The sequence below is a fragment of the Castor canadensis genome, chromosome 15 (assembly GCF_047511655.1).
Source record: "Castor canadensis chromosome 15, mCasCan1.hap1v2, whole genome shotgun sequence".
Taxonomy (NCBI): domain Eukaryota; kingdom Metazoa; phylum Chordata; class Mammalia; order Rodentia; family Castoridae; genus Castor; species Castor canadensis.
The window spans coordinates 62,099,969-63,253,401 of NC_133400.1; the positions used below are offsets into that span (position 1 = coordinate 62,099,969).

At 35.6% G+C, this 1,153,433-nt stretch overlaps 1 protein-coding gene and 4 pseudogenes across 1 annotated transcript; 3 read left to right on the forward strand and 2 right to left on the reverse strand.

Annotated features, from left to right (window-relative positions):
• The first annotated feature begins 38,012 nt into the window (after window positions 1-38,012).
• On the forward strand, window positions 38,013-763,921 carry LOC141417261 (integrin beta-1-like; annotated as a pseudogene).
• Window positions 155,172-157,232, forward strand: LOC109676580 (death domain-associated protein 6-like; annotated as a pseudogene).
• On the reverse strand, window positions 437,031-492,042 carry LOC109702398 (uncharacterized protein C2orf78-like). Its single transcript, XM_074056321.1, has 3 exons — window positions 491,939-492,042; window positions 487,638-488,247; window positions 437,031-437,602 (listed from the first exon to the last, which is right to left on the reverse strand). The coding sequence occupies exons 1-3, from the start codon at window positions 492,027-492,029 to the stop codon at window positions 437,581-437,583; spliced, it is 723 nt and encodes a 240-aa protein (XP_073912422.1). The 5' UTR covers window positions 492,030-492,042; the 3' UTR covers window positions 437,031-437,580.
• Window positions 647,631-648,600, reverse strand: LOC141417323 (olfactory receptor 7G2-like; annotated as a pseudogene).
• Window positions 763,922-1,134,018: 370,097 nt separating the features above from the next.
• On the forward strand, window positions 1,134,019-1,134,954 carry LOC109676574 (olfactory receptor 7G2-like; annotated as a pseudogene).
• Window positions 1,134,955-1,153,433: the final 18,479 nt, after the last annotated feature.

Consider the following 1,153,433-nt stretch of genomic DNA (forward strand, 5'->3'; position numbering starts at 1 on the left):
CAGAGGTCCTGTCTTTTGAGTAGAAATGTTCATCTTTACAAAGAGGGAGAGAGTTATGCAGCAGCGGTTCATGCCTATAATCCTAGTCCCTTGGGAGCTGAGAGCGAGAGAATCTTTGTTGGAGGCTAGACTCAGCAAAAAATGTTCATGAGACCTCATCTCAAGACAGAAAAAACTGGTTGTGATGGTGTGTGTGCATGCCATCCAGCTATCATGCGAATTGTAAAATAGAAGGACATAGTCCAGGCTGGAATGAGCAAAAAAGAAGACCTTATCTCCAAAACAACCACTATAAAAAGGGCTGGAGGTGTGGCATAAGAGGTAGAGCCTCCCAAGAGGAGAGTCCTGAGTTCAAAACCCTACTACTGCTAAAAGTTAATGATAAAATAAAAAAGGGAGGGTTTTATTTACTGCTATTCTAGGTTTTTCTCTAAATCAATTTTATTCTCATTTTTTGCTAAAATGAGAATAAAATTTTATATGCTTACATATAAAATGGTGTTTTCTATGAATGAAATTGTGTCTAGATCTAGATCACTTCTGCTTTCTAAATAATAGGAGTGGAGGAGGACATTTTCAGAATCTTTGTTCCTTATGGATGTCCACATTTTTAAATCATTTCTAAGTTTCAGAGTGTGTTTGTCTAATCACCTATCTACATTAGTTCAGTAAGTTTTGGACCATATGATTTTTCAGCATAACCAGCATATATTCAAAGCCAAAAATTTGGTATTTGACTCTAAAGTGTACAAAAGCTGAGTTCTGATGTTCATTGAGTTGTAAAGTTACACAAAAACATACAGAAGTTGTTTAAAAGTAGAAGTCCAGGCCTCCACCCCCAACGTAGGTAGATGCTAAATAATACAGCAAAAGTCGCTCTTTAAAGTTATCAAATTCATCAAGTTTGTTGGGCAATTTATCTAATCTAGCATTATGGAATTTCATCTTCTCTTTTGGTGCCACTAAATGGTAGTCACAGCTCCTCAAGAGCTTCGATTGAAGCTTTGAATCTTTTTGGATTCATCACTGTTATGAGTAGATGTTTGGACTAAGGTAATTTCTTACATGTCCTTCAGATCTACAATGTTATGGGGAGTGACTGTGAAAACTAAGAGGCAACTTTTTTTCCAGAATTACATACCAGTAGCTCAGCAGTCTCACTCTGTTACTTGTCTTGAGGCCCACTTGGTCCATATATTTCATTGAGTACCTTCATTTTTTCCATATCCCAGGATCCAAATGAAAAAAAGAATTATAAAACACAATGAAGGAGGAGAAGAATAGCTTAGAGCAGAAAGGAGAAAGTTTTCTTTTATTCCCGAAGCCATATGTTATTGCATTTTCTAAATCTGGCTGTTTAAGTGAAATTCAAATAGTAAAGACATAAGAAGACACATTTTGTCACTATTTTTCTTTTGTTAGTCAAACAGGAAGTGAAAATGTTGGGCAGCAAGGGTCAATGAAAAAGACATAAAATGAAGGGCTGATTTTGAAATGGTTTCTTTTACCCAAAGAGAAATGAGGCAGAATTTTCAAAAGTCAATGACCTGTAATAGTAAAATTACACTAAGTACAAAAATGTTGTAGAGACTAAAATCATGATAAACAAAGAGTAAAGTGGCAGTTAATGAAAACAAGGGAAGTTCTTGTTATTGAGAAGTGACAATTATCGTTAGTCTCAAACTTTCATTAAAGGTGGAAGAAGAATAGAAAATGATGAATCATAAAAGGCATAAAATGAAAGTATCAGAGAAGCTGCATTGTGGTGCTGCAGCAGTCACTGAGTCCACTGCCACTGCTTTTACTGACCACAGTGACGATGGGTTACTTTCGTGAAGAGAGCAGGGAAAAACAACAGCCAGGAGTTTCCTACTTAGAGGAATGAAAAAGATGATAAATAAGAATATGAAAATATTTCAAAGTAGTTAATTGCTATTTTCACAGATAACAAATTTATATTTGGACTAATAATCATGATGAACCCATTTTATTCTTCTACTAGAGATATTCAGGCCTTGCCTGGTTACCAGAGAAGCCTACAATGAGATGCCAATTTTCAGTTGCATTGACAAATATTTTATTTAAAATATAATAACCAAAGTTGGCAAATGTGATGAAAAGATTGCTCTTATGCACTATTTTTAAATTAAATGGACAAATAATGTTTGGAGTGTAACTTAGTAGTGTGTAACTGAATTTCCTTCCTATGCATCATTCTTTTAATCTAAACAACTTCACTTCTAGAATTGGATATTGCTGGATTAGGAAATCATGTCTTGGAAAGTCAAACATGCACACAATGTGATGAGGACATTTATCATAAATATATAACAGAAAATAGGCCATAGTATATAATATTATATAGAATGCATACATTAAACATATATGCTTTAATATTTATAAAATATTTTATATTTGCATATGTATCTCAAAGATACTTATTATAGAATCATATAAAGATAAACATACTGTAAATACTCATCAATAAGGAAATGAATTTTCATACTCAAAAATAATGTGGTATGAAGCCATTTAAAAATGATATTAGCTACTTTTTTCTAGTACTTAGAGCTTCTGCTAAGTTGCAGAAAGAAGCAAACTGCTTCACTGACACTCTAATTTGTTACCAATAAAATTGCTAGTTACTAGATTTATGTTTGTTTATCACAATGGATGGGTGCTCTAAAATTAGACTCACATATTAATCTAAATGTTGCTAAGGCATTGCACCCAGAAAACCTTGTTCTATCAATACTTAATATATTGGGTAAAAATTATTAAAATCTGCATGAAGGATCTTTAATACATGAAAGCAATCATTGACAAAATGTTTTTCATATAGCCATATAGAAAATATTTATCTTTAGTATTTGCAAACCATAAAGTCTCTGTTATAACATATAATCTGCTATAGACAATAAGTCAATTGTGTGTGTTCCCATAAAATCTTTACTTATAGTGGAGGGGGGACTCAGCATTGCTCAGTAAATATACAAATAAATAAGAAAACCTTAAAACAGAACAAAGCCAAATTATCTAAGCAAACAATGGGATGAATTTGGCACACAGTAATTTGCTGAATGTTTTGCTAAACAAGGCACTGTCAATATGGTGAATTTTCTTTCTAAAAGGAACAATGCATGCATGTCCTTATCTTTTAAAAGTAATATATTTCAGCATTCACTAAACCGTGATATTCCACAGTGACTTGGTTTACAAAATTGAGTCTGTAAAATAAGGATATTTTCTGAATTTCTACACTTTTACTCTTGTTACATAATTCAATATCTTAATATGGCTAATTAATTTGTATGTTTGTTCAGTACAGAATTCATAGAATTAGATGATTTTGCCAGGATAGGAATACTGCCCTTGAAACTTTTAGTTTTCCTGTGGTCTTTACAAGTCTGAACAAAATGATAATCAGCTTATATAAACACAAGTGAGAAAATTTTAAGTAGTCTTTTCATTAATTTTATGAATTTATTTAAAAATTATTTTGGTCAAGTATTTCTGTATTGGTAAAATAAAAAGTTTAAAGTGTTGCAAATATGTTAAATAATCATTATATAAGCATTGAAAAACAGAGATAAACTAGAGAAAAATCAGATCATCCTCAATTATTCCACTAAGCTATGTTTCATTTGGAAGAAGTGTCTATATTCACTGATTGAAATTTCTTTCCCATTCATTTGTGTGGGTTGTGTTGTGTCTGTGTGTGTTGTGTGCAATGCACATGCTTGCATACTGAGCTACACCCCAACTTTCCATTCATTCTTGAACTCACTCCAGCAATTCTCACTCCTACCAATCCTTAAAAAGCTTACCACTGATTTTCACTTTAGTGATCTAGACCTCATTTTACTTGAACTATCAGCAATATTTTACACCTCTCAACACTTTCTTCCCTTGGACTCAGGATATAATTCACCTCGTTTGCTACTCATCCTTTGATTACATCCATTTTGTCTGTTTTGCTTATTTCTCTGCATCTCCCACCTTTTACACAAAAGTTCTCCTTTCTCGGGACCTTTGATCTCCTTTCTCAGTACTGTTACTACTTGTGTATGCTTATTATGCACAAGTCTAATTCCAGACCTATATATCAAATTGCCTGCTTGAGATCTACCTTTGGTTAAATACTGGGTTTCTAAAACTCAACAAGTTTGTGAACTTGAGATCCTGGGATATTTCTTCTTACCTGACCATCATTCCTACTTGAGTTCATGGCAACTCTTCCTGTTACTCTCCCAGAGTACCTTGGTATCATTAATGACTCATCCTTTTCTTTCTTATCTTACAATAATCAGTCAACAGATTTTGTCAGGTCTCCATTTATTATGCATGTCTGTATTCATTTATTTTTCATGTGTGTATACTTCACATTCATCAGTAGAATTTTGTCTAGTGTCTACCATATACTCAGTGCATAGAATAGAAAACAACATAAGTTAAGTGGCTACTCAATAAGTATATATTAAATGAATGAATGGAGTTTACCCATGGTATGGTTTTAAATAGTACATGAGTCATCACTTAAAGTTAGATTAATACATGAATGTCACTTTAAATTAGATTGACATGGGTCTATTCTGAGTTTTAACTTGCAAAGATATGGATTAGATTTTTTGGTTCTCTGTTGTCTGTATTCTCTATATTACTATTTTCACACTTACACAGAAAAGTCCAATATTATTGTTATTCAGTTTTTTCTTTTTTTACTGGTATATATGGTAGTTTTAATTACAGTAAAGTAGATTAAAAGAATGGCAAAATTCATTTGTATTTACTAAGAAAATAGTGTGTAAGTCTAGTACATTTAACAGACTTACAATATTGTTAAAAATTGAAGCCTTCAGTACCTGAAAGTGGAAGACAAAGTTTGAGTTTACAGATTTGTATGGTAAGAGAGAGCTTTGCTGCTCAGGCAGGGCATATTCTCATACTGCATCCTGCTTATCTTGTATAGGGTTTTCAGGAAAAGTGGTGTCTAAGGATCAGCCAACTTCCAGAAGGTCAGTTAGTTGACATCTGGGAGAAGCAGGATTTAAAGATCAACTCAGACCTCCAGAACTCCAACTTTAAGAAGGTAAGAGGGTTGACATCTGTAGCAGCTTGGGAATTCAAGTGATATCCTTGTTAATAGTTTGGCATTCAAGGCAAGTTTATGGCAGTGCTTTTGATTGGCTCTCTTTCAGAAAGTATGTGGCTGACATTGATTGGTTGGTGAGGAAGGCCAGTGTCATTAATTAATTAAATTGGTTTTAAACTTGTTTGGGTGGCTAATTACTACCAGGATTACAGATCAGCCTTTTTCTATGTTTGAGGGTGCTTTACTACTTGTTTTCTGTTTATAACTTACTCTCAATCAATAGTTCAATTTGAAAAGCATCTCATCTTCCAGAATTCCTTATTTTTGAATTTGGCTCAAGAGGAATTGTTTAATAATTGCTTTCAGGAATATCTTCCAATTTTATATGCCCACATAAGTGAAAGAGTTATCTACAGTTTAGTCAATAATTTTTGTTTTATTTTTGTACTTTTAGGGATTCATATAAATAATAAACTCCAAGATCTCTGTGAATTTTGAATGTAAGTTATAGTCACTTCATATGACTAGTCCATGTATATATTTCATAAAAAGGAATTGCAATGGGCTTTTGGTAATTACCTTTTTATAACAGAGTTGCTATATAGATGTATGATTTTGAGACAAAATCCTTGCCCGTAGGCAGTGAACTCCAGCTTGGTAGTGTCGAATTCAAGACTAGTGTAGTGTTCATCTCTGGTTACTTCCTTTCATGTATTTTCAAAATTTTATTGTTTCTGGATGACGGTTGTGTGCTTAAATTCTGTTCTCTAAATATAATAGTTCCCTTCCACCTTTTATTTTTTCCTAGTGAACTCCACTTTTGTATTTTCCTCCACTGTAAAGCCTGCCATGTGTTCAGATATGATTATTCTTATATTAACATCTCTTATACATTGTATCTTATTATATATTGATTTGTTTTTAGGTAGAGAATATATTCTAATGAATTCAGATGGGGAAGATTTAGAATTTTACCAAACTGTTTTTTATCCTTGGCTAGTAGAATTATTAGAAAACTCTGATTTTATAAATTTTTAAGGGAGTGGTCCTGCTTTACATATGAATGAAGTAAAGGAAAGTGAAAAATCTGTGATTACAGCACTGATTAAGAAATCCACTTCAGTAACCAGTGGTGTACTGCAAGTGATGGATGAATGAAGTTCAAGTAATGTAGAATAAGAGGAATAAATTCTCTTTTCCATGTTAAGGAAAGCTACAGGTAATTTGTTTTCTGGAAATAAAACAAAATTGTGCAGCCTGAAGCTAAGAAAACTCAGCCATATCAATGCACAAATGTTGAAGAAATTTGAATGAATGATCATCATAGAAGCCTGATTACAGTAGATAAGTCTAAACAACAACTTAGAGAAATCTGACACAGGAAAACATTAGTAGTTGGTAACAACTGAAGAAGAATGTGAGATTTAAGAAAACTTTCCTTTTAAAATGTGGCTTTTAGTGTATGTTTGCATGCTGTGGGAAGTGATCCAGTAGAGAAGGAAATGTGTAATCTATTGAGTCCCATCTGGTCAGGGTGAAATTTTTGTTCTTTTTCTCTTGAGGCTTCGCTCATTGTCTACTTTTTATGGGGTAGACTCCCTACAACTTGCTTTAGTCATTTTTCAGATAGGGTCTCTCCTTTTCTTTCTCTTCCCTCAGGTTGGCTTAGAACTGTGATCATTCACTTAGACCTCCTACAGTGTTGGGTAAGAAGCACTGAGTACTTTGCCCAACTCCTTTCTTCTTATGGGGTTTCCCTATAATTTTGCCTTGGCTAGCCTCAAACCCAACCCTCTTGACTGATTCCTCTCAAGTAGCTAGGATTACAGGTATGAGTCATCACATAATATAAAGATTTACTGGGCTCCAGTTTTAAATTTTAATAAAAGTAAAGAACTTGTTTTTTTCAAAAAAGTAAGAAACTAAAGCACATGTAATTATAGGTCTTAAATAAGTGTAAACAGTATCAAAATACTATTTTCTCCAAAAAGTACAGCATGAAGGATAATGTGATTATTATAGAAATGATGAATGGATTAAGAAAATGTGGTATTTATTTACAACAGTATCAAAATACTATTTTCTCCAAAAAGTACAGCATGAAGGATAATGTGATTATTATAGAAATGACGAATGGATTAAGAAAATGTGGTATTTATTTACAATGGAATTTTACTTAACCATGAAGAAGAGTGAAATCTTGTCATTCGCAAGTAAATGGATGGAACTAGAGACCATCATCTTAAGTGAAGTTAGCCAGGCTCAGAAGGCCAAAAATCATGTTCTCCCTCATATGCGGACTTTAGACCTAAAACAAATGCAGTAATATTATTGGACATGGGTCAAACGTTAAGGAGAGGACACATACATGAGGAATAGAGAAAGGTAGGAAACCCAAAACTTGAAAGTGTGTTATGTGCCCACTGTAGAGGAATTAATATAGTAACCTTAAAGCAACAGAGGTTACTATGGGATGGTGACTGGGAAGTAGTGAAGAGATCTGGTAGAGATGAATCAATTTGGGTTGTAATACACATGTGCATGGAAGCAATGATAGGAATCTCTCTGTATAGCTATCCTAACAAAAACACTACATCTTTCTTATTATTGTTTATGTTTTCTCTTTAACAAAATTGGAGATGAGGGCAGAACAGGTTCTGCCTGGAAGTGAGGGAGGTAGGGGGAAGAGGGAGGAGGTCAGGGAGGGGGCAGGGGGAAGAAATGGCCCAAACAATATATGCACATATGAATAAATAAAAAAAAGAAAAAAAGAAAAGGTAAAGTGAAAAAAGTAGTCCTTTGTTATGCAGAGATATTTACTTAGCCACTGATAAACGTATTATTTTGATAAAAATCTGTTCTTTTCACCAATACCTGTGCTGCTTCAGTATGAATATGTATATATAAATAATACATAACCAACACATATGTAACTTCAGTATACAGTGCGCGTATGTTGGGATCACTTTAAAATAGGATTATTTATTTTATCAGTCAGAAAAAAAATAAAAGCTGTGGAAATCCTTGGTGACTCAGCTTCATCATTTGAAATAGTCACAGACTATCGTGAGTAGCCATGCCCTAATTACAAAAATATTGTACAGGTAACTGAACAACTTAGAATGAAATGTAAAGTTAGGACATTGCATAAACATAAGGCTTTTTAATGTATATTGTAGCAATATGTATACATATTGATTAGCACTGTATCATGGGCATTAATGTGTTATGTTCATGTTTGCATTCAAATACGCATTTTTTAAAATTCATATTTGATCATGCTATCTCCTTTCTTAAAACCCAACTATTTCTTCTCATTGTCCTAAGATTTAAACATCTCATTCTTAATATTTTATCTTGCATTTTTCTCTGTCCCTAGTGAAGTCTTTGATGTTTGTTCTTGCAACAGAGCATTTTGTTTCAAAAGCTGTACTAAGTATGCTAGATATATGATGATCTGCACATATATAAAGTGTGTAATTTGATTTGCATATTAGTATGTTTTAATATCTAGCAACGTTCAGCATCTTCATGTGCTTATTTTCCATTTGTGTATTTTATTTGGTGAACTGCTTTTTGAATTCTTTTGCACTTTTGCAGATTAGCTGCTTGCTCTTTGTTGAGTTTTAAGAGTCATCACAAATTCTGAATACTATTTCCTAACCATTAGTATTTTTTAGTTAGGGTCTTCCCTCAGTTCGTGGCTTGAAAATTTCCCTGTTTTTATTGCTGTTCTTGTTGCTTGAGTGTTTGTTTTACAGTGCTGGCTTTCAACACCAGGTCATATGCTATGCTTGTGCTCTTTCACTGAACCATACCTGCAGGCCCATTTTCCTGTCCTGTGCATAGAAGAGTTATTTGGGTATATTAACTGCATAAAATAATATGCTTCACTACAACACTTAATTCATAATTACAAGTTAATTTGTTACATTTGCTCACCATATTTATCCTCTTAACAGTATCTTTTGAGAGTACTTGGTTTTGAACTCTGTGCCATGTACTTTCTAGGCACATACTGTACCACCTAAGCCACACTACCAGCCCTAATAGTGACTTTTCAAGAGGAAAAATTTTAAATTTTTATGAAGTCTAATTCATGTGTTTTCTTTAAATTGTGGATTTAAATTTTTGTGCATTATTAAGAATCCTTTTTCTAATAGAGTCACAGGCTTTGCCCCGTTCTTTTTTTCTAGAAATTTTATATTTTCTGTCCTACATTTTGATCTATAATCCACCTTAAATCCATTTTTTATATATGACCTGAGGTATGGATCAATGTTAATTTTTTTTTTTCGCAATGGTATTGGGGTTTGAACTCATGGCCTCACACTTGGTAGGCAGGCACTCTACCACTTGAGCCATTCCACCAGTCCCTCAATGTTAATTTTGTGAACACAGTTATCTAGTTCCTCTAGCACCATGTGTGGGAAAGGCTGTGCTTTTCCCACTGCACTGTCATTGTGCTTTTATCAGAAGTAAGTTGGCTCTTGGCCTTTAGGTCTATTTCTGACCTTTCAATTGTTTTCCAATTACTTACATTGCTTTCTTTCTACCGTCGTCTCATCATTTGATTACTACAGATTTGTAGTACATGAAAATACTCTCCTATCCCTGCTATTTTGTTGATGATTTTTCACTATTGTTTTGAATATTGTAGATACCTTATATTTCTGTACATTTAAAAAAATTGAGTGTGCTGGAAATTAAAGTCATGACCTTGTGCATAGAGGGTAAGAAGTCTAAGACACTGCAACCCCACACTGCACAGGAGTTTTAGAATGAGGTTTTCAATTAAAAACATGCCTTCTGGCTTCCAGAGACTTGTATATTATATTGGGAAGAATTAATCTGAATAATGAATCTTTGACTCCTAAACAAAGTTTACCTTTATTTACATAGGTTACATTTAATTTTCCCTGCAATAATTTTTGGTTTTTAGTGTATTAATCTTTCCATATTTTATAAGATTTATTTTTTGTTCAGATAATTTGGTAAAGTTAAAATGGTGTTTTTCTCTCCTTTTTAAAAACACATTTATTTTGGTCAACACATAACACATTTGTGAAGAGCAATGTTATCTCCTACCTGCCTTGGTTTCTCTTCATTCTCTCATCTCTTAGCCTTAGGGTCCTTCCCCACTGCTGAGACAAGAGCATTCTGTTTACTCTGCATTACGAGTTGGTCCAGATTGGATAATGGCACTGTATGAGCACTATTCAGAGTTTCATCTAATATTACTATATATTATTTTTTCTCAGCCTCAGAAGCTTTTCTGATAATCATGTGTTGACTGTTACATTGGTAAATATTCAAAATGAGTCCTCTGCTTTCTTCCAGAGTTATTTATCTTTACTGCTATCTTTTCTGTACCATTCTGTCTTGTGACCTTGACCTCTCATGGTTTTGCCAGATCCTTCATCCTCTCATTTCAGTGAGCCTAGCTGACTTTTCCTTGTGTCATAGTCTGGAAACTGTCATGACAGGGAGCTGCAATATTGGGGGTTTTATACTTCATTGTCTCTATTGCTTGAGATACATTATCTTAAAATTTTTTGTTTTATGTATTTTTATAGGTTTTGGTTTTGGTCGTTTAAGGTAGGAATGTAACTGCTTTTCCAACTTGGATAGAATCACATGCAAAAGAGCCTCAGAATTCTATAGATTATATGGAATGCTCTTCCTTTACTATTCACTCTTCATTTCTCAGTGTGGCTGTCTCTTCTTTGGAACAATCCTTGTGGGCCCATTGTAGGTCAAATTCCCTTAGGTGATCTCAGAACACTGTTTGCTTAATGTATGGATCTGAATTTATAATGGCCATTTTTGTCTTTCTTCTCCTTTGCACTGCGAGTTAAACTAGGGAAGGTTTTCTCGGTGGACTTTAGTATGGTGTGTCCACATTGTAGGCACTCACTCAACATTTTTCAGTACTAAATTAGTGACTCTGTAAACATAAGACTTCATATACAAAAACTGCTCATTTGTAAATTTCCAGTTGTTTTCTTCCTGATAAAGCTCCTGATGGCCCAGTAAATCTCTGGGAGGCAGTTCCTTCATGTGAGAAACTAAAAGAATTTTTAAAAGGTCAAAAGGCATACTTAGAAAATTTAAAAAATGGAAAATAAGGCCACAAGCCCACAAAAAAAGCTACCAGCAATAAAAGAAGCAAATTCACAGCTAGAGAATGAGAACACGGATTTGGAGGAAATCTGCAATTGGAGGTATTATGAAAAAGTGTTTGAACATATATACTGTAGATATGAATGGGAGTCCTGAAATTGTTGAGTTGCCTTCTGTTTTTTTTTCAGGATAGAAAACTTGTTAATCCTGTGGAGCGTGATGCTCTGGGAAATAATATGACAATTTTAAACTGTGAATACTTGTCATAGTTCAATGTATATTCTTCAAAATCGCTATCTTAATGGCTGTGTTGAAGAAGAGTATATAGGAGTCCCTCTGTTTACTTAGCAATGAGGATTTGGAGTTGGTTTTCACATACTTGCATTAATGCTGCAAAAGAAAGCATTTATGTAAACTTTCTATATTTCTAATTCTTGAATAAATTCTTTAATATAGTATTATTTGCTTAAAATATAGGAATTTTTAGAAAGTACTTTGGTAAATATATGTATGTTGTTATCAAGAAATCTCTTAGTAATATGCAGTTTCAAAGCAAGAGTATGATATTATCAATTTCATCACCCCCTAATTTTAAAAAATGTATGCAGATGTACATTTTTATTTGTTCATTTATTTTCACAGTTGTGTGCCCAATGAATGGCCTCAGATATGCTAGGCTAACTTGATTCTCCCAAGTGAGACTCACAGATGCAATTTCATCCTTAACATGCACAAAGTCAACAGTAAGATGAGAAGAAAATACTGATTAAATTATTCCATGTCTCTGTCATACACTGACAAAGTTAATTCAATTTTGTAAGTTGAGGGAGCATATTATATTTCATTATTGAGTTAATTGATTATTGATCCAAGATAGATTTTCAGAAATAATAAAGAAGATAAGTAAAATTTTAGGATAAAAAGAAACCTAGAAAGGGGAGAAGAGCTACGAAACTCCTTTTTTTCATCTTGTATTATTACAATGTGAAGAAAACAGATGTGAGAAAGACATGTAATGATGATATTTTATACCTCAAGTCATTTTTGGCAGTACCTATAATGTTCTATGAACACAAAATTTTATTTATAATCAATTTATAAGCTTGTCTGTAAGTGATAACTTTTTAAAAAAATGATTACATTAGTCATTTTCATTGAAAAATATTTTGACTGTGTAGAAAATATAATCTTGAACTTGTAACATTGCTAGAAAATTAAAAGTGTCTTTTCTATAATACTTAGCAGTGTTGCTCTGCACAGAAACTTGGCAATCAACAAAGTGTTCTTTCATTATTACCTTTCAAGTAAATATGACCTTTGGAAGAGTTTGAAGTAAGAAATTAAAAACATGAGAACTACAGTGGAGTACTATTGAGAACAGAGGAATTTTATTAGGATAATGATGTTGGATATTGATTTATTAATATTATGAAAAATCAGACCACAAAATGAACCTTCTATTGACTAATAGATCAATTTTAAGATATGCATATTTAACTGCAGACTTAACTTAAAATAAGAAGCCAAAAACAAAGAGAGGCTTAGCATGTTATTAAAAAACTTATGATAAAGGTAAGAGAAAAAGAAAAGCAATTTAATGAAGCAGTTGGAGCAAATTGATAACTAAGCTCTCTTAGGACACTCGAATCAGAATTGAGATTTCCACAATGTGAAGCCTCTCTTAGCAAACAAGCTCCATGCAAATACTGTGAAACAGATAACATAATTACTGCTAAAATGTCACACCTCTATATTTCATAAACATTTTTTATTGTTGTGCTGGTGGGGGCACATTGCAGCATTTAAAAAGTTCTTACAATGAATCAAATATAACATACTTAAATTCACCCCTTCCACCCCAGTTTGGAGAAATGATGTAACCCCCTTATTATGTTTATATGGAAGTTTGTATTGTATGTTACTACTTCCACTATTAGGCAAGGATGAAAACATAACCATATTTTTAATGCCAGTCCTTCCTTTTGCGAAGAGTAATCCCATATTTCAATACAAAGACATTTTGAAAACATTAATAAGCCATAATATTTAGGCAGGTGCTTTACAACTAAGCCACAACCCATCCCTTGATCATTTACAATTATTATGTAGATTTAAGATAACATGAACAGCAAGGTCATTGTAGTTTCTTTACAATGCATTTGACTTAGTTTATTTTTTATAAATATTTAAAAAGTTAGACATTTTTTCTTTACAGACATTGTACAAAGCATAGAAATGGTCACACTGTATATAGTATTTATATCCAAAAGAGAGTAATGAGAAAGTTACTTATGCTTTACCATTGTGGATTTGAAATGCTACTCTATGGAATATAATTGGCATGCTGTTGACTCCATGCCTTTAAAGAGCACAATTTGGTGTTTGCAGTATATTCACAGAGTTGTGTAACTACCACACTGTCAGTTTCAGAAACTTTCTTCTCCTTGAAGAAAAAACCCAAATCCCATAACTGTCACACTCCAGGATATCCATCTTCCCAAGGCCTAGAATGTCACTAAAATAGCAAAATACCCTTCTATATGTAATTTCCCTGATCTGGAAAGTTTATATAGACTGATTCATGCTATATTTAGTTCTTCACAACTTTCTCCTTTTAGTATAATATTTTTGGAGTTTATCTGTGTTGTAGCAAGTGTCAGTACTTTGTTTCTTTCTATTGAGTAATATTCTACAGTGTGACTGTATCACATATCCATTCATGATTCTATGAATATTCATTTATAACACAGAATAGACCCTTGTTATCTGTGGGTACACAATTCCAAGGAGACCACCACTGAGGAAAAGCTGTGAATGCTTAAGATGCATAGGGTTTGGCACTGTAATATGGATTCATTTTTCCCATAAGATTGCCCAGCTTTTGATAAGACATGTTGTTGCCTTTCAACAAATCTATGAATTTCACTGTATCATCTAAATTAAGCAATTTAGTTTTACTTTGTTTTGGGGAGTATAATTTGAAATGGCATAGGTCAGGGACACACTGAGCAGATCACACAATGATTTATACTCAGCTAACTTTAAAAGAGGCTGACAGAGCTTCTGTGCATTCACTGAGCTGCATAATGTACCTGCAGGAATTTAAAGAGGAAATTTAAATTTAAACAAAAAAGGAATTTTTGGTTTTGGAATTTCTTTTGATTTTTATTTATTGTTTTTGACTGTCCTTGGTCAAAACCTGGGCAGAACCTACTGTAATAAACCTATGAAAGTGGAGGCTTACCATACTTTGTGTACATGATTTTACCATCTTGCTATGAGAATTTATTCTTTGGGTTAATTGGCCTGACTTCTCTGTCTCTCCATCTTTACTCATGCTGTTGTTTCTGCCTTTTTAGCTTGTGCTAAGTTGGCCACTTTTATCCAGAACTAGCTTTCAATTTACTTTTCATGAAAAGTAAATTCTGTGAATCTCATTGGCTTTATTCTGTGCAGAACATTTTCTCCCTTAATTTTACATTGCTGTATTGGTTTTCATCTCTTGCATGAGAAATAATCTCACCTATGTATAAGTTTACTTAGGGGTGATCAATATTTGATGTGCATATAGCTTATCCTAATGTAAATTGAAAACATTTGTGTTAGGATAACACCAATAATTTCTTCTGCGAGACATTGACATAATAAGATGTTAATTGAAATATTTGTAAAGTAATCAAATATAAATTCAAAGTACTTAACCTAATAGTAGAGAATTATTCTACAAACGTTCATATTTTTCTCATTTTGGAAAAAGTGAGCGCTCATTAGTTATGTAGTCAGAACTGAGATTTATAGATTTGTACTATTTTGCCAGTGGAAAATCTGTAGTCACAGATTTCTAATGTGCCATTCCACATAAACTTCTTCTTACCAGAGCTCTGTATAAAACAGCACAGCATTAACATTTGGTAGGCGTGAATTGATTAGGAAGCTTTGATTTCACAATTAGGAAGCTTCTCTCTGATAGTCATGACAGTTATTTTCTAGGTAATTCTGGAGGTGTTGTTTTGCACTACAGTGCACATTCATTCTCTTCTGAATAATACTGAAAGAAAGTGAACTATAAATTATTATAAGTGGAAAAAGTAGTGGTGACTAGTGCAGGTGTAAAAATTTCATGAAATACTGGGTATGTATACTCTGTCTCCTCATCCCCATTGACTACTACTTTCAATGGTGTGAAACTGATTTTTTGTACATCATATAGAAGACCACTTCCATTGGCCTGTATCATATTTTTTTTCTTTTTTCTTTTTTTCATTTTTCTTTTATTATTCATATGTGCATACAAGGCTTGGTTCATTTCTACCCCCTGCCCCCACCCCCTACCTTACCACCCACTCCACCCCCTCCCTCTCCTCCCCCCTCAATACCCAGCAGAAACTATTTTGCTATTATTTTTAATTTTGTTGTAGAGAGAGTATAAGCAATAATAGGAAGGAACAAGGGTTTTTGCTGGTTGAGATAAGGATAGCTATACAGGGCATTGACTCACATTGATTTCCTGTGCGTGGGTGTTACCTTCTAGGTTAATTCTTTTTGATCTAACCTTTTCTCTAGTACCTGGTCCCCTTTTCCTATTGGCCTCAGTTGCTTTTAAGGTATCTGCTTTAGTTTCTCTGCGTTAAGGGCAACAAATGCTAGCTAGTTTTTTAGGTGTCTTACCTAGCCTCACCCCTCCCTTGTGTGCTCTCGCTTTTATCATGTGCTCAAAGTCCAATCCCCTTGTTGTGTTTGCCCTTGATCTAATGTCCACATATGAGGGAGAACATACGATTTTTGGTTTTGTGAGCCAGGCTAACCTCACTCAGAATGATGTTCTCCAATTCCATCCATTTACCAGCGAATGATAACATTTTGTTCTTCTTCATGGCTGCATAAAATTCCATTGTGTATAGATACCACATTTTCTTAATCCATTCGTCAGTGGTGGGGCATCTTGGCTGTTTCCATAACTTGGCTATTGTGAATAGTGCCACAATAAACATGGGTGTGCAGGTGCCTCTGGAGTAACCTGTGTCACAGTCTTTTGGGTATATCCCCAAGAGTGGTATTGCTGGATCAAATGGTAGATCGATGTCCAGCTTTTTAAGTAGCCTCCAAATTTTTTCCCAGAATGGTTGTACTAGTCTACATTCCCACCAACAGTGTAAGAGGGTTCCTTTTTCCCCGCATCCTCGCCAACACCTGTTGGTAGTGGTGTTGCTGATGATGGCTATTCTAACAGGGGTGAGGTGGAATCTTAGCGTGGTTTTAATTTGCATTTCCTTTATTGCTAGAGATGGTGAGCATTTTTTCATGTGTTTTCTGGCCATTTGAATTTCTTCTTTTGAGAAAGTTCTGTTTAGTTCACGTGCCCATTTCTTTATTGGTTCATTAGTTTTGGGAGAATTTAATTTTTTAAGTTCCCTGTATATTCTGGTTATCAGTCCTTTGTCTGATGTATAGTTGGCAAATATTTTCTCCCACTCTGTGGGTGTTCTCTTCAGTTTAGAGACCATTTCTTTTGATGAACAGAAGCTTTTTAGTTTTATGAGGTCCCATTTATCTATGCTATCTCTTAGTTGCTGTGCTGCTGGGGTTTCATTGAGAAAGTTTTTACCTATACCTACTAACTCCAGAGTATTTCCTACTCTTTCTTGTATCAATTTAAGAGATTGGGGTCTGATATTAAGATCCTTGATCCATTTTGAGTTAATCTTGGTATAGGGTGATATACATGGATCTAGTTTCAGTTTTTTGCAGACTGCTAACCAGTTTTCCCAGCAGTTTTTGTTGAAGAGGCTGCTATTTCTCCATCGTATATTTTTAGCTCCTTTGTCAAAGATAAGTTGCTCATAGTTGTGTGGCTTCATATCTGGATCCTCTATTCTGTTCCACTGGTCTTCATGTCTGTTTTTGTGCCAGTACCATGCTGTTTTTATTGTTATTGCTTTGTAATATAGTTTGAAGTCAGGTATTGTGATACCTCCTGCATTGTTCTTTTGACTGAGTATTGCCTTGGCTATTCGTGGCCTCTTGTGTTTCCATATAAATTTCACAGTAGATTTTTCAATCTCTTTAATGAATGTCATTGGAATTTTGATGGGAATTGCATTAAACATGTAGATTACTTTGGGGAGTATGGACATTTTTACTATGTTGATTCTACCAATCCATGAGCATGGGAGATCTCTCCACTTTCTATAGTCTTCCTCAGTCTCTTTCTTCAGAAGTGTATAGTTTTCCTTGTAGAGGTCTTTCACATCTTTTGTTAGGTTTATACCTAGGTATTTGATTTTTTTTGAGGCTATTGTAAATGGAATTGTTTTCATACATTCTTTTTCAGTTTGCTCATTGTTAGTGTATAGAAATGCTAATGATTTTTCTATGTTGATTTTATATCCTGCTACCTTGCTATAGCTATTGATGATGTCTAGAAGCTTCTGAGTAGAGTTTTTTGGGTCTTTAAGGTATAGGATCATTTCTTCTGCAAATAGGGATATTTTGACAGTTTCTTTACCTATTTGTATTCCTTTTATTCCTTCTTCTTGCCTAATTGCTCTGGCTAGGAATTCCAGTACTATGTTGAATAGGAGTGGAGATAGTGGGCATCCTTGTCTGGTTCCTGATTTTAGAGGGAATGGTTTTAATTTTTCTCCGTTAAGTATAATGCTGGCTGTAGGTTTGTCATATATAGCTTTTATAATGTGGAGGAACTTTCCTTCTATTCCTAGTTTTCTTAGAGCTTTTATCATGAAATGATGTTGGATCTTATCAAAGGCTTTTTCTGCATCTATTGAGATGATCAAGTGGTTTTTGTCTTTGCTTCTGTTAATGTGGTTTATTACATTTATTGATTTTCGTATGTTGAACCACCCCTGCATCCCTGGGATGAAGCCTACTTGGTGGTGGTGAATGATCTTTTTGATATGTTGCTGAATTCGGTTTGCCATTATTTTGTTGAGGATTTTTGCATCAATGTTCATTAAGGAGATTGGCCTATAGTTCTCCTTTTTGGAGGTGTCTTTGCCTGGTTTTGGGATAAGTGTAATACTGGCTTCATAAAATGTGTTTGGCAGTTTTCCTTCCCTTTTTATTTCGTGGAACAGTTTAAGGAGGGTTGGTATCAGTTCTTCTTTAAAGGTCTGATAGAATTCAGCAGAGAATCCATCAGGTCCTGGACTTTTCTTTTTGGGGAGACTCTTGATTGCTGCTTCAATTTCATTTTGTGTTATAGGTCTATTCAGGTGATTAATTTCCTCTTGGTTCAGTTTTGGATGATCATATGTATCTAGAAATCTGTCCATTTCTTTTAGATTTTCAAATTTATTTGAATATAGGTTCTCAAAGTAGTTTCTGATGATTTCCTGGACTTCCATGGTGTTTGTTGTTATCTCCCCTTTTGCATTCCTAATTCTACTAATTTGGGTTTTTTTCTTTACTAGAACACAAAATGTAATCAAAATACAAATGCTAATAGCAAATTTCATGCAGCGCTTCCTATGTGCCATATGCATTTCTAAATACTTTACATATACTCCCCAATGTAATCTTCTCAGTGGTTCACTGTGTTTGATAGTATTATATCTATTTTACAGGTGAAGAACCTCAGGCACAGAAAATTAACTTGATAGAGATAACACAGCTCTGAGCAGGTGGAAGTGAGACTCAGACCCAGGCAGTGGGGCATCTGTGTTTCTGTTACCATTCAAACTATTTTGTGAATCACCTAGTTGCAATTTAACAAACCACGATAAACTTTATGTAAACTTTATATAAGCATACCACTGGTGTAGTGATGATGAATAGTAATCATTCAAATGTAGGAGTTTTTCAAACTGTTGTTTATGTGGTATTTGGAATAGAAACCTATGAATTCTAACTATGAGGGAATTTCCAGTTTTCTCCATTTTATCTATCCAAGCATCTGATAAAATATGATTTACAAACAAAAATAAAGTGCTTCCTCCTTGAGCAGAGGTCAATCTACTTTTCTGTAATGGGCCAGTTATAAATTATTTTAGGACCTGTGGTGATGAGATCCCTGTTTCAACAACTGTTAATGCTGAGGGAAGAACACAAGAGTCCTCAAAAGGAAAATACAAACAAGGGAATACTGCTATGTACTAATGAAAGTTTAGCATAAAAACTGGTGATCAGCAGATTTATACTGGAGTTTTAATAAAGGTTTGTTTTTCTTTGTTTCACTTGCAAGATGAGCAGTACCAACTCACAGAGGCTGTACAGAACTTTGCAAAAATGGAAGGTCACCACCAAAGGTATAATTCAAAGCAGTATGAAAATAACTTCACTATTTATATAGAAAATAAGCAGTGTAGTGTGAAAATTATGTCAGTTGTGACAACAAGTATTTGTGTGTTAATCCAGGGAAACATTTCATGCTATGTGCAACAAATAATTTAAGAATGTGGTGTGGCTATGCCATAGAGTGCATGCTTTGCATGTTCAAGTACCTGGGTTCAATCCCCAGCACTCTAATTAGAAATACATATTTTTGCACATTATCCTTAAATTCTGCACATTATTCACAAAGCACAATTAAAATAATGAAAGATTCTAAATAATTTACTTTTCAAATTAAAAAAAAATTATTGAATTACTTTTCCAGATATTTGTTCTGAAGTTATATATTGTAAGGTTTGTCTTGGTAACAATCATTTGACAAAATACATTTCAGACTTGAAGACGAATGTTCCATTTTAAAAGTTCTAATAAAAAAGCAAGTATGAGAAAATGAATAATTTCAAAAAATCAGGTACCTATAAATTTGGTAAGTCAGTGTCCAATTCATTTCTTAAACTTTTTCTTTCTTTAATAGTGGCATAATAGGAATATGTTAGGCAGTATGGAAAGTTCTCAGTGATCAAAATATTTATTGTATGCGTGTCAAGAGTACTTGCTACTCCTCAGGGAAATACCATTGACACTAATAGATGAAATTGCCTACATTTGTAAAATCATTGTTTTGGGTAATAAGATTATATCAGAGAAGTTTTTCTTGTCTAAAATGAGTGGTTTATACATACAACATTTTAAGAATCCATTCACCATTGATGGACCTGAAGGTTGATTTCACACCGTGGCTATTGTGAATGATGGTGCTCTGAACAATGCTATGCAGTTCTCTGTTTGAACTTCTGTTTAATATTTTAGACCAACAATGTCCGAAGCAATTTAGGTAGTACTTGATCTATATTCTGTATCTCTCTGTAATCTGAGCCTTTCAAGTGAGGTTTTGAGAATTAGTTACTTGTAATTTGTAGTCCTCATCAAACATGGGAATTTGCTCATTACATAATACGTTTTGCAAATGAATGATTTTCTTTTTTTTGCAAATTAATGATTTTCTCTTTGGAGTTCAGAAACAAATGGAGCTGTCATTGAGTAAATAGAAATGGCTGCTTGCTTGAATGGGACCTGATAAAGGAACTCAGTGCTCCTAGCTTTACAGACTTGGAAACTACTTTTTCCATTCACCTTTGTCCATCAGCTTTTGAAAGACATAACACCCCAATCTCAGAAAAGACTGATACATGGTTAAGGATGTCAATTTATTGATGTAAGATAAAAACCATATTAGCATTTAACAACCAAAATAATTCCTGTTACTTATATTTGCCTTTACAGAAATTGGTCTCACAAGATTGCACTCTGTGAACTAAACTGGAGCAGTGACATCCTAATGTGTTTTTTATGTAGCATCTATATTTTTGCTGTTCCATTATGCAGACACACATAACAGGGGAACTAGAACATTTGTGTTGATTGGTCTTCCTCATGGCAGAAGAACACTGAAAAAATACAATTTCAACATATAGATCAGTCCCATTTTATTATCAGAATTTTCATGCACATTACATAAAAATATGTTAATAAGGGATCTTCTGTGAATGAAAGTGCCAGGAGACACCTTTGTATATAAGTGTCATACTAAGATACATAAAGGTATCTGAATTTGAAAATTTTATTGGTATCAAAAAATCTATTTAAAGCTCATACGTAAATAATGAGGAATTTTCTGTAGAGTTTCCAAAGTGATCAATTAGAAATATGACAAAATCATATGCCACTACGATTTTTACTCTATTATCCAAAAATTTAATAAGAGTCAGATTTCTTTTGTGGCACTGGGGTTTGAACTGAGGGCTAACACATTGAACCACTCCACTTGCCATTTTTTGTAAACGTTTTTGTTTTAAGATAGTCTCTTGTGAGCTATTTGTCCGGGTTGGCTTCTAACTAAGATCTTCCTGATCTCTGCTTTCTGAGTAAAGAGACAGATTTCTTTCAGTCAATTCAATCAATAGTCCCTCATGTAGGCAGAAGGCTCACTGTTATGTGTCCCTACAGTGCAGATTATCTGGGTTTAACATATTTGTGGAGCAGTGACAGCTCTTGCCGACTCTACCTCTGGTGTACAGCATTGATTGTACACCAGAAAGAGACTTCAGCACAAGAGATGCAGAAGGACATCTTCTTTGGTAAGAAAATTACTCAAAAGAAGAGAAAAGCAACCAATGGACCACCTGTAGCTCATAGGAAATCTATCGTTATAAAATAAAAACAAGACCATGTATGCTGCTTGACATGCTAAGGGTGAGCATGCCTTCCCCCAGATTTGGAAAAACATTATTTTCCAAGTGAAATCAACAAGAATCAATATAAAACGTATTTTATGTTTTAGTTTTGGTGTGTAATTTCTTGAGTTCTTTGTATATTCTTGATGTGAATCTCCTGTTGCTTAAACATTTGTCAAAAACTTTCTTTCATTCTGCTGACTGAATCTTCACTCTGTTGATTGTTTCTTCTTCTGTACAGAAGTTTTTTAATTTGATACAATCACATTTTTCAATTGCTCTTATTTCCTGAGCTGTTGGAGTCCTATGCAAGGAATCCTTGTCTTTGCCTATATCATCAAAGATTCCCTATGTTTTCCTCTGGTAGTTTTCTTATATTAAAGTCTTTTAACCACTGGGCTGTTTTTTTCTACAGGAAGAAAGATGGGGATGAAGTTTCCTTCTTCCACATGCGGATATTTAGCATTCCCAACACCACTTGTTAATGAGGCTATCTTTTTTGCCAATGTAAGTTTTCAGCACATTTGTCAAGAATAAGATGGAAATATTTGATGTGGCTTGTTTTTAGAACTTCTATTCTACTGCATTTGTCTTTGTGTCAGATTTTGGGCCACTACCATGCTGGTTTTCTTACTCTGTAGTAAAATTTGAATTCAATAGCATTTCTCTATTTTTGGTGGCACTGGTGTTGGAAATTGGGGCCTTGGTCTTGCTAGGTAGAAACTCTACCACTTGAGCTATACATCCAGTTCTCTTTTAGCTTTAATTATTTTTCAGGCAGGGTCTCACAGGTTTACTTGTGGCTAGCCTCAGACCCCAATCCTCCTATCTACACCTCCCATACATTTGGGATCACAGACATAAGCCATCATGACTAATTTATTGATTCAAATGGACTCTCACTAACTTCTTGCCCATACTGGCTTGAACCATTATCCTGTCTATCTTTGTCTCTTGAGTAGCTGGGATTACAAGCACAGGCAGCGATGCCCAGCACTACCATTGCTGTTTTTGTTCAAGATTTCTTTGGCTAGTCAGAGTCTTTTGTGTTTCCATATGAATTTCAGTATTGTTTTTCCTAATTATGTACAGATGTTAATGGAATTGTGATTGGGATTGAACAGGATTTGCATATCATTTTTGGTATTATGACTATTTTGTAAACATTTACTATGTTGAGCATGAACATGGCAGTATTTCCATTTTCTAATGTCATCTTTATTTTCTTCTTTAGTGCTGATAATTTTCACTGAAGAGGTCTTTAACATCTTTGGTTAATTTTATGCCAATGAAGCTGTTGAGGCCCTTATGATTGGGATTGCTTTCCAGACTTCCTTTTTAGTGACTTTGTTGTTGACATATAAAAAACGACTTTTCTTATATATAGATTTTTTTTATCATGGAGTTTGCTAAAAGTGCATGTTAGATACAGGGTCGTCCAATGGCATTGTAGGGTTTTTCATTACATCTGCCATCAGAGATGGCTTGACTTCTTTTCTGTTTGTATCCTGTTTAGTTTTTATTTTTCTTGACTTATTGGTTTGGCTAGGAAATCAAACACTACTTTGAGTAAGAATGAAGACACTAGACATCCTTGATGTATTCCTGATTTTATAGGTAGTATTTCAGTTTCTCCCCATTCATTATACTGTTGGTTACGGGTCTGTCATATATAGATTTTATCTAAATGTTAAGATGCAAATGATGTACTACTAGTTTCTTTGTGGTTTATTTTTCATTGTTGTGCTGGGTAGGGGTCCATTGTAGCATTAACAAAAGTTCTTCTAGTATATCAAATATATCATACTTGAATTCAGCCCCCTCCACATTTCTCCTTTATACTGCTATTCTGCCAATTGAAAAAATAGTTTCAATGGGTATACTTTTTCCATTTGCATTCATATGTACACAGCATTTGCACCATAATCCTCCTCTTACACCCATTCTCTATATCCTCCTCCTCCCACTTTCATCAACTTCCACCCCCTAGGCAGGACCTGTTCCTTACCTTTGTTCTCCAATTTCACAAAAGAAAAGAAAAAGAAATGACAATTTTGCTTGTTTAAGGTAGCCACATAGGGACATTGTAACACTTCCATGAATATATGTATTAATGCCTGGTTTGGTTCATTTCCTCTCTTTTGCTTCTTTCTACTTTAGTTCCTTTTTTATGGTTGTTTTCAACCAGTTTAAAAGTTCTATATTCATTCTTGCATATAGCACTTCAAACATATTCACCTTAGTTTCCTTCTTTTACATTCCCCTTGGCATTTCTTGTTTCTCATAACATTGTTACATTGGTCTTAGGTCTTAATTCCACAAATGACAGAAAATGTGGCTTTTGGCCTTCTGAATCTGGCTAAATTCACTTAAAATGATGTCCTCCAGTTCCATCCATTTACCTAAAAATGACAAAATTTCATTCTTCTTTGTGGCTGAATAGAATTCTATTATATATAACATTTTCTTCATCCATTTGTAAGTACCTGGGCATCTTGGCTGTTTCCATAGTTTGGCTATTGTGAATAATGCTGAAATAAACATGGGTGTGCATGTGCATTTATTATCATGGAGGGATATTTTGTATTTTCAAAGATTTTATCTGCACCTATTGATATGATAATGTGATTCTTGTTCTTGGTTCTATTCATAAGCAGTTTTATGTTTATTGATTGTTGTGTGTTGAGAAATACATGACTCCCTGGCACAAAGTTAACTTGAAGGTGAATGGTTTTTTTTAATGTGCTGTTGAATTTTAGTTGTAAGCATTTTATTATAGGCTTTTGGAACTACGCTAAACAAACATTTTAGCTTGTAGTTTTTTTGTATCCATATCCAGTTTTGTTAACCCTATTTTCAGAAAGTGAGTTTGGATTTGCTTCCCTTTGTATTTTGTGGCATAATTAAAGCATTGCTATAAGTTCTACACAAGGTCTGATTCAACTCAGTGGTGAATGTGTCTGGTCATGGGCTTTTCTTTGTTAAGAAGATTTTAATTACCATTTCAATTTAATTGCTTGCTGTTGATCTGTTTGTCTTATTCATATCGTCTTGGTTCAATTTTGATAATTCATGTGTCAAGAAAGTTATCCATTTATTCCAGATTTTGAAACTTACTTGACAATACATTTTCAAGGCATTTCCTAATAATCTCCTGAATTTTAGTGGTATCAGTCATAATGTTACTTTCTTGTGTCTAATTTTAATAATTTGGATATTCTAAGAGTTTGTCAATTTTATTTGTTCCTTTAAAAGACCAACTGTTTGTTTCATTGATTCTTTGTAGTTTTCTTTTTGTTTCTTTTTCATTAATTTCAGTTCTGATCTTCAATATGTCTTTCCTTGCACTAAATTTGGGATAGGTTTATCCTTGCTTTTTTAAGAACTTGAAATAAGGTAGGTTATTTACTGGAGATCTCTTTGATGTCACAATGAAAATTCCCTGTACAACTAGTGTATGGTAATGAAATGTTTTTGCAAAAATTCATTAATTAGCATTTTAATTTCATAGTTTTTTTCTATGAAGCAATTATCGATGCAGTCCTAAATACCTCAAAGCCATGTCCCTAAAACTTCTTTAGATATTGTGGATACTGATAATGAGGGGAAGGGATAAGAGACTTTATACTAGGAGGTGGCTTAGAGCCAGTTTATGAAGGAACAAGAAGAAACAATCATAGCAAAATGCAAACCTAAGGTCAAATGCAGATGCTTTGTGACAAGAATGATGAATGTAAAGAGAATAATTTTGTGATTTCTTTTGGTTTAATTTTGTTGAATTTCAGAGTAGTTCAATGGACGACATTTTAAGAATCTGTTATAGATTATAATGTATTGCAACTCAATTTATGTCACAATTTGCACGTGGTTTTGTGTTAGAATATTCTTGGCCTATATTCTTTATTACTAAACTGTCTTATTATTATTATTATCATTATTATTTTGAAAGCTGCTCTCTTTGGCTTTATTTTTTTCCCTTCTTTTTTTTTTGGTAATTTTTACATTTACTTACATGTGTGTACATTGCTTGGGCTACCTCCCTTCTTGTCCCCTCTCTTGTTCTCCAATTTTGTCAAAGAGAAAACATAGGCAATAATAAGAAAGACAAACAGTCAAAATTTGAACCGGGAGATACTCTCAACAGAAAGGGAGCAAGACAAATGTGAATTCCTTATGAATTTTCAAAATAAGATAGATGTACAAAACCTCATTTGATATTTACAAGAGAATGTGGTAGGTCATTTTCAAGTAGAGAGTTAAAAGCATGAGACAGCATAAAGAAAAAATTATGTTGAGGAAGAATTACTACAATTATTCTATTGTTACAGGTTAATTTATCTGTTATATACTTCTATTCATCTCAGTGCAAATTATGTTTTGGATTTACATATTGTCTTTGTATCCTCTACATCTAGCAATTCATTTTGTAGATTTCTAAAGGATAGTTAGCATCTGTTTTTCACTTAAATATGTCATTTTCCATCATCATTATAACTTAATTGATGTTTCAGAGTAATGATTTTCATTAGAGAATCACTTGATATTTTTAGAACTAGTTAGCAGAAAATAAGACTATTTGAAGGAAAAGAAATGATACTATCATTTAGAATAGTATCATATAGAAATGATACTATCATTTAGAATAGTATCATATAGAAATGATACTATTTTCTTAAATTAATCTTGTGTTACATTGCTCTATTTAAAACTTTTGAATTAATTATTATATTCTGTGAATTATACACTCACATGGGTACCAGCATAAGGATGATTCAGAGTAAGTGTTGTAGGTCATTGGCAGAGAATTTGTATAGTGCATATGAGGGTCTGGGTTCAAACTTTGCCCCACTCAAGGACAGAAAGGAAAGACTCAATATTTTAATGACTCGTATTGAATGCAGTTGGTATTGGTGATAAATATTCCAAACTGAAACATTATATTTCATATATTTAACATTTCTCTGGAATCAATGAGTCAAACCTAAAGAAAATAATTACATATTTATTATTTCAGGTATAGTTATTTTTAAAATGCTATCCTTCCTACTTGCTTTAGAAACAAGTGGTAGATGAAGAAGATGTTTATCAGTAAAGGGACAATATTTCTTCAAGAATGCATCAGATGGAATTCATAGCTAAAGAACTGGAATATAAATGCTCTTAAATAAAAGCTCAAGTATATTCTATTAAAATACAAATGAAAATAAGCAATAGTATGTAGAACAGGACAAGTGTCTAAAATTATTGTCAAATAAGCTAAGCGAGTAAGTTGAAACAGAAATAGCAAATTATTAATCTTGCTAATTCGTATCTAAAGTGTAATTTGTACTAAAACAGAGTAATGAGATCAGTAGTATATGAAAAATATACAATATAATTTTGGAAAACAATGTTAGGAAATGAACTTATAAGTAGCATGTTATTCCAAAAGAATTCCTATTTATTCTTTTGATTTCATAAATTAACCTAATCTATGTTGTTTGCAAAGCTTTCTAATTAAGACAATTGTATTGTTACAAAATCGTTTGTCAACATTTTCTCAAATAGAAACATTTAACAAACATAACTATGGTTTGGAAATTATCTCTTATCGGATTGTTTTTTGTGGTGGTGTGTGATAGTGTAAATAGTTATTTTTGCTAATATGGTGTACAAAACACTGAAGTTTTGCTGTTTTATTATTTTAGATACAAACTAAAAAATTTAATTGCTAAAAAGCGCATTACTTAGCCTCAAATCCTCAAATTACATAACCCTCTACTAAAGAGAGTTACAAGTGAGATAGATAAGTGTTACAAATGTATCTTTATGAATTAGGTTGTCTGATGGATGCTCAGCATTGGTCTACAATCCAATTGAATCTTCCTAGTTTTTTAACTCTCACCCCAGCCACATCTCCTTTTCTGTCCTGGTTTCCTATGTCAGAGGGAACTGTCAGACATAAATGAGCTCTTGAAGCTTTCTGACTCCCAGTTCTGCTGTAGAAAAGAGAGCCGCTTCTCTGTGTGCATGGAATACATTCCTTATGGTCTGGGTGCCATCCCTCTTTGCTCCAGGGAGGCCTGGCCCTGCCAGTTGTCTTCTTTCTTTCTCTATGTATTTACTTCTTCAAATTTGACATTTTCATAGTTTCATTTACCACCTAATAATGATATCTTTCATGTCTCTTTCTCTAGCCCTGACTTATCTTCTGAGATCCAGATCCATGTATCTTCATGTTTCTGTGGGTGACTGCACTAGAATTCATGTAGGCATTTCACGTGCATATTTCTAATACAAAATGCATCATTTCCTCTCCTAGCTTCCATTCCATTTCCTATGAATTTTTTGTTGTACTGGGGATTGAACCCAGGGACTTATATATACTTGGCAAGTGCTCTGCTACTGAGCTACTTTCCTACCTCCCACTCCTTTACTTAAATATGGTAGTTATTCTAGGTTCCTTTTCTTCTCTCACCGTTTCTCATACAAGCAAATATCACAATCCAGGTAACTCCTTTCACAATCACTTACTTTTTTGTCATTTTGTCCATTGCGTAAGTTCTGACCTGTTCCTTTATTTTAAATTTTTTTGAGATGGAACCACCCTATGTATCCTACTTTGGCTTCAAACTCTTTTCTTTTTGCTTTAGCTTCCTAAGTGCTAGAATTACAGGAGTGCACCAACATACATGGCCATATGTCTCCTCTTACTTGAACTTTTGCAGTAAATTCTTCCTGCCTTCTAAGCTCCACCCATCTGTACTCTGTACTTCACTATTTTGCTGTCATGTATACTTAGTCATCTTGTTATCCTACTCCAGTTTTTTCAATATTCCTGCAGTTTATAGGATAGTATCTGAGTTCCTTCATTGTAGAATGCACAAAGCTCTCTGTAACTTGCTTTCTTCAGACTGCCCAATTTTGGTTCCTGCTGTTTCCAACTCATTATGTAAGTCTCAGGAAAACTTAAGTAATTCAAGATTATTTTCAATATTTTAAAATGACATAATTTATACTTATGATAGAAATTTATAAAGTAACTTAGCTCACCAATAAGATATAACTACAAAACCTACAAATACATTTTTTCAAGACTTTTTTCTGTAGAGAGAGAAAACATGAGTCTAATAATTCCAGCTTGAGGGTGGAGGAGGCACCCAGACATATATATTAGACATAGGATTAGAAAATAGTCACTATTACTCCTCTCAAGAATACCTTGTCCTGCAATAGCTTCTCTTATCTTCTCTACCTCTTATGTGTCTTCAGTTCTTACTGAAAGCCTGCCATCTCCATGAAGCTTGTGAATTTTCCCAGAAAGATTTCTATGTCCTCATTGCACATTGTATCATAGTGCAATTCTATTTTTTGTCTTTGTACTGAACTTAACGTTCCTTAAGGCAGCAATGTTTGTATCTCCTGATATGACACAAAAGCTGACATACATGTCTGAGGAAGGACCTCAAGAGATGTAGAGAGGAAACCAGTTGGGTCCAAGGGAAAAGATGTGTTAAGAAAGAAGGGTGGATTTTGTCAGGTGCTGTTTACATAAAGTTTTTGATAGTAAACTAAAGAATTTTCTCAAGTGCCTATTATAGCCAAATGAATGAATGAATGGAGATAGGAAGGTAAGGCCCAGAAAGAGTTCTTTTGTAGGACCAGTTCACATAAGGTAGAGAGTGTCCATCAATTGCAGTAGGTGAGGAGAGAGGAGATGGTTAGCAAATGGAGACCAGTGTAGACAACTTGCTCTAGACCTCTAGCTATGAAAATAAGAACAGGTAGGATTAGGATAGTATCTGAAAGGCATTTCCCACTGTTCTTTCTTCCTAATAAGTTAATGCTAAGCATAAGAACCATCTGAGAGTGGGAGCTGCCATGTCAAGGTTTTGATTGTTAGGCTGAGGAGAACCTACAGGCAAACCCATGGCCACACTGAGAATTTTCTGGTGTAAGGAGGTTGTGAGGTGCAGGACTTTGGGCATTTTTGTTTACTGCCTTTCCCCACCGCACATGCATGTGTGCACGTGTGCGCGCACACACACACACACACACACACACACACACACACACACACACACTGCTCTGATATCTTCCAGAGACTGTCAGGAATGACCTGGTGGTGGAAAGTCTCTCTTACCACTTCTTAACCATCTGCTGCTTGCTGCCTTCACAACCAGTCACATCTGTGTTTCCCCATCCCCATAGTTCCTTTATTGGTAATTACTGTGAACTCCACTGTCCGTACACATTTTCATAATGACTTGTGGTCACCTTCTTTTGCTTCTTCATTTTCCTGAAACCTGGCTTTTAATAAACACTTCCAGCCAGTGACAGCATTTTCAGTTTCTTATGGGAGAGTTGACATCTGTCCTTAAGCTCTTTCCAGCACTGTCCTTATTCTCTCAGCTGTTCTTTAAACTGGAGCTTATTTTTTTTTTGCCAGCTTCTAGGCTTGGCACTCTTCTGGAGTTTCAGAAGGTTTCAGAGGGTTGTATGGGTTGTAAAGACCTGTAGGAGAAGGATGTCATGCTACTCTTAATGGTCTAAAATCATGCAGCCCCAGAATATTGGGAAACATTTTTTTCCTAGTAGCTTTCACTTAGTATGATTCTCTGATTGTATGATGTTTTGAAATATTTCTCAAGGCAGTCCAGTATTCAGTACAGGAGCTTGGACAGACATACATCTGTCCTTATGAGCAAAAAATATTTGTATAATTTGCTTTGTGTGAAAACTTCCCAGATGCTCCATTTATCACAGTGATGCATTGATTTCTTCAGGAGTTTCTGTGCCACCTTCTTTTCCTCATAGCTTGAGAGTTAAACATGTTATTTGAATTTCTTGCAAAAACAGACCTTAGATTTACTACACTAAACATTTTACTCAGGCTTTGAGAAGTGAATTTTTAACATTTCATTCTTCTGTGATTCTCAGCTTTTGTCTGTCACAGAAGTGAAGTCCCAAGTGATGTTCAGGCAAAACCATAAGCTCAAGACATAAGAGAATTTTCTGGTATAAGTCCATTTGTGAAGTAGATGTCCATGAAAGGATCCTGGGAGTGCTTGGGGCACACTTTAAAGTACCTTCTCTGCTGTGGGAATAGCTTCTTGTGATACAAGCCCTTGATGATGGAGTCTTTAAAAAGAAAGGTTTAGTGTTAACACGGAATCAAATCAACTTTTTTCATACCAAAGGAAATTGGCCAAAGGGAACAATAAGCTATGATATAATAGTTTTCATTAAGGAAGCAGAAAGAATGCCTATAATTCTAGCTACTTGGGAGACTACAATCAGGAGGATAGTGGTTTGAGGCCAGTGTAAGACATTATCTCCAAAATAACCAGAGCAAAATGAACTGGAGGTGTGACTCAAGTGTTGAGTGTCTGCTTACAAAGTGCAAAGCCTTGAGTCCAAACCTCAGTTCCATTCTCCTACAAAAAAAAAAAAACAAAAATAAAAGAGGCAAACACTGTAAGAGTTACAGAAACCCATGGTCTTTACTTTGCACATGTAAATATCTTTCATCAGCAGGTCTGTTTGATTGCTTTATAGTTTTACATTCCTCTCTTCTTAATGTATACTTTGCTCCAGAATAATTCTATGTAACTTTTAATGTTGCTGCATATTTCTCTTTATTTATTTACTGGCACTACTTGGGATTGAACCTCAGGGCCTCACACCTGCTAGGCAAGCATTCTACCACTTGAGTGATGCCCCAGCCCTTTTGCCTTTGGTTTGTATTTTAGGTAGGGTCTTGTGCTTTTACCTCGGAAGGCCTCAGACATGATCCTTTCTACTCTGCCTCCTATGTAGCTGTGATTATGAGCATATGTTACCACACTTGACTTGTTTTAAGAGAGGATCTGGGACTAACTTTTGTCCCAGCTGTCCTTGAGCGCCATCCTCCAGGTGCCATGCTCTTATCTCTTCTCTCCAATGAGTTGGGGTTACAGGTGTGTACTGGATGCATTTTATTTTCACTTATTTTTTGAGAGCCAGTACTGGTACTTGAATTCAGCCTCACACTTGTTAGGTAGGCTCCCTACCATTTGAGCTACAGTACATTAGGTTTTTTTGAGATAGGGTCTCACTACCTTTTTACATAGGCTGGCTTTGAACAATGATCTTCCAGATATTTGCCTCCTGAGTAGCTAGGATTATGGGTGTGAACCAATGGTGGTTAGCCCATTTTATTATGTTTATGACTGGCTTATAGTCAATAATGTTTAGAGTTCTCTATTTCCTATTGCATAGGATTTTTGCCTTTTGGCAATGGTAAATATACTAGAGTACTGTATTTAATGTGTGCTACCTTTCATATTTTCAATTATTTCCTTTTATGTGTTGACTTTTTCATTTACCCTAGGACAAATTATCTACCACTGAGTTAAGTTAGAGGGTAGAAATGGTATTTTTACCCAGGCTGCTACACTATTTAGAACAATTGTACCAGCGCACAGAGTGGCCAGTTGGTCTTTCTCAGCCATATGCCATGGGGTTTGTTAGGTTGGAAAGCTTTGTTTTCATTCTCACTAGTTCACCTCATATTGCTTTAACTTATGTATATAAATATATATATATATATATATATACATATGCATGTATATAAATATATATATATTTCTTCTTCTTCTCCTTCTTCTTCTTTCTTCTTCTTCTTCTTCTTCTTCTTCTTCTTCTTCTTCTTCTTCTTCTTCTTCTTCTTCTTCTTCTTCTTCTTCTTCTTCTTCTTCTTCTTCTTCTTCTTCTGTCTTCATGCTGAGGATTAAACTCAGGGCCTCTGCCTCTTCCTTGAGATATGTCTCTGTAATCTTTATCCTTTTCTTATTTGTTTTTCAGACAGAGACTCAGACTTTTGGCCAGTTTGTCTTCATCCACGACATCTTACCTCCACCTCCTAGGACCACATGCCCAGCTTGTTCTTTTAGATAGGATCTCTAATTTTTTCCCAGTCTGGCCTCATAACTGGGATTGTGGATATGCTTCACCATAGCTTTGCTTTTTATGCCTTTTGTTGTTTTGGTCTATTTTGTTGATCTGGAAAATGCAGGGATTAAAAGTGAAGGTTTTACTCAATCAATGCATAGCTAATTTTCTTTCAAGAGAAAAAATAGCAGGAGATCAAACTATGTAATTGTGTTGGAGGTTTTGTACAACATGTTGGTTTAGGATAAGGAGAAATAACAACTATTAAAGAGTTGCAAACCGGGAATGACTGGGTCATTTTATGAAAATTTCACTCAGACTGTCATGCAATATTGAGGTAACTGAGCATCTGAATGTACCTCCCCTTTAGGACCCCAAGAGCCCAGCAGGTCATGAAGATGAAGATTCCATGTTACAGAGGCTTTCCCTAGCATTCAGGTGATAGGGAATATTTATTGTTTAATATTCCTTTTTTTCAGCACATTTTAAAACATTTTATTAAATGGAAAAGCTTTTGAATTAGAGAATGGCAGGAGATGCTGGGGATCTGACTTACAATTGATTTGACTATTATAAGTAAAAGGTGAAGTAACAAACTGGGAACGAAAGGCAGGTGATGAGTGTTTTGGAGAGAAATGGTTTGAGGGTATAAGTTTATAAAATCAGAAGATTGGGAAGATGGGATGTTTTGTCAAGTGCATTTTCTTTCTTTATTTTCCTAATATAATGATGCACCTTTTATATTTCATATGAATTTACAAATGGTGGTCAGGATTGGAAAGATTGCTTCAATTGGCCAAATAGGTAAAAAGAAAAATTTACTGTGTTTTATTCTTATTTCAGAATCTTGTGTCAGTCTTTGCTCAGTTAGATTCCTGGGAAAACTCAAGTTAGCTCATGGTGCCTCTTCTGAAAGCCCTGTAGCGGTGCTGTCTGTTTCACCGTAAGTAGAGATCAATGTCCTTTGAAGGGGCTTAAAAGGTCTTCAATATAGGCTCCTCCCATCCATTATGAGGGTAGTGAATTGGGAAAATGATAGACTACAGAAAATTTTTGAGTGTTGAAGTGAACAGAGAGAAGACAAAATCATGCAATGAACTTAGCAATGAAAGTAATGTGTAAAATGGTGGATTTTGAACTGTTACTGTGTAAAAACAGAATCCAGGAGCAGTTTACTTTTTAGAAGATGTTCTTCCTCTTGATCAAAAAGTCTTGCAAAATGTTGGCATATATAAAAGAACACTGAAAATAAAACAGAAGTTCTGTTTCATTTTGAGTAACTATGGTGTATCCATGTATGTAGTTATGGGTCCCCAGTTGTTCCCTACACATCTCAAAAAAAATACATTGAATTAGAATTATTTCACCTCAGGATGGGGGTTGTAGCATGTAAATGTGAAGGAAGAAACCATAAAGAAACTATTGATTAATTCAAATTCTGTAAAATTAGCAACAACCTCCCAATATTTTTATGTCAGAATCCCATAAACAAGATGGAATTTCAGAGGAGCAGTGGGACATGTCTATGTGAGTTGGCATTTGGCCATGTGAGAAAACTACAAGGAACTGAGACAAAGGAGTTAGGACCAGACCTTGCCTGTGTGATTTGGTATTTGGCCTTATGAGAAAGATCCAAAGAACTGAGACAAAAGTCTCAGGACTAAATGTCCAGAAAAATAGCAGTGCTCGAGGTTCCCCAGATGGTTTCATGTCCTTCAGATATAAATAAGAAGTTTATGCTGACCGTGTGCTTCTCCTGCCTCTCTGTTCCCATTTTAAAGGAGACATAAAAAGATAGAGTTAATTTTAACTGTGCTTCCCTGTACTAATGTAACCTTGACACATAATACCTGACATGCTTTTTCTGACCAAATGCTGTCTGTGAAAAAGAAGTTTATAAAAAGAAGAAATGATCTTCAATAAAGTGGCTATTGAACAAGACTCAGTAGTTCCCTCATCTTTTTCAGCTCTGGTCACCCAGATCATGCCAATAAGTGGCAGCAATGGAAAACTAAACAAATTTTAACTTCTTTAATATGCACAAAAATCCAGTAAAAACCAATCTGGACATGGTGCATAAATCATGTGAAAATAAAGAATGTTTACCAACTTGTATGAAATCACATGACATGTATGATCATTCAGAATGCTAGATTCTGAGATTATACCTTTGAATAAAATGATTAATGTTTAGGTAGATTAGTAGTACCTTGTCTTTGTTATTAAAGACAAGATAACTATGTCCTTTTTTGACTTTGAGTGCCAAGGTGATCCAAATTTATTAATGTTTCCTTTCAGTAGGTCTGGTTTAGCATAGAAATTATGTCAGACTATTCACTTATAATTTTTTGAATGTTATATCATTTGCCATTGTGATACTGATTTTTTCATTTTTTTCCTCTGAAAGTTCAAGTGAAGTGACCTGTTTTTCTTCTTTCCTAACATATAAAAATAAATGTTTAAAAGCAAATGCCAAATCTTGGGAAGAATGTATACAAGCAGGGCAAAATTGTGGGTGGTGCACAAATACAGTATGTAAGATTATATGCATCCATTTTGATTATTGAGTGTTGTTGTTAAGTGTTAGATATGAAATTTCACATAAATCCTTTTTATTGTCTATTGGTTGTTGAACACATTGGCCACCAGACATGTGGCTATTGAGCACTTGAAACCTGGGTTTTACAAATTGAGAATTGTCTAAATCACAAAAATATGCCAGATTTTAAATACTTGTGTACTAAAAAGTTAATAATTTTCAAATGATAAATGATAATACTTTATATAAATATGTTGAATGTTGAAATTATTTTTTTCTTCCTCTCTTTTAATCTTGAGATAGGATCACTTTTATAGCCTAGACTTGCTTGAAGTCAATATCCTCTTGTCTTGGCCTCTCAAGTCCTTGGATTGCACATGTATTCCACCATGCCTGGCTCTAACTTTCATTTTTCTAGTGTGCTACAGATAGAACATAAGGCTTTATGCATGCTTGGTCTTAAGTTCTTAACTCAGTGCTTCAAGGTTGCAAAGCAGGTACTCCACTGCTTGAAACACACCTCCAGCCTATTTTGGTCTTTTTTTTCAGTACTGGGACTTGAACTCAGGTCCTACAATTTGAGCAATTTTAACACTCCTTTTTCTGATAGGGTTTTTCAAGACAGATTCTCAGGAATTATTTGTGTTAGCTGGCTTCAAACCAGGATCCTCCTTATCTCTGCCTCCTCAGTAGCAAGGATGAGGAGCATGAGCACCCACTGCTAGTGTGGCTACTGGAATATATGTGTGTGAGTCTGTGTGTGTGTAGCTGTGTGTGTGTGTAAAGCTTATCTTTGTGGCTCATATTATATTTGTATTGGATAATTTTATAGAAAGTCCTACCTATTTAGTTTCCCTTCCTTTATTTGATAGGGGAGGTTTACATTAACCTTAGTTATATTTCTTTTAAACTGATAAAATTGATTTGGAAGATGCTGTAAACCCCTTGGTTAGGGTTTTAATTTTATTCACATAAAAATTTCTACCTTGCTGAAGATGGTACCTTATAAACAATGCTTACTAAAATTTCAATGAGTGAACATTTGAATGAATTCATCAGAGCAGAATGTGAGGAGTCAATTTGTGGTCATAAAATGAATAAACAGAAGCATAATTTATACTAGAAATCAAAAGATTTATTGATTATCTTCACCTGGGATTTTGGACCCAAATTGCAAGTGCCTAAATGTAGACATGAATGTTCAAATGTCAGAAATGGTGGCTACTTTGACCGTTGAAATATAAAATAAGAGGTTTTTATTTCAGAGTTTTTCTAGTCATATTTTTGGTTCTCCTAAAATGGTATACCAAGGTTAAATTAGCTACAGTGGAGAGAATGTGTGGTGTGGAGTTTTCTGAGGCAAGGTTTATCTAATGAAAGTTCTTCATTTTGTTGTGGAAAATAAGGATAACTTCTTCATATGTGTTATTCCAAGTAAAATTTAAAAAACTTTAATAAAGCAGTTTTGCCTACAAGGTTAATAAGTGCTAGTTGCTGTTACCAACATCCATTTCATGTGGCCATAGTTTATGTGTAGTTGAAGGCTATCCAAGTCAACTGTTGTTTAAATAACTTAGCCTTTGAAGCTTGGGGCATAATTCCTTAATTAATTAAGGTTATTTGGAATATGCTTAGTGAAATTTTATTTGGATTTATGATCTTAAATTTTTCTTGATTAGCTAATATTTGAATAAATAATGCAGCAGATCTTGTGCTTTTATGGTAGTTTAGGTTTGATAATAAGTGAAAAGAGTACAGTTTTGATCCCCTCATTCCTTCACTTTCTTTCTCTTCCAGTTATTTCTGGATTGATGCACGTAAGTGCTTTTATGACTGTTGCATTTGCCTTGGAAAATAATTTACAAAAGCTATGGTGTGTTCTTTAACACCTGCAGTCACATCACACACTATGGCGTTGATAATGCACAGTGGAATAGGTCACATCATTAGTTTTTTGGGTGTATGCTCACATTTCATGAAACACTTTTGTTCAATAACTTTACACACTTAAAAGCAGCACTTTTATCTTTTCTAATGTACTTCTCTCTCAGATAAAAATGTTTATTTTCATCTACATTATTTGAAGTACAGCACATATTGACTTTATTTCATTATTAGAAATTTATTTCCATGCTGCAAGTATATACTTGTATATCTTTAGGACTTTAAAAATTTCCAAGATAAAATTTTAATCTTCTTTACAATAATAGCAAATAATTAAAATATTTTGAAACTTTTGAAAATAATTACTGTTTGTTCCATTTCTTTGTCTGTGTTTTAAAAATGCCACCATTAATTGAGATGTATTTAGGCTAATATGCTTTCTCTAGATGATGGGCTGTTAAAAATACTATGAAAGGAGGGAGTAATATGTAATACAAAAGACATGGGAAGGACTGTTTATCAGAAATTTTTTTAAAATACTATTTGATGTTTGTGCATTTCTATTACTAATAGTTGTTAACCTTGATTAACAAATAATTTCAGTGAAGAAAATAGTTAATGCTTAGGTACTCTGATAACGAACATGGAGCATTAAAAATATGTACAATTAGGGCATTCGGGAAAGTTACTACTTTCTTTGAATTGATTTTGCTTAATTTTTACCAAAAGCACTTATTATGATTGTATGAGTAGAATATTTTATTTAAAAGCCATAAATTAAGTACATTCTAATTCATTTGATTTTTGTAAATAATGTATTTACAATTCTGATTATGTAAACATGGGCTGACTACTGCATCTTTTGATACCAATATTTTATATGTTATTTAAATATTTTTTCAATACTTCTACTTCTGCATAATGTGATGATTTAGAAGTGTTAAAAAAAGAAAGATTACCATCCAGAAGATATACAAAATCACAGAATCTCCAAAATTATAAAGAAATCTAAAAATGTCACCAACCATATCAAGGGAACAGCAGAAAAGCACTAGCCAGACGATACTACTCAGATCCAACCATAGCAGTTGGTTATGCAATTATGATCAGGTACAGAAACACACCTCCAGCCTTGTATTTGGTTTTTGGCACGACCTTTATGCAAGCTTTTTAGTCAGCTTCCATTGAGGGCTCATTTTCATTTTTGTTCTGGCAACCCAAAGATGCAGTAAAGATTCAATTTTGGAAAGGATTTGCAGACAACAATTTGTAAATCATACCTGGGATAATATTAAATGTTGGTCAGAAAGCAATTTTGTTAAAGTTAGGAGGTATTATTTAGACTTGAGTACAATAAGTTTTTAAAATAACAGTGTTCATCTTGTGCTATAATTTCATAATACAAAAGCAGTATTTTAACACACTTGCTTCTTTTGTGTTAGTTTGGTACTCTTAAGTAATAGCTATTTAAGTACCTGTGGTAGTCCACATCTAAAAATAAAGAAATAGGCCCTCTCCTTTCTTTCTTGCTTCCATCATTTCTGTCAGGGAGAATGGTGTTTGCTCCCTTTTGATCTACTCTTCAGCCTGTGAAGTCAGGCCTCCACTTCTACACCTGCTTCAGCAGAGTGCCACCATCACCTCAGACCCCAGATCTACAGGATCCTTGTCTGTGCCATTCATTTCAGAATTTAGTTGCCTACGTGTATTATTATTAAATTATAATATTTTATTATTGGGGTATTGATGTTTGAACTTAGAGCCTTGCATTGCTAGAGAGGCACTACCCCTTAAGCCACTCCTGAGCTCTTGTTTTATTATTTTTAAAGCTTTCTGACTCAGGTGATGCTTTGAACTTCCAAAGATGCTTTTGGCTCCTGTGGCATCACTCCTAGTTGCTCATCTCATTGCTTACCATTGTTCTCCAGTTTACTTTTTGTGTCTTTGCTTTCTCCTTCATTCCTTCAGATCACGTAAAAGTTGGTTTTCCTTCATGTATTTGAAAACCATTTGCTGCAACCATGGACTTCTGTTGAGCTCAGTACCTGTTTCTCTAGGTGCTTACTAGAAATTCATACAGAGAAAATCTTCATATTAAAATTAATAATTTTTCATCCAAATTTCATTTCCTCCTGTATTTCCTAAGATTTGTGTTTTGTTAAGTTTGTTTTGTCTTAAAATGCTGGAAATCTAGCCCAGGACCTTGTGTGTGCTGGTAGTGCTGTCCTCTGAACTACAACCCTAGCCCCTATATTTTTGAAGGGAATCACATTCAACATCTCTTTTATCTTTCCTCTGCTCCTTCTTCATTGTTTCAGTTCAGAGTTTCATCATCTCTTTGTTTTTTTCCTATAGTTTCATAACTAATCTCTTATTTTTTAAAAAACATTTTTGCCACATTTTCTTAAATAAAAGTAAGATTTAGTTATTCACTTGTATATTGCAGTGCTGCATTACACAAAGAAGAAATTTCTCACATGAAATTTAATACGTGAACTGTCAGTTGTGCCCTATGACGTGCCCAGACTTTCCTTCCCTAGTCAATTCATGCTGTTTTATGTATTTGTTTACCTGTCTCATAGTTATCAATTTGTTAGTGTTTCCATTACTGTTACAACTTCTGGAAATTATTTTATAAAGAGAAAAGTTTTAGTCTGGCTCATTGTTTCAGAAGTTTTAGTCCATGATTAAGTAGCTCCTGTGTTTTGGTCTTGTGACAGTGGCACATTGTGGTGGTAGCTCTTGGTAGAACACACTATTCACTTCACATTCAGGAGGTGAGTTGGAAGGAGACTCTTTCTCTCTCTCTTTCTCTGTCTCCTTCACCATACAAATTTCCTATGACATAAATCATCTCTCTAGGCAACACCTCTTAAAAAATTCCTATCAACAGTGCCAACCTAGAGACCTAGGCTTTAATATGGACACCCTATGACACATTCCAGTTCCAAAATAGAACAAAATTGATTTTTTTTGTCCACTTTGCTTGAGGATGTTTGCTTTTTCATCTTTGGTGAAAGGTCTGGTGTTACAAATTTTGGTTGAATGAAATTGAGGACATAACCTATAGAGTTACTTATAGAATCTTTAGGTTTTGTAAAAATTGTACACTTAATTTATTTCATTTTATACTGTTTAATGTGTAAATTGTATCCATTTGATTTTTCTCATCTGTTTTTGATTGCTAGCAAGCTGATTTCATTTTCTAATCTCTGTTTAATTAAGGGAGCCACAGACATTTACTTTAAGATTTAAGAGAGCCAAAGATTAACACATTGATATTTATTACCTTATGGATCCCACATGTTCAATAAAAGATGATCTGGAGAATGGAAAATATCTTGGAACTGATCTGATGAATGAAATGAGGAGGATTACTTCAAATTTCCGGATCAGTAGAAGAGTTTGAAAAATTAGTAGTTTTCTTATGTATAACACTTCTCAAGTCCTTTTGTGTTCTCTTTCTTCGTTCTTCACTATGTGTTTCTGAGATAAATAGGGCAGTTTTCAGTCTTTTTCTGAGAGGAAATTGATATTCCTAAAATCCATCTAATACTTTTTGTCACTCTTTTTCCTCAGTCAATGTATACTCAATGTAATTTGACACAAATTTTGCCAGTTGAATAATGAAATGCCTGATTCTTTTCCAATCATCTCTTAGTTTATTTTATAAACCTGTCAAGTACCCCAGATTTTATTTCATTACTAATTATTATTTCATTACAAATTAGATTTAGACATTTAGTTCATAGAAAGTTACATGTGATAACATGTTTTTTTAAAAAATACAACCTTGTACATTCATCTGACCATGTGCACTTTTTCTTGTCTGGTTTTGTGTCATGTGCAAAAAATTGTGATGCCTTACTTTAATACAACACCAACACAGCTCAGGACCCCTTGCACAAGTGAACAGAACTGCACCTGCTCATTCAACTTCAAAAAGGTGCTCAGTCTTACTGATAAAGAAGAAATCATCAAAGAACTTACTGACAAACAGCAATATTTGGAACTTGGATTCTCCAGAAGGTGGATTTGATGTGATCATGCAGGTTGCCATTTGTGGAGTAAGTACATTTATTTTCCACAAGGGTCTATTTTATTATTTTTGTGGATTTTAGCATAAGTTATCAAAACCATAACCTCAATTACCATTTCATTAGATTGTCTCTGAGAAGTGCATGGACTAACTGTAAGTGTTTTTTGGAAAGTTTAATCATTATGTCCTTGATTAACCTGGGCAGCTACTTCTTTTCATACACTTTTAAGAGTCGGCATGCTAACCATTTGACACAGTGTACTACTTTGTAGTACTTTCACTGGTGTTCTTGGAGTTTGGAAGCAGCTCAGATATCATAATTTCTGGCTTTGTGTATGAAATGGAACTGATGTTGTATGAGGTATCAGTGGGAACCTTGACACTGCTCTCTTGGAATACTGCCTCACACTGTTTTCCTTTGCTCAGTTTTCTTCCACTCATTATCTTTGAGAGACGTCTTTCTTCTGGGTCTTGGTAACTCAAAAATAAGGAAAATTTTGAGCTGGTGGAGTGACTGAAGGGGTAGAGTGCCCGCCTAGCAAGTGTGAGTCTTGTGTTCAAACCTAATACCACGCAAAAAATGATGGAACTTTTAAAGCCCTAATTTATAAGCTGTATAACAACATACAGAGAAGTGATAAAGCATTTGTAGTTTTAAATTGCAAGATTTTCAGTGGTAACAAGTTCATCTATATTGGAACAGTGATTTGCATTCTTTGAACCAGGTACCAGCTGAGTATTTTCAAAGTAGAAGAAGTTTCTCTCTGTGTCTCTCTTTTTCTCCTTGGTAAGGTCCTAACTGATTTCCAAGATAATAAGTGAAGCAGTATAATAGGTAAAATGTGTGGTAGTTAACAACTTTCTCACCCTCCCTGATTCAAGATAGTTTACTTAGCATCTCTAGGGAAAGTTTTCTTTTATTTTTAAAAGGAGAGTAACAGTTTAGTATAGAACATGGGGCTACTGTGAAGTTCCAGTGCAGTGAACTGTGAAAAGTACCAATACACACTCAGCAAATATTAATTACGATCTTGTTACTTCTGATATTTCACTAGGGTGATTGCAGTTTAAGGTTTAGTCTCAGATTTTAAGGTGAAGAGAGAGTAGTCTTTGAGGTAGTATTGAGTACTGTATAGTACCTGGTACCTCTTTTCTTTCTGGCCAGCTGTTTGAGATCACTGTGAAGAAGGTGTGCTCACAGCTGCCTCTCTCTGTGCCTTATTCTTTGGAATCACACTGACTCTAGCATCCATGGTTATGGCTGTCTTTCTGAGTTTGTGCTCTGCTTTGCTAATGGGAAAAGAGACTGATATACTGCTTTTGGAAAATGATTGCCATTAATAAATCTAATATCTGCCTTCAAAGAATTTAGACCTTTCTGGGAGGGGCAGTATGTGATTTGAACTCTTGTTAGGTAGGTGCTCTACTACTTCAACAATGCCCTAGCCCAGAATTTAGTTGTAAGAGGACAGGTGGATTAGGAAAATTTAAATTAAGACAAATATATTTACAAAACAGAGAGATGAGGATTTGGTTGCTACTTTAAATTCTTTGTTGAATAATTGAAGAATAAATTACACATGAAAAGTTCAAAGTGTTGATTGATGAGTTCAAATGGGTGGATTTATGCAGACAAGTCCTGCAGCAATTTTTTCTATAGTTATAAAAAGGAAGGGTTATTATGGAAGGCTGATAATGGAGGCAGATGTGATACAAGATAGAGCAAGGGTGGGTGACAGGAGGATGGAACAGGTCCTAACAGCAAGTTAAAGAGTATGGGGCAGAGATTCCTTTATTCATGTAGCAGGCACTCCTGAAACCTCTACCAAGAGACAGGCACTGTGCTAGCTCCTTTGAATAAAATCAAGAAACTGTTTCTAAAAGTTGCGGAGCAGTGATGTGTAGGAGTTTCTCTCAATGGAAACTCTTTTGATCAGCAAGAGCATTAGAATTGTGGGAAGAAAAGAGCGAGAACAGAATGAGGTAAAAATATAATAGTAGCTTGCATGATTTCTGCTGAGTTATTGTGAGTAACATTTTAAAATTGAAATCTCTTCCTTTTCAAGTCACCAATTGGTTGGAGGAATGTCACATGGTTGCTGGTGTTTTCTACAGATGTGGGTTTCACTTTATTGGAGAAAAGAAACATGGTGGCATTGTTTTACCAAATGATGGACAGTGTCACCTGGAACACAATGTATACACAATGAGCCATTATTATGTAAGTGCTTAAGTCCTAACCTAGCAGATCGGATAGTGTTGAGTTCTAGTATCTAATCTTCACAGTATTGTGAGTAGCTGGCTTGTGGGTTGTTGAAGGTCAAGGGTTTGTTATTTGGTTAGTATAGACCATGATCTAATGTCCTAGCAATTATTGCTCTTGGCAAAGGTTTGTGCTGTGCTTGCTTCTTGTAATCATGCAAAGGTGAAGAGTGGAAGGACTGGCTGAGACAATAAACAAATTATCTAGGGTTATACTCTTGCACTGCATTCCTCCTACTTATGCTTCCTACATAGCTAGAATTATAGATATATACAACCATACTTGGCTTCTTTGTTGAGGGTGTGTAAACTTTTTGCCTTGGTTGGCCTCCAATCACAATCCCCCCAAGTTGGGATTACAGGCATTAGTCAACGTGCCCAGCCCTAATCTTGTTCTTTTTTGTAAATGATAGATAATAGATCCTTTAATAATGAACAGTTCTTTAATTATGTGTCTTACCATTTAATATACATAGACTATCTTACTATTTAAGACCATTTTAATATGGGGGTTCTTATACATGCATAAAAGTGGAAGATTAGAGACCCAAAAATATGCTCTACATCACAGCAATTATTTGCATTTTTTATAATTTGAAATCCAGTTACATATGCAAATCATTATTGTTTTCATAAAGTATGGTACAATTCACATACTGTAATCCTAGCACTCAGGATGTGGAGGCAGGAGAATCGCAAGTTGAAGACAACCCTGGACTATGCAGTGTACCCCTGTCTCAATAATGCATAACCAAATTAAAGATCAGAATATATTAGAAGGATTAGAATGATGTTTTACATGCTAAACAGTATTACTTCATTTCATAGGACTGTTCTTACATTATTTACCTTGATCAGAAGCTCAGTGAAAATAACTCACAGATCATTTTTGCAGTTACTGGAAAATTTCAGCCCATTTATAAGATATATATATATATATATATATATATATATATATAAGATAAAAGGAACAAAATTCTAGATCTTTTTTGTTTAGTCAGTTGAGCCAAAATTACATGTCTGTATTAAATAGGAAATGGCTGTGGGTAGGCAGATTGAATTTTATAAAGTGATTTATGTTCATATTTATTCATATGCTGTTACACTAGTTTTCTTTCTACTGATTGGACTCCTAAAGTTCTCTAGGAAATACTTAAAGATAAATTCTGCTTGCTCAGTGAATTGGTTAAATAAACATTTATATTACTCATAGTTTATGTTTTAATTATAGGAAATGAAAATTTTGATCCCTAATTCAGCAGTGGGAACCTTAACTGGAAATTCTAGCAATGTAATTCAGCTGATCATCAATGCCTACAATGTGGTACATTTAAGTAAGATCAATCTTGGAGAACACATTGCTCAAAGAAAGTAAAACTTCCTTTACACACAGTTAACAAGACTAGAGGGCAATAAAAAATTAAATTCTCAATCTGGATGAAGAACTTTATTTTTTCACATAAAATCATGGCCCAGGCAAAGCAAAAATATGCTGAGGGCATGTGTAGAAGATTCTGAAAATCTCTCTGCATGTCTTTAAGCAAAGATATCCTTTTTGGAACAGGTGTAGAATATAATTTTCATTTAGATAGACAGGATTCCCCTGATCTTCTTTTTCTTCTCTTGGTAGATCCATCTATTTTGAGAATGAGTTTTAGTGGACAAGCTTTTTTGCCTTTTCGTCTGTTTCAATATATTCAGGGAATAGAATTTGCTTATTTTAAAAAGATTTACAGGGTTTCCAAGATGGCACCTAGAGGGAGGAAGCAGAAAACAAGCCTCCTATAATGAAATCTTGGACAGACACTGGAGACACACTTTGCAGGCAAAATCACTGAGAAGAGGCAAAACTTTGACCCCTCTACACCTTCAGCTGGTGCAGAGAATCTCCACTTCATGTTAAACGGAGAAACAAGGAGGGACCCCAGGCTGCCAGTCACCCGCTCCCAGATGGCTTGGGAAGATATGGACAAGGTGAGCTTCGCAGTACCCTGGTACTCCCACAGACAACCCCAGGCCAGAGCAGCTTAGCCCTCTGGACAGACTGAACTCCACCTGGGGAAAAAAGAGAAACTGACTAATAAGCAATAAGAACAACAAAGACACACAGAAAAGAGGGTGAGGCACACTGAGCACCAAAGATTGGGGGAAGGGAATCCTTCCCGGAACTGTAAATAAACAAGCCGAGTGGGCAGGAGAGGCTCCTGCGGGAGCGGGGGCACCCGCCCAGCAACCAGGAGCAGGAAATCTTGTGAGAGTGGTGGAGGGAGGAAAAGTCCACAGGAGAGGGGGGAAGACCCACCTTCCACGTGAGCTGTAAACAAACATGGCGGCTGGCAGGAGCAGCAGCACCACACCCAGTAATCAGGAGCAGGAAAGCTTGTAAAAGTGGTGATGGGAAGAAAACTGCAAAGGAGAGGGGAGAAGACCCACTTCCCACATGAACTGTAAATAAACACACAGGCCTGAGAAAGCAGGTGCAGTGTCACATTCCCCAGTGTGCTTGGAAAGGAGAAAGCTTGTAGCAGAGGCTCACGCACAGTAGAACTCTGAGTAAACAATGCCGGGAGGGCCAGGTGAGTGCTAAGCTCACCCCACAGATCTGCATAAATAATGCCTCCAGCAACAGCAGGCTGACAGCAGTGGGCAGGCAAGCCAAAGCCTCAGATACCATTCTCAGAACTGTCTCCAGACTCTTTTTTTTTCTCTTTTTCTCCTGACCTTTGATGAGAGAACAACCGAATTACACCTGCATGCTGAAAAACTTACTGAAACTGTATTGCATTTGAACTTGGGATACTGGTGGGGGTTTTTGTGTGTGTGTGTGTTTAGTTTTGTACTACTTTATGCGTCCCCTTTGATGAGACAAATACAGAACAACATCTGAGGCACCATCTCCAGGATTGGAGACTGAGACAGACACTCAAATTATTAAGACTGAAACATCATTGCATTTGAACTTGGAAGTTTTTTGTTTTTTTGTTTTTTTAAAAAAGTTTTCTATTTTTCATTTTATTTTATTTAATTTTTATATACAGATATTTCTTTCATTTACTTATTTTTTTATTTTTATTCTTATCTTTTTTTTTAGTTTTTATTTTCAATCCTCTCTCTGTCTCTATAATGCCTCAGCTTACTGTAGATTAGTTTATACCTTTGAAACCTTCTTGTCTGATTCCTTGTTCTGTTTTCTCCTTCTTGTCTGTTTATTTGTTTTCCCTTTTCTTTAACTTCTTGCTTTCCATCTCTGCTCACCCTTCCATTCTAAATATTACCGTTGTTATTATTACAAGCTAGAAAATACTTAATTGCACATAGTACAGGGACAGTAACAACACCAAAGACTATGGGAAGACAGAAAAAACAGGGAAACCAGTTTACCCACAGCAAAAAATTAGTACAGGAACCAGAGGGGAATGAAGAAAACAGATACTTAGATCCAGACTCCAACAAAATGAAGATAAACTATGCCAAAGGACCCAATGAAGCCCCAAGAATAATTTAAAAGAAAACATACTACAGGTACTCAATGAGAATTTTATAGAGATGATACTGGATAGGGTCAACCAAAATGTACAGGAGACACTCAAGAAATTCCAAGACAACAAAAATAGAGAATTTGAAAAAGCAAAAGAAGAAATAAAGGAAACCATAGAAGCACTGTATAAAGACCAATGTGAAACAGAGAAGATGATGAGTAAACAGATAAATGAGCTCAGGACAAAAATAGACAACATTAAAGAGGAAACCACCCAGGATATGGAAAACCTCAGAAAAAAGAATGAAACAGAACTGCAAAACAAAACGGAAGGCCAATCCAGCAGAATAGAACAAACAGAAGACAGAATCTCAGAACTTGAAGATAAAATAGTAATTAAAGGAAAAACCGAAGAACTATTAATTAAACAACTCAAGACCTGTGAAAAGAAAATTCAAGAACTCACCGGCTCCATCAAAAGACCAAACTTGAGAATCATGGGCATCGAAGAAGTAGAAGAGGTGCAAGTGAAAGGAATGCATAATATATTCAACAAAATAATACAAAATTTCCCAAATTTAGACAAAGATATTCCCATACAGATGCAAGAGGCTTCCAGGACACCAAACAGACCAGATCAAAATAGAACTACCCCATGACATATCATCATTAAAACAACAAGTTCAGAAACTATGGAAAGAATATTGAAGGCTGTAAGAGAGAAAAAACAAGTAACATACAAAGATAAACCCATCAAAATCACAGCAGACTTCTCAACAGGAACATGAAAAGCAAGAAGAGCATGGTGTGAGATCTTCCAGGCACTGAATGAAAATAACTTCAACCCCAGGATACTCTACCCAGCAAAACTATCATTCAAAATAGATGGAGCAATAAAAGTCTTTCATGATAAGCAGAAACTAAAACAATATGTGACCACAAAGACACCACTACAAAAGATTCTTCAAGGGATTCTGCACACAGAAAGTGAAACCTAACTTAACCATGAAAAGACAGGCAGCACCAAACCACAGGTAAAGAAAAAAGCAAGACAGTAGAGAGTAACCTCAACTTAGGTACACACAATCAAACCTTCAAATAACAAAGACAACTAAATGACAGGAATCACCACATACCTATCAGTACTAACACTTAAATGGATTAAAATGGAAGATCCAACAATTGGTGGCTTACAGGAGACCCATCTCACCGACAGAAATAAGCATAGGCTTAGGATGAAAGGCTGGAAGAAGATTTACCAAGCCAACTGCCCCCGAAAACAGGCAGGAGTAGCAATATTTATCTCTGACAAAGTAGACTTCAAACCTACATTGATCAAATGAGATAAAGAAGGACATTCCAATACAAGGGGAATTAGACCAAAAGGAAATAATAATCATCAACCTGTATGCACCCAATGTCAACGCACCCAATTTCATCAAACATACCCTGAAAGACCTAAAAACATATATTAACACCAACATAGTGGTTGTGGGAGACTTTAACATCCCATTATCATCAATAGAAATGTCATCCAAACAAAAACTCGATAAAGAAATCCAAGATCTAAAATATACAATAGATCAAATGGACCTAGTTGATGTCTACAGAACATTTCATCCAACTTCTACACAATATACATTCTTCTCAGCAGTCCATGGAACCTTCTCCAAAATACATCATATCCTAGGGCACAAAGCAAGTCTCAGCAAATATAAGAAAATAGAAATTATACCATGCATACTCTCTGATCACAATTCAGTAAAAGTAGAACTGAACAGCAATAGTAAAGGCAAAAAACATGCAAACAACTGGAAACTAAATAATTCATTACTTAATGAACAATGGATAATCAATGAAATAAAAGAGGAAACTAAGAAGTTCCTGGAAGTCAATGAAAATGAAAACACAACCTACCGGAACCTATGGGACACAGCTAAGGCAGTCCTGAGAGGAAAGTTTATAGCCATGAGTGCATATATTAAAAAGACTGAAAGATCCCAAATCAATGACCTAATGATACATCTCAAACTCCTAGAAAAACAAGAACAAGCAAATCCCAAACCAAATAGAAGGAGAGAAATAATAAAAATAAGAGCTGAAATCAACAAAACAGAAACCAAAAAAACCATACAAAGAATTATTGAAACAAAAAGTTGGTTCTTTGAAAAAATAAACAAGATCGATAGACCCCTGGCAAACCTGACTAAAATGAGGAGAGAAATAACCCAAAGTAGTAGAATCAGGAATGCAAAAGGAGAGATAACAACAAATACCATGGAAGTCCAGGAAATCATCAGAGACTACTTCGAGAACCTATATTCAAATAAATTTGAAAATCTTAAGGAAATGGACAGATTTCTAGATACATATGATCATCCAAAACTGAACCAAGAGGAAACTAATCACCTGAGTAGATCTATAACACAAAATGAAATTGAAGCCTGCAACCCTAAGGCACTGTTTCATATGCAAGGATTAGGGCCTCTGTCCTTCAGCCAGAAATGTCGTGTGATTGTGCTAAAGGAGGTTCAGACTTCAGGCATCCTACACCTGCTTTCACCTCTGGAATCTTCCACTCTGTGGCTGCTCAACCCATCACAGAAAGGACTTTACAAGGTGAATACAAAGGGCAAAGAAAGGAAAAGAATAATTGACATTCAAAGGGTGAAACAAATCTTCAGATGAGTGGTGGTTAGTCCACAGATACCTGGAGTGCAAATCCTGAGATTTCAACCACTAGTGTCACTCAGCACTCTACAATTTCACATTGTTTATAAGGTACAGTGCTGGAGTCATGGCTGAAGTTGTACAACACATGCCTTGCAAGTTAAGGCCCTGAGTTCAAACCCCACCAATAACAATAATGAAATAAATATATGGGAAATGCAGTACCCTGCAATGGCCATGCATGCTGCATTTCCGAGTTCCCCAGAAGAACACTGCATGAGGACTCAGTGCCCTGGCAAATCCCCTACACTGTAATTAATTCTCTTTCATGATGTACTGTTTGTGTTGTTTTGGAAAATGCATCAGAACCTTCAGGTTCAGTTTAATTTTCCTTGTTTTAAGTGATCTTGTACAAAGGATGTCTGTGCACACAGTGCACATTGTTCTTTATGTATTTCATAAGGAAGAACTCCACTTTTCTTCTAGTCCATGTTTTACCATATTCTTATATTCACAAGGAGGTCAGAGAGAATTGAGTGTACCATATATGAGAATGCTAGTTTTTATAAAACTTGTTTTCATTTTTATGTGCTTGTGATTAAAACCAGGACCAAAAGCAGAGTGAGCAGGTTCTCTACTATAAGCCACACCCCAGGCACAAAATATTTCATCTTTTTAAAATCACTTTCATTTTTTTTTACTTACAACAATCCTATGAAATAAAGGAAAATTTACATCAAAAGATGAGCAGAAGCAACTCAAGTATTCACCACCTACCTCCTAACACACGGTCCTATTCATGGTCTTAAGAATAGTCAATAAAAATTCTTTGCTCACTATTGGCAAGGGCTTGGCTGCTATGTTAGTGTGTAGGGAGGAGATCATACTTACCAGGGACTGACTGACTTCCTTGACTACTTTTTAGTGATGGAAAATGGGAATGGAGAATTCCTAGGATTGCATTCTCTAAGCCAGAAATTTTGTCTTCCATAAACTCCAGTATTCCTAAAGTCCTGCAGTAGTTCTGAAGTTCATTTGTTCTGAGTGTACCATGGTCTGTAAATATCCATTTACTACTACCCTCCCCTGTTTTTCTAAATTGACTTTCCTTGAAGCCATGTACCTCGGATTTTCTTAGATATTAATAGAGAAAAGGAATGTCATTGGTGTCTCTTGGAAAAAGTCAGTATACTTTGAAGTATTCTGATACATTCCATAGTAAAGTGGAAAATTATCTTCAACTGTTTCAAAAATTGTTCTATGCTGGGTATGATAGTGTTTACCTATCATCCCAGTACTTTAAAGACTTAAGCCACATGACTATAAATACAAGGCTAAATAGCAAGAGTCTTGTCTCAAAAAACCATACACACACACACATACACACATACACGCATGCAAATGTGCATGTACACACATTCACACATAATTGGTCCTAAATTATAATGGAAATCCAATCATGATTAAATAACTATGTGCTCCTTTCCTTTATTCTAATTCCAAAAAGTCATGGATCCAAGAAACTGAAGTCTTAAATGTAACACTAACATGTGTTTATGAAGGAAATTTTAGAAATACTCAGGTGTTGATAATGGAATGTGTGTTCATAATCAAGATGGTATAATACTTTGAATCTTTTGCCAGTAGAATTTTCCAATAATCTTAGAATGTCACTTCCCTCATTTATGTACTGAAGATTCTCTGCCTAAACTTAATAGCATAGAATATATGGTTAACTTCTAATTTTCTAAAAGTACAGAATGTAAAGTTCATTTTAGGGAGAAATCTACTTAAGTTGAAAATGGATTCAATTTTATGAAAGGCAGAGTTTCACTAAGAATTACAAAGTAATGCATTCAGTACAAAATATGTACTGACATTTTAACCTCTTATTAATAAAAAAATCAACTTTCTGAAATGAGGTATGTTTCAATAAATCAATATTAATTGCATTTTTCATGACATTAAGCTAAACAACTTAACACATGTATATGATCTAACCTTAAAATAAGTGGCTATTACATTTTATGTAAGTTTTTAAAGACTCTTTAAGTCTAGTCTCTGAAATATTAATTAAAAGGCACATTTGCTACATTATATTTCATTTTATGATGAGTTGTATTGTTGATTTAGAACATAATTAATGATATTTGATTTGTTTCAAGTGCTGCAGGGATTGAATGAAACAATAAAAATAGATCTAATGTTGCCAATATTTATAAATTAAACTTAGATTAATTGATTCCTGAAACAAACTTTAAATACCAAATGGCATCCTTCCCTTTGTTTTCACACAGAGGTCAAATGAAAGGTGTGATAAACATAAACATTTCTAATGAAGTATATGCTCACTCCTCATTTATTCATGGCAAATCTCAAAACATCTTTGTATCTCTTTTTCTGTCTCAGTCCTCTCTTCATTTCTGCCTAGAAGTTTAATGTTCCCTAGCATGGACTAAAAATATCCAAATCAATTTCTTTATTTTGAAGTTACTCCTCTTTATCTCTTGTCACTCACCCTGCTCTGACCCTTTTCTCCAGCATGTGACCAATGCAGACTACTTCCCATTCCATAGTGTGCTAACTCACCTATAGCTGTTCGCAGATTTGCCTACCTGTTTCTGGTATGCTTTTTCCTTATTCTTTAGATATCAACTTATATCACCTGTATCAAAAGATTACAATATTGACATAAAATTGAGATATAAGTCCCCTCTCCATGTTTCAATAACGGCCTGATTTGTAACTGCTATAATATCTATGAATCTGTGTGGAAATTGTCTGTGTGTCTGTTTTTCCTTGTTATCATGCCTGATTGTAGAGGAATGGACTGAATCATCTTCATCTTCTAATTCCAATGCTTGTCACATTAACTTTTTAGCACATAGCCATTGATAAATGAATGAAGAGTAAGAAAAACAGTGTCTCTGATGTTTGGCTACAATGATGAATAATTCAGGGTGCAATACAGGAATATTACTCTTAATGGTAATTTTATTATAGTTATATATGTATTTTCATTCATCTTAATATGAAGATGGTCCTCACTTTTTAAAATTAACTCATGCTTCATAAACTTTGATATGTTTCTTTTCATGTCCCACTGAAATTGCATCTGAGTCCTTTAGAATTTCTCCCCTAGAAATTACTTTTATGTGAAGTCAAGGTCTTTCTAAAGAAATCATCACAAAATAGGTAGAGGCTTCAAAGAAATAAATATTTTATTTATTGAATTGTTCAAATAACATTTTAATTTTTCCCATTAAATGTATGGTGTGAATTGCTTCTTGAAGGAGAATATTTTTGTTTCTTATATAAATGAGGAAATTGCATACAATATAGTAGTTTCTTGCATATTTAATTATCTCTTAACTGTATTTTGCAAAATAAAGCCAGTATTGCAGTTTTATGTACTCAAACTAAATAATCTTAACAGTTTAAAAAGTACCCAAACAACCAAGTTGTCATGAGTACTATAATGGAGATAAATTTCACTTTAGTGATGCTTATTGGTATTTTCCAGTTATTCTCAGTATGTGGTATTCTTAAAAGTTAGACATCATTTTGTCATAATCCTGCTATAGCCATTGTCAATGCTTAAATGTATTATGAGGGTTATAGTGTCACTGAACGTACATAACTGTTAAAAAATTTTTATTTTAAGCACTGATTTCTAGTTCTTTCACCTGGAGAAACATTTGCCCAGGTTTTTTACTTTTCCTGTCTATTTATTTGTTTATTCATCATTGGTAAAATTTTTAGAAGTACGCTTAGAATTAGTGGAAATTTCCAGTTCTAATGTGAAGAACTTTCCATCTATGAACAATTTCTGAGTAAACTTCTGGCAGATGTCACTACCCATTACTATCTTAGTGTGTATTTTGTACAAGTCTGAACACTCCAAACAACCACAGTACAATCTTTATAATCAGATTGTTAACACTGAAACATGCTATCATTTACTCCTCACATTTATTTTTAGGTTTCCCCACTTGTATGCATTGTCTTTCTGTCAAAGGATCCCATTCTGATCCATGGATTGTACTCTGTTGTGGTATTCTTCACATCTTTCAGTCTGCAACATTCCATCATCTGTCCTTGACCCTCATGATCTTGTATCTTTTAAGGTAGAATTTATACAGAATGTCTCTCAGTGGAATTTTTCTGAGGCATAACTATGGTTCCATCCTGAGCATGTGTTTTGAAAAGAGTGTTACAGAAGTTGTTCTGTGATTTTTTTTCATGGAATCCTATCATGTGACCTGTAATTTAGATTTTTCTATTATTAATGATATCATCAATGGTATCTGCTGGGTTGCTTCAATCTCATAATTTTCTTTTTAGTTTTGTATATACTAAATGTTTTAGGGGAAGTAATTTGAGGTTTTGTAAATATCTGTAGCTAATAAAATTTGTCATTTTTATTTATGTGTATTCAGTTCAATATATGCAGTGAGCTACAATTTGTTAATGTCATTTTAAAATTTATTTTTCTTTGGAAAATAATCTAGTTTGACAATTTCTGGCATATATGAAATCTGTAAGAATAGTAAAAAGAATATTCGCAAATATTGACATTTTACTACATGTGCTCAGTCCTTTCTCCTCCCTCTCCCAGTGTGTTGCTAGATAAATATAAATATAGTTTTATAATAAATATTTTTCTCTAAACCACTTGTGAGTTCCAGGCATGCTGCTTCTTTTTTCTTAAATACTTGTATTCCCTAAAAATAATGATTATTTTATATGATTCTAATATAATAATTGGTTCCCTATTAATATATAATCTATAAGCATATTAAGATTCTGCCAGTTATCTCAATGATGTCCATTTAGTCAAGGAAAATCCAAGATGGGGGATCTTTTCTACTTCATCATTCATTGTGTCCCATGGTCCTGTTTCTTTAGTCTCCTTTAATTTGGGACATTTTCTGGGTCTTTCCTTGTCTTTCATCACATCTATATTTTTGTACAGCATGGTCAGTTATTTTGTAGATTTTTCTTCAGATTAAGTTTGTATGATGTTTCCACATGGCTATGCCATGTAGGTTGTATTGTCAAGCAAGTGATGCTGAGTTCTATGCAGCACATCAAATTCCTGTGGACTGTCAGTTCCTCCTGGTTTGTTGAAATCAGCACCCAAGTTTAAGAAGCCCTCCTGACTATGAACTGTGAACAGTCTTAGAAAATGGAGGCAACCCCTAGGAATTGAAAGTGGCCCCTAGTTTAGAGCCAAGACATATCTGGGATCCTCAGTCCTACAGTAAGACAAATACAGTCCTATAGTAAGACAAATACAGTCACTTTGTTCCATTCTTGGTCAATGTTAACTTTATGTGTGGTTAAGGGTGGCCTGCTACATTTGTCCACAGTAAAGTAACTATTTACTCTGTTGTGTTTCATAAAAATCTTGTTCAAAGACACTTCAGGACTCTGTAAATATCTGACTGTTTCTTAAAATTTCACATACTTTTGTTATAATGCGCTTGTCATTCTTATTGTGTGAAATGATTGCTTTGAGGATTGCCAAGTAATTTTGTTGTTATTTCACCGTCTGTACAGTGCTCATCTTTGCCTGTCTGTACCACCAGGGTTCCTAGGCTGTTGCTGTGGGCTGTGAGTGTGGAGCCAAGGCATTGGTGAGTTGGACTCTGGCTTCCAAAGTCTGTGACCCAGCAAGAGTGAGGGAGAGAGCAAGCAGGACTCAGGCATGGGTTATGGAGACATTCATGATCTAGGAGGAAAACTTGAAGAACACAGGCAGAAAGTAAGCCAGGAAGAATGTATGTGGGCAAAGACACTTGTGTGAGAGTGAGCAAAGGGAGTTGGGTATGGCCCATGTGAGGCTGGGGGATGACACTCTTGGAGCTTCACACAGCTGCATAAGGAGAAGACAGATGTGGCAGCAAGAGGAAAGAAGAAAAGAAGGAGCAGGAGGTGGATGATGTATAGGGCTAAGGTCTCAATTTCAAATGCTGTGACTCCACAGTTTCTTAAAGTGACATTTCTACACAGTTTGAAAGTAGAATTTATGGAACAAGTGAATAACTAATTAAAAGAATCTAAATAATACACCAACTATGCTTCAAAATTAATCATGAATTCAGCATAGATTTAATAGTATGAAATAAATGTAAAGAGAGCATGAGCAAAAAATCTGAGCAAAAGAGAAGGGGTGCAAGGCATGCAGACATGTATTTGCTTTGCCTCTGGAAAATGTGCACTGCTTTCCCCTCAGTTGAGGAAACACCTTGCCACCATCTTGGAAATCACTAAAACAGCCCTCTGTTAATGCATCTGCTAAATTCCCATGGACGTGCCTGGACTCAGGAAATGTTCAGGGAATGAAAATTGGAATTGGGATTTTGTTTTTAGAAGAGTTTTCTTGGCATCAAAGCCTTCAGCATCCTAAAGTTCCACTCCACTTTAAGCCAAGTTCCATATAAAGACCACTTTGCCACAGGTACCTGTAGGCTTTTAGTAAAGAATTCTAAGGCTCATCCAACTCCCATTTGTGTTTGACATTTGAAGGAGACACAGATATGCTCAGGAGTTGACATTTGACATCATGGACCCTGAACATGCACACTGAGGACCCTGGGCTACCAGATGTCACCACCGTCAGAGGGTCTTGCATGTGCGTACTTGATCACTTGTGTTTGCTGGCATTGCTTGGCCACAAGGAACTGCCATTGACAGATACTAAACCACCAGCTTCCCTTTTGGGAAGGGCACCTTGGGAAGATTGGGTTTGCTCACATATAGGCTCTAGTATTGCTTTGCATAGTGGTGACAAGCCCAGAACTGTCTTCCCCCCACCCAGTGGAGCAGCTTTTTGAAGGAAACACAGATCTGCTCAGGAGCTGAGATTTGATAGTTTGGGCTACATGTGCTTTTGACAATTCTTGGCTCCTGGTTCTGTAACCACTGGCAATGTCCCACTTGCACAATCTCAAGTGCATACCTGTATTTACTAGCATTGCTAGGCCAGGAGTACCCGCCAATTTACAGGTACTAACCCCACAGCTTTTCTGTTGAGATGCAGTGGAGACACTTGCTCCTTTCACTATAAGTGACAGTATTGAGTTCTTGTTGGGCTCACTATAAGAGATACTATGGGTTTCTGAGGGCACAACAAGGGCAGGGGCTGGGAGGGGGTGCTCCTGTGAGGCCAAGACCCAGCCATGAAACCCTCTGATTCTGAAGCCAGTGTCCCTCAATTTCCTCATCCTGCCAGTAGAGGACCTTCCTGTGCTTTGGTGTGTGGGTGAGGACACGGAAAGCTACCCCACACCCAGTCACCTCATCAGCTACAAAGCTGTGGGAAAGATGGATGTGACCAAAGTGCAGAAAATGCTGGATTCTGGGAAACATGGTGTGAATGGTACTGATTGGAAGAACAGGTAACAGTGCCTGGGAGTGAACGCAGGGTCATCCAGTTGACGAAGGGAAAGGGGAAAGAGTGGGTGTGACTTCAACCTGTACAACTTGGAGAAGTCTAGTGGCACTGCCATTGTTATGAGCAGCAAGCAAATCCACTCATAATTCCCCCTCTAGAATTTTGTTGATCATTGAAAATTTATTTTACTAACACAATTAAGTATATGCAGCATTTTATTTTTGTACACATTTAAAAATCATTTTATTAAGTATATTGCAGAAAACTACATAATGATGCAAATATTTCCCACACTATATCAGCTTTTGAGCTCAAGAATTCATCAGATAAAATCCAATATCCACCTTATGTTATTTCAGTATATACCCATGTATATACAAATGGATTTATCTCATTTAAATACAAGTAATTTTTGAAACATGTGGAATGCTTCTCTTGAATCTCTGGAATTTAAATTTTTTATTATTAACATTTATGGTTGTACATGAGGTACATTGTGATATTTACCTATGTGTTTACAATACATTTTAATTAGATTCCTTCTTCCATCTTCCTCTTTTCCACCTCCCTCATTCTTAGAACAATTTTTGCAGGTTCATTTTTCAGGAATAATACCCATAAGCCTCACAATGCCAATATGACTTATGTGTGACTATTCTTTCAGAAAATGGTGCTGATCTGAACGCGATGGACGCCGGTGGCAACACTGCACTCCACTAATCTGTGTACAGTAAACAGACTTCAATAGTGGTAAAATTCTTCACACATAGGCAAAAATTGAATCACAAACCAAGGTACACTTCACCCAAGATTATTTCCAAAATATTTTGAGTACAGTTGTTTTCACAGTGACATGTGGGTGCCTGTTTTCCACATGTAGAAACTCAGGTATGGCCCAAATGAAAATCTTTCAAAATAACTTAGTTCTCAATGATTTCACTGTTAATTATGATAGTTTTGAAGAAGTTTCAAAGACTCCAGATTTCTTCTACCCACATATGACAAATGTGTAAAATGTGCTAATACTGTTAAAGGTAAAACTTTTCTTTTTTCAGATACGTTTTGCACCATTTTTTCAAATTAATGGTAAAAATCACAGGAAAGTAAACTGTGATCTGCAAATGGGCATTATCTTAAAACTCAAGCAAAACACAATGAGTTTACAACAAATGGAAATCTTGTTGCAAGTTATATTCAAATTATTTTTCTTTTAGAGGTGAGGCTGAAGCAAGAAAAATAAGAAATGGAGAGTGATCACAAGAGTGCAATCCAATTTGGTAATTAGATAACAAGGGGAAAATTCCAAGAGCATTTTGTTTATTTGAACTTATTTTTAAACAAGTTAGATGTTCTAAATGTTAGATGTTTAAAGAAGTTAGAAGTGATGTTCTCCATTTTGGGTAATAATAATTCTAAGTTCAGGAAAGAAAATGATCGTGTTTCAAACATGCTTATAGAGGTCAATTTTAGTAGAATCTGAGGAAACCAGACTGGCAGTGACTAGATGGTGTTAATACGGAAAAAAAAAAAAGAGAAGTTGGTATAACTCAGTGCCATAGTATCTATTCTTGCAGAAAAAACAACTTTGATGAGAGTGTAAATCTGCTATCATATATGTAATCTCTTACTAAACAGGCAGGAGATATTTTATATTGCATTTTTGTATAATGAAATCAAGTTGCATTTTGCAATTTCTGTTCTCCATTCTGCTCCTACCCAGGGAAATTAAATATAATGCAGTTGACAACAAGTGACTGTGTTTTTCTATTTGTTCCTTTTGGCCACATCCCCAAATAACAAAGAATTATTCAAGTGCATGAGTGATAAAACCAAAAAAACTGCTTCTCTGGTCTAAGCTACATTGACTTCGAATTACCTGGACAAAGTTTTACAGATTGCAAGTCCAGGCTTTCCCCGAAGAGTTTGATTTAGTAAGTCTAATGAGGCCTAGACATGGATATTTTAAAATATTTCCTCAAAATTGTGATAGAATTCCTACATAAGAACCATTGATTAGATAAGTATAATATGTGAATTCCCTATTCTTGAAAACTTAACATTTCTAGAAGAGTTGGAGTTTTCAGAGGTACTCCTGTCTCAATTCCAATAACATAAGCCTACCTTTCATCTGTCTTCTCTACCTCCTTGCTTTTGAAGTGAATAGGCATATTATTGGCCATAGCTCTTGGCTAACAGAGTACAACACATTTCCATCCAATAATCAATCTTTACTGCCACTCAGAAGATCTTTAGAAATTGGATTATAGTTACTAATTGATAAATACAGAAGCCATTTTAAGGATTTCATGGCTCCTTTTTATTGTTCAGGTCACTTAGTCAACAAATTTCAAGAACCAGTAGGGTTTTCTTGTTGAGAACAAGAGCAAATCATGAACCATATTTTCACTTGTTCTTGTGTGGTAACAGACCTCAGTGTCCCTTAAATTCAGGGATGTCTACAGCCTGGGAGTTTTAAACACTGAAAAAATTCACTTAGTAAGAACAGTGGCAGGAATTTGAATAATTTAGTTTCATCCATTCTTTAAACTCATTAATAATTTAATTTATAGTCTGAATAATTAAATACAAATGGACACATATTAATAATGCTTTGAAAACAGAGTTTTGAGGCTTTTGTAGATTTTTGTTGCCCAATTTTTTAATCAAACATGTTATTAAGGAAAGAAAATATTTCAAGTGGAAACACTTGCTTTGTACCAGTAATTATGAAAGAAACACAGAAATAATATAATGATAAGGTCTATGCTTTTAATGTGACCCATAGAAGAGACGAATAGTTAGCTTCTCTAGACTAAGTACAGCTACATGTCTGGAGACTTCTGTTCAAACATGGACTCCAAGTTGCTCTTCAGGAATTGACTATGGTCTCCTTAGTCAATATGGAGACCATATGAATGTGGGTTCCTGTGCAGATGAACCAAATATACATATAAGCCTTCACCTGAGTGTTTCCTCATTATTCTTGAGTGTTTCACTTACTTTCTTTCTGTATGTATTTGAGTTTTTCACTGGGTGTTAGTGGCTTATGCATTTAATCCTAGCTACTCAGGAAACAGAGATCAGGAGGATTGCAATTCAAAGTCAGTCAGGGCAAATAGTTTGAGAGAACTTAGCTCAAAAATACTCTCCACAAAAAAGGGCTGGCAGAGAGGCTAAAAGTATAGCCCCTGACTTCAAATCCCAGCACTAGGAAAAAAAAATATTTTCTTTACAATGTCTATAACCCTTATTAAGTTAATCGGTTATTCTTCATTATCTGTTAGCTTGACATTTACTATGTCAAATAATAATCCATATACATTAAGTACTGGAGCTTTTTGTTAAACCACTTCATTTTTTTGTTTTGATATAAATATATTATCTTAGAAAAGAAATCAAAGTTCATTTAAAATCAAGGTCTTTTAACTTCAAGCCCATTTCCATTGCAACCCGTTGGAAGAAGGAACACCTGACATTTGAATATTACATTCTAACACCGTAAATAGAGTAGAATTGAATGAGTTTTTTCAGTGACCTGGTGGAAGTGTTTCCACAATTGGAAAGCTCTCATGACCGTACCTATTAAACCTTATTTCCTCAAATGTATATGAATGCTACAAAGGCATTGCTAAGGATTAAGAACCCATGGTTATTTTTTAAATACTGAATGTATAATGCGAGGTTTGGAATATTAAACAGATGATCAAGAATGTCTCTGTGGGGCATAGTAATTCAGGAAAGTTCATGTTCTTTTCACTATTGACTGAGAAACCTTATCTATAGATGACAATTTCACAAATTAAGTCAATGAAAATCTTGAAATCTTTAAATTTTGTGAATGGGGTTTGTAGTGACAGAGAAAAATTATAGAGCCCTGACCTCAAGACTTGGTTCAGCTAGAAGCAATCACAGGACTCCAAATACCATGACAAATGTGAGAGAAGAACATCTTCTTTCACAGAGAATGTTTAATGTGAATTTTCGAGGGGACTGGAGGCTATGTGGAAAGTCTAGAGAGGGGAGGGGCATTTCAAAGGGAAGGAGCAGCACATGTGAAAGTTAAGCAAACTGAGAGGGCAGGGAGACTGCTGTTTACTTGCTCTTTATATGCTTATGCTCATAGGGTCTTGATGAAAAACAAATGAATATAGTTGAACTTTTACTAAAGAAGGAAATATATGGAAGCAATATATAAGGAAGCAAATATATGTTCCATTGATTGACTGCATAGGTGTACTTATTTATTCTTTTCAATATCTTTGTTTGTTCTAGTTCTATTTGTTTATTCTTTTTAATACCTTAGTGTGTTCCAATGTGAGTAACAATTACTCAAGTCAAATATTTTACACACACCAACATAATATCAAATTCATGAAATGGGTCCAATCATGAGTATAAAATAAGTATATTGAAGTACCTAAAGGTGAAGTTACACCTCTGTTATTTTAGATCAGACTCAAGTATGTTGTAAAATGCAGTTCAGAACATATGTCAACCTTCTTCAGTAAGGTGCTAATTTTTTTTAAAAGATGCTTTGGATGGACTGCATCACATTACGCTGTTAGTGGAGGTGATAATGAATAAGTGTTTACATCTACATGCCAGTTAACGTTAAGTTGAGTTTCATTGTAATTACAACAGTTGCATATTCATTTGTGAAGTGAGATTTCATAGTCTAGTTTGGGTAGTTTTGGAATGGTAGTGAGTTAATAATCTTCATCAGTCAGAAACCAAGCAAAAGTCTATAGTAGATAGGAGCAGCATAGGGTGCAGATTCTCTTGAGTTATTTTTGGTAATCCTGGAGATTGAACCCAGGGAATTTCACATAGTAGTCAACCATTCTATTACTCAGCTGGATACCTAGTCTCTGTCTTAGGAATTTTAAGACCTTTATCCTTAGGGATCCCAGCATTCTGATATCAAGCACTATGCACAGGCTACAAATAATATTACATCTTTTGATTTTTCTAATTAGCTGTTTGTAGGAAATGTCCTTTCAATAATATATGGTTACCATTCCTTAGTAGTTTCCTTCCCCATAATTATCATCCTTAAATCATTGTTATTTGAAAAATAATGTAAGAATATCCCTAAGTACCAGGAAGAGAACCCGATTCACAGATCAGAAGGAGTAAAGAACATCCTAGTTTGATCTTTTAGTCATCCCCCAGAGATCTTGGATGTTGGAGACATGATCACATTTTTCTTTATTAATATTTGAATGTAATAATTTATCTACCTTATTTTCATTTCTGGATATTCTTGTACTTGACTTAGTTTATGGGTGATACTTTCCATTCATGTTTTAAATTCATTTATTAAGCTTTTCATTTCCAACATTCCCTTTGTTTTGTTATTGTTGTTCAGAATCCCTAACACTTTGCTGGATTTTTCATCCAGGTCATTGAATTTCCCATTCATGTTGTTGATGTTCTCTTGTAGGTCTTGAATTGACTATGTTCATTTATTTATCTTTTATTTAAATCCACTTTGAAGTTATTGATCAATTTTTAAACTAGATTTTTGAATTATTTATCTGGTATTTCATCTTTTTAAATATCTTTGGATTCAGTTATTGAAGAGTTCTTAATTTAGGAGGTGTTGTGTTCTCTTGCTTTCTTATATATTCCTTTGATTCAAAGTTGCAATTAATGTATTTGTCCATCTGAATATCTGTTTTCATATTTATTCTGGAATCATCTTAGTAAAAAGCCCTCTCTCAAGGCCTTTTATATAAATTAGGTTAAGATAGGGGAGGAGGTGGGGGTTTCAGAAAGTAAACTAAAAGGCAAGGAGGAGAACAGTAGTTGCTTTTCCAACTAGCAGGTGCCTCTGAAGAAGTGAGAAGGGATGGGGTGGAGGGGTGCAGAATCCAATGCCCAGAGGCTATTGCAGTAGGGTCCTTTGTTGAAGTAGGGTTGGTTTACACAGAGGGGAAATCTGTTGGCAGGAATTTTAGGTCCAACCTTAACTCTGCTTAAAGAAGCCTGATGGGTGTAAGTTAATAAGATTGTGCAAAGGCCAGCACCTGGGCAGTGGGGAGAAGGCCCATGCATGGTGGATCCTTTCTGACCTTCTTCATCTGGTACCACTTCTGGAAGGTTATAGTGGTCATCTGTGGCATTCATTGTAAGTATAAACCTGCAGAGCCTTAAAAAGAAGAAATGGGCACCTAGAGGGGTTGTTCATTAATTTCAAGTCAAGAGTAATTTGGAAGGGCCAGATGTGGAACTGAGGTGTAGGCCCATTCACTTTCATGATTGTATCTGGGTATCTGGCTACTCTAACAATGACTTCTTGGTATCTATGTAACAGAAGGTTTTTTCTTCCAAGTTAGCTGGAAATAGATACAGAAATAAGTATCATTCTATCACTGATTTGCTGATTCTGAGTTTGATTAGGTCACATAGGAACAGTAGTAGTCCAAGCCAGGTCTTGACATTTATTACTTTTCTTCCGAATTAGCTCAATAATATGGAAAATTATATTATCTCTTTTAATGGGATAATATACTAATAAAATGTCTATTATAAATTATTAAATAGATGATTTGTTCCAAATTATAAAGTACAAAGAATAGAATGGAATAAGCAAAGTTAATACAGTTTTCTGGTAAATGCAGTGCTTTTATATTGAATCCTGGGAAAAACACAGATATATGTTGGATTTTATTTGGGATTCCAATACAGTTCAGTTTTAAAAAATATTTCTTTCCTTTTATTATTTTCTGTGCACACCTTCATAACAATATGGCTAACTAAATTTGTAAATTCCTTACTTTTTAGAAGAATTTTCAACCTAAGAGAAATTACATGTCCAAGAGTGAATACTTGTAGAGTTTTGATTTATTTTGAATTTAGAAGACTTTCTACTGTGTCATGTCAATCTAGTTAATCAGCTGAGCTTTATTGCTTCTATGCAGGAAAGTTTCACCTTCATTTTTCTACTTTAATTACAAGTTCAATAAATCTTTGTAGAGCTCAAAATTTTGAAGCAAAAGATCTGATAGGAACACTGATATTGTCTGAAATACTCTTAAGAATTCCTTGTATTTGATAAATATTTTTCTTATCAATATCAAAATATTTTATTTATCACATGTTATACTCATAGCTTTAGGCAAATGCTTTTGAAATGTGAAGGAGAGATACTTAAAAGTGTCTCACAAGGTAATTCAGATTCTGAATTATCTTACATTTTTCTACCTGAAATGAGAAAGTAAGAGTGAAAAAGCTTTGATTCCCACCACAAAAAAGTAAAGAATTTAAGTGTATATTGCATTTACATATCTTTTCCAAATTTCTTTCAAATAGTGTAGGAGTTTAGTATTAATTAAGAGATTATTTATAGAAAATTTATAATCTTAAGCATATTATCTGATGAAAATGTTGGTTTATTTAATTTTGCCACAGGAAATCTTATATTATCTTTATATAAATATAAAATAGGTTTTTAAAATTAGTGTGATGTATGTTTCCTCTATAGTCACATTACAGAAATTTGAATTTTTTATCAAATTGGATTTTCTATTTTAGTTTTATAATAAATGCACTTCATTTCATAATTGACTTTTATTACATTGTTTTATGTTCCACTAAAGTGTACTTTGTTTCACTAAAACAAGATAAAATATTTAATCATTTTCATTATTTGCTTGCCTAAGTACATAATTAAAGTTAATTATTTTACATTTTCAAATTCTTCAATTAAGGACATATTACTCATAATGTTTGATTGACTGTTTTGAAAATGTTTAATGGGTTACTTCATGTCATTTTCACATGAGTATATTATGCACTTTGATCATACTCACCCCACCCTTTTCCTCTCTTGTCATCCTTTCTCCCCAGTTGTCACCTTCTACTTTCATGGATCTTAAAAAAAATTTAACTACTTTTATAGTGATTTCCATAGTACCTTGACTAATTTAAAATCCCACCAATAACTTTTCAGTGCCCCTTTCCACACATCCTCTCCAGAATTTACTGTTAAATTTTTCTTTTGTGAGAGTCATTCTGACTGGTGTGAAGTGGAATCTCAATGTAGTTTTCAGTTTCAATTTCCTGATTCCTAAAGATGTGGATTTCTTCATGTATTTGTGGCCATTTCTACTTTTTTAGAGAAATGTCTGTTCCTTTTCATTTATATTTGTACTTTAATTTAAGCAGTATGTGGTTTGCACTCAGTTACTCCTGCTTGCTTGATAAGCACTCTACCACTGCACCCCTAGTCCTTGTTTGTTTTATTTTTGTTCAGATAAGGTCTTGAGTTTATGAGATACCACACTCTGACCACAGTCCTCCTACCTATGACTTTCCACATAGCTCCGTCACAGGGATGGACCACCAGGCCCCACCTGATCATTGAGATGTAGTCTTTTTCACATTTCATAACTAATTTCTTATTTTTAAAAGGTTTTTGCCACATTTTCTTAAATAAAAGTAAGATTTAGTTGTTCACTTGTATATTGCAGTGGTGTATTGCACAAACAACAGATTTCTCATTTGAAATTTAACATGTGAACTGTCAGTTGTGCCCTATGACGTGCCCAGACTTTCCTTCCCCAGTCAATTCATGCTGCTTTATTATTTGTTTACCTGTCTTATAGTTATCAATTTATTAGTGTTTCTATTACTGTAACAACTACTACAAATTACCACTTTATAAAGAGAAAATGTTTACTCTGGCTCACAGCTTTGGGAGTTTCAGTCCATGATTGCTTTGGGCTTGTGACAGGCGGCATATCATGGTGGTAGCACTTGGTGGAACCCTATTCACCTCACGTTCAGGAGATGGTTAGGGAGGAGACTCTCTCTCTCTCTCTCTTTCTCTCTTTCTCCCCCACTCCACAGATTTTTCCAGTGACATAAATCCTCCCTCTAGGCACCACCTCTTAAAAAGTTCCTATCAATAGTGCCAACTGGTGACCAAGCCTTTAATATGGACACCTTTGTGACACATTCCAGATCCAAACTAGAGCAAATTTGATTGTTTTGCCCATTTTGTTTGAGGATGTTGTCTTTTTCATCTTTGGCAAAAGGTCTGGTGTTACAAGTTTTGGTTGAATGAAAATGAGGCCACACCTGTAGAGTTACTTTTAGTAGCCTCAGGTTTTATAAAAGTTGGACACTCAGTTCATTTCATTTTATACTTTTTACTGTGTAAAATGTATCCATTTGGTTTTTCTCATCTGCTTTTGATGGCTGGCAAGCTAATTTCATTTTCTAATCTCTGTTTAGTTAGTGAAGCCACATATGTTCACATTAAAATCCAAGATTGTTGGAAATTAACCCATTGATCTATACTACCTTATGGACCCTTCATATTCAGTGAAAGATGATCTGGAGAATGTAAAAAGTCTTGGAATTGATTGAATGAAATGAGGTAGAGTACTTAAGACTTCTGAATCAGTGTGAGTATTTGAAAAAATAATAATTTTATTATGTATAACACTTCCCAAAGTCATTTTGTGTTTTTTTCATTTTTATTTACTACATATATGTGAGATAATTAAGCCAGTTTTTAGTCCTTCCTGAGAGGAAACTGACATTCCTATCATGCATCTAATACTTTTTTTGATTCCTTTTCCTCAGTCAATGTGTACTGCCTGTAATTTGACACAAATTTTGCCTCTCACGTAATGAAATGCCTGATAGTTTTCCATTCATCTCCTTGTTTATTTTATAAACCTGTCAAGTACCACAGATTCTATTTCATTACTAATTAGTATTAAACATTAAGTTATCAGGCACTTACATGTGATAATATACTTTTTAAAAAAATGTAAGTTTGTCTGTACATTAATCTGCCCATGTGTAATTTTTCTTGTCATGTTTTGGCTCCTTTGTGGAAAAAACTGTTTGGCCTTATATTAATATGACACCAGCACAGCTCAAGAACATTTGCACAATTGAAGAGCACTGTAACAGCCCATTCAACTTCAAAAATGTGCTCAGCCTTACTGATAAAGGAGAAATCTTTAATGAACTTGTTGGTAAACAGTGCATATCTGTAACTTGAATTCACCAGAAAGTGGATTTGATGTGATCATGGAGGCTGCTCTTTGCAGAGTAAGTGCGTTTATTTTCTATAAGGTTCCTTTTTTGATATTTTTGTGTGGATTTTAAGTGCAGTTTTACCAAAAGTTACTAAAAGCATGGCCACAATTACCATATCATTAGATTGTCTCTGTGAAGCACAAGGATAAACTAAATGTTTTTTGAAGTTTATTTCATCATTATGTCCCTGATTAACCTGGGCAGTTACTTCTTTTCATACACTTTTAAGAGTCCGTATGCTAAGCATTTGAAACAGTGTAATACTTAGTAGTACTTTCACTGGTGTTCCTGTTGTTTGGAAGAGGCTCAGATATCCTAATTTCTGGCTTTGTATAAGAGATGGAACTGATGTTGTATGAGGTATCAGTGGGAACCTTGACACTGCTCTCGTGGAATACTGCCTCACACTGTTTTCCTTTGCTCAGTTTTCTTCCACTCATTATCTTTGAGAGACGTCTTTCTTCTGTGTCTTGGTAACTGAAAAATAAGGAAAATTTAGGGCTGTTGAAGTGACTGAAGGGGTAGAGTGCTTGCTAGCAAGAGTGAGTCCTGAGTTCAAACCTCATACCACACAAAAATTGAAGGGAATTTTAAAACCCTAATTTATAAGCTCTATAACAACATACATAAAAGCAATAAAGCATTTGCAGTTTTAAATTGCAAGATTTTTCAGTGGTAACAGGTTCACCTCTATTGGAACAGTGATTCACATTCTATGACCCAGGTACCAGATGAGTATTTTGAAAGTAGAAGAAGTTTCTCTCTCTGTCTCTCTTTTTCTCCTTGGTAAGGTCCTAACTGATTTCCAAGATAATAAGTGAAGCAGTATGGTAGGTAACAGGTGTGGTAATAAACAACTTTCTCACTCTCCCTGATTTAAGATAGTTTACTTAGCATCTCTAGGTAATGTTTTCTTTTATTTTTGAAAGGAGAGTAACAGTGTAAGATAGAACATGGGGCTATGTGATGTTCCAATGTAGTGATTTGTAAAAAATTATCAATACTCACTCAGCAAATGTTAACTACTGATTTGTTTCTGATTTTTCACTAAGGTGATTGCAGTTTAAGGTTTAGTCTCAGCTTTTGAGCTGAAGAGAGAGTAATCTTTGAGTTAGTACCTAGTAATATGTAGTACCTGGTACCTGTTTTCTTTCTGGCCAGTTGTTTGTAATCACTGAGAGGAGAGTGTTCTTGGGACTGCCTCTCCTTGTGCCTTATTCTGTGTGGTCATCCTGACTCTAGCACCTAAAGTCATGGCTATATTTCTGAGTTTGTCTTTTTCTACTTCGCTAATAGGAAGAGAGACTGATATTTCACTGTTGGAAAATGATTGCCATTAATAAGTCTAATATCTGCCTTCAAGGAATTTAGACTTTTCTGGGAGGGTAAGTACGAGATTTGAACTCTTGCTAGCAAGGTGCTCTACTACTTGAGCCATGTCCTAGCCAAGAATTTAGTTGTAAGAGGGCAGGTGGATTAGGGCAATTTAAATTTAGGCAAATATAATTACAAAACAGAGAGATGAGGATTTGGTTGCTGCTTTAAATTCTTTGTTGAATAAAGGAGAATAAATTACACATGAAAAATTCAAAGTGCTGATTGATGAGTTCAAATGGGTGAATTTATGCAGACAAGTCCTGCAGCAATTTGTTTTATAATTAAAAAAAGAAAGGCCTATTTCGGAAGGCTGATAAAGGAGGCAGATGGGATATAAGATAGAGCAAGGGTTGGTGACAGGAGCATGGAACAGGACCACACAGCAGGGTAAAGAATATAGGGCAGAGATGCTTTTATTCATGTAGCAGGTACTCCTGAAACCTCTACCAAGAGACTGGCACTGTGCTAGCGCCTTTGAGTAAAATCAATGAATAGTTTCCAAAAAAAGCTGAGAATTGTCCATATGTACAATTAAGAAGACGTTTTTGATCAGTGATGTGGAGGAGTTTCTTTCAATGGGATCTCTGTTGATCAGCAAGATTATAAGAATTGTAGGAAGAAAAGAGAGAGAACAGATTTAAATAAAAGTACAGTGGTAGCTTATGTGAAAAGTAAAAGGTTTCTGTAGAGTTATTGTGAGCAGCATTTTAAAGTTGAAATCTCTTCCTCTTGAAGTTATGATTGGCTGGAGGAATGTCACAGGGTTGCTGGTGTTTTCTATAGACGCTGGGTTTCACTTTGCTGGAGAAGCGAATCTTGGTGGAATTGTAGTACCAAATGATGGTCAGTGTCATCAGGAACACAATGTATGCACAATGAGCCATTGTTATGTAAGCACTTAAGTCCTACCCTAGCAGATGGGTTAAAGTTGAATTTTAGTGTCTAATGTTAACAGTGTAATGTTAACAGTATTGTGGATAACTGGCTTGGGTGTTGTTCAAGATTGAGGGTATGTCATCTTATAGCATTGACATAATCTAATGTCCAAGCAATTATGCTGTTGGTGAAGGTGTGTGTTGTGCTTGATGCTTGCACTCTGACAAGGATGAAGGTTGGAAGGGTGCCTGAGGCAACAAACTACTTCTGCCTTGAACTAGCTGTCTCCTGTCTTGCATAGACATTTGGTAGCAACCATGCTATTATTTGTAAACAAGTTATCTCAGGTTATACTCTTGCACTGCATTCCTCCTCCTTACGCCTTCTACATAGCTGAAATTACAGATATGCACCATCATGCATGGCTTCTTTGTGGAAGTGAGGTCTCCAACTTTTTGGCTGAGTGTGCCTCCAATCACAATCTTCCCAAGGTGTGATTTTACAAGCATGAGCCGGTGCGCCCAGCCTTAATCTTGTTCTTTTACTTAAGTGATAGATCATAGAACCTTTAGTAATGAGCGGTTCTTTAATTTTGTTGTCCTAACATTTTTCATACATAGAATATCTTACTATTTAAGACCATTTTAATATGGAGGTCCTTATACATGCATAAAAGTAGAAGATTAGAAATCCAACAATACATTACTAACAACAGCAATTATTTGCATTTGTTATTATTTGAAAGCCGTCTTGTCTAAGAAATCCAGTTATATATGCAAATCATTATTGTTTTCATAACGTACTGAGCAGTTCAAATACTGTAACCCTAGTACTCAGAATGTGAAGGCTGGAAAATCACAAGTAGATTAACAACCTTAACATAAGACCTGGAACTTTGAAACTGGTACAGGAAAGAGCAAAGCATCCACTGGAACTAAAAGGCATAGGCAATAACTTCCTGAATAGAAACCCAATGGCTCAGCAACTAAGAGAAACGATTTACAAATGGGACTACATGAAAGTGAAAAGCTTCTACACAATGAAAGAAATGTTCATCAGATTGAAGAGGCAGCTCATAGAATGGGAGAAAATCTTTGCCAGCTGTACATTTCACAAGGGATTAATATCCAGAATATACAGGGAGCTCAAAAATTAAACTCCACAAAAATCAATCACCAATGAAGACATGGGAAAATGAACTGAACAGAGATTCTTCAAAGGAAGAAGTCCAAATGACCAAAAAACACATAAAACTTTGCTGTACATCCCTGGTCATAAAGGAAATGAAAATCAAAACCATGTTATGATTTCACATTATTCTTGTTAGAATGGCTATCAAAAAGAACATGAACAACAGCAAATGTTGACAAAGTTCTGAGAAAAAGAAACTCTCATATGCTGTTGGTGGGAATAAAAAAAGCACAAACATTGTGGAAAGCAGGAGACTCCTCAAAAAACTGCTGCATGATCCAGCAGTCCCAATCCTAGGGACATACTGGAAGGAATGAAAGTCAGGATACAATAAAGACACATGCTCACCAACATTTATTGCAGCACTGTATACAGTAGCCAAGCTATGGAAACAATCAAGATGCCCTACTACTTATAAATGGATTAAGAAAAAGTGATATACATATATATATATATATGTATGTATATGATTTGAAGGTAAATGGGTACATTTTGATAACATAAAGTTAAATGAGGTAAGCCAGGCTCAGAAAGACAAAGGCCATATGTTTTCTCTCATATGTGGGAAATAAACACAAAACAAATATAAGCAATATTATGAAAATCAGGTTACACTAAGGGAGGTAACTAATGGAAGAGAGAAGGTAAAAGAATGAAGTTAAGAAGGTGAGGATGGGTGATGTACTTTCTATACAAGAATAAATATGGAATTTTTAAACCTGCTGAAATCACCATTAGAAGGTGACTAAGGTTGAAAGGGGAAAAATAGAGGGGATGAATGAATTCTGGTTATATTACATATATACAGGTAAATATCAAAATGAAACTCCCTGTAGAGCTATCTTAAAGATTTTATTTTTCAAAAACTGAGAACAAGAAGGAAAAAGGAGGTACTTTCTGGAATGTTGGTATCAATGGAATGTGGGTGGATATAGGAAAGTGTGTAAAAAGTTGAATGTTGCACAAATATATACTCATGCATGAAAATGGGAAAGTGAGACTTGTTGAAACTATTCCAGAAATAGGGGAGGGGGGATAAAGGGGAATGATGAAGGGGGTGAATTCAAATGTAATAAATGGTGAGAACTTTTGTAAATGTCACAATGTATCCCTAATACAACAATAATATTATAATTTTTAAAAAAAGGTAGAATAGCAAATTGGGCTAGAAAAATAAGAGCCAATCATTTCTTGCTCACAAGAAATACATTTCACTGAGAAAAACAAACACAGCCTTAAAGTGAAAGGGTAGAAAATATTTTCCAAGAAAGTAGATGTTCAAAACAGGCAAAAGTTGCTATACTTATATCTGACAAACTTCAGACTAAAATCAGTAAGAGGAGACAATAAAGGTCTCTTCATCATAATAAAATTAGATTAGTAATTCATCAAGATAAATGACAATCTTAACATGTATACACCAAGTGGGGTGGCAGTGGTGCACCCAAGTACATTAAAAAAATACTAATGGACTTAAAAGCACAGATAGATGCCAAACTCAGTGATAATAATGGACTTCAATAGCCCACTGACACCAATATATAGGTCATTCAGACAAAAAAATCAAAAAGGAAACATCAGAATTAATAGACTCTTTAGGAAAAATGTACAGACTAGATATCTACAGAGTATTTCATCCAAACACCATGCAATGCACATTTTTTTCAGCAGTTCATTGAACTTTCTCCAAAACAGATCATATAATAGTGCACAAAGCACATCTTAAAAATTGGGGATAATTGAAATAACCCTCTACAATAAATAAGATCATAACAGAATAAAACTAGTATGCAACTACAAAAGAAGTTTCAGGAAACATTAAAAAATGTGGATACAGAAAACCATATGGCTGAATGATGAGTATGTCAGAAAAGAAATAAGGAAAGAAATCACAAAGTTGGGAAATACACTGAAACATATAAGCATAGGCAACAACTTTCTAAATAGTAATGACTTACAATGACTCAGCAACTAAGAGGTGGAATGAACAAATGGGACTGAATTAAACTAAAAAGCTTCAACACTGCAAAAGAAACACTGACTGGACTTAAGAGGCTGCCCACAGAATCAAATTAAATCCCTGCCTGCTATTCATTCCATAAGGAACTAGTAGACAATCTACAGAAAGCCCAAAATACTCAAACCCTAAAGAATCAACATCCCAGTGAAGAAATTGACACACGAATTGAATAGGGAATTTTCAAAGCAAGAGGTATAAATGGCCAATAAATACGTGAAGAAGTACTCAACTTCACTGGCTACAAAAGAAATACACAGCAAAACCACACTAAGATTTTATCTCACACAGTTAGAAAGGCCATCTTCAAGAACAAAATCAATAACGAATGTTGGTGAGGATGCAGTGAAACAGGAAATATTAAACACTGTTGGTGGGAATGCAAATTAGTACAACCATTATGGAAAACAGTATGGATACTCCACAAATAGCTAAAAAAAGAACTGCCATATGATTCACCGATAGAGCTACTGGACATATATCCAAAGGAATGTAAGTCAGGATACAGTAAGAAACACTGGCACACCAATGCTTATTGCAGCACTGTTCACAAAAGCCAACCATTGGAAACAAACTAAAATCAAATGTTATACAACTGATGACTGTATGAAGAAGATATGTATATATATCTATACCTATCTGTCTAGATATATATTATATATCTTACATTATTGGTTATAGTAAGTATACACTGATATAATTAGGAATGATGATGTATGTTAGCAATTTACTGCAAAATGCTTCAGGGAGATGATATTTCTGTACTAGGACTATTGTCTAATTTAAAGACTTACCAAAAAGTTAATCAAAGATGAATGCACAAACAAACCAACAAATATAAAAGGTGAAAAGCCAGGAACAAATGTGATTTCTCCATTAGGAAAGAATTATACATCCATTTTTGAAATTACAATTATGTTAAAAATCAAATTTATAAATCAAATTTATATTTTATAACATTATACATTAAGATATTTACATTACCAGTATTATAAAAAAATGTCTGTGCAAATATTTAACTTTATCCTGGTGTGATGTTATTCATCTGTAATCCCTGCTAATTAGAGTCCATGACAGAAAAATGTGTAGATTCATATCAGCATAGGCAACATAGCAATATCCCATCTCAAAATTAATTAAAGAAATGTTTAGGACCATATGTAATGACAAAAATTGGAAATTACACATAAGCCATCAGTGAATTATCCTTTAATTTCAGCAGAGAAATAATGCCAACTTGGTTGCTTGGGTGCCATTGAAATACCTGTCATTTGGGCAGATTCAGCAAGTAAATCTCAATAATCTTGGTTTTCATAAGCAGCATGCATTTAAGAATTTGTTGTAGTTGCCTAGAAACAGTTCAACATATTATAAACATTTGCATCATATATACATAAAAAAAAACAAATGTGTTTTTCTTGTATCTATAAAATTTTCACATCATACATGTAAATGGGAGCTATTTAAATATCATATTAACATTGAGAAGAAACATTATCTTTCTGAATTAATATTTGATAGTATTTTTATATCTTTATTTCATGTAATCTCTTTAAAATAAGTTGTTCTGTGAGATAAATATATTGTGGGGCAGAATCCAGGAGTCCCAGACTCAAAGTGAGCAGCAGCTGGAAAAAACCCAAAACATTACATTTTTTTCTTTTAAAGGCTTCATCATTAACTAAGCATGAGTAAATACAAAAGTGAACATCAGTGTTAATAAGAATAATATCTGGGGTCCAGGCATGGTGGAGAATGCCTATAATCCCTGGATACCCAGAGCGGTGTAGAAAGGATGATTTCAGTTGCAGGCTTCTCCAACCAAAGCACAGGACTTTATCTGAAGGATAAACTGAAGAAAAAATGGGTAAGTCTGTGGCTTAAGTGGTAAAGAACTTCCCTAGCATATGTGAGACCCAGAGTTCAAAACCTGTGCACTGTAAAAAAGAAGAAAAGAAAAATATTTATGTACAGCTTCAATACAAAATTATAGTTAAATGTGTTTGGACCATATTTGTAAGAGGAATTATTTAATTGCGAGAACTTATGGTTTTCCCATTCTTCACTCACTTATACAACAACCATGTCCTAAGGTACTGTGACATGCACCGGGTGGACAAGATGAAAGTGAGAATCCATTCCTCCATAATCATAGGCTGTCACCCAATCAATCAGACAAACAGGCAATTTCCACGTAGTTCCATACATTAATACTATGACAAGTATAAAATGGAGTATACTGGAACACGGGAAAGTGGCTTATTTCTCAGCTTTAAGTCACATAGTAGGTTTCTTGGTAGAGGTGATATGTAAGTTTATAACAGAAATATAGGAAATTAAGACAGAAAAAGAACAGTAGTTTGTGCAAATAGCTAAAGGCAAGGAAGAAAGAGACAGCTGGCTAGGAGCTACAGAAAAAGGGCAGAGTAGAGTAAGTAGAAAGAGAGAAGACTGAACAATTCCACAACACTCAATTTAATTGGGGTATTTTCCTTCCATGCTAAGCAATTTGAAAGTTTTTCTGAGTGCAAATTATAAATCAATGACAACGTAAATGAGCAGATATAAAGGCACTTGTCAAGTGCCAGTATATGAACTTCAATTACTGAACTAAGCATTAATAGACAACCCTGGATTTTTTGGCCAGGAACCTATTAAGTTGATGCCTTTATTTCACAAGAACAATTTCAGTGTGCAGGGGGACAGGTATAGGGGTGGCAGAAGTGAAGAAAATGGTGATCCAGGTAAAAAGAAAAAGAAAGAATTGTATCTTTTGGTTTAAATTTAAGGGAATATGATATTCAGAAAAAAAGTTCTGCACTTATATATGTTTGCATGCAAGATGACATTGATGCTGTCATTTCTCTCAGGCTTCCTTGGTAAACTGAACAGACAAGTGTTTGCATATGTAATAGTATAAGGTTAAAGGCTCCAAGCACACGGTAATGACAGGGAGATGAATGTGCTAATTATTGTGATTTGGCCATAACATATTATATGCATATATTGAAGTACAGGTGTTTGGGGATCACACAGCCTCTGTAGATGAAGAGTTCAGAACTTCGTATTGTATAGCTGAGAAATATTCTGAAAGTGGAAATGCACCCTGTGGGTGGCAGGTCTGTGTGACACATTCTAGATAAGGATCATTCTGCCTTCTGTTCCTAATTTCACTGTTCCAATCCTTCATTCACAGGTCTCACCCTATACTCATAAAACTTAGTTTATGTAAAGAATCTAAATCCTCACCTTCTAACTGAGTCTCTGCTAGTCTCTCTCTCACTAATCTCCCATGTGGATTTAAGGTTGGCAAGGGTATAGAATTTTTTAGCAGCTGGAAATGTAGGATTGTGGGGTGGGGGGCTGTCCTTAGTCTGTGCTTATATTTTCAGTTTCCTTCCCCTACTCAAGTGGACTTGTTTGGGCTTGGAATCTTATGGTGTTTTTCTCTGATGCATCTGATTATCCCTCTTTTCCGCTGTCTTGCAACCTCATTCATGGGTCATAGAGGTCTTCCTGCCTTTCTCTTCAGGACGTAGTCTTTATTAAGTTATCTGACTTTGTCATTCAGAGTCAAAACAGTGGATGTTTCAAATCTGCCATCTTACCTTGTACTTTGGGTTTTAATTAAAATGTATCTAGGGATGCTTCTTTATTGATCTTGCTTGTTTGGTGCTCTGTAACACACCTGTACCTGGATGACCCTTTCTTTCTCAAGTTTGCAGAAGGTTTTGCTCATATTTTATTGATAAGTTGTTTATGACTTTAGTTCTTGTCTGTTCTTCTATACCCATGATTTCTATGTTTGGTATCATCATGGTGTCTCAGTTACCTTGCAAGTTCGTTCCAGTTTTCTTAGTGTTTTACATTGTTTTTCACTGATTGGTCTTACTTTACCTTCAATATCTGATACTCTATTCTCAGCTCATTCTTTGCTCATAGCTAGGCTTTTCACTCAGATTTTTGTTTAATTTACTGAGGTTTTTATTTGCAATATTTCAATTTGACTTTCCATATGTCTATATATTGATTAAGTTCCTTTTTTATATCCTGCATTATCTTCCTTATTTCATTCATCAATTAGTGTGATTTCTCTTTGTGTGTAGTTATTTGGATTTTGTTATCCACTTTAAATTTATTATGCTGCTAAATGCTCTCCCCTTAAATTTCATTGATCATTATTGTCATTGTTTTCTGAGTTTGTTGTTTCAACTTCTTTCCTCTTCATTATAATTTAAGTCATTTGTTGTGGAAGTGTTGACTTTTAAAGGAATCATGCTGCCTTGCTTTCTCTTGAAATTTCTGTTTTTACTCTGGGTTTTAACACATCTGAGGCCTAGTTTTTGTTTGGAGGTTTCAATCTTCTATGTCCTTTGAGTTTGGGATTTCTCAAGGTCATTTGGGATTCGGTAGTGGCTGTGTTGCAGCATATTTTCTTGTTACTATAATGCAGGTGTTTTGCTCAGTGGTCACAAGTTTGGATTTAATGTTCAAGACAGTGACTGCAGCCCCTATTCCATTTAGGAAGAGGAAGATTAGCTGCAAAGCTATCAGAGGTCATCAACTACAGCCTGTCTTAATGAACTCATACCTATCATGCCTTCTGGTCTAGCATATTTAGAAGAATATAGAAGCAAAGATAAATCTTCATGATCTAGGAAGATCTTACTTAATAAATGCTCTAAAAGAAAGAAGAGGAATAAAATAAAAGTTGGTGGCTTCATTTCAAAATGGAGTTAATGGAAAAGTGGAGTGAGGTAGGAAAAACAGATCTAATCAATGTGTTGTGGTGGAAAGGAGGAATCAAGGTAAAGAAATATAATTATCTTCTGAAACAATAGGTAAAGAGAAGGATTATGAAGGAAAGATTATGCTGTTCAATATTTAATTTTAAACCGTGTCTTCACTCTACCTACCTATCCTTTTATCTTCCCTCATTGCTACTTTTGTTCCATGTCCATTAGAATTGATCCCTTATTCACATTTGGCCAAATGATGTCTATTTGTGTTCATTTTCCAGTATAGAGGTGGAAGATTTAGGGATCCTAACACAATCTCCTGTGAAGGCTTCTAAAGTCTGAGTTCTCATCTCCGGTTGCACACAGTTCCTAGTGCGCTTGTGTCTTCTCTTTCCCCCATATCCCTGCCAGCTTACAGTCTCTTGTCTGCTCCAGTGGCACTTTCCTTGTGTTGAAAGCTACCAACTTGTGTTTCTGCCCCATTGCTCAGGTGCATTCTCCATGGTTTCTTCAGTAGTGTTGTGATTTTTATCTTTGTCCTGTCCTACTTGATGGTTCCTTTTGTCTCCACATGGGTTTCTATGTAGGTGTGTCTGCTGCCTACTGTTTTTCTTGCAGGCTTCTCCACTGATTAGAGCCCATGTACAGGAAGCACTGAGGCATCTGCACTGCTGTGGTGCTCCCTGGGACTTCTCTGCCCTCTGTCTGTGGATCTCCTTTGCCCATACCAACTGGTGCATTTATGTGCTGTTGATGGAACCAAAAGTTATTTGCCACCTGTACTCACTTTCTTAGGATATCTGCAGGAGATTAGGTGTCAGAATGACTGTTTCATAGATATGTGAAAATTTATTGATGACATTAACAGTGCTGAATTCTGGTAGATAAGGGTGTCCCTACAATAGTTCTTTCCTTTGGTCAGTATGGTGGTTTGAACTCAGGGCCTTATACTTCCTACTCTATCCCTCAAACCACTACTCCCAGCCCTTTTTTACTTCAGTTTGTTTTTTTTAGATGTGGTTCCCATGTTTTCCCTGGGGTTATCCTTTGATCATTGTCCAACTATTTCAGCTTTCAGTATTCCTGGAATTAAAGGGATAGAAAACTATATACCTAGACTTTTTTGAGATAGAGTCTTCCTTACATTTTTGCCTAGGCTTGTTTCTAACTATAATTTACTTATCTCTTTCTCCTGTATAGCTGTGAGTAAAACGATTTTTCCTGACACACAACTCTATTTGGTCTTTTAATGGTGTCCATAGTTGTTTCTTATTTTTTCTTTAACCTTGTCAGAATATTCAAATTCATCTGCTTTGTCTTCAAGCTCTGATATGTCTTCAATTTGATCCAGTGCATTGGTCAGGCTTTTAAGTGAGTTTTAATTTTATTTATTGAGCTTTCATTTCCAGAATTTAAATATTCTTTTTTAGTATTTCTTCATTATTCATAAATTCCTTTTTAAAATTCTGCATTAGCCATAAACTCCTTGACTTTTAGGCAAGTTACCTGCTCTTTCCCTGATCATTCTGTTACAGTACTTTAGGAAAATATACATTCTGTACCTTGCATTTCTCACATCCTTCCTTAGATTTGTAAATGTTTTCTTTGGTTAGACAATTGCTCTTAATCCAATAATCACTTCAATATAACTTCAACACACTTTCACAATAATATGTAATGCAGATGGTAGGGTATATTCATAGCCTTCACCTTGCAGACAAATCATATTTTATCTAACTATAAATATAAAAATTTATTCTTAAGGAAAGGCCATTACAAGATTTCCCCCAACTGAATTTAACTGTAGTAAGTGTTGATGTTAAATCCTAATGATTTGAAATGTAAATTATGATATCTTTTTTCTATAAAAGAGTAACTACAGAAAGTAACTTATTGTATTCTGCTTAAATATATAATCTGTCAATAAGTTTTCTGTTAATTAATTTGAAAGATACCATTATGTTTCTTTGCTTCCAGAAGGTCCCTGTCTGCTTGTTTTTCACAAAACGGCAGCATTTAAAAAATGTGGTAGAGACTTTCTAATGAAAGTCTAGTCTCTCTTTTCACATTCCTTTAACTTGTGAGGAAGAAAACACATATTTGAGAAAGAGTATTTTCATTCATCAATAGCAGGAGCAAAAGATTAAAGAAAAAACTTGGCTTTCAGGATCTCCAGTGATAATTTGTGAACTAAGTAATAAAACCACACAGGCGAACATGAGCTGTGCTGTATTGTTGGGGAATAAATTTGAACCTTTTGGGAAAATTGTCCTTTTGACTTTTTTTTTCTCTAGATAAAAACCACAGAAGAAGAATGTCCTGCTTTTCATGCTGTATATTAATTGTTGTTAGCATTAAGTTTTTCAATGGTATTATCCTTCAGATGACTTTCAGAGAAATAGATTTTTTTACTGTTTCCTCTCCATTTAAAAATTTAAAATTTCAACTTTAGGAATTAATAAGACCCAAAGGTCTCTTCCTGGTTGATTTTCTTCTCTGATTTGTCACTAACAATTTATTTCAGACAATTACCTCTTTTTCAAATTAAAATAAGTTAAATGTGGTTATGTCAGGATAGTGAAGAGATTATAATTCTAAAATTTCTACAGTTTTAGAATGGTTATTAAATAGGCAAATGAAGAAAAATATACCTTATAAGTCAGGAAAACCAGAACATTCCATGAGGATTTTTAAATAAGATTCTTTTGACCTTTATTCAGGTTTGTTAAGTTTTAATTGTTACTAAGGTTTAATTTAAAATGTTAAAATTGTTGTGTCTTCATTTAAGTTATCATATTCTCACAAAGAGATGAAGTAATAATTCCTCTTTATTTGAGAAGTGTATGTACTTGTGTCTGGGTAGGGATAATCTTTCCACATTTCTTTTTTTCCCATGTATTTGGAGTAGTGGTGTAAAAATAATTGCAAAAGATATAGATTTATGAAACCCAACTTCTAGTCTTCATTCTGACTCATATTAGTTGTGTAACATAAGTAAGTCCCTTCATTTTGTTGAGCCTCGATTTACTCAGCTCTAAAGTAGAGGAATTAGTTAACACTTACTTGAAGGCCTGTCATAATCTAACATATAAAAAAACATTTTAAAGTCTATAAGGTAATGTGTTACCATGTTACAAACTAGAGATAAGGACCTGTGATAAGTAGTTCTCCGATTAGCAATTGTATTACCTAAGACAATGGACAGGTAATGGTTGTTCCTCTTACCAAGTCTTTGGAATTTGACATTCCTAAATTAAAAACTTGGATGTGTATTAATAACTTTAATAAAATTTGACAAATTCCCTTATTTCTTTCTCACTCATATTCCTCTCCTATTACAAAGGTGGTGGATAATGAACCTACCTGAAGGAGTTAACAAGAGAATTAAATAAGATAATATATGCCTCGAATACTTAGGATGGCCCATTATGTAGTAATTGCTCAACATGTAGTAACCTAATATTACTGTGACTCTATCTTTGCAAACAGAAAAAACAAGTCCTGCATTACATTCTTTTTTTCATTCAATTCATTTCATTGGGTTATCTTGGAATTCATTCAGACATTTATGTCCCTAATTTCTTTAATAATTCTCATAATCATTCTTTTAATTCTTCATCTACTTCACTCATTAGGGTTCTTTGATGTGGAATAGTCGAATTTGGAGGAGCTGCATTACTTATTTGTCATATTTCTTGTGTTTCTGCATTCAGGTTTACACATTTGAAGCCATGTTGTCATTTGTACCTTTCAAACATCATTGCTTTTTCAGTTGAGATATGAATAATGCTCAGGCAGGAATGGATAGGGGCAGGATAGAAGAGCAGTTTCTCATCACTGGACCCACAGTATAGCTCAATATCCCAACATTTTCCCACATGGCCAAGATACTGGGCATAATCTCCAGCACTTCACAGAAAGAAATAAACTATTTGGAATCTCTTGTAATTCTTCTTGTACTGGTGGATGCTGTATTTGGGCTACTTAACTTTAATAGCTTCAATTCTTTGTGTACTGTGAACATGTTGGAATCTGGGAGCTTTGCAGCCGATGGACTGGCAGGTTCCAACTTGTTCCACACGCCTCAGTATGTACCCCATGAGCAGCAAATATGCATGCCTAGAGATGTCCCCAAGTGTTTAAGAGAGTGGGGGAAGCAAACACTTGTCTGTATCTGCACTGGATGGGGAGAACTGAATGACTCCATTATTCTGCTTCTTGACTACCAAGGCGTTTGCCTGTGTGGGAGGCAGAAGGGTGAGGAAATCCTGTGGTCTGTGGGACCTTAGACAGAACTTTTACTTACACCTTGTAGCAACTCCCATACAGCTAGGAGGTAGAGGCCATACACTCAATCAGTAGGTGGCTCACATCTCTGTTTTTGCAGTGATCCTGGGGTGTGGAGCTCATTCATGCCTATCCAGAGAGAGTGGGGCCACTGATTGCTCCCACCTATGTCCAAGCCCCCCAAGGCTTAGATTTCTCAATGAGTCCATGCCACAACTTCCCTCTTTCAGACACCTCTTATGACTGTCTCCCATTCAGACCCTGTGGCAGTATGCCTTCAACCTCCCCGAGTCATATTATTTCTTGTTTTCAAGTCCTCAGAGTAGCTCAGTTTCAAACAATAGACCCTCTCTTGGATGGTGCCTGGCTATATTTTTCTAAGATATGGGGAGAAAATACACATTTTTTTCTCAAATATTAGACTGCCTGAAAGGAGTAATCAATGTCACACCAAATTTCCATACTGGGTTTAAGACTTGCCCAAAGCATGGGCTCATTCTGCAGCTAGGTATCCAGTCTATTGCTAGGGCTGCATAGCTTAACTTTTAGTGGTGACTTCACCTTCCCCTCTTTCCTTTGGCGCTCGGTTTAGAGCAGCAGACTGTTTCCTATTTGTCTGTGTTACTTTCTGTTTTTCCATGCTTTTAGCTGTGCTGCACCTCTTTCGTAATTTCCCCATGCTCTTCTTCTCTTCATATAGTCTTTCTTTGGTTACCTGATTTTCTCATTCACAAAGTCAGGTGGAGGGAGGTTCTAATCCGTGATCTTGCCCTACTTTTCTAAATAATTCCCAAATTCTTTAATTTTTGTTCATTATTATGTTTCTGTGTGCTCATGTTGAATATTGGTCTTTCTTTTCTTCTCTCTGTAGCTTTCTGAGGTGGGAGGTTAGGGGATTGATTTGAGACTTTCTCTTTTTTTCTCAGGTGAGAATTTAGTGCATTTCCCTTTCATTACTACTTTAGCTTTGTCCCAACAAGTCTATTGTGTTGTATCTTCATCATTGTTGAATTGAATGCATTTTTAAATTCTCTAGACTTGACTTTTGATGCATTGATTTTTTTTGGAATATCTTCTTTAGTTTCCAAATGTTTAGAGATTTTCCCATTAGCCTGTATATTATTGATTTCTAGTTTTATTTCACTGGGGAGCAATATATCTGTGTAATTACATTTATTAAAAGCTTTTTGAGATTTGTTTAATGGCTGAGGACCTAATCTATCTTGATACATATTCTGTAGATGCTAAAAATTATGTTTGTTATTCTACTGTTGTGTGGTAGAGTCACAATCTTAGTGAGATCTTTCTGGCTGATAATGATGTTGAGCTCAACTTATTTCTAGGCTGGAATGCTCTCCTGAGCACTTAGAACAGTATGGTGTTTGAATTTGGGTTAGGACAGATAGAGCTTTTCAGATTTTTGGATCTAATTCTACTTTGATATATGGCCTTGGTCAAGAAAGTAAATCTCTGAGCATATTATTCACCCCTAGATATGGAACTCTGGAATTGCTGCTAGGTTTAATTGAAACCCTGTATAGGAAGTTAACTTTGCATCTGGCACTAAAGGGGCACTTGATAAAATGTCAGTTCTGTTTAGTGCTTGGTGATATAGGTACAGTTAGAGCTAGAAATTAGAGTGACCTAGCAGAGATATGTCCAAGTGTCTCACTGCTTTTTAAGATCCCATTTTCTTTTTGATGTTTTAGTTTATATCCATTCAAAACACTAAAATCCTTTTTAAACCCATTAATCCATTACTATAAAAATATTAACTGGATACTGATTTTAAAACATGTTTCAAAGTTATTTAAAAAGTATTTGGAAAGAAAAAGAGGAATACGTTAGTGCAAAAGTAAAGTTTCTAAGACTCTTAATAATTATTAGTAGATTTTTGGTGCGATGTAATTTTTGTACAGAAACTTGTATAATGTCACTCAAAAAGTTGATTGTGTGATGGCAGAGTGCTAGTTTACCAAAGTAACATACAAAAAGTCTTCATTGGCTTCCCTAAGAATATTTACTGCCAGTTAATCAGGGTTTTTTTTAATCCCCTTCCCCAGAATTCATTCAATCTAATTAGCTATAATTGGCTCTGTCTCAAGTAATTAAGTATTTTGAGACAGAACAGGATGGATATGTAGTAGCTTAAACATCTTTGCTCCCCTATTTAGTTTATTTATTCTGCACAGATCAAAATGTTATCCCTGGTATTCATTACCAGGGGAGTTAAAGAACATTTTTATTAGAATGTATCAGTTATTCAGAGAGATTCACTGTTGCATTTCTACATGTGATCACATGAAATTTGATTTGACTCACCCTCTCTATCATTCTCCCTTATCTCCCCCCTTTTTAAAACAATTTCATCATTGTTTTATTTTCATTCAAGTACTTAAAGTACACTAACTGTATTCAACCTCCTTCAGTATCTCCATTCACCTTTCTGCCTACCACAAGTACTCACCTCCAAAAATTATCTCTTTTACATTCCTATCCTTCATTTTAAGTGTGTGTTCATTGTTGAAATGGGTTTCCTGTGGTACTTTACACATGAACCTATTGTAGTTTAATCACATTTAGCCCATTTATTACTCTCTTTTTCCCTACCCCATACTATTCATCATTTATTTAATTACATATATGTTTAATTTTTAGGTCTTACTTCCAAAAGTGAGAAAAAATATCTAATATTTGTCTCTCTGAGCCTGATTTATTTTCTTAACATGATGATCTCCAATTCCATTCATTAACCTGTAAGTGAAATATTTCCACTGTTCTTTATTGCCGAATAATACTCCACTGCATACATGTACCATATTTTCTTAATGCATTCATCACTGTAATGCATCTGTGCTGTTTCTATAATTTTGGTTATTGTTAATAGTTTTGTAACAAATATGGGTGTGCAAGTATCTCTATTTTATCCTCATTTGCATCTCTTTGGGTATGTGTCCATTATTGCTATCACTGGGTCATGTGGTAGTTCTATGTTTAATTTCTAAGAAACCTCAGTATTTCTTTCCATAGTGTTTGCACTAATTTATATTCTTACAAACAGTCCTTATTTTGCCACTCCATGCCAGTATTTGTTGTTGTTTGTGTTCGTGAAGATACCCATTCTAACTAGCGTGAGGTGAAATCTTAATGTTTTGATTTGCATTTCTTTTATGGCCAGAGATGTTGAACATTTCTTCAAGAATTTATTTGATGTCTGTACCTCTTCTTTTGAGAACTGTCTTTTCAGTTCATTTGCTTATTGATTAATTAAGCTGTTGATTCTTTGGGAATTCATCTTTTGAGCTCCCTGTATATTCAATTTATTAGTCATTTATCAGATGTAGAACTGGAGAAGATTTCTATTCCAATTTGTATAGATTTTGTTGAGGATTTTTTTCCTTTGCTGTGCAGAAACTTTGTGTTTGATGCAGTGTCATTTGTCAATACTTTCTCTTTTTGGCTGAAGTATTGGAATTCTACTCAGGAAGTTACTGCTTGTGCCTTTAAATTCCAGGGATTTTCCTATTCTTTCCTTAGGCAATTTCACATTTTCAGGTTTTATTTCAATATTTTGATCCACTAGAGTCTTTGATATAGTTTCTGTCTATATGTGGATTTCCAATTTTTCCATCACCAATCTTTCCTTCTATGAATGTTTTGGGCTGCTTTGTCAAAACTCAGATGACCACAGTGACGTGAATTAGTGTCTGGCTCTTCTATTACATTTCTGTTCATGTGTCTTTTTGTGTCATTATCTTGCTTTTATAATGTTATAATTCTATAATATAGTTCAAATTCTAGTATTGTGATACCTCCAGCTTTTCTCTTTTTGCTCAGTGTTACTATAGGATTTTGAGATAATTTGTGTTTCCACTTGAACATTAGGATTGGTTTTTCTATCTCTGTGAAGAATGCCATTGATAACTTGATGTGGATTGCATTGAACATATAGATTGGTTTAGGTAATTTAGGTAATGTCACAATAATGATTCTGCTGGCCCACGAGCATCGGAGGTACTTCCATTTCCTGATGTCTTCTTCTGTATCTTTCTTCAGTGAGTTCTAATTTTCATTGTGGAGATATTTTACTTCTTTTTTAAATTTTTTCATATTTTTTTTGTTGTTGAGGCTATTGTGAATTAGATTGTTTTCCTGATTTCTTTCTCAGTCTGTTCATTATTGTACAGAAAACTTACTGGATTTTGGATGATAATTTAGTATCCTCCTACTATACTGAAAGTGTTTATGATATTAAAGTTTTTGGTACAGTTTTTAGGGTCTTTATATATATTATCATATCATCTGCAAAAAGGAATAGTTTGACTTCTTCCTTTCCTATTTGAATCCCTTTTATTTCTTTGTCCTGTCTGTTGTTGTGACTAGAAGTTTTAGTGCTTTATTGCAGAGTGTGGAGAGTGGACACTCTTGTCTCGCTCCTCCCTCCTCACTTTAGAAGAAATAATTATACTGATTTTCTATTTAGTTTGATGTTGGCTACATATTTATCATACAACCTTTATTATGTTGAGGTACATTCCTTCTACTCCCAGTTTTATCATGGAACCATATTGAATTTTGTAAAAGGCCATTCACAGATATGCCATTTTTTTGTCTAATTTGATTAATTTAGGGCACTTTCCCCCTCTTTATATTGGTGATGTTGTCTAAGAATTTATAAATCTTAATTTTCTTTCATTGTTTCATTAATAGTTTTTACTTCCATTTCCCAATTTTTTAATGAAAGCTGTAAAATGCCTCCTAAATTTAAAAGTAGAAGTGTCAATAAAAAAGTACAGATTGGAAGTTGAGCAAGGAGAATCTAAGGTGGTAGTTAGGATAAGGAGTCAGAAATCCTAAGCTCCATGGGTCCAGAAGCCACCTTCAGATGTCAAAGCTACACTTGGGTAACTCTGATTGATTCTAGCCAAAACAATAACCACCATCAAATTTGGTAAACATAAAATTTAAAGAATGACCCTTAAATCATCATTTAATTGTACCAAATAGCTGCTGAAATTCCATGCAGCACAGCCAGCAAGGCTTGACCCACCTTGGGAAAAAAGTCCCCTAGCCACTCCTCTTTCTTTTATTTCTCTCTCTTTTTGATTTCTTCCCAATAAATAGAAGACAGAGCATGAACCAGAATCAAACTCTACAACATGTTGGACCCTTAACCCGTGGATAGCCTCCCTATACCATGTCATTTCTCCCTACCAGATGGTTCAAATGCTGCTTGCATGAATCTGCATAATGAACAGGTGAGAATCATGACCATACAAGACTCCCCTACCACCCCACTCTCAGGAACATAATCCAGTGAAACTCCTGGGTAGAATAACATCTCCTCAACAAATCTGCAAAGCATAAAAAGCAAACTGTATTCTAACACAGTAGAGGTGAGGGTGGAATGCTGAACCTGCCCCTGAGAACAGGGGTGGGGCAAAAGATGAACTCTCAGTGCCAAACTCTCAGTGAACAATTGAAATGCAGGTAAATCAAAAAAGGCTGAGAGCAGAAGTGGGGCAAAAATCCAACATCCCAGATGAACTACTAACACCAAACAGAGATGAGGAGAGGCACAAAGTCTAATAACATGGATGGGGCAACCAGCCAACCTCCCAGAGGAGCCCTTAGCACTGAACAGAGGTCAGAAGAGGCATAAAGGCCGAGAGCTGGGGTAGGGTGACAAACAACCCTCCCAAACCAGGTCAAGTGGTGGATCTGAAGCTCATGTTTTGGGACAAAGTGCAGTATTCAAAACCAAACTGCTCAACCTTGCTGGGGGAGTAGCTGACCAAACAGATTTGCAACTGAAGGCAATGCAGCTGCTCCCTGGTTAAAAAAAAAAACAAAACTAAAACCTCTGACAACCCAGGAATAAATGGCAGACTTGCATCCCCATCCAATTTCAACTATCTCTGTTGGGCAGATGGAACCAAGTATCATTCACAAACCAGTCACCTCGTGAGAACACATCAGAGCTCCTACACCAACACCAGGATTGGACCACTAACTGTCCAATGAACAGATTCAGCAAGGAAGTGGGTGATGTGGGGGGAAGTGGCCCAGAGAATGTATGCACTTGTGAGTAAATGTAAAAACAAAAAAATAAAAAAAGTAAGCATTGTAATCTAAGGTTTAATGTTCTTTACTACAAATATTTTTCTGTCTGTGTGATTGTGATGCTAATAAAAGAATTTCATGTTAATTTTGCTATTGCATCTCAATGTTAGAAACCCTTGGCCACAGTGTATGATACATGCATGATTAAGATGGAAAATAAATTACAATGATGATTTTGGAATTATTCATGTTTTCAGACATCCAGTTGGAATCTTGGAATGTATTCTTACTACAAATTTGATTGAATTTTACATACTCCAACTAAAGATCTAAATTTTTAAAGTTGTATGCAAACTTCCAATGTAAACGGTCCCCATGTTATGGCCCTCTTCACAAAATCTCAGTGCCTATAATTAGAGGAATGATAATACAAAATAAATTGTAAATATCCTTAACATATATAAAATAAAATGTATATCTAAGAATTTTATGGTAAGATTAGATAATACTCCTTTTCCTTTAAATGCACAAAATCTGGTAAAGCTATAGGGAAAACTTACTTTCTTTAAGAAATTTCTCCTAATAATGGAGGGTAGTTGTTTTCATTTCCTCTTTGGGTTTCTTAAGAAAACAGCACTTGAAAATCAGGATATGGTAGTACTGTATATTAGTCATAATTTGGGGTTAATCAGTGATACAGGTCAGCAAAAAGACTGCCATCTTGAAATGTCATGTATGGTGTTAATAAAAGAGCTTTACTACATCCCTACGTCATTGCTGACACCACATCATTTCTTTGAATTTTCAGAACATCCCAGGTGATCAGCTACCTAAGAACGAAGGAGGCAAATGGCAGCAACTGGACATGTCCTCATGCTTGTTACCTACAAGCAAAAAGATTCATAATTTGAACAGATCCTGGAAATATTATGAGTAGCTGAGTGGGAAAAGCACTGTGACATGAGTCATATCGCTAGATTATTGGTGACATTGGGTAAACTTGCTCCTAGGGATTGCATTGACAGAACAGAAAATAGCTCAGCAATTTTAATAAAAGCCCCAGGTCAAATCACTCATAAATCCTTGATAAATAAACCCCTTTTACAATTTGGTTTTGGGAGCCAGAAAATTCTCTTTTATCCAATGTAGACACAATTGAATTTCTAGCACATCTAAGAATTCTTACTGAGGATTAAAGGAGAAAAATAAATAAATAAATGTAAAATAAAGCATCTACGAAACATCTGTTAAAAGGACATGTAAAATTTTAGAACAAAGGTAAAAAGGAGACCAGCTTTTATGAGAAAAGGAAAAAGTAAAAAAGAGTCAAAGCAGGAATTACAGACCTTATTTCCCCTTTTACATTCATGTCCCATTATATAATCATCATCATTTTAGGTCTAGGTTCTACAAATGAGTGAGAACAACTGGTAATTTGCTTTTCAATCTTGGGTCATATTTTTCAATATAATGATCTCCACTTCCATTCATTTTTCTGTAAATGAGATAATTTTGTTTTCTGTTTTTACAGATTAATTAGCATATATTTGTTGTACGGGGGGGTTCATTGTGACATTTACATATATGTTTACCATGTACTTTACTCAAGTTAACCATCTCTGTTACTTCTTCCTTCTCTCTCAAACTGTGCCCTAATTATTCAACAGATTTCAGTGCATTTCGTTATACTATCTTTTTAGAAAGATGCAATGTATTTCAATGTTATTCATTCTCTTTTCCTCTCCCACCTCCCTCTAGTTCACTATGAGAGACACACTATTACAAAACTCCTCTCTCACCCATTCAATTTCATTTATCTTTAGGTCTGAGTAATATCTCATCACTTCTATTTTCTAAGGATTTAAGCCAGAATAACAAGATGGCAGCACTGGTAGTAAAGGAGTTTTGATACCATCAGTAGCAGTGCACTGATAGCAGTGGGGAAAAGCAGAAAAAATGATAACAGGATTGTCCAGTGGGCATGCTTCCATGATATAGAACAGAAGCCTTGTAGCATCCTATTCTCTGACCCTTTATTTGTGGAGAATCGAGAAAAAAAAGCAGGGAACAAACACACCTATATAAAAGCCCCTTCTATGAAAAAAGATAGTCTTTCAGTCAGACAGGCCATACCTAGTAGCTTCATATAAGAAGTTGCAATAAAATAGACAGAAGCAGTTCAGCAGCTCCAAATATAACAAAAGTCTGGAAAATGATTATGACCTGCTGCTGGGGAATCAGGAGAAAAAAACTACACTTTTGGCATGATTTAAATTGCCTAATTGTCTAATTTTTCAAATTGTGTTTCTTATTTGTTTGTTCAAATTTCTTCATTTCTCTTCTTCTCTTTCCCCAACACAGCAGTAACTTGATCTTTCCTATCATATTTTATTACTAACACTTATTATTAATCTCAACCTCTGCCCCTTCTTGCCTTATAAAGTGATGCACCTTGTATTATTCATTAGTATTACTTCAACTCTCTCCCTCTCATTAATATCCTTACTAAGTTGGGTTTTCCTACATCATGAATATTCTTCTTTCATTCTATACTTCTCTAAATACCCTAGGGAAGAGGCAATGATTGGACTTCATTTAGAGTTTGGTATAGTTTCAAAATTGTGATTTATCAACTGTCAGCTCTTGCACCTATGCTTCTTCTTCCTCAATGAAAGAGGGAGCTGCACCCAGTGTCTTGAATAATGAGCCACATACAACTCGTCTAGTGACAAGAAAATGCACCATAACCTAGACACTACACAGTCTTAAATAATCTATGAGAAATTCCTAACTGAAAGGTCACAGAGGATTAAAATCCCCAACCAAAATCTCAGCTCAAGTTGTATAAATCCCAGCATAAAAAATTAAATTCCATCAACAAGCAAATTAATATGTCATCTGCAAAAGCAAAGAACACCACAGAAAAGGACTTAAATGGGGTAAAGAGGAATATCTCTAAAAATGTACTTGAAAAAACAATGACAAGAATGAACAATGAAATTAAAGATCACATGTAGAAACAACTGAATTAATTCAAAGAAGATACAAATAACTGAACTGTATTCAAAGATAAATCAAACAAGCCACAGAATAAAATAAAAAATAAAATGCAGACTACAAAAGAGGAATTAAACGTATAGAAATCTGAAAAAATCAAATTGAAATCTTGGAGAGGAAAAACTTAATAATTAAATGACAACCTTAACTTGAATTCTTAAGAACAGAGGGAAGCAGCAGGTCCAGAATAGAGAATCAGGAATTCAGACAAAATAAACAAATTAGATCATTCAGTCAAAGATAATGCAAAAGTACTCAGAAAACATGAATGGAAAATGAAAGACCTCTGGGACACCATCAAAAGACAAAGCCTATGGAGTCATATAGAAGAAAGAAGGATAGTACATACAAATTTAGAGCATAGTTAACTTGTTCACTAACACACTAGCATAAAACTTCTCCAATCTCAAGAATGGAGGGATATTCAGGAAAAGGAGTCTCTTAGAACACTAAACTCACAGGATCAAAAACGAAGCTCTTCAGATGTTTTATAATTAAAATATTAAATAAACAGAAAAAATAATGAATAATGAAGGCTGCAAAACAAAAGTGACAAATCTTATAAGAAGGAAGCTTATCAGAATAATAGCATATGTCTCAAACACTAAATGGAAACAGGTTCTGAACGAAAACAGCTATCTTCATAGAGTAATGTACCCAACAAAATTATGCTTCATAATATAAGGAGAATTAAAACACTTCCATGATAAACAAAAATAAAGAAATTCATGACCACCAAACCAACACTGCATAAAATTCTTAAAGGAATACACAAAAATGGTAGATAAATGCAACCAGGAAAATAATCCCACTAGGATTTACTAAATCCCAGTATGTGAGTAGATAAGCATACAAGGAATAGGGAAATAGTAAACATCAGAAAACAAAAAAATGATGAGTAAAACTACATGTCTTTCCATGGACACTAATGTCAGTGGCCTCAATCCCCCAATCAAAGGGTATAGAATGACAACTAGAATAAACAGTAAGACATGAAAATTTGTTGCTTATAAGAGATGCGTCTCAGTGACAAAAACAAACGTTGGCGTAGAGTGGGGTGAGAAAAATCTCATGTAAGTAAATGTATTCTAAAAGCAAGCAGGAGTACAAATGCTCATATCTGATAAAGCATATTTCAGACCAAAATTAAAAGAGACAATGAAGGTTCAGCAAGAAAGACTAACAATTCTTGATATATATGTGGCAAACATCTGTGCAGCCAACTACATTAAGAAAAACATTATTGGATTTAAAAGAACAGAAAGATGACATCATAATAATAGTCGGAGACTTCAATACAACAATTTTAAAGTAGATTAATCATCCTGACAGAATTCAGCAAGGAAACTTCAGAATTACTGACATGTTATACGACTTAAAAGACATCTACAGAGTATTTCAGGCAGCTCCTGAACAATACCCTTTTTTGTACCAGTCCAGGAACTTTTTCAAAAATACATGATATTTTAGGACACAGAACAAATTTAAACAAATATACAAAAGTTGAAATAACTCTCCGTATTCTGTCAGATCATAATGGAATAAAACTGGAATTCACCAGCAAAGGAATCTACAGAACATATTCAAACATATGGAGAGTAAAGAACACATTGTTGAGTCAACAATAAGTCAGTGAAGAAATAAGGGTGAATACAAAAGTACCTACAATCTAATGAAAATGAAAACACAACCTAACAGAATATTTTGATATAGGAAATCACCTTTATTTGTTTATATATATATATGTATGTATATATATACATATATATATAACATGAAATACATCTCAGCAAAATATGAAATACATTTCAGCTCTACAGCAAACAGCAAACCTATAGTCATCATCATATAAATGGAAAAATTATAACCATTCCTTCCCTCTAAAGTTAGGAATGAGACTATGGTGTGCACTCTCCCCAGTCTTATTCAATTTAGTATTGAAATTTCTAGACAGAGCAATGAGATAGGAATTCAAATGAGGAAGGAAGAAATCAAATTATCCCTATTTGCAGATGATATGCTATTATACCTAAAGACCCTGAAAAATGTTAAATATCATAAATAATTTCAGTAAAGTAGCAAGATACTATATTACCGGACAAAAATCAGTAGCTTTTCTAAACACCAAAAATGAACAGACTGAGTAAAAGATCAGGAAAACAAACCAATTCCCAATAGTCTCAAAAAATAAAAAATTAAAAAGGATGTAAAAGATGTCTATAATGAAAATTAGAAATCACTGAAGAAAAAAATGGAAGAAGACATCAGAAGATGGAAGGACCTCCCATGCTTATGGGTCAGCAGAATCAATAGTGTGGAAATGAAAATGTCCATACTACCAAATCAATCTATGTGCTAAATGCAATACACATCAAATTATCAGTTGCATTCTTCATAGAGATAGGAAAATATATCCTAGAGTTCATATAGAAGCAAAAAAGACCTCAAATATCCAATGCAATCCTGAGTCAAAAGCAATGCTGTAGGTGTTACAAGACTAGACTTCAAACTATATTACAGAGTCACAGCAATAAAAACAGCATAGAACTGGCATAAAAAAAAGACATGAAGACCAACAGCAGACAAGAGAAGGCCCAGACACAAAGTTGCACAACTACAGCCATTTTATTTTTGACAAGGAATCCTAACATATACTATGGAGAAAAGACAGCCTCTTCACTAAAGTGCTGGAAAAACTCAATATCCACATATAGAAGACTGACACTATATCCAAGTCCCTCACATTGTATGATTATTAATTCAAAATGGATCAAAATATTAATGTAAGACCAGAAAATGTGAAACTACCCAAGTAAAGAATAGGAAAGCTACTGGGACATGTAGCCATGAGCATTAACTACCTGAATAGAGCCCCAATAGTTCAGCAAATAGGAGAAAGGATTGACAAATGATACTGCAAACAAAAAGGTTTCTGCACAGTCACTAGACTGAAAGGACAGCCTACAGAATGGGAGAAAAATCTTTGCCAGCTCTGTATCTGACAAGAAATTAATGAGAAGTATATAGTACAGAGCTCAAAAAACTAACACTCAAACAATTAACAACCTAATGATTAAATGCGCAAATGAACTGAGCAAACAATTCTCAAAAGAAGAAGTGCAAATATGCAGTAAATACATGAAGAGATTCTCATCATCCTTGTCCATAACTAAAATGCAAATACAAACTACATTGGGATTTTACCTCATACCAGTCAAAATGGCTATCATCATTCACATACACACATCAAAAAATGATTGTGGGATGTGGGGGGAAAGGAACCCTTGTACACTGATGGTGGGAATGTAAATTAGTACAATGATTATTGAAAGTAATATAGAAGTTTCTCAAAATTTAAAATAGAACTGCGGTATGATGAACCAATACCATCCCTGGCACATTTTTGAAGGAATTTAAATAGGATAAAATAGAATAGTTACATATCCATGTATATTGTAGCACTGTGCAAAATAACCAGCTTATGGAAACTGGCCAAATGCCTTACAGTGATAAATGTGACACATATAAAATGGAGTATTATTTAATCATAATGAAGAAGGAAATTATGTTGTCAACAGATAAAGGATGACATTAGATATCATAATGTGAACCAAAGTAATCAGGTCAGGAAGACAAAGATTGTGTGCTTTCTCTTATATGTAGAGGCCAGTTAGATAGAAAAGGATAACACATACAGTATATGCATCATTAAATATACATATATGTATTAATATATATAATATGCTGAATATATATATATATATATGTTGAATAATAGGGAGAGGGAAAGAAAGAGTATAAAAAGGACTTAAAGAACAAAAGTACAATGTCTTCATTGTCAAAAGCCAGAGGAAAGCCCCATTGAAGAATGAACATACACTTAATAAAATGAAGGACAGGAAATGTAAAACAGGTTCTTTTCAGGGATAGTAAATTTTGGGAGAGGGAGGGGTAATGGAGAGTGTTAAGGAGGGTTAACATGGTTGGTGTACTTCATATACTTGCTCGAAAATTCAGTAATAAAACCTGTTGAAATTGTTTTAAGAAGGATTTAAGGGAATGAGAGAGAATGATGGAGAAGGTGAATCTAATCAAGCTATATTGTGAGCACATGTAAAGATGCCCATATAACTAATATATGCTGACATTAAAAAAAAAACTCTGCTGTAATGTGTACCAGGGAAGTATCTTTTCATCTATTGTACTCAATAAATAAGCTAAATGGGGAGAGGTTGGCAAAGGGGGCAGATATTTAAACCAACATATATTCTTCCATATCTGTCTCAAAAATGATAAATCTTTTTTTCTAGTGGTACTGGGGTGTGAACTCAGCACTTAAGCATATGCTCTACCATTTGAGTCATTTTACCAGCCCTTTTTTGAGTGTTTGGCATTTTTGAGATTAGGTCTCCATGAATTATTTCCCTGGACTGGAATTGATCTCTGCCTCCCAAGTAGCAAGCATTATAGGCAATGCTTTAGCCAGTGTTTGGCTAAAACAGATAATGCTTTGAAATAATTTTTTAGAGCCTATTGCAGTTAATATAACATAGTGTACTCTGGGTAAGGAGATTTAAAATCCAGTAACTGTCAGTAATTTAGTAAGCCAGCTTTCTCAGACAATGCTCCTGAAGATTTTCTGCACATTGCTTTGAAAATGCAGTACTCTATCAGAAAAATTATCATATTTCTCAGTGACTTTGAGGCAGAAAATTCAGGGAAATTTCCCAAACCAGGCCATAGGGAATAGGTGACCTAACAAAGATCATCTTATGGGGGACAGGTGGTCTACCTCCACCCAGAACATCCCCAAGATGACCCTTTTGAAATAGCATTTTCATCTGGACGCAAACTGGGGCACATGCTTAAAAGCCCCTAATAATAAGCTAATGAATATGGACAGCCTCTCATTATAACAGAGTGAAAAAATAGACAATCAGGAAAGAAAATGAACATTTTGCTTGTTTTTAAGAAGTTTGGCAATATTTGTCACTTGTTTGGTTGTTATTGTTTTAGTCATTAATTTGTGTGTATTTTTGTATACCTGATTAGAGTAAATTTGTACTGTCTTGCTCATTTAGGTTCTGTTGGGATTTTTTTTCCTCTTTTCATTTTCTCTGCAGTCATTTTGAAAGAACCGGCACATCCACCTTTCAGTATTTAATCTTAATCCATGTCTTCACCCTACCCTCCTCTCACCTGTCCTCATTTATAATTTTGTTGCATGTCAATTACAATTACTCTCTCACCCACATTTAGTCTGTATTGCTGCCTCTCCATCTATAATCCTTCTCTTTACCCATTCTTTCTTAGGTAAATATATTTCTTCATCTTGCTTCTTCCTCTCTACCCCAACACACTGATTAGATCTTTTCTTCCCACACCAATCCACTTCCTCATTAATCCCTCTTATAAAGCAAACCCACCAACTCTTCTTACATTATGAAAGCATGCACCTTGTATTATTCAATAGTGTTATGCTACCTAAATTCTTACTATTAGAACCCTTATTAACTAAGATTGTCCTAGATCATGAAGATTCACCTTTGTTTCTATATTCTTCTGAATATATAGGTGCAGAGGCAGTGATAGATAAGAATAGATAAGAAATTGTTAAGATAAACTATAGTTGATAACCTCTAATGGTTTTGCAGCTAATCTTCCTCTTCCTAAATGGAGTAGGAGGTGTGAAGTCATTGTCTTTAACGTTAAACCCAAACATGTGATTACTGAGCCAAACACCTCTAGTATAGTAACAAGAAAATATACTATAACATAGACATTGCTGAATCCTAAATGACCTTTGAGAAATTCCAAACTCAAAAGACACAGAAAATTGTAACCTCCAATCAAAAACTATGCCCCAGCTATGTTGAAACACAGTGTAGAAACAGAAATTTCAAGAAAAAGGAAGGCAAGATGACTCCTTTAAAAGTCAACACTTCCACAACAAATAACTTAAATGATAGTGAAGAGGAAAGGAGTTGAAACAACAAATTCATAAGAAAATAACAAGAATGTAAAAATATGCCAAAAGATTATTTGTCTAAAGCCTTATGTTCATAAATAGTGTTATCACTATATATGTATTTGGAAAATACAAATAAACCTATGGTAAAGTGATACTGAATTCTATCAAAGTATTAATGAAAGTGTGGTTGTTTGGGTTCTGACAAAATAGTAGGCATTGGGGAAATTTGGGTGCACAAAACTCCATAACAGTGGTTTAGACTTGCAGAATCCACTTACATTTAGTCATTGATGCAAAAAAAAAATCTCAGTTATGATTTTTATTGCACATCTTTATACAAAATATTTCCCTTTAATTAAGCTTTCAGATATATGTTAATAAGAAATACTTAAATATTACATATGAACAGCCTAACAAATAAAATATTATCTTTAAGAAATATATGTTTTTCCTTAAGATCTCTTTATATTCCTATCATTCTCTTTAAGGCAGATCTTCTTAGAACTTTTTAGTTGATACTGAGGAAGAAGTTCCAATGAAAAAATAATCAATATCAGCAGCAACTAGAAACAAGTAAGAATTATATTTTTTATCTCAATGACCTCATAGTTACATTAGTCAGTTAAAAATGTTGAGCACTTTGTCATTGTTAATAAAAACATGCATATTTCTCTTCAATACAATAACAGATTAAGTATGGTTTGACCATACTCCCACACCAAATTCATTATCATTGTAGACAATCACCAAAGTGTCTGGCTTTCCCATAATTCTTCCATTTATTCAACAAGCATGTGCTAAGTTACTAAAGCAAGCCCTGTAATGACAGCAATGAGAAAGTCCATTCCTCAAAAATGATATATTATAATCACACCCCCTAAAGAAAAACCCTGTTGAACAAGCAATTTCTATACAAGGTCATAGGACTAATACAGGGCACAAAGTGGACACACATCAGGAACTATGTATGAGTATTCTTTCAATATTTTAATCTCTTATGAGGAAATGATATGTAAGTTGATACTGAAGAACAAGGAAAATGCTACAACTAGGGGAGCAGTACATGGAAACAGAGGTTGGCAGGAATACTTGTAGAATTATAAGTAGTCAAGTTTGGCTAGAAGCTAGAGCAAAGGATCAGAGGCAAGAGATGAGGCTGGGTAACTTGGCACCAATCAAATGAATTTGAATATTTTTAGTACTTATTAAGGAATTTGGTAGTTTTCTGAGGGCACAAAGTAAACTAATGACATTGTAAAAGATGAGAGATTTAAAGTGGCAGTTTATAAGGGACATTTTATGAACTCCAACTGCTTGAATCTCTATTACTAGAATATGGGATCTGTGTCATAAATCTGAATGAGAAAGTTATGACACTTTTGTTTTCTGGGAAGAGTTTCAGTGTGCAGGCTGAAACTGTTTCACATGGATGGTAGAAGTGAAGAAGGTGTTGAGCCAAAAAAAGAGAGAGACACATAATCCTTGAGCTCCTACCAGCTGTGGAACAGGAATGAATGACCAGTAACTATGTTCTCATTATGAATGTCTATGTTTACTTCTTTCATTTGATCTGTGTTTGACAAACATTTAATGTAGAATTTATTAACCAAAGGAAAATAATTCCATTTGTTAATTATGCTTATTTCCTAAATCAGTTAATCCAAAGTTTAATTCATAAGTTTGGAAACGTGCCTGCTTCTACTTCTCGACTTGAGTGTTTTGCCAACTTATTCTGCCTCTGAAATAAATCAACTAGTATTTATTATGTTTAAGTTAAACAAGATAACATTATCATGAAAATGATAGATCATTTAGAAAATGTATCATTTCAATAATATTAAAGGGACTACACTGACTTCAGCATTATATAGAAAATGATCACATATACGAATTAACATTACTAATTATTTTAAGTTTCTATCATACAGAATATATGTGTGCTGTTTTGTTTACATTTGTATAATAAGTATACTAAATATCATTTTATTAAAAACACATCATTTCAAAAATTTGTTTTTCCTTATGAAACCTAAGATTAAATAATTCAGCTAATATACTAAGTACACTAATTTTTGATTCTTCACAAAACTGTTGCTTATAAAAGTTCAATCACATTTTCTAGTTTAATTTTTTTTCCTCAATGAATATTCCATTAGTACTTTTAGAAAATTGGAAACTGGGACCAGGTGTGCTGGTGTACATCAGTAATGCCACCTACTTGGGATGGGGAAATAGGAAATGGCATTTTGAGTCCAACCTTACAAATTTACTAAAACCCTATCTCAAAAAACAAGCTGTGTGGTGCTCCAGGATGGGAGGAGAGGTCGGAGCACTGTGGTTAGAGGTCAGCCTTGAGAAATGCACAAAATGCTATAAAAAACACACTAAAACAAAATGCGGTGGGGTGTGCCCCTAGTGTTAGGGCACTTGCCTAGAAAATACAAGGTCCAGTGTTCCATCCCCAAGACAGAAAAAAAATGAAGTTCAAATCTGAGCATGTGTTTTATGCTCATGCATTCTTAGCATAGAATGTTAAGTATATGAATGAAGGTGTTGCTACTGAAATAATAGCCTATGAAACTGTACTGGCAAATTATTCAAAACATATTATTTAGATCGTGATCATAAAATCTTTATCAATATAGAAACAAAAGTGTCTGGAAATATGCTTGGTAAAAGCTAAATTAGTTCAAGCTACTTTTCAAACTTAGGTTCTTTGACTCATGATTTCAATAAATGCAAACTAGGAAAATAATATTCAACTTTTCTATTGTAACTTTAATGTTTTTTGAGAAATAACAACCAACTTTGGAAATATTTAACTAGTTATAGTGATGTACAAAATTATGAAATGTATGGGAATATTTCAAACTATTGCACATGTACATCATCAAGAACATTGCCACTTGAATATCTTTCTAATGCACCAAAGAGTTTCTATTGCAATTACTGAATGTACTAATACTTTGTGGTGGTAATGACCCTGTTAATTCAAATGCCTTGATAAATTTTAGATGAAAAATAAGATTTTTTTCACTGGCAGATTTCCCAACACTTTGGTAGGCTCTTCATCATAATATTTCTGTGACCACGACATTATACACACTTCTTACAAAAACAAAGTTCAATACTTGACAGAGGAGAAGGCTTCCTTGAAAGAATCTTATTTAGCATTAATAAAAGTAATGAAAAAGTTAAACCACATTTTAAAGGCTTTAATTAAGGAATTGCAAATGTTATGTTATTGTCTTTTTAGTAGGTCCTTACACTCCACCCACAAACATCTTCTTAGCACAAAATCAGCTTTGGTAAAAATGAAATAAACTTCTCAAAGACTGCTTAATTTTGTAATGAATAAATCATTTTTCCACTGTTTCCCATTTCATTGTTTTGTTTTATTCATTTCTTTTTTGATGCTGGCTTAAAATTTCAGGGCCTTGTGCATGCTAAATACAGACTCTGCTTACTTTTACCCTTTGCCTTGCACTGAAGAAAAACAGACTCTTCAGAGAAAACATGAGATATAACAAAAATACTGTCACCTTTCCCCCCAATTCCTAAAAAGCGTTTGGCAGCAATACTTGCTTATATATCAGCCACAGAGTGAGAGTTACTTCAATAAATTATCTTCTGGTCTTTCATGGACCCATGAGTAATTTAGAACATACAACTCAGCTGAGGACAAATATTTTTGGAAAATAAATATCAAGAAAGAGACGAGAGAAAATGGACAGAATCATAACCTTGTTGGGAGGGATTTCCAAGGAAGTGTGCCACACCAGCTTACACTTAAAGATTCTATTTTTGTCCTTGCTGGTTGGAGGTTTGGCTGGTCAAGGTCACAATAGAAAAGTATAAAATATTAAGTGATCTCATAGAGTCCATTTTACTGAATTCTTACTTTCCCACTATTACACAGTTTTCACCTATTTTTCTTTAAAGAAATTTAGAGGAATTGTGTCCAGTGGAATGGTTGAAATACACTAAACTGTGAACAGATTATGAAGGGGAAAATTAGAAAGATGACTACTTATATTTGCAATATATGAAGCAGTTGCTCAGAAAAACTGAGTGTTCTGAGAATACAGAAAACTGCTTCATAGATTGATTATCATTTTTTTATTCTTAATACTACATTGAAAATTGTATTTGTTTCTTGTGGAGTAAAATATATATTTTTAACAAAACACTCAGGAAGTCCTCCCTGAAGAGTGCTTTGCATCAGTCATTTTCAAGGCCCCAGCCCTCCTCCAGTGCCTGGTGAATGAGAAAGGTAAACGTGGGCTCTAAAACACAGACAACTGGACTTGCACATTCAGAGCAGAAGGAAACATCGAGAACAGAGGACTGACCACGCTGGACCAGTAGATTGATGTGGGCATCTAAACAGGGATTCTCTGTGACCTCCCAGAAGAAAGAGGTCATACTATGAACTCCTTCTGCAAGGATCCAGCTGGACAGACCTGCAGATCTATAAATGCACATTTGTCTCATGGTCATTTTTGTACAGTTCATTAAAGTATCAATACAGTTTTAATAAGTAAATACGTTGGGTTGCAAAATAACTCCTCATTTTATATGATTAATTCACAATATGCCAAATGTGAAGAAAATAAAAGGCTACATATTCAGCTAAAAAAAACCCCTCACATCAGTTGTGCACCAGTGGCTCACACCTGTAATCCTAGCTGCTCAGGAGGTAGAGATCAGAAGGATCACAGTTTTAAGCTAGTCCCAGGGAAATAGTTCATGAGACTCTATCAAGACAAAAACCCATCCAAAAAAGGGCTGGTGGGGTGGTTCAAAGTCTAGGACCTGAGATAAAACCCCAGTACTTCAAAAAACAAAAACAAAACAAAACAAAAAACCTCACTTCAAATGTAATTTTCTCATTGAATTATTTCTTTTTTCTCCAGGAAGAGGTGGATGCTTCCTTTCTTAGTTCCTACTGCTTCCTAATCGCCCCTTGCCTGGCCACATGTCACATGGACATTATCAGTTCTTGTGAATGTGGTATGGAGTTTATGATCACATCAGATGTGACAGAGAAGCAATGTTCTTTCTGTTATGAGACTCACCTAACTGCCGAGCCACAGATGCTACCAGAAAACACATTCCTCTGACAGGACCTGTTTTACCTTTCTGCTCTTCATTTTTGAAAAAAGACATTTTTGTTTGTTTAAGAAAGCTATACAGGGAGTTTCATTGTGACATTCCCATGCATATATGTATTAGAACCAAAATTGGTTCATCCATTCTATTTTCTCCTTTCTACCATTGTCTCCTTCTTATGGTGATTTTAATAATTTTAAAAATTCTATATACATTCTTGTATAAAAAGTACACCAACCATACTCATTTTTAAAAATTCCTTCATTTACGCTCTCCCTGTTGTATGTGACCTCTTCTTAGGGTAATATATTTTTTATAATATTGCTTGTATTTGTATTGTGTCTGTCTCCCACATATGATAGAACACATGTGACCTTTGTCTTTCTGATCATGGTTTACTTCACTTAACATGTTGTCCTCTAATTGCATTCATTTACCTTCGAACCACATGGTTTCATTCTTTCTTATGGCTTAATACAAGTCCAATGTGTGTGTGTGAGTGTGTGTGTGTGTGTGTGCATGTGTGTGTGTGTGTGTGTGTGTAACTACATCACATTTTCTTATCCATTCATCAGTTGTAAGGCATATAGGTTGTTTCCATAGCTTGGCTATTGTGAATAGTGCTGCAATAAATATTGGTGTGCAAGTGTCTCTACTATATCCTGACTTACTTTCCTTTGAATATATCCCTTGGAGTGGATTTGCTGAATCATGTGGCAGTTCTATTTTTAGTGTTTTGAGGAGCATCCATATTGCTTTCCACAGTGGTTGTACTAGTTTGCATTCCCACCAACAGTGTATGAGGGTTCCTTTTCCCCTTCATCCTCACCTGCATTTGTTGTTGTTTTGTTCTTAATGGTAGCCATTCTAACAGGAGTGAGGCAGAATCTTAAAGATGTTTTGATGTGCATTTCTTTTATGGCCAGGGATGTTGAGCATTTCTTCATGTGGATTTTGACCATTAGGACTTCTTTCTTTGAAAAAACTCTGTTCAGTTCTTTTTCCCATTTCTTCATTGGGTCATTGAGTTTTTTGAGCTCCCTGTATTTTCTGGTTATCAATCCCTTGTCAGATATACAGCTGGCAAAGATTTTCTTCCATTCTGTAGGCTGCCTCTTCAATCTGTTGATCATTTCTTTTATTTTGTGGAAGCTTTTAAATTTCATGTAGTCCCATTTGTCAATCCCTTCTCTTAGTTGCTGAGCCATAAGAGTACTATTTAGGAAGGGATTACTTATGCCTCTTTTCTGCATGCAAATATCCAGTTTTCCCAGCAACATTTGTTAAAGAGGCTATCTTTTCTCTATCATATGATTTGGGCACCATTGTTGAAAATCAGGTGGACATAGCTGCATGGATTCATATCTGGGTCTTCTGTCCCACCGGTCTTCATTTCTGTTTTTGTGTCAGACTGTTTTTATTGCTATGTCTCAGTAATATATTTTGAAGTTTGTTATTGTTATACCTCCAGTGTTGCTCTTTTTGCTCAGTATTGCCTTGGCTATTCGTGGTCTTTTGTGCTTCCACATGAACTTCTCATTCTTTGTCTTTATCCATGTTCCTTGCTCTACACCCTCAGATTCTTCCTCTCAGCATTTACTCTTCCACTTTCTCCCCAGATAGAGGAATTTGGAGCTGCTCTTTTCACATCACTGTATGGGTGCAGCTTTCTAGTGGGCTGCTCTCAGACCCATCTACATGGACATTACCTGGAGCCTGGGTTTGTCTGCTGCTCTATCACCCATGCTTGCCAAGAGGCAGTGCTATAGGCTTGCAAACCACCTGGAATGCAGAGCAGGAATACCCTCTGAGTTCTTGGCTCTGGTATTGCTCTTTCCCCAGTGGTTACTTGGGGGAAGGGCAGGTTTAAACTGGAGGGTGAGAACAATTTAACATTTCCTCTAACTTGTTCTAATCTCTTCACACTTTTATCATTCATTTATTGTTTCCTATTCTCATTATTGAGTTGACTTTAAATAAAATCTACATACTTCTCCCTAGACTCTGAATCTCTGACTTTCTTTCTAAGGCATGCATTTTCTCTCACAACTATGCTTAACTCTTGAAAGTCAAAAGTGCTTAGCTTTCTGACCCATCTAGTAAACAAGGAATTTAATAATCATATTTTCAGACTCAAAGTTGTATAATGACTGCTTTGTTCTGGGCTATGAGTACCTGCCTTCCTCAAGGGCAGTAAAAGAACAGAACAAACATGCTAGAGTAGAATTTTTCCCAACAATGCTTGTTTTCCCCACAAAGTTCTGAGATTTCTTGCTAGGGCACATATATAAAGTTGGGATATTTGTGGAAGCCAGAATATAGCAGATCCTTGAGGTAATTGATGGCAAAAGTCAGAGTGTCAATGCTATTAAGAAGTCCCTGACTTTTGAAGAGCTATGGGAAAACCTTCAACATTACCAAAAGTGATCTCCTTTGCAGTCTACTACAGTGATTGGAATTTTTAAATACTTGGGTTCCTTGTTTCCTTTGCAGCTAGATTTTGGCAAACTGCCATTAATGAGACATGAAGTGACAACTTGCTAGGAAGTGTCTAGGCAAGTTTTCCTTTTTGATTTAAAGAGATAATACACGTGAATAGTAATGAATCTTCCCCTTTAGTCTTGCCTTCAGCAACTGGGAAATCTCCATCACTCCAAGACCTGCGGAATAAGGATAGTTGTAGTAAGAAGAGGGAAGTGGGAACCCTTGAGATTTTCCTCTCTAATAAAACAGTAAACAAAGAGCAATGGCACATTCCTGAGGAACTGCAGGAGCTAGTGCATTCCCCAAAGCTTTGAAAGATGAAGAGGTAGTTATTCCTATTAAATCCCCATTAAATTCCTCAGTAGTGCCTTTGAGAAGAGACATAGGTCTTGAAAAATAGCTATGGATTATCTTAAGGATAATTAGTAAGACACTAATTAAACATGCTCTTCTGAATATAATGTCTTTATCATAGGAAGGTAGCAGAGGTACAGGTACTTACTATGTTGTTACTAATCTGAAAAATGCCCCAAACTGGAAAATAACAGCCAGATATAAGCCTGCTAAAGTGTGGGGAAAAATCCAATGAAAATACAGGATTCTTACCATTTAAAAAGAAGCACAACACTCAACTGGGCTTTTGTGGAATTTGGAAGCTGTCTACATCACATTTAGCATATGTCACCTATGCTGAATGAACTAAAAGATTGTTCATTGCCATCTTTGGGCAGGAATCAGATGAAGTGATGTGTCTATGAACCTTGTAGAACCATTTGCTAGCTGGTAGCAACCATTTCCATTTTGAGAAACAGCTCTTAGCTCACCTCTGGACCCTGTCAAATTCTGAATGCCTTTTCTCTAGTACGAATTAACCTAGAAGGTAACACCCACACACAGGAAATCAATGTGAGTCAATGCCCTGTATAGCTATCCTTATCTCAACCAGCAAAAACCCTTGTTCCTTCCTATTATTGCTTATACTCTCTCTACAACAAAATTAGAAATAAGGGCAAAATAGTTTCTGCTGGGTATTGCGGGGGGGAGAGGGAGGGGGTGGAGTGGGTGGTAAGGGAGGGGGTGGGGGCAGGGGGGAGAAATGAACCAAGCCTTGTATGCACATATGAATAATAAAAGAAAAATGAAAAAAAAATTCTGAATGCCTAACTCTGGAATATGAAATGACTATGGAATGAGATAGCAAAAGCCAAATGGCTATTCCTGGTTTACTTTTTCATACAGTTGAGGTGCTCCAAAGCACTCCATTATCTAACTGAAGCATCAGACATCTAACACAGACAAAGGAGGTCCTGAAGACACAAATGAGTTGTGTGAACGTGTGGCTTGTTTTCCTACCAGATCTATACTTGTGTGCTGCTACTGCAATCTTATGAAACATTATGACATCATGGGGATTTAATTATGCAGTTAATTTATTAGAAAGATTTACCACTGGATTATAAATGGTCTATATAATATGATATCACCAACTGGAAGCACCGATGTCATGTTACAGCTTCAATATAGGAATTTGGTGTAAAGACTGAGGTAGTAATCAGCATATGGTGCTAGTATTCTACTTTAGTTGGTAGCTCTTTCCATGCTCTGGTGGTGGCAATACCTGTTTGGTCATATGTTAATGGGGAATAATTTAATTGATTTTGCAACCCTTGACCTAGGAGCATATCTGCAGTAATTGATATGCCATGAGCAGCATTGCGGATGGCTTGTTCTTTGCATATTTCAGTATAGGTAGTTTCCATAATAAATAATGTCCAGGGCCAAGATAAGTTTTAGCAAAAGTCATCCAATCATCAGGAGGGAAAGCAGAACCAACAGCAATGCTATTTAACAGTTGCTGTGTAAATGGAACTGTAGCCCCTTACATAGTATAAGATTCCTTGAGTTCTTTTAAAGTTTTAAATGGAATAGGTTCCTAAAGATCTTAGGGTGCCCTGTAGCTGGATAGGTTTGTTCAAAGACTGGGTATATATTAAAACCAGAAGTGTCCTCCCCTGACTTTCATGCCAGATCCAACATATGTTGTAATGTTTAAAGTGTATAATAGTTAAAATTATAAAAGATATAGAGATATACCTCAGTGGTAGAGCAAGTACCTAACATGCATGAGACTGGGTTTAATTTTCTGCATTGCAAAAGAAAATAACCAACCTTGCCCACCACATTCATGGCTTGCTGTGGGAACCTAAGAGCATCAGGAAATGAGAAATAAGAGTCACGCAGACACACAGACATAAAACAAAAAAGCTAGAGATGGGAAGTCTGCACATTCCTGGTAAGAAATGTGAGCACCTACCTGAGGCAGAGTGTTCATTTAAAAGGTCAGTACAAGGTAAAGACTCAGTTAAAAATAAAGCTTTAACAATTCTTTGGTGCAAGGTAAAAGAAATGAGGTTTGGTGGGCTAATTTTCTTAAGGTTAATGAAGCTTAATTGCAACATATCAGTTCTGGAATCATCAAAGCACATGGAACACCTTACCTAAGATACTGATTAATCGGGCATCAGGGAGTCTCCTAACACTTCTGGTACTTTATCTAATTTTGCATCTGGGACTTGCATGTGGACCCAACAAATTGTATTCTTCAAGGAGATGTGAGAACGAAAGTCAAGACACTAGGTGTTGGGGAGAATGAGAGTAGGAGAGACTGTGCAAACTCTTACCATGGAGAGGCTGTGCAAACTCCATTATCTACCAGCCAGGGTTCATGCCTGATCCCCAACACACACCCCCAAAAAATAGTGAATTATGGTTATAATTTGCTGCTATGTGCACAATTTCCATTCTAGGTGCTTTAAGCATTATTTCTTTAATTCTCACAAATAAGCATTTTATCACAATGCATTTTACAGATGGAGAAACTAAGACACAAAGAGGTAAAGTAATTTGTCCAAGTTTACACAGAGCTAAAGTGGCAGAGAGGAACTTCAACCCAAGCAGTCCAAAATCTTGATCCTTGTGTACTACTGCTTCTCTTTGTGTGCGGTTATAAAATTAATGAGGAATGTTTGAGTTTACTTAGTGGAGAGATACCCGTAATATAATGTTCAGGTGTAAAAAGGAGGATTTAATAATATATGTACTAATCTATGTATTAATATATACCTCTACTTTGTTAAGAGTAGTTTCCTCTGCTGAGAGAGATGAAACAAAAAATAAAAGATAAGCATGGTCACTTTTTACTAAAGAGAGTATATATAAATTTTATTTTCTTAGCATATGCAAAGGTTTTTAAACACCAAAATTAAAGCTTAGTTTGTAGCTCTTCTACCCAGGTGTGCCTAAGTTAGAGTTCCACCTAGGAAGCCATAAAGTCACCAAATAGATATCAAAGGAAGCAAAAGCTAGTTTTGCATGGAATTGGAGTTGATTACCTCAAAAAATTTTTTTTCTAATTTTGCAAATTCTCAGAAGTGGACTTGAATCAGCAATACAAGGTTACTTTCTAACCTAAAAAAATCAATTCAGTAAATCAACTTTATTTTAAATGCTGATTCTAAACCGGAAAAATTGGATTTGTGTCAATATGTAATTATTGAAAAATGAAAACCATGTAACCTGAATGTAAGTGAATAAATTATGCTACCCACAGAGCTTCATTCCTAAGTGACATTGAAATTCCTTAATGAATATAAATTTGAAAGAAATATTTTATATACATGAACAGTATTTTTGTTCTCTCTCTAGAGTGTCAGGCTCCAAAATCTCTCTCTCTCTCTTTCTTACCAATTCTGGAGTTCTGGGGTTAGAACTCAGGCTTCACTCTCACACTCTTTCTAGGCAGTTGCTCTACCACTTTAACCATGTTACCAACCTTTTTGCTTTAGTGTTTGTTTCAAATAAGTTCTGCTCCTGATGTCCTGGATAGCAGTCCTCCAACTTATACTTCCTGTGTAGCTGGAATGACAGGCAGGCGCCACCCCATTGCTTATTGTTTGAGAGAAGGTCTTGTAAAGTTTTTGTATGGGCTGTTCTCAAACCACAATCATCCTTATCTCCACCTCCCAGGTGGCTAGGGTTATAGGCATGAACCATTGTGTCCATTCCTCTTTCCTCTATTTTTTGCCTCATTAAGGCGGTCATTCTGATGATGACAATTGCCATTTTGAAAAACTCCAATTTCTAAAGCATAACAAATTGATGTTTTTAATAATGGTCATAGCCCACACTTGGCCGTGGTAGTGGCCATTTTCGGAGTGCAATAGCTCTGGCAAACTGAAGGTCTGTCTGCCTGTTTATGCGTGGCCTTCATAATGCTTTCTGCATATGTGGTATGCTCTGAAGGAAAATTGTTTCTCTTTTACATTCCATGAATGCTTCTCTTGCTTTTCAGCATCATATCCATTTTCACACATTTTTTCTCCAATCTAGTTTTATTTGTTCTCAGCCTCTTCCCAAATCTAATTTAACAACAACCCATGGAATAGGAGAAACAGAAACATATTAATGGGCACTTACTGTGTTCCATGTACTCTGTGGGATGCTTTTCGTATGTTTTCCTCTTAATTATCTTAACAATCTTTTAAGGTAGGTCCTAGGACCCTCATTTTCCCAATGAGGAGTTAAGTGACAAAGCTGGGGTTTGACATTATGTCTGTCAGGCTCCAAAGTCTATACCTTTTCTAATATGCCATACTTTCTAACTATTTCTTTTCATGGTAAATGCTTGTATAATTGACAGAGCAGGTAAATCCACTGTGCACACAGTAATCTAATCCCACTGCCTTTCCCTCAGCTTGTGTTTAGATTCCAAATAGAAAACCCAAGAAGTTTCCCAAACATGAGGACTTTCCTAATATAATGACCACAGTTTCATCCTGTTTTGGTAAAACACCATTTACGTTACAGGATGAATTTAAAGCACAGACATTAAAGAAAGACTGGAGATAGCAATTATGGCAAAGGCAGAGGCAGGAAGGTGTTTAAATCTCAGCTCCCTGCATGGATCTTAGGTTCTTGAAACTCCCCTTTGGGTCCAACTTCCATTGACCACTATGGAGAGTTTTAAATCTGCTGATGCAACTTTGCTCATTTCAGGAAAGGAAGACCTGTCATCATTCTAACCAGGACATGAAAATAAATGCAGAAGAGAGGCTGTGCTCCTTTGCTGACAGTACTGCAATAGTCACATACTAAATTTGTCTATGTTTATCCAGCAAAACTGAAGAGAATGGTTTTCCCAAACTTAAAAAATGTATGGAGACATACTTATAGAAAGTATGGAAGAGTTCTTCAAAATGTGAGACTCTCACTGCAATCCTGCCTGAAAATGACCACCCTTTAATAGTTTGGTGTCATCTTGCTCAGTTAATGTGGATGTAAATATGTTTGTAGATTTCTGGCATGATTTGTAAAATATGAATTGTGCTGAGCATACTATTCTAAAGAAAACTTTTTTATTTAATAGTATGCTTTCTATATTTTCTTATGTTGTTAAGTACTCTTCTCTAAAATAAAAATAATCAATGGGAAAATGGAGAGCTAAAATACAATGTTCCATCTTGAACATGAGACTTAAATTAACTGAGCTTTGTTCGTTTCACCAGCTTTACAAACCTATGCCAAACATCTCTTGGAGCTGGGGATGTAGCTCAGTGGTAAAACGCTTGCCAAACATGGACCAGGCCCTAGGTTTGATCTCCAGCATGGCATACTCCATCTGACCATTTGCAGAATAATTTTTTTCTTTTCCTCGGGGTTTTCTCCTTCTCACTCAAAGAACTCAATGATAGCCTCACGCTATCATTGCCTCAAGTGAAAAACAAAACAAAACATATCAGCAGAAAAACTGCACATTAGCTAGGGAGCCTGTCTCTGTAATAAACCCTCAAATTTCAGTGTTTAAACCAAGGATATTTTTCATTCTCTTAAGATTTCAAGTATGTGTTCTTTGTTGAATCAGGTAGGGAGTAGCTTCTTTTCCCATCATTTGGGGTAGACAGCTGAAGAGAGCACACAGGGACATGCTCTCTGGCTTCCACCTCTCCTCATTGACAGTGGTCAGCCATGTGGCCATACCTCACTATTGGGCAGGCTGGAAATGTGATCTAACTGTGTTCCCAGGAAGAAAAGAACATGAGTTTTGGGGAGCGCTATCAATCTCTGCCACTTTTTACTCTTAGCACCAAACACTTGTTTGCACCTTTCTTCTTGCAACATAGAACACAACAGCATTCCTCTACTGCAAGCACCTCATAATCCTTCCAGAATCCTGCTCATGTTCATGGTTCTCCCCTCAGTTTGGATGGGGATCTTTGAGGCCTGGTAAATTATGAACTAAAATATAAGTTCTCTTTCCTCCTTCCTTCCCAACACTTATTCAGCATATAATGGCAGAGTGGAGACATGCCAATTGCAATTAAAACTCCTATTAGAATATGGTAAAAGTGAGAAACACATCTGTCATAGATTCACAGCCATGATGAAGTTCACATATTGGCCTGGCAGCAGGGAAGATGCCAGGTTAGACCTGGATCTGCTCATTGGAGGAACTTGCTTGTTGTTCACCCCAGGAGTGTGAGCACAGGAGACTGGATCTTTTACAGAGGCTGTAGTTTTTCATTGCATCATCACTCACTGCCTTTGCAATTTGCTTACCCATGGGTTGTTTTAAAGTTCCAGGCTTTTTTTACAAGTGAGGCTGCTGAGGTTCCTATATATATAATTTTTCCCAAAAAATGTAGTAAACCTTTGGTCTATTTCTTTCTCAAGACAGTTCTCAAGACTCTTATTATTTATCTGCTTCCTTGCTTTCATGCCTCTTTCCAGCCCCATCCCCAGTTTAACATGTGTGACTTTGATGAGATGACATAAAGTTATCTGCACCATGAGGTTGAAGGTTTCTGTTTAGTTAAGGCACCTTAGTCTTTCAAAGTCTTTCCTTTCTTCCTCTCTTCCTCCCTTTCTTTCTCTTTCTTTCTTACTTCTGTTTCTCTCTCTTCTTTCTGTCTTTCTCTTTCCCTCTTGTTTCATCCCTCCCTCCCCATCTCTCATTTTTTTGGACAGGGTCTCACTATTGAGCCCAGGCTGGCTTTAAACTCACAATCTTCCTTCCTCAGCCTCCTGAGAACTAGGATTATAGACATGTACTTTCATACTCAGATCTCAAGAGCTTTTCTTGACTTGCTTCCTACTATTTGCATCTGAAGGCAGCTGGCTTTTCAATGTGCATCTTCTTTTTGTTGTAATTACAGTCTTACTGATCTTTGTCCTCAATGATCAAACATCCTCTGCTGTGGTGTCTCCTTTACTTTTATCTAACATGAACAGGCCCTCTGGAAAGAGACCTCTTTCTAAAGGGACATTTCTATTTACTCGTCCAAAATATCTGCAACACCCACAACATGCTAAGCATGGGGCACAAAGATAAATTCAACAAAGTGAGCACAGTGTAAGTGGCTTTGTTGAGTGGTGCTGCTATGGTGGAGGTGACTCAATGTGACTGGTGATTCATGACCATCTTGCATTTGATAACAGGTTGAAATGCAAATGTTCAAGAAGACCTTGATGGGCAAGATCAACATCATCAAGGTCGAGTACAGTGACACCATCAAGAATGTGAAGAAGGCTATGGTCCAAGAAAAGGAGGGCTGGAGCATGGCTCAAGAGGTATATCATCTGCCTAGTAAGTGCAAGGCCTCTACTACAAAAAAAACGTCCAAGATAAAGAAATCATCCTCCTGATTGACAGAGGCCCATTTTTGCTGACAAGTGGATAGAAAATGGCCACATTCTTTTTGATTACCCTACCCAGAAAACATCTACCCTGCACCTGGTCCTGCAACTGAGGGGTGGCTGTTAATTCTATAATCTGTATTTCCAGTGCCAAATTATGTCATTACTCGGCACTATAGCCATTTTCCCAAATATAAGTTTAGAAATGACCACTTTCATTGCTAGCTGAACTTGTTCAAAATGTTAATAAAGGTTTTGTTGTACCGTAGCTATATATCTCACTGTGCCTGACTCCAAAGTGTTGTAAAAACATGTACAGAAACCATCAAAAAACTTTTTTCTATTGGAAGCATGTACAAGGCTCAATGGCAGCATTGGAAAGGAGAAACATGTGCCTGAGAAGTCAGGACAGTTTTTGTGGAATAAATGATATGAGTTAAACTTAAAAATGGAGTTGAAGTTTTCTAGGATATGGGGGAAGTAAACAGAGTGTATAAGGGAGTAACAGCCTTGATCTCTCTTGATAATTTCTCAAAGCTCATATTTTAAGTACTGTGTAATTATAGATTATAATTATAGTAATTATAGACAGGCAGTCTTCCCCACTTTGGTGTCTCCTTTGGCTTGTCTGGCATCTTGGAAACTTCTCTCATCTACACTTTTCCACATTGGCTTTTGTATTAGTCCATTTTCTGTTGCTATATAAAATATCCAAAACTGGATAGATAAAAAAGAAATACATTTGTTTAGCTCATAGATTTTGGATGCTGAAAGTCCAAGCTCTGGTGGCCCCATATGTTTGGCCTCTTTTGAGGGCCCCCCTCAGCTGCATCCCAACAGCAGAGAAATGGAAAAGGAACTGGATGAGTACAGAAAAGATCACATAGTAAGAGAGGAGCTAAATGGATGTGGGGATGGGGGCTTGTCTTGCTGTTTTTATAGCAACCCACATTTGTGGAAACTAATCCACGTGCCCCAAGAACAACATCAACCTTTTCCAAAGGTAATACCCTATGACATAATTACCTTGCATTAGGCTTCTAGGCTTCACACCATAAAATTACCTTCACCTCTCAACATTACCACACTTGGAACCAAGTGAGTTTATTGGAGAATAAATTCAAAGCTTATGCAAATCACTGTAAACCCCTAGAGTTTATTTGAAGGTTCTAATAGGCAGTGTAGATATTCACACACTCTTAACTGAAGCCATGTGCTCCTCTGTCTTGGAAGGTCATTTCACTGCACCAGGCAGGCCATTTTAGAGAGGAAGTGTGGGCAGCAGATGCATGGAAAGGGAGCCTACCCAGTTCAGCAGAGTCAACCTGGAAATCAATGAGGTGACCAGTGCTGAGGTCCCATTGCCCTTCCACTCAGCATTCTTCTTTGGCTTTAGCTATCCCTGCTCTAAGTGGCACAGAAGTTGAGGATGTCTCTCTTCCAGAATAGTCTGTAAGATGCCTGTCAACTGGTAAGGTGTGAATCATTTTTAATTGGCTACAGCAATCCTTAATGCAAGACTTTCACCCACTTCACTACTCCTATCCTGCTATAACCCTTCACTTATGAATGTTGCAGATGGACACTGCCCATGCATTTAAGTTGACAGAAGGAAAGCTGGAAGGTTACTGCTTATCTACCACTACTAAGTGTCTTATTCATTTTTCAATGATTCTGGATAAATTATTAATAGAAAGAAAATTATTGGGCTGAAATTAGGATCATTTGGGTTCAAAGAACAGAAACTGTGTTCCTGTGTTACCTCAGGAAAAAAGATTCAGTGAAAGGCCATAGATCACAGGAGCACAGGAAAAGTCTCAGGCCAGGAAAGGACAGGGTGTCCCTTCACTTGCAAAATCAGCCTCTGTTTCCCCATTCCAAATTCCCAGGAGAGGAAAAGGATCAGCACAATTCCTTTTCCTACCAGGCAACTAGATTTCAGGTCCATGATAATTCAGTTTTCTTCCCCTACACACTTAGTTTTGGGTCATGGGGTGAGATCCAAACAGCCCCTGATCAGCACCTGAATAGCAAGCTTGGGTTCTGAGTTCAAGCCTCAGTACTGCTAGAAAAAAATGGCCCCTAACCCAAAAGGAAAGTGAATGTAGGAGCCACCCTAAAATATATCTAATACACTATGAGGTTTAGAACAACAATGAAGAGTCACATTTTGACCCACCCTAGCTGGTTCAAAGATGTCTCTACCTCTTTCTAATGGTGTGACTCTTTCAAATCTAATGCTTATTATATTAGGAATATGTTGAATAGAAGTGGTGAGAATCCTTTGCCTTGTTCCTGCTCTTTGAGGAAAAGCTTTAAGTCTTCCCCACTGAATATGATGTTCACTGTGGGATTTGGATGTATGGTGTTCATTATGTTGAGGTACTTTCCTATTTTTTCTTAATACCAGCCTCCATCTGGCATTCAGGAGCAGCAACAAGTCACCTGCCTTATCTGTGTCATCCCTCAGGTATCTAGAATATGTTGGGCAGTATATGCACTTTAAGAAAATCTATCTCACATCAGAAACTGGTCCTTTAGTGTACTCTGGAAAAGCCAGGACATGGGGCCCTTTTCTTTTTCCCTAGCAAGGTAGAAGATGGGAGTTAGAAATTTTTCTTCTGATTGTTGCACTATTTGGAAGTGGTGTGTGCTTTCTCAGCCTTTACCTTTGATCTCAGTTATCTTCAGCCTTGTGCCTCTCCTTAGATCACGCAAAACAGAAACCAGTCCCTTTGGCAGTCCCCTGAAAAGTCTGAACATTGGCCATGTGTGTCATTCTTTGCTTTCTTTCCTCAGGGAGATGCTCACAGGTTGCTAACCTACTGGGAGGGACTATGGAGAGTTAGTGCCACACTCTTATTTGACTTCTATGAAGGTGACTTGTGTTCATGTGGGGTGCAGGGACCACTAAATTAGTTTCTGTATTTCTCACAAAGGAACTGGACCATCATGTATCACTCTTGATTCAGTGTCTTCATAGGTATAAGTAGAGTCTGGAATTTCCTATTCCATCATCTTGTTGATATCTAAACATTTTTGTGGTTTTAATTTGCAATTCCTTAATGGTTAATTTTGAGGAACAGTTTTTCCTGTGCTTATTTGCCATCTATATGTACGTATATAGGTAGATATGTATACATGTATGTATGTGTATCTATGTATATATAATCAGTACTGGGGATTGAACCCAGGGTCTCACTGAATTGAACATTTAAAAATACTTAAGATTGGTAAAACACAATTTTATGTTATATGTAACTTAATAACAATTTTAATATAAAAAAACAACCACTCTGTTGCATGGAGAAGTATACAGACATGAAAGAATAGCAGCAGGCTGAGAAGCTAGGAGCCTATCACAAGGCTCTATGTGAGGTGATAGTGGCTTGGTTTAGTGTGATTGTTGCAGTATAGTAGAGATTAAAATTTAATTCTATTTTAAAAGTAGACCTATCACTTGTTAGCAGTGAATATTGGGTGTGAGTGAAAGGGAAAATTGATGGAGGATTTTTAGGATCTTGGTGTGACTGAGTGAAGACTGACCATACCACTTAGTGACATGAGCAAACTAGAGTAGGCACTGCCCACCAGGTGGCAGGTTTATTATATGGGACAACATTCATCAAAAGGGGTAGTACTTTGTTCCCATTGGAACAGGTACTTATTCCAGATTAAGATTTGGTGTTTTTTGGCTGTCATCATGTTCCTTCTACCACTCCCTCCATGGATTTACCAGATGGCTTATATTCTATCATTGTCTTCCACAGGGTATTACTTCTGACTATCAATATCATTTTACAGAAAAGAAAGTGAGCCAATGGGCTAATGCCCATCGGGTTCCTTGATGTTATTACAGTCTCCTGTCACTACAAGCAGGTGGCTCAGGAGAAGAGAAGAAGGGTCTGTCTGCTGGCAGCCAGTTCCTTTTCCAGCTGGAGCAATACCTTACTATGATGCATCGAGCATATTTTCTGACCAGAATTGATGTTTTTCCTCTCACCAGGATAAGCTTAGCTGAACACCCAAAGGTTGCAAGTGGTGGTAGATTGGAGATCTTCTCCTTTCACTAGGAGAATCTAGTGTATTTTCTCCTTTACACTAGATTCTGTTTGACAAATATAAGTACAAAGAGGAAAAGTGCTTTCACCTGAAGAAGAGCCTTCTAAAAATGACCGACTGGCCTATCCTGTTAGCCACGTCAATGAACATTGTGCTACATATTATTTTACTGGGAAAAATTAAATAAATATTTTGCTTTTGCATCTGATTATTATGGTGCCCTTCACATTTCTCATACGTAACCTGTATTTCCAGATCTCAGTGTTTTCCATTGATATCCAGAAGTCCACCAAGTGCTATAATATGTGATTTCCATTGCCCAGTCTTCCTCAGCCATGCTCTTCCTTCTCAGCTCCCTACACCTCTTTGATATCTACCACTTATGAGGGTGCTTGAAAGAGGCACCTTGTTATCTTTGCATAAGATGACCAGTGTGTCTGCCAATACCCCCTTAACATAACACTGCCACAGTGACAAATAGGTTCTGGGATCCACAGGCACTTTCATTTCTCCCCCTTTGTTTCTTGCCTATAGATGATCAGAACACTAATAAAAGCTCTTTTCATAGAAATTAGCACTTTCTTCATTCACACAGAGCCTCCACAGCACCACCATCTTTCCTCAGATATCCTTATCTGCCTGGAGCTTGTAATTAGAGAATTTGGAGTGTGGAGCTACCCATGTCTATCTTTCCTTAAAGTGAGAATGTAATGCAAGGTTCATTCTTCATCCTGGTGCTCAGCTCTGACTTCTTCCCTTCCTCATTTCCCTCTTGGCCTTGACTGTCTACAAAGACAGGGAATGTGGTGCAGCCTGTGTTGGACTCTTGCAATTGGCAAATTTGGGTACAGTTTACAGAAGTTCCCTGCACCCACTTAACTTCCATGTGGCACTTTTTTCAAGTGCAGTCTTGCCATAGCTCACTAATGCTTTGGAATCAACAAGATTTCCAAGATGTTTCTCATTTCTGCACACCAGTTTTCTCATGTTCTGGAGTGACCTGTCACAAATTGCACTCTACGGTTTGTCATCAGTCTGTTGGGCTAATGTGTACTTTGATCTTGGATGATCCTTTTATTTCTCTCTGAATTTGTTTTATTTTGTAAGAAGAGAAAATAATTGTATCTACAACCTAACAACATATAAAGCCCTTGGAACACAGTCTAGAGCATTATAGGAAGCAGTTATTAAATATTACTTATCTTCTATCATCATCATCATCATCACCACAAAATCTAATTGAGTCCCAGCATGGAGCACAGGTATGTCTGAGGCTACAACTCACATATGCAAAAAGTGTAATTCACTTTAATTTCCATGACTCTATGTAGTTTCTATTTTGTGGGCCCATTCCACTTGGTGGCAGAAACGCTATTTCAGTGAATGAAGAGTGATCTTACTCAATAGTCTCCCTTTCCCTCAGTGTCGTGTCTAACTCCTGTACCTTTGGGGCTACTAAGAATCAGGATGGGCAATTGCCCAGCTGTTGGCCAAAGTCATCACAGATGGTCCTAGGTCAGCAACCTATCCAGATCTTGCACTTGGAACTGTCCAGTGCACCCTGCTTAGGACCAAGACCCATATTCCACTTCCTGGGGAATGCAGTAGTAGGGAATATCTTTATGAGGATGGAATTTTCCCTGCAATGGCAGGGAGAGATATGGGGGAGTGTGGTAGGTAAGTTGCTTTTAATTAATTGCTGGAGATTGAGCCCAGAGTCTCACACATGCTAAACATGTGCTCTATTACTGCCCTGCACTGTCTCCAGACTTACAATAAGTTTTCAGAATCCTAAGCAATGTAATTTTCATTAGAGAGATTTATTTTCACTGTATAGCAATTTTACCAGTCACAAAAGGCTATGGAAGTATCCATTGTACATTCCAGGAAAGAACTATTCTACCAGAAAAGCAGAAGTAATGGCTTACAGAGCTTCAAGCATCTAGGCTTTTATTTTAGTATAAAACAACTGGTCTTGAAAGACTCATAGCATAAATATTTGTGCCATAAACACTATTTTAGAGAGAATAGGTTGTGGTAAAAACCATGATTTCCAATGAGATACTTAATTCTGGAAGAGAGGAGAGTTAGAAAGGAAACATCTAAACTAGATTGTGTTGCATAAAGTTTACTGTCTATACTTGGACATTCACAAAATGAAATAGAGAGGCAGGACTCAAAATGGCCTCAGGAAGACCAGCGGTAATATATATTCATCTTACATGTGATCTCCATCTATGCTCCCAACACCCTGGTCCAGGACCCCATAGAGGTGAGGGTTTGGGGACATCACATACATACTTGGGGAATATGAAAGGAGATCTCTGGTCCACCCATGCTTTGTAAAGTCCAGGTTGTGAAAAAGCTCCCAGGATTCCCCTCCCAGCTCTGGATAACAATATGGCTGCAGAACCTGGCTTTATGGCGGGAGTAGAAAGATCCTGATAAAATTGCCTACACATCAACTGTCTGGGAAGAACAATCAAATGTGTTCTCTGCCTTCAAGAGGTCAGCAATAGTTGAGACAGAGCCAGGGCTGGCAAGGTCATGCAGCAGAGATATATGTGTGCCAACAAGGACCAGATGGGAGAATGTGTGTCTTCCAGGGGCTTGTGATAGTAATAGCAGCGGGAGAGAGCCAAACTTACCCTCTTCCCACACCACACCTGCATCCCTCAATCTTCCACTACAGCTAAGCAAGCAGCTCCTGAGGTGCAAATAGACCCCACACTAACAAAGCAACATACACAATGCACTAAGGTCTCTGTGTTTGAATGAGAATTCATCTCAATTGCTAGGCAGATGGTGCCTTGATAGGAAATGAAATAAAGTGGTTATGGGTATCATGATGTAGCTTGCACATCTGAGTTGGTAGCCTGAGAGTCACACCAACTTTACAGTGAAACAGAGCACCCCAAAATTAGAATTCCAAGTTCTAGAGTATGTGCTAAAAGTAATAATACTCTCTGAACTCCCATTTTGCTTAAGGAACTCCATATTGAGTTGTATAATTTTGGGCTATTTGCTCATAACCTCTAGTTGAGAACAAGAAATCAACCACATGATAAGGAATGATCAAATACATGGAGACCTTCATGAAGAATGCCATGTCTAAAAAGGACAGAATGCCATGCAGAGTGTTTGCATCCTCATGGAGTTTGGCCTGCTCTCTTGGATTGTGAATAAATATTCTCCTGGGAATGGTCCCATGTTTACAAAGCACATAACCTCAGGACTCCTTTGTTCTCCAGAGTGATAAAAGCTGGACTCCTGAGAAAGCCCATTTGAAGTGTCAGATGCAAGGTGGACCCATTGCCTGTGACCATTCCAACTGGGACTCTGGCCAGTTGTGTTGGAACTTCCTACCCTGTGGACCCAGGGTAGGTGTTTCCCAATTTGATTTGATTTGATCTATTCCTTGTCTTCTTGCTCATTCTCTGTCATAAGCAAAATCTTTGCCGCTGGAACAGAAAGTGCTTGTCCCCTTCTTTTCAAAGTGAAGGCAGAGAAAGTGGAACTTTTCTTAAACAGTTTTATATGAAAGTTGCTTTTTAAAAATGTTGACTGACTAGACATTGTAGTGTATACTTGTAATCCTAGCTACTTGGAAAGCAAAGATCAGGAGGATCATGGTTCGATTCTGGCTTGGGAAAAAAGTCAGTAAGACATCATCTGAGCCAATAAGTCAGGCATGGTTTTTTAAAACTGTGATCCCAGCTATTTTGGAGGCTCTAGGTAGGAAGATCATGGTATGAGACTGGCCCTAAGGAAAAACACAAGACCCTACCTAATAAACAACTAAAGCAGAAAAAGTCTGCGGTATGGCCTGTAGCAAGCCGCGGTCCCTGAGTTCAAACCTCAGTATCACAAAATTGATAACAAAAATAAAAATATTGCTTTGATGTCTAGTCTTCCAGGGCATCCCATAACATACATATAGGTATGTGCACACAAGAAAAGGCCTGGACTTTCACATATACTTAAACATCATATATGAAAACAAAAAAATTAATGTGCTAGAATGTAGCTCAGTGGTAGAGCAGGTGCTTGATACATGCAAGGAACTGGGTTAGATCCTCCACACCAAAGATAAGTAAATAAACAAATGAATGAGTACCTTCACACCAGGATTTTATTTCCCAGCATCTGCCTTAGAAAAACAATTGCCCATGCAGATTAAAAAGAAATTGCAAAAATTTTTAGCATTATGTCATTTATGATACCAAATAATTGAAAATCTGCTTCACTCAACAGAGAGGATGCAGTTGTGCTTCCACACTACAGAATAATAGGCCATAAGTCTAAAACATGTGTTAGATCTACATGGTTCTGAAGTGAAAAAAATCCTGAAGATGTAAATTTTTTAAAGCTAGGTATAGAACAATATATATAGCAACCACAAACATAAATGCAGATTTGTATACCCTACACCCCTATACATAAGACTCATATTTTTCCGTATGAATGGCTTTGTAGATAAATGTAGCAGACAAAGGTTTGGGAAGGTATTCACCCAACTGGAAACCTAGCTACCTCTGTGGCTGAAACTACAGTAGGGAGATCCTAGGTTAAGGTAGATTTTTATCACTGTGGTATAGTTCAAGTATACATCCATGTATTACTTCTACAATTCACTTTAAACTTGTCCTGTTGAAGCAGCCAGTGTGCCACAGGAAACACATTGTAAAAATTAGAATAATTTGAGGAGAGTTTAATTAAAAGAGTTTTGGGAAGGATTTAGGAGAACACTGTAGGAGAGTAATTTATCCCAGGGTGACAATGGAACCATCCCCAACCCAAATCCCAAAGGTGAAAGTTAACAGTTGCAGGAGCCCAGAAGTTGAGAGGCATGTAGTTGGGTTTTCTGAAGGGCCTCTGTGATCCACAGAACACAGGTAATCTGAGAAGTTGGGAAACAACTAGAGAGTTAAGAAACTCCCTGACCTTGTTTCCCAGACCCCTCACAATCACCTGCTGGAGCTCCTTGTTAGCCAAATAAACTGGGAAGCCAGAGAGCATGAAACCTTGAGGATATATCCCACCAGGTGAGTCCCTTTGCACAGATAGCAGAGGGGGAAGTCAGCAGTGTGTCAATTACATGGGCAAAAGGAAGATAATGAAAATAAGGAAAAGCCTGAGTAAACCCTCTAGACTGAATCCACTTCACCTGTGTTTAATTACTTACTTTTAATTAACTTTTAAAACCATTAATTTTAGAGGGGATCCAAGATGGCAGAAAGTAGAGGGAATCAGAATTCCTGAGCTCTGCGATTTCAGAAATCACTTTGAGTAGTGGTAGCTGTATTTCAGTAATTCTGATTATTTTTAGCCAACTAAATTACCTTTTTCTGAGGTTTTCTGTATCTTTGTTAAACTTTTTCATATCTTGTGCTATCTTCTTTATTTCATTTATCTTTTCCTTTATAGTCTCCTTTGTTTCATTTCGAAGTTTGTTGAAGTTGTGTCTAAATTCATTAGTTGTTTCTGTGTCTTCTCAAGTTTTTTATTTGTGTTGTCTTGATATTCTTTGAGTTGATTTTGTATGTTGTTGAACCTTCTCTTATTTTTTTGGCAGAGGTCAGAAAGATTTCATTTGTAGAGAATTTGGTTGGAGAAAAGAGAAGAGAAAGACTATATTGGAGAATGCAGGGGTACCCGGAAACCGGTGATCCCTTAATCTTCTCTTGAAGGTTCTCCATGTATATGTCAATGAGCTCTTCCTTGAGTTCCTCTTTGAGCAACTCTTTATGGACATCATTTAGCTCCTTGGTTATATTTATCATCATCATTTGGGGTCAGGAACTGGGCATTCAGTTTCTTCATTTTCCATTAAATTATTTATTGAACTGTAGGTTTTTGAAGGATGGAATTCCCTTGCCTTCTTCTCCCCATGCTTCTATTTTGTGCTGTGCTCCTATGTTATTGATTGGTTAGTTGGGGGTTTTAATCACTTTTTATGTTTCCCTTGACTTAATTACTGTGCTGTAACTGGCTTATTCATTAGCTAGGTGATGTCCTATTTCTGTCCCTGACCTACAAGTATAAATTAACAATAAGAATTTCACAGATTCAGTGCCATACCAGTTGTTTTAATAATATATAAAGAATCCCTTGGTGATAATATCTATAAGCAGTGGTAATTGTGTGTGTGTGTGTGTGTGTGAAATTAATTTGGAATCAAACCACAATGAGAAAGTACATAATATATTTAAATACATGGAAACTGAACAGTTCACTCTAGAGTAATAAATGGGTCATCCATGAAATGGGGTGTATCAAAAACGTCCTAGAATCAAATGAAATTAAAACACAATTTACTTGAAACTTTGGAAGACAGTTAAGGGAGTGCTAAGATGAAAGGTGATTCCTGTAAGTGTCTTTATTAAAAAATCAGAGAGATCACCAAAATTATTGTAATGATGTACCTCAAGCCTTAGTAAAATAAAAACAAGCCAAACCGAAAAGCAGTACTGAAAAGAAGTAATAAAGACCAAGGCAAAGAAACAAAGACTTGGTCCTTTGAAAAGATAAACAAAATGGAAAAACCGTTACCAAACCTCACCAAAAGAAAGAAAGAAGACCCAAAATCACAAAATCAGACATGAGATAAAGGATTATAAGAAACGCCAAGGAATTTGGTGGGATCTTAGGGCATATGTCAAAAACTTATGTTCTAATCAGGGAAAATTTAGAAGGAAATGAGTAAGCTACTAAATACATATGACTTAATAAAATTGACTGGGAGGACATAAACTGCCTAGACTGATCAGTAACAAGTAATGAAATTTAAGAAGTAATAAAGACTTTCCCATTGGGCCTGGTGACTCATACCTATAATCTTTGCTACTTGGGAGATGGAGCTCAGAAGGATCATGGTCCACAGAAAGTCGGGCTAAAAAGTTAGGGAGACTACATCTCAACCAATAAAAATGTGGAGTGTAATAGCATGTGATTCTCATTTTAAGCTAGAAGGGAATTGTAAATATGGTAATCGTGGACCAGGCCAGCTTGAACATAAATATGAGCCCCTATATCAAAAGTAACTAAGGCAAAAAGGGTTGGAGCTATAGAGCTCCTGCCTAGCAAGGGCAAGGCCCTGAGTTCAAACACCTGATTTGCTAATAAAAGTGTCTCCCAATGAAGAAAAAAACCAAGTACCAGATTGATTCACTGCAGGATTCTATCATACCTTTAAAGAAATTATACCAATGCTTCTCAAACTTTCTCAGAAAATAGAAAAGGAAAGAATGTTGTCAAAGTCATTGGTGGTGAGAGTGTATGTGAAAAAAGAATCCTTATACACCGATGTTTGGAATGTAAATTAGTGCAGACAATACAGAAATCACTATGGTGTTTAATGAAATTATTTTGCTTGCAGTAAAATATATGAGATTAGAAATCATACTATTACCTGAAATATCCTTGACTGAGAAAGAAAAATATCACATATTCCCTTTACTATTCAGAATGCAGCCTTAGAGAGTGTAAAGTGGGAGGATGGTACAATGGTGGGAAGCAATGGAAGGAGAAGCGTTGGAAATGATTGGAGGGAGTATGATGGAATGAAGGAATGAAGAAAGGGGATATGAGAATAAACATTAAAATTTATGGCGGTACATGTTTAAAAGTTGTGCCCTTGGGTTGATGATATAGCTCAGCAGTACAATGTTTACATGTGTGTAAAGCCTTCCTTGTGTGAGGCGTCAATCACTGTCAATGAAAAAAAATTTAATTGAGGGCCCCATATGTGACTGACCTATTCCAGATAACCTTCTTGAAAAACTGGCAAAATTGAAATTTTCCCCTTTCCGCAGGGGATTCTCCACCACATTTGTGTCCTTCTAACTCTGTTGGCCCTGAATCACAACCACTTGCACAGGGAGGCACCAATGCTTAGTAGGGTTTGGGCTGACCACTGTCCATGATTTCCATTATTCCCAGGCAGATTTTTTTTAATTCATTGGTTTTTCTGGAGGTACTGGGGTTTTAACTCAGGGACTGGTGCCTGATAGGCAGGCACTTTTACTGCTTGAGTCACTCCTCCAGTCCCAGATTTTATATTTGTACAGTCTATTTTTAGTGATTTAGATGTCAGCACTAGGTAGGGGACATGAACTCTCCCTAATAAAATCTTAGCTCCATGAAGGACTTGAGTGGCTCAAAGATACCTTCTCTCATCCCATGTTCTCCTATAAAGGCTGTCTTCCAGAGGCAAGTGTTTCAGTGCACTGCTCAGTTTCCTGAGTGGTGGTGGGCATGCAAGTCAACTTTGAGCTCCTGATAAACTAAAGACTGTCATCTGGCAAAATCAATAAACCGGAAAGGTTATGATTCTAAGGAAAAAAACAAAAGAAATAAATTTGCATATTTCAACTGTAAGATGAGCACTAGTTTCTTCTAAAAAAATTCTCCCTGTTGAGAAATCACTCAAAAACCTCTCTTACTGCATATGCTAATTTTTCATGATAACTGATGCAGCACAGCAGATGTGGAAGGTGAATAAAAAACTGAGAGACAGGAAGATTTAGAGAGAGAATTTAGTTGAGTTTTCTTGGAGACTCCTGCTTCAGCATTCTGAAATTCCACTCTATTTTAAAACCGGTCATGGACTACCACTACTTTTCCACAGGCACGAGTCTGCCTTTTGCAAATGACATGAACACGCAGCTAATTTCCAGCATTTGGCATTTGAAGGGAAAACAGCTCTCTCCTTCAGCTGAGATTTAACAGGCTGGCTCTACACATGAACACTGTGTACCTTTGACTACAGACAGGTGTTGTCCCTGCTGTTGGAAGGCAGGCTCTTCATGTGCACAAGCATGCGCCTCTGTTTAGAGAAGTTGCTGGGCAACGAGAAGGCAGTTAACTGACATAACTGCTGTGCTGCCACATTGGAAAGCTGCTCGGTGTCTTCCTGGAATTACTACATGAACTCGGAGCTAATTTCCAATATTTGAAGGGAATGTAGCTCTACCCTTGAGCTGAGATTTGACAGTGGACTCTGCACATGAGTACTGTGCACCCTAGGCTATAGGCCCTTGAGGTCACTGCTCTCAGCAGGCAAGTGAGCAAGTGGCTCACAAGCCAGTGTTCGCATTTATCTGTGTTGCTTGGCAACGTGCACATGCCAGTTGACAGCTGCCAAATAGCTGTACTGTCCTGTTGGGAAACTGCTGAGAAAGAGACTTGGTCCTTTCATATTATCACTTTATTGGTCTGATTGCAATCATCGGCATATTAATCGGATCGCTACAACACTGTTCTGTTCACTCTAAGTGCTGTCTTGGTTCAGGAGGCGACAAGAAGCCGAGGAATAAGAAGGGAAAGAGGGAGAAGGATGGGAGACAGAAAGGGTAGGAAGGAAGGGGATGAGAGGCGTGGAGAAGAAGCCATGAAGACGATCTTCAGCCATAGGAGAAAGCGCCGGGAGTCTAGGGTTCCTCCACAGTCCCCACACGACCTTCCTGGGTTTTGGGCAACAGATCCGGAGTGCTGATAGTCTCAAGGTACCCAAATACCTCGTTGGATACAAACCTGGAAATATCTGCAAGTCTGCAAGTGAAGGAGATGTGGCCAAATTGCGGCAAATGCTCCTTCATGGGAAAAACGGTGTAAAGGGCAGAGACAAGAACAGGTAAGGGCTGGTGAATCTGTCTATCAAGCTTGAGGCCCTGAGGTCAAATCCTAGTAACAAAAAAAAATACCAAGAACAAGAGAGTGGGCAGACTCCTGCTTTCTTCAGGGATGTTGGACTTTCTTCCCATCACAGGGTGCTCAACACCTAAGTCCTGTTCACCTGGGCTGGACTCTATCCAAGCCTGTCTTTATAAGTAGCAATGCAAGACTAAAACTTTAGCTGCTTTCAGATCCCCTCTAATTACCTTAGAGAGTAGTGTATTTATTATTTAAAAGTGATGACACAAACAACAAGAGCATTTCACCATTTATTTTTAATATACAATTTTAAAAGCCTAATGTGTACGCTACAGAAAGCTGCATAAGGAGAAAAATATTTCCTGTCATGTTTCAGTATCAAAACTCAAAATTTTTCATGTAAAATTCATGATCCATTTTATATCAAGCCATATCTTTGTATGTTTGTTGTTTATTGAAGTACTTTGCCTGGAAATTTTTAAGACTGCTCTATTTTTTGTTGTTTTCTTTTTAAGTTATGGGACACTAAATTATTTTGAGGTGTCATTTTCACTGGTCCTTAGATTTCTTGTGTTTCTCAGATCCCTTTCATCACAATTGGTTTAGTTCTGAAGTGTTTCTCAGGGTGATCTTGGTGAGAAAACCATCTTGGATGGCATGAGTAGGTTCAGCCAGCTCACTCTCAACTGCCAGAGACACAGCGGGCAGGTGAGTGAAGGTTACCTGCAAGCTGTGACAGTGACCCAAAGGGTCCTTTTCACTGGTACTGCTATGTTCACTGGGTATTTTATTGCAAGTCTCATTTCCCCCAGTGTGAGCCCTTTTTAAGTTGGTCAACTTCGGTTATGAGGACATGGAGAAACTATCTCTAGATAACACACATTAGTGTCTGAAACAAAGTTGAGCCATTAATTTTCGTAACATAATGCTTTATTAGCCAAAAATGGACAAATGAGGATAATGTAATAGAAAATCCAGAAGTACCCAATTAGATATGAGAATTTAGAATTTGGTACTGGTTATATTCCATACTCCTTAGAAAATATGAATTAATCATGAATGAAAAGTACCATAGCAATTTGGAATAAAGCACCTAGGATGGTTTTTGTTTGTTTATTAGTTTAGGGCATTTCTGGGGATGGAAGTCAGAGCTAGGTGCATGATATGACCTACATATGCCATAGCCCATCAAATTAGTTATGCTCTTATGTACAATAATAAATTTCTGATGGACTATAGATTAAAATTTTTAACTAATCCAAAGTGAGAAAAGGACTGCAATAAATAATGGAATGTTTATAGACTTTAGCTGTGGTGAAGAGCACTATACTTTGGGTAGCTCAAAATTTTGGATTCTTTTTGGTGGTTGTTCTGTGGTTGAAGCCATGGCCGAGGTTTGCCATGTACAGATTTATTCTAACACTGAGCTACACTGCCAGATCAAAAGCAAGCATTCTGTATGTCAATGTTTTGAAAGAGAAATTGAAGCCACTGCTCTGGATGTGGTGTACAGGCCTGTAATCTCAGCACTAGGGACAGTGATTTGAGCGGAATCGGAATTTATGGTGTGATTGAGCTACACAGTGAGGCACGGTCTCTGTAAAAATAAGAAAAATGAAAAGAAATTAAAAACATTGTTTATGAAAAATTTAAGAAAAACAGATATTATATTTCTACATGTCTCTAATATACATGTATGTCACATAAAATATATCCTTATTTTACACAAAATTGTTTCATCTTTTATTCTCTAATAATTTTTTGAAATGTTTTCAATTATAGCTGTAATAATCATTTAAACATATCTGCAAAGTGGGTACAATCATATTTTACTTAGTAGAAATATGATATTTGTTTAATAGTAGTAATACTATTATATCTCAAAGGTGTCAAGGTATTATGTGCTAAAAACTGGTCTAAATACAATAATAGATACCAATTATTAAGTATCTGATTTATTCTGACTTATAAGTTGCAAAAACAAGAAATCTCATAACCAAGGATTGGACTTAAGACTTTCTTGTAAATGCAACATTTGAATATTATAGTCTGTGTAAAACACAAAATTTTTACTTGGAATTCCAAAATAGTTCATCATGGAAGAGCATTGCTCTTTATGTATCTCCATGCACCTTTTTATATAACCTCATTATATCTTATCTTTCATAAACAGATGAAAATTTTTCCCCTAAGACAAAAACTTGTCCCAGAAATACAGCTATCGTTTACAGAGTTGAGACCTCTTCTGATTTCAGGCCATTTTCTATGGTGTCAAGCTAAGGGAGTTATTGTAGTGAGATGTATTGCCCATTTCACTTAGCATTCTTTTGTCTTTGACTACAAGATTAATTGAAAAAATGTTGTAGGTTCACAATTTGAAATCACATGGAAAAATACAACATTAATTCTAATATTTTTAAATAATATATTTGGTAAAAGTTCATCATAGCAACATTAAAATGGTAATATTATTTTTAACTCATTTACTCACATGTGCATACATTGTTTGAAATAGTAATATAACTTATGAATTTTTAAGTGGCAGTAAATCAATATCTTTGGAATGTGGAGGAAAGAGACCTAAAACTTCTCCAGATATTAAACCATATAAGATTTCTGGTCATCCATTGCCCTTGGCAATCTTACCCCATATGACATAGTCAAACAAGATAAAACAAGCAAATTTAATCATAAGAGAGCAGGTAAAATAATTGATGCATAATGACATATATATATATATATATATATATATATGTTGCAGCACTGGGGTTTGAACCAGTGCCTCACACCTGCTAGGCAGGCTTTCTTCCCACTTGAACCACTCTGCCAGTACATCCTAATAAATTTATTAAGTCAGAATTATGAAAGAACATAGTTGTAGGAAAATTACAATCTAAGTCAGTATTTTGTGATAAAAGTTATTCACTTAATTTGGCTCCTGAAAGTTTTTGCATATTTGTTTAAAATGAAAAAAATTACTTTTTCTCTGTGTATTGTATTTTTCCTGTATAGAAATTTTCAAATTTGGTTAGCTGTAAAATGGATTCTCTACCTTTAAGGGTGGTTCACCCCTGTAATTTCAACATTTGGGAGGTGAAAGAAGAGAATTTTGAATTAGAGGAAAGCCTGGAATAGGCAGATGTTTCCTGGCCAGTCTGGGTTACATAGAACTTTAAAAAAAAATCAAAGAACAGAAAGTGTGAGAGGCATTGCTCAATTTGTAGAGTGTGTACCTAGCAAACATAAGAATTGGATGTTGAAGCCCAGTACTGCCAAATCTAACAACCATGAATTCTATTTAAATTTAGACAAATGGACTTCATTCAAAATGAATGTATTAGAATTATTTCTCACAAGAACATGATTTGTGTCACTGAAACAATGTAAAGTATTTTATTTTTCTTAATTATTTTCTTTCCTATGTATGTAATTGAAGTTATTTGTTTTATGTGTTTTCAAATTCTTCAATTACAGAGATAATGCCCATATTGTTACCCTGATTTTAGTTGCTTCATATGTTGAAGTGAATTACTATGCATTGTTATAATATGTGGTCCTAGACGGGTCAATGAATATCTTTTAAAAAATTAATATCCATTCATTTGTTGTTCTTGGGATTCCACATAGAATCTTACTATACATATAAAAGAATGCAAGTTTATCCCCTCTCATCTAGAAGCAAAAAAGTAGATATGTGAAGAGATAATTCATTGGTCAAATGGTAAAGACACAGTAAAATAGACAATAAAGCACTGGAGGAGCCCTAATGAGAGAGACCCCTGATATCTAGGGAAAGTCTGCCATAATTATGGATGATGTCATGAGCACGACTGAGTCTTAAAAGAAGAGAAATTTGCAAGAAAGTGCTTGAAAATATTTCTACTATAGGGAACAGGATATTCTCATATAATGCATAAAAGTTAACTGTCATTTTGGACACCATCAATGATGAATAACATACTTAGCATTCTATGAGCCAGGAGAAGTGTAAAGTCTGTCATACCAGCAATCTAGAGCCTGAAGCAAGAGGACTGTGAGTTGAAGGCCAGCCTGGGATATAAAGCAAGAGCCTGCGTAGATAAAGTTACTATTATTTGAAAGGGAAGAGTGTACATTGTGAATTTATGTCTTTATAGTGTACTTGTAAATTTTATTTCTAAGGTTTTATTAATTTATGTTGGGTGTATGAAATTTGTGGATGAATCTTTGAGGGATGATATCCCTTGAAATTTGTGATATCTAATTTCTCTCTGAGTGATATATTCCAGTTTTGAATGACAATATATTTCCTAAAGAAGTGAATATTCAAGTAAACATTAAGCTTAATTTAAATTTTTAATCGGGAAAATAGACATATCTTTTATCAATAATTTCTATCATTTTTAGTAAATTTTTGTAAAGACTATTTCTTTTACCTTAGTTTTCTAGGAAAGTTATTTTAATTAAATATATTTTTTCCACAGATTGGGACTGAATAGTGACATCAGAGGAAGAACAGATGAGCCTTGATGGTAGTAAAAATAAGTTCAAGGTATAAAAACTAAATATTATATTTCTGTTTGATACAGCTTTTTTATTTAATAATGTGGCAAAGACATTTTCTTTTGGCAAGCCCTTTAGAATTAATAGATCATAATGGAACATTCAATATTTAATTCTGAAAAGATTTGAATAGCCTAAAATCCTAAAAATTTTAAACCTAAAATCCTAAAATATTTTACAAATTACAGAAAAATGCTTTGTGTTATCATAGTTATTGACACAATATTTTTCTGAGTATTGACTGTGCTTCAATTTGAATAAACTTACATAATAAAGGAGATTAGATAGAAGTTGAGTGTTGTGATTACACATTGAAATAATGAACAATAAAACAGTGATGACCCTTGACTCAGATTCATGTTAAGGCTCATCTTTACCAGTTGTTCAAATTTATGGTTTTTGTATCACCTGTCAGTACAACCAAGGTTAAAGATTGAATGTTGCCCTGTGGTCTCTAGTTGAGTGCAGTGTCAACATTAACCGAGAGAATAGGATGATAAAATAATAAGAAATATATAAATTCTGAAATGGGCTCTTTGGTGTGAAAGTATGAAAAACAACTTTCTACCTTACTTGATTTTATTGTAACAAATCAGTAAATATAATTAATTTTTTCCATTTTACTCCACTCCAGCCACAATGACCCTATCCTTCTGTGCTTGCAGCTTATATATAAGAGAGCTTCATAGATGGCTCATTTGATTCTTATGAAAATGTCACTTTATCAACAAGACCTTTCCTACCAATCCTGATTAAAATTTCCTCTATCCTCCATGACAGTCCACATTTCTCCATTACTTTTTCTCCTCTAACTTCTGGTGTATTTTTCTATAATTTTGTGTATACATCACTTTCTTGAGTAAGACTTTTGTCTATTTACTATCATATGCTCAGGGCTAGAAAAAGATCTAGCATCAAAGAAGCAAATAGTTATTAAACACGTGAATCCTGTTCAGCATGGATGGATTATCTTAAAACATTAGGCTAAGTCTCAAAAACAATTTGATATGGATTCATTCTGACAATTTTACATGGCAAATATATGCATTTTTTGGATTCCTTCATGTCAGTCATGTAACTAACATACTCTATATTGATGATTTTCCATTTAAGCAGGAGAGTGTCTATTTTTGTTATTCATTATTTCTTCTTTTACAATTATTTTACTTTTTTGATATCTCAGTTACCATAAAATGGATCGACAGACTGTCAAACTTCAGTTTTATTTTATTAAGAAAAATAAAATGCAGTGGTAGAAAAGTTAATGTGCTAAATGAAAACAATTACCAAAGTGCTTTCAATATTTGAAATAAAAAAAACAAAATTCGAGTTTACTGCTTTCTATGAAAAAAGTTTGATAAATCACAGTTTCTTTTAACACAGCAGGCTGTTATCTTATATGGGGTTTTGGGATTAGTTTAATTTAATGATCAGCCACCTTTGAGAAAGTAACATCTGAGAAGAGTTGAGCTCAAAGATTCACCAACTTTCAAAAGGCTAAAGGAAGGTACAATCTACAAATTTGTTATTTTCTCTTTAGCATTATTATATTGCCTGAAATTAAACACAATATTGTAGTTTGCAGTCAAAACAAAAGAATACACAGCTGGATTGATGCTGCTATACTGAATAGAATTTCAACATTTCTGTGATTTTGACAGTACAGTCCCAAGTAGTTATAATTTCATAAAGTGTGTATCAACTTAAAAAAATTTTATTAGGATGTATTTTTCACACAGGGGATCCATAGTGACAATTCTGATTAGGCTTATATTGTACTTTAGTTACATAGTCTCCATTGTCTCTCCCGCTCAACCTCCTCCCCCACCACTTGAAGCAATTGAAAGAGGTTTCTTTGTTCTGTGTTATATAGGTATATGAAGTCCTTCAAACCATATTCCCTCACCTTAATCTCCTTCATTCGTCCTCCCTGCTCTCACTAGTACCTCCCACTGTACCTATTTTACAGTCCTGTCTTTTGTTCTTAATATTTAAGTTGATGTTCAAAGGGGTTTCTCAATGTGTTCCCGCTGTAGGTGTACTTTATTTTCATCTATTCCTCCCCTTCCATTACCCTCCATTATCCCCTTTACCTTCCAGCTCCCATTACTGAACAGCTTTCAATACACATCTTTACATCCTCTGCCTTCACAGATGTAATGTTTTACGATATTACTGATGCTCAATTGTTCTCTTTTCCTTTCCCTCTTTCCTTGAGTTCCATAGATCAGTTCCACTGTTACAAACATGTTCTACATATGAGTTTGTATATGATCATGTTTGTTTTCATATATGTTTTTCTTTTGGATTTATCTTTCATGTATGAGAGAAAACATGTGGCCTTTGTATTTCTGAGCCTGGCTTAGTTCACTTGATATTTTGTTTTCCAAGTGTATGCATTTATCTTCAAACCACCTATCATTATTACTTATGGCTGAGTAAAACTCCCCCATGTGTATGTACCACATTTACTTATTCCATTCTTCAGTGTTAGGGCACCAGGTTGTTTTCAAAGCTTGGCTATTATGAATAGTGCTGTGATGAACATCAGTGTACAGGTGTCTCTTTTGTATCCTGACATACTTTTTTTGGGTAGATGCCCAGAGTGGTATGACTGGATCATATGGCAGTTCTATCTTTAAGCTTTTTGATCAATCTCCATACTGCTTTCCTTAGTGGTTGTAGGAATTCACATTCCCACCAACAGTGTATAGGGTTACTGTTCGCCACATCCTCACCAGCATTTGTTGTTATTATTGCCCTTAAATATGGCCATTCTAATTTGGTGAGATGAAATCTTGAACACTTTTTCATGTATTTATTGGCTATTTTTCCTCATCGTTTGAGAATTCCCTGTTGAATTGATGTGCCCATATCTTCATTCAGATGTTGATTCTTTTAGAGTTGAGTTTTTTGAGTTTCCTGTAGTTTATGGATATTAGTCCCATATTGAAAGATTTTCTCACATTCTGTGGGCTGTCTCTTGAGTCTAGTGACTGCTCCTTTTGCTGTACAGAAGTTGTTTGGTTTGATGCAGTCCCAGTTCATAATTTCTCTTAGATGCTGAGCCTTTTGTGTTCTACTTAGGAAATCATTCCCTATACCTATGTGTTCCATTATATTTCCTTCTACTTCCTGGAGTTGTTTCACACTTTCAGGCCTCATATTAAGGACTTGGTAAGGATTTTGGTACAGGGTGAAATACAGGGATCTAATTTTGTTCTTCAACATGTGGATATCCAGTTTTCTGAGCAACATTTGTTGAAGAAGCTGTTTTTCCTCCATTGTGTGTTTTGGGCTTTCTTGTCGAAGATCATTTAGCTGTAGATATGTGGGTTTATGCCTGGGTCTTATATTTTGATCCATTTTTCGTCCTATCTGTTTTTGTGGCAATACCATGATGTTTTTATTGTTATGGATCTGTAGTATAGTTTGAAGTCAGGTATTGTGATGCCTCCAGCATTGGACTTCTTGCTCAGAATTGCTTTGGCAATTTGAGGTCTTTTGTGTTTCTTTATCTATTTCAGGATTGATTTCATATTTTTGTGCAGAAAGTCATTGGAATTTTGATAGGGATGGCACTGAACATGTAAATTGCCTTTCACAATTTTGGATTCTACCAATCCATAAGCATGGGAGATGTTTCTATCTTCTGAGGTCTTCTTTGATTTCTCTCTTTAGTGGTTTTAGTTTTGATTAAACAGTCTTTGGTTTCCTTCATTACGTTTGTTCCAATGTACTTTATTTTTTAGGGCTATTGTAAATGGGATTGTTTCCCTGATTTTTTTTCTCAGTATGTTTGTTGTTCATGTATAAGAAGGCTATTGATTTCAGTATGTTAATTTTTTGTCCTGCTACTTTCCCTAAAGATTTTATCATTTCTTATAGTCATTTTTATAGAGTTTTGGGAGTCTTTTAGGTATAGGATCATGTCATCTGCAAATAGAGATAGTCTGAATTCTTCCTTCCCTAGCTGAATCCCTTTTATTTCTTGCTCTTGTTTTACTGGTCTGCCTAAGAATTCCAAAACTATATTGAATAGGAGTGGGAAAAGTGGGCATATCTGTCTCCTTCCTTACTTCAGCTGGAATGGTTTCAGTTGTTCTCCATTTAGCATAATGTTAGCTATAAGTTTGTCATATATAGCCTTTTATATGTTGAGGAACATTCCTTTTATTCCTAGTTTCTTCAGAGCTTTTATCATGAAAGGGTGTTGGATTTTGTCAAAGGCTTTTGCTGCATATATTGAAAGGATCATTTAGTTTTTGTCATTGCTTCTGTTTATATGTTATTATATTTATAAATTTACTTATGTTGAACCATTCTTGAATCCCTGGAATGAAACTGACTTGCTCATGGGGTATGATCTTCTTGATGTGTTGTTGAATTTTGTTTGCTAGTATTTTGTTAAGAAACTTTGAGTCCATATTCATTAAGAATATTAGTCTCTAATTCTCTTTTTGATTGCATCTTTATTGGGTTTTGGAATGAGTGTAATGCTGACTTCATAGAATGAGTTTGGTAGTTTTCTTTCCCTTTCTATTTCCTGGAAAAGTTTGAGGAGTATTGGTATTAATTTCTCTTTAAAGGTTTGGTAAAATTTGGCCATGAATCCATCAGATCATGGGCTGTTCTTTGTAGGAAGGCTTCTTATTACTGTTTCAATTTCATTGTGTGTAATAGGTCTATTTAGGTTGTTAGTATCTTCTTGGTTCAATTTTGCTTGCTTATATGCATCTAGAAATTTATCCATTTCTTCCAGATTTTCCAGTTGACTTGAATATAGGTTTTCAATTTACTCTCTAATGATATTCTAGATTTCATTAGAATTTGTGGTTATTTCCCCTTTTCATCTTTGATTTTATTAATTTATTTTATTAATCTTTCTGTTTTCTCATGATGTCAAGGGTTTGTCAAACTTGTAAATCTTTTCAAAGAACAAACTTTTTGTTTCATTGATTCTTTGCACAGTTTTTTGGTTTTGATCTCATTGATCTCAGCCTTGATCTTTATTATTTCTCTCCATCTGTTGGTTTGGTGTTTGCTTTGTTCTCGTTTTTCTAGGAGCTTAAGGTATGTCATTAGGTTGTTTATTTGAGAAGTCTGGTTTTTTTTTCATATAAGTACTTATAAACTTTCCCCTTAACATGGGCTTTGCTGTCTCCTACAGATTCTGGAAGGTTGTATTTTTATTTTTATTACAGTCTATGAACTTTTTGATTTTTTTCCTTATTTCTTTCAGCAGTGTGTTGTTTAGGCTCCATGTGTTTGAATATTTTTTGGGGTTCCTTCCGTTGTTGAGGTCTACTTTTATTCTGTTGTGATCTGATATGATAAACAGTATTATTTCAGTTTTCTTGAATTTATTGAGACTTGTTTTGTGTCCTACAATATGATCTACTTTGGAGAATGTTTCATGAGCTGCAGAAAAGAATGTGTATTACCTCATCATTGGGTGAAATTCTCTTTAGTTGTCTATACATTCATTTGGTTTAATGCTTGAAGTAGCTCTGAAATTTCTTTGCTGAACTTTTGTCTGGATGATCTATCTATTGGTGACAGTTGACTATTCAGATCTCTGACTATCACTGCGTTAGAGTCCATCTGGGTTCTTAGGTTCATTAGAGATTTTTTTTAATGTAGATGGGTCCCCCTATGTTTGGTGTTAAGAATTGATATTTCCTTTTGATGAATTGTTCCTTTAATTAATATGAAGTGAACTTCATTGTCTCTTATGACTTATTTTAGTCTGGAGTCTAATTTATCATATCTGAGTATTGCTACTCTTGTCTGTTTATCAGGTTCAATTGCTTGGAAAACCTTTTTCCAACCTTTGACTCTAAGCCAGTGTTTATTTTTCTCAGTGAGATGATTCCTTAGAAAGACCCTTGGTTGGGTCTTTTTTTTAAAATCTAATTTTCTATTCTATGTCTCTTGATTGGAGCATTGAGGCCATTTACATTCAGTGTTAATATTGAGAGGTACATGCTTTTACAACCATTTTTATTCCCCTGTTGTTTACTTTTACCATTCCTTGTTTACTGGTCTGCTTGGTCAAAAAAGTTTATCCTTTCTTGAGTCTGTCTATTTCACTCTAGTTTCTTCTTCCATATATAAAAGACCTTTAAGTATCTTCTTAAGTGCAGGCTTGGTGATCACAAATTCCTTTAGCTTGTCCTCGTTGTGGAAGCTTTTAATTTCTCCTTCAAATAAGAAGAATAGTTTTGCTGGACAGATTGGTCTATGTTGACAGTTGTCTTCATTCAGAGCTGGCATTATGTCTTTCCATGACCTTCTTGCGTTTAGAGTTTGTGCTGAGAAATTTGCTGCTACTTTAATGGGTGTGACTTTATTTGGGACTTGTCTTTTCTGTTTTGCAGCTTTCAGTATTCTTTCTTTGTTCTGTATATTGAGTGTTTTGATTATGTTGTGTCTGGGGATGTTCATTTTTTTTGTCCTGATGGTATAGTGTTTTTTAAGCTTTTTGTACCTGGATGTTTTTCTTTTTCTCATGGTTGGGGAAGTCTGCAGCTATTATTTTACTGAATAGGTTATCTATGCCTTTAGTTTGTATCTCTCCTTCTTCTATACATATTATTCATAGGTTTGGTCTTTTTATGATGTACCAGATGTCTTGCATGTTCGATTCATTTTCTTCCTTTGGAATTTTTCCTGTTCTTTGACTCATCTAATTCTTCTACTTTGTCTTTGTTCCTGGTACTCTGTTTTCAACTTGCTCCCCTCTGTTTGCCAATCTTTCAATTGAGATTTTTATTTGGGATATTGGATGTTCATTTCAGATTGATTCTTTTTCAGGATTTCTATATCTTTATTGAGTTCCTCTTTCATATCCTTCAAGATCTTCTTAATCTCAGTCATCTGTGTGTTTGAATTCTTTTTGAGCTCTTTTAGTTACTTATTCATATGCTCTTTGGGATCAGACTCTTGTTTATTTAATTGTTTATACATTTATTCAAATGTGTATACATTATTTGGGCCATCTCTCCCCTCTGTCCCTGGATCTCTCCCCCTCCTGCCTCACTTCCAGGCAGCACCTGTTCTGCCCTCTTCTCCAATGTTGTTGAACAGAAAACATAAGAGGTAATAAGAAAGACACAGCATTTTTGCTAGCTTGAGATAAAGATGGGTATTCAGAGAGATTCCTAGCATTGTTTTAGTGCACTTGTGTATTACAACCTGAAGTAGTTCATCTCTCCTAGACCTCTACACTACTTCCTGGTCAACTTCCCATAGTGGCCTCTGCTCTGTCAGTTTAAGATTACTTTATTAGCTCCTCTACAGTGGGTACCTCAAATACTTTCAAGTTTTTGGTTTTCTTTTCTTTCCTTATTCCTCCTGTATGCATTCTCCCCTTAGTGTGTGACCCATGTCTTATAACATTACTGCATTTGTTTTAGGTGTGTAATCTGCATATGAGGGAGGAAATATGATTTTTGACCTTTTGAGTCTGCTAACTTCACTTAAGATGATGTTCTTCAGTTCTGTTCATTACTTGTGAATGACAAGAGTTCATTCTTCTTTGTGCCTGAGTAAAATTCTATTGTCTATAAATACCACATATTCTTAATCCATTCATTGGTAGTGGCATCTTGGCTGTTTACACAACAATATTGTGAATAGTGTTGCAATAAACATGCATGTGCAGTGCATTTGAAATAACCTGAGTCACATTCCTTTAAGTATATCCATAAAAGTGGTATTTCTGGATTATATGGCAAACCTTGGTTTAGTTTTTTAGGAAGCCTCCATATTGTTTTCCGAAGTAGTTGTACTCGCTTACATTCCCACCAGCAGTGTATGAGGGTTCCTTTTTTCTTACATTTTCACCAACATTTGTTGGTTGTGGTGTTTTTGATGATAGGTATTCTAACAGGAGTGAGGTGGAATCTTACTGTGGTTTTTATTTGCATTTCTTTTATGGCCAGAGATGGTAAACAATTTTTTGGCCATTTGGATTTCTTCCTTTGAGAAGATTCTGTTTAGTTCAGTTGCCCAATTCATTATTGCTTCATTGATTTGGGGGAAGTTTAGTTTTTTCAGCACCCTGTATATTCTGGTTATCAGTCCTTTGTCTCATGTATAGACACTGAATATTTTCTCCAACTCTGTGGGTGGTCTCTTCAATTTAGGGACTTGTTGTGCAGAAGCTTTTAAATTTCATGTAGTCCATTTATCCATCCTTTCTCTTAGTTGGTGGGCAATTGGTATTCTACTGAGGAACTCTTCGGCTATACCTATCACTTCCAGAGTATTCCATGTTCTTTCCTATATTAACTTCAGAGATCCAGGTCTGATACTAACCTTCTTGTTCCATTTTGAGTTGATACTAGTGAAGAGTGATAGGCATGGATCTGGTTTTAGTTTTCTGCCGCAGAAAACCACTTTTCCCAGCAACAGTTGTTGAAGAGACTAGACTTTTGTGTTTCCTCTTTAAGCTCTTTAATCATTCTTTCTATTACTTTTTGGAATTTAAAATTTGTTATTTCCTTTTGTTCACTGTTGTTTAGATCCTTAGTGATAGAGTTTTTGAGGGGGAACAGTTTTCTTCTTCATATTTTTGTGGTGTTGAGATTTATGCAGCTGAGCTTTCGCTTTTCTTTTTTTGGGGGGAGAGTTTGGTATTCTAGTCACTTGTGTCCCCTTAGTTGGGGATTTATGAAATATTGTACAGGACTGGGCCCTGGTTGAGCTCTGGTGTGTTTTCTTGTCTCAAAATGGGGTAATAATGGTCAATATCATTCCTTTTAACTTCTTATTCTCAAGATGCTGAATTTTATCCCCTGTTCCACATAGGGAAAAAAAGGCTTAGCTACTAAAGCTTCCTCAGGAATTGAACTGCAGCCTTGAGGTTGCAGTAATCCCTGAAGAAGAGCAGTTACTGTTACCATTCTGGTATGTTTGGTTTCCAATTAGAGCAAAGATTAATCTTTGTGGTACTAGAATCTTAAATGTAGTTGGAGTTGTGGTAGATCAGAGACAGAGGGAAAGTTCTTGAGGGTAATAAAAGGTGAAAAGTTTATTTGGTAGGAGGGGATGGTGGTTAAACTTATCTGAGGCATTAATGAAGAGACAGACTAGAATTATTAGAAGAGATCAGGTGGGTAATATAAACATGGGGAAAATGTTGGAGAAACAGACAAATATAAGCTACACAGAACTGAAGAACAAAGAGGATGAAGAAAAACTGGGATTCCATTTATCTATTAGAATTATTAGTAGTGAAGGGGAATTATGGGAGGGAAGAAAAAGAGAAAGATCATTGATATTTAAAAAGTTGTTCTGGTGATTGACATGTAGTACGAATTGGGGAGAGTGGTAGAAAGGGGAGGAGAAGAGAGTTTTAAGGTCACAAACTTGCAGACATTTCTCCATGTATTCTGGTGCTTCCATCTCTTCAGATTCCTGTAGATTTCTGGTCACTGCCTTTAGGTCTTGGGATGTGACTTTTTAGGGTTGACAGTTTCCAGTTCGGTTAGGTTTGTGGAGTTCAGCCCAGAGTTCAGAGTTATCAGCAAACCACTACCTTGAATCAGATTCCAGTGTGTATCAACTTAACAGTTGTTTAGGTTGTGGAGAAAAAGGAAGATTTTCCATATGCAAACTAGAAATTAAACTATTGACTGTATAGCAGATATTATTATTTTTGGATTATAAAGTTTTATGGTGCTAAAAATGTCACTTCCTTGTACCAACAGTGTCATTGATATGCACTGTGCAGTCAATAAGTTCTTGTTGAATGCAAGAATGACCAGCTGAATACATGAATAATGCCTGTTGAGGAAGTTCTTTAGAAAAATGTAATGTCTAATTGTCAAAGTAGGTTGCTCTAATTTCCGAGGTCTTTAATTTTAATTTTTATTGAAAAATATTAGCAATCTGGGCATGGTGGTGCATGCTTGTAATCCCAGCACTGGGGAGGCTAAGGCAAGAGGATTTTGAGTTCTAAACCACTGTGGGCTAAATTTGAGATGATACATTATAATATGCAGAAATTATTATTCTTAGTTATAAACAGACATAAATGATAGTGTGGGATCATCTTCTATTAAGTCACTTTTAAAAGCATGAAGATAAATATTACTTTCCACAGCATGTTGTGAATCATGTACTGTGGAGCCAGAATTCCTGAACCTGGAGTCTGGGTTTGCCACCAACCAGGTGTTTGGGCCTGGGCAGTTTCCTTGGCCTTCCTATGCCTAATTCCTGCCTCTATAAAATACTACAAGTTGTCAATCTCAAAGTAGTGTTCTGAGCATTAAAATGAGATTTACACATGTGCAATGTTTACAGTAATGTGTAATAATGTCCTGTGGCATCCTAACTCCTATTACCCTTTTGAGAGAGTTTGTATCAAATTATCTTATGTGAACTAAAGAAATATTTTCCAAATGGATTATATAGAAATAGAGGGGAAAAATGCTGGTATATTTCTGACTGCCAAATAATGTAGTAATATTGTGCATTTCCTTTTGTTTTGAGTGGCAGAAAGTTGGACCTAAATTTTTTCTTTATTATGTTATTAGAAGCAGTATTATCTTTATCTGTTATTATTATTCTTTCTGTTTATAGTTGTATCTTCCTCAGGAAAATTATTGCATTTGGAATAGATTATGAATCTTTTGAATAGGATGAAGGAAATAAAAGTTACATATTTAATATTTAGTTATTCTTTATATTTTGCATATTTATCATTTGTCTAAAAACATTTTATGTTTTTCCAGGCTTGCAAAGAAAACTTCTAATGCAGAAAACAAGGTACAGTAAAAATAATCAAAAACTGTATTTAGTTTAAACATGAAGTATAATAGTCATTATTATATTATTATATTATAAAAATAAATACAAAGTATAGTGAATGAAATAAAAATTAAAATAGGCTATTTTATACATAGAGGCATTTACTTTGAAAATGTGAGGAAGCAATTAAGAGACAGGTGAAACTTTTACCTAAATGAGCTCTTTTCAGAAGTACCCCCATTTCAGTTTATAAGAGGATGAATAATTGCCAGTTTAATGCATATTTAGTATATGGAATAATATTTAGGACACATCTGGTAATAGTATTATGTATTGTATAGGACCAAAACAAGTAATTTGTATGTAGGATTATTATGCATAACTGAGCCATCAGAAATAACCTGAGAGGTTAGTGAAGAGCCTGACTGTGAGGAACACTGCTGCCAATCAAGCAGCTTGGCATGCAGAGTAAAGGTAGGATCACTGCATAAATATAAGTCCTTTTGATGCATATTATAATGTGTCTATGTAGCATAGTGTTGTGCCATAGAACACTGTTATCTTATTGTGCTGATAGTATCAGAAATGTGCTTTACATGAAATTAGAATGAGATCTACTGTCCATTCTCAGTGAAAGAACTATGATCATTCTCATGGTACTTTTCTGAGAATGGAAGCCTCCTGGTCTGTTATGTTAATTATCCTCATCTATGCCTTTATCATTATTGGATCAGGTAACAATTGTTACTACCTGGAGTACTGCAGCAACCTTAGAACTTTTTTTCCTGCTACCCACCCACATCCTGTGATTATGGTCTGCTCTGCAACCATCATGATATCATTTTCATATTCAGGACTCACTATTTTTATCCTTTGTTTAAAGCCTTCTATTAGTCCTCATGCCTTAGTGTTAAAGATCTCAGTGCTCCAAGTTTATCTTGAATATCTCTTCATCCCAACCACTGTCTTAGATGTTTGTACTTTCAAGAAAGATTGTTTCCAATAGGTTTAGTGAGGTATGTTTTTATTTGATTAATTATATATATATTATATATATTTATATTATGTACAGTAATGTTTTACATATGTATCATGCTTATTTAATCACCACAATCAAGATATTTAACTAATCCAAAGCATCATTCATGAAAGTCTCTTGATGACACTGTATTCTATTATGTATATGTATTCCTATTACACATATATGAGGCTATCAGTGACAAGACATAAATGGCTTGTTTATTTGAGGCAAAAATACAGGAAAAGTTATTTGAAAAAGAGCCATATAATAAAGAACTCAAAGTGAGAAAACAAAGTGAAATCTGTCTTAAGAGAGAAAATATGAGATTGATGTCCTCAAGAGGATATTTGAATGAGCTAAATTAGTATTGTGTAAAAACATCCTATTTCTAACTATATTTCATTAATATTACTTAAACTATCATATATATCATTATATATGTATATTTAGTCATTTCTCACATAAAACAGCTATATCATCTGAGAAATGTGCTGTTTGGCTCTTTGATCCTGTGAAATATCATAACAATGTACTTACACAAACCTAAGATATCCACCATGTCCCTAAGCCACGCAGTCTCCTGGACCATCATTGCACGTGCCGTCCATGGTTTGCTGAAACATTGTTGAGCAGCACATGGCCATTATTTAGGTAGAAATAACTGTTATCACATTCTACTATAAATGAGCACACAGAGCAGAAAGTGTTTATTATAAGTCTCTATGCCTAATTGATGTTCTGAATTCCTTTCTGAATGAAGCAATAGAAGGTAAATTATATTTAACAAGTTGTTAATAAATATTTAACAATATGTTAGTTGGCCATTTATGTTCAAATACAGGCTTATTTGCTTTGAAAGTATAATGAAGGTAGTTAAATGTGATTTGGTCATTTTTATTAGCATATATGTGATAATTTTGAATAGCCTTACATTGTACATTGTTTTGATCACCCTCTCCATCTCCCCCTCAGTCCATTTCCTGCCCCACTTGAAATAATTGCAAAAGATTTCATTTTCTATTTTGTATAAGTATATGAAGTACATCAACCATACTCTCTCACCTTCATATATTCCATTCACCCTTACCACTCCTACAAGTACCACCCCTCCTTAAGGTACCTATTTTACTATCCTGTCCTTCATTTTTATGTCATTGAATGGTTATTTTAATTCAATCATGATCCAAACAAACTTATTATTATTGTTGTACTGGGGGTGCATTGTGACATTTACAAAATTTCTTACAACATATCATAGTTGAATTCACCTTCTCCATCATTCTCCTTCATTCCCCCATCCCTCCATTCCTGGAATAGCTTCAGCAGGTCTCATTTTTCCATTTACATGCATGTGGACATCCTTTTTAGGTACATGTGTTACTAACCTCCAAGAGAGGACCTGTTCTATTTTCCTGTTCTCCATTTTTATATAAAAAATTGTGCTTGTTTAACATAACTATATAGGGTGTTTCATTTTGACATTTCCACGCATGTATGTATCATAACCTGAGTTTCATCCCTTCTGTTTTTTTTTCCTTTCTACTTTAGTGCCCTTTTCATGGTAATTTCAACAGCCTTAAAAATTCTACATTCTTGTATAGGAAGTATATCAAAGTCAGTTCCCCATGGGCTTTCTCGATGTATCTCAGCTATGAATATACTATAGTTGATCAGTTCAATATCCTCTATTACTCTCTCTTACACTTTCCCTCTCAACCCTATTATTCAACAGCATTCAGTATATGCTATTATATCATCTACTTGCATAGATGCAATGTATCTTAATATTGTTGACTTTCTATCATTCTCATATCTTTTACTTCTTTCCCTGAGTTCCATAGAGTAGTTCCACTATTCCAAACATGTTTTCAACTTAAAATATATATATATATTTTTGGCAGTATAGGTTGCATTCAGGGTTTCATGCCTACTAGGTAGGTGAAGGGGGCACTGTTTCTTCTGCTCCCTCCATTGCTAGGGTGAGCTTTTCTCTCTCACTACTTGGTTATTACTGGACCCAACTGGGCTTAATTGGGGGTGTGGGGTGAGTGGTGATTCAGAAAAAACACAGGATAGACAGACAGACAGATAGAAAGTTGGGGTCAGGTGTGTTGGGCGTCTGGGTGGAGAGCCCAACCCTAATTGCTTCTTTTCTCTATCTTGATTCTTTAAGGCCTTTCTCCTTGTTGTTCCTTAAAACCTTGCTTAAAATGTCTTTCCTTAGGCTCCCACTGTCCCCTGTTTTCTCTTAGCTTACCTTTAGATGAATTGCTCTTAAATGTTTTGCCCACAGGCTTGTATTGTCTCATCTCTCTTTAGCCTTTATTTTTTATTATTATTCATTTATTCACATGTGCATACATTGTTTGGATCATTTCTACCCCTTCCTCCTCCACACTCTTACCCCCTCTCCTCTTGCTTCAAGGCAGAACCCGTTCTGCATTTTCTCCAGTTCTATTGAAGAGTAAAAAATAAGCAATATTAAGAAAGACATAGCATTTTCCTGGTTGAGATAATGACAGCTGAACAGAGAAATTCCTAGGATTGTTTTCATGAACAAATGTGTTATAACCAAGGTTTATTCATCTCTAACTTATCTTTACACTGGTTCCTGATCCCCTTCTCATGTTGACCTCTGCCACTTTAAGTTTTCTGTATTAGTTACTCTGGAGAGGAGACATCAAATAATTTCATGTTTTGGGTTTTCTACTTATCCACATACCTCCTGTATGTGTTCTCCCCTTTCATGTGACCCAAGTACAACCACATTGCTGCATTTGCACAAGATCTAATATGCTCATATGAGGGAGAACATAGGATTTTTTGTCTTCTGATTCTGGCTAATCTCACTCAGAAGGATGTTTTCCAGTTCCATCAATTTACCTGCAAATGATAAGATTTCATTCTTCTTCATGGCTGAGTAAAATTCCATTGTGTATAAATACCACATATTCTTGATGCATTCATCAGTAGTGGGACATCTTGATTGTTTCCATAACTTGGCTACTATGAATAGTGCTGCAATAAACAAGGGTGTGTACATACCTTTGTAGTAACCTGTGTCGAATTCTTTTGGGTATATCCCCAAGAGTGGAATTGCTGGATCATAAGGCAAATCTATGTTTAAATTTTTAAGAAGCCTCCAAATTTTTTTCCAGAGAGTTTGCACCAGCTTGCATTCCCACCAGCAGTGTACAAGAGTTCATTTTCCCCGCATCTTCACCAACACATGTTGGTGGTGGTGTTTTTGATTGTGGCTATTCTAACAGTGGTGAGGTGGAATCTTAGTGTGGTTTTGATTTGCATTTCATTTATGGCTAGAGATGGTGAACATTTTTTCATGTGTTTTTTGGCCATTTTAATTTATTGTTTTGAGAAAGTTCTGTTTAGTTCAGTTGCCCATGTCTTTATTGGTTCATTGATTTAGGGAGAGTTCAGTTTCTTAAGTTCCTTGTATATTCTGATTATCAGTCCATTGTCTGATGTACAGCTGGAAAATATTTTCTCCCAATCTGTGGGTGGTCTCTTCAGTTTAGAGACCATTTCTTTTGTTGTGCAGAAAGTTTTTAATTTTATGTAGTCCCATTGCTGAGCTGCTGGGGTTCTGTTGAGGAAATCCTTGCCTATACCTATTATATCCAGATTGTTTCCTGATCCTTTCTGTATTAACTTCAGAGTTTTGGGTCTGATATTAAAGTCCTTGATCCATTTTGAGTTGATACTAGTACAGGGTGATAAACATGTATTTAGTTTCAGTTTCTTGTAGATGAATAACCACTTTCCAAGCAATATTTGTTGAAGAGGCTGTCTTTTTCCACTGTATATTTTGGGCATCTTTGTCAAAAATAAGATGGGTATAGTTGTGTGGAATCATATCCAGGTCCTCTATTTGGCTACACTTGTCTTCATGTCTGTTTTTTGCCAGTACCATGCTGTTTTTATTGCTACTGGTTTTTAATACAGTTTGAAGTCAGCTATTGTGATACCTCCAGCATTGCTCTTTTTGCTGAACATTGCCTTGGCTATTCGTGATCTCTTGTGTTTCCAAATGAACTTTAGAGTAGATTTTTCAATCTCTGTGATGAAAGTCATTGGGATTTTGATGGGAATTGCATTAAACATCTAGATTGCTTTTGGTAGTATAGCCATTTTTTACTATGTTGATTTTACAAATCCACGAGCCCAGGAGATCTTTCCATCTTCTGTAGTCTTCCTCAATCTCTTTCTTCAGTGGGTTGTAGTTCTCATTGTACACGTCGTTTACATCCTTTGTTAAGTTTACTCCTAGATATTTGGTTTTTTGAGGCTATTTTAAATGGAATTTTCCATATATTCCTTCTCAGTTTGTTTGTTGTTGGTGTATAGAAAAGCTAAAGCCTTGGTGCTCAATCTTGCAAACAGCTGCCTACAACCTGCATAGGCATAACTCTTAAAGTCTTGGTTCTTAGAATTGTAATGTGCACTGTCCCATGTTCTCTTTGGCTGTTCTTTAGTGTTAGCATTCTTAAGGCCTATGTATAAAGTTCTTTCTCAGCTTTGCTTTCTGAAGCCTGTATTAAAGTTCTCAGTGCAGACTTTCAATCAACCCCTCTTTAGCATTTTCCTTTAACAATTCTTTTCCCTTCAGCAATTTTTCCCTTCAATAATTCTTTTCCCTTCCAAAAGATTCCCACATCAAAAGGTCCAAAGTAAAATCTTCTTCTCAATATTCAAAGGCAACCCCCCCCAAAATCAAAAAGCCAAATGCCAAACAAAAAGTCCAAAGGCCCAAAAGCCCAAAGTCCTTATTTGAAAATCATGTCATATTGTACTTTTTTTTTCAGTGTAGATTCCATATATAAGCAAAAACATGGAATATTTGTCTTTCTGAGCTTGGCTTATGTTGCTTAACATGATGTTCTCCAGTTTCATTCATTCTCCTACAAAGGACATAATTTAATTTTCTTTATGGTTGAATTATGCTTCATAATATATATGTACACATTTTCTTTATGTAATCAGTGGTTGTTGGGCAGTTAGGCTGTATCCATATCTTCTCTATTGTAAATAGTGCTGAATTAAATATGGAGGTACAGTGATCTCATCTGTGTTCTGACTGCCATTTTGACTGGGGTGATATGAGCTCTCAATATTGTTTTGATTTGCATTTCCTTTAAGGTTAATGATTTTACATTGCCCATTGATACTTCTTTTTTTTTCTGAAAACTACATGTTCAAATCAATTAACCATTTATTAATTGGATTATTTGTTCATTTGGTGTTTAATTTTTTGAGCTTTTTATATGTTCTAAATATTATTTCTTTGTCTGAAGAATAGCTTGCAAGGATTTTCACCCATTCTGTAAGTTGTTTCTTGACTCTGGAAATTGTTTTCTTTGATATACAGAAGCTTTTTATGTGATGTAAGCACATTTGTTAATTCTTATTATTTGCTGAGCTATTGGAGTCCTATTCGGGAGGTTGTTTCTTACATCTGTGTCTTCCAGGGTTTTCTCTGTGCTGTTCTCTAGCACTTTCAGTGTTTTATATCTTACATTAAGGATCTTGATCCACTTTGAACTGATTTTATTCCAGGGTGACCGAGGGATCTAATTTCAGTCCTCTACCTGTGGATATCCAATTGACCCAATATCATTTGTTTTACAGATGGTCTGTTCTTCAATGCATGGTTTTTGTTTCCTTGTCAAAGATCAGATGACTGCTGATGATCTTTGTAGCTGTGTTGCTTTACTCTGGCCCTTCTGTTCTGCTCCATTGGCCTTCATGGCTATTTTTGTGTCAATACCATACTGCTTTTGTTAGTATGGCTCTGTCATAAAATTTAGAGTTAAATATTGTGTTACCTCTAACATAACTCATTTTTGTCAGGGTTGCTTTCACTGTTTGGTATCTTTTATGCTTCCATATAAATTTTATTTTAGTTTTTTATTTTAATTTTTTATGGCACTAGAGTTTGACCTCAGAGCCTCATGCTTAGAAGGCAGGTGTTCTGCCACTTGAGGCCCTCTGCCAGCCCAGAAATTCAGATTATTTTTTTCCTATTCCTGTGAAAAGTGTAATTGTTATTTTCATGGGAATTGCATTGAATCTCTAGAGTCCTCTTGGTAGTGTATCCATGTTCACAATATTAATTCTGCCATCAATATGGAAGGTCTTTCACCTTCTAATGTCTTCAGTTTCCTTTTTCAATATTTTATAGTTTTCATTGTAGAGGTCTTTCATCTCCTTAGTTTATTCTTAAGCCATTTTGAGGCTACAGTGAATTGGATAGTTTTCCTGATTTCTTCAGCTCTTGCACAATGTTTGTATATACAAGAGCTAAGGATTTTTGTATGTTGATTTTTATATCCTGCTACTCTGCCAAAAGTGTTTTCAGATAATAAGATTTTGTGGAGTCCTTAAGTTCTTTAAAATATAGTCAAATCATCTGAAAACATGGATAATTGGAGTTTTTCATTTCCTATTTGTATCCCTTATATTTCCTTTTCTTTCCTTTGTTCTCTGGCTGTGACTTCCAACATGATATTGAATAGTAGTGGGGATAATGTATACCCTGTCTCACTCTTGAATTTTGAGGATATGGTTTCTGTTTCATCACTTTTTGCACAATGCTGGAAGTTATTTTATCAGAGATAGGCTTTATTATATTTTGAAGCATATTCCCCCTATTCTTATTTCTGGAAGGTTTTTATTATGAAAGGAAATGGAATTTTGTTAAAGAACTTTCCTGAATCTGTTGATAAATGATGTGATTTTTGTCCTTTTTCTGTTTATGTGCTCTATTACATTTATTGACTTATCTATGTTGAACAATGTTTGCATCCACTTAATGAAATTAATTTTGCAGTAGTGTATGATCTTTTAAAAACTTGTTTGATTTGTTTACAAGTATTTTATTGAGATGAGAGTTTTTTTGCATGTGTGTTCATGTAGTGAATAGATCTATAATTTTCTTTGTTATTCCCTTATGTGGTTTGGGGTTCATATAATACTGGCTTTGTAAATGAATATGGTAGAGTTCCTTCTTTTATAATTTCATCAAATATTTTGAGGAATTTTGGTGTTTGTTCTTCTTTAAAGGTCTGGTAGAATTTGACAGTGAATTCATCTGGGTCTAGGCTCTTTTTTGTTGGTACCTTTATTACTGCTCCAGTGTCCTTGCTCTTTTAGGGCACTGTAAGCAATCGATAGTCTCTTGAGTAAATATAGACAGGTCAGATGAGTCTACAAATTTATCAACATATTCTAGATTTTCCAGTGTATTAAACATAAACTTTGCAAGTATTCAGTAAAGGTCCACTGAATTTCATTGCTTTTTGTTCTGGTATTTCTTTTCTCATCTTTGTGCATTATCCTTAAAACAGAATTAAAAACATGATGCAATTATCAAATAGCCTACATTTCATATTTTCAGAATTTGTAATTATCTTTGAGCATTTATTTTGACATTATGTGGAATTTTCAAATTTGATCTGAGGATAATTTTGAAATATATATATACTTATATGTGTATAAATGTGTATATATATAATTACATGAGTATAAATGTATATATATAATACATGTATATAAATGTACATATATATATATATATATATATATATATATATATATATAGTAGACTGACTTTGGAAGACCCTGAGTTAGTGCATGCAGTAAGACAGCAAAAAAGGAAAATGGAACAAAATTTTCTCTTTATGTAGTATGAATATATACGAATATATTAGGCAATATGAAAAGTATTTGTTACTATTTGTTTCAGTAGTGAAAGAGTTTAGAGAAGAGGGTGACTAAATTCAAAAACACTCTACCACTGAGCTACCTCCCAGCCCTCAACTTCTTTATATTCAAAGGACACTACTTTGTCTTACTGCTGAGAAGTTGAAAATCATTCCATAATGTTCTCTGTTTCCTTACTGAAGAAAAGGAAATGGAGATTTAATACTAGACTGATTTAAAAATACTCAAAACTACCACTCTCAGAATCACCTAATTGAAATCAGGTAAAATTTCTCATTTTGATGGTCATACAAAATATTTCTAGTTGTTTTTCAGCTATTACACTTCACATCCTATGTGTCCTTCCTTCAATTCCTCTCCATTCCCTAACACGAGGGAAAATTCTAAAGTGGCACACTTGAGGACTTGTGAGAATTTGGAATTGGAGGAAATTTTAGAAAGCTTCTTTCTCAACATTTGCAATATCTGTCTTTTAGTCATATGCTGCTATCCATTCACATTGCTGGTAATTAAAAAAATCAGTGTTGATATTTATTAGATTCTTATTAAAATAGTCTTTTTTCTATCACATAATTTTTTGTTTCTTACTATCTCTTTATAAAATGCATTTTTCTCCATACTGTTCCCTAGACACATGAATCTGTGTCTTGAATAGTGGCTGGTGAGGAAAGCTTATTTTTGTGACCCTCATCTTTATTAGGGATAGGTCAAAGGTTGGGGAGCTGGAGTCATCTGAATTTTTGTGCACCCCCACGTCTGCTTGTTGCAGTGGATATTGCTGGCCTTGTTTGGTGGCTCAGTTGGCCAGGTAGCTGTTCACTTGGCTCTCTTTCTGATCTGAGCATTAACACACTTGGCATTAACACACTTGGCTCTTTTTCTGATCTGAGCTTCTTTACAACATGTGTATTGGGTTCCAAGTGCAAGGGTAAGCAGTCATGTGGCATTCCTTATATCACAATGTATTCATTATATTGAACCAAAGATGGGCCTATATTCTACTATTTTATGCTATTAAAGGATGACATGTCCTAAAACCACCACATTCAAACTTTTGGCCAGAAAGTTTTATATTCAGCCATTTGAAAACTTTATTTGTAGTTTTCACAATTGTCATTTATTATGTCTCCTGTCTCAAACTTTAAGAGAGAGTGAAGGGGAAGTGGGGGAGTGATGGGGGGTAGGGGGCAGAAGTGGCCCAATGTATGCATATATGAATAAATGAATAAATAAAAAAAGATCAAGGTGTTAAATACTTAACACATTAGATGGGGATTGGGATACTTAGGTTGAGCTTACTACAGTATGGATCCCTAAATGCACTTCCTCCATATATGAAGAATGAAGAAATTAGGGACCAAGTTATCAACCACTCACAGACAAAAAAAATTCTGCTAAACAGTAAAACCCTCTGATCCTAGGAATGAAAAGGGGAGGTATCCAAAAAGATACTGACATTTGGGTCCTCCATATGAGACTGATTCTCCATGGATCTTTCCTTTATATTTTGGGTCTTTGTTTTATTCTTTTCCTAAGAAATAATATTTCTTAGAGGCTGAATAGTTTTCTTAGTCTATTTCCTCCATGCAAAATGTCTAGTCTAATGGCATCTTTCAATTTTTAAACTGCATTGTTTCTTTTACATTGAAGCTAAGAAGCAGTAATTTTATTACCACAATTTCCTTAAGAACTTTGAGTCTGCTCTGAATTTCACTGGGATTCATACCATTAAAAAGCCATTTTCCCAAAACCCTAAGAAATAAGCTTTTTCCTGCTTTACTAGGACAGCACCTTTATGAGTTTTGTCCTCACAAGATCCTTCTGGAACCCGTAGAACAACCTTAAAGTTTTGTGAAGTGTTTACCCCGAACACTTGATCCTTTGCTCATTTCTTCCCTTCCGGATTCTGGATTTATCCAGAGATTTATTTATTGCTTCTTACGCCAGAAGCAATATATTTTAGAATTATTTTCCATTTTGATATACGGTGAAACTAAACATGAGAAAGAGATGCTTGAACACAATCAATCCTGATTCATTTATATTTAATCATTTTTGTTTACCTCATATGTCAATTTTACCCACTGCTGCTATATAGAGAGAGTTCCCTTTCATCCAGGCTTTAGTATCATCTTCACTGGCTTTGATGTCCTTCTTGTCAGTGTCTCTGAGGGCTGAAGGTTTCCACTGATATCCCTGTGAAGCTCTTTTGGCTTTCTTTCTTTTCTAGGTGCTCTATTCTTCTGCCTACCTTCTGGTTCAAAGGCATCTAACAAGATTTAGATTTGTTTTTAAATGGCAAGAATTCATGTTTCCTACCAGTATTTATACCAGTTATTCACATGTAATGAATGACACACATCTAAATTTGGTATCTCAAAGCCACATTTATTGTGTTCACAATCGCATTTTAAGTAAGGACTCTGAGGAAATCCCATTTCTTTTGCCTTTTCATAGCTGAGGACTGGAATTATCAAAGTCATGTTTATTCACTAGTCTGGCCATGGAAGCAGGATTTTGACTTGGTCTTTACCAGGGGAAGTCAGATGAATCAGCTAGTGGGAGATTCACCATGTAGCATGGAATTCCTCACAGTGTCATTTCTGTATTCTAGTGACAAGCTTCCTTGCAAAAATTCAGGTGGAAACTGTGTAATGTTTTCTAATCTGCCTTGGAAATGAAACAGCAGATCCACCATATTCTATTGACTAGAAAGCACTTACTTAGGTGAGTTCACACTCATGGCAGGCAATTTCATAGGAGAAACGTCAAAGAATATGCAGACATGTTTTATAATCTTCCCTCTATATACTTATAAAATGTTAAGAAATATACTTCATTACAAGTTAATACTTTGAATTACCACCAAATTTTTTATTCTGTTACTTTATCTTGGTAAATACCCTAATTCTGTGGATTCATATAATTAAAACATACTGATATTATCTCATTTTTGTTAAAAAATGAAAACATCACATTACAAAACTTTTATTCTGCTACATGTCATTGTTCCTTACTGAGACTAATTATTTTTGGCAGATTCATATAAAACACTTACAGTTCAAGAAAAGGATTATCACATCAAAATTTCCACTTTGAAATTTCTTTAATTTGAATTATTTTTCTGAGAGGAGTTAGAATCATTTTAAGAAGAAAAGACCTGAAACAAATATAGAAAAAGTAATTTCTAAGGTCAAGTTCTGATATTTGTGACAAAGATGATCTATGTAGAGATTTTCTGAGCAATTCAAGGGACTACATCCTAAGAATCTGATGTAGACTACATTTTATTGCTGGTGACTTTATGTCAATATTTATCAATGGCTTTGTGTTAGACCATTTTCTGCCTACAACCTTATTTATCAACATTATTCATTTATTCATGCAGGTTGCTGATGTTACAGAGCAACTGAAATATGTATCTTTGATGCATCAAGTGCTGGATAAACAAAATCAGTTCCTTCAGCAGGAGATACTACTTAGAACAACTAGAAAGAAACAACTTGAAACATTATTAGAGAATCAGAACAAGTTGGAAGAAGAAGCAAAATAACTCAAAAATTATAAGGAAAAAATATGGTATACCATGATCAGATAGAACAGTAAAAAATAGAGGTTGAAGATAGAGCAAAACAAATATTATCACAAAACTTTGACAAAGTCAATCAAGTTTTGCAGGTAAATATATATGGAATGTGCTTTAATTGATTTCACTACAAATTATATTTTGATGTATCCATTGTATTTCTTTTCATTCCCTGGTAGTTAGTTATTTATTTCTGTTTCTCAATTGAAATATTTCAATTTCAATTGGCATGATAAATACCATTGATATTTCTGAATATGGATTTTCATTAGAAAATCCTTATATTTTAAGAATATTTTTCATAAAATAAGACTATTAGGAAGAAAACAAAATTTTGTGATGTGGAAATAATAATATGCTCTTGAATTTTTTAAAGTTTTTTAAAATTGATTTTGCTATGCTTTGTGTTAATAGGTTACATGTGTACCAACCTAATATCAATTCAGAGATAAGTATACCAGTCATTTTAAAAGCATTTGCTTAGCATATATAAGGCCTAGTGTTCAATCCTCAAAACAAAAGATTAAAGTTTTTCTAATGAAATTTCAAATAAAATGCAAATGTCATGGATATATACATATTTTGAACTCTAACACCATTTCATATTCAAATTTGCTCTCTAATCACTGGCCCAAAACTAATGTAATCAAACATACAACAATTATTCAAGACACATTTTGAAAATATATCCTTTTCCTTTTCCATAGAAAAGAACAGAGGCTGATGAAAATTTAAAGCAGTCAAGAGAGTCAAATTACTTCAGTTAAGAGTAGATGGAGTTGAAAAGTAAAGATAAAGAGTTTGAGCTCACTAAACAGAAATCTCAAGCAGTTTCTCTTAAATCAGACAAAGAAGGCTATGAGTAAAGCTACCTTAAAGAATCTGAAATTAAAAAACATTGTCTGGGAGGAGGGAAGGAAGGCAGAGGAAACAATTGCAAGGCTCTGAAATCAGCAGCGAGGGCCACCTGGAGAGATCGTTTCTGAGGTGGGGGCCAGACCATGCTGGGGACAAAAGTGGGGCTGGGAATTCCGAGGTTGAGGTATTGGGGAAACTTCAGCGCTGAGTCTGAGGGGCCAGCTGTGGTACTTTGCTGCTCCTGAGTGGGAGTGGGGTGGCAGGGGGCTGAACTGGGGGAGGAGACTTGGCGGGAAGCACAGGTACTGGCCTGGCCCAGCCCAATGTTGAGACCTGAGAGGAATTAGGAGAGTCAAGCTGGGGGCTCAGAGTCCAACACAAGTCACCGAGAGAATGGGGAAAACGGGGTAGGGTAAGAGACTTGAGGTGAAAAATCTCCAACCTAATGTCCTGGTTTGAGGCAGCCCATCACAGGGCAAAATATGGAGAAAATTCCAGGAAGGGAAAAGGGAATGCGTTGTTGTGAGGGAAACTTTTTCTTCTCAGTGCGTCTAGCAGTTGGGATGATGATTGGGGTGGGGTGTGGGGCTACTATGTTTGAGGGAGGGGGGCACACAACTGAAGTGTAACCCACAGTGGTGTGTTGTCTGTGGAAGGGCCTGTCAGAAATTTGGGACCGGATTGGGAGGTACATTTGGGATGGGGAGTAACAACCAACTTGGCAAGTATGAGAAATAGTGGAGAAACGCAACTGAAAGATCAGAAATGGACGTGGGGGTGGAGCTAGGGTGGGGACTTAAGGTGTTGGGCAGGTTTGTTACCCCACACTTGAAGGGGCCCAAGAGCACATAGAGCTAGGAGTTGCCAAAGCTAGGCAGTGAGACACGGGTGGACAGAACCAGTATGTATGGAAACCCAAGGGAACCGGAAACTAAGCTGAGGGGATGGGGCTATGCTGGAGGGGCCTAGTCTGAGACCCCATCCCCTTCCAGCAGGAATTCTGAATTCCCCAACACTTCCTCCCTCCGGGAATTTGATTCCCCCCATGGCCACCACTAACAGCATCATTGTGCTGGATGTTGATGATGAAGATGAAGTACCTGCTCATCCAGGGCCTTCCCACTCACCCCCTAGTCTGGCCCTATGCCAGGGAGAAGCCCCTGGCTCCTCTGAGCCCCATGGGCCAGGAGGAAGCAGTATTTCTGGCAGCAACATATGCTACAAGTTGGAGAATGAGAAGCTGTTTGAAGAGGCTCACTCAGCCAAGAAGAAGCTGAACCTGGCCCCCGCTGCCACCACTTCCAGTGAGCCCTCTGGGAATAACCCTTCTACAGACCCCTCCTTAGGCTCTATGAATGCTGAAGCCACTGTCTCTGAGGCTCCAAGGACCCGTGGTTCCGGAAGGCAGATCCAGCGCTTGGAGCAGCTGCTGGCACTCTATGTGGCAGAGATCAGACGGCTGATCAAAGGAAGGAGTTAGATCTGTCAGAATTAAGACTCTACATATCTGCAGGAGGACTGGTTGAAGCGGAAGCTGATCTGCCTATTAGGGCGTCTATGTGAGCTGAAGGACTGCGCTTCCCTAACTGGCTGTGTCATAGAGCAGCGCATCCCCTACCGGGGTACACTCTACCCAGAAATTAACAGGTGCATTGAGGGGCTCATCAATAAGCCAGGGTCTGATATCTTTCCTGACTATGGAGATTTGCTTCGAGCTGTAGAGAAGGCAGCTGCCCGACACAATCTTGGCCTTCCCTGACAACTCCAGGTCATGGCTCAGGATGCCTTCCAGGATGTGGGCATCAGGTTACAGGAGCGAAGCCACCTTGATCTCAACTACAACTTTGGCTGCCACCTCACAGATGACTATAGGCCAGGCACTGACCCTGCACTATCAGATCCTCCATTGGTCCGGCGCCTTCAAGAAAACCTGGGCTTAGCCATGAGTCAGCTAGATGAGGTCATCTTCAAATATGCAATGATGCAAGACAAATGTGAGGACGGAGAGAGACAGAAGAGCCCGGTTCTCCCAAGGCACATCTTCCCACTCTGCAGAACCCCCCAAAGCTTCCTTGGATTCTGGTAAGGGCCCTAGTGGAATGGCATTCCAGAAGTGCCCTCCTACCTCCAAGGCTGAGACTGATGATGAAGAAGATGATTAGAAGGAGTACAAAGAGGAAGAGGAGGACGAGGAGGAAGAGGATGAGGCCATAGATTCTGAGGAGGAGGAGGATCTAGAACAAATACAGGGAGGTGAGGGGGTAGATGAAGAAGAGGAGGAGGAAAGAGGAGGCGACAGTGGAGACAAGAGCCCTATGTCCCCACCACAGATCTCCTCAGAAAAGAACCTGGAACCTGACAAATGAATCAGCAGGTCTTCAGGGGAACATCAAAACAAAGGACTCACAGTGTCTCCAGCTTCACTGTTGGAAGAACCCCAGGATCCCTCCAGCACAGATGCTGAAAGCATTGGAGAACAGTTTGAAGCATTGCCCCTAGAGGGAGAGAGTCCTCAGTCTCAGCTCGTTGAGCTAGAGATTGAAGCTTTGCCCGGGGATACCACCCCTTCCCTGAGGAGAGGGACATTTCCTCTTCCAGGGAGCAGTCAGAAGATCCCCTCACCACTGTTTTGGAAAATGGAGCATCCATGGTCACCTCCACATCATTCAATGGAAGTGTCTCTCCTCACACATGGAGAGATTCCAGTCTCCCCTGCAAGAAACCTGGGAAGAAGAACCAAACAGGATCAGGACCATTAGGAAATAGCTATGTGGAAAGGCAAAGAGCAGTGCATGAGAAGAATGGGGAGAATATAGGTACTCTGCCCAGTCCACCTTCCCCCTTGGCTTCCATGGACCCGGTTGCAGATTCTTCCCCAAGGATGGACTCTCCCAGTCATGGCCTGGTGGCCAGCTCCCTCTGCAGCCCTTCTCCAGCTCCCTTGTCCCAAATCACCCAGTCTCAACCTCCCTGTCCCAGTACTTACAAGATGAGTGTGGCCACACAGTGTGATCCAGAGGAGATCATCATGCTCTCAGACTCTGATTAGCTGCCTCCTGCTCTCCCTGCCTCCAAAATGTTTTGGGGTACCATTTGAAGGATGGTGGGAAGCAAGACTGAGGAAGGATGGACTATGCTAATCCCTTTTTGGTGGTCTTTCTTTTAAAAAATCAAAAGCTTAAGTTTTACACAAAAACGTTAATAAACAATAAAATTCTTTTCTTATTGTAAAAAAAATTGACCAACAAAATATGTAAGTCAAAAGAGAATCACAGGGAATTAGTTAGGCTAATGAATTTGGTGCTAAATCATCCTTTTTAGTGAGAGTGGTTCATGAGATTAGTAGGAAGTGAAATCTAACTAGACAATAAAGATGTTATATAAAGATATTTATAATAAAGATATAAAGTTAATAAAAATAAGTAGATATTTTTGAATTAGAAAATAAGTCAATTTTCTTTAAAATACTAACCCATGGAAGTTAATATTTCTACCCACTTATTTTTGGTTACATGTGACTTTTATCCCTTAATATTCTCATAAAATTAGTCATATTTGGTAGACTTCCAGCTAAGTAATTATTAACCTCTATAATTAAGACAGTTGTGTTATTATTCACTTGCTTCTCAGTATTCCCTTAAAGAATTTTTAAAGTTCAACTAAGTTTTAAAACATTACAGTGTAAACTTAAATGTTCTAGTATTAACATTACCACTCCTCTGGGCTCATTCTGGCACTTGATAAATTGACTTTTCTGGAGGCTGATTGTTGGTATTACCACTAGAGGGAGGCTAGAGACAAATTGTCCTGTATCCTGTAGAGTGATTATAGGGAAAGACTGACACCTTCATAAAGGGATGTTTAACTTACAAAGTAAGTATAATAATTCCACGTGGAGGTGTTTGGAAGACAGAAAATGTAGTTCCCACCTCAGATGTCTTGGGAAGAGTGTTATGAGCTAACTGCCTTGGAGCTGCTTAGTTCTTCTTGATCACCTACTCGACTATTTCCTCCCCTAGAGTTTCTTGCTCTGTATTATCAAATGCTTGCTTTCTCAAGAAATGTATATATCATGAAAGCAAACGCTTGTAAATGTCTTTGTAAGAAGTTTTAAAAGTCCAGAACTGCTTTATTAGATATAAGAATAGTATCTTTTTCTAGTCATATTTTAATTGTATTCATTTAAGGACTACAATATGTTATTTTATTAAATTTATGCATAGTGAAGTGTATATTGAAGTTCAGCAAACTACTTTATCCATTATCTGACATTGTTGCCCTTCAAATGCAAGCATGTAAATAGTACTGTCTCAAACTCAAGTAGAGCCCCTCCCAAAGGCAGCACTGATACCTTTTGTGCCATACACCATTGGCAGCCATTTCTCTCCTTCTTACATTGCTTGAATTACTCATTAGGTAAAAATACCACTAGAACCACAAACATTTTTTAATCATTTTTAATTTTTTTATTAGTATGTAATGGTTGTGATATTTACATATGTAAATATGTAAATAGTACATATGATATTTACATATGTGTTTGCAATATAACATAATTAAATTCACCCATGCCAACATTCTCCCCATCCTATTTTCCCGAAACTTAGAACAATTTCAACAGTTTTCTTAATTGTATTTTCATACGTGAGTACAAAATACATCCACTAAATTCAAACTTCACCCTTTCCTTTTGTCCTTTCTCCTCTCACAGGTGCCCACTCCTGGACAGAACCTCTTCTATCTTCCTTGCCTTCATTTTTTAAGTGCATATTGATAGTTCAAGGGAGTATTGCTTTTGTATTTCAGACCTGTATATATTGTGCCTTAATCAGATTAATCCTCCTTTACTTCCTCTTTTTCTGTTGTTCTGCTCCACAATTATTTGACAGCTTATAGAACCTTATATTACATTGATAAACAGTTGAAATGTTCAGTATTGTTTTGCTCTCTAACATTCTCTTTCCCTCTCCTGCCTCCTGGTCTCCTCAGACAGACCCTATAATATAAGCACATTCTCTCTCTCTCTCTATCTATATGTGTGTGTGTGTACATATATGTATGTATATATACCCATGCATGCATATACATACATATATATATATATATATAATATGTATTTATGTGTTCATTTATCCTATAGATCTAGCTTCCACATATGAGGGAAAACATTTAACCTGTGACCTATTGAACCTGGCTTACTTTGCTTAATATGATGGCATTCAGTGCCACCCATTTACTTGCAAACAACATAATTTCATTCTTCTTTATGACCACATAGTACTACATTGTGCATATATATAGTGCATTGTCTTAATCCATTCATCAGTTTTGGGGCTCAAGGGATGTTTCCAAAACATGATTATAGTGAATACTACTGTAATAAACATGGATGTGCATGTGACTCTATCATATCCAGCACAGATTGCTTCTGGTCTATGTCCACAGGTGGTATCATTATATTGTATGGTAGATTTACTTATAGGTTTTTGATGAATCTTTATACTGCTTTTCCATAGGGGTTATACTGTTTACATACCCACCAATGGTGTATAAACATTCCTTTTCCCCAGCATCTCTTCCAGCATCTATTGTTGTGTGTGCTGTTGATGAAAGCTATTCTTACTGGAGTGAGGTGGAATGTCAATGTCATTTCTTTTTGCATTTCATTTATAGTCAAGTATATTGAACATTCCTTCTCAGGAATTCTACTACTTCTTTTGAGAATTACCATTTCAGCTCATGTGCCCATTTATTCACTGAGTTGCTGGTTCTTTATGGGGTTGGTTCTTTTAGCTATCTGTGTATTCTGGTAATTAATTCCTTATCAGATGTATGGCTGCCAAAGGTTTTCTCCCATTCTGTAAGCTGTCTCTTCAGTCTAGTGAATATTTCCTTTGAAGTTAAGTTTCATGCAGCCATTTGTCAATCATTTCTCTTAATTGCTGAGATATTGGAGTTCTCACAAAGTTATTACCTACCTATGCCTATTACTTAAATGTACTTCTTATTTTTTTCTACAGTAATTTCAGTTTCAGATCTTAACTTGGGATCTTTGATCTACTTCGAATTGATACTAGTACAACATGAAATACTAGTTTCAATCTTCTGTAAGTGGATATCCAGTTTCCTCAGTACCAGTTTTGGAAAAGGTTATCTTTTCTCCAACACATATTTTGTACTCATTTGTCAAAAATCAAGTGGTTGTCACTGTGTGGGTTTGTGTCATTGTCTTCTGTCCTAGTCCATTGATCTTCATGTTTGTTTTTGTGCCAATATCAGTCTGTTTTTATTAATATGGCTATGTAGCATAGTTTGAACTTTGTAAGAATAAATTAAATTTACAATTGTATAAGGAGGTATATTCTAACACATGTTGAGTAGTAAAACATAGTTTTTTGGGAAATTTAAATTACTCAAAGTTTTTTTAATAAACTGCCCATCCCTTAGTATTAACAACAATCTAGTGGTAGACAATAAAAAGTTTTGTTTCTGGAGAGATCACAGATTGCCATTTTACTCAACGTTCTTTACACAAGCCCTATCCCAGACTGCACTTGTGTTGGGAATCTTCATAAAGTTTGAGGTTTAACTGAAGTTGCAATCAAAGAGCAGAGTGTGGTTCCTACATCAAACCAAGGTCTTCTTTAAATTAGAGATAGAGAACTTCCAGAAGTGGGTAAGCATACAGTGTCTTTTACTTTGGTTTTCAGATTTCTGCTATAACCCTTAATTTTAAATTGGTGAACTATTGAGTCATTAAGTGGATTTATGCATGATATGACTTTCTTTATTCTAACCATCTCTTCTTCCCCTCAAAAATTTCTCCAGAATTCTAAATTTGGATGGTTGATCATTTTCTATCTTGATCCAATGAATGTAATTAACCAGATACATTTAGACTTTCTAAAAAATGCAAGTAAATGAGATTTTAGATGAATGTGACTGCCTATAACTATGTAGTCTGAGATGCACTGGGTTGGCTCCTCAATAATTTTGCTTTGGCTGTGCTGCATAATACTTTTAGAGTTTCCTATACCATCCTAAGTCCAACACCTGTAATTATAAGTAAACAATTGATCTCCAAACCTTAAACAACATATGGGTATTATAGTTTATTTATTTTTTGAAATATTTGGGTTCAAACTGCAGGTGCCTACTGGTCAAACTCTTTCTGCTTTTTCCATGCTGCCAGCCACTTTTAAAGGAATGCCAGATTCTTTTATGAATTAAATAAGCCAGTAACCCAAGATAGGTTAATATTTGTTTTAAAGTTACAATTTTGCAATTTTCTTAAGTAAGAACACACTCATTTTTTTTATTCATAGCATTTTCATGACAAGCTTTATGAAATTTGGGTAGTTTTGCACAGTTTATTGTTATTATAAGTTTTGAAATAGCTCAATTAAATAAATATTTGAATTTTGAAGAAGTTGACATATGCCTTTGTATGTTGCCTTCACTTGAATGATTGACTAGGATTGTACATATCAAAAGCCTCTAAGTAGCAACCACCATCAGAGAGACTCACTGATATTCTTCCTATCCAGAATCATATGTAAAGTTGTATACTGCCTTCACCTCCCCTGGAGATGTGACTGGAGCCTTCCTATCCATCCATGTGATTACAATGAAATATAAAAAATAATTTCTTGGGATCTAAAAACATTTAAAAGTCATAATTAGTATGTATTGCCTAGTTGGTAATTACATCAGAAAGAACTTCTTTACAAGGATTATAAAATCCTATCCAGCTGAAATATTTCATTTTTTAGCCTACCTTCATATTTTCTTGAAAAAATGACAGGATCAGGTTTTAAGTGCTTCAAAGTAATGCAATTATAGTACTCTTTTAAAGAAGTGAATTGATAAGATATGCTTCTGTAGTTGTTAAGCCTGATGTAAGCATACCATGTTCTTTTAATATTTCAAGTTAAGTCATAGAGTAGTTGGTAATAAAGTTAACCTAGTAGCGTACATGGTTTCATTGTGGAACATCAGTTTGCCAAAACATGTTAGGCATCAGAAGAGAGATTGAAAGCAAGTGCTCTTCTATTAAGTCATAAGACTTATGTCCTCAATCAGTGATGAAGGAATTCAAAAAATTCTTCTCAGGTTCTCATTTATAAATTTCTTAAAGTTCTAGAAAGAATGTGCCTTCTAATGTTACTGGGAATTTGATTGATTACTTGTCATTTACAGTACAAGAGATGGTAACATGTCATGATATAACAAGGAAAACGGCTTTGAGGTAAATGCCATGGTTCAGTAATAAAGGTTTCCAGCATGAGGAAAAGGTTTCCATTGGATCATATAGGTAACTAAGGTGAGGTAACATTTGCAATGCCATCATATAAGTTATTACTGTGAAGTAAAACTATTGTGCCATCATAGAGGTATACAATTATAGGTAAAGTTACAATGTCATTATAGAGGTAATCATGGTGAGACAAGGGATATAGTGGTATCTTAGAGGAAAGTATAGTGAGACAAAACAGAGGTAACATAAAGATAACTATGAGGCAAATATGAAGATATAATCATAGAGGTAATTACACTGAGGAAATGGTTACAGAGTCATCATAGAAGGAACTATAGTGAAGTAAAAATTTTGTTGCCATCATAGAGGTAAGTACAGTGAGGTAAATTTCAAAATGCCACAAGATGGGTTAGTACTATGAGGCAAAGGTTATTATGACATGATGATAAAGTCATGTCATAAAGTAACCTTTTTTGTCTTTTTTCTTTTTTTATTACTGTTGAACTGGGGGTACAATGTGACATTTACAAAAGTTCTTACAGTATCTCATAATTGAATGCATCCCTTAATCATTGTCTTTTATCCGCTCTCTCCTCCAATACTGGAATAGATTCAATAGGTTTCATTTTCTCCATTTTCATGCATAAGTACATAATATTTCTACCACATTCACCCTCTACACCTTGCTTATATTTCCCCTCCTCTGACAGCAACTGCCAGACAGAACTTGTTTTACCATCCTGTTCTTCATTTTTGAAAAAATAATTTTTGTTAGTTTAAGAGTTTCATTGTGATATTTCCATACATATATGTATTATAAACCCAATTGGTCCATCTCCTCTATTTTTTTCCTTTCTTTCTTAATCCCCTTCTTGTGATAACAACAGGTTTAAAATTCTATATGCATTCTTATATAGAAAGTACACCAATCATATTCACCATCTTAACATTTTTTACACTTGCTCTCTGGTTTGTGCCCTTCTCTTTGTGTGACATACATTTCATAATATGCTTGTATTTGTCTTGAGTCTATATTCCATATATGAGAGAAAAAAATGCAGCCTTTGGCTTCCTGAACCTGGCTTACTTCATTTAAGATGATGTTCTCCATTTCCATCCATTTAACTTTTTTTGAGTAGAGATTAAGTTTCTAGGGTAATTAGTATGTGAGTAATGTGACTGTGTATTCATAGAGACAAACACTGTGAGAAAAAAATAGTGTGTCATCATACAGGTAACTACAGTGAGGCTGAGGTCATGGTGTCATCATAAAGGTAAGTACTCTGAGGCATAGATGATACTGTTATCAAAGAAATAACTGTGATGAAGAAATGGTTATGGTGACATCATAGAGATATCTGCTGTGATGCAAAGATTAAGGTGCCATATTAGAGGTAAATACTGTGAGGTAAATATTAACGGCCATAACACACATAACATCTGTTAGGAAAAGTTCACTGGGACATCTTAGATGTAGCTACTAATATAAATGTTATGGTATACTCAGAAGGTTCTATTGTGATATAAGTTTTGCCATAGTATCAGAAAGAATCTATTGTGAGACAACATTTATACTGCAAACATACAGGTTAAATATTGTGAGATAAAGTTTATGGTACCAACATAGAGTTACTCACAGTGAAATAAAGTCACAGTGCTTTTATAGAGCCAAATTCTGTGAAGGTTACAGCATGATCATATAGGTTAACTACTGTTTGGGAAAAGTTAGATGCCATCATAGAGCTTACTAATGTCAGGAAAGTTCTCCCTGGCATCAAAAAGTTAGCCAGTATGGGCAAAGTAAATAGTGTCATCATAGATGCCAACCACTGTGAGGTTGATGTTATTTTGTCATATAGATGGTAAATAATGTTAGGCAAAGGTAAGGTGCCATAATAGATGGTACTATGGTGAGAAAAATGTTAAGGATCTATCACAGAGGTAAATGCAATGAAGTAAAGTTTAAGGTGACATTGGAGAGGAAACTACTGTGAGTTACAGTTTTCTGTGGCATCTGACAGGTAACTAATTCTTGGTAATGTTTAGGATGTCATAATAGAAGCTAATTATGGTGAATTTAATGTTAAGGAGCCATCATAGAGGTAAATACTGGGAGTTAAAAGTTAGGTGGTTATCATAGAGTTAACTACTACGAGGCAAAAACTATACTGCCATCATGCATTTTAACTACTGTGACACAAAGTTTTCTGTAACATCATAGAGATTAGTATAGTGTGACGAAGATTACTGTGCTATCATGGAGGTAAATATAGTGAGCCAATATTACAGTGCTACTAATCATATAGGCTACTATTGTGAGGAAATGTTTCCATGGCATCATAAAGGTAACAGAGGCAAAGATACCTTGCCCTCAAATGGGGGAACTACTGGAAGGCAAATCTTATGGCTGAATCATAGAAATAACTACAGTTATGCAAATTTTAAGGTGCCATAGCAGTGTTACAAATATGAGAAATTTTTAATGCCATCCTAAAGATAACTAATTTAAGGTAATGCTTATGGTTCCATGATAGAGATAAATACTGTGAGATAAAATTTCCTGGGTCATCTGATATATAACTATTGTGAGGAAAGTTGCCATCACATAGGTAACTACAATGATGTAGTTTAAGGTACCAAAAAGAGGTAACTACTGTTTGCCAAAGATTTCTGTGGCATCATAAAGGTTATTAATTTGAGGAAAAGTTTCTGGATCCATCATATAACCTAATTACTGTGAGTTGAATGTTATAGTTCTATTACAAAGGTAAACACTATGAAGTTAATGTCATGGTGACATCGTAGAGGTAATTACTATGAGACAATGTTGCCGTATTTATATAGATACAAACACTTTTAGATAAGTGTTCCCATGTCATCAGAGAGGTAATCACTGAGAGGCAAACAATATGGTGTCATCATACATGTAATAATGTGACAAATTTTCTAAGCCTTCATAGATATTAGTAATGTGTGAGGCAAAGATTATGATTCTATCATAGATTAACTGTTGAGAGGCAAATTTTCAATGCCATCATAGAGGTTACTAATGTGATGAAGTTTTCTTTGAGATCATAATTGTAACCTATGTGAGCCAGGGTTTGCAGTGCCATTGTAGACAGGAACTACTGGAAATCAAAGATTCTTATGCCATAATAGATGTAACTACAATGAGGCAAATTTATGGTGCCATCAGATAGGTTACTATTATGAAGCAAATATTTCTATGAAAACATAAATGTAAGTAATTTGAGTGCAATTTTATGGTGCCATCACAAAGATAAATACAGTGAGGAAAAAGTTATAATGGTTTCATAGATGTATCTACCATAAGGCAATGCCATGATGTCATCATATAGGTAAATGCTGTGATGAAAAATTAACAGAGCAGTCATAGGGATAAGCACTGTGAGACTACTTTTATGGAGTCATCATACATGTAATTATCATGAGGCAAGTCTCATGGTCAATTCTTGTAGATACTAATGTGAATCAAATATTATTATGAAATCTTAGATGTAACAACTGTGAGGTGAAGGCTATGGTGCATTCATAGATTGAACAGTGTGAGGTAAAGGTTATGGTGGCAACATAGAGCTACCCACAGTGAGGTAAATTTCTGGTGCCTTCATAGAGCAACCAATGTGAAACAAATGTAAAGGTGCCATTGTAGTGGTAATTACTGTGAGGTAATGTTCATGCTAACAGCAGAGAGAGTGCGAATGTGAGAGGATTGTTTTCTTAGCATCATAAATTAAACCTTTGTGAGGCAATTTTAGAGTCCCATCACAAAAGGAACTACCATGAGGAAAATGTTACAGTGTTGTCATAGACAATGAATACTGTTGAGGAGTAACAGTTATGAGAGGGGTAACTATAGTGAGACAAAGTTTAAGGTGCCATAGGAGAGTTTATGACCATGAGGCAAAGGTTTCTATGGAATCATAAAGGTAAATAATTCAAGGTAAATCTTCTGTTGCCCTCATAGAGGGTGATTACTGTGAGGCAAAGTTAATGTGCCATTCTAGATAGAAATACTGTGAGATAAAATGTAGGGGTCCAACAAGGAGGTAACATTTTCAGGCATCACTTTTGGGTGCCATTATAAAAGTAACATATTTTAGGCTACAGTTGTGGTGCCATCATATGTATAACTAGAGTGAGGCAAAAGTTTCTGTGCTATCTTAGTGACAACCTCAAAGTGGCAAAGTACTGGGCAAACATAGAGGTACCTACTATGAGAAAAAGTTACAGTGTGTTTACAGAGGTTTCTACTCTAAGGTAAATGTTTCAGTGGTATCATAAATGTAAATACATGAGGTGTAAAAGTCATGGGGCCATGATAGATGAAACTAGAATGAAACTAAGTTTATAGGGCCATCATATATATATATATACTGTGAGGTAAAATTTTCTGTGCCATCACAGAAGTTTGTATTGTGAAGCAAAATTTAAGGTGCCATCACAAAGCAAACTACTGGGAATAAAGCTTAAGGTGACATATAGATGCAACTATAGTGAGGTAGATGGTGTAATGCATTATAGAGGTTTCTACTATTTGACAGATGTCTCTGTTGCATCACAAAGGTGACTATGATGAGGTAATATCTATGGTGCAATCACATAGATTAGTTAATATAAAGCAAAATTGTGGTGCCAGTACAGAGGTGCCCAATGTGAGGCTGAGTTACAGTGTTATTATAGAAGGAACTACTGTGAGGCAAATTATATGGTGAATTATTGGAGTAAACTAGAGAGAAGCAAAAGATAAGTAACATCCTAAAGGAAATTACCATGAGGCAAATGTGTGGTTTCCAGCATAGAAGTAATTACCATGAGACAATGGTTACAGAGCCACCACAGAAGGAACTACAGTGAGGCAAAAGTTATGGAGCCATCACAGAGGTAACTACTATAAGGCCTAAGTTATGATTCCACCCCAGAGGCACATAATGTGAGACAAATCTCATGGTGCTCTCATAGACAAAAGTACTGTGAGGAAAAGATTACCTTGACATCCCAAGCGTAACTACTGAAAAATAAATGTTATAGTGCATTCATAGAGGTTTATTTTGTGTAGCAAAGTTTTCTGGAGCATCATAAATGTAACAATGGTAAGGTAATTTATATGGGGCAATCATTAATGTTAAATACTGTGAGCTAAAATTTATAAAATTTAATCACATCAATCCAGATGTAATACAAAATAAAATTACAGTGCTTTATACAGGTAAATACAGGGAAGTAAAGGTTACAGTGCAATCATAGATTGTAATCACTTTTTGGTAAAGGTCCATGCTATCATAGAAGGTGCTATGAGGCAAAGACGCAGTGACATCTTAGAGGATACTACAGTGAGGCAAAAGATGCTGCCCATCATAGAGGTACCTACTGTGAGGCAATGTTGTGATGCCATCATAGACGTTATAAATTGGAGGAAAGATTTCCCTGTTATCATAAAGATGAGGCAGTGGTAGCAACGTGAGAACAGATGGGAACTTCTTAGAGGCAAAAATTATGAGGCCAGAGAAGGAGCTACAGTGAAGTAAAGTTTAAGGTGCCATTAGACAAGTTAGTGATGTGAAACAGAAGTTTCCATGGCATCTTAAAGGTAATTAATTTCAGGAAAAATTGATGGAGATCTCATAGTTGTATTTACTGTGTGGTAAAAGTTATGATGTCATTAAAGATGAAATTACCATGAGACAAAGTTACAGTGCCATCATATATGTAAATATTATAAGGTAAATGTAACAATGCCATCATAGATATAAGGTTATGGTGCCATCATAGATATAACTCTTGTGAGACAAATTTTTCTTTGCTATCAAGAGACTACAACTGTGAGGTAAATCTCATGGTGCCATCACAAGGGTAATTATGTGAGATAAATATTACCATGACATCTTAGAGCTAAATTCTGTGTGGTAAAGGTTATGATACATTCAGATTGGTAAATATTATGGTAAAAGTTATGATGCCAACATAGAGGTATCCTCAGTGAGGTAAAGTTAGGGTGCCATCAGAGAGAAAAATTATGTGATCCAAAGATAAAGGTGTCATCAATGAGGTAACTACTGTGTGTGTCAATGGTTACAGTAGTATCATAGAGAGTATTAATGTGAGTATTTATCTCTCTGGCATCCTAAACCCAAATATTTTGAGGCAATGTTTATGTTGCTGTCATAGATTGTAACTTTCATGAAAAAATTTAGGTGTCATCATTGATAAAACCACTGTAAGGAAAACTTAAGTATCATCTTAGATGGAACCATGGTGAGGGAAATGATAAAATGTCATAAGAGAGATAAGTGTAGGAAGGAAAATTTATTGTACTATTCAAGAGTTTGCTACTGTTAAACAAAGTTTGTGTGGCATGACAAAATTAACTAACTGATTGTACAGTGTATGTTGACAGCATAGAGTGTAATTAGTGTGAGATAATATTTAAGGTACCATCTTAGAGGCAAATACTGCCAAGTAAAACTTATGGTGCCATTATAACTATAACTACTCTTCAGGCATAGTTTACGATGCCATCATGAAGGTAAATACTTTAAATTATAAGTTACAGTGCCATCATAAAATTAAGTACTGGGAGGCAAAGGTAATGATGCCATAATGCAGAAAACTACAGAGAGACAAAGATTAAGATTCCATATCAATGGAAAATGCTGTGAGTCAAATATTATGGTGCCATCACAACACAACTGGTGTGTGCTTACATAGAGAATAATACTGTAATACAAAATATTCCATGGCATCATTAAGGAAAGTTGTGAAGGGTAACATTTATGATGCTGTTATACATTTTAAATAGTTTGAGCTGAAATGTATGGTACCAACACAGAGATACCCATTTTGGGATAAAGTTACATTGTCATTATAGAGGTAAATATATGAGATAAATGCTACAGTGCCAATTTAAAATCTTTAAAAAATTATTGTACTAGGGGCACATTGTGACATATAGAAATTTCTTGTGATATATATAATAGTTGAATTCACCATCTCCGTCATTCTCCTTCATCACTCTCCCCCATTGGTGGAACAGTTTCAAAGGTCTCATTTTTCCATTTCATACATGAGTGCATATTTCCACTACATTCACCTTCCCACACCCTTTCCTTTTATCCCTCACCTCACACTGGTACCAGTCTCTAACAGGAGCAGATTTTCCTTCCTATTCTCTGTTTTTGAAAAACAGACATTTTTATTTGTTTAAGATAGCTATACAGGGTGTTTCATATTGACATTTCCGTGGATGTATGTATTCTAACCCAAATTGGCCCATCACCTCTAGTTTTCTCCTTTCTACCTTAATCCACTTCTTGTGTTGATTTTGATAGTTTTAAACATTCTACATTCATTCTTGTTAGGAAATATATCAATCATGTTCACCCTTTTAACTTCCTCCTTTTACTCTCCCACTCCCATTTCATGACTTCCCTTTAGCATGATCTGATTTCATAACATTGCTTCGATTTGTATTGCAACTATATTCCACATATGAGAGAAAATATATGGCCATTGATTTCTGAACCTGAATAACTTCCCTTAAGATGATGTTCCGTAGTTCCATCCATTTATGGGCAAATGACAAAATTTCATGCTTCTTTGTTAGTGAATGTAATTCCATTGTATACAAATAAAACATTTTAATCCATTCATCAGCTGTGGGACATCTTGGCTATTTCCACAGATTAATTATTGTGGATAATGCTGCAATAAACATGGGTGTGCAGACGTCTTTATTGTAACCTGACATGTTCCTTCAGGTATATGACTAGTGGGAGTGGTATTTCTGGATCATATGGTAATTCTAGTTTTAATTTTTTAGGGAGCCTTCATCATGTTTTCCACAGTGGTTGTACAAAATTACATTCCCACCAGCAATGTATGAGAGTTCCTTTTCCTCCACATTCTAGCCAATATTTTTTGTTGTTTGTTTCTGGTTGATAGCCAGAAAATTCTAACAGAAGTGAGGTGAAATTTTAATGTGGTTTTGATTTACATTTCTTGCATAGTCAGTAATATTGTGCTTTTTGGTCATTTGGACTTCTTTGAAACAGCTGTGTTCAATTTATTTGTCCAATTATTCACTGGGTCATTGATTTTTTGGGAGGAATTTAATTTTCTTGAGTTCCCTGTATATTCTATCATTAGTCCCTTGTCAGATGTACAGATGGCAATGAGTTTTTCCCATTCTGTGGCTGCCTCTTCAATTTTGTAACCATTTCTTTTGCTGTGCAGAAGCTTTTAAGTTCCATGTAGTCCCATTTGTCAATATTTTCTCTTAGCTACTTTTCCACTTGAGTTCTATTTGGAATGCATTTGCCTATGCCTACAAGTTCCACTGTATTCCCTACTCTTTCCTGTACAGTGCCATCATAGATGATAACTATTGTCTGGCAAATGTTAGGTGAACTTATAGAGGTTAGTAATATATGGAATGTTTTCCCTGGCATCATAATGGTCACATATGTAAAGTCAAGTTAACAGTGCCATCAGAGACAGAAATTACTGTGAGGTAAATGTTGAAGTATGATCATAAATGGTAAATATGGTAAGGTAAAAGTAAATGTGTCATTGTACAGGTAACAGATATGAGGCTAAATGAAGGTAATATACATATAACTATTGTAAAAAGCTTATGTTGCCATCATCAAGGGTATTGCTGAGAGATAAGTGTTCAGTTTTTATAGTAGAGGTTAATATGGTGAACTGAAAGTTAGGATACCATAATAGAAGTAACATATAGTAGGCAAAGTTTATGGTGCTATCGTAACTATGATGAGTTCAAAGTTTCCATGTCAGCAAGGCTCTGGTGGCTCAGAATCTTAGCTACTCAGGAGGCAGAGATCAAGACGATCTCAGTTCCAAGCCTGCTCAGGCAAATAGTTTGCAAGACGAAATCTCAAAAAAAAAAAAAAAAAGAGTCTGATGGGAACGTCTCAAGATGTAGAACCTGAGTTTGAACACCAGTAACACCAAAAAAGTTTCTGTGTCATAATGAGATAATGAAATAATTTCTGTGAGGTAAACATCACGCAGCAGCGTACATATAAGTTTTGTGAGGTAACGGTCACAGTATATTTTTTATTGTACTGGTGGTATGACGTGACCTATACACAAGTTTGTTCAGTATATCATAGTTGAATTCATGCCCTCTCTCCTCCCCCATCCCTGGAATAGATTCATCAGGTCTCATTTTTGCATTTACATACATCCATACACAATACCAGCACCATGTTCACTATTGTGCACCTTCTCCCCTCATCTTCCCCCAACACAATGGTACTAACCTCCAGAGAGGACCTGTTCTGCCATCCCATTCTTCATCTTTATTCAAAAAGGCAATTTTGTTTATATATCTACACGGAGTTTCCCAACCCAAATTGGTTGATCCCATCTAGTTTTCTTTTCTCTTAATCCCCCTCTTACGGTAATTTCTACAGGTTCAAAACTTGTATATCCTGTCTTATATAGGAAATACATAAACTATATTTACCTACCTCACTTCCTCATTTTACACTCCCTCTCAAATCCGTGACTTCCCATTAGTTAGTCACAGTGTATTTGTACAATTTTCTACTGTGAGGCTTCCATGACTTCATAAAGGTAACTAATTTGAGGTAAAGATTATGCTGCAACCAAAGGGAGTAATTCCTTTGAGAAAACTCTTCAGTGAAAATAGAGATAAATACTCTGAAGTAAATGTTTCTGTACCTTCTTAGATATAACTACTGTGATGCAATTCTTACAGTACCATCATAGATGTAAATACATGTCATGAAAGTCATGGTGCCATCATAGAGAAAATTTTGCCCATAATGAGAAATGTTTACATGGTCAACAAATATGAAACTACTGAGAAGTGAACTTTTCTAAACCCAACATAGAGCTTACTACTGTGAGGCAAAGTTTAAGATGCCATCATATCATTAATCACTATGAGTAATGTTTATGGTGACATCATAGAGGCAGCTACTGTAGGTAAATGTGATGGTCCCTTATAGTGGTTTCTACTGTGAGGTAAAACTTTCCCTGGCATCGTAAATATAGTTGCGGTGAAGTAACATTTGTAGTGACATCATATAAGTTAACTTCTGTAAATGTTACGGTGTCAACATAGATCTACATATTGTTAGGTAAATTTATTTTGTCGTTATAGAGGCAAATGCCATGAGGCAAAGTAATGGAAACATCTTAGAGAAAACTATAGTGAGGCAAAAGAGAGGGGGAATTATAGAGTTAACTACTATGCAGACAATATGAAGGTGTCATCACAGAGGTAATTAGTGTGAGACAATGGTTATAGAGTCATTTAAGGATCTACAGTGAGGCAAATGTTACAGTGCCATCATGGAGATAACTCCAGTGAGATAAAATTTAAGATGCCATAAAAGATGTTATTACTGTTAGGCAAGATGATTGTGACATGACCAAGGTGTTGGGGTAAAGTTTATGTTGCCATTTTATAGGATAACACTATGAGCTAAAATTTATGGTGCCAAAACTGAATTTCCACTGTGAGACAAAATGACAATGTTTTTATAGAGGTAAAAGTTACAGTGCTATCCTAGATGGTTACTAGTGTATGATGAAAGTTAAGGGCCATAATAGAGTTTACAAGGATGAGGAAAGTTTTTTTGGTATCATAAATATAACCTACGTGAGACCAATTTGACAGTGCCATCATAAACAATATCTAATGTGAAATAAATTTAATTGTGCTATCATAGATGTAACTATGGAGAAGCAAAGTTTAAGGTACCATAAGAGAAGACTTCTGTGAGTCACAAGTTTCTGCAACATTGTGGTGGTAACTAATTTGTAAAATTTATGGGACCAACATAGAGGGTAATGACTGTGAGTGAAATTTTATGGTACCATAACACAGGTAAATACTGTGAGGCAAAGATTATGGTGCCATTATACATAAAACTATGTAATGAAAGCTTTCCCATAACATCATAGAGACTGCAAGGCAAAGGTTACTCTGCTATCATAGAGGTAACTATTGTGTGGCAAATTGTATGGTGCCATTGTAGAGTTTACTAATGTGAGAAAAGTTTTCCCTGGCATCATAAACTATGAGAGGCAAATTTGACAATGTTATTAAAGAAGGAAAATACTCTGAGACAAATACTTTGGTTTCATCATGGAAGCTATTGCAGTGAGGCAAAGTTTAGGCTGCCACAAGAGTGCTTACTACTATGTGGCAGTTTCCTGTGGCATGATAAAGGTAACTAATTTGATGTAAATTTTATATTGCCATCATAGAGAGTAATTACTGTGACATAAATGTTACACTGCCATCCTAGATGTTCATTCTATGAGAAAAATGTTATGGTATCATCAGAGATGTAGATACTATGAGGTGAATGTTATGGTGCTTTCACAGAGTTTACTGCTAAGAAGAACATGTTCCCTGTCACTATAAAGGTAAATATTGTGAGATAAAGTTCACAGGCTAACCATATGGATTAATTACTTTGAGCTATAAAGATATGGCATTAAAACAATTGTACACAATGTCAGGTAATATTTCAGACTCATAATAGCTGGTAACAACTGTGAGGCAAATTTAAGGTACAATCAGCTAGAACTATTGTGAGGTAAACGTTGGTACCTCTATGATTAGAGGTAAACACTGTCAGGCAAAGGTTATGGCATCATCATTGAGGTTGCTAATGTGATGCACTTTTCCTTAGTTTCCTAATCTATGTGAAGCAAAGTTTACAGTGTCATCACAGACTGTAACTACTGTGAGGCCAATGTTACATGCCATCATAGATGGATCCACTGTAAAGCAAATGTTATAGTGCAACCATAGTGATCACTAATGTGAGAAAAGGTTTCTTTGGCATCATAAAGTTAACTTATGAGAGGCAAGTGTTGCATTGCTTGTGAACTACTGTGAGGTAAAAGATATGGTGCCATCATAGTAGTAACTAATCTGAGACAATGCTTATGGTGCCATCATAGAGGTAGCTCCTGTTAGGCAAAGGTTACAGTGACAAGATATATGTAACTAATGTGATACAAATTTTCTGTACTATCACAAAGAATAGAACTGTAATGTTCATGGTGACATCATGTAAGTTCCTAATGTGATAAATCTTTCTCCTGGCATGATAACATTAACCTCTGAGAGACAAAGCCTCAGGTAGAATCTACAGTGCCTTTCTAGACTAACTACTCTCAGGCAACAGAATCTGTGCCATCATATCAGTTTCTATTATAAGGCAAAGAACACAGCGCCATCACAGTTGTAAATACTGTGTGGTATTAATTACTGTGTCATCATAGAGGTACCTACATTGACACATAGGTTAGAGTAGCATAGTAGAGGTGAACATTATTAGGTAATTGTTACTGTGCCATCACAGAGGTATTTATGCTGAGGTAAAGTTTACAATGCCATCATAGATGTTAGAAGATGTCATCACTGTGAGACAAATTTACACTACCAACATATACACAAGCAATGTGATGCAGGTTTCTTTGCCATCATAGAAATAAGTTACCTCATGGGGGTAACTAAGTTGAGGCCATCACTTGAGGTGTAAGTAATTTATGGTGCCATCTGAGAGGTAACAATGTGTGAAAATGGTCCCCTTGCATCATATAGATAATATCTGAGAAGCAAAGTTTACAATGTCATTGTATTTATGAAGTACTGTGGAAATACTACATGGTAATGGTCACAGTGCCATCCTAGACTGTATATACTTTCAGGCAAGATTTTTGTGCTATTGTAAAAATTACTACTGTGAAATAAGGTCACAGTTTCTTTATAGAGATAAATACTATGAGGTAAAAATTACAGTGCCATCGTTTAGTTTAGTTTTTTTGATGTAAAGATTATATGTCAAGATAGTGGTACCCTCTATGAAGTAAAGTTACAGTGCCATTTTAGATATAAATATTGTGAAGTAAAGATAAGGGTGCTGTCATTTTACCATGCCATCAAAGTAGCAAATATTGTCAGTTATAAGTTTCAGTGCCATCATAGATCTGACTACAGCGAGATAAGGTTTATGATGACATCAAACACGTAACTACTATGAGGCAAAGATTTCTATACCATAATATAGTTAACTACTGTTAGGCAAATTTTATTGTGCTATAGTAGAGGTCAGTACAATGAGGTAAAGTCTACAGAGCATCCATTGAGAATTCCTCTGTAAGGAAAAGTTGTCGGTGACATCAAAAGCTAACTATGTGAAGTTAAGTGCATGATAACATCACATATGTTAATTACCATGATGTAAGGTTATGGTGCCAGCATAGATATACCCACTGTGGGGGAAAATTATGGTGCCATCATAAAAGTAAATACTGTGAAATCATAGTGGAACTACTGTGAGGCAAAAGTTAATCTGCCATATAAAAGGTTGAAATGTGTGATAATAGTTTCTATGGCATGACAAAGGTAATAAACTTTTTTCCTTTATTGTTGTGATGGATGAGGGTACATTGTGGCATATACACAGGTTCTTACAATGTATCAAGTGCATCATATATGAATGCACCTCCTCAACCATTTTCCTTCATCCCCCTCTCCTAGCATAGATTCAACAGGTATCATTTTTGCATTTACTTACATGTATACACATTTTTTGCACTGTATTTACCCTCCTACACCTTTCCCCCACACCTCCCCACTCCTACTGGTGCCAATTTTGCCCCCTGGCAGGTATTGCTCTGCCCTCCTGTTTTCTGATTTTGTAGAAGAAAAATGAGAAAAGACAAAATGTAAAACATGATAATTTAGTTTGTTTGAGGTAAAGGTTACACAGGAAGTTTCCTTGTGATATTTCCATGTATGTATGTATTATAATGCCAATTAGTTTCTCTCCTCTAATTTTCTTCATTCTACCTTATTCCTTTTCTTATAGAAGTTGTAGTAGATTTAGGATATCTTTATTTATTCTCGTATAGAAAGAATATCAAGTTTTCAGTTTTCCTACCCCTCCCATGCATGACCTCCCATTATTGTGACCAGTATTTCATAATATTGCTACATTTGTGTTAGGTCTATATACTACAAATGAGAGAGAACATGTGACTCATGACCTTCTGATCCTGGTTAATTTCACTTAAGATGACGTTTTCCAGTTCCATCCATTTACATGTGAATGGCAAAATTTCATTCTTCTTTGTGGCTGAGTAAAATTTTATTGTATATAAATACCATATTTTCTTAATCCATTCATTAATAGTGGGACATCATGGCTGCTTCCATAGCTTAGCTATTGTGAATAGTGCTGCAATAAACATTGGTGTACAGGTGCTCTTGTTGTAAGCTAACTCTGTCTGTTGGGTATATCCATAAGACTGGTATTGCTGCATTACATGGTGGTCTATTTTTAGCTGTTTACAGAGCTTCCATACTGGTTTACATAGTGATTGTTCTAGCTTACAGTTCCATCAGCAGGGTATCAGGGTTCCTTTTGCCTGCATCCTTGCCAACATTTATCAACATTTGCATTCTTGATGGTAGCAGGTCTGACAGGAAAAGGGTGGAATCTTAATGTGGTTTTGATTTTCATTTCCTTTATGGGCAGGGATGGTGAGCATTTTTTTATGTGTTCTTTAGCCATTTGAACTTCTTCCTTTGAAAAGGCTCTGTTCAGTTAATTTGCCCGTTTCTTCACTGGGTCATTGATTTTTTGTGAGTTTAGTTTTTTTGAGCTCCCTCTACATTTCTTTTATTGTGCAGAGGCTTTGTAATTTCATATAGTCCCATTTGTGCATCCTTTCTGTTAGTTGCTGAATTACTTGGGTTCTACTGAGGAAGTCTGCGTATGCCTGTTGCTTCCAGTGTATTCCCTGCTCTTTCCTGTAGTAGCTTCAAGGTTTCAAGTCTTATATTAAGGTCTTTAATTCACTTTGAGTTGACACTTGTACAGGGTGATAAACATGATTCTATTTTCATTTTTCTGTAGGCAGATATTCAGTTTTTCCAGCAACATCTGTTGAAGAAGTTGTCTTTTCTCCCTTGCAAGTTTTTGGTGCAATCATCACAAATTAGGGGGCCATAGCTACATGGGAGTATATCCAGGTCTTCTATTCTGTTCCATTAGTCTTCATGTCTGTTTTTGTGCCAATACCATGCTGTGTTTATTGCTATGGCTCTATATTATAGTTTGAAATCAAGTATTGTGAAAACTCTAGTGTTGCTCTTTTTGCTCAGTGTTGCCTTTGTCTTTTGTGCTTTGAGATGAACTTTGGTGGTGATTTTCAATCTCTATGGTGAATGTCATTAGGATATTGATTGTAATTCGGTTTAACATGTAGATTGCTTTTGGAAATATAGTCATTTCTACTATGTTGATTCTATCAATCCATGAGCATGGGAGATCTTCCTCATCTTTAGTCTTCAATTTCTTTCTTCAATGGTTTGTTGCTTTTTTTGTATTGGTCATTCACATCCTTTGTTGAATTTATTCGTAGGTATTTGATTTTTTTTGAGACTCTTGTAAATGGAATTGTTTTCCTGTATTCTACCTCAATCTGTTCATTTTTGTTGTATAGAAAGGCTACTGAGTTTTATATGTTAATTTTGTATCCTGCTACTTTGCTGAAGCTGTTCATAATGTCTTGGAGTTTTTTGGGTCTTTGAGGTATAGAGTTATGTTATATGTGAATAAGAATGGTTTAATTTCTTCCTTAGCTATTTTTATTATTTTTAGTTTTTTTCTTGCCTTATTGCTCTGGCTAGGAATTTTGAGATGATGTTGTATAGGAGTGGAGAGAGTGGCATCTTTGTCTCATTCCTGACTTTAGGTGAAATGGTTTCAGTTTCCCCCACTATGTATGATGTTTCCAAAAGGTTTGTCATTTATAGCCTTTACTATGTTGAGGTACATTCCTTCTATTGCTAGTTTCATCAGAGCTTTTATTATGAAATCATGTTGATTTTTATCGAAAGCTTTTTCTGCATCTGTTGAGATGATGAAGTGCTTTTTTTCTTTGTTTCGGATAACATGCTGTACTACATTTAATTATTTGTGTATGTTGAACCATCCTGCATTCCTGGGATGAAACCAACTTGGTCTTGGTATATGATCTTTCCAATTTGCCATTATTTTCTTGAGGCTTTTTGCATCTATGTTCACTAAGGAGATTGACCTGTAGTTCTCTGTTTTGGATGTGTCCTTGTCCGATTTTGGGATATGTGCAATAATGAATTCAAAAATGTGTCAGACAATGTTCCTAAACTTTCTATTTCCTAGAAAATTTTAAGGAGTGTTGTTGTTAGTTCTTTAAATGTCTGGTAGAATTCATTGGACAACTGTCAGGTCTTGTCCTTTCTTTGGGGTGGGGATTCTTTCTGCTTCAATTTCATGGCATGTTATAGATCTGTGTATGTGATTAATATTCTCTTGGTTGAGTTGCATGATCATATGTATCTAGAAATTTGTCCATTTCTTTTAGATTTCCCAATTTATTTGAATATAGGTTTTCAAAGTAGTCCCTGGTAGTTCTCTGGATTTCTTTGGTGTTTGTTTTTATCTCCCCTTTTTCAGTTCTGATTATTAATTTGGGTTTCTTCCCTATTCATTTTAGTCAGTTTTGCCAAGGGTTTTGTCAATCTTGTTTATTTTGTCAAAGAACCACCTTTTTGTTTAGTTGATTCTTTGTTTGGCTTTTTGGTCTCTATTTCATTGATTTTGGCCCGTCTTTGTATTATGTCTTTCCTTCTGCTTGTTTGGAGTTTAGCTTATTCTTGTTTTCTGAGGAGTTTGAGATGCATTATAAGGTCATTTACTTGAGTTCTATTTGTGTTTTTATTATATGCACTCATACTCTAAACAGCCTTTGCTGTGTCTCTTAGGTTCTGATAGGTTGTGTTTTCATTTTCATTAAATTCCAGGAAATTTTTTATTTCTTCCCTTATTTCTTTTATAATCCACTGATCATTGAGTAATGTGTTGTTCAGTCTCCAATTATTTGCTTATTTTTTGCTGCTGCTATAGTTTTTGAATTCTAGTTTCATTGCATTTTAACCACACAGTATGCATGGGATTATTTCTATTTCCCTATTTTTGTTAAGAATCACTTTGTGTCCTAAAATAATGGTCTGTTTTGAAGAAAGTTCAACAGGCTGGTGAGAAGAATGTGTATTGTGCTGCTGCAGAATGGAATACTCTGTAGACATCTGCCAGTTCCATTAGATATATGGGTGCCATTTAGGGTTATGATTTCTTTGCTGAATTTTTGTCTGGATGACCTATCTATTGGTGATAGAGGGATATTAAAGTCTCCTCCTCCCACTTGGCTGGGGTCTATAAGTAACTTTAAGTTGTTGGTGTATGTTTAATGAAGTTGAGTGCCCTGATATTGGGAACACATAAGTTGATATTTTTATTTCCTTTTGCTGTATTTCTCCTTTTATTGGTATGAAGAGATATTCTTTTTTCTATTGACTAATTTAAACTTGAAGTCCACTTTATCTGCTATAACTATTGCTACTCCTGCTTGTTTTCAGGGTTCATTAGCTTGGTAAATCTTCTGCCATGCTTTCAACCTAAGACAGTGTTTGTTTCTGTCAATAATATGGATTTTTTTCTAAATAGCAGATGGTTGGATCTTTGTTTTTAGTCCAATTTTCCAGATAGTGCCTTTTTGTGGGGAAGTTGAGTCAATTGACATTCAGTGTTAATATTGAGAGTTATGTGGTCATTCCTGCCATTTAGTTGTTTTTGTTATTTAAGGATATGACTGTGTGCAGTCTATTCAATGCTTCTTTCTGAGTACTTGTCTATTCTTCTCATGAGGTTTAATACTTGTTTTACTTTCATGGTTATGTTTATTTTCATTTCCTGTGTGTAGGACTCCTGTCACTATCTTCTGTAGTTGCAGCTTGATTGTCATATATTCTTTTACTTTCTGTTTATCACGGAAGACTTATATTCCTCTAGTAATTTTGAATAATAATTTTGTTGGGTAGAGTACCCTAAGACTGAAATTGTTTCCTTGCAGTGCTTGAAATATCTCACCCCATGCCCTTATTGCTTTTAAGGTTTCTGTTCAGAAATCCGCTACTATTTTGATGGGTTTGCTTTTACATGTTATTTGTTTTTTTTCTTACAGCCTTCAATATTCTTTCTTTGTTCTCTTTGCTAGTAGTTTTAATAATATGCTGTGGAGCGGTTCTATTTTGATCATGTCTGTTTGGTGTTCCTGAGGATTCCTGTATCTGAATTGGCAATTCTTTCTTGAGATTTTGCAAATTTCCTGCTATTATTTTGTTTAATATATTTTATATCTCTTTTGCTTGCACCGCTTCTCTTTCTTTGATTCCCATGATTTTCAGGTTTGGTCTTTTGATGGAGTTTCTAAGTTCTGCATTCCTTTCACAGCTCTCAAGTCTTGTCTATGAATTCTTTTGCTTTTTCATTAATATCTATTTTGTCTTCAAATCCCTGATAGTCTTTCTTCCACTTGTTATAGTCTGCTGTAGTGGCTTTCCATGGTATTTTTTATTTGATTTAAGGAAATTTTTATTTCTAGGATTTCTGTTTGATTCTTTTTCTCTCAGGTTTTCCTTATCTTTGTTAAACTCCTCTTTCATATCTTGTATTGTCTACTTTATTTCAAATATCATTTTTATATAGAATCCTTTGTTTTACATTGAAGTTTATTCAAGTCCACTCTGAGTGTTCCTTTAGTAGTTCCTGTATCTTCTTAAGTTTCTTATTTGTGATGGCTTGAAACTCTCTGAGTTCATTCTGTATGGTCTGTTTAATCTTCTTCTGTACCTTCTCCATGAATATCTCAATGAGCTCATTCTTGATTTCCTTTTTGAGACATGATTTAGCTCATTGGTCATATTTATCATCATCCTCTTGGGGTCAGGATTTGGGAGTTTATTTTCTTCGTTTCCCATTAAATTCTCTATTGAATTTTTGGTCTTTTGAGGGGTGAAATTCCCTTGGCTTTTTCTTTTCCCAATGCTTCTGTTTTGTGCTGTCCTCCTATGCTATTGATTGGCTAGTTAGGAGTTTTAATCACCTGTTATCTTTCCCTTGACTTGATTACTGTGTTGTGACTGGTTTAGTTATTAGCTAGATGTGTTATTTCTGTCCCTGACTTGGAAGTGAAGTGTGAATTAGCAATAACAAATTCATAGATTCAATGCCAGACAAATTGTGTGCATAATAAATAGAGAATCCCTTGGTAATATTATCAATAAGCATCAGAAATTGGGGAGGGGTATGGTTGTTTGGCTAGAGATAGATATATGGGTAATTTTAAAAGGTAGTGTGAGAAAGGGAAGCAGAAATTGAGGATGGGGTTGAAGGGAGGAGAGGTGTGGTTGCTATAGGGCTTTAGGGTCTTCGTATGTGTTACTATGTAGTGTTATATAGAGGGTGCTTTTGTCAGGGATTGCAGAGGAATGGAGTGGTCTAATCAATAGGTGGTACATGTTGAAGAGGGAGAGATAGTAGGGAGAAAGGTAGGGAAAGGCAAGGAGAGGGAGGTGAAGATGGAGAGAATGGATGAATGAGGCAGAAAAAATAGTTGGGGGAAAGAACAATGGATTGTAGCACAAGAAAAAGAAAGTGGGGTGCAAGGTGGAGAAATGACCCAATGTATGCACATGTGAATAAATGAAGAAGAAATAAAAAAATTTAAAAAAAGAAAGTGAAAGGAGAATAAAGATAAGAAAATAGTAATAATAAAACTTAAAATGCCAATAAAAAAGAGAAACAAATAAGAAAAAAATAAAAAATAAGAAGAAAAATGAAAAATGGAATAAAGTGAAAAAAAAACAACAAGAGAAACAAAAAAATCACTTTGGCAAAGACTCTGGACTTATTCCTTGTGTATCAAATCCAGGTACTGGCACTTATGACTGGGGCTTTCTCAATGTCTCTGTCTCTTCTCAAGGTTGGTATTCTGTGGAGAAAGATGCTGCCCCTCTTTGTTAGCTTAATGGGGAGTCAGATGGGGTTTTTCAAGTCCTGTTTTCCTTGATCTGATAGGCCATTTGATACAGGTGGGATCTCTGAGGAGGTCTCAGCAGAAGTTTGGCTTGTGAACAGTAGTTGGATCCTTCTGCCTTCAAGGCAGTTTGCAATTGAGGTCTGTGGTTGTTCATTACCAGATTGTCCATGGTGGTCAGATATGTTGCTGTTTTTACCAGGCAGAAGATTAGTCACTCCACACCCACAGCTCTGGCCTGTCAGCTCTTCCCCCAACAAAGTGGGGCAATTCAGTTTTGTGCACCACCCACACTCCCATGAGATTAGCTCAGTGATCTTCCATGCGCCAGCTCTGGGAGGTTGCATTTTCATCTTGACCCCATTCTCCAAGGTTTGTTTGGAGTTCCACCCTGCTCCTGCTGACAGTGGTGAATTATATTCACTGTCAGGAGTGGGGGGTGGGGTCTACAATCTGCCCATGAGCTGTTCTGGATAATGTTGCCAGGAGGGTGTGTGGTATAAATTGCTCACTTGTCAGGTTTGCAGATTCAAACAGGTGGATTTGGGTCCAGGCTTGCAGATAGAAATGGCAGGCAGCTTTTGCAAAGGCAGATACTCAATGGCACTGGATCCAGGCCACTAGGGCATATGTAGGTTTTCCATGGGTTAGGGAGCCAGTATGTCACAGAGTCCAGTTCTATTGGATCCTCAGTCTTCTGATTTCTGGAATGAAAGAAAAAAAGACAAGAGAAGAGAAGGGAGAAATGGCCAGAGACTTTTCCCAAGAAATACATGCCTTAGTGGCTGTGCAGTCCAGCACCAGGACTTTCCTGGATATTCAATACAATTAAAATTTATTTTAAGCATCAGTCCTTGAATTTTACATGCACCCTATGTGTTAGCAATTATTTAGTTGGCTAAAAAGAATGAGAATTGCCCAAATGGAGCTACCATGACTCTAAGTGCTGTCTGAAATTTGGAGCTCATGAATTCTGCTTTCTCTCTTATTCACCATCTTGGATCAGTCTCAGAAGTAAGAAATTTGGTTTACTGGATATGGTGGCACTATAGAGGGTAAGTACTGTGAAATAAATGCTATGGCACATTCTACATTTAACTATTGTAAGGCAATCTTTTCTGTGTTCTTAGGAAGATAACTGCTATGAGGCAAAAATTACAGATCCATCATAGAGGTAACTACTGTGAGGTAAAGTCTAAGGTGACTTCTTAGATGTAAATAATATGTGGAAAGCATTTTTGTGACATAATGAAAGTAAATAATGGATGTTAAACATTACAGTGCCATCACAGAGGGTAATATCTGTGAGGTAAATTTTATGGTGACATTACAGAGGTAACTGCTGTGAGGCACAGGTTATACAGTTTCAGCATAAAGGTATATAACCATGAGGTAAAGATAATTGTGCTATCATAGTTATCTACTGTGAGGAAAAGGTTTCTGTGCCATCATAGAGATAAATATTGTGAGGCAAAGGTTTAATTTAATCATAGAAGTAACTAATGTGAAGTGAGTTTACAGTACACATGTGGATGTTTTACTATGGGGCAAAGGTTTCCATGGCATCAAATGGTCACTGTTGTGAAATTTATAGCACAAAACATAGGTTAATTACTGTGAGGTAAAGGATATTTTTCAAAGATACAGGCACCCAATATGAGGTAAAGTTACCATGCCTTCATAGAGGTAATTAATGTGAAGAAAGCTTTCCAAGGTATCACAAATGTAGTATAAGAGAGTCAAGGTTGATTGTGCAATCATAGATGGCAACTACTGTGAGGTAAACCTTAAAATTCTATCATAGACAGTATATACTTTTAGAATAAGTAGGTGTCATCTGGATATTTTCAATTCATCATAAAGGTTACTAATTTGAGATTAATGTTTATAGTATCATAGGGAAATTGTCCTGTAGGGAATGGTTACTTTGGCTCTAGAAGTAAGTACTGTGAGAAAAAGCAATGGTAACTAATGTAAGGCAAAATTATACAAGTAGCTACTGCAAGGCAAAGCTATGGAATGCACCTTCACAGAGGTATTGTTGTGAGACAATAATTTCTGTGTCATAACAAAAGTAACACTGTGAGTAAAGTTTAAGTTGCAATCATAGAGGTAAGTATTGTGGAGCAAATATCATGGTGCTATCATGGATATAAATACTGTGTAGCAAATTTTTTGTGCCATCAAAAAGTGACTGCATCAAGGAATTGATAACATCTATTGCCATAATAGATATAAATATTATTATGTGAAGTTTACAGTATCATCATATGGTAATGGCTATAAGGGATATGCTACGTGTCTGTGCAGTGGTGACTATTTGAGGCAAATATATGTTGCCATATATGATATCTTCTTAGAGGCAAAGAGTAGTTGCCATCAGAATTAACTAATGTGTGGTAAAGTTTATGGTGATGTCATAGAGGTAATATTTGTGAAGTTATGGTTACTGTGCACCAATAGAGGTAATCACTACAAGGAAAAGGTTACACAGTCATCATAGAGCTAATTATTGTGATGAAGTTGTTATGGATTCATAATAAAAGTAAATATAATGAAGAAAGATTCTGGTGCTGTAATCAAAGTAAATACTGTGAGGTAAAGTTGATGTTAATTAATGTGAGTCAAAGGGTATGGCACATAGTAGAGTTTTCTTCCATGAAGCAAAGGATTCTGTGACATCAAAAAGGAACTATTATGAAGTAAATGATATGGGCCATTATATAAGTGAAAAACTGTGAGATAAATGTTATATTAAATGTACAGGAATCTATTGTGAGTAACAGTTATTGTCTAATCAGAGAGCAAACTACTGTTAGGCAAATGTGAAGGTACTATAATGCAGGTAACTGCTTTCAGGCAAAGATTATTGCACCCCATAACTACCATTAAAGTAAAACTTTCTGTGCCATAATAGAAATGGTTACTGTGAAGCAAAGACTATGGTGGTATTATATAGGTAACTACTGTGATTCAAAATAATGGTCACATCATCATAGAGGAAGCTAAAATGAAGCAAAAGTTAGGTGCCCTCATATAGGGAACAAAATGAGACAAATGTGAATGTGCCACTATAGAGTTAACTACATGAATTAAATATTATAATGTCATCTTAGATGTTACTACTGCAAAGAAAAATTTTCCACAGCATGTTAAAAGTAAATACTGTGTGAAAAGGGACATGGTACCTTCAGATAAGTTCTGTGAGTCAAAATTATGATGCCATCATAGATATAAATACTGTGGAGTAAATGTCATGGTGCCATCATAGAAGTAACTACTCTTAGGCAACAGTTATATTGACCACATAGATAAAAATCCTGTTATTTAAAGTGTCATCATAGTGGTAGCTACTGTGAGGCAAATATTAAGTGGCCATCATAAGAATTATGACTGTGCCCCTCCCTTATGTGCTCTCGCTTTTATCATGTGCTCATAGTCTAATCCCTTTGTTGTGTTTGCCCTTGATCTAATGTCCACATATGAGGGAGAACATACGATTTTTGGTCTTTTGGGCCAGGATAACCTCACTCAGAATGGAGGGGTGAGGATAGGTAAGACACCTAAAAAATTAGCTAGCATTTGTTGCCCTTAACGCAGAGAAACTAAAGCAGATACCTTAAATGCAACTGAGGCCAATAGGAAAAGGGGAACAGGTACTAGAGAAAAGTTTAGATCAAAAAGAATTAACCTAGAAGGTAACACCCATGCACAGGATATCAATGTGAGTCAATACCCTGTATAGCTATCCTTATCTCAACCAGCAAAAACCCTTGTACCTTCCTGTTATTGCTTATACTCTCTCTACAACAAAATTAGAAATAAGGGCAAAATAGTTTCTGCTGGGTATTGAGGCGGTGGAGTAGGTGGTAAGGGAGGGGGTGGGGGCAGGGGGGAGAAATGAACCAAGCCTTGTATGCACATATGAATAATAAAAGAAAAAAAAGAATTATGACTGTGAGGAAATCTTTCCTAAGGCTCATAAAGGTGACCTATGTAAGGCAACGATTATGGTGCCATCATAATCTTCACAACTGTGAGGCAAATGTTTCCATGCAATGGTAAATGGAACTATTGTGAGATAAAGTTTATGATGCCATTACAAATGCTTTGTAATATAGTTTGAAGTCAGGCATTGTGATACCTCCTGCATTGTTCTTTTGACTGAGTATTGCCTTGGCTATTCGTGGCTTCTTGTGTTTCCATATAAATGTCATGGTAGATTTTTCGATCTCCTTAATGAATGTCAATGGAATTTTGATGGGAATTGCATTAAACATGTAGATTACCTTTGGGAGTATCGACATTTTTACTATGTTGATTCTACCAATCCATGAGCATGGGAGATCTCTCCACATTCTATAGTCTTCTTCAATCTCTTTTTTCAGAAGTGTATAGTTTTCCTTGTAGAGGTCTTTCACATCTTTTGTTAGGTTTACACCTAGGTATTTGATTTTTTTTTGAGGCTATTGTAAATGGAATTGTTTTCATACATTCTTTTTCCGTTTGCTCATTGTTACTGTATAGAAATGCTAATGATTTTTTTATGTTGATTTTATATCCTGCTACCTTGCTATAGCTATTGATGATGTCTAGAAGCTTCTGAGTAGAGTTTTTTGGGTCTTTAAGATATAGGATCATGTCATCTGCAAATAGGGATATTTTGTCAGTTTCTTTATCTATTTGTATTCCTTTTATTCCTTCTTCTTGCCTAATTGCTCTGGCTAGGAATTCCAGTACTATGTTGAATAGGAGTGGAGATAGTGGGCATCTTTCTCTGGTTCCTGATTTTAGAGGGAATGGTTTCAGTTTTTCTCCATTAAGTATAATGCTGGCTGACTTCAAACTATATTACAAAGCAATAACAATAAAAAGAGCATGGTTCTGCCACAAAAACAGACATGAAGACCAGTGGAACAGAATAGAGGACCCAGATATGAAGCCACACAACTATAAACAACATGTCTTTGACAAAGGAGCTAAAAATATACGATGGAGAAATAGCAGCCTCTTCAACAAAAACTGCTGGGAAAACTGGTTAGCAGTCTGCAAAAAACTGAAACTAGATCCATGTATATCACCCTATACCAAGATTAATTCAATATGGATCAAGGATCTTAATATCAGACCACAAACTCTAAAGTTGATACAGGAAAGAGTAGGAAATAGTCTGGAGTTAGTAGGTAGAGGTAAGAACTTTCTCAACAAAACCCCAGCAGCACAGTAACTAAGAGATAGCGTAGATCAATGGGACCTCATAAAACTAAAAAGCTTCTGTTCATCAAAAGAAATGGTCTCTAAACTGAAAAGAACACCACAGAGTGGGAGAAAATATTTGCCAGCTATATATCACACAAAGGACTGATAACCAGAATGTATAGGGAACTTAAAAACTAAATTCTCCCAAAACTAATGAACCAATAAAGAAATGGACAAGTGAACTAAACAGAACTTTCTCAAAAGAAGAAATTCAAATAGCCAAAAAACACATGAAAAAATGCTCACCATCTCTAGCAATAAAGGAAATGCAAATTAAAACCACACTAAGATTCCACCTCATCCCTGTTAGAATAGCCATCATTAGAAACACCACCAACAACAGGTGTTGGCGAGGATGGGGGGAAAAAGGAACCCTCTTGCACCATTGGTGGGAATGTAAACTAATACAACCACTCTGGAAAAAAATTTGGAGGCTACTTAAAAAGCTAGACATTGATCTACCATTTGATCCAGCAATACCACTCTTGGGGATATACCCAAAAGACTGTGACACAGGTTAATCCAGAGGCACCTGCACACCCATGTTTATTGCAGCACTATTCACAATAGCCAAGTTATGGAAACAGCCAAGATGCCCCACCACCTACGAATGGATTAAGAAAATGTGGTATCTATACACAATGGAATTCTATGCAGCCATGATGAAGAACAAAATGTTATCATTCACTAGTAAATGGATGTAATTGGAGAACATCATTCTGAGTGAGGTTAGCCTGGCCCAAAAGACCAAAAATTGTATGGTTTCCCTCTTATGTGGACATTAGATCAAGGGCAAATGCAACAATGGGATTGGACTTTGAGCACATGATAAAAGCGAGAGCACACAAGGAAGTGGTGAGGATAGGTAGGACACCTAAAAAATTAGTTAGCATTTGTTGCCCTTAACGCAGAGAAACTAAAGCAGATACCTTAAAAGCAACTGAGGCCAATAGGAAAAGGGGACCAGGAACTAGAGAAAAGGTGAGATCAAAAAGAATTAACCTAGAAGGTAACACACACACACAGGAAATTAATGTTATTCAACTCCCTGTATAGCTATCCTTATCTCAACCAGCAAAAACCCTTGTTCCTTCCTATTATGGCTTATACTCTCTCTACAACAAAATTAGAAATAAGTGTGAAATAGTTTCTGCTGGGTATTGAGGGGGCAAGGGGGAGAGGGAGGGGGCAGAGGTAAAGGAGGGGGTGGGGTCAGGGGGGAGAAATGACCCAAGCCTTGTATGCACATAAGAATAATAATAAAAAAATAAATAAATGCTAAAGACAGGGAGGCATATGTAAGGTATCATAATAGGTGTAAGTATTTGAAGCAAAGTTATAATGACATCACTGATTGTATGCAATGTAAGGTAAAGATTAGTTGCCATCAAAAAGATAACTACTGTGAATCAAAGGCTTCCCTGGGATAATTAAAAAGACATATGTTTTACAAAATATACAGTGCCATGAAAGACAGCAGCTAATTTGTGGTAAAATTTGTTTTGTTATAGTACAGATAGTTACTGTGGGAGTAATATTATGGTGCCACTATAGAGGTTACTATTGTGAAAAGTAGTTATGGTGTATTATAGAGATGACTAATTTGAGGGAAATGCTATGGGGACATCTTAGAAGAAACTTCAGAGAATAAATTTAAGGCCATCAGAGTGTTAAATACTTGAGGTAAATGTTTCTTGCCATCATAAAGTAAATAATGTGAGGTAACTTTTACAGTGTCATCATAGAAGGAAATTGATGTAAGGCAATGTGGTTATAGTGTCATCATACAAGTATCAACAGTATGGTAAAAGATTTTATGACATGATAGAAGAAACTGCTGTGAGATTACATTTGTGGTACCATCTTACACATAAGTGATGTGAGATAACATTTTCTATGCCATCATGGAAATATTCACTATAAGGAAATTCTTAAGGTGTTATCATAGAAGTAACAACTATTTGTTAAAGTAAATGGTGACTGTTGGAGGCAAGGACTGTGAGGCAAAGTTAACAGTTACATATTCAAAGTAAGTATGGAGAGGCAAAGTAATGGTGCCATAATGACATAATTATGTTAAGGAGAATTTACAATGACATCTTAAAGGTAACTAACATTAGATAAAAGTTATGGTGCCTTTATAAAAGTTTAACTGTGAGATGAAGATTGTGGTAGCATATAAAATGTAAGTATTGGGAGTGACAAGTGATAGTGTGGTTATGAAATTTTTATACTGTGAGGTAAATGCTATAGTGTATTCATAGAGGTAAATAATATGAGACATATTACATGGTGCCATATACACAAATATCTGTGAGGCAAAGATTTCTGTCCCATCACAGATGTAAATATGAAGAGAGAAATTATGGTCCTTTATAAAGGTAACTACTGTGGGGGAAAGGGTATGGTGACTTTTAGAAAAAAAGTATTATAACAATAGTAAGGTGACATTGTGGAAGTAACATGAGGCAAATGAAAAGGTACCATCATAGATGTAATTCCTATGAAGCAATGGATATTGAGACATGGTAAATGGAACAACAGTGTGTCAAAATTGTAGTGCAATCAATGAGGTAACTTCAGTGAGACAAAGTTTAAGGTGTTGTACAGAGCTTAACTACTGAGCTGAAAAAATTATCATGACATAATAAAGGTTAACTAACTTGAGGTACATATTTTTGTGACTTCATAGATGGTAAATCCTATGAGGTGAAGTTATGGTGCATTAATTCAGGTAAATACTGAGAGGTAAAATTTACAGGACCATTATTTAGGTTAATGACTGAGAGTCAAAATTTATCATGGCAAAACAAAAGTACCCACCTTGAGAAAAATTACAGAGTCATCATGTTATGGTGCCATGACAGAGGTAAACATGTGAGGCAGAAATTATGGTACCATTGTGGAGGTATCTACTGTGAGGCATATATTATGGAGTCACAAACATAGCTACGGTGGCAAGGTTTTCTGTGAAATCACATAGATTACTTCTGTGTGGCAAAGTTTACATTGTGATTACAGAGGAAACTAGTGTGACACAAATCATACAGGGACATCCTAGAAGAAACTACTGTGAGGAAAATATGGTACCATCAAATATCTAAATACAGGGAGATAAAAAACAATGGTGCCATCATGGGGTTAACTACTTTGAAGTAATTGTTACTTTGCCATCATAAAGGTAACTAGTGTGAGGCAAACTTTACAGGGACATCACACACATAACTAATGTGATTCAGTTTTCTGTGTCAATATAAACACTGCAAGGCAAAGATTACAGTGCCATCATAGAGGTAACAATTGTGAGGCAAAGTTTATGGTACCATCAGATATGGGAATACTGTGAGTTAACAGATGTAGTGCCATCCTAGACTGTAACTACAATCCACAAAGTGCCATCAGAGAGATTACCTGTGTGGCAAAGGTTGAAATACCCTCTTAAAGATAAATACTGTAAGGTGAAACTGAGTGTGTCTTCATAGACCTTATTGCTGTGAGATTAAGTTTATGGTCTCATCACAGTGGTACTCACTGTGAAGTAGTTATTGTCACTTTAGAGATAAATCCTAAGAGGTTAAGAAGACAGTATCATCATGTTATTTAACCATCATAGAGATAAATCTTGTGAGGTAAAAATCACAGCACCATAAAAAGTTACCTGTTAAAAGAATGTTACAGTGTGATTAGTAATGTAACTATAGCAAGGCAAAGTTTCTATGGCTCTTTAAAGATTACTACTGTGTGGTAAATGTTACAGTGCCATCATAGTTGTGAAAATTGTGAGGCAAACCTTACAGCACCATCAAAGCATAACTACTGCAAGATAAATTTTAAGATTACATTGTAGATGTAACCACTGTGAAGGATATTTAGAGAGACAGATACTGCCAGGTAACTTTCTGTGACATCATAATGGTAACTAGTGTGAGTCAAATCTTACAGGGCCTTCATAGAGGGTAATTCCTCTGTGGTAATGGTTTCATCAATACTGGTAAATACTGTGATGTAAAGGTTACTGTGGCATCATAGAGGTAACTAATGTCAGGAAATGTTTACAGTGTATCATAGATATTTGTTTTGTGAGCCAAAAGTGATGGTGCCATCATAGATGTAACTACTGTGAGGCTTAGCATACTGTGAAACATACATGTAACTACAGGAGGTAAACCCTGTGCCACATAGTGATTAATACTTTGAGGCAGTTTATGGAACCATCATACTTTTCAGTACTGTGAGTTCAGTATATTGTGAGATTAGAGAGGTGACTGAGGGAAAAGGTTATGGTGCATAAATAGAGATTTTACTGTCTGTGATGACTTTCTAAACCTTGCTTCACTGTACTTACTTTTACGATGGAACAGTGTCCTTACCTCACAATATTTCCCTGGATAATGACATACTACCTATGTATTTAAGAAGTTACAATCATAGACTTTATCATACTTTGCCTCTAATAGTTACCCATATAGTAGCATGTAACATTAGTTTCACAATTGTTAGGATGTATGATGTATGGTGGAATCATTAATTCTAACTCATGATAGTTACCTTCATTATGATATGTAAATGTTGGCCACACAGCATTTACCATAACACTTGCCTTGCAGTATTTCTATTTATGATTGCACCTAATATTTGCCTCACTGTAGTCACCATCTATGATGGCATTGTAGTTGTTACCTCATGGAAATTTATGTCTGAAATGGTGCCATAACATTTGCCTTACATACGTTTCCTTTATGATGCTGGGGAAGCCTTTCTTCATATCAGTAAAGTCTATGATGTAACTTAATTTTTCTCTCAAAGTAGTTACCTCTCTGATGGCACTGTAACTTTTACCTCACCATTGCTACTTGAATGATGCCATTGATATCTTTCCTCAAAGTGATTACCTTGGTTTGTCACTATAATCATTACCACAAAATAGTTACCTCTATGATAGCTACATAATCTCTCAATAGTTATTTCTATGATGGCATCCTATCCTATCCTTAACATTAAATACATTTACGATGACATTGAAATATTTCCCTGAGAGTTGTTAACTCTATGATGGCACCTTACTTTTGCTTCAAGGTAGTTACTATCTATGATGTCACCATATGTATAGTTCACGTAGTTTCTTCTATGAAGGCACCTAACATTTGCCTCTTAGTCATCCTGTGATGGTACTACAACTGTTACCTCACAATATTGATATGTGTGATGGCAATGTAATCATTCCAAATAATAATGGTAACACTGTAAACCATGACCAATCATATTTACCTCTATGATGATACCATCACCTTTGCCTCACAGTACTTAACTCTATGATGACACAATAAACTTTACCTCATAGTAATAACCCATATGATAGCAAAGACATTTCTTTTGCCTCACAATACTTACCTGTATGAAGACTCCATAACTTATATCTCATAGTAGTTACTATAACATTTACCTCAGAGCATTTACTTCAATTATGGCACCATGACTTTACCTCACAGTAATTGCCCTCTATTATGACACCAAAACTTTTTCATCAAATTTGTTACATTTATGGTACCATGAAATAGGTTGCTATATATCACTAACATCTCAGCAGTCACCTTAAAATTTATTTCATGTTAGTTATGTAGATGATGGCCCTGTAAGTCTTACTTCACAGTAATTATCTCAATGAAGTCTTAGAAAAATTTTCCTTAAAAGATGTACATGTATGAAGACACTATAATATTTGACTCATTGTAGTAATTATAAGATGGTTCCATAACATTTACTTCACAGCAATTATCCCCTGTGATGCCACCATAAACTTTACATAAAATGTATTACTTTTGTCATGCCACAGACACCATTGCCTTACATTAGTAAGCTCTCTTATGGCACCTTAAAAACTGTCATACTGTAGTTCCTCTGTGATGGCACCTAACATTTGCCTCACTGCAGCTGTCTCTGTGAGGGCACTGTAAAATTGACCTCACAATAGTTACCTCTATGATACCACCATAATTTTCCCAAGGAGTGGGTACATGATGCTGGCACCATTACCTTACATACAATCATTAACCTATATGATGGTACCATATTCTAATCCTCACAGTAGTTGTCTTTGATGCCAGAGAAAAATGTTGCCACACACTAAAGTTCCAGTGGATACACTTAAGCTTTACTTCATAGTAGTTAACTCTACTATGTCACTGTGAAGTTTACCTCAGAGTGTTTATCTACACGATGGCACAGAAACCTATATATCACGGTAGTTACCTGTTTGATGGCACAGAAAAATTTGGCTCACTTAATTGCATCAATTATGGTACTGAAATTTATAGCTGATGTTTACCTCTGTGATTGCATCCTAACCCTTTCCTCCCATTTGTTTCTTCTACAATGGCTGAATAACTCACAAGGATAAACATATATGATGACACCAGAAATAGTACCTCACCTTAGTAATATTTATGACACAATGAGAAACATTTCCTGTTCAAAGAGAGTAATAATTTTCTACAATCATGGAGAAAAGTACTGTTAAACAAAGATCACAATACCATGATAAAGGTAACTATTGTGAGGCAAATCGGACAGTACCATCATAGAGGTAACTAATGAAGTGCAAAGTTTACAGTGACATCATAGAAGTTTCTACTGTGAGGTAAACTTATATGTGGCATCTTAAAGGTAACTATAATGAGGAAAATATCATAGCAAATTATAGTATGTAATTACTGTGACATAAATATGGTGACATCATCACATATAATCACTTTGAAGTCATGGTTGTGTGGTCATGGTTACATGGTTTTCAGGAAACAACTGTGATTTCCTATTTAGGTGATGACTGTGAGGTTAAATTTACTGTGCTATTATAGATGTAACCACTGTGAGGAAATTGTTACAGAGCCATTACAGAGGAAACCATGTGTTGTAATGGTGAGAAATAGAGGTAAACACTGTGAATAATGACTTTGTTTCCATAACTGAAGTAATCACAGTGAGGTAAATCACAGTGCTATTATAGAGGTAACTACTGTGAGGGAAATACTCAGTTGCCATCATAGAGATTACTAATGTGAGGAAACCTTTCCCTGGCATCAAAAGTAACCAATGTAAAGTAAAGATTATGGTGACAATTTAGAAGAGAACTGCTGTAAGGTAAACTTAACAGCGCCATTGTAGATGGTAGCTACTTCATGACAATGGTTAGGTGCAAACATAGGTAGAACTGCTGTGAGACAAGTGTAATGGCCTCATTATAGAGGAAACTACTGCAAGAAGACAATGTTTCCAAAGCATGATAAGTGTAAGTACTGTGAGGTGAAGTTATGCTGCCAACAAACATCATTGTGACTGAGAGACAAATGTTTGGTGCCACCGAAGAGGCAAATGTTAGGTGCCATCATTTCATGCAACCTATTGTCCAATTAATGGTGGTAACTGCTGTGAAGTATACATTAGTTGCCATCATAGAGTGAAAGGATAAGAACTGTCAGGCAAAGTCATGGTGATATTGAAGAAAAAGTTTTCATGGCATGGTAGTGGTAATTAATACAATGCAAAAGTTATGGTGCTGTTATAGAGGTTTAAAGGTGAGGCAGAGTTGATGTAGCATCAGAAACATACTATTGTGACATAAACATCACAGTGCCCTCATATACCTTACTTACTGTGAGGTAAGGTTTATGGTGCCAATGGAGAGGTAAATCATGTGAGTAAAAACAAACATTGCCTTCACAGAAGTATAGACTGTGAAGCAAAGAATACAGTGTGATCTTATATGTAACTACTGTGAGGCAAAGATCTCTTCCATCTAATAGGTTACTATGCAAAGGAATAGTTTCTGTGCCATGATGAATGTAAGGATCATAAGTAAATGTTATGGTATTATTATACAGGTAAGTAGTATAAGGCAAACGTTACGTTGTCATCATAGAGGTAAATAGAGTGAGGCAAATTTTGGGGTTATATCATAGAGGAAACAAAGGTGAGGAAAAATGTATAGTGAAATCTTACCTGCAATTACTGTGAGATAAAGTTATGTTTAATTTGAAGCAGTTTCTACTGTGATGCAATGGTTTCTGAAGCATCATTAATATAATTAATGCAAGAAAAATTTTATGATGCCATAATATAGGTAATTTGCTGTTAAAGTTAATGTATCAACATAGAGGTACCAACTGTGGGGTTAAGTGCCATCCTAGATGTAAACCCTGTGTGGTAAAAGATAATGGTGCCATAATAGAGGTAACAACTGTGAGGAAAGTTTACAGTGTATCATAGAAGTAAGTAATGTGAGGTAAAGTTTACAGTACCTTCACAGTAGGCAATTACTAGGAGTTAAAGTTTTTGGTGCACCCAGATAAGTTGATTATTGTTAGATAATGGAGCAAACATAGCATTATACATTGTTATTCTGTACAGTTATGGTACTGTCGTAGAGATAACTATTGTGAGGCAAATATGAATGGGCCATCATACGAGTAACTACTGTTGAGAAGGGTTATAATTCCACCCAGCACATAACTGCTGTGAGGTAACATTTTCTGGTCCATAATAGAAGTTACTAAGGCAAATATTGTGGTACTGTCATAGAGGTAACTATTTAAGGAAAGGCTTCTCTGGAAATGTAAAAGTAATCAGTATGTTGCAAATTTTAATTACTGTGAGGTAAAGGTTTTGGTGCCAACATAGATGTAAATGTCATGGGGTTTAATTTTTAATTCTATCATACATGCAACTATTGTGAGGGAAATTTGCCTTTCAAACATAGAAGTACACGGAGGCAAAAGTTTTTTGCCATCATAGAGAAAACTCCTATGAGGCAATAATTAGGGTGCCATTACAGCAGCAACTGTTATGAAGCAAACATTACAGTCACATCTTAGAGATAATAACTGTGAGATACAGGGTAGAATGCATTCATATAGTTTTGTACTATGAAGCAAAATTTTCTAAGGCTTCATAAAGTTCACTGCTATGAGATAAATTTGTTTTCATAATGGAAGTTAATTACTTTGAGATAAGGTTAGGGTGCCAATGCAGAGATATTCAATGTAAGGTAAAGTATAGTGCAATCATAGAGGTACCACTGTGAGGTAAAAGTTATGGTGAAATCCTGGAATCAATGACAGAGGAAATTTTACAGCACAACCTCGATGTAAGCACTGTGAAGAAAGTTATCATGCCATCAAAATGGTAATTACTCTGATAAAAGTTTTGATGCCACCATATGGTTTATCTGCTGTGAGGTAATGGTGCCAACAGAGATATACCCATTGTTACAAATATTTATTGTAAAATCACAGGGCTAACTATTGTGAGGCAAAGTGAAGGTGCCACCTTAGAAGTAACTACTGTTAAGCAAAGGTTGCAGTTCCACCCAACATGTATCTACTGTGAGGCTGTTTTCTTTTCTGTAATAGAAATTACTATTGTGAAGTAAATATTGCAGGGCCATCATAGAGATAACTATTGAGAGGAATGGTTTCCCTGGAATCATAAAGGTAATCAATGTGTGGAAAAGATTACAGTGCCAAGATAGGTGAATAATAAGTGGAGTAAAAGTTTCAGTGCCAAAATATTGGTTAATTTCTGTAAGGTCAAGTTCATGGTGATACCATTGAAATATCTACACTGAGATATAATGTCATCATCAAAGTGTCACTGTGAGGCCCATTTAGGGTTTCATCCTACAAGTAATGACTGTGAGGCAAAGTTTCCATAGAAGTAGCTTTATGGAAGTTGATATTACCATCAGGAGGATAACTACTATAAGGTAAAAATTCAGTAACATAATATATGTTACTTCCGAGAGGCAATGTTTTTTTTGGAATTATAGAGGTGAGATATATTTTTAAGTGCTATAATAGATGGTAAATGATCTAAGGTAAAGCTTCTGGTTTCATTATGTATGTAACACATGTCAGGTAATATTTATACTGAGATAATCGAGGTAACTACAGTGAGTTAATGGTTACAATGGCTTTGGGAAGTAACTGCTATTAAGGTTACTGTGCTATCATACATGTAAACACTGTGAGGTAAATGTAACAGAGCCATCAAACAGGTAATGGTTTCAATGACATGCTAGAAACAGCTACTGGGAGTAAAGTTTACAGTGCCATCCTGCAGTTAACTACTCTGAGGAAAGGTTTATTGTGACATTGTAGAGGTAAGTATTGTGAGGTAAGGTTTATGGTGCCACCATAGAAGTAACTATGATGAGGTAAAACTTAAGGTGCCATCATACAGGTTACCAATACTAATATGGGAGACAAATGTTATGGTGTCATTAATTATGGAAATTTTTGTGAGGAAATGCTTACAGTGCCATTACAGATATTAACAACTATAAAGCAAAGAACAGTTGTAATCATAGATGTAACTAGCATGAGGTAAATGGTATTATGCCATAATAGAGGTAATCTCAATGAAGAAAACTTTACAGGGATTGATAATGACAAATAATGAAATGGACCATGGCTAAAGTTTGCTAAGAGACCTCCATAAAATGGACTCAGCCTATTTTTATTGACCTGATATTAATTCCCACAGCCTGGGTGACTCCCTGGGTGGCCTGTGAAGTAAAAGCTGTCCCATTATCACTCTGGAGTGTCTAGTACAGACAAAATCTAGGAATAACACTTTTAAAAGGGTCTTTGCCACCTCACAAACTTTTTCTGTCCAGGTGGTAAAGCCTCAATCTATCCTGTAAAAGTATCTATGAGAAATAGCAATTGCTTGTGTTCTTAATTGGGGGCATATGAGTGAAATCTCTCTGCCAATCCTCCCTTGGATAATAGCCCTGGTGTAGATGGGATCAACCAGTGGAGAAAACTTAGGACCAGGATTGTTATATGAGCACATAAAACAGCCTTGGCAAACCTGTTTTACTGTCAAACTTATTCTGGTTCCCATGGAAAGCCTGCTTATTAACTCCTAGGTTGCATCTCAGTCCAAGTGGGAAGTGTCATGTATAGACTTTATCACTTTCCATTGGGTCTATGGGACAAGATTAGCTTACCATGTATATGCCACCAAGTTCCCTATTTATCTCCCCCCATTAGGAAGGCCCCAATTCCTCATCAGAATTATTTAGAATCTATAGGGTCCTGCTGGGGAAAGAATGTCAGGATGGAGACTGGTGAGATACCTAAAGGCTGCAGAGGTGCCTTTCTTAACTTCTTGGTCTGCCAATTATTTCCCTTAACACCAGAGTTACATGCTTTTGATGTTTTTTAAAAATATTTTTATCACCTCTAACAGTGGGAGGATTTCCTATCCATGTTTTATTGAGGATTGTCTCCCAGAGATATGTCCCCTTTCTTTACATATTGGTGCATGAGTATGTAGCACGAGGAATGCATATTTGGAATTAGTATAGATATTGAGTCTTTTTCCCTTTCCCAGAATCAGAGATACAGTTTAAGTTATTAATTCAATATTTTGGGCAGAAGTCCCAGCCTGTAAGGGCCATGCCTCAGTGACTTACTTTTGACTCATTACTGCATATTTGGCCATTTCCTCTCCATTTACCACAAAACTACTACCTTCAATAAACCATTTTTCCTCAGGATCAAGACTGGCTTGTCTGTCAATTCTGGCCTCCTTCATAGGTTTAAACAAACACCTGATTTCAAGTATACTCAGTCATCTGTTCAGAAGGCAGATATGAGTTATGGTATCAGAGGAAGGCTTTCCTTCATAGGCGGGGGGGGATAGATTAATTCCCCCCATATCTAAAACTATTGAATTTGCTTACCTAAGACTTCCAAGGCTACCCAAGGTTAATCATGAATGATGACGAACTTAGGCAGGGGCTGGAGAGAGCATCTCAGGCCTCCTCACTTGCTTGAAGCTTTGGCAATGACAGGAAGAGTCTGAAAGTGGGGGCAGTCAATCCTCCAGTGCCATCGGTTCTCTCCTTCTGCAGAGCAACTGTGATAGGGTCCTGGAGACTCTTAGAAGTTTTTGCCATAGCAGGATTATGTTTCAGATTTGCCATGTTTTCTACCGGAATATGTCTTCTGGATCATGAGTGCATCCCTAATTTTATTGGCATGATTTTGGCCTTCTTTTCCCTACTCTGTTCCTTCTGTCTATCTTCCAGTTTGTGATTGGTATAAACTAGAAAAGCAGCATCTAGCAGCCCAATTTTATTGGTGTCAAGGTCCCAAATTCTATCTCTGAAACTTTTGCCACTATATATGGACCAGATTATGTAATATAAGGGTGGCCTAAGTGGGCATCCCTTGTTTGGAATTGAGATGAAGCCTAGTGTACTTCCTGAAGTCTTCCTCTAGTCTGTCATAGGACATATATTTTTTTCATTTTCTTACTGAGTAATTCATTTGACCCTATCATAGATTACACAGTAATTTCCAAATTCATTCCTTGAAGGATTACCTCAGTCATGTCATCTCACTTTTGCATTCCTCTTGAGTGTTATAATCTCAGTTAGCTTTATTTACAGGGACAGTATCATTCCTTGTTTGCTTGAATAGAGGATTTCTGACCAAGGCTTTATTTGCCTCCCTTCAGGTGGCTGTGAGAATTCTGTCCTTTTCTACAGGAGTACAGCAGTTGGCCATGAAGACCTGGACATCCCTTTAGGACAGAACAAACCCTAATATCAGGATCTGAAACACAGCTGCAAATTTATCTAGTCTTCAATATATATTCCAACCGTTTCCTTTCATTGTTGGATATCATTTAAACTGAAGGACCCATGAATACAAATTGACTCCTCAGGCCCTGCCACTTCTTCCAGGAGGAGCAAGGTTTGAGAAGTCTCTGAGTAAGGTGTCCCACTTAGGGTGTGTGTCCAGTGGTGGGGGGTTCCCGCTAAAATATGTGATGCTCCTGGTAGCAAAAGACTATCAAAGATATCCATTACCTCCTCTTTGTGTGGGGGATCCCCTTACAATGGGAAGTGTCTTGGTGTAAGGCCATAGAAGTTTGGACATAGGGCATCTTGGACCATTTATTTGCATTCCTAAAACCCATCTAACTTTAATTATGCTAAAGTTAAGCTCCCATTATGGGGCCATTTTTCTTTATTCCCCAGTTGATACTGGGATCAAGCTACATTAAAGTAACAGATAAGCAATTCAATTTTTAGGTTAGCAGCATCAAGCCCTTCCTAATATTTAATGATACAGGTGAGTGGAGAATCAGTTTTGATGGAGCTGGCCCCCACCAGAGAGAAATGGACACAGGGAAGGGGGAATATACCATTGAAAGGTGGAATTTCCAGAGATCCTGGAGACATCCCTCTTAGGTCAATGGAACCTTGGGGTAAATCCTCTGATTTGACCTCCCACTCCCCCATGGCTAGGCATCTCAGACCATGACTCAGGTATTGGTACCTTTCAATTTCCCCATGGGAAATTAGATTAATTTTCCTTTTAATTTCCTTCAAGATGTCATTTGTATACCGTATGTGAGGGGTCTTTGGTGGAGCACAGGTTCTGTGTGTTAACCCAACTTTGATCCTGGTGAAGGAAAAGATTAGAAAATTATGCTGAATGACTGAAATAAACAAAGGTGTAATTAGGCCTTTATCAACTTTCCTCAGGAAAGGAGCCTTAAACATTACTTCTAGGGTCTAGCCTTGTGATCTCAAATAGAATCCATGATTTTCCCTAATGTTTCCAACCAGGCTCATTTTTAAGATTGGGAGAGGGCTTCAGAGGGAAATGGTCAAGGATGAGTGGTGGGGCATGAGGCCATGTTGGCCTGAGAGAGCCCACAATCTTCACTTAATCTAGGTTTGGTTAAGTAGTCTGTCACTTTCACCATGGAAGCACCCAAATGTTGTAGTCTGTAATAGTCTCTGATAAGTAGATACCTAGATTCTTGTGTTCTGAGTAGAAGAATCCAGGCATGAAATGTGGATATATGAAGGGAAATAATAAAGTTCATTATAGGTGAAGGAGGGAATCACAAGGGTAGTGTAGTCTCTTTCAGTGTTGTAGAGAACCATCAAATTTGAATTTTTGTGTGGGCCCTATGTTTTGATGTATTTCTAAATCACCAGTGACCTGTGGGTAGGGAAAGATCTGGGCAATTGCTGGTCACCAATTATATGCAAGCAGGAAAGCATCTGGATAGTCCTAGCCTAGGGTGATAGATCACTCTTCATACACTTATGGTAATTTTCAGATATCTTAACTAGAAGTGGGTGGAATTTTTCAAAGCTTTTTTTCTTAATTGGCACTTTACTAGCAGAAGATTTGCAGTTGAAAGCCCTAGTAACTGGTAAAATTTTTTAACTGGAAAGATCTCATAGAGCATGAGAGACAGTGTGTCTAATCTGAAATGCAGTACATTAGGTATAAGAGTCCCAATCTTCCTTTCCCTCTTTTGTAACATGCCTCACTATGAAACCACATTTTCTGTTCCATAATAGAAACTACTACTATTTGGCATATATTTTGGTGTCATCATAGAAGTAACTATTGTGAGGAAAAGTTTCCCTGGCATAATAAAGGTGATCAATATGTGGCAAAATTTATAGTGTCATCATAGGTGGAAACTAATGTGGGATAAAATTTGTGGTTATGAAATATAGGTTTATTACACTGAGGTTAATGTTATGGTGCTAACAATAAGGTACCCAGTGTACCTAATAGAGTTAACAAGAATGAGGCAAATGGTACATTACTATCTTACCACAAACTACACAGAAGCAAACTTTCGTGCCATAATAAAGGTAACAGGTGTGAAGCAAAGTTGGTGGTGCCATCATAGAGGTAATTATTGAAAAACATATCTTATGTATGACATACTTAGAAATGTAAGTATGGTAAGGCAATGTTTAGGGTGCTACTTAAGAGGTTACTATTGTGAAGTAAAAGAGGTTGCTACTGTGAGATGCTTTCATAGTTTTCTACTGTAGGAAAATGTTTGTATGGAATCACAAAGGTAGCTATTATGAAGTTGAGTTATGTAATCATTACATATGTCTATTTTTATCACATAAAAGTTATGGTGCCAACATAGAGGCGTGAATTATAGATTAAGTTACTGTGGTATTTATTGAGGTAAGTATAGTGAGGCAAAGGTGATAGTGATATCATGTAGGAAACAGCTGTGAGGCAAATGTTAGGTGATATTACAGAGGTAACTAAATGAGACAAACATGTTGATGCCATCATACAGGTAACTACATGGAGTCAAATGTTCCCAAAGTCACCCTGGATATTATCAAAGTGAAGCAAAATATTCCATGACCTGATTTAGGTAACTATCATAAGTACTGTGAAGTAAAGTTATGTTGCCATAATAAGGTAGTAATTTGAGATAAATGTTAGGATGTCATCACAGAGGTAACTACTCTTAGGTGATAACTATGTTGTCATTAAAGCTATAAATTCTGGGATGTAAATGTCACGGTGCCATCATAGATAGTAATGACTGGGAAACAAATGGCAAGTGCCATCATAGAGGTGTCTAATTGAGGCAGGTTACAGTGATCATAGAGGGTAAGTACTTTGAGACAAAGGTCAGTGTCATCATGAATGTAACTATTGTGAAATAAGGGTCACCACAGAGGGTAATTAGAATGAGGTAATGATTACAGTACCAACATAGAGGAAAAGACTGTGAGCAAAATTTTCAGTTCCATCATAGATATAATTATTATAAAGGAAATTTTAGGGTGTCATTTTAAAAACTAAATTGGGGCAAATGCTTCAGTGTCATCATAGATAACTAATGTGGTGGGAAAAGGGCTGGGTCACACAAGTAACTATGATGTAAGCTTTACAGTGACATTCTGTGGTAACTTCAGTGAGGTAAAGTTTATAATATATTCCTAGAGACTTATATTGTAACACAAATGTTTCTGAAGCATTATAAAGCTTCAAAGTTTTTAGTGCCATCACAGAGATTAATTCCTGTTAGGTAAAGGTTATTGAGACAATACAGGAGAACCTACAGTGAGGTAACATAAAATGCCATTATAGATAGACTACTGTGACATAGAATTTATGGTGCCATCCTACTTGTAATGACTGAGAGGCAGTTTATACTGCATCATAGAAGTAAGTGCCATTAAGGAAGGTTACATTACCATCAGGAGCATAATTACTGTGAGGTAAATGTTTCACTACCATAAGTTACGTTACTACTGACAAGAAACTCTTGAGGTATGTTTCAATGAACCATAATAGGTGATAAATACTGTGAGGTAAATCATGTGGAATCATCATAAATTTAACCTATGTCAGGTCATGTTTATACAGAGATCACAAAGGTAAGTTCAGTGATTTCTGATAATGGTGCCTTCTAGAAGTAACTAGTGTTAAGATTACTGCACCATAAAATATATGGACACTGAGATAAAATTCAAAGAGCCATCATACAACTAACAATTCTGAGGTAATTATCACAGTAACATCATGAAAGCAACAAGTGGGATTAAAAGTGACAGTGCCATCCTAGAGGTAACTACTATGAGGTAAGGTTCATGATGCTATTATAGATGCAAGTAATGTGATGAAAAGTTTAGGGTGTCTCCACAGAGGCAACATCAGTGAGGCAAAAGACAAGCTACCTCTACAGAATTTATGAATGTGAGGAAAGTTTTCCCTGATATCATAAAGATATCCTGTTGGAGGCAAGAGCTACAGTGAATCACTATTGGAAACTACTGTGAGGGAATGGTTATGGTTCCATTATAGATATTAATATGTAAAGCAAAGCATAGGTGTCATCACAGATGTAAATATTGTGAAGCAAATGTTGTGGTGCATAATAAAGATCCTTCTGTGAGGGAAAGTTTCCAGGTAATGATAATGGAAACTAATGTGAGGTAAAACTTTAGGTGCTTTTGTAGGGGATTAACTGTCTGGCAAAGTTTACAGGGGCATCAAAAATAGAAGTATAGTGAGGTGAAAATTACAGTGCCATCAGCTAGGATAATTACTATGAGAGAAATTTCTTAGTGTCATTGTATATTTTAATGAATATTAGATTAATGTGCCAACATAGAGGCATCCATTGTGAGGCATTGCTACGGTACTGTCATAGAGCTAACTAGTGTCAGGTAAATCTGAAGAAACTGTCTTACAAGTAACTAATGTTAGGTAAAGGTTGCAGGGCCACCAAGCACATAACAACCGTGAGGTAAATACTGGAATATAATGTTACCACACCATCATAGAAGAAACTACTTTAGACTATAATTACATTGCCATCATACCTATAATTACTGTGAGGTGAAGGTTTTGATGCCATCATAAATGTTCATGACTAGGAGACAAATGTTATACTCCATAATCCAGGTATCTAATTGAGGCAATGTTAAGGAGCAAATATAGATGCTATCTCTGTTGAGGCAAAGCTTAGGTGCTGTCACAGTGATAATTATTGTGAGATAAAGGTTACCACAGCATTATAAATTAATAGTTGTGATATGAAGGTTACAGTGCCATCATAGATGTAACTATAGAGGTGAAGGTTATGGAGTCATCTAGAGGTAACCACCGTAAGGTGATATTTCTGGTGATATTTTAGAGGCAAGTGAGGAAATATATTTTGTGATATAATAGAGGTAACTAATGTGAGGTAAAGATTATGGCAATGCCATGGAGATTATAATGCAAGGAATGCTTCCCCTAGTATCATAAAGATAACCAATGTGTAGCAAAGGTTTCAGTAACATGATAGACTGGAACTATTGTGAAGGGATGCATACTGGGCAGTCACTGATGCCAATAACAATAAAGCAAAGGATAGTTGCCATCGTAGATTTACTACTATGAGTCAAATATTGTGGTATCATAATAACTGGTAACTACTGTGAAGAAAATGTTTTCTTCTGGTGATATTTGTAACTAAAGTGAAGCAAAATTATGGTGTTTTTATAGAAGTTTAACTGTGAAGCAATGTTTGCTGTGGCATGAAATACATTACTAGTGTGAGGCACAGGTATGATGCCATCATGTAGCTCACATTCAGCAACACAAATATTATGGTACCATATACACATTTGGGACAAAAATTACAGAGCCATTATACTAGTAACTTCTGAGAAGCAATGACTTCTGTGCTATCAAAGATATAACTACTGTTAGAGGAAGATTGCAGTACCATCATAGAGAAAACTACTGTGAGGCCTATTTTACTGGGCTTTCTTCAAGGTAACTACTGTGAAGTTAAATTTTAAGTGCTTTCATACCAGTTTCTTTGTGAAGAAATGGTTTCCATTCACTATTGTGAGGTGCAGTTTATGGTGCCATCATGGAGGTTCATTGCTGTCAGGTAAGGGATAAAGTGCCAATGCAGAGGTGCCCACTGTGAGGTAAAATGTATGGTGCCATCCTAGATATCCAAATGTGAGGCAAAGCTTACTCTGCACCATGGAAGTAAATATTTTGACAATGCCATCAAGAGGGTAATTACTGTGAGGTAAAGTTTTCTATGCCATAATTGTAGGTTATTATGAAGAATCAATGTTGTACTTGGGATCAGAAAGGTAACTCAGTTTAAGTATACATCAAACTTCCATCATAGATTATAAATACTGTGAGATAAATCTTAAAGTGTCATCATAGATATAACTAATGTTAGGTCATGTTTATGAAAACATGACAGTGTTAACTACAGTAAGGTGATGGTTGCAGTTCATTCTAAAAGTAACTACTGTGTGATTGATATTACTGTGCTATCATGGATGTAGACATTGTGAGTAGAGGTTACAGTGCCATCCTAGAGGTAACTACTGAGGTTTCAGGTTTATGGTGATATTATAGATGTAACTACTGTGAGTTAAGGCTCATTGTGACTTTGTATAGATAATGTTGGGTAAAAGTTATGGTGCTTTCATAGTGGTAATTACTGTGAGGCAAAAAGTAAGATGATATCTTTGAGGTTACTAATGTGAGGAAGGTTCTCCCTAGCCACATAAAGATAAACAATGTAAGCATGTTATGATTTCATCACAGACAGTAACTACTGTGAGGGAAGACTTACAGTGCCGACATTTATGTTAAGAAATATACAGCAAAGAACACTTGCCATCATAAATGTAATTACTGTAAAGTTAATGCTGTGGTGCCATAGTAGAGGTCACTACTGTGAGGAAATGTTTTCATGGGATTGTTGTGGTAAGTAACGTGAGGTAAATGTTACTGTGCTTTGATGGATTGTGAACTGTGAAGCAAAGATTTCTGTGACGTTAAATATATAACAATTGTTAGGTAAGCATCATGGTGCCACATTACAGTATAGTTACTCTGAACAAGAGGTTGGTACCAGCATAAAAGCTAATCCTATGAGGTAAAACTCACTGTACAATCATGGAAATAGAGACTAAGCAAAGATTAGAGTGCCAGAATAGTGTTAAATACTATGAGATAAAAGTTACATTGCCATCATTGAGTTTACTAATGTGAGGAATAGTTTTCCCACTTCATTAAGGAAAGGTATATAAGGCAAAGTTTGTGGTGTCATTTTAGTTGACACTATAGGAGGTAAAGCTTATAGTACCATTTTAGATGCTAACTACAGTGAAGGAAATGTTACATGCAATTTAACTACTCTGAGTCAAATGTTATGATACCATTGTAGAGGTAACTACTCTGAGAGAAAATTTACCCTAGCACAATAAGAATAACTAGGTGAGGTAAAGTTTATTGTGCCGTCATACAAACTATCAACTGGGAAATAATGGTACTTCTATGTTACCATCATAGAAGTAACTAGAAGAAGGTAAAAGTTATTGTCCCATCATAGAGGCAAGTATACTGAGGGAAAGTTCTGGTGCCATCAGCCATATAAGCTGAGACTAGGGTTACATTGACATCACAAAGTTAACCATGTGAGTGAAAATATATGGTGTGATCATAGAAGAAACCACTGTGAGTTACAGATTAATGTTTTAGCATAGGAGTAACTACATGGAAACATCATATATCATGTATGTGGTGTCATCATATATGTAACTATTTGAGGCTAAGTTATCCATGTTATCATAACCACTGTGAGGTAAGGTTAACAAAGTCTTCATAGTGTGTAAATACTGTGAAGGAAAGTATTTTATGCCATGATAGAGAAAAGTACTGTGAAGCAAAGTTCACGATATGAACATTGAGGTAAACTGTAAGGCACATCTTAAGATGCCTTCACAGAGGTAAGTATGCTGTGGCAACGTTGATGTGCTGTCATAGAGGTAACTACTGTGATTCAAAGTTGATGGCATATCATAGAGTTTTCTTCTGTGAAATAAAAGTTGCACTGTATTCATAAGGGTTTCAAATGTGAAGCAAAGTGTTCCATGACATCAAAAAGTAACTATGAAGTAAATGATATGGTGTCATTATACAGGTAAAATACTGAGTAACAGTTATGATATCAACATACAAGCATCCTCTCACAGGTATAGTTACAGAATAATCAGAAATCTAACAAGTATTAGGTAAATGTGAAGATGCCATCATATAGATAACTATTCTTAGACAAAGGTAATAGTGCCATCATACAGATAACTACCAAGAAGGAAAGTTTTGTGTGCCAAAATAGAAAAGACTACCGAGAGGCTAAGATTAGGGTGGTATTATAGAGGTAACTACTGTGGGGCAATTTAATGGTCACATTTGTAGTAGACAATAAGTGAGGCAAAACTTAGTTACCTTCAGACAGGTAACCAAATGAGGCAATTGTGAAAATGCCATCACAGATTTAACTACAGTGAAGTAAATATTAATTCTTCCATCATAGTTGTTACTAGTGTGGAAAAATTTTGCATAGCATGTTAAACAGACTATTGTGTGAAAATGCTTATGATGCCTTCAGAGAGGTAAATACTATTAGGTAACAGTTTCAGTGTCATCATAGTTTTATCTACTGTGATCCATCATAGAGGTTACCAATATGAGGGAAGTTTTCCCAAGCCTCATAAAGGTAATATATGTAAGGTAAAGTTTTGTTCCATAATAGTTGATAAATCCTGTGAGGGAAATCTTACAGTGCCATCATATACAGCACCATCTGTGAAGCAAAGGATAAGTGCCATCTTAGATCAACCTACAGTGAGAAAGTGTTTTAATGCCATATAGAGATAACTATTGTGAGGCAAATGTTTCTATGGCATCATAATGGTAACTGTTAATAGGTATAATTTATGGGTTCATTATAGATGGTAATTATTGGAAGGCTAATGTTATATGCCATCATACAGGTAACTACAGTGAGAAGAATTTTACAATGCGATTTTAGAGGTAACCACTGTGAGATGTTAATGTGCCATCACAGAGCTGTGTATAGTGAGGTAATATTTATGCTATCACATAGAGGTAACTAAGGCCAGTATGTCCATACTATCTTAAAGATAACTGCTGTTATCTAAGAATTATGGTATCACCATTGAGGGTAATCATTGTGATTATAATGGAAATTTTTTCATTTTATCATCAATGTAAATACAGTGGGGTAAAAGTTTTTGATTCCATCACAGGAGAAACTATGGTGAAGCTAAAATAACAATGCAATTATATACCTATGAAGCAAAGCATAAGGCAAAGTTCATAGTTGCATAATAGAGGTAGCTACAGTGAGGCAAAGTTTACACTGTCATGATAGAGGAAAATAATGGGAAGCAAAAAAGTAATAATGCTTTTATAGTTGTTAAACTGATGAAAAGGTTCCAGTGATGTCAACAATATCACTATTCTCTGGTAAATGCCATGATACCATCACATAGCTTACATACTGCAAAGTAAAAATTATGATGCCATCCTAAAGGAACGTTCTATGAAGTACAACGTACAGGATCATGATATATGTACATATTGGGAGGCACAAATTATAGTGCCTTCAAAGAGAAAACTACTAGTCAATTACTGTGAGGTACAGGTCATGGCGCCACACAGAGTTATCCACTGTGCAGTAATATTGCAGTTATTTTACAAATGTATCAAATGTGAGGCACATGGTATGGTGATAGCTACAAGCTACCTAAAAGCAGAATTTATGTGCCAATATAAAGTGCATATTGTGAGGAAAAATTTAAAGTGTCATAATAAATATAAGAAATAAAAGGCAAAGTTTATGTTGACATCTGTGAGGTAAATATTATGGTGCTTTCATAGAAGTTTCTACTGTAAGGCAGGTGTTTCCATGAAATCAAAAAAATGAGATAATTTATCATACCATCATATATGGTAATTTTTTTGCATAATATTTATGTAGTTATACAGGAACCTAGGGTGAAGTAACATTACCAATATGATGGTATCCAATAGGATAATTTGGTTGACTTTTTCAAAAATCAGGACATAGCTGCATGGATTCATGTCTGGGTCCTCTATTCTGTTTAACTGGTCTTCATGTCTGTTTTTGTGCAAGTACCATGCCATTTTTATTGCTATAGCTGTATGGTATTGTTTGAATTTGGATAGTGTTATACCTCCAGTGATGCTCTTTTTGTCATTATTCCCTTAACTATTTGAGGTCTTTTGTGTTTCCATGTGAACATTAGGGTTGATTTTTCAATTTAGGTGATGTATGTTATTGGAATTTTGATGTGGATTTCACTGAACATGTAGATTCCTTTTGGTAATATAGCTATTTTCACTATCCATGAGCATGGGAGTTATCTTCTGTAGTCTTCTTTGAATTGTCATTGCTTTTTCAGTGGTTTATGGTTTACATTGTAGAGGTTTGTCACCTTTTAATTCCCAGACATTTTGTTGTTTTGAGGTTATTGTAAATGCAATTGCTTACCTCTGTTCTTTCTAATCACGTAATTGTTGGCATCTAGAAAGTTACTGATTTTTGCATATTGATTTTTCATCCTGTTACTTTGCTGAACCTGTTAATGATGGCTAAGATTTTTTTTGGTGGAATATTTCAGGTATTTTAGGTATAAGATCATGTCTTTTATAAGAAGGAACACTTTTACTGCTTCCTTCCCCAGGTGTAATACTTTAATTTTTTCTGCTTCTCTTACTGCTTTTGCTAGGCATTCTAAGACTGTGAGGAATAAGAGTGAAGACAGTGGACACATTTGACTCATTCCTGACTTTAGAGGAAATACATTCATTTTTTTCCCCATTTAGTATGATGTTGGCTATAGGCTTTCATATACAGCCTTTATTATATTTAGGTACATTCCTTCTATTTCTAGTTTCATGACAGATTTTATCATGAAGAGATGTTGAAACTTGTTGAAGATTTTTTTTCTGCATCTATTGAAATGATCATGTGGTTTTTCTCTTTTTTGCTTCTGTTAATAGGTTGCAGTAAAATTAATGATTTGTGTATGTTGAACAATACCTGCACCCCTGGAATGAAACTGACTTGATTATGGTGGATGATATTTTGTATGTGTTGTTGCATTCAGTTTGTCAGTAATTTACTGAGAAGTTTTGCATCTAAGTTCATAAAGGAAATTGCCCTGTAATTCTCTTTTTTGTTGTTTTTGTATCCTTGGTTTGTAGATCAAGTGAAATACTGCCTTTATAGAATTATTTTGACAGTATTACTTACCTTTCTATTTCATGGAAAAGTTTGGGGGAATATTGGGATTAGCTCTTCTTCAAAGGTCTCATAGAAGTCAGCAGGGAATCCACCAGGTTCAGGACTTTTCTTTTTTTGAGACTATTGCTGTTCTAATTTCTTTGCTCATTATAGATCTATTTAGGTGAATTTTATTTTCCTAGTTCTATTTTGGTTGGCCGTATGAGGTTATAAATTTATCCACTTCTTCTAGATCTTTCAACTTAATTGAATATAGGTTTTCAATGTAATTCTTAATGATTACCTGTGTTTCATGATGATTCTTGTGATATCCCCCTTTCTGTTTCTAATTTTATTAATTTAGCTTTTTTTCCTCCTTGTTTAGTCTGATTCACCAGCGGTTTACCAATATTATTTACCTTTCTGTTTCATTGATTGTTTCTATGTTTTTTTTTCTTTTGGTTATGTTTCATTGATTTCAGCTCATATTTTTATTATCTCTCCTACTGTTTTGTGTTTAACTTCTTCTTGTCTTTTTAGGAGTTGGAGATACAGCATTAGGTCATTATTTGCACTCTTTCTGTGTTTTTAATATATGCATTTATGGGTTTAAATAGCTTTTGTTGTATCCCTTAGGTTCTGATAGATTGTGCTTTCATTCTCATGCAATTCTAGAAACTTCTTGATTTTTCTCCTTATTTCTTCAATGACCCATTTGTCATAAAGAAATGTGTTTTTCAGTCTCCAGGTGTTTGAATATTTTCTGCATTTCTTTTGTTCTTGGGTTCGTTTTATCTCATTTTGTGCAGAGAGTATGTAGGGGGTTACTTCAATTTTCTTATATTTGTTAAAACTGGCTTTGTGCCCTTAAATATGATGAATCTTAGAGAAAGTTCCATGCACTGCTGAGAAGGTACATTGTATTGTTGCAGAATGGAATGCTCTGTAGATGACTGTTCATTTGATCTCCTGTGTCATTTGATTATAAAGTTTCTTGTTTAATGTTTTTTGCTGGATCAACTATCTATTGGTGATAGATGAATAGTAAAGTTGCCCACTTTCACTATGCTGGGGTTCATCTGTGTTTTAAAGTCCAGTTGTATATGTTTAATGAAGTTGGTTGCACTGATACTGGGCTCATGTAAGTTAACAATTGTCATTTCTTCATGATATACTATTCCTTTTATTAGTATGATTATTAGTATGATGTGATCTTCTTTGTCTCTTCTGACTAATTTAGGTTTGAAGTCTATTTTATCTGATATAAGTGTAGCTTCTCCTGTCTGTTTTCAAGAATATTTGCTTGCTGAATCTTTTTCTACACTTTCAACCCTAAGACAATATTTGTTTTTGTCTATGAGGTGGTTTTCTTATACAGAACAAATTGTTGGGTCTTCCTTTTTAATCCAGTTTGCCAATCAATGTCTTTTGATGGGGGAGATGAGGCTTTTAACATCTACTGTTTATATTTAAAGATATGTAGTGATTCCTTAAATTTAGTTGTTTTTGTTGTGTAAGGTTATTTTTGTGTGTGACTATGTCTAGGTTATTTTCTAATTACCTCTTTTCTTTTCTCCGGAGATTTAATACTTCCCATTTCTTCATTACTATGTTTTATCTTCATCTGTGTGTAGGATTCTTTTGAGTATCATCTGGAGTGCTTGTTTAGTGGACATGTATTGTTTTAGTTTCTTTTTATCATGGAAGGTTTTTATTCCTCCTCCAATTCGAATGATTGCATTGCTGGATAGAATATCCTTAGTCCATACCCTTCTTAACTTTAGGTTTGTGTTGAAGAATCTGCTGTTGCTTTGATGGGTTTACTTTTATATACTATTTGATTTTTCTCTCTTACAATCATCAATATTTTTCTTTGTTCTCTGTGCTAATCATTTCAACCATAATATGCCATGGAGAGGATCTATTTTGATCATGTATGTTAGGTGTCCTAGAGATTTACTGTACCTGTAAGGGTATCCTGCCACAATCATTTTATTGAACTGTTTTCTGCCTATACCTCTTCTTCTTTGATTCCAAAGATTTGTAGGTTTGTCCTTTTGAGGTAGTCACAGATACCTTGTATATTTCTTTCAGACTTTTGTGTAAGTATTCTTCTGTTTTCTTCTTTAATATCTATTTTGTCTTCCTGAAATTCTATCTTCCACTTGTTCTTTCTGTTGGTGTGGTTTTCATTTTTTTTTATTTGACTCAAGGAACTTTTTGTTTTCAGGGTTTCTTTTTGATTCTTATTTTTGACACTTTCCATATTTTTGTTAAACTCATTTTTGACATGTTATTCTGCCAATTTCATTTCATTTATATTTTATACTTTATTTGGTTTTGTTCTGACATTTGTTGAAGTCATCTTTTAGATAATTTAGTTGTTTCTGTGTCTTCCTAAATTTTTATTGATATTCTCTTGGCATTCATTGAGTTGTTTTTGTATGTCCTCTTTAAGCTTCTTAAAACATCTTGTAATCAGTCTGCTGACTTCTGAGGATTAATCCCCATTCAGTGTTCACTCTATCCTTTATTGTGTGACTGTTAACTTTTTTGTGGAGTCATATTTGTCTGCCTTCTATTATTTCCCATGTTTGTATTTTGAGATTTGCTCATGTGTTTTTGATTAGTTGGTTGGGGAATTTAATCATCTCTAATCTTTCCCTTGATGTAATTGCTATGTTCTTACTAGCTTATTTATTAGCTCAGTTGTATTCTTTCTGTTCACTGGCCTGCAGTGTACCTTACCAATAACAAATTCACAGATTCAATGCTGAACCAATTATTTATATAATACATAAAACTGTTGGCAGTACTTTCTACATCCTGTGTGTATCAGAGAAACAACAATTGCTTGCTTAGAGATAAATACTTAAGTAATAAAATGATGGAGATAAAAGAGGTGGGAAGGAGGGACTGGGGAGAAGGAGAGAAAAGGTATAAAATGTGGAAGCTTTTGAGTCATAAGGTCCTAATGTGTGTAAAGGTGTAGTTAAGTCATTGTGAAGGAGGTTGCTATTTTTGGAGATTGCAGAGAAATTTGAAGCATTGGAGTACCATGTAAAATTGATATAATAAGCTCAGTAAGTAGTTTGTATGGAGGACATAGGTATAGTGAAGGGAAAGGTAGAGGAAGAGAGTAAGATAAGGAGAAAGAAGAAAAAAGAAAAAATGTCAAGAGGAGAGAAAAGAAAGTGAAACAAGAAAGGGCTATGCAAGCCAAAAATTCAACAGAAAGGAAAAAGGAGATAAATTTGTAACTGAAATAAAAATGCATTTATTGCCCAAATTTCTCCTTACTGTGCAGAGGAGTGTACTTCCTCCGAATTCATTGAGTGCACTGGGTGCTTCCATTACTTTTAATCCAAGTGTTATCTCTTCTGACATAGGCTTTCTCTGAGTTGTTGACCCTCATTGGGATTCATACGCTGGGCCATGTTGTAATCAATGGTGCTCTTCTCTACTGTAGGTATTTGGGGAGCAACAATTCAGGATGTTGTTGCATAGGTTCCTCTTGGGGGATGGGCAACCTGAGTCAGCTTCTTTGATTTAGTGGGTTCTTTGAAATGGTCCTATGAAGAGCTAATATATGAGCAGTGGGCAGCCCCTCTTGCCCACCAGGGAAGCCTGTGAACCAGAGTTCATCTGTTTGGTTGAAAGCTCCTCTCAGGGGCAGCTGTCGATTTCACCTCACTACCATCTTCCCCATGGTGCAAAAAAGCATTGGTATTTTTCCACTCTTCACAGGCTGAACCACCCATCCCCTATTAAGAAGAATTGGAGATTTCCCTCCATTTATTAGGCCAACAGATTTGTCCAGGAGAGGTGCAATCAGTTTCTCCAAGCTCTGGACTATGCTGCTTCCTACCTCAGTGCAGATGGTGTGGAAGTCCACCTGAGTGGGTTGCAGATCTCTTGATGGTCTTTGGGGTAGATGGCCCAGGTTACAGGTGGGTAGCAGTAGTCAGTTCTGCATCCATGAATCTTGGTGGGCCCAGGGTAATCCGGATGCTGAAGAAATCATGCTTTTCTCTGCATTGACCTTTTGCTGTTTAGAGGAAGGAAAAAAGAAAAAAGAAGGAACAATAAATGACAGAAAACAAAAATGGAGAATTTGCTCTCTTGCAGTGTGGTGTGGAAGCTGGCAGCCTCAGCTCCCAAACTTCTGGGGCAATTTTATGCTATAAAAAGCTTATTTAAAGGTTAGTCATTGTAGATTGTTCTGCCTATGTGTTGTCAGAATCTTACTTTTGGAGTACCTGGGTCCTCTTGCCCTTGCTACCTTGAACCTGAAGTTATCTTTCACACTTGTGAAAGCTCAGGGTTCTGGGGTCTATCACTTATCTGCCATTTTAGTATTTCTTTCTAGTTGGAAATACTATTTTCCCCCCTTTTCCAAAATAGCCCTGGAGTTGAACTCAGGGCTCAGGCTTACCATGCAGGCACTCTTAAAACTTGAGCCATGCTACCAACCAGTGGTAACAGTTCAGAGTGTCATCATAGATGCTAACAACTATAAGGCCAAGGATAGGTATGATCATAGATGTAACTACTGTGAGGAAAAAAATTCAGGCCATGATAATTGTAATTAATATGAGATAAAGTGCTTTTATATAGGCTAACCTGTGAGGAAAAAGTTGCTGTGGTATTAAAAACATAACTGTAGTGACAGTTAGGTCATGGTGACATCATATGGCCTACTTACTATGAGGTAAAGATTATGGAGCCATCATACAGGTAACTACTGTGAGGCAAAGATTTCTGTTATTTAAAGTTTCTGTGCAACCATTTAGACTAATTGTGTGAAGTAATAATGCAAACAAGGAGTTACCCACTGTGAGGTATGTTTATGGTACAATCCTAGAGCTAAGTATTGTGAGTGAAATGTGAAAAGGCTATCATTGAGTTACTTCTGTTAGTCAAAGCTTATGAGCTACCATTCACCTAACTACTGTGAAGCAAAATTTTATTTTCCATAATAGTAATTACTACAGTGAGGTAAATGTCACTCTGCCATAATACAGATAACTGCTGTGAGTAAATATTTCCCTGGTATCACAAAATAATCAATGTGTGATAACATTGTGCTGCCATTATAGATGGAAAGTAATGTGAAATCAAGTTTGTGGTGCTAAAATATAAGCTAATTACTGTGAGGTACAGATTATGGTGCCAACATAGAGGTACCCCCTGTGAGGTATAATTCTTGGGGATTTACAGAGTTACAAAGTGTGAGCCAAATGATATGGTGAGATCTTATAACAAAAGTTTAGGTGCCATTAAGAGGTTAACTAGTGTGAGGCTGTGTTTATGGTGACATCATAAAGGTAACTCCTGAAAGGCAACCATTATAGTGCCCTATAGATATTATTAATGTAAGGCAATATTTGTGGTGATAGTTTAGAGTTTACTACTGTGAGAGAAAAGTTATGGTTCTTTTATAGATGTTTCTACAATAAACATTTCCATGGGATCATAAATGAAAGTATTGTGAGGTAAAGATTGCAGAGTCATCACAGAGGTAATGATTGTGAGGGAAGGATTAGAGTGTCATCAGAGATGGTAATTAAGTTATACAAACATAATGGTGCTCACATGAGGTAAAATACTGTGAACTATAATTCTCATTTCCATTATTGCAGTAAGTATTATGAAGGGATGTTTGCAGTGTAATCACACATGGAAGTACATTGAGGAAAATGCTCCTGTGGCATTGTAGAGGTATCTACTGTGAAGCAATGGTTAGGCAATAATTACAGTGTTCTCACAGAGGTAACTGCTAAGAGGCAAATATTACAATGACATCTTATGAGTAACTACTGCGAGGTACATGTTGGAATAAATTCATCAAGGTGGCTACTGCAACACACATGGTTCTCACATAAATTTCAGTATGATGAGATAAAGTTCATAGTGCCATCATAGTGGTTAATTACTGTGACATAAAAGTTACTGTGCTAACCTGGAAGTACCCACTTGAGGCAAAGTATAATGCCATCATAGAGGTAAACACTGAGAGGTAAAATTTATGGTGTTACTCTAGAAGTAACAATTGAGGCAAGGTTTACAGTACCTCAAATAAATAAGGACTATGTGAGAAGTTAAGTTGCCATTAGGAGGACCATTACTGCAAGGAAACATTTTGTGCCCAAAAGTATTGCATTACAGGGAGGCAATGTTTTCCTTCACATTACATAGTAAGTCCTGTGAGGCATATGCCTAAATGCCATCATGGATGGTAAATAACATGCGGTAAAAGTTATGGTGTCATCATAGGTATAACTAATGTCAGGTCATATTTTTTGGAACTAACATAGAATTAACTACTCTGACTTAATTTTGAAAGTGCCTTTCAGAAATAACTACTGTAATTATGCTATGACAAATGTTAACATTGTAATGCAAATGCTATAGAGCAATCACACAGGTAAGTATTGTGAGATAGTGGTTACAGTGAATTCATGCAATCAACTAAGCAACTACTGTGAATGCCACCCTAGAGGAGGTACTATGAAATAAGGTTTATGGTATCATTATAGAGGTAACTCACATGAGGTAAATTTCATGATTCCATCCAGAGGTAACTACAGGGAGTTAAAGTTGAGGTTCCATAACAGAGGTTACTAATGTTATTGGAACATTTCCCTAGCATCATAAAGATTTCTGATATGAGGCAATAATTAAGAGGTCATCATAGACAAGATGTATTGTGAGGTAATGCTTTCACTGCTATCCTAGATACTAACTTTAAATAAAAGTACAGCTATCCTTACCTCAATTAGCAAAAACCCTTGGTCCTTCCTATTATTGCTTATACTCTCTCTTCAACAAAATTAGAAATAAGAGCAGAATAGTTTCTGCCTGGTAGAGAGGGGTAAGGAGTGGTAAGGGAAGGAGTGGGGGATAAGGGAGGTGGCAGGGGGAAGAGTAGAGAAATGACCCTAACATTGTATGCACATATGAATAAAATAGAAATTTAAAAAAATGGTATAGGTGCCATAATGGATGCAAGTACTGTGAGCTAGAATAGATGCAAGTGCTTTGAAGAGAATGTTTCCATGGCATGATGATTGTAACTAAAGTGAAATAAAATTACAGTGCTTTTATAGGTTTTTTAGAACTCTAACTTGATAAATGTTGCTGTGGCTTTAAAAATGTAACTATTGTGAGGTAAAGAGAACAGTGCCAAAAGATGGTGAACTTTCCGTGAGATAAATGTTGCAGTACCATCAGAGAGGTCTGGACTATGTAGCAAAGGTTACAATGCTATCATACATGTAACTACTAAGAGGCAATGATTTCTGTGTCATCAGTGAGGTGACTACTGTTAGGAAATGATAATGGTGTAATTGCAGAGAAAACTACTCTGAGGAAATTTTACTTAAAAGTAAGTACTGTGAGGTAAATGGTATAATGTAATCAAGCATGTTTTTTTTTTTGTGAGGCAAGGCCTTCCAGAATGTTATAAACTAGTTATCATGCATTATAGGTTACAGTGCTAGCATAGTGGTTGATTCCTGGCAAGCAATTGTTATGGTGCCACAATAGAGGTAAGTATTGTGAGGCAAAATTTATGGTGTCATCAGATAGGTAAATAGTTTAAGGCAAGTTTAATGGTGACATTTTAGAGGGAACTTCAGTGATGATGGAATATCAAAGTTTTCTTTTGTGTTATACAGGTTGTAGTGATCTCATAAATATTTCAAACATGAAGCAACGTGTTCTGTAACATCAAAGAGTAACTAAATGATATGTAGCCATGATACAGATGAGTATCTGTGAGATAAAGTTTATGATGCCAACATTCAGGGATCCTCTCTGAGGTATAATTATGACAAAAATCATAGAACTAACTACTGTGAAACAACTGTGAATAGCTTGTCTTTCAGGCAAAGATGATAGTGTCCTCATACACATAACAACTATGAAACAACAATTTCTGTGTCATAATAGAAATGGCTCCTGAGAGGCAAAACTTGTGCTATTATAGAATTAAATCTGTGAGGCAAAATAATGGTCAGTCATAGAGGAAACTAAAGTGAGGCATAAGTAAGGTGCCATCATAAAGTTTGCCAAATGAAACAAATGTGAAGGAGACATCATAGAGTTAACTACAGTGAAGTAATTATTTTGGTGCCTTCACAGATGTTATTATTGTGAGGCAAAATTTTCTCTAGCATAATAAGTGCCACTGTCATATCAAAACCTTCAGAGAGGTAAGTACTGTGAGTCAAAATTCTGGTGCCATCCTAGAGATAAATATTGTGAAGTGTATGTTATGATGCCATGATAGATATAACTACCATTAGGCAATTATTATATTGTCATCATAGATGTAAATCCTGTGAGGTGAAGTTTAGGATGTCATCACAGGCAAAACTGAAGGTGTCATCAGAGAGGTTACTAATGTGAGGAAAGTTTTCCCAAGGCTCATATAAGTAACCTATGTAAGACAAATGTTGTGGTGTTATTAGAGTATAGAACTACTATGAGGTAATGCTGCAGTACGATCAGAGACAGTGACAACTGTGAAGCAAAGGACAGGTGCCACCATAGATTTCATCACTATGTGGGACATTTCAGTGCCATAGTAGTGATAACTACAATGAGGCAAAAGTTTCATGACATGATAGTGGCAATTCCTTTATGGGTAATTTATGGGGACATCATAGATGGTAATGATATGGAGGCAAATAATTAGGTACCATTATAAAGATAGCCACCGTGAAGTACATTTTACAGTGTGCTCATGGAAGAAACCACTGTGAGGTATTTGTTAATGTGCCAACACAGAGGTATTGTAGTGAGGCAAAATTTATATTATCAACATAGATGTAACTACTGGAGGCTAATTTCTTCAAACCATGATAAGGATAACTACTGTGAGGTAAGGATTATGTGTCATTATAGAGGGTAACTACTATGAAGTAATTTTTTTCATGCCATCATAGAGGTAATACCACGAAGCAAATTTTTTGATGCCATTCCAGTGGAAACAATCGTGAAGCTAACATTACAGTGCTATCATAACTTCACTACTATTAGGCAAAGATTTCTGTGTCACTACAGAGATAACTACTGTGAAGCAAATTGTAACGTGCCATCATGGAGGTAAATATTGTGCAGGAAAGTTAGCAGTGACATAATAGAAATAACTACACTGAGGAATAATTTTACACTGTCATTATAGAAAAAGTAATAGGAGGCAAATGTGGTGCATCTATTATGAGAAAAAATTAATGGTGACATCTAGATGTAACTACAGTAAGGTACAAGCAATAATGCTTTTATAGAGACTAAAATGTGATGTAAAGGTTGCAATGATATCAAAAATATAACATTTGTAGGTAAAGACAATCATGTATGTCATCATCTAGCCTAATTACTGTGTGGCAAAATTATGATGCTATCCTAAGACACATTCTATTAAGTACAATTTATGGTACCATAATAAATGTACACGTTGAGAGGAAAGATAATGGTGTCATCATAGAGAAAACTAATGAGAGGTAAAGTTTACAGTGCATTCATAGAATTTCCCATGTGAGGCAAAGGTTTCTGTGGCATCATGAAGGGAAACATTGTGAAATGAACTTTATGGTGACATCAAAGAGGTAACTATGGTAAAGCAAAATTTATGGTGCTGTCTTAGAGATAATCACTGTCCTGTACAAGTTATGGTGTTTTCATAGAAGTTCCTACTACAAGTGAAACATTTCCATGGCATCATAAGATAACTATTGTGAGGTAAATTTGTTAGTAATCATCATCAGTTATTATGTTAATTTTTCTCAGTTAAAAGATCAGTGTCAACATAAAGGTTCTCACATAAATTACTGTTCTATTATAGAGTTAAGTATTGTGTGGAAAAGGTAATGGTGACATCACAGAGGAAACTACAGGGCAGCACAAGTTTGGTGCCATAAAAATGTAACTAAGTGACAAAAATGTGAATGTGCTATCACAGAGGTAACTACAGTGAGGCAAAGAAAACTGTACCACATAGACCTTACTTCTGTGCGGCAAATGTTTGCATGGAGTGATAATTGGAACTATTGTGGGATAAAGGTTATTTTTTCATCATAGGTGGCAATGACTCAGAGGCAAATGTTAGGTCACATCATAGAGGTAACCATTTGAGGCAATGTTACAGTACCATCATAATGTACTGTACTATATGTACTATGGGGCTAAGGTTAAGGTGCCATCATAGAAAAAATTAATTTGGAATAAAAGTTATTGTGTTATAATACAGGGTGATTATAGTGAGGTAAATGTTTTGGTGTCACCATAGAGGTTACCACTATGAGGTATAATTATTGTGCCATTATAGAGGTGACCACTGTGAGGCAAAGCTGTTGGCTCATCTTAGAAGAAAGTACGGAGAAGGGAATTCATGTGCCATCATAGAGGTAGCTACTTGAGACAAACATGTCCATGCCTTCATAAAGGTATTTTAATATTAGATATCTTTAATGGTATCATCATACAGGGTTATTTCTATGAGTAATAATTACAGTGTCATCCTAGAAGTAACACTTGTGTTGTAAAGTTTTAGGAAACTATTGTGAGGCTAACTTTTTGGTGCCATCACACACATACCTACTGTAAGTCAACAGTTTCTGTGCCATCATAGAGATAAGTACTATGAGGCAAATCTTAAAGTACTACCATAAAAGTAATATCTGTTGGTAAAGTTACCCATGACAAATTTGAGGTAACGACTGGGAGTCAAAGGAACGGTGCCATATGATATAAAAATATGAAGGAGAGTTTATGGTGATATCTTAAAGGTAACTTCTGTGTGTTTAATATTGTGGTGCATTCATAGATTCTTTTACTTTGAGGCAAAGGTTGCTGTGGCATCAAAAATATAACTATTTTGAGGTAAAAGTGTCGGTGCTGTCTTATAACATATCTACTGAAAGTTAAAAGTTACAATGCTACTATAGAAGGACATAATGTGAGACAAGGTGATGTGGCCATCATACACATAACTTTCCTGAGGCAAAGATTTCTGCGCCATCAGAGAGGCAATACTTTTTGCAAAGATTTTCTTGCCATCACATAGGTAGGTAATGCAATTTAAGTGTTATGGTGTCATCATGTTGGGCAAATTACACTGAGGGAAATGTTATGGTGCCATCATGGAGGTAAAAACATGAGGCAAATTTTCTGTGCCATAATAAAATTAATTATTGTGAGATAAGTGTTAAAGTCTAATCATAGACTATAATGGCTGGAGGGAAATGTTAGTTTTTATCTTAGAGGTAAGTATTTGAGGCAATGTTATAGTGCTATCACAGGAGGTAAGTACTGTGAAACAAAATTAAGTGTCATCATAGAGAAAAGCGCTATGAGGCAAAGGTTCCCCTGGCATCAGAATGGGAATCTACATGTGGCAAAGTTTATGGTGCCATCATAGATAAAAATTAATTTGGAGTAAAAGTTGCAGTGTTATAATACAGGGTAATGACTGTGAGGTCAATATTGTGTTGGCTCCGTAGAAGTTACCACTGTGAGGTATAGTTATGCTAACATTGAAGAGGTCACTATTGTGAGGCAAATGGTATGGGAACATCTTAGAAGAAACCACAGAGAAGCAAATTTTGGTTCAATAATAGAGGTAACTACGTAAAGCAAACCTTTTCATGCATCCTAAAGGTAACTAATGTACCTTTTATGGTGTCATAATAGAGAGTAATTTCTGGGAGGCAATGTATAAGAGTCATCATAAAAATAATTACTGTGGAGTAAATGATTCTCATGCCAGCACAGAGGAAAGTATTAAAAAGATAAATGCATGGTGCCATCAAACACATAAATGCTATGAGCAAACATTTTCTGTGGCATCAGAGACATAACTACTCTGAGGCAAATCTTAAGGTGCCATCACAAAAGTACCTTTATTTAGCAAAATTATTAGTGATGTATTAGATGTAACTACTGTGAGGGAAAGTTAACAACAGTGGCACATTACAAGTAACTACTGAGTGGTAAATGTTATTGTGCTTTTATAGAGGTCCAATTGTGAGACTAAGTTTGCCATTGGATCAGAAATGTAACACTTGAGAGTTAAAATTGATATTGCCATCATGGAGTGTAAATACTCTGAGGTAAAGGTTTATGTGTCTTCATAGAGGTAAATCCTGTGAGGTAAAACTGAAAGTGCCATCATAGATGTATATATTGTGAGACAAAGATTATGATGACATCATATACATATCTCTTGTGAGACAAAGATTTCTTTGACATTAGAAAGGTGACTACTTTTGGGCAAAGGTTGCAGTCCTGTCATAGAGATAAAACTGTGAAGCAAATTTCACAGTGCCATTTTAGAGGTAATGAGTGTGAGGTAAAAATCACAGCACATTTACCTAGGATTTTAGGCTATGCAATTAATTCCATGACTTCATAAACATAATTCTTGTTAGGTATCAGTTATGGTGCCATCATGCAGATCAATTGTGAGATAAAGTTTAAGGTATCATCATATAGTATAGTTGTTATGAGATAACATTTACAGTGCCATCATAAAGGTTAATACTGTGAATTAAATGTTACAGCTCTCACTAAAGAAGTAACAACTTTCAAGAAATATTACGGTACTATCACACATAGAATTTCTTCAAGGAAATTTTCTGTGAATTTATAGAGATTAGTACTGTGATGCAACAATTAGAGTGCCATAATAGAGGTAACTGCTCTGAGGACAATCATACAGGGTCATAATAGAGGTAATTACTGTGAAGCAAAGTATAAGGTGACATCTTTGAAGTAAATACTGTGGGCCAAAATTTTTATTGGCAACCTACAGATAAATAATTGAGATTAATTTTAGTGACTTCAGAGATCATAATTACTGTTAGGCAAATGTTATAATGTCAATCTAGAGGCAAATACTGTGAGTTAAAATTTGCTATGCTGTCATATGTTGCCACCATAGACAGGAAGTTCTGTGTTAAACTTCTGTCTTTGAAAAAAAACTTCTGTTAGACAAATGTTAGATGTCATCATGGAGGTCCATAATGTGTGGTAGTAATTTCAAGGTTACATCTTAGATGTATCTAATGTGACATAAATGTTCTGAAAGGTAAATACTGGGAGGTAAATCTGTGCCATCACAGAGGTTACTAGTGTGAAGTAAATGATACGTGACCATCATAGATGATAAGTACTGTGTGTTAGTGCTGCCAACATAGGCGTAATTCTGTCATGTAAAAGTGACTGTGCCATCATAGAGGTAAATAATGTCAGGAAATGTTTACTGTGCCATCATAGATGTATATTTTGTGATGTAAATATTTTGGTGCCATCATTTATGCAATTAATGTGAAACATAGTATTCTGTGCCAATATACATGTGACTAGTATAGGTATAGTTCTGTGCCAACATGGAGATTACTATTGTGAGTGAAGTTTAGGGTACCATTGTAGGGTTTACTGTGAGTTTGGCATATGGTGAGATTTAGAGGTAATTGTGAAATAACATTTATGTGCATTGTTAGAGATTTTTAATGTGAGGCAAAGGTTTCTGTTGTAGCATAAATACAACAAAGGTAAGGTAATATTTGTGGTGTCATATGTATTAATGACTGTGAGGTACTCGTTATGGAATCATTAGAGAAATAACTAATATGTGAAGGAGCAATGGTGCCATCATAGAAGCAAATTCTATAAGGCAAATGATATGGGGCCACAAGCAGGTAAATACCTCAAGCTGTAATTTCCAGTACCATCATAGATGTAATTATGTGAGGGAAATTTTTCAGTGCCATGAAGAATGTCACTACTATGAGGCATAGGATTCTGTACCATCATATAGATAAATCCTGGGAGGTAAAGTGACATATTAGAGTTAACTTCTGTGACATATACTTTAAAGTCCCATCATAAATGGTAAATACTGTGAGGTAAATCTTATGGTGTCATCATAGGTAAAGATAATGTAAATTCATACTTACAAAGATATCATAGAGGCAACTATTGTCACTTAATGATCACAGTACCTTTTAGAAGTAACTGCTGTGAGGTTAAGTTTAGTGTACTATCATAGATTTAAACACTGTGAGGTAAATGTTACAGACCATCATACAGGTAACTGTCATGAGTTAATGGTTACAGTGGCATCATACAGCAACTGTTAGGAGTCAAGATTACAGTCCCATCCGGTGACATAAGATTTATGGTCATATTGAAGAGTTAACTGCTGTGAGGTAAGGTTCATGGTGTCTATATAGAGGCAACTACTCGGAGACAAGTTTATGGTGACACTAGAGGTCTAAGTATTGTGAAGTAAAATTTAAGGTGCTATCATAGATGGGAACTATTGTCTTTAATTTTTATTATGCTTTTATAAATTATTACTTTTATTACCATATTATTATTTACCAGGGGTACATTTTGAAATATATAAAAGTGCTTACAATAAATCTTATTGAAAATCACCCCTCCATCATTCTCCAATTTGAACTCTCCTGCAAATCCTAGAGTAGTTTTAACATGTCTCATTTTCCAATTTTTGTACACAAGTATATAATATTTCCACTGTATTCACTTTACTACACCATTTCCTTATATCCTCCCCTCTTCCAATGGTCCTTACCCTCATACAGGACTTATTTTACCTTGCTGTCCTTCATCTTGGAAAAATGGACATTTTGATTGAGATATCTATAAAATGAGTTTCATTATGGTATTTCCATGAATATATGTATTGAATCCTGAATTGTTTCATCACCTACATTTTCCTCCTTTCTACCTTAGTCCTCTTCTTATGGTGATTTCAACAAGTTAAAAATTCTATATTCATTCTTGTATAAAAATTACATCACTCATATTCACCTTCTTTACTTCCTTCTTTTACCCTCATCCTCCCTTTAGTGACCTCCCTTATTATAACGTGTTTTTCTTACTTTTTCTTCATTTTGAGGTGTTTATTTGTGGGTCAGTGGGATTTTTGCCTTCTTAATATATTTGTGCAGGCATTGTACTTAAGTGAATGTAGCACCCCTCTACTGTACTTCCTCACACTTTTTCCCCTATCCTGTGTTAACAATTTTCAGCACGTTTTCTTGTGTGTTGTTTCTTCACAGATGTGATGTATTTCACTTTTACTAGCTATGTTTCTTTCTTTTAGTTCCTCCTTCTTGGTCTCCTCTATCATATATTTCCATGTGTGCATATACAGGGATATTATATATATATATATATATATTTCTTGTGTTTGTAATGGGTCTCTATTCCACAAGTGAGAGACAAAATGCAGCGTTAGGCCTTCAGAACCTGGCTAACTTCACTTAAGTTGAGGTTCTCCAATTCCATGCATTCACCTGCAATGACAAAACTGCATTTTTATTTCTGGATGAATAGAATTCCATTGTACATGAATATCTCATTTTCTTAATTCATTCATCAGTTGTGGGGTATCTTGACTGGTTTCATAGCTTAGTTATTCTTAAAAATACTGCATGGGTGTGCATATTCCTTTACTGTAACTTGAGTTACTTTAGTAATATCACTAGGATTGGATATTTCTGGATCATATAGCAGTTCTACTTTTAGATTTTTGGGGGAGCTTCCATATTGATTTGCATAGTAGTTATACTAATTTATGCTTCCTCCAACAGGTTTTGAGGGTTTCTTTTTCCTGACACACTCATCAACATTTGTTGTTGTTTCTCTTCTTGGTTATAGCCATTCTAACAGCATTGAGGTGGAATATTAATATGGTATTATTGGCATTTCCTTCATGGCTTGGGACTTTAAGCATTTATTCATGTGTTTTTCAGCTTCTTTCTTTTGAAAAGCTCTACTTAGTTCATTTGCACATTTTTTTCATTGGGTTATTGGTTCTGTAGGTGTTACTTTTTCCAGCTTACTGTTTATTCTGGTTATTAATCCCTTGTCATATATACAACTGCTGCCTCTTCAATTTGGGGACTATTTGTTATATTTTGCAGAAGTTTTCTAGGTTCATATAGTCCCATTTGTCCATCCTTTCTCTTAGTTACTGAGCCATTCTATTTAGGAAGTTATTGCCTCTGCTTCCGAGTTCTAAAGTATTCCCTACTCAGTCCTGTCCTAGCTTCAAAGTTTCAGGTCTTATTTTAAGGTCCTTAATCCAATTTGAGTTGATACTTGCACAAGATGAAAGACATGTTTCTAGCTTCAGTATTCTGCATGCATATATCCAGTTTTTCCAACAACATTTGTTGAAGAGCTTGTCTTTCTCCATTGTGTGTTTTGAGTGCCTTTCCAGAAAATCAGGTGATCATAGCAGCTGGGGCTTTTGTTCCATTGGTCTTCATGTCTGTTTTTGCACTAGTACCATGCTGTTTCTGTTACTATGGCCCTGTAATATAGTATAGTATAGTTTGGTTCAAGTATTTTACCTTCAGTGTTGCTTTTTTTGTCATTCTTGCCTTAACTATTTTAGGACATTTGGGTTTCCATATAAACTTTAGGGTTGATTTTCAATCTCTGTGATGAATGTCATTGGAAATTTGATGGGGATTTCATTGGGCATGTTCATTCATTTTGGTAATATTTCACAATGTTGATTCTGCCAATTCATGTTCATGAAGATCACTTTTGACATCTTCTTTGATGTATCAATAGTTTATGGTTTTCACTCTATAGGTCTCTCACATCCTTTGATAAGTTTATTCCCAGATATTTTATTTTTAGAATATTATAAACAGAATTGTTTTCCTTTTATTCCTTCTCAGTCTTATCACTGTTGGTATAGAATGGCTACTGATTATTGTAATTCGATTTTACATCCTGCTAATTGGCTGAAGCTGCTATGACTTCCAGGAATTTTTTGATGGAATATTTGGGTCTTTTAGCTGAATGATCATGTCATCTGCAAATAGGGATACTTTGACTCCTTCGTTTCCTATTTGCATTATTTCTTTTTCTTCAAATTGTCTTATTACTCTGGCTTGGAATTCCTAGATTATGATGAATAAGAGTTCAGATAGTGAATACCCTTTACTAATTCCTAACCTTACAAGAAATAGTTTCAGGGTTTGCCCATTTAGTATGATGTTGGCGTTAGCATATCATATATATCCTTTATTGTATTGAGATACATTCCTTCTATTTCTAATTTCATCAGAGATTTTATCATGAAAAGATATTGAATTTTATTGAAGGCTTTTTCTGCATATATTGAGATGATCTTGTGGCTTTTATTTTTGCTTCTGTTAGTATGTTATAAATTTAATGATTTGCATATTTTGAAGCATTCCTGTATCCCTGAGATGAAAATGACTTGATAATGTTTATGATCTTTTGGATGTGTTGTGAATTCAATTTGTCAGTATTTTACCAAGAATTTTCCATCAAGGGCATTGAAGAAAGTAGTCTATAATACTTTTTTATTTTTGTTTTTGTACCCTTGTCCTCCTTTGGGATGAATGTAATACTGGTTTCAAAAATGATTTTGGCACACTTCCTTCCCTTAAAAATTTGGAGTGTTGGTATTTGTTCTTCTTTAAAGCTCTGAGAAATGAACCAAGCCTTGTATGCACATATGAATAATAAAAGAAAAAAAATAAATAAAAAATAAATAAAGGTCTGCTAGAAATCATCAGTGAATCCAAAAAAACTTTTGTTTTTGTGATACCCTGTTGTGGTTTCAAGTTCATTGTTCAGTATGGGTCTATGTAGGAGAATTACAGTTTTTTGGTTTGATTTTGTGTGGGCATATATGTCTAGAAATTTATTCATTTCTTCAAGATTTTCCACTTTACTTGATTATAGGTTTTCAGAATAATTTGTAAGGATTCTCCATATTTCATGGTGTTTATTGTGCCCTCTCATTTCTAATTTTACTAATATGGGTCGTTTCCCTCTTGTTTTAGTCAAATTTGACAGAGATTTATCAATATTATTTATCTTTTCCAAGAACCAACCTTTTGTTTCATTGATTCTTTGTATAATTTTCTTGGTCTCTTTCATTGATTTCAGCACTTGTCTTTATTATCTCTCCTTCTCTGGTTTTACATTAATCTTGTTCCTGCATTTTTAGAATTGGATATGCAGTATTAGGGCATTATTTGAGTTCTTTTTTGTTTTTAATAAATATACTCATTACTATAAACATTCCCCTTGGAGATGCCTTTGCTGTGTCACATGGATTGTGATAGGTTGCACTTTCATTTTCATTAAATTCTAGGAACTTTTTGATTTTCTCCTTTATTTCTTAAATGACCCACTGGTGATAGAGAAATGTGTTGTTCAGTTCTCTATTTTCTGTGGTTTCTTTAGTTGTTGAGTTCTGGTTTTGTTCCATTTTATACAGACAGTACGCAGGAGGTTAAGTAAGTTTTCCTATATATGTTAAGTCACTTTGTGTCCTAAAATATGATGTATTTTGGAGAACATTCCATGGGCTGCTAAAAATAATGTACATTATGTTGTTGCAGAATGTCTGTAGTTGTCTGTCAGCTCAATTATACCTGTGGTGTCATACCATTCTAAACTTTCTTACTGATTTTTTGTCTGAATTACCTATTTATTGGTGATAGAGCTGTATTGTAGTTTCCCACTATCACTATGTTGGGGTTTATGTGTGTTTTTATGTTCATTACTGTATATGTAATGGTTAGATGTACTGACATTGGGCACATACAAGTTACCAATTGCTATTTCCTATTGATATATTGCTCCTTTTAATGGTTTGACTTGACCTTCTTTGTCTCTTTTGACTAATTGTGGTTTGAAGTCTACTTTATCTGATATAAGTATATCTACTCCTGCCCATTTTCAGGGTCCTTTAGCTTGGTAAATCTTTTGCCATATTTTCAGCCTTCTGGTAATGTTTGTTTTTGTCTGTGAGGTGGGTTTCTTGTAAAGAATTGATCATTATGTGTTCCTTTTTTAATTCAGTGTCTTTTGGTAGGCTATTTGAGGACTTTAACAATTAGTGTTAATATTAGAAGGTATATGATAATATCTGAAATTCATTTTTTTTTATTCTGGAAGGATGTGTGTGTGTGTGTGTGTGTGTGTGTGTGTGTGTAATTATATCTATACTACTGTCTAATTACCTGTGTGTTCTTCTCTTAAGATGTAATAATTCCCATCTTTTCATTACTATTTTTGTTTTCATCCTTATGTGTAGGATCCTTTTGAATATGTTCTGGAGTGCTTGTTTAGTGGTCATGTTATTGTTTTATTTTTGGTTTATCATGGAAAGTCTTTAAACCTCCTTCAGTTTTGAATGATACAATATCCTAGGATTAAAGTTACTTTCTTTGAGTGATCAAAGTGTCTTATTCCATGCCCATCTTCCTTTTAAGGTTTATTTTGAAAAATCTGCTATTATTTTGATGGACTTACATTTATATGTTATTTAATTTTTCTTTCTTACCTTCAATATTCTTTTCTTGTTCTCTGTGCTAATTAATTTAACTGTAGTATTCCATGGAGATGCTGTATTTTGGTCATGTCTGATAGGTGTCGTAGATATTTCCTGTACCTGCATGTGCATCTCTTTCACAAGATTTCCAGAGTTTTCCGCTACTATTTTGTTGAAATTCTTGAATCTCTTCTCTTTTGATACCCAGTATTTGTAGGTTTGGTTTTTTTCAAAGAATCACAGAGACCTTGCATATTCCTTTCACAACTTTTCAGACTTTTGTGGAAGTATTCTTTTTTTTAACTATTTATTTTTGTCTTTGAGCCTTGAAATTCTTCATTCCACTACTTTATGTCTGGAGTGGCCTTCAAATGCATTTTTATTTGAATTAAGGAACTTTTAGTTCCCAGGGTTTCTATTTGATTCTTTTCTTTCCTTTTTTTTTGAGACTTTCCAGAGAATTTAATCTTCTCTTCAACATGTCTTACTGTCCTCTTTATTTCCTTGGTCTCATTTATTATTATTTCTTTGGTTTTGTTCTGACGTGTTATTGAAATGAACTTTGAGTTAATTTAGATGTTTCACTGTCTTCTCAAGTATTTTAACCAGATTCTCTTGGGATTCATTGAATTGTTTTGCATGTCCTGTTTAAGCTCCATAAACATGCTTGTAATCATTCTGCTGACTTCTTAAGATTTATCCCCTTTACTATTCACAGCATCCTTTATTGTGTGATTGTTATCCTTTTGAGGAGTCATATTTACCTGCCTTCTTTTATTCTCCATATTTCTATTTTAGATTTGCTCATGTGTTGTTGATTAGTTGGTTGAGAGTTTTAGTCACCAGTTATCTTTCCCTTTACTTAATTCCTATGTTCTACCTAGCTTAATTTTTAGATAAGTTTTCAGCTTGATCAGTTATGTGGGATCTCTGAAGTGGTCCTGTGAAGAGGTGATATGTGAGCTGTGGCCAGCCCTTCATGCTCACCAGGAAAGCCTTGATCTGGAGTTCTGTTGTTTGGTTGAAAGTTCTTCTGTGGAAAGGCTGTCAATTTCAGCTTACTACCAGCTACCCTAAGTTCGTCAAATGCATTGTTACTTTTCCCAGGCTCCACAGTCTAAACCACCCCTCCTCCACAAGGAAGAATTAGTGATTTCCCTCCATTTATTTACCCAACAGTTTTGTTCAGAAGGGGTGTAATCAGTATCTACAAGCTATGCTGGACCATGATGTTTCCTCCAGAGTGGATGGTACAGCAAATTTGGTTCAAGGGGTTGTAGTTCTCTTGATGGTCTTGAGGACAAATGGCCAAGGTGCCATGGAAAATTCTTTTGAGGTCAGCTTCTGATCTCATTGTAGATGTAAATAATGTCAGTCATATTTATGGAGCAATCATGGAGGTAACTACTTTGATATAATGTTTATGATGCCTTCTACAAGTAACTATTCTGATACTTGGTTACTGTGCTATCATAAATATGAATACTTTAAGGTCAATGTTACAATGGTATCATACAGGTAACTATTGTTAGGTAGTGGTTAAGGTGATGTCAACTACCTGGTATAATTTTTATGTCCTAGGGGTATCTGTGTGGTAAGATTTATGGTGATATTCTAGAGGTAATGATTGGTTGGTAAGGTTCATAGTACCATTATAGATGTAACTAAGATTATGTAAAAATTATGGTGACATCATATAGGTAACTCTCATGAGGCAAAAGGTAGTGCGCTATCATCAAAGTTACTAATGTGAGGAAAGTTTTTGCTAGCATCATGAAGATAACTGATGTGTGTCAAAGGTTATGGTGTCATCATATACAGAACTATTGTGAGGAAATGTGTACAGGGCTATCATAGATGATAGGAAGTATAAATCAAAGAATAAGTGCCATCATAAATGTGTTGTGATGGTATAATAGAGATAAGTACTGTGAGTAAAAAGCTTCCATAGCATGAAAATGATTACCACTAATTTGAGGTAAAAGTTATGGTGATTTTACAGAGGTTTAACAGTGAGACAAAGTTTGTCATAGCATTAAAAATGTTATTATTATGATAAATTCACATTGATATCCTGTTGCTTACTTAATATGAGGTAAAGGTTATGGTTCTATCATAGTGGTACTGACTGTGAGGCAAAGGTTATGGTGACTTGTTTCAAATAATTACTATGAGGCAAACATTTCTGTGATATCAGAGGTATAACTACAGTTAGGGAATGACAGATACTGATGACCTTATGTAGTAAACAATTGTGATACCTATTTTACTGGGCCATCTTACATAAATATTAGTATGCATTCATACAGGTTTCCATGTGAGGTAACATTTAGCATAGCATCATAACATCGTAGAGCTACTTATTGTGCATTATAGGTTATGGTGCCATCATGTTGTTTACTTCCTGTGCTGAAAAGGTTATGGGACCATTATTGCAGTACCAGTCAGAAGTAAAGTTAAGGCAGTATCATAGAAGGAACTTGTGTATTAAGGGTTATGATGACATTATCAAACTAAGTACATTAAAGGACTATATCTTCATATGGAACCCTCTTAGAGGTATCTGCTCACAGAAGAAACTACTGTGAGGCAAATGTTAAAGTGCCATCATTGAGATTAATATTATGAGGAAAGGTTTTTTGGAGATAATAAAGGTAACCTATATGAGGCAAAGTATATTGTTGCATCTAGAATGGCTGTTACACTGAAGTAAAATTATATTGCCATAAAAGATCAATACTCCTATGAGACAAAGGTTATGGTGACACAAGAGAGGTTAACTGTAAGGCAAAGTTTTCCATGCCATCATAAGCACATCTAATTTGAGGTAAACTTTATAGGGAAATTATAGAGGTATACACTGTGAGCTAAAACTTACAGTTGTATCATAGAGGTAAATAATGTTAGGTAAAATGGACTTAAACTGGCATTGTCAAGGTAAAAACTATGTGTTATGGTGTCATCATATGCTTAACTACTATAGACAAAGGTCTGGTCCATCATACAGATTATTACCATGAGAAAATAGTTTCTTTGATATGACAAATGTAAGTCTTATGAAAGTAACATTAAGGTGCCTTCACACAGGTAAGTACTGTGAGGCAAGGATTATGGTGCCATCATAGAAGTAAACACTCTGAGGCAAATTTTCTAGTGATATCATGCAGGGAACTACTTTGAGGAGAATTTTATGGTGACTTCTTATTGGTAACTAATTTGAAGTAAAGTTTACAGTGCATTCATAGAAGTTTCTACTGTGCTCGAAAGGATTCTGAGGCATCATAAAGTTCATTACTGTGAGGTAAAGATTCTGGTGTCATCATAGACGTTAATTACTGTGAGACAAAATTTATGGGGCCTTTTCAGAGTTAGAGGCTCTGAGGAAAATTTTACACTGCATCACAGAAGTACCATGAAGGAATGTTATACTAAAGTCAGGAGGGTGATTACTATGAGATTAATGTATCTATGCCATAATATTTGTTACAGTTGAGAGGCAATTTTTTCCTTGACATCATAGAACTAACTGTTGTGAGGTATATGTCAAAGCACCATCATAGAGATAAACTTACAAAGTCCTCTTACAACTAATGTCATGTCATGTTTATGGAGATATCATAGAGTTAAATACAGTGGCTTATTATTTGGGTACCTTCTAGAAGTAACTACTGTGAGGTTAAAGTTACTATGCTACCATATATATAAACACTGTGAGGTAACTGTTACAGAGCTGTCAAACTAGTGAGTATTGCAAGGTAATGTTTACAGTGGTATCATAGTAACAACTACTGGGAGTGAATATCACAGTGCTCTCTTAGAGGTACCTATTGTGAGGTAAGATTTACGGTGATATTATAAAGATAACTTCTGTGAGGTAAGGTTTACAATGCCATTACAGAGGCAGCTACTCTGAGGAGAGGATGATGGTGACATTATAAAGGTAACTACCATGAAGCAAATGTAAAGGTGCCATCAAAGAATTATCTAATGAAAGGAAATCTTATAGTGCCATAATGTATGTAAATATGTAAGGCAAATTTTATGTTGATACCTAAGAGGTCATGCTGTGAGGTTATTGATATGTTGCATTCATACTTGTTTCTATGTGAGGCAAGGGATTCCAGAGCAATATAAATTTTGCTAATGTGAGGTAAAGTTTACAGTGCCATCAGAGAAGTTATTTGTTGTAAGGTAAAGAGTAAGGTGCTAACATAGAGGTACCCACTGTGAGGTAAAATTTATGGGGCCATTCTAGTTTTAGTAACCTGAGGCAAACCTTAAACTGCATCATATAAGTAACTACAATTAGGGGATGTTTTCAGGAGAGTAATTACTATGAAGTAAAGTTTCATTGCCTTAATATAGTTTATTGAGGCAACTCTCAATTTAGTGATGAAACTCTCCTAAGGTATATGTCAAAGTGCTATCATAGATGGTAAATATTGGGGCAAATTTTCTGGTGTCATCATAGATGTAACTACTTTCAGGTCATTTTTATGGAGACATACAGTTAACTACAGTGACTTAATGTTTTATGCTTTTAAAAAGTACTATGAGTTTAAGGTTAAGCTGCTAACATAGGTGTAAACACTGTGAGGTAAAGGTTTCAGAATCATCAAACAAGAATTATTGTGAAGTAATGGTTTTGGTGATATCCTTGAAGCAAATACTGTGAGTAAAGGTTACAGTGCCATTCCAGAAGTCACAACTGTGAAATAGGCTTTATGGTGACATACAGATGTAAGTATTGTGAGGTAGGGCTCATTGTGGAATTATAGAGGTAATTAATGTTAAGAAAAAGTTAATGGTGTGTTCACAGAGGTAACTACTGTGAGGTGAGAGGTAAGGTGCCATCAAAGTAACTAATGTGAGGAAAATTTTCCTTAGCCTCATAAACATAACCAATGTGAGGACATATAGTGTCATTATAGACAGGATCCACTGTGAGGGAAGACTTATGGTGCCACGATTTATGTTAACAAATATACAAAAAGAATAAATGCTTTCATCATAAATTTAACAACTATAAGGTGAAAGTTATCATGTCATTAAAGAGTTAACTACTGTGAGGAAAATTTCCTTGGCATTATAGTGCTAAGAAATATGAGGTTAAAATTTCACTGCATTAATAAAGGTTGAACTGTGAGGCAAAGTTTGGTGTGACATCAGAATATAAATATTGTGAGATAAAGGTCATTTTGCCATCATACAGTGTAATTACTGGGAAGTAGAGATTTTGGTGCCGTCTTAGAGGTTAATCCTGTAAGAAATTTCTCTGTGCCATCATAGAAATACATTATATGATATAATGGTCACAGAACCATCATACAATTAACTACCATGAAAAAAATTTTTTGTGTCACTGGAGAAGTAACTACTGTTAGGGAAAGATTTCAGTGTCATCACAGAGAAATGTATGGTGAGAAAAAATTTACTAAGCCATCTTAGAAGTAATTACTGTGAGGTAAAGACCGCAGAGCATTCATCAGTTTCTATGTGAGTCAAAAATTTCTGTAGTATCATAAAGTTAACTATTTTGCATTATAGGTTATGCTCCTTCATGAAGTTAATTTCAGAGAAGTGAATGTTATGATGCCAACATAGATGTAACCACTGTGAGGTAAAATTACAGAGTCATCACATAGGGAACTTGTTTGAGGAAAGGTTATGGTGCCATTATAGAGCCAACCACTATAAGGCAGTATTTTCTGTGGCCTCCAAAGTGTGTTTGCTATAGGGAAAATCTTTCAGTGACATAAAGAAAACTACTCTGAGTCAAAGATGAAGGTACTTCATAGACTTACTCTTGTGAAGAAAGTGTTCCCTCCATAATAAAGGTAATTTATGTGAGACCTGGTTTACAGAGCTATCTTAGATGGGAACTACCCTGAAATAAAATTATAGTGGACTCATATACTTCATCTGCAATGATGCAAAGGATAAGGTGCCATAAGAGAGGGTACTACAGTGAGGCAAATATTTCCTTGGCATTATAAAGTAACTGTAGTGAGACAAATGTTATGATACCATCATATTAGCAAGTATGGTTAGGCAAAGTTATAGTACAATCATAAGGTAAATACAGTGAGATTAGTGTTACAGTGAATCATAGAATTATTTTGGGTTATTAATAACTTATCACCATTGATGAGAATCCTGAAAGGGAAAGGTTATTTTATCCTCATAGATTGCAATGTCTTGGAGGCACATTTTACGTAGTATCATAGAGTAATAACATTGAGGTAATTTGCAGTGTGATCATAGATTGTTAAGTACTGTGAGGCAAAGGTTAGGAGCCGTATTAGTGATAAATAAGGTAAAGCCAATGTTTCCATGGTATCATGGCATCATGGAAAATTTCAATGTAAAGTTAGAGTGCCATCATAGATGTTAAGTATTGTAAGGTAAAGTGTACAGTGACAACATTTTTGTGAGAGAGGGAATCACAAGAGCAGTGTGTTCCCTTTCAGGTGGGCTAGAGAAGCAGCAAACAGGAAAAGAAAGAATGGGCTGTTTGTTTCAAGGTGTTTCTAAATCACCGATGACCTGTGGATGGGAAAATATCTGTGCAGTCCCTCATCACCAATTACCTGCAAACAGGGAAGGATATCGGAAGCCCCAGGGCTAGTGTGATGAACCATTATGTTCATACACTTAGGCTAATTTTCAGGTATCTTTAACTAGAAGTGGGTGAAATTTTGTTAGTTTTTTTTAAAAAGCTGGCTCCACAGCTCACAGAAGATTTTCAATTGAAAAGAGCCCTAAAGACTGCTAAAATTTTGCAGTTGAAAACAGGCTCAGACAAAGTGAGAAAGTGTCTAATCTGAAATATACTAGATTAGGTTATGTAGGTCTAAGAGTCCCAATCTTCCTTTCCCTCTATTCTAACCTGCCTCAGTGAGAGAAAATATTTTCTGTTCCATAATAGAAACTACTACTGTTAGGCAAATATTTTGGTACCATCAAAATTATTGTGAGGAAATGTTTCCCTGGCAAAATGAAGATAATCAAGTGTGAAAAAATTAATGGTGCCATCAAAGATGGAATCTAATGTGGGGTAAAACTTGTAGTACCCAAGTATAGGTTAATTACTCTGAGGTGAATTTTATGGTATAAACATAGAGGTTCCCACTGTGAGGTAAAGTATGGTTCCATTATACAGGTAACCATTATAATGTATAAGTTTTGGTGCTATCCTAGATGTAATGAGTGTGAGACAAAGTTCACACCACATCTTTGAAAAAAAATACTGTGAAGGGAAGGTATCATTCCATCAGAAGGTTACTGTGAGATGAACGTTTTGGTGCAATAATATAGGTTACTACTAAGACACAGTGATTCCTTGGCATCATAAAGCTGACTCTTGTGAGATATATGTCAAAGTTCCATCATAGAGGGATAAATACTATGAGATAAATAGTGTCATCATAGACACAAGTAATGTCAGGTCATTTTTTTTTGGTACTGAGACTTGAACTCAGGGCTTACACCTTGAGCCACTCCACCAGCCAGTTTTTGTGAAGGGTTTTTTCGAGTTCAGGAGATAGGTTCTTGTGGACTGTTTGCCCAGGCTGGCTTTGAACTGCAATCCTTCTGATCTCTGCCTCCTGAAAATGTAGAATTACAGGAGTGAGCCACTGTCATCTGACATCAGATCATGTTTATGGAAACATCGTTGAAGCAACATTTGTGACTTAATTGTCACAGTGCCTTCAAGAAGTAAGTTCTGAGAGGTTAAAATTACTTTTTAATCATAGATATGAACACTGTGAGATAATTCTTACAGAGCCATCATACAGGTAATAATTGTGAGGTAATATTTACAGTGTGTCATAGTTACAGTGCCATCCTAGACATAACTACTGTGTGATAATGTTTATGGTGACATTATGCAGGTAATAACTGTGAGCTAAGTTTCATGGTGCCATACTTGAGGTAACTACTCTGAGGAGAGGTTTATGGTGACATTATAGAGACAACTAATGTAAGACAAATTTAAGGTGCCATCATAGAGGTACCTAAAGATAGGGAAACATTATGGTGCCATAAATAATTTAACCAAGTATAAGGCAAAGTTTTCAGTGATATCTAAGATGTTACCAGTGTTAGGTAAAGGTTATGGTACTTTCATAAGAGATTTCTACTCTAAGACAAATGCCTATATTAGAATCATAAAGGTAAATGTTGTGAAGTCAAGTTATGGTGCCATCATACGTGTTTGTCACATAACAGTTATGGTGACAGCATATAAGTTCCCACGGTTAGGTAAATGTACCTTGATATTATAGAGGTAACTACTGTGAGAGAAATGTAATGCTGACACCATAGAAGAAACTACAGTGAGGCATAAGTAAGGTGACATTATAAAGGGAACTAAGTGGGGCAGGTGTGATGTACCATCACAGAGGTAACTATAGTGAGAAAAATATTCCAGTGCCATCATGGATGTTACTGCTTTGAGGAAAACTTTAGATGGCAAGATATAAATGACTTATGAGAAAAATGTTACAGTGCTATCATATTAATAACTATTCTGAGGCAAATGTTACAGTGCCATCATATTAATAAGTACTCTGAGGCAAAGTCATGGTGCCATCATAAGGTAAATACTGTGAGGCAAATGTTACAGTGCCAACGTTGGTGTATCTACTTTGGACAATAATGTTAATAATATCATAAAGGTAATTTTTGTTAGGTGTATGTCAGACTTTCATCATAGAGGGTACATACTGTGAGGTGTATCTTGTGTGTCATCTTAGATGTAACTAATATCAGGTCATTTTTATGGAGACATGGTATTGTTAGCTTCAGTGAATTAACAGTTACAGCACATTCTGAAAATAACTACTCTCTTAAGATTACTGTGCTATCATAGATATAAGCAATATGAGTACGCATGTAAACATCCTATAGATAAATACTAAGAGGTAAGTTTTACAGTGATGATAAAGATGTTACTACTGTGAGGTAAAGTTCATTGTGGCATTGTATATGTCATTAATGTTAGGTAAAATTTATGATGACTCCCTAGAGGTAATACTGTGTGTCAAAAGTGAGGTGCTCTCTTAGAGGTTACTACTGTGAGGAATGCTTTCCATCATGTTATAAAGATAACCAACATGAGGATGTTCTGGAGTCATCATAGACAGGGATTCTTGTGAGGGAAGAATGTCAGTCCAACATTTATGTTAAGAAATATACAGCAAGGACACATATCATCATAAATTTAACTACCGTGAAGCTAATGTTTCAGTTCCACAGTGGAGGTCACAACTCTGAGGAAAAGTTTCAATGGGATAATAATGATAAATAATGTGTGGCAAATGTTGCTGTGCTTTTATCAGAGTTTGAGTTATGAAGCAAAAGTTTCTGTGGATAAGAAATATAACCATTGTGAGGTAAACACCTTGGGGCCATCATGCATTATAAGTACTGTGAAATAGAGATTATGGTACCATCAAAAAGGTTAATCTTGTAAAATAAAACTCACTGTGCAATTACAGAGATACAGAACTGAACCACAGCTTACAGTGCCATCATACAGGTAACTACTGTGAGTCCTCACTGTGTTAAATGCTGTGAGATGAACATTACAGTGCCATCACAGAGGTTAATTCCTGTGAGGCAAGGATCATATGATGAGACAGGGATACTTGGTGTAAAGTTACAGTGCCATTTTAAATGTAAATGCTGTGATGTAATGATTACAGTGCCATCATGTTATGATGGCATCTTGGAGTAAACACTGCCAGATATAAGTTTCAGTGCCATCATAGATGTAACTGCAATAAGGCAAAGTTTACAGTGCCATCAAACACGTAGGTACTATGAAGGAAGGTGCAGATGTTACTTAGATCAGATAGTACAAAGATAGTCTTGTTATTCTATGGACTTAGTGGATCACATTGTAGTTTAACATAACCCTAGAAAATCATTTAGGTAACTTTTATGTTATAGTTAACTTACAATATACTTCTATTATACACTTTTAAGACTTACTTAGGACTTTTATAAAACATTTTGAACTCTTTGATAGTTTGTCCTTACCCCTATTTTTATATTTGGAATAACATTTAGAAATCTTTTAATAGAAAATTCTTTTTTATTTAAAAGCACTCTTCTTTTTCTTTAACTTTTTCCCCAAAATACACTCAATACTTACCCATAATCATTTTATTTGTTAAATATGTAACTTTTATTTAACTATGTAGACTCATAAAGAAAGGCAATTTTAAATTGTTTGTCCATACAACAAGTAACTTAAAGACACTTTTGCTAACAGATATAATTATAAAAGAATTGATTGTAAATTACACTTACAACAAAATGAAACAGATTAAGGTTACTGTTTATAAAATAATGTTTGTAATTTAGTTACACCAGATTGACATAACCTTTGAAAAACTTGTTTTTACTAAAAGTGGCAGTAGAGGAGGTGGGATAGGAATGAGAACTTAACTCCATAATAGGAATCATCCTAAAGACATCTAAACACACACAGAGAGACACAGATATTATGACCTAGGTATGCCAAAGAATATTAGCAAGTATAATGAGTTTGAAAAACTAAAAATTAAGTGGCCACAATTAGTAGGAGATAAAGACATATAGAAAACACACTCAATGACACACAAAACAATCACATTAATTTAGAGTGCACTCTTAAACCATGTTTAGATGATTATTCAGCTAGATTCCTAAGTAGTTTATAACAGATCTTTAACATAAATACTCTTTTTTCAGCCCACTCTAACAGATCATGTATCTAAAACAACATGTACAGAAGGTGTATTTATTTAGAGAATTTTTTAGAAAGTTAGTTACAATTTTTTTAGAGGATGGAAAGTTAGAATCAACCATGAGTTTTTTATTCCTAGGGTGTGGCAAGATGGCACTGGACACGTGGCAGCTTCATCATGGTGGAAGCATTCTTTGTGACCACATGGTCTCTCCCAAGCATTCTTTAAATGAAGCACAAAGCAAATAACACACAACACAAAGGATTAAAATAGCAATCTGTTATAGGAATAAAAGATCTCTCTCTCTGAGAGACAGGTGTCCAAACTCTTGAAATGATCAGATAAATTGGTGCAAACTAAGGTGGGATTTAAAAGGTTTTGTTATTGTTTACTTTACTGTAGGTACTTACAATTGATCTTGGGTTGCCTTATAAAGGGACTTTCTTATTACTTAGAAAGTAAAGAATTCAAATCCTGTAGAAGCTAGCCATTTAAAGATCTACAATTTGTAAACAACTTTAAACAAATTCAGAATCTGACATTACACATTGAGCACAGTTTTGTTAATTTTAGAATAAAATAATTAATTGTTTAGAATAAAACTTCTAATTAAACTGTCTATTAGAATAACTACGTATAAAAACACATTTTTAACCTCTTCTCTGTAATCCTAATTTTATCAGCTGAGAACAGTTAAAGTTTTGTAAGGAATTACAATGTATGTATTTAAAAGTCATATTTTAGTACTTATAAACGTTACTAATAGAACAAGTACAGCTTTTTATTTTGCATTTAGAGTGAATGAATTTAAAATTACAATATGTTATTATTACATATGTATTTTACGAGTGACCAATGTTAAATCTTTAATTAAATAGCACTGTTTTTAATTTTAGAAAACTAATCCTTAGATAACTTAAGTACACTTAACATTTAAAGACAGTAACAATTACCATCACAGATACACAGAAGTCATATTTGTTCATTGAAATTTTTACCTTTAGAGTAAGATTTAGCAAGGCTTTTAGACCCCTTTCAAGTTTAGGGAGACAGGGTTAGTGTCCCCACGTAGGATTGCTTTGTATTGAGTGTTGGTCATTTTGAATTAAACTTTTAACTTTAACACTATAAATTTTGTACAGTGTTTAAATAAATTTAATCATATAGGCTACACATTTTTAGCGTTTTAAATGTATTAAAATCACTGAAAGGACATATACTTAAATAAGCTTATTTAGTTAGAATTCAGTTTTTTAAATAGTCAAAACCCCAATAAAGTTAACAAGATACAATTATTATCTCAAAAAAACCAAAACCTTTTTAAAACCAGTTTTTAACAGTTATTAAGAGCAGAATACTTAAGAAAAAAAATTAGATGTTAGCTTTGTTAGTTTTCTAAATTTTGATTTTTAGGAAATCATTTAGATAAACTTTTAAATTATAGCCATATTAATTACATCATATATTTTGTTTCCTGTTGAACACTGAGATTTTTTTTTTTGTTTGAGAAGAAGCCATTAGGACAAACCTTATTCTATAATATTTAAATGTTATTTCCTTTCACCTTTAAACATTTTTTCAAAAATATAGCCAATAGAGAAATTCCAAGATGGCGGCTAGAGGTAGGAAGCAGAAAGCGACCCTCCTATAGTGAAATCTTGGAGAGACACTGGAGACACACTTTGCAGGCATAATCACCGAGAAAAGGCATAACTTTGACTCCTCCACACCTCCAGCCGGCACAGAGAATCTGCACTTCACGTTAAACGGAGAACCGAGGAGGCCCCCGGGGCCGCCAGTGGCCGGCACCCATACGGCTTGGGAAGACGCGGACCAGGTGAGCTTCGCGGTACCGCGGTTCCCCCACAGACAAGCCTGGGCCAGAGCAGCATAGCCCCCTGGACAGACTGACCTCCACCTGGGAAAAAAAGAGAAACTGAGTACTAAGCAATAAGAACAGTTAAGACACGCTGGAAAGAGGGTGGGGCGCCCTGAGCGCTGAAGATTGGGGGAAGGGACTACTTCCCGGGACTGTAAATAAACGAGCCGGGCGGGCCGGAGAGCCTCTGGTGGGAGCGGGGCGCACCCAGCAACCAGGAGCGGGGAGCTTGTGAGAGGAGGGAAGACCCACTTCCCACGTGAACTGTAAATAAACACGCAGGCCTGACAACGTGGGGCAGTGGCACCTTTCCCAGTGCTTGGAAAGGGAAAAGCCTGTAGCAGAGGCCCCCCTCCCCTGCACAGGAGAACTCTGAGCAAACAAAGCCTGTGGGACCAGGTGAGCGCTAGCTCACCCCAGAGATCTGCATAAATAACGCAGCCAGCTACAGGCTGAGAGCAGCAGGCAGGCAAGCCACAGTTGCAGATACCACTCTCAGAACTGCCTCCAGACGCTTTTTTTTCTTTTTCTCCCTACCTTTGATGAGAGAACAACCGAATTACACCTGCAAGCCGAAAAACTTACTGAAACTGTATTGCATTTGAACTGGGGACACTTGGTGGGGTTTTTTTTTTTTTTTTTTTTAATCCTCTGTGTGTGTGTGAGTGTGTAGTTTTGTTCTACTTTATGCATCCCCTTTGATGAGACAACTACAGAACAACATCTGAGGCACCAACTCCAGGACTGGAGATTGAGACGGACATCCAAATTATTAAGACTGAAACTGCATTGCATATAAACTTGGAAGTTTTTGGTTTTTTTTTTTTTTTTTAATTTTCTATTTTCCATTTTATTTTAATTCATTTTTATAAATAGATATTACTTTCATATACTTATTTTTTATTTTTTTTATCTTTGATTTTCAATCCTCTCTCTGTCTCTCTATTGTCTGTTCAGCTTACTGTCGATTAGTACACTAACACTCCCTGTTTATACCTTTGAAACTCTCTTGTCTGATACCTTGTTCTGCTTTCTCCCTCTTGTCTGTATATTTGTTTTCCCCTTTTCTTTAACTTCTTGCTTTCCATCTCAGCTCACTCTTCCATTCTCAATATTACCATTGTTATTATTACAAGCTAGAAAATACTTAATTGCACACAGTACAGGGACAGTAACAACACCAAGGACAATGACAGGAAGACAGAAAAAACAAGGAAACCAGTTTCTCCACAGCAAAAAATTAGTACAGGAACCAGAGGGGAATGAAGAGAACAGAAACTCAGATCCAGACTCCAACAAAATGAAGATAAACTATGCCAAAGGACCCAATGAAGCCCACAAGAATAATTTAAAAGAAGACATACTACAAGTACTCAATGAGAATTTTATAGAGATGATACTGGATAGGGTCAACCAAAATGTACAGGAGACACTCAAGAAATTCCAAGACAATAAAAATAGAAAATTTGAAAAAGCAAAAGAAGAAATAAAGGAAACCATAGAAGCACTGTACAAACACCAAAGTGAAAGAGAGAACACAATGAATAAATGGATAAATGAACTCAGGACAAAAATAGACAACAATAAAGAAGAAAACAGCCAGGATATGGAAAACCTCAGAAAAAAGAATGAAACAGAACTGCAAAACAAAACGGAAGGCGAATCCAGCAGAATAGAACAAACAGAAGACAGAATCTCAGAACTTGAAGATGAAATGTTAATTAAAGGAAAAACTGAAGAACAATTAATTAAACAACTCAAGACCTGTGAAAAGAAAATGCAAGAACTCACTGACTCCATCAAAAGACCAAGCTTGAGAATCATGGGCATCGAAGAAGGAGAAGAGGTGCAAGCGAAGGGAATGCATAATATATTCAACAAAGTAATAACGGAAAATATCCCAAATCTAGAGAAAGATATTCCCATACACATGCAAGAGGCCTCCAGGACACCAAACAGACCAGATCAAAATAGAACTACTCCACGACATATCATCATTAAAACAACAAGTTCAAAACTAAGGAAAGAATATTGAAGGCTGTAAGAGAGAAAAAACAAGTAACATACAAAGGTAAACCCATCAAAATCACAGCAGACTTCTCAACAGAAACATTAAAAGCAAGAAGAGCGTGGGGTGAGATCTTCCGGGCACTGAATGAAAATAACTTCAACCCCAGGATACTCTACCCAGCAAAGCTATCATTCAAAATACATGGAGCAATAAAAGTCTTCCATGATAAGCAGAAACTAAAACAATATGTGACCACAAAGCCACCATTACAAAAGATTCTGCAAGGGATCCTGCACACAGAAAGTGACACCCAACTTAACCATGAAAAGGCAGGCAGCACCAAACCACAGGATAAGAAAAAGCAAGACAGTAGAGAGTAACATCAAGTTAGGTACACACAATCAAACCTCCAAACAACTAAGATAACTAAATGGCAGGAATCACCACATACCTATCAGTACTAACACTTAATGTTAATGGACTTAATTCACCCATCAAAAGACACCGTTTGACAAAATGGATTAAAAAAGAAGATCCAACAATTTGTTGCTTACAGGAGACTCATCTCACCGACAGAAATAAGCATATGCTTAGGATGAAAGGCTGGAAGAAGATTTACCAAGCCAATGGCCCCCGAAAACAAGCAGGAGTAGCAATACTTATCTCTGACAAAGTAGACTTCAAACCTACATTGATCAAACGAGATAAAGAAGGACATTCCATACTAATAAAAGGGGAAATAGACCAAAAGGAAATAATAATCATCAATCTGTATGCACCCAATGTCAACGCACCCAATTTCATCAAACATACCCTGAAAGACCTAAAAGCATGTATAAACACCAACACAGTGGTTGTGGGAGACTTTAACACTTCATTAGCATCAATAGATAGGTCATCCAAACAAAAACTCAATAAAGAAATCCAAGATCTAAAATATGCAATAGATCAAGTGGACCTAGTAGATGTCTACAGAACATTTCATCCAACCTCTACACAATATACATTCTTCTCAGCAGCCCATGGAACCTCCTCCAAAATAGATCATATCCTAGGGCACGAAGCAAGCCTCAGCAAATATAAGAAAATAGAAATAATACCATGCATACTATCTGACCACAATGCAGTAAAAGTAGAACTCAACAACAAAAGTAAAGACAAAAAACATGCAAACAGCTGGAAACTAAATAACTCATCACTTAATGAAGAATGGATCATCGATGCAATAAAAGAGGAAATTAAAATGTTCCTGGAAGTCAATGAAAATGAAAACACAACCTACCAGAACCTATGGGACACAGCTAAGGCAGTCTTGAGAGGAAAGTTTATAGCCATGAGTGCATATATTAAAAAGATTGAAAGATCCCAAATCAATGACCTAATGATACATCTCAAACTCCTAGAAAAACAAGAACAAGCAAATCCCAAAACAAATAGAGGGAGAGAAATAATAAAAATAAGAGCTGAAATCAATGAAATAGAAACCAAAAAAACCATACAAAGAATTAATGAAACAAAAAGTTGGTGCTTTGAAAAAATAAACAAGATCGATAGACCCCTGGCAAACCTGACTAAAATGAGGAGAGAAAAAACCCAAATTAGTAGAATCAGGAATGCAAAAGGGGAGATAACAACAAACACCATGGAAGTCCAGGAAATCATCAAAGACTACTTTGAGAACCTATATTCAAATAAATTTGAAAATCTAAAAGAAATGGACAGATTTCTAGATACATATGATCATCCAAAACTGAACCAAGAGGAAATTAATCACCTGAATAGACCTATAACACAGAATGAAATTGAAGTAGCAATCAAGAGTCTCCCCAAAAAGAAAAGTCCAGGACCTGATGGATTCTCTGCTGAATTCTATCAGACCTTTAAAGAAGAACTGATACCAACCCTCCTTAAACTGTTCCATGAAATAGAAAGGGAAGGAAAACTGCCAAACACATTTTATGAAGCCAGTATTACACTTATCCCAAAACCAGGCAAAGACACCTCCAAAAAGGAGAACTATAGGCCAATCTCCCTAATGAACATTGATGCAAAAATCCTCAACAAAATAATGGCAAATCGAATTCAGCAACACATCAAAAAGATTATTCACCACGACCAGGTAGGCTTCATCCCAGGGATGCAGGGGTGGTTCAACATACGAAAATCAATAAACGTAATAAACCACATTAACAGAAGCAAAGACAAAAACCACTTGATCATCTCAATAGATGCAGAAAAAGCCTTTGATGAGATCCAACATCATTTCATGATAAAAGCTCTAAGAAAACTAGGAATAGAAGGAAAGTTCCTCAACATTATAAAAGCTATATATGACAAACCTACAGCCAGCATTATACTTAACAGAGAAAAATTAAAACCATTCCCTCTAAAATCAGGAACCAGACAAGGATGCCCACTATCTCCACTCCTATTCAACATAGTACTGGAATTCCTAGCCAGAGCAATTAGGCAAGAAGAAGGAATAAAAGGAATACAAATAGGTAAAGAAACTGTCAAAATATCCCTATTTGCAGACGACATGATCCTATACCTTAAAGACCCAAAAAACTCTACTCAGAAGCTTCTAGACATCATCAATAGCTATAGCAAGGTAGCAGGATATAAAATCAACATAGAAAAATCATTATCATTTCTATACACTAACAATGAGCAAACGGAAAAAGAATGTATGAAAACAATTCCATTTACAATAGCCTCAAACAAAATCAAATACCTAGGTGTAAACCTAACAAAAGATGTGAAAGACCTCTACAAGGAAAACTATACACTTCTGAAGAAAGAGATTGAGGAAGACTATAGAAAGTGGAGAGATCTCCCATGCTCATGGATTGGTAGAATCAACATAGTAAAAATGTCGATACTCCCCAAAGTAATCTACATGTTTAATGCAATTCCCATCAAAATTCCAATGACATTCATTAAAGAGATTGAAAAATCTACTGTGAAATTTATATGGAAACACAAGAGGCCACGAATAGCCAAGGCAATACTCAGTCAAAAGAACAATGCAGGAGGTATCACAATACCTGACTTCAAACTATATTACAAAGCAATAACAATAAAAACAGCATGGTACTGGCACAAAAACAGACATGAAGACCAGTGGAACAGAATAGAGGATCCAGATATGAAGCCACACAACTATGAGCAACTTATCTTTGACAAAGGAGCTAAAAATATACGATGGAGAAATAGCAGCCTCTTCAACAAAAACTGCTGGGAAAACTGGTTAGCAGTCTGCAAAAAACTGAAACTAGATCCATGTATATCACCCTATACCAAGATTAACTCAAAAAGGATCAAGGATCTTAATATCAGACCCCAAACTCTTAAGTTGATACAAGAAAGAGTAGGAAATACTCTGGAGTTAGTAGGTATAGGTAAGAACTTTCTCAATGAAACCCCAGCAGCACAGCAACTAAGAGATAGCATAGATAAATGGGACCTCATAAAACTAAAAAGCTTCTGTTCATCAAAAGAAATGGTCTCTAAACTGAAGAGAACACCCACAGAGTGGGAGAAAATATTTGCCAATTATACATCAGACAAAGGACTGATAACCAGAATATACAGGGAACTTAAAAAACTAAATTCTCCCAAAACTAATGAACCAATAAAGAAATGGGCATGTGAACTAAACAGAACTTTCTCAAAAGAAGAAATTCAAATGGCCAGAAAACACATGAAAAAATGCTCACCATCTCTAGCAATAAAGGAAATGCAAATTAAAACCACGCTAAGATTCCACCTCACCCCTGTTAGAATAGCCATCATCAGCAACACCGCCAACAACAGGTGTTGGCGAGGATGCGGGAAAAAGGAACCCTCTTACACTGTTGGTGGGAATGTAAACTAGTACAACCACTCTGGAAAAAAATTTGGAGGCTACTTAAAAAGCTGGACATCGATCTACCATTTGATCCAGTAATACCACTCTTGGGGATATACCCAAAAGACTGTTACTCCAGAGGCACCTGCACATCCATGTTTATTGCGGCACTATTCACAATAGCCAAGTTATGGAAACAGCCAAGTTGCCCCAGCACAGACGAATGGATTAAGAAAATGTGGTACCTATACACAATGGAATTCTATGCAGCCATGAAGAAGAACGAAATGTTATCATTCGCTGGTAAATGGATGGAACTGGAGAACATCATTCTGAGTGAGGTTAGCCTGGCCCAAAAGACCAAAAATTGTATGTTCTCCCTCATATGTGGACATTAGATCAAGGGCAAACACAACAAGGGGATTGGACTATGAGCACATGATAAACGCGAGAGCACACAAGGGAGGGGTGAGGATAGGTAAGACACCTAAAAAACTAGCTAGCATTTGTTGCCCTTAATGCAGAGAAACTAAAGCAGATACCTTAAAAGCAACTGAGGCCAATAGGAAAAGGGGATCAGGTACTAGAGAAAAGGTTAGATCAAAAAGAATTAACCTAGAAGGTAACACCCACGCACAGGAAATCAATGTGAGTCAATGCCCTGTATAGCTATCCTTATCTCAACCAGCAAAACCCCTTGTTCCTTCCTATTAATGCTTATACTGTCTCTACAACAAAATTAGAGATAAGGGGAAAATAGTTTCTGCTGGGTATTGAGGGGGGGGGAGCGGGAGGGGGTGGAGTGGGTGGTAAGGGAGGGGGTGGGGACAGGGGGGAGAAATGAACCAAGCCTTGTATGCACATATGAATAATAAAAGAAAAAAAAATATAGCCAATATCTTTTTTAAAATCTTAATTTTTATTAAATGTTTAAGATTTTCAGTAAAATTATCTTTTTTAATTAAATAAAGAATTTTTCATCTTATAATTTAATGAAAACCTGAAGAAGATAATCTTATTTCTTTAAATAACTGTTTATAAAAACATATTTGTTCATTTAATCACATACTTTAGTAGAATCTGAGTTATAACTTTAATAGTCTAGAACACATTAACATCACTTGTGTATTTATATTTAAGCAGCTTTATATAGTTCCCCTTAAAACTAATTTTTACTTTAATCTTAAATACTTAATAGTTACGTCTTGAATATCTGTATTTACTAACCTTGGATATTACATTAACCTTATAACAGCACTTTAAGAACCATTTTGTTGATCTTGTTTAAGACAAAGATAACTGAATTTGGCTGTCCACATGAGATGTTGTGGGGCCTCAAGACATATAGGATCATATTGTCATTGTCCCTATGCATTTTGAATCACAGAGAAGCCTATCAGTTCCCCTCCAAGGGCTGCCTCTCATAGGCATTCTCCAAGCACTGAATCTTGTGTAATTTTTTTTATTCCAATTAAAGACTTGGGGTCTTTCAAGTTCTCCCACTAAGATCTACCTGGTTCTGGGAGCTATAATCCTAGCTATTCTTGAGGCAGAAATCAAGAGGATTGTGCATGGAGGCCATTTTGGGTAAATAGTGCACAAGAACCTATATCTAAAATATCCAAATCAAAATATGTTGGATGAGTGTCTCATTTGGTAGAATGCCTGCCTAGTAAGTGTGAGGTCTTAAATTCAATCCCCACTATCCTCCCAAAAAACTCTCCCTATTATCATTGTTGTGCTATAGAAACAATTCCCTTGATGGAACTTTGTCTTCTGAGCAAAGACCAGAAAGTGAGAGAAATAGTACTTTCATTATATGCTTTTGGTTATTCTTCTTCATTAGAAACAAGTACTACTAACTCAAACCTGTAATACTAGATACTTTGGAGGTTGAGATCAGGATAATCATGGTTTGAGGCAACCTAGGTCAACAAAAAGTTCATTAGACCCCATCTCAACCAATTGCTAGGTGTGGTGACACATGCTTACCATCCCAGATATGGTGGGAAGCACAAAATATGGGGATCAGAGTCTTGGCCAGCCCAAGGAAAAAATGATATGATATCTCAAAAATAACTAGGACTGAAAGGTCTGATGGTGTGGCTCAAGTAGTAGAGTGCCTGTCTAGCATGCATGAAGCCCTGAGTTCAATCCCTGGTACTGCTAGAAAGAAAGAAAAAGAAAGAAAGGAAGAAAGAAAGAAAACAGAAAAAATTACTAATTTTTGTAATCATTTATTCACAGGTGCCTACCTTGTTTGGGTCATTTCTCCCCCCTGCCCCCAGCACACTTTCCCCTGCTAACTAGGTAGGTGAAGGGGGTACTGTTTCTTGTGCTCTCTCCATTTCTGGGGTGAGCTTTTCTCTCTCACTACTTGGTTATTACTGGAACTAACTGGGCTTAACTTGGGGGCAGGGAGGTGACAGGAGATTCAGAAAAGACACAGGATAGACAGACACAAAGTTGGGTTCAGGTGTTTTGGGCATTTGGGTGGAGACACACAACCCTAATTGCTTCTTTACTCTATCTTTATTCTTTAAGGCCTTTCTCTTTGTAGTTCTTTAAAACTTTGTTTAAAACCTCTTTCCTTAGGTTCCCACTGTCCAGTTTGCTCTTAGCTTATCTTTAGCTTGATTGCTCTTAAAGTCTTTTGCCCCTAGACTTGCATTGTCTCATCTCTTTAGCCTTCATTTTTTTTATTGTTCATTTATTCACATGTGCATACATTGTACATTAAGTTACTTTCTCTCTTCTTTAACAAGTAAAACTAGTATGGCAGGAATTGTAGCTTCTTTCTATTTGCAAACAGCCACTATAGAATCTTGAGTCTTTTGCATTCTCTTTATGCTGGGGTTCAAGGTCAGGAAAAATTGAGAGAAGAATATTTATAGAAAAAAGAATACATAAGAAGAGCACAGGGTAAGTAAGGGTGTAGGAAAAAAGGGATTCATGTGGATTTTTTTTTCCTGTGAGAAACAGATCAATACAACTTGGCATCATTTTTTACTAACTGAACATATAGTTCAATATTTTTATGGAGCCAGATATTCAAGAATTGTCATGAATTCTGCACACTGAAGGGAAAATATCTTTACAGATAAATATTTAAGATTATTTTTTGTCATTTACATCATTCATTTGAATGTTTGTACACTGTAGACTGTTTTTAAAGGTTGCTATTTCTTTTATTACTTTATCCTTGTCATATTTTTTAAGATTCCAACATTGAATTTTTTCCATATATTGCATTTTTTCTCATGGTGATTACTTATTTTGAAACATCTTTAACTAAATTGACCTTATGGATTTTGTGGAAAAAATTAATAAAATATTGTGAAAAACCATTGTGGGGAATTAAATGTGTACCAAAGCTTAAGGAACAGATTTTTACAGTCACCCCAGCTTGATCTGGATTGCCTTTGTTTTTTACCGTCTGGTTAGTGATTATCTTCTAACCAGTATGGATACCTAAATATGCTCTCAACTGCAGTTTTAGCTCAAAAACTCACTTTTATGACCAGCCTGCTTTCAGTTTTCTAAGTTTTACAAGGTATTTTTTTCTCTTCATTATCATTGCCCTATCTCCTCCCACACACACCATTTCACAATGTAAGGGAATTCAAGAATGTCTTTATTTCACCAGGCAAGATCATCATGCTCCTTTCCTAATCTCACTCTCCCTGTGGAATCAATGAACATCCACCACATCAGCAAATGAAGGAATTTCCAGGAAAAACGAAACATACAACTTAAAGACTCACACAGGCCATCTGGAACTAAGCAAACCCAAGTCTACCATTTGGCCATAAGACATAATTCAGCATGTATATACTAAAGCCTGTGTTCTAGAGCCTTCTTTTAGAAATCTGTCTATTTCACTTAGGATAAGTCTGTAGGCTTTTTTGAGTAGTAGGTCATATGGTCCTCATTTTGCCCTGCAAAATCAGTAAACTTTTACTTGCTTTTCTCTAATAACCTGTTCTCATTATTTGAGCAATTGCTTAAATTCAGGGGACAGAACTTCAGTTGTCGACTTTTGCACCCAATGTGGGACATGGAAAGGGTTCTTACCCTGAACACGTAGATAGTGAAGGAATGGATGTTTATAGGAATCCTTCACACCCATCTAATTCTGGGTCTTCTGCAGTGCATTTGCTGGTGTATAGTAAGAGGGGAATAGTAAGTGACACTCCCAGCAAATGCCAGAGCCAGATTTTGTTTCAGGTAACTCCATTTTCTCTTTTGTGAATTGTGCACATAGAGTTGATGCTGATGGAATGACTTTGACAAAAAGTAAAAAGGGACGGACATCTTAGCCAAGCATGGATGAGTCTACAGGGGTATATACTGTGACCCCTGGATTCCACCTATTTGGGAGGTCCCCTTGTAGATCTACTACCAGAAAAAAATTCACAGGTTAAGCAGAAGTAGGCAACCTAGGAGATTCATTCCCATCTAGTTCCTTCCTAATTTGATGCAATGTGATAATTTGTTGGCCTTTGTTTGGGGTAAATTCCCTTTTGTTTGGGTGATTTGTGTTTTTGTGTTTGTTTACTATGGGAGGTGCTCATCTATTCCATCTTTGTTTGGGGTAAATTCCCTTTTGTTTGGGTGATTTGTGTTTTTGTGTTTGTTTACTATGGGAGGTGCTCATCTATTCCATCTGACAGGCCTCTGGAATGAATCTTAGCACAGTGGTCTAATTCCAGTTATATGCCAAAGAAAATTTTGAAATTTTTTTGCAACTTAGTCTGACATATGTATATTTTAGGAAATGAGGAGAGATGTTCTTTGAATGGAACCTGGAATTATTACATGAACTAGTAGTTGGATCTATTTTGTTAGAAATTAAGTCAAGGGGATGAGACTCCATATGTACAGGCATTTATTCAGTTGCATAATAAACAGGCTGAGAAACTTGGAACTAAGTTGATTTTTCAAGGAAAGTAAAAGCTTCCACTGAATAAGGACAGCCTTGCCCCAGAACAATAGGTCAAAGCAGAAACAATTAATTTAAATATAATGAACCTTTTTAATCTGGGTTATCTTGAAGGCTGAACCAGCTGGCCCTTTTCTCTGGCTGCTCCAGAGTTGCTGGATGGCCTCCTCCTGAGTGAGTGAAGGTGAATAAAGGGGGTGAAACTCAGCTGACCTGGTAACATCTGGGCTATGATTGGGAACAAAAATGTTCTCCCCTTGCAAGTTGTGACTGGGTCCATTATTTTGAGAGGGGACCAACCCTACCAGAGGAGGACAATTACCTCTAATGCAGTATCTAATAGGAATATATTCCCAAGGAATGCAGGGTAGGTATTAGTAGGTCTATAATCACTTTTTACCCTCAGATTTTTTAAATTGGAAAAATCCTAAGCCTACCTGTAAGGGAAATCCTCAGAAAAGGTCTGAATGTTTTGTCTATTGTCCTATAGGAAGACTAAGAAACTTTGTTGAAATCTTGCTCTTGAACAATGAGTGCTGACTTGTGATGGAGAAGGCAAAAGCTGAAGCACAAAGACCTCTTTAATGAGGATTCTATCCAAGTCCTCATACCTGACCAGTCCATTCTGAGGGTGGAACCAATTTGTGAGTCTAATATAGTTTCAGAAAATTCCAATATTAGTAATTACATGAGGTGGATCCATATAGGACTCCATAGAGGAGTACCCAAGCAGAAGAGCCTAAATAAGATACAACAAAACAGTTGCAACAAATGACACCTTCTAAATTTTTTACAATGGGTTTATCCGGTTGACAGAAAATACAGTTTCTGACCTAGAGTCCCCTGAGAATCTGCATATGGATAATACAACTTCTGTTGGGTAAAGTGCACATGACATCAGAAGGAAATTACAGCACGTAGAGGAACAATTGGAATGAATCCACAACTTGTTGTCATTGCTTGCAAGGTTTATAGTTCTAAGGAGGAACAAAAATTGAAACTAGTCATGACCTTTAGGTAGCCCCAAAGGATGGTGGTCCCCCACAAAAAAAAAGGATGGCAAGGATTGACCCATGTTGGGGGAAAAGCCATGTGTCTACTACAAAGAGGAAGGACATTGGGAAAAAATGCCTAAACCTGCAAAGGAAACCAGAGAACATATGGCCATCAGAGGGTCCAATGACTTTGAGGGCCAGACATTCAGATGATCAAATGGGGTATCAATGAATGGGACAGCACTTCAAAGTGGACACAAAAATCTCATGCATTTTTATTTCTAGCCATTAGTAAAACATCTTCATGAAGGCAAATGTTACAGTCATGATGCTTCGGTAAGATTTATCTGAACTTGTTTGTGGGGGCCCTAGTTACAAACATTGATACAATTGGTCACTCAAAAATGTTCCCTTATCTGCTATGAATAACACTAAGACAGAAAGTCTCTAGAGTAGGGAATCTGATACATAGGAGAGCATCCCTTTGAAGCCTGCCAAGTGTATTTCACTCAGATGCCATGGACTACTAGAAACTTTAAATAGCTGTTTGTGCTAGCAGACACCTTTTCCATACCACCTGAATTGTAAAAGCATCAGAGATAACAAAGATTTTGCTAAAAGAGAGTGTTCCAAGATATAGGCTGTTAATTCAATAAGGAGTGACAGTGGACCTTCCTTCCTGGTAGAAATTACACAGTAATTAAATAAAGCTTATTTCTGTGTAATAGAATGTGCTGTGTAATGGAAGCTACATGAATAGCAGAGACCTCAGTCTAATGGAAAAACTGAAAAGATACATTACATACTAAAAAAGATGGTATCCAAAGTATGTCAAGAAATCCACTTAGCCAAATGGTTAAAACACACACAAGAAGAAATGCTTAACATCCCTGGTCATAAAAGAAATGCAAACCAAGCATGATATATTTGACACATTGTTAAAACATTATACAACTTTATACATTCCCTATGGGAATGTAGGAAAAAAGGAACACCCATACACTGCAGGTGGAAATTAGTACAACCACTGAGGAAAACAGTAGGTAGGCTCCTCAAAAACTAAAAATAGAACTGCCACTGCCTTATGATCCAGCAATACCACTCCTAGGAATATACCCAAAGGAATGTAAGTCAACATACAGAAAAGACACCTGCACACTGATGTATATTGCAGCACTGTTCACAATAGCCAAGAATTAGAAATAACCCAGTTGCCCTATAACTGATGAGTGGATTTAGAAAATGTGATACAATGGAGTTTTATTCAGCCATAAGGAAGGATGAAACTACATGGTTTGAAGGTAAATGGATTAAAATGAAGGATATCATGCTTGTGAAGTAAGCCAGGCTCACAAAGACAAAGGCCATATGTCTTCTCTTACATGTGGGAGATAAACACAATACAAATACAAGCATTATTATGGAAAACAAGTAACACTAAAGGGAAATCACAAATGGGAGAGGGAGAATAAAAGAAGGAAGTTAATGGTGAATAGCAGTGATGTATTTTGTATACAAGAATAAATACAGAATTTTTTTTTTATATTGAGATATCTGAGTTTTTATTTTATTTTTTTTCATTTTTCTTTTATTATTCATATGTGCATACAAGGCTTGGTTCATTTCTCCCCCCTGCCCCCACCCCCTCCCTTACCACCTACTCCACCCCCTCCCGCTCCCCCCCCCTCAATACCCAGCAGAAACTATTTTGCCCTTATCTCTAATTTTGTTGTAGAGACAGTATAAGCATTAATAGGAAGGAACAAGGGGTTTTGCTGGTTGAGATAAGGATAGCTATACAGGGCATTGACTCACATTGATTTCCTATGTTACCTTCTAGGTTAATTCTTTTCCATCTAACCTTTTCTCTAGTTCTGGTCCCCTTCTTCTGTTGGCCTCAGTTGCTTTTAAGGTATCTGCTTTAGTTTCTCTGCGTTAAGGGCAACAAATGCTAGCTAGTATTTTAGGTGTCTTAACTATCCTCACCCCTCCCTTGTGTGCTCTCGCTTTTATCATGTGCTCATAGTCCAATCCCCTTGTTGTGTTTGCCCTTGATCTAATGTCCACATATGAGGGAGAACATACGATTTTTGGTCTTTTGGGCCAGGCTAACCTCACTCAGAATGATGTTCTCCAGTTCCATCCATTTACCAGCGAATGATAACATTTCGTTCTTCTTCATGGCTGCATAGAATTCCATTGTGTATAGATACCACATTTTCTTAATCCATTCGTCTGTGCTGGGGCAACTTGGCTGTTTCCATAACTTGGCTATTGTGAATAGTGCCGCAATAAACATGGATGTGCAGGTGCCTCTGGAGTAACATTCTTTTGGGTATATCCCCAAGAGTGGTATTGCTGGATCAAATGGTAGATCGATGTCCAGCTTTTTAAGTAGCCTCCAAATTTTTTTCCAGAGTGGTTGTACTAGTTTACATTCCCACCAACAGTGTAAGAGGGTTCCTTTTTCCCCGCATCCTCGCCAACACCTGTTGTTGGTGGTGTTGCTGATGATGGCTATTCTAACAGGGGTGAGGTGGAATCTTAGCGTGGTTTTAATTTGCATTTCCTTTATTGCTAGAGATGGTGAGCATTTTTTCATGTGTTTTCTGGCCATTTGAATTTCTTCTTTTGAGAAAGTTCTGTTTAGTTCACATGCCCATTTCTTTATTGGTTCATTAGTTTTGGGAGAATTTAGTTTTTTAAGTTCCCTGTATATTCTGGTTATCAGTCCTTTGTCTGATGTATAATTGGCAAATATTTTCTCCCACTCTGTGGGTGTTCTCTTCAGTTTAGAGACCATTTCTTTTGATGAACAGAAGCTTTTTAGTTTTATGAGGTCCCATTTATCTATGCTATCTCTTAGTTGCTGTGCTGCTGGGGTTTCATTGAGAAAGTTCTTACCTATACCTACTAACTCCAGAGTATTTCCTACTCTTTCTTGTATCAACTTAAGAGTTTGGGGTCTGATATTAAGATCCTTGATCCTTTTTGAGTTAATCTTGGTATAGGGTGATATACATGGATCTAGTTTCAGTTTTTTGCAGACTGCTAACCAGTTTTCCCAGCAGTTTTTGTTGAAGAGGCTGCTATTTCTCCATCGTATAAATATAGAATTTTTAAGCCAGTTGACGTCATCATTAGATGGGGACTAAGGTAGAAATGACAAAAATAGAAGGTATAAACCAATTTGATTTATAGTACCTATATACATGAAAATGTCAAAAGGAAACCAATGTATAGCTACCCTAGACAAAAAAGCTTTTTCAAAAATGGAGAACAGGAGGGTAAAACAGATCTTGTCTAGGGGTTGATATCAATTGGAGGGAAGAGAATATAAGCAAAGGGAGAAGGAGGCTGAATGTAGTAGAAGTATTATATACTCATATGAAAATGGAAAAATGACAAGTATTGAAACAATTCCAGGAACAGGGATAGAGGGAAATAAAAGAGAATGATGGAAGGGGTAAATTCAACTGTTATAAATTGAAAGAAATTTTGTAAATGTCAAAATAAATCCCAGCACAATGATAATATAAGAAAAAAAGAAAAGAAACTCACTTAGGACTGGAGGTGCGATTCATGCAGATTTTTTGTGTTATTTCTGTGCATGGGTGACTCCTAGAAGTAAGGTTAGTTTGAGCCCCTATGAAATAGTATATGAGAGACACTTTGTGGCTCCTCATTAAGATGTGAAAATGTAAGCTTAAAAGAAGAGACTAAATTAAAACAATATGTATATCAAAGAAGTCAAGTAGTAACTACTGTACAAATGTTTGTTTCTTGTAGGTCATCACCCCAACTAAAGACATAATTTCATCCCTTTAGGATGGTAAGTCAAATACTTCTGAAAACTTGGAAAGAGCAAGGCCCCTGAACAACCACTAGAAGAAAAGTGGAAAAGGTCTTATGATGTGCTTCTAATATCTCACACCTCTTTGAAGTTAGTTGGAGTTGAGACATGGGTACATCATAGAAGAGTAAAGAAATGCCCAGCAGAGGCAACTGTAGTACAACTAGAATGTCTTCCAGCTGGAAAGTCACTGGAAGCCCTAAGTATTCTGTTGAGAAGAAATGCACAAAGAATGTTCTTACCAGTCTGCTGATTTCGGTTTGTCTTCGCATCCCTCTGCAGGATGGAAGGATAATTTGCTGGTCCATATTGCTCAAATACTGACTTCTTCAGTGCCTGCTCCCTGGAGTTGCTGGAAAAAGTTGTTTTGGATAATCAAAATGGCTCTGAACTATGTGCTAGCTGAGCAAGGGTGTATATGTGCTCTTGTTAATATGTTCTTCCTCTAAGGTAGAAACTAATATAAAAAAAAAAGATTAAAGAACATACTTCTTGATTACAACAAGCCTCTGTGCTTCACTTGCTTAGGGTCAGAATTGACAGATTGATTTTCTACTTTTCTTTTCTGGACTCCTAGTGGCATAAAATCTGTTCTATGAAATGTCTTCCATTTTGGTATGACCACCATATTGATTACAGAGTCAGTATACCTACTTTTTCACTTAGCAATTTGCTGCATACTCTATCTATAAAAAACACTATAGGAGCCTTTAGACCCTCCAGGATGACAGGTAAAGATAGGTACATGGTATACATTGGAAGAATCCACTAACATCACCCAATTTTAGTAGGAGGTAGTCAGGTGACAAGGACATTCCTTTTTTTTTTCATGGAAATCAAATAGAAATGTTGACAGTGGGGAAATTGTAATGGGAATATACACCTAAATATGTAACTTCTCTTGTTACTTCTTATTAATTTCTTTTGTGGCTTTGAGAAATTTAAGTAAGTCTGAGTTGCTAATGATTTATATGAGGACTGAGGTGGTGTTGGGTAGGAAATCTACAGTGGTAAGCTTTTAGAGAGGCCTACATCATTCTATCTGAGCACTTCTTTAGTGTCAGAATGGGATACAAGTTTCCAAATGCCTGCAGGAGGTTAAGAACTTTGTTAAAGCCTCTAAAGAATATTGAATATTGCATCTAAAGATCTCTTTTTCCCATGTGAGCCAATCATGCTTCCAGTAGTGATTATGAGAAATTATTTCAGTGATTGTATGCAGGATGATGCTTATCTGAGAAGATATTGCAGTGTAGAGATATGACTTAAAGTATGTACATTTTTCAAGGTTTTGTTTCCATTTTAGTTCAGCTTCATACCTAAGGTAGCTTACTTCCAAAAGACTGGTATTTATTTCAGATTAACAACATATACAAGTATGTACAAGGCAGACAAGTATCCATTTTCTTTATGTTCCCATGGAGATTGAGGGAATTCATAGCTACTACAGAAGGGATGTATAAGATTGGGATGAATATGGTGTGTTAGTCAGTTTTGTTTAGGATTTTTTTGTGATGGAACTAGGGTTTCAAAGTCTTGTAACTCAGCTTCTTGTTACTGTTACAAATTCCTGAGATACTCAGCATAAAAAAAGATTTATTTTGGCTGATAGTTTTGGAGGTTTCAATCCATGGTGTGTTGGCTACATTGCTTTTGGGCCCATGGCAAGGAATGTGTGGTAGAGCAAACTGCTCACTCCATGACCTGGACAAAAAGAGGGTGAGAGAGAGGGAAAGGGAAGAACTTGGTCCCATTTTCTCCTTCAAGGGCATGCTCCCAATGACCACAAGTCCCCCTGTATGGTAGTTTCAGTCAGTTTAAGATTTCTATACTCATTTTTATAGAGAGTATATAAACTATATTCAAGTTCTTAGCTTCCCTATACTTCCTGTGTGTCACCTTCTTTTTAGTGTGAATAGTGTTTCACAATATTGGTGCAATTTTATTATGTCTATATTCCACATATGAGAAAGAACATGTGGCTTTTGGCTTTCTAAGTGTTACTAACTTCACATAAGATGATGATTTCTAGTTGCATCCATTTATCCACAAATAATAAAATTATAATCTTCTTTGAGGCTGAGTAAAATTCCATTACCTGTGAATATCACATTTTTTAATCTCTTCATCCCTAGTGGGACCATCTCAGCTATTTCAATACCCTGAATATTCTTAATAGTGCTGCAATAAACATGGATATGCAGGGTTTTTTGTAATAACTTGAATTACATTCCTTTGGATATATCCCAGGAGTGGTATTGATGAATCTTATGAAAGGTCTATATTTAGCTTTGTAAAGAGCCTCCATACTGTAGGCTCCACTAGCATACATTCTCACCAGGAGTGTATGAAGGTTCCTTTTCCCCTGCATCCTCACCAATGTCTGTTGTCATTTTTGTTCTTGATGGTAGATATTTGAAAAGGAGTAAGATGGAATTTTAATGTGGTTTTGAGTTGCATTTCCTTTGTAGCCAGGGATGGTGAGCAATTTTTCATGTGTTTGTTAACCACTTGGACATCTTCCTTTGAAAAGATGCTGTTCAGATAATTTGCCCATTTCTTCAATGGGTTATTGATTTTGGGAAAGTTCAGATTTTTCAGCTCCTTCTATATTCTGGCTACCAACCCCTTGTCAGATAGATAGCTGGGAAAGATTTTCTCCCATCCTGTGAATGACCTCTTCAATTTAAAGAAAATTTTTTTGTCATGCAGAAGTTTTTAAATTTCATATAGTCGCATTCCATTTGTTGGATCCCTTCTCTTAGTTGCTGAGCTACAAGAGTTCTACTGAGGAAGTCCTTGCCTATGCCTATTACTTCCTGTGTATTCTTTGCTCTTTCCTTACTAGCTATAAGGTTTTGGGTCTTGTATTAAGGTCTTTAATCCATGTTGAGTTACTTGTACAGGGTGATAAACATGGACCTAGTTTCAGTTTTATTTAGGCAGATATCAAGTTTTCCCAGCAATATTGGTTTAAGAGGCTTTCTTTTCTCCATCATATGTTTTTGTCAAAAATTAGGTGGACATAACTGCATGGATTCCCACTGGGTCTTGTATTCTTTCCCACTGACCTTTATTTGCTGTTTTGACTGCCATGGTTCTGTAGTATAGTTTGAAGTGGGTATTCTGATACTTCCAGCATTGCTCTTTTTGCTCAATATTGCCTTAGCTATTTGCAGTCTTTTGTGCTTCCAGATGAACTTTGGGGTTGATTTTTCAATCTCTATGATGAATATCATTGGAATTTTGATGGGATGTGCATTGAAAAGGTAGATTTCTTTTGGTAGTATAGCCATTTTTACTATGTTGATTCTATCAATCTATGAGCATGGGAGATCTTTTCATCTTTTGTAGTCTTCATTGATTTCTTTCTTCAATGGTCTGTAGTTTTCTTCTAGAAGTCATTCACATCCTGTGTTAGGTTTACTCATAGGTATTTGATTTTTTGGTGCTGTTGTGCATAGAATTGTTTTCCTATATTCTTTCTGAAGCTGTTCATTGTTGGTATATTGAAAGGTTACTGAATTTTTAAATTGATTTTTGTATCCTGATACTTTCCTGAGGCTGTTTATGTTTTCTAGGGGTTTGTGTGGTGGAGTTCTCTAGATGTATTATGTGCAGGAGCATGTCATCTTTCACTAGGGATAGTTTGACTTCTTCATTACCTGTTTGAATTCCTTAAATTTCTTCTTCCTGTTTTATTGCTCTGGTTAGGAATTCCAAAACTATGTTGAATAGGAATGGAGAGAGTGGGCACACTTGCCTCATTCCTGACTTTAGGGGGAATGAGTTCCATATTTCCTAATTAAGTAAAAGTTGGCTATAGTTTTGTCATAAATATGCTTTATTATGCTGACATACATTCTTTCTATTCCTAGTTTCATCAGAGCTTTAATCATGAAATGGTGTTGAATTTTTTTCAAAGACTTTTTCTGTATATTGAGTTAATCAAGTGGCTTTTGTCTTTGTTTCTATTACTATGCTGTACTACATTTAATAATTTGCATATGTTTAATCATTCCTACATCCCTGGAATGAAGCCGTCTTGGTCATGGAATAAGATCTTCCTGATAGGCTGTTGTATTTGGTTTGCCATTATTTTATTGAGGAATTTCATCTACATTCATTAAGTAGAATGGGCTGTATTTCTCCTTTTTGGATGTCCTTGCCTGGTTTTGGGATAAGTGTACTATTGGCTTCATAAAATGAGTTAAGCAGTGTTCCTTTCCATTCTATTTGGTGAACAAATTTAAGGAGTTTTGGTATTAGTTCTTCTTTAAAGGTCTGGTAGATTTCAGCAGAGAATCCAACAAATTCTAGACTTTTTTTAATGAGACACTCTTTATTGCTGCTTCAATTTCACTGCATGTTTTAGATATGTTTAGAGGATTACTATCATGTTGGCTCAATTTTGGATAGTCTGTGTATCTAGACATTTGTCCATTTCTTCTAGATTTTCCAATTTATTTGAATATAGGCTCTCAAAGTAGTACCTGATGACTCCCTGAAAATTCTTGGTGTTTGCTGTCATCTTCCCTTTTTCATTTCTGATTTTATGAATTTAAGTCTTTTCCACCTCATTTTATTCAGATTCACCACGGTTTTGTCAATCTTGTTAATTATTAGAAAGAATCAGCATTTTATTTCTTGGATTTTTGGTATGCTTTTTTTTTTGGTCTGTATTTCATTGATTTGGACCTTTATCTGTATTATTTCTCTCCTTCTGCTTGTTTTGTGTTTAGCTTGTTTTTGTTTTTCTAGGAGTTTGAGATGCAGTCTTGGGTTATTTCTTTGATATATTTCTGTCTGTATTTTGAATATATACATTCATGGCTATAAACTTTCCTCTTAAGACTGCCTATGCTGTGGCCTATGGGTTCTGATAGATTGTGCTTTCATTTTCATTAAATTTCAGGGACTTTTTAATTTTCTCCTTTATTTCTTCTATGACTCACTGATGATTGAGCAATTGTTTGTGTATTTTCTGTTGCTTCTTTGTTATTGAGTTTATTGCATTGGGCTTAGACATTTTGCAGGGGGTTATTTTCATTTTCTTACATTTGTTGAGACTTGCTTTGTGTCCTAAAGTGTGGTTTATTTTGAAGAAAATTTCATTGGCTGTTAAAAACGATGTATATTGTGCCATTGTTGGATAGAAAACTGTGTAGGCATCTGTCAGTTCCATTAGATTTATTGCATCATTTAGTTCTAGAATTTCTCTGTTCATTTGTTGATGGATGACCTATATATTGGTGACAGAGGAGTATTGAAGTCTCCCACTAACTGTATTTTTGGGTCTATCTGTGATTTTAAGTCATTTAGTTTATATATAATGAAGTTGGGGGCACTAAATTTGGGTTCATTTAAGTTGATAATTGTAAGTTCCACTTATGTATTGCTCCTTTTATTAGTATGAAATGACCTTCTTTGTCTTTTCTGATTAACTTAGGTTTGAAGTGTACTTGATGTGATATAAATGTTTCTACTCTTACCTGTTTTAGAGGGCCATGATTTTGATAAATCTTCCAACCTTTCACCCTAAGACAGTGTTTGTCTCTGTCATAAGTTGGGTTTCATGTGAACAACAGATTTCCAGGTCTTCCTTGTTAATCCATTTTGCCAAATGGTGTCTTTTGATGAGAGAGTGTAGTCCATTAAGAATCAGTCTTACCATTGACAGCTATGTGCTGACTCCTGCCATTTAGTTGTTTTTGTTGTTTAAGGATTTGAGTGTGTACAGTCAAGTCAATACTACTTTTTGCATAATTATCTGTTCTCATGAGTTTTAATACTTCCTATCCTTTCATGGTCATGTTCTGTTTTCATTTTCTATGTGATGGATTCCTTTCAGAATCCCCTGTAGTGGTGGTTGGTATCTTATATTGTTTCAGTTTCTGTTTAACATGGAAGGTTTTTATTCTGCCATCAATTTTGAATGATACTTTTACTGGGCAGAGTATCCTAGGACTGAAATTGCTTTCTTTCAGTGCTCAAAATGCCTCACTCCCTGCCCTTCTTTCATTTAAATTTTCAGTTGAGAAATCTATTATTTTGATTTGTTTACCTTTATGTACCTTTTGTTTTTTCCTCTCTTACAGCCTTCAATATTCTTTTTTTATTCTCTGTGCTAGTTGTTTTAATGATAATATCATGTTTTGTTCATGTCTCTTTGGTGTCCTGGAGACTTCCTGTACCTAAATGGGCATCTCTTTTTTGAGACATGGGGAAATTTTCTGCTATTATCTTGTTAAATATATTATGGATTCCTTTGGCTTGCATCTCTTCTCCTTTTTCAATGACCATGATTTGGTTTTTCATGGAATTGCTGAGGTTTTTTTTAATTTCTTTCACAGTTTTTGAGTTTTTTTCCTAAGAATTCTTCTGTTTTTCTTCAACATCTACTTTGTGTAGAGCCATGAGACTCTGTCTTCCACTTCTTCTAGTCTACAAAATCAGAGAACAGGATGGTGGAACAAGTCCTGACCAGGAGCGAGTGCTGTTATCAGTGGTAGGGGAGAGGTAATGGAGAAAGTGGGTAGGAAGGTGAATACAGTGCTGCAAAAAAATGTATTCACATGTATGTAAATACAACAATGATAGGTGTTGAAACTGCTGCCAGAATTAGGGTGGGGAGAAATTGCAATGTTAAGAGGAGATGAATTACTGCATGATATACTTAATACTTTGTAATAACCTGTGTAAATGCCACAATGTATTCCCACCCAGAACAATACAAGGAAAAAATGGAAATTATGGATTTTCAATAAATAATGCTGGAGGCAAAGAGTTATCTGCTAGACAAAAGATAAACTTGGATATGTACCTCATACTTCACACAAAAACAAACTTGACATGGGTGTTTGAATAATAGGCAGGAAAAAAAAAGGTGATTGCTTACAGACCCAATTTTTTTCTTCTAAAAGTGCTATAGGAATTCCAATGTTGGTGTTTATAAATAAATTATAAATAGAACTGATTCAAAGTCCAAGAATGTATAATTCACCCAATAGTTTAAAATATTGCCTTTGTAGATCCAGTAGACTTGATTTTGCCCATTTATCTTACCTGTGGGTTTTTTTTCACAGGGCTGAGCTACACACCCAGCCCTTTGCATGATTTTCCATTAATCCTTCTTACTTTCTAAAATATTTGCAGTTGTTACACTACTAGAGCAAAGGAAATTATTAACTTTTGTTCATTATATTTGCAATACTTTAAAAGAACTTGATTACACACTTCCCATTTAAAAATCTTTAAAAATTTGTAATGAATAGAACTAGAGAGTATCAATAGTTTTTGCTTGAAAACCGCACAGGGCATTTAACATTAACTAGTAGTAGTTCTGAAATTATCCTGTAGCTCAAAGTGTTCATATGGCTTATAATACAAAACAAAAAACTTGACAAGATTGTTTGGACTTCAATCCTTTATTCTATAGGGTTCTAGATTTCATATGCCTACTACCTATCATTAGTGTTCCCTGGATTTAAGATGGAAATTTGGGGAAGCAAAATCAGCAATACAGGAACATAGAACATGCCTTGCTTATGTGTTCACAGGAGCTGACAGATGCCAGTCACCTTCAGACTTCACCCAAGAGTTGACCTATTTAACATACTAAATGAGGAGTGATGTCTTGAAAGTGTGTTTGGGTTTCTGAGATTGGACGGCAGTGTTGTTCTACAGTTGCAAAATTACCAGCATGGTTTTTTCCTATTCAATAGGACCCCCTCTTCTCATTTTTTCCACTGTACAATATGGAAAGTTGTTGCCTTCTCTGAGGACTTTGAACAACTCATTAATTAAAATATTGCTTCCTGCCACATCTCCTACATATTTAGGGAAGTTGCTAAGCAGTGATTAAAATAGTAAAACTTCTTCAGTTCTCTAATGCTGCTATTTTGACTCTTGTTCCTTCTACTATTTGTTTCTAAACATTGTTTCACATGAGTACATTTGAACTTCAAAGCTTCATTTTTACACAGGACATGAATTTACAGTCAGATTGGAATTTATACATATCACATCCTTCACAACTTTTTTTGTTTTTGGCTAATTAAAGTAATGAATAGTGCTTTCAAAAACTTCCTGAATACCCAAGCATTTTATATCAAAGCTGGTTAGAAATAACTGATGCAAATTAATACAGATTTTATCTGTATTGATTGTGCAATTGGCTGGTTCTTTTCATCCTTGGGAAGAGAAGCTGCTTTCTTTATGGATTCAGGTGATTGAGAGGAAGAGATCAATCTATGCTCTTGGTGTTACAAAGCTATTTAGGTCATAATCAATGATTAAAAACACTTGCACCAGAAGTACTGTATTAGGGCATTAATTATTTGCCTAATAGCAATGGGAGCTGTTGAGAAATAATCTTTAAAACCAATGGCTATCACATTTTCTCATGCCATGTTCATTAAGAAGGAGTGTCAGAGAGATGGAAGGAGAACCCAGAGACATGGTGTCAGGAAATAGTAGCAGTAATGCCATCATTCTCAATAGAAGTGATTATGAACTGGGGACAGGGTTTTAATAGGGTAGATATCTAACAACCACAAGGCTCTGAGTTCAATCTCCAATACTCCAAATAAACAGAGTAGTGATTACTATAGTGCACGTTGTGGTTCTGAGTTTTATGCATATGTATGTTCATCCCATGGAGTGGTAGTAATGACACAGCCCTGAATTCACAGATGAGGAAGCTTGGGCTAAAGAGGATAAGCACATTTGGAAAAGTTTTACATCTGATGTGTGGCTTAACTTTGTTATGCAGGCCCCTGTGACTGTACAGCAAGCAATGCAGTGTGAGTCACTGCACCAAGCATACTGAAACTGCCCATGTCCTGTAGGATATTTTAATTCTACTAGAAAGAGGATGACATGACCACAGGAGAAGTGTAGGTTCTTTTCTGAGATGGGTTTGCTTGGATGGCTTATGGGTTTAGGAGAAATTTCAGCTCTGGGATGACCCTCAAGCTAGTTTGGATTAAGGAAGCTTGGCTAGCTGTCACAGATCTTGGTTTCTTAAGTGTGGTACACAGACCATCTGAATTGGTATCTCTTGGAAACTTGGTAGAAATGCAGGATCTCAGGGCCTAACCTGAACCCTCTGTGTCAGGATCTGTAGTTAAGTAGATCCCAAGGCTCAGAATCTCAGAGTTCCAAGAATCAGAGTGAGGAAGTTGTCAATCCTCTCAAGACCTAGACCTGGAAGCCTGCCCAGCGTCTTACCCTTCTCTTACATTTACCAAGTGCATCACCAGGCCTGCCTTACATGAAGGTTTTGGGACTTTCATTCCACTTCTCAATGTCAGTCAGTATCCAAGAACTTGGTGAACTTATGGCCCTTTTTATTAGGACATAGGTGTGTGTGTATGTGTGTGTGTGTCTGTCTGTCTGTCTGTATGCATACATGTATTGAATGTAACATCAAATATTCACTTTAATACATGTGTCATGCTTTCAAATTGACATCATCTGGCAAGGGCAGTAAAACATATACATAGTCCAAATTTTTGAAGTTGATAAACTATGTAGTTTTTTCTTGTCTTTCATGAGCTCAAAGATCTGACATTTTCCCAGGCTAAATGGTAGAAAGAGACAATGCTAATAACATCCTAGGTTTATGTGGCATTTTCTTCTGAGAAGTTCAAAGTGATTGAGCCACTCATGCCTTCCTTATGGGAATTGCCTGTGAAGTAAGACCTAGCACCCTTAATACTTTTTCTTGTCTTTTAGTGTTTGTAAATGTGTAATTCTATGGAGATAGGCAATATATGAAATTGATAAAATATATCCAAATGTTGGTTGAAATAACTATTGTAAAGTACATAAGGATGAAGATTTGTCTTATTTTAAAACAGCTTTCATGGTTGCTATAAAATGAGTATCACAAAATGTAATTAGAATTCTCCTTCAAGGTGTTGATATTTCTCATAAAGATCATTTTAGATGGACTGCATCATATTTTGTTTTTGCTATGGTTGTAACATGTAAATGCTTACATAAGAATGCTGGTTAAGATTAAATTGAGATTTAAAGTAATTACAACTATTGCATGGTATTCGTCTGCTGAACTTTCCTTGTTTAGCAAGGTAGTATTGGGAAGCTTTTTAGTTAATGCATTTCATCATAAAAAATGAAAGCTACACTAGTTGTAAGTAGCAGTAGATATGGGAATCATTATCTCAGGATTACATTTTTGTTGATCATGCTGGGGATTAAGCCTAGGTCCTCACACATGCTACACAAATGTTATACCAATAAACTAAAGCCATTATCCTTAATTAAAAACTTGTTAGCTTTCTATCCTTAGGAATCTGAGCAATGTCCATGTTGTTTCAATTTTAACCCATAATCATGGGTCACATAGAGTAGTACCACATCATTGATTTTTCTCATTAGCATTTTGACTTGAAAAATTCAGTTTAACATAAAATATTTTATAATTTTCCTTGATGCCCCCACTATACCCTACATGTTGAATTTCCAAATAACTTAAGGAGTTCCTTAAATCCAAGGAAGTAAACATTCTTTCACAAGGTAGCTGGAGTGAGACAAAACAAAACTGTAATAATTCTATTCTTTTTGTTGATTCTGTTGATATTCAAATGAATAACCTATATTAAAATGTGCTTCATAAGTCAGATGATATTCTTTGAAATGCACACTTAGACCAAAAATGTACATTTTTATAACACACATGCATATTATGTTATAAATAGTCATTGTTTCCAAAGCAGCAACACTTTGCTTTGTCATCATCAAGGTCTTCTAGGATTAGACACAAAAATAGCACAAAATCTGACCCATCCTGCCTGAATATAACATATGGAGTGAATATGATTACCTTGACGCTTGTGATGAGTTATACTTTGAGTACTTTGTTTGACTAATCAGTCATAATATATGACTTGAAATAACTTTAAACTATAGGTTCAAATGTTTCAAGAAAGAAACAGAGGTTCCTTTCATTTTGCTATGATATATATACTCAACATCCCTTTTCTGTCCTATATAGCACCTTTTCTTATACTATAGGACGTCCCTTACTAGCTTCTCTAACATTCAATTGACTCCTTCAAGTAATATGTTTTTCATAGTAGTTGAGACACCCACCTACTGAAATCTCCCTCTCAAGTTCCCAAAACAGTTTCAAATTGTGTTTCACAAGACAGTCATTAAGCAGAATTCTCTAAGTATAAAGTAGATCACTTGGTTGAGGAGAGCTGATCCCCACCATGACTCCTCAGTATGCCTGTATAAAAGGGCATTTTGCCTTTCAAGTGACTTAGTGATAAACCTGGAAATGCATCATTCTTTCAAAGATCTGATGATTCAGATTTTAATAATAGAGAGAAGAAGCTAATGCTTCTTCCAGAATCTGGACATTTATTAATCTTCTTCCCTTACTGTGCTTCATTACTTTTTTGTGGTACTGGGGCTTGAACTGGCACTATTCCTTAAGCCATTACACCAGGACTTTTTTTGTGTGTTAGGTATTTTTGATAGGGTCTCATGACATATTTGCCTGGGCTTGCTTTGAACAACCATGCTCCTGATCTCTGGCTCAGAAGTAGCTGAGATTACAGGCATGAACCACCAACACCTGGCTGGCTGATTACTTTGATGATAGGGAAAATGTGTTAATTTTATGAGAACATATACCATCAAATGTGGATACAAAGTATTAAATATTTCATTGTCTTTGAATTATAAGATACAATAATAAAAAATCTCGTAATCAAAGTTTCACCTTAAGATCTAATTATAAATGCAATATTTGAAGGTCATAGCTTCTGAAAAAACACAAATATTGTTGTATTTGGATTTTCATTACAGTTCATCAGAGAAGAGCAAATTATTGCATTGCTGTTACTATTCTCCAGGAAAATTTTTTATATGATCTCATTAAATTATCCAGCAGCTTGTTTACAAGTTAGCAATCTGAAGAAGGCATTTCCCTTAAGACAGAGGAGATGTCTAAGGAAAAACAGCTATTGTTTAGAAAGCTAACACCTATTCTGGTTTCAGGGCACTTTCCATTATATTGAGCTTATCTACTTAATGTAGTGATGTATATTTCCCACTATTCATGACAATTTTACTTTATATTTTTTCATCTTCAAATACAAGATTAATTTAAAAATGTCATTTAGGTTTTCAAGTTTGAGGTATATGGGGAAAATTGTGATATTACCTATAATTTTTCTGAGGTATCTTCAAAATATAATGCACTTGGTAAAAGTTTCTATCAAAACATAAAAATAGTAAAATTTTTTATCCCTTTTATTTTGCATTAAGCAAATACTTTTAGAATATTCAGAAAAGAGATTGCAAAATTCTCCAAATAGTATTTAAGGTAAAATTTTTATTAAACCTGCTCTTAGTAGTACTATACTATCTAAAATATACAGAATAAGAAAATTTGATCACAACAGAGCAGATAAAATGATTATTGGTTAAATGACATTTACATACTTTCCTAATATCTTAAGTCAGATACATGATCTTAATTGTAGCAAATTTATAATTTATACAATTATTTTTTGAAAGTTTTTACTTATTTAATTTGGCACCTCAAAATCTTTATACATTTGTTTAAAAGGAAAAATAATCTGAAATTAGTATATTGTATTTTCCCTCTACAGTCACATACATACAAATTTCGCACGTAGTAAAATATATTCTTTGGGACCAAAGGTGGTGGTTCACAACTGTAATCCCAGCATTTCAGTTGGAAGACAGCTTGCAATGCACAGAGGTTTCCAGGCCAACCTGGGTTACACAGGAGACCTTGTCTCCAAAACCATTTATAAAAGGGAGTATAGAGACATTGATCAATCTGTAGAGCAAATGCCTACCAACGGCAAGGACAAGAGCTCATACCCCAGTGGTGCCAAAAATAACAATGTAGAATACTAATTAATTTTATGACACATGAAGTTCACTTAACAAATGAATGTATATTTATTTGCATTCTTGAAACATTATATCTATCACTTAAACAAGGCAAAGTATTTTACTTTTATTCTCTTCATAAGTATGTAAATGAAATTATTTGTTTTATGCATTGTCAAACTATTGAATTAAGGAGATAATGTCCATATTGATGCTTTGGCTTTAATTACTTCAAATTTTGAGTGAACACCTATGCATTGTTACAATGCAAAATTAGAAAAGGGTCACTGAAATTCTTTAGAAATTTCTTTCAGGAAATTCAATGCAGCATTATGCATATCTATGACATGATCAAACATTGTGCAATATCCCCAGCCCTGCTCTTATTTTTTATTTTTTATTATAATATATTCATTATACAAGAGGGGATTTATAATGACAAATCCAATTAGGATTATATTATACATGGTTGAATTGTCCCCATCATTTCATCATTTGACCCTCTTCACTCTCCCTGCCCTACTAAAAACAATTGCAAGAGGTTTCTTTGTTCTATTTCATACAGGTATATAAAGTCCATCAACCATATATTCTCACCTTAATCTCTTCCATTCACCCTCTGCCTCTTACAATACCCCCCCACTATACATATTTTACAGTCCTGTTTTTCATTATTATTATTTGAGTTGATGTTCAAAGGGGTTTGTCAGTGTTTTCCTGCCATGGGTATTCTTTACTTTGATCATTTCAACCCCTTCCATTTCTCTCCCTTACCCTTTTACCTCTCACTCCCTATTTCAACATCTTTGAATACAAATCCTTATATTCCCTCCATTCACATATTTTATGTTTTATGATATTACTGATACTATATCATTCTTTTTTCATTTCCTTCTTTCTCTATGTTCCATACAGTAGTTCTACTATGGCTAACATATTCTACATACGAGTTTGTATATGAGCAAAAACTCATATGAGTATATGAGTTTTTGTGTATATGTTTATTTTTTGGATCTATCTTCCATGTATGAGAGAAAACATGTGGCCTTTGTTTTTCTGAGCCTGCCTTACTTCACTTAGCATGTATATTTCAATTGCATCCATTTACCTTCAGCCCACATACCATTATTCCTTATGGCTGAATAAAACTCCATTTTGTATATATACCACATTTTCTTGATTCATTCATCAGTTGTAGGCATCTGGATTGTTTCTAAAGCTTGGGTATTATGAATAGTGATGCTAATATTTCTTGATGAGATAGGTAGCTGAGAACAAGACATTTAAAACAAAACACCCAAGTGTGTTCCCATAACTCAAGACAATGTGAAGTAGGGAAAATGCAAAGTAAATGAAGACATTTAAACAGTTGGATTGTTCATTTCACAGTCTCACTTCACATTTTGTCAAGTAGTAAGCAGAATATAATTCTCAACATACCCATGTTTTTTCAGTTAATACAATTTTCTATTCTGGTCTCTGATAATTTTGCATGTTAAAAATTTCTGGAAAAATATCACTTCAGACTAGCATCATTTTTATTTTGCTCTGTTGCTGTCAAAAATCTCAACTCCTTTCTTTTATTCATGTGCACAACACTCACCCCTCAGCAGCTGGAGTGCATATTTGCAAGGTCAAATGCAAATATCATTATGAACTACTTCTTAAACAATAAATGTCCAGCATTTGAATTTACACATAAGGGTTTCATGATGTGATTTCATCCTAACTCTCCATTTGTTTCATTTTATTATCTGCCCTCATGTTTACCATTATTAAACAGCAGCTGATTTCCTCCTCAATGATCTGTATATCTTATTTTTTTAATTATTTATTTTTGTATATTGTGATGTGCAGAGGTACATTGTGCCATTTACATAGGTCATTACAATGTATCAAATGTATCATACATGAATTGACCTCCTCAACCATTCTCTTTCATCTCACCGTCCCCTGATTCCTGGAAGAGTTTCAACAGGTATACTTTTTACATTTTCTTACATGTGTATACATTTTATTGCACTGTATTCAACCTCCTACACCATTTTGCCACACCTCCCGTGTCCAACTGGTGCCAGTCCTCTCCCTTGGGCAGAGATTTTTCTGCCTTTCTGTTCTCTGAATTTGAAGGAGAAAAAAGAATGAAGATAAAAAGAAATACATGGCATTTAGCTTAAGCTGAAGTTAGATACACATGCCATAGCAATAAAAACAGCATGGGACTGGCACAAAAACAGATGTGAAGACCAGTGGAACAAAATAGAAGATCTAGATATAAATCCACACAGGTATTTTTACCTAATTTTTGACAAAAACACCAAAACATGTGATGGAGAAAAGACAGCTGCATCAACAAATGTTGCTGGGAAAAGTGAATATCTATCTGCCTGCAGAAAACTGAAACTAGATCCATTTCTATCACCCTCTACAAATATCAACTCAAAGTTGATTAAAGAACTCAATATAGGACCTGAAACCTTGAAGCTAGTACAGGAAAAAATAGGAAATGCAGAGGAGGTAATAGGCATAGGCAATGACTTCTTCAGTAGAATTTAAGTGGTTCAACAACTAAGAGAAAGGATCAACACTACATGAAATTACAAAGTTTCTGCACAGAAAAAGAAATGGCCTCTAAACTGAAATCGTTGTACATAGGATGGGAGAAAATCTTTGCCAGATATACACCTGACAAGGGTGATAAACAGAATATACTGAGAACTCAAAAACTAAAGTCCCATAAAATCAATGACCCAATGAAGGAATGAATAAATGAGCTGATCAGAGACTTTTCAAAAGGAAGAAGTCCAAATGACTAAAAAAAACATGGAAAAATGGCTCTCCTGGCCACTAAGGAATGCAAATCACAACCACACTATGACCCATAAATTTTAGACAAACATACATCACATTAATTAGTTTTCTCAGTTGGTGCTGTCTTTCAGGACATCACCCTTTCTTGCCCATAATCTGGCTGAGTTTACTAGTAAAATGTCCGTTCAGTCAAGTCAAGAAATGCCATTCCTGACATCTTTTATTTTCATTCTTCAAATTCCAGTGTCAAGCACTTGGCAGCAATTAAAAACAGAATGAGTAAGAAAGTGAAAAAGACTGTACAAATACTATGTGAGTTTACCCCTCCAGTCTGGAAGTAAATAGAGTACACATGTAATGATATAATTAAAAGGAAAACTGCTAAAGACGTAATAAAAAAAGTAAGTAAAATACTAAGGGAATCCCAAGGAATGTTATTATCTTGGAAAAGTATGAATAATTAAAGAAGATGTCAAAAGTGAGACTTTTTTAATGTTGTGCTAGGTAGGATACATTGCCAGATAATTTATAATCTATTTATGAGGGGCAACATGCGAATTTTGGCCTTCTGAGTCTGACTAACTTTGCTTAAGATGATGTTCTCCAATTCCATCCTTTTTCCTGTGAATGACAAAATTTCATACCTCTTTGTGGCTGAATAAAATTCCATTTTGTATAATTACCACATTTTATTAATCCATTCATTGGTAGTGGGGCACCTTAGCTGTTTCCATAGCTTGGCTATTGTGAATAGTGTTGCAGTAAACATGGGTGTGTAGGTGCCTTTGTAATAACCTGAGTCATACTACTTAGAGTATATCCCTAAGAGTGGAATTGTTGGATCATATGGCAGATCTACTTTTGGTTTTGTAAGAAGCCTTTATATTGTTTTCCATAGTAGATGTACTAGCTTACATTCCCATCAGCAGTGGGAACATTTGTTATTGGTGGTATTCTTTTTTTTTTTTTAAATGTGTATTCTCTTTTTTTTTTTTTTCATTTTTCTTTTATTATTCATATGTGCATACAAGGCTTGGTTCATTTCTCCCCCCTGCCCCCACCCCCTCCCTTACCACCCACTCCACCCCCTCCCGCTCCCCCCCTCAATACCCAGCAGAAACTATTTTGCCCTTATCTCTAATTTTGTTGTAGAGAGAGTATAAGCAATAATAGGAAGGAACAAGGGGTTTTGCTGGTTGAGATAAGGATAGCTATACAGGGCATTGACTCACATTGATTTCCTGTGCGTGGGTGTTACCTTCTAGGTTATTTCTTTTTGATCTAACCTTTTCTCTAGTTCCTGGTCCCCTTTTCCTATTGGCCTCAGTTGCTTTAAGGTATCTGCTTTAGTTTCTCTGCATTAAGGGCAACGAATGCTAGCTAGTTTTTTAGGTGTCTTACCTATCCTCACCCCTCCCTTGTGTGCTCTCGCTTTTATCATGTGCTCATAGTCCAATCCCATTGTTGTGTTTGCCCTTGATCTAATGTCCACATATGAGGGAGAACATACGATTTTTGGTCTTTTGAGCCAGGCTAACCTCACTCAGAATGATGTTCTCCAATTCCATCCATTTACCAGCGAATGATAACATTTCGTTCTTCTTCATGGCTGCATAAAATTCCATTGTGTATAGATACCACATTTTCTTAATCCATTCGTCAGTGGTGGGGCATCTTGGCTGTTTCCATAACTTGGCTATTGTGAGTAGTGCTGCAATAAACATGGATGTGCAAGTGCCTCTGGAGTAACAGTCTTTTGGGTATATCCCCAAGAGTGGTATTGCTGGATCAAATGGTAGATCGATGTCCAGCTTTTTAAGTAGCCTCCAAATTTTTTTCCAGAGTGGTTGTACTAGTCTACATTCCCACCAACAGTGTAAGAGGGTTCCTTTTTCCCCGCATCCTCGCCAACACCTGTTGTTGGTGGTGTTGCTGATGATGGCTATTCTAACAGGGGTGAGGTGGAATCTTAGTGTGGTTTTAATTTGCATTTCCTTTATTGCTAGAGATGGTGAGCATTTTTTCATGTGTTTTCTGGCCATTTGAATTTCTTCTTTTGAGAAAGTTCTGTTTAGTTCACATGCCCATTTCTTTATTGGTTCATTAGTTTTGGGAGAATTTAGTTTTTTAAGTTCCCTGTATATTCTAGTTATCAGTCCTTTGTCTGATGTATAATTGGCAAATATTTTCTCCCACTCTGTGGGTGTTCTCTTCAGTTTAGAGACCATTTCTTTTGATGAACAGAAGCTTTTTAGATTTATGAGGTCCCATTTATCTATGCTATCTCTTAGTTGCTGTGCTGCTGGGGTTTCATTGAGAAAGTTCTTACCTATACCTACTAACTCCAGAGTATTTCCTACTCTTTCTTGTATCAACTTAAGAGTTTGGGGTCTGATATTAAGATCCTTGATCCATTTTGAGTTAATCTTGGTATAGGGTGATATACATGGATCTAGTTTCAGTTTTTTGCAGACTGCTAACCAGTTTTCCCAGCAGTTTTTGTTGAAGAGGCTGCTATTTCTCCATCGTATATTTTTAGCTCCTTTGTCAAAGATAAGTTGCTCATAGTTGTGTGGCTTCATATCTGGATCCTCTATTCTGTTCCACTGGTCTTCATGTCTGTTTTTGTGCCAGTACCATGCTGTTTTTATTGTTATTGCTTTGTAATATAGTTTGAAGTCAGGTATTGTGATACCTCCTGCATTGTTCTTTTGACTGAGTATTGCCTTGGCTATTCGTGGCCTCTTGTGTTTCCATATAAATTTCACAGTAGATTTTTCAATCTCTTTAATGAATGTCATTGGAATTTTGATGGGAATTGCATTAAACATGTAGATTACTTGGTGGTATTCTTGATGGTAGCAATTCTAAAAGGAGTGAGGGCTAGAGATCATTTCTTTTGTTTTGCAGAAGTTTTTTTTTTTAATTTCATGTAGTATTACTTGTCAATTCTCTTAGTTGCTGAGCAACTTGACTTCTATTTAGGAAGTCATTGCTTATGTCTGTTAATTCCAATATATTTCCTGGTCTTTCTTGCACTAACATTAAAGTTTCAGGTCTTATATTAAACTCCTTAATCTACTTTGAGTTGACACTTTTATATATAGGGTGAAAAGTAAGAATTTAATTTCAATTTTCTGCATGCAGATAGCCAGTTTTCCCAGCAACATTTTTTGAAGAGGCTCTGTTTTCTCCATTGTATGTATTTTGTGTCTTTGTCAACAATCAGGTGAGGACAGCTACATGGATTAATGTCTGAGTCTTTTATTCCGATCCACTGATATTCACATTTATTTTTGTGCTGCTACTATTCTGTTTTTCATGCTATGGATTTGTAGTAGAGTTTGAACTCAGGTATTGTGATAACTCCAGGATTGTTCTTTTTGCCCAGTATTGCCTTTGTTATTTCTGGTCTTTTATGCTTTCAAGTGAACTTCAGAGATTATCTTTCATTCTCTGTGATGAATGTCATGGGAATTTTGATGATAATTGCATTGAAAAAATAGATTTCTTCTGATAATACAGCCATTTACAAAATATTGATTTTACCAATTCATGAACATGGGAGATCTTTCATTTTCTATATTTTTCATGAGTTTATTTTTCTTAAATGTTTATAGATTTCCTTGTAGAAGTTTTTACATCTTTTGATAAGTTTATTCCTAGGTGTTGTGTTTTTTGAGGCTATTGTAAGTAGAAATATTTTTATATTCTTTCTCAGTCTGTTGTCAGTATACTGATTTTTGTAAATTTACTTTGTATCCTGTTAATTTGCTGAACTGTTTATGGTGTCTAGGAGTTTTTTGGTGATTTTTTTTAGGTGTAAGATCATGTCATCTGCAAAAACAGATAATTTGACTCTTTCCTTTTCATTAGTATTCCTTTTATTTCTTCTTTTTTCTTATGGATATGGGTAGGAATTTCAAGAGTATATTGAATAAGTGTTGAGAAAGTGGACATCTCAGATAAGACAATTTTAAGAAGAAAAGAAATTTGGTAGAACATGGATGCAATTATTTCTGATGTAATGAACATTGTGTTGGTAGATAAAAGTATAAAAGGTAACATGGAAACCATTAATGATGAAACACATGTTTAGCATGCTTTGATTCAGAAAAGACAATGAAAACTGTCATCCTACTAATCCAGAGCCTGGTAAAAAAGGATTGTTAGCTGGACACCAGCTTGGGATACAAAGCAAGATCATGTCATTAAAAAGTTACTATCACATGGAAGGAAACAGTGAATTTATGTGCTTATCATATACTTTTAAATTTGGTTTCTGAAGATTTATACATTTTTGTTGGGTGGATGAATTTTTGGATTAATCTTAGAGAGGATCCTATCCTAAAATATTAGTAAATTTATAGGAAATATATTTAATATTTTGTAGGTCCTGAGAAAACATTTTCTGAATATTGATTATGCTATCACTTGTATAATGTCACATGATAAACAAATTAAGATGGAAGTTTGGTGCTATGACTATGCAGTTTAAAATATTAACAATAAAACACAATGTTGGTTACTGTGTCTGATTCATGTCAAGGGTGATCATTCCCAGTGGTTCAAATTTATGTTTTATTTTACCTGGCCACATTGCCAATGTTAATGGTTCAATGCTGCCTTATTGTCTCTTGTTGACTTCATTGTTTAAACTGAAGGAGACAATAGGGTGGTAAAGTGAAGTATCTATTAAGAAAAAGATAAATTCCAGAATGGGCCCTTTGTTGTTATATAAAACAACTTTCTGTACTACTTCATATTATTATAATAAAATAATAAATATGATTTATTTACTTTGTTTAATGGCCATTAGTATCTCTTTGAACTTAATACGCATAAAATATATATGTAGAATATATAGGTGCATTCTCTATAAAAATATAATTTGAACCAAAATTTAGGAATTTCTTTTTCTGGTTGTTTGGTGTTGTATTTGCTCTTCATCTATCATCTAATAATACAGTCTCAAGGAGCAGAAATGAAGAAAGAATTTCAAAGAGAAGATGTGTCTGCACATTCAGATTATTCTTATTTGCAAAAGCATGAGGAAATGTTGTTTTAATTTGTACTAGTTAAATTAAAAGTATAAATAAATGTCCTACTTATCCCAAATAATTTTAAGCAGACATTGGGTGAAATAATCTCATAATCTTTGTTCTTTGATTATGTGAGATTATTTATCAGATTAAACTACCACATGACATGGGAACTCATTTATTCTTTATTAGCATTTATGATAGTTTAATTACCATAAAATGGATCAAGGGCCTGCCAATTTTCAGTTGTATTTTATTAAGAAACCATAAATGCAGTGGTAGAACTGTTAGTGTCCTACTGGCGATTGGGAAGAGTGGAACTTAACAGTGACAACTTTGAGAAGGTAATTGAGTTCACACCTGGGAAGAGTAGAGTTCAAATTTTCACAAGCTTTCATAAGGCTAGGGTTAAGAAGATAAGAGGGCCTACATCTGCAATATTCAAGTGAAACTGTTACTGCTTGGTTGGCAATTGAGACATGTTTGTTGGAATGTGTTTGTCTCTTCTTACACTTTAAGGAAGTAAATGACTGACATTAATTGGTTGGCAAGCAAGTCAATAGTCACTGGTTTATTGAATAGGTTTAAAACTGAAATGGATGGCTACTTATTTCCAGAGCTACAAGTAACTCATTTCTTATGTTTAAGAAAACCTTACCAAGATTATTTTTGTTTAAAAGTATTTTTTATTAAGAGTTCAAAAGTAAAATATTTGTATCCTTTAGAATAGTGAATATTTTTTAGGTTTTCTTCAAGAAGAATTGTTTATTAAGGGTCTGAGGAATATCTCCTCTAGAAACTGATTGATACTAACAAGAATAACTGACTACATATCTTTTATTTTTCATTAGTAATTAATAATTTGTTGTTATGGTTAATAGTTACAGGGGTTCACATCATATTAGTGTTCAGTGGAGACATTTTAAGTGTGTAATTTCATAATCTTTTAAAATTTGTTTAGGTATAAAATATTGATATCACAAGACTGTTCTTTGTGTTCATTCCATTAGAAATCAAGCACAGTGGTCTTTTGATGAATGAAGCATTTTTATATTAGGAATATGTACAAGGTTAAATGTAGATAATTTACTAAATTCTTTGCATTTTGAATAAAATCACAACTAATAGTCAGAAATTATTTGTGATTATAATTATAAATGAATGATTCTGTGAATTTATCTGCTATTATGTTACCAAATATCAGGGAAGATTAGTATTATTTTTCACAGCATACATTGAAGCCTCTGTTGTGGAGTCACAAATTCTAGATTCTGGATCTGCCTCCAAACATCTGCCTGGTGGTAGGAAAATACTTGGCCTTTACTTACCTATTATCTACTTTTATGAAATGCCTAATAGGTTGGCTACATCACACTTTTGTTCTGAGGATTAAAGTACTTTACACATATACGTGTTTATAATAATGTATAACAACTGCATATTAGGTCCTGAGAAACCTTCATTTATATCATCCTTTCAATAGACTTTTTTCTCTTTTATGGACTAAAGCAATATTTTTAAGTGAGTTTGCATTCCATAAAAGAAAGGAAAAACTTTAAAAACCCTAATGTATTTATATCAAATACTGCATACAATATTTTGGGGTATTTTTCTTCTACTTTGAATGCCAGAAATTTGGATCTGAATTTAGTCTTTTTTTGGTATTAGCAATAGTATTATAGTTTCCATTAATATTATTCCCTTTATAGTTGAATCTTCCTTTAGGAAATTATTATATTTGGTATACATGGTAAATCTATGAAAAAGGAGGAAGGAATTAGAAATGCAGATCTTTAAAATAAAAATACAGTATGAGGTATTTTGTACATTAAATATTTAATATTTTCCTAACTTGATTTTATGTTTTTTCAGACTTACAAAGAAAATTGCTGAGGAGGATCCAAAATGGTGATTGAGACACAGGAACAGACTCTGAGAGCTCCAGAAATCAGGGATCTTGCTTAGACACAGGAGACACACTTGGCTGAGGTAAAGCATAAGGGAGAGCTGAAAATTCAGCACTCTGAACCCCTAACATGTGGAAAGTTTCTCGACATCCACATACACTGAAAGAACAGGTGGGCTGCTGCCCAGTGGCCTGCAAGGCCACTGTCTCACAGGCTCACCATGCTATCACCTGACCAGCCCTTTAGGAAGCTGCTTGTTGACCAGCCTTCAGACACCCCAGCAGCTGCCCACCAAAGGAGGGTACCAGCACCACAAGATGCTGGCTCCAAACCTGCCTAGGAGATACAGACAAATAGGACTGGGATGCTAAAGTGGTAACACCAGAACTACTAAGACTGAAATTCTACTGTTACTGAACCAAGGATTTTTTTTCTTTTTTATCTTTTCTTCAAGTGTTTGTCTTTTTCACTGTTTGATTGTCCACCATTAATTCCTATTGATTTCTTTGGTTCTTTACTTTTTCACTTTCCTTTTCTTCCTTTTTTCTCCTTCTTTCTTGGTTTTGTTAATTTTACCAATGTAATCTAGCTAATACTAAATTACACATAGACAAGGGACAGAAACAGTACCAAGTGGAATGATTGGAAGATAAAAAAGGAATGGAAACTATTCTCACCCAAAAATTAAAGTAGTACAAGATTCAGAGGGAAAAGAAGAAAATGGATACCCAGATCCAGACTCAAACAAAACAAAAATAAACTATACCAAGGAATCCAACAAGAACAGTTTGAAAGAAGAAATTCTACAAGTAATCAATGGGAATTTCATAGAGATGTTACTAGACATGGTCAACTAAAACATACAGGAGGCCCTCAAGAAATTCCAAGACAACAAAAATAAAGAATATGAGAAAACACACAAACAAATAAACAGTCATAGGATCCCTAAATAAACACCAAAGTGACACAGAGAACACCATAAATAGAGAAATAAATGAATTAATGGCAAAAATTGACAATATTAAAGAGGAAGTGACCCATGATATGGAAAACCTCAGAAAAAAGAATGAAATAGCAATACAAAACATAATTTAAGGTTACCTCAGAAGACTAGAACAATCATAAGACAGAATCTCAGAACTTGAGGATGAAATGGTAATTAAAGGAAAAACTGAAGAACAATTAGTCAGATAATTTAAGTCCCGTGAAAAGACCAAACTTGAGAATCATGATCATGAAGAAGGTGAAGAGGTCAAAACAAAAGGAATACATAATATAGTCAACCTTTGCCTGAGAGTAGTTACTTCTGTGTTAACACCATAACATATATTGCACAGTGTTTATCTTTATGATGGCACTACAACCTTTATCTTACAATAGTTGCCATGGGTAATTTTGTCCCACCTTAGTAACATCTATGATAGCTCTGTAACATTTTCCTCTCAATAGTTACTTCTAATATGGCACTATAGCATGTACATTATAGTAATTATTTTCTACTGTGACACTTTAGAATTTTCTCATAGTAGATCCTTTATTAGGATATTAAAAATTTTGCTTCCAAGTAGTAATATATATGACGGCAGCAAAACCTTTACCTCAGAGTAATTACTTTCTCTGTAGCTCAATAGCCTTTGCCTCAGTTTTATGATGAACAGTAAACTTTTCCTCAAAGTCTTAACTTCCTCAAAGTCCTTACCTCCAGGATAGCACTATGTACTAACTGGCTTCCATGACATCACTGGAGATTTCCTTACATTAATTAATTGTTTGTTAATACCATAACTTTTGCTTCATATTAGTTACTTCCATGATGGATCTGAAAATTTAATTCAATGTATTTACCTTTATGATGGCACCATGAATGTTAACTCACATTAATTAATCTCTATGAAAGCACCATAACATTTACCACAGAGAAGTTCCCTCTTTTGATGACACAGTAATTTTACCACACAGTTGGTACCTCTGTGTTGGTGTCTTAGCCTATACCTCACAGTAATAATCTACCTGATGGTAGTGTAACATATACCTTATAATAATTACTTTTGATTCTACAGAAATATTTGCATTAAATAGTAATCTGTATGAATGCACTGCAACCTTTACATCTCGGTATATGCCTCTGAAACAGCATCATAACATTTGCCTCATAGTAGTGTTCCCTACAAAGGAAACTTAATCCTTACCTAAAAGTACTGACATCAGTGATAACACAAAAATGTGGCTTTAAAGGAGTTATAAAGATGGCAATGATTATAATGCAAAATTTGTCTCACTTAAGTAGCACTGTAATGGCAATGTAAGTTTTGTCACACAGGATTTACTATATAATATAGTAAATATAGGATTTACTATATATATATATGTATACACAGGACACTATATAATTTACCTCACATTAATTTACCTGTATGATGGTATGGTGAATTTTACATTGAATAGTTACATTTTTGATGCCAAGAAATCATTGAAAAACAGTTAAACATCTATAAAAGCATAAAAACTTACCCAGATATGAATCCACACAGCTGTGCTTCAGCTACACCCACCTGAAAATTGATAAAGATGTCAAAAACATACAATTGAGAAAAAAGAGCATTTTCAACAAATGTTGCTGGGAAAACTGGATATCTGCATGCAAAAAAGTAAAAATAGATCCTTGTCTTTTACCATGGACAATTATCAACTCAAAATGGATTAAGGACCTTAATATGAGATCTGAAACTTTGCAGCTAGTGCAGGAAAGAACAAGGAATACATTGGAATTAATAGGCACAGGAAATGGCTTCCTAAATAGAGCTCAAGTGGCTCAGCAACTAAGAGAAGGGATTAACAAATGAGACTATACAAAATTAAAGATAATAAAAATTGTTTCACAGTAGTTACCTGTATGATGGCTCTGTAAAGTTTGTTTCACAGTCTGTACTTCTATGATGGCACCAGAAGTTTCACCTCATTTGATATACTTCACAGTAAATAACTATATGATGGCATGTGACCTTTACCTCAAAGTAGTTATTTTTTTGATGTCACAGGAAAACTTTCCTATAGTTTAACCTCGATAAAAGTATTGTTACTGTACCTCATAGTAATTACCATTATCATATCATGGAAAACTTTTTTCTCATGTTAATTAATTCCATTACGGCACCAGGAAATTTGTCTCACTGATGTTACCTACATGACAGCACCTATCCCTTGTATTTTATTGGTTAATATCTATGCTGGCACTGAAACCAATCATGAAAGTTATTCCCATCTGAATAGCACTGTAACTTTTGCCTCACTTTGGTTACCTTCATGATACTAGTAAAAACTTTCCTCACATTAGTAAGTTCTGTGATGGCACCATACCTTTTGCCTCACTGTACTTACCTTTATGATAGCATAATAACCTTATATCACTTGCATTAGTAACCTATTTAATGTCACATTAAACCTTCCTAACTGTATATACCTCTAGGATGATACTGTAAACTTTCTGCCTATTGGTTGCTTCTATGATGTTCCCATAACCATTATCTCAACTATACCCATCTCTTTTTTATAAAGGTGCCAAAAACATTCGATGGAGAAAAGACAGCCTCTTCAACAAATGTTGCTGGGAAAAGTGGTTACCCAGCTGCAAGAAACTGAAGCTAGATCCATGTCTATCAGCCTGTATTGGTATCCACTCAAAATGGATCAAGGACCTAAATATCAGACCTGAAACTCTGAAGTTACTGCAAGAAGGAGCAGGAAACACTCTGGAACTAATAGGGATAAGCAAGGACTTCCTCAATAGAACCCCAGCAGCACAGCAACTAAGATGAAGGATGGACAAATTGGACTTCATAAAATTAAACAGTTTCTTGGCAACAAAAGAAATGGTCTCTAAACTGAAGAGACAACCCACAGAGTGGGAGAAAACCATTTGCCAGTGAAACATCAGACAAGGGACTTATAGCCAGAATATACAGGGAACTTAAGAAACTAAATTCTTCTAAAATCAATAAACCAATTAAGAAATAGGCAACTGAACTAAACAGAACTTTTCAAAAATAAGAAATTCAAATGTCAATAAAGCACGTGAAAAAATGCTTACTATCTCTAATCATGAAGGAAATGCAAATCAAAACCACACTAAGATTCCCCCTCACAGCTGTTAGAATAGCCATTATCAAAAACACCACCAATAACACATGTTGACAAGGACATGGGGAAAAAGGAACCTTGGTACACTGCTGGTGGGAATGCAAGCTGGTGCAAGCACTCTGGAAAAAATTTAGAGACTTCTTAAAAATCTAAACAGAGACCTGCCATATGATCCAGCAATCCCACTCCTGGAGATACACCCAAAGTAATACAACACAGGTTACACCAGAGACACCTGCATACCCATGTTTATTGCACTGCTATTAACAATAGCTATGTTATGGAAACAACCAATATACCCCATTATTGATGAATGGATCAAGCAAATGTGGAATTTTACTCAGCCATGAAAAGAATGAAATCTTATTGTTTGCAGGTAAATGGATGGAACTAGAGAAAATCATTGAGTGAGGTCAGCCAGGTTCAGAAGATGAAAAATCATATGTTCTCCCTCATATGTGGACTTTAGATTTAGGGCAAATGCAGCAATGTGATTGGACTTGAGTCACATGACAATGGGAGGGCACATACTGGAGATATAGGAATAGGTAGAAAACCCAAAACATAAAAGTGTTTGATATCTCAACTCCAGAGGTGCTGATACAGAAACCTTAAGGCAACAGAGGTTATCATGAGAAGGAGATCAGTTACCAGTGTAAAGATCAGTTAGAGATGAATCAACATGGGTTGATACATTTGTACCCAAAAGCAATGCTAGGAATATTTCTGTATAGCTCTCCCTAACTCAACTAGCAAAAACGCTTTGTCTTCCTTATTATGCTTGTGTCTTTTCTTCAACAAAATTAGTGATAATAGCAGAACAAGACCTGCCTGGAATTGAGGGGGGTGGGGAGGAGAGGGTGGGCAAGGGTGGCATGGGGTAGAAATGACCCAAACAATGTATGCACATGAGAATAAATGAATAATTAAAAAAATAGTTATTTGTGTGATTTCTCTTTAAATGTTACATCACGACATTTACATCTATAATAGTACAGTAACCTTAATACCACAGTAGTTACCTCTAGAAGGCACCATAAACAAAGGTCACAATAATCACCTCTATGATGTCTCTATAAATTAACTGACATTAATTACATCTATGATGACACCATATGAGTTACCTCACAGTATATACAATCCATGATGGCACTTTGACATATACCTTACAAGAGCTACCTTTAAGATGTTAAAGATAACATTGCCTTTAAGCAATAACCTATATTATGGCATTCAAATGTATACAGTGATTATGCTCTTGATGGCAATGTAACCTTCCCTCATTGTACTTATGTCTATGGTTCAGTTTGAACATTGCCTCACAGTTGTTACCTTAGGATGGTACCTTAAATTTTAACACTGTGGATCCCTCTACAAAAGTGCCACACTTTAACTCACAGTAGGAACCTATATGATGGCACAATAAACTTTATTTCACTGTAATTACCATGTATGATGTCACCAGATACTTTAACTCATAATAGTGAAATTCATATTCCCTCAAAAATATCTGAACAAGAGTAGACACCTCTATGAAGCACAATCCCAGCTGCAGAGGAGGAAAATGCAGAACAGCTGCTTTTCCTATTTTGCTTACATTCAGAGAAACAGGAATGCAGGTTTCTCCTGTTACAATGTCACGCCCCTTCCCTGTTTACTACTGAGTATAAAAGACTTGCTGAAGGAGGATGTAAGGCTTTTTTGCTTTGAGCTTTTGCTTTAGGCTTTTGTGCTTTTAGCTTTTGGATGAAGGGAAACTTTTTGATGTGGGAGACTTTGGAAGGGAAAAGGATTTCTGAAGGGAAAAGAATTGCTTAAGGAGAATTGCTAAAGGGGAATTTCTAGCAAGTCTGAGGGGCAAGACTTTAAAAAAAAGTAAAGAGAAAACTTGGGACAGTGCAAGTCTACACCAAGAACAGTATACATAGGCTTTAGAAAAGCTAAGCTAAAGAAAAGCTAAAGACAATACGGGACATTGCAAGTCTAAGGACTGAGAGTTATGCATATTCAGTTTTTAGGCATGGCTGTTGTTGTTTGCAAGTCTGAGCACCAAGGCATTAAGAAAGCTAAAGAGAGAATATGGAAAAGTGCAAGTCTGAGGGCAAAGACTTTAAGAGAGAATATGCTAAAGAAAAGCTAAGAGAAAACTTGGGACAGTGTGACTTTAAGGAAAGAAGCTTTAAAGAATAGTGAAGCAAGATTTTAAAGAAGACTTTGAAGCAAGGTTTTAAGGTCCATTGTAAAGGAATGGGCCTTAAAGAATAATGATATAGAAAAGAAGCAGAGTAAAGAGAAGAGACTAAAACAGAAAAGAAGCAATGAGGCAGTTGTGCATCTCCACCTCAGTGCCCAAAACATCGGGACCCAAATTTCTATCTTTCTATCCTATGTCTTTTCCTCCATCTTCTGTCACCTCCCAGTTACCCTCATTTAAGTTCAGTAATAACCAGGAGTGAGAGAAAAAGCTTTCTTCACTTTACAGCACAGTAGTTATCTCAAAGAGGTCATAATAAAATTTTCCTCCAAGTAGTTCCCTCTATGATGTAACTAAAAAAATCACCTCAGCCTATTTACCTCTATGATGGCACCATAATCTTTGCCTCACACTGCTTTCCTGTGTGAAGACACCTTAACTTTTCTTTGCAATACTTACATTTGTCATGCCAGAGAAACTATTTTCTCACAGTAGTCATGCATATGATGGAATAGACTTCTGTCTACAGTAGTAATGTGTATGATGACATCATAACATTTGGGTCACAGTATGTACCACTATGATGCCACTGTATGTAAGTGTAACCTAACATTATTTCCCTGTAGGATACCACTGTAAGTCTTCCCTCACAGTATTTACTTCTATGATGGTCCTATAACATTTACCTCAAATTAGATACATTTATGACAGCAGGGAAAATTTGCCTGACAGCAGTAAACTCTCTTGTGACACCTTAACCTTTGTGTCATGGCACAAATAATCTATTATAGCAAAAAGCATCTATTATGACAGTGTAATTTTACTTTACTGTAGCTATCATCCTAGTTTGCACCATAAATTTTTCCTCATATGAGTTGCCTTTATTATCCCAGGGAAACCTTTCCTCATATTACTAATCTCTATGGTGGCACCTTACCATTAGCATCACAGTAGTTACTTCTGTGACATCACTGAAAAGTTTTCAACAGCAAATAACTCTAAGAGAGTACTATGTAAATATATATTCCCTTAATGTACTTAATTCTATAATGGCATTACAACCTTTAATACACAACTTCCTTCTATGATGCCTTAACTTCACCTTACACTGGTTACTGCAGTGGTGGTCCCATAACCTCATTTTCCTCACAGGAAATGACCTACATGAAAGCACCATAATCTATTATGTACAAGAGTTAGCTTTATGATTCTATGGAAAACTTTACCTCACACAGAAACCTGTACTGATGCACATAAATATTTGCCTGAGTTTACCACATAAAATAGGTCGCACAATAGTTTTCTCTATAAGGCCATTCCCTAACAGTATATGTTATTATCTGTCATTCCCTAACAGTAGTTATAATTCTGATGGCACAGAAATCTTTACTTCAGATCAATTACATATATCATGTCACCATAACCTTTACCTCACAGTCTGTACAACCATGATGGCACCATAACTTTTACCTCATACTAAGTAAACAATAAGATATAAATGTGAATTTATCAGAATTGTAACCATTGTGATGATATAGCAGACTTGTCTTGCAGCTAAACCTCTATAAAATCACCAAAATTTTTACCTCATTTTAGTTATCATAATCATGCTATGGAAGCTTTTACTCAGAGTAGTTATGCCACCACAGTATTTTCCTCGCAGCAGTTACATCTATGATGGCACCTATACTTTGATTAACAATTCCTAACATCTATGATATCCCTGTACACATTCCCTCACAAAAGTTCTGTCAATGTTGCCACCATATCTTTTGATTTAAGTCAGTTGTCTTTATGATGCTAGGGAATAATTTCATTATGTTAGTAACCTCTATGAAAGTACCCTACCTTTTACCCCACAGTAGTTACATATATCATGTCACCGTAACATTTACCTCATCTTAGTTACCTCTTTAATGGCACCATGAACCTTACCTCACAGTCGTTACCTCTAGGATGTCACTGTAAAACTTACCACACTGAAGATAGTCCTAGGATGGCACTATTAATTTTCTCCAGTAGTTTTTCTATGATGTCACCTTAACCACTACCTCATAGTGGTTACCTGTATAATGGTTGTGTAACATTCACCTCACAATGTTTATATTCATGGTAGCCTAGTAACATTTGCCTAGGAGTAATTACTTCTAAAAGGAACCATAAACATTGAATCACCATAGTTACATCTGTGATTGCTATAAACATGTCTGATGTTCTTACGTCTATGTCCAGATCAGAAACTTACCTTACAGTAGTTACCCTGGCACTTTAATGCAAGAATAATCTTTATGATGCCATAGAAAACACTGCTTCTCAGTAGTTAGTTATATTATGGCATTGAAATATTGACCTCACAGTAATTACTCTGCTGATGGCAAAGCACCCATCCCTCATAATACTTATTTCTATGATGAACTGTATCTATGGCTCACTATTGTTACTTCCCAGGTGGCAACATAAATTTCTCCTTGCAGTTGTTACCTCTATAATGGCACTATACTTTGCCTCACAGTGAGAACTCTGTTTGCACAATAATCTTTACCTCACAGAAATTAACCCCTATGATTGTACCATAAACATTACCTCCTAATAGTGGAATTTATGATTCCTCAGAAACATTTCCCTCATATTAGAAATCACTGTGAATGCACACTATCCTTTTTCTCACAAGAGCTACTTATAAAATATTTTTGTAATGATTGTCTCATAGGAGTGACTATTGTCATGGCACCATAATTGTTAATTTACAGTTCTTGTCTCTATGATGGTCCTGAAACAATTGCTTCAATGTAGTTCCAAGTATGATGGCACAGTAAATCTACCTTACAATACTTACCACTATGATAGAACTATAACATTAACTTCAAAGTAAGTACTCTATAATATGTCACCATGACCAATACCTAAAAGGATTGCCTATAAGATATCAGTGAATATTTTTCCAGTCTGAAGTTCCCTCTATAATGACATCCTTAAATTTTTCTCACAATATTTACTTCTATGATGGCAGAATAAAATGTGTCTCATAGCACTTACCTCTATGTTAGCAGCATAACAATTACCTCCCAAGAATTAACCAATATGTTGGCATTATAATCTATAATACACATCGTTAGCTTTATGATGCTATGGAAAACAGAGCCTCATAAATACCTGTATGAGTTTAGCATAACATTTACCTCACAGTAGTTACTTCTAAGATGGACCAGGAAAATACTCTTCAGAGTACGTTTTTCTGTGATGACATCATTATCATTTCTTATCAGTAGTCACCTCTCTGATGACACAGAAACCTTTTACTCTGAGTAGTTACATCTGTAATGGCAGAGTAACCTTTGCTCTATAGTCAGAACCTGTATTATGGCACCATAATATTTATCTCACAGTAAGTTAATTATATGATGGCACCATTACCTTTAGGTGACAATAGTTACATTTTTGATGCCACAGCAACATTTGCCTCAAGTTAAATCTTCATAAAAGAACTGCAACTTTACCTCATATTAGATGCCATTATCATGCTCTGGGAACATTTTCTTCACAGTGTTACCTCTCTTTTGGCACCACCCCAATGCCTTAGGGTAGTTAGACCTATTATGGCACCTATACTTTTCACAAGAGTTGTTAAAATCTATCATGGTACCAAAAATCTTCATTCATCTCTTCCCCCATCTCTTCCATGAGTTACCTTTAGGATGCTAAGTAAAACATTTGATCTCAGAAGTTACTGGCAATATGACACTTAAAACGTTACCTCACAGTATTTACGCTCTTGATCACGATGTTACCTTGGCACATAGTCCTTACTCATTTGATGCACTGTAAACTTTGCCTCATAATTGGCACCTCTAGAATGGCACCATGAATTTTACCACTAAGTGATTGTCTCTATGATGGTACTATACTTTCATCACATTATTAGGTACCTCCATGCTCACACTGTAACCATCACCTCACACTAATTAACCACTATAATGACTTTATAAACTTTACCTCAGCATAGTGAACTTTAGTATGCTTCAGAAACATTTGCATCTCAGTACTCACATGTATGAATGTATTCTAACATGTACTAAATGATAGTTACTTATAAGGTGTCATTGTAATGTATGCCACATTGTAATTACCCCTGTGATAGGCCCATAATTGTTGTTTCCCAGTAGATATCTCTATTAGGACACAGATGCATTTGCCTCAATGTACTTCTGAGTATGATGGCACTGTAGAATTGCCCTCATAATCATTACCTCAATATTGGGAATGGAAATTGTAGCTCACCATATTTACCTCTACATTGTCACAACAGCTTTGCCTACCTTTATAACCCTCTAGGACAATCATGGAGAACCTCAAATCATTAACTCTGAATCATTTACATCACAATAATCAGCTTTATGATTCCGTGGAAATATTTGCCTTGCAGAAGAAAACTCCATGATAGCACCATTACCTTTTCCTCATGTTACTGAATGCTAAGATATCACCATCAACATTGTCTTACAATATTTAAGTCAACTATAGCACCACAATTTTTGCCTTTCAGGTGTTACCTCTATGATGTCATCATAAATATTGCTTCATACTAGTTACATTTATGATGGCACATCAACTTTTGCTACTATGTAGTTTGTTCTAGGCTATCACTATATAATTGCCTCATATTGTACTACACTATAAAGGCACAGGCAATATAACTCACACTGGGTACCTGTACGTTGGCACCATAATCTTTACCTTACAGTTTAACTTACATTTTGGCACTGAAAATTTTACCACATATTACTTACCATGTATAATGGGACTATAAACTTTATCACATATTGATTGCATTTGCAATTCCAGGGAAACCTTTTCTCATAGTAGTTATTTTTATGATGGCATGGCAATTATCTGCCTCAATGAAGTAATTTGTATTATGAAACAGAGAACTGTGCTTCTCAATAGTTATGTGTATGGTGGCATGATGAGCTTTGCCTAACAATAGTTACCTTTATGATTGTACCTTTAAAATCTCTAACAGTTGTAATCTCTAGGACTGTACTATAACTATACCTCACCATGAGTAACTCTATGTTGGCATCATTACCTTGTAGAAATTGTATTCTTTAGTGGGCACTGAAACTTTAAATGGCAGTATTATCCTCTCTCAGGTCACTGTAACCTTTGCCTCACAATGCTTACTTCTGTGATGAACTGTACTCATTACCTTCAGCCTGCCACCATAATGTTTAAGTCACAGTGGTTACCTTTATGAAGGTGCCATGTATTAGCCCACAGATGGTAACTCTGTGATGTTGTCTTCACTTTACCTAACCACAAATAATGTATATCACAGTACTGTAAAACATTTTTTGAAGGAGTTACCATATGATGCCTTGGAAATATTTACATCACAATAGAAACATCTATGCATACACTGTAACCATTATCTCATAGTGTTAGCAACATGACACATCATAAAACTTTCCTTACATCACTCCAATCTAAGAAGTCACCATAAAATTTGTATCACACTATTTGCTTCTGTAATAGCACCAAAACTGTACACTCACAGTGTTTGCCTCTATGAGGGCACCATAACATTTCCCAAACAATACTTATCTTACTATGCCACACAACTTATTTCTTCACAGTAGCAAACAATACAATGGAAGAGAATTCTGCCTCACTGTAGTTACATGCATGAAGGCACCAGAATTTTTGCCTTACAGTTTATACATCTATAGTGTATCCATATGTTTTTCCTCACATTAATTACCTCTACACTGCCACCAAAAGATTTACCTCACAATATTTATGTTTATGATTGCACTGTAAAGTTTCACCTCATAAAATTATCTTCTATGATGTTGCTTTAAACATTACTTCAAATTAGTTGCATTAATGGTGCCAAGGAAAATTATGTCTCACAGTAGTAGCTGCTCTCATGGCACCTTACTTTGCCTCACAGCAATTACAGTCTATGATATTCCATACTTATATTTCAGATTACTTCTCATCTAAAATGGCACCATCCTCTTTTTTAAAACATGGGTAACCTTTACTGTGCCAAAGAAAACATTCATCACAATAGTGATCTATATGATGGTGCCTTAAAGTTTGTCTCACAGTAGTTACCTATAAGATGTTATTGTAAGCTATCCCTCACAGCATCTAAGAGGGCACATAAATATTCCCTTACAGTGGTTAAATTTATGATGATACAATAACTTGTACCTTGCACATGTTCCCTCAGTGCTGATAACTATAACTTCATCTTACATTGATTTATCTTATACTATGTTGGTACCATAACACTTACTTCAAAGAAGTCTATGATGACACTATAATCTTCCTTCAGTGTAATGGTATTGTTTGCCTCATATCAGTTGTCTTATTATGTCAGAGACAACAGGATTCATAACAATAATCTCTATGTTGGCACATTTTATTTGAATCCTGTAATTACTTACATGATGTCACAAAAATCTCACAGCAGATAACTCTAGAAGGGCACGTAATCATTGTCTCATATTCATTATCTGTATAATGGCACTGTAAATTTTACCTCAGAGTCTGTACCTCCATTATGGTCCCATATAGTTTACCTCACATAATTTACCTTTATAATTGGTTCATGAGGTTTAATTCACTGTAAGTAAACTATATAATGGTACCATGATACTTACCTCACAATCATTAAGTATTTTATGCCAAATGGCCTCTGCATCACAGTTAAACCTGTATAAAAATGCAATGAGTTTTACCTAATATTAGTTACTGTTACCTTATATTAGTTACTGTTACCTCATGTTTGTTCTTCACAGTGGTTACCGCCATTATGGTTTGACACATTGGCCTTGCAGCAATTATATGTGTGAACCCAATCATCCATTACTTGACAGTTGTTAACATCTATGATAACACTGTAAACTTTCCCTCACATTAGTTCCCACCAATAATGGTGCCATATCCTTTGACTAGCATCAATTGTCTTTATGATACTAGGTAAAACTTTCTTATTAGTAGTAAATAGTATGATGGCACATTAACTTTTTCTTCATATTACTTACATTTGTAATGGCACAATACCTTACCTCACTGTAGTTACCTCTCTAATGTCAAGATAAACTTAACCTCAAAGCAGTTACATCCAGGATGGCATTCTAAATTTTACACCCTCTAGTTTTTTCTACAACTATGCAACTATTATGTCAACACTTTGTTACAATTACCTGACAATGTATTGTAGCACGTAAACCTTAACTTAGAGTAGTTACTTCCAGAAGGCACTTTAACCATTAAGTTATAGTAATTACTTCTATGATGTCTCCACAAAAATGACTTGATATTTGTTACATCTATGATGATACCAGAAGCTTTATTGCACAGTGTTTAACATCTATGGAGACACTTTGAAATATACCTCACAAAAGTTACCTCTGTGATGCCATGGAAAGTATTGTGTCTCAGTAGTAGACTATATTGTGGCATCAGAGCACTTACCTCACAATAATCATGTCTTGATAGAAATATCATCCTCTTTAATACTTTGTACTTTAATGATACAGTGAAATTTTGGTTCATGTTTGCTACATTTAGAGTGAAACAATCAATTTCATCTCACAGTGGTTACCTCTATGATCTCAGTATACCTCACAGTAGGTACCTCTATGATAGCACTTTAACCTTGGCTTTACAGTAAGTACTCTATATTTTAGCATTACAACTCTTGCCCCAGATTATTATCCATCTAAGATGATACTGTAAACTTTGCTACACATTGGTTAACTTCGTGTTGCCAGGGAAACCATTCCAAACAATAGTTAGTTCTGTGATGGCATAGCAATATTTGCTTCACAGTGATAATTTCTATTATGGAATAAAAATTTTGTCCTCATAGTATTTTTAATTTAGGCAGCACCATAATCTTGGCCTAACAGTAGTTGTCTATATAGTTAGCCACATGGTTGTACCCTATATGATGGCACTAAAACCTACCTCAGATTAACTACCACCTGTAATAGCCATACAACTTTTACCTCACAGTACTTTCATCTAGGATGCATTGTAAAATTTTCTCATAGTCATTACCTTCAGGAAGGCACCATAATGTTTACCTCACATTGAATACCTGTGTGATGGCACTATATTTTACCTCATATTGAGCATCTCTGTGTTAGCACCCTAACCTTACCTCACAAAATTAATTTAGGGGATATCCAAGTTGGTAACTACAGTCTTCACCCTAATCTGCCTGACTCCAAAAACCTCCCAAAGAGGTTGGAGCCACATTTGATGGAAAGAAAGATCCAAGATGGTGACTACATCTTCACCCTAATCTGCCTGACTCCAAAAACCTCCCAAAGATGTTGGAGCCACACTTGATGGAAAGAAAGCACCAACCAGAATCATCAAACTTTCATCATCCTGTACCCTAACCCCTGGAAAGCCTCTCTGGGCCATATTACACTGAGAAAATTTGGTAGCATTTCTAGCTGCTGTTGACACCACCTCCATGACTGGCTCTAAACCTACCTGCACATCAATTGACAGATAAAACAGGTGAGCACCATGTACCACGTGGAACTCTCATATCTACCCCTGGGAACATAAACCAGCACAGACTCTGGGCAGACCAATCCCCTCAACAAAACTGAATAAGAAACAGCAAACTGTAATCTAGTACAGACAGCAGAGAGGGTGGGTGGAATGCTGAAAGTGCACTGGAGAAAGGGGGAGGGGCAAGGAGCTAATCTAAGCATCAAACTGTCAGTAAAAAAACACAGGAAAGGTAGTGAAGTCTAAGAGCTAGTGGGTGATAAGCCATCCCCCTCCAAAGCAGGGAAGGTAGTGGACCACAGAGCCCATCTACTGAGCCATAGAGCAGCAACAAAAACCAAACTGCCCCGCAAAGCTGAAAAACAAACAGTGAATTCTAATAAAACATGAACAGTAGAAAGGGTGGGTGGAACACAACCTGCCACAGAGAAAGGGGATGGAGAGAACAAAAAAAAACTCTTAGCACAGAAATCCCATGAAACAAACACAGCAACAAGCTACTTCCTAAGCAGGGCAAGTAATAGACTGCAGAGCTGATATCCTGAACCAGAGGGCAGCATTCAAAACTGAACTGCTCTGCCTCGCTGGGGGAGGAGCTGAACAAACAGCAGTAGCTGAAGGGTAACACAGCTATGAGCTGAGGAAATCAATAACTCTAACCACCCTACAATATCTGGCAAACTTAGCTTGCCTAACAATTTCAACTAAACTGGTAGACAGAAAGAATAAAATGCTACTCACAATCACCTATTGAGACCACATCAGAGCTTCTGCTTATAAGCCAATACCAGGACTGGATGCCAGTAGAGTAACTGCAGAACTTAAACTAAGACTGCAATTCTATTGTTCTTGAACCTGGTGTTTTTTAATTGTTTTTTTCCTATTGCTTTTTGTTTGTTTTATTACTTTGGTTTTTTAATTTTTATCTTCATTCCTATTTTCTGTTTTTTCTTTCTATACTATCAACTTTACCATCATCATCTTCTTATCCTTACTGTCACTCCCTTCACTCTCACTCCTTCTCTGGTGCTAAAATCCATTTCTCCCCTTCCCAACTACTCTTCCTGCATCTTCTCATCCACTCTCTCCCCCTGCCCACACTTTCCCCTCCCATTCTCCCCCAAACAGTCCCCAGACTACCTCAACCTCTTACACACTCAACACCTGGTGACTAGCACACTATGCCAACTTTACACAACTCCAACCCCCTCCAGTCCCTGACACAATCACCCTACACTACAACAACAGAAATACACCCAAACACACACAAAGGCCACAAAATTCAATAGTAATGCATGCACTCCACTTCCCTCCTCCCCTTTAATGCCACTCTAACCAACTCACAAAATTTCTACAGCTAGTCAAACAAACATTAAAACCCCAACTCCCAATGCTTATAGATATTACCAACAAGGTGTCTTCTATATAATATAGAAACTACTAGTCAGGTATTGAAACTGTGAGTTAGCTATTGGTAAATTACACCTCCAGACTAGGGATAGAAATAGAACACCAACCTAGCTAAAAACCAAGAGAGCCACTAAACAAAAGTTAAATCAAGGGAAAGAAAACAGGTGACTAAAACCACCAACTAGCCTATCAGGAGCATAGTTGCAGAGTACCAAGTGGAGTGAAGGGAAGAAGAAGAAGGGCAGAAACCACTCTACTCAAAAAAATAATTTAATACAGGATTAAGAGGGAAATGAAGAAAACATACCCAGTTCCTGATCCAAACAAAACAAAGATAAATGACACCAAGGAACCCAGCAATGTTCACAGAAAGATCCTCGAAGAAAAAATCTTGCAAATAATCTCTGAAAATTTCATGAGAAGATACTAAAATAGCTAAACCAAAATGTTAAGAATTTAATAATAAATAATAAATAAAATGCACTTCAGAAATTTCAAGACACCAAAAACAAAGAATATGAGAAGACAAAGGAACAAATAAATGATCTAAAAGGAGCCATAAATAAACACCAAAGTGAAACAGAAAAAACTATAAATAGATTAGTGAACTCAAGATAAAAATCAACAATGTTAATGATGAACGGATCCATGATATGGAAAAACAGAAAAAAGAATCAAACATAATCACAAAACAGAGTGAAAGGCCACTTCAGAACACTAAAACAAGTAGAAGTCAGAATCTCAGAATTCAAAGATAAAATAGAAATTAAAAAAAACTGAAGAACTGAGTCAAACAACTCAAGATCTGTGAAAGGAATATGCAAAACTCACTAACTCCATCAAAGAACAAACCTGAGAATCATGGGCTCTGAATAAGGAGAAGAGGTCCAAGCAAAAGGGATTCACAATATATTCAATAAAATAATAACAGAAAATTTCCCAAATCTCAATAAAGTTATGCCCATTCAGGTACAGGAAGCCTCCAGGACACCAAACAGACTTGACCAAAATAGAACCTCCCCACAGCATATTATCATTAAAACAACAAGCACAGAGAATAGAGAGAGATTATTGAAGGCTGTAAAAGAGAAAAAACATCATAGAAAGGTAAACCCAACAAAATCACAGCAGATTTCTCAATAGAAACCTTAAAAGAAAGAAGGGCCTAGAGTGTAGTATTCTGGTATTGAATGAAAATAAATTCAACCTTACGATACTCCACCCAGAAAAACTATCATTCCAAATAGATGGAGCAATAAAAATCTTCCTCAATAAATAGAAACTAAAACAATATATGACCACTAAGCCACCACTACAAAAGATTCTCCAAGGAATTCTGTACACAGAGGATGAAAGTAAACAAAACCATAAGAAGATGGGAAATATCAAACCACAGGAGAAGAAAAGACAAAAAATCAGAGAGTAGCATTGACTCAGTTGAACACAAACCCTTAAACAACAAAAACAACTAAATGGCAGGAATCACCACATACCTATCAATATTAACACTGAATGTCAATGGACTCAACTTCCCCATCAAAGACACCATTTGGCAAACTGGATTAAAAAGGAAGATCCAACAATCTGTTGTTTACAGGAGACCCATTTCATTGACAGAAACAAACAATGGCTTAGGAGGAAAACTTGGAAGAAGATTTACCAATTCAATGGCCCCTGAAAACAGGCAAGTGTAACAATACTTCTATTGTACAAAGTAGAGTTCAAACTTACATAGATCAAATGAAATAAAGAAGGACACTCAATCCTAATAAAAGGGGAAATATAACAAGAGGAAATAAGAATTATTAACCTATATACACCCAATGTCACTGCACCTAATACTCTAAAGGAATTAAAAGCACATATAGACTCCAATACAGTGGTAGTGAGAGACTTTAATACATCCCTGTCACCGATAGATAGGTTATCTAAACAAAAAATCAATAAAGAAATTCTAGCACTAAATCACTCATAGATTAAATGGACTTAGTTCGTAGCTACAGAATATTTCATCCAACATCTACACAATATAAATTCTTCTCAGCAGACTATGGAACTTTCTCCAACATTGATTATGCCTTTGGGCACAAAGCAAGCCTCAGCAAATATAAGAAAATAGAAATATTCCCCTGCATTCTGCCTGGTACGAATGCATTGGAACTCAATAACAAAAACAGCAGCAGAAAATATGCAAACAGTTGGGAAGCTCAACACCACATTACTCAATGATCAGTGGGTCATTGATGAAATAAAAGGAAATTAAATGGTTCCTGGAAATTAATGAAAATGAAAACATGACCTAGCAGAACCTATGGAAAACAGCAAAGACAGTCCTAAGAGACAGTTTATAGCCATGTTTGCATATTTTAAAAGGACAGAAAGATCTCAAGTAAATGACCTAATGCTACATCTAAAACTCCTAGACAAGCAAAATCAAAATCAAGCAGGAGAGAAATAATAAAAATAAGGGCCGAATTCATGAAATAGAGACCAAAATAAAACAAAAGAAAGCATCAACAAAACAAAAAGATGGTTCTTTGAAGAAATAAACAACAATGACAGACACCTGGCAAATCTGACTAAAATGCAGAGGCAGAAGATGTAAATCATTAAAATCAGAAATGCAAAAGGCAAGAGAACAACAAAAACCAAGGAAACCCAGGGAATCATAAGAGACTACTTTGAGAATCAATATTGAAATATGTTTCAAAATCTTGAGGAAATGGACAAGTTTCTAGATTCTTATGACCATCCAACACTGAACCAAGAGGAAATTATCCACTTAAACGGATCTATAAGACAAAATGAAACTAAAGCAGCAATAAATTGTCTCACAAAAAAGAAAAGTCCGGTACCTCACAGATTCTCCTAAATTCTATCAGACCTTTAAAGAAGAACTAATACCAACTCTCCTTAATTTTTTACATGAAATAGAAAGGAAAAGAATACTGCCTCACTCAGTCTATGAAGTCAGTATTACACTCATCCCAAAACCTGACAAAAACACATCCAGAATTGGAGAACTATAGGCAATCTCCTTAATGAACATCAAAACAAAAATCCTCAGTAAAATAATGACAAATCATTTCCAACAACATATCAGAAAGATCATTCACCCTGACCAAGTCAGATTCATCTTAGGGATATAGGGATTGCTCAACATAAACAAATCAATAAATTTACTATAGCTCATTAATAGAAGCAAAGACAAAAACCGCTCGCTTATCTCAATAGATGCAGAAAAGGCCTTTGATAAGTTTAAATACCACTTTATGATAAAAGTTCTAGAAAGCTAGGAATAGAATGAATACACAACAATATTATAAAGGGTAATGTGACAAACCTATTGCCAACATCATACTTAATGGAGAAAAAGTGAAACCATTTCCCCAAAAATCAGGAAGGAGACAAGGGTGTCCACTGTCTCCCTTTTCTATTCAACATAGCCCTGGAATTCCTAGCCAGAGCAATTAGGCAAGAAGATGAAATAAAATGAATACAAATAAGTAAAGAAACTGTCAAAGTATCCTTATTTGCAGATGATAGGATCTTATATCTTAAAGAACCAAAAAACTCTACCCAAGAATTCCTGTACACCATAAACAGTTTCAGCAATATGGCAGGATACAAAATCAGCTTACAAAAATCATATACAACAACAATGAAAAATCTGTGAAAGAAGATATGAAAACAATTATATTTACAAAAGCCTCAAAAAAATCAATTACCTATGTGCAAACTTAACAAAGGATGGGGATGACCTCCACAAGGAGAACTACAAACCTCTGAAGAAAGATACTGAGGAAGACAACAGAAGGTGGAAAGATCTCCCATGCTCATGGGCTCGTAGAATCAACATAGTAAAAGTGGCTATGTTACTAAAACAATCTACCTGTTCAACACAATTCGGTTCAAAATCTCAATGACATTCATCACAGAGATTGAAAAATCTACCCTAAAGTTCATTTGGAAATACAAGGGACCATGAATAGCCAAAGCAATGCTCAGCAAAAAGAACAATACTGAAGGTATCACAATACCCAAATTCAAAGTGTATTACAGATCTGTGGCAATGAAAACAGAATGGTACTGGCACAAAAACAGATATGAAGTCTAGTGGAAGAGAATAGTGGACCCAGATATGAATCTATACAGCTATGTCCACCTTATTATTGCAAATGAACCAGAACCATATGATGAAGAAAAGACAGCCTATTCAACAAATGTTGCTTGGAAAAGTGGTTCTCTGCATATAGAAAACTGAAACTAGATCCACGCCTATCACACTGTACTAGTATCAACTGAAAGAGGATTAAGGATTTTAATATTAAACCAGACACTCTGAAGTTAGTACAAGAAAGAGGAGGAAATACTCTGGAAGCAATAGGTATCGGCAAGGACTTCCTCAATAGAACTCCAGAAGCCCAGCAACTAAGAGAAAGGATGGACAAAAGAAATTAAAAAGCTTCTGCACAACAAAAGAAATGGTTTCTAAACTGAAGAGACCACCCATAGAGTGGGAGAAAATATTCACTGGCTATATATCAGACAAAGGAGTGATAACCAGAATATACAGGGCACTCAAAAAACTAAATTCACCCAAAATCAATGAACCAATAATGAAGTGGGTAACTGAACTAAACAACTTTTTCAAAGGTAGAAATCCAAATGGCCAAAAAAACACATGAAAAAATGCTTACCATCCCTGATTATAAAGGAAATGCAAATCAAAATCACATTAAATTTCCACCTCACTCCTGTTAGAATAGCTATCATCACCACCACAAAATTTTGGTGAGAATGCAAGGGAAAAGGAACCCTCCCACAGTGTTGGTGAGAATGTAAGCTAGTACAATCAATTTAGATAACAAAATAGAGGCTTCTTTACAAACTAAACATAGATCTACTATGTGATCCAGTAATACCACTCCAAGGATATACACAAAGGAATGTGACTTAGGTTATTCCAAAGGCACCTGCACACTCATGTTTACTGCTGCACTATTCACAATTGCCAAGCTATGGAAACAGACAAGATGCCCCACTACTGATGAATGGATTAAGAAGATGTGGTATTTACACACAATGGAATTTTATTCAGCCATGAAGAATGAAATTTTGTCATTCACAAGTAAGTGGATGGAACTGGAGAATATCATCTTAAGCGAAGATAGCCAGGCTCAGAAGACTAAGAATCATATGTTCTCCCTCATATTTGGACTTTAGACCTAAAACAAATGCAGTAATATTATTGGACATAGGTCACACACTAAGGTAGAGTGCATGAAAGAGGGAGTAGGGAAAGGTAGGAAACCCAAAACTTGAAATTGTTTGATGTGCCCACTGTAGAGGACTGATTACCATAATATTAAACTGACAGAGGCCACTATGAAAAGGTGACGAGGAAGTAGTGCAGAGTTCTGGTAGAGAAGAAGCAATTAGGGTTGTAATACACATATGAATGGAAGCAATGCTAGGAATCTCTCTTTATAGCTATCTTTATCTTATACAAGCAAAAATGCTATGTCTTTCTTGTCATTGCTTATATATTTTCTTCAACAAAATTGGAGAAAAGGGAAGAACAGGTTCAGCCTAGAAGCAAGGGGGTGGGGGATAGAGATAGAGTATAGGGAAGAGAATGGGGGCTAGGGGCAGGGGGAAGAGATGGCCCAAACAATGTATGCACATATTGAATAAATGAATAAGTAACAAAAAATTAACCTCTATTATGGCACCAAAAATCTTTCTCATTACAGTGAACTTCATGATGCCTCAGAAACATTTACATCCAGTAGAAACTCCTATGAATACGATCTAAACTTTATCTCACAGTACTTACCTGTACCATGTTAATATATTTACTGCATAGTACTTTCTGCTTTGATGGTACAACGTTGTTGCTTCACAGTAATTATCTCTAGGATGGCACAGAAGATTTTGCCTCCCTGTACTTCTGAGTTTCATGGCACCATAAACAATCTTTCACAATAGTTACATTCATGATGCAACTGAAAATTGCTGCTTAAGTATTACAGTAATTACATCTATATTGTCAGCATAAACTTTGTCTCACTCTAATTACCCTATATTATGTTTAAAAATGTTACCTTAGTATTTACTGCATTGATGGAACTGTAAATTTTACATTGGAAAAATTACTTTGTGATGCCAGAAAAACCTTTTCCTCATATATATTATCATTGTAATGACACCTAAATTGTCTTATGGTACTTACTGTCTATTATGGCACTGTAAATATGTCTCAATTCGATATTGCCATGAGGGCATGTAACATTTCTCTCCTAGTCATTACCAGCTATTGTGACATCATAAAATTTGTCTCCAAGTATTTGCAGCTATCATGGAAACATAATTGTCTCTAATAAGAGTTATTATTATAAGATGGTCCTGTGGTATTTATCTCATAGTATTTAACATAATGATACCATAACCTTTGCCTCACAAAAGTTATCTGCACCTTGCCATGGAAATTTTTATCTCACTGCAGTACCATGCATGACACTGTTATCTTCGCCTCATCAAATTTACCTCTATGATAGCACATTTACATCTGCCTCAGTTAATCATAGAATATCTAAGTTTTGCCTCACTGTAGTTTCTTTTAAAATGTCACTCATACATTTGCTGCAAAGTTTGTACCTCTAGAATATTATAGTAAATTTAACTCACAGTGGGTACCTCTATGTATGAAACATAACTTTTATGTGACAAAAATAACAAACATGAGGGCACCATAACTTACTCTCACAATAGTTACCCTTATTGTTCCCTGGAAACATTTGCCTTACAGTAGAATCCTCTAGGAAGGCACCATTACATTTATCTTGTAGTAGTGACATGTTAGGTGTGAATATAAACTTTGTCTTTTAGTAGTTATGTCTATTATGACACTATAAACTTAACCTCACTCTAATAACTTTTATGATGGCACTAAATTTTACATTTATGTAGCTTGTTGTAAGACATCATCATACCATGTGCTTCACACTTGTAACCTGTATAGTGACACTATAATATTTCTTCACAGCGTGTACCTCTATGTTGGCACCATAACTTTTACCTCACAGTAATTAACTTATATTTGACATGATAAATTTGGCTTCACATCAGTTTCCATCTATAACAGCATCCACTGTAAATTTTGTCACATATTGATTACCCTTATGATGCCAGGGAAACCTTTTTTCAAGTAGTTATCACTCTTATGGAACCAGAATATTTGCCTCAAGTGCTACTTTTGTTTGTTTGTTTGTTTATTTTGGTTTACTTTGTTTGATTCTTTCATTGTTTGTTTTGGTGCAACTGGGGTTTGAACATTGGACTTTGTGCTTCAAATGAGGTCTCTGCCACTTGAGGCACTCTTCAAGTTAATAATAATTTCTATTAAGGAACAGAAAATGGTCCATCACAGTAGATATATACTGGGGGACACAATAACCCTTCACTACTGTAGTTACATTTAGGATGGCACCTTCATATTTGCTTCACAATAGTCATTTCTAGGATAGTACCATAAATATATCACAAAGTGTGTGCTGCTATGGTGGCACCATTACTTCACAGTAATTAACCTATTTGGTGGCATTAAAAATTTTAACTCACTGTAGTCACCATCTGTAATGATACACAACCTTGCCTCACATTACTTACTTTTATGATACACTGTAAACTTTCCTCAGAGTAATTACCTTTAGGGTGTCACCAACTCTTTTGCCACACAGGAGTTATTTTTACAATGGCACTGTACTTTACCCTACAGTTGTTACCGCTATACTAGTACCTGAACTTTAGCTAATAGTCAATGTCCTATATCATGGCACGATTTTACCTTACCAAAGTTCATAACTTCCTGATGCCTCAAAAACCATTGTATCACAACAGAAACCTCAATGAATGCACAGTTACCTGTCCCTCACTGCAGTTATGTATAAGATTTTACTGTAAAGTTTCCCCATGTTAGTTCTATGCTATCACCCCAAAATTGGCCTCATATTATTTACCTATATGATGCCATCATAACTTTTGTCTCACAGTACCTACTGTGACTCACTGTCTAATGTCATGATAACATTTACCTCAGAGTCTTACATTTATCATGACACAGAAACTCTTGTTTCACATAGTAAACTATTTGATGGAAAAGATACTCACCTCACAGAAGTTTACAGGTGATGGCATTGTAATCTTTGCCTCACAGTATGTACTACTGTGATGGTCCCATAGCTTTTACATCACAGAAGTTTCTCCTAGAATGATATTGTAACTTTATCTTACAAAAATTCCTTCTATGATGATATTATAACTTTACATCATAGCGGTTACCTCCGTGTTGGTACCATAATATTTACCTAAGAGAAAATTAACCTGCATAAGGCACTATAAGCCATGACACAAAATACTTTTTTCTGATGTTACTGACATCTTAGCTTCACATAGAAACTTGTATGAATACACTAGAGCCTTTACCTCACAGTAGTTACCTCCAAGATGGCACTGTAAAATCTCTCTCAAGTAGTTTTCTCTGTGAAGACACAATAATCTTCCCCTAAGAGTAATTATTTCTCTAATGGCACAGACATATATGCCTCAATGTAGTTACCTATATGATGGAACAATAACGTTTGCCTTACTATCCATACCTCTGTGATGGCAGCGTAAGTTTTCCTCAGAGAATTTGCCTCTAGGATAGTACTACATCTTTTTCCTCACAGCAAGTAAAGTATATAATAGTAATAGGACAATTACCTCACAATATTATGTTTTTGACACTACAGCAAGCTTTGGCTCATGGATAAATATTTATAAAACCATGATAACTTTTCTGTCACATTAGTTACCATTATCACAGCATGGAATCTTTTAGCTTAATATCACAATAACTTTTTCTCACATTTTTTACCTTTTCCCTTTACAATGAGACCTAATCTATGTATCACAGCAGTTACCATCATGTTTTGACCATGGTTTGCCTGAAGCCATTACCTATTTGATGTCACCTAACATTTGCCTCTCAATTACAATGGTTTGCAAGGGCACCATAACTTTCAGTACTCACACTTTTCATGCTACAGAAACATTTTCCTCACAGTAGTTTTTTCTACAATGGCACCATTACCCTTGCCTCACAGAAGTTCCATGTATGATTGTACCTGATCTTGGCCAAGCAGTAGTTCCCATGTATGATGGCACTATAAGTTTTACTTCACAATTGTTGCCTTTTAAATAGGCACCATAACTTTTGCCATACATTGTTACTTTTATGACAACAAGGAAAACTTTCCTCACATTAGTAATGTCTATGATAGCATCTTAACATTTCCTTCACCATATTTCCTTCTATGATAGCTCCATAGTCTTTACTCCACTGTAGTAGTTTCAGTTTTAGCACTGAAAATATACTCACAGTTGTTACATTTTCCCACCATAACCAGTATGGCACAGTGATCAAATCTATGAAACTGCATAAAAATTTCCTCTATGATACCACAGAAACCTTAACCTCACACTCATTATCTCTGTCATGCATAGAAACATATATCCACAGTTCTTTCCGAATAAGAACCCTTTAACCACATCATCAAAGTAGTTACCTCTGTGATGACACCATAACATTTACTTCACAGTAATTGCACGCTCCAATCACTGTAACATTTCTCTCACAAATTACCTTCAAGATGCCACAGATAACTTCATCTCACTGTTGAATATTCTATGGCTTCATTGTAATCTTTGTATCATATTATTTACCACTATGATGGCACCATGATGTTTCCTCACAGTAGTTACTTCTATGATGGCAGCTTATGATATGCCACACAATAGTTAACTGTATGATGGTACTGTGAATTTTGCCTAAAAATACTTTTCTCTATGATGCCAAATAAACATTTCCCTCAAAATAGTTACTGTCTTTGATGACTTTCTAAATTTTACCTCACAAGTAGTTATGTTTTGATGGCATGGAAAACTCGGCCTCACATAGTTACATATATGTTGGCATTGTAATGCTTTCCTCTATGTAGTTACTCATGTGATGACATGTTAACGTGAACTTCAGACTGATTACTTCTATGATTGCACTGTAAAATTTAGCTCACAGTTTTAACTACATGATGGAATGTTACTTTACCTCACTGTACTTAGCTCTATGATGAAACAGTATCTTTTACCTTACAATAGTACCCTTGATGATGACACCTAACCTATGCATCACAAGAGTTGCAACCATGGATTTCACAGTTACTTTGCCTCTAATCGTTCCCCTAAGAGAGCACACACCATCTGCTTCCCAGTTGTTAGGATGTATGATGGCACCATAAATTTTACCTTATAATAGTCACCCTTATTATGATATGGAAAATATTGTCTCATAGTAGTTTCTTTAATGGCACGATTGGCTTCAGTACTTCCATCTATGATCACACCTATTATTTGCCAAACAGTAGCTGCCATCTATAGGTTTTACGTCTTGATAGTCCATATCTAAAATAGTGCCACATTCTTTGCTTTACATATGTTACCATGCCTAAGAAAACTATCTCGTAGCAATAACCTCTATGATGTGCCCTTAATTTTACCCTCACATTAGTTACCTTTCTGATGACACTGTAAACTTTTACCCCACATTAGCTACTTCAATGATGACATAAAAATCTTTACTCACAATTGTTACCTCTGTTGTGTCATCATAACCATCACCACACAATGTTTACCTATGCAAAGTCTCTGTAACGTTTTCCTCATTGTGTTTACCTCTATGATAGTGAAGTAATCTTATCCACTCATAGTTACTTCTATGATGACACCCTAACCTATATCTAATGATCAGTATACTTATAATGCCACTGAAATATTTGCTTCACAGTTGTTACCACTAAAATAGTACTTAGCCTTTGCTCCAATGTAGTTATCATCTATGATGCCACCATATCTATGACTCAAATAGTTACCTCTATGAAGGCACCTAATATCTGCCACCAATTCATTATTCTATGATGGTACTATAGTCTTTAACTAACAGTATTGATATTCATGATGGCAATGTCATTGTCTCCTAGCTGAAATTATATTTATGATGACACTGTAATCCTTGCCTAACAGTATTTACCTGTATGATGACATCATAACCATTACTTATACCACTTACCTCTATGATAGCACAGTAAACATTACCTCACAGTATTACCTTACCATGACAGGGAAACTATTGGCTGACAGCAATAACCTATATGATGACAAATATCTTTCTTTTCCTTCATGGGAGTTATATGTATGACTTCACCATAACTTATATCTCACTAATTACTATAACATTTACCTTACAATATTTATCTCTAGAATGTCACTGTAACTTTAACCACACAAGAATTTCCCTCTGTGATGACACCATAAACTTTACCTCAATTTAGTTACTTTTATGATGCTATGGAAAATTTTCCTCACTGTGATAGCCACTGAAATGGCATCTAATCATAATCTACGAGTAGTTACTCTCTATGATTGATCTGTTATATTTAAAGTAAAAGAGTTCTTATTAAAGATAATACCATAATTTCTGACTCTCATAGGTTACATTTAATATGCCAATAATATCATTCCTCACACTGGGACATGCTATGCTGTTATTCTAGTATTTTTCATGGTAATTACCTCAATAAGGGAACAATAACGTTATCTCACAGTGCATACCGCTTTCTGGCACAATATCTTTTACTAATTTACCTATATAATGGCACCATAAGCACTAACTAATAATAGTTATATTTTTGATGGCATGGGAACTTTTACCTCACAGTAAAATATTTATGAATGAACTGTAAACTTGTATCACTATAATTAATTCTATGCCATTATCAAATTTGTTGCCTCACAAAAATTTCTATGATTTCTCAGAAAACTTTGCCTCATAGTAGATACTTCTATGTAAACATTGTTATTTTTACCACACAGTATTCACTTTTATGATGTAACCATACACTATGGTTTACACTAATTAGCCCAATGACATCACAGTAACTTTCCACTCACAATATTTATTCCTGTGATGACACTATAACATTTTCCAAGTAGTAATTACCCTGTACTATGACACCGTAACATTTACCTAAAATTAATCACATTTATTTTGCCACTAAAAGTTTTTCTCAAAGTATTGACATCTAAGAATTTACCTAAAACTTTCCTTCACATTAGTTGCATTTATGATGGCCCTGTAAGTTTTGCCTCCTAGTAGCTACAGCTATGAAGTCATACAAAAATTTGTCTTAAGAGTACTACATGTATTATGACACAATAACATTTGCCTCACTGTAGTTAATTCTATGATGACCCCATATTTACCTAATAGTAACTACCCTCTAGGATGGTACCATAAATGTTACATAAAATTTGTTACCTTTGTCATGCCACAGAAACCTTTTGTCACACATTTGTAACCTCTCTTATGGCACCTTAAATATTGACATGTGGTTGTTCCACTATGATGGCTTCAAACTTTTGCCTCATTGTAGTTATCTGTATAGTGGAACTATACTTTTCTTCACAGTAATTCACTCTAAGATGGAACCTAACCATAGTCTCACAGTAGTTACCTCTATGATATTACCATATTTTTGCCGTCAAGTGAGAACATCTATGCTGGCATCATAACCTTACATCACAATAATTACCCTATATGATGGCACCACAGTATTAAACTCACAATAGTTACTTTGATGCCAGAGAAAACTGCTTCACAGTACAATCTTATTGGATGCACTATCACCTTAACTTCATAGTAGTTAACTTTAAGGTGACACTGTGAACTTTTCCTCACAGGATTTATCTATATGATGGATGGAACAGAAATTTATGCTTTTCAGTATTGGGACATGTTTCATGGCACTGAAAAATTTCCCTCACATAGTTAAATCTGTGATTGCACTGACAATTATAGCTTAAGGTATTTGATACCTTGATGGCACCATATGATGTGCTTCTATGATGGCACCATTTCCCTTTCTACACATTAGTTATTTCTATAATGGCTCCATAACTATATCTTTATAGTAATTAATATATATGATGACACCACAAACATTACCTCACATTAGTTAAATTTATTACATAACAGAAACCTTTGTTTCATATTAAAAATCTCTAAAATTGCTCCCTAAATGTTACTTCAGAATTATCTCTAATTTCTCACCATACACCAAACTCAAAGTAAACTCTAAAATTTTACTCTAAACTTCACCTCATAGTAGTAATTCCTAGGTTGGCACAGAATTTTACATCTCAGTAGCTGCATGTACTTTGGAGAATTATACTATGTATCACATTAACTATGTTAATTATGGCACCAAAATTTTACATCAGAGAATATACATCTATGATAGCACTGTAAATATTTCCTCAAATTAGTTAGCTCTATATTGACACAGTTACTTTTACATCATAGAATTACACCTACGTTGGCAACGTTACTGTACAGTAATAACCTTTTATGATGGTCCTGTATAATTTACCTCAAACTACTTACTTCTGTGATGACACAGAAAGATTCACCTCACAGTATTTTTCCTTTTGGAATGCACCAAGACCCTTGCCTCACATTAGATGTATCAAAGGTTTAACCTTAAAATTATTGCCACAGATTATTAACCTTTAATCACATCTTACATTTTTCTAACAGTAGTTACTGTCAATGATAGAAATGCCACATTTATCTCACAGTAGTTTCTGTCTGTGATGGCAACTAATCTACATGATGGCACCATAACTTATACCTAATAAGAGTTCCATTTTTGATACCATGGTAAACTTAGCCTGACAGTTAAACCTCTACAAAACACAGTAAGTTTTACCTCTCAGTAGTTACTTCTGTCACTGTTAACTTTGCCTCACTGTAATTACATCTTATATGTCACCATTAACTTTGCCAAACAGAAGGTATTTATATGATGGCACCTTATGATTTGCCTCAGAGTAATTATGTCTCTGATGACACAAAAACTTTCCCTCACAATACTTTTGTGTATAATGGCGCCATAGAATTATCTGTACAATATTATCTCTGTGATGGCATCTAAATTACTTACCTTATTAACATTACTTTTATGAGAGCACTTTAACCATTGTCTCACAGAAACTACCCTCTATGATGACACAACAATAGACACCTTACATTGGTTACCTTTACGATATGGAAACATTTGACTAAAATAGTTACCTCTATGATGGCACCAAAGTCTGTACTTTTCTCTACGACATTCCCATACCATTTGCATCATTTCTGTAGTTACATATGCAAAGGCACCACTATGGAGGTAACATAATATTTACATCACAGTCATTATCCTGTTTTATAACAATGAAACTTTTACTCCAAATTTGTTTTCATCTGTGATGGCATCATAAACTTTGCCACATGTAGATTCCCATTTTTATGCCAGGGAAAGGTTGGCCTCACCACCCTTATCTCTATGATGGCACCTAATCTTTGCTTCACAGTACTTACCAACTATGATGACACTAACTTTTCCTGAAATAGTTACCTCTAAGATTACAACTAACATTTACCTCCAAGTCATTACTATCTATGATAGCAACAAAACTACTATCTCACCAGTTTCATTTATTATGCCATAGAGGTGTTTGCCATAATTGTTATGTCTATGAGGGAACCACAATCTTTGCTTCACTGTAGTTACCTCTAAGATTAATCCTTCATATCTCCTTCACTATATATAACAAATAATATTTACCTCAATGTAGTTTCCATGTGAATGTAACCATTGCCTTTGCCACATAGTAGATACCTCTATAATAACATGCTAATGTTACCTCACCATGGATACTCTATGTTGGCAACATACATTCCGCTGACAGTAATTAACATAAACACTGATAATGACACCATAAACATACTTCACAATAGTTACTTTTTGTCACAGAATCCTTTGCTTCATAGTTAAAACTTTCATGAGTATTCTGTAACCTTTACCTCACAGTAGAAACATGTATGATGTTATTGTAAACTTTTTCTCAATGATGGCACCCAAACTTGGTTTCTACTAGTTTCTTCTAAGATATCAACATAGCATTTGCTTCAGAGACATTACCTTTAAAATGACACCATAATTATATTTACTTAACACTGAGAACTTACAGAATGGCATGACAATTTTTATCCCACAATAGTTTTTGACTATGATGACAATGTAAACTTTGCCATATATACATTATCTATGATGTCAAGGAAGACTCTTTTCATTGCAGTTATGTCTATGATGGAACCACAATCTTTGCCTCACAGTTCTAATTCCTGATACAGCACAGAAAGCATTGTCTCAGAGTGACACCATAACCCTTCCCCAAACATTATTTCTTCTATGATGGCATATTAGTAACATAGTGCTTAACTCTATGATTGTACCATAATGATACCTCACAGTGGATGAGTCTATGTTGGTTCCATAGCACTTACCTGAAGTAATTCACCTATATGACAGCACTTTAACATTCTATCTCATAATAGTGATGCCATAGAATCCTTTGTCTTACCACTGAAATTTTAACAATACACTATAATCTTTACTTCAAAGTAGAAAAATCTATGATGTCAACTTTGCTTCATAGAAGTTACCTTTATTATGGCACCATATGATTTACATAACAATATTTATCCCTATTATGTAATAGTAATCTTTGCTTCACATTAGTTACCTCTGTGATGGCACTATATATTTATCTAAAATGGCACTGTAAACATTGCTTTTGAGTGTTTTCTTAACTATGGACCAGAAATTTTTCCCTCATAGTAATCATCCCATATGATGATACTATAAATAAACCTTACCTCACAGTGGATACAATATTGATGGCACAGAGAACTTAGTGTCTAGTAGTAACAGATAAGATGCAACATGAAATTTGCCTTCCTATAATTCCTTCTATGATGGCCAATTGATATTTACCTCACAGTGGTTACTTCATTGACCACACATTACAAATTAGCTCCAAGTAGTTATCTCCATGATACCATAACATTTACCTTAGAGTAGTTACCGCTATAATAACATTATGATAATTGCCTATCTGCACTTATATTTATGACGGAACACTAATCCTTACCTTGCAGAAGTTCCCACTCTGATAGCACTTACAGTATGTATCACAGGAGTTACCACTTTTGATTTGACAGTAGCTTTGCCCCAAATAGTTACCTTTTTGATGGCACCTAAGATTTGCCTCCCCAGCATTACAATATATGATGGCATAATGCCTTTCCATTACAATAGTAATACAAGTTGGTTCCACTGTGTAATAGTGAGCACTCTGCACTCTGAATCCAACAATAGTAACATAACATGCTATGGAAATTTTGCATCACAAGGGCTTCCCTTAACATAGCACCATTATATTTGCCTCACAGTAGTGACATCTTTGAGTGCACCAATACTTGTACCTCACAGTAATTATCCTCTATGATGGGACAATAATTTTGTCTAATATTTATCATCTTTATTAATCCACTTAAACCTTTGCATCACAGCAGTATCCTGTTTCATGAACCTTTAAGCTTTGCCACACTATAGTTAACTCTGTGATGCTATGAAACATTTGTTTCACAGTAGTTCTTTCTATTTTGGCACCCAATCATTCTGCACAGAAATTCCTGTCTATGAAGGCACTGAGGTCTTTGCCTCACAACTGGTATCTTTATGATATCAGGGCAAACTCTCCATAAATTAGTAATATCTAGGATAGCATCTTAATGTTTACCTCATGGTATTAACCTCTATGATGTCACCAAAACTTCACCTCATATTAGTTACTTCCATGATGGCACAGAAACTTTCACATCATATTTTCACCTCTATTTTGGCTCTGTACGAGTAACTACATTCTCTGATGGCAGTCTAACCTTTGTCTCATAATATATTCCTCTCCGATGGCACCACAATCTTTGTCCCACAGTAATTGTGCTCTAGAATGACAACAGAAACTAAATCTCAAATTACCTTTATGATGCCCCAGGCATTTTTACATCACAGTAGTTACTTCAATGATGGCTCTTAACTATTGTATCACTGTAGTTACCTCCATGGTAGCAATGAAACCTTTGCCTAACAGTTATTATCCTCTATGACATCACATGAAAACCTTTGTCAAAAGTTGTTACAACTCTGATGGCACAGGAATCTTTGCTTCAAGAGAGCTATGTGTATGATGGGAATGTTACCTTTGTCTCATATTATGTACTTCTACGATTGCATTGTAACCTTTAAGTTACATTATATAAGCTATATGATAGAACTGTCATCTTTTATCTCAAAATAATTAAATCTTTGATGCTACAGCAACTTTTGCCTTATACTTAAAACTTTAAAAACACCATAACTTTATGCACACAAAAGTTACCTTTAAAATGTCACCATAAACTCTCCCTCACAAGGTTATGCCATTATAGCACCATGAGTTTTCCTCTCACTACTTACCTGTAATAAGTTACTTCTAACTTTGCCTCATAATAGTTACTTATAATGTGTCACTGGTAACTTTACCAAACAGGAGCTACTTTTAGGATAGTACCTGAAGATTTCCCTCATAATAGGTATCTGTAGGATGGCACAGAAACTAGTGACTTACAGCAGGTATGTGTACAGTGATACCATAAATTTAGCTTCACTATACTTTCCTCTATGTCAGCATAAAAAATTTTACCACACAGTTTTTACTTCTATGATGACACTGTAATCACAGAAAGTAATTGCCTCATAGAAATTACTCTGTATGATGATGCCATAAAATTTTCCACATATTAATTACCTTCATGGTGGCATGAAAACATTTGTCTCAAGTAGTTACCTTTATCATGGCACCTAAATTTCTTTCTCTGTACTTTCTTCTAAGATGAACCAATAGCCTTTGCCTCATAGTAGTTAGCTCTACAATTCCACCGTAATTACACATCACAGTGGTAAACTCCATGGTGGAATAACAATATTTACCATACAACAATTACCTTGTATTATAACACCACAACTTTTACCCTAAATTAACTTTTGTCTATCTTGGCACCTGAAACTTTGCCACATAATACTCACCATGTATGATGCCATTATAGCATCATACTTTGTCTCAAATTTTACTTTGTCTCAAATTGTTATCTCTATGATGACACCTAAAAAGTGTCTCCTTGTCATAACCACCTATCATGGAACCATAAGCTTTATTTCACATTAGTTCCTATTATCACTCCATGGAAACATTGCCATAGAGTAGAAAGGTCTATGATGATACCATAGTCTTTGCCTCACTGTAGTTACCTCTATGGTTGTACTTTCATGTTTTTGTCAATTAGTTACCTTTGTATGGCACAAAACTTGTGCTATCATGGTAGTTTCCTCTGTGATTTCGCCATTACCTTTGCCATACTGTACTTATCTCTGTAAGAGCACGATAATTTACCTTATATTGGGAACCGTTATATTGACATCAAACTTTTACCTGAGAGGAACTACTGATGATGACACAACAAATTTACCTCACAATAGTTACTTTTATGACACAGAAATGGTTGACTTGCAGTAAGAACTTATATGAAAACACTTTAGCTTGTAACTCACTGAAATTACCTCTAAGACAGCAGCATAAACTATAACTGGTCATAGTTACCTCTACAATGGCAACAAAATTTTTATTCCTCTGTAGTTTCTTTCACAATGTCACCTTGCCATTTCTCTCAGTAGTTACCTCTATAATGACACTGAAACTATATCTCATAGTGGGAATCTTTATGGTTGCAACATAATTTCATCTCACAGAAAATAACCTGCATGATGGCGTCACAAATTTTTCTGCACAAGAGTTTCTTCTATGATAGCACCATAAACTTTGCCATACATGAATTATATCTGTGATCACAAGAAAGCATTCCATATAGTTCTTTCATTTATTATGTCACCATAGTCTTTACCTCACAATAGTAGTGCCTAATGTGACATAGAAAACTTTGCCTCATGGTGATTTCATGTATCATGGCACTGTAAATTTGCCTATACATAGTTGTCTCTATAATGGCACAATGTTCTTACTGTAGTTAGCTCTATGAATGTATCCTAAGTGTACCTCACAGTGAGAACATTGATTTTGATACAGTGGGTACATTGGTAACTTAACGGAAGTAATTTTCCTGCATGGTGTCACCTTAATGTTTTCCTCACAAGAGTTACTATTGGATCCCACAGAATGTTTTGACTCACTATTAAAACTTTAAAGAATAACTTGTATGTAATTTTACCTCACAGCAGAAACGTCTATGATGTCACCATAAATTTTGGCTTACAGAAGTTACCTCTATAATGGTACATTATTATTATTATTGCAGTAGTTATTTCTATGATGGCACTGTAAACCTTGCTTCACAGTAGTTACCTTTATGATGACAAAGAAGCATTTTCCTAACATTATTTATCCTCTAGGATGCCACTAACATCTTACCCCATAGTAATAAGCTATATTAAAGCAACAAAAACTTAGAGTTACATAGTAACTAATAAAATGACATGATAATCTTTGTTGCTCTCTAGTTCCTTCTATGAGGTGATATTAACTTTTTCTCCACCAAGGTCACTTAAATAATCTCACAGTACATTTCACATCATAGTACTTATCTCTATGAGGGCATCATCACATTTACCACCAAGCAGTTACTTCTAAGATGGCATGATGACATTTGCGTAACTGCAAACTGCAGTCATCTCTATTACACAACACTAATATTTATGTGACAGTAGTTCCAACTATGCTGGCATCGAACGTCAACATTACAGTATTCATCATCATTGATTTGACCATAATTCATATCAAAGTGTTACCTCTGGTATTGCACCTAATATTTGCCTCCCCATCATTATTAAACCCTTACTCACATTAATAATTTCTACAGTGCACTTTAATTATTGCTTTATATTAGTTACCTCTATTATGTCACCAAAATCTTTTTTTCACAGAAATTACATATAGGATGACAATAAAAATATTACCTTATACTGTTTATTTCTTTGATGGCACCATAAATTTTAACTCACAGTAGTTCCCTAAGTTGTGCCACAGAAAACTTTGCCTCACAGAGGAAATCTGATGAATGCACTGTAATGTTTATCTCACAGTGGTTGCCTCCAAGATGACACTAAAACTGCTCCTTACACTTGTTTTCTCAACACCATAAGCTTTGCCCCACAACATGTACATCCATCATGAGACCATTAGTTTTACATCATTGAATATACTTAGGATGGTACCATAGATTTTATCTCACAGTAATCAACTAGATGATGGCATCATGGCATTTACCTCACAATAGTTATATTTTTTACCTCTATAAAAGCATTATTACTTATACCTCACAATAGTTAAGTGTAAATGTCACCTTTATCATTTTTTCATAGTAGTTAAATGTCTAAAATTGTAGTATAATTTTTGTCTCCCAGTAGTTTCCTATGTGGTGACTGTAAAATCTTTGGCACTGTAGTCACCTCTATTATGCCACTATTAAATTTGCCTCATAGTATTTACCTGTATGATGGCACTTTAAGGTTTTCTTTCCTGTAGTTATCTCTGTGGTGACACAGAAAACTTTCCCTTATAGTAGTTAAGTTATGATGGCACTGTAATGTTTGCCTCACCATTGTTTCCCTAAGGATAGCATCACAAACTTTTACTTCACTGTATTTACCTATATGATGGCATAAGAAAAAATTCTTCATTGTAATTAACATCTATAATGTCACCATAATCCTTCCTTCCTAGTAGTTATGGAGACATCAGCCTAAAGTAATTACCTCTGTGTTGATAGTATAAATTATGATTAACTACATTCACCTCGATGATGGCACATTAACACATTCCTCACAGTGGTTGCCTCTTATGAGCAGACTTTAAAATTGATATCACAGTAGTTACCTTTATTATGGTACCTAACATTTGCCTCCCTGCTATTACCATCTGTGATATATGAAAAATATATACCTAATAAGTGGTACCATTATTATACCATAGAAACTTTTGTCTGACTATACTTATCTTTATTGTGGCACCAAAAAAATTTCCAAGTAGTACTAAGATCTATAATGGCATAGATTAAATAGATTAAAACTATTCTGTGCTTGAAGGGTTTAACTTTGTATGATGACTCTGTAAGCTTTTACTCACAGTAGAATTCAACTCTATTTGCAACATAACCTTTGTGTTACACGTTACCTTCATGAGCCTTGAGAAGCCTTTCCTCACATTATTTCCCAATATGATGGCATCTTTACATTTGCCTCACAATGGCAAACACTATGAAGACACTGAAACTTTTACACAGTAATTATTACCTCACAAGTTACCTGTATGATGAATCTATTACATTTCTATCAAAGTGTTCACATTTGCCATAGCAGAATAACCTTAACCAGCAGGAGTTATTTTTAAAAGGCACCAAAAAGATTAAGTCACAGTAGTTAACTCTATTATTGCTCAAAAATATGACCCAATATTAGTTACATCTATGTTGACACCATAATTTTTACCTCAATGCATTTACCATCTATGATAGAAATCTGACATATACCTCACAAGAGTTACCTTTATGATGCCAAGGAAAACATTGCCTCTCTGTAATAAAATATATTTGGGTACTAAAACCTTTCCTTGCTGCAATTAATCTGCCAAAAGAAAACTTAAATTCTCACATATTCCTTACTTATTTGATACACTGTAAACTTTGCCTTATTTGTTACCTCTAGAAATAAGCCATAAATTTTACCTTTCTGTGGTTTCCTCTATCATGGTATTATACTTTTCCTGAGAGTGGGCACTTCCATGTTGGCACTGTAGCCTTTACCTCAGAGAAATTAACCACTATAATGCATCATAAACATTACATCATCTTAGTGAAATTTATGATGTCTCAGAAACATTTGTGTTTCATAAAATTTGTAGTAGAATTCTGTGAATTCATTCTAACATTTACCTCATTGTAGTTAACCATAAGATGTCATTGTAATATTTGTCTCGTAGTAGTAAGCTCTGTGAGAGTACCATAATTATTGCCTCATAATAGATATCTCTATAATGCCACAGAAGCATTTTATGTACTTCCAAGTATGATTGCACTGTATACTTTCCCTCATATAGTTACTGTGCAAATAGGAATAAGAATTATACTTCACAGTATTCACCCTTATATTGGCACCATAAGCTTTGCCTAATTACCCCCACTGATGACAACATTACTCTTACATCATAATAATTACCTTGATGATGACTCTGCAATCATTAAAACACAATAGATATATTTATGGTTCCATGGAAACTTTTGTCTTACATTAGAAATTTCTATAAAAGGACTACAAAATTTTCCTCAAAGTTGTTAACTCTAAAATATCACCACAAACATTGGCTTACATTAATTATGTGTATTATGGCATCATAAGTGTTTTCAGTAGTTACCTGTATTATATCACTACAAATATTGCCTTTATGAAGGCACCTAAAGTTTTGCTGCTGTGTACTTTGATCTAAGATATCATTATATCATTTGCCTCACACTTTTTAACTCCATAAAGGCACAGGAACTATACTTCATAATAGGTACTTCTATTTTGACAATATAAACTCTCCCCTGCAGTAAATAGCCCCTATTTTGGCACTGCAAACTTTACCTTATCCTACTTTCCATCTTTAATCACACCAAAAGCAGAAATACACATTGATTACTTTGTGACATCAAGGAAACATGTCATCATGGTAGTTATCTGCATGATGGCACTTTAATATTTGCCTAACTTTAGTAATTTCTTTTTTAGAATATAAAATTTTAACTCACAGTAGTTATATGTTTGGTAGCATCATAAGCTTTGACGAACAGTAGTAATTCAAGAGATTCTTCACATTTCACTCACAGTATTTATCACACAATAAAAGAACAGTAAAGGGGATGAATCCTAAGAGGTCAGCAGAATGATCACAAGCATGTTTATGGAGCTTAAGCAGGACGTACAAAACAACTCAATGAATGTTGAAAGAATCTGGATAAAAAACTGGAAAAGACACTGAAACATCTAACTTAACTCAAAGTTTATTTCAATAACACATCAAAACAAAACCAAGGAAATTATAATAAATTAGATTAATGAAATAAAGAAAGCAGTAAAACATGTTGAAAACAAGCTTCACAAATGTATGGAAGGTATCAAAAAATGAGAAGAATCAAATAGAAACCCTGGAAACAAAAAGTTCTTTAAGTCAAAAAAAAAATGCAGTTGAAGACACCCTAGCAGATGGGAATAAGTGGAGTGAAGAATTTCAAGGCTCAAACACAAAATACATAGTAAAGAAGAAACAAAACAATACTTAAACAAAAGACTGAAAATTTGTGAAAGGAATATGCAATGTTTCTATGATTCCCTCAAAATACCAAACCTAAACATCTTGAGCATCAAAGAAAGAGAAGAGATGGAAGCCACAGGTACAGAAACATATCCACAAAATAATAGCAGAAAAGTTTCAAAATCTGCAAGATACCCATGCAGGTATAGCAAGTATGTAGGACACCAATAAGATATGACCAAAATAGTACATCTCAATAGAATATTATAGTTGAAACAATTAGCACATGAAAAGATGTTGAAGGTGATAAGAAAGAAAAACCAAATAACATAAATTTAAGCCCATCAAAGTAATACCAGATTTTTCAAAATAAATCTTAACAGCTAGAAAGGCAATGAATAAAGTATTTTGAATACTGAAGAAAGTAACTTCAATGCTAGGATAGTCTATCCAGCAAAGCTATCATTCAAATGGAACCAGGTGGTACTAAAGGAAGTCAAGTTCCAATAAAGAAATTGGCACACCTATGTTTATTGCAGCATTTTTTAGAATAGCTATGCTATGAAACCAGTGAATACACCCTACAACTAGTGAATAAATTATAAAAATGTGGCATTCATATACAACTCATATACAATGAAAGAAGAATGCAATTTTGTCATTTGCAGGTAAGCAGATAGAACTGGGAAACATCATCTTAAGTGAAGTCAGTCAAATTCAGAAGGCCTAAGGCTGCATGTTGGCTCTCACAAGTGGAATAGATGCCCATTACAAATGCAAAGAATATCATGATAGTCCTATACATACATACACACAAATATATGGAGATGAAAATGTATACAAATGTGGGACTGGTAGAGGAGACCAAGGAGGGAGGAAATGAATGTAAGAAGGATATACATCACATATTCAAAGGAACAACATACAAGGATACATGCTGAAAACTATTAACAGAGGATAGGGGGAAAGGGGTGAGGAAGTACCCTGGAGGGGGTTACCTTCACTTAAGCACAGTGCTTGCACAAATCTATTAAGAAGGCAAAATTCACATTGACCAATGAATAAATACTTCAAAATGAACGAAAAGAATGAAAAATACATAATGGTAATGGGAGGTCACTAAAGGAAGAAGGGTAAACAAGGTGAATATGTGTGATGTATTTTTATACAAGAATGACTACAGACTTTTTAAAACTGTTGAAATACACCATAAGAAGAGGACTAAGGTAGAAAGCAGAAAAATGGAGGGGATTAAACAATTCAGGATTCAATACAGATAATCATGGAAATGTCATAATGATATTCTTTGTATAGATATCTCAAACAAAATGTCCTTTTCTCAAAAGCATAGGACAGAAAGGTAAAATAAGTCTGTATAATGATTAGGACTATTGGGAGAGGGGAGGAAATAAGGAAATGCTGTATTAGAGTGAATATAGTGGAAATGTTATGTATTTGTGTACAAAAGTGGGAAAATGACACACATACTACTCTAGATTTTGGGGGAGGGTGCAAAATGGAGAATGATGGAGGGGGTGGTTTTCACTAAGATATATTATAAGCATTTTTATACATTCCACAATGTACCCCAAGTAAATAGTAATATGATAACAAAAATAATTTAGAAAAACATAATAAAAATTAAAGACAATATTTTCCATCTGTAATGGCTCCTTAACTTTTGTTTCACAATACTTAGCCATATAGTGTCACCATAAATGCTCCTCAGAGTGGTCACCTCCATATTGGCACCATGAACTTTACTTCACAGCACTTAAATCTACAATATCACCATAAATCTTAGATCACAGTAAGTACTCCTGGATGGCACTATAAACTTGACTTTCAACCATTGCTCAATAATGCCACTGCAACCATTAACTCATGACAGTAACCTACATAATGGCTCTGGGACATTTACCTCACAGTGTTTAAATCTATGATAGTACAGTAACCTTAACCTCACAGTAGTTACTTCTAGAAGGTTCTATGATCATTAAGAGACAACAGTTCCCTCTCTGATATCTCAATAAATACGAATTTACATTACTGCTACCTATCCTGACACCATGAGATTTACAACTATGATGGGACTATTTAATATATACCTCACAAAAGTTAACTTTATGTTGCCAAGGAAAACATTGTCTCTCAGTAGTAACCTAATTGTTGCACTGAAATTTATACCACACAATAATTTCACTCCTGATGGCAATGCACCTTCCTTCATGGATTTTATTTCTATGGCACTGTGAAAATTTTGCCTCAGTTATTACTGAGAGGAAGACACCATAAACTCACTGTAATTAACCAATGTTTTGGTAGTGACACTTTTACCTCACAGCAGTTTGCATCAATGATGGCACCATAAACTTTGCCACTCATTTATCACTTCAAGTTGCCAGGGAAAACTTTGCTCACTATAGATTTCTCTGCAATGACATCACAATATCTCTCTCATAGTAAATATTTCTATTATGAAAAAGAAAATGTGTCTCACAGTAGTTGTGTGTACAGTGGCACCGTAAACTTTGTATCACAGTATTTGTTCTATAATGGCTACTTCTCATGTGATTAGTGGTAGTTATCTCTGTGATTGTACCATAACATTATCTCACAGTGCCTATATATATATATATATATATATATATATACACATATGTGTGCATATATACACATATGCACTATTACCTGACACTAACTACACTATATAGTTCCATGTAAAACTAAACTCACAGAAACTAAAACAATATATGATCACCAAGCCACCAATGAAGAGGATTCCACAAGGAATTCTGCACATCTGCACATAAAAGATGAATGTAAACATACCTTTGAGAAGGTGGGAAGCATTTAAACACAGATGAAGAAAAGACAAGTAATCAGAAAGTAGCCTTGATTTGACTGCACATAATCAAATCCTTAAATGACAAAAACAACTAAATGGTAGAAGTCACCACATATCTATCAATAGCAACATTGAATGTGAACCACTTCTCCTCCCCATTAAAAACACTGTTTTGCAAACTGGATTAAAAAAGAAGATCTGACTATCTGTTGTTTACAAGAGACACACCCTATTGACAGAAACACTGGTTTGGGGTCAAAGGCTGGAAGATTTACCAAGCCAGTGGCCCCTAAAAACAGGCAGGGGTAGCAATTCTTATATCAGACAAAGTACACTTCAAATTTACATTTGTCAAATGACGCAAAGAAGGACACTTCATACTAATAAAAGGAGCAATACATCAAAAGGAAATAACAATTATCAAACTGTATGCACCCAATTTCAGTGCACCCAATTTCATCAAACATACACTGAAGGACTTAAAAACACAGATAGACTCCAACACAGTGGTAATAAGAGACTTTAATACCCCTCTATCACTAATAGATAGGTCATCCAACAAAAAAGTCAACAAAGAAATTCTAGAACAAAATGACACCATATATCACATGGACCTAACTGATGTCTACAGAATATTTCATCTGACAGTCACACAATATACATTCTTCTCAACAGCCCATGGAACTTTCTCCAAAATAGATCATATATTAGGGCCCACAAAACAAACCTTAGAAAATAGAAATAACCCCCTGCATTCTATCTGATCACAATACATTACTAGAACTTAACAACAAAGGCAACAGCAGAAAAGCAAATTGCAGGCTGAATAACACATTGCTCAATGATCAGTTGGTAACTGAAGAAATAAAGAGAGGAAATCAAAAGCCTCTTGGAAGTTAATGAAAACGAAAACACCACCTGCCAGAACCAATGGGACACAGCAAAGGCAGCCTTAAGAGGGAAGTTTATAGCCATGAATGCATATATTAAAAGGACAGAAAGATCTCAAATAAATGACCTAATTCTATATATCAAACTCCTAGAAAAACACAGCAATGATCAGTATGATAACACCATAATATTTACTTTACATTCCTTGTATTCATTACACCACAGAAACTATTGTCTCACATAGAAACCTATTTGATGGAAAAGACATTTGCCTCTCAATAGTTACATGTATGATGGCACCATAACCTTTTTCACTGTATGTACCTCTATGATGCCATCTTATGCTTGACCTCCCAGTATATACTTCTATGATAGTCTCATTACCTTTACCTTACAGAAGATCCTTCTATGATGATATCATAACTATCTCATAGTTCTCTATGTTGGTACCATAAATTTTACCCCAAAAGAATCATTGTACATAATGGCACTGTAATGATAAAAAACAGAAGCTAGGTTTATAAGGGACTGAATATTTTGCCTCACATAAAAAGTTGTATGAATGCTCCTCAGCCTTGACCTCACAGTAGTTACTGCTACGATAGCATAGTAAAATTTCCCTCACAGTAGTTTTCTCTATGAATGGAACTATAATCTTTACTCAAGAGTAGTTACTTCTCTAATGGCATAGACAAATGTGCCTCACAGTAGTTAACTTTATGGTCACAGTGTATCCTTTGCCTAATAATTTAAACTTCTGTGATGGCAAGGTTAGATTTAACTCACATGATTCGCCTTTAAATTGTCACCATAATTCTTACCTCACAGTGAGTAAGATATAGGATGACACTGTGACATTTACCTCAGAATAGTTATGTTTTTGATGCTATAGCAAATTTGACTCCCCATTGAACTTCTACAAAAGCACCATATATTTTAGCTTACATTAGTTACCAATATGATGCCATTGAAACTTTTTCCTCACTATCACCATGACTTTGCCTCATGGTTCTTATCCTTTCACTCAACGATGGCACCTAATGTATGCATCACAATTATTGCCACCATTGATTGTGCCAAGTTGCACAAAAAGTTGGCACCTAACATTTGCCTCTTTAATGATACCTAACATTTGTCTCCCAGTTGAATTGATGTATGATGGTACCACAACTTTATCTTACAGTACCTACACTTTTCATGTTATGGAAACATTTTTTCCACAATAGTATCCTCTACAATGGCACCATTACACTTGCCTCACAGCAGTTCCATCTATGATTGTACCTAACTTTTGCCACACAGTAGCAGACACACAGTGGCATCTAAATTAATCTCTGCAGTTTCTTCTAAGATGTTCCCATGGCTATTTCCCTCTCAGTAGTTACCTCTATAATGCACCATAACTATGCTTCACAGTGGTCACCTCTATAATGGTACCATCCCATTACCCTCACAGTAATTACCCTCTACTATAACATTGAACTTTTACCACAAATTACTTTCTGTCTCTGATGGCACTATAAACTTTACCACACAAAATTTTTCTTTATGATCCTAGGAAAAGCTTTGACTCACAGTAGTTATCTCTATGGTGACAACTAATCTTTACCTCACAGTACATACCATCTATGATGACATTGTAACTTTACCTAAAATAGCTACATCTATTATGATACCTAACATTTGCCTACCTGTCATTACCATCTTTAATAGCACCATAATCTTTATCGCTCAGTAGTTCCATTTATCATTCCATGGAAACATTTGCCTCATAGTTGTAAGGTCTATGATGGCCCCATATTCTTTGCTTCACTGCAGTTACATCTATGATTGCACCTTCACATTTGCCCCACTTGGTTATGCTATTTATGATGCCTAATTTGTACTTCATAATAGCACCTAACTTCTCATGGGCACATTTACACTTGTACAAACCTTTTAACTAACAGCAATTAACATAATAACTGATGTTGACATCATTAATTTACATAACAGTAATTACCTTTATGGTACCATGGAAATGTTTGCCCTACAGTTTAAACCTCTATAAAAGCATCATAACTTTTACTTCACAGTATTTCCCCTCTATAATGACACCATAAACTGTGCCTTGCCATAGTTACCTCTATGATGGCATCTAAATTTTTCTTCTCTGTACGTTATGGTAAGATTTCACAAAAGCATTTTAATCACATTAGTTATTGTTATAATGACACTATAACTATTCCTATTTTATGTAATGTCCTGGGTTGCACCATAGCTTTACCTCACAGTAATTAACCTCTATGATGACACTGCCAATTTACCCTACCATAGTTTCTTCTATGATGGCACATAAACATTGTCACATCTAGATTACACCTAGATGTCAGCGTAAACTTTCCTCACAGTAGTTACATCTATGATGACACCATAGAATTAACCACACAATAGTAATGCCTACTATGGCACAGAAATCGTTGATTGAGAGTAATTCATGTATCATGTCACTGTAAAATTGTGTAAACATAATTACATCTGTGATGGCACATTACCTTCATAGCAGACATCTCTATAATTCCCATAAGGTTACCTCACAGAGGGCACCTCCACTTTTCTACCATAATCCTTACCTGAGTTATTTGTCAGTATAGTGAGTGACACATTATCATTTAACACAAAACAGTTACTATTTGATCCCCTAGAATGGTTTGCCTTACCATTGGAACTTTTATGAATACACTATAATTTTTACCTCACATTGGAAATATCTACAATGTCACTATAAATTTTACCTCACAGAAGTTAGCTCTATGAGGGCAGCATAAGATTTTTCTCACAGTAGTTAATTTTATTATGGCACCATCATCTTTGCTACAAAATAATCTGTATGATGTCAAAGAAACCTTTACCTCATAATAATTTTCCTTTATGATAGCACTGTAAAGATTTCCTCACAGAAAATATGTTTATTATGGTACTGAAAACTTAGACTTACATAATAACTTAGAAGATGGTATCATAATCTTTACTGCTTTGTAGTCCCTTCTATGATGGTACATTAACCTTTTCCCCAGAGTGGTTACTTCAATAATCTCAACATACAATGTAAGTCACAATAATTATCAATCTGATCGAGTTGTAACAGTTACATCAGAATAGTTGCCTGTATGATGGCACTAAGACATTTCCCTAACTGTACTTACATCAATGATGAAACACTAACATATACCTTATAATAGTTCCCACTATGATGGCACCTAACTAACAGTTGGGTCCTCCATTGAGTTGACTATTCCTTTCCCTCAAATTGTTACCTTTAGTATGTCACCACATATTTACCTCCTAGTAATTATGAAGTCTTTCCTTACATTAGCAGTCTCTATGATGCACCTTAACATTTGATTCAGAATAATTACCTCTATTATGTTATAAAATTATTTCCTCAGAGCAGTTGCCTCTGGGATGGCACCATCCATATTACTTTTCACTATTTACATCTTTTCATGGTACTGCAGTTTGACTTCAAGGCCTCATGCTTGCTATGCAGATACTCTACTTCTTGAGGCACTCTGCCAGCCCTATGTTTCCTTGTTGGAATACACCCTAACATTTATTTCACAATAGACTCTTTATGATGCCACAGAAACCTTTTCATCATATTGAAAATTCTATGAATTCACTGTAAATTTTGGGTCATAGTTGGTATCACCAAGGTAAAATTGAAAATTTTCCTCACACTTGTTTTTTCCACAGTGGCACCACAATCTTTGCTTGCTATAGTAACCTGCCTGATGGCATAGAAATTAGCCTCATTCTAGTTACCTATATGATCACACCATAAACTTTGCCTCACACCATGTGCATTTATGATGGTATCATAAGTTTTACTTCCCACAATTTGCTTTAGGATGGCACCATAACTTTTACGTCACAGTAAGTAAGGTATGATGGGCCTATGATATGTAACTCACAATAGTTACATTTTTTGATGCCATAACATTTGCATCACAATTAAATCTCTATAAAACTATTATTTTACCTCATAGTAGTTACCTCTAGATACTACCATTAACTTTCTCTAACAGTAGTTTATGTATTATTGCCCCATAAGATATGCCTCCCATTACTTTCCTCTATGATGACAGCAGAATCTTTGCCTCATAGTAGTTACTATTAACTTTATCTCACAGTAGTTATGCCTATTTATCAACATGAGATTTTCCTCCCTGGAGTTTCCCCTCTGATGACAGCATGAACTCTGCCTCACAACAGTTATATCCATTATTTCACTGTTAAATTTGCCTCACAGTATTTATTTCCAGGATGGCACCTTAAAATTTCCTTCCCAGTTGTTACTTTATGGTGACACAAAAATTTTGTCTCACAGTAATTAAAGGTATGATGGCATTGTAAAGTGAGTCTCACAGTAGTTTTCACAGTAATGGAATCAAAAACTTTTACCTCAGTGTATTTACTTCTACAATGGCATGAGAAACATTGTTTCATAGTAATTTCCATCTATTATGACATAAAATCTTTAATTCACAGTAGTTTTCTGTATGTTGGTATGGAGACACTGAACTCAAGCAGTTACCTCTATGTTAGTAGTATAAATATTGCATCACTAAACTCACCTGTATCATGGCACATTACTGCTTTACCTTGCAGTGATTACATCTATGATTTCAGTGTAACATTTCCTAACAGTAGTTAACTATATGATGTAATGCAACATTTACCTGCCAGTCACTGCTTTCTACAATGTCCCTACAAACTATGCCTAATAAGAATTACCATATCAGTGTGGTGAAAGCTTTTTCCTGTCAGTTATGGCACCAAAGTATTTGCCTCACAGTAGTTAAAGCTATGATTGCACCCATCCTTTGTTTCTCAGTTGTTTTCTATGACAACACTGTTAGCTTTCATTCACAGTAGATCCTGATGATGATGACACCATAAAATTTGCCTTATGTAGGTCAACTTTATGAGCCTTGGGAGATGTTTCCTTGCAGTAATAACTCCTTTCATGACCCTTTAACTTTTGCCTCACCATAGCTACTGCTATGATGATGCTTTACTGCACAAGACAACCTTTTTATCACAGGATTTATATCTATGAGCTCAATATAATTCTTTCCTAAGAGTAGTTACTTCTATGATGGCACCATGACATTTAATCCACAGCATTTATCTCTATGATGGCATCACAATTTTGACTCATGGGACTTACCCTTCTGATGGCACCATATCCTTTTTCACACAATAGTTACCTTTCACATGTTATGGAAGATTTTTCTTCACAGTAGTAACATCTAAGATGCCACTGTATAATATTTAGCTCCATGTAGTTATCTCTATGGTGGCACTTTCACATTTGTCTCAATTTGTTACCTATGTAGAGACACCTAATTTTTTCCTCACTTTAGTTTCCTGTATGATAATGTGACCATTATTTGTCTTACAATAGTTACTTATGTAATACCACCCTTGTCTTTATGTCATAGTAACCAATTCTATTATGGCACAAAAACCTTTCCTTTATAGTAGTTGTGTGTATCATGTTGTAATAATCTCTGCCTAATAGCACTGACCTATATGATGATATCCTTACATTTGTCTTACAATAGTTAGCTCTTGGGTTATAGAGTTACTATAACTCACAGTGGATTCCTGTATGTTGGCATAACAATTATCTTACAGTTATGCACTTATATTTTGGTCCTTGTCATTTACCACATAATAATTCATTTGGGGTGTCAGATTCATTTGCTTCACATTTGAAACCTTTATGAAAATACTCCAACTTTTATCTCACAGAAGAAATCTCTATGATGTTCCAAAACCTTTGCCTCACAGCGATTACCTCTATGATGGCCCCTTCAGATTTGACTTGCAATGTTACCTCTATGATGATGCTGTGAACTTTCCCTCATAGTACTTTTTTTTCTCTATCATAGTGGAGAACACAGAAACCATCCACTCAAAGTAATCATACACAATGATGACTTTTAAACCTTTTTGATGGTATCCAATACCATAACATTTCTCTCACTACACACTACACACAGTTAACTTACCTTAATGTACTTCCGTCTATGTTGGCACCTAACCTATGAATTGCAGTAGTTGCAATCACTTATTTCACTGTGATTTTGCCCCTAATAGATACTTCTATGATGGCACCTAACATTTTCCTCCCAGTCGCTCATTTGTATGATGGCACCATACCATACAGTTACTCATATTTGCTATGGAAACTTATTCTGCACAATAGCGATCTGTATGATGTTACCATAACATTTGACTCACTGTAGTTCCATCTATGACTGCATGTAAACTTTCCCTCAGAGTAGTTAGTATTTATAATGACACTCTAAGCTTTACCTCACAGTTCCTTACACCTAAAATGGCATTAAGAGTTTTCCTTACATATCTTACCTTTATGAAACCAGGGAAACCATTCCTCACATTAGTAAACTCCATAATTGTACCTTAATATTTACCTCACCATATTAGCTCTATGATGACACGATCAACTTTACCTCACAGTATTTACTTTGATGATGGCATCAGACTCTCTCTTCATTGTAGTTACTTCTATTATGTTAATATATGGTGACTGTGTAACATTTTCCTCATAGTGTTTATGTCTATGGTTGCACAGTAACCATAATCTCTCAAGAGTAACTTTTATGAGATCATCATAAACTTTAGCATACATAGTTAATTCTGATAATATCTAACCTTTGCCTCTAAGAAGATGCCATATCAAATGACAATGTATATTGGCCTCAAATCAATTTCTCTATGCACACACCTAGCATACACATTTCAGTCATTACAAATGTTGGTTCTGTAATCTTTACCTCATAGTATTTACATTCATTACAGCAATGCTGTAGTCACTTCTTCTATGGCACAATATTTATATCTATGCTAATACCACAATATTTCCCCCACACTACTCACCTCTATAATGGTACCATAAACTTTATTCACCATATTACTTTGCAATGACACAGAAACTATTGCCTCATGGAAATAACCTATATGAAAGTACAGACCAGGGTATTGCCTAGCAGTACTTACTTGTATAAATTTTACCTTACATTAGTTACCACATATTTTTCCACACAGTACTTACATCTAGGAAGAAAAAATAACCATTTCCTGTAGCATTTTCCTCTATGAAATCACCATAAACATTATCTCAAATTAGCAACCTTTATGACTACAATGAAAACTTTTGTCACAGTGTTAACTTCTAGATGTCACCTACTTATTCCAATAGTTTTACTGTCTATGATGAAACTTTAATGTTTACCTTAGAGTATGGCCTTCTATGATGGCAACATAAACTTTGCCTCTCAGATATTACATGTATGATGCAATGGAAAGTTTTGATAACATTAGTTACCTCTATGATGGCACAGAAACCTTACCTCACTTTGAGTACCTTTATCTTGGCAGAGTATTCTTTACCTCACAGTAATTAGCCTACATTTTGGCACTATAAACTTTACCTCACAATAGTGATCATTTGATGCCATGGAACTTTGCCACACTGCAAAATATCTATGTGTGTACTGTAAGCTTACCTCACAGTAGTTACTTCTATGACTTTGCCTGACAATATTTATCTCTATAATGGCACAGCAACACTTTCCTAACAGTAGATAACTCTATGATGACACAGAATTCTTCAATCACAGCATTTATCTTTATGATACATTGTAACCTCTGCCTCACAGCAGTTACCTCTGTGATTTCACCATAAAGTTAACCTCACAGTAATTGCCCTTTATGATGACACAATAATATTTACCAGTAGTTAGTTACTCTTATGTTACAGAAGTGTTTGCCTCATAGTATTTACATGTAAGATGTCACATTAAACTTTATCTCACAGTAGTTACTTCTAAGATGGATCTGTAATTTTTACCCCATAGTAGTTATCATTATAAAGACACAAAAAAATTGCCTACAATACAGACATGTATGATGATGCCATAACATTTACTTCATAGTACTTACCCTCTATATTGGCACCATAACCTTTAAATCAAATTTCTTATGTTTGTCATGCCATGGAAAACATTTTACTGCAGTATAACCTCTGATATGGTATTAATCTTTGCCTCACAGTAGTTCCACTATGTTGGCACAGTATTTACCTGTATGATAGCATCATAAGTATATCTCACAGTGGATATGTCAGTGTTGGCACCATGCCTGATATCACAGTGATTAACATACATGGTGGTATAATAAACTTAACTTCACATAGTTACCTTTTGATGCCACGGAAAACATTTCCTCACAGAGAAATCCTTAGTGGATGCTCTGTAGACTTTACCTCCCTGTAGTTACCTCTATTATAGCACCATAAAATTTGCCTAATGGTAGATAACTATATGATGGCATAGAAACCTTTGCCTCACAGTTGTTATATGTCACCATAAACACTGCCTCACTCCATGATGGCACTGAAACTTATAACTGACAGTATTTACTGATATGATGGCACTCTATAATTATACCTAAATTGGCACTGTAACTTTATGTCACAAAGGGGAGCATTGTCTTGGCACATAACCTTTCTTCATAGCAACAAACCTACATGATGGCACTGTAACTTTTACTTCAGAATATTTACCTGTATGAGGGTAACCATGATCTCACAGTTATCTCACAGTAGTAATGTCTTTGAAATAGAAAAGTAATATCTATGATAGCGCATATTATTTTCACAGTACTTCATAACTACAATGGCACTGAAAAGTTTACACAGAACTTATGTATGAGGTCAGGGGAACCTTTCCACACATTGTTACCTCTCAGGCAGCACCATAAATTACTTACACCTCAATTTATAGCCTCAAATTAGTTATCCCTATGATGGCACCATAACCTTTCCTTCACACCACTTGTCTCTGTGTGGCACAGAAAACTCTGCCTCACATTGCTTATATATATGTTGGCAATGTAAACTTGCCTCACAGTGATTGCTAACTATCTATGATGGCACCATAAACTTTGTCTCAGCCATAAATACCTCTGTGATGGCACAGTACCAATTACCTGATAATGTTCACCTCTATCATGCTACAGTAACCTATGTGTCAATGTATAATGACACACTAATTATCACCACATAGTATTTACATCAATGATGGCATTGTATTCTTTGCCTTACAGTAGTAACCTCTATAGTGGAACAGAATATGTTGCCTGATAGTAGTTAGTCTACAATGGCACTGAAGCCTTTACTTCAAAATAATTCTTGTCTTTAAGTCACTGTAAACTTTGCCTCTAGAAGTTAAAGTTATCATGCTAGGAGAAAGATTCATCATGTTAACAACTTATATAATGTCACCATGAATTTTGCCTGGCAGTATTTACCCCTATGATAGTGTGCAAACTTTGCTTCACAGTTCTGATTGTTGTGATGGCACAGAAAAATGTGCATCACATTAGTTATATATACCTTGTCACTGTAACTTTTGCCACAGAAATAGTTACCACTATGATGGCACCATATCTTTTACCTCAAAGTAGTTCACATAGCAATGCAACATTTGCCTATCATAGGCATAGATTATCTTTTTTACTTTCTTTTATTTTATCATTTTTACATTTACCTATATGTATATATATTGATTTGGCCAGACCCCCTCCTCCCCCTTCCTCCTACTTCCACCAATCTCCCCCCTCCCTACTTCCACCAATCTCCCCCCTCCCTACTTCCACCAATCTCCCCCCTCCCTACTTCCACCAATCTCCCCCCTCCCTACTTCCACCAATCTCCCCCCTCCCTACTTCCACCAATCTCCCCCCTCCCTGCTTCAGGGAAGAACCTGTTCTTTCTGCTTGTTCTCAGATTTTGTTGAAGAGAAAATATAAGAGATAATAAGACATAGCATTTTTGCTTGTTTGAGGTAAATATAGCTACAGAGAAAGATTTCAGGTATTGCTTCTATGCGCCTTTGTATTATAACCCACAATGTATTACCTTTGCCAAACTTCTTCTCTATTTCCTAGTCTCCTTCCTATAGTGGCTTATGGCAGTTTAACATTATTATATTCAGTCTTCTACAGTGAGCACATCAACCACCTTCAAATTTCAGGTTTCCTTCTCTTTCTGTATTCCTCTGGTGTGCATTCTCCCTTTAGTGTGTGACCCATGTCAAATAATATTACTACATTTGTTTTAGGTCTATAATCCACATATGAGTTAGAACATATGGCCTTCTAAGCCTGGCTAAGTTCACTTCAGATGATGTTCTCCTGTTCCATCCATTCACTTGCAAATGACAAATTTTCATTCTCCTTTGTGACTGAGTAAAATTGCATTGTGTATAAATACCATACTTTCTATCTTCATGATGTCAAGGAAACCTTTCCTCACGTTAGTCATCTCTATGGTTGCACTGTAACATTTGCTTCACAGTGATTTTTTCTGTCATGGTATGCAACCTTGGCCTCACAGTACTTATAATCTGTAATGCCACTGTAAATTTTGCTCCACATACATTATGAAACCAAGGAAAGGTTAATCACATTAGAAACCTCAGTGATGACAACATAGCTTTTGCCTGACAGTATTTACGTCTATGATGGCACCAACATTTACCTCACAAGAGTTCTAGCTATGATTATACCTTAAATTTGTCTCACAATAATTACCATCTATTATTTTACCTGACATTGTATACCTCTATTTTTGCACCATGACTTTTATATCTCACTGTAATTTTAGTGACCCTGTGAACTTTGTCTCACAATATTTACCTTTATGATACCACAGAACACATGCACCATAGCAGTAACCTCTGAGAATACACCATAACATTTACCTCATATTACCTACATCTGTGATGGTACCATAACTTTCTTCACAGTATAAAACTCTAGGATGACAGTGAAACATTTAGGTGACAGCAAATACTCTCTATGATAGCAATATCAACTTTACATCGAATTAGTTACCTTATCGTGCCACAAGAAACTGTGCCATACAGAAGTGCTCTTGTGGTATCTTAAAATTTGTCTTGCTGTGGTAACTTCCATAATGCGACCATAATATTTGTCTCAGAGTATTTTCTTTCTCTGAGGACAGTACAAAATTTGCCTCTCATATTTTATGATGCCAAGAAAACCTTGCTTCACTTTAGTTAATCTGACAATGGCATCATAAAATTTGCCACAGAGTAGTTACCTCTATGATAGGAGAGTGACCTTTCCCTAATAATCTCTACAATGTTAAAGAAAATCTTAAATATATAGTTACATATATGATGATGCCATAAACTTTGTCTGACAGAATTTACATCTATGTTGGCAATGTAACATTTCATTCACAGTAATTACCCTCTATGTTAGTCCCATAACTTTTACTTCAAATGAGTTACAATTATGATGCTGCAGAACCTTTTGACTTACAGAAATACTTTCTTACACTACCTTAAACATTGCTTCTCCAAAGTTACATCTATGATAGCACAATTACATTTACTTCACATTAGATCCTATTTTTGATGTCACTGTCAACTTGGCCTCACATAGGTTATCTTTATGATACCAAAGAGAACTTTCTTCACACTAGTAAATTCTATGATGTCCCCTAACCTTCATTAAACTGTAGTTACCAACTACGATAGAACTGTCATTTTTACCTCACATTATTTGCCTCTTTAAAAGCATTATCATTTTTTCTCACAGTGGTAACTCTTGTTTTGGCAGAGTAAATTTTAGCTCACAGTATTGTTTTATATAATGGCACCATAAAATTTACCTCAAATGCATTTCATTTATCATATCACAATAATGTTGCCTAAAAGTACTAGCATATTTTATGTCGCCTTAAATTTTATCTCACTAGTGTTATCTCTATGATAGCACTATAACTTTTGGCTCAATGTAGTTCTTTCTTTGATGTTTCTATAACCATTGTCTCATGCTAATTACCTCTGTGATGACATTTTCATTTATTCCTCATAGTAGTTAACTCTATTTCTCTAAGATGGTTCCATTCCTTTGCCTCACAGCATTTGCCTCTGTAATGACACTGTAATTTTACCTAACAATACGTAGATCTATATCAGCACCATAACTTGTGCTTCACAGTAATTGAATGATGGCACTACACGTTACCTCACCTCAGTTATATTCATGATTACAAGGATATTCTACCTCATAGCATAAACATCTGTTAATGCACCATAGCATTTACCTCACAGTACCTAACTTCATCATGTCACCTTAAACACTACTCAGAGTAGTTAAAGCTTTGATGTTATTTTAAATTTTGCCTCACAGAAGAAATCTCTATGGAGGCTTATAAAACTTTACCTGTCAGTAGTTTTACATTTAATGGCCATGTCTAATTTGCTTCACTGTAGGCAAAATTTCCTCTGATGGTACCATGACTTTTACCTCTTTTACTGCACTGTAGCAATTGCCTCACAGTAGTTACCTCTGTGAAGGCACAGAAACAACTACATGGCAGTATTTACTTCTATGTTGTCTCTGTAAGAGTTATCTCAAAGGAATTACTCTCTTTGATACAAGCATACTGCATACTCTTTATCTCAAATTAGTTACATTTATGAAGGCATGAAAACCATTGCCCCAGAATAGAAAGTTTGATAAATTCACTGTGTTTCATTACAAATGTCACAGATGAGTGTAAAAGAAAGAATTTAAGATGGTAAATATGGTGATATACTTCCTATACAGGAAAGGATATGGATGTTTTAAACCTGCTGAAATCACCATAAGAAGGGGACAAAGGTAGAATGGAGATAAATGGAGGGGATGAACCAATTTTGGCTATGAGACTACTTGTTTAGCTACTTAAACAAAATGTCACTCTCTTTTTTTTTTTTTACAAACATGGAGGATTAAGAAATTGAGGTCCTCACTGGCCCACTGGCCCACTGGCCCACAAGGCATCCACTCTGCAGTCCAGCTAGGTTGGCTCCTCTCCACTGGCCCACTGGTCCGCCACCTGCCACCCACAACATGAGGGCTCCAACACCACCAGAGGCCAGCTCCAAACCTCTTCCTGAACCAAGGATTTCTTTTTTCTTTTATACTATATTTATCTTCTTAGCTATTTGATTGTTCACCATCTCTCCTTGTTGATTTCTTTGGTCCTCCATTTTTTTCTTTCTTTTTCTTTTCCTTTTCTCTCCTTTGTTCTTAGATTTGTTAGTTTTACTACTGTAAATTAGCTAATGCTAAATTACACATAGCCCAGGGACAGAAAAAGTACCAAGCAGAATGATGGGAAGACAAAAAAAAGATGGAAACCATTTTCTTCCCCAAAATAAATTAGTACAGGATTCAGAGAGAAATGAAGAAAATGGATACCCAGGTCCAGACTCCAACAAAACAAAGATAAACTATACCAAGGAACCCAACAAAGCCCACAAGGACACAATGAAAGCAGAAATCCTTCAAGTAATCAATGAGACTTTCATAGAGATGCTACTAGACTTGGCCAAACAAAACACACAGGAGGCACTCACGAAATTCAAAGACAATAAAAATAAATAATATGGGAAAACACAAAAACAAATAAAAGAAATCATAGGAGCCATAAATAAACATCAAAGTTAAGTAGAAAACACCATATATACAGAGATAAATGAATTAAAGATGAAAATTGACAATATTAAAGATGTAGTGACACCTGATATGGAAAACCTCAGAAAAAAAGCATGAAAGAGAAATACAAACAAAATGTAATGCCTCTCCAGCAGACTAGAACAAATAGAAGACAGAATCTCAGAACTCGAAGATGAAATGGTAATTAAAGAAAAAACTTAAGAACTATTAGTCAGACAACTCAATACCTGTGAAAGGATTATGCAAGAACTCACTGACTACATGAGAAGGACAAACGTGACAATCATGGGCATTGAAGAAGTAGAAGAGGTGCAAGCAATAGGAATTCATAATATTTTCAATAAATAAAAACAGAAAATTTCCCAAATGTAGAACAAGCTATGCCAATTCAGGTACAGGAAGCCTCCAGGACACTGAACAGACTTGACCAAAATAGAACTACCCCACAGTTTATTATCATTAAAACAACCAGCACATAGACTAGAGAAAGAATATTGAATTCTTTAAGAGAGAAAAAACAAATAACATACAAATGTAAACCCCTCAAAATTACACCAGATTTCTCAATAGAAACCTCAAAAGCAATAGAGCATGGAATAAGGTCTTCTGAGAAATGAATGAAAAACTTCAATGATGGGATATTCTACCCAGAAAAACTATCATAGAAAATAGATGGGGCAATAAAAGTCTCCCATGATAAGCTGAAACTAAAATGACATATGACCACCAAGACACAACTACAAAAGAGTCTACAAGAAATTCTGCACTCAGAAAGTGAAAGCAAACAAAACCATGAAAGGCTAGGCAATACAAAAGCACAAGAGTGGTCACCTACATCCTTGGTGAGAAGAGCGTATGGACAGCTCTCCATTTGTGATATCTCCAGCTCTGATTTCTCAGGTATTAGAGTGGGCAGGGTAACGCAGTTTGTTGAAAGAAAGAATGGTTGAGGGGGATTCCAAGATGGCAGCTAGAGGGAGGAAGCAGAAAGAGTGCCTCCTACAGTGAAATCTTGGAGAAATGCTGGAGAAACACCTTGCAGGCAAGGCCACAGAGAAGATGCAAAACTTTGACTCCTACACACCATCAGCCTGTGCAGAGAATCTCCACTTCACATTAAATGGAGAAACCAGGAGAGCCCCTGGGCCTCCAGTCGCCCGCACCCAGATGGCTTGGGAAGACACAGACAAGGTGAGCTAAGCAGTACACGATACTTCCACAGACAACCCTGGGCCAGATCAGCATAGCCCCCTGGACAGACCGATCCCCACCCAGGGAAAAAAGATAAACTGAGTAATAAGCAATAAGAACAATAAAGACACCTGGCAAAGAGGGTGGGGCACTCTAAGCTCCGAAGTGGGGGGAGGGGAATCCTTCCTGGAATTGTAAATAAACAAGCTGGGCCTAGCTAGAGAGGCTCCAGTGGGAGTGGGGGACGTGTGCCCAGCAACCAGGAGTGGGAAAGCTTGTGAGAGTGGCAGAGGGAGGAAAACTCCACAGGAGAGGTGGAAAGACCAACCTCGCAAGTGAGCTGTAAACAAACACCCAGGCCTGAGAAAGCAGGTGCAGTGTCACCTCCCCCAGTGTGCTGGAAAGGAGAAAGCTTGTAGCAGTGATGGTTGCATACAGTAGAAGTCTGAGTAAACAAAGCCCGGGGGCCAGAGAAGTGTTAAACTCACTCCTGAGATCTACATAAATAATGCCTCCAACAACAGCAAGCTGACAGCAGTTGGCAGGCAAGCTACAGTCACAGATAGCCATTCAAAGACCTGTCTCCATCCTCTTTCATTTCTCTCTCCCTACATTTGATGAGAAAACAACCCAACTACACCTGCATGCTGAAAAACTTTCTGGAACTGTATTGCATTTGAACTTGGGACACTTGGTGGCCTTTTTTTGTGTGTGTGCAGTTTTGTTCTACTTTATGTCTCCCATTCAATGAGACAGCTACAGAACAACATCTTAGGCACCATCTCCAGGATTGCAGGCTGAGGGATGAACACCAAAATTATTTAGACTGAAATTTCATTGCATTTGAACTTGGAGGTTTTTATTTTTTTAATTTTTAATTTTTTATTTTGTTTTATTTTATTTTATTATATATATACATTTATTTCTTTCATTTATATTTAAAATATTTATCCTTATCTTTACTCTTTTAATTTTTTATTTTCACTCCTCTCTGTCTCTCTAATTCCTTTTCAGCTTAGTTGATTAGTACACTGTCTCTCCCTGTTTATATCTTTGAAAGTTTTTTGTTTGTTTCTTTGTTTTTTTTTCTACTTGATTATTTGTTTTTCCCTTTTCCTTTAACATCTTTGCTTTCCATCCCTTCTCACCCTTCCATTCTAAATATCACTAGTGCTATTAATACAAGCCAGAAAATATTTAATTACACAAAGTACAGGGACAATAACAATATCAAGGGCAATGATGGGAAGACAGAAAAAACAGGAAAACCAGTTTCCCCACAGCAAAAAATTAGTACAGGAACCAGAGGGAAATGAAGAAAACAAATACTCAGATTCACACTCCAACAAAATGAAGATAAACTATGCCAAAGAACCCAATGAAGCCCACAAGAATAATTTAAAGGAAGACACACTACAGGTACTCAATGAGAATATTATAGAGATGATACTGGATAAGGTCAACCAAAATGTACAGGAGACACTCAAGGAATTCCAAGACAACAAAAATAGAGAATTTGAAAAAGCAAAAGAAAAAATAAAGGAAACCATAGAAGCACTGTACAAACACCAAAGTGAAACAGAGAACACAATTAATAAATAGATAAATGAACTCAGGACAAAAATAGACAACATTAAAGAGGAAATGACCCAGAATATGGAAAAACTCAGAGAAAAGAACGAAACAAGATTGCAAAACAAAATGGAAGGCCAATCCAGCAGAATGGAACAAACAGAAGACAGAATCTCAGAACTTGAAGATGAAATTTTAATTAAAGGAAAAACTGAAGAACTATTAATTAAACAACTCAAGACCTGTGACAAGAAAATGCAAGAACTCACCAACTCCATCAAAAGACCAAACTTGAGAATCATGGGCAGGGAAGAAGGAGAAGAGGTGTAAACAAAAGGAATGCATAATACATTCAACAAAATAATAACAGAAAATTTCCCAAATCTAGAGAAAGATATTCCCATACAGATGCAAGAGGTCTCCAGGACACCAAACAGACCAGATCAAAATAGAACTACCCCACGACATATCATCATTAAAACAACAAGTACAGAAACTTGGGAAAGAATATTGAACACTTTAAGAGAGAAAAAACAAAAACCATACAAAGGTAAATCCATCAAAATCACAGAAGATTTCTCAACAGAAATATTAAAAGCAAGAAGACCATGGAGTGATATCTTCTGGGCACCAAATGAAAATAACTTCAACCCCAGGATACTCTACTCAGCAAAACTATCATTCTAAATAGATGGAGCAATAAAAGTCTTCCACGATAAGCAGAAACTAAAACAATATGTGACCACAAAGCCACCAATACAAAAGATTCTTCAAAGGATTCTGCATATAGAAAGTGAAACCCAACATAACCATGAAAGGACAGGCAGCAACAAACTACAGGAAAAGAAAAAGCAATAAAGTAGAGAGTAATCTCAACTTAGGTACACAACCTTCAAACAATTAAGAGAACTAAATGACAGGAATCACCACAAATCTGTCAGTACTAACACTTAAAGTTAACGGACTTAATTCACCCATCAAAAGGAACTGCTTGAGGAAATGGATTAAAAAGAAAGATACAACAATTTCTTGCTTACAGGAGACGAATCTCACCAACAGAAATAAGCATAGGCTTAGGATGAAAGGGTGGAAGAAGATTTACTAAGCCAATGGCCCCTGAAAACAGGCAGGAGTAGCAATGCTCATCTCTGACAAAGTAGTTTCAAACTGACATTGATCAAATGAGATAAAGAAGGACATTCCATACTAATAAAAGGGGAAATAGACCAAAAGGAAATAATATTTATCAACACATATGTACCCAATGTCAATGCACCCAATTTCATCAAACATACCCTGAAAGACATAAAAGCATATGTTAACTCCAACACAGTGGTTGTGGGAGACTTTAACACCCCATTGTCATAAATAGATAGGTCATCCAAACAAAAAATCAATAAAGAAATCCAAGATCCAAAATACACAATAGATCAAATGGGCCTACTTTATGCCTACATAACATTTCACCCAACTTCTACACAATATACACAAGAGACCACAAGTATCCAAGGCAATATTAGCTAAAAGAGCAATGCTGGAGGTAGCACAATACCTCACTTCAAGCTATATCACAAAGCAATCGCTATTAAAAACAGCTTGGTACTGGCCCAGAAACAGACATGAAGACCAGTGGAACACAATAGAGGACCAGTATATGAATACATACAACTTTGCCCACCTCATTTTTGACAAAGTTGCTAATAATATATTATGGAGAAAAGACAGCCACTACAACAAGTGTTGCTGGGAAAGGTGGCTATCGTCTGCAAGAAATAGAAACTAGATCCTTGTTTATCACCCTATACTAGTATCAACTCAAAATGGATCAAGGACCTGAATATCAGACCTGAAACTATGAAGTTAGTACAGGAAGGAGCAGGAAACACTCTGAAAATAATAGGTATAGGCACGGACTTCCTCTACCTAACCCCAGCAGCTCAGCAGTTAAGAGAAAGGATGAACAAATTGGACTTCATAAAATTAAAAAGCTTCTGCACAACAAAAGAAATGGTGTTTAAACTGAAGACACCACCCAAAGAGTGGGAGAAAATATTTGCCAGCTATACACCAAAGGACTGATAACTAGAATATACAAGTAACTTAAGAAACTAAATTCTCTGAAAATCAATGAACCAATGAAGAAATGAATAACTGAACTAAATAGATCTTTCTCAAAAGATGAAATTCAAATGGCAAAAACGTATGAAAAATGCTCACTATCTGTAGCCATAAAGGAAATGTAAATCAAAACTACACTAAGATTTCACCTCACCCCTGTTAGAATAGTTACCAAAAACACCACCAACAACATGTGTTGGTGAGGATGTAGGGAAAAAGGAACCCTAGTACACTGATAGTAGGAATACAAGCTGGTGCAACCACTCTGGAAAAAATTTGGAGACTTCTTAAAAATCTAAACATATACTGCCATATGATCCAGAAATCCCACTCCTGGGGATATACACTAAGGAATGCAACACAGGTTACTCCAGAGGCAACTGCCCACCCATGTTTATTTCAGCAGTATTCACAATAGACAAGTTATGGAAACAACCAAGATGCCCCACTGTAGACGAATGGATCAAGAAAATGTGGTATTTGTACATAATGGAATTTTACTCTGCTGTGAAGAAGAATGAAACCTTATTTGCAGGTAAATTGATGGAACTGGAGAACATCACTCTGAGCCATTTTAGCCAGACTCAGAAGACCAAAAATTGCATGTTCTCCCTCATATGAAGACTTTAGATCTAGGGCAATTGCAGAAATGTTTTAGGACTTGTATCACATGACAAGGGGAGGGAACATACAGGAGATATAGGAATAGGTAGAAAATGCAAAACATGAAAGTGTTTGATGTCCCCTCTCCAGAGGAACTAATACAGAATCCTTAAAGCAACAGAGATAAACATGAGAAGTAGATCAGAAACCAGTTTAAGGATCAGTTAGAGGTGAGTCAACTTGGGTTGTAACACACTTGTACATGAAAGCAATGCTGGGAATATTTCTGTATAGCTATCCTTAACTCAACTAGCAAAAATGTTTTGTCTTCCTTATTATGCTTATGTCTTCTCTTCAACAAAATTAGAGATAAGGACAAAACAGGTTCTGGCTGGAAGTGAAGGGGGAAGGGGAGGAAAGAATGGGGGAGGGGCATTGGAGGGAGAAATGACCCAAACAATGTATGTACATATAAACAATGTGAATAAATGGATAACAAAAAATTTTTTAAGATAAATATACTTAAAAAGGATATATAAAAAGAAAATGCACAGCAACAAGAAATTGGTGGTAATTCAAAGTTCCAATTTGTAAGCAAGTATATTCCTTTACATACAATAAGTATTTACAGGCATTCCCTGCCATGAATATGGATTGGCCTTAGTTTTTTTTTTTTTTTTACTTTAAGAACAACTTTATTGAGATATTATTTACAAATCACAAAATTTCACCCCTTTAAATTATACAGTTCAGTGGCTTTTACTGTAACTGAAAACATATGTTTTCAGTTCTAGTCTGTGCATATCAAAGAGTGAAACTGCCAGGTCATGTGGTAACTCTGTGGTTTAACGTTTTGAGGAAACGCCACTATTTTCCAACATGGCTACACCATTTTACCTACTCACAAACAATGCATGAGGGTTCCAGTTTCTTCACATCCTTTCTAGTACTTGTTATTGTCCAGAGATATAATTGTTTTTATTGAAAATAGAAAGTCATTAAAATAGAGAAATTCCAATTAGCTTATGTTGCAACCACTTAAGGTGGCCCATGCATAAGTCATACAATATTAGAACATAAAACCAAATGTCACTTTGTAGCTTTGTCTACAAAATAACTCATTGGAGTCTAATTACTGTATCATTAATGTTCACCAGGTGTTTGGGAAATGCAGGTTTTCTTTTATGTCTAATTGAGAGGTGAAGGGTGATGAAATGATTATATGTATAATGCTTTTGAAAGGTAAATCCATTGCTGACGTGCAATTAAATATAATTGAAACAGGACAAATTGAATAAGAAATTTAAATTGCAAAGTAGAGTATGAAAGGACAGTATTAAATGTTTGCTGTTCTGTAGTGTATTGGGTGTTGAGTTGGCATTAGGGGCAGAACCCCAGTGTTTTTATTTACTTGAGGTAGCTCCTACCTGCTCACGCTTGCCTCTGGTACTTCCCTACCTTTGCCTGTCAAAGGAGCTCAAGAGACATTCCCCAGCAAGTATTCTGTGCAGAGAGGATTTTTTTTTCTATGAAGTGCTGGAGTTTAATGTGCTCAGGAAGGAAAATAGTCCGGTGGGGCTTCCTCAGATTCTGATTTATCTTTTTATTAATCTAGGAGGCCTGATGGTGATATTTTAAAAACAAAAATGTAAAAATCAGGTAGTCACTCCCTACCAACTTTCCATTGCTCAATATTGGTCAAGCATCAGATGCACAAGAGGTTGGTCTTTCTGACCTGACTCTGCCTACATCTTGAGCCCCATCTGAACTTGCTGGTGCTGAGATGGGTCCAGCGCCTCCAGTGTACAAATCTGTGCTCTTCCCTCCTTCCCCTGCTAGTCTCCTGTTTGGTGTCTACTGGTGGGAGAACCCTTCTCTCCCTACAAGACTCAATTTAGGCACTATCTTTACTAGGATGCACTCCACAGTTGAATGGGGTGCTTTGTTTACTTGTAGTGAAAAATCCAGAAAAAGTCCCTGGAGCTTACATTATATCTGAAAAAGACAGATTAAGTCATAAGCATAATATCAAATACTTGTCTTGCACATTAGAGGTGACAGGTCTAGAAATACAAAGACAGGGAGAGTAATGGAAATGTGAAATGTGGGGGATGGGAAAGGTGAAATGCTACATTAAATAGGTTGAGTAGGTAGGCTTCATATAGAAGGCCTTAAAGGGAATGAGGGAACATGTGCTGCAGGTATCTGGGGGAGAGTTTTCTGGACACAGCAAACATCCAGCTAAAGAAATTGCTTGCTATATTTTGAAAGAATCCATGATAAATTGATAGAATTGCAGCCAGAAGGGGGAATTGATTGGTTAGTTTTCCAACCTAGTATCCTTTCTGCAGATGAACTCATATTTCCACTTGGATTCTATTCTAAAAATAGTTCTAAGACAAATCTTACTCTGCCTTTTTCCCTCCCACACCCCTTTTCAGGGCACAGTTTGTGGACTATTGTGGTCCAGAATTCCCAGGTCAGGAATACTGTGCACTAAACTTGCATGGATCTACTTGTCGCCTTTCTCTACCATAAATTCTGGATTGGCCTTAGTAATTGCTCTCTGGTCAATAGAATATGGTGGATCGGCTGTTTTATAAATAAGGCAGATCAGAAAATGCTACATTGAATCCATCTTACATTTTGTAATGAAGCTTGCCACTAAAATCCAGAAAGGATACTGTGAGGAATTCTAAGCCAGATGCTGAATCTTCCAGTAGCTGATCCATCTGACTGCCCAAGGAAAAATCTTGCTTGGATAGCCAAACTACTGAATGAGCTTTTCTTTGATGATTCCAATCCTCAGCTGATGAAAGGGCAGAAGAAATGGGATTTCCTGGGAGGACTTACTTAAAATACAGATTGTGAACACAATAAATGAGGCTTTGAGACACCAACTTTGGATATGTGTCATTCATTATATGTGAATAACTGGTACAAATACTGGTTGTAAATTTGAGATATTGCCATTAAAAAATAAATCTGAAGACTTTTGGATGCCTTTGGACAAAAGGTAGGCAGAAGAATAAAGGTCCTAGAAAAGAAAGCCGAAAGAGTTTCACAGGGATATCAATGGAAGCCTGATGGCTCCTAAAGAGACTGATGGTAAGGGTTTAAAAGTCAGTGAAGAAGATTATCCTAAAGCCTGGATGAAAGGGAATTCTTGCTATATAGCAAGCAGTGGTGAAATTGACTTATGAGATAAACTAATCTTAATAAGTATAAATGAATCAGGATTGATTGTATTCAAACAACTTTCTCATTTGTAGCATCTCCACATGTCAAAATGCAAAATAATTCTAAATTAAAATGCTTCTGGCATAAGAAGCCACAAATACATCCCTGGATGAATCCAGGGTCCAGAAGGGAAGACATGATTAAAGCATCAAGAGTTCATGGTTCTGCAAATTCCCAGAAGGATTTTATGAACACAAAATTAATAAAGGTGTAATTATAGTACAGCTTCCAAGAAGCCCAATAGGAAAAAAGATTTTTGGAAAATGGATTTTTAAAGGTGTGAATTCAAGTGAAATTCACAGAAGACTCAAAGGTTTTAAGGGAATTGGGGTAGCAAAACACTTCCACTTAAAAGGAGTACAAAAAAAATGAAAGACATCATTAGACTATGGACATTTTACAGGTGGAAATAGACTAAGAAAACTCTTCAGACTCCTAAAAAGATTATTTAATAGGAAAAGAATAGAACAAAAAGCCCAAAGGGTAAAGGAGAAATCCATGGAGAACCAGTCTCATATGGAGGATGTTATTGCTCATCCATGAAGTTACACCATGTGTCAGTACCTCCTTGAATACCTCCCTTTCCATTCCTAGGATAGGAGGGCTATAGTTTTTAGCAGAATATTGTGTCTGTGTGTGTATGTGTGTGTCATTAAAAGCTTGATCCCTAATTTCTTCATTCTTCATATGTGGAGAAATTGTCTTTAGGGGCCTGTACTGCAATAACTCAACCTAGGTACCCCCATCCCGATTTGACCTGATAAAAATTTTAACAGTTTCCACTTCAAGTTTGAGATTGAAGCCATAATAACTGAGACTTGTGAAGGATGTTGATTGGTAACAAATGTAGTTTTCAAATGGTTGGATATAAAACCTTTCTTGCCAAAGGTGAGAATGTGCTAGTTTTAGAACGTATCATTCTTTAATATTCATTGAATAAAATGGTAGAATATAGGGCCATCTTTGGCTTTAATATAATGAATGTACTGTGATACAAATAATGCCCCATGAATTTCAACACTAAGTGAGAAAAGCTCTCTCTCAGACTGCTTGCCCATGCCCTTAAAACCCAATTACGCATGTTGTGAAGATGCTCAGACTAGAAAGAGAGCCAATTGTGATAATGCAAGCAACAAGCCGCCTGACCAACTGAACTACCAAACAAGGCCAACAATATATAGTGAAAGAAGCAATGTGGGAGTGCAGAAACTTTCACATGACTCCAGCTCCCCACCTTTGAGCTATCCTAAATGAAGAGAAGGGTCATAAAATGAGCTTTCCTTACCCAATATCTCAGAACACAGATTCATGAAGAAAGTAAATGTTATTGGAAATCACTAAAGTTGGGGCAATTTTTAGGGAATAGTAAGGAGAAAAATGTATGTCATAAACAGATAGTAAGAAACAGTAAGTTATATGGTACAAAACAGGTTATTTTTAGTAAGAATCTAATAAATACCAACACTGATTTTTTAAATTACCAGCCATGTGAATGAAAAGCAGCATATGTCTTAAAGACATATACTGCAAATGTTGAGGGAGAAGCTTTCTAAAATTTCCTTTAATTCCAAATTCTTACAAATCCTCAAGTGTGCCTCTTTAGAATTTTCCCCATGGTAGGGAATAGAAATGAAATAAAGGAAGGAGACATAGGACATGAAGTGTATTACCTGCAAAACAATTGGAAATATTTGATTTGACCATCAAAATGAGAAATTTAACTTCATTTCAATTAGCTGATTCTGAGAGTGTTAGTTTGAGTATTTATAAATCAGTAGAGTATTAAGTCTTCAATTTCCTTTCCTCAATAAGGGAACAAAGGAAACATTATAGAATAATTTTCAGCTTCTCAGTGGTAAAACAATGTAGTGTCTGTTGACTATAAAGACATTGAATACAATTTCTCCTAGTCTTTATTTCAAGCTTCCTTCATTGGGGAAGAAAATCTCATGTCATTTTGTACCACAATGCTTCTCCACATCACATGATTGAACTGAAGTTTGGAAATTCAAGTTACCACTTTGACTAAAATTTTCCCTTCATGTTAAGGGATATAGTCCACTCATGATATTTATCAAATATCCTATACACTGTGTGAAAATTAAAGGTTGTAATATTGAGTTTTTTCCTTTGGTTGTGCTGAGGTATTTATTTCATGAATGTTAGGTTGAGCTGCATAATGCAGCAAGGCATCTCTATATGTTTAAGTAGAAGGAGGTGAATATAAGAAACTGTACTACTGAGCACGTAGAGATGATGTTATCAGAACTGAGAATTCATATGCCTAGATTCCATATATGAAAGCGAACATGAGATCTTCATCCTCCTGGACCTGGCTTATGTTGTCTAACATTATATATGTATATATGTATGTCTTATATGTATATACGGATAAATACAATGAATGTAATTGTTGATCTATTTTGAGGGTATGAGGAGTAGGAGATAGGATTAGAGGGAAAGAGAATAAGTTGGATGAATAATATAGAAATAGTCCATGTTTCTGTATGAACAAAGGCATAAGGAAACTGAGTGGAAACTGTTGATACATAGTGGAGGAGAGAAGAAGGGGAAAATTGAGGGAAGTAGAGGGGTTTAACCTTATCAAATTCCAATATATCCATATGTGAACCACCACAGTGAATCTCTTTAGTAACTAACATTGATATATAAAAATACGAAACATAGATAGAAGCTTTCACTACAAGATTTGGCAATAGTTTCATTGACCTGACACTAAAAGTAAAACAGATAACCAGACTTTATGAAAATTAAATTCTACTTCCTTATGGGGATAGGGGGCATAAAGAAGAATGATAGAGGGGTGACTGCAACTATGATATATTGTAAAAATTTTTGCAAATGCTACAATGTAGAAACAGTACATTAATAAATAAAAATAAAAACCAAAGGACACCATCTATAACTGAAAAGCAACTGAGTTTCAGATAATATTGAATAACATTTATTAAAAGATTACTACATAGATTATAAAAAAGGGGTCAGTTCCATCAATTAAAATGACAAAAACATAACCCAATGTAAAATTCAAGAAAGAATTTAAGTGGAAATTTCTCCAAAGAAGATATTTGAGCACATGTGAAGAAATGAGGTCTATAACATCACATTACTCATTAGGGAAATACAAATGAAATCCATGAGGAGTCACTTCACTAGAGTAAAATCATTTCAATCAAATAATGGGAAATGTCAGTTGTCAAGGACATCAGTAAATTATAACACAAAAATAATATTGGAGAAATAGAAAAAGCTCACCATTTCAGTCATAGAAATAGTACAAAGATAAATTAAAACCACATGCATACACAAAATCTTATACATGCATTGATAAGAGAACTGAAAGTTCCATGTATGGATGAGTGGATAAACAGCATATGGGCTATCTTCATACAAGACAGTATTATTCAGAAATAAGAAGTAATACTGCCTCAACACACATGAACCCTGAGAACACTATGCTAAGTAAAGGAGCCAGTCACAAAAGAAGGTAGGGACATATTGTGCAATTCCATTAATACAAGATGAATAGAATAGGCAAATCTGTAGAGTCAAAGTATACTGATTGTTTCCAAAGGCTGAGCAGGGAAGGAATAGGTGATGACTTTAAAGTAGGGCAGTTCTTTTTAACATGAAAAATGTCCTAAAATGTGGTGATGATTCTATAACTCTACTATTAGTTACTTACTTGGATACATTAAATGACAAAATTATGTAGTATTTAAATTATACATCAATAAATGTATTATCAAAGTACTGGAATTAATACTTCTGATTTGTAGTCAGCTAAAGTCATACTGCTTGGCTTTTGTTCATCAGTCAGTGTTCAAGAAATAAGCAAATCAACACATGATTTTTACTTTAAAATCTAACATCTTCTCATTGACATCAAACTTCAAAATTTTGAAAACTCTTCATTACACTCTTCAAAGTACTGATGGATTTTACATTTTCTAAATTTAAGTGAGTTTTTGGTACTCAAACTGGTTAAAATTACCTTAAGTTTCATGTTATCTCAGTTTCTGTTTCTGGCTAGTTTTGAAATATCCATGCAAATGAAGTCTTTTTTGTTTTATTTACTTTCTTTTCTTTTAGATCTTAAGTGCGAAAGAAAACATCTCATCCTAGTCAGAATTGCTTTGCTCAAGAAAATAAATAACTGCTATTATTGGCCAAATGTGAGGGGAAAAGAATCCTTATACACTATTGGTTGCAATGTAAGTTATTCCATCCATGATGAAAATCAGTATGGAGGTCCGTTTAAAAACTAAAGATAGACCTACATATGATTATCCTATACCACATACACAAAGAAATCAGAGCAGACAATAGAGATACCTACACACCCATTTATAGCAGCACAATTTACAATAAATCAGTTATAGAATCAGCCTAGGTGCCAATCAATTAATGAATAAAGAAAATGTGTTAACTGTGGTATAAACACTTGTTGCAATACTATTTTGCCGTGTACATCACTAAAGTTATATATGTTCCGGAAAGTGGAAAGAAGTACAAATCATAGAATTAAGCAAAATAATCCAGACTCAGAGAGGAAAATGCTATATTTTTCTTATGTGATGAAGGTAGGACATAAAAAAAAACACGATCATAATGGGGGGACATGTAGAGGAGTAGACAAGTGACATGGGAGAAGTTGTAGAAGAGAGGCTTGGGACAAGAGAATATGATTGAAGTTAGTTTTTGCACATAGGAAGAGGACATAATGAAACTCACTAAAAATTGTTAAGATAGCTTCCAAACAAAGAAGGTTGGGGAACATGAAAATGTGTAACACTGAAGGCTGTAACAGGGTAAAAACAAACAACATACAAAGGTAAATCCACCAAAATCACAACAGATTTCTCAGCAGAAACCTTAAAAGCAAGAAAGGAATGGAGTGAGGTATTCTGGGCAATGAATAAAAAAAACGTTAACCCTGGGACACTCTACCGAGCAATATTATCATTCAAAATAGATGAAGCAATAAAAATCTTCCAGGATAAGCTGAAACTAAAACAATAAACATCCACTAAGTCATGACTACAAAAGATTCTCCAAGGAATTCTTCACACAGAAAATGAAAGCAAACAAAACCATGAGAGAACAGGCAGTACCAAACCACAGGAGATGAAAAGCCAAGGAATCAGAGACTAACGTTGATTTGGCTGCATACAATCAAACCCTTACACAACAAAAGCAACTAAATGACAGGAATCACCACATACCTATCAATATTAATACTGAATGTTAACAGACTTAACTCCCTCAACAAAAGACACAGTTTGGCATACTGTATTAAAAAGAAAATCCAACAATCTGTTGTTTACAGGAGACCCATCTCATCAACAGAAACAAGCACTAGCTTAGGTGTATTACTGGAAGAAGATATACCAAGCCAATGACCCCAGAAAACAGGCAGAAGTAGCAATACTTATCTCAAACAAAGAGGACTTCAAATTTACATTGCTCAAACAAGATAAAGAAGGACACTCCATTCTAAGTTATAAGGAAATTGTTATAAGGAAATAACAATTATCAACCTATATGCACTCACTGTCAGTAAACCCAATATCATCAAACATACTCTGAAGTACCAAACAGCATATACAGACTCCAACATAGTGGTAGTGGAAGATTTTAATACACTTATCATCAGTAGATAGGTGATACAAACAAAAAATCAATAAAGAAATTCTAGAAGTAAATCATACCATAGATCAAATGGAACTAGCCAATGTCTACAGAATATTTCACCTAATATCTGCACAAATATACATTCTTCTCAGTGGACATGGAATGTTCTCCAAAATTGATCATATCTTAAGGCAGAAAGCAAGCATCAGAAATTATAAGAAAACATAAACATTCCCATGCATTCTATCTGATAATAGCACATTAAAATTAGAATTCAATAATGAACACAGCAGCAGAAAATGTGCAAACAATTGGAAGCTGAGCAACACATTGTTCAATGATCACTGGGTCATTGATGAGGTAAAAGAGGAAATTAAGTTTCCTGGAAGTTAATGAAATTTAAAACACAACCTATCAGAACATATGGGACCCAGCAAAGGCAGTCCTATGACGAAAGTTTATAGTCATGTGTGCATATATTAAAAAGACAGAAAGACCTTAAATCAATGATGTATTGATGCACCTCATACTCCTGGAAAAGCAAGAACATGCAAAACCCAAAACAAGCAGAAGGAGAGAAATAATAAAAATAAGGGCAAAAATTAATACAGTAGAAACAAAAGCATACAAACAGTCAATGCAAAAAAAAAAGTTGTTTCTTTGAAAAAATCAACATGATTGACAGACCCCTGGCAAATCTGGCTAAAATGAGGAGAGAAAAAAACCCAAGTTAGTAACATTAGAAATGCAAAAGGGGAGATAACAACAAATTCCATGGAAATCCAAGAAATCATCAGAGACTACTTTGAGAACCTATGTTCCAATAAATTTGAAAATCATGAAGAAATGGACAAATTTGTATATACTTATGACGATCCAAAATTGAACCAAAAGGGTATTCACCAGCTGAATAGATCTATTACACAAAATAAATGTGAAGCAGGAATAAAAAGTCTCCAGAAAAGAAAAGTCCAGGACCTGATGGATTAGCTGCTGAATTCTTCCATACCTTTAAAGAAGAATTAATATCAACTCTCCTTAATCTTTTCCACAAAATAGAAAGGGAAGGAACACTGACAAACTCATTCTATAAAGACAGTTTTACACTCATCCCAAAACCAGACAAAGACACCCCAAAAGGAGAACTATAGGTCAGCATTCGTACTGAACATCAATGCAAAAATCCATAATAAAACAATGGCAAACCAAATCTGACAACACATCAGAAAGATTTTACACCATGACCAAGTTGGCTTCATCCTAGGGATGCAGGGGTGGTTCAACATACACAAATCTATAAATGTAACAGAGCAAATAAAAAGAAGCAAAGACAAAAACCACTTGATCATCTCAATATGTTCAGAAAAAGCCTTTGATATGATCCAACACCACTTCATGATAAAAGATATTAGAACTAGGAATAGAAGGAATGTACCTGAACATTGTAAAGGATATATATGAAAAACCTATTTCCAACATCATACGTAATGCAGAACACTGAAACCATTTCCCCTAAAATCAGGAATGAGACAAGGGTGCCCACTATCCCCTCTCTTAGTAAACATAGTCCTGGAATTCCTAGCCAGAGCAATTAGTCAAGAAGAAGAAATAAAAGGAATGCAAATAGGTAAAGAAACTGTCAAAATATCCCTATTTGCAGATGACATAATCCTGTATCTTAAACACCCAAAAACTCTACCAAAAAACTCCTAGACACCATAAACAGCTTCAGCGAAGTGGCAGGATACAAAATCAACTTACAAAAGTCATTAGCTTTTCTATACACTAACAATGAACAAATTGTGAGAGAATATAAGTAAACAAGCCCATTTACAATAGCCTCAACAAATCAAATACATAGGAGTAATCATAAAAAAGGTTGTGAATGACCTCTACAAGGAGAACTACAAACCATGAAAAAAGAGATTGAGGAAGACTACAGAAGGTAGAAAGTTCTCCAGTACTCATGGATTGGTAGAATCAACACAGTGCAACTCCCATCAAAATCCCAAGGACATTCATTACAGAGATCAAAAATTCTACAACATAGTTTATATGGAAACACAAGAGACTGCGAAGAGCCAAGGCAACATTCAGGAAAAAGAGCAATGCTGGAGGTATCACACCAGACTTCAAACTACATTACAAATGAATAGCAATAAAACCAACATGGTACTGGCACAAAAACAGATATGAAAACCAGTGTAAGAGAATAGAGGAACCGCATATGAATCCACAAATCTATGCCATCTTGTTTTTGATAAAGGCACCAAATTATGTGATGGATAAAAAACAGCCTCTTCAACAAATGTTCCTGGGAAAAGTTGTTATCTGCTGGCAAAAACTGAAACTAGATCCATGTTTATCACCCTGTACTTGCATCAACTCAAAATGGATCAAGGACCTTAATATCAGCTCCAAAACTCTGAAGTCACTACAAGAAAGAGTAGGGAATACACTGGAATCAGTAGGTATAGGTAAGGACTTCCTCAATAGAGCCTCAGCATCTCAGCAATTAAGATGAAGGATGGATAAATAGGACTACATAAAATTCAAAAGCTTCTGCACAACAAAAGAAATGGTCTCTAAGCTGAAGAGACTACCCACAGAGTGGGAGAAAATATTTGCCAGCTCTACATCAGACAAAGGACTGATAACCAGAATATGCTGGGAGCTCAAAAATTAAAATCTCTCCAAATCAATAAACTAATAAATAAATGGGAAAATTAACTAAACACAACTTTTTCAAAAGAAGAAATGCAAATGGCCAAAAAACACATGAAAAAATGCTCATTGTATCCTTAAAGGAAATGCAAATTAAAACCATACTAAGAGTCTACCTCACCCCTATTAGAAAGAATAGCTATCATCAAAAAGACCACCAACAACAGGTGTTGACGATGATGTGGGGGAAAAAGGAGCCCTCATACACTGCTAGTGGGAAGGGGGACTGAAAACTAGTGCAACAACTCTGGAAAACAATATGGAGGCCTCTTAAAAACTAAACAGAGATCGGCCATGTGATCCACGAATCCCACTCTTAAGGATATACCCAAAGGAATGTGTCTCAGGTTACTCCAGAGGCACCTGCACACCCATGTTTATTGCAGTGCTGTTCACAATACCAAAGTTATGGAAACAGCCAAGATGCCTCACTACTGATGAATGGGTTATTAAAATGTGGTATTTATTCACAATGGAATTTTACTTAGCCATGAAGAAGAATGAAATCTTATCATTTGCAAGTAAATGGATGGAACTAGAGAACATCATCTTAAGCAAGGTTAGACAGGCTCAGAAGACCAAAAATCATATGTTCTCCCTCATATGTGGACTTTAGATCTATGGCAAATGCAGCAATGTTGTGGGACTTGGGTTACACTCTAAGGGTAGAGCACATACGGGAGGAATAGGGATAAGTAGGAATCCAAAACTTGGAAATGTTTGATGTCCCCACTGCAGAGAAGCTAATATAGTAACCTTTAAAATTACAGAGGTCAGTATGGGAAGGTGACAGGGAAGTAGTGAAGAGGTCAGGTAGAGATGAATCAATTTGGGTTGTAAAACAACTGTTTATGGAAGCAATGTTAGGAATCTCTCTGTATAGCTACCCTTATCTCAACTAGCAAAAATGTTTTGTCTGTCTTATTATTGATTATATCTACTACAACAAAACTGGTGAAAAGGACAGAACAGGTACTGCTTGGAAACGATGGGGATGGGGGGAGGAAGGGGTGGAGTCAGGGGAGAGAAATGGTCTCAAAAATGTATGATTTATGAATACATGAGTTATAAAAGTGTAATAGAGGGGATGAATGTGGTCAATACATTAGATGCATTTATGAAAGAGGTACAATGAAACCCCTCTGTATAAGTAATATGGACTAATAAAGTAAATTTTTAGTTATTACCTTTTGTTTTAGCAGATTGATCTCGATATCTGTTTTAAATTGTTCAGTTTTTACATCTTCATAGGAATGAAATTCTCCATTTTCTTGCTCATTTAACTTCTCTTTTGTCATGTTTTTTAAGTTGTTACATCTGAAAGAATATACAGAATATAAGTGAAATTGTTAAATAGTAAATTCTAATTAATTAATTAATGTTCTAACATGTGAAAGAACATATTTGTAAATCATGGTCCTTCTCATTTATTTTAAGCTAATATCTGTATATATTCTGGTGATATTATATTATCACAGAAAAAATGAACATATTTTGCAAACTATATTATAAATAATGAATTATTGTAGAGCTATATAGAGAATTCTGATAATTAATATAACTTTTACTATGTTAATAAAATATTAATTTAATATTAGACATAATTCAAAGATAAGTAATCATGCTGAAGAAGAAAGATGTGATTTTATATAACTGTTTCAAAAAGATACAAGAAAAGACATTTTATCTTTAGACCAAGGTCAACAGAAAGAAAAAAGAAAGCATCAAAAAAATTAAGGAACACTAGGGGTGAACTTCATTGGTACAGCATATGTTTGGAATGTGCTTGGATCAATTCCAGCATACACACACACACACACACACACACACACACACACACACACTCACTCTCAATATTCAAGAAAATAATCAAACTATAAAAAGACAGCAAAAATGCCTGAAGTGTGTGCTGAGGGAAAAATTTAGAAATTTTTAAAAGCATTAGAAGAAAGGGAATCAACACAGAAACAACAGGAAAATACATAGTTTTAAGACGAAATCTAAGACCTTCATTAGCACCACATTGAGAAAATACAAGAGATATAAACTATATAAACAAAAAGACAGTAAAGGGAGAGAAAATATTCATTGAATCAGAGAACTAATCCAAGTCCTCCGCAAAGAAGAATAAATGCAGCCCCTGATGATGGCATTGAAAGACACCAGAAAGCATTCCATGTTTTTAAATCTGTTGCTTTCATTCTTTGTCTGTGAGTCAAACATGTTTTGGGGTCTACAAGTCAGTCTTCCTCATCTGTGATTTCTCTGTCATTGGATTCAATGAACTGTGCATTGAAAATACTGAGGGAAAATTTCATCTCTACTGAACATGTGCAAACATTTCATCCTTGCCATTTTTCCCTAAGAAACACAGTATAACCATTATTTATATTATATTAGGAATAACACATAATTCAAAGCTGATTTAAAAAATTCAGGAGGATAAAAGTTAGTTAAATACAAGTCATATAAGGGATACAAGTATATATGGATTTTGTTTATTGCAGGGTGTCCTCAAGCAGTTCCCCGAAGATGCCAAAGCATGACTGGACATCACATGTGTTTCTCTACATATACATAAACATATACAGTGTGGGGGTGGGAAGCGGACGGTTAGAAACAAACAAGTTGAAAAACATGTTTATCTTGTGTGTATTTGGGAGCTACAAGTGGAAAATGAGAACACTGCATGACATTATTTGTAACTAAAAATGAAAGGGTAAAAAGAAAATTTAAGAAAAATCAGCATAAATTTTGATGTTGTTAAAAATGAAGACATGTCTTTCCTTTCTTTTTTCAGTGGTTTATAGTTTTGATTGTAGAGGTCTTTCATGTACTTTGTTAAGTTTGTTCAATGTATTTGATTTTTTTGAGGTCATTATAAGTGGAATTGTTTTCCTATATTCTTTCTTAATGTGTTCATTGTTGTTGTGTTGAAAGGCTACTACTGATTTTTATACATTGTTTCTGTACCCTACTACTTTGCTGAGGCTGTTTGAGGTGTCTAGGAGTTTTGGTGTGAAGTTTTTTCGGTGTTTTAAGTATCAGAGAGTGTCCTACGCAAATAGGAATACTTTCACTACTTCTTCAGAAGGTAGAAAGATCTCCAGTGCTCATGGACATGCAAAATCAACTTAGCAAATATGGCTGTACTACTGAAAGCAATCTACATGTTCAACACAATTCCCCTGAAAATTCCAAAGACGTTCATCACAGAGATTGCAAAATCAAACCTACAGTTCACTTGGAAATACAAAAGAACTACAATAGCCAAAAAAGGTTGAGCAAAAAGAACAACACTGAGGGTATGACAATATCAGACTTCAAACTACTGCAAAGCCATAGCAAAACAAACAACATAGTACAGACACAAAAACAGATACAAAGACCACTGGAACAGAAGACCCAAACATGAATCCACACAGCTAAACTTCCCTAATTTTTGACAAAGTTACCAAAGACATATAATGGAGAAAAGACAGCCTCTTCAGCAAATGTTGCTGGGAAAACTGGGTATCACCTGTAGAAAACTGAAACTGAAACTAGATCCATGTTTGTTACCCTGTACAAATATGAACTCAAAAGTGTAAAAAGGACCTTAGTATGAGACCTGAAACCTTGAAGCTAGTCCAGGACAAAGAAGTGAATACACTGGAAGCAGTAGGCTTAGGTAGCGATTGAAGAGGCCACTTATAGAATCAGACAAAATCTCAAATCATCATACATCAGACAAGGACTAGGGACTGATAGCCAGAATATGCAGGGAGCTCAGATCCCCAAAACATCAATGACCCAATAAAGAAGTGGGCTACTGAATTGAACAGTACTTTTTCAAAGGAAGAATTCCAAGTGGCTAAAGAGCACATGAAAATTTTCACAATCCCTAGCCATAAAGGAAATGCAAATCAAGATCACACTAACATTTGATCTCCCTCTTGTTAGAATAGCTACCCTCAAGAACAACAACAACAAATTTTAGTGAGGATTTGGGGATAAAGGAACCCTCATACACTGTAGGTGGGAATGTAAGTTTATACAACTACTATGGAAAACAATATGGAGGTTCTTTAAAAAGCTAAAAATAAATCTACCATATAATTCCAGCAATACCACTCCTGGGGATATTCCCAAAGCAGTGTGAGTCAGGTTACTGCAAAGCCACCTACACACCCATATTTATTGCACCACTATTCAAAATACCTAAGCTATAGAAAAAGCTAAGATGCCCTTCTTCAAATGATGGATTAAGAAAATGTGCTAAGGATGAGCAATGGAATTTTACTCAGCCACAAGTAAGAATGAAATTTTGTCATTCTAAAGTAAATGGATGGAACTGGAGAACCTTACTAAAGTGAAGTTAGTCAGGCTTAGAAGGCCAAAAGCTGCATGTTCTCCCTCATGTGCAGACTGTAGACCTAAAAGAAATGCAGTAGTATTATGGGACATAGGTCACACTAAGGGGAGGCAGAGCACAGGAGGGATAGGACAAGTCAAAGAAATCAAAAACTTGAATGTGGTTGATGTGCTCAAGATACAGGAATGAATATAGAAATTTGAACTCACCCTTTTTGAAATTTCAGTAAATTTATTTTCTATGTAGATATGACTTTATAGAAGTCTCCTTAGTGAAGTCTCCTCTACGAAGGCTTGAGTGAGCTGTTGCAGCTAGCTTCTCTTCCCAGCACACATGGTTCATAATCAAATTTGTGTACATCAAAAATCGTAACAGAGCGAACTACTGCCATAGAGACCCATGAACTGAGAGCTCTCTGGAAAAATCAAGACCTGTTGCCTGGGGTGGAGGTCCTTTGTTAAATTTGTGACTCACAGTGTAGAATTCAGAATGCTAAAAATTCTGTGCTATATTCCGATTTCATGACTTTGGAAGTCTATAGAAATTCCGTCATTATTTTCAGTAAGTTTAATAGGTTGGGGGCACTTTTACACCTTTTCAAATTTTGAAACAGTATTACATGTCTGTAAGGACACTTTTGTAGGAAGATATCTCCTGGGACTCTCATTCAGAGAAGACTCCCCAACAATAAACTATGTCACATGTACGAAAAGTAACCCAGTAAAAGGGTAAACCAATAAAAGGGGAATGAATTATATGAGTACTAAAAAATTATTTATTAATTTATGCAGCCAAAAAAAAGCACAAATTGCCCCCAACAGGCACCGATGGCTGATGGCTATAATCTTAGCTACTCAGGAGGGAAAGATCGAGAAGACTGCAGTTCAAAGACAGTCTGGGCAAATATTTTGCAAGACTCTATCTTGAAAATATCCAGCAAAAAAACTAGCTAAAAAGAATCTCAAGCAATAGAGTGACTGCCTTGCAAGTGGGAAGCCCTATGTCAAAAACCAGAACTGCCAAAAACACCAAAACAAAAGTTCTCTCAAGATGTTTTTATCTCTCTACTGTATGAATGTAACCATTGTGACTTAAAAAAAACAGTCAGTGGGATCAATTACTTCACTGTACCAAGGTAGTGTCCACATGTGATTCTGTTCTCAATTTCTATGAAGAAAAGCATGAACATTAGGAGAACTTTGTTTTCCTTAGTCAATAGTTATATAGATTTCATTGTGCATCAATAAATTAGCACCCTGAATTATACATCAACCTTCTCTGAGATTGCATTATGAAATCTTTGAAAGGCTAATGACCACCAGACAATGGAAAAAGGGTTAGATTCTGAAGAAAAAGTTCTAGAAACAGTTAGTTACTCTGTAAGTTTCCATTCAAACAAGGAGAAATGTCCACATTTTCACTGGCAGCTCTTTCCAGTTTTCAAATATAGAAACAAAATGCATTCTCTTAGGGAAAATGATTTTGAAATGATCTTCTTTACTCATTCTTAATGAGGAATAAAAGTGATGTCATTCATTTACAAACCTCACTAAAAGGCTTAGCTTACAGTAGAAATCCAGAATTCTCCATGAAATAATAATTACATACATTTCATAGAATTTGAAATTCTTATAAAATGTAACCAGTAACACAGACATTTGTATGTCAATATCCAGTGTAGCATTCTTCACAGCATCCAAATATGGATATAATGCACTTGTTCATCAACAGATGAATGGAAAATCACATCATGGAATGGATAAAATATAGGCTGCAGTCTATCACAATCTTTGTTATTAAAATGTTATAAACATCATTAACCTTATGAATTAAGTTACCCGCTTCTATACAGTTAAGAATATTTGCACTACTAAAACAAGTAGTAACAAATGCTTTTAATATTGTCTAAAATATTTCTCTATATAATTAGTACACAAAGAGAAATTTTGTTCCAGTATCACAGAAATTAATGACAGACATACTTACTGAAATTGAACTGAATTGCTTCACCTGAAGTTGCTCCATTTTCTTTTTTCTCTCTTATTGTATCTATTAACTGGGGGTGTTCCAAAGTCAGCCTACAATACACACACACACACACACACACACACACACACACATATATATACTTCAAATTTATTCTCAGATCAAAATTGAAAATTCCACATAATGCCAAAACAAATTCTCAAAGATAATTACATAAATAACTAATACTAAAATATGAAATGTACAGTATGTGATAACTGCAACATATTTTTAATTTTGTTTTGTGAATGATGCACAAAGAAGAGAAAAGGAATATCACAACAAATAGCAGCACAATCCAGTGGGCCATTAGTGAATACTTGCAAGTTTATGTTGTAATAAACTGGAAAAAATCTAGAAAATATGGATAAATTTGTAGACTCATTTGACTTGTCTATATTTACTCAAGAGGCTACCAATTGCTTACAGTGCCCTAAAAGAGCAAGGACATTGGAGCAGTAATAAAGGTACCTACAAAAAAAGAGCCTAGGCCCAGATGAATTCACTGTCAAATTCTTCCATACCTTTAAAGAAGAATAAACAGCAATAATCCTCAAAATATTTGATAAAATTGTGAAAGAAGGAACTCTACTGCACTCATTTACAAATCCAGTATTATCTGAAATTGAAACCACATAACGAAACAACAAACAAAATCATAGATGTATTCACTACATGAACATACTTGCCAAAAAACCTCATCTCAATTAAATACTTGTAAACAAATTAAAGTCTTTTAAAAGATCATACACTATAACCAAATTAATTTCATTAAGTTGATGCAAAGATTGTTCAACATACATTGGTCAATAAATGTAAGACCGCACATAAACAAATAAAGGACAAAAAATCACATGATTATATCAATAGATTCAGGAAAGTTCTTTAACAAAATTCCCTATCCTTTCATGATAAAAACCTTGAAGAAATAGGAATAGAGGAACATCCTTCAAAATATGATAAATCCTATCTCTGATAAGAACAACTGCCATCATTGTACAAAAAGGGATGAAACAGAAACCATATCCTCAAAAACCAAGTGCCAAAAAAAATTTATAATAAAAATAAAATAAAATTCATATGGAAGCATGAAAGACCTCAAATAGCCAAAGCAATCCTGGCAGAAATGAGTTATGGTGGAGGTAACAATATTTCACTTTATTTATTTTATTTTACATTTTTAGTTTTACTTATATGTGTATACATTATTTGACTTTAAATTGCACTATAGAGCCATACTAAAAAAGCAGTATCAGATGACTGTAGCTGTGCTGCTTTATTCTGGGCCTTCTGTTGCATTGGCATTCATGTCTATTTTTGTGACAATTAACTTGCAATTCAAGACAAACTTGAATTTATTAAAAGCAAAAATCATGACATCCAAACAGGTAGAAAAACAAATTGTTAAATTTTGGTTCAGAATATATACTTTTATAATGTATGGCTCTATATAATCTAGATATATATTCTATCTGTATTAAGTTCAACTCAAAAATATACTAATCTCCACTAAACACAGTGGGTCAAAATTACTTATGTTTATTGATTTAAAACAATAAAATCAAGTAAGGTAGAAAGTTCTTTTTTGTACCTTAACACCAAAGGGCCCATTCTAGAATATACATTTTTTATGAATAGTGATAAAATGGTATCCAAATTTGGTGTATTTATACAGCTCATTTAAAAAGATAGTAGCATAAAAGTCGCAGGAAAAAAACATAAACATAGAAAACAATAGAAGATGGTACAGCCTGGATGCAGCAAGTTTAAAATTTATAACACTAATATGAAACTCCTTTAGCTAACCTAAGAACATATCACCAAAAAGTCAGATTATGAAGAACAAACAATAGTCTATACTATACCATTATTTCTGTTCTTCAGCCTAAATAAATGCCTTTCTACCTGATGCTTGGTTTTACCACATTCCATTAAGTGTAACTTAATCTTCTACATACTAATATAATATTTACAAATTAAGTGATATTTAGCACTGTACAACACACACAGTTTTGAGAAAGTGATAAACATCTATACCTTCCCGTCCTATCAACTCTACATAGATCTTCTTTGATGTCTAACAAAGATTCTGCCATTTGATGTCTGTTTTCACTTATACCAGGTATAAGCTGTGTGAGGACATCCTGTAAAACAACAGTGACAATTTATTATTATTCTATATTTCTCAAAAGAACTGAAAATCTTAAGATACACCCTTCTCACCCACTGGGCTTTCAAATGTTCCACTCCTTCCATGTGTCATTGTCTTTGCCTTTGCTTAAAATCATCCCAAAATGCAAGTTAAAAGTCTCATAACGCCTTTGCTTAATGAATTTTCCCAACATTTACTATTGTATACTCCATTAGTATTTATTTCTCTGCCTGATGATTCCAGGGGACTATGAACTTAACAGACACAGTGAGGTCAACTACCACCCAGGAAACAATGACAAAAAATGTTGATTTGAATTTTTCTGATGAAAGTAGAAAACCCTGCATATAATTGTCACTTAGTGACATGCTGAGCTGAATGATGAGAAGGGGATGTGATATCTTTGAGACATGCTTCTACTTATGAAAATACAACTTAAAAAATATTTCTCAAAACTTTCTGAAGAGTAGTGAATGCCAAAAGTTTGGAAAGAAAGGAGTATCGTTCTATAAACCAAGAGATATGGCCAGTAATTCTCCTTTAACTTTTCTTCAAACCACAGAAGCAAAGGAAGACAGAGGAAATCTAGGCTAACATTATGGGAATAAAGACACTGGACAGATTCAGTACCCAATGAACCACCACTTCTTGTAGAGATTTCATAAAGCTTTGAAACATCTAAGATCATATATGACAAAAATGTATTCAGTGGTATTTATCAAAGAGCTGTATTAGAATGTCAAGGAAATATTTTTAATTCACCATATCTAGTCCAAATCAGATTTACTGAATCATACTCTCCAGGAGAAACCTGCACCTGTAAATTTTCAAGACATTCCTTTGGTCACTTGAGTTGCAAAATTTTACTTGAAAATAGAGAAGACTTACTTAACTCTCTTCATGTATGGACAACTCCATTTAATTTCCTTGGGTAGGGTCAGAACAGGGACCATTCAAATCAAAATACATCCTCAATTCATTACTCAAAGATACAAGTAAAATATTTTTTCTTGTCACAGCAAGACATTGTAGAAATCAGAGCTATTTTACGCTCTTACCCAGTTGATTGTTTCTGCCAGTAAATGTTATTAGTGAAATGTTATATCATCGCTCAGGCTGTATGTATAATACCAACTACACACTGAGTCTGGTTTCATCATAATACTCCTAAAACTAATCTCTATGCATGTTTATGACTAAAAGTTTTTCTTTCTTAAACTAAGAATAATCATTCAAAAAACTGAACAGCACCACTACATCAATGCACATGATGTGGGAATCATCTCCAAACTCCTACAAATAACTCTTACTGATAGTTTCCATCAATTACCTCTTTTCCAAATGTTCCTGCATGTTTTTATATGTTTCCCTTTCCATTTCTCCATTTTACCTTGACCACTAAAGTTAAATCCCTTCGATCTAACTGCCCCAGCAACAAAACTTCCATTTACTGAAAAATATTTTTGATTGCTGAATTTTAAGATAAAGCTGATTTCCAAGACAAAGTTAGAATTCCTATATTGCATTACACTAATAAGGAAAAAATACAGTAACTAGAGAAAAGCACATGTAAGTGTAAAAAATTCAAAAGTAAGAAAAGGGTTTTCATAAATATTTGACATGAATACATATAAGAAAACTGTGTCCTCTGACACTACTTTCAAACTATCCATATTTAAAGTGAAATCTTTCACAAGTAAGTTATTTCAACATATTTTTCACTCAGGGAATGTTTGAGAATTCAATATGGCATATCCTCTCTACTAAATATGTTTATCTCATGATTAAAACACATATATTTCTAAATTTTGTAAGTCAGGTTGGGGAATCTATACCTTGGTTTTTTCATCTTTCTTTGCATTATACAAGCAGCTGGGCAGCTGTTGAGGTGTTCCCCATAGAGACGGCATAGTGAAGGGCAGTGTTGCCCCTGGAGTCTTTCACATTTGGATCAGCACCATGTTTGAGCAGAATAGATAGACATTCCTCCTGCTGGTATTGCGAGGCCTGTTGGTTTTGAACCAAGAAATGGTTGTCAGTTGCATAGATTCAGAATAAAACTTCTACCTGTTTCATAAATTAGTTATATTTAAATGGGTTATTTACATTTCTATTTCAAGAATTTAAATCAAATCCATCTCCTGCTGATATTGTTGGCTTCCACTTATCTTTATCAAAGCAGTGCTGTGTTCATTGTCAAGAGTGTCAATATCACACTTCCTCTTTACCAAGAGAGTCACCACTTCTGGATGGCCATAGGCATAAGCATAATGAAGAGCAGTCCTGTGAAAGTGAGATTATTTTAAAGAAATTATGTAGCATGATCCCAAACCATTCCATTCTTCATTCATTGCAACCATTGAATAGAATGCAATTCCTCTGCCTTCCATACACATTTTCTTCTGAAAAAGGACAATGTGTATTAGCTCTTAATATTTTCTACAAAAAAAGACAGACAATTTGTTTCTTTCTCTCTCTCACTCTCTCTCTTTCTCTGTGTGTGTGTGTTTGTTTATGTATGTATCTTGTCTTGGTGATACAACCCACGACTTCATACATATTAGGCAATCTCTCTGCCACTGAGCTACATCTCAGGCCCAGATCACCAGAGCAGCCTGTATGAAAACAAAGAGTATAGCCTTTGAGTTTACTTAACTTGTATTTGAATTCTATTTATGCTGTGCTGCTTACTACTATCACTTACTCTTTATGTGCCTCAATTTCTTCACCCAAAAATGGGGATTTAAGAAAATGTAGTTACTTCACAGAAATTATTCCTGACACATGAAAATTTATTCAAAGTATTGAGGCCAGTTTTTAGCACATAACACCTCAACACATTTTAGATATTATAATTAAATAAATTAGTATAAAAAAAGACCACATTTCCACTAAGTGAAAAAATATGATTATACCTGTTTTGCAGATATGTTTAAATGATTATTACAGGTATAATTGACATTTCAAAAATTTCTTAATAGAGAGTAAAGGATGAAAAAATTTTGTGCAAAATGAGATTTTTTTCATGTGATATACATGTATGTTATAGACATACATGTAGATTATAGATTATAATGTCTGTTTTTCTTAATTTTTTCACATATAATATTTTCAATTTCTTTTCACTTTTTCTTATTTTTATTGAGACAGTGCCTCACTGTGTAGCTCAATCTCAACTTGAGATCCTGATCCTCCAGTATCACTCTTCCTGGTGCTGATGTTACAGGCCTGTACACCATACCCATACCAGTGGCTTCAATTTCTGTTTCAATAAATTGACCTACAGAATGCTTGCTTTTGATCTGGCAGTGTATCTTAGTGTTAGAATCTGTGCATGGCAAACCCCAGGCCATGGCTTCAACCACAGAACAACCACCAAAATGAATGCATAATTTTGAGTTGTGCAAAGTATGGTATTCTTCGCCACCTCTAAATTCTATAAACATTCAATTGCTTCCTTCATTCCTTTTCTCATTTTGCATTAGTTAAAAATTTTAGCCTATATTCACTCAGAAATTAATTGTCACATAAGAGCATAGCTAGCTTGAAGGACTAGGGTAGACCATTTGCACAGCATACACCAAGCTCTAACTTCCATCTCCAGAAATTCCCCAAACAAACAAAAACAACCTACATACTTTCTTCCAAATTTTTAAGGTGCATTTCATTCAGGAATAATTCATATTTTCTAACCTGTATTGAATATCGCCAGTACCAAATTCTGTACTCTTAAATATAATTGGGTGTTTCAGGGTTTTCTATTACATTACCTTCATTTTTGTAGCTTACCTATTCTTTTGCTGATAAAGCATTATATTGTGACAAGTAATGGCTCACATTGATTCCAGGAAGACTAGTGTGTGTTATGTAGAGACAGTTTCTCAGTGTTCTCAAAACCAAAGTTGACCAGCCCAGAAAAGGCTCACACTTGGGGAAATGAGACTTTCAGTTGAGTACACAGTGAACATAGCAGTACCAGTGACAAGGATCCTTCCAGTTAGGACACAGCCTGTAAGTAGCCTTGGATCACCTTCTCACTGCCTCCCTGGTAGTTGAGAGTGAGCTGGCTGGACCTACATATGCTAGCTCCTGACCAAGATCACCCTGAGTAACCCTTCAAAACTAAACCAACTGTGATGAAAAGACATCAGAGACACATGAGAAATCTAAGGACCAGTAAAAACAATGCCTCAAAATAATTTAATGTCACATAACTTCAAAAAAAAAAAAACACAGAGCACTTAAAATTTTCAGGTAAGGTGTCTCAATAAACAGCAATCATACATGAATGTACACTGATATAAACTGGATCCTGGATTTTAAATGAAGAATTTTGAGTTTTGATGTCAATACAGGACAGGAAAAATTTTCCCTTTATGCATTTATCTACAGTATCTAAATCAGGCTTTTTACAGTATACACTAAAAATAAGAGTGAAATGTGCTTGTTGTTCCTGTCATCACTTCTAAATGTAAATATACTACTCTCTGTGGTAATTATTAGGGACCTGAAAGCAGCTAAAGTTTTGTTCTTTCATTTGATGCTCATAAAGACAGGCTTGGTTAGAGTCCAGCCCAGGTGCACAGGACCTAGGTGTTAAGCAGCCTGTGGCAGGAAGAAAGCCCAACACCCTTCAGAAAGCAGGACCCAACCCTTCCTGCCCTTCAGTACTGGGATTTAAACTCAGGGACTCATGCTTTCTAGGCAGGTACTCTACCACTTGAGGCACTCCACAAGCCCTTACCTGTTCTTGTCTCTGCCATTCAAGCCATTTTCCCCACAAAGGAACATTTGCTGCACTTTAGCTACATTTCCTTTGCTTGCAGCCTTGTAGATTCTTTCCTGCAGGTTTGTATCCAGCAAGGTATTTGTGCACAGGGAGACTATCAGCACTCTGGATCTCTCCTCCAAAACCTAGGCAGGTCCTCTGCAGAACAGTGGAAAAGCCCGAGGGCTCCTGGCCCTTTCTCCTAAAGCCAAAGATCTTCTTCATGGATTCTTTTCCAGACCTCCCAACCTCCTCCCTCCCACCCTCTCTGTCTCCCACCCTTCCACCTTCCCTCTCTCCACCTTGTCTTCTCGCCGCCTCCTGAACCGAAGACAGCACTTAGAGTAAACAGAACAGTGATTATAGTGATCGGATCAATATGGCGATAATCACAATCAGACCAATACAGCCATAATAGTGAAAGGACCAAGTCTGTCTCTCAGCAGCTTCCCAACAGTGTAGCAAGCTGTTTGGCAGCTTTCAACTGGCACGTGCACGTTGCCAGGCAACACGGACAAATGCAAGTACTGGCTTATTGGCGCACTTGTATCAGATGCCTGCTGACAGTTGTGATAGCAACTGGTTAGAGCCAAGGTTGAGCATTGCGCATGTGCGTAGCCCACTGTCAAATCTCACCTCAAGGATGGAGCTACAGTCCCTTCACAGGTTGGAAATTAGCGCGAGTTCACGTAGTAAGTCCAGCAAGACCCTGAGCAGCTTCCCAATGGAGTAGCAAAGCGATTATGTCAGTTAACTGCCTCCTTGTTGCCAAGCAATGCCTCTAAACACAAGCAAGTGCTTCAAGTTCTTGTGCACTTGCAGCTTCTGCGTTCTGACAGCAATAATAGCTCTTGGCACTCTTTAACTGTGCACAATGCACATGTGCAGAGCTGGCCTGTCATATCTCATCTCAATGCCAGAGCTCTGTTCCTGTCAAACTTCAAATGCTGGAAATCAGCAGCATGTTCGCATCACTTGCCAAAGGCAGACTCGTGCTTATGGGAAACGTGTGTTTGTACATGACTGGATTTAAAGTAGAGTGGAATTTCAGGATGCTGAAGCAGGAGTCTCTAAGAAAACTCACCTAAATTCTCCAATCTCCCTGTCCCTCAGTTTATTAACCTTCCACATCCGCTGGGCTGCAGCTGGGGTCCATGGACAATTAGTAATAAGAGAGGCTTTTGAGTGATTTTTCAAAAGGCTCAAATTTTTTAGAAGAAACTAATGCACAGGGCTGGTGGAGTGGCTCAAGTGATGAAAGTGCCTTTCTAGTAAGGGCGAGTCCCTTAGTTCAAACCCTTGTATCGCCCAAAAAGTAAATAAATGAATAAAATAAAATTTGCCTTGGAATGATGGAAATCAGGGACAGTGGTCAGCCCATACCCTGCTGAGGTTTGGTGCCTTCTATATGTACGGGGATGCGATGCAGGGCCAACAGAGTTAGAGGGACATGAATGTGGTGGAGAATTTCAATTGTGGCCATTTTTCAAGAAGATTATCTGAAATAGGTCAGTCACACGCAGGTCACTCGATTTTATGTTTTTTCAGTGACAATGATTTATGCCTCACACAGGCAAGGCCTTGCACATGTGAGGTAACCATTGCACCGCTGGTCTAGATCATTAACCCTATGGCACACCTCTTAAATGGCACTGATATAGATTTCAGTCTTATTCTTCATCCCTGCCCTTCTTCATTCCTTCCTTCCATGTATTCCCTCCAATCGCTTCTGCCTTCCAAACCAGCCCTTTCCATTGCTTCTCACCACTAAACAGTCCTGTTACTTTACACTCTTGTCATTCGTTTTTTAGGGCTATATTCTGAATATCAAAGAAAATATGTAATATTTACCTTTCTCAATAAGGCTTATTTCACTGAATACGATGTTTTCCTGCTTCATTCATTTTCTTGCAAACAAAATAATTGATTAAATACCACAGTGATTTCTGTACTGTCTGCACTAATTTACATTTCAAACCACAGTGTATACAAATTCCATTTTCACCTGCATCTTCACCATCTATTCGTTTACTAGCATTATTTCTTTCTCTGTTTTCTGAGAAAGTTTGAGAAGCATTACTCTGATTTCTTTAAATGTATGATGGAATTCAGTAGTGAATCAACCTGTAATTGTCTTTTTCTTCATTGGGTGACTCTTTCATTAGCAGGACAGGGCCTTGCATCTGAGAGGCTGGAGTTGTAGAGCTTACTTTTGTTGTAGAGTTTTGTATTGATACCCAAGCTGACCTGATCCACAATTATCATACTGACACTTCCTTTCTAGCTAGGATTAGAAGCACATGCCATCATGCTCTTCATTTTAATTGAGGGATGTAGTCTCAGTAAATTTTCTGCCAGACTGTGGACCATGATCACTCTGAGCCATATCTCCCAAGTATTAAGGATAAAAGCTGTGAACCATCATGCCCAATGAGAGAGACTTTATTACTTCTTAAATTTCATTGCATGTTGTTGATCAGTTTAGGAAATGTATGTTCTCCTAGCCAATTTTGTTAAGTCATATGCATCTAGAAGCTTACCCTTTTCCTCTATGATTTTCCATTACTAGAATATAAGTTTTTGAGATATTCCCTAAGATCCCTGTAAATTTCATTGCTGCTTCTTTTCATAATGCCTTATCTCATGTCCAATTCTGCAATTTTAGATCTTTTGTTTCTTTCCTGTGTTGAGCATGGCTAAGGGTTTTTCCATTTTATTTATCTTTTTAAAGAAACAAATGTTTGTTTCATTTCTTTGGTGTTTATTACTTCTTTCCAGCTACTGCTTTTGGGTTTGGCTTGTTCTTGTTTTCCAAAGACATGAGGTGCATCATTAGACTACTTTTGGTTATCTCTCTGATTATTTAGTAAAGATGCTTACAGGAATCAACTTTCATGTTAGCACTCCCTTAAATGTGTCCCAAAGTTTCAAAAAAGTTGTACTTTCATTTTTGTTTGATTCTAGGATCTTTTTGATACACCCCATTTCTTAGATGACCCAATCAATACTTTAGAGTGAACTATTTCATCTCCATGTATTTGAGTATATTATGTAATTTCCCATGTTATAGATATCCAATTTAATGTCTTTGACAAAAACAAGAAATAATTTCAGTTTACTTGTATTTGTTAAGACTCGCTTTATGCCTTACGATATGATTTGTTTGAGGGAAATTTCTGTGGGCTACTACGAAGAAGGTGTATTCTGTGACTATTGGGTGAAACATTCAGTAATTAGCTTTAGGTCCACTTGACCTAGCATGGTTTAATTCCAGAGCTTCTGTGTTGATTGTTTCCTCAGTAGATTGTTTCCATTAGTGAGAGTGATGAATTAAAACCATCCATTATTATTGTGCATGGATCTATCTGTGTTTTTATGTCCAGTAGTATTTGCTTAATATTGTTGGATAATATGTCATTCAGTTTCTATATATTTACAGTTATTTTCAAATCCTAGGTCATTGTCTTTATCAATATGAAATGATATTCTTTATCTTTTCTAACTAGTGATGTTTGAAAGCTACCTTGTTAGACTTTAATATGTGCATTTTTGCTTGCTTTCTGTCTCCATTTGTTTAGGAAATGTATTTCCATCCTTTCTACTCTGAGCCAACTTTTTTCTTTGCCGGTTAGATATATTTCTTTACTTTTATTATTATTATCATCACTGTGTGTTGGGGGTACATTGTAACATTTACAAAAGTTCTTGCAAGTATCATAGTTGAATTCACCCCCTCCATCATTATTTTTTATCCTCCCTTCCCTTGTTGACATATATTTCTTAAATGCCATAAATGGTCAGGTCTTCTTTTCTAATCTTTGTTGTTCTTCAGTTTTTCTTTCATTTTTTGTTGTTACAAATTTTTATTCATATATTTATTTTGAGGTGTGAGTGAAAATAACAATCCTGATTAGGCTTACGGTGTGCATTACTTACAGTGCCCCGATCACCTCTCCTCAATTTCCTCCCCACTCCACTTAAAGAAATTGCAAGATTTCTTCATTCTACTTCATATATGCACATGAAATCCACCAACTATATATCCTCACCTTAAACTCCTTCATTCCCCTTCCTACCTCCCACTAGTACCCCCTGACAAACTGTACCTAAATTACAGTCCTGCCTTTCTTTGTTAATAATTAAGTATATGTTCAATATGGTTTTTCAGTGTATTCCCACTGTTGGTATACTTTACATTTATCCATTCGCCCCCTTCCATTACTCTCCATTACCCATATACCTCCTATCCCCTCCACTTTTCAACAGCTTTCAATCCATACACTTATATCCTCTGCCTTCACAAATGTTCTGCTTTACAATATTACTTATGCTCTAGCATTTTCTTTTTCCTTCCCTCTTTTCTTGAGTTCCATGGAGTAGTTCTACTATTACAAACATGTTCTTCATATGAGTTTGTGTGCCACCATGCTTGGACTTTTTGTATATGTTTATCTTTTGAATGTATCTGCCACATATAAGACAATCTTTTTCTGTCTTACCCTGGCTTACTTCACTTAACATGTTGTCTTCTAATTGCATTCATTTACCTTCATACCATATATCATTATTCATTATGGCTGAGTAAAGCTCCATTTTGCATATACACCACATTCCTTGATCTTTTCCGCATTTGTAGGGCAAATGGGTTCTTTACAAGTCTTAGCTATTGTGAATAGTACTGTGATGAGTATCAGTGTACAAGTGTCTTAATTGTATTATTCCTTTGGGTATATGCCTAGAAACAGTATGACCATATGAAAGACAGGTAAATCTTTAGCTTTTTGAGGAATCTCCATAATGCTTTCCATAGGGGTTGTACTAATTTGTATTCCCACCAATAGTGTATAAGGGATCCTGTTTCTCCACATCCTTGTAACCATATGTGGTTGTTATTGACGTTGTGATGGCCATTCTAACTGGGGTGAGATGAAATCTTAGTGTAGTTTTCATTTGAATTTTTTTATAAACAGATAAGTTGAATAATTCTTCATGTATTTACTGTCCATGTGTACCACTTTCTTTGAGAATTCCCTGTTTAATTCGTGTGCCCATTTCTTCATTCGGGTGTGAATTCTTTAGGGGTTGAATTTTTTGAGTTTCCTATAGATTCTAGAATATAATACCTCATTGGTATTTTTGAGTTTCCTATAGATTCTAGAATATAATACCTCATTGGATGGCAAAGATTCTTCTCCCATTCTACAGACTGTCTCTTGAGTCTGATGACTGTTTTCTTTGCTATGCAGAAGTTCTTCAGTTTGATGCAGTCCTATTTGATCATTCTCCTGGATGCTGAGACTTTTGAGTTCTGTTTAGGAATTCATTCCCTATTGCTGTCTCTTCCACTGTATTAACTACTGCTTCTTGGAGTTGTTTCAATGATTCCGGGCTTATATGAAGGTGTGTGATACACTTTGTGTTGATTTTAGTAAAGTGTCAAAGACAGGGATATAGTTTCAGCGTTCTGCATGTGGATATCCAGTTTTCCCGGAAACATTTGTTTAATAGGCAGTCTTTTCTCCATTGGGTGTTTTGGAATTCTTTTTCAAATATCAGTTGGCTGTAGTTGTGTGGGATTATACCTGGGTCTTCTATTCTGATCCATTGTTCTTCAATGCTGTATTTATTGTTATAGCTCTGTAGTTTAGTTTGAAGTTAAATTATTGTGATGCCTCAAACATTGCACGTTTTGCTCAGAATTTCTTTGGCTATTCAAGGTCTTTTGTGTTTTCTTATGTATCTCAGGATTGACATTTCTATTTTTCTGAAGAATGTCATTGAAATTTTGATAGGGATTGTGAAGACTGTGTCAATTGCTTTTGTTTGGATAACCTATCTATTGATGATAATGGGGTGTTAAAGTCTCCCATGACCACTGTATTGGAGTTCATGTATGCTTTTAGGTCCTTCAGGATATGTTTGATGAAATTGGGTGCATTGACATTGGGTACATATGGGTCATCATTGTTACTTCCTTTTGGTCTATTTCTATTTTTATTAGTATGGAGTGTCCATTTTTATCTCGTTTGATCAATGTTGGTTAGAAGTCTACTTTGTCAGAGATATGTATTGCTACTCCTGCCTGTTTTCAGGGGCCACTGGCTTGGTAAATCTTCTTCCAGCCTTTCATCCTAAGCCTATGCTTATTTCTGTCGGTGAGATGGGTCTCCTGTAAGCAACAAGTTGTTGGATCTTCCTTTTTAATCCAGTTCATCAAATGGTGCCTTTTGATGTGTGAATTTAGTCTGTTAAAATTAAGTGTTAGTACTGACAGGTATGTGGGATGATTCCTGCCATTTATTTGTCTTAGTTGTTTGAAGGTTTAATTGTGTGTACATAAATTGAGGTTACTCTCTACTTTCTTGCTTTTCTTTTCCTGTAGTTTGGTGCTGCCTGCCCTTTCATGATTATGTTAGGTTTCACTTTCTGGAGAATCCCTTGAGGAACCTTGTGTAGTGGTGGTTTGTGGTCACATATTGTTTTAGTTTCTGCTTATCATGGAAGACTTTTATTGCTCCATCTATTTTGAATGATAGTTTTGTTGAGTAGATCAATTCCTTTTGATAGTATGGCCATTTTTGCTGTGTTGAGTCTGCTTCTCCATGAGTATTGCAGATCTTTCCATCTTCTGATGTCTAATTTGATTTCTTTCTTCAGTGGCTTAATGTTTTCATTAAAAAAGATCTTTGGTTTCCTTTGTTAAATTTATTCCATGCTGTTTCATTGTTTTTGAGGCTATTGTAAATAAGGTTGTTTCCTTTATTTCTTTCTCAGTCTGTTCATATATAGGAAGGCTATTGACTTCTGTATGTTAATTTTATATTCTATTAATTTGCCAAAAGAGTTTATAATTTGTAATACTTTTGTGCAGAGTTTTAGGGTCTGTTATATATAGGATTATGTCATCTGCAAATAGGGATACTTTGACATCTACCTTTACTATTTGAATCCCTTTTATTTCTTGTTCCTATCTTATTGCTCTGGCTAGGAATTCGAAAACTATATTGAATAAGAGCAGGGAAAGTGGGCATCCTTGTCTCATTCCTAACTTTGTTGGGACTGATTTCAGTTGTTCTCCATTTGAGATAATGTTCACTATAGAATTGTCATATTTAGCATTTATTATGTTGAGGGACATTCTTTCTATTCCTAGTTTCTTCAGAGATTTTATCAAGAAAAGGTGTTGAATTTGGTCGAAAGCTTTTTCTGCATCAGTGGAGAGGATAATGTGGTTTTTGTCTTTGCTTCTGTTTATATGCTGTGTTATGTTTATAGATTTACATATGTTGAACCATCCTTCCATCCCTGGAATGAAACCTACTTGGTTACGGTGTATGATCTTTTTGATAGGTTGCTGAATTTTTTGCCAGTATCTTGTTAAGTATAATTGCATCTATATTCATTAAAGATAAGGATTTGTAATTCTTTTTTTGTTGCATCTTTATTAGGTTTTTGAAAGAGTGTAATGTTGGCTCCATGGAATGAGTGTGGTAGTGTTCCTTCCTTTTCTATTTCCTGGAAATATTGCTGAATTTTTTGCCAGTATTTTGTTAAGTATAATTGCATCTATATTCATTAAAGATAAGGATTTGTAATTCTTTTTTTTGTTGCATCTTTATTAGGTTTTTGAAAGAGTGTAATGTTGGCTCTATGGAATGAGTGTGGTAGTGTTCCTTCCTTTTCTATTTCCTGGAAATATTGGTATTATATTTGTTCTTCTGTAAAGGATTGGTAACTTTCAGCCACTAATACATCAGGTCCTGGGTTCTTCTTTGTAGGGAGGCTCATTCTTACTGCTTCTATTTCTTTGTTTGTAATAGATTTATTTAGGTGGTTAATATCTTCTTGGTTCAATTTTCCTTGGTTATATGCATGTAGAAATTTATCCAATTCATCTACATTTTCCAGTTTACTTGAATATAATTTTCAGTGTACTCTCCAATTCTCCACTGGAAGACATTAGTATTTGTGTTTATGTCCCCATTTTCACCTCTGATTTTATTAATTTGGTTCTTTCCTCTCCTCCATTTTGTCATGATGTCTAGGGGTTTTCTAATCTTGTTAATGTTTTCAAAAAACAAATTTTTCAATTCATTGATATTTTGTAGTTTTCTTGGTCTTGACAGAATTGATCTTGGCCCTGATATTTACACTTTCTCTCTGTCTGCTGGTTTTGGGTTAGGTTTGTTGCTGCTTTGCTAGGAGCTTAAGGTGCATAATTAGGTGGTTTAATTGAGAAGTCTCTGTTTTTTAATATCTTGTATTTTTAAAGAATACAAGAAGACACAGAAACAAATAAATGAGCTAATAGGATCCCTAAATAAATGCCAAAGTGAAACAGAGAGCATTGTAAATAGAGACAAATGAATTAAAGACAAAATTGACAATAGTAAAGAGGAAATTACCCATAATATGGAAAAGCTCAGATAAAAGAATGAAAGAGAAACACAAAACACAATGGAAGGCAATTCCAGCATACTTGAAGAAGTGGAAGACAGAATCTCAGAACTTGAAGATAAAATGGAAATTAATGGAAAAACACAAGATCTATTAGTCAAACAACATGAGACCTGTGAAAGGATGTGCAAGAACTCACTGACTCCATCAAAAGATCAAACCTAGAATCATGGACATTGAATAAAGAGAAGAGTTACTAGTAAAAAAGATTTATAATACATTCAACAAAATAATAAGAGAAAAATTCCAAAACCTTGAGAAAGCTATGCCCACTTAATGACAGGAAGCCTCCAGGACTCCAGACAGACTTGACCAAAATAGAACTACTCCACAACATATTATCATTAAAACAGCAAGCAAAGAGAATAGAGAAAGAATACTGAAGGCTGTAAGAGTGAAAACACAAATAGCATACAAAGGTAAACGCATTAATATCACAGCAGATTTCACAACAGAAACCTTAAAAGCAAGAAAGGTTGAGGGTGAGGTATTAGGGGAACTGAATGAAAATAACTTCAGCCCTAGAATATTGTACACAGCAAAACTATCATTCAAAATAGATGGAGCAAAAAGTCTTCCACAGTGAGCAGAAACTAAAACAATGTATGACCACAAGTCACCACTATGATAGATTCTTCAAGGAATTCTGCACATAGAAAATGAAAGCAAATAAAACCATGAGAAGACAGGCAGTACCAAACAACTGGAGAAGAAAAGACAAGGAATCAGAGAGTAACATTGATTCAGCTGCACACAATCAAATCCTTACACAACAAAAACAACTAAATGACAGGAATCACCACATACCTATCAATATTAACATGGAGTTAACTTCCCTATCAAAAGACACCATTTGGCAAACTGTATTAAAAAGGAAGATCCAACAATCTGCTGTTTACAGGAAACCCATAATATCAACAGAAACAAGCACTGGCTTAGGGTGACAGACTGGAAGAAACTTTACCAAGCCAATGGCCCACAAAAAGTGGCAGGAGTAGCAAAACTTATCTCAGACTTAGTAGATTTCAAACTTACATTGATCAAATGAGATAAATAAGGACACTCCATACTAATAAAACTAGAAATACAGCAAAATGAAATAATAATTATCAACCTATATGTAAACAATGTCAGTGCACCCAACCTATTCAAACTTACTCTGAAGGATCTAAAAGCATATATAGACTCCAACACAATGGTAGTGGAAAACATTAATACACTCTTATCACCAATAGATAGAACATTCAAATAAAAATCAGTACAGAATTTCTAGAATTAATCAAACCATAGATCAAATGGACCAACCTGAAGTCTACATAAAATTTCATCCAACTTCCACACAATATACATTCTTCTCAGGAGCCCATGGAACATTCTCCAAAATTGATCATAACTTAGCACACAAAGAGAGACTCAGCAAATATAAGAAATTAGAAATAATCCCATAAATTATATCTAATTAAAACGCATGAAAATTAGAACTCAGCAACAAAAACAACAATTGAAAATATGCAAACAATTGGAAACTGAACAACACGTTGCTCAATGATCAATGGATCACTGATGAAATAAAAGAGGAAATTAAAATGTTGCTGAAAGGTAACAAAAATGAAAACACCAACTACTGGAACCTATTGTTCACAGCAAAGGCAGTCCTAAGAGGAAAGTTTATAGCCATGAGTGCATATATTAAAAGGAAAGAAAGATCTGAAATCAATGACCTAATGCTACATCTCAAACTCCCAGAAAAACAACAACAACCAAAACCCAAAACAAGCAGAGAAAAATAATTAAACTAAGGGCCAAAAATTAATGAAATATAAGCAAAAAAACCCATACAAAGAATCAACAATCAAAAACACCACCAAAAATATGTGTTGGTGAGGATGTGAAGGAAAAGGAACCCTGGTACACTGCTGGTGATGCAAGCTGCTGCAACCAATTTGGAAAAAAAATTTGGAGGCTTCTTAAAAATCTAAACATAGACCTGGCATATGATCCAGCAATCCCACTCCTGGGGATATACCAAAAGGAAAGCAACACAGTTTACTCCAGAGGCACCTGCACACCCATGTTAATTGCAGCACTCTTCATAGTAACCAAGTTATAGAAACAACCAAGATATCCCACTACTCATGAATGGATCAAGAAAATGTGGTACTTGTACACAATGGAATTTTACTCAGCCATGAAGAAGAATGAAATCTTATCATTTGCAAATAAATGGAAGGAACTGGAGAATATCATTCTGAGAGAGGTTAGCCAGCTCAGAAGACCAAAAATCATGTGGTCTCCCTCATGTGTAGAATTTAGATCTAGGGCAAATGCAACAATGTGGTTGGACTTGGATGACATGACAAGGGGATCGCATATACGAGAGATATAGGAATAGGTAGAAAACCCAAAACATGAAAGTGTTTGATGTCCCCATTCCAGAGGAACTAATACAGAAACCTTGAAAGTGACAGAGGTTAACATGAGAAGGGGTTCAGGAGCAAGTGTAAAGATTCATTACAGATGAATCAATGTATACACAAAAGCAATGGTAAGAATATTTCTGTATAGCTATCCTTAACTCAACTAGCAAAAATCCTTTGTCTTCCTTAGTATGTTTAAGGTTTTTTTTAACAAAATTGGAGATAAGGGCAGAACAGTTTCTGCCTGGAAGTGAGAGGGGAGGGGAAGAAGGAGGCAAGGGGGAGAAATGACCCAAACAGTGTATGCACATGTGAATAAATGAATAATTAAAAACCAAAACAATCAATGAAACAAAAAGCTAGTTCTTTGAAAAAATAAACAAGATTGACAGGACCCTGGAAAATCTGACTGAAATGAGGAGAAAAAAACCCCCAAATCAGTAAAATCAGAAATTCAAAAGGTGAGATAACAACAAACACCATAAATCAAGGGAATCATCAGAGACTACTCTGAGAATGTATATTGCAATAAATTTGAAAATTTTAAAGAAATGGACAAATTTCTAGATACTTATGACCATCCAAAATTGAACCAAGCAGAAATTAATCACCTGAATAGATCGATAACACAAAATGAAATAGAAGCAGTAAGAAAGTTTTCCAAAAAGAAAAGTTCAGGACCTGATGGATTTTCTGCTGAATTCTATTAGACCTTTAAAGAAGAACTAATACCAACCCTCCTTAAAGTGTACCATAAAATAGAAAGGTAAGGAACACTGCCTAACTCATTCTATGAAGTCAGTATCACACTCATCCCAAAACCAGACAATGACATGTCCAAAAAAGAGAACTATAGGCCAATCTCCTTAATGAACATTGATGCAAAAATCCTAAATAAAATAATGGCAATCCAAATCTAACAACATATCAGAAAGATCATTCAACTCAACCAAGTTTGCTTCAACCCAGGGATGCAGGGGTCGTTCAACATATTCAGATGTGTAAATTTAATACAGCACATTAATAGAAGGAAAGACAAAAACTACTTGATCATCTCAATAGATGCAGTAAAGACTTTCATAAGATACAACACCACTTCAAGATCAAGATAAAAAGCTTTAAGAAAATTAGGAATAGAAGGAATGTACCTCAACATCATAAAGGCTATCTATGACAAAACTATAGCCAACATCATACTGAATGGAAAAACAATGAAACAATTTCCCCATAAACAGGAATGAGACAAGGGCACCCACTTTCCCCACTCCTATTCAACATAGAACTGGAATTCCTAGACAGAGCAATTAGGTAAGTAAAAGAAATAAAAGGAATACAAATAGGAAAAGAAATTGTCAAAATATCCTTATTTGAAGACAACATGATCCTATATCTTAAACCTAAAAAACTCTACACCAAATCTAGATACCAAAAACAGCTACAGCAAGCTGGCAGGATACAAAATCAACTTACAAAAATCATTAGTTTTTCTATACAGCAACAACAAATAAATTGAGAAAGAATATATGGAAAAAAATTCCATTTACAATAGCCTCAAAAAATTAAACACCTAGGAGTAAACTTAAGAAAGGATGTGAATGACCTCTACAAGAAGAACTACAAAGTCCTGAAGAAAGAGATCAAGGAAGACTACAGAAGGTGGAAGGATATCCCATGCTCATGGGCTGGTAGAATCAACATAGTAAATATGGCTATCCTACCAAAAGCATTCTACAGGTTTAATGCAATTCCCATCAAAATCCAAATGACATGAATCACAGAGATTGAAATATCTACCCTAAACTTCATTTGGAAACACAAGAGATGGCAAATTCTCCACCAATACTCAGCAAAAAGAGCAATGCTGGAAGTATCACAATACCTGACCTCAAACTATATTAGAAAGCAACAGCAATAAAAATAGCATGGTACTGGCACAAAAACAGACATGAAGAACAGTGGAACAGAATAGAGGATACAGCTATGCTTACCTTGTTTTTGACAAAGCCTCAAAAACATATGATGGAGAAAAGACAGCCTCTTCAACAAAAGTTGCTGGGAAAAGTGGTTATCTGCCTGCAAAACCATGAAACTGGAACCATGTTTATCACCCTGTACTAGTATCAGCTCAAAAGTGATCAAGTATCTTAATATCAGACCTGAAACTCTGATGTTCGTTCAGGAAAGAGCAGGAAATACTCTTGAAGCAATAGGTATAGGCAAGACTTCCTCAATAGAACTCCAGCAACGCAGCAACTAAGAGAAAGGATGGACAAATGGGACTTCATATAATTTAAAACCTTCTGCACAGCAAAAGGACAGAGTGGGAGAAAATATTTTGCTCCTATACTTCAGACAAGTGACTGATAATCAGAGTATACAGGGAGCTCAAAAAACTAACTCCCCCCTAATCAATGAACCAATAAAGAAATGCACAACTGAACTAAACAGAACGTTTTCAAAAGAAGACATTCAAATGTCCAAAAAGCACACGAAAAAATGCTCACCATCTCTGCCCAAAAAGGAAATGCATATCAAAACCACAATAAGATTCCACCTCACCCCTGTTAGAATACTTATCATCAAAAACACCACCAACAACAGGTGTTGGTGAGGATGTGGGCAAAAAGGAACCTTCATACACCACTGGTGGAAATGCACGTTAGTGCAACCTCTATGTGAAACAATAGGGAGGCTTCTTAAAAAATTAAATATAGATCTGCTGTATGATCCAGCAATCCCACCACTAGGAATATATTCAAAGGAACGTGATTTAGGTTACTCCTGAGGCACCTGCACACCCACGTTTATCACAGCACTATTCACAATTTCCATGTTATGGAAACAGCCAATATGCCCCACTACTGATGAATGGATTAAGAAAGTGTGGTGTTTATGCACTATGTAATTTTACTCAGCCACAAAGAAGAATGAAATCTTTCCATTCACAAGTATATGTATGGAACCATAGAACATCATCTTGAGCAAGGTTAGCCAGGTTCAGAAGACAAAAAATCATATTTTCTCCCTCATATGTGGACTTTAGATTTAGGGCAAATGCAGTAATGTATTTGGACTTGTATTTCTACTCTAAGGGTAGAGCACATAAGGAGGAATGGGGATAGGTAGGAAACCTAAAACTTGAAAGTGTTTGATGTCCCCACTACAGAGGACCTAAAACAGTAACCTTAAATTGACAGAGGTCAATATGGGAAGGTGACTGGGAAGTAGTGATGAGGTCAGGCAGAAATGAATAATTCAGGTTAGAATACATTTGTGCATGGAAGCAATACTAGGAATCTCTCTGTATATCTATCCTTATCTCAACTATAAAAATGCATGTCTTTCTTATTATTGCTTATGTCGTCTCTTCAACAAAATTTGAGAAAGGGCATAATAGGTTCTGCCTGGAAGTGAAGTGGGTGATGGTGGAGAGGAAGCGAGCAGGGGGAAGGGGGGGATAAATATTCCACACAATATATGCACATATGAATAAAAGAATATAGAAAAAAAGTAATAGAAATGAGAAAAGGAAAAGAGAAGATTCATACAGGAGGGGGAATATATATATTGTATTTGTGGTGAAAATTATACTGAGAGAGACACATTAAATATTTATAGAAAAAGACAAAGTGAGAATGGATGGTGAAAAAAAGAATAAACACTTCCAGAAAAGAAAGAAATACTTTAACCTGTTCGTATTTTCTCCTTGTTGAGAAAAGAGGATGGATTCCCTTCTCCACAAAGCAAGTTTTTTCTACTAATAGAAGGGGAAATACACCAAAAGGAAATAACAATTATCAACCTATATGCATCCAATGTCAAAGCACACAATTTCATCAAACACACTCTGAAGGACCTAAAAACATATATAAAGTCCCACACAGTGATAGTGGGAGACCTTAATACTCCCCTATCACCAATAGATAGGTCATCCAAACAAAAAATCAATAAAGAAATTCTAGAACTAAACCACACCATAGATCAAATGGACATAGCTGATGTATACACAATATTTCATCCAACTTCTGCAAAATACACATTCTTCTCAGCAGCCCATGGAACTGTCTCAAAACTTGATATTATCTTAGGGCACAAAGCAAGCCTCAGGAAATATAAGAAAATAGAAATAATACCATGTATTCTATTTGGTCACAATGGATCAAAACTAGAAATCAACAACAAAAACAGCAGTAAAAATCATGGAAAGAACTGGAAGCTGAACAACACATTGCTCAATGATGAATGGGTTATTAATGAAATAAAAGAGGAAATTAAAAGTTTCCTGGAAGTTAATGAAAATGAAAACATGAACTACCAGAACCTATGGGACACAGCTAAAGCAGTCCCAAGATGAAAGTTTATAGCCAAGAGTGCATATATTAAAAGTAAAGAAAGATCTCAACTCAATGACCTAATTCTACAGCTCAAAGTCCTAGAAAAACAAGAACAAGCAAATCCCAAAACAAGCTAAAGGAAAGAAATAATTAAAATAAGAACTGAAATCAATGAAATAGAAACCAAAACTACCATACAAAAAATCAATGATACCAAAAGCTGGCTCTTTGAAAAAATAAATAAGATTAACAGACCCCTGACAAACCCGAGTAAAATGAGGAGAGAAAAAACTCAAATCAATAAAATCAGAAACACAAAAGGGGAGATAACAAACACCACAGAAATCCAGGAAATCATCAGAGACTACTTTGAGAGCCTATACTCTACTAAATTTGAAAATCAGACAGGTTTCTAGAAACTTACAACCACCCAAAACTGAACCAAGAAGATAAGAATCACATGCATAGATATATAACACACACAAAAATTGAAGCAGAAATCAAGAGTCTCCCAAAAAAGAAAAGTTCAGGACCCAATGGATTCACTGCTGAATTCTATCAGACATTTGAAGAAGAACTAATACCAACTCTCCTTAAACTGTTCCATGAAATAGAAAGGGAAGGAACACTGTCTAACTCATTCTATGAAGCCAATAGAACTCTCATCCCAAAACCAGAAAAAGACACCTCCAAAAAAGAGAATTACAGGCCAATTACCTTAATGAATATCAATTCAAAAATCCTTAATAAAATGATGGCAAACTGAATCCAACATCACATCAGAAAGATCATACACCATGACCAAGTTGGCTTCATCCCAGGGATGCAGGGATGGTTTAACATACACAAATCTATAAATGTAATACAGCATATTAATAGAAGCAACGACAAATATGACTTGATCATCTCAATAGATGCAGAAAAATCCTTTGACAAGATCCAACACCACTTCATGATAAAAACTCTAAGAAAATAAGGAATAGAAGGAATGTACCTCAACATTGTAAAGTCTACTTATGACAAACCTACAACCAACATACTTAATGGTGAAAAACTGAAGTCATTTCCCCTAAAATTAGGAATGAGACAAGGGTGCCCACTATCCCCACTCCTATTCAACATAATACTGGAATTCCTAGTGAGAGAAATTAGGCAAGAAGAATAATAAAAGAAATAGAAATAGGTAAAGAAACTGTCAAAATATCCTTATTTGCAGATGACATGATCCTATACTTTAAAAACCCAAAAAAAGTCTACCCAAAATCTCTTAGACACCATAAACAGCTACAGTAAGGTGGCAGGATACAAAATCAAATTACAAACATCATTACCTTTTCTATACACCAACAATGAATGAACTGAGAAGGAATATTAGGAAACAATTCCATTCCATTTACAATAGCCTCAAAAAAATCAAATACCTAGGAGTAAATTTAACAAAATATGTGAATGACCTCTACAAGGATATTTACAAACTCCTGAAGAAAGGGATGGAAGAAGATTACAGAAGATGGAAAGATCTCCAGTCCTCATGGATTGGTAGAATCAACATAGTAAAAATGGCTGTACTACCAAATGCAATCTACATGTTTCATGCAATTCCCATCAAAATCCCAGTGACTTTCATCACAGAGGTTGAAAAATATGCTCTACAGTTCATTTGGAAACAAAAGAGACTGTGAATAGCCAAGTCAATACTCAGCAAAAGAGGCAATGCTGGAGGTATCAAAATACCCGACTTCAAACTATATTACAAACAATAGCAATAAAAACAGAATGGAACTGGCATAAAAACAGACACAAAGACCAGTGGAACAGAATAGAAGATCCAGATATGAATCCACACAACTATACACATCTCATGTTTGACAACGATGAAAAACATATGATGGAGAAAAGACAGCCTTGTCAACAAATGTTGCTGGAAAAAGTGGTTATCCATCTGCAAAAACTGAAACTAGATCCATGTCTTTCACCCTGTACTAGTATCAACTCAAAATGGATGAAGGACCCTAAATATCAGACCTGAAACTCTGAAGTTACTAAAGGAAGGAGCAGGAACCACTCTGGAAATAATAGGTAGAGGCAATGACTTCCTCAATGGGACACCAGCTGCCCAGCAACTAAGAGAAAGGATGGACAAATGGGACTTCATAAAATTAAAAAGCTTCTGCACAAAAAAGAAAATAAACTGAAGAGACCACCCACAGAGTGGGAGAAAATGTTTGCCAGCTATATATCAGATAAGGGAATGATAACCAGAATATACAGGGAACTTAAGAAACTACTCTCCTAAAATCAATGAACCAATTAAGAAATGGGCAATTGAACTTAATAGAACTTTCTCAAAAGAAGAAGTTCAAATGTCAAATATCACATGAAAAAATGCTCACTATCTTTAGCCATAAAGAAAATGCAAATCAAAACCACATTAAGATTCCCTGTTAGAATAGCCATCATCAAAACACCACTAACAACATGTATTGGCAAGGATGTGGGGAAAAAGGAACCCTAATGCATTGCTGATAGGAATGCAAGCTGGTAAAGCCAGTATGATGAAAAAAATGGAGACTCCTTAAAAATCTAAACATAGACCTCTCATATGATCCAGCAATCCAACTCTTGGTGATATACCCAAAGAAATACAACACAGATTATTCCAGAGGCACCTGCACACCCACGTTTATTGTAATGCTATTCACAATAGCCAAATTATGGAAACAACTAAGATGTCCTACTATTGATAAATGGATCAAGAAAATGTGGTATTCATACACAATGGAATTTTACTCAGCCATGAAGAAGAACGAAATCTTATAATTTGCAGATGGAACTAGAGAAAATCATTCTGAGTGAGGTCAGCCAAGTTCAGAAGACCAAAAATCATATGTTCTCCCTCATATGTGGACTTTGGATCTAGGACAAATGCAGCAATGTGGTTGGACTTGGATCACACGATAAGGGGAGAGCACATTTCAGTGATATAGAAGTAGAGAGAAAATCCAAAACATGAAAGAGTTTGATGTCTCCACACCAGAGAAAATAGTACAGAGACCTTAAAGCAACAGAGGTTATCATAGAAAGGGATCAGTAACCAGGGTAAAGATCAGTTAGAGATGAATCAACATGGGTCATAACATGTGTACACGAAAGCAATGGTAGGAATATTTATGTATAGCTATCTTCATCTCAACTAGTTAAAACACTTTGTCTTCCTTACTAGGCTTGTCTCTTTTCTGCAACAAAACTAGTGATAAAGGACCTGCCTGGAATTGAGGGGGGAAGGGGGCAAAGGTTGGGAGAGCGGGGCAGGGAGGAGAAATGACCCAAATGATGTATGCACATGTGAATAAACAAAACGATAAAAAAAAGGTGACAGGAGGGTTAATGTCTAATAGAATGGCCTCCATTTTGAAGGTGGTTCACTGAAGACTGCATCTCCCAGAGCAGGAGAATAACCCTTTTCACATGCTAGAAAAAGAGAAGGGAGCAAACTCATTTCTTAACTCTTATTTATGGCAGAATTAATCCATTCATGAGGACAGAGACCTTATGACTAAATTACCTCTTAAACACCCCACCTCTTAATACTATTAGAATCCCAATTACATTTTAATATGACCATTGCAAAGAAAAACAGTCACACAATAGCACAGATGATCACCAAAATGAATAATCATAATGAAATTAGTGCAGTACATTTGTAATGAAATGAGTGTTGAGAAAACAATATAGAAGAAATCAAAGATAGATGGCATGTTAGAAATAGTCATCAAACACTTGTATCCCAAATGCCAAAGGAAAATCTCAATTATGTGTCTCCAAAGAAAGGTGGTTAATTTAGAAAGGCACAGGGTAGCAGTAAAGAATAGAAAAATATTGAACTTTAGACCTAATAAAAATGGGAAAACATTACTTAGGGATAGCTCAGAGAACTTACAGACACTGGGTACTCCCAGCTCAACGGCAGCTACATTGTCAGGGAAATTCTGATGAGTGGTACCTGGCTCAATTAATCTCTGGCCACACCAATGTATTTGTATGATGAAAGACATACCCATTCTGGTCAACACTTTGCAAACTGAATGTCAGCCTAGCAGGCTAGGAGATACACAGTAAGCCTAAATGCAGGTGACCTGATGCTAACTGGTACCTGACACCCCAACCAGGGTTGCACATAGGTACAGGGTCAACTGTAGAAGTGGGAAAACTCCATGCAGTGCTCAGTAACCTGCTTCATCCCTAGGCCTACTACCATGCATATTTATATGGGAAGAGCTAGCCACATATCATGTTTTAAACAGAGCACCAGACCAATGATCTAGACAATATACAATAAACCTTACTGCAAAACAGAAGTTATTCCCTGTTAAAATGTGTCACCAATACAGGGAAGTGACCAGACCCATGTAAGGCCATAGGATCAGGCATATATTGCAGAGTACTCCCTGATGCACTAGCCATGCACATATGCTTCTCCAAACTCCGTGTGCTACATCCACATGCTCTGAGTTGCCTCACCCTCACCAGAACCATTGCATTGAATCATCATGGCCTCAAACCCAGAACATCCCAGGCCACTGGAATTGTTGCTACTGCATAGGAAAAGCATCATCTACTTTTCAGGCACAGTACCTGACAAGAGCTTTAACTGTCCACCTACTAGATTATCTAAGATGCACCCAAAGTAGGGATCAAGGGCATTTCCAGGCTCAAAAGATAAATGGCAGTGTACACACTGGGGAACTACAGACTTAACTCTTAGGGCTAACTGCTAATCAATCAAATTCAATGAATTTTCAAATGAATAAGTAAAAATGACTAATGAGTTTTTGCATCTTTTCCTTCTTAGGCATCAATTTTTCCATCTGATTTTGACACTGACTCTCCCTGCTTTAAAAACTAAACTAAATTTAAGCTTAGAAAAGGGTAGCATTAGTTTGGAAAATATTCTTGGGTGATCATATGGTCCTAAGCACTGTTGGCTACTTCATTCCAATGAAAAGAAATGTGATTCAGAAGCTTCCTTTCTTCATTTTTCTGAATCTGGATGAATTTTCAACATATTTATCAATTAGGGAAATCCAAAATCTAAACTATATTGAGATTCAAGCTATAATGACTATCATTAAAAAAAACCAACAAGTGTTATATTTTTGTTCACTGTTGGTAGGAAAGTAAGTTAGTCCAGTCACTCTGAAAATCAGTATGGAGGTTCCTCAAAAAATATGTATGTTTAAGCTTACTACAAAGAAACCTGTATTACCATGTTTATTGTGGTATGACTCACAGCCACCAAAATATGGAATTATCCTACATGTCAATCAATGGATGAATTGATAGACATGTTGTATATCTACACAATGGAGTTTTAGACAGCCATTTATAAGGATGAAATTATGACTTACAGGAGAATGGATTGAACTGGAGATCATTGTGTAAGTGACATAAAGCAGTACCAAAAAGAGAAAAATCACATTTTTTACTTTTGTGGAAGATGGGGGAAGACAAAACAAAAAGACTAATGGGGTGAGGGTGAGAAGGTTGAGGGAAGAGTGAAGCAAAGAAAGAGCAATAGAGGATTTGAACTAGTCTATATTCATATATAGAAATGTTGTAATGAAATCCATTAGTTTGTACAGTTTTGTGCATGCCAATAAAAGATAAAACAAGAAAAAATAAACTAAACATTGTGGGCATTAATTATATTCTAGAAGTACACACAAAGGGAAACATACACCAAAAATGACCTTTAAAGATATATGTAATCTAAAGTCCTCTATTCCAATTATACAAATCATTAATGAATTTACTAGAAAAAGCACTTATGCAAGCCAATCTAAATATCAAAAACACTTTATTCAACTAAAGATGATGAATGTGTCATCATATGTGAAATAGCTTATAATTTTAAAACATGAGAAGTGGAAATTAATTAAATGATATCTTACAACAATTAGCTTGTTAGATGTGAAACACGAGGAATATCTAATGGGAAAGCCAGTTGTTGCAGTAATTTAGAAAAACACTTTGTAAATATTCAAATATGATGATCTACTTTGTAGAGACAATAATCTCCATGCTGAGTATGAATACCTTCCATTTCCATCAGAAGTGATACAAGAGAATATTCAAGCAGTTTTATTTTTAACAATAAAATACTTAACAAATTTCATCAACATCATAAGTGCTCCATATTTTAATGTCAGAACACAAAGTATATAAAGATAGAGCTTTGAAGATGAGTAAGTGATAACCCCCAAACATCATGATTGATCTTGAAGCACAATGATGAGAATAAAAACAAAACTGGAATTCAATAACTTTGAATTTTAATCAGGTTTAAATGAGGACATTTATGCACAGATGGAATTTTTAAAACAGGGGAAATAATTTATATATAAGAGATAATAATTGCAAAGCAAGAAACACCTCCATTTGTTGCCCTTAACGCAGAGAAACTAAAGCAGATACCTTAAAAGCAACTGAGGCCAATAGGAAAAGGGGAACCAGAACTAGAGAAAAGGTTAGATAAAAAAGAATTAACCTAGAAGGTAACACCCACGCACAGGAAATCAATGTGAGTCAATGCCCTGTATAGCTATCCTTATCTCAACCAGTAAAAACCCTTGTTCCTTCCTATTATTGCTTATACTCTCTCTACAACAAAATTAGAAATAAGGGCAAAATAGTTCCTGCTGGGTATTGGGGGGGGGAGAGAGGGGGCTGAGTGGGTGGTAAGGGAGGGGGTGGGGGCAGGGGGGAGAAATGAACCAAGCCTTGTATGCACATATGAATAATAAAAGAAAAATGAAAATAAATAAATAAATAAATAAATAAAAATAAATAAGTCAAGCCAAAAAAAAAATTAGTCACTGTGGGTATGGGGTATTTGGGCAGGTGTACATAGATTATTGATAAAGGTAACAGCATTGGCCTTCTTGATGACTTGAGCAAGTGAACAGAGTGGGGGATTTCCAGATCATTAGAGGAGACAGTCACAGTAGCATCAGACTGCAGAGTAAGACATGCACAGTACTAATGATCAGGGAGAGGAGAACCAGTGGGACACAGAAGTGGGATTTAATGATGACTGTGTACATCAGGGTGTGACAAATGGCCACATAAATGTCATAGGCCATTACTATAAGGGGACAAGTTTCTAAATACAGGAACACACATATCACAGGTATAGATTAAAATTTTGGAACTTTGTTGTCAATATTGGTAAAGAAAATGACAAGTTATCCGAAAAGCAGTTAACTTGTGGTATAAGGAATCTTTGTGATTTTAATAAAAACTTTTAGTTCTTGTTACCATGATGATTATAATTTTAGCTGAGTGAGGTGCTACAATCATAAAGATATGTGAAAATAGTGCTGCGGAAAATACAAGAACCCTATTGTTCAGAAAAGACAGAACAGACAATACATCAACACCTTAATAATGGCACACAATTTATTTCTGAAATGGCAAATGAATGGTAATTATTTTTTAAAAGATGCTAAGAAATAAAAGTGAATTCTTGTCTCACATCAAAGGCAAAAATACATTTTAGATAACTTCAAACTCAGATGCAAAAAACAAGAATACAAATCATCTCTCAAGGAAAGTAGAGATTTCAATATCCATACCTATTGAACACAGATAATGGGTAAAATAACAAATTAAGTCATGTTAAAACTTCACATTTGTAGTAATCAACTGAATACTAAAAACATATGTGAAAGGAGGCATGACTTAAAGGAACACGTGTGTGTGTGTGTGTGTGTATTTCTAAATTCTGAATACGTAAAATTTGTTATGAATTATTTTTTAAATTAATAATCAGCTCAATGGAAATATCATAAATACATAGACCACAATAGTAAAAACTGGACCATTTCCATATTACCCATATGGCCTTCAACCCCTCAGAAAAACACATGGAAATTGGTTAAATGCTATTTTATTTCCATTACTCCAACAAAATAAATGCAAATTTAGGGAGCAAGTATTGTGGGGTACAAGTAATATTTAATGGGAAGTTAAATTGAATCACGAACTTAAGAATACACTGTAAAAAATACTGAAACACAATAACCTACTCTGCTGCATCCAGTAATTTCACCCTGAGTAAAAATGCTAGCTTTTCTTTCCTGCAAAGTCATAGAAAGTATCCAAATAGCTTTATTTACAGTAATAGAAAGGTACCTACCAAATTTCATCACCATCAGAAATGGTCCTTATATTTAGTGTCATGATATATAATAAGAAATTGTGGAATATTAAAATAAATGCATAACTGATCAATCCAACATCATGGCAGTTCTGAATCATAATGATGAGAATAATAAGACATGGAGTTCATAAGTTTGGCCTTGCCTTTACCCATGTTAAGAAATTCATATATTACAATAACTTGTGTATGTGTTTTTCTGTGGGTGATAAAAATACTTTAGAGTCATATGAAACTGATAGATTTGCAGGATAAAATTGGTCACATACTCAAATGAAATTCTGGATACACCAGTCCAACTTTGACCTCTATGATTAAACTTACTAATTGTAGATAAAATTCTCTTCCCGCCTTCTGTCTGTATAAAGGAACATGACTACATTTGTAACCCAACCAGATAATGAGTAGCGGCTCCTCCTCTGTAAATCCCCTTTGAGAAACCATTCACCTGTCTGTCATATAAGATAACACTAGATAACAGAGAGAGACATAGACATATTTTGAGTTCCACCATTCAGTCCCTAACAGGGATGTAGTCTAGAAAATCTATTAAAATTAAATAGTAATAGACCAAGAGAAAGACCCTCCATTTTCAGTCTCTGTCATCATGTCTGGGTAGGACATGCTTATCTGTGTTTATTGTGCTCATCAGGTGACATGGAGGAGAGCAAGTCCTAGGATGAGATTAAATATGAAAAGCTGAATGAAGCTCAACTCTGTGTTCTAGAATGTTGTTTATTTCGGGAGTCTTTGAAAGAAAAGATAACTTCATTTTTTGAGTATGTTAATGTTAGCTTTTTTCTTGTTAGCTTGAAGGCATACTCATTAATCAATTTGTAATATAACACAATCATCTCTGGATACAGATATTATCTAATGATGACTATTTTACAGAGGACTACCCTGAATTTGATGGATCCCATGACTACCCAGAAGCATACGGTTTGACAAAGACAGGTTTCAGTAATTGTTTCACACAGTCTGTGTCTGCTCCTCTGGTGCACAGTAGGATTAACTGTAAGATTCAATTGTCATGTATCTAACCAAGTGATCAGGTGGAAATTATTATCAAGATATGATAGTAGATTTGCTTAAATTTTATAGAGGCCCTGTCCACCTTCAACAATGAGATTTCTTTTGAGTGTGCAAATCAAAAGCAATTGCCATGATTAGAAACACTATCCCATGATTTGCTTCAGCAGAAACCAGGAAAAGTGTTTCAAACTACACAGAGCTGGACAAAAAAAACAATGTAATAATTCAAGCCAAGTTAAAATACATCTGGACATTATATTACTCATTTTGAAAAAAGAATCTGGCACTCTAGCTTACCAGGAACTCTCATGCTTTGAATCTAGAAACCCAAGTCTGAAAGAAATGAAACATCATAGAGAAACACTAATCTTCCAAACAGTTTCCTCAAGGTTTCCTTCACATTCCTGTTCCTTAAACTGTAGATAAATGGGTTCAATATTTGAGGAACCAAAGAGTGCATCACTGAAGCTGCTTCAGGCTTTCTGGATGAATCTGTAACTGTGGAGCTAATATAAACACCAAAACCTGTCCCATTAAACAAGGAAACAACTGAAAGGTATGAACCACAGCTTTATATTTTCCTTTTGATAAAGCTTTTATGGAAAAGGCTTTATATTTTCTTTCTGATGATGGCATACTCAGGACAGAGGACACAATGTGACCATAAGACAAAATTATTCCAGAGTGAGGAACACCACCAAATATGCAAGATGAAACATATATCAGGATGTTATCAATAAGAATATCAGAACAGGCTAATTTGGTAATTTGAGTAAATTCACAGAAAAAGTAGGGGATTACCAGTTCTGTGCAGAATATCAAATGTAACACCATTAGACAATTCACTATGTTATCAATAATGTTAACTAATAGAGAAAACATCAACAGAATGAGACAGAGGCATGATTTCACGATGCTCCTATATCTCAGGGGAGGACAAATGGCCACATATCAGTCATAAGTCATTACTGCAAGAAGACAATTTTCCATGCCAACAGAAAGCAAGACAAGGCAAACCTGGGACAAGCATCCTATGTAATTGAAATTCTGGTTCTGTGTTTGAATGGTCTCTAGCATCTTAGGGATTGTGTATATGATTAAAAAGAATAATTCAATTAAAGACTTGAGAAAAAGAAGAACATGGGTGTATGGAGATGGAAGTCAGAGGACACAGCGAAGATGATCAGCAGGTTTCCTGGGATGGTAAGTAGATACATGAAGAGGAACAGGATGAAAACTGAGGAATTGCAATCCTGGATCATCCATGAATTCCAAAAGAATAAATTGTGAAACAGTCGATTGATTTAGAGTTTTCATGTTGTTGATGAATCTCAAAATGTATGGGAAAGAAAACAAAATGTATGGATAGCAGCAGCCCTTGAGAATGTAGGAAACCATCCCATTTTTTAATTTTAGCTGCATAACTGTATTAAAATGAAGGTATTCTTGTTAAACCACATAGTTTATAGTATTTAATTAGAGCATCCCTAGCAGCTATTACAATCATCACATCACCTGCCCATCATGAACACAAGAATAGGATTAAATGACAGAATGGTTTATTAAAGCAGTCAGGATCGAGAAGGAGCAGAGTTCTGTTTTGAAGGAAATGGGATCTTGTGGAAATACGAGAGGATTAATGGGAGACCTGTGTGTCTATCAGCTCAAACACAGGAAAATGTGTCAAGAGGATTACAGACAGTTGACAAGAGTGGCATGAAGTATCTTACTTCTCATCATATTATGCATGGTCTCTCATTGCTTCCCTTTATGAATTCTAATAAAACAGTTCCCTTCATTTCCAAGACATTTACTAAGGGACCCTCTGTTACTTGATTTGTCATAAGAGCAATGAGGCTCAGCATCTCAACTTATTGGTTAAGATGGAATTCTGTCCTGAGGAAATTCAAACAGACTGCACTTCTGAGCAGGAACTATCATCTCTAGGAGGAGGTTCAGGTTGTGCTTCCTGACAGTAGCAGAAGTGCTCAATGATGTTACAAACTGAATCATACAGTCTCAGTCTCCCTGGGAGTGCCATATCCAAAGCTCCTCATTAGCCCTGCTATTTTGTCATCATTCTAATCTCAGGAGGGGGAAATCATTATAAACCAACTCTACATAAGTAAAGAATTTATCATGATCCCTGATTCCTGAGGCTGGTATAACATTCACTTCCCACCATTGTTTCTGCTCATCTCCTTTACCAGAACTTGAATAAAAAATACAAACCACTAGCCAGATGTGGGTATACATTCAGGAAGCTGATGCAGTAGGATCACATTTTGTGGGAATTCTGAGATACATTGCAACACCTTTTCTCAAAAATACAAAAAAAAAAAAAGACATGCTGGGCACCAGTGACTAATGCCTGAAATCCTAAGGACTCAAGAATTGGAGATCAGGAGGATCATAGTTTGAGGTCATCAAAGGTAAAAGTTCATAAGAGCTCATCGCAACAGAAAAATCTAGGTCTGGTGACACATGCTTGTCATTCTAAATACTCCAAAAAGCAAAAATAGGTGGATCACAAGTGAGACCATTCTGAAAAAAAGAAAGAACCTACCTGAAAAATAACCAAATCAAAAAGAGCTGCAAATGGGGCTCAAGTGGTAGAGCACCTGCCTAACAACCATGAAGCCCTGAGTTCAAACCCCAGTACTACAAAACAAAAAAACCTCAAATACTACAGCTATAATAAATTGCAGAATTCCTTTTCTTTTAAGTTACAAAGAAAATTATATATTCATTTCAGCAAGACTATCTCCAATATTAAGGGTGGTTATAACTCATATATGATATAAATTGTGTAATTATAAATATTAAATAAGATATTGTAAAAATGTAAACTTCAAGGGTATCTATTCATAAGCATCACAAATGTTTACTAAATCTTAATTTTGTTTGGTATTTTGCACGGAAGCTCCTAATTTATTTGTTTGATCAATGCCAAATTTCAAAAATATATACATGATCATAACTCCAAGATTATAATTTTATTTATTTATTTATGGATTTATTTATTCATTCGATGTTTTGAGACATGGTATAACTATATAGTCCAAGCTGAACTCAAACTTTAGTCCTCTTGCTTCCACCTACTAAGTGCAGAGACTATGGTGTGTAGAGTTTTAAAATCGATTTGTGAATATTCTCACAAGGGTTTAAATAGTTTTCTTCATAAACAGACTGTGAGTAGAAATTATGGTTCCTCTTTTTTATTGAGGTGTTTTTATTTTCAGATTTTATTTTATTGTTTTTACATTTACTTACATGTGTCCACATTATTTGGGCCACATTCCCCCAAACGCCTGCCCCCCATCCCACCTGGGAAGAACCTGTTCCACCCTCTGGCTCTACAATTTTGTTGAAGAAAAAAACATATCAGATAAAAAGAAAAACATGGTATTTTTGCTACTTTGAGATGAAGATAGCTATGGAGGGAGATTCCTTGTGTTGTTTCCATGTCTATGTGCATTACAACTCAAACTGGTTCATCTCTACCAGACACTTCACTACTTCCTAGTCCCCTCCCCATAGCGGCCTCTGCCAGTTTAAGATTACTATATTTGCTGTTATACAGTGAGCATGTCAACTATATTCAAGTTTTGGTTTCCTTTTCTTTTCCTATCCCTCCTGTGAGTAGTCTCCCTTTAGTGTGTGACTGATGCCCAATAATATTTCTCCATTTGTTTCAGGTCTATAATCCATATATGAGGAAGAACATACAATTTTTGGCCTTCCAAGCCTGGCTAACTTTGCTTAAGATGATGTTCTCCAGTTCCAGACATTTACTTGTGAAGGGCAAAATTTTATTCTTCTTTATGGTTAAATAAAATTCCATTGTGTATAAATATCATATTTTCTTAATCCTTTGTTTTGTAGGGGGGAATCTCGACTTTTTCAATAGCTTGGCTATTGTGAATAGTGCTGCAATAAACATGGGTGTGCAGGTGTCTTTGTAGTAATCTGAATCACATTCCTTCAGGTTTATCACTAGGAGTGGGATTGCTGGATCATATGGCAGATCTAATTTAGTTTTTTAAGAAGTCTCCATATTTTTCATACTGGTTGTACTACCTTACATTTCAACCAACAGTGTGTGAGGGTTGCTTTTTCCCTGTATCCTCACCATCATTTGTTGGTGGTGGTGTTCTCAATGGTAGCAATTCTAACAGGAGAGAGGTGGAATCTCTGTGGGTTTTGATTTTCATTTCATTTCCTTTATGGCCAGGGATGGTAAGCAGCCTTTATGGCAGGGATCGGGAAGGGGAAGAGGGTAGAGGAGGATGGCAGGGGGGAGAAATGACCCAAACGATGTATACACATGTGAATAAAAGAATAATAAAAGAAAAGAAAAGAAAATGTTTTGTTTAGTTCAGGTGTTTATTCAAAGAAAAAAAATCATGTAAAGCACACCACAGAGGGCAAGATGGAAGAGGAATAGAAGCTTTCTCCATCAGTCTTTATGAATAAGAATCTGGAAAGAAAAGATAGAATGCAGAAGAGCAAAAGAGAGGTAGACCATGAGAACAACAAAGAGGGAAAAGATCATTGAAACTTATAGGAAAACAAAAAGCCAACAGAGTCAGTTAAGGAACACTGTGCACCTCCAGCTCCAGTTTCTCTAGCAGGGAGGGGATGACAAAGCTTCTGTTCCAAGACTAAAACTATGAAGGTTTGAAGGTAAATGAATGGAATTGGAGAACATCATGTTCAGTGAATTAAACCAGGTTCAGAGATGGAAAAGTTGCATGTATTCTTCATATGTGGGAGATAGATACAAAAGATAAATTTATATACAAAAACATATATCATTACAAACAAACTAATATGTAGAACATGTTTATGACAGTGGAACCACTTTATGGAGACTGGGGGAGTTGGTAAACAATATCAAATACCTAATATCTGTGCAGGTAAAAGCTATTGCTATATATACTGAAAGCTGTTGAATAATGGGGCTGCATGAAAGAAAAGGTAAGAAAGGGTAACAAAAGGTGCTGAACTGACTGAATTAAAGTATACTCACAGCTGGGATACATTGGAGAAACTCCTCAGACATTTACTGTAGAGTTAATAATGAAAAACAGGACTGTGAAAAAGGTACAGAGTATTGGGGGGTACTTGTGAGAGGGGAAGGTGAATGGAGGAGATGAACATGAGGGAATATTGTTGATCCATGTCAATGAAATCTCTTGTGATTGCTTTAAGTGGGACAGGGAGAGGGTTGTGTGTGTGAGAGAAGATGGTGGGTGTAAACTATCCAATGTATAATGTAAAGCTATTTGTAACTGTCCCACTGAATATATGCTAATAAGAATATATGCTAATAAAAATATATATGCTAGTATTTAAAAAGAAACTAACTCCACTGACAGAGATATGCAGTTAAAGAAGCTGCCTGCAAACTGCCTGCAGGCAGAGAAGCATTGTGATTGAGTAATCCTGAGAAAGAAAGAGTTGCAGCTTGGGAAGTTCCAGTACTTGAAGACACATTGTATACATGAGAGACTGCCACCAGAGGTATACCTAGAGAGGGTGAGGTTTTGACTGAGACAAAGTGAGGGCTACTGGTAGGATCCCTGGAAGTAGCAAAAGGGCAAGAGTTTGGTGGCCCACCCTATCTAGTGACAGCAACTCAAACCACTTATGACAGTTTTAAAAACAAAGCACCTAGTATCCACTCCAATATAGCTCAGATTATTGGGGTGGCCCTAATCTGCTGGTGAACAGGCAGGCTTTTAAAATGAGCCCTTATTGGAGCTGGAAAAATTAAGGAACAACTGCAGTTCAGGATCACAATACTAGAAGAGAGATAGCCAAGAAAAACAGAGCAGGAGAGGGAGGGGCTATTGAGGATTCACAAATTGTTGGATGGTGGTCAAAAACTTGATCCAGCACTTATCAACCATATTGTTAGTTCTTTACATACCACAATGGAAACATGGTAGTAAAATAGGTATGAGACAAACTACCTTTGAAAAAGAAGTGAGTTGTAAAGGATTAGAGACTGGAATACTAGAACTAAAGCTATCCTTTCTGGATAGCTTGCCAAATATGTCTCCAAATTGGATCACCAGGTTCAGGGAATAGAAATGTCTTGCTTTCATCCAAGGATGAGGAGGAGACTAAAGCAGGTTTACGAATGCAAAGCCAAGCATAAGTGCACCCCTGGGTGGGACAGTGGGCAGGGTCAAGAAGGAGCACTGTTCTGGAGGTCCCAGGACCTCAAGCTTTTATTAGAGTCTGTGTACATGGAAAAATGTGTTAATAAATCAACTTCTGGAGAATATGCTATGTGTCTTCAACTCCTCCCACAAGTTGGGTTGTAGAATGCTTCGCCTCGGATGGTCAGATGCAGGTAGCCATGGGGATTCTGAGTATCTAAAATTCTGCTGTATGTCACAGGTCATTTAGTTAACATCACCATTCCAGGATTTGATTCAGTATCAACATTCAAGCCATCATTCTGAGCCATCAGGTTTGTTGTTTCACAGCCTAACTCCTATGTCAATTCCATGTATCAAATGAGGTAAAAGACTAAAATACCTAAGTGTAAAACAATTCGTGACCATCAGAAACTGTAGGAAGGAGTAAATGGAATGTGACTGATAATGACAATAGGGTTTCTTTGGGTACAATGAAAATATTCTGGAGTTCGGTAGTAGTAATAACAAAATTCTTTAAATATCCTTTTTAAAATTGTTTGGTATATGTAAAACTACTAGTCTTTATTACAAAGTGATGGATAGTGTGCCACCTAGTAAACACACATCCTAGCTCAATAAATGAAGACACTGTGTCAACCTTACAAATTTAACTCACGTTTTGAGTTTGACAGCATCATATCTCTGTATTATGTTCTCTGTGATGTGTTCAGCAAGTCTCACTTCTCAGTGAAGTCCACGGCCAATCATTATGGTTAGTGAGCTCTGAAATAACAATACATTCTGTAGGAAACAGATAATAACCCTATCCATTTTCCTTGGAAGAAAGCAACACTGGTGGTGAAAGAGGGCTTCATAGTAACTTCAAATAGAATGCTGAGTTATTCCAAGTTGAATCCTTAGAAGCTTACCTTGTCAGTTCATGTTTGTTTCTTAAGTGATATGACCCAGTATCAAGGATTTCAAGCAACTCTACTAAACTGGCATTATAGTTCACAAAAACACAAACATGAAATGATAAAAATAACTACAAAAACATAAAAGTGTCTGCAGAGTCCAAAGACTCAAAGAGAACATAATGAAGACAAATAAGGGACCTAATACAGATTAATGGAAAAGCCATTGTAGGGGGTAAGAAAAAAGTTTTATGAAACACAGGCACATAGATATTCAAAGTTCAGAGTTATCAAATGCAGTTCAGGTTTACAGGCAGTTTCAGGTGTCAATATAGTAATATTTTAATTCTCTATATAATATGTAAACAACTGGTCTGACATTGAAGTTGTGAATTTGTTATTGCTAATTTACATTTTCAGGTCAGGGACAGAAATAGCAAATCAATCTAGCTAATGAGTAAGCAAGTCACAACTCAGTAAATAAGTCAATGGAAAGATAACAGGTGATTAAAACCACCCAGTAGCCAATCAATAACATAGGAGCACAGCACAAATCAGAAGCATGGGGAAGAGAGGCAAGGAAATTCTACCCTTCAGAAGACCAACAATTCAATAGAGGATTTAATGGGAAATGAAGAAAATGAATACCCAGTTTCCAACCCCAACATAACTATAATAAATTAACAAATGAGCTCAATGATATTCATAAAAATTTCTCAAACAGGAAATCATGAATGAGCTTATTGAGATATTCAAGTAGAAGCTGCAAGAGATGATTAAACAGAATGTACAGAATGAACTCATGGAATATCAGAAATAAAAATCTTGAAAAGACACGGAAATAGTGATAGGAACTCAGAGAGGAATGCAACAAACTTCAAAGTGAACAGAGGAGACTATAAGTAGAGATGTATGAAATAAAGAATACTGCACAAGAGATAAAAGAGGAGTTTAACAAAGATATGGAAAATCTCAAAAAAAAATCAGACAGAAATCCTGGAAATAAAATTACTTTAATTATATAAAAACACAGTGAAAAGCCATTCGAACAAACTAGAACAAATGAAAGACAGAATCTCAGGGATCAAAGACAAAATAGATATGAAATAAGAAACAGAAGAATTCTTAGACAAAACAATCAAGAGTCATGAAAGGAATATCCAGGAACTCAGTGACTCCATCAAAAGATAAAACCTGTAAATTATGGGCATAAAAGGAGAAGAGGTACATGACAAAGGGATACGTAATATATCCAACCCAATAATAGCAGAGAGTTTGCCAAATCTTGAAAAGAGTTGCCCATTCAGCTACAGGAAGCCAGGAAACAAAACAGATTTGACCAAAATAGAACCTCTCTATGGCATATTGTCCTTAATACAGCTAGCACAGAGAACAAAGGATATTGAAGTCTGTAAGAAAGAAAATACAAGTAACATATAAAGGAAAATGGATCAAAATAATGACAGATTTCTCAACAGAAACCTTGAAAGCAAGAAGGGCATGGAGTGAAATATTTTGAGCACTGAAAGAAAAACATTTCACTTCTAGAATACTCTAACAATCAAAACTACAATTCAGAAGTGATGGAGGAATAGAAGTCTTCAATGATAAACAGAAACTAAATAATATATGACCACCAAGCCATCACTACAGAATATTCTGAAAGGAATCTTACACACAAACAAATATAACTGGGAATGATGGGAAGTAATAAATTTCATGAGAAGAAGAGACAAATACTCTTAGAGTAGGATTGAATCAGCTACACACACTTATCGTTAAATAACAAAAACAACTACATGGCAGAAATAACCACATACCTCTCAACATTAACACTGAATGTTAATAGACTCAACTCCCCCATCAAAACACACCATTTGGCAAACTTGACCAAAAAGGAAGATCTGGCTATCTATTGTTTATAAGAAATTCACCTTATTGACAGAAACAAACATTGGCTCAGGTTGAAAGGGTGAAAGGGGATTTACCAAACTAATGGCCCCTGAAAAATAGCAGGAGTACCCATACTTTCATCAGATAAAATACACTTCAAAGTTAAATTCCTCAAAAGAGACAAAGATGATCACTTCATTCTAATAAAATGAGTAATAATCAAGGAGAAATGACAATTATCACCTTATATGAAACTAATGTCAGTGTACCCAATTTCATTGAGCATACACTAAAGGATTTAAATTCAATACAGACCCGAACACAGTGGTAGTTGGAGAATTTAATCCCTCTGTCACTGGTAGAGAGGTCATCCAGATAAAATAGTCTACAAGAAATCCTAGAACTAAAGGACAAAATACATTGAATGGAAATAACAGATATCAACAAAGTGTTCCATCTACAAAAGCAAAATATATGTTCTCAGCAGCCCATGGACATTTCTTCAAAATATGCCACATCTTAGGGCACAAAGCAAGTCTCAAAAGATAAGAAAATTGAAATATCCTTGTGTACTATCTTATCACAATGTGATAAATCTAGAACACAACAATGGAAGCAGCAGAAAATTCACAAACATCTGAAGGTTGCTCAATGACAAATGGGTCATAGAAGAAATAAGCAAGGAAATCAAAAAGTTCCTGTAATTTAAGGAAAATGCAAACACAGTCTATCAGAATTTATGTGACACAGTATAGGAAGTCCTGGAAAGAAATTTCATAGCCATGAATGCATATACTAAAAACACAGAAAGATCTAAAATCAACGACCTGTTGCTATGTCTCAAATTCCTAGAAAAAGAAGAACAAGCTAAACATAAAACAAGCAGAAGAGAAATAATAAAAATAAGAACAAAAATTAAAAAAAGAGATAAAAAACATAAAGATCAAGCAATAAAAATCTGTTTTCTTGAAAAAATAAACAAGATTGACAAATCCCTGGCAAATCTAAATAAAAAGAGGGGGGAAATACCCAAATTAAGAAAATCAAAAATGAAAAGGGAGATAACAAGAAACACCAAGGAAATCCAGGGAATCATCATGGACCTATATTAAAATAAATAAATATAATAAATTTATTAAATATTAAAATAAATAAAGCCTACATTAGAATAAATTGGAAAAACTAAAGAAATGAAAAATGTCTAGATACATATGACCAACTAAAACTGAACCAAGTGTACATTAATAACATAAACACATCTATAACATGAAATGAAATTAAAGCAGAAAAGTCGAGGACCTGCCAAATTTTCCACTGAATTCTAGCAGAATTTTAAAGAAGTACTAATACCAATCCTCCTTTAAAGTTTTCCACAAAATAGAAAGGGAAGGAACACTACCTAACTCATTTTATGAAGCCAATATTACTCTCATCCCAAAACCAGACAAAGACACCCCTGAAAATGAGAACTATAGGCCAATTTCCTTAATGAACATCAATGCAAAAATCCTCAATAAAATAATGGCAAACAGAATTCAACAGCACATCAGAATGATCATCCACCATGTCCAAGTCAGCTTCATCCCAGGGATGCAGGGGTGGTTCAACATACACAAATCTATAAATGTAATACAGCACATTAACAGAAGCAAAGACAAAAACCACTTCATCATCTCAATAGATGCAGAAAAAGCCTTTGATATAATTCAATATCACTTTATGAAAAAAGTTCTGATGAAACTGGGAAAAGAAAGAATGAACCTCAACATAATAAAGGTTATATATGGCAAAGCCATAGCCAACATCATATTTCATGGGGAAAAACTGAAACCATTTCTCTTAAAGGCAGAAATGAGACAAATGTGCCTACTTTCAGCACTCCTTTTCAGAATGATCTTGGAATTACTAGCCTGTGCAATAAGGCAGGAAGAAGAAATAAAAGGAATACAAATAGATAACGAAGTCAAACCAATCCCTATTTGCAAGCAACTTGACCTAAAAGACACCTCCCCCCCAAAAAAAATACTCCTCAAAACCATAAACTCCTTCAGCAAAGTGGCAGGATACAAAGTCAACTAACAGAAATCATTAGCCCATCTATATACCAACAATGAACAGATTGAGAAATAATATAGGAAAACAATTCCATTTATAATAGCCTCAAAAAAATCAAACATCTAGGAATAACTTTTAAAAAGATGTGAATAATCTTTATAAGGAAAACTACAAACCACTGAAGAAAGAAATTGAAGAAGACTAGAGAAGATAGAAAGATCTCCCATGCTCATGGATGAGAGAATAAGCATAGCAAAAATGGCTATTCTACCAAAATCAATCTACATGATCAATGCAATTCCCATTAAAATCACAATGACATTCATCATAGAGACTGAAAAAAATCAACCCTAAAATTCACATGGAAGAACAAAAGATCACAAATAGTCAATGCAATTCTGAGCAAAATGAGCAACACAGGAGGTATCACAATACCTGATTTCCAAATATACTACAGAGTCATAGCAATAAAAACAGTATGGTACTGACACAAAAATAGATCAGAAGACCACTGGAACAGAATGGAGGACCCAGATATAAATCTACAAAACTATTCCCATTTAATTTTTGACAAAGGTGAGAAAAACATATGATGGAGAAAAATCCCTATCTCAATAAATACCTGAATATATCAATGAAGATAAATAATTGAGTGGATACATATGTACATAAATACATCAAAATAGATAAATAAACTATTGAGTGAATGAATGACTATATCAATGAATGTATAAAAATAAACATATAAGGCAATAAATACTCAGATGTGCCAATAACAAATAAACGCATAAATGAATATATGAATAAATACATGAATGAAGAAATACATAAATGAACAAATAAATGCAGAAAGGATTTAAAGAGTGAATGAATAAACGACTGAATGAATTCAAATAAGAAAAAAAATAGAAAGAAAGTAAGAAGAAAAATAACTAGGAAAAAAAAAAAAGAAAACTGCACAGATAACATAAATGAAGACATCACTGATTCCTTGACCCACAAGTTATCCATGGGTAGCTTGGTGGCTTCCAGCACAGCCCTGGTTGTCTGGAGGGCCTGCTGGATGACATTGGTCCAGAGGAACAGAGGTTTCTGAAGCAGGTGTGGGACATGACGGGGGAGTGCAGCCAACTCTGGGTTCCACCGGGCTTCCTCAGGCAACGCAAGACTATAGGGCAGGGTTGAGCCCGCTTCCACCACAGTGTCTGGGCTGCGCGCTGGGTCTGCGGAGAGCTGGTGTGGGCAGCAGGGCCCAACCCCTCCTGTCAGGTGACCATGGTCCCCAAAGAGGCAGCACTGTGCCCCTGAAGGCGGCAGAGCCTGACCAGAAACCTTGGCTTGGTGGAGCTCAACAGTTCATGCTCAGAATTGCGCTGGCCAGCCTGCTTCCTCCCTGATTAGTTCTCCTTAAGGGGCCTGTAGGAAGGGAAGCAATACAGGAGGGCAAGTCAGCTCACAGGAATCAGCTGGTTGCATAGCTCAGGCATTGGAGTGGTGCGCTTGGGGGCGGTATGTCCAAGGTGCCTGGATTCGGTCCTGTGGCCTTCCTCCTAGGAAGTTGGCATTTTCTTTGTTCCAGCTGCCCTGCTTCTCTTGTGATTCAGGAGGGGGGTGGGATTGCCATGCAAGTCTCACACCTGAGAAAATAGTTGGCACATCTCTACCTCACCAAAAGCATCAGAAAACCAGGGCTCTCATAAGGATTAGGAGCTCATTCCTCAGCACAGAGTTTCATCTCTGCTCCCAGAAAGAGAAAGACAGAAAGAAACAATGAAGGAATGAGTGAACTTATGAATAAATAAAAATGTAACTGAATACCTCCACAAGAATAAATGAAAAGATAAACATATAAGTGTATGGATATATCAATAAATGCACACAGAAATAAAGCATAATAATTAATAAAAAATAAAAAATAATAAACATCCAAAGAAATTAAAATTAAAACTCATGCATCAATAAAACTACCTGAATAAATGAAAAATTAATACATTCATAAATATCAATAAATACATAAATAACTACATAAATATAAAAACATGAATAAATGAAAATACAAATAAATACATGAATTCCTAAATGATTAAATCAATGAACAAAGGAGTAGTGAATGTCGAAATGAACAAGTGAATACAAGTGAATGAATAAACAAATACCTAAATACACAGACACTTAGATGTATAGCAAAGTACATAAAAGACTAAATACATAAATGGCTAAAGAAATACATAACTGAATACATCGTGAATGCACACATGCAAAAATACCAAATTAAATACATGAATGAATTAATAAAAACTACATACATAAATAAATACATAAAACCACAAATGAGTAAATAAATGAATGAAAGCCTAATAACCATACAAAAACGTAAATGAATGAATCGAAAAACACATCAATACATAGAATACCAATAAATACGTGAAAAGTTCTATGAGTAGATAAATCAAGGAGTGGATACATACATACTAAAACACATCAATGAACACATCAATATATAAATGATTGAGTGAATGAACACATAAATGAATGAATTCGAAACTGAACCCAGAAGACCACAAAAATGCAGACATGTCAATAAAAAGTAAACGCATGAATGAATATGTGAATGAATGCAAGAATGAAGAAATACATAAATAAAAGAATAGAGGAATAAATGAGTGAATGAGTGAAAAACTGAATGAGTACAAATACGAATAAATGAATAGAATGAAAGTGGGAAGAAAGAAAGAATGTTGACAAAAGAAAGAGAAAGCATTAGCGAAAGAAAAAAGAACTACCCAGATAACATAAATGAAGACATCACTGGTTCTTTGGCCCACAAGTTATCCATTGGTGGCTTAGTAACGGCCTGCACAGCGCTGGTTGGTTGTAGGAGCCGCAGGGCCTGCTGGATGACTGTGGTCCAGAGGCACTGAGGTTTCTGAAGCAGGTGCAGGACGTGATGGGGGAGTGCAGCCGTCCAGGTTCCACCTGGCTGCATCAAGTGATGCAAAGCTTAGGGCGGCGTGGATCCCGCCTCCACTGACCGGTGGGAGCAGCTCGCTGGACCTGCAGCAAATTGGTGAGGGCAGCTGCTCCCAGCCCTGCTTGTTATGCTACCAGGGTCACAGAAAGGGATCAAAGGGGCCCCTGGAGCCAGTAACAGTTAACCAAGGCCCTAGGGGCTAGCCAGGATTCCTGCTCAGGGAGAAGGTCCTCTTTAGCGCCTGGAGGACAATTTCAGCCAGCCTTGATCTGGCCACCCTCAATTCAGTGCACCTCACCCGAACACCTCCACAGCAAAGTCCGCCCCCCATTAGGAAACTGTCCTCCTCTACCACCTCCTCCCCCCTCAGCTTCCTTACAGCGATCCATCTTCCTCTTCCTCCTGGCTCCTGCAACTCATGCCCCCTGCACCTGCAAAACAACCAATTACCTTCTCCCACTTCTTGTAGTCCATTCTCTGACACAGCTGACAGCTGACAGCTGGCAGGGGCTTCACTTGGTCTCTCAACACCTGCTTCTCTCACTAAAGGCAGATGGAATGGTGAGCGAACGCCACCTGGTGTTTGTGGGCCGCAACCGTTCAAGCTGGGAAGTACTATGGGCAGCTTGCTTCCTTCCCTGATTGGATCTCTCTAAGGGACCTGTAGGAAGGGAAGCAATATATGCTAGCAAACAAGCTTGCAGGAAGCAGCTGGTAGAAGAGATCAGGCGATTGAGCAGTGGGCTTAGGAGTGGTAGATTCTCGTTTCCTGCAGCCATCTTCCAAGGAGGTTTGCATTTTCTTTGGCACATCTCCATGTCAACAAACACATGGGAATACCAGAACTATCATAAAGATTAGGGACTCACTCCACTGCACAGAGTTCCATCTCCAGTCTTGTAAAGAGAAACACAGAAAGAAACAGTGAAGGAATGTGTGAATTTATTAGTCAATAAATATATATCTGAATAACTCCACAGAATAAATGAAAAGATAAATATATAAATGCACAGATACATCATTAAATGAACACAAATAGAAATCATAAAACTAAACCAATAAAAAACTAAAAAATAATAAATATCTAAAAATTAAAACTCAAATTCATGCATAAAAAAATACCTGAATGAATGAAAAATTAATACATTCATGAACATCAATACAGGCAAAAATAATGACATAAATATAAAAAAAGACATGAATAAATGAAAAGAACACAAACGAATAACTAAATGATTAAATCAATGAACAAAGGAGGAGTGAACACTGAAATCAATAAGGGAATACAAATAAAGTAATGAATAAACGAATACGTAATAAACAGACACATAAATGTGTAGCAAAGTACATTAAATACTAAGTACTCGAATGGCTAAAGAAATACATACATCCCAGGGATGCAGGAGTGGTTCAACATACGAAAATCAATAAATGTAATAAACCACATTAACAGAAGCAAAGACAAAAACCACTTGATCATCTCAATAGATGCAGAAAAAGCCTTTGATAAGATCCAACATCATTTCTTGATAAAAGCGCTAAGAAAACTAGGAATAGAAGGAAAGTTCCTCAACATTATAAAGCTACATATGACAAACCTACAGCCAGCATTATACTTAACGGAGAAAAACTGAAATCATTCCCTCTAAAATCAGGAAGCAGACAAGGATGCCCACAATCTCCACTCCTATTCAACACAGTACTGGAATTCCTAGCCAGAGCAATTAGGCAAGAAGAAGGAATAAAAGGAATACAAATAGGTAAAGAAACTATCAAAATATCCCTATTTGCAGACTACATGATCCTATACCTTAAAGACCCAAAAAACTCTACTCAGAAGCTTCTAGACATCATCAATAGCTATAGCAAGGTAGCAGGATATAAAATCAACATAGAAAAATCATTATCATTTCTATACACTAACAATGAGCAAACGGAAAAAGAATGTATGAAAACAATTCCATTTACAGTAGCCTCAAAAAAAATACCTAGGTGTAAACCTAACAAAAGATGTGAAAGACCTCTACAAGGAAAACTATACACTTCTGAAGAAAGAGATTGAGGAAGACTATAGAAAGTGGAGAGATCTCCCATGCTCATGTATTGGTAGAATCAACATAGTAAAAATGTCAATACTCCCAAAAGTAATCTACATGTTTAATGCAATTCCCATCAAAATTCCAATGACATTCATTAGAGATTGAAAAATCTACTGTTAAATTTATATGGAAACACAAGAGGCCACGAATAGCCAAGGCAATACTCAGTCAAAAGAACAATGCAGGAGGTATCACAATACCTGACTTCAAACTATATTACAAAGCAATAACAATAAAAACAGCATGGTACTGGCACAAAAACAGACATGAAGACCAGTGGAACAGAATAGAGGATCCAGATATGAAGCCACACAACTATGAGCAACTTATCTTTGACAAAGGAGCTAAAAATATACGATGGAGAAATAGCAGCCTCTTCAACAAAAACTGCTGGGAAAACTGGTTAGCAGTCTGCAAAAAACTGAAACTAGATCCATGTATATCACCCTATACCAAGATTAACTCAAAGTGGATCAAGGATCTTAATATCAGACCACAAACTCTAAAGTTGATACAGGAAAGAGTAGGAAATACTCTGGAGTTAGTAGGTATAGGTCAGAACTTTCTCAATGAAGCCTCAGCAGCACAGCAACTAAGAGATAGCATAGATAAATGGGACCTCATAAAGCTAAAAAGCTTCTGTTCATCATCAAAAGAAATGGTCTCTAAACTGAAGAGAACACCCACAGAGTGGGAGAAAATATTTGCCAGCTACACATCAGACAAAGGACTGGTAACCAAAATATATAGGGAACTTCAAAAACTAAATTCTCCCAAAACTAATGAACCAATAAAGAAATGGACAAGTGAACTAAACAGAACTTTCTCAAAAAAAGAAATTCAAATGGCCAAAAAACACATGAAAAAATGCTCACCATCTCTAGCAATAAAGGAAATGCAAATTAAAACCATGCTAAGATTCCACCTCACCTCTGTGAGAATAGCCATCATCAGCAACACCACCAACAACAGGTGTTAGCGAGGATGCAGGGAAAAAGGAACCCTCTTACACTGTTGATGGGAATATAAATTAGTACAACCACTCTGGAAATAAATTTGGAGGCTACTTAAAAAGCTAGACATCGATCTACCATTAGATCCAGCAATACCACTCTTGGGGATATACCCAAAAGACTGTGACACAGGTTACTCCAGAGGCACCTGCACACCCATGTTTATTGCGGCACTATTCACAATAGCCAAGTTATGGAAACAGCCAAGATGCCCCACCACTGATGAATGGATTAAGAAAATGTTGTATCTATACACAATGGAATTTTATGCAGCCATGAAGAAGAACGAAATGTTATCATTTGCTGGTAAATGGATGGAATTGGAGAACATCATTCTGAGTGAGGTTAGTCTGGCCCAAAAGACCAAAGATCGTATGTTCTCCCTCATATGTGGACATTAGATCAAGAGGAAACACAACAATGGGATTGGAGTATGAGCACATGATAAAAGCGAGAGCACACAAGGGAGGGGTGAGGATAGGTAAGACACCTAAAAAATTAGCTAGCATTTGTTGCCCTTAACGCAGAGAAACTAAAGCAGATACCTTAAAAGCAACTGAGGCCAATAGGAAAAGGGGAACCGGAACTAGAGAAAAGGTTAGATAAAAAAGAATTAACCTAGAAGGTAACACCCATGCACAGGAAATCAATGTGAGTCAATGCCCTGTATAGCTATCCTTATCTCAACCAGCAAAAACCCTTGTTCCTTCCTATTATTGCTTATACTCTCTCTACAACAAAATTAGGAATAAGGGAAAAATAGTTTCTGCTGGGTATTGAGGGGGTGGGGGGGAGAGGGAGAGGGCGGAGTGGGTGGTAAGGTAGGGGTTGGGGGCAGGGGGGTGAAATGAACCAAGCCTCGTATGCACATATGAATAATGAAAGAAAAAAATATAAATTTCTTTTCATGCAAAAAAAAAGAAATACATACATAAATATATGAATGAATGAACACATAGATAAATGCAAAATGAATGCATGAATGAATGAATAAATACTACATACATAAACAAACATACATAAATCCACAAATGAACAAAGAAATGAATGAATGAATACTTAAACAACCATAGGAATACGTAAATGAATGAAAGAAATAACACATCCATACATAGTATATCGATAAATACATGAAAAGGTCAACAAGTAGATAAATCAAGGAGTGGATACACACATTCTAAAACATTAATGAATACATCAACACATACATGGTTGAGTGAGTGAATGAATACATGAATAAAAAATAAACACATAGACCATAAAAATGCAGACTTTTTCAATAACAAATAAACGTATAAATGAATATGTGAATGATTGCATGAACTAAGAAATACATAAATAATAAAATTAAATCATACAGGATGAGTGAGTGAATGACAGAATGAGTACAAATACGAACAAATTAATAGAAAGAGTGGGAAGAAAGAAAGAAGAAAGAAAGAAAGAAAAGAGATGAAAGAAAGGAAGAAAGAAAGAAAGAAGGAAAGAAAGGAACTAGACAGATCACAAAACAGAAGACATCATTGGTCTTCGGCCCACAAGTGACCCATGGGCAGCTTGGTGGCTGCCAGCACAGCGCTGGTTGGCTGGAGGTTCTGCAGGGCCTGCTGGATGTTTGGTCCAGAAGCACGGAGGTTTCCAAAGCACGTGCGGCTGGGTTCCCTCTGGCTGCCTCAGGGGATGCAAGGCTACAGGGTGGCGCGGAGCCCACTTCCACCACCAGGTCTGTGGGGTGAGCTTGGCGTGCAAAGAGTGGGTGCTGGCAACAGGGCCCAGCACCGTCTGGCACTTGACCATGGTCCCCGAAGAGGCAGCATGGGGCCCCTGTAGGTGTCAGCACCCGACCAAGACTCTCTGGGACTGCAGGGATTCATGCTTAGCGCCACGGCGCGCCCTCATGCCCGGCAGCCAACTTCAGCCAACCTCCCTCCCGCCAACCCACCTCGCCCTAGCTGCCCTGCAGCCCAGGCTGGCCCCCATTAGCCAGCTGTCTTCCTCCACCACCTCCTCCCCCTCGGCTTCCATGCAGTGATCCATCTTCGAGTTCCTCTTGCCTCCTGCAACGCATGCCCCCTAAACCTGCAAAACCTCCAGTGCCCTTCTCCTCACTGCTTGAAGACCTTTCTCTGACACAGCTGTTGGCTGACAGCTGTCAGGGCTTCACTTGGTCTCTCAACACGTGCTTTGCTCCCTAAAGGAAGATGCAACGGTGAACGAGCGCCACCTCGTGCTGGTGGGCCGCAACTGTTCATGCTTTGAAATGTTCTGGCCAGCTTGCTTCCTCCTGTGGTTGGATCTCTCTAAGGGGCCTGTAGGAAGGGAAGCAATATAGGAGAGCAAATCAGCTCGCAGGAAGCTGCGGGTGGTGTTGCTCAAGCTTTGAGCTTTGAGCTCAAGCTTTGAGCCTTAGGGACAGAAGGTTCGCAGTTCCGGGGGTGTTTTCCTGGGGCTATCTACTGAAGAGGATTGTGTTTTCTTTGGCGCGTCTCCATCTCAACAAACGCATGGAATAACCAGGGCTGTCATCAGGATAACTTGCAAAAAAGGAAGTGTGGAATTTCCATAGATGTATAAACTATGCAATGATCAGATAAATTTATTTGGCATATTGCCACCTCAAATATTGATCATTTATTATTGCCTGGAATAGTCAATGTCTTCTCATTTTTAAATACACATTTAATGTTGACAGGCATAATCCTACTGTCCTGTGGAATATTAAAAACATTTCTCTTATGAAACTGCATCCATAAAACTGTTAGCCAGACTCTACCCTTTCATATATTGTCTTTTAAAAATTCCTATTGAGGAATTTACTCATTAACAATTATTATATGTACTTAATAATAACTGAATTACTTGGGTCATTTTCAGCATTGAATTCTTTACATAATTTTGATATTGTTTGTCGTGTTATTAAGGATCAGTCTCATATAGAACTCATAAATAAATGGACTATATTAGCAGTTTGGAAATGCCAGATAAAATTAAGTGAGGACATTCTTTTGGGTGGAGACCAGTGTCTACATCACAGTGTGATTAAGGCCATGTCAATTCTACCCCACGGAAGGCCTACAGTGCAATAAGGGAGGTAACATTTTGTAACTAATTCAGTAATCACTGGGACCAGTCACCATATTCTTCTGTGGAAACATTTGCATCAAGCGTAATTAGCTTCCTCTTTGCAAAATTAGCATAGTTAGATTATCCTAGTAGTTTGAGATGACTGCGACATATTTGAAATTCTTCAGTGAAGACATTTTCAGGACCCAATTAAAAGTAACCTTAAGATTAATATTTTGAAACAATATATGGATTTATCTTTCACTAAAATTACATGATAGTTAAGGAGCATTGTATATCATAGAGCAGTGCTTCTTAAAGCCAGTAATCTCAGGGATGCTGAGATTGCATCCCAGGCGATTGCAACTAATAGAGGTGTCCCCCTCAGACATGCTTCTCTAGGGAATAAATCTGAGTTGATAATAAAATTTCTATTGGATCAAACAGAAAACACCTCTGTCATGGGCTAAATGATGTCTTTCAAAGCAATATATCCACATTTTAATCCATTCTCACGAATATTGACTTACATGCCAAAGGGTGAACATTAATAGTGACAAAAGAAAAGCGTTGTACCAAAGGAATAGCCTGTATTATCAGGTGGTTCCTAAAGTTGGTCACGTTTGCAGATAAGATAGACAGACAGAGACATGAAGAAGTCTCAGAGAAATGGAGTAGTTAATATAAGCAAGGAGACAGAAATTAAATTGGTGTAGTCATTGTTAGATTACCAATATTGATAGTGATGCCCTAGAAATCTTTCACATTCATGATGATATTTTTAGTACTATACAATTTTTCATTATTAAATTTAATCAGGATATTCCTTTCAAAGGGATAGCAAGGTTCAAAATATTCATTCTACCATTCCATTAACGTGGGTGGTCTTTCAATCTTCTAATGTTTTCTTCAATTATGTCCTTTATTGATTTATAGATTTCATTGTATAGGTGTTAAACTTCCTTAATTAAGCCTAGGAATAGACTATTCCTAAACTAGGAATTTTTCCTGGGAACCTTTTGAATGATATTGCTTTCCATTTACTTGTTACCATTGTCAGACAAACAGAATGTATGAGAAGGTAAAAATGAAGTCACACTTTCATTTCTCGTCTTTCCAGAGCCAGAATTTTTATTTTATTTTCATAAAGCACAATCTGATATGATGTAGTAATATTTCATATGTGATTTAAGAGAAATCATCTAGCTCAGCATTGACAAATTAAATCCTAGAAGTGTACAGATAACTTCCTTATTTCTCTTCGTATTTTTGAAGATTTTGATTTTTTGATCCTATTCATATTTCCAAGATCTAGTGGAAGGAAGTGGAATGATTAACTTAGAGTATTACTCATCATGTTAACATGGAAGTAGATTGTATTGTTTCAAGTCTTTATTGTCTATTATGGAGGCTCCAGGATCACTTTTTTGGGACCTAGAAAATCATTAGGGTACAGGAGATTTTTAGAGCTGGAATTTAACTGGTTCACACAAAATTCCTAAAAATTGGTCCTGAAGTTCGAAGCTCAACTGAACCAATGGTGGAGATATCTGAACTTTAAGTATTATAATTGACTACAGACTTTAAAACACTGTCTTTCTTATCATTGGGGGGGATGAAAAAAGAGCCATGGGTAGAAACACATAAATTGGGGAAATCTCTTATACCACTGGACATAATGGGGGTAATTAAGTTTCAGAATTTGAATTAAGAAAGCCAAAATTTTAGGTGAGGTAAACACCAATGCAGTATTTATGAAAATAAACAGGCAAATGATTATCTTTGGGCAATTAACTAATACATACAGATTAATCATAATAACTCCAATTGTCATTATTTTGTTTTAACTATCCACCTCTGTACCTTCTAAATCTCTGTTCATGTAATCAAAGCTTAGCATTTAATGAGTCTATAATTTAGCTTACTGAAATTTGTTTCTTAGTTGAAAATTCTTTCTTTATATTCTCATGAGAATACTATTCATGGAATTATTTTTCTGGGATTATTAATTCAGTTTAAGGACGTACTCTTGGAAGACAGCCCTTCACTGTCATAGCCATTCTGAGATTGCCTCAGAAGAGATTCATTGAAGTCAAATTTGCTTCCCTTTGGCATAATTACATCAGTGACTATACCATGCAGGTTAAAGACCTGGCTCACTTTCCCAACTTGGGACAATTCTAATAATATATCTAGTCTCCATGAGTCTCTGGACAATCAAATGACACTGAGTGTGAGTTCATCACAGATGAATTTATGCCACAGTGTAATTAAGTTTGCATTTCTTGTCATCCACAGGATGACAGTCTAATAACCTGGCAATGCCAATTTCTGCTTAAAAGTCTTATCTCAATGTAGCTCAAACTGTTATAATAACTAAAGTTATTGTCTTTTAGATGTTTAGAAATGCTATGAATTATATGTGTTTGGAAAAATGATGATATAATGTAAAATACTGCAATCCTAAACAGGATGGTAATGAGATGCTTCCTGAGAATGTGACATTTGAGGAAAGACCAGAGGCAGGTAAGAGTGAATGGTCTGCTTATGTAGAAATCAAACTAACTTTGGGTTGCTGAGTAAAACCAATTTTAACAGAAGATACTATATCCTTGTATTATTTACTGGTTCTATATTCAGTAAATTCTATATTCACATTCAGCTATTATTTTGAACTGTCAGAGTAATGGGATTTATTTTTCTTATACTAAATGTCTCTACATTTGCCACCCACTTTGTGCTGATATTATTAAATGACATAGAACATGCTCCATACATATTATTTCTAGAATTATGCTTTAATCATTAAATCAACTCCACCAAATGCTTGAGAGAATTTCTATATATAATGTTTTGTGTCTGGTTATGTTTTTATGATAAATTATAACATTGATTACTTAAAATTATGTTTTAGTTTTGATCTGATTTACATTACATATTTTATTGAGGGAAATGTGGTCAGTTGGGTATGGCTATAATGGAAGATCAACAATTCCATTTGTACATGAAACACATTTACTCTTGGAATTATCTCTGGAAATCTTCACATCTTATTCATCACTTTCTTCATTTTATTAGATCTCTATTCTACCATTCTTGTTTTAAAAATCAGTACCATTAGGATATTGAATAATACCATTCTAATCTTATATCATCATAAAATTAAAACAAATTATATATTAAACTATAAATGCCAAGAAGACAATATTAAATGTAAAATAAATTTCATAATGATATGAAGCATTCAAAAGAGAAAGGTTTGAAAATAAACACTAACATGGAAGACCATTTCTACCTATGAAATTGCATTTCAAAACTAAACAAATTATTGTTTAGACACATCTAATATTCAAGTACACTCTGGTAGCTTATTAATTAAATTACCAACTTGATTCAAAATTAACAACCATAAATTTAACTCATAGTCTTCTTATGTGAAAGAAATTATCATAGGACATTGTAAAAAAGATGTTCATAAAAATTAAAACAAGGAGTTAATGTCTGCCAATATTCTTGCTTCTCAGTAGTGATCATGGAAAGTGGAGAAGAAGGCCATGTATCTTCACACATGCCTTTAATCAAAGATACTAAGGAGACAGAAGCAAGAGGATCATACTTGAAGCTATCCAATGAAAAATATTAGCAAGGTGTTCTCTTAAAAATAAGCCAGTTGTGTTAGCATACACATGTATACCCAGTTACTCAGGAAGCAGAGGTAAGAGGTAAGAGGTTTGAGGCCTGGATTGGCAAAGTTTGAGTGAGCCTTTATGAAAAAAGAAAAACAAAACTGAAAGCACAAGACCAAGGGTGGAATTCAAGTGATAGAACACTTACTTACCAAGATCAAGTCCCTGAATTTAATTCCCAGAATATCAGTAAACAAAAGCAAGGAAGAAAGTGAAAGAGAAGAAAATAAAATAGATTAGAATCTTCATGGCTAAATATAAATAACAACAATTATTGTTCACTCAACATTAATGATATATAAAAAAACCCTGAGTCTGCATTTTCACAATGTTTAGCTAATATGTATACATACCTTACTTATAACCCCATATATATTTTCAGGCTTAAAATACAGAAGTGTTATGCAGGCATGATGAAGTAGAAAGAAAGAACTTAACTTATAAACTTTGTAATTTATGAGTGAAGTGTTATGTGTTACAAATGCTACTTTATGAAATGTAGGTGATTAGAAAAAAATGGAGAAGTAAATTTTGTATACTTGGACTCAGGGTTCATTAAATCAGCAGTCTTGAATTCTTTCTGCCAGTCTAGATCATTGAGGATATAAACTCTTGGGTTTAGAACGATATAAACTCTTGGGTTTAGAACGATAAAAATATATCTGACCTAATGAGAACCTTTGGAAATTGAATCCCCAGATATATAGGGGTATAGAAATCAGCATGTGATCTCATCCAATATTCTTGCCACACTGAGGAAGTAACACCTGAGACTGAACCCAGAGATGATCCTGTTTGACCTGCATCCCTCTCGTATGAGCCTGCCTGCATTTTCTGGGGACAGATGACTTATTTCCAATATGATGAGTCATCCAGGCAAGATGATCATTTCATCATTATTGAAGACAAACAGGGAACCTAAGAAGCCTGAGTTAATTATTAGAAATAAGGTAGACTGATCTTGGAAAATCTCATTTTGGGGAATCAGTGAGGAGAAAACATGCATCAGATGATAAGGAATGTCCTTTCGCCTCTCATGTTATATCATTTTAATTTTCTTGACACATCACATTCTCACATTATTCTAGTTATACTTCTATTCTCATTCACACACAAAGACAGGTTCCATTTCATTAAGAGGAGAACTATAACACTTATCAAACATGCCTGTTAAAAAATATTCTGACATGTACTTGTATTCTTGTGCTAGTGTAAAGCATGTTTATTTTAGTGGATTAGTTTCTAGTTCTAACATAACCAATATAGGAAACTGCATGATTTGAGAAAAATGGATGTAATTTCTCTGTTACAAAGGCTAACTTTCAAGTATCAAGGAGCCCAAGGGGGTGATAATATAACATGTAGTATAATGTACTGCTGCAGCAAATGTACATATTTTGCTATCTTTTCATGATTTTTTACCTTCAGGTTTCATCTCTGTCATGGAAGCCAGAAACAAATCAGCAATTTCTAAATTTGTCCTCATGGGAATAACAGATGACCTTAAGACTTCAGCCCCTCCTTTTCAGCCTGTTCCTGTCCATTTACCTGAACACCATCATGGGAAACCTGCTGATCATTCTGACCATCAGCTCTGATGCTTGCTTCCACACACCCATGCGTTTCTTTCTGTACAATCTGTTCTTCAATGACATGTTTCAGCCGGGTCAGAGTTCCAAAGATGCTGACATACATTCAAAGACAAGATCACAGAATCATTCATGCTGGATGCTTATCCCAGGTTTACTTTGTTATCATTTGTATTGCCTTAGAAAATTTTCTTCTTGCAGCAATGACCTATGACAACTATATGGCTATTTGTTATCCACAGAGGTCATTATGAGCCCCCAGTTCTGTTGTCTACTTTTAATGATCTCTCTGGCTATTACCATTGTAGATGTCATTCTGCACACACTGAGGGTGTTGCACCTTTTCTTCTGCACAGACCTGGGAATCCTCCATCCCTTTTTGCTCAGTTCATAAAGCTTTCCTGTTCTGATACTCTCATTGACAATATCTTGATATTTGTCTCAGTTTGTGTCTTTGACAGTATTGCTCTCTCTGGAATAATTTTTTTTATAATAATGTTGTGTCCTCTGTGTTGAGGATGCCATCAGCAGCAGGGATATACAAAGCCCTTTCAAACTGCGCGTCTCACCTGTCTGTAATTGTCCTGTTGTTTTTGACAGCTTTTTGTGTTTACATTAGCCCTGCAAGTACTGACTCAGTCAGGAAGACCGCTTTGGCTTCAGTGATGCATTTTGTGGTCCCTCAGAAGATGAACCCCTTTATCTACAGTCTGAGAAACAGGGACATGAAGGAATCCTTGAGGAAACCCATCAGCAGGATACCTCCTCCTTGATGATATTTTATTGCTTTGGACTTGTGTTTCTAGAGTAATTCAAAACTAAAGGATTTCTGGTGAGCGACAATGCTTAATATTTCTGTCATCTCATTTTTCCAGAAAAATGAGGTAGCTTCATGTGCTTAACTTGATTTTGCTTTATGTGTATCTCTTTGATATTTGACACATCACATGAAATTGCTAAATACAATTGTTTTCTTTGATTAACTGTTAGAAGAGTCTGTTGCACAGTTTAATTTTTGCTAAGTTAGTTTGGTGCACCTCAGAAGATGCAGGTTAGAATAGATGGTCAGATCCAGGAAAATTAAGTATATTTTTCATCACATTTAGAGTTTAGCTTCCATGTGATCATTTATCAATGTCCTTGTGATTGTGCCCTAGTTAAAGTTTTACTATGAGGCAAAGGAATGGGTATTCACATCTGAGAAAAATTTACTGAGTCAAATTCCTGACAAATGTGTCTTTCTCAGATAATAACAGCCATGAGCATCGTCCTTTTATTATCTCTTAATTTATCATAATATAATTATATGAGTGGTTTGAGGTGACTGTGATATCTTTGTAATTCTTGGAAAATATATTTTCAGTTTAAATAAGGAAAAGAAACCCTAACATTGATAGACTAATAAGGAGCCTAAACTTTCATTTTAAGCATGTCTGAGTTTGATAATATATGAGAACATGGAGTAGGGCATCAATCAGTTCTATTTGGAGGGGGATCATATTAGGAATGGTTCTTTCCCAGGTTCTTGGTGATAAGGATCAAATATACATGTTACATCTGGATGAGATGCCAGAGACAGAAAACTAAGTTGTCTTCCTCTTGACTCACTGATTTTTAACTTTTCCATGGATTAACCAGACATCTCTGCAGTGAACTAAATCCTGCCCTTGAAACATGTCCAGGTTCTGTCCTCCTAACATGCTCCTGTCTAATTTGATAAATATGTGAATATTATTTGTATGATAAATAGGGGAAGTAGGGAAACATCTGGGTGTTCACACTTGCAATCCATGTTATGTAGGAGGTGAAAGTAGAATCATTGCTTTCTGAGGCTTGCCCAGGAAAACTGCATGACCTTTTCTGGAAAATAACTTAAATATAAAAAGGCTGGAAGCATGACTCAAGAAGGAGAACTCTTGCCTAGTTGTCAAAAGGCCATGAGCTAAAACCCTTGGTCCTCCAATGAATGGGGAAAGGTATGTATGCAGAAAAGGAGATTTTCCTCAAATAACTGACTGGCCCTACAAAATGTAATGATGTTTCCTCATGTTTTGTAAGATATGCAGTAAAGCAGGAATAATTGTAATCAATGTGATAAAAAACATACTGACTCAGGCAATAATGACTGCCACTATTTGATCTTATCTGTCCAGCAAAAATTATTATTTACATAGAACTCTAGTTCTTTTAATGATCCATGTAAATATTGCTATACATATTATCACTTGAACTTGCTTCTTCTTGACCTTGCTGTTTCTGATCTTTCCCCACAAAAATTGCTAAAATTAGAAATCCTGTGCTAAGATCTATTACTGTATGATCCAAGGAATAAAATATGTTTAAAGAATTGAAATGTGTAAGACACAATCCTTTTTAGTTAATGTGTTAGTTTCACATCTTTTTATTCTGATCGTTGTGCTTTTATATTAATCATGATGCTAGGTTGAAAACGTATTCACTTAGTTTCAATGTTCTGTAATTTTAAGTAGTGTATATTGATATTATGATTAAGGATCTTCATTGGGTTTGGTCATTGTGGCATACAACCGTAATCCCAGATAATTGGAAGTAGAGGTAGAAAGGTCATGACTCAAGACCAGACCAATGTTAGCATGAGATTCTGTCTGAAAACAAATTAAAAGCAAAGTGACTGATGCCTGAGGAAGTGGCTCAGGTAGTAAAGCTCTGGTCTAGGAAGCATGAGGCTGCAAGATCAATCCCCAGTATGGCAAAGCAGGGAAGGAAAAAGGAATAAGGATTATTTCTGTTGCTGGTGTAATTTTGATATCTCTTTTTCTTCTAATTTAAAGTGTTTGAATTTTCATCCCATGTATTCTGACAAAATTAAAAGTTACTTTTTCACCTGTGGTTAGATTATTGGCAATTATAGAATACATTTAAAATTTTTGGTATATCTAAAGATTATTTATAAGTAGTTGAACAAATTTAGGTTCTGATTAGATATTCTTGATATTATTAATTATCTGGAGAACATTCTCATTTGACATGATATATAAATTATGTTGGAATAATTACTTTCTATTTATCTTATTATAAAGTTGATGGTCCTTTCACTTATTAGGAGATATTTATTTTTTCCCTGTACAAATGTTTTTATGGGATTTCCATTGAACTTCCCATAGTTTTCATAATTCATAATAGATACTTTTACATTTGCAATATAATTGCAAATTTATTATTTAGGTATATGCCTCCTCTCTGACATACATTAAATTCTTTAGTAGACATTCAAATGTTTAGGTTTTTTTCTTTCTTTAATCTTTGAGATCAAGCATTTGTCCTTATGCATACTAGACAAGCACTCTTGGGTGTTTACAAATATGGTTTCACTTCCCAACATTCTCTTCATGGTCTGTAGAATAATTGGTCTTAGCTTTGAAACTTCTACTACGCTGTATATATTTATTGTCTTGACTTATGCAATTGTGTCAGAGCCACCTAAAATGTGTAATTTCCTATAATAGGAGAAAGATATACAAATTAATTTTAACTTATAGTAAACTTTATTTAATGGTCAACCCATAATTTCTAATGCAAATTCAGTAATAAGGAAGATGTTCATTAATGTGTCAGTGGTTTTCTATAATGCTAAAATAACAGCATTTTTGTATCTGGCCTTACAGTAACGTATCTGTCTTAGTGATTGCATCTCATCAGTCAGTTAAAACTATCTTAGTTGTGCTAACAAACAAGCCATTTTGTTACAATTGTTAAGGCACTGAGTACCACACAGTATCTGCTTTTCTATTAAAAGCAGTTGCTATTTCCTATAACATCATTGATAACCTTGAGACATTATTTCAACCTATCTGTTTCACAATGTCTCATTGTATGTAATACTACTATGATATTTGTAAAACTTGGTTGTAAAATTCAAGAAAACAAAGAATAAAGCCTTTCAATAATTAGGTCATTATGATTACAGAGAACATAGTAGTGACATCTGCTTATTATATGTGAAAACAAATTCAAATTTATTGAAACATAAGTTGAATTGAGGCTGTGTGGTTTCATTTCGATGGTACGTTTTCTATGATATTAATTTTATTTGTATTATAGTAAATGGATGAACAGATACATACTTTTAAGCTCCTATATACCTTCCTGTATATCAATATATCTATATTTGTCTATGTATCTTTATCTATTTCTGTCTATCAACTATGTAATCTACCAATCTATCATATCTGTAATGTTTGTGTATTTTGTTTTTGAGTTGAAATGTGTTTTCCATCTTCCTTATTATTTTTTTGAGGATAGCTTTGACTCAATATAGTTACTGAAAGGATAGCAGAAACTAGTAAGAAGGAAGTGGAGTCCATATGAGAATGGTGATTGGGATAGACTTGAGCATTCTTTTCTTCATACAAAAGAATGGTCTACTTAAGATATCTGAGGATGAGGGAATCAGCCAACAACAAGAAAGGAAAGGTAAGGATTTTCAAAAATTAATGTCTTATTTCTCAACAAATCAGCATCATTTTCTTTTTTTATAAGAATTTTATATTTAACTGGGAATAGAAAGAATTTACCTCAATAACATAAAAATTATACATACATATAGCAAACTCAAAGCCAACAGCATACTACACAGAAAAATAAACTTGTTTTCATCCAAAAAAGAATTTCAAATAAAATGTCAGATACACTAAATCATTACTGAACAAATTTATAATGAAATATCCATAAATGATTTATATCCCAACTAGATTATAAATTCTCCTCAGCTGGTAAGAACAAAACATAGTTTAAAACATGTATGCTAAATACATAAGTGTGACGTTCAATGGTACATTATATGTGAGAAGATACTTAAATCCATAAGTAGTAAAATATAATTTTAAATAAAATATTTAATAGATTAATATAAATAATTTACATAATAAAAAATGAAAATTTACTTAAGCAGGCAATTGAACTGGAGAACATCATGTTAAACAAAGTAAGTCAGGTTCTGAACGACAAAGATTGTATGTCTTCTCCTATGCGGGAGATAGAGCCAATACAACTACAAACATTATCATATATATGTGTATACGATATACATATACATAGGACATATGTATATATGTGTATATATACATAGAACATATTTCCAAAAGAGTGAGTTAAATGAAATGGGATGAAATGTTAGGGGATAAATGAAAGAATAAGCGAATGATAGAGTGTGAATAACAATTAAATATATCTTTGTAAGAACATGTCACAAGAAAAACACACTGAAAACTCCTGAACAACATGCAGTAGAGGGAAAAGGGTAAGTAAGAGTAATAGAGGGGATTAGACTGACTAAAGCATAGTGTATTTACTGGTAAAATGCCAAGGCATAAGCCCACTGAACAGACAAACAATGAAGAACAGGAATGTAAAACAGGTCATGTTAAGGGAAGGGTACCGGTGGATAGGGAGAGGACAAATGAGGAAGGCAAAAGTGGATCAATATGGCTGATATATTTTTATATATGTATGAATATGGAACACTGAAATCAAATGAAGCAATTTGAACAAGGGGAAATGGTAAGACAAACAATAATAGAGAGAACAAACCAAATCAGGGTACGCTGTACACAAATATGAAAATGTCACAACAGTACCCCTATTCAACTATTACATCCTATTAAAATGTTGAAAAATATTTCATTGGCTACAAGAATATTCCAATAGAGTGTAAAATGGTTCACCCACCTAGGTAAATACTTTTGTACTGTCCAGAAGAGAGTAGGTCCTCCCATATGCACAAGAACTCCACTCCACATAAGAAATACTTCCTGTTTCCATCAGTAGATAAATACAAAAGTATACACACACTTTCATTCATAATATCAAGGAATTATTTGCTGTCATCAGAAAGAATAACTATTTTGTGAAATTATAATATGCAATGTAAAAACTACATAGCAAAACATGAATGAATTGGTGCCACACATAACAGATTTGAATCTCAGAAAAAGAGTGATGAAAACAGACAATCAACATGCATAATTCATGGTATTATTAAATTTTAAATGTTTTCATAATGTCACAATTAATAGATATATTAAAAATTCCATACGTATACATATGATTCAATTGACACAACACTGTCTACCATAGACCAGGACCTGACTTCAATCCTCAGAAGTGGAAAATAAAAGGAACCAATAGAAAAGAAAAAGATAGATTAGAATCCTCTGATCAAAATAAATAACATAATAATATAAATTATTATGAGGAAAGATATACCATAATATCTGCATATTCATATTATTTAGGTAATATTTACACTTATATAGACAGGATATATTTTCACACATAAAATAGGAAAATGATTTCCAGATACCATGTATTAAATAGAGAGGATTTAGTTGGCAATAAGCAAAGAACTTTGGAATGTATGAGAGAAGTAGCATGTGTTACATATATGAATCAACAAAATGCAGATGAACAGAAACATAGAACTAAATGGTGTACAGCAGGACTCATGGGTCATTAACTGAATATAATTGAGTTCCTTAACTCCACAATCCTTGTCTATGCGAACAGACACTCTTGGGATTAGGATGATACTAACCTAAGTGATCTAATGAGGACTTTTGCATATCAAACATTCAGGAATAAAGAGATGTAGCAGTCAACATGTGACCTCATCGAATATTCCTGCTCCATTCTGGAAGCAACACCTGAGACATACCTTAGATGACCATACTTGACCTGCCCTGCTTTCTCTCATTCAGTCTATATGCACTTCTTGAGGACAGATATTCCATCTTCAATATTCAGGTATGATTGTCATTCCTCTTGAATCTAGACAGGAAATATAAGAAGCCTAAGACATATTTTTGAAAATGAGAAAGGATGACATTGAAAATTTCACCTTGGGGAGGGAGCAAGGAAAGCAAGTGCTTAAGATGATGAGGAACAATATTCCCTTGATGCTCTGGCCAACATTGTGCCATTGTTTTCACTCATTCTCATATGTGCTTATACTCTTTATGGCTCTCATTCTTTCCATCACACACTCTCACAATGACAGGACTTAGTTCATTAAGAACAGAAAATTTCCCCTTCTATTACAATATGACATACCAAATTTTCTGACATCTTACTGTGTTCTTGTACTTATGTTGAGCAGTTGGTTTTGGGAGTGTAATAGTTGCAAGTGTTGCTTGGCTTGAGAGAAATTATGTTTTCTTTTGGATCTGGAGACTAAATTGCAAAGAGCAATAATTTCACTGGAGTGATTTTTGCATGTGTACTGATATATTGCTTCTAGTAGTGTTTATATTTTATCAAATTTTAATTAATTCTTTTCTTTCAGATTCACCCATATAATGGAAGATAGAAACAAAGTAGCTATTTCAGGATTTGTTCTTCTGGGACTAACAGAAAAATCCAGAACTGCAGCTGCCTTTATTCATCCTGTTCCTGTCCATGTATCTGGTCACCATCCCAGAAACCTGCTCATCATCCTAGCCATCATTTCTGACTCCGAATTCCACACATCCATTACTTCTCTCCGACATGTCCTTTACTAACAACTGTTTAAGCAGCATCACAGTCCCAAAGATACTGCTGAACATCTAAATAGAGACTCAAAGCATCACTTACACAGATGCCTCTCACAGTGTTAAGAATATCATCATCTGAAGGAAAGAATAAAGCCTTCTCAACCTGTGCATCTCACCTGGCTGTTGTTTCCATGTTCTTTGGGACCATTTTAGTGGTCCAAATTAACTGCAGTTACTGACTAAGCATGGAAGACTGCAGTGACTTCAGTGATGTATTCTGTAGTTCCTCAGATGATAAACCACTTTATCTAAAGTCTGAAAAAGAGGAACATGAAGAAAACCTTGAGAAAACTCATCAATAGAATAGCTTTTCCTCAATGATATGCAATTTCTTTGGAATTGTTTCCAGAATAAGTCAAAGTTACAAGACTACTAGTATCTCAGAATACCTCATTTTTTAGTCAGGTACACAATTAGAAAATATAATAGTCAAGTACTTTTAAACTGCTTTGGGATTTGCCTTTGCTTTATGTGCTTCTCTTTGATATTTGATACATAACATTACTTCCCTTTTTATTATTATTATTATTATTGCATTTTTTTATTGTTTTACTCTTCATATGTGCATACAAGGCTTGGGTCATTTCTCCCCCCTGCCCCCACTCCCTCCCTTACCACCCACTCATCCTCCTCCCTCTCCCCCCTCCCCCTCAACACCTGGCAGAAACTATTTTGCCCTTATCGCTAATTTTGTTGAAGAGAGAATATAAGCAATAATAGGAAGGAACAAGTGTTTTTGCTGGTTGAGATAAGGATAGCTATACAGGGAGTTGACTCACATTAATTTCCTGTGCATGTGTGTTACCTTCTAGGTTAATTCTTTTTGATCTAACCTTTTCTCTAGTACCTGTTCCCCTTTTCCTATTGGCCTCAGTTGCTTTTAAGATATCTCCTTTAGTTTCTCTGTGTTAAGGGCAACAAATGGAGGTGTTTCTTGCTTTGCAATTATTATCTCTATACATAAATTATTTCCCCTGTTTTAAAAATTCCATTATCATCTATTGATGATAATGAGGTGTTAAAGTCTCCCACAACCACTGTGTTGGAGTTCCAATGTAGGTTTGAAGTCTACTTTGTCAGAGATAAGCATTGCTACTCCTGCCTGATTTCAGGGGCCATTGGCTTGGTAAAACTTCTTCCACCCTTTCATCCTAAGCCTATGCTTATTTCTGTCAGTGAGATGATCTCCTGTAATAACACATTTTTGGATCTTCCTTTTTAATCCATTTCGTCAAGCAGTGCCTTTTGAGGGGTGAATTAAGTCCATTAACATTAAGTGTTAGTACTGATAGTTATGTGGTGATTCTTGTCATTTAGTTTTCTTAGTTGTTTGAAAGTTTTATTATGTGTACCTAAGTTGAGGTTACTCTCTACTTTCTTGATTTTTCTTTTCCTGTGGTTTGGTGCTGCCTGTCTTTTCATGGTTAAGTTGGGTTTCACTTTCTGTGTGCAGAATCCCTTGAAGAATCTTTTGTAGTGGTGGCTTTGTGGTCACATATTGTTTTAGTTTCTGCTTATCATGGAAGACTTTTATTGCTCCATCTATTTTGCATGATAGTTTTGCTGGGTAGAGAATCCTGGGGTTGAAGTTATTTTCATTCAGTGCCTGGAAGATCTCACCCCACTCTCTTCTTGCTTTTAATGTTTCTTTTGAGAAGTCTTCTGTGATTTTGATGGGTTTACATTTGTATGTTATTTGTTTTTTCTCTCTTACAGCCTTCAATATTCTTTCCGTAGTATCTGAACTTGTTGTTTTAATGATGATATGTCGTGGGGTAGTTCTATTTTGATCTGGTCTGTTTGGTGTCCTGGAGGCCTCTTGCATCTATATGGGAATATCTTTCTCTAGATTTGGGAAATTTTCTGTTATTATTTTGTTGAATATATTATGCATTCCCTTCGCTTGCACCTCTTCTCCTTCTTCGCTGCCCATGATTCTCAAGTTTGGTCTTTTGATGGAGTTTGTGAGTTATTGCATTTTCTTTTCACAGGTTTTGAGTTGTTTAATTAATAGTTCTTCAGTTTTTCCTTTAATTACCATTTCATCTTCAAGTTCTGAGATTCTGTCTTCTGTTTGTTCTATTCTGCTGGATTGGCCTTCTGTTTTGTTTTGAAGTTCTGTTTTGTTCTTTTTTCTGAGGTTTTCCATATCCTGGTGGTTTCCTCTTTAATGTTCTCTGTTTTTGTCCTGAGTTCATTTATCTGTTTATTAATCATGTTCTCTATTTCACTTTAGTGTTTATACAGTGCTTCTATGGTTTACTTTATTCCTTCTTTTGCTTTATCAAATTCTCTATTTTTGTTGTCTTTGACTTTCTTGAATGTCTCCTGTACATTTTGGTTGACCATATCCAGTATCATCTCTATAAAATTCTCATTGAGTACCTGTAGTATGTCTTCTTTTAAATTATTCTTGTGGGCTTCATTGGGTTCTTTGGCATAGTTTATCTTCATTTTGTTGGAATCTGGATCTGAGTATCTGTTTTGTTCATTTCCCTCTGGTTCCTGTACTAATTTTTGCTGTGGGGAAAATGGTTTCCCTGTTTTTTCTGTCTTCCAGTCATTGTCCTTGGTGTTGTTACTGTCCTTGTACTGTGTGCAATTAAGTATTTTCTAGCTTGTAATAATAACACTGGTAATATTTAGAATGGAAGGGTAAGAGGTGATGGAAAGCAAGAAGTTAAAGAAAAGGGAAAAACAAACAGAAAAGTAGGAAAAAACAAAACAAGGAATCAAAAAATTTTCAAAGGTATAAACAGGGAGCATTAGGGTACTAATTGACAGTAAGCTGAACAGGCATTAGAGAGACAGAGGATTGAAAATAAAAAATAAAAAGAATAAAGATAAGAATAAAAATAAAAACAAGTAAATGAAAGAAATATATATATATATAAAATAGAACAAAATGAAAAATAGAAAAAAAAACCCTCCAAGTTCAAACGCAATGAGGTTTCAGTCTTAATAATTTTGGTGTCCATCTCAGTCTCCAATCCTGGAGATGGTGCCTCAGATGTTGTTCTGTAGTTGTCTCATCAAAGGGGATGCATAAAGTAGAACAAAACTGCACACACACAAAAAAAAGCCAACAATGTGTCCCAAGTTCAAATGCAATACAGTTTCAGTAAGTTTTTCAGCATGCAGGTGTAGTTTGGTTGTTTTCTCATCAAAGGTAGGGAGAGAGAAGAAAAAAAAAAGAATCTGGAGACAGTTCTGTGAATGGTATCTGCGGCTGTGGCTTGCCTGCCCGCTGCTCTCTGCCTGGCGAGCTTAACACTCACCTGGCCCTGCAGGCTTTGTTTACTCAGAGTTCTACTGTGCGTGAGCCTCTGCTACAAGCTTTCCTCTTTCCAAGCACACTGGGGGAGGTAATACTGCACCCGCTTTCTCAGGCCTGCGTGTTTGTTTACAGCTCACGTGGGAAGTGGGTCTTCTCCCCTCTCCTGTGGAGTTTTCCTCCCATTGCCACTTTTACAAGCTTTCCCACTCCTGGTTACTGGGCAGTGCTGCTGCTCCTGCTAGCTGGCATGTTTGTTTGCAACTCATGTGGGAGGTGAGTCTTCCCCCCTCTCCTGTGGAGTTTTCCTCCCTCCGCCACTCTCATAAGCTTTCCCACTCCTGGTTGCTGTGCACGCGCCGCTGCTCCCACCCACCCGACTTGTTTATTTACAGTTCTGGGAAGGATTCCCTTCTCCCAGTCTTTGGCACTCAGTGAGCCCCACTCTCTTTCCCACATGTCTTTATTGATCTTATTGCTTATTACTCAGTTTTTCTTTTTTCCCTGGGTAGGGGTCGGTCTGTCCAGGGGGCTATGCTGATCTGGCCCAGGGTTGTCTGTGTGAGTACCGCAGTACTGCTAAGCTGACCTTCTCTGCGTCTTCCCAAGCTGTCTGGGCACGGGTGACTGGCGGCCCAGGGAGATTCTCTGTGCTGGCTGGAGGTGTGGAGGGGTCAAAGTTTTGCCTCTTCTCATTGGTTTTACCTGCAAGGTGTGTCTCCAGCGTCTCTCCAAGATTTCACTATAGGAGGCACACTTTCTGCTTCCTCCCTCTAGCTGACATCTTGGAATCCCCTTTACTTCTCTAAATGTGTTTTTATTTGGTTGCATACTAAGGTTAATTTCAGCTAAGTAATTTTAGTGCACCTCAGAAGAGGCAGGATGGAGCAGGTGTCAGAGCAAGGAAAGGTAAGACTAGCTGTGGTCATATGTAGAGTTTACCTTCTGATCATTTAATTAAGTCCATGTGAGTTGTGACTTATGTCTACTATGAAGCAAAGCAGTTGACATCTGCATGTTGTGAAGAAACAAATGAGTCAAATTCCTGGCAATTGTAACCTTCTTAAATATTAATAATATATATGATACTCCATTTTATTATCTATAAAATTGTAATATTTTGATTACTTCAGTGGTTTTGTGGAAGTGTAATATGTTTGAAATTCATGAACACATATGATTTCAGTTTTAATAAGAAAAAGTGGCCCTAATATTGAAAGGATGAAAAAATAAATGTTTGAGGACATACCTCAGAACATGGTATACGACCTCAACCAGTCTTATTGAAGGGAACTTCTACGACTGCTTCCCCTACAGTTTCCTGGCAATAGGATCAAATGCTTATGTCATATATGTAAAAACATTACCAAAAGAGAAAACTGATGTGTCTGTTTTGATATACTGATATTTAATTTTTCCATGGATCAGCCAGACTGTATCTCTGCAGTGGAATAAATGGTGCTCCTTGAAACATGTCCAGATCCTGTTGTACTAACATGTACTAGTCTAATATGGTAAATACATTACTGTTATTATTAAATAAATGAGGGATAGTAGGGACAATATTTTATTATATAAACATACTTCTTTTTAACCTGTCTTTTCTGAGGGCAAACCACAAAAATTGCTAAAATTAGAAAGCCCTGGTTAGGTACTTTTACAGCATTACCAAAGAAAATGAAATGTATTTTAAAGAATTGAGAGCCTGTGTAATTATTCTTTTAATTAATTAATTAATATCACATCTTATTATTCTACTTTGTGTTTTTTATTAATCATAATATTGAGCTGAGCAGATATTCATTCATTTTTATTGATATGTATTTTACATAGTATGTATTTTCATTACTGGGACTTTTTGGGGTATCATACTCCTGTAATCCCAGCTACCTGCAATGTAGGACTACCATGGATCAAAGCCAACTGAGACAAAGTCAGCAGGAGACTATTGAAACACAAACTAAAAGCAAAAGGAGTGAGGGTGTGGCTCAGTTGTTAAAGAACTTGGTTAGTAAGCAAGATGGTATGAGTTCAATTCCCAGGATGGCAAATCAAGAAAAGATAAAGAAATAAGAATTATATTTGATATGGGTGTGATTTTGTTATCTTCTTTGCTGCCATTGTGATAAAAACTGTTTGAACACTGACCCCAATATATTCTGAAGAAAATAAAAGACAATTTCACACCTGTGGCTGAATTACTAGCAATTTCAGAGTAGTTTTTAAACTTTTGGTAGATATAAAGAATATTCAAATTAGCTGATTAAATTTCATTTCAGTTTAGATATTCCTGGAAATCCTTAAAATTTGGAAAACATTCTAATTTCACTTAGCAGTCTCTTGGGTGTAAAAGTGCTTATTGCTTTATATTTCTCTTATTAGAGGTATAGGGTTCTTCCACATATTAGGAGATATTTATTTTCTTCCTTTTATTAATGGTGATTATAATATTTCCACCGAACTGCTTACAGTTTTCCTAATTCATAATACATTTTGGTTTTTTTGCACTTGAACTAGGAATCCTTTGTGTTTCTTGTAAATGTTGCAAAGTTAGTCTTTGGGAGTACTCCTCATTTGTCATGTTCTTTTAATTCACCAAAGCTCAGGATTACAAGCACTAATTTTAACATGTTTCAATATGTCAATACTGTCTACTTGGTGTGTAAACAATGTATCCTGGCATTAAAACACATACTAGTTTCTATATCATATATGAAGACTTGTCAAAAGGTAAGGGATAGAAGCCATCTAAAATTCATGTTTTTGATTCTTAGGAAAATGTATGAAAATTGATTTCCATTGCAGCACTTTTTATCAAATAACCTATCCATAAACTCTAATGCCAATCTATAAATATGTAAGATGTTCATATAAGTGTTGACTGTTTCTGCATTCCTGTATGAATAAAAGAATGATTATGTCAATCCCTTTACAAACATATCCCTCTTAAAAATTTCATCATATCAGTCAGTTAAAACTGTATCAGTCATGCTAACAAATATATCTTTTTTGGTCACAAACACAAAGTCACACTGTACCAGAGGTTAATTCTATTTATGTTAATTTGCAATCTCTTGTAACAATATTGATAACCACAACAAATAATTTTAACCCATGCCTTTCAGAACACCTGTTTGTTTGTTTAGTAGCTGTATGACATTTGTAAAATGTCATTGTGAAAATCTGTAAGAGCAAGTGTATTGCCCTTTAAATGCTATTTAAAATTCTAGAAACATCTGCTTATAATATGCAAAAACAAATTCAAATTCACTGAGACATAAACAAAATTAATTCTATTTGGTTGCATTCTTGTACAGTTTCTATAATATTTGTATTATAGTTGGCAGATAGGTCTCTGTATGCATTCTTATACATATACAGAGATATAAATGTTTACATTCATGTATGCATAGGTCTGATTGTGTGTGTGTGTGTGTATGTGTATCTTATTTTTGAATTAACTTCATGCCTCTTCTTAATAATTTTTGTTAGAGTAATGTGACTCTAAAGATATTTATTGAATGGAAAGTAGAACTCAGTACAGAAAAAGGTTGAATTCCTGTCAGTGGTATATGGAAGAGTCTTGAGAAAAAAATTGACAAAGGGACAGTTATGGAATACACATGGTATTACAGGATGAAGGACCAGGTAACACCAAAGCCAAATTGAAGAATTTCTCAAATTAATGTCTTATTTCATAACCACTTATCCCAATTCTCACCTATATCAGTAGTTTATACTTAACCAGGAATAGAAGGAATTTACCTTGCAAAACAAATCATATATATAATATGATTATATGTATATGAAACCTCAATTCAACAGAATGATAAACAGGGAACACATCTTTCTGTTAATCCACAATTATTACAAATGAAATTTCAAATAAAACACAGACTTAGTAATAATAATTACAATGAATATTACTGATCCATATGCTAACTCAATTAAGAATTTAAGAAATATAATATATCTCTGTATGTATATATATGTATATATATGATTCACACACACATATACAGACAGAAAAAGCATGAATTTAATATGAATTTAATGGTGGGTCTGTCTGAGTGCAAAACAAGCAGGTTGGAGAGGAAAAGAGAATGACATAGAATGGACTTTATCAAAATGTAATGCATGTATGTATGAAAATCATATAACAAAATTCTCCATAATCTGTTGCTGAATGACAGTAGAGTAGTATAATAGAGAAAGAGTAAGTGATAGAGGCTGTTGATTTGATTTAATTGTGATATATACACGTGCAAAATACCGAGGTGATACCCCCTGCAACCATCAATATACACTTCAAATGACAAAGGAGCAAACATAAAAGTGGTCCTGTCTGTGTTGGGTATCATTGTTAGGGGTAAAGGCAAATGGTGAGTATAAAGGCAGGGCAATATGGTCTATGTTATTTCTATGTATGTATGAAAGAGAACAATGAAACTTGCTGAAATTGTTCTAAGAAGAAGGGGAGAGACCCAGGAGCCAGAGGCTCATGCTTATAATCCTAGCTTCTTGAGAATCAGAGATTAGGATGCTTGTGATTCAAAGACAGCCTGGGCAAAGAGTTGACAAGACTCTCTCTTGAAATTATACCACACAAAAAAGGACTGATGGAGTGGCTCAAGCGATAGAGTGCCTGCCTAGCAAACACAACACCTGAGTTCATTCCCGAGTACTGCAAAAACATGATTGACAATAATGAAAGTAGGGGGGATGAGGAAGAATTATGAAAGGAGTGAATCTAATCAAGATTCACTGCAAGCATATATAAAAATATTGCAAAGAAGCCCACTGTAAAACTAATATGCTAATAAAAGTGTAAAATAAGGAAATGAGAAATTAAGTCCCAGATTTGGGATTACCAATTGGCAAAAGACACATTTCATAAAGTATGTTACCCAAAAATATTCTTAAATGAATTTGTATAGACTACTAACAAAAGACAATCCACTACAAATACAATAAAAATATATTTCAAAAAAGTGTAAGATTCAATGCCCCATGACATGTGAGGAGACACTTAAATCATGGAGGGAGTAATTTACATCAGAGTATATGAAAATGTATTCATGATTACATGTGTTAGAATAACATTATAACAGGAATGTTATGTTCACTCAACAGGTTGAACCGGATGGTTCAACCACCTAGCAAAACACATTTTACTACCCAGCAGAGAATGGGTATACCCATATGCCCATTAACTCCACTCCAGATAAGAAATGCTTATTTTTTTCAACAGGAGATTAATATAAAATTGTATACATACATTTATTCACAATAGCAGGAAGCAATCATTAGAACATTGTGTCTATCTGAAAGGATAACTATTTTTCATATTACCATATACAATGTAAAACTACATGGCATCCAAGGTGAGTTTATGCCAGACATAACAGTTTTTAATCTCAAAAATCACAGTGTTGAAAAACAAACTGTAAAGACACAGAACTTATGCGATTATTAAACATTTTAACAAGTTCAAAAGGAAACAGTTCATTTAATAAATATATGTAATATATTTTGTATAGATAGTGATCAGGAAGATGAACAGATAACTTTTAGTAGTATGAAAATTACAGTGATGGGGGACAAAATGATCGACTAATGGCAAATTCATGCAATTCTGCTTAATTGAAGTGTATCATGGCAAAGATAGATTTCAAGAAGGTTAGTTACACAGTGACAAGAGGGACATATAAGTACAAGATATTTCCAGTAATTCTTCATCCATAACTTGGTAATGAGTAGACATGTTTTTACTATATTACTAAACATTAAAAGTACAGATAAACTTACAAATATTTTAATATTTGATGATTGAACAAGCAAAATGATGTAAGGGCTTTTATGATGCAGATAACAAATGCATCCTCCTATGTATTTTGAATGTTAATGTCATGCTTGGCACACTTCAGATATAAGTCCACCAATCAAGATGTCTGACAAGCATCACTTCAAACTGGAAAGTCAATTATTTTTAAGTGAAACCCAATGAATATGGAGTAGGATCAAAGTTCTCACTTGACCCATTTTCAGGTGCTCTGTGGAAATCAGTGAATGAACCTCTACTGTAAAAGAAACCATGGAGTCTAGGCATGGAGCTGTCACCTTGTTGCAGTGCAGAAATTTTTTTCTTTGCCCCAAAGTTCTTTCTCCCTACTGATGGGTTATTTTGACACTCTTAGCAAGTGTCTTATGAGAATTCAATTTTTATGGTCTGGTACAATGACTCAAGGCTGTAGTCTTAGCTACTTAGAAGGTAGAGATCATGAGGATGGGAGTTCAAAGACAGCTCATAAGAAAATTCATAAGACCTTATCTTAAAAAAAGACTGGATGCAGTTATGCATGCCTGCCATTCCTGCTGTATAAGGAAGCACAAGTGGAAAGATCCCAGTGCAGGCCAGTCTGGACAGGATTCAACATTACCTTAGAAATTACAACACAAAAAGAGCTGGTAGATTGACTAAAGCAACAGAACTCATCACTAACAAACTGTAGGCCCTGAGTTAAACAACAAGTACCACAAAATAATGATTCCATCATTCTCAATGCATAGCCACAGAGATGACTCCAACTTATTGATTGATTTTTTTGCCTTTGGAATACTATGACATTACCTTTGTCAATTTTTTCTCTCCTCCTCTTTTTTCTTCTTCTGTTCCTGTCCCTCCTCTTTCCTCTTCCTACCTCCTCTCTCTCTTGTTGCCTCGTATTTCTCTGCCTCTTCCGCCTCTTCCTTCTTCTTCTCTCTCTCTCTCTGCCTCTTTATTTCTCTCTCTAAAACATTATGAGAAATAACAGTTTCTATATGGAAAAATGGTTTTCCTCATGAACATATTTAGAAATTTTAAAAATGGACAATATTTTCACTTTTATGAATTCTGGAATCCTGATTTAATGTTGAGGGCAATTACCAAAAATGGTTATGTACTTACTGTTTTCCTCATTGTTCCTTCATGTTTTTGTTCCTCAGAGTGTCAATGAGGGGTTCAGTTCATCATTTGAGCTCTAACAGAGTATATCAATGATGCCACTGCAGTCTTCCTTGATGATTCTATAACCACAAACTTAATGAACAGATTGACCAGAAACAGCAAAATGTAGAGATTCCAGTTAATATTGACTGTGTGACTCAGATGGTGGCAAATGGCAACATAGTTGTCTTAGGTCACTAATGGGAAAACATAGCATAGTACAAATTTCATGAATTCTCATTGTACTTTTAATGATAAATTGGGACCTATATATTTGGGTATGAATAATGCATTTATAAATATTACTGAGGATATTGTCTTAGTCAACTTTCTCAAGCTATAATACATGTTTGTATAAATGAACGTAAGAAAGGAGGGGATTATTTTAGCTAATAGTTTCAGAGATTTAATTTCATGGTCACATGGCATGATGGAGAGTGTTACAAAGGAGGTCCATTCATCTCATAGCATCCAGGAAATGAAAAAAGAGAAAAAGCCCATCATGGGGGTAACAATATTCCCTAAAAGTCATGTCTGTATCTTTACTCATTAGAACCTTAATGTTCTAACCTTAATGTCTTAATGTTCACGAAGACAGAGAATTTAGCTCTGAATATACTCTTAAAAGGAACACCTGTTAATATCATTACAATGGCAATTATATTACTCCACCACAGTAGTACTGGAATCTAAAAAATGTATAATTATAACATAATGAGTCCCTCAGGATTGTAGTGGAATGAGTTACTGGGAGAATAGTAAAGACTCAATGTCAGGCAGAATGTACAATATGCTACTGGTAACAAGGCAGATGCATGGCAGTCCAGTTATGATGGCATTTGAATGCACTTCAATTGGTAGTGGCTTTAATGGTGGAAATGGGTATGTTACAAAACATCTGGCTAAGGTCCTTTGCTCCATCCTGATAGAAATCATGCGTAGGTGAAAAGCAGCTCTTTGCAGGTAGTTATCCCAGAACCTTGGTGGTTCTTATAACCGTTGGTTTCTGGCAGCAGTGAGAAATGACAAAAGATGGCAGCAAACAGCAGAAGATTGTAGCTTCTGTTATTTTCCCTCTTTCATATGCCTCAGGTTCTGGGATCCCTGTTCCTACAACAAAAATTGTTATTTTTAAAACTATTGGAAGTAAGGTGTCAGAATCTTCAGCTGTGTTACAACAGTGGCCACTATTGTTACAGGAATTGAATATCCGAGGTTGGAATCCTCAGTGCATAAGTTTTAGCAGTTCTCTATAACCCTTCTAAAAAGCAGTTATTTTTATGAGTCAGAATGAGGCATGACAACCCAAGAAAGACTTTAAGGAAGAGTCTTTATTAGACAGCTGGTGACTGCTCTGACCAACAGGTCACTGGCCCTCAGAGAAGCCCCTTTCTAACTTCTAGCAGAGCTTTTAAGGGCAAAAACCATGTCCTGTCTGACAATAGTTGCAAAGCAAGCTAGCCTACGTACAGAAGTGAAACAATGGTTGTTAGTTGACAACCGTTGTGAAGCATGAGTAAACACAATCAGCACAACCATTTATCTGCATCCCACATTTGTTCCTACTGTTTTCCTTGTCTCTATTGGAAACAAAAATTTTATGAACACCCTTCAGCTTTTAAGCTATGGTGGCACCTGATTAATGGCTTCCCTCTGGACACATGATTAATGGCTTCCCCATGGCTGAGTCTTTTAACCATTTCTTCCACACTGCTTTTAGTTACAGAGTCAAGTCATAGAAGCTTTTGACTGGATAGGATCATATTAAGTTCTCAAGATCATCAGTTTTACAGAAGAAATGCATTGGTGGATAAATTTAAGTAAGGCATTTGGGCCAATAGGAACCTCTTCCCTTATTTCCTCCATATGCTGAATGGTGAGCTCTGTCCCTGGATCTCTACTAGTTACATATAATCGAAAGCCCCATTTTTCCTGTTTCCCACATGGACTTTGACTAGGTTTGCCATGACTTTAAGGTTATGTTTAGATGGTTACAAGTTCCCCTTCCACATATCAGGCTGGGAGTGTCTCAGCGAGAATCTGTGGTGGAGATAAAGGGGTCATTATGTGCCCAGGGGGCTTCAGTTACAGAGCTCCAACTGGCAAAATTGTATAGGCCTGAGGCCGAGCAGCCAGGTGTATTTACTGGACAAACATAACATTGTTTAGTCTATAGCCCTTCGAAATTGTAGGGACCACATCCATATTTATTTCCCCTTTTTCCTGAATACATGTATAAATTCCATCTTTTCCCAAAGACATCCCATATATCTATGGAGAAAGCGGGCTGGCCTGAGGTTATGAGCCTTTGTATCACTTGTCCTGTGACAGAATCTCCAAGTTCCCATATGACATTTCAGGGTGGGTGGGGGTTGAGGTGTGCGTGAGGGTGAGAAGTAACAAGTAACTCTAAGGGCAGGATCATTAAAAACAGATACAGAAATAACATCTTTTGAGGAACAGAAGAGAACAGTTCATTAGGAACACATTTAAGTCTTATCTTGCGGGGATCCTGATTAGCCTCAGCTCTGACTACTGTCCAACACTAGTCAGTGTTTTCAGTGAAGGCTCTCTTGAGCTGAGTATGGTGAATCCATGGGTGTTTTTGAGCTACCTTGACCACTGCGGGAGTGGACAAGATTATGGTGTAGGGACCTTGCTAGTGGGGTTCAAGGTTGTCAGGGTGGTGTCTTTTGCCCCAAACTAGGTCTCCCAACTTGTAAAGAGTCCCAAGGGGGCCATCAGGAGTCACTGTTCCTTGGGCTTCTGTACAGCTGAGTGAATTCATTTGAGAGTCTGTTGAAGAGCCTGGAGAGACTGGAGGAGATCATGATTAGAAATTTTTGTTAAGGTTTCTTCCCCCAATGTGGAGATTATAGGAGGTGGTTGCAAATACAGAATCTCAAATGGAGTGAAACTATCTCTATAAGGGGTACATCTAACTTCTAATAGGACTGCAGGAAGGAGGTTCACCTGGCCATTGCCCATCTCCAAAGAGAGCTTAGTAAGCAGCTCTTTTAGAGTCTGGTACATCCTTTCTACCTGCCCTGATCTTTATGCCTATAAGCACAGAATAACTTCCATTTGATCTGTAATGTTTTTGGTATTAATTTAAATGTTTTAGCTGTGGAAGCTGGGCCATTATCAGACCCTAGTATTAAGGGGAGGCCAAATCAAGGAACTATCTCCCGTAAGAGTTTTGTTTTTTACAGTAATCTGAGCTGTCTCAGTTTTTATAGCAAAAGCCTCAGTTCATACAAAGAACGTTTCGAACACTACCAGTAAATGTTTATATCTACACAACCCAGGCTTGATCTCAGTGAAATCAATTTCCCATTTTTTTCCAGGGAAGGAACCTCTCATTCTCATTCTTGGCTCAAGCAAGGGTGGCCCCTTTTGGTTAAACTACTGGCATAAACTGCACCTTGTAGTGAGATCTCGAGCCAGGTGTTCTAAATTCTGGATAAAGAACCATTTTTAAAAAAGTTTAGTTAATTTTGTGGGTCCTAAGTGAGTGGTGTCATGAAGGTCTTTTATAAGCATGTGTACCAGAGATCAGCAGAGAAATATCCATACATCTGACAATGTTATCCATCCAGAGGGGCCTGTCTTCAGTTGGAGGGTCCCTCCTAATTTTAGGTCCTGTTCTGTGTAATTTGGTTGTGATAGCAGGGCTGAAGGATGAGTTAGCAAAATCTCGAGAGGCCCCACTGCTTTTATGGTGACTGCCCTTGTGGCTTGTTTGACTGCTCAGTTTCCCCTTGCCTCAGGGTGGTCTCCTTTTTGGTGACCCCAGCAGTGAATGATGGCCACATTTTTAGGAAGCCAGAAGGCCTCTAAGAGGGCTAAGATTTCCTGAGCATTTTTAATATTTTTACCCTTAATAGTAATGAAGCCTCTATTCCTGTAAGGACTCCATGTACATGGGCCATTGTAAGTGCATACGGGCTTTCTGTATATACATTAATAATTTTATCTTTCCCATACCTTAGTACTTGGGTCAGTACGATTAGTTCAGCCTTTTTGTCTGAGGTGCCATGCCCAAGTGCCTGGGCCCAGATGGTCCAGTCCAGGGTAACAATTGCTGCCCTTGAATACCTTACTCCATTGGTCACAAAGCTAGAGCTCATCTGGCTCATCTCAGGGAACATCAGTTAGGTCCAACCAAAGGCTCCAGGTATTTTCAAGAGTTTCTAGGCAGTCATGAATGGGTTCCTTGGAGTCATCATCCAGAAGAAGAGTAGCGGAGTTAAGAGCAGCAGTCTTTAAAAACTTTACTCTGTTTTGATCTCTCAACAGAACCTGATACTGAATTATATGAGCATTTGTCATCCATCTGTCTGGTGAGGCTTTTAAAAGGGCTTCCACTGCATAGGGAGCCACTAGGTGGAGCACTTGTCCCATAGTTAATTTATTAGCCTCCTAACTGTATAGCCATGGCTGCAATGGCTCTCAGGCATATTAACCATCCTGCTGTGACTAGGGCCAGTCTCTTTGAGAGGTGTGTAACTGGTCTTTTCCATGGCCCTAACATCTGAGCAAGTAATCCCTTTGCTATGCCTCTTGTTTCATGTACATATAAGTAGGAGGGCTTCTGGAATTCTGGCAAGGCAAGCACTGGTGCTGACACCAATGCCTGTTTTAGCTTTTCAAAAGCTTGTTGTTCTGTCTCAGTCCATTCTAGGGGGACATTTCCCCTGCTGGTGCTTGAGTATAAGGGCTTAGCTGTCTCTGAGAATCCAGGGATCCAGAGTCAGCTGTATCCAACAGCTTCCAAAAATTCATGCACTTGTCTTTTAGTACTTGGTGGTGGAATTTTGAGGATAGCCTCAATATGTCTTCTGCTTAGAGTTCATTTTCCTTAGGTTAGATTATAGCTCAAGTAAGTAGCCATAGGTGTACACAGTTGGGCCTTTTTAGTTCAGACACAGTACTCTTTGTCTTCCAGATCTTTAAGCAGATCTTTGGTGGCTTCCCTGCAATCAGTCTGATTTTCAGCCGCCAATAAGAGCTCATCTACATATAGTGACAGGACTACACCCAGGTGTTCTGCTTTGAATGCTATAAGATCCTGGCTGAAGTCTTCATAAAACAGGGTAGAAGAGTTCTTGAACCCATGTGCCAGTCTTGTCCTGGTGAATTGGCCAGAAAATCCCACCTCTGGATCCGTCTATTCAAAGGCAAAAATGGGTTGACTCACTTCTGCAAGTGGGCAACTGAAGAAGGCATCGTTTAGGTCTAAGACGGTGTAAGAGGCTAAGGAAAGTATAGAGATTGGGAACTGTAGAATGGATAGTTTCTACTCTCTTGTTTATTTCTCTTAGATCTTGGACAGGATGATAGTCATTAGTGCCTGGCATTCAGACAGGTAAGAGAGGTGTGTTCCATGGTGAGTGACATGGAACCCAAATTCCTGCTTTCTTTTGCCTCTTGATGTGGATGGCAATGCCTAGTTTTGATTCCATATTGATAAGGTTCTGTTTAACTTGTATAGGCATTGCCTGTGAAATGAGTTGGACCACTATTGGGGCATGATGATGAGCTAGCCCCAGTGGGTTAGATTTTGCCCAAACATGGGGAATCATTTTTCTGAGTTCAGACATGTAGCGGGTCTCTGGAGGGTTTTGTTCTGTCATATACAGAAGATATTCCTCACTTAATGGACAAGTGAACAACAATTTGATAGGAGGTTGGCCTTGGGTGTCCAGATAAGTTCCTTCTTCCTGGAAGGAAATGGTGGCTTGTAACTTGTGTAGGAGGTCTTGGCCCACTAAGGTGTAAGGATACTCAGGAATCACCAGAAAAGAATGGGCTATAATCACTGCCCCTAGGTTAGTTATTTGGCCATCTGATCAGTGGTAGTCTTATTGAGTTCCTGTGGCCCCATCAATAGACAATTTTTCTTTAGATAAGGGGCCCTGTGTTTTTTTTTAATAATTGAATAGGCCACGCCAGTATCACATAAGAATTTGACTGATTTGCCCCCCAGTTGAAGGGTAACCATAGGCTCCTAGGGGGAGGGGGTTGTGGTACGGAGCCTCGGTCCCATCACTCCACTTGGAGGACCTTTTGGTTACCTCAGCTTCTTTTAGAGCATTCGTCTTTCCAGTGTCCCTTTTCTTTACAACAAGCACACTGATCCTTTTCGAGTGGGGCTCTGGGAATTTTTGTAAGTGGTTGCTTGGGAAGAGGCCCAGAGCTTCTTGAGAGGCTTGAGGCAGGGGCTTGCAGAGCTGCCACCATCACCTTTGAAAGTCTTTTGACCTGTCTATCTTCTGGCATGTCTCTATTATTATAGACATATTGTGCTATTTCTGTTAGTTCTGACAATATCTTCCCTTCAAATCCCTCTAGTTTTTGTAATTTCTTTCTGATGTCCGGGGCCAACTGGGAAGTAAAAGCAATGCTTATTGCTCTTCTATTCTCTGCTGCCTCTGGGATTATAGTTGTGTGTGTCCTATATGCCTCCAGGAGGAGCTCCAGGAATGCTGCAGGAGACTCCTCTGAGTCTTGTATAACCTCACTCAATTTTTACAAATTTGTGGGTTTTCAGGATACAGCTCAGACTCCCATAAGAAGGAGTCAGCGATAGTTGATGAGAACCTCCTTACCTGCATGGGAGTTTGGATCCCTGTTAGGAAGAACTAAGGGAAAAACAGTCCCCAGAACATCCTGATTCCCGGTATGTATCCTGTCTGTTCCCAGGACATGTTTTCTGGCTTCCTGCTGAATGCGGTCTCACTCTTCAACCAGCAGGAGAGTCTTTAAGAGCTGTTGACAATCATCCCCAGTAGGCTGGTGAGTGAAAAACACAGTCTCAAGAACAGAGATTAGCCCCTGGAGCTTGTCAGAAAAAGAGGGATTTTGTTTCCAGTTCTAGAGATCAGTTGTTGAAAAGGGCACATAGATCATGAAAGGGGCCCTATCTCTGGGAGTTTGTTGGAGTAGGAGAATAGGGGATGAGGGGCCTTCTGCCAAAGATGCTGGCCATGGGGGATGGTATGAAGGCTTGCTCCTGGTATGTGGTGGACTCAAGACTTGGCTTGGTTTTTGCAAGTTGGTGGGAGGGATAAGGAGGTGGTGAAGGAAAATCATCATCCAGTGAGGCATCCTGTAGGACAGCCTTTTTATCTTCCAGATGTGCTGATGATGATTGTTTGGGGGCCTTAGTGGAAAGGAGTAACTTTGGGCAGACTCTGCTTCTTTTTATGTACTTTGTAACCAGGATGGTTTTCAGATAAGACTTCAATCCAGGCCAGAATGTAAGGAATCTGGTCTGGGTGGCTGGACTGTCCCATGACAACCCGCTCCACCTTATAGGCTTTAGGCAAATCAAAGGTCCCCTCAGCAGGCCATTCCACATCACCATGAAGGCCAATTGAATTCACAGTTTTCTCAGTCTAAAGGCATTATCACAAGAGACCCCCATGTCTAAGGCCTTTTGCAGGAAAGGAGAAAAGTTAGTCAGCATACATTGCAAAGGATTGGAGGTAGATGAAGATTGTCTCATATTACATTTCCAATTGTCCTCCTGTCTCCTGGGGGTGGTCTAAAGTTCTTAAACACAGAATGACAAAACAGACACACTGAACAAAGACAATGACTTGTGGCCACACAGAACTAAACCAGACAGACGAAGAGTCAGGGTGACGTCTAGCCACTGCCCAGGATTCTGGAAGTAATGCTGTGTCTAGCCTTCCATTGAATCCCCCTTACCTCTAGGGTTTTCCTGACCAGAAGACTCTCAGCAGTGAGGGTTGATGTCTCCCGACTCCACTTGTCACCTGTGAGGGTAAGGAGTTATGTCCTGGGGCTGTGGAACATCTCTCAGCAGCCACCCCATAGGGCCTCCACCCCATCAGGCTCCATGGTGTCCTAAGATATCAAGACTGTCAGTGTCTTTGGGGCTCATTAAAAGGATCTCACTAGGGCCTACAAATGTTACACATCAGAAGGAGGCATGACCACACAAGAAAGACTTTAAGGGAGAGTCTTTATTAGCCAGCTGGTGACTGCTCTGACCAACAGGTTGCTGCCCCTCAGAGCAGCCCCTTTCTAACTTTTAGCAGGGTTTATAAGGGCAAAAGCCATGTCCTGTCTGGCAATCATTGCGAAGCAAGTTAGTCTGTGTACAGAAGTGAAACAATGAACAATGGCTGTTAGTTGACAACCTGAAGCATGAGTGAACACAATCAACACAACTGTTTATCAGCATCCTGCTTTGGTTCCTTCTATTTTCCTTGTTTCTGTGGGACCAGACCTTCTATGGATCCCCATCAGTTTTTAAGCTAAGGTGACAACTGATTAATGGCTTCCCTCTGGCTGAGTCTTTTAACCATTTCATGATGATAGCCTCCCTACTGTACCTCTTTACAACCTTCTATTCTCAGCTTTCCATTCTGTCTCATATTCTCTCTATTTTTCCTGTCCCTCAGTGTGTATGCCACTTATGATCCCTGTTTCTTTTTTCTGGCCATTCTCTAGAACCTTTCAGCTAATTGAAGTCTCTGTCACTACTTTTTTTCCTAGGGTGGTGGCAGCTGTCTCTGCTGATGTTGCCAACTTTGCCACTGCTCTTCCCATTGAGCCATCCTCTTCTTCTTCCTTTATGTTAATGGCTAAGCCTGTCTTGCTAATATTGATGATCATAAATAGGCAACAAAACCACTGGAGAGAATTCTTCTATTAGGCCTAATGTTATAGCAATAATGAGCATCACAATGAGCAGCCTGGGTGGAACTAGATGGAGGGTCATCAAGGGTTCACAGATACTTCTGATGATAGAAAGTCTAGTGTCTAGGACAACCTCTTTGAAACAGTTCTGAGTGGGACAGTGCCTTCAGGAGCTAGAGATATGTGTCATGAGTTATTAAATGTGATTCTCATGTAACTACTTGAATGTATGTTTGGAGTGTTCAATGTAGCAGTTCCTGACATGTGAGTAGTCAACTGCTTGGCTGGCAGTCCTTGACTCATTACCACAAGGACATGAGGTAGTGTCTAGCAGCTGCCAATTAGGAAGTCAACTTACCTCAGCTCCCTAAATTTTAATATGTTTAAAAAATAAATATTCCAATGGGTGCTTACAATAATGATTTATTATGAACATTAGCAGTGATTTAATTGTGTTTAATGATATTTAAACAATGCCAAATTCCAGTTCCAGTTTCCTAGTGTCTAATATGTCTCAATAATAATTTTGGGTAAAGGTTGAAGGTTGAGACATTATGGTTTTCTGATTGATGCATGATGCTCATGAGAGAAACTTGTCAGTATATGAAAGATACTGTCACCAATTATGACAGGAAAGTCTTTCTGCATTTCATGTTATGAATTAACATCATGGTATTTTTAGAAATATTGAAAATGTCACTATTTTTTTCTTAGAAAGATGTGATGAGTTGTGGAAGTTGAGGAAAAAACATCACTAGCATGTTCAATGTAAGTATCAATGAAATATTTATGTGTCAAAACTTCATGATGGATTGATGGTCATGAGGGAAAATAGAAATTCACTTGGCACTAAAAATGATAATATATATAGTAACTAATACAAACTAATAAATTAAACCAATAAAAAATTAAATCACAGTGGATCTCACTTCCAAATCATTAATAAGTGACTTGGTCACCTGGTTGGCTTTAATAGGAATGTTGTTCAGCATATCACCAGGATATTTAAGATGGAAAATGTGTACTTAGGAAAGACAGAAAACTAAGAGTCATCAGCATCCTGCTCAGGAAAGATCATCCTGGTGAGGAAGCTCACTTGATGCTTCTTTACTGGCATAGTTCAATGAAGTTGTTCCAGACTTATTCCTATGGTGCAGTAATCCCTGGGGACTCATTATTCAATGCTCCTCATTTAACAAGCTATTTTACTATCATTCTGATTCTGGAAGTGTGTATCTCTAACAATCAACTCTACAGAATGAAGAATTCAGGAGGGCTGATTTCCTGAACCCCGAGGCCATGTTTGCACTATTCATCTCTCTATTGTTTCTGCTCAATTCCTTTTCACAGACCTTGCTCATATAGCATGCTACCCTTCTCCAGTAAATTCTACTTTTCCTTTAAAATGATAATCAAGACATTTCTATTCAAATACTAATGTCAGGAATTTCTATTCAGTGTTAGATGGTAAAATGTGTCCTATATTTTGGTATAAATAATGTGTTTATAAACATTAATGAGGATCTTATGTTAATCAACTTTCTGTTGCCATAACAAGTAGGAAAGGTGAGAAAAGGATTATTTTGGCTCACAATTTCAGAGGTTTTTATTTCTTGTCACATGACCTGTTGCTTTAGGCCTGTAACAACAGAGGATATTGTGGAAGGAGGATGTGACAGACGATGACATTTCATCTCATGGAAGTTATGAAATAAATAAAATAAGAGGAAGTTCTAGTGTTGCAAAATCTCTTTAGAGGCCTCACCTCAATGACCTAATTTTCTTTCACTGAGGTCTATGTCCTAACAATTCCTCCATCTCCCTGTCCTGCTACAGATTGGTGATCTAGCCTTTCATATACCTGCTTTGCAGGGAAATAACTATGCTATAGCATTTGGGTACATTGTATATGAAAATGGCATTATAAAATTTCATAAAAACTGTTCAAAGTAGAGTATAGGAGGGATGTAACAAAGAGTAATCTCAATGGGATGCAACTCAGTTATACAATTAATTTTTCATTATAAAATAATTTAATTTACAATTAATCACCATTGTTCCTCTTAATCACAATTGGATGTTTGCTGAACAATATTACTTCTCACATTTTACAATGAAGATTCTAATACATATTCTTCCATCAGTATTGACTTAAAATTAATTGTAAGGTTTTTATTGCTATGCTTAGAATTTCATAAACACTGCTTTCAATGATTTTAAAGTAGTTGCCATATACATTTTTGATGACATTAGGAAATTAAGGTAAAATGATGCTTCTTCATTTTATTTGAGGTATTAATTCATCTACAATACCACAAAAAGATAGTAATATGTAGATATGTCCATAGGCTTTGTAATTTTGGCCAACAGTTAGTATTTAGACATGAAACTTCATGGTAGCATTCATTTCAAAACCTTCAATACTTAAGGTCTTTAATATTTTCATAAATCATATTTGCACAATTTGCAGTTTATTACCACTTGATGAATAAATTTACAACTTACAAAATATATTTGAAATTTGTGGCAAGATGTTATATTTTGTTAAGTACATTAAAATATTCAATATTTTTCATTGTTCCCTAAGCATTCAGTGAAAATATTTTACTCATATTCACATGATATTGAAATTATTTATCTGTTTCATCTATGAAGTATCTTTTTCCAATTTCACTCACATTCTTTTCCTTTCTATTGCTGAGCAGTGTACATTAATTATATAAAGTCTGAAGTTTCATTTTAACATATTTATTCATATATAATATTTTGACCATATTCACTACCACATTGTTTTTTTTCTTTCCCTCTGTTATCTTACTGGTCTTCTTCCTATTCTAATAGTCTTCCTTATATTTGATGATTTTTGTTTTCTAGATCATGCTTGTTACATAAAATATGCAACATTTACCTTTCTGATTCTGACTTATGTAAGCTAAGATAAGGATATTTTCATCCATTTTCCTACAAATAACATGAATTTGTTCTCATTTATTGCTGGATAAGATTCCATCCAAATTATAGATGTGTATATATATATATATATAATATATATGTATATATGTACATATATATATACACAAGAATATATATATAAATATGTATGAATACATGGTCTTTATATATTCGTCATTTAATGGGCACATAGCTTGCTTGCATAGCATACATTTACATGTTTGTCAACAAGGTTGGAATAAACATGGGTATGCAGATATCTCTATAGTATAAACCATAATCCATGACTCTTTTGAGGTTATTATGACAAGTGGTAGTCATAAGGCAGCATCACAAAGAAGTTCTATATTTAAATTAAAAGATAATGCACATAATGATTTACTTAGTGACTCAATTAACTTGCTTTCATCTTAACAGTATTTATGTATTCCTTTTACTCCAATTTTGGTAACATTGATTATTTTGGTTTTATGATGACAGATATATTAACTGAGTTTAGGTTGACTATCCATATACTTGTCATTTGCATTTCTCTGATGGCTAAAGAAATTAAACATTTTTCATGTATTTATTGGACATTTGTTCTTATTTTAAGATTCTTTATCATAAGTTCAATTGCTCCTTTATTGACTACTTTATATGTTCATTTGACATTTAATTTTTTGAATTATTTAAATGTTCTGGATATTAACTTACTAATGTGTAAATAGCTGGCAATGGTTTTCTATATTCTGTCAGCATAAGCTTCTCTCTTGTTAATGTTGCATTTTCTTTGCAAAATTTATTTATTTGATGGTATTCTAACTGTCAGTTATTGTTATTATTTCTTGAGTTACTAGAAACCTATTAAGAATGGTATTCATTTGCTTTCAAAGTTTCAGGTCTTATACCAAGGTATTAGATTCATTTTAGTTGATTTTTTATTCTAGGGGAGAAAGTGATATATATTTTCAGTCCTCTTTATGAGGGTCACTAATTTTTCCAGCACCATTTGTTAAAGAGGTTATTTTTTTCTACAACATATGTTTTTGACCCCTTTGTCAAGATTCAGATAGTTTTTGTTTCATGAGTTTATTTCTGAGTGCCTGTGTTTGACCATGGTTACTATGCGTCTATAGTCAATAATGTCAGGAAATGTAATACCTGAAGCTTTGCTGTTTTTCTCAGGATTTCATCAGCTCATGAGGATTCTTTGTGCTTCCATATTTTTTCTATATGTGTAAATACTGTAATTTTTAGGATTTTTGATGGTGATCACAAAGAAACTACAGATCACTTTTGGTAATATGGGCATTTCACAATATGAATATGCCTGTTCTATGAAAAGGGGGATTTCCTCAACTACCTTTGAGTGTTTTATAATTTATATTATACTTGACTTTCAAGTTCTTAGTTTGTTCTTAGGTATTGTATTTCTACAGTGTATTTGGAATGGGACAGTTTTCCTGTTTTCTCTCACAGCGTGTAGCACATTCATTATTGTTGTATTGAACGTCTACTAATTCTATTGTGTGCTAATTTTGCATCCTACTTCTTTGCTGAATGTGTTGATCTGATCCAGGAGTACATTTCACAAAAAGAGGGATATGATAAAGTCTTCAAGAATATGGACAGCTGAAAGGATATCCCAAGATATTTAGAGAGTCAGTGATAGATAGAGTATTCCTGAATAACTGTGTACCTACTATTTCTGTGATCTTTGCTGTGTTTATGTTCTATACCTAATATTCCTATAATGGATGCAGAGGAAACACCCACTAATAGAAATTGAGCAAATTATATAGTGTGAGCAAGCAGTTACCCAGGTGAAATGACCAATTAGGTAGGACTCTCTTGGAAAGAGTCTTGGTGTCTGTAATCAGACAGCCCAAGGTAAACATTGCTCTGCTTTTATCTACCTGTTAATCTGGCATGAGTTACAGTAAAGTAATGTGTTCTCTTTCTATAAAATGGTAATCCTGTATGTGTTCATACCTTGGAGAACACTATGTAGATGAAATTAAATAAAGTACAAGGAATATGTAGATCAGAGCCTAACATAATGGAAGACATTGATAAAAAGTCATGATCTTTTGGTTACTGTCAACCACTTCACCACTATCATCGCTTTGAAAATACTGTTGGAATGCTTATGGGATAATTTTGAAGTGTCCATATTCTTTTGTCATTGGCAAAAATTGTATGGAAAGTAGAATCAGTTTGAGAGATTTCTGAGACTTCATGAAATCTAAAACCTAAAACATCACATTCCTCTTGGCATAAAATTTCAATACTCTGCTTGCCAGTTTGAAATTCTACTAACACACTTGCCCTCATTTGCAAATAATTAGCTAAGTGTCTTTAGTTAGCTTGCTGGCCTCAAGGATGTTAAATATTTTGCCTGAATATTGAAGATTGATGATCTGTTCTCAGGAAATGAAAATCCACCAAATAAGTCACTAGGCTCCTAACCAAGAAGGATCTTTTCTCCAAGATAAAGTTTAGGTGTTGTTTTTAAACTACAGCAGGTCAGGCACAGACTGGTTACTACAGGCACTATATTCCTTATTTTCAATATCCAAGTGTCCTGGTTTTCCTAACAGTTGGTGATATTGAACATTTTATATGTATCTTGTCCATTTGTATCCCTTTTTGGGAGATATTTCTATTCAGAATTTGAGCCCATTTTCTAAGTGGATTATTACCAAATCAGACTTTTTGTGTGTTCTTTGTACATTTTTGTTATTAATCCTTTGTCAGTGAAGCAGTTTGCAAATGTTTGTCTTATTCTGTACTGTGTCTTGTGACAGACTGTTTTCCTTTGCTGTACAGAAGATTTTTAGTTTGAAAGTCCAGTTTAATCAATTTTTGTTGCTATTAGCTCTGCTTTTGTTATCATCATCTAGGCTAATGTGCTGAAACATTTCTCCTGCTTTTTCTAGAAGTTACATTGGTTCAGATGTTATAATTAAGTTTGAATCCATTTCATGTTTACATTTGAAATTATATATTAGTATTCTTCTACAAATAGCTTCTTAAATTGGGAAATATATGCAAACTCAAGCCTTTAGCACTGCCTGTTCTCATGACCTAAATATTACTATACCTGAAATTTCAGGGAATTATTTAAAACATAACTTAATGATGCTAAATGGGCTAGAATATGGATTTATAACATTACCTATTTCATTAAGTGATATAAGTCAATAGAATTTCAAGACTAGAAATGTGATTGCTGGATGGTGTGTGCAGCTGAAAATCAATCAAATGCGAACTTAAATTAAACCATGACTGAATTAACCTCCAAAAAATGTGGGAGGACAATAATTGGGTAGAATGGGTGAGATCTCTGTTAGGGCTTTTGCTGTAAAGGCTGAAGGGAAGATTGAATCAATGGCAGGAGGAGTTGTCTGACAATTTATATTCATTATAGGTAAACTCCTGTACATTTCATGTCAGGATATCAAACTTTGCAGTTAACCTTCTCCCACCAATTGTGTTGACTTATGTCACTAAATGATCAGTTTCTTCAGGACTGAAGTTTCTTCAAGGCTCTATCACTTGACTTGAAAAAAGGGAAAAAAACAAACTAAATAATAAACAAGAAGCTGAAAAGAAATACACATAGCTAAGAGGAACGGGCGCCCAGAGCTCTGGAGATTGGGGGAGGAGCAATCCCCACTCAAACTGTAAATAAACAAGCCAGCTGGAGAAGGCAGGAGCAGTTGCTCCTGCACACCAATCTTGGAGATGGGAAGATTATAACAGTGGCTAAAGTGTAGCATGCTCCACCAGAGGTAGGGAGGGGCACTCCCTCACATGAACCTTAAATAAGCAAGCTGGCCAGAACAGGTGGATGTGGTGACATATCCCCCAGTGTGCTTGGAGAGGGGAAGGCTTGCAACAGTAGCTAAAGTGCGGCATGCTCCATGGGAGAGTGGGTGAGGGGTACTCTTCACACAAACTGTAGATAAACAAGCCGGACAGACAAGGCTGGTGTGGCACCACCTCCCCCAGTGTGCTTGGAGAGGGGAAGGCTTCCAACAGTGGTGAAAATTTGGCATGTTCCACAGGAGAGTGTGGGAGGAGCACATCCCACACAAACTCTAAATAATTAAAAAAGACAGCGAATACAACAGGCAGGTAGGGCTGTATACTGAAGGAAAAAAAAGGGGCCCGCATCCAGGAGAACTCTGAATAAACAAAGCCTGAGGGGCTAGGTGAGTGTAAAGCTCATTCCTGAGATCTGCATAAATAAAGCCTGCAGCAGCAGCTGGCTGACAGTAGGTGGCAGGTGAGCCGCAGCATCAGATAGACATTAACAAAGTTGTCTCCAGACTCTTTTTTGGGTTTTTTTGTTTTGTTTTTTTCTTCCTTTGATGAGACAATGACAGAACTGGGACTGGATGCTGAAGGACTAACTGAAACTGTGTAGCATTTGAACTTGGGATTTTAAAATTTTGTTTTGTTTATTTGTTGTTTTTTCCCCATTGATGAGACAGCAACAGATATTCTTCTCAGACACCAACACCAGGACAGAAGGCAGAAGGACTACATCAAAATTATTAAGATGGAAACTTTACTGCATTTGAACTACTTGAGGATCATTTTTATTATCCTCTCTCTTTCTCTCTAATGCCTGTTTAGCCCACCATTGATTAGTAACCTGTCTCTCCCTGTTTATTTATTTGGCTTTATTGTGTGTGTGTGTGTGTGTGTGTGTTTAGTTTGTTTTTTTTCCCTTTTTCTTTACCTTCTTTGCTTTCCATCTCCTCTCACCCTTCCACTCTAGATATCACCATTGTTAATATTACAGACTATACAATACTGATTACATACAGTACAGGGACAGTAACAATAGCAAGGCAATGATGGGAAGACAGAAAAAAGAGGGAAACCATTTTCCCCCAATAATAAATTAGTACAAGAACCAGAGGAAAATGAAGAAAACAGATACCCAGATCCAGACTCCGATAAAATGAAGATAAAGTATGTTAAAGAACCCAATGAAGCCCACAAGAACATCCTGAAAGAAGAAAATCTGCAAGTAACTAAAGAGAATTTTATAGAGTTGATACTGGATATGGTCAACCAAAATGTACAAGAGACACTCAAGAAATTCCATGACAACAGAAATAGAGAATTTGAGAAAGCACAAGAACAAATAAAAGAAACTATGGAAACACTGTATAAAGACCAAAGTGAGCAAAAAACATGATACATAAATAGATAAATGAACTCAGGATGAAAATAGACAATATTAAAGAGTAAGCAACTCGTGATATGGAAAAGCTCATAAAAAAGAATGAAATAGAAATGCAAAACAAAATGTAAGACACTCCAGCAGACTAGAACAAGCAGGAGACAGAATCTCAGAATCTCAGAACTTGAGTTAAACAACTCAAGACCTGTGAAAAGAAAATGCAAGAACTTACTGAGTCCATCAAAACACCAGATCTGAGAATCATGATCATTGAAGAAGGAGAAGAGTTGTGAGCAAAAGAAATGCATAATGTATTCAACAAAATAATAACAAAAAATTTCCCACATCAAAAGAAAACTATACCTATACAGGTACAGGTAGCTTCCAGAACACCAAACAGATCTGACCAAAGTAAAACTAGCACACAACATATTATAATTAAAACAACAAGAACAGAGACTATAGAAAGAATATTGAAAGGTGTAGGACAAAAAATACAAATAACATACAAAGGTAAACCCATCAAACTCACACAGACTTCACAACAGAAACATTAAAAGCAAGAAAAGCTTAGGGTGAGGTTTTCCAGGCACCAAATAAAATTAACTTCAACCTGAGGTACTCTATCCAGCAAAACTATGATTCAAAATAGATGGAGCAATAAAAGTCTTCCATGATAAGCAGAAACTAAAACACTATATGACCACAAAGTCACCACTACAAAAGTTTCTTCAAGGGATTCTGCACATAGAAAGTGAAACCCAACATAACCATCAAAATGCAGGCAGTACCAAATTACAGGAAAAGAAAAAGAAAGAAAATAGAGTGCAACCTTTGATTTAGCTACACACAATCAAACCCTCAAACAATTAAGACAACTAAATGACAGGAATCACCACATACCTATCAATACTCACACTTAATGTTAACAGACTTAATTCCCCCATAAAATGCACCCTCAGACAGACTGGATTAAAGAGGAAGATCCCACAATTTGTTGCTTGTAGGAGACCCATCTCATCTACAGAAACAAGCATAGTCTTAGGGTAAATGGCTGGAAGAAGATTTACCAAGGCACAGGAGAAGCAATACCTATCTCAGACAAAGTAGACTTCAAACCTACCTTGATAATATGAGATAAAGGAGGACATTCCATACTTTCCAAACTAATAAAAGTGGAAATACACCAAAAGGAAATAAAAATGATCAACCTATATGCACCCAATGCCAATGCATCCAATTTCATCACACATACTCTGAAGGACCTAAAAGTATATATTAACTCCAACACAGTGGTCATGCAAGACTTTAAAACCACACTATCATCAATAGACAGGTCATCCAAACAAAAAATCAATAAAGAAATCCTAGATCTAAAACATACCATAGATCAAATGGTCCTAGTTGATGTCCACAGAACATTTCATCCAACTTCTACACAATATACATTCTTCTCAGCAACCCATGGAGCCTTCCCCAAAATAGATCATATACTAGGGCACAAAGCAAGCCTCAGCAAATATAAGAAAATAGAAATTATATAGCATGCATTCTATTAGATCACAGTGCAATAAAACTAGAACTCAACCACAAAAATAAAGACAAAAAACATGCAAACACCCGGAAACTGAATAACTCAATGCTTTATGAAAAATGGGTCACTGATGAAATAAAAGAGGAAATTAAAAGGTTCCTGAAGTCTATGAATATGAAAACACAACCTCATGGAACCTATGGGATACAGCAAAGGCAGTCCTGACAGGAAAGTTTATAGCCATGAATGCATATATTAAAAAGACTGAAAGATCTCAAATCAATGACCTGATCCTACAGCTCAAACTCCTAGAAAAACAAGAACAAGCCAATCCCAAAACAAATAAAAGAGAGAAATAATAGAAGAAGGCAAGGAATTAAAATAAGAACTGAAATCTATGAAATAGAAACAAACAAAAAAAAAAGAATTAATGAAACAAAAAATCAGTCTTTGAAAAAATTAACAAGATCAATAGACTTCTGGCAAACCTGACTAAGATTAGGAGAGAAAAAACCCAAATCAGCAAAATCAGGAATGCAAAAGGGGAGATAACAACAAACACCATGGAAGTCCAAGAAATCATCAGAGATGTCTTTGAGAATCTATATTCAAATAAATTTGAAAATCTTCAAGAAATGGACAGATTACTAGATACTTATGATCTTCAAAAACTGAACCAAGAGGACAATAATCACCTGAGTAGATCTCTAACACAAAATGAAATTGAAGCAGCAATCAAGAGTCTCCCAAAAAAGAAAAGTCCTGGATCTGATGGATTGTCTGAAGATTTCTATCAGACCTTTAAAGAAGAACTAATACCAATCTTCCTTAAACTGTTCCATGAAATAGAAAGGGAAGGAAAACTGTCTAACACATCTTATGAAGCAAGTATTACACTTATCCCAAAACCTGGCAAAGACAATTCCATAAAGGAGAACTATAGGCCAATCTCATTAATGAACATTGATTCAAAAATACTCAATAAAATAATGGCAAACCAAATTCAACAACACATCAAAAAGATCATCCCAGGAATGCAGGTGCAGTTTGACATACAAAAATCAATAAATGTAATACAGCACATTAACAGAGGCAAAGACAAAAACCACTTCATCAACTCTATAGATGCAGAAAAGGTTTTTGATGAGATCCAAAACCATTATATTATTAAATATCTAAGAAAATTAGACCTCAACATAACAAAAGCTACATATGACAAACCTACAGCCATCATTATGCTAAACAGTGAAAAACTGAAAGCATTCCCTCTAAAATCAGGAATGAGATAAGGATACCCAGTATCTCCACTCTTATTCAACATTGTACTGGATTTCCTAGCCAAACCAATAGGGCTAGAAGAAGGATTAAGTAGAATACAAATAGGTAAAGAAACAGTCAAAATATTCCTCCTAGCACACGATATGATCTTATACATTAAAGACCCAAAAAATTCTACTCAAAAGCTCCTAGACACCATCAACAGCTAGAGCCAAGTTGCAGGATGTAAAATCAATGTGGAAAAATCATTAGCATTTCTATACAATAATGATGAACAAACTGAGGAAAAATGTATGAAAATAATCTCATTTACAATAACCTCAAAAAAATCAAATACCTAGGTGTAAACTTAACAAAGGATGTTTATAGTTTTCCTTGAGGAAATGAAGAATGAAATTGAGGTGGACTATAGAAAGTGGAGAGATCTGCCATGCTCATGGATTGGTAGAATCAACATAGTAAAAATGCCTATACTCCCAAAACAATCTATGTGTTTAATTCCCATCAAAATCCCAATAACATTCATAAAATACATTGTAAAATCCACCTTTAAATTTATTTGGAAACACAAGAGGCCATGAATAGCCAAGGCAATACTCAGTAAAAAGAATAATGCTGGAGGTATCACAATACCTGACTTCAAAGTATATTACAAAGCAATAGCAGTAAAAAATAGCATGGTACTGGCACAAAAATAGACATGAAGATCAGTGGAACAGAATAGAGAACCCGTATATGAAGCCACACAACTATTACCAACTTATTTTTGACAAATGTGCTAAAAATATATGATGGAAAAAAGCCTCTTCAACAAAAGCTGCTGTCAAAGCTAGTTAGCAGTCTGTAAAAAACTGAAACTAGATCTATTTTTATCACCCTATACTAATATTAACTCAAAATGGATCAAGGACATTAATATCAGACCCCAAACTCTAAAGTTGGTACAGGAAAGAGTAGGAAATACTTTGGAACTGAGAGGTATAGGCAGGGACTTTCTCAATGGAACCCCAGCAGCTCGCCAACTAAGACATAGCATGAAAAATGGGACTTCATAAGACTACAGAGCTTCTGCTCAACAAAAGAAATGGTCTCTAAACTGAAAAGACCAACACAGACTGGGAGAAAACACTTGCCAGCTACACATCAAAGGACTGATAACCAGAATATATGGAGAACTCAAAAAACTAAATTCTCCCAAAATTAATGAACCAATAAAGATATGGGCAAGTGAACTAAACAGAACTTTCACAAAAGAAGAAATTCAAATAGCCAAAAAACACACAAAAATGCTCACCATCTCTAGCAATAAAGGAAATGCAAATTAAAACCACACTAAGATTCCACCTCACCCATGTTAGAATAGCCATGATTAGCAACACCACTAACAGGGGTTGGCAAGGATGTGGGGAAAATGAACCCTCTTACACTGCTGGTGGGAATGTAGACTAGGAAAACCACTCTGGAAAAAAATTTGGAGGCTACTTAAAAAGCTAAACATTGATCTACCATATGCTCCAGCAATACCACTCTTAGGTATATACCCAAAAAATGTGACACAGTTTACTCCAGAGGCACTTGCACACCATGTTTATTGCAGCACTATTCTCCATAGCCACGTTATGGAAACAGCCAAGATACTCCACTACTGATGAATGCATTAAAAACATGTAGTATTTATACAGAATAGAATTTTATGCAGCCATGAAGAGAAATGAAATCTTATAATTTGCAAGTAAAGGGATGGAACCGGAGAACATCATTCTGAGCAAAGTTAGCCTGGCCCAAAAGACCAAAAATCATGTATTCTACCTCATATGCAGACGTTAGTTTGAGAGTAAACACAAAAAGGGGATTGTACTTTGATCACAGGATAAAGTGAGAACACACAAAGGAACTATGAAGATGGGTAAAACATACAAAGAACTAGATAGCATTTGTTGCCTTCAATGAAGACAAACTAATGCAGGCCAATAGAAACTAATAGAGGCCAATAGGAGAAGGGGACCAGGAACTAGAGAAAAGGTTAGTTCATGAAGAATTAACTTAGAAGGTAACACAGAAGTACAGGAAAGCAATGCGAGTCAACTCCCTGTATAGCTACCCTTATCTCAACTAGCAAAAACCCTTGGTCCTTCCTATTATTGCTTATACTCTCTCTTCAGCAAAATTAGAGATAAGGGTAAAACAGTTTCTGCCTGGTAGTGATAGTGTGGGAGGGAGTGGGAGGGGGTGGAATAGGTAAGAGAGGGGGTGGGGGGAAGAGGGTAAAAATGACCCAAACATTGTATGCACACATGAATAAAAGAACAAGAAAAGAAAAGTATACCTGAATGGACCACTGAGTATTATTATATTTCAGAAAATCAAATGAATTGACTTAGCCTGGAACTCACATTGGATAAGTTTAATGTGCTTGTAATATAAGTTTATTGTGATGCATGGTTGAGGAAATGGATTTGAATTTGACAAATTTTCATTTCTCTAAGTTTGTTGGGGGAAGCCATGTCCATTCAGCCAATAAAATAAAATAAAATAAAATAAATTGGGACTGAATATACTTAAAATTATTGAGATTATACTTTATAAATTCTATGTATTAAAAACTACAAATTGATCAATGGAAGATCTTAAACTTATAAATTACAAAGGGAATAAGTAAATAGCTAAAATAACATGTTAAAAGACAGTAAGCCTCATAAAAAGGAAAAAATAAGTCAATGAAACAGTTTCTAGGGCCACCATATTTTCTGACTAACTAAAAATGTTGTATAATGATTTACAATATCAGCATCATCTGAAGGACAGGTAAATTATTTATACCATCTTATAAAAGCCACTGAAGTGCACAAAAGAGTATTTTCACACAATTAGTCAATAATTTCACCATAAGAATAAAATTGTTTTACATGTTTGCCAAGGGACAAGAAAGAGAATATTGAATCAGATTTATACTAAATACCTGAAAAATAGCTACTCAAATAGCACCAATATTAGAAAGAGAAACTATTATGCCATTGTTTTTATGCCTGAGGTAAAGATATAACTGGAAATAAATTAGTTGCTTCTAAAGGTAACATTATGAAATAACAAAGTAAAAAGATGAAAATAATAATCAAGAAACAGAAAGTATTTTCTACCTTGAAACTTTTTTAAGGTTAATTATAAAATATCCATATTATAAACTGCAAGTATACACAAATGCATTAGAATCATGAACTAATATTTATGAAACAAATTTGTACAATTTAGGAAATCAAAAAGCTTCCTGGAATCATTCAATTGTATCTCTATTTCTGAATACCCTACAAGAATATGTAAAGTTCCTTTTAAGCCTGAAACAGATATTATAGATAAAATATCCATAAAAATCTTTTTTGACATAAATTACTTTTATCATTTTATCAGATAGGCTCAAATTCACAAGTCAACGTATGGGATATTGAAGTATCATTTTCAGGCCCACGAATCAACTTACAAACAAGGCTTCTGCTTGTCTACATGGAGAGGGCTATTATCAATGAAGCAAGAGAAAGCCACTCAGGTCTTTGACATCATATCCAGTTTTGACATTTGCATCTGTTGTGCCCACATGTTGACTGGGTATGACAACTTCTCAGAGGAAGCCAACTTATGTAACATGCAATGAATCCCCAATCTCTCAAATTGGATAGAAAGCCAAGAGAGTTTTGAATTCCAAGATGAAGATAACTCATCAATCATACTCTTATAGCCACATGATCAGGTGGAAGCTATTCCTTAAACAGGACTTCAGGACTGTATAAGTATTTTCCTAATATATTCCCTTTTTCAAAGGACAGGTTTTGGGCACCTTTGTGAGAAACGTAATGGAGAAAATACAGCCTCTTCAATAAGTGTTTCTGGAAAAACTATATCTGTAAGCAGAAAACTAAAATTACATCCATACCTTTCACCCTATACAAGTATCAACTCAAAGTGAATTAAGGACCTTAATGTAAGACCAGAAACTTTGAAGCTACTGCAGGAAACAGCAGGGAATGAACACACAGGAATAAATACTCATAGGCAATGACTTCCTCAATTGAACTCAAAAGGCTCAGCAAATAAGAGAAAGGATTGACAAATCAGAGTACATGAAATTAAAAAGCTTCTGCACAAAAAAGAAATGATCACCAGATTGAAAAGGTAGCCCACAGAATTAGAGAAAATCTTTGTCAGCTATACATCTGAAAAGGGATTAATAATCAGAATATGCAGGGAGATAAAAAATAAACTATCAACAAAATCAATGACCCAATAAAGAAATGGATAAGTGAACTGAACAGAGATGTTTCAAAGGAAGAAGTCCAAATGGCAAAAAAAAAAATAAGGAGATTTTCAACATCCCTAGCCATAAAGGAAATGAAAATCAAAACCAATTTAAGATTTAACATCATTCTTGTGAAAATGGCTATCATCACGAACACAACAAAAATGTTGGTGAGAATGTGGGGTAAAGGAATCTTCATGCACTGTTGATGGGAATGTAAATTAGTACATCCACTATGGAAAACAATATGGAGGTTTCTCAAAAAACTAAAAATATAACTGCCATATTACTCACCAACACCAATCCCAGTGATATATCTGAAGGAATGTAAATCAGGTTGCAATAAAGGCACCTGCACACTCATGTATATTGCAGCATTATTCACAACAGCTGAGTTATGGAAAAAGTCAAGCTGCCCCACCACTGATGAATGGATTAAGGAAATGTGGTATTGACATACAATTGAATGTTATTCAGCTATAAAGAAGGAAATTTTGTCATTTGCATGTAAATGAATGGAATGGGAGAACATCATCATAAGTGAAATTAGCCAGATTCAGAAAGCTAATGGCTCCATGTTCCCTCTCATATATAGACCCATTACAAATAGAAGAAGAAGAATGAAAAAAAAGGTTACACTAAGAGGAGGTCACATATAAGAGAAGGAGTGTAAAAGAAGGAACTTAAGAAGGTGAATATGGTTGATGCAATTCCTATATAAGAATGAATATGAAATTTTAAAATATCTTAAAATCACCATAAGAAGGGGATTAACATAGAAAGGAGAAAAATAAAGGGAATGAACCAGTTTGGATTATAATACATATATACATGGAAATATCACAGTGAAACTTCCTGAATAGCTATCTTAAATGAACAAAAATGCTATTTTTTTGCAAAATAAAATCAGAAAGGCAAAGCAGTTACTGTTGGCTTGGAGATAGATACCAGGGGAAGAGGGCAGGGTATAAGGAAAGGGTGTAGGAGGGTGAATATTAAGGAAAGGAAATAGGAAGGCGAATATGGTGGAAATAGTACATGGAAAATGGAAAAATGAGACCTATTGAAACTATTCCAGGAATGGGGAGAAGAAGAATGATGGAGGTGGTGAATTCAACTATGCTATACTGTAAAAACGTTTGCAAATGTCACAGTATACTCCCAGTACAACAATAAAAAAACAAATTTAAAAAAAGGGTAGACAGGAGAAAATTTGCTAAAATTGGAATCCCTGGCTCCAATATGCTTCTATAAAATCTCAGAAAGTAGTGTTTAGAAAATCGTAATCATAAATCACAACTCAGAGATTGAGTCAAAAATAAAAACAGTTTCAAGTAAACTTAAAATCTACCTTGTCCAAATGTTATCTCATTATTAAAAATAAAATGGTGACATTCTCTGATTTACTCCAAAACCTCAAGTTGAAAGAAAACAAACACATAATACAAGTTAACCAAACCTACTGATGAGACTCCTGAGGCCATTTTCAGATCTTTGTCCCTCAAAGAATAGATAAAGGAGTTGTGTATTTGAGGGAGTACAGCATACATCACTGAAGCCACTGCCATCTTCCTGACAGAGTCTGAAATTGACGAACTAATGCACACCCCTAAGCCTGCCCATAAAACAAAGACAAAACAGACAAGTGAGAACTACAAGTAAAACACACTTTATTCTTTCTTTATGATTATGACATTCTCAAAAGAGAGAATACAATGTTAATATAAAATAAAATTATTCCAGTGAGAAGGAAAACACCAAGTATGCAAGCTGAAACAATTTTCAGATTGTTATTAATTAAAGGCTCAGAAGGGGTAAGCTTGATAATGTGAGCAAGTTTTCAGAAGATGTATGAGATTTCTAAGTCTTTTCAGAAGGGCAGACTCAACACCAGAAATATGTGGACCACTTCCTCCAGAGAGAGGAGACCAGAACCAGCATGACACAGAGGGAGAGGTTCATGATGACTGTGTACCTAAGGGGATGACAATGGCTGCATAGCTGTCAAAGGCCATTACTCACCTGCAATTTTTGGATTGTGGTTATGGTCAAACATGCTATTAAAGGACAGATTGGAGACAAAGAATTACATCGGTGTGTGGAGGTGGGAGTCAGAGCTTATGGTCAAGATGATGAGCAGATTTCCTAGGATGATAAACAGGTAGAAGACAGGAACAGCCTTAAGATTAAAGGCTGGTATTCTTGATCTTCTGTCAGTTATAGGAGATTAAACTTATAATACATGTTGCTTTCTGGGTCCCATGTTAATTCTGACCATATGGAAATGATGGTGTCAAAATAAAATAAAATAAATGATTTCTGGATAAGCAACAACAATATCAATTTAAATGTGGGCATATATGAAAATTCTGGGAACCTCTGTGGACTTATGGACCATTGGCTTTGGTAATGAAGACTAGCAGTCAATGTTTTAATAAATACTCTAGATATTTTAAAGGCTGAGAATTCTTAATAAAACATTTTTTCTTTGTGTGGTAAAGCAAGATATGTGAAAGCTCTCACTGTCTGTGTCTCTCAACATTAATCTCTATCTCATAATTGTCCTTACTCTAATTTCCACTCATTTTATTATACACCAACACTTTTTTTCACTTCTAACCAAATTTTGATTCAAAGAATAAGGAATGGAATTGTTTAATTCCTTCAAAGAAAAAGAAAGTAGAGAATATACTTAGCATATCTATCTTTTAGAGCAATTGGCTCCAACTTTGGCAAGCCTCAGAATTATTTGATGGACTCCTCAAAATACAGATGAGGTACTTTATGCCATCATCCTCATAGATCCATCATGACATATCATAGATGGAACACATGCAATTGGTATTTGCTGAAGATTGATTTAGAGCTCAGATTGTCTAGGATCTAAGGTGACTCTCCAGATAAATCTATGCTAATGTTTCAACATGATCCATTGTATTAGCCAGACATTTTATGGAATATTTTATTTGCAGTTTTATGTTTTTCATTTCCAAGATTTCAATTTGCTATTTTTTCCATCTTTCTATATCTTTATTGAATTCCTTTTTCCTATGCTGCTTTGTCTCCTTTATTTCATTCATCTGTTGTTTAAATTGTCTTTGATTTCAGTTAGTTGTTTATTTATATCTTCTGAATTCATTAACCTGCTTATACATCCCTCATTAATATCATTGATCATTCTTGTCATTCCTTTTTTAAGTTTGAGTTTAATGCTCAAGACCTTGAGTGAAGTCCCTTACTGCACTCAGGATGAGAAAGGTTAGCTGCAAAAGCTATCACAGGTAATAGACTACAACTATGAGTTTATGGCAAACTCTAATGGCATGCAGTCAACACTTCTGATCCAGTATATTTAGAGGAATATAGAAACAAAGCTGAATCTTCATGATCTAAGAAATCCTTAGTGAATAAGTGTGGTAATAGGGAGGGGATGGCTAACACTAATGAATAATACAAGGTATATGGTTTTATGAAGCAGGAGTGGGTGGTGGGTTAGCTTTCCAATTGGAGTTAATAAGAAAGCTACATTCTATAAAATTTGGTGTCTTGTAGTTTTTTTTCAGTTAAAAATGTTATCTACTTTCTATTTTTAGCTTTTTGACCTAGGGCTATTTATATATGATTTAAGTTGATTTGTAGTTTTATTGATTTTTTGATCAGGAAACATAAAATGTAGGCTTTAATGATTTTGACTTAATCTCTCTGATTAAGATTGATTGCACTGTGGTAGGTTGTGTTCTCTTTTGTTATTCAAGTCTAATATGCACTTAATGATTTTCTGCTTATATGTCCTATAACTTATTGAATAAGTGGTAATGAAGTCTCAAATTATACTTTGATTTTTGTTGTACTATTTTCAGTTCTATCAATTTTTGTCTCTTGTTGTGAGGCTGTTATTGAATGCATAAGCCTTTACAATCATAAATTGTCAATGATTAATTGATCCTTTTATGACCACAAAATAACTTTCTTTATTGTTGGCGTGATCTTTGCTAAGATATCAACTTTATGTTAGTGCAGCTATTCCAGGTCAGTCTTCTTTCATCAAGTCTTGGCATGATAATGGTTCCCAAATTTTTAACTAATCTGCATCTTTACATTAAAGTTTATTTATTTTAGGCAATGTTTAGTTGTATCTTATTTTTATGCAGTCTGCCCACCAGTCATTCACTAGAAATTTAAGATCATTTTCATTTCACATGCTTTTTAAGAAAATTTATTTTAAAGTTTTATTTATCTCATAGACATGGAAGCTGCAAATCCAAAGAAAATGAAAGGAACCTGGCTATGTCACATCATGGAGGGATCATGTGCAAGGGGGAGAAATTACATGGTGAGCCAGGTGAGAAAGGTTCAAGACTTGGGCTCACCCTTTTCTAATAATTTGTTTCAATTCTCAGCAGTCAACCAACAAATACTTCATTTTGCAAGACATGTACAAGTGCCTTCTCAGAGTAGGGCACCCAGTGACCTCCAACAAATTTCCAATTCTTAAGGATGCACTCCCTCTCTTTCACACCAGTCTGACAGCCAAACTTCTAACAAGTCAAACTTTGGGAGACAACCAAAGTATATCTAACACACAGCACATAATTACTGGGGTTCTGCATTTTGGTCTTTTGTCAAATATACATAAAACACTTTTCCTAAGCACTGGAGATTTACTGAGCAAATATATTAAAACAGACAAAGATATTTTCAGATATCATATTAGGTATATGTTCTAATTAAAAAATTGTAATTTTTTTGAGATTCCAGGCAAACTAATTTTTGGAGGTACTTGTGGTTGAACTCAGGGCCTGGTACTTGCCAGACAGTTGCTCTTCCACTTGAGCCATGCCTCTATTCCATCCAGGCAAACAATCTTTGTTTGAAGTAGAATTTTTATTACCAGAAGCTGTAAAGTGAAACTCATTGGGACAGATCGTGGTTCACCCTTTGACTAATCACTGATTAAGCCTCAGTTTACCTCAACTATAAAAAGGAGTCATCATTCACATGATTTTTGATGTATAGTGATTTTGAGTAGTATTAGGGTTGAGATGGGTTACCCCCCTCCACTTTAGTGAAAAGTCTCTGTGTATTTTCACTCTCCAAAATCTTGACTGATAATAATTTTCTAATGGCTAGAATCACTTACAATGACAAAAAAATGCTGATTAACACACACTTGCTATATTGTATGCATTATAGAAGGTAAAGGTATACAAAAGGTGTAAGATCAGCTTTTACTATGATAGCAAATATGTGGGAGAAATGAACTGTGAGCAGGGAGGTAATTAACATTTATGGTGTTTTAAATAGATCATCCAAACACTGAGCTCACCACAATGGCAACTGGAAGGTGGCTGTGAAATACTACAGTAGTAAAGTTATATCATATGACATCTTCATACTTGTTTACATTTTCTAGACTTTAAATGACTCCACAGTCCATTAGGTGTTGGTGGCCTCTGTTTTTCTAAATTATAACATTTTATAATAGCCTTGTATATATTTTATGGTAATAAATAATATAAATACACTTATTTACATTTATCTTATGCATTCATAACATACCTTTTTCTTAGGTTTTGACATTTCCAGGCAACATGGGACATCTACAAGATTTTTTTTTTGGTGGCACTGGGGTTTGAACTTAGAGCCTCACAAGTGCTAGGCAAGTGCTGTACCACTTGAGGCACTCTGGCAGCCATTTTTTTGTTGTTGATTTTGAGATAGGGTCTTGTGAACTATTTACCAGGGTTGGTTTTGAACTGTGTTCCTCCTCTTCTCTGTCTCCTGAGTAGCTATGACTGTAGGTGTGAGCCACCAGCACCTGGCAAGTTTTGTTTTTAATTGTGTTGATTCTCCCCTTCCAAAAATGTATGCATATAAGTGGATCTTCACAGTTCAAAATTCAACTGTAGTTAATTTTGTCTGTTAATCATGTATTTTGAATCGCAGCTCCACAAGTTCAAACTGGTTTTTAAATATATCTTTCATTTCTCAACTTCTTTTTTTGATTTTTGTCTTGATATATGGTTCAGATATTTATAAAGATCTTGATCATTTTTGGTTTGTTCTTATAATTTTTTTGGTGTTTCACAGCATTGGTCAGCCTAGGATTCATTTCCCACTGCTGAGGCAAGTAAGTTCTGATTTTTCTGTCCACTGTAATGTGAATTATGAGCTTGTCCAGGTTAGCTAATGGGAATGGACAGTCTTTCTGCCACTGTGTGAGCACCAGGCACAATGTTCTATACTCTTTTCAGGTGTTTCCCCCTCAGATTCAAGTATTTTTCTGGAACACATGTGTTTTCATTACTCTTCCAAATATTCTCTCCAGATCTTCAGGGTTCTTTCTGTGTTTCACTCTATGCACTCTAGGATTCTGTTCTATAATTTCCTTGTTGCAGAACATGCTCAATTTCATAACATCATCTCTGGGCATCCAGTAGGCTCTACTTCAGTTCCTTCTCCTTGTGTCATGGCCTGAAATCTGCTTCACAGCAGGGAGCTATACCATGGGAAAGGTGACTTAATTTTTTCCTGTCTTTCAAGAATCATTCATTTCCTAAAGTCCACTGTCTTGAAATTAGTCATTTAATGTATTTTGTCTGTCTTGCTTGGGGGTATCTCAAGAAGGAACATAAATCAGTGCCTGTTTCTTCTTCCTGGCTAGAAGCAGATTTCAGTAGAGCCTCAGTACATGGTGCAAATTGGCAATAATGCTCCTTGTCATCCTCTGCCTAACTGCTTATGGTTCATCCTTCAATTCTCAGTGCTGCCTTCTCTTTCTCTGAGAAACCTTACTGGTCCTAGCTTAGGTAAATTTGCTTAGGTGTTCACAGAAGAATAGCATCTGTACATTCATAATGTTTATTTTATTTATCCATCTTCTCCAATAGACTTTAAACTAAACACAATAGGGTTTTAATCTGTTTTTTCTATACAGCTTACTACAATGTATTACACAGTGTGCAATATGTTATAAATGCACACTTAATCTAAATTTGCTCAGTGTAGGAAAGAGTGAATATGAAAATATATAGTACTGCATATACAAAAAGTTCATATATTTTGTTTCTGTCTTATTTTCTCCCTGATGCAGATTCTTATAGTCTTTTGAAAATCCAGGATATAGTTCATTCATATAAAAATTTAATGCAACTTAAAAGTCGTCACTGTGTTGTACTTGTAAGGAAAATTGAAAACATGGAAAAATGGTCAGTACATTAATAAATGAGCTTCAGAAATAGAGCAATTTAAGGTATGATATCCAAGTTTAAGGTATGGTATCCAAATTTAAAATAAGGGTTTCAAGGCTACAGTGCAGGTCAGTGGTACAGTGCTTGCCTAGCCTGTGTATGTCCTTGGTATTGATCCCTAATGGTTGAAATCAAAATTCAAATTTTGTGCCAGACATGGTAGTGGTTGCCTGTAATCCCAGCATTTGGAATTCCCACTAAGGTGCAAGGATCATGAGTTTGAGGCCAACATGGTCTATATAGTAAGACACTATCTCAATAAACATACAAAAACATCAAAAGGATGTGAGTGAAGTATTTGCTTAATAGTACAAACATATAGTAGAATTTCAGCAATTTCTTATTTGCATTCTGGGGTATAGGAGGGCAGATCAGTTCTTATTATTGTGGCAGAAAATTATTGGGAATAATATAAAATGTTGTTAGCTATGAATACTTGTAATAATTAAAAACATACTCTTCTTGTAACACATTTGTACATGAAAGCAATGCTGGGAATCTCTCTCTATAGCTGTCTGTATCTCAACTAGCAAAAATACTACATCTTTAGTATTATTGCTTATTTCTACTCTTCAACAGAACTGAAGAAAAGTGCAGAACAGGTTCTGCCTGGAAGTGAGGGGAGAGAGAGAAAGAGGGTAGAGGTGAGGAGCAGGGACAAGAAATGACCCAAACAATGTATGCACATATGCACATGTGAATAAATGAATAATTAAAAAAACCCACAAACAAAAAAACCCATACTCTTCTAATCACAGTGTTAATGGTGTAGAAATCTGATGATTTATTTATCAAATATACTTGTCTTTTTATATTGTGATTAATGATGCAAGGAACATTGCTTATATAAATCATTTTCTGTATTTCTAATCATTTACTTTGTATAAATTGTTCCAAATACAATCATTTTTCTAAAGTATGGAAATATAAATATTTTGGGTCAATTTTTCTGAATTGTTCTCAAGAAAGTTTATATTAATGCAATTTCCAAGAACAGAGTATGAAATGGCCATTTATATATGCTGATCACAATGGATTTGCTATGTGAGAAATGTGTTTAGAAATGTTATGATTGTGCAAACATCACAAGTGTGTTCTTGCACAGACTTAAGGCATTTCCCCATCAGCAGGCAATGCAATCTTACAGAAACATCACTGTATGTGCAGGCTGCTGTTGATTGAACTTTGTTACGTGGTGTAACATTGTTTTACTTAGGTTTAAATCAAAATATTTTGCCACCAAAAAATAAATTAGAACATTTATAGCTAAAATTGTTTGTTGGAAATCATGGTAAGTAATAGAGCCTCCTGATTTGTTTTCTGAATGCAGGAATGGAAACCAAATGTGATTTAATCACAAATGTGATAGTTAATTTATGCATTTGTATATTAAAATGTGGCTAATTACCTTTGAAAATTTAATGAAACAGGTTAAATGCTTTGTAAAGAACTTTTAACTCACAATTCTCTGTATTCAAGAACACTTTTTGCTTTTGACAAATTTAGCCATCATTTATACAATGAAAATCTGAATAATTCATGTTGTCTCAAGTTTCTTGTGTTTTTAAAGTGTGCTATAGTTCAATATTTTTAAAAATGTTCTTCTCTTACTAACCTTCTACCTTCTCTAATTATGTGAGAGTAAAAATTCAATGTATCTTTAGGCTAGAGGAAGGTTTTCTCATGAACAGAATGCTAAAATATTACAAGATGAGATTCTGACAAATAACCCCTGCAAGACATGAAAGAAAATGTCATGACAGAGAAAAGGAGTGCTGAGGTATTTCCTTTCATCATTTTCAAATATGTGCATTTGCATTTCTGTGCGCATGTTTTCAAATAGTACTAAATGTACCAAGGAGGTTATAGATGAAGTAAAATCCTATGTGCATATACAAACTGTACATACTTCGGGGGCGGTGGTAACACTTTTTCTCCATTGGAGAAAGTAATTCTTTTACCTCAAGTCCATTTCACTTCAGCAGTAGAGTAGGGACATTCTCATTGGCCTCATCCAAGGAGACTTCTATCATTTTCCACAGGAATTGATTTTTCCAGAACCTCATTTTCCATAGAAATTCATTTTTCCAGGATCTTAAAACCCTAGCTAACAACAATCTATGTTCAAGTTTGAGGTAGTGATGTCATGTCCTGCATATGTTATTGTGGAGATTTACTTATTGTTCCAATGCTAGGTAAGGAGTAAAAATATAGACAGCAGAGATCATAATTCATTTCTCATTTTGTACTTTCTGAGAAGAGTTACTGTTTGCTCCTTGTTATTCCCTAATTCAGTAAAAAAGAGCTCCTAAAAATAATGACATGCTATAAAATATTCTTAGGCAAGTGTGCTTCCACTATTCTTCATCCCATCAACAAAGGCTTTTGTTCTTATGGTATGGTTTTCTGGGGCTAGACCCCAGGCCTCAATAGGTGTTATACAGGTGCTCTACCACTGAAACATGTCCACAGCCCAGGATCCGTGAACGTATACTTCATACGTTTCCAGATACCTTGTAAAGAAAGGTCATTATTCCTTCCTCTTAAAAGAAAATGCTTCAGTTAATCTTATAAAGTGTTTGAAAACTTAGGGAATTACTTTTCATTTTTTTAGTATAATAAATATTAATAATTATTTTGTCCATATTGGGATTTACTCTAGTTATTTTTGAGAAAAATTCTTGCATTTTTCCCAGACCAACCTGGACCACGCCCCTCCCATGTAGTACTTCCAACCATCTCTGAATTGACAGGTGTGCACCACCATGCTGTTCAGATAGCATCCTGTAAATTTTTTACCTCACTGGCCTGGGACCACAATCCTCCCAATCTCAGTATTCTAAGTAGCTAGAATTACAGGTTTGAGCCACCTGTGTTGTAGCAATCATCAGTACCTTATTTCTTTCTGTGGATTATAATGTGCAATTAAGTGGCTGTTCCACTTACCCACTAGTCAGTGGATGGGGCTTAGGTTCATACTCCTGCCTGGCTGTTATTGATAATGCTTCTTTTCACATTCTTTTTCAAGGTGCTGTGAGAACATGTGTATTTCCTGTCAGAGTTTAATCTCTGAGCTTATTGGGCTGATTTTTCCATTTCTCTGCCTTTACTCATGATATCCTTTCTCTCCTTTCAGATTTTATTCATCTGACTTCATTTATTCAGAATTGGCTCACAATTTACTTTTTCATAAAAAATTGACTGACTCCTCTGAGTCTTCTTGACTTTAACATTGTCAGCCTTCTCTTGTCTTTGCAGAGCAATATATTCCTTATTTTTACATTGCTTTTAGTGTTTCAACAGGGAGATAATCTTGTCTTTGTCTAACTTTATCTAAGGTGGGATTATATTTACTAATATTAATAGCCCCTGTTATTCAATAAATTGGAGGTATTTTTGCTTAACCCTATGTAGGTTAAAATTAAGTCCTTTATATCTACATTATGCAATCAGAACAGGGTTTTCTAGTAATTAACCAAGTAAAAACCTCTGGCTCGAGCTTTCCTGATATGCCGTTCCACATAACCTTCATCTCCCCATTAGAACGCAAGCCAAGGCAGCCCAGCGTGAACTCCTGCTGTGAATGAACTGATTTGCTAACCTTGATTGCACAATAGAGTCCACTGTTTTCAGGTCAGTAGCTCGGCATGCTGATGGTCATGAATGTAACATTCTACTCAATCTGGGAGTTATCATTTGCATTGAGCACCACGATCATTGCACACTAAGTAGTACTGTGAGAAAATAAGCCTTAAATTATTGTGAGTCAAAAAAAGTACCATTAGATAGTGGAACTGGTAGCAGTGTAATGAAATTCTGAGGATGTGTTCTTAGATATATCCTCACATTTGCTGCAGTTTTTCCCTTTGGCATGACACCTGTCTAACAGATCAAATTTTATTAGAGTACACAATTTAATCATACTATTAATGCTGGTAACAATTTTATATATTGGTCACAATGTATCCTGTACCTGTGTAAGATTATATCCCTAACTTTATCTCCCCAAAAATCCATTGAAGTAGATGGTATTATTATCTCCATTTTACCAGTGAAGATGCTGAGACACAGAAATTTTAACTGCTCAAGATCACATAGCCAGTGACTGGTGGAGCTGGGATTCAGATCCTGCATTCAGGCTTTTGTGCAGAAATTGCCTGTCATACTGTTCAATGTGCCCTGTATTTGTCACTTAAAGATCTGTGCTAATTATGATCATCCTTCGCATGGCTATGTTCACCAATACACAAATCATATTTGTTTGTAATGCCAAGTAAAAATTCTTACCATAGGGAATTTTCTCTCTCCCTCCATTCTAGCAATTTTATCAATTTGAGTTTATTAAAATATTATTTAATATGAAGAATAACATGTTGTAGTCCTACAACATGGGTAAATAAGCTTTTCTGGAAAGTGTTACATTAGGCTAGTGCTAATTGAGGCTGTGTGGGACATTAAATTACTATTGCAACAACTCAGTGAACACTGTAGTTTCTACCTAAAAGTTCCCAATCTCAGTCTGCAGATGAAAGGTATGGCTATGTCTCAGTAAATCTTAGCACAAAAGCTCAGGATGGACAAATTTGCACTACATTATTTATAAAGCTTTATTTTCTCTGTTTTAATCACACCTATTATTGGATCTATAAGACTGGACAATATGCTGAGAAGATTCAGGAACATGTGAAAACATATAAATACTTGAGTGTCTATACAGCAAATAATCAATGTAGATTGAGAATTATCTGAGCCATGGCAATACGTACATTGATATGACACCTGGGAAACACATCATCTTTACATTACTTGAAATGCACACCTTAGGGCTGAGGGTAGAACTCAGTGGTGTAGTGCATGATTTTTATGTGCAAGGCCAAGGGTTCAATCCCAGCAGAACAAAGTAGGCCAATAAAATGAATAAATAGCTGAATGGAAAGATGCATATTTTTTCACTTTGTACCTAAATTTTCCATAGTAGGGACAAAACACAGAGAAATCATACATTTACCCAATCATCTACTTTTCAAATTTTTATGAAATTGTAATTTCAGATATTTGTTCAGAAATTATATGGTGTTTTTAAAATTGACATGTGGAATATTTTAAAACATACATTCTACTCTTGAGCTTGAACATTACAAGTCAAATACTACAATACATAAAAGCAAACAGTAAAAATTGAAAATTTGAAGGAAAGTCTGTTATGTGAAAATTTGTTAAGTCCTGTGTTTATTAATTGCTGTCAGGATGAAATATAAGTTTTCTTACTCCAGTATTAGTGTGTAGGAATACTTTACATATCATTAAAATGTCATTATAAAATATTTGTTGTATTCCTGCTAATACTACTTGCTACTAGTAGTGTAATTCCTCTTTATAGAAGTTTATCGACTTCATAAAATTAATGATTTAGGTAGCAATATAATAATAAAAAGGTTCTGATTGTCTAAAAACCATGTTTATGTACAATATTTTTAATAGTACATCCATCAAAGGACAAGTAGGTTTTTTTCCAAAATTTGGTTATTATAAATAATGCTGGTCTACATATTGGTGGACAACTATGAGTTTGAATCTCTGCTAAGAGAACAATCAAAAAATAATTGTAAAGTTGTTCTCAAAAAGTAAAAATTACACATTAGGCTTCCATGTACAGTCTCTTTGAAGCCCTTTTTGCTTTCTCTTTTTTTAGGTCATTTCCGTTTCCACCTACCTTCTTGTCCAAGTCATTGTATTTGTGTTTGTTGTATTATTTTTTCTTAAATGACAGTGACTTACATTTAGTATCAGCATCTGCAAGTTACTGACATGATCCACCCCAAATTCAGTGTTTCAGTGTGACATTTATTATTTTGTTCCCAGTCAGCAATTTTCTGAAGAGGCCAGGTGTTTATATCTCCTCTTGGCCTTAGCTGGGTGACTTGAAGCTAGGGACTAGTATCATTTAAGTCTAGTTCTTTCACATGCCTGGTGGGTGAAGCTAGCTTTTGACTGAACCTGTAGCAGTGGCAATAGAAGAACCCTGTATATAAGGATTCACTGTGGGGCTTGAGCTTCTTCATAATATGGTGGCCTGATTACAAGAGCAATCTTTCTTAGAGAAAGTCATGTGGGATTCCTTAGGGGTTATATTCCCTAACCTGGCCTTAGAGGTCACAAACAAGGCCCAGGATATTCTGTTCCTAGAAACCAGTTACAAAGACCAGCTCATATTCTGTAGAGGGAATCTCCCAGGAGAAATATTAAGGATACATGAACATGTTTTAAAACAACCACACTAAACAGGCATTGTAGCTAAAGGAAAGTAGTTTTTCCCAACTCAGTACCACTGAAATTCAACCAATTTTTAAATTTTTCCCCATTTTTATCAGCATGTATTAGTTGAACACAGGGGTCTTATGTGATATTTCCATTTTTCATATAATGTATCCTGATTAAATTTATCCTATCATTTCCACTCATCCCCACCCTCATTTCTTAGAATAATTTTGGCAGATTTTATCATTGTATTTTTCTTTTAAGGCACTGGAGTTTGAACTCAGGGCCTATACCTTGAGCCACTCCACCAACCCTTTTCTGTGATGGCTGTTTTTGAGATAGAGTATGGCAAAATATTTCCCAGGGCTAGCTTTGAACTGTGATCCCACTGATCTCTGCTTCCTGAGACGCTACGATTACAAGTTTGAGCCACTATCACCCAGTTCATCATTAGTATTTTTATACATGTGCAAAAAGTACGTTGAACATGTTTATCTTTATTGCACCCTCTCCTTTAACATCCCTCCCACTGCACCCACCTCAAAAGAGAACCTGTTTTACATTCCTGTCTTTTATTTTTAAGGGGTATATTCTGTCCCTAAAGATATGAAATACAACATACAATGTTTGTTTTTCTCAGTCTGGATTATTTCATTTAACATTATGACAACTGGTTTCCATCCATTTTCCTATAAAGAACATAATTTGTTCTCCTTCATGGTTGAATAATACACCATTGTGTATACAAACCACACATACTTTATGAATTCATTGGATGGGAACTTGGACTTATTCCATAGTTTGGTTATTGTGAATAAGGTTGTGTTAATCATTAGGGTGCAGGTATCTCTACAGCATGTTGACTTTCCTTCTTTTGGATACAGGCCCAGGAATTGTAAAGCAGATCATTTGGTAGTTCCTTCTTTATTTTCTTGAGCAATATCCATACAGTTTTCCATAGTTGGTAGACTAATTTACATTCCCACCAAGAATGTAAGAAGTGTCCTTGTTCCCCCACATCTTTACCAACATTTGTTGTTTGTTTCTGTTATAGTCTTTCTGACTGTGGTGAGATTGAATCTCAGTGATTCCAAAGTGGCTTATAGTTAAATATATTACCAATTTCTTTATAGTTAAAGATATTAAACATTTCATTATGTATTTGTAAGTCATTTTTACTTGTTCTTTTAAAAACTGTTTAATTCATTTGCCCATTTGTTAATTGAATTATTCAATCTTTTGGTGTTTAAATATTGAGCTCTTTATATATTATGGCTTTTTATCTTTTTTTCTGATGATTTTCTAGCAAAGATTTTCTTCCATTCTGCATGTTTTGCTTTGATTCATGTTGTTGGTTTCCCTTGCTATAGTTAATCTAGTTACAATCTCATCTTTCAATGCCTCATCTTATTTTCCAAGCAATTGACCATTTTACTTATAAAAGAATTACCTATGTTTAAATCTTTAAGGGTTTTCTCTGTTCTAGAAGTTTCAACGTTTATGCTCATATATTAGGATTGTCAATCTATTGAGAATTTATTTTTATACTATGTGAGTGGAACTTAGCTTCAGTCTTCTACATGTGGAAATCCAGTTTCTCCAACACCATTTGTATAAGTTTTTGATTCCTTTGTCAAAACTACACAAACAAAACCAAATACAAGAATTAAAAAAAACTTTGCTGGAATAACTACATTATCACCAAAGTAGATTTCATGGTTAAAAACTACTACCAGCAACAAAGAAAATCATTTTGCAATTATAAAATGATCAATTAATCAAGAGGATGTACAACCCTGAAGTTTTATGTAACAAGTGCCAGCATCAAAATCCAAGACAAAAACTGATAGAAGTGAAAATAGTAGAAAAAATCACAAACATAATCTGAGATTTCACTACACTTAGTCAGCAAGTGATAGGATATACAGGTAGAGAATCAGAAAGTTTATATTAGACTTGAACAACATCATTTCTTTTACCAAAACAGAGCACATTCTACCACCATAAAATCAATGTTAATAAGAAGGATTAAGTCAAAACCATTTAAACCTGCAGAGTATATTTCTATATCAAAAAACAATTGAACTAGAGTACTCAATTAAAATAATCTCTGAAATATATATGAAGGTTTGGAAACAATCTAATGAATATGTAAAAAGCCATAGGTCAAAAAGATCAAAAGAGAAAGTAGAAATCATTTTGAACTGAACAAAAATAAAAATACAATACACCATAATTTGAGATGCAATATGAGGTCAATTATTGGAGGTCTCTTTGCTCCTTTTATTAACATGAAATAATCTTCTTTGTCTCATCTCATGAATTTAGATTTGAAGACTACATCATTTGATATAAGAACAGTTACTCCTGCCTGTTGTAGGGCCTTTTAGGTTGGCAAATATTTCCCTACCCTTTCAACCTAATCCAATGTTTGTTTCTCTATGCTAGGTGAATTTCTTGTAAACAAAAAATCTTTGAGTCTTCCTTTTAAACTCAGTTTGTCAATTGATGTATTTTGATGAAGGATTTGAGGCCATTACATTCAGTGGTAATATTGTGAGACATGTGATAATTCCTCTCACCTTTTTGTTGTGTAAGAGTTTGTGTGTGTGGAACTAAGTCTATGCTACTCTCTAATTACTTGTCTGCTATTCTCTTGAGATTTAATAATTCACATCTTTTCATGATAGTTTATTTTCATTTTCAGAGTGTAGTTTTGTTTTGAGAAACTTCTAGAGTGCTGGTTTAGTGGTCATATGTTGTTTTAGTTTCTATTTATCATGGAAGGTTTTATTCCTCTTTCAACTTCCAATGATAGCTTTTATTTGTTTGATATGCAAGGATTTAAATAATTTCCTTTCATTGATTGAAATACTTCCCTCTATGCCCTTCTTGCTTTTAAGGTTTCTTTAGATAAATCTGTTATTTTGATGGGTTTACCTTTATATGTTATTTGATTTTTGTGCTCTTCCAGCATTCAATATTCTTTCCTTGTTCTCTGTGCTAATTGTCTTACATTCCATATCCTGTGGAGAGGTTCTATTTTGGTCATGTCTGTTTGGTGTCTTAGAGACTTCCTACACCTGTATTGGGATCTCTTTCTTGAGTTTTGTTAAGTTTTCTACTATTATTTTCTGGAATATATTTCCTGTGCCTTTGGATTGTATTTCTTCTCCTCTGTCAATGCCCATGCTTCACAGGTTTGGCTTTTGGATGGATTTGTGGAGTTTTGCATATTCCTTTTGTGACACTGTTCTGTATTCTTCTCTCTTTCCTTTACTATCTGTTTTGTCTTTGAATGCTGAAGTTCTGTTTTCTACTTGTTCCAGTTTTCGGGAGAGGCTTTCAACAGCATTTTTTATTTGACTTAAGAAGCTTTGTGTTTCCAGGGTTTCTGTTTGATTCTTTTTACTACTTTGAAATTTTCTATGTCTTTGTTAAGCTCATCTTTCCCTGTCTTCATTTCATTTCATTTTTTAAAATACTTTCCTGGGTTTTGTTTTTGTGTTTATTGAACTCCTCTTTGAGATCATTTAGTTGTTTCTGTATCTGTAATTTTTTTAACACATGTTCTCTTGGGATTCATTGAGATACTTTTGCATGTCCTCTTTAAGCTTGTTAAAAATTCTTATCATTCTTTTGACCTCAGTAATGAAGGATTCATCCTCTTCACTATCCACCAAATCCTCTATTTTCAGATTGTTATCCTTTTGAAGTGTCATATTCCCTTGCCTCCTTTTATTTCATACGTTTCTATCTTGAGATTTGATCATGTGTTGTTGATTAGTTGCTTGGGGGCTTATCTCCCCCTTGCCTGAGTTTCTAAGATTTGGCTAGCTTAGTTGTTAGCTGAGCTGTTATAACAATTCTGTTCACTGACCTGGAGACTTTAGTTAGAAATTAGAAATTCATGGATTCAATTGTGAATCAGTAATTTATATAATATGTAAAATCCTTGGCAGTATTATAAAAAATACTGGCTATGGGGCAAATAACAATTGCTTACATAGAGATTAACACTAAAGTAATAAAATTTATGGTTATAGAAGAGAAGACATGGAGCATGGGGTCAGGGGAAGTAAAGGTGTGAGGTATGTAGGCTATGGGTAACAAGACTGTAATGTTTATAAAGGACTAATTCAGTTTTTCTGGAGGATGGTGTTCTTGTCATGGATTGCAGGACAGGAAGGATGAGGAGCAATGTGTAAAGTTTTTATAATAAATTACTTGGTTGGTGGTTAGCATGGAATGGATAAGGGCAAAGGGGAGCAAAGAGGGAGAAGAAAGGATGATAAAGACAAGAAAGGAAGAAACAGCATAAAGCAAAAAAGTGGGGAAGGAGAAGAAAGTGGGACTAGAGAGGGATAAGCAAATTATAATTTCAACAAATGGAAATTGAAGATAAGTAAAAAAATTAAAAATATATTGTCTAAATATCTTTATTGATGTGTTGTAGAGTGGCCTTCCTCTGAGATAAGTGAGTGCACTGAATGCTTTCTTCTGATTTCTAATACAAGTGGTGTCCCTTCTGTTAGAGGCTTGTTCTATATCCTTGCCCCACCTTAAGGGCAATATGCTGGGTTGGGTGACAATTGATGGTGTGCCTCTCCACCAGACATGTTGGGCTGTAATTGGGTACTTTGAAGTGGTACCAGGAGGAGGTGATGTGTGATCACAGGCCAGCCTTTCTTCCTTCAGGTGAAGCCTAGAAGTTGAAGTTAGCTGTTTGGTTGAATACTTTTCTCTGGGAAGGCTGTTAGTTTCAGTTTGCTATCAGTTTCTCCAAGACATTTTAATTAATTCTTCTTTTCCCCAGTGTACATAGGCTGAGTCATCCCTCCCCACACAGGCTGGAACCGACCAGACTTTACAAAGATGGTCCCAGGTTGTGCTGCCCCTACCACACCAGATAGATGTGGAGGTTTTCCTCCATTAATTAGGCAAACAGCTTTGTCCAGGAAGCTTGCAATCAGTACCCTCAAGCTGCATTGGACTATGTGGTTTCCTCCAGAGCAGATATTTGGCACCCTTACCTGAATGGGTTGTAGTATTACAGGTCAGTGGCCTGGGTCACAGGCAAGTGTCATTCAGAGGTTCTGTGTCCATCAATATTGGTGGGTCTAGGACAGCCCAGACACTTTCAGAACTGGTTCTGCAGTTCCCAACATTGAGTTTTTGCTCTTTGGAGAGTGACAAGAAAAAAGCAAAAAGGAAAAATAAAAAACAGAAACACAAAAATGGACAAAAAGCTCCCTGGTGTTCCAGTGTAGAAGTCAGCAGCCACAGCACCTGGGCTTCTGGTCTATTTCATTCTCTTAAATGGTAGTTTATAATTAGTTATTGTCCATTGGATTGCATATGTATTCATGATTTCTTATTTGGGGAGAAGCCAGATTCTCCAGCCCTCAACCCCATGAACTTCAGTTTTCTTTCATACTTGTGAGAACTCAGAGTTTTTGGGTCTGTCAGCTGTACTTCATCTTGGTGTCCCTTGCTTTGGTATTTGAATAGGTTGTGGCATTTATGATTTCTCTGTTCTGGACTGTGATTGTCCTACTTATGCCTCCAACATACCTGGGAAGATAAGTTTATACTACCCCACTCTCCTTTTTATTGGTTGAGATGGGGTTTCTTTCTTTTTTTAGTGGACTGTGGTTTGAACTCTTGGCTTCACACTTGCAAAGTAGGCAGTCTTCTGCTTGAGCCACACCTCCGCTTAAAAATAGAGCTCTTTTCAACATTATGCCTGTTCTGGCCTTGAATCACAATCTTCCCAATCTCCATATCCCAAAAGCTAAGATTAAAGGCATGAGCCACCATCCCCAGCTTCAAGTATTGTTGAAGTAAATGTTTAGCTATCTTCAAAATGAATTATACAGATGGACTAAGCAATTATGGTGATAACTGAGATGAACAATGAAAAGATGAACACTATGTTTTCAGGACCAAGATTCTGTACAAGGCAATTGGAGAAAAAAGCAGAAAATATCAATGCAAACAGCTTCTTTAATTGAGGAAATATTTACCAAGAGATTATCGTGGTCTTGACTCTGCTCTATGTCAACCAATGGGCATACAAAAATGAAGAAAAAAAACTCAATTTCTATTTTTTGCAGTCTTTCATAAAAAAAGGGCTTAGAGACATCAGAAGGAAAATCATGGCTGAAAGAGAAGCAAGATTATCCGGGATGTTAGAAGACACTTGAAGAGCCTAGCTTGAACACTGCTAGAGAAAAGAATGTTCTGAAAGCAGAAATGTAAGGTTTGCAGTATTAGAATTTTTGCTGAGAACCCATTGAGAATGTCCAATGTCAAAATTTTAAAAGTATATACTGTGGAAGTAAAAGATGTGGGATGAACTGCTCCAAAGATAAGAAAATATAGCAAATACACTGGAGTCATTTAAGTTAATGCATTATTATCCCTTACAAATATGTTCCTTTTCATTTGGAGTTGGAATTATCTGATGAAGTCATTTTTTTAAATGAAGGCTGAAGTAAAAACAGTAACACTGAGATGAAACTGGAGCTCTACTTATTGTTTATTCGAAGACTCATATCATCTGTCACCAGCAAAAAATGACTAGTTTGGAAAAGAAGTTAGTATGCATTCTGGAAAGATCTTCAATATGTGTATGTTGTTAAAATTAAAGATTCAGCTGTGCAGGGTAGTATATATCTACATTCCAGCACTTGAGAGGCTGAAGTAGGAGGACTGTGAGTTCATGATCAGTATGGTCTGCATAGAAATATCGTGTCTCAAAAGTTTAAAAAACCTTAAAAATTGATGTTTAAATGAAGAATAAGTTTTATAAGTAATTGGGGAATAAGTTCTATGTTAAACATTTTCTTCTTTTGTGATCTGCTAAATACCTAAGGGTAGCATAGTTTATTTCCTTTGTTTTTGGTTAGAGAATATTCTCAAATTGCAAATTTCAAAAAGTTAAATGACATAAAAAACTTTAGTGCTATTTGAATGTCACAATGTGAGTGATAGATTTCATCATTTTATATTCAGTTTACATAATTTTTAAAAACAATTCTGGCCTATGACAATGCACTAAAACTATTCATAATGGATGAAAACTTTCATGTCACTTCATTTCTACTCTGGGAAGAAAGTTCTATTCAGTCATTCAACAAATATATATTGACTACCTATTATGCTCCATACACTGTTGATACTATTGGAAATTCATGAATGAACAATGAAGAGAAAAATGTCCCTCTCCAAGAAAAGGATAATAGAAGGAGAAGGCGAAGGAATAAGAAGAAAGAAGAAGAAAAAAAAGAGGAGGAAGAGAAAAGGAAGGAAGGATGAATTAATGGAGGAAGAAAGAAAGAAGGAATAAAAGAAAACTCTGCATCATCAGGATCTTCTATTTTAATGATGGGAGAGCTAGTAGTAGATTATAAAACTTATGATAAATAAGTCAGTTATGTGGTGTATTAGAAAGTTTGAAGTTCTATAGAAGAAATAGGCTCTGGTGAAGGGAATCAGACTGAGGAAAGGGAGAACAGAGAAGTGATTGCATTTTCAAAGTAACTGGTCAAAGAAACTCTGAAAATACAAGACTTGAGATAACACTTAAAGGTGGTAAAAAGAGCACTCCAGGCAGGGTACAGCAACTGGTCTCAGAATGACTGGAGTGGAGTAACTGAAAGGGAGTATAGGACTATGTCATGCAGTGCAGCAGTCAATGAACCTGTGCAGCCTGTTTCTCCCACATTATTATTAGAATATATTAATTGCTTACTGGCAATTTATTGTTCCAATTCAAAACAACCTGAAATTGAACATTGTTAACATCACTGTCACCACCTCCTCTTGTGATCCCCAAACCCGCTCCCCTTAGAGCAATTGCAAGTTGTTTCATAATTCTCTTTTTTATATGTATATGAAGCTGATCAACCATATTTCCTCACCTTCATCTCCTTTATTCCCTCCCTCCCACATGTATCCACCATATTGTACTTATTGTACTGTCTTATCTTTCATTATTAATTCCAAAGTCAATATTCAAAGGGGATTCTTGATATATACCCACTGTGAGTGTACTTTACTTTTGTCACTTCAAACCCTTCCCAGTCTGATGTTATAAATTATGTTGTATTGGAACACAGTCATAGTCATTTGTTTAGATATTTCCATGACTGTTTCCATGCTATGACTGCAGAGTGGAGTAATTCAGATAGAGACAGCCTGGCCCACAAGACTGGTATATTTGTTGTCTATCTCTTTGCAGAAAATGTTTGCAGAGAATTGATATAAGATCATGCCTTTTAGGCCAATGTAAATATTGTGGCTTTTAGTATGAAAGAAATGAGAAGCCATGGTAGTGTGTAAGCCAAATACTGACAGGACATGATTTATACTTTGAAATGATTATGATGGCTGCTATGTTCACAAATTTTAGGGATGAAGGGTGGGAGCATGGACATCAATTGGGACTATAGTTCAAAAGGTGCACTGAGGTGCCACCCCCAGTACACCCAGCAGATGCACTGTGGTGTACCAGCATGTTGAAAATTAATGAAAGATCCATAACATTAGTTGACCTGTGTTAGAAATTGTGTGAGTTTTTCTAGTAGTGTGTTCATAATTTCAACATTAGGTCAGGGCACATTCCTTTAAATGATGCTGTATATTCATGCAACTGGATTTTCATCAGTAGGCACAATAAACTAGAAAAACTCTGTACAAATCAATGTGGAATAGAAAATAAAATTTTCAGTGCCTAAATTGATTCCAAGTCTTCAGATACAGTACAGTGTCCATGAGTACAAATATCCCATTAGCAACTAATAATGGTTATTTAAAAGTGAAGAATTATTTTTGTTTGATTTACATTTATTACTTTTTCAAATGGCTGTTTAGCTGCAGCAGGATTATATTAATTTACTGTGGCTGTTCTAACCAATCACCACATACTTCGTGACTTAAGGGCTATTGGTATGGCTCAAGTGGTAGAATACTAGCAAAGAATGTATAAAGTCATGAAATTAAACTCAGAAAGATGGAGGCAGCAGTGCAGTTATGAATCTCCCTAATCCCTTTCATGGAAAATGATCAAACGGAAACCATGAGAAGCGTTACTCCAAAAATAAGAACAAAGCAAACCCTAGAACAAGAAGACAGGCAATCCCCCAGCAGTAGGCATTAGACCTGCCTGGCATCAACATTAGAACTGGAGACAGTGGCACACAAGAGACCTTCATCCTACCAGCAGGTGTTTCCTGAAAAGCACTGTAGGCCAGTTTGAGAGAAACAGAAAACTCCTGGGGTTTTTCCCAGTCTCAAAGTAATTATAATTTATTCTCTGCATCCTTGGGTTCTGCCTCTGTGCATTCAAACAAACTTGGATTAAATTATTCTGAATAAAACTTTTTTCTGAACTGAACAGGTACAGATTTTTGGTCATTATTCCCTCATCAATATATGTTAAAACTATTTATGTAGCATTTGCACTGTTTGGTACAATAAATAATCTAGAGATGATTGAAAGCAAACAAGATGTATTCCAACTATACACAAATACTACACCATTTTACATAAAGGTTTTGAACATCCTCAGATTTTGATATCTGTGACAGTTCCCTGAACCAATCCAGAGTGCATCATGAAGGGCTTGTGAAAGGTCCCATGATGGGATCTGAAGGACTGAGGCAGTCCAGCCCAACTGTAGTATTGAAAATAAGCATATGGAAGCCCTTTTCAGAACACAGCTCTGCACAGTGGAGATGTTTCTAGGAGAAGCAAGAAACACAAAGAATAAATCTCCTGATGGGAAATTAAAAATTTCTGAAAACAGCCCAGTATGTTTTTGAATGCTTAAAATAAAAACAAAAGCAAAAAAAGAAGTTTTGTGATGTTCAAGATTCATCCTCAAGTTAGCTATGGTGCTGCACACTTGTAATCTCAGTACTTGAGAGTCTGAGAGAGGAGGATAAGGAACTTGAGGCCAGCCTGAGACTCATAGTGAGAACCTGTCTCAAAAAACAAAACAATAAAAAAAAGTGTAAACAAAATGGAAAATGGAAATGGCAGCTATAGAAGGCAAAAAAGCCAGGATAATTTGAAAAGAGCAATGCAAGTACACTCATCTTGCCCTGGTGCTTGAGTCATGAAAGAATGGTGATTCATATTACAGGCCACCTTTGGGGTGGGCCTGAAGTTGATGCAGTTCACTTGGCTAGTCCCTAAGTTTTCAGCTGCCCCCAGGATGACTGAGCCCTTGCCACTTGTTGTAGATGCTCCCATACATTGTATTCACAATTCCTAACTTTCATCATAGATAACTTAAACATATTGATTTGTGTCCTGAGTATATAAGATGCTTATCTAGTGGGTCATGAAACAAGAGCCACTATAAATGAAAGATTTTTTAAATTAACATTTCTTCTGGTCCACTTAGTCACATATTCAGGCTTTTTAAACTTTTTCCAAATTTCATTATTTAACCCCAATCTCAGACTTCGCTATTGTACCCATCCTTGATTCTTTTTAGTAGCCTGTATAATCTCCACTCTTTTGATCTTCTACTCCTAGATCATATTCCTTCTTCTTTACTCACTTATCCTTCTTGCCCCATTCTCCCATCAAAATTTCAGTTCCTTTTGTGACATGTAGACTTTGATCCCCAACTCTTCCAAAGAAAACCACAGGAAGCAGAATCTCAAAGCTCCAAAGGCCTCTTTTTTGCACATCTACTAATATGATATTACTTAAGTTTTTAAAATATCTTAAATAATTAAGATTTAATCTTCATTTTTATCTAAAAGATTTTACATATTTATATTTATATGTTTATCTAAACCTATATATATGTTTATGTGATAATCATTTGGTATCTATAGTGGTACCAACAACCTTAGTTGCTCCTACATAACATAGCCATAGTATCGAGAAATTTCTAGTTCCTTTTCCCTCTGGATGAAAAATTGCAGTTTTCCCAAAAAAGGGTATTTAGCATTATGCTCATCCTCTTGCTGAACCTTCCTTTTCATGGTCTCACACTCTGGCCACTGCTCTTTTGTGATGGGGCTTGACATTACTGGTTCAGGAAAATTGGGCTTCCTCCATGGAATTGTTTACAAGCCAAAATCTTGCAGTAGAATTTGGGTTTGAAGCTTATGTTGTGGCTGGAACTTGGTCACAGCAGTGCATTCTGGCTCCCACTGGAAAAAAGTGCAAGATGATGTTTTGTAGGGTGTAGGTAGAGCAGCAGCAGACTGAGATACACTAGGCTTGATAGACTTGGTAAAACCCAGTAGTGTTGCATTGTTTGAAATTGGCCAAGCTGGTTTGGCAGGACCAATTGAAGACATGTTGGCACTAGCTGGTTGAGATGCATTGACTGCCTCAGATTGGGTTGTGTTGGAATGAAGCTGGACAGGGTAGGATGCAGTGGGCCTACATGAAGGAAGAGACTGTGGCCTGCAAGAAGGAGGTTGAGGTTGAGACTTGTCCAGCCTTGGAAAAGCTAAAGGTGCTAACTTGACCTTTCCAGGTGGGGGCATCTCATACACTGGTGGAGATGGACATTCATTGCCAACACTGCTGTCTTGTTTTGGGGCTTTAACTTGAAATTTTTTAGGCCCTTTGCACTCATGTGGGGTATGCAGCTGTGATTTGATAGCTGGAGAACACTTTGAGCCTTTGGTGGTGCTTGAGTTTCCCAGGGCCTGACAAGAAGATGGCCCTATGAAGTTATCATTCTTATTCCCTAGTGTATGAAAGACCTGCACTGATTCGAGCAGTTGCATGCCCAGGGAGCTTTGAGGCTTTTTAAAGTTCTCTTGGCTAAGCTCAGATTGACTTCTGTTGTGCTTTGCTTTGGGAATGGTTGTCTTCTCTGACTTTCTTTTGTTCCCTCTCTGCTTACTCTCTTCAGCCTTATTGGAGATGTTTTCACTGATAATTTTATTCTTTTCCTGTCCATGGCCTTTAGCTTTGCTGACCCTGCTGTATGTGGCTTTTGGAGGTTCGATGTGAAAATGCTTGGATGTGTTCACAGGAGGTCTGTCACTGGATGCAGCAGTAAACACAATCACTTCTCCCTCCAGTAGACACTTTGGGTTCTGGTGCTGAATTTTAGCCTTTGGAAATTCATTGGCAAGTTCAATAACTCCATTCTTTTTTCTGATTGGGCCAGTGTACTGAACTTTTCCACCTTGATGTTGTTTGTACCACTGGCTTTGTTGGCTGTGGGAATTTTGGATTGTTCAAGACCTGTCAATAAGTGGAAAATGGGCAATATCTTCCACCAATGTAGCAATATATGGAAGACCATTGCTAGACTCAGTTCCATTTTTGAATGTCCCTTGGTTCTGAAGATTTAGGCTATTATTTTACATATTGGTATTTTCAGAAGCAGACTTTCCCTCTTAGCCCAAAATGTTAATGCAGGCTCAAAGTTGTGAATGTCAGGAATTTCTAAAGGAGTACATGAGGAGTGTGATTTTTGTTTGGGATTTAGTAGGCATCCAGAGGCTTTGAAAGCTTGGTTTTAATTTCATCCAAATTCTCATTGTCTACTTGTTATAAGTATGGGGCTGGAGACAGGGCAACATATTGATAGAACTTGGGACTGGAGCTATTAATGAAAAGTCTCCAATGTTACTATCAAGTTTCTGAGCATTTGTACTACTGCAGGACTTGAGGAATTCTGGAGTTTGTGCAAGACAAAATGTCTGCCTTGGAGGTTGCAATTCTAGAAAGTCTCCATCCCCATGGAAATTTCCACCACTAAAGGTACTCAAGAAAAGCCAGTCCCTAGGAAGTAGGATCTCCCAGCTACACACTAATACAGGAATCAAGCCCTTGTCAACAGGGCACATTTTTATTGACTCTTCTTAAGACCATGGATAGGACCCTGTGTTAGGAGAGAGGTGGTTATTGCTTGAGTTGCTACTGCTGGTCTTTTGATGCAATTTTTCTTTCTATTTCATAGGACTGTTGTAAGTTTTAAAAAGTTAAAGTCAGTTTGAAAAAGATGAAATATTTTGTGCTTGGTGTGTGGCTTAGTAGTAGAGCTCTTGCTCACTATGCTCTCGGCACTGATTTTAATCACAAACACATAAAAATGAAAACAAGTTTTTAAAGACTAGAATTCTCATAGACAGTGCACTCATTTCTCTCTGCCCTCCTTGTGAATATAAGAATATGGTAAGCCATGGACTAGGAGATAAAGTGGAGTTCTCCCCCATGAAATATATAAAGAAGGACATGTTCTGTGCACACTGAGATCCTTTGTACAGTATCACTTAAAACAAGGAAATTAAAGAAAATTAATCTGAGCATGAAGGTTTGGAAGTGTTTTCTAAAGATACCTAAGCAATAGGTTATGGTACAGAATTAAGTACAGTGTTGGGGGTTTTCCAGGACAGTGAGGCCTCATTCAGTGTGCTTCTGGGGGACTCTTAAATGCATCATGGATGACCATTACAGTGTTTTGGATTACACATTTTTATTTACTTATTTAATTTTTGGTGTTTGGGGTTTGAACTCAGGTCTTATACTTTTGAGGTATGCATGATACCACTACATCCATGGTCTCAGCCCTCCCCCTCATATAGAATGTGAAACTTCAGAGTGCTGTGTGAGAAGAGTGATTGAAATCTCAGGACTTGGACTCCTCCTTTCTGTCGACTCACCAACACTCTTCTGAGGATTTGTCTCTCCCTTTGAATGCTAATCATTCTTTTCCCTTTTTTCACCTTTGTGCTTACCTTGTAAACTCCTTTGTGATGGGTTGAGCAGTCCCAGAGTGGAAGACTCCAGAGGTGGAAACCGGTGTTAGGACGCATTCAGTCTGAACTTGTTTTTGTACCATCACCATTTCCGGTTGAAGGACAGAGGCCCTACCCCCTGCATATGAAACACTGCCATAGGATTGCAGGCTGGAGACAAGTTCTAGAGATATCAGAGGCCCCAATATGTTTTGATTATAATAATAGACCTCACTTCTTTCCTGGTAGGGAAATGACAGACTATGTCCTTGATTTGGTATCTGAGATGGTGCAACTTGAACAAATTTGGCAGGCAATGACGGATACAGTGGAACCACTATGTTGGCAGCTGAAGTAGAGATTTGGCTCTGGCCAGTAAATTGAGATGACATGGTGATGCTACAATGTTGGTAAAGGTAGGCATTACCCATGAGTGACTGGAAAGAGGTGTCAGAGTCTGATGGCTCTAGCCATGCTGGAGTGACATCTGGACCAGAGTCTCTGGAGAAGTTGCAGACTCTTCCTGTTAGGGAAGTAGCATTGCTCATCACAGGAAGAGAGACCTGCAGAGAATTGTCAATTCCAAGTAAAGGTGGATTTTGGAAATTTTCTGTAGGAAGAAAGAGGGTGATAAAAACTGAAGAGATTCACAAAGTCTCACTTTATTTGCTGAGCAGTATTAGCTTAAGGTTGTTGTAAACAATAAGTCACTAACACCATTACTCACTGAGATACCCAAAATCAAACAATATAGGGGGCTACAGGTGAAGCAGTTTATTCCTCTTCTGATGAACTGCCTTTTTCTAATTTGGGTACAGAAATCCCAAAGTAGCCAGTTTCTACATTGTTCCCTGGCTAAAAGCAGCCTTCTCTTTAACCTTTTTCCATGAGCCTGCACTAGTACAATCTCATAACTGTGTTCCAGAATTGAAGTATTTTAAGACTAAGATATCCTTAGAGAACTTCTGATCTTACCATTTTACAGGTGAACAAACTGAAGGCCTGAGAGGTCAGACCTATGCCTTCAAGTTCTCCCACCAAGATCTATCTGGTGCCGGGACCTGGTAGCACAGGCCTGTAATCCTAGCTTCCCTTGAGGAAGAGATTCTAAGGACTTGATTTGAAGCCAGTCTAGGCAAGTAGTTTGCAAGACCATTTCTCCAAAATATCCAACTCAAAAAATGGCTGACACAGTGGCTCACTTGGTAGAGTGCCTGAATAGCAAACATGATGTCCTGAGTTGCCAGTAAGGCAACAAAATATCTCCTTGTTATCTATATCAGGTTATAGAACCTTACTCTCTTACCAGGATTCTGTCTTTTGAAAAAAGACCAAAAATCAGGTGAAATAGAGCTTTTAATAATTGCTTCTTGTTTTCTTATTCATTACAAACTAGTATTACTAGCTAGGCCATGACTCAAGTTTGTAATTCTAGCTACTTGAGTGGATGAGACCTAGAGAATTGTTATTTGTGACAAGCATAGGCAAAAAACATAGTTCACCAGATCCCATCTCAACCACAATTGCACATGCCTGTCATCCTAGCTAGGTTGGGAAGTATAAAGTAGGAGCAACACACTCCAGTCCAGCCCACTCAAAAAGTGAGACATATTTAAAAAATAACTGGAGCTAAAATGGCTGTCAGTGTGGATTAAATTATAGAGCACCTGCTGGAAGTCAAGAAGCCGAGTTCAGTCACCAGTACTTCCAAGAATGAAAGACAGGAAGGAGGAAGGAAGGAAGGAATGAAAAATGAAAGGAAGGAAGGAAGGCAAGAGTATGCTATTACCAATTTTACCTTACTGTCTCATTTTCTTTGTGCAAGTCACATGTCATTTCATAGAGTTCACTTACAACACAGACCAGGTGGTAAATGTAAAGGCTCATTGTTTGACCTCGTAAAACCTTACTTCTGATCCTAAGTCAAAATGACTACCCGAGAGTTAGTTTCTCAAAAAAATGCCTTTTGGAAAAATTTTTATTTAAACTTTCTCATCCACAAGTGTTATGGTTATTATTAAGTTTTTATCAATAATTCATGTATTGTTATTGAATATATTACCATTCAATAATAATAATGGTAACTGATCCAAGAATAAAAGTGACATTTATACATGATTTGTATGGAGGAATATATAGTAAGCTCTGCAAAGACAGACAAACTACAAAAAACAAAAAAAAGAATAAGTAGACATTAACATAAATTTGGATATGTAGTCAGCATCAAAATTGCCTAGGCTGGCCTTAAACTTACAATCTTCCCACCTCAATCTCTGAGTGGCTAGGGTTGCAAGCACCACCACCCCACCTCTATTTCTTTTGAATGTATTTCTAACCATTACATGCACACAGAGAAACTATAGCCTTAAAAAGGGTATAACAAGCAGATCAATGAAGCAAATGTAAATATTTAGGGAATCAATAAATAGTGGTATGAATCTGGGTGCATCTGTAGCCCCAGAACTGTGGAATGCTGAAGTGGAAGGGTTCTTTGAGCTCATGTTCAATGTCAGATTGAGCCAGATAGAAAGACCTTCTCCCCCAATCAGCACATAAAACAAAACAAAATAAAATGGTATAAAGTTGAGAGTAAAGCAATAAGTGTAGTAGATAATAATCCTACTAGACAGGTAGTTCAATTAATGTAGCCACATAAAAATAAAAAAAAACACTTAAAAAGTATTTAAGAAGGACTATGACTGTTTCTATATTTATCCTGAAAAGCTAGCTAATGGTCATCTTGAATTTACAGGGACATATCATACCTAAATTCTGAAAAAATTAACACTAAAATTCAACTAAAACAATGAAAAAATATGGGTGAGGTTTCATGATATATGAACTGAGTGCCTTATAATTGGTAAATATGCACTCTGTCCTTGAATTACACCTGCAGCCCAAAACAATTCTTCCAAATGTTGAAAATCTGAAAGATTTAGCAACATTGTTTTAGATAAATGTGGAATTAGAGAGGTGCAGACTGACTTTTTATTCTAAGAAAGTTCTTTCTTTTGATTCTTGTGTCTAAATACTGTTACTGACTATTAATAACTATGTATTCTGTATTAGGAAGAAAGTTATTGGCTTGAGTCTGTAGTGGTAACATTTACCTAACAAATGTTAGACCTTGAGTTCAAACTCCAGTAGTGTGAAAAAAGCAAAAATATTTTGAAAAGATAAAAAGTGGCTTTAGCTTGAAACTTTTTTCTGATTGAAGTTAGATTGCATGATTTTAAAAAATCCATGTATTTTAATAATCAGAATGAAATAGGACACTGATAATTCTGTTACATCAGACTTCTCTAGAACCCTCTTTCTTTGTGTGTTTACTGGAAGAATCATTCCTAAAATATTCATGTTCAAAGCTGTCAAGTGTGATCTGTGTCCAGAGTCGGTTGAAAAAATACAATCAAATGTAACCGTTCAGATAAACTGCCTTTATGGGTGATACACTGTTCTACCCTTATTTACTTTCCTAGTCCAGCAATACAAGCATTTGCCAAAACTGACTTCAGTTTGTTTTGTTCTGTGAATATTTCTCACTATGCTTTTTGTGTGTTAATTTAAAAATTGTTAGTTCTCTTAAACATTCTGTACCAGACTATCTTTTTTCTTGAGAATCTCTCCCTACTCTACATCTCTCTCATTGTTAATTTTCTTCCTTCCCTCACTTTTGTATTTTCTTCACTCCCTTCAGTTACTCTCAGCTTATGCTTAAATAAAAGAATCCCAAACTTCCTCACTCTAGAAAATCTCCCTTCATTTAACTCAGTCTTATCTTTCTTTCCTTCCTTTTTCTCTTTTCACGTAGTTTAAACAGAGCATTCCAAAACCACTGGATAATTTTGATCAGTGTAAATTTGAAATACTAAAGTGGAAATATTAGTAGAGGGAGACTATTGTAGATGAAACATCTTGGCATACAGTGCTACTTTTTTAATACCATCTAGTTTTTTCTCTGGTTCTGTTGAAAGTAACAGTCTCAAGAAGTCTCTTATTTCACTATTCATCTGCCTTTAGAGTTAATATTAGAGGACAAAAAGGAACAGAGCATGGGCAGGATGTCATCCTCATTTAACAAATGAGGAAATATTTCAAGAGAGAGTATACTATCTGTCCAAAGTCACATATCTAGTAAATGTCAAAGACAAAATTGAAATTATGTTCCCATATTTCCAGTTCAATACTTCCCCCTTAATTTAAGCTATTTTGACTCTAGTACTAAATTTAGGATCATGGAGGAAATCTACCTTTTTCATTAGTTTTAAAAAAGATGTTTTTAAAAATGTTTATTTCCTTACCTGACATGGTCAGAGAAGAGTTAACATTAACTGTAGATACAAGAAGTGAGGAGATGATATGTGTCTGGGTAGCTGAAGCTGAACAGTTCATGTGTCAAGTCCAAAGGACACTTGTAACTGATAATTGGTCAATGGTCACTTGCAGTGATTCAAATTTGTTTACAGACAACTCCATGGAAACCCCAAGATTCTACCCCATGGCAGGAGGCTTTTTGGGAGAACAATGTCATAACATTGGTGGTTTAAACTTATGAAGTAGCCAATAGCAAGATCCAATTCCTAACCACAAAGCGGGATTGGTTTGAACTCATAAGAGCCCCTTAATGAGTGAGCTCTGAGGAGTTGAAATCCTGAAAGGCAGATTTTTTTCAGTCTGTCTTTCCCGTTTTAGGGAAATCATCTCAATGGTTCTTATAAATGGTCATTAATAAAGATGTTCATAATTTTATATTTTACATTCTAACACATACTATAATTATATACTTCATATATAGTTAATATCCTTGGGGAGGAAGGGAAGACATATTGAGGTTTAGCAATTATAGTTATTCTGAATTCTGAAACTATTTCAATTGATTTGAATAGTGAACTTACTGGGTAAGGTAAGGGTTAAAGAGTCTTTTTTGTAATTTTGTTGAAGTGTATTTTGAAGTTCACTAAGTGCTCCTTGTAGAAGTGATGTGATCCAAGGTCCTTCTCTTTTAGATTCTTCTTTCATGGCCTGTGCTGGGCCTGGGCTAGGTTGGACTTGCATTTTCTTCTCTCCTTCACTGTGAGAATTGTTTGTTGGAGAAGCCTTGATTTTGGAGTCTTACTGGTATGGATGCTACTTCCTGTGAAGCTTGAGAAGCAAGCTTTTCCATAGCCACGTGATTTGAGAAATGGACTCTGCCCATTTGACACAATACCAGAGAGGCAAAATATTCAGCTGAATTTAACTCTTTTGGAGTGTTGTCACAATACTTTTTCCATAATTTCTTGTCCCTAGCTCTTTGGGTCATGCAGATATCCCACACTCTGTTTCTTTCATCCATGAGAAACATCAACTTAGTTTCTCTCTTTTTTAACAAGTAAAACCATTGTGGCAGTTAGTCTAGCATCTTCCCCCTTGAAAACAGCCAGTATAGAATCTTGGGCCTCTTGCATTCTGTCTGCCATGCGTGGGTGCAAGGTCAGGAAAAATAGTGAGATGAATAGTTAGAAAAAAAAGAAGACATTAGTGGAGCACAATAAAAGTAAGAAAAAGAAGATTCATGAGAATTTTTTAGGTTCTGTGTGAAACAAATCTACACAACTTGACCTCATTTTGTGTTAACATAAAAGTTCAATATTTTTTATGTAGCTAAATAATCCAGAAGTTGTTTTGAGTTCTGTACACTAAGGGGAAATATCTTTTTAAGTAAATATTTAAGATTTTGTTTTATGTCACACTGCTCATTTATATCATTCATTAGTTTGTTTGTATATTATAGACTGCTTCTAAAGGTTGTTTTTTTTTACTTCTTTATTCTTGTCATATTTTTTAGCAATCCACATTGTTAAGACACTTTAAAGATTTTTTTCATGAAGATTATTTACTTTTTAGCATTATTAACTAACTTGAACTTTAGGATTTTGTGGAAAAAATAATAAAAAGGGCATGTGGAAGGGCACTTTGGAGAATTAAATGTGTCCCCAAACATAAGGAATGGACTTTTGCAGTAAGCCCAGTTTGATCTGGATTGCCTTTGCTTTTCATACCCTGGTTAGTGATTCTCTTCTTGTGACCAAAATTGCTACGTAAATATACTCATAACTGTAGTTTTAGCTCAATAACCAACTTTAATCACCACTCTGCTTTCAGTTACACAAATTGAGAAAAAAAGATATTTTTTTCTCTTCTTTGTCATTGCCATATCTCCCCTTCAAATCATTCTACCCATGTGAGAGAATGTCTACATTTCCAGGCAACATCATCATGCTTCTCTTCTAATTCCACTTTTTATGTGAATGTAAGAACATACAACACATCATCAATGGCAGGAGCAGGTCACATAGTTCTCATTTTGCCTGGCAAAAATGCCAGAGTTCAACCACCACCCAGTCCTTTGAAATCCTTCATAAAACCCCAACAAAAGAGGCTCAAATGTATGGAACCTATATTGAATCTTGTATAGAATGTATATCAACCACATTCATCTTCCTTACTTCCTTCTTTTATAATACCCATCCCTTAGCTTTACCAGTTTATCATTCCTGTTTTTTGTTGTTTAATTCTGTGTTATCATTTAATGCGATTTTTGCCTTCATATTATATCTTTATAAGTATTGTGCTTAAGTCAATGTATCCCTCCTCCACTGCAAGTACTTACCTTTCCCCCATCCTGTGCTGTTTAACAGTTTTCAGCATGTTTCTTTGCATCTTGTTCCTACACAGATGTGATGTTTTGCATTATTATTTACTATCTTTCTTTTTTTCCCCCATCGCCTGTTCTCCTACCAGGCTCACTGAATACATGCTCTGTATCTATTTCTATGTATATATACTATTGCTTGTATTTTTATTGAGCCTACATTACACATAAGAGAGGAAAACATCAGACATTGGCTGACTAATTTTACTTATGATGTTTTCCAGTTCTATCCACATTCCTGCAAAGGACAAAATTTCATTCTCCTTTATGGTTGAATAAAGTACCATTGCATGCAAACACTACATTTTCTTAATCTATTCATTAGTAGCAAGGCATCTTGCTTGTTTCCATAGCTTAGTTATTGTGCATAATGCTGCAATGAACATGAGTGTGTAGGTGTCTTTATCGTAACCTGACCTACATTACTTTGGTTATGTCCCTGGGAATGGTTTTGCTAATCAGTTGACATTTCTATTTTTGGCTTTTGAGGAGACTCCAGACTGTTTTTCATGGTTGTTATATCAATTTACATTCCCACCAACAGTGTATGAGGTTTCCTTTTTTCCCCACATTCTTGATGACATTTTTTGTTGTTGTTTGTTTTCTTAATGATAGCCATTCTAACAGGAATGAGGGGGGAACCTTAACATGGTTTTGGTTCACAATTCCTTTGGCCAAGGATATTGAGCATTTCTTCATGTTTTGTTTTCTCTTTTGTTAATTCATTTATTCACATGTGCATATATTGAGTCATTTCCATCCTTCCCCTCTCAGTTCCAGGCAGGTTCTGTTCTGCTATTATCACTAATTTTGTTGAAGAAAAGACACAAGCATAATAATGAAGACAAAGCGTTTTTGCTAGTTGATTTAAGGATAGCTATACAGAGAAATTTCTAACATTACTTTTGTGTACCCGTGTGTTACCACCCATGTTGATTCATCTCTAACTGATTTTTACACTGGTTCCTGACTGCCTTCTTATGATAACCTCTGTTACTTTAAAGTTTCTGCATTAGTTCCTCTGCAGTGGGGATGTCCAATGCTTTAAGGTATTGGGTTTTCTACCTATTTCTATATCTTCCTTATGTGCTCTCCCCTTGTCATGGCACCCAAGTCCAACTACATTGCTGCATTTGCCCTAGACCTAAAGTCTGCATATGAGGGAGAACATACAATTTTTGGTCTCTGAGCCTGGCTGACCTTACTCAGAATGATGTTCTCCAGTTCTGTCCATTTACCTGTAAATGATAATATTTCATTCTTCTTCCTGGCTAGTAAAATTCCATTGTGTACAAGTACCACATTTTCTTGATCCATTCATCAATAGTGGGGCATCTTGGTTGTTTCCATAATTTGGTTATTGTGAATAGCGCCACAATAAACATGGGTGTGGAGGTACCTCTGGAGTAACCTGTGTTGCATTTCTTAGGGTACATCCCCAGGAGTAAATTTGCTGGGTCATATAGCAGGTCTATGTTCAGATTTGTAAGAAGTCTCCAAATTATTCTCCAGAGTGGTTGTACCAGCTTGCATTCCCACCAGAGTGGACTAGTGTTCCTTTTCTCACATCCTTGCCAACACATGTTTTTGGTGGTGTTTTTGATGATGGCTATTCTAACAGAGGTGAAGTGGAATCTTAGTGAGGTTTTGATTTGCATTTCTCTTATGGTTAGAGATGGTGAGAATTTTTCATTTGATTTTTGGCCATTTTTATTTCTTCTTTTGAGAAAATACTACTTAGTTCAGTTAGCCATGTCTCAATTGGTTCACTGATTTTAGGAGAGCTTCATTTCGTAAGTTCTCTGTATAGTCTGGTTATCAGTCCCTTACAGCTGTGGTGGTCTTTTCAGTTTACAGACTATTTCTTTTGTTGTGCAGAATCTTTTTAATATTATGAAGACCCATTTATTCATCCTTTCTTTTAGTTGCTGGGCTTCTGGAATTCTATTGATGATGTCTTTGCCTACACCTATTAGCTCCAGAGTGTTTCTTGCTCCTTACTGTAGTAACTTCAGAGTTTCAGGTCTGATATTTAGGTCCTTGATCCATTTTGAGTTGATAGTAATACAGAGTGATAGACATGGATCTAGTTTCAGTTTCTTGCAGACAGGTAACCACTTTTCCCAGCAGCATTTGTTGAAGAGGCTGTCTTTTCTCCATCACATATTTTGGCAGCTTTGTCAAAAATGAGGTGGCTATAGTTGTGTGGATAAATATCTGGGTCCTCTATTCTGTTCCACTGGTCCTCAAATCTGTTTTTGTGTCAATACCATGCTGTTTTTACTGCTATTGCTTTGTAATATAGCTTGAAATCATGTATTGTAATACTTTTAGCATTGCTCTTTTTACCGAGTATTGCCTTGGCTATGGTCTCTTGTGTTTCCAAATGAAGTTTAGGGTAGAATTTTCAATCTCTGTGGTGAAAGTCATTGGGATTTTGATGGGGATTGCATTAAACTTGTAGATTGCTTTTGGTAGTATTACCATTTTTACTACTGATCCATGAGCATGGGAGATATTTCCATCTTCTGTAGTCTTCATCAATCTTTTCCTTCAGGAGATTGTAATTCTCCTTATAGAGGTCTTTCACATCCTTTGTTAAATTTACTCCTAGGTTTTTTATTTTTTGGTGGGCTATTGTGAATGAAATTTTTTCCATATATTCCTTCTCAGTTTGTTCATTGTTGGTGTATGGAAAAGCTAATGATTTTTTAGCTTGATTTTGTATCCTGCCACAAAATAAAAAATCCTGCCATAAGTATATTGTAGCTGTTTATGTTGTCTAAGAGTTTTAGAGTAAGTGTTTTTGGATCTTTAAGGTATAGGATCATATCATCTGCAAATAAGGAAATTTTGACAGTTTCTTTACCCACTTGTATTCCTTTTATTTCTTCTTCTTGCCTAATTGCTCTGGCTAGAAATTCCAGTAGTATGTTGAATAGAAGTGGGGAGAGTGGGCACCTTTGTATTGTTCCTGATTTTAGGGGGAATGTTTGTGTTTTTCACCATTAAGTATAAGTTGGTTTATCATATATAGCCTTTACAATTTTGAGGTACATTCCTTCTATTCCTAGTTTTCTTAGTGTTTTATCATGAAGTGGTGCTGGATCTTGTGAAAGGCTTTTTATGAATCAATTGAGATAATGAAGTGGTTTTTGTTTTTGCTTCTACTCATGTACTGTTTTACATTTATAGATTTGCCTATGTTGAACCACCCCTGCATTACTTGGATGAAGCATATTTTGTCATGTTGCATGATATTTCTGATGTGTTGTTAGATTCAGTTTGCCATTATTTTATTAATGATTTTTACATCAATATTCATTAAGGAAATTGACCTGTAGTTCTTTTTGGAGGTGTCTTTGTCTGGTTTTAGGATGAGAGTAATACTGGCTTCATAAAATTAGTTAGGCAGTGTTATGTCCCTTTCTATTTTGTGGAGAGTTTAAGCAGAGTTGGTATTAGCTCTTCTTTAAAAGTTTGATAGAATTCAGCAGTGAATCCATCAGGTCCAAGACTTTTCTTTTTTGGGAAGCTCTTGATAGTTGCTTCTATTACTTTTTGTGTTATCAGTCTATTCAGGTGATTAATGTCATCTTCATTCAATTTTGGGTGGTTGTAAATTTCTAGACATCTGTCCATTTCTTTGAGATTTTCAAAATTTTATTAAAGTATGGGCTCTCAAATTAGTGTCTGATAATATTCTGGATTTCCATGATGTTTGTTGTTATCTTTACTTTTGCATTTCTGGTTGTACTGATTTGGGTTTTTTATTTCCTCATTTTAATCAGGTTTGCCAGGGACCTGTCAATCTTATTTATTTTTTCAAAGAACCAGCTTTTTTGTTTCATTGATCATTTGTATAGTTTTTTTTGTTTCTATTTCATTGATTTCAGCCCTTATCTTAATTATTTATTTCCTTCTACTTTTTTTGGCATTTGCTTGATCTTGTTTTTCTAGGAATTTGAGCTGTAGTGTCAGGTCATTGATTTGAGATCTTTCTGTTCTTTTAATACATGCACTTATGGCTATAAAGTTACCTCTTAGGACTATCTTTGCTGTGTCCCATAGGTTCTGGTAGGTCATGTTTTCATTTTTATTAATGTACAGGAAACTTTTAATTTCCTCTTTTATTTCATTGATGACCCACTTGTCATGGAGCAATGTTTTTTTCAGCTTCCAATTGTTTACATGTTTTTTTACTGATGTTTTTGTTGTTGATTTCTAATTTTAAGACAGAATGCATGGAATTATTTCCATTTTCATATATTTGCTGAGGCTTGCTTTGTGCCCTAAGATATGATCAGTGTTGGAGAAGGTTCCATGGGCTGCTGAGAAGAAGATATATTGTGCAGAAGTTGTATAAAATATTCTGTAGATATTAGCTAGTTCCATTTGATCTATAGTGTGATTTAGATCTAAAATTTCTGTATTGATTTTTTGTTTGGATGACCTATCTATTGGTTTTGCAGTTATTAAAAGACTCCCACTAACATTGTGTTGGAGTTTATATATGTTTTAGGTCCTGCAGATTGTGATTGATCAAATGGAGTGAATTTTATTGATCAATGTAGATTTGAAGTCTACTTTGTCTGAGTAAGTATTGCTACCCCTGCTTGTTTTGGGGGACCATTGACTTGGTAAATCTTCTTCCAGGCTTTCACTCTCAGCCAGTGCTTATTTCTGTCCATGAGGTAATTCTCCTGTAGGCAGCAGATTTTTGGATCTTCCTTTTTAATCCAGTATGCCAATCAATGTCTTTTGATGGGGGAATTTAATCCATTCATATTCAGTGTTAGTATTGATAAATATGTGGTGATCCCTGTCATGTAGTTGTCTTTGTTGATTAAGGGTTTGATTGTGTGTAGCTTAATCAGGGTTACTTTTTACTTTCTTGCTTTTCATTCACATTTGGTTTGATATTGCCTACCCTTTCATGGTTTTTTTTTCTTTCATTTTCTGTGTGTAGAATTCCTTGGATAATCTTTTGTAGTGGAAGCTTGGTGATCATATATTGTTTTGATTTCTGCTTATCATGGAAGACTTTTATTATTCCATGTATTTTGAATAATAGTTTTGCTGGGTAGAGTATACTAGGACTGAAGTTATTTTCATTCAGTGCTTGGAAGTCCTCACTCTATGCTCTTCTGTTTTTAATGTTTCTGTTGAGAAGTCTGTTGTGATTTTTATGGGTTTACCTTTGTATGTTTTTTGTTTTTTCTTTCTTGGAGCCTTTAACATTCTTTCTCTAGTCTCTGTACTTGTTGTTTTAATGATAATATGATGTGGGGTAGTTCTATTATGGCCAGGTTTGTTCAGTTTTCTAGAGGCTTCCTGTACCTGAATGGGTGTAGTTTTCTCTAGATTTGGGAAATTTTCTGTTATTATTTTGTTGAATATATTATGCATTCATTTTGCTTGCACCTCTTCTCCTTCTTCAATGCCCATGATTCTCAGGCTTGGTCTATTGATGGAGTCAGTGAGTTCTTGGATTTACTTTTCACAAGTCTTGAGTTCTTTTAACTAATAGTTCTTCAGTTTTTCCTTTAATTGCCATTTCATCTTCAAGTTCTGAGCTCTGTCTTCTGTTTGTTGTATTCTGCTGGAATGTACTTCCATTTTGTTTTGTATTTCTGTTTCAATCTTTTTTCTAAGGTTTTCCATATTGTCGGTTACTTCCTCTTTAATATTGTCAATTTTTGCCCTTAATTCCTTTATCTTTCTGTTTATGGTGGTCTCAATTTCAGTTTGGTGTTTATTTAGTGATTGTATGACTTCATTTATTTGTTTCTGGGTTTTCTCATATTCTTTGTTTTTGTTGTCTTTGAATTTCTTGAGTGCCTCCTGTACATTTTTTGTTGACAATGTCTATTAACAGCTCTATGAAATTCTCATTTATTACTTGTAGGATTTCTTCCTTCAGTTTGTTCTTGTGGGCTTTGTTGGATTCCTTCATGTAGTTTCTATTTGCTTTGTTGGAGTCTGCATCTGGGTATCCATTTTTTTCACTTTGCTCTAACTCCTGTACTACTTTATTTTGGGGGATGTTTCCGTCCCTTTTTCTTCTTCCCATATTTCCACTAAGTACCGTTTCTGTCCATGGACTATATGTAATGTTAGTATTAGCTGGGAAATAATATTAATACTAACAAAACCAAGAGATAAAGATAAAAAAGAGAAAGAGATGGAAAGGTAAAAGGAAGAGAGAAGAGAAAACAGAGGAAAAGAGAAATAAAAAGAAAAAAAAAGGGAGAGATGGTAGGTGATCAAACAGCAAAGCAGGCATCAAATCCCTTAAAGAAGGGAAAAAAATTCACCAGTTCTGGAACAGTAGAATTGTAGTCTTAGTTGTGATGTTACTCCTTTAGTATCCAGACCTGTCTGTGTGAGTCTCTTAGGCAGATTGGGAGCCCTCCTGTGGCCAGGGGCATGTCCCTGCAGAGCAGAGATTGTGCCAGCCTGTGCAGAGCTGGCAGTCCTGCCAGCAGAGCAGAGATCATGTGTGTATGGATCCCCAGCTGGGCAGGCCTTTGGGGCACAGGCTTGCAGAGTGGATATTGTGTACACTTGTGCAGGCCTGAGGGGCATGATCCAATGGAGTGGATACCAGTTTAGGCCTGTGCAGACCTGGGGTCCCAGCCCAGTGGAACATAGATATTGTGTGGATCACAGGTGTTCCAGGCCTTGGGGCCATGGACTGGCAGAGCAGAGATTGTGTAGGCCTGTGCAGGTGTGTGGGTGTGGCTCAGCAGAGATCGTGAATGTCTGTGGATCCCCGATTTGGAAGGCCTTAAGGGCTCATTTGGCAGAGATGGTGCAGTTCTGAGGGGTGAGAGTTTGAAGTAGCATGACCCTGGCATGACTAAGGAGCAGGGCCAGAGGATCTGAGATCCCATGCCATGCAGAGCAATGGCTTCATTGGCCTATGGGTCAGGGATTGGCATGCAGTGCCTTCTATTCTTTTAGTATATTGTGGCCTGGAGAAGCCTTCCACAAGCTAGGGGTTCAGATTGCTGATGTTTCAGCTCTACCTGGTGTTTTACCTTAGTCAAGGTGTGTCTCCAGCCTCTCAGCAAAGTCCCTGGATCATGGAGGTCAGGAGGTCTGGGGCTGTGTCCTTGTCACCAGCTTGGATTCTTAAACAGTTTATTTTAAAAAGATGTATACATTTCACAGAAGAAATAAATTTGGAAGTGAATGAAACAAAAAGGCTTGATGGCAGTCAAAATTATCCATGTCAGGTATGCAGAAATTTAAATTTACACTTCTAGTAAAAAATTTTTACTGTCTTTAAAATGTAGCATATTCCAGATTGTTTCCTTTCACAATAAGTATGTCATAATGATAATTAATGCAGAATTTAAAAACATTTTAACTAATTCTAAAAGTTGAAATATTCCTAAAATCTGTACTAAGTTATGGCTTAATTTCATGTTAAGATTTGATGCAAAAATTTCTGTAAATTTTTTGTGATTCCATTTTTGTAAATTCCTTTAATGATAAAGAAGGTAAAAACAAATTTTAACCTTATTATTTCATAATTGAAGTGAAGAACAAGGTAACTGTAACAGACACTGGGCTGTATTCTTACAAAACTAGGTCATTCACAATGGCTTAAATTGGTAGTTTCTTATTACAAATTACAAGTGTCAAGTTTAAAGAATTAATTCTGTTGTATGGTCTCTATTTGTCTGAGCCAATAGGATCATAAAATCTACTAAGTTGCCCTTAGGCAAATCATATCTATTTGAAAAGAACCTTTGTTGTGTTGTACAAACAATGACCTTCCTCCTTATTTCACTTCACTACAGAAAATTGGGAACTATTATTAGTTTTTATCTACTCTCTTTAGTGAATATTACAATATATTAGAACTGGACTAAACACAGGTAACCACATGCAGGTAACACAGTACCACAGATTCATATACATAAAGAAAACAGAACAATGAAACTTCTTCTCATTGCTTTAAGTGGGACAGAGAGAGGGAGGCAGAGGGAGATGGAGGAGATGATCTAACCAATGTACAAAGCTATTCAGAGTTGTCACAACAAATTCTCCCTTTGTATGAATATATGCTAATAAAAGTGAAAAAAATGAATATTTAAGACTATGTTTTTATTTCTGATTGGTGTTTGTTGATTTGGTCTTATAATATTTTAAATTTTGCCTACTTTCCAGTTGCTGATCTCCACAAAAAGCATGTATGTTAATCACATTCAAATCTTAGTTTTCCTTTCCATTTACTACTCCTACCATTTGTGGTCTCCCTTTAGTGTGTGACCCATGTCCAATAATATTACTGAATTTGTGTTGTGTCTATAATCCTCATATGAGGGAGACCATGCAATTTTTGGCCTTCTGACACTGGCTAACTTTCCTTAAGATGACTTTCTCGAGTTCCATCAATTTACTTTCAAATGAGAAAATTTCATTTTTCTTTGTAGCTGAATAAAATTCCATTGTATATTAATATCACATTTTCTTAATTCATTCATTGGTAGTGGGGCATATTGGCTGTTTCCATAGCTTGGCTATTGTGAATAGTGTTGCAATAAACATGGATGTGCAGGTGCCTTTATAGTAACCTGAATTGCAAAACTTCAGGTATATCCCTAGGAGTGGTATTGCTGTATCATATGGCAGATCTATGTTTAATTTTTTAAAGAAGCCTCCATATTATTTTCCAAAGTGGTTGTACTAGCTTCCACTCCACCAGCAGTGTACAAGGGTTTCTTTTTCCCTGCACCCCTGCCAAAATTGGTTGTTGTTGTTGTTCTTGATGACAGCTCTTCTAACAGGGGAGTGGTGGAATCTTAGTTTTGTTTTAATTTGCATTTCTTTTATGGCCAGGGATGATGACTGTTTTTTAATGTGTTTTTGGCCATTTGGATTTCTTTCTTAGAAAAATTCTGTTTAGTTCAGTTGCCCACTTTTTATTGGTTTATTGATTTTGTGGAATCTAAATTTTTTGAGCTCCCTTTCTATTCTGGTTATCAGTCCTTTGTCTGACATATAGTTAGAAAAGATTTTCTCCCACTCTGTGGGTCATCTCTTCAATTAGGGACCATTTCTTTTGTTGTGCAGTAGCTTTTGAATTTCATGTAGTCCCATTTGTCCATCCTTTCTCTTAATTGCTAGGCTGCTTGAGTTCTACTGAGGAAGTTCTTGCCTATACCTATTGCTTCCAGATTATTCCTTGCTCTTTCCTGGACTAACTGCAAGATTTTGTGTCTGATTTTAAGGTCCTTAATGCACTCTGAGTTGATACTAGTACAGGGTGATAAACATGGATCTAGTTTCAGTTCTCTGCAGGTGGAAAACCACTTTTCCATGCAACATTTGTTGAAGAGGCTGTCCTTTCTCCATCATATGTTTTTGGCTCCTTTGTCAAAAATAAGCTGGGCGTAGCTGTGTGTATTCATATTCAAGTCCTCTATTCTGTTCCACTGGTCTTCATATCTGTTTTTGTGCCAGTACCATGCTGTTTTTATTGCTATGGCTCTAATATAGTTTAAAGTCAGACATTGTGATACCTTCAGTGTTGCTCTTTTGCTCATTAGTGCCTTGTCTATTAATGGTCTTTTGTTTTTCCCAGTGAACTTTAAGGTACAATTTTCATCCTCTGTGATGAATGTCATTGGGATTTTGATGAAAATTGCATTGAACAAGTACTTTGTTTTTAGCAGTAGAGCCATTTTTATTATGTTGAGTCTGTCAATCCATGAGCATGGGGAATCTTTCCATCTTCTGTAGTCTTCTTTGATTTCTTTCTTCAGTAGTTTTTAGTTTTCCTTGTAGAGGTCATTTACAATCTTTGCTGTGATTATTCCAAGGTATTTGATTTTTTCAGGCTATTATAAATGGAATTGTTTTCCTATAATTTTTCTCAATTTGTTCATTTTGGTGTATAGGAAGGCTATTGATTTTTATAAGTTGATTTTGTATCCTAATACACTACTGGAGTTATTTATGGTGTTGAGGAATTTTTGGGTGGAGGTATAGGATCATGGTGTCTGCAGATATGGATATATTGATTATTTCTGTACTTATTTGTATTCATTTTATTTCTTCCTTTTGCCTAATGCTCTGGCTAGGAATTCCAAGACTGTGTTTAATAGGAATGGGGAGAGTGGGCATCATTGTCTCATTCCTGATTTTAGGGTAAATGGTTTCAGTTTTTCTCCATTAAATATGATCTTGGCTATAGTTTTTTCATATATAGTCTTTATGATGTTGAGATACATTCCTTCTATTTATAGTTTTCTTAGTGCTTTTATCATGAAATGGTGTTGAATCTTATCAAAGGATTTTTTGCTTCTATGAAGATGTTCAAGTGTTTTTGTCTTTTCTTCTATTAATGTGCCATATTACCTTTATTGATTTCTGTATGTTAAACCATCCATGCATCCCTGGCATGGATCCAACTTGGTCATTGTGAATGATCTTTCTAATATGTTGTTGGATTCGATTTGCCATTATTTTATTTTGGATTTTAGTAACAATGTTCATTAAACAGATTGGCCTGTAATTCTCCTTTTTGGATATGTCCATGCCCCATTTTTGGATGAATGTAATACTGGCTTTATAGAATGCATTAAGCAATGTTCCTTTCCTTTCCACTCCATGAAAAAGTTTAAGGAGTGTTGGTATTAATTCTTCTTTAAGGTCTGGTAGAATTCAGCAGAGAATCTCTCAGGTCCTTGACTTTTATATTTTGGGAGACTCTTTTCTGCTGCTACAATTTATTATGTGTTATAGATCTATTTAGGTGGTTATTATCTTCTTGGTTCAGTTTTGGTTGGTTATGAATGTGTAAAAATTTGACCACTTCTTCTGGATTTTCCAATTTTTTGGAATATAGGGTTTCAAAGTAGTCTCTGATGATTTCCTGGATTTCCTTTGTGTTTATGGTTATCTCCCCTCTTTCATTTTTTGGTTTTACTCATTTGGGTCTTATCCCTCCTCATTTTAGTCAGATTAGCCCAAGCTTTGTCATTCTTGTTTATTTTTCAAAGATCCAGCTTTTTGTTTCATTGATTCTTTGTATGGTATTTTTGGTCTCTATTTCATTAATTTTGGTCTTCATTTTTATTGTTTCTCTCCTGCTTGTTTTGGGTTTTGTTTTTTCTTGTTTTTCTAAGAGTTTGAGATGTAGCATTCATCATTTATTTGAGGTCTTTCTGACTTTTAATATATGCACTTAAGGCTATGAACTTTTCTTTTAGGACTGCATTTGTTGTGTCTCATACATTTTGGTAGGTGGTGTTTCTATGTTCAAGAATTCTCAGGAACCCTGTCATTTCTTCTTTTATTTCTTGTATGACCCTCTATTGGTTAAGCAATGTGTTATTCTCCCTCCAATTATTTGCATATGTTCTTCTGCTGTTATTTTGATGGGTTTACCTTTATATGTTATTTGTTTTTTCTTTCTTATAGCCTTCAATATTATTTCTCTGTTTTATGTGCTTGTTCTTTTAATGATAATATACCATGGGTAGGTTCTATTTTGGTCATCTCTTTGGTGTCCTGGAGGCTACTTGTACCTGAATGGCAAAACTTTCTTAAGATTTGGGAAATTTTCTACTATTATTTTATTGAGTATATTATGTATCCCTTTGGCTTGCACTGCTTCTGCTTCTTCAGTCCCCATGCTTCTCAGGTTTGGTATTTTGATGGAGTCACTGACTTCTTGCATATTTCTTTCAAGGCTTTTGACTAACATTTCTTCAATATTTAAAAAATTTCTATTTTGTCTTTGAGCTCTGAGATTCTATCTTCCACTTGGTTTAGTCTGCCATAGTGGCTTTCCAGTGTGTCTTTTGTTTGACTAAAGGGACTTTTTTAGTTCCAGGATTTCTGTTTGATTCTTTTTTCTGAGGTTTTCCATATCTTTGTTCAACTCCTGTTTTACAATTTGTGTTGTCCTCTTTAATTCATATATTTCTATTTTTAAAATAATGTCCTTTGTTTCACTTTGCTGTTTGTTGAAGTCCTGTCTGAGTTCCTTTTTTTTTCTTTCTGTGTTTTCTCAAGTTCTTTATCTTTGTTGTCTTGAAATTTCTTGAGTGCATCTTGTACATTCTAGTTATCTGTGTCTAGGTTCTTCTCCATGAATTTCTTAGAGATTTCTTCCAGGATTTCTCTTTGAGTTTATTTTTGTTGGCATCACTGGGGTCCTTAGTGACATTTATCATTGCTTTGTTGGGGTCAGGAATTGGGTACCAATTCACTTTATTTTCTTCTGAAACTTACATTGAATTATTTTTTTGAGGAGTGTGGTTTCCATCCCTTTTTCTTCTTCTCATCACTCCACTTGCTGCTGTGCAACTATGTTTTTGATAGACTAGTTGGTGGTTTGATTGCCTGTTTTTTTTTTGCTTGATTTAATTTTTGTGTTGTGACTAACTTGGTTGTTAGTTAAGTTGTGCTCTTTCTGTCCCTGGCCTGGAGTTGTAATTTAGCCATAACAAATTCACAAGTTCAATGCCAGACCAGTTGCTTATATATTATATATGAAACTCCTTAGTGATAGTATCTATAAACAGTAGGACTTGGGAGGTTAATAGTTATTAGGCTAGATATAGAAATTTGTGTAATTGGTAAGGTGGCACTAAAAAGGGGGGTACATGGGTGGGTGGGGGATGAAGCATATGGACTGCTGTGTTTTGTGGCCCTTGTGTGTGTTTGGGTGTACTTCTGTTGTTGTAATGGAGGGTGCTTGACTCAGGGATTGCATGGAGCTGGTGTTGTATACAGTTGTTATATTAGGGTAGTCAGCAGGTGGTAAACGTAGGAGGGATTGGTATTGTTTGACATATCGAGGGATGATAGGTGAAGATGGAGTAAGAGTGGATTAGAAGGAGCAGAAAGAGTAGTTGGGAGGGAAAACAATAGATTGTAGCACAGGAAAAGGTGGGAAAGTGAAGGGGTAAGAATAGAAATAAAAAAAATTGATGGTGAAATTAATGATATGAAAAAAAAACCCACCAGTTACAGACTAGAATTACAACACCTTCAGTCTTTTGGGAGAAGTTCTGGATTTAATCCTTAGGTGTCCAATACTGGTTTTGACATAAAAGTGGGAGCTCTGATATGGTCTCACCAGGTGACTGGCTTGTGAGTAGTATTTGGTTCCTTTTGTCCATAGGGTTAGTTGCAATTGGGAGGTGAGATAAGTCTGCCAGTTCATGCAGGGTGGTCAGCACTCTGTTGTTGTTTTTACTAGGTAGTAGCTGCATTGCCCTTCAGCTGCAACTCTGTTTGGTCATCTCCTGCCCCAGCAAGGTGAGGAAATTCAATTTTGAATACTGCCTTCTGTCCCACCAGATCAGCTCAGGGATCTACCACATGCCCCACTTTCAGGGTTTGACTTGTTGCCCCAGCCCTGCTCTCAGCCTTTGTGACTCTCCTGACCTCTGCTGGGTGCTAGATGCTCCTTTGGAGAATGGTTTGTTGCCACACACCCACTCTTTTTGTTGTGCCTTACCCATACTCATTCACTGGGAGTTCAGCTCCTTGTCCCACTCCAGTATCAGGGGCAGGTTCAGTGTTCCACCTCCATCTTCATTGCCAGTTTTAGATCACAGTTCACTGTTTATGCTATTCAGTCTTGTTTGTGGTGTTCAGGCTTCACTGGATTATGTTCCTGGGAGATGGGTAGGACATTGATGCATGATGCTCACCTGGTCATTCTGCAGTTGCATGCAAGCAGCTTTGAAACCAGCTGCAATGCCACAGTGCAGCTAGGCTTTCCATGGGTTATGGGTCCACGATGTTGCTGAGTTCAACTGTGATTGTTGCTCTGTCTTCTACTTGTTGAGAGAAAAAGAAAAAAGAGAAAGAGAGAGAAACAGCTAGGGGGATTTTTCCCCCTGGACTAGACATGTCTTGCTGTCTGTGCTTTGTGGGATTTTCATTACTGTTAATTTTGATTAAATCCTGATTTAAAGGTCAGTCTTTGTATTTTATGTGCACCTAATGTGATGGTGGTTATGATTTTGGATAGAAGCAATCAGAATTACACAATTGTAGCTCCTATGTCTCAAGGTGGTTTTTTGAGTCCCTGAGTTTAGGATTTCTGATCCCCTGCCCTAACCACCATCTTAGATCCTAAATGTCAAATTTTAATTAATTTCTTTATTTTCCTTGTCTGTGCTCTGTGATTATTTAAGGATAATGTTATTTTGGAATCATGCAAACTAACAGAAAAAATTGAGAATCAAACCAAGAAAATTGATCTTCTACTTTTAAATCTGCTAGAAAAGTCATATAAAGCAGAAGTGGATAGTGACACTGATGGAAAAGACACATTTCTGCACTGAGGACTTTACTCTGTGATGCAAAATCAAAAGAAAACTTCCATCCAATCACTGGAAGTTGAAGCAGAAAGATCACAAAGAGTTCACCAGAAATGAGTTAAAGCAGAGTGTTTGTGAAGTCTGAGAATACATGAAAATTGATGCTTATCATAAGAAGGAGACACTACATGGTCACCCTAAAGGAACAGCACACTTAGTGTTACCACCATGTAAGCTGACAAATGATATACTTAGTGTGAGGGGAAAGGTGCATCTGGAGGGCCTTTCACTGTAGAACTGTAGACAAGCCCCCAAGAAAAGGAACCCAGTATTGAAAATATCTTTCATTCATGTTCTTGGTACCTGGATGCTTGCCAGTCATCTTCTAAGGTTTGTTTAAGTAAAAATAAATTAGACTATGAAAATGAGAGGTAAGAAACACTAAACATGCTTTTGACACAAATGAGGAGAATAGTAATAATAATAAATATAAAGTGAGAGTGCAAAGACATCAAAACTAATTGAGGTAGATATGAAATGAGCCAAAGTGTGTGATTTGCAAATGAAAAAAATCAACATATGACTAATTGAATCACAGATATCAGATATATGCCTATTTCTAGTAAACCAGAGGACTAGAGGGTTAGCTGTTCCTATGAAATGAACCATGTGATTCAATTAAAGCAACACAGTATTTTTGTTAAAGATATTTATAAGAAAACAAAGCCAATACAGGACTTGTCCCAGAAGCTGTTATATGATAATCACAGTGCTAATCACTACAACATAATGAAACCTGAATTAAATGTCAGATTTTTCCTACCAAAAAGTGACAGAATAACAAAATTATTCAAAAGATGACAATCAAAGATTTAAGAATGAAGTAAGCCTGCCAAAATTCGAGGTCCTTGCTTTGGAGAAGAAACATTCATCTGCAGAAAGAGGGAGACAACCAGGCAGCAGTGGATCATGCCTGTAATCCTAATCACTTTGAAGGCTGAAATCAGGAGGATCCTGATTGGAGATTAGACTGAGCTAAAAATATTCATGAGACCCTATCTCTAGGGAAAAAAAGCCTGGTGTGATGGTGTGTGTGTGTGTGCCTGTCATCTTAGCAAAAGTAGGTTGTGTAAAATAGGAGGATCATGGTCCAGGCTGGCATGGGTAGAAAGCAAGACCTTATCTCCAAAACAATCAGTGCAGAAAGCCATGGAGGCATGGCTCAAGTGGTAGAGTGGCTACCTAGGAAGAACAGAGTCCTGATTTCAGGTCTTAGAACCTATAAAATGTAATAATAAAGGGAAAGAGGGAGAGTTTTACTTGCTGGTATTCTATGCTTCCTTTTAAACAATCTTTTCTGATTTTGTCCTAATGAAAAATTTACATATAAAATGGTTTTATCTATGTATGAAATTGCCTAGATATAGATCACTTCTGCTGTCTAAATAATAGGAGTTCAGGAGAATATTTTCATCTTTATTTTTGTGGGTGGTACAGGTGGAACTCAGGGCCTTATGCTCCCTAGGCAGGTACTCTATCACTTGAGCAACTATGCCAGCCCCAGGAGAATATTTTCTGAACATTGTTCCTTAATCATCATCAGTCTTTCTACCAGTCTTCCATGTGACATATGACATGGAAAGTAAAGTAGCTCTGTACCAAGTCACCTTCTTACTCAAGATACTCATTGAGGAAGTTGCTGAAAATGTAATAACCTCTAGGTATCTATTTCATATAAATTTAGGGATACATTGCTTAACAGGAAGGAAGCAATGATACAAAGGGAAATGAAAATATATTTAAGTTTGATAAATATTCCTAGCCAAGATAGCCTATTTGTTGAGCTTTCAGGTGTGTAATTTTTCTTGCTCACCATTTCTCATTGTTCCAACATGACCACTTTTAATAGTTTTGATAATGAGTATATGTATGTCTACATTTTTATTCATTTCAGGGATGTAGAATGCATTTGTGTAATCATCCATTTACATTAGCTCAGTAAGTTTTGGAATATGATTTTATCTCATAAGTAGCATATACTCACAGTCAAACATTTGGCATATAACTCCAAATTATTAGAAAGATGTGTTCTGATGAACATTGAGCTGTAAAATTAACCAAAAATCTACAGAAATTCTTTCAATGTATAAGTAGGCCAGGCATCCACCTCCAATACAGGTATGCATTAAATCATAGTGGACAAAGGGAATAGCTTCCTTTAGTTCCTGAAGCCATACACTGTCACTTTCTCTGGATCTGGTTTCTTGATATAAAATTCAAGTAGTAAAGGCAGAAGAGTGCACATTTTTTTCTTTTTCAGTTAAACAGAAAGTGAAAATGTTGGGTAGGAAGGGGTGGATGCAAAAGACATAAAATAAAGGGCCAATTATGAAAAGATTTCTTTTACTAAAACAGAAATGAAGGAGAATTTTCAAAAATGTCAATGACCTATAATGATAAATACACTAAATATAAAAATATTTTAGTGACTAAAATCATGACAAACTTAAAAGTGAAGAGAGACAGTCAATGAAAATAAAGAATGTTCTTTTTTATTGAGAAGTGACAGTTATCTGTAGTCTCACACTTTCATTGAAGGTGGAAGAAGAAAAGTAAAGGAAAAAAGCACAAAAGGAATAAAATGAAGATGTCAGAGAAGCTGAATCCTGGTGCTGCTGTCCCTGCTGTTGCTGCTGCCCAGAATTATGCTGGCTTACTTCTACAAAGAGAGAGTAGAAAAACTGACAGCAAGGAGTTTCCTATTAAGAAGAATGAAAAAGATGATAAGTAAGAACATGGCAATATTGTAACATAGATAATGGTTATTTTCATAGATGACAAGTTTGTATTTGGGCAATGATCATGCTGAACACATTTCATGCTTCTACTAAGGAATCTGGGCTTCTCGTGATTATCAGAGAAGCCTACAGTGAATACCATTTTTCAATTACATTGACATATTTTATTTAAAAGATAATAACTAAAGTTGCCAAACATAAGGAAAAGATTGTTTTTATGCACTGTTGAACAATTAAATGGATAAATAATGTTTGGAGTGTAACTAGTTGTGTGTAATTAAATTTCCTGTGCACCATTCTTTTATGCCAAACAACTCCACTTCTAGAATTGGGTCTAGGAAAACTTGAAAAATCAAATTTGCACACATGTGATAAGAAATATCATTTATCATACTTAAGTAACATAAAATAGGTCATAGTATATAATTATTATATATAATAATTATATGTTTTAATGATATTTACATATAAATATTTTACTTAGATACATATGTATGTTAAAGATATTTGTTATAGAATTGTCATGTTATAAAGATGAACACAGTCTACTCATCAATAATGAGATAAATTATTATACCTATAAAATAGTGTAGTATGCAGCCATTTAAAAATGATCTTAGCTACTTTTGTTGTTGTTCTTATGACATCTGCTAATTGCAGAAGGAAGCAAACTGCTTCACTGGCACTCTACTTTGTTACCAATAAGATTGCTACTTATTAGGTCTCTGTTTGTTGTTCACAATGGATGAGTGCTCTAATATGAGACTCATATTAATCTGAATTAATCTGAATTTTGCTAAGGGATTAGCTAATTATATTAGGTAAAACCTATTAAAATCCGCATAAAAGATCTTTAATACACTAAACAAGAAATTGGCTAAATGTTTTTCTAACAGTCACATAGCAAATATTTAGGCAAATATACTATATAATTCATTATATAAGAGTTATAAAACAGAGGTAAACAAGCAAAAAATCAGATAATCCTCAATTATTGCACTAAGCTGTGATATATTTGAAAGAATGGTCTATGCTCATTGATAGAATTTTTTCCAATTCATGTGTATTTGTGCCTGTGTATGTGTGTGTAATGTGCAGTGCAAGTGCTGGAACACTGAGCCATTACCTCCCACCCTGATCTCTCCATTCATTCTTGAACTCACTCTGGTAATTATCATTCCCACCAACCCTCAGAAAATTTACCGCTGATTTTCACTCCAATGATCTAGGCTTCATTGTACTTGAACAATCAGCAATATTTTTCGCATCCAAACTCTTATATCCTTTGGATGCATGTTGTAACTCACCTTGTTTTTCTCACGTCCTTTGAATCCATCCATTTTACTCTGTTTTGCTTATTTCTCAGCATCCCCCACCTTTCACACAGTCAAGTGTCCCAGGGCTCAGTGTTTCATCTACTTTCTCAGGATTTTTGTTACTTGTATATGCTAATTATTTAAGTTTAATTCCAGACCTATATACCTAATTGCCTTCTTGACATCTATCTTTGATTAAATATTGGATTTGTCCCTTAAACTTGAAAGTGTTTGATGTGCTCACTGTAGAGGAACAAAAAAGTAATCTTAAACTGACAGAGGTCACTATGGGAAGGTGACTGGGAAGTAGTGACAAGGTCTGGTAGAGATGAACCAATTTGTGTTATAACACTCATGTGCATGGAATCAATGCTAGAATCTCTGTATAAATGTCTTTATCTCAAACTAGCAAAAATGCTGTCTTTCTTATTATTGCTTATGTTCTCTCTTCAACAAAACTGGAAGAAGAGGGAAGAACATGTTTTGCCTTGAAGTGAGGGGGTGGGGGAAAGAGAGAGGGTGCAAGGGATGGGGGACAGAGATGGCCCAAACAATTTATGCACACATAAGTAAATGAATAAACAATAAAAAATGGGCTTTTCAAACTCAACAGTTTCATAGTTGAGTTCCTGGTATGTTTACTTATTCCTGACGTGCATTCTTGCTTGAGTTCATGGCAACTCTTCCAGCTGCTCTCTCAGAATACCTTGGTCTCATTAATGACTCAGTTGTCTCTCTTACATAATACTACACAATAATCTTTCATAAAATCTTGTCAGGTCTCCCTTTGAAATATTTGCAGAAACAAGTCATAACTTCCTTTTTCAAGCTATCATCGCTATCATCATCTGTTGTTTAGGTTAGTGTAAAATTCTGCTAGTTAAACTATTCTTTTTTCTTTTAATTCTCTTCCAATCAGTATTTTTTAACACAGTTGATTATTGAAACATAACCCAGATTATGTCATCCCTCTTCTCAGAGACTTCTGACTACCAAAGTGCCTCCTAAGGCCTAGAAGTAATACATAACTTGAGCCATGTTTTATATCAGATTGGAACTTGTGTTTTTCTTTTTCACCGCATAGCTACTTGGATTTTCTATTTGATAATTCCTTGGCATATTCCTTCTATTTCTTTAGTTCTTTATTTAAAGTCTACTTTCTCAGCAAGGTTTTTCCTGGCTATCCTGACTAACATTCTTATCACCCCTCCCTAAACACATAAAATTCATTTTTTATTGTTATATTTCATTTTTATTTTATTTTATTTTTTTCTTTTATTCATATGTGCATACAATGTTTTGGTCATTTCTCCCCCCTTCCCCAATGCCCCCCCTCACTCCCCAACCCCCTCGCTGCCAGGCAGAAACTATTTTGCCCTTATCTCTAATTTTGTTGAAGAAAGAGTATAAGTAATAATAGGAAGGACCAAGGGTTTTTGCTTGTTGAGATAAGAATAGGTACACAGGGAGTTGACAATCATTGCTTTCCTGTACATGTGTGTTACCTTCTAAATTAATTCTCCTTGAACTAATCTTTTCTCTAGTTCCTGGCACCCTTCTCCTATTGGCCTCTGTCACTTTAAAGTATCTGCTTTAGTTTCTCCGCATTGAGGGCAACAAATGCTATCTAGTTTTTTGGGTGTCTTACCTATCCTTTTACCTATCTTGTGTGCTCCTGCTTTATTGTGTGATCAGAGTACAGTCCCCTTGTTGTGTGTATCCTTGATTTGATGTAAAAATATGAGAGAGAACATACAAGTTTTGGTGTTTTGGGCCAGGCTAACCTTGTTCAGAATGATTTTCTCCAGTTCCATCAATTTACTTGTGAATGATAAGATTTCATTCTTCTTCATGGCTGCCTAAAATTCTATTGTGTATAAATATCACATTTTCTTAATCCATTTGTCAGTATGGCTGTTTCCATAACTTGACTATTGTTAATAGTGCTGCAGTAAACATGGATGTGCAAGTGTCTCTGGAGTAACGTGTGTTACACTCTTTTGGCTATCTCCCCAAGAGTGGTATTGCTGGATCATATGGTAGATCTATGTTTAGATTTTTAATAAGCCTCCAGATTTTTTTCCAGAGTGGTTGTACTAGTTTGCATTCCCACCAGCAGTGTAAGAGGGTTCCTTTTTTCCCGCATCCTCACCAACACCTGTTATTAGTGTTGCTAATGGTGGTTAGTCTAATAGGGGTGAGGTGGAATCTTAGTGTGGTTTTAATTTGCATTTCCTTTACGGCTAGAGATGGTAAGCATTTTTTCATGTGTTCTTTGGCCACTTGAATTTCTTCTTTTGTGAAAGTTCTGTTTAGTTCATTTGTTCATTTTTTTATTGGTTCATTAATTTTGGGAGAATTTTGTTTTTTGAGCTCCCTATATATTCTGGTTATCAGTCCTTTTTCTGATGTGTAGCTGGCAAATATTTTCTCCCACTCTGTGGGTGTTCTCTTCAGTTTAGAGACCATTTCTTTTGTTGAGCAGAAGCTTTTCCGTTTTATGAAGTCCCATTTATGTATGCTATCTCTTAGTTGCTGAGCTGCTGGGGTTCCATTGAGAAAGTCCTTGCCTATAACTATTAGTTCTAAAGTATTTCCTAGTCTTTCCTATACCAACTTTAGAGTTTGGGATCTAATATTAAGATCTTTGATCCATTTTGAGTTAATATAGCTATAGGGTGATAAACATGGATATAGTTTCAGTTTTTTGCAGACTGCTAACTTTTCCCAGCAGTTTTTGTTGAAGAGACTGTCTTTTCTCCATTGCATATTTTTAGCAAATTTGTCAAAGATGAGTTGGTTATAGTTGTGTGGCATAATATGCAGGTTCTCTATTCTGTTGCACTGTTCTTCATGTCTGTTTTTGTGCCAGTACTATGCTGTATTTATTGCTATTGCTTTGTAAAATAATTTGAAGTCAGGTATTGTAATACCTCCAGAATTTTTCTTTTTACTGAGTATTGCCTTGCCTATTCATGGCATTTGTTTTTCCAAATAAATTTAATGGTAGATTTTTCAATCTTTTTGATGAATGTCATTGGTATTTTGATGGGAATTGCATTAAACATGTAGATTGCTTTTGGGAGTATAGACATTTTTACTATGTTGAGTCTACCAATCCATTAGCATGGGACATCTCTCCACTTTCTATAATCTTCCTCAATCTCTTTTTTCAGAAGTTTACAGTTTTCATTGTAGAGGTCATTCACATCCTTTGTTAAGTTTACACCTAGGTATTTGATTATTTTGAAGCTATTGTAAATGGAATTGTTTTCATATATTCTTTCTCAGCTTTTTCATCATTAGTGTATAGAAATGCTAAAGATTTTTCAATGTTGATTTTATATCCTGCTACCTTGCTATAGCTGTTGATTAGGTCTAGGAGCTTTTGAGTAGAGTTCTTTGGGTCTTAAGGTATAGGATCATATTGTCTGCAAATGGGGATATTTTGGCAGTTACTTTATCTATTAGTATTACTTTTATTCTTTCTTCTGCATAATTGCTCTGTCTAGGAATTCCAGTACTATGTTGAATAGGAGATAGTGGGCATCCTTGTCTCATTCCTGACTTTAGAGGGAATGGTTTTAATTTTTCACCATTAAGTATAATGCTTGCTGTAGGTTTGTCACATATAGCTTTTATAATTTTGAGGTACTTTCCTTCTATTCCTAGTTTTCTTATATCTTTTGTCATGACATGGTGTTGGATCTTATCAAAAACTTTGTCTCCATCTATTGAGATGTTCAGGTGGCTTTTGTCTTTGCTTCTGTAAATATGGTGTATTACATTTATTGATTTTCATATGTTGAACCACCCCTGCATTCCTGGGATGAAGACTACTTGGTTGTGCTTAATGATCTTTTTATTGTTGTTGAATTTGGTTTGCAATTATTTTATTGAGGTTTTTTGCATCAATATTCATTAAGGAGATTAGCCTATAGTTCTCCTTTTTGAAGGTGTCTTTCCTGGTTTTGGAATAAGTGTAATACTGGCTCCATAAAATGTGTTAGGCAGTTTTCCTTCCCTTTTTTGGTGGAATAGTTTAAGGAGGGTTGGTATTAGTTCATCTTTAAATGTCTGATACAATTCAGCAGAAAATCCATCAGGTCCTGAACTTTTCTTTTTTGGGAGACTCTTGATTGCTGCTTCAATTTCATTTTGTGTTATAGATCTATTCAGGTGATTAATATCCTCTTGGTTCAGTTTTGAATGATCATAAATATCTAGAAATTTGTCCATTTCTTTAAGATTTTCAAATTTATTTGAATATAGCTTCTCAAAATAGTCTCTGATAATTTCCTGGACTTCCATGGTGCTTGTTGTTATCTCCCCTTTTGCAGTCCTGATTTTACTGATTTGGGTGTTTTCTCTCCTCATTTTAGACAGGTTTGTGAGGGGTCTATCAATGTTGTTTATTTTTTCAAAGAACCAACTTCTTGTTTCATTAATTCTTTGTATGGCATTTTTGGTTTATATTTTTGATTTCAGATCTTAGTTTTATTATTTCTCTCCTTGCATTTTTTTTGCGATTTGCTTGTTCGTGTTTTTCTAAGAGTTTGAGATGTATCATTAGGACATTGATTTGAGATCTTTCAGTCTTTTTAATATATGCAATCCTGGCTATAAACTTTCCTCTCAGGTCTGCCTTTGCTGTGTCCCATAGGTTCTGGTAGTTTGTGTTTTCATTTTCATTGATTTACACTAACCTTTTAATTTCCTCTTATATTTCATCAATGACACCTTGTTCATTAAACAATGAGTTTATTCAGTTTCCAGCTTTTTGCATGTTTTGTGTCTTTATTTTTGTTGTTGAGTTCTAGTTTTATTGCATTGTGATCAGATAGAATGCATGTTATAATTTCTATTTTATTATATTTGTTGAGGCTTGCTTTGTGCCCTAGGATATGATCTATTTTGGGGAAGGTTCCGTGGGCTGCTGAGAAGAATGTACATTGTGTAGAAGTTGGATGAAATATTCTGTAGACATTCACTAGGTCCATTTGATCTATGGTATGTTTTCTTTATTAATTTTTTGTTTGGATGACCTATCTATTGTTGATAGTGTGTGTTAGAGGCTCCCAAGACAAGTGTGTTGGAGTTAATATATGACTCTAGGTCCTTCAGGGTATGTTTAATGAAGCTGCGTGTGTTGACATTGGGTGCCTATATGTTGATAATTGTTATTTACTTTTGGTCTATTTCCCCTTTTATTAGTATGGAATATCCTTCTTTGTCTTGTTTGACCAATGTGGGTTTGCAATCTAGTTTGTCTGAGATAAGTATTTCTACTCATACCTGTTTTGGGGGCCATTGTCTTGGTAAATTTTCCAGCCTTTTATCCTAAGCTTATGCTTATTTCTATTGATGAGATGGGTCTCCTCTAAGCAACAAATTGTTTGATCTTTCTTTTTAATCCAGTTTGTCAAGCAGTGCCTTTTGATTGGGGTATTAAATCCTTTACCATTAATTGTTAGTATTGATATGTATGTGGTTATTCCTGTCATTTCATTGTCTTAGTTGTTTGAGGGTTTGATTGTGTGTAGTTGAATTGATACTACTCTCTTCTTTCTTTCCTTTTCTTCTCCTGTGGTTTGTTATTACCTGCCCTTTCATGGTTATGTTGCATTTCACTTTCTGTGTGCAGTATCCCTTGAAGAAACTTTTGTAATGGTGGCGTTGAGATCATATATTGTTTTAGTTTCTGATTATCATGGAGGGTTGTCATTGCTCCAACTATTTTGAATGATAGTTTTTCTGGGTTGAGTATCCTAGGATTGAAGTTATTTTCATTCAGTGCTTGGAAGACCTCACTCCATGCTCTTCTTGCTTCTAATGTTTCTGATGAGAAGTTTGCTGTGATTTTGATGGGTTTACCTTTGTATGTTATTTGTTTTTTCTCTCTTATAGCCATCAATATTTTTTATCTAGTCTCTGTATTTTTTTTAATGATATCAAATCATGGTGTAGTTCTGTTTTGGTGTGGTCTGATTGGTGTTCCCGAGGCTTCCTGTTCCTGTATGGGCATAGTTTTCTCTAGATTTGGAAAATTTTCTGTTATTATTTTGTTGAGTATATTACACATTCCTTTTACTTGAACTTCTCCTTCTTCAATGCCCATGATACTTAGGTTTGGTCTTTTGATGGAGTCAGTAAATTATTGCATTTTCTTTTCACAGGTCTTGTGTTGTTTAACTAATAGTTCTTCAGGTTTTCCTTTAATTACCATTTCATCTTTGTTTTATGAAATTATGTCTTCTGCTTGTTCTAGTCTGCTGAATTTGCCTTCAATTTTCTTTTGCATTTCTGTTTCATTCTTTTTTTGGAGGTATTTCATATCCTGATTCGTTACCTCGTTAATATTGTCTATTTTTGTCCTGAGTTCACTTATCTCTTTATTTATTGTGTTCCTTGTTTCACTTTGGCTTTTATACAGTGCTTCTATAGTTTCTTTTATTTGTTCATGTGCATTCCAAATTCTCTATTTTTGTTGTCTTGGAATTTTTTGAGTGTCTCCTGTACAATTTGGCATTGCCATGTCCAGTATCATCTCTATAAAATTCTCTTTGATTATCTGCAGGAATTCTTCTTTTAGAGTGCTCTTTTGGGCTTCATTGAATTGTTTGGTATAGTTTATCTTCATCTTGTTGGAGTTTGAATATGAGTATCTGTTTTCTTCTTTTCCCTCTGGTTCCTCTACTAATTTATTATTGAGGGAAAAAATGGTTTGCCTCTTTTTTCTGTCTTCCCATCATTGCCCTTGCTATTGTTACTGTCCATGTACTGTGTGTAATTCAGTATTGTCTAGCTTGCAATTACAACAATGGTGAAATTGAGTGTAAGGGTGAGAGGAGAGAGAAAGCAAAGAAGGTAAAGAAAAAGGAAAAACAAAACAAAACAAACAAACCAACACAGACACACACAAACACACACACACACACACACACACACACACACGTACAAAACACAGCCAAAGAAATAAACAGGCAGAGGTATTGTACTAAACAGTAATCTAAACAGGCATTACAGAGAGAGAGGATTTAAAAAACTACCCAAGTTCAGATGGTGTTAGTCCTTCAGCCTCCAGTCCTGGTGTTGTTGCCTGTGAAGTAGTTCTGTCATTGCCTCATCAAAAAGGAAAAAACTAAAACAAAACCAAAAAACAAAGAATTAAAAAAATATATCCCATATTCAAATGCAATACAGGTTCAGTTAGTCCTTCAGCATCTAGTCCTAGTTTTGTCATTGTCTCATCAAAGGAAGAGGAAAAAAAAAGAATCTGGAGACAGCTTTATGAATGTCTATCTGAGGCTGTGGCTCACCTGCTATGTACTGTCAGCTAGCAGCTGTTGCAGGGTTTATTTATTGTAGGTCTCAGGAATGAGCTTTCCACTCACCTAGCCCCTCAGGCTTTGTTTATTTAGAGTTTTCCTGGATGCATACTCCTTTTGTTTTCTCCAGTATACAGCCCTACCCACCTGTTGCACTTGCAGTCTTTTTTTATTTAGAGTTCGCATGGGGATGTGCCCTCACCCACTCTCTGGTGGAGCTGCCACACTTTAGCTGCCATTGGAAGCCTTCCCCTCAGCACACTGGGGGAGGTGGTGCCACACCCACCTTCTCTGGCTGGCTGTTTATTTACAGTTTACTTGGGGGAGTGTCCCTTCCCCCCATTCCAGTGGAGCTTTCCACAGGACAGTTGCTGTTACAAGCTTTCCCTGGAGCTCAGGGCACCCTGCCCTCTTTGATATGTGTCTTTTTTTTTCAGCTGCTTGTTTATTTTCAGTTTATTTTTTTCCTCTTTTTTCCCTAGCTGCGGTCAGTCTGTCCAGGGGGCTGTCCTGATGTGTTCCACAGTTGTCTGTGGGAGTACCACAAGCCACATAGCTCATCTGGTGGTCTGCTTTTTCCAAGCAGGTTTAGAGCTGATGTCTGGTGGTGTGGGAGCCCTCCTGTTTTTTATGCTTAATGTGGAGTGGGAATACTATGCATGGGCTGGGGGTGTGGAGGTGTTGTTAGTTTTGCCTCTTCTTGGTGGATTAGCTTGCAAGACATATCTCCAGCATCTCTCCAAGATTTTACTTTAGGAAGCATGCTTTCGCTTCCTCCGTCTAGTCACCATCTTAGATTCCTCCCATAAAATTCATTTGCATGCTTCAATTTTTCTCCTCTTAGATAATATACGTTTTCCCTATCTGTCTTGGTTTATTGTTCTTGTGTGTATACTTCATGTTCATTAGCAGAATTTTGTCTGTTCGCTACCATATACTCAATGCTTAGAAAAGGAAATAGCATAAATTAGGTGGCTACCATAAGAAAGGGGGAAAAAAGAAAAACAAAGGAGGTGAGCCAATTTGAGTTAATTCATATATACACGTACATGTCACAAGGATACTCCCTACATAGCTATCTTAAACAAATAGAAATGTCATTTTTTTCTTTTACAAAATTGGAGAACAGGAGGACAGAACATGTCTTGTCTGGTGGGGGGAGTTGGTACTAGTGGGAGGGTGGAGGACGTGGGGGAAAAGATGTGGGAGAATGAATATAGTGCAAATATTTTGTACACATGTATGCAAATAAAAAAATAAGACCTGTAGAAACTATTCTAGGAATGGGGGAGAAAGGGATAAAGGAGAGTGATGGAGTGGGTGAATTCAAATATGATATATTTGGTGCATTATAAGAACTTTTGTAAATGCTACAATGTTCCCCAGTGCAACAGTTAAAAAAAAAGAAGTTTAGCCAAGCAAGTGTTTTCCTCCTTAAATAAAATGATTTTTCCCCAGAAAATAAAAAAGTAAATTAGGTGGCTACTTAAGTATTTAATAAATGAGGGAATGGAGTTTAACCACAGCGTGGTTTCAAACAGTCCATGAATTGTCACTTAATATTAGGGTGACAGGTCCATTCTGAGTTTTAATTTGCAAATGTATGGATTCAATGTTTTTGGCTCTTTGTTATCTGTATTCTCTATAGAATACAGTGTTTTCCCACTTAGGCAGAAATGTCCAAAATTGGAGCATCTATTATGTCTTGTTTTAGTGGTATATATGATAGTTTTAATTATGGTAAAGTGGATCAAAAGAATTGCAAAATCATTTGTAGTTTACTAGGTAAATACTATGTAAACAAAGGATTTAAGAGGCTTAAAGTATTTTTAAAAGACTGAAGGCTTCAACACCTGAAAGTGGAAGACAGTTTGAATTTATTGCCTTTTATGGTAAGAGAGAGTTATGCTACTCAGGCATGGTGACTTCTCATACTGCATCCTACTTATCTTGTTCAGGGTTTTGGGAAAAGTGGTGCTTAAGGATCAGGCAACTTACAGAAGGTAAGTGGGTGGACATCCGGGAGAAGCAGAATTTAAAGATCAACTCAGACCTTCAGAATGCCAACATTAAGAAGGTATGACCATTGACATCTGTAGCAGTTTGGAAATTCTAATTATTACTAAGGATATAGGTCAGCTTTTTCCTGTGGTTGAGACAGCTTTAACCACATGTTTTCTAGTTGTAAGTTTTTTCAATGAATTATTCAATTTGAAAAACATTTCTTTTTCCAAAGCTGTTATTTTTGAATTTCACTCAAGAAGAAGTGTTTAATAACTGCTTTCAGGAATGTCATCCATTTTTTATATATTCACACAGTTAGAAGAGTTTATCTATGTTATTTTAAATTTCAGTTTAGTTTTTGTTTTGGGTAATTTTTATGGGTTAATAACATAATAAACTCCATGGTCTTTATAAATTTTGTATGTATGTGATAGTCACATCATATGATTATCACATAAAAAGTAATTACAATGGCCTGTTGATAATTCAGCATTGTATAATACAATTGGATACAGGGCTAAAAGTGTACAAATCTTCTAGTTTGAAAGAAAATCAGAAATAGGCATTATTTTGCTTTTTGAACTATATGTATTGACATATGAGTATTTGAAATAATACAGTTTTGCCCCAAAGATATAACATCACTTTTTTCTTTAATTTTTTATGTATCTTGTTCATTTAGGTATTGTTATATTTGAAAACAACATAAAAAATGTAACAGCAATCTGATTATTATTCGCATATCTTAAGAGTCCTTCCCTGTATGCAGTGAGCTCCAGCCTTGTAGTGTAGGATTCAAGGTTATTGAGGTGTTCATCTCTGGCCACTTCCTTTCATGTATTTTCAACATTTCCTTTAAGTTCCTGGACCATGGCTGTGTGCTTATGTTCTGTCCTTTAAGTAGAATGGTTCCCTCCCACCTGTAAAGACTTCCATGTGGTCAGACACAACTACTCCTAAATTATCTCCTAATACACATTGTATCTTAATCATAAATTGATTTGTTTTCAGGCAGTGAAGATATTTCCATGTCTGTATCTGATCATTTATAACTGTTTGGTTGAATGAACAAATGAATTCAGATGAGGAAGAACTAGAGTTTAACAAAATGTTTTATAACCTTGGCTGGTGGAATTGTTAGAAAACAATGATTTTATGAATTTTTTATTAAGGGTGCTCCTGTTTTGCATGTTGATGAAGTAAAGGAAAGTGAAAATGAAAAATACACCTCCACAGAATCTGTGATTATGCCAATGATTAAGAAGTCCACTTCAGTAACCAGTCGTCTACTACAAGTGATTGATGAATGGAGTTCAAGTGAAGTAGAACAAGAAGAAATAAGGTAAAAACCATAAATTATTTCTGTGTGAAGGAAAGCTGAGGATAATTCATTTTCTGGAAATAAAACAGAATAGTGCAGTATGAAGCAGAGAATACTCAGCTATGTCAATGTTGCTGAAATGTTGATAAAGATGGGGATAAGCAACATGGACAAACATCAGTTTGAATAAATGTTTATCATGGAAGCCTGATTGTAGTTGAAAAGTCTAGACAACATCTTAGAGAATTCTGACTGGGGAAAATAATAGTAGTGGGTAATGACTGAAGAAGAATGTCAGAAGTAAGAATGTTTTTTCTTTTTAAATGAAGCTTTTAGAGTATGTTTGCATTCTATGGGAAATGATCCATCAGAGAAGACATGTATATTCTACAAATTTAGTATCTATGTTCAAGTGAAAGAAAGTGTACTACAATCTCTTGAAGGATTTATTATATACTAATTGTTCTTAGAACTTCTCTTCATGTGTGTGTACATATATACAGTACACATGTATAGTAGTGTACATATATATAGTGAGAAGTTGTCATTTGTGATTTGGATAAGAAATGGAATGTCATAGTGAAACTTAACACGTGACTGATGATTTAAAATTGAATTATTAGTGATAGCATTTTACAATTTCATAAAAATTGCATTCATATGCCTTGACCATATTGTAGAGAATTCAGTTTCTTTGTGTCTTTTTAGGAGCATCATGAGTACTTATGATTTTGTAAGGTACTCTAAATTACCACGTGTGTCAATTTAATTGTTGTATTGATCTTGGAGAAGAGGAGGAGGCTGTTCATCTGTGAGAGATTATTACTTTTGGACAAAATGTTCTAAATCTAGAAAGGTCTTTTCACTATAGTAACTGTGTAACTGACATGTGTTCTGTGCTGAATAACTATTTGTTGAATGTTTCAACTGACAATTGAAAGGATAAATGTTGCTTATTGATAGATATTTTTAGAAAAAATATGACTGGATTTATTGAAAGTAGGGTTCCAAAAAGGCTTAGGTATAAAGTCTGTTTGATTTTAAAATGTATAGGCAAGAATCACATAATGTTATTTATAAATATAACCAGAATTGGGATCATCTGCTGTTACATCACCTTAGCATTTAAAGAGAAATATTGTTTCACACAGTATTGCAAAGCATAGGTTGTGAAAACAGAACTAATTTGTTTGAATTGTTTCTCTGCCACTGACTGTCTCTATGGTTTAGACAAGTTACTTGGCCTTTCTTTGTCTAGACTCTCCCAACACCAATTATTTTATATACTTCACATAACTATTGTGAGGATTAAAATGAATCTGACTTCCTAGATTGAACACAGCATTTGCAAAGATCCTGAGTAGCTAACTGCTAGCATCCTTAAAAGAGGGACTCCTTCATATGAAGAAGTATGTAATATTTTACAAATGGAATTTGCTGTCCTTAAAAGATTGTGGATTTTTGTTGCTGTTTATTTGACAATAACAAAAACACTGGCATGTTTTCTTCTGTCAAATAATACAAGTATCATTATGTTTTTACTTTGCTTTGACTGTGAGAATGATAGGTTAAAAATTCATTTCTGTTCATACTTTCATATTTAATAATGTTACTCTTTGTCTCCTAAGTTTATTCTCTGCTTATATTTGAATCCATTTTGTGGAAAATGATTGCACTTCAAGTAGCCTGTAAAGTTTGTGAATAGAAGTAACTTACAACTTCAGATGTTTTGCTAAAAAGACTATTATTTTTATTCTATATATTTAAAACTTGCCTGAGAACATTTTGTTATTTTTTTTAAACTGAGAAAGAAAACATGTAAAGAAAATCACAACGTATTGATGAAAACTAAATAAAAATCAGAGCTACTTTGTTAGCAGAGCAGAGTGGAAACCAGAGTCCTGAGCAGCTGCACTGTGCTGCAGGCCTATTGACCATAAGACTCTGGGAGGAGCCTCAGCTGCAGCAACTGACATAAGCACCATGGCAGCCCTGAGCCGTAAGGCCAAGACACAGCCACACAACACCTGTCCCCTGTGCTGCCCAGGCCAAGTCTGTCTGCTTGGTGTGGAGGTTTGTGTGGTAACTCATAGGCTGTGACAGAAGAAGAAGAAGGTGATAGCAATGAAGGTTTTGGAAACATAAAATGTAAGGAAAGATATGGATTCACCAAGAGGAATGATGCCAAAAAAGGTATATTGATACCAATATGAATAAGGTCTTCGTAGGAGGTAGAGAGACAGTGAGGTTTGATGTTTTTGAAGGAGAAAAAGCTGTGGAGGCAGAAAACTTTTCACATTTTAGTGGAGAGGGTAAAAAGACTAAAGCAGCATTTTCACCAACTGGTTTTTCCTGAGCTCCCCAGGCTCAGTTAGGGGAGGGAGGATGAGTAAATGAAGGCCTACCATCCCTATCATCATGCTGTTTAGACACCCACCAAGGAGAAAGGATTATGACATCCCAGCAATAATAATTGAAAACACATTGCACTTGAAGACCTTAAGTGCTTGCTCCTTGCCCATGGACCAGATAACTAGAACTACCTGCATTGTCTGCATGGGATGGTGTTTAATTTTTAATTTTTTTTTACCTAAAACCATCTCTAATTGCAATTATAAATTTTTTTATAAGCCTTATTTTTTTAAGTTACATTTACAGTTTTAAAATAGATTCCCATATGCTCAAGTTCAGATTTTTTTCTTCTCTTTTTGGGGGTTTCACTCATACACTAGGGTTTGCTGGATAGATGCTCTATAACTTGCTTTAATTACTTTTCAGATAGGTTCTCTAATTTCTTTCAACCTCCCTCAGGTTGGCCTAGGACTGGGATCATCTTATACCTTCTGCAGTGCTGGGATAAGAGGCATTGACTTCTTTTCCTAGCACATTTCTTGAGATGGGGTCTTCCTAACATTTTGCCTTGGCTTGCTGCAAACCACAACCTCTTGAATGATATCTCCCAGTTAGCTGGGATTACAGGCCTGAGTCACCACATAATATGAAGATTTACTGGTCTACAGCTTTAAATTTTAATAACTTTAGTACTTGATTTTTTTTTCAAAAAGGTAAGAAACTGAAAACACATATGTCTTCAATAATTGTAAACAATATCAAAATACTATTTTATTCAAAAATATAGCATAAAAGCTAATGTGATCCACTATAGAAATGAAACATACATTAGAATAGATAGAGTGAAAAAAATAGTCCTTTGTTATGTAAGGATATTTACTTAGCCATTGATAAAGGGATTCTTTTGATAAAAATCTGTTCTTTTCACCAATACCAATACATGTGCACCTTCAACATGAATATATATATATATATATATATATATATATTACATAACTACCACATAGTTATCTTCAGTATAGAGTATAAGGTATGAATATTTAAAATAGTATTATTTATTTTATAGGTCAGAAAAGAAATAAAACTTGTGGAAGACCTTCATGACTCTTCTTCATCATCTGAAATAATCATAAACTATCGTGAGTAGCCTCACCCTAATTATAAAGATGTGCAGATCGCTGAAAAACTGAGAATGAAGTGTAAATTGAGGACATTTCATAAACATAAGTCCTTTAATATACATTGTAGTACTAGGTCACACTTTGATTAGCACTTCACCATAGGGAATTAACTTGTTATCATGTTGTTCATGTTTACATTCATATGTCTATTTTTAAAATTCAGATCTGATCATGCTATCTCCTTTCTTACAACCGAGATACTTCTCACTCTTACTACTTTATCCGGCATGTTCCTCAGTCCCTAGTTACATCTTTGATGTCTGTTCTCACAACAGAGCATTATGTTTTCAATAGCTTTGCTAAGTATGCTGGATATATGATGAACTGCACACATAAAAAGTGTGTCATTTGATGAGTTTTGACATGTACTAAATACACAGTTAAAAACATAATCAAGATGGTTAACAAATGCTTGCCCACAAAAGTCTCTTCTTCATAGTTTACATTTCCTGTCAAATATTTTCTAAATATTTCTCCAAATCATTTTTACCATTTTCAATTTGCATTCAATTTCCTTCTTTTTATTGTTGTTCTTGTTGCTTGAGTGTTTGGTTTTCAGTGCTGACATCCAACAACAGGTCTCATAACATGCTAGGTCAGTGCTCTTTCACTGAGCCATACCTTCAGGCCCATTTTTCTGTGCTATATATAGAAAATTTTTATTTGTGTACCTTAACTGCATAAAACAATGTGATTCAATGTAACACTAACTTCATAAACATAATTTAATTTATGATATTTACTCCCTTTATTTATCCTCTTAAAAGTATCATTTGCTTTTGATCTCAGGGATATGCACTTGGTAGGCACCTACTCTACCACTCAAGCCAAACCACTAGTCCTAATAGTATCTTTCAAAGAGTAAACATTTTAATTTTTTTTTTGAAAATCCAATTTATGTGTTTTTTAAAAATATGGATTTAAATTTTTTTGCATCAAGAATCCTTTTCCTAACCATGTCACAAAGCTTTCCCCCATTCCTTCTTCTAGAAATTTTATATTTTTCTGAATTTTTTTCTGGAATTTGAAGTATTATGAAGAAAGTTTCAACTCTTTTTATTACAAGTACTTTATGAAATTTTGAATTTGCTAATTACCTTTAGTGTTTTGTAGGAAGAGAGTTTCTTAGTCTTTTTAGTGTGAAATTCTTGGAAATAGCATGACAATTTTTAATCTGAGAATCTAATAGTTCAATTTGCATTTTCTAATTCATGGTTCTAATGGCTGAATAGAAGTCTCAACATATATAAAACCTGCTTTCATGGCAATGATAATTTGGGTTGTGTTCATGTACTTGTATTACATTAATGTTACAAGGTGCAGTGTTTGTATAAATATATCTATATTATGTCTATATTTCTGATTATTTTGAGTCAAATGTATGTAGATTATTTGCTTGAAGTTATAGAAAGTTTTAGATAGGATTTGGGTTAATATACGTATACTGCTCTCAATAAAGGCAGGATATTGATTGATAAGTTAATTAAATCATTCCTGTGTTCAGATAACATCAAAACATCAATTTGTATGTCACATTGTACCACTATTTCATATTAATATTTTTTATAGTGGGAAATGTACACTTGCAATCCTTAGCTGGATTTTTTTAGCAGTGTTGGAATTTGAACTCAGTGCCATGTGATTTCTAGACATTCTACCACCTGAGCCATGCCATAGCCCTTCAGCTGGAACTTTACAACTTTATTAAATTAATGATTAAGAGTTGGAATTTTTCTGGGCTGGGATGTAGCTCGGTGGTACAGCGCTTGCCTAGCATGCCTGAGGCCCTGGGTTCGATCCCAGCACCAAAAAAGAAAAGACAAAAAAAAAAGAGTTGGAATTTTTCTAAATATTTAAATGTTGGCCAGTAGAATTATTAGAAATCCTTGCTGTTTATGAATTTTTAGAAAGATCAGTCCATCCTTGCATAGGAAGAGAATATAGAAAAGTGAAGATAAAAAATGGACTTCCACAGGATCTGAGAGTAAACCTGTGTCTATAAAGTCCACTTCAGTACTGGTGGTCAACTGTAAGTGATGGATGAATGGAACGCAAGTGAAACAGTCCAGGGTGAAAGAACGTCAAATCTATTAATTCTTTCTTTCCATATGAAGGGATGTTAATAGGAATTCATATTCTGGAAATAAAACAGAATATTGTGGTTTGCAGACAAAGCAAGGTAATGTTCAACTATTTCAATGCTGCTGAAAGGTTGATTAAGATGATAACAAGAGACTTTCCCAAACAGCAGGTTGAATAATTGGTCAGCATGAAAGTTTAGCTGTATCTGATAAGTCTAGATGACAACTTGAGAATTTTGACTGTGCAAAGCACAGTGTGGTTAAAAAATGAAGAACTGTGTAATGTTTAAAAGTTTTCCTTTTAAAATGAAGCTGTCAGCATATGCTTGTATGCAATTGGAAACAACTCACTAGAGGATATGTATATTCAATTAAATTTAATTATATGTCCATGAATCAGAAAGCCTGATACATTATCTTGAAGATTTTATAACGTTTCTTTGAAACATTTTCTTGTTTATATTTGTGTGTTTATATATACTAGTACTAGAGTATATTACTAACAATATATATGAGGAAGTTGCCATATCCAAAATGAAATAGAAATGGAAAATGCTAATGTGATTGAACATGTAAATGATGACCAAAAAATTGACTACCATGCACAGTGTTTTTAAAAATTAAGTTAAAATGCTTGTAGACATCTAGGTCATACTACAGAGAATTTAATCTTTCTTTGTCACTTCCCAAGATCATCATGGGTAGCTGTGATTTTTCAAGGTACTCTAAACTATCAGGTGGATCAGTTTAATAGTTGTGTAGTTTCTGGGGAAATGGGAAGACCATATTTGCATAACATTGCAAAGTAAATGAGCAGAGATAATTGCTTTTTATTTATAAAGTTCTAAGTGCTAAAATCTTGTCATTAGCATGTGTTGTGTGTTAATTTTGCATTTGTAAAATGATTTACTTGACAATTGAATAGATGAAGATGCCTACTAATGAATTCGTTTAGAAAAAATAAATATAAATTTATTGAAAAGAGGGTTCCAGAAGGATTTAAGTATAAAGGATTCTTATTTTTCACAATGATATTTGAAAAATTAACAAATTATTGTTTAAAATTATATTCAGACATGGAATGGTAGTATGGGATTCATCTGTTAGTATATTACTTAAAAACCATTAAATTTTGCTTTCACAGCATATTTTTAAATATATATTGTGAAGAGAGAATTCATTGTCTTAAATTGTGAGTTGGCCACTGTCCAGCTGCATGGGGTTAGCTAACTTACTTGGCACTTTTTTTGCTTGATCCTTCTTATGTCTACATGTTATGTGTCTCACAAAATTGTGAGGATTCAAATGAATTTATCATCTATACAGTGCTTAGAATAGTACGGTGGAATACTTGCATAGTAGGTCCTGAGAATGCAGATTACAATTATCATTAAAAATGTTTCCCATGTACATACAAAGCCTCCTGCCTGTAATAGTAGTTAACTGGGAAAAAGATTGAGACATCTCTTTCCCAAGAGAAAAGAGAAAAAGTTTCTGGGAACCTATCTCAACCAATAAAAAGCTGGGCATGCTGGTGAGTGCTTGTTATCACTAGTAATCATAAGAGAAACACAGGAGGATGGCAGTCCAGGTCTACTGGAGCATAAATACAACACCCTATTCAAAAACTATGTGAAGCAAAAATGACTGGGGTCTGACTAAAGAGGTAGACTCCCTGCAATCCTCAGGCCCAGAGGTCAAATCCCAGTACCACTAAACAAACAAACATTTCCCTCACAAAAGGTCTTAAATAACATTTCCCAAGTGAGGTTTAAGGTAAATAAACTTTGTGGGTTTTCTTTATGTTGTGTAAAATGACAATAGCAAACAACCTAGGTACATTTCTCTGTATCAAATAATGCAAGTAACTTCATGATTTTCCTTTTGCCTTGACTCTCATAAAGTTTGGTTGAAACTTAATTTTTCATATGTTAGCAGTATTATTTTTTATCAGTTAAGTGTACATCTTGTGGAAAATAATTGTATTTTAAATAACCTGTGAACTTTGGATAGAAGTAAATTATGACTGCAGATATTTTGTATTAAAAGACAAGATTATTTGTATTTTATATATTTAATTCTTGCCTGAAAAGATTTTATGGTTTATTTTAGATTTCCAAGGAAAACATCTGGAGAAATGCAAAAGGTATTGTTAAAAAATTAAGTAAAAGACAGAATAGTAATAAGACAGAGTGGACCTCAAAACCTCTAAGCAGCTGTACTGCAAAAGGCCTGTTGACCATCAGACGCTTGGAAGAGCCTCAGATTCAGCAGCTGACATCAGCACCACTGCAGCTGTTAGCAGTGAAGCCAAGACAGCCACACACCGCTATCCTCTTTGCTCTCTAGACCAAGCCTGACACCAGGAGCATCCTGTCTGGATTGCAGGCCTGTGTGGTCTCTCATGAGCTTGACTTAAAGAAGGGACAAGAAGATCACAGTAGGGAAAGATTGGAATAAAAAAGATGGTTCAATGTAAGAAACTAATATGACTTCATCAAGAGAACTGATGCCATGGAAGACATAATGCATCCAGGAAGAACTTCCAGGAAATTACTGTACCTGAAGTAGTTGGAGAGACTGGGGTTTAATTTTGTTGAAAGAGAAAATGATGTAGAGATGTCACAATGTTCAGGACAAGACATTGAATATACAGAGTACCTTAAGAATAGTAGGAGATGTTCCAAGACACACTGGTCCTCCATGCAACCTACTTGCAGAATTATCAGAATAGCAAGAATGGGAAAAAGTGAGTGTTTGCAGCATGTTCCTGAGGCCAGGGAGAAAATTTGCACTATAGGTCCCACCTAATGCAGAGCTTCAAATCTTACTATGTGCAGTGAATGTGTGCAGAAAGCAAGCAGAGAGAGTGCTGAAAACTTTCATGCAGAAGAAAGTATACTAGTGAGCTGGAATAGGTATCAAGACTACAGGCTACAATCATGCAGGGATCCTCCCCATGCCAAAGACAGCTTGGAGAGAAAGGCTGGAAGATGATGAAGAAAAACAAGGATAGGAGCCCAAGGCCTGATGACTTACAAGTCAGCTTCATTGTAGCTTCAAATACCAATGCAGATAGTCAGAAATCCCTAAAGCATAAGAGGGCAAAGGGATTAAAGTAGCAGTTGCCTCAGCTGAAATTCCTGTTTCCCAGACTCAGGGAGAGAAGGAGGGAGGATGAGTAAATGCAGGCCAACAATCACTACCATCATCCCGTTTAGTCACTCAACAAGGAGCTAGGAATATGATATACCAGCAACATCAAATGAGGAAAAGACCTGAAAACCTTAAGTGCTTGTTTTACACCCATGGGTCCAGATCACTAGAATGAACTGCATTACCCATACGACATGGGCTTTTATTACTTTCACAGAAAAAATCTCTGTTGCAATGACAAGTGGATTTTTATTTGAAAGCCTGGTTGATCTCAAAACACATTTAAAGGTTGTTAAATTGTTTCATATATGGTCAAATTGACACTTTTAAGAATTTAATTTTAAACCATAATAAAAGTTTTCACTTGTTTTTCAAGTAATAAACTACAAACACCTGTAGTTGTAGGTCTTAAATAATTATAAGCATATCAACATATCATTTTATTGTATAATACACTATAAAAGATATTGTGGCAAATAAAACCTAAATTAAAAATTCAAAAGAAAAGGTAAAGTAAAAAAGTATTTTGTTTTATAATGACATTTATTTTTGGAAAAGCAATTAAAAATAGTTGCAGTTGATAAAGGTATCCTTTTGAGGAAAATCAGTTCTTTTCAGAACTGTTTGTTCTTTTGCTTATATATTTTTATATTAGATGTATAACTATCACTTCTTCTTCTTCTTTGATATGGCATGAACATATTAGGAACATTTTAAAATAGCATTACTTATTTTATAGGTCAGAAAACAAATAAAAGCTCTGGAAGACCTTGTTGAGTTTGTTAAGTCTTCTGAAAACATCACAGACGATTTTACGTAGATTTATCCTAGGTATGAAGACGTCTTGTTTGTAACTGAACAACATACATTGGTGTGTAAGGTTAGGACATTGCATAAACATAAGGACTTTTAATGTATTTTGTAGTACATGTGCACACATTGCTTAACTCTGTGCCACAGTGCACTGGTGTGTTATAATGTGACTCATGTCAGACATTTGCTTTGTGTCAAAGTAGGTTTAACTAAAGTTAAACTGCTCCCTTCTCCAGCTTTATCCTTCAACTACTTCTTAAGTGTTTGTTCTTGCAACAGAGCATTTTTGTTTTCAATAGACTTACCAAGGTATTTGTACTACAAAGTGTGCCATTTGATAAGTTTTGACGTCTGTTGAACACATACTTAATCATAATCTTGATGGTTAACAAATCAATCACTTATGTAAGTCTTTTCATGCCTCTTTATAGTTCCATATTAAGAAATTGCCAAAATATTCTCCAAAATTTTATACCATTTTCCATTTACATATCTAATATATAACATCTCCAGTTCCTTCTCTCTTCCAAAGCACCTACTTTTATTTTTTTCAAAAATTTAACAGTGTAATGGGTGTCTACTGTACATATCACATAGTTCAATGACTAATAATGGTGAGCATCTTCTGATGTGCCTACTTTCCATTCCTTACGAAGAATTATTCCCCAGACTGTGGCTTGTGTATTTTCCTCTTCTTCTCACTATTATTGTCATTTTCTAATTTTTTTTAATGCTGGTGATCCTAGCCAGGATCTTAGACATGTTAGGTAAGTGCTTCGCTACTGTGACACACCACAAGGCCTATTTTTTATCTTCCTTTGGTCCTTTGTATAAGTAATGTTTATTGTGTATATAATTACACAAAGTGGAGTGCTCCAATATGACAGTTAGTACATGTATGGGGTACATTTATTATGATTACCCTCCACATTTATCCTTTTTAGGGGGATTTCTGGGGTTTGAACTCAAAGCCTCAGTATTGCTAGGCAGGTTTCTATCATTTGAGTTATGTCCCAGCCTTTTTTTCTTTAGATATTCAGGTAGGGCCTTGTGTTTTGCTCTGGGCTGACCTTAGCCTGTGATTCTCCTACCTACTTGTCCTACATAGCTTCTACCACAGGGGCAAACATCACTCCCAGCTTACTGATAAAAATAGGGGTTCACTGACTTTCTGCCTATGCTGGCCTCAAACTATAATCCTCCCAATTTTTCACATTCCCCATTACTTGCATTTATAGATGTGATCTACTGTGCCTGGCTATTTATTATCCTAATAGCTTCTTTTGAAAAGTGGAAGTTTCAAATTTTGTTGAAATTCAATTTAGGTGTTTTTATAACAGTGGATTTTAAGTTTTTGTGTCATTAAGAAAAGTTTTTCCTGCATAGGGTCACAAAGATTTTGTTTATATTCTTTCACCTACAAATTTTGTTTTCAGTCTTATATGTAGATCTAAGATTCATTTTTAATTTTCTTATATATGGCCTGAAATGTGGATCCAACTTTATTTTGTGGATACGGTTGTCTAGTTTTTTAAGCACCATTTGCTGATAAGGTTATTTTTCTACAGTGCACTGTCAATGTGTTTTTGTCAAAAATAACATTCCTTTGGGTATATGTTTGCCCATAGGATGATAATAAGAACATATGTTAGCTCTATTTTTAGTTTCTTGTGCAAAATCCAGTACTGATATCCACATCTAAATTCCCAGAAACAGTGCATGTTTCCATTTTTCCTACATCATAGACAGCATTCATTGTTCCTTGCTTTCTTGAAGATAGTCATTATTCTGGGGTGAGATAGAATCTCAGTGTTGTTTCCATTGGAGCTTTTTGTATGGCTAAAGATGTTGAGTATTTCTTCATTTATTAGCCATTTGTACATCTTTTTTGAGAATTGTCCAATTCATTTGCCCATTTATTAGTTGCATTATTTGTTGTTTTGGTGTTTAATATTTTGAGGTCTATACAAATGATGGATGTCAATCCTTGCTAATCTGTTGTCCCATGAATAGCATGCAAAGATGTTCTGCCATTCTGTGGGTTTTCTCTTGATTCTGGTAATTGTATACTTTGATGTACCCAAGCCTTTTAATTTGATGCATTCCCATTTGTCAATTCTTACTCTAGTAGCCAAGCAAATGATGTCCTATTGAGAAACTAATGCCTATGCTTACGTATTTCATGTTTTCCCTGTAATGTCCTGTAGTTTTTTCAAAGTTTTTGGTGTTCCATTACGATCTTTGATTTATTTTTATTGTCAGATGTTTATGGTGTCCAAGAGTTTTTGGGTAGGGTTTTTTGGGTCTTTAAGATATTGGATCATATCATCTGCTTATAAGGAAATTTTGACAGTTTCTTTACCTATTTGTATTCCTTTTATTTCTTCTTTTTGCCTAATTGCTCTGGCTAGAAATTCCAGTACTATGTTGAATAGGAGTGGGGATAGTGGGCACCCTTTGCTCATTCCTGATTTTAAGGGGAATGTTTTCAGTTTTTTACCTTTAAGTATAAGTTGGTTTGTCATATATAGCCTTTACAATTTTGAGGTACGTTCCTTCTATTCCTAGTTTTCTTAGTGTTTTATCATGAAGTGGTACTGGATCTTGTCAAAGGCTTTTTCTGCATTTATTGAGATGATCAAGTGGTTTTTGTCTTGCTTCTATTGATGTGCTGTATTACCTTTACAGATTTGTGCATGTTGAACCCCCCCCTGCATCTCTGGGATGAAGCCTACTTGGTCATGGTGTATGATCTTTCTGATGTGTTGTTGGATTAGGTTTGCCATTATTTTATTAATAATTTTGCATCAATATTCATTAAGGAAATTGGCCTGTAATTCTCCTTTTTGGAGGTGTCTTTATCTGGTTTTGGGATGAGAGTAATATTGGCTTCATAAAATGAGTTAGGCAGTGTTACTTCCCTTTCTATTTTGTGGAACAGTTTAATGAGAGTTGGTATTAGTTCCTCGTTAAATGTCTGATAGAATTCAGCAGTGAATCCATCAGGTCCCAGACTTTTCTGTTTGGGGAGGCTCTTGATAGATGCTCTTATTTCCTCCTGTGTTATAGATCTTTTCAGGTGATTCATATCCTCTTTATTCAGTTTTGGGTGGTTGTATGTTTCTAGAAATTTGTCCATTTCTTCAAGGTTTTCAAATTTTTTAAAGTATAAGCTCTCGAAGTAGTCTGTGATGATTTCCTGCATTTCCATGGTGTTTGTTGTTATCTCCCATTTGCATTTCTGATTATACTGATTTGGGCTTTTATCTCTCCTCACTTTAGTCAGCTTTGCCAAAGGTCTGTCAGTCTTATTTATTTTTTCAAAGAAACAGCTTTTTGTTTCATAGATTCTTTGTATGTTTTTTTGTTTGTATTTCATTGATTTCAGCCCTCATCTTAATGATTTCTTTCCTTCTGCTTGTTTTGTTATTCGCTTGTTCTTGTTTCTCTAGGAATTTGAGCTATAGTATTTGGCCATTGATTTGGGATCTTTCTATTCTTTTAAAGTATGCACTCATGGCTATAGACTTTCCTCTTAGGACTACCTTTGCTGTGTCCCATAGTCTGGTAGGTTGTGTTTTCATTTTCATTAACTTCCAGGAACCTTTTAATTTCTTCTTTTATTTCATCAATGACCCATTCATCATTAACCAATGTGTTGTTCAGCTTCCAATTGCTTGCATGTTTTTTACTGATGTTTATGTTGTTGATTTCTACTTTTAATGCATTGTGGTCAGATATAATGCATGGTGTTATTTCTATTTTCTTATACTTGCTGAAGCTTGCTTTGTACCTGAAGATATGATCAATTTTGGAGAAGGTTCCATGGGCTGCTGAGAAGTATGTATGTTTTGCAGAAGTTGGATGAAATGTTCTGTAGATATCAGCTAGGTCATTTGATCTATGGTGTGATTTTAGTTCCAGGATTTCTTTATTGGGTTTTTTTTGGCCTATCTATTGGTGACAGGGAGGTGTTAAGGTCTTCCACTACCTCTGTGTTGGAATTTATTTATATTTTTAGGTCCTTCAGAGTATGATTGATGAAATTGGGTGCATAGACATTAGGTGCATAGAGGCTGATAATTGTTATTTCCTTTTAGTGTTTTTCCTGTTTTATTAGTATGGAGTGACCTTCTTTATTTCATTTGATCAGTGTAGGTTTGAACTCTACTTTATCTGAGATAAGTATTGCTACCCCTGCCTGTTTCGGGGACCATTGGCTTGGTAAATCTTCTTCCAGCAATTACTCTCAGCCAGTGATTTTTTCTGTCAATGAGGTGGGTCTCCTGTAGGCAGCAAATTGTTGGATATTCCTTTTTAATCCAGTTTGCCCACTAGTGATGGGAGAGTTTAGTCCATTAATATTCAGTGTTAGTGTTGATAAGTACATGGTGATCCCTGTAATGTAGTTGTCTTTGTTGATTAAGGATTTGATTGTGTGTAGCTGAATAAATGTTACTCTTTAATTTCTTGCCTTTTCTTCTCCTCTGGTTTGGTATTACCTGCCCTTTCATGGTGTTATTTTCTTTCATTATCTGTATGCAGAATTTCTTGGGGAATCTTTGTAGTGGTGGTTTGGTGGTCATATATTGTTTTAGTTCCTGCTTATCATGGAAGACTCTAATTGTTCCATCTATTTTGAATAATAATTTTGCTGCGTAGCATATCCTAGGATTGAAGTTATTTCCATTCAAGCTTGGAAGACCTCACTCCATGCTCTTCTTACTTTTAATGTTTTTGTTGAGTAGTCTGCTGTGATTTTGATGAGTTTATTTTTGTATGTTACTTGTTTTTTCTCTCTTATGGCCTTAAATATTCTTTCTGTTGTCTCTGTTCTTATTGTTTTAATGATAATATATTATGGGGTAATTCTATATTGGTCCAGTCTGTTAGGTGTTCTGGAAGCCTCCTGTACCTGAATGCGCATAGTTTTCTCTAGATTTTGGAAATTTTCTGCTATTATTTTGTTGAATATATTTCACATTCCTTTTGCTTGCACCTCTTCTCCTTCTTCAATGCCCATGATTCCCAGGTTCAGTCTTTTGATGGAGTCAGTGAGGTCTTGCATTTTCTTTTCACAGGTCTTGAGATGTTTAACTAATAGTTGTTCAGATTTTTCTTTAATTGCCATTTCATCTTCAAGTTCTGAGATTCTGTCTTCTGTTTGTTCTTTTCTGTTGGAATGGCCTTCCATTTTGTGTAGTATTTGTTTTATTCTTTTTTCTGAGATTTTCCATATTGTGAATTACTTCCACTTTAATGTTGTCAATTTTTGCCCTTAAATCATTTATCTCTGTTTATAGTGATTTCTGTTTCAGTTTGGTATTTAGTTAGGGTTCTTGTGATTTCATTTACTTGTTTCTCTGTTTTTATATATTCCTTAATATTGTTGTCTTTGCATTTCTTTAGTGTCCTATGTACGTTTTGGTTGACCATGTCTATAATATCTCTATGAAATTATTGTTAATTACTTGTAGGATTTCTTCTATCAGTTTGTTTTTGTGGGCTTTTTTGGTATAGTTTATCTTTGCTTTGTTGGAGTCGGGATCTGGTTATCCATTTTCTTTATTTCACTCTAAATACTGTACTACATTATTTTTGAGGGGAGAACGGTTTCCTTCCCTTTTTTCTTCTTCCCATATTTCCACTAGGTAACATTTGTATCCCTGGACTATGTGTAATTTAGTATTAGTTGGGTTATAATATTAGTACTAACCAAACCAAGAGAAAAGTATAAAAGAGAGAAAGAGATGGAAAGATAAAAGGAAGAGAGAAGAGAGGAAAAAAAGAAATGGGAGAGATTGTGGGTGATCCAACTGCAAACCAGGCAGTACAACTCTTAAAGAAGGCATAAAATATATAGATACATACATTAAAAAACATATTCTCCAGTTCTGGGACAGTAGAATTGAAGTTCTGTTTGTTTCTTTAGCATCCATGCCTGTCTATGTGTGTCCCTTAGGCAGGTTTGAAGCTCTTCTGTGGCAGGTGGTGGGTGGGTGGTGGGTGGGTGGGGCCCCACAGGTCTAAGGGCAGAGAATTATTCTACTAACGTTCATATTTTTCTCATTTTGGAAAAAGAGCTCATTAGTTATGTAGTCTGAACTGAGACTTATAGATTTGTACTATTATGCAACTGGAAAATCTGTGGCTACAGATTTTCTAATGTGTCATTCCACATAACCTTCTTCTTACCAGAGCTCTGTATAAAACAGCACAGCATTAACATTTGGTAGGCATGAATTGATTAGGGAGCTTTGATTTCACAATAGAGTCAGTATTTTCAGGTGAGTGTTGTTAGCATCCCTCTGATAGTCATGGCAGTTATTTTCTAGGTAATTCTGGAGGTGCTGTTTTGCACTACAGTGCACATTCATTCTCTTCTGAATAATACTGAAAGAAAGTGAGATATCAATTATTATAAGTGGAAAAAGTAGGGGTGACTAGTGCAAGTGTAAAAGTTTCATGAAATACTGAGTATGTATACTGTGTCTCCTCATCCTCATTTACCATTGGCCTATATCATATTTACTAGAACACAAAATGTAATTAAAATACAAATGCTAATAGCAAATTTCATGAGGAGCTTCCTGTGTGCCACATGTATTTCTAAGTACTTTAGATATAGTCCCCAATGTAATCTTCTCAGTGGTTCACTGTGTTTGATAGTATTATATCTATTTTACAGGCAAGGAACCTCAGGCACAGAAAATTAACTTGAGATAACACAGCTCTGAGCAGGTGGAAGTGAGATTCGGACCCAACACTGGAGCATCTGTGTTGATGCTACCATTGAAGCTATTTTGTGAATCATCTAGTTGCAATTTAACAAATCATACTAAACTTTATGTAAACTTTATATAAATATATTGCTAGTATAGTAATGATGAATAGTAATCATTCAAATGTAGGAGGTTTTAAAACTGTTTTTGTTTATGTGGTATTTGGAATAGAAACCTATGAGTTCTAACTATGAAGGAATTTCCATTTTTTCCCATTTTATCTATCCAAGCATCTGATAAAATATGATTTACAAACAAAAATAAAGTGCTTCCTCCTTGAGCAGAGGTCAATCTACTTTTCTGTAATGGGCCAATTATAAATTATTTTAGGACCTATGGTGATGAGATCCCTGTTTCAACAACTGTTAATGCTGAGGGAAGAACACAAGAGTCCTCAAAAGGAAAACACAAACACGGGAATACCACGATGTTCTAATGAATGTTTAGCATAAAAAAGTAGTTATCAGCAGGTTTATATGGGAGTTTTAATAACAATTTGTTCTTCTTTGTTTCCCTTGCAAGAAGAGCACTACCAAAACAGAGGCTGTACAGAACTTTGTGAAAATGGAAGGTCACCACCAAAGTTATAATTCAAAGCAGTATAAAAGTAACTCTATTATTTTATACAGAAAAATAAGCAGTGTAGTGAGAAAATTAGGTCAGTTGTGATAATAAGTATTTGTGTGTTAGTCCAGGAAAACATTTCATGCTATGTGCAATGAATAATTTAAGACTGTGGGGTGACTATGCTATAGAGTGCATGCTTTGCATGTTCAAGTCCCTGGGTTCAATGTCCAGCACTCTAATTAGAAATACATATTTTTTGCACATTATCCTTAAATTCTGCACAGTTAAAAAATGAAAGATTCTAAATAATCTACTTTTCAAATTTTTAAGAATTTATTGAATTACTCTTCCAGATATTTGTTATGAAGTTATAAATGGAAATTTTATCTTGGTAAAGATTATTTGACAAAATGCATTTCAGTCTTGAAGATGAATGTTCCATTTTGAAAGTTCTAATGAGAAAGCAAGCATGAGAAAATGAATAAATTTTAAAAATCAGGTACCTATAAATTTGGTAAGTCAGTGTCCAATTCATTTCTTAAACTTTTTCTTTCTTCAACAGTGGCATAATAGGAATATGTTAGGCAGTATGGAAAGTCTCAGTGATCAAAGTATTTATTGTACGCATGTCAAAAGTACTTGCTACTCCTCAGGAAAATACTATTGACACTAATAGATGAAATTGCCTGAATTTGTAAAATTAGTGTTTTGGATAATGAGATTATATCAAAGAAGCTTTTTCTTGTCTAAAATGAGTGGTTTATACATACAACATTTTAATAATCCATTCACCATTGATGGCCATGAAGGCTGATTTCACACCGCGGCTATTGTGAATGATGGTGCTCTGGACAATGCTATGCAGTTCTCTGTTTGAACTTCTGTTTAATACTTTAGATCAAAAATGTCCAAAGTAATTTAGGTAGTACATGATCTAGTGTTCTGAATCTCTCTGTAATCTGAGCCTTTCAGTGAGGTTTTGAGAGTTAGTTACTTGTAATTTTTTGTCATCATTAAGCATGGAAACATGCTCATTACATAAGAATTTCTGCAAATGAATGATTTTCTCTTTGGAGTTCAAAAGCAAAGGCAGCTGTCATTGATTAAATAGAAATGGCTGCTTGTATGAATGGGACCTGATAAAGGAATTCAGTGCTCTTAGCTTTAATGACATGGAAACTGCTTTTTCTATTCACATTTTTTTCACCTATGTTTGAAAGACATAACACTCCCATCTCAGGAAAGATTGATGGTGCTCAAGGACAGCACTCTACCACTTGTGTGATGCCCCAGCCCTTTTGCCTTTGGTTTGGATTTTATGTAGGGTCTTGTGCTTTTACCTTGGAAGGTCTCAGACATGATCCTTTCTACCCTGCCTCCCAAGTAGCTGTGATTATGAGCATATGTTACAACCAAGAAGATTATCATCAAAGTTCTTCACCTTTCTTCCCTTTATCTACAGAATACAGAATCAGTGCGGGTTTCAGCAAAGTCTGCCAGTCAGGATGAATTTATTTTTAAATAAAGTGTTAGTAATATTTTCAGTGAATTTTTCTGTTTTTTCAATTTTTGGGGGTTGTTTGTACCATTGATGTAAATGGTGGGCCTATTGCTTGAGACGTAGTAGTAGTGCACTGATAACATCAAACTAACAGCATTTCATTTGAAAACTATGTCTTAACATTCTCCTTAAAAATAAGTTTATTTTGTTATAAGCAAATTTTTGTTTTCTTCACTTTGTCAAAATGACTACTTTCTGAAGATAGTTTTCCTTTAGACCCTTTCATGTTCCATAAGAACTTGAATGGCTCTCAGGCTTGTGTGTGTTTCTTGGTGCACAGGAGTACTTTAACATACATATCTGTGGCAAGAATATTCCTTGATTTATGGTTAATTAAAGAGATTATTCAATTTTGTAACCTTTTCATGGCTTGGTATTATTAAGTTATTTTTACTTTATGTGATTGCAATTTGGATTCTTTCTCAGGTGCAATGATGGGTGAGTTGAGAAACATTGTGAATATAGCACAGATGAAGTTGACAGTGAAGAAATGGATGCTTACTGCAGGAAAGAAAACAGTTCAGAAATCTATAGTAAGGACAGAATGTATGTCTGTGTACAGTGTGTTTATAGAAAGAGTGATAATACAACTGAAATTTCTTCTGGCAAATTCTGAGAGTGCTATAATTTCAACTGTGATAAATCTAATTTCTTAATTTGTGGAGGTGAGAAAATCATCAGAAATGGTCATAGAATATGATTCCTGTTAGTTTGTTGCAACATCTTAAGAGTAGTCATTAAATCAGCAGTAAAGGGACAGCATTTGGGGCCAGTCCATCCTTTGTTAAACTTGTTTTCATTCTTGTTGCTTGTTTTTACTTTTAAATCAATGATGTGACTTTATTTTTTTATCATTTTTTTAGAAATGATGTTTTTATTTGCAGGAAATGTTGTTTGCAGGTGTTATGTGTGTGAGTGCTACCCCAACTACACTGGCAGTGCATCTGACTGCTGTTTGGATACTACTCCATGCATGGTATCAATTGGACAGATCTGCAATAACCAGGGCACCTGTGAGTGTGGTGTCCGTAAATATACAAAACGGAGTTTCAAGTGCTTGTGAGACATGTCAGACTTGCCTTGGTGTCTGTGTTGAACATAAGCAAGGTTCTCCTAATTGCTTGAAATATTATTTACTGTCTGTTGACCTAAGTATGTATCACAGTCATCACTAGACCCAGCACACATACTAATGTATAATACTATAAATAAAAACAAAAGCCCACTTTTTTTGTTCTTAAACATTCTTACTCATTAAGTAGTATATGCCATCTGAGACTTGTATTTTGAGTTTGATAAGAAATTGGGGCTTGCTATATAATTAAATTTATGTAGTTACTTTCATTAAATTGACATGGCTATCTTTTTTGGTGTGGGACAAGGGATCTGGGAATAAACCCCAGGGCTACATGGGATACCACTGAGGAGTAACCCCAAACCAAGTACTGTCTTTTGACTCAACAAAAGGTTTTCTCCCCTTGAATTTTAATTGTGCCAGTAGCACATTTGCCTCACTGTAGTTAGTCCTGTGATTTTACAACAAGTATATGTCACACTGCATGCCTCTCTGTTGGCAACATTATGTCACAGTTTGATGCCATCATATGGTGACCAAAACTTGTATCAGAGTAATTACTATCTCTGATGGCACCATAATTTTGCCTCACAGTACATACATCTAGGATGCAGTATAAAATTTCCTCTCAGTAATTACTTCCAGGAATTCACCATAATTTTTACTTCACAGTCATTACCTCTATGATGGCATTATACATTCCCTCACATTGGACAACTCTATGTTAACATCCTAACCTTACCTCAATAATTAACTTCAATTATGGCAATATGTTTATCTCATAGTAGTGAACTTTATGATGCTTCAGAAACACTTGCCTCATAGTGGAAATCCTATGAGTGAATTCTAGCCTAATATCCCTCAGTAATTATCTCTAAGACATCACTAATTTTTGCCTCATAATAGTTACCACTGTGATATTACCATGATTGTTGCCTCATTGTCGTTATCTCTATGATGGAACATAAGCATTTGCCTCCATGTACTTCCAACTTTGATGGCCTCACCAATAATCCCTCACAAGATTTAGATGTATGATGGGAGTGAAAAATTATACCTCATGGTATTTACCTCTGTGTTGGCACCAACATCTGTACCTCTTTGTGATTAAAGTTTGCCACACATTGATTAACTTTATGTTTCCAGAGAAAACATTCCTTAAATAGTTACCTCAATGATAGTACCATAAAATTTGGCTCACAGTAGTAATTTCTGTTATGGAAACACCCAAGGAAAAGAATAAAAGTTATGTGTTGGGTGGATCTGTAACTCTCACAAACCGTAGTTACCTCAATGATGGCATATTCGTATTTTTCTCACAATGGTTAATTCTATGATAGTACCATAACTATACAGCACAGTGTATACTGTTTTGTTGGCTCCATTACCTGATAGTAATTTACCTATTATGTGGCACTAAATCATTAATTCCTGATAATCACCCACTGTGCTGGTACTATAACATTTGACTCACATTACATACTTCTATGATATACTGTAAACTTTTCAAACAGTTGTTACCTGCAGTGTGGTACCATATCTTTTACCACACCGGGGTTACCTGTAGAACATCACTTTACTCTACAGTTGGTACCATTATGTTGATACCTTACATTTACCTATAAGTAAATTATCTATATCATGGCATCATAAAATTTTTCTTGCATTAGTTACCTTGATGATGCCTCAGAAACCTTTGTATCACAGTAAAAACCTCTTGAAATGAATGGTAATCTTTATCTCACCATAGTTACAAATGAGATTTACTGTAAAATTTTCTCCACCTTTGTTCCCTCCATGATGTTATGCTTAAATTTGCCTCATACTATTTACCACTGTGATGGCCCCATAAACTTTACCTCATAAGAAACATTCTACATAATGGCACTGTAACAATAAAAAACAAAATTTAGGTTTGAGAGACTGAATATTTTGCCTCGCATAGAAAGTTATATGAATACTCCTTAGCTTTAATCTTACAGTAGTGACTGCTAAAATGGAATAGCAAAATATCCCTCACAGTACTTTTCTCTATGAATGGAGCTGTTATCTTTCCCTAAGAGTAGTTATTTCGCTAATGGCATAGACAAATATGCCTCACAGTAATTAACTGTATGACCATGGTGTATCTTTTGCCTCACAATTTAAACCTCTGTGATGGCAAGGTTAGTGTTTACTCACATGATTTACCTTTACATGTCACCATAACCCTTACCTCACAATGAGTAAGCTACAGGATGACACTGTGACATTTACTACACAATAGTTATGTTTTTGATGCTATAGCAACTTTGCCTCCTCATTAAACTTCTATAAATGCACCATAAATTTTACCTCACATTAGTTACCAATACCATGCCATGGAAACTTTTTCCTCACTATCACCATGATTTTGCCTCACTGCTCATATCCTTTCACTCTATGATGGCACCTAATGTATGGATCATACTTCAGTAGTTACCAACATTGATTTGACAATAGTATTCAGGAAATAATGGAAATTAACATTTGCCTCTTTGATGATACCTAACATTTTTTCCCAGTTGTAATGATGTATGATGGCAACACAACTTAACCTCACAGTACTTACACTTATCATGCTATGTAAACGTTTTCTTCACAGTAGTTTCCTCTACAATGGCACCATTACACTTATCTCACAGCAATTCCATCTATGATTGCACTTAACCTTTGTCACATAGTAGCTATTATCTACAATGGCACTGTAAGTTTTACTTCCCAGTAGCTCCTTTCTAAATTGGCACCAGAATCTTTCCTTGCATTGGTTACTTTTGATCCTTGGCAAATCTTTCCTCACATTAGTAATCTCTATGATGGTTATTGAATATTTCCCTCACAGTGCCACTGTAACCTTTACCTCACTGTGGTTACTTCAATTATGGGACCAAAATCATTACAATACTTAACATTATTTTGTCACTATAACCTTTACCACACATAGATGTCTCTGTGATGGATCTGTAACAGTTGTTCACAATGGTTTCCTCTATGATAGCTCAGTAAATTTAACTTCACAGTAATCAATTCAACCAGAAATCACAGTTGTTTCCAGAATAATGGTCCCTTAACCATGCCTTCAAATTGATTACCTCTATAATGTCAATATAACATTTACCTCATGGTAATTACATACTGTAATGCACTTTAATATATTCCTAGTAGTTCCCTTTAAGATACCACATATAACTTTTTCTTACAGTTGAAACCTCTATGATGTCATTGTAAACTTTGTGCTTTGTTACCTCTAAGATGGCAATTTATGATTTGCCTCATAATAGTTAGCTCTATCATGGTATTGTGACATTTGCTTAACACCACTTTTCACCATGATTGCATACAATTATTGCTCTCTTTGCACAGGCAAAGTTTTCCATTGTGTCATAAATATGACTATGATGATTTAATATTTGTGGTGCCATCATATATGTTAATTACTGTGATGTAATGATTATGAAGTCATAATAGATGAAACAAATGTGAAAGTTTATGGCATTTTCAGAGAAGTAAATACGACCAGGAGTCAGTTTCAGTACCATGGTTGAAGTAATTATGTGTGGCAGATTTTTCTGTGTCTTCAAACAGGTTACTGCTGTGAAGCATAGGTTTCTATGTCATCTTAGAGATAAAGACTGTGAGATAAACTTCATGCTGACATATTAGAGTTAACTATTCTGAGGTGAAGCTTATGGTGCATTCACTAAGTCTGTACTGTAAGACAAATTTTCTTTGGTCTCAAAGGCAACTGTTATGAAGTTAAGATTACAATACCATTACATACATTAATGATTGTTCTGTAAAATAATGGTGCCAGCAAATGGTACCCACTCCTTGGTAAAACTGTGGTGCCATCATAGAGGCACATAATACTGTAAGACCATGATTAGGTGCCATCATAGAGGTAACTACTGTGAGGCCAAACTTTGAAGCAAAGCTAAGGTGCCATCATAGAGTTTCCAACTCTCAGGAAAATATTTCAGTTTTATCTTAAATGTAACTATAGTTAGGTATAGATTAGGATGCCATCATAAAAGTATCTATTGAGAGGTTAAGATTATTTTACCATCTTAGAGGTAAACACTAGGAAAATGTTATAGAACTATCATAGAGGTAACTATTGAGTGGTAATGGTTATGTTGACAAACAGTGGTAACAACTGTGAGAAAAGGTTTCAGTGACACCATTAAAGTAGCTACTGTGAAGTAAAGGTTTCGGTGCCATTAGAGAGGTAACTACTGTGTGGGAAAAATTAAGGTGTCATCATAGAAGTTACTTAAAAGAGTAAAGGTTTCCATGCCATCAAAAAGGTAATATATGTAAGGCAAATTTTATGGCATCATTTTAGACATGAAATACCATGAGGTAAAAACCTCATTGCCATCATAGATAGTAAGCACTCTGGAGCAAATATTAAACTCAATCATAGATGGCAGTAGTGAGAGGCAAACATTATGGTGCTGCCATGAAGGTTACTACTGTAAGGCAAAATTGTCCATATCATAACGGTAACTATTGTGAAGTAAAATTTATGGTGCCATCATACACCATATGTCCTAACAACTGGGAGACAAATGGTGGATACCATTACATGAGCAACTATTAGAGGCAAACTACAATAAAATCTATGATGGTAACTACTGTGATACAATTGCTATGGGTCATGATTGAGGGAAATATTGTAAGTTAAGGATACTGTTCCATCATAGAAGTAAGTCCAGTGAGACAAAGTTTAACATGTCATCATATAGTTAACAGTGTGAGTTAAACGTTACAGTGCAATCCCAGACACAAGCACTCTGAGATAAACGTTAATGTGTCATCACAGAAGTAACTAGAGAGAGGCAAGCATTACAGGGCCATCATATATGTAACTACAGGAGGTTAAACTTTCCATGATGCATAAAGGTAACAATTGTGAGGTAAGTCTTAGTAAGCCATCATGGAGAGTAAAAACCTCTACTAGTAGAGGTTAATAATTTCTACTAATGTACCACAAGGTTTCCCTCAGTCACCTCTATAATTTTACAGTATGCTGAACTCAAAGTAGTTAATTCTATGATGGTTACATAAACTGCCTCGAAGTATTAATCAGTATGATTGCACAGATTTACCTCCATGTAGTTACATGTACATTTCACAGAATACTATGCCTAACAGTAGTTACATCTATGGTGGCCCCATAACTTTTACCTCACAGAACAAACATCTATGATGGCACCATAAATATTTCCTGACATTAGTTACCACTATCATGGCAAAATAATTTTACATCACAGTATTTACCTCTATGTTGTTACCATTACCAGACATGAATTACCCTCTATGAAGGCCCTGTAAGATTTTCCTCACATGAATTCCTTCTATGATGCACAGTATCTGCCTCTCTGAATGAACCTTATAGTTGTTATATCTAAAATGTAACCTTACAAATTACCTCATAGTAGTTACCTGTTTGATGGCACTGTAATCTTTGCCTCACAGTGCTATATGTTGGCAAAGAGGATGGAGTCACATTAGTTATGTGTATGATAGTCCTGTAACATTTGCTTTATAATAGTTACCTTAAACATGGCATGGTAACAATTCCTTTAAAGTAGTTAACTACATGATGGCAATGAAATTCTATCTCACAGTATTTAGCTCTATTATGGTACCATAAGATTTTCCTCACAGTAGTTAACTCTAGGAGAGCCCTGTAAGATTTGCCTCACACTAGTTACCTCTATAACCACAACATCAACTGCCACACAAGAATAACCTGTATTGGTTACTCCAGAGGCACCTGCACACCCATGTTTATTGCGGCACTATTCACAATAGCCAAGTTATAGAAACAGCCAAGATGCTCCACCACTGACGAATGGATTAAGAAAATGTGGTATCTATACACAATGGAATTTTATGCAGCCATGAAGAAGAATGAAATGTTATCATTCGCTGGTAAATGGATGGAATTGGAGAACATCATTCTGAGTGAGGTTAGCCTGGCCCAAAAGACCAAAAATCGTATGTTCTCCCTCATATGTGGACATTAGATCAAGGGCAAACACAACAATGGGATTGGACTATGAGCACATGATAAAAGCGAGAGCACACAAGGAAGGGGTGAGGATAGGTAAGACACCTAAAAAACTAGCTAGCATTTGTTGCCCTTAACACAGAGAAACTAAAGCAGATACCTTAAAAGCAACTGAGGCCAATAGAAAAGGGGAACAGGTACTAGAGAAAAGGTTAGATCAAAAAGAATTAACCTGGAAGGTAACACCCACGCACAGGAAATCAATGTGAGTCAACTCCCTGTATAGCTATCCTTATCTCGACCAGCAAAACCCCTTGTTCCTTCCTATTATTGCTTATACTCTCTCTACAACACAATTAGAAATAAGGGCAAAATAGTTTCTGCTGGGTATTGGGAGGGGGAGAGGGAGTGGGTGGAGTGGGTGGTAAGGGAGGGGGTGGGGGCAGGGGGGAGAAATGAACCAAGCCTTGTATGCACATATGAGTAATAAAAGAAAAAGGAAAAAAAAAGAATAACCTATATCATGTCACATAAAACATTGCCATAGTAGTTCTGTGTGTGGCACCATCAACTATGCTTCCAGTAGAAACTTCTACAATGGCACCATAACTTTTACTTCACAAAATTTACCCCTAATATGGTACCATAACAAGATGACAGTGTAAATTTTCCTCACAGTGGGTAACATTGTGTTGCCACTGTAACTTTTAACTATCAGTCATTAACCTATATAATGGCCTTATAATTTTACCTCTCAATATTTACCTGAATTAATGCACCATAATGTCACCTCATAGTAATTACCATCTGTTATGTCACCATAATCTGTACCTCAAGTTATTTTACTTTTAGGATGTCACAAAAAACTTTGCTTCTCAGTACTTTCCCCATTAGGCACCTTAAACTTTGTCTCACTCTAGTTATCTCTTTGATCTCACAACAATTTTGCCTCACTTTGGATCCATTTATGACATGTCTTTATCCATTGCATCATGGTAATTATATCTATTATGGTACCTTTCCATTTGCCTCATATTGGATACCTACATGATGTCACCTATCTATTGTCACAATAGTTTCTTCAAAGATGTCACCATATTCTTAATTCCACAATAGTTACTTCTATAAGGGACCATAACATTACCTCCTCATATTTACCTCTTTGACAGCACAGAAACATTTGCCTCACAATATATATGTGTATGTAGCACCATGTAATACGTCTTATACTATCAACCTCTCTGAATGCACTATAACCTTTATCTCAGAGTGTATAAGCTATATGATCTCACCATCACTTGTCTCTCACAATACTTACAGGTTAGATGCCAGCAGAACCTTCCCTGACAGTTAAATCTCATAAAGGGACCATAACTTTTATCTAATAATAGTTTACTTTAAAGTCCTTTTGGCACCATTACTTTGCCTCTCAGTAGTTACTTCTATGATGGCACCTTAAGATTTGCCTCATAGTAGCTCTATCTATGATGGCATAGAAACTTGTCTCACATCACTTTTGTGTATTATGGGACCATAAATTTAGCCTCACAGTAGTTTACTCTATGATGGTATAAAAAACTTTTACCACAGTGTTATGATTTGTATGATGACACCATAAACTCATTGCCTTTCACTAATTTCCCATAAAAGTTATCTCACATTATTTACCTTATGAAACATTTACCTCAAGTAGTTAACTCTATGATGGCATCTAAATTTAATCTCTGCAGTTTCTTTTAAGATGTTCCCATGGTTATTTCCCTCTCAGTAGTTACCTCTATAATGCACCATAACTATGCTTCACAGTGGTCACCTCTATAATGGTACCATCACATTACCATCTTTAATAGCACCATAATCTTTATCTCTCAGTAGTTTCATTTATCATTCCATGGAAACATTTGCCTCATAGTTGTAAGGTCTATGATGGCCAAATATTCTTTGCTTCACTGTAGTTACTTCTATGATTGCACCTTCACATTTGCCTCACTTGGTTATGTTTATTATGACACCTAAGTTGTGCTTCATAATAGCACCTAACTTCTCATGGGAACATTTACACTTGTACAAACCTTTTAACTAACAGCAATTAACATGTTAACTGATGTTGACATCATTAACTTACATAACAGTAATTACCTTTATGGTACCATGGAAATGTTTGCCCTACAGTTTCAACCTCTACAAAAGCATCATAACTTTTACTTCACAGTATTTCCCCTCTATAATGGCACCATAAACTGTGCCTTGCCATAGTTACCTCTATGATGGCACCTAAATTTTGCTTCTCTGTAAGTTAGGTTAAGATTTCACCAAAGCATTTGAATCACATTAGTTATTGTTATAATGACACTATAACTATTCCTATTTTATGTAACATCCTTGGTTGCACCATAGCTTTATCTCACAGTAATTAACCTATATGATGACACCACCAATTTACCCTACCATAGTTTCTTCTATGATGGCACATAAACATTGCCACATCTAGATTACACCTAGATGTCAGGGTAAACTTTCCTCACAGTAGTTACATCTATGATGACACCATAGAATTAACCACACAATAGCAATGCCTACTATGGCACAGCAATCTTTGACTCAGAGTAGTTACGTGTATCATGTTACTGTAAAATTGTGTAAACATAATTACCTCTGTGATGGCACATTACCTTCATATCAGACATCTCTATAATTCCCATAAGGTTCACTCACAGAGGGTACCTCAAATTTTCTACCATAATCCTTACCTGACTTATTTGCCAGTATAGTGAGTAACATTATCATTTAACAAAAAAGTTACTATTTGATCCCCTAGAATGGTTTGCCTCACCATTGAAACTTTTATGAATACACTATAACTTTTACCTCACATTGGAAATATCTATGATGTCACTGTAAATTTTGCCTAACAGAAGTTAGCTCTATGAGGGCAACATAAGATTTTTTTCTTACAATAGTTAATTTTATCATGGCACCATCATCTTTGCCACAAAATAATCTCTATGATGTCACAGAAACCTTTACCTCATAGTAATTTTCCTTTATTATAGCACTGTAAAGATTTCCTCACAGAAACTATGTTTATTATGGTACTGAAAACTTAGACTTACATAATAACTTAGAAGATGGTATTATAATCTTTACTGCTTTGTAGTCCCTTCTATGATGGTACATTAACCTTTTCCCCAGAGTGGTTACTTCAATAATCTCAACATACAATGTAAGTCACAATAATTATCAATCTGATTGAGTTGTAACAGTTACATCAGAATAGTTGCCTGTATGATGGCACTAAGACATTTCCCTAACTGTACTTACATCAATGATGAAACACTAACATATACCTTATAATAGTTCCCACTATGATGGCACCTAACTAACAGTTGGGTCCTCCATTGAGTTGACTATTCCTTTCCCTCAAATTGTTACCTTTAGTATGTCACCACATATTTACCTCCTAGTAATGATGAAGTCTTTCCTTACATTAGCAGTCCCTATGATGCACCTTAACATTTGATTCACAATAGTTACCTCTATTATGTCATAAAATTATTTCCTCAGAGCAGTTGCCTCTGGGATGGCACCATCCATATTACTTTTCACTATTTACATCTTTTGGTGGTACTGAAGTTTGAATACAAGGCCTCATGCTTGCTATGCAGGTACTCTACTGCTTGAGGCACTCTGCCAGCCCTGTGTTTCCCTGTCGGATTACACATTAACATTTATTTCACAATAGACTCTTTGTGATGCCACAGAAACCTTTTCCTCATATTGAACATTGTATGAATTCACTATAAATTTTGGGTCATAGTTGTTATCACTAACATAAAATTGAAAATTTTCCTCACACTTGTTTTTTCTACAGTGGCACCACAATCTTTGCTTGCTATAATAACCTGCTTGATGGCATAGAAATTAGCCTAATTCTAGTTACCTATATGATCACACCATAAACTTTGCCTCACACCATGTGCATTTATGATGGTATCATAAGTTTTACTTCCCAGAATTTGCTTTAGGATGGTCCCATAATCTTTACCTCACAGTAAGTAAGATATGATGGGCCCATGATATGCAACTCACAATAGTTACATTTTTTGATGCCATGACAACATTTGCATCACAGTTAAATCTCTATAAAACTATTATTATTTTACCTCATAGTAGTTACCTCTAGATACTACCATTAACTTTCTCTAAAAGTAGTTTATGTATTATTGCCCCATAAGATACGCCTCCATATGAGGACAGCATAATCTTTGCCTCATAGTAGTTACTATTAACTTTGTCTCACAGTAGTTACGCCTATTTATCAGCATGAGATTTTCCTCCCTGGAGTTTCCCCTATGATGACAGCATAAACTCTGCCTCACAATAGTTATATCCATTATTTCACTGATAACTTTGCCTCACAGTATTTACTTCCAGGATGGCAACTTAAGATTTCCTTCACAGTTGTTACTTTATGATGACACAAAAACTTTTGTCTCACAGTAATTAAAGGTAGGTTGGCATTGTAAAGTGAGTCTCACAGTACTTTTCACAGTAATGGAATCAAAAACTTTTACCTCAGTGTATTTACTTCTACAATGGCATGAGAAACAAACATTGTTTCATAGTAATTTACATCTATTATGACATAAAATCTTTAATTCACAGTAGTTTTCTGTATGTTGGTATGGAGACATTGACCTCAAGCAGTTACCTCTATGCTAGTAGAATAAATATTGCATCATTATACTCACCTGTATCATGGCACATTACCACTTCACCTTGCAGTGATAACATCTATGATTTCACTGTATCATTTCCTAACAGTCGTTAACTATATGATGTAATATAACATTTACCTGCCAGTCACTGCTTTCTACAATGTCCCTACAAACTATGCCTAATAAGAATTACCATATCAGTGTGGTGAAAGCTTTTTCCTGTCAGTTATGGCACCAAAGTATTTGCCTCACAGTAGTTAAAGTTATGATTGCACCCATCCTTTGTTTCGCAGTTGTTTTCTATGACAACACTGTTAGCTTTCATTCACAGTAGATACCAATGATGATGACACCATAAAATTTGCCTTATGTAGGTTAACTTTATGAGCCTTGGGAGACCTTTCCTTGCAGTAATAACTCCTTTCATGACCCTTTAACTTTTGCCTCACAATAGCTACTGCTATGATGATGCTTTACTTCACAAGATAACTTTTATATCACAGGATTTATATCTATGAGCTCAATATAATTATTGCCTAAGAGTAGTTACTTCTATGATGGCACTGTGACATTTACTCCATAGCATTTATCTCTATGATGGCATCATAATTTTGACTCATGGAACTTACCTTTCTGATGGCACCATATCCTTTTTCACACAATGGTTACCTTTCACAGGTTATGGAACATTTTTCTTCACCGTAGTAACATCTAAGATGCCACTGTATAATATTTAGCTCCAGGTAGTTATCTCTATGGTGGCACTTTCACATTTGTCTCAATTTGTTACCTATGTAGGAGCACCTAATTTTTGCCTCACTTTAGTTTCCTGTATGATAATGTGACCATTATTTGTCTTACAATAGTTACTTATGTAATACCACCCTTGTCTTTGTGTCATAGTAACCACTTCTATTATGGCACAAAAACCTTTGCTTTATAGTAGTTATGTGTATCATGTTGCAATAATCTCTGCCTAATAGCACTTACCTACATGATGATATCTTTACATTCGTCTTACAATAGTTAGCTCTTGGGTTATAGAGTTACTATAACTCATAGTGGATTCCTGTATGTTGGCATAACAATTATCTTACAGTTATGCACTTATATTTTGGTCCTTGTCATTCACCACATAATAATTCATTTTTGATGTCACAGACTCATTTGCTTCACATTTGACACCTTTATGAAAATACTCCAACTTTTATCTCACAGAAGAAATCTCTATGATGTCCCAAAACCTTTGCCTCACAGTGGTTACCTCTACGATGGCACCTTCAGATTTGACTTACAATATTACCTCTATGATGATGTTGTGAACTTTGCCTGAGAGTGCTTGTTTTTCTCTATCATAGTGGAGCACACAGAAACCATCCACTCAAGGTAATCACACACAATGATGACTTTGTAAACCTTTATGATGGTATAGAATACCATAACATTTCTCTCACTACACATGATACACAGTTAATTTACCTTAGTGTACTTCCGTCTATGTTGGCACCTAACCTATGCATTGCAGTAGTTGCAATCACTTATTTCACTGTGCCTTTGTCTCTAATAGATACTTCTATGATGGCACCTAACATTTTCTTCCCAGTTGCTCATTTGTATGATGGCACCATACCATACAGTTACTCATATTTGCTATGGAAACTTATTCTGCACAATAGCAATCTGTATGATGATAACATAACATTTGACTCACTGTAGTTTCATCTATGACTGCATGTAACCTTTCCCTCATAGTAGTTAGTATTTATAATGGCACTCTAAGCTTTACCTCACAGTTCCTTCCACCTAAAATGGCATAAAAAGTTTTCCTTATATATCTTACATTTATGAAACCAGGGAAACCATTCCTCACATTAGTAACCTCCATAATTGTACCTTAATATTTCCCTCACCATATTAGCTCTATGATAACACCATCAACTTTACCTCACAGTATTTACTTTGATGATGGCATCAGAGTCTCTCCTCATTGTAGTTACTTCTATTATGTTAACATATGGTGACTGTGTAACCTTTTCCTCATAGAGTTTATCGCTACGGTTGCACAGTAACCATAATCTCTCAACAGTTACTTTTATGATATCACCACAAACTTTACCATACATAGTTAATTCTGATAACATCTAACCTTTGCCTCTAAGAAGATGCCATATAAAATGATAATGTATATTGGTCTCAAATCAATTTCTCTATGCACACACCTTTCAGTCATTACCAGTGTTGGTTCTGTAAACTTTACCTCATAGTATTTACATTCATTACCGCAATGCTGTAGTCACTTCTTTTATGGCACAATATTTATATCTATGATGACACCACAATATTTGCCCCACACTACTTACCTCTATAATGGTACCATAAGTTTATTCACCATATTACCTTTGCAATGACACAGAAAGTATTGCCTCATGGAAATAACCTATATGAAAGTACAGACTAGGGCTTTGCCTAGCAGTACTTACTTGTATAAATTTTACCTCACATTAGTCACCACACATTTTTCCACACAGTACTTACTTCTAGGAAGACAAAATAACCATTCCCTGCAGCATTTTACCTCTATGAAATCACCATAAACATTATCTCAAATTAGCAACCTTTATGAAGACAATGAAAACTTTTGTCACAGTGTTAACTTCTAGATGTCACCTACTTATTCCAATAGTTTTACTGTCTATGATAGAACTTTAATGTTTACCTTACAGTATGGCCTTCTATGATGGCAACATAAACTTTGCCTCTCAGATGTTACATTTATGATGCCATGGAAAGTTTTCCTAACATTAGTTACCTTTATGATGACACAGAAGCCTTACCTTACTTTGGGTACCTTTATCTTGGCAGAGTATTCTTTATCTCACAGTAATTAGCCTACATTTTGGCACTATAAACTTTACCTCACAATAGTGATCATTGGATGCCATGGAACTTTGCCATTCTGCAAAATCTCTATGTGTGTACTGTAAGCTTACCTCACAGTAGTTACTTCTATGACTTTGCCTGACAATATTTATCTCTACAATGGCACGGGAACACTTTCCTTACAGTAGATAACTCTATGATGACATAGCATTTTTCACTCACAGCATTTACCTTTATGATGACACTGTAACCTCTGCCTCACAGCAGTTACCTCTGTGATTTCACCATAAAGTTAAACTCATAGTAATTGCCCTTTATGATGACACCATAATATTTACCAGCAGTTATTTACTCTTATGTTACAGAAGTGTTTGCCTCATAGTATTTACATGTAAGATGTCACATTAAACTTTATCTCATAGTAGTTACCTCTAAGATGGATCTGTAATTTTTACCACATAGTAGTTATCTTTATAAAGATACAAAAAACATTTCCTTACAATATAGACATCTATGATGGTGCCATAACATTTACTTCATAGTACTTACCCTCTATATTGGCATCATAACTTTTAAATAAAATTTGTTATGTTTTTCATGCCATGGAAAACATTGTACTACAGTGTAATCTCTGATATGGTACATTAATCTTTGTCTCACAGTAGTTCCACTATGTTGGCACAGTATTTACTTGTATGATAGCATCATAAGTTTATGTCACAGTGGATATATCAATGTTGGCAACATACCTGATATCACAGTAATTAACATACATGGTGGTGTCATAAACTTAACTTCACATAGTTACCTTCTGATGCCATGGAAAACATTTCCTCACAGAGGAATCCTCAATGGATGCTCTGTAGACTTTACCTCACTGTAGTTACCTCTATTATAGCACAATAAAATTTGCCTAACAGTAGTTAACTATATGATGGCATAGAAACCTTTGCCTCACAGTTGTTATATGTCACCATAAACCCTGCCTCACTCTGGGCACATCCATGATGGCACTGAAACTTATAACTCACAGTATTTACTGATATGATGGTACCCTATAATTACACCTAAATTGGCACTGTAACTTTACGTCACAGAGGGGACCATTGTCTTGGCACATAACCTGTCTTCAGAGCAACTAACCTACATGATGGCACTGTAACTTTTACCTCAGAATATTTACCTGTATGAGGGTAACCATGATCTCACAGTTATCTCACAGTAGTGATATCTTTGATAACAGAAAAGTAATATCTATGATTGCACATAGTATTTTCACAGTACTTCATAACTACAATGGCACTGAAAAGTTTACACAGAACTTATGAGGTCAGGGGAACCTATCCACACATTGTTATCTCTCAGGCAGCACCATAAATTACTTACACCTCAAGTTATAGCCTCAAATTACTTACCCCTATGATGGCACCATAACCTTTCCTTCACACCACTTGTCTCTGTGTGGCACAGAAAACTCTGCATCACATTGCTTATATATATGTTGGCAATGTAAACTTGCCTCACAGTGATTACTAATTATCTACGATGGCACCATAAACCTTGTCTCAGCATAAATAACTCTGTGATGGCACAGTAACAATTACCTGATAATATTCACCTCTATTATGCTACAGTAACCTATGCGTCAATGTATGATTACACAGTAATTAATACCACACAGTGTTTACATCAATGATAGCATTGTATTCTTTGCCTTACAGTAGTAACCTCTATGATGGTACAGAATATGTTGCCTGATAGTAATTATTCTACAATGGCACTGAAGCCTTTACCTCAAAATAATTCTTGTCTTCAAGTCACTGTAAACTTTGCCTCTCAGAAGTTAAAGTTATTATGCTAGGAGAAACATTCATCACATTAGCAACTTATATAATGTCACCGTGAATTTTGCCTGGCAGTATTTACCCCTATGATAGCACTGCAAACTTGCTTCATAATTCTAATTGTTGTGATGCCACAGAAAAATGTGCATCATATTAGTTATATATACCTTGTCACTGTAACTTTTGCCTCAGAAATAGTTACCACTATGATGGTACCATATCTTTTACCTCACAGTAGTTCACATAGCAATGCAACATTTGCCTATCATATGCATAGATTATCTTTTTTTCTTTCTTTTATTTTATCATTTTTACATTTACCTATATGTATATATATTGACTGGGCCATACCCCCTCCTCCCCCCTCCTCCTAACTCTACCAATCTCTCCCTCCCTGCTTCAGGGCAGAACCTGTTCTGCCCGCTTGTTCTCAGATTTTGTTGAAGAGAAAGCATAAGAGATAATAAGACATAGTGTTTTTGCTTGTTGAGGTAAATACAGCTACACAGAAAGATTTCAAGCATTGCTTCTATGTACCTCTGTATTATAACCCATACTGTATTATCCCTGCCAAACTTCTTCTCTATTTCCTAGTCTCTTTCCTACAGTGGCTTATGCCACTTTAAGATTACTATATTCAGTCTTCTACAGTGAGCACATCAACCACATTCAAATTTTAAGTTTCCTTCCCTTTCCCTACTCCTCCGGTGTGCATTCTCCCTTTAGTGTGTGACCCATGTCAAATAATATTACTACATTTGGTTTAGGTCTATAATCCTCATACAAGTTAGAACATATGGCCTTCTAAGCCTGGCTAACTTCACTTCAGATGATATTCTCCTGTTCCATTCGTTTACTTGCAAATGACAAATTTTCATTCTTTGTGACTGAGTAAAATTGCATTGTGTATAAATACCATACTTTCTACCTTTATGATGTCAAGGAAAGCTTTCCTCACGTTAGTCATCTCTATGGTTGCACTATAACATTTGCTTCACAGTGATTCTTTCTGTCATGGTATGCAACCTTGGCTTCACAGTACTTACAGTCTGTAATGCCACTGTAAATTTTGCTTCACATAAATTACGAAACCAAGGAAAAGTTAATCACATTGGAAATCTCAGTGATGACAACATAGCCTTTGCCTGACAGTATTTACCTCTAAGATGGCACCAACATTTACTTCACAAGAGTTCTAGCTATGACTATACCTTAAATTTGTCTCACAATAATTACCATCTATTATGACTCTAAAATTTTACCTGACATTGTATACCTGTAATTTTGCACCATGACTTTTATATCTCACTGTAATTTTGGTGACCCTGTGAACTTTCTCTCACAATATTTACCTTTATGATACCAGAGAACACGTGCACCATAGCAGTAACCTCTGTGAATACACCATAATATTTACCTCATATTACCTACATCTGTGATGGTACCATAACTATTTTCACAGTATAAACCTCTAGGATGACAGTGAAACATTTAGGTGACAGCAATTACTCTCTATGAAGGTGATATTAACTTTACATCAAATTAGTTACCTTATCATGCCACAAGAAACTGTGCCATACAGCAGTAAGTGCTCTTGTGGCAGCTTAAACTTTGCCTTGCTGTGGTAATTTCCATAATGAGACCATAATATTTGTCTCAGAGTATTTTCTTTCTCTGATGACAGTACAAAATTTGCCTCTCATATTTTATGATGCCAAGGAAACCTTGCCTCACTTTAGTAAATTTGACAATGGCATCATAAAATTTGCCACAGAGTAGTTACCTCTATGATAGGAGAGTAACATTTCCCTAATAATCTCTACGATGTTAAAGAAAACCTTAAATATATAGTTACATATATGATGATGCCATAAACTTTGTCTGACAGAATTTATATAAATGTTGGCAATATTAACATTTCATTCACTGTAATTACCCTCTATGTTGGTCCCATAATTTTTACTTCAAATGAGTTACAATCATGATGCTGCAGAACCTTTTGACTTACAGAAATACTCTCTTACAATACCTTAAACATTGCTTCTCCAAAGTTACATCTATAATAGCACAATTACATTTACTTCACATTAGATCCTGTTTTTAATGTCACTGTCAACTTGGCCTCACATAGGTTACCTTTATGATACCAAAGAGAACTTTCATTACACTAGTAAATTCTATGATGTCCCCTAACCTTCAATAAATGGTAGTTACCATCTAGGATAGAATTCTAACTTTCACCTCACATTATTTGCCTCTTTAAAAGCATTATCATCTTTTCTCACAGTGGTAACTCAGTTTTGGCAGTGTAAATTTTAGCCCACAGTATTATCCTATAAATGGCACCATAAAATTTACCACAAATGCATTTCATTTATCATATCACAATAATCTTGCCTAAAAGTAGTAGCATATTTTATGGCACCTTAAATTTTATCTCAGTAGAGTTATCTCTATGATAGCACTGTAACTTTTGGCTCCATGTAGTTCTTTCTTTGATTTCTCTATAACCATTGTCTCATGCTAATTACCTCTGTGATGACATCTTCATTTTTTCCTCATAGTAGTTAACTCTATTCCTCTAAGGTGTTCCCATTCCTTTGCCTCACAGCATTTGCCTCTATAATGACACTGTAAATTTACCTAACAATATGTAGATCTATATCGACACCATAACTTTTACTTCACAGTAATTGAATGATGGCACTACACGTTACCTCACCTCAGTTATATTTATGATTACAGGGAAATTCTACCTCACAAGAGAAACACCTGTTAATGCACCATAACATTTTCCTCACAGTAGCTATCTCCATCATGTCACCTTAAACACTACTCAGAGTAGTTAAAGCTTTGATCTCATTTTCAATTTTGCCTCACAGAAGAAATCTCTATGGAGGCTTATAAAACTTTACCTGTCAGTAGTTTCACATTTGATGGCCATGTCTAATTTGTTTCACTGTAGGCAAAATTTCCTCTATGATGGTACCATGAATTTTACCTCTTTTATTGCACTGTAGCAATTGCCTCACAGTAGTTACCTCCATGAAGGCACAGAAACGATTACATCACAGTATTTACTTCTATGTTGTCACTGTAAGAGTTATCTCAAAGGAATTACTCTCTTTGATACGAGCATACTGCATACTCTTTATCTCAAATTAGTTACATTTATGAAGCCATAAAAACCATTGCCCCAGAGTAGAAAGTTTGATAAATTCACTATGATTCACTACAGAAATGTCACAGATGAGTGTAAAAGAAGGAATTTAAGATGGTTAAATATGGTAATATACTTCCTATACAGGAATGGATATGGATGTTTTCAACCTATTGAAATCACCATAAGAAGGGACTAAGGTAGAATGGAGATAAATGTAGGGGATGAACCAATTTTGGTTATGAGACGACTTGTTTATCTACGTAAACAAAAATATCACTCTCATTTTTTTTTTTACAAAAATGGAGGACAGGAGGACAAAACAGGTCCTCTTTGGGTGTTGGTACCATTGGGTAGGGGAAAGGTGGAGGGAGAGGATGTGAGAGGGTGAATATGGTGCAAATATTGTGTATACATGTGTAAATGGAAAAATGAGAACTGTTGAATTTGTTCCAGGAATGGGATTGGGGGATAAAGGAGAATAACAGAGGGTGTGAATTCAACTCTGATATACTGTATGAACTTTTGTATATGTCACATTATGATCCCAGTACAACAATAAAAAATATGCTGTGACTTCCCTGACAGTACTTACATCTATGCTGACATGTGTTGTTTGCCTCACAGCAATTATCTCTATGACAGCACAGAAAATTCTTTTGGGTAGCACTGGGGTTTGGACTCAGGGCCTACATGTTAGCTACTCTATCAGCCTTTTGTTTGGTGATTTTTTTTTCATTTGAGATTCAGTCTTGCAAAGTATTTGTGGGAGCTGGTTTTGAAATGAGATCTTCCTGTTCCCTGCCTCCTGAGCAGTAAGTATAACAGGCACGAGTCACCTATGCCTAACTTTCATAGAAATTTTTGACTCATCATAGTTAAGTGTGTGATGGCACCCTAAATTTTGCCTACCAGAAGTTACTTCCATGGGATACCACAACTTTCTCTTCACTGTATTAACCTATAGGATGGCCTTTGAATATTCATCTCAGAGCTATCACCCTTCATGATGGCAACAAAAACTTTGTAAAATAGTTACATGTATGAAACCTTAATTTAGCCTCACACCAATTACCTCTATGATGATACATTTATATTTACCATCTATGATGGCACTGTTACATTTACCTCAAAGTAGTTTCTGTCTATGATCACAATGTTAACTTGACCTCACCTATGTAACCTTTTGATGCCAAAGAAAACATTCCACACATTAGTAACATCTATGATTGCAGCTAACCTCTGACAGATAGTAGTTACCATAAAAAATGGCACTGCATAGGAAAGAGCAGGGAATAACTGGAATATATATACACAGGCAATAGCTTTCAAAAGAGAACTAAAATAGCATGGAAGCTAAGAGAAAGGTTTGACAAATGGGACTACATGAAACTAAAAATGTTCTGCACAAGAAAAGAAATAGCCACCAAACTGAAGAGGAAGTCACAGAATGGGAAAATGTCTTTGCCAGTTATATGTATGACAAGGAATTAATAACCAGAATATTCAGGAATTTATATAAACTAAACTCCACCAAAATCAATGATCCAGGGAAAAAATAGGAAAATGAACTGAACAGAAGTTTTTCAAAGGAAGAAGTCCAAATGGCCAAAAGTACAGGAATAAATGAATATTCCTGGCCATACATGAAATGGAAGTCAAAACCTCACTCCTGTGAGAATGACTATCATCAAGAACACAAGCAACATCAACTGTTGGCAAGAATGTGGGGAAAAAGAACCCTCATGCACTGCCAGCCAGAATCTAATTTAGTACAACCACTATGGAAAAAGTATGGAGGCTCATCTCAACTCTACAAATAAAATTGCCATATGATCCAGGAAAACTATTCCTAAAAATATACCCAAAGGATTGTAAGTCAGATTACAATAAAGAAACCTGTACACCATGTTTATTGCAGCAATATTCACAATAGCTAATATGTGGAAACAGTTACAATGGCACCAACTGATGAATGGATTAAGAAATTGAGGTCCTCGCTGGTCCACTGGCCCACTGGTCCACAAGGTGTCCACTCCACACACCAGCCAGGCTGGCATCTCTCCACTGGCCCACTGGCCCACCACCTGCCACCCACCACATGAGGGCTTCAACACCACCAGAGGCCAGCTCCGACCCTGTTCCTGAACCAGGGATTTTTTTTCTTTTCTTTAAGACTGTATTTGTCTTGTTAGCTATTGATTGTTCACCATCTCTCCTTGTTGATTTCTTTGGTGGTCCTCCATTTTTTTTTTCTTTTTCTCTCCTTTGTTCTTGGATTTGTTAGTTTTACTATTGTAAGTTAGCTAATACTAAATTACACATAGCCCAGGGACAGAAGAAGTACCAAGCAGAATGATGGGAAGACAAAAAAAGGATGGAAGCCATTCTCCCCTCAAAAATGAATTAGTACAGGATTCAGAGGAAAATGAAGAAAATGGATACCCAGATCCAGACTCCAACAAAACAAAGATAAACTATACCAAGGGTCCCAACAAAGCCCACAAGGACACAATGAAAGTAGAAATCCTTCAAGTAATCAATGAGACATTCATAGCGATGCTACTAGACATGGTCAAACAAAACACAGGAGGCACTCACGAAATTCCAAGACAATAAATAATATGGGAAAACACAAAAACAAATAAAAGAAATCATCGGAGCCATAAATAAACATCAAAGTGAAATAGAAAAAACCATATGTAAAGAGATAAATGAATTAAAGATGAAAATTGACAGTATTAAAGACAAAGTGACCCCTGATATGGAAAACCTCAGAAAAAAGCATGAAACAGAAATACAAACAAAATGGAAGGCCACTCCAGCAGACTAGAACAAACAGAAGACAGAATCTCAGAACTCAAAGATGAAATGGTAATTAAAGAAAAAACTTAAGAACTATTAGTCACACCACTCAATACGTGTGAATGGAATATGCAAGAACTCACTGACTACTCAAAAGAACAAACCTGACAATCATGGGCATTGAAGAAGTAGAAGAGGTACAAGCAAAAGGAATTCATAATATTTTCAACAAAATAATAACAGAAAATTTCCCAAATGTAGAACAAACTGTGCCAATTCAGGTACAGGAAGCCTCCAGGACACCAAACAGACTTGACCAAAATAGAAGTACCCCACGGCTTATTATCATGAAAACAACCAGCACAGAGACTAGAGAAAGAATATTGAAGGCTTTAAGAGAGAAGAAACACCATTCAAAAGTAAAACCCTCAAAATTACACCAGATTTCTCAATAGAAACCTTAAAAGCAAGAAGAGCATGGAATGAGGTCTTCTGAGCAAAGAATGAAAAAACTTCAACCCTAGGATACTCTACTCAGCAAAACTATCACAGAAAATAGATGGGGCAATAAAAGTCTCCCATGATAAGCTGAAACTAAAACAATATATGACAATCAAGACACCACTACAAAAGAGTCTGCAAGAAATTCTGCACTCATAAAGTGAAAGCAAACAAAACCATGAAAGGCTAGGCAATACAAAAGCACAGGAGAGGTCACCTACATCCTTGGTGAGAAGAGCTTATGGATAGCTCTCGATCTGTGATCTCTCCAGCTGTGATTTCTCAAGTAATACAGTGGGCAGGGTAACGCAGTTTGTCAAAAGGAAGAATGGTTGAGGGTGATTCCAAGATGGTGGCTAGAGGGAGGAAGCAGAAAGCATGCCTCCTACAGTGAAATCTTGGAGAAATGCTGGAGACACACCTTGCAGGCAAGGCCACAGAGAAGATGCAAAACTTTGACCCCTCCACACCTTCAGCCTGCACAGAGAACTTCCACTTCACATTAAATGGAGAATCCAGGAGGGCTCCTGGGCTGCCAGTCACCCGCACCCAGACGGTTAGGGAAGACAAGGACAAGGTGAGCTAAGCAGTATGCAGTACTTCCACAGACAACCCTGGGCCAGATCAGCATAGCCCCCTGGACAGACTGACCCCCACCCGGGGAAAAAAAGAGAAACTGAGTAATAAGCAAAAAGAACAATAAAGACACATGGCAAACAGCGTGGGGTGCTCTGAGCTCCGAAGAGGGGGGAGGGGAATCCTTCCCAGAACTGTAAATAAATAAGCTGGGCCTGGCTGGAAAGGTTCTGGTGGGAGTTGGGGCATGTGCCCAGCAACCAGGAGCAGGAAAGCTTGTGAGAGTGGCAGAGGGAGGAAAACTCCATAGGAGAGGGGGTAAGACCCACCTCCCACATGAGCTGTAAACAAACACACAAGCCAGAGAAAGTGGGTGCAGTGTCACCTCTCCCAGTGTGCTTGGAAAGGGGAAAGCTTGTAGCAGTGGTGTTCACGCACAAGAGAGCTCTGAGTAAACATAGCCTGTGGGGCCAGAGGAGTGTTAAGCTCACTCCTGAGATCTGCATAAATAATGCCTCAAGCAACAGCAGGCTGAGAGCAGTGGGCAGGCAAGCCACAGCCGCAGATAGCCATTCACAGACCTGTCTCCAGACTCTTTTTTTTCTCTCTCCCTACCTTTAATGTGAAAACAACTGAACTACACCTGCATGCTGAAAAACTTACTGAAACTCTATTGCATTTGAACTTGGGACACTTGGTGGGCTTTGTGTGTGTGTGTGTGTAGTTTTATTCTACTTTATGTCTCCCTTTGATGAGACAGCTACAGAAGAACATCTGAGGCACTATCTCAAGGACTGGATGCTGAGGGACGAACACCAAAATTATTAAGACTGAAATTTCATTGCATTTGAACTTGGAGGTTTTTATTTTTTATTTTTTATTTTGTTTTATTTTATTGTATTTTATATATATATATAAATTTATTTCTTTCATTTACTTTTTAAATTTTTATTCTTATCTTTACTCTTTTTATTTTTTATTTTCAATCCTCTCTTGTCTCTCTAATGCCTTTTCCGCTTACGGTTGATTAGTACACTGTCTCTGTTTATATCTTTGAATTTTTTTGTTTGTTTTTTGTTTTGTTTTTTCTTCTGCTTGATTATTTGTTTTTCCCTTTTCCTTTAACTTCTCTACTTTCCATCCCCTCTCACCCTTCCATTCTAAATATCACTAATGTTATTAATACAAGCCAGAAAATACTTAATTGCACACAGTACAGGGACAATAACAATATCAAGGGCAATGATGGGAAGACAGAAAAAACAGGGAAACCAGTTTCCCCACAGCAAAAAATTAGTACAGGTACCAGAGGGAAGTGAAGAAAACAGATACACAGATCCAGACTCCAGCAAAATGAAGATAAACTATTCCAAATAACCCAATGAAGCCCACAAGAAAAATTTAAAAGATGACATACTACAGTTACTCAATGAGAATTTTATAGATGATACTGGATATGGTCAACCAAAATGTACAGGAGACACTGAAGGAATTCCAAAACAACAAAAATAGAAAATTTGAAAAAGCAAAAGAAGAAATAAAGGAAACCATAGAAGCACTGTATAAACACCAAAGTGAAACAGACAACATGATTAATAAATAGATAAATGAACTCAGGACAAAAATAGACAACATTAAAAAGGAAATGACCCAGAATATGGAAAACCTCAGAAAAAAGAATGAAACAGAATTGCAAAACAAAACGGAAGGCCAATACAGCAGAATAGAACAAACAGAAGACAGAATCTCAGAACTTGAAAATGCAATGGTAATTAAAGGAACAACCAAAGAACTATGAAACAACACAAGACCTGTGAAAAGAAAATGCAAGAACTCACCGACTCCATCAAAAGACCAAACTTGAGAATCATGGGCATTGAAGAAGGAGAAGAGGTGCAAGCAAATGGAATGCGTAATATATTCAACAAAATAATAACAGAAAATTTCCCAAATCTAGAGAAAGATATTCCCATACAGATGCAAGAAGCCTCCAGGAAACCAAACAGATGAGATCAAAATAGAACTACCCCACGACATATCATCATTAAAACAACAAGTACAAAAACTAGGGAAAGAATATTGAAGGCTGTAAGAGAGAAAAAAACAAATAACATACAACAGTAAACCCATCAAAAGCACAGCAGACTTCTCAACAGAAACATTAAAAGCAAGAAGAGCATGGGGTGTGATCTTCTGGGCACTGAATGAAAATAACTTCAACCTCAGGGTACTCTACCCAGCAAAACTATCAGTGAAAATAGATGGAGCAATAAAAGTCTTCCATGATAATAAGCAGAAACTAAAACAATATGTAACCACAAAGCCACCACTACAAAAGATTCTTCAAGGGATTCTGCACAAAGAAAGTGAAACCCAACACAACCATGAAAGGACAGGCAGCAACAAACTACAAGAAAAGAAAAAGCAAGAAAGTAGAGACTAAACTCAACTTAGGTACACACAATCAAACCTTCAAACAACTAAGACAACTAAATGACAGGAATCACCACAAACCTATCAGTACCAACATTTAATGTGAACAGACTTAATTCACCCATCAAAAGGCACCACTTGACAAAATGGACAAAATGGATTAAAAAGGAAGATCCAACAATTTGTTGCTTACAGGAGACCCATCTCACCAACAGAAATAAGCATAGACTTAGGATGAAAGGCTGGAAGAAGATTTACCAAGCCAATGGTCCCCGAAAACAGGCAGGAGTAGCAATACTCATCTCTGACAAAGTAGACTTCAAACCTACATTGATCAAATGAGATAAAGAAGGACATTCCATACTAAAAAACGGGAAATAGAACAAAAGGAAATAATATTTATCAACCTGTATGCACCCAATGTCAACACACCCAATTTCATCAAACATACCCTGAAAGACCTAAAAGCATATATTAACTCCAACGCAGTGGTTGTGGGAGATTTTAACACCCTATTCTCATTAATAGAGAGGTCATCCAAACAAAAAATCAATAAAGAAATACAATATCTAAAATATACAATAGATCAAATGGGCCTACTTATATCTACAGAACATTTCATATAACTTCTACACAATATACATTCTTCTCAGCAGCCCATGGAACCTTCTCCTAAACAGATCGTATCTTAAGGCCCAAAGCAAGCCTCAGAAAATATAAGAAAATAGAAATTAAACTATGCATTCTATCTGATCACAATGCAATAAAACTAGAACTCAACAACAAAAGTAAAGACAAAAATCTTGCAAACAGCTGGAAACTAAATAACTCATTACTTAATGAACAATGGGTCATTGATGAAAGAAAAGAGGAAATTAAAAAGTTCCTAGAAGTCAATGAAAATGAAAACACAATCTACTGGAACCTATGGGACAAAGCAAAGGCAGTCCTGAGAGGAAAGTTTATAGCCATAAGTGCATATATTAAAAAGATTGAAAGATTCCAAATCAATGACCTAATGATACATCTCAAACTCCTAGAAAAACAAGAACAAGCAAATCCCAAAACAAATAGGAGAGAAATAATAAAAATAGGAGCTGAAATCAATGAAATAGAAACAAAAAAGACCACACAAAGAATTAATGAAACAAAAATTTGGTTCTTTGAAAAAATAAATAAGCTCGACAGACCCATGGCAAACCTGACTAAAATGAGGAGAGAAAAAAACCCAAATTAGTAGAATCAGGAGTACAAAAGGGGAGATAACAACAAACACCATGGAAGTCCAGGAAATCATCAGAGACTACTTTGAGATCCTATATTCAAATAAATTTGAAAATCTTAAAGAAATGGACAGATTTTTAGATACATATGATCATCCAAAAATGAACCAAGAGGAAATTAATCACCTGAATAATTCTATAACACAAAATGGAACTGAAGCAGTAATCAAGAATCTCTCCAAAAAGAAAAGTCCAGGACCTGATGGATTCTCTGCTGAACTCTATCAGACCTTTAAAGAAGAACTGATACCAACCCTCCTTAAACTGTTCCATGAAATAGAAAGGGAAGGAAAATTGCCTAACACATTTTATGAAGCCAGTATTACACTTATCTCAAAACCAGGCAAAGAGATCTCCAAAAAGGAGAACTATAGGCCAATCTCCTTAATGAACATTGACACAAAAATCCTCAACAAAATAATGGCAAACCGAATTCAACAACACATCAAAAAGATTATTCACCATGACTAAGTAGGCTTCATCCCTGGAATGCAGGGGTGGTTCAACATATGAAAATCAATAAATGTACCAAACCACATTAACAGAAGCAAAGACAAAAACCCCTGATCATCTCAATAGATGCAGAAAAAGACTCTGATAAGATCGAACACCATTTCATGATAAAAGCTCTAAGAAAACTAGGAATAGAAGGAAAGTACCTCAACATTATAAAAGCTATATATGACAAACCTACAGCCAGCATAATACTTAATGAAGAAAAACTGAAACCATTCCCTCTAAAATTAGGAACTAGACAAGGATGCCCACTATCTCCACTCCTATTCAACATAGTGCTGGAATTCCTAGCCAGAGCAATTAGGCAAGAAGAACGAATAAAATGAATACAAATAGGTAAAGAAACTGTCAAAATATCCCTATTTGCAGACAACATGATCCTGTACCTTAAAGACCCAAAAATCTCTACTCAGAAGCTTCTAGACATCATCAATAGCTACAGCAAGGTAGCAGGATATAAAATCAACATAGAATAATCATTAGCATTTCTATTCACAAACAATGAACAAACTGAAAAAGAATATATGAAAACAATTCCATTTACAATAGCCTCAAAAAATATCAAATACCTAGGTGTAAACCTAACAAATGATGTGAACGACCTCTACAAGGAAAGCTATATACTTCTAAAGAAAGAGATTGAGGAAGACTATTGAAAATGGAGAGATCTCCCATGCTCAAGGATTGGTAGAATCAACATAGTAAAAATGTCTATACTCCCAAAAGTAATCTACATGTGTAATGCAATTCACATCAAAATTCCAATGACATTCATTAAAGAGATTGAAAAATCTACCATTAAATTTATATGGAAACACAAGAGGCCATGAGTAGCCAAGGCAATACTCAGTCAAAAGAACAATGCTGGAGGTATCAAGATACCTGACTTCAAACTATATTACAAAACAATAACAATAAAACTGCATGTTACTGGCACAAAAACAGACATGAACACCAGTGGAACAGAATAGAGGACCCAGATATGAAGCCACACAACTATAACCAACTTGTCTTTGACAAAGGTGCTAAAAATATACCATGGAGAAAAAGCAGCCTCTTCAACAAAAACTTCTGGGAAAACTGGTTAGCAGTCTTCAAAAAACTGAAACTAGACCCATGTATATCACTCTATACCAATATTAACTCAAAATGGATCAAGGATCTTAATATCAGACCACAAACTCTAAAGTTGATACAGGAAAGAGTAGGAAATATTCTGGACTTAGTAGATATAGGTAAGAACTTTCTCAACGGAACCCCAGCAGCACAGCAACTAAGAGATAGCATAGATAAATGGGACTTCATAAAACTAAAAATCTTCTGCTCAATAAAAGAAATGGTCTCTAAACTGAAGAGAACACCCACAGAGTGGGAGAAAATATTTGCCAGCTACATATCAGACAAAGGAATGATAAGCAGAATATATAGGGAACTTAAAGAACTAAATTCTCCTAAAACTAATGAACCAATAAAGAAATGGGCAAGTGAACTAAACAGAACTTTCTCAAAAGAAAAAATTCAAATGGCCAAAAAACACATGAAAAAATGCTCACCATCTCTAGCAATGACGGAAATGCAAATTAAAACCACACTAAGATTCCACCTCACTCCTGTTAGAATAGCCATCCTTAACAACACCAATAACAACAGTTGTTGGTGAGGATGCGGGGAAAAAGGAACCCTCTTACACTGTTGGTGGGAATGTAAACTAGTACAAACACTCTGGCAAAAAATTTGGAGGCTACTCAAGAAGCTAAATATTGATCTACCATTTGACCCAGCAATACCACTATTGAGGATATACCCAAAAGACTGTGACACAGGTTACTCCAAAGGCACCTGCACACCCATGTTTATTGCAGCACTATTCACAATAGCTAAGTTATGGAAACAGCCAAGATGCCCCACTACTGATGAATGGATCAAGAAAATGTGGTATCTATATACAATGGAATTTTAGGTAGCCATGAAGAAGTACAAAATGTTATCATTTGCTGATAAATGGATGGAATTGGAGAACATCATTCTGAGTGAGGTTAGCATAGCCCAAAAGACCAAAAATTGTATGTTCTCCCTTATATGCGAACATTAGATCAAGGGCAAACACAACAATGGGATTGGACTTTGAGTACACGATAAAAGTGAGAGCACACAAGGGAGATGTGAGGATAGGTAAGACACTTAAAAAAATTAGCTAGCATTTGTTGCCCTCAACACAGAGAAACTAAAGCAGATACCTTAAAAGCAACTGAGGCCAATAGGAGATGGGGACCAGGAACTAGAGCAAAGGTTAGATCAAAAAAATTAACCTAGAAGGTAACACACATGCACAGGAAATTAATGTGAGTCAACTCCCAGTATAGCTATCCTTATCTCAACTAGCAAAAACCCTTGTTCCTTCCTGTTATTGCTTATATGCTCTTCAACAAAATTAGAGATAAGGGCAAAATAGTTTCTACCAGGTATTGAGGGGGTGGGGGAAGAGGGAGGGGGCGGAGTGGGTGGTAAGGAATGGGGTGGGGGCAGGGGGGAGAAATGACCCAAACATTGTATGCACATATGAAAAATAAAACAATAAAAGTAAAAAAACAGTAGAAGAAAAGGCAAGAAAGTAGAGCATAACATGGATTGAGCTGCACACAATCAAACCCTTAAACAACTAAGACAACTAAAAGAAAGGAATCATCACATCCCTATCAATACTAACACTGAATGATAACAGACATAATTCCACCCTCAAAAGACACTGTTTGGCAAACTGGATTAAAAAGGAAGATTCAAAAATGTGCTACCTACAGGAGCTCCATCTCATGAAGAGAAACAAGAATTGTCTGAGATTGAAAGGCTGGAAGAAGATATACCAAGCCAATGGCCCCCCAAAACAGGCAGGGGTAGCAATACTTATCTTGGACAAAGTAGACTTCAAACTTACATTGATCAAACGAGATAAAGAAGGACACTTCATACAAATAAAAGTGTAATACACCAAAAGGAAATAACAATTATCAACTTATATGCACCCAATTTCATCAAACATACTCTGATGTACCTAAAAACATGTATAGAGTCCAACACAGTGGTAATGGGAGACTTTAGTACCACCTTATCACCGATGGATAAGTCATCCAAACAAAAAATCAATAGAGAAATTCTAGAAGTAAATCACACCACAGATCAAATGGACATAGCTGATGTGTACAGAATATTTCATCCAATTTCTGCACAATAATCTTTGTTCTCAGTAGCTCATGGAACTTTCTCCAAAATTGATCCTGTCTTAGGGCACAAAGCAAGTATCAGTAAATATAAGAAAGTAGAAAAAATCCCATGCATTCTATCTGATCACAATGCATTAAAACTAGAAACCAACATCAAAAACAACAGTAAAAAACACAAACAATTGTAAGCTGAACAACACATTGCTCAATGATCAATAGGTCATCGATGAAATAAAATAGAAAAGTAAAAGTTTCCTTGAAGTTAATGAAAATTAAAATACGACCTACCAGAACCTATGGGACACAGCAACGGCTGTCCTAAGAGGAAATTTTATAGCCATAAGTGCACATACTAAAAAGCCAGAAAGATCTGAAATCAAAGACCTAATGCTGTATCTCAAACTCCTGGAAAAAGAAGAAAGACCAAATCCCAAAACAAGCAGAATGACAGAAATAATAAAAATAAGGGGTTGACATTAATGATATAGAAAGAAAAAAATACAAAGAATCAATGAAACACTAATCTGGATCTTTGGAAAAAATAAGATTGTCAGACTCCTGGAAAACCAGACAAAAATGAAGAGAGAAAAAACCCAAGTCAGCAACATCAGAAATGCAAAAGGGGAGATAACAACAAACACCCTGGAAATTCAGGAAATCATCTGAGATTACTTTGAGAACCTATAATTTGAAAATCTTGAAGAAATGGACAGATTTGCAGATACTTACAACCATCCAAAATTTAACCAAGAGTATACTAATCACCTGAATATATCTATAACACAAAATGAAATTGAGGAAGCAATAGTCTCCCAAAAAGAAATGTCCAGTACATGATGGAATCACTGCTGAATTTTATCAGACGTTTAAAGAAGAACTAATACCAACCCTCCTTAAACTTTTCCATGAATTACAAAGGGAAGGAATACTGCCTAACTCATTTTATGAAGCCAATATTGCTCTCACCCCAAAATGAGACAGACACCTCCAAAAAGGAGAACTACAGGCCAATTTCCATAATGAACATCGATGCAAAAATCCTCAATAATATAATGGCAAAAGGAATCAAAAACACCTCAGAAAGATCATCAAATCATGACCAACTTGGCTTCTTCCCACAGATGCACAGTTGATTCAACATATGCAAATCTGTAAATGTAATATAGGACACTAATAGAAGCAAAGACAAAAACCACTTGATCATCTCAATAGATGCAGAAATATCCTATGAGAAAATCCAATACCACTTTATGATAAAAGCTCTAAGAAAACTAGGACTAGAAGGAATGTATGTCAACATTGCAATGACTATATATGACAAACCAACAGCCAACATCATACTTAATGGTGAAAAACTGAAATCATTTCCCCTAAAATCAGTAATGAGACAAGGGTGCCCATAATCCACACTCCTATTCAACATGGTACTGGAATTTCTAGCAAGAGCAATTAGGCAAGAAAAAGAAATAAAAGGAATACAAATAGGTAAAAAAAACTGTCAAAAATCCCTATTTGCAGATGATATGATTCTATACCATAAAGACCCAAAAACTCTACCCAAAAATTCCTACACAGGTATACCAAGGTGGCAGGATACAAAATAAATTTACAAAAATCATTAGCTTTTTTATACAGCAACAACAAACGTACTGAAAAGGAATTTATGGAAACAATTCCTTTTACAATAGCCTCCAAAAAAATCAAATAATTAGGAAAGGATGTGGATGACCTCTACAAAGAGAATTAGAAATCCCTGAAGAAAGAGTTTGAGGAAGACTTCAGAAGATGGAAAGATCTCCTATACTCATATTGGTAGAATCAATATAATAAAAATGTCTATTCTACCAAAAGCAATCTACAAGTTTAATGCAATTCCCATCAAAATCCCAATGTTTTCAAAACAGATTGAAAAATCTACCCTAAACCTCATATGGAAACACAAGAGACCGTGAATAGCCAAGGAAATACTCAGCAAAAAGAGCAATGCTGGAGGTATCGCAATACCTGGCTTCAAACTATATTACAAAGCAACAGCAATAAAAATAGCTTGGTACTGGCCCAAAAACAGACATGAAGACCAGTGGAACAGAATAGAGGACCTGGATATGAATCCACACAATTATTTACTCACCTTATTTTTGTCAAAGGTGCCAAAAATATATGATGGAGAAAAGACAGCCTTTTCAACAAATGTTGCTTGGAAAAGTGGTTATCGGCCTGCAAGAAACTGAAACTAGATCCATGTTTATCACCTGTACTAGTATCAACTCAAAATGGATCAAGGACCTAAATATTAGACCCAAAACTCTAACGGTAGTACAGGAAGGAACAGGAAGCAATCTGGAAATAATAGGTATAGGCAAGGACTTCCCCAATAGACCCCAGCAGCCCCAGTGACTAAGAGAAAGAATGGACAAATGGGACTTCAAAAAATTAAACAGCTTCTTGGCAACAAAAAAAATAGTCTCTAAACTGAAGAGATCACCCACACAATGGGAGAAAATGTTTACCAGCTATACATCAGAAAAAGGACTGATAACCAGAGTATACAGAGAACTTAAGAAACTAAACTCTCTCAAAATCAACTAACCAATAAAGAAATGGGCAACTGAACTGAACAGAACTTTTTCAAAAGAAGAAATTCAAATGGCCAAAAAACACATGAAAAAATGCTAACTATCTCTAGCTATAAACAAAATGCAAATCAAAACCACACTAAGATTTCACCTCACCCGTTAGAATAGCCATCATCAAAAACACCACCAACAACAGGTGTTTGAGAAGTTGTGGGGAAAAAGGAACCCTTGTATACTCCTGGTGGAAATGCAAGCTAGTGAAACCACTCTTTTAAGAGGCTTCTTTAAAATCTAAACATAGATTTGCCATATGATCCAGCAATCCCACTCCTGGGGATATACCCTCAGGAAAGCAACACAGGCTACTCCAAAGGCACTTGCACACCCATGTTTTTTGCAGCACTATTCAAAACAACCAAGTTATGGAAACAACCAAGATGCCCCACTATGGACAAATGGACCAAGAAATGTGTTATTTGTGCACAATGGAATTTTACTCAGCCATGAATAAGAATGAAATCTTATCATTCACAAATAAATGGATGGAAAAGACCACCATCATCTTGAGCAAGGCTCAGAAGCCCAAAAATCATATGTTCTCCCTCATATATGGACTTTAGATCGAGACCAAATACACTAATGTGGTTGGACTTGGTCACATGACAAGGGAGAGCACATATGGGAGGTATGCAGATAGGTAGAAAACCCAAAACATGAAAGCATTTGATATCCCCACTCCAGAGGAACTAATACAGAAACCTTAAAGCAACAGAAGTTAACATGAGAAGGGGTCAGGGACTAGTGTAAAGATCAGTTAGAGATGGATCAACTTAGTTTGTAACACATTTCTACATGGAAGCAATGCTAGTAATCTCTCTGTGTAGCCATCCTTAACTAGCAAAAGAGTTTTGTCTTTCTTATTATGCCTATGTCTTCTCTTCAACAAAATTAGAGATAAGGACAAAGCAGATTCTGCCTGGAAGCGAAGGGGACAGAGAGGGGAGAAGGTGGGCTGGGGGCAGGGGGGAGAGATGACCCAAACACTGTATGCACTTGTGAATAAATGAATTTAAAAAAATCAAAATGAAAATGTGGTCTTGTGCTGGTGGTGGCTCAAGTGTTAGAGCAGCTGCCTTCCAAGCATGAAGCCCTCAGTTCAAAATCCAGTACCAGAAAAATCAAAGAAAATGTTGCCTTATATACAATGTAATTATATTCAAACATAATGAAAAATGAAATTTTGTCATTTGCAGGTAAATGGATGGAACTGTAGAACATCATTTTAAGGGAAGTAAGGCAAGTTCAGGAATCCAAAAACCTCTTTTTGTCTCATATACAGAATAAAAATCCAGTACAAATAGAAGAAATATTAGAAAAACGGGTTACACTAAGGGGAGGTCACTAATGGGAGGAGAGTGTAAAAGAAGAAAGTTAAGAATGTGAATAAGATTGATATACTTTCTACATAAGATGAACATGGAATTTATAAGGCTATTGAAATCACTGCAGGAAGGGATCAAAGTAGACAGGAGAAAAATAGAGAGCATGGACCAATTTGGGTTATAATGCATATATACATGAAAATGTCACAATAGAACTATCTATGTAGCTATCTTAACAAATAAAAATGTCTTTTTTTTCAAAAACCAGAAAACAGAAAGGTAAAGTAGGTGATGTCTGAGAATTGGCTTCAGTTTGGGGTCATACAAGAAAAGGGTGAAGGAGGATGAATGTGGTGGAAATATTAGGTATAAAAATGGAAAAATATGTCCTTTTGAAACTATTTAGGAATGGGGGGTGGAGGGATAAAGGAGACCAATGAAGGGGTTGAATTCAACTATGATATATAGTAAGAGCTTTGCTAAATATCACAATGTACCCCAACCACAACAATAATTATAAAAACATTCAAAAATGCCACTTTAACGTTTATCTCACAATATCTACCTCTGTTATGGCAATGTAACTTTATATCATAATGGGTATTTATGTTGGTACCATACATTTCAGCACAAACTAATAAACTATCTGATTGCACCATAAATGTTTCCTTAAATGTCTTTCCTTAATGATGTCATGAAATTTTTTGTATCACAGTATTAATCTCTATGTAAACATGGTAACATTTGTCTCACTTTATTATATCCATGACAGCACAGTAAACTTTTTATCACATTAGGTGTGTTATAATGGAACTATAATATTTGCCTCACAGCATTTTCCTCTAATATGACATCTTAATCTTTGTCTTCTGCAATTATTTCTATAATGAGATCATTGTCTTTGCCTCCCAGTACTTATTTTAATGGTGACACTGTAGCACATACCTTAAAGTATTTACCTTCATGATGGCATCATAAACTATGCTTAAAGAGTAGTTATCTTTATGATGGCACCTTAATTTTTACCTGACAATATTTATCCCTAACATGACAACTTAAGTATTATCTCACACATCATAAAGTTACACTCAATGATGTCAATATACACTGTGCATACATTTAGCTGACTTTGTCTTACCTCACAAACCTTTGCTTAACAGTAATAAACTCTGTAATGTTACCTTAAGATTTGCCTTACTACACTAATCTCTCTCACAGCACTTTAGTATTTGCCTCACCAGGATTCCATTTGTTACAAGATTAAATTTTTTTCACAGTGGTTCCATCTATGAGGACACCTAATTTTTTTTCACAGAAGTTACCATCAATGATGACAACATAAACATTGACTCACAATGTTTGGGTTTAGGATGCCAGGGAAGCAAATACTCACATTAGTACCCTCTATGATGCCACTGTACACATTGCCATACACACTAGTTACCTCTTTGGTGGCACCTTCACACTTGGTTCACATAATTTTACTCTCTGATGGAACCCTAATTTTACCTCATTGATGATTCTTCTATGTTGGCAGCATAAATTTTACCATAATGTTTGCCACTATGATGTGAATGCATCATAACCTTTACCACACAGAATTTAGCTCTAAGATATCATGGTGATATTTGCCTCACAAGGTTACCCTTGTGATGGCACCATGAGATTTGCCTCGCAGTTGTAGTCTCTTGATAACAAAGGAAACTTTACCTCACAAGAGTTATGGCTATGATGGTACCATAAACGTGGTGTCACTTACCTCATAATATTTATACATAGGATGGCACTGTAACTTTGCCTCACAGTAATTTCTTCTTTAATGAAACCATAACTTTCCCTAAACTGTAATTACAGCTATGATGACATCATAAGCATTACCTTCAATTAATTACCTTTAAGATGCCATGGAAAATGATGCCTCACAATAATAACTTTTCTAATGGCACTTTAAACTTTTCCTCACTATAGCTCCTTCTATGGCCCCATAATCTTTGCCTCAGGTAAGTTCCCATTTGCTCCCACCTGTTCCCACATTGCTACCATTGCCTCATCTTTATTATGAAAAGAAATCTTTCCTCCCATTTATAACCTCCATGAAGGCACCACAATATTGCCTCACTGTAGCATATCCTCTAAGATGTCACAGTGTCTTTGCCTCATAGTAACTTCTATGATGGCATATACCTTTACCAAAACATGATTGCCATCTATGATTGCACTGTAATGTTTACTTCACTGTATTTACCTGCCTCAAAGCTGCTCCCTCTATAATAACACCGTAACTAAAACTCACAGAGAGCACCTGTGTGCTGGCACCACAAATTAACTAATCTATGTGATTGCACCACAGGTATTACCTCAATATAAATACCTTTATTATGCAACAGAAACATATGTCTTACTCTAGTTATGTATATGAAAGCACCATAGCCTAAAAATGTTACCTCTATGATGGCAACCTAAAAGTTGCCTAAAATGTTACCTCTAAGTTGGTTCCCTAAGTTTTATCTCACAGTATGTACATCTAGGATGGCAGCTTAACTTTGCCTCACAGTAATCACCCTCTATGAGGGCAACAGAAACTTTCCCTTGAATTAGTTACTTTCATGATTCCACAGAATCCTTTGCCTTACACTATTAAACTTTGCCTTACTACAGTGACCTCTCTCATAGGTGTTTTTCCGCAACAGTACATACTGTCTATGATGGCACTGTAACGTTTTCCTCACAGTACTTCCATCTATTATGGTGATATCAGTTTGTCTCACAAAAGTTAAATTCTGATGCCAATAAACCAATCCCCACTGTAGTACTCTCTCTGATGTCACCATAAGCATTGCTTCACAGGAATTACCTCCATGATTGCATAGATAGTTCTATGCAGATACCAGAAATTTACCCACTGTGGGTGCCTCTATGTTGGCACCATACCAGTTACCTCATATTATTGACTTCTATGAATGCACCATGACCTTTACCTCACAATAGTTTCTCTAAAATTTCATCATAACATTTGATTCACATTAGTATCTGCTATGAGGGACCATGAGATTTGCATTAGAGTCAGAATTTTTATGATGGCATAAAAATAACTTTGTCTCACAAGAGTTACGTGTATGATGACACCATAAAATTAGTCTCACAGTGCTTATCCTTATGATTGCACTTTTACTTTCCCTTTGTACTGTGCACAAATGTGATTGCATTGTAACTTTCCTCACAGTAGATACATCTATGATAACACCATAACTTTTCCTCACTGCTTTTACCTCTGTGATGGCACCATATATTTTACCTTAAATTACTTATATTTATTTTGCCATGAAGACCTCTGCTTCATGGGACTAACCTTTCTAATGGCACCTTACATTTCTCTCATTACAGTTACCTTGATGATGGATTGGGAAACTTTGATTTCCACTAGTTCCTGTCTATAATGCAACTGCAAATTTTGGCTCACATAGGTTACAATTATGATGCTAAGTAAACCTTCCTCACATTCATAACCTCTATGATGGCATTGTAAACTTTTCCTCATAACTGTTAATCTATGATAGCACCATAGTCTTTGCCTCACATTACTAATATACATGGAGGATTGAAAAATTTGTCACATTAGTTATATGTATGATGGTACGTGTAGGGTTATGTGTATGTTTGCCTCTCAGTGATTACCTCTCTGATGATACAGGAACTTTTATCCCATATATATACCTCTATTTGGGGGAGGCAGGAAAAGGACATAGTTTAAACTCAGGACTTCTCACTTGCAAATCAGGTGTTCTACTGTGCAACACATGCCTCCAGTCTTCCCATATGCTGTGGATATTTGAAGATGGGGTCTTGCCGTATGTTTATCTGGTCTGGCCTGCAACTGTGATCCTCCAGTGTTCAGCCTCCCACATGTTCCCTGCTCTGGAAATGTTTTTTAAATGGGAGCATTGTTCTTTGCTTTTTGTCTTAATACAGAAAGTCATAACATGCATAAGTCCACTTAATGACTCACTAATTCACCAAATTAAAAATAAGGTTTATAGTAGAAATCTGAATCCCAAAGAAAAACACACTGTATACTTACACACTTCTGGAAGTCATCTAGCTCTCATTTTAAGAAGACCTTCATTTGAAATAGGAGCCACACTCTGCTCTTGGATTATAACTTCTGTTAAACCTCAACATTATGAATATTTCCAATACAAGTGCACTCTGGGACAGCCCTCGTCTAAAAATTGTTGAGTAAAATGGTGATTTGTGACCTCTCCAGAAGAAGACTGCGATTTTGCTCCTCTAGACATTTGTTAAACCTGTAAAGGCTAAAAAATGTAAATGCTTTTTATCTTACTTTCCATAAATTAAACATAAGGGATAGACAGTTTATTAAAAAAAATGAGAAAATACAATTTCCCAATAAGCTATTCTTTAACACTCAACATGTTTTAGAACATGCCTACCTACACAATTATAGGTCTATTCTACTCTAAAGATGTTCAAACTGTGCTACAGAGCCATGTTAGTAAAAACAGTGTGTTACTGTCACAAAAACAGACATGATGACAAATGAAATAGGACAGAAGACCAAGACACAAACTTGCACAGACAGAGCCACTTGATTTTTGAGAAAGGAACCAAAAAAATGTGTGTTGGAGAAAAGATAACCTTTTAAAAAAATGTAGTGGGAAAACTACATATCCACTTACAGAAGATTGAGAATAGTCTTCCAAATTGTACTAGTATCAATTCATAGTGGAGCAAAGTATTAAACAAGTTCTGAAACTGTGAAATTATTCCAGGAAAAAAATAGGGAATACGCTCAGGTAATAGGCATAAGTAGGTTAAAAAAATAACTTTATGAGAGCTCCAATATCTCAGCAATTGAAAGGATTGACAAATGGGACTGCATGAAGCTAAACTGCAAAGAAAGTAGTCCCTAGACTGAACAGACACCCTACAGAATGCTCGAAAACCTTTGTCACCTGTATATCTGAAAAGTGATTAATTACCAAAATATACAAGTAGCTTAAAAAACTAACCCTACAAAGAATCAACAACTCACTAAATAAACTGGCAAGTGAACTGAAAAGGTAATTCTCAAAAGATGAAATAGAAATGTCCAATAAATCTGTGAAGAAATGCTTAATGTACTTGGCTATAAATAAAATGCAAATCACATTCCACCTTACTCCAGTTAGAAGGGATATTATCAACAACACACACAACATCTTTCACCTGGCAAAGATGCTGGTCAAAAGGAACACTCATACACCATTGGTGGGTGTGTAAATTAGTATGACTGCTATGGAAAAACGGTATGGAGGTTCTTCAAAAAGCTAAACATAGAACTATCTTATAATCTAGTGATACTACCCTTTAGCATATACCAAGAGCAATCGATGCTGGATATGATAGAGTTATTAATTGCATCAGTATCCACTGTAACCATGTTTTAAGTACAGCCCTGAAGCCTCACAACTGATGAACACATTAATAATATGCAGTATATATACACATATACACAATGGAATATTACACTGCCATAAAGAAGAATGAAATTATGATGTTTGCAGGTAAATGGATGGAACTGAAGAACATCGTGGTAAGCAAAATAAGCCAGGCTGAATAGGTCCCAGGTTAAATGTTTTCCTAACTCTGTGGAAACTAGATCTAAAAGATCAGTATACACCTTAATACCTATATTTTTATATACATATATATCTTACATATGAGTGTATAATATTCATATATATGTACATATAGAGATGTAGAGAGAATGTGCTAACATGAGTGAGTCTCTCTGAGAAGACAAACGGAAGGAGAGGAAAAGAGAATGTTAGAGAGCAAAAAAAATTGAAACATTTCACCTGTTTATGATCATAATGCAGTACCCTGTAAGCTAATGGATAACACTGGAGTAGGCCACTAGGAAAAGAGTAAGGGGCAATTAGTCAGATTAAGGCACAATATATGCAGTTCTGAAATACCAAGGCAGTACTTCCATGAACTCTCAATGTGCACTTAAAAATGAAGGACAGGAAGGTAGAACAGCTCCTGTCCAGATGTGGGCACCACTGGGAAGGGAAAGGACATAAGAAAGATTGAAGAAGGGTGAATATAGTGGATGTGTTTTGCATTGATAAATGAAAATAGAATAAAGGCAACTGTTGAAACTGTTCTAAGTTACAGGAAGATGGGATGAGGGAGAATGTTGGCACGGATGAACCTGGTTATGATATATTGTAAGCACATATGTAAACATCACATTGTATCTTCCCTGTAAAACTATTGTAAACAAATAAAAATGATACGAAAAAGAAATACATACGCTTTTCATGGTATTCCTAACTCATAAGTAATTCAAGCAAAGTAAAAGGGGGAGAAATGGCTGCCAATGGTGTATGGCAGAAAAGGTATCAGTGCTGCCTTTGGGAAGGGCTGTACTTGAGAGTTTGACAGTATTATTAACATGCTTGCATTTGAAAGGCAACTATGTCAGATGATGGATAAAGTAATTTGGTGAACTTTCACTATGCATAAATATAAGAAAACAACGTACTGCACTCCTTAATGAATGCAATTAACATATGACTAGACAAAGCTACTATAATTGTATTTAGTAAAGCAGTTCTATAATTTTAAATACTTCCTACCAAGGCATTTACAAGTATTTGCTTTCACAATGTGTATACATTTCTTGAGAAATCAAGCATTTGATAATACAGAGCAGGAAACTCTAGGGGAGGAGAGAGCTGAATTGGTGATTAAAAAGATCTAAGCAGGTCCAGAGACCTGATCCTTCCCAAAGAATCAGAGATGGTATGTGCCATTTCTGTCTTCCAAACACCTCCACTTGGAATTATTATACTTACTTTGTAAGTTACACATCCCTTTATACAGGTGTAGGTCTATCCCTATTATCACTCTACAGGACATTTTGTCTCTAGCCTCCCTCTAGTGGTAACACCAATGATTAGCATCCAGGAAAGTCATTTTACCAAGGTTAATAATTACTTAGCTGAAAGTCTACTAGATATGCTTAATTATATGAGAATATTAAGGGGTAAAAGCCACATGTAACCAAAAACAGGGCTAGAAATATTAAGCATCTTGGGTTACTATTTTAAAGAAAATTAATTGAGTCATTTTCCAAAATTGTGTCACCTAAGTTGGGTGCCAGTGGTTCATGCCTCTAACCTTAGCTACTCAGGAAGAAGAGAGCAGAAGAATTGTGGTTTGAAGCAAGCCTGGGTAAAGAGTTCCCAAGACCCTATCTTAAAAAATCCCATCACAAAAAAAGGGCTGGTGGAGTGGTTCAAGTGTAGACAATGAGTTCAAACCACACTACCACAAAAAAATTATATCATGTAATTAGAATTCACTTTCTACTATTCTAATGAACCACTCTCACTAAAAAGTATAATTTAGTGCCAAATTCATCAGCTTAATTTTTTCCCTGTGATTCTCTTTTGACTTACTTATTTAGTTGGTCTGACAAGTGTTTTCTAATTTCAGATTCTTTAAGATAGCTCTCCTTATATTTTTTGATGTCTGATGTAAGAGAAACTGCTTGAGATTTCTGTGTAGTGAGAGCCAACTCCAAATCTTTAATTTTCCTTTCCATCTGATCCTTCAGTGAAGCAATTTGATTCTCTCTTGACTGCTGTAAATTTTCATCAGCCTCTTTTCTTTTCTAAAAAAAATGAAACAGATACAGTATAAAAATTAATCTTGAATACTTTTGCATATTTGGTTTTCTTAGTTTGGAGCCAGTGATTCAGAGAGCCAATTTGAATATGTGAAATGACGTTAGAGTTCAAAATATGCATCATCCATGACAACTGCATTTTATTTGAATTAGAAAAACTTCAATCTTTTTTGTTCCTGGGGTTTGAACACTAGGCCTTATGCATGATTAGGAAATCTCATTACAGTGATTGGTACCCTTATTCCTGAATTGATATTAGGTTGGTACATATGTAGTGTACAAAGAAAAATAATATCACTATCCATTTTGAAAATCTTAGATTGAATAATTGAACTGACAAAAATTCAACAGCATGTTATAATTTTGGCATCACAAAATTTTCTCTTCCTCCTAGTAGTCTTGTTTTATGACAACTATTATTAAAAATAAAATTACTCTCTAATAAAAATCCATATTCAGAAATATCAATGTATTTATCATAATGATTGGAATTGAAATATTTCAATGAAAATTCGAAATAAATACTCAACCTCCAGGGAATTTCAAAAAATACAATGGATACATGCACACTATAACTTGTAGTGAAATCAAACACATTCCAGATAAATATTATCACCTTTAAAACTTGATTGACTTTGTCAACTGTTTGTGATAATACTTCTTTTGCTTTATCTTCAACCTCTCTTTTGTACTGTTCTATCTCATCATTGTATACCATATTTTGTTCCTTATAATTTTTGAGTTCTTTTAGTTCCTCTTCCAACTTGTGCTGATTCAACAATAATGTTTCAAGTTGCTTTTCATGTATTACTCTATGTTGTATTTCCTGCTGAAGAGACTGATTTTGTTTATCCAGACCTTGTTTGATCAAAGATATATATTTCAATTGTTCTGTAACATCATCAACCTGCATGAATAAATGAATATAGTTTGATAAATAAGGGTGTAGATAAAAAATTGTCTAACATTAATCCAATCATAAATCTTGACATAAAGTCAAAAGCAATAAAATGTAGTGTACATCAGATTCTTAGAATGTGGCCCCTTGAATTGCACAGAAAATCTCGACATATATCATCTTTGTCACAATGTACTTGCACATGACCTTAGAAGTTATCTTTTCTGTATTTTTTTCAGATCTTCTTAAAATGACTCTAACTCCACTCTTAATAGAAAAATAATTCTAATTAATGAAATGTCAAAATAGGGATTTTGATGTGATAATCCGTTTAGTTTACTGCAAGTATTTTATATGAATCTGAATTTCCTGCCAAAAATAATTAGTGTTAGTGAGGAACAATAACATGTGGCACTATAAAAGTTTAGTGATATGATCCATATAATTTTGAACAAAAATGATATAATTTCATTAGGTATTAATTATCTGATACCACAAAATTAACAAGTTTTGTTACTAAGAAAATGTACAGCAGAGGATTCAAGATGGTGACTGGAACACTGCCATAGACTGCATAAGCTCCATGAATTAGGGACAATGCTAAAACGTGGGAGACACACTTGGCTGAGGTAAAGCAACAGGGAGAGAAAAAGTTGCAGCATCTGAACCCCTACATCGTGGATGTCTTCTCCATGCCACAATCTACTAAAAGAACAGCTGGCCCAACAAGTCCCCACCCTATATGCCCCCGGACCCACTGCTCCATTCCACCAGGCTCTCCACATTTTCGACCCCACCAGGCCTCAGCTCCGCTTGGGACCACCAGATCCCAGCCCCACTGATGCAAAAATCCTCAATAAAATAATGGCAAAAGGAATCCAAAAACACCTCAGAAAGATCATACAACATGACCAAGATGGCTTCATCCCAGGGATGCAGGGGTGGTTCAACATACAAAAATCTATAAATGTAATATAGCACATCAATAGAAGCAAAGACAGAAACCACTTGGTCATCTCAATAGATGCAGAAAAAGCCTTCGACAAGATCCAACATCACTTCATGATAAAAGCTCTAGAAAACTAGGAATAGAAGGAATGTACCTCAAAATTGTAAAGGATATATATGACAAACCTAAAGCCAGTGGTGAAAAAGTGAAACCATTTCCCCTAAAATCAGGAATGAGAAAAGGGTGCACACTATCCCCCCTCCTATTCAACATAGTCTTGGAATTCCTAACCACAGAAATTAGGCAAGAAAAAGAAATAAAAGGAATACAAATAGATAAAAAAAAACCTGTCAAAATATCCCTACTCACACACTATATGATCCTATAACTTAAAGACCCAAAAAACTCTATGAAAAAACTGTTAGACACCATAAACAGCTGTGGCAAGGTGGCAGGATACAAAATCTACTTACAAAAATCATTAACTTTTCTACACACCAACAATGATCAAACTGAGAAGGAATAATGGAAACAATTCTATTTACTATAGCCTCAAAAAAATCAAATATCTAGGAGTAAACATAACAAAGGATGTGAATGACCTCTACAAGTAGAATTACAAACTCCTGAAGAAAGAAATAAAGGAAGACTACAGAAGATGGAAAGATATTCTGGGTTCATGAATTGGTTGAATCAACATAGTAAAAATGGCTATACTACCAAAAGCAATCTACATGTTTAGTGCAATTCCCATCAAAATCCCAATAATATTTATCACAGAGATAGAAAAATCAACCCTAAAGTTCATCTGGAAACACAAGAGACCACAAATATCCAACGCAATATTAGCAAAAAGAGCAATGCTGGAGGTAGCACAATACCTCAATTCAAGCTATATCACAAAGCAATCGCTATTAAAAACAGCTTGGTACTGGCCCAAAAAGAGACATGAAGACCAGTGGAACAGAATACAGGACCAGTATATGAATCCACACAACTATGCCCACCTCATTTTTGATAAAGTTTTTAAAAATATATGATGGAGAAAAGAGAGCCACTTCAACAAGTGTTGCTGGGAAAAGTGGTTATCATCTGTAAGAAATAGAAACTAGATCCATGTTTATCACCCTGTACTAGTATCAACTCAAAATGGATCAAGGTCCTGAATATCAGACCTGAAACTATGAAGTTAGTACAGGAAGGAGCAGGAAACACTCTGGAAGTAATAGGTATAGGCAAAGACTTCCTCAATCTAATCCCAGCAGCTCAGCAGCTAAGAGAAAGGATGAACAAATGGGACTTAATAAAATTAAAAAGCTTCTGCACAACAAAAGAAATGGTCTTTAAAGTGAAGAGACCACCCAAAGAATGGGAGAAAATATTTGCCAGCTATACATCAGACAAAGGACTGATAACTAGAAAAAACAGGGAACATAAGAAACTAAACTCTCCGAAAATCAATGAACCAATGAAGAAATGGATAACTGAACTGAACAGATCCTTCTCAAAAGAAGAAATTCAAATGGCAAAAAATGCATTAAAAAATGCTCACTATCTCTAGCCATAAAAGAAATGCAAATCAAAACCACACTAAGATTTCACCTCACCCCTGTTAGAATAGTTACCAAAAACACCACCAACAACATGTGTTGGTGAGGATGTGGAGAAAAAGGAACCCTAGTACACTGATGGTGGGAATACAAGCTGGTGCAACCACTCTGGAAAAAAATTTGGAGACTTCTTAAAAATCTAAACATAGACCTGTCATATGATCCAGAAATCCCACTCCTGGGGATATACACTAAGGAATGCAACACAGGTTACTCCAGAGGCACCTGCACACCCATGTTTATTGCAGCACTATTCACAATAGACAAGTTATGGAAACAACCAAGATGCCCCACTATAGATGAATGGATCAAGAAAATGTGGCGTTTGTACATAATGGAATTTTACTCAGCCATGAAGAAGAATGAAATCTTATTTGCAGGTAAACTGATGGAACTGGAGAACATCATTCTGAGCCATTTTAGCCAGACTCAGAAGACCAAAAATTGTATGTTCTCCCTCATATGGGGACTTTAGATCTAGGGCAAATGCAGAAATGTTTTAGGACTTGGATCACATGACAAGGGGAGAGCACATACAGGAGATATAGGAATAGGTAGAAAATGCAAAACATGAAAGTGTTTGATGTCCCCTCCCCAAAAGAACTAATACAGAATCCTTAAAGCAACAGAGATTAACATGAGAAGTAGATCAGGAACCAGAGAAACTAAAGTAGATACTTTAAAAGCAACTGAGGCCAATAGGAGAAGGGGACCAGGAACTAGAGAAAAGGTGAGATCAAAAAGAATTAACCTAGAAGGTAATACACACGCACAGGAAATTAATGTGAGTCAACTCCCTATATAGCTATCCTTATCTCAACCAGTAAAAACCCTTGTTCCTTCCTATTATTGCTTATACTCTCTCTACAACAAAATTAGAAATAAGGGCAAAATAGTTTCTGCTGGGTATTGAGGGGGTGGGGGGGAGAGGGAGGGGGTGGACTGGGTGGTAAGGCAGGGGGGAGAAATGACCCAAGCCTTGTATGCACATATAAATAATAAAAGAAAAATATAGCAAAAAAGTGTAATCTTTACTTACAAAAAAAAATCAGTTAGAGATGAATCAACTTGGGTTGTAACACACTTGTACATGAAAGCAATGCTGGGAATCTTTCTGTATAGCTATCCTTAACTCAACTAGCAAAAATACTTTGTCTTCCCTATTATGCTTATGTCTTCTCTTCAACAAAATTAGAGATAATGGCAAAACAGGTTCTGCCTGGAAGTGAAGGGGGAAGGGGAGGAAAGGGTGGGGAAGGAGTATTGGGGGAGAAATGACCCAAACAATGTATGTACATGTGAATAAATGAATAATAAAATTTTTTTAAGATAAATATGCTTAAACAGGATATTAAAAAAAGAAAATGCACAGCAACAAAAATTTGGTGGTAACTCAAAGTTCCAGTTTGTAAAGAAGTATATTCTTTTACATACAATAAGTACTTACAGGGAAGATTATAAAAAGTGTCTACATATTTTTGACATTTCGCCTATGGCATTCCCTGCCATGAATATGGATTGGCCTTAGTAATTGCTCTCTGGTCAATAGAATATGGTGGATCTGCTGTTTTATAAATAAGGCAGATCAGAAAATGCTACATTGAATCCATCTGACATTTTGTAAGGAAGCTTGCCATTAAAATCCAGAAAGGATACTGTGAGGAATTCTAAGCCAGATGCTGAATCTTCCACTAGCTGATCCATCTGACTGCCCACGGAAAAATCTTGCTTGGATAGCCAAACTACTGAATGAACTTGTCTTTGCTGATTCCAATCCTCAGCTGATGAAAGGGCAGAAGAAATGGAATTTCCTGGGAGGACTTACTTAAAATGCAGATTGTGAACACAATAAATGAGGCTTTGAGACACCAACTTTGGATGTGTGTCATTCATTACATGTGAATAACTGGTACAAATACTGGTTGTAAATATGAGATATTGCCATTAAAAAATAAATCTGAATTCTTTTGGATTCCTTTGGAACAAAAGGTAGGCAGAAGAATAAAGGTCCTAGAAAAGAAAGCCAAAAGAGCTTCACAGGGATATCAGTGGAAGACTGATGGCCCCTAAAGAGACTGATAGTAAGCGTTTAAAAGCCAGTGAAGAAGATTATCCTAAAGCCTGGATGAAAGGGAATTCTTGCTATACCGCAAGCAGTGGTGAAATTGACTTATGAGATAAACTAATGTTAATAAATATAAATGAATCAGGATTGATTGTATTCAAACAACTTTCTCATTTGTAGCATCTCCACATGTCAAAATGAAAAATAATTCTAAATTAAAATGCTTCTGGCATAAGAAGCAACAAAAAAATCCCTGGATGAATCCAGGGTCCAGAAGGGAAGACATGATCAAAGCATCAAGAGTACATGGTTCTGCAAATTCCCAGAAGGATTTTATGAACACAAAATTAATAAAGGTGTAATTATAGTACAGCTGCCAAGAAGCCCAATAGGAAAAAGATTTTGGGAAAATGGATTTTTAATGGTGTGAATCCAAGTGAAATTCACAGGAGACTCAAAGTCTTTAAGGGAATTGGGATAGCAAAACACTTCCACTTAAAAGGAGTACAAAAAAATGAAAGATATCATTAGACTATGGACATTTTACAGGGGAAATAGACTGAGAAAACTCTTCAGACTTCTAAAAAGATTATGTCTTAGGAAAAGAATAGAACAAAAAGCCAAAAGGGTAAAGGAGAGATCCATGGAAAATCAGTCTCATATGGAGGATTTTATTGTTCATGTATGAAGTTGCCCCATGTGTCAGTACCTCCTTGAATACCTCCCTTTCCATTCCTAGGATAGGAGGGCTATACTGTTTAGCAGAATATTGTGTCTGTGTGTGTCGTTAAAAGCTTGATCTCTAATTTCTTCATTCTTCATATGTGGAGAAATTGTCTTTAGGGGTCTGTACTGTAATAACTCAACCTAGGTACCCCCATCCACATCTGACCTGATAAAGATTTTAACACATTCCACTTCAAGTTTGAGACTGAAGCCATATTAACTGAGACTTGTGAAGGATATTGAGTGGTAACAAATGTAGTTTTCAAATGGTTGGATATAAAACCTTTCTTGCCAAAGGTGAGAATGTGCTAGTTTTAGAACATGTCATTCTTTAATATTCATTGCATAAAATGGTAGAATATAGGGCCATCTTTGGCTTTAATATAATGAATGTACTGTGATACAAATAATGCCCCATGAATTTCAACACTAAGTGAGAAAAGCTCTCTCTCAGACTGCTTGCCCATGCCCTTAGAACCCAATTACGCATGTTGTGAAGATGCTCAGACTAGAAAGAGAGCCAATTGTGATAATGCAAGCGACAAGCCGCCTGACCAACTGAACTACCAAACAAGGCCAACAATATATAGTGAAAGAAGCAATGTGGGAGTGCAGAAACTTTCACATGACTCCAGCTCCCCACCTTTGAGCTATCCTAAATGAAGAGAAGGGTCATAAAATGAGCTTTCCTTACCACAATATCTCAGAACACAGATTCATGAAGAAAGTAAATGTTATTGGAAATCACTAAATTTGGGGCAATTTTTAGGGAATAGTAAGGAGAAAAATGTATGTTACAAACAGATAGTAAGAAACAGTAAGTTATGTGGTACAAAACAGGCTATTTTTAGTAAGAATCTAATGAATATCAACACTGATTTTTAAAATTACCAGCCATGTGAATGAAAAGCAGCATATGTCTTAAAGACATATATTGCAAATGTTGAGGAAGAAGCTTTGTAAAATTTCCTTTAATTCCAAATTCTTATAAATCCTCAAGTGTGCCTCTTTAGAATTTTCCCCATGGTAGGGAATAGAAATGAAATAAAGGAAGGAGACATAGGACATGAACTGTAATACCTGCAAAATAACTGGAAATATTTGATTTGACCATCAAAATGAGAAATTTAACTTCATTTCAATTAGCAGATTCTGAGAGTGGTAGTTTGAGTATTTATAAATCAGCAGAGTATTAAGTCTTCAATTTCCTTTCCTCAATAAGGGAACAAAGGTAACATTATGGAATAATTTTCAGCTTCTCAGTGGTAAAACAATGTAGTGTCTATTGAATATAAAGACATTGAATACAATTTCTCCTAGTCTTTATTTCAAGCTTCCTTCATTGGGGAAGACAATCTCATATCATTTTGTACCACAGTGCTTCTCCACATCACAGGATTGAACTGAAGTTTGGAAATAAAGTTACCACTTTGACTAAAAATTTTCCCTTCATGTTAGGGATATTGTCCACTCATGATATTTATCAAATATCCTATTTGAAAATTAATATCCTGTGTGAAAATTAAAGGCTGTAATCTTGAGTTATTTTTTCCTTTGGTTGTGTTGCGCTACTTATTCCATGAATGTTATGTTGAGCTGTAAAATGCAGCAAGGCATCTCTATATGTTTAAGTAGAAGGAGGTGAATATAAGAAACTGTACTCCTGAGCACGTAGAGATGATGTTATCAGAACTGAGAATTCCTATGCCTAGATTCCATATATGAAAGCAAGCATGAGATCTTCATCCTCCTGGACCTGGCTTACATTGTCTAACATTATATATGTATATATGTATGTTTTATGTGTACATACAGATAAGTACAATGAATGTAATTTTTGATCTATTTTGGGGGGATGAGGAGTAGGAGATAGGATTAGAGGGAAAGAGAATAAGTTGGATGAATAATATAGAAATATTCCATGTTTCTGAATGAACAGAGGCATAAGGAAACTGTGTGGAAACTGTTGATACATAGTGGAGGAGAGAGGAAGGGAAAAAGTGAGGGAAATGGAGGGGTTTAACCTTATCAAATTGTAATATATCCATATGTGACCACCACAGTGAATCTCCTTACTAACTAATATTGATATATAAAAATACAAAACAGACATAAGCTTTCACTACAGGATTTGGCAATAGTTTCATTGACCTGACACCAAAAGAAAACAGATAACTAGACTTTATGAAAATTAAATTCTACTTCCTTATGGGGATAGGGGGCATAAAGAAGAATGATAGAGGAGTGACTGCAACTATGAAATATTGCAAAAATTTTTCAAATGTTACAATGTACAACCAGTACAATAATAAATAAAAATAAAAACAGAAGGACACCATCTATAAGTGAAAAGCAACTGAGTTTCAGAAAATATTGAATATCATTTATTAAAAGATTACTACATAGATTATAAAAAAGGGGTCCATCAATTAAAATGACAAAAACATAACCCAATGTAAAACTCAAGAAAGAATTTAAGTGGAAATTTCTCGAAAGAAGATATTTGAGCACATGTGAAGAAATGAGGTCTTTAACATCACATTACTCATTAGGGAAATACAAATGAAATCACAATGAGGATCCACTTCACTAGAGTGAAATCATTTCAATCAAATGATGAGAAATGTCAGTTGTCAAGGACATCAGTAAATTATAACACAAAACAAATACTGGAGAGATAGAAAAAGCTCACCATTTCAGTCATAGAAATAGCACAAAGAAAAATTAAAACCACATGCATACACAAAATATACTACATGCATTGGTAAGAGAACTGAAATTTCCATGTATGGATGAGTGGATAAATAGCATATGTGCTACTTTCATACAAGACAATATTATTCAGAAATAAGTAAGAAGTGATACTTCCACAACACACATGAACCCTGAGAACACTATGTTAAGTAAAGGAGCCACTCCCAAAAGAAGGTAGGCACATATTGTGAGATTCCATTAATACAAGATGAGTAGAACAGGCAAATCTATAGAGTCAAAGTATACTGATTGTTTCCAAAGGCTGAGCAGGGAAGAAATGGGTGATGACTTTGAGGTAGGACATTTCTTTTTAACGTGAAAAATGTCCTAAAATGTGGTAATGATTCCATAACTCTACTAAAAGTTACTTACTTGGATACATTAAATAACAAAATTATGTAATATTTAAATTATATCTCAATAAAGGTATTATCAAAGTACTGGAATTAATATTTCTGATTTGTAGTCAGCTAAAGTCATACTGCTTGGCTTTTGTTCATCAGTCAGGGTTCAAAAAATAAGCAAATCAACACATGATTTTTACTTTAAAAACTAACATCTTTTCATTGACTTCAAACTTCAAAATTTTCAAAACTCTTCATTACACTCTTCAAAGTGCTGATGGATTTAACATTTTCTAAATTTAAGTGAGTCTTTGGTACTCAAACTGGTTAAAATTACCTTAAGTTTCATGTTATCTCAATTTCTGTTGCTGGCTAGTTTTGAAATATTCATGGAAATGAAGTCGTATTTTGTTTTATTTACCTTCCTTTCTATTATTTTTAGATCTTAAGTGCAAATGAAAACATCTCATCCTAGTCAGAATAGCTATGCTCAAGAAAATAAATAACTGATATTATTGGCAAGAATGTGAGGGGAAAAGAATCCTTATACACTATTGGTTGCAATGTAAGTTATTCTATCCATGTTGAAAATCAGTATGGAGGTCCTTTTAAAAACTACATATGATTACCCTATACCACATACACAAAGAAATCAGAGCAGAAAGTAGAGATAACTACACACCCATTTATAGCAGCACAATTTACAATAAATCAGTTATAGAATCAGCCTAGGTGCCAATCAATTAATGAATAAAGAAAATGTGTTAACTGTGGTATATATCACTAGATGCAATATTATTTTGCCATGAAGATGACTGAAGTTATGTATGTTCAGGAAAGTGGAAGGAAGTACAAATCATTGAATTAAGCAAAATAATCCAGACACAGAGAAAAATGCCACATTTTTCTTATATGATGAAGGTAGGACATAAAAATACACGATCATAATGGGGGAATATGTAGAGGAGTAGACAAGTGACATGGGGGAAGTTGTAAAAGAGAGGCTGGGGACAAGAGAATATGATTGAAGTTAGTTTTTGCACATAGGAAGAGGATATAATGAAACCCACTAAAAATTGTAAGATAGCTTCCAAAAAAAAGAAGGTTGGGGAGGATGAAAAAGTGTAACAGTGAAGGCTGTAACAGAGAAAAAACAAATAACATACAAAAGTAAATCCATCAAAATCACAGCAGATTTCTCAGCAGAAACCTTAAAAGCAAGAAAGGCATGGAGTGAAGTATTCTGGGCACTGAATGAAAAAAAACTTTAACACTAGGATACTCTACCCAGCAATATTATCATTCAAAATAGATGAAGCAATAAAAGTCTTCCAGGATAAGCTGAAACTAAAACAATAAACAACCACCAAGTCACCAAGTCACCACTACAAAAGATTCTCCAAGGAATTCTTCATACAGAAAATGAAAGCAAACAAAACCATGAGAGTACAGGCAGTACCAAACCACAGGAGACGAAAAGCCAAGGAATCAGGGAGTAACATTGATTTGGCTGCATACAATCAAACCCTTACACAACAAAAACAACTAAATGACAGGGATCATCACATACCTATCAATATTAACACTGAATGTTAACAGACTTAACTCTCTCAACAAAAGACACAGTTTGGCAAACTGGATTAAAAAGGAAAATCTAACAATCTGTTGTTTATAGGAGACCCATCTCATCAACAGAAACAAGCACTAGTTTAGGTGTATTACTGGAAGAAGATTTACCAGGCCAATAGTCCAACAAAACAGGCAGAAGTAGCAATACTTATCTCAGACAAATAAGACTTCAAATTAACATTGCTCAAACAAGATAAAGAAAGACACTCCATACTAATAAAAGGAGAAATACACCAAAAGGAAATAACAATAATCAACCTATATGCACCCAGTGTCAATGCCCAATTTCATCAAACATACTCTGAAGTATCAAACAGCATATACAGACTCAAACACAGTGGTAATGGAAGACTTTAATACCCTCCTATCATCAATAGATAGGTGATCCAAACAAAAAATCAATAAAGAAATTCTAGAAGTAAATTATACCATAGATCAAATGGACCTAGCCAATGGCTACAGAATATGTCATCCAACATCTGCACAATATACATTCTTCTCAGTGGCCATGGAATGTTCTCCAAAATTGATTATTTCTTAAGGCAGAAAGCAAGCATCAGCATTTATAAGAAAACATACACAATCCCATGCATTCTACCTGATTACAGCGCATTAAAATTAGAACTCAATAATGAACACAGCAGCAGAAAATGTGCAAACAATTGGAAGCTGAGCAACACATTGCTCACTGATCAGTGGGTCATTGATGAGGTAAAAGAGGAAATTAAAAGTTTCCTGGAAGTTAATGAAAATGAAAACACAACATACCAGAACATATGGGACCCAGCAAAGGCAGTCCTAAGAGGGAAGTTTATAGCCATGTGTGAATATATTAAAAAGACAGAAAGACCTTAAATCAATGATATAATGATGCACCTCATACTCCTGGAAAAACAAGAACCCGCAAAACTCAAAACAAGTAGAAGGAGAGAAATACTAAAAATAAGGGCAAAAATTAATACAGTAGAAAAAAATCATACGAACAATTAATGCAAAAAAAGTTGTTTCTTTGAAAAAATCAACACGATTGACAGACCCCTGGCAAATCTCACTAAAATGAGGACAGAAAAAACCACAAATTAGTAACATTAGAAACGTAAAAGAGGAGATAACAAACTCCATGGAAATCCAAGAAATCATCAGAGACTACTTTGAGAACTTATGTTCCAATAAATTTTAAAATCATGAAGAAATGGACAAATTTGTATATACTTATGATCATTCAAAATTGAACCAAAAGGGTATTAACCAGTTGAATAGATCTATTACACAAAATGAATGTGAAGCAGGAATAAAAAGTCTCCCACAAAAGAAAAGTCCAGGACCTGAAGGATTCGCTGCTGAATTCTCCCATACCTCTAAAAAAGAATTAATACCAACTCTCCTTAATCTTTTCCACAAAATAGAAAGGGAAGGAATACTGACAAACTCATTCTATGAAGCCAGTTTTACACTCATCCCAAAACCAGACAAAGACACCCCAAAAGGAGAACTATAGGTCAGTGTCCTTACTGAACATCAATGCAAAAATCCACATAAAACAATGGCAAACCAAATCTGACAACACATCAGAAAGATTACACACCATGACCAAGTTTGCTTCACCCCAGGGATGCAGGGGTGGTTCAACATACACAAATCTATAAATGTAACACAGCAGACAAAAAGAAGCAAAGACAAAAAGCACTTGATCATCTCAATAGGTACAGAAAAAGCCTTTGATATGATCCAACACCACTTCAGGATAAAAGATCTAAGAAAACTAGGAATAGAAAGAATGTACCTGAACATTGTAAAGGGTATATATGAAAAACCTATTTCCAACATCATACGTAATGCAGAAACACTGAAACCATTTCCCCTAAAATCAGGAATGAGACAAGCGTGCCCACTATCCCCTCTCCTAGTAAACATAGTCCTGGAATTCCTAGCCAGAGCAATTACGCAAGAAGAAGAAATAAAAAGAATGCAAATAGGTAAAGAAACTGTCAAAATATCCATATTTGCAGATGACATGATCCTATATCTTAAACACCCAAAAACCCTACCAAAAAACTCCTGGACACCATAAACTGCTTCAGCGAAGTGGCAGGATACAAAATCAACTTACAAAAGTCATTAGCTTTTCTATACATTAACAATGAACAAATTGAGAAAGAATATAAGTAAACAAGTCCATTTACAATAGCCTCAACAAATCAAATACATAGGACTAATCATAAAAAACATTGTGAATGACCTCTACAGGGAGAACTACAAACCCCTGAAGAAAGAGATCGAGGAAGACTACAGAAGGTAGAAAGTTCTCCAGTGCTCATGGATTGGTAGAATCAACATAGGAAAAATGTCTATACTACCAAAAGCAATCTACATGTTCAGTGCAACTCTGATCAAAATCCCAATGATATTCATTACAGAGATCAAAAATTCTACAACATAGTTCATATGGAAACACAAGAGACTGTGAATAGCCAAGGCAATATTCAGGAAAAAGAGCAATGCTAGGGATATCACAACACCAGACTTCAAACTACATTATAAATGAATAGCAATAAAACCAGCATGGTACTGCCACAAAAACAGATATGAAGACCGGTGTAACAGAATAGGGGATCTGCATATGAATCCACAAAGCCATGCCATCTTGTTTTCGATAAAGGCACCAAATTATCCAATGGAGAAAAAACAGCCTCTTCAACAAATGTTGCTGGGAAAAGTGGTTATCTGCCAGCAAAAAACTGAAACTAGATCTATGTTTATCACCCTGTATTAGTATCAACTCAAAATGGATCAAGGACCTTAATATCAGCTCCAAAACTCTGAAGTCAGTACAAGAAAGAGTAGGGAATACACTGGAATCAGTAGGTATAGGTAAGGACTTCCTCAATAGAGCCCCGGCAGCTCAGCAATTAAGATGAAGGATGGACAAATGGGACTACATAAAATTAAAAAGCTTCTGCACAACAAAAGAAATGGTCTCTAAGCTGAAGAGACTACCCACCGACTGGGAGAAAATATTTGTCAGCTGTACATCAGACAAAGGACTGATAACCAGAATATGCTGGGAGCTCAAAAATTAAAATCCCCCCAAATCAATAAACCAGTCAAGAAATGGGCAAATGAACTAAACATAACTTTTTCAAAAGAAGAAATTCAAAGGGCCAAAGAACACATGAAAAAATGTTCACTGTTTGTGGCCTTAAAGGAAATGCAAATCAAAACTATACTAAGAGTCTAACTTACCCCTGTTAGAAAGAATAGCTATCATCAAAAAGACCACCAACAACAGGTGTTGGTGAGGATGTGGGGAAAAAGGAGCCCTCATACACTGCTGGTGGGAAGGGGGACTGCAAACTAGTGCAACTCTGGAAAACAATATGGAGGCTTCTTAAAAACTAAACAGAGATCTGCCATATGATCCACAAATCCCACTCTTAAGGATATACCCAAAGGAATGTGTCTCAGGTTATTCCAGAGGCATCTGCACACCCATGTTTTTTGCAGTGCTATTCACAATACCCAAGTTATGGAAACAGCCAAGATGCCCCACTACTGATGAATGGGTTATTAAAATGTAGTATTTATTCACAGTGGAATTTTACTTAACCATGAAGAGGAATGAAATCATTCCTAAGTAAATGGAGGAACTGGAGGACATCAACTTAAGCGAGATTACCCAGGTTCAGAAGACCAAAAATCGTATGTTCTCCTTCATATGTGGACTTTAGATCTATGGCAAATGCAGCAGTGTTGTTGGACTTGGGTTACACTCTAAGGGTAGAGCACATACGGGAGGAATAGGGATAAGTAGGAAACCCAAAACTTGGAAATGTTTCATGTCCCCACTGCAGAGAAGCTAATATAGTAACCTTAAAATGACAGAGGTCAGTATGGGAAGGTGACAGGGAAGTAGTGAAGAGGTCAGGTAGAGATTTATCAATTCGGGTTGTAATACACCTGTTTATGGAAGCAATGCTAGGAATCTCTCTGTATAGCTACCCTTACCTCAACTAGCAAAAATGATTTGTCTTTCTTATTATTGCTTACATCTACTCCAACACACCTGGAGAAAAGGGCAGAACAGGTACTGCTTGGAAACAATGGGGATGGGGGGAGAGGGGTTGGGGTCAGGGGAGAGAAATGGTCCCAACAATGTATGCACTTATGAATACATGAGTTATAAAAGTGTAATAGAGGGGATGAATGTGGTCAAAACATTAGATGCATGTATGAAAGAGGTACAATGAAACCCTTCTGTATAAGTAATATGGACTAATAAAGTAAATTTTTAGTGATTACCTTTTCTTTTAGCAGATTGATCTCAATATCTCCTTTAAATTGTTCAGTTTTTACATCTTCATAGGAATGAAATTCTCCATTTTCTTGCTCATTTAACTTCTCTTTTGTCATGTTTTTTAAGTTGTTACATCTGGTAGAATATACAGAATAGTAAATGAAATTGTTAAATATTAAATTCTAATTTATTAATTAACGTTCTATCATGTGAAAGATACATATTTGTAAATCATGATCCTTTTCATTTATTTTAAGCTAATATCTTTGTATATATTCTGGTGACATATAATCACAGAAAAAATGAACATATTTTGCAAACTATACTATAAATAATGAATTATTGTAGAGCTATATAGAGAATTCTGATAATTAATATAACTTTTACAATGTTAATGAGATATTAATTTAATATTAGCCATAATTCAAAGGTAAGTAATCATGCTGAAGAAGAAAGATGTGATTTTGTATAACTGTTTCAAAAAGATACAAGAAAAGACATTTTATCTTTAGACCATGGTCAACAGAAAGAAAAAAGAAAGCACCAAAAAAAATTAAGGAACACTGGGGTGAACTTCATTGGTACAGCATATGTTTGGAATGTGCTTAGATCAATTCCAGTGTACACACACACACACACACAAACACACACTCTATATTCAAGAAAATCATCAAAGTATAAAAAGACAGCAAAAATGCCTGAAGTGTGTGCTGAGGGAAAAATGAAGAGATTTTTAAAAGCATTAGCAGAAAGGAAATCAACACAGAAATAACAGGAAAATATGTAGTTTTAAGAAGAAATCTATGACCTTCATTATCCCCACATTGACAAAATACAAGAGATATAAGCCATATAAACAGAAAGACACTTAAAGGAGAGAAAATATTCATTGAATCAGAGAACAAATCCAAGTCCTAAGCAAAGAAGGATAAATGCAGCCCCTGATGGTGGCATTGAAAGACACCGGAAAGCATTCCATGTTTTTTAATCTGTTGCTTTCATTCTTTGTCTGTGAGTCAAACATGTTTTGGGGTCTACAAGTCAGTCTTCCTTATCTATGATTTCTCCATCATGGGATTCAATGAACTGTGTATTGAAAATACTGAGGGAAAATTTCATCTCTACTGAACATGTGCAAACATTTCATCCTTGTCATTTTTCCCTAAGCAACACAATATAGCAATTATTTATATTATATTAGGAATTACACATAATTCAAAGCTGATTTTAAAAATTCAAGAGGATAAAAGTTAGTTAAATACAAGTCATATAAGGGATACAAGTATATATGGATTTTGTTTATTGCAGGGTGTCCTCAAGTAGTTCCCTGAAGATACCAAGGCATGACTGGACATCACATGTGTTTCTCTACATATACATAAACATATACAGTGTGGGGGTGGAGGAGGAGGGTTAGAAACAAACAAGTTGAAAAACATGTTTATCTTGTGTGTATTTGGGAGATACATGTGGAAAATGAGAACACTCCATGATATTATTTGTAACTAAAAATGAAAGGGTAGAAAGAAAATTTAAGAAAAATCAGCATAAATTTTGATGTTGTTAAAAATGAACACACATCTTTCTTTTTTCAGTGTTTTATAGTTTTGATTGTAGAGGTCTTTCACATACTTTGTTAAGTTTGTTCCATGTATTTGATTTTTTTTGAGGCCATTATAAGTGGAATTGTTTTCCTATATTCTTTCTCAATGTGTTCATTGTTGTTGTGTTGAAAGGCTACTGATTTTTATACATTGGTTCTGTACCCTACTACTTTGCTGAGGCTGTTTAAGGTGTCTAGGAGTTTTGGTGTGAAGTTTTTTCGGTGTTTTAAGTATCAGAGTGTCCTATGCAAATAGGAATACTTTAACTACTTCTTCAGAAGGTAGAAAGATCTCCAATGCTCATGGGCAGGCAAAATCAACATAGCAAATATGGCTGCACTACTGAAAGCAATCTACATGTTCAACACAATTCCCCTGAAAATTCCAAAGACATTCATCACAGAGATTGCAAAATCAAACCTACAGTTCACTTGGAAATACAAAAGAACTAGAATAGCCAAAAAAATTTGAGCAAAAAGAATGACACTGAGGGTATGACAATATCAGACTTCAAACTACTGCAAAGCCATAGCAAAACAAACAACATAGTACAGACACAAAAATAGACATAAAGACCAGTGGAACAGAAGACCCAAACATGAATCCACACAGCTACACTTGCCTAATTTTTGACAAAGTTACCAAAGACATATGATGGAGAGAAGACAGCCTCTTTAGCAAATGTTGCTGGGAAAACTGGATATCGCCTGTAGAAAACTGAAACTGAAACTAGATCCATGTTTGTTACCCTGTACAAATATGAACTAAAAAGTGTAAAAAGGACCTTAGTATGAAACCTGAAACCTTGAAGCTAGTGCAGGACAGAGAAGGGAATACACTGGAAGCAGTAGGCTTAGGTAGCGACTCCCTCAGTATAAATCCAGCAACTCAGTAACTAAGAGAAAAGATGGAAAATGAGACTACATGAAATTAAAAAGCTTCTGCACAACAAAAGTAATGGTCTGTAAATTGAAGAGGCCACCTATAGAATGGGACAAAATCTCAGATCACTGTACATCAGACAAGGACAAGGGACTTATTACCAGAATACACAGGGAGCTCAGATCCCTAAAACAACAATGACCCAATAAAGGAATGGGCAACTGAATTGAACAGTACTTTTTCAAAGGAAGAATTCCAAGTGTCTAAAGAGCACATGAAAATGCTCAAATCTCTAGCCATGAAGGAAATGCAAACCAAGATCACACTAACATTTGATCTCCCTCTTGTTAAAATAGCTACCATCAAGAACAACAACAGCAAATTTTGGTGAGTATGTGGGGAAAAAGGAACCCTCATACACTGTAGGTGGGAATGTAAGTTTATACAACCACTATGGAAAACAATATGGAGGTTCTTTAAAAAGCTAAAAATAAATCTACTATATAATTCCAGCAATACCACTCCTGGGGATATTCCCAAAGCAGTGTGAGTCAGGTTACTGCAAAGCCACCTACACACCCAGATTTATTGCACCACTATTCAAAATACCTAAGCTATAGAAACAGCTAAGATGAACCTCTTCAAATGATGGATTAAGAAAATGTGCCAACACCCATGTTTATTGAGGCACTATTCACAATAGCCAAGTTATGGAAACAGCCAAGATGCCCCACCACTGGCAAATGGATTAAGAAAATGTGGTATCTATACACAATGGAATTTTATGCAGCCATGAAGAAGAACGAAATGTTATCATTTGCTGGTAAATGGATGGAATTGGAGAACATCATTCTGAGTGAGGTTACCCTGGCCCAAAAGACCAAAAAGCGTATGTTCTCCCTCATATGTGGACATTAGATCAAGGGCAAACACAGCAATGGGATTAGACTATGAGCACATGATACAAGCGAGAGCACACAAGGGAGGGGTGAGGATAGGTAAGACACCTAAAAAACTAGCTAGCATTTGTTGCCCTTAACGCAGAGAAACTAAAGCAGATACCTTAAAAGCAATTGAGGCCAATAGGAAAAGGGGACCAGGTACTATAGAAAAGGTGAGATCAAAAAGAATTAACCTAGAAGGTAACACCCATGCACAGGAAATCAATGTGAGTCAATGCCCTGCATAGCTATCCTTATCTCAACCAGCAAAAACCCTTGTCCCTTCCTGTTATTGCTTATACTCTCTCTACAACAAAATTAGAAATAAGGGCAAAATAGTTTCTGCTGGGTATTGAGGGGGTGGGGGGGAGAGGGAGGGGGCGGAGTGGGTGGTAAGGGAGGGGGTGGGGGCAGGGGGGAGAAATGACCCAAGCCTTGTATGCACATATGAATAATAAAAGAAAAAGAAAAAAAAAAGAAAATGTGCCAAGGATGAACAATGGAATTTTACTCAGCCACAAGTAAGAATGAAATTTTGTCATTCTAAAGTAAATGGATGGAACTGGAGAACCTTACTAAAGTGAAGTTAGTCAGACTTAGAAGGCCAAAAGCTGCATGTTCTCCCTCATGTGCAGATTATAGACCTAATAGAAATGCAGAAGTATTATGGGACATAGGTCACACTAAGGGGAGGCAGAGCACAGGAGGGATAGGACAAGAGAAGGAAATCAAAAACTTGAATGTGGCTGATGTGCTCAAGGTACAGGAATGAATATAGAAATCTTAAACTGGCCGGGGCCTCCATGGGAAGGGGACTAGGGAGAAGTGAAGAGGACTGGTAGAGATGAAACATTTGGGGTTGTATGACACACATGCATGGAAACAAAACAAGGAAACTCTCTGTAGCTATCTTTATATCAAACTAGCAAAAAATGCCATGTTTATCTTTTTCATCTTTTATGTGTTTTCTTCTACAAAATCGGAGAACAGGAGATTGGAACAGGTCCTGCTTAGGGGAGGAGGGGGTTTAGCATTGGCGGGTGGAGGATGATATGGGGAAAGGGGTAGGAGGCTAAATACCGTGCAGATAATGTATACACATATATGTAAATGAAAAGACGATAACTGTTGTAACTGTTCCAGGAATCAGGGGAGGGAGGATGAAAAGGAGCAGCTGAGGGGGTGAATTTAAGTATGGTATAATTAATACATTGTAATAATTTTGTAAATGCTACAATGTACTCCCACCCATCACAACAATAAAAAAAGAAAAAAAAGAAGTGATATTTAATTATTAAAATGTTGGAATTCTAAAGGGAAGGACAATACTGAAAGAAGGAAAGAAAGCTAAAATATCTTCAGAAATTAAAATTCAAGTTACATGAATTAGAGTGCAGTGTACATAATAGACCAGAATCATGGTCATTTTCACATTCATAAATATTGAAGAACAAATGTCATATTTGTTACAAAGAATTTTTCATTTTCTGCTATGAGTTTCTGAAGTAAACTGGAAAAGGGAGTATTTTTAGTTAACCTATAAAAAGGCAGATATAAAATGAAGTTGCATTTATATTTTAGTGAAATTACAGTTTAATTGATTACTGAATGGTTGAATCATTTAAATATTAAAAAATCTTACCCAGTTTTCTCCTTTTTTACTTTGCACTTTTTCTCACATTGTTTCTTCACATTACATTGTAGGGATTTAATTGCCTCAATCAGTTTGTTTAAATCATCATTCTTTGAAAAAATAAAGACAATTAGATTTAAAAGTATGGATTCTCACTCTTCTTTTGTGAAACATTATTCTCATAAGTTTAAGAGTTAGGTTTCTAGACAAGTTCACCAAACACATTTTATAAAACTGATGGCAATACGCACAGACGTACGTTATGACTTCTCTTAAAACAGCTGAAATTGAATTATACTTTCACAACTATGTTCTCTGTAATTTAAATTTCCAGATCTTATTTAATAAAAATAAATGTTGTTACACTTCTATTTACGAAAATAATTAAGTATAATTATGTTTGTTAACTTTTAAAAATACCATGGAAACATTTAAATAAATACTTCCAGCTAATCAAGGTTTATTTAAATCATTTTTTATTTAGGCAATTTTTAAAACTCTCAGCTCACCTTATTATATTCTTAATTCTCATCTGACTTTAGGATGAGAAAAATACTATCATTCTTTTAAAGAATTCTGCCAGGAGTTTTAAGTCTTCCTTTGTTAATAACAATTTCTATTTAAAATTCCTTCTCTACAATAAAAAAAATTAACATCTGTCTAGCTATTGAGTTTCCTATCATCCTGTTTATTTCAATCTTTGATTCCTAATATTCTTAAAATAGAGTCTAGTATACAAATCTATTTAAAAATCACTTAGTGTCTTATTTTACAATAAGAAATTACTTCTAATCCTATAACTTCAATGAAAATTTCAGGGTCATCAAAGACATTTTTAAATGTTTAGTTCTTATCCTTCACAATTTCTCAAAGCAAATGCCAAGAGTACCTGTAACCTTCACTCTGTTTCATTTCAAAACACCAGTCACTGTTGCCTTATCCTGGCTCATATATTTTTCTCTTTGTAAATTTTCTCAGGGTTTCTGAAATCCAAAGGCTTCAACTATTATTCCTAATCCACACTTCAAGCCCTGACCTCTTTACCAAGGTCATTTATATATTTCTGTCTTTCCCCTAGTTCACTTCTCATATACTATAACCTCAGAACCCATTACCAGTTGTGGGTTACTGTTGCACATAACTAATTTCATATCATTCATGTTGATTCCTATTGGTTTTACATTGAGTGGAATAAAATTTCTGAATTTCAAGGATGTGCTTGGGTCCACATTTGAATGATAACAACCATACTTTGTCTTCCTGTTATAATGCAAAACTTTTCCATGAGAATCTCTTTCTCAACTTGTCCTTTTTGAAATTTGAGTAAATTTATTTTCTATGTAGATATGACTTTATAGAAGTCTCCTTAGTGAAGTCTCTTCTATGAAGGCTTGAGTGAGCTGTTGCAGCTAGCTTCTCTTCCCAGCACACACAGTTCATAATCAAAATTGTGTACATCAAAAATCGTAACAGAGCGAACCACTGCCATAGAGACCCATGAATTGAGAGCTTTCTGGAGAAATCAAGAACTGTTGCCTGGGGTGGAGGTCCTTTGTTAAATTTGTGATTCACAGTGTAGAATTCAGAATGCTAAAAATTCTGTGCTATATTCCGATTTCATGACTTTGGAAGTCTATAGAAATTCCGTCATTATTTTCAGTAAGTTTAATAGGTTGGGGGCACTTTTACACCTTTTCAAATTTTGAAACAGTATTACATGTCTGTAAGGACACTTTTGTAGGGAGATATCTCCTGGGACTCTCATTCAGAGAAGACTCCCCAACAATAAACTATGTCACATGTACGAAAAGTAAACCAGTAAAAGGGTAAACCAATAAAAGGGGAATGAATTATATGAGTACTAAAAAATTATTTATTAATTTATTCAGCCAAAAAAAAGCACAAATTGCTCCCAACAGGCACCGATGGCTGATGGCTATAATCTTAGCTACTCAGGAGGGAAAGATCAAGAAGACTGCAGTTCAAAGACAGTCTGGGCAAATATTTTGCAAGACTCTATCTTGAAAATATCCAGCAAAAAAACTAGCTGAAAAGTATCTCAAGCGATAGAGTGACTGCCTTGCAAGTGTGAAGCCCTAAGTGAAAAACCAGAACTGCCAAAAAAAAACAAAACATAGCAAAAGTTCTCTCAAGATGTTTATCTCTCTAATCCAACTGTATGAATGTAACCATTGTGACTTAAAGAAACCAGTCAGTGGGAGCAATTACTTCACTGTTCCAAGGTAGTGTCCACTGTGTGATTCTGTTCTCAATTTCTATGAAGAAAATGTAACCAGTAACGCTGACATTTGTATGCCAATATTCAGTGTAGCATTCTTCACAGCATCCAAAATGTGGATAAAATGCACTTGCTCATCAACAGATGAATGGAAAATCAATGCATGGATTGTATAAAATATAGGTTGCAGTCTATCACAATCTTTGTTATTAAAATGTTATAAACATCATTAACCTTATGATTTAAGTCACCCACTTCTATACAGTTAAGAATCTTTGCACTACTAAAACAAGTAGTAACAAATGCTTTTAATATTGTCTAAAATATTTCTATATATTATTAGTACACAAAGAGAAATTTTGTAACAGCATCACAGAAATTAATGACAGACATACTTACCAAAATTGAACTGAATTGCTTCTCCTGAAGTTGTTCCATTTTCTTTTTTTGCTCTCTTATTGTATCTATTAACTGGGGGTGTTCCAAAGTCAGCCTACAATACACATATATACTTCAAATTTATTCTCAGATCAAAATTGAAAATTCCACATAATGTGAAAACAAATTCTCAAAGATGATTACATAAATTATTATATACTAAAATATGAAATGTAGAGTATTTGATAACTGCAACATATTTTTAGTTGTGTTTTGTGGATAATGCACAAAGAAGAGAAAGGGAATATCACATCAAATAGCAACGCATACCAGTGGGTCATTAGTGAATACTTGCAAAGTTGATGTTGTAATAAACTGGAAAATCTAGAAAATATGGATAGATTTGTAGACTCATCTGACCTGTCTATATTTACTCAAGAGGCTACCAATTGCTTACAGTACTCTAAAAAAGCAAGGACATTGGAGCAGTAATAAAGGTACCAACAAAAAAGAGCTTAGGCTCAGAAGAATTCACTGTCAAATTCTTCCAGACCTTTAAAGAAGAACAAACATCAATGCTTCTCAAAATATTTAATAAAATTGTAAAAGAAGGAACTCTACCATACTCATTTACAAATCCAATATTATCTGAAACTGAAGCCACATAAGGAAATAACAAAGAAAATTATAGATCTATTCACTATATGAACATACTTGCAAAAAAACCTCATCTCAATGAAATACTTATAAACAAATTAAATAGTCTTTGAAAAGATCATACACAATAACCAAATTAATTTCATTAAGTTGATGCAAAGATTGTTCAACATACATTGGTCAATAAATGTAAGACAGCACATAAACAAATAAAGGACAAAAATCACATGATTATACCAATAGATTCAGGAAAGTTCTTTAACAAAATTCCATACCCTTTCATGATAAAAACTTTGAAGAAATAGGAATAGAGGAACATACTTCAAAATATGATAAAGCCTATCTCTGATAAGAACAACTGCCATCATTGTACAAAAAGGGATGAAACAGAAACCATATCCTCAATAACCAAGTGCCCAAAAAATTTAAAATAAAAATAAAATAAAATTCATATGGAAGCATGAAAGACCTCAAATAGCCAAACAAATCCTGGCAGAAATGAGTTATGGTTGAGGTAACAATATTTCACTTTATTTATTTTATTTTACATTTTTACTTTTACTTACATGTGTATACATTATTTGACTTTAAATTGTACTATAGAGCCATACTAAAAAAGCAGTATGGTATTGGCACAAAAATAGCCATGAATGCCAATGGAACAGAAGGCCCAGAATAAAGCAGCACAGCCACAGTCATCTGATCTTTGACAAGGAAACAAAAACCATGTGTTGGAGAATAGACCATCTGTTCAATAAATGATGTTGTGACTATTGGATATCCACATGTAGAAGACTGAAACTAGATCCCTTTGTCTTACCCTGTTATAAAATCAGTTCAAAGTAGATCATGGCCCTTATGGTAAGACCTAAAACACTGAAAATACTACAGAAAAGTGTAGAGAAAACCCTGGAAGATACAAATGTAGGAAACAACTTCCCAAATAGGACTCCAATAGATCAGCAATAAGAATAAGCATTGACAAATGTGGTTCTATCAAATAAATAGCTTTGGACATCAGAGAAAACAATTTCTAGAGTCCAGAGAGAACTTACAGAATGGGTGAAAATCCTTGCAAGCCATTCTTCAGACAAAGGAATAAAATCCAGAATACAAAGGAGTTTCAAAACAATTAAAGACTAATTGAACAAATAATCCAATTAATAAATGGTTAATCAAATTGAGCAGAAAGTTTTCAAAAGAAGTATCAATTGACAATGAAAAAATAATAATCCTTAAAGGAAATGCAAATCAAAACAACATTGAGTGTTCATGTGAAAATGGCAGCAAACATACAGATTGGGTATCCTCACAACCATGTTTAAGGCAGCACTGTTTACAACAGAGAAGATCTGGAACCAAGCTAAATGCTAACAAGCAATCATTAGATAAAGAAAATGTGGTACATATATACAATGGAGTATTAGTCAGGCATACAGAAAATGGAGTTATGTCCTTTGCAGGAAAATGGATAGAAATGGAGGACATGATGTTAAGCTAGATAAGGCAAGTTCAGAAACACAAATATTGCATGCTTTTGCTTTTATGTGTAATCTACACCAAAAAAAGTCCAATATGACATGATAGTCAAAGGGAACCATTTTGGGGAGTGGGACCAGTAGGCGTGGGTGAGAAAAGAGAGGGTGACAGTGGGTGAATATCACAATAATACAGTAATATACACTTTACCCTGGAGATATGTCCCCAGCCATAAACTAAACAGTCCAGTCAAAGTTAAACAAATTTCTTCCGGGCTTCACACAGGTATACTTTTCATCACAACTGATGTAATTCATATACTTCTAGACATATTTTAATCACTTACAAACACTCATATTACTCTGTAGGCTGGTTTAAATTATACCTTTGAAGAAGACAAGACCTCTTGTGAGCACACTCTCCAGCGTCTGTGTGTTTGTCCTGTGTTTTTTGTAACTGAATCAAATAGAAAAAAATCATTACTAATAATTTAACAGAAATCTTCCCACCCTGATTTTTATAGGAAGTTTTATTGGGACACATCTGCACCAAATCATATGCATGTTATTTGTAGTTTGCTTTTGCACTATAATTGGAGAATTGACTGAGCTGGTGTAACAGGGATTCCATGGCCAGTGGAGTCTCATATCATACTATGTGACACTTTACAGAAACATTTATGGGACACTGATCTTGGGCGAAAACATATTTTTTTTAAAGTATATTTATCAGATACTTCTCACGTTGATAAAATTTGGTGAAAGGGGAATAAAGATGAGGCTAGCTATGGAGCAATTTATATTTTTGTATTCAACGCACCACAACATCAATGGTAAATTAAAGCATTGCTGCATACAATTGGTTGGGACTCTGCAACTGATGATAAAAATTAAAAGGATGCATTAGTTACAGATTGGTATCTCATGCAATGATAGAAGCAATATCTACCCAGAGGTCAGTATGTCAAGTCTGAATCCAAGCTCCATAGGCTAATAGCTATGGGGTCATGAGCAACCTGGTACAATGCCCAGAAAAGACCTGTTTTACCTTCCTATTCTACATTTTTTGAAGAAAGGCATTTTTGTTTGGTTAGGAGAGCTATATAAGGAGACTCATTCATTCATTGTGACATTTCCATGTACATATGTATCATAACCCAAATCGACTCATCTCCCCCTTTCGTCTCTTTTCAAGTTTAGTCATGCTCTTACGGTGATTTCAAAAGATTTACAAATTCTATATTTATTTTGTATAGAACAATTTTATAAACAACCATTTTATCCTTCTTAATTTCCTTCTTTTACCCTCCCTCTTCTACTAGCTGTCACTCTTTGTTTTGGTTAACAATAATTCATTTTGTGTTATTTTTACCAAAAAATAATTTTTAATTTAATGACGCAAAGGTTTCCTCACATAAAATGATTTTGCCTCAATATATGTTAAACATGAAGACTTTATTATGCGTTTATACCCATTTTTGTTTTGTTTTTTTCGATCTTTTCCAGATTTTTAAAATATTTTTTATTTATGTCTTTTCAAAAGGACAATTAACTTGCAATTCAAGACAAACTTGAATTTATTAAGAGCAAAATCCATGACATCTGAACAGGCAGAAAAACAAATTGTTAAATTTTGGTTCAGAATATATACTTTTATAATGTATGGCTCTATATAGCCTAGATATACATTCTATCTGTATTAAGTTCAACTCAAAAATATACTAATCTCCACTAAACACAGTGGGTCAAAATTACTTATGTTTATTGATTTAATACAATAAAATCAAGTAAGGTAGAAATTTATTTTTTGTACCTTAACACTAAAAGGCCCATTCTAGAATATACATTTTTTTGAATAGTGATAAAGTGGTATCCAAATTTGGTGTATTTATACAGCTCATTTAAAAAGATAGTAGCATAAAAGTCGCAGGAAAAAAATGTGAACATAGAAAAAAAACAGAAACCATCCAGGAAGATGGTACAGCCTGGATACAGCAAATTTATGTCTCTGCCACACACAGAATGAATACCCTTTCCCCCTCATCCTTGTGCTGGCAATAGGATATGCATTTGGATATGCATTAGAAAATTTGATCTTGGAGTCAGTGAATGAAAGGATGAGCTCTCACATCTTGATCCCTCTTTCTAAAAAGGATGCTGATAATTTAGCGATGTCTCAATGGAAAGGAGAAGCTATAGGGCAAAAGGCTGTTTCACATTTTGTAGTCCACTAGTTTTGGGCAGCTTTCTACTGAGGACAGATTCATGTAGGAAGCCCCAGATCTGTGGGTATCTCCACACGGTCAAAAGAAAAGAAAAGGAACAATTTAGAGGTGATCTCTGCTGTAGTGGTGGGCAGGGTTTAGGAATTCAGCCAAAGATGTTGCAGAGACTTGAAGCTGCAGTGGCTCACTTGTAGGGGATGAGCTCCAGCATGGGCAGAAAGAAATCTGTGAAGCCAGCTGCATCCTCTTGAGACCACTCATACTTTTCCACTACAACCTCAAAAAGCACCCAGGGCTTCAGCTTTGTGATGTGCTTCAGGTCACCTTTTTTTGGTGAAAAATTCCTTGGAAAATTTTCCTGCCACAATGAACTTGCAAGGCACCTTCCCCCAAAGTTGTATGATCCGTGCAATGTGATCTTCATCTCGAGTATAATCTTCCCCTGAATGAGGTTCAAACAGTCACCTGTTTTTAACAGGCACTTCAGTTTATCACCCTATATGCTCCTTCAGTGTTCACTGCACTCAACTAAAGAATACAAGGCAGCATTCAGTTTTAACCTTGGTTATACTGACAGGTAATATAAAACATAAATGTAAACCACAGGGAATGATCACCCTTGACATGGATATGACTCAGGGCTTATCACTGTGTTTTATTGTTCATTATTTCAACGGTGTAATCACAACACTCAACTTCCATCTCATCTACTTTATCATGTAAGTTTATTCAAATGGAAGCACAGTCGTTATTCAGAAAAATATTGTGTCAATACATATAACACAAAGTATATTCTGTAGTTTATAAAATATTTCAGGATTTATTGCTATTTAAAATGTTTTCAAAAATAATATTAAATATACATTATGATCTACTGATTCTAAAGTGTTAGTCTGAAAAATAATTTATTTACTACATTATTAAATCCAAGAAACCATTATTAAACCAGAAATTTAAAGAATAGTTTCTATACCTGGAACTTATTTTCACTACCATCAAGGCTCTCTTGCTCTTCATCTGATGACACTATTAAGCCCTTTTCTGTAGAAAAAAATATTTAATTAAAATAACCTCCTAGAAAACTAAGATTAAAAAAAATTTGTTATAAAAATGGATCAAAATTGATGAAAATTAGTAAAAGTTATTTTTATTTTCCCAATTAAAAATCTAAAATAAACTTAATGTTCACTTGAATATTCATTTCTTTAGGAAATCTTTCTAATCATCCAAAATTGGAATATATCACTCAGAGAATTTAGGTATCACAAATTTTAAGCATAAGATCCTCCCAAAGATTCATCCACAATTCATCCACCCAACATCAATGAACAAAACTTTAGAAACAAAATTTAGGAGTATACTACAAGCACATGAACTCACACGTTACAATTTCCCCTTCCATGTAATAGTAACTGGTTTTAGATAGGCTCTTGCTTTGTAACCTAGGCTGGCCTCCAACTCACAATCCTCTTATCTCACACAATACATTGTTGTGATAACAGACTTTATACCTTTTCTGGCTCATAGGAGACCAAGCATGTTCTTCAGCAATTATATTTTTCATAATTCTGGTTACTTTTTATGCATCATCTGAGAACACCCTGCTCCTTATGTCAGAAATATTTTCATCCACTTCCTTGCAAAATTCTCTTCTTCTTTTAATCCTTGATTATAGCAACTTTTCCTTAAGAACAAGTGCCTCTTTTGGTAGTGCTCCTATAGTACTTTATTGACTTTCCTACTATGTCTTTAGCACTCGAACAATGAATTATTTCTTTGCATATCTATCTTTTTGCTTCTAGACAGGCAGGGGAAAACTTATGTTCTCTTTGCACCATCTTTATATGTTTTCATTTCTCAATCATTCAATTTTTAGTTCCTGCGAAGTGATTGGCACTGGAGTTTAAAGAGTGTCAATAAAACGTGTTAGAATTGACACTTCTACAGTTAGTGTCTGGATGTGGAATTTCATGAGTAAACTCAGCCAGATAGAGGACAGGAAATGATTACATCCTGAAAGTCAGTTAGAAGAAAGAAGTAGCAAATGGGGTTTATATTTCTCAAAAATATACAGCTCATTGAGGAGGATACAATCAGCTGTTTCATAATGCTCAACATGAGAGTGGAGAATAAAATGGTAGGAAGGGAAAGTAACACAGAATTCACATCACAAAAGCTTCACATGTAGCCTTAAAATACTTGGACATTAATGATTTAAACAGTGGTTCATGGTCATATTTGCACCAGAGATAAGTCACTCCACATGTTGCTAGGAAGGTGAGTGTTGGAGTTTCAAATAAAAGGAAGGAGTTGATTTTTGGACAGCAACAGAACAAATTAAAGATGATGCAGATCTGAACTGAGAATATTTTTCCAGAAAATTATATAAAATTATCAGTGACAAGGATAAAAGAACATATTAAAAAATAAAGTAATGTTTGTATCTATTGAGAATTATATCCTCCTCATTACTTGGCAAATGGTTCGAATGAGATGTGAAATGAACTACCCACACTGTTTAAGTGCCTTGCATTTCCTTTGCATTTTCTCTGCTCTGCATCTTCCTATGCTGAGGGAACTCATTTAGGTTTTTGTTTTAAATCTCCTGCTTCTCAGAGTGACATAGCTTATCTAGAAATAAGAGTAGGGCTGGGGTTGCTCCTCAATGGTTGATCATGTGTTTGTCATCCATCATATTTTATGTTGCATCCCCAGAACTACAGAACAGAGCTACCCATTTTCAAAAGGTATTCACTGACCCTTGTGTGAGCAGGTATTACAGCAGTGATACTCATTTACTTTAATATTTGAAGAAATGACAACCTGAGTAACAATGTGAGCATTAGCTCCTTAATTGAAGAAACTGAAAACATATTCAACAAATAATTTCCATTATATAATTAGAACAAAAAATTAAGAAAAGTAAAATACTTTATCTTGTTTCAATGACAGAAATCAGGTTTATATGACACAAATGATTCTAGTAGATTCACTTCTAAATGAAGTCCATTTATCATAAAATTAAATAGGATACATGGCTGTTAGATTTGGCAGTACTCAGTTTAACCTCAGAACCTCACACTTTATAGATGTGCACTCTATGAATTGAACAATGCCTCCTACCCGCCCAGTTTTATTTTTTGGGATTTTGGGGGGGAAAGTTCTCCTATTTAACCCAGTTATTCCTGGAAACATCTGCCTATTCAAGACCTGCCTCCAACTCAAAATCCTCTTCTTTTACCTCCCAAGTGTTGGGATTACAGGTGTGAGTCACCACCCTTAAATCTAGAGTATCCATTTCACAACTTTCCAAATTTGTTATTAAGTGCCCATAGAAGAAAAATATAGTACATAGAGGAAAAAACCCTTTCTTTCTTTCTACTTAAATATACAAAAGCTTTCAGGGCCCAAATTAAATGAATCATTTTAGCACAAATACTGTCTTAGATTATAATTTTCATACAACTAAATTCTTTCATAATTCTGAAATAATAAATTTATTAGGAAGGACTGGAGGAGTGCATCAAGTGGTAACAGCACCTGACTCACAAGTGTGAGGCCCTGAGTACAAGCCCCAGTGCTACAAAAAGATATATATTTTCTAATTTATCTATTTTCCTAATGTAGAAGGAAAATATGTAAATGTCATTTATATATCAATTATTTTACCTGCTGTCCTGAGATTAAAATTTCTTGTTCTCACTCTCTTATATGGGATAAGATTTTCACAAGTAATATATAATCAGAAGTCTTACCTGGTTTGCTATTTGGAGAATTTTCAGGTGTTTTTCCTCCACATTCCAAAGGTATTGGTTTTCTGCCATTTAAAAAGTGATGAATAATATTATAATATTAATGTTGATATGAAAATCTTTTACTAAATGCATTAAAACTTTTATAGTATTTAATATTATAAGTAGTATCATATTTTTACATATGATTCAAACTTACAACCTACAACATTTTTTCAATTAATCTTGTATTCAAAGACAAAGTAAATGTTAGGTGAAACTGGCAATACATCTCACTACATTAACACCATTAGCTTGATACAATAGAAAGTGATCTGAAATCAGAAGAGCTTCTAGCTCTGCAAACAATAGCTGTATTTCTAGCAAAAGTCCTTTGTCTCAGGGGCAAACTTTGTTCTGATTATGAAGGAAGGGATTTTACTAAATTAGTTAGCAAGGTTATTTGGAAGAGTTAATGACAGCATATAAAAATATTCATGGATAAATAGTAAGATTAATGTAATAACTTGTTCTTCCATGCTGAACCATTCTGAAAATACAACTAAAACAAATTTGTGTTATTACACAGACTATTACATTCAAATACTACATTTATCAGACAATCTTAAGTCCAATCCTTGGTTAAGAGATTTCTTGTTTTTACAGTTCATAAGTTGGAATAAATCAGACATTTAATAATTTGTATCTAATTTTAGCAAATTATCTCGAAACATAAATTACAAAATTTCCCCTACTTTTGAAGTAATCAACCCTACCAAGAGAAGAAGACTAATATATGTCATGACTTCGATAGAACTACCATTGTTGATTCTCTGCATAATCAAACTCTGAAACAATAGACCTTTACAAAATGACACTACATTTCCATGTTCATTAACAAATCACTTCAAGGCAGCTCCATCTGTTCTACACGGATACTGATGAGTCATGAGGGGGATTAGCTGTCTTCAATTCAAGTAAGCTTCTTTAGTTTCAGAGAATTCTGCTTAATGGCCGCTTTTTGAAACACAATTTGGAAATATTTTAAAAACTTAGGAGTGTCACTACTATGAAAAACATATGACTTGAAAGTCAATTAAATTTTGGAAAGGATAGTGAGAAAAAGAATTGTTGCAATGTTTGTTCTCTTTTTACCTCTCCAACTCACTTGTGAAGGAGAATTTTCTTCCTTGGTTTTAAGGACACCTTAAGTTACTGAGAAACTCAAAAACATGGTGTAAGGGAGAGCTCCAGGAGAATAAAACAAGATTTACATTAAGGTGGATTTTCCAAGACAAAAAAAAATGGTAATGAGAAAAATCAAAGTTGTGACATGCTTTAAACCTCAATTGGAATAAAATAGCATTCTCATGTAAACATTTACGTATCACAGCCACAAAAAAGCGTAATGTATTGCATGCTGTCTAGAAAGAACATTATCAAAGACATCAATACCAAGCAGAAGGTTTTACTTATATTGTGATAACACATATTAAAGCTTCTGGGCTGTCTTAAATTAAGAGACATACCTTCATTCTTAAGTACTTAAGATAGTTATATTTTAAAAGACATCTGAATATATTATAACAAGTTCATATTTTGCCTATCTGTGTAGAATTAACCAAATAAACATTCTTATAGACAAAAGTATCTTGGAACCTCAAGTGTTAATTTTTGTAAATTCACTCAAAGGCCTAAAGCAAACAGGAAGCCTCTTCTTCCATAAGGATATTGCATAGAAGAAGTTCCCATTTAAAATTTTTTGATGGGTAATAACCATGTAGATTTAATTTATCTGAAGTAGGTAAATGTATAATTGAAAAAAAACTCCATCACTTCTGTAGTCTGATATAATATATAGTACTTCATACTAATCTAAACTTTAAATAAATAAAAGCTATTTGAAGTCTACAATTAATAATACTAATATAATGTATTTAAAATAATGACATTATTAGCTTAATATGTTTTAGTCGGTAATACTGCAAATATTTTCTAGGACCTAAACTAAGTGCTATGTGTATAAACTTCCAAAAACTATTCAGAATTATATTATGCTCTTTTTCATATCATGAAGCATATGTGGGAATAAGTAATTATCAAAGATTACACACAAAGCAAGAATGAAAGCCCAGAATTAAGTCCACGTTGTATGAATATAAAGATTATATTTCTTCTCTTTACTCTTCTCCTATGACTTGTCATCATTAAAGAAAAAGTTTTCCTAAATAAAGTTATTTATCTTCCCTATGCTCATGCCAATTAAAACGAGAACATCAAAATCTATTAGAAACCAAAGAGGGAAAAATGAACAATGTGTGGTTAATACAATTGACAGTTACTCAGAGATGACATAACACCAGTATTCTTCAAAGAAACCAGTTTAATATTAAAAATCATCAAAAATACATTATGATTCTCAGCTCCTGCTCATGCTTCATGCAGCATTTGAAAGGCAACAGGTAAAAGAAAAGGAGGTGAAAAAAATGATGAAATGGTCATAAATTTCATTGTGAATCAAGAAGTAAACTATAAGTTTAAAATTTATAAAACTGATATGAAACTCCTTCAGCTAACATAAGAGCATATCACCAAAAAGTCAGATTATGAACAAACAACAATCTATACTATACTATTATTTCTGTTCTTCAGCCTAATGACTTTTTACCTGATGCTTGGTTTCACTATATTCCATTAAGTATAACTTAATCTTCTACATACTAATATAATATTTACAAATTAAGTAGTATTTACCACTGTACAACACACACAAGGTTTGAGAAAGTGATAAACATATATACCTTCCCATCCTATCAACTCCACATAGATCTTCTTTGATGTTTAACAAAGATTCTGCCATTTGATGTCTGTTTTCACTTATAGCAGGTATAAGCTGTGTGAGGACAGCCTGTAAAACAACAGTGACAATCTATTATTATTCTATATTTCTCAAATGAACTGAAAATCTAAAGATACCCTATGGAGGTATAACTACAATGCCAAGAATAAATACACAGCATACACAGCACTCCTTCCCTTCTCACCCACTGGGTTTTCATATGTGCCACTCCTTCCATGCGTCAATATCTTTGCCTTTGCTTAAAATCAACCCAAAATGTAAGTTAAAAGCCTCATAACACCTTTGCTTAATGAATTTTCCCATCATTTACTATTGTATACTCCATTAGTATTTAATTCTCCAATACTGTTAATTAAATGAATAATTATTTGCATACGATGGTTGAAACTAAACAATTAAAAGGACTCTCATATATATTCTCATGAATCTTATGGTTTTCAGTGTTTACTGCTCCCAGCCTGATGATTCCAGGGGACTATGAACTTAACAGACACAGTGAGGTCAACTACCACCCAGGAAACAATGACAAAAAATGTTGAGTGGAACTTTTCTGATAAAGGAAGAAAACCCTGCTTATAATTGTTACTTAGTGACCTGCTGAGCTGAATGATGAGAAGGGGATATGAAATCTTTGAGACGTGCTTCTACTTATGAAAATACAACTTAAAGCATATTTCTCAAAACTTTCTGAAGAGCAGTGAGTGTCAAAAGTTTGGAAAGAAAGGAGTATCGTTCTGTAAACCAAGAGATATGTCCAGTAATTCTCTTTTAACTTTTCTTCAAACCACAAAAGCAAAGGAAGACAGAGGAAATCTAGGCTAACATTATGGGAATGAAGACACTGGAAAGAAGCAGTACCCAATGAACCACCACCTCTTATAGAGATTTCATAAAGCTTTGAAACCTCTAAGATCATATATGACAAAAATGTATTCAGCGGTATTTATCAAAGAGCTGTATTAGAATGTCAAGGAAATATTTTTAATTTACCATATCTAGTCCAAATTAGATTTACTGAATCATACTCTCCAGGAGAAACCTGCACCTGTAAATTTTCAATACATTCCTTTGGTCAGTCACTTGAAATGCACAATTTTACTTGAAAAGTAGAGAAGACTTACTTAACTCTCTTCATGTATGGACAACTCCATTTAATTTTCTTGGGTAGGGTCAGAACAGGGACGATTCAAATCAAAATACAACCTCAATTCATTATTCAAAAATACAAGTAAAATATTTTTATTTGTCACAGCAAGACATTGTAGAAATAAGAGCTGTTTTAGTCTCTTAACCAATTGATTGTTTCTGCCAGTAAATGTTACTAGTGCAATGTTTTATCATCACTCTGGCTGTACATATAATACCAACTACACAGTGAGTTTGGTTTCGTCAGAATATTCCTAAAACTAATCTCTATGCATGTTTATGACTGAAAGTTTTTCTTTCTTAACTAAGAATAATCATTCAAAAAACTGAACAGCACCACTACATCAATATACATGATGTGGGAATCATCTCCAAACTCCTACAAATAACTCTTACTGATAGTTTCCATCAATTACCGCTTTTTAAAATTTTCCTGCATATTTTTATCTGTTTCCCTTTCCATTTCTCATTTTAGCTTGATCACTAAAGTTAAATCCCTTTGATCTAATTGCCCCAGCAACAAAATTTCCATTTACTGAAAAATATTTTTGAATGCTGAATGCTGAATTTTAAGATAAAGCTGATTTCCAAGACAAAGTTGGAATTCCTATATTGCATTACACTAATAAGGAAAAAATACAGTAACTAGAGAAAAGCACATGTAAGTGTAAAAAATTCAAAAATAAGAATAGGATTTTCATAAATATTTGACATGAATACATATAAGAAAACTGTGTTCTCTAATACTACTTTCAAACTATCCATATTTACATTGAAATCTTTCACAAGTAAGTTATTTTAACATAATTTTCACTCAGAGAATGTTTGAGAATTCAATATGGCATATCCGCTCTACTAAATATGTTTATCTCATGATCAAAACACATTTTTAAATTTTGGAAGTAAGTTTGGAGAATCTATACCTTGATTTTTTCATCTTTCTTTGCATTATACGCAAGCAGCTGGGCAGCTGTTGAGGTGTTCCCCATAGAGACGGCATAGTGAAGGGCAGTGTTGCCCCTGGAGTCTTTCACATTTGGATCAGCACCATGTTTGAGCAGAATAGATAGACATTCCTCCTGCTGGTATTGCGAGGCCTGTTGGTTTTGAACCAAGAAATGGTTGTCAGTTGCATAGATTCAGGATAAGCTTTCCACGTGTTTCATAAACTAGTTCTACTTAAATGAGTTATTTTCATTTCTATTTCAAGAATTTAAATCAAATCCATCTCTTGATGATATTGTTGGCTTCCACTTACCTTTATCAAAGCAGTGCTGTGTTCATTGTCAAGAGTGTCAATATCACACTTCCTCTCTACCAAGAGAGTCACCACTTCTGGATGGCCATAGGCACAAGCATAATGAAGAGCAGTCCTGTGAAAGTGAGATTATTTTCAAGAAATTATGCAGCATAATCCCAAACCGTTCCATTCTTCATTCATTGCAACCATTAAATAGCATGCAATTCCTCTGCCTTCCATACACATTTTCTTCTGAAAAAGGACAATGTGTATTAGCTCTTAATATTTTCTACAAAGAAAAGACAGGCAATTTGTTTCTCTCTCTCTCTCTCTTTCTCTCTCTCTTTGTGTAGATGTATCCCAGGCCCAGAGCACCAGAGCACAGAGAAGCCTGTATGAAAACAAAGAGCATAGCCTTTGGGTTTACTTAACTTGTATTTGAATTCTATTTATGCTGTGCTGCTTACTACTATCACTTATTCTTTATGCAATTTCCTCACTCAAAAATGGGGATTTAAGAAAAAGTAGTTACTTCACAGAAATTATTGCTGACACATGAAAATTTATTCAAAGTATTGAGGCCAGTTTTTAGCACATAACACCTCAACACATTTTAGATATTATAATTAAATAGTATTGTTAGTATAAAAAAAGACTGCATTTCCACTAAGTGAAAAAATATGATTATACCTGATTTGCAGATATGTTTAAATGACATTTAATTATAATTAAATTATAATTGACATTTCAAAAACTTCTTAATAGAAAATAAAGGATGAAAAAATTTTGTGCAAAATGAGATTTTTTCATATGATATACATGTACGTTACAGACATACATGTAGATTGTAGATTATAATGCCTGTTTTTCTTAATTTTTTCACATACAACATTTTCAATTTCTTTTCATTTTTTCTTATTTTTATTCAGACAGTCCCTCACTGTGTAGCTCAATCTCAACTTGAGGTCCTGATCCTCCAGACTCACTCTCCCTGGTGCTGATATTATAGGCCTGTACACCATACACATAGCAGTGGCTTCAATTTCTGTTTCAATAAATTGACCTACAGAATGCTTGCTTTTGAGCTGGCAGTGTATCTTAGTGATAGAATCTGTGCATGGCAAACCCCAGGCCATGGCTTCAACCGCAGAACAACCACCAAAAAGAATGCATAATTTTGAGTTGTGCAAATTATGGTACTCTTCACCACCGCTAAAGTTTATAAACATTCAATTGCTTCCTTCATTCCTTTTCTCATTTTGCATTAGTTAAAATTTTAACCTGTATTCAATCAGAAATCAAGTGTCACATAGAGCACAGCTAGCTTGAAGGACTAGGGTAGACCATTTGCACAGCATACACCAAGCTCTAACTTCCATCTCCAGAAATTCCCCAAGCAAACAAACAAACAAAAACAACCTAGATGCTTTCTTCCAAATTTTTAAGGTGCATTTCATTCAGGAATAATTCATATTTTATAACTTGTATTGAATATCACCCGTACCAAATTCTATATTCTTAAATATAATTGGGTGTTTCAGGGTTTTCTATTACATTACCCTCATTTATGTAGCTTACCTATTTTTTCGCTGATAAGGCATTATGTTGTGACAAGTAATGGCTCACATTGATTCCAGGAAGACTAGTGTGTTATGTAGAGACAGTTTCTCAGTGTTCTCAAAACCAAAGTTGACCAGCCCAGAAAGGGCTCTACACTTGGGGAAAGGAGACTTGCAGTTGAGTACACAGTGAACATAGCAGTACCAGTGACAAGGATCCTTCCGGTTAGGACACAGCCTGTAGGTAGCCTTGGATCACCTTCTCACTGCCTCCCTGGCAGTTGAGAGTGAGCTGGCTGGACCTACTCATGCTAGCTCCTGACCAAGATCACCCTAAGTAACCCTTCAGAACTAAACCAACTGTGATGAAAAGACATCAGAGAAACATGAGAAATCTAAGGACCAGCAAAAACAATGCCTCAAAATAATTTAGTGTCACATAACTTCAAAAAAAAAAACAAAACACAGAGCACTTAAAATTTTCAGGTAGGTTGTCTCAATAAACAGAAATCATACATGAATGTGCATTGATGTAAACTAGATCCTGGATTTTAAATGAAGACTATTGAGTTTTGATGGCAATACAGGCCAGGAAAATTTTTCCCTTTATGCAGTTTTCTACAGTATCTAAATCAGGATTTTTACACTATACATTAAAAATAAAAGAGTGAAATGTGCTTGTTGTTCCTGTCATCACTTTTAAATGTAAATATACTACTCTCTACACTAATTAGTGGGGCCCTGAAAGCAGCTAAAGTTTTGTTCTTGCGTTTGCTGTTCATAAAGACAGGCTTGGTTAGAGTCCAGCCCAGGGGCAGAGGACCTAGGTGCTAAGTAGCCTGAGGCAGGAAGAAAGCCCAACATCCCTGCAGAAACAGGACCCAGCCCTTCCTGCTCTTCAGTACTAGGGTTTGAACTCAGGGCCTCATGCTTTCTAAGCAAGTACTCTACCACTTGAGGCACCCCGCAAGCCCTTACCTGTTCTTCTTGTCTCTGCCATTCAAGCTATTTTCCCCACAAAGGAGCATTTGCTGCACTTTGGCCACATTGCCTTTGCTTGCAGCCTTGTAGATCTTTCCTGTAGGTTTGTATCCAGCAAGGTATTTGTGCACAGAGAGACTATCAGCACTCTGGATCTGTCGTCCGAAATCTAGGCAGGTTGTCTGCAGACCAGTGGAGAAGCCCGAGGGCTCCCGGCCCTTTCTCCTAAAGCCAAAGATCTTCTTCATGGCTTCTTCTCCAGCCCTCCCAACCTCCTCCCTCCCACCCTCCCTGTCTCCCACCCTCCCTCTCCTCTCCCTCTCTCCTCCTTGTCTCCTTGCCGCCTCCTGAACCAAAGACAGCACTTAGAGTGAACAGAACAGTGATTATAGTGATTGGATTAGTACTGCGATAATCGCAATCAGACCAATACAGCAATAATAGCGAAAGGACCAAGTGTCTCTCTCAGCAGCTTCCCAACAGGGCAGCACAGCTGTTTGGCAGCTGTCAATTGGCACGTGCACGTTGCCAAGCAACACAAATAAATGCAAGTACCGGCCTGTGCGCGCACTTGCATCACAAGCCTCCAGACAGCAGCGATAGCAACTGGCTAGAGCCAAGGTTGCGCAGTGCGCATGTGCAGAGCCACTGTCAAATCTCACCTCAAGGGCGGAGCTATAGTCCCTTCAAATGTTGGAAATTAGCGCGAGTTCACGTAGTAAGTCCAGCAAGACCCGGAGCAGCTTCCCAATGGGGTAGCAAAGCGATTATGTCAGTTAACCGCCTCCTTGTTGCTGAGCAACGCCTCTAAACACAAGCACGTGCTTCAAGTCCTTGTGCACCTGCAGCTCCTGCATTCTGACACCAGTAATAGCTCCTGGCGCTCTTTAAAGGTGCGCAATGCGCATGTGCAGAGCTGGCCTGTCACATCTCAGCTCAATACCAGAGCTGGGTTCCTGTCAAACGTCAAATGTTGGAAATCAGCAGCATGTTCACGTCACTTGCCAAAGGCAGACTCGTGCTTGTGGGAAAGGAGTGTTTGTACATGACTGGGTTTAAAGTAGAGTGGAATTTCAGGATGCTGAAGCAGGAGTCTCTAAGAACACTCCCCTAAATTCTCCAATCTCCCTGTCCCTCACTTTATTCCCCTTCCACATCAGCTGGGCTGCAGCTGGTATCCATGGACAATTAGCTGATGCAGTAAGAGAGGCTTTTGAGTGATTTCTCAAAAGGCTCAATTTTTTTAGAAGAAACTAGTGCACAGGGCTGCCTTTCTAGTAAGGGCGAGTCCCTTAGTTCAAATTCTTGTATCGCCGAAAGAGCAAATAAATAAATAAAATAAAATTTGCCTGGGAATGATGGACATCAGGGACAGTGGCCAGTCCACACCCTGCTGAGCATTGGTGCCTTCCATATGTACGGGGACGTGATGCAGGGCCAACAGCGTTAGAAGGACGTGAATGTGGTGGAGAACTTCAGTTGTGGCCGTTTTTCAAGAAGGTAATCTGGAATAGGTCAGTCACACACAGGTCACTCGATTTTATTTGTTTGTAGTGACAATGATTTACACCTCACACAGACAAGGCCTTGCACATGTGAGGTAACCATTGCACCGCTGAGCTAGATCATCAGCCCTATGGCACACCTCTTAAACGGCACTGATATAGATTTTAATCTTTTGTCTCATCCCTGCCCTTCTTCATTCCTTCCTTCCATTTATTCCCTCTAATCGCTTCTGCCTTCCAAACCAGCCCTTTCCGTTGCTTCTCACCACTAAACAGTCCTGTTACTTTACACTCTTGTCATTCATTTTTTAGGGCTATATTCTGAATATCAAAGAAAATATGTAATATTATCTTTCTCAGTCAGGGTTATTTCACTGAATACGATGTTTTCCTGCCTCATTCATTTTCTTGCAAACAAAATAATTCATTAAATACCATAGTGATTTCTGTACTGTCTGCACTAATTTAGATTCCAAACCACAGTGTATACGAATTGCATTTTCACCTGCATCTTCACCACCTATAAGTTTAGTAGCATTACTTCCTTCTCTATTTTCTGAGAAAGTTTGAGAAGCATTACTCTGATTTCTTTAAATGTATGATAGAATTCAGTAGTGAATCAACCTGTACTTGTCTTTTTCTTCATTGGGTGACACTTTCATCAGCAGGACAAGGCCTTGCATCTGAGAGGCTGGAATTGTAGAGCTTGCTTTTGTTGTAGAGGTTTGTATTGATACCCAAGCTGACCTGATCCACAACTATCATACTGACAGTTCCCTTCTAGCTAGGATGAGAGGCACATGCCATCATGCTCCACGTTTTAATTGATAGGGATGTAGTCTCAGTAAATTTTCTGTCAGACTGTCTGTGGATCATGATCATTCTGAGCCACACCTCCCAAGTAACAAGGATAAAAGCTGTGAACCATCACGCCCAATGAGAGAGACTTTATTACTTCTTAAATTTCATTGCATGTTGTTGATCAGATTAGGAAATGTATGTTCTCCTAGTCAATTTTGTTAAGTCATATGCATCTAGAAGCTTACCCTTTTCCTCTATGATTTTCCATTATTAGAATATAAGTTTTTGAGATATTCCCTAAGATCCCTGTAAATTTCATTGCTGTTTCTTTTCATAATGCCTTATCACATGTCCAAATCTGTGATTTTGGATCTTTTGTTTCTTTCCCGTGTTGAGCATGGCTAAGGGTTTTTCCATTTTATTTATCTTCTTAAAGAAACCAATATTTGTTTCATTGCTTTGGTGTTTATTACTTCTTTCCAGCTACTGCTTTTGGGTTTGGCTTGTTCTTGTTTTCCAAAGACTTGAGGGGCATCATTGGATTACTTTTGGATATCTCTCTGATTATTTAGTAAAGATGCTTACAGGAATCAACTTTCTTGTTAGAACCCCCTTAAATGTGTCCCAAAGTTTCAAAAAAGTTTTACTTTCATTTTTGTTTGATTCTAGGATCTTTTTGATACACCCCATTTCTTGGATGACCCAATGAGCACTTTAGAGTGAACTATTTCATCTCCATGTATTTGAGTATATTATGCAATTTCCCATGTTATGGATATCTAATTTAATGTCTTTGACAAAAACAAGAAATTATTTCAGTTTACTTGTATTTGTTAAGACTCACTTTATGCCTTACGATATGATGTGTTTGAGGGAAAGTTCTGTGGGCTCCTACGAAGAAGGTGTATTCTGTGAATATTGGGTGAAATATTCAGTAATTAGCTTTAGGTCCTCTTGACCTAGTGTGGTTTAATTCCAGAGCTTCTGTGTTGATTGTTTCCTCAGTAGATTGTTTCTATTAATGAGAGAGATATTATTGTGCATGGATCTATCTGTGTTTTTATGTCCAGTAGTATTTGCTCAATATTGTTGGATGAGATGTCATTCAGTTTCTATATATTTACAGTTATTTTCAAATCCTAGATCATTGCCTTTATCAATATGAAATGATATCCTTTATCTTTTCTGACTACTGATGTTTGAAAGCTACCTTGTTAGACTTTAATATGTGTATTTTTGCTTGCTTTCTGTCTCCATTTGTTTAGAAAATGTGTTTCCATCCTTTCTACTCTGAGCCAATTTTTTTCTTTGCCAGTTATATATATTTCTTTACTTTTATTATTATTATTACTGTGTGTTGGGAGTACATTGTGACATTTACAAAAGTTCTTGCAAATTTCATAGTTGAATTCACCCCCTCCATCATTATCCTTTATCCTCCCTTCACTCATTGACATATATTTCTTAAATGCAATAAATGGTCAAGTCTTCTTTTCTAATCTTTGTTGTTCTTCAGTTTTTCTTTCATTTTTTTGTTGTTACAAATTTTTATTGGATATATTTTTTTTCAGGTGTGAATGAAAATAACAATCCTGATTAGGCTTACATTGTGCATTAGTTACAGTGCTCCCATCATCTCTCCTCAATTTCCTCCCCACCCACTTAAGGAAATTGCAAGATTTCTTTGTTCTACTTCATATATGCATATGAAATCCACCAACCATATATCCTTACCTTAAACTCCTTCATTCCCCTTCCCACCTCCCACTAGTACTCCCTGACAAACTGCACCTAAATTACAGTCCTGCCTTTCTTTGTTAATAATAAAGTATATGCTCAAAATAAAGTATAAGCTCAAATGCTGAAAATGGTTTTTCAGTATATTCCCATTGTTGGTATACTTTACACTTGTCCATTCACCCCCTTCCATTACTTTCTGTTACCAATTTACCTCCTATCCCCCTCATTTTTCAACAGCTTTCAATCCATACACTTATATCTTCTACATAACAAATGTTATGCTTTACAATATTACTTATGCTCTAGCATTCTCTTTTTCTTTCCCTCTTTTCTTGAGTTCCATGGAGTAGTTCTACTATTACAAACATGTTCTTCATATGAGTTTGTGTGCCACCATGCTTGGATTTTTTGTATATATTTATCTTTTGGATGTATCTTCAACATATAAGACAGTCTTTGTCTGTCTTACCCTGGCTTACTTCACTTAACATGATGTCCTCCAATTGCATTCATTTACCTTCATACCATATATCATTATTCCTTATGGATGAGTAAAGCTCCATTTTGTATATATATCACATTCCTCGATCCTTTCCTCAGTTGTAGGGCAAATGGGTTCTTTCCAAATCTTGGCTATTGTGAATAGTACTGTGATGAGTATCAGTGTACAAGTGTCTCTATTGTATTATTCCTTTGGGTATATGCCTAGAAACAGTATGACCATATAAATGACAGTTAAATCTTTAGCTTTTTGAGGAATCTCCATACTGCTTTCCATAGGGGTTGTATTAATTTGTATTCCCACCAACAGTGTATAAGGGACCCTGTTTCTCCAAATCCTTGTAAGCATTTGTGGTTGCTATTGACATTGAGATGGCCATTCTAACTGGGGTGAGATGAAATTTTACTGTAGTTTTGATTTGCATTTCTGTTATAAACAGGTGAGTTGAATAAACCTTCATGTATTTACTGTCCATGTGTATCACTTCCTTTGAGAATTCAGTTTAGTTCATGTGCCCATTTCTTCATTGGGGTGTGAATTGTTTAGGGGTTCAGTTTTTTGAGTTTCCTATAGATTCTGGACTATAATACCTCATTGGATGAGTAGCTGGCAAAGATTCTTCTCCCTTTCTACAGACTGTCTCTTGAATCTGATGACTGTGTTTTCTTTGCTATGCAGAAGCTCTTCAGTTTGATGCAATCCCATTTGATCATTCTCTTAGATGCTGAGCCTTTTGAGTTCTGTTTAGGAATTCATTCCTTATTGCTGTCTCTTCCACTGTATTTCCTACTGCTTATTGGAGTTGTTTCAATGATTCAGGGCTTATATTAAGGTGTGTGATACACTTTGTGTTGATTTTAGTAAAGTGTCAAAGACAGGGGTACAGTTTCAGCATTCTACATGTGGATATCCAGTTTTACCAGCAACATTTGTTTAACAGGCAGTCTTTTCTCCATTGTGTGTTTTGGAATTCTTTTTCAAAGATCAGTTGGCTGTAGTTGTGTGGGATTATATATGGTCTTCTATTCTGATCCATTGGTCTTCAGTGCTGTATTTATTGTTATAGCTCTGTAGTTTAGTTTGAAGTTAAATTATTGTGATGCCTCAAACATTGCACTTTTTGCTCAGAATTTCTTTGGCTATTCAAGGTCTTTTGTGTTTTCTTATGCATTTCAGGATTGACTTTTCTATTTTGCTGAAGAATGTCATTGGAATTTTGATAGGGATTGCGAAGACTATGTCAATTGCTTTTATTTGGATAACCTATCTACTGATGATAATGGGGTAGTAAAGTCTCCCATGACCACTGCGTTGGAGTTCATGTATAATTTTAGGTCCTTCAGGATATGTTTGATGAAATCGGGTGCATTGACATTGGGTACATATGGGTTCATAATTGTTATTTCCTTTTGGTCTATTTCCCCTTTTATTAGTATGGAGTGTCCTTTTTTATCTCGTTTGATCAATGTAGGTTTGAAGTCTACTTTGTCAGAGATGAGTATTGCTACTCCTGCCTGTTTTCAGGGGCCGTTGGCTTGGTAAATCTTCTTCCAGCCTTTCATCCTAAGCCTATGCTTATTTCTGTAGATGAGATGGGTCTCCTGTATGCAACAAGTTGTTGGATCTTCCTTTTTAATCCAGTTCATCAAATGGTGCCTTTTGAAGGGGGAATTTATTCCATTAACATTAAGTGTTAGTACTGATATGTATGTGGTGATTCCTGCCATTTAGTTGTCTTTGTTGTTTGAAGGTTTGATTGTGTGTACCTAAATTGAGGTTACTCTCTACTTTCTTGCTTTTTCTTTTCCTGTAGTTTGGTGCTGCCTGCCCTTTCATGGTTATGTTAGGTTTCACTTTCTGTGTACAGAATCCCTTGAAGAACCTTGTGTAGTGGTGGTTTGTGGTCACATATTGTTTTAGTTTCTGATTATCATGGAAGACTTCTATTGTTCCATCTATTTTGAATGATAGTTTTGTTGAGTACATCAATTGCTTTCGATAGTATGGCCATTTTTGCTGTGTTGAGTCTGCTTATCCATGAGTATTGGAGATCCTTCCATCTTCTGATGTCTAATTTGATTTCTTTCTTCAGTGGCTTACAGTTTTCATTAAAAAGATCTTTGGTTTCCTTTGTTAAATTTATTCCATGCTGCTTCATTGTTTTTGAGGCTATTGTAAGTAGGATTGTTTCCCTTATTTCTTTCTCAGTCTGTTTGTATATAGGAAGGCTACTGACATATGTATGTTAATTTTATATTCTATTAATTTGCCAAAAGAGTTTATAATTTCTAATACTTTTGTGCATAGTTTTTAGGGTCTGTTATATATAGGATCATGTCATCTGCAAATAGGGATACTTTGACTTCTACCTTTCCTATTTAAATCCCTTTTATTTCTTGTTCCTATCTTATTGCTCTGGCTAGGAATTCCAAAACTATATTGAATAAGAGCAGGGAAAGTGGGCATCCTTGTCTCATTCCTAACGTTGGTGGGACTGGTTTCAGTTGTTCTCCATTTAAGATAATGTTCAGTATAGAATTTTCATATGTAGCCTTCATTATGTTGAGGGACATTCTTTCTATTCCTAGTTTCTTCAGAGATTTTATCAAGAAAAGGTGCTGAATTTGGTCAAAAGCTTTTTCTGCATCAGTGGAGAGGATAATGTGGTTTTTAACTTTGCTTTTGTTTATATGCTGTGTTGTGTTTATAGATTTACATATGTTGAACCATCCTTGCATCCCTGGAGTGAAACCTACTTGGTTACGGTGTATGATCTTTTAGATATGTTGCTGAATTTTTTGCCAGTATTTTCTTAAGTATAATTGTATCTATATTCATTAAAGATATTGATTTGTAATTCTCTGTTTTGTTGCTTCTTTATTAGGTTTTTGAATGAGTGTAATGCTGGCTCCATAGAATGAGTGTGGTAGTGTTCCTTCCCTTTCTATTTCCTGGAAAAATTGGTATTATATTAGCTCTTCTTTAAAGGTTTGGTAACTTTCAGCCATTAATACATCAGGTCCTGTGTTCTTCTTTGTAGGGAGGCTCATTATTACTGCTTCGATTTCATTGTTTATAATAGATTTATTTAGGTGGTTAATATCTTCTTGGTTCAATTTTCCTTGGTTATATGCATCTAGAAATTTATCCAATTCATCTACATTTTCCAGTTTATTTAAATATAATTTTCAGTGTACTCTCTAATTCTTCACTGGAAGACATTAGTATTTGTGGTTATGTCCCCATTTTCACCTCTGATTTTATTAATTTGGTTCTTTCCTCTCCTCCATTTTGTCATGATATCTAGGGGTTTGCCAATCTTGTTAATATTTTCAAAGAACCAATTTTACAATTCATTGATTCTTTGTAGTTTTCTTGGTCTTGACAGAATTGATCTTGGTCCTGATATTTATACTTTCTCTCTGTGTGCTGGTTTGGGCTTTGGTTTGTTGTTGCTTTTTCTAGGAGCTTAAGGGGCATAATTAGGTGGTTTAATTGAAAAGTCTCTGTTTTTTAGTATCAAATATTTTTAAAGAATATGAGAAGACACAGAAACAAATAAATGAACTCATAGGAGCCCTAAATACATACCAAAGTGAAACAGAGAACATTATAAATAGAGATAAATGAATTAAAGACAAAAATTGACAATATTAAAGAGGAAACTACCCATGATATGGAAAACCTCAGAAAAAAGAACAAAAGAGAAACACAAAACACAATGGAAGGCAATTCCAGCATACTAGAAGAAGTGGAAGTCAGAATCTCAGAACTTGAAGATAAAACAGAAATTAATGGAAAAACACAAAAGCTATTAGTCAAACAACACAAGACCTGCAAAAGGATTTGTAAGAACTCACTGACTCCATCAAAAGACCAAACCTGAGAATCATGGACATTGAATAAGGAGAAGAGTTACTAGTAAAAAATATTTATAATATATTCAACAAAATAAGAAGAGAAAAATTCCAAAATCTAGAGAAAGCTATGCCCACTCAAGGACAGGAAGCCTCCAGGACTCCAGACAGACTTGACCAAAATAGAGCTACTCCACAATATATTATCATTAAAACAACAAGCACAGAGAATAGAGAAAGAATATTGAAGGCTGTAAGAGTGAAAACACAAATAACACACAAAGGTAAAACCATTAAGTTCACAGCAGATTTCACAACAGAAACCTTAAAAGCAAGAAAGGTACAGAGTGAGGTATTCGGGGCACTGAATGAAAATAACTTTAGCCCTAGAATACTCTAAACAGCAAAACTATCATTCAAAATAGATGGAGCAAAAAGTCTCCCACAGTGAGCAGAAACTAATACAATGTATGACCACAAGTCACCACTATGAAAGATTCTTCAAGGAATTCTGCATATAGAAAATGAAAGCAAATAAAACCATGAGAGGGCAGGCAGTAACCAAACAACTGGAGAAGAAAAGACAAGGAATCAGAGAGTAACATTAATTCAGCTGCACACAATCAAACCCTTACAACAAAAACAACTAAATGACAGGAATCACCACATACCTATCAATATTAACATGGACTTAACTTCCCTATCAAAAGGCACCATTTGGCAAACTGGATTTAAAAGGAAGATCCAACAATTTGCTGTTTACAGGAAACCCATAATATCAACAGAAACAAGCACTGGGTTAGGGTGAAAGGCTGGAAGAAACTTTACCAAGCCAATGGCACAAAAAATGACAGGAGTAGCAAAACTTATCTCGGACTTAGTAGATTTCAAACTTACATTGATCGAATGAGATAAAGAAGTACACTCCATACTAATGAAACTAGAAATAGAGCAAAATGAAATAATAATTATCAACCTATAAGCACCCAATGTTAGTGCACCCAACTTCATCAAACATACTCTGAAGGATCTAAAAGCATATATAGACTCCAACACAATGGTAGTGGAAAACTTTAATACCCTCTTATCACCAATAGATAGAGCATTCAAATAAAAGTCAATACAGAAATTGTAGAATTAATCACACCATAGATCAAATGGACCTACCTGAAGTCTACATAATATTTCATCTAACTTCCACACAATATACATTCTTCTCAGGAGCCCATGGAACATTCTCCAAAATTGATCATAACTTAGCACACAAAGCGAGACTCAGCAAATATAAGAAATTAGAAATAATCCCATAAATTATATCTAATCAAAATGCATTAAAATTAGAACTCAACAACAAAAACAATAGTTGAAAATATGCAAACAATTGGAAACTGAACAACACATTGCTCAATGATCAATGGGTCACTGATGAAATAGAAAAGGAAATTAAAAGGCTCCTGAAAGGTAACGAAAATGAAAACACCATCTACCGGAACCTATTGTTCACAGCAAAGGCAGTCTTAAGAGGAAAGTATATAGCCATGAGTGCATATACTAAAAGGACAGAAAGATCTCAAGTCAACGACCTAATGCTACATCTCAAACTCCCAGAAAAACAACAACAAGCAAAACCCAAAACAAGCAGGAGAAAAATAATTAAACTAAGGGCAAAAATTAATGAAATATAAACAAAAAAAAAGAATCGACAATCAAAAACACCACCAACAACATGTGTTGGCAAGGATGTGGGGAAAAAGGAACCCTAGTACTCTGCTGGTGATGCAAGCTGCTGAAAACACTTTGGAAAAAAATTTTGGAGTCTTCTTAAAGATCTAAACATAGACCTGCTGTATGATCCAGCAATCCCACTCCTGGGGATATACCCAAAGGAAAGCAACACAGGTTACTCCAGAGGCACCTGCACACCCATGTTAATTGCAGCACTCTTCACAGTAGTCAAGTTATGGAAACAACCAAGATGCCTCAGTACTGATGAATGGATCAAGAAAATGTGGTACTTGTACACAATGGAATTTTACTCAGCCATGAAGAAGAATGAAATCTTATCATTTGCAGTAAATGGATGGAACTGGAGAATATCATTCTGAGCGAGGTTAGCCAGGTTCAGAAGACCAAAAATCGTATGTTCTCCCTCATATGTAGAATTTAGATCTAGGGCAAATGCAGCAATGTGGTTGGATTTGGATGACATGACAAGGGGATCGCATATATGGGAGATATAGGAATAGGTAGAAAACCCAGAACATGAAAGTGTTTGATATCCCCACTCCAGAGGAACTAATACAGAAACCTTTAAAGTGACAAAGGTTAACATGAGAAGGGGTTCAGGAGCAAGTGTAAAGATCGGTTACCAATGAGCAAAGTATACACAAAAGCAATGCTAAGAATATTTCTGTATAGCTATCCTTAACTCAACTAGCAAGAATCCTTTGTCTTCCTTAGTATGTTTATGTCTTTTCTTCAACAAAATTGGAGAACAGTTTCTAACTGGAAGTGAGGGATGAGGGGAAGAAGGAGGCAAGGGGGAGAAATGACCCAAACAGTGTATGCACATGTGAATAAATGAATAATTAAAAACCAAGACAATCAATGAAACAAAAAGCTGCATTTTTGAAAAAATAAGCAAGATTGAGAGACCCCTGGAAAATCTGACAAAAATGAGGAGAAAAAAAATCCAAATCAGTAAAATCAGAAATGCAAAATGTGAAATAACAATAAACACCATAAATCAAGGGAATCATCAGAGACTACTCTGAGAACATATATTGCAATAAATTTGAAAATGTTAAAGAAATGGGCAAATTTCTAGATACTTATGACCATCCAAAATTGAACCAAGAGGACATTAATCACCTTAATGGATGTATAACACAAAATAAAATAGAAGCAGTAAGAAAGTCTTCCAAAAAAGAAAAGTTCAGGACCTCATGGATTTTCTGCTGAATTCCACCAGACCTTTAAAGAAGAACTAATAACAACTCTCCTTAAAGTGTTCCATGAAACAGAAAGGTAAGGAACACTAGAAAGGTAAGGAACACTGCCTAAGTCATTTTATGAAGCCAGTATCACACTCATCCCAAAACCAGACAAAGACATGTCCAAAAAGGAGAACTATAGGCCAATCTCCTTAATGAACATCAATGCAAAAATCCTAAATAAAATAATGGCAAACCAAATCTAACAACATATCAGAAAGATCAGTCAACTCGACCAAGTTGGCTTCAACCCAGGGATGCAGGGGTGGTTCAAAATATGCAAATGTGTAAATGTAATACAGCACATTAATAGAAGGAAAGACAAAAACAACTTGATCATCTCAATAGATGCAGTAAAGCCTTTGATAAGATCCAACACCACTTCAAGATAAAAAGCTTTTTTTTTCTTTTATTATTCATATGTGCATACAAGGCTTGGTTCATTTCTCCCCCCTGCCCCCAACCCCTCCCTTGCACCCACTCTGCCCCAAGAAAATTAGGAATAGAAGGAATGTACCTCAACATCATAAAGGCTATCTATGACAAAACTATAGCCAACATCAGACTGAATGGAAAAACACTGAAACCATTTCCCCATACACAGGAATGAGACAAGGGTGCCCACTTTCCCCACTTCTATTCAACATAGAACTGGAATTCCTAGACAGAGCAATTAGGTAAGAAAAAGAAATAAAAGGAATAAAAATAGGAAAAGAAATTGTCAAAATATCCTTATTTGCAGAAAACATGATCCTATATCTTAAAGACCTAAACAACTCTACCCCATATCTCCTAGACATCAAAAACAGCTACAGCAAGCTGGCAGGATACAAAATCAACTTACAAAAATCATTAGTTTTTCTATACAGCAACAACAAATAAATTCAGAAAAAATATATGGAAAAAATTCCATTTACAATAGCCTCAAAAAATTAAATACCTAGGAGTAAACTTAAGAAAGGCTGTGATTGACCTCTACAAGAAGAACTACAAACTCCTGAAGAAAGAGATCAAGGAAGACTACAGAAGGTGGAAGAATATCCCATGCTCATGAACTGGTAGAATCAACATAGTAAAAATGGCTATACTACCAAAAGCAATCTACAGGTTTAATGCAATTCCCATCAAAATCCCAATGACATGAATCACAGAGATTGAAAAATCTACCCTAAAGTTCATTTGGAAACACAAGAGACAGGAAATTCTCCACTGATACTCAGCAAAAAGAGCAATGCTGGAAGTATCACAATACCTGACTTCAAACTATATTACAAAGCAACAGCAATAAAAGCAGCATGGTACTGGCACAAAAACAGACATGAAGAACAGCGGAACAGAATAGAGGACACAGCTATGCCCACCTTGTTTTTGACAAAGCCTCAAAAGTATATAATGGAGAAAAAGACAGCCTCTTCAACAAATGTTGCTGGGAAAAGTGGTTATCTGCCTACAAAAACATGAAACTAGAACCATGTTAATCACCCTGTACTAGTATCAACTAAAAGGGATCAAGAACCAGACTAGAGGACACAGCAAAAGGACAGAGTGGGAGAAAATATTTCCCTGCTATACTTCAGACAAATGATTGATGATCAGAGTATACAGGGAGCTCAAAACACTAACTCCCCCTGCAATCAATGAACCAATAAAGAAATGCACAACTGAACTAAACAGAACTTTTTCAAAGAAGACATTCAAATGTCCAAAAAGCACAAGAAAAAATGCTCACCATCTCTGACCATAAAGGAAATGCATATCAAAACCACACTAAGATTCCACCTCACCCCTGTTAGAATAGTGATCATCAAAAACACCACCACCAACAGGTGTTGGTGAGGATGTGGGCAAAAAGGACCCTTCATACACCACTGGTGGAAATGCACGTTAGTGCAACCTCTATGTGAAACAATATGGAGACTTCTTAAAAAATTAAATGTAGATCTGCTGTATGATCCCACAATCCCACCACTAGGAATATACCCAAAGGAATGTGACTCAGGTTACTCCAGAGGCACCTGCACACCCATGTTTATCACAGCTCTATTCACAATTTCCAAGTTATGGAAACAGCCAAGATGCCCCACTACTGATGGATGGATTAAGAAAGTGTGGTATTTATATATAATGTAATTTTACTCAACCATGAAGAAGAATGAAATCTTTCCATTCACAAATAAATGTATGGAACCATAGAACATAATCTTGAGCAAGTTTAGCCAAGCTCAGAAGACAAAAAAATCATATTTTTTTTCTCTCTCATATGTGGACTTTAGATTTAGGGCAAATGCAGTAATGTATTTGGACTTGTATTTCTACTCTAAGGGTAGAGCACATAAGGAGTAATGGGGATAGGTAGGAAACCTAAAACTTGAAAGTGTTTGATGTCCCCACTGCAGAGGACCTAACACAGTAACCTTAAATTGACAGAGGTCAATGTGGGAAGGTGACTGGGAAGTAGTGAAGAAGTCAGATAATAATGAATCATTCAGGTTGGAATACATTTGTGCATGGAAGCAATACTAGGAATCTCTCTGTATAGCTATCCTTATCTCAAGTACAAAAATGCATGTCTTTCCTATTATTGCTTATGTCTTCTCTTCAACAAAATTGGAGAAAAGGGCAGAATCGGTTCTGCCTGGAAGTGAAATGGGTGATGGGGGAGGAGAAGGGAGTGGGGTGGGCAGGGGGGAGAAATATCCCACACAATGTATGCACATATGAATAAAAGAATATAGAAAAAAAGTAATGGAAATGAGAAGATTCAAACAGGAGGGGGAAATTGCATATTGTATTTGTGGTGAAAATTATACTGAGAGAGACACATTAAATATTTATAGAAAAAGACAAAGTGAGAATGGATGGTCAAACAAAAGAATAAACACTTTCAGAAAAGAAAGAAATACCTTAACCTGTTCATATTTTTTCCTTGTTGAGAAAAAAGGGTGGGTTCCCTCCTCCACAAAGCAAGTTTTTTTCTACAAATAAAAGGAGAAATGCACCAAAAGAAAATAACAATTATCAACCTATATGCACCCAACGTCAAACCACACAATTTCCTCAAACATACTCTGAAGAAACTAAACACATATATAAAGTCCCACTCAGTGATAGTGGGAGACCTTAATACTCCCCTATCACCAATAGATAGGTCATCCAAGCAAAAAATCAATAAAGAAATTCTAGAACTAAACCACACCATAGATCAAATGGACATAGCTGATGTCTACAGAATATTTCATCCAACTTCTGCACAATACACATTATTCTCAGCAGCCCATGGAACCCTCTCAAAATTGATATTATCTTAGGGCACAAAGCAAGCCTCAGCAAATATAAGAAAATAGAAATAATATCATGTATTCTATCTGGCCACAATGGATCAAAACTAGAAATCAATAACAAAAACAGCAGTAAAAAAAATGTAAAGAATTGGAAGCTGAACAACACATTGCTCAATGACGAATGGGTTATTGATGAAATAAAAGAGGAAATTAAAAGTTTCCTGGAAGTTAATGAAGATGAAAACTCGAACTACCAGAACCTATGGGACACAGCTAAAGCGGTCCTAAGAGGAAACTTTATAGCCAAGAGTGCATATATTAAAAGGAAAGAAAGATCTCAATCAATGACTTAATTCTACAGGTCAAACTCCTAGAAAAACAAGAACAATCAAATCCCAAAACAAGCTAAAGGAAAGAAATAATTAAAATAAGGGCTGAAATCAATGAAATAGAAACCAAAACTACCATACAAAAAATCAATGAAACAAAAAGCTGGTTCTTTAAAAAAATAAATAACATTAACAGACCCCTGACAAACCTGACTAAAATGAGGAGAGAAAAAACTCAAATCAGCAAAATCAGAAACACAAAAGGGGATATAACAACAAACACCACAGAAATCCAGGAAATCATCAGAGACTACCTTGAGAGCCTATACTCTACTGAATTTGAAAATCTTGAAGAAATAGACAGATTTCTAGTAACTTACAAATACCCAAAACTGAACCAAGAAGATAATAATCACATGAATAGATCTATAATACAAAAAGAAATTGAAGCAGCAATCAAGAGTCTCCCAAAAAAGAAAAGTCCAGGACCCGATGGATTCACTGCTGAATTTTATCAGACGTTTAAAGAAGAACTAATAACAACTCTCCTTAAACTGTTCCATGAAATAGAAAGGGAAGGAACACTGTCTAACTCATTCTATGAAGCCAATTTAACTCTCATCCCAAAACCAGAAAAAGACACTTCCAAAAAGGAGAATTATAGGACAATTTCCTTAACGAATATCAATTCAAAAATCCTTAATAAAATAAAATAATGGCAAACTGAATCTAACAACACATCAGAAAGATCATACACCATGACCAAGTCGGCTTAATCCCAGTGATGCAAGGATGGTTTAACATACATAAATCTATAAATGTAATACAGCACATCGATACAAGCAAAGACAAAAATGACTCGATCATCTCAATAGATGCAGAAAAAGCCTTCAACAAGATCCAACACCACTTCATGGTAAAAACTCTAAGAAAATGAGGAATAGAAGGAATGTACCTCAACATTGTAAAGGCTATTTATGACAAACCTACAACCAACATAATACTTAATGGTGAAAAACTGAAACCATTCCCCATAAAATCAGGAATGAGACAAGGGTGCCCACTCTCCCCACTTCTATTCAACATAGTACTGGAATTCCTAGTGAGAGGAATTAGGCAAGAAGAACAATAAAAGGAATAGAAATAGGTAAAGAAACTTTCAAAATATCCTTATTTGCAGATGACATGATCCTATACTTTAAAGACCCAAAAAAATCTCTACCCCAAAACTCTTAGACACTGTAAACAGCTACAGTAAGGTGGCAGGATACAAAATCAACCTACAAAAATCATTACCTTTTCTATACACCAACAATGAATCGACTGAGAAGGAATATAAGGAAACAATTCCATTCATAATAGCCTCAAAAAATCAAATATGTGGAGTAAATTTAACAAAATATGTGAATGACCTCTACAAGTGATTTACAAACTCCTGAACAAAGAGATGGAAGAAGATTACAGAAGATGGAAAGATGTCCAGTGCTCATGGATTGGTAGAATCAACATAGTAAAAATGGCTATACTATCAAAAGCAATCTACATGTTTCATGCAATTCCCATCAAAATCCCTGTGACTTTCATCACAGAGGTTGAAAAATTTACTCTACAGTTCATTTGGAAACACAAGAGACCATGAATAGCCAAGGCAATACTCAGCAAAAGAAGCAATGCTGGAGGTATCAAAATACCCGACTTCAAACTATATTACAAAGCAACAGCAATAAAAACAACATGGTACTGGCATAAAAACAGACATAAAGACCAGTGGAACAGAATAGAAGATCCAGATATGAATCCACACAACTATACCCACCTCATGTTTGACAAAGTTGCCAAAAACATACGTTGGAGAAAAGACAGCCTCTTCAACAAATGTTGCTGGGAAAAGTGGTTATCCATCTGCAAGAAACTGAAACTAGATCCATGTCTATCACCCTGTACTAGTATCAGTTCAAAATGGATCAAGGACCTAAATATCAGACCTGAAACTCTGAAGTTACTAAAGGAAGGAGCAGGAACCACTCTGGAAGTAAAAGGTGTAGGCAATGACTTCCTCAATAGGACACCAGCAGTCTAGCAACTATGAGAAAGGGTAGAGAAATGGGACTTCATAAAATTAAAAAGCTTCTGCACAAAAAAGAAATGGTCTCTAAACTGAAGAGTCCACCCACAGAGTGGGAGAAAATATTTGCCAGCTATATATCAGACAAGGGACTGATAACCAGAATATACAGGGAACTTAAGAAACTAAACTCTCCTAAAATCAATGAACCAATTAAGAAATGGGCAACTGAACTTAATAGAACTTTCTCAAAAGAAGAAATTCAAGTGGCAAAAATCACATGAAAAAATGCTCACCATCATTAGCCATAAAGGAAATGCAAATCAAAACCACATTAAGATACCCTGTTAGACTAGCCATCATCAAAAACACCACTAACAGCATGTGTTGGCAAGGATGTGGGGAAAAAGGAACCCTAATCCACTGCTGGTGGGAATGCAAGCTGGTATAACCACTATGGAAAAAAAATGGAGATTACTTAAAAATCTAAACATAGACCTGCCATATGATCCAGCAATCCCACTCTTGGTGATATACCCAAAGAAATAAAACATAGATTACTCCAGAGGCACCTGCACACCCATGTTTATTGTAGCGCTATTCACAATAGCCAAATTATGGAAACAACCAAGATGCCCCACTATTGATAAATGGATCAAGAAAATGTTGTACTTGTACACAATGGGATTTTACTCAGCCATGAAGAAGAATGAAATCTTATTTGCAGGTAAATGGATGGAAGTGGAGAACATCATTCTGAGCGAGGTTAGCCAGGCTCAGAAGACCAAAAATATTATGTTCTCCTTCATATGCGTACTTTAGATCTAGGACAAATGCAGCAATGTGGTTGGACTTGGATCACATGATAAGGGTAGAGCACATTTTGGTGATATAGAAGTAGACAGAAAATCCAAAACATGAAAGAGTTTGATATCCCCACACGAGAGGAAATAATACAGAAACTTTAAAGCAACAGAGGTTATAATAAGAATGGGATCAGTAACCAGGGTCAAGATCAGTTAGAGATGAATCAACATGGGTCATAACATGTGTACACGAAAGCAATGGTAGGAATATTTATGTATAGCTATCTTCAACTCAACTAGTTAAAACACTTTGTCTTCCTTATTAGGCTTGTCTCTTTTCTGCAACAAAACTAGTGATAAAGGACCTGCCTGGAATTGAGAGGGGAAGGGGGCAAAGGTTGGGAGAGCGGGGCAGGGGGGAGAAATGACCCAAATGATGTATGCACATGTGAATAAACAAAATAATAAAAAAAGGTGACAGGAGGGTTAATGTCTAATAGAATGGCCTCCATTTTGAAGGTGGTTCACTGAAGACTGCATCTCCCAGAGCAGGAGAATAACCCTTTTCACATGCTAGCAAAAGAGAAGGGAGCAAACTCATTTCTTAACTCTTATTTATGGCAGAATTAATCCATTCATGAGGACAGAGACCTTATGACTAAATTACCTCTTAAACACCCCACCTCTTAATACTATTAGAATCCCAATTACATTTTAATATGACCATTGCAAAGAAAAAGTCACACAATAGCACAGATGATCACCAAAATGAATAATCATAATGAAATTAGTGCAGTACATTTGTAATGAAATGAGTGTTGAGGAAAACAGTAAAGAAGAAATCAAAGAAGATAGATGGCATGTTAGAAATAGTCATCAAACACTTGTATCCCAAACACCAAAAGTAAAATCTCAAGTATGTGGCTCCAAAGAAAGGTGGTTAATTTAGAAAGGCACAGGATACCAGTAAAGAATAGAAAATATTGAACTTTAGACCTAATAAAAATGAGAAAACATTACTTAGGTATAGCTCAGAGAACTTACAGATCCTGGGTACTCCCAGCTCAATGGCAGCTACATTGTCAGGAAATTCTGATGAGTGATACCTGGCTCAATTAATCTCTGGACACACCAATGTATTTGTATGATGCAAGACACACCCGTTCTGGTCAATACTTTACAAACTGAGTGCCAGCCTAGCAGGCTAGGAGATACACAGTAAGCCTAAATGCAGGTGACCTTGTGCTAACTGGCACCTGAGACCACAACCAGGGTTGGACATAGGTACAGGGTCAACTGTAGAAGTGGGAAAACTCCATGCAGTGCTCAGTAACTTGCTTCATCCCTCGACCTATTACCATGCATATTTATACGGGAAGAGCTAGCCACATACCATGTTTTAAACAGAGCACCAGACCAATGAGCTAGACAATATACAATAAACCTCTATGCAAAACAGAAGTTGCTCCCTGTTAAAATGTGTCACCAATACAGGGAAGTGACCAGACCCAAGTAGGACCATAGGACTAGGCATAAATTGCAGAGTGCTCCCTGATGCACTAGCCATGCACATATGCTTCTCCAAACTCCTTTAGCTACATCCACATGTCCTGAGTTGCCTCACCCTCACCAGAACCATTGCATTGAATCATCATGGCCTCAAACCCAGAACATCCCAGGCCACTGGAATTGTTGCTACTGCATAGGAAAAGCATCATCTCCTGTTTAGGTACAGTACCTGACCAGAACTTTAACTGTCTACCTACTAAATTAACTAAGATGCACCCAAAGTGGGTATCAATGGCATTTCCAGGCTCAAAAGATAAATGGCAGTGTACACACTGGGGAACTACAGACAGAACTCTTAGGGCTAATTGCTAATCAATCAAGCTCAATGAATTTTCAAATGAATAAGTACAAATGACTAATGAGTTTTAGCATCTTTTTCTTCTTAGGCATCAATTTTTCCTTCTGATTTTAATGCTGACTCTCCCTGCCTTACCAACTAAACTAAATTTAAGCTTAGAAAAGGGTGGCATTAATTTGGAAAATATTTTTGGATGATCATATGGTCCTAAGCACTGTTGGCTACTTCATTCCAATGAAAAGTAATGTGATTCAGAAGCCTCCTTTCTTCATTTTTCTGAATCTGGATGAATTTTCAACATATTTATCAATTAGGGAAATCCAAAATCTAAACTATATTGAGATTCAAGCTATAATGACTATCATAAAAAAACAACAACAAATGTTATATTTTTGTTCACTTCTGGTAGGAAAGTAAATTAGTCCAGTCACTCTGAAAATCAGTATGGAGGTTCCTCAAAAAATATTTGTGTTTAAGCTTACTACAAAGAAACCTGTATTACCATGTTTATTGTGGCATGAGTCACAGCCACCAAAATATGGAATCATCCTACATGTCAATCAATGGATGAATTGATAGACATGTTGTATATCTACACAATGGAGTTTTAGACAGCCATTTATAAGAATGAAATTATGACTTACAGGAGAATGGATTGAACTGGAGATCATTGTGTAAATGACATAAAGCAGTACCACAAAGACAAAAATCACATTTTTTACTTTTGCAGAAGATGGGGTAAGACAAAACAAAACAAAAAGCCAAAAACATGATACTAAAAAGACTAATGGGGTGAGGGGGAGAAGGTTGAGGGAAGAGTGAAGTAAAGAAAGAGCAATAGAAGGTATGAACTAGTCTATATTCATATATAGAAATGTAATGAAATCCATTAGTTTGTATAGTTTTGTGCATGCCAATAAAAGAAAAAACAAGAAAAAAATAAACTAAACAGTGTGGGCATTAATTAAATTCTAGTAGTACACACAAAGGGAAACACACACCAAAAACGATCTTTAAAGATATATGTAAAGTCTTCTATTCCAATTATACAAATCATTAATGAATTTACTAGAAAAAACACTTATGCAAGCCAATCTAAATATCAAAAATACTTTACTCAACTAATGATGATGAATGTGTCATCATATGTGAAATAACTTATAATTTTAAAATATGAGAGGTGGAAATTAATTAAATGATCTTACAACAATTAGCCTCTTTGATGAATGAACAGGTTTTGGGAATGATGTGAGACACTAGGAATATCTAATGGGAAAGCCAGTTATTGCAACAATTTAGAAAAAAAAACACTTTGCAAATATCCAAATGTGATTATCTACTTTGTAGAGACAATAATCTCCATGCTGAGTATAAACTCCTTCCATTTCCATCAGAAGTGATAGAAGAGAATATTGTTTTATTTTTATTAAAAGTAAAATACCTAACAAATTTCATCAACATCATAAGTGCTCCATATTTTAATGTCAGAACACAAAGTATATAAAGATAGAGTTTTGACGATGAGTAAGTGATAACCCCCAAACATCATGATCGATCTTGAAGCACAATGATGAGAATAAAAACAAAACTGGAATTCAACAACTCTGAATTTTAAAAAGGTTTAAATGAGGACATTTATGCACAGATGGAATTTTTAAAACAGGGGAAATAATTCATATATAAGAGGAAATAATTGCAAAACAAAAAACATCCCCATACAGTAGTCACTGTGGGTGTGGGGTATTTGGGTGTGTGCGGGTGTACATAGATTATTGATAAAGGTAACAACATTGGCCTTCTTGATGACTTGAGCAAGTGAACAGAGTAGGGGATTTCCAGATCATTAGAGGAGACAGTCACAGTAGCATCAGACTGCAGAATAGGACATGCACAGTACTAATGATCAGGGAGAAGAGAACCAGTGGGACGCAGAAGTGGGATTTAATGATGACTGTGTACATCAAGGTGTGACAAATGGCCACATAACTGTCATAGGCCATTACTACAAGGAGACAAGTTTCTAAGTACAAGAACACACATATCACAGGTATAGATTAAAATTTTGGAACTTTGTTGTCAATATTGGTAAAGAAAATGACAAGTTATCCGAAAAGTAGTTAACTTGTGATATAAGGAATCTTTGTGATATTAATAAAAACTTTTAGTTCTTGTTACCCTGATGATTATAATTTTAGCTGAGTGAGGTGCTGCAATCATAAAGATATGTGAAAACAGTGCTGGGGAAAATACAAAAACCCTATTGTTCAGGAAAGACAGACTAGACAATACATCAACACATTAATAATGGCACACAATTTATTTCTGAAATGGCATTACAGTGAGCAAATGAATGGTAATTATTTTTTAAAGGTGCTAAGAAATAAAAGTGAACTTCTGTTTCACATCAAAGGCAAAAAATACATTTTAGGTAACTTCAAACTCAGATGCAAAAAACAAGAATACAAATCATCTTTCAAGGAAAGTAGAGATTTCAATATCAATACCTATGGAACACAGATAATGGGTAAAATAACAACAAATTAAGCCATGTTAACACTTAACATTTGTAGTTATCAACTGAATAATAAAAGCATACGCGAAAGGAGTCATGACATGTGCGTGTGTGTGTGTGTGTGTAATTCTGCATTCTGAATATATAAAACTTGTTATGAATTGTTTTTAAATTAATAATTAGCTCAGTGGAAATATCATGAATGTATAGACCACAAGAGTAAAAGCTGGGCCATTTCCATATTATCAATATGGCCCTCAACCTCTCAGAAAAACACATGGAAATTGGTCAAATGCTATTTTATTCCCATTACTCCAACAAAGTAAATGCAAATTTAGGGAGCGGGTATTGTGGGGTACAAGTAATATCTAATGGGAAGTTAAATTGAATCAAGAACTTAAGAATACACTGTAGAAATACTGAAACACAATAACCTACTCTGCTGCATCCAGTAATTTCACCCTGAGTAAAAATGCTAGCTTTTCTTTCCTGCAAAAGTCATAGAAAGTATCCAAATGGCTTTATTTACAGTAGCAGAAAAATACCTACCAAATTTCATCACCATCAGAAAAGCTTCTTATATTTAGTGTCATCATATATAATATGAAATTGTAGAATATTAAAATAAATGCATAACTGATGAATCCAACATCATTGCAGTTCTGAAGCATAATGATGAGAATAATAAGACATGGAGTTCACAAGTTTGGCCTTGACTTTACCCATGTTAAGAAATTAGCATATTACAATAACTTGTGTATGTGTTTTCCTGTGGGTGATAGAAATACATTAGAGTCATATGAAACTGAGAGATCTGCAGGAGAAAATTGGTCACATACTCAAATGAAATTCTGGATACACAAGTCCAATTTTGACCTCTATGATTAAACTTACTAATTTTGTATATAATTCTTTTCTCCCCTTCTGTCTGTGTAAAGGAACATGACTACATTTGTAACCCAATGAGATAATGAGTAGCGGCAACTCCTCTGTAAATTCCCTTTGAGAAACCATTCACCTGTCTGTCATATAAGAACCACTAGATAACAGAGAAAGACATAGATATATTTTGAGTTCCACCATTCAGTCCCTAACAGTGATGTAGTCTAGAAAATCCATTAAAATTAAATAGTAATGGACCAAGAGAAAGACCCTCCAGTTTCTGTCTCTGTCATCATGTCTGGGTAGGACATGCTTATCTGTGTTTATTGTGCTCACCAGGTGACATGGAAGAGAACAAGTCCTAGGATGAGATTAAACATGAAATGCTGAATGAAGCTCAGCTCACTGTTCTAGAATATTGCTTATTTCTGGAGTCTTTGAAAGAAAAGATAACTCTATTTTTTGAGTATGTTAATGGTAGGATTTTTTTTCTTATTAGCTTGAAAGTATACTCACTAATCAATTTGAAATATAACACAATCATCTCTTGACACAGATATTATCTAATTGTGACTATTTTCCAGAGGACTACACTGAATTTGATGGATCCCATGATTACCCCGGAAGGATATGGTTTGACAAAGACAGGTTTCAGTAATTGTTTCACACAGTCTGCGTCTGCTCCTCTGATCCACAATAGGATTAGCTGTAGGATTCAATTCTCATTATTTAACCAAGTGATCAAGTGGAAATTATTATCAAGATATGACAGTAGATTTGATTAAATTTTATCCAGACTCTGTCCAGCTTCAACAATGTGATTTCTTTTGAGTGTGCAAATCAAAAGCAATTGTTATGTTTAGAAACACTATTCCATGATTTGCTTCTGTGGAAACCAAGCAAAAGTGTTTCAAACTGCACAGAGCTGGACAAAAACAATGTCCTAATTTAAGCCATGTTAAAATGCACCTGGACATTATATTACTCATTTTGAAAAAAGAATCTGGCACTTTAGCCTACCAGGAATTCTCATGCTTTGAATCTAGAAAGTCTAGTCTAAAAGAAATGAAACATCACAGAGGAAACACTAATCTTCCAAACAATTTCCTCAAGGCTTCCTTCACATTCCTGTCCCTTAAACTGTAGGTAAATGGGCTCAATATTTGAGGAAAAACAGAGTGCATCACTGAAGCTGCTTCAGACTTTCTGGATGAATCTGTAACTGTGGAGCTAATGTAAACACCAAAACCAGTCCCATTAAACAAGGAAACAACTGAAAGATGTGAACCACAGCTTTATATTTTCTTTCTGATAAAACTTTTTTTGGAAAAGGCTGTATATTTTCCTTCTGATGATGGCATACTCAGGACAGAGGACGCAATGTGACCATAAGACAAAATTATTCCAGAGGGAGGAACACCACCAAATATGCAAGATGAAACATATATCAGTATGTTATCAGTAAGAGTATCAGAACAGGCTAATTTGGTAATCTGAGTAAGTTCACAGAAAAAGTGGGGGATTAAAAGTTCTGTGCAGAATATCAAATGTAACATCATTAGACAATTCACTATGTTATTGATGATAATGGTAACTAATAGAGAAAACATCACCAGAATGAGACAAAGGCATGATTTCATGATGATCCTATATCTCAGGGGATGACAAACGGCCACATAAGAGTCATAAGCCATTACTGCAAGAAGACAATTTTCCATGCCAAAAGAAAGCAAGGCAAAGAAAATGTGGGACAAGCATCTTATGTAATTGATATTCTGGTTCTGTGTTTGAATGTTCACTAGCATTTTAGGGATTGTGCATATGATTAAAAATGTCAGTCAATGAAAGACTTGAGAAAAAGAAGAACATGGGTGTATGGAGATGGAAGTCAGAGGACACAACCAAGATGATCATCAGATTTCCTGGGATGGTATGTAGATATATGAAGAGGAACAGGATGAAAATTAGGAATTGCAGTCCTGGATCATCCATGAATTCCAAAAGAATAAATTCTGTAACAGTCGATTGAATTAGAGTTCTCATGTTGTTGATGAATGTCAAAATGTATGGAAAAGAAAACAAAATGTGTGGACAGCAGCAGCCCTTGAGAATGTAGGAAAACACCCCATCTTTTAATTTTATCTTGCACAACTGTATTAAAATGAATGTATTCTTATTAAATCACATAGTTTATAGTATTTAATTAGAGCATCCCTAGTAGCTATTACAATCATCACATCACCTGCCCATCATGAACACAAGAATAGGATTAAATGACAGAATGGTTTATAAAAGCAGTCAGGATCGAGAAGGAGCAGAGTTCTGTTCTGAAGGAAATGGGATCTTGTGGAAATATGAGAGGATCAATGGGAGACCTGTGTGTGTATCAGCTCAAACATAGGAAAATGTGTCAAGAGGATTAAAGACAGTTGACAAGAGTGGCATGAGGTATCTTACTTCTTATCATATCATGCATGGTCTCTCATTGCTTCCCTTTATGAATTCTAATAAAACAGCTCCCTTCATTTCCAAGGCATTTACTAAGGGACCCTCTGTTACTTGATTTGTCATAAGAGCAATGAAGCTCAGCATCTCACCTGTTTGGTTAAGATGGAATTTCTGTCCTCAGACGTTCAAACAGACTGAAGTTGTCAATGCACTTCTGAGCAGGAACTATCATCTCTAGGGGGAGGTTCAGGTTGTGCCCTCTGACAGTAGCAGAACTGCTCAGTGAGGTTACAGACTGAATCACACAGTCTCAGTCTCCCTGGGGGTACAATATCCAAAACTCCTCATTAGCCGTGCTATATTGTCATCATTCTAATCTCATGGGGGGGAATATCATTATAAACCAACTCTATAGAAGTAAAGAATTTATCATGATCCATGATTCCTGAGGCTGGTAAAACATTCAATTCCCACCATTGTTTCTGCTCATCTCCTTTAGCAGGAACTTGAATAAAAAATACAAACCACTAGCCAGATGTGGGTATGCATTCAGGAAGCTGATGCAGTAGGATCACATTTTGCAGGAATTCTGAGATACATTAGAACAACTTTTCTCAAAAATATAAAAAAACATGCTGGGCACCAGTGACTAATGCCTGAAATCCTAGTAACTCAAGAAGTGGAGATCAGGAGGATCATAGTTTGAGGTCATCCCAGGTAAAAGTTCATAAGAACTCATCTCAACAGAAAAATCTAGGTCTGGTGGCACATGCCTGCCTTTCTAAATAGTCTAAAAAGCAAAAATAGGTGGATCACAACTGAGACCAGCCTGAGAAAAAGCAAGAAACTACCTGAAAAATAACCAAATCAAAAAAAGCTGCAAATGGGGTCAAGTGGTAGAGCACATGCCTAGCAACCATGAAGCCCTGAGTTCAAACCCTAGTACTGCAAAAAAAAGAAGCAGAAATAGAAAAACACAAAACCAAACCCAACCAAAACAAAACATAAAAAAACCTCAAATACTACAACTATAATAAATTACAGAATTCCTTTTCTTTTAAATTATAACGAAAATTATATATTCATTTCAGCAAGACTATCTCCAATATTAAAGGTGGTTATACATCATATATGATATAAAGTTGTGTAACTATAAATATTAAATAAGATATTATAAAAATGTAAACTTCAAGGGAGTCTATTTTTAAGCATCACAAATGTTTACTAAATCTTAATTTTGTTTTGTATTTTGCACAGATGATCCTAAATTATTTGTTTGATCAATGCCAAATTTCAAAAATATATGCATGATCATAACTCCCTGGTTTTAATTTTATTTATGTATTTACTGTTTTATTCATTCATTTGATGTTTTGAGAGAGGGCATACTATGTAGTTCAAGCTGAACTCAAATTTTAGTCCTCTTGCTTCCACCTCCCAAGTGCAGAGACTATGGTATGTAAAGTTTTAAAATCGATTTGTGAATATTGTCACAAGGGTTTAAGTAGTTTTCTTCATAAACAGACTGTGAGTAGAAAATATGGTTCCTCATTTTTATTGAGGTGTTTTTATTTTCAAATTTTATTTTATTGTTTTCACATTTACTTACATGTGTCCACATTATTTGGGCCACCTTCCCCCCAAATCCCTGCCCCCCCCCCACCTCTGAGAAGAACCTGTTCTACCCTCTGGTTCTCCAATTTTGATGAAAAAAAAACATATAAGATAAAAAGAAAAACATGTTGTTTTTGCTAGTTTGAGATGAAGATAGCTATGGAGGGAGATTCCTTGTGTTGTTTCCATGCCTATGTGTATTACAACTCAAACTGGCTCATCTCTACCAGACCTCTTCACTACTTCCTAGTCCCTTCCCCATAGTGGCCTCTTCCAGTTTAAGATTATTATATTTGCTGTTATGCAGTGAGCATATCAACTATATTCAAGTTTTTGGTTTCCTTTCCTTTCCCTATCCCTCCTGTGAGTAGTCTCCCCTTAGTGTGTCACTGATGTCCAATAATATTTCTGCAGTTGTTTCAGGTCTATAATACACATATGAAGAAGAACATACGATTTTTGGCCTTCTAAGCCTGGCTAACTTTGCTTAAGATGATGTTCTCCAGTTCCAGCCATTTACTTGCAAATGACAAAATTTCATTGTTCTTTGTGGTTGAATAAAATTCCATTGTGTATAAATATCATATTTTCTTCATCCTTTGGTTGGTAGTGTGGCATCTTGACTTTTTCAATAGCTTGGCTATTGTCAATAGTGCAGCAATTAACATGGGTGTGCAGGTGTCTTTGTAGTAACCTGAATCACATTCCTTCAGGTTTATCACTAGGAGTGGGATTGCTGGATCATATAGCAGATCTATTTTTAGTTTTTTAAGAAGTCTCCATATTTTTCCATACTGGTTGGACAAGCTTACATTCCAATCAGCTGTGTGTGAGGGTTGCTTTTTCCCTGTATCCTCACCAACATTTATTCTTGGTGGTATTCTCTATGGTAGCAATTCTAACAAGAGTGAAGAGGAATCTCAGTGGGTTTTGATTTTGATTTCGTTTCCTTTATGGCCAGGGATGGTGAGCATTTTTTCTTCTGTTTTTTGACAATTTTTACTTCTTCTTTTGAAAAAGTTTTGTTTAGCCTTCCTGGAACTGATGGGGAAAGGGAGAGAGAGTAGGGGAGGAGGGCAGGGGGGGAGAAATGACCCAAACAGTGTATACACATGTGAATAAAAGAATAATAAAAGAGAAGAAAAGAAAAAAATTTGTTTAGTTCAGGTGTTTATTCAAAGAAAAAATATCGTGTAAAGCAGACCACAGAGGGCAAGATGGAAGAGGAATAGAAGCTTTCTCCATCAGTCTTTATGAATAAGAGTCTGAAAAAGAAGAAGAGATAACATACAGAAGAGCAAAACAGAGGAAGACCATGAGAACAACAAAGAGGGAAAAGATCATTGAAACTTACTGTAAAAAAAAAGCCAACAGAGTCAGTTAAGGAACATTGTGCATCTCCAGCCCAGCTTCTCTAGCTGGAAGGGGATGACAAAGCTTCTGTTTCCAGACTAATACCAAGTGGTTTGATGGTAAATGAATGGAATTGGAGAACATTGTGAATTAAACCAGGTTCAGAGATGGAAAGGCTGCATATATTCTTCATATGTGGAAGATAGATCCAAAAGATAAATTTATATACAAAAACATATATCATTACAAACAAATATGTAGAACTACTTTATTGAACCCGGGGGGGGGGGTGGGAAAACAGGAGAGAATGATAGAGAGTAAACAATATCAAATACATAATATCTGCGCAGGTAGAAACTATTGCTATATGAACTGAAAGCTGTTGAATAATGGGGCTGTGTGAAAGAAAGGGTAAAAAAGAGTAACAGAAGGTGCTGAACTGACTAAATTAAAGTATATTCACAGCTGGGATACATTGAGAAACTCCTCTCCATTTACCGTAGAGTTAATAATGAAAAACAGGACTGTAAAACAGGTACAGTGTGTTTGGTGGTACTTGTGGGAGGGGAAGGTGAATGGAAGAGGTGCACATGAAGGAATATTGTTGATGGGGTCCATGATAATGAAATCTCTTGTGATTGCTTTAAGTGGGATAGGGAGAGGGTTGTGTGTGTGAGGGAAGATGGTGGGTGTAATCTATCCAATTTATACTGTAAAGCTATTTGTAACTGTCCCACTGAATATATGCTAATAAAAATACATATGCTAGTATTTAAAAGGCAACTAGCTCCACTGGCAGAGATATTAAGTTACAGAAGCTGCCTGCAAACTGCCTGCAGGTAGAGGAGCATTGTGACTGAGTAATTCTGAGGATTAAAGAATTGCAGCTTGGGAAGTTCCAGTACTTGAAGACACATTGTATACATAAGAGACTGCCACCAGAGGCAACCTAGAGGGGGTGAGGTTTTGACTGAGGCAAACTGAGGGCTACTGGCAGGATCCCTGGAAGTAGCAAAAGGGCAAGAATTTGGTGGCCCACCCTATCTAGTGACAGCAACTCAAACCACTAATGACAGTTTTAAAAACAAAGCACCTAGTATCCACTCAAAGACAGCTCAGATTATTGGGGTGGCCCTAATCTGCTGGTGAACAGGCAGGCTTTTAAAATGAGCCATTATGGGAACTGGGAAAGTGAAGGAACAATTGCAGTTCAGGATCACAACACTGGAAGAGAGATAGCTAAGAAAAGCAGACCAGAAGAGGAAGGGGCTATTGAGGATTCACAAATTATTGGATGGTGGTCAAAAACTTGATCCAGAACCTATCAACCCTCTTGTTAGTTCTGTACATACCAGAATGGAAACATGGTAGTAGAATAGGTATGAAAGAAATTACCTTTGAAAGGAAGTAAGTAGAAAAGTATTGGAGACTGGAATACTAGAACTGAAGCTATCCTGTCTGGATAGCTTACCAAATATGTCTCCAAATTGGATCACCAGGTTCAGGGAACAGAAATGTCTTGGTTTCATCCAAGGATGAGGAGGAGACTTAAGCAGGAGTAGGTTTACTAATGCAAAGCCAAACATAAGTGCACCCCTGGGTGGGAGACTGGGCAGGGTCAAGAAGGAGCACTGTTCTGGAGGTCCCCAGACTTCAAGCTTTTATTAGAGTCTGTGCACATGGAAAACTGTGTTAATAAATCAACTTCTGGAGAGTATGCTATGTGTCATCAACTCCTCCCACAAGTTGGATTGCAGAATTCTTGGCCTTGGATGGTCAGATGCAGGTAGCCATGGGGATTCTGAGTCTGTAAGATTCTGCTGTATGTCACAGGTCATTTAGTTAACATCACCATTCCAGGATATGATTCATTATCAACATTCAAGCCATCATTCTGAGCCATCAGGTTTGTTATTTCACAGCCTAACTCCTATGCCAATTCCATGTATCAAATGAGGTAAAAGACTAAAATATATAAGTGTAAATAATTTGTAACCATCAGAAACTGTAGGAAGGAGTAAATGGAGTGTGACTGATAATGACAATAGGGTTTCTTTGGGTACAATGAAAATATTCTGGAGTTGGGTAGTAGTAATAACAAAATTCTTTAAATATCCTTTTTAAAATTGTTTGGTACATGTGAAAATCCTAGTCTTTATTACAAAGTGATGGATAGTGTACCATCTAGTAAACACACATCTGAGCTCAATAAATAAAGAGACTGTGTCAACCTTACAAATTTAACTCAAGTTTTGAGTTTGGCAGCATCATATCTCGGTAGTATGTTCTCTGTGACGTGTTCAGCAAGTCTCACTTCTCAGTGAAGTCCACGGCCAATCATTATGGTTAGTGAGCTCTGAAATACCAATACATTCTGTAGGAACAAGATAATTATCCTATCCATGCTCCAGGGAAGAAGGTTCTTACCAGCAACACTGGTGATGAAAGAGGACTTCATAGTAACTTCAAATAGGATTCTGAGTTATTCAAAGTTGAATCCTTAGAAGCTTAACTTCTCAGTTCGTGTTTGTTTCTTAAGTGATATGACACAGTATCAAGGATTTTAAGCAACTCTACTAAACTGGCATTATATTTCACATAAACACAAATATGAAATGATAAAAGTAACTACAAAAACATAAAAGTGTCTGCAGAGTTCAAAGACTCAAAGAGAACATAATGAAGACAAATAAGGGGCCTAATACAGATGAATGGAAAAGCCATTATAGGGGACAAGAAAAAAGTTTTATGAAACACATGCACATAGATATTCAAAGCCCAGAGTTATCTAATGCAGTTCAGGTTTACAGGTAGTTTCAGGTGGTCAATATAGTAATATTATAAATCTCTATATAATATGTAAACAACTGGTCTGGCATTGAAGTTGTGAATTTGTTATTGCTAATTTACATTTTCAGGTCAGGGATAGAAACAGCAAATCAACCTAGCTAATGAGTAAGCCAGTCGCAACTCAGTAATTAAGTCAATGTAAAGATAACAGGTGATTAAAACCACCCACTAGTCAATCAATAACATAAGAGCACAGCACAAAACAGAAGCATGGGGAAGAGAGGCTAGGAAATTCTACCCCTCAGAAGACCAACAATTCAATAGAGGATTTAATGGGAAATGAAGAAAATGAATACCCTGTTTCCAATCCCAACATAAATATGATAAATATAACCAATGAGCTCAATGATATTCATAACAATTTCTTAAACAGGAAATCATGAATGAGCTCATTGAGATATTCATGGAGAAGCTACAAGAGATGATTAAACAGAATGTACAGAATGAACTCATGGAAAATCAGAAATAAAAATCTTGAAAAGACACAGAAATAGTGATAGGAACTCAGAGAGGAATGCAACAAACTTCAAAGTGAAACAGGAGACTATAAATAAAGAGATATATGAAATAAAGAATACTGCACAAGAGATAAAAGAGGAGTTTAACAAAGATATGCAAAATCTCAGAAAAAAATCAGACAGAAATCCTGGAAATAAAATTTCCTTTAATCAAAAAAAAAAAAAAACACAGTGAAAAGCCACTCCAGCAAACTAGAACGAGTGGAAGACAGAATCTCAGGGATCAAAGACAAAATAGATATTAAACAAGAAACAGAAGAATTCTTAGATAAAACAATCAAGAGTCATGAAAGGAATACCCAGGACCTCAGTGACTCCATCAAAAGATAAAACCTGTGAATCATGGCATCAAAGGAGAAGAGGTACATGACAAAGGGATATGTAATATATTCAACAAAATAATAGCAGACAATTTTCCAAATCTTGAAAAAAGTTGCCCATTCAGCTACAGGAATCCAGGACACCAAACAGATTAGACCAAAATAGAACCTCTCTATGACATATTACCCTTAATGCAGCTAGCACAGAGAACAAAGGATGTTGAAGTCTGTAAGAAAGAAAATACAAGTAATATGTAAAGGAAAACTGATCAAAATAATGACAGATTTCTCAACAGAAAACTTAAAAGCAAGAAGGGCATGGGGTGAAATATTTTGAGCACTGAAAGAAAAACATTTCAGTTCTAGAATACTCTACCCAGAAAAACTACAATTCAGAAGTGATGGAAGAATAGATGTCTTCAATGATAAACAGAAAGTAAACAATATATTACCACCAAGCCATCACTACAGAAGATTCTGGAAAGAATCTTACACACAAACAAATATAACAATGAACAATGGGAAGTATTAAATCTCATGAGAAGAAGAGATAAATACTCTTAGAGTAGCATTGAGTCAGCTGCACACACTTATCCTTAAATAACAAAAACAACTACATGGCAGGAATAACCACATACCTCTCAATATTAACACTGAATGTTAATAGACTCAACTCCCCCATCAAAACACACCATTTGGCAAACTGAATGAAAAGGAATATCTGGCTATCTGTTGTTTACAAGAAATGCACCTTATTGACAGAAGCAAACACTGGCTCAAGGTGAAAGGGTGAAAGGAGATTTACCAAACTAATGGCCCCTGAAAAATGGCAGGAGTACCTATACTTTCATCAGATAAAATACACTTCAAAGTTAAATTAGTCAAGAGAGACAAAGATGGTCACTTCATTCTAATAAAATGAGTAATAATCAAGGAGAAATAACAATTATCACCTTATATGAAACTAATGTCAGTGCACCCAACTTCATTGAGCATACACTAAAGATTTAAGTTCAATACAGACCCAAACACAGTGGTAGTTGGAAAATGTAATCTCTCTATCACCAATAGAGAGTTCATCCAGATGAAAAAGTCTATAAGAAATCCTGGAACTAAATGACATAATAGACTGAATGGAAATAACAGATGTCTACAAAGTATTCCATCTGCAAAAGCAAAGTACATGTTCTTCTCAGCAGCCCATGGAAATTTCTTCAAAATATACCACATCTTAAGGCACAAAGCAAGTCTCAAAAGATAAGAAAACTGAAATATCCTTGTGTACTATCTGATCAAAATGTGATAAAACTAGAACACAACAACAGAAGCAGCAGAAAAAACACAAACATCTGAAGGTTGCTCAATGACAAATGGGTCATAGAAGAAATAAGCAAGGAAATCAAAAAGTTCCTGTAATTTAATGAAAATGCAAACACAGTCTATCAGAACTTATGTGACACAGCATAGGAAGTCCTAGAAGGAAATTTCATAGCCATGAATGCATATAATAAAAACACAGAAAGATCTAAAATCAACGACCTGTTGCTATGTCTCAAATTCCTAGAAAAAGAAGAACAAGCTAAACACAAAACAAGCAGAAGAGAAATAATAAAAATAAGAAAGAAAATCAACAAAAATATGATAAAAAATAAAGAATCAAGCAATAAAAATCTGTTTCCTTGAAAAAATAAACAAGACTGACAAATCCCTGGCAAATCTAACTAAAAAGAGGGGGGAAATGCCTAAATTAAGAAAATAAAAAATGAAAATGGAACATAACAAGAGACACCAAGGAAATCCAGGGAATCATCACGGATCTATATTAAAATAAATAAATATAATAAATTTATTAAATATTAAAATAAATAAAGCCTACATTAAAATAAATTGGAAAAAGAAGAAATGGAAAATGTCTAGATACATATGACCAACTAAAACTAAATCAAGAGTATATTAATCACATAAACAAATCTATAACATGGAATGAAATTAAAGCAGAAACAAAGAGTCTCCCAAAAAAGAAAAGTCCAGGACCTGCCAGATTTTCCACTGAATTCTACCAGAACTTTAAAGAAGTACTAATACCAACCCTCCTTAAAGTGTTCCACAAAATAGAAAAAGAAGGAACACTACCTAACTCATTTTATGCAGCCAATATTACTCTCATCTCAAAACCAGACAAAGACACCTCCAAAAGGAGAACTATAGGCCAATTTCCTTAATGAACATTGATGCAAAAATCCTCAATAAAATAATGGCAAACAGAATTCAACAGCACATCAGAAAGATCATCTACCATGACCAAGTCAGCTTCATCCCAGGGATGCAGGGGTAGTTCAACATAGACAAATCTATAAATGTAATACAGCACATTAATAGAAGCAAAGACGAAAACCACTTGATCATCTCAATAGATGCAGAAAGAGCTTTTAATAAAATTCAACATCACTTCATGAAAAAAGCTCTGATGAAACTGGGAATAGAAAGAAAGTACCTCAACATAATAAAGGTTATATATGGTAAACCTAAAGCCAACATAATATTTCATGGGGAAAAACTGAAACCATTTCTCTTAAAGGCAGAAATGAGACAAACGTGCCTACTTTCAGCACTCCTATTCAGAATGATCTTGGAATTCCTAGCCTGTGCAATAAGGCAGGAAGAAGAAATAAAAGGAATACAAATAGATAAAGAAGTCAAACCTATCCCTATTTGCAAGCAACTTGGCCTAAAAGATGCCTCTCCCCCAAAAAAATACTCCTCAAAACCATAAACTCCTTCAGCAAAGTGGCAGGATACAAAGTCAACTAACAAAAATCAGTAGCCCATCTATATACCAACAACGAACAGATTGAGAAATAATATAGGAAAACAATTCCATTTAGAATAGCCTCAAAAAATCAAATATCTAGGAATAACTTAAAAAGATGTGAATGATCTTTATAATTAAAACTACAAACCACTGAAGAAAGAAATTGAAGAAGACTAGAGAACATAAAAAGATCTCCCATTCTCACGCATGAGAGAGTAAGCATAGCAAAAATGGCTATTCTACCAAAATCAACCTACATGATCAATGCAATTCCCATTAAAATCACAATGACATTCATCATAGAGACTGAAAAAATCAACCCTAAAATTCATATGGAAGCGCAAAAGATCACAAATAGCCAATGCAATTCTGAGCAAAATGAGCAACACTGGAGGTATCACAATACCTGATTTCCAAATATACTACAGAGTCATAGAAATAAAAACAGTATGGTACTGACACAAAAATAGAACAGAAGACCACTGGAACAGAATGGAGGACCCAGATATAAATCCACAAAACTATTCCCACTTAATTTTTGACAAAGGTGAGAAAAACATATGATGGAGAAAAATCAGTATCTCAATAAGTACCTGAATATGTCAATGAAGATAAAAGAATGAGTGGATACATACGTACATAAATACATCAAAATACATAAATAAACTATTGAGTGAATGAATGACTATATCAATGAATGTATAAAAAATAAGCATATAAGACAATAAATACTCAGATGTGCCAATAACAAATAAATGCATAAATGAATATATGAATGAATGCATGAATGAAGAAATATATAAAAGAACAAATAAATGCATAGGATTTAAAGAGTGAATGAACAAATGACTGAATGAATTCAAATAAGAATAAAATGATAGAAAGAAAGTAGTAAGAAAGAAAGAAATAGAAATAAATTTTAAAAAAGAAAGAAAACTTCACAGATAACATAAATGAAGACATCACTTGTTCATTGACCCACAAGTGATCCATGGGTAGCTTGGTGGCTGCCAGCACAGCCCTGGTTGTGTGGAGGTTCCACAGGGCCTGCTGGATGACATTAGTCCAGAGGAACGGAGGTTTGTGAAGCAGGTGCAGGACATGACCCAGGGGGAGGGGGGGGGTGCAGCCACCTCTGGCTTCCACCGGGCTGCCTCAGGCATTGCAAGACTATAGGGCAGCGTGGAGCCCGCTTCCACCAGCGAGTCTGGGTGGCGCGTTGGGCCTGCAGACAGCTGATGTGGGCAGCAGGGCCCAACCCTTCCTGTCACGTGACCATGGTCCCCAAAGAGGCAGCACTTTGCCTCTGAAGGCGGCAGTGGCTGATCAGAACCCTTGGCTTGGTGGGGCTCAACAGTTCATGCTCAGAATTGCGCTGGCCAGCTTGCTTCCTCCATGATTGGTTCTCCCTAAGGGGCCTGTAGGAAGGGAAGCAATACAGGAGAGCAAATCAGCTCACAGGAATCAGCTGACTGCATAGCTCAGGCATTGGAGTGGTGGGCTTGGGGGCAGTAGGTCCAAGGTGCCTGGATACGGTCCTGTGGCCTTCCTCCTAGGAAGTTGGCGTTTTCTTTCTTCCAGCTGCCCTGCTTCTCTTGCGATTCAAGAGGGGAGTGGGATTGCCCTGCAAGTCCCACACCTGCCAAAATAGTTGGTGCACCTCCACTTCACCAAAAAGCATCAGAAAACCAGGGCTGTCATAAGGATTAGGAGATCATTCCTCAGCACACAGTTTCATCTCCAGTCCCACAAAGAGAAAGACAGAAAGAAACAATGAAGGAATGAGTGAATTTATGAATAAATAAATATGTAACTGAATACCTCCACAAGAATAAAAGAAAAGATAAATATATAAATGTATGGGTATATCAATAAATGCACACAGAAATAAAGCATAATACTTAATAAATAAAAAATAAAAAATAATAAACATCCAAAGAAATTAAAATTAAAACACATGCATCAATAAAAGTACATGAATAAATGAAAAATTAATATATTCTAAATAAATGTCAATAAATACATAAATGAATATCAATAAATACATAAATAACTACATAAATATAAAGACATGAATAAATGAAAATACAAATAAATACATGAATTCCTAAATGATCAAATCAATGAACAAAGGAGGAGTGAATACCAAAATGAACAAGTGAATACAAATAAATGAATGAATAAACAAATAGCTACATACACAGACACATAGATGTATAGCAAAGTACATAAAAGACTAAATACATGAATGGCTAAAGAAATACATAATTGAATACATAATGAATGCACACATGCATAAATACCAAAAGGAATGAATGAATAAAAACTACATACATATACAGATACATAAGTCCACAAATGAATAAATAAATGAATGAATGAATATCTAATAACCATACAAATATATTAATAAATGAATTGAAACACACGTCAATACATAGAATACCAATAAATACGTGAAAAGTTCAATGAGTAGATAAAACAAGGAGTGGATACATACATACTAAAACACATCAATGAACACATCAATACATAAATGATTGAGTGAATGAACACATAAATGAATGAATTCGAAACTGAACACAGAAGACCACAAAAACGTGTCAATAAAAAATAAATGCATGAATGAATATGTGAATGAAGGCAAGAATGAAGAAATACATAAATAAAAGAATAAAGGAATAAATGAGTGAATGAGTGAACAACTGAATGAGTACAAATACGAATAAATGAATAGAATGAAAGTGGGAAGAAAGAAAGAATGTTGAAAGAAAGAAAGAGAAAAAAAGAGAGAAAGAAAAAACTACACAGATAACTTGTGGTTCTTTGGCCCACAAGTTATCCATTGGCGGCTTAGTGGCGAGCAGCACAACGCTGGTTGGTTGTAGGATCCGCAGGGCCTGCTGGATGACTGTGGTCCAGAGGCACTGAGGTTTCCGAAGCAGGTGCAGGACGTGATGGGGGAGTGCAGCCGTCCAGGTTCCAGCTGGCTGCATCAAGTGATGCAAGGCTATAGGGCTGCGTGGATCCCGCCTCCACTGACCGGTCGGTGCAGCTCGCTGGACCTGCAGCAAACTGGTGAGGGCAGCGGCTGCCAGACCAGAGTCACAGAAATGGCTCAAAGGGGCTCCTGGAGGCAGTAACACCTAACCAAGGCGCTAGGGGCCAGCCAGGATTCCTGCTCAGGGAGATGGCCCTCTTTGGCGCCTGGAGGCCAATTTCAGCCGGCCTTGATCTGGCCTCCCTCGAGCCGGTGCACCTCACCCTAACACCACAGCAGAACCTTCTGCCCCCCCATTAGGAAGCTGTCCTCCTCTGCCACTTCCTCCCCCCTCAGCTTCCTCACAGCATTTCATCTTCCTCTTTCTCCTGTCTCATGCAATTCATGCCCCCTGCACCTGCAAAACCACCAACTACCTTCTCCCTCTTCTTGAGTCCATTCTCTGACACAGCTGACAGCTGACAGCTGGCAGGGGCTTCACTTGGTCTCCCAACACCTGCTTCTCTCACTAATGGCAGATGGAACAGTGAGTGAGCGCCACATCCTTTTGGTGGGCTGCAACCTTTCGTGCTGAGAATTACTCTGGGAAGTTTGCTTCCTTCCCTGATTGGATCTCTTCTCTCTAAGGGGCCTGGAGGAAGGGAAGCAATATAGGCGAGCAAATTGGCTTGCAGGAAGCAGCTGGTAGCTGAGATCAGGCGATTGAACAGTGGGCTTAGGAGCAGTAGATTCGAGTTTCCTGCAGCCATCTTCGAAGGAGGTTTGCATTTTCTTTGATGCATCTCCATCTCAAAAAACACATGGGAAAACCAGAACTATCATAAGAATTAGGGCTCATTCCCCTGCACAGAGTTCCATCTCCAGTCCTGTAAAGAAAAATACAGAAAGAAACAATGAAGGAATGTATGAATTTCTGAATAAATAAATATATATCTATATAACTCCACAAGAATGAATAAAAAGATAAATACATAAATGCATGGATATATCAATAAATGAACACAGATAAAAACATAATACTAAATCAATAAAAAATAAATAAAAATTAAAATTAAGATAAATGCATAAAAAAACTGAATAAATGAAAAATTAATACATTCATAAATAAACATCAATAAATGCAAAAATAACTACATAAACATAAAGACATGAAAAATGAAAAGTACACATGAATACCTGAATGATTAAATTAATGAACAAAGGGGGAATGAACACTGAAATGAATAAGGGAATACAAGTAAGGGATGAATAAATGAATAGGTAATAAACACACATAAATGTGTAGCAAAGTACATGAAATACTAAGTACACGAATGGCTAAAGAAATACATACATAAATACATAAATGAATGAACACATGGATAAATGCAGAAGTGAATACATGAATGAATGAATAAATACTACATACATAAACAAACAGGTACATAAATCCAAAAATGAACATAGAAATGAATGAATGAATACATAAAAAAACCATAGGAATATGTAAATGAGTGAAACAAATAACACGTCATTACATAGTACATTGAAAAATACATGAAAAGGTCAACGAGTAGATAAATCAAGGAGTGGATACATACATACTAAAACATTAATGAACACATCAATACATAAATGATTGAGTGAATAAATGAGTACATAAATGAATCAAAAATGAACACATAAGACCATAAAAATGCAGATGTTTCAGTAACAAATGTGTAAATGAATATATGAAAGAATGCATGAAAGAAGAAATACATAAATAATCAAGTAAAAGCATACAATATTAATGAGTGAGTGAGTGAATGAATGAGACAAATAAGAATAAATGAATAGAAAGATGTGGGAGGAAAGAAAGAAGGAAAAGTGGAAAAGTGCAGAAAGAAAACAAGAAAGCAAGCAAGCAAGAAAGAAAGAACGAAGGAAAGAAAGGGAACTACATACATAATATAAACGAAGATATCACTGACTGTTTGGTTCACAAGGGATCCAAGGGTGGCCAGGTGGCTGCCAGCACAGTGCTGGTGGTCTGGAGGTTCCGCAGGGCCTGCTGGATCAACATTGCTCCTGAGGCACGGAGGTTTCAGAAGCAGGTGCGGAATTTGACGGGGAAGTGCAGCTGCATTTGGGTTCCACCTGGCTGCCTCAAGCATGCAAGGCTATAGGGCAGAGCAGAGTCCACTTCCACCACCTGGTCTGTGTGGCGAGCTTGACCTTTAGGGAGCTGGTGCTGGCAGCAGGGCCCAGCAACGTCTGGCACTTGACCATGGTCCCGGAAGAGAAAGCACCTGGCCCCTGGGGGCGGCAGCACCTGACAGAAGTCTCTCTGGGACTACTCAGCGCAAAGGCGCACCATCAGGCCTATTGGCCAACTTCATCCGACCTCCTCCTGCCGGCCAACCTCGCCTTGGCTGCCCTGCAGGCCAGACTGCATCCCATTAGCCAGCGGTCTTCCTCCACCACCTCCTCCCCCTCGGCTTCCAGGTACTGATCCACCTTACAATTCCTGTTGCCTCCTGCAAAGCATGTCCCCTGCACCTGCCAAACTGCCAGTGCCCTTCTCCCCACTGTTTGATTTATTTTTCTTATACTAAATGTCTCTACATTTGCCACCCTATTGTGCTGATATTACTAGATGACATAGAACATGCTCCATATATATTATTTCTAGAATTTTGCTTTAATCATTAAATCAACTCTCCCAAATACTTGAGAGAATTTCTATATATACTATTTTGTGTCTGGGTATGTTTCTTTGAGAAACTATAGCATTGATTACTTAAAATTATGTTTTAATTTTGAGCTGATTTACATTACATATTTTATTGAGAGAAATGTGGCCAGTTGTATATGGCTGCAGTGAAGATCAGCAATTCCATTTGTACATGAAACACATTTACTCTTGGAATTACCTCTGGAAATCTTCACATCTTATTCATCACTTTCCTCATTTTATTAGATCTCTATTCTACCATTCTTGTTTTAAAAATCAGTGTCATTAGGATGTTGAATAAAACCATTCTGATCTTATCTCATCATAACATTAAAACAAGTTATATGTTAAACTATAAAAACAAAGAAGACAATATTAAAAGTAAAATAAATTTCATAATGATATGAAGCATTCAAAAAAGAAAGTTTTGAAAATAAACACTAACATGGAAGACCATTTCTACCTATGAAATTCCATTTCAAAACTAAACAAATCATTGTTTAGACACATCTAATATTCAAGTACACTCTGGTAGCTTAGTAATTAAATTACCAACTTGATTCAAAATTAACAACCATAAATTTAACTCATAGCCTCCTTATGTGAAAAAAATTATCATAGGACATTGTGAAAAAGATGTTCATAAAAATTAAAACAAGGAGTTAATGTCTGCCAATATTCTTGACTCTCAGTAGTGAACATAGAAAGTGGAGAAGAAGGCCATGTATTGTGGCACATGCCTTTAATCAAAGATAATAATGAGACAGATGCAAGAGGATCATAGTTGAAGCTATCCAATGAAAAATGTTAGCAAGGCATTCTCTTAAAAATAAGCCAGTTGTGATAGCATACACATGTATACCCAGTTACTCAGGAAACAGAAATAAGAGGTAAGAGGTTTGAGGCCAGCTACACAGGAAGCAGAGATAAGAGGTAAGAGGTTTGAGGCCTGGATTTGCAAAGTTAGTGTGAGCCTATATGAAAAAACAAAAACAAAACTGAAAGCAAAAGACTAAGGGTGGAACTCAAGTGATAGAACACTTACTTACAAAGATCAAGACCCTCAATCTAATCTCCAGAATATCAGTAAACAAAAGTAAGGAAGAAAGTGAAAGAGAAGAAAATAAAATAGATTAGAATCTTCATGGCTAAATATAAATAACAACAATTATTGTTCACTCAACATTAATGATATATAAAAATAAATAACCCTGAGTCTGCATTTTCACAATGTTTAGCTAATGTGTATAGATACCTTACTTATAACCCCATATATGTTTTCAGGCTTAAAATACAGAAGTGTTATGCAGGTGTGAGGAAGTAAAAAGAAAGGACTTAACTTATAAACTGTAATTTATGAGTGAAGTGATGTGTTACGAATGCTACTTTATGAAATGTAGGTGATTAGAAAAAATGGAGAAGTAAATTTTGTATACTTGGACTCAGGGTTCATTAAATCAGCAGTCTCAAATTCCTTCTGCCAGTCTTGGTCATTGAGGATATGAACTCTTGGGTTTAGAATGATAAAAATATATCTGACCTAATGAGAACCTTTGGAAATTGAATCCCCAGATATATAGGGATGTAGAAATCAGCATGTGATCTCATCCAGTATTCTTGCCACACTGAGGAAGTAACACCTGAGACTCAACCCACAGATGATCCTGTTTGACCTGCATCCCTCTCTTATGAGCCTGCCTGCATTTTCTGGGGACAGATGACTCGTTTCCAATATGATGAGTCATCCAGGCAAGATGATCATTTCATCATTATTGAAGACAAACAGGGAACCTAGGGAGCCTGAGTTAATTATTAGAAATAAAGTAGAATGATCTTGGAAAATTTCATTTTGAGGAATCAATGAGGAGAAAACATGTATAAGATGATAAGGAATGTCCCTTCGCCTCTCATGTTGTATTGTTTTAATTTTCTTGACATATCACATTCTCACATTATTCTACTAATTCTTCTACTCTCATTCATCCACAAAGACAGGTTCCATTTCATTAAAGAGGAGAACTATAACACGCCACACATGACTGTTAAAAAATATTCTGACATGTACTTGTATTCTAGTGCTAGTGTAAAGCATGTTTATTTTAGTGGGTTAGTTTCTAGTTCTAACATAACCAAGTATAGTAAACTGCATGATTTGAGAAAAATGGATGTATTTTCTCTGTTACAAAGGCTAACTTTCAAGGATCAAGGGGCCTAATGGGGTGATAATATAACATGTAGTATAACGTACTGCTGCAGCAAATGTACATATTTTGTTAACTTTTCATAATTTTTTACCTTCAGCTTTCATCTCTGTCATGGAAGCCAGAAACAAATCAGCAATTTCTAAATTTGTTCTCCTGGGAATGACAGATGACCTTAGACTTCAGCCCCTCCTTTTCAGCCTGTTCCTGTCCATTTACCTGAACACCATCATGGGAAACCTGCAGATCATTCTGACCATCAACTCTGATGCTTGCTTCCACACACCCATGCATTTCTTTCTGTACAACTGTTCTTCAATGACATGTTTCAGCCGGGTCAGAGTTCTAAAGATGTTGACGTACATTCAAAGACAAGATCATAGAATCATTCATGCTGGATGCTTATCCCAGATTTACTTTGTTATCATTTGTATTGCCTTAGAAATTTTTCTTCTTGCAGCAATGGCCTATGACCACTATGTGGGTATTTGCTATCCCCTGAGGTCATTACAAGCCCCCACTTCTGCTGTCTACTTTTAATAATCTCTCTGGCTATTACCATTATAGATGTCATTCTGCACACACTGATGGTGTTGCACCTGTCCTTCTACACAGACCTGGGAATCCTCCACCTCTTCTTGCTCAGTTCATAAAGCTTTTATGTTCTGATACTCTCATTGACAATATCTTGATATTTGTCTCAGTTTGTGTATTTGACAGTATTGCTCTCTCTGGAATAAGTTTTTCTTATAATAATGTTGTGTCCTCTGTGTTGAGGATGCCATCAGCAGCAGGAATATACAAAGCCCTTTCAACCTGCGCGTCTCACCTGTCTGTAATTGTCCTGTTGTTTTTGACAGCTTTTTGTGTTTACATTAGCCCTGCAAGTACTGACTCAGTCAGGAAGACCGCTTTGGCTTCAGTGATGCATTTTGTGGTCCCTCAGAAGATGAACCCCTTTATCTACAGTCTGAGAAACAGGGACATGAAGGAATCCTTGAGGAAACCCATCAGCAGGATACCTCCTCCTTGATGATATTTTATTGCTTTGGACTTGTGTTTCTAGAGTAATTCAAAATTAAAGGATTCCTGGTGAGCGACAATGCTTAATTTTTCTGTTATCTCATTTTTCCAGAAAAATGAGATAGCATCATGTCCTTAACTTGATTTTGCTTTATGTGTATCTCTTTGATATTTGACACATCACATGAAATTGCTAAATACAATTGTTTTCTTTGATTAACTGTTAGAAGAGTCTGTTGCACAGTTTAATTTTTGCTAAGTTAGCTTGGTGCACCTCAGAAGATGCAGGTTAGAATAGATGGTCAGATCCAGGAAAATTAAGTATATTTTTCATCACATTTAGAGTTTAGCTTCCATGTGATCATTTATCAATGTCCTTGTGATTGTGCCCTAGATAAAGTTTTACTATGAGGCAAAGGAATGGGTATTCACATCTGAGAAAAATTTACTGAGTCAAATTCCTGACAAATGTGTCTTTCTCAGGTAATAACAGCCATGAGCGTAGTCCTTTTATTATCTATAAATTTCTCATAATATAATTATATGAGTGGTTTGAGATGACTGTGATATCTTTGTAATTCATGAAAAATATATTTTCAGTTTAAATAAGGAAAAGAAACCCTAAAACTGATAGACTAATAAGGAGCTTTAAGTTTCATTCTAAGCATGTCTGAGTTTGATAATATATGAGAACATGGAGTAGGGCTTCAACCAGTTTTACTTGGAGGGGGATCATATCAGGAATGGTTCTTTCCCAGGTTCCTGGTGAAAAGGATCAAATGTACATGTCAGATCTGGATGAGATGCCAGAGACAGAAAACTAAGTTGTCTTCCTCTTGACTCACTGATTTTTAACTTTTCCATGGATTAACCAGACATCTCTGCAGTGAACTATATCCTGCCCTTGAAACATGTCCAGGTTCTGTCCTACTAACTTGTGCCTGCCTCATTTGATAAATATGTGAATATTACTTGTATGATAAATGGGGGCAGTAGGGAAACATCTGGGTGTTCACACTTGCAATCCATGTTGTTACGAGGTGAAAGTAGAATCATTGCTTTCTGAGGCTTGCCCAGGAAAACTGCATGACCTTTTCTGGAAAATAACTTAAATATAAAAAGGCTTGAAGCATGACTCAAGTAGGAGAACTCTTGCCTAGTAGGCAAAAGGCCATGAGCTAAAACCCTTTGTCCTCCAATGAATGGGGAAAGGTATATATGCAGAAAAGGAGATTTTCCTCAAATAACTGACTGGCCCTACAAAATGTAATGATGTTTCCTCATGTTTTGTAAGATATGCAGTAAAGCAGGAATAATTGTAATCAATGTGATAAAAAACATACTGACTCAGGCAATAATGACTGCCACTATTTGATCTTATTTGTCCAACAAAAATTATTATATACATAGAACTCTAGTCCTTTTAATGATCCATGTAAATATTGCTATACATATTATCACTTGAACTTGCTTCTTTTTGACCTTGCCATTTCTGATCTTTCCCCACAAAAACTGCTACAATTAGAAATTGTATGCTAAGATCTATTACTCTATGACCCAAGGAACAAAATACGTTTAGAGAATTGAAATGTGTAAGACATAATCCTTCTTAGTTAATGTGTTAGTTTCATATTTTTTATTGTGATCCTTGTGCTTTTATATTAATCATGATGCTAGGTTGAAAAGGTATTCACTTAGTTTCAATGTTCTGTACTTTTAAATAGTGTAAATTGATATTATGAATAAGGATCATCATTGGGATTGGTCATTGTGGCATACAACTGTAATCCCAGCTAATTGGAAGGAAGAGGTAGAAAGGTCATGACTCAAGGCCAGTCCAATCTTAGCATGAGATGCTATCTGAAAACAAATTAAGAGCAAAGTGACTGATGCCTGAGGAAGTGGCTCAGGTAGTAAAGCTCTAGTCTAGGAAGCATGAGGCCGTAAGATCAATCCCCAGTATGGCAAAGCAGGAAAGGAAAAAGAAATAAGGATTATTTTTGTTGCTGGTGTAATTTTAATATCTCTTTTTTTTTCTAATTTAAAGTGTTGGAATTTTCATCCCATGTATTCTGACAAAATTAAAAGTTAATTTTTCACCTGTGATTAGATTATTGGCAATTATAGAATACATTTTAAACCTTTGGTATATCTAAAGAATATTTATAAGTAGTTGAATGAATTTAGGTTCTGATTAGATATTCTTGATATTCCTTATTATCTGGAGAACATTCTCACTTGACATGATATATAAATGATGTTTTACTAATTACTTTGTATTTATCTTATTATGAAGTTGGTGGTCCTTTCACTTATTAGGAGATATTTATTTTTTCCCTGTGCAAATGTATTTATGGCCTTTCCATTGAACTTCCCATAGTTTTCATAATTCATAAAAGATATTTTTACATTTGTAATATCATTGCAAATTTATTATCTAGGTATATGCCTCCTCTCTGACACACATTAAATTCTTTAGTAGACATTCAAATGTTTAGGTATTTTTCTTTCTTTAATCTTTGAGATCAAGCATTTGTCCTTATGCATACTAGACAAGCACTCTTGGGTGTTCACAAATACTCATGGTTTCACGTGCCAACATTCTCTTCATGGTCTGTAGAATAATTGGTCTTACTTTTGAAACTTCTACTAGGCTGTACATATTTATCATCTTGACTTATGCAGTTGTGTCAGAGCCACCTAAAGTGTACAATTTCCTATAATAGGAGAAAGATATACAAATTAATTTTAACTTATAGTAAACTTTATTTAATGGTCCACCCATAATTTCTAATGCCAATTCAGTAATAAGGAAAATGTTCATTAATGTGTCAGTGATTTTCTACTAGAATGCTTTGTTTTTGAGAACAGACACCCTTCGGATTAGAATGATACTAACCTAAGTGATCTAATGAGGACTTTTGCATATCAAATGTTCAGGAATAAAGAGATGTAGCAGTCAACATGTGATCTCATCCAATATTCTTGCTCCACTCTGGAAGCAACACCTGAGACATTCAGTCTATATGTACTTCTTGAAGACAGATATTCCATCTTCAATATTCAGGTATGATTGTCATTCATTCCTCTTGAATCCAGACAGGAATATAAGAAGTCTTAGATGTATTTTTAAAAATGAGAAAGGATGACATTGAAAATTTCCTCTTGGGGAAGGAGCAAGGAAAGCAAGTGCTTAAGATGACGAGGAACAATATTCCCTTGATACTCTGGCCAACACTGTGTCATTGTCTTCACTCATTCTCATATGTGCTTACACTCTTTATGGCTCTCATTCTTTTTTTTTATTATATCATTTTACTTTTGTTATTTAAACATGTCATTCATCTGTAGTTGAATTTTGGTAGTGTCAGGTACACCATGGATATCCAAATGACCTGCCTACATTTACTTAAAAGATTATTCCTTTCTCTGCCATAGTGTAGTGCCTCATTTGTCATAAATCGAGTGTTCATACATGTGTAGTTCTGTTTATTCTTCATTGTGTCTGCTCTCATTCTTTCCATCACACACTCTCGCAATGACAGGACTTATTTCATTCAGAACAGAAAATTTCCCCTTCTATTACAATATGACATACCAAATTTTCTGACATCTTACTGTGTTTTTGTACTTGTGTTGAGCAGTGGGTTTTGGGAGTATAATAGTTACAAGTGTTGCTTAGCTTGAGAGAAATGATGTTTTATTTTGGATCTGGAGACTAAATTTCAAAAAGCAATAGTTTTACTGGAGTGATTTTTGCATGTGTACTGATATATTGCTTCTAGTAGTGTATATATTTTATCAAATTTTAATTAATTCTTTTCTTTCAGATTCACCCATATCATGGAAGATAGAAACAAAGTAGCTATTTCAGGATTTGTTCTTCTGGGACTAACAGAAAAATCCAGAACTGCAGCTGCCTATATTCAGCCTGTTCCCATCCATGAATCTGGTCACCATCCCAGAAACCCACTCATCATCCCAGCCATCATTTCTGACTCCCAGTTCCACACACCCATTACTTCTCTCTGACATGTCCTTTACTGAGAACTGTTTAAGCAGCATCACAGTCCAAAAGACACTACTGAACATCCAAACAGAGACTCAGAGCATCACTTACACAGATGCCTGTCACAGTGTTAAGAATATCATCATCTGAAGGAAAGAATAAAGCCTTTTCAATCTGTGCGTCTCACCTGGTTGTTGTTTCGGTGTTCTATGGTCCAAATTAGCTGCAGTTACTGACTCAGCATGGAAGACTGCAATGGCTTCAGTGATATATTCTGTAGTTCCTCAGATGATAAACCCCTTTATCTAAACTCTGAGAAACAGGAACATGATGGAAATCTTGAGAAAACTCATAAGTAGAATAGCTTTTCCTCAATGATATGCAATTTTGTTGGAATTGTGTTTCCAGAATAAGTCAAAGTTACAAGATTACTAGTATCCCAGAATACCTGATATTTCAGTCAGGTAAACAATTAGACAATATAATGGCCAAGTACTTTTAAACTGCCTTGGAATTTGCCTTTGCTTTATGTACTTCTCTTTGATACTTGACACATAATTTTACTTCTCTAAATGTACTTTTATTTGGTTGCATACTAAGGTTAATTTCAGCTAAGTTATTTTAGTGCACCTCAGAAGAGGCAGGTTGGAGCAGGTGGTCAGAGCAAGGAAAGATAAGACTAGCTGTGGTCATATCTAGAGTTTAGCTTCTGATCATTTAGTTAAGTCCATGTGAGTTGTGACTTACGTTTACTATGAAGCAAAGCAGTGGACATCTGCACCTTGTGAAGCAACAACTGAGTCAAATTCCTGGCAGATTGTAACCTTCTCAAACATTAATAATGTATATGATACTCCATTTTATTTTCTATAAAATTGTCCTATTTTGATTATTTCAGTGGTTTTAGGCAACTGTAATATGTTTGAAATCTATGAACAAATATGATTTCAATTTTAATAAGAAAAAGTGGCCCTAATATTGAAAGGATGAAAGAATAAATGTTTGAGGACATGTCTGGGAACATGGTCTATGACCTCAATCAGTCTTATTGAAGGGAACTTCTCCTAGGACTGCTTCCCCTCCAGGTTCCTGGCAATAGGATCAAATGCTTATGTCATATGTGTAAAAACATTACAGAAACAGAAAACTGACATGTCTCCTTTGATATATTGATATTTAATTTTTCCATGGATCAGCCAGACTATATCTCTGCAGTGGAATATATGGTGCTTCTTGAAACATGTCCAGATCTTGTTGTACTAACATGTACTAGTCTAATATGGTAAATACATTACTGTTATTACTAGATAAATGAGGAATAGTAGGGACAATATTTTATTGCATAAACATACTTCTTTTTAACCTGTCTTTTCTGAGGGCACACCAAAAAAATTGCTAAAATTAGAAAGCCTAGGTTAAGTACTTATACATCATTACCAAAAGAAATGAAATGTATTTTAAAGAATTGAGAGTCTGTGTAATTATTCTTTTAATTAATTAATTAATATCACATCTTATTATTCTACTTTGTGTTTTTTATTAATCATAATATTGAGCTGAGCAGATATTCATTCATTTTCATTGATATGTATTTTAAACAGTATATATTTTCATTACTGGGACTTGTTCGGGTATCATACTCCTGTAATCCCAGCTACCTGCAAAGTAGGACTACCATGGATCAAAGCCAACTTAGACAAAGTCAGCATGAGACTATTGAAACACAAACAAAAAGCAAAAAGAGCGAGGTTGTGGTTCAGTTGTTAAAGAACTTGGTTAGTAAGCAAGATGGTATGAGTTCAGTTCCCAGGATGGCAAATCAAGAAAAGATAAAGAAATAAGGATTGTATTTGATATGGGTGTGATTTTGTTATCTTCTTTGCTGCCATTGTGATAAAAACTGTTTGAACACTGACCCCAATATCTTCTGAAGAAAATAAAAGACAATTTCACACCTGTGGTTAAATTACTAGCAATTTCAGAGTAGTTGTTAAACTTTTGGTACATATAAAGAATATTCAAATTAGCTGAATAAATTTCATTTCAGTTTAGATATTCCTGGAAATCCTTCAAATTTGGAAAACATTCTAATTTCACTTAGCCATCTCTTGGGTGTAAAAGTACTTATTAATTTATATTTCTCTTATTAGAGGTATAGGGCTCTTTCACATATTAGGAGATATTTATTTTCTTCCCTTTTTTATTAGTGATTATAACATTTTCACTGAATTGTGTGCAGTTTTCCTAATTCATATTAGGTTTGAGTTTTTTTGCATTTGAACTAGGAATCCTTTGTAGTTTTTTTTGTAAATGTTGCAAAGTTAGTCTTTGGGAGTACTCCTCATTTGTCATGTTCTTTTAACTCACCAAAGCTCAGGATTACAAGCACTCATTTGTAACATGATTCAATATGTCAGTACTGTGTACTTGATCTGCAAACATTTTATCCTGGCATTAAAACACCTACTAGCTTCTATATCATATATGAAGACTTGTCAAAAGGCAAGGGATAGAAGCCACCTAAAATTCATGTTTTTGTTTTTTAGGAAAATGTATGAAAGTTGATTTCCATTACAGCACTTTTTATCAAATAGCCTATCCATAAACTCTAATCCCAATCCATAAATATGTAAGATATTCATATATGTGTTGACTGTTTCTGCATTCTTGTATGAATAAAATAATGATTATGTCAATCCCTTCACAAACATATCCATCTTAAAAATTTCATCACATCCGTCAGTTAAAACTATATCAGTCATACAAACACATATATCTTTTTTGGTCACAATCACAAAGTCACACTGTACCAGAGGTTAATTGCTTTTGTGCTATTTTGCGATCTCTTGTAACAATATTGATAACCATAACAAATAATTTTAACCTATGTCTTTCAGAATACCTGTTTGTTTGTTTAGTAGCTGTATGACATTTATAAAATGTCATTGTGAAAATCTGCAAGAGTAATTGCCATTTAAATGCTATTTAAAATGGTAGAAACATCTGCTTATAATTTGCAAAAACAAGTTCAAATTCACTGAGACATGAACAAAATTAATTCTGTTTGGTTGCATTCTTGTACAGTTTCTATAACATTTGTATTACAGTTGGCAGATAGGTCTCTGTATGCATTCTTATACATATACATACAGATATAAATGGTTACATTCATGTATGCGTGGGTCTGTGTGTGTGTATGTGTGTGTGTGCGTTTGTGTGTGTATCTTATTTTTGAGTTTAACTTCATGCCTCTTCCTGATAACTTTTGTTAGAGTAATGTGACTCTAAAGATATTTATTGAATGGAAAATAGAACTCAGTACAGAATAATGTTGAATTCCTATGTCAGTGGTATATGGAAGAGTCTTGAGAAAAAAATGATAAAGGGAAACTTATGGAATACACATGGTGTTACAGGATGAGGGGCCAGGTAACACCAAAGCCAAGTTGAAGAATTTCTCAAATTAATGTTTTATTTCATAACCACTTATCCCAATTCTCAACTATATCAGTAGTTTATACTTAACCAGGAATAGAAGGAATTTACCTTGTAAAATATATTATATATATAAAATATATGAATATATATATATATATATATAAAACCTCTATTCAACAGCATGATAAACAGGAAAAAATCAATCTGTTAATAGAAAATTATTACAAATGAAGTATCAAATATAGCGCAGATGTAGTAATAATAATTACAATGAATGTAACTGGTCCATATGCTAACTCAATTAAGAATTTAAGACAAATACTATATCTAGGTATGTATACATACATATATATATATATATATATGATTCACACACACATATACAGAGAGAAAAAGATGAATTTAATAATGGGTCTGTCTGAGTGCAAAACAGGGAGGTTGGAGAGGAAAAGAAAGTGACAGAATGGATTTTATCAAAATGTAATGCATGTAAGTATGAAAATAGTATAACAAAATTCTCCATCACCTGTTGTTGAATGACAGTAGAGTAGTATAATAGAGAAAGAGTAAATAATAGAGGGTGTTGAGCTGATTAAATTGTGATATATACATGCTCAAAATACCAAGGTGATACCTGCTTCAACCAACAATATACACTTCAAATGACAAAGGAGCGAACATAAAACTGGTCCTGTCTGGGTTGGGTATCAGTGTGAGGAGTGAAGGCAAATGGTGAGTATAAATGAGGGGCAATATGGTCTATGTAATTTCTATATATGTATGAAAAGAGAACAATGAAACTTGTTGAAATTGCTCTAAGAAGAAGGGCAGGGACCAGGAGCCAGAGGCTCAAGCTTTATAATCTTAGCTACTTGGGAGTCAGAGATTAGGATGCTTGTGGTTCAAAGACAGCCTGGGCAAAGAGTTCACAAAACCCTGCCTTGAAAATATACCACATAAAAAAGGGCTGGTGGAGTGGCTCAAGTGATAGAGTGTCTGTCTAGCAAACACAACACCTGAGTTCATTCCCAAGTACTGCAAAAACATGATTGACAATAACAAAAGTAGGGGGGATGAGGAAGAATTATGAAAGGAGTGAATCTAATCAAGATTCATTGCAAGCATATATAAAAACATTGTAAAGAAGCCCACTGTAAAAGTAATACACTAATAAAAATGTAAAATAAGGATATGAGAAATTAAGTCCCAGATTTGGGATTACCAATTGGCAAAAGACACATTTCATAAAGTATGTTACCCAAAAATATTCTTAAATGAATTTGTATAGACTAATAATAAAAGACAATCCACTACACATACAATAAAAATATATTTCAAAAAAGTGTAAGATTCAATGTCCCATTACATGTGAGAAGACACTTAAATCATGGAGGGAGTAATTTACATCAGAGTATATGAAAATGTATTCATGATTACATGTGTTAGAATAACATTATAACAGGAATGTTATGTTCAGTCAACAGGTTGAACCAGATGGTTCAACCACCTGGAAAACCACTTTTTTACTACCCAATAGAGAACAGATATTCCCATATGCCCATTAACTCCACTTCAGATAAGAAATTCTTGCTTGTTTTCAACAGGAAATTACTATAAAATTTTATACAAACATTTATTCACAATAGCAGGAAGCAATCATTAGAACATTGTACCTATCTGAAAGGATAACTATTTTGTGATATTACCACATACAATGTAAAACTACATGGTATCCAAGGTGAATTTGTGCCAGACATAACAGTTTTCAATCTCAGAAATCACAGTGATGAAAAACAAACAGTAAAGGCACAGAACTTAGGTGATTATTAAACATTTTAACAAGTTCAAAAGGAAACAGTTCATTTAATAAATATGTGTAACATATTTTGTATGGATAGTGATCAGGAGGATGAAGAGATGACATTTAATAGTATGAAAATTACAGTGATGTGGAACAAAATGATCCACTAATGGCAAATTCATGGAATTCTGTTTAATTGGAGTGTATCATGGTAAAGATAGATTTCAAGAAGGTTAGTTACACAGTGACAAGAGGGACATATAAGTACAAGGTAATTCTAATAATTCTTCATCCATAACATGGTAATGAATCGACATGTTTTTACTTTATTACTAAACATTAAAAGTACAGATAAACTTACAAATATTTTAATATTTGATGATTGAACAAGCAAAATGATGCAAGGGCATTTATGATGCAGATAACAAATGCATCCTCCTATGTATTTTGAATGTTAATGTCATGCTTGGCACACTTCAGATATCATAAGTCCACCAATCAAGATGTCTGACAGGCATCACTTCAAACTGGAAAGTCAATTATTTTTAAGTGAAACCCAATGAATATGGAGTAGGATCAAAATTCTCACTTGACTCATTTTTAGGTGCTCTGTGGAAATCAGTGAATGAACCTCTACTGTAAAAGAAACCATGGAGTCTGGGCATGGAGCTGTCACCTTGTTGCAGTGCAGAAAATTTTTTCTTTGCCCCAAAGTTCTTTCTCCCCAGTGATGAGCTGTCTTACACTCTAGCAAGTGTCCTATGAGACTTCAATTTTTATGGTCTGGTACAATGACTCGAGGCTGTAGTCTTAGCTACTTAGAAGGCAGAGATCAGGAGGATGGGAGTTCAAAGACAGCTCATAAGAAAGTTCGTAAGACCTTATCTTAAAAAATGACTGGGTGCAGTTATGCATGCCTGCCATTCCTGCTGTATAAGGAAGCACAAGTGGAAAGATCCCAGTGCAGGCCAGTCTGGACAGGATTCAACATTACCTTAGAAATTACAACACAAAAAGTGCTGGTAGATTGACTAGAGCGATAGAACTCATCACTAACAAACTGGACGCCTTGAGTTAAACCACAAGTACCACAAAATAATGATTCCATCATTCTCAATGTATAGCCACAGAGAAGACTACAATTTATGGATTGATTTTTTTGCCTTTGGAAGACTATGACATTACCTCTGTCAATTTTTTCTCTCCTCCTCTTTTTTCTTCTTCTGTTCCTGTCCCTCCTCTTTCCTCTTCCTACCTCCTCTCTCTCTTGTTGCCTCCTATTCCTCTGCCTCTTCCTCCTCCTCCTCCTTCTTCTTCTCTCTCTCTGCCTCTTTATTTGTCTCTCTAAAACATTATGAGAAATAACAGTTTCTATATGAGAAAATGGTTTTCTTCATAAACATATTTAGAACTTTTAAAAATGCATAATATTTTCACTTTTATGAATTCTGGAATCCTGATTTAATGTTGAGGGCAATTACCAAAAATGGTTATGTACTTAGTGTTTTCCTCAGTGTTCCTTCAAGTTTTTGTTCCTCAGAGTATCGATGAAAAGTTCAGTTCATCATTTGAGCTCTAACAGAGTACATCAATGATGCCACTGCAGTCTTCCTTGATGATTCTATAACCACAAAGTTAATTAACAGATTGACCAAAAACAGCAAAATATAGAGACTCCAGTTAATATTGACTGTGTGACAGATGGTGGCAAATGTCAACATAGTTGTCTTAGGTCATTGATGGGAAAACATAGCATTCCAGGGAAACAAATAACATAACACGGAGTAACTATGTTATCCTTTGTAAATATGCACTGACTCTGTTCTGTAATATCAATAAGCATCTTTAGGACTATACTTATGCTCAAACAGATGTCCGTTAATGACAAATAAGAGAGAAAGAATAACATGGGGTTGTGCAAGTGGGAGTAATGAGCAGAATTTCCAAGATGGTTATCAGGCACATTAACAGGAACAAGCGAAAGTTCTGGATTGACTTTCATTTGCAGAAGGCATTCTTAGAGAGTTGTTTGGTATCTGTGTTACTGGCTATTGCTACTGATGAATCAGATAGAAATGATGGGTTATATGATGTATCATCTATGATTTCTGGACCCAACAGTACCAGCATGATCTGGTATCTTGTTAGAAATGCTGATAAGTGATGGAGCACAAGCAGGCCTACAGGAAATAAATTCCAAGAATAAAGATCAACAGTACACAATTAACAATCTCTCATATGCTAAATTAGGTTGAGAGTGATTATTCTGGAAAATCTCTGATCTAGAAAAACCCTTTATGCAATATTATAGATATTTCTTATAGTGTTGAAAGTCTCCGATTTTCTCCCATCTTTTATCAACCTTGACTTCTTCTCAGAATACATTTATTCAGTCAAATTTTTGTAAGCGCAAATACTCTCACGAATTTTGATAAGTTCTGAGAATGAAATAAAATATTTGACTTTATTATTTCACCTTTAAACAAAACTACAAGAATAAAGCACTGAAATCCACATCATCCTGAGGAATGTTCTACCCCTGCATTGGTAGTTAGCCTATGATTTATGAATAACGGAACATGAGATAAATGAACTGCATACTATTGTAAAAATATATGTGGCATTTGTTGATTCTGAGACAGAGTTTTTGAAGATTACAGTAATATCATTCTAACATGAATATCTCTTTAGTAGTTCAATCTCTTCTTCTGGGATACTTGGGAGCAGCCACTAGAGTACAGTTCACTTTGGTGTCATCATTAGATTCGCAAACTCTGAACTAAGTGAAATCTTCACCATTTGTTTTATAAAGAGAAATTTATTTCTTCAAATATTTAATTATCCACCTTGTCTTCATGTGTACCACATATACTATCCTAAAATTTATTGGGTTTTCACATGAATAACAAATGAGAATACTACGTTCATTCTTCACAATTCTTAACATTGAGAATGGTCATAGTGACTTGCAATGTAAGGGCTTTTGTTACCATGCAGAAGGATCTGTCATGTTTCCAACCTAGGAGGAATATGTCATTTGCAAAAATGAAAGAAGAAAGAGGGAATACTCCTAATGTCATTATTGCAAATGCCAGGGGCAATGAATTTCATGTGCTCAGTTTTCCCATGGAAAATGTGATTATATACAGTGAAAAAGAAATAGATATATTGACATCTGTATTGATTTGGCTTGGACATATTGCAATCAAATTGACGTAAATCATAAAATAGATGCACCTGAATCATTACAATCACTGAATACAAGTGGGAAATCTGTATGACATTACAGATATTTTGTGAGAAACTTGTTAACATTTATCAAATGTACACAATAAAATTTCATTAGAAATTACTCAACATAATGCAGAGTGAAGAAAACAACACTCAAGACTGGATACCCAAGAGTGAACATTATCAAGTTCATGCTTTATCACCTTCACTTTAGATATTATCATTGCAGTAACCAACAAGCATATGTGAGGCCACGATTTGTACAAATAACAAACGTGTATGAGCCAAAGAACGAGGACAATAACATGATTCCCCGATAGTTTTCCTTGATTTGGTACTATTCTTATACTTTGAAATTTGTTGCTTATTTTTCCATTTATTAAAAATCCTGATGTAACAGTAGCAATCTGTGCATGTCATTTTGCTCATTTTTCCTACTTTGTATATTTAATAATATTGATAGTTATATTTCCTACTAATTTTAAATGTTGAAGAGGGTCCAATATATTATTACATTATGATTTAACTCCCCACGGTTTAATGATGGACATTGTGCTATTAACACTTTATTGTATATGCATGAAAATGTGTGCTGTATGAAACCATGCACAGAGGAACCAATGACATTGCTGTGGTTTCTGAGAAGGGAAGAAGACAGGATGTGGATGGCAAAGTGTTCTTTCTGCACATATATTATTTGTTTGATTAAAAATGACAAGAAGTTAATACAGAAGAATATCAAATGTACTAATTTTTAGAAATATTAATAACAAAAGTCAGCACTGTAAAACAGGTACAGCATGTGCTGGGGTGGTACTAGTGGGAGAGGGGAGAGTGAAGGAAGGAGATTAAGGTGACAGTATATGGTTGATGGACTTTATATACCTGCATGAAACAGAACTAAAAGCCCTCTTGCAATTATTTTAAGTGTGGTAGGGAGGAGGCTGTGGGGGAGAGACGATGAGGTAATGTAAATAATGCACAATATAAGTCTAATCAGAGGATCAGATCCAAGATGGTGACTAGAGGGAGGAAGCAGGTAGCATGAGCTCTGTAAAACAAAAATCTTGCTGAGAGGCTGGAGCCACACTTGCCAGGAGAAACAACCAAGAAGAAGCAATACTCTGACACCCTAACCCCAAGTCCATATAAAGCTTCTTCATGCCACACTACAGTGGGAAACCAGGAAGGATCCGATGCTGCCAGATGCCAGCTCCTCACCTGCCTGGGAGATGAAGACCAACAGAGCTACTACCCAAATACCAACACAAGGACAGGACGCTGAAGAGTAACACCAGAACTACTAAGACTGAAACTTCACTGCACCTGAACCTGGGACTTTTTCTCTCTTCTTTTTTCTCTTTCTCTCTAAATGCTTGTTTAGATCACTGTTGATTAGTACACCATCTCTCCCTGTTAATTTCTTTGGTCCTCTGTACTTTTTCTTTCCTCTTTTTTTTCTTTGATTTCTTTTTCCTCTTACTCTTCCTTTCTAGATCTCATTACTTTTACTATTGCAAGATAGCTAATACTAAATTACACACAGTACATGGACAGTAATAGCACCAAGTGGAATTATGGGAAGATGGAAAAAGAGTAGAAACCATGTTCCCCCCAATAATAAATTAGTAAAGGAACCAGATGGAAATGAAGAAAACTGATACCCAGATTCAGATTCCAACAAAACAAGGAGAAACTATACCAAGAAACCCAACAGCACCCACAAGAACACCCTGAAAGATGAAATCCTGCAAATAATCAACAAAAATTTCAAAGATATGATACTAGACATGGTCAACTAAAATGAACAGGAGACACTCAAGAAATTCCAGGACAACAAAAAAAATCGAATATGAGAAAGCACAAGAACAAATAAAAGAAACTGTAGAACCCCGGAATAAACACCAAAGTGAAACAAATTACACCATAGATAGAGAGATTAATGAACTAAGGATGAAAATTTAAAATATTAAAGAGAAAGTGATACACGATATGAAAAACCTCAGAAAAAAGAACACAGCAGAAATACAAAACAAAATGGAAGACCACTACAGCAGACTAGAACAAGAAGAACACAGAATCTCCAAAGTTGAAGGTAAAATGGTAATTAGAGGAAAAACTGAAGAACTAGTAGTCAAACAACTCATGACCTATGAAAGGATTATGCAAGAACTCACCTACTACATCAAAAGACCAAACCTGAGAATCATAAGCATTGAAGAAGGAGAAGAGGTGCAAGCAAATGGAATTTGTAATATATTCAACAAAAGAATAACAGAAAATTTCCCAAGCCTAGAGAAAACTATGTCCATTCAGGTACAGAAGGCCTCCAGGACACCAAAATAGAATGACTCCACAACATATTACCAGTAATACAACAAGCACAGAGAATAGAGAAAGAATATTGAAGCCTGTAAAAGAGAAAAAGAAATAACATACAAAGGTAAACCCATCAAAGTTGCAGCAGATTTCTCAACAAAAACTTCAAAGCAAGAAGAGATGGAGTGAGGTCTTCCAGGCATTGAATGAAAATAACTTCAACCCTAGGATACCCTACCCAGCAAAACTATCATTCAAAATAGATGGAGCATTAAAAGTCTTCCATGATAAGCAGAAACTAAAACAATATATGACCACCAGGCCACTACTACAAAAGACTCTTAAGGAATTCTGCACACAGAAAGTGAAAGCAAACAAAACCATCAAAGGGCAGGCAGTAACAAACCACAGGAGAAGAAAAAGCAAGAAAGTAGAGAGTAACAAAGATTTAGCTGCACCCAATCAAACCCTTAAACAACTAAGACAACTAAATGACAGAAAATACCAAATATCCATCAATACTAACACTGAATGTTATTATTAATTAGCCCATCAAAAATCACCATTTGACAAACTGGATTAAAAAGGAAAATCCAACAATCTGTTCCTTACAGGAAATTGATCTCAAAGAGAAACAAGCACAGGCTTAGGGTGAAAGGCTGGAAGATTTACCAAGCCAATTGTGCACAAAACAGGCAAGAATAGCAATATTTATCTCAGAAAAAGTAGACCTCAAATCTACACTGATCAACGTGATAAAGAAGGACATTCCATACTAATAAAAGGGGAAATACACCAAAAGGAAATAACAATTATCAACCTATATGCTCACAATGTCAATGCTCCAAATTTCATCAAACGTACTCTGAAGGACCTAAAAACACAATAGTTCAATCAAGTTCTGCACAACATACATTATTCTCAGCAGTCCATAGAACTTTCTCCAAAATTGGTCATATCTTAGGGTACAAAGCAAGCCTTCGCAAATATAAGAAAATAGAAATAATACCATGAATTCTATCTGATCACAATGCATTGAAACTAGAACTCAACAAAAAATAGTAGCAAAAAGCATGCAAGCAGTTGGAAATTGACTAACATATTGCTCAATGATCAATGGGTCATTGATGAAATAAAAGCAGAAATTAAAAGGTTCCTGGAAGTTAATGAAAATGAAAACACAGCCTACTGGAATCTATGAGACACAGAAAAGGAAGTCCTGAGACAAAAGTTTATAGACATGAGTGCATATATTAAAAAGACAGAAAGATCTCAAATCAGTGATCTAATTCTACAACTCAAACTTAGAGAAAAACAAGAACAAGCAGATCCTAAAACAAACAGAAGAAAAGAAATAATAAATCAATGAAATAGAAACAAAAAAACATACAAAGAATCAATGAAACAAAAAGTTGCTTCTTTGAAAAAATAAACAAGATGAACAGACCTGTGGCAAACCTGACTAAAATGAGTAGAGAAAAAACCCAAATAAGTAGAATTAGGAATGCAAAATGGGAGATAACAACAAACCCCATGGAAATCCAGGAAATCAACAGAGACTATTTGAGAACCTATATTCTAATAAATTTGAAAATCTAGAAGAAATGGACAGATTTCAAGATACTTATGATCATCCAAAATTGAATCGAGAGGACATTAATCACCTGAATAGTTCTATAACACAAAATGAAATTGAGGCAGCGATAAAGTCTCCCAAAAAAATAAAAGTCCAGGACCTGATGGATTCTCTGCTGATTTCTACCAGATCTTTAAGGAAGAACTAATACCAACCCTCCTTAAACTGTTCCATGAAAGAGAAAGGGAAGGAAAACTGCCTAACTCATTTTATGAAGCCATTATTGCACTCATCCCAAAACCAAGCAATGATACCTCCAAAAAGGGGAACTATAAACCAATCTCCTTAATGAACATCAATCCAAAAATACTCAGTAAAATAATGGCAAATCAAATTCAACAACACATCAGAAAGATCATTCACCACAACTAAGTCAGTTTCATCCCAGGAATGCAGGGGTGGTTCAACATACACAAGTCAATAAATGTAATACAGCACATTAATAGAAGCAAAGGAAAAACCACTTGTTCATCTCAATAGATGCAGAAAAGGCTTTTAACAAGTTCCAACACCATTTCATGATAAAAGCTCTAAGAAAACTAGGAATAGAAGCAGAGTAACTCAACGTTGTAAAAGTTATACATGACAAACCTATAGCCAACATCATACTTAATGGTGAAAACGGGAAACCATTTCCCCTAAAAACAGGAATGCGACAAGGATGCCCACTATCCCCGCTCCTATTCATCATAGTACTGGAATTTCTAGCCAGAACAATTAGGCAAGAAAAAGAATACAAATAAGTAAAGACACTGCCAAAATATCCCTACTTTCAGACGATATGATTCTATACCTTAAAGACCCAAAAAACTCTACTCAAAAACTCCTAGACACCATGAACAGCTACAGCAAGATGGCAGGATATAAAATCAACTTACAAAAATCATTAGGTTTTCTACACACTAGTAACAAACAAACTGAGAAAGAATATATGAAATCAATTCCATTTACAATAGCCTAAAGAAAAAATCAAATACCTAGGAGTAAACTTAATAAAGGATGTGAATGACCTCTACAAGGAGAACTACAAACCCCTGAAGAAAGAGAAGGAAGAAGACTACAGAATGTGGAGAGATCTCCCATGCTCATGGTTTGGTTGAATCCACATAGTAAAAAAGGCTATACTACCAAAAGCAATCTGCATGTTTAATGCAATTCCCATCAAAATCCCAATGACATTCATCAAAGAGATTGAAAAGTATACCATTAAATTCACTTGGAAACACAAGAGACCACTAATAACCAAGGCAAAATTCAGCAAAAAGAACAATACTGGAGGTATCACAATACCTGACTTCAAACTATATTACAAAGCAATAGCAATGAAAACAGCATCGTACTGGCACAAAAATAGTCATGAAGACCAGTGGAACAGAATAGAGGTTCTGGATATGAATCCACACAACTATGCCCACCTTATTTTTGACAAAGGCACCAAAAATATACGACAGAGAAAAGACAGCCTCTTCAACAAAAGTTGTTGGGAAAAGTAGCTATCCACCTGCAAAAAACTGAAACTAGATCCATGTTTATCACCCTATATTAGTATCAATGCACAGTGGATCAAGGATCTTAATATCAGACCCCAAACTCTAAAGTTCATACAGAAAAGAGTAGGAAACACTTTGGAAGTAATAGGTATAGGCAACAACTTCCTCAATAGAACCCCAACAGCTCAGTAACTAAGAAAAAGTATAGACAAATGGGACTTCATAAAACTAAAAAGCTTGTGCACAACAAAAGAAATGGTCTCTAAACTGAAGAGACCACCAACAGAGTTGCAGAAAATATTTGCCAGCTAGATATCAGACAAAGGACTGATAACCAAAATATATAGGGAACTCAAAAAAATTAAACTCTCCCAAAATTAATGAACCAAAAAAGAAATGGGCAAGTGAACTAAAGAGAACTTTCTCAAAAGAAGAAATTCAAATGGCCAAAAACACATGAACAAATTCTCACTATTTCCAGCCATAAAGGAAATGCAAATCAAAACCACAGTAAGATTTCACCTCATCCTTGCTAGAATAGCCATCATTAGAAACACTACCGACAACAGGTGTTGGCGAGTTTTTGGGGATAAAGGAACCCTGGTGTACTGCTGGTGGGAGTGCAAACTAGTATAACCACTCTGGAAAAATTTTGGAGGCTTCTTAAAAATCTAAACACAGATCTGCCATTTATAATGACGTTAAAAATAACATGAAGTCACTAGATTGGCAGGACAAATGGCAATTCTTACTGATGCTATCAAGACCATCTAATGGGATGTTTCAACCAGTTAGAAAAATATTTGGAAGTACCAAATTATTAGGGCTTTTCTAACACCCAAATAGCCAACAATTTCCCAAGAAAACTAAAACACTTTATGTCATTTATACTAAGAACTCTGTAAAAGACCACCAACCAGCTTTACTGATAACTGCATGGCACAAGCTATCATATTTTAAATCAACATCAGAAATTCTACCTATATTTCCATTATCATACAAAATACAAAATAGAGCTATAATTGAATACAAATGAATTGATGCTAAATTAAATAACATAATTGAATGTCAGAAGTACAATGATGAGAATAAGAAACAACATAAAGCATTTCTAAAATTCAAATGTGCACATGGTCAAGAATCTAAATAATTGTGTAGGATGATAAAAAGGTATTGATCATATGAGTATGACAGATTTGAAGGGCAAAAATATACAGTACTAACAATCAAACACTAACTCAATGAAATGTCTATTTCACTGGTTACATATCCTAATTGTTTTCTGTGCATCTCCTCCATGTCGTTCTATTTTATTAGAATTTGTGTGTTACATTTCCACACAACCAAGATAGTCCAGGATGAGCTACTGTTCTGCAAACACACTGTTCCTAAGTACCTTACGTTCACCCATTTGCTATGAAATTAATATTCTGATGTTCAAGAAAAAAGATGTGGGCATATTGTTTTAGGGGACATCATTCAACTCATGATAGAAAAAGGAATTATAAATATTGATGGAAGAGGGAGAAAAATAGCTTAGTGGAGAAAGGGGATAGCTTCCTTTAGTTCCTGAAGCCATACACTGTCACTTTCTCTGAATCTGGTTTCTTGATATAAAATTCAAGTAGTAAAGGCAGAAGAGTGTATTTTTTTTTCTTTTTCAGTTAAACAAAAAGTGAAAATGTTGGGTCGGAATGGGTGGATGCAAAAGACCTAAAATGAAGGGCCAATTTTGAAAGGATTTCTTTTACTGAAACAGAAATTAAGTAGAATTTTCAAAAATGTCAATGACCTATAATGATAAGTACATTAAATACAAAAATATTTTAGTGACTAAAATCATGACAAACTTAAAAGTGAAGAGAGACAATCAATGAAAACAAGGAATGTTCTTTTTTTATTGAAAGTGACAGTTTTCTGTAGTCTCACACTTTCATTGAAGGTGGAAGAAGAAAAGCAAGGGAAAAACCACAAAAGGAATAAAATGAAGGTGTCAGAGAAGCTGAATCCTGGCGCTGCTGTCCCTGCTGCTGCTGACCACAATTATGCTGGATTACTTCTACAAAGAGAGAGTAGAAAAACTGACAGCAAGGAGTTTCCTATTAGGAAGAATGAAAAAGATGATACGTAAGAACATGGCAATATTGCAAAGTAGATAATGGTTATTGTCATAGATGACAAGTTTGTATTTGGGCAATGATCATGCTGAACACACTTCATGCTTCTACTGAGGAATCTGGGCCTCGCGTGATTATCAGAGAAGCCTACAGTGAATACCACTTTTCAATTACACTGACGCATATTTTATTTAAAAGATAATAACTAAAGTTACCAAATATAAGGAAAAGATTGTTTTTATGCACTCTTGAATAATTAAATGGATAAATAATGTTTGGAGTATAACTAGATGTGTGTAACCAAATTTCTTATGTACCATTCTTTTAAGCTAAACAACTCCACTTCTAGAATTGGGTCTAGGAAAACATGCCTTGAAAAATCAAATTTGCACACATGTGATAAGAACAATCATTTATCATATTTAAGCAACATAAAATAGGCCATAGTATATAATTATTATATATAATGTATATGTTTTAATGATACTTACATATAAATATTTTACTTAGATACATATATATGTTAAAGATATTGATTATAGAATTGTCATATTATAAAGATGAACACAGTCTACTCATCAATAATGAGATAAATTATTATACCCATAAAATAGTGTAGTATGCAGCCATTTAAAAATGATGTTAGCTACTTTTGTTCTAGTTCTTATAACATCTGCTAAGTGCAGAAGGAAGCAAACTGCTTCACTGGCACTCTACTTTGTTACCAATAGGATTGCTACTTATTAGGTCTCTGTTTATTGTTCACAATGGATGAATGCTCTAATATGAGACTCATATTAATCTGAATTTTGCTAAGGGATTAGCAAATTATAGTCGATAAAACCTATTAAAATCTGCATAAAAAATCTTTAATACACTAAACTAGAAATTGGCTAAGTGTTTTTCAAACAGTCACATAGCAAATATTTATGCAAATATACTTTATAATTCATTATATGAGTTCTAAAACAGAGGTAAACAAGAAAAAAAGCAGATAATCCTCAATTTTTGCACTAAGCTATGATACATTTGAAAGAATGGTCTATGCTCATTGATAGAATTTTTTCCCATTCATGTGTATTTGTGCCTGTGTATGTGTGTGTAATGTGCAGTGCAAGTGCTGGAACACTGAGCCATTACCTCCCACCCTGCTCTCTCCACTCATTCTTGAACTCACTCTGGTAATTATCATTCCCACCAACCCTCAGAAAACTTATTGCTGATTTTCACTCTAATGATCTAGGCTTCATTCTACTTGAACAATCAGCAATATTTTTTGCCTCCAAACTCTTACTTCCTTTGGATGCATGTTGCAACTACCCTTGTTTTTCTCACGTCCTTTGAATCCATCCATTTTACTCTGTTTGGCTTATTTCTCAGCATCCCCCACCTTTCACACACTCAAGTGTCCCAGGGCTCAGTCTTCCATCTCTTTTCTCAGGACTTTTGCTACTTGTATATGCTATTTATTTAAGTTTAATTTCAGACCTATATATCTAATTGCCTTCTTGACATCTATCTTTGATTAAATATTGGGTTTCTCCCCTAAACTTGAAAGTGTTCGATGTGCTCTCTGTAGAGGAACAAATAAAGTAATCTTCAACTGACAGAGGTCACTATAGGAAGGTGACCTTCCCATAGTAGTGAAGAGGTCTCATAGAGATGAACCAATTTGGGTTGTAATACACATGTGCATGGAAGCAATGTTAGGATCTCTCTGTATAACTGTCTGTATCTAAAACTAGCAAAAATGCTATGTCTTTCTTATTATCGCTTATGTCCTCTCCAACAAAATTGGAGAAGAGGGAAGAACAGGTTTTGCCTAGAAGTGAGGGGGGTGGGGGAAAGAGGGAGGGTTCAGAGAATGGGGGATAGAGATGGCCCAAACAATTTATGCACACATAAGTAAATGAATAAACAATAAAAAATATTGGGCTTTTCAAATTCAAAAATTTCATAATTGAACTCCTGGTATGTTTCCTTATTCCTGACACTCATACTTGCTTGAGTTCATAGCAACTCTTCCAGCTGCTCTCTCAGAATACCTTGGTCTCATTAAAGACTCAGTTGTCTCTCTTACATAATACTACACAATAGTCTTTCATAAAATCTTCTCAGGTCTCCCTTTAAAACATTTGCAGAAGAAAGTCATAACTTCCTTTTTCAAGCTATCATCATCTGCTGTTTAGGTTAGTGTAAAATTCTGCTAGCTGAACTTTTCTTTTTTCTTTTAATTCTCTTCCAATAAGTATTTTTTAACATAGTGGATTATTGAAACATAACCCAGATTATGTCATCCTCCTTCTCAGAGACTTCTGATTACTAAAGTGCCTGCTAAGGCCTAGAGGTAATACAGGATTTGAGCCATGTTTTATCTCAGATTGGAACTTGTGTTTTTCTGTCTCTTTCACTCCATAGCTACATGGATTTTCTATCTGATAATGTCTTGGCATATTCCTTCTATTTCCTTAGTTCTTTATTTAAAGTCTACTTTCTCAGCAAGAGTTTTCCTGGCCATCCTCACTAACATTCTTATCACCCCTCCCTAAACACATAAAATTCATTTTTTTATTGTTATATTTCATTTTTATTTTATTTTATTTTTTTTATTCATATGTGCATACAATGTTTGGGTCATTTCTCCCCCCTCACCCGCCAACCGCCTCGCTACCAGGTAGAAACTATTCTGCCCTTGTCTCTAATTTTGTTGAAGAGAGAATATAAGCAATAATGGAAAGGACAAAGAGTTTTTGCTAGGTGAGATAAGAATAACTATACAGGGAGTTTAAATGCATTGCTTTCCTTACATGTGTGTTACCTTCTAAATTAATTCTCCTTGAACTAACCTTTTCTCTAGTTCCTGGCACCCTTCTCCTATTGGCCTCTGTCGCTTTAAAGTATCTGCTTTAGTTTCTCTGCATTGAGGGCAACAAATGCTATGTAGTTTTATGGGTGTCTTACCTATCCTCGTACCTCCCTTGTGTGCTCCTGCTTTATTGTGTGATCAGAGTACAGTCCCCTTGTTGTGTTTATCCTTGATTTGATGTCCGAATATGAGGGAGAACATACAATTTTTGGTCTTTTGGGCCAGGCTAACTTTCTTCAGAATGATGTTCTCCAGTTCCATCCATTTACTTGTGAATGATAAGATTTCATTCTTCTTCATGGCTGCATAAAATTCCATTGTGTATAAATACCACATTTTCTTAATCCATTTGTCAGTAGGGGCACATCTTGGCTGCTTCCATAACTTGGCTATTGTGAATAGTACTGCAATAAACATGGGTGTGCAGGTGCCTCTGGAGTAACCTATGTCATGTTCCTTTGGGTATCTCCCCAAAAGTGGTATTGCTGGATCATATGGTAGATCTATGTTTAGATTTTTAATAAGCCTCCAGATTTTTTTCCAGAGTGATAGTACTAGTTTGCATCCCACCAGCAGTGTAAGAGGGTTCCTTTTTCCCCCGCATCCTCACCAACACCTGTTGTTAATGGTGTTGCTGATGATGGCTAGTCTAACAGGTGTGAGGTGGAATCTTAGTGTGGTTTTAATTTGCATTTCCTTTATGGCTAGAGATGGTGAGAATTTTTTCATGTGTTTTTTGGCCATTTGAATTTCTTCTTTTGTGAAAGTTCTGTTTAGTTCATTTGCTCATTTCTTTATTGGCTCATTAATTTTGGGAGAATTTAGTTTTTTGAGTTCCCATATACTCTGTTTATCAGTCTTTTTACTGATGTGCAGCTGGCAAATATTTTCTCCTACTCTGTGGGTGGTCTCTTCAGTTTAGAGACCATTTCTTTTGTTGAGCAGAAGCTTTTTAGTTTTATGAAGTCCCATTTATCTATGCTATCTCTTAGTTGTTGAGCTGCTGGGGTTCCATTGAGAAAGTCCTTGCCTATACCTATTAGTTCCAAAGTATTTCCTAGTCTTTCCTATACCAACTTTAGAGTTTGTGGTCTGATATTAAGATCCTTGATCCATTTTGAGTTAATATTGGTATAGGGTGATATACATGGATCTAGTTTCAGTTTTTTGCAGACTGCTAACCTGTATTCCCAGCAGTTTTTGTTGAAGAGGCTGTCTTTTCCCCATCATATATTTTTAGCGAATTTGTCAAAGACGAGTTGGTTATAGTTGTGTGGCTTCATATCTGGGTCCTCTATTCTGTTCCACTGGTCTTCATGACTGTTTTTGTGCCAGTACCATGCTGTTTTTATTGCTATTGCTTTGTAATATAGTTTGAAGTCAGGTATTGTGATACCTCCATCATTGTTCTTTTTACAGAGTATTGCCTTGCCTATTTGTGGCCTTTGTGTTTCCAAATAAATTTAATGGTAGATTTTTCAATCTCTTTGATGAATGTCATTGGGATTTTGATGGGAATTGCATTAAACATGTGGATTGCTTTTGGGAGTATAGACATTTTTACTATGTTGATTCTATCAATCCATTAGCATGGGAGATCTCTCCACTTTCTATAGTCTTCCTCAATCTCTTTTTTCAGAAATTTATAGTTTTCCTTGTAGAGGTCATTCACATCTTTTGTTAGGTTTACACCTAGGTATTTCATTATTTTCAGGCTATTGTAAATGGAATTGTTTTCATATATTCTTTCTCAGCCTTTTCATCATTAATGTATAGAAATGCTAATGATTTTTCAATATTGATTTTATATCCTGCTGCATTGCTATAGCTGTTGATTGGGTCTAGGAGATTTGAGTAGAGTTTTTTGGGTCTTTAAGGTATAGGATCATATCGTCTGCAAATAGGGATATTCTGACAGTTTCTTTATCTATTTGTATTCATTTTATTCCTTCTTCTTGCCTAATTGCTCTGGCTAGGAATTCCAGTACTATGTTGAATAGGAGTGTAGATAGTGGGCATCCTTGTCCCATTCCTGATTTTAGAGGGAATGGTATTAATTTTTCACCATTAAGTATAAGGCTGGCTGTAGGTTTGTCACATATAGCTTTTATAATGTTGAAGTACTTTCCTTCTATTCCTAGTTTTCTTACAGATTTTATCATGAAATGTTGTTGGATCTTATCAAAAACTTTGTCTCCATCTATTGAGATGATCAAGTGGTTTTTGTCTTTGCTTCTGTTAATGTGGTGTATTACATTTATTGATTTTCATATGTTGAACCACCCCTGCATTCCTGGGATGAAGACTACTTGGTTGTGCTGAATGAACTTTTTATGTTGTTGAATTTAGTTTGCAATTATTTTATTGAGGTTTTTTGCATCAATATTCATTAAGGAGGTTGGCCTATAGTTCTCCTTTTTGGAGATGTCTTTGCTGGTTTTGGGATAAGTGTAATACTGGCTTCATAAAATATGTTAGGCAGTTTTCCTTCCCTTTTTTGTGGAATAGTTTAAAGAGTATTGGTATTAATTATACTTTCAATATCTGATACAATTCATCAGAAAATCCATCAGGTCCTGAAATTTTCTTTTTTGGGACACTCTTGATTGCTGCTTCAATTTCATTTTGTGTTATAGATCTATTCAGGTGATTAATATCCTCTTGGTTCAGTTTTGGATGATCATAAATATATAGAAATTTGTCCATTTCTTAAGATTTTCAAATTTATTTGAATATAGGTTCTCTAAATAGTCCCTGATAGTTTCCTGGACTTCCATGGTGCTGTTGTTATCTCCCCTTTTGCAGTCTTGATTTTAATGATTTGGGTTTTTTCTCTCCTCATTTAGTCTGGTTTGCAGGGACTATCAATCTTGTTTATGTTTTCAAAGAACCAACTTCTTGTTTCATTAATTTTTCGTATGGCATTTTTGGTTTGTATTTTTGATTTCAGTTCTTATTTTTAGTATTTCTCTCCTTGTGTTTGTTTTGGGATTTCTTGTTCATATTTTTCTAGGAGTTTGAGATGTATCATTAGGTCATTGATTTGAGATATTTCAGTCTTTCTAATATATGCAATCATGGCTATAAACTTTCCTCTCAGGACTGTCTTTGCTGTGTCCCATAGGTTCCGGTAGGTTGTGTTTTCATTTTCATTGATTTACAGTAACCTTTTAATTTCATCTTTTATTTCATCAATGACCCATTGTTCATTAAGCAATGACTTATTCAGTTTCCAGCTGTTTGCATATTTTTTTGTCTTTATTTTTGCTGTTGAGTTCTATTTTTATTGCATTGTGATCATATAGAATGCATGTAATAATTTCTATTTTCTTATATTTGCTGATACTTGTTTTGTGCCCTAGGATATGATCTATTTTGGAGAAGGTTCTGTGGGCTGCTGAGAAGAATGTATACCGTGTAGAAGTTGGATGAAATATTCTGTAGACCTCAGCTAGGTCCATTTGATCTATGGTATGTTTTAGATCTAGGATTTCTTTATTAATTTTTTGTTTGGATGACCTATCTATTGTTGATAGTGTGTCTTAGAGGCTCCCACGACCACTGTGTTGGAGTTAATATATGCTTCTAGGTCCTTCATGGTATGTTTAATGAAACTCGGTGCATTGACATTGGGTGCAGATAGGTTGATAATTGTTATTTATTTTTGGTGTATTTTCCCTTTTATTAGTATGGAATGTCTTTCTTTATCTCATTTGATCAATTTGGGTTTGAAGTCTAGTTTGTCTGAGATAAGTATTGCTACTCCTGCCCTTTTGGGGACCATTGGCTTGTTAAATCTTCTTCAAGCCTTTCATCCTAAGCGTATTCTCATTTCTAGTGATGAGATGGGTCTCCTGTAAGCAACAAATTGTTGGATCTTCCTTTTTAATCCAGTTTGTCACACAGTGCCTTTTGATGGGGATATTAAATCCATTACCATTAATTGTTAGTATTGATAGGTATGTGGTGATTCCTGTCATTTACTTGTCTTAGTTGCTTGAGGGTTTGACTATGTGTAGCTAAATCAATACTATTCTCTGCTTTCTTTCCTTTTCTTCTCCTGTGGTTTGGTACTACCTGACCTTTCATGGTTGTGTTGGATTTACTTTCTGTGTGCAGTATCCATTGAAGAATATTTTGTAGTGGTGGCTTTGTGATCATATATTGTTTTAGTTTCTGCATATCATGGAAGGTTTTATTGCTCCAACTATTTTGAATGATAGTTTTTCTGGGTGGAGTATCCTAGGATTGAAGTTATTTTCATTTAATGCTTGGAAGACCTCACTCCATGCTCTTCTTGCTTTTAATATTTCTGTTGAGAAGTTTTCTGCGATTTTGATGAGTTTACCTTTGTATGTTATTGTTTTTTCTCTCTTTCAGCTTTCAATATTCTTTATCTAGTCTCTGTATTGTTGTTTTAATGATAAAATATCGTGGGGTAGTTCTGTTTTGGTGTAGTCTGTTTGGTGTTCTTGAGGCCTCCTGTTCCTGTATGGGCATAGTTTTCTCTAGATTTGGAAAATTTTCTGTTATTATTTTGTTGAATATAATACACATTCCCTTTGCTTGAACCTCTTCTCCTTCTTCAATGCCCATGATTCTCAGATTTGGTCTTTTGATGGAGTCAGTAAGTCATTGCATTTTCTTTTCACAGGTCTTGTGTTGTTTAACTAATAGTTCTTCATTTTTCCTTTAATTACCATTTCATCTTTGTGTTCTGAAATTAAGTCTTCTGCTTGTTCCAGTCTGCTGAATTTGCCCTCCATTTTGTTTTGCATTTCTGTTTCATTCTTTTTTCTGAGGTTTTTCATAGTCTGAGTTGTTACCTCTTCAATATTGTCTATTTTCAACCTGAGTTCATTTATCTCTTTATTTATTGTGTTCCTTGTTTCACTTTGGTTTTTATACAGTGCTTCTATAGGTTCTTTCATTTGTTCATGTGCATTCCAAATTCTCTGTTTTTGTTGTCTTAGAATTTCTTGAGTGTCTCTGGTACGTTTTGATTTACCATATCCAGTATCATCTCTATAAAATTCTCATTGATTACTTGCAGTATTTCTAATTTCAGAGTGTTCTTCTGGGCTTTCTTGAGTTCTTTAGTATAGTTTATCTTCATTTTGTTGGAGTTTGAATATGGGTATCTGTTTTCTTCTTTTCCCTCTGGTTCTTTTTCTAATTTATTATTGGGGGAAAAATTGTTTCCCTCTTTTTTCTGTCTTCCCATCATTGCCCTTGCTATTGTTACTGTCCCTGTACTGTGTGTAATTCAGTATTGTCTAGCTTGCAATTATAACAATGGTGATATATAGAGTGGAAGGGTGAGAGGAGAGGGAAAGCAAAGAAGGTAAAGAAAAAGGGAAACACAAAACAAAACCAACAAACCAACACACACATACACACAAAACACAGCCAAAGAAATAAACAGGCAGAAGTAGTATACTAAGCAGTAAGCTAAACAGGCTATATATAGAGAGAGGATTAAAAAAATTCCCCATGTTCAGATACAATAAAGTTTAGTCCTTCAGCCTCCAGTCCTGGTGTTGGTGCCTATGAAGTCTTTCTGTCATTGTCTCATCAAAGAGGAAAATACTAAAATAAAAACAAAAAACAAGCAATTAAAAAAAAATCCCAAGTTCAAATGCAATACAGTTTCAGTTAGTCCTTCAGCATCCAGTCCTAGTTTTGTCATTGTCCCATCAAAGGAAGAGGAAAAAAAAAAATCTGGAGACAGCTTTGTGAATGTCTATCTGAGGCTGTGGCTCATCTGCTACCTAATGTCAGCCAGCTGCTGTTGCAGGGTTTATTTATTGTAGGTCTCAGGAATGAGCTTTCCACTCACCTAACCCCTCAGGCTTTGTTTATTTAGAGTTTTCCTGGATGCATACTCCTTTTGTTTTCTTCAGTATACAGCCCTACCCACCTGTTGCACTTGCAGTCTTTTCTTATTTAGAGTTCGATGGGGATGTGCCCTCACCCACTCTCTGGTGGAGCTGCCACACTTTAGCTGCCGTTGGAAGCCTTCCCCTCTACAAGCACACTGAGGGAGGTGGTGCCACACCCACCTTCTCTGGCTGGCTGTTTATTTTTACAGTTTACATGAGGGAGTGTCCCTTCCCCCCATTCCAGTGGAGCTTTCCACATGACAGCTGCTGTTACAAGCTTTCCCCTCTCCAGGGTTGCTGGGCTGGTGCTGCCCCTCCTGACTACTTCATGTGGCGAGTGCCCTTCCCCTATGAACAAGAGCTCAGGGCACCCTGCCCTCTTTGCTATGTTTTTTTTTCAGCTGCTTGTTTATTTTCAGTTTGTTTTTTTTTCTCTTTTTTCCCTAGCTGGGATCAGTCTGGCCAGGGGGCTGTCCTGATGTGTTCCAGGGTTGGCCGTGGGAATATCATATGCCACTTAGCTCATCTGGTGGTCTGCTTTTTCCAAGCAGGTTAGGAGCTGACATCTGGCAGTGTGGGAACCCTCCTGTTTTCTACATTTAACGTGGACTGGGGATGGTATGTGCAGGCTGGGGGTGTGGAGGTGTTCTTAGTTTTGTCTCTTCTTGGTCAATTATCCTGCAAGGTGTATCTCCAGCATCTCTCCAAGATTTTACTTTAGGAAGCATGCTTTCTGCTTCCTCCCTCTAGTCACCAACTTGGAATCCTCCCATAAAATTCATTTGCATGCTTCAATTTTCCTCCTCATAGATAATATACATTTTGCCTATCTGTCTTGGTTTATTGTTCTTGTGTGTATACTTCATATTCATTAGCAGGATTTTGTCTGTTCAGTACCATATACTCAATGCATAGAAAAGAAAATAGCATAAATTAAATGGCTATCATAAGAAAGGGGGACTAAGGTAGAAAGAAGAAAAACAAAGGAAGTGAGCCAATTCAAGTTAATTCATATATACATGGACATGTCACGAGGATACTACTCCCTATGTAGCTATCTTAAACAAATGGAAATGTCATTTTTTTCTTTTACAAAATCAGAGAACAGGAGGGCAGAACATATCTTGTCTGGTGGGGGGAGTTGGTGCTAGTGGGAGGGTAGAGAACATGGAGGAAAAGATGTGGGAGGGTGAATATAGTGCAAATAATGTGTACACATGTATGTAAATGAAAAACTGTGACCTGTTGAAACTATTCCAGGAATGGGAGAGAAGGGGATAAAGAGAGTGATGGAGTGGGTGAATTCAAGTAAGATATATTTGATGTATTATAAGAACTTTTGTAAATGCTACAATGTTGCCCAGTGCAACAGTAAAAAAAAAAAACCAAAGTTTAGCCAAGCAAGTGTTTTACTCCTTAAATAAAATTATTTTTCTCCAGAAAATAAAAAAAAATTAGGTGGCTACTTAGGTATTTATTAAATGAGGGAATGGAGTTTAACCACAGTGTGGTTTCAAACTGTCCATGAATTATCACTTAATATTAGGGTGACAGGTCCATTCTGAGTTTTAACTTGCAAATGTATGGATTCGGTGTTTTTGGCACTTTGTTATCTGTATTCTCTATATTAGTGTTTTCCCACTTAGGCAGAAACATCCAATATTGTAGCATGTATTATTTCTTCTTTTACTGGTATATATGATAGTTTTAATTATGATAAAGTGGATCAAAAGAATTGCAAAGATCATTTGTAGTTTACTAGGTAAATACTATGTAGACAAAGGATTTAAGAGGCTTAAAGTATTGTTAAAAGATTGAAGCCTTCAACACCTGAAAGTGGAAGACAGTTTGAATTTACTGCCTTTTATGGTAAGAGAGATTTATGCTACTCAGGCATGGTGACTTCTCATACTGCATCCTACTTATCTTGTCCAGGGTTTTGGGAAAAGTGGTGCTTAAGGATCAGGCAACTTACAGAAGGTAAGTGGGTGGACATCTGGGAGGAGCAGAATTTAAAGATCAACTCAGACCTTCAGAATGCCAACATTAAGAAGGTATGAGCACTGACATCTGCAGCAGTTTGGAAATTCAAGTGATATCGTTGCTGATGGTTTGATCTTCAAGGGATGTTTATGGCATGCCATTGACTCTGATTGGGTGTCTTTCAGGAGGCAGGTGGCTGACCTTGATTGGCTGGTCAGGGAGGCCTGTGGTCATTAATTGATTAAACAGATTTTAAAGTTGCTTAGGTGGCTAATTATTACTAAGGATACAGGTCAGCTTTTTCCTGTGGTTGAGGGAGCTTTAACCCCATGTTTTCTATTTTTAAGTTATTTTCAATCAATTATTCAATTTGAAACATTTCATTTTGCAAAGTTGTTATTTTTGAATTTCACTCAAGAAGAATTGTTTCATAACTGCTTTCAGGAATATCATCCATTTTTTATATATTCACACAGTAAGAAAAGGTTATATATGTTCTTTTAAATTTTAGTTTAGTTTTTGTTTTGGGTACTTTTTAGGGGTTCATAACATAATAAACTCCATGGTCTTTATAAATTTTGTATGTATGTGATAGTAACAACATATGATTATCACATAAAAAGTAATTACAATGGCTTGTTGATAATTCAGCATTGTATAATACAATTAGATACAGGGCTGAAAGTGTACAAAATTTGTCAAATATTCTAGTTTGAAAGAAAATCAGAAATAGCCATTATTTTGTTTTTTGAGCTATATATATTGACATCTGAGTATTTGAAATAATACAGTTTTGCCCTAAAGATGTAACATCACATTTTTCTTTAATTTTTTATGCATCTTGTTCATTTAGGTATTGTTATATTTGAAAACAACATAAAAAATGTAGCAGCAATCTAATTATTATTCACATGTCTTAAGAGTCCTTGCCTGTATGCAGTGAGCTCCAGCCTTGTAGTGTAGGATTCAAGATTAGTGTGGTGTTCATCTCTGGTCACTTTCTTTCATGTATTTTCAACATTTCCTTTAAGTTCCTGGACCATGGCTGTGTGCTTATGTTCTGTTCTTTAAGTAGAATAGTTCCTGCCCACCTTTTTTTTTTGCCTGGTGAACTCTTTTATATTTTCCTTTTCTGTAAAACCTTCCTTCCATGTGTTCAGACACAACTATTCCTAAATTATCTCCTAATACACATTGTATCTTAATTGTATACTGATTAGTTTTTAGGCAGTGAAGATATTTCCATGTCTGTATCTGATCATTTTTAACTTTTGTTGAATTAACAAATGAATTCAGATGAGGAAGAACTAGAGCTTTACCAAACTGTTTTATAACTTTGGCTGGTGGAATTGTTAGAAAACAATGATTTTATGAAATTTTTAACAGGAGTGATCCTGTCTTGCATGTAGACGAAGTAAAGGAAAGTGAAAGTGAAAAATGTACCTCCACAGAATCTGTGATTTTACCAATGATTAAGAAATCCACTTCAGTAACCGGTGTTCTACTACAAGTGATTGATGAATGGAGTTCAAGTGAAGTAGAACAAGAAGAAATAAGGTAAAAACCATAAATTTTTTTGTGTGTGTGTGAAGGAAAGCTAAGGATAATTCATTTTCTGGAACTAAAACAGAATAGGGAAGTCTGAAACAGAAAATACTCAGCTATTTCAACGTTGCTGAAATGCTGAAGAAGATGGGAACAAGCAACTTGGACAAACAGCAGTTTGAATAAATGATTATCATGGAAGTCTGATTGTAGTGGACAAGTCTAGACAACACCTTAGAGAATTCTGACTGGGGAACACAATAGTAGTGGGTAACAACTGGAGAAGAATGTGAGAATTAAGAAAGAGTTTTCCTTTTAAATGAAGCTTTTAGTGTATGTTTGCATTGTATGGGAAATGATCCATCAGAGAAGACATGTATATTCTACAAATTTAGTATCTATGTTCAAGTGAAAGAAAGTGTGCTACATCCTTTTGAAGGATTTATTGTATACTAATTGTCCTTAGAACTTCTCTTCATGTGTGTGTACATATATACAGTACACATGTATAGTAGTGCACATATATATAGTGAGAAGTTGTTATTTCTGAATTGCATGAGAAATGGAATGTCATAGTGAAACTTAACATGTGGCTGATGATTTAAAATTGAATTATTAGTGATAGCATTTTAAAATTTTATAAAAATTGCATTCAGATGCCTTGACCATATTGTAGAGAATTCAGTCTTTGTGTGTTTTTAGGAGCATCATGAGTACTTATTATTTTGTAAGGTACTCTAAATTATCACATGTGTCAATTTAATTATTTCAGTGATCCTGGAGAAAAGGAGGAGGCTTTTCATCTATGAGAGATTATTACTTTTGGACAAAATGCTGTAAATCTAGAAACCTCGTTTCACTATAGTAACTGTGTAACTGACATGTGTTTTGTGCTGAATAACTATTTGTTGAATGTTTTAACAGACAATTGAAAGGATAAATGCTGCTTATTGATAAATTTCTTTAGAAAAAATAAGTCTGGATTTATTGAAAGTAGGGTTCCAAAAAGGCTTAGGTATAAAATCTGTTTATTTTAAAAATGTATATGCAAGAATCACATAATGTTATTTATAAATATAACCAGAATTGGAATAATATTATAGGTTCATCTGCTGTTACATCAGCTTAGCACTTAAAGAGAAATATTGTTTAACACAGTAGTGTAAAGAATATGTTGTGAAAACAGAACTAATTTGTTTGAATTTTTTCTCTGCCACTGACTGTCTCTATGGTTTAGATAAGTTACTTGGTCTTTCTTTGTCTAGAATCTCCCAACACCTATTACTTCATGTACTTCACATAATTATTGTGAGGATTAAAATGAATCTGAACTCCTTTAGTGCTTAGATTGAACACAGCATTTGCACAAAAGGTCCTGAGTATGCTAACTGCTAGTATCCTGGAAAGAGGATCTCCTTCATATGAAGACTTATGTAATATTTTACAAATGGAATTTGCTGTCTTTAAAAGATTGTAGTTTTTTTGTTGTTGTTTATGTGACAATAACAAAAGCACTGGCATGTTTTTTTCTGTCAAATAATGCAACTATCATTATGTTTTTCCTTTGCTTTTGCCTGTGAGAATGATAGGTTAAAAATTCATTTTTGTTTATACTTAGTAATGTTACTCTTTGTCTCCTAAGTTTATTTTCTGCTTATATTTGAATCCATTTTGTGGAAAATGATTGCACTTCAAGTAGCCTGTAAAGTTTGTGAATAGAAGTAAATTTGAACTTCAGACATTTTGCTAAAAGACTATTATTTGTATTCTATATATTTAAAACTGGCCTGAGAGCACTTTGTTATTTTTTCTAGACTAAGAAAGAAAACATGTAAAGAAAATCACAAGTTATTGATTAAAACTAAATAAAAATCAGAGCTACTTTGTTAGCAGAGCAGAGTGGACCCCAGAGTCCTGAGCAGCTGCACTGTGCTGCAGGCCTATTGACCATCAGACTCTGGGAGGAGCCTCAGCTGCAGCAGCTGACATCAACACCATGGCAGCCCTGAGCAGTAAGGCCAAGACACAGCCACACAACACCTGTCCCCTGTGCTGCCCAGGCCAAGTCTGTCTGCTTGGTGTGGAGGTTTGTGTGGTCTCTCATAGGCTGTGACTGTCAGAAGAGAAGGCGATAGCAATGAAGGTTTTGGAAACATAAAATGTAAGGAAAGGATATGGATTCATCAAGAGGAATGATGCCAAGGAAGATATATTGATACCAATACGAATAAGTCTTTGTAGGAGGTAGAGAGACTGTGAGGTTTAATGTTTTTGAAGGAGAAAAGGGTGTGGAGGAAGCAAATTTTTCACGGTTTAGTGGAGAGGGTGAAAAGACTAAAGCAGCATTTTCACCAACTGGTATTTCCTGAGCTCCCCAGGCTCAGTTAGGGGAGGGAGGATGGGTAAATGCAGGCCTACCATCCCTATCATCATCCTGTTTAGACACCCACCAGGGAGAAAGGATTATGACATCCCAGCAATAACAAATGAAAACACATTGCACCTGAAGACCTTAAGTGCTTGCTCCTTGCCCATGGACCAGATAACTAGAACTACCTGCATGATCTGCATGGGATGGTGTTTTATATATTATGTATTTTTTTTTACCTAAAACCATCTCTAATTGCAATTACAAATGTTTTGTGAGCCTGATTTTTCTATGTATACATTTACAGTTTTAAAATAGATTCCCATACTCTCAAGTACAGATTTTTTTCTTCTCTTTTTTGGGGTTTCACTCATACACTAGGGCTTGCTGGGTAGATGCTCTATAACTTGATTTAATTATTTTTCAGATAGGATCTCTAATTTCCTTCCACTTCCCCCAGGTTGGCCTAGGACTGGGATCATTTTAGACCTTCTGCAGTGCTGGGATAAGAGGCACTGACTACTTTTCCAAGCGCATTTCTTGAGATGGGGTCTTCTTAACATTTTGTCTTGGCTTGTCTCAAACCACAAACCTCTTGAGTGGTGTCTCCCAGTTAGCCAGGATTACAGGCATGAGTCACCACATAATATGAAGATTTACTGGGCTACAATTTAAATTTTAATAAGTTTAGTACTTGATTTTTTTTCAAAAAAGTAAGAAACTGAAAACACATAGGTCTTAAATAGTTGTAAACAATATCAAAATACTATTTTATTCAAAAATATAGCATAAAAGCTAATGTGATCCACTATAGAAATCAAACATAATTAGAATACTTAAAGTGAAAAAAGTAGTCCATTGTTATGTAAGGATATTTACTTAGCCATTGATAAAGGGATTCTTTTGGTAAAAATCTGTTCTTTTCACCAATACCAATACATGTGCAGCTTCAACGTGAATATCTATATGTATGTATGTATGTATGTATGTATGTATGTATCTATCTATCTATCTATCTATCTATATTACATAACTACCACATCAGTATAGGGTATAGGGTATGAATTTTTTGGAACCTTTTAAAATAGTATTATTTATTTTATAGGTCAGAAAAGAAGTAAAAGTTGTGGAAGACCTTGATGACTCTTCTCCATCATCTGAAATAATCATAAACTATTGTGAGTAGCCACACCTTAATTATAAAGTTGTGCAGATCACTGACAAACTCAGAATAAAGTGTAAATTTAGGACATTTCAGAAACATAAGCCTTTTAATATACATTGTAGTACTAGGAACACACTTTGATTAGCACTGCACCATAGGGAATTAACATGTTATCATGTTGTTCATGTTTGCATTCATATGTGCATTTTTAAAATTCAGATCTGATCATGCTATCTCCTTCTTAAAACCCAGCTACTTCTCACTCTTACTACTTTATCCTGCATGTTTCTCAGTCCCTAATTACATCTTTGATGTCTGTTCTCACAACAGAGCATTTTGTTTTCAATAGCTTTGCTAAGTATGCTAGATATATGATGAACTGCACACATAAAAAGTGTGTCATTTGATGAGTTTTGACATGTACTAAATGCACAGTTAAAAACACAATCAAGATGGTTAACAAATGCATTGCCCACAAAAGTCTCTTCTTCACAGTTTACATTTCCTGTCAAATTTTTTCTAAATATTTCTCCAAAGCATTTTTACCATTTTCAATTCACATTCAATTTCCCTCTTCTTTTTGCTGTTCTTGTTGCTTGAGTGTTTGGTTTTCAGTGCTGACATCCAACACCAGGTCTCATAACAGGCTAGGTCAGTGCTCTTTCATGGAGCCACACTTTCAGGCCCATTTTTCTGTGCTATATATAGAAAATTTTTATTTCTGTATCTTAACTGCAAAAAAAATGTGATTCGCTGTAACACTAAGTTCATAAACATGATTTAATTAATTATATTTACTCTCTTTATCCTCTTAACAGTATCTTTTGCATTTGATCTCAGGGATATGCACTTGCTAGGCACCTACTCTACTACTCAAGCCACACCACCAGTCCTAATAGTATCTTCAAAGAGTAAACATTTTAATGGTTTTTTGTAAAATCCAATTTATGTGTTTTTTAAAAATTTGGATTTAAATTTTTTTGCATCAAGAATCCTTTTTCTAATAGTGTCACAGAGTCTTCCCCCAATTCCTTCTTCTAGAAATTTTGTATTTTTCTGAATTTTTTTCTGGAATTTGAAGTATTATGAAGAAAGTTTCAATTCTTTACAATACATGTATCTTATGAATTTTTGAATTTGCTAATTACCTTTAGTGTTTTGTAAGGAGAGAGTGTCTTAGTCTTGTTAGTGTGAAATTCTTGGAAATAGCATGACAATTTTTAATCTGAGAATCTAATAGTTCAATTTGCATTTTCTAACTCATGATTCTAATGGCTGAATAGGAGACTCAGCATATACCAAACCTGGCTTCATGGCAATGATAATTTGGGTTGTGTTCATGTACTTGTACTACATTAATGCTACAAGGTGCTGTATTTGTATACATATATCTATATTATGTCTATATTTCTGATCGTTTTGAGTCAATTCTATATTGATTATTTGCTTGAAGTTATAGGAATTTTTAGATAGGATTTTGGTCAATATAGGTATACTGTTCACTATGAAGGCAGGACATTGATTGATAAATTAATTAAATCATTCCTTGTGCTCAGATATAACTTCAAAACATCAATTTGTATGTCACATTGTACCACTATTGCATATTAATGTTTTTTATAGTGAGAAATGTATACTTGCAATCCTTAGCTGGATTTTTTTAGCAGTGTTGGAGTTTGAACTCAGTGCCATGTGCTTTCTAGACACTGTACCACCTGAGCCATGCCCTAGCCCTTCAGCTGGAACTTTATAACCTTATTAAATTAATGATTAAGAGTTGGAATTTTTCTAATTTTTTTAAATGTTGGCCAGTAAAATTATTAGAAATCCTTACTCTTTATGAAAGACCACTTCAGTACGGGTGTTCAACTGCAAGTGATGGATGAATGGAACGCAAGTGAAACAGTCCAGGGTGAAAGAACATAAAAACTATTAATTCTTTCTTTTAATATGAAGGGATGTTAATAGGAATTCATTTTCTGGAAATAAACAGAATAGTGTGGTTTGCAGACAAAGCAAGGTAATGTTCAACTATTTCAATGCTGCTGAAAGGTTGATTAAGATGAGAACAAGAGACTTTCTCAAACAGCGGGTTGAATAATTGGCTGGCATGAAAGTTTAGCTGTATCTGATAAGTTTGGATGACAATTTGAGAATTTTGACTGCAATGAACAGTGTGGTTAAAAAGTGAAGAACAGTGTAAGGTTTAAAAGTTTTCCTTTTAAACTGAAGTTGTCAGAATATGCTTGTATGCAATTGGAAACAATCCAGTAGAGGATATGTATATTCAATTAAATTTAATTATATGCCCATGAATCCGAATGCCTGATACATCATCTTGAAGATTTTATAACGTTTCTTTGAAACATTTTCTTGTTTATGTTTGTGTGTTTATATATACTAGTACTAGAGTATATTATTCACAATATATATGAAGAAGTTGCCATATCTGAAATGAAATAGAAATGGAAATGCTAATGTAATTGAACATGTAAATGATGACCAAAAAATTGACTACCATGCACAGTGTTTTTAAAAATTAAGTTAAAATGCTTGTAGACATCTAGGTCATAAAACAGAGAATTTAATCTTTCTTTGTCACTTCCAAGGATCATCATGGGTAGCTATGATTTTGCAAGGTACTCTAAACTATCAGGTGGATCAGTTTAATAGTTGTGTAGTTTCTGGGGAAATGGGAAGACCTTATTTGCATACAATTGCAAAGCAAATTAGCAGAGATAATTGCTTTTTTTTTATAAAGTTCTAAGTACTAAAATCTTGTCATTAGCATGTGTTGTTGTTAATTATTTGTTAAATGATTCACTTGACAGTTGAATAGATGAAGATGCCTGCTAATGAATTTGTTTAGAAAAAATAAATTTAAATTTATTGAAAAGAGGGTTCCAAAAGGATATAAGTATAAAGGCTTCTTATTTTTGACAATGATATTTGAAAAATTAACAAATTATGGTTTAAAATTTTATTCAGACATGGAATGGTAGTATGGATTCATCTGTTAGTATATCACTTAAAAACCATTAAATTTTGCTTTCACAGCACATTTTAAAATATATATTATGAAGACAGAATTCATTGGCTTAAATTGTGAGTTGGCCACTGTCCAGCTGTATGTGCTTAGCTAACTTACTTCACACTTTTTTTTGCTTGATCCTTCCTATATCTACATGTTATGTGTCTCACAAAATTGTGAGGATTCAAATGAATTTATCATCTATACAGTGCTTAGAATAGTACAGTGGAATACTTGCATAGTAGGTCCTGAGAATGCAAATTACTATTATCATTAAAAAGGTTTCCCATGTGCATACAAAGCCTCCTGCCTGTAATAATAGTTAACCGGGAAAGAGATTGAGACATCTCTTTCCCAAGAGAAGAGAGAAAAAGTTTGTGGGAACCTATCTCAGCCAATAAAAACCTGGGCATGCTGGTGAGTGCTTGTTATCACTAATAACCAAGAGAGAAAAACAGGAGGATGGTAGTCCAGGTCTACTGGAGCATAAATACAGCACCCTATTCAAAAACTATGTGAAGCAAAAATGACTGGGGTCTGACTTAAGAGGTAGACTCCCTGTAAACTTAAGGCCCAGAGGTCAAATCCCAATACCACTAAACAAACAATGGTTTTCCTCACAAAAGGTTTTAAATAACATTTCCAAGTGAGGTTTAAGGTCAATAAAGTTTGTGGGTATTCTTTATGTTGTGTCAAATGACAATAGCAAACAACCTAGGTACATTTCTCTGTATCAAATAATGCAAGTAACATCATGATTTTCCTTTTGCCTTGACTCTCATAAAGTTTGGTTGAAACTTAATTTTTGTTATATTAGCAGTATTATTCTTTATAATTTAAGTGTATGTCTTGTGGAAAATAATTGTACTTTAAATAACCTGTAAACTTTGAATAGAGGTAAATTATGCCTGCAGATATTTTGCATTAAAAGACAAGATTATTTGTATTTTATATATTTAATTCTTGCCTGAAAAGTTTTTATGGTTTATTTTAGATTTCCAAGGAAAACATCTGGAGAAATGCAAAAGTTATTGTTAAAAAATTTAGTAAAAGACAGAATAGTAATAAGAGCAGAGTGTACCCCAAAACCTCTAAGCAGCTGTACTGCACCAGGCCTGTTGACCATCAGACCCTTGGAAGAGCCTCAGCTTCAGCAGCTGACATCAGCACCACTGCAGCTGTTAGCAGTGAAGCCAAGACAGCCACACACCGCTATCCTCTTTGCTCTCTAGACCAAGCCTGGCACCAGGAGCATCCTGTCTGGAGTGCAGGCCTTTGTGGTCTCTCATGAGCTTGACTTAAAGAAGGGACAAAAGATCACAGTAGGGAAGGATTGGAATAAAAAAGATGGTTCAATGTAAGAAACGGATACGGCTTCATCAAGAGAACTGATGCCAAGGAAGACATAATGCATCCAGGAAGAACTTCCAGGAAATAACTGTACCTGAAGGAGTTGGAGAGCCTAGGGTTTAATTTTCTTAAAAGAGAAAATGGTGTAGAGATGTCACAATGTTCAAGTCCTGGTGAAGTTCCAGGACAAGACATTGAATATTCAGAAGACCTTAAGAACATTAGGGGACCTTCCAAGTCACACTGGTCCTCCATGCAACCTACTTGCAGAATTATCAGAATAGCAAGAATGGGAAAAAATGAGTGTTTGCAGCATGCTTCTGAGGCCAGGGAGAAAATTTCCACTATAGGTCCTACCTAATGCAGAGGTTCAGATCTTACCATGTGCAGGGAATGTATGCAGGAAGGAGGCAGAGAGAGTGCTGAAAACTTTCATGCAGAAGAAAGTAGACTAGTGAGCTGGAATAAGTATCAGGACTACAGGCCTCAATCGTGCAGGGATCCTCACCATGCCAAAGACAGCTTGGAGAGAAAGGCATGGAAGAGAATGAAGAAAATCAAGGACAGGAGCCCAAGGACTGATGACTTAGAAGTCAGCTTCATTGTAGCTTCAAATACCAATGCAGATAGTCAGAAATCCCTAAAGTATAAGAGGGCAAAGGGACTAAAGTAGCTGTTGCCTCAGCTGAAATTCCTCATTTCCCAGACTCAGGGAGAGAAGGAGGGGGGATGAGTAAATGCAGGCCAACCATCACTACCATCATCCCGTTTAGTCACTCAACAAGGAGCCAGGAATATGAAATACCAGCAATATCAAATGAGCAAAAGATCAGACTTGAAAACCTTAAGTGCTTGTTTTACACCCATGGGTCCAGATCACTAGAATGAACTGCATTACCCATATGACATGGAGTTTTATTACTTGCACAGAAAAAGTCTGTATTGCAATGACAAATGGATTTTTATTTGAAAGCCTGGTTGGTCTCAAAACACATTTAAAGGCTGTTAAATTGTTTCATATCTGGTCACGTTGATACATTTAAGAATTTAATTTTAAACCATAATAAAAGTTTTCGCTTGTTTTTCAAGTAAGTAATAAACTACAAACACCAGTACTTGTAGGTATTAAATAATTGTAAGCACATCAAAATATCATTTTATTGTATAATACACTACAAAAGATATTGTGAAACATAAAACCTAAATTAAAAGTACATTAGAAAAAGTAAAGGAAAAAATGTATTTTGTTTTATAATGACATTTATTTTTGGAAAAGCAATTAAAAATAGTTGCAATTGATAAAGGTATCCTTTTGAGGAAAATCAGTTCTTTTCAGAACTGTTTGTTCTTTTGCTTATATATTTTTATATTAGATGTATAACTATTACTTCTTCTTCTTTGATACGGCATGAACTTGTTAGGAACTTTTTAAAATAGCATTATTTATTTTATAGGTTAGAAAACAAATAAAAGCTCTGGAAGACCTTGATGAATTAGTTAAGTCTTCTGAAAACATCACAGGTGATTGTACATAGATTTACACTAGGTATAAAGACGTCCTGTTTTTAACTGAACAACATACATTGGTGTGTAAGGTTAGGACATAGCATAAACATAAGGACTTTTAATGTATTTTGTAGTACATGTGCACACATTGCTTAACTCTGTGCCACAGTGCACTGGTGTGTTATAATGTGACTCAGGTCAGACATTTGCTTTGTATCAAAGTAGGTTTTACTAAGGTTAAACTGCTCCCTTCTCCAGCTTTATCCTTCAACTCTCTGAGTCCCAACTACTTCTTAGGTGTTTGTTCTTGCAACAGAGCATTTTGTTTTCAATAGACTTACCAAGGTATTTTTGTTATACTACAAAGTGTGACATTTGATAAGTTTTGACATTTGTTGAACACATACTTAATTATCATAATCTTGATGGTTAACAAATCAATCACTTATGTAAGTCTTTTCATGCCTCTTTATAGTTCCATATTAAGAAATTGCCAAAATATTCTCCAAAATTTTATACCACGTTCCATTTACATATCTAGTATATAACATCTCCAGTTCCTTCTATCTTCCAAAGCACCTACTATTATTTTTTTCAAAAATTTAACAGTCTAATGGGTGTCTACTGTACAGATCACATGGTTTAATGACTAATAATGATGAGCGTCTTCTGATGTGCCTACTTTCCATTCCTTATGAAGGATTGTTCCCTCAGATTGTGGCTGTGTCATTTTCTATTGTTTTTTAATACTTGTGATCCTATCCAGGATCTCAGACTTGTTAAGTAAGTGCTTCGCTACCGTGACACACCACTAGGCCTATTTTTTATCTTCTTTTGGTCCTTTCTATAAGTAATGTTTATTGTGTATATTATCTACACAAAGTGGAGTGTTCCAATATGACAGTTAGTACATGTATGGGGTACGTTTATTATAATTACCCTCCACATTTATCCTTTTTAGGGGCATCCCTGGGGTTTAAACTCAATGCCTCAGTATTCATAGGCAGGTTTCCATCACTTGAGTTATGTCCCAGCCTTTTTTTCTTTAGGTATTCAGGTAGGATCTTGTATTTTACCCAGGGCTGACCTTAGCCTATGATTCTCCTACCTACTCGTCCCACATAGCTTGGACCACAGGGGCATGCCACCATTCCCAACTTATTGATAAAGATAGGGTTTCACTGACCTTCTGCCTATGCTGGCCTCAAACTAAAATCCTCCCAATTTTTCATCTTCCCCATTACTTGCATTTATAGATCTGATCTACTGTGCCTGGGTATTTATTATCCTAATAGTTTCTTTTGAAGAGTGGAAGTTTGAAATTTTGATGAAGTCCAATTTAGGTGTTTTTATAACAGTGGATTTTAAGTTTTTGTGTCATTAAGAAAAGTTTTTCCTGTATAGGGTCACAAAGATTTTGTTTACATTCTTTCACCTACAAATTTTGTTTTCAGTCTGATATTTAGATCTATGTTTCATTTTGAATTTTTTGTATATGGCTTGAGATGTGGATCCAAGTTTATTTTGTGGATATAGTTGTCTAGTTTTTCAAGCAGCATTTCTTGGTAAGGCTATTTTTCTCCAGTGCACTGTCAATGTGTTTTTGTCAAAAATAACATTCCTTTGGGTGTATGTATGCCTATAGCATGGTAATAAGAACATTTGTTAGCTCTATTTTTTGTTTCTTGAGGAAACTCCAGTACTGATATCCACATCTGAATTCCTAGAAACAGTGCATGTTTCCGTTTTTCCTACATCATAGACAGCATTCATTGTTCTTTGTTTTCTTGAAGATAGTCGTTCTTCTGGGGTGAGATAGAATCTCAGTGTTGTTTCCATTGGAACTTTCTGTATGGCTAAAGATGTTGAGTATTTCTTCATTTATTTGCCATTTGTATTTCTTTTTTGAGAATTGTCTGTTCAATTCATTTGCCCATTTATTAATTGCATTGTTTGTTGTTTTGGTATTTAATATTTTGAGGTCTTTATAAATGCTGGATGTTAATCCTTGTTAATCTGTTGTCCCATGAATAGCATGCAAGCATATTCTGCCATTCTATGGGTTTTCTCTTGATTCTGGTAATTGTATATTTTGATGTACCCAAGCTTTTAAATTTGATGCATTCCTATTTGTCAATTCTTACTCTTTAGTACCCAAGCAAATGATGTCCTATTGAGAAACTAATGCCTATGCTTACATATTTCATGTTTTCCCTGTAATGTCCTGTAGTTTTTTCAAAGTTTTAGGTGTTCCATTACAATCTTTGATGTATTTTTATTGTCAGCTGTTTATGGTGTCCAAGAATTTTTGGGTAGGTTTTTTTGGGTCTTTAAGATACAGGATCATATCATCTGCAAATAAGGAAATTTTGACAGTTTATTTACCTATTTGTATTCCTTTTATTTCTTCTTCTTGCCTAATTGCTCTGGCTAGAAATTCCAGTACTATGTTGAATAGGAGTGGGGATGGTGGGCACCCTTGTCTCGTTCCTGATTTTAGGGGAAATGTTTTCAGTTTTTTACCATTAAGTATAAGCTGGTTTGTCATATATAGCCTTTACAATTTTAAGGTACATTCCTTCTATTCCTAGTTTTCTTAGTGTTTTATCATGAAGTGATGCTGGATCTTATCAAAGGCTTTTTCTGCATCTATTGAGATGATGAAGTGGTTTTTGTCTTTGCTTCTATTGATGTGCTGTATTACATTTATAGATTTGCATATGTTGAACCACTCCTGCATCCCTGGGATGAGGCTTACTTGGTCATGGTGTGTGATCTTTCTGATGTGTTGTTGGATTCGGTTTGCCATTATTTTATTAAAGATTTTTGTGTCAATATTCATTAAAGAAATTGGCTTGTAGTTCTCCTTTTTTGGAGGTGTCTTTATCTAGTTTTGGGATGAGAGTAATATTGGCTTCATAAAATGAGTTAGGCAGTGTTACTTCCCTTTCTATTTTGTGGAACAGTTTAAGGAGAGTTGGTATTAGCTCTTCTTTAAACATCTGATAGAATTCAGCACTGAAATCATCAGGTCCCAGACATTTCTTTTGGGGGAGGCTCTTGATAGGTGCTCTTATTTCCTTTTGTGTTATAGATCTTTTCAGGTGATTCATATCCTCTTGGTTCAGTTTTGGGTGGTTGTATGTTTCTAGAAGTCTGTCCATTTCTTCAAGGTTTTCAAATTTATTAAAGTATAAGCAATCAAAGTACTCTGTAATGATTTCCTGCATTTCTGTGGTGTTTGTTGTCATCTCCCCTTTGTATTTCTGATTACACTGATTTGGGTTTTTTCTCTCTTCACTTTAGTCAGGTTTGCCAAAGGTCTATCAATTTATTTATTTTTTCAAAGAACCATCTTTTTGTTTCATTGATTCTTTATATGTTTTTTGTTTGTATTTCATTGATTTCAGCCCTTATTTTAATTATTTCTTTCCTTCTGCTTGTTCTGTTATTTGCTTGTTCTTGTTTCTCTAGGAGTTTGAGCTATAGTATTAGGCATTGATTTGGGATCTTTCTATTCTTTTAATGTATACACTTGTGGCTATAAACTTTCCTCTTAGGACTGCCTTTGCTGTGTCCCATAAACTGGTAGGTTGTTTTTTCATTTTCATTAACTTCCAGGAAACTTTTAATTTCCTATTTTATTTCATCAATGATCCATTCATCATTGACCAATGTGTTGTTCAGCTTCCAATTGCTTGCATGTTTTTTACTGATGTTTTTGTGGTTGATTTCTAGTTTTAATGCATTATGGTCAGATAGAATGCATAGTGTTATTTCTATTTTCTTATATTTGCTGAGGCTTCCTTTGTGCCCTAAGATATGATCAATTTTGGAGAAGGTTCCATGGGCTGCTGAGAAGTATGTATGTTGTGCAGAAGTTGGATGAAATATTATGTAGACATCAGCTAGGTCATTTGATCTGTGGTGTGATTTAGTTCCAGGATTTCTTTATTGGTTTTTTGTTGGCATAACCTATCCATTCTTGATAGGGGGGTTGTTAAGGTCTTCCATTTCCACTGTGTTGGAGTTTATATATGTTTTTAGGTCCTTCAGAGTATGATTGATGAAATTGGTTGCATAGACATTAGGTGCATATAGGCTTATAATTGTTATTTGCTTTTAGTGTTTTTCCCCTTCTGTTAGTATGGAGTGACCTTCTTTATATCGTTTGATCAGTGTAGGTTTGAACTCTACTTTGTCTGAGATAAGTATTGCTACCCCTGCCTGTTTTCAGGAACCATTGGCATGGTAAATCTTCTTCCAGGCTTTACTCTCAGCCAGTGATTTTTTCTTTCGATGAGGTGGGTCTCCTGTAGGCAGAAAAATGTTGGATATTCCTTTTTAATCCAGTTTGCCAATCAGTGTTGGGAAAGTTTAGTCCATTAACATTCAGTGTTATTGTTGATAAGTACGTGGTGATCTCAGTTATACAGTTGTCTTTGTTGATTAAGGGTTTGATAGTGTGTAGCTGAATAAATATTAGTCTTTACTTTCTTGCCTTTTCTTCTCCTCTGGTTTGGTATTGGCTGCCCTTTCATGGTGTTGTTTGCTTTCATTATCTGTGTGCAGAATTTCTTGGGGAATCTTTTGTAGTGGTGGCTTGGTGGTTATATATTATTTTCGTTTCTGCTTATCATGGAAGACTCTTATTGTTCCATTTATTACCTTCCTTCCTTCCTTCCTTTTTTTTTTTAAGGTAAGTATTTTATTTTATTTTTTTTTATTATTCATATGTGCATACAAGGCTTGGGTCATTTCTCCCCCCTGCCCCCACCCCCTCCCTTACCACCCACTCCGCCCCCTCCCTCTCACCCCCCACCCCCTCAATACCCAGCAGAAACTATTTTGCCCTTATTTCTAATTTTGTTGTAGAGAGAGTATAAGCCATAATAGGAAGGAACAAGGGTTTTTGCTGGTTGAGATAAGGATAGCTATACAGGGCATTGACTCACATTGATTTCCTCTGCAGGTGTGTTACCTTCTATGTTAATTAATTCTTTTTGATCTAACCTTTTCTCTACTTCCTTCCTTTTTTTATAATTTAGGCTTCTTCCTTTGAAAAAGGTCTGTTCATTTCATTTGGGTCATTGATTTTTTTGGTGGTTTAGTTTTTGGAGCTCTCGATATAATTTTGTCATTAATCCCTTGTCAGATGTATAGCTGGCTATGATTTTCTCCCATTCTGCTAGCTTTGTGTCCATTAGTATTTGTTTTGTGAGAGTGGTTGTGTCAATGTTCGGTGCATAGAATCATAGTTATGTGCTATTGATGTTCTTTGTATCAACATGAAGTGATCTTCTTTGCCTCTTATGACAAATTTTTATGTTATATTAGATGTGGTTATAGCCATTTCTGCTTGCTTTTAGACTTACTTTTCTTGGAATACCTTTTTCCATACTTTCACTTTAAGCCTGTGTCTTTCTTTACCACTGAGATTTCGTAAGAAACAAATGTTTAGGTTATGGTTTTTAATCTAGTCTTCCAGTCTGTGTCTTCTGAATGGAGAATTCAGGCCATTAGCATTCAGAATTGTTATCAAAATGTATGTAGTTGTTCCTTTTATTTTGTTGTTCATGTGGTATTTGTGTGGTTCTTTTCTCATTGTCTGATCTACTCATCTTGTAAGACTTTTCTGTTCTGTATTTTCATAGTTGCATTTACCTGTATGCTGTGCTGTATGTGCATTGCTGCATTCATGGTCATGTTTTCTTTTATTTTTGTGTATTGCAAAAACGTTTTATTTTTCCCTTAATTTTGAAAGATATCATTTCTGGATTCAGTAATCTTGTTTAGCGGTGATTTTCCTTTAGGGTTCAGAATACATCATTCCATGCCCTCCTTGATTTTAGAGTTCCTTTAGAGAAACCTGCTGTTATTCTGATGGGTTTGCCTTTAATATACTACTTGGTGCTACCCTCTTGCAACTTTCAACAATTTTTCTTTGGCTTGTATATTTAGTGTTTTACCTACAATATTATGTGGTAAGGGGAACTTTTTTACAGGCTCATCTATTTTGCATATCAAGGTTTTGGAAGTTTTCAGACATACTTTATTTAACAGGTTCCTATGTCTTTACCTTGTACCACCTGTCCTTCTTTACTAATGACTCATAGCTGTGCTCTTTTAATGGTGTTCCAGTAGTCACTCATGTTCCAATTGTGCTTAATTCTTACTTTATATGCATCTGAATGTTGTAATTCATCTATATTGCCTTCCAGCCCTGATATTCTATCTTCTACTTGATCTAGGCTATTGATGAGGCTTTCCGCTGAACATTTTGTTAGGTTTTTGAGTATTACATTTCTGCAATTTTAACGTGTTTTTAAAAAAATAATTTCTGTGTTTGCATTTTCTTCCTTATTTTATTCACCTGTTCATATGTATTCTGTCAGAATTCATTCAGACAGTTATTCACATCCTCTTCAATTTTTATGATTATTCTTATAATCATTCTTTTTAATACTTTGTCTGAGACTCTATCTTCATTACTATCACTACAGTCCATTATTGTCTAATTGTTCACTTTTGAGGAATTGTGTTTTTTTTTCTGATATTTCATATGTTTCTGTGCTGGGAAGTCTGCACCTGGGCCAACTCTTTGGTAGGACGTTTTAATCACCTGTAGTTTTTCAGCTGAAATAGTCTTAGTGTTCATGCTGGGCTCAGTAGCACAAGGCCTCGTGGTTAGTTTCTCACTATTGGGCAGTGAGAAAGATAGACAATAACAAAATCACCAATTCAAACTAAACAAAATACTTAAATTAAGAAAAAAATGTAAACATCATCTGCAATCCCCAATAACATTATTTATGACAGTAATTAATGTTTGTAGTATAGGACACACTAAGAGTTTAAAAATTATTAAAGGCTATTCTGTCCATTTCTTTAAGATTTTCAAATTTATTTGAATATAGGTTCTCAAAGTAGTCTCTGATGATTTCCTGGACTTCCATGGTGTTTGTTGTTTTCTCCCCTTTTGCATTCCTGATTCTACTGATTTGGGTTTTTTCTCTCCTCATATTAGTCAGGTTTGCCATGGATTTATCGATCTTGTTTACTTTTTCAGAGAACCAACTTTTTGTTTCATTAATTCTTTGTATGGTTTTTTTGGTTTCTATTTCATTGATTTCAGCTCTTATTTTTATTATTTCTCTCTTATCTGTTTTGGGATTTGCTTGTTCTTGTTTTTCTAGGAGTTTGAGACGTATCATTAGGTCATTGATTTGGGATCTTTCAGTTTTTTTAATATATGCACTCATGGCTATAAACTTTCCTCTCAGGACTGCCTTAGCTGTGTCCTGTAGGTTCGGGTAGGTTGTGTTTTCATTTTCATTGACTTCCAGGAACTTTTTAATTTCCTCTTTTATTTCATCATTGATCCATTGTTCATTAAGTAATGAGTTATTTAGTTTCCAGCTGTTTGCATATTTTTTGTCTTTACTTTTGTTGTTGAGTTCTACTTTTACTGCATTGTGATCAGATAGTATGCACAGTATAATTTCTATTTTCTTATATTTGCTGAGGCTTGATTTGTGCCCTAGGATATGATCTATTTTGGAGAAGTTTCCATGGGATGCTGAGAAGAATGAATATTGTGTAGAAGTTGGATGAAATGTTCTATAGACATCAAATAGGTCCATTTGATCTATTGTACATTTTAGATCTTGGATTTCTTTATTGATATTTTGTTTGGATGCTCTATCTATTGATGATAATGGGGTGTTAGAGTCTCCCACAACCACTGTGTTGGAGTTAATATATGCTTTTAGGTCTTTCAGGGTATGTTTGACGAAATTGGGTGCGTTGATATTGGGTGCATACAGGTAGATGATTATTATTTCCTTTTGGTCTATTTCCCCTTTTATTAGTATGGAATGTCCTTCTTTATCTCTTTTGATCAATGTAGGTTTGAAGTCTACTTTGTCAGAGATAAGTATTGCTACTCCTGCCTGTTTTCGGGGGCCATTGGCTTGGTAAATCTTTTCCAGCCTTTCATCTTAAGCCTATTCTTATTTCTGTCAATGAGATGGGTCTCCTGTAAGCAACAAATTGTTGGATCTTCCTTTTTAATCCATTTCGTCAAATGGTGTCTTTTGATGGGTGAATTAAGTCCATTAACATTAAGTGTTAGTACTGATAGGTATGTGGTGATTCCTGCCATTTAGTTGTCTTAGTTGTTTGAAGGTTTGATTGTGTGTACCTAAGTTGAAGTTACTCTCTACTTTCTTGCTTTTTCTTTTCCTGTGGTTTGGTGCTGCCTGTCTTTTCATGGTTAAGTTGGGTTTCACTTTCTGTGTGCAGAATCCCTTGAAGAATCTTTTGTAGTGGTGGCTTTGTGGTCAAATATTATATTATTTTAGTTTCTGCTCGTCATGAAAGACTTTTATTGCTCCATCTATTTGAATGATAGTTTTGCTGGGTAGAGTATCCTGGGGTTGAAGTTATTTTCGTTCAGTGCCTGAAATATCTTACCCCACGCTCTTCTTGCTTTTAATGTTTCTGTTGAGAAGTCTGCTGTGCTTTTGATGGGTTTACCTTTGTATGTTACTTGTTTTTTCTCTCTTACAGCCTTCAATATTCTTTCCCTAGTTTCTGTACTTGTTGTTTTAATGATGATATGTCGTGGGGTAGTTCTATTTTGATCTGGTCTGTTTGGTGTCCTGGAGGCCTCTTGCATCTGTATGGGAATATCTTTCTCTAGATTTGGGAAATTTTCTGTTATTATTTTGTTGAATATATTACACATTCCCTTTTCTTGCACCTCTTCTCCTTCTTCGATGCCTGTGATTCTCAAGTTTGTTGTTTTGATGGAGTCGGTGAGTTCTTGCATTTTCTTTTCACAGGTCTTGAGTTGTTTAATTAATAGTTCTTCAGTTTTTCCTTTAATTACCATTTCATCTTCAAGTTCTGAGATTCTGTCTTCTGTTTGTTCTATTCTGTTAGATTGGGTTCCGTTTTGTTTTGCAGTTCTATTTCCTCCTTTTTTTTGAGGTTTTCCATATCCTGGGTGGTTTCTTCTTTAATGTTGTCTATTTTTGTCCTGAGTTCATATATCTATTTATTAATCATGTTCTCTGTTTCACATTGGTGTTTATACAGTGCTTCTATGGTTTCCTTTTTTCTTCTTTTGCTTTTTCAAATTCTCTATTTTTGTTGTCTTGGAATTTCTTGAGTGTCGCCTGTACATTTTGGTTGACCATATCCAGTATCTTCTCTATAAAATTCTCATTGAGTAATGGTAGTATGTCTTCTTTTAAATTATTCTTGTGAGTTTCATTAGGTAGCAACACTATTAACAACAGGTGTTCGTGAGGATGCAGGGAAATAGGAACCCTCTTACACTGTTGGTGGTAATGTAAACTAGTACAACCATTCTGGAAAAAAATTTGGAGGCTACTTATTACTACTACTTACTTACTCCAGAGGCACCTGCACACCCATGTTTATTGCGGCCCTGTTCACAGTAGCCAAGTTGTGGAAACAGCCAAGATGTCCTACCACTGATGAATGGATTAAGAAAATTTGGTATCTATACACAATGGAATTTTATGCAGCCATGAAGAAGAACAAAATGTTATCATTTGCTGGTAAATGGATGAAATTGGAGAACATCATTCTGAATGAGGTTAGCCTGGCCCAAAAGACCAAAAATCATAGGTTCTCCCTCATATGTGGACATTAGATCAAGGGCAAATGCAAGAAGGGGATTGGACTTTGAGTACATGATAAAAGCGAGAGCACACAAGGGAGGGGTGAGGATAGGTAAGACACCTAAAAAATTAGCTAGCATTTGTTGCCCTTAACGCAGAGAAACTAAAGCAGATACCTTAAAAGCAACTGAAGCCAATAGGAAAAGGGGACCAGGAACTAGAGAAAAGGTTAGATCAAAAAGAATTAACCTAGAAGGTAACACACATGCACAGAAAATTAATGTGAGTCAACTCCCTGTTGGTTATCTTTATCTCAACCAGCAAAAACCCTTGTTCCTTCCTATTATTGCTTATACTCTCTCTTCAACAAAATTACAGGTAAGGACAAAATAGTTTCTGTTGGGTATTGAGGGGTGGTGGGGGGAGAGGGAGGGGGTGGAGTGGATGGTAAGGGAGTGGGTGGGGGCAGGGAGGAGAAATGACCCAAGCCTTGTATGCACATATGAATAGTAAAACAATGAAAAAATAAAAAATGAAAATTATTAAAGGTATAGCAATTAATAATTAAATAGTGAAATGAAGGCACTCTGAGGGAAGTAAAAAGGAAAAAAGGAATATGTGTTGTGTGGGGGAATTATATTGATGGAAGGTATAATAATTAATAGTGTGTAAGAACACAGTATAATCTTCACAAAGAAAGAGAATAGAGGACCATTAGCTGTGATTCTTCTCTGGGGGCAGCAGTGGTTGGTGGTTGGCTAAGGCACTGGTGAGGACAAATGACTAGGGTGGTGCAGAAGGTACAACCTTGATAGGCCAGGTCCTATCAAGTAGCAGCAATTCTAGGTGGTGGGGTTTCTCCATGGGTTGTGCAGTTCCAGTCCATTACCCCGGTTCTGATTGGGATGAAGCAGCTCCATGCATGTGTGTAAACAGCTGGACAGGGAACAGTCATCTATGTCCACCTAGTGGGTGGGTTTGACCCTACTGAGTTTTTTTTGCTCCCATCATTTACCCTGGGGCTGTAACTTGTCCTAGACTGGATATTCAGGGCAGCAGCAGGTAGTTCTGGCTCATCTGCCATAAGGTTTACACTCCTTGGCTGGAACTTAATTTGCAAATTAGTGTGTGTGGTGCATGGCTAGTTCTCCTACACAAATACCCAGGTAGGGATGTAGTGGGTCAGGACACACTCTGCATAGCTTGCCTGTTCCCTTAGCTAGCGATGGGCATAGGGGGTGTCTTAGAGTGTGTGGCTACTCTGTGATCCCCATGAGTGAAAATTTCCCTGTGCTTCTTTTATAGTTCTGAAGTTCACTTGTTCTGAGTTTACCCTGGTCTATAACTGTTTCTCTGCTGTCCCTTGTTTTTCTACATTTACTTTCCATGAAGCCATATACCTGATATTTTGTTATAGATTATTTGAGAAAGAGGAATGTCATAGGTGTCTCTTGGAATTACCCAATATACTTTGAAGTATTCTTATACATCCCATAGTAAAGTGGATAATTATCTTCAATTGTTTCAAAAAATTGTTCTGTGCTGGGTATGATAGTGTTTACCTATAATCCAAGCATTTTGTTGGCTTAGGCCATGTGACCAGAAGTTCAGGGATAAATAGAAAGACCCTGTCTCAAAAATCCACACACTCTACATGCACACACATATGCATGCAACTGTGCATGTATACACATTCACACATAATTGTTCTTAATGTATAATGGAAATCCAATTGTCTTTAAATAACTATGCACTGTTTTCCTTTTTTCCAATTCCAAAAATTCATGGATGAAGAAAACTGAAATCTTAAATGTAGCACTAACATATATTTATCAAGGAAATTTTTAGAAATTTTCAGGGCTTGATAAAAAATGTTTGGTCATAATCAAGATGTATAATATTTTAAATCTTTTGCCAGTAGAATTTTCACATGACATTATAATAATATCAATAAAATGGGTGCTTGCTGTAAAGAAGAACCACTACAGGATAACTCTAAAGGAAGAACACACTTAACATTACCACCCTCCAAGCTGACAAATGACGTACTTGTGTGTAAGGGAAAAGGCTCATCTGGAAGACCTGTCTCTATAGAACGGCAGACATTTCTCAAACAGAAAGAATCCAGTCTTGAAAATGTCTTTCTTTAATATTCTCTGTACCTGGATGATTTCCAGTCATCTTGTAAGGATTATTTAATTGAAAATAAATTATTCCATGAAAATAAGAGACCAGAAACTGGTTCATAAAGATGAACATACTGTAAATACTCATTAATAAGGAAATGAATTATCATAGTCAAAAATAATGTGGTATGCAGCCATTTAAAAATGATATTAGCTAATTTTTTTCTAGTACTTAGAGCATCTGCTAAGTTGCAGAAAGAAGTAAACTGCTTCACTGGCACTCTATTTTGTCACCAATAAAATTGCTAGTTACTAGATTTCTGTTTGTTTATCACAATGGATAGGAGCTCTAAAATTAGACTCACATATTAATCTGCTTGTTGCTAAGGCATTGCACCTGGAGAACCTTGTTCTATCAATTCTTAACATATTGGGTAAAAATAATTAAAATCTGTGTCAAGGATCCTTAATATATGAAACCGGTAATTGGCAAAATGTTTTTCATGTCTATAAAATAAGGATATTTTCTGAATTTCTACACTTTTACTGTTGTTGCATAATTCAGTATCTTAATATGACTAATTAATTTGTATGTTTATTTGGCACAGAATATCATAGAATTAGATGATTTTGCCAGGATAGGAATACTGCCCTTGAAACTTTTAGTTTTCCTGTGGTCTTTACAAGTCTGAACAAAATGGTAATCAGCTTATATAAATACAAGTGAGAAAATTTTAAGCAGTCTTTTCACTTAGTTTATTAATTTGATGAATTAATTTTAAACATTATTTTCATCAAATATTTCTGTATTGGCAAAACAAAAAGTTTAAAGTGTTGCAAATATGTTAAATAATCATTATATAAGCATTGAAAAACAGATAAACTAGAGAAAAATCATATCATCCTCAATCATTCCACTAAGCTATGTTTCATTTGGAAGAAGTGTCTATATTCACTGATTGAAATTCCCTTCCCATTGATTCATGTGTGTTGTGTTGAGTGTATGTGTGTGTGTGTGTTGTATGCAATGCATGTGCTTGTAAACTGAACTACATCCTAAGTTTCCATTCATTCTTGAACTCACTCTAGCAATTCTCACTCCCACAAACCCTTAAAAAGCTTACCACTGATTTTCACTTTAATGATCTAGACCTCATTTTACTTGAACTATCAGCAATATTTTACACCTCCCAAGACTTTCTTCCCTTGGACTCAGGATTTAACTCACCTTGTTTGCTACTCATCTTTGATTCCATCCATTTGATCTGTTTTGCTTATTTATCTACATCCCCCACCTTTTACACAAAAGTTCTCCTTTCTCAGGACCTTTGATCTCTTTTCTCAGTACTTTTACTACTTGTGTATGCTTATTATGCACAAGTATAATTTCAGACCTATATATCAAATTACCTGTTTGATATCTACCTTTGGTTAAATATTGGATTTCTAAAACTCAAAAAGTTTGTGAACTTGAGCTCCTGGTATATTTCTTCTTACCTGACCATCATTCCTACTTGAGTTAATGTCAACTCTTCTGGTTACTCTCCCAGAATACCCTGGTATCATTAATGACTCATCCTCTCTTTCATATGTTACAATTATTTGTCAACCATCTTGTCAGGTCTCCATTTAAAGTATTTGCAGAAGCAAGTCATAGCTTCATTATTCAAGGTTCCATAACCTGCTGTTTAGGTAAGTGTAAAAGTCAGCTAGTTGAGCTATCATTTTGTTAATTCTCCTTCAATCAGTTTTTTAAGCACAATGGATTATTGAAAAACTAGATTGTGCCATCCCTCTTCTCAGAACCTTCTGATTGCCAAAAGTGCCTCCTAATTCCTAGAGTCAATATGTGATTTGACCCATGTTTTATCTCTGTTTTGAACTTGTATTTTTCTGTCCCTTTCACTTTTACATGGATTTTCTATCTGAGAGTGTCTTGGCTTATTCCTTTTCTTTCTTTAGTTCTTTATTTAAAGGGCACTTTCTCAGCAAGGCTTTTCCTGGACATCCTGGCTAATACTCTTATCTCACCTCCCCCAGGCATATAAACTTCATTTTCTTGCTTCAATTTCTTCCTCTTAGATAATATATATTATGTGTGTGTATATTCATTTATTTTTCATAGGTGTATACTTCACATTCATTAGTAGAATTTTGTCTAGTGTCTACCATATACTCAGTGCATAGAATAGGAAACAAGATAAGTTAAGTGGCTACTCAATAAGTATTTATTAAATTAGTGAATGGAGTTTACCCATGCTATGGTTTTAAATAGTACATGAATCATCACTTAAAGTTAGATTAACACATGAATTGTCACTTTAAATTAGACTGACATGGGTGTATTCTGAGTTTTAACTTGCAAAGATATGGATTAGATTTTTTGTTTCTCTGTTGTCTGTATTATCTATATTACTGTTTTCACACTTGTGCAGAAAAGTCCAATATTATTGTTACCAGTTTTTTTCTTCTTTTTTTCTGGTATATATGGTAGTTTTAATTACAGTAAAGTGGATCAAAAGAATGGCAAAGTTCATTTGTATTTACTAAGAAAATAGTATATAAGTATAGTGCATTTAACAGATTTACAATATTGTTAAAAATTGAAACCTTCAATTTTCAATACCTGAAAGTGGAAGACAAAGTTTGAGTTTACAGCTTTGTATGGTAAGAGAGAGCTTTGCTGCTCAGGCAGGGCATATTCTCATATTGCATCCTGCTTCTCTTGTACAGGGTTTTCTGGAAAAGTTGTGTGTAAGGATCAGCCAACTTCCAGAAGTTCAGTGGGTTGACATCTGGGAGAAGCCGGATTTAAAGATCATCTCAGACCTTCAGAACTTCAACTTTAAGAAAGTAAGAGGGTTGGCATGCTGCTTGGGAATTCAAGTGATATCCTTGTGAATAGTTTGGTATTCAAGGCAAGTTTATGGTAGTGCCTTTGTCTTTGATTGGCTGTCTTTCAGGAAGTAAGTGGCTGACATTGATTGGTTGGTGAGGAAGCCCAGTATCATTGATTAATTAAATTGGTTTTAAACTTGCTTGGGTAGCTAATTACTACCAAGATTACAGATCAGCCTTTTTCTATTTTTGAGGGTGTTTTACTACTTGTTTTCTGTTTATAACTTACTCTCAATGAATAGTTCAATTTGAAAATCATCTCATCATCCAGAATTCCTTAATTTTAAATTTGGCTCAAGAGGAATTGTTTAAAAATTGCTTTCAGGAATATCTTCCAATTTTATATGCCCACAAAGGTAAAAGAGTAATCTACAGTTTTGTCAATAATTTTTGTTTTATTTTTGGTACTTTAGGGATTCATAGAAATAATAAACTCCAAGATCTTTGTGAATTTTGTATGGAAGTTTTAGTCACTTCATATGACTATTCCATGTACATATTTCATAAAAACGAATTGCAATGGGCTTTTGGTAATTACCTTTTTATAACAGAGTTGCTATATAGATGTATGATTTTGAAACAAAGTCCTTGCTTTTAAGCAGTGAGCACCAGGCTGGTAGTGTCAAAGACTAGTGTAGTATTCTTCTCTGGTTACTTCTTTTCATGTATTTTCAAAATTTTATTAAGTTTCTGGATGATGGTTGTGTGCTTATATTCTGTTCTCTAAATATAAGAGTTCCTTTCCACCTTTTATTTTTTCCTCATGAACTCCACTTTTATATTTCTCCAGTGTAAAGTCTGCCGTATGTTCAGATATGACTATTCTTATATTATTACCTCATATACATTGTATCTTATTGTATATTGATTTGTTTTTAGGTAGAGAATATATTCCAATGTCTTTACCTGGTAATTTATCACTGTTTTATTGAAGTAATAAATGAATTCAGATGGGGAAGATTTAGACTTTTACCAAACTTTTTTTAATCCTTGGCTAGTAGAATTATTAGAAAACACTGATTCTATGAATTTTTAAAGGAATGGTCCTGAGTTACATATGAACGAAGTAAAGGAAAGTGAAAAATGTACCTCCATAGAATCTGTGATTTCAGCACTGATTAATAAATCCACTTCAGTAACCGCTGTTCTGCTGCAAGTGTGAATGAATGAAGTTCAAGTAATGTAGAACAAGAGGAATAAATTCTTTTTTCCATATGAAGGAAAGCTACAGGTAATTTGTTTTCTGGAAATGAAACAGAATTGTGCAGCCTGAAGCTGAGAATACTCAGCCATATCAACACAGAAATGTTGAAGAAATTTGAATGAATGATCATCATGGAAGCCTGATTACAGTAGATAAGTCTAAGCAACACCTTAGAGAAATTGACAGGGGAAAACATTAGTAGTTGGTAACAACTGAAGAAGAATGTGAGATTTAAGAAAGCTTTCCTTTAAAAATGAGGCTTTTAGTGTATGTATGAATACTGTGGGAAGTGATGCAGTAGAGAAGGAAATGTGGGACCTATTGATTCCCATATGGTCAGGGTGAAATTTTTGTTCTTTTTCTCTTGAGGCTTCACTCATTGCCTATGTCTTATGGGGTAGACTCTCTACAACTTGCTTTAGTTATTTTTTAGATAGGGTCTCTCATTCTCTTCTTCCTCCCCCAGGTTGGCTTAGGACTGTAATCATTTACTTAGACCTCTGAAAGTGTTGGACTAAGAGGCAATGAGTACTTTGCACAGCTCCTTTCTTCAGATGAGGTTTCCCTAACATTTTTCCTTGGCTAGCCTCAAACCTCGACCCTCATGACTGATTCCTCCCAAGTAGCTAGGATTACAGGTATGAATTACCACATAATGTAAAGATTTACTGGGCTCCAGTTTTAAATTTTAATAAAAGCATAGTACTTGTTTTTTTTTCAAAAAAGTAAGAAACTAAAACACATGTAATTATAGGTCTTAAATAAGTGTAAACAGTATCAAAGTACTATTTTATCCAAAAAGTACAGCATGAAGGATAATGTGATTAATTATAGAAATAATGAGTGGATTAAGAAAATGTAGTATTTATTCACAATGGAATTTTACTCAACCATGAAGAAGAATGAAATCTTGTCATTCACAAGTAAATGGGTGGAACTGGAGAACATCACCTTAAGTGATGTTAGTCAGGCTCAGAAGACCAAAAATCTTGTTCTCCATCAAATGTGGACTTTAGACCTAAAACAAATGCAGTGATATTATTGGACATGGGTCACACACTGAAGAGAGAATACATACATGAGGAATAGGGAGAGGTTGGAAACCCAAAACTTGAAAGTGTGTGATGTGCCCACTGTGGAGAAGTTAATATAGTAACATTAAAGCAACAGAGGTTACAATCGGAAGGTGAGTGGGAAGTAGTGAAGAGGTATGGTAAAGATGAATCAATTCAGGTTGTAATACACATGTGCATGGAAACAATGCTAGAAATCTCTCTGTATAGCTATGCTAGCAAAAAGGCAATGTCTTTCTTATTATTGCTTATGTCTTCTCTTCAACAAAATTGGAGATGAGGGCAGAACAGGTTCTGCCTGGAAGTGAGGGAGGTGGGGGGGAGAAGAAGGAGTTCAAGGAGGCAGGGGGCAGAAATGGCCCAAACAAAGTATGAACATACGAATAAATAAAAAAAAGAAAAATTAAAGTTTATAATGTCTTTGTTATGCAAAGATATTTACTTAGCCATTGATAAAGGCATTATTTTGATAAAAATCTGTTATTTTCACCAACACCCGTGCTGCTTCAATATAAATATGTTTATATAAATAATACATAACTACCACATAAGTAACTTCAGTGTACAGTGTGCATATGTTGGGATCATTTTAACATAAGATTATTAATTTTATCAGTCAGAAAAGAAACAAAAGCTGTGGAAATCCTTAATGACTCAGCTTCATCATTTGAAATAGTCACAGACTATCATGAGTAGTCTTGCACTAATTACAAAGATATTGTGCAGGTAACTGAACTACTTAGAATGAAGTGTAAAGTTACAACACTGCATAAACATAAGGCTGTTTAATGTATATTGTAGTAATATGTATACATACTGATTAGCACTGTACCAAGGGCATTACTGTGTTATCATGTTCATGTTTGCACTCAAATATGCATTTTTAAAAATTCAGATTTGATCATGCTATCTTCTTTCTTAAAACCCAACTATTTCTTCTCATTTTCCTAAGATTTAAGCATCTCATCCTTACTATTTTATCCTGCATTTCCCTCTGTCCCTAGTGAAGTCCTTCATGTTTGTTCTTGCAACAGAGCATTTTGTTTCAATAGCTGTACTAAGTATGCTAGATATATGATGAACTGCACATACATAAAGTGTGTCATTTGATTTGCATCAGTATGTTTTAATGTCTAGCAAAGTTCAGCATCTTCATGTGCTTATTTTCCATTTGTATATTTTATCTGGTGAACTGTCTTTTGAATTCTTTTGCACTTTTACAAATTAGCTACTTGCTCTTTCTTGAGTTTTAAGAGTCATTACAAATTCTGGATACCATTTCCTAACCATTAGTATTTTTAGTACAGTTTTCCCTCAGTTCATGGCTTGAAAATTTTCCTCTTTTGATTGCTGTTCTTGTTGCCTGAGTGTTTGCTTTTCAGTTCTGGCATCCAACACCAGGTCATATGCTATGCTTCTGCTCTTTCACTGAACCATACCTGCAGGCCCATTTTCCTGTTCTGTGCATAGAAGACTTATTTGTGTATATTAACTGCATAAAATAATATGCTTCACTACAACACTTACTTAATAATTATAAGTTAGTTTGTTATATTTGCTCCCCATATTTATCCTCTTAACAGTATCTTTTGAGGGTACGTGGGTTTGAACTCTGGGCCATGTACTTTCTAGGTACATACTCTACCACCTAAGCCACACTACCAGCCCTAATAGTGACTTTTCAAGAGGAAAAGTTTTACATTTTTATGAAGTCTAATTCATGTGTTTTCTTTAAATTATGGACTTAAATTTTTGTTCATCATTAAGAATCCTTTTTCTAATAGAGTCACAGGCTTTGCCCCATTCTTTTTTTCTAGAAATTTTATATTTTCTGTGTTACATTTTGATCTATAATCCACTTTAAATCCATTTTTATATGTGACCTGAGGTATGGATCAACGTTAATTTTGTGGACAGTTATCTAGTTCCTCTAGCTCCATATGTGGGAGAGGCTGTGCTTTTCCCACTACACTGTCATTGTGCTTTTGTCAGAAGTAAGTTGGCTCTTTGCCTGTAAGTCTATTTCTGACTTTTCAATTGTATCCCAATTACTTATATTGTGTTCTTTCTACCATCATCTTATGGTCTGATTACTACAGATTTGTAATATATGAAAACACTCTCCTGTCCTTTCTACTTTGTTGATGATTTTTCACTGTTGTTTTGGATATGGTATACTTTATATTTCTGTACATTTTTTAAAAAAAATTGTGCTGGAAATCAAAGTCATGACCTTGTGCATGGAGGGCAAGTAGTCTAAGACACTGCAACCCCACACTGCACAGGAGTTTTAGAATCAGGTTTTCAATTAAAAACATGCCTTCTGGCTTCCAGAGAATTGTATATTATATTGGGAAGAATTAATCTGAATAATGAACCTTTGACTCCTAAACAAAGTCTATCTTTATTTACATAGTTTGCATTTAATTATCCCTGCAATAATTTTTGGTTTTTAATGTATAAATCTTTCCATATTTTATAAGACTGATTTTTGTTCATATAATTTGGTAAAGTTAAAAATAGTATTTTTCTCTCTTTTTTAAAAACATGTTTATTTTTGTCAACACATAACACATTTGTGGGGAGCAGTGTTATCTCCTACCTGCCTTGGTTTCTCTTCATTCTCTCATGTCTTAGACTTGGGCTCCTTCTCCACTGCTGACACAAGAGCATTCTGTTTACTCTGCCCATTTTACTCTGTGTTATGAGTTCATCCAGATTGGATGATGGCACGGTGTGGGCACTATTCAGACTTTCCTCTAAAATTGCTACACATTATTTTTTCTCAGCCTCAGAAACTTTTCTGACAATCATGTGCGGACTGTTACACTGCTGAATATTCAAAATGAGCCCTCTGCTTTCTTCCAGAGTTCTTTATCTGTACTGCTTTCTTCTCTGTACTGTTGTCTTTTGACCTTGACCTCTCATGGTTTTGCCAAATCCTTCATCCTCTTATCTCAGTGAGCCTCGCAGACTTCTCCTTGTGTCATAGTCTGGAAACTGTCATGACAGGGAGCTGCAATATTGGGGATTTTATACTTCATTGTCTCCATTGCTTGAGATACATTATCTTAAAATTTTTTGTTTCATATATTTTTAGAGGTTTTGGTTTTCGTTGTTTAAGGTACGATTATTACTGTTTTTCCAAATTGCATAGAATCTCAAGCAAAAGAGCCTCAGAATTCTGTAGATCAGATGGAATGCTCTTCCTCCTTTACCTCATTAATTCCTATTCACTCTTCATTTCTCAGTGTGGCTGTCTCTTCTTTGGAACAATCCCTGTGGGCCCGTTGTAGGTCAAATTCCCTTAGGTGTTCTCAGAACAATGTTTGCTTAAATCATGTATCTGAATTTATACTGGCAATTTTTGTCTTTCTTCTCCATTACACTGCGAGTTAAACTAGGGCAGGTTCTCCTCTGTTTTCTCGGTGGACTTTAGTACAGTGTGTCCACATTGTAGACACTCACTCAACATTTTTCAGTACTAAAGGAGTGAATCTGAAAACATAAGACTTCATATACAAAAACTGGTCCTTTGTAAATTTCTGTTTGTTTTCTTCCTGATAAGGGTCCTGATGGCCCAGTAAATCTCTGTGAGGCAGTTCCTTCATGTGAGAAACTAAAAAAATTTTTGAAAGGTCAAAAGGTATACTTAGAAAATATAAAAAAATGGAAAATAAGGCCATAAGCCCACAAAAAAGCTATCAGCAATAAAAAAGCAAATTCACAGCTAGAGAATGAGAACATGGATTTGAAGGAAATATGCAATTGGAGGTATTATGAAAAGTGTTTGAACATATATACTACAGACATGAATGGAAGTTCTGAAATTGTTGAGTTGCCTTCTGTTTTTTTTTCAGGATAGAAAACTTCTTAGTCTGGTACAGTGTGATGTTCTGGGAAATAATATGACAAATTTAAACTGTGAATACTTATCATATTTCAATGTGTATTTTTAACAATCACTATTTTAATGGCTGTGTTGAAGAAGAGTATATAGGAGTCCCTCTGTTTACTTAGCAATGAGGATTTGGAGTTGGTTTTCACATACTTGTGTTAATGCTGCAAAAGAAAGCATTTATGTAAACTCTTTATATTTCTAATTCTTTGTCTTGAATAAATTCTTTAATATAGTATTATTTGCTTAAAATATGGGAATTTTTAGAAAGTACTTTGGTAAATATATGTATGTTGTTATCAAGAAATCTCTCAGTAAAATGCAGTTTCAAAGCAAGTGTATGATATTGTCTTTTTCATCACCCCCCAATTTTAAGAAATGTATGCAGATGTACATTTTTATTTGTTTACTTATTTTCACAGTTGTGTGCCCAATGAATGGCCTCAGATATGCTAGGCAAGCTTGAATCTACCAGGTGAGACTCACAGATGCAATTTCATCCTTAAGATGCACAAAGTCAACAGTAAGATGAGAATAGAATAGTGATTAAAATATTCCATGCCTCTGTCATAACACTGACAATGTTAATTCAATTTTCTAAGTTGAGAGAGCACATTATATTTCATTATTGAGCTAATTGATTATTGATCCAAAGATAGATTTTCAGATTTCTAACATAATACAAAATAGTAAAGAAGATAATGAAATTTTAGGATTAAAAAAAACCTAGAAAAGGGAGAAGAGCTATGAGACTCCTTTGTCTCATCTTGGATCATTACAATGTGAAGAAAACAGATGTGGGAAAAATATGTGATGGTGATATTTTATACCTTAAGTCATTTTTGGCAGTACTTGTAATGTTCTATGAACACAAAATTTTATTTATAATCAATTTATAAGCTTGTCTGCAAGTGACAATTTTTTAAATAAAATGATTACATTAGTCATTTTCATTGAAAAATATTTTGACTATGTAGAAAATATAATTTTGAATTTGTAATATTGCTAGAAAATTAAAAGTGTCTTTTCTATAATACTTAGCAGTGTTGCTCTGCACAGAAACTTGGCAATCAATAAAATGTTCTTTCATTATTACCTTTCAAGTAAATATGACCTTTGGAAGAGTTTTTAGTAAGAAACTAAAAGCATGAGAACTACAATGGAGAACTATTGAGAACAGAGAAATTTTATTAGGATGATGATATTGGATATCGATATATTAATATTGTGAAAAGTCAGATCACAAAATGAGCCTCCTATTGTCTAATAGATGAATTTTAAGATATGCGTATTTAACTGCAGATTTAACTTGAAACAAGAAGCCAAAAACAAAGAAAGGTTTAGCAAATTATTTAAAAACTTATGATCAAGGTAAGAGAAAATGAAAAGCAATTTAATGAAGCAGCTGGAGCAAATTGATAACCCAAAAGCTCTCTTAGGACACTCAAATCAGAACTGAGATTTCTACAATGTGAAGCCTCTTTTAGCAAGTTCCATGCAAATACAGTGAAACAGATAACATAATTACTGCTAAAAATGTCACACCTCTATCTTTATTTCATAAACATTTTTATTGATGTGCTGGGTGGGGGTACATTGCAGCTTTTAAAAAGTTCTTACAATGTATCAAATATATAATACTTAAATTCACCCGTTCCACTCCAGTTTGGAGAAATGATGCCAGCCCCTTATCATGTTTATGTGGAGGTTTGTGTTGTATGTTACTACTTCCACTATTAGGCAAGGATGAAAATATAATCATATTTTTAATGCCAGTCCTTCCTTTTGCAAAGAGTAATCCCACATTTTGATACGAAGACATTTTAACAACATTAATAAGCCATAATATTTAGGCAGATGCTCTACAACTAAGCCCCAACCCACCACTAGATCATTTACAATTATTATGTAGATTTAAGATAACATGAACAGCAAGGTCATTGTAGTTTCTTTATAACACATTTGGCTTAGTTTATTTTTTATAAATATTTAAAAAGTTAGACATTTTTTTCTTTACAGACATTGTACAAAGTGTAGAAATGGTCACACTGTGTAGAAATTTTTTTCTTTACAGACATTGTACGAAGCATAGAAATGGTCACACTGTATATAGTATTTATATCCAAAAGAGAGAAATGAGAAAGTTACTTATGCTTTACCATTGTGGTTTTGAAATGCTACTCTATGGGATGTAATTGGCATCTATTGACTCCATGCCTTTAAAGAGCACAATTTGGTGTTTGCAGTATATTCACAGAGTTGTGGAACCACCACACTGTCCAGTTTCAAAGCTTTCTTCTCCTTGAAAAGAAAACCCAAATCCCACAACTGTCACACTCCAAGATATCCATTTTCCCCAGGCCTAGAATGTCACTAAAATACCAAAATATCTTTCTATATGTAATTTCCCTGATCTGGAAAGTTCATATAGACTGAGTCATACTATGTTTAGTTCTTCACAACTTTCTCCTTTTAGCATAATGTTTTGGAGTTTATCTGTGTGGTAGCAAGTATCAGTACTTGTTTTTTTCTGTTGAGTAATATTCTATTGTGTGACTGTATCACATATCCATTCATCACTCCATTGAATTCTATGAACCTTCATTTACAACACAGACCAGACCCTTGTCATCTGTGGGTACACAATTCCAAGGAGACCACAACTGAGGAAAAAAAATGAATGCTTAGGATATATAGGGCTTGGCACTGTAATATGGATTCATTTTTCCCATAAGATTGCCTAGCTTTTGATAAGACATGTTGTTGCCTTTCAACAAATCCATGAATTTCAATTTATCATCTAAATTAAGCAATTTACTTTTACTTTGTTTTGGGGAGTATATTTTGAAATGGCAAAAGGCAGGGACACAGTGAGCAGATCACACAATGATTTACACTCAGCTGACTTTAAAAGAGGGCTGACAGAGCTTCTGTGCATTCACTGAGCTGCATAATGTACCTGCAGGAATTTAAAGAGGAAATTTAAATTTAAACAAAAAAGGAATTTTTGTTTTTGGAATTTCTTTTGATTTTTATTTATTGTTTTTGATTGTCCTTGGTCTGAACCTAGTGTAATAAATCTATGAAAGTGGAGGCTTACCATATTTTATGTGTATGATTTTACCATCTCATAATGGGAATTTGTCCTTTGGGTTAATTGGCCTGATTTCTCTGTCTCTCCATGTTTACTTATGCTGTCATTTCTGTCTTTTTAGTTTGTACTAAATTGGCCACTTTTATCCAGAACAAGCTTTCAATTTACTTTTCATGAAAAGTAAATTCTATGAATCTCATTGACTTTACTCTGTGCAGAACATATTCTCCCTTAATTTTATATTGCTGTATTGGTTTTCATCTCTAGCATGAGAAATAATCTCACCTATGTACAAGTTTATTTAGCGGTGAACAATATTTGATGTGCATATTGTTTATCCTAATGTAAATTGAAAACATTTGTGTTAGGATAACACCAATAATTTCTTCTTTGTAATGTTGACATAGTAAGACTGTTAATTGAAATATTTGTAAAGTAATTAAATATAAATTCAAAGCACTTAACCTAATCGGAGAGAATTATTCTACAAACGTTCATATTTTTCTCACTTTGGAAAAAGAGCTCATTAGTTATGTAGTCTGAACTGAGACTTATAGATTTGTACTAATTTGCAAGTGGAATATTTGTGGCTACAGGTTTTCTAATGTGCCATTCCACATAACCTTCTTCTTACCAGCGCTCTGTATAAAACAGCACAGCATTAACATTTGGTAGCGTGAATTGATTAGGGAGCTTTGATTTCACAATAGTCAGTATTTTCATGTAAGTGTTGTTAGCATCCCTCTGATAGTCATGGCAGTTATTTTCTAGGTAATCCTGGAGGTGCTTTTTTGCACTACAGTACGCATTCATTCTCTTCTGAATAATACTGAAAGAAAATGAGATATAAATTATTACAAGTGGAAAAATTAGTGGTGACTAGTGCAAGTGTAAAAGTTTCATGAAATACTGGGGATGTATACTCTGTCTCCTCATCCCCATTGACTGCTACTTTCAATGCTGTGAAAACTGATTTTTTGCACATCATATAGAAGACCACTTCCATTGGCCTATATCATATTTACTAGAACACAAAATGTAATCAAAATACAAATGCTAATAGCAAATTTCATGCAGAGCTTCCTGTGTGCCACATGCATTTCTAAGTACTGTAGATATTCTCCCCAATGTATTCTTCTCAGTGGTTCACTGTGTTTGATAGTATTATATGTATTTTACAGGCAAGGAACCTCAGGCACAGAAAATTAACTTCATAGAGATAACCCAGCTCTGAGTAGGTGGAAGTGAGATTCAGACCCAACACTGGGGCATCTGTGTTGATGCTACCATTGAAACTATTTTGTGAATCATCTAGTTGCAATTTAACAAATCACGCTAACTTATGTAAACTTTATATATCACTGGTATAGTGATGACGAATAGTAATCATTCAAATGTAGGAGTTTTTTAAACTGTTTTTGTTTATGTGGTTTTTGGAATAGAAACCTATGAATTTTAACTATGAGGGAATTTTCAATTTTCCCTATTTTATCTATCCAAGCATCTGATAAAATATGATTTACAAACAAAAATAAAGTGCTTCCTCCTTGAGCAGAGGTCAATCTACTTTTCTGTAATGGGCCAGTTATAAATTATTTTAGGACCTGTGGTGATGAGATCCCTGTTTCAACAACTGTTAATGCTGAGGGAACAATACAGAGTCCTCAAAAGGAAAATACAAACATGGGAATACCACTATGTTCTAATGAAAGTTTAGCATAAAAACTGGTGATCAGCAGATTTATACAGGAGTTTTAATTTTTTCTTTGTTTCACTTGCAAGAAGAGCAGTACCAACCCACAGAGGCTGTACAGAACTTTGTGAAAATGGAAGGTCACCACCAAAGTTATAATTGAAAGCAGTATAAAAGTAACTTTACTATTTTATATGGAAAATAAGCAATGTGGTGTGAAAATTACATCAGTTGTGATAATAAGTATTTGTGTGTTAATCCAGGAAAACATTTCATGCTATGTGCAATGAATAATTTAAGACTGTGGAGTGTCTATGCTATAGAGTGCATGCTTTGCACGTTCAAGTCCCTGGGTTCTATCCCCAGCACTCTAATTAGAAATACATATTTTTTGCACATTATCCTTAAATTCTGCACAGTTAAAAAATGAAAGATTCTAAATAATCTGCTTTTCAAATTTTTAAGAATTTATTGAATTACTCTTCCAGATATTTGTTTGAAGTTATATATTGTAATATTTATCTTGATAAAAATTATTTGATAAGATACATTTCAGTCTTGAAGATGACTGTTCCATTTTGAAAGTTCTAATGAGAAAGCAAGCATGAGAAAATGAATAATTTTTAAAAAATCAGGTACCTATAAATTTGGTAAGTCAGTGTCCAATTCATTTCTTAAACTTTTTCTTTCTTTAATAGTGGCATAATAGGAATATGTTAGGCAGTATGGAAAGTTCTCAGTGATCAAAATATTTATTGTATGCGTGTCAAGAGTACTTGCTACTCCTCAGGAAAATACCATTGACACTAATAGATGAAATTGCCTGAATTTGTAAAATTAGTGTTTTGGGTAATGAGATTTTATCAGAGAAGTATTTCTTGTCTAAAATGAATGGTTTATACATACAACATTTTAATAATCCATTCACCATTGATGGACCTGAAGGTTGATTTCACACCGTGGCTATTGTGAATGATGGTGCTCTGAACAATGCTATGCAGTTATCTGTTTGAACTTCTGTCTAATATTTTAGACCAACAATGTCCGAAACAATTTAGGTAGTACTTGATCTATATTCTGTATCTCTCTGTAATCTGAGCCTTTCAGTGAGGTTTTAAGAGTTACTTACTTGCAGTTTGTTGTCATCATCAAGCATGGGAACATGCTCATTACACAAAAGTTTTTGCAAATGAATGATTTTCTCTTTGGAGTTCAAAAACAAATGCAGCTGCCATTGAGTAAATACAAATGGCTGCTTGCTTGAATGGGACCTGATAAAGGAATTCAGTGCTCTTAGCTTTACAGACTTGGAAACTGCTTTTTCTATTCATCTTTGTTTCACCTATGTTTGAAAGATATCACACTCCAATCTCAGGAAAGACTGATACATGGTTAAGAATGTCATTTTACTGATGTAAGATAGAAACCATATTAACATTTAGCAGCCAAAATAATTCCTGTTACTTATATTTGCCTTTATAGAAATTGATATCACAAGATTGCACTCTGAGAACCAAAGTGGAACAATGACATCCTAATGTGTTTTTTATGTAGCATCTATATTTTTGCTGTTCCATTATACAGACACACATAACAGGGAACTAGAAAATTTGTGCTGATTGGTCTTCCTCATGGCAGAAGAACACTGAAAAAATACAATTTCGACATATAGATCAGTCCCATTTTATTATAAGAATTTTCATACACACAACATAAAAATATGTTAATAAGGGAACTTCTGTGAATGAGAGTGCCAGGAGTCATATTTGTATACAAATATGAAATATTTGTCATACTGAGATATATAAAGGTATCTGAATTTGAAAATTTTATTGGTATCCAAAATCAGTTTAAAGCTCATATGTAAATAATGATGAATTTTCTGTAGATTTTCCAAAATGATCAATTAGAAATATGATAAAATCACATGCCACTATGATTTCTACTCTATTATCCAAAAATTTAAAAGGAGACAGATTTCTTTTGTGGCACTGGGGTTTGAACTGAGGGCTAACACCTTGAACCACTCCACCAGCCCTTTTTGTAAAAGGTTTTTTTCAAGATAGGCTCTCATGAGCTATTTGTCTGGACTGGTTTCTAACTGAGATCTTCCTGATCTCTGCTTCCTGAATGAAGAGACAGATTTCTTTCAGACAATTCAGTCAATAGTCCCTCATGTAGGCAGAAGGCTCACTGTTAGGGGTCCCTACAGTGCAGATCATCTGGGTTAACATATTTGTGGAGCAGTGACAGCTCTTGCTGAGTCTACCTGTGAACCAGAGCATTGACTGTACATCAGAAAGGGACTTCAGTACAAGAGATGCAGAAGGACATGTCTTCTTTGGTAAGAAAATTATTGAAAACAAAAGAAAAGCAACCAATGGAACACCTGTTGCTAAAATAAAAATGTGACCAAGTATGCTGCTTAACATGCTAAGGGTGAGCATGCCTTCCCCCAGGTTTGGAAAAACATTATTTTCCAAGTGAAATCAACCAGAATCAATATAAAATGTATTTTGTTTTATTTTTGGTGTATAATTTCTTCAGTTCTTTATATATTCTTGAAGTGAATCTCCTGTTGCTTAAACATCTGTCAAAAATTTTCTTTCATTCTGCTGACTGAATCTTCAATCTGTTGATGGTTTCTTCTGCTGTACAGAAGTTTTTTAATTTGATGCAATCACATTTTTCAATTGCTCTTATTTCCTGAGTTGTTGGAGTCCTATGGAAGGAGTCCTTGTTGTGCTTTTATCGTCAAAGATTCCCCTACGTTTTCCTCTGGTAGTTTCTGTATATAAAGGTCTTTTAACCACTTTGGGCTGATTTTTCTGCAGGAAGAGAGGCAGGGATCTAGTTTCTGTCTTCTACATGTGGATATCTGGTTTTCCCAGCACCACCTGTTAAAGAGGCTATCTTTTTTGTCAATGTAAGTTTTCAGTGCTTTTGTCAAGAATAAGATGGAAATATTTGATGTGGTTTATATTTAGAACTTCTATTCTACTACATTGGTCTTTGTGTCAGATTTTGGGCCACTACCATGCTGGTTTTGTTACTCTGTAGTATAATTTGAATTCAAGATTGTATTACCTCTAGCATTTCTCTGTTTTTGGTGGCACTGGAGTTGGAAATTGGGGCCTTGGGCTTGCTAGGTAGAAACTCTACCACTTGAGCTATACATCCAGTTCTCTTTGAGCTTTAATTATTATTCAGTCAAAGTCTCACAGGTTTACTTGTGGCTAGCCTTAGACCCCAATCTTCTTACATACACTTCCCATGTATTTGGGATCACAGACATAACCCATCATGACTAATTTATTGATTCAATTGGACTCTCACTAACTTCTTGCCCATACCGGCTTGAACAATTATCCTCTCTGTCTTTGTCTCTTGAGTAGCTGGGATTACAAGCACAGGCAGCAATGCTCAGCACTAGCATTGCTTTTTTTGCTCAAGATTCATTTGGCTAGTCAGAGTCTTTTGTGTTTCCATAAGAATTTTAGTATTGTTTTTCCTAATTCTGTACAGATGTTAATGGAATTGGGATTGGGATTGAACAGGATTTTCATATCATTTTTGGTATTATGACTATTTTGCAAACATTTACTCTGTTGAGCATGAACATGGCAGTATTTCCATTTTCTAAAGTCATCTTTATTTTCTTCTTTAGTCCTGATAATTTCCACTGAAGAGGTCTTTAATATCTTTGGTTAATTTTATGCCAATGAAGTTTTTGAGGCTCTTATGAATGGGATTTCTTTCCAGACTTCTTTTTTAATGACTTTATGGTTGACATATAAAAACCTACTTTTCTTATATGTTGACTTTTTATCATGGAGTTTGCTAAAAGTGCATATCTGATACAGGGTCATCCAATGGCATTGTAGGGTTTTTCATTAGATCTGCCATCATAGATGGCTTGACCTTTTTTCTGTTTGTATCCTTTTTAGTTTTTATTTTTCTTGAATTATTGTTTTGGCTAGGAAATCAAACAATACTTTGAATAAGAATGAAGATACGAGACATCCTTGATGTATTCCTGATTTTATACATAGTATTTCAGTTTTTCCCCGTTCATTATACTGTTGGTTATGGGTCTGTCATATATAGGCTTAATCTAAATGTTAAGATGCAAATGATGTACTACTAGTTTCTTTGTGGTTTATTTTTCATTGTTGTGCTGGGTAGGAGTACATTGTAGCATTGACAAAGGTTCTTATAGTATATCAACTATATCATACTTGAATTCAGCCCCCTCCACATTTCTCCTTTATCCTGCTATTCTGCCAATTGAAAAATAGTTTCAATGGGTATATTTTTTGCATTTGCATTTATATGTACACAGTATTTGCACCATAATCCTCCTCTTACACCCATTCTCCATATCCTCTCCCTCCCACTATCATCAACTTTCATCCGCTAGGCAGGACCTGTTCCTCACTTTTGTTCTCCAATTTCACAAAAGAAAGGAAAAAGAAGTGACAATTTTGCTTGCTTAAGATAGCCACATAGGGAATTTCCTGTGACACTTCCATGCATGTATGTATTAATGCCAGGTTTGGTTCATTTCTTCTTTTTTACTTCTTTCTACTTTAGTTCCTTTTTATGGTTGTTTTCAACCAGTTTAAAAGTTCTGTATTCATTCTTGCATATAGCACTTCAAACATATTCACCTTAGTTTCCTTCTTTTACATGCCCCTTGACATTTCTTGTTTCTCGTAAAATTGTTACATTGGTTTTAGGACTAAATTCCACATATGAGAGAAAATGTGGCTTTTGGCCTTCTCAATCTGGCTAAATCACTGGATGTTCTCTAGTTCCATCCATTTACCTAAAAATGACAAAATTTCATTCTTCTTTGTGGCTGAATAGAATTCTATTATATATAAGTATAACATTTTCTTCATCCATTTGTCAGTACCTGGGCATCTTGGTCATTTCTGTAGTTTAGCTATTGTGAATAATGCTGAAATAAACATGAGTGTGCAGGTGCATTTATTATCATGGACGGATATTTTATAGTTTCAAAGATTTTATCTGCCCTTATGGATATGATAATCTGATTCTTGCTCTTGGTTCTATTCATAAGCTGATTTATATTTATTTATTGGTGTGTATTGAGAAATACATGACTCACTGGTACAAAGCTAACTTGAAGGTGAATTTTTTAAAAAATACTGTTGAATTTTAGTTTTGAGCATTTTATTACAGGCTTTTGGAATTATCTTAAAAAAACATTTTAGCCTATTTTTTTTCTTTTGTTGTATCGTTATCTAGTTTCGTTAACCCTATTTTCAGAAAACGAGTTTGGATTTGTTGCTTCCCTTTGTATTTTGTGGCATAGTTAAAGCATTGCTATAAGCTCTACAGACGTTCTGATTCAACTCAGTGGTGAATGTGTCTGATCATGGGCCTTTCTTTGTTAAGAAGATTTTAATTACCATTTCAATTTAATTGCTTGCTGTTGATCTGTTTGTGTTATTTGTATCATCTTGGTTCAATTTTGATAGTTCATGTGTCAAGAAAGTTATCCATTTATGCCAGATTTTGAAACTTACTTGACAATACATTTTCAAGTCATTCCCTAATAATCTCCTGAATTTTAATGTTATCAGTCATAATGTTACTTTCTTTTGTCTAATTTTAATAATTTGGATGTTCTAAGTATTTGTCAATTTTATATATTCCTTTAAAAGGCCAACTGTTTGTTTCATTGACTCTTTGTATTTTTCTTTTTGTTTCTATTTCATTAATTTCAGTTTGGATGTTCCATATTTCTTTCCTTGCAGTAAATTTGGGGTAGGTTTATCCTTGCTTTTTTAAGAACTTGAAATAAGGTAGGTTATTTACTAGAGATCTCTTTGATGTCACAATGAAAACTCCCTGTACAACTAGTATATGGTAATGAAATGATTTTGCTAAAGTTCATTAATTAGCATATTAATTTCATAGTCTTACTTTAAGAGGCAATTATTGATGCAGTCCTAAATACTTCAAAACCATGTCCCTAAAACTTCTTTAGATATTGTGGATAGTGATAATGAGGGTAAGGGATAAGAGACTTTATACTAGGAGGTGGCTTAGAGCTAGTTTATGAAGGAACAGTAAGAAATGATCATAGCAAAATGAAAACCTAAGGTCAAATGCAGATGCTTTGTGACAATTTGCACATGGTTTTGTGTTAGAATATTCTTGGCCTATGTTCTTTATTACCAAACTGCCTTATTATTATTATTATTATTATTATTACCATTATTATCTTGAAAGCTGCTCTCTTTGGCTTTATTCTTTTTCCTTTTCTTTTTTTTGGTACTTTTACATTTACTCACATGTGTATACATTGCTTGGGCTACCTCCCTTCCTGTCCCCTATCGTGTTCTCCAATTTTGTCAAAGAGAAAACATAGGCATTAATAAGCTTTTTTGCTAGTTTGACATAAAGATAGCTATACAGAGAGATTCCTAGTGTTGCTTCCATGCACATGTGTATTACAACACACATTGGTTCATCTCTGCCAGACCTCTTCACTACTTCCTAGTCCCCTTCCCATAGTGGCTTCAGCAAGTTTAAGATTACTATATTTGCTCCTATACAGTGAGCACATCAACCACATTCAAGTTTTTGGGTTTTCTTCCCTTATATTCATACAGATCAATGATATTGAAGGAAAACAGAAAACTGACAATTATCTTCACATGAAAGCAAACAGTCAAAGTTTGAACCAAGAGATACTCTCAATAGAAAGGGAGCAAGACAAATGTGAATCCCTTATGAATTTTCAAAATAAGATAGATGTACAAAACCTCATTCGATATTTACAAGAGAATATAGTAGGTCATTTTCAAGTAGAAATTTATAAGCATGAGACAGCATAAAGAAAAAATTATGCTGAGGAAGAATTACTACAATTATTCTATTGTTATAGGTTAATTTATCTGTTATATTCTTCTATTCATCTCACTGCAAATTATGTTTTGGATTTACATATTATCTTTGTTTCCTCTACATCTAGCAACTTATTTTGTAGATTTCTAAAGGATAGTTGGCATCTGTTTCTAATGTAAAAATTTCATTTTCCATCACCATTATAACTTAATTGATGTTTCATTAGAGAATCAATTGATACTTTTAGAGCTAGTTTGCAGAAAATAAGACTATTTGAAGGAAAAGAAATATTGGGATATAGAAATGATCCTATTTTCTTGAATTAATCTTGTGTTACATTGCTCTATTTAAAATTTTTGAATTAATTATTATATTCTATGAGTTATACAATCACATGGGTACCAGAATGAGGATGATTCAGAGTGAGTGTTGTAGGTCATTGGCAGAGCATTTGTATAGTGCATATAAGGGTCTGGGTTCAAACTTTGCCCCACACAAGGACAGAAAGATTCAATATTTTTATGACTCATATTGAATGCAGTTGGTATTGGTGATAAATATTCCAAACTGAAACATTATATTTTGTATATTTAACATTTCTCTAGAATCAATGAGTCAAACCTAAAGAAAATAATTACATATTTATTATTTCAGGTATGATTATTTTTAAAAATCTGTCCTTTGTACTTGCTTTAGAAACAAGTGGTAGATGAAGAAGATGTTTATCAGTAAATGGAAAATATTTCTTCAAGAATGAGTCAGATGGAATCCATAGCTAAAGAACTGGAATATAGATGCTCTTAAATAAAAGCTCAAGTATATTCTATTAAAATACAAATAGAAAAATATAAGCAGTAGTATGTAGAACAGGGCAAGTGTCAAATAAGCTAAGCAAGTAAGTCAAAACAGAAACAGCAAATTATTGATCTTGCTAATTTGTATCTAAAGTATAATTTGTACTAAAACAGATTAATGAGATCAGTAGTATATGAAAACTATACAATATAATTTTGGAAAACAATGTTAGCAAATGAACTTATAAGTAGCATTTTATTTCAGAAGAATTCCTATTTATTCTTTTGATTTTGTAAAGTAACCTAATCTGCATTTTCTCCAAAGCTTTCTAATTAAGGCAATTGTATTGTTACAAAATCATTTGTCAACATTTTGTCAAATAGAAATATTTAACAAACATTACTATGGTTTGGAAATTATCTCCTATCGGTTTGTTTTTCATGGTGGTGTGTGATAGTAGCTTTTGTAAATAATTATTTTTGCTAATATGATTTACAAAACACTGAAGTTTTGCTGTTTTATTATTTTAGATACAAACCGTTAGAAATTTAATTGCTAAAAAGCCCATTACTTAGTCTCAAATCCCCAAATTACATAACCCTCTACTAAAGAGAGTTACAAGTGAGATAGATAAGTGTGACAAATGTATCTTTATGAATTAGGTTGTCTAGTATCTCATGGGCCCTCAGCATTGGTCTACAATCCAATTGCATCTTCCTAGTTTTTAACTTCCACCCCAGCCCCACCTTTTTTTCTGTCCTGGTTTCCTATGTCAGAGGGAACTGTCAGGCATGAATGAGTTCTTGAAGCTTTCTGAGTCTCAGTTCTGCTATAGAGAAGAGAGCTGTTGCTCTGTGTGCATGGAATACATTCCTTATGGTCTGGGTGCCATCCCTCTTTGCTCCAGGGAGGCCTGGCCCTGCCAGTTGTCTTCTTTCTTTCTCTATGTATTTACATCTTCAAATTTGCCATTTTCATAGTTTCATTTACCACCTAATAATGATATCTTTCATGTCTCTTTCTCTAGCCCTGACTTATCTTCTGATATCCAGACCCATGTGTCTTCTTCTTCCTGTGGGTTACTACACTAGAATTCATGTAGGCATTTCATGTCCACATTTCTAATACAAAATGCATCATTTCCTCCCCTAGCTTCCATTCCATTTCCTATGATTTTTTTGTTGTACTGGGGATTGAACCCAGGGACTTATGTGTATTTGGCAAGTGCTCTAAAACTGAGCTACTTTCCTATGCCCCACTCCTTTACTTAAATATGGTACCTATTTTAGGTTCTTTTCCTTCTCTCACCCTTTCTCATACAAGAAAATATCACAAACCAGGTAGATCCTTGCATAATCACTTACTTTTTTTGTCATTTTTTCCATTGCATAAATTCTGACATGTTCCTTTATTTTAAAATTTTTTGAGATGGAACCACCCTATGTATCCTACTTTGGCTTCAAACTCCTAATCTTTGCTTTAGCTTCCCAAGTGCTAGAATTATAGGAGTGCACCAACATACATGGCCATGTCTCCTCTTACTTGAACATTTGCAGTGAATTCTCTCTGTCTTCTAAGATCCTATCTTGTCACCCATCCTGTTCTTCACTATTTTCCTGCCATGTACACTTAGTCATCTTGCTATCCTAATCCAGTTTTTTCAATTTTCCTGCAGTTTATAGGATAGTATCTGAGTTCCTTCATCGTAGAATGCACAAAGCTCCCTGCAATTGCTTTCTCCAGACTGCCTGATTTTGGTTCCTGCTGTTTCCAACTCATTATGTAAGTCTCAGAAAAACTTAAGTATTTCAAGATTCTTTCCAATATTTTAAAATGACATAATTTATACTTACGACAGAAATTTATAAAGATAAAGTCATTTAGTTCACCAATAAGATATAACAACAAAACCTACAAATACATTTTTTCAAAGACTTTTTTCTGTAGAGAGAGAAAACATGAGTCTAAGAATTCCAGCTCAAGGGTGTAAAAGGCACCCAGACATATATAGCAGACATAGGATTAGAAAATAGTCACTATTACCCTTCTCAAGGAGACTTTGTCCTGGAACAGCTTCTCTTATCTTGTCAATCTCCTACCTGTCTTCAATTCTTGCTGAAAGACTGCTATCTCCATGAAGCTTGTGAATTTTTCCAGAAAGATATCTGTGTCCTCATTGCACTGTGTCCAGCCTTCATTATATCATAGTGCAATTCTATTTTTTGTCTTTGTACTGAACTTAATGTTCCTTGAGGCAGCAATGTTTGCATCTTGTAATTGGCACAAAATCTGACATACTTGCCTGAGGAAGGAACTCCAGAGATGTAGAGGGGAAACAAGTTGGGTTCAAGGGAAGAGATGTGTTAAGAAAGAAGGGTGAATTTTGTCAGGTGTTTGGTGGTAAGCTAAAGAATTTCCCCAAGTGCCTATTACAGTCGAATGAATGAATGGAGATAGTAAGGTAAGGCCCAGAAAGAGTTCTTTTGCAGGATCAGTTCACATCAGGTAGAGAGTGTTCATCAGTTGCAGTAGGTGAGAAGAGAGGAGGTGGTTAGCAAATGGAGACCAGTGTAGACAACTTGTTCGAGACTTCTAGCTATGAAAATGAGAACATATAGGGTTAGGATAGTGTCTGAATGGCATTTCCCCCTGTTCTTTCCTCCTAATAAATTAATGCTAAGCATAAGAACCATCTGAGAGTGGGAACTGCCATGTCAAGGTTTTGATTGTTAGGCTGAGGAGAACCTCCAGGAAAACCCATGGCCATACTGAAAAGTGCTGACTGAGGAGGTTGTGAGGTGCAGGACTTTGGGCATTTTTCTTTACCACCTTCCCCCGCTGCACATGTGCATGTACACACACACACCTCGCACACACACACACACACACACACACACACGCACACACACACAGCTATGGTATCTTCCAGATATTGTCAGGAGTGACCTGGGTGGTGGAGAATCTCTCTTACCACTTCTTAACCATCTACTGCTTGCTGCTTTTACAATCAGTCACATCTGTGTCTCCCCATCCCCATAGTTACTTTATTGGTAATTACTGTGAGCTCCATTGTCTCTACATGTCTTCATACTGATTTGGGGTCACCTTCTGTTGCTTCTTCATTTTCCTGAAACCTGGCTTTTAATAAACACCACCAGCCAGTGACAGCATTTTCAGTTTCTTGTGGGAGAGTTGACACCTGTCCTTAAGCTGTTTCCAGCACTGTCTTATCCTCTCAGCTGTTCTTTAACACCAGAGCTTTGTTTTTTTTTCCTGCTTCTGGACTTGGCACTCTTCTGGAGTTTCAGAAGGTATCAGAGGGTTGTGTGGCTTGTAAAGATCTGTAGGAGAATGATGTCACACTACTCTTAATGGTCTAAAATCATGCATCCCCAGAATATTGGGAAACATTTTTTTCCTAGTAGCTTTCACTTAGTATGATTCTCTGATTGTATGATGTTTTGAAATATTTCTCAAGGCAGTCCAGTATTCATTACAGGAGACTAGACAGACATATATCAGTCCTTTTTTTAAATTTTATTATTCATATGTGCATACAAGGCTTGGGTCATTTCTCCCCCCTGCCCCCACCCACTCCTTAACCACCCACTCTGCCCCCTCCTTCTCCCCACAACCCCTTCAATACCCAGCAGAAACTATTTTGCCCTTATTTCTAATTTTGTTGTAGAGAGAATATAAGACATAACAGGAAGGAACAAGGGTTTTTGCTGGTTGAGATAAGGATAGCTATCAGGGAGAAGACTCACATTAATTTCCTGTGCGTGTGTGTTACCTTCTAGGTTAATTCTTTTTGATCTCACCCTTTCTCTAGTTCCTGGTACCCTTTTCCTATTGGCCTCAGTTGCTTTTAAGGTATCTGCTTTAGATTCTCTGCGTTAAGGGCAACAAATGCTAGCTAAGTTTTTAGGTGTCTTACCTATCCTCACCCCTCCCTTGTGTGCTCTCACTTTTATCATGTGCTCAAAGTCCAATCCCATTGTTGTGTTTGCCCTTGATCTAATGTCCACATATGAGGGAGAACATACAATTTTTGGTCTTTTGGGCCAGGCTAACCTCACTCAGAATGATATTCTCCAATTCCTTCCATTTACCAGTGAATGATAACATTTCGTTCTTCTTCATGGCTGCATAAAATTCCATTGTGTATAGATACCACATTTTCTTAATCCATTCGTCGGTGGTGGGGCATCTTGGCTGTTTCCATAACTTGGCTATTATGAATAGTGCCGCAATAAACATGGGTGTGCAGGTGCCTCTGGAGTAACCTGTGTCACAGTCTTTTGGATATATCCCCAAGAGTGGTATTGCTGGATCAAATGGTAGATCAATGTCTAGCTTTTTAAGTAGCCTCCAAATTTTTTTCCAGAGTGGTTGTACTAGTCTACATTCCCACCAACAGTGTAAGAGGGTTCCTTTTACCCCTCATCCTTGCCAACACCTGTTGTTGGTGGTGTTGCTAATGATGGCTATTCTAACAGGGGTGAGGTGGAATCATAGTGTGGTTTTAATTTGCATTTCCTTTATTGCTAGACATGGTGAGCATTTTTTCATGTGTTTTTTGCCATTTGAATTTCTTTTTTTGAGTAAGTTCTGTTTAGTTCACTTGCCCATTTCTTTATTGGTTCATTAGTTTTGGGAGAATTTAATTTTTTAAGTTCTGTATATATTCTGGTTATCAGTCCTTTGTCTGATGTATAGCTGGTGAATATTTTCTTCCACTCTGTGGGTGTTCTCTTCAGTTTAGAGACCATTTCTTTTGATGAACAGAAGCTTTTTAACTTCATGAAGTCCCATTTATCTATGCTATCTCTTAGTTGCCATGCTGCTGGTGTTTTTTTTATTAAGTTTTTAGCTATACCTACTAACTCCAGAGTATTTCCTACTCTTTGCTGTATCAACTTTAGAGTTTGTGGTCTGATATTAAGATCCTTGATCCACTTTGAGTTAATCTTGGTATAGGGTGATATACATGGATCTAGTTTCAGTTTTTTGCAGACTGCTAACCAGTTTTCCCAGCAGGTTTTGTTGAAGAGGCTGCTATTTCTCCATATTTTTAGCTCCTTTTTCAAAGACAAGTTGGTTATAGTTGTGTGGCTTCATATCTGGGTCCTCTATTCTGTTCCACTGGTCTTCATGTCTGTTTTTGTGCCAGTACCATGCTGTTTTTATTGTTATTGCTTTGTAATATAGTTTGAAGTCAGGTATTGTGATACCTCCAGCATTGTTCTTTTGACTGAGTATTGCCTTGGTTATTCATGGCCTCTTGTGTTTCCATATAAATTTCACAGTAGATTTTTCGATCTCTTTAATGAATGTCATTGGAATTTTGATGGGAATTGAATTAAACATGTAGATTACTTTTGGGAGTATCGACATTTTTACTATGTTGATTCTACCAATCCATGAGTATGGGAGATCTCTCCACTTTCTATAGTCTTCCTCAATCTCTATCTTCGGAAGTTTATAGTTTTCCTTGTAGAAGTCATTCACATCTTTTGTTAGGTTTACACCTAGGTATTTGATTTTTTTTGAGGCTATTGTAAATGGAATTGTTTTCATACATTCTTTTTCAGTTTGCTCATTGTTAGTGTTAGAAATGTTAATGATTTTTCTATGTTGATTTTATATCCTGCTACCTTGCTATAGCTATTGATGATGTCTAGAAGCTTCTGAGTAGAGTTTTTTGGGTCTTTAAGGTATAGGATCATGTCGTCTGTAAATAGGGATATTTTGACAGTTTCTTTACCTATTTGTATTCCTTTTATTCCTTCTTCTTGCCTAATTGCTCTGGCTAGGAATTCCAGTACTATGTTGAATAGGAGTGGAGATAGTGGACATCCTTGTCTGGTTCCTGATTTTAGAGAGAATGGTTTCAGTTTTTCTCCATTAAGTATAATGCTGGCTGTAGGTTTGTCATATATAGCTTTTATAATGTTGAGGAACTTTCCTTCTATTCCTAGTTTTCTTAGAGCTTTTATCATGAAATGATGTTGGATCTTATCAAAGGCTTTTTCTGCATCTATTGAGATGATCAAGTGGTTTTTGTCTTTGCTTCTGTTAATGTGGTTTATTACGTTTATTGATTTTCATATGTTGAACCAGCCCTGCATCCCTGGGATGAAGCCTACTTGGTCGTGGTGAATAATCTTTTTGATGTGTTGTTGAATTCGATTTGCCATTATTTTGTTGAGGATTTTTGCGTCAATGTTCATTAAGGAGATTGGCCTATAGCTCTCCTTTGTGGAGATGTCTTTGCCTGGTTTTGGTTCTATTTCATGGAACAGTTTAAGAGGGTTAGTATCAGTTCTTTAAAGGTCTGATAGAATTCAGCAGAGAATCCATCAGGTCCTGGACTTTTCTTTTTGGGGAGACTCTTGATTGCTGCTTCAATTTCATTTTGTGTTATAGATCTATTCAGGTGATTAATTTCCTCTTGGTTCAGTTTTGGATGGTCATATGTATCTAGAAATCTGTCCATTTCTTTAAGATTTTCAAATTTATTTGAATATAGGTTCTCAAAGTAGTCTCTGATGATTTCCTGGACTTCCATGCTGTTTGTTGTTATCTCCCCTTTTGCATTCCTGATTCTTCTAATTTGGGTTTTTTCTCTTCTCATTTTAGTCAGGTTTGCCAGGGATCTATCAATCTTGTTTATTTTTTCAAAGAACCAAGTTTTTGTTTCATTAATTCTTTGTATGGTTTTTTTGGTTTCTATTTCATTGATTTCAGCTCTTATTTTTATTATTTCTCTCCTATTTTTTTGGGATTTGCTTGTTCTTGTTTTTCTAGGAGTTTGAGATGTATCATTAGGTCATTGATTTGGGATCTTTCAGTCTTTTTAATATATGCACTCATGGCTATAAACTTTCCTCTCAGGACTGCCTTAGCTGTGTCCCATAGGTTCCAGTAGGTTGTGTTCTCATTTTCATTGACTTCCAGGAACTTCTTAATTTCCTCTTTTATTTCATCGATGATCCATTCTTCATTAAGTAATGAGTTATTTAGTTTCCAGCTGTTTGCATGTTTTTTGTCTTTACTTTTGTTGTTGAGTTCTACTTTTACTGCATTGTGATCAGATAATATGCACGGTATAATTTCTATTTTCTTATATTTGCTGAGACTTGCTTTGTGCCCTAGGATATCTATTTTGGAGAAGGTTCCATGGGCAGCTGAGAAGAATGTATATTGTATAGAAGTTGGATGAAATGTTCTGTAGACATCAAGTAGGTCAATTTGATCTATTGTATATTTTAGATCTTGAATTTCTTTATTGATTTTTTGTTTGGATGACCTATCTATTGATGATAATGGGGTTTTAAAGTTTCCCACAACCACTGTGTTGGCGTTTATATATGCTTTTAGGTCTTTCAGGGTATGTTTGATGAAATTGGGTGCATTGACATTGGGTGCATACAGGTTGATTATTATTATTTCCTTTTGGTCTATTTCCCCTTTTATTAGTATGGAATGTCCTTCTTTATCTCATTTACATATATCAGTCCTTATGAGTGAAAAATGTTTGTATAATTTACTTTGTGTGAAAACTTCCCAGTTGCTCCATTTATCACAGTGATGCACTGATTTCCTCAGGAATTTCTGTGCCACCTTCTTTTCCTCATAGCTTGAGAGTTAAACACATAATTTGAATTTCTTACAATAACAGACTATAGATTTACTACATTAAACATTTTATGCAGACTTTGAGAAGTGAATTTTTAACATTTCATACTTCTGTGATTCTCAGCTTTTGTCTGTCATTGAAGTGAAGAACAGGCAAAGTGATGTACAGTCAAAACCACAAGCTCAAGACATAAGAGAATTTTCTGGTGTAAGTCCATTTGTGAAGTAGATGACTGTGAAAGGATACTGGGGGTGCTTCGATCAGACTTTAAAGCACCCTCTCTGCTGTGGGAATAGCTTCCTGTGATACAACTCCTTGATGATGGAGTCTTTAAAAAGAAAGTTTTAGTGTTAACATGGAATCAAATCAACTTTTTCATACCAAAGGAAATTGACTAAGGAAACAATAACCTATGATATAATAGTTTCCATTAAGGAAGCAGAAAGAATGCCTATAATTTTAGCTTCTTGGGAGACTACAATCAGGAGGACAATGGTTTAGGCCAGTGGAAGACATTATCTTCAAAATAACCACAGCAAAAGGAACTGGAGGTGTGACTCAAGTGTTGAGTGTCTGCTTACAAAGTGCAAAGCCCTGAGTTCAAACCTCAGTTCCACACCCCTCCAAAAAAAAAAACAAAAATAAAAGAGGAAAACACTGTAAGAGTTTAAAAACCCATGGTCTTTACTTTGCACATGTAAGTGTCTTTCATCGGCAGGTCTGTTTGATTGTTTTATATGTTTGTATATTATTATCTGATGTTCCTCTCCTATTAATGTACTTTGCATCCAGAATTTTTCTATGTAACTTTTAATGTTGCTGCATATTTCTCTTTATTTATTTATTGAAGATTGAACCTCAGGGCCTCACACCTGCTAGGCAAGCACTCTACCACTTGAGTGATGCCCCAGCCCTTTTGCCTTTGGTTTGGATTTTATGTAGGGTCTTGTGCTTTTAACTCAGAGGGTCTCAGAGATGATCCTTTCTAACCTGCCTCCCAAGTAGCTGTGATTATGAGCATATGTTACAACACTTGACTTGTTTTAAGAGAGGATCTGGTACTAACTTTTGTCCCAGCTGTCCTTAAGCACCATCCTCCAGGTGCCATGCTCTTATATCTTCTCTCCAATGAGTTGGGATTACAGGTGTGTACTGGATGCATTTTATTTTTAGTTATTTTTTGGGAGCCAGCACTGGTTTTTGAACTCAGAGTCTCACACTTCTTAGGTAGGCTCCCTACCATTTGAGTTACTCTGCAGCCCTTTTTTGTGTTAGGTTTTTTTGAGATAGGGTCTTGCTAACTTTTTGCATAGGCTGGCTTTGAACCATGATCCTCCATATCTTTACCTCCTGAATAGCTGAGATTATGGATGTGAGCCAACGGTGGTTTGCCCATTTTATTATGTTTATGACTGGCTATTGGCCCATAATGGCTACCATTCTCTATTTTCCTATTGCATAGGATGTTTGCCTTTTGCAATTGTAAATATACTAGTGTACTGCATTGAATGTGTGCTATCTTTCATATTTTCAATTATTTCCTTTTATACATTGACTTTTTCCTTTACCTTAAGACAAATTATCCAGTACTGAATTAAGTTAGAGGGTAGAAATGATATTTTTACCCAGGCTGCCACACTATTTAGAACAAATGTACCAGTGCACAGAGCAGCCAGTTGGTTTTTATCAGCCAGCCGCTGTGGGGTTTGTTACGTTGAAAAGCTTTTTTTTCATTCTCACTACTTCACCTCATATTGCTTTAACATATACACATATATATATATACACACACACATATATATACATATATACATATACACACATGCACACACACACCCACAGACACACACACACACACACACACACACACACGCACACACATATATATATATATATATATATATATATATGTTTTGGTAACTAAAGCTAAACCTCTTTGGAAGTGTTATTCTTTCTTCTTTTTCTTGCTCTAAACTTGTGATCCTCCATTTCAGCCTTCTAAGTGCTAGTATTATACGCTCAATCCACCATTTCCTTGCCTTTTCTTTTGTATTTTTGTAGAAGGGGCAGGTACTTCTGAATAACTGTTTTAGTCAGTGTTGGCCCAAGACAAAAAATAATTAAGTTCTAGGTTTAGCACCATGTGGTCATAGGCATATTTGAAACAATTCAGAAACTTATGAATTAAATTTTGAAATGCAGTGAAAACTGATTTAGAGAAAACAGTTAATATACCTAATGATTAGAGGTTATGCTATTTAACACACAGTGTATTTATTACATAATTTTTTCTGTAGCGATTCTAAAAGTCATACAAGACTCCAATATTCTTTCAGTGGCTTTCTAGGCATTCTTTTTCTTTTTCTTCTTCTCCTTCTCCTTTGCCCTTCTTCTTCTTCTTCTTGTTCTTCATGCTGAGGATTAAACTCAGGGTCTCTGCCTCTTCCTTGAGACATGTCCCTCTAATCTTTTTCTTTTTCATTCTTGTTTTTCAGATAAGGTCTCAGACTTTTGCCCAATTTCTCTTTATCCACCACACTCTTACCTCCACCTCCTGGGACCACATGCTCAGCTTGCTCTTTGAGATAGGATCGCTAATATTTTCCCAGGTTGGCCTCATAAGCTCCACCACAGCTATTCTTTTTGTGCCTTTTGTTGTTTTGGTCTAGTTTGTTGATCTGGAAAATGCAGGGATTAAAACTGAATGTTTTACTAATTCCAAGCAGTGCTAATTTTCTTTCATGAGAAAAAATAGCAGAAGATCAAACAATATAATTTCATTGGAGATTTGTACAGCATGTTGGTTTAGCCTAAGGAGAAATAAAAACTGTTAAAGAGTTGGAAACAGGGAATGACTGGGTCATTTTATGAAAACTTCATTCAGACTGACATGCACTATTGAAGTAACTGAGCAACTGAATGTACCTCCCCTTTAAGACCCCAAGAGTCCAGCAGGTTGTGGAGATGAAGGTTCCATGAGATAGAGGCTATCCATAGCTTTCATGTGATAGGGAATATTTGTTGTTCGTATTCCTTTTTTTCAATACATTTAAAAACATTTTGTTAAATGTAAAAGCTTTTGAATTAGAGAATGGCAGGAATGGATTCTGGTGATCTGACATACAATTGGTTTAAGTACCGTAAGTAAAAGGTGAAGTAACAAATTGGGGAAGAAAGGCAGGCAATGGGCATTTTGGAAAGAAATGGCTGGAGGGTATAAGTTTATAAAATCAGAAGGTTAGGAGGATGGGATGTTTTGTCAAATGCATTTTCTTTCTTTACTTTCCTAATATACGGATGCACCTTTTGTATTTCACATGAATTTACAAATGGTGGTTTGGATTGGACAGGTTGGTTCAATTGGCCAAACAGGTAAAAAGAAAAGTCTACTCAGTTATCTTCTTATTTCAGGGTCTTGTATCAGCCTTTGCTCAGTTAGATTCCTGGGAAAACTCAAGTTAGCTCATGGTGCTTCTTCTGAAAGCTATATGGTGGTGCTGTCTGTCTCACTGTAAGTAGAGATCAGTGTCCTTTGAAAGGGTTAAAGGTCTCCAATATCAGACTCTTTCCATCCAGAATGAACATAGTGAAATGGGAAAATGATAGAAATCAGAAAGTTTTTGAGTTCTGAAGTGAACAGAGAGAAGACAAAGCATGCAGTGTACTTAGCAATGAAAGTAATGTGTAAAATGGTGGATCTTGAACTGCTACTGTGTAAAAACAGAAGCCATGAGCAGTTGACTTTTTGGAAGATGTTCTTGCTCTTTGGTCAAAAAGTCTTGCAAAATGTTGGCATATATACAAGAGCACTGAAAATAAAACAGAAGATCTGTTAATCTTGAGCAATCTATGGTGCATCCATATGTGGAGTCATGGGTGCCCAGTTGTTCCCTACACATCTCAAAACAATACATTGAATTAGAATTATTTCACTTCAGGATGGGGGTTGCAGCATGTAAATGTGAAGGAAGAAACCATAAAGAATCTATTGATAAATTCAAATTCTATAAAATTAGCAAGAACAACTCAATATTTGTTTGTCAGAATCCCACAAACAAGATGGAATGTTGGAGCCACCAGAGCAACCGTGCCTGTGTGAGCTGGCATTTGGTGTTGTATGAAAACTTCAAGGAACTGTGACAAAGGTCTTAGGACCAGACCTTGCCTGTGTGATTTGGTATTTGGCCTTGTGAGAAAGATCCAAGGAACTGAGGCAAAAGTCTCAGGACTAGATGTCTAGAAAAATAACATTGCTCAAGTTTCCCCAGATGGCTTCGTGTCCTTCAGATGTAAATAAGAAGTTTATGCTGACCGTGTGCTTCTCCTGCCTCTCTGTTCCCATTTTAAAAGAGACATAACAAAGATAGAGTTAATTTTAACTGTGCTTCCTTGTACTAATGTAACCTTGACATGTAATACTTGGCATGATTTTTCTGACCAAATGCTCTCTGTGAAAAGGGAGTTTATAACAAGCAGAAGTGATCTTCAATAAAGTGGGTATTGAGAAAGACTCAGTAGTCCCCTCATCTTTTTCAGCTCCAGTCACCCAGATCCTGCCAATAAACTGCAACAATGGGAAACTAAACAAATTTTAACTTCTTAGATATGTGCAGAAATCCAATAAAAACCAATCTGGTCATGGTGCATAAATCATGTGAAAATAAATAATGTTTACCAAGTTGCATGAAATCACATGACATTTTTGATCATTCAGAATGCTAAATTCTGAGATTATACCTTTGAATAAAATGATAAATGTTTAGGGAGATTAATAGTACCTTGTCTTTGTTATTAAAGACAAGATAACTATGTCCTATTTTAACTTTGAGTGCCAAGGTGATACAAATTTATCAATGTTTCCTTGCAGTAGGTCTGGTTTAGCTTGGAAATTAGGTCAGACTATTCACATATAACTTTTTTGAATACTATATCATTTACCATTGTGATACAGATTTTTTCATTTTTTTCCTCTGAAAGTTCAAGTGAAGTGTCCTGTTTTTCTTTTTTCCTAACAGATAAAAGTAAATGTTTAAAAGCAAATGCCAAATCATGTGAAGAATGTATAAAAGCAGGGCAAAATTGTGGGTGGTGCACAAATTCAGTATATAAGATTATTTGCATCCATTTTGATTATTGAGTGTTGTTATTAAGTACTAGACATGAAATTTCACATAAATCCTTTTCATGGACTAATGTGTATTGGTTGTTGAACACATTGGTCACCAGACACATGTGGATATTGAGCCCTTGAAACATGGGGTTTACAAATTGAGAACTGCCTAAGTCACAAAACATCCCAGATTTTAAATACTTGAGTACTAAAATGTTAATAATGTTCAAATGATAATACTTTATATAAATATATTGAATGTTGAAATTAATTTTTTTCTTTCTCTTTTTAAATCTTGAGACAGGATCACTTTTATAGCCCAGACTGGCTTGAACTCAAGATCCTCTTGTCTTGGCCTCCCAAGTCCTGGGATTACAGGTGTATGCAGTTTTCAGTCTTTTTCTGAAAGGAAGCCGATATTCCTGAATGCCATCTAATACTTTTTGTCACTCCTTTCCCTCAGTCAATGTGTACTGCATGTAATTTGGCACAAATTTTGCCTCTTGGATAAGGAAATGCCTGATTGCTTTCCAATCATCTCTAAGTTTATTTTATAAGCCTGTCACGTACTCCAGATTCTATTTCATTACTAATTATTATTTCATTACAAATTAATTTTAGGCATTCAGTTCTTAGCAACTTACATTTAGTAAAATACTTTTTAAAAAAATAGAATTTTGTGCATTCATCTGACCATGTGCATTTTTTCTTGTCAGGTTTTGGGTCATTTACACAAAAAATTGTGATGCCTTATTTTAATACAACACCAGCACAGCTCAGGAACCCTTGCACAAGTGAAGAGAACTGCACCTGCCCATTCAACTTAAAAAATGTGCTCAGTCTTACCGATAAAGGAGAAATCTTTAATGAACATATTGGCAAGCAGCACATATTGGGGAACTTGGATTCTACAGAAAGTGGATTTGATGTGATTGTGCAGGTTGCCATTTGTGGAGTAAGTACATTTATTTTTCACAAGGGTCTATTTTATTATTTTTGTGGATTTTAAGTGCAGTTTTACCATAAGTTACTAAAACTATGACCTCAATTACCATTTCATTAGATTGTCCTGAGAAGTACATGGACTAACTGTAAGTGTTTTTTTGGAAAGTTTCATCATTATGTCCCTGATTAACCTGGGCAGTTACTTCTTTTCATATAGTTTTAAGAACAGCATGCTAACCATTTGAAACAGTGTACTACTTAATAGTACTTTCACTGGTGTTCCTGGTGTTTGAAAGAGGCTCAGATATCCTAACTTCTGGCCTTGTATAGGAGATGGAACTGATGTCGTATGATGTATCAGTGGGAACCTTAACACTGCTCTCATGGAATACTGCCTCACACTGTTTTCTTTTGCTCAGTTTTCTTCCACTCATTATCTTTGAGAGACGTCTTTCTTCTGTGTCTTGGTAACTCAAAAAGAAGGAAAATTTGGGGCTGATGGAGTGACTAAACGGTAGAGTGCCTGCCTAACAAGTGTGAGTCTTGATTTCAAACGTAATATCACACAAAAACATGAAGAAACTTTTAAATCCCTAATTTATAAGCTGTATAGCAACATATAGAGAAATGATAAAGCATCTGCAGTTTTAAATTGCAAAATTTTCAGTGGTAACAAGTTCATCTCTATTGGAACAGTGATTCGCAATCTATGACCCAGGTACCAGCTGAGTATTTTGAAAGTAGAAGAAGTTTCTCTCTCTGTCTCTCTTTTTCTCCTTGATAAGGTCCTAACTGATATCCAAGATAATAAGTGAAGCAGTATAGTAGGTAAAATGTGTGGTAATAAACAACTTTCCCACTCTCCCTGATTCGAGGTAGTTTACTTAGCATCTCTAGGAAATGTTTTCTTTTATTTTTAAAAGTAGAGTAACAGTGTAGTATAGAACATGTGGCTACCATGAAGTTCCAGTGCACTGATCTGTGAAAAGTGTCAATACACACTCAGGAAATATTAACTACTATCTTGTTAGTTCTGATTTTCACTAGGGTGATTGCAGTTTAAAGTTTAGTCTCAGCTTTTAAGCTGAGGAAAGAGTGGTCTTTGAGGTAGTACCTAGAACTGCGTAGTACCTGGTACCTCTTTTCTTTCTGGCCAGTTGTTTGTGATCACTGTGAGGAGGGCATTGTCAGAGCTGCCTCTCTCTGTGCCTTATTCTTTGGGATCACACTGACTCTAGCACCCATGGTTATGGCTATCTTTCTGAGTTTGTCATGCTCTGCTTCGCTAGTGGGAAGAGAGACTGATATTCTGCTTTTGGAAAATGATTGCCATTAATAAATCTAATATCTGCCTTCAAGGAATTTAGACTTTTCTGGGAGGGGCAGTACGGGATTTGAAGTCTTGCTAGGCAGGTGCTCTACTACTTGAGCCATGCCCTAGCCCAGAATTTAGTTGTAAGAGGACAGGTGGATTAGGGCAATTTAAATTTAGACAAATATAATTTCAAAACAGAGAGATAAGGATTTGGTTGCTACTTTAAATTCTTTGTTGAATAAATGGAGAATAAATTACACATGAAAAATTCAAAGTGCTGATTGATGAGTTCAAATGGGTGGATTTATGCAGACAATTCCTGCAGCAATTTTTTCTATAGTTATAAAAAGGAAGGCTTATTATGGAAGGCTGATAATGGAGGCAGATGGAATATAAGAGAGAGCAAGTGTGTGTGGCAAGAGGATGGAACAGGACCCCACAGCAGAGTAAAGAATATGGGGCAGAGACGCTTTTATTCATGCAGCAGGCACTCCTGAAACCTCTACAAAGAGACAGGAAGTGTGCTAGCTTCTTTGAGTAAAATCAATAAACAGTTTCTAAAAAAAGCTGCGTTGTCCATATGGACAACTAGGAAGAAGTTGCTGAGCAGTGATGTGGAGGAGTTTCTCTCAACAGGTTCTCTGCTGATTAGCAAGATTAATAGAATTGAGGGAAGAGAAGAGAAAACAGAATTAGGTAAAAATATAATGGTAGCTTGCATGGTTTCTGTTGAGTTATTGTGAGTAGCATTTTAAAATTGAAATCTCTTACTTTTCAAGTCACCAATTAGCTGGAGGAATGTCACATGGTTGCTGTTGTTTGCCACAGATGTGGTTTTCATTTGCTGGAGACGGGAAACTTGGCGGCATTGTTTTACCAAATGATGGACAGTGTCACCTGGAACACAGTGTATACACAATGAGCCAGTATTTTGTAAGTGCTTAAGTCCTAACCTAGCAGGTGTGTTAGTGTTGAGTTTTAGTGTCTGATGTTAATAGTATTGTGGGTAACTGGCCTGTGGCTTGTGGAAAGTCAAGGGTTTGTTATTTGGTAAGTATAGACCATGATTTAATGTCCTAGCATTTATTGCTATTGGTGAAGATGTGTGCTGTGCTTGCTCCTTACAATCACACAAGGGTGAAGGGTGGAAGGACTGGCTGAGACAAATAAACAAATTATCTAGGGTTACACTCTTGTACTACATTTCTCCTACTTATGTTTCCTACATAGCTGGAATTATAGATATATACCACCATGCCTGGCTTCTTTGCTGAGGTGGGGTCTCCAACTTTTTGCCTGGGTTGGCCTCTAATCATAATCCTCACAAGGTGGGATTACAGGCATGAGTCAACGTGCCCATTCCTAATCTTGTTCTTTTTCTTAAGTGATAGATAATAGATCCTTTAATAATGAACAGTCCTATAATTATGTGTCTTACCATTTAATGTACATAGACTATCTTACTATTTAAGACCAATTTAATATGGAGGCTCTTATACCTGCATAAAAGTAGAAGATTAGAGACCCCAAAATACACTACCCACCACAGCAATTATTTGCATTTATTATAATTTGGAAGCAGTCTTGTCTAAGAAATCCAGTTACATATGCAAATCATTTTTGTTTTCATAAACTATGGTAAAATTCACATACTGTAATCCTAGCACTCAGGATGTGGAGGCAGGAGAATCACAAGTTCAAGACCACCCTGGGCTATGCAGTGAACCCCTGTCTCAATAATACATAACCAAGCCAAAGATCAGAATACATTAGAAGGGTGTTTCACATGCTAAACAGTATTACTTCATTTCATAGGATTGCCCTTCCATTATTTACCTGATCAGAAGCTCAGTGAAAATAACACAAAGATCATTTTTGCAGTTACTGGAAAATTTCAGACCATTTATAAGAAAAATATATGTGAGATAAAAGGAACAAAGTTCTAAATCTTTTTTGTTTAGTCATTTGAGGCAAAATTACATGTCTGTATTGAATAGGCAATGGCAATGCATATGCAGACTGAATTTTATAAAGTGATTCATGTTCATTTTTATTCATATGCTGTTAAACTAGTTTTCTTTCTACTGATTTGATTCCTAAAGTTCCTTAGGAAATACTTAAAGATAAATTCTACTTGCCCAGTGAATTAGTTAAATAAACACTTATATTACTCATATTTTATCTTTTAATTATAGGAAATGAAAAACTTGATCCCTAATTCAGCAGTGGGAACTTTAACTGCAAATTCTAGCAAGTAATTCAGCTGATCATCGGTGCATACAATGTGAGTACATTTAAGTAAGATCAATTTTGGAGAAGACATTGCTCAAAGAAAGTAAAACTTCCTTTACACACAGTTAGCCAGACTAGAGGGCAATAAAAAATTAAATTCTCTATCTGAAGGAAGAACTTTATATTGTCTCATCATGGTCCAGGCAAAGCAAAAATATGCTGAAAGCATGTGTAGAAGATTCTGAACATCTTTCCGTATGTCTTAAAGCAAAGATATCCTTTTTGGAGCAGGTGTAGAATATAACTTTCATTTAGATAGACAGGATTCTCCTGGTCTTCTTTTTCGTCCCTTTGTAGATCCACCTATTTTGATGATGAGTTTTACTGGACAAGCTTTTTTGCCTTTTCTTCTGTTGCAATATATTCAGGGAATAGAATTTGCTTATTTTAAAAAGATTTATAGGATTTTTTTTTCTAACATATGAAAGTGAGTTAAAACTAAAACAAATTGTTTTCCCTTTCTAGAGTTAATTCAGTAATGTTTAATGAGTAACATTAAACATTGGATAATAAGTGTTTTAAATAAATTCGGGCATGTATAATATTATGGTAACTATTGTGCTTTACATATACCACTCTTAAAGACGCCTGCTAACTCTTTGGTTGAATTTTAGATATCTTTTACCTTATGCCATGGGTTTTGGAAATGACCAAATGTTTGGGAAAGACCCATGACAGAGAGGGATTTTGCAAATGTTTCCACAATTCCAGTTGTTCAGCATCTTTCTGTAGTTGCTTGCCATTGCAACCTCCTCTGTTTGTCCTTAGATATCTGCTATTTTAAACAGGGGCTGTCTTTGTTTTTCTGGGATATTGGAGGGCAGTATTGACAGATCTGAGGCCTCCTGCATTCTAAGCAAGTGCGACTGAGCGCCTCTCCAGCCCATTAGAATTTACCAGGGTTTTTCTTTCCAAAACTATAGTGGTTCTAAGCAAATTTGTTCTTAGACCTTAGAGTAGATCATTTTCTATGCTCCCTAGTTAGCTGAAATGGGCAGGGCCAGAGGACAGCCATTGCCAGTTGGGAAGGAAACCATCTGTTCTGCAGGAAGCCTCCTCCTACGTAATGTCAGTACTCTGCACTGTTTTAATTGAAAAATTTACAAGGAAATGCTTCTTACCTTGTATATGTTATTTTGAAGATTGGACTCTTAGTAGTTAATCTGTTACTCTGGATTTTCTCATCACTAAGGTGTATTGGAGTACAAAATATTTTTTGCAATATTTTATGCATTCAGGTGACATTTTATTTGACTTCCTTATCATGATTAGTGTCCTGCCTCTTTTATTAGCATATATTAATTGTACAAAGGGGTTTCATTGTGATATTTCCGTACCTGCATGCAGTGTACCTTGATCAAATTCACCCTCTCTATTACGCTTTTTTAAACAAATTTTAATGGATTTCATTATTTTACTTTCCTACATGTGTTCCCTCACCCAAACAGTCCTCTTTTATGCTTGTGTTGTGATTCAGACTTTCTTTTAGTCCCTTTCCTCAGAAGTCATTTTCAAAAACAGCAAATTGCAAGAAGGTGTAAAAGTAAATATCAATTATACTATAAAAATGGGATAAATGGTACAGGAGAAAATGGAAGAAAGTTTTGCGATCTCTCCACTGAAGATGAGGTATGGTGTATAAGCATTTTCTGTAGAAAAGAAAAAATATTGCTTATTTATAAGCAAATTCATGTTTTAAAAAGTTTTATCTTTATGAAATATTTTTTCATTACTACATTGTTAATTTCATCTAGGTTTTTTTCTTTAAGGTTCAATTTGAAATTAGCATAACTTCAAAAAATGTCAAATAAGAATTCTGAAACCATTGAAATTAAGCCTCTGGGCTTCACCAAAGTGGAGATTATTCTTCAGTTCATCTGTGAATGTAAATGCCAAAGCACAGGCATTCCTGAAAGCCCCGTGTGTTATGAAGGAAATGGAAGTTTAAGTGTGGAACTTGCAGGTAAGCTGAGAGCCGTGGAAGAACAACAGAGAGCTGTGCTGCTTTGAAAGTTATAATCACACTGTCTGTTGAGACTCCTGTAGAAAATCTCAGTGTGGGACAAATAAATCCTTTCTTCCACCCACTATTGCTCACCATAGGATCATTTTGAAGATCTTTTCTCACTATTTTTCTTAAGAAAAACAGCTTTGTAAAATGAAAGGTTTTATACTTATGTAAGGAGTATATTCATACTGTTAAGACAGTATTTGGAGGGCTAGTGGAGTAGCTCAAGTGGTAGAGCCCCTACCTAGCAAGCCTAGGAAGTGTGAGGCCCTTACTTCCAGCCCCAGTACTGCCAAAATAGAGACCATTTGGGGTTTTTATGATAGTGTTCTCAGTTTTTTAGGGCAAAATAAGACTGTGTGAAATATATTTATAGGAAAATGTTTTGGAAAAGTATATCAAATTAGTAATGGTGACTTTTTCTGAGAAGTAGCATCAGAAAGCAAAAAATAATGCTTACATTGTACTGCATTAATTTTGTATCACTGAAATAATGCTATAAAATTAGTTAACTGTAAAATTACAAAGAAAGTGTTACTTTCTGAATGTAGACTCTACTAATGTTTGTTTTAAGTACTTTCACACTGAGGTTACTTTTTAAATTAAAAATTAATACTTCATGCTGTTTTTTTGATTGTTGTTTTGTTTTTGGTTGACGCCCACCCATGTATTCTGAATAGAGCTTTCTTTCAAATGATAGAACAGGACATTTTTAATCTAAATGTCAGCTCCAAATGACTATGCTTAGAAGGATTATTTGCCATAAGAAAAATGGTGGACATTGCTCACCATAAATTAATTGCCCATGTAAGTAGCAGTTTAAATGTTCCAGTTTTATTTCAATATTATAAAAATCAAGCTTGTCTTGAAGATCTCCTTTGAGTAATGTGTCTAACCAAGAAGATTATCATCAAAATTCTTCACCTTTCTTCCCTTTACCTACAGAATACAGAATCAGTGTATACACAAGCATTAGGTGTTCTAAAAATATAAAGGGTTTCAGCAAAGTCTGTCAGACAAGATAAATTTATTTTTAAATAAAGTGTTAATAATATTTTCAGTGAATTTTTCTGTTTTTTCAATTTTTGGAGTTGTTTGCACCTTTGATGTAAAAGGTTAGCCTATTGCTTGAGGCTTAGAGTTAGTGCACTTATAACATCAAACTAATAGCATTTCATTTGAAACTTTGTCTTAACATTCTCCATAAAAATAAGTTTATTTTGTTATAGGCAAATTTTTGTTCTCTTCACTTTGACAAAATGACTACTTTCTGAAGATAATTTTCCTTTAGACCCTTGCATGTTCCATAAGAACTTGAATGGCTCTCAGGCTTGTGTGTTTCTTGGTGCACAGGAATACTTTAACATACATATCTGTGGCAAGAACATTCTCTGATTTATGGTGAATTAAAGAGATTATTCAATTTTGTATCCTTTTCATGACTTGGTATTATTAAGTTATTTTTATTTTATGTGATTGCAATTTGGAATCTTTCTCAGGTGCAATGATGGATGAGTTGGGAGACATTGTGAATGTAGCACAGATGAAGTTGACAGTAAAGAAATGGATGCTTACTGCAGGAAAGAAAACAGTTCAGAAATCGATAGTAATGAAAGAATGTGTGTCTGTATACCGTGTGTTTATAGAAAGAGCGATAATATAACTGAAATTTCTTCTGGCAAATTCTGAGAGTGCTGTAATTTCAACTGTGATAAATCCAATGGCTTAATTTGTGGAGGTGAGAAAATCATCAGAAATGGTCATAGAATATGATCCCTGTGAGTTTGTTGCAGCATCTGAAGAGTAGTCATTGAATCAGCAGTAAAGGGACAGCATTTAGGGTCAGTTCATCCTTTCTTAAACTCTTTTTCATTGTTGTTGCTTGTTTTTACTTTTACATCAATGCTGTGACTTTTTTAATCATTTTTCAGAAATGATATTTTTATTTGCAGGAAATGGTGTTTGCAGGTATCGTGTGTGAGTGCTACCCCATCTACACTGGCAGTACATCTGACTGTTCTTTGGATACTAGTCCATGCATGGTATCAATTGGACAGATCTGCAATGGCCAGGGCACCTGTGAGTGCAGTGTCTGTAAGTGTAAGAACGGAAGTTTCAAGGGCGTGCTTGTGACATGTGTCAGACTTCCTTGGTGTCTTGTTGAACATAAGTAAGCTTCTCCTAATTGCTTGAAATATTATTTACTGTCTGCTGACCTAAGTATGTATCACAGTCATCACTAGACCCAGCACACATGCTAATGTATAATACTATAAATAAAAACAAAAGCCCACTTTTTTTGTTCTTAAACATTCTTACTCATTAAGTAGTATATGCCATCTGAGACTTGTACTTTGAGTTTGATATGAAATTGGGGCTTCCTATATAATTAAATTCATGTAGTTACCTTCAATAAATTGACATTGCTATCTTTTTTGGTGTGGGACAAGAGAGCTGGGAATAAACCCCAGGGTTACATGAGCTACCACTGAGGAGTAACCCCAGCCCAAGTACTACCTTTTGACTCAACAAAATTAAAGGTTATTTCCCCTTGAATTGTAATTGTGCCAGTAGTACATTGTTTAAATTATGCTTTACTTACATATTTAACATGTTGCAGGAATAGTATTATTACCTCTGTTTCTTTGAGATTTTAACTGAAACTTTAGTAAAATAATAAAAATTTTGTTGGGGAACTCATGTTTATTTATTGATTTATTTATTTTTTTGCCATGAAGAAATTTACTTGTTGAAAATTATGGAGCTTTCCAGCAAAATTTATCAGATTTATTTATAATTGTTATAAAGTTGAGTTGGTAAAATTGGTTCATTGAAACATTTGGCTCTTGTTATTGCTTTATGTCTTTGCTTTCATGTTAAAAATTCACGCATAAATGAGAGAAATGCCAATTGCTGATATCTGTCCCCTTTTGTCCACTCCCAGTCACATAATTCGGTTATTTTTCATCTCATTAGAGAAAAGGATCTAAGGTTCAGAACTACCAAAAGTAAGAAGAAGTTTCATTTTTCTTGAGAATGAAATGCTTCCCATCACACTAGTTTCGTTTTTTCAGTATTTATTTATTTATTTCACTTTCAAAGGTAAAATGTGCAGATACATTTCCATTCCCAATGTGCTAGAAGCAGCTTCCTATTGTCAAGAAATTGGTTTTTCTGCAGTGAAACATGGATATTCATTCTAAATGAAATAAATATAGACTTTAAATCGCCTCAGCTCATTTTAGGTCAGTTACCCTGTCATAGAATTTTGTTAAAGATGTACAGGAAAGTGGCTTTAGAGCTTTTAGGGCTTCAGAGTTGTGGAGTGATCTTTTGGACTGTGTGTTATTAATTTGAACATGAGCATAAACTACAGTATAGCAATTCTCAGTCTGAGTAAATTACATAGGATACCAAGATATGAATTTCTTTTTAGCACAATCTAGAATGAGAAATGCAATCCATGTTTATTCCACTTCACACATACACTTATATAAGTGAAATAAGTTTTAGGAAACGATATTTACCCTTCTTTTTTTGTTTGATCTTTTGTTTATTTGTATTTCAGTTTCTTTGAGACAATCTCTCTATGCAGCCCAGGCTGGCCTAGAACTCACTATGTATGTAGCTCAGGCTGGACTCAACGTCGCTACCCTCCTGTCTCCACCACCCAAGTGTATGCACCACCATGCCTGATGCAATATTTACCCTTCTTACAACTAATCACTCCCATCAGTCTAGTTTCTTAAGCCTGTTCTCCATTTTTGCCCCATGCTACCTGGCTATCTTTAGACTGAGTGGATAACACATGGGTTGGTGTCTTTAAAAAAGTGGAGCAGAAATGATCCCTGGCCTCCTGCAAAGTAGCAATACAGTGTTCTGAAAGTGCAGGTCTGTTTTGAAGTCCTGTGCAATTTCTCACACCAGACTCTGGAAAAAAGCTTGGAATTAGAAGTTTAGTGAATTTGTGATAAGGTCTAATTCTAGGAGCTGGTCAGTACCAACCTGTAAGAGGAGGCTCCTTCAATGTCCAATAGAGGGCGCATTTTTGTGGGGAGTCTTTGTAGCCAGTTGCTTCTTGGGCTGTACACACAAGTGTAATTTTTGGAGTCATGGATCAGAGAGCTCCATAGCATCACCTTTTCCTATGGTTGAGGCTCCACCAGTCATCTTGGCGCTGATATTAGTGACAGCTGTGTGGTCACAGTTACTGAAAACTAGAATTTCTTGAAGTAGACTTCCCATCCAAAATTATACTATGCCTCTGTTTATTCAAGTTCTTTTTCATTGCTTTTGGCCCAATATATCATGGCTGTAGCATACAGAATACTCTTTAAGTGAAACTTATCTTAAATAATGCATTTTAAATGTATTTGGACCATAATCCTCCTACACTTCTTGCTGTTGCTGGGATGACAGATGCATGCCAACACACTTGCTCTTTTTCTATTGAGATGGGGTCTCACCAGTGTTTTTTGCCTGGGCTGACCTGGAACTTTGATCCTCCCAATCTTAATCTCCCATGTATTTTGATATGACAGGCACACACCACTGTTTCCATCTATTTAGTAAGATGGGTACTTGTAAACATTTGACCTGGCCTGGCCTCAAACCCTGATCCTCCTGATCTCAGTTTCCCAAGTAGTTAGGATTACAGGTGTGAGCTACTAGTACCTGGCTAATTGGAGTATTTTAAGATTAAATGCAATAAACTGTTCAAGGCATGGAAAACCTTCCCTCACAGTTAATTAGGAGGTGGTGATCAATTAATTATGCTTAATTCTGAACTTGGTTTGTCTTGGACATGGGGAAAGATAATTTGTTAAAAGTTAGTGTTAAGTATTGAATTTGTTCCACTTCTTGAGGATGAAATATTTTGTAATCTTGGTTTATTAGTAGCTTATTTTAGTTGTTTTGAATTTTCTACATTCATGTACAGATTTTGTGTGAACATATTTTAGAGAATATGGTAAGCATATGTTTATAGCAAACTGCTAAAATTTTAAAAATACTCTGCATTGTTTTGCCTTATTAGATAGGTGTATGGAAATATTTTCGCCCTTGCCGTGCCTCCATATCTTTCATTTTCTTAATATTTTTTGAACATCAAAAATTTTATTTTTTCCAGTACTGTTTCAAATGCAGGTTCTTGGGCATGGTTGTCAAGGACTTTACCACTGAGCTACACCACTAGCCTTGGAAGTTTTAGGTTTGTTTAAGTACATTTTAGCAAATTTTTTTATGGATCTTGATTATACTCTTCTATTTAAGAACTCCTTTGCTTAATCCTGGTTGTAAATGTTGTTTTCCTGTGCTACTCTTTTGGGTTCTACATTTAAGCCTGTAATCTATCTGAGTTTACCAATTAACGTGGAGTAAAGTTCAGGTTTTTATTCTTTACATGTGGTTGACTAATAGTTCTAGCACTAGTTGTTGAAGACTGTCCTTTTCTACTTTGGTTGAAAATAAGGTGACCGTTTTCTCACTCTGTGATCTATTCCTTTACTCTGTGTCTGTCTTTTATTCATTCACACGGTCATAGCACTTTGAATAGTTTTTGTTTTTTTTTTCACTTAATTTCTTAATGATAAAAAGATGTACATATTAATGGAATAATGTGATCGTTTGATACATGTACATGTTTTATAATGTTTAAACTATGTTAAACATAGCTACTCACACATTTATCATTTCTTTATAGAGAAAACTTTCAGTATACTTTTCCAAAGGTCTTATTTAGTTTTGAGGGGCTGGGAATTGAACACTGGCCCTAGTATTAGTTTTGTGCTTTTTATGATGCTGGAGTTAAACATGGAGGCCTCTGCTTTCTCTAGGAAAGTCCTCTATCACTTGAGCCCACTTTTTTTTCATGTTTGATAGCATCTCATATTTTTGCCCAAGACTAGCCTCAGTGTACACTCTTACTACCTATGCCTTCAGGTAGCTGGAACTATAGTACACACCACCATGTCCATTTTGTAGGTTGAGATGGGTGTTGCTAACTTTTTGTTAGGGTTGGCCTTGAGCCATGATCCTCCCAGTACAGAACTGAACTCTATGAAGATATCATGTGTCTGCTTTCTATGCAAGGATTGGATTACTGGATCATATGGTAGTTGAGTTTTTAATTTTTGAGAATCATGTTTTCCATAGTAGCCATACTAATTTACCTTATCTCTAAAAGCATGTACAGTTTCTCTTTTCTTCACACCCTGATTAGCACTTATTTTTGTGTATTTGTTAATAGTTGTTTGACTGTGGTCAGATGATATCTCATTTTGGTTTTGATTTTCATTTCCCTGATGGTAACAGATATTAAGCATTTTTTCATATGTCCTTTGACGATTTGTATGTCTTCTTTTGAGAAATATCTATTTAATTATCATTGTTAAATTGGCTGCTTTTATTTTGTTCTTTTCTGTTGAGTGTTTTCAGTTATTTATATATTCTAGATATTAGTCCCTAGTGAACACATGATTTGAAAATGTTTTGTCCTATCCTATGGAGGTCTCTGAACTCTGGAGATCATTTCATTTGCTGTGCAGAATTTTTTTAAGGTGCTTTATTTGTCTAATTTTGTTTTTATTTTTCCTGTGTTTTTGTGGTGCTTCCTAAAAAGTCTTTTCCTATTCCAGTGTCCTGAAGCATGCCACCTATGTTTTCTTTCATTTATGCTTCATTTCATTTTGAGTTAATTTTCATATCTGGTGAGAGGTATCTAATTCCATTCTTCCGCATGTTGATATACCCAGTTTTCCCAGCACTGCTTATTGAAAAGACTGTCCTTTCTCCAGTGTGTGTTATTAGCACCTTTCTTAAAAATATGTCTTGGCTATAGCTGTGAGGGTTTATTTCTAGGCTCTGTATTCTGTCCTATTAGTCTGTCTTTTTTTATGCCAGTGATCATCTATTTATCTGCAAAAGTCCTGCCAGGATTTTTGTTGAGTTTATTGATCGAACTGCTGGGAACTGACATTTTGAGAGTATTGTCCTCTAATTCTGAACATGGGATATTTCTCTGCTTTTTAAGATCTTTTTTGGATTTACTTTAGTATTGTTTAGCAATTTTTAATAGAAAATCTTGTATGTAGTTTGTTAACAGTATACATAAGGTTTTGATGACTTTGCTCAATTGTGTTTTTTTAAATGTGCAATCTAGAAATAAATTTATGAATGTGTTGGGAAGTACCTGATTTTTCTTTATCATATATCCTACAACTTTTCTAAACTCACTTGTTAGTTCTAATTCCTTTTTAATAGTTTCTTTGGAACACTGCGCATTGATTTATCTTGAGTATTAAGTGCTGTTTATTTTATAAGACTTTGTGGTTGTGTTGTTGGAACTTGTGCCGTTGGAACTTGTGCCTGTTAGATTGTTTTTTGCTTATTATTAATCTTCCTGTTTTCTAGACTGTCCTACTGGTCCAGACATCATTCCAATTGTGGCTGGTGTGGTTTGTGGAATTGTGTTTATTGGCATTGCCTTATTGTTGGTTTGGAAGCTTTGAATGACAATTCATGACACATGAGAATTTGCTAAATTTGAAAAGGAGAAAATGAATGCCAAATGGGACACTGTAAGTTGCAAAACATCTAGGAAGTAAGGTGGCACATAAAGTAATTGTAACTCTTGTTTATTAATGGTAATGCTGATTTTTGATCACTAAATTTCTGTCTAAACATTTTATTTCCCAAATGTTATTCACAGTATTTACATTTAACACAAAACATGCCAAGTATATCCACTGAAGTAAAACATTATAAGCATGTATGCTATGTTGGCTGGTGGTGGCCATCGTTTTTATTTCCCAAAGAAGTTTCATCCTAAGTGTAGTGTTCTGCCGTTTTGTCTATTGTAAAATAGAATTTTAAATAAAAATCCCCCCTTTCACTCTTTTTCTTTTTTTGAATTTATATGGCCTTCTATAAAAGGCACATTTATAGGGGCAAAAATCAGAACAGTGGTTGTTAGACTTGGAGTGGGGGAGAGGGTTGACAATAAAAGAGATTTCAAAGGTTCTTCTTAGGATGATCTTATAGGCATGTTGATGCATTTTAAAACTCATGAAACTCTTATGGTATGTTTTATGTTATGCAAATTATACCTCAATACACCTTTCTATATAAAAGCAATATATAAGCAATTAGGTGGTTTGTGATTTATTGGGCTTTCTTAGAGTTTGTTATGTAATCTGGATTCCATTTCTTTTAAAATTTCTTTTTATTTATTTTTTAATTTAAAATGTTTTAGTGTTGCTCGGTGGGGTATGTTGTGACATTCACAAAAGTTCTTACAATATATCCCCTTTCCTTCCATTCCTGGAATGGTTTCAACAGGTATCATTTTTCCATTTACATACATGTGTATACCATGTTTGTACTATATTCACCCTCCCACACCTTTTCCCCCACTTTCTTCCCCATCCAACTAGCACTACCAGTAGATACCATTTCTCTATTGGCTATGTTTTTTACAAAAAGTTTTTCTCCAGTTTATGGGTTGATTCTTTTTTTTTGGCAATATGGGGTATGAAGTTAGAGCTTTATGCTTGATAGGTATGCACACTTCCTCTTGAGTCACACTCAAGAGGATTATCTTCTTAATATTATCTTTTTTTAATCAAATTTTTGCCAGTGCCAGGGATTGAACCCAGGGCATTACGCATGCTAAGCAAGCACACTTCCACTGAGCTACATCCATAGCCTTAATTATGTCTTTGAGAAATTGTAAATTTTCATAAAATCTAATTCATGTAGTTGTTGAATTCTGAATTTTGATTTTTGTGTTACACCTAAGAAATTATCACATAACACAGGGTCAGGAAGATTTTCTCCTAGAAGTTTTGTAGTTTCAGATTGGGTATTTAGATCTACAATGCAGTTTGAGTTCATTTTTTTTGTATAGTATGATGCACTGATATGTGGATCCAAGATCATTTTGTGGACATGATCCAGGTGTTCCAGCACAAAAAGTTGAAAAATCTGTCCTTTTTCCACTGCATTGCCCACAGTACTTTTTCAAAAATAACTTGATGTATTTATGTATGGAGTGCATTTATGCACTTTCTATTGTATTTCATTGACTGATTGGCTTTCATTTTACCATTATCATGATTTTTTTCAGTATCATAGATTTATAATACATCAAATATTTTGTTCTTTTCCAACTTTTATTTTGGGATTCTAGATCTTTTGATTTAGATTATTTTTATTCACATGATTTATTTTGTGTGTGTGTTTTCTGTGGTACTGAGGATTGAACCAGGTGACATGATCACACTCTTCAAGTTCTCTCCCACTTAGGATAATCCCCAACCATCGTATGAATTTTAGAATCATCTTCTCAATTAAAAAGAGGAAACTTGATGGCCCCTGGGGAATTAGACTAGGGAGCATAAACATCTTAATAATGACTTTTTGAACTCCTGAACTAAGAATATACCTATATTTACATATTTTCCATTTAATTTTCTCAATAATACTAAATAATATTTTGTAGTTTGTAGTGTGTTTGGGGTGGTTCTGTGCTATGGAATATTAGACATGATTCTTCCTATCCAACTGCCACCTTGTGCCATTTAATCATCTTCTTTCAATCGCCACTCTTCCACACCTCTCTTATGCTATGTAAATCTCTAATTCTATGGGATTTTTCTCCATGAAATATACACAGAGGTTTATTGCTTCTATAGACATTCTTAAAGTGTTTGATTCCTGTATCTTTGTCTGTTTTCTGTTTAATTGACTCTACCTTTGATATTGTTGTATGTTTGGATTCCTATAAACAAAATACCATAATTTAGATAGCTAATAGTGGCCTAATTTTTCCCAAAAGCCTAGAGGTCAGGAAGTCCAAAATGAAAGCATGAGAAGTTTGATGCCTGGTTAGGGTCTGCTTTCTGTTTGACAGATGGTCAACTTTTTGTTTCCTCACATGGCAGAAAGAATGCATGAGATCTGTAAGGTCTTTGTTTTTGGCAATCATTATTCATATTTATTATCACACTGTCAAATATTTTCAAATTATTTCCAATACTACATTTGAGAAACGTGTCTGATTATAAGAGCACTGGACTTATTCAGGAGGGATCTAGTATCGTTACATAATGACTTTCTAAAGGCCCCACCTTTTAATACCATTAGCTCTGTGATTAGATTTCAGCATATGAATTTCGAGAAAGTACAAACATTTTGACTATAAAAATTATTGTTTCCTTGATCAGCTATGTTTGTGTTTAATTTGCTCTTTCCTATTTTATTTTTTGTCTAAGTTTTGAACTAGCATACAGTACAAGGGGTTTCATTTTGATTCATTTATTTCAGTTGAGGGCAGTGGTTGGAGAAGGTGACACACACCAGGATCAGTGGAGGAGGTCCTCAACCTCTCACTTTGTCCATCCATGACCTCCAGATGCTGTGTTCTGAAAACCAGTTTAAATGCCTGTGTGCACTTGCAAACACTAAGGGCTTTGGAAACTCATCCCACAAATAGAAGCTTTCCTTCTGTGCATGTAAAGTGGTCCCAGCCCATTGCTGGACCTTGCTAGTAGAGTGGAACAGTTATTATGTCCTTGGTGTTTGAAGGTTAATTGAAGTGCAGTGCATTTTGCTGCCCTGGTGCATGAGTGTTGAGAGAATGGTGATTTATATTTCAGGCCATCTTATGGGTGAGCCTCAAGTTGCTGCAGTTCACTTGGTTAGACCCCAAGTTATCAGCTGCCCCCAGGATGACTGAGTCCTTGCCACTACTGTCGTACATTCTCCCATATATTGTATTAACAATTCTTAGCTTTAATCATAGATAACCAAAAGAACTTGGAATTGTGTACTGAATTTCTAAAATGTTTATCTAGTGGGTTATGAGGCAAGAGTCATTATCAGTGAAAGACTTTTTTAACATTTCTTCTGGTCAACTTAATCACATCATCAACATTTTGTGCCTTTTTCCAAAATTTATTGTTTTAATCTCAACCTCAGACTGTGTCATTTTACCCATCCCTGATTCTTCTTATCAGCCTATAAAATCTCTGCTCATTTGATGTTCTACTCCTAGATCATATTCCTTCTTCTTTATTCAGTCACCCCTTGTCCTTCCATCCAACTTTCAGTTCTTTTTGTCTAATGTAGATGGTTATCCCCACCTCTACAAAAAAAAAATACCCACAGACAGCAGCATCTCAAAGCTCCAAAGACCTCTTTATTGCTCATTTACTAATTAGTACATTTTTTTTCATTTTTCTTTTATTATTCATATGTGCATACAAGGCTTGGTTCATTTCTCCCCCCTGCCCCCACCCCCTCCCTTACCACCCACTCCCCCCCCTCCCGCTCCCCCCCCTCAATACCCAGCAGAAACTATTTTGCCCTTATCTCTAATTTTGTTGTAGAGAGAGTATAAGCAATAATAGGAAGGAACAAGGGGTTTTGCTGGTTGAGATAAGGATAGCTATACAGGGCATTGACTCACATTGATTTCCTGTGAATGGGTGTTACCTTCTAGGTTAATTCTTTTTGATCTAAACTTTTCTCTAGTTCCTGGTCCCCTTTTCCTATGACCACTTGATCATCTCAATAGATGCAGAAAAAGCCTTTGATAAGATCCAACATCATTTCATGATAAAAGCTCTAAGAAAACTAGGAATAGAAGGAAAGTTCCTCAACATTATAAAAGCTATATATGACAAACCTACAGCCAGCATTTTACTTAACGGAGAGAAATTAAAACCATTCCCTCTAAAATCAGGAACCAGACAAGGATGCCCACTATCTCCACTCCTATTCAACATAGTACTGGAATTCCTAGCCAGAGCAATTAGGCAAGAAGAAGGAATAAAAGGAATACAAATAGGTAAAGAAACTGTCAAAATATCCCTATTTGCAGACGACATGATCCTATACCTTAAAGACCCAAAAAACTCTACTCAGAAGCTTCTAGACATCATCAATAGCTATAGCAAGGTAGCAGGATATAATTAGTACATTTTTAAATTTAAGTTTTTAAAATAAATAAGATTAAATAAATATAAATCTATATTCTATTAAAAGATTTTATATATTTATGTATCTATATGTTTATATAAATCTATGTATATATATATATGTAAAAATCATTTGGTGTCTAAAGTGGTACCAACAATCTTAGCTGCTCTTACATTACATAGACATAGTATCGAAAATTTCCAGTTCTTTTTCCCTCTGGATGAAAAATTGCAATTTTCCCAAGAAAGGGTATATGACAGCATGCTCACGCTCTTGCTGAGCTTTCCTTTTCATGGCCTCACGCTCTGGCCGTTGCTCTTTTGTGATGGGGCTTGACATTACTGGTTCAGGAACACTGGGCTTCCTCCATGGAATTGGTTGCAAGCTGAAATATTGCAGTAGAAATTGGATTTGAAGCTAAGGTGGTGGCTGGAACTTGGTCACAGCAGTGGAAGATGGCTCCCACTGGAAAGAAGTGCAAGATGATGTTTTGCAGGGTGAAGGTATAGCAGCAGCAGACTGAGACACACTAGGCTGGGGAGGCTTGGTCAAACCCAGTAAAGTTTCACTGGATGAAATTGGCTGAGCTGATTTGGCAGGACAAATCAAAGGTGTGTTGGCACTAGCTGGTTGAGATGCATTGGCTGCCTTAGATTGAGCCAAGTTAGAATGAGGCTGGACAGGGTAAGGTGCTGTGAGACATTTTGAGGCAAGAGACTGTGGCCTCCAATGAACAGTTTGAGGTTGAAGCTTGTCCAGACTTGGAAAAACTAAAGGTACCAATTTGACCTTTCTAGGCGAGGGCAGCTCAAACTGGGATGGAGATGGACATTCATTGCCAGCACTGCTGTATTGTTTTGGGGCTTTGACTTAAATTTTTTTAGGCCTTCTGCCCTCATGTGGGGCATCCAGCTGTGACTTCATAGCTGGAGTATACTGGAAGCCTTTGGTGGTGCTTGAGTTTCCCAGGGCCCTACAAGAAGATGGGCCAATGTTCTTATCATTCTTCTTTTCAAGTGCATGAAAAACCTGCACTGACTCCAGCATGTGCATGTCCAGGGAGCTTCAAGGCTTTTTAAAGTTCTCTTTGCAAAGCTCATGTTGATTTCTCTTTTGCTTTGTCTTGGGAATGGTTGTCTTCTCTAACTTCCTTTTGTTCCCTGCTTATTCTCTTCACCCTTATTGGAGATGTTGTCTGTGATCTTTTTGGTCTTTTCCTGTCCATGGTCTTTAGCTTTTCTGGCCCTGCTGGATGTGGCCTTTGGAGGTTTAATATGAGAATGCTTGGTTTTTTTCACAGGAGTCCTGTCACTGGATGCAGCACTGCACACAACCACTTCTCCCTCCAGAAGGTACTCTGGGTTCTGGTGCTGAATTTTGCCCTTTGAATCTTCATGGATAATTTCAGTGACTCCATCCTTCTTTCTGATTTGCTAAGTGGGATCCTTTTCAACTCTTGACTTTTCCACCTTGATATTCCTTGTATCATTGGCTTTGATGGCTGTGGGAATGTTGGGCTGGTCGAGACCTGTCAATGAGTTGAGAATGGGTGGGAGTTGAATGTCTGCAAAACCATTGCTAAACTCAATCTCATTTTCAAATGACCCTTGGTCCTCAAGACTTAGGCTACTATTTCACAAATTGGCATTTTCAGAACCAGACTTCCCCTCTTAGACAAAGCGTTAACTCAGGCCAGAAACTGTGAATGTCAGGAATTTCTAAATGGAGTAGTGGAGGAGTGTGATTTTTTATTGGGATCCAGAGGCTTTGAAAGCTCTAGAGTCATCCAGAGGCTTTGAAAGCTTGGTTTTAATTTTAACCAAATTCTCATTGTCTACTTGTTCTGAGTATGGGGCTGGAGACAAGGCCAAGATATTGGTAGAACTTGGACTGGAGTTATTAGTGAAATATCTTCAGCTCAAGTGTTGGGTTACTCACAAGTATTTGGGCATTTATTCTACTGCAGGACTTTAGGGATACTGTTGCTTATGGAAGACAAGATGTCTGGCTTAGTGGTTATAATCCTAGGAATTCTCCATTCCCATTTTCCATCACTAAAATGTAGTCAAGGAAGAAGTCAGTCCCTGGTAAATATGATCTCCTCCCTACACACTAACATAGCAACCAAGCCCCTGCCAACAGTGAGCAAAGCATTTTTATTGACTCTTCTTAAGACCATGGATAGGACCCTGTATTAGGAGGTAGGTGGTAACTACTGGAGTTGCTTCTGCTCATCTTTTGATGTAAATTGTCTTTATATTTCATAGGATTGTAAGTGAAAGAAAATGAAAGTGATTTTAAAAAGATGAAATCTTTTGTGCTTGGGGTGTGGCTTAGTAGTAGATCACTTTCTCACTATGCTTCTGGTCCTGGTTTTAATCACAAGGACATAAAAATGAAAACAAGTTTCATAAGAACTAGCATTCTCATAGATGGCACACTCAATTCTCTCTGACCTCCTTGTGAATATAAGAATATGGTGAACCATGGACTAGAAGATAAGTGGAGTTCTTTCTTTCTCATGAAGTACATAAAGAAGGATGTGTACTCTGTGTTTGAGATCCTTTGTACAGGAGCACTTAAAACAAGGAAATTAAAGAAAGTTAAATTGAACTTGAAGGTTTTGATGTATTTTCCAAGGCAATACAAACAGTACATCATAGAAGAGAATTTATTACAGTGTAGGGGGTTTGACAGGGCAGAGAGTCCTCATGCAGTTTTCTTCTGGGGAGCTCAGAAATGCAGCATGTATGGCCATTGCAGAGTACTGTGTTTCCCATTTATTTATTTAATTATTGGTGTTGGTGGGTTTGAACTCAGGGCCTAAACTTGCAAGGCATGTGCTGTGCCACTTCAGCAATGGTTTGAGCACTCCACCTTATATAGAATGTGAAACTGTAGAGTGTTGAGTGACGCTAGTAGTTGAAACCTCACAATTTGGACTCTAGGTATCTGTGGACTAAACACCACTCATCTGAAGATTTGATTTACCTTTTGAATGCTAATCATTCTTTTTCCTTTGCCATTTGTACTCACCTTGTAAAGTCCTTTCTGTGATGGGTTGAGCAGCCACAGAGTGGAAGATTCCAGAGGTGAAAGCAGGTGTTAGGATGTTCGTAGTCTGAAGCTCCTTTAGCACCATGACCATTTCTGGTTGAGGGACAGAGGCCCTAATCATTGCATATGAAACAGTGCCATAGGATTGCAGATAGGAGCCATGTTCTAGAGACACCAGAGGCTCCAATGTGTTTTCTGGTAGGGAAATGACAGGCTATGTCCTTGATTTAGAATCTGAGACATTGTCCCTTGAACAAAGTTGGCAGGCAATGATGGATACAGGGGAACCACTGTATTGCCAGATAAATTAGAGATGTAGCTCTGGCAAGTAACCTCAGATGACATAGTTATGCTGTAATGTTGGTAAAGGTAGGCACTGTCCATGGGTGACTGGAAAGAGGTGTTTGAGACTGATAGCATTAGCCATGCTGGAGTTATATCTGGACCAGAGACACTGGAGAAGTTGTAGAGTCTTCCTGTTAAAGAAGCAGCATTGCTTAATACAGGATGAGAGACCTGCAGATAATTTTCAATTCCAAGTAAAGGTGGACTTTGGAAATCTGTAGAACAAAAGAGGGTGATGGAAACCAATGACATTGACATACTCTCACTTTATTTGCTGAACAGTATTATTTTAAAGTTGTTGTAACAAGAAGACTCTGATAACAATACTCAATGAGATGCCAAAAATTAAACAGTGTAGGATGCCTGTAACTGGTGAAGCAGTTTGTTCCTCTTCTGATAAACTGCCTTATATTTAATTTGGCACAGAAGACACCCTGTGGCCTGGTTTCTACATTGTTGCCTGTGTTAAAAGCAGCCTTCTCTTTACTCTTTTTCCTTGAACTTGAACTTTATTTCATAACTATGTCCTAGAATTGAAGCATTTTAGGACTAAGATATCCTTTGACAACTCATAATATTAAAATTTTATAAGTAAGCAAACTGAGGGCAAGAGAGGGCAAACATTTGAATTCAAGTTCTGCCATCAAGATCTTCCTGGAGCTACATGCTGGTGGCACAGGCTTGTAATGCTAGCTACCCTGGAGGCAGAGATAAGGAGGACAGTGGTTTGAAACCATCTCAAGAAGTAGTTCACAAACCCTTTCTCCAAAATGTGCAACATAGAAAAGGCTGACAGTGTCTCACTTGTTAGAATGCCTAAATAGTAAAAATGAAGTCCTGAGTCCAAACCCCAACACTACAAACAAAATATCTTCTTGGTATCTGTATCAAGTTATAGAACCTGACTCTCTCACTAGGATATTATCCTTTGAAAAGAAGACCAAAACCTAGGAAACCAGGAGAAATAGAACTTTTAACAAATGGTTTTTGTTTTGTTATTCAATAGAAACTAGTATTACTAGCTATCCTATGACTCAAGCCTGTATTTGTAGCTACATATGTGGATGAGATCTGGAGTATTGTGGTTTGTGTCCAGCATAGGCAAAGAAAAGCTCACCAGACCCCATCTCAACCAATTGCTGTGTGTGGTGGCACATACCTGTCAGCCCAGCTATGACCAAAAAAATATAACAGCAGCATCACAGTCCACTCTAGTCCAGGATAAAGTGAGACATATTTCAAAATTAACTAGAGCTAAAATGGCTGGAGGTGTGGCTTCAATGCTAGTGCTCCTGCACAGCAGTCATGAAGCCCTGAGTACAATACCTAGTACTGCCAAGAATAAAAAAGAAGAAGGAGGAAGGAAGGAAAGAAGAAAGAATGAAAGGAAGGGAGGAAGGCAACAGTATGCTATCACCAATTTTACCTTTAGTGTCTCATTTTTTGTGTGCAAGTCACATGTCATCTTGTAGAGTTCACTTACAACAAAGACCAGGTGGTAAATGTGAAGGGTCACTCTTAACCTCTTAAAAGTCTGACTTCTCATCCTAAGTCAAAATGACTACCTGAGAGTTAGTTTCTCAAAAAAAAATGCATTTTGAGAAAAATTTTATTTAAATGTTTTCACCCACAAGTTATTCATGCAGTATCAATGAATTGTTTTTAATAATTCAACTATTATTGAACATTATTATTCAATATTAATATTGGTAACTAATCCAACAATAAAAGTAACATACATGATTTATATGGAGGAATACATACTAAGCTCTGCAAAGACAGACAAACTACAAAGAACTATAAAGAATCAATAGATATTAATGAAAATTTGGATATGTAGTCAGTATAAAAACATAATAAATTTACTAATAAATGAAGTTGTTACCACCCATATAATATTATGTAAATGAATGTTACCTTCTTTATTTTAATGAATATTATTAAATTAAAAAATATCCACAATAGATGATGGTTTTGGATTAAAAAAAATTTTTTTGAGACATGGTTTTACTAATATTGGAAGTTAGGCTGGGCTTAAATTTACAATCTTCTCACCTCAGTCTCTGAGTGGCTGGGATTACAGGCACCAGACCACCTCACCTAGATTTCTTTTGAATGTACCTCTAACCAATACATACATACAGAGAACTACATCTTTAAAAAGGGTGTAATAAGCAGAGAATGCAGCCAATGTAAACATTTATGTAGCCATATTTAATGTAGACCAACATTTCAATAAATTATAGTATTAATCTGAGTGCATCTGTAGCCCCAGAACTCAGGAATGCTGAGGTGCGAGGGTTGCTTGAGACCAAGTGTTTGAGGTCAGATGGGGCCACAGAGCAAAATATCATCTCCCAACTAAAAAACAAACAAAACAAAATAAAATGGTGTAAAGTGGAGAGTAAGGCAATAAATGTAAAAGAATTCCATTATTGTGCTCATTCATATTTTTCTGAATTTTATCCACCATGTAGTAGATATTAATCCCACTAGACATATAGTTCAATTAATATAACCACATGAAAATCAGAAATAAACACTAAAAAGTGGTAAAAAAAGATCACGAAAGTTTTTATATATTTATCCTCAAAGGCTAACTAATAATCATCTTCAACTTACTACTTACAGGAATATTTCACACTAAAGTCTGAAAAAATTGCCACTAAAATTCAACTAAAACAATGAAAAAATGATGGGTGGGGTTTCTTGAAACTTGAACTGAGGGCCTTACAATTGATAAGCATGAACTCTGCACTTCAGCTACACCCCCAGCCCAAAACAGTTGTTTTAAATATTGAAAATCTGAAAGATTTCTCAACATTGTTTTAGACAAATGTGGAATTAGAGATGTGCAGACTGACTTTTTAGTCTAAGAAAGTTCTTTCTTTTGATTCTTATGTCTAAAAACTGTTATGTCTATTAATAACTATGTATTCTGTTTTAGGAAGAAAGTTACTGGGCTGGAGGCTCTAGTGGTAACATTTGCCTAGCAAATGTTAGACCTTGAGTTCAAACCTCAGTAATGTGAAAAAAGGAAAAATATTTTTGAAAAGATAAAAAGTGGCTTTAGCTTGAAATTTTCTTCTGATTGAAGTTAGATTGCATGATTTTTAAAAATCCATGTATTTTAATAATCAGAATAAAATAGGACACTGATAATTCTGTTACACCAGACTTCTCTAGAGCCCTGTTTCTTAGTGTATTTATTAGAAGAATCGTTTCTAAAATATATTTCTAAAATGTTAATATTCAAAACTGTCAAGTGTCATGTGTGTCCAGAGTCAGTAGAAAAAATACAATCAAATGTGACTTTTCTGATGAACTTACTTTATGGATGATACCCTGTTCTACCCTTATTTACCTTACTAACAATCAATACAAGCATTTGCTGAAACTGACTTCAGTTTGTTTTGCTCTGAGTAGATTTAACTCTATGATTTTTGTGTTAATTTAAAAATTGTTGGTTCTCTTCAACATTCTGTCCTAGACCATCTCTTTTTTCTTGAGAATGCCTCCCTATTCTGCATCTCTTTCATTCTTGTTTTTTCTTCCCTCATTTTTATATTTTCTTAACTCTTTCCAGTTACTCTCAACTTATCCTTAATGAAAACAATTCCAAACTTCTTTACTCTAGAAAATCTTCACTTCTATAACTCAGTCTTCTCTCTCTTCCCTTCATATTTTGTTTTTCACTTAGATTAAACAGAAAATTCACAAACCCATAAATAATTTTGATCAGCCTCAAGTTGAAATATTAAAGTGGAAATATTAGTGGAGGGAGACTGTTATAGATGAAACATCCTGGCATATAGTACTAGTTTTAAAATACCATTTATTTTTTCTCTTCTTGTGGTGAAACTAACACTCTCAAGAAGTCTTCAGTTTCATTATTCACATGCCCTTTAAGACTCAATATAAGAGGAGAAAGAGGAACTGAATGAACATGGGCAGTACATTATCCTCACATACCAAATGAGGAAACATTGTAAATAATCAGTCCAAATTTATATAACTATTAAACATCTAAGCCAAAATTGAAATTATGTTCCCATATTCCTAGTTCAATACTTTCTCCTTTTATTCTAAGCTGCTTTGATACTACTACTAAATTTTTGGTCAGGGAGGAAATCTAATTTTTTCACTAAATTTAAAAATCCTGTTTTTTAAAAGTTTCTTTCCTTACCTGGCATGGTCAGATTAGAGTTAACGTCAACTGGAGATAAGGAGATGATACTTGTCTGGGTAGCTGAAGCTGAACAATACATGTATCAAGTCTGATGGGCACTTGTAACTAATCACTGAACACTAGTCACTTGCAGTGATTCAAATTTGTTTACAGACAACTCTATGGAAAACCCAAGATACTACCAGGTGGCCGGAGGCTTGGTGGGAAAATGATGTCATAAGGTTGGCAGTTTAAAGGTATGAAGTAGCCAATAGCAAGATCAGATTCCCAACCACAAAGTGGGATTGGTCATGACTAATAACAGTAGAGGTATAACAGCAGCTTAATGAGTGAGCTCTGAGAAGGTGAAATCCTGAACAGCAGTCATGATAGTCCGTCTTTCCCCTGTTAGGGAAATCATCTCAATGTTTATTGTAAATGTTCATTAATAAAGTTATTCATAATTTTATATTTAACATTCTAGCAGATATTACTCTTATGGACTGCATATATAGTTAATATCCTTAGGGAGGAAGGAAACACATTGAGGTTTAGCAAATGTAGTTATTCTCAAACTATTTCAATTGATTGACCTGAGTAGTGAACTTACTGGAGAAGGTAAGCATTAAGGAGTACTTTTTGGAAATACCTCTTCAAGTAAATATTTAAGATTGTTTTATTTCACATTGCTCATTTACATCATTCATTAGTATGTTTGTATACTATAAAGTGGTTTTTAATGGTTGATTTTTTCTGCTTTATTCTTGTCATTTTTTTAGGAATCTATATTGTTAAGACACATTAAATATTTTTCTTATAATTGTTATTTATTTTTAAGCATCATTAACAAACTTGACCTTATGAATTTTGTAGAAAAAAAATTAATAAAGAAAGGGATGTGGAAAGGCACTGTGGGGAATAAAAAGGCACCCAAATGTAAGGAACAGATTTTTGCAGTCAGCCCAACTTTATCTCAATTGCTTTTGCTTTTCATACCCTGGTTAGTGATTCTCTTCCTGTGATCAGAATACACTCCTAAATATACTCGCAACTGTAACTTTACCTCAATAATTCACTTTACTGACCAGGCTGCTTTCAATTACACAAATTTTTAAACACATTTTTTCTCCTCTTTGTCATTGTCCTATTTCCCCCTTAAACCACTTCACCATGTGAGAGAAGTCATTAATGTCTTTACATCTCCAGGCAAGGTCATCACGGTTCTCTTCCAATTTCACTGTCCATGGGACTGTAAGAGCATCCACCACATCAGCAAAGGAAGTAATTTTCAGATTGGCTAAGGAAACTCTGCAGATATTCATGGCAGCACATGGGGAAGCCAGTAAACCTAAATCCATCATTTAACCAAAAGTCCTGCCTCACCATGTATATCCTGAAGCACACTCCAAAGTTTTTCTTTAAAAGCCTGTCTGCCTACTCTAGTACCAGCATTGTAAGGTTTATTTTTGAGCAGCAGGTCAAATACTTTTCAATTTACCTGCCAAAAATCCCCCCCCAGAGCTCAACCACAACCCAGTCATGTACAATTCTTCCTAAAACTTCAACCAAAGAGGCACAAGGGGATGTAAACATATTCATTCCTATATAGAATATACATCAACCACATTCGCCTTCTTTATTTCCTTCTTTTATAATAACCTTCCCTTAGTGTGACCAGTTTTTCATTCCTGTATTTTGTTCTTTAGGTGTCTGTTCATTGTTTATTGTGATTTTTGCCTTCATATTATATCTGTACAAGTATTGTGCTTAAGTCAATATATTCCTCTTCCACTGCACTTGCTTGTCTTTTTCCCCCAGCCTGTGTAGTACAACTGTTTTCAGCATGTTTCTTTGCATCTTGTCCTACACAGATGTGATGTATTTCATTATTATTCACTATATTTCTTTATTTCTTTTCCCCATCTCTTGGTGTACTCTACCACTTCACCTTTGAAAACATGCTCCGTATATATTTCTGTATATATATATATATATATATATATATATATATATATATATATATACTGTTGCTTGTATTTTTATTGAGCCTATATTACACATATGAGAGGATAAATGGGGACATTGACTTCTTAAACCTGACCAATGTCACCTAAGATGTTGTTATCCCATTCCATCCATATTCTGCAAAGGGAAAGATTTCATGCTGCTTTATGAATGAATAAAATTTCACTGTATGCAAACAACACATTGTTTATCCATTCATTACTTGTCAGGCATCTTGGTTGTTTCTGTAGCTTGGCTGTTGTCCATAATGCTGCAATAAACATGAATGTGCAAGTGTCTTTATTGTAACCTGACTCACATCCCTTTGGTTATAACCCTGGGAGTGGATTTGCTGATCAGTTGATAGTTTTATTTTTAGGTTTTTGAGAACCCTCCATACTGTTTTCCATGGTGGTTATACTAATTTACATTCAATCCCCAGTATATGAGGTTCCCTTTTTTCCCCACTTTCTCACTGACTTTTTTTTCTTGTTGTTTTTTTCATGATAGTAATTCTAACAGTAGCAATGGGGCATCTCAACATGGCTTTGATTTACATTTCCTTTATGGCCAGCGATATTGAGCATTTCTTATTTTTTATTTTTTTAGCGGTTAAGACTTCTTCCTTTGAAAAGACTCTGTTCTGTTTGTTTGCCCATTTCTTCATTGGGTCATTGATTTTTTGAGGAGTTTAATTTTTTGAGCTCCCTGTATATTCTTCTCTTTAATCCTTGGTCAGATGAATAGCTGGAAAAGATTTTCTTTCATTCTGCTGGATTTATTCCATTCATGTTCATTTTGTGAGACTGGGTTGTCATTGTTTGGTACATATAACCAAAATTATTATGTCCTCTTGATGTTCATTTTATCAAAATGAAGTGATATTCTTTGTCTCATATGTGTAATTTTGATGGGAAGTTAGATATGATTATAGCCATTTCTGCTTGCTTTTGGACTTCCTTTTCTTGGAATACCTTTTTCCATACTTTCATTTTAAGCCTGTTTCTTTCTTTACCACTGAGTTTTTGTAAGAAACAAATGTTTGGGTCATGTTTTTTAATTCAGTCTTCTAGTCTATGTCTTTTGAATGGAGAATTGAGACAATTAGCATTCAGAATTCTTACCAAAATGTATGCAGTAGTTATTGACAATTTGTTATTTGTGTTGTGTTTAATTACTTCTTATTCTCATTTTCTTATCTACTCATCTTGTGAGACTTTACTGTCATGTATTTTCATAGTTGCATTGATCTCTGTGCTGTGCCTTGTGTGCATTGCTGCATTAGTGGTCATGTTTTCTTTAATTTTTGTTTATTACAAAAACATTTTGTTTCTCCCTCAATTTTGAAAGATAACAGTTCTGGATTCAGCAATCTTGTTTAGCAGTGATTTTCCTAAAGAGTTCAGAATGCATCATTCCATGCCCTCATTGATTTTAGAATTCCTTTACCAAAACCTGCTGTTATTCTGATGGGTTTGCTTTTGTATATCATTTGGTGCTACCCTCTTGCACCTGTCAACAATTTCACTTTCGTCTTTATATTTAATTTTTTACCTACAATGTTATTTGGTTTGGGGGACTTTTTAACAGCCTTGTCTGCTTTGCATCTCAAGGTGTGGGAAGTCTTCTGCTGCACTTTTCTTATTCCTTTAGCTTGTACCTCCTCTTCTTTTCCACCCATGACTTGCAGGTTTGTTTTTTCAATGGTGTTCCAGTGGTCACTCCTGTTTCAATTATGCTTACTTCTTATTTTACTATTCACCTGTATCTGAATGTTGTAACTCATCTACATTGTTTTTCAGCCTGGATATTCTATCTTCAACTTGATATAAGGTACCAGTAAGGCTTTTAGCTAATCTTTTTGTTAGATTTTTGATTATTACATTCCTTGAATTTTGACTTGAATTTGTAAAAAAAGATTTTTATATTTGTATTGAATTCCTCTTTAACATCTTTCATTTTCTTCCTTATTTTACTCACCTGTTCATATATATTCTCTCAGAATTCTTTCAGATGTTTATTCATGTCCTCTTCTATTTTGATGATTATTTTTATAATCATTCTTTTGAATGCTTTGTCTGAGATTCTGTCTACATTGCTATCATTAGAGTCCATTATTGTCTAATTGTTCACTTTTAAGAAATCATGTTGCCTTTTTTTCTCATATTTGTTATGTTTCTGTGTTGGGTTTTTGTCTTTGTGGACAACTCTTTGTTAGGAGGTTTTAATCACCTGTAGCACTTTGGCTGAAATATTCTCAATGTTGAGGCTTCCCTGAGTATCACTAGGCCTCATGTGAGGTTTCTCACTGCTGGGCTGTGAGATAGCTTGGCAGTAACAAAATCACCAATTCAAACTAAACCAAATATTTAAATTAAGAAAGAAATGTAAAATCATCTGCAATTCCCAATAACGATATATATATGACAGAAAATAGGGTTTCTGTATAGGACACACTAAGAGTTTTAAAATTACTGAAGGTATAGGGATTAATAATTAAATAATGAAATGGAAGCACTCTGGGGGAAGTAAAAAGGAATAGGGAAGATGTGTTTGGTGGAGGAAGTATGTGAATTGAAGATACAAGAAGTAATAATATGTAAGAACACAGTATATTCTTTACAAAGAAAGAGAATGTAGTCAGAATGAAAAAGGTCCGTTGGCTGTGATTCCTCCCTGTGGTTGATGGTTGGGTAAGTCACCTGCCATGATGAATGCCTAGGCAGGTGTGGAAGGTCCTAGTAAGTAGCAGGAACTCTAGGTGTTGGGGTAGCTCCATGGGTGGTGCAATTTCAGCCAATTGCCCTTGTTTTGTTGGGTTTGAGCAGCTAAAGCCATATGTGCCAGGATCTGGGATGGAAACAGGCATCTACTTGCACCTAGTGGGTGGGGTTGACTCTACTGAGCTTGTTTATTCTTATTGCTTACTTTGGTGCTGTAATTTGCCCTAGGAAAGTTATTCAGGGCAACAGGTAGCTCTGCCTCATCTTTAGTAAATTTTAAACTGCTAGGCTGGAGTTCAATTTCCAACTGAGTATGAGTGGTGCATGGTTAGGTCTCACTACACAAATACACAGGCAGGGAAGGAGTGGGTCAGGACACATTCTGCACAGCTTGCCTGTTCCTTCAGCTAGCACTAGGCATGGGTGGGTGTCTTAGAGTGTGTGGCTACTCTGTGATCCACTTGAGCAAAATTTTCCCTGTTTCTTTTATAGTTCTGAAGTTCACTTGTACTGAGTTTACCCTGGTCTGTAACTGTCCATTTACTACTGCCTTCCCCTGTTTTTCTAAATTTACTTTTCTTGAAGCCATGTACCTGAGATTTTCTTAAATATTAATATAGAAAAGGAATGTCATTGGTTTCTCTTGGAACCACCCAGTATACTTCAAAGTATTCTGATACATTCCATAGTAAAGTGGATAATTATCTTCAACTGTTTCAAAAACTTCATCTATGCTGGGTATGATAGTGTTTACCTATCATCCTAGTACTTTAATGGCTTAGGCCACATGACCATAAATACAAGGCTAAATAGCAAGACCCTTGTCTCAAAAAAACATACACACACACACACACACGCACATGCATGCAAATGTGCATGTACACATATTCACACATAATTAGTCCTAATTTGTAATGGAAATCCAATCATGATTAAATAACTATGTACTACTTTCCTTTTATTCTAATTCCCAAAACTCATTGATCAAAGAAACTGAAGTCTTAAATGCAGCACTAACATGTGTTTATGAAGGAAACTTTAGAAATATTCAGGTCTTGATAAAGAATTGTTTGGTCATAATCAAGGTGGTATAATAGTTTGAATCTTTTGCCAGTAGAATTTTCCCATAACATTATCATATCACTTCCTTCATTTATGTACTGAAGATTCTCTGCTAAAACTTAATAGCACCTGTATCAAAAGATTACAGTATTGATATAAAATTGAGATATAAGTCCCTTCTGTATGTTCCAGTAATGCAGTGATTTGTAACTGCTGTAATGACTATGAATTTGTGTGGAAATTGCCGGTGTGTCTCTTTTTCCTTGTTACCATGCCTGATTGTAGGCAATGGACTGTTTCATCTTCATCTTCCAATTCCAGTGCTTTTCACGGTAACTTCTATACACATAGCCATTGATAAATGAATGAAGAGTAAGAAAAACAGTATCTCTGATGTTTGGCTACAATGATGAATAATTCAGGGTGCAATATCAGAATATTATGTTTAATGGTAAATTTATTATAGTCATACATGCATTTTCATTCATCTTAATATGAAAATGGTCCTCTCTTTTTAAAATTAACTCATGCTTCATGAATCTTGACATCTTTTTCTTTTCATGTCCCACTGAATTTGTTTCTGAGTCCTTTAGAGTTTCTCCCCTACAAATTACTTTTATGTGAAGTCAAGGTATTTCTAAAGAAAGCATTACAAAATGGTAGAGGCTTCAAAGAAATAAATATTTTATTTATTGAGTTGTTCAAATAACATTTTAATTTTTCGCATTAAATGTATGGTGTGAATTGTTTCTTGAAGGAGAATATTTTTGTTTCATATATAAATGAGGAAATTGCATACAATATAGTAAATTGTTTCTTGGCATATTTAATTATCTTTTAACTGGATTCTGCAAATTAAAGCCAGTATTGCACTTTTATGAACTTGAATTACCTAAATCCTAACTGTTTAAAAAGAACCCAAACAGCCAAATTGTCATTAGTACTATAATGGAGATAAATTTCGCTTTAGTGATGCTTATTTGCATTTTCCAGTTATTCTCAATATGTGATATCCTTAAAAGTTAGACATCATTTTGTCATAATCCTGCTATAGCCATTGTCAATGTTTCAATGCATTATAATTGTTATAATGTCACTGAACTTACATAACTTTAAAAAATAATTTTTATTTGAAGCACTGATTTCTAGTTCTTTACTCTGGAGAAACATTTGCCCAGGTTTTTTACTTTTCCTTTCTATTTATTTGTTTATTCATCATTGGTTAAATTTTTAGAAGCACTCTTAGAATTAATGGAAATTTCCAGTTGTAGTGTGAAGAACTTTCCATCTATTAACCATTTCTGAGTAAACTGCTGGCAGATGTCACTACCCATTATTATCTTAACGTGTAATTTGTACAAGTCAGAACATTCCAAATAACCACAGTACAACCTTTATATTCAGTGTGTTAACACTGAAACATGCTATCATTTCATCTTCACATTCGTTTTCAGTTTTCCCCACTTGTGTATATTGTCCTTGATATCAAAGTGATCCCATTTTGATGCATGATTGTTCTCTATTGTTGTATTCTTCACATCCTTCAGTCTGAATCATTCCATTGTCTTTCCTTGACTCTCATGATCTTGAATAGTTTAAGGTAGAACTTATACAGAATGATTCCACCCTGAGCATGTGTTTTTGGCAAGAGTATCACACAATTTGTTCTGTGATTTTTTTCATGGAATCCTATCATGTGACCTGTAATTTAGATTTTTCTATTATTAATGATATCATCAACGGTATCTGCTGGGTTGCTTCTCTCTCATAATTTTTTTTAGTTTTGTATATACTAAATGTTTTGGGGGAAGTAATTTGAGATTTTGGAAATATCTATACCTCATAAAACTTGTCATTTTTATTTTTGTGTATTCAGTTTAATATATACATTGTGGTACAATTTGTTAATGTCATTTTAAAACTTATTTTTCTTTGAGAAATAGTCTAGTTTGACAATTTCTGGCTTATATGAAATCTGTAAGAATAGTACAAAGAATATTCCCAAATATTGACATTTTACTACATGTGCTCAATTCTTCTCCCCTCCCTGTGTCTTGCTAGATAAATATAAATGTAAGTTTATTATAAATATTTTTCTCTGAACAATTTGTGAGTTCTGGGCATGCTGCTTGTTTTTCTTGGATACTTGTATTTCCTAGAAATAATGAATTATTTTATATGACTGTAATATAATGATTGGTTCCCTATTAATATATAATCTATAAGCATATTAAGATTCTGCCAGTTATCTCAATGATGTTCAGTTAGTCAAGGAAAATCCAAGATCAGGGATTTTTGTACTTCATCATTCATTGTGTCCCATGGTCCTGTTTCTTTAGTCTCCTTTCATTTGGGACATTCCCTCAGTGTTTCCTTGGCTTTCATCACATTTATGTTTTTGTACAGAATAGGTCAGTTATTTTGTAGATTTTTCTTCATATTGAGTTTGTATGAAGTTTCTACATGGCTATGCCATGTGGGTTGTAGTGTCAAGCAAGTGATGCTAACTTCTATGCAACACATCAGATTCCTGTGGTCTGGCAGATCCTCCTGGTTTGTTGAAATCAGCAGCCACGTTTAAGAAGTCCACCTGACTATGAACTGTGAACAGTCTTAGAAATTGGAGGCAACCCGTAGGACTTGAAGGTAGCCCCTAGCTCAGAGCCAAGAAATAGTTGGAATCCTCAGTCCTACAGTCACAAGGAAATAGGAAGACAAACACTGTCATTTGGTTCCATTGTTGGTCAATGTTAACTTTATGTATGGTTAAGGGTTGTCTGCCACATTTGTTCATAGTAAAGTAAAAATTTACTCTGTTGTGTTTCATAAAAATCTTTTTCAAAGAAAATTTGGGACTCTGTAAGTATCTGATTGCTTCTTAAAATTTCACATACTTCTGTTATAATGCTCTTGTCATTCCTGTTGAGTGAAATGATTGCTTTGAGGATTGTCAAGTAATTTTGTTCTTCTTTCATTGTCTGTACATTGCTCATTTTTTCCTGTCTGTACCATCAGGGCTTCTAGGCTGTTGCTGTGAGCTGTGAGTGTGGAGCCCAGGCATTGGTGAGTAGGACTAAGGCTTCCAATGTCTGTGACCCAGCAAGAGTGAGGGAGAGAACAAGCAGGACTCAGGCATGGGTTATGGAGACATTCATGATCTAGGAGGAAAACTTGGAGAACACAGGCAGGAAATAAGCCAGGAAGAATGTATGTGGGCAAAGACACTTGTGTGAGAGTGAGCAAAGGGAGTTGGGAATGGCCCTTGTGAGGCTGGGGGATGACACTCTTGGAGCTTCACACAGCTGCATAAGGAGAAGACAGATGTGGCAGAAAGGTAGCAAGGGGAAAGAAGAAGAGAAGGAGCAGGAGGTGGATGATGTACAGGGCTGAGGTCTCAATCTCAAATGCTGGGACTCCACAGTTTCTTAAAGTGACAATTGTACATAGTTTGAAAATATGAATTTATGGGACAAGTGAATGACTAATTTAAAAAATCTAAATAATACACCAACTATGCTTCAAAATTAATCATGAATTCATTATGGATTTAATAGTATGAAATAAATGTAAAGAGAACATGAGCAAAAAGGCTGAGCCAAAGAGAAGGGATGCAAGGCACACAGACATGTATTTGCATTGCCTCTGGAAAATGTGCACTGCTTTCCCCTCAGTTGAGGAAACACCTTGCCACCATCTTGGAAATCACTAAAACAGTCTTCTGATAATGCATCTGCTAAATTCCCATGTACATGCCTGAACTCAGGAAATGTGCAGGGCATGAAAATTGAAAATTGGGATTTTGTTTGTAGAAGAGTTTTCTTGGCACCAAAGCCTTCAGCATCCTAAAGTTCCACTCACTTTAAGCCAAGTTACATATAAAGACCACTATGCCACAGGTGCCTGTAGGCTTTTAGGGAAGAATTCTAAGTCTCATCCAACTCCCACTGATGTTTGACATTTGAAGGGACACAGATCTGCTCAGAAGTTGGCATTTGACAGCCTGGATCCTGCACATGCACACTGAGGACCCTGGGCTACGAGATGTCACCACCGTCAGAGGGTCTTGCATGTACGTACTTGATCAGTTGTATTTGCTGGCATTGCTTGGCAACAAGGAACTGCCATTGACAGATACTAAACCACCAGCTTCCCTTTTGGAAAGGGCACCTTGGCAAGACTTGGTGGGCTCACATGTAAGCTCTAGTATTGCTTTGGGTGGTGGTGACAAGCCCAGAACTGTCTTCCCCCAAACCCAGTGGAGCAGCTTTTTGAAGAAAACACAGATCTGCTCAGGAACTGAGATCTGATAGTTTGGGCTACACGTGCTTTTGAGAATTCTTGGCTCCTGGTTCTGTAACCACTGGCAATGTCCCACTTGCACAATCTCAAGTGCATACCTGTGTTTACTAGCATTGCTAGGCTAGGAGTACCTGCCAATTTACAGGTACTAACCACACAGCTTCTCTGTTGGGATGCAGTGGAGACACTTGCTCCTTTCACTATAAGTGACAGTATTGAGTTCTTGTTGGGCTCACTATAAGAGATACTATGGGTTTCTGAGGGCACAACAAGGGCAGGGTCTGGGAGGGAGTGCTCCTGTGAGGCCAAGACCCAGCCATGAAGCCCTCTGATTCTGGAGCCAGTGTCTAGCTCCCTCCAGTTCCTCAACCTGCCAGTAGATGACCTTCCTGTGCTGTTGGTGTGTGAGTGAGGTCACGGAAAGCTACCCTACACCCAGGCATCTCATCAGCTACAAAGCTGGGGGGAAGATGGATGTGACCAAAGTGCAGAAAATGCTGGATGCTGGGAAACATGGTGTGAATGGTACTGATTGGAAGAATAGGTAACAGGGCCTGGGAGTGAATGCAGGGTCATCCAGTTGAGGAAGGGAAAGGGGAAAGAGTGGGTGTGACTTAAACCAGGATGCTTCACTGTATTCCCAACACAGGCTTCTAGGCACCTGGGACCTGTACAACTTGGAGAAGTCTAGTGGCACTGCCATTGTTATGGGCAGCAAGCAAATCCACTCATAATTCCCCCTCTAGAAATTTATTGATCGTTGAAAAGTTATTTTACTAACACAATTAAGTATATGCAGCATTTTATTTTTGTACACATTTAAAAATCATTTTATTAAGTGTATTACAGAAAACTGCATAATGATGCAAATATTTCCCACACTATATCAGCTTTTGAGCTCAAGAATTCATCAGATAAAATCCAATATCCACCTTATGTTATTTCAGTATATACCCATGTATATATGAATGGATTTAGCTCATTTAAATACAAGTAATTTTTGAAACATGTGGAATACTTCTCTTGAATCTCTGGAATTTAAATTTTTTATTATTAACTTTTATGGTTGTACACAGGATACAATGTGATATTTACCTAAGTGCTAACAATATATTTTAATTAGATTCCTTCTTCCATTTTCCTCTTTCCCCCCTCCCTCATTCTTAGAACAATTTTGCCAGGTTCATTTTTTAGGAACAATACCCACAGGCCTCACAATGCCAACATGAGTTATGTATGACTACTCTTTCAGAAAATGGTGCTGATGTGAAAATGATGGACGCTGGTGGCAACACTGCTCTCCACTACTCTGTGTGCAGTGAACAGACTTCAATAGTTGCCAAACTCCTCGCACACAGGCAAAAATTGAATCACAAAACAAAGTATAAGTCACCTAAGATTGTTTCCAAAATATTTTGAGTACAGTTGTTTTCATAGTGGCATGTGGGTGCCTGTATTTCACATGTACAAGCTCAAGTACAGCCTGAATGAAAATCTTTCAAAATAACTTAGTTTTCCATGATTTCACTGTTAATTTTGATACTTTTGAAGAAGTTACAGAGAGTCCAGTTTTCTTCTACCCACATAAGACAAATGTGTAAAAAGTGCTAATATTGGTAAAGGTAAAACTTTTCTTTTATTCAGATATGTTTTGCACCATTTTTTTCTAATTAGTGGTAGAAAATAGAAGAAAGCAACTGTGATCTGCAAATGGGCATTATCTTAAAACTCAAGCAAAACACAATCAGTTTACAACAAATGGAAATTTTGTTGCTGTGAGCAAGTTATATTCAAATGATTTTTCTTTCAGAAGTGAGGCTGAAGCAAGAAAAATAAGAAATGGAGAGTGACCACAAGAGTGCAATCCAATTTAGAAATTAGGTAACAAGGGGAAAATACCAAGAGCATATTGTTTATTTGAACTTCTTTTTAAACAAGTTAGATGTTCTAAATGTTAGATGTTTAAAGAAGTTAGAAGTTAGAAATGATGCTCTCCATTTTGGGTAATAATCATTCTAAGTTCAGGAAAGAAAATGATTGTGCTTCAAACATGCTTATAGAGGTCAATTTTAATAGAATCTGAGGAAACCAGACTGGCAGTGACTAGGTGGTGGTAATACAGAAAACAAAAGGGAAGTTGATATAACTCACTGCCCTAGTATCTATTCTGGCAGAAAGAGCAATTTTGATGAGAGTGTAAATCTGCTCTCATGTACGTAATCTCTTACTAACAGGCAGGAGATATTTTATATTGTATTTTTGTATAATGAAATCAAGTTGCATTTTGCAATTTCTGTTCTCCATTCTGTTACTGCCCAGGGAAATTAAATATAAGGCAGTTGACAGTAAGTGACTGTGTTTTTCTATTTGTTCCTTTTGGCCAAATCCACAAATAACAAAGAATTATTCAAGTGCATGAGTGATAAAACCAAAAAAACTGCTTCTTTACCTGGGCAAAGTTGTATAGATTGCAAGTCTGGCTTTCCCTGAAGAGTTTGATTTAGTAAGTCTAATTAGGCCTGGACATGGATATTTTAAAATATTTCCTCAAAATTGTGATAGAATTCCTACATAAGAACCATTGATTAGATAAGTGTAATATGTGAATTCTCTATTCTTGAAAACTTAAACATTTATAGAAGCATTGGAGTTTTCAGAGGTACTCCTGTCTCAATTCCAATAACATTAGCCTACCTTTCATCTGTCTTCTCTGCCTCCTTGCTTGGGAAGTGAATAGGCATATTATTGGTCATAGCTCTTTGCTAACAGAATATAACCCATTTCCATCCACTAATCAATCTTCACTGCCACTCAGAAGATCTTTAGAAATTGGATTATGGTTAGTAATTAATAAATACAGAATGCCATTTTAAAGATTTCATGGATCCTTTTTATTGTTCAGGTCATCTATTCAACAGATTTCAAGAACCAGCAGGGTTTTCTTGTTGAGAACAATAGCAAATAATGAACCTCATTTTCACTTGATGTTGTGTGTTAGCAGACCTCAGTGTCCCCTAAATTCAGAGATGCCTGGAGCCTGGGAGTTTGAAACACAAAAAAATGCATTTAGTAGGAACAGTGGAAGGAATTTCAAATAATTTAATTTCATCCATTCTTTAAACTCATTAATAATTTAATTTATAATCTGAATAATTAAATACAAATGGACACACATTAATAATACTTTGAAAAAGGAGTTTTGAGTGTTTTGTAGATTTTTGCCCAAATTTTTAATCAAAAATGATATTAAGGAAATAAAATATTTCACATGAAAACACTTGCTTTGTGCCCAATAATTTTGAAAGACACACAGCAATAATATAATGGCAAGGCTTATGCTTTTAATGTGACCCATAGAAGAGACACATAGTTACCTTCCCTAGAATAAGTACAGTTTTACATGTCTGGAGACTTCTGTTCAAGCATGGACTCCAAGCTGCTCTTCAGGAATTGACTATAGTCTCCTTAGTCAATATGGAGACCATATCATTGTGGGTTCCTGTGCAGATGAACATATATATATATAAAAGGCCTCACCTGAGCGTTTCCTCATTTTTTCTGAGTGTTTCGCTTACTATCTCTATGTATGTATTTGAGTTCACACTTCCTCCTTTATTAAGTATATCATGAAAAGTATTTCAATATTGTCAAGATTATATTGCCTTATAATATATGGTAGATGTTTCACATTGATGTCTTAGAAATAGACTTGAATTTGAGAACTTAGAAGCTGGGACTTTAAAACTTTTTTTAAAAGTTATTAAGAGTCAAATTTTCACTGTGTGCTAGTGGCTCATGCATGTAATCTTAGCTACTCAGGAAGCAGAGATCAGGAAGATCACAGGTCAAAGTCAGTCAGGGCAAATAGTTTGAGAGACCTTATCTCAAAAAAACTCTCCACAAAAAAAGGGCTAGCAGAGAGGCTAAAATTGCAGCCCCTGACTTCACATCCCAGCATTGGAAAAAAAAATGTCATGCTTTCTTTAAAATGTCTATAACCCTTATTAGGTTAATCAGTTATTTTTCATTATCCTTTAGATTGACATTTTCTATATCAAAAAATAATCCATATACATTATGTGTTGGAATTTTTTGATAAACCACTTTTTTTTTGTTTTGTTTAACTTTCTAATGGCTATGATATAGATATATTATCTTAGAAAAGAAATCAAAGTTCATTTTAATTCTAGGTCTTTTAACTTCAAGCCCATTTCCATTGCAACCCTTTGAAAGAAGGAACACATTATATTTGAATATTACATTCTAACACCATAAATAGAGCAGAATTGAATGAGTTTTTTCAGTGACCTGATAGAAGTGTTTCCACAATTGGAAAATTCTCAAGACCATCCCCATTAAACCTATTTCCTCAGATGTATATGAATGCTACAAAGGCATTGCTAAGGATTAAGAACCCATGGTTATTTTTTAAATACTGGATGCATAATACAAATTTTGGAATATTTCTTAAACAAATGATCAAGAATGTGTCTATGGAGAGATTCTAAGATTGTGACTACAGGGAAGTAGCAGAAAGCATGCTTCCTAAAGTAAAATCTTGTAGAGACATTGGAGATATACCATGTAAGAAAAAACACAAAGAAGAGGAAAACTCCAACACTCCACATCCCCAGCCCATGCATAGCATCCCCACTGTACATTAAACAGAGAAACCAGGAGGGCTGTCGTGCTGCCAGATGCCAGCACATAACTTGCTTGGGAGAAGCAGACCACCAGGTGAGCTAAGTGACACGTGGTACTCCCACAAACAATTCTTGGCCAGATCAGCATAGCCCCCTGGACAGACTGACCCCCATCCAGGGAAAAAAAAGAGAAAAAATCTGAATAATAAACAAGCAGCTGAAAAAGAGAAAAAAAGATGTAGCAAAGAGGCCAGGGCGCCTTGAGATCCAGAGAGTGGGAGAGGGGCACTCCCTCACAGAACTGCAAATAAACCAGCTGGCCAAAGAAGCACCACCTTCCCCAGAGTGCTTGGATAGGGGAAAGCTTGCAAAGGTGGCTAATGTATGGCACACTCCACAGGAGAGTGGTGGAGGGGCGCATCCAAACATGAACTCTTAATTAAAAAACAGACTGCAATTGCAAAAGGTGGGTAGAGATGTATACTAGAGAAAACAAAAGGGGCATGCATCCAGGAGACCTGTAAATAAACAAAGCCTGCAGCAGCAGATGGCTGAGAGTAGGAGGCAGGTGAGCCACAGCCTCAGACTCTCTTTTTATTTTTTTCTTCTTTTGATGAGACAACAACACTGGATCCTGAACGACTAACTGAAACTGTATTGCATTTGAACTTGGGATATATTTTGTGTTTTCTGTCTGTTTGTTTGTTTTCATTTTTTCCCCTTTGATGAGAAAATTACAGGACTGGAGGCTGAAGGACTAACACCAAAATTATTAGGACTGAAACTTTATTGCATATGAACTTGGGGATTTTTTAAAATTATTATCCTCTCTCTGTCTCTGTAATGACTGTTAAGCTTACCATTGATTAGTACAGTATCTCTCCGTGTTTATTTCTTTGGCTCTGTTTTTTTGTTTGTTTGTTTGTTTTTTTAAGTTTATTTATATGTTTTGTGGTTTTTTTTCCCTTCTTCTTTACCTTCTTTGCTTTACCTCTCCTCTCACCCTTCCATTGTTGATATCACCATTGTTATTATCACAAGCTAGACAATAATGAATTACACACAGTACAGGGACAGTAACAATAGCAAGGGCAATGATCAGTAGATGGAAAAAAGAAGGAAACCATTTTCCCCCAATAATAAATTAGTACAGGAACCAGAGGAAAATGAAGAAATCAGATACCCAGAACCAGACTCCAACAAAACAAAGAAAAACTATGCAAAAAACCTAATGAAGCCCACAAGAACAACCTGAAAGAATTAATCTTCAAGTAATCAGTGAGAATTTTATAGAGATGGTACTGTATATGGTCAACTAAATTGTACAGGAGACACTCAAGAAATTCCAAGACAACAAAAATAGAGAATTTGAGAAAGCACAAGAACAAATAAAAGAAACTATAGAAGCACTGTAAAACACCAAAGTGGAACAATGTACATGATAAATAAAGAAATAAACAAACTCAGGGAGAAAATAGACAATATTAAAGAGGAAGGAACTCAAGATATGGAAGACCTCAGAAAAAAGAATGAAACAGAAATGCAAAGCAAAAATGGAAGGCCAGTACAGCAGACTAGAACAAGAGGGACATGGAATATCAGAACTCGAAAATAAAATGGTAATTAACAGAAAAACTGAAGAACTACTAGTGAGGCAACTCAAGACCTGTGAAAAGAACATGCAAGAGTTCAACGACTCTATCAAAAGATCAAGCCTGAAAATCATGGGCATTGAAGATGGAGAAGAGGTGCAAGAAAAAGGAATGCACAATATTCAACAAAATAATAACAGAAACCTTCCCAAATCTAGAAAAAACTATACCTATACAAGTACAGGACGCCTCCAGAACTCCAAACAGACCTGACCAAAATAGAACTACCACATGACATATTATTAAAACAACAAGCACAGAGTATAGAGAAAGACTATTGAAGGCTGTAAGAGAGAAACAACAAGCAACTTACAAAGGTAAACCAATCAAAATCAAAGCAGATTTCTCAACAGAAACATTAAAAACATGAAGAGCATGGAGTTAGGTTTTCTTGGCACTGAATGAAAATAACTTCAACCCTAGGATACTCTACCCAGCAAAACTATCATTCAAAATAGATGAAGCAATAAAAGTCTTCCATGATAAGCAGAAACTAAAACAATATATGACCACAAAGCCATCTCTATAAAAGATTCTTCAAGGATTCTAAACACAAAAAGTGAAAGCCAAAATAACTATGAAAGGACAGGCAGTACCAAGCCACAGGAGAAGAAAAGGCAAGAGAGTAGAATGTAACATGCATTTAGCTACACAAAATCAAACTCTTAAACAACTGAGACAACTAAATGACAGGAATCACTACATACCTATCAATACTAACATTCAAAGTTAAAGATCTTGATTCCCACATCAAAAGACACCATTTGACAAATTGGGTTAAAAAGGAAGATCCAACAATTTGTTGCTTACAGAAGATCCATCTCATCAATAAAAATGAGCATAGGCTTAGGATGAAAAGATGGATGAAGATTTACCAAGCCAATGGTCCCCCAAAACAGGCAATACTTATCTTGGACAAAATAGACTTCAAACCTACACTGATAAAATGAGACAAAGAAGGACTTTCCATACTAATAAAAGGGGAAGTAGACCAAAAAGAAATAACATTTATCAACCTATATGCACCCAATGTCAACACATCCAATTTCATCAAACACACCCTGAAGGACCTAAAAACATACATTAACTCCAACACAGTGGTCGTGGGAGACTTTAACACCCCACTATCATCAATAGATAGGTCATCAAAACAAAAGATCAATAAAGAAATCCTGGATCTAAAACATACCATGGATCAAATGGAACTCGTTGATGTCTACAGAACATTTCATGTAAATTCTACACAATATACATTTTTCTCAGCAGCCCACGGAACCTTCTCCAAAACAGATGAAATCCTATGGCACCAAGCAACCCTCAGCAAATATTAGAAAATAGAAATTATACCATGCATTCTATCTGACCACACTGCAATAAAACTAGAACTCAACAACAAAAAAATAAAGACAAAAAATATGCAAAGAGCTGGAATCTGAATAACTCATTGCTTAGTGAACAATGGGTCATTGATGAAATAAAAGAGGAAATTAAAAGGTTCCTGGAAGTCAATGAAAATGATAACACAACCTACGAGAACCTATGGGACACAGCAAAGGCAGTCCTGAGAGGAAAGTTTATTGCCATGAGTGAATATATTAAAAAGACTGAAAGATCTCAAATCGATGACCTAGTGATACATCTCAAACTCCTAGAAAAACAATTACAAGCAAATCCCAAAACAAATAGAAGGAGAGAAATAATAAAAATAAGAGCTGAAATCAATGAACTAGAAACCAAAAAACCATACAAAAAATTCATGAAATAAAAAGTTGCTTCTTTGAAAAAATAGACAAGGTTGACAGACACCTGGCAATGCTGACTAAAATGAGGAGAGAAAAAACCCAAATTAGTAAAATCAGAAATGCAAAAGGGGAGATAACACAAAACACCATGGAAGTCTAGGAAAACATCAGAGACTACTTCAAGACCCTATTTTTTAATAAATTTTAAAATCTTGAAGAAATGGACAGATTTCTATGTACTTATGATGATTGAAAACTGAACCAAGAGGACATTAATCACTTAAATAGCTCTATAACACAAAATGAAATTGAAGCAGCAATCAAGAGTCTCCCAAAAAAGGAAAGTCCAGGACCTGATGGAATCTCTGCTGAATTCTATTAGAGCTTTAAAGAAGACCTAATACCAACCCTCCTTAAACTGTTCAACAAAATAGAAAGGGAAGGAAAACTGGCTAACACATTTTATGAAGCCAGTATTACACTTATCCCAAAACCAGGGAAAGACACCTCCAGAAAGAAGAACCATAGGCCAATCTCCTTAATGAACATTGATGCAAAAATCATCAATAAAATAATAGCAAGCTGAATTCAACAACACATCAAAAGTTTCATTCAGCATGACCAAGTAAGCTTCATCCCAGGAATGCAGGGGTCGTTCAACATATGAAAATCAATAAATGTAATACACTACATTAACAGAATCAAAGACAAAAAGCACTTGGTCATCTCAATAGATCTAAAAAAAGCCTTTGATAATATCCAACACCATTTCATGATAAAAGCTCTAAGAAAACTAGGAATAGAAGGAAAGTACCTCAACATTATAAAAGATATATATGACAAACCTACAGCCAGCATTATACTTAATGGTGAAAAACTGAAGCCATTCTCTAAAATCAGGAATGAGACAAGGGTGCCCACTAGCTCCACTCCTATTTAACATAGTACTTGAATTCCTAGTCAGAGCAATTAGATAAGAAGAAGGAATAAAAAGAATACAAATGTGTAAAGAAACTGTCAAAATATCCCTACTTGCAAATGATATAATCCTATACCTTAAAGACCTCAAAAACTCCACTAAAAAGTTTCTAGACACCATTAACAGCTATAGCAAGGTAGCAGGATATAAAATCAACATAGAAAATCTTTAGCATTTCTGTACACTAATAATGAATAAATTAAGAAAGAATATACGAAAATAATCCCATTTGTAATAGTCTCCAAAAAAATCAAATACCTAGGTGTAAACATATCAAAGGATGTGATTGACCTCTACAAGGAAAACTATAAACTTCTGAAGAAAGAGACTGAGGAAGACTATAGAAAGTGGAGAAATCTCCCATGCTCATGGATTGGTAGAAACCTCATAGTCAAAATGGCTGTACTATCAAAAGCAATCTACATGTTTAATGCAATTCCCATCACAATCCCAATTACATTTATCAAAGAGATTGACAAATCTACCATTAAATTTATATGGAAACAGAAGAGACCACAAATCGCCAAGGCAATACTCATTAAAAAAAACAACACTGGAGGTATGACAAAACCTGACTTCAAACTATATTACAAAGGAATAGCAATAAAAACAGCATGGTACTGGCACAAAAACAGACATGAAGACCAGTGGAACAGAATAGAGAACTTGGATTTGAAGCCACACAACTATAACCAACTTATCTTTGACAAAGGACCTAAAAATGTACAATGGAGAAAAAATGCCTCTTCAACAAAAACTGCTGGGAAAACTGGTTAGCAGTCTGCAAAAAATGAAACTAGACCCATGTTTATCACCTATACCAATGTTAACTCAAAATGGATCAAGGATCTTAATATCAGACCACAAACTCTAAAGTTGGTAAAGGAGAGAGTAGGAAATACTTTGGAACTAATAGGTATAGGCAAGGATTTCTCAATAGAACCCCAGCAGCTCAGCAACTAAGAGATAGCATAGATAAATGGGACTTCATAAAACTAAAAAGCTTTTGCTGAACAAAAGAAATGGTTTCTAAACTGAAGAGACCACCCACAGAATGGGAGAAAATATTTGCCAGCTACACATCAGACAATGGAGTGATAAACAGAGTATATAGGGAACTCAAAAAAGTAAACTCTCCCAAAATTAATGAACCAATAAAGAAATGGGCAAGTGAAATAAAAAGAACTTTCTCAAAAGAAGAAATTCAAATGACAAAAAAACACGTGGAAAAATGCTCACCATCTCTAGCAATAGAGGAAATGCAAATTAAACCACACTAAGATTCCACCTCACTCCTGTTAGAAGAGTCATTATTAGCAAAACCATTAACAACAGGTTTTGGCGAGGATGCAGGGAAAAAGGAACCCTGTAAACCTGCTGGTGGGAATGCAAACTAGTACAACCAGTCTGGAAAAAAATTTGAAGGCTTCTTAAAAATCTAAACATAGATCTACCATATGATCCAGCAATACTACTCTTGGGAATATACCTAAAAGAATATGACACAGGTTACTCCAGAGGCACTTGCACACCCATGTTTATTGCAGCACTATTCACAATAACCAAGTAGAGAAACAGCCAAGATGCCTCACTACTGATGAATGGATTAAGAAAATATCGTATTTATACACAATGGAATTTTATGCAGCCATGAAGAAGAATGAAATTTTATCATTTGCAAGCAAATGGATGGAACTAGAGAACATCATTCTGAGTGAGGTTAGCCTGGCCCTAAAGACCAAAAATCATATGTTCTCCCTAATATGCAGACATTAGATCAAGGGCAAACACAATAAGGAGATTGGACTTTGATCACATGATAAAGAGAGAGCACACAAGGAAGGTAAGAGGATAGGTAAGACACCCAAAAAACTAGATAACATTTGTTGGCCTCATTGAAGAGAAACTAATCCAGATACTTTAAAGTGACAGAGGCCAATAGGAGAAGGGGACCAGGAACTAGAGAATGGTTAGTTCAACAGGAATTAATTTAGAAGGTAACACACATGCACAGGAAAGCAATGCAAGTCAACTCCCTGTATAGCTATCCTTATCTCAACTAGCAAAAATCCTGGGTCCTTCCTATTATTGCTTATACACTCTCTTCAACAAAATTAGAGATAGGGGCAAAATAGTTTCTGCCTGGTAGTGAGGGGGTGGGGGCGTAAGGGAGGAGACAGGGTGAAGGGGAGAGAAATTACCCAAACATTGTATGCACATATGAATAAAAGAAAACAAAATTGTAGAAGAACCAGGTGAATAAACAAACCAGATGATACTGCCAAAAAAATAAAAATAAAAGAATGTCTCTGAGGGGCATGGTACCTCAGGAAAGTTCATATTCTTTGCCCTATAGACTGTGAAACCCTTATCTAGAGATGATAATTTCACAAATTATGTTAATGAAAGTCTCTAAATCTTTAACTTCTGTGATTGGGGTTTGTAGTGACAGAAAAAAATTATACAGCCCTGACCTCAAGAAGATTTGGTTCAGCTGGAAGCAATAACAGGAATCCAAATACCATGACAAACGTTGTAATAGAAGAAAGTCATCTTTCACAGAAAATATTTAATGTGAGTTTTGGAGAGGACTGGAGGCCATGTGGAAAGTCTAGACAGAGGAGAGGCATTTCAAAGGGAAGGAGCAGCACATGTGAAAGTCAAGCAGAATGAGAGGGCAGGGAGACTGCTGTTTACTTGTTCTTTACATGCTTATGCTCATATGGTCTTGATGAAAAACAAATGCGGTTGAACTTTTACTAAAGAAGGAAGCAAATATGCCGTTGATTAGCTGCATAGGTGTACTTGTTTATTCTTTTCAATATTTTGTGTGTTCTAGTTCTAATTGTTTATTCTTTTTAATATCTTAGTGTGTTCCAGTGTAACAATTATTCAAGTCAAATATTTTACACATACCAACAGAATATCAAATTCATGAAATGTGTCCAATCATGAGTATAAATAAGTGTACTGAAGTACCTAAAGGTGAAGTTATGCCCATGTTATTTTAGATCAGTACTCAGGTATGTTGTAGAATGCAGTTCAGAACACAGGTCGAACTTCTTCTTCAGCAAGGTGCTGATGTTTTTTAAAAAATACTTTGGATGGACTGCATCACATTATGCTGTTGGTGGAGGTGGTAACACATAAGTGTTTACATCTAAATGCCAGTTAACATTAAATTGCATTTCATAATAATTACAACAGTTGCATATTCATTTGTGCAGTGAGGTTTCATAGTCTAGTTTGGGTAGTTTTGGAATGGTAGTGAGTTAATAAACTTCATTAGCCAGAAACCAAGCAAAAGTCTACAGTAGCTAGGAATAGCATTGGGTGCAGATTCTCAGGAGTTCTTTTTGACAGTGCTGGGGATTGAACCAGGGGCTTCTCGTGTGCTAGTCCACTGTTCTATTTACTCAGCTGCATACCTAGCACCTGTCTTAGGAATTTTAAGAACTTTATCCTGAGGGATCCCAGCATTCAATAATATATGGTTATCCTTCCTTAGTAGTCACCTTCCCCATAATTATCATCCTTAAATCATCATTATTTGAAAAATAATCTAAGAATATCCTTAAGTACAAGGAAGAAAATCCTGATTCACAAATCAGAAGGAGTGAAGAACATCCTAGTTTGATCTTTTAATCATGTCTCAGAGATCTTAGATGTGGGAGACATGATTGCATTTTTTCTTTATTAATATTTGAATATAATAATTTATCAACCTTATTTTCACTTCTGGATATTCTTGTACTTGATTTAGTTTATTGGTGATACCTTCCATTGGGGTTTTAAATTGATTTATTAAGCTTTTCATTTCCAACATTCCTCTTTGTTTTGTTGTTTTTTCAGAATCCCTAACATGGCTGGATTTCTCATCCAGGTCATTGAATTTCCCTTCCATGTTGTTGATGTTCTCTTGTAGGTCTTAAATTGATTATTTTCACTCATTCATCTTTTATTTAAATCCACTTTGAAGTCATTGATCATTTTTAAAATTAGACTTTTGAATTATTTGTCTGGCATTTCATCCTTTAAAAAGTCTTTGGATTCAGTTACTGAAGAGTTAAATTTAGGAGGTGTTGTGTTGGCTTGCTTTTTTTATGTTCCTTGTGAATCAATGTTCTAATTCGTGTATTTGTCCATCTGAATATCTGTTTTCACATTTATTCTGGACTCATTTTAGTAAAAAGCCTTCTCTCAAGGCCTTTTATCCTCAGTATATCCCAGGGAGGAGAAAATAAACTGCCAAAACAGCAACAACGCTGTTCAAGGTAGTGCAATATGCAGCTGAGATTCAGGCCATTTAAGGGTTAAGCAGTCAGTTTCAAGATTCAATAGTAAACAACCTGGTGAAGGTTAGGGGCTGGAGAGATAGAGGGATGCTCTGGGCTTATATTTGTGGATGAATCTTTTAGATGTTTGTATGTCTTTTGGTGGTATGGGGGTTTGATCTCAGGGCCTTGTGTTTGGTAGGCAGGTATTCTGCTTGTTGCACTTTTTCACTTTCAGGTTTTTTTTTTAAATGGACTCTCACTTTTTTTACCTGTGCTAGTTTGCGACTATGATCTTCCTGCCTATGCCTTCAACACAGCTGGAATTACAGGGATGAGCCACTGTGCCAGGCTGATGTTTGTATGTCTTGAATGTGGTTATATGTAGTATCTTGTCTAAGACATTTTTGAAGATTTTATATGTACAAGTATTTCCTATGGAAGTATTCAACAGTTTTAAGCTTGACTTAAATTCTCAATTTGGAAAATACAATTGAATTATTATCATTATTGAATTTTCATTATTTTCTTTTTTCTGCAGTACTAGAGTTTGAACTCAGGGCTGTGTGTTTGCTAAGCAATGACTCTAACACTTAAGTCACATGAAGTCCAGTTGCTTTTAGTTTGTTTGTTATTCAGATAGGGTTTCACACTAATTTTTTTCCCCAGGTTAGCCTTAATCCATGATTCTCCTACCTCTGTCTCTTGACTAGCTGGGACTACAGGCTTGTACCCCATGCCCTGCTTGTTTATGAGATAGGGTCTTGCTAACTTTTACCCTGCCTGTCCTTAAACTGTCATCCTCCTGTCTTCTTCTCCCCCATAGCTAGGATTACAGTTGTGAGCCACCATACTCAGCTTTCTATCTATTTTTAGACTATTACTTTTACCTAGATGATCTAAACAGTTTATTCTAAATAAATGTATATATTAGACAGGAGAAACAAATTTGGAACTGAATGAACCAAAAAGGCTTGATGGCAGTGGAAATAACCCATCTCAGATATGCAAAAATTTAAATTTATACTTTTGGAAAGCTTTTTTCCTTTGTTTAAAATGTGGCATATTCTAGGTGAAGTTGCCTTTTAGAATAAGTATGTCACAATTTGGTAATTAATGTAGAATTCTAAAACTTAAAATATTCTTAAAATCTGTAGTAACATATGATTAAATTTTCTTGGGATTTGATGCAATGTTTTCTGTGCTTCCAGTTGTGTAACTTTCTTCAATGATGAAAAACGTGAGAACAAATTTTAGCTCTATTATTTCATAGTTGAAGTTATGAACAATGTAACAGTAATGGACACTGTGTTGGATTCTTGTAAAACTATATTATTCCTAGTGGCTTAAATTGGTAGTTTCTTATTACGAGTTACAAGCATCAAGTTTAAGGAATTAATTGTGGTATATGGTCTCTAATTGTCTCAGTAAATAGGGTCATAAAATCTACCCAACTGCCCTTAGGAAAATCATATCTATCTGAAAAGAACCTTTGGTGTGTTGTACAAACAATGACATTCCACCTTATTTCATTTCACTATAGATAACTGGAAACTATATTTAAAGTTTTTATCCACTTTCTTTAGTGGATATTGTAATCTATTAGAACTTGATTTAATACAGATAGCCACATGTAGGTAACAGTACCATGGACTCATATACATAAAGGAAATAGAGCAATGAAACCTCTTGTAATTGCTTTAAGTGGGACAGGGAGAGAGAGGCAGGAGGAGATGGAGGGTGTGATCTAATCAATGTAAATGTAAAGCTATTCAGAATTTTCACAACAAATCTTGCTTGTACAATAAATATATGATGCTAATTAAAATAAAAAAATAAATGAAAACTTAGGTCTCTGTTTTCATTTCTGATTGGTGTTTGTTGATTTGGTTTGATAATAATTTAGTTTGTTTACTTTCCAGTTGCTGATCGTCACAAGAAGCACCTCAATGCATTGTCAGGGCTCTTTTTTTAAGTTTTAGTGAGGCAATGTCTTTCTATTGGAGGACACCTCTGTGTTATTAAGTCAACTAATTCATTTTTAGTCAATCTAACACATAATGAATTATGTTTATTCCAATCAACAGTGACAAAGTTAAGTTTGTCATTCATGTTTTTTACCATGTTTGTTTAAGGTAAATTACTTTTCAGTTCTTAATTATAGTCCATTTATCTGAGAGTAGACAAACATACACTAAAAAGTTTCAAAGTCAAAATTTAATTGATATCTGTATTTTCTTTGTCCATGATCTTTGATTATTTAAGGTTAAAGTTATTTTGGAAACATGCATACTGCTAGAAAAACAAATTTGAGAATCAAGCTAAGAAAGCTGATCTTCCACTTTCACATGTGCAAGAAAAGTCTCACAAATCAAAGGTGGATAGTGACACTGATGGAAAAGACACATTTGTTCTCTCTGGACTTTATTCTGTGGTGGAAAAGCAAAAGAAAACTTCCACCAAACAGGGAAAATTGGACCATAAAGATCGCAAACAGCTCACCAGAAATGAGTTAAAGCAGAGTGTTCTTTTTTTTATTATTCATATGTGCATAAAACGCTTGGGTCATTTCTCCCCCCTGTCCCCACCCCCTACCTTACCACCCACTCCACCCCCTCCCTCTCCCCCCACCCCCTCAATACCCAGCAGAAAGAGTGTTCTTGAAGTTTGTGAAAAAATTGAAAATTGATGCATATTGAAAAGAGAAATCACTACATGGTAACTCAAGTGATATACTTGATTGTGAGTGGAATGGTGCATTTGGAGACAAGTCTCAAAGAAAAGGAACCCAGTCTTGAAAATGTCTTTCCTTCATGTTCTTGGTACATGGACGCTTGCCAGTCATGTTCTAAAGTTTGTTTCAGGGAGAATAAATTAGAATATGAAAATAAGAAATCAGAAACTAAACATGCTTTTGACACAAATGAGGAGAAATCTAATAATAATAATAATAATAATAAAATAGAAAAAGAAAGAGGAAAGATCTCAAAACAAGTTGCGGTAGACATCAAATAAGCTATATTGTTTGATTTGCAAATGAGTAAGATCAAAATATCAGTAATTGGATCATAGATATAAGACATATCTCTAAGTCTAGTAAACCAGAGGACCAGCTGGTTAGCTGCTCCAATGAAATGAACCATGTGATTCAATTAAAGCAACACAGTATTTGTGTTAAAAACATTTATAAGAAAACAAAACCAGTACAGGATTTTTCCCAGAAACCATTATATGATAATCACAGTGCTAATAACTACAACATAATGAAACCTGAATTAGAAAATGTCAGTTTTTCCTACCACAAAATGCCAGAGTACCAAAATTATGTCCAAAAGAAGACAAGCAAAGATTTTAGAATGAGGTAGGCATGTTAAAATTACATGTCCAACTTTGGAGTAGAAACATTCACCTGTAGAAAGAAGGAGAGAGCCAGGCAGAAGTTGCTCACACCTGTAATCTTACACACTTGGGAGGCTGAAATCAGGAGGATCCTGATTGGAAGTCAGCCTGAGCAAAAAATGTTCATGAGACCCCATTTTTTCTCTAAGGAAAAAAAACAGTTTGATGATGTGTGTGCCTGTTATCTTAGGTGTGGGAGGTAGTTTAAAAAATAGGACGATCACAGTCCAGGCTGGCATGGGCAAAAAGCAAGACTTTATCTCCAAAACAACCAGTGCAAGAAGGGCTGGAGGCATGACTCAAGTGGAAGAGAGCTGCCTAGAATGAGTAGAGTCCTGAGTTCAAACAGCACAACCTCTAACAAATAATAAAATGAAAGAGGGAGTTTTACGTGCTGCTGTTCTATGTTTTTCTCTTAATCAATTTTGTTCTGATTTTCTCCTAATGAAAAACACATACAAAATGGTTTTATCTATGTAGGTAATTATCTTGATATAAATCACTTCTGCTGTCTAAATAATAGGAGTTCAGCAGAACATTTTCATCTTTTTTTTTTTTTTTTTTGGTGATTCTGGGGGAACTCAGGCCTTATGCTCACTAGGCATGTGCTCTACCACTTGAACCATTATGCCATCCCCAGGAGAACATTTTCTTTATTATCTTCAGCCTTTCTTTCAGTCTTCCGTGTAGCATATTATGTGGAATTAACTTAGTTCTATACCAAGTGACCTTCTCGTTCAAGATACTCATCAAGGAAGTTGCTAAAAACATAATAAGCTCTAGGTATTTTTTCCATATTAACTTAGGATACATTGCTTAACAGGAAGAAAGCAATGACTGAGAAAGGAAATTAAAATGTATTTAGGTTAGATAAATATTCCCAGCCAAGGTACTCTATTTATTGTACTCTTATGTGTGTAAATTTATCTTGCTCACAGTTTATCATTGTTCCAACATGATCACTTTTAATAGTTTTGATAATGAGTATATGTATGACCACAATTTTTAATCATTTCTGAGTTTTAGAATGCATTTGTGTAATCATCCACCTACATTAGTTCAGTAATTTTTGGAGTATTTTGTTTCATAAGTAGCATATACTCAGAACTAAAACTTTGGTATTTAACTCCAAATTATTAGAAGCGTGAGTTCTAATGTACATTGCTTTTATTAGACAAAAATCTTGAGAAATTCTTTAAAAGTAGAAGTAGACCAGGCATCCATCCCCAATGCATGTCAGTGTTAAGTCACATAACAAAAGTCACTGTTACTGAATTTATTGAATTTAATGGATTTGTAGGGTAATTTGTCTAATACAGCGTTATGTAATTGCATCCTCCTTTTTGGTGCCATAAAATGGTAAGAAAAGTCCTCAAGAGCTTTTAGTGAAGTTTTGAATATTTCTTTGTTTCACTCCTATTATGGGTAGACATGGGACTATCATACTTTAATACTTGCACATTCTTCTGATGTAAAATGTTGTGTGAGTGACTGAAAACTGAGGAGCTTCTCCTTTTCCAGAATTCCCTATAGCAACTGAGCAGTCTCATTGAGCCCCACTTGGTCCATACATTTCACTGAGAGCCTTCACTTTTTCCATATCCCAGTATCCAAAGGAAAAAAAAGAATTAAAGAAATCTACTGAAGAGAGGGAAGACTAGCTTAGGGCAGAAAGGGGAAAGCTTCCTTTTATTCCTAAAGTCATATACTGTCACTTTCTCTAGATCTGGCTCCTTAATGTAAAATTTAAGTAGTAAAGGCAGTACAGAACACATTTTTGTCTTTTTCTTTGCCAGTTAAACAGGAAGGGAAAATGTTGGCTAGGAAGGGGTGGGTGAAAAAGACGAAAAATGAAGGGCCCATTTCGAAAGGGTTTCTTTTACTGAAACAGAAATGAAGTAAAATTTTCAAAAATGTCAATGATCTGTCAATTACACTAAGTACAAAAATATTTTAGCGACTAAAATCAAGACAAAGTAAAAGTGCAGTGATACAGTCAATGAAAAAAGGAAAGTTCTTTTTATTGACAAGTGACAGTTATCTGTAGTCTCACACTTTCATTGAAGGTGGAAGAAAAAAAGCAAGGGAAAAAGCACAAAAGGAGTAAAATGAAGGTGTCAGAGACTCTGAATCCTGGCACTGCTGCCACTGTATCCGCCATCCCTGCTGCTGCTGCAGACCACAATTATGATGTATTACTTCTGCAAAGAAAGAGTGAAAAAGCTGACAACGAAGAGTGTCCTATTAAGAATACTGAAAAAGATGAAAAGTAAGAACATGTTGATATTTCAAAGTAGATAATTGTTGTCATAGATAACAAAGTTATGTTTTTCCTCATAATCAGTATGAACCCATTTTATGCTTCTATCAAGGAGCTTCAGGCCTTGCATGGTTATCAGAGAAGCCTACAATGAATGCCATTTTTTAAATACATTGACGCATATTTTACTCAAAAGATAATGACTACAGTTGGCAAATGTGAGGAAAAATTGTTCTTATGCACTGTTGTAAAATTAAACGGATAAATAATGTGTGGAGTGTAACTTAGTAGTGTGTAACTAAATTTCTTATGCATCATTATTTTAAGCTAACCAACTTCACTGCTAGTATTGGGTCTAGGAAAACATGCCTTGAAAAGTCAAACTTTCATACATGTGATAAAGACCTTCATTTATCATACGTAAATAACATAAAATAGGCCATAGTATAAAATTATTGCATACAATGTATACACTATATATGTTTTAATGATACTTACATATAAATATTTTACATATATTCATATGTATGTTAAATATATTTATTATAGAATTATCATATCATAAAGATGAACAAAGTCTAAACATTCCTCAATGAGGAGATAAATTATTATACCTATAAAGTAGTGTTGCATGCAGCCATTTAAAAATGACATTAATTGCATTTGTTCTAGTAATTATAACATCTGCTAAGTGCAGAGGAAGCTAACTGCTTCACTGGCACTCTACTTCATTACCAATAAGATAGCTACTTATTAAGTTTCTGTTTGTGGTTCACTGTGGATGAGTGCTAATATTAGACTCTCATATTAATTTGAACCTTGCCAAGGGATTAGGAGGATAAATTTAAATCTGCATTAAAGATCTTTAATACAGTAACTCAGAAATTGGAAAAATGTTTTTCAAACAGTCATATTGCAAATATTTATGCAAATATGTTATATACAATCAATATATGAGTTGTAAAATAGAGCTAAACAAGAGAAAAATCAGAGAATTCTCAATTATTCCATTAAATTGATACATTAGAAAGAAGAGTCTGTACTCATCGATATAATTTTTCCCCATTAGTTTATGTGTGTGTGTGTGTGTGTGTGTGTGTGTGTGTTTGCATGTGTATGTGTGTAATATGCAATGCAAGTGCTGGAACACTGAACTGTTGCCCCCCACCTCCTCTGTCCACTCATTCTTGAACTCACTACAGTAATTATCAACCCCACCAACCCTCAGAAAACATATCGTTGATTTTTACTCTAATGATCTAGATCTCATTTTACTTGAACAATCAGCAATATTTTACTTCTCTAAACACTTTCTTCCTTTGGATTCAGGTTATAACTCACATGGTTCTCCTCCCATGCTTTGAATCCATCCATCTTCGTCTGTTTTGCTTATTTCTCAGCATCCCCCACCTTTTACACAAAAATGTCATTGACATGTATTGCATTCTGAATAAGCATTTGTTGAAAGCAGCAACAGTAGAGAAGATAAATGATGACTGTTTATGAGTTTCTTCAGAAAAACTATATCTTAATTTATTGAAATGGGGTATTCCAGAAAGGCCTAGATTTTTTTGAAAATATATACAAGATTCAAAAATTATTATTTAAAATTATGTCTTTTAATGGGTGTATTTGCTGGTACATCACTTAAACTCCATGAAGATAAATTTTCTTTCACATCACATTTTTAACTGTGTGTGTGAAGAGAGAATCAGTTTTAATTGTGACTCTGCCACTACTGTCTGTATGGGCTTGGGCAGAATTTTTATCTATTTTTCTTTGCCTAGATCCTTCCTGTATCCAGTATGTGATATGTACCTCACACAGCTGTTGTGAGGATTCAAATGAGTTTAACATATGTACAGAGCTTAGAATCATATAGAGTACAGGCATAGAAGATCCTAAGGTGCTAACTCGTATATCATATTAAGAAGGGTTTCTGTTGTCTGAGGATTTATAAAATATTTTCTGAATAAGACTTAGTGTCTGTAAAATGTTTGTGGTTTTTGCTTAACTGACTTAACTGACAATAGCAAAAATCCTGGCATATTTCTTTCTTTAAAATAATGACAATAGTGTTATTCTTTTTCCTTTAATTGACAAATTAATTGTTATATTAGTACAATTATTATGCCAGTTTATCATCTTTTTATAGTTGAATTCATCTTAAGAAAAATGATTTTATTTTAAATAACCTGTAAAGTTTATGAATAGAAGTCAATCAAAATTATATATATTTTTCGCTGAAATTTATTTTTTTGGGTCTCAAAAGAATACAATTAAAGAAAAGCATGAGGTATTGTAGTAAAAGCAGTAGCAAAAACATAGATGGTTAGTGGAGCAGAGTGAACCCTAGAGTCCTGGTCACCTGGATTGCAATGCAGACCTTTAGACCATCATACCCTCAGCAGAGCCAGAGCTGCAGCAGTTGAAAACAGAACCACCACTGTTCTGAGCAGTGAGACTAGGACACAGCCATCCACCATCCACCTTCTGTGCTGCTCAGGAGAAGCCTGACACCAGGGCTACCCTGCTTGGAGTGGAGGTCTGTGTGGCTCTACTGGGCTGTGACTGCCAGATTGGACAAGATAGTCACAGCAAGGAAGTTTTGGGAAGCAGAAATACTATTCACTGCAAGAAAGGAATATGGATTCATCAAGAGGAATGATGACAAGAAAGATATATTGCTGCCAGTAAGAAGAAGCTCCAGAAAATCACTGCAGTTGGTAGGAAATGGAGAGACTGTAGGATTTGATGTTGTTGAAGGAGAAAAGGGTGTGGAGGCAGCAAATTGTATAGGTCCTGGTGTAGTGGGCAAGGGACTTAAGCAGCAGTTTCACGAGTTGATGATTACTCACCTCCCATGCTTACGTGGGGAAGGGGTATGAGTACATGCAGGCCTACCCTCCCTACCACCATCCTTCATATTCAACCAACATAAAGTAAGGAATATGAATTCCCCAAAATAACAAATGCAAAAAAATTGAACTTTAGGACCTTATGTGGTAACTTTTCCCCCCACATAATTACTAATTATTTAGCATGTGGCTTCATTTTATTTTACCTAAAATATACATACTTTGCAATTGAAAGTGTTTTTAAACCTTGTTTTTATCAATATACCTTGAAAGTTTTAAAATTCTTTCACATCTAGTCAAGTTGAGATTTTTGGAGGATAGTGCTAGAGTTTTTGAACTCATAGCCTCATACTTACTAGTTAGGTGATGAACCACTTGAATGGTAGCTCCAACCCTTTCTGCTTTAGTTATATTTCAGATAGTGTCTTTTGTTTTTCCTCTGGCTGGCCTTGGTAGGCTATACCCCTATCTATTCCTCTTATTTGTGGATCTTTCTTAACACAATCATCACTTGGTTTTGTTTTCTGTAAATTTGTAATATGCAAAATACTCCCTCCTGTCACACCTTTTTCTTGGTTGTTCACTGTTATTTTGGCTATTATTGATCTTTTGCTTTCTATATAATTATTTTTTGCAGTGCTCGAAATTAAATCCAAGACCTGTGCATGCTGGGTAAATACTAGAAGACTGAGCTAGAACCCCAGGCTTCCATATCAATTTTAGAAAATGATTTTAAATTAAAAAGTAGACTTCTTACCTTTTTTCAGACAATCAGATAATAGATAAAAGAGAATTAACATAAAATAGTCAGTCTTTTGATTCCTGAACAGCATCTATCTGCATTTATAGAGGTTGCATTTATTTTTCTCAGTAATATTTTGTAGTTTTAGTTTATAATCTTTGCAGGCTGGAGATATGAGTCAAATAATAGAACACCTGCTTGGCAAGAGTAAATCCCTGAGTTCTCACCCCTGTACCACCAAAAATAAGCATTGCTCAAATATTCACATATTTTATTATGTATTTTATAGTTTAGATATTTTGATAATTTTGTAAGTTATCAAATTTAATATAAATAGTTTTGTTTTCTGGTTTTACACATTTTCTTTTAGTTGAAACACAGTAATTGTACACATGTTGGGTGTACAGTGTGATACTTCAGTTCATATATCCATGTGTAATAATCAATTCAGTGTAACTGACCTATCTATCTCCTCAGACAGTGATTGTTTCTTTGTTGTAGGAATACTGTAATTCCACTCTTCTAGCTATTTTGATTATTATTTAAGTAATTTTTCTACAAAGAATTATTTTAGTCTGGTACTTTGTCTAGTTAGATGTTTGTATTTCATAGATCTACTAAAAATGCTTTATTTCATTGATTTGCTACATATTTTTATATTCTTTATGTGATTGAATTTTCTTCATTGATGTTGCAGTCAATTTGACTGATGTAGCATAACACTACTAATTGACAAAAAATGTATTTCCCAATATTCTGAATGCCAGGAAGGCCAAAATCAAGTTACAAGTAGATTTGGTGTCTGGTGAGGGTCTGCTTCTGGGTTCATATATGGCCACATTTTTGCTATGTCCTCACATGTAAAAAGTAGTGAAGAAAATGTCTAGTGTTGCATTAAAATTAAAACAAATAGCACAGAGAGCAGAGAAACAAGTTTGAAGGCTTTGAGAGAGAAAAATCAATTAACATATAAAAGTAAATCCATCAATATAACAGCAGATTTCTCAGCAGACACCTTAAAAGCAAGAAGGGCATGGAGTGAGGAATTTCAAGAACTGAAGAAAAACAATTTCTGTCCTAGGATACTTTACCTAGCAAAGCTATCATTCAAAATTGACAGTGGTATAAAAACCTTCCATATGATACAGAAACTAAAACAATAGATGACTACCATACCAACATTACAGACTATTCAGAAGGGAATTCTATACACAGAAGATGAAAACAAACATAACCATGAAAGGAGGGGAAGTATTAAACCTCATGATAAAGACATCAATCTCCTTCATAAGCGGTCTTTAGATCAAGAGCAAATACAGCAATGTTGTAGGACTTGGGTCACATGACTATGGGAGAACATATATGGGAGGTATGGGGTTAGATAGAAAACCCAAAGCGTGAAAGCATTTGATGTCTTCACTCCAGAGGAATTAATACAGAAGCCTTAAAGTGACAGAGGTCAACATGAGAAGGGGATCAGGAACCAGTGTAAAGATCAGTTAGAAATGAATCAACCTGGGTTGTAACACATTTGTACATGAAAGGTATGCTAGGAATCTCTCTCTATAGCTGTCCTTATCTCAACTAGCAAAAATGCTATGTCTTTCTTATTATTGCTTATTTCTACTCTTCAATAGAACGGGAGAAAAGCACAGAGTAAGTTCTGCCTGAACGGGAGGAAGGGAGAGGGGTGAGTGCGGGGACAAGATGGAGAAATGACCCAAACAATGTATGCACATGTGAATAAATGAATAATAATTTAAAAAAATCCAATGGCAGGAATAGCCACATACCTCTCAATGTTAACACTGAATGTTAATGGAGTCAACTTCCCCAACAGAAGACACCATCTGGTAAACTGGATTAAAAGGAAGACCCAAAAATCTGTTGCTTATAAGAAACCCACCTTATTGACAGAAAATCTGTCTTACTGTGAAAGACTGGAAGATTTACAAAGATAATGCTTCCCCAAAACAGGCAGGAATAGCAGTACATATATTAGATAAAGTGGATTTCAAAGATAAATTTGTCAGAAAAGACAAGGAAGGTCACTTCATACTAATAAAAGGAGCGATACATCAGGTGGAAATTACAATTATCAACTTATATGTGCCCAATGCCAGTGCAATCAAATTCATTAAACATATACTAACGGACTTAAAATCATAGAGAGACCCCAACATAATCATACTGAGAGACTTTGCTACTTTTCTATCACCAAAAATAAGTCATCGAGACAAAAAAGATCAACAAAAAAATTCTGGAATTGAATGATACTATAGATCTACTGGACCTGACAGAAATTTATAGAATATTCTATGTGCAATAGCACAACATCCAATCTTCTCAGCATCCCATGGAACATTATCTAAAACAGATCATATCTTAGGGAACAAAGCATGTTTCAACAAATATAAGAAAATTGAAGTAACCCCATTTATTTTCTGAAAAGAATGCAATGAAATTACACCTCAACAAAAAGAAGCAACAGAAAACACTCAAACACCTGTAGAATGAACAACACATTGCTCAATGATTGGTGGATTATAAAAGAAATAAGGGAAGGAATAAAAAAGTTCCTGCAATTTAAGGAAAATTAAAACACAACCTATCAGAACCTATGGGACACAGCAAAGGCATTCCTATGAGGAAAGTTTAGAGCCACGAGTGCCTATATTAAAAGTGCAGAAAGATCTCAAATGAATGACCTAATGCTGCATCTCCAGGATTGCAATTTGGCTTTTAAGAAATATCATTCATTCCTCCATTTCTCTATGGAATTATATTGTGGAATACATTTAGCATACTATAAACATATTGGCCCTTATTCAACTTGTTCATGTGATTTGATTGGTGATTCAGGACAGTGCTTAGCCTTGGGCTCCCCACTGCTGAGACAAGAGCATTCTGTTTACTTTGCCCGTTTTACTCTGGGTTATGAGTTGGTCCAGATTGGATGATGGCGCTGTATGAGCACTATTCAGATTTTCCTCTAATATTGCTATATATTATCTTTTCTCAGCCTCAGAAGCTTTTCTGACAATTCTGTGTTGACTGTTACACTACTAAATATTCAAAATGAGCCTTCTGCTTTCTTTCAGAGTTTGTTATCTGTACTGCTATCTTCTCTGTACTGTCCTATCATGTGACCTCGACCTTCCATGGTTTTGCCAGATCTTTCATCACTGAGATGAGAACTCAGTGAGCCTAGCAGACTTTGACTCAATTCCTTTTCCTTGTGTCAGAGTGTCAAACTGTCACGAAAGGGAGCTGCAATATTGAGGGTTTTATACTTCATTGTCTCCATTCTTGAGATACATTATCTTAAAATTTTTTGTTTCATATATTTTTATAAGTTTTGGTTTTGGTTGTTTAAGGTTAGGAATGTAACTGTTTTTCCAACTTGTATGGAATCAAATGCTAAAGACTCTCAAAATTCTGTAGATCAGATGGAATGCTGTTCATCTTCTGCCTCATTAATTCCTATTCAGTCTTCATTTCTCAGTATGGCTGTCTCTTCTTCAGAACAGTCCTCCTGGGCCCGTTGTAGGTCAAATTCACTTAAGTGGTCTCAGAACACTGTTTAAAGCATGGATCTGAATTTATAATGGTCATTTTTTTGTCTTTCTTCTTCATAGACTCACAGTCTACACTGTGAGTTCTAGCATAGTGTCTCATCTTTTTTTTTTGGCAGAGTTTTGTACAATGTGTCTACCTTGTAGGCAGTCACTCAACTTTTTTCAGTACTAAATGAGTGTATCTGAAAATACATAGGACTTCATATAAAAAAACTGCTCATTTTAAAATTTATGGGCTGTGTTGGCTGCATTTTATTTTTAGTTATTTTTTGGGAGGCAGTATTGCCATTTGAATTCAGGGCCTCACACTTGTTAGGTAAGTGTTATAACACTTGAGCTACACTGTCAGTCCTTTTTGTCTTGTTAGGTATTTTTGAGATAGGGTCTTGCAAACTATTTGCCTAGACTGGGTTTGAATGAGGATCCTCCCTATCTCTCTCTCCTGAGTAGCTAGGATTACAAGTGTGAGCCACTGGTGCTTGGCCTACTTTATTATTTTTATGACTGGATTATGGTCCATAAAGTTGATGTGGTTAGAGTTTTCTATTTTCCTATTATACAGGATGTTTGCCTTTTTCCAACTGTAAGTATACTAGAGTACTGAACTTAATGTGTGTCTGTGTACTACCTTTCATATTTTTTTATTATTTTCTTTTATATGTTGAAGTGTTCATTTACCCTAGGGCAAATATCTAGTACCAAATTAAGTTCGAGGGTAGAAACATTTTTTAATGGTATTTGCTATTATACTATTTAGAACAATTACAGCAGTACATAGAACTAACAGTTGGTTTTTCTGAGCCATCTCCTGTGGGGTTTGTAGGTTGGAAAGCTTTTTTCCCTCTCACTAGTTCACCTTATATTTCTTTAATTTACATATATGTATATATACACACACACATATAAGTTTTGATAACTACTAAAGCTAAACCTCTGTGGAAGTGTTAATCTTTCTTTTTTTCTTGCCTCTAAACTTGTGATCCTGCATTTCAGCCTTCTGAGTGTTGGGATTACAGGCTCAGTCCACCATCTCCTGACCTTTCTTTTATGTATTTTTGTAGAAGTGACAGGTGCTTGTGCATAACTGTTAGATTAGGTGCTGGTCCAAGACAGCAAATAATTAAGTTCTAGGTTAGCACCGTATGGTCATAGGCATTTTTGAACAAATTTAGTAATGTATGAGTTGAATTTTGAAATGCTACAAAAACAGATTAAGAGAAAACAGTTAATGTCCCTAATGATTAGAGTTTAGAATAGTCTATTTAACATACAGAGTATTTATTACCTATTTTTTTCCTGTGGACATTCTAAAAGACATAGAAGACTCCAAGATTCTTTCAGAGTCCTCTTAGGAATTATTATTATTATTATTGTTGTTGATAATGCTGGGGATTGAACTCAGGTCCTCTGGCACTTACTTGAGACATGCCCTTTTAATTCTTTTCCTTTTCTTGTTTTTTTTTCAGATAGGTTTCATGTTTTTGCCGGTTTGTCTCCATCTTTCATCTTTCTAACTCCACCTGCTGGAACCACATTTCCATCTTTTATTTATTTTTTTTTTTGAGGTAGAGTCTCTCTGATTTTTCCCAAGGCTGGCCTCATAGCTGGGTTTTTGGATATGCTCTACCACAGCTATCTGTTTTATACCCTTTGTCGTTTTGCCCTGGTCTGTTGATCTGGAAAATGCAGTGATTAATTCTGAATGTTTTACTAATTTCACGCATAGCTGATTTTCTTACAAAAGAAAAAATGCAGGAGATCAAACTATATATTTATGTTGGAGTCTTGTACAGTATGATGGTTTGGCCTGAGGAGAAACAAAAACTATTAAGGAGCTGTATTCAGGGGAATGACTGGGTCAGTTTATGAAAAGTTCACTCAGACTAACATGCAGTATTGAGGTAATTGAGTATCTGAATGAGCCTCCTCATTGGGACCTGAGAGCCCAGTAGATCTTGGAGATGAAGATTCCATGAGACAGAGATTGTCGTTAGCTTTCACATGTTAGGGAATACTTGCTATTTGTATTCCTTTTTATGAGCACATTTTGAAACATTTTATTAAGTGTAAAAGCATTTGATTCAGAGAATGGCAGGAATGGATTCTGAGGATCTGGTGTGCAAGTTATTTGGGTACTGTATGTTAAAGTTGAAGTAACTAATTGGGGAAGAAAGGCAGGCGATGGGAGTTTTGGAGAAACATGGTTTGAGAGGCATAACTTTATAAAAACAGAAGATTAAGAGGAGAGAATGTTTTGTCAAATTCATTTTCTTTCTTTATTTTCCTAATATAATGATGTACATTTTATATTTCAGATGAATTTACAAATTGTTCTCTGGATTGGACTGATTGGTTCAATTTGTTATGTGTTTGGCCAAAGAAGTAAAAAGAAAAGTTTACCCAGTTATCTTTTTATTTCAGTAACGTGTATCACTTAGATTCCAGGGAAATCATAAGTCAACTTATGGTGCTTCTTCTGAAAGCCCGATAGTGGTGCTGTCTCACCATGAGTAGAGATCTGGGTTCTTTCAATGGGCTTCAAGGGACTTCATGATCAGGCCCATGCCATCCAGAATGAGGGGAGTAAAATGGGAAAATGATAGACTACACAAATATTTTGAGATTGTTGAAGTGAACAGAGAGAAGGCAAAAGTATGCAATGTACTCAGAAATTAAAGTAAATGTTTAAAGTGGTAGATGTTGAACTATTACTGTGTAAAAACAGAAAACAGGAGCAGTTAAGTTTTTAGAAGATGTTCTTGCTCTTTGATAAGCAAGTCTTTCAAAATGTTGACATATGTACAAGAGCAGTGAAAATAAAGCTGAAGATCTGTTTAATCTTGTGTAAACTATGGTGCATCTGTATGTGGAGTCATGGGTGCCCAGTTGTTCCCTACACATCTCAAAAAGTACATTGAATTAGAATAATTTCACCTGGGGATGGGAGTTAACACATGTAAATGTGAAGGAAGAAACATAAAGAAACTATTCATAAGTTTGAATTATGTAAAATTAGCAACAACCCAGTATTTGTTTGTTGGAACATCATAAAGCAGATGGAAAACTAAACAATTTTTAACTTCTTTAATATGTACAAAAATCCAATAAAAACCACTTTGGGCATGGTACATGAATTATATGAAAATAAATAATGATTTACCAGGTTGTATGAAATCACATGACATTTGTGATCAATCAAAATAGTTGATTCTGAGATTACTCCGTTGAATAAAATGATAAATGCTTAGGTAGATTAATAGTGCCTTGTCTTTGTTATTAAAGACAAGATATCTATGTCCTTTCTTGACTTTGTGTGCCAAGGTGATCCAAAATTGTCAATGTTTCCTTGAGTTAGGTCTAGTTTAGCTTGCAAATTAGGTCAGACTATTCATATGTAACTTTTATGAATATTTTATAATTTGCCATTGTAGTACTGATTTTTTCATTTTTTTTCTCTGAAAGTTCAAGTGACGTGGCCTATTTTTCTTTTTTCCTAACAGGTAAAATTAAATCTTTAAAAGCAAATGCCAAATCATATGAAGAATGTACACAAGCAGGGAGAAATTGTGGGTGGTGCACAAATTCACTAAATAAGATTGCTTGCATTCATTCCATTTGTTCTCTGATTATTACGTGTTGTCCAATGCTATACCCTTGGGAAGTACTCCATATGAAGTTTCATATAAATCCTTTTTATTGACTGTGTGATAGTTGCTGAACACATTGGCCACCAGTCATATGTAGCTATTGAGCACTTGCAACGTGGGTGTTACAGATTGAGAACTGCCAACCAATCCAAGATGGGGACTGAGAGCCGCAGACCTCCTGAACTTTTGAACCAGGGACACCGTTAAGAAGCTGATACACTTGACTGAGGTAAAACACCAGGGAGAGGGAAAAATCGGCACCCTAAACCCTTAGATCATGGAAGGCTTCTCCATACCACAATGTAATAAAAGAAAAACCGGTCTGCCAAGTCCCCTCCCCTTAGACCTGCAGAGCCTCTGGCGCGTCCCTGCAGGATACCCACCCCTTGGGCTGCGCCAGGCTGGGTTCATGCTGGATCCACGAACCACCTGGATCCCTGCTCCTCAGGCCTTGCCCTGCTCCCGCCCTGTGCTGGATCCCCGCCCCTTGGTACAGGCATCAGCCCGGAGTGAAACAGCCCCATTCCTCAGCCCACCAGGATCCCTGCCCCTCGGCGGAGCCAGGCCCCAGCTCTACAGGTTGGGAGGAGTCAAATTAAGGTTCTAAAATTAATAAACAGAATGAATAATTTATAGTAGAAATCAAAAGGTTTATTGATTATTTTCATCCAGGATTTTGGACCCAAAGTGCAAGTGTCTAAATGTAGACGTAAATGTTCAAATGTCAGAAATGGTGGATAGTTTGGTCATCAAAGATAAAATGAGAGGTTTTTATTTCAGAGTTTTTCTAATGACATTTTCTGGTCTCCTAAAATGGTGTACTGGGGTTAAATTAGCTGCAGCGGAAAGAATACGGGCTGTGGGTTTTTCTGAGGTAAGGCTTGTCTAAGACACATAATACACCATGAAATTGATAATGAATAGTACTGTAGATAATGTCATTAGCTTTTCTGGGTGTACTTTCACATTTCATGAAACACTGTGTTCAATATCTTTACATCTGTAATAGCAGCATTTCTGACTTTACTAACATACTTCTCTGTCAGATAAAATTTTTATTTTCATCTAATTTATTTGAGGTACAGAATTTTGACTTTATGTCATTATTAGAAATTTATTCCCATGCCACAAGTATCTATCTGTGTACCCTTAAGATTAAAAATTTTCAAAATAAAATTTTAAAAATCTTCTTTACAATAATAGCAAATACTTAAAATATTTTGAAACTTTTCAGAATAGTTACTGTTTGCTCCATTTCTTTGTCTCTGTTTGAAAATGCTACTATTAATTGAGATGTGTTTAGGTTATTATGCTTTCCCTAAACACGGGGCTCTTGAAAATACTATGAAAGGAGAGAGTACTATGTAATACAAAAGACATGGTAGGGACTGTAATGCTTGAAATATTTAGAAAAATACTGTTTGATATTTGGGCATTTATGATACTCATAGTTGTTAACTTTGCTTAACAAGTACTTTCAGTGAAGAAATATAGTTAATGCTTAGGTACTCTGATAACAAAAGTGGAACATTAAAAATATATACACCTAGGGCAATCCTGGGAAAGGTACTGCTTTTGTTATAATTGATTTTGTTTGTTTTTAACCAAAAGCACTTAGTATGATTTGAATGTGTAGAACATTTTGTTTAAAACACCAAAATTAAGTACGTTTGCTTTCATTTGATTGTAGTAAATTATGAATTTACAATTATGATTATGTAAAAATTGATATTGTACTTTTTCAATATTTTATATGTCATTTAGACATTTTTACAGGAAGAAATGCCTACTTCTACATAATGTGATAATTTAGAAGCATTAAAAAAGAAAGGTTATCATTCAGAAGACATAGAAAATCCCAGAATCTCCAAAAATATAAAAAACATAAAAATGTCACCAACCCTAGCAAGGGAACAGCAGAAAATCTCCAGCCAGAAGATACTACTCTGATCCAACCACAGCAGTTGATTGTGCAATTATGATCAGGTACAGAAATACACCTCCAGCCTCGTATTTTGAGTTTTTGGTACCACCTTTAGGCAAGCTTTTTACTCAGCTTCTATAGAGGGCTCATTGTGGCACTCAAAATTGAATATTCAATTTTGTAAAGTTTTTTTCAGACATAACAATTGTAAAACATACTTTGAATAGTATTAAGTGTTGCCCAATGTCAGCATCAAATTTTCTTAGTGAGTCAGGAGGCATTATTTATACTTGAGTCTAATGAGTTTTTATGATAATAGTGTCCATCTTCTGGTATAATTTCATAATACTAAAACAACGTTTTACCTACTTGTTTCCTTTGTATTAGTTTAATACTGTTTAAGTAATAGTTCTTTACTTACCTGTGTCTATCCACATGTAAAAATAAAGAAATAGGCCCTCTTCCTGTCTTTCTTGCTTCCATCATTTCTCTCAGGACAATGGTGTTTGCTCCCTGTCAATCTGCTGTTTGACCTGTGCAGTCAGGCCTCCACTTGTACACCTGCTCCAGCAGAGTGCCTGCCACTGTCACCTAGGACCACAGATCTATTCATTTCAAAATTTAGCTAGCTACATTTATTATTTTTTAATCATTGGCAGTACTAGGGTTTGAACTCAGGACCTTGCGTTGCTAGGCAGACACTACCATTTACTGAAGCTACTCCCCAGCTCTTATTTTATTATTTTTGAATCTTTCTGAATCAGGTGATACTTTGAGCTTCTAAAGATTGTTTTGGCTCACATAGCTTCACTTCTAGTTGCTCTTCTCATTGCTTACCATTGTTCTCGAGTTTACATTTGTATCTTTTTTTTCCCTCCATTTCTGCAGATCACTTAAAAGTTGGTTTTCCTTCATGTATTTGAAAACCATTTGCTGCAACCATAGACTTCTGTTGAGTTCAGTACCTGTTTCTTTCGTTGCCTACTACAAATCAAAACAGAGAAAGTCTGCACATTTAAATTAATAATTTTCCACCCAAATTTAATTTTCTCCTCTTATTTCCTATGTTTTTTGTTTTGTCTTCTTTCAAAATGTTGGAAATCTATCCCAGGGCCTTGTGTGTGCCGACAATACTATAGCCTTGAACTACATCCCCATCCCTATGTTTTCTAAGTGAATCACATTTAACAACTCTTTGTCATTCGTCTTCCCCTTCCTGATTGTTTCAGTTCAGAGTTTCATTATCTCCTTGGATTTTTTTTCCTGTGGCTTCTTAACTAATCTCTTATTTTTAAAAAAAGTTTTGCCACATTTTCTTAAATAAAAATAAGGTTAAGTTGTTCACTTGTATATTGCAGTGGTGTATTGCACAAACAACAGATTTCTCAGTTGAAATTTAATATGTGAACTGTCAGTTGTGCCCTATGACGTGCCCAGACTTTCCTTCTCTAGTCAATTCATGCTGTCTTACGTATTTGTTTACCTGTCTCAAAATTATCAATTTGTTAGTGATTCCATTACTGTAACAACTACTACAAATTACCACTTCATAAAGAGAAAATGTTTTCTCTGGCTCACAGATTTGGAAGTTTCAGTCCATGATTACTTTGGGTCTCTATTGCTTCGGGCTTGTGACAGGTGGTACATCATGGTGGTAGCACTTGGTGGAACAATATTTACCTTACGTTGAGGAGATGTTTAGGGAGTAGACTCTCTCTCTCTCTTTCTCCCCTACCCCACAGATTTTTCTAGTGGCATAAATCCTCCCTGTAGGCACCACCTCTTAAAAAGTTCCTATCAATAGTGCCAATTGGTGACCAAGCCTTTAATATGAATAACTTTGTGACACATTTCAGATCCAAACTAGAGCAAATTTGATTGTTTTGTCCACTTTGGTTGAGGATGTTGTCTTTTTCATCTTTGGTGAAAGGCCTGGTGTTACAAGTTCTGGATGAATGAAAATGAGGTCACACCTATAGAATTACTTATAGAATCCTCAGGTTTTATAAAAATTGTACACTCAGTTCATTTCATTTTATACTGCTTACTGTGTAAAATGTATACATTTGGTTTTTCTCATCTGCTTTTGATTGCTGGCAAGCTAATTTCATTTTCTAATCTCTGTTTAGTTAGGGGAGTCACATGTTTAAGTTAAAATTCAAGAGAGTTGAAGATTAACCCATTGATCTACACTACCTTATGGACCCTTCATAGTCAATGAAAGATGCTGTGGAGAATTGATCGAATGAAATGAGGAGGATTACTTAAGACTTCTGAATCAGTGTGAGTATTTTAAATATTAACAATTTTATTTTGTATAACACTTCCCAAAGTCCTTTTGTGTTTTCTTCATTTGTTATTTACTACATATATGTGAGATAACTAAGCCAGTTTTTAGTCTTTCCTGAGAGGAAACTGAAACTACTGTCATCCATCTAATACTTTTTTTTTTTACTCCTTTTCCTTGGTCAATGTGTACTGCATGTAATTTGACACAAATTTTGCCTCTCAGTTAATGAAATGCCAATTGATTTCCATTCATCTCTTCGTTTATTTTATAAACCTGTCAAGTATCCCAGATGCTATTTCATTACTAATTATATTTCGTTACTAATTAGTATTAGACATTAAGTTAATACAGCCACTTACGTGTGATAACATACTTTTTAAAAAATGCAAGTTTGTCTGTACATTAATCTGACCATGTGCATTTTTTCTTGTCATGTTTTAGCTCCTTTGTGGAAAAAACTGTTTTGCTTCATATTAGTACAACACCAGCACAGCTTAGGAACCTTTGCAGAATTGAAGAGCTTTATAATGCTGAGGTACATTCCTTCTATTCCTAGTTTTCTTAGAACTTTTATCATGGAATGGTGATGGATGTTGTCAAAGGCTTTTTCAGCATCTATTGAGATGATCAAGTGCTTTTTTTTCTTTGCACCTATTAATGTGCTTTATTTTATCTATTGATTTGCATATGTTGAACAACCCCTAAATTCCTGGGATGAAGCTGTCTTGGTCTTGGTGAATGATCTTTCTGATATGTTGTTGAATTCGGTTTGCCATTATTTTATTGAGGACTTTTGCATCAATGTTCATTAAGGAGATTGGTCTATAGTTCTCATTTTTGGAGGAGTGTTTGCCTGGTTTTCGGTGAGTGTAATTTTGGCTTCATAAAATGAGTTAGGCAGCTTTCCTTCCCTTTCTATTTCATGGAACAGTTTAAGAAGAGTTGGTATTTGTTCTTTGTTAATGGTCTGATAGAATTCAGCAGAGAATCCATCAGGTCCTGGACTTTTCTGGGAGACTCTTGATTACTGCTTCAATTTCATTTTCTGTTATAGATCTATTCAAGTGATTAATGTCCTCTTGGTTCAATTTTAGGTGGTAATAAGGATCTAGAAATCTGCCCATTTCTTCAAGATTTTCAAATTTATTAGAATATAATTTCTCAAAGTAGTCTTTGATGATTTCCTGGACTTCCATGGTATTTGTTTTTGCATTTCTGCAAAAACAAAAAAAAATCTCCTTTTGCATTTCTGATTTTACTGATTTGGGTTTTTTTCTCTCCTAATTTTAGTCAAGTTTGCCAGGGGTCTCTCAATCTTATTTATCTTTACAATGCACCAACTTTTTGTTTCATTGATTCTTTGGTTTTGTTTGTTTCTATTTCATTGATTCCAGCTCTTCTTTTTATTATTTTTCTCCTGTTTGTCTTGGGATTTGCTTGTTCTTGTTTTTGTAGGAGTTTGAGATGTATCATTAGCTCATTGATTTGAAATCTCTCTGTCCTTTTAATATATGCACATAGGATATAAACTTTCCTCTCAGGACTGCCTTTGCTGTGTCCCATAGGTTCCAGTAGGTAGTGCTTTCATTTTCATTAACTCCAGGAACCTTTTAAATTCTTCTTTTATTTCATCAATGACCCATTCGTCATTGAGCAATGTGTTGTTTAGCTTCCAACTGTTTGCATGTTTTTTGCTATTTTTTTTGTTGTTGAGTTCTAGTTTTAATGCATTGTGATCAGATAGAATGCATGGTATTACTTCTATTTTCTTATTATTTTCTGAGGCTTGCTTTGTGCCCTAAGATATGATCAATTTTTCAGAAGATTCCATGAGCTGCTAAGAAGAATGTATATTGTGCAGAAGGTGAATGAAATATTCTGTAGACATTGGCTAGGTCAATTTGATCTATGGTTTGATTTAGATCTAGGATTTGTTGTTGTTGTTGTTTTTGGTTTGGATGACCTATCTCTTGGTGATGGGGGATATTTAAGTCTCCCACTACCACTGTGTTGAAATTTATATATATATTTTTTTCCTTCAGAGTATGTTTGATGAAATTGGGTGCATTAAGGTTGAGTGCATGTAGGTTGATAATTGTTATTTCCTTTTGGTGTATTTCCCCTTTTATTAGTATAGAATGTCCTTCTTTATCTCATTTGATCAATGTAGGTTTGAAGTCTACTTTATCAAAGATAAGTATTGTTACCTCTGACCATTTTATGGGACGACTGGCTTGGTAAATCTTCTTCTACTCTTTCACCCTAAACCTTTGCTTGCTTCTGTCAATGAGATTGTTCTCCGGTATGCAACAGATTGTTGGATTTTCCTAGTTAATCCAATTTGTCACACAGTGTCATTTAATGGTGGAAGTAATTCCATAACATTCAGAGTTAGTATTGATAGGTGTGGTGATTCCTATCATTTAGTTGTCTTAGTTCTTTAAGAGTTTGGTTGTGTGCAGCTAAATCAGTGTTATTCTCTACTTCCTTGCCTTTTGTTCTACTGTGGTTTGGTACTGCTTACCCTTTCATGGTTTTGTTTGCTTTCACTTTCTGTGTGCAGAATTCCTTGAAGAATCTTTTGTAGTGGTGGCCTAGTGGTCATGTTATTTTAGTTTCTGCTTATCATGGAAGACTTTTATTGCTTCATCTATTTTGAATGATATTTTGCTGGGTAAAGTATCCTAGGTTTGAACTTCACTCAGTGGCTGGAAGACCTCACTCCATGCTCTTTTCTTTTAAGGCTTCCATTGAGAAATCTGGTGTGATTTTGATGGGTTTACCTTTTTATATTATTTGTTTTTTCTCTCTTATAGCCCATACTTCAATATTCTTTCTGTATTCTCTGTGCTTGATGTTTTAATGATAATATGTTGCAGAGTACTTCTATTTTGGTCAAGTCTGTTTTGTGTCTTGGAGACTTCTTGTACTTGAGTGGGCATAGTTTTCACTAGATTTGGGACATTTTCTGTTATTGTTTTGTTGAATATATTAAGAGTTCCTTTTGCTTGCACTTCTTCTCCTTCTTCAATTCCCATGATTCTGAGGTATGGTCTTTTGATGGAGTTGGTGAGTTCTTGCATATTCCTTTCACAGGTCTTGAGTTATCTGACTAGTAGTTCTGCAGTTTTTCCTTTAATTACCATTTCATGTTCAAGTTCTGAGATTGTCTTCTCCTTGTTCTAGTCTGCTGGAGTGGATTTTCATTTTGTTTTATATTTCTCTTTCATTTTTTTTCTGAGGCTTTCCATATCATGGGTCACTTCCTCTTTAATATTGTCAGTTTTCGTCCTTAGTTCATTTATCTCTCTATTTGTGGTGTTCTTTGTTTCACTTTGGTGTTTTTTCAGGTCTTCTATGGTTTGCTTGTTTTTGTGCCTTCTCATATTCTTTATTTTTCTTGTCTTGGAATTTCTTGAGTGTCTCCTCTACATTTTGGTTGACTATGTCTAGTATCATCTCTAGGATATCTCATTGATCACTTATAGGATTTCTTCTTTCAGGGTGTTCTTGTGGGCTTCATTGGGTTCCTGGGTATACTTTTTCTTTGCTTTTTTGGAGTCTAAATCTGAGGATCCATTTTCTCCATTTCCCTTTGGTTCCTATAGTAATTTATTACTGTGGGGAGAATGATTTCCATCCCTTTCCGTATTCCCATTATTCAAATTGGTGCTGTTATTGTCCCTGTACTGTGTGTAATTTAGTATTACCTGGCTTAAAATAATGAGATCTAGAATGGAAGAGTAAGAGGAAAAAGAAAACAAAGAATGAGAAGAAAAAAGAAAAAAAATACACAACCAAAGAAATTAATAGGGAGAGATGGTGTACTAATTATGAGCAAACTAAACAAGCATTTAGAGAGAAAGAGAAAAAAAAAAGAAGAGAGAAAGAAAAAAAAATCCCAGGTTCAGGTGCAATGATGTTTTAGTCTTAGTAGTTCTGATGTTACTCCTTCAGCATCCAGTCCTGGAGTTTGTATTTGAGTAGTACCTCTATCGTTACCTCAGCAAAGGAAAAAAAGACAAAAAATTAAAATATGATAATGATAATGAAAAAAGAAAAAAATAATTAAAATATAGAAAAGATATATAAAACTATAACAAATAAAAATTTCAAGTCCAGAATCAATGAAGTTCCAGTCTTAGTTCTGATATTGCTCCTTCAGCATCCTGTCCTGGTGTTGGTATTTGTCATTGTCTCGCCAGGTGGTTGGGTCAGGAGACAGCTTTGTGAACCACTATCTGCCCTGTTTCAGACTGCAGCTCTTCTGCTGCCTATTGCCAGCCTGCTACTGTTGCAGGGTTTATTTATTTAAAGTTTGCTGGGAGAGCTGCCACACCCACCTTCTCTGGCAGGTGTATTTTATTTAAAGTTTGCCCAAGGGCCTGCCCCTCCCATCTTTTCCAGTGGAGAGTCTTGCAAGCTGGCTGCTGTTGCAGGCTTTATTTAAAGTTTGAGGGGAGGACTGCCCCTTCCCCCTTCTCTGGTGTACTCAAGGTGCCCTGCCCTCTTTGCTATGTGTCCTTTTCAGTTCCTTATTATTCAGTTTTTTGTTTTTTGGTTTTTTTCCCAGGGTGCGGGTCAAATTGTCTAGGGGACTATGCTAGTTTATCCCAGGGGTAGCTGTGAGAATACCATGTGCCACTTATTTGCTCACCTGTTGGTTTGCATCTCCCAGGCAGGTTAGGAGCTGGTGTCTGGTGGTGCAGAATCCCTCCTGGTTTCTCAGTGTAATGTGGTGTGGAGAAGCTTTGTGCAGTTGGGGGTTTGGAGTGTCAGTTTTGCTTCTTCTTGGTGTTTTTTCCCACCAAGTGTGGTTCCAGTGTTCAAGCAGGATTTTTGCTTTATGGAGCTCATGCTAAATGCTTACTCTCTCTAGTCACCATCTTGGATCCATATTCCAATTTTGTGTTATTTTGAAAACAATGTTATAATCTGTGCCAGGGACTGACAAAAGACAGGATGTTATCCTTGTCAACTAAGTTCACAGTGTGCCTTTTTTCACCTTTTTTTCCTGAAATCAGCTCTCATTGGATTATCTGACATTTCTACAGTGATTGCAAGGACAATAATTGAAGTTATTAGCATTATGAGAGTTTCTGCCAATCATATATTAAAAGTGATTTTCAGATTTACAGATATGTTATTTTTCAGTTGTCCAGAATCCAAAGTACAAATCTTGTTTGCTAGTTTAAGGCTGTTTTCAACTTGTTTTGTCATTTGCCTGTTGGACATGACTGAAGACATACCTGGAAGACAAGTATATTGAGAGTCCCCAATAGTTCAAATCAGTTGATGCACAAAAGCCATGGGAAGAATTCAGATACGTTGGAATGAAAAGCAGATTCCTCAAAAACCTGTATGCCATTTTCAGAGATGCTTAATCTTCATAACTTTTATGCCTTCTCTTTATAAATTCAAGCCTTGGATAAAAGTCCTGGGAACTTTTTTGCTAGAGTCTTTATTTTATCACTATTGTAAGTGCCATAGTAACATTTATTTAATGGGGATTATTATTTTTGTTTTGTTTGATTTTGGTGCTTCTTATTACCTCTCCTAATCTCTTAATGCATTTGTCTGCAATTTGAATTTTTATCTGCAAATTTTCCTTTTTTATGAATATGTGAAATCATACTGTGGCTTATGCAGCAGCCATCACTGCAGCAAGGCTCATTTTCACCTGGCCCCTTAACAGACCTCTTGAGTTGCTTGTCATTTCACACTATTCATGTTCCTGTTTTAAGTGGCTTTTAATTTTAACAGTTCACTTTTTACAAAACTGTTTACTGAAGTTATTTATTAAATAAGATGGCTAAAATACTTAATTGAAAGTTTTGGCTTATATTGATGTTTCATGTCAGTTTTTTCATGAAATTTTTATGAATCGAAGTTGAGGTAAACAGTTTTGGTTGGCTGGTATTCCACCAAAGGTAAACCAGTTCTTTTGGGGAGGGAGGGAATGTTGTGATAAAATACAAACTTAACTCCTTGTTCCCTCCTTGTTTGAGAGGTAAGTTTCAGCCCTACATTAACCAGAACTAACTCTTTATGGACATCATCTTAGAGCTGTTAATAGAAGATAGAAATTACATCATTTTATATAAGAGAAAGGATTGTCTTTCTTAAAAATGAGGGAAAATTTCTATTTCTTTCATTTGGCTTTGGTTTTCTTTTTTTTTTTCTTTTTGAAGACTGTATCAAAAATACTTTTGTAAAGCTCATAAAAAGAAATGTATTTCTTCTTTGTCACACAATTACTAGTAAGACCCAGAGGACTCTTGGTAGTTTCCACCTTACTGGCCTCCTGTGCAGTACAGCACTTCTCACATCATTGCTAGTAGTAATTCTCTTTATTCATTCCACTTAAATGTGTTCCTTGGTTTTGAGTAAAGCATTTTTGAGGTGAGAATTATGCATTTTTACTATCTGTGGTATCCATTAAAAATTATTTTTAATCCTGTTTCCTGCTATCCACATCCCTGCCCAGTTAATTCATTTACTTGTGTTTAGGTATAATTAATTGAATTACATATTTCTGCCCTAGGGCTCTGCTCTTAAAAGAAGATTTTGAAGTAAATATCTTAAGAATGAAGTCTATTTTCCACACATCAGTATTTGTTTTCCATGTCTGTTCTTGAGGTTGAAATAAAAATGACAGTGATAAAATTTTTGAAAACTATATTATGAAATTTTATAAAATACCAAGAATCACTAATACATTTCACCAATTCCCTTCCCTTTTACAAAGTATTTCCTATTGTTTTGCTAAACATTACTTTAGATTACTTTCTAAGTTCTCTTGAAATAGATGTCCAAATAAGACCTAGAAGCACATGCACAGTTCATAACACTACTTTAAAACTGGAATTTTGAACTGTTTATTTTAACCTGGAATTGGAATTTCCCCCTCTGTTGCCTAATAGAGTTTGAGAAGCAGTTTTCACTAGAGGTAATTTTCTTGTAGTTCACTCCCTGTTTTGAGAAGGCTTCACTATTTCCAACCGAGGATGATAAAACAACTTCAAAAACATCTTTACAGGTCTCCTATTGAGCCTATAAATCTGCTTCATTGCCTCTGTAGAATATCATATCCACCATTCTTTTGTGAACTCTGGGTTAGCTAGAAGTGACTTCTGAGTGAACAGTGTTCAAGCTGGATTAGATCAGGATTGAATACCCATCAGCCTGTACCATGGTGAGGGTGATACATCATCTACAGTAGAACCTCTGCAGTCCAGAAATGCTTGGAGGAAGCATGAGACAAAAATAACTCAGTGTGCTAGGTATTTATTTTCTTCCACCATCTCTCTGAGTGTTTAGTGGATCTTTACTATATGAAGGTCTTACATGAATATTTTAGGGCTGTATTTTCCATAAAAAGTCAGTGATTTTCTACTTATCTGCAAGTTTGCTGACATATGAAAAAGGAATCTCTATGTGAACACTGCTCAGAAGATTAAAAACCAATAATTTAATCCAGTGCTCTTTTGTAAGATTGCAGAAGACACTGCTGTGTTCAATTTCATCTGTCAAAGTTGATATATATTTGTACTAATGTTGCTTACTGACAAAATTATTCCTGAGAGATAAATTAGTTTTCAGGTTTCCTGCAACAGTCATCTGGCACCATAGCAACCATTTGAAGGATAATTTGATCATATCATCAAACAGCCCCATTGTAGTCTGATGTTCAGATTCCCAAGCCTTCCACATATTCTTTGTGGTTCTTCTTTCTGTTTTGTCCTCAGAGTTGATAGCTTCACAAGAATAAGAGCCTGTGAGTTTGGATTCATCTTTGTCCTTAGAACAAAATTTGTCACAGAGTAGGTAGCTTACCAATAAGCATTTGTTGAAAGGATTGATTAGCTTCCATACTTTCCTGCCACTATTACCTATCTGGTAGCATCTGCAGTGATATCCTCTGCCTTCCCACAGTGCACTCTGCTTCCAAGTCCAGACTTTCCACTGGTTCCTGGATGCCATTTCTTGCAAAAATAAGCAGCTGTGTCCTCTCCTGAATCATCAACTTCCCTCTTCTGGATAAATCACTCCTGACAGTCAGAAGCATGTTTCAATTACCATATCTGACTCTCTCTTCCCTTTCACAACTCAAAGGAGTTATCTAAACCATACATGTTTGACCAACTGAGTTTTGACAAGGTGCTAACTCTCTTCAGTGGGGAAAGGAAGGTCTTTTCCACAAGTTACTGCTGGCATTTTCCACATGTAAAAGAATGAAGCTGAGTACCGTCTCTCATCACAATACAAAAATCAACTCAAAATGGTGTAATGCCCTAAATACAAGAACCCAAACCATATGACTTTTCAAAGAATCATGAGTTATGTCTTCACACTTTGGATTTGGCAAAGTGTTTGTACACATAACAAAAAAGGTAACAAAAGAAAAAATAGAGATAAATTGGACTTTATCAAAATTTTAAAAGTTTATGTGTTAGGCTATAAGTTAGCATGACCCCATCTCAACCAACAGCTCTAACCACAGTGGCATGTGACTCATCCCTGAAAGATACAAAGTCTAAAATAAGGTCATGGTTCAATCCAGCTCAGGTAAAAAAATGGGAGACCCTATCTTAAAAAATAATGAAAGCAGAAAGGACTAGTGTATGGCTCAAGTTGTAGAGCACCTGAGTAGTAAGTACAAGATGATGTGTTCAATCCACCTCCTATTCAAAAAAGAAAGCAGGGACTCAAACAGATGGTTTTAAAACAGTATTCATTTTTAATTATTCATTTATTCACATGTGCATACATTGATTGGGTCATTTCTCCCTCCTGCGCCCTCCTGCATCCTCTCCCCATCTCTCCCCTAAGTTCCAGGCAGGTACTATTCTGCCTTTATCACTAATTGTGTTAAAGAAAAGACACAAGCATAATAAGGAAGACAAAGCATTATTGCTAGTTGAGTTAAGGATAGCTATTAAGAAATATTCTTAGCATTGCTTTCGTGTACACATGTGTTATGGCCCATGTTAATTCATCTCTAATTGATCTTTACAATGGTTCCTGATCCCCTTCTTGTGATAACCTCTGTCACTTTAAGGTTTCTGTATCAGCTCCTCTGGAGTGGGGGCATCAAACATTTTCATGTTTTGGGTTTACTACCTATTCCTATAACTCCCGTATGTGCTCTCCCCTTCTCTTGTGATCCAAGTCCAACCACATTGCTGCATTTGCCCGAGATCTAAAGTCCACATATGAGGGCAAAAATATGATTTTTGATCTTCTGAGCCTGGCGGACCTCACTCAGAATGATGTTCTCCAGTTCCAGCCATTTACATGCAAATGATGAGATTTCATTCTTCTTCATGGCTGAGTAAAATTCCATTGTGTACATGTACCACATTTTTTTTGATCCATTCATCAATAGTGAGGCATCTTTTTTTTTATTGTTTTATTATTCATATGTGCATACAAGGCTTGGGTCATTTCTCCCCCCTGCCCCCACCCCCTCCCTTACCACCCACTCCTTCCCCTCCGTCTCCCCCCCACCCCCTCAATACCCAGCAGAAACTATTTTGCCCTTATTTCTAATTTTGTTGTAGAGAGAGTATAAGCAATAATAGGAAGGAACAAGAGGTTTTGCTGGTTGAGATAAGGATAGCTATACAGGGCATTGACTCACATTGATTTCCTGTGCATGTGTGTTTCCTTCTAGGTTAATTCTTTTTGATCTAACCTTTTCTCTAGTTCCTGGTCCCCTTTCCCTATTGGCCTTAGTTGCTTTTAAGGTATCTGCTTTAGTTGCCCTTAACACAGAGAAATTTTTTGTCTTTAATTCATTTATCTCTTGTTTATGGTTATCTCAGTTTCAGTTTGGTGTTTATTTAGGGCTTTTATGATTTCATTTATTTGCTTCTGTGTTTTCTCATATTCTTTGTTTTGTTATCTTGGAATTTCTGGAGTGCCTACTTTACATTTTGGTTGACCATGTCTAGTAACATCTTTATGAAATTTTTATTAATTACTTGTAGTATTTCATCTTTCAGGATTTTCTTGTGGGATTCATTGGGTTCCTTAGTATAGTTTATCTTTGTTTTGTTGGCATCTGGGTCTGGGTATCCATTTTCTTCATTTTGCTCTAAATCCTGTACTACTTTATTTTTTCAGTGGAATGGTTTCCATTCCCTTTTTCTTTCTAGTGGGTTGTTGATCTGGCCTGCGGCTGTGGTCTGGCATGATCCCTGCCAAGGGGCAGGGATCATGGTGGTGGGTGGATCTGGCATGCCCAAGAGGCAGGGATCCCAGCGGGGTGTGGATCCCATGTGGGGCTGGGGCCCTGCACAGCCTGAAGGGTGGGGATCTTGGTGGTGCATGGATCCAGCACGGAGCTGTGGCCTGGCAGAGCTGGTTGGGTGGAGAGTCTGATGGAGCAGAGCAGCAGCTCTGCAGGCCTACGGGGCAATGACTTGAGAGCCCACCTGTTCTTTTGTTAGATCGTGGCATGGAGAAGCCTTCCACGATCTAAGGGTTTAGAGTGCCATCATATTGCCTCTCCCTGGTACTTTACCTCAGCCAAGTGTGTTTCCAGGTCTCAGTAGGGTCCCTGGCTCAGGAGCTCACGAGGTCTGTGGCTCTGTCTTAGTTGCCATCTTGGATCTCTTTAAGACAGTATTCATTGCAGGATTATCCACAGTTCCCAAATGACTCAACTGTCCATTGGCAAATAAATACATAAATTAAAAAATAACACATGCAATATAATGTTTTATAGTCATAAGAAGAATGATGATCAGAACCATGTTACCACATGGATTACTTGTGAAGATCTAAGCCCCCAAATCAAAAGGTTTAAATTTCGCAAAAGTTTTGAACATACTTTACCATAGAGTGTGGTAGAAACTACACTATGATTCTAACTTGACCCAGCCACATTTGCAATTTTTATAAAACAAAAAGAAATGCTTGTAAAGATAGGGAGCGAAAATGCAAACCTCATACACTGTTGGTGGGAATATAACTTGCTTGACCACTATGTGAGTAACTATAGAGGTTCCTCAAAACACTAAACATTGACCTACCTATGATTCTGTCATACCACTCTTGGGCATATACTGAAAGGAATGTAAATCAATATGTAAGAGTGATACCTGCAAAGGCATGCTAATTGTAGCTCTTTTCACCATAACCAGTTGGGTTATTAACACAATTGGACTTGGTTGCCCCAATTGATGACTGGATAAAATACGAATAAATGTGTACTGTAGAACATTACTCAGCCATGAAGAAAATGAAATTATGTCATTTTCAGGAAAATTGCTGATACTTGACATAATCATGTTGACAGATAAATCAAACTCAAAAAGCCAGACAGGTATGTTCTTGTGCATTTGTGGAACCTAGACCTAAAATGGAGCTAATAATGATGGGACATTATTATGTAAAATAATGTAAAGGGGGAGTGTGTAGAGGGATCAGCAGGAGAAGTAGGGCAAAGAAGAACACTGAGGTGTGAAGAGGATGAAGTATGCTTCATATAGATGAAGGCAGCACAATGAAACCCACCAACACTGTTTGAAAAAGGGAGGAGGAAAGTGTGGTGAATGGAAATGTAACAGAGAGGGTGAGCTTGTTAAATACTGTATGCATACATGGAATTACCACAGTGAATGTCCCTTGTATTTATGACTAGCTAATTCAAAATGAAAAAATTACTACTGGAAATAAAAATCTCAATGAGATACCATTATATCCTCCACAGAATGGCTGAAAATACCAAATGTCGGCAGAGATGTGGAGCAACTAGAACTCTGATGTAGTGAGAATGTAAAATAGTACGACGTTGGAAAATGTCAATTCTTAAAAGGTTGATCAATTTAATTTAAGATTCAGAATTTTGCTTTTAGGCATTTATCCAAGAGAATTGAAAATTTGCACAAAAATAATTATTATACTAATGTTAATAACTATTAACTAACAAACCCCCAAGTGTATCCACAGGTGAATGAACAAACAAATGATTGTATATTCAAACAGTGAAATATGACTTAATGTCAGAAAGGGATAAACTGTATATGCTGGCAATGGGATGGATTAATATCAAAAACATTATCTGAGTCATAGAAGCCAGACACAAACATTCATGTTCTGTATGATTATATTTACAAGAAACTGTAGAATGGAGAAACCTAACCCCTAGTGACCAAATCTAGGGTCAGCGGTACAAGCAATGGAGTACAAGAAGTTCTTTGGTATGATTAATGTGTTCTTGCATGTTGACTGAGTTGGTAATTCCAGAGTACACATTTGTCAAAACTTTTTCTGTTTTGGTGGTGGTGACATGGAGTTTGAACTCAGGGTCTCACATTTGCTAGGCAAGTGCTTATGTTTGTCGATACCTATTGAAATGTTTGCTTAATGTATTTTATTGATTGTAAATCAACATCAACAAAATTGATCAGAAGGAGGAGTTTCTGTATGTCTCTGATTATTCCTGTTCCTTCTTGAATCTATCTAAAGTCCATAGCATCCCCAACAATATTCTTTTCTAGGTCACCAGTCACATCCATATGTTAATTCTAGTGGAAAATTGTATTTTATTTTGCCATTCAGCAGCACTTAATGTATTTTATGATTCTGCCCTTCTTGAACACTTTATTGACTTGGAGTCAAAGATAATGCACTCTATTGTTTTCTTTTACCCCACAGACTGCTTGTAAGTCTCCTGCTTCATCTTTTTAGTCCAAACTCAAGGAGGGTGGGCTAAGCTCAGTTTTTGGGGTCACTTCTCTGCAAAACAAACTCCCTTAGCAATCTCATCCATTTTGTGACTTGCAATACTTTCTCTAAACTGATGATTCCCTAATTGATATTCCAGCTGAAATCTCTCTTCCAAAATGTGTGCTAATTAAACTGTGTATTAGAGCAGGAGATATAGAGCCTCAAATGTTAATGACAATAGCAAGGACTTAGAGAAACAATCCTTCATAAACATGATTTCAGTGTGAGAGATGTGATGAGAGGGTTCCGTGTGAATTTTATGTGGTCTCCTGGACAGAGGCACATGAGGAACAGGGTGCGTGGGGGAAGGGAGCAAGGAGATAAACAAAACATAAGACTGGTCAGAAGATTCATCTTTGAGAAGGAATGAAAGGAAGAGGACCAAGCTCAGTATACAGCCAATTAAAGATGTTGTTATCTTAAGACTTGGGATTTTTGTATTTCTGCATTAAAGAAACTAATGGACTAATACTGACAAACTAAGTCTAATATTTGACATGCTAAAAAAGGGCAAAGTCTAAAGCATGTGCACCAATTCTAGTTATTAAATCTGTAAAGTACAACTCAACACTCATAACTTAATTTTGGTATTTATTTTAAATACAATTCACATTTAATGCAGAACTAGTGAAATAGACTAGAGTATTGCACAACTTTACAATTGAGTTAAGAAAATATAACTAACTCATTAAAATTGGAGCTGTTTGTGGAAAGTGTATAGTACAAATTACCAACTGATGCCATAAAATTGCAAAGTAACTCAATCAATTTTCTTTGTTTCTGCCATGATATGTCTAATTTTCAAAAATTGTGAAGTGACATGCTATATTAATCTAGAGAATGTGGTTGGGTGTTTTTATAATAAATGTAAACATTGAAGCCACTGCTATTGAACAGAGGCCGTATGGAGTAAGATTTTAGGATGAGGATCACCATGGTAAGCTCCTCAACACAGCACTCTTGGGAGGACTCCTGTCAGAGGAAAACAGTGTTTATTCCTGAACTAATGTCACCTATCATAGTAACAGATGAGAAGAGGATCTGTTCAAGACTACACAACCAGTCAGTGTCAAAGCCACACTAAATCAATTTATTTCGCTCCCAGTCTAGTTCTTTACTCTGAACTCAAATCTGTTCACATAGATGGATGAAGACCATGAAGAGAAAAAGGAAATTTAACAGAAATGAGTGACAGTTTCTTAGAGGGAACCAGATTTTTCTCCTTCTGTCTATGGTCATAATAATGAATCTTTTGCATTCTGAAATTTGAAATGAAGGGCATAAAAGTAGACAATATCTGTCTGAAGTCAGAGTGGATCTCCTCTGCTCAGTCCATGGCTATGCATCTTATCCTCAGCTGGTTGTATTTGTAGCATGATGTGTAATAAAAAACGATTGGAAACACTATAAACTCATTATATCCCTAACTTCAACTTTCTGGGGTAGGCAGGATTTACTGCATGTGATCGATATGCATTATATTGCATGGCCAAGGGAATTAACATTCCTAATTGGCTGTCTGAAAATAAGGATTATCTGGGTTGGCCAGATGAAATTGCACTGGCCCTTCAGAGCAGAGGAGGAAGGCAATAGAGTCAGTCAGAGAGGAAAACCATGAAACCTTACAGTTCTCCCCACCCAGTTGCCGGCTTTGAAGATGGAAAAAGTAATCCCTAAACCAAGAAGTGCAGACAGCCTGTAAAATGTGACAACACTGCTGCTAGAATTGCTAGTCATGGAAAGGGACCTCAGTTCTCTATCCTCAAGTGTAGCAATGTACTTTCTGCCAACAATTTGAAAGAGCAAAGAAATGAGAATGTCTCCTAAAGCTTCCATAAACAAACAACATCTTCCTAACAGCAATGTCTTCTGAGACTAAAAAGAGGCCGAGTTAACTGACTGGACACCTGACTTCTGACAACTGTAAACTAATAAACTTATGCTGTTTTAAGGCAGCCAACCTGTGGTAATGTGACAGCCGCAGAAAAGTATATATAGTATATATTAAGTGGAATCACGTTACCTGGTATACTGTGCAGCCAATTTGATGAGTATATATTAAGTGTCAGAGATACATTTAAGACACATTGTCAAGAAAACAGTTACAGAATAATGAAGGGAGTATGAGTCCATTCTTATAAATATAGGATATATGGTATAGAAACAGAAAATAATAGATGGAGGCAAGGTGTTAGTGACATCACCAGGAATTCTTCCTTGGGGACACATTATATTGAACACCTGTTATTTATTACAGAACTACATTGAAGTTTGTTGCTGGTGGCAAAATAATTTGTAATCCAGCAACATCTCACGAGTGCACCTGTAAATGCCAATTATGTGGATTCATGGTTGGGGAACGGGTGGCGCGTAAGTGGCAGGGGATGGCCAGAGCTAAGGAACAGAGATGGGTTGCCCAGGTTCAGGGTGGAAAGACCCTCTGTGGCCAGGGATGGAAGAGCCACAGGGCCTTGGGCAAGGTCAGGGATTTTGGGAGAGGAATGTAGGCAGCAGACTTCTCTGAACACAAGCTCCCTTCCACCTCAACCCCCATTAAGACTGGTGTATGGCATGGCTGCCAGTCACAGCTACATCTAAGGCACCCCTGCAGGGGGCATCTTTGAAATCTTTGTTGGGAGCTGCTGTGCTGTGCTTCCCTTCCCACTGCAAAGGGTGCAGCTGGAGCAGATTATCTGACAAAGGACTGTGTCCAGATTGCAACAGAAGTGAGAAATCAAGACTTGGGAAAGAGGGAACTATAAATTTGAGGGGGCTGGTGTCAGACCTGGAAGATGAGAGCCAAAAGTTCAGAAGCCTTCACATGAGATTATATTCACCTTTTCATGTACTCCCCACCTGCTCTGAAAAAGGAGCACAAGGCTGTGAACGGACATCATTCCAGAGTCTATTTCAGATTAGACTGTCATCTAGTCGATGAAAAGGCTCCTGCACAGGGATAAAAGAATACCAACTCAGGAGAGCATTACAAAAGTCTGAAATTTTATGCTAGTTTGTTTTGGTTAGGATGTTTAAATTTTTCATTAGTTTGTATTTTTTGAGTGCATTTGAGTTGAGTAATTTTGTACTCTTCCTTTTTTTCTTAGTTCACCTTCCCACCCCCTTCCTTTTCTCTGCCATCATCTTATATGAGCCATGAATTGTGACCTTGAGTATTCAATCTTAAACCATATCTTCTACTTCCCCTTTATATCACCATTCCGCATTTACCCTTTCCTCCCAATTTACAATTCTTCTATCGCTATATTTAGCCACCTATACTCCTCCATTGAGATGTATACTTTTAGCTGGTAAATAGATTGCCAGATCTTCTTTTATTTCATTTTGGTCTGCTATGTTTGTCTGTCTCCTAAATTTTCTCTATTTTTCTTTCTCCTCTCTTTCTTAACACAATATTAACTAGATCTCCTACTTTGTCATTAAACCCTTCTATAAAACTTAGAATGCACTACTTTCTGCTTTCTAAAACCATACATCTTGTTTTAGTTGTTAGAGTTATCCCTCTATATCCTTCAAACTACTACCCTTATTACTTTGGGTCTTCCTGGATTACAAAGATTCATCTTTGCTCCTATATACCTCTAAAGATATTTGATAATAGCAGTCATTGTTATCTTTAGGGATTGCTGTAATCTCAAAGCTGTGGATTATCAACTATTTTTAGCAGCTAAGCTTCCTTTCCTTGTGTGGAACAGGGGGTGGAACCAAGCATCTTGATAACTGAAGCTGAATGTTTCCCTTCTCCCAGTCTGGTAACAAGAAAATATACAATGACTCAGTCACTACTCAGTCTTAAGTAATCTCTTTTTGTTGTTGCTGCTGTTTTATTGGCAATACTGGGAGCTCAAATCAGAACATTGCTCTTTCCAGGCAGGCACTCTGCACTCAAGCCATGCCTCTATCCCTAAATAATCTTTGATCAATCCCCAAGAAATGGACACAGGGGATTGGAACTTCCAAACAAGAATGACCTGAGATGAATAAATCACAGTGCAGAAACAAAAAACAACAAGGCAACAACTCTCGTTCAAAAGTCAACAACTGCAAAAGAAACAATTTAAACAACAGTGAATAGGAAGAAATATCAAATAAAAAATTCAGAGAAACAATTACAAGAGTGATCGATGAAATCAGAGGTGTACAAGCAACAGAATGAATTCAAGCAGGATACAAATAAATAACTAACTGAGCTCAAAGAATTCAGACAGCTGAAAGAAAGAAAGAAGATAATGCAGGATGTGAGAGATGAATTCAATAAAGATAGAGAAATCCTAAGGAAAAAATCAATTGAAATCTTGGAAATAATAAGCTCAATATCACACATAAAATCTCAATTGAAAACCTTAGCAAGAGTGGAGCAGGTTGAAAATAGAGCATTGGGGACTGAAAATAAAGCAGAAGAATTAGATCAATCAAAAACTATGAAAAATACAAAGAAAGCATGAATGGAACATGCAAGACTTCTGGAACACCATAAAAGACCAAACCTGTCAATCATGGGTACAGAACAAGGAGAAGAGATACAAACCAAAGGAATAGATAACTTACTCAATAACATAATAGCTGAAATTTTCTCCAATGTTGAGAAAGGGGTAGACAACCAGATACAAGAGGCTTTCTGAATACCACACAGGCAGGATCAAAAAAAAATACACCCAGGTATATTATAATTAAAACACTAAACATACAGAACAAAGAATATTGAAAGCTGCAAATGAGAAGCAACAAGTCACATATAAAGGCAAACCCATGAGATTAATAGCAGATTACTCAACATACTATGCAAACAAGGTATGGGATGATGTACTTCAAGCTCTGAAAGAAAACAACTGTCAGCCTTGACTAGTCTATCCAGCAAAACTATCTGTCATAATTGTGGGAGTAGTAAAAAAATTCCAGAATAACAGAAAATAAAGGAGTTAGTGATCACTAATCCAGCACTGCAGAAAATACTTAATGGACTCCAACCATTAAGAACACAGGCACAACTAGAAAAATGCAAGAAAGAATAAACCCCGCTTTCCAAGTAGATTAGCAAACAAGAAAAAGGGGAAAAGCAAACATCAGAACTATCAACACAATGAAAGGAACAACTACTACTTTTCAAGATTAATGCTGAATATTATTAGCCTCCATTCCCCAATCAATAGACAAAGAATGGCAAGTTGAATTAAAAACCAAGATCCAACCATTTGTTGCTCACAAGAAATGCATCTCACTGACAAAGACAAATATTGGCATAGAGTAAAATGGCAAATGAACCTTAAAAACAAGAGGATATGCATACTCATGTCTGATAAAGCAAACTTCAGACCAAAATTAGAAAAGACAGCAAAGGTTACTTTGTATTAATAAAGGGAGAAATCCATAAAGTGGAAATACCAAATCTTAACATGCATGCACCAAATGCTAATGGGTCCAACTACATTTAAAAAAAAACAACATATTAGTGTCAAAAGTACAGATAGAGTCCAACACAATAATGGTGAAGGACTTCTATACTCCATTTTCACCAAAAATTGTTAATCCAGACAAAATTCTAAGAAAGCTCAGAATTAGTTGACACCCCAGACCAAGTGGATATAACAGACACCTACAGAGTATTTCATCCAGCTACTGCATAATATACATTCTTTTTAGCAGCCAAGGGAACTTTCTTTAAAACAGATAACTATTTTAGGACACAAAGCAAGTCTTAGCAAATGTAAGAAAGCTGAAATCATTCCTTGTATTCTGACAGATCATAGCAGAATAGAACTAGAATTCAATAGCAAAAGACACTACAGAAAATATTTAAACACATGAAGACTGAACAACTTATTATTGAATGATTCTTGTGTCACTGAAAAAGTAAAAGAGGAAATCCTAACATTCCTAAAATGTAATGAAAATTTAAACAACCGACCAGAACCTCAGGGGTATAGCAGTAGCAGAACTGAGCACCTATATAAAAAACACAGGACTCATAAATAACACAATGATGCACCTCAAGCTCTTATAAAATCAAGAGCAAGGAAATCCCAAACAAGCAAAGATAAAGAAAGAATAAAAATTAGGTCAGAAATTAATGAAAAAGAGGCAAAAAGTTGTAGAAACAATCAATGAAACAAAATATTGGTTCTTTGAAAAGGTAAATAAAATTGATAAACCATCAACAAATCAGTCTAGAATGAGGAGGAAGACCCTAAGTTATAAAATAGAGCTGAAAAGGGGAACATCAGAACAAATATCAAGGAAATCCAAAGAATCATGTGGGAATATTTTGCAAACACATACAAATAAATGGAAAATTTAGAGGAAATGGATAAATTCCTAGATGCATTTGAACTACTAAAATTTAACCAAGAGAATATCAATCACCTAAACAAATCTATTAGATCTATTTAACAATGGGATTAAAACAGTAGTAGTCTCCCAAAAAAGAAAAGCCCATGACTGGATAGATTTACTACCAAATTCTATGAAACCTTTGAAGAAGAACTAACACTAATACTTGTCAAACTTCTTCATGAACTAGAAAGGGAAGGAACATTATCAAGCTCATTCTATGATGCCATATTATACTCATTCCAAAAGCAGACAAGGAGACAACAAAAAAGAATTACAGACAAATGTCTTTGATGAACTTAAAACCTGAATTAAACCACACATATAAAAATCATATACCATGATCAAGTTGGTTTTATCACAGGGATTCAAAAACTGGTCAGTGCATGCAAATCAATAAATGTAATACTGCATATAAACGGAATCCAGCATGAAGATCACATGATCATCTCAGTAAATACAGAAAAAGGCTTTGACAAAATTCAACATCATTTATAATGTTTATTCTGAAGAAACTAGGAATAGAAGGAACGTACTTTAATGCACAAAAGACTACATATGACCAACCTATAGGCATCATTATATTAAATGGGGGAAAACAGATTATTTCCTCTAAAATCAGGAAGAAGACATGGATGTATACTCTTCCCACTCTTATTTACTATAGTACTGGAATTCTTAGCCAGTACAATAAAACAGGAGAAAACAAAAGAGATTCAATTAGGGAAGAAGTCAAATTACCTCTATTTGCAGGTGATATGATATCATACCTAAAAGACCCTAAAAACTCCAACAAACTCTTAGATCTCATAAACAGCTTTTAGCAAAGTAGCAGGATACAAAATCAATATGCAAAAATGAGCAGCTTGTCAATGTGCTAACAATGAACAGACTGAGAAAGAAATCAGGAAAACAATTCATTCACAATAACCTCAAAAATAATACAATATTCAGGTGCTGTTGGCTCATACTTATAATCAAAAGGCAGAGCTTAGCAGCATCTCAGTTTGAATCCAGCCTGGCCAAATAGTTCACAAGACCCTATCTCAAAAACTCATCACAAAAGTAGGTCTGGCAGAGTGGCTGAAGTGGTGGAGTGCCTGCCTAACAAGGATGAGACCCTGAGTTATAACCCCCAAATTACTAAATAAATAATAATATAAAATAGCTAGGAATAAATTTAACAAAGGAAGCAAAATGAAAACTATCAATCACTAAAGAAAAAAGTAAGAAATAGACATTGGAAGATAGAGAGATGTCCTATGCTCATAGATAGGCAGAATCAGTATTGTGACAAGGGCTGTAGTACCAAAAGCAATCTCCATCAAAATTCTAATGACGTTCTTCACAAAGATAGAAAAATCAATCCTAAAGTTCATATGGAAATGCAAAAGACCTCAAATAGCCAAAGCAATCTGGAGCAAAAATAGAAAGGCTGGAGCTATCATAATACTCAACTTCAAACTATACTACACAGTCATAGTTGTAAAAATAGCTTGGAATTGGCATGTGAACAGACACAAAGATTGATGGAAGAGAATCAAATACCTAGAAATAAATCCAGCCATCAGATTTTTTACAAAGGAGTCCAAAATGTACATTGGAGAAAAGACAGCCACTTCAACACATGATGCTGGGAAAACTGGTTATTGACATGCAGAATACTGAAACAAGATCCCTGTCTTTCACGCTGTATCTGTCAATTCATAATGGATCAAAGATCTTAATGCAAGACCTGAAGAACTGAAACTACTACAGGAAAAATTAAGAGAACATTGAAACATATAGGCCTAGATAATAACTTCCCGAATAGAACTCCAATAGCTCAGCAAATAAGAGAAAGAGTTGACAAGTGGAACCGCATCAAACTAAAAAGCTGCACACAGCAAAGGAAACATTTCCTGGAAAAAAGACATAGGCTTCAGAATGGGAGAAAATTTTGCTGCTTACACAGTGAACAAAGGTTAATAACCAGGATACATAGGGAGCTCAACAAGCTAAACTCCCAGAGTATCAACAACCCAATGAGTAAATTTATAAATGAGCTGAACATATGACTCTCAAAAGGAGTACAAATAGCTAATAAATACATGAAGAAATGTTCAGCATCCCTCACTATAAAGGAAATGCAAATAAAATCAAAATGACATTGAGATTTTACCTTACTTTAGTTAGAATGGCTATTTTCAGGAACACAATAACAGATGTTGGCAAAGATATGGGGGAAAAGCAACCCTTATAAACTGTTGGGGGAAATGTAAATTAGTACAACCACAATGGAAAACAGTATAGATGTTCCTCAAAAAACAAAACCCAAACTGCCATGTTTTCCTGGTCATATACTTCAAGGATATTAGTCAGGATACATTTGAGACACTTCCATACCCATGTGTATTGCAGAACTACTCAAAAATGTCAAGCTATGGAAACAGCTCAGATTTCCTTCAATGGCTGAATGGATTCAGAAAATGTAGTTTATATACACAATGGATTTTTATTCAGTCATATGCAAGAATGCAGTTATAGCACTTACAGGTAAATGGATGGGACTGCCAATCATTGTGTTAAACAAAGTCAGCCAGGTACAGAAAGGTGAAGGTTGCATGCTTTCTCTAATATGTGGAAGTTAGCCATACAAGGTAAATGTACACAGAAACATACAAGATTATATAAATATATATTGGATATGTTTGTAATAGGAGTACTTTATGAGAGGACTAGAGGGAGTCAGGAGAAAAGAGAATGACTGAGAGGGAATAATATTGAAATATACTGCATCAGTGTATGAAGATGACATAACAAAATGCACTGAAAGGTTTTGAATAAAAGGAAGGTGGAGGTCAGGGGAAGAGAGTATAATAGAAGGGGTTAATCTGACTAAAGTGCAATATTATTCATGTGTGAAATACCATGGCAAAATCCATTGAACAATGAATATACACTTAAAAAATAAAGACAGGAATGTGAATTTGGTCCTGATTAGATATGGGTACCAGTGAGAAGGGACAGAGTGAATGGAGAGGGTGAAAGAGGTTGAGTATGGTTGATGTAATTTTTATAGAACAATAGAAGTAGAACAATTCTTGTTGAAACTTTGAAGAATGGGGGTATGGAGTAGGAAGAGAATGATGGAGAGGGTAAATCTAACCAAGGTACATTGTAAGCCTATATGCAAATGTTATAGTAAAAACTCCTAAACAACATGTGCTAATAAAATGTCTTCAAAAAAAGACAGAACATATAAATTTATATTATTTCATTGAACCCTGGCTTGAAATTATATAAGAAGCACGACTGTGTAGGCAGTAATAAGAATCCTTAAAGAAATGATAGATAATTGGCCCAAGACCTTAGAAAAGAATTTAACTAGTTATTACAACTTATGGCCAAAAAATACCACTGAATATTTACATGGCATTTACCATAATATTTGGGTTGAATATGCACTTATTTTGTATGACAAAATTAATTTTCTCTTTAGTTGAATTAGAAGGACAAAGAGGTGGCCTGATAAATTGGAAGATTTGATATGTAAGTTCTGAGGAATACTAAAAATATTTGTAGAAAGTTACATTTGTGAGACTTACAGCAAACAGTATTCACACAAAATGGTAAACTATGTCAGGATCTGTATTTTATCTAACAATGAAAGAATTAAATTTCTTTAACCTCATACATGTTGCTATAATTTACTCAATCTATTCAGGTGGTATTAAACTTAGAAATTTAGGTAGATAATTTCAAATAATAAAAATAAGTGATGTAAGTAAAAATAATGTGACAAAATGAATAATATTGAATAATGTGTGATTTTGAATAAACTAAAAAGAGAAAACGATTATATGATTTCTTCTTGGGTGGCAAAATTATAGATGACTTGTCCTTTGAGAAATGACACAAAAATGTATGTACATATGAATAAATGAATAATAAAATTTAAAAAAAAGGAATTGACAAAAAGCAGAATAAAGACTCTGTTATACTAAATGATATTATCGAAATAAACCATGTCATAATCTCATCACTTGTTAATCTTAACAAAACAACAGAGTAAAGCAGAAATTTCAAAGCATAAAGAAGAAAATTCATAAACTCAATTAAACATGTTTGGAACAGAAGAAAACAAATATTAGGTATTAATGAGTATAGCAAGAAGATATCTGAGTTTTTAAAAAAAGAAATTAACAGTGAGATATTTGAAATTACATCCTTGATGCTTGAGTTACTCAGTGGAAGATATGACAAAGAATACTGATGACATTTCTTAAAAAGACAGGAAACATGGGAATAATTGCCTTATTCAAAATTATGTTATAGTACTGGTACAGTGATTAAGATAAGATGATAATAGCACAGAAATAGACAAATACACCAGTGGAATAGAATAAAGAACACAAACATGGGTCCATATAGAAATAAATGTGGTAAAAGCATTTGAAAAGACACTTAGGAACAACACTTTCACATGGCCTGGCGAAACAGAACATGTGGATATCCTCAGACAGAAGTATTCTATTCTGTGATGATGATATTATTGTAAATGTGCACCAGAAGACAGAAGCACTAAAAAATACAAAACTGTGAAATACACAGAAACATCTTTCTACCATAGAATGGATAATTGAGCTGTGGTATGTTAGGTCAAGAGAAAACTATATGATATCAAAAATGAATGAAGTTCAGCTATACACATCACTATGGATGAATCTCCAGCATAAAGTTGAGCACAAAAATGAGGTCACAGAAGATTGATAGTGTGTGATTCTATCTAGAACCAGGTGTGACAAGTGATACATTGTTTCAGTCTATGCATTTTAAATGGTGAAATTACAAAGAAAGGCAAGGGAGTAATTGACTTAAAACTCAAGATAGTAACATAGGCAAAATGATGGAATAGAGAGCTTAAGTTCTTGTCTCTCACACAAACATCAAAAGCAGGAAGTCAGAACCCACTTTATCAGAACTTGAGAAAACAGTCAAAGGCTTACAACAATCCAGCCATTAAAAGTTTACTGCAGATCAGTTCCAGCCCAGGTTATTTAGGGGATTGAAACTGATAAGCCCTTCACATTAAATGCAGGACAAAGCAAAGAAAAAGCATTTATTAAAATCCCAAACCAACACATTACTCTTCCTTTTTCTATGCTCTTTTATGTTGCAATGTTTGAAATACAATAAAAATTTAAAACATATGAAGACCAAGAAAAATAAGGCCTATAATCAACAGATAAAAAATAGTAAAAAACAAACACCTTGATAACCAGACATTGGAATTATCAGATGAAATATTTTTAAAATCTGTTATTGATAAAATAATTGTCAGGAAAGATCAAATAGAAGAGATAAAATGGTGGGATAATAAGATGTATAGATAGACATAAATCGATATACAATAGATAGGTGCTATAGTTAGCTAGATAGACAGATATCTTAAAAGGAACCAAAAGCTAATCCTAGATGCAAAAATCATAGTATTTGAAAGAAAAAAATTCCTTAGATGGTGCCTAGGCAGCCAGACACTATGGAACAGATTGTACTTGAAGATAAGGTAGCATATATTTCCCAACTGAAGCACAGGTTTGTCCAGTACAGCACAAAACCTTTCTGACAAGACTTAGCTTGCTTGAGCCACATGGAAAGAGATGCTCTTCATCATTACTCCATGAACGTCAGCAGCACTACAGATCAGTGTGGTGGTCAAAATTGGCCCTCCATTTCCCCACCAAAATATGATCACTAGGCTCAAATGGAGAGCAGATTTTCACCACCTTCCTGAGAGTAGGTGACGTTCCATTTCCTCTATCAGAGTGCTGTTGGTGGATCCATGCAAAACTAAAAACCTGTTGCACTTTAGCCTCATCTAGTAGTAGCCGTTGAAGTGCAGTTGGAAATAAATCATACTTAAACATGACATGGACATACACTTCAGATCACGTGGCTCATCATTAAAAAATGAACAGGGGAGGTGCTATTAAGAGTAGACTGGACACATGGATATGCCTTTGCTAAATTTTATGATTGGGATTGACATAAAATGTAGAACTCAGTACAATACCATCAAGGTTCCTAAGAGGATCATTTTAATGAAAATATATGTGGATTCAAAAAGCAAATATTACTGCTTTCAGTGTTTTTTCCTCTCTATCAGTATTACATATACTTACAGAGTATGATAAGTCTTCCTGATCAGGTTTTACTATTGGTTTTTCTCCATTTTCAATGAAAAATCCATAGGTTTCTTCCAAAGTAGCAACAGTCTTTGAGCAGTAAGTCTAACTGTAAGGATTGTTTTGGTCTTTGTTCCCAATACACAAGTGCTAAAATATTGGAACCTCCAATTTATCTGAAGACTGCTAAGGGATTGTTCGTGGAGGTCCGTGTTCCATCAGTATTTTTGTATATTGGGTAAAATTTATTAAAATTATATTAAATGATTATTCATATACTAAATTAGGAATTGATAAACTTTTTCTAATTGCTTATGTATTTGACTAGCGTAGGATATCCTAGAATTAGATTTCTTTTATCAATTAAGAAACATTGCCCTTGAAACATATGGTCTTTCTGTGGTCTTTATTTATAATTAAGAGCAAAATAGACAATCAGCTTATATAATACAAAACTAAGACATTGTTGAAGTGTCCTTTAGTTTTTAATTTTATTAATTCATTATTTAATACATTGTTCTGGTTTTAGTGCCACATACATGCAATTCAATAAACCTGAAAGAAAGTGCTGTGAAAATACTACATGATCATTATATAAGGATTGAAAAATAATCAGACAGGAAGGTTGGTCACTCCTGATTATGTAACTTAGCTATGATGCCTTTGAAAGAGGGTCTGTACTCATGTACTCAAATTTATTTTCCATTCATGTGTGTGTGTGTGTGTGTGTGTGTGTGTGTTGCCAAGGATCAAGCCTAGGGCCTTGAACATGCTAAGAAAGCTCTTTGCCACTGACCTACACCCTAGCCCTCCATTCACTCCTGAACTCACTCCCATCATGCTCTCATTCCCATCATGCTCTCATTCGCATCATGCCTGAAGCACATAAGAATGTCATCTCCATGCTTTAACTTTCCTTCTCTAGTATAACATGAATTTTGCCTGTCAGTCTTGTTTATTGTTATTGTGTGTACACTACCCTCCCATACGTAGGATTTGCTTGTCTGTTTACAGCTTGGTGCCAACAAAAGGGCCTAGATACTCACAAAACATTTATTATATGAGTGAATACAGTTTACTCTGCATGCATTGTTTTAACCATTAAAGTAATTGTCATTTTTTAAGCATTCAATGTAGGTCCATTCTGATATACATACATCCATTTTTAGATTCTCTGGGCTCTTTCTATTAAGTTTTATTAGCTTTTTTTTTTCCATTAAGACAGATTACTGCTGACATATCTTCTCCTGGTATCCATTGATAGTTTTAATTATGACTAACATTGATCAAAGTAATTGCAAATTTCACTTGTATTTTTTAATAAAAAGAAAATTAAAGGATAGTACATTTATTGAACTTAAACATTTTATAGCTGGAAAATGTATAAGTAATTCCCTACGTTAGCTCCATCATATGCTTATAAATGAAATAACTGCAAAAAAAGTTTATAAGATACACCAAAATATACAAAGGGTCATTACCAAGCATTCTATAACACCAAAAGAGATGAAAAGATTCTGGACCAGATAAATTCATCAATTTATTCAAATTACAACTGTGACTTTGTCAAAGTAATTTAATGTATTGTGGGTGATGGGAAGCCTAACCTACTTTCACTTTTAAGGAACATTTCTTGAATTTTCCAGTCACTATGTATTTTCCAACCCATTCTGTTTTAGCTCCAAATACTTCAAAGTATTTGTTAGTCTCTTGATATTTATTGAAATAAAAGCAAACTACCTAGTCATAACTTTATAAAATAGTATCCTCTGACCAACTTTCCATATAAAATGATGATAGGCTCTAAATTTTAAGAGTAAATACACCATAATACACAGTTCAACAGGAATATTAACTTCACACAGGTATTTTACCTCTGAATGAACATTACAGCCATCTTCTTCTGATGTAGGACCAGAATAACAGCAGCAGGATTGTTGGAAAACCTTTGGAGTAAAAGTGCACAACAAAATGGGTGAGTTCCTTTCATTAAAAAGAAATCTGTTGGAAGATCAGCTTCTTCAGGTAAAATGATATTTCTTGAATGATACAGTTAAATTTTCTGCCCCTATCTTCTCCCAACCTGTGAAATATTCAATGGAAACTCCCTCACTGTTTTATCACATAGACGACAATCAATATGTTAGCAGAATCTGAGAATAATTTGTCAGTACAATTGCCTGTCCTGAATGCTGAACAGAAAATCCTGTTAATGGTTTACACTAATTTGCTACATGAAGTGAAACAAACCTGGTAATGTAAAATAAGGCAGAAAGATACATTGTCCCCCCCACCCCACCCATCCATTGCCTATTCCTGGCTAAAGGTTAAGCAATCTTGTGTCTTCAGCATGGAAGCCATCTGTTTAAAAAATGTTTTCCTTCACCCTAAAGTACTATAAGAAGTCGTTTAAATCATTTAAAATGCTTGAAAGCTAACTGTACAAAATCAAAGAACAAATATATATGTTGTTGGGAATATTCTTCCAGGAAAGAGAAAAACCTTAAAAATTTTAAATGCAATTACTTTTCTTATATAGGACCTGCCTTATGCAGGTCCACATAAGCTAATAAGCACTTAACAATCTCCATAGGAGGTCCAACTGTGACAGAGTATTCCTGCAGTCCCAGCTGTGTGGGAGGCAAAGGAGGGTAAAAGTCCAGGGCCAGCACCAGGCAAAAAGCATGAAAAATAACTAAAGCAAAGGGACTGGGGAAATGGCTCAAATGGTAGAGTGCCTGCCTAGCAAGCATGAAGTCCTGAGTTAAATTTTTTCATTACCATCAAAAAATAGAAGTAACCATCCCTGTGCTCGCAGATTCTCATCAGGAGAGACTGCTGGAAAAGCAGTTCTGGTAGCTGTACCTCTGTTTCCCTAAGTGCTATTTAAATATCTTTTGCCGTGGGTCTCCTCCTCCCAAGTCCCTCTTCTGCAGGGTTCAAAGGCAGTCTCCAACCTTTAGATTTCAGCATAGATTTCTGAAATAAATACAAGTTCAAATTACCAAGAGAAGGCACTATGTTCCTCTCATAGAAAACCACTAAATGGAGTCACAATCACCTGACCTCAGCATAGACTTGCTTCCAGCTATTCTGCTGAACCTCTGTGGCTGCTTGGCCAGCCAGTCCTAACACTGCCCTAACCTGTATGCACACAGGAAGAACAGCGATGAGTTAGGAAAAGAGGTGGTGCTGAGGGAACTCCTCACAGCTCCATGTCATTCAGCAACTTTGAGTGCCCTTTCACTTGAGAGACTGTAATTCATTCTCTGTAAATTGAAGTGCAAGTAGATGATACAACAATCCTATGTGCCAGAGAGACTATAGAGACCCTGTAGAGATCTTCCCAAGGGATCAATTTATTTTAGTATCTTTCAACAGAAATCTTGAACTTTTTCAGTTTATAAAAGTAATCAAACAAATAAAAAGAAGAACCTGTTTGAGACTCACTTCAACCTCCCCATTGTAATCTACCTTTCAAGATAGCTCCCTTCATCCTGTATCCTTAATTCTGATAGTAGCTTTGTGAAACTTGTCACAACCATCAATATTTTCATCTTGTTTCTAAAATTCTTATTTCTAGTTAACTCAGTGTTCCTCTTCAAACTTCCCATTCCCCAGTTCATTCCATTTTTATCTTCTACCATTTGGGGTCACGATATTCACTTTCCCATTTTATTATAAAACATCCACCTTAAAAATGATAAATAAGAAAGTCTATGGGCCTGAGAGTTAAGAAACATGAGTTCAAGTCTCATTTCTGCCACTTACTGTGTTCACATCAGTCACTTTAATATCTTTGAGTTTCATAAGAGGATCAGTTTAATGCACAGGACTTTTTCTTGAAAATATATGTAGATGCAAACAAAAACAAATATTACCCTTTTAAGTGTTAATTTCTTTCTATTGGGTATATATACTCACAAAGAGAGATTAGTCTTCCTGTTCAGATTTCACTATAGGTTTTTCTCCATTTTCAGTGTTTAATATCTAGGCTATTTTCTAAGCAGAAACAACATATGAGAAGTGAAAAGCCCTGGGTTTGCTGCCCAGCACTGCAAAAGCAAACAAAAACAACAAAACACCTATTCATTCTCAGCCAAAGAGAAATGATCTTTCCCACTGCACTTTTTACAGTGTGGATAGAACTCCCGGGCTTTCTGTGGATTCTGCTTCTCACCCATGCCTTTACCATGATCAGGTCAATCATCTTCCTAGATGGTTATTATCCTCTCTACCTAGAATCCTGTCGAAACCATGAAACTGTTTCCCTGCTACCCCTCCTCCTGGAACCGTGATCTACCTTGCAACTATAATTTCTTATCTGATTATGCTAACTTTTGCTAAAAATACAGCTATTGTTTATTATTGCTATAATCCTGCTTTATCTTGCATCTCGGTGTCCTAGCCTCTGTCTTATGCATGTTCTTGCAAGAGAGCTTTTTGTTTTTAATAGCTTTTACTGAAATATAACTGATAATAAACTACACATGTATAAAGTGTGCAATTTGATAAGGTTTGACATGTGTTAAGCAATTTAATCACCATGATAAACAAATCCACCATCCACAATGCCTCTTCATGCTCCTTTTTATTCCCTTATGAACAGTTTGAAGACTTGTTTTTCAAAAAATGTATTCAATTTTCCATTCTCATCAACAGTATACCAGAGTTCCTGTTACTTGCTATCTTCACAAACACATAAGCTAGTCAGCTTTTTTAATAGCCATTCTAATTGGTGTGTGTTGTGCACACAAGTATGGTTTTAAAAAACAATACATTAACCACTGGTATTAATGAACATATTTCCATGTGCTTACTTTCCATTGTATATGTTCTTTGTGAACCGTGTTTTCAAATCTTCTGGCATTTAAAAATTAGGTTGTTTTTGATATATTGGGTGTTTTTTAGAATGTGTTATATAATCTGGATACCATTTCTTTTTTTAATTTAAATTTTTTTTTATTATTGTGCTGGGTGGAAGTATGTTGTAGCATCCACAAAAGTTCTTACAGTATATCCCCCTTCCTTCCATTCCTCGAATAATGCCATAAGGTATCATTTGCAACTTACATACATGTTTATATCATATTTGCACTCTATTCACCCTCCCACACCCTTTCCCCAATTTCTCCCCATCCGACTTTTACCACAAGTGGATACAATTTCTTTATCAGCTGTATTTTTTGCAAGGAATTTCCCCAGTTTATGGGTTGACTCTTTTTTGACAGTATGGGGTTAGAACTCAGAGCTTTATGCTTGCTAGGTATGTATTTTCCCACTTGACCTACACCAAGCCTTTAACTATGTTCTTGATATTATCTTTTTAAATCAATATATTTTCCCTCATACCAGGGATTGAACCCAGGGTATTATGCATTCTAGGCAAGCACACTTCCACTGAGCTGATTCATAGCCTTAATTATATCTTATGGAGAGGAGTTTTAAATTTTGATGAAGTCCATTTTATGTATTTCTTTAATTATGAATTTTGATTTTTGTGTCATATCGAAGAAAGCTTCACCTAAAATAAGGTCAGGAAGATTTTCTCTCAGATATTTTAGTTTTAGATTGTATATTTAGATCTATGATGCAGTTTGACTTCATTTTTGTGTGTAGTATGATGTACTGATATATGGATTCAAGTTCATTTTGTGGACATGATTCAGTTGTTCCAGTATAAAAAAGTTGAAAAAGGTATCCTTTTCTAATGCACCTGTACTGCCCTCAAGACTTGTCAAAAATAACTTCACTATTCATGAGTTGGATCTATTTCTGCATTTTCTATTATATTCCACTGACTGATTTTTCTTTCACTTTACCAGTATCATAGATTTATGGTATTTCAAATAAACTCCTTATTTTGTTCTTTTCCCAGAGTTATTTTGGGATTCTAGATCTTTTGATTTCCATAAGGTTTTTGGTTGGTTTGACTCTTTTTATATTTTCTGGGGTGCTAAGGATTGAATCCAGAGCCTTTTTCATGCTCCTCAAGTGCTCTCTTACAGAGGGAAATCCCAAGACTATCTTACGAATTTCAGAATCATCTTGTCAATTAAAAATGGGAAATGTGATAGTTCCTAGGGAATTAGATTGGGTAGATGTAGCATCTTATTAATGACTTTATGAACTCCTGAAAAAGTATATACTTACATTTACACGTGTTGCTTTGATTTTTTCAATAATAATTTGTAGTGTTTAGTCTGTTTTGGGTGGTTCTGGGGATTGAACCCAGGACTTTGCACATGCTAGTCATGCACTGAATCGTGCAACCACATCCCTAGTTTTAGTTTTTATTGTTTTAATCTTTCCCTATTTTATTAAATTTATTTATATTTCAGATATTTTGATAAACTGGTAGTTTTTTTAAAATATGTTTTATTTTTAATTGACTACGTGAACACATTTATGGAGTTCAATGTTATTTTTCAATTCATATTCACAATATGTTCAGGTTGATGTTATTGTATGTCTGTCACTTTAGGCACTTATCAGTTCCTTGTTATGGGAACATCCAAATTCCACTAGTTATTTTGAAAAATTGAATTAATTAGAGTATAAAATGTTCACTATTTCCTTGATATGCTATGTGTGGGTTTAATTTATGTTTTCTATTTTATTTTTTAATTTTTGAATTAGCACATAATAATAATACAAGATGGATTAATTGTGATGGCCCATAGATGTGTACAGTGTTCTTTGAACAAGTTCACCCTGTCCATTACATTCCTATACTTTCTTGTCTCCTCTCACCCCTTTCAAACAGTGTGTAGTGGGTTTGATTATGCTGTCTTCAATGGTGTATGTGTAAAGTACTTCAATCTTCTTCATCCCTCTTTATTCTTTTCTTTCCCCCTCTGTCTTCCTGCTGATTTCCTCACAGACAGTCCCTCTTTTACATTCATGACACATTATTATTCTCATCATCATCATTTTGGGTGTAGATTCCACAGGTGAGCAAAATACGTGGCATTTGGCTTTTGGTGATTTACTTATCTCATTTAGCATGATTATTTCCAGGTCCATCCATTTTTCTGCACATTTTTTATTTCCATCCATTGGATTTTATGTGTCTTGGGTGATTACCCAGTTTGGATATTGTGAACAGAGCTGCAATAACCAAGAGTATGCAAGGATCTCTCTTGTATTTACACTCTTTACATATATGCCCTGGAGTGGTATGTCCTTTATTCTGTTTATGTGATGTATTACATTTCTTATTGATGTATGTTGAACCATTGTCATTTGCTTGCAATGAAACTGATCATGGTGCATGACCCTTTTTTTCAAACTGTGGAATCTGATCTTTTATGATCTTGTTCTTAAATTTGGCTCACAAATATTTTACTGAGAATTTTTACATCTGTTTTCACCAGTGAGATTGGTTTTTGTTGTTGTTGTTTATTCCTTGTCCTATTTTGGAATGAGTATAATGCTGGCTTCATAGAATGAGTTTGATAGTGTTCCTTCCATTTCTATTTCTTGGAAATGTTTTAAGAATATTTTTGTTAGTTTTCCTTCCAATGTCTGGTAGAATTCTGCATAAAAGCCGTGAGGTCCTGGGCTTTCCTTTGATTGGAGACTCCTTATTACCATTTCAATGTTTTTGGTTGTTATAAATCAATTAAGTAGATTGTGTCCTCTTGGTTCAGTTTTTGTAGGACAAATGCATTTAGAAGCTTATCCATTTCTTTTAGATTTTTCAGTTTATTTGAGTATATATAGGTTTTCAAAGTATCAGCACACAATCTTCTGAATTTCATTTTCATATTTTTGCAATATCCCTTTTTTCAAATCTCATTTTACTAATTTGGGTCTTTTAGTTGAATTTGATAAGCGTTTATTCCTAGTTTTGTTGATTTTTGATCAGGAAACATAATCTGCATGTTTACATGATTTTGACTTAATCCTTCTTATTAAGATTGATTGCATGGTGGTAGATTGTGTACTATTTTGGTAAGAGGAAATGTGTTTTTCAACTCCAATATACACTTAATGACTTTCTGCTTATATGTTATTGAGTAAGGGGTAGTGAAATCTTAGATTATTCTTGTGATTTTTGTACTTTTTTTCAGTTATCTCAATTTTTGTCTCATTTTTGAAGTTGTTATTCAATGCATAAACGTTTAGGATTGTGCATCTTCTTGATTAATTGATCCTTCTAAAATCACAAAATGACCTTCTTTATTGCTGGCAGTAGTCTTTGCTATGTTATCAGCTTTGGTGCTAATGCAGCTACTCCAGCTCAGTCTAATTAGCTTAGTCTAATTGTATCCTATTTTTATGCAGTTGGTCCACCAGACTTTCAATTGAAATTTTAAGATCATTTTCATTTCACCTGATTTTTAAAACGTTTAAAAAAGAGATTTGTTTATCTCAAAGCCATGGAAATTGCAAATCCAAAGAACATGAAAGGGACCCCTGGCTATGTCACATCATGGAGGGAATGTGTACAAGAAGGAGCGATCACATGGTAAGACAGGTGAGAGAATTTCAAGTGCTTGCATCACCCTTTTTTAACAATTTGTTTTGGTTCTCATCAGTCAACCAACAAGTAACTTATTTTGCATGACATGTACAAGTGCCTTCTCAGACCAGGGTCCCCAGTGACTTCCAACAAATCTCTGCTTCTTAATGGTGCAACCCCTCTCTTTCACACCAGTCTGAGAAACAAACTTCCAACAGGTGGTCCTTTGGGAGACAAAATCAAACTATATCCAAAACACAGCACAATTAAATGGGTTCTGCATTTTTGTCTTCTGTCAAATATAGATAAAATAGTTAATACTAAGCACTAGAGATTTATTGAGCAAATTAATTAAAACAGGTAGAGAGTTTGAGATATCATATTACATATATTTTCTAATTTGAAAAATTGTAATATTTCCTTTGTGATTCCAGGCAAACTATTTTTGGATGTACTTGGGGTTGAACCCTGGACTTGGTACTTGCCAGACATATGCTCTACTACTTAAGCCATGTCTCTTAGCCATCCAATCTATTTTAGTTTGAAATAGAATTTTTATTACCAGAAGCCGTAAAGTCAAACTAATTGGCACAGATTGTGGTTTTTCCCTTTGATTAATCACTGGTGAAGCCTCGGTTTACCTCAGTTATAAAATAAGAGTCATCATTCACATGATTTTTGATGTATAGTAACCTTGCAACAATGTCAGGGTTGGGATGGGTGATCTCTCAGTTTAGTCAAATGTCTCTGTGTATTGTCACTCTCCAAAAAACTTGACTGCTAATAGTTTGCTAATGACTAGAAGCCTTTATAATAGCATAAACTGGTGATTACCCATAACATATTTGCTATGTTGTGTGTATCATATATGGTAAAGTTGTACAAAATATGTGAGATCATTTTTTACTGCAGTAGTAAATATATGGGAGAAATGAACTGCAAGCAGGGAGGTGATTAACATTTCACGGTGTTTTAAGTGGGGATAATCCTGACCCTGAGCTCACCACAATGGCAACAGGAAGGTGGCTATGAAATACTACAGTAGTGCAATTATGTAATATGACATCTTCATGCTTGTTTACATTTTCTAGAGTTTGAATGACTCCACAGACTATTAAGTGTTGGTGTCTTCCATTTTTCTAACTTATATCATTTTTAATAGCTTTGTATGTATTTTATGGTAACAAATGATAAAAATAGACTTACATTTATCTTATGTATTCATGACATACCTTTTCCTTAAGGTTTTGATAAATCCAGGCAACATGGATTTTTTTTTTCTTTTTTGTGGCACTGGGTTTTAAACTCTACAAGTTGGTTTTTTTTTTCTTTTTTGTGGCACTGGGTTTTAAACTCAGAGCCTCACAATTGATAGGTAGGTGCTGTACCACTTGAGCTACTCTACCAGCATTTTTTATGTTGTTGTTTTATATATAGGGTCTTGCAAACTATTTGCCAGGGTTGGCTTCAAACTGTGATCCTCCTGTTCTCTGTCTCCTAAGTAGCTATGATACAGGTGTGAGCCACCAGCATCTGGCAAGTTTTTTAATATGGTTTTGAATCTCTAAAAAGACATTTTCACAGTTAAAGTTCAGCTATAGTTAGTTTTGTCTGTTAATCATGCAGTTTGATTTCTTTTGAATTGTATCTCCACAAGTTCAAACTGGTTTTTTAATATATCTTTCATTTCTCAACTTCTCTTTTTGATTTTCATCTTGAGATATGGTTCAGCTATTTATATAGAGTTTAATCATTTTTGGTCTTGCTCTCATGATTTGTTTGGTGTATCAGAGCAGTGGTCAGTCTAAGACTCATCTCCCACTGTTGAGTCAAGTACGTTCTGATTTCTCTGCCCACTGTAATGTGAATTATGAGCTTGTCCAGGTTGGCAAATGGGAATGGACAGTCTTCCTGCTACTGTGTGAGAACCAGGCACAATGTTCTATACTCTTTTCAGGTGTTTCCCCCTCAGACTCAAGTATTTTTCTGGAACAATTGTGTTTTCATTACTCTTCCAAATAGTCTCTCCAGATCTTCAGGGTTCTTTCTGTGTATCACTCTATGCTCTCCAGGATTCTGTGCTATGATCTCCTTGTTTCAGCACACACTCAATTTCATCACATCAGCTCTGGGCATCCAGTAGGCTCTACTTCAGTTCCTTCTCCTTGTGTCATGGCTGAAATCTGCTTCACAGCTGGGAGTTGTGCCATGGGAAAGGTGACATCATTTGTTTCCTGTCTTTCAAGAATCATTCATTTCCTAAAGTCCATTGCCTTGAAATTTGTCATTTAATGTATTTTGTCAATGTTGTTTGGGGGTATTTCAGAAAGTAACATAAATTGATACCTCACTTCATCGTGGCTAGCAGCAGATTTTAATAGAGCCTCAGCACAAGCTGCAAATTGGCTAGAATGCTCCTTGTCACCCTCTGCTTAACTGCTTACAGTTCATCCTTCATTTCTCAGTGCTGCCTTGTCTTCCTCTGAGAAATCTTGTTGGTCTTAGCTGAGGTCAAATTCTCTTAGGTGTTCATAGAACTCCATTGTACTACAGCATCTGTATACATTTATAATGGTTATTTTATTTGTTTTCCTTCTTCACTAGACTTTAAGCTAAACATAATAGGGTCTAATCTGTTTTATCTATAGAGCTTACTACAGTGTGTGTTGCAAAACGTGTTTTAAATGTACAGCAATTGTACATTTAATCTGCATTTTCTCAGTGTAGGAAGGAGTGAATGTTAAAATATACAGTACTGCATATACAAACAAGTGTTCATACATTTTATTTCTATCATATTTTCTCCCTGATGCAGATTCTATAGTCTGTTGAAAATCCAGGATACAGTTCATTCATATAAAAAATTAATACAACTTGAAATTGGTCACTGTGATGTACTTATGAGGAAAATTGAAAAAAGTGTAAAAATGATCAGCACATTACAAAAGTAGCTTCAGAAACAGAGCATGATAAAATAAAGCAGGAATAGGAAGTCTGCAATTTGAGGTATGATATCCGGGTTTTAAATAAAGGTTTGAGGGCTAGGGTGCAGGTCAGTGGTACAGTGCTTGCCTAGCTTGTGTATGTCCTTGGTATTGATCCTCAGTGGTGGAAATCAAAATTCAAATTTTGAGCCAGGCCTGGTGGTTCTTGCCTAGTACCCCAGCACTAGGAATTCCCACTGAGGTAAGAGGATCATGAGTTTGAGGCCAACATGATCTACATAGTGAACCACTGTCTCAAACAAAACAATACAAAACAAAACAAAAACAACAAAGAATGTGTTTGAATTATTTGCTGAATTATACAAATATATTCCAGAATTTCTGCAACTGCTTGCTTGCATTCTGGGATTTAGCAGGGGAGAATAGTTCTTATTCTTGTGATTGAGAATTTCTTGGGAATAATATAAAAGGTTTTTTTACTGCAAATAATTCTAATAATTAAAAATATGCTCTTCCAATCACAGTTTTAATGGTGTAGGAATCTGATTATTTATTTAGCAAATATAATCTTGTTTTTAGTACTGTGATTAATTATGCAAGGAACATTGCTTATATAATTTTCTATGTTTCCAGTTATTTACTTTGAATAAATTCTATCAAATAGAATTGCTTGTCTAAAGTATAGAAACATTTTAAATATCTTTGGTCAATTTTTCTAAATTATTCTCAAGAACGTTTATATTAATGCCACTTCCACCAATATAGTTTGAAGTGGCCATTTATATGCATTGCTGATAATAGAGATACTAGGTGAGAAGTGTATTTTAAAATTTTTTGATTGTGCAAACATCACAGGGTGTACTTGCACAGACTTAAGGCATCTCCCCCATAAGCAGGCAACACAATCCTACAGAACCATCACTGTATGTGCAGGCTGTTGTTGATTGAACTTTCTTATATGGTATATTATTGTATTATTTAGGTTTAAATCGAAATATTTTACCCCCATAAAAATAAATTAGAAAATTTATAGCTAAAATTATTTTTTGCAAATCTTGGTAACTAATAGATGCTCATGATTTGTTTTCTGAATGAAGGAATGGAAATCAACTGGAATTTAATCACTAATACAATTATTAATTTATGTACTTCTATATTAAAATGTGACTAATTACCTTTGAAAATTTAATGAAGCAGGTAAAATGCTTCTTAAAGAAATTATAATTTACAATTCCTGTATTCAGGAACACTTTTGCTTTTGACAAATTTAGCCATCATTTATACGATGAAAATTTGACTAACTCATGTTGGCTCAAATTTCTTGTGCTTTTAAAGGGTGCTATAGTTCAACAGTTTTTTAAAAAATGTTTTTCTCTTAATTACCTGCTAGTGCCTCTAATGGTGTGGCACTAAAAATTCAATGTATCTCTAGAGTTTAGAGAAAGGCCTTCCCAAGAACAGAATGCTAGAATATTATAAGATGAGATTCTGATAAATCAACTCTGAAAGAAAATTAAGAAAAAGTGAAGACAGAGAAAATGAGTGCTGAGGTATTTTCTTCCATCATTTTCAAATATGCATGTTTGGATTTCTGTGTGCATGATTTCAAATCCTTATAAATGTACCAATGAGGTCATGGATGAATTAAAACCCTATGTGCATATACACACTGTACATACTTCAGGGATGGTGGTAACAGTTTTTCTCCATTGAAGTATGTAATGCTTTTACCTCAACTTCATTTCACTTCAGCAGTCAAGTAGGGACATTTTCAATGACCTCATCAAAGGAGAAGACTTTCAGCATTCCATGTGAATTGATTTTTCCAGGACATCATTTTCTGTAGCAATTGGATTTTTCAGGTTCTTAAAACCCTGGCTACTAAAAATCTATGTTCAATTTGGGGGAAGTGATTTCATGCCCTTTATATGATATGGTGGAGGTTTGCTTATTATTTCCATTATTAGGTAAGAAATAAAAATGTAGACAGCAGAGACCATAATTTGTTTCTTCTTTTCTACCTTTTGAGAAGAGTTACTGTTTGCTCTTCTTTATGCCCTATTTCAGTTCAAAGAGCTCATAAAAATCACGACATGCTATAGTATATTTTTAGGTAGGTGTGCTACCACCATTCTTCATCCTAGAACCAAAGTCTTTTGCTTTATGCTATGTTTTTCTGTGCTGGGGAGGCTATGCACGTGCTCTGCCAGTGAGACATGTCCACAGCCTAGGATGCATGTACATGTAGTTCATACATTTCCTGATAGCTTGTAAAGAAAAGTCATTGTTCTTTCCTCATAAAATCAAATATTTTAGGTTATCTTAAACAGTATTTGAAAACTTAGGTGATTGCTTTTCATTTTATTTAAGTATTTATAATTATTATTAATCACTTTGTCTATACTGGGATTTGCTCTGGCTATTTAGGAGACAGGGTCTCTCATTTTTCCAAACCAGCCTGGACTATGACCCTCCCATTTTGTGTCCCACTGTCTCTGAGATGACAGGTGCCCACCACCATACCCAACTTCCTTCCACTGAGATGGGGTCTTGCAAACTTTTTTGCCTGGGCTGACCTGGGACCACAGTCATCCCAATCTCAGTCTCCTAAGTAAGCACAAATTACAGGTGTGAGTGATTGTGCTGTAGCAAGCATCAGTACTTTATTTGTTTCTATTGTTTAGTAATGTTCATTTGTGTGGCTCTTCCACTTAGCCACTAGTCAGTGGATGGGTATTAGGTTGATACTCCTTCCTGACTGTTATTAGTCATGCTACTCTTTAAACTTTTGCATGGTATTTTGTGAATATGGGGTTTTCTGTCTGTAGGAATTTAACCTGTGAGTTATTTGGGCTGATTTTTCCATCTCTTTGCCTTTACTCATCATATCCTTTCTGTCTTTTCAGTTTTTATTCATTTGATTTCAGTTATTCAGAAGTGTCTCACAACTTACTTTTTCACAAATCATTGAATAACTCCTCTGATTCTCCTTGACCTTCTTACCCTCCCTCAATTGTCTTGATTTTACATTGCTCTTACTGCTTTTGACATGGAGATAATCTTGTCTATGCCTAAATTTATGTAAGGTGGAATTATATCTACTAACATTAATAGCTCCTCCTGTTGAATAACTTGGAAATATTTTTCCTTAACACTTGTTAAGTTAAAGTTAAGGCCTTTATACATACATTATGTTACCAGAACAGGGATTTATAGACTTATAGTAATTAACCAAGTAAAAAGCTCTGGCTAGATCTTTTCTGATTTGCCATTGCACATGACCTTCAACTCCTCATCAGAACATTGGCCAAGGCAGCCCAGCATGAATTCCTGCTGTGAATGAACTGATTTGGTAACCTTGATTGAACAATAGAGTCCACTATATTCAGGTCATAGCTCAGTCTGCTGATGGTCATGTCAGTTATATACAACTCATTCCAGTAGGTTCCTATTGCAACAACTCAGTGAACTCTGCAGTTTCAAAACAAAAGTTCCCATTCTCAGTCTGCAGATGAAAGGGTATGGGTATGTTTCAGTAAATCTTAGCACAGAAACTCTGAATGGACATATTTGTACTGCATTATTTATAAAGCTTTATTATCTTTGATTTAGTCACAAGAATTGCTGGATGTACATGCAAAGACTGGACAACATGCTGTGAAGGTGCAAGAACGTGTGCAAAAGTACAAATACGTGTGTTTATAAAGCAGATAAGCAGTGTGGATTGAGAACTCTGTGAGCCATGATAACATACACAATAATGTGAAGCCTGGGAAACACTTTATTATCTTTATTTACTTGAAGTCTATACCTTAGGGTGTGGGTGGACCTCAGTGGCATAGTGTGTGATTTCTAAATGTAAGTCCAAGAGTTCCATCCCAGCACCACAAAATCACCAATAAACAAATAAACAGATGAAAAGAAAGTGCGTTTTTTTGCACTTTGTGTCTAAATTTCCTCTAGTATGAACAAAACACAAAGAAATGATACATTTACCAAATCATCTCCTTTACAAATTTTTATGAAATTAGGTAGTTTCAGATGTTCAGAAATTAGGTGACATTTTTAAAATGGCATGTGAGAATGATTATTGTAGAACACACATTTTAGTCATGAACTTGAAAATTACACTTTAAATATTACAATAAATAAAAGCAAACAGTGAAAACTGAAAAGTTCAAGGAAAATCTTTTAAGTGAAAATTTGTTAACTCCTGCCATGATTAATTTCTGTCAGAGTGAAATGGAAATTTTCTTACTCTAGTATTAATATATAGGAATATTTTAAGCAGTATAAAAATCTCATTTATAAAATATTTTTGTACTCATGATGATATCACTTGCTACTGTTAGTGGAAGTTCTCTTTATAGAAATTTATTGACTTCATAAAATTAATTATTTCAGTAGTAATATGTAAATAAAAGGTTCAAATAGTCTAAAAACCATGTTTATGTACAATATTTTACATAAACAATATCACAAGTTGGCTTTTTTCCAACTTCTGGTTACTATGAATAATACTGGTCTAGATATTGATGAACAACTATGTGTTTAAATCTCTACTAAGAAAATAAAAAATGATTTTTAAACTGTTTTGAAAGAGCGACAATCACACAATAGACTTCCGTATACAGTCTCTTTGAAGCCCTTTTGGCTTTCTCTTTTTTTTTTTTAGGTCATTTCTGCTTCCACCTACCTCCTTGTCCAAGCCAATCTAAATATTTCCATTGTATTTTTTCTTAAATGACAATAACTCACATTTAGTAACAGCATCTGCAAGTTACCGATATAATGCACCCTAAATTCAGTGTTGCAAAGTGACATTTGTGATTTTGATCCCAATCAGCAATTTTGGCAGGAGGCCAAGTGTTTATATCTCCTCTTGCCCTCAGCTGGGGTGACTTGAAGCTAGGGACTAGAATCATTTAAGTCTTGTTCATTCACATGTCTGGCCGGTGAAGCTGGCTTTTGACTGAGGCTTTAGCAGTGGTAATAGAAGGACCCTCTATATAAGGATTCACTGTGGGGCTTGAGCTTCTTCATAATATGGTGGCATGATTCCAAGGGTGGCTTTCTTAGTTAAAGTCATGTGGGATTTATATCATATTCCCTAACCTGGCCTTAGAGGTCACAAAGAAGGCCCATGATATTCTGTTCACTAAAAACCAGTTCCAAGGGCGAAATCATATTTTGTGTAGGGACATTCACAGGAGAAATATTCAGGAATATATGGACACGTTTTAAAATAGCCACGCTAAATAGCCATGGTTTCCAAAGGAAAGTAGTTCTCCCAAATTCATTACCATGGAAATCCCACAAATTTTTCTTTGTTCCCATTTTTATTGACATGTATTAGTTGAAGACAAAGGTCTCACATGATATTTCCATTTTTCGTACAATGTACCCTGATCAATTCAAACCCTCTATTGTTTCTACTCATCTCCATTCCCATTTCATTTTTTTTAATTTTTATTTTATTCATATGTGCATACAATGTTTGGGTCATTTTTCCCCCCTTCCCCCACCCCCTCCCTTAACTCCCATCTCCTCTCTCTTCCCCCACCCCCTCGCTACCCAGCAGAAACTATTTTGCCCTTATCTGTAATTTTGTTGAAGAGAGAGTATAAGCAATAATAGGAAGGACCGAGGGTTTTTGCTAGTTGAGATAAGGATAGCTGCATAGGGAGTTGACTCACATTGATTTTCTGTGCATGTGTGTTACCTTCTAAGTTAATTCTTTTTGAACTAACTTTTGCAGATTTCATCATTGTATTTTCCTTTTGTGGTACTGGGGATTGAACTCAGGGCTTACATCTTGATCCACTCCACCAGCCCTTCTTTGTGATGGTTGTTTTTGAGATAGGTCTCACAAACTATTTGCCAGGTTTGGCTTTGAACTGTAGTCCTCCTGATCTCTTCATTCTGAGTAGCTGAAATTGCAAGTGTGAGCCACTAGCACCCAGCATCATCATTGTATTTTTATACATGTGTAAAAAATATTTGACCATATTTACCCTGACTACACCCTCTCCTTTCACATACTGTCCTATCACAACCTTTGAGGTGGGTGCCCACCTCAAAATAGAACCTGTTTTATATCCTTGTCTTTTATTTTTAAGGGGTAGATTCTGCCCCTTAAAAATATGAGAAACAACATGCAATATTTGTTTTCCTCTGTCTGGCTTATTTCATTTGACATGGTAACCTCTGGTTTCCAACCATTTTCCTATAAAGAGCATAACTTATTTTTCATGGTTGAATAATATGCCATTGTCACTATAAACTACATTTACTTTATGCATTCATTAGATGATGGGCATTAAGTTTGGTTTTTGTGAATAAGGCTGCATAAGATATTAATATGCAGATATCTCTATTGTATGTTGACTTTCTTTCCTCTGGATATAGACCCAGGAGTGGTAAGATCATTTGATAGTTCCTTCTTTATTTTCTTGAGCAATATCCATACAGTTTTCCATAGTGGCTAGACTAATTTATATTCCTATCAACAGGGAATATGCAGTGTAATATACAGTGTAAAAAGTATCACCAATGTTGTTGGTGAACAACATTTGTTGTTGAAGCTGGAATCTCGCTATGTGATGCGTTGGTTTACAATTAAAGATCTTATCACTTTCTTAATACTTAAAGATATTCTTTATGTATGTTAGTCATTTATTCTTATTGCTTTGAAAACTTAAATTCATTTGCCTAATTATTAGTTGAATTATTCATTCTTTTGGTGTTTAATTTTTGAGCTCTTTATAGATTATGGCTATCTTTTATCTGATAAATCACTGGCAAAGATTTTCTCCCATTCTGTAGGTTTTGATTTGATTTTTGTAGTTGGTTCCCCTTGCTGTGCAGAGCTGTTTAATCTGATGCAATGTCATCTTCCAATTCATAATTTTATTTTCTATGTAATTGAAGTATTACTCATAAATGAATTACCTATGCTTATATCTTCAAGGACTTTCTCCATGTTTTGTCTGGTAGTTTGAAAGTTTCTGCTCATATATTCAGCTTGCTGATCCATTGGGAATTTATTTTTATCTAAAGTGAAAGAGAGGAAACTAGTTTCAATGTTCTACATGTGGATATCCAGTTTTCCAAACCTCATTTGTGTAAGTTTTTGATTCCTTTGACAAAACTACACAAACAGAAAGAACTAGAAGAATAAAAGTATTGAGTTTGAATAACAACAAAAGAAGGAAAAATAAAAAATGGAAACACAGATAAAGGGAGAAACATGTCTCTGGTGGTCCAGTGTGGCATTCAGCAGCATTGATATAAGATATGGCCTTTTACACCATTGTAAGGATGGTGGTTTTGAATATAAAAGAAATGAGAAGGCATGAGAAGGTGTGAACAAAATACTGACATGACTTATACTTTGACTGATGACTGCTTTGTTCACAAATTTTAGGGCTGAAGGATGGGAGCAAATACACCAGTTGAGATGGTAATTCAAAAGGTGTACTGAGGCACTGCCCCCAGGACAACCCAGCAGATGCACTGGGATGTGCCAGCATGTTTCAAATAATGAAGAATGAAATACTTGACATCTGTTAGAAACTGTGTGAGCTTTTGCTAGTAGGTTGTTCATAACTTCAACATTAGGTCAAGGCATATTCCTTTAAATGATGCCATATCTTCTTGCAGATGGGTTTTCATCATTATATACAATAAACTTTAACAACTATGTGCCAATCAATGTGGGCTAGGAAGTAAATTTTTCAGTGCCCAATTAATTCCAAGGCTACAGACATAGTACAGTGTCCAATGGGTACACGTATCCCATTAGCATGTAATAATGGTTATTTACAAGTGAAGTAGAATTATTTTCTTTTAATTTACATTTGTTATTTTTCAAATGGCTATTTAATTGCAGTAGGATTATATGAATTTCCTGTGGCTGCTCTAACAAATCATCACATAATTGGTGCCTTAAGGGCTATAGGTATATCTCAAGTGGTAGAATACTTGTGAAGGATGTACAAAGACATGAAATTAAACCCCAGAAAAATGGAGACAGCACTGCAGATATGAATATCCCCAAACCTTTTCATGGAAAAAGATCAAACCAAAACCCATGAAGAGAATTTACTCCAAAAATAGAAAACAAAGCAAACCCTAGAACAAGAGAATGGGCAAACCCCAGCCTGCCTGGCATCAACATTTGAATTGGATGCAGTGGTAACAAGAGGCCTTCATCCTGCCAGCAGGTGTCTCCTGGAACACACTGTGGTCCAGTTTGAGAAAAACAGCAAACTCCATGGGTTTTACCCAGTCCCAAAGTAATTGCAATTAATTCTCTGCATCCATGGGTTCTGCATCTGTGAATCCCACCAATCTCAGATGAAAAATAGTCTGAATAAAACTTTTGACTGAACTAAATCTGTACAGATTTTTTGGTCATTCTTCCCCCATCAAAACATGATAAAACTATTTATAAAATATTTGCAAGGTGTTTGGTGCAACAAGTAATCTATAGATGTTTTAAAGGATTCAAAAAGATGTATTTCCAGTTCTGCACAGATAGTACACCATATTATATAAAGGAGTTGAGTGTCCTCAGATTTTGGTATTTGTGAGAGTTCCTAGAACCAATCCCCTGTATATACTGAAGGGCTGTTGAAGGATCCCACGTTCAGATTCCATGATGGGATCTGAAGGGCTGAGGGAGTCCAGCTAGTCTACAGTATTGAAAATGAGCAGACGGAAGTTCTTCTCAGAATATAACTCTGCACAGAGGACATACATATTGCTGGGAGAAACAACAGACACAAAGGATAAATCTGAAGGGAAACAAAAAGTTTAGCAAACAATCCATCATGTCTGTTAATACTTAAAATGAAAACAAAAAAGACAAGTTTCATCAAATGAGAAGATTCATCTTCAAGTTGGGTATTGTGGTGCACACTTGTAATCCCTGTACTTGAGTGGCTGAGAGAAGAGGACCAGGAACTTGAGGCCAGCCTGAGGCCCTATTTCAAAATCAAAACAATACAAAATGTTAAGACAAAATGAAAAAAGTAAATGGCAACTCTACAAGGAAAAAAAGCCAGGAAAATTCTGAAAGGAGCAACACAATGACCACAGCATACGATAAGGTGCCACTTCAAATTAGTGGTACTGATTATTCAATAAATTGTGACATATGTGGGGGGTGTAAATTAATTTCTCTGGAAGAATCTACACAGAAGTAATATTAAGTGTCTCTAAGGGAACTGGATCAAAGGTATTTAGAAATTTAGGGAAAAGCATGAATTTCTATCTCTTGCCCTTTTGTATCTTTTCAATTCTTCTATTATTTGAATCTATTGCCTTTGAGATGTAATTGTCAGAGTTCAAAGTACAAATCCCAATTGTTAGCTCTAATCTTTGGCAAATTCTTGATATTATATATCCTTAAGGGGGAATGGAGTAAACAATATAGTGGAAACAAGCAAATCACCAATAACTAATACGTGAATATACAGTTATGAAAAGGAATGGAGGACCCTCACACTGTGCAAACGATGAACCTTGAAAACTCTGCTCAGTAAAAGAAAACAAATAGAAAAAGTCCTATTTTGTATTCCATTTCTATGAAATGTCAGAAGAGATAATTGCAGAGAGTAGTTGTCTGGGCTCAGAGAAAGGAGGGAATGTGGCATGACTGATAAAATGCAGAGAAAAATCTTTTGGGGATAATGAAAATATTACAGATTAGATAGTGGTGGATGATTGCAAAATCTTTGCAGTGTCCTAAATTACCACTGAATTGTGCCCTTTAAAATGCTGAATTTAACTTTAGGTGAACTATATCTCAATAAATAAATTTTTAAATGTAAATTACTAGTTTTCCCACACTGAAACCACTTACCCCATATCTCTGACCCACTCTCTTCAAATCCTGCAGTCCTATGGTGTCCACCACCCACTCTCACTCCCACTGTACCTCCAGGCACTTCTGTATAGTTTGCCACAAGTGTCACAGCCCTAGGAGATGATTCACAGTTCATGCCCGTGTGAATGTCTCCAGGGTGGGCATGGACTCTCAATCCCCATTTTTGTCATGCTGTTCAGTTGATGGCAATTGATGGCAATGGTTGGAAAAGGTGACATGTACTAGGATCAGTTGAGGAGGTCCCTAACCTTGCACTTTCTTGTGCATCCATGACTTCTAGATACTGTGCTCTGAAAGCCTGTTTGAATGCCTGTGTGCCCTTGCAAACTCTGAGGGCTTCAGAAACTCAGGCCATAAATTGAGGCCTTGCTCCTATGTGTGTAAAGTGATCCCAGCCCACTGCTGAACCTCACTAGTAAAGTGGAACAGAGATACTGGGCTTTTGTATTTGAAGGTTAATTGGACGGCAGTGCATTTTGCTGCCCTGGTGCATTTTGCTGCCCTGAGTGTTGAGAGAATGGTGATTTATATTTCAGGCCATCTTACAGTTGGGCCTCAAGTTACTGCAGTTCACTTGGTTAGACCCAAAGTTATCATCTGCCCCCAGGATATCTACTGTGGTAGACTCTCTCATTTATTGTATTCATAATTCCCTGCTTTAATCAGAGATAACATGTTGGAATTGTATCCTGGTTTTCTAAAATGCTTACCTCGTGGGTCATGAGATATGAATCATTCCCAATGAAAGATGTTTTTGGTTAACATTTCTAATCTTTCACTTTGTCACATCATCAGTCTTTTTCAACTTTTTCCAAATTTCATTATATTAATCCTAACCTCAGATTTTGCCATTTTATTCATCCCTGATACTTCTTATCAGCTTATAAAATCTCCTGTCTTTGGATGTTCTCCTACATCATATTCCTTCCTCTTTACACACTTCTTATCCATCACCCACACCTTCCCGTTCTTGTATCCAACTGTCAGTTCCTTCTATCTAATGAAATCTTTCATCCCCACCTCTCCCAAAGTAAACCACAAGCATCAGCATCTCAAAGCTCCAAAGGCCTCTTTATTGCTCATCTACTAATCTATGACATTTCTTTATTTAAGTTTTTAAAATACATCAGAATAATTAAACTTTAATCTGCATTTTTATCTAAAAGATTTTATATGTTTATATATCTATATGTTTATCTAAACATATATATATGTATATGTATATGTAAAAATCATTTGCTATCTACAGTGGTACCAGCAATTTCAGCTACTCTTACATTACATAGGTATAGTATTGAGAAATTTCCAGTTTTTTCCCTCTTGATGAAAAATTACAATTTTCCCAAAAATAGTATTTGGCAGTGTGCTCACACTTTTCCTGAGCCTTCCTTTTGATTGCCTCATGCTCTGGTCACTGCTGTTTTCTGATGGGGGTTAGCATTACTGGCTCAGGAACATTGGACTTCCTCCATGGAATTGGTTGCCAGCTGAAATCTTGCAGTAGAAATGGTGTTTGAAGCTTACGTGATGGCTGGAACTTGGTCACAGCAGTGGAAGCTGGCTTCCACTGGAAAGAAGTGTAAGATGATGTTTTTTAGGGTGCAGGTCTAGCAGCAGCAGACTGAAACACACTAGACTGCTGAGGTTGGGGAGGCTTGATCAAACCCAGTAAAGTTGAGTTGGTTGAAACTTTCTGAGCTGGTTTGGCATTACAAACCAAAGACATGTTGGCAGTAGCTGGTTGAGATGCAGTAACTGTTTTAGATTGAGCTGTGGTAGAATGAAGCTGGACAAGATAAGGTGCAGTGGGCCTACAGGAAGCAAAAGAGTGTGGTCTATGAGAAACAGGTTGAGATTGAGGTTTGTTCACTCTCGGAAAAGCTAAAGGTACCCACTTGGCCTTTCTAGGTGGGGGAAGCTCATACTGGGATGGAGATGGACATTCATTGCCATCACTGCTATCTTTCTTCTGGGCTTTGACTTGAATATTTTTAGGACCTTTGCCCTAATGTGTGGTATCCAGCTGTGACTTGATAGCTGGAAAATACTGGAAGCCTTTCATGTTGCTTGAGTTTCCCAAGGCCCAAGAAGAACATGGCCCTATGTTATCATTCTTCTTCCCCAGTGCATGAAAAACACACTGACTGCAGCAGGTGCATGCCCAAGGATCTTTGAGGCTTTTTAACATTCTCTTGGCTAAGCTCAGATTAATTTCTCTTTCACTTTGTTGTGGGAATGACTGTCTTCTCTTACTTCCTTTTATTTGCTGTCTGTTTACTCTCTTCAGCTTTATTGGAGATATTTTTTTCTGATCATTTTGGTATTTTCCTGTCCATGGCCTTTAGCTTTGCTGGCCTTGTTGGATGTGACTTTTGGAGGTCTGATGTGGGAATGCTTGGTTGTGTTCACAGGAGGTCTGTCACTGGATGGAGCACTGCGCACATCCACTTATCACTCCAGCAGGTACTCTGGGTTCTGGTGCTGAAATTTGGCCTTTGTAACTTCTTCAGTAAGTTCAGTGACTCCATCCTTCTTTCTGATTCTGTCAGTAGGATCTTTTATGACACTTTTGTTTTCTACTACCTTGATGTTCCTAATATCATTGGCTTTGATAACTGTGAGAACTTTGGACTGGTCAAGACCTGCCAATGAGTTGAAAATGGGCAAGAAGTGAATATCTTCCACCAGTGTAGCAATGTCTGCAAGACCATTGCTAGACTCAATCCCATTTTCAAATGACCCTTGGTCCTCAAGACTTAGGCTATTATTTCACAAATTGGCATTTTTGGAAGCAGACTTCCCCTCTTAGCCCAAAAGATTAATGCAGGCCAGAAGCTGGGGAAGGTCAGGAGTTTCTAAAGGAAGTAGTGGAGGATTGTGATTTTTATTGGGATCTAGTAGGCATCCAGAGGCTTTGAAAACTTGGTTTTAATTTGAACAAATTTTCATTGTCTACTTGTTCCAATCATGGGGCTGGTGACAAAACTAAGACATTGGTAAAACTTCAGACTGGAGCTATTATTGAAATGTCTCCATGCTCAAGTGGTCAGTTACTCTCAATTATCTAAGCATGTATACTACTGTAGGACTTGAGGAATTCTGGAGTTTGTGTAAAACAAAATGTCTGGCTTGTAGGTTGCAATCCTAGGGAAGTCTCCATCCACATGGAAATTTCCATCACTAAAATGTAATGAAGGAAGAAGTCAGTCCCTGGTAAGTAGGGTCTCCCACTAACATAGAAACCAAGCACCTGCCAACAGTGAGCAAAGAATTTTAATTGACTCTTCTTAAGGCCATGAATAGGATGAATAGGACCCTGTATTAGGAGGTAGGTGGTGATTGCTTGTGTTCCTATTGCTGGTCTTTTGATGCCATTTTTTCTTTATATTTCATAGGATTGTTGTAAGTCAAGTAAAAGTAAAAGTGATTTTAAAATAGATGAAATGTTTTGTGCTTGCGGTGTAGCTTAGTAGTAGAGCACTTGCTCACTAAGCTCTTAGCCCTGGTTTTAATCTCAAGCACATAAAAATGAAAACAAGTTTTATAAAGACTAGCATTCTCACAGATGGTACACTCACTTCTCACTGCCTTCCTTGTATGTGTAGGAATATGGCAAACCATGGATTAAGGCATAAAGTGGAGTTCTTCCTGATGAAATACATAAAGAAGGACATGCTCCGTGTGTACAGAGATCCTTTGTATGGGATCACTTGAAACAAGGAAATTAAACTGAACATGAAAGTTTTGACGTGCTTTCCATCCAAAGCAATACATCAGAGAAGAGAATTAATTTCAGGGTATGGGATTTGCCAGGGCAGTGAGGCCTCATTCAGTGTGCTTCTGGGGAGCTCTTAAATGCAGCATGGATGGCCATCACAGTGTTCTCCATTTCCCCTTCATTTAATTTTTGGTGTTTGTGGGGCTTGAACTCAGGGCCTAAATTTGTAAGTCATTTGCTGTACCACTTCAGACATGGCTCCAGCTCTCCACCTTATATAGAATGTGAAACTGCAGAATGCTGAGTGAGAATTTTGGTTGAAATCTCAGGACTTGGACTCTACCTATCTGTGGACTAGTCACCAGTGAACTGAAGATTTGTCTTTCCTTTTGAAGCTAATCACTGTTTTCCCTTATTTGCCCTTTGTTCTCACCTTGCAAAGTCCTTTCTGTGATGGGTTGAGCATTCCCTGAGAGGAAGATCCCAGAAGTAGAAACTGGTGTTAGAACGTTTGTAGTCTGAACCTCCCTTATCACCACCACCAATTCTGGTTGAGGGACAGAGGCCCTAATCCCTGTGTATGAAACAGTGCCATAGGATTGCAGGCAGGAGCCAAGTTCTTCAGATCTCAGAGGTCCCAGTGTGCTCTGTTCATTGTAATAGACCTGGCTTCCTTCTTGGTAGAAAAATGACAGACTATGTCTTTGATTTGGAATCTGAGATGGTGCACCTTGAACAGTATTGGCAACCAATGATGAATACAGGGGAACCACTGCATTGGCAGCTGAAGTAGAGATCTGGCTCTGGCCAATAACTTCATATGACACGGTTATGCTAGAATGTTGGTAAAGGTAGGTACTAAACATCAGTGACTAGAAAGAGGTTTCAGAGGTTGATGGCAGTAGCTATGATGAAGTGACAGGTAGACAAGAGACTGAAGAAGTTGTAGACTCTTCCTGTTAGTGAAGCAGCATTACTCATCACAGTGTAAGAAAAATGATCTTTTCTATCAAAGTATTTGTTACCGTCTTTGATTACTTAAAAATTCCTCAGTTCACCATCTTAGGTGACTTGCATGTTTAAAGTGTCCTTGCTTCTTCTGGATTCCTGTACAACTGCATTGTCCACCAAACTGCATGTCCTAACCCATCCCCTAATCCTTTCAGCCAATCAAGAGAGATTGTGAACCTTTGACCTGGACAAATCCCAGATAAGGGGCAATCCTCATTAAATTTCCAATGGCATTCATGACAGATTGAAAAATCAACCCTAAAGTTCATTTGAAACCACAGAAGATCATGAATAGCTAAGGTAATACTGAACAAAAAGAGCAATACTGAAGGTATCACAATAACCATCTTTGAGTTATCCTACAGAACTATAAGAAAAATTACATGATACTAGCACAAAAGCTAGCAAAATGGCTGATGTAATAGAATAGAAGACCTCGAAAAAATGCACACAATGATTCCCACTTGATATGTGACAAAATTGCCAAAAACATTCAATGGGGAAAAGTCAGCCTGTTCAACAGATGTTGCTGTGAAAACTGGATATCTGCATGCAGAAAACTGAAATTATATGCACATCTGTCATCCTGTGCAAATACCAACTCAAAGTAGATTAACAACCTTAACATAAGACCTGGAACTTTGGAACTGGTGCAGGAAAGAGCAAAGCATCCACTGGAACTAATAGGCGTAGGCAATAACTTCCTTAATAGAAATCCAGTGGTTCAGCAACTATGAGAAAGGATTGACAATGGGACTACATGAAAGTGAAAAGCTTCTACACAATGAAAGAAATGTTCATCAGATTGAAGAGGCAGCTCACAGAATGGGAGAAAATCTTTGCCAGCTACACATTTCACAAGGGATTAATAACCAGAATATACAGGGAGCTCAAAAACCTAGTCTCCACAAAAATCAATCACCAATGTAGACATGGAAAATGAACTGAACAGAGATTCTTCAAAGGAAGAAGTCCAAATGACCAAAAAACACACGAAGGTTTGCTGTACATCCCTGGTCATAAAGGAAATGAAAATCAAAACCATGTTATGATTTCACATCATTCCTGTTAGAATGGCTATCAAAAAGAACATAAACAACAGCAAATATTGACAAGGTTCTGAGAAAAAGAAACTCTCATATTCTGTTGGTGGGAATAACAAAAGCACAAACATTATGGAAAACAGTTTGGAGACTCCTCAAAAAACTAAAAGTAGAACTGCTACATGATCCAGCAGTCCCACTCCTAGGGATATACTGGAAGGAATGTAATACAATAAAGACACGTGCTCACCAATGTTTTTTGCAGCACTGTTTACAGTAGTCAAGCTATGAAACAACCAAGATGCCCTACTACTTATGAATGGATTTAGACATAGTGACATACATGTGTGGTTTGAAGGTAAATTGATGCATTTGGAGGACATAAAGTTAAATGAGGTAAGCCAGGCTCAGAAAGACAAAGGCAATATGTTTTCTTTCATATGTAGGAAATAAACACAATACAAATATTAGCAATATTATGAAAATCAGGTTGTTCTAAAGTAGGTCACTAATGGCAGAGAGAGTGTAAAAGAATGAAGTTAAGAAGGTGAGGATGGGTGATGTACTTCCTACACAAGAATGAATATGGAATTTTAAAACCTGCTGAAATCACCATTAGAAGGTGACTAAGGTTGAAAGGGGAAAAATAGAGGGGATGAACTAATTCTGATTATATTACATATATACAGGTAAATATCACAGTGAAACTCACTGTATAGCTATCTTAAAGATGCTTTTTTTTATTTTTCAAAAACTGAGAACAAGAAGGTAAAAGTAGGTCGTTTCTGGGATGTTGGTATCAATGGAAGGTGGGTGGATATAGGCAAGTGTGTAAAAGGTTGAATGTTGTACAAATATATACTCATGCATAAAAATGGAAAAGTGAGACATGTTGAAACTATTCCAGAAATAGGGGAGGTGGGATAAAGAGGAATGATGGAGGGGGTGAATTCAAATGTAATAAATGGTAAGAACTTTTGTAAATGTCACAATGTACCCCTAATACAACAATAATATTAAATTTTTCAAAAAGGTAGAATAGCAAATTGGGTTAGAAAAACAAGAACCAACCATTTCTTGCTCACAAGAAATACATTTCGCTGAGAAAAACAAACACAGCCTTAAAGTGAAAAGGTAGAAAAGATTTTCCAAGAAAGTGGATGTTCAAAACAGGCAAAAGTTGCTATACTTTTATCTGACAAATGAACTTCAGACTCAAATCAGTCAGAAGAGACAATAAAGGTCACTTCATAGTAATAAAATCAGTAATTCATCAAGATAAATGACAATCTTAACATGTATACACCAAGTGGGGTAGCAGTGATGCACCCAAGTACATTAAAAAAAACTAATGAACTTAAAAGCACAGATAGACTCCAACTCCATGATAATAGTGGACTTCAATAGCCCACTGACACCAATATATAGGTCATCCAGAAAAAAAACAATCAAAAAGGAAACATCAGAATTAATGGAGGCTTTAGGCTAAATGGACATAATAGATATCTACAGATGATTTCATCCAAACACCATGCAATACACATTTTTTCAGCAGTTCATTGAACATTCTACAAAATAGATCATATAATAGTGCACAAAGCACATCTTAAAAACTGGAGATAATTGAAATAACCCCCTGCATTAAATAAGATCATAACAGAATAAAACTAGAATGCAACTACAGAAGAAGTTTCTGAAAACATTCAAAAATATGGATACAGAAAACCATATGGCTGAATGATGAGTATGTCATTAAAGAAATAAGGATAGAAATCATAAAGCTCCTACAATCTACTGAAAATGAAAATTCCACCTACCAGAATCTGTGGGTCACAGGTTGTCCTCCTTTACCCACTCTTATTCAATATACTTTTGGAATTCCTAGCCAGAGCAATAACACAAGAACAAGAAGAATTGGGTCACATGATAAGGGGAGAGCACACACCGGAGGTATGGGGATAAGTAAAAAACCCAAAACGTAGTAGTATTTGATGTCCTCAATGCAAAGGAACTAATGCAGAAACTTTAAAGTGACAGAGGTCAATATGAGAAGGGGATCAGGAACTAGAGAAAAGGTCAGTTAGAGATGAATCAATTTGGGATGTAACATACTAGTACATGGAAGCAATGCTAGGAATCTCTCTGTACAGCTATCCTTATATCAACTAGCAAAATGCTATGTCTTTCTTATTATTGCTTATGTCTACTGTTCAACAAAATTAGAGATAAGGGCAGAACAGGTTCTGCTTGGAAGTGAGGAGGGTTGGGGGAGACAGAGGGGGTGGAGGATAAGGGGGAGAAATGGCCCAAAAATATATGCACATATGAATAAATGAATAAAAAATTGGACAGCCACAAAAAAAGAACAAGAAATAAAAGGGATTCAAATGGGAAAAAATTCAAATCCTCTGTATTTGCAGATGATATGATCTTATACATAAAAGACCAAAAAGTTCTTAGAAATCATAAGCAGTTTTATCAAGGTAGCAGGATACAAAATTAATATTCATAAATTGTTAGTCTTTTTACATACCAATAATGAACAGACTGAGAAAGAAATCAGGGAAATAATCTCAATTCCAATAACCTCATAAAAATTAAATACCTGGGAATAAATTTCATGTAGGGAAACAAATAACTTGTCTATGAAAACTTTAAGTCAATGAAGAGAGAAATCAAAGAAGACATCAGAATATGGAAAGACCTTTTGTGCTCATGGATCAGCAGAATCGACATTGTGAATATGGCTATACTAACAAAAGCAATCTATGTTTCATGAAATTCTTATAAAAATTCCAATGATATTCTTCACTGAGATAGAAAAATCAATCTCAAAATTCATATGGAAACAAAGATTTTGAAAAGTCAAAGCAATTCTGAACACAAAGTCCAGCACTGGAGATGTCACAATACTTGAGTTTGAACTATACTACAGAAACGTAACAATAAAAGCAGCATGATATTGGCACAAAAACAGACACAACGACCAAGACCAATGGAGGAGTATACAAGATCCACAAAATCCACACTGCTACAGCCAACAGGTTATTGAAAAAGGAGCCCAAAACCTGTCTGAAAAAACAATCTTTTCAACAAATGTTGCTGGAAAAACTGGATTTCTACATGTAGCAGAGGGAAAGAAGATCCCTGTCTTTCTCCCTAAACCAAAATCAACTCAAAGTATATCATAGACTTTAACTAAGCCTCAAAACTTTGACAGGAATTAGTAGGAAATACACTGAAACATATAAGCATAGGCAACAACTTTCTAAATAGTAATGACTTCCAATGACTCAGCAACTAAGAGAGGGAATGAACAAATGGGACTGAATTAAACTCAAAAGCTTCAACACTGCAAAAGAAACATTGACTGGACTTAAGACACTGCCCACAGAATCAAATTAAATCCTTGCCTGCTATTCATTCCATAAGGAACTAATAGGCAATCTACAGAAAGCCCAAAATACTCAAACCCTAAAGAATCACCATCCCAGTGAAGAAATTGGCACATGAATTGAATAGGGAATTTTCAAAGCAAGAGGTATAAATGCCAGTAAATACAGGAAGAAGTACTCAACTTTCCTGGCTATAAAAGAAATAAACAACAAAACCACACTAAAATTTCATCTCACCCAGTTAGAATGGCCATCTTCAAGAGCAAAATCAATAACAAATGTTGGTGAGGATGCAGTGAAACAGGAAATATTAAACACTGTTGGTGGGAATGCAAATTAGCACAACCATTATGGGAAGCAGTATGGATACTCCACAAATAGCTAAAAAAAGAATTGCCATATGATCCACTGATATAGCTTCTGGGCATATATCCAAAGGAATATAAGTCAGAATACAGCAAGAAACACTGGCACATCAATGCTTATTGCAGCACTGTTCACAATAGCCAAGCATTGGAAACAAACTAAAACAAAATGTTACACAACTGATGACTGGATCAGGAAGATATTTATAAATATCTATACCTATCTGTCTAGATATATTATGTATCTTACATTATTGGTTGTAGTAAGTACACACTGATATAATCAGGAATGATGATATATGTTAGCAATTTACTGCAAAATGCTTCAGGGAGATGATATTTCTGTACTAGGACTTTTGTCTAATTTGAAGATTTACCAAAAAGTTAATCAAAGATGAATATGCAAACAAACAAACAAACACAAAAGGTGAAAAGCCAGGGACAAATGTGGTTTCTCCATTAGGAAAGAATTATACATCCATGTTTGAATTTACAATTATGTTAAAAATCAAAATTATAAATTTTATAACATTATACATTAAAATATTTACATTACCAGTATAATAAAAAATGTCTGTGCCAATATTTAACTTTATCCTGGTGCAATGTTACTCATCTGTAATCCCTGATAATTAGAGTCCAAGGCAGAAAAATGTGTAGATTCAGAACAGCATAGGGTACATAGCACTATCTCCTCCCAAAGTTGATTAATTAAAGAAATGTTTAAGATCATATATAATGACAAAAATTGGAAATTACAAGTAAGCCATCAGTGAATTATCCTTTAATTTCAGCAGAGTAATAATGCCAACTTGGTTGCATGGGTGCCATTGAAATACCTGTCATTTGGGCTGATTCAGTAAGTAAAACTCAATAATCTTGGTTTTCATAAGCAGCATGCATTTAAGAATTTGATATAGTTGCCTAGAAACAGTTCAACATATTATAAACATTTGCATCATATATACGTCATACAAATGTGTTTTTCTTGTATCAATAAAATTTTTACATCATACATATAAATGGGAGCTATTTAAATATATTAACATTCAGAAGAAACATTATCTTTCTGGATTAATATTTGATAGTATTTTTATATATTTATTTCATGTATTCTCTTTAAAATATTTTTTCTACATAAAATTGTAGAAATTGTTCTGTGAGATAAATATATTGTGGGGCAGAATCCAGGAAATCCAGACTCAAAGTGAACAGTAGCTGGAAAAAACCCAAAACATTACATTGTTTTCTTTTAAAGGCTTCATCATTAACTAAGCATGAGTAAATACAAAAGTGAACATCAATGTTAATAAGAATAATATCTGGGGTCCAGGCATGGTGGAGAATGCCTATAATATCTGGATACCCAGAGTGGGGTGGAAAGGATGATTTCAGTTCCAGGCTTCCCCAACCAAAGCACAGGACTTTATCTGAAGGATAAACTGAAGAAAAAATGGGTAAGTCTGTAGCTTAAGTGGTAAAGAACTTCCCTAGCATATGTGAGACCGAGTTCAAAACCTGTGTACTGTAAAGAGAAGAAAAGAAAAATATTTGTGTACAACTTCAATACAAAATTATAGTTAAATGTGTTTGAACCATATTTGTAAGAGGAATTATTTAATTGTGAAACTTATGGTTTTCCCATTCTTCACTCACTTATACAACAACCATGTCCTAAGGTACTGTGACATGCACTGGGTGGACAAGATGAAAGTGAGAATCCATTCCTCTACAATCATAGGCTATCACTTGATCAATCAGACAAACAGGAAATTTCCACATAGTTCCATACATTAATACTATGACAAGTATAAAATGGAGTATACTGGAACAGAGGAAAGTGGCTTATTTCTCAGCTTTAAGTCACATAATAGGCTTCTTGGTGGAGGTGATATGTAAGTTTACACCAGAAACATAAGTAATTAAGACAGAAAGAGAGCAGCAGTTCATGAAAATAGCTGAAGGTGAGGAAGAAAGAGACTAGGCTGGCTAGGAGCTACAGAAAAAGGGCAGAGTACAATAAGTAGAAAGAGAAAAGGCTGAATAATTCCACAACACTCAACTTAATTGGGGTATTTTCCTTCCATGCTAAGCAATTTGAAACTTTTTCTGAGTGCAAATTATAAACCAATGACAACGTAAACGAGCAGATATAAAGGCACTTGTCAAGTGCCAGTATATGAACTTCAGTTACTGAACTAAGCATTAATAGACAACCCTGGGTTTTTTGGCCAGGAACCTATTAAGTTGATGCCTTTATTTCACAAGAACAATTTCAGTGTGCAGGGGGACAGGTATAGGGGTGGCAGAAGTGAAGAAAATCACGATCCAGGTAAAAAGAAGAAGAAAGAATTGTATTTTTTTAGTTTAAATTTTAAGGGAATATGATATTCAGAAACAAAGTTCTGGCACTTATATACGTTTGCATGATGACATTGATGCTGTCATTTCTCTCAGGCTTCCTTGGTGAACTGAACAGACAAGTGTTTGCATATGTAATAGTACAAGGTTAAAGGCCCCAAGCACATAATTATGACAGGGAGATGGATGTGCTGATTACTTTGATTTGGCCATAACATATTTTATGCATATATTGAAGTATAGCTGTTTGGGGATCACACAGCCTCTGTAGATGAAGAGTTCAGAACTTCCTGTTGTATAGCTGAGAAATACTCTGAAAGTGGAAATGCACCCAGTGGGTGTCAGCTCTGTGTGACACATTCTAGATAAGGATCATGCTGCCTTCTGCTCCTAAGGTCACTGCTCCAATCCTTCATTCACATGGGCCACACAGGTCTCACCCTACACTCATAAAACTCAGCTTATGTAAAGAATCCTCACCTTCTAACTGAGTCTCTGCTGGTCTCTATCTCACTAATCTCCCATGTGGATTTAAGATGGACAGGAGGATAGAATTTTTTAGCAGCTGGAAATGTAGAATTGTGGGGTGGGGGACTGTCCTTCCTTTATGCTCGTATTTTCAGTTTCCTTCTCCTACTCAAGTGGATTAGTTTATGCTTGGGTCTTTATGATATTTGTCTCTGATGCACCTGATTATCCTTCCTTTCTGCTGTCCTGCCACCTCATTCTTGAGTCATGGAGGCCTTCCTGACTTTCTCTTCAGAACGCAGTCTTTGCTAAGTTATCTGACTTTGTCATTCACAGTCAAAACAGTGGATGTTTCAAATCTGCCATCTTACCTTATACTTGGGGTTTTCATTAAAATGTATCTAGGGATGCTTCTTTACTGCTCTTGCTTGTTTGGTGCTCTATAACACACCTGTACCTGGATGAACCTGGATGAATATGAGAAGGTTTGCTCATATTTTATTGATAAGTTGTTTATGGCATTCGTTTTTGTCTGTTCTTCTATACCCATGATTTCTATGTTTGGTATTATCATGGTGTCTCAGTTACCTTGCAAGTTCATTCTGGTTTTCTTAGTGTTTTACATTCTTTTTCACTGATTGGTCTTGCTTTACCTTCAATATCTGATACTCTATTATCAGCTCATAGCTACGTTTTTCATTCAGATTTTTGTTTAAGTTATTGAGGTTTTTATTTGCAATATTTCAATTTGACTTTCAAGATGTCCATATATTGATTAAATGCCTTTTTTATATCCTACATTGTCTTCATTATTTCATTCAGCTGTTAGTGTGAATTCACCTTGGGTATAGTTATTTGGGTTTTATTATCCACTTTAAATTTATTCTGCTGCTTAATGGTATCCTCTTAAATTTCATTGATCATTATTGTCATTGTTTTCTGAGTTTGTTGTTTCAACTTCTTTCCTCTTCATTATGATTTAAGTCATTTGTTGTGGAAGTGTTGACTTTTAAAGGAATCATGCTGCCTTGCTTTCTCTTGAAATTTCTGTTTTTACTCTGAGTTTTAACACATCTGAGGCCTAGTTTTTGTTTGGAGGTTTCAATCTCCTGTGTCCTTTGACTTTGGGATTTCTCAAGGTCATTTGGGATTCGGTAGTGGCTGTGTTGCAGCATATTTTCTTGTTACTATAATGCAGGTGTTTGGCTCAATGGTCACACGTTTGGATTTAATGTTCAAGACCCTGACTGCAGCTCCCTACTCCATTTAGGAAGAGGAAGATTAGCTGCAAAGCTATCAGAGGTCATCAACTACAGCCTGTCTTAATGAACTCATACCTATCATGCCTTCTGGTCCAGCAAATTCAGAAGAATATAGAAGCAAAGATGAATCTTCATGATCTTGGAAGATCTTACTTAATAAGTCCTCTAAAGGAAAGAAGAGGAATAAAAGAAAATTTCGTGGCTTCACTTCATAAATGGGGTTAATGAAAAAGTGGAGTGAGGTAGGAAGAACAGATCTAATCAATGTGTTGGGGTGGAAAGGAGGAATCAAGATGAAGAAAGATAATTATCTACTGAAACAATAGGTAAAGAGAAGGATTATGAAGGCAAGATTATGTTGTTCAATATTTAATTTTAAACCGTGTCTTCACTCTACCTACCTATCCTTTTATCTTCCCTCATTGCTACTTTTGTTCTACGTCAATTAGAATTGATCTCTTATTCACATTTGGCCAAATGTTGTCTATTTGTGTTCATTTTCCAGTGTAGAGGTGGGAGATTTAGGGATCCTAACACAATCTCCTGTGAAGGCTTCTAAAGTCTGAGTTCTCATCTCTGGTTGCATACAGTTCCTAGTGTGCTTGTGTCTTCTCTTTCCCCCATATCCCTGCCAGCTTACAGTCACTTGTCTGCTCCAGTGGCATTTTCCTTGTGTTGGAAGCTACCAACCTGTGCTTCTGCCCCACTGCTCAGGTGCATTCTTCATGGTTCCTTCAGTAAAGTTGTGACTTTTATCTTTGTCCTGTCCTACTTGATGGTTCCTTTCATCTCCACATGGGTTTCTATGTAAGTGTGTCTGCTACCTACTGTTTTTCTTGCAGGCTTCTCCACTCATTAGAGCCCAAGCACAGGAAGCACTGAGGCATCTGCACTCCTGTGGTGCTCCTTGGGGCTTCTGTGCCCTCAGTCTGTGGATCTGCTTTGCCCATACCAACTGGTGCATTTGTGTGCTATTGATGGAACCAAAAGTTCTTTGCCACCTGCACTCACTTTCTTAGGATATCTGCAGGAGATTAGGTATCATAATGACTGTTTAATAGCTATGTGAAAATGTATTGGTGATATTAACAGTGCTCAATTCTGGTAGATAAGGGTGTCCCTACAATAGTCTTATCTTTTGGTCAGTATAGTGGTTTGAACTCAAGGACTTATACTTCCTACTCTATCCCTCAAGCCACCAATTCCAGCCCTTTTTTGCTTCAGTTTATTGTTTTTAGATATGGTTCCCATGTTTTCCCTGGGATTATCCTTTGACCATTGTCCAACTATTTCAGCTTCCAGTATTCCTGGAATTAAAGGGATGTAAAACTACATACCTAGATTTTTTTTGAGGTAGTCTTCCTAACATTTTGGCCTAGGCTTGTTTCCAACTATAATTTACTTATCTCTTTCTTCTGGATACCTGTGAGTAAAAGCATTTTTTCCTGACACATAACCCTATTTGGTCTTTTAATGCTGTCCATAGCTGTTTCTTATTTTTTCTTTAACCTTGTCAAAATATTCTAATTCTTCTGCTTTGTCTTCAAGCTCTGATATGTCTTCAATTTGATCCAGTCCATTGATTAGGCTTTTAAGTGAGTTTTAACTTTACTTATTGAGCTTCCATTTCCAGAATTCAAATATGCTTTTTTAGTATTTCTATATTATTCATAAATTCCCTTTTAAAATTCTGCATTAGCCATAAACTCCTTGACTTCTAGGTAATTTACCTGCTCTGTCCCTGATCATTCTGTTATACTACTTTAGGAAAATATACATTCTGTACCTTGCATTTCTCACCTCCTTTCTTAGATTTGTAAGTGTTTTCTTTGGTTAGACAATTGCTCTAATTCCAATAATCACTTCAATATAACTTCAACATACTTTCACAATAATATGTAATGCAGATGGTAGGGTATATTCATAGCCTTCACCTTGCAGACAAATCATATTTTATCTAACTATAAGTATAAAAATTTATTCTTAAGGAAAGGCCATTGCAAGATTTTCCCCCAACTGAATTTAACTGTTGTTGTTAAATCCTAATGATTTGAAATGTAAATTATGATATCAATTTTTCTATAAAGGAGTAACTACAGAAAGTAACTTCTTGTATTCTGCTTAAATATATAATCTGTCACCAAATTTCCTGTTGATTAATTAGAAAGATAGCATTATTTTTCTTTGCTTCCAGAAGGGCCCCTGTCTGCTTGTTTTTCACAAAACGGCAGCATTTAAAAAATGTACAGACTTTTAAAAAATAGTATAGTCTCTCTTTTCACATTCCTTTAACGTGTGAGGAATAAAACACATATTTGAGAAAGAGTATTTTCATTCATCAATAGCAGAAGCAAAAGATTAAAGAAAAAAACCTGGGTTTCAGGATCTCCAGTGACAATTTGTGTATGTGAACTAAGTAATAAAACCACACAGGTGAACATGAGCTATGCTGTATTGTTGGGGAATAAATTTGAACCTTTTGGGGAAATTGTCCTTTTGACTTTTGTTTTTTCTCTAGATGAAAACCACAGAAGAAGAATGTGCTGCTTTCCATGCTGTGTATTAATTGTTGTTAGCATCAATTTTTTCAGTGGTATTATCCTTTAGACAACCTTCAGATAGAATTTTTCACTGTTTCCTCTCCATTTAAAAATTTAAAATTTCAACTTTAGGAGTTAATAAGACCCAAAGGTCTCTTCCTGGTTGATTTTCTTCTCAGAATTGTCACTAATAATTTGTCTCAGAAAATTACTTCTTTTTCAAATTAAAATGAGTTAAATGTGGTTACGTCAGGACAGTGAAGAGATTATAATTCAAAAATTTCTACATTTTTAGAATGGTTATTAAATAGGCAAATGAAGAAAAATATACCTTATAAATCAGGAAAACCAGAACATTCCATGAGGATTTTTAAATAAGATTCTTTTGACCTTTATTCAGGTTTGTTAAGTTTTAATTGTTACTAAGGTTTGATTTAAAATATTAAAATTGTTGTGTCTTAATTTAAGTTATCATATTCTCACAAAGAGATGAAGTAATAACTCCTATTTATTTGAGAAGTGTATGTACTTGTGTCTGGGTAGGGATAATCTTTCCACATTTCTTTTATTCCCATGTATTTGGAGTAGTGGTGTAAAAATAATTGCAAAAGATATAGATTTATGAAACCCAACTTCTAGTCTTCATTCTGACTCATATTAGTTGTGTAACATAAGTAAGTCCCTTCATTTTGTTGAGCCTCGATTTACTCAGCTCTAAAGTAGAGGAATTAGTTAACACTTACCTGAAGGCCTGTCATAATCTAACATATATAAAAACATTTTGAAGTCTATAAGGTAATGTGTTACCATGTTACAAACTAGAGATAAGGACCTGTGATAAGTAGTTCTCCGATTAGCAATTGTATTACCTAAGACAATGGACAGATAATGGCTGTTACTCTTAACAAGTCTGTGAAATTTGACATTCCTAAATTAAAAACTTGGATGTATATTAATAACTTTAATAAAATTTGACAAATTCCCTTATTTCTTTCTCACTCATATTCCTCTCCTATTACAAAGGTGGTGGATAATGAACCTACCTCAAGGAGTTAGCAAGAGAATTAAAAGAGAAAATATATGGCTTGAATACTTAGGATGGCCCATTATGTAGTAATTGCTCAATATGTAGTAACGTAATATTACTGTTACTTTATCTTTGCAAACAGTAAAAAAAACCAAAGTCCTGCATTACATTCTTTTTTTCATTCAATTCATTTCATTGGGTTATCTTGGAATTCATTCAGACATTTATGTCCCTAATTTCTTTAATCATTCTTATAACCATTCTTTTAATTCTTCATTTACTTCACTCATTAGGGTTCTTTGATTTGGAATAGTTGACTTATGGAGGAGCTGCATTACTTATTTGTCATATTTCTTGTGTTTCTGCATTCAAGTTTACATGTCTGAGGCCATGTTGTTGTTTGTAGGTTTCATATATCTCTGCTGTTTCAGTTGAGATATGAATAATGCTCAGGCAGGAATGGATAGGGGCAGGATAGAAGAGCAGTTTCTCATCACTGGACCCACAGTATAGCTCAATATCCAAACATTTTCCCACATGGCCAAGATACTGGGCACAATCTCCAGCACTTCACAGAAAGAAATAAACTATTTGGAATCTCTTGTAATTCTTCTTGTACTGGTGGGTGCTGTATTTGGGCTGCTTAACTTTAATAGCTTCAATTCTTTGTGTACTGTGTACATGTTAGAATCTGGGAGCTTTGCAACCGATGGACTGGCAGATTCCAACTTGTTCCACACATGCCTCAGTATGTCCCCCATGAGCAGCAAATATCCATGCCTAGAGATGTCCACAAGTGTTAAAGAGAGTGGGGGAGGCAAACACTTGACTGTATCTGGACTGGATGGGGAGAACTGAATGACTCCATTATTCTGTCTGCCAATCTCTTTGCTTTGTGACTACCAAGGAGTTTGCCTCTGTGGGAGGCAGAAGGGTGAGGAAATCCTGTGGTCTGTGGGACCTTAGACAGAACTTTTGTTTACACCTTGTAACAACTCCCATACAGCTAGGAGGTAGAGGCCATACACTCAATCAGTCAGTGGCTCACATCTGATCCTTGGATGTGGAGCTCATGCCTATCCAGAGAGAGTGGGGCCACTGATTTCTCCCACTTATGTCCAAGCCCCCCAGTGCTGAGATTTCTCAATGAGTCCATGCCACAACTTCCCCCTTTCAGACAACCTGTGGCAGTATGTCTTCAGCCTCCCAGAGTCAGTATTATTCCTTGTTTTCAAGTCCTCAGAGTAGCTCAGTTTCAAGCAATAGACCCTCTCTTGGATGGTGCCTGGCTATATTTTTCTGAGATATGGGAAGAAAATAAACATTTTTTTCTCCAATATTAGACTGCCTCAAAGGAGTAATCAATGTCACACCAATTTCCCACTCTGGGTTTAAGACTTGCCCAAAGCATGGGCTCATTTTGCAGCTAAGTATCCAGTCTGTTGCTAGGGCTGCATAGCTTACCTTTTGGTGGTGACTTCACCCTCCCCTCTTTGCTATGGTGCTCGGTTTAGAGCAGCAGACTGTTTCCTATTTGTCTGTATTACTTTCTGTTTTTCCAAGCTTTTAGCTGTTCTACACCTCTTTCGTAATTTCCTCATGCTCTTCTTTTCTTCATATAGTCTTTCCTTGGTTACCTGATTTTCTCATTCACAGAGTCATCTATGGATGAAGGTTCTAATCTGTGATTTTGCCCTACTTTTCTAAATAATTCCCAAATTCTTTAATTTTTGTTCATTATTATGTTTCTGTGTGCTCATGTTGAATATTGGTCTTTCTTTTCTTCTCTCTGTAGCTTTTTGAGGTGGGAGGTTAGGGGATTGATTTGAGACTTTCTCTTTTTTTCACACATGAGCATTTAGTACATTTCCCTTTCATTACTACTTTAGCTTTGTCCCAACAGGTCTATTGTGTTGTATCTTCATCATTGTTGAATTGAATGTATTTTTATATTCTCTACACTTCACTTTTGATGCATTGATTTTTTTGGAATATCTTCTTTAGTTTCCAAATGTTGACAGATTTTCCCATTTGCTTGTATATTATTGATTTCTAGTTTTATTTCACTGGGGAGAAATACGTCTGTGTGATTACATTTTTTAAAAGCTTTTAGAGATTTGTTTAATGGCTGAGGACATAATCTATTTTGATACATATTCTGTAGATACTAAAAATTATGTTTGTTATTCTACTGTTGTGTGGTAGAGTCACAATCTTAGTGAGATCTTTCTGGTTGATGATGGTGTTGAGCTCAACTTATTTCTAGGCTGGAATTCTCTCTTGAGCACTTAGAACAGTATGGTGCTTGAATTTGGGTTAGGACCAATGGAGATTTTCAGATTTTTGTATCTAATTCTACTTTGATATATGGCTTGGGCAAGATACTAAATCTCTGAGCATATTATTCACCCCTAGATATGGAACTCTGAATTGCTGCTAGGTTTAAATGAAATCCTGTGTAGGAAGTTAACTTTGCATCTGGCACTAAAGGAGGCACTTGATAAAATGTCAGTTCTGTCTAGTGCTTGGTGATATAGGTACAGTTAGAGCTAGAGATTAGAGTGACCTAGCAGAGATATGGCCAAGGGTCTCACTGCTTTTTTAGGATCCCATTTTTCTTTTTGATGTTTTAGTTTATATCCATTCAAAACACTAAAATCCTTTTTAAACCCATTAATCCATAACTATAAAAATATTAACTGGATATTGGATTTTAAAATGTTTCAAAGTTATTTAAAAATTATTTAGAAAGAAAAAAAGGAACACATTAGTGCAAAAGTAAAGTTTCTATGACTCTTCTAATAATTATTAATAGATTTGTGGTGTGATGTAATTTTTGTACAGAGACTGATGTAATGTCACTCAAAAAGTTGATTGTGTGATGGCAGAGTGCTAGTTTATGAAAGTAACATACAAAAAATCTTCAGTGGCTTCCCTAAGAATGTTTACTGCCAGTTGATCAGGTTTTTTTAATCCCCTTCCCCAGAATGCATTAAATCTAATTAGCTATAATTGGCTCTGTCTCAAGTAATTAACTATTTTGAGACAGACCAGGAAGGATATGTAGTAGCTTAAATGTCTTTGCTCCCATGTTTAGCTTATTTATTCTGCACAGAAGATCAAAATGCTATCCCTGTTATTCATTACCAGGGGAGTTAAAGAACATTTTTATTAGAATGTATCAGTTATTCAGGGGGATTCACTGTTGCATTTCTACATGTGATCACATGAAACTTGATTCGACTCACCCTCTCCATCATTCTCCCTCATCTCCCTGTTTCTTAAAACAACTTCAGCATTGTTCTATTTTCATGCAAGTACTTAAAGTACACTGAGTATATTTACCCTCCTTCAGGATCTCCATTCACCTTTCTGCCTACCATAAGTACCCACCTCCAAAAATGATCTCTTTTACATTCCTGTGCTTCATTTTAACTGTGTGTTCATTGTTGAAATGGGTTTGCTGTGGTATTTTACACATAAATCTATTGTAGTTTAATCACATTTAGCCCATGTATTACTCTCTTTTTCCCTACCCCATACTATTCATCATTTATCATTTATTTAATTACATATATGTTTAATATTTAGGTCTTATTTCCAAAAGTGAGAAGAAAACCTAACATTTGTCTCTCTCAGCCTGATTTATATTCTTAACATGATGATCTCCAATTCCATTCACTAACTTGAAATGAAATATTTCCATTGTTCTTTATTGTCAAATAATGCTCCTTTGTGTACATGTACCATATTTTCTTAATGCATTCATCATCAGTGTAATGCATCTGTGTGGTTTCTATAATTTTGGTTATTGTTAATAATTTTGTAACAAACATGGGTGTGCAAGTGTCCCTATTATATCCTCATTTGCATCTCTTTGGATATGTGTCCAGTATTGGTATCACTGGATCATGTGGCAGTTCTATGTTTAATTTTTAAGAAACCTTAATATTTCTTTCTATAGTGTTTGCACTAATTTATATTCTTACAGACAGTCCTTATTTTGCCACTCTATGCCAGTGTTTGTTGTTGTTTGTGTCCGTGAAGTTGGCCATTCTAACTAGAGTGAGGTGAAATCTTAATATGTTTTGATCTGAATTTCTTTTATGGCCAGAGATGTTGAACATTTCTTCAAGAATTTATTTGATGTCTGTACCTCTTCTTTTGAGAATTCTCTGTTCAGTTCATTTGCCTATTGCCTAATTAGCTGTTGATACTCTGAGAATTCATTTTTTGAGCTCCCTGTATATTCAATTTATTTGTCCTTTATCAGATGCAGAACTGGAGAACATTTCTATTGCAATTTGTATAGATTTTGTTGCGGATTTTTTCCTTTGCTGTGCAGAAACTTTGTGTTTGATGCAGTGCCATTTGTCAATACTTTCTCTTATTTGCTGAAGTATTAGAATTCTACTCAGGAAGTTACTGCTTGTGCCTTTAAATTCCAGAGGTTTTCCTATTCTTTCCTTAGGCAATTTCACATTTTCAGGTTTTATTTCAATATATTGATCCACGAGAGACTTGGATATAGTTTCTATGTATATGTGGATTTCCAATTTTTCCAGCACCATTTGTTGAAGAGGCAATCTTTTCTTCAATGAATGATTTGGACTCCTTTTTCAAAACTCAGATGGCTACAGTGATGTGAATTAGTGTCTGGCTCTTCTATTCCTTTGTTGTTCATGTCTCTTTTTGTGTCATTATCATGCTTTTGTATTGTTATAACTCTATAATATGGTTCAAAGTCTACTATTGTGATACCTCCAGCTTTTCTCATTTTTCTGAGGGTTACTATGGGTTTTTGAGATATTTTGTATTTCCATGTGAACATTAGGATTGGTCGTTCTATCTCTGTAAAGAATGCCATTGATAACTTGATGTGGATTGCATTGAATATACACATTGGTTTGGGTAATATAGGCATTTTCACAGTAATGATTCTGCTGACCCCCAAGCATGGGAGGTCCTTCCATTTTCTGATGTCTTCTATATCTTTCTTCAGTGTTTTCTAATTTTCATTGTGGAGATATTTTCCTTCTTTTTTAAATTTTTTCATATTTTTGTTGTTGTTGTTGAGACTATTGTGAATTAGATTATTTTCCTGATTTCTTTCTCAGTCTGTTCATTGTGGTATAGAAAACTTACTGGATTTTGTATGATAATTTAGTATCCTCCTACTTTACTGAAAGTGTTTAATGGTATTAATGTTTTTGGTACAGTTTTTATGGTTTTTTATGTATATTATCATATCATCTGCAAATAGGAATAGTTTGACTTCTTCCTTTCCTATTTGAATCCCTTTTATTCCTTTCTCCTGTCTATTGTTGTGACTAGAAGATTTAGTGCTTTATTGTAGAGTGGGGAGGGTGGACACTCTTGTCTCTCTCTTCCCTCCTCACTTTAGAGGAAATAATTACACTGATTGTCTATTTACTGTGATGTTGGCTATTTATTTATCATACAACCTTTATTATGTTGAGGTACATTCCTTCTACTCCCAGTTTTATCATGGAACCATATTGAATTTTGTAAAAGACCTTTCACAGATATGCCATTTTTTGTCTAATTTGATTAATTTAGGGCATTTCCCCCCTCTTTATATTGGTGATATTGGCTAAGGATTTATAAATCTTAATTTTCTTTCATTGATTCATTAAGAGTTTTTTACTTCCATTTCCCAATTTTTTAATGAAAGCTGTAAAATGCCTCCTAAATTTAAAAGTAGAAGTGTCAATAAAAAAGTACAGATTGAATGTTGAGCAAGGAGGATCCAAAGTGGTAGTTAGGATAAAGAATCAGAAATCCTAAGCTCCATGGGTCCACAAGCCACCTTCATTTGTCAAAGCTACACTTGGGTAATTCTGATTGATTCTAGCCAAAACAATAACCACCATCAAATTTGGCAAACATAAAATTTAAAGAATGACCCTTAAATCATCATTTAATTGTACCTAATTGCTGCCAAAATTCCATGCAGCACAGCCAGCAAGGCTTGACCCACCTTGGGAAAAAAGTCCTCTAGCCACTCCTCTTTCTTTTTTTCTCTCCCTTTTTTATTTTTTCCCAACAAATAGAAGACAGAGCATGAACCAGAATCAAACTCTACCACAACGTGTACACTTAGCCCGTGGATAGCCTCCCTATACCATGTCATTTCTCCTTACCAGATGGTTCAAATGCTGCTTGCATGAATCTGCATAATGAACAGGTGAAAATCATGACCATACAAGACTCCCCTACCACCCCACCCCCAGGAACATAATCCAGTGAAACTCCTGGGTAGAATAAACATCTTCTTAACAAATCTGCAAAGCTTAAACAGCAAACTGTATTCTAACACAGTAGAGGTGAGAGTGGAATGCTGAACCTGCCCCTGAGAACAGGGGTGGGCCAAAAGCTGAACTCTCAGTGCTAAACTCTCAGTGAACAATTGGAATGCAGGTAAATCAAAAAAGGCTAAGAGCAGGAGTGGGGCAAAAAGCCAACATCCCAGATGAACTACTATCACCAAGCAGAGATCAGGAGAGGCACAAAGTCTAAAAGCAGGGATGGGGCAACAAGACAACCTCCCAGAGGAGCCATTAACACTGAACAGAGGTCAGAAGAGGCACAAAGGCTGAGAGCTGGGGTACGGTGGCAAACAACCCTCCTAAACCAGGTCAAGTGGTGGATCTGGAGCTGTTGTTTGGCGATAAAGTGCAATATTCAAAACCGAACTGCTCAACCTTGCTGGGAGAGGAGCTGACCAAACAGAGTTGCAACTGAGGGCAACGCAGCTGCTCCCTGGTAAAAAAAAACTAACACGTCTGACAACCCAGGAATAAATGGCAGACTTGCATCACCATCCAATTTCAACTATCTCTGTTGTTCAGATGGAACCAAATATCACTCACAAGCCAGTCACCTGGTGAGAACACATCAGAGCTCCTGCTCTGATTGATTGACCAGGATTGGACACCTAAGTAATAACTCCAGAAATTTTACCAAAAGACTGAACTTTTTGTTGTTCCTATATCTGGTGTGTTTTGTTGTGTTGTTTTTCTATATTACTAACTTCACCATCACTGTTTTCTTATTCCTATTCTTACCTCCTTCAATTTCCCTCCTTTCTGTGTACTATAATCCATTGTTCTCCCTCCTAACTACTGTTTCTGCCCCTTCTCATCCACTCTAATCCAGTGTTCAGATATAATGACTAATATATTCAATAAAATAAACTAGAAGCTCCCCATGACATATTATAATTCAAACAACAAGCACAGGGGACAGAGAATGGATATTGAAATCTTTAAGAAAGAAAACACAAATTACATATAAAGGTAAACCCCTCAAAATAACAGCAGATTTCTCAACAGAAAACTTAAAAGAAAGAGGAGCATGGAATGAGGTATTTTAGAGAATGAATGAAAATAATTTCAACCCTAGGATATTTTACCCAGCAAAAGTATTGAAAATTGATGGAGCAATAAAAAACTTCCACAATAAGCAGAAACTTAAACAATACATGACTGCCAAACCACTACTACAGAAGATTCTGTAGAGAATTCTGCACACAGAAGAAAGTAAAGAAAACCATGAAAGACAGGGAAGTATCAAACCACAAGAGAAGAAAAGACAAGTAATCAGAGAGTAGCATTCATTCAGCTGCACACAATCAAATTCTGAAGCAACAAAAATAACTAAATGGCAGGAATCACCACATACCTATCAATATTAACACCGAATGTCAATGAACTCAACTCCTCCACAAAAAAATCATTTGAGAACTGGATTAAAAGGGAAGATCCAACAATTTGTTGTTTACAAGAGACCCATCTTATTGACAGAAATAAACACAAGCTTAGGGTGAAAGGCAGAAAGAAGATTTATCAAGCCAATAGCCCATGAAAACAAGCAGGAGTAGCAATACTTATATCAGACAAAGTAGATTTCAAATGTACATTAGTAAAACAAGACATACAAGGACACTTCATAGTAATATATATTTCTTTTAAAATATATCAAAAGGGAATAACAATTATCAACCTATATGCACCCAATTCATTGTACCCATATTCATAAAACTACACTAAAGGACTTAAAAGCACATATATACTTCAACACCGTGGTAGTGGAAGACTTTAATAACACTCTATCAACAATAGATAAGTTATCCAAACAAAAAGTCAACAAATCCTAGTCCTAAATGACACCATAGATCAAATGGACCTAACTGATGTCTACAGAATATTTCATCCAACAACAGCACAGTATACATTCTCCCCAGCATCCCATAGAACTATCTCCAAAATAGATCATATCTTAAGGCACAAAGCAAGCCTGAACAAATATAATAAAATAGAAACAGCTCCCCCTGCATTCTCTCTGATAACTGTGCAATAAAACTAGAACTCAACAACAAAATCAACAGCAGAAAATATACAAATGATTGAAGGCTGAATAACGCATTCCCCAATAATCAGTGGGTCACAGAACAAATAAGATAGGAAATCAAAAGGCTCCTGGAAGGCAATGAAAATGTAAACATCCCTTACCAGAACCTTTGGGACACAGCAAAAGCAGTCCTAAGAGGAAAGTTTAGAGCCATGAATGCATATATGAAAAAAGACAGAAAGAACTGAAGTAAACCACCTATTGCTACATCTGAAACTCCTAGAAAAACAGGAACAAGCAAAACCCAAAACAAGCAAGAGAAATAATACAAATAAAGGTTGAAATTAATGAAATAGAGGCCAAAAACACCATACAAAAATCAACAAAACAAAAAACTGGTTCTTTGAATACATAAGATTGATAAGCTCCTGGCAAATGTGACTAAAATGAGAAAGGAAAAGACCCAAGTTAGTAAAATCAGTAATTAAAAGGGAGAGATAACAAACACTAAGGAAATCCTGGGAATCATTTGAGACTACTTTGAGAGCCTTTATTCCAATAAATTGGAAAATCTTTTTAAAAAATGACAGATTTCTACTTACTTATGACCATCCAAAACTCAACCATGAACATATTAATCACTTAGACAGATCTGTAACACATAATGAAATTGAAACAGCAATAAAGAGTCTCCAGAAAACAAAAATTCCAAGACCTCATGGACTCTCTGCTGAATTCTACAAAACCTTTATAGAAGAACTAATACCAACACTCCTTAAAATTTTCCAGGAAATAGAAAGAGAAGGAACACTGTCTAATTCATTCTATGAAGCCAGCATTACTCTAATCCCAAAACCAGACAGGGACACATACAAAAAGAAAAACTAGACACCAATCTCCTTAATGAGGATTGATGCAAAAATCCTGAGTAAAAAAATGGCAAACAAAATCCAGCAACATATTAGAAGGATCGTTCACCATGACCAAGTCAGTTTCATCCTAGGGATGCAGGGATGGTTAAACATACACAAATCAATAAACGTAATACAGCATGTTAATAGAAGCAAAGACAAAAACCACCTGGTCATCTCAATAGGTACAAAAAAAGCCTTTGATGAGATTCAACACCGCTCCATGACAAAAGCTATAAGAAAACTAGGAATAGAAGGAATATATCTCAGCATTTTAAATGCTATAAATGACAAGCCTGGAGCCAACATCATACTTAATGGGGAAAAACTGAAACCATGGCCCCTAACTTCAACAATGAAACAATTCAACATAGTCCAGGAATTCCCATTTAGAACAATAAGGCAAGAAGAAGCAATAAAAGGAATATAAATAGGTAAAGAAATCATCAAAGTATCCTTATTTGCAGACAATATGAGCCTATATTTCAAAGACCCAAAAACTCTACCTCAAAACTCCCAGACATTGTAAACAGCTTCAGCAATGTAGCAGGATACAACATCACCTTAAAAAATTGGAAGCCTTTCTATACACCAACAATAAACTGAGAAAGAATATAGAAAGCAATTCCATTTAAAATAGCCTCCAAAAAATCAAACACTTAGGAATAAACTTAACAGAGGATGTAAATGACCTGTACAAGGAGAACTACAAATCACTAAAGAAAGAAATCAAAGAAGACTACACAACGTGGAATGATCTCCCATGCTCATGGACTGACAGAATCAATACAGTAAAAATGGGTATACTACTAAGAGCTATCTAAATGGTCAACACAATTCCCATCAAAATCCCAATGACACTCATCACAGAGATTGAAAAATCTACCATAAAGTTCATTTGGAAACGCAAAATACCGCGAATAGCCAAGGCAATACTGAGTACAAAGAACAATGCTGTAGGTATCACAAAAACAGACTTCAAAAGTATACTACAGAGTCATAGCAATAAATACAGCATAGTAATGGCACAAAATCAGATATGAAAATCAGTGGAACAGCATAGAAGACCTGGATATGAATACACACAGCTGTGCCAAGCTTATTTTTGACAAAGGTGCCAAAAACATGCAATGAGGAAAAAACAGCCTCGTCAACAATTGTTGCTGGGAAAAGTGGTCATCTGCCTACAGAAAACTGAAAGTGGATCCATGCCTATCACACTGTACTAGTATTAAAGTTTAGTAAGGACCTTAATATGGGACCTGAAACCTTGAAATTAGTACAGGAAAATCCAGGGAATACTCTGGAAGCAACAGGAATAAGCAAGAACTTCTGCAGTAGAATTCCAGAAGACCAACAACTAAGAGAAAAGATGGACAAATGGGACTACATGAAACTAAAAAGTTTCTGCACAACAGAAGAAATGGCCTCAAAATTAAAGAGACCACCCTCAGAATGGGAAAAAATATTTCCCAGCTATACATCAGACAAAGGACTGATAACCAGAATAAACAGGGAGCTCAAAAAAAATTAAACTTCCTCAAAATCAATAACCCAAAATAGAAGTGGGCAACTGAACAAAACAGAACTGTTTCAAAGGAAGAAGTCCAAATGGCCAGAAAACACATGAATAAATGCTTACCACCCCTATCCATAAGGGAAATGGAAATCAAAACCACACTAGAATTCCACCTCACTACTGTTAGAATAGCTATCATCAAGAACACTAACAACAAATGTTGGCAAGGTTGAGAGGGAAAATGAATACTTATACACTGCTAGGGGAATGTAAGCTAGTGCAACCATTTTGGAAAACAATGTGGAGGCTTCTTTGAAAATTAAAAATAGATCTACTATATGATCCAGCAATACCACTCCTAGGGATATACCAGAAGAAATGTGACTCAGGTTATTACAAAAGCACCTTCAGACCCATGTTTATTGCAGCACTATTCACAAAAGTCAAACTATGGAAGCAGCCAAGATGTCCCACTACTGACAAATGGATTCAGAAAATGTGGTATTTATGCACAACGGAATTTTATTCAGCCAAGGAAAATAATGAAATTTTGTCATTCCCAAGTAAATGGATGGAACTGGAGATCATCATCTTAAGGGAAATAAGCCAGGCTCAGAAGGCCAAAATTGCATGTTCTTCCTCTTATGCAGATTATATACTTGAAACAAATGCAGTAATATTATTAGATATGGATCACACATTAAGGGGAGAAGACCCATGGGATAAATAAGGAAAGGGAGGAAAACCTAATACTTGAATGTGGTTGATGTGCTCAATGTAAAGGAGCAAGTATAGTAATCTTAAACTAGCAGAGGCCACTATGGGAAGGAGCTAGGAAGTAGTGAAGAGATCTGGTAGAGATGAACCAATGTGGGTTGTAATATACATGTGCATGGAAGCAACACTAGGGATCTCTCTGCATAGCTGTCTTTACCTCAAAATAGAAAACAAAACACTATGTCATTCTTATTATATTATTATCTCTTATGTTTTCTCTTCAACAAAAAAGGAGAACAAGAGGGATGAACAGACTGTGCAATGAAGTGGGGGATGTGGCATTGTAATCTAAGGTCGAATGTTCTTTAGTACAAACGTTTTTCTGTCTGTGAGATTGTGATGCTAATAAAACAATTTCATGTTAATTTTGCTATTACATCTCAATGCTAGTAATCATTGGCCACAGTGTATGATACATGCATAATAAGGTGGAAAATGAATTACATTGATGATTTTAGAACTATTCATGTTTTCAGACATCCAATGGGAATCTTGGAATGTTCATACTACAAATTTGATTGAATTTTACATAGTCCAACTAAAGATCCGAATTTTTGAAGTTGTGTGCAAATTTCCAATGTAAACAGTCCCCATGTTATGGCCTTCTTCACAAAATCTCAGTGCCTGTAATTAGAGGGATGATAATACAAAATAAATTGTAAATGCCCTTTACATATACAAAATAAAATGTTGCATGCCTAAGAACTTTATGGTAAGATTAGAGAGAATCCTTTTCCTTTAAATGCACAAAATCTGGTAAAGCTATAGAGAAAACTTATTTTCTTTTAAGAAATTTCTTCTAATAGTGGCGGGTAGTTGTTTTCATTTCCTCTTTGGGTTTCTTAAGAAAATAGCCTTTCAAAATCAGGATTGGGTAGTACTAGATATTACTCATAATTTGTGGTTAATCAGTGATACAGGGTCAGTCAAAGGACTGCCAACTTGAAAGATCATGTATGATATTAATAAAAGATCTTTACTACATCCCTATGTCATCACTGACACCACATCATTTTTTTCTATGAATTTTCAGAACATCCCAGGTGATCAGCTACCTAAGAAAGAAGGAGGCAAATGGCAACAACTGGAAATGTCCTCATGCTTGTTACCTACAAACAAAAAGATTCATAATTTGAACAGCTCCTGGAACTATTATGAGTAGCTGAGTGGGAAAAGCACAGTGACATGAGTCATATCACTGGATTATTGGGTGACATTGGGTAAAATTGCTCTTAGGGTTTGCATTGGCAGAATAGAAAATAGCTCAGCAATTTTAATAAAAGCCCCAGGTCAAATCACTCATAAAGCCTTGATAAATAAACCCCTTTTGCAATTTGGTTTTGGGAACCAGTAAATTCTCTTTTATCCAATGTAGACACAATTGGATTTCTAGCACATCTAAGAATTCTTACTGAGGATTAAAGGAGAAAAATAAATACATAAATGTAAAATAAAGTGTCTAGGAAACATGAGTTAAAAGGACATGTAAAATTTTAGAAGAAAGGTGAAAAGGAGACCAGCTTTTATGAGAAAAGGAAAAGGTAAAAAAGAGTCAAAGCAGGCATTACAGACCTCATTTCAAGAACAGATGGAAGAGAGAGATAGAGAGGATGTTTATGTGGACTGTGAGCCAATCAAATTGTAATGAATGCACAAATAGCTATTCTTTTGGCCTGACAACACTTGCTTTTTACTAGATTCTCACAAAGTTCACCAACAAGTGATGTCTTGAAAGTAAGAACTCTGATGATCAGATCTCTGCTAAAATAAAGGAGGCTCTGTGCTACAGAAGGAAATTGGTTAAACTATTTACTTTTTTAGTAACATCAGTTTCTACTAAAACAACCCCAGCCACTATAACTGGATATTCTTTTCCTGGAGAGGAGGATGTATAACAAAGAAAGTAAGACCTCTCATCCTAAAGGGCCTCATTCAATTTCACCTTCAAGATGGTACAAGTTCAATTTCAAACTGGCTAGCTCCTCTCCCAGTGTTTTCTTCCTAGTCACTTATGCCTCAGTTTTCTTTAAAATTTATACTGATTTTTTTACTATGTATGTATTTTTCCCAGATCTGTCTAAGATAATTTGGGTTTCTGGATATCTTAAAATTATAGTAAAATATGTTGTAAATGTGCCTTTATTGAGAAAACGGTTCATAATTTTCATCAAATTGCAAACTCTGTGACCTCCTGAATATGTAAACAGAGAATCAAATCAAATCTAAGAACTATTGTTCTTTATGTTCTGATTAAATTGAAAGATTTGAGAAGTTTCTAGGAAGCAGAAACATAACATTGAACCTCCCAGATGTTATTCAGGGAGAAAAATGTAGAGAAAGAAAACTGTAAGAACACAGCAAAGTTTAAAACCTCACAATTTTGCCTAAATGTGGCTCTCTTTGATTACAATAATGTTTAGGATGATTTATAAACCAAAAATAGTCTAACAATATTAAAACAGTTGCTGTTGTTTTTGTTGTTTTCAGGGATTTCACTAGTTAACATATTACCGAAACAAGATTCAATTTTATTTCATTTTAAAAATTTTATTAGCATATAATAGTTGTATAATGGGAAACACTGCGATATTTACATATGTGCTTACAATATATCTTAGATGTACCCCTCCATCATATATATATGCATACATAGATAAATATATATATATGTATGTTTTTTCATGTCCTTCAATCCTTTTCAACCCTCAGTATCCTTTCCTTTTCCCCCCTGTCCCTCATACTCATCTCCTTAGGAATTTCCCCTTTTACATTCGTGTCCCATTATATCATCATCATCATTTTAGGTCTAGGTTCCACAAATGAGTGAGAACAACTGGTAATTTGCTTTTCGAGCTTGGGTCATATTTTTCAATATAATGATCTCCACTTCCATTCATTTTCCTGTACTTGAGATAATTTTGTTTTCTATTTTTACAGATTAACTAGCATATACTTGTTGTACAGGGGGTTTCGCTGTGACATTTACACATGTGTTTACCATGTACTTTAATCAGGTTAACCACCTCTATTACTTCTTCCTTCTCTTTCACACCGCTCCCTTATTATTCAACAGATTTCAGTGCATTTCGTTATACTATCTTTTTAGACAGATGCAATGTGTTTCGCTGTTATTCATTCTCTTTTCCTCTCCCACCTCCCTCTAGTTCACTATGAGAGACCCACTATTACAAAAGTACTCTCCCACTCATTCAGTTTCATTTATCTTTAGGTCTGAGTAATATCTCATCACTTTTATTTTCTAAGGATTTAAGCCAGAACAACAAGATGGCAGCACTGGTAGTAAAGGAGTTTTGATACCATCAGTACCAGTGCGCTGATAATTGTGAGGAAAAGCAGAAAAAATGAAAACAGGATTGTCCAGTGGGCATGTTCTCATGATTAAGAACAGAAGCCTTGTAGCATCCTATTCTGTGACCATTAATTTGTGGAGAATCCAGAAAAAAAGCAGGAAACAAACACACCTATATAAAAGCCCCTGTGATGAAAAATGATAGTCTTTCAGTCAGACAGACCATAACTACTAGCTTCAGATAAGAAGTTACAATAAAATACACAGAACCAGTTCAGCAGCTCCCAACATAGGAAAAGGATGGAAAATGATCATAACCTGTTGTTGGAGAATCAGGAGAAAAAACTACACTTTTGGCAAGATTTAAATTACCTAATTGTCTAATTTTTCAAATTGTGTTTCTTATTTGTTCGTTTAAATTTCTTCACTTCTCTTCTTCTCTTTCCCCAACACAGCAGTCACTTGATCTTTCCTATCACATTTTATTACTAACACTTATTAATCTCAACCCCTGCCCCTTCTTGCCTTATAAAGCCATTCACCTTGTATTATTAATTAGTTTTACTCCACCTCTCTCCCTCTCATTAATATCCTTACTAACTTGGGTTTTCCTACATCATGAAGATTCTTCTTTCATTCTATACTTCTCTAAATACCCTGGAGAAGAGGCAATGATTGGACTTCATTTGGAGTTTAGTATAGTCTCAAGATTGTGATTTATCAACTGTCAGCTCTTGCACCTATGCTTCTTCTTCCTCAGTGGAAGAGGGAGCTGCACCCAGTGTCTTGAATAATGAGCCACATACCACTAGTCTAGTGACAAGAAAATGTACCATAACCTAGACACTACACAGTCTTAAATAATCTATGAGAAATTCCTAACTGAAAGGTCACAGAGGATTAAAATCCCAAGCCAAAATCTCAGCTGAAGTTGTATAAATCTGATCATAAAAAATTAAATTCCATCAACAAGCAAATTAATATGTCATCTACAAAAGCAGAGAACACCACAGAAAAGGACTTCAATGGAGTAAAGAGGAATATCTCGAAAAATGAATTAAAAAAAACAATGACAAGAATGAACAATGAAATTACAGATCAGATGTAGAAACAACTGAATTAATTCAAAGAAGATACAAATAACTGAACTGTATTCAAAGGGAAATCAAACAAGCCACTGAATAAAATAAAAAATAAAATGCAGACTACAAAAAAGGAATTAAACATATAGAAATCTGAAAAAATCAAATTGAAATCTTGGAGAAGAAAAACTTAATACTTAAATGACAACTTGAACTGGAACTCTTAATAACAGAAGGAAGCAGGTCCAGAACAGAGAATCAGGAATTCAGACAAAATAAACAAATTAGATCACTCAGTCAAAGACAATGAAAAAGTACTCAGAAAACATGAATGGAAAATGAAAGACATCTGGGACACCATCAAAAGGCAAAGCCTATGAATCATATATAAGAAAGAAGGAGAAAATATACAAATTAAGAGCATAGTTAACTTCTCCAATCTCAAGAAATGGAGGGACATTCAGGAAAAGTAATCTTTTAGAACACTAAGATCACAGGATCAGAAAAGAAGCTCTCCAGATGTTTTATAATTAAAATCCTAAATGAACAGAAAAAATAATGAATAATGAAGGCTGCAAAACAAAAGCGACAAATCATATAAGAAGGACGCCTATCAGAATAATAGCATATGTCTCAAACACTAAATGGAAACAGGTTCTGAAAGAAAACAACTATCTACATAAAATGATTTATCCAACAAAATTATGCTTCATAATATAAGGAGAATGAAAACACTTCAATGATAAACAAAAATAAAGAAATTCATGACCACCAAACCAACACTGCATAAAATTCTTAAAGGAATCTACAAAAAAATGGTAGATAAATGCAACCAGGAAAATAATCCCACTAGGATTTACTAAATCCCAATAAGTGAGTAGAATAACAAACAAGGAACAGGGAAATAGTAAACATCAGAAAACAATAAAATGATCAGTAAAACTACATGCCTTTCCATGGACACTAATGTCAGTGGCTTCAATCCCCCAATCAAAGGGCATAGAATGGCCACTAGAATAAAAAGTAAGACATGACCATTTGTTGCTTACAAGAGATGCATCTCAGTGACAAAAACAAACATCGGGTTAGAGTGGGGTGAGAAAAGCTCATATAAGTAAATGTATTCTAAAAGCAAGCAGGAGTACAAATGCTCATATCTGATAAAGCATATTTCAGACCAAAAATTAAAAGAGACAATGAAGGTTCAGCAAGAAAGATTAACAATTCTTGACATATATGTGGCAAACATCTGTGCAGCCAACTATATTAAGAAAAACACTATTGGATTTAAAAGAACAGAAAGATTACATCATCATAATAATGGGAGACTTCAATACAACACTTTTAAAGTATATTAATCATCCTGACAAAATTCAGCAAAGAAACTTTGGAATTATTGACATGATATACAAGAGGAGTTAAAAGACATCTACAGAGTATTTCATGCAGCTCTTGAACAATACCCTCTTTTGTACTAGTCCAGGAACTTTTTCACAAATACATGGTATTTTAGGACACAAAGCAAATTTAAACAAATGTACAAAAATTGAAATAACTCCCATATTCTGTCAGATCATAATGGAATAAAACTAGAACTCACCAGCAAAAGAATCTACAGAACATATTCAAACATATGGAGAGTCAACAACACATTGTTGAGTCAACAATAAGTCATTGAAGAAATAAGGGTGAATACAAAAGTACCTAGAATCTAATAAAAATGAAAACACAACCTAACAGAACATTTGGGATACAGGAAAAATAGCTTTATTTGTGTATATATATGTATACATATATATACACAAATACAAATATATACAAATTGTAAATATATATATACATATATATACAAGCTGTATAGCAAACAGCAAACCTATACCTATAGTCATCATCATACTAAATGGAGAAAGTATAACCATTGCTTCCCTCTAAAGTCAGGAATGAGACTATGGTTTGCACTCTCCTTACTCTTATTCAATATAGTATTGAAATTTCTAGCCAGAGCAATGAGACAAGAGAAAGAAATAAAAGTAATTCAAATAAGGAAGGAAGAAGTCAAATTATCCCTATTTGCAGATGATATGCTACTATAACTAAAGACCCTGAAAAATGTTAAATATCATAAATAATTTCAGTAAGGTAGCAAGATACTATATTACCAGACAAAAATCAGTAGCTCTTCTAAACACCAAAAATGAACAGACTGAGTAAATGATCAGGAAAACAAACCAATTCCCAATAGTCTTAAAAAACAAAACAATTAGAAAGTGAAAGATATCCATAATGAAAACTAGAAATCACTGAAGAAAAAATTTGGAAGAAGACATCAGAAGATGGAAGGATCTCCAGTTCTCATGGATCAGCAGAATAAACAGTGTGGAAATGAAAATGTCTGTACTACCAAAAACAATCTATGTGCTAAATGCAATATCCATCAAATTATCAGTTGCATTCTTCACAGAGATAGGAAAATATACCCTAGAGTTCATATAGAAGCACAAAGACCTCAAATATCCAAAGCAATCCTGAGCAAAAAGCAATGCTGCAGATATCACAAGACTAAACTTCAAACTATATTACAGAGTCACAGCAATAAAAACAGCACAGAACTGGCATTAAAAAAAAGACATGAAGATCAACAGAAGACAAGAGAAGGCCCAGACACAAATTTGCACAACTATAGCCATTTGATTTTTGACAAGGAAGCCTAACATATACTATGGAGAAAAGACAGCCTCTTCATTAAAGTGCTGGAAAAACTCAATATCCACATATAGAAGACTGACACTGTATCCAGGTCCCTCACACTGTATGATTATTAATTCAAAATGGATCAATATGTTAATGTAAGACCAGAAAATGTGAAACTACCCAAGTAAAGAATAGGAAAGCTACTAGAACATGTAAGCATGAGCATTAACTACCTGAATAGAGCTCCAATAGTTCAGCAAATAGGAGAAAGGATTGACAAATGATACTGCAAGCAAAAAGGTTTCTGCACAGTCACTAGACTGAAAAGACAGCCTACAGAATGGAGAAAAATCTGCCATCTCTGAATCTGACAAGAGATTAATAAAAAGTATATAGTAGAGAGCTCAAAAAACTAACACACAAAAAACTAACAAACTAATGATTAAATGGGCAAATGAACTGAACAAACAATTCTCAAAAGAAGAAGTGCAAATGGGCAGTAAATACATGGAGAAATGCTCATCATCCTTGTCCATAACGAAAATGCAAATACAATCTACATTGGGATTTTACCTCAGACCAGTCAAAATGGCTATCTTCATTCACACACACATCAAAAAATGATTGTGAGGATGTGAGGGGAAAGGAACCCTTGTACACTGATGGTGGGAATGTAAATTAGTACAATCACTGTTGAAAGTAATAGAGAAGTTTCTCAAAATTTAAAATAGAACTGCCATATGATCCACCAATACCACTCCTGGCACATATCTGAAGGAACTTAAATAGGATACAATAGAGACACTTACATATCCATGTATATTGTAGCACTATGGAAAATAACGAGCTTATGGAAACAGACCAAGTGCCTTACAATGATAAACGTGACACATATAAAATGGAGTATTATTTAATCATAATGAAGAATGAAATTATGTTTTCAACAGGTAAAACGATGACACTAGATATCTTAATGTGAAGCAAAGTAATCAGGTCAGGAAGACAAAGATTGTGTGCTTTCTCTTATATGTAGAAGCCAGTTAGATAGAAAAGGATAACACATACATTAATGCATGCATCATTAAATATACATATATGTATTAATATATATAATATGCTGAATATATATATATGTTGAATAATAGGGAGAGGGAAAGAAAGAGTATAAAAAGGACTTAAAGTAACAAAAGTACAATATCTTCATTGTCAAAAGCCAGAGGGAAGACCCATTGAGGACTGAACATACACTTAATAAAATGAAGGACAGGAACTGTAAAACAGTTTCTCTTCAGGGATAATAAATATTGGGAGAGGGAGGAGTAATGGAGAGTGTTGAGGAGGGTTAACATGATTTGTGTACTTCATATACTTGCATGAAAATTCAGTAATAAAACCTGTTGAAATTGTTTTAAGAAGGATTGAAGGGAATGAGGGAGAATGATGGAGAAGGTGAATCTAATCAAGCTATATTGTGAGCACATGTAGAGATACCCATATAACTAATATATGTTGACATTTAAAAAAAAACTCTGCTAGAAATGTGTACCAGGGAAGTCACTTTTCATCTGTTGTACTCAATAAATAAGCTAAATGGGGAGAGGTTGGGAAAGGGGGCAGATATTTAAAGCAAGATATATTCTTCCATATCTGTCTCAAAAATGATAAATCTTTTTTTCTGGTGGTACTGGGGTTTGAACTCAGCACTTAAGCATGTGCTCTACCATTTGAGCCATTTTACCAGCCCTTTTTGTGTGTTTGGCATTTTTGAGATTAGGTCTCCATGAATTATTTCCTTGGGCTGGAATTGATCTCTACCTCCCAAGTAAACAAGCATTATAGGCAAGAGCCACCAGTGTCTGGCTAAAATACATAATGCTTTGAAATAATTTTTAGAGCCTATTGCAGTTAATATAATATAGTGCATTCTGGGCAAGGAGATTTAAAATCTAGTAACTGTCAGTAATTTAGTAAGCCAGCATTCTCAGACACTGCTCCTGAAGATTTTCTGCACATTGCTTTGAAAATGTAGTACTCTATCAGAAAAATGATCATCTTTCTCAGTGACTTTGATGCAGAAAATTCAGGGAAAGTACCCAAACCAGGCCATAGGCAATAGGTGACTTCACAAAGATCATCTCATGGGGAACAGGTGGTCTACCTCCATGCAGAAATCCCAAAGATGACCCTTTTGAAACAGCATTTTCATCTGGATGTAAACTGGGGCACCTGCTCAAGAGCCCCTAATAATAGGCTAATGAATATGGATAGCCTCTCATTATAAAAGAGTAAAAAAATAGACACTCAGGAAAGAAAATGAACATTTTGCTTGCTTTTAAGAAATTTGGCAATATTTGTCACTTGTTTGGTTGTTATTGTTTCAGTCATTAATTTGTGTGTATTTTTGTATATCTGATTAGAATAACTTTGTATTGTCTTGCTCATTTATGTTTTATTGGGATTTTTTTCCCTCCTTTCCTTTCCTCTGCAGTCATTTTGAAGGAACCAGCACATCCACCTTTCGTATTTAATCTTAATATAATTTATAATTTTGTTGCATGTCAATTAGAATTGCTCTCTCACCCACTCTTTCAGTAGGTAATTATATTTCTTCATCTTGCTTCCTCCTCTCTTCTCTAACACACTGATTAGAGCTTTTCTTCCCACCCCACTCTACTTCCTCATTAACCCCTCTTATGAAGCAAAGCCACCAACTCTTCTTACGTTATGAACGCATACACCTTGTATTATTCAATAGTGTTATCCTACCTAACTTCTTACTGTTAGAACCCTTATTAACTAAGATCTTCTTAGATCATGAAGATTCCCCTTTGCTTCTATATTCTTCTTTATATACAGGAACAGAAGCAGTGATAGATAGGAATTTGTAAAGATAAACTATAGTTGATAATCTCTGATAGTTTTGCAGCTAATTTTCCTCTTCCTAAATGGAGTAGGGGGTGCTCAGTCATTGTCTTGAACATTAAATCCAAACGTGTGACTACTGAGTCAAACACCTGTAGTATAGTAACAAGAAAATACAGCACAACACAGACATTACTCAATCCTAAATGACCTTTGAGAAATTCCAAGAAATTCTTGGAAAGACACAGAAGATTGTAACCTCCAACTAAAAACTAGGCCCCCGATGTGTTGAAACCCAGTATAGAAACAGAAATTTCAAGAAAAAGGAAGGCAATATGACTCCATTAAAAGTCAACACTTCCACAACAAATGACTTAAATGATAGTGAAAAGGAAAGAAGTTGAAACAACAAATTCATAAGAAAATGACAACAATGTAAAAATATGCCAAAATATTATTTGTCTAAAGCCTTATGTCCATAAATAGTGTTATCACTATATATGTTTGGAAAATACAAATAAAACCTATGGTAAAGTGATACTGAATTCTATCAAACTATTAGTGAAAGTGTGGTTGTTTGGGTTCTGATAAAATAGTAGGCATTGGGGAAGTTTGGTGCACAAAACTCCGTAACAGTTGTTTACACTTGTAGAATCCACCTACATTTAGTTATTGATGCAAAGAAACAGCTCAGTTATGATTTTTATTGCACATCTTTGATACAAAATATTTCCCTTTAATTAAGCTTTCAGATATATGTTAATAAGAAATATTGAAATATTACATACAGTCTAATAAATAAAATATTATCTTTAAGAAAAATATGTTTTTCCTTAAGATCTCTCTATATTCTTATCATTCTCCTTAAGGCAGATCTTCTTAGAACTTTTTAGTTGATCCTGAGGAAGAGGTTCCAACGAAAAAATAATCAATGTCAGCAGTAACTGGAAACAAGAATTATATTCTTTATCTCAAAGACCTCATAGTTACATTAGTCAGTTAAAAATATTGAGCACTTTATCACTGTTAATAAATGCATGCATATTTCTCTTCAGTACAAGAACACATTAAGTGTGGTTTGACCATACTCCCACACCAAATTCATTATCATTGTGAACAATCGCCAAAGTGTCTGGCTTTCCCATAATTCTTCCATTTATTCAATAAGCATGTGCTAAGTTACTAAGGCAAGCTCTGTAACGACAGAAATGAGAAAGTCCATTCCTCAAAAATCATATATTATAATCACACCCCCTAAAGAAAAACCCTGATGAGCAAGCAATGTCTATACAAGGTCATGGGACTAATACAGGGCACAAAGTGGACACACTTCAGGAACTACGTGTGAGTATTCTTTCAATATTCTAATCTCTTAGGAGGAAATGATATGTAAGTAGCTACTGAGGAACAAGGAAAATGCCACAACTAGGGGAGCAGTACATGGAAACAAACAGAGGAATACTTGTAGAATTACAAGTAGTCAAGTTTGGCTAGAAGCTAGAGCAAAGGATCAGAGGCAAGAGAGGAGGCTGAATAACTTGACAACAATCAAATGAATTTGAATACTTTTAGTACTTGTTAAGGAATTTGGTAGTTTTCTGAGGGCACAAAGTAAACTAATGACATTGTAAAAGATGAGAGATTTAAAATGGCAGTTTATAAGGGACATTTTATGAATTCCAATTGCTTGACTCTCTCTTATTACATTATGAGATCTGTGTCATAAATCTGAATGAGAAAGTTATGACGCTTTTGTTTTCTGGGAAGGGTTTCAGTGTGCATGCTGAAACAGTTTCACATGGATGGTAGAAGTGAAGAAGGTATTGAGCCAAAAAAAGAGAGAGACACATAATCCTTGATATCCTACCACTTGTGGAACAGGAACAAATGAGGAATAAATATGTTCTCATTAGGAATGTCTATGTTTACTTTTTTTCATTTGATCTGTGTTTGACAAACATTTAATATATTACTTATTAACCAAAGGGAAATGATTCCATTTGTTACTTATGCTTATTTCATAAATCAATTAATCTAAAGTTTAATTCATAAGTTTGGAAACATACCTGCTTTTACTTCTCTAGTTGAATGTTTTGCTAGCTTATTCTGCCTCTGAAATAAATAGTATTTATGATGCTTAAGTTAAAAAGATATCAGTGTCATGAGAATGATAGATCACTTAGAAAATGTATCATTTCAATAAGATTAAAGGGACTACACCTTACTTGAGCATTATATAGAAAAAGATCACATAAATGAATTAACATTTCTAATTATTTTAAGTTTCTGTCATACAGAATATGTGTGCTGTTTTGTTTACATGTGTATAACAAGTATACTAAATATTGTTCTATTAAAAATACATCATTTCAGAAATTTGTTTTACCTTATTAAAACTAAGGTTACATAATTCAGCTAATATACTAAGTGCACTAATTTGTGATTCTTAGCAAAACTGTTGCTTATAAAAGTTCAATCAGATTTTCCAATTTAATTTGTTTTTCCTTAATGAATATTCAATTAGTACTTTTAGAAAATTAAAAACTGGGACCAGGTGAGTTGGTGTACATCAGTTATGTCACCTACTTGGGATGGGGAAATAGGAAATGGCATTTTGAGTCCAGCCTTACAAATTTACTAAAACCCTATCTCAAAAAACAAGCTGTGTGGTGCTCCAGGAGGGAGGAGAGGTAGGAGCATTGTGGGTAGGGGTCAGCCTTGAGAAATGCACAAAATACTATAAAAAACACACTGAAACAAAATGCGCTGGGGTGTGCCTGTAGTGCAAGGGCACTTGCCTAGAAAATACAAGGCCCAGTGTTCCATCACCAGGACAGAAAAAAAATAAAGTTAAAAATCTGAGCATGTGTTTTATGCTCATGCATTCTTAGCATAGAATCTTAAATATATGAATGAAGGCATTGCTACTGAAATAATAGCCTATGAAACTCTTATGGTAAATTATTCAAAACATATTATTTAGATCATGATAATAAAATCTTTATCAATATAGAAACAAAGGCATCTGGAAATATGCTTGGTAAAAGCTAAATTATTTCTAGCTACTTTTCAAACTTAGGTTATTTGACTCATGATTTCAAAAAATGCAAACTAGGAAAATAATATTCAACTTTTCTATTGTAACTTTAATGTTTTTTGAGAAATAACAACCAACTTTGGAAATATTTAACTAGTTACAGTGATGTACAAAATTATGAAATGTATGGGGATATTTCAAACTATTGCATATGTACATCATCAAGAATATTGCCACTTAAATATTTTTTAATGCTCCAAACAGTGTCTAATGTAATTACTGAACATACTAATACTTTGTGGTGGTAATGACCCCGTTAATTCAAATGCCTTGATAAATTTTAGATGAAAAATAAGATTTTTTCACTGGCAGCTTTCCCAACACTTTGTTAGGCTCTTCATCATAGTATTTCTGTGACCACAATATTATACACACTTCTTACAAAAACAAAGTTCAATAATTGACAGAGGAGAAGGTTTCCTTGAAAGAATCTTATTTAGCATTAACAAAAGTAATGAAAAAGTTAAACCACATTTTAAAGGCTTTAATTAAGGAATTACAAATGTTATGTTACTGTCTTTTTAGTAGGTCCTTACACTCCACCCACAAACATCTTCCTAACACAAAATCAGCTTTGGTTAAAATGAAATAAACTTCTCAAAAACTGCCTAATTTTGTAATGAAGAAATCATTTTTCCAGTGTTTCCTTTTTCATTATTTTGTTTTATTCATCTCTTTTTAGATGCTGGATTAAAATTTCAGGGCCTTGTGCATGCTAAACACAGGCACTGCTTACTTATACTCTCTGCCTTGCACTGAAGAAAAACAGACTCTTCAGAGAAAACATGCGATATAACAAAAATACAATCACTTTTTCCCCCAATTATGCAATACTTGCTTATAGATCAGCCACAGAGTGAGAGTTACTTCAAAAAATTATCTTCCAGTCTTTCATGGACCCATGAGTAGTTTAGAACATACAACTCAGCTGAGGACAAATATTTTTGGAAAAGAAATATCAAGAAAGAGATGAGAGAAAATGGGCAGATTCATAACCTTATTGAGAGGGATTGCCAAGGAAGTGGGCCACACCAGTGCATGCTTCAAAGATTCTACTTTTGTGCTGGCTGGTGGGAGGTTGGGCTGGTCAAGATCACAATAGAAAATATTAAGTGATCTCATAGTGTCCATTTTATTGAATTCTTACTTTCCCACTATCACACAGTTTTCACATATTTTTCTTTGAAGAAATTTAGAGGAATTATGTCCAGTGGAATGGTTTAAATACACTAAACTGAACAGATTGTGAAGGAGAAAATTAGAAAAATGACTACTTATATTTGCAATAAATGAAGCAATTGCTCAGAAAAACCGAATGTTGTGAGAATACGTAAAACTGCTTCATAGATTGATTATCGTTTTTTATCCTTCATACTACATTTAAAACTGCATTTGTTTCTTGTGGAGTAAAATATATACTTTTAACAAAAACACTCAGGAAGTCCTCCCTGAAGAGTGCTTTGCATCAGTCATCTTCAAGGCCCCAGTCCTTCTCCAATGGCTGGTGAATGAGAAAGGTAAACATGGGCTCTAAAACACAGACAACTGAAACTGCACATTCAGAGAAGGAAACCATCGAGAAGCAGAGGGCTGACCATGCTGGACCAGTAGATTGATGTGGGCATCTAAACAGGGATTCTCTGTGACCGCGCAGATGTAAGAGGTCATGCTATGAATTCTTTCTGCAGGGATTCAGCTGGACAGACCTGCAGATCTATAAATGCGCGTTTGTCTCATGGTCATTTTTGTACAGTTTATTAAATTATCAGTACAGTTTTAATAAGTAAATACTTTGGGCTGCAAAATTACTCCTCATTTTATATGATTAAGTCACAATATGCCAAATGTGAAGAAAATAAAAGGCTGAATATTCAGCTAAAAAAAAACCCCTCACATCAGTTGGCACCAGTGGCTCACACCTGTAATCCTAGCTACTCAGGAGGCAGAGATCAGGAGGATCACAGTTTGAAGCTAATCCCAGGCAAACAGTTCATGAGACCCTATCTAGAAAAAAACCCATCAAAAAAAGGGCTGGTGGGGTGGTTCAAAGTCTAGGACCTGAGCTCAAACCCCGTACTGCAAAAAACAAAATCAAAAACAAAAACAAAAAACCTCACTTCAAATGTAATTTTCTCTTTGAATTATTTCCTTTTTTTCCAGGAAGAGGTGGATGCTTCCTTTCTCAATTCCTACTGCTTCCTAATCACCCCTCGCCTGGCCACATGTCACATGGACATTATCAGTTCTTGTGAATGTGGTATGGAGTTTATGATCACATCAGATGTGACAGAGCAGCAACGTTCTTTCTGTTATGAGACTCACCTAACTGCTGAGCCACAGACCCTACCAGAAAACACGTGTTGTGGTCACTTTAGAATCACTTCTAAGTAAACTTAGTTTCTTCAGAATAATGATGCAGACAATTGTAAGGTCCTATCCATTTCCTTCTGCAGGCCTCCTCTGTCTCATTCAGGCTTCTGGGTGACTCAAGTAACATCCTGACACTGAGGAATGGAATGTCTGGAGCATGTGCATTCCTCCACTTCTCTGGCCTCTGAAGAGTTGTGGGAGGGAAGAAAAAGAGAAAGATCATTGATATTTAAAGAGTTGTTCTGGTGATTGACATGTGGTATGAATTGGGGAGAGTGGTAGAAAGGGGAGGAGAAGAGAGGTTTAAGGTCACAAACTTGCAGACATTTCTCCACGTATTCTGTTGCTTCCATCTCTTCAGGTTCCTGTAGAGTTCTGCTCACTGCCTTTTGGTCTTGGGATGTGACTTTTCAGGGCTCATAGTTTCCAGTTCCTTCAGGTTTGTGGAGTTCAGCCCAGAGTTCAGAGCTATCAGCAAACCACCACCATGATTCAGATTCCAGTGTGTATCAACTTAATAGTTGTTTAGGTTGTGGAGAAAAAGGAAGAATTTTGTTATGCAAACTAGAAAAATAAACTATTGGCTGTATAGCAGGTATTATTATTTTGGGATTATAAAATTTTATGGTATTGAAAATGTCACTTCCTTGTACCAACAGTATCATTGGTATACATTGTGCAGTCAATAAATTCTTGTTGAATGCAAGAATGACCAGCTGAATAGATGAATGGTGCCTGTTGAGGAAGTTCTTCAGAAAAATTAAATCTCTAATTGTTAAAGTAGGTTGCCCCAATTTCCTAGGTCTTTAATTTTAATTTTTATTTAAAAATATGTGCAAGCTGGGCATGGTGGTGCATGCCTTTAATCCCAGCACTGGGGAGGCTAAGGTAAGAGGATTTTGAGTTCTAAACCACTGTGGGCTACATTTTGAGATGATACATTATAATATGCAGAAATTATTATTTTTAATTATAAACAGACCTAAATGATAGTGTGGGATCATCTTCTATTAAGTCACTTTTAAAAACTTGAAGATAAATATTACTTTCCACAGCATGTTGTGAATCATGTATTGTGGAGCCAGAATTCCTGAATCTGGAGTCTGGGTTTACCACTAACCAGGTGTCTGGGCTTGGGCAGGTTCCTTGGTCTTCTTATGCCTAATTCCTGCCTCTATAAAATACTACAGGTTGTCAATCTCACAGTAGTGTTCTGAGCATTAAAATGAGATTGATATATGTGCAATGCTTACAGTAATGTGTAATAGTTCCATAGTAGGCCCTGTGGCATCCTAACTCCTATTATCCTTTTGAGAGAGTTTGTATCAAATTATCATATGTGAACTAAAGAAATATTTTCCAAATGGGTTATATAGGAATAGAGGAAAAAATGCTAGTATATTTCTGACTACCAAATAATGTAGTAATGTTATGCTTTTCCTTTTGCTTTGAGTGACAGAAAGTTGGATCTGAATTTTTTTCTTTATTATGTTATTAGAAGCAGTATTATCTTTCTCCCTTATTTTTATTCTTTCTGTTTATAGTTGAATCCTCCTCAGGAAAATTATTGCATTTGGAATACATTACGAATCTTTTGAATAGGATGAAGGAAATAAAATGTAGATATTTAATATTTAGTTATTCTTTATATTTTGCATATTTAACATTTGTCTAAACACGTTTTATGTTTTTCCAGGCTTGCAAAGAAAACTTGTAGTGCAGAAAACAAGGTACAGTAAAAATAAGCAAAACAGTATTTATTTTAAATGTGAAGTATAATAGTCATTATTATATTATTATATTATAAAAATAAATAGAAAGTATAGTGAAAGAAATAAAAATTAAAATAGGCTATTTTATATGTAGAGGCATTTACTTTGAAATGTGAGGAATCAATTAAGAGACAAGTTAAACTTTTACCTAAATGAGCTCTTTTCAAAAGTACCCACATTTCAGTTTATAAGAGGATGAATAATTGCCATTTTAATACATATTTAGTATATAGAATAATATTTAGGACACATCTGGAAACAGTATTATGTATTGTACAGGACCAAAACAAGTAATTTCTATGTAGGATTATTATGCATAACTCAGCCATGAGAAATAACCTCAGAGGTTAGTGAAGAGCCTGACTGTGAGGAACACTGCTGCCAATCAAGGAGCTTTGCATGTAAAGGTAGGATCACTGCATAAACATAAGTCCTTTTGATGCATATTATAATGTGTCTATGTAGCATAGTGTTGTGCCATAGAACACTGTTATCTTATAGTGCTGATCATGTCTGAAATGTGCTTTACATGAAGTTAGAATGAGACCTACTGCCCATTCTCAGTGAATGAACTGTGATAATTCTCATTGTACTTTTCAGAGAATGGAAGTCTCCTGGTCTGTTATGTTAACTATCCTCATCTATGCCTTTATCATTATTGGATCAGGTAACAATTGTTACTACCTGGAGTACTGCAGCAACCTTAGAACTTTTTTTCCTGCTACCCACCCACATCCTGTGATTATGGTCTGCTCTGCAACCATCATGATATCATTTTCATATTCAGGACTCACTATTTTTATCCTTTGTTTAAAGCCTTCTATTAGTCCTCATGCCTTAGTGTTAAAGATCTCACTGCTCCAAGTTTATCTTGCATCTCTCTTCATCCCAACCACTGTCTTAGATGTTTGTACTTTCAAGAAAGATTTTTTCCAATAGCTTTAGTGAGGTATGCTTTTATTTGTTTAATTATATATAATATATATGTTTATATCTATCATGCTTATTTAATCACCACAATCAAGATATTTAACTAATCCAAAGCATCACCCATGAAAGTCTCTTCCTGACACTGTGTTCCATTATGCAGAGACTATCATTTTGTTTTCCAAAGTATTTGTAACATTTTCTATTCCTATTAGACATATATGAGGCTATCAGTGACAAGAAATAAATGGCTTGTTCATTTGAGGCAAAAATAAAGGAAGAGTTAATTGAAAAAGAGCCATATAATAAAGAACTCAAAGTGAGAATACAAAGTGAAATCTGTCTTAGGAGAACAAATATGAGATTGATGTCCTCAAGAGGAAACTTGAATGAGCTAAATTAGTCTTGTGTAAAAACTTTCTATTTCTAACTATATTTCATCAATATTACTTAAACTATCATATATATCATTATATAGGTATATATAGTCATTTTTCACATAAAACAGGGATATCATCTGAGAAATGTGCTGTTTGGCTCTTTGATCCTGTGAAATATAACAATATACTTACACAAACCTAAGATTTCCACCATGTCCCTAGGCCATGCAGTCTCCTGGACCAGCATTGCCCATGCCGTACATGGTTGACTGACACATTGTTAAGCAGCACATGGCCATTATTTAGGTAGAAATAACTGTTATGTCATTCTACTATAAATGAGCACACAGAGCTGAAAGTGTTTATTGTAAGTCTCTATGCCTAATTGATGTTCTGAATTCCTTTCTGAATAAAGCAATATAAGGTAAGTTGTATTTAACAACTTGTTAGATACGTATTTACCAATATGTTAGTTGGCCATTTATGTTCAAATGCAGGCTTATTTGCTTTGAAGGTATAATGAAGGTAGTTAAATGTGATTTCGTCATTTTTATTAGCGTATATGTGATAATTCTGAATAGCCTTACATTGTACATTATTTTGTTCACCCTCTTCATCTCCCCCTCAATCCCTTTCCTGCCCCATTTGAAACAATTTCAAAAGATTTCATTTTCTATTTTGTATAAGTATATGAAGTACATCAACCATGTTCCCTCACCTTCATATCTTCCATTCACCCTTACCACTCCTACAAGTACCATGCCTCCTTAAGGTACCTATTTTACTGTCCTGTCCTTCATTTTTTATGTCATTCAGTGGTTATTTTAATTCAGTCATGATTCAAACAAACTTATTAATACTTATTATTATTGTTGTACTGGGTGTGCATTGTGACATTTAAAAAATTTCTCACAATATATCATAGTTAAATTCACCCCCTCCATCATTCTCCTTTGTTCCCTCCATCATTCTCCTTTGTTCCCTCCATTCCTGGAATAGTTTCAGCAGGTCTCATTTTTCCATTTACATGCATGTGTACAGCCTTTTTACACACATGTATTACCAACCCACAAGACAAGACCTGTTCTGCCTTTCTGCCTTCCTCCTCTCCATTTTTACATAAAAAAATTTGTGTTTGTTTAAATAGCTATATAGGGTGTTTCATTGTGACATTTCCATGCAGGTATGTATCATAACCTGAGTTGGTTCATCCCTTCTGCTCTTTTTCCTTTCTACTTTAGTGACCTTTTCATGGTGATTTCAACAGGCTTAAAAATTCTACATTCTTGTATAGGAAGTATATGAAAGTCAGTTCCCCATGGGCTCTCTCGATGTATCTCAGCTATGAATATACTATATTTGATCAGTTCAATATCCTCTATTACTCTCTCTTACACTTTCCCTCCCAACCCTATTATTCAACAGCATTCAGTATATGCTATTATATCATCTACTTGCACAGATGCAATGTATCTTAATATTGTTGACTTTCTATCATTCTCATATCTTTTATCTCTTTCCCTGAGTTCTATAGAGTAGTTCCACTATTACAAACATGTTGTAACTTAATATATATATGCATATATTTGGCAATATGGGTTTGAATTCAGGGTTTCAAGCTTACTAGGTAGGTGAAGGAGCACTGTTTCTTGTGCTCCCTCCATTGCTAGGGTGAGGTTTTCTCTCTCACTACATGGTTATTACTGGACCTAACTGTGCTTGACTGGGGGTGGGAGGTGAGTGGAGATTCAGAAAAGACACAGGATAGACAGACAGATAGAAAGTTGGGGTCAGGTGTGTTGGGCGTCTGGGTGGAGACACCCAACCCTAATTGCTTCTTTTCTCTGTCTAGATTCTTTAAGGCCTTTCTCCTTGTAGTTCTTTAAAACCTTGCTTAAAACCTCTTTCTTTAGGCTCCCACTGTCCCCTGTTTGCTCTTAGCTTATCTTTAGCTTAATTGCTCTTAAAGTCTTTTCCCCCCCAGGCTTTCATTGTCTCATCTCTCTCTAGCCTTCATTTTGTTATTATTATTCATTTATTCACACATGCATACATTGTTTGGATCATTTCTACCCCTTTCTCCCCCACACTCTCTCTTCAAGGCAGAACCTGTTCTGCACTTTTCTCCACTTCTGTTGAAGAGTAGAAATAAGCAATAAAAAGAAAAACACAGCATTTTTGCTAGTTGAGATAAGGACAGCTAAGCAGAGAGATTCCTAGAATTGCTTTCATAAACAAATGTGTTACAACCAAGGTTGATTCATCTCTAACTAATCTTTACACTGGTTCCTGATTCCCTTCTCATGTTTACTTCTGTCTCTTTATGTTTTCAGTATTAGTTACTCTGGAGAGGAGACATAAAATGCTTTCATGTTTTGGTTTTCTACCTATCCACATACCTCCCGTATGTGTTCTCGCCTTTCATGTAACCCAAATACAACCACATTGCTGCATTTGCACTAAATCTAGTGTGCTCATATGAGGGAGAACATACGATTTTTGGTCTTCTGAGTCTGGCTAATCTTGTTCAGAATGATGTTTTCCAGTTCCATCCATTTACCTGCAAATGATAAGATTTCATTCTTCTTCATGGCTGAGTAAAATTCCATTGTGTATAAATACCACATTTTCTTGATCCGTTTGTCAGCAGTGGGGCATCTTGGATGTTTCCATAACTTGGCTACTGTGAATAGTGCTTCAATAAACAAGGGTGTGTAGGTACGTTTGGAATAACCTGGGTTGAATTCTTTTGGGTATATCCCCAGGATTGGGATTGCTGGATCATATGGCAAATCTATGTTTAGATTTTTAAGAAGCCTCCAAATTTTTTTTCAGAGTGCTCGCACCAGCTTGCATTCCCACCAGCAGTGTACAATGGTTCCTTTCCCCCACATCCTCACCAACACATGTTGTTGGTGGTGTTTTTGATGATGGCTATTCCAACAGGGGTGAGGTGGAATTTTAGTGTGGTTTTGATTTGCATTTCATTTATGGCTAGAGATGGTTAACATTTTTTCATGTGGTTTTTGGCCATTTGAATTTATTGTTTTGAGAAAGTTCTGTTTAGTTCATTTGCCCATTTCTTTATAGGTTCATTGATTTTTGGGAGAGTTTAATTTCTTAAATTCCCTGTGTATTCTGGTTATCAGTCCATTGTCTGATGTATAGCTGGAAAATATTTTCTCCCAATCTGTGGGTGGTCTCTTCAGTTTAGAGACCATTTCTTTTGTTGTGCAGAAGGTTTTTAATTTTATATAGTCCCATTTGTCCATTCATTCTCTTAGTTGCTGAGCTGCTGGGGTTCTGTTGAGGAAGTCCTTGCCTATACCTACTACTGCCAGATTGTTTCTTACTCCTTCCTGTATTAACTTCAGAGTTTTGGGTCTGATATTAAAGTTCTTGATCCATTTTGAGTTGATAGTAGTACAGGGTGATAAACATGGATCTAGTTTCAGGTTCTTGTAGATGAATAACCAGTTTTCCAAGCAATATTTGTTGAAGAGGCTCTCTTTTCTCTATTGTATATTTTGGGCATCTTTGTCAAAAATAAGGTGGGTATAGTTGTGTGGATTCATATCCAGGTCCTCTATTCTGCTCCACTTGTCTTCATGTCTGCTTTTTGCCAGTACCATGCTATTTTTATTGCTACTTCTTTGTAATACAGTTTGAAGTCATGTATTGTGATACCTCCAGCATTGCTTTTTGCTGAACATTGTGTTGGCTATTCATGATCTCTTGTGTTTCCAAATGAACATTAGAGTACATTTTTCAATCTCTGTGATGGAAGCCATTGGGATTTTGATGGGAATTGCATTAAACATGTAGATTGTTTTTGGAAGTACAGCCATTTTTTACTATGCTGATTCTACCAATCCATGAGCACAGATCTTTCCATCGTCTGTAGTCTTCCTTCATCTCTTTTTTCAGGGGTTTGTAGTTCTCCATTTACAGGTCATTTACATCCTTTGTTATGTTTACTCCTAGGTATTTGGTTTTTTGAGGCTATTTTAAATGGAATTGTTTCCATATATTCCTTCTCAGTTTGCTTGTTGTTGGTACAAAGAAAAGCTAAAGCCTTTGTGCTCAAACTTGCAAACAGCTGCCTACAACCTCTATAGGCATATCTCTTAAAGTCTTGGTCCTTAGAATTGTAATGTGCACTGTCCCATGTTCTCTTTGGCTGTTCTTTAGTTTTAGCTTTCTTAAGTCCTATGTATGAAGTTCTTTCTCAGCTTTGCTTTCTGAAGCCTATGTTAAAGTTCTCAGTGAACACTTTCAATCAACCCCTCTTTAACATTTTCCCTTTAACAATTCTTTTTCCTTCAGCAATTTTTGCCTTCAATAATTCTTTTCCCTTTCAAAAGATTCCCACATCAAAAGGCCCAATGTAAAATCATCTTCCCAATATTCAAAGGCAAAAAGCCCTCCAAATCAAAAAGCCAAATGCCAAGCAAAAAGTCCAAATGCCCAAAAGCCCAAAGTAAAGCCCCAAAAGGAAAAAGCCCTAAAAAGCCCCTCGCCCTCCTTCAGTGGGCTTTTTATACAAGTGGCAAACAGGGTGGAGCAGAGGCTTTGGGAAGGGGCATGATATGTTAGCAGGATAAACCTGCATTCCTGCTTCTCTGAACACAAGCCCAGGAGACACAGCTGTTGTTCCTTTCCCTGTTTTGTGCCTGAGGGCTGTGCCTATCTTGCCCTACAGGTAAAAGCAATTAACTGCATCTCACCTTGCTTGTGTGTAGTTCTCATAGGCTTTAATCCTCTCCCCCACAGGTAGGCACTCTAGCACTTGAGCCACTGCAGCAGCCTTTCTTCTGTTGGGTAATTTCAAGATGTGGTCTCTTGAGCTATTTGCTCATGCTGGCTTTGAACCATATCCTCCTGATCTCTAGCTACTCAGTAGGTAGAATACAGACAAGGGCCACAACATATTTTATATGTAAATATGTATAAGATCATGTTTGTTTTGGTTTATAAATTTATCTTTTGGATCTATCTTCCACATATGAGAGAGAACATGTGACCATTGTCTTTCTGCATCTGGCTTACTTCACTTAAAATGATGTCTTCTAATTTCATCCATTTACCTGCAAATGACATACCGTCATTCTTCCTTATCGTCAAGTAAAGTTCCATTGTGTATATATACCATGTTTTGTTAATCTACTCATGGGTTTTAGGGCATCTGGTCTGTCCCCATATCTTGGCTATCAGTTACATGTTACTTAATATAGGAGCTGCCATTTGTGTTGGGCTATATGATCATCAGCCACTGAGCTGTATTGAGAGAAATTAAACTACAAATTATTATGGGTGAATGAAAGTACTCTTGGCTAGTGGGATTAGTGAAAACTTCATGGATTAGTGAGGATGAATTCCAGATCTCATGATATCCATTTGTTGACACTTTCTAAGGTATGAGAAATGATCAAGTGCACCTTGAATGGAAGACTTCTTCCATTGGCACGGCACCTGCCTAAAAGATCCATTTTTTTAGAACATAGACTAGAATCCTAATACTAATGTTATTATAAAGTGTTACATATTGTTCTCTCTTTATATTGAACACTTCTCAGTGTTTTATGCACATTTTCTAATTTAATCTTCCAAACAGTTCTGTAAAGTAGAAACTATTATCACTATTGCACACATGATGACACCAAGGCACAGAAAATCAGGCTGTTCATGACCCCACAGCTAGTAAACTTGGAGCTTGTATTCAGACCATGCATACTGGTCTCTGCACAGATACTGACTCTCATTGCATGAGATACCAATCTGTCGCTAATTCATCCTTTTACTTTTTATTATTGGTTTCAGAGTAACAATTATATGTAGTCATACTTTAATTTACAATTAATGAGGTGGTGAGTTGAATACAAAACCAAAAATCACACCGTAGGTAATTTCTTCTTTTATACCCTTTTACAATTTTTTTTCAGTGTGAAGGTATCTGATAAAATATAATAAAAATAATATGTTTTGATCCAAGACCAGGGTTCCACAAATATTTCCATAAAGGGTCACATAGTATAATAAGGTACTCGTGGGCCCTGGATCCCTACTACAACAGATCATTGAATTCTGTATCACAAGAGGAACTACAACCAACATGCATATCATGCATGCAGAAAAAAAACCAGGATGGGAAGATTTGTGCTAGATTATTAGTAGTGATTTTTTCCCATTTGTTTTAGTTGCAGAAAACAGAGGGTGAACACAAGGAGGCTGGAGAATGTGCTGAGGAGTGGCATGATAACCTTCAAAGGTACAATTTAAAGCAGCATACACAGTAACTTGAGTGTTTATAAAGCAATTAAAATTTATATAGCAGTATATGAATTAAATCATTTGTCATGAAAAGTAGACCTGTATGAAGCCAAGGAGAAATTTCTGCTTGACTTTGTCTGAAATGCATAGTTTATGGCTAGGGACACCTCCAGGGTAAAGTGTATATATTGTATTATTATGATATTCACCAACTGTGACCCTCTGTTTTGCTCACCCACACCTACTGGTCCCTATTTGAAAATCATGTCATATTGTACTTCTTTTTTCAGTGTAGATTCCACATATAAGCAAAAACATGGAATATTTGTCTTTCTGAGCTTGGCTTATATTGCTTAACGTGATGTTCTCCAGTTCCATTCATTCTCCTGCAAAGGACATAATTTAATTTTCTTTATGGTTGAATAATACTTCATAATATATATGTACACATTTTCTTTATGCAATCAGTGGTTGTTGGGCAGTTAGGCTGTATCCATATCTTCTCTACTGTAAATAGTGCTACATTAAATATGGGGGTGCAGATATCTGATCTGTGTACTTACTGCCATTTTGACTGGGGTGATATGAACTCTCAATGTTGTTTTGATTTTCATTTCCTTTAAGGCTAATTATTTTACATTGCCCATTGATACTTCTTGGTTTTTTTTTTCTGAAAACTACCTGTTCATGTCAATTAGCCATTTATTAATTGGATTATTTGTTCATTTGGTGTTTAATTTTTTGAGCTTTTTATATATTTTAAATATTATCCCTTTGTCTGAAGAATAGCTTGCAAGGATTTTCACCCATTCTGTTAGTCTCTTGACTCTAGAAATTGTTTTCTTTGATGTGTAGAAGCTTTTTATTTGATGTAAGCACATTTGTTCATTCTTATTCTTATTTGCTGAGCTATTGGAGTCCTATTCGGGAGGTTGTTTCTTAATCTGTGCCTTCCAGAGTTTTCTCTGTGCTGTTCTGTAGTACTTTCAGTGTTTTAGATCTTACATTAATGATCTTGATCCACTTTGAACTGATTTTATTCCAGGGTGATTGAGGGATCTAATTTCAGTCTTCTACCTGTGGATATCCAATTGTCCCAATATCATTTGTTTTACACATGGTCTGTTCTTCAGTTACATGGTTTTTGTTTCCTTGTCAAAGATCAGATGACTGCTGCTGATCTTTGTAGCTGCGTTGCTTTACTCTGGTCCTTCTGTTCTGTTCCATTGGCCTTCATGGCTATTTTTGTATCAATACCATACTGCTTTGTTTTTGTTTTTCTGTCATAAAATTTAAAGTTAAATATTGTGTTACCTCCAACATAACTCATTTTTGCCAGGGTTGCTTTCACTGTTGGGGTCTTTTATGCTTCCATATGAATTTTATTTTAGATTTTTATTTTAATTTTTTATGGTACTAGGGTTTGAACTCAGAGCCTCATGCTTACAAGGCAGGTGTTCTGCCACTTGAGGCACTCTGCCAGCCCAGAACTTCAGATTTTTTTCCTATTCCCGTGAAAAATGTAATTGTTATTTTCATGGGAATTGCATTGAATCTCTAGAGTGCTGTTGGTAGTGTACCCATGTTCACAATATTAAGTCTGCCTTCAAGATGGGAGGTCTTTCACCTTCTAATGTCTTCAGTTTCCTTTTTCAATATTTTATAGTTTTCACTGTAGAGGTCTTTCATCTCCTTAGTTTATTCTTAAGCCATTTTTGAGGCTACAGTGAGTGGGATAGTTTTCCTGGTTTCTTTAGCTCCTGTACAATGTTTGTATATAGAAGAGCTACAGATTTTTGTATGTTGACTTTTATATCCTGCTACTTATGTATCTTATGACCTGTTATCAGGTCATAAGATTTTGTGCAGCCCTTAAGTTCTTTAAAGTAACATCTTTTATACCACCTTAAAATTTTATCTCACTACGTTTACCTCTATGATAGCACTGTACCTTTTTAAACACTTTCTTCTTTTATGACTCTATAACCATTTTCTCATAGCAATTACCTCTGTGATGACATCTTCATTTTTTCCTCATAGTGGTTAACTCAGTTCCTCTAAGGTCTTTCCATTCCTTTGCCTCACAGCATTTGCCTCTATAATGACACTGTAAATTTATCTAACAATACATAGGTCTATATTGACTCTATAACATTTACTTCACAGTAATTGAATGGTGGCACTACACGTGTTACCTCATCTTAGTTACATTTATGATGCCAGGGAAATTCTACCTCACAGCAGAAACATCTATTAATGCACCATAACATTTACCTCACAGTAGCTACCTTCATCATGTCACCTTAAATGCGATTCAGAGTAGTTAAAGTTTTGATGCCATCTTAAACTTTGCCTCACTTTAGAAATCTCTGTGGAGGCTTATAAACCTTTCAGTAGTTTCACATTTGATGGCCATGTATACTTTGCCTCACTGTAGGCAAAGCTTCTTCTATGATTGCACCATGACGTTTACCTCTTGAATTTACCTCTATGATGGCACAATAACAATTGTCTCACCTTCTGTGAAGGCACAGAAGAAACATTTACATCACAGTATTTACCTCTATGTTTTCAGTATAAGAGTTATCTCGAAAGAATTACCCTTTTTGATACCAGCATACTCTTTATCTCAAATTAGTTACCTTTATGAAGCCATGGAAACCATTGCCTCACAATAGAAAGTTCTATAAATTCACTGTGATTCACCATGGGAATATCACAGATGAGAGAGGGGGTATAAAAGAAGGAATTTAAGATGGTGACATACTTCCTTTACAGGAATAGATACGGAAGTTTTAAACCTGTTGAAGTCACCATAAGAAGGGGACTAATGTAGAATGGAGGTAAATGGAGGGGATAAACCAATTTTGGTTATGAAACTGCTTGTTAATACCTAGTTAAACAAAAATGTCTTTTAAAAAAAACATGGAGTATAGGAGGGCAGAACAGGTCCCCTCTAGGTTTTGGTAGCATTGGGTAGGGGTAAAATGAGGGGAGAGGGTGTGGGAGGGTGAATTTGATGCAAACATTTTGTATACATGTGTGTAAATAGAAAAATGAGAACTGTTGAATCTATGCCAGGAATGGGAGTGGGGGATAAAGGAAAATAATGGGTATCTCTGTGCTAGTAATATACATTTCAGCTTAAACTAATAAACTATTTGTTGATACCATAAATCTTACATTTGTTGATACAAATGTCACCTTAATGATGCCAAGGAGTGCTTTGTATCAAAATATTATTCTCTACATATGCATGGTAACTTTTGTCTCACTTTATTCATATGTACAATGTCACAGTAAACTTTTCATCACACTATTTGTGTTATAATGGCACCATAATATTTACCTCTCAGCATTTTCCTCTAATATGTCATCTTAATCTTTGCCTCTATGTAGTTATTTCTATAATGGCATCATTATCTTTGCCTCCTAGCACTTGTTTTAATGATGGCACTGCAACATATGCCTTAAAGTATCTACTTTCACAATGGCATCATAAACTATGTCTCAGAGTAGTTATCTTTATGAAGGAACCTTAATTTTTACCTGACAGTATTTACCTCTAAGAAGGCAACATAAGCATTATCTCACACATCATAAGGTTATATACTCTGTGATGTCAATATACACTGTACATACATTAATTAACTTTGTCATGCCACATAAACCTTTGTGTAACAGTAATAAGGGATTTAATGTTGCCTTAAAATTTGCATTACTATACTAATCTCTCTCAGAGCACTTTATCATTTTCCTCACCACAGTTCCATTTGTTATGAGAGTAAATTTTTCTCACAGTGGTTCCATCTATGAGGACACCTAAATTTTTTTCACAGAAGTTACCATCAATGATGGCAAAATAAACATTGCCTCACATGTTTGGGTTTAAGATGCCAGGGAAACAAATGTTCACATTAATATTCTCTATGATGTTACTGTACCCATTTCCACACACACTAGCTACCTCTTTGATGGCAACTTCACATTTTGTTCACATAATTTTACTCTCTGATGGCACCCTAATTATACTTCACTGAGATTCCTCTATGTTGGCACCATAACTTTTACCATAATATTTACCAGTATACATGCATAATAACCCTTACCACACAGAATTTATCTCTAAGATAGTTGAGATAAATATCTCTGAGATATTTGGTGATATTTGCCTCACATAGTTACCCCTGTGTTGGCAACATGAGATTTGCCTCACAGTTGTAGTCTCTTGATAACAAAGAAAACTTTGCCTCACAAGAGTTATATCTGTGATGGCACCATAAACTTAGTGTCACAGTAGTTACTTCTATGGTGGCACAATTACATTTTCCCTGCAATATTTAGCCATATAATGGCACTGTTACTTTGCCTCATGGTAATTTCTTCTTTAAAGACATAATAACCTTCCCCACACTGTAATAACAGCTATGGTGACACCATAAGCTTTACTTCTAATTAATTACCTTTCTGATGCTATGGAAATTGTTGCCACACAGTAATAACTTCTCTAATGGCACCTTAAATTTTGTCTCACTGTAGCTCCTTCTATTGCTCCATAATCTGTGTCACAGAGAAGTTACCATCTGTTCTCATATTGCTACCATTGCCTCATCTTTATGATGCCAAGGAGGCAAACACACTGCACATCATAGAGGTAACTACTGTGCTGCAAATATTTTGATGCCATCATGGAGGTTATAAATGTAAGGGAAGATTTCCTTGGCATCATAAAGATGAGGCAGTGGGTAGCAATTTCACCCACTGCTGCTTTATAACAAGAGTTCCCTTTCATCAAGGCTTTAGTATCATGTTTTTCACTGACTTTTAAATCCTTAACTCAGTCCCTTTAAGGGAGACCAGGTTTCTACTGATATGCCTGTGAAGTTATTTTGATTTTCTTTCTTTTCTAGGACCTTTACTCTGCCCCCTACCTTCTGGTCCTAAGTTTTTAAGGGAATCATGGTAGCAAAAACACTTCTTCTTAGCCTCAACTCAAAGGAAATATAGTAAAAAAATGAAAGCCACCATTAGACTATGGACACTTTATAGGAGTAAATAGACTGAGAAAACTATTCAGCCTCTAAGAAAGATTATTTCTTAGGAAAAGAATAGAACAAAGATCACAAAGGGTAAAGGAGAGATCCATGGAGAATCAGTTGCATACGGAGGACCTAACTTCTCATAAAAGAAGTGGCCCCATGTATCAGTACCTCCTTGCATACCTCCCCTTTTCCTATCTAGGATAGGGGGGTTGTATTGCATAGCAGAACGTTGTGTATGTTAGTGGTTGATACTTTGGTCCCTCATTTCTCCATTCTTCATATGTGTACAAATTGCCTTTAGCAGTCCATACTGTAGTTACTCACCCTCGGTATTTCCATCCCCATCTGACCTGATAAGTATTTTAACAGCTTGCACTTCAAGTTTGAGACTGAAACCATAATAACCTTGAATTATGAAGGATAATGAGTAGTAACAAATTTGTTTTCAATTGGTTGAATATAAAATCTTTCTCGCCAAAGGTGAGAATATGCTGGTTTTAGAACATGTCATTCTTTAATAGTCATTGCATAAAATGGTAGAATATAGGCTCATCTTTGGCTTCAATATAATGAATGTATTGTGATACAAGTAATGCCACATGACTTTCAACATTAAATGCGACAGGCTCTCTCTCAGACTGCTTTCCCATCCCCTTAGAACTCAATACACATGTTGTGAGGAAGCTCAGATAAGAACGAGAGCCAAGTGTGTTAATGCAAATGGCCAGCTTCCTGGCCAACTGAGCTACCAAACAAGGCCAGCAATATCCACTGTAACAAGCAGACATGGGAGTGAACAAACTTTCAGATGATTCCAGCTCTCTAACCTTTGAGCTATCCCAAATGAAGAGGAGGGTCACAAGAATAAGCTTTCCTCACCAGCCATTACTCAAGACAAGATTCATGAGGAAAGTAAATGTTATTGGAAATCATTAAATTTTGGGCACTATTTAAGGAACAAAATGGAGAAAACTGCATTTTATAAAGAGATAGTAAGAAACAATTATGTGATAAGAAACAGGCAATTTTAAGTGAGAATCTAATAAATATCAACACTGAGTTTTTAATTACCAGCAATATGGATGGAAAGCAGCCTATGACTTACAGACTGATGTCACAAATGTTGAGGAAAAAGCTTTCTAAAATTTCCTTCAATTCCAAATTCTTACAAGTCCTGAACTGTGCCACTTTAGAATTTTCCCTCATGTTGGGAATGGAGATGAACTGAAGGAAGGAGACATGGGATGTGAAGTATAATAGCTGAAAACAACTGGAAATACTTGGTTTCACCATCAAAACGAGAAATTTTACCTGATGTCAATTAAGTGATTATGAGAGTGGTAGTTTGAGTATTTATAAATCGATCTAGTATTAAATCTTCATTTTCCTTTCTTTAATAAGGAAACAAAGAGAACATTATGCAATAAACTTCAGCTTCTCAGCAGGAAGATAATGTAGCATCCTTTGAATATAAAGAAGTTCAATACAATTTCTCTTGTTCTTTATTTCAATATTCTTCAATGCGGAAGACAATCTCATGTCATTTTGTACCACAATGCTTCTCCTCATCAGATGAATTGACTGAAATTTTCTTTGGTTGCATTGAACTTTTTATTCCTTGAATGTTATGTTGAGTTGTAAAGTATACCAAGTGATCTCTGTATGTTTAAGTAGAAGGAGGTGAATATGATAAACTCTGCTTCATGAGAACATAGGCTCTGTGCCAAGAAACATTCAGCTCCAATGCTAGATACATGAGAACATATCATTTTGAATGGAAAGATGGCAAATAGCTCAATTTTCAGGGAAGAAAGTTGGCAGTAGGTACTTACTTGTTTTCTTCCTACCTAGTTGGTAAATCTACAAATGATTCTATGAATTGCAATGACTTGATAAAATTCAGTGCAGTAAACAGGAGAGTGAGTCAACAAATCTTATATTTAAGGTTTTTTGAAAATGGGAGCGAGGAGGGTAAAACTGGGCAGGAGCCCAAATTTCTGTATGGAAGAAGAAAGGAATGGACTCTTCCATTTAATCTGAACTTCCAGTGATACCATTGATTCAGTAAGGCATAAAGTAGCCATAGGCTGCTTCAAGAAGCAAAGCGTCTCTCCATGAGTGATGTTTAAGGCATTCCAATATATTGACTTTTTGCTATTGCATTGGACAATTTTCAATATTCAATATTATTGGAAAAATAATTCTCATTAAAGGACAAAATCTGAATTGGAAATGGCATAAGGATAGATATCATGTTTTCAGAACTGAGAATTCAAAACTCAAACTACATTTACATGAATTGGCTTGCAGCAAGTGTGACAATTATTTCTTCTTGACCATAATAAGGAAATTTAATGCAGTAAATTAGTCTTAAATTTAATGCAGTAAATTGCCCTTTCAACAATAAAAATGGTGCAAGGACAACTGAATATCTACATATATAAGACCACAATACACTGATCTGAGTATTATATAAAATATTACTCATTGTAACATAAATATTTAACATATATAGCATATATAAAACACATATAATTAATAAATAAAACTCAAAGTGAAACAAAGGCAATATATGTGTGCATACTTATATATCATATATATGTATGCACATATATATATACACCCACACAATGGAGTATTATGCAAACATAAATAAAAGTAACATACTACGTTTGCAGGAAAAAGATTGATATTGCAGATCATCATGTTAAGTGAAATAAGCCAGGTTCAGGAGAATGAAGGTCACATGTTTTCTTTCATATCTGGAATCTAGGCATATATATTTGTATATTTGTATGTTTTATACTTACATACAGATATACTTCATGAATGAAATTGCTCTATTTGAGGGAATGAAGAGTAAGAAACAGGATTAGAGGGAAATGGAATAAGTTGGGTGAATAATATAGAAATATACCATGTCTGTGTATAAACAAAGCATAAGAAAACTGACTGAAAATTGTTGATACATGGTGGAGAGGAAAGGGAAAAGGGGGAAATCGAGGATTTTAATTTTATCAAATTGCAATATATCCATGTGTGAACCAATACAGTGAATGCCCTTAATACTTGATATTTATATATAAAAATACAAAACATAGGCATAAATGTTCATTACAGGACTTGGCAAAAGTTTCATAGATGTGACAACAAAAGATAAATAGATAACCAGATTTTATGAAAATTAAATATTACTTTTTTATGGGGATAGCAGGCATAAAGGAGAATGATGAATAGGTGAATTCAACTATGTTATATTTTAAGAACTTTTCTAAGTGTATAATGTACAACCAGTAAAACAATAATAAAATTAAAAAGAAACCATCTGTAAATGAAAAGAAACTGAGTTTCAGATAATATTGAATATCATTTATTAAAGGATTCTACATAGATTATAGAAAGGGGTCCATCAATTAAAAGGACGAAAATAATCCAATGTAAAACTCAAGAAAGAATTTAAGTGGACATTTCTCCAAAGAAGGTATCTGAGCACATGTGAAGACATGAGGTCTATAACATCACATAACTTATTAGGGAAATAAAAATGAAATCACCATGAGGAGCCACTTCAATAGAGTGAAATCATTTCAATCAAATGATTGGAAATGTCAGTTGTCAAGGACACCAGTAAATTATAACACAAATATAATGCTGGTGAAATATAAAAAGCTCACCATTCCAGTCATAAGAATAGTATAAAGAAAAATAAAAACACATGCATACACAAAATCTTGTACATGCATTGATAAGAGAACTGAAAGGTGCATGTATGGCTGAATGGATAAATAGCATATGTGCTATCTTCATAAAGACAATATTATTCAGAAATAAGAAGCAAGAAGTGATACTGCCACAACACACATGAACCTGAGAACACTATACTAAATAAAGAGCCAGTCACAAAAGAAGATGGGTAGAATAGGAAAATTTATAGCCTAATTAGATTGATTGTTTCCAAAGGCTGAGCAGGAAAGGAATGGGTGATACTTTGAAGTAGGGCATTTCTTTTTAATGTGAAAAGTGTTCTAAAATGTGATGATGATTCCATAACTCCACTAAAAGCTACTTACTTGGATAAATTAAATGACTAAATTTTGTAGTATTTAAATTATATCTCAATAAAGACATTATCAAAGTATTGATGTAATACTTGTGATATGTCATCAGCTAAATTCTTACTGCTTAGCTTTTGTTCATCAGTCAGGGATCAAGAAATAAACAAATCAATACTTCATTTTTAATTTTAAAAAGTAACATTTTTTCATTGATATCAAACTTCAAAATTTTCAAAACTCTTCATTACACTGCTCAAAACCCTGACAGATTTACGTTTTCCAAATTTAAGTGATTTTTGGTCCCCAAACTAGTTATAATTACCTTAAGTTTCATGTTATCTCATTTTCTGTTTCAAATTGGCTAGTTTTCAAACATCCACAGACAGGAAGCTCTATTTTGTGTTATTTTCCCTCTTTTCTATCATTTTAAGAAGACCTTAAATGCAAAGGTAAACCTCTCACCCTAGTCGTAATGACTATCCTCAAGAAAACAAATAACAGCTATTGTTGGCAAGGATGTGGGAAAAAAGAAAGCTTTTATACTATTGGTTGCAATGTAAGTTATTCTACCTACTGTGAAAATCAGTATGGAGGATCCAGAGGAACTAATACAGAAACCTTAAAGTGACAGAGATCAACATGACAAGGGGATCAGGAACCAGTGTAAAGATCAGTTAGAGATGAATCAACCTGGGTTGTAACACATTTGTACATAAAAGCAATGCTAGTAATCTCTCTGCACAGTTATCCTTAACTCAACTAGCAAAAATGCTTTGTCTTCCTTATTAGGCTTATGTCTTCTCTTCAACAAAATTAGAGATAAGGGCAGAACAGTATCTGCCTGGAAGCAAGGGAGGGAAGGAGAGGGTGAGGGAGGAGCAGGGTGGAGAAATGACCCAAACAATGTAAGCACATGTGAATAAATGAATAAAAAAAAACTCTAGACAGAATTACTATATGATTATTCTATACAACTCTTGGACAAATAACAAAAGAAATGTAAGCAGACAATAGAGATACCTATGTACCCATTTATAGCAGCACAATTTATGATAACCCAGTTATAGAATCAACCTAGGTACCTAGTTTATGTTAAATGTGGTACATAAACTTGATGAAATATTTTGCCATGAAGATGAATGAAGTTATGTATGTTCAGGAAAATGGAAGGAAGTCAAAATCATAGATTAAGCAAAATAAGCCAGACTGAGAGAGAAAACTGCCACATTTTTCTGATATGCTGAAGGTAGATCTTAATAAAAGACATGATCATAAAAGGGGAGTATGTAGAGGAGTAGACAAGTGACATGGGGGAAGGTGTAGAAGAAAGGCTGGGGACAAGAGAATATGACTGAAGTATAGTTTTTGCACATAGGAAGAGGACATAATGAAACCCATTAAAAATTGTAAGATAGTTTCCAAAAAAGGAGTTTGGAGAGGCATTAAAAAGTGTAACAGAGAGGATGAATATGATCAAAGTATATTGGATACATGTATGAAAGAGTTACACTGAAACCCCTCTGTACAAGTAATGTGGACTAATAAAATAAACTTTTAAAGATACTTTTTGTTTTAGCATATTGATATCAGTATCTGTTTTAAATTGTCTAGTTTTCAATTCTCCATTTTCTATCTCATTTAACTTCTCTTTTGTTAAATTTTTAAGTTCTTAATCTGGTAGGATGTACAGAATGAGTAAGTGAAATTGACAAATAGTAAATTCTTAAAAATTGTTTAAAGAGTTATTATGTTCTATCATATGAAAGATACATATTTGTAAATTATGATCCTTTCATATTTGTGTTCAACATAATGTCTTTGGATGTATTCTAGAGACATTATATAATCACAGAAGAAATGAACACATTTTCAACCTATATGACAGATAATGAATTTTTATAGAGAATTCCAAGAATTATAAATATCAATTTTACTGTTAATGAAATATTAACTTCTTATTTAAAATTAGCTGTAACTCAAAGATCACTAATCATGTTGAAGAAAAAAGATACAAAATAACATTTTTAAATTTAGACAATGATCAACAAGAAAAAAAAAAGAAAGCACCAAACTAAAAAAAGTTCAGGAAGAGTAGGGGCAAACTTCATTGGTACAGATAGTGTTTGGAATGTGCTTTGATCAGTTCCAGCACACACACACACACACACACACACACACACACAAACACATATAAAAACACACAATATTCAAGGAGATCATTCAAATATAAAGAAAGAGCAAAAAAAATGTCTGAAATCTGGTTGAGGAAAAGAAGAAGAGACTTTAAGAGCATTAGATGAAAGGAAATCAACACAGAAATAACAAGAAGAGACATGGTTTTAAGAAGAAATCTAGAAATCTTCATTAGCACCACATTAACAACATAAAGGAATTATAAACAATGTATGGAAAGACAGACAAAGAGAGCAAAAAAATCATTGAATCAGAGAACAAACCCAAGTCCTCATCAAAGAATTATAAATGCAGCCCTGTTGCTGTTATGGAAAGCCACTGGAAAGCATTCCATGTTTTTTAAACTGTTGCTTTCATTTTTCTCTGAGTCAAACATTTTTTTTTTGTGTCTACAAGTCAGTCTTCCCTATCTGTGATTTCTCCACCACAGGATTCAACCAAATGTGCATTGAAAATACTGGGGGAAATTTTCATCTCTACTGAACAGACACAAACATTTCATCCTTGTCATTTTTCCCTAAGCAATACAGTTTAAAAATTATTTATATTATACTAGATTACACATAATTCAGAGCTGATTATACCATGTTATATATATGAAAAGTAAACCAACAAAATGGGAAAGAATTATATGAATGCTAGAAAAATTATTTACTGACTTCTTCAGCCACAAAACAAACACAACCAACACACCTTTCACTGGCCAGGCATCAGTGGCTCATGCCTATAATCCTAGCTACTCAGGAGGGAAAGATCAGGAGGATCACAGTTCAAAGAGAGTCTGGGCAAATATTTTGTGAGACCCTATCTCAAAAATACCCCAACAAAAAAACTAGGTGACAAAGTGTCTGAAACAACAGAGTGACTGCCTTGCAATTGTGAAGCCCTTAGTCAAAAACCAGTGCCACCAAAAAACAAAACAAAACAAAAGTTCCACCAAGATGTGTATCTCTCTAATCCAACTGTATGAATGTAACCATTGTGAGTTAAAGAAACCAGTTAGTAGGAGCAATTACCTCACTGTTCCAAGGTAGTGTCCACTGTGTGATTCTGTGTTTTCAATTTCTATGAATTTCTGTTTTCCTTAGTATATAGTTATATAGATTTCAGTATTCATCCATAAATTAATACCCTGAATTATATATCAATCTTTTCTGAGATTGCACTATGAAATCTTTGAAAGGCTGATGACCACCAGAGAATTGAAAAAGACTTGGATTCTGAACACACAATGCTAGAAACAGTAAGTTATTCTGTAAGGTTCCATTCAAACAAGGAGAAATGTCCACATTTTTACTGGCAGCTCTTTCCAGTTTTCAAATATAGGAACAAAGCACATTCTATTAGAGAAAGTGCTTCTGTAATGATATTCTACCCATTCTTGATGAGGAATAAAAATGACAAGTCATTCATTTTCAAATGTCATGAAAGGCTTAGCTTACAGTAGAAATCCAGAATTCTCCACCAAATAATTACATAAATTTCAGAGAATTTGAAATTCTTACAAAATACAACCAGTGACTCAGACATTTGTATACCAATATCCAGTGAAGTATTCTTCACAATATCCAAATTGTGGATATAACTCATAGGCTCATGGACAGACAAGGGGTATTTGAAAACACAGGCTGCAGTCTATCACAATCTTTGTTATTAACATGTTACAACCAACATCGTTAACCTTGTGAATTAAGCCACCCTCTTTTATAAACTGTTTTACTACTGAAAAAAGCAGTAACAAATACTTTTCATATTGCCTAAAATATTCCTATATATTAGTACTACACAAAGAGAAATTTCATCCCCATACCACAGTATCACTTACCAAAAGTGAACTTAATGCATTCTCCTGAAGTTGTTCCATTTTCCTTTTTGTTGTATTTTACCTATTAACTGAAGGCTTTTCAAAATCAGCCTTCAATGTATATATATACTTCACAATTATTCTCAGATCAAATTTGAAAATTCCACATAATGTCAGAACAAGTGCTCAAAGATAATTACATAAATTATTAAAATATGAAATGTAAACTATTTGATAACTGCATGTTTTTAGTTCTGTTTTGTGGGTAATGAACAGATAAGGAAGGGGATATCACAATAGCAATAAAATCAGTGGACCATTAGGGAATATTTTAAAAGTTTATATTGTAATAACCTGATATATCAACAAGGAATGGATAAATTTGTAGACTCATGTGACCTGTCTATATTTACTCAAGAGGCTGTCAACTGCTTAAACTGTCCTATAACTAGTGATGAGATTGGAGCAGTAAAATAAGAGTATACCAATAAAGAAGAGACTAGGCCTATATGAATTCACTGTCAAATTCTACCAATCTTTAAAAAAAAATTACCACCAATACTCCTCAAAATATTTGATAAAAGTGTAAGAGAAGGAAGTCTACCACATTTACCTATGAGGTCAGTATTATCTGAAACCCAAACATTATAAGAAAATAACAAAGAAAGTTAGAGATCTATTCATTAAATGAACCAAGTTAATTTCATGAAATGGATGCAAAGAGAATTCAAAATACACAAATCAATAAATGTACAGCACATAAACAGAAAAAGGACAAAAATCACAGGATTATATCAATAAATTCAAGAAAGGTCTTTAACAAAATTCAGTGTCATTCATGATAAAAACCTTGAAGGAATGGGGGAACGTGCTTCAAAATATAATACAGCCTATCTCTGATAAAACAATTGTCAACATTGTGCAAGAAGGGACAAAAGAGAAACCATATCCTCAAAAATCAACAGTGTGGCAGGGTGTATATTCTTTCCACTACTATTCAATATAGTATTGGAACTCATAGCCAGGGTTACTAGCTGTGGGGTCATAAGCAGCCTGGTTTTCTGTGTCTTGGTGTCTTCATGTGTACAATAGTGATAATAGTTTCTACCTTACTGAATTGCTTACAAGACTGGATTAGAAAATTTGCATAAGTCACTGCAAAGTGTTCATGGCAAATAGAAAGCTATATGTTATTCTCTAGAACAACATGTATTAGGATTCTAGTCTATGTTCTAAACAAATTGGATCTTTTAGGCAGGTGACATGCCAATGGAAGCAGTCTTACATTTGAGATACACTTGATCATTTCTCACACCTTAGAAAGTGGCAGCATATGGAGATCATGGGGCCCAAAATTCATCCCCACTAGTTCATGATTTTTTTTACTAATCCCACTACAGAGAGTACTTTCATTCACTCATAATAATTTATAGCTTAATTTCTCAGTACAGCTCAGTGGGCAATGATCATGTAGCACAATGCCAATGGCAATCTCTGGATTAAGCAGCATAGCTTGATAGCCAAGATATAGAAACAGCACAGATGCCCTATGACCCATGTGCAGATTAAGAAAATGTTGTACATTTACACAATGGAGTTTATTCATCCATAAGTAAGAATGAAACTATATCATTTGCAGGTAAATGGATGGAATTAGAGGGCATGATTTTAAGTTAAAAAAAGTCATGCCCAAAATAACAAAGGCGAAATGTTTAAAAGCTAGATCCAAAAGATGAACAGCTACACCAAAACAAACATGATCATACACACATTTATATATAAAATGTGCTGTGGTTCTTGCCTGTAATTCTGCATACTCAGGAGGCAGATATCAGGAGGATCGTGGTTCAAAGCCAGCCCAAGCAAATAAGTCACAAGACCCTATCTCAAAATTACCCAAGAGAAGAAATGTTGCTGGAGTGGCTCAAGTGACAGAGTGCCTGCCTAGTAAGCATGAGGTACTGAGTTCAAAAAATCTTGAACTGCCAAAATTTTTTTAACTTACAACTTGTTTGTGATTGTAGAATACTCTGTGTAACACAGGGAAGGAGGTAAAGGAAATGAGAATAATAAAATGTCAACAATATTAAAATGCATTTCATCTGTGCAGGAAGATGACATTACAATGCATACTGAATGCTGCTGAATAATGGGGGAAGGAGGAAAAGTTTAAGGGAGAGTAATAGAGGAGGATGAACTGACGAAGTATAGTATATTCACAGCTGAGGTACATTGAGAAACCCCTTTGGACCCTGACTTTGATGTACTTCTTATACAAGAATGAATATAGAATTTTTAAACCTTGAAATCACCATAAGAAGGAGACTAAAGTAGAAAGGAGAAAAAGTGAGGGGAGGAAACAATTTGGGTTATAATACATATATACATGGAAAATGTCACAATGAAACACCCCATATAACAATGTTAAACAAACACAAATGACAGTTTTTTACAAAAATGGAGAACAGGAAGTTAAAACAGATCTGAGCTGGGGGGAATGGTAACAATTGGAGGGGGGAGTATAAGGAAAGGGTGTAGTGGGGTGACTATGGTGGAAATATGTACACATGTATGTAAATGGAGAAATGAGACCTGCTGAAACTATTAAAGAAATGAGGGGAGAGGGCATAAAGGAGAATGATAGATGGGTAAATATATTATAAGATATATTATAAGAACTTTTGTAAATGTCACAATATAACTCCAGTACAACAACAACAATAATAGTAATAAAAAGTTTGTATCATAATTGAATTAAAATTAGCATAGGATGACGGAAAAAAGACTGTCCAGAATACAAAATAGGTACCATGGAAAAGAGGTGCTTGAGGCAGTGGTGAGAGTAAGTGAAGGATAAAAAGCACATTTCTGACATTATTAGCATTGTAAGATAACAGTGCACAAAACTATGCATTGTGTACATATATTATAATATGCATGCAAAGGACTTATATTTATGCAATGGTCTTGTCTTTACTATCCCTGCAATGTCTGCTCACAGTCTGGCTCTTTACTAATCTCTGAAGTTATTTCTGATGGCTCAATTTTAGCATAATAATTCTTCATAGAAATTACTTGTTTTGGGTCCCATACAATACAAAATACACTTCCAGGTGTGTCTCAAATACTTATTCCATATACTAAATATGTATAAAACTGGTAATTATTCATTCTTTTATAAACTGAAGTTCAGGTACTTCTAAAGGAACTATTTTGGTAAAAGGTTAACTCTTCTCTTATTCTCACTTTTTGAAAGTGAATGTCTTTACACATAAAATATCCTATTTTAATTTTTACCTCATTCTTTGTAGTTTCTATTTATTTTTATAAAGTATCACTTTGACTTTTATACTATATTTTTAAAATAAATATTGATTAGGATTATTTTAACCATACCTTGTTTTCTACATTAGAACTTTTCTTTACAAGCCTGGGTAAATATAAAATCTCTTTAGACAAATGATAAATAGGCAAAATAAAAAGAATAACTAAATATTAAACATCCTCATTTTAATTACTTCCTCCTAGTCAGAAGGTTTTTCATCTATATCAAATACGATAATTATCTTAAGGAGAACTCCACTATGAACAGAAGGAAAAACATTAAGAAACAAAGGTACTACTAGCAGTAATAACATAATAAAGAAGAAATTTGTACCCATCTTTCTGTCAATCAAAGCAAAAGGAAAAGCATAAATTGCATACAATATTTGGCAGCAAGAAATATACCATCATTTTCCACTTTATTTTATGGGCTATATAACCCATTTGGAAAATATTTCTTTACTTCATGTATAATAATGTGATACAAACTGTCTCGAAAAGATAATAGGAGTTAAGATGCCACAGGGCCTACCATGGAATTATTATGCATTATTGTAAACACTGTAAATGTGTAAATCTCATTTTAATCCTCAGAACACTACTGTGAGATTGACAACATATGTAGTATTTTATAAAGGCAGAAATTAGGTATAGGAAGGCCAAGGAACTTGCCTAAGTTCAGACACCTGGTTGGTGGCAAACCCAGAATGCAGGTTCAGGAATTCTGGCTCCACAATACATGATTCACAACATTCTGTAGAAAGTAATCTTTATCTTCCAATTTTTTAAAGCAACTTAATAGAAGATGAACCCACATAATCATTCTTGTCTGGTTATAATTCTGAATAGTAATTTCTGAATATTATAATTTTTACTTTTTGAAAGAGTATCAAAATGTACCCTACAGTGGTTTAGAACTCAAAATCCTTTTGCCTTGTTCTCCCCAGTGCTGGGATTACAGGCATGTACCACCATGCCCAGCTTGAAAATATGTTTTTTAAAAACTTAAAGACCAAGGCAATGTGACAACTTACTTTAGCAATTACAGATTTAATTTCTTTATTGAAAGTCCTCCACAGGCATCATTCATCTAGCCAACTGTTCATTCACGCATTCAGCGAGTACTTACTGAGAGCACAATACATATCAATGATACTGTTGGTACAAGAAAGCAAGGTTTTTAATATCTTAAAACTTTATAATCCAAAAATAATGTCTGCTCATAGCCAATTTTTTTTTCTAATTTGCATAACAAAAAACTGCCTTTTTCCCACAACCCAAACAATGTTAGGTTGATACATACATAATGAAACTACTTCGGATGACACTGTCAAAGTCACAGAAATGTTGAAATTCTATTAATTACAGACTGTGCATTTACAGGTTTTATTACATAATTTAAAGTTTAATGAATGATGGTTTAACTTTTATGTCATCACATGCATGTTCAACACATTCATATATTCTAAGATAATTTTCTTCTTACATCATTACCAAGGCATCTGAGGTGGACCCTGACTTTTCTGTCCTCCACATATCCCTCACTGAGGAATTAGGTGTTTTCCACTTTGCACATTATACTTCTTTTCATCCGTGCATCAATTTTTTCCAGGGTCACAGGTATTTTTTTCTCCAGGCACCCTCACGTGATAACCCAAAAGATCACAATTAAGGAAAGTCAATTCTTCATACGTCCAGAGATCTATGTAGTAGTACTTGCCTCTTTGCATTGACACTGTAATCTTCCAAACCATAATTACGTTTGTTAATATATCTATTTGAGAAAATGCTGACAAATGTGTTTACAATAATATTACTGTATTAATTAGAAATCTTTGAAAACAACTTAGAGCAGGTTAACTATATAAAATCAAAAGAAGATATATAAACTCTCCTGGAATAACATTTTACGTATAAATTCATTTCCTAAAATCATTTTCCAAAATTATATGGTACAGTTAGTTTTCATATGTGACTAATCTCATTACTCTGTTTCAGTACAAGTTATACTTTATAGACAAATTAACAAGATTAATTATTTTCTATTGTTCTGTTTTGATTTTTTTATATAGCTTTTTTGACAATGATTTTATACTCTTGCCTTGTTCTACATACTGTTGTTTATATTTCCATTTGTATTAATAGAACATTCTTTTTTTAGAATTTTTTATTCATTTATTCACATGTGCATACATTGTTTGGGCCACTTCTCCCCCATCCCCTACCCCCTCCTGCTCCCCCATCCTCCCTCACTTATAGGCAGAACCTGTTCTTCCCTTATCTCTAATTTTGTTAAGAGAAGACATAAGCAATAATAAGAAAGACAATGTATTTTTGGTAGTTGAGATAAGGATAGCTATACAGAGAGATGCCTAGCATTGCTTCCATGTACAAATGTATTACAACCCAAGTTGATTCTGCTCTACCTAACCTTTTCACTAGTTCCTGCTCCACTTCCCATACTGACCTCTGTCACTTTAAGGTTTCTGTATTAGTTACTCTGCAGTGGGGACATCAAACACTTTCATGTTTTGGGTTTCCTACCTATCCCCATACCTCCCGTAGGTGCTTTCCCCTTAGCATGTGACCCAAATTCAGCAACATTGCTGTATTTGTCCTAGATCTAAAGTCCACATATGAGGGAGAGCATAAACAAAATCAATAAAGAAATTCTAGAAATAAATCACAATGGATCTAGCTGATGTCTACAGAATATTTCATCCAACTTCTGCACAATATATATTCTTCTCAGCAGTCCACAAAACCTTTTCCAAAATTGATCATATCTTAGGGCAACAGCAAGTCTCAGCAAATATAAGAAAATAGAAATAATCCCATGCATTCTATCTGATCACAATGCATTAAAACTAGAAATCAACAACAAAAACAGCAGTAAAAAACATGTAAACAATTGGAAGCTGAACAACACATTGCTCAATGATCAATGGGTCATTGATGAAATAGAATAGGAAATTAAAAGTTTCCTGGAAGTTAATGAAAATGAAAACACGACCAACCAGAATCTATGGGACACAGCAAAGGCTGCCTTAAGAGGAAAGTTTATAGCCATGAGTGCATATATTAAAAAGAATCATAAAAATATTCTTTCATTTTTGTCTTAATGTGGGACTTGAGTTTGAACCAAGTCCTTCATACACACTACACAAATGCTCTGCCACTGACCTACAACCCCTGCTGCTCTGAGGCATCCTTATGCTGGCTCATGTGATTGTATAAATCACAAAATAACAGAATTAATACAAAATATTGAAATTGAAAAATATAAGAACAATTGAAAAAAATGGTATCATTTCTATATCCCAATTTTTCTTTTCCTTCAAATAGTCTTGCATTCTGCTAACTAGTCATAAAAACATCACATGATTCTCTAATTGAAAATCATTAATCTGAAACATCAATTGTGTTATAATAATCATGGGAAATGAAATATTTAAGAGAGAAACAGATGCTATTTGTCTTTTAGAAATCTGCAAAAAAACTTTCTATAAGAAAAGGAGGGAAAATACCTACAATATTTAAATCCAAAATATAATTTGCAGTGAGATGAATTGAAGAAAAATTAACCTGTAATATTAGAACGATTGTGGCAATTCTTCCTCTAATTCATCACCTGCTCTTTCTGGAGCCTCATGCTTACATCGTTCTACTTGACTATAACCCATCATATTCTTTTGTGAGTGACTAATGAGGTTTTGTACTTCTTCTTCTATCTTATTTTGAAAACTCATAAGGGATTCACATTTGTTTTGTTCCCATTTATTGAAAGTAATTGCTGGTCCACACATTAATTTCATATGAAGATAACTGCAACTTCAGGTTTCAATTTTTCTTCAGTATCATTGATATATATGAATATAATAATATAATTTGGTAACAAAGAATATATGCTGAGAATAGCCTAACACAAAGCCATTTGCAAATTTTGACATAAATTTAGCTGAAATGCATTATAATCTATAGCAGATTCTTAAAATGTAGTTCACTGAAGTACTATGAAACTCAACAAAATTAAAACCAATAGAAATCACAAAATTGTACTCTTTCCATTCATCATTCTTTTCACAAAGTGTGTGCATTGGACCTTAGGCTTTCATTTTGGTATGATTGGTTTATGTTTTTCCTTCATAAACATCTCTAAGCCACCTCTCATCTCTTCCCATAATTTTCAATATACATAATATCTAAAGAAGTTTTACTGACATGGTTTTGAGTATTTAAGACTGCATCAACAAATGCTTCCCAAAATAAGACTATGAAATTACAATGCCAATTAATGAATTTTTACAAAAATATTTCATTAGCATATATTAGTTTTACGGGGGGGGGTTCATTATGATATTAGCAAGATCTCAAAAAAAAAACAAATAGCCCAATCTAATGATGTTTTTCAAGTTCTTAGAAAGACAAGATAAGACAATCCCAAAATTATTAGAAAGAAAGAAATATAAAGATCAGAACTAAAATTAAAGAAATGGAAACTAAAAGAATCAATGAAACAAAGAGTTGGTTCTTTAACAGAATAAATACAATTAAAAACCCTTAGAAAACCTAAACAAATAAAAATGGACACAAGAAGGTTACATTACAATGGATAAAATTAAAATTCATAAGATAATCAGGGAATGCTTTGAAAATGTATTCTCCAATAAATTTCAAAATCTGGAGAAAAGTATAAATTTTTAGATACATATTACCTACCAAAATTGATCCAAGAAGATACAAATAACACAAACAGATCAATAGCAAGCAATGAGATTGGAATGGTAATCAAAAAACCCTTAACAAAGAAAAGCCCAGAACCAGATAGACTCACTGCTGAGTTCTATGAGCTCTTCTAAAGAAGAATAAACACTAATGTTCCAACTATTCCACAAAATACAAAAGAAAGCAACAAATTCAAACTTATTTGATGAATACAGTATTGGCAAAACTGTGTAAGGTTATAACAACAACAAAAAAGTATAGGGTATGAACTTTGATGAACATAGTTCCAGAAGCCCTAAATGAAATGTTGCCAACACCATCACCAACATATACCTTCAAGTTAGCTTCATGCCAGGAAGGCAAAGATTTCTCAACACACACAAACCAGTAAACATAATTCAGCATATGAACAGAATCAAGGACAAGAGTCCTTGCTGCAGATAAAGTCCTTGAAAATATACAAAATCACTTCATGATATAAGCCACGAAGAGTCTAGTAATACATAATTTATATCTTAATATAATAAAGACTGTATATGACAGACCCATGGCCAACAATGTACTGAATGGGGAAAACCTGAATCTTTTCCTATAAAATCAGGAATGCATCAAGGGTGTCCAGTATCTTCATTCTTATTCAATATAGTGTTTGATTTCTTAGCCAGACCAACAATGCAAGAAAAAGAAAGAAAAGGGATACAAAGAAAAAAGAAACAAGTCAAACTATGACTGATGACAGATATGATAAAAAACCCCAAATGTGACATTAGATGACCCTTATATCTGATATACACGTTCAGCAATGTCCAAGATAAAATGAATATACAAAAACGCAGGTTTTTATATGTCAACATCACACTCACTAAAAAAGCTGTGGAAAACAGTCCTATTCACAATGGCCTCAAAAACTCCACTTGCATATAATTAACCAAAGATGTTATGTACCTGTACAGTGAAAATTATCAGCACTAAAGAAGAAAATAAAAAGCACTTTAGAAAATGGAAAATCCTGCCATGTTCATGGTCAGTAGAATATATGTTGACAAAATGATCATAACATAAAAAATGATGTGCAAATCCGGTGCAATCCCCATCACAATTCAAGTAATATCTGCATAGAAATTGTAAAACCAATGCTAAAATTCATATGGAAGCATAAAAGACCCTGAATAGCCCAAGCAATCATGAGCAAAAAGAGCAATACTTTTACTGGGCATGGTTGCTTATGCCTGTAATTTCAGCTACTGAAGATTGAGAGGATCATGGTCAAGACAACTTGGGCAAAAAGTGTAGGAAGAGTCCATCTCAATCAGTAATTCAGGCATTATGGGTCATGCCTGTGATCCCAACCATATGGTGTAGGTAGGATGACTGTGGTCTAATGCTCGTCCCAAGTAAACATGTGAGACCCTGCCTACAAAATAATTAAAGCAAAGAAAGTTGAATGCACAACTCTAGTGGTAGAGTGTCTGCCTAGCAAGTGTAAGGCCCCGAATTTAAACACCAGTGCCATAAAAAAATAGAACAATGCTACAAGGATCACAATTTGAATTCAAATTATACTACAAAGCCATAGTACCAAAGCCAGCATGGTACTGGCACAAAAAGAGACGCAAAGACAGATTTAACACAATAGGTCTAGAAATAAGCCCAGTCAGGTATTTCCATCTTATTCTTAACAAAGTCACTGAAAACTTACATTGGCAAAAAGACAGCCTCATTAACAAGTAGTTCTGGGAAAACAGCATAGACAGAAACTAGATCCCTGACCCTCATCCTGTAGAAAAATCATCCCAATGTGGTTAAAAGACTTAATATAAGGAAACTAATAGAGGAAAATGAACTGGAACCCTTTAATATATAGGTACAGGCAATAACTTCCTGCATAGGATGGGACTCCAACAGCCCAGGAAATAAGATCAGTTGAAAAATGTGATTGCATCAAATTAAAAAGCTTCTGCACAGCAGAAGAAACATCAACAGAGTGAAGATACAGCCAGCAGAGTGAAAGAAAATGTTTCTCAGCTATTTAAGCAATAAGAGATTCACATCCAGAATATACAAAGAACTCAAGAAATCACACACCAAAACAGCAAAAAATAAAACAATAGGTGGGAAAATGAACTGAATACACATTTTAAAAATGAAGAATTACAAGTGTATAATAAATATATGAAAAATATCCATTATACTTAGTCACTACAGAAATGCAAGAAAGCAAATAAGAACAATTTCTGGCAGGGATGGGGGAAAATAAATTCTTATTCAATGGTGGTGGGATTCTTGGGGTTTTCTATCATCAAGTTTATCCCCTTCAGTTGAACTGTAATATTTTTAAATTCATAGTCTCATCTATAACCTTGGCACTAAAGTCTATAACTCCTATAAAAACTTTTACTGAGATCAAGGAAATTTCTAACATCCTTATACTTCTTTACTTCTTTTTAAATTAAGAGGAAATTTATTTCTTATTGAAGAGAAGTCAAGCTTAAAGCATTATAACAACAAAAATAAACAATGATAGCTGGTGATGAAATTGTATTTTCTTTTTTTAATGAGACACACAGAAGCAACTTGCTGGGTCAGTCCCCACTTTCATAAGGTGTTACAAAAATCAAATGATTTAAGAACATGTGAAAAGGAACATTTGCAAAACTACAAAATAAATCCACAGAGTTATCCAGGACATTGTCTTTGCCATCTTGGATCTAAAAGCCCAAAGTCTGATCCATTATATCAAGGAATAATGACATTCCTTGAAAAGAAAGGAGGGGGTTACAAAATAGCTTCTTTCCACCCCTCTTTTTCTAAAAACCTATACCACTTGATACATAAAGATAAATTTCTGCCTTTCTTGTAGATTTCACCCAACATATGTTGGGATCCTGGCAGTACATTGCCAATATCTAAAATGTGACACTTCTAAACCAGGTCCATTTTTACAAAGTCCTCCCCAAATTTTCTTCTATTAACCTGTGCACTGAAAAATGGACTTTGGAGTCAGAGTTCAGATTCCTTGAGAAGGATCTATTACTTTCCCAAATTAAAAAGTAACTCTAAGCTAGGAGTGGTGGTACCTATAATCTTAGCATTTGCAAGGTTAAGACAGGAGGAATGCAAGTTCAAGACCATCCAGGATCATATAGCGAGACCCTGTCTTAAAAAAAGAACAAAAACAATGACAAGCCAAAAAGAACTTCTAAGTGGTGGAAAATGCCTTCTTTCAGTATCCCTAGATCATCTGAAATGACTCACAATGATGTCGTTCACCTGACTGCAAAAAGATTCAACAATAAGTTTTCAAAATTAATTGCCCCTACCCCATGGGTATTGAGCTTTAAAAGAGAGAAATCAAGAGTTATTTCCCATAATTACATCTAAAACAACAATTTCCATGAAAAGAGTCAATCTCTATCAGTTTAACAACATTTCCAGGTAAGGCCTTATTTTCACCCCAAGAAAAAATGATTTTCAGAAAATTTACCCATTTGGGAATCAAAAAAAAAGAACTACAGGACTTATCAAGTAAATTTTGGCTAATGGAGAGGAAGACATCTAGCTCCTCCCAACATGGTCAAAAAGAACACATTCAACTCAAATTTTGGTTGTTTTTATCCTTTGTTGTAAGTAGTATAATTATTACCCATTTGCAAGACTTTCTACCCAAAACAAAACTCATCTCTTTTCAGAAAAGGCCTTATGGCTGATGAATGACCCCCAAGTCATCCATATGCAATGTTGGCACTTAAATTAACACATGGAACTCTTCCATCTACATATGAGTCTACACCACAGAAAGTTCTCTGCTTTTTAGGAGGCTCTTTCTCTGCCAATCAGACATGTCTGAATTTTTCAGGATAGCATCAAGTACCTCATAGTAAGGGAACTAATTGTGTGGGGTGCTGTTCATATCAGTGAGGCAAAATATGCTACAAGTACTAGTTCTCCTGGGGAGGTGAGCATTTGTGAGTCCCTATATCATGCAGAGCTTATGTGAGGACTTTGTTTCTTCTTTTCAAGGGGATGAGAAGAGAGTTGGTCAACTCAGAAAAATAATGACTATTTTGTTTCCATAAGCTGTGTGTCTTTTACTTGTTTCCTCAGTTCCCTCTTGGTTTCTAGGACCATGGGTGCTCTGTGATTTACAGAAAAACTGGTTGGATCATTATTTACAACAGCACAGTATCTAATGGGTTACCAATGATACCTTGTCCCCATTGGAGCCCCGTGTCCTTTATACCAAAGAAGCTCCTATTAAAACCATCACCCAAGGGGAACATGTGCTCCAGTGCAAGAACCACTCACTCTCATTCTTATCTTTGGGCTTGTTATATACCCTGTTTGGAGTATGGTACAGAAAAATCTGCTTATACACATATTCAGGGCATTGACCACCTTAGACAAAAAGGCACTTGGAGAAATGTGTGGTGGCCATACACCCATACTTCTGCAGGACTTAGAAGAGTGGCACTTAGAAGGAGATCAGACAGATAAACCACTGCTTGAGGGGTCTTCTTTGAGGCTGAGCATCTTTCTTGACTTGAAGTTCCTCAGCTCTTCTACCACCTTGGTGTGCCACACTTCTGATCATCCGTTTCTGCCTGTTGTTGATCAGGCTGGTAGGTCGAGGTATGGATGTGTCAGCATGAACTTCAGGTTCTCTTTAGGCACAGAGTAGATTTTATCCTTGGCTTATGTGTAGTTGTTATCCTTGACTCAGTCGAAGAGGCCCCCTTCCACCACACAGTTCTCTGACTGCTGCCTCTTAAAGGCGACAATATCAGCCCTTTGTAGCATGAATCCAGGAAGGAGGACTTGTTCAGAAACATGTCAATCTTAGACATTTCTTTTGAAGTTTTTGACTGCTCCTTCACAAGATTTCTTTGGCCATAGTGATTTTCTTCAAGTAATTCTCCTTGATTTTGTGCATGGTATTCTGGAGCATGTGGAGCACCCGGCTTGATCACGTTGATATACTTCCACATGCTGGAAGGGCTAAAGCATCTCTTCCACATGCTGGAAGGGCTAAAGGAGTTACACAAGCCCCTCAACAGATGAATATTTGGTGGCCTCCAACATTAGATGGTGGTTGTTGTTATCTTCGTACAGGATACAGTCAATGACCAGTTGAGGCTACTTGAGGTGCTGGAGCATGTCTAATGACCTGCCCCACTGGCTTGCTCACCAGCATGCAATGGGTCACTTTTTTTTCTGCTTCTCATACAGCAATACAGCATGCACAAGTGCACAAACGACTAGTGGAATTATTCCACCTTTATTCTCAACTGCTTGTCTTCTAGGAATTGCATGGTAGATGTCTACTCAATTACTTGAATATTAATCAAAATAAATTGATCAATGAATGACATGATAGGTATGCCAGTTGCCTTGATTTGATTATTACACATTCCATATATGAACTGAAGTATCACATTGTAGCCCACAAATATGTACAATTATTATGTATCATCTAAAAGATTAGAATATGTAAAATCAAAGAAGTACCTTGATAAGGCATACCTTATCAAAATATCTGAACTATAAAAAACCTCATAAAATATGGGAAGATTTATACTATACTTATTTTTGGTGGTTATCAGCTGAGTACGCAGGGATTCGCTCTTGCTGAAGAGGTGATCTACTACGTGAATCATGTCTCCAGCCTGCAAAGATTTATCAACTAAAACTGCAGAAATATTACTGAGAAAATTGCGTGCAGCCTGTGTAAATGCAGGTAGACTTTGTTCAGGAGTCAAAAGATTTATTATTTAGATGTTAATTTTCCCCAGTCAAATATCTAATTGCCTGAAAAACAGACCAGAAGGCTTGTTTTTATTTTAAAATCTGGTTCTGAAATTGATATGGAATCCTGGGGTTGTAGCTCAGTTTTAGAGTATTTGCTAGTACACATAGGCCTTGGATTTAATTTCCATGACTGTTAAAAATAATTATATGGAAAAGATAATAATCTGCAGTAGCCAAAATAACATGAAAAACCAAGAAAAATGTGTGAGGATATGATGTATTTTACATATAACAAATCTATAATAAACAAAGCAATGTGATGATGATATTAAGAAAGCCATATAAGTAAGTGGAACACAATCGAAAGCACAGAAAAAGATCTTCAGATATATATCACTAATTTATCTTTGATAAAAGCACAATAACAGTGGATACAGTTATCTTCTTTTGAACAGATAACCATATCCACAAAATGAACTTAGATCCATACCTTAGGCCATATGCAAGAATGAACTCAAAGTGTATCATAGACCAGAACGTAAGACTGGAAAATGGAAAACATCAAGAAGAAACATATGAGAAAATATCTATGATATTGTATTAGAAAAAAGTTTTTTATTGATAACACAAAAGCTAAAATCTACAATTTAAAAACCATCAGGAAAATTTTAAACTTCTGTTCTTCAAAAGACACTACTAGAAGAATCTATATAAGGGGAAATATAATAAAAGTAACTTGTATAGATGTATGAGATGTCATAGTGAAACCCAGCATTTTAAATAACATATTCAAATAAAATTACCTTTTCACAAGAAAAACTGAATAGAAATGGGCCTGCAGGTGTGACCTAAGTGAAAGAGTAGTTACTTAGCAAATGTGAGACCCAGGGTTGAATCATGAGCACTAAAAACCAATGAACACTCATTAACAACAGTAACAAAAGTAGGAAAATATTCAAGACATAAACTGGAGGTAAAATCCTTCCAAAATATATCTGATGAAGAAATGGTATGTGAAATGTATATTAAACTCTTGAAAGTCAACAAACAGCAAACAACTAATTTGTAAAATGGAAAAAGGATTTGAAAAGACAGTCTACCAAGATATAAAAATGGGAAATAAGTACATGAAAAGATTCTGAACATTATTAGTCATTAAAACTATACTTACATGAAAAATAGACACCCATTAGAATGGCTAAAATTTGAAAAAATAACATGTGGTTTGGAAGATATGGAAAAACTGGAAGTCTCATATGCTAGTGAGGTAAGTTGAAAATAGCACAAAAAGTATGGAGAAAAATTCGGCAATTTCTAATTGGTGAAGATCAAAAGAGACTGAGACTAGTCGGTGATGGATTTGCTAGACATCTAGATTATGATAAATAAATATGTATTCAACATGTGTTACATTTATGAAGCTGCACATTTTATATATTACAGATTACTTTATGTCAAAAATCTCAGTAAAGCGTCAAAAACAGAAATCTCTGCTGTAAGAACAAACATTGAAGAAGCAGGTGGGACAGAGAAAGATGGAAGATAGAGCTAGAGGAGAGAGGTGCTTAACTTTGGAGCAAGGAGAAGTGACAGCTGGGTTAAAACAAAGGGTCAGCATGATTAAATCTGAACTTTTAAACGGGTCCGTGAATGTGATCGTGAGTAACATAATACCATATCAACATCCTGTGACTAAGTGCTGAGCTCTGTCTGTGCATATGATTACAATATACAATATATTACAATAATAATAATAATAATATATTACAATATTTGGCCTTATGTTTATACAATGGCCTAATTTTATGCTCCATTTTCAGTTGCTCAGTGAGCAACTTAAATCCTCAAATTAGGGTGCGGCAGCTCACCATCATCTGAGTCTGGATCCTTGAGGCTTTCTATGTTTTTTATTTCTTTTCTGACTTATAAAATAAATAATGCTACTTCAAAGTGTTCCAAAAATATTCACACCATGTACTAAAGATGCAAAAGTGGTAGGTCTATATTTTATATAGAAAATGTAATCAGAATCCCAGGTACTTCTGAAAAGAACAGAATTTTTCCAAAAGAATACTTTTAACAATGGCTAAGTAAATATCTTTATGGAACAAAAGATTATGCTTTGTTTGCTCTACCCTCTCTAGTTTTTAGACTATAATTTTCCAATAAAAGAGCATTGCAGTATTGCTCACCCTTAAAGTCCTGTAATTACAGATGCTTGCAGTTTGTTACATTTTAGGGTAAAAATCACACTGTAAAGCTTTTAAGTTTAAACTTGAAGTTCTTAGAAAGCCCTACTTTTAGATCTTGTGTGGTGGCTCACTCATGTAATCCCAGCTACATGGCTGGTAAAGGTCATGAGGATTGCAGTTTGAGTCCAAACTAGGCAAAATGTTAGGCAGACCCAAACTTAACCAAAACTCTGATCATGGTGACACATATTTGTAACACCATCTCTTCAGGAGTTGTGGGCAGTAGTATTGCAGACCAAGCCCAGCCAGGAGACAAGTAAAAGATGCCTTTCTGAAATATAAATGAAGCAGAAAGTGATGGAGGTATGACTCAAGTGGTATATCACTTACTAAGCAAACATGAGGCTATGAGTTCAAAAATCCTAGCACTGCTAAAAAAAATTGCAACTTGATTAAATGTGAAACAATTTGAAAATTTTCAAAGTATATTTAGAAAAACAGGCTTTAGAAAAACACTTTAAATTGCAAAATATGCAAGTTTTAAGTGAAAAATGGAACCCATGCTACATAATTTAGTAGTTCTGGTCAGTGAAGAAAAAAATCACCACATAAGGTCTTAAAGTCCAATACTTTTTTTCATCTGTTTTTGCTAGAATTTCATATTCCTTACTTCTTATAGGTTAAATATGAAGGATGATGGTAGGGATAGTTGGCCTGCGTTTACTCATCTTCTCCCCACCCCCACCCCCATGAGCCTGTGGAGCTGAGTAATTATCAGGTAGTGAAACTGCTGCTTTAGTCTTTTGCCCTCTACACCAGGACTTGTATATTCTGCTGCTTTCACACCCTTTTCTCCTTCAACAACATAAAACCCCATAGCCTCTCCACTTCCTACAGGGTGCAGTGATTTCCTAGAGCTTATTCTTATTGGCAATAATTTATGTTCCTTGGCATCATTCTTTTTGATGGATCCATATTCTTTTCTTGAATTGAGCCATATTACTATTTCCCAAATCTTCCTCACTATGACCTTTTTGTTCCTTCTGGCAGTCACAGCCATGACAGACCACACAGACTTCCATTCCAGTCAGGATGGCCCTAGTGCCAGGCTTACCTTGGGCAGCATACAGGGTGGGTTGATGGGTGGCTGGAACTCAGCATCACAGCTCAGAGCTGTAGTGGTGCTGATGTCACCTGCTATAGATGTAGCTCCTCTCAGGGTGTGATGGTCAATAGGCCTGCATTGCTGTACAGCTGCCCAGGGATCTGTGGTTCACTCTTCTCCAACTAACAATCTATATTATTGTTATTGTTTTTATTACAATACTTTGTGCTTTTTTTAGTAGTTGTCTTTCAAGACTTAAAAAAATAATAATAATTTAAAGGAAATAGTAAATATTTAAAATACAAATGATATTATCGTTTATGGAAAGCATCTACAGATTTGAATGACTACTATTCATAAAGTTTACAAGTTATTTAAAGCAAATTTTTATTATACATTTATTCACATGTGTGTACATTGTTTGGGTCATTTCTACCCCCTGCTTCTTGCCCGCCCCTCTCGCTTCTAGGCAGAACCTGTTCTGCACTTTTCTCCAGTTCTGTTGAGGAATAAAAATAAGCAGTAATAAGAAAGACATAGCGTTTTTGTTAGCTGAGATAAGGACAGCTATACAGAGAGATTCCTAGCATTGCTTTCATGTACAAATGTGTTACAACCCAGGTTGATTCATCTCTAACTGATCTTTACACTGGTTCCTGATCCTCTTCTCTGTCGCTTTAAGATTTCTGCATTAGTTCCTCTGGAGTGGAGATATCAAATGCTTTCATGTTCCGGGTTTTCCACCTATCCTCATGCCTCCAGTATGTGTTCTCCCCTGTCATTGAGTTGAACTATAAACAGAAAGTAAACTGCCTAAGAGTAATGTTTCTAATATAACAAACAATTAACTTGGAACCAAACTTTTTGACAGCTAAGAAAAAAGAAAAACATGAGGTTATTTAATTATGTGGTAGAAGGAAATATGCTCAGAGTTTTGTAATTGTCATTTAAGCAAAAAACCCACAAACCTTTACAGGTAAATTCCCAGCTAACAACATGGCAATGTATATTTCCTGATTTAAAAAGGTCAATATATGATTATGATGCAGTATGATATGTGAGTTGATGGATGGGTGGTTACATGTGAACACATGGAAGATTTTTGCATAGATAAAATATGAACAAGAAGCATACCAGTTTAAAAAGAGGTGGGAGAAACATTCTAATTATACAACAGAATGCAATTATCATAATAAAACAATATCCTGATTTATCTAAGAAAATTTCTTCCCTCTCATTACTTTGCTTTTTCTAGTTCTAATGTTTTAATTTCCCACATCAAACTCTTCAAAGAATCTTATACATTTGAAAGCAATAATAAAGCAATTTCCGTTGATTGGTAAGTTTCAGAACAGAACAACTCTGGTGAATATTATGGAAGAGACATTTTAATGTTTCTGCAGTGTTGCCAGTTGAAAATTATCATTTTTTCACATATATAACTTCCACTAATATAAAGCAAAAAAAAATTAAGGTTAACTGATTTTTAAAAGTTACTGCTTATGGAAAAATTTATAAATTAACTAGAAAATTTAATTTTCATAAAATACTATAAGTATACTCAGAAATGATTTAAAGTGGCAAATATCACCTTCAGGTGTTTCTCTGACCACAAGAATATATATATATAATGACATAAATAACAGCTAGACATTAGTAGTCAAATGTCTGTCATCTCACCTTCTAGGTTTCTTTTTTCTAAAACTTTAAACATGTTGACTCAGTATTACATGAGCAATTTGAAAATTACTTTAAAGTAGTATAGGATCTGGTCATGAATACAATAATAAAAGGTTGAATGTTCTTTCAAAATAGAAATTTGAACTAATTTTGTCAGCATATGACATAAAATAATCACTAATTTCTTTCCAGTTTACTTTAAATTCCTTTCATATTAAGAATTGTGAAAATGACCACACTACCAAAAAGCATTTGCGTGTTTGATGCAATCCCTATCAAAATTCCAATGACATTCTGCACAGAAATAGAGAAAACAATTGTGAAATATATATGGAAACACAAAAGACCTCAAATAGCTAAAGCAAATCTAAGCAAAAAGTCAAATGCTGGAAGCATCACAATACCCAAATTCAAAGTATCCTACAGAACCATAACAATAAAAACAGCATGGTATTGGCACAAAAACAGATAGGAAGACCAATGGATGAGAATAAAAGATCAAGACATAAACCCACACATCTGTAGCCAACTGATCTTTGATAAAGGAGCCCAAAACACATTGTGGAGAAAAGACAGCCTCTTCAACAAATGCTGCTAGGAAAACTGGATATCCACATGTAGAAGACGGAAACTACATCCCTGTCTTTCACCCAGTACCAAAATCAACCCAAGGTGGATCAAAGACCTTAATGTGTAGCCTGAAGCTCTGAAACAAATCCAAGAAGCAGTAGGAAATACACAGGAACAGATAGATATAGGGAATTACTCCCTAAACAGAGTTAAAAGGCTCAGCATATTAGAAAAACAATAAACAAATGGGACTGAGTCAAACTAAAGAGCTTCTGCACAGTAAAGGAAACAGTCACTAGACTCAAGAGACAGCCCACAGAATGGGAGAAAATTTTTGCCAACTACTCATCCGATAAGAGAATAATATCCAGAATCCACAGGGAACTCAAAACAATCAGCCTCTAAGAATCAACACCCCAGTGAAGAAAGAAATGGGCACATGAGTTAAACAGGGAATTCTCAAAGAAAGAGGTGCACATGGCCAATGAATACACAAAGAAGTGTTCAACTTTCCTGGTTATAAAGCAGATGAAAATCAAAACAACAGATTTCATCTCACCCCAGTTAGAATGGCTATGATCAATGGTAATAACTACAACAAATGCTGGTGAGGATGTGGCAAAACAGGAACCTTTATACACTGCTGGTGGGAATGCAAGTTAGTACAACTAATATGGAAAGCACTATGGAGATTCCTTAAAAAACTTGAGATAGAATTGCTATATGATCCAGTGATACCACTCCTGGGCATCTACCCAAAAGAACATAAGCAGGATACAGTAGAGACACCTGTACACTGATGTTTATAGCATCTTTGGAAACAACCCAGATGCCCCACAACTGGTGAATGAATCATGAATTTGTGGTACATATACACAATGGAGTACATTACTCAGCCACAAGGAATGATGACATGCGGTTTGAAGGTAAAGGGATGCAATTGGAAGAAATCATGCTAAGTGAAGTTAGCCAGGATCAGAAACACAAAAGATGCATGTTTTCTCTCATAAGTGGAAGATAGATCCAAAGATAAACATATACACAAAAACAAGCACAATCATATACAAACTTAGAGGTAAAATATTTTTTTAACTGTGGTGCTACTCTATGGAACTTGGGGAAAGAGGGAAAGGAAAAGAGAATGATAGAGCATCAATAATATCATATACCATAAGATGTAAAGATAGAGGATATAAGAGTGTGTATTGAAAAATGGGGGGTGGGAGGTAAAAGGGTAAGGGAGAATATTTGAAGGGATTGAACAAACCAAAGTAAATACACCCACAGTAGGCATACATTGAGGCACCCCTTTGAATGTCAACTTAAATGTTAAATATGAAAAAGCAGGACTTAAAAATAGGCATAGTGTGAGCAGAGGGGGGTCCTAGTGGGAGGATGGGGGGTGAAGGAAGGAGGTTAAGGTGACAGTATATGGTTGATGGACTTCATATACTTATATGAAACATAATTTAAAAACCTCTTGCAATTGCTTTAAAAGTGGGGTGAGGAGGGTCTGAAGGAGGGATACTATGGGGACAATGTAAATAATCTGCAACATAATTCTAATTGGAATTGTCACTAGAAGCCCACCACGTATAATTAATATATCCTAAAAATTTATAATAAAAAGAATATGAATGAAAACATGCAAATATATAACTATATAATTTTTAAAAATATACCCTGATTTCATACTCTTGGAGTGGAATTAAAATTTATATCAGGTTTCTTGAAAACAAGTTACATGTTTTGATCAAGGTCCTTAAGTTCCTATGCTTTAAGCAAATAATTCTATACTGATGGCTTTATGGAAAAAAGTAAGAAATATAAAAAAATTATATCAATGCTGTTTCTTGCAGCATTAATGGTAACATAAGTATATGATGAACAACCAAAATTCTCAATGACAAGTAAACAGAAGGACTCCTATATGCTCTGCTTCTACATGACTCCAAAAGACTGAAATGTTTTCTCATCTGCAAAACCACAGAAAACAAGTCAACAGTTACACAATTAGCATTCATATGGGTAGTATAAATTAAATATTTCCAACATTTCTATAAAAACACCTTAAATCAAAGAGATCATCCAATTCGATATTTGAATTCTTCTTCTAACTGTGATTTCACTTTTTCTATTTCTGATGCCTCCTCTTGTAGTATTCTGACCTCTGTTTCCATTACTTTAATTTTTTTTTCTTTAAGTAGTTCACACATACTATTTCTTTCTCCTACTGCTATTTCAAGTTAATGAACTACATCTGAGTTCTTGATTTGACTACCAGAATCTATATCAGAGAGAAAACAATATAGAAGTCAAAAAGGTACATCATGTATAAGGCATACTGCATATTTTCACACTCACTCATCCATATACTGCACAGCTGTGGCATGAGAGGCAACAATGTGCAGCACATTATATTAAGCTCTGCAGATAAAACAGATGAGAACCTACTCATTTTTAGCTAAATGTAATGTAGAAAAGAAAGAGAAAATATGACCATTATAATTTCATATAGATGCAATGAGAAAACAGAATCCTGTGATCACATAATAGAACTTTATTTACAATGAACCCAGAAGGCTTGTCCTGAGGAAGAGACAGCTACACTGAGAAATAAAAGATGTACAGGTATTAATGAGGCAAAGAGTAAACAGAATACTAGTTTACCTACAGAATTTTCTGAGGCTCAGCTCTCTTGCTTCTAACAAGATGGAGGAATAGGGAATGATTTACATTTCTACCTGAAAAAACAAAACAAAACCAACAAAAATATAAAACAAAAAGTTTAATGTAACAACTGCCAGCAATTGATGCAGTGATCCCTGCACTCTGGATAACAATGAAGTACATCCTATAAAGAAGGAACAGAAGTGGAAGAAAAGGAAATGAAATGGAGTCTGCAAGACTCCCTGTGCTGATGTGATGAGGATGAGTATGGTAAAGCCAAGGCAGTAGAAATCAAAGGACAGAACAGTGGAGAGAAGAGAGCAGTACACAAGTGGAAACCTGGAGATCTGCAGTGAGTCCTAAGTGAATATTAAGACAATTGCTCTCTGTGTGCGAGAAAGGTATCTGGAACTGATGAAAAGGAATATCTGAAGAGATTATAGAAAACTCTGTCTAGTCCTTACATAGTGCCAGAAAGAGTGTCCATTCCATTGTCCAGGCTGAACCTACTCGTATTCCACAATACAATGAGTAACAAGAAAGTTCTTTAGCTGGCAGTAGAAATTGAATACTTGGATGAGCACTGTGCTGATCCACATATCCAGTCATAAGAACAATGCCAGGAAAGATCAAGCTTCTTAAAACTAACTTTATGATATTCTAAAATAAATTTCAAAAAAACAAGTAGAGGCATGAAAGATACATTTTAAAAATCAAATTGTGAGAACAGCTTCAAACAATAAAGTAGAATTGGAACATTCTCCACATGACTGGAAATAAGAAGAGTCAAGATAATAAAGGAGAGACTATATCCAAAGAAGAGAAAGAATAGAAGACCTCAAGAACCACAGAAAAAAGGACAGGACAGGACAGGTAAAAATCACAGGTAAACAAAAGGTTACAAAACTAGAAACATGTTTGCAGCTCTGGCCCTGATTGTGTGGAAAGGGGAGCTAATAGTTACCAAAGAAGCTACCATGAGATTCTCAAGGTAGCCTTGGTGATTTACTGAAATTCCTAGATTCCTAGCTAAGATACAAGCACACATGTCCCACAACACTTAGACATTGTGCAGGCTTTGCTGAGACAGTGATTACCACACTGTAATGGGCTCTCATCCCAACCAAAAGGACAATGTTTTCCTCCCCATACCTTGGAAAGCCTTGGAAGGCACTATCTTGACAAAGGGTCTAATGTTCTAGTGTGAGCTACTCTGGTTACCTGAAAACAAAAACCATGTACATCTCATGGGGACTGGGGAAGTTGACCACAGTGTCTGGGAGGGAGTTGGCCCCTCCCAGAGGCAATCAGAGATGAAAGAGAGACAGTCTGCTTGGGAAAATTGAGTATTTCAAGCATTCAGGACACAGAGAAGTGAAAGCTCAGTGGTCAGCAGGTCTGCTTTACTTGGAGAGATCAAGTCCCAATGCCTGAGGATCACTTTAGAGACACAGCCCTGAGTCCAGAGCTGGCAGAGTGTCCAAGTTTAAAACATGCAAGCTGGCTGTCATGTCTGATGACAAGAAGAGTTACCCTGAGAACCCTGAGCTACACTGAGAACGTGAAAACTGTACAGTTGCAGCTCAGAGAGTCTTGGGACTCCTGGCTCCTGTGACATAGAGGGAAACAACTAGAGAGGTGGTTTTGGAGAAGGAGAGTGTCTGACATGGACCCATGGAGTAGTTCATGTAACCAGTAGCCCTGGCAGTGAAAGGGACTGGCAGTCAATGGTCCCAGAACCTAAGGTTCACTGTAGAAATAGAACATTGAGCAAATAGCTGCTGGAATGCTCAGCTCTAGGAGCTGCCTATTGGGTATGGGGGTTTGCCACCTGTGGTTTGCATCTGACCTGTTGTGTGGAGTTGACAATAATAAATGGTTGAGCTCAGGGAGTCTTGGTAGAGTGGGCCACGGTGTCTAGGAGGTATTTGGCCATAACAGGTGCTCTGGAGAGGGAGATGGTCAGAAAAGGCCCTCCAGAAAAGTTTAAGCATCAGGACCTTGTGCACTAGAGGGCACAGTTGCTCATGGCCCTGACCTCCCTAGTTAGGAAAGCTCCATTGCCCGAGGATTACTACAGAAAAAGCACCAAACTCATGTTTGGCATAGTGCAGGCAACAGAAGCCGTGTGGTGACAGATGTTTGTTGGTGGTTAGTGTAGAGAGCTCTGAGCACAGCACCTGAGGATCACCAGATATCCCACAGCTTCCTTCTTCTCACAGAGGGACAAAGGCTTAATTAATGTACTAAGCCTTGTAGGCAAAGCCCCAAGTATTTCAGTTTCTCACCACCAATGCAGAACTCAGTCTTGTTTTTTCTCCACATGAACAGACCCATTTGGGGAAGACACCTAAAGTCATACATTTGCTGTCCTGGGACACAAACTGAAGGCTTACCCAGTAAGTGGGAACCTGCTTGGAGCATAGACTGCAAAGCCCCACGCAACAAGCACTGCCCTGCAATATATAAGGAAAGGAGGCTTCTAAGGTGAAAGCAGCCTAGAAGTGGACAACTGACCCTTCAACTGCAGCAAACTTAACTCATGTATAAACCAACCCACATGCAGGAAGTACAAGAGACTCAGGCCTCTTTACCTGTGTCTGAGTGGAGCTAGGTCAGGCCTGTTGCTCAACATACAAAGGCAAATGTTTGACTGCATAGCTGTCTCTGAATCCAGTGAGGAGAAACTACAGTGGAACCCTACAAATACACAGTGTGTCCTGAACATTAAGAATCACTCAACTGTAAGGCTTCAGATGATTTAAACACCCAACAACATGACCTTAGATGCACAAATGTCAATGCAGAAACACAAGAAATTAAAAAAAAAAACAGGCAACCTTACATATCCAAAAATCAAAAGCCCCACATCAATAAGCATTAAGTATAATGAAGGGAAAGAAATCCCAGACAAAATAAAATTAAAAGCATGATTAGAAGAGTAATAAAAGAAATAAAAAAGGACATGTATAAGCACCTGAATGTATTCAAGGAGAATAAAAGTAAGCAACTGAACAAAATAAAGGAGACAATGCAGGACATGACAGGGGAATTTAATAAAAATACAGAAATCTTAAAAAATATTCAAAGTGAAATTCTGGAAAAGAAAAGCTCAGTTAGTCAAATAAAAAACTCAGCTGAGAGCCTCTCCAGTAGACTGGATCAATTTGAAGACAGAATATCAAAACCTGAAGACAAGGCAAATATGTTACAGCAGTCATGTAAAGAAAAAGGAAAAAAAAAGAAATAAGAATTTAACATGTAGGTCTAGGATGCTATTAAAAGAGCAAATCCATGAATCATGGGAAAAAAAAGAGAAGAGGTGATGAACTGATAGAAAATATACCCAATAATGTAATAGGAGAAAATGTCCCATACAGGTACAGGAAACTCTTAGGAAACACAAAAGGGAAGTCAAAAGAATTACTCCAATGCATATTATAGTTAAAACATTAAATATACAAAACAATTTAAAAATATCGAAAGCCTCAAGAGACAAGTGTCAAGTGTCAAGTAAAATGTAAAGGAAAATCCATCAGAATAACAGCAGATCTCTCACCAGAAATTAAAAAAAAAAGGCATGGAATGATGTATTTTAGCCACTGAAGGAAAATAACTGCCAACGTAGACTGCCATAATCAGCAAAGCTATCCATTGAGAATGAAGAGGAAATAAAAATCATGCATGATAAACTAACAGAATTTGTAACTGCTAAGCCAGTAATGCAGAAAAATAACAGAAAATATTCAAACACATGGAAACAGAAAACTGTGCAATACACTGTTCAATAAACAATATGTTGTTGAATAAATAAGAGGGTTTGATCAAAAAAATTGTAGACTCTAATAGAATGGAAAAAAAAAATCTTCCCAGAATCACTGGGACACACAAATAGTGCTAAGAGGAAAGTTAAAGCTATCAGTGCCTACACTAAAAAAATTCAGATCACAAGTAAAGAACCAAAGGATGCCCTTCAACCTCTTAGAAAAACAACATTAAGCCAAGCCCCCAGTCAATAGTAGGAAAGAAATGATATTATCAGGTCAGAATTAATGAAATGGAGAAAAAAATACAAAGAATCAATGAAAGAAAACATTTGTTACTTGGTGAGTAACACTCATGACAAAAGAAGGAAGGAGAAAACCCCAATTAATAAAATCAGAGATTAATAAAATTAGACACAAAACAACAAATACAAATGAAACTCAAAGGATCATTAAAGAATAGTTCAAAAATATATTATAACTAGAAAATTTAGAAGAGATGGATAAATTTCTAGAGGCACATAACATCTCTAAGTTGACCCAAGAGCACATCAACTACTTTAACAGATCTGTACTGAACAGTAAGACTGAAGCACTAATAAAAGATCTTGCAGCAGGGCCCAGGACCAGATGGATTTACTGTTGAATTCTACTAACACTTAAATAGAACTAACACTAATGCTCTTGAAATTATTCAATAAAAAAGAAAAGGAAGGAGACCTAACAAAGTCAATCATGAAGATACATGGTTCTGGTTATGCACCCAATATAAGCTTCAAATGCAAGAGGCAAAAATTGATAGAATTTGAAAAATAAGTTAACCAATTCCTAAGTATTATTTGATAATCCAATGTTTCTTCTTAATATGTGACATAACACATAAACAGATAACCAGCAAGAATAAAATAGACTTAAACAAAGCCATGCTTCCTAATGTAAATTAACCAATTTTAACACCATAAATAAATTTTAATGAAAGGATTAAGTCAAAATTATTTAATTGACAGAAAATATTTTCCCTGATCATAAAGACATAAAATAGGAAAGCAATACAAAATAACTCTGGAAATCACTCATTTTAAAGCTAAGTAATGTACATGTAAATAACCCAGATCATAAAGGTAATAAAAACAGAAACTAGAAAGCATTTCAAACTGAAGGAAAATGCAAATAAAATTACCAAAATTTGTGTGATATAGCAAATGAAAATTTTTGGCACTGAATATTTTTATGAGGAGAGTGCTAAGTTAACAATCTTAACTTATCCCCTCAGCACACAGAAAGACTACATTGAAGACAAAACAAGCAAAACATAGGAAATAATGCACATTTGCTATGGTCTGGGTGTATGTGTGCATTTGAAACTCACATGTTCAAATCCCACCACAGAGTGATGATATTTGGAAGTGGGGCCTTTAAAAGATAAGAAGGAAATGAAGGCAGAGTTTTATGACTGGAATTAGTGCTGTTAAAGAAACTAAAGATTTCTTTACTACTTGTGGCATGTAAGGAAACAGTAAAAAGGTGGTCACATATGAGCCAAGATGCAGGTCCTTACCAACATCAGATCTGCCACTGGCTTGATTCTAGTCTTACTGGCCTTCAGCACATTGGAAAATAACTTTCTGTTATTAGAGTTTAGTGACAACAATGCAAATGGACAACATCATCAAAGATAAAATCAATTAAACAGAAAATATGTAGAAACCAATGAAATCAAACAAGCAGATCAATGAAAGCTGTAGACCTCTAACTAGCTATTATGCAAGAATTTCATCTTATAGATAAAGAAAATTGATTACTGTTTACTAGAATCTGTGGCAGTTGTGAAAGTGGTGAAATGAAGAGTGTGTGGTTACAGAACACATGGGTACATTTGGATAGAAGGACTCATTCCTTTTTTCTGATTTCTTTCTTTCTTTGTCATTTTTTTGGCAGTACTGCAGTTTGAACTCAGGGCCTTGCGCTTAACAGGCAGGCATTCTGCCACTTGAGTCATGACCCCAGCCCAGGAATAATCATTACTGATATTATTGATAATAACTATTGATGGTAACAGTTAACTAAATATTTCAAAACAGCTAGTAGAGAGATTTGTAATGTTTCAACAATAAAGAAATGATAAATGCCTGAGATGATGGATATGTCAGTTATCTTGAATTAAACATTCAACATTGTACATATGAATTGAAATCTCACACTGTCCCCCATATATACATACAATTACTGTGTGTTGACTAAAAGTACATGTGCAAAAATGAAAAAATACTATTTAAAACTTCACCAAAATATCTGTGCTGTGAACAAATATAATAAAATATGGAAAGATTTTTACACTTAAAAACCTATAAAGAATCATTGGGAACATTGAATACAATCTATGTAAAGGCAAATAAATTTTGTTCAGGGGTCACAAGATTCATTACTTAGATGTTAATTCTCTCTAGTCTAATTCCCTGAATGTCAAGAAGCTTTATATATATATATATATATATATATATATATATATATTTTTTTTTTGTTAGCATATGTTAATTGTATGGGAGGTTTCGCTGTGACATTTCCATATATGCTTACAAGGTACCTTGGTTAGGTTCATCTCCGCCATCATTCTCTCTCTTTCTCCTAAATCCGACTCAAAAGGTGTCAGCGTTCCAACTTTCTACACACCTATAAAGGACATAAACCATGTTTACCCTCCTTCACTCTGTCCACTTACCCTCTAATCGCACTAGTACGCCACCACTAACAAGACCTATTTTACATTCCTGTTCTTCATTGTTTAAGTGTATATTCATTGTTTAATGGAGCTTTTCCATGGTATTTCAACTGAATATGTTGCAATTTAATCAATTAAAATTCTCTATTACTCTTTAGGAGGTTCAATTTTAATTGAAAATCTGATTTTGAAATGCTTATGGAATCCTGGCTGTGTGGCTCAGTCTTACAGTGCTCACCGAGCAGGTAAATGCCCTGGCTTTAATTTCCAGCACTACCAAAAAAAAAAAAAAAACATATGGAAATATCAAAGTATCTGCAGTAGCCCAAATTACTGTGACAAACCAACAAAATAGGAGGGATAGGAAGATATATTTTACCATTACAAATGTATAGTAATCAAAATCATATGGGAATCATATGAAGACAAGCACAGAAACAAAATGCAATTGAAAGTACAGAAATAGAACTCGGACAAATTTCCAACTTATTTTAGACAAGAGCATAATGACAGTGAAGTGCAGCAAGACAGTCTTTGCAACTGAGAGTGCTGGAAGAAAGAGATGACCATATATATCCACATGAACTTGGATCCATACCTTAGGCAATAAACGAAAATGAGCTCAAAATGGATTATAAATGTAAATGTCACATGACAATTACAAAGCTTCCTGAAGCAAACATAGAGGAAAATCTTTGTGAATCTATGCTCTAAAAGTTTATAATGATGACACAAAAATTAAAATCCATAATTTTATAACCACATTTTGACTTTATCAAAATTTAAAATCTGTAACCTTCAAAAGACAGTATTAAGATGACAGAGTGGCACAAGTGGTAGAGCAACTGTCTGGCAAGTGTGAGGCCCTGAGTTCAACCCCAGTACTGCCAAAAATAAAAATTCTTTAAAAGATAATATTAAGAGGATAAAAGGCAAGGTTTGGTGTCTAATGTTTATAATCACAGACACTCGGGGAGTTCGGAATGAGGAGAATTGTAGTTCAAGGTGAGCACGGGCAATAAGATAACAAACACTATCTCAACCACTAAGCTCTATGTGGTGTTATGTACCTGTTCGTAGGTGGACTGCTCTCTGAGACCAGCCATGAACAAACACATGAAGTCATACCTGAAAAATAAGTAAAGCACAAAAAGGGCTTAGGCATGACTCAACTGATAGACCACATGCCTAAGCAAGTGTGAGGCCTCAAGTTCAAACTCCAGTGCTGCCAAAACAAAAGAGGAGAAAAAGAATGGGTAAATATGATAAAAGTACCTTATATGCATGCATGAAATGTTATACTGGAATGCATGATTGTGCATAATATTTGTACATAAACTAACTACCTTTCAGAAGATCACAAAGAGCTTAAAAATGGGCCTGGTGGTATCGCACACTGAAAGAACACTTATAGCATGTGTGAGACCCAGGGTTGGATGGTCATAACTGAAAAAATAAATACACAACTACAGCAACAGAAATGAAAAGTTTAACCCCACATACTGAGGGAAAATCCTCTAAAACATATAGCTGAGGATGAAATGGCATCCAGAATATCTAATTACCCTTGAAACCTGACAGACAGCAAACAACTAATTTGTAAAAGGGCAAACAACAGGATTTGTAAAGACCATTCACAAAAGAAGATGCAGGAATGGAAATTAGCTCATGAGAGGAAGCTCAGCATAGTTAATCATTAAAACCTGTGTGCCCACTACATGCCCATGAGAACTGCCAAGATTTTTAAAAAAGAACAATAGCATGTTCTTTAGAAAATAGGAAGGAACTGGAACTCTTATGTGCTACTGATAGAAACTGAAAATGACAGAAATCATTTTTGGTGTTACTGGGGTTTGAGCTAGGGCTTCACACTTGCTAGCAGGTGCTCTACTACTTAAGCCACAACTCCAGACCTTTATGTCCAGTCATTTTGAAGACAGGGTTTCTCTTTTTGCCCTGGCCGGCCAGGACTATCCTCCTATTTTATGCTTTCCACCATTTCTGGGATGACAGGTATTTGGCACAGCACCCACATTTTTCTGTTGAGATGGGATCTAGAAAACTATTTGCCCAGGCTGTCCCAGAAACACAAGCCTCCCAACCTCAATCTCCCAATTAGCAAGGATTCCAGGTGTGAGCCACTGGTGCCAGCATGGCAGTTTCTCAGTAGGTGATTTTAAAGTGGGATGAAGAGACTTACATGAGGGATAGACTTTTAGCCATCTTGATCATTGTGGTTGGCATAAGCATAAAATACATGTCAAAACTTATAAAATTCCACACTTTATATACACGCAGTAAATCATCTATCAATTGTACCTCACTATAGTTACTGGGAACATACAGCTCTATTGTAAGAATAAACATGAAAGAATTTGTTGGAACAGAAAGAGAGGTTCAGTATAAAGTCAGAAGAGGGAGATGTTTAAACTTAAAGCCATGAGAAATGATAGCTGGGTTTTAAGCAAGGATTCAGCATGACCAGATTTGAATTTTTAAGGATGTATGAAATCAAAATACAGAGTAGATCAGTATTCCACTGAGTAGAGATGATAATAACTTATCTGGTCATGGTGAAGACACATGTGAACCAGAGTGAACAAAAAGCCTGGGAGTGCCAGTCACACTGAGGAAAGTGCAGTGGGAATTATCTCTGGCTGACAGGGTACAATGGTTCTCATTCTACTTTAATATCAAGCATACGTCTGACATGAATCACAATAGCACACCAGTGTGCTGTAGCGCAGAACTAAGCAATGTGTGTACGTATTGCTACAAAATACGTAAAAATTCTCTATGTTTTTGCGATGTCCTAAATTAACACTTAATAGTGTGCTGCTTAATTACCAACATGACAACTTCATAATTAGGTGGAAGTTATTCACCTTCCTCTGAGTCTGTTTCAAAGTCTCACACAACTTTTACTTCTTTTTTTAACCTATGAAATAAATAATTTAACTTAAAATGTTCTCAACATATTTTTGGTGTATACTACAGATATGGAAGTGGTTGTTAACACATCTTATAATAAAAATATATATGGAGAAGCACAGGCACTGTGAAAAGAACTCATTGTTCTCAAGGGGATGCCTTTATCAATAGCTGCTAATGTTTGGTTCCTTCAGTGAATTTTAGTCTTTACATAACTGATGACTACAAATATTTATAAAAATTATTCATTTTGAATTTGTATTTTTATAATGTATCACAATACCAATTCTAATGTATTGTTTAATAAATAGTGTTTTGATATGTTTACACTTGTTTGAACTATAATTACAGGTGTTCGTAGTTTATTACTTATTTTGAAAAAAAACAGTTGTAAACTCTTAATATAATTTAAAATTCAATTTTTAAAAATATCAACTTGGCCAGACATTAAAAAACTTAAAAAATTTTAGACCAACCAAGCTTTAAAAATAAATGCCTTTGTCATTGCAAATGAAACATTTATTTTCTATGTGAAATAACAAATCCCCAAGCTGCACAGATTACACAGTTAGTTCTAGTGATCTGACCCATAGGAATGAAGCAAGCACCACATAAGGTCTTCAGGTTCAACCTTTTGTTCAGTTGTTCTTGCAAGGCTTTCATGTGTCTTGTTCAGTTGTTCTTGCTAGGATTTCATGCGCCTTACTTCCTGTTGGGTAACTAAGCAGTAAGGGTGGTAAGCTTGCATCTCCTCCTCCTCCCCCTTCCAGCCCTGAACTTGTGGAGCTGAGGAATTTCAACCAATGAAACTGGTGCTTTAGACCCTTTGCCCTCTTGTACTTTAGGGGTTTCTGGGCACCTGTGTTGGTATTTGAAGCTACAGTGGTGCTCACTTTTAAGTCAACAGCCATTGGGCCCATGTCCTTATTTGTCCTCATCCCTTCCCTTGCCTTCTTCTCCAAACTGTCTTTGGAAAGAGAGGATCCCTGCATGATTGTGGCTATAGTCCCAGTTAATATTCCAGCTCACTGGTCTAGAATGTTCTGCAGGATAATTTTCAGCACCCTTCCTGCCTGCTTCCTGCACAGGTGGGCTGGGAAACTGTGCCAGATACCCACACATTCTCTGCACATGGTAAAGAGTTGAAGCTCTGTGTCAGGTGGGGCCTAAAGTGGACATTTTCAGCCTAGCCTCAGGAGCATGCTCCAAACATTCATTCTTTCCCACTCTTGCTATTCTGCTAGTTCTGCAAATAAGTTGTATGGAGGACCACTGTGACTTAGATGGTCCCCTGTTGTTCTTAAGGTCTGCTGTTTTGTCCTAAAACTTCCCCAGGACCTAGACAATTTGATATCTCTACACCCTTTTGTCTTTCAACAAAATAAAAGTTAGTTTCTCTAACTCCTTCTGGTAGAGTGATGTCCTGGACGTTCTTATTGGCTGCATTAGGTCTTCCTTGGCATCAGCCCTCTGATGAAGGCTTTCTTACACTGAACCATCTTTTTGATTCCAAACCTTCCCTGCTGTGACCTTCTTGTTCCTTCTGGCAGCCAAGTCCATGAGAGACCACACATGCCTTCACTCCAGGCCAGATGCTCCTGGTGCTGGGCTTGGTCTGAGGTGAAAGGAGGGTAGTGGTTTGTGGCTGTGTCTCCGCCTCACTGCTAACAGCTGCAGTGGTGCTGATGTCAGCTGCTGTAGAAGAGGCTCCTCCCAGGGTCTAAGGGTCAATTGCCCTGCGTGCAGTGCAGCTGCTCAGGGCTCTGGAGTACTCTCTGCTTCTGTTACCATTCTATGTTTTTGACTTAATGTTTTTTAACAATACCTGTGCTTTACTTCAGATGTTTTCCTTGGAAGTCTAAAAAAACCTATAAAATCTTTTTAGGCAAGGATTAAATATGTAAAATACAAATAATCTTGTCTTTTAATACAAAATATCAGCAGTCATAATTTATTTCTATTCAAACTTTATAGGTTAAAGTACAATTATTTTCTACAAGATGAATTCAACTATAAACAGAAAGTAAACTAAGTGACAAAGAATAATCCTGCCAGTACCCAAAAATTAAATTTCAACCAAGCTCTCTGGCAGTGAAGGCTAAAGGAAAATCATGAGGCTAATTACATTATTGGATATGTAAAAATGTACCTGGGTTTCTTTGATTTTTATAACTTGAGCACACAAAAAAGGGAAGCCCACCAACTTTATAGACATTAAACCTCACTTAGAAAATGCTATTTAAGTCCTTTTATGAGAGAAATCTTTGTTCTTTTTTAGTGGTATTAGGATTTGAATGCCAGGTCTTGAGCCTGCTGGCAGTCTACCTCTTGGGCCAGACATCCGGCGTTTTTGCTTTAGTTAGTTTTTGAATAGGGTCTTGTGTTTGTGCTCTAGCAGACCTGGACTTCCATCCTCCTGTTTTTTCTTCCTGAGTAATAGCAGTTACCGGCACTCACCAGCATGCCCAGCTTTTTAATAGTTGAGATCGGTTCTCATAAACTTTTTGTCTGTTCTGGCCTTGAATCATGATCATCCCAATCTCTTTCCCAGTTAGCTAGGATTGCAGGATGAGGCTCTGTTGGGAGGCAGTTGGGAAACACCTTTTGGTGATGATAGTAATTTGCATTCTCAGGACCTACTATGCAAGTACTCTGCATTATTCTAAGCACTCTACATGCAATAAACTCATCTGAGTACTAACAGCATTCTGTGAGGTACATAACATACAGGAAGCATCAAGTAAAAAGATGCCAAGTGACTTGGCTAAGCCCATGCAGCTAGGCAGTGGCAGACTCACAATTTAACCAATGGATTATGTCTTCACAATGTACAGTTGAAATTTGTTATGAAAGCAAAATTTAAGGAGTTTTAAGTAACATATCAGCAGATGAATCCATATTATCATTCCATGTTTGTATATAATTTTAAGCAATTATATAATTTGCTAATTTTGCAAATATTACTTTCAAAATTAAGAAGCCTATATACCTAGATCCTTTTGGAACCCTCTTATCAACAGATTGAAATGTATTTTTAAAAAACAAATTCATCAATGTGCGTCATTCATCTATTCAACTGTCTACTGAGTAATTTAACAAATATTTACTCGACACGCAATACATGTCAATGACAGGATTTCATTACTTAGAACTCAATAAACTAAACCAATAATGTCTAATTTATTTTTCAATTGTATGCAAATAGGGTCTTCTCCTTTCCCTACAAACTATACCACTATTAAATTAATACACCTGATAATTTAGAGTACCTTTCAAAATCATACCTACTCAGGATGATCCTGGAAGGGGACAAAGAAAGATTGAATTATTGTGTAGTATGACCTAGGTTTCTACAAGCATTTTTCTGTAATTTTTAAAAACACTACATACGGTAGTCAATTTTTGGTCATCACTTACATGTTCAATTACATTAGGGTTTCCTTTCTGTTCTAATTCAGAAATGGCAACTTCTTCATATATATTGTTAATAATATACTCTTATTATTAATGCATGTACACACAAATATACTTAAGAAAAGAATTTTAAAGGACAATTCATTTATTATAAATTCTTTAAGATTATGTGTCTGGATTTCTGATTCTTGGACATACAACTAAATTTAATTGAATAAACATATCCTCTACTGGATTGTTTTCAACAGAACACAAGCATATTCCAACAGCTTCATTTTAAAAGAAAACTCCTAAACCTCACATTGTTCTTAGTTGTTAACCACTACTGTTGCTTTTCACAGTCAAAATTCTCAAGTTGTGATCTAGACTTAAAAGATACAGATGAACTCCCATACTGACCAATTATCCAAATTGCTGTTTGTAAAAGTCTCTTGTTATCATCTTAAACAACTTTTCAGCAACATCAATATGGTGAAATATTCTCTTGCTCTATCTGCAGACAACATTATTCTGTTTTAGTTCCAGAAAATGAATCCCCATTAACATCCCTTTACATAGAAAGAAAGAATTTATAGTTTTTACCTTCTTTCAACCTGGACTGTTTCACTTGAACTCCATTCATACATCACTTGCAGTAGACCACCATTTGTTGACGTAGACTTTGTGAAAACTAGTGTATGCTCAGATTTTGTGGAGTTCCATTTTTCAGCTTTACTTTTCTTTTTCCTCTTTCTGTGCAAGGAAGTACTGATTCTCTGAAAATTTGAAATTTGAAATTTCTAACATTTCTAGTAATTATTTCTAATAATTCTACTGGTCAAAATTTTAAAAAATACATTTAAAAAATTCCAACTTTTAATTAGTAATTCAAAAAATAGGCATAAATTTCCAGCTAAAGGGCTAGGGGCATGGATGAAGTGACAGACTGTCTATCAAGCACAAGTCACTGAATTCAAACCTCAGCACTGCCCAAAAAATTCAGCTAAAGATTGCACATACATTCCCCACTTTAAAAAAATGTCAATATGCAATAATGGTACAATGTGACATATGAACTGATGCTTCAGTATTTATATGTAAGCCCACAAAATGTTCTATGAAGAAGTAAAATGTAGATGAGAAGCTCAGCATACAAAAAAAGTAGAGGAAAGGTATTTTTCTTAGAGAAGAAAATGTAATTATCTTAGTAAATCTATAACCTGCCTTAGTTAATTAATCAATCAATATCCTGACTTTTTGAGAACAATTTACGTATGTTAACCAAAATCCTTTCTGAAAATTCCTACACTTTAAGCAAATAATTCTATATTGAAAAATTTATGCAAAATAATCAGAAATATAGACATGGTTATATAAACACTACACCTGGCCACATTAATGTTATACAAGGACATGAAAAACAACCCAAAATTATCATTGCCCAGTAAACAGGACTGCTACATGCTGTGCCTCCTACATAGCCATTAGAATCAGGACTTGGAAGCATGTGCATTGAACTATTGGAAGCAATCTCACTAAAAATAAGTTGTCATAGTATTTCTAAGAATTTCACACTTCACAAGACTAAGAAGTTTTCTCCTCTGCAATACTCCAGAAGGCAATTAGCAACTTCAAAAATTTGGTAACATATGTGTAATGTAAAGATTTGAAACATTCCCTCATAATATCTCAAATTCCAGACTTTGTTCAATTCCATTACTTCGTTCTCTAACTTACATTTTACTTCTTTTTTGTTTCTGGTGGATCTTTTTGTGTTTTACTAATTTTATTTTACATTTCTTAACTTCCTTTGTAAGTGGTTCACACTGATAATTGTTATGTTTTACTACACTTTCACGTGAAGCAACTGCATCCCAGAAACTCAATGGACCACCAAAATCTGTATCAGGGAGAAAAGAGCATAGAAATAAAAATGTGTATTATCACGTCTGTGTATGAAGTAATGCATATTTTCACACCCATTAATCCATGCACTGAACAAATGTGAGTGCCTAGAAGGTGCAACATATTATACAAAACTCTGCAGATAAAACAGATGAGATCCTGCTCTTGTTGAGTTCAATGTGTTGTGCAAGAAAAATATAAACAAAAAGACCACGATAAATTCAGATAGATGCTATGAGAATATAGAGTTCTATGATTACATCATGCAATTAGATCTATAATGGCCCAGAACGATTGTCCTGAGGAAGAGACAGCTAACTGGGAAACGAAGAATGAACAGGAACTAAAGAGGCAGCAGGTAAAGGTCTATATAATCCACACTATTTTCTGAGGCTGCTTTGCTTCTGATTCTATCCAAGAAGGAGGAATAGTTACTGATTTATATTCCTACCTGAAACAACCAAAACTAAAATGGACAGAAATATATGCAACAAAAAAATTAAGAAATGGCTTAAGAAAATGTGTTCAATGATCCTTACTGATGGGAAACAAATGAAGCATAACACCCCCAATATCACACTTCACTGTCATGAGAGTGTTTCCAGACTATCATACAGGAAGAAGGAGTAGAGGTGGAGTCTACTAGACTACCTGAGATGAGAGAATGAAGAGAAACCAAGGCAGGTAGGATATAACGCTGTACCCCCAAATGTGCTGGCTGAACAATGTGTTTTAAAAAAGGAAGAAAAATACTGTTTTAACATCACCAAACTATCTGAAGTACAAATTAATCTAATAAAATATGGAGAGACTTATACACTAAAACCCACAAACTATTACAGGAAAATTAAATGCAACCTATGTAAATAGAGATAGATTTTGTTTAGGAGTCAAAAGATTCAATATTCAAATTAATTCTTCCCAATCAATATATAATTCCCCAAAGGCCAGAAGGCATGTTCTTAATTGAAAATCTGATTCTAAAACTCCTTTGGAGTCAGGGGTTGCAGTCTTAGAGTTCTTCCCTACCATGACTTTAATTTCCAGCATATTCAATTTTTTTAAACCTGTACAGAAATTTAAAGTGTCTTCAATATCTAAAGCAACAATGAAAAATCATAGAGAAAATAACAGGGATAGAGAGTGTTTTCATGTATTACAAATTTGCGGTATTCAAGTCATGAGATGATGGTAAAGAAAACAATATAAGTAAATGGAATACAATTGAAAGGTCAGAAATAGAACTACAGGCAAAGAGGCAACTTACTTCTGACAAAAGCACAATGATAGTGCAGTGGGAAAAGAACAGCCTTTCTGACGGTGCTGAAGGAGCTAGATAACTGTGTCCACAAAATGAACATTGATCCACACCTCAGGCCATATAAAAATGGATTTAAATGTAAGATTGAAAAATATAAATTTTCTAGAATAAAAGAGTAAGGGGTAAGGGGAAAGCTTTGTGACTCTATTACAAAAAGGATGTTGCACAAAAATTTAAATCCATAATTTTAAAGTGCACATAAACTGGACTTCATAAAATATTTAAAATGTTTTTTGTTCAAAAGATACTATTAGGGCTGCTGGTGTGACTGGAGTGGTAGAGTGTGTATGTAGAAAGTGCATGGCTCTGAGTTCAAACCCAAGTACTCTCAAAAGATAACATTAAGAGGATAAATATGGGGAGGAAACATAATAAATAAACCTATATTTACAAATTAAGTATTATAATGAAGTACATTATTTTATGCAGTTAACATACACAAAACTTTTCAACCCACAGGTCAGAAAAATGGGCCTGGAGGTGTGGCTCAAGGAAAGAACTTACATAGCATGTATGAGACCTGGTGTTCGACGTCAGCACTGAAAAAACAAACACTAACACACGAACTGAAGTAAAAAAGGAAGGAAATTTTCAAGCCACAAACTGAGGGAAGATCCTACTGAAAATATCAATGATAAGGAAATGGTATCAGGAATGTGTAATGGCTCTTAAAACTCAACAAACAGCAAGGAACTAATTTGCAAAAGGGCAAAAAGAACTTGAAGAGACAGTTCACCAAATAAAATACACCAATGGAAAATAAAGACATAAAGATCCTGAATATTGCTAGACATTAAAACATACTAATATGCTAAATAGACACCCATCAGAATTGCTAAAATTAAAAAAGATATTGTGTGTTTTGGAACATAGGGAGGAGCTAGAACTTGCATTTATCACAGATGGAAATTGAAAATGGTTCAAATGATTTGCAGATATACTTAGAAAATTATTAATGGGGAATGTAAAGGGGGAAGAAGAGACTTTTGTAGGAGGTGGATTCATGTTTAGCATATGTCAAAAGTCATCAAATAATACACTTTATATATGTGTAGTTCATCAGGTACATAGGATACTTAGCAAAGCTATTGAAAAGAAAATATTCTGTTGCAGGAACAAATAGGAAAGAAGTAACTAGGGCAAGAGAAAAATGCAGTATAACGTAGTAAGAGTGAGATGTTTCATAATAGGACAATGAGAAGAAGTAGCTGGTTTACAGATCTGAATTTTTAAAAACGCATATATGAATGCAAACATGAACAACATGGTAACTGCCTATGGTGCAGTGGTAATCAATGTCTGTTCGTATTACTACAATGTGCACTAAAAAGCCTTATGTTTATGCAATGTCCTAACTTTACAATGTCCTAACTTTACACTTCATTCTAAGTTGTTCATTCACTTGCACAACATCTTTATAATAAGTTTAAGGTTACTTACAACAGTCCCTTGAGTATTTCAGATGACAAAGCTGAGTCATCAAGATCTTCGACAGCTTTTATTTCTTTTCTGACCTATAAAATTAGTGTTATTTTAAGTGTTCCCAATATATGCATACTGTGTACTGAAGATATATATGTGGGAATTATGTACCATGTATATTATATATATATATATATTTTATAACATTTATATTGATATTGAAGCAGCACAGGTATTGGTGGAAACAACAGGTTTTTATCAAAAGAATACCTTCATAAATGGCTAAATAAATACCTTTACAAAAGACTACTTTTTTCACTTTGCCTTTTCTAATGTACTTATTAATATCTATAATTGATCACATTTGCTTTTATGTTGTAAATTTTCTCTTTTTTATCTTTAGGTATTTATTCATATGTGCATATATTGTTTGGGCCATTTTCCCCCTAATCTCCACCCCTACTTTTCCCCCACCCACCGCTCGCTTCAGGCAGAACTTGTTCTGCACTTTTCTCCAATTTTTTTGAGGAGAAGACATAAGCAATAATAAGAAAGATGTAGTGTTTTTGCTAGTTGGGAAAAGGATAATTATACAGAGATATTCCTAGCACTGCTTCCATGCATAAGTGTATTATAATGTGAATTAATTCATCTCTACCTGACCTCTTCACTAATTCCCAGTCACTATCCCATATTGACCTCTGTCATTTTAATGTTATGATATTAGCTCCTCTGCAGTGGGGACATCAAACACTTTCAAGTTTTGGGTTTCCTACTTTTCCCAATTCCTCCTGTTACGTGTTCTCCCCTTAGCATGTGACTCAAGCCTAATAATATTACTACATTTGTTTTAGATCTAAAGTCCACATATGAGGGAGAACATACGATTTTTGGCCTTCTGAGCCTGGCTAACCTCACTCAGAATGACGTTCTCCACTTCCATCCATTTACTTGCAAATGATAAGATTTTATTCTTCTTCATGGCTGACTAAAATTCCATTGTGTTTAAATACCATATTTTCTTAATCCATTCATCAATAGTGGGGCATCTTGGTTGTTTCCATATCTTGGTTATTGTGAATAGTGTTGCAATAAACATGGGTCTGCAGGTGCCTGTGGAATAACCTGAATCGCATTCTTTGGGTATTCCCTCGAAGCAGGATTGCTGGATCATATGGCACATTTATGTTTAGATTTTTAAGATGCCTCCATATCTTTCTCCAGAGTGGTTGCACTAGCTTTTATTCCCACCAGCAGTGTACAAGGGTTCCTTTTTCCCCACATCCTCACCAAAACCTGTTGTTGGTGGTGTTTTGATGATAGCTATTCTAACAGGGGTGAGGTGAAATCAGTGTGGTTTTGATTTGCATTTCCTTTATGGCCAGAGATGGTGAGCATTTTTCATGTGTTTTTTGGCTATTTGAATTTTTTCTTTTGAAAAAGTTCTGTTTATTCAGTTGCCCACTTCTTTACTCGTTCATTGATTTAGGGGGAGTTTAGTTTTTTGAGCTCCCTGTATATTTTGGTTATCAGTCCTTTATCTGATATATAGCTGGCAAATATTTTCTCCCACTCTGTGGGTGGTCTCTTCAGTTTAGAGACCATTTTTTTGTTGTTGTGCAGAAGCTTCTTTATTTTATGTAGTCCCATTTGTCCATCCTTTCTCATAGTTTCTGAGCTGCTGGGGTTCTATTGCGGAAGTCCTTGCCTATACCTATTCCTTCCAAAATGTTTCCTATACTTTCCTGTACCAACTTTAGAATTTTGGTTCTGATATTAAGGTCCTTGATCCATTTTGAGTTGATACTAGTACAGAGTGATAAACATGGATCTAGTTTCAGTTTTTTGCAGGCAGATGACCACTTTTCCCAGCAACATTTATTGCAAAGGCTCTGTTTTCTCCATCATATGTTTTTGGAGCCTTTGTCGAAAATAAGGTGGGCATAGCTCTGTGGATTCATATCCGGGTCCTCTATTCTGTTCCGCTGGGTCGTCATGTCTGTTTTTGTGCCAGTACATGCTGTTTTTATTGCTACTGTTTGTAAAATAGTTTGAAGTCAGTATTGTGATTCCTCCAGCATTACTGTTTTTGCTGTGTATTGCCTTGGTTATTCACGGTCTCTTGTGTTTCCAAATGAACTTTAGGGTAGATTTTTCTTTTTTTTTTTTTCTGACTGGCTTCTTTTATTTTTTTTTTAAATTTTATTATTCATATGTGCATACAAGGCTTGGGTCATTTCTCCCCCCTGCCCCCACTCTCTCCCTTACCACCCACTCTGCCCCCTCCCTCTCCCCACTACCCCCTCAATACCCAGCAGAAACTATTTTGCCCTTATTTCTAATTTTGTTGTAGAGAGAGTATAAGCAATAATAGGAAGGAACAAGGGTTTTTGCTGGTTGAGATAAGGATAGCTATACAGGGCATTGACTTACATTGATTTCCTGTGCGTGGGTGTTACCTTCTAGGTTAATTCTTTTTGATCTCACCTTTTCCCTAGTTCCTGGTCCCCTTTTCCTATTGGCCTCAGTTGCTTTTAAGGTATCTGCTTTAGATTCTCTGCGTTAAGGGCAACAAATGCTAGCTAAGTTTTTAGGTGTCTTACCTATCCTCACCCCTCCCTTGTGTGCTCTCACTTTTATCATGTGCTCAAAGTCCAATCCCATTGTTGTGTTTGCCCTTGATCTAATGTCCACATATGAGGGAGAACATATGATTTTTGGTCTTTTGGGCCAGGCTAACCTCATTCAGAATGATGTTCTCCAATTCCATCCATTTACCAGCGAATGATAACATTTCGTTCTTCTTCGTGGCTGCATAAAATTCCATTGTGTATAGATACCACATTTTCTTAATCCATTCGTCAGTGGTGGGGCATCTTGACTGTTTCCATAACTTGGCTATTGTGAATAGTGCCGCAAGAAACATGGGTGTGCAGGTGCCTCTGGAGTAACCTGTGTCACAGTCTTTTGGGTATATCCCCAAGAGTGGTATTGCTGGATCAAATGGTAGATCAATGTCTAGCTTTTTAAGTAGCCTCCAAATTTTTTTCCAGAGTGGTTGTACTAGTTTACATTCCCACCAACAGTGTAAGAGGGTTCCTTTTAACCTGCATCCTCATCAACACCTGTTGGTGGTGTTGCTGATGATGGCTATTCTAACAGGGGTGAGGTGGAATCTTAGCATAGTTTTAATTTGCATTTCCTTTATTGCTAGAGATGGTGAGCATTTTTTCATGTGTTTTTTTGGCCATTTGAATTTCTTCTTTTGAGAAAGTTCTGTTTAGTTCACTTGCCCATTTCTTTATTGGTTCATTAGTTTTGGGAGAATTTAGTTTTTTAAGTTCCCTATATATTCTGGTTATCAGTCCTTTGTCTGATGTATAGTTGGCAAATATTTTCTCCCATTCTGTGGGTGTTCTCTTCAGTATAGAGACCATTTCTTTTGATGAACAGAAGCTTTTTAGTTTTATGAAGTCCCATTTATCTATGCTATCTCTTAGTTGCTGTGCTGCTGGGGTTTCGTTGAGAAAGTTCTTACCTATACCTACTAATTCCAGAGTATTTCCTACTCTTTCCTGTATCAACTTTAGAGTTTGTGGTCTGATATTAAGATCCTTGATCCATTTTGAGTTAATCTTGGTATAGGGTGATATACATGGATCTAGTTTCAGTTTTTTGCAGACTGCTAACCAGTTTTTCCAGCAGTTTTGTTGAAGAGGCTGCTATTTCCCCATCGTATATTTTTAGCTCCTTTGTCAAAAACAAGTTGGTTATAGTTTTGTGGCTTCATATCTGGGTCCTCTATTCTGTTCCACTGGTCTTCATGTCTGTTTTTGTGCCAGTACCATGCTGTTTTTATTGCTACTGCTTTTAATACAGTTTGAAGTCAGGTATTGTGATTCCTCCAGCATTGCTCTTTTTGCTGCGTATTGCCTTGGTTATTCGCGGTCTCTTGTGTTTCCAAATGAACTTTAGGGTAGATTTTTTGATCTCTGTGATGAATGCCATTGGGGTTTTGATAGGAATTGCATTAAACATGTAGATTGCTTTTGGTAGTATAGTAATTTTTACTATGTTAATTCTACCAATCCATGATCACGGAAGATCTTTCCATCTTCTGTAGTCTTCCTCTATCTCTTTCTTCAGGGGTTTGTAGTTCTCCTTATAGAGGTCATTCCCATCCTTTGTTAAGTTTACTACTAGATATCTGATTTTTTTTTAAGGCTATTGTAAAAGTAATTGCTTCTATATATTCTTTCTCAATTTGTTCATTGTTAGTGTAAAGAAAAGCTGATGATTTTGCATATTGATTTTGTGTTCTGCCACCTTGCTGAAGCTGTTTATGGTGTCTAGGGGTGTTTGGGTAGAGTTTTTTGGGTCTTTAAGATACAGGATCATGCCATCTACAAATAGGTATATTTTGACAGTTTCTTTACCTATTCGTATTCCTTTTATTTCTTTTCTTGCTAGGAATTCCAGGACTATGTTGAATAGGAGTGTGGATAGTGGGCACCCTTGTCTCATTCCTGATTTTAGGGAAATTTATTTTGGTTTTTCTCCATTAGGAATTATTTTGGCTATAGGTTTGTTCTACATTATTTTGTTTTTTTTTCAATAAAACAGTTTTGATATTGTTTACATTTATTTAAGACCTAAAATTGCATGCTTTCTTTTTAAAAAAATCAAGCACTAAACTTTTATTAAAATTTATAACTGAAGTCCTGTAAATCCACACATTATATGATGACTCATGCCCGTAATCCTGGCTATTTGGAAGGCATAATTCAAGTGGGTTGTGGTTTGAGGAACCCATGGTAAAATGTTAGGAAGACCTCATCTCAAGAAATGAGCTGGGAAAAGTAGTCAATGCCTCTTTTCCTAGCACTGCAAGAGGTCTAAGTAGATGATCTCAGTTCTAGGCCAACCTGAGGGAGGAGGAAGGAAATGAGAGGCCCTATCTGAAAAATAATTAAAGCAAGTTATACAGATTTTACCCAGCAAGCCCTAGACTATAAAGTAAACTTCAAAAAAGAGAAAAAAAAATCTCAACTTGACCATATGGGAATCAATTTTAAAATTGTACATACATAGTGAGAAAATCAGGCTTTTAAAAAACAATTATAATTGCAAATATTGATGGTTTTAGGTAAACGTAATAAAAGTCAGTGCCACAAGGTAATCCAGTTAGTTCTAGTTATCTGGTCCATGGGCAAGAAGCAAGCATTTAAGGCCTTCAGATGCAATGTGTTTTCATCTGTTTTTGCTAGGATTTCATATTTCTTCTTATTGGATGATTAAATGGGATGATGACAGGGATGGTAGGCCAGCATTTACTCATCCTTCCTCCCCCAACTGAGCCTGGTTTGCTGAGGAAATATCAGTTGGTGAAAAAGCTGCTTTAGTCTCTTTATCTTCTCCAAATTTGCTGCTTCCATCCCCTTTTCTCCTTCAAAAACCATCAAACCTCTCACAGTCTTGCCACCTCCTACAAAGAACTTATTCTTAATGGCATCAATATATATGTTTGTTGGCATCATTTGTCTTGATGAATGCATATCCTTTCCTGTCATTAAACCATCTTATTGTTTCCAAAACCTTCCTTGATATCACCTTCTTGTCCCTCAGACAGTCACAGCCTATGAGTGACCACACAGACTTCCACTCCAGGCAGAATGGTGCAGGCTTGGCCTGGGCAGCACAGAGGGCAGGTGGTGTGTGGCTGTTTCTTGGCCTTACTGCTCAGGGCTGCAATGGTGCTAATGTCAGCTGCTGCAACTGAGGCTCCACCCAGTGTCTGATGGTTAATAGGCCTGCAGTACAGTGCAGCTGCTCAGGGTTCTGAGGTCCACTCTGCTTCTGCTAACGATCTAGCTATGTTTTTTTTATTTAGTTTTTTATCAAAACCTTGTGATTTTCTTTAGACTTTTTCTTTCTCAGTCTAAAAAAACATAACTCAGGCTTGCAGGAAAGTTTTAAATATATAACACAAATAATATCGTCTTTTTTAGCAAAATATCTAAAGTTGTAATTTACTTCTCTTCACAAAGTTTGTAGGATACTTAAAGAGCAATCACTTTCCACAAGATGGTTTCAAATATAAACATTGTTACATAAACAACAAGACACCCACAGTCTTTTAAGGACAGCAAATTCCAATTGGAAAATATTATGTAAGTCCTCATATGAGGGAGCTCCTCTTTTAAGGATGCTAGCATACTTTTGAGCAAATACCATGTTCAATCTAACCACTATAGGGGTTCAGATTCATTTTAATCCTCACAAAAATTATGTGAGATACTAAAACATTAGATGTTGGAAGATTCTACACAGTGAAAGACTAAGTAACTTGTCCAAACCATAGAGCTAGTCAGTGGCAAAGAAACAATTTAAACCAGTGAGTTCTATTTTCACAACTTATTCTTTACAGTAGTATGCAATAACATTTGCTTCGAGTGTTAAGGTGATATAACAGCAGATTAACCCATAATATTATTCCAATTCTGGTTATATTTATAAATGCTAATTTTTGACTCTTGTAAATATTTTTCAAAAATAAAAAGGCTTTATACCTGAGCCTTTTGGGACCCTACTTTCAATGAATTCAGATTTATTTTTTCTAAAGAAATGTATCAATAGGCAACATTCATCCTTACAATTGTCTGTTGAAACATTTTATTCAAAAAATAAGTTATTCAGCACACACAGTTGTCAATTACAGAGTTTCTATAGTGAAACAACATTTCTAGACATCAGATCATTTTGTCCCAAAGTAATAATCTCTGTTAGATTGCAATGGTTACTGCTCTATCATAAACAAAGTCTCCCACCTTTCCCCAGGACCAATACAATAATTAAATTGACACACATGGTAATTTAGAGTACCTTACAAAATCATAAGTCCTCATGATGCTACTGGAAACTAAATTCTCTGAAATATGGTTGAGGCATCTGAATGCAACTTTTATATAATTAAAAACACTGTGCCTAGTAATTCAATTTTCGATCATTAGTCACATGTTCAGTTTTACTATGACATTCCATTTCTGATGTAATTTGAAAAAACAACTTCTTACTACATATATGTACATTACTATACATGTGTACTATATACCTATACACACACATGAAGAGAAGTTCTAAGGACAATTAGTGTACAATAAATCCTTCAAGAGGATGTAGCTGGTCTTTTAGCTTTTGGACATAGAGATTAAATTTATAAAACACACATGTCTTCTCTGATGGATCACTTTCCACAGCATGAAAACATACAATAAAAGCTCCATTTTAAAAGGAAAACTCTTAAATATCACATTCTTCTTCAGTATTTACCCAGTACCATTGTTTTCCCCGTTCTGAATTCTCTAAGGTGTTCTCTAGCTTTGTCCACTACAATCAGGCTTCTGTGATGATGTCCAAGTTGCTTGTACCCATCTTCTTCAGCATTGATATAGCTAAGTATTCTCTGCTTCAGACTGTACTGCTCTATTTCCAGAAAATGAATTACCCTTAGCTTTTCTTCACACAGAAATAAAGAATTTATAGTTTTTACCTTCTTTCTTCTTGGTCTACTTCATTTGAAATCCATTCATCCATTACTTGCAGTATACCACCAGTTACTGAAGTGGATTTCTTAATCATGGGTGTAATCACAGATTCTGTGGAGGTACATTTTTCACTTTCACTTTCCTTTACTTCATATACATGCAAGGCAGGAGGACCACACCTTTAAAAATGCATAAAATCATTGTTTTCTAATAATTTCACCTGCCAAGTTTACAAAACCATTCGGTAACATTCAAGTTCTTCTCCATCTGAATTAATTTATTAGTTTAATAAAACAGTTATAAATTACCAGATAAAGATATAGAAATGTCTTCACTGCCTAAAAAAAAATCAATATACAATTAAGATATAATATGTGTTAGGAGTTAATATATGAATAGTTATATCTGACCACACAGAAGGCTTTACAGAAGAGGAAAATATAAAAAGAGGAGTTCACCAGGCCAAACAAAAAGGTGGGAGGGAATTATTCTATTTCAATAACAGAATGTAAGCACAGAGACATCAGCCAGGAACTTAAAAGGAAATGTTGAAAATACATGAAAGGAAGTGACCAGAGATGAACACCACACTAATCTTGAATCCTACACTACAAGACTGGAGCTCACTGCATGCAGGCAAGGACTCTTAAGACATGTGAATAATAATTAGAATGCTGCCACATTTTTTATCTCATTTTTACATATAATGATACCTAAAGGAAGTTTAAAGATAACCTGATATGCAAAATGGCAGAGAAGAAAGTTATGTATTTGGGGCAAAATTGTATATTTTCAGATACTCAGATGTCAATATGTATAGTTCAAAAATCAAAATAATAGCTATTTATGAATTTGTTTCAAAATAAAATGATTTGAAACATTCTGTACACTTTTAGCACTATATCCAACTCTATTATAAAAAGCGGAATTATCAACAGGTCATTGTAGTTACGTTTAATTTGATAGTAATATGATGTGACTATCATATACATACAAAATTTACAAGGACCCTGGAGTTTATTATATTAATAACCCCTAAAAATACCAAAAACAAAATCTGAACTGAAATTTAAAAGAATATAGATAACTTTTCGAGCTATATGAGCATATAAAAATGGATGATGTTCCAAAAAGCAGATATTAAACAAATCTTCTGAGTAAAATTCAAAAGTAACTCTACAATTCTGGAATAAGAAATGTTTTTCAAACTGAGCAACTGATTGAAAAGAAGTAGAAAATGTGGTTTAAACTCCCTCAAACACAGGGAAAAGCTGACCTGTAGCCTTGATAATAATTAGCCGCTCAAGCAAGGGTAAAATCTATTTAATCAATCCATGACTTCCGGCCTCCCTCACCAACCAATCAATGTCAGCCACTTGCCTCCTGAATGACAGCCAATCAGAGACAAAAGACTGCCATAAACACACCTTAAATGCCAAACTATCAACAATGGTATCACTTGAATTTCCAAGCTGCTACAACTATCAACCTTGTACCTTCTGAATGTTGGCATTCTGAAAGTCTGAGTTGATCCTTAAATTCCACTCCTCACAGATGTCCACCCATGGACTTTGTAAGTTACCTGATCCTTAAGCATTCACTTTTTTCCAAACTCTGGACAAGATAAGCAGGATTCAGTATGAAAAGTAACCATGCCTGCACAGTATAGCTCTCTCTTACTGTACAAAGTAGTAAATTTGGACTCTGTCCTCTACATTCAGGTACTGAAGGCTCCAATCTTTTTTTTTTTTTGAGGTACTGGTTCTTGAACTCAGGGGGTTTACCTTGAGCCACTCCACCAGTCCTATTTTTGTGAAGGGTTTTTCCAGATAGGGTCTTGCGGAACTGTTTGCCAGGGCTGGCTTCCAACCCAGATTCTCCTGATCTATGCCTGCTGAATAGCTAGGATTATAGGAGTGAGCCACTGGCACTCAGCTGAAGGTTTCAATCTTTTAACAGTATTTTAAGCCTCTTAAAATCCTATACTTGCAGAGTATTTTCCTAGTAAAATACAAATTAACTTTGCAATTCCTTTGACCCTCTTTACTATATTAAACTCTCATATACACCACTAAAAGAAGAAATAACAGATCCTGTGATATTGAAATTTTCTGCCTAAGCAGGAAAGCACTAATATAGAGAATATAAATAATAAAAAGCCAAAAACATCGAATCCATATATGCAAGTTAAAACTCAGAATAAACCTGTCAATCTAGTTTTAAGTGACAATTCGTGAGCTGTTTAAAACCACACTGTGGATAAACTCCACTCCCTCATTTAACAAATAGTTAAGTAGCTACCTAATTTATTTACTTATTTATATATTTATTTTCTGAAGAAAAATCATTTTATTTAAGGAATAATGCACTTGCTTGGCTAAACATTTTTTTATTGTTGTGTTGAGGGCACACTGTAGCATTTACAAAAGTTCTTACAATGTATCATACTTCAATTCATCCTCTCCATCATTCTCCTGTGTATACACATGCATATGCACACAATATTTGCACTAGATTCATCCTCCTAAACATTTTCTCCAAATCCTCCACCCTCCCACTGGTATAACCCTCTCTCTGGATAGGACATGTTCTTCCCTACTGTTCTCTGATTTGTAAAAGAAAGAAAATGACATTTTGTTTGTTTAAGATAGCTATATAAGAGGTTTCCTTGTGACATTTCCATGTATATATGAATTATAAATCAAATTGGCTCATCTCCTCTACTTTTCCTTTTTCTACCTTAGTCCCAGTCTTATGGTAGCCATCTAATTTGTGCTATTTCCTTTTCTAAGCACTGAGTATATGGTAATGAACAGAAAAAAATCCTGCAAATGAATGTGAAGTATACCCACAAAACAATAATCTATGACAGACAAGCAAAATGTATATTATCTAAGAGGAGGAAAACTGAAGCAAGAAAATTAATTTTATATGGTGGGGGGGTGATAGGAATGTAATTCAGAATGGCCAGGAAAAGCCTTGCTGAGAAAGTGGACTTTAAATAAAGAACTAAATAAATAAAAGGAATAAACATATACGCTATCAGAGAGAAAAATCCATGTTGCTGTAGAGTAAAAGGGACAGAAAAATACAAGTTCCAGTCTGAGATAAAACATGGCTCAAATCCTGTATTGCCTTTAGATATTAAGAGGCACTTCGGTAATCAGAAGTTTCTAAAAGAGGAATGACATAATCTGGGTTATGTTTCAATAAATAATACACTGTGTTAAAAATACTGATTGGAAGAGAATTACGTCTACCAGCAGAATTTTACACTGACTAAAACAGCAGATGACGGTAACTTGAACAAGAAATCTATGACTCATTTCTTCAGATATTTTTAAAGGGAGATTAACAAGAATATCATGTAATATTATGTAAGAGAGACAACTAAGTCATTAATGAGGCCAAGGTATTCTGGGAGACCAGTTGGAGGAGTTGCTATGAACTCAAGCAGGAATGGATGTCAGGAATGAGGAAACATACCAGGAGCTAGATTATGAAACTGTTGAGTTTGAGACAGCCAATATTTGACCAAAGACGGGTATCAAGCAGACAATTTGACATATAAGTCTGGAATTAAACTGACATAATTAGCACACACAAGTAGCAAAAATTCTGTCAAAGGAGATAAAAGACTGAGCCCTAGGGCTCAAAGGTGGGGAATGCTGAAAAATAAGCAAAACAGACCAAGATGGATGAATTCAAAGGATGGGAGGAAAACAAGATGATTTATATACTCAATCCAAGGGAAGAAAGTGTTTTGAGGAGTAAAATATTGGTGATTGTTCAAGTAGAATGAGGCCTAGATCATTAGAGCAAAAATCAGTGGTAAGTTTTCTGAAGGTTGGTGGGAATGATAATTACTGGAGTTAGTTCAAGAATGAGTGGAGAATGGAGCATTGAGGGGAAAGAGTTCAGTGCTCACCATTTGCTCTATACATTATACACACACACACACACATTAATAAATGGGAAATTTTTCTATCAATTAGTACAGACCTTTCTTTCAACTGCAACATAGCTTAGTGGAGTAATTGAGGGTTATCCAATTTTTCTCTTGTTTAGCTCTGTTTTACAACTCTTAAATAACAAAAAATTATATATAACATATTTTCTATATGACTGTTTGAAAACATTTTGCCAATTCCTAGTTTAGTGTATTAAAGATCTTTTTTGAAGATTTTAATACATTTTATCCAACATATCTCGCAAATCCCTTAGCAAGATTCAGATTAATATGTCTACTATTAGAACATTCATCCATTGTGAACAACAAACAGAAACCTAATAACTAGGAATTTCATTGGTAACGTAGTAAAGTGCCAGTGAAGCGGTTTGCTTCCTTCCCCAACTTAGCAGCTGTTATACACACTAGATCAAATGTAGCTAATGCCATTATTAAATAGCTGCATGCTACACTATTTTATGGGTATAACAATTTATCTCCTTATTGAGTATTTAGACTATGTTCATCTTTGTGATATCACAATTCTATAACAAATATCTTTAACGTTCATATGTGCATATGTAAGATATTTATACATAAGTATCATTAAAATACATATCCTTAATGTATACAGTAAATATAATAATTTTATACAATGGCCTATTTAATATTATATATGCCTGGTAAATGTCCTTATCACAAGTGTGCATATTTACCTTCCATGACATATTTTCTTATCCCAGTAAGATTTAATTCTAGAAGCAAAGTTGTTTAGCTTAAAAGAATGGTACAAAGGAAATTTAGTTACACACTACTAAAGGGCTGGAGGCATGTGCAACTAACAGAGTAAATACCTGCCAAGTACAGGGCCCTCAGTTCAAACCCCAGTACCACAAAAAAATGAAAAAGACATACAAACATCTAAAAGATTCAGCCACAAACATAAGCTCAGAGGATCTCTCTATTGTCCCAGCCCCTACCTCCAACAGTAAAATAGGGTGTTTATTACTGAACCTTGAAACTGATGGCTGGACTCTTAAAAGTCCTGACACTCAGCATGCATATTGCACTAATGTGACCAGTGTTGTTGCTGTTAATGGTGTTTTATTTTCTTCTCCCTGGGTTGTACTGAGAATTAAGCTCTTAAGAGAAGGCTTTTTACTAATAGAAGTCCAGAATAAACATGAAAAATATATTCAGATGGACAAATACACAAATTGCAACTTTGAATCTGAAGAAATATATATTAAAAAAATCAAGTCTACACAACACCACCTAAATTTAACTACTTTTCAACAACTGAATTAAAAGATATTGAAAAGGATGAAAGGCCAAATAATTTAAAAGTTTAGTTTCTAAAATGATCAAGGACTTCAAAGTGGATTTAAATAAATGATAAATGAATAAAAATAGTCAATTCAAGACCTAGAAGAGAACATTAACAACATGGAGGGGAAATTCAATGACCTGGATGAGAAATCCAGTAAAGTGTTCAGGATTCTGAACAACAATAACAAAACAAATAGGAATGTTTTGGAAATGAAAACCTTAATAAATCATTTTAAAAACTCAGTGGAAAGTATGACCAATAAACTAAATCAAGTACAACAAAGAATATCCAAGATTGAAAACAAGGTTGATGAACTATGACATTGAAATATTAATAAGGAAAAAAAAAAAGCAATCATGGCTTCAACATCCAAGATCTCTGAGACATGACTAAAAGATCAAAGCTATTAATCTGTGCTGTAGAAGAGGGGAATGAGATAGAGATTAAAGACATAAAAACAAAAATGATATTTTAGCAGAAAATTTCCCAAAACTATAGAACAGGAAAAAGGAACCTCCAAGTACAAGAGACATTTACAATTCCAAAATCACATGACCAGTAAAGACCTCTGTGTCAGGCACCAGTGGCTAATGCCTGCAATCCTAGCTACTTGGGAGGCTGAGATCCTGATGATCATAGTTTGAGGCTAGCCTGGGCAAATAGTTTGCAAGAACCCCACCTGCAAAATAATCAAAGTAAAATGGACTGGAGGTGTGGCTCAAGCAGTACCGTACCTGAGTTCAAACCCCAATCCCACCAAAAAAAAATGAACCTCTCCACATCTTATTATTGGACAATGTTGCCGGGGGAAAAAATTGGATATCAAAATGACTGAAACTAGATCCCTACATCATATTAAAAAGCTACTCCAAATCAAAGGAAACAATTACCAGAGTGAAAAGATATCTTATAGAATGAAGAAAGTCCTCAACAGCTATTCATCAGCAGGACATTAATAACCGAATAACCAGAATAAAGAGTTCAAAACACTAAATGCCAATACAATAAATAACCCAATTAATAATAGGTTAAAAGGCCAGGAGCAGTGTTCCTTGCCTGTAATCCATGCTACTTAGGAGGTGGAGATCCAGATGATTGGCAATCAAAGACAACCCAGTCAAAATGTGACCAAGACTCCATTTCAATGAACAGGTGTGGCATGGTGGTTCATCCCTGTGATGGCAGCTGTGTGGAAAGGCACTGGTAGGAGGATTGTGGTCAGAGGCTGGTATGGCAAAAACACAAGTCCTTATCTGAAAAAATAAAACAAAAAAAGGGCCAGGTCATGGATGAAGTGGTAGAGTGCCTCTCTAGGTAACATGAGGCCCTGAGGGCAAACAACAGTATGACTTAAATAAAAATAAATAAATAAATGCAAAGAAACAAACATTTCTCTAAAGAAATAGAAATGGCCCACAAATACATGAAGAAATCCACACCTTTAGGAATCAGGCAATTTCAAATCAAAACTATATTGAGATTCCATTTCACCCTAGTCAGAATGACTCTCATCAAAGAAAGAAATAAGACCAAATGGTGGCAAGGATGTGGGGGAAAGGGGCACTTTTGTGTTATTGGTGGGTTGTAAATTAGTCCAGCTATTATTGGAATCATTATGGAAGTATCTAAAAACTGTTTTAAGATGCATGAAAGTAGAAGGGACACCATGTGAGAAGAAGGAGGTGACAACTAGGGGAGAAAGGGTGACAAGAGAGGGTAAGGGTGGGGTGAATATTATCAAAGTATATTACATACATATGTGAAAATGACATGAAGTAATCCATTAAAAATTTCAAATCAATCAATGAATCATCATTATTATCTCCTAAATTGAAGAATTTGAAACATAAAATAATAATTTTAATTATGTACTTAGGCAAGCAAATGATAAAAATGATCAAATAATTTATCACGTTTTACTGACATAAAACACACTTTAGTGGAGCATAAAACTAAATAATAATAGTCAATTACTAAGTGAAATACATTTACTATAAAAATGAAATAGAATATGCAAACTTATAACAAGTACAAATTGCTGTAATATGACTATAGAGGAAACATACATCATACTAATTTTAAAAACTTATTTCTAATTTATACAAAGATAAATACAATTTCTGGGGCCAAATTAAATAGACCAACATTTTCATCTGACAGTATGTTTAAGATTGTAAATTCCCTATAAATAATCTCCTAATTAATGTTAAACTCCTATACTATTAGGAAAGAAAATTAGAGATATGCAAACAAAATATACACTTAAATTCTTTGCTTTTGGGGAGAGAAAGCAAAGTTTTTTCACTCTTACCTTCTCATCTTGGGTAGAAAAATTCAGTATAAGAAATCTTCCCTAATTGCCTTGTGAGACCCTTTGAGTATCTTGTCTTCATAGTTCAAAAGTATTTGCCTAATGCTATAGACTTAAAATGTAATAAAATCACTATTTTAATATTGAAAAGAAAAAAATTTACCAAATGCAATGAATTCTTAAGAATATTTGAGATAATATCAGTATTCTTATCAGATCTTTTCTGATATGCTTCAAAATTGTGAGCTCTGCAAAGTTTTACTGAACTTGTAATTAAAGCAGAAAAAAGAGGGTGAAGTTTTCCTGCATGGAAGGCAACAAAGTTCACCTGATTAATTAGATTGGCATGACACAGAGAAAAGTCTCCTGAAGTCCATTCTCTGCAATGAACGAGTATTTGCTCTTGGACAAGTCATTTCTCTTAGGGTAAAATACCTTCTAAAACATAAGGATTTCACAAATTTAATTTGCAAATTGTCATGAAAGTGTAGCAATATAATATAAAAACATGCACAGAAAAAAGAGAAAAGGAAAGGGATATTTTTAAAAATCTCAACTGTATTGGAATCCCAAATAAAACCCAACATGTGTTTATGATTTTCCCAGAGTTCCAGATTAAAACACTGGATTTATTGGAAAACGGTTAGTGCTAACTTTGCTTATTCTGTTCTATTCTTTGAACTTTGTAATTCAGAGCAAATCAGCTATTTGACAATTTGTAACTAAGATTTTATTAGTATATTATCCCATTAAAGTAGAAAATATAATTTCCCATATTCTTGAGCTAATCAACACACCAAGACCAAAATGTGACAAATGTTAAGACCTGTCTTGGACTACTACTTTTCCTATATGACCTAATCAAACTCAGAATCAGCAGATCAGTGAAAGAATGGTACTTAGTTTCCATGTTTATCTCCAGTTGACTTGGAAGGCAAAACTCTCTTTTATGCATAGATACTGAGGAGTCATTCTTAAAGTAGGCAGATACCCAGACATGAGTAAGAAATAGGATGGGCCTACACCACAGCTCCACATCTGGGCCCTTCTAAATATAAGAAACACCCTTGACTTGTAATTAATGAACACCGTCAAAGGGGTCTACCTCCTTATTTCCAGGCCGAGCATGTGTATACTTACAACGAAAGCCAAAGATGACCATTCTGACCTTCCAGAAGTAGCACCAGATGGAGGTCAGAAAGGATCCACCATGAATGTGCCTTCTCAGCAGTGTCCAAGTACACATCTTTGCACAACCTGGCAACTCACATCTCCTCTGTTTTCTTTAGGCCAACAGATTTCCCCATTTAACCCAGCCGTACTTCAGCAAAGGACCCCTACTTCAATAGTCTTTGGAAAGTTGGCTTTTGCACGCCCCTCCCCATTTCTTATTTCTTCAGAGGCAGCAGTTGTAAAAGCAGCTCCTGCTCTCATCCTTGCTTGCTTAGTTTGATTTCTGCCACCCCCACTCCTCCCATGGTAATCTAATTTTAGAGACTGTGCACATTAGGTCACTAGAATGCCTTCACTATCTACCACTCCCCACTATCATGATGGGGCTTAGCTCTAGTGAATACAACAAATCCAATTTAGATTCAGAAAATTCTGTACAATGGCTCGTTTTGGAAGCAAATTCTAAAATATTTGGAAACTTGAGGCAGAAACTAATGAAGAATCTATTAACTATGGAAAAGAGATGACAAAAGTTGAAAACTTAAAATTGACACACAATCTGAGGGAAGGGTAATACGGAATTCTTCACAACCTCAGAAAAGGTACTACAGAGGATAAAAGGCACCTTTTAGTACAGATTTAGTAGTACATAGAAGGGAAACTGGTCTTTTCCTACAATATTATTTGAACCTACTAATAGTTTCTAATGATCATAACTCATAACTACTGGCAGAAAAGACAAAGGCCTCAAAGGAAAATTCACCTTAAAAGTATAAACTGACATATGAACTCTATGTAATATTTTGGATATGTAGGAGGGGTCACTTTGCCAGCAATGAGTCTGGCTAAAGCTAGGATGCCCAGCTGTCTAGGTAGAGACTTTCCATTGGAATTATGGCTGAGCGTAATAGCATATGCACATGTGAACTAAAAATAGCATTGGTCAAGGCTAAATCTCTCCCTGGGGTATCGGGATCATTAAGAACAAACAGGAAAGGCAAAATGTTACCAGACTGCAGGATGAGTTTGAGTAATAAGACATTAGACACAAAGTCCACAGAAACAAAATAATGACTAAGATGTTCTTCACTTCATCTGACTTGTGAAAACAGTATCGTCTTCCTTGTGCTTAAGGAATTTCTTAGATTATTTGAAAATTTTAGGGTGATTATGGGAAAGATAGCTACTAGGGAATGGTAACCACATATTTTTTATAGAATGCTTCCTACAAACAGCTAATTAGAAAAAAACAAAATGTAATTTTTTGTAGCTTATGCATAGTTGTTGAAATCAGAATGCTGGGATCTGTAAGGATAAAGGTCTTAAAATTCCTATGACAAGGGCTAGGTATGCAGTTGAGTAAAAGAATAGTTAACTAGCACATGAGAGACCCAGGGTTCAATCCCCTGCACTGCCAAAAATGGCTCCTGAGACTCTGCACCCAATGCTACATCCATCTACTATAGCTTTTGCTTGGTTTCTGGCTGATAAAGTTTATCAACTCACTCTCATTCCAAAATTACCTGAACTAGGCTATGCAATCTCACTGGATATATGAATATGCAACTGTTGTAATTACTGTGAAACTCAATTTAATGTTAACTGGCATTTAGATGTAAACATGTTAACACCAAGCACACTGTAACATGATGCAGTCCATCCAAAGCATCTTTAAAAAAGACATCAGCACCTTGCTGAAGAAGCACAACTATATTTTCTGAATCGCATTTTACAGCATACATGAAGGTTGATCTAAAATAACAGAGGCATAATTTAACCTTTAGGTACTTCAATACACTTATTTATAAACATCACATTTTATGAATTTGATATTGTACTGGTGTGTATAAATGTTTGTAACTTGAGAAGTTCTTACTCACACTAGAAAAAACTAAGATATTGAAAAGAATAAACAACTGTACCATCCAGTTTATCAGTTGCATGTTTATTTGTTTTCGTCTTTACTAAAAGTTCAACCATATGCTATTTGTTTCAGTAGAGCAAGTAAAAATGCTATGAAGTCATCCTGTGGGGAAAGAAAACAAAAAAAACAATTTATAATCCACAAAATTATGCATTTCTCAACTGAGTTGAAAAATCTTATAAAATACCCTATGAACATAAGCATACAGAGAGAAAATAAACAGTTGTCTCCCTGACCTCTCACTCTGTTTCACTTTCACATGTGCTGCTCCTTCCTTTTGAAATGCCTCTCCCCTGTGTAAACTCTCCACATAGCCTTCAGTCCTCTCCAAAACTCATATTAAACATTCTCTTCTTGAAAGAAGCCTTTTTTCTATCACATTTATCATAGTATTTGGAGTCCTGTGATTGCTCCCAACTGAACCAAAAGCCTCTTGAGGAGAAGGGCTTTCTATTTTATCTCTGTAACCACAAACCCCAATACATACAAGTTAAAGATTTTGAGTATTTTATAGAATTAATTTACAAAATTGTCTTCTCTAGATCAGGATTTCTCTATCTATATTTGAAAGAATATGTACTTTCCTCAAGTACCAGACCCCACAGAAAGATTCTTCATCATCTGTACAAAAAAGGATCAGTATTTAAAAAGTAGCCATGACTTCTTACTCCGTATTTCTATGGTAGAGAGTGTAAACTCAAATACATAAAGAAGAAAGTAGGTGATATGAGGAAACACTCAGGTTTTGGCCTATCTGCACAAGAGGCAACAGTAATATGGGCTCCAAGGAGACCATATTGAATTTTCAAAGAGAAGCTTGGAGTCCATGTTTGGACAGAAGTCTCCAGACATTTAAATAGGGACTCAGTCTAAGGAAGCAAACTAAGTGTCTCTTCTATAGGTCACATTAAAACCATAGGCCATGTGATTTTATTTCTGGTGTGGGCATTTCAAAATTGTTGGATACAAAATAAGTATTTGTGAAATATTTTCTTTCTCTAACATCATGTTTGATTAAAAAATTTGGCACAAAAAACTCAAATTACCTTCTTCAAAGTATTATTAATTTGTGTCCATTTGTATTTAATTACCCAGACTATTAATTAAATTAATAATGAATTTAAAGGATGGCTGAAACTAAAGTATTCAAAGTTTCCTGTCACTGTTCTTACTAACTGCATTGTTTTTCAGTGTTTAAAACTGCCAGGCCAATGAGGCAGGTGTCTATGAACTTAATGGGCCCTGAGGTCTGCTACCACGCAACATCAAGTGAAAATAAGGTGCATGATTTGCTACTGTTCTCAACAAGAAAACCCTGCTGGTTCTGGACATCTGTTGACCTGATGATCTGAATAATAAAATGAGCCATGAAATCCTTAAAATGCCACTCTTCATTTATTAAATTGGTATGCTATCTATACCAATTTCTAAAGATCTTCTGAGCAGCAGGAAATGACTGATAATTGGATGGAAATGGGCTGTACTATGTTAGCCAGTAGCCATGGCCGATAATATGCCTATTCACTTCCTAACCATGGAGGTTGAAAAAGACAGATGAAAGACAGGCTAATTTATTGGAAATCAGAGGTTGGAAGACAGAAGTATCTAATCAAACTCCAACTCTCTAGACATTGAAATATTTAAGTTTTCAAGAATAGAGAATTCACATATTACACTTTTCTAATCAATTGTTCTTGTCTAGGAATTCTATCACAATTAGAGTAAATATTTTCAAATATCCATGTCCAGGCCTTATTACACTTACTGAATCAGACTTTTCAGGGAAACCCTGGCTTGCAATCTGTCAAAACTTTCCCCAGGACATTGTCATGTGCAATCTGTATGAGACCAGATAAGCAGGTGTTTTTTTTTTTTTTTTATTTTGGTCTTATCACTCATCCACCTGGCCAATTCCCTTTGTTATTTTAGGATTTGGCCTGAAGGAGCAAATAGAAAGACACAGTCACTTACTGTCAACTGTGTTATATTTAATTTCCCTGGGTAAGAGCAGAATGGGGAACAGAAATTGAGAAATGCAACTTGATTTCCTTATACAAAAATGCAATATAAAATATCTCCCACCTCTTAGTAAGAGATACATATATGAGAGCAGATTTAGACTCTCATCAAAGTGGCTCTTTCTGCCAGAATAGGATAATAGGGCAGTGAGTTATTTGAACTCCCTTTTGTTTTCCACATTAACACCACCTAGTCATTGCCAGTCTTGTTTCCTCAGATTCTACTAAAATTGGTGTCTATAGGCATGTTTGAATCACTATAATTTTCTTTCCTGAACTAAGAACTATTATTCCCCAAATTGGAGAACATTGTTTCTAGGCACATAAACCTTAAGAAGAAGTTCAAATAAACAAAGTGCTCTTGGTGTTTTCCCTCTGTTACCTAATTTCCAAAATGGATTGCACATTTGCGGTCACTTTTAAGTTCTTCTTTTTCTTCCTTCAGCCTCACAAGAGAAAAGTTATTTGAATATAACTTCCTAACAGCAACAGGATTTCCATTTGTTGTGAACTGATTGTGTTTTGCTTGAGTTTTAAGATAATGCCCATTTCCAGAGCAAAGATTGTTTTCCTGTGTTGTTTTCCACTAATTAGAAAATATGGTACAAAACATATTTGAAAAAAAAGAAAACCTTTACCTTTAACAATATTAGTACTTTTTATGTATTTGACATAATGGCTAGAAGAAATCTGGACTCTCTGAAGCTCCAAAACACTTTGTCTTTCTTATTATTGCTTATATCTTCTCTTCAACAAAATTAGAGATAAGGACAGAATGGGTTCTGGCTGGAAGCAAGAAGAGGTGGTGAGGAGAGGGCAGGGGGCAGGGGGAAAGAATGGCCCAAACAATGTATGCACATGTGAATAAATGACTAAAAAAATTAAATAAATAAATAAATAAGTAAATAGTGAGAAAAAAATAAAATCACTAAAATACCATAATATTATTTTACGAAATAGAGAAATGTCTATGCAAAGAAAAATGATTGAGTAGATAAATAACAAAAATGTTAACAATGACCACAGAGTGAAAGGATCTAGATGGTTTTTGTTGTTTTCTTTTATACAAATCTCTATTCTCTAAACAGTTTACAGTGGGCATATATTATATTTGTGATCAGAAGAAGTAAAAAATTGCATCACAAAAAAAAGTATCAACATTAACAGTGAAATCATTGAGAACTAAGTTATTTTGAAAGATTTTCATTCAGGCAGTGCTTGAGTTTCTACATGGAAAACAGGTCCACACATGCACTATTAAACCCAATGTACTTCAAATGTTTTGGAAATAATCTTGGATGATGAAAAGCTTTGCCTGTGATTCAATATTTGCCTTGTGTGCAAGGAGTTTGCCAACTATTGAAGTCTGTTCACTGCACACAGAGTAGTGGAGAACAGTGTTGCTACCAGAGTCCATCACATTTGGATCAGCACCATTTTCCAAAAGAATCATCACACATTCCTCATGCTGACATTGCGAGGCCTGTGGGTATTGCACCAAAACCAAAATGAACAATGAGATCTGTTGAAATAGTTCTGGAAGGAGGGTGGGGTAAAAGAGAAAGGTGGAACAGGGAATCTAGTTAAGATACATTTTAACACATATGTAAATAAAACAATGCACCATGTACAACTATAAAAGCTAGTAATAAAAATAATCAAATTACAGGAATTCAAGAGAAACATTCTGCGGGTTTCACCAATTAGTTATATTTAAGTGGGATAAATTCATTTTTATTTTAAGCATTTTTTTTGTTTTGTTTTGTTTTTTAGACAAGGTCCCACTGGCTTGGGGTCCAAGCTAGCCTTGAAGTTGTTCCCAAGTACTGGGACTGCAGTGTGCACAAGCACACATGGCTATGTAAGCATTTAAATCAAACTCTTCTCCTGCTGAATCTACCTACATTAATCAGTGCAGTGCTGTGTTCATCATCACAGGCATCAGGGTGACACTTCTTCTGTACTAGGAGAGTCACAACATCAGGATGGCCATAAGCAAAGGCATAGTGCAGATCAGTTCTGTGAGATGAAAGAGCTTTTTAGAATCCCAGATGAAAATATTCAAAATTATCCATGTAGTTGTAGACATGAAATAGCATGTAATTAATTTTTCAGAATGTAATTAATTTCAGAACCATAATTAGCCTATTTGATCAAATTTGATTTGATTTTGTTTGCAGTGCTGGTGTTAGAGCACATGGGCTCCTTCACACAAGCCAAATTCTCTACCATTATGTTACGTCCTCACCAAGAGAAGTCCGTCTGAATAAAAAAAGTACAGTCTTTAGATTTAACACTTCTTGGATCAATACTACTTCAAGCTGTTACTTACTAGCCATTTGTATTTCTGTGAACTCAGTAAGTCAACTTTCTTTTCCATAAAAAGGAGATTCAAAGTAGGAGTTATATTGCAGAATGCAGTGTGATTCCTCAGTCTTTGGGAACTATTTGCAACAGTTTCTAGCACATATCAACTCAATACTTGCTAGATATTATACCCATTACTGTTACTAACAAATATACATTTGATTAGCAAAATAATACAATTGTAACTACTCTACAGATGTGTCTTCAGGATTATGCTTTCAATTAGTCTATGTTTTTAGCTTTTTTTTAATTGTCACAGTCTGGGCTGTGTTTCCCAGGTTGACCTTGGTGTCAAGATCCTCCCACTTCATCTGCTTAATAATCAGCATTGCAGGCAAGTACCACTATGCCTGCTTAAGATGCTCTTCTCACATTTTTATTAGTGTGCATTAATGTTACAAAGGGTTTGCACTGTGTATTCCACTCTTGCATTTGACATATTTTGATTAAACATCAAAAAGATGTTGACTGTCATCTGCCTGAAGTTGGGACAAACTGAAAAAAAAAAAGGTGAGTTTTATGCTTTGAGATGGAGAAATGTGTCCATGGACTCTATTCTCCTTTATCAGATGTTACTGAACCTAATAAAACTCTTTTAGAAAATCCAAGAGTTGTCAACAAACCCTCACATAAGATGGTTGGCTGAGTAACTCTTCCGAACTAGACAACTAATGAGTAAAAAGGCACATAAGGAATACATAAAATTTACAGAGTAGTGAACATGGCACACTTAGATAATGTAGACTGAAAAAGCTCCAATACAAACAAATAAAAAAGAATATAGATCCACTTCCTACTTAAATGATTTAGTACTTAAATGATTAGTGTCCTCTTTAGTGAGGACACTAAAGAAATGAATACATGGGTATACCTTACATAACATGAAGTGGATATTGAATTTTATCTGATGAATTGTTTAGCTTCTGGGCCAAACAAGTCTTGCCAAGGTGCCCTTTCCAACAGAGAAACTGGTGATTTAGACCTGTCATTGGCAGTTCCTTGTTGGCAAGCAACAGTGGTAAACACAAGTGAGCAAGTGCGCACGTGCAAGACCCTCTGACAGTGGTGACAACTTGTAGCCGAAAGTCCTCAGTGTGCATGTGCAGGGTCCAGGGTGTCAAATGCCAACTCCTGAGCAGACCTGCATCCTCTTCAAATGTCAAAAATCTGTGGGAGTTGGATGAACTTTAGGATTTGTTGCTAAAAGCCAACAGGCACCTGTGGAAAAATATCTTTATATGGAACTTGGATTAAAGTGGAGTGGAACTTGAGGATGCTGAAGGCCTTGGTGCCAAGAAAACTCTTCTAGAAACAAAATGCCCAAATCCCACTTTTCAATCCCTGCACATTCCCTGAGTCCAGGCAGTGTCCATGGGAATTTAATGGATGCATTAACAGAAGGCTGTTTCAGTGATTTCTAAGATGGAGGCAATGTGTGTCCTCAACTGAGGAGAAAGCAGTGCACATTTTCCAGATGCAATGCCAATACATGTCTGCATGCCTCCTACCCCTCCTCTTTGGTTCAGACTTTTGTTGATATTCTCTTTGCTTTTATTTTATCCTATTCAATCTATAATGAATCCATGATTAATTGTGAAGCATAGTTGATGTATTATTTAGATTTTTTAATTAGTTATTCACTTGTCCCCATATTTCAAACTATGTAGAAACATTACTTTAAGAAACTCTGGAGTCCCAGCACTCAAGCTCAAGCTCTCAGCCCTGTACATCATCCCCTCCTGCTCCTTTTCTTCTTATTTCTCCTTGCTACACTTCTGCCACATTTGTCTTCTCCTTCTGCAATTGTGAGACTCCAAGAATGTCATTCCCCAGCCTCAATTGGGCCACATTCCCAATGCCCTGGATTCATTCTTAGACAAGTGTCCTTGCCATATGCTTTCTTCCTGGCTTACTTCCTGCCTGTGTTCTCCAAGTTTCCCTCCCAGATCCTGAATTCTCCAAAACCCATGCCTGAGCTCTGCCTGTTCTCTCCCTTACACTTCCAGAGTTACAGAACTTGAAAGCCTGAGTCCAACTCACCAGTGCCTGGACTCCACACTCACAGCCCACAGCAACAGCCTAGGAGCCCTGTTGGCAAGCACAGGCCAAAATGAGCACTGTACAGGGAGTGAAAGAATAAGAAAATTACTTGACAATTGTTACAGCAATCATTTCACTCAAGCAGGAATGATCAGAGAAAGAACTAAATTGTGTGAAATTTTAAGAAGCAATCAGATATTTAAGACACTTTATATTTAAAGTGTATTAGAACAAGTTTTTATGAAATACAACAAAGTAACTAGTAATTTTACCATGGACAAATGGGGCAGACAATGCTTAACCACAAATTAAGCCAACATTGACCAATAATGGAACCAAGCGACAGTGTTTGTCTTCCTATTTCTTTGTGACTATAGAACTGAGGTCGCAGCTATTTCTTGGATCTCAGATTGGGGCTATCTTCAAGTCCTAGAGGTTATCTCCAATTGCTATGACTGTTCACAGTTCTTAGTAAGGTGGGCTTCCTTAATGTGCCTGCTGATTTCAACAAACCAGGAGGGTCTACCAGTTCACAGGAATCTGATACATTACAAAGAACTCAGCATCACTTGCTTGACACAACAGCCCACATGGTATAACCATGTGAAAACATCATACAAGCTCAATATGAAGAAAAATCTACAAAATAACTGACCCATGCTGTACAAAAGCATAAATGTGATGAAAATCAAGGGAATAAACAGAAACTGCCCCAAATTAAAGGAGACTAAAGAAACATTGGGTCATGGCACACAATGAATGAAGTAGAAAAATCTTCCATCTTGGATTTTCTTTGGCTACACAGAACATCATTGAGATAAGTGGCAGCATCTGAATATGCTTATAAATTATATGTTAATACTGAACCAATCATTATATTATAGTCATATAAAATAACTCATTGTTTTTAGGAAATACAAGTATTTAGGAAAAATGAAGCAGCATGCCTGGAACTCACAAATGGTTCAGAGAAAAAAACTCTACTATAAACCTACACTTTTATTTATCTAGCAAGACACAGGGAGAGGAGGAGAAGGACAGAGCTCATGCAGTAAAATGTCAACATTTGGGAATGTTCTTTGTACTACTCATACAAATTTCAAAAAAGCCTGAAATTGTCAAACTAGAATATTTCCCAAAGAAAAGCAAATTTTAAAATGACATTAATAAACCATAGTTCAGTGCATATAGTATACTGAATACATATAAATAAAGAAATTATAAGTTTTATGAGGTGCAGACATTTACATAATGTCAAATTACTTCCCTCAAAACCTTAAGTATGTACAAACTGGAAAAAACATTAGAGAGAAGCAAGACATCAAATACAATTGATGATGTCATTTATAATAGAAAAATCAAAATTACAGGTCACATGACAGGATTCAAGAAAAAAAATCACAGAACCACTTGTGTGACACTCTTGCTAAAAAACATGCTCTGAGTGGAATCAATTATGCATTCAGAAAATTCCATTGAGAGACATTCTGTATAAATTCTACCTTAAAATACTCAAGATCATGAGGGTCAAGGAAAGATGATGGAATGTTCCAGACAGAAGGAATAAGAAGAATACAACTGAGTACAATACATAGGTCAGAATGGCATCCTTTTGATATCAAGGACAATATGGACAAGTGGGAAAACCTGAAAAAGGACATGAGGAATAAATGATAGCATGTTTCAATGTTAACTCTGTGATTATACAAGTTGTATTGTGGTTATGCGGAATGTTGTGACTTGTACAAAACACACATTAAGATAATAAGGGGTAGTGACATCTGTCAGCAGTTTACTCACAAATGGTAATAGCTGGAAAATTCTTGATATTAGAACTTGAAATTTTAAGAGTGCTTCTAAAAATTTAATCAATGATGAGTATAGAAATAAACAGAAAAAGTAAAAGATCTGGGAAAATGTTTCTCCAGAGGAAAGAACTAGAAATCCATGCTTAAAATAAAAATTATTTTATCTTATTTTTAGGATCAAATGGTTTTAATAGACAATTACAGAACCTTCCATAAACAGGTGCGGAGTACACATTCTTCATTAGCAAATGGAACTTTCTCTAGACTAGATCATATATTAGGCTATAAACAAATCTTAGCAAGTTCCTTGTTTTTTCTCTTTCCTTTTATTTTCCTTCAAATGACATTTTATTCTTCATTATGGCTAATATGACAAGTTATAGATACCGTATTTTCTTTATCCATTCATTGGTTGTTGGTCAGTTTGACTGCTTCCAGTTTAGATACTATGAACAGAGCTGGCATAAACAAAAAAATATTTTTTAATTATGTACGTTTAATGACACTATAATAGTTATAATACATTAAAACATTGACAATGGCTACAGTAGGAGTATGACAACATGATATCTAACTCTTCAGGTCATTATAGAGTGATAATAACTGGAAAATACAAATAAACATCACTAAAGTGAAACTTTTTCCTGTTAAAGTGCTAATGACAGCTTAGTTGCTTGTGTACTGTTTAAACTGTTAGCACTTAGTTAGTTTGAGTGCATAAAACTGCAATATTGGCTTTAATTTGCAGAATCCATATAAGAGATGCCAATAAACAATTTAAAATATTCTATGAATTTTCCTCACTCATATATGAAACAAAAATAGTCTCCTTCAAGGAAGTTTTCACATCATATATTTAATGGTTAAAAACTAAAATGAAATACGAAAAGTTCAATAAATAAAATATTTGTTTCTTTGAAGCTTCTACCTATTTTGTGATACTTTCTTTAGAAAGGTCTTGACTTCACATATCAGTGATTTGTAAGGGAGAAATTCTAAAGAATCCAGATTCAAATTCAGTGGGATCTGCAAAGAAAAACATGTCAGAGTTAACTAAGCATGAGTTAATTTTAAAAAGTGAGGACAATATCCATATTAATAAGAATAAAAAATGTATGCATGACTATAATAAAAATTATCATTAAACATAATTTGCCAGAATTACATACTGAATTATTCATCATTGTGGCCAAATATCAGAGCTTCTGTTTTTCCCACTCTTCATTCATTTATCAACAGCTACAAGTTAAGTTACCATGATAAGCACTGGAAGTAGAAGATGAAGATGATACAGTCCACTCCTCAACAGTCATGCATGGTAACAAGAAAAAACAGACACACAGGCAGTTTCCACACAGAGTCATAGATACTATAACAGGTACAGAACAAGGCATTACTAGAACATACAGAAGGGACTTATATCTCAGTTTTATATCATTATTATAAGCTTTTGATACAGGTGATGTTAGTTGATATCTGAAGAATAAGGAAAAGGCACATCAGAAATAAGAAAGCAAGTCTTCAAACAGCTAGGGGTGAGGTAGGCCACTGGAGAATGGTAAGTAGTCTGTATTGGTCACATGCTGGGGAAAGGGGAAGAGCAGTGTGTGACAAAAGGTAAGGATGAGTAACTTGACAATTACCAAATTGATTTGGAAATTTTTATTCCATGCCAGGGAAAGTTAAACTTTTCCTAGTGACAAGAGGAAAACCAATGAGTGAATAAATGACAGGATATTTTAAAAGGCATTTTTCAAGTGATTACTTATGAAATGTTCTTGCTTCACTAAGTATTACTAGAGAAATTCAGAATCATCCCTAGTTGAATGACTTCATATGGTGCCTAGCACAACTGGCTAGTGTCTGGGTTTTTAGTCATAAACCTGAGAAAGTCATGATGTCTTTGTTTTTCAAGAACAGTATAGATTGTGTAGGCTGTCCGTTTCTTAGGGAGGCAGAAGTGAATAAAATACTGAGACAGAAAAAGAGATACAACAATGTTTTGAAATTTATCATGAATAATTGAGGAATGAGCATATATTTAGTTATGTTTATCCCAACTTTCGTCTGACCTGTGTATGAAAACAAAGGGAAAGGGTGCCCTCTGTTTGTTTGCTATTCAAAGCTTATTTCAGGAGTCAATTAATCTAAGTTTGATTCATAAATGTTGGCAACATAGCTTCATTTAGATTTGTATGTCATTCAACCCCTGCTGCATATGAAGCAAATCAAATATTACTAATTATGTTCAACATCAACAATACAACTCATTATTTAAGTAAGATTTGACTGACTAGGCCTAGATTAAGGAGTCCATTAAAAACTCACATAAATAAAATACCTACTTATTTCAAGTTTCAATATATATATATGTGTGCTTAATCTCTTAAAAGTACAATTTAAAATGATCTATTGAAGATACCTCATTTCAGAAAGGTGAATATTTTGTGTTTTTAATAAGACAATACACATTTCCTACTGAATGCATAACTTTGCAATTCTTAGTGAAACTCTGCCTTTCATAAAATTTAACCCATTTTTCACTTTAAGTAGATTTTTCTTTAAAATGAACTTGGCATTCTGTACTTTTAGAAAATTAGAAATTAAACATGCATTCTATGCTGTGAAGTTTTAGCAGAGAATCTTCAATACATAAATGAAGGAAGTGATATTATTATAATGTCATGTGAACATTCTACTGACAAAACCTTTAAAATATTATACCATCTTGATTGTGACCAAACATTTATTTACCAAGATCTAAATATTTCTAAAAATTTTATTGATAAGTCAGAGCTACATTCAAGACTTTAGTTTCTTTGATCTGTGACTTTTTGGAATTAGAAAAAAGGAAAAGAGGATAAAGCTATTTAATCAAGACTTGGATTTCCATTATAAATTAGGACCAATTATGTGTGAGTACATGCATGTGCACTTTTGTGTGCATGTGTGTGCATGTGCATGTATGTGTGTGTGTGTGTGTGTGTTTTGAAAAAGACTCTTGATATTTAGCTTTGAACTTCTGATCATGTGGCCTAAACCACCCAAGTGCTGGGATTGTAGGTAAACAATATCATACCCAGCATGGAACAAGTTTTTGAAAAACTTGAAGACAATTCTCCACTTTATTATGAAAAGTGTGAGAATACTTCAAAGTATTTTGGGTACTTCCAAGAGACACCCATGACATTCCTCTTTCTCAATTAACCTCTAAGAAAATCAGGTACATGGCTTCATGGTCAGTCAATTTAGAAAAGCAGGGGAGGGCATCAGTAAATGGACAATTACCGACCAGGGTAAACACAGAACAAGTGAACTTCACAGTTATAAAAGAAACAAAAGGAAAATTTAGCTTAGGTGGAGCACAGAGTAGCCACATACTCTAAGACACCCCAATGCCCAGTGCTTGCTGAGGGAACAGGCAAGCTGTGCAGAGTGTGACCTGATCTAGTCCATCCCTGCCTGTGAATTTGTGTAGTAAGAACAAGCTATGCACCACACACACACTTATTTTCAAATTGAGGCATCAGCCCAGCAGTGTAAAACTTACTGCAGATGAGCCAGAACTACCTGGTGCCCTGAGTCTCTTTCCTATAGCAAGCTACAGCCTCAGGGTAAGCCATGGGAGCAACAAACTCAGTAGGGTCAAACCCACCCACTAGGTGCACATAGATGCCACTTCCCTACCCAGCTGCTTGTGCATATTTCTGGAGCTGTTTAATCCCCTCCAGAAACAGGGCAATGGGCTGGAACTATACCACCCATGGAGCTATCCCATCACCTAGAGTTGCTGCTACTTGATAGGACACCTCTAGGCATTCCTCCTGGCTGATGTCTTAGCCATTCACCAACTACTGCTGCCTCCAGAGAGGAATCACAGGCAATGATCCTTTTTCATTCACTGACTACAGTTTCTTTCTTTGTAAATATTACACTGTGTTCTTAAACACTGTTATTTCTTATACTTTCAACCCACATACTTCCCACACATAACACATCTTCCCCTTTCCTTTTTCCTTCCTTCAGAGTGCCTTCATCTCACTATTTAATTATTAATTCCTATACCTTTAGTAATTTTTTAAAATGTTAGTGTGTCCTATATTACAAACCCTAATTCCTGTCTTATATAACCTTATTGGGGATGGTAGACAATGTTTATAATTTTTTTACTTAATTTAAGTACTTGGTTTGGTTTGAATGGGTGATTTTGTTATTGCCAGGCTATCTCCCAGTCTAGTAGTGAGAAACAACACATGAGTTCTCGTGCTACTCAGCCCAGCCTGAACACTGAGAATGCTTCAGCTGAAGAACTATAAGTGATTAAAACCTCCTACCAAACAGTTGACCTTAGATACAATCCCAACATAGAAACATATGAAATATGAGGAAAAAAAGGGCAACGTGATTCCTCAAAAGTAAGCAATTAGACAATAATGAACTCTAATGATAATGCTGCTGATAGAGTCTCAGACAAAGCATTCAAAAAAATGATTATAGGAATAATTAACAAAACTGAAGAGGACATGAACAAATGCCTGAAAGAATTCTGAGAGAATATATATGAACAAGTGAGTAAAATAAGTAAGAAAATGAAAGATGCTAAAGAGGAATTCAATACAAATATCAAAATCTTTTTTTTAAAAGTCAAGTTAAAATTCTAGAAATGTAATACTCAAAAATCAAACAAAAAGCTCAGCTGAAAGCCTCATCAATGGCCTGGATCCAAATTGAGGACAGAATATCAGGGCTGGAAGGCAATGTGGATGAATTACAACATTCAGATACAGATAAAGATAAAATAAGAATCAAGCACAAATGGAATATGAGAGACCACTGGAACACCATAAAGACCTATGAGTCATGGACAGAGGAGAGGAGGTACTAGCTAAAGGCCTAAGAAACCTGTTCAATAAAGTATAGCAGAAAATTTCCAAAATCTTAAGATGCAAAACAGACAAGCCTATAAAAAAGTGTCCCATACCACATGATATTTTAGGTAAAACATTAAATATATAGAAGAAAAATTAATGACTTTTGCAACAGGGTAGCACCAAGTGACACATAAAGGCAAACCCATTAGAATAACAGAAGGTTTCTCCAAAGGAACTCTAAAATCAAGGAAGGCATGGAATGATGTATTCTAAACCCTGAAGGAAAATCAGTGCTAAACAAGATTACTGAATCCAGCAATGATATCTAACAAAATTGAGGGAGAAATAAAACCTTTCCACAATAAACAAAATTTAAAGAAAACATGGCCACCAATGCAGCACTGCACACACAGCACAACACATAGAAAAATACAACTATGAAAATGAAGCACAGAAAAGTCTCACAAATGAGTACATAAGAAAATCATAATAGGAAATAATTAAATGCTACATAAACAACAAAATAACAGTAAACTACTTCATAACTTCCGATATAATCCTTAATGCTAATGATCTCAATTCTCCATTCAAAAGACACAGACTGGAGGACTGGATTAAAAACCATGACCCAAACATTTGTTTCTTACAAAAATTCAGTGGTAAAGAAAGACACAGGCTTAAAGTGAAAGTATGGAGACAGGTATTCCAAGAAAAGGGAGTCCAAAAGCAAGCTGAAGTAGCTATAACCACATATAACTTCACATAAAAATTAGTCATAAAAGACAAAGAAGGTCACTTCGTGTTGATAAAAAAGATCAAGAGGACATAATAATTATAATTACATGCACCAAACATTGACACACTTATTCTCACAAAACAAACACTAATGGACAAAAAATTCACAGGTAGACACAAAAACAATAATTGTGTGTGACATCAATATCCTACTTTCACCAATAGATAGGTTATATGGACAAAATAGTCAACAAAGAAACATCCTAATTAAATGATACCATAGAACACATGGAATTGACAGATCTGTAGAATATTCCACCCAACAGTCACAGAATAAGCTTTCTCAACAGAACAAGGTACACTTTCCAAAACTCACCACATTTTAGGACATAAACTATAACTTAAGGAATATAAAAAGTGTGATAAAACTTCCTGTATTTTTATCAGAGCAACTGGAAAACAAAATCAATGTCCAGAGGTACTATAGGAAATAGAAAAACACGAGAAGACTGAATGATACACTTTTGAATGCTTAGTGTCATTAAAGAAATAAGGAGTGTAGTAATTCAGAAATTTCCTACAAGAAAATGAAAATAAAAATTTTATGGCTTCATTTATAACGGTAAGGAGTACAGCTTAACATGTAGAGTGTGTGTTTAGCATAAATAAGACCCTTGATTTAGTTCCCAGTAAAAAAACCGGTTTTTTGGTGGTGTTGGGTTTAGAACTCAGGGCCTCATGCTTACTAAGCATATTCTTACCCCTTGAAGCACTCTGACACACTCCAAAATGTTTTTTTCTGAATGTGCAGTTATCAGAAAAGAATGCCCAGTGAAAAACATCTAGTTAACAATGTATCTGTTCAGGTTAACTTTAATTTTTACATCTTAATATAATATAAGTAAAAAGCCAATACAATTATATAATTAGTTCTGATATGTACGACAAAGCATCCCAGGGCTGGTGGTGTGTCTCAAGAAGTAAAGTTGTAAACTTGAAGCCCTGAGTTCAATCTCCAGGTCCACCAAAAAAAAAAAAAAAAAAAAGAAAGACAAAGCATCCCAGAATTAAGCTGGAATGCAATAACTGAAAGTAAAAGTCTAAATTTCAAGTAATGGGAAGGGATGGAACACGTGCTAAATGTTATGAACATGAAGAAAACTTGCTTCGACAACCAGTACAGCTGAATGATGGTTTATTATAATCATTTTCCTTAAAGTTACAAACAAAAGCAAAAACCATAGTAGGTTAGAAACTCACAAAAGTAAGAGTAAAAAATGACAAAACCAGGCAAGTAAGGAATGGATGAACAAATTCAGTATTAACGTTAGTGTTTGTTTGTTTGTTTCTTTGTTTTGGTAGTACTGGAGTTTGAACTCAGTTCCTAACACTTGTTAGGCAGACACTCAATGCTTGAGACACCATCAGCCCTTATGTTAGTTTTACTTCCAGGAATAATAGCTAAAAATCATTAAAAGTCTGTCATTTTGTAAGGCCTCAACCAAAACTCTAAACTGGCCTATCATTTTAGAGAGTATTTTACCACCTCATAGTATAATTTGCTTTCCTATTAGAAATAATCAAATTCCTACTAACCGTAGAAGTGACATTTTTTCTTAAATCAAACAATGTTATAAATGAAGAGATACAAGAAATTATTGCAGGCATTCTAAAATAATTATGTAGAAATATCTCTGTGTCTTGATAGACGAGTGATTTCTTTCATCTGTCTTAGTAAGTCTAACACAATTGGTAAATAAATACCCCACCAGGAAACCATTGTACACCTTGGAGCTATTAGAACAAGTTTAAGAACTCCGAAGTGTAAGTAGTGTTCTACATGAGTGGCAAGCTTTTTGCTAACACTCCATTCTGGCCCAGTGAATGGAGCTTCATAGTAACCCTTGCTACAAGTATAATTGTAGCTTTGAAAGATGCCTTTCTCCACATTTCTTGGTCTACTTGGTCCTCTAGCAGTGTTTGACCTTTTATAACTACAAGGACACATTTCTTCTTAAATTGGATGGTTTCCAGGAATCTCATCATTGTACGGGGTGCAGTCTTGGCAGCAGTGTTGGTTTTGTTTTGATCCCCATAATTCTGATGTATATTCAAGGTTGAGAACCCCTTCATGTTGTTAGAAAGACTGCAAGAGACATGGAACTTCTGGTGAGGTGCTTGCTGTTTGGGGCTGGCCAAGTGTCAGTTACTTTGGTAATCTGGTACTCTTTCAGGGAGCTCGCTCAGAGGGTCTAATGTAGTCCATGCTAACCTGGGAAGTTCTGCACATGTGTGGAACGATCTTCTGTGAACATCGATGGGAGGTCATGCCTCATCTGTACTTCTACAGAGATCCTGAAGAGATTGGGAAGAAAGGACAGGCTGCCACTGAAAAGGCTGTGACTAGGGAGGAATTTCAGGGCAAATGGACTGTACTAGCTCCTGAGTTCACTGCTACTGTGCTAGAGGTCGCAGACTGGTCAGAAGTGTGCAGCAAGTGCCTTCTGCACCTATCCAGAAGGTCCCTACTGAGACTGGAACACCCAAATTGCCACTGAAGACCGGCCTTGCAGCTCCCACTGCTCAGGCAACTGAGTGGGTAGGGACAACCACTGAGTGGTTTTAAGTTGTTGATCTGCCAACCCTTCACCAAACTGGAAAAAAGACTGATAGAAAATAACACCAATTTCTAAAAAAAACAAACAAAAAGAATAAGTTTAAAATAATTGTACTTCCACTTGTCAACTTGTCTAGAAATACTAAGAATAAACATCATTTATCCCCTTTCCCAAATTAAGGGGTAATACTTTCTCCAATATATTCCTTTGAACTGCATATGGGTTTACAGATGTGTTTATCATTTTCTTGTAAAATTATACATTCCCTGATTATTACCAGTAGGAATTATGAGAACATTTCATATGTGCATCATGCTTAACAACTTAGACTGTTTCATGTTAATTTTCTTTTTATAGAGAGACTCTGACAGAGACCAGGACCCTCTCATTTTTCAGAAAAATATGAAACTAAGCTAACAAAGTCATGAAAAACTCAGCTATGGGCTTATTATTTATGTCCTGAAAAATCATTCAGTTTGTTGACATTTAAGCTGTTTGACAGCAATGCAGTCTAGCAAATCTTAGTTTGGAAAGCACTTCTATGGTTAGCACAGGAAAACAAGTTGGAAGATAAGGATGAGGCCTCATTTAACACAGGGCTCAATACCTTTCTTTGTACTCAAAAGTTCATGCAGCAGGGCATGGTGACACATGCATGTAATTCCAGCTATTATGGAGGTGGCGACAAGAAGGTCATGGGTCCAGGCAAGCCTGGGCAAAGTGAGCATGAGAGACTACCTAAAAAAAAAAAAACTAAAAGAAAGACGACTAGGGGCATGGCTCAAGTGATGGTGTGCTTACTTAGCATGTGCCAGGATTTGGGTTGAATCCCCAGTAGTGCAAAAATAAAGTAAAATAAAAAATAAAGATCATGAAAGCACCATCAAGGCAATAAGCAAATGTGCACAGGTTGAAATGAGCATTTTAATAACAATGAAACACTCTGAAAGCAAGGTGTAATTTATTTATTTGTATTTTGTTAAAACAAACATTGTTTCATATTTCCCCTTATCAAAAAGGTCAAATATTCTGTACATAAAGTTCTTCAAACATAGCTGAAACTTTTTTTCTTATCAGCTCTAAAATGGATACAAATTGTCACTATTGGAACCATTTTTAGATCTCCAGAAATGAGTTCCTTCTTAAAGGCTCTAATATCACTGCCGTGTACTAATCATTCAAAGGAAGGCAAGGCAGAGACATCAGTGAACTTCAAAATTAAATGTTTGCTTAATTTCACTACTTGAAATACTATTCTTCAACCACTATGGAAAGTAATATAGTCATTACTCAAAAAGTAAAATTAGAACTGCCATATGACCCAGTAATTCCACAGCTGGGTATTTATGAAAAGGAGGTGAAATACAGCAAAAAGACACTTGTACCTCCATATTTATTTCAGCACTAGTCACAGTACACAAAATATGTAATCAATCCAGATGCCCTTCAGGGGATAAGTTAATAAAGAAAATGTGGCATATTTACAAAATGAAATAATATTCAGTCATAAAAAGAATGAAATCCTGTCATTGTAGAAGTATGAATGCAAGTGGAGGACATTATGTTGAATGAAAAGAGCCAGACATGCAAAGACAAGCAGCTCATGATTGCACAGTGGTCACTAGAGATGGAAATGGCAAGTGGAAAAGGGACAGAACAAATTAAGGTGGTCATTTGGGGACTAAGAAGCATGTAAGGTAGGTGTGTGCATGTATGTAAAAATCACAGCAACCCCATAATTTGTACAATTAATATGTGTTGATAATTTTATTTTAGCAGTACTAGGGTTTCCAATTACAGCATTACGTGTGCTATGGAGGCACTCTACCACTTGAGCCACTCTGCCTGCCCCATGTTCTGTTGGAGTATTTTGACATAGATTCTCCTGAAATATTTGCCTGGGCTGACTTTGAAACCCTATCCTCCTCATCTCTGCCTCCTGAGTACCTAGGAATACAAGCCTGAGCCACCAACACACAGATGTGTCAATAATTATAATAAACAACTACTTCAATAGCAATAAATAGTATGCCACCATAAATGTGCTCTACAAAATCTGAGTCAAAAATGATGTAAGTAAATAGCACTTATATTCTTGATTAAGTATATGAAAACATTTTACCTCAAAAACAGAGATTAACATTTTTTAGTGTTTCATGTTTAATGAATTTATAAATAGTATTCATCTAAAATTCTTGACATTATAAGCCTGAATAGGTTGTTAAGCATTCTGATATCAATCATATACATATATTTTGGGATGGAATACTTTGAATTGTACAGGAAAACTCTAAAAGTGTTATGAAACACAGCTAAACTAAAATCACCGAGAAGCAAAGCCAAAGTATCTTGAAGTATTCCATTAATTAGAGCACACATTCTCATTTTGTGAAATATGATATTGATGCAGCTTTTAAGGAAAGTTTAAAGTTTATTAGCTTAGTTACATTTGCTGAATGATGTAAACGAAATGAGTATTTCTTAAAAATGAGAGCTTCAGAGATTCTTACAAATTATACACTTCTATTTTTCTTTTAACTAACACAAATTTTTTTGACTTTACTTAGCATCCATAAGTCAACCAGATAGCTCAGTATTTCCTGAAGAGTTATACCAAAAATCTTAAATGCAAATGAAAGAGAAAATATAACTACTGTGGTGTTACCATTAGAGGGTGCTTGAAGACAAACTGTCCTTCTAGTTTTTCTACATAAAAGTAGGCTTGCAACAGAGAAAAAGATTAAAACAAGAATGAAGGAAAATATAATGTACAAAGTGGTAAAAAATAATTCTTTAGTTAGTGTGAGGTACGGAATACAGAAAGGGCAGTTCCATCCTTGGACGCCCTGATAACTCTGTTATAAGCTCATTGCCTGTGGAGGTGCTGTAGCTGATTTTGATCACAAATGCAGCTATCTCGTCCTCCTCTACAGATTGCTGCTCTGAATTATTCTTCAGTTTCAAATGCTTAATGTCTCCTAGCTAATTGGGATAATATACATGCCGTGAAAATGAATGCTTGAGGGGTGCTTTTTTTAAAACCCTAAACTGGTTTACTAAAATATTACTAGCTTTTTTGCATTATTACTTTAATTTCCTGTACTTAAGAATTTTAACATGTTTTAATGTGTTTGCTCATAGTGACATGGCTATCCTAGCCAAGCAAAGTGGCATATCCACAACCTCAGAGATAAATAACAACTATGTCTAATGGTATACTCTGCAACTGGATAGAGGGCATTCTCTGACAAAGTTTGCATGTTGAGACATTGCTTCAGGGGAGTCCCATAACTGCTGTGACAATATCTTTTGAAAATGAAGGCCTCAAATAACCAAGGCAATGATGATCAAAAAGAGAAACACTGGAGGTACCACAATTCCCAACTTCAAAGTGTACTACAGAGTCTTAGAAATAAAAACAGCACTGTACTGGTAGAAAAACAGATATGAACACAAGTGGAACAAGTTACAAAATCAGATATTAATGTACGCAGCTATGCTCACCTGAGTTTTGAGAAAGGAGCCAAAAACATATGATGGAGAAAAGACAGCCTCTTCAACAAATGTTGCTGTGAAAACTGGTTATCTGAATGCAGAAAACTGAAACTGGATGAATGTCTTTCATCCTGTACAAATATCAAATCATAGTGGATTAGGAACCTTAATGTATGTCCTGATTCTTTGAAGTTAGTGCAGGGAAGAGCAGAAAATAGACTATAGGGATAGGCAGTAACTTCCTAAATAGAATGGCTCAAACAACTCAGAGAAAGGACTGACAAACGGAAATATATGAAACTGAAAAGCTGCTGCCCAACAAAGAAGTGGTCACCAGATTAAAGAGTCAACTAGCAGAATGGAGAAAATCTTTGCCAGTTGTACAACTGACAAAGGCTTAATGACAAGAATACACAGGGAACTCAAAAAACTAAACTCTGAAAAAAGAAATCAATGACCCAATTAAGAAATAGGCACATGAACTGAACAGAGTTTTTCAAAGTCAAAATAACCGAAAAAAAGAAAAAGAAATAAAGAAAGAAGAAATACTCAATATCCTTAGCCAAAAGGAAATGTAAATCAAAACCATGTTAAGATTCCCCCTCTCTCTAGTTAGAATGGCTATCATCAAGCAAACAAACCACAACAAGAATGTGGGGTTAAAGGAAACCTCATACACTATTTTTGGGAATGTAAAATTAGCATAACCACCATGGAAAACAGTATGGAGGCTTCTTTAAAATCTAAAAATAGAACTATCCTATGATCAGTAAAACCACTCTTAGGGATATACCCAAACGAATGTAAGTAAGTCTACAATAAAGGTACCTACACACTCATGTTTATTGCAGCATTATGCACAACAGTCACACTATAGAAACAGCTAAGATGCCCCACAGCCAATAAATGGATTAAGAAAATGTAGTATTTGCTTACAATGTTGTTTTATTCATCCATAAAGGAGAATGAAATTTTGCCATTTGCAGGTATATGGATGGAACTGGAGAACATCATCTTAAGTGACATTAGACAGGTTAAGAAAACCAAAGTCTGCATTTTTTCTCTTATATGTGTAATATAGACCCAATAAAAATACAAGCAATATTATATATACATAGAAATATATACAGAGCATGTATTTAAAGTTGATGCTGATAGAGGAAATCAAGGGATGGGGAAAAGAAAGATAGTGAATAATAATTCAATACATCACATCTGTGTAGGAACAAGATGCAAAGAAGCATTCTGAAAACGGTTAAACAGCACAGGATGGGGGGAAACAGCAAGCAAGTTCAGTGGAGGAGGAATACATTGACTTAAACACAACACTTATATAGATATAATAACAAGGCAAAAATCCCACTAAACAATAAACAGACACCTAAACAACAAAAGACAGAAATGAAAAACTGATCACACTAAGGGAAGGGCACTTAGTGGATGGGTACTATAAAAGAAGGAAGTAAAGAAGGTGAATGTAGTTGATGTACATTCTATACAAGATTGAAGATAGATTCCATCCCCTTGTGCCTTTTTGGGTGGGGTTTTATAAAGCATTGCCCAGGACTGGGTAGTGGTTGAACTCTGGTGTTTTCTGCAAGGCAAAATGAGAACTGTATGACCTGCTACTCAAAAAATCTGTACAGTCCTGGTACTAGGGTAGGTAGACAAGCTTTAGAGCATGGGCTTCAGAATGTACATGCTGAAGCAGGGCTTTAGGTTAGATGGTGGTGTTAGGTTTGCTGGGGTCCTGATGTGCTGCTATGAGGCTCTGAAGATGTATCCTTTACCATTCTGGACATTCCAGGTGGTAGATGCTCTTACATTTACATGGAGAGTGAACTTAGAAGAGAAGCATGATGACCCTGCCTGAACATGTAAAGATATTCTGTGCTTCTCTCACATGGTGGAATGGTTTTAGAGGAAGATAGGGCAATGACAAAGAAGAAGGGAAAATGCCTTTTTTAAAATTTGTGTAAATGAAAGTGTGTTATTGAGCAAACACTGCAGTTGTGTCTATATTTAGGTGTCTATTCTGGTCACAAAAACAGAATCACTAACCAGGGTATAAAAAGCAAAGGCAATCCAGATCAAGCTGGGCTGACTGCAAAAATCTGTTCCTTATGTTTGGGTGCCCATGTAATTCCCCACAGTGCCTTTTCACATGCCTTTCTTTATTAATTTTTTCCACAAAATCAACAGGTCAAGTTATTTAATGATGCTTAAAAATAATCATCATGAGAAAAGCAGGTAATATGTCTTAATAATGTGGATTCCTAAAAATATAATGTGCATAAAGAAGTAGAAAAAAACAACCTTTAAAAGCAGTCAACAGTATACAAACATACTAATCATTGATGTAAAAGAGCACTGTGACATAAAACAAAATCTTAAATATTTATTTGAAAAGGTATTTTCCCTTCAGTGTACAGAATTCATAACAACTTCTGGATTATCTAGCTTCACAAAAAAATTGAACTTTTATGTTAATACAAAATCAGACCAAGTTGTATAGATTTGTTTCTCAAAGAAACCAAAAAATCCTCATGAATCATCTTTTTCTTATGTTTACTGGGCTGCATTAATGTCTTCTTTTTTCTCTAACTATTCATCTCCCTATTTTTCCTGACCTTGCACCCAAGCATGCCAGACAGAATGAAAGAAGACCAAGATTCTACACTGACTATTTGCAAGGGAGTAGAAAGTATAGTAACTGCCACAATGGTTTTACTTGTTTAAAAAGGGAGAAACCAACTTAATGATTCTGATACATGAAGGAAACAGAGTGTGGGATTTCTACCTCACCCAAGGAACCATTGATAGCAAATTATGGGTAAAAGAATTGTGACCAAAGTCCAGAAGAGGTAAAGTTTGAGTCAGATCATCTTGTGCTTCTCTGGTGTTTGTGTCTAATGGGCAGAGTCCATTTCTTAAACCACTGACTCAGAAAAGAAGACCCCTACTTCTGAAACTCCACAGGAAGAAACATCCATGCCAGTATAACTGCAAAATCAAGGTTTGTCTGAGAAACAATTCTAATAATGAAGGAGGAAAGAAGGGAGATGCAAGTCCAATCTGGCTCAAGCCCAGGGCAGGCCAAGAAAGAAGAAACTGAAAGAGAAGAACCTTGGATCACAGCATTTCTACAAAGAGCACTCAATGAACTTCACCTTACTCTTCAACCAAGTTACAAAGAGAGTTCTTTAATCCTTATCTTCTGAGTAAATTCACTAGTCAGATCAACTGAAATGTTTCAGAACAACTACAATTGCTAAACCTCAATGTGTCTTCCCTTTCTCCCCAATGATATTAACTATACATGCAGTATATAATTATATCTATTAGAATGTAAAATATAATATATTTAATATTTAAATATCATATTTAATAATGAATAACTTTGTTGAATGTTTGTAAGAAATACTGAGATGATCTCCCTAAAATGGGAAACAGGGACTATCGTGTCTGCCTTTCAGGATTTCACCTCTTGAGAGTTCAGTTGTTTAGGTGCTGCTATAGCTCTACTGTTATTAGCTCCAACCAATCCCACATATTGGTTGGGAATCTGATCTTGCTATTGGCTACTTCATACCTTTAAACTGCCTACCTTATAACATCATTCTCCCACCAAGCCTCCTGCCACCCAGTAGAATCTTGGTGTTTCCATGGAGTTGTCTGTAAACAAATCTGAATCACCCCAAGTGACCAGTGACCAGTGCTCTTCAGATTTGACACGTGCACTGTTTGACTTCTGCTACCCAGACAGGTATCATCTCCTCATCTCTTCTATCTGCATTTGATGTTAATGCTTTTCTGACCATGTCAGGTAAGGAAAGAAACTTTTTTAAAAAAAACAGCTTTTTAGAATCTAATGAACCAATTAGATTTCCTCACTGACCCTAAATTTAGTAGTAGAGTCAAAACAGCTTAGAGTAATGGGGGGAAGTATTCAACTAGAAATATGGGAACATAATTTCAATTTTGCCTTTCACATTTTACTAGGCATGTGACCTTGGATACATTGTTTACTCTCCTACAAAATGTCTTCTCATCTACTACATGAGGGTAATGTACTGCCCATTTCCTGTTCTTTTTCTTCTAATAGTGATATCAGAAACTTCTTTGGAGTGTTAGTTTCAACAGAAACAGAGAAAAACCTAGGTGGTATTAAAAAATTAGCACTATGTACCAGGATGCTTCATGTATAACAGTCATTATCCACTAATATTTCTACTTTAGTATTTCAAATTTACCATGACCAAAATTATTCATGGGTTTTGGAATTTTCTGTTTAGACTAGGTGAAAAGAGAAATGGGAAGGGAAGAGGGAGAGGACTGAGTTATCAGAAGGGAAGACAGTCTAGAGAAAGGAAGTTTGGGATTTTTTTCATTAAGCATAGACTTCGAGTAACTTGAGGGAGTGAAGAAAATATAAAAATGAGGAAAGAAAAAATATAAGAATGAAAGAGATGCAGAGGAGGGAGACATTCTCAAGAAAAAAGAGATGGTCTGGGACAGAATGTTGAAGAGAAGCAATATTTTATAAATTTACACTCAAAAAGCGTAGCTTGAAATTTACGCAGAGCAAAGCAAACCGAAGTTAATTTCAGTAAATGCTTGCATTGATGGACTAGTAAGGTAAATAAGGGTAGAACAGGGTATTAACTCACACTGATTGTATTTTTTTGATTGACTCTGGACACAGATGATACTGGACAGTTTTGAATATAAACATTTTAGAAGTACATCTACAAAATAATTCTTCTAATAAACACACTAAGAAACGGGGCTACAAAGAAGGCTGATATAACAGAATTACCAGTATTCTTTGTCATTCTGATTTTTAAAATACATGGATTTTTTTAAATCATGGATCCTAACTTGTATCAGAAGTAAGTTTCAAGTAAAATATGCTTTTTATCTTTTCAATAATATTTTTCCTTTTTTGGCAGTATTGCGGTTTAAACTAAAGGTCGACGCTTTGCCAGGCAGGCACTCTACAACTTGAGCCATGAATCCAACCCAATAATTTTCTTCATAAATCTGAATACATAGTTATTAATAGTCACTAACAGTTTTTAGACACAAGAATCAAAATAAAGAATTTTCTAAGAATAAGAAGTCTCCACATCTCTAATTCCACATTTATCTAAAAGAATGTTGTGATGTCTTTTGGATTTTCGATATTTAAAAGAATTGTTTTGAGCTGGAGGTGTAGTTCAAGGACAGAGTTCATGCTTATCAATTATCTCAGGAAACCTTCACCCATAATTTTTTCATTGTTTTAGTTCAATTTTTTTCAGGCTTCAGGGGTGATATGCTCCTTTAAGTTAAAGATGATTATTAGCTAGCTTTTGAAGATAAATATAGAAACTTTCACAATGCTTTTAAGGTGGTTATTTTTGTGATTTTTATGTAGCTAAATTAATTGAACTATCTGTCTAGTAGGAATAATATCTTCGATGTGGTGGATAATATTCAGAAAAATACGAATAAGCACTATAATGCAGTTCCTTTACATTGATTGGTTTTTCTCCACTTTATAATATTTTATTTTGTTTTGTTTTTCATTTGGGGAATGATGTCTTGGTATGTTGCTTAATATGATCTCAAACACTTGGGCATTCCTGAGTGCTGGTGCTACAGATACTCCCAGATTCATGCCACTATTTATTGAAATATTGGTCTACATAAAAAATGGCTACCTAAATAATTACATTTGCTGCATTTATCTGCTTGTTACACCCTTCTTAATGATATATTCTCTGTGAGTATATACTGTTTAAAGTACATTCAAAATAAATCCATGTAGGGAGTTTGGTGCCTGGAATCCCAGCCATTCAGAGATTGAGGTGGGAAGACTATAAGTTTAAGGGAAGCCTGGGAAATTTAGTGACACCCTGTCTCAAAAAAAATTTTTAATCCAAAATCATCTTCTATTGTAGGTGTTTTTTAAAGTAATAGTATTCACTAAAATAAAGTACATAATATTCATTTTCATAATATTATATGGGTGATAACATTATTTATTAGTAAATTTATTATGCTTTGATCCTGACTATCCAAATTTTCATTAATATTATATTTTTTGTAGTTTTTCTGTCTTTGCAGAGCTTACTATGTATTCCTCCTTACAATTCATATATAAATGTCACTTTATTCTTGGATTAGTTACCACTATTATTATTGAATAGTAACATGTAACAACAATACATGAATTATTGACAATAATTCAATAATAATTCAACAACCTGTGGTGGAGAAAATTTAAATAACTTTTTTTCCAAAGGGCATTTTTTGAGAAAGAAACTCTCAGGTACTTATTTTGACTTAGGATTAGAAGTCAGGCTTCAAAGGGTAAACAATGACGCTTTAAATTTATCTTCCGGTCTGTGTTGTAAGTGAAATCTCTGAAATGATGTGCGACCTGCACCAACAAAATGATGCAGTGAGGGTAAAACTGAGGCTAGCATACTGTTTCCTTCCTTCCTTCCTTTTTTCTTTTTTCTTTTGTTCCATACTCCTTCCTCTCTTTCATTCTTGGCAGTTCTAGAGATTGTACTCAGGGCTTCATGACTGCTAGGCAGGTGCTCTACCCCTTAAGCCACACCACCATCCATCTAGCTCTAGTTATTTTTGAAATGTGGTCTCACCTTTTGCCTGGGCTGGACTGTGATGTTCGTATTTTATGCTCCCCGCTATACCTACACTGACAGGCATGTGCCAGAACACCCTAAAATTGATTGAAATGGGCTCTGGTGAATGTTTTTTGCCTAGGTTGGTCACAAATCATAATTCTCCAGCTCTCATCCACCCAAGTAGCGAGAATTAGAGGCTTGAGTCATCGCCCAGCTAGTAGTACTAGTTTCTAATAAATAAGAAAACAAAAAGTCCTATGTATTGAGATGATCAAGTGGTTTTTGTCTTTGCTTCTGTTAATGTTGTGTATTACATTTATTGATTTTTGTATGTTGAACCACCCCTGCATTCCTGGGATGAAGCCTTCTTGGTCGTGGTGAATGATCATTTTGATGTATTGTTGAATTCGGTTTGCCATTATTTTGTTGAGGATTTTTGCATCAATGTTCATTAAGGAGATTGGCCTATAGTTCTCCTTTTGGGAGGTGTCTTTGACTGGTTTTGGGATAAGTGTAATACTGGCTTCATAAAATGTGTTAGGCAGTTTTCCTTCCCTTTCTATTTCATGGGATAGTTTAAAAAGGGTTGGTATTAGTTCTTCTTTAAAGGTCTGATAGAATTCAGCAGAGAATCCATCAGATCCTAGTCTTTTCTTAATGATAAAAAACTGAAACCATTCCCTATAAAATCAGGAATAAGACAAGGATGCCCACTATCTCAGCTCCTGTTCAACATAGTACTGGAATTACTAGCCAGAGCAATTACACAAGAAGAAAGAGTAAAAGGAATATAAATAGGTAAATAAAGTGTCAAAGTAATCCTATTTCCAGACACTATAATTCTATACCTTAAAGACCCAAAAAACTCTACTCAAAAGCTACTAGACACCATCAACAGCTATATCAAGGTAGCAGGATATAAAATCAACATAGAAAAATCATTACCATTTCTATACACTAACAATGAACAAACTGAGAAAGAACATGTGAAAACAATTCCATTTACAATAGCCTCAAAAAAATCAAATACTTAGTTGTAAACTTAACAAAGGATGTGAACAACCTCTACAATGTCATTTCTGTACAATGAAAACTATAAATTTCTGAAGAAAGATTGAGGAAGACTATAGAAAGTGGAGAGATCTCCCATTCTCATAGTTGGTTGAATCAACATAATAAACATGTCTATACTCCCAAAAGTAATCTACATGTTTAATGCAATTCCCATCAAAATCCCAATGACATTCATCAAACAGATTGAAAAATGTACCGTTAAATTTATATGGAAATACAAGAAGCCATGAATAGCCAATGCAATACTCAGTAAAAAGGCCAACACTGGAGATATCACAATATCCGACTTCAAACTATATTACAAAGCAATAGCAATAAAAACAGCATGGTACTGGCACAAAAACAGACCTAATGACCAGAAGAACACCATAAAGGATACAGATATGAAGCCACACCACTATAATCAACTCATCTTTGACAAAGGCGCTAAAAATATACAATGGAGAAAAGAGAGCCTCTTCAACAAAAACTCCTGGGAAAACTGGTTAGCAGTCTATAAAAAACTGAAACTAGATCCATGTTTATCATCCTATACCAATATTAACTCAAAATGGATCAAGGACATTAATATCAGACCCCAAACTATAAAGTTAGTACATGAAAGAGTAGGAAATACTCTGGAATTAATAGGTAGAGGGAACAACTTTCTCAATGGAACCCCAGCAGCTCAGCAACTAAGAGATAGCATAGATAAATGGGACTCATAAAATAAAAGCTTCCACTCAACAAAAGAAATGGTCTCTAAACTGAAGAGACCACCCACAGAGTGGGAGAAAATATGTGCCAGCTACATATCACACAAAGGACTGATAACCAGAATTTATATGGAACTCAAATTAAATTCTCCCAAAATTAATGAACCCATAAAGAAATGGGCAAGTGAACTAAACTGAACTTTGTCAATGGAAGAAATTCAAATGGACAAAAGACACATGAAAAAATGCTCACCATCCCTAGTGGTAAAGGAAATGCAAATTAAAACTACACTAAGATACCACCTCACCCCTGTTAGAATAGCCATCATTAGCAACACCACTAACAACAGGTGTTGGTGAAGATGCAGGGAAAAAGGAACCCTCTTGCACTGCTCTTGGGAATGCAAACTAGTGCAACCACTCTGGAAAAAAACTTGGAGGCTTCTTAAAAATCTAAACATAGATCTGCCATATGATCCAGCAATCCAATTCCTGAGGATGTACCCAAAGGAATATGACACATGTTACTCCAGAGGCACTTGAACACCTATGTTTATTTCAGCACTATTCACAGTATCCAAGTTATGGAAATAGCCAAGATGCCCCACTAAGGATGAATGGATTAAGAAAATGTGGTATTTATACACAATGTTATTCTACTCAGCCATGAAGACAGATGAAATCTTATCAATTGCAAGTAAATGGATGGAACTGGAGAAAATCACATCATCCTGAGTGAAGTTAGCCTGGTTCAGAAGACCAATAATCATATGTTTTCCCTCATATGTGGACTTTAGATCAAGTGCAAATACAGCAAGGGGATTGGACTTTGATCACATGATAAGACTAGAGCACACAAGGGAGGTATGAGGATAGGTAATAAACCCCAAAAACATGACAGTATTTGACATCCTCAATGCAAAGGAACTAATGCAGAAACTTTGAAGTGACAGAGGCCAATAGGAGAAGGGAATCAGGAACTAGAGAATATATCAGTTTGAGAAGAATCAACTTAGAATGTAACACATATGTACATGGAACCAATGCAAGGAATTTCCATGTATGGCTATCCTTATTCAATGAGCAAAAACCCTTTGTCCTTCTTATTATTGTTTATACTCTCTCTTCAACAAAATTAAATATTAAGGCAGAACAGGTTCTGCCTGGAAGTGAAGGGGTGGGAATGAGAGGGAGTGGGTGGGGAGAAAGGGACAGTTCAGGGGGAAGGGGGAGAAATGACCCAAATATTGTGTGTGCATATGAATAAAAAAAGAGAAAAAGAAGAACACTTCTTACTAATAAAAAAAGAAATACATCAAGAAGAAATAACAATTGTTAACTTATATGTGAACAATATTGGTGCACTCAAATGCAATGATGAGGCTGGGTGATAGTAGCACACACCTGTAATCCTAGCTACTAGGAAGGCAGAGATCAGGAGGATTAGAGTTCAAAGCCAACCTGGCAGTTTGCAAGACCCTATCTCAAAAATAACCATCACAGAAAAGGGCTGGTGAAGTGGCTCAAGGTGTAGGCCCTGAGTTCAAACCCCAGAACTGCAAAAGAAAAATACAATGATGAAATTTGCTAAAATTGCTGTAAGAAATTGAGGTGGGAATGAGTAGAAATCATAAAGGGGGTGAATTAGATCAGGGTACTTTGTATGCAAAAATGGAAGTATCACATGAAATCCCTGTGTTCAACTGATACATGCTAATAAAAGTGAGAAAAAAAAGAAAAAAATGGGGGGATTTCAGTGGCACTGAGTTGGGAAGAACTACTTTCCTTTAGATACAATGCCTATTTAGTGTGGTTGTTTTAAAACATGTCCAAGTTCAGGTCAAGTGATTGTGAATGTTTTAAAGTGTTTCATAGACAACATGGCAAGCAGATATCACTTTTAAAAAAAGTTACCCAGTAAGGCCAAGAAGAGATATAAACACCTGGCCTCTTGAGAAAATTCCTGACTGGGAACAAAATAATAAATGTCACTTTGAAGCACCAAATTTTGAGGTGCATTACATCAATAACTTGAAGATGCTGATACTGAATGTGAGTTGCTGTCATTTAAGAAAAAATAATACAACAAAAACATTTAGAATGAATTGGACAAGACAGTAGGTAGAAGCAGAAGTGGTATAAAAATAGAGAAAGCCAAAAGGGCTCCAAAGGGACTGTACATGGAAGCCTAATGTGTCATTTTCACTCTTTGAGAACAGTTTAAAATCATTTTTTATTGTTCTCTTGACAGAGATTCAAACACACAAGTGTACACCAGTGTCCAGACCAGCATTATTCACAGTAGGCAAAAGTTGGACGAAACCTACTTGTCCTTCGATGGAAAAACAAGTAAAAAGTATTGTACATAAACATGATTTTTAAACAATCAGAACCTTTTTATTAATATATTGCTACCTAAATCATTAATTTTATGAAGTCAGTAAACTTCTGTAAAGAGAAATTGCATTACTAGTAGCACATAGTATCAACATGAATACAAAAAGTAAAAATGTCAGTGAGATTTTTATGCTGCCTAAAGTATTCCTATATGCAAATATTAGAGTAAGTAAATTTCCATTTCACTCTGACAAAATTTACATGGAAGGGACTTAAAAATTTTTCACTTAATAGATTTTCCTTCAGCTTTTCAATTTTCACTGATCTCTTTTATTTATTGTAATATTTAACCTGTAATTTTTAAGTTGAAGACTAAAATATATGTTTTAAAATAATTATTCTCATGCCAATTTTAAAAACACCACATAATTTCCAAAGAAACAACTGAAATTACTTAATTTCATAAAAATTTTAGCAGTAGATTATTGGGTAAATGTATCATCTCTCTGTATTTTGTTCATGCTAGGAAAACTTTAGGTATGAAGTGCAAAAAATATGCATCTTCCCTTTGATTTGTTTATTCATTTATTGGTCTATTTTGTGGGGCTGGGATTGAACCTTTGGCCTTGGCCATAAAATTCATGAACTATTCCACTGAGTTCCACTCTTAGTCCTAAGGTATGCATTTCAAATAACATAAAGATGAAGTGTTTCCCAGGCTTCACATAAATATACATATTATCATGGTTTGTATACTTCTCAGTCTATACTGCTTATTTGCTCTATAATCACTCAAGTATTTATACTTTTGCACACGTTCTTGCTTCTGCACAGCATGTTGTCCAGTGTTTGCATGTAGATCCAGTAATTCTTGTGACTAAAACAAAGAAAATAATGCTTTATTTATAATGCAGTACGAATCTGTCCATTCTACATTTTTGTGCTAAGATTAACTGGAACATACCAAAACCCTTTCATCTGCAGACTGAGATTAGGAACTTTTGTGTTGAAATTGCAACATTCATAGAGTTGTTGCAATATGAATTTAATGCAACACACATTTAAATTAATACTAGCCTAAGGTAGTATTTGCCAGAAAAGCTTAGTTACCCATGCTCTAGGACTAAAACATATTATTCTTGTTTTTAAATTATATTTTAATGATATTCAAATACACAAAATTGCTAGAACAGGGGGAGGGGAGAGCAAATTCCCTATGGTAAGATTTTTCATTTGGGATTCAAGCAAGTATGATTTGAAAAATTTATATATATCTATGACCATAGCCATGCCAAGGAAGATAATAACTAACAATTAACACAGATCTTTAAGTGTCAAGAACAGGTCACATTGAACAGTATGACAGGCAGTATCTGCACAAAACCCTGAATGCTGGATCTGAGTCCCAGCTCCACCAGTCATTGTCTTTGTGATCTTGAGCAGTTAACATTTCCGTGTCTAAGTGCCTTCATTGGTAAAAATGAAGGTAGATAATGATACCATCTACTTCACTGGATAGTTGAGGAGGTAAAATTAGGGGTATAGACTTACACAGGTACAGGGCACATAGAGATCATACATAAAACTGCTGCTTGCATTAGTATTATGATTTATTTTATACTCTAATAAAATGTGATATTTTAGACAGGTGGCACTCAAAAGGAAAAAAATGGGAGCATATATTCAAGAGCACATCAGAATTTCATGAAACTTTTACCAGTTCCACTAATCAACAGTACTTTTGTGGACTCAAAATAATATAAGGCTTATTTTTCCTCAGTACTACTTGGTGTACAATGATCATGGTGCTCAGTGCAAGTGGCACCTCCTGGACTTAGTAGTATGTAACTGACATAATCATCAGCAAGCTAAGCTACTGACCTGAAAATAATGGAGCCTATTGTGCAATCAAGGTTACAAAATCAATTCATTCACATCAGGAATTCAGGCTGGGATGCCTTGGCTGGTTCACCTTCATTCAGAAGATGAGGACATGAAAGTTATGTGGAATGGCACGTCAGAAAAGCTCTAGCCAGAGCTATTTACTTGGTAAAATACTATAAATTCATAAATCCCTGTTCTGGTTACATAATGTAGGTATAAAGGACTTAATCTTAACCTAACAAGGGTTAAGCAAAAATATTTCCAATTTATTCACCAACAGGGACTATGAATATTACTAGGTCTAATCCCTCCTTAGATAAATGTAGACAAAGTGTAGATTATCTCCATGTCAAAAACAGAAATAGCAATGTAAAATCAACAAATAAATTGCTCTACAAAGACAAGAGGAGGCTGACAAGAGTAAGGTCAAGAAGACTCAGAGGAATCAGTCAATGCTTTGTGAAAAAGTAAACTGTTAGCCAGATCTGAATTAAGGAAGTCAAATTAATAAAAACTGAAAAGACAGAAAGGATACCATGTAAAGGCAAAGAGATGGAAAAATCAGCCCAATTAACTCAGAGGTTAAACTCCTAGAGACAGGAAACACACATGCTCACAAAATAGCTTGCAAATGAATGTGAATAGCAGTATTATTAATAACAGACAGGAAGGAGTATCAACCTAAGTCCCATGTAGTGACTGATGGTTATGTGGAACAACCACATAATTGAACATTACTAAACAACAGAAAGAAATAAGGTACTGATAATTGCTATCACACAGGTGGCTCACACATGTAATTCTAGCTACTCAGAGACTGAGATTGGTAAGATTATGTTCCCAGGCAAAAAAAGTTTGCAAAACCCCATGTCAATGGAAAAATCATTAGGCCTTGTGGTATGCAGAAAATGGAATGGTTATGGTCCACACTGACCTGGGAAAAATGCAAGACCCTGTCTCCAAAATAACCAGAGAAAATCTCAGTACAGGCAAAATAAGTCCTTATAATCATAATTATAAATGAAAAAATGAAATGAAAAGGAATTTCCTAAGTTTTCAAATACTTTTTAAGGTAACCTAAAACATTTGCTTTTACATGGAAGGAATAATGAACTTTCTTTAAAGCTATCTGGAAATGTATGAAATATATGTAAATGCACCTTAGGCTGTAGACATATCTCGGTCTAGAGCAGCTGCATAGCATCCAAACAGGCATGTGTTCCATCCCTGCACATAAAATATTACATGAAAACAAAAGCCCATTTTCCTGAGATGAAGTATGGTGGTAGCACAATTACCTAAGAATATATTACAGCATGTCATTATTTTAAGGAGTTCTTTACTGAAATGGGATAACCAGGAACAAACAGTAACTCTTCTCAAAAGGTAGAAAATGACAACCAAATTATAGTCTCAGGTGTCCACATTTTTACTCCTTACCAAGCATACCACATATATGAAGTGCATGAAATCACTGCCCCAAACTTGAACATCAATTGTTATTAGCAAGTGTTTTAAGATCCTTGAAAAATCAATTATTATGGAAAATGTTAAAACTCTTCTCCTTGTATGATGCCATTGAGAATGTCCCTACTTGACTAAAGAAGTGAAGTGGACTTGAGGTAAAAGCATTACTTTCTCCAATGGAGAAAAACTGTTACTATCACCACCAAAGTATGTTAAATGTGTATATGCACATAGAGTTTAATTCATCCATGACCTCCTTGGTACATTTAGTAGGATTTGAAAACATGCACACAGAAATCCAAACACACGTATTTCAAAATGAAAAAAGAAAATACCTCAGCACTCATTTTCTCTGTCATCATTTTTCTCTCCATTTCCTTGCAGAGGTGATTTGGCAGAACCTCATCTGGTAATATTGTAGAATTCTGTCCTTGGGAAAGCTTTCCTCTAAATCCTAGAGATACATTGAATTTTTTGTCCCACAGTATTAGGAAGGCTAGAAGGTTAGTAAGAGAAGAACATTAAAAAAAAACTGTTGAACTATAGTGCCCTTTAAAAGCAAAAGAAAGTTGTGCCCACATTAGTTAGGTTAATAAGAGTCAGTCTGAGCGCTGTGACCACACAGACATGGGCCTTTGCCACACCTCTTGCCCTTGCGTGCTTGGCAAAATGTGCCACAGGTTCAGGAGTCTTGGGAGGCAGAGTTTAGATGGAGGGATTCTCCATCCAAATTGTGCCTCTGCAACAGTCCCACTGCTGCCTGTGTGGAGCAGGCCAGGCCTGGGCAGGCTGCAGCCTTGTTCAGGCCAGGTAGCCTGTGGTTGGCTGTGGCAGTGGTGGCAGGATCTAGAAAGCCACCTCTGCTTTGGTGTTCTTGCCCTCCCTAGAATAAAAAGGATATGGAGTCTCTGAAGGCCACATGAAGGTCTTCCGCCTCATCCAGCAAGCCCTGAGGGGTTACCTTAAGACCATCACCAAGGTGAGTGTCCATGGTAGCTTGTAGGTGTGGTATGGGCTGTGTGGATCCGGGGAGGTAAACATCAGGGATGACAATGCAGCAGGCTCATTCGAGGGAGGAGGAGCAGTTGGAGCCTCTGTGTAAGTGATGGGACTACACAGTCCAGGGATGCCACTGCCAGAACCCTCTTACACTGTTGGTGGGAATGTAGACTAGTACAACCACTCTGGAAAAAAATTTGGAGGCTACTTAAAAAGCTAGACATCGATCTACCATTTGATCCAGCAGTACCACTCTTGGGGATATACCCAAAAGACTGTTACTCCAGAGGCACCTGCACATCCATGTTTATTGTGGCACTATTCACAATAGCCAAGTTATGGAAACAGCCAAGATGCCCCACCACTGACGAATGGATTAAGAAAATGTGGTATCTATACACAATGGAATTTTATGCAGCCACGAAGAAGAACGAAATGTTATCATTCGCTGGTAAATGGATGGAATTGGAGAACATCATTCTGAGTGAGGTTAGCGTGGCCCAAAACACCAAAAATCATATGTTCTCCCTCATATGTGGACATTAGATCAAGGGCAAACACAACAATGGGATTGGACTATGAGCACATGATAAAAGCGAGAGCACACAAGGGAGGGGTGAGGATAGGTAAGACACCTAAAAAACTAGCTAGCATTTGTTGCCCTTAACGCAGAGAAACTAAAGCAGATACCTTAAAGCAACTGAGGCCAATAGGAAAAGGGGAACAGGTACTAGAGAAAAGGTGAGATCAAAAAGAATTAACCTAGAAGGTAACACCCACATACAGGAAATCAATGTGAGTCAATGCCCTGTATAGCTATCCTTATCTCAACAAGCAAAACCCCTTGTTCCTTCCTATTATTGCTTATACTCTCTCTACAACAAAATTAGAAATAAGGGCAAAATAGTTTCTGCTGGGTATTGAGGTGGGGGAGAGGGAGGGGGCAGAGTGGGTGGTAAGGCAGGGGGTGGGGGCAGGGGGGAGAAATGAAGCAAGCCTTGTATGCACATATGAATAATAAAAGAAAAATGAAAAAAAAAAAGAATGTTGAAGAGGTAGCAGAAGATGAAGAAGCAGAGCCTGGGATTTTCCACCAAACCTGGAGCAAGTGAGGGCAGCCAGCTAGGCATGGTTGCCCAGAGGCCCCTGGCAGAACTGCCTGCCCATGCCTCTCTAGGAGCCTGTGTATCTGTGCAGTGGTCCCACCACTGCCAGTGTCCAGGATCCCTGGCCTAGGAGTCCTGCATCCTCAATCAGCAAGTGGTGCTGTTGTCCTGGGTCCATGGTGGTAGTGGCTCTGCCATGAAGAAAGTCACCTCTGCTTCTGTGGTCCTCTCTGTGTAGAAGGAGATGGATCCCCAGGTATGGCAGACCTCTGGAGTTGCCTTGTTGTGGGGAGCAAATGCCTCTAGGAGGCCTTGGTGATCACCTGCCTGTGTTCTTAAGTATCAGCAGTGGGAGGCTCCCAGTGAACTGGCACTACAGACAAAGGAGTGCAGGTGGGGCTGATTAGGAGAGATGGGCAATTGAGGAAATTGTTAGTGAAATTGAGATGGATGCTGGGAAAGGGAGTGGGTCACACTTAAGTTACATCCAGGAAATGGGAAAGTTAGCAATGATTTCAGGGCTTCCAAAATTATTTCAGGCAAATCAGTTTAGTAGGTCAATTTTCAGATAGGCTTTCCAGTGTATACAGAGGGATCCCATGATCTAGGACTTAAAGATTGTTATGGAACAAGTATTACTTATTTTTATTAGTATTGTACTTGTTCTTAGGTCATATGCATTGTACAGGGGATATTTATAATGACAGTCCCAAAATAGGCTTATTTTGTACATTGGTTAGATCAACCTCACCACCTCTCTTACCCCTCCTCTCTTAAAGCAATTGCAGAACTTTTCTCTTTTCTATTTCAAATAAGTATATGAAGTCCATCCACTATATACCCTTGCCTTAATCTCCTTCATTCACCCTCCCTCCTCCCAACACCCCCTCACACACTATGCCTATTTTAATGTCCTGTCTTTTGTTATTAATATTTCAGTTGATGTTGCAAGGATTTTCTCAGTAGGTTCCCACTGTTGGCCTACTTTACTTTGGTTGGTTCAACCCCTTCCATTACTCTCCCTTACCCTTTCACCTCCAAACAGCATCTTTCAGTAGCTTTCAATACACATGCTTATATCCTAAACCTACACATATGTTATGTTTTGTGATATTGTTGATGGCCTGCCATTCTCTTTTCCTTTCCCTCATTCTCCAAGTTCCATAGAGTACTGCCACTATTACAAACATTCCAAATATGAGTTTGTACACAATCATGATCAGTTTTGTGCATGTGTTCATCTTTTGGATATGTTCCATATATGAGAGAAACCATGTAGCCTTTGTGTCTCTGACTCTGCCTTACTTCACTTATCATGATGTCGTCCAACTGAAACCACTTACTTTACAACCACATGTCATTATTCCTTATGGCTGAATAAAACTTCATTCTGTATAAATGTCACATTTTCTTAATCCATTAATCAGTTGTAGGGCATATGGGCTCTGTTTTCTTTTGCCTGCTTGCTTCCTAATTGCAGTACAGAGGACACATGTCTGTCCACTTGCATATTTGTATATGGTGGAAATCCAACCAGGGCCTCCCTGGAGTGCTGTTGACCTTGAGCAGAGATCTTCACTAATAAATGGATATGCGTTGTCCTCCAGTTCTGCAAGGAGGAATCAATGTCATGAATAACACCTTGCTTTACTGTCCTTATCTCAATTCAGGGAAGTTGTCTTCCTGCAATGGAAATGACATCAGTGAACTTACTGCAGAAGCTGTGAGGACCAAAGGTCATAGGGTCATGACTAGAGAAAAAGTCATGCATTTCAGTTGTACAGGTAGTTCATGCTTTCTGTTTCCCTGAAGCAGGTGTTTAAAATGGCTTTTTGGAAGTAAAGTAAAATGTGTAAAGCTTAACTTTCTTGAAAGTTGTTGTGCCATTCCAGGTGAAATGTGGTTATGGGCAAAGCCTTGTAACATAGGTTATGTCTTGCTGTCATGTTCCTAATGGACATGCAGAAGTAGGAAGGAGCATTGGGTATTAGTCATATATCTTTTATTACTGAGTGATGTTCCACAGTATGGTGTATATTACACTTAGTTTAGCCTTTTACTTGTTAGTTGACATTTGATTTACTCACATTTGTTAAAGCTGCTGTCTTTGTGGAAATAATGTTTTCATTTTCTCTGGGGTGCATACCTATAATAAAATCCATTTTTTGGTGATAGGCATATGTTTACAATTGTCATCACCTACCAAACTGAGTGTGGTTACCAGTTTCCATTTGCCTAAGCAGAACAAGTGGGTTCCAGGTGCTTTTTATGCTCAGTTTTAGCAGTTCCAGTAGATGTGTGGTGTTATGCAGTGGTTTTCCTTATTTTCCTTTTGTGAATGACTATACATAGGGGGCATTCTTTCATGAGTTCTGTAAAACTCTTTTGGAGACCAGACAGAACACCATGAACAAAATTTCTCATTTTTACCTTATTTTTTTTTTTACTTTTTGGCTGTAATGTAGTTTGAACTCAGTGCCAACACTCTGCTCCACTCAACCAGCACTTTTGTGTGATTATTTTTTTTAAATAGGATCTCACAAACAGCTTGCCTCAGATTGCTTTGAACCATGATTCTACTGATCTCTGTGTCATCTTGGCCTCTGGCTTGGGTCTCCCACTTTTACCCTCATGTCCTTAATTTTGTCATAAACAAGATCCAAGTGAGTTTTTTGGAAACCACAAGCAGGCTTTATTAATTGATGATTCCTTTGGTTACTCAGTATCTTTTGTGCTTCACAGATGAATTTGAGGATTGATTTTTCCGTTTCTGTGAGAGATGATAATGTCACTTCGTGGTGATGTCATTGACTTTGTAGATTGCTTTTCCTAGCATAGCCACTTTCACAATAGTAATTTTGCAGAACAGCAAAGGTCAAAGTTCTTTGTGTTTTCTAGGGCCTTTGTCAGTTTCTTTCATTGTAGGTTTATTTTGTATCCTGTGACTTTGTCAACACTGCTTATCAAATCCAAAATAATTTTTGTGGAGTATCCAGGGTCTTTTATGTTAGATCAGATCATCTGCAAATTAGCATAATCTGACTTCTTGTTTTCTATGGGTTTCCTTTTAATTCTTTGTCTTGCACACCCTCATCTAAGCTATGACATTACAGGAAATGCTTTCAGGTTTTGTCTATATTGTAGGATGTTGGCTTCCACTTTATCATAGACCCTTCATTATGCTGAAATATGTTCTTTATATTTCTAGATATATTAGGGGTTTTTATCATTGAAGGATGTTGACATTGTACAAGGTATTTTTCTGCATCTGTTGAGATGATCATGGGATTATATTCCTTTGCTCTCTTTATGTGCAATGTATCACATATACTAATTTGCATATGTTGAATCATCCTTATTTCTTAGAAGGAATCCAACTTGATGGTGGTTTATAATGATTCTGTTATGTAGTTTATTTTGCCAGAAATTAGTACAATTTTTGTATCATGTTCATTGTGAATCTTGTATTGTCAATTGCTTCTTTTTCCACGTCCTTAGCTGTTTGGCATTGTGATAGTACTTGGTCAGAGAATGGGTTCAGTAGCATTTCTTGTTTTTCTGTGTTATGGAATAAATTGAGGAAAATTGGTGATAGCTTTTCTTTAAAGTTCCCTTAACATTGAGCCGTGAATCTGTCTGGAACTCAGCTTTTCTTCCTAGCAAGATTATTACTGCTTCAACGTAATTGGTTTTTGTATCTCTGGTTAGCAGGTGTGTTTCTTCCTTTTTAAATTTTGGAGGGAGGCTTAGTGAGATTGGGAGAGTGAGTGACTGAATCTGAGTGTAAGTGCAAATGTGAGAGTATTTGTATAACTGAGTGTGAGTGTAAGTGACATTGTGTGACAGTGTGCAAGAGATGGTGTTCCTGGCCTCCTCTGAAGTATGTGTGGCTGTAAATGTGTGGGTGTCAGTGTGTATCTGACTGTGAAGAGGAGCATGTGTGAAAGGGAATATGAGTGTGTATGTAAATGTGTTTGAATGTGTATGGAAATGTGTGAGGGGGAGCATGAGACTCAATGGGATAGTGACAGTGACTGAATGTGAGTGTGAGTATAAATGTGTTAGTGGCTGAGTGCCATGATGTGAGTGCAAAATTGACAGAGTCTGTCAGTGTAAATATGTGTGTAAATATTCAGTGTTATCAAGTGCAGTAGATTTGTGGTAGAATGCATTTGTTTTTTAAAGTTTCACTTCCCTGATGACTATAGATAGCGGGCTTTCATTTGTGAGTTACACAGAACTCCTTTGGTGCCCAGAGAGAAACCAAGAACAACAATTTTCTCTCTTTGGATTTTTAAAATTTCTAGTGATACTGGGCTATGAAATTGGGACTACACCTTGATCCACTGGCCCAGCACTTTTGTGAGATACTTTTTGTAAGGGTGAGCATGAGTAAGGTTCAGTCACTGTGCTGAGTGTATATGTAAATGTGTGTGTTTGCATGTGTGTGATAGTGTGGGAGAGAGAAGGTGAGTGTAATTGTATCTGTATGCTTTTTACAGTATGTAAAAGTGAGTGTGAGGGAGGTAGGGTATGATGGTAAAAGTGTGTGTTTCTTGTGATAATATGTATGAGGTGAGTGTAAATGCATGGATGGTTTGAGAGACAGTGTACAAGAGTGAGCTTTAATGTGAGAGTGAATGATTATGAGTGTGTGTGGCTGTGCAAGTGTGTATGTGGAGTGAGTGGAAGTGGAAGCATGGCTATGAGTGTGAATTAATGGTGTGTGTGTAACCACATGTCAGTGCATGAGAGTGAGGATGAGTGTGTAATGTGCAATTGTCAATGTGTGACTTTGCAGGTGAGCATGAGATTGAGTGAATACATGTGTGTTTGTGTTTGGCATTGTGTTAGAGGAAGCACGAAATATAGTGGGAGTGTGAGAGCAAGCATATGAATGAATGCAGTGGTCAATGAGTGTGCTGACTGAGGGCAGCATGTGTGAGTATGAGAGTAACTGTGTGATTGTGTATGAAAGTGTGCAAGGGGGAACATGAGACTCAGCATGAGAGTGTAAGAGTGGCTGACTGTGAGTGCAAATGTGTCATTGTATGAAACTGTGACATAGGAATATGAGTGTGAAAATGAGCACCTGAGTGTAGATATGTGTGTGACTGCAAGAGTGAGTCATTGACTATCAGTGTGAATAAATGTGCATGTATAGCTGAGTGTGAGGGTGCATGACTGTGTGGGACAGTGCCCAAGAATGTGGGTGTCCCTGGGTCTGTGCTGCAGCCCTAATTCCTTACAAGAGTAGCCTGAGAGTTATGGATCCTCCCTGGCCTCAAGCCACTAGAGCTAGTCATTTCTGGAACTAAGCATCTCCCCCCATGAGGGGGCATCAGTGTCCACATACTCCACCCTTGCTGGTTGGACCCTGCCAGGCAAGGTGAGCATCCATGTGCCTTGGATTTAGTCTCCCATGATGTTGGAGAGGATAGGGACTGCCCTGCCAGCACTGCCCTGGTCCAGCCTGATGCTGCCACAATTTGAGGAGGCTGATGGGTCCTGCTTGAAAGCAGCCAGGTGTTGTGGATGGGTGTGGGTGTGGGAAATGGCTGTCAGTGCATTCCCTTTTTCCTCCAGGACCTCCTGCTGCTCTGTTTGTTTTTGCCTACTTTCTTTCTAACTGCAGTAGGGAGGAAAAAGTCCTACCTATTTGCAAATCACAGGAATCCAACCAGGGCCTCCCTGAAGTGCTCTTGACCTTGAAGAGGGATCTTTAATCTCATAGCTGGGGTTGGGCATGCATTTCCCTCCAGCTCTGCTAGGAAGTCTCTCTACATTGTTCTTGAATGTCATCCATCCCATTTCACGGTAGTCATCTTCCAGCAATGGAAGTGACCTTAATGGAAGTGATGGCAAATGCTCCCAGGAGAAAAGGCCTCAGGACAGTAACTGCAGGAAAATTCATTCCTTTCAGTTGCACAGGTGGGTCATGTTTTCCTTTTCCCTGAAGTGTCTGTTTAAACCAGCATTTTGAAAATAAAATCAAGTGTTTAAATCCTAACTTTCATGAACTTTCTACAGATGCTCCACTTGAAATGTGGTTTTAGGCAAGGGTTCTTGACAATGATTTCCCAGATGGATTGTGCCTTGCTGTCATGTTCCTGTTGGACATGCAGAAGTAGGAAGGAGCTCTGTATGCTACTCATTTATTCCTTTTTGTTCCTGAGTGGTATAACATGTTGTGGGTAAACTACACTCAGGTTAGCCATTCACCTGTTAGTTGACATTTAATTTGTTCCTATTTATTAGAAATACAGCTGCAATCTTATTGGGAAATACTGCTTTCCTTTTCTTTTGGGTACACAACTACGAATAGAATCCCATGGTTATGTGAGATATACATGTTTGCAATGGCCATCTCCTGCCCAACTTAAGTGTGTGTACCAGTTTATGTCAAGCTATGTAGAGTGAGTTCCACTTGCTTTATATTCAGTGTTAGCAGTTGTGGTAGATGTATGGTGGAATGTATTTTTTTTTAAGTTTCATTTCCCTCATGAATATAAATAGCTGGCTTTCATTTGTGAGTTGCATAGAACTTCTTTGGTGCCCAGAGAGAAACCAAGAACAATTTTCTCTCTTTCTGTCTCTTTTTTTAAAATTTCTAGTGATACTGGCCTAGAAATAGGGACTACACCTTGATCCACTGGCCCAGCATTTTGTGAGATAGTTTGTGCGAGTGAGCATGAGTAAGGGTCAGTCACTGTGCTCAGTGTGAATGCAAATGTTTTTGAGTGTGTGTGATAGTGTGGGAGAGAGAAGGTTAGTGTAATTGTGTCTGTAAGCATGAGAGTGTGAGGGAGTCAGGTTAAAAGTGTTTCTGTGTGACAGTATGTGAGAGGTGAGTGACCATGAGTGTAAATTAGTGAGTGGTTTTGGGAGACAGTGTATGAGAGTGAACTTTAGTGTGAGAGTGAATGACTGAGTATGAATGTGTGTGTATCTTTGTGAGTGTGTATGTGCGAGTGAGTGTGAGTTGAAGCATGGCTATGACTATTAAAGTTGTGTGTGTAACCATGTGTCAGATGGTCCATGAGAGTGAGCGTGAGTGTGTAAATGAGTTATTGTCAATTTGTGTGTGAGTGTGCTTATGAGAATGTGAGTGTAAATGTGTGTGTTTGTGTGACAGTGTGAGCAGGAGCACATGATGTAGTGGGAGTGTGAGAGCATGTGATTGAATGTACAGGGGTCGATACATGTGCTCAATGAGGGGAGCGTCTGTGAGCATGAATATAAGAGGAACTGTGTGTGATTGTGTATGAAGGTGTGTGGGGGTGAGCTTGACACTCAGTGGGAGTGTGAGAGTAGGTGACTGTGTGAATGTGTCATTGTGTGAAAGTGTGACATAGGGAGTATGAAAGTGACTGAAAGCTCTGAGTGTGTATATGTGTGTGACTGCAAGAGTGAGTCAGTGATTATGAGTGTGAGTAAATATGTGTGTATAGCTGAATGTGAGGGTGAGTGATTGCATGTGCCAGTGTGCGAGACTGTGGGTGTCCCTAGTCCTGTTCTGCAGCCATACTTCCTTCCACAAGTGGCATGACAGTCATGGATACTTCAACATCAAGCCACTGGAACCAGGCCATTTCTGGAACTGAGCACCTCCTCCCAAGAGTGGGGCATCAGAAGTGCACCACTGTGCCAGTCTCCATTCACTCTCCCATTCATTTATCACCTCACTTCCCCTCAATGCCAATACTCAAGTGTAATTTAGAGAAGAATTTTCCTGATAAGAGAGCCTAAGGCACTAGAGAAGTGTAACTTTGTACTTATGAAAGACAATGAAGGAAGGAAATCTAATGGAATGACTTTCTCCATTAAATTTAAGTCAAATGTGATAATATCTTTTAAAAATATTTTTTATTATTCATATGTGCATACAATACTTGGGTCATTTCTTCCCCTGCCCCCACCCTCCCCCTTACCACCCACCCCACCCCCTACCTCTGCCCCCCACCCCCTCAATACCCGGCAGATACTATTTTGCCCTTATCTCTAATTTTGTTGAAGAGAGAGTATAAGCAATAATAGGAAGGAACAAGGGTTTTTGCTTGTTGAGATAAGGATAGCTATACAGGGAGTTGACTCACATTAATTTCCTGTGCATGGGTGTTACCTTCTAGGTTAATTCTTCTTGACCTAAACTTTACTCTAGTTCCTGGTCCCCTTTACCTATTGGCCTCAGTTGCTTTTAAGGTAAAATGTGATAATATCTAAATGGAACACATGCTGAAATTCAATTATCTGTTTGAATTTTATTCTGTTTGGTTTTTATCAAATTTTCAATGCTAAATTCTGACACCTTCATATAAATTAGGCAGCAGATATTTTACCCATAATTATTGTGACCATACTTGTCATCAACAATTACTTGTGTTATTGAGTTTTGACAGTCATTCAGGAAGTGTATTCAGATTTGTATTATCTATTTTTCAACTCCATAGGACTGGCACAACTTCAAGGTGAAGAACATGGGATATAGTTCAACTTGTTTGCTAAAAGATCAATAAGAACAAAGTTTTGGCTTCAAACATTTTTCTCCAAAGCCTGTAACCTTAAACTAATTTCTTTATATTTGTAATTCCCACCCAAGCCAGGTCATAGCAGGAACTAACTTCACTGCTCTTTTTCCCATTAAGTATATTCAGCTAGTCTACTTCAGGCTAGCTGAATTCATTAATCTTTATGGACTTATAAATATATTTGTTCAGTAATCACAAATGTCCATGACTGTTGCTGACAAGGATATATCAATTTAAAAGATAGCTTATATACCCTGCCCTTGTGGGATAGCATATTGGAGAACACATTGTGTGTGATGAATTTTTTTCCTACTAAAAATACAATTGGAGATAAGGATGATCATAATATTATCTGTATTTGTGGCTGTCAACTTAAAAGAGTTTGTGTCCTTGCCTGAATTCCCATTAAATTCATTGTTAGAATGTATACCTTTAAAATCTGGAAATTCTTTTCAAAAATTGAGTGTGTTTAGCCAAAATAATAATTATCATGTCTCTTGCTACACTCCCTGTCTTGTGGATTTGTTGGGCTGGTTTTGTGACTCCAGCGGTAGAGTGCCTGCCTTAATAAACATGAGGTCTTGAGTTTAACCCGTCACACCACAAAAAGAGAGAGAGAGAGAGACAAATTTTGACAGTGACCAGTGTTAATGTCTGCAGAACCAAACTTCATAGCCATTTCAAAACACAACAGGTCACTTATGTTACTGATGAATTAGTGAACATCTATTGATCATTCTTGGTTTACATTCTGGGAACCTGTGAACATATTGCCTTGCATGGCAAAAGTGACAGAATTTTCAATGGGAGAATTATCATGGATGATCTGGGTGTGGCTGATGTAACCACATAGTATTTATGATTGGCAACCAAGGGGGACCTAGTCAAGTGGAAAAGGGTCAGTGACAACAGATGTTTCTGGCCTGCCATTTGAAGATGAAGAAAATGAACAAGAAGTAAGAATTTCTGGCAGCTTTGGAACCTGAGAAAAGAGCAGGAAATATTTTTCCCACAGAGATTGTAAATGCAATCAGTCCTGCCTACACCTTGGTATGAGGCCTTAAGTCAGTATTGAGCTTCTGACCTCCAGAACTGTAAGATAATGAATTTCTACTCTAACCCATGAAGTTCTGATTCTTTCTATAGAAGTAGTAGGAAAGGAGTAAAGTAAAGACTGCATTCCCTTAGATCGAGACCAAACCTGAGTCATTTTTACTTTGGGGTGACATTATTCATTTTCTGTCTTGTTTAAAATTCTTAAATTATTGAGTTAGTGCTACCCTCAGTCACTAGTGTTTAAGAAACCACTTGTGATTATTTTATTGTTGTATTTCTTTTTAAAATCTCTGATCTCAAGTCCCCTCCTCATGTTTCTCCCCATGGTCTAGTTTACTAGGCTTGAACTCTGATATTGGAAGTGAAATATGTACTACATAACACCATAATCTGATTACCCATTATTTTTGGGTAAGAAATTAAAAATTCCAGGTCCCCAAAGCGTAAGTAATACTATGAGTATCATCCTACTAAATGTCCTCTATAATGTGAAATTATAGCCATAAGCTATTTGCTTATTTTATTTTATAAAATGTTGGCTAATTGTTGTTAAGTACAGCTACATCAGTCAGTACTTCATTTTAGTTCATGAGGAATCCTCAATTCACCCACATCCTTTTAATCCATTATAATAATTTGATCCTTTTATCTTTACCAATTGACACATACAAGATACTATCTGTTTTGTTTTAATTTTACTTTTTCTAGAACCATACAATGCTGAGAATTGCTTGGTAAATGTGCCTATTACACAATTGTCATGATGAATGAGAATATTCGGAAGTAGGGTCAGTGGAGGGTTAAGGAGACTTTAGAGTGCAAGGTCACTGCTTGGGTATAATGATAATTACTAAGGTTGAGAGTAAACACATATTAACCCTAAAAGATGTGTAGCATTCCCAGTAGCAGGGGGAATCTAATAAAGACTAGTTCTATGGATTTATAATACATTCTCAAATTACACCTGTATTTCAACATTCAGCTCACATATGTTTCTTCATAATTTAAACAGTACTAATAAGATGTAACATCTATTATCATCTATGGCACAAGCATGGTTGTAAGCCTACTGCTCCTGAGTACTTCCATATCCTCGCTATTGGGGACATTTAGTAATGCACTATCCCTTGATACATAAAGGGGTTTCTTCTGTTTAGTGTGTGTAATCTATTTTCTAGTTTTGTGAACAAGCAAAATATATAAATTCAAGTTAATTTCATTGGGATAAAAGATTTCTTTTGTTTCTTCCTCATCACTTCCCCACTCATTGAGAGGAGATAACACTTAGCTTCACAACCCCTGCAGGTTTTAACCCCCTGCAGTGCTGTGAGCATTGGTCTGGTCCTTAGATTGTAATGATGGCATCAATAGGTCACAGAACACTGCTGAGGCCTTAGAGATATCTGTTATTTTGTCCTGAGCACTGGTCATCATGGTGGTAAAGAGATAATTTCTCATGTGATTTGTTGTCTTTGTTCAAATTTCATTATTTGTCATTTTTTACTACCTTTCTTTCTTAAAGTACAGTTGCAAAACCTGATTCAGTAACTCTCTGAAGAGTTGAACCATGAATCCAAAACAAAAGAGGAAGTATCTAGAAAAGAGGTCCTTTACTCAAACCCTACAAAGAGCAAAGAAGTCAAGAGGTATGTGCCTGCATGTCCTTTAGGCATAGGGAAGATTTCTAGTTTGTGGTGGAGGAGAAGAAGAGAGAAAGATTTACAGGAGAGGAGAAATTATTAAAGGACGAAGGGATAGAGACAAATGTGTCTATACTGTTCAACCTGAGGGCCAGATAGTCTGGCCCTTAGCTCTGTAACTTAGTGCCCAGGTTATCTATGTATAGATATTGTAGAATACTCTATCAGAGACATAGTGTATGGTTAGACTAGAGTAATTTTTCTTTAAAATTTTTTTAAAGTATCTCCTTTCATTTGACTTCTTCCTTAAGGGCACGAGGAAGGAAATTGTGCTGTTATAAACCTTCTAATAGTAATTTTTCCTTTTAATGAAGAAGAAACTGTGTTTTACTTGGAGCATGGCTCAAGTGGTAGAGCATTTTCCTAGCAAGTAGTGCAAGGTACTGAGAAGAAGAAAGGAAAGTGTGGTTCATAGAAACATTGATACAAAGGCTGAAAATTTTTAAAACTGTATAGAGATGAATGTAAGCATCAAGTAAGAATTTATTTACACATGTGTAAAACCTAACTTTTTGCTTAAGATTCTGAAGATGTAAATGTAGGGCTCCTTTGTGAAATGAAAACAACCACCTAATCATGGTAGCTGAATTAAGGAGATAAGATTTGGCCTCTTATGGAAAAATGGGAAATTAGCAGTTGTGGTTTCCATGGAGACAGCAAAAATTAACTCCTGTGAGATTGGCCCATTGTTGAAGAGGTGGGAGGGGGACAGAATGAAGCCCACCCAACATTACAGATAATGGCTCACATTTCTGAAAATAATCTTAATATTTCTATCAAAGATTGGAACTTGTGCATTTTTGATGGTCCTTTTGGAGAGGGGCATATGATATTGTCTTCACCTCAAATAAAATTAGCACATACTCAAAGATGCTCTTGAATGTAAACTATAAGGTATCCACAGCACATACTTACTCTTATTCACATAGAAAACACTGAAATATGCTAGTGGAAGATAAATATCAACAGCTAATGTCATTGTCCACTTACTGTATACAAGATGAGATTATTTGCTCCTCAGAGTCATTAGATTTTGAAGTTGGTAAACCCAACTTCATTAGAGTTTACCAGACTATAATAATGAATACTGATTAATATACTTGTTGCTTTAGTAACAATTCAGGGAATACATCAAGTCAATAGGGCAAGTGTCCTCCTTGAGATAATTTATGGGCTGGGACTGAAGGAAATCTTGTCATTGTTAATGCGCAGCTTTCAGGGAGATCCTGGCTTACTGACATCCCATCAGCTAAAAAAAGACATTGGGAGATAGAGGAATATGTAGCCTTTCTGGATATACCACTTTCACTCATTTCTACTACAGAAAACTTAATAACATAATCAGAGTTACCTACCAGGAAGCTTGCTACATGTAATATAGCAAAATGTCCAGATCAAAAGGGGATAGATCCATTACAACTGACTCATTGTGCAAATAGTCTCACTCATAAGATGTACTGACACAATAAATGTTACTCATATTTAAAATGGTAATAGTAGGTACCAGTTAAGACTATAATATTCATGAGGACAAATGCCATTTGTATTATTGTAATACAATAAAATGCAAAAAAATCATGTCTCTGATTTTCTTTCTCTTTTCCAATAATCTTAGAGGGATGCTCTCCACAGTGTGGACCCTCAGGGTTGCCCCAAGACCATGGGCAGACAGAGAGGAACTCAGAATGCATTCCTATGGACAAGCTCATTCACAAAGGTGTGGGATAGGGAGAGGTGAGGTTGAGGAACAATCAGGTGCAAAAGTGAGGCAGAATGACAGGCTGAAATTGGAACCAAGCTCCTTTAGTCAGCAACTGACACAATCAACTCCTTCTCTCTAGGACTGTCCAGAATCTCTATTCCCAAAAGTGTACCAGGTGCACTTAGGTAGAGGCTATAAAGGATATGGATAGGAACGTTAAGAAATCCAAGAAAAATGTGGAGGCATATTTCAAGAAGAGTATTCTGTGTCAATCTGTGAAGTCTTCATAGGAACATCTAAGAGTATCATGCCCAGTTCCTTATTTTTATCTTTATGTCTGTCTGGTTAGTTAGCTCTCATATGTTCATATTTACATGTACAGCTGTCTCTCTGGGTATAAAAATAAATGTCAACACAAAATAATTCTTCATCAAACTTGCACTCCATATCTCTTACTTGCACAATTCCTTGTGTGGAATTTAAGCTTATAATAATAATATACAGTCTATAGTGAGTACATATCATAATTGAAGTAGAGTTCAGTTTCTGATATTCTGTATGTATTTCCAAAATCATCATATACAAGATATCCTATCCCATTGACATTCACCACACACAAGAATCTAACATTTTTTGTGCATATCATACTGGGGATTGAACCCAGTTCTAATGCATGCTAAGAAAGCAGTCTATGACTAGAGCTACAACCCAACCCTTTTGTTTTTGATGTATGGACTCACTAACTTATCTTGGTTAAAGTGAGCTCATGATCCTCCTGCCTCTGCCTCCTACATAGCTTTGATTACAGCTGTGAGAAACGACATCCTGGATCTTAATAAGTGCTGTGAACTTTTATTTTGGAGTTTTGAATGGATAAATCACCTTAGTGTGAGAGGAAAGCCCACAGATGATAACAATGCCTGAAAGTATCCACTCACCATGTCTGTTTTTGAGTGTACATACTCAGATTATGCAATGTCTCCATTCTCTTGTTATTGTTTTGTGGTTTCATTCTCCAGAATTCCACAGTCTCAACAGGATGCTGCTAAGAAAGCTGTCATGGTCCCAGCATGGGATCCAGATGCAAGAGAGAATTCCTCTGCCTCAGTCTATTTCTGTGGAGTCTCCAAGTCTCCAAAGGATGCTTCTAAGAAACCTATCATGGTCTAATCATGGGATCCAGGTGAAAAAGAGAATTCCTCCATCCAGTCTATTTCTGTGGTTTCTCCAACTCTCGAGAGGATGCTCCTGAGAAACCTATCATGGTCCCAGCATGGGATCCAGATGCAGGAGAGAATTCCTCTGCCTCAGTCTATTTCTATGGTCTCCTCAAGTCTCCAGAGGATGCTCCTAGGAAACCTTTCATGGTCTGATCATGGAATCCAGATGCAGGAGAGCATTCTTCCACCTCAGTCTTTCTGTGGTATTTCCTCTGGAAACAAGATCACTCCTGTAGAGAAGGATGGTAAGGCAGATGCAAAGATGGGTTTTCATTTCGGGCAGAAAGGTCAGCTGAGCTGATCGCTTAGCCCCTATTCATTCCACCTCCCCTCAAATATGGGAAAGGGTGTTGGGGTTGAAGGACTAAGTAAAACTGAGGTCTCTACAAAATGATATAGTGGGAATGTCCTTCAAGAATGGGATACAGTTTCTCTTCTCACAGTTCCCTGAGAATATTGGGACAGCTGAGGGTGTAGGAATGCACAGTGTTGATATGGGGTTAGGGGGTGGTCAGATTGGCACAAACTCACATTCTCACAGTTATATACCTTGCTCCTTCAAAGGGCCCATAACTCCTTCTTTTTCCTTATTCTCTCATAAAAACATGTCTTCTCTCTCCATCTGTCTTTACTGTCCACTATTGACATTCCATAGGCACAAAGTTCCACCTGCATACAGTACTTATTCTTGCATACTGCCATTCAGTGATTCACTGCTTTTAACCTAATCACATAAAATATTGCCCTCACCTAGATAGTGTATTTTAACTCCCCAACACTAGCCCAAATTGTAGAAAATTCAGATGCCCTAAAGAGAACTCACTTTCACACACAGATATTTTCTCCCACCTGTCCCTTCAAAAACCATGACTTCAGCCCTTCATAAACCCATACACACTTGCTCTGGCATGTAAGTCCTCTAACACTTAAGTCTTACTGTTACATTGTCTTACAAACATGCAATACCTATACACCTGTCCATATGTGCTATCTGAACCATAGGACACACACATGAAGAGTCATCACTAACCTCTTTCTCCTGCACCAGAAACATTAACCCACTATGTATCAGACCACAACTATAATTCCACAAGGCACACCAGAAATTCACATCCTTGTTGTTGTACCTAACATAATACATATCACATACAGAATGTGGAACGTCACAGATAAATAAAATAACATTCCACATGACCATACAAAATGAAGATTTTCAAATTTTTCTTTCCTACAAAGTCACAAATTATGTCCATGTGCTCCATTTCTTGAATCCCATGAGATGCCCTTAAGACAAAATTTGAAGGACCCAGAGTCTTCCTTGCCATTTCCACTAGATTATATTGCAGCATATTTTGATAATCAACCCTCTACATCCTCAGCACCTAAGAAATGGGACAGAGTCATGAAAGTTTACTATATGTATGTCCAAATGAAAAAGGGTGTGGCTCTTTTACCAGATACAGAAGGATTGATGCCTCCCCAAAAGAAAATGAGAATAGAAGAGATAATGTTTCCTGAGAAGACCCACACATACATGTGCCACTCTTATGTGCCTACATTTGAACTCCTGGATGACAATGAGTTTACCTTGGACAATGATACCCAAGAGGAAAAGGAGTAGTTTCACAGCCCCCACAGAACCAGTGGTGTCTAAGGAAAATTCCAGGGCCAGAACACCTGAATGGCTGGTGGCACTGGACCATGGCTACCAGTGCATGGCCTGCTGTCAGGCCTTCCCCAACTTGGAGACCCTTTGGTATCATGTGGAGCATGGAATCAAGGAGGGCTTCAGCTGTCATGCTTTCCATGAGACCTTTGCCTGCCTAATGAATAAGAAGAATAAGAAGAAGCAGAAGAGGAAGATGAAGACCTTATAAAATTAAGATAGACTTACAAAGGAAAAGTTATGTGGTATGTGCGCATCTATGTGAACATAAACATTGTTTTTAGCCTCTAAATGACAGAATCAGACCAGACTCCAAGAAAAGATCTTGAATTTTTCCAAACTGCCATCATCACACTTGTTCAAACAGACTTACCACCACTACTACTACCTACACACCCCCAGTAGGATCGGAGAGTCATTTTTATTAATAATCAGTGATCTCTGCACAGAAAGAAAAGACAGCAGACCATGCCAAGCAAAAGAGCATAGTGTCCTGAACATATGTCAGAACCCTAAACACCAGCATCATGTCTTCACTCATTGTGAGTGGTAACTGCTGTGGGCTAGACTTCAGAAGAGGTGAGCATCTCAGGATAGGGAAATACCCCCAATAGTTGGGATTTAGGGTTCTGAGAAGAGGTGGGACTAGTAGAGGAAAACTTCACAATAATCACTGAGAATTTTCTTCAGATGAATATGTACATGATGTGAATACTTGAGAGATGACAAAAAAGGAGAATGCATTTTATCCATGCCTTATGATGGGACAAGAACCAGGACCTGTCTAGCAAAGCAGAGGAGGCTCAGCCCACAGTACCTGGATAACCAAAAGGTCATCAGAGCCATTCCCCCTGTAGTTGCATTTCATGGTGTGGATTCTTTTAGAGAACCGTGGGACAAGGAAGAGATAGGCCTTTGTCCCCAAGGAAGGAACAAAGTGGGTTGTATTAAGATTTGATCTCCATTTTATGATTCTCATGCCTGCTTCAAACACTCAAATGTCCACAGCTAGTTGAATCCCTTTTTATCCTCCCCTGGGGAACATTGTCCATGGTGTATACTGCATACCATAAATGAAAGATATTACCTCCAAGGTGCTGAGTTTCAATAAGGAAGGAGAAATAAAAAAGTAGAGGTTTCCCCTCATCTTTGACTGTTTCTGACAACTTTTTACATGGCTCATTTCTTGGAGTCCCTTTATGTCCCTTCAAGAAACTTCATATGTTATTTTTCCCATTTTATACTTTATTTTTGTTATAGCATAAAATATCTTTTTCTAAGTGACCAAAAGAGAGCAGTTACACACACAGCTGCAAAGACTTCACAAAGCCAGGTTCACTCTACAACAAATGAAACTGTGTCTTCTTCAGTTAATAGGCAAACTTTCACATATAATGGAACCTGGAAATTGTCCTGAGTTTTCTAATGTTGCAGGAAATTCTGATAGGAGCTGGGCATCGGTCTCCATGAAGACCAAAGCTGCTTTCCTCACTAAGGGATTCCTTCTGTGTTTTTGTTTTCTTGCAGAAACTTCGAGACACACCAGCCTGAAGATTTCAAATGATGGCATCCAGCCCACTGCTGTAGTCTGCCTAGAGGAGCACAACCCACAGAAGCTGCAAGCCATCAAGGAAGGGTGGGTCTGATGAAAGATGGATCAGATCTCCTGTAGCTACTCCCAGTACTTGGGAAAATGTAGTGTCCACTCTGAGGAAAGTTTCCACAAGAGCCATGAGGAGCCCCTGGGTCACTTGGAGCACACCACATTTGGAGGCTTGTGGAAAGACTTTTTTGTCACTATTAATACCCCCTAGGTTGTCAAGACAAACAAAGATAGCTATATGATTGCCGTTGGAGAAGGGACCAGTATAGGTAGGAGAAACTTGGTCAAATGGGATACAAACTTTTCATTCCAAAAGGTATCACCAGTAGAACAAGATATTGAAGTATTTTTACACATCTTTTTCTGTAAATGTTTGTAGACCCTTCCTCATATCATCATTTAATATACTTATTTGTATATTATTTGGTTGGAAGACAGACTTGTTATTGAGAGAGAGAAAAGGTACTAGATACAAAAAAACCAAAACCCACCACTTGACTTCCCTGAGACTGTTTATGTGTTATTGCACAAATGTTTTTCACACAGTCACACTGGGAAAGACAGACCATGTAATAAATACACCATCTGAGATAAATATTTGTATATAGGGATTTCCCCAAACCATATGTAGTTTTAAGTTTAATAATGTTTGAAGTGTAAAAAAGACCATTTTTGGAAAATATTTGTACATTAATTATTTATATGTCATTTATACTTAATTTGCTGTACTTTTAAAGATGAATTTTAAATTTTTTGGCTGTTGCAACTCATATCACAGGGACAATAACAAGAAAATGAAAAAATAGAAAGAGTTATGTAGGAGAAGAAAATTAAAAGAGATAACTTTCAAATGATGATCTCTGTAAAATGTTTTAAACTTCTAAAATCATTAGAGCTTAAAACTGCATGATGATACTGGGACACCTATAGGTATACATATTTATCTGGAACATATTTAGTTATGAATTGTATCCTCTCTGTATATATTTGTGTAAGAAGAGTATGTGCACCTGTGTGCACACAAGCTCATAGGGCCAAGAGATGGATAGTAATTGCTTTTGTTTTTGTCTGTGAAGTACTTTTTTTTTAATTCTCTGATAAGCGTCCCATCTTCTTACCCATTTCTGGGGACAAGTGAGTCAGAACAGGCTAGTGAGATCTACACTTAACTTGGTTTTTTCCTTCACTTGGAGGTAAACATTTATGCATCCTCGATACATCTGTACTGAAAGCTTGGGAAGTTAGAAGAGCTAGAGTTAGTGGGAGATAGTTTGAGCTCAACTCTAAGGCCCATGAACCTCAAGGGGCTGGTTTGGTTTCCATACCCCTTTTTTGAAATTCCTATTTCAACTGTTACCTTAATTAACTGAACATCCCCATTAAATATTCAATAAAGTTTTGTTTTACTTCAATTAGACTGAGTCGGTTATTTGTTGTTTATCACCTCATGTACATTAATTGATGCATATTAGACTTAATGAGGTGATTTCCTTCATTTAAATAGAAATGATAAATTCTCAATAGAGTAGAACATTATAATCCATAGACTTCATACTGGAAAAGTATACTTAAGCTCAGTGGATTCATTATGTCCTTAATTGATGGTGGAGATGACTTAAGAATGCTCAGATATAAAAATAAAATGACTGGTCTTCCCTATGGTAAGTGTGAGTGTAATTCCATCAGGAATGCAAGCCTCATCCTTACTATAAGGCAAAAGATGGTGTCTGTGGGGAAGAAATTTGTGAGGGCTGCATCTCAACAAATAGCTGGGCTCCCTCGTGTGTGCTTGCTTACAATTCCCAGCTATGCAGGAAGCTGAGTTCTGGGAAATCATGCTCTAGGTAAGCTCAGGCAAAATAAGTTCACTTGACCCTATTTTCAATGGAATAAAGCTAGGCATAGTGGCACACACCTCTCATCCCATCTACTACAGGAAGCATTAAATAGGAAGATCATGGTCCAGGTTGGCCAGGCCAAAAAGATAATTCCAAAAACCAGAGTAAAAATGGCTGGAGGCATGGTTCAAGCAGTAGAGCACCTGCCTAACAAATCCAAAACCCAGAGTTCAAATCCCAGTATTACCAAAAATAAAAATAATTAGCAATACACCTAATAGACATTTCTCAAAAGAAGACATACAAACGGCCGAAAATTGCATGAAAAGTTCTGAACTTCACAAATTGGCAGTGGAAGACAAGTAAGAACCACACGGAAATACCACTTGAGTCCAGTAAGAATTGCTATTACCAAAAAGACTAAAGTTAACAAGTGAGGGTAGGGATGTGGAGAAAAGAAATCCTAGCACTCTGTTGGTGGGAATGTAAATCAGTGTGGAAAATAGTATGGAGATTTATCAAAAAATCAATACAACTAACATATGACTCACCAATTCAACTACTGGGTCTACATGAAAAGGAAATGAAATTGGTATGTTAAAGAAATCTCCTCACTCCCATGTTTACTGCAGTAACATTAACCATAGCCAAGGAGTAGAAAATGTCCAGCAAGTGATGAGTGTGTTAGAGAAAATGTGGCACATGTACACAATGAAATACTATAGAGCAATAAAAAGTATGATACTCTGTCATCTGTGACAATGTGGATGGAAGTGGAAATCACTGTATTAAGTGAAATAAACCTTCACAGAAAGACAAGTACAGCATGATCTCACTTATGTGTGGCATCTAAAAGAAGATGATGTCATTTGAGAGTAGAATGACAGTTTTAAACCTGGGCAGAGTAGGGAGGAGGACGAGAGGGTTGGATAGAGGACAGGCAATGGGTACTAAGTTACAGTTAGAAAGGAGCAAGAGACTCTGGAGTGCTAGAGCACAGTGACTACAGAAAATGATAATGTACTGTATATTTCAAAAAGCTACAAGATAAGATTTTGAGTATCTTCACCATAAAGAAATGGCAAATATTTGAGATTATAGTAATATATTTCCCTGTTTTAAACATACAACTGTACCTGTATTGAAATATCACATTTCCCCATTTAGATGTGCATTTTTATGTTTCATTTAAAAAGTAAATTTAAATGAAAAATTGTACTAAAGAAAAGAGAGTAACTAAAAAGTGATGTAGGCACCATGCTTCATCACATAATTTAAAATTTCTTTTAAATTTAATATTTCATATACAAATTAGTAGGGTATGTGGACTATTTTGATTGTTCAAGTGACTGTCCAAAGGATCTCCTAGATACTTACTGGTCTGTGTATTTCAATATGAATTTTCACATAATATAACAGATTCAAAAATATATCTGATTGAAAAGATAAATCTGTCACAATAGCTACCAAGTTAACATGTATTGAGTGCTACTGTAAACCAGCGGGTTCTGTGCTAACAGCTTCCCATTCATTAACTCATTATCTCTGGCTTTGTGAGGCACCTATTGAAGGTGAACCATTTTGAGAGGAAACAGAATCTCAAGACAGTAAAATTCAGAATCATATAGACAACAGGATGTTTAAGCTCCATTCTACCATTCATTGGTACCAAAGGTCACATTGTTTTACTTCCAAACCACAGTGCCCCTATAATTATAAAATGTAGTCTTCTTTTATTTTACTAAGGTTATTTATTAAGCTATGATTGACAGTTTGAAAGGCTGTGTGTATTTATTGTACAGGCTTTGAAGAGTTGGGGCTCCGTGTACACTTGTGAAACCATCACCATGATCTATGCCATAAACACATCCATCACTTTCAAGAGTATCCTCACACACTCTTCATTAAATTCTCATCTCTGTAAAGTAGCATAGTCAAAATCAAAATACTGTTAATTGTAGTTGACATTTAATGTAGTCAGCATTTAATGATGACTGATATATTCATTTAAATCACTTCCGTACTATTTTTCTGATCTGGCCACAGTGATTTTTTTTCCTATGTGGATGTACTGAAGAGACAGAAAATATGTGTTGCCTTATGAAATAGAGAAATGAAGAAGTCAGTGAACTATGAATAGAAACTTGTAGTAGATAAATTTTGTTATCTGTTTGATATTGCTTGTGTGTAATGCTGTATTTTAAAGGTATCTTTGCCACTGGTGCTAGCATTATGGAAAGTTTAATGGAAGTAGATATGTAAGTTGCTTTGGGAATTCCAAGACACTACTATGAAAAGAGTGATGTATAATGTTGGTATTAATTTCAAAAATAATTATTTGGTGTGAAAGTTTGATTTTTAAACATATTCATGATAATGGTCAGACTAAGTACTGTTCTAATTAAAATTGACATCTTGAGTTTGATTCACATATGAGAATTTTATGTGTTATTAAACAGAAAAAATGTCATAAATATTTAATAATGAAAGCATACATTAATTAAAAATGAACTATTAGATAGTGATATGATTTTAAATTCCTACATTTAACAAAGAGCTCTGGAAGGTGAAAGGAGAATGATACTGAGTAAAATCCTATTTGTTTCCATGTGTAATATGGCTGGATAGTAGAGGATGGCACTTGTTCCCTTTTAGTTCACATTAGAAAATTTAGGCACAAGTGTTTTGACATAAATCAGTAACATTTATTTGTTCCAAAGGTATATTCCATTCTGGAGGCATGGTTCAAGTGGTAGAGTACCTGCCTTGCAAGCACAAAGCCCTGAGTTCAAACCCCAGAACTGCCAAAAACAACACAAAACCAAAAAAATCTGAGTCACCAAATGTTAGAGCTCAAATCATTAGGGAGGTTAATAGGAAAGATGTATTTCATATTAAAAAATAAAACTGAAGTATAAAGTTTTAATTATTTCTCTGTAATTGATATGAACTTCATGAAAAACTTTAGATTTTCATAGATATATGCACCTATATTTTATATTACTATTAATTGTAATTAAGTTGCAATTTAAGATTTTATAAGCAAAAAGGAGATAATCTTGCTTCTTTCAAATTAAGGCTAATATGTATGAAAGAAGCATATTTGACCCCCCATTAAAATGTTCAGAATATATAAATACTTAAAAGTGTAAATTTTATTTTATATAATTATAATAGTTATAGCACTCTATAATTTAATTGTTAAGAATAACCAAAGTTATATAACTACATAAAATATGACGCATTCCTAAATAAAAGAAATGGAATAAGTTTAAAGAATATTGATATATAAATTAGTGATAGAAAAATAGAATCTTACAAAGTTCATGGAATGATATAATATTAGTAAGAGAACCTTTTAATTGATGTAATGAAGAATTTAAGGGCAGGCACAGTGGATCAAGAAGTAAGAGCACTTGCCTCGCAAACATGAGGACCTTAGTTCAAACCCCAGTATTGCTTTACAAAAAAGAAAGAATTTAGGTTGCTAATATGAAATATTGAAACCACATTATGTTAGAGTAACATGAAAAATTCTATCTGAGGCTGATGAAGTTAGAAACTGACCCTGGATCTTAGCACTCAACTGGTTTTTTTGTGTGTGCTTTAAAAATAAATTTCCAATGTTAATTCTAGTGTGGAGTAAAGATTAAGAAACACCAATGAAATATATATTAAGATTTTAGAAACTTGAGGTAAAAGCATTACTTTCTCCAATGGAGAAAAACTGTTACCACCACCCCCAAAGTATGTACAGTGTATATATGCACATTTTGTTTTAATCATCCATGACCTCCTTGGTACATTTAGTAGGATTTGAAAACATGCACACAGAAATCCAAACACACGTATTTGAAAATGACAAAGGAAAACACCTCAGCACTCATTTTCTCTGTCGTCATTTTTTCTCCATTTTCTGGCAGAGATGATTTGCCAGAACCTCATCCTGTAATATAGACAGAATCTAGCATTCTGTCCTTTGGAAACCCTTCCTATAAAGCCAAGAGATACATTGAATTTTTAGTCTCACACCATTAGGGGAGGCTAGAAGTTTAGTAACAGAAGAACATCAAAAAAAAAAAAAACTATTGAACTATGGGGCCCTTTAAAAGCACAAGCAACTTAAGCCTACCTGAGTTAGTCAAATTTTGATTGTATAAATGATGGCTAAATTTGTCAAAGGCAAAAACTAATCTTAAATGCAGAGTGTTGTGAAATAAAAGCGTTTTTTACAAAGCATTTAACCTGTTTCACTAAAATTTCAAAGCTAATTAGCACATTTTAATATAAAAATGTTTATATTAACAAGTGTGTTGGTGAGTAAATCCTACTTACTTTCCATTACTTCATTAGAAAACAAATCATGAGGATCTATAAGTCACCTAGATTTACAACAAAAAATTTACCTATAAATGTTCTAATTTATTTTTAAATTGGGAAAATATTTTGATTTAAACCTAGGTAATACAATGATATACCATGTAATAAAGTTCAATCAACAACAGCCTGCACATACAGTGATGGTTCTATTAGATTGTATTGCCTGCTGATGGGGGAGATGCCTTCAGTCTGTGCAAGTACAGACTTGTGATGTTTGCACAATCACAGAATTTCTAAACACACTTCTCACATAGCATCTCCATTATTAGCAACACATATAAATGGCCATTTCATACTCTGTTGGTGGAAATGGGCATTAATATAAACTTTGAGAACAATTTAGAAAAACTGAACAAAGATATTTAAAATGTTTCTATACTTTAGAGAAATGATTCTATTTGGAAGAATGTACTCAAATTAAATGACTAGAAATACAGAAAATGATTTATATAAACAATGTTCCTTACATCATTAATCATAATATAAAAACAAGATTATATTTCAAAAATAAATTATCAGATTTCTATATCATTAAAACTGTGATTAGAAGAGCTTATTTTTAATTATTAGAAGTGTTCACAGTTAATAACCTTTTATATTTTTCCCAAGAATTTTGCAACCACAAGAATAAGAACTTTTCTCACCTGTTAAACCCCAGAATATAAATAAGCAATTGCAGAAATTCTCCTATATATTTGTACTATCAAGCAAGTACTTCAAACACATCCTTTTGTTGTTCTTGTTTGTTTGTTTTTTGAGACAGTGTCTCATTATGTAAACCATATTGGTCTCAAACTCATGATCCTCCCACCTCAGTGGGAATGTAGAGTGCTGGGATAATAGGCAAGCACCACCATGCCTGGTTCAAAATTTGAAATTTAATTTTCAACACTGGGGATCAATACCAAGGACTTACACAGGCTAGGCAAACACTCTACTACTGACCTGCACCCTAGTTTCCAAACCTTTATTTAAAACTAGGATATCATTTTAGGTATGAACCTCAAAGTGCAGATTTCCTTTTCCTGATCTATGTTATCATGCACTGTTTCCGATAGCTGCTTTTGTAAGGTACTGATTATTTTTCCATTTTTTAATTTTCCTCATAAATATGTCACAGTGACTACTTTTAAGTTGTGTTAATTTTTTATATGAATAAACTGTATCCTGGATTTTCAATAGACTACTAGAATCTGTACTGGGAAGAAAATAAGATAGAAATAAAATATATTAATGATTTTTAAAATATGTAGTATTGCACATTTTCACATTCACTCCTTCTTACACTGAGAAAATGCAGATTAAGAGTGCATTTAGTGTACATTTATAACACGTTGCACATTGTATAATACATATTAATAAACTGTACAGATAAAACAGATTAGACCCCTGTTGTGTTTAGCTTAAAGTCTAGTGGAGAAAGTAGACAAACAAAATACCCATTATAAAAGTATACAGATGCTTGCTGTAGGGAAATGAAGCTCTATGATCACCTAAGAGAATTTGACCTAAGATAGACCAGGAAGGTTTCTCAGAGGAAGAGAAGGAAGGACTGAGAAATGAAGGATGAACTCTCAGCAGTTAGGCAGAGAATGCCAAGGAGGATTCTAGCCAATTTGCAACATGTGCTGAGGCTTGATTGAAATCTGCTTCTAGCCATGATGAAGAAACAGGCACTGATTTATGTTCCAGCTTGAAATACCCGCAAACAAGACAGACAAAATACATTCTGTCACAATTTTCAAGGCAATGGAATTTAGGCAATGAATTGTCCTTGAAAAACAGGCATAACTCCTGGCTGTGAAGCAGATTTCAGGCCATGGCACAAGAAGAAGGAACTGAAGTAGAGACTACTGGATGCCCAGAGCTGATGTAATGAAACTGAAAGTGTTATGAAACAAGGAGATCATAGCACAGAATCATGAAGAGCACAGAGAAAGGACCCTGAAGATTTGCAGAGAATATTGGAAGAGTAAAGAAAGCACATGTGTCCCAGAAAAATACTTAAGACTGAGAGAGAAACACTTGAAAGAGTATAGAAAACTGTGCCTGGTGCTTACATGGTACAAATACCCATTCCATTATCCAACCTGGACAAGCTCATAATTCACATTACATTGGACAGAGTAATCAGAACATATTTACCTCAGCAGTGGGGAATGAGTCCTAGGCTGATCACCATTCTGACACACCTAACAAATCATAAGAACAAGACCAAAAATTATCAAGCACTTTATAAATAACTGAACTGTATCCCAAATGAAACTGAAAAAGAGTTGAGAAATTGAACTTGTAGAGATGCAATTTAAAGGAAATCAAACTGCATGACAAACTACAGTTGACTTTTGAACTGTACAGGTCCATTTATAATTCATATCTTTTTTTTTGGAGATTAAAGACAATTTAAAAAGAAACCTGCCAGGTGTTAGTGGCTCACAACTATATTCCTATCTACTCAGGAGGCAGAGAATAGGAGAATCATAGTTCAAAGCCAGCCCTGGCAAATAGTTCGCAAGACACTATCTTTAAAAAAAAAGGACAAAAAAAATTGGATGGCAGAGTAGCTCATGAGGCTCTGAGTTAAAATCCCACTGCCACCAAAAAAACAACAACAAATATACCATACTGCCTAGAAATACCCAAACCTTAAGAAAAAGTATGTCATGAAGGTATAAGATAAATGTAAATAAGTCTACTTTTATCATTTATTACCATAAAATACATATAAATCTATTATAAAATGTTATAATTTAGCAAAATTGAAGCCACCAACACTTACAGTTTTTGGACTTATTCAAAGTTAAGAAAATGTAAAGAAGCATGAAGATATCATATTGCATAACTGCACTACTATAATAATTTCACAGCCACCTTCCAGTTGCCATTGTGGTGAGCTCAGTGTCAAGATGATCCACTTAAAAGGTCAGGGGGTATTAATCACCTCTCTGCTAGCAATTCATTTCTTCCTTAAATTTACTATCACAGTAAAACTGATCTCACATATTTTGTAGACCTCTATCATGTATAATACATACAACATAGCAAATATGTGTAAATAAGCAGTTTACATTATTGTAAACGTTTCTAATTATTACCAAATTATAAATAGTCAAGTTTTTGGAGAGTGAAAATATGGAGATTTTTGACTAAACAGAGGGGTCATCCATCCTAACCTTGACATTGTTCAAGGTCACTATACATCAAAAATCATGTGAATGATATTCCTATTCCTATTTTATAATTGAGGTAAACTGGGGGTTAATCAGTGATTAGTCAAAGGGCAAACCATGGTCTGTGCCAATCAGTTTGCCTTTACAGCTTCTGGTAATATAAATTCTACTTCAAGCTAAAGCAGTATGCCTGGATGGGCTAGAGGCAGGGCTCAAGTAGTGGAGCATCTGCCTGGTGAGTAACAGGCCCTGAGTTCAACCCCAAATACCACAAAAAGAAAATAATTTGCTTGGAATCACAAAAAAATGTTATAATTTTTCAAATTAGAAAATACACATAATATGATATCTCAAAACTCTTCCCTGTTTTAATTTATTTGCTCAATAAATCTCTAGTGATCAGGATTAACTCTTTTATCTGTATTTGACAGATGACAAAAATGCAAAGCACATGTAACTATGTGCTATGTTTGGATACAGTTTGACCATGTCTCCCAAAGCTTCACCTGTTAGAAGCTTGGTTCTCAGACTGGTGTGAAAGAGAAGGGGTGCATCCTTAAGAAGTGGAGGCTTGTTGGAGGTCACTGGGGGCCCTGCTCTGAGAAGGCACTGGTACTTGTCTTGCAAATTAAGTTACATGTTGGTGACTAGTGAGAACCAAAACAAATTGTTAGATGTGAGCCCAACCCTGGAAACTCTCTCACCTGTCTCGCCATGTGATCTCTCCCTCTTGCACATGTTCCCTCCATGATGTGACATTGCCAGGGGTTGCTTTCATATTCTTTGGATTTGCAGCTTCCATGACTGTGAGATAAATAAATCTTTTAAAATTTTTTCTAAAAAACATGTGAAATGAAAATTATCTGAAAATTTCAATTGAAAGGCTGGTGAGATGACTGCATAAAAATAGGATACAACTATACACTGCTTAAAATAAATACACTTTAACACAAAGACACAAATTAGTTAAAAAGTTAAGAAACATTATCAAACCAACACTTGATGAAAGAAGACTGAGCTAGAATAGCTGCATTAACACCACAGTAGATAGCATAGCAAAGACTACTACCAGCAATAAATAAGATCATTTAGTGATTATAAGAAAATCAATTAATCAAGAAGATGCACAATCCTAAATGTTTATGCATTCAATAGCAGCTTCAAAACAGACAACATTTATAGAACTACAAAAAGTACAAAAAAAATCGCAAGTATAATCTGAGATTTCACTACCCCTTGTTTAATAAGTGATAGAACATATAAGCAAAAAACAATCAAGTGTATATTAGACTTGAACAACACTATTCCTCTTACCAAAACAGAACACACTCTACCAGCATGAAAAAAATCTTAATAAGAAGGATTAAGTCAAAATCATTTAAGCATGCAGATTATGTTTACTGATCAAAAAATCAATAAAACTGGGAATCAACTTAAATCATATTTAAATAGACCTAGTTCAAATAGGTAAAAATAGAAACTAGAAATCATTTTAAGCCAAACAAAAATAAAAATATGAGACACCAAAATTTATAGAATGTAGCTTTCTCATTAACTCCTATTGGAAAGCTAAACCACCACACACTCCTGCCTCATAACACCATATGCCTTGTATTATTCATTAGTGTTATTCCACCTATCTCCTCCCTATTACCACCCTTATTAACTAAGGACTTCCTTAGATCATGAAGATTCAGCTTTGCTCCTATATTCCTCAAAATACACTAGATCAGAAATAGTGATTGCAGTACATTAGGGTTTGCCTTATGTAAAAGTTGTTTATCACCTGTGATAGCTTTTACAGCTAACCTTCCTCTTCCTCAGTGGAGTTGGAAACTTCAGTGTCTTGAGCATTGAAATCAAATGTTTGACTACTAACCACATATTGCCAGTCTAGTAACAAGAAAATATGCCACAATCTAGTCACAATCCAGTCTTAAATAATCCTTGAAAATTCCTAAATGAAATAATATAGAGGATTGAATACTCCAACCAAAAACTTGGCCCCAGATGCATAAATCTTAATGTAGAAACATACATTTCCTGAAAAAATAAATCAATATGTCTTCTTCAAAGCCAACAACTCCACAATACTTAATGATAATGAAGAGGAAGAAATTTCAAATAATGAATTTAAAAGAACAATGACAAGAAGGATCAATGATATTAAAGATAGATATACAAGCAGCTGAATGAATTCAGAAGATAAAAATAAACAACTCACTGAACTCAAAGAGAATTCAAACAAACAGATGAATGAAGTAAAGCAGAGAATGAAGGATATGAAAAATGAATTCAAGAAAGATACAGAAATGATGAAAAATAGCAACTTGAAAACTTGAAAATGAAAAATGTAATAGGGCAAATAAAAACTTGGTAAAATATCTAATAGAATGGCTCATGTTGAAAATAGAGTGTCAGGGATTGAAGATAAAGTAGAGGAATTAGATCAGTCAATCAAACACAATGAAAAATTTAATAAAACATGAATAGAATGTGTAAAGCCACCATGACACCACCAAAAGACCAAACCTATGAATTATGAGTATAGAAGATTAAGAGATACAAATCATAGATAACTAATTCAATAATATAATAACAGAAAATTTCCCCAATTTCATGAAAGGAAGGGTCATCCAGGTACAGGAGTCTTTTAGAACACAAAATAAGCAAGATCAGAAAGAAACACATCCATATGCGTTATAATTAAATCACTAAACATGCAAAGATAGATATTGTAAGCTGCAAATGAGAACTGAAAATTTACATATAAAGACAAATCCATCTGAAAAAATCAGCAGATTTCTCAACACAAACTATAAATATAAGGACGGCATGATATGATATGTGTCAAGCCCTGAAAGAAAATAACTATTGACCTAGATTAGTGTAGCCAATGAAGCTATCCTTCATAATTGAAGGAAAAATAAAACTTTCCATGATAAGCAAAATCTAAAGAGTTCCTGACTAGTAAATTGACACTGCAGAAGATACTTTAAAGGAATCCTAGACACATAAGAGGAATATTAACAGAATCAGGAAAATTCAAGAAAATAGAAGAAAGAATAAACTCCATTAGACTAGTAGATTAGCAAACAGGGAATAGGGGGAAAGTAAGCATCAGAAAAATGAGAAAATTACAGAAAATGCTACATACCTTTCAATAATAACACCAAATGTCAATGATCTCAGTTCTCTAATCAAAAATACCAACAAAGAAACTTCAGAAATGTCACTGTAGACTGAATGGATTTATCAGATTTCTTTGGAGCATTTCATCCAACAGCTACACAATACACATTCTTCTAAGCTGCCATGGAAATATCTCCAAAATAAATCATTTTTAGGTTATAGAAAGTCTTAACAAATTCAAGAAAATAGAAATAACCCACTGTATCCTATTAGTCCATAATGGAATGAAATTAGAACTCAATAGCAAAACAAACTACAAAAAATATTTACACACACATGTAGATTAAATAATGCACTGGTGAGTGACCCCTGGGTCATTGAAAAATACTGGGAGAAATCAAAAAGTTCCTAGAATCTAGTAAGAATGAAAACACAACCTACCAGAACTTTTGGAATACAACAAAGCCTGCGCTGAGAGGAAAGTTTAAGCTTTGAGCCCCTATATACCTATAAATAGATATAAAACAGAGCCATCACAAATAACCTACTCATGTACCTTAAACTATTAGCAAATCTAGAATAAGCCAATTCCATACCAAGCAAGAGGAAAGTAATAATAAAGATTGGGGCAGAAATTTATTAAATGAAGCCTAAAAAATTACAAAGAATCAATGAATAAAAAGTTGGTTCTTTGAAACTATAAATAAGATTGATAAATCCTTAGTGAATCTGACTAAAAGGAAGTGGGAAAAGAACCAATTTAGTAAAATGAGACATGAAAAGAGGATATTGCAAAAAAAATGCCAATGAAATTCAGAAGATTGTGTGGGAATATGTTGAAAGCCTATATTCAAACAAACGCAAAAATGTAAAAGAAATGGATAAACATCTAAATTCATTTGTCCTACAAAAACTGAACCAAGAGATACAATCCACTTAAACTGATCTATAAAAAGCAAGAAGATTAAAACCTTGAGTGGGAGTGTCCCAGCAAAGGAAAGCCCAGGACCTGATGGTTTTGATGCAGAATTCTACCAGACCTTTGAAGGAAAACCAATAATATTCTTAAAACTTTTCCATGAAATAGGAAGGGAAGGAACACTATCAAACTCATCCTACGAAGCCAGCATTACACTTCCTCCAAAGCAGGACAAGGACACAACAACAACAAAAAGAATTATCAAACAATCTCATTGATGAATATAGATGTAAAAATTCTCAGTCAAACACTTGTGAACCAAATTTAATAACAAGATCATGAAAGTTCAGATTTTACAGGTTGAAAAAAAAGATACTAAAAGATCATGCACCATGATTGGTTTCATTCCATGGAAGTGAAGATTGTTCAACACACATTAATAAAAAACATAATACATCACATAAACAGAATCAAGGACATACCACTCCAGTGCATGTATGCAAAGGAGTGTAAATACAAGACAGACACTTGCATACTCTTGGTTATTGAAGCTCTGTTCACAATATCCAATCTGAGGAATCAGCCAAGATGCCTAAAAACCAACGGATGCCTATGAAAAATATTCAGAAAAAAATGCATAAGTGAGATAAATCAAGCTCAAAGAGCCAAATGCCACATGATTTTGCTCTTCTGTGGAATCAAAACCCAAAATGTTGATGATGAGAATAATAATGTGGTATGAATGTAAAAAAGGGATTGTCTCTGAGAGGATCAGCAGGAAGACAGAGGGGAGAAGAAAAGGATAACTGGGGTGAAGAGGATTGAAGTACATTGCATATAGACCTATGAAGACAGTATAATCAAACCCACCACATACTGGTTGAAAAGGGTAAAAGGAGAGAAGTGAGTATGAGAAAATAATGGACAGCATGAACTTGTTCAAAGAACATGGTATACTATGGAACTATCAGAGTGAAACCCCCTTGTACTATTATTGTATGCTAATTCAAAATTTAAATAAAAAGCAAAATAGAAAAGAGCAAATTAAACACAAACATAACAGATCAAGGAAATAATAAACACTTTTATAGTCTAAATGTTGTGTTCCTTTGGCATTCATATGCTGAAAAGTAATCAGAGAACTGATGGTATGAAAAGATGGAGCCTTTAGAAAATTATTATGTAATGACATTAGATCCCTCCTGAATAAGTCCAGTGCTCTTAAAAACAGACCGATTTGTTAAATGTGGTATTTGACATTATTTGAGAATACCTAAAAGTGGTATCAGAAATTATTTGAAAATATTTGACAACGTGACAATCAATAAATATGAATAATGACTGCCAAAAAACAAGGACTCTCAGAGTTCATTCATTCCCTCTGCCATGTGAGGAAAGAGGAAGTTAACCATCTATCAACCAGGAAGCAGACCCTAACCAGACATCAAATCTTCTAGTGCTTTCATTTTGGACTTCCTGGGCTCTAGGTTTTTTGGGGAAATATAGGCCATTAATAGCTACCTAGATTATGGTATTTTGTTTTTAGGAATCCAAACATACAACAATATGAAAGGTAGAATTAATTAAGCAGAAAACAGATAAAGGTACAGAAATTGAACACTTTGAAAATATCTACAGAAGTTATAATCCTCTGTCAAGCTTCCATTCAAAAAGATCTCATAGAAGTAGAGAGCACAATAGTGATTACCATAGCATAAGAGAGGTGTGGAAAAGTAGGGATGGAGAGCAGATGACAAAAGGTCACAGGGTAACAGTTGGATAGGAGAACCATATCTAATATTGCATAGCACAGAACCTCCCGAAACATACTACAAAGTATTATTGAGAGAATTAAATGCCATATATGTAAATAAAGGTATATACTTTAATCAGGAGTTCAAAAAGTCATTATTAAGATGTTAATTCTTTCCGACCTAATTTCCCAGGGGCCATCTGGTTTCCTATTTTTAATTGACAAGATGATTCTAAAATTCATATGATGGTCTGGGGAGAACACTTGAGGAGTGTGAACATGGGTCCTGGTTCAATCCTCAGCATCACAGAAAACACAAAAACAATCAAATGAACAAAAATGTATGGAAATCAAATGATCTAGAATCCCACAAATAACCCTTGGGAAAGAACAAAGTAAGGAGGATGTGGGATTTATTTGAAATATTATAAATCTATGATACTGAAAAAATCATTGGTACTGGTAAAATGAAAGACAAATCAGTCAGTGAAATACCATAGAAAATGCAGAAATAGACCCAACACATAAATAAGTCAAGTATTTTTTATAGTCTTGAGGGTGGTGCAGCACAGCAGAAAAAGGATAGCTTTTTCAACTTTTTGTGCTGGAACAGCTGGATCATGTCCACAAAGTGAACTCGGATCCATACATCAATACATCATACTATACACAAAAATGGACTCAAACTGGATCATAGATCTAAATACATAATCTGAAACTACAAAACTTCCAGGAGAAAGCATAGTAGAAAGTCTTCCTGACCTTTTGTTAGGTGAATATTTCTTAGATATGACACAAGAATCAAAATTCACAATTGAACAAATACATAAATTGGACTTCATCAAAACTTAAACTTCCTCTTCATAAGATATAATTGAAGCTATGTATGTACCCAATGGGTGTGTGCTTGCCTAGTATGCATAATACCCTGGGTTCAATCCCTGCCACTGGGGAAATTTGATTAAAAAGATAATACTAGGGAGATACTCAAGGGCTTGGGTGTGGCTCAAGAGGCAGAGTGCACACATTGCAAGCAAAAAGCTCTTAGTTCTTACCCAATAATGCAAAAAAAAAAGTCAATCCACAAGCTGGGGTAAAACTCTTTGCAAAAAATATGGCTGATAAAGAAATGTTATCCACTGGTGGTACCAGTGGGAGGGGGAAGAATGTGGAGAAAGGGTGTGAGAGGGTGAATATAGTGCAGATATGGTATACACATGTATATAAATGGGAAAATAGTACCTGTTGAAAATATTCCAGGAATGGCAGAAAGGGGATATATTGTAAGAACTTTTGTGAATGCCACAACATACCTCACCCAGCAATAATAAAAAAAAATTTAATTTAAAAAAATAAATTTTAAAAAGACGTGGTATCCACATTATATAGCAAACTCTAAAAAATCCAATAAATCTCAAGCAACCTAACTTTTAAATGCCAGAAGAGTTGAAAACACAGTTCACAAAGAGGATGTACAATGGAAAATATGCTCAATATATTAGTGATTAATATATTGCTTTTTAAAACAATATTTATGTGCACAAGGCACATGCATTAGAATGAGTATTAAAAAAGCTGAGGACATTATGTCTTTGTGAAGATGGTAAGGAACTGGAACTCTGGTATACTGCTGATGGGAATGGAAAATTGTACATATTCTTTGGGAAACAAGTCTTCAATCTGTTAATAAGTGAACAAAAAGGAACATAAAGAGATGTGGTTGATGGATTTGTTAACCATCTTCATCACAGTGATTAAATATGTGTTCAACACGTCAAAAGTTATCAACTTGCACACTTTATACATGTGTAGTTTATTGTATATCAGTTATATCTCAGTTAAAGCTATTGAAAACAAAAAGCTCTGATGCAAGAACACACACATAAGACAGAGGCTGGGACACAGAGATGCAGGATAAAGTTGGTGGAGTGACATCTTTAACCTTTTATCAATGAGAAATGATAGCTGGGTTTTCAGCAATGGTATCAACAGATATGAATTTTGAAAAATTTATAATTATAGTTGCAAAGTAGATCATGGTTCCAGGAGGAAGGGTAGCAGAGGAAACAATTTTAAGGTTTCTACAGGATTCTAGGTAGAGATGATAGTAACTGACCTGACCATGGTAAAGGCATAAGAAGCAGAGTGAAAAAAGTCTGGGAGTTCCACTCACACTGGGGAAAATGCAATGGGAATTAGCATTTCTCTTTGTCTGAGAATCAATAGGTGTTTCATTTTTGTTGTTGTTTGTTTGTTTGTTGTTTTTGCTATACTGGGGAGCAAATCCAGGCTTTCTAGAACATGCTAGGCAAGTACTTCACCACTGAGCTACATCTCCATGCTTCCCTCTTATTCTTCTTTAATAAAAAGCACATATCTGATGTGAACAACACTATAACACATCAATCTTGTGTGGTGCAGAGCTAAACAATGTGTGCACATTTCTATAATATGCATAAAAGAACTTATATGCTTGCAACAGTCCTACCTTACACTACACTCCACCTTGTTCTAATAGAACTAAAATGTTCTCATAGCATGAGTCATCTCACAGTACTGAGGTTGTTTCACATGACAGTTAATAATCACGGTCTTCCACAGCATTTGTTTCTTTCTTGACCTATAAAATAAATAATACAATTTCAAAGTGTCCTTATAATATTCATATCACATGCTAAATATACAGGGTCAATTGTCCCCTTTTATTGTAATGGATTGGTTGGATGCAAAAAAAATCACGTATCTGATTTTCTTTCTCTTTTCCAATAATTTAGAGGGATGCTCTCTACAGTGTGGACCCTCATGGTTGCCACAAGACCATGGACAGATAGAGGGGAACTCAGAATGCATTTTCATGGACAAGCTCATTCACAAAGGTGTGGGGTAGGGAGAGGTGGGTTTGAGGAACAATCAGGTGCAAAGGTGAGGCAGTATGACAGGCTAAAATTGGAACCAAGCTCCTTTAGTCAGCAACTGACACAATCAACCCCTTCTCTCTAGGACTGTCCAGAATCTCTATTCCAAAAATGTACCAGGTGCACCTAGGTGGAGGCTTATAAAGGATATGGACAGGAAGGTTAAGAAATCCAAGAAAAATATGGAAGCATATTTCCAGAAGAGAAATCTGGGTCAATCTGTAATGTCTTCATAGAACATCTAACAGTATCTTCCCCAGTTCCTTATTTTTGTCTTTATATCTGTCTGTCTGGTTAGTTAGCTCTCATATGTTCATATTTACATCTACAGCTGTCTCTCTGTGTGTATAAAAATAAATGTCAACACAAAATAATTCTTCATAAAACTTGCACTCCATATCCCTTACTTACACAATTTCTTGTGTGGAATTTAAGCTTATAAAAATAATATACAGTCTATAGTGAGTACATTTCATAATTGAAGTAGAGTTCAGTTTCTGATATTCTATATGTATCTCCAAAATCATGATATACAAGATATCCTATCCCATTGACATTCACCACACACAAAAATCTAACAACTTTTATTGTGCATGTCGTACTGGGGATTGAACCCAGCTCTAATGCATGCTAAGAAAGCAGCCTATGACTAGAGCTACAACCCAAACTTTTTGTTTTTGATGTATGGACTCACTAGCTTATCTCGGTTAAAGTGAGCTCATGATCCTCCTACCTCTGCCTCCTACATAGCTGGGATAACAGCTGTGAACCACCACATCCTGGATCTTATTGAGTGTTGTTTACTTTTATTTTGGAATTTTGAATGGATAAATCACCTTAATTAGTGTGAGAGGAAAGACCACAGGTGATAACAATGTCTCAAAATATCCAGTCATCATGTCTGTTTTTGAATGTCACATACTCAGATTGTGCAATGTCTCCACTCCTTTGTTATTGTTTTGTGGTTTCATTCTCCAGAATTCCAGAAGTCTCAACAGGATGCTCCTAAGAAAGCTGTCATGGTCCCAGCATGGGATCCAGATGCAGGAGAGGATTCCTCCAGCTCAGTCTATTTCTGTGGTGTCTCCAACTCTTGAGAGGATGCTCCTGAGAAACCTACAATGGTCCCAGCATGGGATCCAGATGCAGGAGAGAATTCCTCTGCCTCAGTCTATTTCTGAGGTGTCTCCAAGTGTCCAAAGGATGTTTCTAAGAAACCTATCATGGTTGCATCATAGGATCCAGATGAAAGAGAGAATTCCTCCTCCTCAGTCTATTTCTGCAGTGTCTCCAACTCTCAAGAGGATGCTCCTGAGAAACCTATCATGGTCCCACCATGGAATCCAGATGCAGGAGAGAGTTCCTCTGCCTCAGGGTATTTCTGTAGCATTTCCTCTGGAAACAAGATCACTCCTGTAGAGAAGGATGGCAAGGCAGATGCAAAGATGAGTTTTCAGTTTGGGCGGGAGGGTCAGCTGAGCATATTATCCAGCCCCTATTCACTTCACCTCCCCTCAAATATGAGAAAGGATGTTGGGGCTGAAGGACTAAGTAAAACTGAGGTCTCTACAAAAAGATATAGTGGGTATGCCCTTCAAGAATGGGATACAGTTTCTCTTCTCACACTTCCATGAAAATATTGGGACAGCAGAGGGTGTGGAAATGCACAGTGTTGAGATGGGTTTAAGAGGTGGTCAGATTGGCACAAACTCAAATTCTCAAAGTTATATACCTTGCTCCTTCATGGCCCATAACTCCTTCCTTTTGCTTATTCTCTCATAAAAACAGGTTTTCTCTCTCCATCTGTCTTTACTGTCCACTATTGACATTCCATAGGCACAAATTTCCACCTGCATACAGTACTTATACTTGCATAATGCCATTCAGTGATTCACTGCTTTTAACCTAATCACATAAAATATTGCCCTCACCTAGATAGTGTATTTTAACTCCCCAACACTAGCCCAAATTGTAGAAAATTCAGATGCCCTAAAGAGAACTCACTTTCACACACAGATATTCTCTCCCACCTGTCTCTTCAAAAGTCATGACTTTAGCCCTTCATAAACCCATACACACTTGCTCTGACATGTATGTCCTCTACATTTAAGTCTTACTGTCACATTGTCTAACAAACATGCAACACCTACACACCTGTCCATATGTGCTATCTGAACTGTAGGACACACACATGTAGCGTCATCACTAACCCCTTTCACCAGCACCAGAAACATTAACCCACTATGTATCAGAACACAACTATAATTCCACAGGGCACACCAGAAATTCACATCCTTATTGTTGTACCTAACATAATACGTATCACACACAGAAGCAGGAACATCACAGGTAAGTACAATAACATTCCACATGACCATACAAAATGATGATTTTCAAATTTTCTTTCCTAGAAAGTCACAAATTATGTCCATGTGCTCCAATTCTTGAATTCCATGTGATGCCTTTAAGACAAAATTTGAAGGACCCAGAGTCTTCCTTGCCATTTCCACTAGATTATATTGCAGCATATTTTGATAATAAACCCTCTACATCCTCAGCACCTATGAAATGGGACAGAGTCATGAAAGTTTACTATATGTATGTCCAAATGAAAAAGGGCATGGCTCCCTTACCAGATACAGAAGGATTGATGCCTCCCCAAAAGAAAATGAGAATAGAAGAGATAATGTTTGCTGAGAAGACCCACACAGAAGTGTACCACTCTTATGTGCCTACAATTGAACTCCTGGATGACAACAAATTTACCTTAGACAATGAAGCCCAAGAGGAAAAGGAGAAGTCTCACAGCCCCACAGAACCAGTGGTGTCTAAGGAAAATTCCAGGGCCAGAACACCTGAATGGCTGGTGGCACTGGGTTGTGGCTACCAGTGCATGGCCTGCTGTCAGATCTTCCCCAACTTGGAGGCCCTTTGGTACTATCACACTTGTTCAAACAGATTTACCACCACCACTACTACCTATACACCCCCAGTAGGATCAGAGAGCCATTTTTATTAATACTCACTGCTCTCTGCACAGGAAAGAAAAGACAGCAGACCATGCCAAGCAGAAGAGCAAAGTTTCCCGAGACATACCTCAGAACTCTTAACACCAGCATCACATCTTCATTCATTGTGAGTGGAAATTGTTGTGTGCTAGACTTCAGAAGAGGTGAGCACCCAGGATACAGAAACACCCCCAATACTTGGGATTTAGGGTTCTGAGAAGAGGTGGGATTAGTAGATGAATACTTCACAATAATCTCTGAGAATTTTCTTCAAAAGAATATACTGCCGATGTGAATGCTTGAGAGATGACAAAATAAGGAGAATGCATCCTACCCATGCCTTATTTTGGGACAGGAACCAGGACTTATCTAGCAAAGCAGAGGAGGCTGGGCCCATAGTACCTGGATAAACAAAAGGTCATCAGAGCCATTCCCCCTCTAGTTTTATTTCATTGCCTGGATCCTTTTAGAGAGCCACAGGACAAGGAAGAGATAGGCCTTTGTCCCTGAGGGAGGAACAAAATGGGTTGTATTAAGATTCTGATCTCCATTTTGTGATTCTCATGCCTGCTTCATACACTCAAATGTCCATAGCTAGTTGAATCCCTTTTTTTCCTCCCCTGGGGAACATTGTCCGTGTTCTATACTGCATACCATGAATGAAGGTTATTACCTCCAAGGTGCTGAGTTTAAATAAGGAAGGAGAAATAAAGAAGTAGAAGTTTCCCCTCATCTTTGACTATTTCTGACAACTTTTTACATGGTTCATTTCTTGGAGGACCTTTATATCCTTTCAAGAAACTTCATATGTTATTTTTCCCATTTTATTCTTTATTTTTGTTGTAGTTTAAAATATCTTTTTCTAAGTGACCAGAAGAGAGCAGTTACACACACAGCTGCAAAGACTTCACAAAGCCAGGTTCACACTACAACAAATGAGACTATGTCTTCTTTGGTTAATAGGCAAACTTTCACATATAATGGAACCAGGAAATTGTCCTGAGCTTTCTCATGTTGTAGGAAATTCTGATAGGAGCTGAGCATCAGCCTCCACAAAGAGCATAGCTGCTTTCCTCACTAAAGGATTCCTTCTGTGTTTTTGTTTTCTTGCAGAAACTTAGAGACACCCTGGCCTGAAGATTTCAAATGATGGCATTTAGCCCACTGCTGTAGTCTGCCTAGAGGAGCACAACGCACAGAAGCTGCAAGCCATCAAGCAGGGTGGGTCTGAGGATAGATGGATCAGATCTCCTGTAGCTACTCCCAGTACTTGGGAAAATGTGGTGCCCACTCTGAGGAAAGTTTCCAAAAGAGCCATGAGGAGCCCTTGGATCCTTTGGCACACACCACATTTGGAGGTTTGTGAAAAGACTTTTTTGTCACTATTAATACCCCTAGGGATTGGACTATGAGCACATGATAAAAGCGAGAGCACACAAGGAAGGGGTGAGGATAGGTAAGACACCTAAAAAACTAGTTAGCATTTGTTGCCCTTAACGCAGAGAAACTAAAGCAGATACCTTAAAGCAACTGAGGCCAATAGGAAAAGGGGAACAGGTACTAGAGAAAAGGTTAGATCAAAAAGAATTAACCTAGAAGGTAACACCCACGCACAGGAAATCAATGTGAGTCAATGCCCTGTATAGCTATCCTTATCTCAACCAGCAAAAACCCTTGTTCCTTCCTAGTATTGCTTATACTCTCTCTACAACAAAATTAGAAATAAGGGCAAAATAGTTTTGCTGGGTATTGAGGGGGGGAGAGGGAGGGGGCAGAGTGGGTGGTAAGGGAGGGGGTGGGGGCAGGGGGGAGAAATGAAGCAAGCCTTGTATGCACATATGAATAATAAAAGAAAAATGAAAGAAAAAAATAAAATAAGTTGAAAAAAAAATACCCCTAGGTTGTCAAGACAAATGAAGATACCTATATGATTGCCGTTGGAGAAGGGACCAGTATAGGTAGGAGAAACTTGGCCAAATGGGATACAAACTTTTCATTCCTAAAGATATCACCAGTAGAACAAGGTATTGATGTATTTTTACACATCTTTTTCTGTAAATGATTGCAGACCTTTCCTCATATCTTCATTTAATATACTTATTTGTATATTATTTGGTTGGGAGACAGACTTGTTATTGAGAGAGTGAAAAGGTACTGGATACAAAACCACAAAAACCTACCCCTTGACTTCCTTGAGACTGTTTATGTGTTATTGCACAAATGCTTTTCACACAGCCACACTGGGGAAGACAGACCATGTAATAAATATACCATCTGAGATAAATATTTGTATATATGGGTATTCCCAAAACCATATGGAGTTTTAAGCTTAATAATGTTAGAAGTGTAAAAAAGACCTTTTTTGGAAAATATTCGCACATTTATTATTTACATGTCACTTATACTTAATTTCCTGTACTTTTAAAGATGAATTTTACTTTTTTTTGCTGTTGCCTCTCATATCATAGGGACAATAACAAAAAATGAAAAATTAGAAAGAACTATGTAGGAGAAGAAAATTGAAAGAGCTAAACTTTCAAATGATGATCTCTGTAAAATGTTTTTACAACTTCTAAAATCACTAGAGCTTAAAACTGCATGATGATACTGGGACACCTATAGGTATACATATTTATCTGGAAAATATTTAGTTATGTGTTCTATCCTCTGTGTATATATTTGTGTAAGAAGAGTATATGCACCTGTATGCACACAAGCTCATAGGGCCAAGAGTTGAATTGCAATTGCTTTTGTTTTTGTATGTGAAGTATTTTTTTTTTAATTCTCTGATAAGAGTACCACCTTCTTACCCATCTGTGAGGACAAGTGAGTCAGAACAGACAAGTGAGATCTACACTTAACTTGTTTTTTTCATTCACTTGGAGGTAAACATTTATGCATCCTGGATACACCTGTACTGAAAGCTTGGGAAGTTAGAAGAGCTAGAGTTAGTGGGAGTTAGTGTGAGCTCAACTCTAAGGCCCATGAAACTCAAGGGGCTGGTCTTGTTTCCATTCCTCTTTTTTGAAATTCCTGTTTCAACTGTTACCTTAATTAACTGAACATCCCCATTAAATATTCAATAAAGTTTTGTTTTACTTTAATTAGACTGAGTCGGTTATTTGTTGTTTATCACCTCATGTACCTTAATTGATGCATATTAGATTTAATGAGGTGATTTCCTTCATTTAAATAGAAATGATAAATTACCAATGGAGTAGCACATTATAATCCACAGGCTTCATACTGGAAAAGTATACTTAAGCTCAGGGGATTCATTATGTCCTTAATTGATTGTGACGATAACTTAAGAATGCTCAGATAAAAAAATAAAATGACTGGTCTCTACAGTAAGTGTGAGTGTAATTCCATCAGGAATGCAGGCCTCATTCTTACTACAAGGCACAAGATGGTGTCTGTGGGGAAGAAATTTGTGAGGGCCGTATTTCAAAAATAGCTGGGCTCCCTGGTGTGTGCCTGCTTACAATTCCCAGCTATGCATGAAGCTGAGTTCGGGCAGAAAAGGTCATTTGACCCCATTTTCAGTGGAATAAAAATAGGCATAGTGGCACATACCTGTCATCCCATCTACTACAGGAAGCATTAAATAGGAAGATCATGGTTCAGGCTGGCCAGGACAAAAAGATAACTCCAAAAACCAGAGTAAAAATGGCTGGAGGCATGGTTCAAGCAGTAGAGCACCTGCCTAACAAGTATGAAACCCAGAGTTCAAATCCCAGTATTACCAAAAATAAAAACATTTAGCAATACATCTAAATAGACATTTCTCACCAAAAGACATACAAATGGCCAACAATTGCATGAAAAGTGCTGAAATTTACAAATTGACAGGGGAACACAAATAAGAACCACACGGAACTACCACTTGAGTCCAGTAAGAATTGCTATTACCAAAAAGACTACAGGTAACAAGTGAGGGCAGGGATGTGGAAAAAAGAAATCCTAGCACTCTGTTGGTGGGAATGTAAATCAGTGTGGAAAATAGTATGGAGATTTATCAAAAAATCAATACAACTATCATATGACCCACCAATTCCACTACTGGGTATACATGGAAAGGAAATGAAATTGGTATGTCAAGGAGACCTCTTCACTCCCAGGTTTACTGCAGTAACATTAACCATAGCCAAGGAGTAGAAAATGTCCAGCAAGTGATGAGTGTGTTAGAGAAAATGTGGCACATGTACACAATGGAATACTATAGAGCAATAAAAAGTATAAAACTCTCTCATCTGTGACAGTGTGGAGGTAAGTATAAATCACTATATTAAGTGAAATATACCTGACACAGAAAGACAAGTACAGCATGATCTCACTTATGTGTGGCATCTAAAAGAAGGTGATGTCATTTGAGAGTAGAATGACAGATTCCAAACCTGGGCAGAGTAGGGAGGAGGACGAGAGGGTTGGATAGAGGATAGGCAATGGGTACTAAGTTACAGTTAGAAAGGAGCAAGAGACTCTGGAGTGTTACGGCACGGTGGAGTGACTATAGAAAATGATAATGTTCTGTATACTTCAAAAAGCTACAAGATAAGATTTTGAATATCTTCACCATGAAGAAATGACAAATATTTGAGAATATAGTAATAAATTTCCCTGTTTTAAACATACAATTGTACCTATTGAAATATCACGTTTCCCCATTTAGATGTGCATTTTTATGTTTCATTTAAAAAGTAAATTTAAATGAAAAAATGTACTGAAGAAAAGAGAGTAACTACAAATAAAAAGTGATGTAGGCCCATGTTTCATCATATAATTTAAAATTCCTTTTAAATTTAATATTTCACGTATCACATTAACTGGGGTACATGGACTATTTTGATTGTTCAACTGACTGTTCAAAGGATCCCCTAGACACTTACTGGTCTGTGTACTTCAATAAGAATTTTCACATAATGTAATAGATTCAAAAATATATCTGATTGAAAAGATAAATCTGTCACAATAGCTACCTTATTAACATGTATCGAGTGCCACTGTAAACCACTGGGTCCTGTGCTAACAGCTTCCCATTCATTAACTCATTATCTCTGGCTTTGTGAGCCACCTACTGAAGCTTAACCATTTTGAGAGGAAACAGAATCTCAAGACAGTGAATAAAATTCAGAATCATATAGACAACAGGATGTTTAAGCTCCATTCTACCATTCGTTGGTACCAAAGGTCACATTGTTTTACTTCCAAACCATAGTGCCTCTATAATTATAAAATATAGTCTTCTTTTATTTTATTAAGGTTATTTATTAAACTATGATTGACAGTTTGAAAGGCTGTGTGTATTTACTGTACAGACTTTGAAGAGTTGGGGCTCCGTGTATACTTGCGAAACCATCACCATGATCTATGCCATAAACACATCCATCACTTTCAAGAGTATCCTCACACACTCTTCATTAAATTCCCATCTCTGTAAAGTAGCATAGTCAAAATCAAAATACTGTTACTTGTAGTTGACATTTAATGTAGTCAGCATTTAATGATGACTGATATATTCATTTAAATCACTTCCATACTATTTTTCTGATCTGGCCACAGTGATTTTTTTTCCTACATGGATGTACTGAAGAGACAGAAAAAATGTGTTACCTTGTGAACTAGAGAAATGAAGAAGTCAGCGAACTATGAATAGAAACTCGTAGTAGATAAATTTTGTCATGTGTTTGATATTGCCTGTGTATAATGCTGTATTTTAAAGTTATCTTTGCCGCTGGTGCTGGCATTATGGACAGTTTAATGGGAGCAGATATATAAGTTGCTTTGGGAATTCCAACACAATACTATGAAAAGAGTGATGTATAATGTTGGTATCAATTTCAAGAATAATTGTTTGGTGTGAAAGTTTGATTTTTAAACATATTCATGATAATGGTCAGACTAAGTACTGTTCTAATTAAAATTGACATCTTGAGTTTGATTCACATGTGAGAATTGTATGTGTTATTAAACAGAAAACATGCCATAAATATTTAATAATGAAAGCATACATTAATTAAAAATTAACTATTAGATTTTAAAATCCTACATTTAACAAACAAAGAACTCTGGAAGCTGAAAGGAGAATGATAGGAAGTAAAACCCTATTTGTTTCCATGTGTAATATGGCTGGATAGTAGGGGATGGCACTTGTTCCCTTTTAGTTCATATTAGAAAAATTAGGCACAAGTGATTTGACATAAATCAGTAACATTTATTTGTTCCAAAGGGTATATTTCATTCTTGAGGCATGGTTTAAGTGATAGAGTACCTGCCTTGCAAGCACAAAGCCCTGAGTTCAAACCCCAGAACTGCCAAAAGCAAAACAAAAAGATTCACCAAATGTTAGAGTTCAAATCATTAGGGGGGTTAACAGGAAAAATGCATTTCATATTAAAAAATAAAACTGAAGTGTAGAGTTTTAATTATTTCTCTGTAATTGATATGAACTTCATGAAAAATTTTAGATTTTCATAGATATATGCACCTATATTTTATATTATTATTAATTGTAATTAAGTTGCAATTTAAGATTTTATAACCAAGAAGGAGATAATCTTTCTTCTTTCAAATTAAGGCTAATATGTATTAAAAAAGCATATTTGACCCCCATTAAAATGTTCAGAATATATAAATACTTAAAAGTGTAAATTTTATTTTATGTAATTATAATAACTATAGTACTCTATAATTTAATTGTTAAGAATAACCAAAGGTATACAACTACATAAAATATGAATCGTTCATAAATAAAAGGAATAAGTTTAAAGAATACTGATATATAAATTAATGATAGAAAAATAGTATCTGACTACGTTCATGGAATGATATAATATTAATAAGAGAAACTTTTTAATTGATGTAATGCAGAATTTAAGGGCAGGCATAGTGGATCAAGAAGTAAGAGTACTTCCCTTGCAAACATGAGGTCCTGAGTTCAAACCACAGTACTGCTTTACAAAAAAGAAAGAATTTCAGTTTCTAATATGAAATATTGAAACCACATTATGTTAGAGTAACATGAAAAATTCTATCTGAGGCTGATGAAATTAGAAACTGACCCTGGATCTTAGCACCCAACTTGTGTTTTGTTTGTGTGCCTAAAAATAAATTCCAATGCTAATTCTAGTGTGGAGTAATGGTTAAGAAACAGCAATGAAATATATATTAAAATTTTAGAAACTAGCAGAAAGGAAAATATTTTGAAGAATGGAAATAAAAGCAAAGGTCAAATATAGTTCATTAGAAAACAAAGAATAATGTAACTAAAAAGTCCATGAGCTCTTCATGAAAAGATGAATAATGTAGGAAACTTTTCCAGAATATGGTTGACAAAAAGCCAAAATGATATTTTTATTAAGACAGGCAGGCTGGGAGGTTGGTGATGCAGATCCAGGGCGCGGTGGCTCTCACGCAGTGGCAGCTTTGGAGCCCCTGAGCGTGGGCATCGCTATGAGAGCTGTGTCAGCCCGCATTGGCTCCCTGTCCTACACTGACTTCCACAGCTACCCTGCCCAGTGCTGCCGCCAGGAGCTGCTCAGTGCCTTGGGACCAGATACAGAAATGGATTCGTGGGAATGTGAGTGCGGGTGCCAGCTCTGTCTTCATATTTGATGAGATGGATAAGCGGCACTCTGGGATCCTCAATGCCATCAAGCCCTTTCTAGACGACCAAGACCTGGTAGATGGGATTTCTTACTGCAAAGCCATCTTCATCTTTCTCAGCAACGCAGGTGGGGACCTTATAACTAAGAAGGCTCTGGACTTCTGGCATGCAGGAAGAAAGAGGGATGAGATCCAGTCCAAGGACCTGGAACCCGTGCTGTCTCTCAGCATCTTCAACAACAGGCACAACGCATGAAGATCTGTGTGAGGTCAGACATGCGGCCCGAGGGGCTGCCGTTGAAGATGTCCTTACCAAAGCGGTAGAGGAAATGATGTTTTTCCTGAAAGGCGAAATCTACTGCAAGACTGTAAGTCATGGCTGAATTTCCAGTGAGCCATGGAAGAGGAGATTGGAGGCTCAGCACACATGGGACTTGCCTGGCAGAGCACTTTAAGACCTCTCGAGGTTTTGCACATTTGCACCTATGGGCTTTTGGGACCTATCTGTTGCTATGAGTTGATTTTTAAAAAGACACGAATCTGTGGATGTAGCATGACAGAAGCCTAACTCCTACCTGAAGCAGTACAGTGACCTTTTAAAACGCTTTCATGCTCACCATTACTAACCTTGGCTTGAGTGCCTTGAAGCAGCTGTGCGCATGAGACTGAGGTTCCTGTGTGACCCATGGCACCCATACCTCAGAAGCCACCACACTGACTTAAGGGGCTCAAGGGCCCTGCTGAGTCTGGGGAGCATGGGGTTTTTGCATGCAGGATGTGTCCTTCTGCTCTGCTGTTCAATTTGCACACCACATTCACTGACTAGAAGCATCTTCAGTTGAAGTTGGTGGCACAGATAGGTGCTGATGGTATCTGCAGGGAGCATGTGGCCCTGTGCTCTGGCACTCTTAGCCTGGGCTGTAATGTCAGCTTGATGGGTGGTGACTCTCTCTGAGGCACCTGCAGCAGACCAGAACAGACAGGTCCCTGGTGTCTGTCTCTTAATCTGGCTGTGGAGTTCATTTCCTCTCCCCCACTTTGCATTAGTCCCAGCCTTCCTTGTACATCTCCTGAGTACCAATAACTACCAGATTTTCCCCAACCATATCAGGACTGTGGCTTTGGAGTTAAGTTTTCTGTTCCCATGGTTACACATTTGCCTGTTACACTTGATGTGAGAGTCAAGCACTACCTGCAGAACCATTTGGAATCTGTAGGAATTGCTCCTTCTCCACCACCGTGTCTGTTTGCAGATTGGTTTTGTCAGGAGATGGGCCTGTTGCACAGAGCTGCTGTGTTTGCAAGCATGGGATCATGGTTTCTCTTCTGAATGTCAGGTGAGAAAGGGTGGACATTTTAAAACCTGGCAAGGGCACAAAATGGACACAAAATTGCTTATTCTCTTCTCAGATTCTCTTAAACTAACGTACAAATTTTTGTTGTTAAATGCAAAGGTACAATATGGTCACAATTACAAATAAAACAAGGCTGCCTGATCTGGGTTGGTCCTGAATATCACCTTAAGGTGACACATATATAGCAGTTGCAGACTGGACTGCCCTGATCACTGGGGAATGAGACTTAGATTCCAGCCAGCTGGGATCATTCTGCCTGGTAGGTGCCATGCAACTGCTGAGACAAAGAACAGAATGCAGAGTTTTTATATATGTACCAGATGGAAATGTCTGATAGGTAGTCTTTTGAAATGCACAGGAGAGACTTAAAAGTTTTAGGACTTATTCTCCCATTGGAGCTGAGTTACTTTTCTTCTATAACCTTTTGGGTATCTGGTCAAGAGGAGACCGGATTTTCTGTTTACAATGAAGCAATAAACTCAAAACATGTTGGCCACATTTGGATTGCTGTTACTGATTAGTAACTTGAAAAGGCCTCAGTTGGCCCTAACCTAGCTTCCCCTCTTCAGAAGATGTAGACAATTGACCTACTGAATATAAACTACTAAGGCCTATGTGTTATGCTGCAAAAAAGAAATTCAGATAAAATTATCAGTCAAAGAAGATATATGATTATATTAATAAATACCACAAAATTTTAGTAACGTCCGGCACATATATCTGATTTTTAAAATCAATCTTATCAATTTGGCAGTTTGAAAAATCAATAGGTAAAAATAAATCATGCTACTATTTACCAACCAACAAGGAACACTGTTTAAAATGTCCTTTTAAAATACAGGCTATAGAGATCAGAAAAAAGTGTTCAAATTATAAGTAAAAACATAAAATTATACTAAAAAACCTGAAAAAATAAGAGTTATCCTTTGCCTCCATACTAGAAGACTTAATTTTCAGATATGAATAAAAATATGAACTTCATCAACGTAATCTATTTTATATAATTCCATTGAGATTATTGTTAAAAATGAATTATATATTCTATCTGAAAAAGAAGAGACTAGCTTGGAACTTTTTGAAAGAAGAATTAAGATGGGAGGATATCAACTCTCAGGTGTTAAATGCATTATCATTATAATTTTAAAAATGGTAATATCTAGAGAAGCTCAGTGGAGCAGAGAAGAATTTCCAGGCGGATTCTCACTTGTGAGGCACAATGGAGGTAGCATCTCAAATCCATGAAGAAGGCTGGGGATGCAGCTCAGAGTTAGGGCACTTGCCTCCCTGTCACTACAAGAAGACAAAGAAACCCAAACAATTCTCAAATCAATGAGGAAATTTTAGTTAACAAAATCTAATGTTTTTCCTCTCATTACACATTAAATTCCATGTGAACTACACGTGTAACTAAAAATATTAATATGGTTATAAGTAGTATATTAAAAGTATTTATTTGATCATAGTTGGAAAATAGCTTTAATTATAAAAACAAGAATATTTTGTGCTTTTTCTTAGAATATAGAAACTGACAAGACAAAGTCTTTCCCTTCTTAACAAGAGAAGACATCTTATTTAATTGTATGACTTTTTAACACAATAAGAGAGCTGAGTCAGAATGCAGTAGGTTGAATTCAACAGAAGGCAGACCTCACAAAGAAAGGACATGATACAAAAAAGACTTTGCTTTTGGAGAATTAGAAGGAAGAAGCGGCAATTATAGATTTCACTGCAAGGAATATGCATTGGAAGAAAAATTAATAAATGCTATAAATGTGTACAGGGCATAATAAGGAAGCAGCTGAATGCCCAGGATATTAGGCAGTTCACAGGAGAGGTGACATTTTCAAAGGTCAGGATTCAGTTTCAAGGAACAGAATCCACTCTGACTACTTTAAACAGAAAGAACCTGATTACTGTTTGTTTAAGTTGCATACTAAATCTTTAAGAGGGCTAAAGAAACATACTCAGTTGGCTTTTAGGAAGCCACAAAAGCCCCCAAATCACACTACAGACAGAAGTCATTGAGGAATAGTATCCTCTCCCACTAAAAGTAATCTTCCTGCCTAACTGAGAAATTTCAGCAGTAGCGGATGGATCTAGAACAAAGTTGCCTATTCTGAAGTTAGGAAAGAGACAGATGACTATCACAGCAGCCAGCATTAGCACCATTAAAAGTCTGCCATTATCCACACCAGGAGATCAAAGCCCCACTCCTGTGACACCTTTGAAACCAATGACTAAGCACTGCAACTTGTTCCTATTATTCCCCTAAGGAAAACAATGCCTCTCTGATGCTTGCCCATGAAAAAAGCAGCAAAATTAAAATCTGTATCTTTATTCTGACTTCCAAATTTGGAATGTGATTGATATCCCAGTGTCTTCTAGGCACAACCCAAGGCTGCAAACCCATGTAAAAAGTGTATGTTTGTCTTCCCAGTCTCTGTGGAGAAGGCTTGTCCATTAGAAGAGAATGGAAATGATTGCCAAACACCATTTCATCACAGACACAACAGTGTTTGCCCTAGGTCCTAATGAAACAACAACAAAAATTTTCTGTGCTTGCTAAGCAGGTGCTCTACTTCTTAGCTTTCTTGTTTTAGTTATCTTTCAGGTACGGTCTTGCACTTTTGACTTCGGATCTCTGTCCTTTTACCTCTGCTTCCTGCATAGCTGTAATGACAGATGTGAGTGGCCACATCCAGCTTGTTCTATGAAATAGGGTCTTGGTAACTTTTCCTCCAACAGTGATCCTCCTTTTTCTGACTTCCAAATACCTTGAATTACAGGCATGAACACTGAGACTGGCTAAGTCATCAGTTTTCTAATTGCTAAACCAAACACTTTAATTACTTTAAAAGGGAATGTAGTACTCCCAAAGAAATATTTTGTCCTAATACTAATTTAGAAAAATAACTCATTGTTGTTGTTTTTCTTTACAGAGAATATATGAAAAATGGCATCTAGTATAATTTTACCAGAACATGTATTATTAAAATAGACATTTAATTTTTGTCTAACTATAAAAATATACTTTAAACCAAGGAAGGCAGTTCTTGGGAATTAACCTGACCTCATCTTATTTGCTTATATCACAATTCAGAAATCTGATATGGGAGACTGTTTTGGCAGGATGGTGATGGAGGTTAATGATTCAAAAGAACTGCAAGATAAATAAATGGCGTGTCAAGTCAAGATGCTTTATTTATTTCAGGGCAATCAAATCTTCAGTTGTCAGAGTGGATGCTTAAATTATCAGTAGGTGATTACTGTGAGTAGAGCTCCAAGATTAATTCACCACCTGTGCCGCTTGATATGGACTATGCTTGGATAATCTACTCTGAAAAGTTCAGTTGGATTTTAATACTGTCTTTAAGGCTAGGAAACGTAAAGGATCAGCAGTACCTCCAATATGTCTTCTTCTAAGTGTTAAATTATAACAGTGTCATGGTTTTAGGATGAAATATACTTACATTGTTATAAAGTTATGTTTAGATCCTTTTGTTGCAGGTAAATATCATGCTTTTTAAAATACAGCTAAGTGTGCTCTTTTATAATCTCACTATATTATTTCTGCAAATTCTAGACCATGAAGTTGCCAGATCATCAGGTTAGATTTTGTTTTAGTTTTAGATTTTTGCATTCAGACATTTTGTCAGCTACGTAGTTGAGAGCAAATAATTCTGGACATGTGATGTTGAAGAGATAGATTTGTCTGGAGAAAGTGTAAGGGTAGGAGTAATCGCTTCCATATCATATACTCCAGAAATATTTTGCCATGTAGTGCTGTGGAACAAACAAAGCCAAAATGAGTGGTTTTGAGAAAATGGATTGTAAGTGGAAAGAAGACATATTTTATCATAATATTGGTCAACCTCAGGTTAGGTTATCTTCAATTCTGGTAGGGGTATGTGCGTGTGTGTGTGTGTGTGTGTTTCCTATTCTAGAATTCAGACTAAGACTGAAATCTCCTCTCGTTGCATGTGACTCCTGCTCAGACATGACATGTATCACTGCTTCTCTTATGCTATGTTTAAAGCGGATAATATGATTAAGCTTGACACCAATCAGCAGAGATGTAACTATTTCTATAGTGAAGTCTCTGGCCATACTACCCTGAACACACCTGATCTTGTCTATTTCTATAGGGAAGATTGTTGATGTAGGGCCTGGGGGGTCAGTTAATGCCCTCATAGGAAGAAAGAGAATTACTTATTTTAGGAATAAGTTATTAATTTTTATGTAGTAATATTTGTCATGGGAAAAGCCAGGGTTTTGTTGTTTTAACATGTCTTACACAAAGTTTTTTCAACCCCTCATTTATATACCATATATTTATTCTTCAATGTATTTCTAGTTAATTTTATCAAATGTTTCAATTGGTCATGGATTAATTTTAGATGCAAAAATGTATATCAATAATGTTATATAATAGCACTATCTCACATAGCAGTTACATACAAATTTGAAATGCTGACTTTATATTCATTTCTAAGTGCACATTTTACACTTTTAAACTTTACATCACCTTGTTTATTTCATTTTTACAGGGTGATTTACTAAATTCTGGGGTGTAGAATAATATAAAATATGAAAACATCATGAGAATTTAGGTATGTATATGAGGTGTATGAATTTTTAAGCCAAGTTTTAATTAGGATATATTTGTTGTATGAGTGGGATTCATTGTGACAACTCTGAATAGCCTTACATTGTACATTATTTAAATCACCCCCACCATCACTCTCCCTCAGCCCTTCCGGCCCCACTTAGAGCAATTGCAAGAAGTTTCTAGTTCCTGTAAGTGTGAAATTCCTCAACTGTATTCCCTCACCTTAATCTCCTTCATTTGCCCTTTCTCCTCCCAAAAACATCCCCACACAATATACCTATTTTATAGTCATGTCTTTTGGTATTAATTTCTAATTATTAGAGTGGTGGCTTTTCAATGTATTTTCGCTGTGAGTATACTTTGTTCAGTTCAATACTTTCCATTGCTCTCCCTTACCCTTCCCTCCCACCCTCTATTTTCAATAGCTTTCAGTAAAAATCAGTATATCCTATTCCTTACATATGTAATGTATTTTGATATTGTTGAGTCTTTATAATTCTATTTTCCTTTCCCTCATTCCCCAAGTTCCACAAGTGTAGTTTCACTATAACAAACATGTTCTACTAATATGTTTTCATATGATCCTACTTGGTTTTATACATAGGTTTATCTTTTGGAGCTACTTCCACATATGAGATAAAACCTGCAATCATTGTCTTTCTAAATTTCTAATTACTTAACATGATGTCCTCCAATTGCATCCATTTATTTTTTTCAAGCCACATGGTATCATTTTTCCTTCTGTCTGAGTAAAACTCCATTATATATATACCATATTTTCTTGATTCATTCATCAATTGTAGGGCATTTGTATTGTTTCCTAGCTTGGCTATTGTGAACTGTGCTGTGATAAACATTGGTATGCAAGTGTCTCTATTGTAGTCTGACTTATGTTCCTTTGGACATGTGCCCAGGAGAGGTATCACTGGATCGTATGGCAGTTCTGTTCTTATTAACTTTAATTGAATTTATAAATTAATGAATTTATTGAATTGATAATTGTTCATTTTTTCTCAGTTTTCTCTTCTAATATTTTAAATATTAACAGATACACACCAAGAAAAGCTCTCTGAGGTTCACCATAATTTTTAAGAACATGAAGGAGTCTTGAAACTAAATCATTTAAGGACCACTGACAAGAGCAATGCCTGGTGCACAGCATAAATACTGGTGATTTTTTTCCAAGTATTTTACAGATATTGGCACCATGATATGTGAATGTGTGCCTATTACTTTTTTATATTAGTGGAGGAATTCCTATTTAAGAGATTGGGAATCAATACGTTTTCAGGCAAGGCTGAAATTCAGTGGACTGGAGAGGTTAGAAACTAGTCACAAACACTACATGAAGAGAACCTAAAATAGGTGAGCCTCCTTGTTCTGAAAATCCAAGATCTGAATGAAAGCAAAATTGGAAACTTTTTAAGCCCTAACATGACACTATAGTGAAAAACTCCATGGAAAATTATTTTAAAACATGGCATAAATTACCTCTGGACTACGTATATAAGGTATATATTATAGATAAATCAATTGTGTGTTTTAATTATGATCCTATCCCCAAGATAGCTTATTAGGTACATGCGAATATTCCAAAATCTGAAGAAATTCAGCATCCAAAATGCTTCTGATTTTTGAAATACTGATCCCTCGTATTTCAAATAAGGGATGCTCAGCTTGAAGGATGAATTGCTGTAGTATTTTCCAGTTTACAACATAAACCATCCTTTGGTCTAAATTTACCTACTAAGTTTGCTCTGGCTCTTGGTAAAACTCCTTAGAATTTTTCAATGGTGACTGGCTCTATTTCCTCACCCTCTGTTTCCTCCTCAGCCCATCCCAGTGGGACTGATTTGGTCAAGCTCACCAGTTACCAACCAGATGTTCCAGGAGAACTCTCAAATGACAAACTTTTCATTTATTAAGGTTTATTGACATTTTGTTTTTCATCTGAAAACAAAACACTTACTTTCCAAACAATTGTGATGTGATAATATTGTTGTAAGTTTAAAAAATAAAAAGAAAATTTTTATTCTTAATCGTTTTTGTAAAATTTATGTTGTAAAATGAGTATATACTTTGTGCAATGGTACAGCCTTTCTTGAAATTTGCCCTTTTCATCTTTATGTAGAAATTATACTCATCTCTGTCCATACTAAGCAGTTGTTTTCCAAAATGACAGTGTGATGGTTAGATGATTCTAAATGTGGAATGTTTATAGGCGTACAGACGGGTGAGCAAGGAGAAAAGAGATTGCTGCCACCTTCCTTTTCTGTCTTAATGAGTTTCTTCTTTTAATATCTTGGTAACAAATTTGGACATATTTATTGTTATTAACATTTATTTAGTGTATACCATTTAAAGTAGGCTTTTATCAAGTACATGATAAGAGGGAAGCAACATGGAGCAAGACATCTTCTCACTGAGTGGGACAAAAATGGTCCAATATTAGAGTGTTACCTAGAACCTGTGTGAAGCCATTGTTATGGAAACACTGGTGAACTAAGTTCTTGCTGACACATTTGCAAGCTCGAATGTCCTTGGTGAGGCAAGGTGCAAGCCTCACACCTCCAAATGTCACTCAGCCTTTGTTTGCCTAGACTTCAGACATTATCATGAGCAGCTTACATAGTCCACACTGTGATTTTCACAGTAGAGAGCACCCTTTGGCAGGGCTGCAAAAACTCCAAGTGGTTGGTGGGAGGGTCATATGCATAGAAAACCATTATTTGACATTAAGTTGAAAGTCAAGGTGAAGTTTGTGAACCTGTTTTTCCCATTGAGATTCACTTTTTTGCTTCTCTAAGTCTTTTTTTTTCAATCTTTGGAAGAATAAACACAAAGAATGTCTACCAGAAGGTGGTCTCTTGATGGATATGTCAGAATCACCAATAGGACCTGCTCAGAATGCAGATTTCTGGGTCTTAAAGCAATTTACTAAATCAAGCCTTACAGGAATAGGGCTGGGAATCTGCATGTAGACTCTCCAAGTTTTAAACACAATGAAAGGCTTGAAAATCACTGGCATTAGAAGCTGTTTTCTAGGGCTGATTTTCAAATATATTTGTGTCAAGGTGAAGATTATCTAATTCTGATGAAATTCTGCATCAGTGAGAATGAATAAACACAATCTAAAACATTGCATAAAATCCCTCACATATTTTTGTGACTGGTTTACTAAGCTTCCTTGGTTGCTAGAAGAAAGATTAAATGCTCAGTTACTGAAGTCTGAACAGACTCTGTCGGGACTGGTTATTAAAAGATGATTTTGAAAACGTGTGTTTATATTTATCTTCAGAAAGAAAGATTTAAACATTTTATAAATTATGTCAGTTTTCATGATTGTACACTCCCCAGCAAACCATCTAAAAGCTACCTTCAGCATTGCACAAAATGAGGCTCTTGTTCAGAAATTCTGGTAAGTTCTAGGTTTTCTTCTGTATGCAGCTAAAAAATGTTCCATGTTGTCATGTGATATAAGAAGATAAAATGTCAGAAAAAGATGTGGTGTATTTTGCTAGTTTATGTGATCTTTCCCAACTCATATTTTGATTAAATTGTTTTACTTCCTAGATTTAGTTTATTGGTTTTAGAATGTGACTGCGTTCTATTTTGAAGAAAAGTTTTATAACTGTAGAGGTGAAGTTTAAATTTTGCTTACATGAGAAGTTACATGTTTACTATGTGTTCAAGTGAAATGTAAATGATACAAGTTAACCATCCATGTTATTTTAAAAGTAAATAAGAAAAACTAAGGAGCATTTTTGATATGAGCATTTGGAAAATACTCAAGAAAATCAAAGCTGAAATTAAAAATTAAACAGAATAATACTAATTAAAATGGGTACTTGAAATCAGAAAATTCAAAATTTCTTTTTTCATGGGTAACTATATAGAAGTTCAGGTAATAGTTCAAGCAATCTTATCACTTGTTCCTAATAAAAACATTAAGGTTCCATCCAATACTTTCTTCCTCTTTTTATTTTATTCAGCTGATGTTAAAGAGTCAGGCTATCAGTTCTGATGTGACTGTGGTTGTAGAATCTGAAACATGAACTGGTTGAATTGGGAATCAGGATGACGCTGAAGGTCATGCTAGGAGTGAGATCTTGAGTCTCTTTTTTTTGATTTCTTTAAAATAGTGTGTGCTTGTTTTCACAAATGTTATGACACACCCACAGCCAAATATTCTAAGGTATACATGTGTGCAAAGATCTCCTCCTACCACCTGGAGATAATTGCTATTGAAAGTTTGGTATATGCTATCTACTTTTATTTTCAGTTTGAACATTCACTGACTCTGTGTGTGTGTGTGTGTGTGTGTGTGTGTAGATGTATACATACTTTTTTGTTCTCTGGGGTTTGAACTCAGGGCTTCATGCTTGCTAGGCCAGGGCTCTACCACTTGAGCTACTCTTTTGGCATATCATGTGTACATTATGTATTCAATTAGGCCACTTAGACATTATTATTTTCACTAAATAATTTTTGGTGAGCTTCTGTCACATATACTGTGTATATTTTTTCCATCCCATCCATTCCTGATTGTACTTTGCCTTGGCATTCTAATATGAGTACACCATATTATATTTAATGTTCCTCTTACTGGTGGGACTTGGGTTGTTTCCAATTTTTGTATTTTGAAATCAATGTTGTGAAAACCTTTGTTAGAAAATTCTCATAGGATAAATGTCCAGAAGAATTGCTGGGTTAAAGGAAACACCATTTAAAAGTTTGATATCCATCACTAGCTGTCCTCAGAAATGTGCCAATTTATACTCTTACAAGTAAAGCCTTGAGTGTGATCATTTAATTTTTTAATTTTAATTTTCTTTTATCATTTTTATATTTACTTATATAAATATACATTATTTGGGCCACCTCTCTACCCCAAAGCTTCCTGAAGAACCTGGTCTGGGCTCTTGCTCCCCAATTTTGTTGAAGAGAAAACATAAGAGATCATAAGAGAAACATAGCATTTTTGGTAGTTTGAGATAAAGATAGCTATACAGAGAGCTTCTTAGTGTTGTTTCCATGCATATGTGTATTGAGCTCATATGGCTCATCTCTACCAGACCTCTTCACTACTTCCTAGTTCCCTTTCCATAGTGGCCTCTGCTAGGTTAAGATTACTATATAAAGCTCCTATACAGTAAGCATACCACCACATCCAAGTTTTAGGTTTCCTTCCCTTTCCCTATTCCTCCCATGCATATTCTCCGCTTAGTGTGTGACCCCTGTATAATAGCATTGTGCATTTGTTTTAGATCTATAATCCACATATGAGGGAGAACATGCAGTTTTTGGCTTTCTGAGCCTGATTAAATTCACCTAAGGCAATGTTCTTCTGTTCCATCCTTTTACTCACTAATGACAAAATTTCATCTTTTTGTGATTGAGTAAAATGTGTATAAATAACACATTTTCTGAATCATTCATTGATAGTGGAACACCTTGGCTGTTTCCATAGCTTGGCTATTGTGAATGGTGCTACAACAAGCATGGGTGTGCTTGTGCCTTTGCCTGTTTCATAATTTTTAAACTAAAAACTGGACACTTAACTTATAACAACCCTGCCTTCTATATTTTCTCCTTGAATTTGACTGTTGTTGTATTTGTTGTGTTTTTTTTTAGGAACTTGCACAGAGTTCAGCTAAATGCCCATCTCTCTTATAGAACTCATGCCATAGCTCATGCCATCTCTGTGAGGTTATTTTTATAATTTAGCCCTGCCTTTTAGAGATCTCTTCTGTGACTGCTTTGCTTCATGGGCAGTTAGTGATTTGACAGAAGTAATCAGTCCCCATTTTCCATCTTGTCCATGGATCTCTATGTGAGTGTGGGTGCTGGCACATTCAAAGGTCAGGTGGTTTGCAAGTTTTCAGTTTTCTCTTCCTATGTGATCCTCTTAGGTCTTTCCTGTACATACATATGCAGAGATAAATACAAAGTTTCTCTAAACCATATCTAGCACTCTTGTAAGCTTTGTTAAGTATTTGCCTAATGTGCTAATCTGACACTTGCCCTAAGCAGGACAATAATCTCAGGTTAGCCTTGGGGGCAATTCCTATTATTTTTCTAATTGAATGTGCTAATTTTATTGCCAGTACTTCTAGGTGTGAGGGTTTTGCCTTCAGCAGACCTCTGGAGCCAACATTAGCTCCAAGTTTTCAGGGCCAGTGATACCATGATGGTGCATCCCCATAAAGGTGAGTTGGAGGCTGAGGGACACAGGAGACTAAGATAAGCTCAGGCAAGGATGCCACAGAGTTCTGCTTCTCTTACATGAAATTCAACATTTTTCATGAATAAACTGTTCAATTTGTTATTTGACTGTTGATTTCTAGAGTCATGAAATTGGTTATTTTTGACAATTTTTCCCAGTAAGACGGTTTTTTGGGAGGCAAGGATGTACCAGTTTATTCTTCTGCCAAAGTCAGAAGAATTTCCTATCCTGCTGAAATTTTGGGGTTCTTTCTAAAGTGTCAGAACTCTGTTGTTTTATCTAATGAATTCTGGCCCAGCCGTGTAGACTTAAGGGTTCATCTTGGTCGAGTTTGCCCAATGACTTGGGTGAGGTCCACTGAAGAAGTCACAAGCCAAAAATGCTGGTTTTAGTCGATCCTATAGCATACTGTGCTAGACAGACCCTGCCTTCATTTGCTCCTATCCTGGCACTAACTGGTCACAAAATATCTGGATGACTGTAATATATTTTCCTTATTTACAAAATAGGGATAATAACAATCAGCCTTTGAAAATCGTGCAGGCGTTTCCAGGTTTGGGGTAATGACAGTATTATCTCAGGTCCTTGGTTATTCTACCACCTTTATAAGTTTTTCTGATCTATGAAGGCTCTGGAAGGCTTTTTTAGGAAACATATTCCTTTTGTGTACATGAGGACAGAGCCAGTCTGAAGTGGTGGTTGACCTCTGCTGTCATGAAGAGAATTCACGATCTAAACAGTGCAAGGAAACAAAAATGCAGGAGAACTCTACATGTTTTCTTTGAGGAGCTTCCAGGCCAGAGCTAGTTACAGGAGTGGCCATGAGTTGTGCTAACTCATACTGAGCACTTGAGGTCCTGAATTGAGAAATAGACAATTGTATTTTTAAGGATTTCTTTTGGGGAAAATACCACACATAGCTTGGAAGAAGGGAATGCATAGGGGTTGGAACTCCCATAGAGCATGCTTGATAAGAACATGAATTTACTACTCAGCCTTTTGAGGTATCTGGGTGAAGTCACCTTTGTGGTTTTAGTTTTGCAGACTTGGAAACACTAATTGGGGCTGAGACCCTGGTGCTCAGAACTGTGTAGGATTGTTTTTGTACCATCAGTCTTCCTTTGCATTCTTTCCTGCCCAGTGCTCAGCCTCTCCTCTCAATGAATCTAGAACAATATTTTAAAATAGTGGTAGAAAAGGGTAACTTATCAGTTTGACACTTGAGAAACACTCTTCTGCCTGAATACTCCTTTGGCTGTCAGTCTGATAGGCATTGTAGAAATAAGATTCTGGTAAGTTTCAAGGCTGTTTCTTTGCATTGATTTTTAGGATAATGAAGGATTTATGTATGAACCACTTTTCTCTGACCACCACTTTAGGGCCAGAGGAAGCAGCTTCAGTTTCACTTCATTGTGATTGCTGGTTTTGAGAGTTTTCCATTTATGTTGCTTCTGTCAAGGTCCTATCTGACCTCCTTCTTTGTCACTGGCTGCCCACCATTTTTGGTGGAGGTTGGTAGCAACAATGCAGCTTTTTACAGCACATATTTTATTGTTAAAATAAAATCTATCTATGTATCTATGTATCTATCTATCTATCTATCTATCTATCTATCTATCTATCTATTATCTATCTATCCATCCCCTTATCTGTGTGATTATGTTTATTTTCACTCCAGAGCTGCATGCTGTTTGTAGGGTGAAAGAACACAGATGTTCCCCTGGAAGGATATTTAGTAACAGGAACACAAAGGATATGCAAGTACAGTCTCCTTTTAGAAGTAGTTTTTTCTTTGTACCTGTATATTTTACTCATGGCTTTTAAAAAGAATTTTCTTTTAAAGAGTCTAACATCCTGTAAAAGAAAGGGCAGACCATAATTATTGGGGAAAAAGTATTACTTTGTCACAAATTTACATATGGAGTAGGAAGCAGACCTAGAATGGAAAAACCACTAAAAGAAGCCTTTAATGTTTTTGAAGAAAATACACTTATTTGAGTTTCATTTAGCATGTATGCATTAGTTTCAAAAGAGAGCCCATGAAGTCCATTATGAGTAGTTTATGTTGCCCTTTAGCTATAGAGCACTTAATTGTAAGGAAATCCATCAATGGAAAAATTTTTTTCCTCAAACATTAATGAAGTTAAGGTCAAAATTATATAATTTGAGTACTTCTTAAATTATTACTGTAAGACAATAGTGTGGGTCACATGGAACAATAAGTGATAGAAAAATTGAATGATATTGCTAAGAAAATATTATCTCTTAAAGATAATGTTGTGGCCTCATTACACTATCAAGTGTTTTTACAATGACAAATATATTTATGTAAATAGTAAAAGTTTGGGAATGTACATTTTTGGAACTATGACACCAGAATAGGCAATTTGGGAGCTGATTGAGCCTGAGTTCAAATACCAAGTGTTTTTGTTACTAGCTCTCTTTTTGGGATATCTAATCCCAATGAGCCCCTAAAGCCTTGGTTTTTCATTTATGAACCAGAGACGATAATGGTGATAATGAAATTATCGCATATACAGTTAGTAATGTATATATGTATGAAGTGTGATTGAATGCACATTTACATCTTTCTAAGTGTGTATATTTATAATAACAATGAATTTAACTATTGTATGTAAATCATTTAGCATTGAATGTACTCCATACATGATAGCTTTATTTTTGATATCTATTTGATTCTGGTTTATTTTAATGTATTAGTTACTATTTAGCACCTAAATTAAACAAAGTATTATAAAATATTTATTGACCTATTACCTTGTTTTTATTAATTTAATTTTTAAGATATAAATATTATGATTTGAACTAGAAATACATATTTAGTATAACTCTTGTCACATGTGTAAATTGGTTATCTGTATAAAGTTTCTTTGAGAAGAATTCTTACTAAAAAGCAAGCCTGAAGTTGCTTGGCTAAGCCAAGGGAAGCCATATAGAGAAGCCAAAGAGGTGGTCGCCAGTTGTGTGTGATGTTTTGTCAGAATGGTCTTTTGAGTGTAGGGAGTACTTGACTGTTCCTTTCTGAGAATCCCCACTAATGTCCAAGTCAGGGGATTAGTTTTCATGTGGACTCATAACTCTACTCATTCCCAAACTGTTTTTGCAATCCTAGGGGATTTACTTATTCTAAGAGTAAGAGGGGGTGGGATATTAAGAAGAATAGGTCATGACAAAGTGACTGCTCTATATTGCTCATTTCTGGTTATGGATAGTCTCAGAGATTTGAACTGGTTTTTCCATAAAACAACATTATAGACACATCCTTGTCCTACAAGAAGAAGATGAGTTCAGAGACCCTTTAAGGAATAGACAGATGACACCCTTTTCTTTTGGGGAAGATTATTTTCATGCAGACACATCAAAAGCTATTTACTTATATATAGTAGATACATCCTTGAAAAATGTTCTGGGATTCAAGTTTTATTTATTCCTAGAAAAATATTGAAGGTATCAGGCTACAGTGTTAAGAAAAGATACATTAGGTCTTACTTGTTAGATTTGAAATTATTGTGTTTACAAAGTTCAGAGTGTGTAACGTCCAGGATACTCTTTTTCTCTTACCATTTCACATGATGCATATTTATGTATCTCTGCTACAGATACTCATTGGGTATCATTCCTGGGGGATCACACCATGACTAGCAGATTGAGGTGATCACATTGCATAATTTTAAAATGCTATACTCCTTGGGATTTCTGATGAAGCCACAATATGTCTCTATAGCTTTGTGATCCACCATATTTACTCAATCTCTTCTTGGGAGTAATGTGCTATGTATTCTGTTGTTAAATTTCCAAGAGGGGAGTGTGAACATACAGAATGAAGTGTCAAAGTTTATGGCAAAATTTTCATTGATAAGAGATCGGGAGAGATTGTAAGAACTACTGGCTTCCCCATTGCATGCTGACAATTAAGAAAAATCTTTGAAGTTATGCCTCAGGGCTTCCATAATTGTGTCAGCTCCATGATGATGGCAACTCTCGTAAAGAAACAAATGTCTAAAAAGCAATGTGGTCACAACTGTCTACACAGTGGATGAAGATGATTAATTTTGTTGTTCTAAACCAGAGCTAAAAAGACCTTTTTAACACACTGAAAAAATTAAAAATTTCTCTACTTTTGATATCCTAAATGAAAAAATGTAAATAAAAAGCCTCCCAAATCACTAAACATCAAAAACAATAAAGGAAGTTATTGGGTAGATGGTGCTTCATCACGGAGAATAAACCTCAGTAATTGGTAAAAAACAGCAAGAATTTCTCTTTTAATCGTGGAGTTTTTCAGCATCTACAAATTAATTATTTTACTGGAGTATAATACAAATACAAAATTCGGTTTTATTTGTGACATTTCTGGTTTCTCAAAAGATGTTAGAAATGGGAATTTAAGTTTATTTTTAAAATTATGGCATGTAGTTATTTGAGAATTTATTCTGTTAAAGACACTAAGAAAATGAAATTAACATATACCAATTTGCTTTTATTATAACAAAAGTCAAACTTACAAAAAAGTGTACAAGATCCAGGTGACAAATTTGATGATTTAAGAAGAACAAACCTAACTCTTTTGTTAAAAACAAAACAAGCTTGCAGGACAAATAAAAGTGACTACAAATGTACATTGGGGTAATACTTACTTGTTGATTTGGACTTTTGCTTTTGATTGTCATCTTAGTGGTGTTTGTGACGGCACTTGGGAAAATGGCTGTTATGATCTCTGTAGTTTTCATTTCCTGGTCAGTTTGTCTGCTGTGCCAGAAAACAAGATCAGGGTAATTTGCTTTTTGTGTTTAAACAGAAGCTGCTGAAAGGAGCTCTACCTAGGCACAGTTACTACACAGCAGTGCGGAAGCCTTCCATGCCATGACAGCTGTCAGCTCTAACAAATAAGGCCAAGAGGCAGATGAAAAGCTGAAAGTTTTAGAAGAATGGCAGTCTCACCTTGAAGGTTGGGAGGTACATTCTCTTAAGTTGAGCTCAATAGACAACTATTCAGCTTAAAATAGTTCTTAATAGTTCATGCTATGAATGGAATTACTTACATTGGATGGAACAAATGCCCATTTTCATAGTCATTTCTAAAGGACTTTAATCAATTCTGAGAAGTGCTGCCTTTTATTATTATTTTAACCTAACTTAAAGGTGGCACTTAACTTTATCTCAACCTGAGAAGTTTGTGATGGAGCCAATAGATACTGTGTGCTCTCTAAGCTTTGGTGCTTCAGATTTTGTGCATCATGAATTTCCCTTTGTCCTGTCTTAACTATGGTCAAGAAGTACATAGCGTGAATCCTCAAGAGGAGAAAGAATAAGAGTGAGGTTCAATATGTGTACTGGGATAATATTTTCAGACTTCAAGTCAGTGGTTCTATTTTACTTTTACTTACTCTCTCCATTTGATTTCTTCATTTCTAAAATGAAGAGAACTATATGATTTGGTTTTAAAGTCTATTTAAAATGAAAAATTATGGTTTCATGAGTCAGTAAAGGAAAATTTTTTTTTCTTGAGACATGATCTTACTTTGTAATCCAGACTGGCCTGGAACTTGCCATCCTCCTGGCTCAGCCTCTTGAGTGCCAGGACCACAGGCAAATACCTCAATGACTGGCACGGAATGATCTGCTTTTTTACAAAGACAAAAAGGAAACAAAAGCAAATGAAGAGTGTGGTTCACAATTTGTAAGACATTATCAGTTACAGTAACTTTAATTCCCAGTTATTTAGTTGGGTTGGAGTCTTATGTTACCTTACTGCTATAAAAATGAAATTTTGTACTTAAAAATTGTCTTCATCTAAATGAGTATGAGCTTGGGGCTGGTACAATTTTTTCATGTTATAAGGTAAGCAGTTAAGTTAATTAAAAACGTAAACAAAATTGAAAATATTCCCAGTCAAATTCTCTATTACATAATTGCAAGTGAATTGCTTTTATCTTTAGGTATTTGTAGTTGACTAATTTGTTTCTTATCTTCAATGAGCTGATTTTCATTTAGACCTAAAATTACATGCAGTTAGTTATGCAAACGTTGATCTGAGTGAATTCTTTTATTTGCCCACCCTCTGCTATGCTTTTAAAAATACTAACTGGTTTTGACTTGGCTTCCTCTTTGTCTATAATCATCCATTTCAAGTGTCCAGGGTGACCTCCTATTTCGGCGTGAAGGCCACATCTTCAATAAGTGAGAGTGGGTTGTATGTTAAATATTGATTCAGGTTGATAATTCCTTTTCTGGGGAGTGGTTGTCCGGCTGGGATGAGAAAAATTTAGTGAAGTTAGTAAAATCTGCCAGGCCTCTTACTAAAAACAAGAACTTTAGAGACTTTTCAGTACTCTAGGGAAATAGATTCTGTCATAATTTTGTTTCCTTTTGGTGTATATTCTGAAAATTGAGTCTACTGCAGAAAATAGAGATTTCTTAAGAACTACTGATATTGATTACACAGTAGGCACCAGCTACGCAAAGGGGGAATGTATATGTTTTGTGCTATGTCACATGAGGTTGCCTGCACTTAAAGTTGAGACATCCTAAAGTTTGCTATAATTCGCATCTTTAATAGGTCCCTGGGGTTCCCATAAGTCCATATTTGATAGGCTTATTTCCCAGCCTATGGTGCTATTGGGAGGTGTTGGAACCTTTACAAGGTAGGACCTAGTTGAAAGAAGTTAAGTCACAAATAATGTGCCCTTGAAGGGATTATTGGGTCTCTGGCCCCTTCCTGTTTCTCTTTTCTTACCTTCTGGCTGTCACAAGATGAGCAACTTCCTCTGCCACATGTTCCTACTTTGAAATACCATCACAGGTCCAAGCAACCATGGACTTAAATCTGAAAATTTGAGCCAAAGTAAACATTTCCTCCTTATAAGTTGAATTATCTCAGGTATGTGTTATGGTTACAGAAAGCTGAGTAGCACACCATCCTTGGTTTTATAATACTGAGTGTGGAGAAAAATGGAGCATCAAAGTGAAAGAACTGTAGTGGAGTTTAGGGAATTCTCTGGAGTGAAAGGAACCCCAACCCCCTTGTTGGAGAAAGCAGTACCAAACTCGCCGTGTAGATAAGATAAGCAGAGCAGCAGGGCTCGGCTCGGGCATATAGAATGTGAGGAATGTGAGCAGGTTGCGAAAGATGACGGGATGTACGTGCAAGATGTGCTCTGCCTGCTTGCTCAATGTTGATAACGGAAAAACGCGCGCTAATGCTGACCTTTTACTCTATAGGCTAAGAAGTACACGTACTCTTAAATGGATAGGCTGGAAATGTATATGGTGTTACAAAATCATTGGCTATGTGCCGCGCGGGCTTTTGCTGTAACGGCAGGTAGTGGTCTATATAAGATCTCCCCTAAAGAGGCTCAGGGTCGTGTTTTCCTAACCAGTCCTGCGTGTCCGTGTGGGAGCTCGACCCTGGCTAGCCAGCCCAATAAACTCTGCTTTGCTGATTGCATTCACGTGTGGCTCTCTGTCTCTCGGGGGTCCTAACATTTGGAGGCCCCAGCGAGATTCCATTTTCTCGAGAGACAGAACTTGCCCATGAGAAAGCAGGGGCGATCCCAAGTCCTAGGCGTTGGGAGGGGATCCAAGACCCTCATTTGGAGGAACTTGAGTGTTCCATTTGGGCCGCGGCGGGCATTCAGCCAATCCCCAGGGAGATTCATTCTGGGAATCTCACTAGGAGGACCACAGGGTCCTATTGGGAGAGGCTTTCCTCTCATTTGGGCTCGAGCATTTTAGGAACCCTGGCGCCAGGTGAAGAACTAATTGAGCTAGTCGACCGACCACCCATCAAGTGGACGCCTTTTGGCCTGATATCCAAATTGGACGGTGAGGAGGTTGAATGGGGTGCGCACCAGTGTGAGAGAAGGACCGGTCCGAGCGAGTGCTGGAGAGTGTTTTGTGTGTGTGGAATTATTGTTGCTTTCACCCTTTTTGTTCTATCTCTCCTGGTGTTTGATTCTCCTTCCACAATGGGACAGGGACAAACAACCCCAAAGTCTCTGATCCTTTCTCACTTTTCAGAAGTTAAAGAAAGGGCCTTAAATGCGGGTCTGGTCATCAAGAAAGGTAAGTTTGACACCTTTTGTTCTGCAGAGTGGCCCCCCTTCGGAGTCGGATGGCCCATTCAAGGCTCCCTCTCCCTAGACCTGATCACTAAGGTTAAAGCAGTCATTTTTCAGCCAGGCAATCGAAGCCATCCAGACCAAGTCCCTTACATTTTGGTTTGGGAGGATCTGGCAAGGAACCCCCCCCCCCTTGGTTAACAGCTTTTCTGACTCACCCCTCCAGCTTGGCTCCCGGGGCTAAAACCCTGGTCACTCCCACCTTGGTCATAAAGGTGGAGGAGAAGAAACTTCCTCTTCCCACCCTGACCGGTCCTCAGAATAGGCCACCTCCCTTACCATCTCCGGTCTTACCAGAGAGTTCCCCCTTTACCCATCCCTTGCAGGGGCAGAGGAAGATCGGCCGCCTCCATACGTGACTCCCCCTGGCCAAGCCAGTGCCCTGGAGGAGGAAATTTCCTCATCCTCCTCAACAGGACTGGCAGCAGGAGGAGGAATGAGTCGAAGACTCCACCCCCAAGGGGTCCGGGAAAGGGAGGGGGAAGACAGGCCCTCCTCATCAACACAGGGGGAAGAAACTGTCCCTACACTTCCAGTCCGGATGGTAGGCCAAGGGGGACCGGGAGGGGGGCGACAGTTTCAGTACTGGCCCTTCTCCTCCAGTGATCTATGTAACTGGAGGATGCAGAACCCGCCCTTTTCGGAAGACCCCAAGTGTCTCATAGATCTCCTGGAGTCCATCATGCGTACACACCGTCCCACTTGGGATGACTGTCATCAACTGCTCAATACTCTTTTTACGACGGAGGAACGAGAGCGCATCCTCAACGAAGCGAGGAAGAACATCTTGGGGGATAATGGGAGACCCACAACTCTCCAACCGGCCATAGACGAGGCCTTCCCCCTACGTCGCCCTGATTGGGATTTCGGGACCGCAGAAGGTAGGGAGCGTCTCTGAATCTACCGCCAGACTCTTATGGCCGGTCTCCGAGAGGCCGCTAGAAGGCCTGCCAACTTCGCAAAAGTAAAAGCAGTCGTCCAAGGGGAAAACAAAAGCCTGGCCGGTTTCTTAGAGCGCCTCTGTGAGGCATACCGTCAGTACACCCCTATTGACCCTGAGGTGGAGCTCCATCGGTCTGCTGTGGTACTCTCATTCATTAATCAGGCAGCTCCAGACATTAGGAGAAAACTTAATAAACAGGAAAACTTAGGGGAGATGACCATTAGGGAGATGCTACAGAAAGCGGAGAAGGTCTTTACTGCTAGGGAAACTCCAGAAGAAAGGGAGGAAAGGCGGAGAAAGGAAGACAGGGAGGTCCAGGAGAAATTGAGAAGGGAGGACAGGGAGTTCCAGGCTAAGGAGAACCAAAAGCAACAAAGAGAAATGGCCCATATTTTCCTAGCGGGTGTCCGGGACCAACCCAAGGGAGGGGGCCACGCCCGGACCCCCGATGAGGAACACTGTTTTTACTGTAAGGAGACTGGGCATTGGAAGAGAGAGTGCCCTAAGTTAAAGGGAAGAAGAAGTTTTGGCAGGAGACCGGGGGATAACAGGGAAAGGGAACGAGCAGTAGAGCAGGCCAGAGTCCTCCTAGCTGGAGAAGAGGACTGAAGGAGACAGGGCTCAGACCCCCTCCCCGAGTCTTGGGTAACAGTACATGTGGAGGGGAAGCCGATGGGGTTCATGGTGGATACCAGCGCCCAGTATTCGGTCTTAAACAAGGCACATGGACCTTTGAACAAGGAACGAACAAGTGTCGTTCAGGGGGCCACCGGTACACAGTTATGTACATGGACTACCAAAAGAAAGGTAAACTTAGGAAAACACCAGGTCACACACTCCTTCCTGGTCATCCCTGAGAGCCCCGCTCCCCTGCTCGGACGGGACCTACTCACCAAAATAGGGGCCCGTATCCATTTTGAACCAGATGGAATAATTGTGACTGATCGAGAGGGGAGCCCGATACATGTCCTGTCCCTATCATTGGCTGACGAACATCATCTGTTTGAGAGTCGACAGGAGCCAGGAGGGGACATGGCCCATTGGGTAAAAAGATTTCCCACGGCCTGGGCAGAGACTGCAGGAACCGGCCTCGCCAAACACCTCCCTCCCGTAGTTATACAATTGAAGGCTTCCGCTCTTCCCATTCGGGTGAAACAGTATCCTATGCCCGAGGAGGCTCGGAGAGGCATAGCCCCCCATATCCGCAGGCTAATAAAGGAAGGAATACTGCGGCCTTGTCGGTCCGCCTGGAATACACCTCTGCTCCCCGTCCAAAAGCCAGGAAGCAAGGACTATAGGCCTGTTCAAGACCTGCGAAAGGTAAATGAGCGGGTGGAGGACATTCACCCCACCGTACTGAATCCCTATACCTTGCTCAGCCACCTAACCCCCTCGCAAGTGTGGTATACAACCCTTGATTTGAAAGATGCTTTCTTCAGCATTCCATTGTCAGAAATTAGCCAGCCGCTATTTGCTTTCAAATGGCATGAGGATGGGGGCCAATCTGGACAGCTTACTTGGACCAGACTGCCACAAGGATTTAAAAACTCTCCCACCCTGTTTAACGAGGCCCTGAGCCAGGACCTGGAGCCCTTTAGCCGGAGTCACCTGCGAGTCACTCTATTACAGTATGTTGGTGATTTACTGTTAGCAGCAGAAACCCGAGAGGAATGCAACGAGGCTACTGAACACCTGCTAACGGAATTAGGTGAGCTGGGATATCGGGCGAGTGCCAAGAAAACCCACATCGGTAAAAGGTCAGTGACATATCTGGGTTATCAGATCACAGATGGGGCAAGATGGCTGACTGATGCCATGAAACAGACTATTTTAGCTATCCCATCCCCCACATCCACTAGGGGAGTGAGAGAATTCCTGGGCTCCGCAGGGTTCTGTAGACTCTGGATTCCAGGATTTGTGGAAATAACCAGACCTCTATATGAGGCCACCAAAGAAGCTCCAGATTGGAGATTGGGAGAGAGAGAACAACAGGCTTTTGACCAGCTAAAGGACGCTCTTTTACAGGCCCCTGCCTTAGCCTTGCCAGACCCCACAAGACCATTCACTCTGTAGATGAAAAAAAAGGGGTAGCAAAAGGAGTCTTGACCCAACAACTAGGTCCCTGGAAGAGACCAGTGGCATACCTTTCCAAGAAATTAGACGCAGTAGCGGCAGGATGGCCCCCCTGCCTCCGCATCATAGCGGCCATTGCCGTGCTAGTGAGAGAAGCTGATAAGTTAACCTTTGGACAGGCCCTTTGGGTCACGGCCCCTCACCCGGTGGAGGGAATCCTTAAACAACCCCCTGGGAAATGGATGACGAATGCCAGGCTCACCCACTACCAGGGGCTCTTGTTAGATTCCCCTCGGATCATATTCACAGATCCCGTAACCCTGAACCCTGCCACCCTGTTGCCTAACCCAGAACTACAGACACCTGTCCATGACTGCAAAGAATTCCTCTCCGAAGTTACACAGGTACAGGCTGACCTAAAGGATACCCCCCTGTCCGGCTGCAAATTAAACTGGTACACGGATGGAAGCAGCTTTGTCCAAGATGGAGCCCAAAGGGCAGGGGCAGCTGTAGTTAACCAAGAAGGAAATGCGGTATGGAGCAGCACCCTCCCACCTGGAACCTCAGCCCAAAAAGCGGAATTAATTGCCTTGGCAGAGGCACTGGAGAGGGCAAAAGGAAAGCGAGTCAATATCTACACTGATAGTCGCTATGCTTTCGGTACCATCCATGTCCACGGGGCCATCTATCGTGAAAGAGGATTCCGCACAGCAGAAGGGAAAAATCTAAAGAACCTGGCAGAGGTCCAGCGTCTATTAATGGCAGTGGAAAAACCGAAGGCAGTGGCAGTGATGTATGTCCCAGGCCACCAGTCTGCCAAGACACCGGAAGCTGTCGGTAACAACAGAGCAGATCAAGAAGCAAAGAGAGCAGCAATGGTGAGTCCTTCCATGGTCGCGGCTGTAGACGTGCCTGTCCCGGAGCTCCCTTCACTACCCTCCCCCACCAGAGTACTCCACGGAGGATTTCACCTGGATGAGAGCCCACTCCCCCATTAGAGAAGGGGAAGACGGATGGAGAAGCGACTTGGAAGGCAAGTTAATTCTGCCCGAAAAACTCGGACGATTCCTGTTGGCTAACTTACATAAGTCCACCCATTTGGGGCGGAGAAAATTGCTAGACCTGTTGACATCTGCGCAGCTCCGATTTCCGAACCAGACCGTGGCAGTCCGTCAAATTGTGGAAGATTGTGCCAGCTGCACAGTCATGAAACCAGGACGAAGGGAGGGGCACCATACAGGTACTCGGGAACAGGGGAGGGCTCCGGGAAGAAGTTGGGAAGTGGATTTTACTGAGGTAAGACCAGGAAAATTTGGGTACAAATATTTGCTGGTATTCATAGATACCTTTTCGGGCTGGGTGGAGGCTTTTCCTACAAAGAAGGAGACGAGTCAGGTGGTGGCAAAGGCCTTGCTAGAGGAAATTATACCAAGGTATGGGGTGCCCGAGGCAATTGGGTCAGATAACGGTCCGGCTTTCGTTAGTAAAGTCCTGCAGGGGCTAGCCCAGGCTATGGGGGCCAATTGGAAGCTACATTGTGAATATAACCCCCAGAGCTCAGGGCAGGTATAAAGGATGAATAGGACACTAAAGGAGAATTTAGCCAAATTGGCCCTGGAGACTGGCGGAGATTGGGTGACACTCCTTCCCTTAGCCATCTTCCGGGTCCGGAACTCCCCTTATGTCCATGGGCTAACCCCCTTTGAAATCCTGTATGGGGCTCCACCCCCCATCATTCAAAGGACCTTAAGCCCGAGACTAGATGATCTGGCCCCAAATTATCTGATTATGCTACAGGCTCTAGCTAAAGTACAACAACAAATATGGCCCCTAATTCAAGCGTACCATACTGCTGAGAGGACCCCAAACACGGAACATGGCATAGTCCCGGGTGATATGGTATGGGTTAAAAGGCATCAGTCCAAAACCCTAGAGCCTAGATGGAAAGGACCTTATGTTATACTGTTTACTACCCCTACTGCCCTCAAGGTTGACGGCATCGGACCTTGGATCCATTACTCCCACGTGCGTCGAGCCAATCAGCAAAAACAAGAAGGGGCTAAAGAGTGGACCGTACGGCGGCACCCAGACAACCCATTAAAGCTAAAGCTCTTGCAGCCCCAAAAACATGCAGAGGCTTCAGGAGCCGTCACGAATGAATTGGATGATCTTCCTGATCCTGCTCATTGCCCAGAGCAGGAGCTTTGCTGAAACCAACCCTCACCAGCCTTATAAACAAACCTGGATACTCACCGATGGGGAGACACATACCACTCTCAGCGAGACGACTCACACTGCCCCATTGGGAACTTGGTGGCCGGAACTACAATTCTGCTTCAGAGACATCAATCCTGCCTACAGGTCCACCGACCCGGACTCAGCTCGACGCTATGGTTTTTATGCTTGCCCGGGCCACAAAAAGAGCAAAGACTGCGGGGGGATACAATACTCTTTCTGTAAGTCGTGGGCATGCGTCACATCTAACGATGGTGAACGGAAATGGGTAGTATCAAAACCAGACCTGCTCACATTTACATTTGTAAATAGGGCACCGGGGGGAACACCATGGGGAAGCAGATCGGGGGGGGGCCTAAGCCTTCCGATGTTCACCCGCGGTTGCTGGCCCACAGATCTAGATAGAATCAAGGTCACTTTCACTGAAGGTGGCAAAAAGGACACCTCAGGATGGATACAAGAGAGGGCATGGGGAATTGTATTTTATAAATATGGTGGACACTCTGGCTCGACCATAGTAATCAGATTGAAAATTGAGCCCACGGGGCCGCCATCCACAGCAGTAGGTCCTAATAAGGTACTTAGGCCACCCAATGTAAAGCCACCTCCCCGACCTTCCACAACTCACCATCTCCCCTCAACCATAGCCCGGGCTAATGTTACGACTCCAAGACCATCAGGAACCAGTCCTCCCCTGGTGAAGCCCAGTCTCATGACCAGATCTAAAGACCCCCTCTGGGACCTAATGGATGCTGCATTCCTGACGTTAAACCACACCAACCCTAACATGACTAATTCCTGTTGGTTATGTTATGATGTGAGGCCCCCATTCTATGAGGCAATAGGGCTAAATGTCACCTATGATAACTCAACTAGTGAAAACCCCACCCAATGTTCCTGGGAAGACCGTAAAAGAGGTCTGACCATACAACAGGTAAGTGGCCAAGGAACCTGCTTAGGAAAGGTGCCAAAGGGTAGACAAGACTTATGTACTGTTACTGAAGCCAATCCAACCTGGGGTGGAACTATTAATTGGATAGTTCCAAAGGGCAAGGGGTGGTGGCTATGCTCACGGTCCAGACTCACCCTGTGCCTAGCAACTAAGGTGTTTAACAGCTCTAAAGAATTCTGTGTCATAGTGGCTGTGCTGCCCCGCATCCTCTATCATTCTGAGGAGAGCCTATATTCATACTGGAATACAGAAACAGGTGAGAGAAAGAAGAGAGAGCCTATTTCTGCATTAACCATTGCTATCTTACTTAGCCTAGGGGTGACTGGGGCAGGAACCGGCATAGCCTCCCTGGCTACTCAACATCAAGGGATGTCTTCGCTGCGTGCAGCCATAGACGAAGATATAGAGAGAATAGAAACCTCCATTAGCCACCTAGAAAAATCCCTTACTTCTCTGTCTGAGGTAGTACTTCAAAACCGACGAGGTCTGGACTTGTTGTTCCTCCAAAAGGGGGGACTATGTGTTGCTCTAGGGGAAGAATGTTGTTTTTACACCGACCATACCAGGGTTGTTCGTGACTCCATGTCTAAACTCCAAAAGAGCCTAGAACAAAGAAAATGAGAAAAAGAGGCTGGGGAAAGCTGATTCGAGTCTTGGTTTAACCAGTCCCCATGGTTAGCTACCCTCCTATCTACACTGGCAGGGCCAATAATAATCCTCCTATTACTTGTTACCATAGGACCCTGGATTCTAAACCGACTTATGACTTTTGTCAAAAGTCAAATTAATACTATCCAACTTCTGGTCCTCCACCAACAATATCAGGCTCTTCATCCCCTTGAGAATGATTCCTCAATTTAGGCCATAAGAAAAGGGGGGAATGAAAGGGACCCTAACCCCCTTGGTGGAGAAACCAGTACCAAACTCCCCGTGTAGATAAGATAAGCAGAGCAGCAGGGCTCGGCTCGGGCATATAGAATGTGAGGAATGTGAGCAGGTTATGAAAGATGACGGGATGTACGTGCAAGATGTGCTCTGCCTGCTTGCTCAATGTTGATAACGGAAAAACGTGCGCTAATGCTGACCTTTTACTCTATAGGCTAAGAAGTACACGTACTCTTAAATGGATAGGCTGGAAATGTATATGGTGTTACAAAACCATTGGCTATGTGCCGCGCGGGCTTTTGCTGTAACGGCAGGTAGTGGTCTATATAAGATCTCCCCTAAAGAGGCTCAGGGTCGTGTTTTCCTAACCAGTCCTGCGTGTCTGTGTGGGAGCTCGACCCTGGCTAGCCAGCCCAATAAACTCTGCTTTGTTGATTGCATTCACGTGTGGCTCTCTGTCTCTCGGGGGTCCTAACAGGAGTATTAATAGAATCAGAAAGAACTGAGACTCCTGCAGGAACAGGGCAGGAAATATGAATGGCTAGTTCCAAGAAGGATGGCAACACCAGTTCCACTTGAGTAGATTTTTGAACACTAATGCCGGAGACACAGCCATAAAGACAGTTGGGAGTTTTGGGGACTTGGGAGCATGCAACTTGGAGCAGGGCTCATTTAGCAGTCTGGACACATCATTAGAGCCTGATTTTCCATCCCAGCCTACCACTGTGGAAAAAGGGAGGAGCTATGAGTTTCTTCTGGGGAGTTTAAGATAGACTACTAGTCTAGTAGGACTCTGTAGGGTCACAGAATCAACAGAATGAATCCAGGCCTTGAGAGAAAATAGAAATAAGTTAAAGTGATGTGTCTGAATTGCTAAAGGATTGTTGCTCAGCTTGGAAAGTAGCTTAGTGTATATGTGAATGGCTCTTGTGAGGTTAGGATAAGGCCTAGTAGATGTAGGTGGTATGATGGTCACAGAAGCCAGAATTCTTTACAGAGTTTTTGAGGAGAAAAGCCTTAAGCGAATGTTAGAATATAGCTCCCTATCAAGCTCCTTCCACAAGCTCTTGCCAACCTTTCAAGAGTACCTCAGCAATGTCTCCTTTGTGTCAAAAACTGAAATTCTCTTGAATGCCATCAAAGTCCAACACACTTTGAATGTTCATTATTTTAATTTTAGGTGGAAATTCTCTCATGCAAGTTTCTTTTTTCCCATTAATTAAATGACTTTTTTTTTGTTTTTTACAATAAACTCTCATTGGTAACATGTCCATCTAGAATTTTGTGCTACCAAATTATTATTTACATCCTATTTGTAGAATTTGAATAACGAATTAAAATTTACCATCCTCAAACCAAATGACATTGTAAAAAACAGAATAACTTTTGAGCAGACTTGATTTTTAGTCTGGACACTTACTCTTTGTTTGTGGGAAATACATCAGACATCTTACATGTAGTATACATTTCTGTGTACAAATGAAGTTAAGTGCTTTCAGTATTGTAAAAATTCTCTGCAAATATGAGGTAGTGTTTTGAAACTGCTTCAGCACTTTATTCTTATTCTTGAGAAGTTCCCCTCATTTGTTCAATATCTGTACTCCTGTACTGATGGTGCTGTATTACTTAAGGTTGTGTAGTTATTTGCAGGGGGAACTAAAATAAAAAATAACTTAAACAGTGCTGGGTGGCTCACACAGGATCAGTAGAAAATCTACAGTGTCAGATTTTGAAAGGGTGTTAAGGCACCTGAACTATTTGGCAGTCTTATCAGTACCCCAGCTACGATGAGCAGGTTCTAACAATTTTTCTACACCCATCATACCCCATTCAATATTCAAAACCCAAATCCAATTGTCCACTAATCTCTCTTAAGTAATTTTGCTTAGGGGAGGGCAGAGGTCATTGTTGCCAATTATCCACTTCCCCTTTAGGGAAATACACATCCTCCATTGTATACAATCTAACAGAGTATCTGAGGCTGTGTACTTTATAAAGAAAAGAGATTTTTAAGCTCAAAGCTCTGGAGGTTCCAGAGCATATCACAAGCATCTGCTCAGCTCTCACAACTACCTCAATGGTGGATGGCATCAGAATGATGGAAGTGCATGAAGAATATTATTAGTTTTATTTACTTCATATAAACAAGATTCAGCTTATAATTTTAAGTAAGAATTTGAACCTCAAAAAGAGTGACTCAAATGTTAAGGTTTTGGTTTTGGGGTGTGAGTTATAAATTTTATGACAAAATTATATGATAAAACTATGGTATTCCTCATTTCTTGTTTGATTTCATCGAATTTTAAAAGATTTCCTTTTGGAAAAATATTCCAATGCTTCATCAGTTTTTCCAAGAGTCGGCAGTGATATGGAAATGATTATTCTTTGAAACACCCATCTCTGTGTCATTCTTGTCAGTTTTCTTCCACTGTGATTGGATTCACTAGCTCTATTAAATCTGTATGTCAGTGTATTCTATTTGAATAGAGAGTTTTCAAGGCTTCATTTCATCTTTCATCTTTTCCAATATTATAGTATCTTTCTAGAGAGTCAGTTTGTGTTTTTCTGATTGACCTGCAGCATTTAGTTAACAAGATGAACAAGTTAGAACCCTATATTAAGCAAAAAGAACTGATAACCAAGTTTAATTTTTATGGCTGTCAATTAATTAACCAATGGTTTCATGTTACAATGAGGCCAACATGGTAGAGATTTATACTAGGAGAAAAATGTTAGAACAATGCCTTGCATGTTGTAGAAGTGATAAATCCCAATTTAATATTAGACTTATATTTAGAGTAACTACTTGTACCATCTGAACTGCATCTGGTATATATTACTTTTATTAAAAATAATTGTAATTTTAAGAAGTATGGTTACATACAAAAATTTCAATCAGGGGTACCAGTGTGGTTCAGTGGTAGAGCACTTTTCTAGGATTCACGAGGTCCTGGGTTTGCTCAACAGCACAGAAAAAAATTCAATCAAGTCATCAGATAATATCATTTTCTCTTTTCCTGTGTCAGGGATCCAACATTACTGACACTTAAATGCTGATGTGTGGAGTGTTAACAAAAATTTGTTCTGGAAATATTTCTTTTTGATAATCTTTTGGTGTACTGCAGAAGAAAACACAGGAAAGATCATGAACAGGTCATACTGCAGAAGTAGTTTTTATCCATTTCACAGATTCTTGCTTTCTTCTGAGCCTCTCAGAACTTATCTTCTCACAAGTCACTGCTTCATATCCTCAGTCTATTCTGACTCCCCTCTTTACCTGCTTGTTAGCCCTGACTGAAATGTCACTATCATCTCGTGATACTACCTCCTCACAGCCATCTGGAGGAGAGGGGATTGTCAATTACCTGCATAACCTGTACAAGAGATTGTTGTGTTTTCTCTATTTACTAATTCTTCTTCAACTGTTTCCTTCTCTTTCTTTGAGAATCCTGGCATAGGTGAAATTCAGGCCATCAGTCTTCCTATCTACTGACTTCCCTGTTTACTCCTTTTAATAGAGCTCTTGGGTCACTTTCTATCCTGTTCCTGTCACTGTTCAAAATTTACATAGCTGATCTATCTAGAATTTTGGGCCTGCAAGCCCACAGTCTTTTCCCTCTTTATATCTGAGTCATGTTTCCTGTGGTCATACCAATAGCTTGCTACCAACAGCAATTATGAAATTGAAATGCTCATTTTATTTATTTATTTATTTATTTTAATTGTTTTATTATTCTTATGTGCATACATGGTTTGGGACATTTTCCCCCCTGCCCCCACCCACTCCCTCTCCCACCCCACCCCCTCAATACCCGGCAGAAACTATTTTGCCCTTATCTCTAATTTTGTTGAAGAGAGAGTATAAGCAATAATAGGAAGGAACAAGGGTTTCTGCTGGTTGAGATAAGCATAGCTATACAGGGAGTTGACTCACATTAATTTCCTGTGCATATGTGTTACCTTCTAGGTTAATTCTTTTTGATCTAACCTTTTCTGTAGTTCCTGGTCCCCTTCTCCTATTGGCCTCAGTTGCTTTTAAGGTATCTGCTTTAGGTTCTCTGCATTGAGGCCAACAAATGCTAGCTAATTTTTTAGATGTTTTACCTACCCTCACCCCTCCCTTGTGTGCTCTCGCTTTTATCATGTGCTCAAAGTCCAATCCCATTGTTGTATTTGCCCTTGACCTAATGTCCACATGAGGGAGAACATACGATTTTTGGTCTTTTGGGCCAGGCTAACCTCACTCAGAATGATGTTCTCCAATTCCATCCATTTACCAGCAAATGATAGCATTTTGTTCTTCTTCATGGCTGCATAAAATTCCATTGTGTATAGATACCACATTTTCTTAATCCATTCCTCAGTGGTGGGGCATCTTGGCTGTTTCCATTACATGACTATTGTGAATAGTGCCACAATAAACATGGGTGCCTCTGGAGTAACCTGTGTCACAGTCTTTTTGGTATGGTTTCAGTTTTTCTCCATTAAGTATAATGCTGGCTATAGGTTTGTTGAGGTACTTTCCTTCTATTCTTAGTTTTCTTAGAGCTTTAGCCATGAAATGGTGTTGGACCTTATCAAAGGCTTTTTCTGCATCTATTTAGATAGTTTGCTTTGTCTTTGCTTCTGTTAATGTGCTTTATTACGTTTATTGATTTTCGTATGTTGAACGACCCCTGCATTCCTGGGATAAAGACTACTTGGTTGTGGTGAATAATCTCTTTGATGTGTTGTTAAATTCGGTTTGCCATTATTTTGTTGAGGATTTTTGCATCAATGTTCATTAAGGAGATTGGCCTATAGTTCTCCTTTTTAGAGGTGTCTTTGCCCAGTTTTGGGATAAGTGTAATGCTGGCTTCATAAAATGTGTTAGGCAGTTTTCCTTCCCTTTCTATTTTGTGGAACAGTTTAAGGAGGGTTGGTATCAGTTCTTCCTTAAAGGTCTGATAGAATTCAGCAGAGAATCCATCAGGTCCTGGACTTTTCTTTTTGGGGAGACTCTTGATTGCTTCTTCAATTTCATTTTGCGTTACAGATTTATTTAGGTGGTTAATTTCCTCTTGGTTCAGTTTTGGATGATCATATGTATCTAGAAATCTGTCCATTTCTTTTAGATTTTCAAATTTATTTGAATATAGGTTCTCAAAGTAGTCTCTGATGATTTCCTGGACTTCCATGGTGTTTGTTTTTATCTCCCCTTTAGCATTCCTGATTCTACTAATTTGGGTTTTTTCTCTCCTCATTTTAGTCAGGTTTGCCAGGGGTCTGTCGATCTTGTTTATTTTTTCAAGAACCCACTTTTTGTTTCCTTAATTCTTTGTATGGTTTTTTTGGTTTCTATTTCGTTGATTTCAGCTCTTATTTTTATTATTTCTCTCCTTCTATTTGTTTTGGTATTTGCTTATTCTTGCTTTCCTAGGAGTTTGAGATGTATCATTAGGTCATTGATTTGGGATCTTTCAGTCTTTTTAATATATGCACTCATGGCTATAAACTTTCCTCTCAGGACTGCCTTTGCTGTGTCCCATAGGTTCCGGTAGGTTGTGTTTTCATTTTCGTTGACTTCCAGGAACTTTTTAATTTCCTCTTTTATTTCATTAATGATCCATTGTTCATTAAGTAATAAGTTATTTAGTTTCCAGCTGTTTGCATGTTTTTTGTCTTTACTTTTGTTGTTGAGTTCTACTTTTACTGCATTGTGGTCAGATAAAATGCACAGTATAATTTCTATTTTCTTATATTTGCTGAGGCTTGCTTTGTGCCCTAGGATATGATCTATTTTGGAGAAGGTTCCATGGGCTGCTGAGAAGAATGTATATTCTGTAGAAGTTGGATGAAATGTTCTGTAGACATCAAGTAGGTCCATTTGATCTATTGTACATTTTAGATCTTAGATTTCTTTATTGATTTTTTGTTTGGATGACCTATCTCTTGATAATAATGGAGTGTTAAAGTCTCCCACAACCACTGTGTTGGAGTTAATATATGCTTTTAGGTCTTTCTGGGTATGTTTGATGAAATTGGGTGCATTGAGATTGGGTGCATACAGGTAGATGATTATTATTTCCTTTTGATCTATTTCCCCTTTTATTGGTATGGCATGTCCTTCTTTATCTCGGTTGATCAATGTAGGTTTGAAGTCTACTTTGTCAGAGATAAGTATCACTACTCCTGCCTGTTTTTGGGGGCAGTTGTCTTGGTAAATCTTCTTCCAGCCTTTCATCCTAAGCCTATGCTTATTCCTGTCAGTGAGATGGGTCTCCTGTAAGCCACAAATTGTTCAATCTTCCTTTTTCATCCATTTCATCAAGCGGTGCCTTTTGATGGGTGAATTAACTCTGTTAACATTAAGCATTAGTACTGATAGGTATGTGGTGATTCCTGTCATTTAGTTGTCTTAGTCGTTGAAGGTTTGATTGTGTGTACCTAAGTTGAGTTTACTATCTACTTTCTTGCTTTTACTTTTCCTGTGGTTTGGTGCTGCCTGTCTTTTCATGGTTAAGTTGGGTTTCACGTTCTGTGTAAAGAATCCCTTGAAGAATCTTTTGTAGTGGTTGCTTTGTAGTCACATATTGTTTTAGTTTCTGCTTATCATGGAAGACTTTTATTGCTCCATCTATTTTGAATGATAGTTTTGCTGAGTAGAGTATCCTGGGGTTGAAGTTATTTTCATTCAGTGCCCAGAAGATCTCACCCCATGCTCTTCTTGCTTTTAATGCTTCTGTTGAGAAGTCTGCTGTGATTTTGATGGGTTTACCTTTGCATGTTATTTGTTTTTTCTCTCTTACAGCCTTCCATATTCTTTCCCTAGTTTCTGAACTTGTTGTTTTAATGATGATATGTCATGAATTAGTTCTATTTTGATCTGGTCTGTTTGGTGTCCTGGAGGCCTCTTGCATCTGTATGGGAATATCTGTCTTTAGATTTGGGAAATTTTCTGCTATTATTTTGTTGAATATATTACGCATTCCCTTTGCTTGCACCTCTTCTCCTTCTTTGATGCCCATGATTCTCAAATTTGGTCTTTTGATGGAGTCGGTGAGTTCTTGCATTTTCTTTTCACAGGTCTTGAGTTGTTTAATTAATCGTTCTTTGGTTTTTCCTTTAATTACTATTTCATCTTCAAGTATGAGATTCTGTCTTCTGTTTGGTCTATTCTGCTGGATTGGCCTTCCATTTTGTTTTGCAGTTCTGTTTCGTTCTTTTTTCTGGGGTTTTCCATATTCTGGGTGCTTTCCTCTTTAATGTTGTCTATTTTTGTCCTGAGTTCATTTATCTGTTTATTCATCGTGTTCTCTGTTTCACTTTGGTGTTTATACAGTGCTTCTATGGTTTCCTTTATTTCTTCTTTTGCTTTTTCAAATTCTCTATTTTTGTGTCTTGGAATTTCTTGAGTGTCTCCTGTACATTTTGGTTGACCCTATCCAGTATCATCTCTATAAAATTCTCATTGAATACCTGTAGTATGTCTTCTTTTCAATTATTCTTGTGGGCTTCATTGGGTTCTTTGGCATAGTTTATCTTCATTTTGTTGGAGTCTGGATCTGAGTATCTGTTTTCTTTATTTCCCTCTTGTCCTGTACTAATGTTTTGCTGTGGGGAAACTGGTTTCCCTGTTTTTTCTGTCTTCCCGTCATTTCCCTTGGTGTTGTTACTGTCCCTGTACTGTGTGCAAGTAAGTATTTTCTAGCTTGTAATAATAATGGTGATATTTAGAATGGAAGGGTGAGAGGAGATGGAAAACAAAGAAGTTAAAGAAAAAGGGAAAAACAAATAAACAGACAAGTAGGAAAAAACAAAACAAGGAATCAAACAAAAAAGTTTCAAAAGTACAAACGGGGAGCGTTAGTGTACTAATTGACAGCAAGCTGAACAGGCACTAGAGAGAAAGAGGATTGAAAATAAAAAATAAAGATAAGAATAAAAATAAAAAGTAAGTAAATGAAAGAAATATATATATAAATTAAATAAAACAAAATGAAAAATAGAAAATTAAAAAAAAAAACCTCCAAGTTCAAGTGCAATTGAGTTTCTGTCTTAATAATTTTGGTGTCCGTCTCAGCCTCCAATCCTGGAGATGGTGCCTCAGATGTTGTTCTGTAGTTGTCTCATCAAAGGGGACACATAAAGTAGAACAAAACTGCACAAAAAAACCCACTAAGTGTCCCAAGTTCAAATGCAATACAGTTTCAGTAAGTTTTTCAGCATGCAGGTGTACTTTGGTTGTTTTCTCATCAAAGGTAGGGAGAGAGAAAAAAAAAGAGTCTGGAGACAGTTCTGTGAATGGCTATCTGTGGCTGTGGCTTGCCTGTCCGCTGCTGTCAGCCTGCTGTTGCTGAAGGCGTTATTTATGCAGATCTCTGGGGTGAGTTTAACACTCACCTGGCCCTGCAGGCTTTGTTTACTCAGAGTTCTCCTGTGCGTAAGCCTCTGCTGCAAGCTTTCCCCTTTCCCAGCACACTGGGGAGGTGACACTGCACCCGCTTTCTCAGGCCTGCATCTTTGTTTACAGCTCAGGTGGGAAGTTGGTCTTCCCCCCTCTCCTGTGGAGTTTTCTTCCCACCGCTGCTTTTACAAGCTTTCCCGCTCCTGATTGCTGCACATGTGCTGCTGCTCCTGCCAGCCAGCATGTTTGTTTACAGCTCACATGGGAAGTGGGTCTTCCCCCTCTCCTGTGGAGTTTTCCTTCCTCTGCCACTCTCACAAGCTTTCCTGCTCCTGGTTGCTGGGCGCATGCCCCCGCTCCCTCCGGAGCATCTCCAGCCAGGCCCAGCTTGTTTATTGACAGTTCTGGGAAGTATTCCCCTCCCCTGCTTTTTGGCGCTCAGGGCACCCCACCCTCTTTGCAATGTGTCTTTATTGTTCTTATTGCTCTTTTTTCCCTGGGGGGTGGTCGGTCTGTCCAGGGGGCTATGCTGTTCTGGCCCAGGGTTGTCTGTGGGAGTAACACGTACTGCTAACCTCACCTTGTCCGCATCTTCTCAAGCCGTCTGGGCACAGGCAGCTGGCAGCCCGGGGGCCCTCCTGGTTTCTCCATTTAACGTGAAGCCAGGTGGAGGTGTGGAGGGGTCAACATTTTGCCTCTTCTCTGTGGTTTTACCTGCAAGATGTGTCTCCAGCGTGTCTCCAAGATTTCACTATAGGAAGCACGCTTTCTGCTCCTCCCTCTAGCTGCCATCTTGGAATTCCTGAAATGTCCGTTTTAAACATCCAACCTGAATATCATCCCCCATCCTCTTAGCTCTCTTCCTCTGGTACTCCCACTTATTTTATTTTTTGACTTACTGATCCTGTAGCACCAAACTTTACATAATACCTTTTATCACAAGAAAAGAGATGTCCCTTACCTTATATCATACCCTGTCCTCTATGCTGTCCTTCTGAGCAGACTTTTTGAGAGTTTCATCATGTCACTTTTTTTATTTCTTCACTTCTCATTCTCTCATAATATATTCAATGAGACTTTAGTCCTATTATACCTCACCATTCTGCTGATGTCAAAAGAACAACTGTCTTTCCTATTCCAGTGAATACATTTTTACTGCTTAAAGTTTTACTAGTTTTGTTAGCAGCATTTAACGTAATTGAGTATTCTAAATTCACCAACTGTATCTGGGACACATTAGATGCTACCAATAGGCTTTATGCAAATGAAAGGCAAAGTGGGTGATTGGAAATGAAGATTTTACGTGACTGTATATGTCAAGTTGAGAAGTCAGGAAACTAGCAAAACATTTTCTCATAGAGTGTGATTGAGAGACACAAACAGATTTATAAGGTAGAATTAAGGGAGCATCGTTCTTTATCTTTTGGAAGAGATTTTCCTAAGTTCATGAAAATTTGAAGGTTGCATTGATGACAGCTATTCTACCATGTGGATTGTAGTATTAGAATACTTTAATTAGAGATATTCAAAATTTAATACAAGTGGTATGAAGTGAGTAAATATAGGACTGTAACATGTACCCTCATAAAAGGGAACAGGTTAAGAATCGAGCTACAAGATAATTTGGTTGTTGACATCTCTATTTTAGTGAGATTGTTAAAAACTCCTGTTTTTGAGATAAGGTTTTGCTATGGCCTCAACTCCTGAGCTCCAGGAGCACAAATAGGAGGATTGCAGTCCAGGCTGGTCTACGCATAAATTGCTACCCTATCTCAAAAATAGTCAAAGTTAAAATGGCTAGCAGAGTGGCTCAAGTGGTAGTATGCCTGCCTAGCAGGAGTTAAGCCCTAAGTTGCAATGTAAAACAAGGTGTTGAACGGAATTGTTAAAGGTGTCCATTTGTGAATGAGACCTTTTTTCATTAAGTTCACTTTATCCTATATATACATAGGATATATATATATATATATATATATATATATATACACATATATATGTGTATATATATATATATATATATACACATATATATGTGTATATATATATATATGCCTGACAAGCTAGACTAGGGCTTTTGCAAAGTTAACACCACTGTACAAGTGATGATATCATTTATGGTTATAATTCTTAAGTAATAAAGGAACAGAAAAAGTTACAAAATTAAAATCTTACTGTGTTGGAAATAATAAATGTATAACATGAACCACATAGGGGTTAGAAGTGGCAATAACTGAAGAGATTGATGTGTTCACTTCCTCCCAGGATTGGAGAAGCCTAATGAACAAGCCATCTTCTCTATTTATTTAGAATACTCCCCATCTCCTTGACTAACTTCAGCTTAACTTACATTTTTAAGATGAGGAGAGCCTTTGAAATATATGAGTAAAATGAACCTTTCCCAGATTGCCATAAAACTATAATTATAGGAGCCTGGGGTCTGATTGACTTAATTCTAGAGTTACAGTCTTTCAAGAGCTGGGTGCTAGGTTAGACATCACATCTCTGGATCTTTTTAATGATATTTTAGGGGAAAGTGACTTTAAAATAATTCATGGCGAAGTGTTTGATGCATATTAATAAGATACTATGATAGTGTATCTAGGTTTTTGCAATTTATATTTTATATTTAGTTTCTAAAACTATATTGTGTATAGTAATTATTTATTCCATTCAACTACATAATGTCTCATTGGTTTAATAATCACATTTTATTTATACACAGTTTAACTATTCCTTTTCCAATCATTGGACTTAAGGGATTTTTCTTGCAATAATATTATATCCCTAGGCTGGCCTAGAACTCACTATGTAACCCAGACTGGCCATAAACACACCATTCTTCTCACTCTGCCTACTGGGCACTGGGAGTTCACTTCCATTTCTGGCTGGATTACTTGTTCTTCTGTCATTAGAATTTTGTTTGTATATTTTGGATATTAGTCCTATGTCTGATGAATGACTGGCAAATATTTTCTTCCACTGTGTCAGCTATCTCTTTGCTCTGTTGATTGCTTCCCTTATTTTACAGAAGCTTTTTAATTTGATGTAGTCCCATATGTCAATTCTTGCTTTTATTTACAAAACTATTGTAGTCCTAATCAGATGTCTTGAATGTATGTTTCCTCTAGTAGTTTCAGAGTTTCAGGTCTTGCTTTAGGGTCCTTGATCAATTCTGAGTGTGATTTTTGTACAGGGTGAGACATAGGGATCTACTTTCAATCTTCTATCTGTGGATTTCCACTTTTCCCAGCAGCATCAATCAAAAAGGCAGACTTTTTTTTCCAAAGTATGTTTTTGGTATCTTTTTCAGGAATCACATGGCTATAGATGAGTAGTTTTTTTGTGGTGTCCTTTATTCTATTCCATTTGTGGACCTGCATATTTTTATGCCAGTTTCATACTGTTTTTGTTATTATGGCCCTATAGTATATTCTGAAATCAGCTATTGTTATAGGTTTAAGAAAATAAGAAAGAGAACAGAGAACTAGGTAATAAAAATACAATTAAAGAATAATCAAAGTGCTAGAAAAGATGGCATATTACACACACACACACACACACACACACACACACACACACACGCAACATTCCTGTGTGTCCATGAACCAGTACTAAGTCTCACGTACCTGGGTATAGGGATAGAAGGGCACCAGTAAGAGACTGGACAGCTAGTTGCTAAAGAAAATATTGACCTTTAGATTTATAAAACAAAGAGAAAACTTTGCTTGGAGGAGCCCAGAACTGCCTCTTGGAAGTAGGACTGGATCTGTTCCATTCCTTAAACATGCTAACATGGTTTGTTTTTGCTTTTTTCTTTCTAAATTTATTTTAATTTGTTTCTGGTAAATGTCACCTGCTTGTGCCACCCTGTGGTCAAAATAACTGCATTGAGGGCCAAGCACAGGTTAGCAAGCCTTTCCCTGGCCACTGATCAGAAGCTGATCAGCAATGTTGATCCAGTCAAAAGGTGTCGAGGGAGTGAGCAAGATGGTAGGATTCCACTCTAACCATCTATGCCCCTAAAAGCCCTGCTCAGCTCTGTATGTGTATGTGAATACACCTGCCTCTGAGAGACAGGGGCTTCTACACCTGGCTCTGGTCTGGAGGGCAGTTGAAGCCACTCAATGCTTGAGTCTCCCACCTTAAACAAAGGTAGGGGGTGACCTAAAAAGGCAGTCACTGGAATGAGAAAGTCAGATGGCTATGGCCCTAAACCCATCACCCAACCCAGCAGGTATGTGTATACATACAAGTTACAGAAACTATTCATACATCATTTTGTAAATGAAACATTAAACTGGAGACCTAGGTACAAAAGAGAAAATCTCACAGCAGACAAGCCGGAGCTGCAACTGACTCCACTGTTCAGAACAAAATACAGCCTTTGAAAGTGGCAAAGTGTTCCATGACCTACTAGCTATGCTCAGAGATTCCTCCACCCATGTCCATGTACTACTCTACATGCCTGAAACCTCCCCAACAAACACCAGCAGAACAGCAGCTGCCCCTTGTTCAAATCCTTAACTGGCCATGAAACATCACCCCCAGGCTGGACTCAGAGGGAATCCCAGGCAGTCTGTGGGCCAGATGAGATTGATGAATAAACACCACAGGCAAACAGAAAGCTGAAGAACAGAGACTGGAGGAGAACATACACTGTACTGACAGAGCCTAACAGGCACACACTTTTCTCTTCAACAAGGATAAAAAACTGATTTTTATTTTTTCTATTTCTCTTTTTACAAATTTTTCCATTGGTGGTTAATTCACCTCATTTTTCAAATCATTACATTTTCTATCCCTTTGCAATTCCTGACTATAATATCCTTCAACATAATTTAACTATGTTCCTGCACACTACTATTTTCTTTGTCTTCAGCACACATACTTCACCCTCTGATCCCCAACTTCCTTCTTCCTTATTTCACCTCAATTATTTTTACTACTTAATTTTAACTCCCTCACAAATATTTTTTACTAACTCCCTACCAGACAATATAAGAATGCCATTATCTTTCATTATATAACATGATTGGTGGTATAGATGATGTCACCAGTGGTTTTTGACTTCATATAATTATTTGGTTTGGTATTGAGTTGGGGAATTTGCTCTTGAAGAGTTATTATCCCAGACCAGTGATGAGAAATAGCACATTAACTCTACTACTGCCTAGCCTTAACAGAACATAAAGACTTTAAGTGACTAAAAAACATCAATCAGATGAGCAAAATTCAAAGCAGAAACACAAGAAATATGAAAAAGCAAAGTAACGCGAGTCTCCAGAATGTTGATAATTACACCACAAAAGATCTGAATTATGAAATTGGATGAAATGTCAAATAATAAGCTCAAAAGAATGATGATAAAAATGATCAAGTTGTGAAAGAGGACATGTGTAAATACCTCAGCAGAATGAAAGAGAATACAAACAAACAACTAAATGAATTCAAATAGGGTATAAGTAAAAAGCTAAGTGAAATAAGGAATAAATGTAAGACATGAAAGAAAATCAATAAAGATATAGAAGTCCTGAAAAAAGTCAAGCTGTATTTCTATAGATGAAAAGTTACATAAGTCAAGTAAACATTTAATTGAAAGCCTCTCCAGAAGACTAGATCAGATGCAAGACATTATAGCTATATCAGAAAAACTTGATAAAGAAAAAAGAATGAAGAAGTGTGATCAGAAAATGCCAGGGCTCTGGGTCTGTATTAAAAGACCAAACTGATAAATCATGGACATTGAAGAAGAAGAAATATAAGCTAAAGGAAATGACTAGGCAATAGTCAATTGTATGAATCCTTGTAAATCCCACAATGTATCCCTACACAGCACATCAATAAAGGAGAAAAAAAGAAAACTTCCTAAATCTTGAGAATGACATGCCTATCGAGGTATGGGAGACCTTTAGGACTATAGGTAAGACCAGAATAGAACCTCCCCAGGTCATATTACAGTAAAAACTCTATGTATAGAGAACAAGGAAAGGACATTGAAAGTTGTAATGGAGAAATACCAAGTTAGCAACAAAACAGGCCCATCTCAGCCAAAACCTTGAAGAAAACAAACAACAAATGCTAGCAAGGAGTGAGAGAAAAGGGTGACTTATACACCCAGTTGGTGGGAATATAATTAGCGTAGCCACTATGGAAACAAGTATGGAAATTCCCTAAAAACTAATCATAGAACTATCATATCCTGCTGTACCAGTCCTGGGCATATATCTGAAGGAATACAAGTCAACTTCTAGTTGAGGTACCTGTACATCCATATTTATAGCAGTACTATTCACAGTACATATCAGTCTAGGTGCCATCACTGATGAATTACATATATATATATATATATATATATAAACTTACATATGTGTATGTATATATATAAAATGGAGTATTGCTCAGTCATAAAGAAAAATGAAATTATGTTGTTTCTAAGAAAAAAGATGGCTCATGATGTTAAGTGAAACAAGCCAGACAGAGAAAAGCAACTAATCCACATGTATCTCATATGTGGAATGTAATCATCATTAAAAATTAATGGCAGGAATATAAAACAGGTTCTTTCTGGGGAATGGGCACAAGTGGGAGGAGGAATGTGAAAGAAGGTATAGGGAGGTGAACATGGTTAAAGTACTTTATAGGTATTTATGAAAACAGAACAAGGAAACCTGCTGAAATTGTTTTAAGAAGGGGGCAGGGGATGAGAGGGAGTGACAGATGAGGTGAATTTAATCAGAAGATACTGTGTGCCTTTATAGAAATACCACTATAAAACCTCTTTTAAGCTAATATATGCTGACAAAAATTTTAAAGAATAAAAAATAAAATTACGTTATAAAGAAAACAAGAGTCAAAAATTCATGCTGGCCAAGGTATTTGGTCTGGAGATGTTTCCTTCTGGAAACTTTCAATATTGCAATCTCCCAAGTATAGAGGGGAGACCTAGTGCACACATCAAGGCCTGTTGTAATTCTCTCAGCTTCCACTAAAGTAGTTGGTTGTGATACCTCTGATTATCAAACTTGATTGCAGTGAAAAGGGCCTGGATTGGTAAAGCATACTACTGGAGTGTCTGTGAGGGCCATTGCAGACACCTCTAACTAAGCAGGGAAGACCTACTCTGCATTTGGGTGGTGATGTAATCCCATAGGCTGGGAGCCCAGATGGAATAAAAGAGGAAAATGGAAAGAGCCTAAGAACAGCCATTCTCTCTCTCTGCTTCCTATTGCTCTGTTGTGAGCCTCTCTGCACCACCACCTTCCCTGCCATGATGGACAGAAACCTCTGAAAATGTGAGCCAAAATAATTCCTCCCTCTCTTCAGTTGCTTTCGCAGATATTTTATAACAACAATGAAAAGGCTGACATCACATTGGTGCTGTGTGGAGACTGAGCCCTGCCCTGCCTTTCCCCACAGGTGGGAGGTTAAGGGTCTGGTATATGAAGCAAGGCTGTGTTTGTTCCAGGGGCAATTTTTGCACTCAGAGCCCCTGGCAGTCTTGGTGAGTTTCGGTGGCACTTGGACCAGGCAGGAACTCCTTTGCTCCTGAGGTCTCAGTGTGAGGTGGGGCATGGTAACACCCAACCACAGTGAATCTCCAAATGCCTTGGAGAGTGGGTGAAACAGACCTCCAAGTTCCACTCACTGAGAACACTGTAAGAGCCTGGCAATTGGCTGGCCTGTCCCAATTTCAGAAACCAGAACTCGAACCCACACAGCAAACCCCAGCACCTGGTCCCACTACTCACTGCTGCAGGCCAAAATGCCTTCCACGGCTTGAGCTCCTTGCTTCTTGAGCTTCTCAAAATCTTCCATTAGAGCTTCCCCTTTCTTATGGCTGCCTCCCCCAGCCATCTCCAGCTGGGTTACTGCTGCATGGTGACTTTAGGGACCCTGAACTATGGTTTCATGTTTTCTGATCCCAGGACAGCAGATATTTACCAACAATAGGTTTTCTCTTAAGATGGCACTTGGTTCTAGCACTCCTAGAGACTGTGAGCAATGCAATGGATTTCTTCTCCAAAGCTAGACTGTTGTGTAGGAGGAGTTGATTTTCAGACTAAATGAAGTGGATTTGAACCTTGCAAAAATTGTACACTGTTGCCACAGTTTGACCCAATGTTTTGCCTTTGTCATTGGAACTAACTGCATTTTCTGGGCTCCAACTGCACGGTAGGCCTCAGATTCCTCTTCCCCTGCTAGGGACCTGGGGTTGGAGTTTAGCACTGCTTGAGACTTTTCTCTGCATTGCCTTTCTGCTTCTCTGCTTTTTTAGCTTTCTTGTCACTTCTTTCTTGATTCCGGGAACACTTCCTCTCTTGCACTCCTTGGAATATAGTTTCTTCCTTTTGCCTTGACCCTTCTCACTAGCAGAGTAGTGCAAAAGACCCTTCTATTCTTCTATCTTACCTCAGAGCCTCTCTCTTTCCCTTTGTGAGCATCATAACAGATGATCAAATACTTAAAATAGTGAATCATAATTGTGGCAGGTAAGGGGAAAATGTAAGTAAGGAGCAAAGCTCAGGTTGGGCCTGAACCTGGGTGTTCACCTGGCTTTCTGTGGAGGTGAATGTCCAGGATAACGGTGTAATAGAATGTGGAGATAATGGTGGAATAGAGTGTGGAGCCATCATACAGCTGCCACAAGAAGCTGTCTATCCCATTTCAAATCTTGTTCTATGCTACATGTTGTAATACAGTTGTGAATACTCCTGTGTTAACATGTGGGCCCAGAAGTCCATCTTCCCATAGCAAGAGATACATACTATTTCTAATAAGGTGGCAGTAATCCATTTTGTGCTTTCTAAGAAGACAATGTAATGATTTTTAGGAATGTTGTCTAAAATGTTAGGAGCTATCATGCCTCAGTAACCTGAATGTTCAAGAGGACATCTAAAACTGTGCTTTGATCTTGAGTTTGGAGGGTTTCAGGTTGTAACAGAAGAACACTCAAAACCAAAATTCTGTTTTTCTTTTTTCATTTTTGGTACAGGATCTTGTCAGGTAGTCCAGGCTGGCCTCAAAGTCACTATATAGTCCAGGCTGGCTTTGAATTCAGCATCTTCCTACCTCAGCCTCCTGAGTGCTAAATTGCAGGTATGTGCCACCAAGCTGGGCAACACTGTGTTTTTTATTGGCCCTCTCTACCACTAATGAAGCACTCTGTCTTATTCTTTGGTATTTTCTTATGCCTCTCTCTCTTTATGTATTTTCCCATTGGCTTAGAGCTCTTGGGCTTACTTTCTGAGGATTGAGCTTCCACTCTTTCATTCCCCAGATGATGTGATTGCCACCATCTGTACTGTTGGTTAAAGTGAATTTAGACAATGACAAGTATGATTACTGTGCCTATAGAAAATTAGTGCACTAGGTGGACATCAGAAACCCAGGCCTTTGGAGGCATGGGCCTACAGTGCAGCATCAGGTGATTAAGGGGGCAGCACCCTGTGAGGGATGGTATGAACAGAGCTTCTATACAAATGACCATGGTGTTCAATCCCATGAAGAGGTTTTAAGAGTCCAGCCTTCTAGGGTCTCAGTTCCTGGGAATATTGCAAAAGATGGCCTAATACTCTGGTGGGTGTAAATTATTGGGAAGGCAGGACATTGTAAGATATTTAGTTGTCATAAATGAATTGTCTGCTTGGGGCCTCTTTGCATAAACTTGCCAGGCTCAGCTTTCCTTTAAATAAAAGGAAGAAATTTATTATACTGTTTATTACTCACTTAGGGGCTCTTATTTTATTTTCTCTCCTTGAATTTACATTAGCAGTACATTGTAGAAATTTGAATGCAAATCATTGTTCTAAGCCTCCATTGAATACCTGTCCCTAGATACCTGCAAGAAACCTATTGTTTCCTCAGGGATAAATTCAGCCTATGCCAGACTTAGAAAATTCAAAAACAGAGTTTTTGAAGTTGGCTAGGATCTCAAAGATATACCCCACTAACATTTCATTTGATGGAAATGAGGACAGATTTAAAGAGTAACTCATTCAAGTTTACCCAGTTGTTTAGTGCAGAGCTGGGTCTCCAGTTACATTTGCTAGGCTCTCATGTTCATGCCTTAAACAGGAGAGCAGAGCTTCATACAGATTTCAAATCACAGTTGCCAAATGGAGATCAGTGAAGGAACATAGTGCTGAAATTGGTTTTGATTGCATGTTTATTTCTTCTAATAACTAATCTGCATGCTGCACCCACTTTTTCCTTTCTTGTTACAATGAGGCTATGGAGCTGTGATCCTGATAGGTCACGGTAGTGTTAAATAATCTCCACCTGCCAATACTGTCCATACTTGGGCCCTGGATGAGTTCTGTGAGGGAGGGGCAAGTATCAGTTTTGTTTTCAACTGTCCCCCCCAAAAAAAACTATAACCCAATATCTATGTCATGTCTAGATATGTTATAAAACTGACTGTTAAGACGTTTTAAGTATACTTGGAATTTTTAATAGAAACTTGAATGGAAAAGTTTTCCTTTCATTTGAACCACAGAAATACTGAGTTGCTTTTATATACTGTAGGTGTAAGTAGAATGCTTTCCTTTTCTAAGGAAAAAGCTAACTGAAATGATTTAGCTGAAACTTGCAAAAGGAATAATCATAATTGCATTATGAATGTAAAGATCTCAACTAACATATAAATAGCTCAAATCTTTTCTGAAATAATTACGATTATAATTTTATTTATAATGCTAAATAACTTGAGTCACATTGTAGTTATATCTTAATATAGAGGATTATAATTAAATAGTAATATGACATGCAGAACAACAAAAATTTGTATATTTAAGTCTATACACGTTACTGTTTTTTCTGTTTATAAAGGATATTTTTTGTGTAGCAGTACTGGGGTTTAAACTCAGCCTCATGCTTGCTAGTCAGACACTCTAGCAGTTGAACCACACCAGCTTATTTTCTGACTTGAAGGAAGTTATTAACAACTAAGTTTGTATACAGATTTTCATTTAACCATCCTCTAGATTTAATTCACATTTCAGTGAGTCCTTGACAGTTCTTTCTGTGGATATTAGTTTGATTATTATACTGTACAAATATCCAACTTACAGACAATAGTAGGAAAGCTATGGAACTTCCTAGAATTACTTTTCCTGGTGCATACTTGGAAAGCCTTATGCAGCATGAGATCCTTTGTATTCACGCTTATAAAGGACTTTATCCCCAGCTCTTTTTGCTTCAGTAATTTTTTTGGATAGGGTCTCATTTATGCCATCGGGCAGTTTTAGACTGTGATCCTTCTATCTATGGCATTGAGCATAGCTGGGAGCACAAGTCTGTGCCATGTCTGCCCAACTTCTTTGCTGAGATGGGTTCTTGGTAACTTGTTGCCTGGTCTAACCATCATGACCAATCCACATCTGTCAGTTTTCATAAAAATATTTGAAGTCATCTTAAGATATTGACTATGTTGTTTTTATAAAGTTAAGTTTTACTTTTAAATTCGATTTAAAATTATTTTTACCAATTTTCCTTTTCGTACATATATTTTAAAAGTGTTTAAAATTTGAACTCTATAATTTTGTGTCCTTTTTCCTTTAAGTAAAAACATTATCTTAATATTAGTTATCTTTTTCTCATGCCTTATGACCAAATAAGAACTTTTTAACTTTTACATAAAAGCCAATAAAAAGATGCAATCTTACATAAGCTGAATTGAATAATTTTTTTTTTGGTGGCACATGGGGTTTGAATTCAGAGCTTCATGCTTGCTATGCAGGTACTCTTATCTCTTGATCGACTTTGCCAGCCATTTTTTCTGTTGGGCATTTTAAGACAGGGTCTCCTGAACTATTTGCCTGGGGTCAGCTTCAAACTGTGATCCTTCTGAGCTCTGCCTCCCGAGTATCTAGGATTGCAGGCATGAGCCACCTTGCCCTGCTGAATTGAATAGCTCTTAGTTAAAAAGTAACAATATTTTTACAGTATGGAGAAGAGTGGAAGAATGTAATACTTCATTCTATTTTTGTTTTTGGCAGTACCGGGGTTGACAAGTCCTGATTGCTAGACAGGCCCTCTACTACTTGAGCCATACTTCCAACACTTTTTGCTCTGGTTATTTTTGAGATAGGTTCTTGATTTCTACCTGGGCTGATTTGGAACATAATCATCCAATTTTTATGCTTCTTGCCATAGCTGGGATGAAATTTTTTTTGGTTGAGCTGTTTTCTCACAAACTTTTATGCCCTAGCTAACCTAGACGCACATTCTTTCCAAAGCCCTTTCCTATGTAGCTGTGATGACAGGATTGGGGCACCGTGACTGGCTATGTCTTTTCTGACACACCTAAAATTTGAATGCTATTAATTTATGGGAATTTATTTGGGAATTCAAAAAGATCCAGGAATGAAGCACTTTTTAGGGTTTAAAGGGAATTTTTTCACTTTTATTTCAAAGTACTCTAATTTGGATTCTAGAAATTTTTTGCCTGTTATTGGATAAATATCAAAGATTTACTACAAAATACAATTTTTCTTAATGTTAAATATTTATGAATAAATTGTAATTTAAAAAATTTCCCTTAGAATCTTGTACGTTAATACTTTTGATCACTGGAGTGTTTTGATCACTGTGCTTTTTACACATCAGTTACTTGATATTTTGAATTAATATTTTAGCAATACTTGGATACTTGGATATCGTCCAGCTTATGACAATGAAAGATGTATTTAATGGTTATTAGTTTGTGCACTGAGATTTATAACATTCCAGTTTTGGAAAAACTCCATCTCATTAAATAAACCTGTGCTGAGTTAAGAATAAGCAATGTGTAAACTGTATAGCTTCAAAGTAATTACAGACTTGTTCAGGTCTGCCTTTAAATATTTCTGATTTTAGAAGAAATAGAGAACTTGCAAATTCCAAATTTAATGAATGACAATTTAAATTCCATTCTTCTTTGAACTCTTTGTATAAAATTTTTATTTTATTGGGGGTGGAGGGGGTAGAAATGATCCAAATAATATATGCACATGTGAATAACTGAATTAAAAATTGTATTTTAGATCCATTGAAGCTTTCCAATTTCTGGTTTGAATTTAAGAAATTATTCCTTCATTTAAAATAATTTTTAAATTCCTATGTAGATCAAAGGGTTTTGGTATAGCTCAGTGATAAAGTGCAATAGTGCCAAAACAAACAAAATGAAACAAAACAAAAAACCTACAAAGGACAAACACTATTGACTTTTCTACGATCTCAATGAGAATGTTCCTTATGGATAAACTTAATTCATAGATTTGACTGTAATGAACAATGTGCTATGATGAAAATGATGAAACTATTTACACATCACTATATATTTTGAAGTAAAAGAGAAGCAATTGCTTATTTTGTCAAACATTTGGTAAGTTTTTTATGAAGTCTGTATGCTACATTTTGAGACCTGTTATATGTATTTGTATAGGCATATTATGTGTATGTCTCTATATATATATATATATGATCTCAGTTTCTGTACATTGAAATAATAGCCTGATGCAATTAGGCACAAGCTCCCATATCTGTTTCTGGGATTAATTGTATGATTTCTAAAGGAAGTTTGGAGCACTCAGTCAGGGCTTCATGTAAGAAGTGGGTGCATTTTAAAAGGACAGAAGTGTCCATACAACAGAGAGGATAGTGGGGCTCTAAAAACCAGAAAGAGCACACAAGCACAGAGTGGTGGAAACACTTTAGCACATCATGGAAAACAGTGTCTGTTCGCTTGGGGGGATGTAAAAATATTCCCTCAGAGTATGGTGTACATGTTTGACTTAATTAAGCGGTGAGACATCTAATTTTCTGAGCTAAGATGTTGGCCTGATGAAAAAAACCGAGGAAGAGTCAGCAGGTTGTAAAGAGGGAAGTGACCTAACTCCAGTAATGAAGGAAGGGAGACTGAATTTTAGAGGTGGTTTGCCCAGAGCACACACTTGTCATGTCAGGAATATTTCCTGGTAATTTTGGCACATGAACTTATGTTCCCCTGTGATCTGTGGGAGAAATATGTGCTCATATGTGCTCATTTTCAATAGGTCATATGTGAACACTGGTTTTCTTTATTTACAGCAGGGCTAATGGATAATTCCATTAGTGGAAACATGGAATCTTCAAAGAGCAGTGCAGATTTCATGGAGTGAATCATGTGTCCATCAGTTGAAAAAATGGGAGAGAGTTTGTAAACCCCTACAGTTCCAGATGTTTTGAAAATTTCCCCCCACTAGTTAATTGAAATGTCAGCTTTTTGTAGATATTAAAGAGAATGCATACTATAATTATGAAGTAATAATTTTTATTTTCCCACAAAAGCTCATTAGTGTTTATCTGACATGGATTAGGAGGTTCATGAATTAAATGTGTAAGGAACAAGAATTAAATACATAAAAATGAGAAAAGTACAAAAATTCCTTCAAAAGTGGATTGTAATTTCTTTATGAGGGGGAGACTCTATATTATCAGAAGTGGTTACTGATTACTGGCATGATTATGGCACATTTGAAATACAGACTAATGTCTTATCTAATCCAAAGCCTTCTCAAATGTAACTTGAACGTTTTAAAGGCCTCACACTTGTACAGAGCCATTTAATGATGATCAATGTGGCTATCAATTTGGGGTATTACTTAGTCTAACAGCAAAGAAAGAGTGGTGATTTTGGTAGTAGTAAAAAGGACTGAAGGAAACAGATTTCAAAAACACAGTTGCCAAGAAAATCTGCCTTTACTCCAAACTTAATAAGAAAATAGAGCATTTGAGATAATAAATACCAAGCCAAGTAAAGCACCACAAAGCCATCTCTAAACCACCTTTAGAGTTTATGTACCAGCCATTGCTGCTTAATGGCTTTCAGGGAAGACAAATGAAAAGTGTCATTTTAATTGGTGCCAATGCTAATTCAGGCCTTGGCAATCTGTTTTTCTGTCTTGGAATCTTTGCTTGGCAGGGCTTGTCTGCCAGTGAAGGTTGCTTACTAGCTATGGTGCTTCTGTACCATTTATTGGGCAGACAGTTGCCATGGAGGGCTTGCTTATGACATTTTCAAGTCAAGCATGACAATATAGCCAAAATTACGTGAAGATTTTGAAAAAGACAATGAAATGCCAACTTATCCTCAAGGAAAAATTTTTGTGGGTCTGTTCATGGGAATGATAGTTTTTAAAGAGCATATTTCAGCTGGGGGCAGTGATAAAAGTTGGGCATTTATACATTTCTTTCAATTACAGCTTAGGTGCACATACTCCTACTGTGCTCTATTGACTATTTCTCATTTATATGGTGCTGTTTAAAAATAACAGAATTTTCGGAAGGGTGAAGATGGTCTCTGAAATGTAGAGTATTATATTTAGGGAATATTAGAAACATAACATTAATTTGATACCTTAAATGTTTGAATATTAAGAAGACTATACCTTAAATGCTTTGCTTTAGAAATTTGAATCCTTTTGGACATACAGCAAGTGAATGTTACTTTGTAGTGTTTAATTTCATGTACTATATGTCATATAATTTCATGTGAATTAGAAATATTCCATTATAAATACTAACTACACTCATATCAACATTTCTACAATTTTTCAATTGTTATATTCTTTATGTATACTTAAGCTAAGTTATTTTGAAGAACTCAGTGGCTTTGAAACTTTCATGAATTTAATGATCATTTTGATGTATTGTTGAATAATAAATTTTATTCATTTTTCATTTTCAGCTGATTTTCATATCAGTGGGCACATTGTTGTTACTGGTTGGAGGATACACAGCACAGCGAACATATGTAGTTTTGGTGCATGGCCAAAACACCTGAAGAAAGGCATGAATGCTTTGAAGCTATTTTAAGAGAAAGAGAACTACAAAAAGGTGGGTGCATGAATCAGGAACCATTATAATCTGGGAAGATTCTAACTTAGTACAAGCACAGAAAACAGGGAAAAGATACAAAAAGTGGATTGTTGTGTGATGTTCACTTTGATTTACTATGTGATATGTGATGTAAGGTATATACTAAAATATTTTTGAACACTTACATTATTATTAATATAAAAGGAAAACTTTATACAGTTAGTAACATTTATAGTATGGCTTGCAATGTTTATGATTTCACTTGCTTTACTACTTGTTCATGTTTCTTTACACATTGGTCTTGCCATTCTTATAGCAGTATCATGGCCTTTCTTCAATAGACAGACTTCCATAATGTACTGTCGTAAGATCTACAACAATTACTCTCTATATTTTTACAGTACAGAGAAAATTCCTAGAAAAATATGTTAGCTTCCTAAGTACAGATTTAGGTACTCTGTGTGTGTGTATAAAGGTTAAATGTTGTTGGAATGTCATTGAATATAATGTAACGTAGTTAATAAGTAGTTTGTTCACATGAGGAATCCTAGTTAAAATTTGCTCCTAGGAAGGGTTTCAAAAGTACGTGGTGTGACAACATTCAGGTACATGAAATTTATCTGCAAGAAAACTTGTTTTTAATAGTTCCGCTCAGAAATAGAAATGCTTGTATTTCTTTTCCTATTGATGTCTTCCTTTCTTTTTTGTGAGACTGGGGTTTGAACTCAGGGCCTTGCACTTGCTAGGCAGGTGCTGTACCACTTGAGTCATGTTTCCAGTCCTTTTGGTTTATTTTTTTGATAGGGTCTTAAGTGTTTGCCCAGAATGGCCTTGACTACAACCTTTCTACCTGCATCTCCATAGCTGGATTAAAAATAAATGCCCCCACACTCAGTTTACTCTTTGAGATGGGGTCTCACTAACATTTTGGCCAGGTTGGCCTTGAACCAGGCTTCCTGCTGTCTGCCTCCCAAATAGCTAGGATTAGAGATGTCCACCACTACACCTGGCTTTTGATCTTTTGATTTTTAGGAATGACAGCACTGTTAATTACTTTTCGTGAGATTCAGGAATAAACACCTCATTTGCAACAAATTTCAGAACACAAAGAACCCTTTCTTCTATATTCAAATGTTTTCCCTTGCATAATATGCAAAATTTCTACTTTGATGAAAATATTCATGATGCACATTTGTGTAAGAATTTCCAACACATTTTCAAATTCATATTCCCTTGATTCATCTAGGATAAAGAACCAGATAGAAAAATTTAAAACAGGTTGTGAATTCAGAACTGATTCTAAGATGTGTTGAACCTAGCAATCCATTCAAGTAGCAAAGCAAAAAACTTAAAAGTGGAATTTTTGTTAGATCAAGTCATTTTCCCCCCACAATGAATGTGATCCACCCAAGACAAAAATTTGAAAAAGAAAGAAAAGAAAGAAAGAAGTTTCTACAAAACACTTTATGATATCTATTTTTATCAGGCTCCGTTCTTGTGATATATAGTTCACACCTAAAATTGAATCATGTTTTCTGATATCATGAACTATATAGAGATAATTATGTTTTTAGCCCAAATAAGAGGTTGAGATTTACTAGAAATGTGCCATGTATTATATGTGCCAGGAATAAGAAATGTGGGTGAGGAGAAATAATGAAGAGAGTTAAATGATGTAAGCCAGACTGCTGGAGGAAGGATAGCAGCATTTCTGGATTCTTATTTTCTTTATTTGTGGTGTTTAAGGATATGCATTGCTGGGAACATAATTATAATTATTGTCTAACAAGAAGCTTTGGATACTGAGCCTCCAGGGGTATAGAGGATCTAATAGGTAGGCATGTGACCAACTCACTCCATAACACTACCTTAGTGAGGAAACAACATTGGAGTCTCTTTCTGGAGACAGGATCAGCTCTTGACCAGGATTCCAAGACTCAATTAATCTACAGGCACTTCGTGAGCACACATCTTCCATCATCAATATTCAGATGAGAATGATATTGAACATCATTCCTCTCAAAGCCAAGCAGGTAACATTATATCACTTTCTTAAGATATTTGGAGTGAGTTCAGGAGAAATTGGTATATCAGATTAATTTACTGTTTAATTCATTTTTGCTGATATATATTTTATCATATATACATCCAAAATGAATACTGGTTTCTTTTCTTTTCATTTATTCATATGTGCATACAATGTTTGGGCCATTTCTTCCCCCTACTCAACCCCTTCCCTCTCCCCTGTGGCCCCTCCCTCTATGAATACTGGCTTCATTGAAGATTTTATTCATAATTTTGTACATAAACAACTTTTTCAGAGTTAGTTTCAATACATTAACACGTCATTCTTACTTGTATTTATCATGCTATGGATGTTCTCTTCATTTCTTCTTGCCTCAGCTGCCATAGAATATTCCTGCCTTCTGAGCAATAAAGTCATATTTGAAATTGTTCATAACCTGAAAAACGCACAATAAGAAATGTCAGCTTGAAGGCTCTAAGGCCAATCACTGTTCTATTATGAGTGATTTTGCTTTATTCATTTTTCATTTTTAATCAACCTCCAGCCATTTTATTCAGATTTATTGAAGTATTATTGAGTAACTACTACATACCCTTAAGGTGTAAAACATGATGTTTAGATATACAATGTATATTGCAAAATGATTGCCACAATCAGACTAATAAATGCATCCACCATTCTCTACTGTACAAGCAGATCATCCAAGTTCTCATACCACTGAAGATATTTCCCAACCACAAGGCATATTCTGAAGCCAGGTTATTCTGAAGCACATTGAAATGTGAAAATACGTTATACTTAATACATACATATGTGTGTGTAATTATATTAAATATATATAATTATCTGACAATAAAGATAAACTACCTAGTAATTTCAGGAAAGAACTCCTTTAGGATGAGACAGAGAATCTAATTAGTAGAGTTGCCAGCTTCTCTTAGAATTAAATGCTAAAGGAGATGACTTGCAATTCAATATGTGATTATTCTGAACTTCCTATAGAGAGGCATTGTTTTCTACTCTAAGCATAGGGCCGTGTGGGCGGATGCCACTCACCTACTACAAATAAGTTTTGAGTAGGGTTGGACAAATCTTGAAGACCAGACAAAGTGTAGATGCTTTTCTCAGGAAGAAGACACTGAAATTGGAAAGATATGATAACCTTTGTGACTATTCAGTGATATTAATTGTGTACTACCTAGAGGCATTAGTATAAAATTGTTCAAGAGAATCAGTTCAGATGTGAGAATGTTGAACTATTTCCATAGAAGGCAGATTTCTCAAAGTCATTCTTGTGTTTTAAGAGAAGAACCCAAGGCATGGGTTAATTCTAACCCCAAATCTATGGCATACTTTGTTATATTCTCAACACTTAGAATAAGGCATATAAAGTAGTTTGGTATTCAACAATTTTTTGACAAAGGGAATGGATATGAAAAGAAGAGTGAGTAATAATAGAAGGAAGCAACAGAAGAAAAGTTTTAGATATTCATTTGAATGTAATGCATGCAAGAGGAAGACTCCCTTTCTAACTCATTGGTTCACAAAATTCAGCATACCTCAAAAGTCTCTGGAAGTTTTCTTAAAGCACATCCAGCAGGTTCACGGAACCAGTGGGTGCTAGCAATAAGTCTGAGCAGGCACATATAATTTATATTTCTCACACTGACCCAAGTGATGCTGCTGCTGTTCATACTACAATTTATTATTTTTAACCCACTTTTTCCATCAGACTAATTTGCATCATGGAAGGTATAAATCAAACAGCTATTTTAGAATTTGTGCTACTGGGATTGACAGATAATCCAGAACTACAACCCTTCTTCTTCAGCCTCTTCCTGGTCATGTACGTAGTTACCATCCTGGGAAACATGCTCATTATTCTGACAATCAGTTTTGACTCCCACCTCCACACCAATGTATTTCTTCCTTTCTAACCTCTCCTTCAATGACATTTGTCTCACCACTAGCACAGTGCCCAAGATGTTGGTGAACATCCAGAGACAGATAAAAGCCATCAGCTATGTGGGTTCTCTAACCCAGGTATGCTTTGTCCTGGTTTTTGTTGGAATGGAAAATTTTCTGCTTGGAGCAATGGCTTACGATCGTTATGTGGCCATTTGCCACCGACTTAGGTACACAGTCACTATGAATCCACGCCTCTGTGCTCTCCTGATTGTTTTCTCCTTACCCATCAGCATTACAGATGCTCTTATTCACATTTTTATGGTGTTGCCTCTGTCCTTCTGCACAGACATGGAAATCCCCCACTTCTTCTGTGAACTTGCTCAAATAATCCGACTCACTTGTTCAGATACCCTCAATGATAACATCCTGATACATTTTGCTGCTTACTTATTTGGTGGAGTGCCGCTCTCCGGAATCATTTACTCTTATATTCACATTGTATCCTCTGTTGTGAGAATGCCATCAGTGGGAAGAAAGTATAAAGCCTTTTCCACTTGTGGGTCTCACCTGTCAGTTGTGTCCTTGCTCTATGGGACAGTTTTGGAAGTTTATATTATCTCTGCATTTACTAACTCACTCCCAAAAACTTCAGTGGGTTCAGTGATGTATTCTGTAGTCCCTCAAATGATGAATCCCTTTATCTATAGTCTGAGAAACAGAGACATTAAGAAGCACTGAAGAGACTCATCAGTAAGATAGCACGACTTCTGTGATGGGCCATTTGCTTTGGATTTGGATTTTCAGAGTAAGTCAAAGATGACAGAGTTCTTGGTGAGTGCAGGTTGCTTCAACATTCTGCCACTATGTTTTTTTCCTTATTGACCATGTTATTTAATGATCAAGTACATGTTAATTTGGCTTGAAACCTGACATTGATTTTTGTCCAACTATGTGATATTTGAAATGTGATTTCACATCTCTAAACATTATATCTTTCTTGGGTTCCACAAAAGCATAGCTCGTATCTCATAGTCTATTATAATACTAACTTTTTAATATACGATGAGAATAAGAGAGGGTGGAGAAGGCAGGGAAATATTTAAACAGAGCTATGTCATATTTTAAAAATATGTTCCTAAACATCATATGGTTAGGCTATTAGAATTATAGTTTAGAGTTTCTTGTCATGTGGGGAAGAAGAGTGGATATCCATGCCCTTGAAAGTAAATACTGATTTCTAATGCTGGTAAATTGTACTCATGGGAGGTACACCATACTAACTTTCATTATAATATTACCATAATTAGATATCATCTGTGATTTGGGATTATTGTGACATTTGACATACAACTTCATTGCTTATAAGTACAAGAAAACCTAACATTAATAAATAAAACAATGACAAGAGTAATTTTCTTTGCAGTGGCTTCAGCGTCACGGAATTTACTGCAACGTATCGCAGTGATATTTTCACTTCTCTGGGAGGTGGCCTCATCTCTGGACATGTTCTACTCCAAGTCACCATATGATTGCATCAAAGGCAGGTGTCACACCAGACATGATGCAAGAGAGAGGCAACTCGGTGTTCGTGTTTGGGTTCACTAACAGGTTAGTTTTGCAGAGCTTAACTAGACATCATATCTGCAGTTTATTGAATCATGGCTTCCAAAATTGGACCAGATGTCTTATCAGTAACTTGTAATTACCCCAAGTTATAAAAGGTAATAAAGTACAAGTTTGCAGAGGAAGGGCTTTTTTCCTGTATTGCCTGGATGGGTTTTACATATAATCAGGCTAGTCACAAAGCAGTCACACAGATGATGGAAAGATAGAATTGGAGAAGATACGGAGAAAAGGAGACATTTTATCCATGCTGATAGAAATTGAGTTGATGCATCCATTATTTGGTTACTAGTATTTGATCATATTTCCTACAAAACTGCCATTGTCACAGACCTTTAATGAATTTTTATTATGCACATATATATCTAAGTATGAAATAAATTTGTTTTTATTTGAACTGGTTAGTATTCTAACATATTGAATTGATTTCATATTTTTAATTATCATCACTATGCTTCATAATCAATCCTGTTTTGTTACATTTAGCACTTATTCAGTTATTTTCATTGTTCCATAATTTTATATGTAATGTTATTTATAGAACATTAAGCACAAAGAGAATTCCTGAAGTGGATGATATTTTGGTAGCTTCTTACTGCTAGTGTGAAACGTTGTCTGTTCTCTTCCATGGACCATGAACAAATTTAAAGATAGTCTTATTCTTTTGCTATATGTATTGGTTATAACTGAATAGCTTTTAACCTTTCAAAAATTTTAAAGTATTTTCTGAGTAGTCATTCATATTTATCTTCACATTCAATATTTCTGAGAAGGGATGGGCAGGCAGGCAGGCAGGCATACAGGAACAATAAAACAAAAGGAATCAGAGTACAGGTGCAGCACTATATCTGGGTACTTTTCAGCAAGCATCCTGCTTCAAAAGTAGTTATGCAGTTTAGGTTAGTTGATTTCTTTGCAGACTGGCTAATGTTCCAAAGGAACTCTTCCAACTGTAAAGATTATCCAGAGGCCTGGAACTGAGGGGGGAAGGGGTGAAAGGTTAGGGGAGGAGGACAGGGGCAGAAATGACCCAAACAATGTATGCACATGTGAATAAAAAAATAATAAAAAGAAAGAAAAAAAAGAAAAGATTATCCAGGGGCTTTATCTACATCTCATTGTAGTTGAATTTTGCTGCAAACATCTCCTCTAAAAGCACCATCTTTGCCTAGAAAATACCTTGTAAGATGAAACCACTACCTCCCCTCTTCTTTGGTTCCTGAAAAAGCCTTCCAGTGTCTTAGGAACCTCCACATGGAATTAACATTTCTAATCATGTACATCTCATTTTCCTAAGTGTAAATATAGGTGATTATGAGGATGAAATAATATGACCCATTTAAGGGGCTTAATACAATGGTTACACTGCAGTCACTCAGCAGCAGATGATAACGATGATGTAAAGCAGTGGGTTTCAACCCTGTGACATCCAAATACTCTTTCAAATAACAAATAATATTTTGTGTCTCCTTTACCAATCTGAAATAAATTTTTCAACATAGCAAAAAAGGTTCAGATTCTGTCCTGCTTATTGTGATTGATTTATGTGTTGAATGTGTGATTGTGATTTTGTTGTAAAAATAGATTTGCAAAGATGAATATAAACTGGATTGTCTGGGAGTAGTCTGACTCACAGCACAGGAGTCACTTTCAAATATTGGGATATGAACTAAACTGATTTATTCAGTATTTGATCAATTTTCCCCTGTAAAACTATAATTTACATGGGACTCTAATGCATGTTCTCTTCCCTGTGGGTATAACTATGTAATATTCTACATAATATATATTAATGTGGTTCTATCTGATGCAGTTAAAGTATAGAATGAATGAGTGAATTCCAGGTCCTCTTATTCTCTTAGTTGTGCTTCAGAACTAATCAAACTGGTGGCTTTAGCACATATTTATTTATTTTTGTCCTCTATATATATGTTTTGTTTCATGGCATTAAAAATAAGGAGGATTTCTGATGTTGATGAAATTTTAGTAGCTATTTTTCTACTGTTGCAAATACAGCTGTTATAATACACACTCTTCCATGTTAGCCATATGAATTAAAAAGCAGTTTGGTAGTAAGGATCTAGTTATTGACTGTAGCAGAATAGAGCAGCTTTTCTCCTTTAGATAATTCCCAAGAGATTTCCTGACTGGTGGAATGAGATTACCTTTCTGTTTTCTGAAGGAAAACAAGGGTAGGTTTAGGATTGGTGCAGTTCAGCAGTAGAATGCGTGCCTAGCATGTCTGGGTTCTATCCCGCATAATCAAACAATAAATGATAGTTTTAACTTTTGGTGGCATTATTGACTATTGCAGTGTAGCTTTATGCCTTGGTTAGTATGAAAGGTTTGAGACAAATTTCTCTCCATAATATTCCTCTGGGGTTCCATATCCTCCTACAAACATACATTTAAAAAATAGTTTTCTTATCATCAGAATTAGTACAGATAATAACATGAGAGGGCATTCTTGTAATTCCATACATGCATTGTGTACCTTGAACTATGACCCTTTTACACTTATTCCCATTTTCAAACTGTTTGCTGTCTTTAAACATATACAAGCTGTGGTGTATTTTAATACTCTTACCACTCAGTAGCCGTTCCCTCCCTCTGTCCACTCCCACTGAATCCACCAGACTGTCTCCATTAGACGTTAAAGTCCCCTTATGCTCCTCATCATCATTAGTTTGAGTCTAGGACCACAAGTGAGTGAGTACATTTATATGTGGCTTTTGGAGCTTGACTTATCTCACTCACTTTGATGGTCTCCAGTTTCATCTAGCTTTCTGCACATAAAATAATTTCATTCTTCTTTTCTTCAGGGCTGAGCAAAATTCCATGGTACATATATACATGTATGTATGCATATATACATGTATCTATATATACATATATACATACATATATGTACATATATATCATTCATTTCTGTTAGGATTTTTTACAACTATCAATTTTGCAGGTATACAAATATTGCTTTGTTAGTTATCATTTCTTTTACGAGGTTATACGACATTTCCTACTTATAGACCATTTAATCACCCTCCCATCTCCCATAAGGGAACATGATTTTTCCTCCATGCCTGGAGGCATGGCTCAAGCAGTACAGCAGTGCTTTGCAAGCACAAAACTCTGAGTTCAAAACTCCAGTCTCAGCAAAAAATATCTTATTTTTATATATTACCATTTTCTTTAAGGTACATGAAAATATTAACCTTGTTTTTCAAGCCCTTTTTTTGTACACTATATCTATCATTAAGAATTTTCAGTGAATAGGATTAGGTTGGTGAAGAAAGATTCTGCAAGGCAATTCTGTCATCCATTTCAAATAAAATATTTTGTAACTTATAAATTCATGTAGAGATACGAAACATGTTGCAATAAGTTGATAAGCATATGAAAATATTGAGGTCCTTAGTGTAAGATATTTAAAAGTGAACACTAACATGGACCACCATCTCCTGCTATGTAATGGTGTTTGAGATATACCCAAATGTCTTGCATGCTTGATTATACTGCTGACTTTTGATCATTTTGTAATTGAATGTACATTTCATTGGAAAGTCAAAACTCATAAATTCAGCTCAAGTCCCTCACTTGTATATAATATAGTACATTTTGCCATTATTTTGATAGAGTTGTAAAAGATATTTACAAAAGCAAAAAAAAAAAAAAGAAAACATGCTCTATCTCTATTTTTACTGTCAGAAGTAATCAAAGAAACTGGATTACAGTACTCTGCAAAATGTTGAAAACAAAATTAAGGCATGGGAACTTATTAATGCCACTCAAAATATGCCTGTTTCCCTGTTAATTATATCTGTAGTCATATTATTTATACCTGCATACATAACTATACTTTCACAGTCAAGTCATCCTTCCTGGTACCATGAAATACATACATTTGTTTAGCGTTGAAGAGTAATTTGAGGATTTACTATAATATATTATTTATTATGTAGCTATATGTAATACAGGTGAGGAGAAATGATGGAAAGAGGTGGGTGATATAAAGCTGGAATATGGAGTGACAGGAATGGCCATCCTGAATTCTGTCCTCTACCTATGAAGTTTTTAAGGATTGCTTCTGAGGATCAGCATGTCATCCTTGTCTAACAAGGAGCTTTTGCTATTGATCCCCAGTAATATGAAGGCTTCAAAAATAGTCTTGGCACCACTTCACTCCCTAGCCCTGAAAAAAGAGCATTGTAGCCCCTTCCTAGAGATTATCTTTCTTGACCAAGATTCAGTCTGTGAGAACTTTCTGAGCACATATCTTTTATCATCAACATCCAGATGAGATGTTAAACAGCATTCCTCTTGAAGCCAATGATGTAATACAAATTCGTTTTGTTAGCGCACTACAAGTGAGATCAGGTACAATTTCTTCATCTTAATTATTTGCTATTTAATTCATTTTAGTTACTGATATTTAATCATATGTTCATGCAAATGAATATTAATATCATAGGTTACTTTTTCACAATTATCTACATGAGAAATTATCATAATGCTAATTTCAACATGTAAACACATTTGCACATATTTTATTCATAATGCTTTTTTCTCTTTTGTGTAAGTGTAGATTAATTATAAAAAGGTTTCCATTGTGTTATTTCCATATAGCATATTATGAACATTGATCAAATACATCACATATATTATTCTTTTTCTTGTCTCCCTTTAGTAATAAATTTAATGGATTTCATTATTCTATATTCAAACATCCCTATGAAGTACTTCCATTACATTTCATAACCCTCTTCATGCTATCCTTCTACCCTTGTACTCCCATTTGTTCCTGTAATCCCAGTATAGAACTGAGAGCTAGAATTCAAAAATGACAAAGAAAATGTGATGCTTGTCTTTCTTTGTCTGTCTTATTTTAATTAATATTATGATATCAAGTTCCATCAATTTTTCTTGCAGATGTCATACCTCCATTCTTCTTTATGACTTCACGCTATGTATGTATGTATTTATGTACACAGAATGTCATTATTCACTCATAAATTGACACCTGGGCTGATTCCATAGTTTAGCTATTATGAATAGTTCTTTAAACATGGGTGTGTAAATTATCTCTGTTGCATGCAGACATGTGTTCCTTTGGATATATGCACAGGAGTGGAACATCTTCATTTATGGTAGCTCTCCTTTAGCTTTTTGAGGAACATCCATATTGATTCCCACAGTGACTGAACTGGTTGACATTACCACCAACAATACATAAGGTTTCTTTGATTCCTGCATCCTTACCATCATTTGTTTTGCCTTTTTGATATTCTAACTGGGTTAAGAAAGAATGTTAATGTAATTTTAATTTTCCTTTTCTTTATGGCAAAGAATATTGAGTGATTCATCATGTATTTATTGTCCATTTGGGCCTTTCCTTTTGAGAACTGTCTGTTCAATTCATGTGCCCATTTATTAATTGGATTGTTCTTTCAGCATTTAATTGTATTGGCTCTTATATATTCTAGATATTAATCTTTTATCTGATGAATACCTGGAAAAATCTTTTCTCCCATTCTATAGTATGTGTCTTGATTCTGGTAATTGTTTCCTTTGATGCCCAGAAGTCTTTGATTTGATATGATGCCATTAGTTAGTTCTTGCTCTTCTTTTTGGAGCAATTGGATTCATATTAACAAAGGTATTATCTATGTCTGTATCTTTAAGGGTCTTCCCTATAGTTTCTTCAACTACTTTCAAGATTTCAATTTTGCATTTAGATATTTGATCAATTTTGAATTATTTCTAAAGGGTGAGAGATAGTGGTCTAACTTCAGTCTTCTATCAGTGGATATCCTGTTTTTCCACAAAATTTGTTGAATTGGCTGCCTTTTTTCCGATGCATGTTCTGGTATCTTTGTCAAAAGTCAGAAAACTAGATCTACGCAGGCTTATTTCTGGGTCTTCTGTCCCACTGATCTTCTAGTTGATTTTTGTGCCAGTACCATGCTGTTTTTAATTTATTGTACTCTACCATAGTTTGAAGACATGTGTTGTGATATTTTCAGCACAGTGTTTTTTTTGTTCAGGATTGCTTCAATATTGTTCAATATTTACTTTCGGATTCATTTTGTTCTTTTTCTGTGAAAAAATGACAGTGAAATTTTATTGTGAATTAGATTGTATCATGGATTGCTTTAAGTAGTATATCCATTTTCACAGTATTAATTTAGCTCTCTCCATCTTACAGTGTCTTCTTCAAGGTCTTTATTTACTGCAGAGGTATTTTACCTCATTGGTTAGGGTAATTACTAGGTTCTTAAATTTTTTGAATCTATGATAAATGGGGTTGTTTTCCTGATTTTTTTGTCACCTTGTGCATTATTGTATTTAGAAAAGCTATTTGACTTTGTACAATGATTTTGTATACCACCACTCTAAAAGTGTTTATCAGATCAAATAATTTTTGGTAAGGTCTTTAAAACTTAGGATCACATCATCTGCAAATAAAAATGACTTGCATTCTTCAGCTCATATTAATATCACTTTTATTTCTTACCCATGTCTTTGTGCTTTAGCTAAGAATTAAAGTGGTACCTGACATAATAGTGGAGAGACATGATAACTTTGTCTCATTCTTTAATGTAGAGGAAATGGTTTCAATTTTGTCCACTTAGTACAATGATGGCTATACATTTTGCATAGATAGCTCTTATTATGTTGAGGTACATTAATTCTGTTTCCAGTTTCTATCAGACATTTATCACTAAGGGAAGATGAAGTTTGTCAAAGGCCTTTACTGCATCTATTGAGAATATCGAAGGACTTTTTTGCTTTATTCTTCCTGGGTGTTGTACTAGGTTAACTGAATTGCATATGTTGAATCATTCTTGCACCCCTGAAATGAACCTACTTTCTATTTGGGAACTCCCCTTTATTGTGTTTTGGGAGTCAATACTGGCCACAAGGAGTTCTGAAATGAACTCAACTTGCTGGAGTATATGATTTTTTTAACGTGTTGTTCAATTTGTTTGCAATATTTTATTAAGAATTTTTGTGCCTAAGTGTATAAATGAAGGTTTTCTGTAATCAACCTTTCAGGTCTTGGCCTCATGTGGGTTCAGTATCAGTGTAACATTGCCATTTAAGAATGATTTTGGTGGTATGCCTTCCCTTTCTATTCTATGGTAGTATAAGGAGCATTGTTGTTACCTCTTTAAATTTCTGGTAGAATTCAGAAATGAATACATCAGGTCCTTGTCTTTTATTTGTTGGAAAATTTTATTCCTGCTTCAATTTTATTACTTCCTTTTATTTGTCTATATGTTTTATACCTTCCTGGTTCAATTTTGGTGATCATTTGTATTTAGAAATTTTCCCATTTCTCATAGCATTTCCAGTTTATCAAGTGTAAATTTTCAAAATATTCTCCAGTGACCCTCTCAATGTCATTGGTGTTTGCTGTGATTTGTTCTTACTCACCTCTAATTTCATTATTTTGGTGCCTCTTACTTTATTTTAGTTATACTTTATTTTGGTTTTTTTGGAAAAGGAGTCTTCCATCTTTTTAAAACAACTTTTTGGTAGTACTGGGGTTTGGACTCAGTGCTTCTCACTTCCAAAGCAAGTGCTATTCTGCTTCAACAGTACTGCTAATCTTTGTCTATCTTTTTATCTTTTCAAAGAAACAATTGCTCCAGTGATACCTTTGTTCCTTCAGTCTCAGTTTTTTAATTTCTTAACTAATTGTCGTTTTTTGTTCTATTACTTTAGATTGGAATTTTTCCGCTAAGACCTTTACATTGTTTGTGTGTGGAGGTTGCTATGATATTTAAATGAAAGCACTCATTGCTATAAATTTCCCTTCTATCACTGCCTATGCTATGTTCCAAATGGGGTTCTGATAAGTTGCATTATTATTTTTATTTGATCTTTATAAATTTTTATTTTGCTCTGTATTCCTTTAATGATCCACTGATAATTCAAGATTGAATTTTTCACTCTCCATATATTTGTATATTTTCTGGAATTTCTCTTATTAATGGTATCTAGTTTCATTCAATTGTCATATAAAATGCAGGAAATCATTTAATGTTTTTACTTGTTAACACATGCTTTACATGCTAAGATATAATCTGTTTTGTAGAGAGTTCCATAAGATGTTGAGGAGAATGTATGTCCCATGGCTGTTTCTTAGATTAATCTGTAGATTTCTGTTCCATCCACTGAACATATACTGACCTTTAATTATGAAGTTTTCCTGTTACTTTTTGTTGGTATGAATTGTGTGTTGGTGAGAGTGGGGTATTAAATCACCCACTATTATTGCATTGGGCCCTGTCTGTATTTACGTTCAACAGTGTTTACGTCATGAAATATTATGCACTGGTGATTGTTTCTTGTAGGTTTACAGTTGTTATCTCCTCCTATTTTATTTTCCCCTTTATGAGTATGAAATGATCCAATTTGTCTTATTTTGACTAATGTTCATTTGAAGCCTGCTTTGTCAGATATGTGTCATAGCGTAACTACTGCTTACTTTCAGTCTCCATTTGCTTGGAATTCTTTTTCAGTCCTTTCACTCTAACCCTGTTTTTATCTTTGCCAGTCAGGGGCATTTTTGGTAGGATAAAAATAGTTGAATCTTGTTTTTCAATCCAATTTCACAATCTGTGTTATTTCATTAGAGAATTGGTAACTTATTATTTAGAGATTTTCTGGAAAGCTGTGTAGTAATTACTGCTGTGATATTGGTTTTTGTAGTACTTAATTGTCCCTTACTGCGCTACTCCAATAGTGAGATTTATACTTACCCTTATTTTTGTAGTTGCCTTTATCTTCCTCCTCACTGTGTAGGATTCCTTTAACTATCTTCTGCAGTCCTGGTTTAGTGGTCATGATTTGCTTCAGTTTTTCTTTTTCATGGAAGTTTTTGGCTTGTTTTTCAGTTTTGACCAAAAGTTTGTCTGCACATAGTTATCTAAATTGACATTTATTTTCTTTCAGTGACTGAAATGCATCATTCCATGTACTACATGCTTTTAAAAATTCTGTTGAGAAATCACCTGATTTACTGATGGATATATCTAAATAGGTGACTTGACACTTCCCTTTGGAAGCTTATTTTTTCACTTTTCTGCATGCCTAATGTTTCCCAATAATGTAATGTGGGAAAATGCACTGCAGTCTTGTTTAACTGGGGTCCTAAAACCCTCTTTACCTGGATGAGCTTCTCATTTTCAAGGTTCGGGAAGTTTCTGATATTATTTTATCAATAAGTTTTCTTTTCTTTTTTTTTCTTCTTATTGTTGTTTTGGGTGGGGTACATTGTACTATTTACAAAGGTTCTTAAAATGTATCAAATATATCATACTTGAATCACACCCTCCATTGCTCTCTTTAATCCCCTCCAGTAATTCCTGGAACAGTTTCAGCAGGTATCATTTTTCATCTACATACATGTGTATGCATTATTTACTCCATATTCACCCTCCTACTCTTTCCCTACCACCTCTCCCATCCCTCTGGTGCCAACCTCCCACCCCTGTGCTTTCTGTGTCCTTAGCTTCCACCTCTTCTTCTATGTCCATGACTTGTGATTCCTGTTCAGCTTCCCCTCACCTAGCAAAGAGCTGGGAATGGATTTAGAGCTATTTGCTGCTTTTCTTTGCTACTGAAGAGTCTCCATGCTACTCTCCTGCTTTGTCACCTCTTTTTTGATTCCTGATGTTTTTGCTCTTTCTTTCTTCAAAATATACTTTCCTATTTGACCCAACTATTATCACTCGTGGAGTCAAAATTGTGGAATCACCTATTTGCCATCTTGACCAAATTCCCTACTTCCTATTTGGAAACTCCCCTTTATTGTGTTTTGGGAGTCAATGCTGGCCACAAGGAGTTTTGAACCATGTGGACCAGCCACATTCCTATTTGTTCCACAGGCACCCAAGTTTAGGTCCTCAGGAAACAAAAGCATTCAAGGCTATGGGTGTTCCACAAATATGAAAGGGATCAGAGGAAGGAAAGAGGGCACTGAGTTCTGTACTGGATGGGAATAGCTGGAGGACTCAAGCAATTTGTCTGCCAGTGGTCAACATTTTCCGATCCCATCCAGCAGTTAATCATTGTGTGAGAGGAAGAAGGATGGTGAAATCATGTGATCTGTAGGAACTGGGTTTGGACCTTACAGTCTATCCCAGCAAAAAGACCCACATAGCTGGGAGACAGAGGTCGGACAACCTGCTAGATTTCTAACTCTGTTTATGCAATGATTTTCAAGTGCTGCAGTCTCACTCATCAACAGAAACACTACAACCAGCACACCTGTCATTGCCTGAACTGCCCAATAATTAAATTTTCCATTGCGTCCCCATCACACACAGGGAGGGACTCTCCATAACCCTTCTATTAATCATCTCCCACCCAGACTGTGTGTCAGGGTGTTGCCAGCATCCTAGCCACAATTGTTGCTTATTTTCAGCTACCCAGGGTAACTCAGTCTCAAAGACCAATTCCGCCTTAATGCCAACTGGTTTTGACACTCTGAGATAGGGAAGTAAAAATCATGTCTTTTCCAAAGCTACCCTGCCAGACAGTAGGGATTTCTGTCTTACCAAATCCCCTCACTGAGTTTAAGCCTTTCAGGAACTGTAGGCTTACTCTGCAGCTAGATTTGTCAGTGTGCCTACTCTAGGTTGCTTGTCTTACCTTCATTTTGTGGATCGGGGAATTGGGCTTCCTGCCCCTACAGGAATGCCACAGCTTGAGCTGCAGTGTTTTTTCTTTTTTTCTGTCACCTTTCTGTTTCTCCAGGCTTTTCAGTTGTCCTCTCAAGGTTTTGGTTTTTTTTTTATTTTTTTGATTTCTGATGCTTATTTCTCTTCCCTTTTGTTAAACAAAATATCAGCTTGTTTTTTGTTGCACTTACTCTTCTCACTGACAGAGTCAAACAGAGGAAGTTTGTAATCTGTCATCTTCCCTAAACCATAATTATTTCTATGGATTTTTGATAGGGCCTTTTTTCCATGCGTGTTTGTGCTATAATCTCCTGTTCTTGTAAGGACCACAGATATATTGAGTTAGGTCTCACACAAATGACCACATTGTAATTTGATTATCAGTGTATGGAATTTGACCCAAACTGAATCCAGCTAGGAAATATCAATTCTTTTCCTATCATTCTTGCTGTTTCTTAGACATCATTGTAGTAGAATATTTGTCCTATCCCTGTAGGTGTTCTATAAGGATGCTGCAGAAGAAGGTGGAAATACAGAAAGACTCCTCTGACGGCTTCCTAGTCACCATGTTTTCTCTTCTAAACCCATCAAATATTTTAAGCAGCAGCAGCATAGATACTGTAATCAACAACCTCACCTCATTCCAGAATTAAGAAATGTTCGAATTTTCCCATATCTGTTTCAGCTTTTGATCAATGTAGTAATAAAATTAGAATCATAGAGAATTCATCATATTGGTACTCCCCCAACATTCTGATTTTCTCAAAGTCATGCCATCTCCAATGTGACATCGTCTCCCATATGTGGTTATTTATTGTGCACAAAGTCAATTTAAAGGGCAATGTCCATAATATAAATCAGCTAGAACATGTTTAAAGGGCTTACCTTGTGATAACATCAGTGGAATATTCAGGTACATAAGGTTAATTTAGGAGAACTAAGCATGTCAATGTGGATTAATACATATTACTCGATAATGTCAATTTTAAATGCCATATAGAGTAAACTTCTGTTTGTAAAAAATATTAAAATTATCTACAAGGTAGATGTTTTCTTTGTACAAATACTACAAAATATAAGAAAGTGAGATAATTAAATATCTTATGATGGTGTAGCAAGGAAGAGGATAAATCAAGTTTGTGTAAGTACATGAAGTGAAAGACTTTAAATATAACACAATTATTTTTCTCATTAAAATTTATAAATCAAGGAAGGTAAAACAAGAAAGGTAAAGTGTGTGAATATTTTACTGTTACCCTTCCAGGAGCCACCCCTTGATCCTTTGTTATACTGTTTGCTATGCATGCATAGTTCATAACTGAATTATATGTATATCTGTGCAGGTTAGAAATTAGTTATAATTTATTCAGTGTGTGAATTTTTCCTATAAAATTTCTCCTATATTGGGTATTCATAACTTTTAATTCAAACATCTATTTTATTATTTAATTAATTTTTATTGCTAAATATATTATTAGTATTTCAGGCCAAAAGAATATTTGTGGAAACAATACTGTTCTTACTTTTCTACGTACCAAATTTCTCAGAGGTAGCTTAAGCACAGAAATTCTTCCTTAGATTTGTATTCATTATTTTAAGTATGTTCTCTCTTTCGTCCATTCTTGATCCAACTGCCCCAGAACTTCACTTCCTTCTGAGGGAATGAAGGTGTCAAGTGGTATTCCTAATGGAAATATTTCTGTGTCTTGATCTCTCTCTTTCTCTCTTACACACACACACACACACACACACACACACACACACACACACACACATACACACACACAGATGATGACAGACAATGTCAAAGGAAGGACTTCACACCCAGTCTTCCTGGTTTTGCTCACTATTCATTTTTTATCTTTAGAAATCTTCATGAGATTCTCTCTTCAGTATTGTTACACAATTTTCTTAGAATTAATTCATTAAGCATTTTAATAGCATTTCTAGACAGAATAGAGTATTTGAGTTGAAAGGTAAAATTTATATATTCTTTGGGCATATTCACTTGCATGTATTCTATCTGCTGGGTGCAAATAACTTAGTGGGTAAAATTGGGCATAACCAGCGATCATGGAAAATGTTGGACTATGCTCAGGAAGAATCTATTAAGATAGAAAAGAATACTTTTGAGATCTTCATGAATGCTTAGGCATGTTAATTCTGCACTGTCTAAAGGTGTTAGCAGATATTAATCATGAGAGTCAACTGAATTCCAGATTTGGTTTCTCACAGTTATAATCCCAGCTATTCAAAAGATAGAGATAGGAGGATTGCAGTTCAAGGTCAGTTCATGAAAAAAATTAGTGAAACCCTTTCTCAAAAAGTAATCAGGTGTGGTGGCACATGCCTATGGTTCCAGCTACATAGAAGGTAGATTTTGGAAGTCCAAGGTCCAGGGCTATCAAGTGGAAAAATGTGACAATCTATCTAAAAACAAACTAAATGTAAAAAAATAGCCTGAGGGCATGGCTCAAGTGCTATAGTGATTGTCAAACATAGGTCCTGAGTTCAAAATCCAGTATCTACAAAAAATTGGTCAAATGAGCCCACAGATCATCAGAAATATGATGCAGTTCTCATGAATAGCTAACTCTGTAATCTGAGTCTTTGAAATGTCTTCATGGGTCCATCGTGCTGATGGGTTTCACGATCCCTTCAGGCTGTACTGAGGCATGCCAAATTGGGAGATCATTGCTATAGAAGATACATTTAATGTGTTCATTGTCAACTGTCCTTGTGTTTGAAAGCATGGATTAATTCTGAAGAAACATCCATCACATATTTGGCATTATGGTCTCAGTTCCTGAAACAACATGTGAAAAGTATTGGTATTCCAAAAACGGAATGGAATTTGGAAAAGTTGGAGAGAGAAGGAATATAGGGAGAATTTAAACAAATATTTGAATGTTCTTGTGGTTCATAACATAAATGTGAAAACCTCCCCTCCCCATTTTATTTTTAAACTGAAGTTCTTAAATTTTGATTGTGGAGATTCATTGGAAATGTTTGTTAAAACATATGTAGCTGAATCTCATTCCCAGAGCTTACCAAAATAAGTCCAATATGGTACTGAGTTTTTTCATGTCTTACATTTTTCCAGTTGATGCTGACAGATGATCAAGAACTGCAGCAGCTCATCTTCAGCCTGTTCCTATCCACGTACCAGGTCATCACCTGGGAAACCTGTTCACCATACTGGATGCTGCCTCATATTCCCAACTCTCTACCTCCATATATTTCTTCCTCTCCTTTATTCCCAATTCCTGTGTAAGCACAACACAGTTAGAAAGATGCAGGTAAACATCCAAACACAGGATCAGAGCATCTGATGAATAAAATATCTTACCCAGATTGGTCTGTTTTAGTCTTTGAAAAACTATAAAATTTTCTCCTTGTCATATGACAAATTGTGTCCAATTGTCACCTCTGACGTACATTGTAATCATGAACGCCTGCATCTTTATCCTGGTTCTCTTCTCCCTGCTAATCAGCACTGTGTATGCCCTGCTCCATAGTCTGATATTACGGCAACTGTCCTTCTATACGGTCCTGAATCCACCATTTGATCTGTGAATTTGCTCAGTTCATCAGGACGTCGTATTCTGATACCCTCATCAATATTTGGTGATTTTACCTTTCCTTGGACTATTTTATTGTATTCTCAAATTATCGACTGTATTTTGAGGTTGCTATCAGTGGTGGGAAGGTATAAAGTTTTGTCCACTTATGGGCTGTGGATCTCACCTCTCAGTTGTGTCATTTTTCTACAGGACAGATTTTAGTGTGTACATGAGTTCTTTAATTACTGACTCATCCATTAACGCTTTAGTGGCTTCATTGTGTATATTGTTGTCTCTCATATGATAAATACCTTTCATCTACGATCTGAGGAACAGATAAATAAAAGGAGCTTGATATATGTCTTCTTTGGCATACCATCTGTCTTTAATGGTACTGAAGTTGTACTCTGGGCCTCACAATTGGTACTCAATTGTTCTATCACTTGAGCCACATCCCTTGCATATATTCTTTTCTGTGGTTTTGCCTTCTGAATTGTGCTTCATTTTCCAGAATGAGTTAGAATGACAGACATATTTCTGAGCCAAAATATCTGACTGTTTCTTCCCCAAGTTTTTTTCTGAAAGTGAATAGATGATATGATGCTAATTACATTACAGCTTGGAGTCCAAATTTGATGTTTCTTTTTGTCCAGTTGTGAGATGTTTTGTGGGTAATTTAAATGTCTGTGCTCTACCTTGTTGTTTTGCTTGAACTGAGGAAGAATCTGAGGCGATGGTTCTAATTTAATGATATTTTAGGGATCTGTCTCAGACAAAAGAAACTAATAGAAGTTGGATAGGGCAGAGAAAGTTTTAAGCCAGATCAATGTCATGTCTAGAAATTAAATTGAGCCTGGCCCCATGGTTAGGGCCACATTACATTCATCTCATATGCTGATATACTCTGAGGTAAGTGAGTTGAATTTTTCTTCTCAGAAAATTGCGAGCCCTATATTTGATCCATTGTGATATGCAGAACACATTTGTGTTCTAGATTGAATGCTGGCTGTCACATTAACACTTACATATACTAACTTTTCACTTATGAGTATGCCCTTACATATTAAGAGGGTAAATGCTACTTACAATTAAAAGGGTGTTTGCAGGAAGAAATATATCCTAAATTATCCGTGTGGACACTAAATGTAAATATCACGAATTTTTATCAAAGAAAGTGAGACCTTGGATAAATGCAGCCATTTTTGACCATTGAGCTGTACATATTTGTAAAAAACTAATTCTTAGAAATTCAGTGCATTTGTATAATTCCTTTATATATTTATTTATAATCTATCACATTACATTACTATTTTCTAATGCTAACAAAGTTTAAATATATTGAATGAAGTCAATTCTGTGTGGGAATTTCACTATTGCACCCTGAGCTTCTATTATGTTTCTGGGAGTTTGGCATTTGTTCTTTTATTTGCAGAGAATGCTATTTTTAGATGATATGTGATCACAATAAAAATTGCCTTTCAGATATTGATGACATTTTAGGAGTTAAATTTTTGCAATTGTGAATAAAGTGCCTGAATATTCTCCTTCATGTTTCCAGTGAAGTGACATATAGTTTTATATGTGGGGTGTAATTATTGTGTACAAATATGGCTTCACCTAGTCAAGTTGGAGAGGTTATGAATTTGTCAAATTTAGGTCCATTGGTTGGGTTTCTTTTTATTCTTTATTTTTTGGTAACTTGTATAATTTTATATTATTTCTTTCATTTTGCTTTTCCCTATGTGGTGCCAAGAATAGGTGAAATTGTTTTAAAATTCCTGATGAACTTTCTACTTGTTGTCAAGAGTCCTCTTTAAAATGCAAATGCAGTTAAAATGGCAAAGAAAGTCATCATAATGCCACTTTGCAACACATTTCAAATAAACATCTTGAAAATAATAAATTCATAGAAGTTGATGTCACACACTCTAAGTATGTTTATTACCACAAGAAAATACTGAAGTTCTTGATTACAAAAGATGTACAGGAAAGAGAAAGGAATAAAGTAGATGCAGGAGGTATAGGCAATGACTTTCTCAGTAGATCTCAAGTGGCTCACCAACTAAGAAAAAAGTATCAACAAATGGGACTACATGAAATTTAAAAAGCTGATGCACAACAAAAGAAATGGTCTCTAAATTGAAGAGGCCATCCACAGAATGGGAGAAAATCTTTACTAAGTATACATCTGACAAGGGGTTGATAAAAAGAATATACAGGGAGTTCAAAAACTAAACTCCTCAAAAATCAAAGACCCAGTGCAGAAACAGCCAAATGAACTGAAAGAGCCTTTTCAAATGAAAAAGTCCTAATGACTAAATAACACATGAAAAAATGCTCACCATCTCTGGCCATAAAGGAAACGCAAATTAAAGCCACATTAAGATTTCACCTTTCTCCTGCAATTAGAGTTAACATCAGGAACACAAATAACAGCAAGTGTTGTTCAGAATGTGTGAATAAAGGGACCCTCTTACTGGTGGGAATGTAAACTAGTACAAGCACAACAGAAGACTATAGCAGCTCCTCAAAAGCCTAAAAATAGACCTGCCATATGACTCAGTAATACCGCTCCTAGGGATATACATGAAGGATTGTGAGTCAGATTAAAACAAAAGCACCAATACACCCATGTTTATTTCAGCACTATTCACAATAGCTAAACTATGTAAACAGCCTGAATGCCACACTGCAGATGAATGGATTAAGAAAATGTGGTATTTATATACAACAGAATTTTACTCAGCCACAAAGAAGAATAAAATTTTCATTGGCAGGTAAATAAATGGAACTGGAAAACATTATATTAACTGAAGTGAGCCAGACTCAGAAGGCCAAAAGCCACATGTTCTCTCTCATTTATGGACTATATACCCAATACAAATGTAGCAATATAATGAAACACTGGTCACACTAAGGGGTGATCACAACATGAGAGGGGTGGGGAAACTAAGAATGTGAATGGGGTTGATATACCCACAATACAAGAATGGAAATAGAAATCTTAAACTGACTGGAACTACCATAAGAAAAGCACTAGGGCAATATGAATAAAATTAGAGGAAATAAACTAATTTGGTTTATAATATATACATACAATGAAGTATCACAAGGATACTCCCTGTGGAGCTACCTTCATCTTAAGCTAAAATGTCATGTTTTTCATTTTATTCGTTATCTTTTTACTCCTACAAGAATCAGAGAACAAGAGGGCATTACATGTCCTGCTCAGGGGATAGATCTGGCACCAGTGGGATGGGGGAGGTATTGAGGAAAGGGGGTAGGGGAGTGAATATGTTCCAATAAAATGTGTACACAAGTAAGTAAATGCAAAAATTGTATCTGTTGAAACTACTCCAGGAACTGGGGAATGGT

Excerpts from the sequence above, each read along its gene's own strand:
- LOC109702398 (XM_074056321.1), bottom strand. The coding sequence starts at position 492,029 with ATGAACTGTTCAGCTTCAGCTACCCAGACACATATCATCTCCTCACTT. Across the intron at positions 488,248-491,938 it reads CTCTTCTCTGACCATGTCAG|AAAATTTCCAAAATCCACCT; the intron begins GTAAGGAAATAA and ends TTCTTCCTACAG. Across the intron at positions 437,603-487,637 it reads ATCACAAAGGAGTTTACAAG|GAACAGGGATCCCAGAACCT; the intron begins GTAAGCACAAAG and ends TTTTTGTTGTAG.